The 1,153,433-nt window shown below is 37.8% G+C and overlaps 1 protein-coding gene across 5 annotated transcripts; it reads left to right on the top strand.

The window, feature by feature from the left end:
- The first annotated feature begins 289,175 nt into the window (after positions 1 to 289,175).
- On the top strand, positions 289,176 to 1,152,783 carry Nckap5 (NCK associated protein 5). Of its 5 annotated transcripts, XM_047544851.1 has the most exons (19): positions 289,176 to 289,569; positions 326,415 to 326,542; positions 532,571 to 532,644; positions 624,144 to 624,270; positions 698,017 to 698,150; positions 842,977 to 843,064; positions 870,225 to 870,374; positions 948,068 to 948,136; positions 956,735 to 956,773; positions 966,607 to 966,726; positions 1,021,900 to 1,022,037; positions 1,026,034 to 1,026,222; positions 1,030,173 to 1,033,933; positions 1,034,625 to 1,034,802; positions 1,041,997 to 1,042,075; positions 1,077,586 to 1,077,897; positions 1,080,404 to 1,080,540; positions 1,133,748 to 1,133,931; positions 1,151,307 to 1,151,455. In XM_047544851.1, the coding sequence occupies exons 2-19, from the start codon at positions 326,474 to 326,476 to the stop codon at positions 1,151,321 to 1,151,323; spliced, it is 5,865 nt and encodes a 1,954-aa protein (XP_047400807.1). In that variant the 5' UTR covers positions 289,176 to 289,569; positions 326,415 to 326,473; the 3' UTR covers positions 1,151,324 to 1,151,455. The 5 variants fall into 5 exon arrangements, with proteins under 5 accessions (XP_047400807.1, XP_047400808.1, XP_047400806.1 ...); XM_047544852.1 differs by lacking the exon at positions 1,133,748 to 1,133,931 and having other exon boundaries at positions 624,144 to 624,207; positions 1,021,900 to 1,022,001; positions 1,151,307 to 1,152,783; XM_047544850.1 differs by lacking the exon at positions 1,133,748 to 1,133,931 and having other exon boundaries at positions 624,144 to 624,207; positions 1,151,307 to 1,152,783.
- The last annotated feature ends 650 nt before the right edge of the window (positions 1,152,784 to 1,153,433 follow it).

Raw genomic sequence — 1,153,433 nt, 5'->3', positions numbered from 1 at the left:
TGGCATTCCTGGATGGTGGGGCGCATGCTGCTGTCAGCTCCATCTGCTCTGGGCTCTTACCCTCTGGGCTTTCCTACTAGAGAGGAATTGAACTTTTCTTTTCCAACTCTAGTCTGAAAAATCGTAAAAAGAACTCAGATTGTCCTGGTGTCTCTCCACCTAGCGGGGTTGGGGGTATTGACAAGAGTACTTTACGAACACACCTTCTGTTACCAGGAGAAGGGAAGAACTGCTATAAAGATTAAAAGTTACATATTTGTGGAGATAATCGTCACTGTATGGGGCTGGCATCTCTATTTTGATTTTAATGTGAACCTTACAAATTTGTCTTCATGATGGTAGAGCCTAATCTAATCTCTTCTTCCCATTGCAGCTGGATATGGTGTGAGGGTGACAATGGTTGAACTGGGGCTGGCGTATGGGTATCACACTGCCAGCATTGTGCTCTGAGCAGAGCAGGGAGTTGTGGGAAACCGTTAATCAAACGGGACACTCTTTCTGTGGAGTGTGGGTGCCACCAGAGAATACTATATCACTCCATTTCAGAAAACCTCTGCCAGTCTATCTTAGCTGGTTTTTAAGATGAGACCTAGATGCCTTCCTGGTTGAACCTAACCTATCTCCACTCTGTGGAAAAATGTACATATTTTGCTAATGGTGAAGAAAGACCACCAGAGAAGCTTCTCTGGTGGTCTTTCTCTGGATGGTAAAGCTAGAGAAATATCAGAGTCAATGTGCTACTTTAAAAAAAATCTATCATTGTCCATTGGTCAGCAGTGGGTGTGGGCAATCGTACATCCTGGGTCTGCACACAGCTCAAGGAGATGCCCTCCTGCCCTGAACCTGGTCTGGTATGCTCATCTTCTTTCCCAAGTGGTTTCTTCTGCAACAATCTCTATACTATTTAGCTAATGTCCCAGAGGGCATATGGAAGTGAGGAGGGTGGAGACAGGGATATGGGGGTTGGTAAGTAACAACTACAACAAAACTGCTGTTGCTTGTTTTCATCTCCCCAAGACTACTTCCCAGAGTTGTGAATTTTCTTATGGAAATGGAACCTCTGTGCTCAAGGAACACGTGGCTGATGGTGTAGGTTGGTGAGCCCTGAATGGGGTCTCTCTCAACCTGATTCCTCCTTGTGGAACAGGACCACTGCATTCTTTCCAGGCCTTAGGAAAAAAAAATAATGCTTTGTTTCTAATTAATTTATTTTACTTTTATTTATTTAGTCATGGGTATATGTCAGTTAAAAAAATCAATAAAGACTTCAGGATGAGATGTGGCTGAAATTAAGATTCTGATTGATGAAACACCATATGTCTTATGGATGTATCATAATGGTCTAGGCCAGGGTCAGCCAGCTCCCTCCCTGGGACCAGGTCTGGCCTGCTGCTTGTGTTTATAAATAAAGTTTTATGAACACTCAGTAAAGCTCATTTATCTTACATATTGTCTATGGATGTTCTTACACTGTACAGCAACAGAGTTGAGTAGTTGGAATAGGAACAAGCCACTGGCAAAGCCTGCTATAAGGATGACTTGGTCATTTATAGTAAAGATTTGTCACCCCCAAGATGAGATCAGCGGTTTTCAAACTGGATATTGCATTAAAATCATTTGGTTGATAAAATTAAAATACAGATTTCCAGGCCCTATTCCAGAGTTTTACTCAGTAGGTCTTGGTATGGCCCATGAATCTGATTTCTTCTAAGTCCCAGGTGATGCTCTGCCTCCTGCCTGGATCCCAAGTTTGAGAACCACAGAACTAGGGATTACAGTTGACAAGAGACATACTTGTGAGATAGACTCTCCTGGAATGGAAAGGGTGGCAGCTGTACATGGGTTATTCTCCACCTTCTAGAGTAGGCTGGAGGGTGGAGGTGGTCTAGGTCACTCATCCTCTGTGAACCTTGGGCTCAGCTAAAAATCAATAAATAAAAGAAGATAAGGGATAGACAGAACTAAGGTATTGGTGCTCTGGTCATGGAGTTCATGCTGAGCACATATTTAGGGAACTCCATGAATAAGTTTGGCTATAAAACAACCTCTCCACTCTTAGGCATGTGAGAAGTTTGTCAATCTGCAGCACCTGAGGCAAAGTGCTTCCTAAGTACAGCCAGCAGGTACCAACTTGTCACTGTATAATTACTAAATTCCAGATGAGCATGTCATAATTCATCCGGGATGACTTCTTTCTGATGGGTGTCAACTACTGAACTCTGGGTAGTAGTCTTTGGGAGATGAAAATAAGCAATAGCAGACAGGCATTTTGTGGTGGTTGTTACTTACCAAGTGCCCACATCCCGTCTCTACTTCCTCACTTCAGATCCCTCATATCCCCTCTGGGATATTAGTTAATTCTATAGGGATTGTTATAGAAGAAGCCACTTGGCATAAAAGTGAAAGATGGTGGTCAAGTGAGTCCTACCAGGGTTAGGGCATGGGCTGAAGCCTGCCCACTGGTTCCTGCATTTACATTTGGCCATAGTGTAAGAAGGCGGGAGTCTTTTTACTTGTGAGGCATCAGGATATGAACTTCGTGAGTGAGATCATGTTTTCATTGGGTGCTCTTCTCTTCAAGCATCCAGGAAGCTGAGGAGGAAGGGGAGGTTTCTATGGTCTGTACTCTTCTATAAACATTGGACATGGCTCACTTTCAGGCTGGGCTTGAGTTCTTTAGAAGGCAGCTCTTCAGAGACAGTGGAGGAAGGCTGGGACTCCCAGGAGCTCTCCTTCCTCTCTTCTTTATCCCTTAAAGGCAGGGCCCTCCTGACTGAGCAGAAACACAGCCATCCTGATGTCTCCACGGGGAATCCCCATTACAGCATTTCTCCTGTAGAAACTGACTGTCACACAGGTCCAGTTTCAGATGTGATGATCCTTAGGAGTCTGGATGATGGTTATCCAAGATATGAGAGGTCAGGGTGAAGGCTTTGGAAGGGGAACCCCTGAGCACCCCTTTACTCCTGCCAAGGGGCTCTTCATGCATTGGGGCTTATTTATTCCCATGAAGCTGGGAGAAGTCTAAGGAAGGTGGGTCCCCAGAAAAAGCCAGAGGAGGAGACTTACATGCCAAATTTTACAGGGTCCCTGTTTCTTCCTCTGCTTTCCTGGAGGACCCCTGATTATCCTGCAAGATTCTATTTTAGGACCATTTCTCCCATCTTCTCTGAGAAGACTTCCTGACCATATTAGGGATGGCCCCTTCCCTTTTTGAGCTTCCAGAATACATCTTTATCATAGCACTTTTCATGTGGCCCAAATTACCTTGTTACATGTTCATTTTTGCCTCTCCGTTATATGCCCTTTAACTTATTTTAAAGCACAATGTCTTCACTCTTCCAAATGCTTGACAACTAATAGCTCATTTAATTTTTACAGCAAATTCATAAGATAGATGTTGTTGTTATGTCATTTTTCAGAAGAGAAGACTGAGTTACAAAGAAGTTATGTAAGTTCCTACAGCCACAAATGTCCTAAAAGGAAGGGCTGATATTTACCTCCTGGCTCCAGGGTCCTAATCACTGTGCTATGCCACTGGCCCATAAGAGTAGCAGTTGTGTTTTATTTATTTTTAATTTCTAATTTTTAACACCAGGCCTGGAACAAAGGCAAAACTTTAACAAATGCCTTTGCAAGAAAGAACATAGTGTCAATTTGTTAGGAAGGGAAAGGATCAAATGCTTTTTTGGGGGGAACCAATATACACATATTCCATTTAATGAAATCTGCACTATACTAATTTATTATGTTATTTGTCTCTGAACTTATTTTCCTAAGAAAGATGTATGTGTGCATGTGTATATGAAAAATCCTTTGTAGTTTCCTGTTATATATTTTCCCAGAATTTGGTGCTTTGTGTCCTTTCACCAAAGGGCAGGTAGAAACTGCTCCACATACACTTGAACAATGAGAGGTGGCAAACTCTTGATGCCATCTCTACCCTTGCTCCCTTGAGCTGAATGCATTCCCTAAAGAGGGTTTTTAGTTCCTCTTTCTGCCAATAGTAGTGTTTTAGTAAATTGTGTTAACCTACAATGACTGATGGAAAGATAAAACATGTAAGTTAAGGGCCTGAGAGTGTCTTGAAGAAATGCAAAGGACCAAGCAGGATCCTAAAAGGTATGCCCCATGCCCATTGCTGTTGAGACCTAGCAGTGCAAAGCCCTGGCACAGCTCTGAGGCCTTGCATTCTACCGGCATCCCTTCTTCTGAGAGACATTTAGGGGCTTCATCAACCTCCTCCAAAAACAAAGAGAAGGACCATGATGAAAAATATGTTGAGTCAGACCCGGTCCCTTGACAGACTGACACGCTGCAGCCATCTAGAGTTGAAGAGGGTAGCCATATCATGTAGCAGGCTGTGTGTGGTTCCCCAGTGCTCCAAGGACTCCTTGGGCCTGATCCACCCTCTGTCATCAAGGTGGAAAAACCTGGCCTTTACTGGAAAATGTGTCATTAAACCCTTGAATTCTAGAAAACATGCATTAGGATGTCAAGTCACCAAGGACAGCATCATACCTTTGCAGGGGACCATGCTTTTGTCAGAGTCTGGGTTATGCCTCATGGTTATTTATCATCCAATGGCAGCACTTTGTCTCCGTGTGGCTGTATTTGTCACACGAGGGCTGTGTAGCTCCTGGATAAGTGCATAATTTTCTGAATTTAATTTTCTTTTATCAATACACATTTTGTAATACACATATAACATTTTTGCTAACCTAAGTTTTTTGTACTGTAGTTTAGGCAAATGAACTCACAATTCTTAGTAGCATGATAAATTAGGATTTTGGAAACCCATCTCTATCGGATCTACCACCTGTTGTACCCTTACTGCACAGATTTAGTGAGCTCTACAGTTCACAGAATGTATTCTCTGCATTCAGTGAGATAAGCCTTGGCCATGCATTATGTTAAGCTTTTTATATGTCTGACCTCTCTCAATTGTCCTGATTCAAACTTGGAAAGTACAAGATTGAAATTGGAACCAGAAAGTAAAATTTAGATGTTAGCCAAACAACTCACAAAGTGTTCTGAGTTTAGATTGGTAGGCAAATACTGAATATAGACCAAATGTCAAACATTCTTTCTTTAGAAATCAGATTGCATCCCATCTTTGGGAACTACTTCATGCAGGAACTTTACTTCCATCACCAGATTTAATCTAGGGGACAAACTCTAAGGCAGTTTACAACCAAAGAAACTGAGACTTGAGTGTAAGTGATCTGCACCACAGCACACAGCTAGCATTGATCAAGAAAATGAGTCAAACATCCTTCTTTGATGACCACTGTACAGTTGCATATTTGATAATAACTATCTTATATCACTCAGGACTTACTTTCATCTGCAAGTGTCAGGTTTTAAGAAAACTGGCTTATTCCAATTGAGAGCTTTATTTTTCTTAAATAATGTGAAGTCTGTATGTCCTCATTCTAGGGCTGGAAGGGAACCGACATAATGCTAGTTTCTTTTTTCTGCTCCATCATCCTTATTGCATGCTTATCTCATGGCCACAAGATGGCTGCCAACGTCCAACCCTCTCACTGACATTTAGAGCAAGAAGAAGGGAATGTACAAGGGCTAATGGGACTTGTAAGTTTCCCTTGTTTGGAGTTTTCCCAGCATTCTCACCTTTTATCGTCCTCTTCTTTCTTATTGCCCAGATTTGTGTCATATATTCACTTCTAGATGCAAAGGAGGCTGAGAGAATTAGTTATATTTTCAGGGAGGGTATATTTATTGTGTCTAGAGGTTCATGTGAGTCTGCCAAGCATCTTTGAGTTTAGCTTTACAGTTTTCAGTTTACACAATAACTGGTAACTCTTGAAGTGGGGCAGAGCTGCAAACAGGTGAACTCAGTAGCTGCCCACATGTGTGGATTAAGGAACCCGTGGAAGACCCAGAGGCCAATGGTGGGGGAAGCTGGAAACAGCATCTCTAAGGCCCACTCAACTTTTCTACTCTTATCCTGCTTCGTCTGAGAGCTCAAACTCCTATAAACTGACAACTCATTGAGTATTGAGTGGACAGCTCATGAATGTAGAAATTGAACCTGAAAGGGCTCCAGAAATAATGGGAGGTAGCTGACATCACCTGAGAGCTCAGGGATGCTGAAGTCAGCAGCTGGCTGCTCTCAACTTCAGGACGGGGGCCTATGGAGAGGAGACCACCTGTTTTCATGGCTATTGATTTAGGAGGAAAAATGTTCTCCCACCAGAGGACCATATAGCCTTCTAGAACCATACAGCCTCCAAGTGGCTGTAGGATGCTCACATCCTTGGAGGGTCAGCCTTGAATGGAAGGGGCCCCATCCTCTGGGACAATGAAGACTAGACTAGATCATTCTAGAGACTAATAAATATATCTAAAATCTACCTTCACCAGAACCACAGGTTGGGGTTGGAATACGGGTGGAGAGTCCTTTATATTGTGAAGACACTAATTTGAGGAAAAGAAGAAATCAACTCACCTGTATAGAACAGGAAATTTTGAGGCAGTATAGGCATCATGATAAACAGATTTTAGACAGAATTTAATAGTCAAGAATGAGGTTTTAGAAATCAGATTGCATCCCATCTTTGGGACCTACTTCATGCAGGAGCTTTACATCCATCACCAGATTTAATCCAGGGTACAAACTCTAAGGCAGTTTACAACCAAAGAAACTGAGACTCCAGTATAAGTGATCTGCACCACGGCACACAGCTAGGGTAGCCTAACTGCCTGGTTCTGAGCCCTGTTATCTTTCCCCCACACTATGCAAATATCATAAAGTACCTGAATAATTTTAGTGCAAATAGGAATAGGCTGAGATTGGGGAGAGATCAAATGATCCAGTGGAGCATTTACTAGCTTTTTCCTGGGACTCTGTGGGAAATGGCCCTTTCAGTTTGACTGCTTTTCTCCAGGAGGTGGCGCCAGATAGCTTAGAATTGTTCCTAAAAGGGCTGAGCTGGATGGAAATGAACCCCACCAACAACACAGCTGGGTGGGTTGCTTGTCAGAATGGAGATTGGTTTAAGCTTTCCTCACACATGTTTAAGCATTGTCCATCAGCACGGGGAGCTCTGGGGTGGTTTAGGGATGTCTAACTGGTGCAGTTCTGTGAAATTCTAGATGACTGGAATGTGGGGGGGGTGTTTGAGAAAGGGGCTGACTTTTGAAAACGGTGATGTGCACTGCTGAATAACTGGAAACAAACAAAACAACTGTTATAGTTTGGATCTAGAATGTCCCTGGGCTCACTGGGAGGTGATGGAAACTTTATTAGGCAGGGTCTTCAGGTCTTGGGGGGGGGTGTACCCTTGAAGGGTACTGTGGCACCTAGATTGCTTCCTTTTTCTCTTTATCCCACTCCATAGTGAATGGCTTTTATCTGTCATTCATCCCTGCCACGATGTGCCATCTTAAGATAGGCTCTAAAGCCACTGGGACAACCAATTTTGTGGTGTTTCAACTCTTAAATAAAAGACATCATAACACTCCCAACCTTTCTCTGTCCTCTCATTCACCGAAACTTTCAAAACTGTGAACCCAAACAACTTTTTCTCTTTGTAAGTTCATTATCTCAGACTTTTGTTACAGTAACAGAAGACTGACTAACACAATAACCAATGCCAGCCTGCAAGGATACGGAGCCCTGCATAAAATCTCTCCAGCAACTCCATCAAATATTACCTAAGGATTAGATAAAGGGTCTACAGAACAACAGACCAGTGAAAAGTATCATCTCCCTCAGTTTTTTTTCTGTGAGGAAAAGCTGAAAGAAAAAGAGAAAATGAGCAAAACAAGAAGTACTTAATCATCCAAAACAACCTTTTTTTTTTTTTGTCAAAATTAACATTTGTCTTCCCAAACTATAAGAAACAAGAACGGAGGTGGCCACCTTACCATTAGCCCTCCCTGTCAGGAAGTTGAGAGCAGCCAGCTGCATGCAGTGCAAGACAAGGCCAACTGTCAGCCCGACTTTGGGCTTCCACAGCTGTCAGGTGATGCATGCATATAGATATGTGGCATATCTATATGCTCACATCTACATGCAGTTGAAGTTGAGAACTGTACATTCCTTAAGTCCTTGCTACTCAAAGTGTGGTCCAGCAGAATAATCAATACCAGCTATATCATCACCAGCAAGCTTATTGTACATGCATCCTTTTGGGTCTCCCCCTGGACCTACTACATCTGAATCCACATCTTAGCAAGATCCCCAGGGGGCTTCTATGGTCTTTAAAGTCCAAGAACTATTTCCCTTTAAGATGCTTTTTAAAGTTAGCTCCAATGGTTTTCTCCACATTTGGGGAAGGAGAGGAGAGAACCACAGAACTGAACTTGGACTCTTGGGCACATTATTCCTGATCACCAGGGACTGTGTCTCTGTTCCTTTGTTTGAGGACAGGGACAGTCTGATTGGAGTATCAGGTAGTTATTTTAGTAGGTAATAGTGGGCAGAGGCTACATATCTGTCTTTTGGGGAAAAGAGGTATTAATTTGGAACATAGGGAGTAAATGGCTCTTCCAATGAGCAAGTGGTGGCTACAGACAGTCCTGGAAGGAGAGGTGGAAGAAAAGGCAAGAAAACAGTGGAGCCTGGGTACAGATACATTAATTCAGATAGTAGAAGGCCAGAAACTTCCTCAAATCATAGGTATCTCCTTTGAAAAGAATGGGGTGGGTAGTCTGATCTGGGGAATTCCAAACTTTTCAGGTAAAACCCAGGGATACAAAGGGATTCCCCATGGCCAGTGGGTTCCAAGCATTGCCTCAGACTCCGCTCTGGGACTCTCCCCAGGGACTCTCCATGCTTAGTGAAGCAATTTGGCAGGCTGGGCTAGGTAGCAGATGGAGGCAGCACACAGATGTGCAGCCTTCCCAGTTAAGAGATTCTTGTGTACCTTACATAAGGCTATTGCTGGCCCAAGGGAGCCATCCCATTCTTCTCCTGACCATCACAGATGCCAGTCATACATACCCCAGAGCCAGATCAAAGTCTGTTTCTATCAAGAATTTTAATGTTTGAGTTAAGACCTAGTTTTTGGCTGAGATGAAACAAGCATCTCTCTGTTGAGTTCTCAGTCCAGCACTCTGTATAGAATCTCTCTGGTTCAACTTTCTTCTTTTTAAATAAGAGAAATATTAATTTCCACAGTTTGCAAGGTCACTGGAGTGAGGGAGCTGGTACTGTTCTGCAGAGAGGCCAAGTTTACACAGACTGAATGGGGACCATGCAGGTGAGTGGGTTGGGTGGAATTGATGACTCATCCTTTGTCCATATGTGCACACATCATTTGAAGTCACATGTTCCATTCCGAGCATGTTTCATTTCCTGACCTACCCGTGAGTTTCCGAGGCCACCCAAGTCCTTGGAATTTGGTTTTGGCACAAGGGGAAGAACGAGTATCTCTCTCCCTTTTTGACTTCTTTTATTCTTCTGTGGGCCTTGGTTACTCAATAGACTGAAGTTTCCATCTGCAGGATAAACCTAGAGAGAAATAAAATTCTGAAAAAATCAGTTGCATTTCACCCTGACCTCTGCCTGGCATGTTGGACCTTGGAGTTGGGTCACAGTTCCAAACATAGAAGTTAAGGTCTGACAGTCTGAGTCTCTCCTCTGTGCCTCTGTGTTTCCTATGCACAATTCAATACTTCCCAAAAAAGCCAGTGTCACTTCTGTTTCTCTCTCCCTGTTCAGTGTTGGTGCTACCTATACCCCGGGGACCTTGCCATAATTTAGTCTCTGCAGGCTGATGGGCCTGTGCACTTAGTTCTGTGGACCTTGGTGGGGTCATCTGAGCACAGTGATCACCTGGGCCTGGCCAACTGCATTAAGCATGTCTTTTTATTTGGATATTTTCACCTCTAGGGTTTCACTGACCCTGAAGAGACTCTCCTCCCATGACTAGCCAATTCCTAGAGATAGTACAGGTCTCAGCTTCAAACCTTCCTTTCATATTCAACCTGTTCAGAGCCCATACCCTACATCTCCTCTGTAAGGACCAGTAAATCACCCCAAGTTCAGATACTGAAAAGCTAGTGACAGCCCCAATGTCAGAGCCCTCCCACGCCCATTATTCAAACCAGTCAATCCTTCCTATTTACCCTGCCTTGCCTCTTCCCTTCTCATGAGATCCACAATGAAATCACTTATCTGTTTTCCCCTGGCTCACTTGGTCTCCTGAGCAACCCTGGTGCTTCCCTGTGTGACTCTGTGTGGTGTGGTGCAGGAGCCCCTTATCTAGCTGTGTCTACAAAAACTTCTTCCTTATTGATAGTTACTTCTAGTAACTAGTAAGATATGATAGTTACCGCATATCTTATTATACCTAATTAAAGTAATTTCTGGCTTCCTTTAAAACACCAGCTCCCTACTCCTCCACTCAAATCTATGGTGTTTCCTGTCCCATCGAATACACCCCTGCACTTCTTGACTTCTAACCTGGAGATACCAACTCCCCAGTCTGTCATTTTCCACTGTTACCTTAAAGACATCCAAGTCAATAACATCTAGAATAAGGACTATGATCATAGTGCAGATTTACAACACTGCTTCTGACCCACTGGGATGTATTTTCCTGAGCTGATGCTGTTACTTTTGAGGGAAAGATTCCAGGAGGATGTCTGCTGGGTTTGGGGGGATATGTATGCCATTAATTTTGGTAGATGTTTCTAGATAACTTCATTAAAAAGCTGCCACTATTTGCATTTGCATCAGTAAGATATGAAATGAACTCTTCCTCTGCAAGGCCCTGGGGACCTCTGCATTCCTGGAGTCTAATTCCTCAGCATCCAGGTGAACAGACTTCGCTGCCAAGACCCCAGGGTGCTCCAGGCGATGAATGGGCTGTCAGCAGCTCCCAGGTGTTGCTGCCACCCAGAATCCAGCTTGACTGTGAGGGCAGGAAGCCTCCACTGGCCTGCTTGGGGTGTGGGGGCTGCGGACGGTTTGACCTGAGAATGCTGGTGACATGGCCTAGGGTCCCCTTCCCTGCTGGGGTAAAAGGGGAACATTCCCTCTCAGGTGATTTCTGCTGCATTTGCTTTCCTGATTAGTTGTATATCAAGGATTTTATGGTTTCTGGGTTGATTCATCTTTTTTATGTCTTTCTCATCCATTTTCCCCACTACTTGACTTGCAGGCCAGGACTGGTCTTTGTGGCAATTAAAGTGGGGAGCGGGATTTCCTGGGGCAAATCAGTACATTGCCATTTATTCCTTGAGATCATGCCAGCAACACCTTCCTCCTTTGGAAAAAAAACATTTTAATATTATTTAAAATCTCACAAATCAGAAATATTTACTAACATTTTGAATGGTTGTATTCTAGATTTTTTAAAATTAAAAAATGTCTTATTTTTGGTCTGTAATCTGACTATTTCAACTGGGAAACAAACAAAGCAACAACAAAAATCTGCATAATATTCCTTGTCAGCAGTATTTTCTATGGATGCATAAGTTCTTGTCAGGCCTTACATTGTTTAACCAATCCCCTATTGTCGGTTGGTTTTTCCCAGACTTTTTTACTATTGTAAAAACTTCTAGAGCAAACAGCTTTGCACATATGTCTGTGTAATTGTCCAATTATATTCTTAGGCAAAATGCCTGGAAATGAGATTACAGAATTGAAACATAGTCCTGTTTTAAGAGCTTTTGAGTTGAATTTTACTCTAAAATATGTACTAATTTACTCAAATTTTCTCCCAAGAAGTATTGGAGTTACTGTTTTCCCAGAATCTTCCAAACAGTTGAGAATTATAATTATTTTTCTTCTTGGCCAATTTGATAACTGAACTTACAATGTTTACTATTAAGGGTGATAAACCTCTCTCCTTACTTCCAAGAACCTCCTTTCCTTCACCATCTTACATGAAGGATTAAGAGGTTGGGATCAGATAGACCACGTTCATGGGACTCTGGGCAAGTCACTAAATTCGCCTGTCTCAGTTTCCTCAACTCTAAAATGTTCATAACTTAAAAAAAAAAAAAAGCACCACTGGTTTGTTGAGTCGCCCTAAGTCATTTACAAAAGTTTAAATTGTATTCAGTATGGTTTCTTCATTGACATTAATTCTATGATATATAGATATTACAAGGGTTTTCATACTTAAAGAGATATCACTTTTAGATTCATATTTGCATAAATGCTTCAGGGAGCTTGGCTGCTCCTTGCTTGCTCCGGGGCTGATTTGCATAAAAGTCTCTAGGCTTAGGGGAAATTGTGGGTTTGTCTACCTTTAAGTCAAGACTGCTTCTGATAGAGGTGATGTAGAGTGCCCACCAAAAACCAGAATGCCTCCATATCTTACCCTTCCCTCAGGGACCGGTGCAGGCTATGAAAGCCCAGCACTTTTGCCTCAAGGTGGGACAAACTCTATAGCGTAGCTTCCATTCCAGAGCTCCCTATGGGACAGACTGCCTCAAATCGGACCTTTCCCTGACTTTCATTTCTTTCCTATCTTTCTTTCTTCATTCCCTTTCCAGAATTCTTCTAGAAACAGTTCTGTTATAAATCACTGACATATTAATTTTTATCTCAGAGGCTGCATTCAGAGACCCTCATCTCAGAAATGGGACCTAAAATTTGATAATTTCCAGGCTACATAAAGAACTGAAAAAAAAAAAAAAACATAAAAATAACCCAATTGATAAATGAGCAAAGGATCTGAGCAGACACTTCTCAGAAGAAATACAAATGGTTAACACATATACGAAAAATGTTCAACATCTCTAGCAATTAGAGAAATGCAAATTAAAACTAAACTGAGTTTCCATCTCACTCCAGTCAGAAAGGAGGCTTAGGATCAGACTTCCTTAACAGGACTCCCATAGCACAAGAAATAAAAGCAAGAATCAACAACTGGGATAGATTCAAACTAAAAAGCTTTCTCTCAGCAAAGGAAACTATCAGAAATGTGAAGAGAGAGCCTACAGAGTAGGAGAATATCTTTGCCAACCATACTTCAGATAGAGCCCTAATTTCCAGAATCTATAAAGAACTCAAAAAACTCTACACCAAGAATACAAATAATCCAATCAACAAATGGGCTAAGGAAATGAACAGACACTTTACAGAAGAAGATGTACAAGTAATCAACAGATATATGAAAAAATGTTCAACATCCCTAGTAATAAGGGAAATGCAAATCAAAACTACCCTAAGATTTCATCTCACTCCAATTAGAATGGCGATTATCAAGAATACAAGCAACAATAGGTGTTGGAGAGGATGTGGTGAAAAAGGAACACTCATACATTGCTGGTGGGGTTGCAAATTAGTGCAGCCACTCTGGAAAGCAGTGTGGAGATTCCTCAGAAAGCTTGGAATGGAAACACCATTTGACCTAGCTATCCCACTCCTAGGCCTATACCCAAAGGACTTACAATCAGCATACTACAGAGATACAGCCACATCAATGTTCATTGCTGCTCAATTCACCATAGCCAGATTGTGGAACCAACCTAGATGCCCTTCAGTTGATGAATGGATAAAGAAACTGTGGCATATCTATACAATGGAATATATTCCGCAATGAAGAATGATAAAATTATGGCATTTACAGGCAAAGGGATGAAATTGGAGAATATCATGCTAAGTGAGATAAGCCAATCTCAAAAAACTAAAGGACGAATGATCTTGCTGATAAGCGGATAAGGACATATAATGGGGGGGTGGGAGGGGTTAGCATTAGGTTTAGGGTTAGGTTTAGGGTTAGGGATAAGGAGAGCGGTAAGAATGAAGGAAAGAAGGACTGTATAGAGGGAAAAGAGGGGTGGGAGGGGTGGGGGGAAGGAAAAAAAATAAACATCATTGCCCTATGTAAATGTATGATTACACAAATGGTATGCCTTGACTCCATGTACAAATAGAGAAACAACATGTATCAATAATAATAAAAAATAAACAACATGTATACAATAATAATAAAAAAAAAAGAATACAAGCAACAATAAATGTTGATGAGGATGTGGGAATAAGGTCCACTAATACGTTGTTGATGGGACTGCAAATTGGTGCAACCACTCTGGAAAGCAGTATGGAGATTCCTCAATACACTAGAAATGAATCACCATTTGACCCAGTTATCCCACTCCTCAGTATATATCCAAAGAATTTAAAATCAGTATGTTATAGTGACACAGCCACATCAATGTTTATAGCAGCATAATTCACAATAGCTAAGCTATGGAGTCAACCTAAGTACCCTTCAACAGATGAATGAATAAAGAAATTGTAGTACATATATATGCAATGGAGTATTACTCAGCCATTAAGAAGAATAACTTTATGGAATTTTGACTTTATGCCTTTATTGCCAGTAAATGGATGGAACCAGAGACTACCACGCTAAGTAAAACTTTTCAAAAATGCCAAAGGTCATATTTTCACTATGTAGACTCTAACCTATAATCACTGGGGACAGGGGAAGAATAGATATTAAGCAGATTAGACAAAGGGGAATGAAGGGAAGGGAGTGGGATAGGAAAAGGAAAGACAGTGGAATGAATATGACATAATTTCCCTATATACATATGTAAATACAACTTAGTGAATCCTACCATCACATACATCCTTAAGAATAGGGTCTTAATTAGAATAAGATATATTCCATGCTTGTATAATTATTTCAAAATGGATTCTACTGTCAGGTATAACTAAAAGGAACCAATAAAAAGTGACTAAAATTTAATAAATTATCAAAATATTTACTTCATGTTTTCCTCAGTGGTTCCATTATTTCTTTTAATAGTTTGCTTATTTGAATTAGGATGCAGTGTGGTCCACACATATCAGTGAGATGTTTTTTTTAAAAATCCTTTCTATCTTCAAGCTCTTCTTTTTTTCTTTTCCACTATAGTTTTTTTGAAGTTTGTTTTGTTTTGCTCTTGGGAAACAAAATTGTTTGTCCCAAGGGTTTTTATAGACTGGATTTCATTGGTGTTATCTGCAACATTTCCACTGTTCTCTTTGCCGTCAATTGGCGAGGACTTCTCAAGTGAACCTTATTCAGATTTGATTTCTTGTTAAGGTTCCTTCACAGGAGATGTTGTATTCTCTCATCTGTAGCCTAATTTCCAATTGTCCTTCTTTTAGTGATTCTGGACCATATGGGTATTTAGTCCTGGATCTGTGAATTCATTGGGGTTGCCAAATGGTGAAAAAAAATTCTGTTATTTCTTTATGCTTTGAGAAAGTCCCCCTTATCAACTATTTGGTTAACTTGAAGTACAGTATGTATAGGGAATTTTATTATATTCTTTTTTCACCTGTTTTCAAACTAATGATTTGGTTCTCTAACATCCTTGAAAGTTTTTTCATCTTATTAAGTTTCTTTTTGAATTGTGATGAGCCCAGGGATTTATACATATAGCATGCTTTTCATTTCATTTTACTGAAGTTGTGTGTGTGTATATATGTATATATACATATACATATATATATATAATATTCATATATTAAATATATATGTTTAAATGTAAAAAGCATACTATCTATTTAGTTTGTAATTTCCTATTTGAAAAACTCAGAAGTATGTCTTGCAGATCTTTTCATGCTTGAATATAAAGATCTCCCTTGTTATTTTTAATTGTTGCTGAATATGGTACAATATACAGTCTTAGGAAAGAGTCTAATGTAAACCCTATCAGACATTTTGTGCATATTATTTTATTAGTACCCAAGACTATGATGGAAGTATGGAATTCTTATCTTTTGGATAAAAAAAAATAGAGTCAGCCTAGAAAAGATGACCAAGTATTGAACCCAGACCCCAACAATCTTGGCCTCCAAAACCCCTGCTCTTGACCTCTGAATCTTTGGCTGGTCCAATGATCACCCTGCACATGGTTGGCACTGAGCAGTTGGACAATTTGTAACTGTGTTAGTCATCTTTTTGTCATTGTAATGAATATCTGAGTCAAACAACTTAGAGAAAGAAAATTTATTTTGGCTCACAGTTTCAGAGATTTTAGTCAGTGGCCAGAGGGCTGCTTTACACTGGACCTGAGGAGGGGCAGAACATCATGGTGGAAGGGAGTGGCATCTCGGAGGGAGGAAGAGGGAGAGGGAGAGATATGGTGTGGGGGGGACTGGAGACAAGAAATCTCTTTCTAAGACAAGCCTTCAGGGACTTGATTTTCTAACCATGTTTCATCTGCCTATAGTTTCCATCACTTCCCAGTAGTCCATTCAGGAAAATGAAGCTTAACTTTTTGTGCATAACCAGGAAAGAGGTGTTCTCTGCTGGATTTGGAGTTTTGAATATGTAAGTTTGGAACTAGTAACCTGCAGTAAAGAAGAAGTCTTTCTGAGAGAGACACCAACACAGATCAGATTGGAGTGAAGAGGAAGAAACAGATCCATAGAGAAACAGGTCCAACTCTGATGATGTAGGTTGAGCACTTGGATCCAGGTTGAGCCTCACGTTTGATCACCCCTGGATGACAGTGAGGAGCCAGTTGATTCCTCATTTTTCCGAAGCCAAATTGTGTTTATTTTCCATTATTTTGAAACTAAGAGCCCTAATGGGTCCTATCTCTCTCCCTTTTAAGTTAGAGTGTTAGAAGGGTATGAAGTGTTTGCAGGGAATGATCTCTGTGAGTTTTTATTTTATCCATAGGTCATTGCTTTCTTTAACACTTTGATAAAGATTCAGTGTGGAAAGAAAAAAAGCAACAGATCCATGTATATGTAACCTCCTTTCCCATCCAAGGAAGCTCTATTCTTGGGCCTTCCAGTTATTAATTTGTTTGGCCTTAAGTAATAGAAAAACCCACTAACCAGAACTTAAACCAATGAAGATTTGATTTTGCCATTTGACAAATGGTCTGTAGGTAGTTGTTGGTGCAGAGGAGGGGATAAGAATTGTCAATCCAACTTCTGCCATCTTGTTTGTCTTCTTTCTTCATACTGAGACTTCATGCTCATATGATGCTGCTGACACTCTACACATCTCTCTCTCTCTCTCTCTTTCTCTCTCTCTCTCTCTCTCTCTCTCACACACACACACACACACACACACACACATTTTTAAGACACGTTTGTACCACTTACATCTTCTCTTTTTTATTTAGGAAATGAGTTTTCCCAGAATTCCTGTGTAGTTTATATTCATGTCTTAGTGGCCATAATGCAGTAATGTGATTACTCCTGTCAGGGAAGCCTGAGAACACATGTTTAGGTAGGCGTATTTGTACCCTTAGCCAATATCTGGGTTCTTTTAGAAAGAAGGAGGTGGGTATGGATTTAGTTACTCAGTGAACGTGCGTTGATTTCCCCCTCAATCTCTTTAATATGAATTGTTCTCCTGGAAGACACGCAATCTCTCCCCCCCAAAAAATATTTTAAAAATAGCTTCTAACAACCCTTTTTATGCCAAGCTGTCAGATCTATCTAAAGTCCAACCAAAAATCATTTGGTATTTTCCTCCATATTTGACTCATTTGACAAGAGCAGAAACTAAGTTGGAAATATTAATATCAATCTATTCACTGTGTAAAAGAGTATAATAAAAATGATTGCTGATGGTGCATGAAGATAAAAGAATAGGAAATATTGTGCCTAGCAAAGTGTTGGCATCCAGTGAATATTAATTCCCTTTTTCTTCTGCCTTTTCTTTATCGGTATTCTCTTCCTTCTTTCCTCTTACGTTGTTAGGAAAGGTCATTGTAATATGCAGTTGGCATTTAATTGTCTGGTTCATGACCCAGAATGCACAGAGAAGGAGTTCAAAGAACTTATCAATGCCCAGGACTCCAAGGAGCCAGAAATGTCACACATCTTTGGTTTAATTCAATTCACAAGTTGCTCAGGCAAAAAACTGGAATCTATAGCAAACCAGGCCTAATTAGTTCTGGTGCTTGCTTCATGGATCTGCTTGTTATCCTGTAATAATGTGATCAATACAGCCCGCTTGGAGTAGCATCAGAGGTTCCAGGAGATGCAGAGGAACTCAAGAGGTTACCTAGTCTGTAGCATGACAGAGGGGAACTTATCCCAGGTTCTATGGTAGAATCTGTACTTCATGTAGATGGGAAGGTGACCATCTATGTGGTGAAGATTGGTAAGGTCAATGGCAAAGACATCCTGCATCTGCTTTTTCCCTTCTTGAGGGTAAAGTAAAAGGAGCACTCAACTTGAAATCAGAATGCAAGTTTTATTTTGATTCTTATACATGATTAGCTGTGCTTTTAGGAAAATGACTTAATCTTTCTAATCCTCCATCCTTCCTAGTAAAATGTGTTGCTGTGAAGATTAAAGAAAACTTGTGAAAGTATATGACAGGCAGGTTTTCAATTTACACAGGTGCTTTATTGTCCAAATAATAGAAGCACCTGCAGTAGTCCCAGCATTTCAACATGTTAGGTCACTAATTCTCACAGTAAAATGATGAAGTGCAGGTGGGACCCCCTAAGATGTGAATGTTGTATTTCCAAAGATGTGATAACTTGCCCCAGATCATAGACTGATTAAATGATGGAGCCAAGATTTGTAACCAGCTTGTTTTATTCTACATCTATTTTATTTACTGATACCCTGCTTATCAGATAACCCTTTAAATATTCTCAACCTAAAATCATATTATTCTACTTGCCATATTTTCATTTTAATAGGAAGCTAAAATCTTAACACTAAAGGCAAAGGCTTCATTGTGTATTTATAGCATCAACAAATTAGAGCAGTTCAACCTGTGAACTAAAGTTGATTGCTCTGTAAGAAAGACATTGGTACTGTCATAAACCCACTCTGTCTTAGAGGCACATCATCAGGAAGTGCAAGACTACCCAGTTCCCCTTACCCCAGCATTTCTAGGGGTTCTGTTCCTTTCCACCTTTCACTTCTGTGGGCCTCCAGCAAGTGGTTCACTTCCCTTTAAGAAACCACAGTGGAGAAGGCAATGTTTTTCTTTCTCCCCTATACTGTCGTCTTCAGTGCAATACAAAATCCCCTTTGCTTTCTGGATGCCATAGAGAAAAAGAAAAAGATTAATGCAATGCAAGCTACTTCATGAATTATGCAATGATAGGAAAACTCAAAGCTGATGGGCATCATCCCTACTGAGAGGCCACAGGTGCTGGGCTCCACTCTTCAGTCTTCTCGGGCACTCCCAGATGTCTCCTTGGGAGTATCCATCCTGGTTCCCTTTTATTCTCTCTTTTGCTCTGGGGGAGAGTCTGAACACAGTTGGGTGGGTAAGAGACAGGCTTGGCATCTGAGACCTACCTGGTTTGAACTTCAGTGCTGCCGCTTGCATGACTTCACTGCTCACGCCTGCCCCCACTTTTCTCCTCCAAATGTACATAACGGAGATACCTCCTAATGGGTGTGTTATGATGACTGACTGAAAACACAAGTGAAGTGTGCTCACATAGTGCCAGACCAAGAATAAGTGGTAGCTAGTAATTATAAGCATCAGCCTGTGGGAATTCCAAGTCCTTATCTCCAAAGTTTTACTGGATTTTTAAAATGTTTGTTTTTTTGGTTGGAAAACCACAAGAAACAAAAACAAACACACACACACACACACACAAAAAAAAAAAAACCCAAAAAACAAAATAGTCAACTCCAAACCAATCACTCCAGAATCAATCACTATTCTGTATGTTTGTGACAAGAGGATGATACACATTCAGAAAGATAAATCACTTCATTCATAGAAGAAATATATGCTAGCCAGAGAGCTAATGATTGAAGGGCTGTTGGAGAGTCCTGTAAAGTGACTGAGGGCATACTTTGTTTCCACAGTGTCACTGGGTAAGTTCTTTGTGTGTGTGTGTGTGTGTGTGTGTGTGTGTGTGTGTGTGTATAAGGAAGTCAGCAGACAATGGAGTGAAAGATTCGCCAGGGTTTTGTCCTTCTCCTTTTCTTTGATCTGAGATCATCTGGGCTGCTCTTTGAAGGGTTGGTTTCTGATGCTGCTGATGAGCTGCAGGTGGCTTTCTAAGCAGTCAGGTGGTCATTTATCATTCTCCATTACATAGTTTGCCAATTCCAAGGTGGAAGTTTTGAAACCTTTTTGGCTGATTTATGAATTTAAAATGTGACAGGTACATTTTATGTCTTTATTTGGGGCCATGGGATGACCCTGCTTGCTTTTAAGTGAACTCACTCAGCTATCCATCAAAACATTTAGGATTGCTAATGGGGATGATGTTTGTAGACCACCCCAGAGGTCACCCAAACACCACGAATCATTTACAAATGAACAGCTGTGTTCTGTACACAGAATGACTGTGGGTGGGGACAAAAAAGCACAAATATTCAAAATTCCCTTGGTGAGTGGGATGCTATTTTTGTAACTTTCAAAGCATGATTTTTCCCTTATTTTTCATATGCATTTGTAAAAAAGAATTAAGAAAAATCAATTAAATTCTTCAGAAATGTTAGGAACTACATGAATTTGCTAACATATTAGTTGAACTTGAAATTCCTTGGGTTATTCTATTAGGTTATTTCATAGTAATTTGAAATACTTTCTGATTTTTAAAATTGAAATTATTTTTATATTTTCTCTGCTCCAGGATACTCTAAGCTTAAACTGATAGTTACTAGATTGACACCAACTACTAAATATTTTGTTTGTAACAACTGAGTTCAATAAAATTTTCTGTGACGATGACAGAATCTACTGTCTACACTGTTTGATGTGTCGCACCTAGCTACATATGGAACTGGGTATTTAAATTGGTTTAACTTAAGTGAATTCTAATTCTAGTTTCCATCAGACATGTGGTTAGAGGCTACTGTATTGCACAGAGCAGGTCTGAGTATACTTTGGGGGAGATGTCAGAGGCTTAGGGTATTGTAAGTTTAGCTGAGGTCATGTAGAAGAAATATTGGTGTCCTTTTCTGGTCATGAGAAGCAGCATGATGATGAACCCACTGGCTGTCTTTCCAGCCCCATCCAAGGGATCATCACAAAGCCTTTCCTGGTCTCCTGGGTGCAATGCTGTTCCCTTCCTCCAATTACGTGAGAGTTCTTGTCCATGCCCCTGCCCTGGTACTCTGTGTGCTGTCCTGCATAGCTAATTGTATACTGCAGGTTAATATTCTGTCTTGCCTAGACTATGTAAGTGGTATCACTGGGTCACTGGAATGTCCTGTCCCCGCACATTGAGAAAAACCAATGTAAGCAAAAGCAAAGCAGAAAGACCATGTGCCAGGACTTGTGAAATCCAATGTGAACTCACCTTGACCTGCTCTGTACCCTCAACCCTCCTATTTCACCTCCACTTCTACTGCTTTCTAGAAATCCCTTACTTCCTTACTTCAACAGTGTTCTGCATCTCCTATCCATGTCTTCTGGCTTTGACTCTCCCATTCAGTTTCCACAGGGGGACCTCTCTCTCTAGTTTCCTGCATCTTGTGTATTTCTCACTGTACTTTCAGAAGCCAATCTCATAGGGTTGCTATGGTCTGAATATGGTCTGTCACCTTGGGAATCCATATTGGAGTGGGATTGCCATTATGGGAGGAGGGCCTTTAAGAGCAGTTTGGGTCATGGGAATGCTGAGTTCTTGCTCTTGTGGGACTAGATTTGTCATTTTGAGAGAAGGTTGTTATAAACCAAGTCTCCTTCTCTCATCTGCAAGTTCCCACCTGCCCTTCTGCTGTGAGTTGAGGTAGTATGAAGTTCTTACCAGCAGCTAGGTGAGTTATATATCATTCTCTTGAACTTCCCAGCCTTCAGAACCACAAGTCAAAATTCTTTATAAGTCACCCATTCTCATATATTCTGCTAGAGCAATGAAAATGCACTAAGATAGGGATGAATACAGGTGTCCTCCTGAGTTTGATCCAGGGAGAGATCCTGCCAAGGTGAGTCCTAGTGCCCTAGGATTGTCTCCCTACTCCAATAGGCATAGGTACCCATAAATATTTGTTAATGGCATACTACTGACAAAACCTATTTTAAAAAGACATTTCTGTTTTGTTTTGAATTGCTTCTCAGATGTAAACCACATGTAGTTTCTTTGGAAGAAAACCAAAAAAACAAAAACAGAACCACAACCAAATGGCAACATGGTGAGCTGAGCTGTCTATTCAATCTGTTTCCTCCTCTGTGCTACTTTAGACCTGCAGTGAGGTGCATGAGTCTTCATATTATCAGTACCTAGCGATAATATAGAGGTTTATGGAAAAAGGTACAGCTTAAGATAAATGGTCCCATTATTTTGTCTTCATAGTATGGGCACTCTGACCTCCAGGAATTTTCTGCTGTGAAGGAGCAGGAAGGGGGCAGAGATGAGAGAAGAGGCTTTGCTGGGTTGGAGGGATAAGTGGCATCCATAGGCAGTATTCTATCAGAGCATGTGACCAGATGTTAAATGCTTTGAATATAGATGAAAAAGTGCCATCGGAGGCTTTCCTGGGCAACTCTAAATCAGGGAGAAAATTCTTTAAACCTTTTGGGAGCATTTGGTCTTTCTTTTGAATGGATGTCTCAGTTGTAAGGTACTAGGTAGTCTATGCAAAATACATGTATACACACACACATAGAAATATGTGCTTGTAAACAGATCTAACTGATTAATGGATTACCCATATTTAGATGTGCTAAAAATGTATTTTCCTTTTAAAGTTTGTTTCTGATGTGATTTCCCTTATGAGACCCATTCCTGTGGGAGGTGGGGAGACCCAAAAGAGACAATGTAATGGAAATCTTAGCCTGAGCCAATATTTGAACACTTTCTCTAGGTAGCCTCATTTCTTTGTATAAAGGCTACCTTTTCTATTTCTGCTACTATCTGCCCTCTTTCCTTCTCTTCAACCATGTGGCTTCTGAGTGTACATAGGGAAGAATACAGCACAGGTGCTCAGGCAGCGAAGGGGAGGCTGGGCTCTCCCACCCATAAAGCATCCTCTGGGAACTGGCTGCAGATGCCATGGGGCAGCACTGGTGTGTATGGGATTGGCGTAGGAGCCCATGAGGTGTCCACATGGTGCAAAGTGACAGCATATACTGCTGCCGACATTGAGCCCGGTTTCAAAATTGTCTCATGCCTTTAGGGACCTCAGGTTTTGCTGGCCCTCAGGGCTGACACCATCCCCAAGCTCCTCATAGGGCCCTGCATACCATGTCAGTGGAAATGCACCAAGATGACTCCTGCTGCTCGTGCTAGAACATCTCACCAAGCGTGGCCCAACGGGCTGTGGGGTTGTGTGTTGTAGGTCACCCAGGCTAACATCACAAGTAGCAGCGTCTGGGGGGCTTCAATGACAGGCACTCATTTTTCTCACAGTTCTGAAGCTTGGAGTCCAGGATTAATGTGCTTGCAGGATATTTGTTGAGGCCTCTTGCATTGGTTTGCATCCGTGCACCTTCTTCCTGTGCCTTTTCTGACATTCTTGGTATCTTTTCCTGTTCTTATAAGGATACCAGTATTCTTGGGCTAGTGCTCTACCCTTAGGGCCACTTTAACTTTATTTTTTTCTTTAAAGGTTTTGTTTCCAAGCACAGTCACACTGAGGTTAGGGCTTCGACACATGAATTTTGGGGAGACACAATTCAGTCCATAACGGGGGACTTTACTGGAGGTTATGTGTTCCTTCTGCATCAGTGGGAGCTGCTGCTCACTCCAATGTCTTGCTCCCTGTCTCCTTTCTACCCATCCAGGTGTTTCTCAATTGACTGCCCCTTCCAGAGAAGTACAAAAAGACCCAGAGTTCAAGTTCAACATCCTTGTCCCTCTCCCTACTTCCCACAATCACTGATGAAATTCTGTCACCTGAGACTTCCAATCTTCATTCCTGATGTGCCAAGATATATTTAGGTGCTTCTTTCTCCCTGAATAATATGGGGTTTTCAAACTTCTTATCAAACCAGAATCTATTTTGACATTGCTCTGAGAGTCAACCCCTCCCTGAAGTTCTGAGACCCCATGCCTAGAAGCTCCATGGCAGGAAGAATTACAGATCAAGAAATACAGTAAAAATTATCTTTAAAAACTCTCCTTCACATACCCAATAATATTTATGCATGCACATACAAGGGCTTCAATGCCATCTCTTTTTCTTCCTTTAAATCTGATGGAATTCTTCGTGTGAATGTTAGCAATTGTCAGTACATATGAGTAATTGGTTATACTTTAATAATTATCAGTATGTCATATTCTGTATTGGATTATTACAAATCATGGGTAACAGGGATGTCCTAGAGGAGTGTGGAAATTAATGGAACAGAGAAAGGCTTTTTATTCAGAGCTAGATTTAGGAATGGAGTCAGCCATCATCATTGTAATTTGGCAGAGACTCAAAGGCAGCAGAGGAGTGGGAAAGGTTTATTATGTAAAATAGGGAAGGTTGCAGGTGTGCCCTGATGGGAGGCTGTATGTGGGCTTGCTAAAGGTGGGGGTATCCCATGTGGCTGGTTAGCAGTGCATGTCTTTCTCTGCTTGGTCCTAAGTTGAAAGTGGGACAAAAATTAGGGAAGCTGTCAGTTATTATGCAGGGGTCATTCACTTCGGGTCAGTAGTTACAGGGTTTATTGTTTACTTCCTGGACTAGTCACTAGAGATATGTCAGTTATAGATAATAGGCTGACTGTCTATACCTGCGTGATGAGTTGGTTACTTGGGTCAATTGCTTCTGATGGGGAGTCAGAGTTCTACACTGATACATTGTCTGGTCACTGCCTGCATATTCATTCTCTCAGGAGGTAGTTGAATCCCCTTCTGCACCCTTATCTTTCTTCCAGATATCTTTAGGTAAATTGACGCTAAGAATCAGAGAGGATCCTTGAGTGGTTCTTATATGTGAGAACCACGAGGTCTCAAAAGAAAATGTTAGTGCTGTACTGCCAGGTCCCACTGTATTCCCTCTGACTATCCATGCTCTTCTTGGGACCCAGACTCACTCATACCTTCACCACCTGACTTGGCGTTTTAAAAGAAATGTATGATGCAGCTACCTCACCACTGAAGGTATATCCAAAGGAAACGAAATCAGTGTGTTGAAGGAATATCTGCACTCCCCTGATCACAGTAAACAAGAGAAAGGATCAACCAGGATATGCACTGATAATGTGTGGATGTCACAACACACACACACACACACACACACACAATGGAGTACTATTCAGCCATAAAAAAATGAAATCCTATCATTTGCAGCAACATGAATGGAACAAGAGGACATCATATTAAGTGAAATAAACCAGGCACAGAAAGACAAAAACTACATGTTCTCATTCATATTGTGGAAACTAAAATAGTTGCTCTCGGAGCAGTGGTCACACGAAAATAGAGGTATGGGGCAGGATGGATAATGCATGTCAAAGTATAATTATGAGGGTCAAGTTCTAGTGTTCTACAGGATAGTATAATCAGACCAAGTTATTACTAATTTAATGAAGAACTTGAAGAAGGTTTTGGAGACAGAAATGCTACTTACTTGATTTGATCATTACCTATTGTATACATGTACTGAATTATCACACTGAACCCCATAAGTATGTACAAGTATTATATGTAGATTAGAAATAAAAAACAGGGGAGAGGGATTGGAGATGTAGCTCAGTGCTAGAGTGTTTACCTAGCATGTGTGAGGCCTTGGGTTTGATTCCTGGTACTGCAAAAACAACAAGAAAAAGTATTTGTTTTAGAAAATAACACATCCATGTGGTTCAAACTGCAAAAGAATAAACATATGAGTGAAAGATCTTCTCCCACTGGGTCCCATCTACCTCATACCTCCACAGTGCCCCAAACAGGTAACTACTTTATTGTGTTTTAAAAAATACATATGTGGGAAATCCCTCCCAGAGTTTTTTAAAAAAAGTAAACAAGAGATTTTGATTTTTCCTGCTTTCATATAGGACAGGTACAGTATTAGAATACTATTTCATACCTTGTTTTTGTAACTTAATTTTCTGGAACTTTTTACAAGTTTGTATATAGAGGGTACCACCACATTTTCTTTTTTTAGAAAAACAAATGATGAGTATTCTTTGTCTTTACCATAAACTATTTAACTAGACTTCTCCTGGGAAACATTGTATTATTTCTAATCTTTTTTTTCTGGTATAAGCAAAACTACAATGAATAAACTTGTCTGCATGCCATTTTGTACCCATGTAGATATATCTGTAAAATAAATTCAAAGAAGAAGAACTCATGGGTGGAAGTAAATATTCTTTGGCACTTTTGCTAGCTGTGGCCATGTTGCTGTCCTGGGGAGTTACACTGATTTCTCCCCCCACCGCAGCCTGAGGTGCAGACTCTATCTATCACTTATTTCTTAAATAACTCTCGTGGAGGACCTTCTGCGTGGCAAGCAGGGGCTGAGTCTAGTCCCTGTCCTAGGTGCTGGCTTCAGAGACTTCCATTTTGGGCTTCATGGTTGAATGTGTCCCTGTGTGGGTGAACTGCAGAGCCTTCAAAGGGCATGCTGGTGCCATCATCCAAGTTGATGGGAGTTGCTCCAGGCCTCCCCAGCTGAGCCTTCACAGCTGTTTCTGCTCTGTTTATTTGTTCCTGATGGCTTTTGACCCTACCTACCCATTCATCCTACTTGGAGTTGCTTGGTAACTATTCGTGAGGCTTGGCCTCCACTTTGATCCAGCTCCTTGGCTAGGCATTCTTGCCTGTTCCCCTCAGACAGGGAGAGGGTCAACCTTTCAATCTGGAGTTTCAGGACTAGGGAGGAGCAGAGAAAACATGAATCTGAACAACACAGTCATTGTAAACTTGTAGATGTGTTTGCCTTTGGTTCTTGGAGCTGCTTCATGCCCGTCTAGGCTCATCCTCCAAATCTCTGCTCCAGCTCTAGAGCGGAGTCCCAGCTGCATACAGGAATAATCCACATTAAGTAGATGAAGCATGGGCTGGGGTGCCCAGGGAGATGCCCAGAGTGCTGGCAATCTTCACAGCTCCGGCTGCTTGTGGTCATGAAGGAATCCTGGGCCCAGGAATCCAGAACTTTAGATATTTTCAGGGGAAGGTGGAAACCTATATTTTTACGTTAAATTATACAACACTAAAATGTTGGCAACTAACTCACCTTGAAATGACATCTCTAGCAGCTATCAGGGCTCCAGTAGCACATGTAAGAGGAGGGTTTAGTTGGTCTATAGCTGAAACAGCTTACAGCTCTGCCTCAGTCTTGTGTCTCAGTGACAACCTAGCCATGCCATCTTCTCAGTCCCATAGCCCTGTGTGGATCTGGATGGGAGATTCTTGGCTGTCCTTTAGAACCCCTGCAAATGCTTGCTTGTTAATATTTTTGGCTCACAGTGAATTTTGGACAGTTCTCTGTTCTATGAAACCTTGATCCATTTTAAGGTCATTAAATTACAATAAAAGTTTTTTGACTCTCTGGGACTTTGATCTGGGAAGGCCCAGTACTCCCACCTACCCCTACTAGGTTCATTTGTTTTAGGGCTTGAATCTCCTCTAGGGAGGAATTCGCAGAGATTGATTCTCACAGGTATGGCCATCCTCACTGTTGCTTTCAGAGGCTGAAGCAGTCTCATCATGAGACACAGCTTCATCTTGATTCTTTCTAGAACAATCTTCTGAGAAGCCTTTTACTTAATCAGACCGTTCCTCTTAGCTGCTCTCTGGGTCAGGGGCCCTTTTTCTTCTAGGGGTTAATAATAATGCCCGCTCGGCTTCACAGAAGGTAGTGAAAATCAAGTTGCTTTATGTAAAAATGCTTGCTGAACTGCAAAAAGATCGCAAAGGGTATGAAGGGGTATTTTTCCTATTTTTATTTATTGAACAAGAACATTCTAACTATAAAAAAATGCTGAAGACATAAAAGGGATCTGCAATTTCACTATGCTAACCCATGTGCAGTCATATTTTCCAATATTTTGTATTCTCTTCCAGTTCTTTCTATATAAAAATGCAGACTGATTCTGAGTTGAGTTGCCTCTCCCTTCAGGCAGCCCTCTGCCCTTCTGTCCTCTAGCATATGGGAGGGGGGCAGAACAGTCCCTCTGAGGATGCCAGGTGAATGACTTATCATGGAGAATTTTGAAGGAGAGCTGACACTTTATGCAGTTAGTGGTTTCATGCAGATATAAAATAGACCAAGTAGATAAACTATACCAAAGAGGTATAAAATAGACAAATGCTCAAGAATGCCTTCTTCACAGCCATGCCTTATTTTATAGAGTTTTCATAATTTTAAAAGAGTTCCCATTTGTATTATCTCATTCTCTTCTTGTAACAGTACTGTGAGGTGACAGAACAGACCAGAGGTATTTATTTTATGGTTGAAAACAAAAAGCCCCAAAAGGTTAAGGGATGTGTTCAAGGTTACAGTTAGTTTGTGTTAGGACTGGGCTCGTTATGTGGATCTGATAGACAGACTTTTAATTTTCTTAGTTTCTATTGATTTAATTCTTCATTAGAATCTGTGCATTCAGTGACCATATGTTGATGCTTCTTTTGTATTAATCCCTTCATCATACTATTCACATAACAAATACTCACTGATTATTTGATTAAACAGATATGTTTGGAAGCCACACAAAGATTATCTGCATATCATAGCCATTGTAAGATACAATATACACTAGCCCCTTAAAATGAACCCAGTGTGCTTTCGATCTGGCTGCTTGACATTTGCTTGGAAGATGTGGGTCACAGACTGAGATTTAAAGGTCCATTTGTTGTATTAGTATCTGCTTTGTATATTGTCATAAAGTTTGCTAATTACTTTCACATCTGTTATTTCACATGGTCCTCAGTGCATCTCTTGGAGGTGTGTTGAATGAGTGGCATCTGTTGCCTGTCATCAGGAGTGGAAGTCTAAACACTTCTGCTCACTGCATCTTGATCCTGGAGTTGCTACGGGAAACACAATCTAGTCAAGTTCTGGATGGAATAAAGCTTTACTCTTGTAAAGAAGAGACAGGCCAAAATTTCCTTCCATAGTAGTTATTGTTCCCCCAGGGTCAGTGGGTCTGCCCAGCAGCTGACACAGGGCAATTGGCTTGCATACACCCCTCTCATGAAGCAGAAGGACCTCTTCTCTCCCCAAAGGAGACAGATGTAGCAGTGCATTTGGCCAAGTGCCATTTGATGCACATGCTTAAGGAAAACAAAGGGCATACACATTGAGTGTGAAACAGGGAGAGATAGCCCACACCAGGCTAGAAGCACAGCACAGACTGTGGGCTCCATCTCTTGATAAAGAGGTATTCTAGGCCCAAGGACCATTCCCATGCAGCTTTTAATAGGTAGAAAGACTGAGCACAAGAGACTGCCTTTCCCAGAAAGGCAGTCAGGACAGCAATAACTCAGATATGCACAGATCCTGCAACCTTTTAGTTATTCAATATTCCATTTATATGTCCAAATAAGAGGTCTTAAGTCTCTCTTCCCTGTGTTGCAGTGGACCCACCCAGTGGTTCCATGAATTTTCAGGGGAGACCAGCTTAGGGCTGGGATGGAGAGATGACAAGTTCCGGTTGGGGCCCTTGTAAGGGAAGTGTACAACCTTGTCATCCTTTGCCATTGCCATCTGCACCCAGAATGCTGTCTGATCCTCAGGACTCCCTGTGCCTCCCTTTCCTACGATTGTCAGCATAGGTAGCCTTTCTTCATCCCAACCATTTGCCACTCACAAGAGATTGTTGTGTACTAAAGACTCCAATGATGTTTTGTGGAAAATGAAAATAAAAATTACAGCCCAGGCCGGAAACCACCCCAACTCCATTCATATGCTCCTGTTCATAGAAATCTACCAAGCACTTTGCATCACAAAGGATTTCTTGTTCACCTGCTACCAGAAGTCTTCTTACTGCCTGCAGTATATTCTCTATCTTCCTTTTCTCTTACTTTCGATGATTTTCAGACTTTCTCTTGTATCTTAACCTTTCTTCTTCCGGTCCCTGCTCTGAAAACTCATCAAAGTATTTTCCTAAAGAGCACTCTTCCCAGATTTGAGTTCCTAATTCTTGCTAAAAAGTGACTGTAGCCACTTCTTATTTTAAATACTTCTTTTCCTTTCCTTCTAACAAATGTTTCCATTTTATAGATGAGGAAACTGAGCCTCTGAGCCTTTAAATTGTTTGTATGAGCATCAGAAGTAAGACCTTGTTCTGAGGTTTGTCTATTCTACCCTTCTATTTGCTCAGAAGACTTCAATGTTAATAGTGTTTGTTATAATATCAAATTGTATCTTAATTCACTTTTCTCCATTATCAGTGATTACCTCAAAGAATACTTTACATTGACTTTCCACTATTCCAAATTCAAGGAGGAAAATCTCAATGCTAAAGAGCAATGAATGTCATGACTGTGGTTAACACAGCAGACTCAGGCTGTTTATATTCCTTGTAAAAATAATTGTCTCATTAATCTTCACCTCACCCACCTAGTCCTGTTGCCAAAGTCAGGTTAAGGATGGAGGTGAATTGCAAATATGTCATCAAGCACACAGAACAAGGTTCACATATCAGTGTGGTTTGAAGGGGCAACGACAGCGGAGGGGTCAGATGCTGGAGATGAGAGAGATGAAGGTCCATCCTCTGAGATGGTCTGACTCTCAGTCACACTAGAAACATGTCCTGCATGTTAACAGACACAGAGAGACCTTTCTGGCTTGGGACTTCTAATGTCCTGTGGAATTCAAACCCATCAGATCGACTCAAAGTTGAATAAAGTGGTAAACTCTTACTCCCTTTTTAGATAAACATTTATTTTTCAGTGGTCATCCTGCTGTCACAGAAGCAGTGACATAAGAAAATACACACAGATAACAGTTCTTGCTTCAGTGTACAAATTACATTACATGATAATAACTGGAAAAGAACGTATTGTGGCAGATCGTCAATTTGTGAGCTAAGCTTAGAAGAAGGAAATGAAGACAATGGGTCCTCAGAAGTTGATTTACATATTTAGGCAAGATGAATGGGCGTCTGACATTAATAAGATTTTCTTATTCAATAGTCATCTACTGGGCCAGGTACAATACTAAAAGCAGAAGAGGCAACAGTGAATGAGACACTGTGCTTACCTTTAAAGAGCACAAGGAAAATTGGGTGAATAAATTATAACTGCTCAGACTGTGCTGTGAGGTGACAATCCGTGTTGTGAGAACATGGAGAAGCACTGTCGTGGGGGAAGAGGGAAAGCTCTTCCTCTAAGAGCTTCTTTAAAGCAGATACTGGAAGACTGTGGCGCATGCCTGCACAGGGAGAGGTAGAAATGCCACTCCAAGCAAATGGACTGGTGGGGAAGAACAACTGGGTATGCAGCTGTAGAGGGAAAATGTGGTTTGAATTTTGAACATGTTGTGATTATGTCTTTTGGGAGCACCTAAGTCGAGATGTCTAAGAAGAAAATGAAAATTTATATCCAGGGTAGAGGAGCAAATTAGGGGTGAAAGTGTAGGCTGGGAGCCATGGACACTCAGTCCTACAAGCTCTGGAGTTTCAACTGAGCACTTAGGTGTGTAGAATGGGATGAAGACAACCCGGATGGAGTCCAACATTTAAAAGATGGACAGAATCAGCAAACTCTCCAGAGGAGAATGAGGAAGAAGATCTCAGAAGTGGGAAAGAGAGGAAGAGAGTATTATGATTCTACCCTGTTCACATTTTACCTGGAGGAACAGGCACTACATTCTCACAGTAAAGACCGTCAAACTACCCAGCAGAGTCCATACAAACAGCACTGGAACCAGGCAAGTGTGGGGTATGGTGGAGCACCTGCCACACACAGTAGGTCTGATGGCCGGATTCAGCTTGAAGGCTGTCAGTTAGAGACCCCTCAACTCAACTTATTCTTTAAATTTACAGACAATGAAATTGACAACTAGTTGACTCAACTTTTGTTATTGTCAAAGCAAAGGGAAAACATCTTGAGGCAGGTTCATTCACATATATGCAACTGCTTCCATTTTGAGTAGGCTTCTGTAACCTGCAAATTTTAAGTTTTAGGCATAGTGTGGGAATATAAGATGTTCATTTAATAATTTAATCAAACTAATTAGTCAATAATAAGCTAATTAAAATCTTCATGCTGACCTTAAGAAATGACAGTCTCATGTATCCCATTCTGTTTCTATTATAAATATAAGACAGTGTGTTTGTTCATACTCTAACTTTGTAACTGGTGTCTTCATTTCCTTGATCCAGAAAGCAATGAGACAATGAGACAGAACATCCCAAAGACTGCTCAACTATAGCTGGAATCTTTTGACAACATAGTGTCCCCCCCCCCCCTTTTTAAATTTCTATTTTGTGGTGCTGGAGATTGAACCCAGGCTTCATGCATGCAAGGGCTCTAATACTGAACTACATCCCCAGTCCAACAACATAGTATCTTAAGTTAGAGGGAAAATTCATCCAACTCTACACATACCTTTAGGACATCTGCTATGAACTGAGTGGTACTGTGCAAAATGTGTTTTGGTACTGGTTTTCAATTCTGTCCATGTAGATGCTGCTGCCAGAAAATGGCTTAATTCTAGAGCAGAAATAATACCAGTTATCTTTCATATCTTGAAGAATGCTTTACAGCTCTCTTCATAAGATACTGCAGCTTTGGAGTCAATAACAAATGTTCCCCTCACCCTGCCCCCGCTTTCAATGTCTGGTTTGCTTTTCTTTTTCCCTTGTCTCACTTCATATTTCCCCATCTTCAGGGCTGGGAATTGAACTCAGGGGTGCTTTACCACTGAGTCAGATCCCCAGCCCTTTTTATTTTTCATTTTGAGACAGGGTCTCACTTCATGGCTTAGGGCCCTAAGTTGCTGAGGCTGGTTTTGAACCCGAGATCCTCCTGAATTAGCTCCTGAGCTATTGGGGTTACCGACATGTGCTACCATGCCCAGCTCAGTTCTTGTTCTTATTTCCATTTTCTCTCATCCCTTCCTCACTTTTATGTTTCTGTTTTCCATCTCCTTCTCTTCCCCTCCCTCTTCCTTTCCCTCCTCCCGCCCCCCCTCTGGTTCTGCTTTCTTATTTCCATTTTATATTCCACTCCCTTTTCTTATTTTCCTTTTTGCTCCCTTTCCGTTTACTGTTTCTTGCTTTTCTTATGTCACTTTCTCTCTCCCCTTCTTCTCTTCCATTTATCACTTCCCTTTGTTCACTTCTGTTTTCTAATTTTCTTCCGTTTCCTGTGATCTTTTATTGTTTTCTTTTTCTCACTTTCCTTTCTCACCACCCCTTTTAAGTTTTTCTTTCACTTCCCTTTAGTTGCATTTCTCTTCCTTCCTTCTTTCCCTCTCTTCTTCCTTTCCTCGTTCCTCTTTTATAGTGATAGGCAAGGATGTAATGTAGGACAGATGAGGCTAGATACCTGGGGGATTTTCAGGAAGCAGGTTTATTTAAACTGCAATGGTCCAGAGCAGGCTAGTGCCTAAAATCTCTGGACCCTGAGTCTGGAAATTCTTTGAACTTCATACCAATGTGTGTGGGGGGGATTTACATAGTGGGTGGTACGTTTTGTGCCATTTTCTGAGGCGAGACAGAGGTTTCACAAGTTTTTACCATGGAAAACAGAGTAACTTTTTACACAGCGATAACAGTCTATCACACCTTTTGTCTGCAAAACTGGCATTTATAAGAAAGGAAACTTCAAACCATTGAGCTCTCTGCAGAACTCCTGTGAAATCCTATTGATACTCTTTGTAACAATGTTTCTGACAAGAAGAGAAGCTTAATTAAGGCAAGGGTCTTTGCAGGGGGTGGGGGGTGGGAGGCTACTCCATTTCTTTTGGGGACTACTCCAAATGTACCACCAAGCTACATCCACAGCCTTCGTCCCTTTCCTTACTTCCCTGTTTCTTTGTTTTTATTCTTCCCCTTATTTCTCCTTATTTCTCTCTTAGGTTTCCCTTATTTTTTCCCTTTCTCCATTTCTGTTTTTTTCTTTCTCTCTACTTTTCTTACCATTTCTTCTTTGTTCTTTCTTTCCCCTTTAAGTTTCTTCTTTCTTTTTTAAGTTTGTTTCCCTCCTTTTCCTTTCTTCTTTCTTTCCTTTCTTCCTCTTTTTTTTTTTTTTTTTTTTTTTTTACTATTTATCTTTTTCCTCCTCTGCTGTGGCCACCTCCTCTTCTTTGTCTATGTGTATGAACTTTGATAATTGGGGTTCAGAGTGGGATCTTGCGTCTGCTTTCCAATAAAATAGACCAACTTGCAAATCCTGCATCTGCTACCTTTAACTGTGAAGCCTCCCAGTCCACATCTCTCTCACCATCAATGTCTGCATCTTCAGATAATCTAGTTATTGGTTGAGTTGCCCTCTTTACCTTCCAAATCAAAATGGCTTGAACCCCATCCACTGTGCACAGTGCGGGGGTGGGGGTGGAGGGGATCTCATCTCTCCAGATTTTAGTTGAAAGGGTTGCTTTGGCTTCCACTATTGAACTCTGAGCTCCTGTGTCTGCCACATTGGTAGAGAAATGGGTCTTTTAGAGACAGGGGCAAAGGACAGGTAGCTGATTAGCTGATTATCAAAAGTAAATGAGTTGCTGACAGTTAACCTCCCTATCGCACTTCCCTGCTCAACTGGTTGCTGACACCTGGTGAGGGGTGGGGATGGGGAAGGATCCCAGGTTCTAACTCAAGCAATTACCCCTCTTCCTGCCTTTGGGCACTTTCATCTGCAGGGAAGAAAGGTGGTAGGGGTCTATTAAAAAAACAAGATACCCCTACTCCCACCAGCTCTGGCTCCCCGGTTCCCCTCCAGAGAAGTCTACTACCTCTGTTCTGTCTCTTTCTTAAATAAAACTTGCTTTCTATGCCTGCCTGGGTGGCAAGGATCTGATCCTGATTTCCAAGACATTTTCACAGTTCTAGGTTTTCTTTTCTCAGATGCAGCCTCTCCAATATGGACTGCCACTTACTTTCTTGGCTTCCATTTGAAAACAGCTCTTATCTGCTTGTGGTGTTAAGGTGCTATTTCCAAATTTCCAAATAATTCTCCAGGTCCTTTGAAAGTGAAGACAAAAGCTTTATTGTCCTGCCGGAACCAAAGCACAGAGTCAAGCAGTCCTTTGCAACCCTCCACCATGATTGGGGTTGTGAATCAGCTTATCAGGACTAAAACCACAATGAAGAGGGGGCAGGAGAGGCAAAGAAAATCACAAGGTACATTTTATAAAGTGGAAAAGTACCAGACTATGAATTCTCAGAAATTGCACTTTTAGTACATTCTCAGAAAAACAAGTTTGCTTTAGTTCCATAGTTCAAAGGATATGGTAGTCAGGGTGCAAGTGGGTGAGGTTGGAGGTGTTATCTTTTATTCAAGTAGGCTCATGTGGAAGGGGGGCAAATTACACAGGGTGAGGTGTCTGAACAAAATGGGTTAAGTCTGGCTTAATTTTCAAATCAGCCCATAAGAGTAGCAGAATATACTGATAGACTGAAGCCAACGAAGAGGTCTGCATCTCCATGTTGCAGTGTGGGTCTCTCTGTAAAGCTGAGGTGGTGGACTTGTAGTCAATAAGTTAAACTTGATCAGAAAACAAAGGCAGTCCACAGACTTGTTGTATGTCTCTGGTTCACTGTTTCATGAAAACATTTGAATTAATTGCCTGCATAGAATATTTCATATCAAGAGAATACAGCTTTCTAGTTGCTTCCCCGCACTGCCCCCCCCCCCCCCACACTGGGGAATGAACCCAGGGGCACTGTACCACTGAGCTACACTTCCTTCCATTTTCTACTTTTAACTTGAAGATGGGGTCTTGCTAAGTTGCCAAGGTTGGTCTTGATACCCTCCGGCCTGAGCCTCCTGAGTTGCTGGGGTTACAGGTGTGCACCACCATGCCTGGCTTCTAACTACTCTTAAACAGGAACCAGGTGATACTGACCCCACTTTTCTGCATGGTTGGGTGCACCTGAGTCACTTCCTCCCCAACCTGGATGTCCAGTTCACCACACTCTCCCCAGCTGTGTCACTCATATTCTTACTTGTCTGGTCCCTGCAGCCCCTAGGTTGGTGAGGTGGGGGCAGAGGGACTGTTGTCTTTAATAATTCTTTCCCAAACATGTTGTTTATGATCTGAATCCTCTAAAATTCTCTAAGCACCTCTTCCTGGCGCAGATCCTCCTTGAAGCAATGAACATGGGGCAGACTAAATCTTCTCACATGAAGGAGAGGGAAAGAATTTGTTAGGAGAAAAAAAAAAAAAATAGAAAAAAACATTTTGTCCTGAATTTTCTCTTTAAATAATGATTTTTTAATTTTTCTTGTTGTCCCTATAGCCTATCAAGGTAAGGTGATGCTTTGGGTGTGATACAAAGTTGAATACATAAACCCTTAAGGTGCTTTTAAAATTTTGTTCTAAAATCTTTATCTTTGTTAATTATAATTTTCTTGGTTCTTTCCAAAATATAGCACTGTGTTTAATTCTTGCTTGTTCCTTACTTTCAGTTAGTTAAATTTTCTCAAAAGAAATTTCCAACACATTTTGCAGTTAGATTTTCTTCTTTCCTATGTTGCTCAGTATTCAAGCCCTGTACAAACTCAGCTCTTCCTTGACCACATTATATAAAATTGCAATCCCTGATACCTTCTGACCGGTTTTCCTAGGTTTTCTGTCCTTTTCTCCATGGTAATTACCACCATCTGACATGGTATATAACTTTTAAATTATTGTCTGTCTCTCATCATTAGATCCACAAATACAGAATATTTGCTATTTCAATCTCAACTGGATTTTTGTGCAACCTCAGCAGGTTCTTAGTAAGGATTTGTGAAATAAATGAAACTGAGGTCAAGAAGGGAGATAGCCTCTCCTGTGTCTGCCACAGAAGAGTGCTCCAGTCCCATCAGTTGGGTTCCAGCAGAAGACACACAGCAATTGAAGCTGGGTGATCTATGGACAGTTTAAATGAAGGAACACTACTTACAAAGATGTGGATTTGGGTTAAGAATATGAACAAGGTGTAATTTGGGGATAGCAACTGCTACTACCACCTTTGTACTTTAAGGGATAAGAGGAGGGATCCCTTCCCAGAATCCAAGATACAGGATAGCTATTTGAAGAGGACAGCTTGATAGAATTTGTGACCTCTGAAAGAGGGATTCAGCAACATGCCCTGACTCTAGAAGAAAGACTCAGGTCACTTGCCCTCACTTCCAAGTTGATTGAACCCTGTGAAGTCAGAAGAAAAAGAGCCTGGAGGTGTGGTTTTAAGTGTAGGGGTGGACCAATGGAAAGGAGCCAGGGTGAAAACTGTTGCTAGGCTTCCAGAAGGATCCACTTCTTACCCAGAATAGTCATGGTTAGTAAAAACAAGGGGATCTGTGGGGTTGCTGGAAGCAGGGCCTTCTGCTCCAAGGTAGTAAGCAGTCAGGAGACAGGTAAGCAACCAAAAGAGTACACAGCTTATGACTGCTCAAAACGTATGTAAATAGTCACTTTGAGGGTCACTCTAGAGGGGCAGAGGGACAAGAATGAAGAAAGTGATCTGAAGCATGGGGTTCCCAGCTAAGATGGAAGTTGGAGCTGTGAACATGATGGGACGTGCAGAGGTGCCTTCGTCAACAACACCTACTGTTGTGCAGTGTTTCATTGTTCCTGTTTCTGGTCAAGGGTGTTTTTTTGGGATTGGGGGGGATGCAGTGCTGGTGATTAAATTCAGGGCCTCCTGCATGCTGGGCAAGTGTTCTGCCACTGAGCCTCCCCCAGCCCTTCAGATGCACTTTTATTCGTCTCTTAAATGACATGCCACTGTTAGCTTCTTACATGGTCTAATTATGTTGCATCTTTGCCTTTATTTTCCTGCAGTCTGATTATCCATCTTCTTTTCTCTTCCACCATTTAAAAAACTTTTATGTATTCATTTTAAAAGCAATTCTTATTATTTTGAGGATGTTAATATTTTTATACCTTAATAGAGTACAATTTAATAATTCTTCCTCTTTTCTCATTTTTGTAACTTTTCCCAAACTGTAACAGGGGCCTGGGCCCTATTCATTTTGTAGTGAGGTTCTCTTCCTATGGCTTGATAGTCGGAAGCAAGTGTGTCCTCTGCTCCTGGAGTTTTTGGCTGGGATTCTCTGACGTCTTTACAGGTGCTATAGGAAAGCCAAATGTGTCTTTGTGAATGCACATTAGGCCTGAGTTTCCCTGTTCTAAAAAATTGAATGTGACCCAGGGGGCAGGCTCAGCATACAGAGAACAAACTAAATAAAGCTAATGTTTTCCTTTCTAAAATGGCACCCACTTCAGTGTCCATCTGAAGCAGATTGCAGATGTTTGTGCCTACCCAATTAACCAGCATTCTGCCACCTGACAGCTGATAATTCAGAATTTGCTGATTCGGAGATTGCTTATGGCTGTAGAAATTTAATCCGCTCACTGTGTATAACCAGTAGCTCCTTTGCTTGTGTCTAATCCCCCATAGGAGCTATCAGCCCTGCACGTGCTAGGTTTTTGACAAGGCATTTTCGCACATACAGGATTAAATTATTTCACAGGGGAAAAGAAAAGAACCAGGGATGGGAATGTTGAAGACTCTGAGAAAGGGGAAAACAAGGTCATAGCAACTGCTTTTTCTCTCCTGAATGCTTGAATGCCACAGAAATACTTGTAAGTGTGCTGGTTTAGGGAGATGACTCCAATGTGTCCAATAAATTTTTTTCTAAACCGCCTTGTTCAAAGACCACTGCCTCAAGGTTTGAATGAAAAAAGAGGCAATATAGGTCAGGTCTCAGGAAAATTCTTAGGTAGTTGAAGTGCTATGGATATCCCTTCCCTGGTTCTCATATCACCTTTTGCAATGAAACTGGGTTAGTCAGCTTTTCATCACTGTGACCAAAATACCTGACAAGAGCAACTTGTAGGAGGCAAGTTTATTTTGGTTCATGGTCACTGGCTGCATTGCTTTCAGCCTGAGGTGAGCCCAAGCATCAGAGCAGAAGGGCATGCTGGAGGAAAGCTGTCAGCTTATGACAACTGGGAATCAGAGAGAGGAAGGGACTGCAAAGAAACCAAACCCTTCCAGGTCATTCCTACAGGGCCCACCTTCTCTAGCCATGCTCCACCTGCCTGCAGTTATCACTCAGGAGTCCTTCCAAATGATTGATCCATCAGATAGATTAACCCATTGATGAGAACAAAGTCCCATAATCCAATCATTTCCTAAAAGCTCCACCTCTGAACCTTGCTGCATTGGGGAGCAATCTTTCAATACATGAGCTTTTTGCAGGGGAGAGGAATTCCAGATCCAAACCATAATAGAAACCATGAACATGTTTGTTTATTATTTGAGTTGTCAGCTGTGTTCTCTAAGTTCAAGGCATCTCCATGATGGGGATTAAGTTTTATTCTGCTATGGAGCAGGTACCCAGAATCTTTACTTTTGAGTCCAGTGATAAACTGTGCAGGTCTCCACTAACATCCCAGCACTTTAAAGAATGTTTTCTGATACGAAGGAGAGAGAGAGGTGAAGGACACAGTGACAGCACAGTGAAGAGAGACCTCACAAGAGAAGGGGGACCTGGGATGACTGAGCATTCTCATGTGAGGGAACCAGTAAGTGGCTGGGGCATACAGACCTTGTCAGGCTAGCTTGGTGTAGTATCATGTTTTAGTAACTTGTTAGGTCTGGAAGAATACCACTAGAAGACAGAACCATAAGTTCAGGAGCACGATTTTGGGGGACAGGCCATGATTTGGATGTTCAAAAGCATCACTCCAAACAAATCACTGTTGATACATGTAGAATCAGTGTTCATTTTGTGACTGTCATAGAAAAAGCTCTGAGACCAGTGTTGTGGCTATAATAGAAGGAATGGCCTCAGTGGGCAAATTGGATTTTCTGTTCTATGTCTTTGCTTGGCATTTGGAAGTCACATTGATCCCTGGGGTCTGACAAAGCCCATAGGATCTCAAAGAATCATAGTAAATGTTGGTCTTAAGGGTAGCATCTGGACTTTCTGTTTTTAAGATGGGGTTGGCATTCCAGTGATTAACTGGAGAAAACAAAAAGAAACTTTTTGTCTCCAAGCTGATGAGGCCAGACATGAAGTTTCACATAAAAATTCTGAAGTATTTATGGAACACCAAGGTAGAGATTTTAGAAGGCAGAAATATGGACCTAAATTATAGGATGAAATTGTGGATAGGAATATATAATTTGCAAATCATCAGCACATTGATAAGACTGTATTACTCATCTTTATATCCTAGTACTTGTAGAGTAGGGGTGAAAGTTACAAATTGGTGAATAAATGAATGAGCTCTAACTACAAAGTGTAATTAATCTCCAGAAGGAAATATGCTGAGACTTTTACATTCAGATGAGCTTTTCCTACTTCAAAGTGATCAACTTGGACTTATTCCCATAATGTCTTTATTGCCCAGGGCAATTTCAAGCTCTTGTAGGAATTAATTGCATTGAGAACACATGCTTTTACTTACCTTCAGTAATGGTGACTTTTTATCCTCTGAGGGTGCCTGAAATTTCAGAGAATAAACCAAAGTAATTCAAAGCCACATTTGGTGAATGATTTGGGGAATAGGGGAGATACCATAAATTTGATCATTAATAACTTTAAATTCTAGAGTGACAGAGATAAATTTTTAGTTCTACACTGAAACGTTTGCACCTCAAATCATAGCCTCCCAATGGTGATTACTCTGCAGTCCAATATCATATAGATTTTAGTGGGAAAAAAAACAAAAGGTTAACTGACACAGTGGTACTTGCCTATAATCCAGATGATCAATTTGTAATCCTAGTAACTCAGGAGGCTGAGGCAGGAGAATTGCAAGTTCCAGGCCAGCTTCAGTAGCTTTATAAGGCCCTGATTCAAAATAGAAATTAAAAAGAACTGGGAATGTATCTCAGTGGTGGAGTGTCCTTGATTCCACCCCCAGTAATAAGAAAAAAAAATGTGTATTCTCTCTCTCTCTCTCTCTCTCTCTCTCTCTCTCTCTCTCACACACACACACACACACACACACACACACACATTTATAAAGCTATAAAGTTTGGTCTTTGGTGTTGGTCAGAAGTATGCATTCTCAATTTCTTTTTCTTTCTTTCTAAGATTTACTTTCTCTTTCTTCTCGCCAATCCATTTAGGTTTCCTTGTATCATAAGAGCCAAGTGTTTAAAGCACCCTGAGTAGAGACCACTGTGGCTGACAATAGGACAGACTGAGAACTAGTAAATGGCAAGAGAGGTGGTCACTCACTGTCCTTTCATTCTTCCATCCTTTATCACTTTAACCCACAACTGCATCTAACTGGGATGAGACTGCTTGGTTAGGTGAATTCTGTGGTATTAAATTTTCATGAAGAGAACTTCACTCCAGTATTGAAGGGATGAATGGCAGAGACAAGCCCATGTTAGCGGTAACTCAGGAGACCTGGTGTCTAGTTCTGCCAAAGCTAAGAATATTTAGACTCTTACCACTGCTGCTGGTAGTGCTGCTTCTGTTACAACTGTTTCTGTGCTTCAGGTTTGCACACTGTTTTGTACTTTATAGCCTTTTTCTACCTGATATGTTTGAGTCTTTACAACCGTCCTGTGAATTTGGAGGACACTGAGTGGCCCCTTCGCAGTGAACTTTTCAGTACTCAATCAAGAATGACAAGGCAAGTCACATGATCTCCTGAGGCTGGACATGCCAAGATCTAATTACCTTATCGCTCATGCTCTGGTCTCTCATCAGGTTGTACATCCGTCCTCCCTATTTATGGTTTCACTTTCCAAGGTTTCCCATACCCATGGTGAGCTAGGTCTCCCTACCTGCCTCTTAGTTACTTAGTAGCCATCTTATTTACACATGTGGCATGTGACAGTGCTGTGATCAAGTGACCCTTACCCAGAAGCCCCACAGGACATCACAGCACCTCTGTCCTTCACCTCATGTCCTCTCATCCTGTGGGCATGTGTCTCACTCACACTGTCACAACAGGAAGTGTGATATTTTGAGAGAAAATGGGAAAGCATATTCACAGAGCTTTTATTATGGTCCATTTTCTAATTGTTCCATTAGCTATTGTTAATCTCTTTGTTATTTGTTCTTTTTAGATATACATGACAGTAGAGTGTATTTCGCCATATTATACATACACGGAGTATAATTTATTGTTAATTGTGTCTAATTTGTAAGTTAAACTTTATCATGGGTGGGTATGTATAGGAAAAACCATAGTCTATATATGGTTTGATGTTATTGGCAGTTTTCAGGCATTCGCTGGGTGTCTTCAAGCATATCTCCCATGGTTAAGGACAGCTGCTGTACTATGTCATCATACACAGAATGTAGTTCTGCATTTCATGAGGTCTTTAGAAATGGGGAATCAAGGAGGATCACTCCTGAATGCTAAGAGTTAGAATATGTGCAAGAAGCAAGCACAAGTTACATTAAAATTAAATACTTCAGGAAAAAATTAAGTCATGAAAGTGCTTATTTGGAACATATTTTAGTCTTACTACTTTTCCCCCTAGGCTGGGTAGAACCATTACTCTTATCTGAGAAGTTGCTATGGAAACTGATTTGTACTGCTCTCTCTTTGCCCTAGTATTTTTCTCAGGCACTCACTATCTCTCAAAAATCTTAACAGCGGTGAAACAGACATCAAACCCCAGAGGACTGAAAAATGGGATTTGTATTTCTTCTCCCCACCCTCACCCTCTTCCCTTCAAAGGTATGACTTGACAAATTGGCGGCTCACAAATTCTACCAACAACAATCCATTTTCCATGCAGACAGATGCTGACAGAGGGACTGCCACACCGAGGCGGGAGGCCTGTGATTGCCAGTCTGTGGGGCTCACGGAGTCTCAGGTCCCACCTGCACAGGTCCCAGGTGCTCTGTCCGGGTCCTCATGCTCATTGCACTTAAAGAAACATGAGAAACACAGAAATACTGTCCATCCCCTCAGAACAGTCAAGCAGACGTCAGAAATGGGAATGAGGAAGAGACTTGTTTTAATTTTAGGCTTCTGAATTCCCTGACTGAATGGAGTTTAGAGAAACATGGGAAGAATCTGAAAGCATGTGTTTACAGGGTTACTAATCTTGTGGGTGAATTTTCATCATGGTCCTAGGAGAGTTCTGCCACCTCAAACCTATCCTCCACCATAGGTCCATAAGGTATTCTATGCAATGTTCTTGTTGCTGTTGTTGCCTCTGTGTGACCTCTCCAGACTTCCCAAGAGAGAGCGTCCTAAGAGATGTAGGTGTTAACTGCATGGCCATTGATAACTCAGTCTTAGAGACACATAGAATCACTTCTATCATTCTCTGTTAAAGCACTGATAAGCCCATAAATATAGGGGACATAGATTCACTTCTTGAGGAGAGGTCTGTTAAAGAATTGTGGCCATTTACCAACAATTATATGAAAAAATGGTCAACATCTTTAGCTATCTGAGAAATGCAAATGAAAATTACATGAAATTCCATCTCTAGTCAGAATGACTTATTCTAAGAACACAAATAACAACAAATGCTGGTGAGGGTGCAGGGAAAAAGGAATTACTATACACAGTTGGTAGAATGTAAATTAGTACAGCCATTATGAAAATTAGTATGGAGATTCCTTGAAAAACTAAAAATAGAACCACCATTTTATCCAGCTGTACCACTCCTTGGTATTTATTAAAAAGAATTAAAGTTAGAATACTTTAGAGATACGTGCATATTCATGTTTATCACAGCACAATTCACAATAACCAAGTTATGGAATCAGCTGAAGTACCTGCCAACAGATGAATTGGATAAAGACAATGTGGGGGCTGCAGTTGTGGCTCAGTGGTAGAGCACTTGCCCAGCTTGTGTGAGGTACTGGGTTTGAGCCACATCACCACATAAAAAGGCATACTCATACATTGCTGGTGGAATTGCAAATTGGTACAGCCACTCTGGAAAGCAGTAGGGAGATTCCTCAGAAAACTTGGAATGGAACCACCATTTGACCCAGTTATCCCACTCCTCGGTTTATACCCAAAGGACTTAAAATCAGCATACTACAGTGACACAGCCACATCAATGTTTCTACCAGCTCAATTCACAATAACTAGATTGTGGAACCAACCTAGATGCCTTTCAATAGATGAATGGATAAAGAAACTGTGGTATATATACACAATGGAATATTAGTCATAGAGAAGAATAAAATTATGGCATTTACAGGTAAATGGATGGGAGTTGGAGAATATCATGCTAAGTGAAATAAGCCAATTCCCAAAAAATGAAAGGCTCTCATTTTCTCTGATAAGTGGATGCAGATACATAATGGGGAAGAGGGGGTAAGGTAAGAATGGAGGAACATTGGATTGTGTAGAAGAAAACGAGAGGAGGGGAGGGGGCAGGGGAAGGAAAGATGATGGAATGAGACAGACATCATTACCTTATATACATATATGATTACCTTATATACATGTATGGTTATACATGTGTATCATGTATGTTTATGTGATTATATGGTGCGACTCTACATCGAGTACAACCAGAGAAATGAAAAGTTGTGCCCCCCCCAAAATAAATAAAAGGTGTTGTGTCTATCTACAATTTAAAATATATAAAATGAAACAGGTTTAAGATGAATTAAAAAAAGAAAATCCAGTCATAAAGGAAAATGGATAAAACTAGAGAGCATCTTGTTAAGTAAAATAAGACTCAGAAAGAGAAGAACTGTGTGTTTTCACTCATTGTGGAAGGTAATGGCAGGGGAGAGTATGGCATTATGAAAGTAGAAGGGAGGCTCATAAGGTAGAAGAAGGACCCCAGGGAGAGGGAAGAGGGGAGGGCAAGGTGAAGTGAAACTGATCCAGTTATGTTACATGCATATATCAATATGCCACAATGAAACTCAGCATTCTGTATAATTAATATGCACCAATTAAATAAGAATTGTGATCATTTAAAAGACTTTAAAATTAGTAAATTTTTTTGAATACTGTGGCAGACTTCTTCAAAACTTTTCTTTCTTGACATCTCAGGATCATCTTTAAGAGCATTGATTAAGTGAAATGAAGTATTATCTCCAGGTCATATTTAATAGTGTTTTCTTTAAAATCTACCTTTTGCTGAGTGCTCACTCTGCTCCAAAGTGCTTATATATGTTTTCCCAATTAATTTTGGTAATAATTAGGTGGTAAGTGAACAGAGGGTTAGCTGCATCTCAAAGGTAACTGAGGCTCAGACTAATTGCCACAAGTCACATAGCTAATGGCTTCAGAGGTTGGCAGCATTAAATTGCAAAACCCAGGCTTTTGGCAGGAAAATCAGAGTGTTTTCTTTCTTCTTTTGGGGGAGGTAGAGGTATTCTCAGGCCTCTCATCTCTTCCTTCTCTGCTTTCTTGTCTTCCACGGTCAAGTTGCCACTTCCCCTTCCCCTTAGAATTCGTGCCCTGCAGAGGTGATGAACTGCTATATGCTGTCTCCTTACTATTCCCTGCACCTTTTATTGCTGCAGTCAAGACAAACTCAGAAGCCATGTTTGCATTAGAAACTTTACTACTGATCCCCATGGAAAAGATGAATAGAAGATAGTTGCCATATCCATGGGAAAATCACAAACTCAATATAGTCCCCATTGTTTTAAACTAAGGCCTTGACTCTGACTTGAAGTTCTGACTTTTATTGCTGCAATCTGTATGCTGGCAGATCTACATTTGCTGATAGACGGGGATAACTTTCCATTAGTTAGATCTAGAAGAATGACCTCCAGCCTGCACCTTCCCAGGCTGTTACTGAGAATTTCTCTGTAGTATCTCAAGGGAAATGGGCAGTAGGTTGCTGCTCTCTGTTTTCTACTCCTGCCTCATCATCAGGCCTCTAGGCCATCTTGCTGCTGATGGACCCCACTAGTGTCCTCAACTGCCAACACGCTTCTGACCTCAGATTGGGGGCAGTGGATAGAGAGGGGTCACTGGTTTCCCTGTCACCTCTTTTTCCTAAGCAAGGTGAAGGTATTTGGATTTCCCACTGCACAACCAAGGCCAGGATCCTTCTGAAAATTGAATGTTTAGGAATTCCAGAAGGGGCATGCAACTCAATCATAAGTAGGAGTTCACACCAGATGGAGTCCGTTGAGAGGAACCACAGACAGTTTAGGGCCCTTTTTGGCCTGGTTGTTGCCTGACTTATATCCTCAGGGCCAACACTTCCATTCTCTGGGAGGGTCTACAGTGTCTGCACTTCAAAGTTCTGGTTCCAACAGCCCTATTGACCAGAGAGTTGAGCAAAGTTTTTCCCTTCCCACGTCCAAGTCCCACTTCAGGAGTCTTCATTTCCTGATATAAGAGTGACATCTTTGCTGAGAGAAAGCTTTTTAGTTTGAACCTATCCCATTTATTGATTCTTGCTTTTATTTCTTGTGCTTTGGGAATCCTGTTAAGGAAGTCTGATCCTAAGCCAACATGTTGAAGATTTGGACCTATTTTTCTTCTATAAGATGCAGGGTCTCTGGTCTGATTCCAAGGTTCTTGATCAATTTTGAGTTGATTTTTGTGCAGGGTGAGAGATAGGGGTTTAGTTTCATTCTGTTGCATATGGTTTTCCAGTTTTCCCAGCACCATTTGTTGAAGAGGCTATCTTTTCTCCATTGCATATTTTTGGCACCTTTGTCTAGTATGAGAAAATTGTATTTATTTGGGTTTGTGTCCGTGTCCTCTATTCTGTACCATTGATCTACCTGTCTATTTTGGTGCAAATACCATTGTATTTTTGTTACTATTGCTTTGTAGTATAGTTGAAGTTCTGGTATTGTGATACTCCCTGCTTCACTCTTCCTGCTAAGGATTGCTTTAGCTATTCTGGGTTTCTTATTCTTCCAGATGAGTTTCATGATTGCTTGCTCTATTTCTGTAAGGTACGTCATTGGGATTTTAGTTGGAATTGCATTGAATCTGTATAGCACTTTTGGTAGTATGGCCATTTTGACAATTCTAATTCATGTACAAACAGAGAAAAAAGATGTATCCCATTTCTTTACAATAAAAATAAAGTAAAAAAAAAAAAAAGAGTGACTTCTTTTTTGTGAGATTGGTGGTGGGAAGGAATATTTTTTCCTCTGGAGGGAAATCCATCCCCAGTCTGTGAAATCTTTTTTTGTTTCTCATTGCCTTTTTTCTTGGCCTGCTTCTGAGATTTGAAGAGTATTCATTTGGGGATCAGGTACCCCAAGAACTGAGCTGCCTCCATTAGCTCATCATCCTTCTCCAGGATCTGCAAGCTGGAGCTAGGAGTTCCTGAGGAGAGAGCTGTCACTGTGCCTTGCATGTAGTCCATATCTTGACTGGAGGGGAGATGACGTGAGGAAGTGTTTTTTTCCACCTGAATTCAAACGTTAAGGAGACTACTTGGAGCACTCATCATATGTCTTTTGAATCTGAAGAATTTAAAGTAAGGCACCTAATTTGCACTCATTAAAACTTAGAGTTGAACTGCAGGGTGAAAACCAAGGTTGCATTGGAAAACTCTTACAGTCTGGTGGGACAAGGATGATTACATGTGTTTCCTGAGGACTCAGGTGCACCCACATCAGTCTCCTTACAAAGAATCCTACTTGAGGGGAAGGAGTGGAGGAATGAGATGACTCCAGCAGAAGGAAGGACCATAGGGACCCAGGGACTGAGGGAAACATACAAAAAGGTAGTCAGAAGTGACATCATCCATATCAAGGGATCTGCAGGTGGGACACTTCCCCACATGAGGTTTATTGTCTGAAGAGCCTTCAAAAAGCCTCCTAAGAGAGGGAATTAGCACTTGCTCAATGAGAAATATCCAGAAGCCTCTTGGCCCATCACAACTGTACCAGTCATGTAAAAGAGTACTTTCTTTTTTCCTCCACCCCAGGTCAAACTTGGAGTAGTGAAAATATTTCAGCTAGTGAGGAGGGAAGGAGCTGATGGGAGAATACTAAACTTCTTACCAAGTCTCTCTTCCCTTCTTCTGATTTCTAAGTCTGGAGTAGGTGTAAACCAAGGAGGAAAGAAGTTCTGAATGCAACAAAGAATTGAGGTTTTCATATTATACTAAAAGGAAAAACATTTTAATGAAACTGAACTGATCATTTTAATACCAAGAAGAGCAGGATTACTAATTGTTATCTGAGTGTATCTGAAAAAGCTATGGAGTCTCGATCCAATCTGTATAAAAAGAATTATACTCCAGAACCAAGTGGGACTTATTTCAGGTACACAGCTCAGTTTAACATTTGCAATGGAGAATCAACTATTGTAATCTACCACATCAACAGGCTATGAAGAATCATGTGATTATATGAATTGAAGCAGAAAATCATTCGACAAGCTGTAATATCCATTCATGATGAAAAAAAACCTCCCAGCACAGTAGGGATAGAGGGAACTTTCTTAGTTAGATAAAATACTACAGCTACCATGCTTACTGATGAAAACTAGATGTTTTCCCCCTTAAACTTGGTACAAATAGAGCATTTTCCCTCCTAACATTCTGCTTTTACAACATGCTGGGGGTCAGTTAGTGAAATGGGACAAGAAAAGGAGATAAAATGTATAAAGATTGGGAAGGAAGAAATAAAACTGCTTTGTTCAGAAATGATATGATTGTCTACATAGAATGTCCCAAAGAATCAGCAAGAACAAAAAATACTCCTAGAACTAATGAACGATTATAGCAAGGATCACAGGATGTGAAGTTAACATGCAAAGGTCAATTGATTTGTAATATGTCAACAATGAGCAGCTGGAAATCTGAAATTTAAAAACAAAATACCTTTACATTAGTACTCCCAAAAAGGAAGAAAGGGAGAGGTATAAATCAAACAACATATATGCAAAATATTCAGAAAACTAAAAATTTGATAAAGAAGATCTAAATAAATATTTTGTGGTTATGGATTGGAAGACTCAATATTGTTAAGATGTCAGTTCTTTCTGATATATGGATTCAAGTCAATGTCAATGAAAATCCTAGAAAGCTATTTGGTGTTGTAGCTCAGTGAGTCTTACCTGGCATGTGAGGCCTTTAGTTCAAACCCCCTGTTGCACACACACACACACACACAAAGTCCTAGAAAAATATAGACATACTTATTTTAAAGTTCATAGAAAGTAAAAGATCCAGAATATCTAGACAACACTAAAGAGAAAGAACAAAATCATACTTGATGTTAGAGTGAGAGCTTCTCTTCTAAACATAGGTATAAGGCAAGGATGCTCATTCTCCCCACTTGTATTTAACATAGTACTGGGAAGTCCTAGCCTGAGAGAGTAGGCAAGAGAAAGAAAGAAATGCATCCAAATCAGAAAGAAAAATATAATATCTGCTTACAGATGACTTGGGGTCTGTGTGTGTGTGTGCACGTATATAAATGGTGGCACCAAAACACTATTAGAACTAATGAGCAAATTCAATAAAGTTGCAGGATGTAAAATCAACACATAAAAATAAGTTCTACTTTTACACACTAACAATAAACCATGGAAAAAAGAATTAAGAAAGCAATCTAATTACAAATATCATAGAAAATATTTAGCAATATATTTAACCAAGGAGATGAGATGTACACCTAAAACTATAAAACATTGATGAAAGAAATGGAAATCACAAATGGAAAGATATTGGAAAGATATTCCTTATTCATGAATTGGAAGAATCAGTATTGTCAAAGTGAACACACACTCAAAGTGATCCACAGATTCAGTGAAGTCATTATCAATATTCCAATGGGGCTCCAGGGAGGCAGGCCTAGAAACCCAGACCCAGCCCAGTGCTGCGGGGTGAGACTTATGCACTCGGGAGTCCCGGGCCAGAGAACCAGACCAGCCTATCCCTAGCCTGCCGGTTTAGTGCCAGTGCTATGGTTGGCCATCTGTCAACATGTGGAGGTGCCTCTGCCCACTAGCAGGGATCATACCCCACCTGGAGGCCACCATTCCTTGAGGGGCAGCACCCTTATTGGGTCACTGCATTATCAAGTTCCTCTCAGACATCAGGCTACTGAAGACTAGGAGGTTTGAACAGTACTGTATAGTTTTATTATAGATATTTTTTATTAGTAGTAATATTATGATTATTCCTATTATTCATACTTTTATTTTATTAATATTTTTCTCATTCTCTCTATTTTCCTCTTATCTATTGTCTCCTGGAGACTCTTTCTCCTTTTTCACATGCTAACAACCAATTTCTTTTAATTCCACTTTCACTACTCCTATGACAGTACCTCTATAGACACACTTCTTTTCTCATTAAAGTTATATCCTACACCCCTCCACATCCTCTTTGCCCACCATTAGAAATTGTGGTCCTTATTCCAAACCTATTGGCTAAGCTGTAGATAGTAATCAAACTCATAATCTCTGTTTATTAAGACAATATGGTTAATATCTTAAAAGGAACTATTTGAGTTAAGGATGCATATTGTTTGTATGGTGTGCTACTAATATTGATCTCTCACTTCAAGGTGAGGTATTGGAAACCTACAGGGACACTATAAGTCTACAGGGGAGAAATTGCAATACCTCAGATTTGTACTCCTAGAGGGGAAGATACATGAACAATATGAGAAAACAAGGGGAAAAAGTGTCCCAAACAAACCTAGATGCTACATCAATAAAATCCAATGACAGCATGGCAGAAGAAATGTCTGAAAGGGAATTCAGAATGTACTTAATTAAAATGATCAAAGAAGCAAATGATGAGATAAGAGAGCAAATGCAGCCATTGAATGATCACACCAATCAACAGTTAAAAGAGCAAATGCAGGTAGCAAAATATCATTTCAATAAAGAGATAGAGGTTTTGAAAAAAAAAAAAACAGAAATCCTTGAAATGAAGGAAACAATAAACCAAATTAAAAACTCAATAGAAAGCATAAACAATAAGCTGGAACAACTGGAGACAGAACCTCAGACATTGAAGACAAAATGTTTAAGCTTGAAAACAAAGTTGACCAGAGAAGATGGTAAGAAATCTTGAATGGAACTTCTAGAATTATAGGATATTATGAAAAGACCAAATTTAAGAATTATTGGGATTAGAGAAGGCACAGAGATACAAACCGAAGGAATGAACAATCTATTCAATGAAATAATATCAGAAAATTTCCAAATCTGAAGAATGAAATGGAAAATCAAATACAAGAGGCTTATAGGACTCCAAATATACAAAATTACAACAGATTCACACCAAGGCTCATTATAATGGAAATGCCTAACATACAAAATAAAGATAGAATTTTAAAGGTTGTGAGAGAAAAAAAATCAAAGTACAGTCAGGGGGAAACCAATACGAATATCTGCAGATTTTTCAGCCCAGACCCTTGAAGCTAGAAGGGCCTGGAACAACATACTTCAAGCTCTGAAAGGAAATTGATGCCAACCAGGAATCTTATACACAGTAAAACTTACCTTCAGAATTGATGATGAAATAAAATCCTTCCATGATAAACAAAAGGTAAAATATTTACAAATAGAAAGCCTGCACTACAGAGCATTCTCAGCAAAATATTCCATGAGGAAGAAATGAAAAACAATGATGTAAGTCAGCATAGGGAGGAACTACCCTAAAGGAATAGCCAAATAAAGAAGAAACCCAGTCAAGTTAAAAATCAAAATAAGCCAAGATGACCAGAAATACAAATCATATCTCAATAATAACCCTTAATGTTAATGACCTGAACTCATCAATCAAAAGACATAGACTGGCATATTGGATTAAAAAGAAAGACCCAACAGTATGCTGCCTTCAAGAGACTCATCTCATAGAAAAAGACATCCATAGACTAAAGGTGAAAGGATGGGAAAAATCATAACATGCACATGGACTCAGTAAAAAAGCAGGGGTATTCATCCTCATATCAGATAAAGCAGACTTCAAGCCAAGATTAGTTATAAGGGATAAAGAAGGACATTTCATACTGCTTAAGGGAAGCATAAATCAGCAAGACATAACAATCATAAATATTTATGCTCCAAACAATGGTTCATCCATGTACATTAAAAAAAAAATCCTTCTCAATTCCAGAAATCAAATAGACCACAACACAATAATACTTTAACACACCTCTCTCACCACTGGAAAGATCTTCCAAATGAAAATTGAATGAAGAAACCATAGATCTCAATAACACAATCGATAATTTAGATTTAACAGATATATATTTAGAATATTCCATCCAGCAATGAGCAAATACAATTCTTCTCAGCAGCACATGGATCCCTCTCTAAAATAGACCAGGTGTTGTGCCACAAAGCTACTGTTAGCAAATGCAAGAAGATAGAGATACTACCTTGTATTCTATCAGATCAGAATGGAATGAAATTAGAAATCAATGACAAAATAAAAAACAGAAACTACTCCAACACCTGAAGATTAAATAATATGTTGTTTAATGATGCATGGATAACAGAAGACATCAGAGGGGAAATAAAAAATTCCTAGAGGTAAACAAGAACAAAGATACAACATATAAAAATCTCTTGGACACTATGATAGCAGTACAAAGAAGAAAATTCACTGCACGGAGCATATTCAATAAAAAGAAAGTCAACAAGTAAATGACCTAAAATTACAGCTCAAAGCCCTAAAAAAAAGAACAGATCAACACCAAAAGTAGTAGAAGACAGGGAATAGTTAAATCAATGAAATTGAAACAAAAGAAACAATTGAAAAAATTGACAAAATAAAAGTTAGTTCTTTGAAAAAAATAAACAAAATGATAAACCCTTAGTAACACTAACAAAGAGAAGAGAGAAAACTCAAATTACTAAAATTCAGGATGAAAAAGGAAATATCATGACAAACACTATTGTAACACAAAACATAATTAGATGCTATTTTGAAAATCTATACTCCAACAAAATTGAAAATCTTGAAGATATCGACAGGTTTCTAGAGACATATGATCCACCCAAACTGATTCAGGAGAACATACACAATTTAAATAGAACAATTTCAAGCAATGAAACAGAAGTCATCAAAAGTCTATCAACAATGAAAAGTTCAGGACCAGATGGGATTCTCAACTGTGTTCTACAAGACCCTCAAAGAAGAACTCATTACAATACTCCTCAAAGTATTCCATGAAATAGAAGAGAAAAGGACCTTCCAAACTCATTCTACGAAGCTAATATCACCCTGATACCAAAACCAGATAAAGACACATGGAGGAAAGAAAATGTCGAATATCCCTAATGAACATAGAGGCAAAAATTCTTAACAAAATTCTGGCAAATCACATACAAAAACATATTAAAAAGATAGTGCACCATGATCAAGTGGGTTTCATCCCAGGGATGCAAGTTTGGTTCAACATCCAGAAAACAATAAATGTAATTCACCATATCAACAGACGTAAAGTCAAGAATCACATTATTATTTTGATAGATGAAGAAAAAGCATTTGATAAAATATGGCACCCCTTCATGCTCAAAATACTAGGAAAAATAAGGATAGTAGGAACATTCCTTCACATTGTAAAGGCCATCTGTGCTAAGCCCATGGCCAATATCACTCTTAATGGAGAAAAACTGAAAGCATTCCCCCTAAAAACTGGAACAAGACAGGGATGCCCTCTTTCACCACTTATATTCAACGTTGTCCTTGAAACTCTAGCCAGAGCAATTAGACAGACCAAAGAAATTAAAGGGATATGAATAGGAAAAGAAGGACTCAAACTATCCCTATTTGCCCACAACATGTTTCTATATTTAGAGGAACCGAAAAATTCCACCAGAAAACTTCTAGAACTCATAAATGAATTCAGTAAAGTAGCAGGATATAAAATCAAAACTGATAAATCTAATACATTTTTATTCATAAGTGATGAGTTCTCTGAAAGAGAAATTAGGAAAACTACCCCATTCACAATAACCTCAAAAAATAAAATACTTGGGAATCAATCTCACAAAAGAAGTGAAAAACCTCTACAGTGAAAACTACAGAACACTAAAGAAAGAAATTAAAGAAAACCTTAGAAGATGGAAATGTCTCCCATGTTCTTTTTTTTTTTTTTTTTATTGTGAACAAATGGGATACATGTTCTTTCTCTGTTTGTACATAGAGTAAAGGCATACCATTTGTGTAATCATACGTTTACATAGGGTGATGTTGGTTGATTCATTCTGTTATTTTTTTCCCCTTCCCCCCACTCCTCCCATCCCTCTTTTCCCTCTATACAGTCCTTCCTTCCCCCATTCTTGCCCCCCTCCCTAACCCTCACTCTAACCCTAAAACTAACCCCTCCCACGCCCCAATATGTATCATCATCCACTTATCAGCGAGATCATTCTTCCTTTGGTTTTTTGAGATTGGCTTATCTCACTTAGCATGATATTCTCCAATTTCGTCCATTTGCTTGCAAATGCCATAATTTTATCATTCTTTATGGCTGAGTAATATTCCATTGTATATATATGCCACAGTTTCTTTATCCATTCATCAACTGAAGGGCATCTAGGTTGGTTCCACCATCTGGCTATGGTGAATTGAGCAGCAATGAACATTGATGTGGCTGTATCTCTGTAGTATGCTGATTTTAAGTCCTTTGGGTATAGGCCAAGGAGTGGGATAGCTGGGTCAAATGGTGGTTCCATTCCAAGTTTTCTAAGGAATCTCCATACTGCCTTCCAGAGTGGTTGCACTAATTTGCAACCCCACCAGCAATGTATGAGTGTACCTTTTTCCCCACATCCTCGCCAACACCTGTTGTTGCTTGTGTTCTTGATAATCGCCATTCTAATTGGGGTGAGATGGAATCTTAGGGTGGTTTTGATTTGCATTTCTTTTATTACTAGAGATGTTGAACATTTTTCCATATGTTTGTTGATTGTTTGTAGGTCTTCTTCTGTGAAGTGTCTGTTCATTTCCTCAGACCATTTGTCGATTGGGTTATTTGTAGTCTTGGTGTTGAGTTTTTTGAGTTCTTTATAGATTCTGGAGATTAGTGCTCTATCTGAAGTATGATTGGCAAAGATTTTCTCCCACTCTGTAGGCTCTTTCTTTGCATTGCTGATAGTTTCCTTTGCTGAGAGAAAGCTTTTTAGTTTGAATCTATCCCAGTTGTTGATTCTTGCTTTTATTTCTTGTGCTATGGGAGTCCTGTTGAGAAAGTCTGGTCCTAAGCCGACATGTTGAAGATCTGGACCTACTTTTTCTTCTATAAGATGCAGGGTCTCTGGTCTGATTCCGAGGTCCTTAATCCATTTTGAGTTTAGTTTTGTGCACGGTGATAGATATGGGTTTATTTTCATTTTGTTGCATATGGATTTCCAATTTTCCCAGCACCATTTATTGAAGAGGCTATCTTTTCTTCATTGCATATTTTTGGCCCCTTTGTCTAGTATGAGGAAATTATATTTATTTGGGTTTGTGTCCGTGTCCTCTATTCTGTACCATTGATCTACCTGTCTATTTTGGTACCAATACCATGCCGTTTTTGTTACAATTGCTTTGTAGTACAGTTGAAGTTCAGGTATTGCAATACCCCCTGCTTCATTTTTCCTGCGAAGGATTGCTTTAGCAATTCTGGGTTTCTTATTCTTCCAGATGAATTTCATGATTGCTTGTTCTACTTCTGTAAGGTACATCATTGGGATTTTAATTGGAATTGCATTGAATCTGTATAGCACTTTTGGTAGTATGGCCATTTTGACAATATTAATTCTGCCTATCCAGGAACATGGGAGATCTTTCCATCTTCTAAGGTGTTCTTTAATTTCTTTCTTTAGTGTTCTGTAGTTCTCATTGTAGAGGTCTTTCACCTCTTTTGTGAGATTGATTCCCAAGTATTTTATTTTTTTCGAGGCTATTGTGAATGGGGTAGTTTTCCTAACTTCTCTTTCTGAAGATTCATCACTTATGTATAAAAATGCATTGGATTTATGAGCATTGATCTTGTATCCTGCTACTTTACTGAATTCACTTATGAGTTCTAAGAGTTTTCTGGTGGAATTTCCTGGTTCCTCTAAGTATATAATCATATCATCAGCAAATAAGGATAGTTTGAGTTCTTCTTTTCCAATTCGTATCCCTTTAATTTCTTTGGTCTGTCTAATTGCTCTGGCTAGAGTTTCAAGGACGATATTGAATAGGAGTGGTGAGAGAGGGCATCCCTGCCTTGTTCCAGTTTTTAGGGGGAATGCTTTCATTTTTTCACCATTAAGAATAATATTAGCCATGGGCTTAGCATAGATGGCCTTTACAATGTTAAGGAACGTTCCCACTATCCCTATTTTTTCTAGTGTTTTGAGCATGAAGGCATGCTGTATTTTATCAAATGCTTTTTCTGCATCTATTGAAATAATCATGTGATTCTTGACTTTAAGTCTGTTGATATGGTGAATTACATTTATTGATTTCCTGATGTTGAACCAACCTTGCATCCCTGGGATGAAACCCACTTGATCATGGTGCACTATGTTTTTAATATGTTTTTGTAGGCAATTTGCTAAAATTTTGTTGAGAATTTTTGCGTCGATGTTCATTAAGGATATTGGTCTGAAGTTTTCTTTCCTCGATGTGTCTTTGTCTGGTTTAGGTATCAGGGTGATATTGGCTTCATAGAATGAGTTTGGGAGGGTTCCCTCTTCTTCTATTTCATGGAATACTTTGAAAAGTATTGGAATGAGCTCTTCTTTAAAGGTTTTGTAGAACTCTACTGAGAACCCATCAGGTCCTGGATTTTTCTTTGTTGGTAGGCTTTTGATGACTTCTTCTATTTCATTACTTGAAATTGGTCTATTTAAATTGTGTATGTCCTCCTTGTTTAGTTTAGGCAATTCATAGGTCTCTAGAAACTTGTTGATATCTTCGAAATTTTCTATTTTGTTGGAATATAGATTTTCATAATAGCTTCTAATTATGTTTTGTATTTCAATCGTGTCTGTTGTGATATTTCCTTGTTCATTCCGAATTTTGGTAATTTGGGTTTTCTCTTGTCTTCTCTTTGTTAGTGTGGCTAAAGGTTTATCAATTTTGTTTATTTTTTCAAAGAACCAACTATTTATTTTGTCAATTTTTTGTATTGTTTCTTTTGTTTCAATTTCATTGATTTCAGCTCTGAGTTTAACTATGTCCTGTCTTCTACTACTTTTGGTCTTGGTCTGTTCTTCTTTTTCTAGGGCTTTGAGCTGTAGTGTTAGGTCGTTTATTTTTTGAGTTTTACTTCTTTTATTAAATGCGCTCCATGAAATAAATCTTCCTCTAAGTACCGCTTTCATAGTGTCCCAGAGATTTTGATACGATGTTTCTTTGTTCTCGTTTACCTCTAAGAATTTTTTAATTTCCTTCCTAATATCTTCTGTTATCCATTCCTCATATAATAGCATATTGTTTAATCTCCAGGTGTTGGAGTAATTTCTGTTTTTTGCTCTTTCATTTATTTCTAGTTTCAATCCATTATGGTCTGATAAAATACAAGGAAGTGTCTCTATCTTTTTGTATTTGCTAACATTAGCTTTGTGGCATAATATATGGTCTATTTTAGAGAAGGATCCATGTGCTGCTGAGAAGAAAGTGTATTCACTCTTCGTTGGATGGTATATTCTATAAATGTCTGTTAAGTCTAAATTATTGATTGTGTTATTGAGATCTATGGTTTCTTTGTTCAATTTTTGTTTGGAAGATCTGTCCAGTGGTGAGAGAGGCGTGTTAAAATCACCTAGTATTATTGTATTGTGGTCTATATGGTTTCTGAGATTGAGAAGGATTTGTTTGACATACATGGGTGAGCCACTGTTTGGGGCATAGATATTTATGATTATGTCTTGCTGATTTATGGTTCCCTTAAGCATTATGAAATGTCCTTCTTTATCCCTTCTGATTAACTTTGGCTTGAGGTCCAGTTTATCTGAAATGAGGATGGATACCCCAGCTTTTTTGCTGGGTCCATGTGCATGGTAAGTTTTTTCCCATCCTTTCACCTTTAGTCTTTGGGTATCTCTTTCTAAGAGATGAGTCTCTTGCAGGCAACATATTGTTGGATCTTTCTTTTTTATCCAATCTGCCAGTCTATGTCTTTTGATTGATGAATTCAGGCTGTTAATATTCAGGGTTATTATTGAGATATGATTTGTATTCCCAATCATTTGACTCATTTTATTCATTTATTTGCTTATTTTTGACACGACTTGGTTCCTCTTTATTTGAGAGTTCCTTTAGGATATCTCCTCCCTTTGCTGATTTGCTTCTTTGTTTTTCATATCTTCTTCATGGAATATTTTGCTGAGAATGTTCTGTAATGCTGGCTTTCTTTTTGTATATTCTTTTAGCTTTTGTTTATCATGGAAGGATTTTATTTCATCGTCAAATCTGAAGGTAAGTTTTGCTGGGTATAAGATTCTTGGTTGGCATCCATTTTCTTTTAGGGCTTGAAAAATGTTATTCCAGGCCCTTCTAGCTTTTAAGGTCTGGATTGAAAAATCTGCTGATATCTGTATTGGTTTCCCCCTGAATGTAATTTGGTTCTTTTCTCTCACAGCCTTTAAGATTCTGTCTTTATTTTGTATGTTAGGTATTTTCATTATAATGTGCCTTGGTGTGGGTCTGTTGTAATTTTGTGTATTTGGAGTCCTATAAGCCTCTTGAACTTGATTTTCCATTTCGTTCTTCAGATTTGGGAAATTTTCTGAAATTATCTCATTGAATAGGTTGTTCATTCCTTTGGTTTGTTTCTCTAAGCCTTCCTCAATCCCAATAATTCTCAAATTTGGCCTTTTCATGATATCCCATAGTTCTTGGAGATTCTGTTCATAATTTCTTACCATCTTCTCTGTTTGTTCGACTTTGTTTTCGAGGTTAAATATTTTGTCTTCAATATCTGAGGTTCTGTCTTCCAGGTGTTCTATCCTATTGGTTGTGCTTTCTATGGAGTTCTTAATTTGGTTTATTGTTTCCTTCATTTCAAGGATTTCTGTTTGTTTTTTTTTCAATATCTCTAACTCTTTATTGAAATGGTCTTTTGCTTCCTGTATTTGCTCTTTTAACTGTCGATTGGTGCGTTCATTCAATGCCTGCATTTGCTCTTTCATTTCATCATTTGCTTCCCTTATCATGTTGATTATGTACATTCTGAACTCCCTTTCTGACATTTCTTCTGCCATGCTGTCATTGGATTTTATTGATATAACATCCAGATTTGTTTGAGGCATTTTCTTCCCTTGTTTTCTCATGTCGTTCAGATGTCAGTGGACTGCAGAGATGTTGCAGATTTCCTCTATTGACTTATAATGTCCCTGAAGATTGCTAGTGTATCCCCTCTTATCCTTCAGTAGCCTGAAGTCTTAGAGGAAGTTGATACTTCGGTGTTCCCCTAGGTAGCTGCCTCTCTAGGGGTGGTGGTCTTCAGGTGGGGTATATTCCCTGCTAGAGGGCAGAGGTGCCTCTACTTATTGACCAATGGTCATCCAAAGGGGAACTAGACTGCGGGCTGAGGCAATGCCTGTTTGGGCCTGTGTCTCTGGTTTTACCGTCTTTGTGGGAAAACCTCACTCGGCGGGGAAGACCCACCCGGTGGGGAGGTCTCGCTAGTCCGTTCCCCTCCTAGAGGTTCCCCTCAGTTCACAACTACCGCCTGGGCAGGGCAGTCTTCCCAGGCAACGTTTCCAGGGGCCTGGACCTACCTCCTGGGCTTGGGAGCCCTGCCCTTCGCAGACGAGTCTCCTTAGGTGGCCCCTCCTCAGAGAAGCTGCCAGCAGTCCTGGAACCTTCGCTCCACCCCTCAGCTGGTCTCTGTGTAGCTCTTTCAAGAAAAGGTGCTTAGATCCCCGGCTCGGACCGTGCTTTGCACCTAATCACCTGGCTATGCGACCCCCTCCTCTGAGCAGTCACTTGGAGCCTCGTACATATGCTCCAAGCCCCAGTGACCCGTCACTCATCTTTCCTCCAGGCAGCCACCCGGTGTTCTGTGTGGGCGCTTGGAGACCAAGCCACTCACTGCGCACCTCCACCTCCTCAGGACAGCCCCCTCCCCGTTGTTCAGGCGGTTGCTGAATCCAAATAGCTCGCCGCCCAACTCTTTCTCTGGCAGCCCCCGGCGCCCTGGCAGATTGCTCCAAAAAACCAAAAAACCAAGCAGTGTGCTGCTCGGCCTCCTCTGCAAGGTTCCCCACTTTCTGAGTTCACTGTTCCAGCGGGGGGAGGTGTGTCTTGCTGCCTGGGCAGGGCAGCCTTCCCAGGGGCCCGGACCTACCTCCTGGGCCTGGGAGCCTCACCCTTCGTAGACGAGTCTCCTTAGGTTGTCCCTTCTTAGAGAAGCTGCCCGCAGTCCTGGAACCTTCACTCTGCCCCTCAGCTTGTCTCTGTGTAGTTCATTCAAGAAAAGGTGCCTAGGTCCCTGGACCGGACCGTGCTATGCACCTAATCGCCTGGCTATGCGACCTGCCCTCTGAGCAGTCACTTGGAGCCTCGTACATATGCTCCAAGCCCCAGTGACCCGTCGCTCGTCTCTTCCTCCAGGCCGCCACCCGGTGCTCTGTGTGGGCGCTTGGAGACCAAGCCACTCACTGCGCACCTCCACCTCCTCTGGGCAGCCCCCTCCCCGTTGCTCAGGCGGTTGCTGGATCCAAACAACTCCCCGCCCCACTCTTTCTCTGGCAGCCGCTGGAGCTCTGGCAGATCGCTTCAAAACCAAGCGGTGTGTCGTGCAACCTCCTTTGCAAAGTTCCCCGCTGGGGTAGGTGTGTCTTGCCGCCTGGGCAGGGCAGCCTTCTCAGGCAACGTTCCCAGGGGCCCGAACCTCCCTCCTAGGCTTGGGAGTCTCACCCTTCGCAGACGAGTCTCCTTAGGTTAGAGAAACTGCCCGCAGTCCTGGAAACTTCAATCCGCCATTTTTCCGCTCTGCTTCGCTGTCCGTTTTTACCGCTCCAGCGGGGGAGGGGCGTCTCGCCGAGTCATTCTACTTCACAAAGTTCTCTGCGTTCCGGGGCTACTGCCCCATCCGGGACGCCTCCCCTATGGGAGAAACTCACCCGGAGGCTTTGAGTTGGTCCCAAGTCACTATCTCCTCTTTTGAATCTTGAGTCCTGGAGCAACATGAAATGCAGCCGCCCTCTAGTCCGCCATCTTGAACCCTCCCTCTCCCATGTTCTTTGATAGGCATAATTAATATTGCCAAAATGGCCATACTACCAAAAGTGCTATACAAATTCAATGCAATTCCAATTAAAATCCCAATGATATACCTCATAGAAATAGAGAAAGCAATCATGAAATTCATTTGGAAGAATAAGAGACCCAGAATAGCTGAAGCAATCCTTAGCAGGAAGAGTGAAGCAGGGAGTATCACAATACCAGAACTTCAACTATACTACAGAACAATAGTAACAAAAATGGCGTGGTATTGGGACCAAAACAGGCAGGTAGATCAATACAGAATAGAGGACACAGAGACAAACCCACATAAATACAGTTTTCTTATACTAGACAAAGGTGCCAAAAACATCCAATGGAGAAAAGATAGCCTCTTCAACCAATGGTGCTGGGAAAACTGGAAATACATGTGCAGCAAAATGAAACTAAACCCCTATCTCTCACCCTGCACAAAACTCAACTCAAAATGGATCAAAGACCTCGAAATCAGACAGAGACCCTGCACTGTATAGAAGAAAAAGTAGGTCCAAATCTTCATCATTTTGGCTTAGGGCCAGACTTCCTTAACATGACTCCCAAAGCACAAGAAATAAAAGCAAGAATCAATAATGGGGATAGATTCAAACTAAAAAGTTTTCTATCAGCAAAGGACACTATCAACAATGTGAAGAGAGAGTCTACAGAGTGGGAGAAAAAATCTTGCCACACACACTTCAGATATAGCACTAATCTCCAGAATCTATAAAGAACTCAAAACACTTTACACCAAGAGTACAAATAACCTAATCAATAAAGGGCTAAGGAAATGAGCAGACACTTCACAGAAGAAGATCCACAAACAATTAACAGATATATGAAAAAATGTTCAACATCTCTAGTAGTAAGAGAAATGCAAATCAAACCTACCCTAAGATTCCATCTCACCCCAATTAGAATGGGGATTATCAAGAACACAAGCAACAATAGGTGTTGGTGAGGATGTGGAGAAAAAGGTACACTCGTATATTGCTGGTGGGATTGCAAATTAGTGCAGCCACTCTGGAAAGTAGTGTGGAGATTTCTTAGAAAATTTGGACTGGAACCACCATTTGACCCAGCTATCCCACTCCTTAGCCTATACCAAAGGACTTAAAATCAGCATAGTGCAGTGATGCAGCCACATCAATGTTCATAGCTTCTCAATTCACAATAGCTAGATTGTGGAACCAACCTAGATGCCCTTCAATAGATGAATGGATAAAGAAACTATGGTATATATACACAATCAAATATTACTCAGTCATAATGAAGAATAAAATCATGGCATTTGCAGGTAAATGGATGCAGCTGGAGAATATCATCCTAAGTGAGATAAGCCAATCCCCCCAAAAATCAAAGACCAAATGATCTCTCTGATAAACAGATGATGATACATAATGGGGGGTGGGAGGTAGGCAAGAATGGAAGAAGGATGGATTGTATAGAGGAAAAAGAGGGGTGTGGAGGAGGTGGGGAGAAGGAAAAATAACAGAATGAGACAAACATCATTACCCTATGTACATGTATGATTACACAAATTGTGCGACTCTACTTCGTGTACAGTGAATCAAAATAAATAAAAAAAAAATCCATTGGTGTTTTCCTCAGAAATAGAGAAAACAACAGTGAACTTTTATGGATCCACCAAAGATCCTGAATAGCTGGACAGTCTTGAACAAAAACAAAAAAGATAGAGGCATCACACTTTCTGATTTCAAATTATATTGCAAAGCTGTGTCATTCAAAACATTATAGGACTAGTATAAAACAGACACATAGACCAGTGGAAAAGGATAGGGGGCCCAGTGATAAAACCATGCAGATATGGTCAGCCAGTCTTAAACAAGGTTCCAAGGACACACAGTGGGGAAAGGATGGAATCTTCAATAAATGATGATAACAAAACTCCATATGTTAATTTGCAAAAAAGGATAATATTTTATACCATACACAAAAATCAAAATGGTAAAGATTTAAAACTAAGACCTGAAATCTTAAAATATCTTGCAGAAAACATAGGGGAAATGTCCAGGACATTGGTCTTGGAAATAAGTTTTTTGGATACAACACCAAAAGCACAGTTGACAAAAGCAAAGAACAATGGGACCACATTAAAGTATTGAATTCCTGCACAGCAAAAGAAATGATTAACTAAGCAGGAAGACAATCAACAGAATTGAAGAAAATATTTGCAAATCATGCCTTTTATAAGGAATAAAGTGCAAAACATATAAGGAACTTACACAACTCAATAGCAAAAAAAAAAAAAAAAAAATCAGAAAAGGGCTAAGGATTTTTATAGATGTTTTTCCAAAGATGACGCACAAATTATGAACATGTATATGAAAACATGCTCAACAACACTAATAATCATGGCAATAAATTTAAAAGCCACAGTGAGATATCACCTTATTCCAGCAACCATACCTGTGGGTATTTACTCAATTATTATTTTGTCATAAAAAACTATTGTTTATGTTTGCAACAAATTTACTTGTAATTGCCCAACAGAGGAAGTGGCCAATATGTTCTTCAATAAGTGAATGGATACCTCTCTGTGGTACATCCATAAAAATGGAGTAGTATTCATCAATAAGAAATGAAATATGAAGCAGTGAAGAGACATTGGGGAAACAAGTACATGTTGTTAAATGCAGTAAGTCCACCCAAGAAGGCTACGAACTGTATAATGCTAGCTCTGTGACACTGGAAAAGGCAAAACTATAGAAGCACTAAAAGTATCAGTGATCTCCAGTGGGGAGTTAGTGAAGGATGAATAGGTGGAGCACAGGAAAGTTTTTAGGTGGTGAACTAATCTGTAACATTGGATATGATATTATGCTTTTGTCAAAACTCAATTTTGTAGCACAAAGGTGAACCTTAATGTATGCAAATTAAAAAAAATAATTTAGGAAGCTCAGGGATTCCAGGAAAGAATGTATAGTATGTCAAGAGACTGTATTACAAATACAGAATAGCGTCAATGGAATAGCGTCCATGAAGTAGATGGAATGGAGCATGTATGGAATAGCGTCAATGAAGTAGATGGAATGGAGGTCGGAGTATGAATCTAAGTAGTTTGGGGAATGAATGGAGATTTAAGATTAAAGGTGAAGGGTACTGCACATAAGTATTATAGGTTAGCTACTAGTTGGAAAAGTTGTTTCTTGGATTGGGGTTGTAAATAAGTGGTAGAGTGCTTAACTTGCACGTGTGAGGCTTTGGGTTTGATCCTATCCTCAGGACCCCATATAATAAATAAAATAAAGGTACTGCATTTATCTACAACTAAAAGAAATGTATTTTTAAAAAGTTGTTTCTTCTGAGCACACAGATTAGCAATTCTGACACTCCTGTTCACGTATACTAAAACTAGTCAGTTAATAAATGGTTAGAAGGTGTTGGGATCCAGGTTTCTCACTATTGCAGCAAGAATTTACAGATAAGTGAGAGGAGGAGGTCAGAATAATTCATGTGGTAACAAAGTTAGAGACATCAGTAAGAAATAATGTGTAACTTAATATGGAAACAAATGTTTGCCTATGGAAACATTTATAGATGTTAGTATACACAAATGTATTTCTTTGTTCTTTCAGCTGAGAGAGCCCCAAAGAAATCTCAGGAGTGATGTAAGTACCCAATGCCAGATCTTGTTTTTTAAAACAAGTCTCCAATAAAAGAAAAAGGTCTACTTGGAGAAATTATTGATTCTAAGACTGGGGACACGAAATACACAAGATGAACCTGGGGTATCTTGTAATATCAGAAAGTAAAGAAGGGCCCAAATCAAAAACAACAATTTCTTAGTGAGATATATAAAGGGGTAAGGAACCAGCTGAAAGATCTCCCAGGGGCTGTGCCAGAACAATGTGAGCAACAAAACAATAAAGTGGTATTGGATCACAACCCAAAGCATAATATGTTCATTAGTTCATATTGGAGTAAATTATTGAATGCATTAGTAAATGTGTGAGAAGAAACCATTCTCCTATGCAAAAAAATTCCAAATAAAGTATATGTAGATTTTCCACCCTATAGGTAGAGGAGCATAACTCTTTATTCTGAAGAGTGGGATACACATAGTGACTTGCTTTTAAAATTTTAAAAAAAATTTATTTGTTCTAATTGTACATGACAGTAGAATGCATTTATACATTTTGATAGCTCATAAATGGTGTGTAATCTCTCATTTTTCTGATTATATATATTGTAGGATCATATCAGTCATGCAGTCATACATGTACATGAGGTAATAATGTCTGTTTCACTCTACTATCATTCCTTCACCCCATACCCCTTCCCCTCCCTTCATTCCCCTCTACCTAATATAAAGTAACTCTATTCTTCCCTATCCCCCTTCCCCCTTATTGTGAATTCTCATCCACATATCACAGAAAATATTTGGCCTTTGGTTTTTTGGGTTTGGCTTATTTCACTTGGCATGATATTCTCTAATTTCATTCATTTACCAGCAAATACCAGAATTTCATTTCATTATTCTTTAAAGCTGAGTAATATTCCATTGTGTGTGTATATATATATACACACAATATATATATCACATTATCTTTATCCATTCATCCATTGAAGGGCATCTAGGTTGGCTCCATAGTTTAGCTATTGTGAACTGAGGTGCTATAAACATTGTTGTGGCTGCTTCACTGTAGTATGCTGATTTTAAGTCCTTTGGGTATAAACCAAGGAGTGGGATAACTGGATCAAACAGTGATTCCAATCCAAGTTCTCTGAGGAATCTCCATACTGCTTTCCATAACAGTTGCACCATTTAAGGAGTACACTATGCAAAGGGGGAGAAAAGCAATAATCATACAGTGGAGAAATCCAACAAACACTGCCTCAGCCACATTGTCAATGTGAGCGTCAGCAGCCAAAATCATGCCAGTAGTTTGTACCTTTTAAATAATGCAATAGAAATGGCACTTTACTTTTTAATCTTCCTCTTAAAAGCTAAGCATGCCTTTCTGTAGGTTATGAGAAAGCACCAAGAAAATTCCAGTAAAAGCATATGCTGGAATGTACCTGGCCAGTACCGCTCCAAGTTCTCAAGGTCATCAAAAGCAAGGAAAGTCTGAGAAACTTACAAAGTCAAGCAAATCCTAAGGAGGCACAACAGCTAAATGGAATATGATTTCCTAGATGAGATCTGAGAATAGAACATTAGGTAAAAACTAAGAAATCTGAATAAAGCATGAACTTTAATTAATAATGTACCATTATTGGTTCATTAATTTTAGCAAATGTATCATAAAAGGTAAAATGCTAATAATAGTGGAAAATGTGTGGGAGTGCACATGGGAACTCTCTATTCTACATGCTCCATTTCTCTGTAAATCTTAAGCTGCTCCAAAAAGCAAAGTCCACTAGTTAAGAAAATACATTATGGATTTTATATCTGTTCATGATCTCAACCTACCTATGGGAAGAACAAGTCTTGAAGTTGCAAGATGGAAGCTCAAGTTCTTCTCTGTCCTTAACTCTTATGTGACCTCATGGTGGTCATTAAATCTCTCTAGAACTGGAAAGTATTATATTGGAGTGCTTCAGAAAAAAGAATGCAGAGAGAAAATATGAGGGATTATTATAAGGAATTAGGCTATGAGATTTTAGAGACAGACAAGTTCCAGGATCTGCAGGGTGAGTCAGAAAGCTTGTATTTCTGTTCAGGTCTGAAGGCAGAAAAAAGCCAATGTCCTAATTTGAAAGTGGTCAACCATGGGCAATTTCCTTATTTAGGAGAGGGTCAGACTTTTGTGATAACTTTTCAGGTCTTCCAGGTTTTGGCCGAGGCCCACTCACATTAGGATAGACAATCAGATTTACTGATCTGAAACACCCTTACAAAAACATCCTGAATAATGTCTGACCAAGTATCTGGACACCATTTGCCCAGTCATGTTGATAAATAAAATTAGCTATCACAATTATCTTCTCATTTTGTCCTTGGTATTTGATCAAGTTGGAGAATTGATGTTGTAGACTATGTAACAACATAGTATTATGGATTTTGAATCAATGTACAGACTCACAACCCCTTCCTGATAAACCTTTTCTGTTAAACTTTTTCCAAATCTTTTCTATTTATACTCTTTAGGTATTTTAGATATTTTTATACAATCATATTATCTTTCCATCTTCTGTATGTCAAGAGCAGCCCGATGTACCCATGAGCTTCAAGGACTTTGGCCCTCCTGCCCCGTCTGACTGCCTTCATTTCTCTCTGTTTCTGGTTCAGACCTCATGCTTTGTCCTTGAGTTCCCACTTGCTCCTGCCCTTGGTTCATCATGACTGATTTCAACTCGCCCACTTTGTGACTGTCCATTTGCTCCATGGTCTTGGTTCCTTTCCACCCTCTGGCTGCCCTTGCTCTCTGCCCATTCTGTATTTGTTTCCTGTGACCAATCTCTGATCAGTGGCTTCCTGTCTAATGTTTTGGCAGGTTCTTCACTCTTGAAATGCTCATGCTTGCCCTTTTTATATTTTTAGGAGTCTATTCTGTTCTTTCCCTACCTAAGGGAAGAGAGAAGCAAAAGGAAGAAAAGGGAAGATGTGGTAATTGACCTATTAGCGACTGTGATGCTGCATGGATCAGTTCCCTTGTGTCCCCGGCTCTCTCAGGAGCCTCTGTTCCTCTGCATATCAGGACACGATGGAAGTCCTGGCTGGCACCCAAGTGAGGGAGTTGCCCTGCTCCTGAGTTGGACAGTTTTACTGATCTGATATTATAAAATGATTTCCTTTCCACTGGCTGCTCTGGTTTTTAAGTAGGAAAAATTGTTACTCTAAATGACTCACATTTGTGACTTCCTGTTGGATCGCATACTCATTAATGTTCCCATTCTGGTTTGATATGGGTCTCAGCAGAATCCTGGAACAAATGGTCTAACCCTAGAGATTAAAAGCATAACTAATGTTAGTGTCTGATACATATCCAGCCTTCCTCAGTGGCTGTAGCTTGAAGTCTTGCCTTGAAGCTTGGGTGTCTGGCTTACTTTAGATCCTGGACTGCTAGACTGCTGCTCATGTTTTTTCCTAGCAGCTGCTTAGTGTGCAAATGAGAACTCTTTCAGGAAAATAGTTCTATGGCTAATGTGGGCCTCCATTCTTATCATGGAGAGAAAATGCTTATCTCTGAGTCTTACATAATTCAAATAAAAGAGCTGCATAATGTGACTCTCTCCTTTAAATTGCAGGGAATCATTGGTCTGTCCTTCTGAAAGGTCCTCTAGATCTGAGTGAAAATGACTCAAAGTGAGGAAAGTCTAATGATGCTTGTTGCCAGCATGCTCTCACCACCCTTATCAGTCAGGGCAGCCAGCAGGAGCCTTCGATAGTTCAGATATTTTTGCCCCTTGAGATCTCCTTGAGGTGCCCATATTAATTAGGTCTATTGCTGACATTTATATCAGATAAATATCAGGGAGAAACATTTTGGTAAAAGGGAATGTTCTGGAATTGTCTTTGATGAATGAGAAAATTATACTGAATATGCTTCCCGTTATCATTTGTGGATGAACTAGACTCTTTATGCAAAGAAGATTGTAAGAATGTCTATGTTTTCATAGAATATTTCTCTGCCTGAAGGCTAGGTATCAATTTGCAGGGATTTAAAAAATATCTATGACTGTGCCTAGTCTGCCAGTTTGTTTTCTTCTGCTGTGCCTTCTGGAAGGATCACGACATAAAACAATCGTTTCTCAGGAGGCTCCCCAACTCCTCCAATTGTTTTATGTGTGAAGGTTGTTTAAAAAGTGCAACCACTAGTCATATCTGGGGGAACCAAATTTTATTAGTTTCCAGGTTACTACTACAAGTCTTTATATTGTCTGTTGGTGACTTCTCATTTCCAGGAGTTACTCCACTCCAGGAGGTTCACTGGAGGATAAAAATCAATGTTCGGAGATGCCTATGAGGCCATCTCTATAGCAGAGGAATCTAGGAGGAGGAGGAAAAAAAGAGAATTTATTTGAAATGGTGAAGGCTAAAAGCTTTCTTGGAATTCTCTTCCTCGGTACATTCTGCAATGCAGTTGGCACAGTGAACTTACCCTTGGAAAACTGAAAAAGAATGGGGGTGGGACCAAGGGGGAAGCAGGTGTAGAATTGATGCTGAGGCCCACCTCTTGTTATGGGGCACAACTTAAGAACAGACCCATCACCACTGAGGAGTCCAAATTTAAGAGTCTTTATTAAGCCGGCCAACTGACTGTCTCACACAATGCCCCAAAAATGGCTATTGGGAGAACAGCCCCCACCACAGGGTTGTAAGGGTTCTTATACCAAAAGTTACATTAATCATAAGTGTCTGTTGTTATGATTCGAAATTACACATTAACATCATGAGATCATTGACAGAGGGGGAAGTGGGTCAAAATGACCCTTACCTAGGTACAAACTAAAGAATGGTTACTAACGTCCACACAATCACTGTTCATATGGTACATTGTTTAGGAGCAATAGAAATCAAAAGAGAACAATTCTTTACTACATAGGAGTTGCCATTGTATATTATTAAACATGTCACACCAAGTAACTGATGATGGGCACAGAGGTGGGGTGTTCCCATGGGAGAAGCTTATTTCCTATATAACATGGAGTCTCAGAGCAAAATGGAGTCTGTTTAGTCATTTCCCTTAGAGTCTGGCCTATAACATTCTCATGGAATCAGATCTGTCAGTCCATCACACTCTGATCTAGGTAAGCTGCTTCTCCTCATGTCTCACATGCCTAGGCAGCTTACCAGGTAAAATCCATGCTGAGTTTTGACCCCCAAAGCCTTGGATAGCATTTACAGAGCAGGAACTTGCCTGTAATGCCTTAAACCTTTAGAGAGAAGGAGGCTCTAGCTATGGTAGGTGACAAATGAAAGCTTAGAAATGTCAGGGTCCTGGGAGGCACCAGAAGCTGAGGTCTATTAGTTAACATCTCCTAATAAAGTGTCATTTGTTTACCAAGTTAAGGGATAAGGCTTTGATGCTGAGTGCTGGAATGTGGGTTGAAATTCACATCTGCTGACCCTCCACTATGATTTGATATATGATTTGAACATGCCTTCCTTCCTGACTGTGGGGGTAACCTTCTGATACTCATAGTGGATGGAAATCTTCAGTCTCTCTATCTCAACAATTTGGCAGAAACTCTTTTTGTATTTATGACAAATTACATTCTTTGTCTAAGTGCCATGTTCAGGAACTCAGAGATTTCAAATGAAAGGTATACTTAGTCCCAAACTGAGACGCATGCCCAGCCTTCAGAATGGCTATAAGTATGTGAGGTTGTGCTGGTTTTCACTGCTGTATTAAGTACCAAGTACTTAATTAATCCAGTCCCAAGTTCTGTGTGATTAAGGAAGTGAAACAGAAAAATAAATCATTCCAATGGCACACAGTTTTAAAATAACATACCGAAAATTTAAAAAAAAAATGTTCGAAGACAGTAAATAGGGATCTTAGATCATTGATTCATGGCATTACATTGTAGAGGTGCTGGTTATAAATGTGACTTCCTAGAAAAGAACAAAAGAGATGAGGAGGAGAAATAAGCAGCTATTAGATAATCCACTTCTGTATCCTTTGTAATAGTGATAGTACATAGCAACTGTATAAGAAGGACAGTCTCCTAGTGCCTTGAATTGACCCAGTTTTCTCCCTTTTTTTTTTGCTTGTGGTTCTCCAGAGTAACTAGAATGTGCTGGGAATGCAATATCCTGAGATAGAAACTGCCTGAAATGGCTTAGACTGTGTCCTTGTTCCTCCTAGGGTATTTTACATCTCGAGTATGGAAGGAGTTATCCAGGACAGCCAAGCCTTATTTTTTTTTTCCCTCCTTGGAAGTAGGATGTCTTCAGTGCTTAGTCCAGTGATTCAAGCTACCCTTGTGCTATGTAGCCCTGGTGGACTGCCTTTCAGGGTCCATCAGAGGTGGTGCAAATGAGGCACATAGTTGAGACTCCCTTTGCTCTGGCAGCTTTCTTGAGCACTGGGGGACTGGCACACAATAGATCCTAGGCTTCTCTTGTCCTTCGTTACCTCTCTGTAAGGAATGAATCCCCTTTGGGTAACTCATGTATGGTGTGTTCTGTCTCACTGAATTCAGACCAGTTGGGAACTAGTGCATAGCAAACCTATTCTGAAGTATCCTTTTCAAACAGAAATGAGCCTGACTCTCACTTAGTTGGGTCACTAATTCTTCTTCAAGCTTAAACAACCATACTTAAACAGTCACATTTTGCTATGAGGCTTTGAAGACTCCTATCCAGCTGTGGAAGCAGATACCAGTTTATTCTCCTACTCCTAACATCTACAAATTTTTTGACCTCATTTATTCCTGTTTTCTCTGTTCAGATATTGTTCTGTACACCAGCTACCCAGCTAATTTCCCTGGCTATTTTTGGTGTTGAGTATCCTGACATCTGGAATGATGGGATTCAACTTTTGCCCCTCAGCCGTGTGTGTTCACAAGTGTGGAGTGATTGAGATGGCCACTCTGGGGACTGGCCACAGGCTGGCCCTCATTTCAGGATTACTCTTGATTTCTTTGAGGCCATTTTCCACTATTCTGTTATCAGAGTTTGGCATGAGAACTTGATAGATTTGGAAGATGGAGTTGTTTTAGAATTTCAACTTTCTGTTTCTTAATGAAGTGGCACAACTACTGAGTTAGATTAGATAGTGGAATTTTATGGTGCGTGAAGTTTGAGAAATCAAGGGAATGGAATGGAAAACAAAATAATTAGCTACAGATTTATCCTTTTAACTTTGTCCTCAATAAATATATAAAGTAAGATTGGCAACTATATTCAGCATCAAGGGAACTCAGTTCTCATCCTATGGTTGCTTCTGACTTCATTTCTGATTTGAGTAGTCACTCACTCTCTCTAGGCCTCAGTTTAATTTACATCAGTGGGTGTGTTGAACAGTACCTTTGGATTTTAGCTTGGAAAACCATCATTCAGGGGTTTTCTGAACCTGCTCAAATTGGCTAGTTAAGGAAATTTTTTTTTGTTTTTAGGAACAGAATCCAAAACTTACATCAAATTCTAAAGGTCTTTGCACAGAAAAATACTATAAAAAACTGTACTGAATGGCCACCATGGCCAATTCCAATCTGGATTTCCAGAACTTTAGAATATTTTACACAAAAGAGAAGTGGACCTCAGGCCCAGTTCACACCTCCTCCCTGTTATGGAGCTTCATCTAGCTACACTAGTCCACACTGATCTCCACCTCTTCTAATCTCCTATACACTTTAGTTAAATCACTCAATTATTCCTTCATTTATTAATTCATCAAATATTTACTAGGAAGCCAGTTAACACATAGAGATTATTTATTATGTGTTAGACACTGTCAAATGGAGCCAAAGACTCAAATCAGTCACACTTTATGAGCCAACAAGCAATTTCTGATTCTCAGCTATAATTTGGATACCAATGAGACCCATAGTTTTTAATGTTGGCTGGACATTAGAATCACTGGGGAGTCATTATAGCTCTCTTGTACAAGCCTCAGCCTAGACCTGTTAAATCAAAATTCCTGGGGATTGGGACAGCAGTGTTTTATAAAATTTCTCCCCTCACTTTCTCCATTCAGCTAATTTAAAAATGTAGCCAAGGTTGAGAACTGTTGATGGAAATGGTGATCCTTGCCTCCAAAATGACACAACAGGGTTAAGAAAGTACAAGGAAAAATTAGGAAACCCATGCATGGTTGTTTCTAATTATCAAATTATGTGTTACCCAGTGCATTAGGAATAAAATCTGAACCATATAGATGTTCTGGATCCTATCCATATCCATTCATTCATTTTCTGATAATATTTATTGCACATTCAAAATATGCAGGCAATGCACTAGACAATAAGTATAGAATGATAAGGCACACAGGTCCCTGCTCCTTGGAACCCATTCTGGTGGAAGACACACCACATTAACATATAAACACCTATATTGATAAGAGAGTATCTAGCAATGGTTAAGGCCTGTATAGAAAACAAATGGGATAAGAGACCCAAGAGTGAAGGGGTGGTGGTGGGATAATCTAGGTCAACTGGTCAGGGAATGTCTCTCTGAAGAAGTCAACTTGTAGGTGATGTTTCAATACTTAAAAGGAGCTAGTCACATGAATCTCTGAGGGAAATGACTCTAAGGCAGAGAGAACAGTAGGTGCAAAGATACTGGGTAGCAATGAGCTTGGTACAAAGCTGCTGGGCTAGAGTATAGTGAAAAAGGGGAGGAATGGGTAGGAAGACTGACCGTGATCAAAGGCAGGTGATTTAGGCTTGCAGGTATGGTTTAAATTTCATTTTAAATGCTCTTGTGGGGCACTTTCACAACTGAGCATTTATTATTAAGTAGTATTACTATTAGGCAAAGAGGTCCTTCCTTTTCATAGCAGTGCCTGTTGAAATATCAGTGACCACAGAATTTTGCAAAGCAAGGACAGAGTTCCTATGTGCACAAGTTTTACTGGTACCCTACAAAGAAAAGATGGTTCTCCGATTATTTTTATGCTAGCATTTTTTCTTAATTTATTTATGAGAGATCACTTGGACAGGGTGAAGAGATCTCGAGCTGTCAGATTATTGTTCCTAGCCATTAACTCTGTGTCTAACCTATGCATCAATATGATATGAGCAGACTGGACATTGGCATGTTCAAACAGAGGTGGTAAATGGTGATTTCTGCTCAGCTTATTCTTACTACTCTTAAATTCCTGTCCACTGGAAGTTTCATAGAAGAGCTACTCCTTCATTGTGGTTCTACAAGCAGACACAGATTATTGAGCTGAGGTGAGGCAAGATGAATAGGGATAGGTGATCAGAGTCAGGTCAACTCACAGCCCTTATTCAAGTGGGAAAGAAATAAACATTTATTTTAATAAGCCACTAGGAAATGGGATTGTTTTTTACTACAGCAAAAATTGCCTAATACAGTCTCTTAGGTACGAAAAATGTAGTTTTTGTAAAATATTTGCTGGCTGATTAAATGAGATTAGAAACATGATATCTGGAGTCAGAATTCATGAGTTGAAATCCTAGCTCTGATGCTCACTATCTATGAGAACATGGGAAAGTTACCTTTCTGTACCTCAGTTTCATTATCTTTAAATTAAATATAGTAGGAGTATACCTTAAAAGATTTTTTATTAATTAGTGTCTATATGATATTTTTTCCTGGAATTGTGCTGTGGTAGATAGTGTTTGATAATATTATTCCTCAATATGTATCTTGGTTTCATTTTGACAATAATCTTTATTATGTGTGTTTTGAGTTTTTTCCTTTCATGTTTTATTTAAAGTGACTTTTTACCAACCACAGTTCATTTTGCCAGAACAACTTCGTGTGGGTTAAAGTCATTCTACTATATTCTGTATTTCCCTGTGTTAGTATAGACCTGGTTTTTATTCTCATCCTCCAGGTCAAAGATGAAAACATTCAGCAGAACCATGTTTTGTAATATATATCTAATGTTTTATCAAGTGGAAACCACTTAGAATAAATGGAAAATAATTAGTTGAAAAAAAAAAAAAAAGAGCAGGGAGTGAAATGAAATGCCCAGCAGCTGAGGACATGCCAATATAGGAAACTGAACACATGATGGGGGAAGAAACACTCATATTTAATAAAAGTGCTGAGCATTCACTTAAAACTGAGAAGCAACATGAAGAATCAAACATACTTTTTCACCTCGGAGGAAAACTAAAGTTCTGAAAGTCAGTCTGTCAGTACAAAAAGTTGCTTTCATTTCTCTCTTATTGGTGATGCTGGTTCACTGAAGCTTCTATTATATAATATTCACCTTTATGTATAGCTCACTAGTGTGTCAATTAAGCTCTCACAGCCCAATATAAAGCCTAATGCAAGCAAAGGTTTTCTTTTTATTCCTTTGTCTTCACTGGGTGCCAAACCTAAGACATTTGTCAGTCTTTTATATGCAGTTCCTGAAAGACCTCTGTTACCTAGAACTTCTTTCCAATTTCCCAGAGTTTTCAAAAATATCCCCTGTGCTTTAAAATACTTTTAAATTAAGAAATGTAGACCTCTTGGCCGGAACTAATACTGCAATGATGCAACCAATGATTGCCTGGGTTTTTATTTTTGAAACATTATCAAACAGTGGATTTGAACAGAAATGGGAAACTTACTGGGGTTAGCTCTGTGATATGTTCTCATTTAATGGGTTTGTTCAGTAGCACAGAATTTTCCATGGGCATGAGAAGCTTTAAGACCAGAGATAGAATCACTGCTGAGGAGGTCTTATTGCTACAGAAAAATCTCATCTTTGGGTGAGCTGATGATAATATAGAAATAATAGCAAAACTAGCAAAAAAAAAATTAGAGATATTGAGAAACAGTACGATAGAGTGGGAAGTTTGTGACCTAGTGAAGCAGGTTATCTGTCTTTTAGCCCCACGTCTTCACAGAAATACAGTGTTTCTGGGTACTGTTGGAAAGTGGGTCCAGAACCCCTTCAGATACCAAAATCTGCAGACATTTAAGTCCTTTAATGTAAAATAGTGTAACCTTTGTGTATACCCTACTCACATTCTCTTACATACTTTACATCATTTCTAGATTATTATAATACTTAACACAAGGTAAATGCTATATAAGTAGTTATTATACTATATTGTTTAGGGAATATTGACAAGAAAAAAATGTCTGTTTACTACAAATGCAAACGTTTTTTCAGATGTAGATTGTTGAATCTGTGGATGTGTACAACACAGATATGGAGTGCTCCTTATCTTTATGTAAGTGTTCTAGGTCTCATTTTCCCCATCTAAAAGCATTCTTTGAACAAATTGAAAAAAACTTGTATTCTCATGCTGTATCTAAAGCAGAATCAGGCTTAGTATTTCGTTGTCATGTTTCTTTGGTCTCAGTTAACTCTGGACATTTATTCCATTTTTCTTTGCTTTTCACTATGTTGATGATTTGAGAAGTACAGGAAATTTATTGTGTAGCATATCTTTTAGTTTATTCCTAATATTTCCTTGTGCTTAGGCTTTGGTTTTGCATTTGTGGCCTGGCTACTGCAGAAGAGATGGTGAGTCCTTGGTGCATCAGATCAGAAGGCAGACGAAAGGCTGGGGATGTAGCTCAGTGGTAGAATACTTGCCCAGCAAGCATGAGGCCCTGGGTTCAATCCCTATGACCACCAAAAATCTTTTTTAAAAAAAGCAGATGATGACCATGTTCAGGAGATGGTGTCAGATCACTTGTATGAGGTGGGGGACTTCCAGCTTTCCCTGGTGTAAAATATCCATGTATGTTTTTTGAAGGGACCATCTCTGACTCCAAGAATCTCTTTGAGTTCACTCTTATCCTCTCAAGGATGTTTTCCTCACCCCACACCATTTTTTGTCCAAGCAAGCTGTGAGTGATGAGCCTCCTGAGGGCAGAAACTGTCTTTTTTTGTTTACCCCTATTTTCAGTGCCTAGCACAGTGCCAGGCACACACCTAGCACTCAATTCATGGGTGTTAAATGAGTAACTCAAACTCTAGGATTGATTAGTGCCAGGGGATTCATTTTTGTCAAGAAATAGAGACCCACTCAGGGAGGTTTTGTATAGATGCAGTGATCTTATGGAATCCATACTGTCCCAGAATAATTCCTAGCTGGGCTTCCTCGAGGCAAGGCTTCCTAAGAACTGTGGCAGCATGGGGAAACACTGTCTTTCTCTCTTTGCTTTCCTCTGCCTCTCTATGCACTTACTGTTCTCTCCCCTCTCCCCTTGGCTGTCCACTAACAGTCAGTTGCACACAATCCTAATGCCCCCTCCCTGATGCACCGAGGTTGCCTCCTGATTCCCACAGATCAGGTCCCTTGGTTTGCTGCCCTGCTGTTTCTTCCTGTCCATTTAATTCCTAAAAAAAGACCTGGATCCACTGTGCTCATGTGTTAGAACCAGGTCTTGCAAGTCACAGGTGACCAGTTTCTTTAGACAGGTGTGAGTCAATGAACAGACTAATCATCAGGACAAAGCAAGACAAAGAAGGCCCCAACTGAGGACAGTATGACAAAGGGACCAGGAGCAGAGTGAAGGAAAGCACAGGGAACCGTGCAGGACAGGGAGGGGAAGGCTATAGGGGTGAGGCCTTGAGCAGTAAGCAGAATTCAGGGATAGAGAGGGTCAAATCTGCACCCCCAGGCGAGGGAGGGACCTGTCTGCAATGCTGCTGCTGGGAAAAGGCAGAGGACTTTGGATGGTGTAGAGCAAAATGGGGAGGGAGGGCGTGGGGGATGGAAAGAGTAGAATGAAACAGTATTACCCTATGCATACATATGGTTACATGAATGGTGTGAATCTCCGTTGCGTACAACCATAGAAATGGAAAGTTGTACCCCATTTGTGTACAATGAATCAAAATGCAGTCAGTAAAAATTTTAAAAATTAAAAAAAAAAAAAAAGAAAGGGCAGGGGGAAGGTAGGCACCCTGACCTTATTACCCTACTCCACCCCACCCCCACTGGTCTACTCTCCTTCAGCCAAATCCAACTGGAAGACAAATGGTAAGGAGCATATTTCTCATAGGCCAAGGAAGAGGGGATGTGATGGGAGAATGAAGATTTCTGACAGAGGGCCTCGCCAGTCTGAAAAGACAGAACATGGCAAGGACACCACGGCAGGACTTTCAGTTACTAGAGGCCGGACTGACACTAGAAATCAAGTCTCATGTTAGGCCTTTCTGAAAAACATTTTAAGGCATATTTCATGGAAAACAGTTCTATATGCATTTATTAATAACTGATTCTCAATTTGATTACTGTAGATGTAACTAAGTAGTCTCTAGATAGAGAGTAGCCAAGTGTTAAATAGGTTTTTGAAGGACACTTTGTCTTAAACAGTGTGCTCTGAACACCCAGAGTTGCTGCCACTGTAGTCATACTTTTGATTTAGGGCAAAAAAAAAAAAAATTCTTTCATTAAAAAAATAAGGTGTGTGTGTGTGTGTGTGTGCATATACAGATAGGTATGCATGCACACATCCGCGCGCGCACACACACACACACACACACACACACACACACCCCACATGTTAGTCACAGATACCTTAGCAAAAGTTAATTCCACATTTCTATTAAATGAAGAGGGCTCAAAGAAACTGAACCTGAGACTGGACATCAGGACAGCAGTGGAGAGTTGCTGTCTGATTGTTGGGCATGGGTACAAGGTCCCACCTGAGGAGAGCAAAGTACCTTTAGGAAGGGCAACAAAGACCACACCTGGGCTCCCTTTAGAATTCTGCTTAGGGCATCTTTTTGTAGGAATCTTTAAGTAAGCAGGTGGACATGCAGCAGCCCCAGTAGTACATCTTCCATGAGGTTATTCTGCTCACCTAAAAATAGTTTCATTTTTTTTCCTTGTCCAAAGCCCACTCATGCCAAGGATCACCACTGCCTCAGTTCCCATATTGGTGCAAAATATCCCCATAGTCTCAACAGTGGTCCCACTTTTCTGGGAAGTAACTGTGCTGAACACATTAATGATTATGCCTCTTATCCCCATGACCACCTATGAAGAAGGGACTCAGAGTTCTACGTTTTAAATAAGAAGCTGAGGCAAGCCACAGTCATTTGAGTGATACATTTGTCTTGGGTTGTGTTTTCTTGCCTGGCTCCCAACTCTTTGCTAGTTGATCTCGTAGTAGGTATCTAGAGTAAATCCACTTTACTCTTTCCTACACTACGTTACTACCTTGTAAGCACTTTGAGAGTAAGAAGGATCCTTTCTTCTTCACTATCTTTCCCAGCATGTGGCATATTGCTAAAAGCAGACCAACTACCAAATAAGTGTTGATTGGTGGATAGGGTCCTTCACCCACTACAGACCTGGCACCAGCACTCTCCCCACACTTCAGGGTTGAAAATATGAGGCCTGGTTTTTTTGTCTTCTTTCACTCTTACTGGTCTTTTTCTGAGCAATTCACAATCTACTCCTTAGGGCTCATCTCTGTAACGGAGAGAAACCTCAACAGAGAGTCAGCCAGACAGGGGATGCTCTTGCCATTAACCATTCACTTCTCACTGGGTAATATGGTGTATCTCCATGTAAGAGAACAGTGAAACTCCTGTTTCCTGGCTGAGATGCTGATCCAAGGGACTGGTCTCATAGAAGCCACTTGATCTGCGGCTCCTGGCCCACCCTCTCCCACCGCTAGATAGCGCTGCTCCCATACATTTAGAGTCTTCATCACTGGTTTCTAAAAAAAAAAAGGAGAGCAACTCAGAAAATACACAAAGAGTTCTCAACAGGATTACTTGGTGTGAAAAGGTACCTCCCAGGATTAAATTAAGAGCTTTTAGAAACAGTTGGTGGATGGAACAATTTAAACCATTTCTGTGTTTTCTTAATTCCCAGTAAGATGATTAGCCAGCAAGCAGAAAATTGATGAAATTCCTCTGAAAAGAAGGAGGTTGCTGCATTAGTACCCTTAATGATGCAGAAATCATTTTCTTTCCCCCTCGTCCTCCCCGTCTTTTAATCCTGAAATATAATCTTGCCTCCTGGGCAAATGGAAATTTGAATGAAAAAAAAAAAGTCAGAAAGTGATATGAACCTAAGAGTGTGCGTTAGATTATGTCTAAGTAACTGAAAGATATTAAGCAATTGAAGACACTTTTTTTCATGGTTTTGGACATAGGGTATTTAGTCAGAAAAAGCACCTGGAATTTCCTGAAACAGGAGATTTTTTTTGGGGGGAGGGGGTAGCAGGGATTGAACTCAGGGTCACTCAACCACTGAGTCACATCCCAGTTCCATCTTGTATTTTATTTAGAGACAGGGTCTCACTGAGTTGCTTAGTGCCTCGCTTTTGCTGAGCCTGGCTTTGAACTCACAATCCTCCTGCCTCAGGCTCCTGATCTGCTGGGATTACAGCTGTATGTCACTGCACCCAGCAACAAATATAATTTTTAAAAGAGAAAGTATATGAAGGTACTGCACTCCATTAATATGTATATTAACTCCTGCTAATAAAAACAAAATACATAGAAAGCGTAAACTATTAGTGCTATTTTATTACAGTTGTCTTATTGACTATGTGAGACTTTGTCTATTGAATTGTGATTTTGTTGATTACCAGGTAAAGTTGTGTTTACCTGTGATGACAAAAGAAGCACAATGAGAGAGTATGGGGGTGGGGAGAAAATATCAAGAGTATCTCCAAATGAATTAGACATTTTAGAACAGAGAAATGAGAAAGCCAATGAAGAAAAGAGGAATCTCTGATTTCTGCCATTAAGAAGAAGTCTAATAAGAGAAATAAAATATCACCATCTTACAAGGAGTAATTTGGCCTGATATACAGAACCAAATATCAGTTAATTTAGGGCAAATATGGAGCATACCTGTTGCTAATAGTCTGCATTTTGACTCGATTAATACGAAAATATCAAGGGTGAATGGACTTCAAACATGATAAAATGGAATAGATATGATTTGATGAAGCCTATGAAGATGGCATTTTGGGGGAAATTTGGGCATTGGGAGAAACATAGCACCTCTGAAGATTCACTGAATAAGGGAAGATGGGAAGAGATGCCCTGTTGAAATCAAATCTGCAGTCCGTTCTGAGTTTAGAAGGAAGACTGTCTTTCCCTAAGGATGCTGATTCACCTTCAGAGTTAGGAGCATAGCTCGCCATTGAGGAAATCTCAGTGGTGTTGTGGGTTTCCAGTCTGGCCCTTCTATCTAAAGCTCTCAGTTGAAAGGCATGGTGCCTTGCACACAGGATCTTTCACTTCTCAGCGACTCTGTGTATTTAGATTTTCTTTAGAAATGAGATTCAGGGTACTTTTCTTCCCCCAAAATTGTTCCTCTCTGGGTATTTCCCATTAAGGGAATCAGTGTGTGGTTTATTGAGAACTAGGGATTGAGGAACAATTGTTATTGGAAATAAAGTGTAAGACAGGAATCAACCAAGAGAGCCATGGGGTCTTTTCAGGCCACTACAAAAGACGATGTATAGTCTCCTCTAAGCCTTAGTTTCTCTGTGAGGTGGAAATAATATTCCCTGTGTTGCAATCATGCAATTGTGGAGTGGTACTTTAAATGAAAACTCTCTAAGAAGTGAGGAGATGTTGCAAAAACAAAGATGACTACTTTTATAAAAAGTCAACACAGACACTAATAGTGGTCTTCACTTAAATTTCTCCTGCGCACCTTCATAGGAAAAGACTCATTTTAGTTCTGAATCAAATGTGTTTTTATGCCCTTTGGGTTCATAATTTTATAAAACTAGCATTTGTTGAACACTCAGTACTCAGGTACTGAGACCCTTTTCTTCTGTCAAATAACAAAAGAGATGCAAAGATTCATGAATAAACTCTTTAATATTTTTTATTATTACATGATTGTTTTTCTTTCTTTTTCCTTTTGAGAGGTGGGAAAATATAGAACACTGGTGATAAGAAAGGCATGAATATAAAAATTTAAAAAACCCATTTATTTATATGCTCATTTAAAGGTATCCAATCACATCACTGCCAGTAAGTTGGACCCCAATGGCATTGTGTTTCCTGCAGCATCTCAAGGCTGAATGTGGCCCTTTACTGGCCTCTTGGGTGCTGTCTGGGGCCCATCTCTCAAAACTGGCAGTGCCCAATGAAAAAGTCAGAGGCAGTGGTGATAGCAGAGGTGGCTGCTGTTTCTTTAATGTGGCTGATGGTAAATCTTAAGTATTGTAATTAATTGTACTTTTTAATTGTGCGTGTTCTCCAGGGTTTCTGAAATGAAGGGCACTGATTTTAAGAAAGGAAAATCAGCCACCAGCTGTTCAAGTTTGTGTGTGCTTTTCAATTTTCTGTTGTGGGTCAGACACACACTGCTTTTATGAGGAGCTTAAGAAAGGGATTTGGCCTTTGGCTTCTGAGCCCCAGGGGGAGGGTCATGAGATTTGTGGTACAGTCCAAGGTCAAGAACAAAAGCCTGAATAAGCACACACACAAGCAATCTAGAAGTAGGGCTTAGGGGCTTGGGAACTTTGGAATTGATGATTCTGAGGAAGCCACCTGAGCACTAGAATGGGGAGTCAAGGGACCTGGAGGTCAGCATCCAGAGCAACTGGTGACTATCATAGCCCAGGCTTAAGGGCTAGAGCCATGGGAGGATTTAGATTGGATCAACCAAGAGTCTCTGTAGGCCTTGATATCTGTTGGTCCTGGGCCCCAGACTGGCAGGTGAATTCCCACTTATCTATTCCTGCCTACCTGCCACACCTGTCAAGCATACTTCATAGAAGTGGGGGGTCACAGAGGTCAAGGAGGCAGTGAGGTGCAGCTGCTTTTCTGTGCTCCTGAGCCTGATACGGATATGCTCTGCCTAGGACAGACACCATACTCCTCCCTTGCATGTCCAACTCCTAACATGCTCCTGGACACTCCCTGTACTAGGCAGTTGCTCTGAGTCCTCTGAACCTGGTTAGGTCCCTTGCCTCTTTCATCTAGTAGCCACAATACCTTCTTTTGTAATGATATACATGTCTCACTCCCTTAGACAGTAAATTCCTCCAGGGCAAGTGCCCTAGTCCCTGGCATGATGTGTGGCACCAAAGAGGTACTTAATTTTCTGAGAGAAAAATTAAATCTAAATAGGGTTTTCAGAACTTTATGCATTTGAATGCCATCTTCACAAATTTTGCCATATCTGAGGGCTCCTTGTATTTAAACTGACATGTTAAATCAAATTAATTTTTGAGGGCTTTACTATTTATTTTAAATTTCATTTGTTCTTTTTAGATGCACATGACAGTAGAGTACATTTTGACATACTTATACAAACATGGAGTGTATCTTATTCTAATTGAGATCCCAGAGTTGAGATTCACTGTGGTGCATTCATATATGTACATAGGAAAGTTGTGTCAGATTCATTTCACTGTCTTTCCTATTCCTATCCTCCAAAATTTATTTTAAATTACTTTTTTAAAAAAAACTAACCTTGCTTTTAAGCACTAATATTTGTGAAATGACAGTTTTCTCTGCTAGCAATATTTTTTACAGTATACATTAAAATGAACACATAAGATTAAACTGTTCTACCTGAACACTCACCATGCACACCACTTATACTCAATGTACAGGCTTTAGGGTCCTTACTGGACCTAAGATGGCCGAATTTCCTTGCTGCTGTCCCCACTGACAACATCACCATCTCTGCTATTGCCACCACTGCCACTAGCCTTCCCACGACCCTACTGCCTGCCTGATTGCTTTCAACAGCTCTGAGGCCTCCTTTCACCTTTTCCATGTGACTTTAATTCTCTGTAGGACCACAATTCTGTAATACTTAGCCATTACATTCCAAATTAAAAGGCATGGTACCTTTTAATCTTTGATAGGGTATTAAAGATTAATGAAGTGACACAAAGTAATGCCAATCATGGGCTCCAGGAAATGGAATTTGGGGTGCAAGTGGGAGATTTCTTCAAGGAGGAAATTTAGGATGAAATAACCATTTGGCATCACCTTGGGATGCGATGTGTCTTGACATTTTATTTAATTAAAAATCATTACCAGGCATGGTGGTGGATTCCTGAACGGGGAGCCTGAGGTAGGAAGATCACAAGTTCAAGATCAGCCTGGCAATTTAGTGAGACTCTGTCTCAGAAAATAAAAAAAAGCGAGGGAACTGGGGATATAGCTCAGTGGTAGAGCACCCCTGGGTTCAATTCCCAGTACTAAAACAAAAGTATTTATTATATGACCCTAACTTCCAGTGCAAGATCACACCATCCCAGCTCCCCAATCTTTTGGCTCATTGGGTATTTCGTACTCCTTTTCTGCATTCTTATTTTTTTTCCTAGATTTTTCTTGATAGGGTTTAGTAGTAAATTGACCAGTGACTTCTGGGATATAAAGGCTCATTGCCTGGATTTGTGAGTATAATTGGGCTTGTTTCCTGGTCACATGTCTGTGTGTACAAGAAAAATCATCAACTGTTCTATGAAAGCTAGTGTCAGGAAGGCAAAGGGAATGAGCATCGCCTCTGGGGTCAAGAGAGCAGGTTAAAGCCTGCCTCTGTGAGTTCCTAGCTCTGTGACTTTGAATAAGCCATGAATCTTCTCCCTTTTTATGTAAAAGAGGGATTATGATATTTTCTTTATTCCATTCACTCAGGGTTATTGAGAGGAGGAGAATAGTGTGCACTCATATCCATGCCCTCATCATCTCAGAGTGCCTGATACAGTCTGTGTCTAATTGTGCTGTAAATGTTGACTGACCCACTCAGGGCAATCTGCTTCTCCTTTCTTAGACTGAAGTCCATCATACCATATGGTCTTTCAATGGATGCTTCTGAATTGTGCAGAATCTGGGGTAAAATAGCCAGGATTCCAGAATACTACGGACCCATAGAGTAATTATATTCAATGCAATTTGATATCTGCGGTTGACATTGATTATGTTATTTCTCTTACCCTTTAAATTTGGCGAAACATGACCTGTAATGCTTAGCCATTACATTCCAAATTCTCCTTGTGTTGACTCCATTGCTTTCAAAAGCCTGTAGAGCAGGCTGTGAGCCAAATCTTTGGCCATGTCTGCCAGGATTGTCTGAAAGCCAAATAGGAGCCTCTGGGCCAAGAGTGGTTTTTGGCCCAGAGAGACCATAACACCTCACACCACTAGGGAGGGGAACTCACTGCCCATAAAACTCAGTGGAAAGAACAAAAAGAGACATTGAAGTCAGTATAACTCAGAGGGAGTTTCAATGGTGTCTGGCAGATAAAGGCTCAAATTCTGGAATCTTAGGTCAGATTGTTGTCTCCAACCACAGAGGTGACATGCCCAGGGACATAGTGACCTCATTTTGGTCTAGAGAGACATGGATAGGTATCACAAGACTCTCATCTGACTGGGACTGAATGGCAGCCTCTGTTTAGAGATAGATGTCTGACAGGATCGGTCAGGATGATGTAGGATGTCAGGAGAGCCCTGACAAGGACAGGGGAGCTATTCAAAAAGAGCCTTCCTCTCTGATGCCTGGAACCAATCTGATATGTCCAGAGGTTTATTTCACAGGCTGAGTCCCCGCTTCCCTACCCCAAAGCAAAGTGATGTAATAGTGATAAAAACCACCACAAGCATCCTTACATGCATAAATCCATCCTCGTTATTTGTGCTTGGTTTGGAAACTTTGTCATCACAGACCACACCTAATCCAAATACGTGCCTGAACTCAGTCCTTGACCTACAATGTGATTAGTGAATTATGCTGGTTGGAGATGAAGGTAATATATCATCAGCAGGCTATTCAGCTGGAGGAGGGAGCTCTTGAGTGTTCCCATAGGACCTGAATGAAAACATGATGTCTAATATTTCAGCAAGTGCCACCCCCACCACCCAGGACTATTGCAAAACTGGCCATTAGGGCTGCTACTGGAATCTTGGCACATTCTTTCTGTCTTGTCGCTGAGAATTATTTGTGAAGTTATGTTGTGGCAGTATACTAGAATGATACTAATCATGTCCAACTCTGTAATTTCTTTCACACAAGGGACTCTGTGTTAGTAACCAACTTCAAGCTTATCACAAAAATCTATTTATTTGACTCAGGATGGTATTTCTTCTTTAAAAATCATACATTTTGATTACAATTGACCCTCCTTTAGTCTAAAGGTAAACTCAGACCAGAAACCATCATTCTGAGGAATATCCCCAGGATTATGTCTTGGCTTGAGTTTATCTATACAGAAAGAACTGAATGAGTGGGCAGTGTAGAGTAAGTGTACTTTGCAGTAACATTAAATCTGACTTAATGTAAGTAGTTTAATGACATGAAATAGCTAATGTCTTTTTCTTATTAAAAACTGGAAGGGAAGCTAGATAACTCTTAAACATGGTAAAAACTTTAAATAATAACAAAAGATAGCCAAAGTGAAGTGTCACACACATGACCCTTGTACAGCAATTGTTGCCTGATTCTTGTCATTGCAGAGAATTGTCATGTATATAGAATGCATTAGAATGTAAGCTCCATATCTTACATTTGTTCTTGTTCAGTACTGTATCCTCAGCTTCCAAAATAATATCAGCCATATAGAAGAAGCACAACAAATATTGTCAAATGAAAGAGCAGATGTGAAAACACACACACACAGACACAAGAGTAATATACTATAAATACTGCTCTGCACCTTCATTTTTCATTTGATATCTTTTATTGCTGTACCTATAGAGGTCCCTCATTCTATCTGCAGTTGTCTAGTATTCCACTGGTTACAAGCACATGATTTCTTCCAATTCACTAATAATTGTCATTTAGGTTGTTTCTGTGCTTTTATCAGAGGAGTGGGTGCTTTGTGAGAGGAAGCTTATGGGGTATTAAATGAAATGGAATTTTCCCAGGTGCTAGGAAAAGTATATTGGTTATCTAATGCTATGTAACAAATTAGCCCCAAACATAGTAGTTTCAAACAATAAACAGTTATTATCTTGAAGTTTTCATGGGTTAGAAATTCGAGAGCAGCTTCACTGGGTAATCCTGGCAGTCACCTCTAGGCTCAGCTAGTGGAATTTACTTCTGAGCTCATTCACATGGGTATTGGCAGGCCCTGGTTCCTTGCTGGTTGATGACTGAAAACCTCTTTTCCTCTAGGCAGGGCTACTCCCTAGACTGCTTGAGTATCTTCAATTCATGGCAGTTTGCCTCACCCAGAACGAGTGATCCAAAAGAGTGATCCCAAGGCAGAAATCACAATCTTTTATAACCTAATTTAAGTCTTAGAATTCAATAATCTTTTGTAATCAAATCCAAAGACAGATCATCACTTCTGCCATATTCTATTAATCATACACACCAATCCTGTGGGAGGAGACTCCACAAGGTTATGAATTCTAGGAGGTGGAGATCGTTGGGTGCCATCTTGAAAGCTGCCTGCAGAGAAATGAACCACACAACACCCTGACCTCATTGGAACTAGAACTGCAAGACCAGAAGTTGCAAAGTCTGCTGTCTTCCTGACTCATTTATTTTCTTCTGGCACTGCTGCTACTTTCTGCACATCTGTTATATCCTCTGCTAGCTTTACTCATTGACTTATTCTCCTCATTCCATCAGTTGACTGACATGTTGTCTTACAAAGTTTCCCTGGTCTAACCTCACTCATGCTCATACAACTTTATGTCTCCTTTCTACTTCTCAATGCCTCAGTTACTTAATTCTAAATTTCCAAAAGATAAATCCAATTGTTTGAATTTTTTTTTTTACATCAAGTCATAAGAAGAAGGTCAACCACTAATAGAGAAGTACTGGGGTTAAATGTCCACCTGGGGCCATCAGTGATGCCTGGGGGCTGAGATTCAGTGGTTCCCAGTAGGATTCCTAAGGCATAAATATGCAAGGTTTTGGCCAAGTCTCTTAGGGTAAATACTAACCAACATCTTTAGGGATTAACAATACAGTCAAAGTAATTCTTGGTTCCTAATTTATTAGCAATGCTTTCTTAGGTAAACTATATATGCCATCTCTATAAAAGGAGGAAAATAGAATAGCACTTGATAGCATAATCACCAAAGTTAAATGAGATTATGCACATAATGTTTGGCATGGTGCTGGGAACCTAATAAGCTTCAACAATGCTAGCTATCATTTCTAGTGCTATAGCTTATTGTAGATGATATGTCTGGGGCCAATTGAAGGAAATGCCTCTATAATTTCCATTCATTCAACAAATACTTGTTAATAATGCTTTCTATTTGTTGAAATTTGCTTTTTGGTTTTAAGGTATGTATTTATCTGTGATTGACACTTTATCATATAACTCACAAGATGTGTCAAGCTTTTTTATTTTTAAAATTTTATCCACAGGCAGCTGGTTCCTCTAGAACCTTCTCTTACTTTTCATAGATAACATCTGTGTCTCCTCTACCAAGAAGAGGTAACAATGGGTAATGGAAAAATCCTGGAGTTGGCTCAAGCTACAGATTTGAATCTTGGCTCTACCTTTGACTGGTTGACAAGTTAGTTGCATTTACTGAACTGGTTTTCTCCTCTATAAGATGGTTGTAATAAAACTTACTTCACCTCACATAAGGTCATAGGGTGTGGCGAAGAACACAGACTCTGAAGTCAGACCACTGAATTCAAGTTCTGGTTCTGCCTTTCACAAGATGACTCTACATGAGTTACCTAGCCTCTTGGAGTCTGGATTTCTTCATCTGAATCTTCATCAGCACTGTGCCCATGGGTTGGGAGGGTTCAATGGGCTGATGCAAGCAAAACATATAGGGTGATCTGGTACATGGTAATAGCTATGTAAATGTTATCTATCTTACACAGTTTTCTTCCTAAGAACCAATAACAGCATTTTACTAACTCCATCAGAAAGTAGAGAAAAACAAAGATCAGAGATATTTAGAGTTTGGAAGTCATGTGATCCTCTTTGTTGTTTTATCTTTCCCAGGAATGTTTTGCATTAGAGTCTTCTCTCTTATATTGTCAGGAAAAAAAGTTCTGGGTTGCTACTGCCTACCTCTATCTATCAACAGCTTCATGAAAAGGGAGTCACAATTTCACGTCATTTTGAAGCACTTCTGACTCCACAGACTCTGAAGTCTATCTTCCAACCTCTTTTACTCCCTTCATGTCTTGCTGGAGGCACTCCTCACAGGACATCAAGGGCCTCTCTTTTTGTCTCAGTCAGTTCTTCTGTTGAACTTGATTCCTCTGAGTACCTATCTTAAATTCTACCCTATACCACTACCCTTTGTTTGTAAAAAAAAAAAAAAAAAAAAAAAATCGATCACCTTATTCTTTTCTCTCTCTGTGTTTTAAAATATGCTTCTACTTTGTTGAGTCCTCTAAGTTCCCAATTCCATCCTCAGTGGTGTTTTAACTGAGTGTTCTTCTCTTCTTATAAGTTTGTCCTCTCCAGTCTCTCTTCTAATAAGTTTGTCTTCTCAGTGAAGGAGGTTTACAAATATGAAAATCTGGTCAAATTTTCCTCTCTGAATTTGAATCCTTTGAGATTTAGACTCAATACATGTAAAACCAAATGTAACACCCACCTTCTAATCTAACTTCTCATGTCTTCTCACCTCTGTGAATGACACTGCCCTGGCCTTGGGCACCCAGAGATCAGAGACATCCATTCTCCCATTCAGCAGTTTCAATGCCCATTGTGTGACAAGAATTGTGCAAGGCATGAAAAATACAGATAAGCATCCAGCGCCATCCGTGGGCTTCATGATGAGGGAGGGATTCACATGTTGTGAGAGTATGGCACCAGTGGATGAGCCCGAGGAGGGAGACATTCAGTGCGCATGGGAAGGGGACTCACCCAGAAGAAGCTTCAAGATGGAGGTGAAGCTTGACCAGAATGTTAAAGGTGGGAAGATTTTCAAAACTGGGGTAGGAAAATTCAAACAAAGGGTAGTTTGAGCCAAAATAAGAGAAGAGAAACAGCCAAGAGCTGTCAGGACCTCAGCACCTCCCTAGCCAGGCGCTCCGCCAGGGGCCCTTCCCTGCAGGCCTCTGCAGATCTGTCTCTGGCATTTATCTGCCTCTCATTCCCCTGTTCCCTATTCAGTCCTCCATTGCTTTGTTGTTTTCATTTTATTATTAACGTCTTATGAACATTTCAAACAACCAAAAGTGGATAGTATCATGAACTCCAAACACTCTTCACAGTTTCAATGACAATTCTGTTATCTCCACCCAGAACCTCCCATTGATATTATATTGATTCAAACCTCATGCATTACATCATTTGCTCCACAAACATTCCTTAAAGAAAGGTAAGGAACTTCCAAGAAGCGTAACCTGGACAGACTACTCATAATTTAAAAATAAATTAACAATAGTTTCTTGATATTATATATCTAATTCTTAGAAATGACTTTGTTTTTCACAGCTTTTAAACAAAGATTTGAATAAAATATTTATTTGTGCTTAATTGAGATTATTTTTTAAAATTTTGTGGTACTGGTGATTGCATCCACAGGCCTTCTACCATGGAGCCATATCCCCAGTCATTTCTATTTTTAATTTTGAGACAGGGTCTCACTAAATTGCTGAGGTTGACCTTGAACTTGTGATCTTTCTGCTTCAGTCTCCCAAGTTGCTGGGATTATAGGTATGTGCCCTACTGAGTGTTTTTTCATTCTATAGGTTCTCCATCCATCCATCTCACTCTTCCTTTTCTCTTCCTCTTGCAATTTATCTGTTAAAGAAACTAGGGCTTTTGTTATGAATACCTACTGCTCCTGTCACAGTCTGGATATTGCTAATTGTTTCCCTATGGTGTCAACATGCTTGTTTCCCTATCCTTGTATTTCAAATGAATTGGTGGATATATCTATAGATTTGATATATTGATTAATTTTTTTGGCAAGATTTTCCTCCTGATCCATCATGAGGTCTTAACTTCTATTTGTTTTTCTTTTAATAGTTATTTCTTAGAACCATTCATTCATAAGAAGTAGCAAGACAGTGATATCATAGTTCTATCACTTCTTCGTGGGAATATTTTCATGAGGATAAACTCCTCTTAACAACATTTGTGGGGCACATCTGATGTAGAAAAGACCAGATAAATGCATGGTTTCTTCCCCTTTATCAGTTAGCATTGTCCAATGGTCACATCTTTTTAGCATCACTATAAAATAGTTCATTTCATATGTGTGATGAATTGCAATTGACTGTGCTTATTCTCCTGATTTGTTGCTAGAATTTCCCTGGGTTTGTTCTGTGGTAGCTTTTCCAAGTTATCCCTGAGTTCTTTCTATACAAACCAGTAGTCTTTGATAATTTCTGGTTATGTGACATAACAAAAGATGTTCCAGACCTATCTTTTATATCTCTTGTTCCAGACTAGAAGCCATCCACATCTCCAAAGACTCCTAATTTTTTTTCCCCAGTGGGAAACATAATACAAGACCCCAGTTGAGTTCTAGAACTCTACATTACTTTGAACCTCAACTATAACAGCAAACTTGACCCACTAGCTTCTGCTTTCTATATATAGTTATTTACTGAATATCAATGGACTTAAATTCTGAGGAATGTGCCATTTGGCAGTGTCATTGTGTGAACATCATAGAGTGTACTTACACAAACTGAGATGGCTACAATATCACTAGATGCTGTAATTTTATGGGATAGTCATCATTTATGCAGTTCATCATTGACTGCAACATCTTAGGTGGTTCATGACTACACTTCATATGTGTTGCTAGATCTCCCTGAAGTTCAGAACTACCCATGTCCCACTTGCATGTAGCCATTTCCACTGGCCTTCCTTACCTATCTGGTCCCTCAGCTGGATATCCCAAATATGCTTCCCAGTCTGCCTCAACTGCAGTCCCAGCTGCCCCTGCTTCTCCCCTGCATATCCAGCACACAGCAGCCAAGTTGACCCCCTAGTTGTTTCATAACCCAGTCTCCTATTTCTCTACTGCCTCTTTTTCTCATGCTTTTCTGTCACTTAGAGAACTTTCCTCTCTACCTGGGACATGGCTGATTCCAGGTCTGGGCCAGGACATGTACTGGCCCTCCCTTAAATGCCATCTCTGCTTTGGAAGCTTGTCTAATCACCTCATAGTCAATGTCCTCCTTTCTCCAAACTCCTGTGCCTCTCTCTCATGGCATAGACATGTCCATATTCCCAGTGGAACCATGAATTTCTACAAGGCTGAAATCCTGGCTTATTTAGTCTTTAAATTCCCAGTGCTAATAGTATGCTGACACATAGCAGAAACTCCAATAAATGTCGATAGAATGAAAGAATACCCAAACGACTAAATGAATAACGTATGTTCTGCTTGGTGTTATGGTTAGTAGGTTTCTGTCTTCACACCCACTTCATCTTCCCAGGTCAAAATCTCTTTGAAGTAGGAATAGGGCTTCCCCACCTTCACTTCTCTCAAAGTCCCTAACAGTGACCAAGTTAGCTTAGCATAGCTACTCCTTGCCTACTGGTTGAGTTGAATTTGTGGCAAGAAAGAAAGTATTTTAAATCCAAAGGCTCACTCTTGCTTTAGTCAATAAGATTTGAACTTTTGATCAATTCTGTTTTACCTTAGTGGTAGAGGATTTTGAAACCGAAGAAGTCACAATTCCATTTTCCTAGTTTTACCATTATGTAGTTTGGATAGGCCAGTTTATTTTCTTCATGCCTTTCTTTCCTTTCTCTTGGAGGCATCCTGTGTGATTGAGGCTCTTCTCGGATCATTGCAAAGGCTCAGCGTGGCAATAAAACAGCTTCCCAGAATACAGTCCAAGAACAAACAATCAGTGACCCCGGGGATGATAGCACAAAAATGCAATTGACAAAAGATGGCCAGAGAGTGCTTGCCTTTATTTGGACAGAGTGAGGAAAGAACTCTGTGTGAGTCTGTTAGCCAAGCACACCCTGGGTGTTCTATTGCTCTTTCAGGGAGTGTCATGTGCCTGTAATATCTGGAACTAGGGAAGGGATCCAGAGCCCTTAGTGGCTGTACAGAGACTTCTGATTACAGATGTAAAAAGGGGTGATAAGATGTGCTGCTCATCCTAGTGGCCAGAATTGGGCTTTGTTTCCATAGGTGAATTTTTTTGGCCATGTACATTTTGCCATAGTAGTTTTCTGTTTCTTTCAAGAGGAAACCCAAAGTTACTCCCCACCTCCCACCCCCTGAGGAAATTCAGAAGTCATAGGACATGATGGAATCTGGATGTCTTGAGACTTTCTTTCTAGTCCCTGTTCTTTCAATAACTAGATGTGGACACAGGACCTCTTTGTTTCTTAGTCTTATTATCTACTAAATATCTGGTCTTAGTTATCCCTGAATTCTGTTCTAGCTCTGAATGTACTTTATGACTTTCCTGCTGTTGGAAATTCTGCTGATTCAAGTGATTTCTAAAAGAAATGGTCTTTAGAATCTAGTGGCTGATGATTTTTTTTTTTTAAATCATCAACTCTGGAGTTCTCAACTCTGATTTGTGAGACTCCTCACAATGTGGAGTTTTAAACACAACACTAAAGTTTCCCAAATGATGGAATGTGGCCTAAGTCCTTGCTCTCTTGGCCAAACTACAGAAGCCCAGCATTTCAGTTGTTGCTGCTTCTCCCAGATATAGTGGATGCTCATTTATGCTAAGAATATCGAAGAAAAAACTAATGGCTAATAAGAAAAATTATTTTCTTTCCTGAACCCCTTAAATATCCAGTTCAGGTGGCTGAGGATGTGGTTATACAAAGAAGGCTAGGAATTTCCATTCCCTAAATGCCTCCTCTTCTAGGCATGGAGTTAAATGCTTTCCATGTGGACCCTCTCCAAATACTTAAACTGGTACTGACAGTTATCATCAATTTACATGTGACCCTAGTAGAGAGAAGTTGCTCACTAAAATGCTATTATGAAGTGCGGGGGAAGAAGGTGGTCAAGGGAAAATTGGAGGAACAATGGGTTTAAACTGAAGTTATTTGCTCAAACCATATGGAAGACCATGCTTTGAAACTGAGTTTGTCCCATTCCAAACTTAGTGTTTTATTTCTTCCTAAATGTTGTATTCAAAAAGTCCTGTTGATCTCTCCCTCCTTTCACTCTATCAAAATGCTGTGTGAAAAATGTCAATATTTTCTACTAGAGGAATGAGACGGGAGACCCTACCCTTGTGTTTCCCAACTCACATTGTGTTACTTGGTCAGATTAGCCTCACCTTTCAGCTAGGTATGAGCCAAAGGCACATGTAATAGTCAAACTTTAAGAATGAACTGAATTAAATTCAGGCAGTTCAGATACTTGGAGAGGTATTGAAATAAGGGATGTCATCTTGTCCTTGTGGGGAGAGAGGCTTGGAAAGAAATACAAGAAACCAAGCCATTTTTGTTGACCTATATCCCCCTTCAGGGTGATTTTTTTGTATCTCAGTCCTGTATTGTTGATAAATTGAATGTAGTTCATCTCCATTATATAATGAAACCTAACTAGTGACTAGAGAAGTATGTTGGTTAGCTCTGAGGAGCCTTGTTCTGGGGATCCTCCCCCCTGTATTTGCTGTTTACAATTAGCAACTAGATTTTTCCAAATGTTCAAGCCTTGCTTTAGACAAAGACATAGTCGATTACAGGTCATAGCAGTGGTGGCAACAAGGGTGTCTGTGTGGACATTAGAGGGCCATCTTTAATCATCTCTGCTCTATGGTGTGGGCCACAATATGTGGGTTCAATTTCAGTGTGAACCAGTTCATGTTTTTTTTTAGGGCTCTGGTCTACACACTTAACCTGACCAGACAGCTTGAAGTGCTGTGAGGGGTACATGGGACCAGAATGCTAACGACTTGAGACAAACTCTTTGTCTCCATAGGTGAAATCATTTATTTCATAGGCTCCCCTGACACAGGCTCTCTACCTCACATTCTTCACACACTGATTGACATTTGGGAAGAAATGCTTTCTTCCTTAAAGAGAAAACTGAAAATGCCGAGGAGAATATTAAGAGCAGTAGAGAGGCTGGGGCCACACGGCCTCCATTCTCCCTGCCTGCCCTGGACCCCATACCACCTCCTGAGTGATTTGGTCTTGGGCAGGACTGAGAGGGTGGTGCTAATGATTCCTGAGCGCTTTGCTCCAAGCACGGAAATTATTCCTTATACTTCAGACTACTTTGTGTAGCTGATACAAGAAGGAGATTCTTGGTCATTTGAATAGAAGGTACAGGATGATAGAAGGAGATTTCCTGCCCACTCAATTCATTCCTTGTTGTACCACATACTTACTCAAGGACCTACCTGGCTACGGATTGGGGTAGGGGAAGGAGTCCTATTTTGGCAACTCTTACTTGGTCGGGTTTCAGTCCAGTTGATGATTCTTTTCTGACTTGCTGCCACCATTTCCCCACAGTTGTTTTTCCAGTCATTGTGTCCAAGCCATTAGGACTTTATCTGCCCTGGGTCACCTTCCAGAGGTAGACTTTCACCATTCTTACTGAAGACCCTGACCTTGAACCTGCTCTCAACCTTGGCCCTGTGTGACCTTCCAGAATTAGTTCCACTTATGGCTACACATTTTCACTCATTCCTATGCTCTAAATCTGAACTTTTGGTAACTGGTCTTCCTATCCCTCCAATTCCTGCAATGGAGACTGGGTGGTATAGACCTGGCTGGTTTGATTCTGTGGAAAAGTAAGAGGACCCTTAGGCACAAATGGTTAAGAGGGTGAAACTTAGAAATCAGGAGATAAGAGTAAGAAGGTCTCACATAAATTTCAGGAGCTGTATTGTATTATCAGTCTGAGTTGTGTCTCAGAGGAAAGAAGATGAAAATGAGAAATGGTGAGAAGTGAACCAAGGGAACAGACCCCGAGCCTCACAGTTTCCTCCACCCCTGAATTTTGCACATTTCCATCAGAGTTTTATGGATGGAGCAGACTCATTCACAATGACTAGGAGTGGGGTTAGGTTATTTCTCCAGCAGGTAATCCCATACTTCTAGGTCAGATCACTGCTGAACTTGGTTTTAACACTGTGGCTTAATAATTGGACAAGTGAAATCACAATGAACGTACAGACAAATACATATTGTATCTATTTTCTTATCCTGGGGTCCTCAAAGAACTGGATGAGAAGAATAACTTCTCTTCCCTTTCTAGATGCCAAAAGTCTGGCTTTAGTTTTCTTTAGCAGTTGACTTTGTCAAGCTTACTCCCATAGAACAGCCTTTTGTGTATTTTTTTTTTCTGCCAAATCCCCTTGGCCTCTGAACTAAAGCAAACTCCACTGAATGTTATTGCTGAATAGCTCGCGGCATGTTTATGATACGTATGACTTTCTCTGGCTGACCTCACTGGAGGGGGCTCTTGCTTAGCCAGGGACCATTTAGAGTGGCAGGGGATGAGAAATTATAGGCCGTCCAGCCTAACCTCAGAGGTAGGCAGATCTGAGAGGCATTAAGGAATGAGATCACAAAACATCTGGAGAAATATGAACTGACAAAAACTAGCCATTGTGGTTTCAAAAGGGTAAATTTTATTTGACAAATGCAGTGGGAAAAAAGAGAGAGAGAAAGAAGGAGATAATGTGGAAAGCAGAGGGTTATAGGACAGTGGACATAAACTATTAGGATTTCCAAAAGGTTTTGACAGAGTATTGCTAAATGGGCTCACACATTGGGTGGTACCTCTAGGTTTCCCAAAGGGGTGAACCTAATCATTGCAATAAAGAGCTCAAGTCAAGCGGTAATTATACTTTTCTTTTCCTAGGGGCACTACCCTAAATCCTCAATTATTATACACTTGGGTAGTGCGACTACAGTCAAGTAAGACTGTGGAGTTAAGACTTCCAACTTTCTCTGCAAGGTGCTTAGTGTAATAGGTTCACTTTGGAGTATCTACAAAGTCTGTTCTGGAAAGATGGCTGGGTTGCTTGACTAGTACCGTCAAGACACTGAGGAAATCATTTTCCAGTTAACAGGACAGCCAACTGTGACCCACAGGCTAAAGACACCAGTGTTTGTAAATAAAGTTTTATTGGAGTACAGCCATATCCCTTCATTTACATATTATCTATGGCTCATTTGTGCTGCTATAGTAGAGTTGAGTAATTGTGACTGTATGTTCCACAAAACCTAAAATATTTGTTATGTAACTGTTTATAGAAAAGGTCTGCCAATCTGGTTTTGGTTTATCTGCAACCTTTTTCTACCAGTCATTTAATGAGCCCCCTGGTGTTCTCTGTCACTTCCCTCTGTTTTCTTTTGTTTACAGCACATGCCACTATCAGAAATATCTCGTTTAATTATTTACTTATATTTTGACTGCTTCCTCCTACTGGAAAGAAAGACCCTGAAAGGCAGAGGTCCCTCCTGTCCTGCTCATCACTGTGTCACTAGCTCATAGCATATTGAAGTTCTTTAATCATTACTTCTTGCAGGAATGAATGAATGAAAGCTTGCACAAAAGACAGTAGTGAGACAAAGGAATGACAATAAGACATGCTGAGTGACTTGGTCATATATTTGAGTTTTCTACTTAACTGATCAGATGACATTAGTCTTACATTCCCTAGAAGAAAAATCCTAATTGATCTATCCACTCACTCTTATGTCAAATTGTAACCCACTCTGGTCAACCTAGGAAAATATTTCCCTCCATAACTGGTGAAATTTTCAGCCATGGCTATTACATACTTATAAGTGGTGTCCTGCCCTTTCTCTGAGATGGCTCCTTTGTCCTCTGTGGATGCCTCTTGCCCATGACCAGGATGAACAATGTGTCTCCCAATGTCTGGGCCATGCCCTTGAGGTGGGTAAGTGGAAGGCAGCAAAGACACCATGTCCATGCAATGATCTAAATTAATCCTACTTGCTATTTGGAACTTGGGTTTTACCTACATTATACTTGTTTTTACTCCTTAAAAAGTAATTAGGAAATTGATTGCTATAATTACATAAACTTGAAAACCAATCATCCAGTAAAATAGAGCTTTGTGGTATTAAGGAAACAATAATGTGAATCTCTTAAGAGTTAATTTTTTAAAATTCCAATATTTCTTGAGTGCTTAGAGAATAATCTGCAATATAAAAGGACACCACTCTACCTCCTGGGTTATCTTTTCCCTTACACATTCCTCAGGGGAGCTCTGAAACAAACACAGTTGATTGGGTAGCATGGTATTTGTGAGCTATGCCATCTGGAAGGGGACAGAGGTGCTTATCTGTAAGAAAATTCTCTTTATTCCACATATATTTTAATTTGTCTTAAAATGACTGTTGTGGGCTACTAAGGTCAAATCAAAAGGACTCAAGAGCCAATTTTAACCAAGCTCCACTGGTGAAAGATAAAATAATTTGAGCATAAAATAAGGACAATAGCTGCAGTGGATTGGCACTCATTAAATATGATTAAATCCATGAATTAAAAGTGACATTGGAAAAACAAAAGCAGTTAGCTGCTCACCATTGAAGAGTGCTAGGGAACCCACTCACTATTTTGAACACAAAAGGGAGACTTAAATATTTATTTTCCCTCTCCTATATAAGCTGTGCCATTGGATAAACAAATAGTAGGCAACGGGGAACTAATTTTATAAAAGTATCCAGCTAATAAGTTGAGAGGAGTTGTTAGAATAGAAATATCCCCATTATGAAACCACCAATGAATTTAGTGAATTATACCATTTAACACAAGTGATTGCCAGCATCACAGAGATCACTGAACATTTTGTGCCTCTTTGACCAAAGAACTCATAATTGCCTTTGAAGTAGCCTTAGCAGTGGGTGAAGTTGAATCTGATCAAGACTCTGGATACAATCACCAATTTATAGGAAATGTAGAGAGCAAGAGGATCATGTTGAAAGGTATCACATGAATGCAATCAGCAAAAACCAGCTTCTGCAAGAAAAATAAATGTTTTTAAAACTAAATAGAGAAGGTGGATGAAGGGAGGGAACTTACAGATTGAAAGAAACTGCAGAAATTCATCAGCCAGTCATAATGTTTGGATCTTCCTTGCTTGCATTCCAATCCTATAAATTATAAAAATAATCAACATTTCTCAACTGGAAATTTAACACTGAATAGGTGTGTATTAAGGAATTATTCTTAACTTTTATGTGTGATATTTATATTGTATTTTAAAGTCCTTTTAGTAATACTTTCTAAAATATTGGTAAATAATAACATACATGTGATTTGCTTGAGAGTAATACATGGCAGAGAGTAAGTGAGGGTGTAGATGAAACACGATTAGTGAGTTGTAAATTGTTGTGTGATGGGTTCATGGGGTTCATTATACTCTTCTTTCCACTTTTGTGTATGATTGGCATGTATGCTATAAAACATTTTTTTAAAATGACTATCTTGGCAGAAGGAACCATAATTGTTCAACTAGTTCTTTTAATGGCAGATAGGGAAGAAGACATATAAGTATAAATTATTCATTTAAAAATTTATCTGTATCTATGCTATATAAACAATGTTTTATATGTAATGTATATAATGTTATTTATAACAGTATTATATATGTTATTACATATAAGTTATCTAGATGATAAAATGCATAAGTTATTTAGATGATCACTAGGTTATCTGATTTAAAAATATTTAAATAATTAGTCCTGTGATTTGCTTAATATAGTACATGCTATCAATTCATCATGGAATAACACACAAAGGCAGTACAAATCACATTGGTTGATTTGTTTTTTCTCTCCTAAAAATCCACTGTGCCCACACGAAGTCAGGCCCTAAGGATACAAATCATCTCAGTCATGGTTTGATCCTGGAGAAACCAATTTTCTCCAGGGGAAGATGGGTGAGTAAGAAGCACCAAACGGCAGAGTAGCTGGCCTGTGAGGCCTGGCACCTGATGCACAGGGAGTGCAGAGGACCCGACCTGGAGAGAATGTCCAGCTGGAACACACAGCCCTCCTTATATGAAAGTAGAGAGGGAGAAGGTGGGAGGGCAGAGGTAACAGCAAGGTGCTGGAAGGGCATTTACCTGACTTTTGCTTAATAGGACTGGATTATAGAATGTATGGGCAAGAGTGAGGGAGATGAGTCTAGTTGGTGAGAATTTTGTGCTAGAAATTTTGGAGAATGTGGAAGAAGAAAAATGTGAACTGCTGTGCAAATTCCTTCTCATTTCAGTTGCCTGCCTGGCTCTTGACTGTGACCATTAACTTGAAACAAAGTTGCTCTCAGGAGGTACTTCCCAGAATCCTATCTCCACTCCCTTCTTGCCAAGCTCTGTGCTTGCCTTCTTTCCTTCCTAACCCACTGCTCTGCCCTCTTTCTCAGCCCAGGCTTTTATTGCTTCCATTTCCCTCTAAGTGTCCAGAGACCAGAGGCTCTGTCTGATTTTCTTTGCCTGCATTTAGCTACAACTGGATGCAACTTGAAATTGATTCACCAACGACCTTCATGCCTTTATTCAGTTGAGTTTTTCAACTGGATAGTACTTTGGAAATTAAACAATTTTAACTCATTTCCTTCCTTCCTTCTTCCCTCCCTCCCTCTTCTCTCTCTCTCTCCCTCCCTCTGTCCTCTTTCCCCTCTTTCCCTCCCTCTTCTCCTTCCCTCCCTCCTCCCTTTCTTTCTCTCTCTTTCTACTTGAAGTATTATCATGGTAACATGTATTATATGATCACTTATCTTTATGACTTTGGTTTAATTTACCCCTTTAAATAATAATTTTTAAAAACAGTCCTATGAGGGTAATTCCTTGTCATTTATTGAGAGGTTTTCTTTTCTTTTTTTTGCAGGGGGGGGGTGGTTAAAGCAAAACATTAGCATTCTTAGCTGTTCACTTATTTATACTACAGGAAACCAACAGTTATGCAAAGCTACTGCCAACATAATCACGAGCTGCTGTGTAGAGTCTTAAGTACCTCATGGAAAAATAACTCTGAATGGGAATTCTTCCCAAAAGGCCAGCTTCGTTAATGCTTCAACAACTGAGGTAGGCAAAAAAGAAAAATTAAAAAAAAAAAAAAGAAATCTAGAAAGAGTTATAAATATAAATGACTGTTAAACTTTTCAGCAGGGTGATTTAGTGTAAAAAATGCGAGATATTAGCACAAAAGCTCTGGCAATAGTAGTACAGCTATGTCATGTCTTTAATTTACCTAGAATTAATTATAGGTTTAAAATGCTTTATAGTTTAATTAACAAACAGAACATAGCCTCAAGTGTGTTTTATTAACCTGGTTGTGCCTTGTATTTCAAAATAGTCTGGAAATGTGGGAGACACACTATACGTCTGTGCACAAATGTATGTGTGCCACACAGAACCACATGTGGACTAGGATGGTCATGGTGAGGTGTAGTCTGTTGACACAGATGCTCTCAAAGCACGCATGTCAATCATGTGTCAGGTAAGTCATGCACCGGCACTAACTGTACCCTTTAAAGGAAGTTCTTTTTTTTTTTTTTTCTTTTCTTTTAATGTTTAATTTTGCTATTTCTTTTAAAAAGATGCTTCCATAAGCATGCCTAATTGTATGTTCTTTTCTTATAAGTAAAGATCAAGAGCTAAGAAGCAAGAGCTTTGGAAATGAGAAGTATTGATAAGGTTACTGGGAGATTTTCATTCTTACTGAGTGTAATGATCTGAATGTTTGTGTTTACTCCAGATTTACAGGTAGAAACCTAATGTTAGAGGAGGTGGGACCAATGGTGGTGATTAGATTATACAGACAGTGTCCTCAAGAATGGAATTAGTGTCCTCACCAAAGAGGCCCCAGAGAACTGCCTTGCCTCTTCTGTCCTGTGAGGACTCAGTGAGAAGGTGCTATCTGTGAACCAGGAAGTAGCCCTCATCAAACTCTCAATCTTCTGGCACCTTGATCTTGGACTGCCTAGTGTCCAGAACTAGGAGGAAGAATGTCTACAAGCCGTGAATCTGTGCTGTTTTGTTACAGCAGTCCAAGCGGACTAAGACGTTGAGCACATAGGGGAACAAAGATAACACCACCATTTTTTTAACAAAGCCATGTCTTTATTCTGAGAGCAGATGGACACAGGTTGGATTTCCAGGGGTTCAAATGTGTGTAGCACTTCAGATTATGATTATTATGTCCATATATTGGGACTCTATACACTTCTCATCAGCAGTTACTTGTCCCTCATTTATACCTACCTCCCCATTTAACATGCCAAGTTAGTTGTCCTGGTCCTCTGTTAGTTTTGGATGATTTCTGATCAACTTGCAATCTTGATTCCATAGTTCCAGGAGAAGCAGGTGAAGAGAATTCAACATGGCGGTGATGATCGCAGTGGCCCCTGTTGACTGAGGCATCATGTAAAACCCTGCACTCTGATTTTGTTCACTGCTGACCACAGCTTAAGGGAAGGGTTGATCATTCCCGACACACAGGCAAGAAAACCAAAGCGTGATGTGGCCAAGCCAGAACACAGACTTGTGGGTGCTTGACCTAGGCTGCCGTCAGAGGAGCTGCTTCAGAGCTTGGCTCTTTGTATCTCAAGGCTCCTGAAACCAGAGACTCCATCCAGCTTCAGTTTTCACCTAGAGAAAAAAATTATTTCTCTCCATATTACTGGATGCATGGGAAGTTTCCAACTGACTATGAATCACATTTACAGTTTCTTTTTTTTTTTTATAAAAGTATTTCTAATTTCTTTGGAGATAGAGAGGATGATATAGAATTTTTTTTCCAGATTTGAATTTCTTATTGCAAATGTGATAATGCTTCTTACAAAAATTTAAACATTATCAAATTGCCAAAAGTGAAAAATTTTCTTTCTTGCTTTTTAAAAACTGCTGCATTCCTGCCACCTATTTATAAGCCCAATTCCATTCCCCAGATGGAACAGAGATGAATAATTTGAACTCTACTTCTTTCCTTCTATTTCTTCTCTCTCTCTCTCTCCTTGGCAGTGTTTAAGTGGACAGACAGACTTTGGAGCCAAATTCTCTAGAATTGACCCTGATTATACCATTGATTAGCTAAGCAACTCTGTGCTAGTAATTTCTCCGTGACCTATTTTCTTATCTTAAAATAGAGATTACATGAGTTAACATATAAATCAAACCAGATATTGACATGTGATAAACCCTTAGTAAATGTTATATTTCTCTGTGTGTATATACATATATTCATACACGTGGGGAGGGGGGTATATAAATCATGTCTTGCATTTTTAACTGAAAAATGTACTATTTCAGTATTGTAAAACTAACTACTGTTTAAAAAACCTCTTATACAATATTTTATTGCATACATGTAACCTGTTGATAGACTTTTAGCTGTATTCCACATTTCACTCTTATAAACAATGCTGTAGTAAACTTCTAGGTAAATAAATCTCTGCATTTTTCTGAATATTGCTATAGGATATGTTTCTAGAAATGGAATTGCTGATGAAGATGTATGCACACTTAAAATTTGGTTGAAACTGCCAAAGTGCTCTCCCCAAAGGCCTTATAAATTTACAATTCAGAACATCAAGACTGGATGTGTCTACTTCCCACAACTTTGCCAATGTGAATAAGAGTATTTTTAAATCCTTATCATATTGTTATGTAGCAAACCCCCATCTGATTATTGTTTTAATTATATTTCTTTGATTAGTAGTAACGTTAAGCTTTGTTTTAATGAGTAGAATTACTATTTGTTATCTCACATGAATTGGCTATTAGGTTTTTGCCAATTTGTCATCTCTGTGTTTTTAAATTAAAAATTTTTTTTACAGTGTTGAGGATTGAACCTAGGAATTTGTGTGCGCTAAGCTAACACTCTACCATGGAGCTACATCCTCAGATCTACACTGATTTTTAAAATTCTTCTATGTTAAGGATTTTAGTCCTTTATCAGTCACATTTGAAATTCTTATACAGATATGTGAATTATTTTCTTCTCTAGATCAGAAAATTCTCTACTATTTTAAATTCATACAGTACAATTCCTTTCCCACATTTTCTTTTAGTAGGGTTTTTTTTTTTCAATATTAAAATGTATGCTAAGGAAAGAGACCAGGGGGAGGGAGAATGGAAAGGAAAGGAGAAATATTGGGAATAATATTGATCAAATTATATTGTTATATTGTGTGCATGTATGAATATGTAATAACAAATTCCACCATTATATATAAGCATAATGCATCAATTAAAATCTATACAAAATAAGACAGCTCTATGAGTACCATAATATCCTTAAATAAATGGAAACTTATTAGAGAAGTTGAAGAGAGATGGGAAAATATATTTGGAAAAATTAGTACAGATTCACTCATTCATTTAGTCAAATGGTTAACACACATCTCTTGAGTGTTATCATATGATACATAGGTCATCACTGGCCAGTAGAGTTCCCTATCATAGTTCAGTGTATGTGTTGTTAAAGGTAGTAGCAACTAACCTCATGTAGCTATTCAAATATGGCTAATGTGATCAAAGAAGAGAATTTTTATTTTTTAACTTGTGCTTACTGGCCACCATGTAGGATAGTACAGGTATTGATGGTGAAGCATCAGAGGGATAATTGTGCACGTGTGTGTGTGTATGCATATGCACACGTGTGTGCACATGGGGATGTGGTTGGCATGTGTGTCTGTAGGCACATATGCATGTAGGTATTGTGAGAAAAATAATGCATGTGAGAATGCAAAAGGTATAGCCAAATGCTTTTTGTTGAAAAATTTGTCAAATTTTAGAAAAAGTCCAATGCTGAATCTTTCTGTGATTTAAGGATAGAATAAAGAGGACTTTTCAATGAAAGACAGATTATATGTTTAGGCCTTGAGATTCCTAGCTCTGCAAATGAGAATGGATGCATCTGTTAGTTGATGACCTTCCCTTTTCAAGTTTTCAGTATGTGTCTCTGTACACCCCAGCTCATTCCTGCATGCCACACATCTCTTTTTCAGGGAGACTGTACTGAATCTGCAAACCTAGGGGCCTCCCTCTGTATTAACTTCTCCCTTAGGGGAAAAAAGATGAGCTCTCTTTAAAAAAATAAGCTGAGAAAATGCCAAGGTAAACCATTCTGGATGTGGATTGTGAAATATCTTCAATATTTTCTGTAGGGTCCCATTTGTGTTTCAAGAGTTGGGAGTCATAGTTGTTAATTCTCTTGATCCTGAATGGTTCAGACATGTCTTGTGAATGCTCATTTGATGACGTTATCATGCAGATGTGTTTGCGTGATGGAAATCCCTGCAGATTCTAGGCAGGGAAACCTCAATTTTCATTTTCAAAAGAAGAAAGGTCCATTGAACTATTGTGTAACATGTAAACCAAAGATGGTCAAAATCATAGCAGGGTTGTTTTTGTGACTGTGGGAGCAAAAGAAGGTACAGGGCAAAAGTGGTTGTCTGTGTGACAGAGGAGGATGGGGAAATCCCAACTGAAGTCCAACAGCATGAATATGCTGGTGACTGGAGCCGTGGCAGGTTGTCAGGCATATGGATGCCAGATTTATTATGAAGGTAAATTGTATATGTTAAAAGTAGAGCTGACTGGGCACCTGTCAGGTGGAGACCTGAAAGCAGACTATTCCATATAGAGGAAATAACACCTTTATAGGGAATCAGTCAGCAGGGTGCCTATAGGAAAAAAAAATCATCTTGCAAAGTGCACCAGCATGCTTTTCTTGTGATAAAATTGCAGGATAAAAACAAAAGCAAGTACTGTGGAAGTGTTGGACCTTGAGGTTTACAGAATGTTTGACGTGGCATCTCATGAAACTTTAATCATGAAATTCATCCAAATTCATTGAGATAAGTGGGATGATAGGAACTGACATGCAGCAGAAGCTGTCTCAGCTCAGGGTGGTGATTTATGGAGAGGCAGAGAGCAGGATGTTTCTGGCTTACCCTTCAGGCCTCACTTAACAACTTCATTAATAACCCAGATAAACAAGCCATCAAGTTCATGAACAGTATCTGATATTAAATTGAGAGGTGTTAGGAATTAAAAAGAAATCTCAGACAATGGACCATATGGAGAAAAACAGAAAGTAGTAACCCCAAATAGAATTCTGTTTGAGTACAGAAGAATTAGAATTGCTTCTGATAATGTCCAAACACATTTGAAGAAAGTATGGAAGCCCACCAAGTAATAACTATGAATTATTTTTATGATAATTATTTTTATGATTCAAGATGCTTTCATTTAATGAAAGATTTCATCAGTTATATGATGTGGATGGTATCGCCCTTGAATAAATGCTTCAAACTGAGGATCAGTAAGCAAAAGCAATTCTCCAAGAAGCACACAGATAGTAAATATTAGGGTTAGGATTTGACTGTTTGCAGGTTTGTTAGCTTGTGAAAACTAATGCTTTCTTTTCTGTGTTCTTGCTACTCAAAATGTGGTCCACAGATCTACAGCATCAGCATCACCTTGGAAATTGTTAGAAATGCAGAATCTCCATACTCTTCCTAGATTTTCAGATGATTCATATGCATATGAAAGTTGGAGAGGTCCTGGTCCACTTTTGGTGCATGGGAATGCAAGATCCTTATGTAGACAACCCCCTGTTACTTTCTTTCTTCCTGGCACAGGTCATCATTCCAGTTCACCTATAGACTCAGTGTCACCTGCATCTCAGTCAAGGTAACCAAGAACCTCACAACCACAGTCATGCACATTATAATTCTGTAGGGAAAGAGATTCCAGAGCAAAGAACTCTAACCTCAGCTTCATTCAGGTCCTGTGTTTGCTGTTACCCTAGCACTTGTCACTCAGTATTGGACTAGTTGGGTTAAGTGTTGTCAATTTCCCACTGGTGTGAAATCTTATAGGGTAAGGTTGGCCTTATCCATCTTGTTCCCTGTCAGCTAGCACAGAGCCCCACCTGGCCTGGAGAAGATGCTCAATTCAAATTTGTTGAATGACCATGAAGTGAATGAATGGAGTGAATTCTGGGGAATGTTTTGTTCTACCTGGGCTACATCTCATTGATGACTTTCCCAAGGAACTTAAAAATCAGAGGTTTGTTGAAAACATCTGGAAATCCCTTTGCTGGCATCTCCACCCCTAACCACAGGTATATTTTCCTTCTAGTTCATAGCAGATGTTCTCTTCTGGCACAAACCAAAGAAAAGGAAATCTATAGTATCCTCTTAATAGTGAATTTTTTAAAAAGTTGTAAATAAGACAAACTATTTTCACAGATGGAATTTTTATGTTTTCATTTCTTTTGCATGTTGCAATTTGTGGTAGAAAGCTGAGGTCACGGCACATTCATTCACTCATTCAACAAATATTTATAAAATCCTCTGACATGTGCCAAATGTTAGCGATATTCAGATGATCGATATACAACCTACCCACCCTTATGGAACAGAGAGACTGACGAGGGAGATAAGAAATAAATTGTATTAACTAATTCAAAGTAGTTCATGAAGTTCAATAAACATTTGTCATCAAACATCAAGTTCCAGTTCCATATTGTGCAGTTTTAGCTGCTGGAAAGATATGTAAGACAAATCTTCCCTCAGAGCAGATCCCAGCCCAGGGAGACCAACACATTAACAGATCATCTCTCTGCTGTGGTGAAGACAGAGTAAGGAGTGCCAGGATGCTAAAAGATCAGGACGGGGGACACCGAATGGGGTGGGGTGAGGGGTGGGGGAGCAAAACAAAAGGTGAGTCTTGTGAGAGTTTTTAGATATGATTCCTTTGCTGTCTCAAAGTTGAGCAAGACTGTGCCAGGTGAAGGGAGAGTGAGTGTTGAAGTCAAGTTTTTTTTATTTGAATATAGGATCAAACTACCAAAGTGCCAAAATATATGGTACTTGGGAGTTGGTGCGTCCAGCTAGTGGATAAAATTTTGATGATGGCCATCTTCATCTTCATTTTTTAAACCTGTTAGTATATTTCTGTAACTAGTTATATGTATAATGTCCTTTGAACATAGGTTCAGAAGTCTAAGTTTAAAAGCCACTTGAGGGGGCTGGAATGTGGCTCAGTGGTAGAGTGCTTGCCAAGCATCCATGACGCCCCGGGTTCAATGTCAAGCACTGCAGGATGGAGGGGAAGCCCCTCGAGAGTTTCAAGCTTGGGCTAAATGGCTCTCCTGGTCTAACTTCATATTATAATGAACTTTTTTTTTTTTTTTAAGAAGGTATCTGCTGAGAAAATTACGTTTTGGTTCATGTTGTGGTTTGAGTAGGACACTCTGGTTCTAGATTACACACTTAACCTCTTTCTGTTCTAAAATGTTCTATTACATTAAAGTCCACATGAGGATGGAGTTTAATCCACTAAATCTCCCAGCCTTGTGGGCCCTAGGATGAGAGCAAAGAGCTCTTCACATGTGGAATAAAATTGACCAAATTATGCTGTGAATGTATCTGAATATACCATGGTGAATTCTACCTTTATGTCTGTCTACAGAGCACCAGTTAAAAATAAATAAATAAACAAACAAATAAATAAATAGAAGGAAGACCAGAGTAAAGGAAGAGGAATTGGGGGAAAGAAGAGGGGAGGGAAAGTAAAATTATTGGAGATTAAAATTGAGCAAATTATATTCCATGCATGTCTGCATATGTCAAAATAAACCTCAATATTATGTATAATTATAATGCAGTCATAAATGCATTAAAAAAACAAACAACCCTCTCACAGCTTCAGTCCCTGACCAAGTAAAGCTTTCTGGTGCCTTCCTATGATATTGGGAGAGAGACTTTGAAAATCCCAAAGCACTTTAGAGCAGAAAAGCTCCCAAATGAGATGATGGTCACCAGGAGCATCAGTAGCCCTTTATATCCCTCTACTCATCTTCGCTCTTCACGGGGGTGAGATGTGATCTCGAGGCTCCCCTTGGTTTTAATTTCTGTTGTGTTTTCAAAACAATGTTTCTCCATGCTCTGGGCATCTCCTCTTTGGTATCCAAAATGCAGCTTATGAGTAACACGGAGGGTCTCAGAGGTTTTATGTGATGAACAACTGCTCATGAACATAAGCAGGGGCAGACTCCTGTCACCATCCCTTGCTGTGCCTCCCTAAATCACAGCCAAATCCTTTATGTGAGGATTTTCAGGGAAGCCAAAGGTTATGTTCTCCACTTTCTTTTGTAAATATGTCCCAGTACATTTGACCCAGAGACTGGTTCCCTCACAGCAGGAGGTAGAGTCAGATCTGTGGTGTTTATGAAGATTTAAATCACTTAAAATCCAATTTCTTTTCCCTTAATCCCCAAACTGTAAAGAGGTACAATACTTTTTATAAGAATTAAGAGTTTCTTTTAAAAATCATTGACATAAGAAAGTATAATTCTTTAGGTTATAAAGTCTGTACTACATGATGACTTTTTAAAGTAAGCTCAAGGAGGAAGTTTTCTTTTTTTCTACACAATGATGACTCCCCACTGTGGCATTTTTCATGCTCAGTTCAAATGATATATAATAAGGACTATGCTAGTTGATTTACTTCCAGAAACTAAAAAGTGGTTGACTTGGTAATGATAATGGTAGCAGAATTGACAGTTGTGCCTTTATAAGAGAATAGAATGTAGATAATTTTCATGCTATTTCTATATAAAACCATAATTCTCAGGACAAAATCCATTTAGAAGTAGCTTTAATGGAAAAAAACTTGAGCAAATTTCCAGGGTTGGTTCTCATTTTACCTAGGTTTCATGAATTAGACATATTTACTATGAAGTAATATCATAAATACTTAAAATTAAACTACAACTGTCAAGCTGAATACAATATGCTTTATGATAGAGAATGCCTCCTTTTATTTCTATATTTGGTAACTACTCATCCCTCAATTTCATTAATCCATAAAACACTTCCTATTCAATAATACAAAATGGTAAAATACAATATTTTCATTTTTAGTACAACTTTTAAGGCAAAATTGTATCCATGTGTTTGTGCTTGTTTAGGCAAGGGAAGGAAAATGATTATTTTCATTCCCAAGATTGCAGAGTAAGATGATAAACAGTAAATGCCCTTCTTATGAGTCTATTCTTCTTTGTTTTAGAGGTACACTATGTTATTAATAGGGTACGCAGCTGACTCTGGTGGAGTCAGATTTGGGCTGAAATGTAGACTGCATCATTAGCTACTGTAGCATTACAGAAATCAGTTACCTTCTCTGAAACTTAGTTTCTTCATCTGTAGGATTGGTATAAAAACCAACTCATATTTTTGTAAGGATTAGAAATATTGCATATGTGGTTTTTATTGTGCCTAGCCCCAAATTGGTGCCCAATAAATATGTCCATTGTATAATAGATAGATGCATAACATGAATGATAAATAAATTTATATTCTATGCTAAACACAGAATTATCTATTAGACATTTAATAAGATGAGGAAATTCTAGTCCTTATTCTCAAAAACATCATGATTTTGCTTAGTGGGATTGGCCCAGAAGATACATGAATATAGCAAATTATAAAATAAGTCAGACCCTATTTAAACCTCTTGATGGAATTGTGAACAGTATCTGAGAGCCCAAAGGTGATACTAATTAATTATGATTGGGGATAGGGAGTGAGGGTAATCTGAGGCATCAGAAAAAACTTCACTTAAGAAAATTAACATTGAAGAGGCATCTTGAAGAATGAGCGGAATTTTGGCAAACAGAAAAAGGAAGAATAACCCAGAAAGAGCAGATGCCATTCACAAATGTACTGTGGCCTAGGACACGAGATTGCTGTTATTTTCCAGCAAAAATGAATACAGCAGGATGACAGACGTAGGCTAGAAAAGCCAGCTACAGGCAAGCTGTGACTGACTGTGAATGCGAAGCCTAGAGTTTAGACTTCATTGTATGAACAATGGTGGACCAGTATTTCTGAGTTTGGAAGTGACATCATTAGATCTAACTGTAAAAATGATCCTCTTCCGTGGGGTTGTAAATAAAAGTGACTGGTTTGGGGCTACTATATTGGAATGAGGTTGGCAAACTTTCTGTAAAGGGCCATAAAAAAATTATTTTTAGTTTTGACAGTCTTATGGTTTACAATGCAACTTACTCAACCCTGAATTTAGTTTGAAAACAGTCATAGACAATGTAAATGGAGTACTGCTGTGTTTCAATAAAACTTTATTTACAAAAATAGCTGACTGGATTTGTCCTTAATATCCAATGTCTGTGGGAAGTAGGACCTCAATAATATTTGAGTTTAGAAGTACAATATAGTATGACCTTATGGATGATTACTTCTTCAAAATATGCATATCTTCCGATCAAGTGATTCTATTTCTAGTCATTTACCATAAGGATATAATCTAAACTGTGTATGTGTATGAGGTTGTTCATTATAGAATAGGTAATACAGGAAAAAACCTTCACTAGGGTAATGACGGAAGAAAAAAAAAAGGAAGAAATCTGGTATACTTTGGGCATAGTAAGTTTTGGACTTACATTTAGCATTTGATGAAAGCATGAAGTTTAAGGACATTGAACAAGCATCAAAACTTTTAAATGTCAGGGTAGATGTTTGAACTGAATTGTTATATTGTGTGCATATGCAAATATATAACAATGAATCCTACCATTATATACAACTCTAATGCACCAATAAAAATGGAAAAAATAAAAAGGAAATAAAGGCTGAAACAAAACAATTTTAAATTTAAAAAAAGCACATTCTGATATGAATCTACATCATGCACAACCATAGAAACCAAAAGATGTACCTCATTTGTGTACAATGAATCAAAATGCAGTCTGTAAAAATAAAAAAAAAATTAAAAAAAGCACATTCCAATAAATAACTTGGTTTGGACATACAAATAAGTAAATAAACTATATTCTGACAAGAAATTTGATATGGGCATGGAAAATAAACATGTATGATACCATGTACAGGCAGAAATCAGAGGTAAAAATTATTAGGTTTGACTACATAAACAAGGAAACCATAAAGAAAATTGTTACATTGAACCAGTGTAGACTAATAGTAGACTGTTTTTCCCTAAGAAAGGAAATTTCATGTGATCTAACATATACAGGTAAAGAAGAATGTTTACAACAAATATGAGAGAGCAGAATAACGCTTTTATGTATAAAGAGCTCTTAAAACCCAGTAAGAAAAAGTCAGATTTTCCAGAAAAAAGAAACTGGACAAAAGGTATGAATGGGCAATTCACAAAACGTTTCCAACTTAAACTATTTGAGGAAATATTCAACCTCACAGATAAATAAACACAGCAATAACTATGAATAAATTTTCAACTGGAAATGAAAGTATTTTTAAAAGTCTCTGTCTCCATTGGAAATTCTGATAATTTCAAAAATCCAAGGAAAATAGGAAGGAGCTCAATAATATTTGGTAAGATTTATAATGGCTTTATGAATATTTGCCCAAAATATACTTTCTTTTGACCTAGTGATTCTATTTCTAGTCATTTACCTTAAGTATATAGTCTAAAATGTGTGCATATGCATGAGGTTGGTCATTATAAAATCAAAGACTTACCATTATCAAGTTAAATGACTAACAGAACCCAGATATTTGGTCAAATATTATTTTGAATGCTTCTATGAGGCTGTTTTTTGGATCAGATTAATACTGAAACCCAATGTATTTTGAGTAGGTCAGACTGTGCTCCCTACTGTGGATCAGCTTCATCCAGACAGTTGAGGACCTGAATAGAACAAAGACTGACCTCCTCAGGGTCAGAAAGAATTCTGCCAACAAACATTTGAGTGTGAACTGCAGAATTAACTCTTCCTCAGACTTCACCCTGCTGGCTCACACTGCAGATTTTAGACATAAAGCCTTTGTAATTGCTTGAGCTAGTTCCTTAAACTAAATTTCTCTCCATTTATGTGGTCTGGCCTCTGTATCCCTAGTTCTGAATCTGTGAATTCAACCAAATACAGATTGAAAATATTGGGAAAAAGAGTCTGCACAGAATATACACAGACTATTTTCTCTTGTTCTTATTCCCTAAGCAATGCAGTATAACAATTATTTACATAACATTTACATTTTATTAGCTATTACAAGTTATGCAGAGAGGATTTAAAGTATAAAGAAGGATGTTCATAGGTTATATGCAAATAATGCACCTTCTTATAAAAGGAAATGGGGTGGGGGGCTCCTGGAACTAATACCCCATGGATATTGAGGGGTAATTATATGTTTATACGCATCTTACTGGTTCTGTTTCTCTGATGAATCCAGATGAATGTAGTATGAAATTCCTATTTAGTAATTTTAATAACATTGAGGGGACTCATTTAAATATGAATTATGGTCATGCACATTATCAATATATGCTGTTAGATTCACAGTTCCTAAAAAGAGATTTAACTTTAGTATTGGACCCAAGTTGTTTTTGTCAACTCACTACTTCTTGGTTTTGTTCTTCAACCTTCTGCCTTTTTACACAACTTTCAAACAGGTGTTATTTTGGATGTTATGGAGTTATAAGTGCATTGACTTCATGCCCTCTCCTGAAACTGCCTGAAATTATTGCTTCTATTGGCCTCTTGCTTTGCTTTACTGCTTCAGGAACCAGGGAGAATAAGGTGTGTGTTATCTTGTCATGTTTTGTACACGGCTGTCTGAATTCCTTAACACCTAGATACATGTTACCAGGTTTGCAGCCACTTGAGCTGAATTATTCTTAAATGAAAATTGTAAAAATCATAACATCTTCCTGTGCTCTGCAGAAGCTACATTAAAAAAAAGCTACATACACATGTGTTTCTTAAAACCCAGGCTGGGACGTCTCTTCACAGACACCATCTTACAACAACGTGTCATAGTCGATGGCAGTTTCATTTACTGTCTTATTTACTTTTATAAGCATTACTTCATTTGATCCTCACAAATATTTCTTTTCCTAATTTTATGTACATCTATATAGAAATAGAAGTCCTGAGAAGTTAGATGTATAGGCATACACAGCTAGTGGTCATTGGGAAAACAGGGATCCCCATGCTTATCTTCTGATTCTAAATCTCATGTTCTTTCTCTTATCCCTCTTTCTTTGGTTCCATTCTTCAACATTATTTATCTATTAAATTCTATGCTCAGGTACTGTTCTACGTCTTGGGGATATGAGGCAACAAAACAGACATCTTCATGGACTGTCTCCATGGAGCTTATGGTCTTAATAAGGAAGATGGGTATAAAAATAAAATAATTAATTTTAATTGTGAGATGCTTTTGAGGCAAAATGTAAGAGACCTTTGTTCAGCCTTGTCTCAGAATGGAATACTATATATAAACAAATATTCTAGATAACCGAGTCTGGTCTTTCAAAAGCAACAACTCCATCTCGGAGGGAAATCCTTTGAAAATTCATAGAAACTGTCTGCTTTATTAGAAACAAGAAAGGTACACATCCCTTTTTGACCTCTGGTTCATCCTAATGCACTGAGCATCGATCTATGTTTTGAAACTGTGTAGAATTCATAGATCGGTCAGTGTCTCAACAGGAAACAAACAGAACCTCAAGTGGAGTAATAGGGGAGAGTTAGATAAAGGGAATCTTTATAAAGGTGTAGGTAAGGTTGAAGGGACATGAGGCGAAGGAGTTACCAGTTCCCAGATTGAATAGCTATAGAAAAGGGGTGCCCAAGAGGAACTGTAACCCTTATCTAACCTGTGCTGATAGAGCAGGGAGGAAGTTGGGGCCCATTGATCTGCTGAGCCCAAGCAGGAGTTAGAGGCAAGGAAGCTCTTGCTGTCTATGAGGGTTCCCTCTAGGGCAGATAACAGGGTGAGAAAGATGCAGGAAGTGGCATAACTCCTCCTGGTTTTTGCTAGCAGGTCTGCTTTTCTGGCTTTGTTTTCAACTCCAATGATCTCAGGAATAATCTCCTAGCTTTCATACACTGTTGCCCCTTGAACACAATCCCTTTTCCCCTCAGAGACAAAAGTGATTTTGGAAAAAGGCCATAAGGCAAAAAATTGTGGCCCCTACCTCCCCACTGCTTATGGCTGGTCAGTTGCTTCCCATTGGTTCTAGAGTAAGATCCAGACTCCTAAATAAGCGGTTAGGTCTCACTTGTGCAGCCCTGTCCCCTTTTCCAGCCTCACCAGGCACCTTTCCCTTCCTCACACATGGTACTCGTCAGCCTTCCTGTTGCTGTCTGTGCCAAGTTTGCTCTTGCTTTAGGAACTTGTCACTTTCTCTCAACCTGAAATCCTCCTGATGGCCTTATGGCTGGTGGTGACTTACTTTCCTCTTCTTTTCCTTCTCCTGCCTCTCTCCTTCTTCCCTTTTTATTCCTCCTCTCCTCTGCTTCCGTTCTCTCTCTTCCCTTTCCACCTGTCTTTCTCTCCTCCTTCTGTTGTTATATTATTAAAGTAGTTCACTTTTTTGAGGCATAAGATCATACATCAATGGGTCTAGATTTTAACTATGCAGCTTGGCGACTGTTTACACATCCACATACCCATAACACAATCACCCAGACCAAGATCCATAGCATTTCAGCCCTATGAGTCTTTCTCATGTTCCCATCAGTCAATATCAGCCTATCTCCAAGAGGTAAAAAAAAAAAAAAAAAAATTATTCTGAGGGCAATCACCCAGGCCAGTTGTATCTGGTTTTGAACTTCATATAAGTGCACTCATACATTATGTACTCCTTTTTCTATAGATTTGCTCTTTGATATAGAGTCTATGAGATCTTTCATGTGGTTACTTATGCCAGTATTTGGTTGGTTTTGCTATGTAGTATTCCATTTGTGGACACACCAGAGTCTGTTTATCTTTCCATTGCCGACAGGCATTTGGTTTCTAAGTTGAGTTCTTATGAATAGCATGACTATGGACAATCTGGGCATATGCCAGAGTATAATGATTGGGCATTAGGGTAGGGATATGTTTAGCTTTAGTAAATGTTGCCAAATATTTTTTCAGAAATAGTTGTACTACTTTACCCTCCCTCTAGCAGTGTGTAAGAGCTCCCATTGTTTCACATTTTTGTCAGCACTTGGTATTAACTGTTTAATTGTAGTCATACTGGTAGGTATGAAGAAGTATCCTTATGGTTTTAAATTTGTGTTTTCCTGATGACTAATAATATTGAGTAGCTTTTCATATGTTTATTGGCCATTTGGATCGGCTCTTTTATAAAGTGCCAATCAAGTCTCCTGCCATTTTTTTAAATTGTTTTTATCCTATTGATTTATAGAAGTTCTTATATTTTGCGTGAGCTTTTTTGTCAGATACATGGTTGCAACTATCTCCTCCTACTTCTCAGCTTGACCTTCCTTCTCTTAATAGTATCTTTTGATAAACAGAAATTCCGAAATCATATTCAACGACCTTTTCTTTTGCAGGAGTATGAATGGGAAGTCAGGCTCCTCTTTGTCCTTTGTAAGAAAACATTAAATACATCACTCCTCATGAGAGTCTATGAGAAGTCTGCACTGACCTCCTTGTACCTTTAGCCCTCTTGGACTGTCACTGACCTGGAGTATGCAAACAAGTGAAGTTCTGTGATACCCATGGGGGTTGAGTGGCAGTGGCTTTTGGTTCAGATAGGCATTTAAACTCATAAGCCCCAGTCAGTTTTGCTGGCATCAAGGGCAGGGCAACAGAGACAACAGAGCAGGATGTGTGTGTTCACAGGAGTCAGGGCTAGGTGGGTAAAGACCATCTCAATTATAGAAATTCAGAGGCTCTGAGATTCCTTCAGGTTTATAAGTAGCTTGTGATACTCCCTGTGGTGGATTCTGAGAAGCTCTGTCCAGATCTCCCACTTCAGAACCAATGTACTTTTCTTCCCCTCCTCTACGCCCCAGGAATTTTTTCTGCTTGTGGTTTAGAGTCCAGTCTCCCTCAACATGGGAATCTCTGAAGGAGCACCACCCCCCACCCCCAGATCAGCTGAGGCCTCTTGAAAATATGTTCTAAGTCAATGTCTCCCTCTGTCTAAGCTCCTTGCCTTCACAGTGCAGATTCTGGGAGTCCTCTTCCAGAAACTTCCTGTATGCATGTATCCCTCGAGGAGTCAACTTCTCTGGAACTGTCGGAGACACAAATGGATATGATTTGTGGAGGGATTTTCTGTTTCATCTGTAGTTCATCAATACTGGCTCTCAGTTATCAATAAAATCTTAATAATGAGGTACAGGAGTTGGAATGGTGCATAGTCTTCTGCTGGATTCCCCTTTCTCTTGGATCCAGTGTAGGCATCCTCCTATTGACTCCCTTATTCCCTGAGGTCTTGTTCACTGAGTCAAATCATCAGGCTTCCCTGAAACTAAAGAGTGACCACAGGACCAATTATTACTGTTGTTCCAAAGTGGTTGAATACGTGTGTGTATACACACATATGCCTAAGTTTATACACATGCAAGTTAACATACATATATACATATATAGGCATATTTACACATACATTTGAATGTGTACCAAGCTAGTAAACTATTAAATAAAATGAATTATAACTTCAAACCCTGCCAAAGTAGGAAGGCCAAGTTAACATTTAGGAATTTCAGGTTCTTTGGAGTTTTGCAACATAAAGGAAAACTAGTCCAACCCATCCTCATTTTTCTTCCATTTCCAGCCCCACTCAGTTTTACCATAGCTGGTCCTCTTTGGCACTTTTCTCTTTTGTTCTAGTGTATCTTTATCATTCTCACCATTTAGTAGTTACCTTGTTTACTTTTTAACTTCTTTATTATCAATCTCACCTACTAAAATTGATGTTATTGAGGGCAAGGATCACATGTCTCTTGCTCACCATTCAATCACTAAGGTTGGTGCAGATTCTTGTTGAAGGACTACTGCAGACATTGGGAACAAGTGGGGTGGGACCACAGTTAAGGGGAAAAGTTGCCCTTTTTGCTTGTTTCTTGGTTTTGTTCCAGAGGCTTGAAATGGTAGAGTGACACTGGAATTTCCTGGTTTTGACATTAATGTCCTGCATCCTTACAATCCCTGAGTCCTGGGTAAATGAGGACACTGTCAAGTATGATTGGGAAGTTGAGTAAGGAAGAGACGAATTTCTCTGATAGTCAAAGGGCCAGCTCTGCCAGTTAGTTACTTAAAATGAATAAGAAAGGAAGAGTATTTCTCAGAATACTTGGAACATTTATGCTTTATTCCCAACATATCAGAATTGAATTAAACATCATGTGATGAAAGAGAGCCAATTTCAAAGGTCACACTGAGGTTAAAATGTGAATCTTGATAAATATAAAGTAAGTGGATAGCACCCTCTTTTTAGCAGTTTATCCGTCATTCTATTCTGAATGATGTATGGTTTACTATCTGCCCTTTGTTTATTTGAAAATTTTATGGAAACACATAAGTTGTTGACATTTTGGGCACCACTAATGGGGAAAACTTATTGTCTGTTATGCCAAATTGAAGTGAACAGAAATTAGAATTTGAGGAAGGTCTGGCAGCAGCAGCATAGTGCCCAACAGGGCCACAGATTCCAGTGAAAGAACAGAACTTCAGGAGGTTGAATAGAAACTGCTGTGTTGGGGCTGTGCCCTAGTCCAGAAGTGACTCTGCTTAATCAGAATGTTTGCTCCTGGGATGCCCCCCCAGGGGGTATGGGTTATGATTGCTTTCTGCTGAGGGTGTCAGAAATCTGACCAATGATTGCTAAACTTTGTGAGGGGTTTAATTTTTCTCACATAAAGCAAAGTTGGAAAGTAGCCAGTCCTGGCCGCAGCTCTGCTGTGTCATTAGGGACCAGTTTCATATTGCTTTTCAGCTACTCTTAACCATGTGTTCTTTCATTCTTCATGCTTGTTTTCATGGTTACAAGATGGTGGCTTCACCACCTGCATTTGTGGATGTTCTGGATAATGAAGAAAGGAAGGGCAAAGGGTTTAAAAAGTGAGGCCAGCTCTAAGAGAGCTGTCCAGAGACGATTTCTACTTTTATCTCATGGCTAGGACTGTTACATGGCTACCTAACCATTGCACTAAGAATGTGCCCATGGCCACTTAAACATCTTAATGTCTAGGGCTGTGTTACATGGCCACTGAGACACCTCATTGACTAAGACTATGTCATGTGACTACCTATGGCTTCAAGGGCCAATCCAAAATTAATTTTTTGGCTGGAACATTACTGCCTCTCAGCCCCACTCTATCCTAAATGAGAATTCTGTCAGTGGGGAAAGGGAGAGAGAGTGAATAGGCACCTAGTGGAGTGTGGCACAAGATGAGACCCTACCTCCCTCTTCTGCCAGAAGTAGGTTAGAAATCTGTCTCTCACTGGGGCATCTGCTTGGGTGGTGGGCAGGTAGACAGTGTGAGCTCCAGTCTACATATTCATGAAGTTCTTTAGTAGACAAAATACCAAATAAATGGAAATTGGAGGAAGAAAGAATTCATGGGACTCTGTCATGCTAAAATAAATTTTATTCAGGTGCGATATAAGGGGGAAAATATCCAATTTTCATTTAGAAAAAATGAATTAGAAATAGTTTATAATTAATGTAGTGCATGTTTCATGCATCAACTAAAATTGTGCTTCTAGCAAAGTTGTGTTGTTGATTTGAGAGCAAATATGACATCCATTATTTGTGTTCAGATGTACATATTCTCATTGCTAAGATAGGACTAATCATTGAAAAGTTTAATTGTCAACTAAATAACATCCCTTGGGCATCAGAGAAGGAATGACCACTCTAGTCTGGGGTTGTCTGGAAAGTCTCCCTCCATGGGGGAAGGGGATCATGCCTAGATCCTGGGATGGGACATTGGATTTAGGCAGTTGGAGAACATGGTGCAAGAGTCACGGGATCAGCACAATCTGACCTGGGATAACTAAGAGGACCCAAGGGAAATTAAACTGAGATGATTAAGTTTATGTGTCCACTTGACTGCTTTAAGGGATACCTAGACACAGGCAAAATGTTTTCTCTAGTGCATCTGTGAGGGTGTTTCTGCAAGAGGTATGTATTTGAATAATGTCAGTATAGAAGAGCTGCCTTCACCAATGTGGGCAGGCGTGGTCCCGTCCTTTGAGGAACTGAATAGAACAAAAATGTGGAAGAAAGTCAAATTCACCACATCAACAGTTTATAGGACCTGGACAGACATACTTTACATGAGAACATTTTAAAGTCCCTTCCTTGCCTTTCTGCAATTTCTCTAGTTACTTTTCCAATGAGACCTGGTCAAAGTTATCAAACAGGCATCGAACAGTTTCTCCTGCGAGGGGTCCTCTTTGACAACCTGTAATTCTCAGTCTTGATAATTCTGTGCTTGCCAGTGACCTTGTGGTGGGCAGATATTCCCCTGCTGTTCCCTCAGGCCAACATAAACATACCAGAAGATTTCATCGAGTCTTCACCTCATGGCTCAGACAGTATGTTCAAAACAAACAATGGTGAGGTGAAGAATATTTAAAGTTGAGTATTGGGCCCTCATCCTCAAATCTAGTCATCTAATTATCTTTCCCAGAACTGACAAGCAGGGCTCACTGCTTCAGGGGGCTCTATGCCCTTTCCTAATGATCCCTTTTCTCTACTGGGTCAGTAGGGGACTCCAAAAAGCAGATGTTGAAACTGAGGATAGGAACTAAAAAAATGGTGGGTGGAGGTGGTGAGGATGAGATGGTGGGGTAATACCTGTGGAAAATAGAAAGAAAAAGCAGAAGTAGGACTGGAAGAACTCGGGCTGAGATGTACATCTCACTAATCTTGGCCAGCCTAACAGAGAGCGTCTGAGCAAGATGCCCAAGAGAGAGAGCCTGCATCAGTGGAGATGATCGGGTCTATATTCCTTGCCGTCATAAGACCAGTGACTGCTGAGGAAGAGTATGACTTCGACCCAAAAGCTAAGGCAAATATTGAAGGTGCTAACAACTGGAGACCATCAGTTAAGTAATTGGAGAGCAATTTTACTTGAAGGGAGGTCCAGGCAGCACCCCCACGCTGTTATGGCCCCTTCCCCACATCCCTCTGCATTCAACCCTTCCTCTGCTCCCCAGAGTTCTCCCATCAGGCTTCTGGGACTACCAACCTTCTCTCAGAACCACAGAGTTCTAAATTTCCCTTGCCTCTCACATATTTCTTGGACTTGGAAACCCCTTATTGCCAGGCTTTTCTCCCTGGCAGTTCTTGCTACCAGGGCCTGTGGACAGCAGAGTACTGTTTTAAGGCTTCCTAAGGTGGGGCCAAGAGGAAAGTGGATGCGCACTGATCCTCTGGGGGCCGGGGAGAGCCAAAAGGAGAACTTCCACACTGGCTGCAGCTTGTCCTCACCCCAGATGCTTAAAATGCAGCAAACCTCACAGCTCCAAGATGGATTTTCTTCACAGGCCCTCTATTCACCTAAGAACTATAAACCAGGTCATGTTATTCTAAGAAGGAGTCTGCTTTCTTCCCAGAGCAGTCTGTGTTCATTGAACCACACAGTAAGCTGTGCCCAGTGCACCAGGCCCCAGGTGACCTTCCCAGAGAAGGAGGAGACTCTACTCAATTCACTTCAACACACCAGAGTGACCCCATTTCATCCTCACAGTCATCTACAATGCCTTACATTTGTCATTCAACCTTCCTGGTGCCCTAGATGCATGGGGTTGGTGATAGGCTGAAGGCATGAGGGTACCAGGTCATGGACCCAGATCTATCTAGCAGCGAAGCCTGTGTGGTAGAAGGTGCAGACTTTATGGAGCCATCCATTCACTTGTTTGGCACATGAGTCTCAGGCACTGCAATGTGCCAGTCAGTGCTTGCTTCTATGCATCCTATATTTTAGCAGAAACACACCATTTGTTTCATTAGTAATAGATACTAAAGACCAAACATTACCAGACCTGGACTGAGTTGTTTTTGTACATGATCCTCTCATAGCACCCAATGAAGGAGGTACTATTTTTAATCTGTACATTGCTGCTCAAGAAATGAGTTCAGCAAAGCTAAGCAACTTGGCCAAAGTGGAGAAGAGCAAGGAAACTTGGTTCTCAGGTGGTATTTGATTGCCACACTACTAAACAGTCACTCCCCTAAAAAAGGAGAGGATGAGGAAGGGTGGGAGGCTTTATGTTTTCTGGATTTTTTTTTCTTTTGTTTTTTTTTTGTTACTGGGGATTGAACCTCAGGGTGCTCTACCACTGATCTACATTCCCAACCCCTTTTTAAATTTTGAGTCAGGGTCTCCCTAATTTGCCTAGGCAGTAGGCAAGCCTTGAACTTGAACTTAGAAGCCTTGAACTTGCAATCCTGTCTCAGCATTCTGAGTAACTGAGATTATAGATTGCATCACCATACCCAGAACACAGAGATTTTTAAAGAAAAGTGTGGCTCAGAGGGGAATTAGTACAGGAAGATATGCTACAGTCCAGGACACCACCCAAATGCAGTGCATGGTGAGCCCCAGAAGAGCAGGCCTGCCTGGTACATGGCTGGCTGCTCGGGACAGTCCCTAAGACACATTGCTATGATCAGAAAGTGATAAAGGATGCCACTGGCATGATCGAGGAAGTTCTGCCTAAGGACTGATTTTTATAAGTTAACCTTAATTTCCAAAAGATTAAAGACTACATTGGAATATTCTTCCAAGTCCATGAAATCAACCATTGGGTTACAATGTGAATCCCTTGTCTATAATGAGAGAATGAGAAATAGGTATCCCTCTTTTTCACAGACCAAAAGAAACATGTATGACTTTCTATGCCTAGGGGTGTATGCTGGGTGATTGCTGTTTAGGGGGAGGATCAAACAACAATGCCCTCCCTCATGCCTTTTCTACAGGCCACCCCAGCAAGCAGAGCGTTCCAAACTTCTTTGAGCTGAATGTGTAGCTTTTGTTGTAATGACACTATGTGAAACCTCGAACCAGAAAAGGAACCCAAGCTGCTGCTATGGGCACAAATTCCTGTAGCCTTTCCTATAGGTGTCGAAGCTCAGGTGTCTCTGAAATAGCTCCATGGAGCAGAACTGAAAGCCAGAAGTAGAAGTCAGTTTCCAGGTCTGCATGCAAGCACAGTTAGTTTCTTAATCTGATGATTACAGTAACACTTGATGAGCAATCGGTAGCATGAGAAATTTAAGCATCAACTAAGCAACAAGACGGTGAGTAATGGATATGAGAACAGTAAAGTGAAGAAGGTGTCAGTCAGCATCTAGGGGCTGTGTTTTCAAGCCTGGGAGGAAGGCCTGAGGAGAGGCAGTCCCAGGCCAGGCCAGCCCAGATATAAGTGGGATCAGAAGGAAGGATGACTCTGAGGGAGTGGATTTAAAGACACATGTCTGCTTCCTTAGAGTGTTGGGGGGAATTGAGAGGGAAAATCCCTGTTATCAGTTTGGCCTGAGATTATGCAATATGGTGATTTGTGGGTATAGGATGATGTTACATTCCAAGCAGATGGTCTGAGATATGCTATAGTCACAACCATCGTAAATTAGGATGTGGCTAGGGGTAAGGTTTTCATCCAATTATAAGATTTGTGCTGCTTATTTTTAGGTTTCTGGTTTGGAACCCGAAGAGAAGGACAAAGTACATTTGGGCTGACTCTTTGTTACAATAAGACAGTAGCTTTCAAATAACTTTAGCAATTGCTTCCAAGTATTTTCTTTAGCAAAAGAATCTTGTTCTCAAAGTAAATCATACTTGAAATTCCGTGATATTCAGTAGGCAATGCAGGATTTTATCAACATAAGTTTTTAAGTCTAAATGTATATCATTATTTTATGTTAAGTCAATTGAGGAGGGAAGTGGGGCTGTTTTGATGATCCATGATGTTTGAAATCAGTGTCCCAGACTTTTATCAGTTCCTGTATCCAATTTGTTCCAGATGTTTGTTCCTTGTTACCACAGATTTGCAGAAACAGGTTTACAAAGATAAAGGGACAGTAAAAGTTAAGTGGTTTCAAGCAGCCCTTTATTCCCAGTATGTTCTTTAATGAATCAAAAGTAGCTCAAGGCATTTTATCCCAAGTTTTACTTCAGAATAAATTATGTTGGTATAGAAGTCAGAATACCATTTTTTTCCTCAAGGTCTAATTGAAAAAAAAAATAAATTTGTTCTAATTAGTTATATGTGACAGTAGAATGCTTTCTGACACATCATATATAAAGGAGTAAAACTTCTCATTCTTCTGGTTGTACTGTTGTAGAGTTATACAGGTTGTGTAATCATATATGCATGTAGGGTAATAATGTCTGGTTCATTTTACTATCATTCCTACTCCCATGCCCACTACCCTTCCCTTCGCTCCCCTCTGTCTTATCCAACATACCTCTATTCTTGCCTAACCCCCCAACCCTTATTGTGAATTAGCATCTGCATATGAGAGAAAACATTCATCCTTTGGTTTTTTGGGACTGGCTTATTTTACTTAGCATGATATTCTCCAGCTCCATCCATTTACTGGCAAATGTCATAATTTCATTCTTCTTTAAGGCTGAGTAATATTCCATTATGTATACATACCACATTTTCTTTATCCACTCATATGTTGAAGGGCACCTAGGTTGGTTCCATAGTTTAGCTATTGTGAATTGAGTTGCTATAAACATTGATGTGACTGCATCACTATGGTCTGCTGATATTAAGTCCTTTGGGTATAAACCTAGGAAAGGGATTACTGGGTCAAATTGTGTTTCCATTCCAAGTGAAAGACCTCTACAATAAAAACTACAGAACACTAAAGAAAGAAATTGAAGAAGACCTTAGAAAATAGAAAGATCTCCCGTGCTCTTGGATAGACAGAATTAATATTGTCAAAATGACTATACCACCAAAAGAGTTATACAGATTTAATGCAATTCCTAGTAAAATTTCAATGACATTCTTCATATAAATAGAAGAAGCAAATATGAAATTAATTTGGAAAAATAAGAGACCTACAATTGCCAAAGCAATCCTTAGCAAGAAAAGTCAAGCAGGAGGCATTACATTACCAGAACTTAAATTATACTACAGAGCTATAGTAACAAAAACAGCATAGTATTGGGCACTGAAACAGATATGTAGACCAATGGTACAGAAGAGAAGACACAGAGACAAACCCACATAAATTCAGTTATCTCATACTAGACAAAGGCACCAAAAACACACATTGGAGAAAAGATAGCCTCTTCAACAAATAATGCTGGGAAAACTGGAAATACATATGTGGCAAAGTGAAATTAAACCCCTATCTCTTACCCTGCACAAAAATGAACTATAAGAAGATCAAGGACTTAGGCACTAGAACAGAGACCCTGCGCCTAATAGAAGAAAAAGTAGACCAGATCTCTACTATGTTGATTTAGGAACTGATTTCCTTAACAAGACTCCTAAAGCACAAGAAGTAAAATCAAGAATCATTAAAGGGATGGACTCAAACTTAAAAGCCTCTTCTCAGCAAAGGAAACAATCAAGAACATGAAAAGAGAGCCTACAGAATGAGAGAAAAACTTGACACCAAAAAAACAAAAAACAAAAAACAAATAATCCAATCAATAAATGGGCTAAGGAACTGAACAGACACTTCACAGGAAAGAAATGCAATCAATCAACAAATATATGAAAAATTGTTCTACATCTCTAGTAATTCTTGAAATGCAAATCAAAACTACTTTAAGATTTCATCTTACTCCCATAAGAATGGCAATTATTAAGAATACAAGCAACAATAAATGTTGGAGAGGATGTGGGGAAAAGTGTACACTCATACATTGCTGGTGGGACTGCAAGTTAGTGCAGCCACTATGGAAAGCAGTATGGAGATTCCTCAAGGTCTAATTTTTAAAGAAAGTTTAGAAACTGATTCTTTGGTAAGCTAGGATGTGGTATCTGGCACTACTCTTTCCTCCTGAATGGTTTTCTTCTCTCAAGTTACACTTGTCTCTTTCCTGGGTGGTTCCAGAATCTTCTGGGACAATCCAGATATTGTTAGTGCTCCACCATTCCAGGCTTTTCCAACTGACTCCTATGTAACCCCGTGTGATTTGGATTTCATTTTAAAATATGCTACTCATTTTCAAAGCGCCATCTTTAAAAGCACATGTCTTTTATCACATTAGATTGGAGACATCTAATGTACTGACCATACTGACTGCCAGCCCAGTTTCTTTGAAAATATTTTGCATAAATGATGTTCTGTCCCTTATGGTTAATAGAAGGATATACTGAGGTTAACCGATGATTTATACACTATGTAGCAGAGATGGTTTTTGTCTATGTAATGTTCATTTCCCATTCTTTCTTAAAAATGGGATCTTTCAACACACCAGTTAGAAGACATTTTCCTGTTTTTTTTGCAATAATAATGACCACATGACCAAGTCTTAGTCAATGAGACAGAAGTACAGTATTGCATGATAATTCCAGGGGATTCCTTAAGGGAGATTCTGTTTAATTGCCTTCCACATTTTTCTTCTTCCTTTGTCTTAGAATGTAAATATGAAGGCTGGAGCTCCACCAGCCATCCTGAACTATGAGGTGATTTTAAGGATGACAGCTTAAGGATAGTGTCATGAAGAGAATAAAGTGAGTTCTTGGTGATGGTAGAACCATTATACTTACTCTGGAGTCACCACCTCCTAATTTATTTCATTTCTGCTTGTTAGGCTGTGCTTTTATACAGCCAAATCTAATTTTGACTGTTGGAATCAGAAACCCCTAACCTAAAGGGAACATCTTAAGCTGGTAGATGTACCAGTTAGGATTCTTTTGATTGCACATAATAGACACCCAAGTAATGGTGCATTGAGCAATAAAGTAATTATTAAATATAACAGGAAGTCACAAGGTGGGAAGTTCCAGAGCTGATTCAATACCTTGGTATCTGATTGTGGATCCAGGCTCTTCCCATTCTCTGCTCTTCCAGTCTCAGCAATTAGGAAGTGTTTCTTATAATTTCAAAATACCTACACACAACCATACTCCAGAAAGACAGCAAAGAGTTTGACCTTTTCAACTATCCTTGAGCATCTCTCTTTCTCTCCTTTAAATCAAGGAATAAATATTGCCTGTATGCCTTTACTCAGGCTTCCCCTCAGTAGCTGGACCTGGAAATCTTCCCACTAGAATACTCCCTTAACAAAGAAATATATCATGTGTTTGGATTAAAGTAAACACAAGTTATTCGTGAGATAATATGCACTTTGCAACCTAAATAAAATTGGAATTCTGTGAATGAGGGGAGAAGAGTAAATGGCCTTTGGAGAGGTGTCATCACAGACTTCCCTAAGAGGTCTGACAGGGGACATTACAGTTGGCAATTCAGTTAAAGCATAGTGACCCTTATCCAACCTCATATGCAGAGGTCCTGGAGCCTAAAGTTAACTCAGGCTGGGCCAGTGGGAGCAGAGAACAGCAGGCAGGACTTTTTTGTACAATTTGCCCTTACTTCCACACCCAGTCTTTGTAGTGTAGGGTGAGGCTACAGGACCCCTGCCCTGAAAAATTCATTGACCCTCAACCTCATTCTTCTGGTGTGTTAGGAAATGAGGTTGACCACATTAATAAAGAGCCCACATAAAATAAAAGGCAAAAATACTTAAATTTTTTTTTCTAAATATATTCTGTATTGTTTTGCCTTCTTAACTAAAGTATATGAAGTATTTTAAGTTTTCTTTCATTAGATCAGGGTCATCTTTAAGATCATCAATTTTTAGCAGCTTTACTGAGATATAATTTGCCAGTCATAAAGGTCACCTGTTTAAGTGTAGAATTCACTTAATAATTTTTAATGTACTTATAGTTTTGTGTAAACATCACTTCCTGTCCCAGCCTAGCAAGCACTAATCTGCTATTTGTCTCTCTGAATTTGTGGTTTCTGGACATTTCATATGAAAGGGATCATATAATACATGACCTTTAGTGTATTACTTCTTTCACTTAGCATAGTGGATTTGCAGTTCATCTATATGCGTCAGTACTTAATATTTTTTGCCAAATAACATCCTGTTATATGGTTGTACTGAACTTTATTCATTCATCCATTGATGCATGTTTGGACTTTTACTTTTCAACTATTATGAATAGTGTTGTCATGAACATTGTGTACATGGTTTTAAAAGGACTTAAGTTTTCATTTCAAAGAGCACCAATTTTTGCAGTGTTTTGTACAAGAGGATAATGTTAACTAATAGGAGGTGAACTTGGATGTGGTATGACTTTTCCACATCGCTTATTTAGGTGGCACTAGTAATACTGTCAAGGCTAAATAAGAAGGAATCAGAAGAAGAAAATAAAGGAGGCAAGATTCCAGTGATTGGAAGATGGGCAGGGAACAGCGTGTTTGTGCTTACGTGTGAGTGCACCTATACCTGCATATGGGTATCTTGCTTTGAGCCACACTGTCACTTGCTAATCAGTTTCCCACTTACTTACAATATAGCATCAGTTCAGATCAGCAAACAACCATAGAACCCTGGCAATGTGCAAAGCATTTTAGTGGATCCATAGTTTGTAGGTCCTAAAGCTTTTATTTTATGTCTCTCAGCTTTCCAGTATTTGGCAGCTACCTGGTGCTTAGATGAATACTGGATGGGGTGAAGTGTAAATGTAGGAAGAATAATTCCAGAATATTTTCATGAAGTGCATAATTCTTTTAAAAGTCAGGGAGCAGTTTATCTTCCTTTCGTAAGATTGTATATGTGTGTGTGTATAGATAGAGGGTGATAATAACTACCTTTTAGTGAATTGCCCCTATTATTAGACAAGTGATTTTCCATCCTTGTTGCATAAAAGAAATCACTTAGGGGAGCTTTTAAAAATGCCTCAGTCTCTTTTTTAGAGGTTCAGGGAGAAAATAGGCATTATCCTTATTAAAATATCCCCAAGTAAATAAAAGTTACATCATAATTTCAGAATCACTTATGCCAGACAATGTGTTGTACATATTTTATGCATTCTTTCAAATTTCCTCCTTTACCCACAGGGTGGGTGTCCATGCACCCTGTGGTAGATCTTATAAGCATGTATGAAACACTTGGTAAGTGCCAGATACTTTTAATCATTTTACATATATCAACATGTATGTAAAATAGACACATACATATATCATAGATGTTTTACATATATCAACTCATTCAACAGTTAAAATGGCCCTTTGGAGTAGTTGATATTACCATCTGCATTTTATAGATAAAGGAATTGAGTGTCCTAGTGATTAAGTCACCTGTTTAAATAATAAATTGCTGACTAATATTAGTGGGAAGGGAGGAGGAGTTAGAATTAAAATCCACAGTCTTTTGTCTTAGTCTGGACTCATCACAAAATGCTGTACACTGGGAGGATTACGAACAGCAGAAGTTGGTTATTCACAGTATTGGAGGCTAGGAAGTTCAATAGCAAAGTGCCAGCACACCTGTGTCTGGTGTGAGGGCCCATGTTCTAGTTCATAGATGGCACTTTGTAGTTGTGTTCTCACATTGTGGAGGGGGTGAGAGAACTACTGGAGACTCTTTTATAAGGCACTAATCTCATTAATCTATCTCGATAGGGCCCTACTTCCTAATGCTATCACATTGCTGACTGAAGTCCAACATGTGAATGTTGGGGATGGACACAAACATTCAGACTACATCAACCTTCATGCTTTCTTGCAGAGCAGGAAATAACATTCAAAGTTTTCAGGAGAATAAGTCATTCACAAAGTTAATTTGGAATCCTGGTCTTTTGACATTGAATAATAACAATACTGCCATTATAACTAGTTGAAATAGTAGTTAAAAATTGCAATTACTAATGTTTGCTAGTATTAGCAGTTTACTGTGATCCAGACACTGAGCCAAGGGCCTTCTTAAATTCTTGTACCAACTCACTAAAGAAGATTCTGTTATCTCCATGAATTCTTCCAGATAAGGTCATTGAAACTTCGAAGAGTCAGTGCATCTGGAAATCAAACCCAGGTCTGGCTGCCTGTAAGCTCCCACTGTTTCCATGGCTGTGTGTACATAAGCATGAATGTGAATGCATGAAGATGTCAGTATTGCCCTCAGTCTAAAAGGCAATTAGAGTCCACGAACAAAGAAGTGTCAGGTTTCTGGGGCTCAAGGATGAGTTTCCCTTGAGTGTGTATGGATGATGTTCCACATTTGAGTGCACTCTAGGGACAGGAGGTGGCCAAGGGGTGAAGGAAGAATAGGTGGTATGCCAAGGAGGATGAGGAAAGACTGGGGATGTTTTGTGGGCTCAGTTCTACCTATTGCTGGTGCTGTGGGACTGACTGGCAGTTAATATAGAGGAAGGCATTGGCTCTTAGGGTGAGGGCACAGCACTTTCCAGGCAGGCTGGAGGTCTTAGAGAAATGCAAACCTGAAAAGAACAAACAGGCTAGTGGTATTGGCTCATAGCTTATAATGACAATTTTCAAATAAGTATAAGAAGTAGAGTCTCATCTTCGTTATTTCAGGAACAAGAAAACCTGGGAAGAATTGACGAATCGAAGTTTCACAAGCATTTCTTGGTGATATTATGAACAAAAAAACATGCTAAAAAGAGCACACCTGCAGGGCACAGAGTTTAGGTGGAGCTGATGAAATGGCACCGACGAAGACGCTGAGAAGTTGCCTTGTGGGTTCTGTGGGCTGCAGCAGGACCATCAACTTCTGCTGGCAGACACTGAGTTTGACCCTGTGGAGAAAAGATATGGTGTCTAATTCTGATGGTCCCAGTTAAGAGGCCTGATGACTCAGTCTGCAAGCGGGATGCTGGGGACCTTGTGGCATTCCTGACCACTTCTAGATTCGGGTGTGTTGGCAGGGGGGTGGAATTCCATGGACTTCCACCCAGAGGTGATGAATTTATTGAACAAATGCGTTCTATCTCGAGAACAGGTTCCCCCACAGTCCGTCTCACACAGCCTCTGAAAGCCAGTGTTGTTATTTCTCCTCTGGGTGTGTGAGTATGTGTGTGTGTGTGTGTGTGTGTGTGTGGGCACGTGTGAAGTTTTAGGTGAGAGCTGGAGGTAGAGAGAAGGGGAAGGTCAATATTTATGAGTGGGTTTCTAAGATTTTATTTTATTTTTCTTATTTCGTTCCATGATCCACATATGCCTTCTGGTGTCTAAGGCCCCATGATTTTGCATTTATAAGTGACTAAAACACAAAACCTTATTATAGGAAATTAGATTCTTTTGCTTGAGCTTATTTTTCATTTTTGACTTCATAAAAATGGAAAGAAATTCTATCACCAGAGAGAAGGCTTTCACTTAGAATGTTATTAAAACAAATACCCCAAATGCCTACAATATAGACTGGACCCTTTCTGTAAAATTGAAAATACATTTACCACAATGCCCGAGTTTACTGCATACCTCTCTCCAGGCCCAGTCCACAAAGCTGTGGGCTGTCTCTCTGTTCTCTAGGCTGATTTCTTCCCTCTTTTGATTCCCTGCTATCTGTATGAGGTGTTTCTCCTGGTTAAATGCATGACTGAACTTATTCTGGAACCTGCTCCTGCTTCACTGGTGGCAATCTCATATCCAGCCCTAAGCTCTAATTATTTAAACCATATGACTAATCTATGCAAAATTCCCAGGTTTTAGCTACGTTCAGACATTCCGGAATCTCTGCAATGCAGATGTAGTGTTTCCAAAAGGCTGTGTGTGTATGTGTGTGTTTGTGTGTTTAGTTAATCTATACCACTGGCAGATCCTGTCCTGATGCACCATGATGTCTTTGCCAAATAGATGAGCCAGCTATCCAGGGTCTAGTAGCAGTGGGGCTGTTGGAGTTGCCTGGGTGTTGAATGTTACTCAACCATGTTTATTGAACACCCACTGTGTGCCTAATGCTTCAACTGGAAGCTGCAAACAAGTTGGTAAGAAAAGAGACACTGCATTTGCCCTCAAGGAGATTGACCTATAATAGGGAAATGGGGAGGAAGACAATCATTGAAGAACACAACTTAAGTTTGCAAGTTGCTGTTGTTTTATATTTTGTTTTTGTTTGTTTATTTATTTATTTTTGGTACAGAGGATTGAACTGGGGCATTTTGTCACTGAGCTACGTTGCCATCCCTTTTTATTTCTTATTTTGAAACAGGGTCTCATTAAGTTGCTTATGGTTTCTCTAAATTACTGAGACTGGCCTCAAACTTTGATCCTCCTACCTCAGACTCCCAAGTTGCATGTGCAATCATGCCTGGCAATGAAAACAATCTAAAAAGAGAGCAAAGATTCAAATACCAATGATTTAGAGAGGTTTGACTTTGGCTAGTGGCCTCATGAACAGATGCCACAGGACTGGACCTGAACAAGAACAGGGAGCAGGTTGAAGATCCTTATCTCACTGTGTGCTTCACAAACTTCTGTTCTTTTGGGAGTTTACAATTCCTGTAATATCTATAGCTTTATAAATTTAAAAAAATTACTCACTTTTTCTAGAAATCATAATCACTTTCTTTAAAAAATATTTAAAAGTATAATTATCATAAATGTAAATCAGTACTAATGAAAGCATACATATCTTTTTATCCATTGTATAAATAAATTCAATGAACATGAGTAATATTATTACCTTCTGGTTGATTATTGTTGCAATTGTAAGTCCTAAGCTTGACAATTATTGTTTTGTTAAAAGGAGAAATTGACAAGGATTAGGGAGACATTACAGATACACAGAGAAGGGATTGAAAGAATTCAAAGGGCAAAAATAGAGGAAAAATATTTAAATGATGATGATATATACATAACCTGATAAATAAATATTGAAGACATGAGTTAAAAGCCTTTATTATTTTTTTCAAATTTCTCCAAAATGACACTAAGTCCTTATCTTGCAATTCCTGCCAATATGCAGAAAGCTCTATGTATAACAGAGGTTCCCAGAACGGTCAGAGTAACTGAAATAGCAAAGCAGCTGCTGGGTTTTGAGGGCAGAGTGACCAGAAGGGCCATTCTGTTTACATGGTGGTGATCAACAGATATTTATTAAGCACCCACTATGTGCCAGGTTTGGCTCTGAAGTGATTCCCGCCAGCCCATGTAAACACTGAGACACAAACTGATGATTTTCCACCCCATAAACAAGCAAATGTGAAAACCCGAGAGAAATTACAAGAGGTTTTCATCTGCATTGCATTGTGATGTGGGAGCTTGTCCCCTGGTTATATGACAAGTCAGCTGGAAAATTACTCCAGCCTGACCTGTCTTAGGAAACGCTCTAATTTACATCAGTTCTGGGAAAAGGCTCTTTCGAGCTGTCTCCTTTGTGGCAGTGGAGGGTGCTTGTATCACAACCAGGCAGAATTCAGTCTTTTCCAGGCATTAGTTATATTAGAGGTGGCTTTGCTTCTATCACATTGCCCCATTTTGCCCATCTTAGGCACTAGAATGTCAAACAAAACAGTCAGCTCTGATGTCCCTAGGCCAGGAATTTGTATCTAATAGGACTCTGTGACTCTGAGGTTTACAACAATGACAGAAGAATGTGTTGAGAGTAACTGAAACCAAATCCTAAATTGAGAATAACTGTGTCTGAGAGGTACGAATAATTCAGCATCTTCCTCTGGTTTATGATACATTCACCCCCCACCCTAAACCCCCACATCAAAATGTAACATCCCAACACTAGGGCAACATAAAGAAGTATAATTGCCAGAAACCTCGAAAACCATGGAACATAATAGTGCGTGAAATCAGCTACACATATTGTGAGATTTGCTTTTCAGTTTCACATTTGTTTTAAAAGACACTACAAGTCTTTTCAAATTTTGCATCAGAAGAAAAACAAAATGATTGTAAAAAAATGTTGCATAGTTGGATGTGGTGGTGCACGCCTATAATCCAGTGGCTCCTGGCTCAAGAGGCTGAGGCAGGAGGATCACAAGTTCAAAGCCAGTCTCAGCAACTTAGTAAGACCCTTAGCAACTTGGTGAGACCCTGTGTCAAAATAAAAACTAAAAAGGGATGGGGATGTGGCTCAGAGGTTGAGCCTCCCTGTGTTCAATCCCTGGTACCAAAAAAACCCAACCAAAACAAACAAACAAAAAATGACAACAATAGCAACAACAACAAAATCCAAATCACATATCACACAGGGAATCCACCCTGATGTTCAGCTGAACTTTTCTACTCTCAATTGTTCCACCTCTAGTAAGGGGGAGGGAGGTCCAGTAAGCCTATAAAGTATGACAATAAGCTTAACCAGTAAATAAAAGCATAGAACAAAAACTGCAACCACCCTAATGCCAAGTTAAGAAGAAAGTTAAGAGCGGCGAGCAAGCCATTTGCACCTGTGCACCACTTTTGCCACCACATTTTGGCTCTGCTGTAACATCCTTGTTTGACAATCTGGCTCTTACCTGGTTCTCTGTGCTTCAACTCCCACCTTGAAAGGCAATTCCTGTCTTATGTTCCTGTCTTGCTTCCCCTCTGTCTGGCCTGTATCCTTTCTGGTGTCCAAAGTTCCCAAGACATGGGAATGTAGGCCCTGCATCTGGTATCCATGCTTTGGCAAGACCCCTCAATCTGCTCTAGGCCATTTGTAGCCCAAATATCTGCAGTGGAGGCTGCCAGACTCTCCTTAGCTACGGAATATCTCCTTGGTATTTTTGCACTAACAAATCCTGCCCAGTTGAATTCTGACTAGCTGATTGGTAGATTAATGTATGGAATAGGGAGAACTCAGGATGTCATCTTAGAATGTCAGTTGACATTTAGTCAAGGTGGGGTCTTGTTTCTTATTGAAAAGTTTAGGGTTCATTATGGAGTGAATGTGTTCTGAGCAAAGTAATGACAGGGTACTTGTTGTACTTCAGGAAGTGATGTTAGACCTATGTCCAGGATAAGTGGGATTGGACAGTGGGATGGTAGCCATACAGGTGGAACAGAATAAAGATCTGAACTGGATAGGGGGTCTCAGCAACAGAGGTGGAAGCGGGAGAGAGAACAAACAATGATGGCAAGAGAGTGACAATAGAGGTAAAGTCATTGAACATGCTGGTTGGTAGGTAGGATTTGGAGACAGAAGGCATTTGCTTCTGGATCTGGTAATGTCAAAAGGGCAACATCCCTGAGGAGTGACCCAGAACCACTGAGATGCAGGCATGGAAATGAGGAAGAGTGAGGTCCACGTGTCAATGGTGACACTGTTCCAATGCTTTGAATGGAAGTCTCTGTACTCTGTGTGGACCTAAACTTGAACTCCATGAGAACCGTAGGGTTAATGAACCTGACATAGAGACTGGCTGTGGGAGGAACATAGGCTTGCAGTCAGAGGAACTAAATTCAGTCCTAGATCACCTATTCATGAGCTGCATGACCTGGACCAGGTTACTTAATACCTGTGAGCCTACATCTCCTCATCTATAGAATGAGATGAATAATAATCCTCTCTGGCAGTGTTATGAGGCTTAGCAGTGTTTGCCTTCAGTTTCCATTGCCTGCCACAATGTGAATGCATAGCAATTTTGGCTATTATTATGACCAGACTTTGGTGTTTACAAATGACTACAAGGGCTGTGAAATGAGAATTTTGTAGTTAGATGAGTCTCCCTCATGTTTGCATGGTGTTTTTAAATTCACTTGTTCCAGTGAGGCTCTAATGAACTATGAGGGGCTCTAGACTGTGGAATTAAGAGTAAAATAGTAGGAGTGTTCAGGAGCATTATTATTAGAGGAGGATCCTAGGACTACTGAGGATGAGGTGAGAAGTTACATCACAGACTCAGACTGGTCCCTCAGGCTACAAAACTAACCAGAGAGCTTCAGTTGCAGAAGACATATGCTGAAATTTACCAGACTGTTAGATATGCCCCTTTTCTTACTTTTAATTGAAAAATATCACTAGGAACACAAATTAATTATTCCTCCAGTAACCACCTGGGTTTGACTGCTCACTCTCCCCTCCTGAGAAAACAAGTCCCCATCCCCCAGCTCTTATCTTTCTGTGCAATTGATTTGTGCTAATCCCAGAATGAGTTTGTTGATTGGAAGCCTTGTCCTACAGAGTCCAGGATTCTACCTTCAACGCTGTCACCATCTGGTCAGATTGCCTGGAAATAGGAGGGGGAGGGGCAACCAACAGCAGCCTTTGCACGGGCAATTGTGCTGGTCTTCGCTTGCAGAGGGCCAGGGTGTCTCTGCCATGTGCACAGCACACAGGTCAGTGGGGCAGGTCAGAGAAAGGATGCAGGAACCCAGGAACAAAGGCCTGTCCCTCATGGCCATCATTGTCTCCCGTTAGAGCCATCCATCACGCCGCTTCCCCCTGCAGCTGGATGAGCCAGCTGTCTCCCTGCAGGATCTTTTCTTCCTCTTGTCTGCCCAGGAGCACTTGATGGCTATCTTTTCAAAGCTATTTCCTCTTAAGACTCCTTATGCACAATAACCATGTTGGACCTCTGAGTGCAAGGGGACAAATGTTTTGAATGCTGTGAGGCCAGTCTCATTTCAGACTCTTTTGAAGTTTTCTCATGGTGGTGGGTAGAGGAATGCAAACTAGGGATGATTTTGGCTGATCCCATAGAAGTTGCCCATAGCTAAATGGGGGAGTTTGGATTCAGGGCTTCCAGTGTAAAGCTAAAGGATGCTTTCTGATTCCACAGGGGTCAAGGTTAACTTGGAAGAGCAAGCTGCTTGTTGAATGAATCAAGTGGCCCTCCTCTCTTCTCCATAACTGATCTGATAATATGAGCGCTAGGCTCCCAGTGAATCCACAAGCAAACTGTTAGTGCATGTGCACATCACCTGGCCCTTGTTAAGATGTTATTGCAGAATTTTTCCAAGAGCCATGGGCAAATCTGGTTATGATTCAGTCATGATGGAAACACGCTGTGTGCATGTTGCAAGGTAACAGATTAGATTTAGTGACTCAAATGGGCAGTTAACTTAGATTTAATGGGACTGTAATTGTACAGTGAATTTTAAATGCCCTTTTGATTATTGCATCAGGGTTATATTGAAATACAGACTTGTCATTATGTCTTGATGTTTTAAAAACAATTACATCAAATCTAATGAGAGGGAACCCAGTAAGAACACCCAATTACCTCTCAAGGGTGCCAGAATTTACATTGCAGCTCTGTGTTTTTCACTGACCTTGACATTTTTCTCCCAATTGTGATATAAAGATAATGACTTTGGTTGGCAGAATTAGTAATTATTGTCATCATAGAGGTTTTTTTTCCCTAATAAGCACCCCAAATTATCCAGTCTGTATTTTTATTCCTCAGACTTTCTACTGGCTCCTGCTACTCATATTTGTTTCCGCTCATTTCTCCAAGGCTGGTGAAGATAAGAAACAAATATACTTCTGGTTCTCTAAGATAAATTCATCCTTTCATCTGATTCAACATGCAGGTTGAGAGCCTAAGTATGCCGTGCTTTAGGCTTAGGCATTGGGCATAAAAATGAACACAAGCATTCAACAAGCTTTTCTCGCCTTTGTCCTCCTCCTCCTCCCCCTCTTTCAACTTCATATAACCATCATTGTCATCCTTGACATCTATGGAGTATTTGCTGTGTAGGAGCTGCCGTGCTCATCTCTTTTCTGTGTCTCATCTTAATTGCATCTCATAAAAACCCCACGGTTAGGTACCATTAATATTTCCATTCTTCAGATGAAGAAATCAAGATGCGGAGGAGTTAAATACTTCAGGGGTAGAACTGAGGTCTGTAGGGGCAGAAGGGAGGTAATTTCCTTCTTCACCCATCCCAAGGACCACAGCAATGTTCCTGTAACAAAAGTCAAGTTAAGGAGACAAAAGCATAACTGGTTTATTTACTCAAAGTTTTATGTGACACTGGAGCCTTAAGAGGTGAGGACACAAAGATCCAGGGAAAACAGTTTTTTTTTGTTGTTGTTGTTGTTGTTGTTCTTTTCAGATATACATGAAAGTAGAGTATATTTTGATACATTTATGCAAACATGAAGTATATCTTATTCTAATTAGGATCCTAATTAGGATCCTAGTCTTGAAAGACTATTCAGTGGATTAGACAAAGGGGACTGAAGGGAAGGGAAGGGTGATAAGAATAGAAAGACAGTGGAATGAAAATGAATGTTTTTATGCTTAGATTTGATGAAGAATGGACAGTCATATAGAAATGTGATTGTCCAAAGGTATGGCCGGTTAGCAAGAGAGGATGGGCAGAACCTAGCAGGGCCTATCTGTTCCAGATCCACTGGACCTCCCAGAGAGCTTTCCTTCCTCCAGAGCATGGGGCAGGAACCCTTTGGAACAAGGGTCTTTATGGAAGAAGGGAAAAGGTGACATTTCTAGATTTTATGGCTGGCTTTAGGGAGAAGAGTTCTAGCTTCTACACACCTACCTTAGGAATGAGGAATTCTGGTTCCTAAGACCTGTGTCAGGCAAAGAAGAGGAGTGGAACCCAGGAGGATGGAAAAGTCAGAAAGACCTAGTTTCTGAGGCTCTTGCAGCGCCCCTCTGTTCAAAGTACTCAGCGTGTCAAAAGGCCATACTTAGGGGTATCGTGTTCTGAACCCCAAGAGGTTCAAGTCCAGTTCTGTTTGGTTGCAGATTCTATCCTCTGAAACCAAAGTGCATATGATTCCACATTTGTAACAACTATTCAGAACAGCAAAAAGTCCCTGGAATGTTGGATATTTGAGTCTTGGTTACCTGCCCAGGCCTGGGCTCATTTGTGTGCACTGAGATAATCTAGCAGGAAGCAGCTCCTCTTCCCTGCTTTCCAGGCCTCCCGCACAAAGCAACGTAAAACTTTCCCTTACCTATTCCTCTTGTCAAAGCCCTTCTCACCTTACGAGGTGGCTCCAATGCCCTGTCTCCCGGAAGCTTTTTCTGACCCTCTAAGTAAGAATCAATCAGAATTTCCTCCATGAGCTTGAGACTCTTGCAGTCCATAGTCCACTCTGCAATGGATTTGTGAACATTCACCCTCAGGATCTTCCACCACTCCATGTGATTCTCAAGTGGAACTTGTGTACATTGGTAGCTGCATGACAGCCAGCACCATATCTTTTAAGTATGGGTTCTAAGAAAATACTTGTTGAGTTGAATGTTTATTTAGCTCCAAGAGATGCATGTACTTAGGACAGTTCTCCATGCTCTAGAATTTTCTGCCCATGTCATAATACCCTTAAACTTGTGTAGAAAGGAAAAGTAAATAGTTGGTCTTTCTCCTTGGCTCATAACAGAAAGTTCCTAAAACCCTTAAAATCTGAGTGATGAGTCTCTATAAAATGATTTATAGGGATTTGGGTGAAGGATGATGATTGAGGATGGAGATGCTTCCTCATCTAGGGGCTGGTTCCTAAAAAGATTAAATCATAATTTGATAGGAGGGGAGCAAGAGATTGAAATAAATTGCCAATTGTCAATGATTTTTTTAAATCAATTGTGCCTATGTAAAACAAAACAAAACAAAACAAAACAAACTCCATAAAATACCCTAAAAAATGGATGGAATTTCGATAGTTTCCAAGTTGTTAGATATTTCCATGTGCTAGACAGAAGCTTCTGCACTCATGATACTTCCAGACCTGGCCTGAGAACTTCTTCATCTGGCTCTTGATCTATAATAGTAAACAAAGCACTTTCCTGAGTTCTGTGCTTGTAGTGAATTATTGAACCTGAGGGTTGCTCATAGGAACCCATAACTTTGTAGTTGACAGAACAGAAGCAGAGTAACCTGGGTACTTTATTTGGAACTGGCGTCTGAAGTGGGGCAGACTTGAGAACTGTGGAGTCTGAGCTAATTCTGAGTGTTAGACTTGAATTGTTCGTGGAGAATTGGAGAATTGGTTATGTGAGAAAAAAACACACACATTAGTGGAACCTGAGATAGGGATTTAATTTCATTTTACTGCAAATGGATTTCCAGTTTTCCCAGCACCATTTGTTGAACAGGCTATCTTTTCTCTGTTGTATGTTTTTGGCACCTTTGTCTAGTATGAGATAACTGTATTTATGTGGGTTTGTCTCTGTGTCTTCTATTCTGTACCATTGGTCTACCTGTCTATTTTGGTGCCAATACCATGCTGTTTCTTTTTTTGTTTTTGTTTTTGTGTTTTTTTTGTTTTGTTTTGTTTTGGTATATATATATATATATATATATATATATATATATATATATATATATTTTTTTTTTTTTTTTACTTTAATCTTGCTCTGTAGTATAGTTTAAGGTCTGGTATTGTGATACTCCTGCTTCACTCTTCCTGCTATTCTGGGTCTCTTATTCTTCCAGATGAATATCATGATTGCTTTCTCTATTTCTATGAAGAACATCATTGGGATTTTAATTGGAATTGCATTGAATCTATATAGCACCTTTGGTAGTATGGCCAGTTTGACAATATTAATTCTGCCTATCCAAGAATATGGGGGATCTTTCCATCTTCTAAGGTTTTCTTTAATTTCTTTTTTAGTGTTCTGTAGTTTTCGTTGAGGTCTTTCATCTCTTTTGATAGATTGATTCCCAAGCATTTTATTTATTTTTTGAAGCTACTGTGAATGAAGTGATTTTCCTAATTTCTCTTTCAGAGGATTCATCACTTATGAATAGAAATGCATTAGATTTATGAGTGTTGATTTTATATCCTGCTACTTTGCTGAATTCATTTATATCATGCTAAAAAATAAAGAAATCCCCAAAACCCAAAGGCCAAATGTTTTCTCTGATAAGTGAATGATGATACATAACTTGGGAGGGGTTGTTGGGGGGTAAGAGAAGAATGTAGGAAATTTGGTTTGTGTAGAGGGAAATGAGGAGGGGAGGGGGCAGGGGTATGAAAGATGCTGGAATGAGACAAACATCATTACCCTATGTACGCATATGATTACACAAATGGTGTGAATCTACATTGTGTACAACCATAGAAAGGAAAAGTTGTACCCTATATGTGTACAATGAATTAAAATGCAGTCTGTAAAAATAAAAATAAATTAAATTTTAAAAAAAAGAAGTGGTACCTGGAATCATTTATTGTTAGAATTCAATTTATATTAAAATTATCAAGATCTCAGGGTGAAATTCTTCTTTTCTTAAGCAACAGATGTACATTTAACCAGGACACTCAGAACCTAATAAGTCTTCTCAACATCAAAGTTCCTCCTGTGGGGCAGGCTAGTCCTGAACATTTTAGGGCAGGCACTGTAGCAATGCAGAAATCATGCCACACAGTTATGAATGTAGCTGAGTCCTTGGATAGTAACACAGTGACATCCATGATGAAATATTATTTTTATCACCTGGTGAGAGTGCTATGAGTGACAAGAGTAGTATGAGTGACAAGGTTATCTACACTCCATGTCACAGCATTATAGTGATGGGAATGGTTGATGATGATAATCCCTTGAACATTTAGGAATTCCCTCTCTATGGCTTGCTCCAAAATCTACTATGATATCGAAGAACTATGAACCAAGTTGCAATTAACCCTTTGGTTTGAAAGTGCACTATTTTTCTCAATTGCAATAATCACTGGACCCTGTGTAGAGATGATGGATCCACAAGTTAGATGCATCCAGATCACTCCATCACCTCAAGGCAGAGAGTTGTATTGTAGAAATGCTGAAATCTACAATAACCGTTGTGTGAGAAGAAATGCTGTTATGCTTTTGAGGTACTGAGATTGTGGATTGTTACTGAGGATTGTCCAACCATTTTCCCTCTAAAAGTTATCTTCTTCCCAGGAAGCACAAGACAAATCTTCCTTTTCCTGTATGTAAGGAAATACCCGCCTTGTTGCATTTGTTTTGTGTTAATTTAGCCAAGCTGGAAACACAGTTCTCAGAATTCCTTTCTATGCATAGTTCCTAGTTAGAATAGGACTGGAGAAAAATTTTTCACACAATTTGAAAGAGAAAAGGAGGGGTAGTGTGCACCTTTACATATTCTGAACATGGGTGTGGTGCACACAGGCAGTTGCTTCTATGTTGCCTGATCTAGTTGGTATGAGGCAGTGGCTGGGTTCACAACCTGCAGCTCCTGCTGACCTTGTGCTTCTACTTCTCTGAGTTACGGCTAGCTGCATATGAGCAACTTGATGAAGATCACCAGCTTCTCAGGAACCTGCCATCATCCTAGCTGGGGACCTGGAGGTGGGGAGACAGCACAGTTTCTAGTCTTTCTTGCTGGGTTCCAGCTTAGACTTGCAGGTTTCCACTTGTCCTTACTTTCTCTACTTCATGCACAGTTTCTCTTCCCAACTCTGTGCCCTGTGGTCTTCTGGCTATAGCACGAGGCACAGAAACAATAGCCTCATGAGAACTATGTGGCCAGGTGCCACATTGTATAAGGTGCGTACCTCATTATGTATATTTCCTAATGGTGCTGACCTCTGAGCAGACCTGAACTCAGACATGAACCTTGACTCTCTCCTCTCCATTTCTGCTACTCCTATTTCAGAACATGCCACCTGTCTCTCAGCTTTCCTGTGTCTACTCTGGAACCCCCTACTCTGGAATCACTCTCCATACAACAATTAAAAAAAAAAAAACACTTTCTAATACAATAGGAATCATATAAATCCCCCAATGAAAAGTCCCCCCAAGACTTCCCATTTCACTCAAAAAAAATTCACCTGAGTCATTCAAGGCCTTCCTGACTTGCTTTTCCACATCTCCCTATCCCTCTCTACTCTCTTATGCACACAGGCAGCATCTTATCTTTCTTTTCCAGAGGCAGCTTTGGAAAATAGGTTAGGAAGAGGAACTTTAAGCAAGGTTAGAACCAAATTTCATACCATGAGAACAAGCTTATGATAAGTCAAACAAGATACAACCGTGGATTTTAAATTTTCTGGATCATGATCCATGATAAGAAAACATACTTGCAATCTAGTGTACACATACACATGCACATGTGTGCGTGCACACACACACACAGAGCCAAAACAATGATTTCATTTAACAGTATAATATGATCCTCATGTGGTATGCATTGATATTTCTTTTTCTATGACATTCTTTCCCTTCTCCTCCCCTCTTCTCCCATTCCTTCCCCTTAGAAAAATGTTGGCCTTGACCCACTAAATCGATTTCATGACTCACTGATGGATCATAACTTGCAGTCTGAAGCATGCTGGATATAAAGATATTTTGGGGTGGGGAATCAGGGCTTTCAGGAATCTGAACCCTAAGGACCATTGAAGAAGAATTGACTAGTGTAGGCCACTCACTTTTTTATGAGGCCCCTGGTTCAACTCCTTGTCTCCATTCCACTTGCCCTTTTGGAAGGGGAACAAGAAAAGTGCTGTAAGTTCTGAATTCTTTCTGTGCTTCCTAGTTAAAATGTAAGGTTCAAAATAGCGTGGTCCATGTTGTTTCATTCCCTTTCTAAGTGTCAGTTTCCTTACTTTAAAATAGGAGTAGTATTCCATACTTTTAATAGCAAATGTGAAGATAATACGAGGAAAGGTAATGAGAGGGCTTAGTTCTTGCCTGCATGTAATAAGTAGCTACTCAGGGTCAAGATGTAGACTTGGTGACTCCTAAAAGGGAGGTGTTGTTAGCACCATTTTTCAGTTACTCATTGAATTATATAGTAAACTTCCCTAATATCTCACAATATTTCATTCTTGAAACATTTCAGTTTTGGTCCAATTCAGAGATAAATAAAGGAGTTGGACAGATAAAGATTGAAATTGCTAATAATTTAGGTATATTGCAACAGTGGACTTGCTAAAATGGTATTCTGAAATTGGACAAATATGCACACCTGTTCAGAGGCAGTGCTTTGTACTTAAAAGGCCTGATCTGAGTCATGTCTGGCCCTATGAATCTGTAAGGAGAAGAACAGACCAGAAGATGTTCCCCAGGTCTGGCAGGTCCCCAAGAAAAAGGAAAGAGCTAAACCACATATACCCAACTTCTGCATCATCATCTGTTCATCCATTCAATAATTCATTGTTCCTCTCCAAGGGAGACCAAGAATATTTCCCTAAAGGATGTCCCCCAGAAGGGAACTAAGACCTGGAGAAAAGAGGTTCCTTACAGCATTCCCATCAGTTTTTCTCTCATAGAACACTAGGTTTATCATTAAGCCTGTAGTCTGCTGGGGATATTTAACCTCTGTCAGGGCAGGACAGTCCCCTGCTTCTTGAGACTCATGCTCCCAAACAAAAATCTGGTATTTGTCCTTCAGAGATTACTGATGGATACTACTAAGAACTTTGCTCCTGTAATTCCAAAATTGGTTGGAACAAATTTGGAATTAAACCCTGGTCTCCCTGATTTTAAAACAATAGTTCTATAACAATGGTCGTGGAATATGGGAAGAACCCATGGGAGACTGAGCAAGACAATTCAATAGGGTACAAGAGGAAAATATTGGAACCTCTACTGGTTTTTATTTAAAATGAGAGAAAAGGTTTAATCTTTACTAGTATCTAATTTAGAGATGTGTGGATTTGGGCTGTATATCAATAGATCCTCTGTATTTTGAGCCAGGCAAAGTGCTAAATGAAGAAGGGTCTTCCATTACTAAGAGCCTTGTTGGTGGAGCCGATTCTTGTTTTCAGCATACTCTGCTATGTGTGCTGGATTAACTAAAATTCCATGTCGAATTAACCAATTTCCTTGTTATCGCTTAACAAAACTGATCTTCATAAAATGAACACATGGCTTGAAATGAGTTCCATAAAACAACAGATGAAAGTAATAAATGTACTAACATGTCATAGATCCAAGACCACAATTTAAAAGTTAATTGGATCAAAATATAATAGAAGAGCTGAGATTTCTAGAATGCAAACATTGTAAAGTAAAAACCATACTCTTATAAGATCTGATAAGGAGTGAGTCAAAGCATTGAAAGTCTTGAAGATCAAGTGATAAAATGAATTAACATCTAGCTGGTAAAACAACTGTAACCCTAAATGTATATTTTTCCTTTAGATATTAACTATTGGTAGTATGAAGGAACTATAATTTTACCAATATATATAAATGCTGCTGATTTCATTTTAATGTTGAAATAATTATTTAGTACCTATTCTACCAGTATAGTAGAAAAAAATGTATAACATACACATGAAAACATATGTTTTGTATTTATATACACACATACCTATGCACATTAAAACAATTTTGCTGAGGTGTCAGGCATTCAAAGGAAGTTTGGAAATCACTCTTGTAGATTATACAAGCTTGGTGCACCCTGGAGCTCAGCAGAAAGAATCCTAGTGCTAGATATGAAGTCTTATTCTCATCTGTGAGGGCACAGGATCAGCAAGAACAGCACCACAAGGACAAAACCAAAGTCAAATTAAAGTTGGCTACTCCCTCTGTATTTTTAAAGAAGTCAAAGTTTGCTCATAAACATGAATTTGCTGGTGGACTTCTGAGACCTTAGCAGTACTAATGTATCCTATGAATCCCTAAGAGATGAGTGATATTCAGCATTTTCCCCCAGTGATTGCAGAATCATGCTCACCTATATTTGTGCGTATGTGTGTGCATAGCATCTCAAAGAACAATCACTTCATGGTATAGTTTAGAGGAAACATGAATATCAACAATTATCTCTCTTCTTATAGTTACATTTTCAAATGATACCAACACTTTTAAGCAAATGCCACCTTGTCATGAAACTTTACTTCTTCAGGGCTGTAACAGTCCTCTAAATTATTTAAAGCTGTTTTTATTAAGTTACGGGTAAGACAATTCTATGGAGAATGGTAGTGTGCAGGTGCTATAAATAAGTTTTAAAGGGTAGTTGGTTTTCCATGATATAGTTGGAAAGGACTGGCAGCTCACTTGTGCCTCTGTGGCTCAGCTGTGACTGGGAGCTGCTCTTGACAGCAGCCATGTTGCAGTTCACTCCAGGAGTCTCTATAGTAGGCAGAATAAGGTTCCCCCAGGATGTCCACTTCCTAGTCCCCTGCACCTGTGAAAATGTTGCCTTCCATGGCAAAACTTACCTTGCAGAGGTGAGTCAATTAATAGTTTTGAGATGAGGAGATTATCCTGGATTATCTGGGTGATTTCTGGGTAGGTGGGGATATGGTGTGATTAGCAATATAAGAATAGGAATCCTTAAAAGTCAAAGAAGAGGAAGATAGGGACAGACAGAATGGTCAGAGAGATACAGAGTTGCTGATCTTGAAGTTGAAAAGCATCTGGAACCAAGAAATGTGGGCTATCGCCAGAAGAGAGAAAAAGCAAGGAAATGATTCCTCTAGAATGTTGAGAAAGTTGCACAACCTTGTTGACACCTGGGCTTTAGCCTAGTGAGACTGCGCTGGACTTTCAACGCACAGAATTATAACATATTCTTGTAGTTTTAAACCACTGAGTTTGTGAAAATTTGTTATAGCAGCAATAAGAAACTAATCGAGCTCATAGGAAGGGACACTTTCTGTTCTTTCTCTACGGGGTAGCCTGGATGTGTGTCTGCTGCTGTGCTACTGGAGCTTACTGAAGGAATCCCCGGTCTTTCTGCACCTAGGCTGACTTGGCCCCACAGACCATGGGGATGGCACCCTGCCCTCTTTTCTGGAAGTGTGAGAGCTGAGTTTCCTGTACTCTCCTTGAGTAGGATTCTCGCCTTTTTCCAATACAGGGTTCAAGAAGGGAAAATGCATCATTAAAACTTGTTTAATTGTTCTATTTACATTTGGGAAATTTCTGTTATTTAGAAAGAGAAAAAAGAAAATGCTCTTCAGCCAGACTGAAATTGATTTTGAATAATTATCCTTCAACATCTTCTCTACTGTTAGCTTCCTGCAGTCTAAATATTTGGTGAAAGAGAGAGAGAGAGAAAAGAAGAAGAAGAAGGGGGGGGGGAGGGAGATGGGGGGGGAAGGGAGATAGAGAAAGAGAGGGAATGAAAATTGGTCAGATAATCATGTCAAATCGTTCCTTAAACCCCAAGACTATGCGGACTTGACCTTAGAGTGGCATGTATGCTCTTACATGCTTTAAATGCTTAAAAATGCATTCTCAGTGTAGTTGAAGAAAGTACCCCCATTCTTCACTGGAACTTTGTTGGCGGTACCAGATGCAGTTGGTGCAATGAGAACACATACTTAAAGATATGATGAAGTCAGTAGTTTAACAGTCAGTTATGTTTTTTGCAACTGTTCTAAATATAAATATGTGTTGCTGTTCATAATTTTCAGCTTAATCAATGAACTTTTTATTTATCGGACTTTGGAATTGATCTTTCAAAAAAAAATCTTAAGAATTGAAAATTCTCTCAAACACAATGGTTTGGAGTTATTGACTTTTTCTTTTTTGCGTGTATATAAATTGGAACATTGTCCCCAAACTTTAAAGGTCAAATGTGTGGGAATTAAAATGGTTCAATGTATTCAGTGAGAAAGTTTTAGAGTTTCCAGAAAATGGCAAAATAATATTTTCACTCCCTTTCCTCCTTCTCTGGGCCATTCATATCTTTCTGCCATCTGTGTTTGTATCACAGACTTGAACAGTCCCATGTGTCAACAATGTAGTACTACCTTGCCATAAAGTGTTTACAATTCTGCTTTGAGCTGGCATCCCTTACAAACAGCACATTACTTCCAACAACATAAAAAAGAGTTTTATGTGACACAGATAGCACCTGTATCACAAAGTGAGTAGTAGGTGTTATTCCTTTGAATGAAAGCTTGTCTCTGAGCCAAATGCTATATACTAAATAGTAATGATAATAAAAACCTGTCTACTGGCAATGCAGATCAAAATACCAACATATTGCTCTATTTTTCTATTCAGGGAATAATGCAGGTGTCTCTTAGGTACCTTTTTTCTTTTCTGACCTGCATACGGGTAGGAGAGTTATTGGTTTGGTCTGATAAGATGCTTGGCGTATACAGTAGGGCCAAACCAATTATCCTCTTGGTTGACCTATTTTAGAAAATCCTGAAGATTCCAGCACTACATGAGCGAGAGTCTTACCATGATGAACAAAATTCTGATCAATAGAATTCTATCAAGAGGACTTTTCTTTTTCTTAAAAGATCATTAGTTCACAAAAGCTCACATTGCAGCTCAACTCTGGGGATGCTGAGGCACTACAAAAGAGGTTTTTAAAAAATCCTTATTATCTGTGCTGCACAAACCTCTGGGGATGCAGGGAGCCACTTCAGGAATATTTTCACAGAGAGGAAGTAGTTCACCAGGAGGGTACTCTACCGGGTTTTTTTCCAAGATGTTTAATAGGTGTGGCTTCCCTGCCTCCCTTCCCAGCACAGCCAACCTGCTGCTACTACGTCCCTGCTCAGGGGCCATTGTGAGATGCCATCTCCTTTGTTTTTAGCCTTGGCGTTTCATGACCGCACTCCTTCCACTTCTTCATTTATTTCACCTCTTTTCACCTACTTCATCTCCCCCTACTGACACTGGGGTTTTAAAGAATGAAAGTTCTGAAGGACATAAAAAAAGGACACAGACATCAGATTGGGTGCCAAATCCTCGCTTCACTGTTGGCAAAGCAAGACTGAAGACGACTGCTCTCACCAAAGATTTCACAACAGAAGCTTTTACTCTCTCATCCATACAAGGGGTAGGATCTACCCTGGTGGTTGAGTTGACTCATTGGAAGAGAGAAGAGCAGAGAGAAGGAACATGGCCTTGATAAAAACCTGGGTGAAGAACCATTTCCAAAGGTCCTCAACCAAATACATCCTTCTTTCTTGGGAAGGCCAGAATGAGGGAGCTGAAGAAAAGAAGAGGCTCTCTGCCATTTAAAATTACTTAAAACTGGATGCGGTGGCACACATCTGTAATCCCAGTGACTCAGGAGGCTGAGGCTGGAGGATTGCAAGGTCAAATTCAGCTTCAGCAACTTAGCGAGGACCTAAGCAACTCAGTGAGATCCTGTGTCTAAATAACATATAAAAAAGGACCGGGATGTGGCTCAGTGATTAAGTGCCCCTGGGCTCAATCGTCAGTAACAAGAAATAAAAACATAAAAATAAATAAAATAATTTAATATTTTTGAAAATGAAAAAAAAAAAAAGTCCTCTTAGTGAAGCTAGAATTGGGACAGGCAGTTAGTGTAGAAATAGGAAATCAGGTCAAATTGAGGAAATGGAGACCATGAAAGCCATCTGCCTCTGGAAGTTGGAGACTGACCCTGGGAGAATGGAATGTCAAGGATCTCTGGAGCCCATTGATACCAAATTTACCTGGCTTGCCAGGGACTACAGGCAAGGAGGTGCTAATTAATGCTCCCCTCGGGCCCTTACCTGGCTGACTTGCTTTGGCCCTCCCCTGCCCATTTGCTTCTCACTTTTTGCATCTCACCTGCAAAACCAGACCTAGTCATGTAGGCAGGAAGGAGAGATAAGGGGAGAGAGAACTGGAGAACAAAAGAGATCTTAACCTATAAAAGAGGTAGGGCGTGCTCACTTCTTGGGATTCTAGAACATCAGCCATGGCCCCCTTACCCTCCCTAGAGAAATCTGTATTATTACTACTTTTAAATAAATTCTGCTTAATATGCTTGCCTTAGTGTGCTTCTCTAGTGTTCAAACACCAACACTAGAGGAAGCAGAACTCATCACCTGTGAACAGCGGTATCATTAGTATTTCCAAAAAATATTTTCCTCCCATTTAAAATGCTGAGATAGAGGTCAATCTAACTTCTTTCTTTAGATTTTTAGAAATTCAAAATATATTTTGGACATAAATTCTTTATTAGATATATATATTACAGATATGTATTCCCCATAAATGACGTTTTTTTTTCTCTTAATGGGATCTTTCGATGAACAGAAGTTCCTAATTTTGATGCATTTCAAATCATCAGTTTTCTCCTTTATGAGGAAAGTGTTTCTATGTCACATTTAAGAAATCTGTAGCCAGGTGTGGTGACACATGCCTGTAATCCCAGCAAGTCAGGAGACTGGCAGTAGTACTGCAAGTTCAAGGCCAACTTCAGCAACTTAGCAAGGCCCTAAGCAACTTAGAGAACACTGTCTCAAAAAAAAAAGCAGGAAAAAGAAAGAAAGAAATCTTTGCTTAGCTCCAAATCATCATGAACACATTTTATAATTGGCTGTGGTACTTTTCACATTTATCTATGTATATCTATGAGGGATTTGGAATTCATTTTTGAATATGATGATTATAGGAGACAGAATCCCTTTTTCCCCCCATTAATAGTCAATTTATAAAACACCATTTATTGAAAATATTTTATTTTCCATTGCACTGTGGTGATGCCATGTCAAGAGGCAGGTAACTAACTCAGAATGAGTCTAGTTGGTGACTTTCTTTTCTGTTCCATTGGTTTGATTGTTCATCATTGCACCCCAGTCCTAATTACTGGTAGTGTAGACTTATTATTTCATTTCTTTTCTTTAAGATGATTATTCTTAGTTGTCAGAATTTTCACATAAATTGAAGAACCCCTACTAGGAATTTAATTGAAAATGTATTCATTCTAGATCAAATGTCATTTGAGGAGATATGACATTTTTATAATATTCAAACAAGTATCTCTCTATTCAAATTTTTTAAAAATTTTTTCCTAATTAGTTATACATGACAGTAGAATGAATTTTGATACATCATGCATAAATGAAGTATAACTTCTCATTCTTCTGATTGTACATGATGTAGAATTACACTGGTTGTGTAATCATATAGGCACATAGGGTAATAATGTCCAATTAATTCTACTATCATTCCTATCCTCACATCCCCTTCCTTCCCTTCGCTCCCCTCTGTCTAATACAAAGTGCTTCTATTCTTCCTTAGTCTCCCACCCCTTATTGTAAATTAGCATTCCAATGTCAGAGAAAATATTTAGCCTTTGGTTCTTTGGAATTGGCTTATTTTACTTAGCATGATATTCCCCAGTTCCATCCATTTAAGGAAAATACCATAATTTTATTATTATTTATGGCTAATATTCTATTGTGTATATATATATATTACAATTTCTTTATCCATTCATCTGTTGAAGTTAGCTATTATGAATTGAGCTGCTATAAACATTGATGTGACTGCATCACTGTTGTATGCTGATTTTTAAGTCCTTTGGATATAAACCTAGGGTGGGATATCTGGGTCAAATATTGGTTCTATTCCAAGTTTTCTGAAGAATCTCCATACTGCTTTCCACAGTGGTTGCACCAATTTGCAGTCCCACCAGCAATGTATCAGTATACTGTTTCCCCCACATCCTTGCCAACATTTATTGTTGCTTATATTCTTGATAATTGCCATTCTGACTAAAGTGAGATGGAATCTCAGTGTAGTTTTGATTTCTATTTCTCTAATTGCTAGAGATGTTGAACATTTTTTTCATATATTTTTTGATTAAATTGTATTTCTTCAGTGAAGTATCTGTTCATTACCTTAGCCCATTTATTGATTGGGTTATTTGTTTGTTTGTGTTAAGTTTTTTGAGTTTTTTATATATCCTGGAGATTAATGTTCTGAGGTGTGTGTGGTAAAGATTTTCTCCATTCTGCAGGCTCTCTTTTCACTTTATTGACTGTTGAAAGAACTCTACAATGAAAACTACATAACAGTAAAGAAAGAAATTGAAGAAGACCTTAGAAGATGGAAAGATCTTCCATGCACTTGGATAGACAGAATTAATATTGTTAAAATGGCCATACCTCCAAAGGTGTTATACAGATTTAATGCATTTCCTATTAAAATCCCAATGACATTCTTCATAAAAATAGAAAAAGCAATCATGAAATTCATTTGGAAATGAATAGAAGACACAAAGACAAATCCACCTAAATACAGTTATCTCATACTAGACAAAGACACCAAAAACATACATTGGAGAAAAGACTGCCTCTTCAGTAAATGATTCTGGGAAAACTGAAAATCCATATGTAGCAAAATTAAATTAAACCTCTATCTCTCACCCTGCACAAAAATCAACTCAAAGTGGATCAAGGACTTAAGCACTAGAACAGAGACTCTCACTTAATAGAAGAAAAAGTAGACCCAAATCTCCACCATGTCATCTTAGGAACTGAATTTCTTAACAAGACTCCTAAAACACAAGAAGTAAAATCAAGAATCAATGAATGGGATTAAATCAATCTATTTATATCAACTTTTATAAATTATTACTGGTGGCTTTTTGTTAGGGGTGGTGTTCAGCTTTCCTCAGATCTGTTCTTGGGTATTTGATGTTTTTGATTCTATTTAAATATAATTAGTTTTAAATTTTCTATTTTAATGTTTCCTAATATACAGCTATATGATTGATCTCTCATACTCATTTTTCTAATAATCTGTGAATTTTTATATAATGTTATATCATTTATAAATAATGGAATTTTTGGTTAAAATTGTTAACATTTCTTTCTCTTTCTTAACTTATTGCTTTGGCTGAGAATTTGAGAATATGCTGTGGTCTGCATATTTAAACACTGAAAAATATCTAAAAATTGAACATCCTCATTTTTTTTTTTTTCTGAAGTGGAACATCTTAAATATTTCACTTCTAAGCAAGATGAAAAAAAGACTTTTCCCCACCTTTCTTTCTTTCTTGGTGGATAACCTTTGTCAGGTTAAGGAAATATTCTAGTTTTCAGACAGCTTTTTTTTTAAATTTATTGATGGGAAATATTATCAAATAATTTTTCTGTATTGATTAATCTGGTCATGTTTAATCTCTATTCATTTAGTGTAAATATTCATGCTGATTGATTTTTCAAATGGTTAAGCTAGTCATGCAATTCTGGAATAAACCTGAGGTATATTCCCTTTATACATGCGGTCAGATAGGTTGTCACACTAGTATACTGCAATATATGATGTGCTAAGAGTGATTTTAGGCTTTTAAAATCTGTATTCTTAAGAGGGTTGAGCCTATAATCACCTTGTTTTATAAAATGTCTTTGTCTTGCATTGATCTTAAGGCAATTCTGGTATTGTAAAATGACTTAAGAAGCATAAAGATTTTTCCTACTTTCTGGCAGAATTTTTGTAAGATTTGTCTTATTCTTTAATGTTTAATATAACTCTCTGATGACACCATTTGGGATTAGAGATTTTTCATGTGGGAAGATTCTAATTATGTATCCAATTTCATTAATAATATAGGGGATATTTCTAGTTTCTATTTTGATAAACAACAAGCTGGAAAACTGTAATAATCTCCTCCTTTATAATAAAAATAAAGAAAGATTTGGGTAAACTTTAAAATCCACAACTAGTTTTGAAAACTTTCAAGAGCTGAGGTCATAAATAACTGTCCCAAAATATATAAATAAAGAGTTATCTGCAAGCAGAGATAAATGTGAGCTCTGTCTTGCCTGGAGGAGTCACAACCAGCCCCTGGTAAGAGAAGTTCAGTCAACATGTTGGCAATGGGTAGAGGTCAATTGTGCACTAGAGAGGTGAAGCCCCTAGGGCCATAGCAGTTGGGAGGTTTTGCAAATTTCCTACACTTTCCTCACAAACCCTGGTGAGTGTTCAGAGCAAACATTGGAGAGAGTTCGAGGAAAGAGTACAGAGCAGAGTATATTTGAGTTATGGAACAATATAAAATAATTGAATAAAAGTATAACTGAAATCCCAGAAGGAAAAGGGAGAAAGAGTAAACATAAGAAATACTTGAAGAAATATGTTTTTGATAATTTCCAAAATTAATTACTGATAGCAAATCTTAGGTCCAAAATGGTCATAAACAGATGAAATAGTTTACATAATCTTCCCTGTAGTAAAGGAAATGCAAAATTTAGGCATAACATATTCATATTGTTGTTGAGAACAAAAGACAAAAAGAAAATCTTGAAGGCAATTAGGAAAATAAGAAACATTTTGTGAAAAGAAATAGAGATAATGAGAAGTTCAGTAGATTTACCAGCAGAAACCATACAAATAAGAAGACACTGGAGTGAACAACTACAAACAACCAAAAAAAAAAAAAAAGAAAGATCTTTGTGAACCCCGACTTCTATATTCAGTGAAAATATCTCTCAAAAGTGAAGACGAAATAAGACTTTCTCACAACAATAAAAACAAAGAAAAACTAAAAGAAATTCAGGTACATTGCAGAGGTCTTTTAACTCTTTTGTTAGGTTGATTCCCAAGTACTTTTTTTGGAAAGGAGTAGTTTTCCTAATTTCTCTTTCAGAGGATTCATCACTTATGGATAGAAATGCATTAGATTTATGTGTGTTGATTTTATACCCTACTATTTTACTGAATTAATTTATTAGTTGTACAGGTTTTCTGGTGGAGTTTTTTGGATCCTCTAAATAAAACCTTAGAAGATGGAAAGATCTCCCATGTTCTTGGAGAGGCAGAATTAATATTGTCAAAATGTCCATACTACCAAAAGTGCTATAACAGATTCAATGCAATTCCAATTAAAATCCCAATGACATTCTCATAGAAATAGAGAAAGAAATCATGAAATTCATGTGGAAGAACAAAAGACCCAGAATACCGGAACTTAAACACTATTATAGAGCAATAGTAACAAAAATAGCATGGTATTGGCATCAAAATAGATAGGCAGACCAGTGGTACAGAATAGAAGACACAGAGACAAACCCACATAAGTGTAGTTATCTCATACTAGACAAAGGTGCCAAAAACATACAATGGAGAAAAGATAAGCCTGTTCAACAAATGGTGCTAGGAAAACTGGAAATCCATATTGCAGTAAAACAAGTTTAAACCCCTGTCTCTCACCCTGTACAAAACTCAACTCAAAATGGGTTAAGAAAAAGTAGAATAGAAGAAAAAGTAGGCCCAATTCTTCATCATGTTGGCTTCGGACCAGACTTCCTTAATAAGACCCCTAGAACATAAGAAATAAAAGCAAGAATCTATAAATGGGATGGATTCAAACTAAAAAGTTTTTTCTCAGCAAAGGAAACAATCAATAATATGAAAAGAGAGCCTACAGAGTGGTAGAAAATCTTTTCCACACACATTTCAGACAGAGCACTAATCTCCAAAATTTATAAAGAACTTACGAAAATTTACACCAAAAATACAAAGAACCCAATCAATAAATGGGTTAAGTAACTGGGCAGACACTTCACAGAAGAGGATATACAGGTGAACAACAAATAAATGAAAAAGTTCTCATTATCTCTAATAATTAGATAAATGCAAATCAAAACCACCCTAAGATTTCATCTAACTCCAATTAGAATGACTATTATTAAGAACACAAGCAATAATAAGTGTTGGCGTGGATGTGGGATAAAAGGCACACTCATACATTGCTGGTGGGGTTGCAAATTGGTGCAGCCACTCTGGAAAGCAGTGTGAAGATTCCTTAGAAAACTTGGAATGGACCCACCATTTGACCCAGCTATCCCACTCCTTGGCCTATACCCAAAGAACTTAAAATCAGCATACTACAGTGATGCAGCCACATCAATGTTCATAGCTACTCAATTCACAATAGCCAGATTGTGGAACCAACCTAGATGTCCTTCAATTGATGAATGGATAAAGAAACGGTGGTATATATATAAAATGGAATATTACTCAGCCGTGAAGAATAATAAAATTATGGCATTTACAGGCAAATGGATGAAATTGGAGAATATCATGCTGAGATAAGCCAATCTCAAAAAACTGAAGGATGAATGATCTCACTGATAAGTGGATGATGACATATAATCGGGGGTGGGAGAGAGGCAAGAATGGAGAAAGGAGGGACTGTATAGAGGGAAAAGAGGGGTGGTTGGGGGAAAGGAAAAAATAACAGAATGAATCAAACACCATTTCCCTATGTAAATGTATGATTACACAAATGGTATGCCTCTACTTCATGTACAAACAGAGAAACAAGATGTATCCCATTTGTTTACAATAAAATAAATTAAAAAAATAAAAAAATTGAAATTTGTGGGATGAAATGAAGCAGCATTTAGAGAACCTATTGTAGCATTAAAATGTCTATATTAGAAAGGTAGAACAATCTCAAATCAGTAATATGTTTCTGGGGTAAGAAAGTAGAAAAAATAAAAATTTGAACCCAAAGTTAACAGAAGGAAATAATTAATAAACATTATATCTAAATCAATAAAATTGAAAATAGAATAATAATAGAGAAAATTTTATGAAACCAAAAGCTGGTTCATGAATAAAATAATAAACCTCTAGGCAAACAAGAAAAGATAAAGAAAATATAAATTATAAAGTCTTTCAAATTTTCCAAAGTCTTAAATTCTATCCAATACAAGGCTAAGGAAAGACACAGGGCTATTCTCTCACTGTAAAAGATGACTATATTATGTACTCAATAAACGTTTGTTGAACTTGGTTGAACTGGATGCTCTGGTACCATGGAACAGAGATTGAGAGCAGGAAGTAGTTTATTGGTTGACCAAATTTATTGCCTAAAATATGTATAATATTACTTGTGAATTGATATTTTTGTCTACAGTTTGTGAAAGTCAAGGCTTAGATTATTTAAAATGATAATTTTAATGTTATTTAATAAAAATTACATATTTGAATTTTGATTGATATCTCTCTACATGAAGTAAAAGACTTCTTTGTGACTAACGTAGGGTCTTGAAAAAAAGTAGTTCATGTTCCACTTTAAGAAATGAGTTTTGGTGTATTTCTTGAAGCTCATTGCAGTGAACAAGCTTTGCAAAATATGCCTTTGACCTGAGGTTGCATGGGTATCTATCTTGGGTGAATATCTCGGGAAGGTTCAATTTCAATTCTATTACCTAGAGTTAGGGCAGCAATATGTCTAGTAAATACCATTGTTTCATATTAATTTATACATTATAATTGCCTGTATGGTTGTCACAGTCTCTTGAATAAAAGTGCTATCTGTATTCATTATTAATTTACCACCAAAGTAAAATTATTGCTTGTAAGGAAGTCAATTCCCAGAATCAATTCCAACCTTCTGTATAGGACAGGTATGGAAGAACACAAACCTGGGTTCTGCTCTGTGACTTTCCATTCTTGAGTTTTGCTGAGAGAAGCATGTGTTGTTTTAACCTTTTCCCACTGTGCCCAGCCAGGAAGAATTCTTTGAAGCTGGTCTGAACATGTTTTGTTCTTCCCCTGTGGGGTCCCTTTCTCCCTCAATTTGTGTTCTCCTATTCCTTTGGAAGTTGCTCTCTTTGTGCATTTTTCTCTCCCTCTATTCACTCCTGAGCTTTATCATTTCACTTTTGACTTTGGCTTTGTTCCTTCAAACTTTTTGCTTTCATTTGACAAACCTTCAGGGAGCAAGAGCAGAAAGATTCGGGAAAGTAGTGATTGAAAATTGACGTTAAATTCCCAGTAAAGCTCTGCTGCATTAATTAGTGTTAACATTTTCCATGATGAGCAAAAGGCCTGTATTTTGAAATTACCCAAGCTGTATACAAAACTATTTTGCCTTCAAAACATTTGTTTCTACAGTTATAAGTGGAATTTTCCATACAGAACTTTCTGCTTCTTCCTTGGCAGGCAGTGACATGGCTTCACTTGCCTTTAGTTAGCTTTAATACACTCATCAGCCAGACAAATAAAAGGTCATTTAAGTCATAGTGCTGGATTGATGAAAATCTAAAGCCTCATGTAAATTTAGCCTTATTGATTTTGCTCTCCTATTTGGACTAGTACCAACTTTATGGGGAGAGTGTGGACTGCCAGGGAAGCAGAAGGACAGGGGAGGAGGTGGTCAGTGGAAATGTGAATGAGAGGGTAACATGCTATTCAGACACTTAGTATGTCTGACACTAACTGAGACTCTTTAGATGAATGGTTTCCAAACACATACATATTATTAGTAATATCACAACCCACACTCATACCCACAGAGACACATGCAAACCCACACCTTTATTAGCAAATGCCTGAAAAACAATTTCATAAAAGTCTCTTTCCTTATACTGGACAGATGCTGATATTTTCTATTCTATGTCCTTTGACATTACAGGCCACACATAAGTACATTGATTCCATGACAAGGTAGCAAGCCACAGTTGGTGCGGCCCTGCTTTAGAGATGAGAGCTGCTCATTTCTGTGGATAGTGTCTCATGTGATTTTTAATAAACATTTTCATTGTCTTTCTTCTGTCACTTCAGGCTGGTACTATTTGTGAAATGGATCATGTCTTCTCATGACCCTGTTCAAGGATTGGAGATGTAAATAAAGGAAAGATTGAAGCCCTGAGAGCTCAGGGTTTAAATGTCAGAGAGGTAAAGTTACAGACCAGACCTTTTGGAAACATGGACAATTATGTGACAGTGAAGAGGGAGGAATGAAACAGCTGTCAATCATGGTCAGAATCTGAAAGTTTAATAAAAGCAAAAGTCACATCCTGTTTAGTACAGTGCATGAGTTTACAGAAAACGAATATTCAATTTACTCTAACATATTTAACATTAGATAGCAAAAAGTTATTGTCACACACTCCCCTCAGTGGGAGAGAAATGAACCCCTAAGAATTTAACTGAATTCATCTCTTGGACAAGAGGGAAAGATTCACTAAAGGTTGCTATCACCCCACCCCGGTGAATAAAGCAAATGAGGCAACTTTGTTTTATATAATCCAAGGACCACAGACCTTCTGGGAGGCCTGAGCACACTACTTTCTTTAGAAAGAAACTTCTTTCAGGTTTGGAAAACTCATCAATGCTAAAGTGTTTATTTCCCCCCATGGGCTGCACATAGAATCACATGAGAGCATTTAAAAAATACTATTTCTAGTGAGTCATCAGGATGAGGACAACCTAAATGGAAGGAAACTAAATGCTTGCAGTGCTCTGTTAGAAACAAACATCAAAAAGAAAATCTGAGACTAGGACCCGCAATGGACAATCAGACTGGGCCCTCCTTCCCTCACACCCACTCTGGCTTTTCTGAGAAACTTGGGAGACAAAGGGTGTCAGGATTCTCCAGATGAAGCCCTGGGAAGAACTTACATTTGCTACTCAAAATGCAGTCCCGCAGCAGCAGCAGTAGCAGCATCACCTGGGAGCTGGTTAGAAAGGAATTTGGGATGGAGTGAAGGGCAGCAGCTCTGAATGCTACTAGGAAAGAGTGGAAGGCCCGCTATCCCTAGGGTATGTAATATACAAAAAGGTAAAGGGATGACGACAGTGGCCTTTCCTTGACATAATGAGGAAAGAGGACATCCGACATTTGACTTTCTCAGATAAATTCCACTTATAAACACAACTGGTCATAAAATTTCTGAATCCCATAAAAGAAAAAGTTAGTTATTGACTTCCCATAATAAAAGATAATGTCAGGCAATTTTGTGTATTTTATGCACTATTGTATCCCCATTACCTAATCTGTCTTTATCTTTCCCATCTTGATACAAACACAAACTCTCTCTCTCTCTCTCTCTCACACACACACACATACAAACTTTATGCATCAGTTTGAGCAGGGCAGACTACCTGGCCATAACAAACAACCTCAGTACCTTTTGTTTCACAGGCAAGATCAGCATAGTTCAGCAGAGGAGCTCTGCTAATGGTAGTTTCCTAGGGACTAATGGAGGCTCCATCTCAGCATGTGCTCCCCAGGTACCAGAGCAGAGGCAAGTCAGTCTTGAAAGGCTTCCAGCCAGAATGACATGCCATTTTCACTTAAATTTCTTTGACCAAGCCAAGTCACATGGTCATGCCAAGCTTCCGGCAGGGGCTAAGAAGTGAAATCATAACATGGATCTTGAAGGAATAGAAGGGGAAATATTTGATAAACCATTTCAATGACTACCAATGCTAAACAGAGATTATGAATCAAGTTCTGTGGAAACATAGATGAAAACATAATTAACTTTATTATGATAGATAAATATACCTTTCAAAACATCTTAAAATATGGAGTTTGAAGAAAATCTGAATTTTTTTAACATGGTCTCTTTATTATAAATGAAAATACCCTGCATTTCAGAAATAGTTTGTATGTTTCTCTATTCTTTTTATCATTCCTCTATGCAAGGAATGTTCCTTTTTCATTCTTCAGGAGTTTAATAGATTCTTGTGATAACATTATGGAACTGTGGACTGGATTCTATAATGTTAGATTCATAGCTGACGAATGATCTGAGATTGTATGGATGAAGATCTCCAGTGGTGTGCCAAAGTCAACTTTCTCATTTGACAATTTTTATCATGGACCTAGATAAAGATATGGAAGGCATATGTATCAAATTTCAGATGCCATGAATTTAGTGGGATTACATCATATGGTGGTCGGAAAACATCAGAATCCAAAAAAGGTGATAATATACTAGAAAGGTTGGGAAAACCAGAGGATGAACATAATAAAAGCAAATGAAATCCTGACTTTCATGTAAAAAGAAAGGAAGACAATTACATAAGTACTTTACATACTTAGGTATATACCTATATAGCACCTGACTCCAGTACTGATATATGGAAATATATAATATGTGAAATATAAAATGAGATGACTTGAATTAAAAGTAGTTGAAGCCAGGCACTATGAAATACACCTATGACCTAGCTACTTGAGAGGCTGAGTCAGGAGGATCACAAATTTGAGGCCAGCCTGGGCAACTGAGTGAGACCCTGACTCAAAATTAAATAAAAAGAATTAGGGATATAGCTCAGTGGTAAAGCATTTGCTTAGCACATGGAAAGTCCTGGGTTTGATTTCTAGTATTGCAGGAAAAAAAAGAAGAAAAAGGAAAAAAAAAAGTAGTGGAGACACAATTAAAAAAAATAAAAATTGGAGTAAAGAAAGAACCAAGGAAGGAGTTAAAGTTATCTGTCATAATGAGGTACTTGATATGGAAAAGTGAATAAAAACAAGGTTGAGTGACACAGTGGTCACTGTCATGAATGAAACAGTTCAACACAGCTAATGGTGGCTTCAGGAGAATGATGGCTGATGGAGGTCAGCTTTTAGTCCTGACTGCTCACTGGGAAGTTTCTTGGAGCAGTGTGATTGGACAGTTTTTCAGACCAGACTTAGTTGGAACTGATTTGGCTGTGTAGTGGTCATTATGGGAGATGGGGAAAAGTGACATTTGTGCTGGGAATTTGCCACTCCTATGACAATATTTTTTCTTTGGTGCTAAAAATTCTGCACAGACAGTGAAGCAGATGTCAAAGCAAAATGGTCAGGAGTGAAGAACTTGGCCAGGATTCACTTAAGTGGCAGGCATGATGATTGGCTTATTCAGTGCTTATTCAACCCTTTGCAAGTGTGCAGAACTCTGGGCCCCTTAACTGAGACCTGCAGACTCCCATGTGGGTATAGAAGAGGTTTAGTGGATGCTGAAATGGATTCGAATGGTTCTGCTTGGGAAAGGCAGACTGACATATGCAAACCTTCCCCTTTGGAATTCTCAACACTGCCAGAGAATCTTGGTGATGGTGGCTCTGCTGCTTTTCTCCATCTTGGAGTCCCGAGTGCCTCATCAGTGTGACACTCATCAGTGCCATCGGGGTGTTTCCTGAGGCGGAGTGAAAGATTGCTCTCTTCTGAAAATTACCAGAGTATATGTTCTTTGCATTCCATTCCATCTGCAACTGTTACCCCCAGGAGTGCAGAAGAGGGAGATATTTTCAGCACCATTGAGTATAATTTAACCAGTTTCTGGGTGGGTTAGCCCCTCACCAAAATATAGAATTTGAGAAGACACTTATATGGAACAGATAGCATGGGATGAAGTGTACCAATTAACTTTTGTGAAACATGATGTCACCAAAACCTAATGTCCTGAAATAATAAGCATTCCTTATTTCTCAGGGTTCTTTGGGTTGGTGTGATTTCTGCAAATCTTGGATTACTTAACTGATTTAAGCAATTGGCTGGTGGCTTGGTTTTGGCTGAGTGTTCTAGGAAAAATTTTCTTGCATGTCTGTTTGATCTCATTTGGTTGAGACTTGCCATACAGTGTTCCATAGGTCAACTGGAGAGAGCTAGTCTCAATGCACAGCACTGTGCAAATCTCTCCTTGTGTCATATTTACTGTTATTTCATTGGTCAAAGGAATCAAAATGGCCAAGACCAAATTAAAGGGGTCAAGTAATAGACAAATCCACCACTTGATTCAAGGTGTGAAGATGTTGACATTCTACCTCAGGAGAGTCTAAGTGATATTTGCAAAAGGGCATACACATAGGAATGGGAGGTATTTGTGGCCATTTTTGCAATATTCCATAGAAAGGGATGCCTAACTTATGAACAATGAGGTGTGAAGAGAGCTTTTTCCAGATGGTTCTCACCTTCCTGTGTTTTATAATTGGAACTGGAATCCTAATATCCCATTGAAACCCTTCTAAGGATGCTTAGGTCTCTTCTGAAGGGTTTGTTCCTGGGAATTGAACCACCATTATTATTTTGCTGAAAATTGAATTCAGACCATTCAATAAATCAAGACTTCTAAAAATATGATGCATTTGTAATTTTGACCTGCTTACCATGTTGACTGAAAAGGAGTTGAAGATATGGGTTAATATTTTTCCTTCTTTTAATTCATTCTGTACTCTGGCAGTAAGAATTCCTTTCTAAGGTGGATACAGATGATAACCTCCTCATTTGAGTTTGAAGTTTGCACTATTTCATTTTTGACTGGTTATAGTCAGAACTGCTATGTTCATTGAAAAGCCAAATGATTATTTATACTTCTCTTGGATCATTCTTTATGTACCATTAGCAATGACATGCAAAACGCAAGGGAGTGAATATTTACATCCAAAATTCTGAGTGAATATTCTCCCTTTGGCAGATGCAATTGCTCAGGGCTGTAAGACCTGGTAATAAAGAACCATATGTCACTGCTGGATTGTGCATTGATGCAGCAATGGTTTGCAAGTCACTGAAGCTCTAAATCTCCCTTCTTTTCACTCTGTATCTGAATGCAGCTAATGGTTGGCTAGGTGTTGCCTGTTAAAGAACCCCAGGAGAAAATGAAGAAGCATCTCTTTGTTTTTTCCTAATGACTAACTTCTCAGAGTTGTTGTTATAAATGGAGTATTATAAGCTATGGCATGGCAGTGTTCAAGGACCAATACAGCAAATATTTATTAGTCATCTAGGAAGATTGTGAGTTTAAGTTTGATCTGATGATCCTTAGAGTAAAAGATATGTTCCCTGGCCTCAGTCAGTTCATATCCTAATTAGAGTGTAAAAGAGTAGTATGAATAGCTATAACAGTAGAGAGACTATTCTGAGACCCCCAAAAATGCAAGGAAGAAAATATTAAGTTCAAAGGAAGGAAGGAAGGAGCAATATTGTTCAAATTATAATCAGAGCACTTATCATATGACACTTGATGGTTGATTTTCTTATCCTCTTGAAGGCAAAGACTAAGGGTCTCTGAGTTTATCATCTCCAGTGTCTTGCACACTCTCTGCAACCCAGTAGCATAGATGTCAACGAATGTTTGCAGGATGAATAAATGTTTACATTGATTCACTTAGAACAGGGGGGAATAACTTTACGGATGTGAAAAAATTTGAAAGGCTGTTAGAATAATTGGCAGACACCAGTAAATTTGGAAGAAAAAGCATTTTCAGAGGAAGGCATAGGTTGGGCAAATAATTGGAACTGAAGAAGCATATTTAGGAGAAAAATGAATCAGGTTAAGGATGAGGTGTATATCCAGTGGGAGTTGTCTTGCTTCTCCTCCCCTCCTTGCTTCTCCTTTAAGGATAAGCTTTAACTCATCCATTTTGTCCTCCAATTCCATCCAGAGATTCGGGCAGAGTAAGGCAGAGAGAGTGAAGAAGAGCCAGTAGCAATATCAGTTGGGCCTGAAACAGATGGTGTACAGCATCATCATAATGATGACAATGTCTCCAAACTCTATAAGCTCATCCTAGGTGTCTAACACCCTGCTGACCACTTAACATGGCAGACTCCCTTTAACATTTCAACTTTATTTCTTGTTTTTTCAGAAATATTTGGATACACATACATACACACATATGATATCATCCTTTATTGTCCCCACAAACTTATATTAATTCTTTATCCTTATTATACACATACTGACAGCATATAGTACTTTTTTGACAGAAGAGAGGCAGTGTAACAAAAGTGGGCATGAAATATAAACCCTGGGGAGGTGGAAGATGGTGGATTAGAGGAAGAATATACTTCCAGCAGTTCCTCAGTTCAAGATTTGGAAAGCTGGACAATTGCTCCTCAGTGAGGTGGGTGACTAAGGGAATTCACTGAAAATCAACATTGGACAGAAAAATAATTATTGAGATACAAAAAGTTGGAAACTTTGAATATAATATAAGAAATAATACATTAGAGACATGACATCTTGCAGCTCACCGCATTGGGAAAGGGAGCACAGGCAGAATGAGAGGAAAGCAGGATAATAAAATTGGTTTGGTGGACCCTGTGGAATAGAGAGTGAGGCTGACTTAAACTGACCCAAAAATGGTGGGAGAAGATGTTGAATAAAAAGTGATTAAAAGCAATTGGTTGAGGGGTGGAGAATCCAACTGGAATGAGCACCTCAAAGGAGGAAACATCTTTGGAGTTGCTGAGGGCAATAAGCAGAGGCTGAAGATTTAGGAACTCATATTGGGACCCTATTGTGGGGTCAAGAGTATATTTGGATCGGTGTGATGGAAACAGGTACAGGAAGGACTATGTCTAGGGTAATACAAATTGGGGATACTGAGAAGAGAGAACTCCCTTTATTGCTGGCATTCCATATGATCATCTGGGAAGACACCAGTAATACCTCAGACGGGTACTTCTGAATTCCAGGTCTGATCCTGGGTAATTCACAAGCACGGAGATGGAACATGTGAAGCCTGTTGAGGTTTAGACTCCTCACCCTAAAAGTGGAAATTTTAGGAGTCCCCTGAGACCCTGACATTCAACATCTTCCCAGCAAAAGAGGGGTATGGACCAAATCTTAAATGTTCACTAAGAGAGTTTCTTGGGCCAGTAAAGACTAAACAATGGTTATTAGAACTTCTAATTTAGAAATTTGCACCAACTCCATTATGGTAATACACCAGTTGGCAACAATCCCTAGTCTATCCCTTGCTGTGTAGGAAGGCATGAAGCTGAGAGAAAGCTGCTACAACCATGGCTCCTGGTCACAACAGCTGGCAGCTGGGGAAGAAATACCAAGATGTGGTAATTAATAACCCCCAACCCTTGGCCCCAGGGTTACAGAACCTCACAAAATAAATACAAGAAAAAGCACATCTGTATAAGCAATAAGCACCCATCCTTGCTAAGAGTTTTGATCACTTTAGTGGATATAAGCCTTTTTTTTTTAATTTAAGAATGTTCTCCTATGCCCCTGTTCTTTATCCTCCTTTTAATTTTTAACCTTAATTTCAATTCTTTTTTAAATTTTAAATTCTATTTTTATTTATTTCTTACTTTTATGCTGTCTGCATGATTGTGTATATGTATTTGTATTCTTAATGTGAAGATAAGTTTACAATATACATATATTCTTATAATTTTTATTTAATTTTAATTGCTCTCTTCTTTATCCACTTATTTTTTAGCCTTCATGTGACTTTGGTGGGGCAAAACTTTATGTGAGTTCCTTTTGTTTTGATGTTTCACCTATTTGTTCATACCTTAGTTTTGTTCCTCTTATTTCCGCTTCTTCGCTCCTTTCCCCCACTAATAATCGCATTTTCCTGTGCTCTCTTCCTCTTTATTACTTTAGTTATTGTTTTGTTCCTCCATCCTTAGAGCCATCATGGGCTACCTATCATGTGCTTCTCCTCTGTGTACTTTTTAAATATTTCAAAATTTCTCTTGCCTTTCTCCCAAATTTTCACTTAAAGAATAATAATTCCACTATCTGATAGGATTATGTAGTTTATGTAATTCCTATCCTATTCACGTTGCTGTGATTATTAATGCAGTGTATGACATAGTAGATACTTGCTTGCTAACGTGTGATCTGGTTCATGGCTGTTTATTGTTGGTGCCAATGTTAAATCCTGATTCCTCCATTCCTCTACAGGTAGTAATTAGTGTTATAAATGTCAAAGTAGAAACTGGACATTTATTTTAAGATCTTACATTGATTGTTAACATTATAGCTAACCTTTGCTCCCCCTTTCTCTGGGAGGAGCTGGGAAGTTATTGGGACATTTCAAGTTAACAAAGTTGAGACCCTGATGATGTGTAATGCTCACAACTCAGTCAAGTAATAGAGAACTCACTGAACACACAAATGAGATCCCCTCAAGCCTTAAGAATACTTCCACTCACAGAAGAGGGCAGAGAAAAACCCCAAATCAATAACCAGTTCTCAAATAGGAACAGTCAGATGGGGGCCTCAAGCCCAACTCCTGGACAGCTACTCAAACAGCAAAAAAAAAAAAAAAAAAAAAGGGGGGGGGGAAATCCCCTAAAACAAAAAAGGATAACACCAAAAGATCCATGTATAAAAGAGGAACAAGAGGAATCAAACACAACTGATGCATGAGTCTAGGATATCTGAAAATGTGAGGAAATAGGCAAATAAATTTCCCTTCCAAAATTCACAGTCCCCCAATAAGGGGAAGAACAGATATGGAAGTGGATATATTTCAGAGAAAGACTATAAAAATTATTAGTAAAATGTTCAATGAACTAAAAGAATATGCAAGAACTGAATTAAGAGAGCAAATCCAGGAGGTGAAAGGTCATTTCACTAAATAGAGGAATTGAAAAGAAGCCAAGCAGAATTCCTTAAAATAAAAAATATAGTGAATCAAGTTAAAAATTTCATATAACTATCATAACAAAAAGAGCATGATATTAGCACCAAAACAGACGTGAAGATCAATGAAATAGAATAGAAGACACAGAGCAAACTCATATAAATACTCATACAAGACAAAGGTGCTGAAAAATACATTGTAAAACCGATAGCTCTTCAAAAAATGGTGATGGAAAAACTGGAAATCCATATGTAGTAGAATGAAATTTAACCCCTAGCTTTCACCTATCACAAAACTCAACTTAAAGTAGATCAAAGATCTAGGTATTACATCAGAAACATTGTACATACTAGAAGAAAATGTAGGCTCAACACTCCAACACATCAGCTTAGGAATCAACTTCCTCAACAAGACTCCAAAAGCATGTGAAGTAAAATTAAAAAAAAAAAATTCAACAAATGGAAAGGTATCAAACTTACAGTCTTCTTCACAGCAATGGAACCATTTAGGAACATGAAGCAAGAGCCTATGGAATGGGAGAAAATATTTGTCACCCACATCTTAGATAAATCATTAATTTCCAGGATAAGCCAAGAACTCAAAAAACTTAACACCAAAATAATAATAATAATAATATTAATAATAATAACCCAATCGATAAATGGTTAAGGTAACTAAACAAACAATTCTCAGAAGAAGAAATACAAATGGTCAACAAATATATGAAAAAATATTCAACATCTCTAGCAATTAGAGAAATGAAAATTAAAACTACACTGAGATTTCACCTCATTTCAGCCAGAATGGCAATTATCAAGAATACAAGTAATAATAAATGTTGACAAGATTGTGGGGAAAAAGTTACACTCATACATTGCTGTTGTAACTGCAAATTGGTGCAACCACTCTACAAAGCAGCATGGAGATTCCTCAAAAAACTAGGAATGGAACCACCACTTGATCCAGTTATGCCACTCCTCTGTATATATCTAAAGGAGTTAAAATCAGTATACTATAATGATGCAACCACATCACTCTTTATGGCAGCACAATTCACAATAGAATAACTAAGCTATAGAAACAACCTGGGTGCCCACTGACAGTTGAATAGATAAAGAAAATATGATTCACATACACAATGGAGTATTACTTAGCCATAGAGAAGAATTATTTTATGACATTTTTCCAGTAAATGATGGATCTGGAGACTATCAGGCTAAGTGAAATCAGTCAATCCCCCAAAACCAAAGGTCAAATATTCTCTCTGACATTTGGAGACTTACAACAAGCTGTGGGGGGAAGAATAGAAGTTCAGTGAAGTAGATAAAGGGGAATGAAGGGAAAACGAGGGGGATAAGAAAAGGAAAGATAGTGGAATTAATCTCACATTACCTTCTTAGGTATATATATATGAATACACTACAGTGAATCTCACCATCATGCACATCCAGAAGACTGGGATCCTAATTAGGATAAGATATATTCCATGATTGTATAATTATATCAAAATAGACTCTACTGTCATGTATAACTAGAAAGGACAAATAAAAATTCACTTGAATTAATTTGAAATATCACTAATTAATTAGATTGCATAGAAAATAGATCTTCAAGTCTTGAAGACAAAATTTTAGGCCTTGAAGACTGTGCATATGAACTAGAATATTTAACATGCAATAAAATAAATAAATAAAAACCATGACCAGAATACACAAGAACTCTGGGAGAACATTAGGATACCAAACCTGAGAGTCATTGGTATAGAAAAGAACATGGAGATACAGGATAAAGGCATTAAGCAACTTTTAGTGAGATAGTAGCAAAAAATTTTCTCACCTTAAAAAAGAGCTAGACATCCAGAAATAGGAGGCATACAGGACAGCAAATAGACAAGATTTTTAAAAAAAAACTATACATGACACATAGTAATTAAAACAGCTAATCAAGAAAATAAGGAAAGAATAATAAAAACTATAATAGAAAAATGGCAGGTCACATTTAGAGGCATATCAATAAGGCTCACTTCTGATTCCTTAACTCAGACCTTAAATATCAAGGAGAGTCTAGAATTAGATATTCGAAGCTCTAAACAATTGTTAGTCATGACTGCTATATCACCAAACTATCTTTCATGACCAGTGGAGAAATCAGTACTTTCCATGATAAGGATAAATTAAAATAATTCATGAGCAATAAGCTAGCATTTCAGAGTAGTTGAAGATAAACTGTACACAGAAAAACCCCAAAAACAATTCAAAGCTCCCAAATAGATGTTCATTAGAAACACAATTAACTAAATGAAAATCATGATAGAATTAAATATGTCAAGCTAACAAAAATGGCAAAATATAACAATCATCTAGGCATAATAACACTGAACATAAGTGATCTTAACTCCCCAATTAAGTCATAGATTGGCAGAATGGATTTAAAAATAAGATCCATGTATTTTCTGTTTGCAAGACACTCATCTCATAGCAAATACATCCATGGGCTGAAAGTTAAAGGATGGAAAAAATATTCCATGCAAATGGAGTCCATAAACATGCAGGAATAGCAATTATTGTATGTGTCAAAGCACATTTCAAGCAAAAATGGGTCACAAGAGATAAAGGTCATGCTACACTTGTAAAGGAAATAATTGATCAAGAAGAAATAACACCTCTTTTATTAGATCAATTCCCAAGTTTTTTTTTTTTTTTTTTTGAGGCTATTGTGAATGGAGGGGTGTTCCTAATCTCTTTTTCAGAGGATTCATCACTTATGAATAGAAATGCATTAGATTTATGTGTATTGACTTTATATCCTGCTACTTTGCTGAATTCATTTATTAGTTCTAGAAGTTTTCTAGTGGAGATTTTTGGATCCTCTAAATATATAATCATGTCATCGGCAAATAGTGACAACTTGAGTTCTTCTTTTCCTGTTCGTATCCCTTTAATTTCTTTGGTGTGTCTAATTGCTCTGGTTAGTGTTTCAAGTGTTGAATAGAAGTGGTGAAAGAGGGCATCCCTGTCTTGTTCCAGTTTTTAGAGGGAATGTTTTCAGTTTTTCTCCATTTAGAATAATATTGGCTGTGGGCTTAGCATAGATATCCTTTACAATGTTGAGGTATGTTCCTACTATCTCTATTTTTTCTAGTGAAAAATTAAGGGGTGCTGTATTTTATCAAACACTTTCTCAGCATCTATTGAACTAATCATATGATTCTTAACTTTAAGTCTACTCATGATGAGTTACATTTATTATTTTCTGAATGTCGAACCAACCTTGCATCCCTGGGATAAACCCCACTTGATCATGGTGCACTATCTTTTTAATATGTTTTTGTATGTGATTTGCCAGAATTTTGTTAAGGAATTTGGCATTTATGTTCATCAGGGATATTGGTCTAAAGTTTTCTTTCCTTGATGCATCTTTGTCTGGTTTTGGTATCAGGGTGATATGAACTTCATAGAATGAGTTTGGGAGTGTTCCCTCCTTTTCTATTTCCTGGAATACTTTGAGGAGTATTGGTATTAATTCTTTTTCAAAGGTCTTGTAGAATTTAGCTGAGAATGGGCTTTTCTTGGTTGGTAGGTTTTTGATGGCTTCTTATATTTCGATGCTTGAAATTGTCCTGTTTAAATTGTTTATGCCTTCCTGATCCAGTATGGGAGGATCATATGTCTCTAAATATTTCAATGTCTTCTATATTTTCTATTTTGTTGCAGTATAGATTTTCAAAATAGCTTTGAATTATGTTATGTATTTCAATGGTGTCTGTTGTGATCTTTCCTTTTTCATCATGAATTCTAGTATAATTTGAGTTTTCTCTCTCCTTTTCTTCATTAGTGTAGTTAAGGGTTTATCAATTTTGTTTACTTTTTGAAAGAAACAACTTTATGTTTTGTCAATTTTTTTAATTGTTTCTCTTGTTTCAATTTCATTGATTTCATCTCTGATTTTAATTATTTCCTGTCTTCTACTATTTTGGTGTTGATCTGTTCTTCTTTTTCTAGGGCTTTGAGATATAATGTTAGTTCATTTAGTTGTTGACTCTTTATTTTTTTAATGTATGAGCTCAATGCAGTGAACTTTCCTGTTAGTACTGCTTTCAGAGCATCCCAGAGATTTTGATATGTTGTGTTGTTGCCCTGGTTTACCTCTAAGAATTTTTTTATTTCCTCCCTGTTGTCTTCTGTTATCATTGCATCATTCAATAGCATATTATGTAGTCTCCAGGTGTGGGAGTAGTTTTTGTTTTTTATTTTATCATTGATTTCTAAATTGCATTCCCTTAAGTTCTGATAGAATACAAGGTAGTATCTCTATTTTTTTGTGTTCACTAGTGGCTTCTTTATAGCATATGGTCTATTTTGGAGAAGGATCCATGAGCTCCTGAGAAGAAAGTATATTCACTCAATGATAGATGAAATACTCTGTATGTGACTGTTAAGTCTATATCATTGATTGTATTATTTAGTTATTTAGTTTCTTTGTTCAGTTTTTGTTTGGAGGCTCTATCCAGTGGTGAGAGTGGTGTGCTAAAATCACCCACTATTATAGTGTTTTGGTTTATTTGATTCTAAAGATTGAGAAATGTTTGTTTGATGTGCATAGAGGCTCCATTGTTTGGGGCATAAATATTTAAAATCGTTATGTCTTGCTGGTTTATGGTTCCCAGGAGCAGTATGAAATGTCCTTCTTTATCCCTTCTGATAACTTAGGTTTGGAGTTCCACTTTATCTGAAATGAGGATGGAGATGAAAAAGCATTCAACATCTCTAGTAATTAGAAAAATGCAAGTTAAAATAACTCTAAAATTTCATCTTACTCCAATTAGAATACAAGTATCAAGAACACAAACAATAATAGATGTTGGTGTGGACATGGGGAAAAAGGCACAGTTTTACACTGCTGGTAGAGATGTAATTTGGTGCAGCCACTCTAGAAAGCAGTGTGGAGAATCCTCAGAAAACTTGGGATGGACCCACCTTTTGACCCAGTTATCCTCTCCTTGGTTTATACCCAAAGGACTTAAAATTAGCATACTACAGTGATGCAGCCACATCAATGTTTATAGCAGCTCAATTCACAATACCTAGATTGTGGAACCAACCTAGACACCCTTCAACAGATAAATGGATAAAGAAACTGTGGTATATATACACAATGTAATATTATTCAGCCATAAAGAAGAAGAATATTATGGCATTTGTAGATAAATGGATGGAATTAAAGAATATCATGCTAAGTGAAATAAACCAATTCCAAACAACCAAAGTTCAAATGTTTTCTATGATAAGTGGATGACAATATATAATGGGGGTGGGGGTGTAGGGGGTGAGAGAAGAGTGGAGGAATTTTAGATTACATATAGGAAATGAGAGGGAAGGTGGTATGAAAAATGGTGGAATGAGACAGACATCATTACCCTATGTACAAGTATGATTACATGAATGATATGAATCTACATCGTGCACAACCGCAGAAACGAAATGATGTACCCCATTTGTGTACAATGAATCAAAATGCAGTTTGTAAAAATAAAAAAAGATTTAAAAATGTAGTTTAACTCAATGAAAGAAAAATTAAAATATTGCCATAATTTTTCAAGTAAAAAAATACATAAATAACAATAGTAAATATACATGCCCAAATACCAGTACGTGTATTTACATAAAAACACTTCTTGACATTGAATTCCAGAGAGACCCCAATAACATATTAATGGACAATTTCAACACACTGCTATCACCAATATACAGGTCATCCAAACATAAAATTAGTAAAGATATTTCTTACCTATATAATGCTAATGCTATAAATCAAATGGTCCTAAAAGATATCTAGAGAATATTTTATCCCAAAACAGCTGAATTCTCAGCAGCTCATGGAAAGTTTTCCAAAATAGACCATATTCTAGGTCACAGTGTAAGTCTTAGCAAACAAACAAATAATATTGATATAATCCTATCTGATCATAATTGAATGAAACTGGAAATCTACAATAAGAAAAACTGAAGAAACCACATAAACACATGGGGACTGAACAATGCTCTTTTAAATGAGCAATGTAACAAAGAAGAAATGTGAGAGGAAGCTAGAAATTCTTAGAAAGAAATGAGAACAGAGTTACAATATATCAAAATCTCTGGTGTATCATGAAGGCAGTTCTACAAGAAAAGCTTTATAGAATTTGCTCCTTACATTAAAAAAAATGCCTAATAAATAATTTAATGCCATGCCTCAAGGCCATAGAAAAGGTAGAACTAGTGCCCAAATCAATAGAAGACAGGAAATAATAAAGATCTGAGCTGAAATTAAGGATATTGAGAATAAACAAACAATACAAATAATCAATACAACAAAGAGTTGGTTCTTGGAAAAGAAAAATAGGTTGATAAACTTCTAGCCAAACTAAGCAAAAGAAAGGTAGAGAAGACCCCAATTATCCAAATTAGAGATGAAAAAGGAAATATCACCATGAACACTTTTGAAATCCAGAGGATCATTGGTTATTTTCAAAATTTATACTCGAATAAAATGTAAAACTAGAAGACACTGACACATTTCTAGACATATATAACCTGCCCAAATTGAGCAAGGAAGATGTAGAAAACCTAAACAGACCATGACAAGTAATGAAATTGAAACAGCATTGAACGTCTTCCAACAAAGGAAAGCCCAGGACTGAATGGATTATCAACTGAATTCTACCAAACCTTTAAAGAAGACCTAACACCATTCTTCCTCAAATTAATCCAAATTGAAGGGGAGGGAACACTCCTAAATACATTCTATGAAACCAGTATACCCTGACACCAAAATCAAAGACACATCAAGGGAAGAAAACTGCATACCAATATCCCTAATGAACATAGATGAAAAAGTCTTAATAAAATATTAGCAAACCAAATTATAAAAACTCTTCAAGAAGATGGCATACCATAATCAAGTGGGTTTCACCTCAGGAATGCAAGGTTGGTTCAACATTCACAAACAAATGAAATTTGCCATATAAATACAATTAAGAACAAGAATCATATGATTATCTCACAGATGCAAAAAAGGCCTGTGATAAAAACCAGCACCCATTCATGTTGAAAACATTCAAGAAACCAAGAATAGAAGGAACTTTATAAAGGTTACACACCACAAACCCAAAGTCAACATCATACTGATTGGGGAAAGCATTTACTCTAAAATCACAAATAAGGCAAGGATCTTTAATCTCACCACTGCTATTCAATAAAGTCCTTGAAACTCTAACCAGGGCATTCAGGCAAGAGAAGAAAATTAAAGGGATATAAACAGGAAAGGAAGAGCTCAAATTATTTCTGTTTGATGATGACATGATCCTATATCTAGATGACCCAACAACTCTACCAGAAAACTTCTGTAACTGACAAATTGAGAAAAGCCACAGGATACAAGATTAATACACAAATCAGTAGTTTTCCTATCCTTCAATAGTGATTCTGCTGAGGAAGAAATCAGGAAAACTATTCCATTCACAATAAGCTACAAAAAAATATGATACTTGGGAACTAATATAACTAAAAAGGCAAAAGACCTCCACGAAGAAAATACTAGAACACTGAAGAAAGATACTTAAGAAGACATTAGAAGGTGGAGAGACCTCCAGTGTTCTTAGACTGAATTAACATTGTCAAAATGGCTATACGACTACAGATTAAATACAATCCCCATCAAAATTTCAATGAAATTCTTCAATGACTAGAAATAAAACAGTACTTTTACTCATTTGGAAGACCACAATACTCAAAATAACCAACATAACCTTGAGCAAGAAGAATGATTTTGGAGGCATCATAATACCTGATCTCAAATTATCCTACAGAGCTACAGTAACAAAAACAGCATGGTATTGGCACAAAATACCTACAGAGACTAATGGAACCGAACTGAAGACACAGAGACAAATCTATATAGTTGCAATTATCCGATATTTGACAAAGATGTCAAAATTATAAGTTGGAGGAAAGATAACCTTTTTGACTTGAATTGCTGGGAAAACTGGATTACCATATTTAGAAGAATAAAGTAGATCACTATCTCTCACCCTGCACAGAAGTCAAATCAAAGTGGATCAACACTTAGGAATTAGATCAGAACTTTGCTACTGAAATAATAAAACGCAGAGTCAACATTTCCACACATTGGCACAGGGACCAACTTCCTTAACAAGACCCCTAAAACTCAAGAAATAAAATCAAGAATCAGTATGTGGAACAGACTCAAATTAAAACACTTTTGTACAGCAAAGGAAACAATAAAGAGAATGAAGAGAAAATCTACAGAATAGGAGAAAATCTTTGCCAGTTGCTCCTTTATAGGAGATTAATATCCAGAATATATAAAGAATTTAACAAGTTTAACAGCAAAAAAAACAAAACAAAAAAAATTCCCCAAACCCAATCAATAAATGGGCAAACATTTCTTAAAAGAAGAAACACAAATGCCTAACAAATACATGTAAAAGAGTTCTACATCTCTAGCAATCAGGGAAATGCAAGTTCAAACTACACACGTGAGACAAATGGCTATGATAAAGAATACAAACAATAATAAATACTGGTGAGGATGTGGGGGAAAGGTACACTCATATCCTTTTGGTAGAACTGCAAACTCTTACAACCACCCTGGAAATCACTATGGAGACTCCTCAAAGAACTGGGAGTGAAACCACCATATGTCTCAAGTATCCTGTTCCTTGATATTTATCTAAAAGACTAAAATCAGCATACTATAGTGATACAGCCACATCAATGTTTATAGCAATACAACTTACAGTAGCCAAGATATGGAACCAACCAGGTATTCATCAACAGATGAATGTACTAAGAAAATGCGGCATGTGTACACAATGAAGTTTTACTCGGCTGTAAGGAAGAATGAAATTATGGCATTTGCTGGTAAATGGGTGGAAATGGAGACCATTATGCTAACTGAAAGAAACCAGACGTAGAATGCCAAAGTCTAACGTTCTTTTTTATATGCAAAAGTCAGAGCAAAGTAAGGAGGAAAAAAAAAGGGGGGAGTTCAGATAACTTAAAAACAGAGGGCAGATCAGCAGAATAGGAAATTGAGGAGTAGGGAGGAAGGATGGGAAAGGGCAAGAAATGCAGAAGGAATTTGACAAAATGATGCTATGTGCATACATACATATATCACAGTGAATCCCACCTTTATATCTCTACATCACCAATTAAATATATAAATTAGTAGAAGATAGACCAGTAGAAAAGAAGGCGGCAGATAGTAGGCAGGGAGGTGGGAGGAGACTGGGGATTGAAATGAAGTAAATTCCATGCATGCATGATTATTTCAGAATGAACCCAACTATTATATACAACTATAAGGCACTGATTTTGAAAACAATACCTACACTTTGCAGTTATATTACCTAGACTAAAACTCTGTCTCTGGCACTTTTTGTGACTATGGGAAAGAAATGTATTCTCTGTGCCTCAGTCTCCAAATCTGTAATGTATGATTAATATGAATCAACCTTCTTCATACTAGTATGACAATTGTTAAATTAGTAGTTATTTGAAAAGGACTTACTGACCACTCCCCATTTTTCAAATGGAGAAACTGGAGCACAGGAAGATTAAGGAAATTTTCCAGCCATCACAAAAGGCACCCAGCATACTGATGTCAGGTCACTACTTCTATCCTGCAAACACACTGACCTCCATGGGCCTCTGACAGTTCATCACAATTGTTCCTTTGACATTTCCATCCTTGGCAGAGTCTCATCAGACTGCCCCAAGTAAGTCATCTGAAGGGCATTCCTTCTTTCTTGTTAAGTTTTTGTACTAATTGCTGAGGCCAGATTGGGCACCAATGCACTGATCAGGAAAATGCTGTTGACCACCTTTTATGTGCAAGGAAGTGGGAGAGCTACCCGGCAAGACTCTTCACTTCAAAGAGCTTGTGGCCAATTATCAATGAACAGACGAAATTTATTCATGAGACAGACTCAGCAAAAGGTCTATTTTACTATTATTTGCCACTTTCCACAAAGAGGAAACAATTTCTGTTTTCTTATTGGGCTGGCAGGACTGGGAAGGGAGATTCTCGTCAAGCCTTGGAAGATTTAACCAACAAGAAAGAATTGAATTATATCTTTGGGGCAGAGGTAAGTTGGGAAAGGTGTGTGTGTGTGTGTGTGTGTGTGTGTGTGTGTGTGTGTGTGTGTGTATGCTTGTGTGTAGAAGAATATTTCCAAGATAGTAAGAAAAGAAAAAAGGCAGCAAAGGTGGTTCAAAGACCAAGTACTCACAACTCGAAATAATGCATAGAATTGCTAAATTTATAGGTTTAAAGTGAAATCTGTAGTCTCATCTGGCATGTCAGAGCAAGGTCCTTTAATATTTCCTAAGTGGGTATAATTTTGCTTTTTTTTCCTAAGTGGGTGTAATTTTGCTATTTTCCTAAGTGGGTATAATTTTTACACAGATTAACTGAACCAGGAACTCTATAAAGTTTGGCACAAAATCCTTTCTAAATTTTTTTCCCATTGTTCATTTATAAGTTATCCTGTCAATATAAAATAAAAAAGCTTCTTACATATGTGTGTTGGGTCAGTGTTCTTCTAATGATGAGGAATAAAGGGCTCAGCCCTGGAAGGGGGCCTTCTAATTACTATCTCACTATTTTGATTCTTGGCTTCAAAGTAAATGGCTTAAATTTTGGTCATTTATTGATTTCCTCTTTGAAAGACTTTGGTTCCAATATAGCATTTTGCACCATTTTGCCAGATATCTATATTCAATTGCTATTATATAATTTCCTTCTCATACAATCGTTCAAGTCAGTTTTTAAGACAGAAAAATAACTAATAAACAATTTCATTATTTATCTTCCAGACATCTTTGCTAGATCTGAAATAGCCATCTCCTAGGCTCACTATATTTCTGTAATCAAAAACAGCTCTAGTTTTACTGGACTTGCATTTTAATTTACTTTCCTTTCCCCTCCCTTCCTCACTCCACCCCTCCTTCTCTCCTTTGTTTGCCATGAAGTTATCCTGATTTTCCTAAATGCCTTTCCTATAATTTTTATGTAAAGAATAAAAAAGAAGATTAGAAAAATGAATAATGGGGAGGTTAAGAAAAATGCCCCTGTGCTCATGTGGTGACTTTGGATGATTAATTTTTCCAAGTGCAACCACACATAAAAGTATTAGTTTGCTACTTTTAAAATATAGGATAAGATTTATCTTGGAAATGATTTTTGAAGCTATTAATTATAAGTGCCTTATATCACTTTTAAGTTTATCACACTGGGTAAGTCTGGTGAGTGAATTGACTTTTCAGTATTTTTTTCTTTTGGATTCATTCAGGTACAATTAGAATTCAGCCACATTTTGTTTGAAAGTCTCCAAATAACTAAATGATGTTATTTGTCATGATATCAGCCTTTCCTTAGCAACAGATTTGGTTTATGGAACTAAACGTAACACCAACAGGAACTTCAATGCACAGTTATAATGCCTCTAAATCCCCAGTGCTTGAGAAGAAGTGGTTGGGAGAATGCCCATTTGTCTTCCTGTTTGGACATTTCATCCATGATGACAATGAAAAAAAAAATAGAGGAATTCATATGAGTTAAGGACTATTATTAAGCCAGGTATTTTCAGTTTATGATCTACATATTCTTTTTTTTTTATTGGTTCTTTTTAGTTGTACCTGACAATAGAATCCAATTTGATATTATTATGCAAGCATGAAATTATACAAGCATGAAACATATCTCGTTCTAATTAGGCTCTACTAAGGAAAAACTGTGGAATGAATCTGATCTATGTATTTCTGACAAAATTGTATCATCATTGTTCTTTTACATTAAAGACTCTGAGGTTAAGAGAAATTAAGTCAGTTGTCCAAATTCACAGAGCTTGTAAATAGTGGAGCAGAGGTAAACTTTAGGTGTGTTTAACTGCGAAGACTATGGTCTTTCCACTGCTCACTCTTGCCTTGGTAAAAATGGAAGTGGTGTCTTTTTTTTGGTAAGACAGAGTTAAATAATGGAGATATTGGTTTCATCAGTTGGTCAGCCCAAAAACTTGCCTTGAGAGAAACTCAGGCCCAGAATTTCCACTTTGTTCCTGCCTCGCCCTATATGGCCACCTGTAACCCTATCCTTTTCCCTCTTCCATGCCCTAGACTCTGGGAAGGGCTGACTCTGTTGGTGAATAACTAAGAAAAGTTCATGTGTAAGGAATGCCCATTGAAATATCTATTGTTTTAAGATAACAAACACCAGTTTGTTTTTGAAGGTGTTCAGACTGGACCAAAAACATTGGTTTGCACAGTATGCATCGGCAAACATCTTCCTGGGCTAAAAATCAAAAACACAACAAACAAAAAACTTTAAAACTGGGTATCTGTATTGATCTATGTAGGGAAAAGGAGAAACATCCCTGACTGTTGGAAAAAGCAGAAGATCAGGAAGGACAGAAATTGCTGAGTCTCTGCACAATTGCTCTGTCACAAAGCTCAGCACAGCAGGTGCCATGAGTGGTAGGATAGAGGTGTTAAGGAGTTAGATGGCCTGGGTTTGAGTTACAGCTCTCCATCTTATGTCACTGTGAGTGAAGAAAGCAACTGTGCCTCAGTTCTCCCACCTGTAAAATGGGAATAATTAAGGTACCTACTTTCACAGAGTTATTCTGTCTCAGATGCTTAGAACAAGACCCATTACACAGAAAGCAGGATGTTTGGGTTGGCTCTCAAGCTTGCTATGGAACTGCCTTCTAAGTGAGTCAGTAAAAGAATCCTGGAAAGTTATACATACTCAATATCTGTGACATTAATTAGAAAGAGGCATCTACCAAATATTCATTTCAAAGTCTAATGGTAATTATTTTATTATCATAATTCACAATTTTGGTCAGTTCTTGAATGGTCAAGGTTAAGATGAAAGTTGTTAAGTAAATGCTTGTTTTAAGCACTGACCATCAGATATGGTGATCTATCTATGGTTTTGCAAAATATCAGTGGGCTGTTGATTCATCCCTAGTCTTCTGACAGTTCTTTAAATATTGTGCTTTAAAATGCCATCATTGAATACAAATACAATTCAGTCTCTCCCTCTCCCCCACTGCTCCATGAGTGCGTGCCTTGGCCACAAATCATTATCTATTCACTGGATAAACTTCTGAATTCCCTAGTGCCCAGCAGCCCACTGATTTCACTAAATGGTTGTGTCATGCAGCTCTGAATATGGAGTCTGGCTTCTGAATGGCCAGCAAGGTTTATTTTCCCTTGTGGTGAATGTTGATGTATTTTACCAAGGCAAAACCCCACACAACAAGGGAATAAATACATGGGGAAGATCATTTACATAAAGTAAGTTTATGGTCGGCAAGCAGGTGGTTTGAGAAAAGCTTAGGTAAAGCTGAGTTTAAACTTTGACTCTCCCAGTTTCTGGCTGTCACAGTGTTTCCAAAAGTCTTGACACAGTTTAGCCTCAGTTTATGAATCTGTAAAATGAAGATAAATACCATTTACCTCATAGTGTTTCACAAGGATTAAAACAGGTAGCACAGGTATAATACCTGCCATGTGTAGGTGCCAGTCAAATGTTTCCTTCCTTGTTTACTTCCTTCTTTCCACTTTCCCTTCCATCTTTCCTTTCATTTTCCCTTCTTTTCCTTCTCATAAATCATCTCCAGTTTGCCCAGGACTTCTTGTGTGATTCGAAGTTACAGTATCTAGGTTGATTGTCACTTTCAGGACCTGAAATATGTTTTCCTACCTCCAGAAATCTGAAGATTAATCTAAGATTTCCCATGTGCCTCTCTTTCTAATTATGGCATCCTTCCCAACAGTTATGAATGCAATTCTTTAGGTCTTATCTTTGTTCCAAACTTTGTGATCAATTTACATCTCCCTGAGACAACTCTTGTCATCTCTTGGGCAAAATTATCAGCATGCAGAAAATTTTGGTCTATGCAGTAGACACTCAATAAATGCTTGATTAGTAGGACCTATGATGGCCAAACTCCAGGGGCTCATGCAGTATGAGATAAAGATTCTGGGTATTAATATATGAAATCATGTTAATTAAATATATCAACAAGCTCAGCTTCCACAAAGACATTTAAGAGGTGGGAAAAGAACTTGGGCTCTGGAATCATAATGGCTCTGTTCTGTTTCCTCCAGCAAGTCTCAGAAGCTCTCTTGAGTTTCCCATTTGTAAAGGCGTTCCAGTAAGGGCATTCTGGAGTAAATCATAAATAGTCTCCAGGGCACTTAGCAGAGACTGTCAAATGTTAAGGAAGGTAAACATTGGCTAATTCTATATTGATCTGAAAATACCTGTTATGGGATGGATCATGTCCTCTATCTCAAATTCTTGTGTTGATGTCTTAATCCCCACTCCCGCAGAATAGGACTGTATCTGGAGATAGGGTCTTTAAAGAAGTAATGAGGTCATAGGAGTGGACCTTCATCCAGGGAGCTCAGTTTTCCCTTAAGAAGAGGAGATTTGGGTTGGTACACAGAGTACAGACCTTTAGAAGATACTAGGAGAAGAGGACTATCTGTAAGTCAAGGAGAGAGGCTTCAGAAGAAACTGTCCATGCTGACAGCTCAGTGCTGGATTTCTAGACTCCAGAACTGTGAGAAAATGAATTGCCATTATTTAAACCCTGCCAACCTGTGGTACTTTCTCATGCCAGCTCTATCAGTCTAATAACCCACCCCAAGCAAAGATCATCTCCCACTTAGCCCTGAGGTACAGGGAAAGGATTGACATTCAGTATGTGCTCCACCAGAAACAGTCTCGTTGAATTTAATAAACAAAATGTTCTGTTTAGGACTTTCCCCATTTTTAATTTTTTTAATACTTCATGGTAAACAACATTCTCAAGCCATAGTCTGGGCATGTATCAGAAAATATGCTTTATGCTACATGAAAGCCCTCATCAGCATATTTTGAAAAACAGTATCTTTTTACATAACGTTTGCCTTGATTTTCTCTTTATTTCCTAAACAGGCTTGGGCCCTTGACTGTTTTCTCAGTGAATGACCTTTTCTGCCAGGTATGAATCTTCCGAGTTTCCAGAAATCAGTTCTTCTCAGATTCTGAACCACTGTTTGGTCAACCTGTTTGCAACATGATTCCAAGTGTTCCCCAAGCTTCCATGGACCTTGTGCCTTTTGCAATTGAGAGTTTGACAAGCATGCACATTCCAGCGCTGGTCTCCAGTGGTGGGTATAGATGTCTGCACTACTCATGAGGAAGGTGAGGCCCACTCAGGGTCAGTGCTAAAGTTGTAGATCAGGCACTGTGTTTCTCTGCAGCACCAATATCTTCCCACTCCTACACAGAGCCCTACCGTTTATCTTCCTGGCTCCGACTCTTGTCTTTTCTATGACGGCCAGGGTTTGTTGGAGATTTATTGGCATTCCGCAAACATGTTGCCTTGCTTATGTCTACAACCCACCAAATGTTCCTATGGGGTCACATATTGTCCAACTCTTCTCCAAAGAAGCTCTGACCTACTGATGCCTATAACTCAGAAAATGAATTAAGAAAGGCAAGCATATGCTGTTGAGCTCCAGCCGGGAGTTGAAGCAGGACTGCTTTGTTATTTCTTGGACATTGTGAGCAGATCAAACCTCTCTCGCTGTGAAGCAAGATTACTGGAATCTATACTACATTTCTGTAAGTGGTCAAGAGGAATTTGTGTCACAGATTCCAAGAATCCACATGTGTCCTGGTTCCGTGTGGATCCTGTGTAACACTGATTGCTGTGCAAGGTGGCTCCTAAGGGTAAGACAGGGAAGTAGGAACTCAGTCCTTGAAATGTATCTAGAGGTATAAAAGCAGACTGATTTGGGCTAGGAAAATACCTAGGAGTCAGTAGGCAAGTCAGAATGGGGCAAGCACTTGGGTGGTTGAAAGTAGGAACATGTGTAGCAAAAAGGAAGTGTACAACCTGAATTCATTGAGTTTTTAAAAGTTTCTGAGATGTCATTCATTATTTCTTGCCTTACTTAATTTTTTCAAACAATAAGTTTGAATCAGTTAATTCCTAAAATTCTGTTCTAGTTCTAGAATTCTAATCTGTTTTACTCATTAAGTACCAGAGTCAGAGCATGTTAGGAGTCCAGGTAATGGATACAAGATTACAGCAGCATGAAATACTTGATAACTGAAATCAATGTCCCTTCTTGGAGAAAAACTTTTTCTTTTGTTTTCTGCTAAGATCAGAATAGGCAAAAATTCAGATGTAAGCCATTTCCCGAGGCTGGCTCTAGGACATGCAGAGTTTAGTGTATGTCAATTCCAATCCTTGTCACACCTTGCTACTCACTCTGCTGCCTGACTTGAGGGAGGGGTAGTGGGTGTAGTCCATAAACCACCTGGCTAATGTAATCCAGAGGTTCAGTCTGCAGGTATTGCATGGGGCTTCACCACAACAGACCTGGTACTGGGTTCCAAGTGTAAAGTCTGGTCTTAATTCCTTCTGTTTCTTTCAAGTGGTATTATCTTTTCCCATGCAATGCTGCTTGGAGTTGGGGAAGAATGTCATGGACAACTCTCTCCTTTTTACAACATGTCTTTTCTTATTGTCAGGCTAGACCCAGGGACCATGGTCTCTCACCTGGCTTCCTTAGCTCAACAGATCTTGAAGAACATCTCTATGAGTGCTTTTCATTTGATTGCACTCTCTTAACTCAAGAGCTATGGGATGTATAGTAAGGGATCAACAATACCTCTGAGCTTTGGGTTTAAATTTACCTGTCAAACCAAGAATCATGGTTGTAAGACAATTTGAAAATAGAGGATGGTCACACATGGAGATTTTCATTTTTAAAGTTTTTATTGTTACATTACAAGTATACATAATAGTGGGATATATTATACCACATTTTGTACATGCACATAACATAACTTGCTTAATTTCCTGGAGTTTTCTACCTGTAGAATGACCCAATGGGGAACTGATCCTGTGGGAAACAAAAACGTTCTCTGAACCAGTCAGATGAAGTGTAATCACACATGCAACTGTGAATTGTCAGTTCAGGACAGAGGAGTTACAACCTACAGATTACTCTTACATTCTGTGTTTGCCAGAGAGATTCTACTGCTTAACTCTTCCTCCTCAATCCTCTCAATAATTTCAAAAATCTAAGGTAGAACATGGATCAAGCAAAAGAAAGGAAAGCATTTTTCTCTAATACCCTCAATATGGTCTTCCCAGTGCTTTTCAATTTCAAATATGTGTTGAATCAAATGTATATTTACTACCTTTCAGTACCAGCTACGTGATTTGCAAGATCTAATGCAAAATGAAAATTCCAGGCCACTTCTGAAAAATTAAGAATTTCAAGATGGTGCAAGCACAGTATTAATCCTAGTACAATTTCCTTCTAAGCACAGGGTTATGTGGGACTCTGCAGATTGCATGCCCATGAAGCCACCCTGTTCCTTTCTCTTCTCTTTTTCTGCTTTCCAGGGTGCTGGTTTTAGACTCTGAACAGTTCAACAAATCTTCCCAAGCAACCTGCATGCATCGTTCTCTTGTACCATCTTGTTATAAACCACAGACGATTTTATCGAGGTGAGGAAAAGACATTGTAACAAATTTGACTATGTTCCTTGGCTCACATTTTCCATAGAGAGTCATCCTTAGAGTACTCGGATCCTTCTAGGTACCCTACTAAAGCTGGAGTTCTTACTGAGGTGAGTATCAGGGTTATCTAGGATGCCTAGGGATTCTAAATTGGTAAACTGCTTTACATATGCTATTGAAATGGCTTCTCAGAAAATCACCGATAAACACCTAATTGAAAATCATTCTCTTTATCTATTATTTTATATATTTTGTAACTTTATCATTATTTTATTTTTGAGACTTATGTGGATACAAATGTGTGTGTGTGTGTGTGTGCAACTTCTCTCCTGCCCCTTGATGTCAGAATTTGTTTAAACTGATATTTTTTAGAATGTTTTAATCTTTAGTCTGGTTTGCAAATTCTATGTAGCGATGATTATCCACTTTGACTCAGGGCGAATTTATTTGGTGTTGGATCTAGTGGCGGCCACAAAGTAATTATTGCAACCAAGCAAGAAAAATAAAGGGAATGAGGAAATGACACAAGTATTGACAATATTTATTGTAGCATATGGCTAATGGATAAAGAGGTAATAGAATGATGTATCTCAGGGGATCTTTCAAAAGGAAAATTACTTGAATTAACTTTTCAGGCAAACCGAATTATGCATTATGCCCCTCCTGTAATGCTATACAAAGTCAATGTTTGTGAAGAGCAGAGCTGGGGGCTATAAATCAAGCCTTTCAGAAGAACTGTTGTGTCTGCAGGGAGTTTTTTCTTTCTTTTTCTCTTTTCTCTTTCTTTCTCTTTTACCTTTGCTTTTTTGGCTTTTAGATGAATGAAGAATTTTCTCGGCAAATTATTAATTACTCCTTCTTGCCTATAGCACGGGTTCACTGTAGTTATGTAGGAGTCAATGGTATTCAAACTGCAGCTTTTGATGAAGTAATCGGCTGCTTCTGGGGCCTCTTTCAGCTGCCCCGGGCGTGCTTCACATGTAAACGACTGCCAAATGGATTCTTTCGACATTCCAGCCAATTAAAATACATTTAAAGTGCAGCTGGTGGAGAGGCAAATCGTGCAATTGTGCAGAGAACTTCAGGGCAGTGATACAAAACACAAACTTTGCAGAACCTAGCTTGGGCAGCCCGGGAAGGCAGTGGAGAAGTCATAAAAAGAGCCTGGCTATCTTTAGCGCTTGTCAGAATTCAGAGAGGACACTTTGAGGATCACCTTAAAAGACACAAAAGAGGGAAGCATGTTTGTTAGGGTGTGAGTTTTCTCTCCTTGCCTCTTGAAACTCAGAGTGTTGGCCGGTTGCCCAATGTGGTGCTGCATGCAAATATTGACAGAACACAGCGGTGTTTGTTAAACTGGGTCTGGGGAAGCCAGTGATTAAAACTCTTGAAGGAAGATCCGAGAACCCCAGGAATTCTCAGTAGCATTAGAACATTGATCGAATGAAAGAGAAAGCAATGAGTGGCTAAAGTGAAACACTCAACGTCTCTGTCTGCTATGCCTTTTCGGTAAGGACAGAATTTTCTTTTCTTTGTTTCTCCCTTTGAATGCTGATGTTAGTGTAGGGGAGAGTGCCCAATGTGCTCAGTGCTCTTGTCTGGAGGAGCTCTGATTTGCAGAGCCCAGCGATTGCCTGTGCTCCCTGAGAAGGGATCACACTCTATGTGTAAATAGACACAGGCATTTCAGCACGTGGAGTCTGCGAGCACTTTTGCAGTACTCTGAATTGGTGCATTTAAAAATGTTTGCTTCTGCTTATTTATTCTGGTACTTGTTGCTGTGTGTCCAGGATATTGACAGTGAATAGATTTTTTTCTTGGAGTCCAAAAATTAGGATCTACAATAACTTTAATTTTTCTTTTCATGTTAAATGTTGTCTGGTTCCTTCTGCTCACAGTTATGGATGTGAATAATGTTTCTTTGTTTGTTTTCTTCTTGGGTTAATAGTCAATCAAACCTAAGCATTCTGTTTTCCAAAAGCAAAGCCAAAATGTTTAGAAATGCCTTCGTTTATCTTGACCTTCATTGGAGATGCTGCTAACTGAAGAATTTGTTTGAAATCACCCTTTTCTTATATTTTGAGGAGGCAGGTGTAGCTGCAATATCTTTTGGTGCTGCTAACACAATAAATATGCAGCTCTGTAGTTCATATTCTAATGCCAGTCTTAAATACCTGAGAATGCTAAGTAAATGTATGGTTGAGCAAGGGTAATTGATTCCCTACCATCAATTGACCAATGAAAGACCTTCAAAGTTCCTGATTGTTTCCTATCTTAACTTGTCATGGTTGGCTCCTTCTGGCTTCAATTTTGTTCATTGCAAACAAAGAATCTTGCACATTTCACGGTGAAGGATCACATTGCAGCGTTCTGAGCTCAGTTAAATGCGCTTTATTAATCTTTAATGTGCCAGTAGCTCTGAGGCCATGCCAAGCTGAGACTTTCCAAAATTCTCCAAGCTATCTGCTGCCAAGATAAACGGTGGTAGGCCCAGAAGGGATATTTTAAGGAAACTTGCAACAGCAATGTTTTACCATTAAGTTTGTCATGAATCAATGAAAGAAATCTTAAATAAGAAATTTTAGAAAGAGCTGAGGCAGCTCTCTACCCTCCGTGTGAGAGACTTAACTGGGGTGAATCCGTCTCCTCATATACACAGTGGTAGATGCTCCAGGCAGGGAAGAGAATAGGTGATCCACTATGCCTGCATGGGGCTGTGTTTATGAAATGAGTGCTGTGTGAATGGAGGCATGTGTGAACACAGAGAGCTTTCCTGCCTGTGGCAGTGTCTGAGTCCAGAGAAAAACAAGGCTACACATGTGGTGTGCCGCCTGTCCAATGCAACTATTTCAGACATACCAAAAGAGCCAGAGATGGGCGATGGCTACAGACGTCCATTTGGACAAAAGTGCAGCTTTGTCCAGAAGAATATTTGAATGTCCTTCAGGAAGCAGGGCAGCAAGATGACTTACTGCCTCTGTGGATCTGTGAACTTAACATTTGATGAACCAGGTCCTGGAGAATGAAAGACTGTAGCCTCTAAGGGCTTTGAGTTGCATCCTTGGGGATGAAGTTAAGAGGCAAGATTGACATTTCCTTTGGGTATGTCTTATAAGCATGAACTTCATCTGCCAGGGTTACTTTAAGGAAAGCATTGCATAGGAGCAGGAAGGAACTCCAAGGTCCTTTCTGATTTAGGGACAAGATGCAAAGAATTTACAAATATAGCCAGGTGATAATGAGGCAAGTTCAAGGGTGGGACAGAAGGACTCAAACAGGTGGTTTTATTGTCTTTAGAATCAATTCCAGCCTCCTTCCTGTGGTCTAGGGCAGGGTTGACAAGCTGCAGATCACAGGTCAAACTCTGTCCCTTACGTGTTTTTGCAGATAAAACTTTATTGGCACATGGCCTTACCCACTTGTTTACATGTTGTCTGTGGCTGCTTTTGTGCTACCACAGCAGGGTAGAGTCACCACAGCAGAGACCCTATGACCCCATGAAGCCTAAAATATTTACCATCTGTTCCTTTTTTGAAAAGTTTGAAAGGCTAGACTTAGAGAATGATACTTCTCAGACTATCAATGGTGAAGTACCAATTTTGTTTTAAATTTTCAATCTGTTGTGGATGGATAGTTTATTATAAAAACAGTGCTTGAATGTTATGCTGGTGTCAAACTGCTATGAATTTCTGAGTACTTATTCTTAATTTTGTAGGTATCATGGTTAGCAGCAAACAGTTTGCAAACTGGCACAAGTCTGTGGATCACATTTTTGAGGAGCTCTGGCCCCCAGTTAGTTTTCCAGCTCACCTTTTGTCATATATCCCAAATCTCCAATGACACTGTTCTCTGCTCTGAGAAGGCAATACGGCAAATTCTTCCTCATTTGGGGGCCTTTGCTCCTGACGTTTGCTCTTAACAGAAAACTCTTTCCTGGACTCTTCCTTCCCTTTAGATATTCATTTAAGTTCATTTCTTCAAGGAGGCCTTTTGACTACTCCACCCAAATAACCTTTTCTCGTATTATATCTCTTTCTCTTTTTTAATTAGTTTTATTTGTTCTAATTAGTTATACAGACAATAGAATGCACTTATGCACTTTGATGTATCATACATAAATGGGGTATAATTTCTCATTTTTCTGATTATCCATGTTGTAGGATCACACTGGTCATGCAGTCATATATGTACCTAGGGTAATAATGTCTGTTTCACCTACTATCTTTCCTACTCCCATACCCCTTCCCCTCCCTTCACTCTCCTCAACCCAATATAAGTACCTCTATTCTTCCCTATCCCCCATCCCTTATTGTGAATTAGCATCCACATATCAGAGAAAACATTCAGACTTTGATTTTTGGGGATTGGCTTGGTTTGCTTAGCATGATATTCTCCAATTCCATCCATTTACCAGCAAATACCATAATTTCATTCTTCTTTAAGGCTGAGTTATATTCCATTGTATTTATATATGATATATATATCATATTTATATATAACATAAAAATATGATATATTTATGATATATATTTATATATATTATGATATATATCATACTTATATATATCATATATAAATATGTTTATATATATCATATTTTCTTTGTCTATTCATCTGTTGAAGGGCACCTAGGTTGGTTCCATAGTTTAGCCACTATAAATTGAGCTGCTATAAACATTGATATGAATGCATCACTGTAGTATACTGATTTTAAGTCCTTTGGGCATAGACCAAGGAGTGGAATAGTTGGGTCAAATGATGGGTCCATTCCAAGTTTTCTGAGGACTCTCCATACTGCTGTCCATAATGGTTGCATCAATTTGCATTTCCACCAATAATGCATAAGTGTACCTTTTTCCCCACATCCTCACCCATTTCTATAGTTGCTTGTATTCTTGATACCTATTATTCTGACTGGAGTGAGATGAAATCTTAGTTTTGATTTACATTTCTCTAATTGCTAGAGATGTTGAACATTTTTTCATATACTTTTTGATCAATTGTGTTTTTTCTTCTGTTCAATTCCTTAGTCCATTATGGATTGGGTTTTTTGTTTGTTTGGTGTTAAGTCTTTTGAGTTCTTTATATGTTCTAGAGATTAATGCTTTATCTGAGGTACATATGTAGAACCAAACATGATGTGTGATATTTTCAAAGGGATGGACAGGTTTGGGAGAAGGAGTGGGTCAAGGAGAAATCGAAGCATCAATAGTTTGCTACACTATGTCAGTATGATATTACAAAGAACAAGAAAGATCTCCTAATTTAATGGAGAGGAATGGAGGACTCATTATATGTGGTCTACAGAGAGGTTTTCATATTTAAACAGGCCTCATTTGCTTCTGATGAATACAATGAACACAAGAAATATATATCTATATTTCTTTATATTTCTATATATCTTTATCTGAGGTATCTTTATCTGAAAATCTTTATCTTACATAGAGTTTCTCCCAATCTGTAGGCTCTTTCTTCACATTATTGATTGTTTCTTTTGCTGAGAAGAAGCTTTTTTAGTTTGAATCCATCCAATTTATTGATTCTTGATTTTACTTCTTGTCCTTTAGGAGTCAGATCCTAGGCTGACATGGTAAAGATTCGGGCCTACTTTTTCTTCTATTAGGGGCAGGTTCTCTATTCTAGTTCAAAAGTCTTTGATTCTCTGTGAGTTGAGTTTCATGCAGGGTGAGAGATAAAGGTTTAATTTCATTTCGTTACATGTAGCTTTCCATTTCTCTCAGCACCATTTGTTGGATAGTCTATCTTTTCTCTAGTGAATGTTTTTGGCACCTTTGTCTAGTATGAGATAACTGTATTAATGTGGGTTTGTCTCTGTCTTCTATTCTGTATCATTGTTCTATGTGTCTGCTTTGGTGTGAATACCACACTGTTTTTGTTACTATAGCTCTGTAGTATACTTTGAGGTCTGGTATCATGATGCTTCCTGCTTCACTTTTCTTATTATGGTTTTCTTTGGTTATTCTGGGTCTCTTATTTTTCCAAACAAATTTAATGATTGATTTTTCTAGTTGTATGAAGAATGTCATTAGAATTTTACTAGGAATTGCATTAAATCTGTAAAACTCTTTTGGTAGTATGACCATTTTGACAATATTAATTCTTCCTATCCAGTAGCATGGAAGCTCTTTCCATCTTCCAAGCTCTTCTTTGATTTCTTTCTTCAGTGTTCTGTAGTTTTCATTGTAGAGGTCTTTACCCTCTTTTATTAGATTGATTCTCAAGTATTTTATTTTTCTGAGGCTATTGTGAATGGGGTAGTTTCCTAATTTCTCTTTCAGAGGATTCATCACTGAAGTATAAGAATGTGTTTGATTTTTGGGTGATGATTTTATATCCTGCTACTTTGTTGAATTCATTTCTTAGTTCTAGAAGTTTTCTGGTGGAATTTTTTGGATCTTCTAAATATAGAATCATGTCATCGGCAAATAGTGATAGTTTGAGTTCTTCTTTACCTGTTTGTATTCCTTTAATTTCTTTTTTCTGTCTAATTGCTCTGGGTAGGGTTTCAAGGACAATGTTGAATAAGAGTGGTGAAAGACAGCATCCTTGTCTTTTTCCAGTTTTTAGAGGGAATGCTTTCAATTTTTTTCCATTTAGAATTATGCTGGCCTTGGGTTTAGTACATATAGCTTTTATGATGTTGAGGTATGTTCCTACTATTCCTAGTTTTTCTACTGTTTTGAACATGATGGGGTGCTATATTTTGTCAAAGGCTTTTTATCCATCTATTGACATGATCATATGATTCTAGTTTTTAATTCTATTGATATGCTGAATTATATTTATTGTTTATTGATTTCTGTATGTTGAACCAAACTTGCATCCCTGGGATGAACACCACTTGATCATGGTGCACTATCTTTTTTTTTTCTTTTTCTTTTTCTTTTTTTTTTTGAGAACATGAAGTATATTTAAGAATCAGTACATATGTAGAACCAAACATGATGTGTGATATTTTCAAAGGGATGGACAGGTTTGGGAGAAGGAGTGGGTCAAGGAGAAATCGAAGCATCAATAGTTTGCTACACTATGTCAGTATGATATTACAAAGACCAAGAAAGATCTCCTAATTTAATGGAGAGGAATGGAGGACTCATTATATGTGGTCTACAGAGAGGTTTTCATATTTAAACAGGCCTCATTTGCTTCTGATGAATACAATGAACACAAGAAATATATATCTATAAGTTATGCAAACTCAGGGGGAGAGAGAGAGAGAGAGAGAGAGAGAGAGAGAGAGAGAGAGAGAGAGAGAGAGAGAGAGAGATATTATCTGAATTTGCACTTTCTTTTTAATGTTTTTCTATGTTCATCAGGGATATTGGTCTGAAGTTTTCTTTCCTTGATGTGTCTTTGTCTGGTTTTGGTATAAGGGTGATATGAGTCTCATAGAATGAGCTAAGGGGGGACTCCCTCCTTTTCTATTTCATGAAATAGTTTAAAGGAGTATTGGTGTTAATTCTTCTTTAAAGGTCTTGTAGAATTCAATTGAGAATCCATCTGGTCCTGTGCTTTCCTTGTTTGGTAGGCTTTTGATGGTGTTTCTTTTTTTTAACCTGGAGAATTAGAATGGGCAAATCTACTTCTCTGTACTGTTTCACTTATTTCCATGATTATTTTACTTATGAATTTTTAAAATACTAGCTCAACTCTATTTAATTTTTTAAAAGAACAGATGGCAAATAAGTTAAGAAAAAGTTAGGATTCTCCTGGGTGCTCAACTTCTTTCCCTTACTCTGCACACTCCCTGGGCCTGTTCAGCAGTTCCCATATTCTCACATTGTACCTGGTGATTCAACCCTGACTGCTGGTCCACCATTCCCCAGCCCTCAGGTGAGACAACTCCAGTCAGTTCTGACGTCCTTCTCTCCTTCATCATTCCCATCTATTGATTCTACCCAAAAATATGAATCACATCCTTTTCTTCTCTTTCTTTCCTTCCTCAGGCATAACTTCTATTATTTTCTCACCTGTACTATTAAGGCACCTTATAACTAGTGCCTGAATCTCTCATTTCTCCTACTCTATAGTGTTTGGTGTCATAAGAAGTACCTCAAAATCCTCTTACTATTGCCTACATACTGGTAGTGGAACAAAATCTTCATCTCTTTTAAGTATTTGTTGTTAGCAGATAGGTATTGAATGCCTGTGGTGTGCTCAGGACCATAGTGAGCACTCAGGATATGATCCTGAGTAGAAATAGATGGGCTCTGCTCTCCTGAGGTTTCCAGTCTGGATCCTCACACGACAAGATCCTGCTCAGCCTACATGAACTGTTCAGCTTCAACTCTCATCACTTCCCTCACCCTTCAAGGTCCTCTGTTCAGATCCATCAGTGTGTCTTTTTTTTTTAAATATTTTTTTATTTTTAAATGTTTTTTAATATACATATTTTTAGTTGTCAATGGACCTTTATTTAATTAATTTATTTATATGTGGTACTGCGAATTGAACCCAGTGCCTCACACATGCTAGGCGAGCACTCTACCACTGAGTCACATCCCCAGCCCCTGTCAGTGTGTCTTAACATGTGGTCTGTAGATGTGGATCAGAGTCTCAGGGTGTTTTCTATTTCATTACTTGAAGATGTTTTGTTTAAATTGTGCATGACCTCCTGATTCCGTTTTGGTATGTCATATATCTCTAGAAATTTGTTGAAGCAAAATAGTTTCTAATTATCTTCTGTATTTCAGGCATGTCTGTTTGGATAGTTCCTTTTTCATCACATATTTTAGGAATTTGAATTTTCTTTCTTTTTCTCTTTGTTAGCATGGCTAGTGGTTTATTAATTTTTTTGATTTTTTTCCCAAAGAATCAACTTTTTTGTCAATTTTTAAAGTTGTTTCATTTGTTTCAATTTATTTCAGCTCTGATTTTAATTATTTCTTCTCTTTCGCTATTTTTGGTGTTGATTTGTTCTTTTTCTAGGACTTCAAGATTTAATGTGAGGTCTTTTATTTGTTGACCTTTAATTTTTTTAATAAATGACCTCAACGCAATAAACTTTCCTCTTAGTACTGCTTTCATTAGTGTCCCAGAGATTTTTATATGTTGTATCGGTACTCTCATTTACCTCTAAGTATCTTTTTATTTCATTCTTGATTTCTTTTACTATCCATTCTTTATTCAACAGTGTATTATTTAGTCTCCATGTGTTAGAGTAGCTTCTATTTTTTATTTTATCATTGATTTCTAAGCATTCCATTATAATATGATAGCATGTGGGGTATTACCTCAATTTTTTTTTGTATTTACTAAGAATTGTTTTGTGGCATAAGATATGGTCTATTTTAAGAAGGATCCATGTGTTCCCCAAGAAGAAAGTGTATCTGTGTGTCAATGGATGAAATATTCTATGTATGTCTGTTAAGTCTAAATTATTGATTGTATTATTTAGTTTTATATTTTCTTTAGTTTTTGTTTGGAAGAGCTGTCCATTAGTGAGAAAGGTGTGTTAAAGTCACCCAGTATTATTGTGTTGTGGTTTATTTGATTTTTGAAATTGAGAAGGGTTTGTTGATGTACATAGATGCTTCATAGTTTTGGAATAAATATATTTATGATTGTTATGTCTTGTTGTATAATTCCCTTAAGTAGTATGAAATGTGCTTCTTTGTCTCTTCTGGTTAACTTTGACTCAACATCCACTTTATCTGATATGAGGATGGAAATCCCTGCTTGTTTATGCAGTCCATATGAGTGATATGTTTTTTCCCATCATTTCACCTTCAGTCTATGGATGTCTTTGCCTCTGAGGTGAGTCTTCTGGATACAACATATTGTTGGGTCTTTTTTTAAAATCCAATCTGCCATCTATATCTTTTGATTGATGAGTTTAGGCCATTAACATTCAAGGTTATTATTGAGATATGATTTGTATTACTGGTAATTTTTGTTTATTTCTGGTTTTTAATTTGAATTAGTTTCTCCTTTGATTGACTATTTCTTTAGTGTAGTTCCTTCCTTTGCTGGTTTTCACTTTGTTTTCCTCACTTTATTCTCATGGAATATTTTGTTGAGAATGTTGTATAGTAAAGGCTTTCTAATTGTGCATTCTTTTAACTTTGTTTTTTCATGGAAGGTTTTTATTTCATCTTCAAATCTGAAATTTAATTTTGCTGGATATACAATTCTTGGTTGGCATCCATTTTCTTTCAGAGCTTCAAATATGTTATTCCATGACCTCCTAGTTTTAAGTGTCTGGGTTGAGAAATCAGTTGGGATCCGAATTGGTTTCCCCCTATATGTGATTTCTTTCTTTCTCTCATGGCCTTTAAGATTTTATCCTTATTCTGTATGCTAGTCATTCTTATTATGTGCCTTGGTGTGGGTCTGCTGTAATTTTCTACATTAGGGGTCCTGTAAGCCTCTTGTATTTGATTTTCCATTTCATTCTTTAGGTTTGGGAAATTTTCTGATATCATGTCTTTGAAAAGATTGTATTTTCCTTTGGCATGTATCTCTGCTCCTTCATCTATCCTGATAACTCTTAAATTTGGTCTTTTCATGTTATCCCATAATTCTTGGAAGTTCTGTTTATGGAGTCTTACCATCTTCTCTGCATGGTCAACTTTATTATCCAGATTATATATTTTGTCTTCGTGTCTGAGGTTTTGTCTTCCAACTGGTCTAGTATGTTGGGAATGCTTTCCATTGAATTTATAATTTGGTTTATTGATGCCTTCATTTTGAGGATTTCTGCTTGTTTTTTTTTTTTCCGGACTTTCTAAGAGAAGTGATCTTTCCTGTGTTTTCTCTTTGATTTCACTCTTTATACCATCTTGACTTTGCAGATCATTTTAACTATGTACATTCTAAACATCTTCTTGGACATTTCTTCTACTGTGTTGTCAGTGGATTCTATTATTGGAGCATCTTGGTTTGTTTGGAGTGCTTTGTTCCCTTGTTGTTGTTGTTGTTGTTTTCATGCTATTTGTGTGTTTTTCCATCCAGCAGTATGGATCTGAGGCAGTACAGATTCTACCCTGTAGACTTATATTGTCCCTGAAGGTTTCCCCTTTAAGGGGAAGACCAATATCAACAGCACCCAGTGTAAACAATATATAGCCTTAAACCTAATAGCTCCCACTAAGGCATCTACTGCTTTCTCTCAACAAACAGAAATGATGAGTTCAATCATGGTCTACAATATAAACAGAGAATTTTCTAAAAGGGTTTACAATTTCCAATGGACAAAGAGAGAATGAAAGTAGTATAGGATGTGATGTTCATGAGGGAGAGAGAAACTAGAAGTAAAAATTCAGAAGAGTGGAAGAGGACTCAACAGAGAATAGCTCTTGGGTGGAGAAAAGGTAGAAAGATAATCCAGGAAAACAGAAATAGTGATAGGAAGAATACATACAAAGAAAAATATTAAAAATCTAAGAATACACAATAAAACTGCAAAACACCATTCATATATCACCATCCTCAACAAACTGATGCTTGAAAAATACCTTGGTCCAAATATGGTAGAGAGAGATGTTAAGAGAAGAAAAAAATAAATGTCTTGATGGAAAATTAAACAACTGTCTCTGTCAGTGTTCAAAAGTTGTTTAACCTTGTCTCCAACTTCCCATGGGATTGCCAGGTCCAGACCTTCCCTCCCAGACCCAGTCACTGTCCCATGGATCCAGGCTCAGGCATATTGCAGTCCCAATATCTCAGTGCCACTCCAATTTGCAGAGAGATCACCAGGGATGTGCTTACACAAAGGAGAAGCAGCAGGAGGTGGCAGCCACCAACGCTCCCAGCAGAAAGACCCCAGGCACAGCCAAACCCATACGCACCCTGACACTGGATCTCCAGGTCCCGGTCGGCATCCCCAGACAGAGGTAGCTACACCCCAAGATGGTGGTAGAAGCAAATCTGCTGGCCCCCTGACCTCCCAGCCCTGGCCAGCATCCCAAGATGTATGCAGCCACGAGCAACAAAGCCTGGAGTCTCCCTGGCAGCGGGTGGCAGGTCAGTGACAGCTGTAGTGGGTCAGTAGCCTTGACAGCGGGTGGTGGGTCAGTTTTAGTGGCAGCAACAGTGGCAGCCAGAGAGAAGACCTCATATCACTCTTTCTTCATATCTCTTATAATAAAATATTTCTTTTGCTTATTTATCTGCTTATTTTATATTTCTCTGTAATGATCAGGGTTCAGTAATAGATAACATAATCCATTTTGGCTGGTTTAGGCAGAAAAAAGTTTCAAACTATTTTAGAAGGAGTAGAGAAACATTCAGTTATTTCAAGAGTGGTAGTTACAGCAGCATGACAGAATTTATCACTATGACTCTGTTATTACCACAAATCTGGGAATTGGGAATCTGATGCCTCTATGCTAACTCCAGGGTCACTGCTGCCTCTGCTGTCTTCTCCTCCACCAAAATAAGCATCACTATTTCTCAATAGCCAAAACAATCCTGAGTAGAAAAAGTAAAGCAGGAGGTATCACAATACCAGACATTAAACTATATTACAGAGCAATAGTAACAAAAACATGGTATTGGTACCAAAATAGACAGGCAGACCAATGGTACAGAATAGAAGACACAGAGACAAACCCACATCAATATAGTCACCTCATACTAGACAAAGGGGCCAAAAACATACAATGGAGAAAAGATAGCCTGTTCAAAAAATGGTGCTGGCAAAACTGGAAATCCATATGCAGTAAAATGAAATTAAACCCCTATCTCTCACCCTACACAAAACTCAACTCAAAATGGATCAAAGACATAGGAATTAAACCATAGAGCCTGCACCTAATAGAAGACAAATTAGGCCCAAATCCTCATCATGTTGGCTTAGGATCAGACTTCCTTAACAAGACTCCCAAAGCACAAGAAATAAAAGCAAGAATCAATAAATGGGATGGACTCAAACTAAAAAGTTTTTTTCTCAGCAAAGTATACAATCAAGAATGTGAAGAGAGAGCCTACAGAGTTGGAGAAAATCTTTTCCACACACACTTCAGATAGAGCATTTATCTACAAAATTTATAAAGAACTTACAAAACTTTACACCAAAAACACAAAGAACCCAATCAATAAATGAGTCAAGGAACTGGACAGACACTTTTCAGAAGAAGACACACAGGCAATTAATAAATATATGAAAAAGTGTTCAACATCTCTAGTAATTAGAGAAATGCAAATTAAAACAACTCTAAGATTTCATCTTACTCCAATTAGAATGGCTATTAAGAACACAAACAACAATAGATGTTGGTGTGGTTGTGGGGAAAAAGGCACACTTTTACATTGCTGGTGGAGTTGCAAATTGGTGCAGCCACTCTGGAAAGCAGTATGGCAAATCCTAAGAAAACTTGGAATGGACCCATCTTTTGACCAAGTTATCTCACCCCTCGGTTTATACCCAAAGGACCTAAAATCAGTAAACTACAGTAACAGAACCACATCAATATTTATAAAAGCTCATTTCACAATAACTAGATTGTGGAACCAATCTAGACACCCTTCAGCAGATGAATGGATGGATAAAGAAACTCTGGTATATATACACAATGAAATACTATTCAGCCACAAAGAAGAATAATATTATGGCATTTGCAAATAAATGGATGGAATTAGAGAATATCATGCTAAGTGAAATAAGTCAAACCCAAAAAACCAAAGGCTAAATGTTTTTCCTGAGAAGTAGAGAATGATATCTAATAGGGATGGGAGTGTGGGGAATGAGAGAAGAATGGGGGAACTTTAGAATATGTAGAAGGAAATGAGGGGGGGTATGAAAAATGGTGGAATGAGACAGACATCATTACCCTATGTACATGTATGATTACATGAATGGTATGAATCTACATCATGTACAACCATAGAAATGAAATGATGCACCCCAATTGTGTACAATAAATCAAAATGCAGTTTGTAAAAAATTAAAAGCTGAATTAAAAAAAGAAACACATGAAGCAAAGGACAGAGTATTGGAGTCTTTGTCACATATATGGAATATCTGACCCTTATCACAGGAACACCACAAACAGAATGCTATCAGACATCATATAATTGTTTGAATACTAATCTGTGGAATGTGGAGCCGTATGAGAGGTCCTTAGGCCAAAGGGATCACGACCCCAAAGAGATTGAGGAACCCAGCCTGACCCCTCTCTCTGCTTTCTGGTCCTGGATGCACATGCATTCCTACCATGAAATCTTTTGTTTCAATTACAGTGACTGGTTACTCTATTGAATGAATCTACTTTATGTCCATCCACCACCCACACCATAACTGACTGGTTTAGGTACTATGCCTGCCTTTGAAACTTCAAAGCTGTAAGTTAAATAAATCTTTTCTCTTTATAAGTTAGTTGCCTTAGGCATTTTGTTTTGTGACTTATGTACGTAACATTTATGTCATAATCTCTGACTTTCAAATCTTACTATGGGGGGGGGGTCTCCTAGGTGAAATATACATCATGGCAAAATGCAAGCTATGAGGAAGTCAGGGAAATTCCTGAGTTAAAATTTTTAAATCTTAGGTGTTTTGGTCTCTGTTGGAATGCAAACCACAGAATCTGCCTCTGTTCTTTATTGGGCAGTAGTTCCCATAAGAGTGAGACATTCTCTGCTGGTTCATCTTTCTAAACCAGTGCTAAGATCAGTGTGTGGCATGTGTAGTATACACAATAAATAGTGATAATGTGAATGCATGTGTGAATGAATTACATAGCCCCTGGAAGACTGTGATTTATGGGAGCCCAAGAAACATCTCTATGATGGGAAATAGCCCTATAGATTATATTGTCATTTGGAAAACATGCCTTGTTTTTCAACGTGGAAATACTTTTGTGAGGGTACAATTAATCTGTCTGTTAAGGGATGGCAGTACTCAGGTTACTACCTGACATTATCATTTGCTAAGGGCTTATTATGAATCCTGCACTATGCAAAATGCTATATACATGCAATATCCTATTTAAGTTAAACAAAGTCATGATGAAGTAAGCATTTATTTTTACAGAGAGGAAGTAGAGGCTGTGCATGGTCAAATAGCTTCCTCAAGTCATAGAATTGGTGAGTTATGGAGCCAGATTTAATTCTGCAACTTTCTGAAATCTAAAGTTTGTGTTTTGAACCTCTAGTTATAGCCCTGTCTATAATTCATCTTTGTGAATATTGTCCCTTCATCTAATTGTTTCATGTTTTGTTTCCATTACAGTGACTGGCTAATCTATTGCATGAATCTACTTTATGTCCTAGCAAGGGGCAGTCTGGAAATATCAAAACAGGACTCTTGTTATCATCGTTTAACATAGCCAAACATCAGCAATGAATCTATGGGTCTGTAGATCAGGGTATAGAAGAGGTAGGAGAAAACTAGATCCATGGTGATTAAGAGTATCAAAAAGATGCTCTTAAGACAAAAATCCTGAATGATAGAATGTCCCCCTTGTAACTGAACTTATGCTATAAGATAATAATTCAAGTTTTCAAGTTCTGTTTGGCTGAATTCCTACTCCACGTGATTTTCATTTAATACTGTGATATCTGACAATAGAAAACCATTATTTGATAACAGAAAGTAAGGTGAAAATTATTTTTACATTTTAATTTTTTTACCTTTGCTTTATTTATTCATTTTTATATGATGCTGAGGATCAAATCCAATGCTTCACACATGTTAGGTAAGTGCTGTACCACTGAACTGTAACTGCAGCTCCACATTTTAATTTTTAAAGAAAGAACTTGAAAAGATCTGTCTGAAAAAAATATAATCTAGTAAGAGGGGAGTACCCAGGAAATATTATTTGACATCATTGTACGTCCTGAGATAGACCACAAAGAACCCTACTGCTAATGCATAACAAATGCTAAGGGGAAAGAGAAGCACTTCCAAAATGGTGTAAGAACCTCTCAAAATCCACTTCTCCACAAAAGCAAGGAAACACTGACAAAAATGAGCAAAACCAATGTTTTTAGAACTTTAGAGATTAAATAAGGGCTTGCAACAATTGGAAGAACATTTCTCAGGGATAAAAATCAACTTAATCTCCGTAAAAAGACTGGTATTTTTTGTATTTAACATACCCTTTTCTGATTCCCTATCCTCTGCTTGAAAACCAACAGTTTTTAAATCAAAGTAACCGTAAAAACCAGTAGCTAAAATGTCATCAGAAGGGGCAAATCCTCGTTTACAGAAAATTGTACTAACTTTACCTGTCAGTTTTCTGGAAAATCTCAGGTCTTGTCTTTATTTGACCTGACTTCAAACTCATTTAGTGCAAAAATCCTTTCTTCTGGGACACCTGTCACCAAGCACACCAACATACACATTATTATGGGAGTCTGAGAAGAATCAGCTATAGGAAGGGGACTAAAAAATATTTAAAGAAACCATAGCTGAAAGTATGCCACATTAAATGAAAGACATGAATCTACATATTTAAGTAGCTCAGAGAACTCCAAGTAGGATGAACTCAATAGAAAGGAATATTATTCAACTAGAATGTAGAAAGAATTCCATAACTCAATCTTAAAAAGAGAAGTAGTCCAGTTTAAAAAATGGTCAAAGGACTTTGAAGAAGATCTATTATGTCCAATAAGCATGGCAAAATATGCTGTACATCATCAGGGAAACATAAATTGAACCCAAATGAGATTTACCAACATGGTTATAACAAAAAGATCAATAATGCTAAATATTGGCAAGGATGTGGATAAATTGTAGTTCTCATACATTGTTAGTAGGAATGTGAAATGGTGTAGCCACTTTGAAGACAGTTTGACAATTCTTCAAAATGCTAATCATGATTTAGCAATTCTACTACATAGAGACCTAAGAGAATCATAAATGTATGTCCATATGAAACTTGTACATGAATATTTACAAAAGCATTGTGCATGCTTGCTTAAAAGTAGAAAGGATGCCAGTGTCTATCAATTGATGAATGAACAAACAAAATGTGCTATAGCCATATAATGGAGAATCATCCAACCATATAAAGGAATGAAGTAGTGATTCATGCTATCTCACTGACCTTGAAAACATTATCCTAAGTGAAAGAAGTCAGACTCAAAAGGTCATATAGTATATAATTCCATGTGAAATGTTCAGAAATAGAGAAATGAATAGAAGGGGAAAGTATATTAGCAGTTGTTAGATGTTGGTAAAAAAAGGGATATTAGGGAATTTCTGGTACTGGGTATGGGGTTTCTTTTTGGAATGATGAACATTTCTTTTCAGAATTAGTGGTGATGATTGCACAACAGACTATATTATAAACTGTTGAATTGAAAAGGAAACTTTTATTATATGTGGATTATATCTCAATAAATGTATGACTTTTAAAAAGTGTTAAGGGAAGAGTTAGGTCCACCTTATGAAGTTTTAAGTGTGAGGCAAGAGAGCAAATAGAGAACCATGTGCCATATATCAAATATATTAAACATGTGAAACAAGCAAACATAATTTTAAATATTTTCTATTTTCTTGCTTTGACAAATATACCTTTGGAACAACTTTGTCCAGTTGGCAATTGGAAGTCAGCAAGGGCTTCAGTGAGGTCCTTGAACCCCTATTGAGGATATGATTGGAAAGGAACTTGGAAACACAGTAAGCTGTGGTGAAGATCCTACCAGAAATTGAGGAAGTCCCAAACCATGTTGTGGACATGGACAGAGTGTGACCAATGAACCAAACATTTTAACAGCTAGATCAGCAGAGATGATGTGAAAAGGAAAGGAGGGAAGAGAAGAAGAGAAAGTAAGGCTAGCTGACTTTTAAACTGTCCTTGACTCAGGATGATGTCTTCTAGGCCTAGTCTCCAGAATTACTACTATCACTTTTCACCAGGAAGTGGCCCAACATTTCCACATTCTTGTTTTATTGGTCTCCCTGAAATTCAGCATTTGTAGGAGAAACAGGTATTGGACTCAGTTGGTGGAATATGGGAAAGTCATGTGTTAATCAGATTGTCAGTTTTAAATTGGCAGTCATATAGTTTTAATGAAAATATAATTTTTAATTTTTGATGAATGATGAAGAAACTAGATTTTGATCAAATTTTAAAGGAGATGAAGATCACATGCTTCTCCATTTAAGATCTCCCCAAATGTTGATTCTTCCTCCTTTGTCCAGGATTTTAGGGATCATACAGCAGGATTGACTGTTGCCTCTCTGTGTGGCTTATATGCCATGCTCTTTTATGTCTTTATCCATATCCTATTTTAATACTCTGATGAAATATGAAAATGGTTGTCATGAGGTAATCTGTCTCATAATTTAATGGAAAACATTTTATCAATATTAGTCTGAGTATTTTAATGTTTTCCAATTTAATCTGTTCAAAGAAAATAATATATAATATGTAGAGGCATATGTTATAAAATTATTCATTACAATATTATTTTAATGATAAAATATGGAAAAGCACTACTTACCAATAGGAATATAATCAAATAAATTAGGAACTAGAGAGAGCTCTTATAAAAACAATCAGAAAAAAATTACTATCTAAATAGAAAGTGGTTGAAGGAAAGGAAATGCAATTCTCCAAGAAGAAATATAAATGACCAAGCAATATTTGAACATATATTCAGTCTCATCAGAATTTAAAATAATGCAAATGGAAATAATGAGAAACCATTACTTTACCCATCACTAGTGAAGATTAAGCTTCTATGTTGATAAGGAATGAAAATCAGGCATTCTTATTTACTCTTGAATTGTAATTGCAAGAAATTTAAAAGGAATAAATCTGGAGAGGGTAAGAACATATTTTTGATTCAGTAATGTATTTCTAAGAGGTTATCTTAAGGAAATCACAAGCATACATAAAGTATAAAGGATGTTTATAATAGTAATACTTAAGCTAGTAGGAACTATATAATTCAAAGACCTTCAGCAGTGTGATTGTTAAATAAATTACAGTACAGCCATATAATGGAATACCATGCAGACATTAAAAATTAATGTAAATCTAGTTGATTGAAATGATGACTATGATATAAGTGGAAAATACAATAAGTATTATGAACTCATTTTTTCAAATTATTTTTTTATTTTTTATGGACAGCATTTTGATTCATTGTACACGTGCACCGTGAACTCATTTTTAAAAGCTGTCCTTACATATGTAAATTTGTTTTTAATTCATGTTTATATCATGATCAGTAAAAAAATAGACTCAAAATCCATCATTGTGAATCTCTAGTCACCATTCACCAATGTGAATTTAAAAAAATGTTATATTCATAAGATAAAATAATACACAGCCATTTAAGATAGTGATTTTCAAAAAAAGCCAGTTAAATGATGCTAATTTAAAATATTTACATAGAAAAAAGACTAGAAGGAAATACATCAACCACTATCTCTTTTTATCCACAATAAATACCTACAACAGTAATTATGGTCATAAATTATTTTTAATAAATATCTACTTTTGTATTCATAAAATCAAAAGAATTAATTATTATGAGGACTAATTTCTTCATACTCTGTTAGGTGCCTTAGATCGGTAGGTCAGAAAACCATAGTTATGCCTACTAAAATAAACTTTTTAAAAGTTAATGTTTTTCAAACAAGAAATATTATAAGCCAATTTAAAAATTGTATAGTCACATGCCATGTAATGACATTTCAGTCAGTGATGAACTGTATGTGTGAAGGCAGTACTAGGAGATTATATCTCCCTTGTGTCTGTCTTAATTTCTGGAAATACATTCCATGATGTCCACCAACAATGAAAGTATCTATCAAGGTATTTCTCAGAATGTCTCCCCCATCATTAAGTGATGCATACTAGTGTATGGAAACTTCTGTAATAGTGGACATTATAAACCTCCAAGAGATTTTTAGTTATTTGGGTTTCCTGAAGAGATAGTAAGAAAGGCAGTCTGCACCCTTAAAACAATTCTGCACAATTATGGACAGCACAGACTTGGGTGAACAGTAAGAACAATTATGTGTAACACACATTTTTATAATATTTTATTTTTCAGAGAGAACATTTGGAAATTTTGGGAAAGTGGATTTTCTTTATTTTTTATTATAAACAAATGGGATAAATGTTGTTTCTCTGTTTGTACATGGAGTAAAGGCATACCATTTGTGTAATCAGAAATTTCCATAGGGTAATGTTGGTTGATTCATTCTGTTATTTTTTCCCTTCCCTCCACCCCACCCACCCCTCTTTTCCCTCTATACAGTCTTTCCTTCCTCCACTCTTGCCCCACTCCCTAACCCTAACTCTAACCCTAAAACTAACCCCTCCCACGCCCCATTATGTGTCATCATCCACTTATCAGCGAGATCATTCTTCCTTTGGTGTTTTGAGATTGGCTTATCTCTCTTAGCATGATATTCTCCAATTTCGTCCATTTGCCTGCAAATGCCATAATTTTATCATTCTTTATGACTGAGTAATATTCCATTGTATATATATGCCACAGTTTCTTCATTCATTCATCAACTGAAGGGCATCTAGGTTGGTTCCACACTCTGGCTATTGTGAATTGAGCAGTTATGAACATTGATGTGGCTGTATCTCTGTAGTATGCTGATTGTAAGTCCTTTGGGTATAGGCCAAGGAGTGGGATAGCTGGGTCAAATGGTGGTTCCATTCCAAGTTTTCTAAGGAATCTCCACACTGCTTTCCAGAGTGGCTGCACTAATTTGCAGCCCCACCAGCAATGTATGAGTGTACCTTTCTCCCCACATCCTCGCCAACACCTGTTGTTGCTTGTATTCTTGATAATCGCCATTCTAATTGGGGTGAGATGGAATCTTAGGGTGGTTTTGATTTGCATTTCTCTTATTACTAGAGATGTTGAACATTTTTCCATATGTTTGTTGATTGCTTTAGGTCTTCTTCTGTGCAGTGTCTATTCATTTCCTTAGCCCATTTGTCGATTGGGTTATTTGTATTCTTGGTGTTGAGTTTTTTGAGTTCTTTATAGATTCTGGAGATTAGTGCTCTATCTGAAGTATGATTGGCAAAGATTTTCTCCCACTCTGTAGGCCCTTTCTTCGCATTGCTGATAGTTTCCTTTGCTGAGAGAAAGCTTTTTAGTTTGAATCCATCCCAGTTATTGATTCTTCTTTTATTTCTTGTGCTATGGGAGTCCTGTTGAGGAAGTCTGGTCCTACGCCGACATGTTGAAGATCTGGACCTAATTTTTCTTCTATAATCTGCAGGGTCTCTGGTGTGATTCTGAGGTCCTTAATCCATTTTGAGTTTAGTTTCATGAACGGTGAGAGATATGGGTTTAGTTTCATTCTGTTGCATATGGATTTCCAATTCTCCCAGCACCATTTGTTGAAGAGGCTATCTTTTCTCCATTGCATATTTTTGGAAGCTTTGTCTAGTATGAGAAAATTGTATTTATTTGGGTTTGTGTCCGTGTCCTCTATTCTGTACCATTGATCCACCTTTCTATTTTGGTACCAATACCATGCCGTTTTTGTTACTATTGCTTTGTAGTATAGTTGAAGTTCTGGTATTGCAATACCCCCAGCTTCATTTTTCCTGCGAAGGATTGCTTTAGCTATTCTGGGTTTCTTATTCTTCCAGATGAATTTGATGATTGCTTGTTCTATTTCTGTAAGGTATGTCATTGGGATTTTAATTGGAATTGCACTGAATCTGTATAGCACTTTTGGTAGTATGGCCATTTTGACAATATTAATTCTTCCTATCCAAGAACATGGGAGATCTTTCCATCTTCTAAGGTTTTCTTTAATTTCTTTCTTTAGTGTTCTGTAGTTCTCATTGAAGAGGTCTTTCACCTCTTTTGTGAGATTGATTCCCAAGTATTTAATTTTTTTCAAAGCTATTTTGAATGGGGTAGTTTTCCTAACTTCTTTTTCTGAAGATTCATCACTTATGTAAAAAAATGCATTAGATTTATGAGCATTGATCTTATATCCCGCTACTTTACTGAATTCACTTATGAGTTCTAAAAGTTTTCTGGTGGAATTTCCTGCTTCCTCTAAGTATATAATCATGTCATCAGCAAATAGGGATAGTTTGAGTTCTTCTTTTCCTATTCATATCCCTTTAATTTCTTTGGTCTGTCTAATTGCTCTGGCTAGAGTTTCAAGGACAATATTGAATAGAAGTGGAGAAAGAGGGCATCCCTGCCTTGTTCCAGATTTTAGGAGGAATGCTTTCAGTTTTTCACCATTTAGAATGATATTAGCCATGGGCTTAGCATAGATGGCCTTTACAATGTTAAGGAATGTTCCCACTATCCCTATTTTTTCTAGTGTTTTGAGCATGAAGGGGTGCTGTATTTTATCGAATGCTTTTTCTGCATCTATTGAAATAATCATGTGATTCTTGATTTTAAGTCTGTTGATATGGTGAATTACATTTATTGATTTCCTGATGTTGAACCAACCTTGCATCCCTGGGATGAAACCCACTTGATCACGGTGCACTATGTTTTTAATATGTTTTTGTATGCAATTTGCTAAAATTTTGTTGAGAATTTTTGGGTCGATGTTCATTAAGGATATTGCTCTGAAATTTTCTTTCCTGGATGTGTCTCTGTCTGGTTTAGGTATCAGGGTGATATTGGATTCATAGAATGAGTTTGGGAGGGTTCCCTCTTCTTCTATTTCAAGGAATACTTTGAAAACTATTGGAATGAGCTCTTCTTTAAAGGTTTTGTAGAACTCGGCTGAGAACCCACTAGGTTCTGGACTTTTCTTTGTTGGTAGGATTTTGATGACTTCTTCTATTTCATTACTTGAAATTGGTCTATTTAAATTGTGTATGTCCTCCACGTTTAGTTTAGGCAATTCATATGTCTCTAGAAACTTGTTTATGTCTTAGAAATTTTCTAGTTTGTTGGAGTATAGATTTTCAAAATAGCTTCTAATTATGTTTTGTATTTCAGTCGTGTCTGTTGTGATATTTCCTTGTTCATTCCAAATTTTAGTGATTTGGGTTTTCTCTCGTCTTCTCTTTGTTAGTGTGGCCAAGGGTTTATCAATTTTGTTTATTTTTTCGAAGAACCAACTATTTATTTTGTCAATTTTTTGTATTGTTTCTTTTGTTTCAATTTCATTGATTTCAGCTCTGAGTTTAACTATTTCCTGTCTTCTACTACTTTTGGTGTTGGTCTCTTCTTCTTTTTCTAGGGCTTTGAGCTGTAGTGTTAGGTCATTTATTTGTTGAGTTTTACTTCTTTTATTAAATGCACCCCATGAAAAAAATTTTCCTCTAAGTACTGCTTTCATAGTGTCCCAGAGATTTTGATATGATGTTTCTTTGTTCTCATTTACCTCTAAGAATTTTTAAATTTCCTTCCTAATATCTTCTGTTATCCATTCATCATATAGCATATTGTTTAATCTCCAGGTGTTGGAGTAATTTCTGTTTTTTACTCTTTCATTTATTTCTAATTTCAATCCATTATGATCTGATAGAATACAAGGTAGTGTCTCTATCTTCTTGTATTTGCTAACATTAGCTTTGTGGCATAATATATGGTCTATTTTAGAGAAGGATCCATGTGCTGCTGAGAAGAAAGTGTATTCACTCTTCATTGGATGGTATATTCTATAAATGTCTGTTAAGTCTAAATTATTGATTGTGTTATTGAGTTCTATGGTTTCTTTGTTCAATTTTTGTTTGGAAGATCTGTCCAGTGGTGAGAGAAGCATGTTAAAATCACCTAGTATTATTGTATTATGGTCTATTTTGTTTCTGAGATTGAGAAGGATTTGTTTGACATACATGGATGAGCCACTGTTTGGGACATAGATATTTATGATTGTTATATCTTGCTGACTTATGGTTCCCTTAAGCAGTATGAAATGTCCTTTATCCCTTCTGACTAACTTTGGCTTGAAGTCCACATTATCTGAAATGAGGATGGATACACCAGCTTTTTTGCTCAGTCCATGTGCATGGTATGTTTTTCCCCATCCTTTCACCTTTAGTCTATGGATATCTCTTTCTATGAGGTGAGTCTCTTGTAGGCAACATATTGTTGGAGCTTTCTTTTTAATCCAATCTGCCAGTCTGTGTCTTTTGATTGATGAATTCAGGCCATTAACATTCAGGGTTATTATTGAGATATGATTTGTATTCCCGGTCATTTGACTCATTTTATTTATTTATTTATTTATTTATTTTTGACACGACTTGGTTCCTCCTTTATTTGACAGTTCCTTTAGGATAGCTCCTCCCTTTGCTGATTTGCTTCTTTGTTTTTCTTCTCTTTCTCATGGAATATTTTGCTGAGAATACTCTGTAATGCTGGCTTTCTTTTTGTAAATTCTTTTAGCTTTTGTTTATCATGGAAGGATTTTATTTCATCGTCAAATCTTAAGGTAAGAGTTGCTGGGTATAAGATTCTTGGTAGGCATCCATTTTCTTTTAGGGCTTGAAAAATGTTGTTCCAGGCCCTTCTAGCTTTTAATGTCTGGATTGAAAAATCTGCTGATATATTGGTTTCCCCCTGAATGTAATTTGGTTCTTTTCTCTCACAGCCTTTAAAATTCTGTCTTTATTTTGTATGTTAGGTATTTTCATTATAATGTGCCTTGGTGTGGGTCTGTTGTAATTTTGAGTATTTGGAGTCCTACAAGCCTCTTGAACTTGATTTTCCATTTCATTCTTCAAATTTGGGAATTTTTCTGAAATTATTTCATTGAATAGATTGTTCATTCCTTTGGTTTGTTTCTCTAAGCCTTCCTCAATCCCAATAATTCTCAAATTTGGCCTTTTCATGATATCCCATAGTTCTTGGAGATTCTGTTCATGATTTCTTACCATCTTCTCTGTTTGTTAAACTTTGTTTTCAAGTTTAAATATTTTGTCTTCAATATCTGAGGTTCTGTCTTCCAGGTGTTCTATCCTGTTGGTTTTGCTTTCTATGGAGGTCTTAATTTGGTTTATTGTTTCCTTCATTTCAAGGATTTCTGTTTGGTTTTTTTTTCAATATCTCTAACTCTTTATTGAAATGGTCTTTTGCTTCCTGTATTTGCTCTTTTAACTGTCGATTGGTGCGATCATTCAATGCCTGCATTTGCTCTTTCATTTCATCGTTTGCTTCCCTTATCATGTTAATTATGTACATTCTGAACTCCCTTTCTGACATTTCTTCTGGCATGCTGTCATTGGATTTTATTCATGTAACATCTAGGTTTGTTTGAGGCATTTTCTTCCCTTGTTTTCTCATGTTGTTCAGGTATCAGTGGACTGCTGAGATGTTGCAGATTTCCTCTATTGACTTATAATGTCCCTGAAGATTGCTGGTATATCCCCTCTTATCCTTCAGTAGCCTGAAGTCTTGGAGGAAGTTGATAATGCGGTGCTCCCCAAGGAAGCTGCCTCTCTAAGGGTGGTGGTCTTCAGGTGGGGTATATTCCCTGCTAGTGGGCAGAGGTGCCTCCACTTGTTGACCAATGGTCAACCAAAGGGGAACTAGGCTGTGGGCTGAGGCAAAGCCTATTTGTGCCTGTGTCTCTGGTTTTACCGTCCTTGTGGGAAAACCTCACCCAGCAGGGAAGACTCACCCAGTGGGGAGGTCTTGCTGGTCAGTTCCCCTCCTGGAGGTTCCCCTCAATCCACAACTACCGCCTGGGCAGGGCAGCCTTCCCAGGCAATGTTCCCAGGGGCCCGGACCTACCTCCTGCGCCTGGGGGCCTGACCCTTCGCAGACGAGTCTCCTTAGGCTGCCCCTCCTCAGAGAAGCTGCCCGCAGTCCTGGAACCTTCACTCCGCCCCTCAGCTTGTCTCTGTGCAGCTCTTCCACCAAGAAGCTGCCTAGGTCCCTGGACCGTGCTTTGCACCTAATCACCTGGCTATGCGGCCCCTCCTCTGAGCAGCCACCTGGAGCCTCGTACAGATGCTCCGAGTCCCAGCAACCCGCTGCATGCCTCTTCCTCCAGGCAGTCACCCGGTGTTCTGTGTGGTCGCTTGGAGACCAAGCAACTCACTGCGCCCCTCCTCCTCATCAGGGCACCCCATCCCCTGTTGTTCAGGAGGTTGCTCTGAGTCCAAATAGCTCGCCGTGCAGCTCTTCCTCTGGGCAGCCAACAGAGCCCCAGCGGGTTGCTCCGAAACCAAGCGTTGTGCTGAGTGGCCTCCTGTACAAAGCTCCCAGTTTTCCGCGTTCACTGCTCCAGCAGGGGGAGGGGTATCTTGCCACCTGGGCTGGGCAGTCTTCCTCTGCAATGTTCCCAGGGGCCTGGACCTACCTCCTGGGCCTGGGAGCCTTGCCCTTCGCAGACGAGTCTCCTTAGGCTGCCTCTCCTCAGAGAAGCTGCCCTCAGTCCTGGAACCTTCACTCTGCCCCTCAGCTTGTCTCTGCAGCTCTTCCACCGAGAAGCCACCTAGGTCCTGGGATCCTGTTCTGCACCTAATCGCCTGGCTATGCGGCCCCTCCTCTGGGCGGCCACTGAAGCCCGGGGTTGCTCCGAGTCCAAGCACTGTGCTGAGCGGCCTCCTCTCCGATGCTCCCAGTTGTCCACGTTCACTGCTCCAGTGGGGGGAGGGGCGTCTCGCCGAGCAACTGTACTTCACAAAGTTCCCTGCGTTCTGGGGCTACTGCCCCATCTGGGATGCCTCCCCAACGGGAGAGACTCACCTGGCGGCATTGAGTTGGTCCCAAGTCTCTCAATATCTCCTCTTTTGAATCCTGAGTCCTGGAGCAACGTGAAATGCAGCCGCCCTCTAGTCTGCCATCTTGAAAATCCCCCCTGGATTTTCCATCAACCCATACCAAGTAATCTATTTAGCAAATTAGCCGAAATAAAAACTAAGTTATTTAGTCCTATAAACTGTTTAAAACACCTAATTAGAATATCTTCTTTGACTTTTACAACAATACTGTAAAACAGGCAGGGAAAATATTTACATTTAAAGATAATGAAAGAACTTCAGTTAGGTTAACTACATTGGACAAGATCTCAAACTAGTGTCTGGGGCTGTTGCTCAGTGATAGAGTGCTTGCTGAGCATGCCCAAGAACCTTGATTCAATTTCCAATCCAAAGGGGGAGAAAGAAAGAAAGAAAGAAAGGGGGGTGGGGAAGGGAAAGGAAAAAAAAAAACAACAATAACCATTTTTTAAAAACCCTCAAACTAGAAAATGGAGAAGTCAGGATCTGAATCCACTTTTTTCTGAACATTGGGTTCATTCTGATTATTAGGGGAATTTGGATTTTAGTTTATTGACTCCATGTTCAGTTGTCTCATTGTACCATGTCATCATATTCTCCTTCCAGGAGATTATGATGCTTATAAGTTAGCCCTGGGTTTGAATCCTGATCCACATCTAACAAAGTATTATTGGGCATAAGGAAAGGAGTATTCTAGTTAAGCAATGACTAAAATACATGCCCATGGGAACAGGACAGAGGTGAGGAGAACCTGAAACTCAAATATAGTCATAAAATCCCTACATATGATATGAACAATGGAAGCCTATCAAGCATGAGAGAAACCAAATCAGCTGCACAATAATAAATGGAACAACCATGGAAGTCACTGTGGTATGATGGCGGGGATTCCTGAGGATGTGGGTATCCTGGAAATCACGTCCTATTAAATATCTGAGGATACAGTCATTAGGTAGTCCTAGTAATTGTTGCCCAAAAGAATTGCCTCTGTATTTTTTTCAATTATTCAAAAGTAGCTAAGCAATTAAAAGCCTATCAACAAAGAAAAGTCCAGGACAAGATGGATTCTACTGTTAGTGAAGAACGAACACCAGACTTCCTCAACTTTTTCCAGGTAATTGAAAGGGAGTGAATACTCCCAAATACATTCTAAGAAGCTAGTAAAACTCTGGTGCCAAAACCCGACAAAGACATCTCTAGGAAAGAAATCTATAGACAAATCTCTTTGATGAACATAGATGTAAAATCCTTAGTAAAATATTAGCAAACCACATTAAAACCTACATTAAGAAGATGATCAAGACCATGATCAAGTGGGCTTTATTCTAGCATGCACAGTTCGTTCAACATCAGCAAATAAATAAATTAAGTCATCACTTAAATGGAATCAAGAAAAGGAATCACATGACCATCTCAATAGATGCAAAAAAAGCCTTTGACAACATACAGCAACCATTCATGTTAAAAACACTGGAGAAACTAGGAAAGAACGAACTTACTTCGACATTATAAAGGCAATATACAACAAATCCAAAGTCAACATCATACTGGAAATGAAGAAAAACTGAAAACTTTTCCTCTAAAATCTGGGACAAGGCAAGGATATACATTCTCACCGTTTTTATTGAATATAGTTCTTGAAACTCTAGCCAGAGAAATCAGGCAAGAGAAGGAAATTAAAGGGATACAAATTTGAAAAGAAAGTCAAACTCTCATTGTTTGCAGATGACATACGATATCAAGGAAACCCCAAAATTCCTCCAGAGAACTGCTAAAGATGATGAATGAATTTCAAAAGATAGCAGGATACAAGGTCAATACTCACAAATCAATAGCTTTTCTATATTCCAATAGTGATTAAAATGAAAAAAATCAGGGAAACCATACCTTTTACAATAACCTCAAAAACAGATAAACAAAAACCCTAGGAATTAATGTACCCAAGAAAGTGAAAGTACTCTATAATGGAACACTGAAGAACATCTCAGAAAACAGAAAGACTGTTACTGGATAGGCAGAATTAATATTGTCACAATGGCCATACTACCAAAAAAATTCAATGCAATCCCCACCAAAATACCAATGATATTTTTCAAGGAGCTAGAAAAACCAGTCCTTAAATTCATTTGGAAGAATGAGAGATCCAGAATAGTCAAAGCACTTCTGAATAAGAAAAGTGATGCAGGAGGCCTCACAATACCCAATCTCAAATTATACTACAGAGCTATAATAACAAAAACAGCATGGTACTGGCATCAAAATAGACATGAAGACCAATGGAGTAGAATAAAAGACACAGAGACAAACCCCAATATTTATACATAATAATCTGATATGTGATAAAGGTGCCAAAAATGTATATGGGAGAAAAGAAAACATTTTTAGCAAATGGTACTGGGAAAACTGAATATTCATATGTAGAAGAATGAAATTAGATGCCTATTTTTTCCCCTGCACATAAGTCAAATCAAAGTGGATCAAAGAATTAGGAATAAGACCAGAAATCATATACTGTTAGAAGAAAACATACAAACCATCATTTAGGTACAGGTACTGACTTCCTCAATAAGACCCCTAAAACTCAAGAAATAAAGTCAAAAATCAGTAAGTGGGGTGCTATCAAAGTAAAAAGCTTCTGCACATAAAAGGAAATGATTAAAAGAGTGAAGAAAGCCTACAAAAGGGGAAAATTATTTGCCAGCTACTCCTCCCATAAGGGAATTAATATCCAGGATATATAAAAAACAAAAAACATAATGCAAAAAAAAAAAAAAAACCCAATTAATAAATGGGCCACAGAACTAAAGAGAAACTTCTCAAAAAAGGAAATATGAATGGTTAACAAATATATTAAAAATGTTCATCTCTAGCAATCAGAGAAATGCATATCAAAAATAAATGAGATTTCATTTCATCCCAGTCAAAATGGAAATTATCAAGAATATAATAATGAATGTTGGGGAGATTGTGAGGAAAAAGTCACACTCATACATTGTTGGTGGAACTGCAAATTAGTACGATTACTATAGAAAGCAATGTGACGTTTCCTCAAAAAACTAGCCTGGAACCACTCTATGACTCAGCTATCCCATTCCTCAATATTTATCCAAAAGAACTAAAATTAGCATACTATAGTGATACAGCTACTTCAATGTTTATAGTAGCACAAGTCACAATAGCCAAATTATGGAATCAACCCAGGTGTATATTAACAGATGAATAAATCAAGAAAATGTGTTATCTATACACAATGGAGTTCTACTCAACCATAAAGAAGAACGAAACAAATTATGGCATTTGTTGATTAATAGATAGAAATGAAGAAAATCATGCTAAGTGAAATAAGCCAGAGTCAGATAATCAACAGTGGAATGTTTTTTCTCATATGTGGAAGCTACAGCAAAGTGAGGGAAAGAAAATGGCAAAAAAAGGATTAGATATCATAAAAATATAAGGTGGATCAGTAGAGTAGAAGAAGAATAAACAGGAGGAGGAAGGGAGGGAAGGAGTAGAAATATGGAAAGAATTTAACAAAATCATGTATGTACATGGATAAATGTACCCAAAAGAATTTCACCTGTTTGTGTGTGTATGCAGAAAAAGCAATTAAAAATAGATCAATAAAGAAGTGAAAAAAGACCAAGAGAGGAGCGGAGAAAGAATTGGGGGAGGAAGCAGGGAAGCCAAAGGGGAAGGTGGAAGGGATTGAAATCAAATTCCTTACATTTATTATTTTATCTAAATGAACCCAAGTACTGTGTATAGTTATAATGCTCTAATAGAAAAATTTAAAAATAAAACCTAGAAATTTTATTTCTAGGTAAAATATCCTCATGAAATGCTAGCATTAATGAAAATTAACACAATTTAAAGGCAGACCAAAATATATCTGAGGGCCTACAAAGCCCCTCAAGTTGCTGCTGTGTGAATTCTGAGGCAAGTTTGATCTGAAGACTTGCTTACTAGGCTCTTCACTGAGCAAATTCAATTTCTGTTTCCTCGATGTCTGAATTACACCATGGAGGTCTTGACATTTGTCCTTGAACAGTTAGAGAAGCATCTGCTTTCATTTTCTTCACACCCACCTACACCTCCCCACCCCATTGGGTCCTTTATATACTTGCTTTCAGATACTGCCCCAAAGGACATCCCCCTGTGGACCCCAGAACAATCTGCATCAACACTGTGCATAGAGTGAGGAATGGCCCCCAGGGCTCAAGAAAGACATGCTTTAATGAAGTTACATTTCTGCCTTTAATTATTGTCTAGACTAGAAATTATTTTTGCAAGCCTATAAATGTATGGATAGTGTCTTGGTGATACCAATCACTCAGCTTTTCTTCACCTAGGTGGGGTCCACACGGAAGGTGACAAGGAAAGTTCAAAAGCATGTGAGTAAATGTGCGAATCTCTGTGTGTAAATCAGAGGACTGTGTTTAAACATTTGACTACTGCCTTGACAAAGCCATATCCCCATAATGTTACAGGGAGTGTCACAACATAGGGAAAATGCAAAAAGTTCACACACACACACACACACATACACACACACACACAATGTTTAGTCCACCAAAAGTTCTGCTATGTCTTCAGGGGCATCCTGATTTTGTGGTTAATCCTTTCATAAACCATCTTTGAGTTCATTTGTAACATTAAATGCTTTCCTATTTATAGAGCATTTATAATAATATTTATAGAAAGTTTGGAAAATGCCACAAAATATTTGGAAGAGGTCTTAAAATATTAGATGTAATCCTATCACTCAGAGACATTCAGTGTTGTCAATCTGTCATTGACTCTTCTAGTCTTTTTGCTACTCTTTCACGGAAATGAGAAATGTGCAGCAGAAACAACAGCAGCAACAAGAAAAAAACATAAAGCATTCAAACTATTGGTTTTATATGAAGAATTTTAATATCAACAATTGGATTGTGTGGTAAATTTGTTTTGTATGAGTCAGCATAGAGGCCTAAGGCCACAATGTAGGAACCCAATTACAGGAGGGGAGGGGGAATGAGGACGTCCTTAGCAACATTTTAAGTCATTTTAAACAAGGAGATATAGGTCAAGGATGACAGCAGTTTCAGCCAGTGGAATACAGTGATGACAGTTGAGGACACAGGTGAGAAACATGGACATGGTTTAGAACTTCTGTGAGAAATATAGAAGATTCTTAGAAAATAAACATTGCATTTAGGTAGGAGGGATCCTTAGCAACCCAGTCTGAGCAGCTTGCCTCTGCCACTCTTTCTCCTGCACTCTATGCCTAAATCTCAATAAAATGAGATCTAAAATATTTCAGGTACTTATTATATGCGATTCCTTATATATGCATATGTATATATATATATATATATTTAAAGAATAAGTATGCAGTAGATGTAAATATTTCATAGATGTTCACCATTACATTTTCTATTTAAATATACCCTTTCCTGAGGAGTCATCTGTGTCAAGAGACTAAGCACTGTTCCAAAAATGTTTTTTTTTTTTTTCCAAAAGCCATTATACAATAAAAACCAGGGAGTCTTCAGCAGGATAGCCTGAAAAGTCAATATTCTGGGTGGAAGACCAACTCGAAGGATTGGCAGGAGATTGGAGAATCTGCAAACACTGGAGCCAAAGTCCAGGGCTCAGAAGCAGGGAGCACAGTCACTATCTTTGGGTGGAGGCAGCAAGGCCAGGACTTCACAGCCATTGCAGAATTCCACTGTAGACACTGTGAGTGAGCCTGATTATCCCCAATTCTTTGCATCAATAGTTTCAGATGTGGAAGCAGATGGGAGCATGTGGCCATTCAAGCCCGAGATGTGTGCCATGATCCACATTGCTCACAATGAGGAATCCTTCCAAGTAACAGGGAGAGTGCACATTGGAATGCTCACTTCCAGGGAAGCAGAAAAACCACTCTGTTATTGTTTCCCTGCTATTCTAATTGCTTTCTTTGCATTAATGAGTCAGAGTCAAAGTGGCTTCATCTTAGTTTTTATCCTTTCAATATTTTGTGTAACTTGTTCATGAAAATTTATCTTCCCTGTGCTCAGGAATCCTATTTTACACACCTCTTCTTAGCAGCTCCCAATGCACCTTAAGTGCAGGCTTGCAGGATGGATTTCAAATTGCAAAGGATTGCCTGTGATATTCCAGGGACCACAATCAATTCTTCATTACCCACATGTGGGTTCCCTGTAGCCGATTCCTACCTTTAGGTACAGTTTCCCTTCCTATTCTTTGGGGATGCCCAGGGAGATTTTACTCCTGTCAACATTTGCCCAATTCAAATGAGGAGGTGGGGTGATTGGATTTGGACAGACTTTTAGGGGAGGATTCTGAGCCCATCATAACTTTCCCCTGGCCTTGCCACTTCTATTAATACTGCCTTCACTTTGAACTTTCCAATTGTTTAGGGTAGTTTGTCTTAGGGCTTGTTTTATCCTTCAAATTTCTATGGAGTTTTGGGTTCTTTCCCTTGTTTATCATCAGAGGCCAAATCTGGTTGTCCTTTCTGCTTTACTAACCTCCAGGGATGAATGGAATCCCCCAAATGGCTGAGCTCTGACTCAGAGCCTTGAGAACCTTCTCCCTCAGCTTGCCCAAGCTCCCTTCACTGCTTTCCATGGTTTACAAAACCCTTGGGTTGATGTTCACAATGAAAGGATCTTCTGCACAGAAACATTGAGTTCTTATTTTAATCATATGCATTCAGAATAAAGGCTGTGGAACACCAACGAAAGCATTAATTTGTTATGACATATCCTGCTAAGTTTTTCTTGTCCATGGAATTCCTAGCTATAATATCTTTTGAGTTTTTTTGGAGAAAGTAAATGTCTACCATTTGTCTTTGGAAATTACACACAACTTTCCTAAGGGACAGGAAGACAGAAGACTAGGGTAAGGAAAGATGATGAAAGATACTGACTTTATTTGGTAAAAAATACAGTTTGCACCAGCTACATACTAAAAGAGTATTTAGCCATGTATAAACACACCTGTAATCCCAGTGGCTCAGGAGGATAAGACAGGAGGATCTCCAGTTCAAAGCCAGCCTCAGCAACTTAGCAAGACCCTGTCTCAAGAAAATAAGAGGGACTGGGAATTTGGCTCAGTGGTTAAGTGCCCTTGGTTTTAATCCCTGTTACCAATCCCCCCCAACAAAACAAAACAAACAAAAAAGAGCATTTTTATATCAAGTAACAATCATTATCTCCGACTGAATAAAAAATCTCTTAAATGAGTTTTGTCTCAATGATTTGGACTGTCAGTATGGTTTGTTAGTGGTTGGTTAATGTGCAAACAGCCACCTCCCCTTCCTCTCCAACACATGTACCACCCTTGTCCAGCAGCCTTGTTCCTTGTTACTGTAGAGGAGGGGGCAATGGGTAGGACACACAATGAAATGAGTTGTGTTGCTGTCACAGTCACACAAAGTTATTTTGTGATTGTGGTGTTAGTGATGGGAGATTTGGACAGGGAAACCTCGCTTCTTTGTTAGAATTTGAATCCAAGGAGAAATAAATGACATCTCCTATTGTGCAGTTTTAAGTAGAATCCTTTTTGTTTTTAGAGTCCAGACTGATGGACAGAATTCTACACTGGGTGCATTCATTTTCAGTTGGACTTGGATTGTTGGTTGCTGACAATGCTTTACTCCATTAAGACAAGTGCCTTTTAAATGCCATCTCTGCCTGGAAAGAGAGGAGACTCTGAAGCAGGACAGTGTGTGAAGGGAGAGGGTGTAGGTAATTATCTTTACTATTTCCACATGATATTTTGGGCTTCTTTCCCATCTGATGGAGGCTACTCTCTAGACGTCATGCACCAGGGCACTGTTCTGTCCCTTGTCCCATTTTTTCAGAATTACATGTGGATATCGATAACAGGATTCCATTAATACTTATTTAGAACCCACTGAGTGCCAGATTATTCTAACAGCGAACCATAATAGTTGCTACTGTATTTGTGTTTACCCTGTGCCATGTGCTCTGTATATTTTATCTCTTTTCCTCCTTAAAAAGATGACCTTTTTTTTTGCAGATGAAACCACTAAAGCTCAGAGAGGTTGAATTAGTTTTTAGGTCAAAATAGCATGCTTGTAGAGTCAGGATTTGAACTCAGGTCTGTTTGACTATAGCATCCATGGCAGCATTTCATTGACTATCTTTTAATATGTTCTCTTGTCCTCCTGTTTTAGAGGTATATGTTACATTTAAACAGTAGTGGGAGGTATATTAAAAACTTTGAAAATTTTATGGGGAAAAATATCTAACAGTAAATCTGACAGACCATAGGAAATGTAGAAATCAAGGAGTCCCCTGGTGCTGCGTTTTCTACATGGTTTATATCCCCAAGAATTCACCTGCTGGTAGCTTGGTAATGAATGTGGCAATGTTAAGAAGTAATGGAACCTTTAAGAGGTAGGGCTTATTGGGAGGTTGTGAGACTGGCCTCTTCCTGATCTCTGGCTTCCTTTCTTGGCATGTAATCTTTCCCTCTTGCATGTGCTCCCAGGACGATGCCATCCAACATGGCCTAATACAGTCAGGGGCCCTCAGAAAAGCTGATGCCACACTGTTTGAACTTTCAGCCTGTAAAACTATATGCTAAATAAAACTCTTTTCTTTATAAAGTACCTATTCTCAGGTATTTCATCATAGTAATAAGAAATGGACTGACAGACTGAGTGAGGTGGCTCATGCTTATAATTCCAAGGACTCAGGTGGCTGAGGTAGGAGAATCACAAATGGAAGGTCAGCCTCAGCAACTTAGGGAGGTTCTAAGAAACTTAGTGAAACCCTGTCTCAAAATATAGTTTTAAAAGATAATAAAAAGGACTGGGGATGTGGCTAAGTGGTTAAGTGCCCCTGGGATCAATCCCTAATACAAAGAAAAAGAAAAGTAAAGAGAAAATGAAGTAACATAAATATACCTGGGAATGCTATAATCCCAGAGCCTAGATTAATACTTCTGGACACTAAAGTCTGTCCACTATGGTCCCATCCCATCTGGTCTTGAATGCATAGGCAGAGCCTCTCCACGCTCTTTTGGCTCTATGTACCTATCAGATCTCCATCTGTTGAATAGCCCATTAGAACCAGACCATCTCATAAACGGAATTTCTGCTGTCAACATCTCTCTCGCTACTAAATTTTAGCAGCTGCTCCTAATTTTGGTAGTGCAATTCTTCCTGTAATAACCACTGTTTGCCTTACTCATTACCTTAAAGATGATAGATATATAAAGGCCCTGTTCATACCATTTGGGGTCAGAATTGTTTCTAGTTTCAGAAGATAGGACAAGGTAAGTCTTCATACCCTCAAAGTCTGGACTGGTGAGATACCCCAATAAAGCCAAGTCCTAAATCTATTACAGACTTGTCCTGGATCACAGTGGGTCTTTAAGTACAGTGGAGAGAGTGATCAGTAAGGGGCTGGAAAGTGCAAACTCTCCTAACTCCCTGGGACTCTGTTCTCTCTTGGCATCCCACATCACTTCCTAGTTCTAGTCTAGTGTTTCATTCTGATTTAAGATCATATTGGTAGTCAGTGGCTTCTCTACTAGTATGATCTTAAATCAGAATGAAACAGAAACTAGGAAGTGATGTGGGAAGGTGAAAGGGGGAGGGAATGATAGTGGAGTGAAATAGATATTATTTTCTCATGTACACATATGACTGCATGACCAATGTGATCCTGCAATATGTATAAACAGAAAAACGAGAGATTACACTCTATTTATGTATGATCTATCAAAATGTATAAATATATTCTACTGCCCTGTACAACTAATTAGAATGAATAAAATAAAAATTTAGAAAAAAAAGATCATATTGGAAAAGAAAAACTAAACCAGAAATTAATTCCCAATGTAGGCTTAATGGCTAATATTGATTTAATATAATTTCATCTCTAGAAAAAAATGTCTACCCTGTGCTTGCTTCAATTCTCTACAAAAGCACACAAAGATAGGTGTTTGAGTGGAAATTTATCAGATGAGGAAAACTGAATAATTTCCCAGTGGAGTGAAATCACCTGTAAGATGTTAAGGAAGGTGCCTCATTTGGGAGACTATTTCTTTGTAGGATTTTCACAATCTTACCAGGCAGGAAGTAAATAATTTCTTTAATATAAATGTTGGAGTTGACGCCAAAGAAAGAGATGAATGGTTGAGCTCTATCTGCATACAACTAACGTTTTCAGCCAAAGGCAGCTTTGATTAGACTGGTGAACTCAGTTGAACTGCTATGTGACACAGGAGTCCATTTGAAGGTTATGGACCTCCCAGGTATCAAAAATAGTCTAATTAGGAAACTCTGAAAAGGTGAAGAAGATGGAACATATGGCAGGTGGTATTGTCACCAATTTCACTTGTCAAACTATTCCTCGTGGGTATTCAGAATCACGGAGGCACACAATCACTCACTCAAAAACTACTAAGAACCATTTATGTTTCTGGCATTATGCTATTCACTGGAATGGTTTTGTTAATAGGACACGGTCAATGTCCTCCCACCCAAAACTTACAATCTAGTTGAGAATTAGAAAAAGGTAAGACTTGAGCTGCACAGGTCCAGACTCTAAAGAAAGGCCGTTGTTGAGGAAGAGCCAAATGACCAATGAATCTTTGGTGGCACAAGCAGGAAAGAAATTATTGCTCCTGAACCAGGACTGGGAAGAGGTTGGGAGTAGGTGCTATTATTCATTTACATCACCTGGGTATTCCTGAGTCTAGAGATTTGAGGATTTTATTAAACTTGAAGATGATTGAGCAAAATGTCTGCCAGACCAAAAGGCCAGAAAGCATGTGGGGCTAGTCACTACCACAACACCTCTCCCCACTACCACTAACATTTCTTAGAAAGTTCTCAGAAAAACTCTGGATCTTAGTTGTTTGATCAGTGAAATGGTAATAATAACACAGGCAGGCCTCAACTTAAAATAATTTGTTACATTTTTAAAAATTTTATGATGATGAGACATGCATTCAGTACAAAATGTTCTTTGCATTTGGAATTTGGATCATTTCCTGGGCTACAGATATGTAATACAAAGCTCTCTGATGATGCTGGGCAACGCCAGTGAGCCACAGCTCCCATTCAGCCATGTGATCACAAGGGGACACAGCTGAGACTCTGCAGGGCTCTGTGTTGCTAAGCTATGATGTTTGGCAGGTTAGGTGTATTAATATAATATTGACTTACAATATTTTTAACCTATGATGGATTCATTTGAATGTAACCCCATTGTGACTTGAGAAGCATCTTATTGTACTTTACTGAAGAGGGAGGGTTGTGCTACGTGTATCTGGAATTTTCTTTCAGCTCTCAAGTCTGTGGTAGTATTAGTTCTGCTTTTCTCTATAAAAGAAAAGCAACAAAAGCACACATTTCTGTGTGTGCTTTGCTGGACTGAACACAGTCCCCGTCTTTAGACATTTGGTCAACAGCTGACTGATCTTTAGGATCTAGTCCTAGATGTTGCTGAATTCACTTGAACTGAGTCTTTATGCTCCAGAATTAAGATAAAGATTTTTTGCCTAAATTTCTACCCACTACATAAGCATATACAATTTTTGATGAATTAAAAGTGATTTTTTTTTTTGCTTCATCAAAGTCCACTTATTTTTTTTTAATTGTATACAAATGGGATACATGTTGTTTCTCTATTTGTACATAGAGTCAAGGCATACCATTTGTGTAATCATATGTTTACATAGGGCAATGATGTTTATTTTTTTTCCCTTCCCCCCCACACCTCCCACCCCTGTTTTCCCTCTATACAGTCCTTCTTTCCTTCATTCTTACCGCTCTCCTTATCCCTAACCCTAAACCTAACCCTAAACCTAATGCTAACCCCTCCCACCCCCCATTATATGTCCTCATCCGCTTATCAGCGAGATCATTCGTCCTTTAGTTTTTTGAGATTGGCTTATCTCACTTAGCATGATATTCCCCAATTTCGTCCATTTGCCTACAAATGCCATAATTTTATCATTCTTCATTGCGGAGCAATATTCCATTGTATAAATATGCCACAGTTTCTTTATCCATTCATCAACTGAAGGGCATCTAGGTTGGTTCCACAATCTGGCTATGGTGAATTGAGCAGCAATGAACATTGATGTGGCTGTGTCTCTGTAGTATGCTGATTTTAAGTCCTTTGGGTATAGGCCAAGGAGTGGGATAGCTGGGTCAAATGGTGTTTCCATTCCAAGCTTTCTGAGGAATCTCCACACTGCTTTCCAGAGTGGCTGCACTAATTTGCAACCCCACCAGCAATGTATGAGTGTTCCTTTTTCACCACATCCTCGCCAACACCTATTATTGCTTGTATTCTTGATAATTGCCATTCTAATTGGGGTGAGATGAAATCTTAGGGTAGTTTTGATTTGCATTTCCCTTATTCCTAGGGATGTTGAACATTTCTTCATATATCTGTTGATTACTTGTACATCTTCTTCTGTGAAGTGTCTGTTCATTTCCTTAGACCATTTGTTGATTGGATTATTTGTATTCTTCGTGTAGAGTTTTTTGAGTTCTTTATAGATTCTGGAAATTAGCGCTCTATCTGAGGTATGGTTGGCAAAGATATTCTCCCACTCCGTAGGCTCTCTCTTCACATTTCTGATAGTTTCCTTTGCTGAGAGAAAGCTTTTTAGTTTGAATCTATCCCAGTTGTTTATTCTTGCTTTTATTTCTTGTGCTATGGGAGTCCTGTTAAGGAAGTCTGATCCTAAGCCAACAAGTTGAAGATTTGGACCTACATTTTCTTCTTATAAGATGCAGGGTCTCTGGTCTGATTCTGAGGTCCTTGATCCATTTTGAGTTGAGTTTTGTGTAGGGTGAGAGATAGGGTTTAATTTCATTCTATTGCATATGGTTTTCCAGTTTTCCCAGCACCATTTGTTGAAGAGGCTATCTTTCCTCCATTGCATATTTTTGGAACCTTTGTCTAGTATGAGAAAATTGTATTTATTTGGGTTTGTGTCCATGTCCTCTATTCTGTACCATTGATCTCCCTGTCTATTTTGGTACCAATACCATGCCGTTTTTGTTACTATTGCTTTGTAGTAGAGTTGAAGATCTGGTATTGCAATACCCCCTGCTTCGCTCTTGCTACTGAGGATTGCTTTAGCTATTCTAGGTTTTTTATTCTTCCAGATGAATTTCATAATTGTTTGCTCTATTTCTGCAAGGTACATCATTGGGATTTTAATTGGAATTGCATTGAATCTGTATAGAACTTTAGGTAGAATAGCCATTTTGACAATATTAATTCTGCCTATCCAGGAACATGGGAGATCTTTCCATCTTCTAAGGTTTTCTTGAATTTCTTTGTTTAGTGTTCTGTAGTTCTCATTGTAGAGGTCTTTCATCTCTTTTGTGAGATTGATTCCCAAGTATTTTATTTTTTTTTGAGGCTATTGTGAATGGGGTAGTTTTCCTAATTTCTCTTTCTGAAGATTCATCACTTATGTATAAAAATGCATTGGATTTATGAGCATTGATCTTGTAACCTGCTACTTTACTGAATTCACTTATGAGTTCTAAAAGTTTTCTGGTGGAATTTCCAGGTTCCTCTAAATATATAATCATGTCATCAGCGAACAGGGATAGTTGGAGTTCTTCTTTTCCTATTCATATCCCTTTAATTTCTTTGGTTTGTCTGATTGCTCTGGCTAGAGTCTCAAGGACGATGTTGAATAGAAGCGGTGAAAGAGGGCATCCCTGCCTTGTTCCAGTTTTTAGGGGGAACGCTTTCAGTTTTTCACCATTTAGAATGATATTAGCCATGGGCTTAGCGTAGATTGCCTTTATAATGTTAAGGAATGTTCCCACTACCCCAATTTTTTCTAGTGTTTTGAGCATGAAGGGATGCTGTATTTTATCGAATGCTTTTTCTGCATCTATTGAAATAATCATGTGATTCTTAACTTTAAGTCTGTTGATATGGTGAATGACATTTATTGATTTCCAAATGTTGAACCAACCTTGCATCCCTGGGATAAAACCCACTTGATCATGGTGCACTATCTTTTTAATATATATTTGTATGCGATTTGCTAAAATTTTGTTGAGAATTTTTGCATCGATGTTCATTAAGGATATTGGTCTGAAATTTTCTTTCCTCGATGTGTCTCTGTCTGGTTTAGGTATCAGGGTGATATTGGCTTCAGAGAACGAGTTTGGGAGGGTTCCCTCCTCTTCTATTTCATGGAATAGTTTGAGGAGTATTGGAATGAGCTCTTCTTTAAAGGTTTTGTAGAACTCGGCTGAGAACCCATCTGGTCCTGGACTTTTCTTTGTTGGTAGGCTTTTGATGACCTCTTCTATTTCATTGCTTGAAATTGGTTTATTTAAGTTGTGTATGTCCTCCTCGTTCAGTTTAGGTAATTCATATGTCTCTAGAAATTTGTTGATGTCTTCGAGGTTTTCTGTTTTGTTGGAGTATAGATTTTCGAAATAGCTTCTAATTATGTTTTGTATTTCACTCGTGTCTGTTGTGATGTTTCCTTGTTCATTCCGAATTTTAGTAATTTGAGTTTTCTCCCTCTTTCTCTTTGTTAGTGTGGCTAAGGGTTTATCAATTTTATTTATTTTTTCAAAGAACCAACTATTTATTTTGTTAATTTTTCCAATTGTTTCCTTTGTTTCGATTTCATTGATTTCGGCTCTGATTTTAACTATTTCCTGTCTTCTACTACTTTTGGTATTGGTCTGCTCTTCTTTTTCTAGCGCTTTGAGCTGTAGTGTTAAGTCGTTTATTTGTTGATTTCTACTTCTTTTTTTGAATGCGCCCCATGAAATAAATCTTCCTCTAAGTACTGCTTTCATAGTGTCCCAGAGATTTTGATATGATGTGTCTTTGTTCTTGTTTACTTCTAAGAATTTTTTTATTTCCCTCCTGATGTCTTCTGTTATCCATTCATCATATAATAGTGTATTATTTAATCTCCAGGTATTGGAGAATTTTCTGGTTTTTATTCTGTCATTTATTTCTAATTTCAATCCATTATGATCTGATAGAGTACAAGGTAGTATCTCTATTTTCTTGTATTTGCTAACAGTAGCTTTGTGGCATAAAATATGGTCTATTTTAGAGAAGGATCCATGTGCTGCTGAGAAGAAAGTGTATTCGTTCTTTGTTGGATGGTGTATTCTATATATGTCCGTTAAGTCTAAATTGTTGATTGTGTTGTTGAGATCTATAGTTTCTTTATTCAATTTTTGTTTGGACGATCTATCCAGTGGTGAGAGAGGTGTGTTAAAATCGCCTAGTATTATTGTGTTGTGGTCTATTTGATTTCTGGAATTGAGAAGGATTTGTTTGACGTACGTGGATGGGCCAATGTTCGGGGTATAGATATTTATGATTGTTATATCTTCCTGATTTATGCTTCCCTTAAGCAGCATGTAATGTCCTTCTTTATCCCTTCTGACTAGTTTTGGTTTGAAGTCCACATTATCTGAAATGAGGATGGATACTCCAGCTTTTTTGCTGTGTCCGTGTGCATGGTATGTTTTTCCCCATCCTTTCACCTTTAGTCTATGGGTGTCTCTTTCTATGAGATGAGTCTCTTGCAGGCAGCATATTGTTGGATTTTTCTTTTTAATCCAATCTGCCAGTCTGTGTCTTTTGATTGATGAATTCAGGCCATTGACATTCAGGGTTATTATTGTGATATGATTTGTATTCCCAGTCAATTGACTCATATTTGTTTTTGACATGATTTGGTTTCTCCTTTATTTGGCTATTCCTTTAGGCTAGCGCCTCCTGTTGCTGATTTGCATGGTTGTTTTTCATCTCTTCCTCATGGAATATTTTGCTGAGAATGTTCTGTAATGCTGGCTTTCTTTTTGTAAATTCCTTTAGCTTTTGTTTATCATGGAAGGATCTTATTTCATCGTCAAATTTGAAGGTAAGTTTTGCTGGGTATAAGATTCTTGGTTGGCATCCGTTTTCTTTCAGGGCTTGGTTTATGTTGTTCCAGGCCCTTCTAGCTTTTAGGGTCTGGATTGAAAAATCTGCTGATATTCTTATTGGTTTCCCTCTGAATGTAATTTGATTCTTTTCTCTCGTGGCCTTTAAAATTCTGTCTTTATTTTGTATGTTAGGTATTTTCATAATAATGTGCCTTGGTGTGGGTCTGTTGTAATTTTGTATGTTTGGAGTTCTATAAGCCTCTTGTACTTGGTTTTCCATTTCATTCTTCAGATTTGGGAAATTTTCTGTTATTATTTCATTGAATAGATTGTTCATTCCTTTGGTTTGTTTCTCTAAGCCTTCCTCAATCCCAATAATTCTCAAATTTGGCTTTTTCATGATATCCCATAATTCTTGTAGATTCTGTTCATGATTTCTTACCATCTTTTCTGTTTGGCCAACTTTGCTTTCAAGATTAAATAATTTGTCTTCAATGTCTGAGGTTCTGTCTTCCAGGTGTTCTATCCTATTGGTTATGCTTTCTATGGAGTTTTTAACTTGGTTTATTGTTTCCTTCATTTCAAGGATTTCAGTTTGTTTTTTTTTCAGTATCTCTAACTCTTTATTGAAATGATCTCTTGCTTCCCGTATTTGGTCTTTTAACTGTTGATTGGTGCGATCATTTAATGCCTGCATTTGCTCTTTCATCTCCTCCTTCAATGCCTGCATTTGCTCTTTCATCTCCTCATTAGCTTCCCTGATCGTTTTAATTACGTACATTCTGAACTCCCTTTCTGACATTTCTTCTGCTGTGCTGTCATTGGGTTTTATTGATGTAGTATCTAGGTTTGTTTGGGACATTTTCTTCCCCTGTTTTCTCATATTGGTCAGCTGTCAGTGGGACCCTGAGATATTGCAGTTTTCCGCTATTGGCTTATAGTGTCCCGGTAGATTTCCAGTGTATCACCTCCCAGCCTTCAGTAGCCTGATGTCTTGGAGGAATCTGATAAAGCAGCTCATCCGAAGAAAACTGCCCCTAGCCCCCTACTGGTTCCACGGTTTGGAACTGGTTCTGTGCGGAAATGCTCTCACTGTGGGCCTGCACCGTGCAGCTGGCCGTATGGGATGAGCCCACTGCCGGAGTGTGGAAGGCTACCTTGGGAAGACTCTAGCTGCCCTGCCCGGCTCTGATAAGCCACCTCTATCTGGGCTTGCCGCCCAGGCTGAGCTTTACCCAGTGGGCAGACTCACCTGTGGTTCTATTTCAGTCCGAGTCTCTCAATGCCTCCCCTTCTTAACTCCTGGGTTCTGGAGCGACTGGGGGTGCAGTCTCCCTCTAGGCCGCCATCTTGGATCGCCCCGTGAAGAGAGCCTGCAGCCAGAGTGGGCAGAGCCGCCTGAAGAGGTCTCTGGCTGCTCTGCCCTGATCCCAGAGGCTGCTTGAAGATCGAAGCTCTCCGTTGGTTCGGGGACTTGTGGCTGGGTCTATGTAGAAAACCTCTCACTGGGCAGTCTGGTCTGAGAAGCTAGCCTTGAAAGGCCCCTCCCACCGCAGGGGTCCAGGCTACTTGGGGGGGTCTCTGGCTGCCCTATCCTGGTCCCTGAAGCTGCTTGTGTGCCGGAGTACGTTGTGCTGCACTGGCTCCGGGACTCGGAGCTTGTTCTGTTCAGACAGGCTCTCACTAGCGGGCCAGTTACGTTCCGAGAACCTGGAGAAGCTGGCTGTGTGGGCGGGGCCCACCGCAGGAGTGCGCAGGGCTGCCTGTGGATGACTCTAGCTGCCCTGCCCGGCTCCGATAAGCCACCTCTATCTGGGCCTGACACCCGGGCCGAGCTTTACCCAGTGGGCAGACTCACCTGTGGCTCTATTTCAGTCCGAGTCTCTCAATGCCTCCCCTTCTTAACTCCTGGGTTCTGGAGCGACTGGGGGTGCAGTCTCCCTCTAGGCCACCATCTTGGATCGCCCCGTGAAGAGAGCCTCTAAAAGTGATTTTTAATAGGGTCATCTTTAAAGACCATCTGAAATGGGTTGGGTAAAATGAAATAGACTCAAGTCTATTTTTGAAAAATTCTCTGGTTTGATTTATAAAAATGAGGTAGATTTACAAGTATTTATTTGAGTGTTTGGAGAAGGAAAGAGTAGGAACGGTCTTTTTATTTTTAAGAACCTAACCATTTATTTGATATGAGGCATGCATCTGAGAACAACTACAGAACCACTTGGCGATATGTTCTTTAATATGCTTTGAATTGAAGGCACACGTTCCAATTGTGACAGGGAAAAGGGGAGAATAGAAAAAGGAAAATTAAGTGGAGCTTTGAATCTTGAAGAAACTATATAATGCTTTCCCAAGGCATCCCTAATACTCAAATTCATTTAGAAACCTCAAAACTAGAGTTGGCTACACAAGTTATGGCTAGATCTTGAGGATAGGTCAAGGACTAACAGTTAACACTGGGAGCATCAGCCACATAAGAGCAAGAGAGGAAAACTGAGGAAACATGCTGGTAAAGACATGTGTGAACCGGGTGCACTGAATTTATTACTTCTGTCCACCCATGTCCTTTCCCTGTTACTACATGGGGGCTAAGACTAGGAGAGGTATGGTAAAATTTCACCCAGGGTTGGACTTGTCCCTGTGATTACCTGGATAGCAATCTCAGTGTGAATTCTGACCAATGACACAAGAATTGTGTGTAGGCCCTGAGCTGTTCATCTTGCAGTCACACACTCAATGGTAGAATAATAACTGGCTTAGATTGCTGTCCACTCCAATTATACTGGAAGCACAGCGGTTGGGGCAGGCAATGGTTTCCAAGCCTAGGAGACAACCTGTCTGTGTTTCTTATTCCCTCAGTAGTTTTTATAAAGTTCTTTGGCCAGAGGGAAACAGCAGAGCAGCTTGAAAACTATATAAAGCAAATGTGTAATGATGTTGGCAGTACTCTGAAAGTAGCTACCAAGAATGCATCCTACAGGGAGGAATGAAGAACCAATCTCTGGTTGAAACCTATTTTGAATGGAAAAGCTTTTAATAGAAGAATTCTCCATCAATAAGTTGCTGCTTTCCGTTCAGTTGTCACCATGCACTGTTTTATTTGTGAACTCTTCTTCAGTGTATATATGTGACTACATTGGGAAGCAGTGGAAATTTATGTGTAGGAGAACTGAGAACCCTGTTTTCCTTTTTTAAAGAATGAATAACTATTTGATGGAACACTCCATACCCTCTTGTCTTGCCTCAGGACTATCACTGGCTATATTTAATGAGTAATGTGTGTTTCCTCTACCCGGTTTTGAGAGCCTCATTGCCCCAGTTCTGTCTTTCCTAATTAGGGATCACATGCGCTTGTATTTTAGTACACAAATGTTAAGAACTGAGCTTTATGTGCTTATCAGCTGCCTTGCACAACTTTTGTAAAAGGTGAGTCACTAGACCATTCTCAGGCAGTCTTCAGACTTGTCAGATCAGGAGAACACCTCCCTCAGGCCATCCTCTCCCACTCAGATTTCCTGTTCTACTGATTTCTGAAGATGTCTCCAGCAGCAGTTCTTGCCTGTAGGCCATGAACTCCTATGAGTGGGAGGGAGATGGAGTTAATTGAAAGGGTGTGTAAACTCATACGAAGCATTGAAAGGACAATATGCTGCAGCCAGATGTGCCCTATTTTCCAAAAGTACACAGAAGTTTATATAGTATGTATGTGTACATTATGTATAATATATGTATGTACACATGTGCTTATAATTATCTTTTTATATGTTGCTAAATTTATGGTTTTAATCACGATCTATTTCTTCAACCAGAAAATGGTAAAGTCACAAAAGTATCGCATGGAAGGCTGTGTAAATTTTCAGGTTAAAGAAAAGGTTTCATAATCAAAAAGCGTGGCTTTTTTTTACCTCAATTCAAAACTTATTCCATTCACCACCTGAGGTGGTGATATTTAATAATCTTATTTTCTTTTAGCTTTCAAAATGAAATTGGAAAGAAGTTAAATTTCCCCAATTTTTGTATATCACTGTTTCACATTTTAGTAACTAGGGATATTTTCTTGATGTAAACATGCATTGTCCCTGATACAAAGAAAAATGACACTCCTGTGTCATGGCTACTGGTGTTAGATAGAACATGCTTACCAATGGAAGACAGAACTTGCTTACTTATTTTTCTATTCTTCTATTTCTGATTCACTTTGAATTAGCCCAAATCAGAAGTAGATGTTGAATTTCAGAAATATCCTTTTAGTATCTATAGATATATAAGAACTTATCTACTAGATCTAATGTTTTAATGGATCTAATTATAGGAAATCATTCTTACTTTATTCTTTCCTCCCTTTTTAAATTTCAGCACTTGATTTATTATCTTTTATCTAAAAATTCATAAGTGAGTTTGGTTGTGGTTTTCATTTTTCCTTAGCAACTACGTCATCAAGTATTGCTATCAGGTTTATGACAGTTTCACAAAATCAGTATGAAAGGTTTTCATCTTTTTCTTCTTTAGAAACTACTGACAAGTATGAGGCAGTGAAGCACGGTGGTTGAGCCTGTGAATTTAGGGGATACATACTGACCTTAGTTCAAATCTCAGTTTGGGCCAGTTTTTTAATATTGGATAAGTTATTTAAAATCTTTGAGCATCAGTTCTTATTTTATTTTGTTGTATATTCTTGTGGTAAGAACACTTTGCAGGAGATATACCCTCTTAATAAATATTTAAGTGTAAAAAGCATTATTGTTGACTCTTGGTGCAATGTTGTACAACAGATCTCTAGAGGTTTATCTTGCTTGACTGAAATTATATGCCTATTGTTTAGTTACTCCCCTTCTCTTCACCCCTGCTCCTGGAATCCACTGCTCTGTTCTTTCATTCTATGAATTTGACTATATTAGATACCTCATGAAAATGCAATACTTGTCTTTCTGTGACAGGTTTACTTTACTTAGTATAATGTCTTCAAGTTTCACCCAGGTTTCCTCATATTGCAGAACGATGTCCTACATTTTCAAAGCTGACTAGTATACCATTGAGTGTATGTACGAATTTTCTTTATCCATTCATCTGTCCTTACACATTTAGGTTTTTCCCGTATCTTTCTTTTTGTGAATAGTGTTACAGTGAACATAGGAATGCTGATATCTCTTTGAAATCCTGATTTCAATTCTTTTGGATAAATACTCAGAAGTGGGATTGCTAGATCACATGATAGTTCTTTAAAAATTTTTTGAGAAACTCCATACAATTTTCCATAACTATTTTAATGAACATTTGAACAATAAACAGTGTGTAAGTGTTCTAATTTTTCCACAATCTTGTCAAGACTTGTATGTTTTATTATTTTAATAGTAGCCATTTTGAAAGGTATAAGTTGATATTGCATCGTGATTTTGATTCACATTTCCCTGATGATTAGTGACATTAAGTTTTTTTTTTTTTCACATACCCTCTGGCAATTTGCGTATCTTTGGAGGAAGATTGTTTTACCTATTCTTTAACCAGGATGTTAGTTTTTTACTGTTAAGTAGTTTGTTAAATATTTTGGAGATCAACTTCTTTTTTTTTAATTAATTTTTATTGTAAACAAATGGGATACATCTTGTTTCTCTGTTTGTACATGAAGTAGAGGCATACCATTTGTGTAATCAAACATTTACCTAGGGTAATAGTTTTTTGGTTCATTCTGTTATTTTTTTTTCTCTCCCCGCCCCTTCCACCCTCTTATCCCTCTATAGAGTCCCTCCTTCCTCCATTCTTGCCCCCTTCCCACCCCCTATATGTGTCATTATCCACTTATCAATGAGATCATTCGTCCTTTGGTTTTTTGAGACTGGTTTATCTCACTTAGCATAGATCAACCTCTTTTCATGTACATGATTTGCAAACATTTTCTCCATTCCACAGGTTGTATTTGCATTCTGTTGATTGTTTCTTTTTCTCTACAGAAACTTTTTAGTTTGATGCTGTTCTGCTTGATTGTTTATCATTGTTGCCTCTGCTTTTGGTATCATTCATGAAAGTATTGCTAAGGTCAATGCCATATAACTTCCCCTGTATTTTCTTCTAGGAGTTTTGTAGTTTCAGATCTTATATTTAAGTCTTCAAAGCATTTTAAGTTGATTTTTGTGAATAATGTAAAATAAGAGTCTAATTTCTTCCATGTGGATATCCAGTTTTCCCAACTCCATTTGTTGAAGAGATTATTCTTTCCCCATTGTATGTTCTTGGCATCTTTATCAAAGATCAGTTGACCAGAGGATTTGTTTCTAGCTATTCTGTTTCTTGGTCTATATTGTCTATCTTTTTACCAGCACCATACATTCTTTTTTTTTTTTTTTTTTTTTTCTTGATACTGGGGATTGATCCTAGGGGTGCTTAACCACTGAGCAACATCCCCAGCCCTTTTTATATTTTATTTAGAGAGAGGGTCTTGCTAAGTTGCTTAGGGCCTCAATAAGTTTCTGTGGCTGGCTTTGAACTTGCAATCCTCATGCCTCAGCCTCCTGAGCCTCTGGCTTTAAAAGTGTGTACCACCAAGTGTGATTGTCATGCGTTCTTAATTACTGTAATTTAGAAATCTACTTTGAGATCAGAAAGTGTGATGTGTCCAACTTTATTCTTCTTTCTCAAGATTGATTTTGTTTTTTATCATTCCATATAAATTTTAGAATCATGTTTTCTATTTCTGTAATACTGCAATTAGAATTTTGATAGATATTATATTCAATCTGTAGATTGCTTTGAGTGATATGAACATTTTAACAATATTGTCTTCCAATCCATGAACATTTGATAGTTTTCAATTTGTGTCTTATTTAATTTTTTCCATCAATGTTTAGAAAAAGAGGTCTAGGTTTATGCTTAGATATTTCATTCTTTTGAGTGCATTTGTAAATATGATTGTTTCCCTAATTTCCTTTTCACCTAGTTGGTTTTTAATGTACAGAAATGATACTGATTTTGTTTTTGTTTTGTTTTGTAGTGCCAAAGATTGAACCCAAGGCCTTGCTCATGCTAGGCATGTGCTGTACCACTGAGCTCAATTCTCAGCCTTTGAAATTTGATTTGTATACATCGACTGTACCTCATAACTTTCCTAGTTTTTGTTTTAGTTCTGACAGGACCGTTTTGTTTTTTGTAGAGACTTTAGTTTTCCTGTATGTAAGATCATGCAATCTGCAAAAAGGGACAATTTTATATCTTCCTTTCCAGTTTGATACCATTTACTTATTTATTTATTGACCAAATTGGGACTTACAGAGCTACATTGAATGGCCATGGTAAGAAGGGGTATCTTTTTATTGTTCCTGATCTCAGAAACCAAAACTAAGTTTTTAGATTTTTTTTTTACCATTGAGGGTGATGTTAACTGTGGACTTTTCCTATATGATCTTTTTTATGTTGAGTTTATTTCCTTCTATTTTAGTCTATAGAGGGTTCTTATTATGATGTGGTCAAAGGCTTTTTTTAATCCACTGAGCTGATCCTGTGATTTTTATCATTTACATAATGTTGTGTGTCACATTAATTGTCAAATGGTGAGCCATCCCCATGTGCCAGGAAAACATTCTACTTGGTCTCAATGTACCTTCCTTTTGATATGCTATTGAATTTGGTTTCCTAGTATTTTTTCAGAACTTTTGCATCTGTATCTACCAGGGATATTGGCCTATAGTTTCCTTTCCATATGATGGCTCTGGTTAGCTTTGGCATTAGGGTACTGCTGGCCTCATAATATGAATTTGAAAGTGTTCACTTCTTTTCAGGTCTTTGAGGAGTTTGAGAAATGTTGGCATTAATACTTTTTAAAAGTTTCATAGAATTCACCCATGCAGTCTTCTGGTCCTTTATTTTTCCTGTATTGGGAGGTATTTGCTGATTCCATCTCTGTAGTAATCCTACAATACATGTTAAATAATGAAGCATATATTTTCTGTTATGTACACTGTGATGCAAGTTTGTAGAAGAAAGAGGAGCAAAATGTAGTACCTTTTTTCCTGTCTTTAAGACACTTAAAATATAATTGGTAGGGTACTACATATATATCCATAAAAATTAAATAACTAAAAGAATATATAAATGATGTCACCCAGAATCATATACAAATAAATGTCAAACGAGCAATGTATGTAAAAAGTTCAGAGGTTAGAAATATTGTCTAGCGTAGAAATGTTCAGATAAATCTTACCAGAGGGAGAAGGACCCCATCCCAAGGTGGGTGAAGAATGTGGTCTAAGGTGTGAAGGCAGGCAAGTATATGGCATGTTCTTGAGGTGGCAACGTAAGATCATGGTCTCATCAAAGGCTTCATGGAATTCAGAATGTTTAATGGGGTAACTAATATTCTTCAATATAATCTAAATACTTAGTAATCTGTATATCTGTGTTCTCCAGACAAAGTTAACCAATAATGTGTTATATGGATATGGAGAGAGAGAGAGAGGGAGGGAGAATATCTATAGTCTGCAGGCTAAATACCCTGGAGAACTGATGATATAATTCCAGACTCTGAAGGCAGAAAAAGACCAATGTCCTACTTCTAAGATGGTTAGAGAAAGGAAGTTCTCCCCTACTCTACAATTTGCTCACATCAGACATTCAATGGATTAGATAAGGCCCATCCACATTGGAGTGGGCAATTTGCATTATTCAGTCTAATTCAAATGTTAATCTCATCCAGAAATGTCTTCACAGATCTATCCAGAGTAATGTTTAACCAAATATCTAGGCACCATATGGCTCAGTCAAGTTGATACATAAAATTAACCATTATTCAGAGAGCACACAGAGGCCCCTTAATTAAGTTCTAGGATCAGGAGCATGTCAGAGAAGACTTTTATGAGTTCCAGAGTTGAGTCCAAAGAGACAAGTAGGAGGTTTACATCAGGTACAGTTTTAAGGTTTTAAGTAGGGCAGGAAAACTGGGAAGTGTTTTCTAGGCAGAAGAAACCAAAGGCCTAAAAGTTTATAGGTGCATGAGATCATGTCATTTTCCACAATTGTGTCTGTTTCACTGTGGCTGGCACATAGAACACGAACAGAGGAATCAGGTGTAAAGGATAAAGGGAGAAAGGCTGGTCCAGATCATGAGCACGTTGGGTACCACATGGACACTCTTGGACTTCATCTGCAAGGCTGTTGGGAGCTTTATAACGATTTTGAATAGGACAGTGAGTGGGAAGTAAAGGTGTGTAGGATGATTGACGGCAGGGAGAGTGGTTGGGGAAATTCTTAGTTTATTTCAAGTGAAAGATATCCTGGGGATGAATGGAGATAGTAGCAGCCACGGCATATCTGGGAATAAGGTATTAAAAGTTACAGCCTGGATTCCAAGTGAATGATGAAACTAAGAAGAAATGGAATAAAGGATGATCTTTGGGATTCTGGCTTATGGAAATGACTGATACCAGTTAATTACTATGGAAACACAGGGGGAAAAGAAATTTTCTAGGCCAGGGGAGAGTTTGGGGGTAGGATGTGAAAATTTCATGTAGTCAGTTCATATATACAGCCTCAAAGTTTTCCTTTCCTTCACATTATTTGCCGACAAAGTTTCAAATAATGGAACCTTGAGTTTTGGCATTTCTTTAAGATTTCATAGGTTTATGACATTAGTAAAATTACTAGGTCAATAAAATATGTATAAATGTACAAACTTGTTGATGAAACAAATTTTTATTTAGCTACCAGTCCCATAAATGGCCAGACAATTAACAATGATAAAGTTTGTTTCAGTAACAAAGCCTTCCAAAGAGAGGGAGATTTGGATGCCTTTCAACAAAATAAATTCCTTTCTTCTCAGATGACATGTAAACTGATGTCATTTCTCATTCCATCAAGAAAAAAAAGAAAGAAACACCAAGAAATGAAAGAAAGATGAAACTTGCTCTGGTTTGCAGTACTCCAGTGATGGCATGCTTCCTCAAAGTCATCTAAAAAAAGACATTGTGAGCAAACTAGTGTTTCCTGTGCCAGAATTGCATGCCTGGCCACAATGCAAGCCTTTCATATTTGGCCATTTAGATAATGGTTTCTACATGAACTTTCATAACATTTATTTACTGCTATAAATGATTGGACCAAATGCTGTTGCAAGTCAGGAATCCAGTTCTCCAGCAGTTAGATTTCTCACTACATTATCTCAGCTTGATAAAGGTTGTCCTGAAAGTAGTGTTTCCTGTCAATACTTCAGGGGCAGTGTGAAATGCCCTGGGCATGTGTGTTTTGAAAGTTTACAGTTCTGCCTGCTTGCAAGGCATGTTAGCCTCACTCTGTGAAGACCGTGTTCCAGTTATAAATATTTCAACTCCCCAGCCCCAAATTTTTAGGGTGTATCAACCACACTTTCCTTCCCCTCCCATCTGGCTGACTGATTCACACTCTTCTGTGAGTTGTTGCAACAGAAAAACAGCCGGAGACTGCCAAATTCTGGAGACAAGCTTTTTATATGCTTGTCTGGGCGAAATGGTAAAATGTGACTTTTGCTGTTCTGTGAATGAGGGTTCACCAGGGTAGATGTATGGATCATACAGTGGAGGAAGACCCCTGGCTGTGATAAGTTTCCACTGACATGGCAAAGGTGACTAATTTGGGACCTGACCCAGGTGCTGTGCAGAGCTCGGACTTGAACCCTCAATGCACCCTCTGGTCCCTAGATGCTGAAGGGGGGCTCCCTCAGGTTGAGCTGGTTAAACTGGCTGAACCACAAGTTTGCAAGCAGTTATCCTGGACCTGGCCCGTGGGTGGCTCCTGCCCTGGCAGGAAGCTATGTCCATATGCTTGCCTTCATTGTCTCCACTGTCAGTGCCACACACAGCCAGGCAGAAGCAGAGTATGGCCATGGGTGGGGCACTTGGTGTCTGACCCTGGCCTGCTCCAGAAACCTGATTTCTAGAGTTCTCCCAGTTCTTGGCTGACCTTCGACAAAGAACTAGGATTATAAACCAACATTCAGGAGCTTCATCCTTGGTGACCAGAAAACGCAGACCAAAAATGGAAGAAGTCACTAGATGGTGGAGAAAGGTTAAAAAAAAAAAAAAAAAAAAAATTAAAAAAATATATATGTGTATCCTAAGACTGTATATTTTTTTCATAAAATAATATTATTGCCTGAAGGGGAAAACAAAAAAGTTTCAATAAAACAGGAGAAGAAACGGAAACAATGAGAAAGCAAATACTTTACTGTTAACCTTTGCTGCTCTTTAACCAAAAAAAATCTTTGCTGTCCATATGAACAGAGATGCTCATAATTGCAGAAGATCTGCAAATACCAGAGGACCCCCAAAGAGCTGCTGTTTGACTCTACAATTTAATTTAACCTTTACCTTTTTCTGTGCATATTTGGTGAGTGGGGATAAAGAGAGAAAATGTGCAAAATCTCTGTTTTGAAAAATGGCACAGGAGATTGGGGTGATTTCCATGAGAGGCTATAAGTCTTGTGATGAAAGTATGACAGGGACTCAGAGGAAGCACTCTGACTAACTTCACATCCTTAGTGTCTAGCACAGGGCTTGGCTTGTGGCACTTGTTTATATTTGTTGGAAGTTGTGTTTTGGATGCAATCAACATGAATTTGAGCCATTTAAACACACCAATTCATTTTCATTTATTCCTTGTATTCATTTATTTAGTGGGCAAATATTTATCAAAATAGCTACCACATGAGACCAAAAGTATATAAATAATAACTGTCTGATTCTAGCCTAAATTTTGACATTTTGCATGGGTAATCCGAAAAGTGCAAATTAGGTGATATTGTGTACGGAGGTTATTTAGTATATTGAAAGATGAAAAAGTGAATCAATAATTGTTATTATTTGTGATACTGGGAATCAAACCCAGGGCCTCATACATGCTAGGCAAGTACTCCACCACTTAGCTACATCCCCAGCCCTGAACCAATTATTTATTGTACAGAAGTTTGCTTCACTACTCAAAAATGTTATATAGTTCACTCCTTAGGCCAATGGAGACAGTCTTATTTAAAGCATATCAGTTGCATAGAGTGACTCCAGAACATTCTAGTGGGATTGGATGACTTGCAAGGCATTGTTCCTCTCTCTAGCCTCTGAGATAATTCCTTCAGCCATGTGGATACTTCCTTCACAAGTGTGGTTTGGGTGGATTTTGCTTCCTTGTCTTATAGCCACTCATTTTAAACATGTGCCATGAAACCTTAAGACAAGAAAGTGCAAAGAATAGTACAGTAATGTCCCATGTACCACCACTCATCTTAACTAATAAACCATTACCATACTCCTGTATATCCATCCTCAGTGGCACCTCACTTCCTTCCAATACCCAATGACACAACCACTATCTTAAATTTGAATTTGATGATTATCATTCTCACATCATTCTTTGTAGTAGATACTAAATGTCTATGCATGCCTAATCATTACTCCATACCTATTTTTCTATGTTTTTATACTTGATACAAATGATATTATATAATACATATTCCACAACTTGTTATATCAATATTTTCATTCATTATTATGTTGGTGAAATTCATCCATGATGATAGTGTTGTACTGTATGAAATTCCAGAATTTATTCATACATTCTGCTGATGGGCATTTAGTGGTTTAGCTAGGTATGAAATTATATATTGAATTTATTTCTCATGGCCTTTGAGAGATCTGCTAATGTTCTAATTTTAATTTCTTTGTGATTGTCATTCTTTCATATTTTTGAAAGTGCTTTTTCTCTGGCTATTTTCAGGATTATACATTTGTCTTTGGTGATCTGACAATCATCATGATAAACATATCTGTCATGATATGTTTGGTTGTGAATAAAAAAAAATTGTTGGAGGGCATTTACTTCCTGAATCTGAGGATTCATGGTTTTTATCAAGTACATATTTTTGGTCATTATATTTAAAAATATTGTCCCTCTGGAGCTCCAAGCAGATGTATATTGTTTCATTTTATTTTCCTTTAATGTTGAAACCTTTTCATATTTTTCATATCATTGACACTATTTGCTATGTTCCATAAACTTAAAAAATTCTTCCAGCTTACTAATTCTGTCTCCCATGTTCAGTCCAATTTGCTTTTAAACCACTTATTAATTTTGAAATTCAATAATGGCTGTTTTCACTATATTTCAACAGTTATGTTTTTCAAGTTTTTTTTAATGTTTTGTTGTTTCTCAGAAACGCTAATATATGACATCCTAGTGAGTGTACTCTTCTGTGTTTTATTTCTACACACTCTTTTGGTGGTCTATTTCCTTAAGTAAAATTTTGAGTGGAGAACTTATATTTTGACTGCTGAAAGTCTGGTGGGACATTTGTTACTTTTACATTTGCTTCTGCCATGCACCTTGGAGCACTACCAAATTAGGATACCATTCAGTTAGTACTTTGGCTGTAAACTTTCCAAACCCTGACGTTTGTATAAATTTGAGTCTTAAACTCGTGGAATAGGCCTCTATTTTAAAATGCTTGGTGGGTAAGGTAGGGGCGGAAAGGCAAGTGTAACAGGTTTAGAAAATAAAGTAGGGGGTGCCCACTTTAATTTGACTCTCACATAAACAACACATGAATTGTGTTTTCATTATTTAGTCCCATGAAGCATTTATCCTGCATTGTATCTGCCTAATCATGACTGGGGGATGAAAAGGCTTTGTTTTTATAACCAGAGTTGAAGCTATACAGATAAATCTCTGTATTCTCTTTCACTGTAGGTGAATAGACATCCCATCCCACTTCCAACCCACCATCTCATGGAGTATCTAGTTTTTTAAAGGTCTTGGATTTTGCAGGCATTAAATTCCAACAACTCTCCATATAAAGCTCTTGTGTCCTATTCTCTAGGTGGTTCTGTGTTCCTGGGATAGGAAAATTCCATGAACAGTTAGAGATCCAGCATTTGTTTTCCTCTATGATTTTCTCCTTCATTTTTAATTCATTTGTTTGTTTGTTTGGTTCTTTTAGCTCCTAGGATTTCCCCCTTTCAAGTGAGAGGTGCATTAAGAAGGGTGTTTGTTATATTTTATCCATTACAACACTGAAAGCAGAAATACTTCTATTCACTCTTTAACCAAGTTAGCCAATTCCCTGCTCTTACCACTGACCTGAAATTGCTCTCTGAAAAGTGTGCCAGAGATGTTTTATTGCTAAATTCAATTGCTGCTTTCTGAAAGTTGCCTACCTCAAAAAGCTCCCGATTCTTGGCCAAATTGTTTCTTTCAGCAACTTCTATTACTGGAGCTTTTTCTTAATGTTCCACTTCTCTGACTGGTCATTGTTCCTCTTTAAGAGCTCTCTTTCCTGTTGCTGCTTCTTGAATATGAACATGGCTTTTGGACAATCAGTAGACAATGAAACTAGTATCCTGATATCTAAACTCTGCAGTGCAGTTTTTGTATTGTTTTCTTTGGTTATCTTTCTAAAAGATCATATGACTATTCTTGTCCTTGAAAGCCTTCAATAACTTTTAATTGCCAAAATACATAATTTTAGCATTAAAATTCCCCCATTATATGAAACCAGCACCCTCAATTATCAAACCCTCTACTCTTTACCCTCTGCTCCAATCACCGCATACTCTACTTTTAGGACCATGATGCCATTTCACTCTTCTCTGTCTGTTCATAAATCTAGAGTACATGCTCTTCACTGCCTGTACAATCTTCTCTCTGTATCCACAAGTTCTATATTCATGAATTCAATCAACACAGGATTCAATATTCAGGAAATAAGAATTGCACTCTACTAAACATGCTGATTCTTTTCTTGTCCTTATTTCCTCAATGATACAGTAAAACAACTGTTTATGTGACTTTTAAACTTTATTAGGTATCACAATAATCTAGAGTTGATTTAAAGTATATGAGAGGATTGTGCAGGTTACATGCACATACTATGCCACTTTATACAAGGGTCTTGAACATGGACAAATTTTGGAACTAATTCTGGAAGACACTGAAAGATAACTCTATATTGAAATCAAGCTCTGTCTTTGCAGTTGGAATCAGATTTCTACTTGGTGAAGGTCTGTCCTAGTCCCATCTCTAATGGATGCTCACTTAGTACTTAATTCATGCTTTCCGTGCAATTGTCATGTGTTTTGTACTTACAAAAGTTATTTGTGTGTGTGTCTGTGTGTGTGTGTGTTATTGTAAATTTTTAGGTACTACGTTCTTTTTCATCTTATTACCTTAATTTGGAACTCAATACTGTATATTTGTTAGCCTCCCATAAATTTGTTGTAATTTAATTAAGTGGTTATGAGGACATATTAGGACTTAACACAATCATACAAAGTTTTTATTTTAGAAATGAAAATCACTTTGGAAACATTGCTAAAGCTGCATTTTCAATTTGGAAAGGTATTTCCCTTAATCTCCTACATTATCAGAGGAGTCCTGTTTTTACATTGGATCTGGCAGACTGGTGGTTTTAGGACTGGGGTTTCCTACAATTTCATGAAACGGTTCCCCGCCCCCAGAAAACACTCAGTAACAATCCATGGCCTTTGAAATATGTTTATTAATTTTCCCCAAATCCCCCTTTTTGTTTCTGTACTTTAAAATTATCACACAGCTTAAGCTAAAATAGAAGTAGGCAGCTTATGTGTTCTAACAGATTGGACTATTATATCAGCTTGCAAGTATTTGTAACACCTGTGAATCTCCCCTTCCTTTTTTCTGTCTACAGACAGTTGCCAGGTTTAGAAAATGAAAATACTAGATATCCAAATAAATTAATATTTCAGATTTTAAAAAGAATAAATTTTTAGCATATGTCCCAATATCACATGGGATATAATTACACTAAAAAGATCACAGTTTATCTGCAATTCTAATTTAACTCCTCTATATTTTATCTGGTAACCTTATGTCTGTACCACTTCCAGCTTCTTGTTCCTTATCATCATAATCATTTAAAAAGTACACAAAGGGTTTCTGAGCTCAGAAATGAGGATTCCATAAAACCTATTTTCCTTGGGAAACAATCAAAGATTCCTTAGCTTGCAAATCTTAAGCGTTGAGAAGAATGTGACATAGCAACAGGGTAATTAATTCTAAGGTGGGTGGTGAAAAAGTGGTTCTGCAGCAAGACACTGGTTTCAGCTGTGGCAGTTCATGGGTGTAGAGCGTATTTCTGGTAATGTTTCCAATACAACTAACATACTGTGGCAGGCACATCTGGGTGACACACATTCTGGAACTAAGTAAAAATGCCTGGGAGAAAACCTGAGTGTATATGTGTTGAGTTAAACAGTCCTTTGTTATGAGGGCGTGGAAAGGGGCCCAGAATATTGTGCTGAAATGGAAACTAATTGATGGACAGTATAATCACCACCTTAGTTAGCGCCCCGGGACTCTTTTCAAACCAGCAAGCTGTAAATTTAAATGGAAACCAAAAGGATAGTACACCGCCCACAGCTCCACGTTCCATTACTTCATGTAGGAAATATTCAGCGAGTAAGAGAGAGGCTTACCAGATAATAGCTGCAGAGGAGCTGCATGGTGATTAAGGTAAGACTGAAGTGGCTGGTAAAAATCTCAATTTAACAGTGGACAGATAAGATTGCCTGTTAGAAGGATTAAACTCTGTTCTTTGCTCAGGATGATTCAGTTCAGTTCTCTGTGTTGAACAGCACAATGATTTCTTATCTTAGACTAGCCCTGGACAGTGTAGTCTTTTAGAGATTATGTGATTTGGGGAAAGATGAATCTATTCATGAGTCCAATCCATCATGGTGTATTTATCTTTAAAATGCCTGCTCTTTGGTATCTTGTAAGTACATGAGTTTTATAATCAGTGGGTTCAAATCCCATTCAACTCTGCCCCTTGAGCCATGATGGAAATTGTGAGCCTCCACTTATTTGTACAGAAATGAAGCTGATGCTATCTATTTCTCGGGGTTGGTGTACAGATTAACTGGACTTATTAGATGCAAAATGCTTGGGATTTATTAATTGCTTCATAGAAGGTAGATTTACCCCTCTCTTATCTGTGTGATTTCTTACTTTCAGCTCTTTGCCTGAGGCCTGATGTGAGGGATTCTACACGTCTTTCTAGAGTAAACACTTCCTGTCTGTATTCCTGACTCTTTTGAGACTCTATCACACTACAGATAGGGAAGCATTTTTGCCCTAGGCTGGAAGTAGAAGAGGGCTTTCCTCTCCCAAGCCTACTAGAGTCAGCTGGCACTACCCACCTGCACTAACATGTTGAGAAAGGTTGTGAGGCTGCCTGGGGTTTGGTGACAGAGCTCTCCAGGTGGTTGACTGACAAGGACTGCCATCTGCACAGCAGGGAAGTGCTTGTATCTGTGCTGTGTGCTGTATGACTTTCTCCTTGGTCAGGTTGTGAAGGAAGCAGAATTTGTTTTCAGGATTTTATTTCCCCTATCCTTTCCACCAGTTTTTGTCTGGTCTTCCCCAAGTCCACTAGTCTGAACCTACTGGCTATGCAACAGAGAAAATGAAGGTTCATTCAATTCTGTTAGGAGCTGGGGGCTTGATAATCATTTCCATCTGAGGAGTGTTTTGAAGGAAGATTCAGATGCAATGAACCAGCTGTCAGTAACAGGCTCCATAGTCTCTCCGTTGCTGCTATAAAACATCCCTGTGCAGGAGGGTTACAGAGGGAAAGAAGATGCTTCTCAAAATCATATCTTAAGCCTTTACTTCTAAAAACAGTTAATACACAAGAAAATCTGTGTGTATACACACACACACAAACACATATGATGAAGATTTTTAAAAGTTCCACTGCACCTATGTGAATGAATGATTTCATAGTTTCTAGAAAGGTCAAACAATGCCAAATACTTTCTTCGATTTTGGTGATTGCATGACTTCCCCTCATTACTGTTTCATGTCCTTAATTTAGGCCTCTATTAAGAAATAAGTTTTCCTGAAAGAACCTAAGGGTGACAACATGAAAGAGAACATTTGAAAAGATATTAAAGAAATGGGAAAGAAAATTATGATGAACATAAAACATACACATTCTAGTAGGTGGGCAGTCTCTGAAACAGAAGGGATAAGACCAAAGAGTAATGGGTGCTTTCACCCTACAGATATCTAGATATTATACTGAATGATGATTTTTTAACATTGCAACATTTTCCTCTGATTATCATCAGAGAAATTTTGCAAAAATGTGGAAAGTATTAAGGAAACAAAATATCTGATAATTCCACATTAATAATTGACCCAAGTTACTTAAGATTTTGGTATATTTCCATCTGGTCTTACTTTCTTCTGTATTAGCACTTACAAATTTACACCTAAACTATTAATCCAGGAAGCCCTTGAACTTTTTTGAACTTTTTTCTTCCTTCCTTTCTTTCTTCCTTCCTTTCTTTCTTTAGTTAAAAGGATACAAAGTGAGGTTGCCTTGTTTTTTTCCCAATTATATTAACTTGAGTCCTGAAAAATGCACTTACTAGAATGTGTCCCCAGCAACTCCTGAGAGTTTTCAGAGCCTGTCTTCATCAATGCTATGCCTCCCTTTCACACAACTGACTGCATCTGCTGCCACTGTTGCTGCCCATGTGCCATGACAAATTGATGGTTCCTCCTCTGCAGTCCTCTAGTGAGAATACTGCAGCAGCCTGGGGAACAGGATGCTGCTCATCCCATGTCCTTTCCCTTCAATTCTTGGGATAGAGCTTCCATAATTTCCCATGCACACCTAGGACCAGGCTATAACTTTTCCAGAAAAATTTACTGAAGTTTAGGGAATATGGAAGCAAAATATAACACAGAAACTAACTTACAATTGCTTCTCCAAGTTCCCATTCTTAAAGTTCAAGTGGTCTGAGATTCTAAGAAAATGGAAATTCCCCTACCCCACCAGAGTATAAGAGTTACCCTCTTTGGTTTTCATTTACTGCCTCATTTTTAACCCCTCTTCCAGAATGATTGGCAGTATGAATTTCTACTCCTTTCAGATATTGAAATACCCCAACCCAACCCACAGGGATTGGTCCACTGGGCCATGGGGATAAAAAATGTGGTCCTACTGATCTTAGAGATCATTTCCTAAAGTCTAGGTTATTGCTGCTTCAAGTCCAACATGGATCATTGACCTCCAATGTCACAAGAGGAGATCAGGCCTCATCAACCAAGCTGCACATTTTACAAAGAATTGTTACCTGAATGAACATCACGACTCTTTATGATCACAAAATGATTTCAAGGTATATGGCCATTTAATTCTAGGCTTGGAGAAGGAAGCAGTTTTTGGAGGTATCAAAGACAGCTGTTTGACATTTATTAAACAAAACATCTTTGTCAGAATCTTCTGCATGTAGGTTGCTTCACTTCATTTACATATTTGTTTTTCTTTTACACTGTATAACTTGAAGGGACCACACAGAAACCAGGAAGAATTTTCCCAAACATAAAGCAAGACGCCACATGCAAATTTTAAAACCGTAGTTTTAAAAATAAGTTTTCAGGTCAAATTTCCACTTGTTATATAGCATACACATTTGCATAATTGAAAATTATACTTCACATATAATTCTATTATTTGCATTCTGTAACTTAATTTTCTATTGCAAACATTTTCCAGTATCATTAAAATATATTGAAAATGTGGTTTTTAAATGATTTTATGATCTTCAAATCTATAGTTAATATAATTAACTTCATTTGGGGCATTAGGTTGTTCACAGTTTATTAATATAAATGATTTTAAAATAAACATCCTTAACATAATCAATTGCCTGTTTTTCTGATTACTTTCATTCAGTTTTCATTAATCAACCTCCCCAAAAAATGCTTAAAGCAACAAACATTTATTATTTTTTCATGGTTCTGTAGAAAACATGAATAGAAATAGAAAATCTGCTTTTCTGTATCATGCTGGTTCTGAGCAACTGGATAATCTGAGATGCCCTTAACTAACATGTCTGGGACATCTGGGGTAACTGAGATGACTGGGACTCTCCACGACTGGTCTCACATCTTTGAGGAAACTATCTCAGGCTTATTCAGACTAGCAGAAGGGTCCCAAACAGCAGGAAGCAGAGTCCCATTGCAAAATGAAGTTTAGGGCTCTGCTCATGTCACATTTTCTCAAGTTCAGTATTATGACCAAACCTAGATTCAAAGGACAGAAAAAGAGACTTCATCTCCTGACGGGCAGAGACAGATTCACCTTCATATGGGCCTGTACAAAGGGAGGACTGATGGCAGCTGCTACCATTTTTACAAACAATCCCTGAATTTATGCTAGTAGAATGAGTGCCTTCGAGAGTGTGGACTTTGTTTTGGGTTTTCTTTGTTTTAATCGAGTTTCTTAATGGGCATTGCCAAACTTAACCTACAGAGAATTTGTATTGGCTTGTATTTCCAATGACAGTATATTTTAAGGTCAATATAAAAAACATTAACACTAGTATTAAACATGAATTTTAAAATGTGAGAATTATATATTCTACCTTAATTTGCATTACTTTAATTACTCATGGCGATTAAAATTTTATAGTTTTACTAGCTATTCATATTCTCTACTTTGTGAATTTTCTTTTTATATCCATTTTCCTTGAGGTCCTTTTGTGTTTCCCATGAATTTGAGTGTGCCTTTTACAAAGGAATAGCACTAAATATTAATCTGACATAGTTTATACAAATGCTTTTCTAGACTTTTGTTTTTAAAGATATATGAATTTCAAATTTTTGTAGTGAATTTATTTCCTCTGTGATTGATTTTGTTGCTGTTAAGATGGGAAATTTATTACCACCAAGAGGAAAATATGTATTTATCTATGTAGTCTTCATTTTTTTATATGAAATCATTTTTAAACAGTTACCTAATTCATCTAGAGTTGATCTTGGCATGTAATATGATATAAACTGATTTTCCCCAAATAACAAATTTTCTTTAACATCATTTAAAATATGTATATGCCTTTCTAAAACTGTACTCTGAAAGATTGAAAACATTTACAAATTGGAGAAAATATGGTGACTCCCTATGTATCTATTGACCAGATTAAAAAATTATCGATAGTCTATTTTACTTTTTCTATGTCAATCCACTTTCTTACTACTTTCAGATTGTTTAGAAACAAATTCTAGGCATCTATCATTAGACGTTTTACTACTTGTGTCTGAAAGATAAGACTCTTAAAAACTTAATAATTCTACCATTATTATTCCCTAAATATCCATAATTCCTTAATGTAATTATTTTTGCTGTTGCATCATAATATCCCTCAACAATTTGAGAATCCAAGTTAGGTAAGTAAACTGCAATTTGTTCAGAAACCTCTTTCTTCTCTTTAAGTTAGAAGGTTTCTCTCTCTTTGTTTCCCTTGCAATGCTATTTGTTAAAGAAACCTCAGTGTTTTTCCAATAAACTTTTGTACAGGCTGTATTTTTCTTATTAAATCTTACAGTTTTGTGTAACAGGTTTCTCTGCTCCTGTATTTCCTATAATTTGGTATTCTTATGTAGAAGCTTGATCATATTCAGATTCAGTTTTTGAAAAATAATATTTTTAGATAATATTATACATTTCCATCAGAATATTCATATTATAAGGTTGCTTTTCTTTGGGGGATATCTCACTCTGTTTTTTACTCTTTTAACAGAATACCACAGACTGGTTAGTTTACAGTGAACAGAAATTTATTGGTTCACAGTTTTGAATCCTGGCAAGTTCAATCCGAGGTGTCAACATCCAGCCAGAGACTTCTGGCTATGTCACAAGTTGGTGGAAGCCATTGCTTGGTGGAAAGGGAAAGAGAAAGACAGTTGATTTGAACTCACACTTTTATAATAACATTAAACCTGCCCATGAGGTGGAGTCTTCTTGTTCTAATCATTTTAAAGATCCCACTTCCCAAACAGCAATTACATTTTGTCTTGAATTCTGGTGGGGACAAACATTCAGTTCATAGTGAAGACAGTAGTAATCATGAGTGAGTACTGCCTAGATCCATTGACGAATTGTGAAATGAGGGGGTAATATTATCATTTTATCCTTTTATCCTCATTTATTAGTGGAATAGCTCTATGAAAAGAATGTCTCCCTTATCCACTGGCTACCTGTGATACAATCTCTAAAGGGAAAGTTTATTTACTTTTATTTACTGGTCTTAAAAAATGGTAAATTAGTTCATTAACATCCTCCCATGGTGAACAAATGTTTTCATTTTTAATATTATTATGAACTTCTATACTTAAAGATGTTTGATGTGTCTCACTTTATTTCAGTTACTATAAATATAATCATTTTTTATCCATTCATTCATTAATCGATACCTAGGTTGGTTCCTTAATTTGGCTAATGTGAACTGTGCTGCTATAAACATGGGTAAGCATGAATCGCAACAGTGCAGATAATTTAAATTTTTAGGATAAGTACTGAGGAGTCCTGTAGCTATGTCATATGTTGTTTCCATATCTAGTCTTTTGAGGAACCTCCATACTGATTCTCATAGTGATTGTACTAATTGACAATCTCACCAACAGTGTAAAAGTGTTCTTTTGCCCCTGACATGCAATTGTTGTTTTTACTGCTGTTCAAAGTCTTCTCACTTCTGGCAGTAGAATTCTCTTCAAGTTGGATATGGAGTTGTCATGACTTGGGGGTCTTTGAAGGTTTCCTTGCTTCCTGTTATGACAAGAAGTTCCAGTCTCCCTGTGTATATCTCCTGTTCCAACACACTGGGATCACTCATTTATTCAAGGAATCCTGGCTTCTTTTAGTACAAATTGGTATTTATAAAGCCCAAATTGAATTTTGAAGGGGCTCATAGTAGTAGATTGGTAATTGTTTATCTTTTTAATTATTCAGAACTAGAAAATATAGTTTTATATATATGGGAAATACATATATAATATATAATCTGCATATATACTTATAAAACTAATATAATTGTATATATGTATACATATACTTATAGAAGTTTTTAAAATATTGAATTTAAATAGATTCTTTCAAATCACATTCAGGACTACAGAATTTTAACTTAACTATATTAGTCTTACAAGTGTATTTCTTTTTCTAATGCTAAAAAAATAAGTTTGCGATGACACCAACACGATTTGCTTCATTTCACAATACACATGCAACAGTGTCAGCATTATCACCAAAACCGTTCCCAAACTTGATTACTAGAAGTTTAGGACTTTTGAGTGTTGTTCAGGTTTTTCTTTGTGTGTGTGTGTTCTGAGATGTATCCCATATCCCATTACAGATATTTAGTGGAAGTTGCTGAGTTGTTTGCTTTAGTTTGTCCCCCAAACCAGACACACAAGTTTTCTTGTTTTCATTTTGCTTTCAGTGTTAGGAATGGCTAAATTTTGATCAAGCTGTGAAGTTCTTTTTCTTCTTAATCTGAATCTCTTCTCTTACAGCTGTATTTCATAGCTGGAACATTAAATCAAAAGAATATGGTATATGTAATACAGCATCCAAAAACATCACATGTATGCTGAAACATGCCAGAGTTCTGACTCTTGAGTCTCTAAAGGGGCTGTCAGGGCAGGAAACGGCATCGCAATGCTGAAGGGAGACCAAATGAATAGTGCAATAGCTGTGAATGCTTTTATATACACTGTGAGACATCGTGTAGCAATTGTGTTATAATTATTGCCAACTTGTTTACTGTTGTTTTGAGCCTTTTAATCCCTTCAACTCTGCTGCCAAAATTCAAATCTTTGAGAGTGTGCCCTGAACAAAAATCATCAAGAGAGGAAGGGGAATGGCACATGGCTGGTCTGCAGTGGACTTACTCGAGGAGCCTGGGGCCCAGCAGTCCACCCCAGGGGATGTAGAGGAGAAACTCACTGGTGGAAGCTCCTAAGGAAAGAGGGAGACAGAACTTTGTTCAGTGACAAAGGATAATGAGAGAGGACTACTTCAGAAGATTCTTTGAATGCTCTGTCCAAGGACTCATACGGCAGCTGTGAGAAATAAGGCCAAAAAAAAATCTAAAAAGAGCACTTTCTTCCAATTTCTGTTAACACTTTATGAATATAACCAAATCCTGCTTTATAGCTGAAGTATAAACACATGCTGCCCAAGATTGGGTGAAAGCCTCATTCACACATTGGAGAAGGGACTGTTTCCCACCAGAGAAAAGAGAGGAGAATAAAGCAGAAGGCCTCAACATGGAGCCAGTCCTCCTGTGAAGCACAGGGGGCTGTGGAGGGCAATTCTCAGTGAAGTTCAAGAAGTGGTATAGATGCCTCTACAGCAGGCAGGAGCATCGTGGCTGCTGCCATGTTCCACTCAAAGAACTGTGCTAGAAGAATTCCTCAGTTCTGTTTCATATCCTAGATTATTGTATTTCCAAGCTAAAAATAAAACTGTCTATATAGTTTTGGATAATTGAGTGGGAGTTACTACTCTTAGGTGAGGGGTGGAGCTTAATAAATACTAGATACTACTGCTACTCAAATTCAATTTTAGTTCTGGTACCAATGGAGGATATAAAACCTTCATGAAGCAATCTTTCTTAATTTTCATGGCAGTGAACATCTTTATGCATCTTTTCTGTCATTTTTTTTTTGTTGTTTTTTGCATCACTGAAACTTAAAGGACTGGCATGGGCCATTCTACCATATTGTGAGCTTTTAGCCAGGGAAATAATCCTATTAAGGCTGGAGGGGTAGTCCTGGGGAATATCTGTGTGGGACAGAGGCTTTATAATTCTCTGGGTTTGTTCTGTGAGTTCTGAAGAAATAAGAAGGAAAGAAATGCCTTCAAAGTGGGAACTGGGCCAGATCCAAGGGGTAGGCTATCTCGGGTTAGATACTTACACCTGTTCTCTGAGGATGCTCTACCTTGCGCTCATAAACTGTTTAATCTCATGCTTTGCTTTATTCCTGCTGTAAGTTTCCCTCTGGGAATCTGGTGTGTATCCTCCATTCTAAGGAAGTCTTCAGTTACCAATGCTAGGTGTTCAGTCCACATTCCTAGTGATTGATCCAGCAAAACCCTCTTAAGGTCAGTGTTACAGAAGGCTTTCATTCCATTTGATTTTTCATTTCTTCCTCCTCCTCCTCCTCTCACTCAAATCATGCATGGGCAAGGAAATGGGTACCTGTTGGAAGGATGGGCTGGATTCAAAAGAAAAGCTATGAAATTTATATATCAGAAAATAAGACAAAAAAGCAAGAATATTTTTAAAGCAGGAGCGTGACTGGTTGAGCTGTCCAGAAGGGTCTGACTCTAACAAAGGAAGGAGCCATGCTTGCTTTATTTATAATGGTGCAGATCAAAAGTGATCGGTAGAAGCTTCTTTGAGAGAAACAGGATAGGAGTGAGTGTAAGTAGGCCCTTTGACTCTAATGGGTCACTCCCATCTCTGGTGCTTGTGCTTGAACTTTGAGCGGTGAGCTAGAACAGGGTACCACATGAATCAGGCACCAATCTCAAACAGTGGATATCTGACTGTGAGTTCCTAAAACCAGGTTTCCCTGTCTAATGACTCAAATGTTGCTCAATTCCCACACAAGTTTCATGGATGGCTTCCCGCATCCTCTTCCTCCTCCTCCTCCTCCTCCTCCTCTTCCTCTTCCTTCTCCTCTTTCTCCTTCCTTCCTTTCCTCCTGGAGAGTAAAGTCATTGCCTACTACATACCAAGCAGATGCCGTACCTCTTAGCTATACCTCAGCCTCATTTACTCTTTCTTAAAGATCAGGTAGACAAAGCAAATGTGATCATGGCATTAGTTTGATGCATTTCCCCTTGCCACACTGCTATATTGGGGCAAGAGTAGGGTCATAATACTTAAATTCATTTTTAAAAAACATTATTTCCTTGTTCAAACAAGGAAACAAGAAGAAATGGGAGTACCCAGAGAGAACATTCACATTGATCATAAACTGATGATCATGGTGATTTACATTATTTTGCATCTTTTAGTTTAAAAATTATTTCAATATATATTTTACTTGTGAGGACAAGAAGATTGGCTAAGTATGAAATGAAACACCTTGTTTTTAAATACTCTGGTAAAATGATTCTTAGCATTTTTTAGATTTAAATGTGTAGAAAAAATATGTGCCTTTTCAACTCAGATATTCTTAGCTGCTTCATTTTTCTTTTTCTTTTGGGAATAAATCAGGTGCATAATACAGTGTGAGACAAATTCAGATATTTTATCCAATGTCTACCTCTTTTTTTTTTTTTTCTTACATAATCAGGTCTTAGTTCCATAATCAAACTTTGAACATATCTCTGGAAGGCCTTTTGGTAATTTTTTGGTTTCAGACTTTAGCCTTTCTCTCTTATGAATTCCCAGGTTATCACCAGAGTTGCTGAAGTTCAAGAATATGCAAAGTTGGTCATGTCCTATGAATGACAGTCCAACTATGTGGTGAACTATCCATAAGGAGAAATTTTGCTCTTACAAACTTAACACTTCACTTAGCAAAATTAAGAATAGCAAAATCCAATACCCCTCCTAACATCTGAAGATTCTGCAGAGTGTTGCTAGACAGTTCCTTATAGCATGTGCCAAAACCCAGTCCATTAAAAAAGAAGATTAGTGGTTTGAAAATAAAAATTATTTGAAGTGGGCTTAATAGGAGAAAGAATGTTTTGATTTCTCTCTTTTGGAGAGAAGTAGGAGACCTCTAATATTCTGCAGGAGCCTATAGGGAGAGCCTATGAGTGGTCACTCTCCCCTTGGCCAGCCCTTTTATCTTTGGTAGAATTTTTTTTTTCAAGTAAATCTCAGACATCATGTCATTTCACAGAGGGGTAAGAAGTCTTGCTGTATTATTAAGGATAAAAAGTAGACCCAAAACAAAAACAAAAACAAAACACTAAAGAAACCCTTTAGAGGGAAACATTCCTTTTGCCTTTCACTGACAGCCAAGCAAACAAGTGAAAACAGAACCTCTGGGGAACTTAGGGAGCCATGAACCTGCCAACTTAACATATAAATGCAAAGAAAGGAATCCAATGCAGTTGTGAACTCTTCCCAAATGACCACCTGCCTGCCCTTGGATGTGCTCTGGGGTCTACCTTGCAGGACTGGGGCTGCTGGGACCTTGAGGGAAAGAGAAGGGAACCAGAAATGCCTTCTGTATCGTGAGGGGCAGAGAGGTCTCTGTGAGATGCAGTGTCTTTTCTCACAAGTGATCTGATGGATGCATCACATGTCAACAAAGAAGAGAAACCCTTCACCTCCCGGTCTTGAGTGAAATGCGCTTTTCAGGCCTTTAGATTGGGCTAGCATTTCACATTTAAATCCAAGGTCATTTCCCTGGGCAGGAGCTTGCCCTCACATTTCTAAGAACAGAAAAGAAAAGTACAAAAGCCCTGAAAACACAAAGACTCTGTCATCTTCCCTTGTTAGGAAAGCACCTTGTTAACCACATGGTCCCCTCTGACCAGCATAAATTGCATTTTCATGGAAATCCTTCTCAATGGGAAAGAATTGCTAGTAAATAATAGAAGACTCTTTTTTTCTCTTTATGTAATATTTTTTGTATTTGAAAAGCAATACAAGTTTACTGAAGATAATGTAGATAAATCTAAAGAAGATAAAATAACCCATAGTTATGCTGCTCAAAAACAAATGCTATAAATATTTTGTTGTATTTTCTTTTAGTCTAAATTTCTGTATGTGTGTGTGCGTGCACATGCATGTGTGCATGTGTGTGTTTTTAACCAGAAGAATGATACCAGGAAGACCATTTGGGGGCCTTCATTTTTCATTTGAAGAAAAGAATATTCAGCCTTCCTCTGGATCTTAGGGTTGCCTGGAACTTTTCAGATCCTCTTGTTCCTGATGGGGTTTAGTATAGGAAGGTGGGAACCTTTTTTTAGGTTACCAGTTGTTAAGCGACTCAGAGATGCCTGGCAGTGACTGCATGGGACTCTTAGAAGAAAGGCTGGTCACTTAGGCCAGAGCTGAGAAATCACCTCCCTAGCATCTTCTTCCTCGCTTTTCTGGTACCTTCCTAAGACATGCACTACTACATGCAGATTTACCACTTCTGTTTCATTCAAACCCAGTTCATCACTTCTTCTGTCTCTTTCATCCGCCCTCTGGTATACCAAGTACTGGCAGGACCAGCTACTGTGTAAGAAATACACATCTTTTAGCCAGCAGAAATCACCCTACTGAGTTGCTTCTCATGGTATCAAGGAGGAAAAAGATCTAAGAGCATGAACCCACATTCATCATGTTCTGGATAGAAAATTAGTGCTCCTATTGAAAATAGGAGAGGAGACTTGAGAAAGCAGGAAGGGATGCCAACTTCTCTGAGGATCATCTGCCTCCCATTGTGATGAAGCAGGTTTTTGGAAGTTAAAAAGTACCACATTTCTCTGGAATGAAGGGGTCCCAGGAATTTACATTAAAATTCCTAAGGAACTGCTCTGAGTGGGTGGTACCCTCTTTTCTACTATCGCCTTATTTATTATTGCTATTTGTTATGAGTCACTCTTCACACACCCTTTCCAAATATTTGAGCTTTGTAATTCTAGATGTTTTGATGAATGGTATCCTACATCCCCAATTTCTTTTTTCCTCCATAACTTATTTTTATTTTTTATTTGTTCTTCTTAGTTGTACATGACAATAGAGTACATTTTGACATATTTCTACAAACGTGGAACACCTCTTATTCTAATGAGGATCCCAGTCTTATGGTTGTACACAATGTGGAGATTCACTGTGGTGTATTCACATATGTACCAATTTATTTATTCTTTATCCTGGCAAAGTTGGAGGTAGAAAACCAGGTCCCCTGGGCCAACTTAATGGAGGAGGTTGAGCTATGGCATGAAGATTATCCTGGACATGAATGGGGAAGCCTTGTTGGCTCCAGGAAGGGCAAATGAGGAAGATCAGCTGCAGTGTTGACTTTGTTCCTCATGTGACCCTAGATAGTAATGGGGACTGATGTACATGAGTATGGTTTATTTAGCAAGAAGTAATTAAGATGCAAAGTCTCCATTAAAGCGGTGTGTAACTACTCCTTCCTAGATGGAAAAGTGGAAGACAACCACCCTTTAACTTAGAGATTATGAGGTGGCTCCCCCAAACACAAAACTGGAAATTTCAAGAGGAACATAACATTATTTATGCACTCAACAATCATTTGTAGTGTCTTCTTAATACTAGCACAGAGGTACAGGTTGAACGTCACTAATCCAAAAAGCTGAAATCTGTAATTCTCCAAAATTGTAAATGTTTTGAGCATTGACATGATACTACATGTAGAAAATTCCACACCTGACCTCATGTAACAGGCTGCAATTAAAACTCAAGTGCACCAAGACTATTGTATGAAATTACCTCCAAGGCATTTGTATAAGATATATATGAAGAATAAATGGATTTTTTCACTTGAATTTCATTCATCCTTAAGGTATCTCATTATATGCATGAAAGTATTCCAAAATCTAAAAAAAAAAAAAAAAAAAAAAATTGAAATTGAAAACACTTCTGGTCTTAATCATTTTGGATAAAGAACATTTATTAACCTGTATACAAACAACAGATCATTTCTTTTCTCAAAGAGTTCCCAATGCAAATAAATAGTAAGAATACCACAGAGCAGACTGAAATTCATACTATTTTAGAAATACACAATAAACACCATTGTAGGGAAAATAAAATCATTCAATTCTGATTCCTGGCACATAAAAAGCCTTTTATAATAATCGAGTGAATGAGTGTTATCAGAAAGAGTATCTTTAAGGGAATGTTACATTTGAACTGATTGTTGAAGGAGGAACAGGATTTTGTCAGAAACTGACTAGATACTTTGTGTGAAGACAGAAATGTGTGTAAAATGATCAAAAGGTGACAATAAACACAGTTGGTTGGTCTGGGAATACAGAGGTAAGAGGAGAAGCACATGTCATAAAGGAACTTGACTACCTACAGTGTAGTGTTTGGCCTTTGTTCTCTAGATAAGAGACAACCAAGAATCCCAGGGGAGGAAAGTCATATGATCTGACTTGTGTTTGAGGAAACTGAGCATTTCAGGAAAAATTGGAAAGATGAGACTGGCAATATTCAACTGTGATATGTTGCATTTGCCTATTATAGATTACTGACTCTTGAACAAAAGATCTGGGAGTCAGGTTTGGCTAGTTTTCTTCCTTTAACCTGGAAGAGAATAAACCTGGAGAGGGGTAAGATTTGCCCAGGGAGGCACACTGAGTAATACGCAGGTACTCTAAGAAGCCCTGTCTTTAGTTCTGATCCTGGTGCTACTGGTCATCTTTCCTTTTCCTGGTAAGAAAGACCTGTGCAACTCTGGCATTTAATCATTGGGACTGTGCGTCTATCAGCTGTATGCTCTTGATTCCAAATTACTACCACTGAAGGAGCATGGAGCATAAAGTTGTGGTCAAAGAAATAATGTTACTATTTTTATTTTTTTATGTATAAAATATCTTACTGTATATTATCAAACCGTATTTTGCCAAACTTGTTCTGGACTCTTGGGTCCCTTAATTTTACCAAACTCAGGTCTGATTTCCCTCCCCATGGTTACAGCATTTAGGCTTCTCTGCAGCTGGAATCTCCTGGTTAATAAAATGCCTATAATAAGTGCTGTTAATTTGATGATGAGTCTACTATACTCTTTGAATAACAGGTATGTGACTTAATATATTGACTCTGTACAGTTCTACAAACCTTTCTCACAGGGTAGATGAAGAATATGTGAAAATGGTTGAAATATCTCCAGAGAACAAAACTATTTGATCATTTAAAAGGCATGTTGGAAAAACAAAGTTAATAAAAGTTTCAATAGAAGGACTATACATGGGTATAGCCTTATTTAAGTTGAGTTGTTTCATAGGAATAAAAGTCACATTTTTTAATGAGTACCATCAAATACAACCAGTAAATTGATCTTGGAAATAGATAAAATGTTAGATTCACATCAAGTGTGCATCTGTTGTATTCACAGATTTTTTTTAAAAAAAGTGTTTCCAAATCACTAAAATTTGAAATAGGAATGGGAATTTTTTAACAAGTTGTGAGTTAATATCAGTAAGTTATTGTGTTTCATCAGCATTGAGATATCATATTAAATACTGAAGTCCACAGCTATGACACAATCATTAAAACAAGTCCCAGACTCATCCAACAAGAAAATACATGCGGGGATTTCCTAGTGGCTAGTTTGGTGGGATAGGGATGTCAACAGGGATGACAGAATTTGAATCATAGTTAGATCTTAGACACATGATCTTTCTAAGAAAGTGCTTAGAAATTTCAGCATTTCTTTTAAAAGATGAAGGCTGAACTTTTAAAAATTATGAGCACCTCTTTTCTGTCATATTTAAATGTTAGTAGCATTAAAAATATCCTTAGGCATCTTCAAATGGATTTCAGAATTTATAGTATCTATTCACAGGAGAGTTTCTTCAAAGATTCTGTCTCTTTCAGCCTCCTGCCAACTTCCCAGTCTTAATCCAACATCATTGCAGCTTGTTTTATTTTGGCAAGTATGTAGATCTAGTTAATTTTTCAGAGAGATTCAATCGCTGTACAGAGGGTATATATGACTGGTTAAACTTTGCGAGTTGAATGAAAAATAGACTGAAGATACAGAATGCAATTTTATCCCAGCCAAGTGGAGACACTCCTTCCAGGTTCAATGGGGGCTCCTGACTCTGGCATCTAGCTTGGGAAAGAAGGAGTAAGCTTGTCTCCATGACTCAGAGCATGGTGTAACCTTTTAATGATTCAGTATGCCAATTTCTGGAAAGACTACCTGCAAACAGCTTTTTGGCATTGGTTCATTAGTCAGAGTTATTTTACAAATTATAGAAGGTAGAAATAAGGAGTGTATCCTATAGAGTATGTATACTCACCTAATAAATTATAAAATCCATTAAAAAGATTGCAGATTTTATATATTTCAGATTTAGTTTTGACATACAAAAAAATAAATAAAAAACAGGATTAGTTATGAATTTAGGTCTTTGTCCTTCATTCTCAATCTCTCAGTACTCACAGGATTTGATTCCAGAAATGGATGACTGATTAGGTAGGGAGACTTTGGAAACCAGAGAACTGTATCTTTGGCTTTTTGCATTTTGTTCTTATTCCCTAATGTAAAACATTTGGGGCAAGGAAACAATATAGATCCTGTTATGGTTTGAATATGAGCTGCCTCCCAAAACTCCTGTGTTAAGGCAGGAATGTTCAGAGGTGAAATGACTGGATTATAAGATCTGAACCTAATCTGTGGATTAATCCATAGGTTGGATTAATAATTTAATGGATAATTTGGTGGTAATTGTAGGCAGATGAGGTATGGCTGGAGGAAGTAGGTCACTGGGGGTGTACGCTTGGGATTTCATCTTGTTCACCTGGCTCCTTTTCTCTCTCTCTCTCTCTCTTTCTCTCTCTGCTTCATGGTTGCCATGAGGTGAGCATCTTTTCTCTGCTATGCCCTTCCACAATTATGTGCTGCCTTACCTCAGGCCCAGAGCCATAGAGTTGGCCACTTTGGACTGAATCTCTGAAACCTTGAGCCCAATACGCTTTTCCTCCTCTAAGTAATTCTTGTCAGTTATTTTTGTCTTAGCAACAGAAAGCTGACTAACGGGTCCTAGCAGATAACAACGCTGGTGCACCTCCAGGCTGCACAAGTAAATGGCGGGCATTCAGCAAACTCTGTGGAAGTGATGTGCTGACAAACTCTTAGGCTAGTCCAAAATCTCATCTTCTCTTGGGCTTCTTTCCATTTCTGGAAACTATCTTTTAGGGCAATAGTTCTTCAGCTTAGCATACCTCATTATCACCTGAGCAACTTGGTAGTAATTCAGAGTCCCAGGCCTTCTCTGTCCTCAACCAGCCCAAGTCTTATATTTTTTATTAGTGTTCCAGGTGATCGTGATACACACCAGAGTTAGAGAACCATTGTTTTAGAGGCCTTCCTAGGGACAGTTCCCAGTTCTACCTTTCATTATGGACCCAGGTCTCTCATTTGGATATGGGTGTTCCAGAATCTTTCAGGTACAGTTCTCACCAATTCTGAAAAGGCAGCATGGGCTTCCTCACAGAAATTACACATTAAACATCAAAAGTTTTTTGAAGAAAAACTCTTTCAGGTGTTTGTTATTGTTGTTATTGTGTTTTGTTTTTGTTTTTTGTTTTTGCAATTTCTATGAGATAAATAGGCTTTCCAATTCAAGTAAATTGAATCACTTTTCTACAAACTTCCCAGAATCTTCCCTGTTTATTCTCATGAGTTCCCAAAAAATGTTCCAACATGAAATATTTATCAAACTTGTTTAGGTGTGGGATTATTTCTTTCATAGAGCATATTACTAGATATTTCATAGTGCATAGTTCTTTGGGAAATCCTGTTTCAAAGAATTACTGAAACTATGTGAGAATCTGGTTCAAGTTAGGTTTGGTCAATATTAGCAAGGCCAAGGGAAGGCCAGGGTTAATTCACGTCAAAGTCAACATTTGTTCCCCTACATTAACCTGCTGATGTAATTATGGTATGCAAAGAGAAGGTTTGCTTCGATTTTACTGAGTGTATTCCCTGGTATTCTTTTAAATTTTATTATTGTTTTTTGATGCATGGTGCCTCAGAGGAGGCCTCCTGCTGCCTTTCTCTACTTGATTTACCCAGGTCATTGCAGCTCTGTAAGACATGTGCTCAAGTACCAAGGAATGAAATTTTAAATATGCCCAAAGAACAAAGATGCATTTGTAACACTTTGTTCTTTTGTGTTTTCTCAGGAAATAAGACTCACACACAAGAACAAATCAAATCAACAAAAGCAAAGCACTGAGCTAGGCAAAGCCCCAAATGCAAATTATTTATACTGATATCCCTATACATAACAAGCTTTTACAAATCGATGAGCAGTGTTATTTCCTGCATCAATTTCTAAACAGGTCCCGATGACTAATTCAGGGACTCTGTTTTTACCAAGCTATCAAATCCATCAATATCCAGCTCTACTCACTCTCCCCCTGAGTACCGTCCCAGCCCTCACGTCTTCAGCCCCTCCAGGAGTTGCTCAGAAGCACTCGGGAGATCAGGGACTGCAGCATCAGCTGTCAGAGTCACTTCAGGATTGAACCCGAGCTCAGTGCCCTCTCCAGACCACACAGATATCCCCACCTCCCCTTGCCCCAGGCAAGGATCAAGGATTTTCACACTTAATTGCACCAGGCAGAGGATAAACTCAAACTCACAGGGACCAGCCAACCAATTTAAAGTGAGCAAGGAGGCCGTTCTATGAGAAGAGAGGCCAGTGGCTGAGAGAATCAGGCTTAAAGACAGGGAGTCCAGTCTGTTTGGTGAGAACACAGTGTCTGTCTGCTAAGGAGCTTAAGCACTGGGGAGGGATTAATCCTGCAAACAACCCTAGGAGGTAGATAAATCTGTATTAATTAAAACTGCAAAATGTTTTCTACCTGCATAGTTTCAATCTTGAGAAAGAAAATATCTTTCCCAGAAAGATAAGGGAAGAGGGAAGAAATGCTAGCTGTTGTCACCTTGTCATTTAGAGCTGGAAAAGAGATAAAAGCAATGATCACTGCCAAGCAGGGAACTCCTGAGCCCCCCAAATGCTTCTTCCATGTTTCTGTTAATCAGTTCTCACCAGAAACTTGACAGAAGAAAATACTGTGATGGGCTCTGGTATCTGGTAACCTAAACCAAGTCCATCTGAGCACATATATTGACCACTTAATGCCCACATCACTCCTGTGCAGGAGGCTCTGCCTGATCATCAGCCCCTTTTGCAAAGAGAAGAAACTAAGGCATAGAGAGTTGAAGTAACATGGTTGGGAGAATTTGAGTTTCAAGCCCAAGTCACTGTCTGAGGATGCATGTCTCAGCTGCTGTGCTGTTGCCTGTCAGTGCACCAAGTACAGCAAGATGAAGGGAAAAAAAGAAAAAAATCAGAATTCCCTATGAATCTTCATTTTAGTTATATTACTCCTAAACACATGTCTTTACTTCTTCGTAAGCATTGCTCTTCTAGCCTTGGATAGTTTTGCAGGTTTCCTTTCCCAGCTGGACATGTCTCCACTGCCTTCTCTGCCTTTCAAGATCTTTCTTTCCTGCAGAAAGCATAAACAGTGCAACAGAGAGGCAGGCGTCCCAGGGCCTTGCCATAGCCCTGCCTCACCCATGCCTTACAGCAGGCAAGGCTGGACCACAGTCTTTCATGGCCCCTGAGAATGCCAAGTCCATGGTCACATGGTTGGTAAGTGCAGTAAACGGGAGCTGACTGGTTGCTATGGGACCAGGATAAGAGGTGGGAGAAACCAAGCAATGCACTAAAGCCTGAATTCATCAGATGAAGCATTCTTTTAGGAGCTCTGAGTGGGCTGTGTCATCTTGCATTTTCTGCCTCTCTGATCATTGCTTCTGAGTTGACTCCACGATTTTGTCCAATAATCATGGATGCTCCTTCTCCTTCCTGCTCTTCTATGTGCGTGTGTCTAAGGGTGGGTGAGAAAAAGGTTCATCTACTTCTGCAACTTGAACCTCCTTCCACCTATCATGTGTTCTTTATCTTAGCTTATGAGTGAAGTCCTTCTGCCTGTCACTAGAAATTTTGGAGTTCTCCTCAACTCTATCCCTCTCCCTTCTCCCTGATCATCCTCTCAAGGCCTGTCAATCTATGTCCTCCTTTCTTTTCTGACTGCCACTGGTCCTGCTCAGCCCTCCCCATCCTTCTCAAGACTGGCTAACTTCTTTTTCTTCCTCTAACTCCAGGGCTGACAAACATGGACAGCAGGCTAAATTTTTCCCCAAGCTTATTTTTGTAAATACCATTTGATTGAAATACAGTCACACCTGTTTGTTTAGGTGTTTGTTTCCAGCTTCAGAGTTGAGCAGTTGTAAAAGAAGGCTTACAGCCTGCAAACGTCTAAAATACACAATCTCTGGCCTTTCATGGCAAAGTTTCACAGACCTCTGCTCTAAACTCTTTCAGAACTTTTTCCACACTGCTCCTACAGACAACTGTGTACTTACCTCCCTTCTGAACCATCCCTGTGTCTCTCTGTCACCCCAAAATAAAATGCATTCAATCCCTCACCAGTTGGTACCCGGCCTTCCCTACCTCAGCTTCCCCAGTATCCTAGTCTATACCCCCAGCAGATCTCCAGGAACATCTCACTGCTCACCATCCAGAGAGTCTCTTCATTGCTTTCTTGTTTGCTCTGTGGGAAACTCTAAGGCTCAACTCTGTGCCATCTCTCCTGCTCTATTCTTGGGAATACAGATACTCCATAACTTACCATGGTTATATCCTGATAGACCAGTTCATCGTAAGTTGAAAATATGATAAGTAAAAATGCATTGAACACCTAACTTGCCAGACTCAGTGTGCAACACAGCACACTGTGGAATGCAGGTTTTTTCTCCTGATCCCCATGGGTGACAGAGCTGTGGCTTGCTGCCTCTGCCCTGCGTGAGAGATAGTATCTTAATGCATGATGGTAGCCCAGGAGAAGATCTCAATTCAATTTAAAAAAGGTTTTCTACTGACTGCATGCCATTTTGCACCATGTTAAAGTTGGAAAATCAGAAGCTGAGCCATCATAAATTTGGGGGACCTTGCGTACTATGACCCACATTCCAGGCAGTTCCTTTGAATTCCCAGCAGCTTCTTCCAGGCACTTTCTGTGATTCCTACAGTGAATAGATGCTTCTACAGTGACCACTTAACTGGTCTCCTTCTTCCACTCTTGCAATCCGTTCTCCAAGGAGCAGTCCTATTGATATTTCAAAGACATTGTTTTAAAAACATCACCCCCTGCTCATAATTTTTAGGGTAAAATCAAACTTTTCAGAGTTAGTGATTCTGTGATCTGAGCTCTGCCTGACCTTTTCTTCTTTCACTCATTATACTCTTGCTCTTTTCTTTTCTTCCTTTTCCCAAACGTGCTAACTTTGTTTCCATTTCAGGACATTTGTAGTAGCAAAAGATGTTTTAAAAGTCCTTAAGGGAGGGTAAAGAAACTTGTTTAGTGCTGTATGTACAATGCCCAGAACCAGCCTGGCACATTATTTGTGCCTGATAAATATCTGTAGAATGAATGGAGTTGATCTCCTGAGCAGACCATGATAGTTAAATAAACACATTTCAAAAATCATTCATTTGGAGACCAGCAGGCAAGACTGACTGCCTCTTATTTCCTAAGGACCACTTTCATTTCTGTCCAAATGTCCCAACATAGTTCACTTCACCCTGCCATCATTCACTCTGCATGAACCACAAGTGGACTCTGCTGGGAGCCTAGGGTTTTTGCCAGGCAAAATGAGGGGAAGAAGAAGTAAAATACCCCTGGCCCCTGGCCCCCATATCCAGTTTCAACCAACCATGGATGGAAATATTTTTTTAAAAGTCTCTACTAAACATGGACAGACATATTTTTTGTCACCATTTACCAAGATATGCAGGAAAGCCAGGCCTGGTGACACACACCTGTAATCCCAGAGGCTCAGGAGGCTGAGGCAGGACAATCATGAGTTCAAAGCCAGCCTCAGCAAAAGCAAGGTGCTAAGCAACTCAGTGAGACCTGTCTCTAAATAAAACACAAAATAGGGCTGGGAATATGGCTCAGTGGTCGAGTGTCCTGGGTTCAATCCCTCGTACTTTCCCGAAAGAAAAAAATACAATAAAAATATATAGCATTTACATCATATTAGGTATTGTGAGTACCTAAATCATTCCAGATTTAGAATGATCTGAAGTATATGGGAGGACATGTATGGTTCTATACAAATGCTCTGCTATTTTATTTAAGGGACTTGAACACCCATGGATTTTGGTGTAATTGAGTATTCTGGGAACCAATTCCCCATGGATAAAGAGGTTAAACACCTTCCTCAAGAAAAGGAGCTGGTCACTGTTAGAAAGGTGGTGGCCAGGATTAAATCACAGGTGAAATGGAACCTCACACTCACATGAGGAAGCCAGAGGGGAGTCAGAAGTAGAGAGCAATAGCTTAACAGTATGCATGTGTCTCAGAACATGGGGCTCAGAAAGTCCCTGTTGGAAGGGGCTGGAGTCTGCTTTCAACATGGTGCTGCCAGCTTGAGAGCAAACTGAAAGAAAAGAAGCCAGGTTTGCCTCAGTGACCCCAGGAGAACCCTGCCTCCTGTCCCTGTCCAGTCACAGCTTTGAGAGTGTGTGCAGACTCTGCATGGTCCCAGCTCCACACAACGAGCCTGGTTGGCCTAACTGTGCAGTCAGGGGCTCATGAGGAAAGATTCACTTGCAAAGACTTTACCCTCTGCTTCAGAGGAATGGGACCTTTGCTCAAATCAAGAGTGGAAGTGCCACACATCAATGAGGGGTGCTAATGACACCTCCCGTTAAGGGGATTTATAATGGAACTTCATTTGCCACCAATTTACCACAGCTCCTGGGCTGCCTGCTTGTAACACGGTCAGCTCTGCTTCAGTGGGCACGTGAGCCTTTCTCAAAGGCGCCCCTACTGCTCATTGTTCGGGGCTTTGGCCTTGGAACAAAAAGGGTTTTGTGTGCTTGCTACAATGTGTGCCAGGACTAAAGTGTTTCTCTCTTCTTTCTCTCTCTCTCCCTCTCTCTCTCTCTCTCTCTCTCTCTACCTCCCCGCCTTGTTCTGATCTGTGGATTTGAGAATCTTGAGCAGAAATCTCTCAGGCAAATGCTCAAGGAAACAAGGGTAACTCATCTGAAGATTCTGGCTGCTTGGATATGTGGAAAAGAATGACCGAATTCCTGAACTGATATAAGCTCCTCTAAGGACTGTTATTCAATTAGAACAAAACAGAAACAAACAAACGACAACAAAGTCACAGATATTTTCCAGTTGAGCTTTCTGAACACACCCTCAAATGGATTCTCTAGGAGATCCCCACCCCTTTCTAGAGGCCAATGAGCAGTGTCACTGTTGAGAGGGGTGGTGACAAACCCAGGGAAGTATGAGCTGCAGTCAGTCACCAGAGCTGACAAAGGCACCGCTACTCCCAATTCTTCAGAATCCTTTAGGCCTCTCTTACCCCATCATGGGGCATGTGATGGGCATTGACCTTAACATGTTGCTAAGCACCAATAAGCAATATGTTTGGATTGGATTCTCCCCAAGGGCCACTGGGGAAACCCCTCTCCCTCTGTGTGTCTGTTTTGTGTCCTCTTAGGCAGGCACAGGCTTCCCAGGCAGATGCATGTGGAGCCTCCCCTACTCCCTGCATCTCACTCTGGGCTCCAGGAGGCCCAGAAGGGATTCACAGTGCTTCCCAACACCCACTTGCCTACATCTATAGCCTGCGCTTCTCTTTCTTCTCAGTCTCTCTTTTTCAGTGGATGCAGTCAAGGCTGGGCTTGCCCTGAGGTCAGTGGAGTGTGTCTTATATGCACAGTAATGCATGCATTATCTAATTATTCACTTTGCCTGGCACTCAGGAAGGGCTCCATGATATGCTTCCCTTTCACCAAAAGTCAGTCCTCATGCAGCCAAGACAACTCCCCCAACCCCCACTTTAACATTCCTTTGGGGTAGACTACCCTGTGCTCCCCATTCTCTGCATCTCCCAACAGGAGAGCTCTGGAACCCTCCCTCTACTCCCAGAGACACCAGTAACTGATCTGTCTATACCTTCCTGCTGGGTTCATGAGAGCCTCATAGTTGTTCTCACACAGTCTTTTAGGGATCCACTTTCAACAGCTCAGAGTTTTCCTAAGAAACACCTGCCACTCTGTGAATTACGTCTCCCAAAAGCTCTATTGAAATCTCAACATCAGTACCTGTAAATGTGATCATATTTGGAAAGAGGGTCTTTGCAGATATAATCAAGGTGAAGTCATGGTTAAGAGGGGCCTTAACCTGAAGACTGGTGTCCTTATAGTAGGAAGATTTGGAGACACGCTGACACACAGCCGTGTGATGCTAGAGGGAGAAGTGGGGTGATGCTGCTGCCTATGACAAGGAATAGTAAGGACTGAATAAGGCTGAGTTGAAGGAATGAGTGACTGTATACATGAGGAAATTAATAAACGCAGAGATTCAGCAATATCCTGAGATCCCCACTTAGGAATGAAGTGATGCAGTGTAGTTTTATTCTCTTTGTGACTTAAAATAATATATTATTTTTCACCTTGTGTAACTTTATTTAAGATTCTTTAGACTCAACCTAGCTTGTTCTCTCTTTTTAGCACCCTATGAGAACAGTCAAGTGAGAAGAATTATCTCTATTTGACAGAAGAGTAAACAGGTAGCAGAAAATGGTGATGCCAGAGGATAGAAACCCATTCTGTTTACATGGGACCACATGATCGCTTACCTACTTAGTGTCAGGTGTATACTAGACCCTGAAGATCCCGAAGTGAACAAATCATAGGATGGCTCCATGGGGTAATGGTTTAATCTATGATACTAGCATGCTTGGCTCTGTGCCCCCATGTGGTATGGCAGGAGTGACAAGAAGAGAGATGACAGGGCCCTCACCAGTCAGAAGGGGCCAGCCAAAAGGCAGAGAGAAAGCAGGCAGGAGCACTTTTTTCTTCAGGCTGGATATTTCTCCCCAGCCCACAGATGTGTAGAGTCAGATGCCCCTGCAGTGGGGATAGTAACCCAGCTGTTTAACCATCCATAGGACCAGGACAGCAAGGGCGGCCACTCTAGAATTTATCACTCTCTTTAACTCATCCAAGAGGGCCTGGCTTTACATGAAGTGATTGTGCTCGGTTTGGGGGGTAGTTTTGGAGGAGGAAGAATATTTTTACTCATTGTGGATTGTAGAAGATATGAGTGGAAAGAAAATACAGTATGCATGTGTTACCACGTCTCTCAGTAAGGTTCCCCCTGCACTGGATCACATATCTGAACACTCTGGAGAGGACTTGGCCTGTGGGTTTGTGGACACTCTGCACATGCACAGGGGATGGTGACTCAGGAGGACTGTGGGCCCCACGCATCCCTCCAGGCATGCATTTAATTCTGCCATTTAATTCTCACATCATCTCTGTGAGAGAAGTCCTATCATTATTTTTATTTCATAGAAAGGGAAACTGAGGCTAAGAGACATGAAGAAACGTGGGCAAGATTGCAGAGCTGGTATGCAGTGGACAGAATGGGATGGCCCTCTGTCACACCATAGCGCCCAGATATCAGACAAACAGATGTTGGGGAAACTCAGTCTTAGGTTAAAGGAGAATAATAAAAATAATATATCATTTTTTTCAAAAAAATAAGCTTTAAGTATTCATTTTAGAGTATTGAAATAAAGTTTAATTTTTTTCCCTTAAAATGTTCTTATTTATGCTAATGCACAGTAATGATAATTGAAGATACCATTGGCTCAAGGGTTTACACTATTTTGTTTTTTAACTTTGTCACAAAACTTGGAGCTCTAGGGCCCCTTTATCATCACAGCTGTTTAGGGTACCTTCTTCCTTCATCTTTTTTGAAGATGGCCAAGAGAATTATGGATGCAATTGTGTGCATACATATACAAAGATGTATTTGTACACTCCTAAGGGTAAGTGTGCAAAAACAAATAATTTTTTAAAAAATTGTTAAATGATAATCTATATAAAATTATAGAAGTGATTACTGATTATCTTACAAATACTGTGAACTTCTGAATCTTCCTCAGGAATGATAATCCAGGGCTCAACTGCCGCAGCTAGCAGATGCCATGGGGGCTGGTTCTTAAAGCACTGACCCTGCTACTTTCTGCTTCAGAGGTAACTGTGCATTTTGTTTGCTGGGACTGGGCTGAGGCAGAGGATGAGGCTTAACCAAAGGAATCCTTACTCAGCCACTAACTGAGTCGTGTATGTTCATAGTACTACAATTCAAAGTTTCTTAGTTCCATTTGTTGTCACAGACAAAACAAGAGATAAAACTTATTTTCATTAATTCAGAACCTCCCCTTTTAGAAAAGACCACAAAAGAAAAAGTATATTATGAAAAAAAAATCAAAGCTGCCTTTTATAAAATTAAATAGATGTTAATCTATATATCCCTATATTTGTGTCTGCATGACATTAGATCAAAGATTGAAACAGAAAAAAATCAGTGAGCATCTTAGTCTTCATATGAAACTGTTGTTGGTATTCTCATGAATAGTGGCCAGTGTGTTTAAGAGTGCAGCAAGGTCTAAGGTACAGAGGGTCAAGCCATTGCTTTCCAATTCCTGCTAGTTCTCATGGGCTTAGCAGGGGAACACAGAAAGAGTCAATAAGCATGCCAATGAGCAAAGCATTCAAAAAGGAGAGAAGTCTTACCTGAAGGTCAGACATTATCTGACAGTAGGTGTTGTATAAATAAATACCTGCACACATAAACAACTTTTATTTTGCCCAACGCCAATCTGGAACTCTCATTCTCTGACTGGAGTCATATTGTTTAAGAGTCAGAGACCTGTAGGGACAATCAAGAAACTTGCATTTGGAACCATCTCCATGTTGATCATCAGGGAACTGGTTAAATAAATTAGGATACATTGCTTCAAGAGAATTCTATGTAAATAATGTATAGCCAATATGAAAGTCGTACAAGATATACTGACAAATGAAAAAATATTTCAAGCTTATATGTGTGTATATATACAATGGCCTTATTTGTATTTCTAAAATGGATGAGCATATAATTGTATAAATGACCCTTTTTGGAAGGATATGTAAGACATACTTAGCAAGAAATAATTACCCTTGATTATTGATTCTGAGATCCTGGGAATGAATGGAATTTTTACTTTTTACCCTATATTCTCTGCAGTTTGAAAAAGAGATCATAAGCATCATAAGCATGTATTACTTTCATGATAAGGAATAGCGGGGGCTCAAATCTCTTTTCTGAGTATGTTTCTGTGATAGTTGCTTATTTCTCAGGGTTGCTATGAGAAAAAAAAATTATTTGCACATTCTAAAGTGGGAGCCAGGTGTTCTTACCTTTCCTTTTTCTTTTTTGGATTGCTTCTTTTTAGTTATACAGGACAATAGAATATACTATGACATAATTATGAAAGAATGGAATATAATTTTTTTCTACTTCAGTTTCGAGTACTTCCCCCTCCTCTCCCTTCCTCTCACCCACTGTTCCCTTCCCTCTACTCTATTGTTCTTTCTGCCATTTATAGTTTTTTTTTTTTTTTAATTAATGTCTTCGGGATGCACATGATGCTGAGATTCATGGTGGTATAGTCCTTTTTCGTTTTTAGTGTAGCCCAAGTGCTATCCACTTGAGTGTGATGGAGCCAGGTGCCCACAGTGAAAATCATTGCTAAAATTTTCTCTGAGCTGTTAACCAAGAACCAGATTATATATTCCCTCCTGCCTGACAACTGCCTAGACCTGTAGTACTCTCCCATTCCCTCCTAGAAACACATGGGCCTGTTCCCAATGCAGTGGGAGATGCTGAAATTATCCATGTGGAAAGGCAAGAGATAGCAACGGCTTGCCTGGAGGCAGAAAAGGGCAGCTGTTTTCTGAGACATGTGACTTCATGAAACCTTGGTTGGCAAGCATACCACCTCCTCAGAAAGGAAAACCCAGCAATTTAAGTGCTTTATGAGGCCCTAACTTTAGCTCACTCTGTTTATTTGGTCTCTTAGTTTAATGTTGATCACTAGTATCTAAAACAACAATTCACTGTTCCATCTGACAGGCAGCCCCACTTAATCTTCCAGGGGTGGTAGGAAGTTCCTCATCAGTGGTTCTTGGCTTTGTTACAGTTTCTCTGCCCTCTGGGCTCTAGCACAGGAGTGACAGAGACACACATACTCACCCACTCTCACAACATAAAACACACAGTATTCTCACATATAACTCCACATCACCCACCACTCACGCCATTACATATACATTGAGAACAAACTTTCAGAAAGATGAGAAAGTATCAAGAAAACTTATTATAACAGAGGAGTCATCTGCTTCAGTGACCTGAAGGGCTTGGCAAAAGGAAAAAAGACATTTTTACTGGAGGTCACCTAGAAGAAGCACCTGTGAGCTATGGGAATATTCTAGGCAATAGTATTTGAAGACACATGACAACTCATTAAACTGAGAATTCACCTGTCACTTCTTGTTTTAGTCAGTTTTTTGGCTGCTGCAACTAAAAGACCTGACCAAAACAGTTCTAGGGGAGGAAAAGTTTATTTGAGGGCTCACAGTTTTAGAGGTCTCAGTCCATGGAGAGTCAGCTCCATTCCTTGGGGATCGAAGTGAGGTAGAACATCATGGTGGAAGAGTGTGGTAGAGGGTGGTAACTCACATGTTGATCAGGAATCAGAGAGAGAGAGACTCCACTCACCAGATACAAAAATAAGTACCCTAAAGTCACATCTCCAATGCCTACTCCTCTAGCCAAATCCTACCAGCATTCATTTACCACTCAGTTAATCCCTATCAGGGGATTGATTTACTGATTGGGTTAAGATTGTCAACCCAACCATTTGTTTTCTGAAACTTCTTGCATTGTCTCACATGTGAGTTTTTGGGGTACACCTCAGATCCAACCATAACACTTCTCCTTGTCCTATTCTGGGTTTTGTGGTTTGCATGATTGTTAGGATCATTTTCTCAGGTCTCCCCACCCACAACCAACCTCACCACTTTTTACTGGAAGCCTTGAAAGTTGGATGATCAGGATAGAGATGTAGGAAGACTGTCCCACGAGGCAGATCCAGTCAGGCCGGTACTCCTTGGAAGATTGTGGAGTCCGGGGAGGTAAAGGTAGGTGGGGTTGAGTGGGGTGAATTAATAAAAAAGGAAGGCAGGAAAGAGGATTCTAAAGTATGTCCCTTACAGGGGAAAAGGCTTGAGTCCAGCCCCACTGATGTTCTCCCTTACTATCTACTGCCTTCCGCCTGGGTCACTTTCAGGCAGCAGAGAGGGACTCTGGGCCACATTCCTTTCACCTGTGGAAATAGCATCCTTTTTGAGTTTCTTGAACATTAGAAGTCACTTTTTTCCTTTCAATGCATCTATTTTCCCACTCCTTTTGGGGTTGGGAAGGTCTGGCACCCGTAGCAGTCAATAAATATTTATTGAATGGAAGAATGGCAGGCTTCCTGATGCGGTGGTCCAGATATTTCTGGATGGCTCCCTATACATATAAAGGGGCTTTGGCCATCTGGTGGGCATGAAGAGATTATAATGTGCCTGAACATTACCTCACTGTCTGAATATCTTTTCTTCTTTATTTATGTGCACTTCCTTGGTGATCTCATTCAGCCACATGACTCTAAATACTAGTCATATACTGACGACTCGCAAATCTGACTCTGTCCTGGGTCTCTCTCCTACATCTGGGGACTGTGTATCCAGTGGTCTTCTTGCAATCTCCAATTAGATGCTTAATAGGTATTCCAAACTTAGTATATTCAGAAAGGACTCAATTTCTCTATGAAAACTGTTGCTCCTGCAGGCTCCCCCTATACTGAGGAAAGGCAACTCCATCTTTCTGGTTTCTCAGAAAATTTCTTAGATTTATCCTTATCTTTATCTATTAATTTCCTCCACATTCACATTTGTTTCATCAGTCCGTCATCTACATTTAAAGTATATCCTAAATCTGAGCTTATCCTAATGCCTCTACTCCTGCCTGTGGGCCAGAATCACCTAACATGTCACTCCCTAGATTACAATAAATAAATAAATAAATATTTTAAAATGTCCTATCTTGTCCTGGAACCTCCTTTGTCTCTCTGTAGTTCCTCTCTCCCTAGCTTTCCTTTAGAAATGTTAGAGCAAGCATGTCAACCTTCTGCTGAAAAATCCTCTCGGAGGTCTACATCTCACTTCAAGTGCAAACCAAAGTCATGACCTTGTCCACAACAACTGCATGTTCTCTACTAATGGCCCTATCATGTTCCCTACCCACTTTTCCCTCCCCTACTATCGTGCTAGCTTCATCTGCATTTGCCCAACACGAGGTGGATGATCATCTCAGAGCCTTTGCTCCACTGGCCCTTTTGCTTGGAACATTTGTCCCTATGTATTCTCAGTTTGTTTCCTTACTTCTTTTGAATCTACTTAAATGCTTCTCTATTAGACAAACATTTTCTCTTTAACACAGCTTCCAAACATGGCACTCCTACTTATTCTTCACAACTACATGTTATGTATATTTTCATTCACGTGTTTATTGACTACTTTCTCCTAGAACATTAAGTTTCATGATTGTGGGGATAGTATGGGTTTTGTTCACTTCTATACCTTGAGTGCCTAGAAAGTACCCAGCTCTCAGTAAACTTTTGATGAATGGGAGGAGATAGGGAGGAAGGAGAGGAATGGTGGGAAGGAGGGAAAAATGAGAAGGAATTCACGAGTCCCATTAGGCCAGAACTTGGGCATGTCAGACCATGAGACTTTCCACTACAGTAGTATTTCTTAAACATTTTATCATGGCATTTTACCTCATGTAATGTGTATATAGATGTATATTATTATATATTTTACCTTATGACACATCAGCTACATGATTCTGTATATGTGTGTATACACACACACACACACACACACTCTCACTCCATGGCAACCATTCTTTTTATTCATTTTGCTTATTCATTTTTTTCATTTTATTTATTATAAAATAATAAAATACAGGTCTGAGCTCATTAAACTATTAATGGGTTATGAACTATAGTTTAAAAAACACTGTGTAGAGGGACTGCAAGACTGCAACAGGAGAAAGGTTAAAATACAAATGAGGTGATCAGTCATGGGCACTGTCCTGTGAATTAATTAATTTGGACTGCTTGTTTTGTAAAAAGTTGGTGTTTGGTTAGAGTCAGGAATGAAAAGGCAATTTTCTAGCATGGGTGCTCTGAGGAGAGTTATGGTCTGAATGCTGCTGGTTTTAAAATTGCAATGACATCAGGGAAGGTACAGGAAATATGTGCCAGGTAAACCTTATCTTCCTTGTGCTGGAAAGTTGATTAAGGCCAATTTTTTGCCTTCATTTTCCACGCTTCAGTCTAGGATAAACCCAGTTTCGAGCTGCCTCAATGTCCTCTGCCTAACTGTAGAATTTTCTGACCCTTTTTAGGAGGAGGACACTGTGCAAAACTCTTAGCCACTCTGCTGTCATCCACATCAATCTTTTCTCCCAGAAAGATGTAATTGGTTCTGCATTTTTCCAGTCCAGTCTCCCCTGCCAACCTGGGTGTGCTGAACTCAGGTCATCTTCTCAGACGCAGGCTCGAGGCACTTCAGTTGATCACACGATTGTTCATGGACACAGAGCCTTTATTATATGATGTGCCAGACATTGTTCTGAGTAATTTGCTGCAATCCTGTGAGAGAGTGGGTACCATTAGGCTTTCCATTTTACAGATCTGAGGCATGATTAAGTAACTCGTCCATGGTTGCCTAACTAGTAAATGGTGGAGCCAGGATGCCAACCTAGGCAACCTGGCTCCTGAGATCTTGCTCTTACTCACTATTTGTTCTTGAAAACTAAATGACTAACATTGTAGTGAAAATGATGCCAGCTTGTTGCTTCATAATGGAAAGGGGAGAGAGCTTGATGGTATTGATGGCAACCTGCTGGGTGAGGGACAGGGTGTGCTCCGATATAAGTCTCTTTACTTTTCTTGAATTCAAGTTTTGATAGAACTTCTGTTAATTGAGGTCAAAAAATTGATTATCCAATTCAGGCATTGTGAACTGGCTCCACGAATCTTTTATTTTGCCCAGTTAGAGTTCAAAAACTGGATCTGAATTCTTTTGCTGGCCATGCACTTTTCAGTCCATCACAGACCCACCACTCCCTAGTGTCTCACCACCCTGCTCTTCACTTATGCCATCTGCCTAGACCAATGTGTGTGTGTGGTGATATTACTGTTATAAAATGAGATTGAGGGTCAACTGAGTTTACCCCTGATTTCTTAAATTAATGTAGCCACTATCTTCTGCTCATGTCACCCCTCTGAAAATTAAGAGAAAGCAAATGGGCATAGTCTAGCTATCATTTTTCTACCAGTGGTTTACATCTCAGTGAAAATATCTGACTCCAATTTATTGAAGGAGAACCCACTGAGAGCATTACCTTGAGGATTAATATGGCAGCTCTTGTCCTGAGGTTGGCATAATGATATGCAACCCAAGAATAAGTAAGAGGAAGCCAGCAACAAGCGCTAGGTCTGAAGGGTGAATGAGTGAAAGGAGACAGATCCTGAGGTCAAACACAGAGGGGTCCAAGAACTGGTTAGGAATCAGAAGAAGGAAAGGAAGTGACTGGGGACTCAGTGAGGGTATTGTTGGCCTGTCAGTCACATGGCATTTGTGTTGGCAGGTTGTTGGGCAGTTATAAAGCCCAGGCGTTTATATACCTAGGGAATGCTTGGCTTCAATTGGTCATTAATGGTTAAGTATTTAATGAGGCCCTACTAAGGGTCTGAGTTAATTGTAACTGAGTGAACTTTTACTATTGAAAGACCCAGCTCTTAATGAACATTATGCTAAAGATGTTGAGGAGGAAATGCCAGATCTGCCCATTATCTCTAATATCTGCACAAACTCAACCCCAGACTCTAACAAGGGCCAGTATTGCTTGTTCTCACTTTTTCTTTTTTAATGATGAGCACCATGCCAAGGTATGATTTCTGCCAAAACACAAAAAGTTGATGACAAAGTAAGAGATGGAAGGGGATGGGGTAATCTTTTTCTCTAGAAATATTTCAGAATGGAGAAAGTGGGTGCACAGACTTTGTAGTTCAATGGATGACTTTGATAATCAATAAGACAGATAATTAACCCCTAGGTCTCAGTTTCCTCATTTGTAAAATAGGGTTAAATAGTGTTTGTAATACATAGGGGTGTTGTAATGAAAACTATCAAATACAATAACTGGTAGAATGACCAGTACATGCCTAATGCATAATATACATTCAGTAATTGTGGTTTTATTATTGTTAGCTTCTTAAAATACTTTAAGTAAGCTATATGGAAGTGATCTACTATGAGATATGACAAAATGTTTTTTATGGTGTTTATTGCAAAACAGTAAGTAATATGTAAAAGGCCTGGCCTGCATTTTCTTCTGAATGGAGATAGGTCAAAGCACTTCAACATAAGTAGGGGACAAGAGGCTATTCGAGGCAGAGCTATGGTTCAGACAAGTTTGATCCTGGTCTGTATTTATTAAGTGACTTTGGATGATCTAGCTGTGTATATGGACCTCCATTCCTTCATCTATAAAATGGGGATAGTAGTTTTTCTTTGGTTTGTTGTAATAAACACTGCAAATATAAAAATGTGTCCTAGGACATAGTTTGTACTTGATATCATGTCTCCCATTTAAGAACTGTGTTAATCATATTTCCTAGATTGATTTTAAACAACACAAATTTTACATTCATTTTTTAAATTTAATTTAATTTTATTTTATGGCACATAATAAGTTGTACAACATAATGCTTTGATACACATAGTCAAATGATTTCTGTAGTCAAGAAAAATTTCCATAGTCATCACTTCACATTCTTGCTCCCTTTTTTGTGGCAAAAGCATCTAAAATTTTTTTATCTTACTAAAAATTCTGAATATGATACAATATTGTTAGTTATAATCCTCATGTTGTACATTAGATCTCTAGACTTTATATGCAACTTTATGTCCTTTGACCTACACCTTCCCATTTTGTCTTCATTTTTAAAGAGAATTAGGGAGTGGAAGGAAGTCTCTTCTAGGTATCAGAACATGTGCCCTGAATTGGTACCCTGCATGTTGGTGGAATAGCAGGCAAAGTTCTGTCCCTGGAGACACTTTTTCTTTCAGTATCAGAAATGAGTACCAAGGAGGGAGTCTGAATCTTGACTGTATTTCCCCTACACCTAAATGCAGTGCTTTCATAAGAGAAAATTTTTAAAAGTTATCAGGGTTTTTTTTTTTTTTTTTTGCAATAAATTGAACTCATTTTTGTGTCTGTGAAACTTCTAATTATCTGAACTACCATAGGTATATGGTGATCACATCTCTTATAAAATTTTTTTCTCCTGTTTTAATATTATATAAAACATTATGGAAAAATTTATTAAAAATATCCTTAAATACCCATTTACCCACATTTAACCATTCCCAAAGTGTCACTAGTTTCTGTTGGGTTCATATGTATTTCTGTCTGTGCACATGTATGTGTGTATTGTGTGTACATGTGTGTTAATTCACAATTTTTTAAAATTGAATTTCTTACTATTATGAAATTTATACCCTGCTATTTTCACTAGATCTCATCTTGTGGCTGCTATTTAATAACTTGTGCTCAAAAATTTGTTTATCAGTGGCTGTATTATTATGCATCTTATGAAAGAACTGTTTAACCATCTGTTTAATCTGAAAGGTAGATATTTTTTCATTTTTTGAATACCACTGCAGAGAATTTGCCTATGTATTAATTAGCTTTTCCATCTCTGGACTATTTCCTTTTGATCAATTCCAAGGAGTGTAATCACTAAGCCAAATGATATGCCAAATTGCTTTTCAGAAAGTTGTACCAATTTACAATTTCTGTTAGCATTGGAAACAGATGCCCATGTCAATATAGCCTCAAAATCAGTGGGTGTCATGACAAATTCTGTTAGTTGATTTTATCTGTGAAAATTTTTATTAGTTGGCTGTAGACATCTTGAACAAAAAACACTATATCCTTTATTTTCCCCCTTGACCTTTACCTGGTCAAGGTGAGTGAGGTTTTGAGAAAGTATCTTGAGATTTCAGACCATATCAGGTTGACTGTAAAAGGAGAATGGAAATATGCTATTCACTATAACAAAAGGTGAACTCCAAATTGCTCTATTGGCTTACTTAAAGTAGCAATTGGCAACCTTTATTTTGTCTTTCTGTAAAATGGAGACATTTAAAACTCTCTGGGGGAGGGCAGTGTGAACAGAACTTAATGGCGACTTGATACATCTGAATATTTGCAGAGTTCTACATGCTACAACAAGTCACTAGCTAATTACTACTGTGTGTTGCAGAGAGAGGAGTGTTTAAATTGTGTGGGAGCAGGGAACTAAAGGGCTGGTAGAAGCACCTTTGAGGAGAGAATAGCAGCAGTGTGGATCATATCTTACTGAAGTAGGAGTAGATTATGATGCAGTGATTATTGAGAGCAAGCATGTAGAATTCTCCAGAGGTATCCTCTTGCTCTCCTAATTAGATCATATCAAGTCCCAAATCCAGCAAAAGCAGTAGTTAACAAACTTCAGCATGCATCAGAATCTCCTGGTGGGGTTGGAACCATTGTTGGGTTCCCCTGCATAGTTCCCAATTGAGTAGGTCAGGGGTTAGGCCTGAAAAACAGCATTTCTAATAGGCTCCCAGGTGATGCTGATGCTGAAGGTCCTGTCCACACTTTAAAAAACACTCATCTATAGGATCCTGTTGCAGCAATTTTACTATTACTAAGTTAATAGTAAAATTAACTTAGTAATAGTAAGTTGGCTCTGGGTTTGTGTTTTTAATCAAGGGAGGCCATTGATATTTGCATATCAGCAACATTAAGCTTCACCGGAAAACAGTCTTTTAATTATTTCTATAGGACATGGTGTCATGTCTTTGGAAAATGTAAATACCCTGAATATACCTCTCTCCCTGATGCATATCTTCACCTGGTGCACACATGTAGTCAAAGGTACATTGCATGGACATGCCCAATATCGCAAGGAAGAAATATTTTCTAACCAGCATTAGAAACAGCCTCTTCTTTTCAAAACAGAGCTATGAAATTTAACAATAATTCACAATGAAAAGCAAATTTTAGCCCTGATTTAGATAAATCAAAGATTTTTATCTTTCCAGGGGGCATGTCTATGATAACTCCAGATTTTTCAGTGACCTTAGAAAGAAAAGGGTACATTTCACAATTTCAGAGGGGACCTCAGTCCACAGACACCAACCTGCAACCAGTGAACAGACAGCATGTTTGATTTAGCCCTGTTCCAGGGAAATGGCTCCAATTCAAACATATGAGCAGGTCAGAAAGCAGGATTATTTAATCATCTGGAAGACTGGCCCTGCCACTACCATTGTTGGAAGAAACTGTCACCACTGACTTGCCAAAGACCCAGGCCAGATGCAACAAGAAAGCCAAGGAGATCCCACCTAGAAAACAGTGGGGCCTCAGATAGCCCATGTTTAGGGGTAAATGGGGTCGCTCTTCATCAGAACAATTCCTCAACCAGGAAACAGGGAGAGGAAGAGGTGCTGGCATCCAATTAGATAACCATCTCTAGCCATGTCTTACTAGTGTAAAGCATTTTGATATTAATCACCAGAGACCCAAATGCATCTGAGACATTTCCTTCCCGAGTTTACTTTAAAAAAAAGTTTTCTTTTTAAAACTCATATTGAAGAGTTGGAAACAAATGTCGTCATTCAATACAGGTTTATTTTAGGAGTGATGGAAGATTAATTTGTGATGAAGTCATTCTTTCAGAAACAGTTCTGAATATAAGAGAGTACTAGGGACTAAGGTACATATTAAGTTCTAAGGTAGATATTATTAAGTTCTTTGCTTAAATCATATTGGAAGGATGGGAAAGAAGAAGATAGTTGGATTAAAGGGAAGAAGCAGGATGTCATTTGGGTTTTTAAATAACCAGTTGAAAATGACTATTGAGTTTGGAAGTATTTATTTCCAAAACTTCTTAGAGAGGGGTGGGGAGAAGGAGAGGGAATTGGGGAGAGAAAACTTTGTACCAGTTACACACTCTGGGTGCAGTGTGTGTTTGCATGTATACATAAGAGACGATCTTAGAAAGTCAGATCTTTGATGGTGTGATTGTGTGTTCTAGAGGATGCACCACAGGAAAAGAGAGTCTTTTCACAAATATTTCCTTGCCTAAGAGGGCCTCTGTACTGGTGTTGTAAGGTGTTCGGTGATGAATAAGGCGTGTGAGGAAATGCTTACTCTGTCCTGGGAATAAACCGTGCTGATTTGTTCTAAGTGAGCAAGAGGTTTCCCTGAGCCTTCAGGAGGCTGTCTGCATTGGCCACCTATGATTTATGCCATATTATAACTCCATTATGTTGACTAGGTAGAGGCAACTGCACCCCAAGTTATTAAAGCTGTTCATTTCTTCTTAGCACCCCATGGTGAAAGAGAAAATAGCTGTTTTCCCTCCTATGCCTCTAGCCTGGAGTACAATTTCCACACCTATCTGAATAACATACAGAGCTCAGAGAAACAGAGATATAGGGATGTAAATCCTCCTTGACCAAAGACTTGGTGCATGAATAATTTGCAATGTAGGATTTCTAAAAAGAATTATTTATCTTCATCTTTTTCTATTTTCTCTGGCAGAGAAGCAGGAGTTAGAATGGGGCTTGAAAATTCATCTCCAAGAAGCAAGAGGAACCAGCTTAGTAGTAACTCATGGGTGAGCTAATCATTTCCACAGGAAGCAGGGAGACGGTGGCCTCCTAAATGACCCCATAGCTGGCCTTGAACTTTTGGATGGACATATTCTCAATGGGTTTATTGGCTTGTTGCTTTGTTAGGCTTCTCTGTAGCACCACAGTTGGATAAAAGAGAAAAAAAAACAAGCAATTTCATCTCTATTTTTTGTGTTGACATGTAAGAAAGTAATACTCAGAGTGTTCTTTATCTGTCCTATTCGCTGGGAATTTAAGGAATTATATTTGCAGGTTGAATATATAATGGGGAGAGAAAGATACATATGTGATACCCACAGGGATATTTACATGGGGGGTAGAAATGGAATCCTGGTATATCTCAGTTTAACACAGAGGATTTTCTTATCTTGGGATAAAGGAATATCATTGAAATATTGATGCGCACTATTGATGGAGGACCATGTTTGTTGCTACAAGTTGGATAAGGGCATGAATCTTACCACTGGTTTCCCTTCCACTGAGGCAATTTTATTTCCTGTTACTGTCAAGACCTGTCTGCATTTCTGCATTTAGCTGACTTCACATGCCAACGTATGCTGCCAATCCTGAACTGGCCTCCTCTCTCGTGAAGGAAGGATAGAGGCTGGGTCAGAGTCTAGACAAATCCAGGGCTCCATTATGATACATCATTCTCAACCTCCATGTGCCTCAGTTTCTTCACTGTAAATCAGGAGTGATGAAAGACCTAACTCTTATGATTATGACAAAGATGCAATGAGTTAAGATATTTAAAGGTCTGAAATATGTTTGGGACATCATCAATGCTACATAAATGTCAATGACTATTACAGATACCATTGTTATAATTTGACCTTATATATCTTGTTTAATTGTCTACAGTCTTATTCTCCTCTGCATTGTGTTTCTCTTTCAGATTATTTGTTGGGTTGCTACTATACCACATGTCCTGTGGCTCTCCAGATAATCAGTTCTGATCTTGATTTAGTGTCCTCGTCACCTAAGAAAGCAGATATTGCTGAGAACTCTGGAGAAGCCATAGTTTCCTCTTTCATAGTTAAAGTTCTTAAGATCTTGAGATCCTGATACAGCTTGTGTTCTCTAGAAACAGACACTGATAAAGGGCTTGTATATTGCTCAGACTGTATATTGTACAGATATTGAGTAAGAATAGACAGCAATGGAAGGAAGGGGAAGAATTTGTCTTACTCAGTTTTTTTTGTTGCCATGACGAAAAAAAACCTGTAAAGAACAATGTAAAGGAAGACAAGTTTATGTTGGCTCATGGTTTTAGTTTCAGTCCTTGGTTGCCAACTACATAGCTCTGGGTCTGAGGCGAGGCAGAACATTATGGTGGAAGGGCATGGCAGAGAAAAACAGCTGAGGACATGGCACCCAGGAAGTAGAGTGAGAACTCTGCTCACCAAGGACAAAATATAAACCTCAAAAGCATTATCCTCAGTGACCTAGTCCCTCCAGCCACAATGTGCCTGCCTATAGTTACCATCCAGTTAATCTGCATCAGTGAATTAATCTATGGAATAGGTTACAACTCTCATAATCTGATCATTCCACCTTTGAGAATTCCTGCATTGTTCCAAACATGAACTTTTGGGGGACACCTCATAACTAAACCATAACATTGTTGCTGGATATAGGGAGAGGTGAACTGAGATTACAAGACCCACAGAGCCTCGACTTACCTTGCTGACCTCCGTGGGATGCAGTATGACCCAAGTCAGTACAGAATTTCTTGGCTTTTGTAATCATACATGAATTACCAAATGGATGTGGCTACTTCAGGAAGAATGCAAGACTCCCTTGGGCAAGTCTAATCCCAAGGGAGTTGGTTAATTATAGGTTTTCTCCTCCCTGAGGAGAGATCTGAACGGGTACATATCCATTTCCTTCACAGGTAAAGTTCCAGACTAAAAGATGGAGCCCTCCCAGGGGGACTTAGCACAGCATTGCTTTGAGAAGTCTTCACAATTTAACCAAATGCTTTTCACAGGGAAGGGTATGAGAAGAAAAGGTGGTTGTCCCAAGAGTAAGAGATAGTGCTGAAGGAAGTGTGGCAAGGCAGATGACAACTAAAGAACAGAGCAAAAGTTTATGTTACTTGAGGAGGTGGGGAAATTTCAACAGAAAATAAAAGTAGTAAAAGCAGAATCTTTACATGGTAGGATCATTGGAGGCAATTTCGGGAGTATTAGTTTACTTGCATAGAAGCCCACTGTTTTCATTCTTTTTTTTTTTTTTTCTATTCATTCTTTTTTCCTCTATTTTTAAAGTTTGGGAAAGTTGCTAATAAAAACTGTGGTGGACTTAGGGTGACCAGCCTCTCTGATTACACAGGCTAAATGCTGGCTCAGGACACTAGACTTTCAGCCGGAGACCTGGGTTATCCAAGGTAGGCTCCTACAAAGCCTTTTCCGAGGCAGTTCTTGGTGTCACAACTGAAGTCATGAAATAATGGATGGGTAGAGGGTTTAGAAACCATGAGGAGATGTTTTTCCATCTAGTTAAGAGTGACAGGGAACAGAGACATTATTGATGACTCCTGCAGTGCTTCACATGTACTTGGCAGCTAATAAATACAGATCAAAAGGAAATTGAACATGAAGGCCATGAATTAAAAGAGAACATTATTTGGAACAAACTCTTAAGGACAGGGGAAGAATGGTAAAGTAAGGAATAAATCAAGGGAGCAAACAAGAACTGAATGCCATCATTCAGCCAAACACAGTGTCGGCTCAGGCCCTGAGCAATTGCAGTTCCAACTGGGGTACTCCTCTGACTATCCCTGTTACAGAGCAACCTGAGGAGCCCCTCTCTACCTCACCATCACCTCAACAGTTCTGGAGCATCTTTTCCTTCCTTCTTTCCTTCTTTCCTTACTTCTCTCTCACTAGAGGGGTGATGCAGGTATTAACTGCCTCTAGAACTAAAGTTAGTAAAATCTCCACCACTTCCCCAAACTTCAACCTGGGCATATGGCCACTGCCCCCTCCTAGAGTGAATAAGTCTCTCCCATGGATTGGACATAATTTAATGTGGACGTGGAAGTTTGATGCTGGGAGTGGTCTCAGGAGTGCATATCTAGAGTTGACTTTAACCACTCAAAGTCCAGGACCCAAAAGGTTTGGTGGAAACTAATTTGTTCTCTAAGATGCAAAGAGACAGGTTCTTTTCACTTGCTTTCAAAATATGGAATGTGTTACAGGTAAGGCCATATGATTCACCAACTCTGTGCTCTTTGGACTTCCTGACTCTATGTCAATCATAATTCAAGCTCAGTAAACAATTACGTTTCCATTGATGAACTGGGTTCCCACAGATTTTATATTGAAGAGTTGGATGTATACAATAAAGCAGCACTCTATTTTCAGGTTACTTTAAGCTTTCTGGTCTTAAGATACAATCTCAGTTACTACCTCTTATCCAAGACTAGTGGCCTCTGCTTTGACTTGATTTTGATCAAAATAGCAGTAGAAATATTTTTTTCAATGCATCTGCCACTCAGTAGACACTTGTAGAGTGTTTAATGAGGATTTATAGCTGCTCACATTTTGAAATAGGCAGAACCTGGAGTACTGTAGGTTCACCTATGAACAGTTCTATATAATGTTCAGTGAATGACTCAGTAAATGAACAGGCAAGTTCAATAATAAACTAAAAAATAATGATTTCAAAGTTTAATAGATTAGTGTAGCCCTCAAATTCTCATGACATTTGTTTCACAATAATATATTATTTCCTCTGAAGTCCCAATGCATTTTTCAACATTATTAAGTGATGCTGATTACATCTTGGAGAGCAGGCAAGTATGATAATCTGCATTTGACAAATGGTTTAGGAGAGGGATGGTTGAAGAAGAAAAAGAAAGAGAAGGACAAAGTGAGAGAGCAGTCCCTGCCCTGGACTTGGAGAAGCCCACACAGGGCAGCTCAGCCTTGCCCTGTCTGTTGCATATCAGCCCTGTGCTTGGACAGGTGCACCTTACACCTGAGCTGCCAATTGTTTCTTGATCTTTCCATCTACTTCTGCCATTTTTGTTGACTTTCCAGGGCTGTTTGCCTGGGAACAGGTTGTGAAGAGGGCTGTGTTGCTCACCCTCTGATCTACAAGGATGCCTTTTCTGAAGAGTCCTTTAAGAATATTTGCCATAAAAGTAAGGTGTTTCTGGAGATGAAAGTACAGGCAGTCAGAGAAAAGAACTCACTCTGTGTGTGTGTGTGTGTGTGTGTGTGTGTGTGTGTGTGCGTGCTTCTCCAATAAAAAAGAATAAAAAAGAAAAGAAGGAAAGGCACACCCCTCCTCCAGCCCACCCCTCAGGAGACCTCTGACCTGCTTTGCTAACACCACCCCCACTTTTGTCTTTTTAACTTGAGAAGCTTTGTCAGCACAAAAGGAGGAACTCAGGGGCTGGTTGAGTGACCCTGAGACAGCCCAGGACTTTGCTGGTTATTTGGGCAACCACAGACAGGGAAGTCTGTCTCCTGGGGACCTCAGGAGAAGTCAGAGTGTCCCTGCCTCCTCTTAGTATGTTTTCAGCTGGGGGTCCCTCTTCCCATTTCAGGCAGTTGTCAGGGGCTATTATAAGCTGGTGGGGGCAGGGGCTGTTAGGCCCCAGAGTCACAGTTTTGAGAACTATGGGGAACTGACTGTCAATGCCATTCAGGGCCGGTTGTATTGAAGGCATTAATCACACAATACGCCAGTCTCTCCCAGGGAAAGGTCAGTGACAGTCCCCGTCCTCTTCCTTTCCTCAGTGTTATCACTGATTTTAATGGCCTTTTGGTATCTGGTGAAAATCGAACTCAGGTTTTTTTTATTTAGACAATCATGGACCACAAAATTAGTTGCTTTCTCAATTTACACATAGCCATATCCCGTGAGGCCTCCCTCAGGCTCTGGTTTCAGGCGGACTCTTTGCTTAGGTTAAAAGGAATACAACGTGTGTCTTGTAGTTTAATGAATTTACATAAATCCTTGAAGTAGTATTGTTGGATGCCCAGCTTGCAAACTGGACTTTAATGTTGTGCATTGGATTTGTGTAAAATCAAAGTCAGGGGACAGTTAGGGCCCCCCCTTCCCTTTTCCCACCTTCACTTTCCCAGTCCTCTTTATATGGGGCAAGCAAAGTAGTTAAAAATGTCAAACTCACAGTACGCACTGTCAACAACACAATGAGGAGGCTGAAATAAAATCCTCCAACCTCATGGTGATACTTTATACTTACATAGAGCCTTTCATCAAGAGTCTTCCAGTGTTGTGGAACATTAACCCTTGATGTACCTCCTGGACTGGGCCCAGAGTCTGTTGATTGAAAAAGCAAAAGGATGGGGGGATTATACGTCTCATTTGAAGAATCTTCTGGTCCCAGGAAGGTTCTTAAAGTTGGTCGAGTTTTGCATCTTGCCAGTCTACCTTCACTTTCAGCATACCTCTGCCATATCAGCACCCTCTCCACAGGTCAGTGGTGAGCCAGTAGTGTCAGCAACCCAACAGACGACATGTGTATTGAGAGGTTCAGCAATCAGTCCTCACTCTTCCAGGGAGGAAAAATGGTGTTAGCAAGCTTGACATTTGATATGTTAGGAAATGCATCAAAGCAGTTATTATGGGAGTAATCTGAACTTTGCTGGAACTCCTTATACTTACTTTATGGTTTGGTCTTAATTTGTTTGATTGATGTATGTGGGATAGTACAAAATCTGCAGTGACTACAGCCTGTAAATGTCTTTAGCCCACACTGTGTTTGGGTCTATCAACGTGGCATTTTTTTTTTTTTTTTCTAAGTTGCACTTTGTGTACCAACTCAGTGTCAGATAAGGTCTGTTGTAGGTAATTTTCTAATTGATCAGAGTGCTCTTATCTAGGGACCCTGGACAAAGCAATATGATTTTTTTTAAAATCAGTGTCTGATTATAGACAAAAAAAGTCATATTTTTACTTCTCTCTTAATAAATAGTTAAACAGTGCTTCCATCTGCATGAGAATAATGTGGGTCACATTCTAAACATACAGATTCTCAAGCCCCCTAGAGACTAACTCTCTCAAAGCCATGCTAATTTGCGTATGTTTGGCGGATGTTGGGGTGCTTCTTTGCTACCCTTTGTAAAATCTCCTCTGTTTCTTTCTACTGCTGATCATATTAACTCTTACAAGACTGACTGTCTCTGAAGCCCTGGTAGGACCAGTAGCTCCAGCAGAAGAAATGGATATTGGAACAGAGGACCACTCATCACTGAAGGCTCTTAGTGTGAAGGGAAGCAGGAAGTGAATACATCTAAATGCCTGCTCTCCAATATTTTCTCCTTCCCACAATTGTATCTTTTCCATTCCAAGGTGCGCTGGGACTAAGCCCTGTGAGTCCAATTCTCCACATTCTTTGCTCTTCTCTTTGAGGCCTACAGCACCTCTCCATTGGAAGAGCTAAGCAGAGAGACTGGGTTATGTAAAGGAGCAAAAGTCACACCTATTTGGACTTGAAATCTGAAGCTCTGTTGAATGTCGACTGCCATTCCTGTATTTGTATACAGGAATCAGAACTGGTGATTTTCTTATTGGCCCCAAACTTCTTCTTGTAATTTGTTACTATTCATATTGTATATCAACTTTCTTTTCAATGTTTATCATCATCAGAGGAATCTAGGGCTCCCAGGGACACCGGAGGGTGAGGCAGGCTGAGTTGAAACCTGGATTTACTGCTGGCTCTATGCATGATTAGATTCAAATTAAATAAACAACATATCTCTCTGGGGCCCAGTTGCCTCAGTTGTGAAGAGGGAGTGATGAACATGGTATGTATCTCTCTGACTTGTGTTAAGGGTACATTAGATGATGCACTTAAAGAAGATGATACATAGAAATACTTAAGGAATGGTCATTGTTATGTTGTTTGTGAAAATGAGGGAGGAGGACAAGGAGATCCAGAGTTGGAGGGAGAATCTGAACCTGCCAGGATGGTCAAGATCATGTGAGGGAACAGCTCTAGGGCATCTTGGCTAATTTTTCACACCGTGCAGATCTGATTACTGTCTTTAACTTTAGGAATCTTCACAATTTAAGAGTGAAAACACTTTGACCTAAAGAATACAGGATAAAACGTATCTTTTTAACAAATGAAAAGGTCTATTGATCTGCCCCGTGAACTCACTCCCTGAAGTCCTTGATTGGTGAGGGCAGGGCTTAGAAATTAGAAGACATCACTTGAGGATGGACTGAGAGGCAGGAGGGAGAGTGGGTCAAGCATCTTGGCAGGTAGACGTGATTTCAGCAGCCTAGTTCATTGATCACCTGGCAGAGGGGCGTGGGAAGGATAACCCTGCTCCCATTCACCCTCAACTGCCCCCTATTTCTTTTTACACTAAGTTATAACTCAGGTATGTACAGTACTTGTACTTAACTCTTGCTTGGGAATGTATGACCCTAGGGGTTCCAAATGTGCAATTAAAGAGAACCCAGACTCTGGTTCCTATCATAGGTAAACCACCACCCCAACCACCACCAACAATAAAACCCATGCAGGAAATATGGGCATGTATTTCTTTTTTGAAATTGTTACAGACATAAGGTATCTTCTCACTGTGAAGTGGGACTCCAGTGTGCATGGAAATAGTGCTTTGAAAAACCTATCTTACCTTGGTGGAAACTTTCAGTCATTTTTTTCTTGGACTTTTTTCCCCCTTAAAGAAAAATGTAGTGTCTAATTTGTGGCTTATGCCCTCGAGTTTTACTACAGGGGCTTTCAAGCAGTGTGGAGGGTACGCAGATATGGGTTTTGGGCCATCACTCCAGGCCACTGAAAAGCCCTGGTTCTCTCCTGGATACAGCTCTGAAGACTCACTGTGGCTTAGACATTCCCAACCTCCCCCTGCCTCCCTTCCTGTTAGACTAGCCAGAACAAGGAGCTGGCCAAACCTGCACTTCTACAGGTTTTCTGACTTGTCTGCAATGCTTGCTGGCGACCAGTGAACTGAACCAAAGCGGTTCATGCTTGTCTCCCTTAAAGCTCCATTTGTTAAACTGCAATTGCACAGGAAAAGGTCAGCACTTTATGTTCTCAGCACTTAACCTTAATCATTCCTTAAGATGGACATAGTCTAAGAGGTTTTCTAATTAATTCTTAAATGTGATGGGAAGCGGTTGTCAGTCTTTGGATCAGAAATAAAAACCCAGTACCTGGTTCCCACTCTTTTCTATCTCAGTTCATTTCTACACTTTGTTGCCTTCTAGAAGGAAATCCCCAGCATTCGTTCAACCACTAGATCTTCATCGAGCAAACACTAATATCAGATATTTGGTAGATTTCCCCTTGAGATGTATTCTGAAAAATTGTACCGTCATTAAAATAGTTTTAATAACAAAAATTGAATGCAATCATTGAAAAGAAAAATCAAACCACACCAAAGCATACAAAAGAGGTACTTCCTCCCACCTCATGTCACCAAAATAATCAACATTAATGATTTGTATAAGACCTCTCATACCATGTATGATACGGCAATTTGGATTATTCACTCAGTAAGCAACCATCTAATTCTGTCCTTGTTAGCATATGCATTACCTCGATTTACCTATCTCATATAAATTAATATTTAAATTGTCCCTTATATTATTTCATGACAAATAATCCTGTAAAGAATATTCTTGTGCTTATATATATTCTAGTGCTCTTCACACTTCTGTTGTCACTATGGAAAAGTGATATTGCTGGGCCTATGAATTTGTACATGCAAACTATTTAAATATTTCTAATTTACTTTGATTAATATTATGTTCATTTCAAATTAATCTGTGATTCATAAAATATGTGCGGTTTTGATTCCTACCTGAAAATGGCATATTTGGAGGGGGGGGTTGAGATCCTGCCAAATCAATAATCAATTGCTATTTTTGGAGAAAATAATTTTCAGACATGGAATGAGCACCCACTGTAGGTAGGTAGTGAGATGCCACATCATTGTTTTCCAAGGTCAGGGATGCTTAAACATACTCTCTGTTCCAAGGGATCTCCTAACCTTGTTCCTATCTTCACCCTCAGTGCCTTCCCCTCTGCATTTCTGTTTAGCATTGGCTACAGCAGGGAATCTGGGTATAAACAAATAAACAACGTGTACAGCACAATGCCTGCTCTCAGAGACCTTTCAAACGAGTTGGGGAGACAGAACACAGATGGCTAAAAAACAAACTAAAAATACAAGTCAGTGTATAAAAAGCAGCAAATAAATATAAATAGTAAGCATCATTATAGCAGCCCAGAGGAAGGAAGGAAAACAGTGGCTGGGGTGTTCAAGCTTCATAGCAGGGACTCAGTGTTGGATGTGTGGAATGTCTCTAGGTGGGGGCTGGGGTGGGTGGGGAGACAACTATAAAAACTCTGAGAACCAGCTGACAGAAAAAGAGTTCTGATGAGAGAGTGGAAAATAGGGAAAAGTGCACACATTTATTCTGATAGTTGCAAGTGAGTGAGTTTCACAATATTGTTTGAAATTATTTGTGGTACTTGGCAGAAATTCTCATCTATTATTTCATTTATTCTTTTATTTATTTATTTAAGTGATGAGGTGGTACAAGTTAGTTATTAAAAATTTGAGAACTGGAGGAAAGTTTCCAGCATGCTTCCTGGGGTGGGGTTGGGGGGGATTATCATGTTTGCAAATATGCACAAAAGTTTTGCTTTATGATTGCAGGGCACCCTTCCTTCTACCCTAAGTTGAGAAACTTTAGAGGGTCTCTAAAAAAGAGTTGCAACCCAAAGCAATCCATCTATAAGAAAAAGTTAGCCAGGTATATAGATCACAGTAAAAAGTTGTTATGCAATGTAAGACACAACTAGTATATATTTATGAATCATCAAACTCTGAAACTGACTCGAAGCAGGTGGGTAAACAACCTGAGAGTGCCGCCCTGGCACTAAAAACTTTCCTCCACGTCTACAGTTTAACCAGTCTGCATCAGTACAGGCGATTCTTTGGCTTTTTCGCACCTCAAAGAAGCCAAGCTCTCCAAAATGTGAATCAATGGGATTATTTACGCGTGTATAACTGGAATCCACTCCAAGAGGCCGATTTTGCTGCAGAAAAAGATACTCTTGCTCCCCACCCCCTCCTTTCTTTTTGACAGTCAGTTAATAAAGACTCAACAATAAGCAGCTGCCAGTGATGTCATTTGGGACTTTGTCCACGGAGCTTGTAAATACAAGCTCGGAGCAACTACGGAGCCGCAGCCCAGGGAGCAAGTCTCCCGCAAACTCGCCCGGGATTCGCGGCAGGACCTCGCTGATGCTGCGGATATTCAGGAAAACCGAGTAGTCTCGTAGCCGCGGTCTTTGAATGCTTGAAAAATAAACAGAGCATAACCGCGGGAGGAGAATTTTAGCAGCAGAGAGTGGTTGAGTCCTTGCAGTTCCTATGTCTGTCTCCAGGACTGTGTGATTTGTGTTCACTGAGGAGCTAACTACAAGTAAGACTGTTGGGATTTTTTAAAAAACTCTTGTAACAGTTTTTCTTGTTTACACAGCTTGCTTTCCTTTTAAAGTGAGATGATGATGTTTACGTTTTTCTGCAGACTCTCTCAGCAGCCACAAGTATGCATTTCTTCCAAGTAATTATAGTGCGTGCGCTAAAGTTGACTGGGGTTAGGTGGAGAGGACGTGTAGACTCAGGACAGGCACCAGGGTGCAGATAGGGAGGCTGAATTGTTAATTCTCATTTGTTTCTGCAGTGAGGTGGAGTTTGGTAGGGATTTTTTTTTTGTGTGTGTGTGTGTTGTTGTTGTTGTTGTTTTTGCTGTTGTGGACTTTTTGTGTTGTAAAGTACCAACTAGCCAATCAAAAAATCTATTAGGTTGACCTAGGCAGTTTAGCTGAACGCTATAAAGACTAATTTTAATGAACTGGTTGCTGGAGGGAAAATATCCCCTTTTATCTCTGATTTTGTGTGTGTGTGGTTTATAGATTTCTAATATGTGCATGTTGTTATTCATATGTTGTTTTTCATCCTGCTACACCCTCTCCTCAGACTCTCCTCTTTTCTTTCTTTCTCCCCCCTCCTTCTCCTCCTCTCTCAAACTCATTCATTCTCAGGTGCTAGTAGTATGCATTGAAAACTGTTTTGAAATTCAAACCCTTTCCATGTGGATTCACCCACCGCCACCACCCAAACAGAGTATGTGATTTGCCTTCTGGGTTAACAACTGGAGTTAATGTACTACTGAAAAAGTCAACTTTGACACTCAGCTTGTTGGTGGGCAAGATCTACATCCTTTCTTTCACTTTCCTTAGGGCTCTAAAATTCTCTAAGTATTCTCTGGGATTTAAACAGGAAGAGTGGGCTCCATGCACCACCAGTCTGGACAGGGACTGTCTTATCCTGCTGCACTTGCTCTCCCCATGTGGTATATGAGCCTTATGAACGTGTCTTTCTGTGGGTCCTTGCTGCTGCCTGGGATTTCCTCCTTAGCGCTTGCAATTCAGCCACTTGCAGCTAGTAGCAAATCACCACTGATTCCTGCCCTCTAGACCTGACAGCCCTCTGGCAAGAAGTGGCTGTTAGCCTGTTAGCTCCTGCACGAGAAACCCATGACTCATTCCAGGAGACCGACTTGCTCTTGAATTCAGCTGCTCTGTCACCAGCCCAGGAGTGCAGTGACAGCCCTGACTGCTTTCCCCTTAGAAGCCAATGTAGGAAAGTCCTAAAATACTCAACTATTTTTCATGGAGTCCTGAGGTGGGCTACTTCCTATCTCTGTGTCAGCTCCCAATTTTTCCATCAAAGCACACTGTGCTTGGGTATGTTTTATATATTAGAGCTCACTGCTCTCTGCAGATTTTTTCAAAATAAGGGATTTGCTATTAAAATAGTTTGCAAAGTATTAGTCGAAGCTTATCATTTTATAAAAGAAAAACTGGGTCATGAGGTGGGGTAGTGATTTGTCCAGAGGCACCCAGCAAGAGGGTGCCAGAGCTCCCACTAGAAACTGTCTGCTGTGCTCACTCCAGCATGCATTCCGATCTTCAGGTTCTTAAAGATTAAAAAGAAATAGGATCCACATATGGTTCATATGCTTCTTGCAGGAGCAGAGCCGTGTGCAGGTGTACAGATGAAGGTGGTCTGGCAAAGACTGAAAGTTCCTGTTTTGTCTTTGGCTCTGGTTACATTTCTTTACATCTCTGTTCCTCCTTGTTTTTGCTAGCAAACAAAAGGGAACCCTGTGATTATTTTACAGTTGGCCTAAAGGTTAGCAAGGTAATAGTTGAATTAGTATAGAAGGTATTTTGGACTGAGTACAGATTGGGATAGCTAAGGTGATTCCCAACTCTGATAATTTTGTTTCTGCTTTACTTCTAAGTCTCAAACTTTGCTAACTATAACTTGCTTGTTTTCCTCCTCTTGTGGAAGCTTTTCTGCATTTTTTCCTTGATGGCTGCTCCCCTCCATCCTCTCACTACTGCCTGGACCTCAGATCCCAGCATTCCACAGGACCCACTCATGCCCTGCATTCCTTTTCTTTCTGGAGTCTTCCTTGCCCTGACCGTCCCACCTTGGGGTGCCTCTGTGGACTCTCCAGATCCAAGTGACATTGCACTTGCACTTGTTTGGACCCTTTTGGTATCTTGTGCCAACTTTTGCCATGGGGCCTGGAACTCTTTGCCCACATAAATATCTCTTTCCATTGAAAGCAAGGGCTATGTCGTAAAACTTCCCTTGTCCACAGAAAAGTTGTTTCATGTATGATGCTAAATAAATGAAAGAGTTAATTAAATATGCATTTTCCCATATCAAACCCTCAGGCTTCCACACTTGGTTGACAAAATTATTGGTTAACTGTGCTTAGTGGCTTTGAATTTTTCTTCACTCTGATGAAGGCTGTGATTCCAGAGTTCTGAGCACAAAAAACAGGGCTATACTTGATCGAATGCCTGCCACTCTACCCTGCTTCATTTCTTTGTGCTCCCTGCATATACTAATATCTGTGCTGGAGTTTCACTTGCATCAGAATCTTCTGTTCTGGGGCACCGTGGCATATTGATTAAGGACTTGACCCTGGAACCACATTGCTGAGGCTTAAGGCCTGTTTCTACCACTTGCTGGCTTTATGGTCTCACAGTTAATCCACTGATTTTTTTGTTTGTTTCAATTTCTCCTCTTTCAGATTTGGATAATAAGAGTTCCTGCTTCCTGGAAGGATAAGGGAGTTTGAAATATAGATAACTAAGACATATAACACAATGCGAGGCATATATTAAGTACGAATGAGTATTAGCTATTATTGTTACTATTTACTATGCTGATGCCTGCCTCCCATTCTAGACTTAATGACCCAACATCTCCTAGGTGGAATTCAGATGCAGGTATAGTTAAAAGTTCTTTACATGATTCACATGGGGACCACTGGCTTATTAGCAGCCAGGACCTGTTTCCTGCGGGCTAGATATTCTCTTCAGGACCTCTCCATTTTTGTACTTGTGCAGCAGGCCTGTAACCCCTGTCTATACACCCATTTTGTCCTCCCAGCTCTTGCTTGCCCTTCCCCTCCTGTGAGTAGTTTTCCATGCCCCACTTGCCATGGACAGGTGTCCCTATGCACCAGGGAAGTGTGTGTTCATTGGTTCCCTCTTTAGTCTCTGTGTGCAATGAGGGCCCACCTGCCTGACACCCACCTTGAAGCTACTCTCTTTAGTGAATTACTTGCTGAGTAGATGAAAAAACGTTGCCCACTAAGTTCCTTCATTCCCATTCGTCGCCAAGTCCTGTGCCTGCCCCTTTCCCATGCTGTGTCTGTGATCCTTTCCCTGCTCTCAAGTCACCTTTACTGCTCCTTCTCTCTAGGTAACATCTGCCCTCCCTACTTCCCAGAGCAGACTGTGGTCTTACACAACACCACCCTTTCTTTCTCTCCTTTGCTTCTCTCACATGAAGGAGAGAACATACCCATGAGATTCTGACTGAACTCTGTTGGAATGCCTAAACTCTATGGCCCCATTTAAAAATGATATCTTTGCATTCTGCCTCTGCCATGAGACTCTAGTGAATTTGAGGGAGGGTTGTTGAGTTGTAAAATTTGTAACCTCATGCACAGCCCTGTATCTGGCACAGAGTGTGTGGTCCCAAAAAATGATGAGGAAAAGGTATGACTGTGTTGTTGATGGGCACTATAAGAACAGATTGGAATTGTTTTCTCCTTATATCAGTATTGAGAGATTCCTGTATAACAGGCTTATTTCTAAACTTTTTGCTCCGTCATTATGGTCATCATGTTCATTACCCAAGCAAGGGTAGCTGAGGATCAGAGAGGTTAAGTAATGTGCACAGGAGGCAATCAGAGGCACAGCAGTGTTACAACGTGCAGCATGCACTCTGAACTTTCATTGTGCGGCTCTCTGGAGGTTCAGGGCTGACCTTTTGAGCCTCGCCCACAGTGGAGCTGTGGTCACACATCTGCCTCGAAACTGCTTGTACTGGCAGAGTGGTAAATCAGATCAACACTTCCAAGTGCCAGCCAGTTGGACTGGTGATTCACATGTTCTCCTCAGAAGTCTCTAAAGCACAGCCCAGCCCTTTTGGTATTTTTTTTTTCCCCTCTTTAAATCTCAGATATGAATCTCCTTGAAGAGAAACCTAAGTTTACAGTTGAACATCAAGATTATTTGCATGCTTAGTTTGGGCGTTGGCGGGCTTGGTCAAGAGTAAAATTGAGGGATTAGATAAAAAGACACAATTGGAAATAATGGTGGCGATTTGGTAGGTCTCTAGAAAAGTTTCCCCAAAGATGTGGTAGTGTTTTGTGAAAGTGGACTTAAAAGTCAGAATGGTTTACGCTGTACACTGAGCAAAGTCACTGGACCACTTAAGCGTAAGGTTCCTTACAGTCTTATTTCTCTCTAGTTCTTTAATTCTATAAGGTTTAATGCCTTTGGAATTTTGGATTCCCAATTGTGCCTCCTTTACAAATGAAATAATAAATCTTTTGGATACATAGAACATTACCCACAGCGTTTACAGTGCCCCAATACATACTTGTCTAATGAAGTGTATCGTGTCGGTTTGGAAGCCCCAATTACACAAGGTACTTCCCAGTAGTTACATAAATTAATCTTGGTATTTTCAAGGCAAGAAACCAGATCTCTCCTCTTAGAAATAGTGGATTAGTGATTTCTTTGAGTAGAATTTGGATGCACTTTTGGAACCAAATGGACTGAGTTCAAGAGGAAAGTCCCGAACCCATTTTGGAGCATAAGCTTGGATAATAACACAGCAGATAAATATTATGGTGTTGAAAGAAGAGCTGTTATTTCTGAAATGTGGGAACAAGTGTTACTGTCGAGATGCATGTCTGACAAACTGCCCCACAAAGGATACATGCTTCATTTGGCAAATTGAATCTGGATACACAGAACTGAGCCAGGCCAGCCCAAAGGATACATCCCCAAAGCTTCCATTGTCAGTGATAACTGGCTTTTAAAAACTCAAAAAATCAAAGTAATACATGTTCACAATTTAGAAAACCCAGCAGTACTAAAATGTTTATGTATCTCTATTCAAATTTGTGAATATTACTCACTGATAATGCCAAAGTGCTTATATTTATAAACATTGCAGATCTTTATATTTCATAGCCCCTGAGCCACCCCTCCTTATCCCATTCCCCAGTTCTGTCTTCAACCATTATCTGCTCTTTTAGCTGCTTTTTTATGTAATATTTCCAAATATGATGTCTCTTTATCTGTGTAAAATATAAAATTGTTTATTATGAGTTTCCTATTATGTTAGAGTGTATCTTTCCTACATCTTCCTTGTTCTTCAGTGTATCACATTTTTGCTTAAATGTATATCGTGCCTATTGTTTTTGTCACGATTATAAATGACTTGCCTTGGTATCTACTGGGGATTGGTTTTAGGACCTATTAAGGTACTAAATTCTATGGCTGCTCCAATCCCTTATATAAAATGGCATAATATTCACATATAACCTATACATACCCTCCCATATGTTCTAAATAATCTCTAGATTACTTGTAATACCTGCTAAAATGTAATTGCTATATAAATAGTCCTTATGCTGTGTTTTTCACAGAATAATGACAAGAAAAATATCAGAACACGTTTGGTATGCACCTGAATCTTTTTTCTCCAATATTATCCATCTGCTGTTGGCTGAATCTACAGATATGGAGCAGACACAGGGGGAAGGCCAACTGTGTTGTTTACTGTTGAGACAAATCACTTACTATGATCAAATTTCCTTTCTATTAAAGTATTTCCCTAAAGTTATTAATTGTCTCTCTTCAAAAATTCACTTAGTTTTTCATGACTCGGGCTAAATTTTCTCACTGGTTTCAATAGTCCTTTGACATATGTCAAAGCTAATCTCCCTTTAAGATATTCTTCTTATGTTAACAGTTAAATTCTCAAGTTATTCTATACTGTTTTTTTATGTCAGTTGTCAAGGGGGAGAAGTTAATTATTAATTATGCTGTATCATAAGCAATTTAAAATGCCTATCTCCAATGTGTCCTTTATTTTAATTATAGTCAGTTACTTATATTTGGGTAAATAGAAAAGATCTGGTTTATTATGTTTGGTAAATAACATTTATAATTTGATTTTATAGTCCCATGACTATGTGATATTCTTTAATATAAGAAATTTATTTCTTTCGGTGTATCTTTGACATCTAGAATAGTTTCTTCAGAGGAAAGCAAATGATATTTCATGTAATTTTATTCTGTGAATAGATAAAAAAAAAATGGTCCACCCACTTGACATTTATTTCTTTCCTTTTCTCATTCTCCTCTCACTGGTGTTTCAGCCCTAAAGAATACAATTAGGAGTGTGAGATACATTATTTTTGGGAGTAGTTAAAACATTTACATAAAATAATGGGAAAGACTTCACCTTTAGAGACAGTGTTTTTGAGATTGCCAGTAGAGGGCCTTGTTAAACTGAGTAAAAGTTCACGTACAGACCAATAGCCAACAGCCACAGCCACCCTATTAAAGAAGGCATTGTTTTTAGAATTTCTGATTAATAGCAGTAAAACTATCAAAAGGATTTTTAGAGTGCATTGCCTTTCTTTCTATATGGAGAAATTAGACATCTTAGCTTTCATTTTCATTGTTTTCTTAGTAGGAAATTGGACAATTCAGATAGATCATTAATAACCCATCAATCAAATCAAGACTTTAGGTGCCTAGTCATAAAATCTATACACACCATTTCTTTTGGAGTGGGAATGCTGGCCTCTGAGCTTACTAGCTGGAACATAGGGTTGACTAAGGAATATGGAAGAGAGATGATGGCTCTCCTATCCTTGGCACAGTTTAAACTTGCTTGCTTCTGGTTAGGATGAACTCCACTCTAAAAAAAAAAAAAAAGGTATTTTCTATTCCCTGGAGCTGATGTAAACTGTGATATAAACTCATGACATTCTGTGGTATGCCTTCCATTCAGATGCAGGGAAAGGATCTGCACTGGAAGAGGTGAGATCATTTCATGTTCTCTGTCCTGCTCATTTTCCAGGGAAGAAACACCAGGGGAGGGGAGAACTGATGTTTCTAAAGTCATTCAGCTGGTTAGTGCAGGGCAATTTTCTTCCTACTTACTGACCTTTTGGCTCCTCTTATGCAAGTCTCTTCTTCTTAGGGAGGCTCTCTTCTCCCCACTCCATCCTGCTGAGGCAACTTCTTCTCAGTCTGACTGGCTCCCTCAGGTAGGCTTCTTATGCTTTTTATGTCCCCTACAAGCCCCATGTCCTTGTTTTTCATAGCACTTATCACTGGTGTATTGAAACATATGGTCGACTATTTGATTAAGAACATCTTCCTGGCAAGGCTAGCTATTCCATGAAGGCGGAACCTGTGTCCGTCTGTCTTGTTTAATACGGTAGACTTAGCATTTAGAAAAGTGGCTGGCACACAGTAGGTATACAAAAAATATTTGACAAAAGGATGAGTATAAGCAAGCATTCTAACTCATTGCTTACTACTTTTTCTTCTCCATTTTTACACTTAAGGAAGACATTCATTTTTATAACTCAAATCTCCTGGCCTTCATGATGCCTGCGGTCTTAGGACACAAAGGCATGGCACTATTTGTTTTTATTTTAACTTCACTTTCCATGAGTGAGTGAGCATCTTTTTATTTCCAGTAGTGCAAGGATCAATATTTGTGGTATTTATCAAATGGTGGCTCTGTAGGTATGAAAATAATAAGAGAATGGAGAAGGATTTCTTGTTGACAAGAACAGAAGGAATGGGAGCAGGAAGGTGTCCCCAAGTGAGCCATGTATGCTTTCATATTTCCCACATTGGGCTGGAGATTTTTCTTGAGGCCATAATTAAATATTCTTCCTCAAAATCTGCAGTAAAAAGACCAGGATCTTTGGGATCAGTTAATACAGATAAAGTAGTGGAAAACTTATAATGACAGCTCCTAACCAAGAGGCACTTGCTCTTAGGTGTCCCTGAGTTCTAGTCTCTGTCCTGACCTCTACTCTACTGACTTTGGGCAAGTTCTTTAACCTAATTGAGCTTGGTCTCATCTGTAAAATAGAGTAGTTTCAACAGTGATTTCACCTAATATTTATTAAGTCTTCATAATATGTCTACCTCATTGTACTTTCTTATTATCTCTTCTAACCCTTCCAACAGTCCTTGAGACAGACATTATTACTAATCCCATTGTATAGATGAGAAAGCTAAGATACCCAGAGATTAATTTGTTCCAGATTACACAGTATGACTTTGAGCCAGATGTTTAGATTATATTACCTTCTTATAGGATCACTGTGAGAATTAAATGAGATAAAGTCCATGGCATAACTGCACAAAAACAGGCTAAACACATGGTGACCCTTACGATCATCGTTGGCTCCTTATCATCCAGAACATTATGGGCCCTTATAAGCAGGTGAATGCTGTAGGCAACTTCGAGAGATGGCAGTGCTGTGTGTTTCAGGGACATGTTGTTTAATCCTGATGTCAAATGTCAGGAACTCCATTTTCTTGATATTTTGGTACAGACATGTATTTGCAGCCTAAAACGACAAGCAAGGAAGCTGTCTACCCTAACCCCTCCTGGCTGTCAATTTATTTATTACATTCCAATCACGTGAGCATAGCTTTCTTTGCTCAATGCTGCATCTGCTGATTTACGTCCCTGACTTTATCATCTCTGCTTTTTATTTGGCAAAACCCTTGAATCCAGTTTGTATACAACTCCTTTGAAGTATGGCGGGACCAGGTTATGGGGTAGAAAGAGTGTGATGAGTGTCTAGCTCCTTCTGATGCATCCTCATGTCATTCCCCTGTTATGTATCCCTGGACCATTTTCCCTGGCTGTCTCCTTCCTCTTCTCCAATTTTCTTACTCTTTGTATTTTCTCTCTTATTCTTTTCTTCCCTATTTCTCAGTCTTCCCTCTCTGTCTTTTCCCCTGCCCAACTTGAATCTTATCTCTCCTTCAGTTATCCTTTTTGCTTCTACTGCCTCTCTTAATTCATTTCTCTCTCCTCCTTCCTCACCCCAGCAGAGCAGAGGATGGTCAGTATTTCTCAGTAAAGCAGAAGTCAGAAAAAAAGGGCATCATTCCAGTCTTTTCAATGTTTCCATAATCATCAAATGCCCTAGGGCCTCATTACAATGCTGATCCTGTTAAACAAAGAACACATCCAAATTCTAGGCCAAAGGAAAAGAGAGCCCCAAAGGATCAGGCTGCATGGTAGAGGAGAGTGTGATCTAGAGAGAGAATTGAGTGACCCTGCTTGTAAAATCCTGCCCCAAGCCAGCTGTAGGACGTGGGATCAAGTGGCCCCATCTGCAGAGTGAGAGGGAGATCAGATGGTCCCAAGGCCATTCCTGGCACTATGATCCTGTTATTGCTAATCACACAATGATTGCAGCCTGACTCACAACACAGGCAATTATCAAAGCAGCAAGGAGCAAAGCCAGGACAGTGGGCTCAGGACTGGGCTGTGTGCATGGGCGTCCTGGGGACCCTGGTAGTGTCTGTGATCCCTAGCAGTCCCCCATTTTCCGAAAGTGCTGAAGTGATTCGTCACTGCACAATATCGTGTGTCTTCACAACAGATGTGAGGGGATCACCCTTGAAAGGGTGTTTCTCCAAAGCATCTAATTATAACCTCTACTGAAGATTAACAGATGTTATAATTGTCTTTACCCTTTGATTAAATAGTTTCTGCATGAGTAGCTTTCTTAGATTTTCCTTCTCTGTTTTGCATGATCTTTATAAAGAACTGACATGTGTCTTCAATTTTCTGGAGATAGCTCCTCAACAGGCTGGTTAGGAATCTTTACTGATTCATAATTTCATCCTATCGCTCTTTTTCTCTTCTATATCTTTATAGAGAGAGAAAACTTGGGAGGGGGCGACTTTGTCCTTGTATAGGCTGAACATGGGCTTTGATGGCAGATAAAGTGGCAGGAGTATGAGTATAGCTAGAAGCTAGCCTCTTGTTCTGCAGTTTGTCTGTGGAGATGCCTGGTATCTATGAATGTTCTTTAGGAAAAACTGTGCCCAGCGGGAAAGAGAAATTCAGCAGAAAGGGAAATTTAGCACAGCAGTCAAGCACAGCAGGTGCCAAGTGTGCAAAGGAGTGTGTGAGCAGAGAGACAAACAGCATTCATGATGTAAATGTCTGCAGATTGTTCTGGCAATATTTGTTCTGGAAAGATAAGTTATCAGCCAGAAGCCTTATCAACATCTAAAACATTATTTTTGTTCCATTTTTTTTTTTAAAATACCACATGTTTTATTCCACCTTCGCATTCACCAAATTACATTTCAATTGCTTATGTGTTTCTCTTTTCCATGGAGCTGGTTTGATTCCATGGCTTCAGCACTATTTGCTAATAGAACAGATATTACTTATTACTGAACAATTTGGGGGATTATGATAATTGTTAAGAAAGAGAACTTTTTTTTTCAAATTTGATCTGATTTTCTTTTTTTTATTTATCTTTTAATTCTTTACAGACTGCATTTTGATTGATTCATTGTACACAAATGTGGTACATCATTTCGTTTCTATGGTTGTACATGATGTAGATTCACACCATTCATGTAATCATACATGTACATAGGGTGATGATGTCTGTCTCATTCCACCATTTGTTATACCCACTCCCTCTCATTTCCTTCTACATAATCTAGTTTTCCCATTCTTCTCTCCCTCCCCATTCCCCCACCCCTATTATATATCATTCTCCACTTATCAGGGAAAACATTCGGCCTTTGGTTTTTTGGGATTGGCTTATTTCACTTAGCATGATATTCTCCAATTCCATCCATTTATTTGCAAATGCCATCATATTATTATTCTTTATGGCTGAATAATATTCCATTGTGTATATATACCACAGTTTCTTTATCCATTCATCTGTTGAAGGGCACCACAATCTACCTATGGTGAACTGAGCTGCTATAAACATTGATGTGGCTGTGTTACTGTAGTATGCTGACTTTAGGTCCTTTGGGTATAAACCAAGGAGTGGGATAACTGGGTCAAAAGCTGTCGTTCCATTATTTAGAATTCTGATTTCTTTATTCTCCATTAGTGGTGTGGTTTGTGTGGTATCTCTCACTTATGTACCCATCAGGAATGATGGTGCCATTAAGTTACATGAAGAGAAAGCCTGCCTCATTGTCTCATTGTCCAAATGAATATGTTTCCTCCTTGAAAAAAAAATTAAAAGGAAGGGTATCAGGCATTAGGCCAACTTATGGAAGATGACCAGATCTTTTAGAGATCTCCTTAAAGAGGGGTCTCCTTCTCTCCATACCAAAACAATCTGAAAAGGACTCTCAAATCAAGGCAAAGTTCAGTCCTTGGTCAGTCGGAGGATAGAGAGCGAGCAAATAAGTAAAAAAAAAAAAAAAAAAAAAAAAAAAAAAAAAAAAAATTGACTTCACTGGATACATTAGAATTAAACCTTTTAAGAAAAAGGAAGGAGATTCTTGGTTTGGTTGATCTAACAGGCCCCATGTAAATTTCATCTCCTCTTTAATCTGCAACTGATAAGTAAGAGGAGGTAGGGTACATATACTCTTAATATTCTTAGTATATAATGTACACTGAATATATGTACTCTAAGTGAACCAAAAGGGAAAATATCTACCTATGGGAGTCACATTATATTAGGGGAAGGAGTTAGTCCCACATGGGACATTTAAAGAACATTACAAACTAATCAGTAGGATTAGTTTCCAAATGAATGATCAAGGCATTGATAAATTAAGATGATTTTATAAGGAACTGGGATCTTGAACATTCTAGAACCTATATCATATGAAAAATAACTACAGAAGTTAGATTTGGATTATTTGGAGGAAGATTTTAAAACTGTCCCCCTCAAGGTATAATATATTTATATAGATAAGTGCATCTAAATATATAACTTGATAGATTTTTACAAACTGTTTACAAACTCATATCACCAACCTATAAACCAAGAAATATCACCAGCACCCTGGGAACCATCCTGCAGTCTCCTATGGTGACTACCATGTCCATGTCCGATGGAAAAGATTAATTTTGCCTGTTCGTATACATTATGGAAATGGAACTACACAGTATGTATAATTTTGGGTCTGGTTTCTTTTATTCAGTGTGATTTTATGATTTTATTCAGTGTTTCTTATATGTCAGTGTGATTCATTCATTCATATTACTATGTTTAATTACAGCTATTTCATTGTCATTGTTGTATAATTTTCCATTGTGTGTACCACAGTATTGTCTTTCCACTGTTGATGAGCATTTCACTAGTTTCTAGTTTGTGACTATTATAAATAATACTGGATGAATATTCTAGAACATGCCTCTTGTGTCACTTGGTAAACAAACATATCTGTTGAAAATGTGTGCAATTGCCACATCATAGAATATCTAAGAGATACTGCCAAACAGTCTTTCAAGGTGATCATTCAAGTTTATATTTCCATTAACAATATGTGAGAGTAAAGGTGGTGTTTTAATTGACTGAAGAGAACAGGACTATTTAAAGGTGGATGTTAAATAAAAGTAACTGCAGCCTAATAGTAGGCATTGCTCCTTTAGAAATTCACAGAAAGGAAATGGGAGTTTAGGAAATAAGTCCTTGTCCCTGGAAGTCCTCAGACAGTGAAGGATGGCCTTCACCAAGAAGGAAGGTGAAGTAGGTGGAGGATTCCAAGGCCTTTTCCATCAGAGGCTTATATGTCTAACATAGTCATCTCCATGGAAACAAGAGTATGGAAGAGGTCATCACAGTGAACCAGAAGGCAAGGTTGCAGGAGACAAGTCTTAAGTAAACAGGAGCGATGGCAGGGATAATGCTGACTCTGTGAGTGGGGCAGAGACCATTCCAGGAAGGGAGACAGATGCACAGGCCTGAACAGGACATGGAGGAATTGAGTGGTGTCATAAAAAGTGATGATATAGTAGTAAATGGAAGAACAAAGAGCAGTTTGCATGCAATAGCAGAATCCCTGTAGAATAATAATGGAACACAAATTGATACAGTTCACCATACTGAATGCTTAGGACCAGTTCTGAGAACCATCAAGCAAAGCAGAGGCATTTGATCAGCTCTGACAGATCAAGTAATGTGCGTAAGATGCCCTAGGTGAAAATGGTAGCAAGAGAGGTGGCCAAATAACACTCACTAGGACAACAAGAACAAAGCAACCTTTCTGCAAGGCTCCTTGCAGTTCCCTAATACCGTAATGTGCATGAATCTTGTGCCCTTGGCAGCAGTGTGCTCTCTACAGCATGGACTCTGACTTAGACTGTCTTCATGCATCACACCATGCAAAACTTGATCATATAGTAGAAGTGTTCAGAAAACTAAAGGTGGATGGTTGGACTGATAAGAACAAGTTCTTGCTTTGAACAAATAGTGTTCTGTCCTCTGCTTTCATCCCCTTCTTATCTCCTTTTTTTCCCACTCTGCGATCTTTTGAAGCATTTAACAAAGAATTGCTCATTTTCTTTGACCTAAGGGTTCCAAGCTCGCAAAATGCATACATAGATAAGCTTGTAAAATTAATGGGAAGGATCCTTGTGTTTTATACACACACACACACACACACACACACACACACACACACACAATTAATCCATTGGTACTGTGAACAGGCACCTTGTAGGCACGGGGTGATGGGGCCCCTCAATTGCTGCACCCTGTCCTTTCCTCTTCCAAAACCCCACTGAAGTGCTGTATTCAGGATAGCAGTCATGCACTGTGTCAAAGCATGCATCTGTGCTATCGCTTGAAACTCTGTAACATGGTCTGAATCTGGTAAATGGAGCACAGCTGAGCAGGTGACAGATTTATCATACAGAGTAGAAGACTGTTCTAGGACAGTACACAAAGGCAGTCATTGTGGGAAATCTAAATACTTCTTTTAAGCACTTTATACTGCTTTTAAAATATATAATCTCTTGAGCAATAATGAATCCCCTGCCTTTGTCTCTTTCTCTTTGTCCTTTCAGCAAATCTCTTTCTACTCAGATACTCTTTGGCGGGAATACTTTTCCACCTTTGGCTTTCTCTTGTGTGTGTTTGATTGTATCTGAAGATCGGAACTCAGCCAGGTGAACATGGCTGAGATGTGCTCTAGGTATGTGTGTGCATGTCAGGTGCACACACAGGGATCTGTGGGTGGGTGCATGAGTACATGCATTTGTGTTTCAGGGTTTTGTTTCTGTCACTTCAGTTAGACAAAACCAGAGCATTATTTTATCCATCTTCAGATTTCCAACTTAAATTAACTGAAGTTATAAAGTACTATATCAAACCAAAATAATTCCAGGACATTATAACAAGTAATATCAATCTTTTCTACTACAAACAACAATATTTTCTTGATGGAATGTTTTTGTGCCATTGTCTCCAATTTCTTCGGGCATATGCTTAAACCTTTAAAATTTTTTTTCAACAATGTGTTTGAACCATGAATCCTGCCTCTCCTGTTCCCTCTTCCAGGCTGTGTTCTTATGAAGGTACAAAGTTCTCATATGTGACTTGAAAATGTTTAAACTTTGTTTCTTGACTCAATAGATGTGTAGTTAGTGAGAGGTCATGAAAGCATTATAACAAGAGATTCTTAGAGGTGACCATCTAGTATGGATGCTTGGTATGGCATAGTAGCCACTGAAGCAGATTCTACCTGGAGCCTGCCCTCATGAGATATTAGAGCCCACAGGGGGAAATGTAACCATCAAACCCCCAACCATGACTATGATGGATGGAAACAAAAATGCATAATTTGGTATCCACCAACTCCTTTACTCTCTGTCTTCATCTCTTGCTTATTAAATCTGTGCAGAATGAAGTAGAGTACTGAACATGTTGGTTAACTTTCACTGGGTGCACCTTGGAAATTTAGCAACCCAACTCAAGTATTTCTGCACTTCTTGGTACACCAACTTCAAATAGTACTAGACAGAAGTCTTTGCCACCAATAACTTAAACAAAAGCTTAACATTCTAAAACAGAAAAAGTCAGTTTTAGAAATAATTCTAAGTCAAATTCTCAAATTCTCCACACCAGATGCCTCTGATACTTGGTTCTATGCCCCTCTTTCCTTTGGGTGTCACTTTGGGTGTCATCCCCAAGGTTAGATAAGGACTTTGCTAAGCCCTCCTTGCAAAGAAACCCAAAGAAGTTCTGCCTGCCTTCATATCTGTAGTCAGATTTTCAAACCTATCCTAAATTATCCTTAAGAAAAGATTGTGATCAGCAGGCACTGAAGGTTGCTGTGTGTGAATTCTGGAATGACATTGATCAGATATGACTTATAAGTGAGTTATTTGATAGGGGATGCTTTGAGATGTGATTTTGATTCTGAAGGCTGATCATTACATTTCTGGGAAGTTATGGGCATTCTTCTCTGCCTTTCTGAACTGAAAATATAAGCAATCATTGAGATGGAACAGGAAGGAGACAGTGATTTAGATTAATAGAAATTTGAGCATATTCAAAATGAGAGGGCACCTTTAGCTATTTATCCTGGAAAGCAGTTCATTCATTTATGTGAAGAGGCATGCACAAGAATGCATACTGCAGCATCATTTGTAATAGTGATGAGTTATTTGCTGTCCAAGTGTCCACCAATAGGGAAGAGTCAAACAAATAATGCTCCATACACACTCAGGAACCTGCATGGTCATTAAAAGGATGAAAAGAGCTATTTGTATCTTGACATGGAAAGACTTCTATAACTTATTAAGTGGAAAAAAATGAAGTGGTCAAAAATATGTAGAATAGGATCTACTTATGTTGCAAAGTCATATATGAAAATATAAACGTGTATATATGTAAGTGGTTAGAAAATAATTCCAGAAAGATAAATTGTTAATGGTTGATTTTTTTTTTTTCTGATTGAGAGTATAATGGGAGGTACATGAAGAGGAAAGTTTGGCTGATTTCCATATAATTTTAAATATTTACTTAAGAATATATGCATAGATAATTCTAAAGAAGATTACCTTTTTGTGTGTGCATACATGTGCATACTTACTCATATATATTTTAATAAGAAGGGAATATTCTTAAGCAGTGTTTCATGGAGAAAAGGGTTATTTTTTCCAAATAGGTCATCACCAAAGGTAATAAAAAAGATGAACAGAGTCTCTGCTTTTCTTTGGGTGCCTTGTAGTTTCCAGGCATGATGATACTTAATTTAAGATACAAGGAAAAGCAATAAATATAAAAATGGGCAACCATTTCTAAGGTGCGAAGCAGCACACGTTATTTGTAGAGAAATCCGTTGCTCAAAAGTAAACCATTTCAGATACGGTGGGCTCATTTCAGATATCCAATATTGGGATCATGATGACCAGATAAATGAGCTGTGACCCTTGTCCTAGAGGATAGCCAATCTGGTGGGCAGGACAGAGAAGTAAACCCCCCTCATGTATTTATAACCTTAAGGCTGAATGAAGTACTCAAGAGTGGAACAATTTGTGGACATGCAAAGAAATGTTTCTTTAAATAATATTGGCAATAATTTTTCTCAAGGCTGCATGAGGTCAAAAAGAGTTTGAAGGATCATGATGTGATTAGCATATATTGCATAAAATTAAAAAAAAAACTTTTGTGGCCACCTTTGAATCGATTTGTATTCTCTATGAAATATTGTTCTCATCTTTTGTCCTCATTATTAGAGTTCCCAGTTTTAGTTAAATCTTCTTTACTCTCTCCATTTTAAAAGTAACATGTCTAAAGTTTACTATATTTTTTACATTTTTTTTTCATTAGAAGTTGCAGCAAAGTAAAAATGACTGCAAGAAAAAAATTTATGAACTTACTTTCAATTGATTGATTTTTTTCCATGTTTTTCATTTCTACTTTTCTGCTGGGATTAAAATTGATAATATTATTTACTTATTCTTTATTTAAAAATCTGTAACATGCATATTTATGCATATCTGTGTTTACATATACATACAAATAAAATACATGATGTATATTTATATCAGAATAAAATTTATTCAATATCTTTGTATGATTTAAAAAATCAAACTCAAAGACCTTATCATGTTTAATTTACTCTTTGAATCCCACTCTGATCTTCTTTTTTTTTTTTTTGACTTGTAATTTTCAGTGGTTTGTGGGTAGATTCACTCACATCATTTCTCCTTGTCTTTGCTCACTGAAGTCTCCAGCATCCTACTACTTCTTTCTCATTTCTTGTTAACATATATCCCTCAGTAGTTTTTTAGTTAGTATCTAGGGAAGACAAAGCTTTTGTTTTTAGTAAGACTAGAGAATTCTTGGATTATATTTTAGCTCAATTTAGAATTCTAAGTCACAGTTAATTGCTCTCAACACTTCGAAGACATTACTGCCTTATGTTCTGACATTTATTTCTGCTGACTGAAATGTGCTGGCAATCTAACTGTCTAATAGGATTTCATTTGCTTGTCATTTCAGAAGCATCTCTCATAACTTTTAGGATTTTCTCTGTAGCTTGAGGTTTTTATAGTTTCAAAACTATATGTATTGATATGTATAGTATTTATTTTTTATATTGTACTTTCAGTCATACAAGTTCTTCAGTTCTTAAAACTGCTTAACCACTTTTTCTCTGAAGATATTTCTTCTGTTATCCTATTTTGTCTTTTTTTTTTTTTTTTTTTTTAGTTCCTTAGATGCATTTTGGAGACTTCCAATCAATGCTTCTTTTCTCCTTTTTTCTCTGTACCCATTCATGAGGATGAATTCATCAGTATAACTAATACTTCTTTTCTCCAACTTTTTTCTCTGTACCCATTAATGTAGATGAATTCATCAGTATAACTTTGTAATTCACTAATTCTTCTTTGATTGCCTTGTCTGGCTTTAATCTTGGTTATTGGCATTTTATTTCAGACTGATTTTCTAGATTTATAATAGATCTTCTTATTCTTTTTTTTTTTTTTTAAATTGGAACTGAACCCAGGGATGCTTTACCATACAGCTACATCTCCAGATATATCCCCAGTTCTTTTATTTTACTTTTGAGACAGGGTCTTGCTAAGTTGCCCAGGCTGGCCTTGAACTTGGGATCCTCCTGCCTCAGGTCCTGAGTTGCTAGGATTACAGGTTTGTGCCACTGTGCCCCCTTTATTTTCCTGTTCTTATTTCACAATTTCTCATGTTTTGTAAATGATATTTCACTTTTTGTTATTATTCTTTTAAAAAAAATTTTTAGTTGAAAATGGATACAATACCTTTGTTTCATTTATTTATTTTATGTAATGCTGGGGATCAAACCCAGTGCCTCACCCAAGCTAGGCAGTGTTCTACCACTGAGCTACAACCCCAACCCTGTTATTTATTTATTTATTTATTTATTTATTTATTTATTGGTTCTTTTTAATTATACATGACAGTAGAATCCATTTTGATATAATTGTACAAGCATGTAATATATCTTATTCCGCTTTTCTGTTTTGATATTTATTCCTTCCTAATGCTAACTTTTTAAATTACTTTTATTTCTTTGGTAATGAATTTTACTTAAGAAAAACTTTTGGTTGTCTCCTTAGTATTAGTTTTCATGTGCTTTAAAATTTCCAGTCATTTTGAATGGAATTTTCCTCCATCTCTCTACACACTCCTCCCCATGGAAGAGTTGTATTAGAAGCCTCCAGGAAGCTTGCCAGATGCCCCATCCAGAACCAGGTTTTGTGAGTGGCCTGGTGTATCTCTTCTGTAATATAAAATGGGGACCTCCCAGATGGCACTGAACTACAGAATGCTTTGATTCAATTCCTTTGGTTGGACTACCTTTCTTTCAACCATGCAGTTCAACATCTTGGGGGTCTATAACTCCAGGAAGCAATTATTTCCACCATTCTTTTTTTCAAGATTAAGGGACCCTTTTTTCAGACTGGCCCTTCATAGAGTGTGCTGGTTGGCCTTTGTCTCCAAACACTCATGGAAGGCTCTTGGTGCTGGATACATATGAGGTATCAAACTCTCCCATTTTAACATCTCTCTGGACAGAGTGCTCAGCAGGCCCAATAGTGCTCAGCAGGTCCAGGATTTCAGTTGCCCTCTTCCTTCTCCAAGCTCAGTTTCTGCTTCACAGATGTATTTTTCTTCCTTGTACGTTCCAGGGAATGTATTTCATACAGTTATATGTCTTACTCAATTATTATTTAGTGGAAGTTCTTACTTTAAATTCAGTGTATCCATGGTTGAGCTTCAGAGTAGCCTTGAATCCTTCAAATTATGTCCAAGAATGTACGAATGTTAAATGTTTGTATTTTTACAGGGTGTTGGGTATTTCCTCTGATCCTCAAAGTTTGTAATACCCACTGACCTAACTTGACTCCTTCAGTCTGAATAGGTGTTCTATTTCCCAGGAAAAGACAGTAATCAGAATTTATTTTATTTCTACTCCAAGGCAAATAATTACATTTTATAACTTCAACAACACTGGCATAATTTTTAAAGGCAGTGGCAGAGTGGCAGCTCAGGAAAGGCTTGAATAGGGTCCCTGCAAAATCAAATTGAAATTCAGTTCACCATATAAAATTATTTTTCAGTCAAAGGAAAGGAAATTCCTTTAATGGAATAAAATGTAAATATTTAATCAAGGCAACAAACACAAAATTATGAGGGTGTTTATTCATGTTTTGGTTTCTTAACTATTGGGTTTATGAAGTTAGGGAGTGGAAATTCAGTTTACTTGTTGATGAGTTGAATGCATCTTCAAATGTGGGTTGCTAAGATAATATTAGTGTTGTGCATTCAGTAAGTGCTCAGGAGTACTGGTGAAAGATGATGATAGTGTACTATAATTCATTCTAAGTGATTTAATTGAGTAGGCTAAGTGTTTCAGCTTAACTTTAATTCAAAATACTACATATGATCCTTATGCTTTTTCATGGCTTAATAAAAATCATATTAAAAAATAAAATGGGAAAATATAAGGATATTACTTAGGAATAAAATTAAAACTACATCATTTAAAGCAAAATGAAAGCAAAGTTAGACAGATTGTTCCAAGTATGAATTAGTTTTCATCTTAAAACTTTAAAAAAGATGTATACAAAAAAAACCTAAGCTGTAATTAGGAAAACAATCTAATATATAATACAACAAAATGAATAAACACCTAGGATAAATGCAAGTCTTGTACTCCCAAAACTATAAAACGTGGTTGAGAGAAGACCTAACTAATGGAAAGACATTCTGTTTTCATGACTAGAAGAATTAGCATTGTTAATACAATAGAACTCCCCAAACTGATCTACAGACTCAATGTAATCCCTATAAAAATCTCACTTGGCTTTTTTGCCAAAATTTCCAAGTTAAAATTAATATAGAAATGCAAAATTAGCTACCAAACACCTTAAAAGTGAAGAATTAAGTTGGAGGATTCACACTCTAAATTTCAAAAACTACCACAAAGCTGTATTAATCAAGATAGTATGGTACTGACATATAGATCAAAGGAATAAAATTATGAGTGCAAAAATAAACCTTAACTCTTATAGTTTGTTGATTTTTTTTTACATGAATGGTAAGACACTTTTGTGGGGAAAAGAACTGTCTTTTCAATAAGTAGTGTTAGGATAACTCTGGATACCCATGTGAAAAGGGATGAATTTGGACTCCTCTCTGATGCCATATAAAAACTGACTCTAAAGGAATTACAGTCTTAAATGTAAGATCCAAAATTATAAAGATTTCATAATAGGAGTAAATCTTTACTGCCTTGGAGCAGGCAAAAGTTTCTAAGATATAACATCAAAACATTAGCTATAAAAGAAAAAAATTGATAACTTGCACTTCAGTAAGATTTAAAAACATTTGTACATCAAAGGACACTGTCAAGAAAGTGAAAAGACAACCCACAGAATGATAGACAATATTTTCAAATATTATATCTGACAAGGAGTTTCTATTTAGGATGTATAAAGAACACTCACACCCCAACAATGTACTCCCAAAAACTATAAAATGTGGTTTAAAAAGGAACAAAAGTCTGAATAAATGTTTCTCTGAAGAAGTTATACAAATAGCCAATGAGGATGTGAAAAGAGGCTTATATTATTAATCATCAGGTAAATGGAAGTCAAAGTTATGAGACACTGTTTTATGTCCACTAGAATAGCTATATTAAAAAATTATGGACAATATAAATGCTGAAGAAGGTATGCAGAAATTGAACTTCTCATATGTGGCTGTCAAAGATGTAAAATGTGGTACATTCTCTTTGGAAAATAGTTCAGCAGTTCCTTAAAATATTTGTTCCATTTGACCCAATATTTCCTTCCTAGGTCCTGGGTTCAATCCCTAGCACCACACACACGCACGCACACACACACACACATACACACACACACACACACAAATATGCATCCATACAGAAATGTATAGATGATTGTTCATAGCAAGAATGTAGAAACAATCTAAATACAATCAATGATTGATAAAGTGATAAACAAATGTGATATAGCTATACAATGAGTTATCATTCAACCATGAAAAAAATTTAAGTATTGATACGTGCTACCACACAGATGATCCTAGAAAGCATGCTTAGTGAAAGAGATGAGTCACAAACACAGCTTATCATGGTACTATTTACGGGAAATGTCCAGAATAGACAAATGCATGCAGACAGAATGCAGATTACTGGTTGCCTGGATCTGGGTGAAGGGCAGGGATGCACAGGTACTGCTAATATGTGTGTTTCTTTTTTAAGTGTTGAAAATGTTCTAAAATGAGATTTTAGTGGTAGTAGTACAACTCTCTGAATTCACTAAAAATGTGTATTTTAAGTGAATCAATATCATGGTATTGAATTATACTGCAATAAAGCTATAAATTAAGAGATGCAATGAATTTAAAAGGATTATATTTTCTTTCAATTGTTTTATAGATCAAAATATTTTAGGGCCAAAGGGGACCTCAAGGGATCACTTACTTCATTTCTCTTCATATGTGAAATGAAGAAAATGAGGACCAAAGGAATAAATTTGAAGATATACAGGTAGTTGTAGAACTAAAGATACATATTTTATATTTCAATTTCCAAAATGTATCAAGAGTTGATAAATCCTGCAGAATTCATCTACATAGAAGACTGTAAGGAACAGATATAGTCATAATTTAGGTAATTTAATTAATTTAACTTATCAGAATATTCATGTGATCAGATTTTGTATTGTCTGTATATGAGACAAAAATGTTCAAACTAGCAAGGAAGAAAAATATAGACAACTAAGAGATTACAGAAGCATTTACTCACATACCTTAAAGAACATCTATTAAATTACAGAAATACATGAACAATTTTTTTCAAGGAGAGAGTTTTTAATCTTTGGGTTGTAATGCTATATATGAGTATCTAAAAATTATTCAGGAATCCAGGTAATATTTTATTTTCAAAGTAAGGGGGAAAAATCTTTATGCTTTCGGAGCTTATTTCTCCAACTTTGACAAATGCTTTACATTTTTATTCACATAAAAGGAGAAAGAAATTATCATTGAAAAGAAATTTGGAATCTCTTCCATTTTCAGATCATGGGATATTAAATTAGTGTCCACTGACACTTTGCTACACTTAGGTCTTTTGTTTGTTAGTATTTAAGACTTCAATTTTCTCTTCTTGAAGTTTCACATTAATTCAATCTTTTAAATAATTACCAAATTTTAGAGGAGGAAAGAGATTTTTGAGAACGCATATAGCCAAAGATTGCAAATGAGTAGCCTGTATGTGGTATAATTCTCAGAGGTGAATTATATTTTGCTTGCGATGTCTTTTTTAAAAATGCTAATTCTAGGACTGGGGATGTAGCTCAGGTGTAGAGCATCTGTCTTGCATGTGCAAGATCCTGGCTTCCATCCCCAGTATGGAAAAAAAAAATCAATAAAAGCTAATCTCAAAAAATTGGGAGAACTCATATAAAAATTCATATGTTAATGTGTATGTGCAAACTGCACTGCCTGTCAGGTAAAATATGGCATATATAATTATGTACAATACATAATATTTGATAATGATAGTGAACAACTATGGTACTGGTTATATACTTACTACACTATACTTTTGTTGTTATTTTAGAGTATACTCCTGCTTATTAACAAGTTTCTATGAAATAGTATGTGTGGTTTAAGAGCCAGCAGCAACCTCATTTATCTTGTGTTTACCACATTTCTTGATTGCATTGAGGCCATGTGAAGTAATCCGCCTGTACCATCTAGGTGTGTGTATGGGCTCTCTCTAATGTTCATACACTGATGGCATACCTAATAACACAGTTCTCAGAATGTGTCCCTGTTGTTAAGTGATGCATGACTGTATTTCTTTTCTTTCCCCATAAGATACTTCATTGAATGGGGGTGTCCCTAGTGAAATAATTCAGAACTTCTGTCAGTATCCCATATTCTGTTTGTCAAAAGATTCATACTCTGGTTGTTCTTAGAGAAAAATTAAATTGAATTCCTCCCTCAAAAATGATATGTGCAAATCTGAAAATATCTTGTATCTATAGATAGGAACATTCTCAGTGGAGATGAAAATTGGTTCCTGGGACAAACCAAACAAACCCAAGATATCATTATAGTTTGTGTTCTTCTAAAAGGCTACAGTATATAAACAGATATACCTGTGGCATTAAATTTTATGAGAAAAGAGCAGGTAGGAAAAAAAAATCCACCATGTTCTAAATAGGGTGATTAAAAAAAGGCTTGAGAAACATTGACAGGATTCAAAAAGTCCAATGCCTGGCTCAGCTGCTGTTTTCTTCTCAGATGTAGCTCCTCACAGGAAGCGCCCCTAGTAAATATGTCAGGGATATAATAACCAAGTCAGAGGAGACACTACCTCCAACACCCAAGAGGCTAATAATCCACTGCAAAAATAATCATGCATTTATTTACCATAAAAACCAGGGGGAAGCAGGGACTTTTAATATTGGTGGCGTAGGTGAAAATTGCTATAGGACAACCATTTGGGAGAGCAGTTTGATACTACAAGGTGAAATAAATGTGGGTAACCTGTGATCCAGTGATTTCTCCATATGAAAGACAAACTTTTGCCTCTGTTCACAAGTGTGCATAAATAGGAATGTTCAGAACAGCACTGCTTGTAATATAATGACCAAAAAAAAAAAAAAAACAGAAAAGAAAAATGAAACAATCCATTGTTTGGGAATTATGTGAACTGCTGTAAATCCACTTAATTGGATTCTTACAATACTTAAGATGAACTAGAATTTCTTTTATCAGCAAAGATAATCCTGATGCCATAAATGTTAAATGGAAATAACTTGAAGTTATGTTAAGTGGAAAAAACTCACAATACATAGATGAATACAAAAAACATGATGCCATCTATGTGAATTTAAAACACAAATATATAAAGCAACATTATCCTGGGTACACACTTACATAGTAAAGATATAATTTATGACCAGTAAGGATACTTCCCTAAGACAGAATATTGTCATTACTATAGAGAGAGGAGAATAGGATATGGGTATGGAGCTTAAATGTATTGAGAATGCCTGATTTCATTTAAAAGAAAAGAGAAGAAGAAATGAATGATTAATACAAATATAGCAAAAGATTAGTTTTGTTAAATGTGGGTGGTATATACTATTTATTACTGTTGGTATGCTTATTTTTTTAATTAAAAATGACCTATTTTAAAGCTCTATAGGGATCCAAGAATATATTGAAGTTTCCTCAATATAGTAATTGATAGCTACAAAGAAACCAGACCATTCCTGCTCACTAGTGAAAACAACTGATGCTGCTGAAGTAAGAAGCAAAAATTCCTATAGACAGCCTACTCTCCTAGTCAGTGCATTATGACCAGAGAAAGGAATGAGACTTGTATAGGAAGGGCCAAAAGTGTTGCTATTTTCTATCTAAAAATTCCAACAAAATCAGATAAGTCTATGTAGAACTAGCAAGAAGTTCAGGAAGGATAAGCAGACCTACAACACCTAGCCCCCAAACCCTGAAGGCCCTCAACTCCTTCCCTACAATAGGCTGATTAACTGCAAGATGGGTGGGCATGGAGCCTGTGGCTGATGGCAAAGGCCTTGTGGTGGTCATGAAGTGCAGATCTGGCCAGTGAAAGTCAGCCACCTCCTACATCCAACCACTATCAACAAGAATGCATGGGCCACCACTCAGCAGCATCAGGCACATGATTCTCAAGAACCATTACTGCCTGGACCTGTGCATGGCCGCTATCCACAGAGCCAGTGCCATCCTGCACAGCCAGAAGCCTGTGATCCTGAGGAGGAAGCTGACCCACCCCACTAAAAGCTCTTGAACCCCATATCTCCTAAAGCCATAGTCAGCTGACTTTCTCTGGCCTATGTGTTGTCCTTACCCAGCAGCTTCACTAAAAAAAAAGAATGCTCAGGAAAATGGCTAAACTCTAAACTGAAGTTCACATTATTCATCAATACCTTTTTTTTATCCTAAATTATCTATAACTAATTAGAAAATGCAAATTGGAAAAAAAGTGTATAATTTTCAAGAGCAATAAGAAACCTTAATACCTAGGATTTAAATTAGTTCAGTAGCCCAAAAGCTGTTGAGTGAAAATTTTAATACTTTACTGAAGGGCATGAACAAAACCCAAATTAAAGAGATGATGTTTTAAAATTATTATCGCTGCTGAACAAACCTCTGTAAATATTTGTTTACTTAAAATAATGATGATTTGCTTTTACTTGTGATTCTGTGCAGTCTGTGTGGTTCTTCTGTTACCCTCACTTGGAGTCACTCCCATTGTGTTCAGCAAAAGCTTAGATGGAACTGGATCATCCTGGGTTCTCTCAACTTGGACATCTCGGCTCTCTTCCAAAGGACTCTCTTCCTCCAGTGTGCTACACTTGTGCAGCATGGGAGTCTCAGGGTGGAGAGAGAGGGAGAGAATGGAAGTTTCAAGGTCTCCTAAGGCCCGCCTTAGAATGCTGTATTACTTCTGCCATGTTCTGTTGTGAAAGGGTCAGAAGCACTTCCAGATTCAAGGAATTGGAGGAATGGGCACCACCCTGCCTGGGAAGAGCAAAGACATTTCAAAGGGGGTGGGCCATCCTGGGATGGAGGAATATGTAACTATTCAACAACCTACGGCACATTTACTTCACCGAGCAGGAAGACTCTAGAACATAATCATGTAAATTCTGTCCTAAATAATCTGTAAATTTAAATCCAATTCAACCCAATTAAAAATCTCAAATGTATTTCTTGTAAAACATAATGATCTGATCTCTAGAGTTCATCGGGAAAACAAAAGTGTGTCTAAATTGCCAATTTTTTTTCAAATAGAACAAGGCAAGTTTGACCTATAAAATATCCAATTTACTAAAGGTTATAATTAACACAAGCATAGTCAAATAGATCAACATTAGGAAAAAAAATAGAGAACCAAGGAAAAGGATTAGGATGCATTAAGTTTTGTTAAGATTGGGGGCATTTCAATTAGTGAGGGGGCGGAACCTCCAATCACAGAATTAATGAATTCAGATCCTGTTTAAAGTTAAACTTATGTTTATAATATGAGGTACATTCTGATGGTACCATAAAAAGGTTAGTACGTAATGAAAAATGTTCTTTTAATTTAGTGTAAGGAGAAGATTGAAGCATTTGACTACAATCAATTATAATGTTCTATACAATGACAGACAAAGAACCAAGAGATAACTTGGAAAAAAATATTTGTAGATCTATTAATAAGGAATTAATATTCAAATGTATTATGCTGTTTTACAAAGTAATAAAAAACAGGAAGAATGACAAGGAGAATGGGCAAGTAATCCAGTCTCCAAACTTCAAACAACCAAACAACATAAGATGCACAACTTCATTAATCATCTTGTTTTGTAATATAAAAGGTTGAAGACCTTTTTTCTTTTACCACCAGTTTGGGAAAGCTTTCAGATTGATTCTACTCAGCAAAGGTGACTATGTAGAAAACAGTTGATTCACAACAGCTGCGGTGGTGTATGTTCTTAAGATTTTTTGGAAGATGATTAGGAAATTTATATCAAATTTTTAATGTTTACACTGTAGTTTCACCCTTAGCAATCTAAGCTTTATAGAAAAGTTCATGTAGGCACAAATGATACATATACATGCTCTTGGAAACACTGCTTAGAATCAGAAAACACCCAAAATTCTGTATTTCTACATATAAACTAATAAGAGATCTATTGATCATCCATTTTATTGAATAATAAGAAGCTGTAAAAAATGAGACCCATGTGTATTGAAAATATGAGATAAAAATGCAATCACTGAACAATAGATGTTGATCCCATCTATTACAGAAGGAAAAAAAACAATATTTATTTATAGGGGTGCCCAAATAGAAATTGCTAAAGCGAGAGGGAGAGTGAAGGTATATCATTTTCACATTATACTCTATGTATGTTTTTATTTTATCTTCTACAAGGAGAATAAATGTATTTAATATGGTGTAACTATTTTAATTGGGAAGAAGACATTATCATCTCATGGATTTTTTGTCAAGTTCTAGGACATTTCAGAGACAGTAATAAGGAAGGCAAGAATTTGAAAACTTCTTCACAAGAGAAAATGTTGATGAAACTGGGCATATTTGCCTGAGAGAGAGAAAGCACATTACATTTGCTCCAGAAAACAGAGTTGTGTCCAGTGGGTAAAAATCCAAGAGACAGATTGAAACTTTCTAGCCCTTGGAGACACTCAAATGTGAAATAGGCCCTTGTGGGAGACAGTGTGAGCCATCTGTCGGTGGAACAGCCACATAGAGACAGGACAGCCACTTGTTGGATCTATTCTGTGGTAGTAACTGTATTGGTTGGTAGGTGAAAGGAGACTGAAAAAAGCCACTTAGCTTTTAGGTTTTGGGCTTCCAAGTGTCCCAAGTAAAGGTAAACACAGGAATCAATATTAGGAGACCTAATCTATTATCTTGGATTATGTGAAGAACTATGTCATCATAATATATGGCTAGATAGGCAGAGTTTTGAGAAAATTCTTAGAATTACACTCTTATACATAATTCTAAGTTTTAGGTCCTTTGCTGTCAAAATACAATCCATAGACCAAAAACATAAGTTTATTAGAAATGCAAAATCTCAGGCTTTGCTTTAAATGTAATAACTGAGAATCTGCATTTTCCTGAGATCCACTAGTGGTTTATATGCATGAATTTGAGAAGCACTGGTCTGTCCAACTAGCTGTAGACTAACTCCTTAGTTTTGAGTCTAAGAAGAAACAAACAACATTGGGGGAAGAGCCCAAATAATTAAAAACTTTTATTTTATTGCTTATTACCAGAAAGAAATGATAACATGAAGAGAAGAAATGACTGTATATGTATGTGCATGTATGTATGTGTATGCTTGGAGTAATTACATGTATGCAAACAGGTATTATGTAAATGGATTCATAGAATGAACATATATGTATATACATATATGTATATATATATATAGTTGTGTATGTGTCTGTAAAACTTAATTCTTCCAGTGATCATTTAAGTGGGTTATTATTGACCATTTTGCTTTTTTAAAAGAGATGTTAGCCCACCTCCCTCTCAGAAAATGAAGAGTACTTGAATTTAATTAAACACTGAATAGAAAAAGATAAACATCTTTGAGACATTTCTCATGCATTTCATTTGACAGTTGTTAGTACTTGGGTCCATTTTCATGCCATATTCTATATTTTATGGTTTATTCAAATTCTTTCTATTGTTTCAGTACATTAATGGGTTTTTAAGGTTTAATCCTTTAATCTTGATTTACTTGGCTTTAAGCATTTTTTTCACATCAAGATGATTTGGGGTAGGGGGGTAGCTGGAGGGAGGTTACTATACAAGTGAGTAACCTCTTCAAGTGACAAAAGCTGCTAGGTAATTGGAAATATTCTAATTACCAGCTGAAACCTTAGCAAAAATGTATTGGCTTCCAATTTATTTTACTAAGTCCATTTCCTGAATTGTTTTCATTTCTCACTTGTGTGCAAAGACATTTAGTGAAAAATAATGAATTCTGCAGTAGATAGGGACATCACAGTTAAACCTTTCGCTGGATTTTCAGAAAGCATTGCTTTTCATAAGCTGTTTCCTTAACAAGTTGTGTTGTTTCTCAGCAGGCTTTGCAGAGTTTAGAGCGTTGTCTACCCAACTGGCCCCAGATGGAAAATACTCTCTTAAAATTGGATGGCTTTTTAAGTGTAGCTCTCTACAGCCTGCTCAAAGAAAAAAGAAATACGCTTGAACAGAATGCATTTGGTAGCATGGTCCATAATCCCCTGAGCATCCCACATATTGGATGTTTCACTTTTGGCAGTGGAATTTTTCTAATTTAATTAACTCATTAACGTTAGCAGATGACACAGTGTGAAAATTCTTTTCCCTAGTCACTTATCTAAATATTCTTCCAATCCACTGGGGTTATGTACAAACTTTATTTATTTATAAACTTTATTTATGTGTCTATTTAATTTCTATTCTGATTTTCCCCTGAAGTTCATGGGCAATATATAGACATTTTATGTAATGAATTAGAAACTTTCATAAAGCAATGAATGGAGAAGAGGCAGAGGAGGGGATAAATGGTGGGGAAAGTCTTTATAAAGGAAGACTGGGAGGGAAAGAACAGATGGCTCAAGAACAGCCAGAGCTGAAATGCTTCTCCTGGTCCAAGCCCTGCCATTCTGTCTCTTAGTTCTTGGTTCATACACTGCAAAAATGCAGCAGTAGTTTGTATCAGACAAGCACGGCAACAACAGGAATGAAGTAATGCAAGTCTTCCAGGACTAGCCCAATAGAAAACCAATCTTCCTCTCAAGCCCTTCATGCTCAGTCATTCTTTCATTCACATTTTTATTTTATCTTTAATTTTACTAACCTATATATAAAGTGTCTCTCCCTCTTAGATTTTTAAGCTTCCTTGAAATAAAAAAAATATTGGTTATATGCACATAAACATGATTTGTTGTTACACATTCATTCATGCACACAAGGTAGTTTAGTTAACTTCATTCCCCAGCACCTTCCCTTAGGCTTCCTTGAATTTGAGAAAAAAATCCTTTCCTTCCTTCCTTCCTTCTTTCCTTCCTTTCCTTTCCTTTCCTTTCCTTTCCTTTCCTTTCCTTTCCTTCCCTTCCCTTTCCTTTCCTTTCCTTTCCTTTCCTTCTATCCCTCTATTCCTCTTTCTCTTCCTCTCTCCCTTCCTCCCTCAATTTCTTTTCCTCCCTTCTTCCTTCCTTTCTGTCAGGGAGCCTAAGACAAAATAATATTGAATAAATGTTACTGAATTTTAAATGAAAGGAATTCTTTTCAGTGATTATAGTTGTCAGATTTTTTAAAAAGTATCTTCTCTAGTATTTTAAAGTAGGCATACTTTTTTTGCTGGGTGTGGTAGGGCATGACCGTAATCCCAGCAACTCGGGAGGCTGAGGCAAGATGATCACAAATTTGATGCTAACTTCAGCAACTTAGCAAGACCCTGTCTCAATTAAATCCAAAAAGGGTTGGGGAAATAATTCAGTTACATCCTGAGTTCAAACCTTTGTACCAATAAATAAATAAATAAGGCATAATGTTATTGATGGTTTTATTCCAGCCATTGTCACATGAAGTTCTTTTTCTGCAACTCTAAATGATGACCTCACTTTAGTTCTTTGTGTATTCTTTTGAAATCTAGACTTGATAATTCTACCTTTAGTCAACCTTAGTTTCTGAATGAAAGGAAGGAATAGTTTAAGCAAGACTATTAGTGAGCCTGGGAGAATGTGCAGAGGGCAACATGTTTATCCAAGTGTTTGTGTCTAGCATTTCCTTTTTGGGGGTCCAGATTTGCAAATTACTAATTGTTGGGTACAGCAAGTAAAGAAAGGCAGTTGCCACTGCTGATAGCTGTGTGTTCTTTAACCCTTGAGAAGCAATAAAGATCAAGAAGATGTTGTCCCTTTACCCTCTCACCTGATGCTCAGTTGACTACGGGTGGGAGATATTCAGGAACCTTAAGATGATACCTAACTTCCATTCCTAGCGATCTTAATTTGTTTTGTCTAGGGACAGGCTTATGGATCCCCCAGCCAACTCTAATATGCAACCATTACTCTTAAATTGCAGTTGCCAATGCTGGCTGCTCTTGTTGTACTTGTGTGCCTTGTCCCTAGAGATTCAGAGATCTGAGAGAGGGCCCAGGCACTGGTATCATTTAAATGCTCCCCAGGTGATCCTGAGGTGTAGCTGGGATAAAGACCCACTGAGCCACCTTATCCAGGACAGGAATATTACTGCTCTTTGATTTGCCCTTGTGTTATGATTTGGATATGGTTTTCCCCCTAACCCCACAGGCCAGATCTCTCTCTATAGGCCAGTGAGGGGAGGGAGAGGGGAGGTCAGGGTGAGACTGGTTAATGGGTTCAAAGACACAGTCAGATATCAGAGAAAGGTTCTGATGTTCCATGACTCAGAGGGTGATTACGGTTAACAATATTATATCATTCAATTCAAAATAGATAGAAGGGAGGATATTGAATGTTTTCTTCACAAAAAAATAATTAATATTTGAAGTGATGGATATCTAGGTATCCTCATTTGACTAGTACACAGTTATAAATGTACTGAAACATCACACTGTGCCATAAAAATGTATAATTATTATCTGTCAATACATAAATGTTAAAGATCTATCAATAAATAAATAAATTGAATTGCTAGCATAGCAATATTGAGAGAGTGTTTGGGTAGAGGAGCCCTGCTCTCCTGAAGGGATGCATGTAGCTCTTGTGAGAGAGGGCTGTTAGAAGGCATCTGCCCCCCTTTCTTCTTATCTCTAGGTATATATATGCCTCTTGTCTTTCTGCTTTTCATCATGAATGACAGAAAAACTAAGTCCTTACCAGAACGGATAAATGCAGCTTCCTGACTTTGAACTTTTAGTCTCCAGAATCATAAGCTAACTAACCCTCTTTTCTTTGTGTTGCTTTATCTTGGGTCTTCTGTTGTAGCCATAGAATACAGACTAAGACAGTGTGTTCTGTTCTGCAGTTATACTTTGAGTGCTTACCACATGGGTTCTGGGGTGATGGGTGCTATGGGGGAAGGTACCAATGAAATTGACACAAACTCCCTTTTCTGAACATTTGTGAGGCTATTAGCAATAGTATTTTGCATTGTTTGTTGGTTAATGAAGCTGACTGAAAGACATCTTGAATCTAGACCTGGAAGAACTTTCTACAAATTGTCTTGTTGGAATCTTATAGTAACTTGGTGCACAAGGCATATGAAATGTTAAGTCACAGAAGTTAGGATCTGCTCAAATTTACAGGGAAAGGAGAGCTGGAAACCAAATGTTCTAATGCCTGAGCCAGAGTCCTTTGGCTCTACCATTTTGCTGTTTCTTCTAGCACCACTATTAATAAGTTGAAGTAGAGGTTGGGAGTGAGGGAATCAGAGAGGTAAAACTGAGGTGGAGAAAACAGCACTCAGAAAGTATGTAACTGTGTATCTCAGTGAATGTGTGTGTGTGTGTGTGTGTGTGTGTGGGTGTGTGTGTGTGTGTATCTGAGTGTGTATGTGCATATCTCAATGTGTATGTGCATGTGTATCTGAGTGAATGTGTATATACATGTGTTTTGGAGTGTGAGTGTATCTGAGTGTGTGTATTTGAGTGTGCGCATGTGTGTCTAAGTGTGTGTGACTGCATGTGAGGAAATGTGCTTTTGAGATTTTAGTTAAAGGTGCTGTTTGGTTAGTGTCTGTTAAAAATTATACAGTCTATTTACAAAGTCTACCAGAAAATAAAAATTAGTGAGAGTTTTGGATATATTAAAAATCTATCTAGACTGAAAGGCTATCACTCTCTGTGAGGAATCTTTTTTCAAAACAGTTTATTAATAAAGAACAGCTTAAATTTCTTCAGATTTCTATAGAAATCTAAGAACTAGTGTTATCAACCAGAGATGCCTGGTGGCTTGGAAGGGAAGATCAGTATCAGTATCCGTCAGTCAATAAAAGGAGGCTTAATTTCCTGCCTTCCTCCAACTGCCTGACCATTTTTTCCTTCTCATGGAAGGAGGGAGGAGCTTCTATCCCATCACCCTGAGTCGTATGAATATTCTTTTACAACCAGAGATATAAGAAGACACAGAAAAGACATGAACAGTACTGGGTAATGGCAATTTGTAAGTTTAGGCAAGTCATAAAGAGTAATTTTAGGTTTCTGATATCTTAAAATCATTATAGAATCCTTTTCTGAGACTGGGTGTGGCTAAAGAAACAAATAACTTCAGTCTTGCAAGTGTGTGCAGTGTTTCTTCACTTTAGCGACTTTATATTGCGATCCTGCTCTTCATCTGTTCACAAGGACCGCTGCAAACATTGCCCATTCATTATGCATGCGAACAGTAAATGCTCATTGAATATGTGCCATGTTGCTCTGCACTTGACTTTATATCATCTAAGGGAATGCAGAACCTTGATCGCGACTTCCAGCTTCCAGAACTAGGACAAAATAAATTTCTCTTCCCAACAGTGCAAGAGATAGAGTAAGAATCAGCCTTGTGACTTTTCCTTTGTTGACCCCTGCCCTCTTCATATTACCATATCCTGGATATCACTTTAATTCTTTAGGTAACCTTGCTTCAATTCATTTGGATAACTACTTTGGTCCTTCTGTGATTGCCCTATGGGGTAACTTAAGAAGATAGTGCATACACCTGGGCTGACAACTGGCCAGGACTCACTGCTATGGCCATACTGTTTGTTACTGTGGTCAATCCTGATCAGAATACACCTTTATGATTTGTCAATGACCATGCAATATGGTTGCTAAATAATGTGAGTATTATTTCTATCTAGATTATTGTCACCATGAAGTGTGAAGAGATATCAATCACATCAAGCAGTTAAGTCAGCTTTCTGTATAGGAAGACTAGGCTATTTGAGAACTGTCAAAAGAATCCTCATTTCCCAAAAGTGACATCCCCCATCAGTTTCTGACAGAACTAAAATCTAGAGCTCTCCTAATATGTTTAATTATATTTATCAGAAAAGATGATCAATATGTCTAATATTAAATCTTACCTATGGTCACTCACTAGCAAAACTCTTTACATGGAATGTCCATTTATCATCACAACAACCCTACGCTGAAGAAGCTGAATCAATTGAGGATTAAATGTTAATAATGTATTTAATGGCATCAGCTAGTTAAGAGTAAACAGGGATTCAAACCCTAAGATTGACCTTTATGTTGAGAATAGGAACCTGAGGCTGCTGTCTACAGTTCAGCACTGTTCTCACACATTCTCCTCGTAGTAGCTTTTTTCATTCCTAGGAAAGTGATCCTCTCTTCCAGAGCATGCAAAGCTCTTTTCTAGCTCCTTTCCCTGGTCCCTCTGCCTGGAATAATACCCATCTCTTACATGACTGGCTTCTACCCTAACTCTTGTACCCCAAAAGTTTCCCAGTCCATGTTCTTGACATTCTGCTATATCACCTGATGGAACTCATCTCTTTTATACAGATACATTGCAGTGTTGTGGAAAGGATTCCCATTTCCCCAAATGACACCCCTCATGTCACCCTCATTTATGATGCAGCATAAAATCCAACAGCTGGAATTTCCTACAAATCAGCAGTGTTCTCACACATTCTCTTCCCTCTTTTTCTTCCTAAGAAATGATCCTCTCTTGTTTGCTTGCTTATTTATTTTCTGAATGCCACTACTAGGATATAAGTTCAATTGAAGGCAGGGCCCTAGTCTTTCTTACACCTGGCCATGTCACCAATATCGAGGGACTGTGTATTCCATACAGTAGGCACTCTATGTATGTGTCAAAGGCCAAAGGATTTTTGATCGATCAACCCCTTTGCTCTTCAGGATTACGACTCAAGAGAGTATGTTCTTGATAGAGTGGGAAATATGGCAGGCTGTATAGTCTGCCTATTCATCTGATCGGATACATCATTACATCCTCAAAAGGATGTAATGTTTGGGGATACCAGAGAACACAGTCACTGAGACAAAATGTAGGGCTGCCATGTAAAGTAGGGAAGTCAGGTCTCCAAAACAAATTTTGTTGACTAACACTGTTGACCATAGTAATAGTACAGAACCTCTTTTTCCTGAAAAATAATGCTTGGGCTTTGTTTGCTTATCTCCAACTAGTAGGTCCTGCCAACAAGCATACATTAAGAACTTAATGTATTTAAAGAACTAACCTAGGTGACCAAGATGATTAATAAGGCAAAAATCTCTAAGGACTCCTATGAAAAGTGGGAGAGAAAAGGGAATCATTACCAAATGGCGTGATCTGGGAGGGAGATGGAACCTGAGCCAGACACTGGAGTAAGGGGAGGATTAGGGGAGAATTAGGTGAGAATGTGATCAAAAGCAAACTCTCACGGACGTTCCTAGTGTGTTTGGGGACTGTAAAAAACTCATTGGCGGGAAGTAGAACTTGAAAATGATGAGGAAATTTTTTGAATTTTCTCCTGAGTCCTGAGAGAACTCCTGGGAGTTTCTGAGTGGAGCAGTGATGGCATAAAATTAGTATTTCTGAAGGAAGAGCTGCAGTGATGAAGATGGAGGAGGGAGCAACTGAGAAGTGAGACCATCAGCTTCCTGTGAGGGACTGTGCTGTGTGCATACACTGTCGTGGGCACAACTGTCATATCCCTCTTTCTCTGTGTGGGGCTGTTTGATTCCTGTCAGACATGGAGTAATTGAGAGTGGTAGGACATATTTCTTTTTAGTTTTATAAAATTGATTAATACAGCATTTTATTAAATGCTTCTGTGTCAGCCATACCATGACTTTGTTTATGAGAATTATGAATGATTTCTGTATCCCTACGTGTTTCTGAATCATCTGGATACTTTTTTAATGTCAGTCAATACTAACTGTTTGTAAATGTCACCTGCGTGTAATTGTAATGTACACGTAAGCTATAATATGTTACCTTTCAGTTATTTCACAGGTATCATTTGATTGCCATAGTTATGTTTAAGCAGTTCAGAAAAACGAGTTTCAGACAGGCTAAATGACTTGTCTGTGGTCACCTGGCTAGTGACTAAGAAATTCTAGTTTTAAACGCATCTATTTTATCTCAAATTTTTTACATCTTGTTGAATTTGGAAGCTAGCACTTAATACTCATGGCAGATCTTTATTAAGCAGAATACTTCATCATTCTAGAACAAGCAATCTCAGTGGAGTGCACAGATAAACTATATGTTATAATGCAATGGTTGTTTCATAATACTCATGGACAATAATGACATCACCCACCATTCATTCTGAATCAATCTGTCCCAAAAGGAATGTATCTTATAATGTTCCTCAAATATTTTTAAGTGACATATTTTTAAATTAAATATTGACAATACTGTTCACATTTCAATCCTCATTGGGCCTTGGGCTCAATAATTCTTGGTTATGGAGTATGGTTTTGTCAGTTTGAGCTCATGGAATTTGCAGACAGCATCTATGTGCACAGTAACAGAACGATTCTGGCTGATAGAGGACGGGTCTGGAGCAAGTGTGGCATGAAACGGACTGTTTGCTTTTTCCACAGTCTGCTGATTGACCTGCAAACCCATTCCCCAACTCCATTAGCAAAACCTGTAAAAACACAGGGGCCTCCAAAAGACAACTCTAACATTTGTAACCCAGAGAGATGTTCTGAACTGAGAGACCCCAGTTCTTTATTTATTTCTTGGGCCTGGTATGTTTTTGGCTTCAGCACTTGTTTCTGGTTGGAAAGCTGAAAAACAAGGAGCTAAACACTGAGCGCTTGGATAGTAAAACACATGTTCACTTTTTGCAGTGACCCTGGAACAGACGGGGATTCTTATAAATCACAAAGGAAAATAAATAACTTGACCCATGGAGGGAAAGAGACAACTTGAAAAAAGGGACTTTGGAAAAAGGCTGTCCCTGGATAGCAGTCTTGTGGTAAGTACTAAATATTCATTTACCACTCTATATGTTTGGCTTAAAGTACATTATTCTTTGACTGTTATTTCCTGAACCCCATGCTTTTGAAACCTCTATTCCAGTTACCCCATTAGCAACATCTCTTGGGATTTTGTTTCATTTTTATTTTACGAACTCAAAAGCCAGCAAATTATTGAATGTTTGTGTAGTGTCTTAATAGGCAAATGTCATAGTCTGTCAATGTTATGTATAATTACATTAATTCCAGCTGAAATAGATTTTAGCTTATACAAAACACTACTGTACCACTGTGCCAAACGCCAAGCCTATATATAGTTGCTCCATCACCCATTTATCTTAACTTTGGGACTATGTTGAACAAGAATTCAATAGAAACTTCAATATTGAAGATTCAAGAAAGTGTCAGAGATCTTCTTAGATATATAAATTAGTTCATTTGTCCATAAGCTTTCTAAGAATTTTAGTGCTGATGAACATCATTCTTAACAACCTGACTGGATTCGCTTTCAGCTTGAGAATCTAATAGTGCAAGAAACAGACTAAGTCACTGATTTTGGAAGTTTGATCACTTTTCACAGGTTCCAGGCTAAAGTGTGGGTCACATCTTGAATTCTATGAGGCATGTAAATAGAGCAAGAAATGAAATCAAGCCAGCCACTTCTTTCTCCTTTCACTTAACTACTAAAGCAGAAGTTTAGTCTGGTTCCTCCTTTTGCATGTTTGGTGGAATGCTCTTTGTGCATTTTGTGTGCTCATAGAACCTGGCCTCAAGCCTAGTGGACAGAAGGTGTCCAGTAAAATATTTGAATTGATTTGTCAGTTGTACCTTTAAACTTTGAGGCCATTCATCTCACTCTGTTGTGTATAGATTAGTTCTTTACCCCATAAGAGTGGACATTTCCCTTCACAAATGTTCATGGATGTGGATTCCTGGGAATTGAGTAAAGGACCTGCATTAAGTTGTGTGTGTATGTGGTGTGGCAAGTTCTCCTGTTATTCAGAATCGACTTCTATGACTATGTGTGCTGTACTTTGACCAGTATACCTAATATACCAGTAGAGGCCAAGGACTTTGGTAGTGTTTTAAGTTCTCCTCCATGTTGAATGTGACCTCATCCCATCTCCTAGGTCTTGCTATCTCCAGGTAGAAAGCGGTAAAAATATGGTGTATATATTTGCATCTATTCCTTTTCAACTTCTGGGAAAACTTGAGATAAAAGGATCATTTCTCAGCCTCTCCTTTGTAGAACAACATGTCAATATGGTTTGTCTTGGGCTTAGGCAGGGACAAAGACAGCCATATGGTATGATATGAGCAACTCAGAAATGATTCCCTCAACCTAGAAATATCCTTGTTGGTTGGTCCCCAAAGCCACCGATTTTTGCCTTGGGTCTCAACTCCTATGCAAATGCCCTATAAAGGCAAAACGTACTAAGCTGTTGTCTTTCAATAATTCATAGTAGCTCTCATTAATAAAATGCTTTGGATCATTTCCAAATATCCAGATGAGCAGAATTTTGTTGAGGGAATTAGCAAATAAAAGGATGTAGAATACAGAATGCAAGGAAGGCTGGGCTGGGTGGGACAAGGCAGAACAGGTGAAGTCAGGTGACCGTGGTGATATTGGATGCCTGCAAGTCAGAGGAAAAGGAAACATGGAACTTTTGCCTGTATTGCAAATTTTCCTAGAGACAGCTTGCATATGGGTGTAAGCAACACCCTACTACCTTATTAGTGTGAACTAAAATCTCAAAACAAGCTTGCTTTCCTATTGTCACGTGGCTCTACCTGGAGACTAGTGATGGGCTGTGTGAATAGATTGCATAGAACACTGTGAAAATGAGAATTTGTGGTTTGCTGCCACCTGAGAATCTTAATTTTATTACATCTCCTTCTATCATGCTTAGGAAAGATTTTGCATGAGTGAATTATCTTCCTTGTCTTCTAGAAGCAGATTGCTACATCTGCACATCCAGATTGGGTACATCCTGTGACTATGCATGTGAGGGTGCTTACATACTGTTGAACAGGATACCACTTTGACCAAGTGACTACAAATTTTGTGTTATGTTCTCTCCTTTATTTACGATCCTACTGCTGGATAATGAGAGCAAAGGATTGTATTTGTGTTGATTCTTTGGGAGGGGGATCCATTGAAACTGCCTTAAAGAACTCTGTTGTAACTGTCAGGAAGAGACAGATGGGGATGAGGTAAAAGATGACTGACCTTTAAAGGATTCAAACATGCTCCATGCTGAAACCATGCAGACATTAGGCAAGAAACAGTCAGGGATGATTCTAGATTACACTTCTGAAAAAACAAATAAACATAAAAAAGAACCTGGCATTATCCCAAGGCATTATTTTAAATTTTATTATTTTATTCTATTCCATTCTCTTTTTGGAATAATAGAATCCTAAAGTGGGAATGAGTTAACCAGTTCTTCACCTTGTAGAAGAAATAGTGTAGGGTCCAGAGAGGTTAACTGCTTCTCCTGAAGTTATGTAATTAGGATTATTCCAAGAGTGTGTCTATCTCCACCTGTCACTTTAGTTCTTTATCATTTATTAAATATTATCCCAGGAAGAGGAGATGTCCTTTTGGGAAACTCACTAGAAGAAAGAGAAGCATATTAATTTTTAAATCTTGAAATTCTACTGCTATAATCATTATGACCTATATTTTTGAGAGTTAGGAGGCTCAGAGGTAATTTTCACTTTGCATATTTTGCAGGAGAAATTCCTCCTAATGTCCTCCAAGAATAAGGTACTATTAAGTTCATACACTTTTACTTTACATAAGCAAATCATGAAGTATTGAGTTAGAAATTATAACTCCCTTGCAACGGCTTTTAAATTTTTAGGTTGTAGGAACTACAGAATTTAAAACAACAACAACAACAACAACTTATAGTCCAGATATTGTAAAAAGCTCCTACTGAGGGAATTGAGTTTGTGGTTCTTAGTCACAATTTCAGAATTGGATGGGGGAAGTTGAGGGTTTGAGAGTGTTTGTGTGTGTGTGTGTGTGTGTGTGTGTGTGTGTGTGTGTTAGAGTGCATGATGTGTGTACCTTAGTAGCACTGAATACATTCTTTGAGGTTGATGATTTTTTTACTTTAAAAATTACCCTTTTTAACAAGAAAGTGACAGGTAAGCAGAACTGAAATGGAAAATATGTTCCAGCGTGGGGGGTGAAGCCCAGAAAGGCAAGTGATGACAGGTTTCCTTCACCAGCTGGCATGAATCAAATAATTGCATATTCATGGCCAACAGGATCTTCTCTCTGATAACAATAGAAGTCACCCCAGAAATTGAAGTTTCTTCTTGACCTCAAACTCTTCAACCCTCCTCAGGATGCTTTTTGATCAGAACAAGTCAGCAATTCACACTGTGCTTTTTCATTTGCAAATGCATTCCCAGCTGCATGTATAGCTATTTGACACTTGTAGCTGGGATAGCATTAACTGATGAGAAGACTGGGAGTGAATGATTTTTTTTCCAGTTCACATTTCAATAGCAAACATTCTCCTTTAATTTGGGGAACAGTACTTTTTGCTTTAGGCACAGATGAGAGTAACAGTTCCTCCAGTGAATTCCCTCTTGGTACATTCTTTCTTTCCTACTCCACCAAAGGGACACATGAACTGTACCAGATCCTTACCTCTGAGAGCAGGATAGTTTTGATAGATTCATGGGGCAGAAATAGATTTATGAAAATCCTATGTTTCATCCTTTGGCCTCTTAACCATTTGCATCCAAATCATTGCAGTTATCAGACCCTTCCATTTCATCCATAACTAAGTGGGTCCAGCAGCATCATTGAAAGCCTGCCATGGGAACATGCTGGAGAATTTCTGTTTCTCCTTTTTAATCTGTTATTCTTCATCCTTCCCTATCCAGCTATGCACCTCATGGCCCTAGGTGGAAGGCTTGCTTGCTTCTGGCATCTTGGTAGAATGTGTGTCCAGGGAGAATCTAGCAGGAGATCAGAAGCAGAAGTGTTTGTTCTCCTGCTCTCTCCCTGCCTCCTCATGGGTTGCAGTGGCCAGACTCCTCTATCTCAGGTTGTAGCTTTGGTTGGGCAACCCTTTTCACACTTCAGTTACAGTTACACCACATCTCTCTGTGTTCTGTCAGCTTCTCTGTCCCCAGGCCTTTTCAGGCTTCTTCATGGTAATGGCTTTTGGATGTTGCCAGTCCATTTTCTGTTGACCTGCCATAGCCCTGACAATATTTAGTAAATCTTTCCCTGCTTTAAATGATTTGAGCATGCCACCTCTGGCTAATACAGCAAATGCTCATAGTTATCCATGGAAGTTGACCTAATAAGCAAGAAAAGTAAATAACACAACATGGAGATAAACAGTGTGGCACTATAGGAACAGGAGCTGAGATTACTCTGGGAGGATGTGGGGAAGAGCCAGGGAGGAGCTGGTGTTAGAGTCATGCATTGAAGTAGTGGAAGAATTTAGTTATTGAAGACTGGAAGAGTAAGGAAGGAAGAGGAAACCCAAGGACATAGTCCTATACCTCTGGTGACAACCCTGTCATTACTTTTTTTTTTTTCTCTCAGGGAAAACTTCTTCCAAATATCAAATTTAAATCTGTACTGCTTTATCTGCAGTTATTTCCTCCCCTGTGTAAGGACTAAAATAATTCTAAAGAAGGGATTAGAAATCTCTTACTATAAAGGTCCAGAGAGTAAATACTTTGGGTTTTGCAGGCCAGATGAATAGCTGCAACTACCAATCTTTTTGGGCAGAGAAACCACCACTAACAGTACCTGAGCAAATGGGTATGGCAGTGTTCCAGTAAAGTTTTATTTATAAGAACAGGAAACTGACTGTATTTTAAAGGATATATGCATGCATAAGAAAAATTAATATTTGAAAGTCTGGGTTCACCTGTCCTGTCCTGTGTTCACCATCAGTGTATACAATCTGCTGAAAAGGCAGAAGAGTAGAGCCAGGCTAGTATGAAAAGGAACAGATACCCAAGTGGCAAGAAGCAGGGGCCCAGGAAAAATACTTTGTAAAGTATATTCAAAATATTTAGAGAATATTGACAGAGTATGTTCAAACTCACTGAGACTTTCTAAATGCCAAAATAGTGATGCTGTTAGTGTTGCTCGCTGCAACCAGGGGGTCTAATTATAGTATTTGTCACTTAATGATGTGGGTAGGTTCTGGTGATCTGTTGAGTGGTTTCATCATTGTGTGAACCTCATAGAGTACCTACACCAACCTAGATGATATAGGTCCATTTTCCGACATGACCACTTGATATAATCAAAAAAATGCAGTAAACATGACATGTATGAGGTGGCTACTGACATAACACAAAATACTGGTTTATGTTTTATTAGAAGAAGTGCACTCGAAAATAAGGATAAAAATATGGAGTAGTAAATACAAAAACCATAATACTCATTAATAATTGCTTTCAAGTATTATGTGCTATAAATAATTTTATGTACTATTCTTTTAAAAATATGATTGGCAGCATAGTAGGTTTGTTCACACAAATATCATTGTACACATATGAGTATTGTGTTGCACTGTGACATTAGAATGGTCTGATGTCACTAGGTGATAAGAATTTTTTCAGTTCCATTAAAATCCTAGGGGATCATGGTGGCATATGCAGTCCATCATTGCTCAAAATATAATTATGTGATACATGACTGTACTAAAAACAAAAATCTCCATTTTTCAATGCTTTCAGGCATGATTGAAGTTTTCTTAACTCTCAAGGTGCCTCATAGGACTTCCCCTCACTGTGGGGGTGCTGTATAGGGTTCAAAACACCTGACTTCTATTGAAAGTTCCTACCTACTCCAGTTGGAATTCCCTTGACCACTTCTACTGATAAGAGAATATAAAAAACTACTGTTCACTCAGTGCCTCTGCTATTTGGAAAATGCCAACTTGTCCTTGAGGAAGCCTGACCTTTCTTCTCTGACATCGAGATTACTTTGAGATTTCCCAAATGAGCATTGAGTGGAGGAGGTTCAGAGAAGAAATTAGTGGGAGATTTTTATTTACCCAATTGCTTCATGCCCCTAGTGGAACTATTTTCTCAGTTGTCTCCTAGATGTGCTAAGAAGACATTGACCATGACCTGGAGCCAGGTGTTGAAAGGTATATGGTGATGGCTGAGGACATTTTCAGGAAAAAAGCAACAAGTGGAGAATAATCCAGCTTTGGCCTGGGCCTTTCTGGTGGGTCCCAAAAATGCTGAAGAAGTGCCCTACCTACCTGCCCCTCAGCAGTGCAGAATCTCTGGGTGATGTAGATGGATGTGGGTTCAGATGATCTAGGAGAAGTTGGGAGAGACTGGGCCAAGAGGGTACTATCCATAAGAGCTAGTTGCTTGGAGTCTTGAAGAAGCTCTCAATGATTAGAGGGGATCGGAACCCAAGAAAGACAGTGCTGAGAGGGAGATTGGAGATTTGCAGCAAAACTGGTGCTAAGGGCAGTCTAAGTGGAAGACAAGATGAAGGACAGAAGAATAAGAGGTCCAAACAGAAGACATAGGACATGTATGCAGTAGGGGGCTGATGGTGTCTAATGTCAAATCCACTTTAGCAGAAAGTTCTGCATGTCCAGTTGATGAATCATGCATTGAGTCTAGATCATAATGGCCTCACTCCCTCAATAATAGTAGCTGAAACTCATTTGTTAAGGATTAATATGTGACAGACGCTTTCCTTAATGCTTTGCTTGGCAAGTTAAAAAAAAATCACAACAGCCCTTTAAAGTAAGAACTTCCCATTTTACTTATAAGAAATCTGTAGTTTAGCAAGTTACTCAGCTTCTTAAGGCCATTGAACTGGTGAGTGATAGGAATTCACCTTGGATCTGACTACCTCTACATTATATTCTGCATGACTCCTCCATGGTGCTTCCCAACTTTAAAGAACCCCAGCTGCCGCAACAGGGTTCAGAGATTTCCATGGCTATTAGCACATCTACTAAACCTGTGCCTGCTGATAAAGGGTGTCAAGCTTGATTTCAGCAAAACAATTGTTAAACATGGTAGTTAAGGGATAAGAGTTAGAAGGAAAAGAAATGTGAGTGTTCATACATGGAGGTAGGCAGGCTTTCTGATCTAGTGATTTGTCTGAATAATCAGGTCTTTGATACAACTCCAACTATAGAAAAATATGTTTACCTGGTAAGGACTGAGTGTGATATGTACACATATGAGGTGGAATTATGGACAAGATTGGGAGCAGTGTGAGGAGAAGCTGGAAAGTGATGGGCACTTCAATATATAACTGTCTCCAGGATGCAAACAGGGTTTCTATCTTGAGTGACAATTCTGTCAAATGACTGCATATTCTTTAGGCTGGCAGCTGACTGATGGAGGTAGGTGGAGAACTAACAGAATCTCCCATAAACGTTGTGTGCCCACCTCTTGTAATTTGTGCTGTCTCCTCTGATGTTGCCCAAAGGAGGATCTGCCTTCACTGTTGTTTATACTCACTCTGAATAACTCTTTCTTCCTTCTCTCCTTCTTCTCATCATTGATAATAAGACAGACTGACACAATAACCACAACTTCCAAAGTTCTCATGAAAATGTCCTTTTCTGAGCTGGTCTTTGACATTGTGCTTATCCCATGGTCACATGCAGAGTTTCTTAAACTTAGATACTTTGACATTTTGGACCTAAAATTCTTTGTCATGAGGTTGTCCTTGCACTGTAGAATGTGTAGCAGGACACTAGTCTCTGTTTGATACCAGTCATATTCCCCCTTTAGTTTTGAGAACTCAAACTGTCTCCAGATCTGGCCACATGAACCCTGGAGACAAATCACATAACTTATCTGTAACCTTTACAAAGACACGGGCCATGTCATATTTATGTCCATATACCTAAAGTCTGACACATAGAAAATGCTCAGTGAATGAACGAGTGAATGAACTTACCAATGAGAAGTTTTTCATGAGCTAAGTATCTCTTAGCAGGGAATCCTGGACTTGGGATAAGGGGGACCTCCATGGAGAGGCACTGAGTGCTGTTGGTGAAGGTTGGAGAGTGGAGATGTTGCATTGCTTTTCAGTCTTGCCCAAAGATGATTCTAGTGTATGTATAATGCTTTAGGTTTTACATAAGAGACTCTTAATATAAAGTCCTTGACCATCTTGAGTCCCAGGGTGCTTGATAAGAGAAATTTATTAAAGACTCGCAGTACTTTGAGTTCTCCAGGATATTTTCTATTAGATTTCATGCTAAGTGCATTTGTGCATTTTTCTGGGGAGCCAGTCTACAGCTATTTTCAGATTCTCAAGAATATCTGTGACCATGAATGATTTGGTGGCTTCACCTGTCTTTAGTGTTTCCTATAGCACCCACCCTTTGCACCTACCCACTGATTCACATTTTTTGCTGGGGTTATGGAGCAGGAACTCTGGTAGCCCCAGCCTCTGTCACCTCTACTCAGCCGAAGCAATGTGTGTTGTCTTCCAGCATCAGATGTGGTTCTGTGCAACCTTGGGGTGTCTGTGATCACCCTTGGGGAGATCAGTAGACCAAACTAAGAACTGGATACATTTTGAAAGCCATTTGCAAATGCTATGTTATTGACAGATGAGGAAATGATGTTGCTTCTACAGTACAAATAAGTACAAATGAGCAGAGATATTTACTTGGCATGTTCCATGCTTTCTTAGGCTTCTGAGATCTGCTTATCATTCTCTTGGTGTCTCATCATCTTTCAATAATGGGAATCATCAGATCATATGAGTTTCCATGGCAACTGAGTTTTCTGCATCATCTTTTGGCAGTCCAGGATTGTTTCCGTGGCAGACTCTCTAGTGCTTTGTCCGTAAAACAAGGTAGAGCTTTCATCGATCTTCTTAGAAGCTGGTCTTCAAACTAATAGGCTTCTGGGTGTTCTTTCTATGTGCCTGTTTTCCTTCCTCGAGTTTCTCATCAATCAGCACAGGAATTGAGCACCTACAGGGTTAGAAACTCTGTGAAATGAGTACTGAGAAATGCAAAGCATGATTTCTGCTTTACAAAGCTTTAAAAAAATCTAGTCACATATACATGAATCATACTAATATCGGGAGGATACAGTGGTACAAACAAACAAACAAACAAAAAAAAATGGAGAGGATTTAGAAAGAGTAAGTTTCCCTTCTGGCAGTATTGACAGGGAGGGCTTACCCCAAGGAGGAGGACTGTCATATCTCCCTTTAGAATATTAGTCCAAATTTAATCTATGATGTACCCAAGTTCCCTGTAGCAAAATTTATTGAGAAAACCAGGTGCCTGGCTTATACTTGAGAAATTGCCAAGACCCTAAGCAAGCTCCACTGTAATCCTGAGTTATCATCCCAGCTTTGCTTTTGTCCCCTCCAGCCACCCCTCTCCACTCTTCTGTTAGCATTCTCTTACCCATACATCCTGCGACAAGGCACAAGACATCACACAGCTAAATCATTTTGATTTCCTCTCCCCCTATTCATTCATCAGTGTGGGTTGTACCAACTGTATATACATGAGCTGTATTTCTGCAGCCTAACCATCAGTACAAAAATTTACCACCCTGGACTGTAGTTGATTATTATCAATTAATATTTATTAAACATCCACAGAGGTCATAGCCATGAGTGAGGCAGCATTTTTCGTTAATTCATGTTGCTCTACCTTGGCTCAGCCGAGACGGTGTTTATGATCTTTCTCCTGTCATTTCATTGCCCTCATCTCCATCCTAATTTCAATTAATATTTCAAGAGCAAGTCCAGGAGCCATTGTATTAGAACTGTTTCACTTAGCACCAGATGCACAGCCTTGGTTCTGTCCCTTTTATCTACTGATTTCACAATTCTCTTCTAACATGGAATTCCATTTGTCTGAGATGCTCTCTATAAGCACAAACAGTGGATTCTTCTGGTTCCTTTACATTCCAGGCAGTTCCAGATGTTTCTAACTCATAAATTCAGTTCCCTAACCAGGCTTAATGGACCATAATTGTCCATTTCTAAAGATGTCTCTGAGGTTTGCCTGCCTTCTGTCTTTCGGCACCTCTTTGGGTCTTAGTTTTAAGCAGTAGTCTTCAGCTTGGTAGGTTTCTTAATACAGTTAATTCATTGACAGATCTCATGCACATGGATGTGTTGAGGGAAATTAAATTGTTTGTCTGGTAATTCTGGGATCCATCTGTCAGAGCCAGCAGAGAAGTGGGCTCAGGGACTGTTGGACATTTTGCAAGGAAAGGGTATTGTCAGGGGCCTGCCATGTCTGGAGTAACCATGCGGGCTGGCTGGAGTCCAGCATGGGTGGGTACAGTGATGAGAGCAAGTCCTTACAGGCACCAGCTAGATAGACTGGAATGAGACTAGTTCTGTCATCCTCTCCTCAATGGGTGAAATTCTAGCTAGCCTTCTGGGCAAGAGAGGGAGCAATTTGAAATCCCTTCGGGTTAATCAGGAGCTATTTGGAAAACTTCTGGGTCAAATTTGATAAGCCCTTGAGACAGAATATCTGTCCTAATTCTTGATTGGTGAGGTGTAGCGACAAGTGACAGAGAGAGGATTGGAGAAACAGGTCTAAAGTGAATACATTTCTCATTCTCTTAGGAGGACCTGAATGACTTTCCATAGTTCTGTCTACAAAGATCACAGGTCAACAACATTTATTCTTTACTAGCTGTATCAGTTGAGGTCCTGGAAAGGAAAATATGGAACACTGAAACCAGCTCATGGAGGAACAGTGAATAAAGGGTCTTTATACTAAAGGGTGTCAGGATGTAGGGAACATAAGACAATAGTGCAATGCCCTGGGGCTATAAAGCAATGTGTTGTTATCCCTAAATCTAGGAGGTGCCTATAGAACCATGTGGTTGTAAGGTGATAGTCACCTGCCAGGAAATGCTTCCTTAGGTGGGAGAGTTATGGCCAACAGTGTTCCCAGCAGCAGCAAATCAGGACAAATTCACTCCATCCTCTCCTCCCATGCTTTAGTCCCCTGCGGTTGCCTCCATTGACTAAGACCGGTTGGGAACTAGAGACAAAGGGGCCCATGCAGTGCCCTGGAGCAGGCGGAAGTGGTTTTGGGAGGATCAACTGACCATGTCCAGCACATTTGTCCTATATAATAATATATACAACCACCTCCATTCTCACAATTCTGTACTGAGAAAACACTACCTTAATCAGATTAGTCCATGTTTAATGTATTATTTGAAGTAAGTTGATATGCATTGTTTTCTAGTCCATTCCCTTGGACTTGTCCCAGACAGTATGATGTGACATCTTCAGAACACAAGTTCCACACACCTAATTAGTTACATGGTCTTCTCTTCAAGGATTAAAATGCTTGCCACAGGGCTATGTGCTGTTGGGTGTTGCTGGGCTATGAGGAAGGTGATTTAGAGGGTTGATCGCTTTGTTAGAATTCTAAATCCTTAGACAGAACCTGAACTGAACTCTTGAGTAGATTAACTTCTTCCCCTCCCCAAACTTCTTTGTCCTTGGGAGTGGGGTTGCCAGGAGGGTTAAGTGAAATGAAGATCAAGGAATTGTTGTGAGTCTCTAGGGCCCTATGCAAATGAAAGATGTTGAAATATCCTGGGAGTGGTACAAGTCCTATCTGGTGGATTTTAGCTCACCATAACTAAGCAGCAACAGCAGCCTCAAAAGGAAAGTTGTACTAAGTGTTTACTGTGTGCAAAGCACTCATTTTAGGGGGTATAATGGAACTGGATACCCTGTAATGTAGTGTAAAGAGTGTAGGTTGGCTAGAGAATCAACCTGTATTGGATGTGAATCCCAACCTGCTATGTACTCCTGTGCCAACTCAGACATGTTACCTACCATCTCTGAGCCTCTGTACTTATCCATAATCAGGGGTGATAATCTCTTACTCAAAGAGCTGTTGGGATAATTAAGGGAAAGAAGTCTTTTAACACAAATAGAGCATGCAGCACAGTGCTTGGTGTGCAGTCTTCTCTGCACTGAAAATATGCAGAGCTGGCTGACATGGCCTCTCCAGATGGCGGTTTTCTTTGTCTGCAGGTGGAAGGAGGCATTCAGAAAACTTCTTGGAAAATGATTTGATCTACATACATATATATGGTGTTAAAACAATAGCATATTAGTGATGTTATCAATCAGCCATGTTCACCCAGGAATTTACGATAGTTGTATCTGACTAAGCCTGGGATTCCTTTCTTCTTAGTCCAATTGCTCAGTAGTGCCCCATTAGTGAGCTATACACCTTCTTACGTGGAGCATTATATTTTTCTGGAACTTTTGGCCTTCTGCTCCACCCCTGAAACTCAGCCAATGTGTATTTATAACAGGTAATTTTATTCCAACGACTTCCAGAAGTGCCCATAGTCTTCTAAGCAAATGTACAATGACTCCCTATGACAAGGTCCTGCTGGGTCTTTCTGCCCCAGGCCTTGTGGAATGGGGTTGAGCGATGGGGCTGTGGAGCCTTCCTTTGTTCACTTATTCCTCCAAATGCTTTGAGCTTTGCCAACTCAAAGCAGTGGGAGATGGGTTTTGAGGAAGGCAGTGAGGAACATTTCCCATCTTACTCCCTCCCTTTACTTCGATGGGGGAAGGACTTGGAGGGGTTGAAGTGGAAAAATTTTTCCACTACATAAAGAGAAGGAAAGAGGAAACAGGGTCCCAGTGGCCTCCTGCCAGGCCCCAGGAATGCGCCAACCCTGGGAATTGGCCCATTGCCAGCCTCCTCAGAGGCTGCTGACTTGGGAAAACTGGCTCTCTGGCTGCTGCCAAGAATGCAGACAATGGGCTTTTGGACAGTTCAGCTTTTGGAATTTGGCTTTTGTTTTATTATTACCAAAGGTAACATTTATTGGGTACCTGTGTATGCATGCCAAAAGATAAAATGCATGATTGGAAATCAGCGTAACTTAAACCAGGCAGAAGCACCAGGGCCCTTGTATGATATTTATAGCCCACATCTAATTAGGGCCTAATCCTTTGCTGGGGTACATTACTATCATAGACACAAGTACTGAACATCACTTGATTCTAGAATTGAATTCTGTTTTCAAGTGCTAAGCTGATCTATACTATGTCACCTAGAAGGACCAACATTAAGTGAAGTCAGCTTATTTGATTGTAATTTGGTTGAGAAAAAACTTTGAATGAATGAGACTCAGAACAGGTGTGTTTTGATGGGGTGGAAGAAACCAAGGCCCAGCATTTGGTTCAGGAGAGAGTTGTCCTGGCCTACATGGAATAGAAAGAATAGGGCCAATTACACACTGTCTTTGATGTGTGTTGAAAGTTTTATAGAACACATGATGACCTTACAGTAGTCCATGTGACTTTTCTTTCCTGTCTAAATAAGCAATATTAATGATAATAATATAACAATTAATTTTAGACAAGGATGCTAGACTTAGATATTTAATTGTATTAGCTCACTTAGTTTTCACAACAACTCTTATATAAGGAGGTGACATAATATCCCATTGTACTGATGAAGAAACTGAGGTTCAAAAATTAAATAACTTGTCCAAAGGGTGTGTGGATAGTAAATACCAATGTCTGTCTTCCTGCAAATCTCATGCTACTGATACCTGTACTATGCACACGTCCCTTGAGCACTTTTCAAAACTGAGAAGAGTTTCCTGGCTTCCCTTTCCTGTGGTGATGTGTTGGTTACTCCCAGGATCCTGTCTTCTGTAAGGTTCAGAGTCATACTTTCAATGGTCATTTTACAATGACTCTTCTCAAAGTAGGTCCCCTCTGCTTGGAGCCATTGACTCAAATAGGAGCCTCCTTTTCCACAAGAGGGACAAGTAGGCATCCCCAAGGATGTCCCAGGAAGAGGTGCAGGCTTTCACCCCTATCCAATTGAGGACCCCACATGTCATTTTAGAAAGGCCTATTTGTGAGAATCCAGATGTGTTCAAAATATACATCAGGGGTTGCTTTTTATCTCTTTCCAGAAAAATTCTTCACATAACAAAAGATTCACCCAAAGATTTCTCTAAATAGCATTAATGCATTTTAAATTGTACTTAATTTTCAAAAATTCAATTTGCACTAGTAGTTTCCCATGGAGCTAAACCTCTAACATCAGACCCTTTTTTCTCTGTGATGGAAAACAGATCATAGATGGTATTTTTGGTTTAAGCACTTTTCCTGAGAGCCCTGTGGGGCTTGGAGAGCCTGTCATTGTACAGAGAAATTTTCATTCAAGGGAAGAGGAGGAGAATCACAGCTAGGGCTCCCAGGCCTCGGATGCTCACTAACAGTGTGTCACTTCCTTCACTCTTAACAGTTCTAATGGGGTTGATTGACAGATAAAGGCAGGGTAGTACCATACAGTTAATCCAGAGTAACTCAGACATCCTCATAACCCTCCTGCATGTCTGTAAAGGACTTTTCTGTCATGTAGTTCTATAAAAGTTTTTCCCACCTTGCAAATTATATCCATCAAACATTTATTTTTATGCATACTGTGGTACCCAACCCTCTGAATAAAAGAAAGACAAAGCAGAAAGGGAGGAAAGTAACTTAGGTGTATATTATGAGACAGTGAGATGTGCCAGGTACCTAGATCCATTATATATATTTTCTTTGATCCTTTTATCAACAAAAATTTATTTTACTCTCTTCTTTTTAGAATTTTCTGTTGAACAAGACAGATGATGTCTTTCTTTCATGGAACTTACATTCAAACAATTTTCCCACCAATCTGTGAAGCACATACCAAGATTCACATTTTAAACATGTAGAAACTGAGGCTCAGAAATATTCAGTGACTTGTTCCAAATCACACAATGATAAGTTAGCACTTACATTTGACTATAAGCCTATTTCTTGTGTTTTTTCCCATATCCTGTATTTTTATACTATTTATAACATTCAATTAAGAATCTAGTCTCTATCTTCTCTCTCTCTCTCTCTCTCTCTATATATATATATATATCTATGTATATACAGATATATATATCTAGATATATATATAGATAGATAGATAGATATAGATATAGATATATATATCTGTTTGGAAATAATGAAAGTGCTTGTTTCAAGTGAGGAATTGACTAGGATGAGTCTTAGTGTAATATGAGCAGGAAGATAGTTTGTCTGTTTTCCAATGTGGTTACCAGATGCCAATGGAAAACTGGCAAATTAATTAGTGGACATAAACTGAGTGTTCAAAGTTCTCTGCCCACAGAGAATCCAGTGAAAGGTTGCCACCCCTGGTGATAAGCATGAGGCTATAAGACAACTTTAGAAAAGAAAATGAAACCAACTTATGGAAACTAGGTATAGCTCTTAGCTTCATAAAATAGGACCCAGCTCTACCACTGACTAGCTGGGTGTACTCTTCAAATTATCTAACATTTTATGGCCTTCTGTTTTCTTGGGCTTTGTATAAGGATTGTGTGACATGAGAGCAAATATGTATGTATATATTAGTTTGAGAAAATTATGCTATAGAACAATGAGAACTGTGATAAGTCAAGAAGCAGAGTAGGGAAGAGGTGGGTAATTTTTTCACAGTAATATCCCCAAAGCATGGGAGAAGAGAACATGCAAAGTTTGTCCTTGAAGGACTAAGTAAAAGAATAAATGCACAACAGACACTATAATCAGGCAAAAACTAAGCATTGTTGATGATAGGACTGGATTTGTTCCGTTTACACATCTCTTTTGCCACCAAGTAAAGCTTTTGTCTAATGAGTACCTCTAGTGGTCTATGCACACTCTTGAGGTGTCCCATGCCAAGAGGTGACAGGGCTTCTCTCCACTCCCAGGTGCCCAGGCAGCAGGCTTACCTGTCTGAGTGTGATATAAAATCATACAGATATATGTGATCGTGCAAGTGAGGAAAAGGGGCCTTCACTCATGTAAAACCTCTTTATTATCTAGGCATACTTGGAAGTTTACCATTCATTCATCATTTGTCAAATTGTCATTGAACATCGTATGTCCAAGTTGCTGTGCTCCTATTAAAATCTTTTCCGAATATTGCCTTTCTCTAAGAACATAGCATTCAGTCCTTGAAATTTATACAATGATTCCTTTAGAACTCTGCTAAGTGTACCTATAGTGGTGTCACAGGCTCAAAGCACAGGTTGTGAGGGCCAAATGCAGGAGTTCCTGAATTGACATTGTGTGAATATCAAGAGTATAATGTGTATGTGACATGAAGAGAAAAGAGATTGGAAGACTGAATGGGTCTTGAGACTAGAATCACTTTCTAGGGACAGTCAGTCACTCTTTGGACCAAAAGAAGAAGAAAAATAAATGATGAAACACACCACTAAACACACACACACACACACACACACACACACACACACACACACAATGTGGAGGACTGCCTTTTATCACATGGATCTACTGTCCTCTCTGCATTCAAAATCCCTCAGAAATCAGCCAATAAATATCTGGTGGCCCAGAATGAGAAAGGACCCATAACCCATGGTGACTGAATGGATGAGAGTAAGCAAGGGTACTGATAATAGCACATCATCCCCCAAGTAATGCATTTCCAGCCCATCTCTAAAACTGGATAAACCCAGTCCACATGAGAGGGATGTGTATAAACCAGAGGAAGATATGTACAAGCAGATCAGAACCCTCATGGAGTTCTGAAATATTGGAGAAACTCAGGGCTGTACATTACAGTAGTTATCACTGAAAGTCTGCACAAGCCAGGGTGGTGAATGGACATTGAAAATCCAGGCACCTCAATGCTCCCATGAAGCAAAGACAGCATGTAGAGTATCTCATGTTAATTCCACCTCCCTATTGAATTTTGTGGTTAGCATTCCATTGTTGGATATTCCCAGGAGGATGAGAAAATGGGAAAGTGCCGGGTGATGCTATTTCTTAAGACTAATTATCTGACAAAATTCCTGGAAAATTGAGTAGAGTAGGGTTTCTCACTTGAATGAGATTCACCATCATCCATGACAATGTACAAATTGATCCCTTAGAAAAGTTAATAGTCTAACCATTATAAATATTAACCAGTTAGATCTGAGCAACAGGACTCATCAAATCAAGATTTCTGTGTCTATATTCTTTGTTCACACACCTAACTTATTGATTAAATAAATGAATAAGCACAACTTTAGTTCGGAGTATATTACTAAACTATGTTATCTATTCATATTCTATAAATGCACAAAAATTAGTGAAGTTAAATTTGCTGTGATCTTGTTTAAAAACTTGTCAGTGTGATAATGTAAGTTCTAATTCTTCTTTTTGGTGAGATTTGTAAGGAAATCATTTTTATATCTCAGTTATTAAACTTCCTTAGATTGATTCCACAAGAGTTCTTTAATAACTCACTGTTATAGTAATACTTGGTGGATTCATTGTAATCATTGGTTTATAAGTCTTTCAACTTAGATAATGAGCTTCTATAGGACAAGATATTTGTAGTCATCTTACCTATGTCCCCAGTGTATGATACAATGCCCAGCACATGGTAGGACTCAGTAAATAGTTAAGGAGTGAATGTCTGTGTCTGTGGGCTCCACACTTGTGCTCTCAGCTCTGTTGCTAACTGGCTGAGTCACTCAGGACAAGTCTCACTTCTCTTCTTCTAAGCTTCAGCTTTACCTTTTTTGTCTGTGTGATCAGAGAAAGGAATCTGTCAGACTGTTTGTACCTCAATGATTCTGTGATATTGAACGCCTAGCACAGGATGAGGTACTGCAGTGAAAAATCAAAAAAGGAAAATGCAAGGTTCCAGCATCACAGTGATTCCAGCAAAGCTCTAGAGAAGGGTTTGCAATGGCTAAGAAAGCATGGTGTCCCTCCTGCTCTGTGTTGCACTTAAGTAAGGAAAAATTGTAGATGTGTCTGAGGATGCAAGTGCAGACATCAGGGACCAGGGAAAAGACAGATATTATAGGAAAAGAAATCTATGTCACAAATCATCACAAGAAATTTATTTATAAAATGAAACAGAAAAATTCATCATTAGATCATTTATTCTATTACCTGAGAACAAATTATATACTTAGGTTTGTCTAGTATGTGTCAAGATGGATATTTTTTCCCAAGTCAGTTTGTAATCCTACTTTAGTGTTTGGACTCCCCACTTTGCCCAAAGCCACCCTGTTAGCTTCGAGATCAATTTAAGGATTCTGTTTTGCCAAGGGCACTGTTGCCTCAATAGTACATGGCCATTCCAGTTGACATTTGATGTTTGAGATAAATTCTTACTCTGGTTTATAGACCTCCCAGGTGCTTTGTCCGTCAGAAGTCCTGGGCTTTCCAAAATTCTGTTGCAGAAAGACACTTGTCAACAGTGCAGTGTCTGCTGTGATGAGCATGCTTGAGCTGTAAACTAGGTGAAGCTTTGTCAGTTACCATTCTGTGAACTTCAGAAGGGTTGAACATAAGGCAAAACCTACTGAATGGGAAATTTTGAAGTAAATTGTAGATTGTGTAAGTGGCTGAATATTTTCTGAAAGGACTAGAACATAAGGTTTTTAAAATTCATAGTGTAATTGAATTAACAGTTAATAGAACTTTCTCTCAGTCTGCTTGGCAGAAGAAATAAATCATTTGTAATTTGCATTTCTTTGCAGATCTAAAATCAGACATTCAAGCTCTTTAAAGCAGTATTTCCTTTTCCTAAGAGCTTGGGTTTTCCCTGCATCATGACTCAAATTTCAGATTGAATGATAAAATACACTCTAGGTACATTTCTAGGTAATCAAGCCCAAACTTGTAAATGTTTACAGTGTTTGCTTTTCTAAATCCTTGTGAATTATCAGAGAAACTATTTGGAAATATAGCCTTGGGTCATAAACAAGTTGGGAACCATTCATTTCTGAAAATGAAGGAATCTGAAAATAAAAATATGAGGGCTTTTGTGGGACTTTTCCTCCTCTGCATTGAGTCCTGGGTTGGTTTTTGTGGTGTGTCCTCTGTTGAAGTGGCAGAAAGACATGTCCACCTGGCATTGGTTCCATTTCATGAAAATGTGTTTAAGAGATTCCATCTAGCTGATGCCTGTTTTGAACCCAAAGATATTCAAGACAGAAAATCTTGGGTTTTTCCCTTGCCATAATAGTACTTTAGCTTGCAAATAAGCTTTTCAAGTTAAATATTTATGTCACTTTCAGATAATAGAAAACTTCCTACTGACTGAACTATGGTTAATTTCGCCAATTTGGCACTGGGTCTCAAATCAAAAGATAGCTCATGAATTTTTGGTATGAGCCGGTATGTGACTTTGACCACATCTGCAAAAGTGGTAAACTAAAAGATACATCTGCTGATACCTGACAACCCCAATGCAGAATTAGAATGTTACTTATAACTTCCCAGGGAGTCTTAGAGAGCTGCTTACTCCTCTTGCAGAGTAAACTATCTTGGCTTGAGAACCTGTATTACAACTCACTATTGTCAACCAGCAGTTCCTTAATTCAAGAGTTCCTAGACCTGACCTGGGCTAGATTTCCAAAATCTCTCAGATATTCTTGGAGTCATAAAACAATCGCATCTCTAGAAATCAAGATAATCAAGGCTTGTGAGATAATCATATCAAGCTGCCAGGTGTGAGTGTATGGCCTTTTGGAGAAAGAGGACAAACTCCTTTCCCTTCTCTGCTACTTGGCACAATTGAATGAAAGGTACATGGTGAAATTCACTTCCTCTTTCTTTTACAGAATGTTTTTGCGGTAATTTTGTTTTCCTTTCCCTCACTCACTCCCTCTTTTCCTCTCTACTTCCTTCCTTTTTTATTCCTTCCCCTCTTCTTACCTCTGCCCCCTCTATTTCTTCACTTACACATATTCTGCCTAATTGCATGTAAATGTAAATGTCCCTAAAGGAGTCCACGAACTTTTCAGGTCATGAACTCCCCCCGTCTCATTTAGCACTTGGCTCAGCACAAGGTTGCAGCTCTTACCTTACCTTCCAAGTTCTGGAAACTACCCCTCACTCTGCAATATAGTAGTCACAGCTCTCAAGTGCTAAATGCCTAATAAAATCGCCTCAAATGCTGGAGCCTATATTGCTTGTGGATTTTTTTTTCCCCCTAACAGAAACCTAAATCACTAAAATCGAGCATGCAGTTTCAAAGGCTTAGTCCCTTTGAGAAACTACAAGATCAGAGGAGTGTAGGATTTAAACACTAGAAGGGGGCTTAGATATCTGAATAGATATTCCTCAAAAGCACAGCTCTAGGGGCTGCATTTGCTCATTTTTAACATGCCTGTTTGTGGTACCTGAGGTTCTTTCTATCTCTCTGAGAACATAGAGAGAAAATGCCTTGTGTTAGTTTTCTTTTATTTACCAATGATAAAGGCCATATCTGAGTGTAGGTGTCTCTTCTTTGAACTTCTTGTTTGCCTTTTCTTATGGTCACAGTTATATTTAAAATTTGAGAATGTTGAAATGCCCAAAGAACCAACAAATCTTTTGGAGTTTTAAACAAACTTCCCCATGGTTCTCTGTGCTCTGAAACAGCAAACAGCAGATCTGCTGCCCTGGGAAGCAGCTCTTCCTTAAACAGGATGTGCTTCCTGTATGAGCAGTGGTTAGTGAGAAGCCATGGATGGAGTGCCAAGGGAAGTAAGGAAACTGGGTCACTGTTATCATTGTCACTTCCCAGTGTTCTTCCTAATGGGATGCTCTGTGGCAGGGGATTTCAGTGTGAAACCCTATGTGAGAGCAGCTTATTCAGTCCATTCATAACTTGGCACCCTGAACTCTCAGGCAGGCAGCCATAGCAACCAGTTTAATACCAACATTCCAGTCTCCTTGTAATTAGGGGAGTATTAAGAAAACAGAGCTTTTGCCTCATTCTGGCCAGAGCTCTAAGATGATAGGCTATGTTGCAAGGAGAAATTTTCTCTTCTTTTAAATCAAATTTTGACAGTTCTTTATTCTTGAATGTAGATGAGACATTTCTGATATTTGGAAAATAAATGTGTTGCATCAAATTGACAATGCTAATCTTTTAAAATTGGCAATTGCTTTAGCTGAGTTATATGCTCTATAACCCTGTCAATCTGTACAGTACTTGGTTTCCATGGGAATAAGCTTTGCACATCCGTTCAACCCAGAGAATGAATTAATTCAGGAGTTTGTGATTGTTTGACGATCAGTGCTGAGTAATTCTCTTGAGAATTAGAAAGAAATATCATCTGTGTTGCTCCATTAGAGAAACAATTCTCTGGTTTTTCTTTATTATTGTTTATTTTTTTATTTTTTAATTTTAGATACCCATTCTTACTGTGTCTACTTTTGGCAAGAAGTTGTTCTTTGTGAATGTAGTTGGAATTTTTTTTTCTTTTTATTTTTTTTTAATGTAAACAAATGGGATACATGTTGTTTCTCTGTTTGTACCTGGAGTAAAGGCATACCATTTGTGTAATCATAAATTTACATAGGGTAATGTTGTTTGATTCATTCTGTTATTTTTTCCCTTCCCCCCACCCCTCCCACCCCTCTATACAGTCCTTACTTCCTCCATTCTTGCCCCCCTCCCTAACCCTAACCCTAACACTAACCCCTCCCACCCCCCATTATGTGTCATCATCCACTTATCAGTGAGATCATTCTTCCTTTGGATTTTTGAGATTGGCTTATCTCACTTAGCATGATATTCTCCAATTTCATCCATTTACCTGCAAATGCCATAATTTCATTATTCTTTATAGCTGAGTAATATTCCATTGTATATATATACCACAATTTCTTTATCCATTCTTCCATTCAAGGTCATCTAGGTTGGTTCCACAATCTGGCTATAGTGAATTGAGCAGCTATGAACATTGATGTGGCTGTATCTCTGTAGTATGCTGATTTTAAGTCCTTTGGGTGTAGGCCAAGGAGTGGGGTAGCTGGGTCAAATGGTGGTTCCATTCCAAGTTTTCTAAGGAATCTCCACACTGCTTTCCAGAGTGACTGCACTAATTTGCAGCCCCACCAGCAATGTTTGAGTGTACCTTTCTCCCCACATCTTCGCCAACACCTGTTGTTGCTTGTATTCTTGATAATCGCCATTCTAATTGGGGTAAGATGGAATCTTAGGGTGGTTTTGATTTGCATTTCTCTTATTACTAGAGATGTTGAACATTTTTCCATATGTTTGTTGATTGCTTGTAGATCTTCTTCTGTGAAGTGTCTATTCATTTCCTTCGCCCATTTGTCGATTGGGTTATTTGCCTTCTTGGTGTAGAGTTTTATGAGTTCTTTATAGATTCTGGAAATTAGTGCTCTATCTGAAGTATGATTGGCAAAGATTTTCTCCCACTCTGCAGGCCCTTTCTTAGCATTGCTGATAGTTTCCTTTGCTGAGAGAAAGCTTTTTAGATCAGTTATTGATTCTTGCTTTTATTTCTTGTGCTATGGGAGTCCTGTTGAGGAAGTCTGGTCCTAAGCCGACATGTTGAAGCTCTGGACCTACTTTTTCTTCTATAATCTGCAGGGTCTCTGGTGTGATTCCGAGGTCCTTAATCCATTTTGAGTTTAGTTTCATGCATGGTGAGAAATATGGGTTTAGTTTCATTCTGTTGCATATGGTTTTCCAGTTTTTCCAGCACCATTTGTTGAAGAGCCTATCTTTTCTCCATTGCATATTTTTGACACCTTTGTCTAGTATGAGAAAATTGTATTTATTTGGGTTTGTGTCTGTGTCCTCTATTCTGTACCATTGATCTACCTTTCTTTTTTGGTACCAATACCATGCCGTTTTTGTTACTATTGCTTTGTAGTAGAGTTGAAGATATGGTATTGCGATACCCCCTGCTTCGCTCTTTCTGCTAAGGATTACTTTAGCTATTCTGGGTTTCTTATTCTTCCAGATGAATTTCATAATTGTTTGCTCTATTTCTGTAAGGTACATCATTGGGATTTTAATTGGAATTGCATTGAATCTGTATAGCACTTTAGGTAGAATAGCCATTTTGACAATATTAATTCTGCCTATCCAGGAACATGGGAGATCTTTCCATCTTCTAAGGTTTTCTTGAATTTCTTTCTTTAGTGTTCTGTAGTTCTCATTGTAGAGGTCTTTTACCTCTTTTGTGAGATTGATTCCCAAGTATTTTATTTTTTTTGAGGCTATTGTGAATGGGGTAGTTTTCCTAATTTCTCTTTCTGAAGATTCATCACTTATGTATAAAAATGCATTGGATTTATGAGCATTGATCTTGTAACCTGTTACTTTACTGAATTCACTTATGAGTTCTAAAATTTTTCTGGTGGAATTTCCAGGTTCCTCTAAATATATAATCATGTCATCAGAGAACAGGGATAGTTTGAATTCTTCTTTTCCAATTTGTATCCCTTTAATTTCTTTGGTTTGTCTAATTGCTCTGGCTAGAGTTTCGAGGATGATATTGAATAGAAGTGGTGAAAGAGGCCTGGAACAACATTTTTCAAGCCCTGAAAGAAAATGGATGCCAACCAAGAATCTTATACCCAGCAAAACTTACCTTCAAATTTGACAATGAAATAAAATCCTTCCATGATAAACAAAAGCTAAAAGAATTTACAAAAAGAAAGCCAGCATTACAGAACATTCTCAGCAAAATATTCCACGAGGAAGAGATGAAAAACAAAGAAGCAAGTCAGCAAAGGGAGGAATTATCCTAAAGGTATTGCCAAATAAAGGAGGAACCAAGTCATGCCAAAAAAAATAAATAAATAAAATTTTTAAAAATGAGCCAAATGACCTGGAATACAAATCATATCTCAATAATAACCCTGAATGTTAATGGACTGAATTCATCAATCAAAAGACACATTCTGGCAGATTGAATTAGAAAGAAAGATCCAACAATATGTTGCCTGCAAGAGACTCACCTCATAGAAAGAGATACCCATAGACTAAAGGTGAAAGGATGGGGAAAAACATATCATGCACATGGACTCAGAAAAAAGGTGGTGTATCCATCTCATTTCAGATAATGTGGACTTCAAGCCAAAGTTAGTCAGAAGGGATAAAGAAGGACATTTCATACTGCTTAAGGGAAGCATAAATCAGTAAGACATAACAATCATAAACATCTATGCCCCAAACAGTGGAATTTTTTTTTAATATATAAATACTTGAAAAAGGAGCCTCTATGTTTGTCTCACACCATGATCAAATTTTTCCAAATAAACAGATTTTTCTACTATAGCAGTTATTCAATTAAAAAATAAATCATAAATCATAAGTCACCTAGAAGACTCATTAAATCACCAATTACTGGCTTCATCCCCAGAGTTTCTGATTCAGTAGGCCATGAATTTGCATTTCTAGCGAGTTCCCCAGTGATGTTGGTGCTGGTGCTGATGCTGCTGGGCAGGAGCATCAGCCCACACCCATAGAAGCAGACTCAGTCTATGTCATGCTGCTGCAACAGGAAATAGGCCACAAAGCTCAGAAAGCACTTTTCAGGTAGGTGTCACGTTCTTAGCACTGTTGTAATTTTTTCGGATGTATTTTCTACTTTCCAGAGTGTATGTGACTTAATGCAGACTCAAGAGGAGTAGGTAATTGGTCCTATAAATGGTCAAGGAATGAGAGATCAAAATGAGCTGAAGGACTCAAGAGTTGACTTGGGAATAGAATTTTAGTTTGGCAGTGATCATGAAGGATGGTAAAAATGTAATTTTGAGCAGGTTCAGAAATTAACAAGTATTCTGGGCTTTGGTTCAAGAGATGCTCATGTGTTGCCTATGGTATTAATTGTTAGCCAGGTGACAGATGTTAACACCTACTGTTTTTTTGGGTGAACAAGTTTCCCCTTATTCTGCAAGACTCTTTTCCTGCTGCTGTCAGTCAAGAACTTGAAAGGGATTTGACAGGGCTGCTTTGTTAAGCAAGTAATGTCTGCTTGTCTGTAAATAGTGTCATAAACCTGGCCTTGTTTGCAGATATCATCACCTCCAAAAGAATTTTGTCTGATACATTTGAGTAAAATAGCAAGTGAAAAAAACATTTTGTAGCTTTGAATACTGTCAGATTTTTTGCATATTGCTGGCTTGAATGAACTTCTGAATAAACACATGATCTGTCAAAGCAAGTGTAATATTTAATTTAATTTAGATCTTGAGACATTATGACATTATATGAGGCAGGCATAAAATTTTGCCTGAATAACTAGCAAGGAAATGTTTTACTGTTTGTATATTTTAAATGTTATTTTTGGCTGGTATTCTACCCAAATATACTGTTTACACTACCCACATGAGTTAGCAAGTTTATTCCTAGGTGTGACTAATTAAGCCTCCACCACTCCCTTCTACTGCCATGTATTTGGATCCAATCCTTATATACCATCTTGCCCTTCAATAGCTTGGAACTTTTTCAATGCCCTAGTAGCTATAGTCCTTCAGAAACTGGCTGCTATGAAATAGTAATTGTAGTAGTTGAAGGTGCCACTTTGTTGTTGGACTTTACAAAACTTGGATGAGTCCAGCCCAGCTGTTAATGCAGGTAAAGACCACTTATCAGCTCATTTGGAATGTGTAATGTCTGCACAGTCTCTGTGTCAGCTGCACTAAATTTGGTGTGTTTCTGTACTAAGGAATTGGATTTTCCTGTATAATGAAATTCAATCTGAATCTCCTTTAGAATCACTTGTAGAGTAGAAGTATGGAAAATGAATTGAAGGGCTGCATGACTTGAGGCATGGAGACTGGTTGTGAAGTACTTCTGATGATTTAGAGATTACCCCCAAAAGGCTGAGTGAAGACGATGACTTGGGAATGCATTGGAGAGGATGTTAAGGGAGAAAGAACTGATATGTCTTGGTAAATAAGAGGTGAAGGAAATGGAGAAGCTCTAGGTCTAAGATTTTTGTATGGAAAAAAGAGGCCTTGGTAGAAAATTTGATGGTAAACCTGTATGATTTTTGGCTACATGAAGATCAACAGGTAAGGTACACTATGGGATCAGTCTCAAATCGCAAAGGCAAATGGTAAAAATAAATGAAAAGGGGTGCCCTGTGGGCCTTTTTCTTCATAGTCCAGAGCTTGCAATCACTACATCATTTCTGAACAGGAAGAACAGAAATGGAAGACTGCATGTAGGCCTGGTTAGAGGACTACTAATTTATTCTCATAAAGTCAAACTTCCCTGATTTTAGAATACTTCTTGGGCATGTAAGGAAATTTTCACTTCTGTGCTTACATTCTACTTCCTCCCAGAAAGTGAACAGATGGGCCTCAGGTGTAGAGGAAGACTGCTGCTGGCTGGGCTTGGACCTCCCAGGTGCTCCAATTTGTCACTGCCTGACCTTGGTCACATTTTATTCATTCTGCTCACTTTACTTTCTTTAGATGGCACTGCCTATTATAATTATTTTTCTCCATGCTGAAAGCAAATAGAAAGAGTTAACATTCTTACTTATTCATAGTGAAGCATTCTTAATAATGTAGAGGCTCATAACTAAACACAAAGTGCTTTGCATCTTCCATATTAAATGAACTAGGAATCCAGCTGGAAACGCCAAAACAGGATTCTCATTCATTTGTTCATATTTTCATACTTATTGAGCCCCTATTATATACCAAGCACCATTCTTAGTATTTGAGACCCTTTAGTAAACAAAACAGACAAAATTTTGTTGCTTTCATGGTGCCCACAGACTGGGTTTACATAATATTTTAATAGGACCAATACTCTTCCCAGATTTCACATGCTTGCCAAAGTCATGGTGAGGATATATGATAGTCTCAAATAATATGGAGATGCTTGGCTCGTGGCCAGTGGTCATTTTTACTTATCAGCTATCCACCCTTTTCCCTCTACTCAGACTCATTTCTTTCTCCCCTATAAACTGGTTGTCCTGGTATGCTTGCCTACCTTATTCTTCAACTGCTATACATCCAGCTATCTCTAAAACACCCAAGTAATATCAGCAAAATTTAAGTTTCATCAAGGCCAGAGTCTTACTTTGAATTGAAAAAAGTTGCTGAGCACATTTATTAGGGCACATTCACCTTCCTTAGATACACCCAACTTTGTACTGCCACATAGAGAGATATTTATAACATCACATGACTACTTCAGGTAGAAAATCTTAAGCTGAAACAAATGCAAAGCAGTTGGTCAGATTTACGGGTGCAGAGGTTACTAATGACCTTGGAAAGAAACACACTGGCTTCTGATAGCCACAAGCTGAGTCACATGTTCCTTAAGCCTCTCCTTGTGGCTTCTGTTCTGGTAACAGTAAGATGGCCCGGGGCCACTCCCTGGTCTTCCAGCCCAGGAAAGTGTCATCTCAGAGAAGCGTTGAGCACTTGGTCTATTGACGTTTTTTTGGCACTGTGGATTCACAAAACAGTTGTTTTGTTTTGTTTTTTAAATCACTGTTTTAGTCAACTTTTTTTTGCTGTGACTAAGTGAACCAACCAGAACAATTGTAGAGGAGAGAAAGTTTATTTGGGGCTCACAGTTTCAGAGGTCTCAGTTCATAGATAGCAGACTCCATTCCTGGGGGTTCAAGGTGAGGCTCAACATCATGGCAAAATACTGTGACAGAGGGAAGCATCTCACATGATGATCAGAAAGCAGAGAGCAACAGACAGACAGATAGAGAGAGATCTCCATTTGCCAAATACAAATATATACCCCAAAGCGATGCTCTCAATGCCCCACATCCTCCAGCCATACCCCACTTGTCTTCAGTTATCACTCAATTCCATCAGGGATTAATTAACTGATTGGTTAAGTCTCTCATAACCCAATCATTTCTTCTCTAAACCTTCTTACATTGTCTCATGCATGAGTTTTTGGGGGACACCTCACATTCAAACCATAATATTCTACCCCTGGCCCCCAAAACTCACACTCATTTGACAATGCAAAAGACATTAAGTCCATGCCCACAAGTCCCCATAGGCTCAATAGTTCCAAATTGCTCAAAGTTCAAGTCCAAAGTCTTCTCTGAGACTCAAGGTAATCTTACATTGTAAGTTCTTGTAAAATTAAAAGCTATTTACAAATATTCAATATAAAATGGTAGAGAATAAACATTTCCATTCACAAAATGAGGGGTATAGAAAGAAAGGACAAGACCAGTGCAACACTGAAATCCAGGTAGGCAAACAAATCCTGTAGCTCTACTTCCAGCATCTGGGGCACATGGCATCCTGATGTTCTGTCCAAAGGACTTGTGTAGAACCACCTCTGTGGCCTTGTTGGTTGCAGCCCAAGTGATCTTTCTGTTGGCTTGTCTCTGCTCAATTCCTCTGGCTTTCCTAGGATGATATCACACATTACTGGCATTTCTTAATCTCAGGAAGCTCCACTGCAGCTTTGACTCCTCCTCAAATCTCCACACATCACCTCTCAGGGGCTTCCCACAGGGACTCTGACCCTGCTGCACCTTTGTCTGGCCTCCAAGGCCTTCCTTTTAAATCTTGGTGGAAGCTTCCATGAACCCCCAACTCCGGCATCCTGCAATATTGCAGAACCAGCACAACGTGGTTGATGCCAATGTCTGCCACCATCTTGAGTAGTAACCAAGCCCCCAGGGACCAGGACTGAAGCAGCTTCTGAGTGCCTGGGTAACTGAGCATGGTGAAAAAATTCCTAGGACCCCTTGTTCAAGAAGGGTGCCCCCATGGTCTCTTCTCAAGAGAATTTTTACTTTTACTTCCTTGAGTCTGAGATGGGTGTGATCTTACCAGCTAATGAGATACTCTCAAGCCATCTTTCTTATTGTCTCTGGGCAAAGTCTTTAACATTACTTTAATGGCAGTAATGTCTTTAACAATTACAATTTCCTTAGCCCCAGTTTTATTCCTGCCTTTCAAGTCCAAGTTTTTCAAATCTTTCTGCTTTTCTTTCTGCTCCTGATTTTCACAATAAATTTTGCTAAAAGCTGCCAGAAGTACCATGCCACTGCCTGAATGCTTTGCTGTCTAGAAGTTTCTTCCACCAGATTAAGAAGTCCATATATTTTTAAATCAGCCTCACAGAAAATCTCAGACATGTACAAAAAGCAGACAACTTCTTAGCCAGAACATAACATAAATGGCCTCTAGTCCAAATTCCAATAGAGTTCACCTTTCTGAACCCTCTTAAGCCCTGTCTTTACTATCCATGGTCCTACTGGCATTTGGTCTTCTGAGCTCCCACCAGAATCAGCCATTAATCTCCACTTACAACAATCTAAAGCATTTTCAACTTGAAACTGTTACACATCTCAAAATTCCCCTGACCAATTCCAAAACACTCCAAAAATTTCTGAACCACATGGTAAATTTAGTCACAGCAATGACCCTACTTCTAGTACTCATTTCTTTTTTAGTTAGATTTTTGCTGCTCTGATTTAAGATCTGACCAAAACAATTTTAAGTGAAGAAAAGTTTATTTAAAGACTCACAGTTTCAGAGGTCTTAATCCATAGACAGTAGGCTTCATCCCTCAGGGCTCAAGGTGAGGCTGAACATCATGACAGAAGAGTATGGCAGCGGAAAGCAGATCACACGATGATCAGGAAACAGAGAGAGACTCCATGCGCCAGATACAAAATATATACCCCAAAGCTGTGCCCCCAGTGCCCCACATCCTCCAGTCACACCCCTTTGTCTTCAGTTACCACTCAATTAATCCCATCAGGTGATTAATGTACTGATTGGGTTAAGGCTCTCATAACCTAATCATTTCTTCTCTGAACCTTCTTGCATTGACTCATATGGTGAGCTTCTGGGGGACACCTCATATCCCAAACTATAACTATCCCTAAGAGTTAAAACTCATAGACGCAGCCTTCCAGAGCAAGAAATTCTCTATTCTTTTCATGTATTACCTTATGGATTATGTATAACACCCCTGTGAGGTTGGCAGAATTCGTCTTATTTTATACATGAGGAAGCTGAGTTTTGGAGGAGTTAAATGACTTCTGTTCTTGATCATTTAGTTGATAAGTAACAGAACCTAGAAAGTAATCAGTCTCTTATAACTCCAAATCCAGTGCACTTTGGAGTGTGTTAAATTACCATCAAAAACCACTGATAAGAAACATATTGTGTTATACTACTGTGGGTTATAACTTAAAATCTCAAGCACTGTTCCCCTCTCCACAAGAACCTAGAGACTGGCAGGCAGCAATTTCCATTACCAAGCATTCTCTATCCAAATCCTTTACACACCACACCACAGAGTAGAAGCTAGTGCTATCATCCCCATTGTACAGATGAGATTGAAAAACTGGTTTACAAGTAGTAGGTGGTGAAGTTGTAATCAGAGTTAAATTCTTCTTGATTACAAATTCCACATTTTATTGAAGGACCTCTCTGGCCACAAGAGGGACTGACAAGAAACTATAACTAAATCCAAGAATCAGACACTGGTAAGGCAGGTGCACTGGGAGTGCAGTTCAGACGGGTGCTGGGTCAGAGAAGGGAGCAAGAAATTTGGCCTGGAGTGGCTGGGAAGACCTTACAGATGACCTTCCAGGAGGTGGGAATTCCTGTGGAAAGTAATATAGGAAAGAGATTGGAAAAGCAGCCTTGTCTACAACAGGATCAGTAAAACTGTATGAAAAGTCATATTTATAAGGAACCACATTAAACTTTCACAAGCCTTTATCAACAGACCCATGCAAACAGTGGGCCCCTTTGTGGCAAGCAATATGCTGAACCCCATAGGAAGTAACCACTGTCTCACTTTTACCTCTGTCCATTTGGCAGCCATATTGATCATCTTGTGTAGCCCTTAAATTATGTCCATGCCAGGCATAAGAGGAAAGCCAGCTATTCCTTCTCATCTTGTCAGAATATTTTTCCCTGATTTTATAGGGACCTCTGTTCAATTGCCACCTCCTGGAGAGCCTTCCCTAAGTGCTTTATGTAAAAGAGCTCAGGCCAGGCACTCAGGAACCCCAATTTCTGTGATAGTTTCATCCACAGCAATTTCCTTCCCTGATATAACATTACATACTTATTTATATGTGTACTGTCTATCTTGCACACCTGGTGGCAAGCTCCACAAGAGCAGCTTTATTACCATTTCTCTGGTTCCTGAAACCAGGCCTGGCACAACATAAATGTCTACTAAATATTTATTGAATGAATAAGGAATTGTGGGTGAATGTGAGGTGAGTTTGAGAATTTCTCAAATTCTCTCTCAATAGCAAATTCTGTTCTTTTCCTATTCCCACTGCTTAGAATTCTCCTGCTTTTCCCTACTGATTTTGGGAATGTACACAGTCTTCTCTACATTTCTTTTTGAGGAAAAAAAAACTCAGCTCCTCACAGAAACCATGGAATTCAGAATATGAACTCAGTGAACACAAAGCAGATAGCCAGGGTTTGCATCTATAAAGATCTCGCTAAAAGTTGATATTTCCTTGGAATCCATCACCAGAATAACTTGTAGTCAACTGTGTTGGTTCTGTGTTCCTGGGGCTAGCAGCCTAGATCTGATTCATTCTGAACAGTAGTGTTAAAAATAATGGTTTATGCTCAATGATGATATATAAGGTGCCCCCTATTACAGTGTCCTCAGTTGACTTTCCTTCTGAGCAAACACTCATATCTCAGCTTGGGACCTTTTCACTGACAAATTGACTGTGCAGAACATTCTCTGTTAAGTAGAGTGTGTTTTGAATTTCTGATGGGTTCTTTCGCCCTTGCCCTTTGCTGTTCTTCTTTCCCTAGGCTCCACTTGTTCAGAGACGCTCTTGAATTTAATGGTAACCTTGGTGATTTTTTTGGACTTTTCTGCACATACTGTTATTGTCATGGAGTAGGTCTTTATTGCTTACTCAGTAGAAATGAGAAATCTAAAACCAGTGTTGGTAGGATTCGTGTGTTTCTTTTCTTGACCAGTTTTGGAGTCATGTGGCAATAGGTATTCCCATAGGGATCCTGAGAAATTAATATCACTACAATTGTTCTCCATTACCCATTCTTGGTGACATGTGTCTTAGACAGATTCTGATCAGGAAGTGATAGTGAGGGTCACTCAACACTTAGCTGTACCCAACTCCAGGGTTTTCATCTCTGATGCTGGGTAGTGGGAGGGCTCTGTTATAGATGCTTCTATATTGGACATTTGAGAAACTATGTCAAACAGAATAAGATTACCCAAGATTGGTCCCTGATCATTTGTAGGACAGGTGCCCTGTCTCTTGAGATCTCCTGTTTCCTCTCTATTTGCAACCTGAGCCTATTTTTGTCCCAAACCCTCCACAGTCACCTTTACCAAGTCCCTGGAAATCTCCCCTTTAAAGAATGGATATTTCCCATTTGAAGTTAAATTCATAGGTTTAAACCTTTGATTGTCCCAGTTTATACCACTCACATGGAATCTGAGCTCCTGGTGTTCTATTTTCTGTGGTACTACCTGCTGTCATGTCCATTTGGAAAACAAAAAAAAAGCTTCCAGCATCCAAGGCCGTGGGCATTTACATAAATTTACTTAGTGTCCAACAAAAACCTATAACCACTACCACAAAACAAAACACCAAAGCCATATGTTGCAGTGTGATTTCACTGCACTTAGATTTATGTTAATTCAGGGATTAGTTCAAAATATAGACAAGAGAACTGGAGGTATGGCCCAGTGGTAAAGTATTTGCCTGGCATGCACAAGGCCTTGAATTCAATCCCTAATACCACAAGGAAAAAAAAAAATGGCAGGGTTGAAAATATAGATAGGTATCTTTGTTAGGTGGGCAAATAACATGAAGGAGTTCAACTGAAGATTGTAAATGTTTCTTGCTACTTTAAAATTTATGATTCTGTTTTTCTCTAAGAACCATGCCAATGTGAGTTTGACATGAAAATTAGTTAAAAAAAAAAAAAAAGTAAAAATGGAGTTCTACCAAAGCCTTGCTTTCACACAGACCCTCTCAGTTACCCTTCTGAATGGAGATTGTGTATTTTTCCCCTAGCAGGAATGATCCCCAATGTAACCAAATTTAAACATTTTACCTAATTGAGTATCAATGATTCCAAGTCTCCCCTCACTTAGAATGATCTGTCCTTGGGGACCCTTTTTAGATAATCTGACTCCCCCATATCTGCCAGAAAGCTGACATGCATGTTAGAATCCTCACTGCAGATAAGTGCATATGTGTGTAGTTTCTATTTATCGTTAGTTAATTTTCTAGCAAAGTTCAACCACAGCAGAATCAATGAAAATTCCTTTCTTCTTATGAGAGGGTCAAAATAAAGATATGCTATATCTGACTGTCTGTATATTTATTATATTTATTTATTTAGATGGGAGGGTAGATGTGTAAGGGAAATACTACGTATGCTTAGACTGGAATGGAAAGATTTGCATTTGCTGCCCTGGGGAGCTCTATTAAGCTGGAGTCCTGCTTTAAAGTATTTAGATTTAGTCACTAAGTGATCCCCACAAGGAGCTTAACACTGATTTTTGGATGCTTGATAGAGCTTTAATCAATGTTCACTCAACTGCTACTTGACCAGTTCATGTTATAAGGTTTTTGTTTAGTTTGTTTTGATTTTTTGATTTTTGTCTTTTTCATCAAAGATGAAAGGATAACTCAGGAGATTAAAGGTCCTCGGGAAAACAAACAAAACACATTTCTCCAAGTTATGTAAGTGAAATATTTCATGAAAATAACCTTAACACATGATAATATATATCAAGTGTTTATTCTAGGTCATGCACTTTGATAACCACAATTATTACTCAGAACTGCCATTTTATCTCCATTTTGGAAAATTTAAAAAATAAGCCCAGAGAGAAATGAAACAATTTACCAAGGATTACAGATCTAGTGCTTAGAGTTAGGAACACAGTTGAGAACACCACTCTATCTAATTCCAGATCTGACCTCTTTATCCCCTGCTATATAACCTATGGTCAAAAGTCATGCATTCTGCCATCTTGAATTTTTAAGCCTTTGGAAGGAACCAATGTGTGGCACTGAAAGACAGGAGGGAATTTTGTGATTGTAGGTCTTTGAGAAATGGACCCTGTGGTTTCCTAGGGGCATTGGCTTTGGTATGTGGGTAGAACAGCTCTTTCACCATCCTCATAAGCCCCCCCAGGATAGGGGAAAGAGGTGACCATGAAGCCTGGTGCATGTCAGTTTGCCTTATCTTCAGACCACTTATTGCCCTTGCCAGGGGACTAATTCTTAGACATTAGGAGGGTAAATCCATGTTCTTCCCAACTCCTTCCCTCCTACTAGTCCACGTTCTCTATACTTCCATATAATAAAACATTTTTAGAAGTAGAACAGATTTTTAGAGACTGGCTAGCTCTATTTCCACCACCAATTTTATGGTAGAGGCTTGGAAATGTTAAGGGGCAACCTCGAGAAAACACAGTTAATTAGCCTCAGATCCCCCCAAATCCCCTTGATTTTTATGATTCTACTGTGGTGCCCTTTTCATACCATGTCTCAGAGGCAACCTTTTCAAATCCTGCCCTTTCTTTCCTGCCTCCCTGCTTATTTTAAATTTCTCATTGTTTCAAAGTATCTCCTCCCTACTCTCTCTATTCCTTCTAAGTTTTCCTCATTTTTCCCTCCATTGTGTCTGTGACTCTTCCTGTACTATTTTTGAAGGCGCATGAAAGTTGAATAATGTCCATTTCTACAGGCAATGCTAGTTGTATTTTCTCTGTGGTCAGGAGGGAGGTATGAAAGAAATGTGGGCTATGAACAGCTGTTACTGAGTTCTCCAAACAGGAAAGTGCTCTGGGCTATTTTTAAGCCATGCTTTCAAAGATGTAGGGCTGGGCACTACCTCTTACCCCTGCCACATGCTGGGCTGTGTTTTCCAGGGTGCAATTCAGAAAATCTGTAGTCATTGTTTCTTCAAGGGCTTGTCTCCTCCAAAGAGGGTCCCAGCCAATGACAGCCCTTGTGAAAAAGTGTGGGAAGACTGAATTACAGGAAGCACAGTGACCCATTGAATGAACTGGTGTCCATCAATGATTATAGTGAATGGATTCCTAATTGTTTTAAGAGAACAAAAACAATAAGGAGTTTCTCATAATGCCTGACCCTATTTCATTACGTCAAATCTTGGCCTTTTGTGTAACTGCTCAGAGGAAAAGATCTTTTTTTTTTTTTTTTTTTTTTTTTTTTAGAATTCACTCCTCATCTATTATAGAATCAAAATTTCTAATCATCTAATGAGGTCAATTCAACTGACAGAACCTGATTTCTGTTATTCACGTGTGCAGAATGCCCAGAGTAATATCTGATTCTGCTTCAGACTGTGTGGCTAAGGGTTTTAAAATTGCAGGTAAATTCATAAGGGATTATCAAGAATGTACCTTGGGTGATGGAGCAAGAGTTAGTTTGTCATCATTGTTATATGACCAACTTTGCAGTTGATTTTTCATCCTAAAGAAATAATAAAAATGATAATGGCGGAGCTACTGCTAATACTAACAATTGTGGATTTCAAATGAAATCAAAGAACTAAAATGTCTTACCTAAGATCTTGTCTTTAAAAACAAGCAAACAGGCATGTGGTGTCTACCTACTTCAGCACTGAATATAGCCACAGGCAGTTCAACTTTGTTAGAAAGAATGTGATATACTTTTATGTAATCATCAGAGACTAGCCCTAGTCTATTCTCTCCATGTAAACTATTCCTTGGGGATTTTGTCATTACCAGTTCTTATAATGCCTCATTTTTGGTATAGACACAAAGATACAAATTATGGTGAGTGTTTATGTGTGTGTGTGTGTATGTGGTACACATGCACTTCATATCTTCCCATTTACTACGTGGGTTGAGGAGTGGCTCATTCAACTTCTTTAACCCATAGTTTTCTTTTCAGGTAGGCACATGACACCATGCAACATCCTACCTGCCTTGCAGAGTTGTTGGTATATCATATGTGACAAGTGACCTAGAGACAACCTGGAAAGTTACAAGTGCAAAGTTACAAATTCAAGTGCAATATAATAGCTTTTAATGAAGCTTATTAATATTGAGCTGACATCTCCCTCCAGTATTCAGCAAGTAGATCCTTTCCTTCCTAGTGATAAGTTTGATCATGTTATCCATACAGGTTAGGTTCCTTTTGTAACAAATGTATGCTTGAGAGAAGGCTTAGTGATTACTTACTTTGTGGCCTTAAAGCTCTTTTCCTGTGTGAACCTCATATGCCTATCCACAACTAAAATGACTTTGATCTTGTCATTAGTTTCTAACCAAGGGATAATGCTGACAACTGACATTATGTTGGGAAACCTTTTGGTTTTCTTGGAAGATGTTTGTATAGCTCCCCAAGCAAACTTGGACACTTTCTCATAAATATGTTAATCTAGAAGCTGCCAAAATCTAATACTGATGGGTAAAGCAGTCCATTTGGAAAATTCTTGGAACACATGAGCCATCTGCCTTTCCACGTATCAGTGATTTTGAGATCCTGGTGTGCTGTCTAGATGAGGAGAGAGTTGAGCCTAAATAGTGCCTTTAGACTTTCTCCACATGTTTCTCTTCCTTCACAGAAATGATACCAATGAAATTACATATTAATACTTGTTCATTATTTGTGCATTTTCCTTATGTATTTAAGTTCTTTGTGGTCAGGGAATGTTTCTCTCATTTTCTTTTACCCAGCACCCAGATAAGTCAGCATCACGTGGAAAAGCCTCAGCAAGGGACTAAATGAGTGATGGAATGATTGATACGTACAGTATCAAACTAGGTAGGGTTTGAGTTCTTCAATTTGCAGAAGAGGAACCTATGGTGCAAGAATATTAATGACTAGCCTGAGTTTACATATTGGTAGTGGCAGTGTTGGGACAACTATAAAGATTTCATGATGCTGTTTAGGATTCTCGTGGTACCATGTTCCCATAGGATTAACCCATGTTGTTTTAAAGAGTGATTTGGTGGGGGGCATCCTTTCCCTGCATTGGGAATCAGGACATGCTGGCTGGAGTGCAGGACCAGGTGGCCTTAAGGATGAATTCACTCACCATTGGGATATTGAAATACCAGCGATGTACTCTGTCTGATTTGAAATTCCTAGAAGCAAATCACAACCACATGAAGCTGGGGTTGGACCAGATGGCTGCTGTTGGTCCTTTCCAGTTTTCTGACTCAATCCTGATGATTCAGCCAGGATGGAAATAACTTCCCATCTTCTCAGGCCTGTCCTCACGCTTTTGGAGGTACAGCTCAATAGAAGAACAAACAGAACTACAATAATAAAGGGTCTGAATGCTGGTGGACAAATCTGTCATTGGAGGACCTTGTTAAATTATTTGAAGGACTTTTTCAAAGTGGAGGATTTGGATAAAATAATGGCTAAATGATTTCCCCTTCAAGCCTTTTTCCCCAAACATATATCTGAAGGAAATTAACAGAATATAAGTATATTCACAGGCACTAAAATGTTAACTCTAAGGCAGTACTCACTATTCAGACTCAAGACATTAGCCTTGGTTTTCAAACCTGGCTGAATATTAAAATCACCAGAGAAAATAGTTTCTATCTGCCAAAGATTCTACTTCAATAGACTTGGGGTAGGACCTTGGAATCTTCTTTTTTTTTTTTTTTTTTTTTATTAAACATCTCTTAGGTGATTCTGACAATTAGCTATTTTTGGAAGTCACTGTTCTAGAAGGTCTCAATAAGCTTTCCAAATGGCAAATTCTATTTTGGAACCCACAGTTGAAAAGAAAACTTGTGGTTCTATTTTAAGAGAGAAAAATAATTTTTTCAAAGTATTGGCAAAGTTCTCAGAAATCAGTTCATCTTTAATAAAATTTTGGATTATTTTTAGTATTTTTTTCTTTGTTAATCCAACACACATACTCAGAGAGGGTGAGGGGAACCTTGGATGCATTTGCGAGTTTCTTAGTCAGTAGATTTTTATAACCTTCTTGGCGTTTGGTCAACTAGATGTAGACTGCTCCTGTGTGGAGAGAGGGGTTGGGAGCCAAAGAGTCTCAAGTTTGTTTCAACAATTCTTTAGAGAAGTTTATGTAAGATATTAACTTATGAGATAGACTCCCACATCTGGTGAAATCATGACAGTAAAAGATACAACAGATTAAGAATTAACAAGGACCAGATGCACTATAATAATGCAGATTTTCTAGTTGCAATTTGGGATGCAGATTTTTAGAAAAATAGCCACTTTTCAGGACTATACTTGTATATTTAGATCCACTTAATAGATAGATAGAATGATAGATTACAGAATGACAGCTGATGAAAGAAAGAGGAATGGAAAGAAAGAGAAAGAGAGAGGGAGGGAGGTGGGAGAAGGAAGACATTGGCTAATTACCTAGATAGATAGATGGATAGGTGAATCTTAAGAGATAGACATACTTGGACTTAATAATTATTTAACTTGTTTATTTGAAGTGGCAATGAAAAACTGCATGATTTAGTGGATTAATTGTGTCTTGTAAAACTAAGATGTAAATTTGAATATTGCATCTGTTCAGCAGCTCCTCCCTGGAGAAATAGAAAGTCATTTATGTTTTTCCCCAAGGATTCCTGTATCACAGGAATCGGTCTCAAATGAGAACCAACAAAAGGTGAAGTAGAGAATTGATAGGTGAGAGTAATAGAGAAGGTAAAAAATCATAAGAGTCTTAGTCAGAGATGCCCAGGCAGTACTGAAATTCAGCACTTCATCATGCCAGGTGTGGGCATTGGCAGAAACACCATGAATTACTGCCAGATGACTGTACAGCCCATCCATAATGTTTGTTTTTCCAGAGTCATTTAATAATACTGTCAGATGTTTCAGAATTTCTTGCCATCCAAAGCAATAGCTATACTGATCTTCAGCAAGATTTATATACTTTTATGTGTGCAGAACTTTTCTTATATTATCCAATAGTATAATATAGGAACATTTGAAATGATTTGATAAAAGAAATAGAAATGTACACCAGCTATTATAAATGAAGAAAGAAAGATTTTAGAAGAGTAGAGTGAGTCAAGCAGATAAAAAACTAAATGGTCTTGTTTGGGGATGGATGAGCAACAGGACAGTTTTGGACTCTTGGTAGAAGAAATGTCTTAACCTGGATTTCCCCCGGTCAAGTGCATGGAATAGGCAGTTCATTTGGGATGTGATTCTGGGGAGTAGGGTAGATAATGAGCAAGAGTACATTGGAAAAGGCAGAGAGCATGCCAAGGTGTGTTGCTGTGAGCATGGTGGCTAATGTACATAGCACCTTCTGAAGAGTAGAGCTGAAGGGATACCATTAGAACTGTGTTGCCTCTGTGGAGTCCAGTCCCTCTTACTTCCAGTTTCTGCATGAATGAGCATGCTGTTGTACAGGGGCTCTATCTACAGTATCCAGAAGCCTCAGGACAGTATAATGGCAGGACAGGACAGTTCCTCAAAGGAAAGACAGAACGGGTGCTATTACCAAAAGTGGGTGAATATCTAGTCACACAAAACCAACAGACTCTCCTTAACTAAGTTAAAAGGTGTTTGTTGCAAGATAAAGGGGGAAAAATAAAGTAAAATAACTTTCTTAGGACCTGGTGAGATGCTCATATTCACCCTGGCTTTTACTGATGCTTGTCCTCCTCTTAGTGAAATCTTAACTAGCACAAGGCTCACCTCCTATGCTAATTTTCAGAATGACATCTGCCTCACCAGTTTGTTTCTTTTTCTAAAGTGTTGTTTTTGGTAATATTTTTCTTGGTACATTATAATTACACATAATAACAGGATTCTCTGTGATATATTCATATATGCACAACGAATAATTTGTCCATTTCATTCCCCCATACCCAACTTTCCCTGCCCTCCTTCCTTACCTGGTTCCCTTCCTTTGGTCTTCTGGTCTCTGTTTTATTTTCAAAAGGTCCATTTCCTTTCCTCTTTTCTCTTTGACTTTCATCTTATTATGGTGTCACTACCGTGTAGCTTCAATTATTCTCTAGGTCTTTATTTTTAATACTGATTGATTGATCGATTGATTGATTAGTTGCAGTGCCAAGGAGGGAACGCAGAGCCTTACATATTGTAGGCAGCATTTACCACTGAGTCACACCTCAGCCTAAGGCCTTTAATTTTTGATTAAGTTCCCTTCCATGGTGGAGAAACATGTGTTTTGACATTAACTAGGAATGAATTAAAATGATTGTTTCACCAGTTACTAGTTCTGTCATGTGCTCTTGGGCCAATAACTTGTAACTTGTTTTTTTTTAGCAAAATTATGAAAATAGTAATCATCTTGTAAATTTATAATTATTACCTTATACTGATTAAGTAGGTAAAGAAACTGAATAAATGCTAGGGGCATGAAAATCATTCATTCCCTTCCTTTGATTCATTCTTCTCTTATACTTGTTTTCAATATCTCCAAAAATAAACCCAAACAAAACAAAATTGGTCATGAATTAGTTCTCACTGGAGTTCAAAGACACTTGTTGATTATTCTTACAAATTGAATTGCTAAAAATCTTGAGCCCCAAATTGTAAACTCTGGTGACACATGGCATATTCATGGATGATGTATTTGAAGTGAATTAAAGACCAATGATTTAAAGTTCTGGATATTTATAACAATATGGATTACAGCTTTGCATGAGCATAGGCTCACTCTTCTGCATGATGGCAATCAGCTGGATCTAGTGCCAACTCCCTGCTTTAGATGTGGGTTTTCCATTTGTTGCAGTCCCAGCATGCGTTAACAAAATCTTGTACCAGCTCTTCTTTATGCATCTCTAGTAACTCCCTAATCCTTACACATTTAGGTTTCAGACTCCAGATTCTTCATGCAGATTGAAAATAATTTTTTTTTCAATTCTGGAGCTTGAACCCAGGGTCTCCTGCATGCTAGACAAGTACCCTATCTCTGAGCTATACCCCCAACCCTTTAAAAGATGATAACTTTTATTTTATTTGTTGTTCACCATGCTGGGGATTGAACCCAGGACTTTGCATATGCTACCCAAATTCTCTACCACTGAGCTACATCCTCAGAGAAGACAACTTGAAAGGCATTGTAGCTGATGATGGTAGAATTGGTGAAACCATATCCTGTTTGTCTTATCTGAAACCCTTGCTGGTTTTTCTGTCAGCAGTATTTATTCAGCATAATTGCTACAGTGTCTGTGTGAGACTTGGCAGCTTAAGAAGTGTCCTGGAAAGCTATCATTTATTTGATCATATAAGACGGCAGGGCAGGTAGCATGATAATCCCCACCTAATGATAAGAAACCAAGCTTTCAAGGGGTTGCTGGAAAGGGTCAAGTTTCCTCTGGTGGTGAATGGAGTTACTGACTCCAATTCCAAAGTTTGGCTTGCATCTGTTAAAGGAAGTTTTATTTTATTTTTGTAATGGGGATTGAACCTAGGAGTACTTTACCACTCAGCCACACCCCTAGTCCTTTTCATTTTTTAAATTTTGGGACAGAATCTTGCTAACTTGCTGAGACTGGCCTTGAACTTGAAATTCTCCTGCCTCAGCCTTCTGAGTAAGGGGGATTACAATTGTGTGCCACCACGCCCAATTGTTGGAGGAATTTTTAAAGAAAGCAAAGGCCATTGCCCTTGAAGAGTTCATATCAAATAGGGTTGCTAGGAAAAAGTGCAAGGAAAAATGTCAGGAATATGAGTAAGGAACATGTATAATATTGCAAAATTAACTATTACAACAGGAGAAGTTTGCGGCGGGAGGCGGGCGGGGCTTGCTAGCATGATTGTAACTGGGTGAGATTCGCGGAGAAAAATCTCTGTCTGAAAGAGTAAATGGATTTGAAAACAAATTTTGAAGACTTAGTTCTTTGTGTCAGAGTCTGTAATTTTCCTCTATGTTTTCAAAGTATAATGTATATCCTTGAGCAACTGAATGATAGGTGATTGCTTATGGAAAATACTGTTATATACGTGTCATAAAACTTAGTAATTAAGTGGAAGACATGTAAGTCATGGGCAGGACACTGAGAGGAGATTATTCTTCCTGGGGCAGATGAAAGAGGATGATTAAGCTGAAAATAGATCGGCCATAGATGTTACTACTCTCTATAGTCATGCTAAGGGCAATGGTCAGACTTGAACACGTATCAAGAGCAACCAATTCTGTTGAATCTCTGTTCAACTCTGTTGAAGTCAGGCCACTGGTCTAGAGTCAGTGCTCCTCACTGCTTTTTTTGCTCTGCCAAGAAAGTAGAATTAAGATCCTCTTGCTCAACAGATTTGGAAAAGGTATTTGCCAACTAGGATAGTTCAGCCCAACCTTATGTTTCTCCTTAAATAGCTCTCTGATTTAAAAGTGCTTTGGGAAAAAGTATTAAGGATGACTAACAAAAGAGGAAGCACAGGAAGGTACCACTGCACAGAATGAGATTGGCTGGATTCTGTTGTGGAAGCCTAGGTGTTTCAAGTAGGGGACCATGGCATGAACTGCAATCCTACCTTCCATCACAATGGGAAAGTGTTTTTAAAGGGAAGAGGTAATTTTAAGAGCATCTTCTGCAACTACCTTATTGATTTAGGCACTTTCTATTAGAGAATCTGGGAAGTCAGATGTATTTTCTTAAAAAAAATATTAATCCATGATATAAAAATCAATGTTTTATAAGGGCACAAAGATTTTCAATGTGAATAGGAAAGGTAAATCAAAGACAGATGGCTCTGTTGAAACATTTTAAAACATAATTTCAACTGCTAATTCCTTTTTTAACTTTTTCCTTTTACACTGATTAGTATCATTGGCTCTAGGAAAAGAATGCATGAAGAGTAAATTAAAAGCATGGTAATTATCTCCTCTACTAAAAAGCGAAGGCAAAGCAGACAGTATCTGGGTCCACCACATGCAGCTTGATGACTTATCTACCACTGAGAAGGGGGTCTGGAATCTGGTGAATGCTGTCAGCAGAATTGGCAGCTTTAATTATACTGGCACCACCCTCCAAGGTGAGGACAGTCCGATTAGAACTGATGAAACTGGTTAATGAAAAGCCTTACAGGTTATGAAGTCATATTGTATAATTGAAGAAAATTGCAGTTATCACAAAGTGTTTTATCTTTTCCTCATTCTTTAATGCTTAGTGAAAGATGAAAGGGAACTGACTTTTCACTGTACTCCACAACAAGTTTTTTTAGACAGAAAGCATAAATCGAAGGATGGCGTCAACAACAATTTTTTCTTCTTAGGAAAGACCTGTCAGGGCTCAAGATACCCTCATGTTAAATTTATTTGAAGGGTTGGAGGTGTAGCACAGTGTAGAGCATTTGAATAGCATGTACAAAACTCTGGGTTCAATCCCCAGTACTACTTTTAAATATATATATATATGTGTGTGTACATATACATATATATAAACTTTAGCTTATACACACACACACACACACACACACACACACACACATACACACACACATAACCTTAGCTTTGTATTTGACTGTTTTTAAATCCCATGTAGGACTATGAGACTGAACCACTTCAGGAGAAAGGAATTTTCTGGTTTGATTTCATCTTCATCAAGAACAGTATAGAATTAATTTTTATTGTTTTAAATTTGGTTTTCTGTTTATCTTTTGTTTTATTAAATAAGTGGCAGACAGTTGGCTCTTGGTTTGATGCATAAATCTTCCCTTTTCTAAATGCTGTGATTAATTGCATGCATGTGAAAGATTACTTGGAGTTATGATAAGAGAATACTGATGCCTTTAGTCACTGTCATGAATCACTCCCATCATTTCCCTCTTGAAAGACAGGCCAAGATAATGCTGCCTTAGCCAAATACTTCCTGTGTTTATATTGGCTTACTTGGTTCAGCAGTTTTTTGTACATCTGTGGAAAGCATGGCTGAAATCTTGAGTTTCATGGTGAGAAATTTAACATGTCATTGAGGAAGTCCAAATAAGGGAAGTTATAATATGTGGAAAAAAATTCAACATACCATGTCCTAGGAGGAGAGTTTGCCTGAATTTGTTGTCAATCTTCCTTTCTTCCATCCTTCAATAGGTATTTGTTGAGTGCTCTACCTTGGGAAATCACAACAAAAAAATGTGTAAGACCCAGTTTCTGCTCTTGAGCTTCTAACTATGTGTTGGAAGTGATTTATGGAAATGTTGGATTGAAATAAATGCTGTTATATAAATTTTAAGAAAGTGTCATAGTATGACTAAGCTTGTGCATGGGCCCATTGTATGCGCATGCCTGTGTACTGGGAGTTGGAGGTGAAATCAGAAAACACACATTGAGGAATAGCCATTGTCTTAGTCTTAAATAAGAAATAGAACTAGAGTTATAAACTTTTGGGTCATGAGTAGTATTCAAATGCAGATATGTTTAATTCAGCCATCATCTGGTTTTAAATTTTTGTAATCCCTTGCAAATATCTAAGATTCTTTTTGTTTAATTTATTTATTTTTTGGTTGTTGATGGACCTTTTATTTTTATTTATTTATATGGGGTGCCGAGAATAGAACCCAGTGCCTCACACATGCTAGGCGAGTGCTCTACCACTGAGCCACGACCCTAGCCCAATATCTAAGATTCTTGAGTTTTTTCTGAGAAACCTAGAATTTGGGCTCCTTTTATAAATAATAGTAAATAATTTGAAATTACTTCACTCCTATCAATTATTTCCCTGTGGCTATTTCCTGAAAACTTAGAAATAACCACAGGGAAATAATTGATAGGAGTGAGGTAATTTCAAATTATTTATTCAATTTTTAAATTCACAAATAATTATATATGTTTATGATGTACCTAATGATTTTTACATGTATATATTATAAAATGGATAAATCAAGCCAATTAGCATATATATTACTTCAGAAACTAACTTTTGTGGTAAAAATACTTAAAATCTTCTCTTTTAGCAGTTTTCAAGTATGTAATACGAATTTAACAAGTGCTCCCTCCAGGTGATTCTGATACATGCTGGAGTTTCCCAACTACTTCTGTAACCAATAACAAACTAATAAAATTTTTAATGAGGGAGTTTTAAGAAGATAAGACTGGCTGCAGTGATAAGAAATTATTAGCATGGAAAGCAATTAGCAGACAATTATTTAAATAAAAGATAAGTTCTGGATCAAGGCAGTGGCCAAGGGGGAGTTACTAAAACAAGCAACCCAGCACATGAAGGAGGTTCCTAAGGTAGCACTGAAGAGGATTTGGTACCTACTGGACAGGGAGGAAGGAAGATTTTTTTTTTTTTTTTTTTTTTTGTGGTGCTGGGGATTGAACCCAGGGTCTTGTGCTTGTGAGGCAAGCACTCTACGAACTGAGCTATATCCCCAGCCCAGGAAGATTCTTAGAGTAGCTGGTAACTTAAAAGACTCGGTGACTGAGAATGTCCATGAGAATGGACATAAGAATGTCCACCCAGAAGGCAGAGTTATTTCTAGGAGAGGGTGGTGTTCAGTGATTAGAAAAATATTTCAGGAGTCAGTGGGATTTGAATGTATTTTTGCTGGTTATTAAAAATGAGTTTGGGGCCTGGAGAATGGTTTGGGAGGTAATGGTAGATGAACTTACCTAGGGGAGAAGAAGAGTGTAAGAAATGAATTGATCATGATTTAAACACAGGGGAACCCAGCTTTTTAAAGGCCAGGTGATGGAGGAGGACCTACAAAAGTGATAGCAAAAGAATAATAAATCATTCCTTATGAAATAACCATAGTACAAATAAATCCATTGAACAAAGATCTTTGACTCACAATTATTTAGATGAGAAAAATAAAAAAACACACCATCCTTGTTCAATTTGGGTGATGTTATCTTTGCTTTCAGAATTTTTTAATGGTGTTCTATAATAATTATTTCTAGATGTTTGCACAATTAAATTTATGCATAATGAACACTAAGTTGAAATAAAGAGGAAAGAATAAATAAGTGCTTATTACCAACAAATACTTCAAACAAAGATGTAATTTGCAGTCTTTAAAACTTGAGTCTTGTGGAAGGTAGTTTCATAGGGCATGGCAGGGATGGCTTGCATCACTTTCTGGGCACCACAGGGAGAGCATTTGGCCAGGGGTCGGGGAGGAAGAAGAGAAGGAGAATCTAATCAATTACACCTTGGGTAATGGATTGACAAGAAGAGCTTAACTCCTATAATAATCTTAGTGGAAACCATATTAACCTTATGGCTGAAGCATCTGTGCCTGGGTGAAACAATGTCAGCAGGTCCTCAAAGGCAGCATCTGCCTATGTGTTTATCCCCGCCAACCCCAGCTGGAGATTTTCCCTGACTGCTGGATTTCCCCCATCCTCCCAGGTACTCATGCCCCCTGATGGCAGAAACTGGTAATGGCTACATTACCAGGTTCCTTCAAAGACATACCAAGTTTGCAATAACTGGGTAATTTTCCTAGCATAGGCTCTAGTCTTCTCAAAGAATACGTCACTAGTGACACATGAAGCATTAATTTTAAGCTATAATAAATCCAAATGTATGTCTGTATAAACTGCACATGAGCCACTCAGTTCATAGGAGTAGAGTGGCTATTGGAGGCCATGATTGGGTGAGCATGCCCAGGGAAGGGTGGGAATGTGGACAGGGGATTGTGCGTGCTGCTTGAGAGGACTCTAACCTTTGAATAAAAAAGTAAAGAGCTGGAGATTGAGCTGAACATATTTTAGGACCAATGATTGCAATTCTGAGTTTCCTGTGGCAGGCCTTGAGGATGATGGTGATGACCATGATATGAGCATCTGGCAACAGGAGTGGGATTGTGGTGCTTTCTGTGTGCCAGGTCCTATTCTGAGTATTTATAAATATTTGATAGTGCCATATCACTTTATAATTAACCCCATTCTTCAGACGAAAAAATCAAATTTCCCTGCCACACTGGTATAAGTGGTAGAGAGGGTCTGATTCCAATGATCTTTTCTTAAACTAAAGCCTGAGTCCAGACTAACCTGATGGCAATGACACAGTGGCACCCAAGTTTTTACCTCCTCTTCTCTTTCTTCCCATGTCTCAGATTTGCCCTTCCCATGAATGCATTTACACATTGTTTCATTTACTCATTCATTCGTTCAACAAATATTTGCTGAATTCTTGTACACCTAGGTACTATGTTAGATGCTGGGAATAAAGATGAAAATTCCTGCCCATCTTGCAGCATAATGTGGAGACAGACACATGAGCAAAGAATTCCACAGGACTGGGAACAACTCTCTAACAGAGTGTGAAGTGGAAACAGAAAAAGTCACTTGTTAGGTGGCCCAGTCAAGGTCGGTGTGGCATTTATATGCTGAGGCTGAAAGGATGAGTACTAGTTTATCAGTGATTTAGAAATAAGAGAAGTCTTCAAAAATCCTGCAAAAAAACAGAGGAAGTAGGATGTGTCTTAGGAAAGGATGGCCAGAGTGTGGGGTGAGGGTTGAACTGTGAGTTATCAAGATACAAGGCTGATCAAGAAGTCAGGGCTTTTTGTATGAAGGCCTTTTTACTATCTCCTCCTTTCCAGGATGTTGTGGTTTAGATATGAGGTGTCCCCCAAAAGCTCATTTGTGAGACAATACAAGAACATTCACAGGTGAAATGACTGGGTTATGAGAGCCTTAAGTCAATCAGTGAATTAATCCCCTGATGGAGATGAACTGAGGGTAGGTAGGGTGTGGCTGGAGGAGGTGGGTCATTGGGGGCATACCTTTCGGGTATATATTTTGTATCTGGTGAGTTTAGTCTCTCTCTGCTTCCTGATCATCATGTGAGCTTCAAAAAGTTGACTAAACCACAGGATGAGTAGCACTGTTTAGGGAGACGGCAAAACTCTGGAGGACTTTAGTACAGCTATTCTAATAGCACTTAGGGTACTTTACAGAAGGGGAAAAGATACACTGAAAGTTTGAGGAAATTACTTCAAGGCGTTGAAAATACCTTTCTGTTGAAAGCAAGGCATAAAATCAAACCCTAATATAAATTATTAGTTAGAAGGGGATTGATATAGCATTTGACAACTGGATTTTTAGATAAAATGGGGAAAACTGAAGTTCCTACCAGAACTACATTTTGTGTTGTTTTCATCTTAGTAACTTTTGGAGGAAGAGTAGCAGGAGTGGTAGTGTCTATGACCATTATTGATAGGATTCCAAAACCAAGGGGCATGAGGAAAGGGTGAGTTTTGATACACTGAAGTGTGACTGGAAGAAGCCATGAAGGGTGCATTGGAGGGGGGTTGAGGTTCCAGGGAAGACAGCAGTGTTTGGCTTGGCTGCACATGGTGTTTCTGGATGTCTGATGGCCTGGTAAAGAAGAAAGACCTTGATCTTGGAATCGGGACAGACCTGGGTTTGCATTCTATGCCAGTACCCTCACATCTCTGTGACTCAGTTCCTTCAGCAATAAAATGCGCATCACCATAATGCCTCCATAATGGAGTAAAGATGAAATGGAATATTGAGGAAAAGAGTCTTTTGTACTATGTGCTATATAGAAGTGAATTCATATTTTTTTTGAGTTATCTACATTAGATTTAATGTTAGTTCATTTTATATAGATTTTCTTGGAATACTGTCTGCCTTCCTGTTCAGAATAATCTGTTTGTTAAAACTGTGAGATATTTCTTGAAGCCCCAGCGGTCTCATACATATTGCCAGGTGAGCAGGCTAGAGTCTGTAAGACCATGAGTCCAGTGATGGGGAGATGGAAAAAGCAGGCTCAACTGTGCTATTGGAGTCACTCCACATGTTGATGCTGGGCCGAAATCCCTAAGCATGGTCCAATGGGATGCTCACTGAAATATATGGTTAACATGAGGAAGAGATTGGATTATAAATCCTTGGAAGTAAGCCTTCTGAGATAATATCTGATGCAAGAACCTCAAGGGAAACTAAATTCTTTAATCGATGGAAAGCCTGCCTTACAAAAGCTTTTAAACATTTAAACACCATCCTATAAATCAAGTTAGAAATATCCCACCAAGGAATAAAGGAGCTCTTGCCATGTAAAATATTAATTTGTCTTTTCAAGACAGAGCAAACACTTCATTTAGAAGGACATTGCTTAGGAGGTGGTGGAGAAAGCAAACAACATGGAATAAACTCATTGTGTTGACCTTGGACACCCACTTACTTGTCTCATACTGAGATGTGAGGCCCCTTTAATGACAAAACTTTGTCCCAGGATATTTAATTTGAAGTGGTTCTCATGCCTTTGATTACATATTTCCTGGCAATTGTTCCCAACTATTTATTAGTAATTTATTTGAAATTGAATAGTAGACTTCTGTTTAAAATTTAACATAAGTGCTTCTGGAATTGCAAAGGGATGTTTGGAGTAACACTGGATTTTAAAATATAGTTATTCTGCAAAAACAACTATTAGTAAATACAAAAGGGCAAACATCTACCACATGGCCATTTCTTCATTTGCTATAATATACATTCATCTGGAGTAACTCTGAAACTAGCCTGGAAGACTATCAGAAAGGAAACTATATGATTAGCAAAGTTAAACCTGATTTGCATCTAAAAAATGTAGCATATGCTCATTTATGTGCAAATGTAATGGAAAAAGGCTGTAGGTAAAGTGGCTAAAGCCTAAACAAAATAAACACTTAATTTTCTTTTATTGTACCCTGTGACTATTAATAATATTATGGAACCAAGTAAGAAACATTAAGCCAAGCAGGGGAGCTATAAATGTTCCTAGACTATGCACCACTGTTGATATTAGCAAATAATCGCTCCAGAGTTCACATAAAATGCAGATGGAAGTACAAAGAAGATATTCGGTGAAGTCAGCAGTGGCAGTGAACTGTTCACAGGTGAAACCAATAACTAGAGAGCCAGCTCAGCAGGGGGAGGGTCTGTGGAAGATACCAAGAAAAGGGCTTTTGTAAATCATTGCATTTTGACATGTCTCTACCTATTGACATATGCATGTTCTACGCTTGTGGGGTTCCTCTTGGTCTTTATTCCAGCTCATAACATTGAGAATTTGCAGAACTCTGCTATTGATAATCATTATAAATCTCTGAGTTGGTAAGATGGTTATTGTTCTCTCCATTTTAAAGATGAAGAAATCAGAACTCTGGGTACACACAGTAGATAAGACTCAGGAGTGAATTATGCTAGGTTTATGATTGCAACTCTCATTTTTTTTTTTTTTTGATGATCTCTAGAATCATTTTAATGATTGTCACATAAAGTGATATTTGGGACCAGAAATCTCAATCTTCTCAATAATGTTTTCTGGTTAATGCATAAAATAATCATTTTCTAAATTTAAATGCATTGCAAAGCTTGCACAAAATCAAGGAATCTGTAGAGGCTAGAAATTAACAAGAAGACTGTAAGGGTAAAGTGGCACTATGAAACACGATGGTCTCTGCCAATCCATCAAATCTCCACTCTGACGGCTTCATGGTGTATGTCACCAACAGATAGAGTCCATGAGTGACTCAAGGTGAGACCTAGAAGGGCTGCAATCTCAGAGCAGTAAAAATTGGAGTTAGGTGCACTGTACAGAAGAAACCAACACAGAAATTTGCCAATGACATTCAACCAGAGTGTAAGCGAATACTTTTGGTAAAAAATTGTTAAGAACTGGTAGGCAGAAACAAATACATTTCATGTTTGAAAGAATTCAGCTTCAACATAGGCCTCAAAACATGCCCACAAAACTGTTTTCTTATAGGACATAAACCATACATTCTCATAGAATAAGAACATAAGCTCACAATAAAAAATCACAAATCACAAGGGAAAACATACCACAATAAATGAAAAACAAAGAAATAATAGAGTCAAATAAGCAATTTTACATTTTTTTATATTGGAAACATTGGGATTATAGTATATATCTTCATGTTTCATGTCATGGTTGAGATGGCTAGATATCTATAAAATTAATTTTCACCTATTTCACATAGTAGAAGTATAGGATATATGACTGTCTAGCTTGATTCCATTTCCAGTTCCCTTTGCAATTAGATGAGGTCACGTAATTAGGTTCTCACAAATGAAATGTGAGTGGAAGTGATATGTCACTGCCTCTGTTGGCCCTTCACATTTGGATGGAGCCCAGATATTCACCAACCTGACTTTAACTATATACATGTTGACAATGTCCTAAGGGATGGGGAATCAAAGGCTTGGTTAGGACATGGTACTCTAAATGGGCATAGAAAAGAGATCTGCCCCACTAATCTGGACTACTTGCATTTAGACAAGGTGAGAAAGATATATAAACCTCTTACTTCATTAATTATTTGCATTGAATTGTTAAAGCTCTAGTTTTATGCTAATATGCTGTTAGAAAATAAAAGAGATACTTGAAAAAAAAAGGCAAAACCCACTAAAATATATTTTTTAAAAGGCCAAATAAACCTGAAGAAATAATCAGGTAGAATTTTGAGAAAAAAAAAAAATTCAGTTCAACTTACAAAACCCATAAAACAGAAGGAAAAATAGTGAATGGAAAAAGTTACCATATCTCTATCTTGAGAAGGTAAATGATGATTTATTTGGAAGTCTTTCCCCTAAATGTGCATAGCAAAAAGATTGCAAAGGACCTGGCAATCATTCATTCTTCTACCCCTTTCCTTCCATTCACCCCATTCTATATTGGCCATTGTGAAATTTAGTGTTTGGTGTTACTTGTTCATAAAGAACATCATTTAGATTTCCCATGAACCAAAAGAGTAGTTACTTAATCCCTGTCTCTTAAAAAACCCAATTTAGAAAAAATTTTTCTTTGTATCATCACAAAAAGGTAGCTTTGTTGATCTCTAAAACCCACAAAAAAATGGTCTTTGTTTAAATATTGTGAATTATATACATTAGTTTCATTTTTAAATTTTTATTGTGACATGAAACACTACTGATTTTATAAAGGAGATATTCAAAGTACAAACATGTCTATAAAAGAGGATTTCCCCCTTAATAAATATCTTGTTTTTCCCAAGATTAAATTTATTGGCTAGTATTATTTTGCTTGAGTGCTATTTGTGTTGGTTAAAGGAAAAAGGTAAAATTGTTTTGACAATTCCAGTAAAAATTAAATGATTTCTCCTTCATGGTTTAGTAAGCATTACATGCATCTGTTCATGTTAAGTTTTATTCCAGTAAATTAGCGACAGTGATTCTATCCTAAAAAGTGTAAATTAAATTTTAATTTCATTTAAGTTTGTAATATTAAGTATATTGAAAGATATTTTTGAACTCCTTTGATACTTGGTAGTAATAAGATATTTATAGCAAAACCAGTGTTAGAATAATATATTGCTCAAAAGGTAATATGCATAAAATTAAAATTTACTGGCCTTCCTTTTAAGATTTATTCTGCCATTAATTCCAAAATCAGGTAGCTCTAAGCAGACCTCAAGCAATACAATAATTCATTAATGGATGTAGTTCAGCCCTCCATGTGATCAGCTCAGTAAGTGAGCAATTTAGAGCTTTTGCTGTATGGCAAAGCATATAACTAGGAATGGAACCATATTGGGTATTGAATGCACGTGAGCTAATTTTCTCGTTAGTGTTGAAAGGGTAGAAAAAGAAAAATGTAGAGAACTGTTTTCTCCATCCACTAGGGACAGAGTACAATTTATAATCATAAAACTAAGCATTCAGTAAAAGTAGTAGTTTTATTTTCTTCAAATTGACTGGTAAAGGATAAATATAAACTGATTTGAATTTTCTTTACTCCTTTTCCATGAAGTTGTTGTTTTGTTTTCCTTGTACTTATATTTTAAATAATCAAGGAGATATAACACTGAACTTGATTTTTACAGTAGGAGTACTTTCTTTCTATGTGGACCTATACACAGTTGAGTGATATTTCAGGAAAATGCTTCCTAATGAGTGTAAGCATCATGTTCTTGAGCAGATGTTGGACAGCTGTTATGTATTTGTTGACTTGTTCATTTCTTGTGTGATGGTATTGAACACAGTTTTCATGATTCAGCTAGAAAGCCATCTATAATGACTAGTATACCTCTGCAGATCTTCAGGAGGTCCACAGCACCCAAGTCATTCTAGTTTTTGAGGATTCCCATATATTGAAGAATGTAGAAACACCAAAATGTTTTGAAAGCCATGATGGAGCATATATATATGTGGACCTCACAAGGCGAGATGACTCAGGTCTTTCTTGTCAATCATAGGAGGTCATTTTAAGGATTTTCTAATTTGATGTTTATGTGGAGATGAAATTTACTGTTAGCCAGCCAGTAATTGAATTTCCAAATACAACTGGACAACATCGATGAACTAACCATTTTAAAAGGTTATGCCTATGTTCCAAAATCCTGAAACTCCTTATCAGCCGCTCTTCAGCCTCATGCCACCAGTCCTTCTCCTGCCAGTTCTTCTATATCTAGGAACACTCCACAAATTTTCTGAAGGTATATATAACAATAACAGTAAAAGGATTACATTTTCCTTTTTGGGAGCTTATTTTCCCTCTGTGATTGTGTTATAAAAAGTGACACTCTGAAGCTCAATCACATTGTGGGCTTATGGGGTAAGAATAGGAAATAATCCACATTCCACTTCATACCTGACATGTTTTTGTTGGGTGACCACAAGGATGTAAACTCTTCAAGTTTTCAGCGGCTCTATACATCCGACGCATCTAGGTGTCCCTTGTATAAAAGGTTGCTTACACTTGATACTTAGGATCTGGTCTTTTAAAATTTGGATGGGAGGAGAGATGGAAGCTTTAATGAGAAGAAGAGGCAATGCTTCGTTGTTGAAGAGTTTCATCTTCTAATATGCTCCATGATTAATACCAGCTCCCTCTTCCCATGCCTGACAACTAGTAGATTTCACTAACCCAATAAATGTGTTCCTAGCTTGTTCACTTTCACTACCTAGTCCAATTACAGTGTCACTTTGCAACTCAGTATCATTTCTTTGTATAGTTTAAATGAAATAAGACTTGGTTGATGTTCAGGGAACTCAGACTTTTAAGGTAGCCACCAGTCATGGTTGCACTTGGTGGCCAAGCTCATAACATATATACTGGTGGCATTGTCAGGAGAACTCACATCAAGGGTAAATCATAAGAAATGATAGGAAAAAGGGGATGCAAATTCACACACTAATTGAAACAAGGAACAAGGGACAAAATCGCACAGTCTTTGTCCAAGCAGAATTGTCAGAAAATATAAGGTATAGCATTTTCTGTGTATAACCAGTGATTGTCTTTAGCATGGAAAAATTGGATTTATTCTCAGTCTAATTAAAAAAAAAAAAAACTATGGGGGCCTTTGAGGATGGAGGGAGTTTTACATTTCCTTTTTCATATTATACAAATGAATGCTATTGAGTTGCTTTATACTTTTCCCCACTTGGCAACACATGAGTATTATTTTTGATCTGTATTATTGATTGTTCTGAATGAAATAGTTTCCATAAGATACTATTCCTTCTATCTAAAAATAATTACTTTAAAATTTATCTGACTGTCTTTAATAATTTATACTTGCCCTTGGGCCAGCTGTAGAGTATTTAGAAAGCTTCCTATGTTGAATTATGCAGATTAAGGATGCATTGACATTCTGCCTTGGATGTGGTATAGGTGTCTCTGTGGACATCTTTCCTGCACATCAAGTGGGAAATAATTCTCAGCAGATGGACTTGATATCTCACCAAGAGAAGGAGTGACCCTTTGAGGTCATATTTAGCTTTGGCTTTACAGACTCTAGAAGCCATTAGCTTAAAATGTTGTAAATTCAGTTACAAAATGGAAAGATAATTACATGATTAATGGAAGTTAATACAGATCATTGAAATCTTAGCCTAGATTAAGCCATCAGAAACTATTTAATCCAATTTTTCCTGGTACCAGACAGGACACAAGGGAACAATTTTGTCCAATGGAATCTTTCTCCTTCTCACATATCTCCCCAGGGAAGTCAAGTCCCCTTTTGTATGAAATATGAGGCATCCTGGTCCTGACTGAGCATCTACTCTTACCTTGGGCCTCTTTGCTGCCAGTGCTAAACATTAGAGATTAAGCTCAGAGAGGTGAGTAGTTAATGAAAGACACTGATTGGAAGGACAGGGATTGAAATGCAAAGATCTTATTTCACTATTGACACATCCATTTGTCCCAATTATTTTTGTAAACATCTGTGTGACTGTTGAGAATAATATGATTAAATTTGTAGGTTTGATACCTGCATGGTCTGGTAAATTTCACTCCCCTTTTGGTTAAAACATCTAGGAAATATATACTTCTATTAAAAAAGGACCAGTTATTTAAAAATAAAGGACCAGTTATTTAAAAATGTATCTGTTTTATGTGACCTAATCTCAGTAATGGTAAAACTATTTAGAACAAATGTATTTCGGATTTGGGGTCAGCAACCTGTTTCAATCACTTAATAAATAAGAAGGCTATTGCATCAATTAGGAATTGTGTGCACCTGAAAGTGAGAGACCTACAATATTATAATTATACAGGAAAGGATTTGCCTTTCTCCTGTGTTTGTGAGTTCCAGATGAAGGTGATCCAGAGCTGATATTTTGACCTATGGATATCATCAGGAAACTATACTCTTTTTTTTCTTCTTTCCCACCATTCTTGTATGCCTTCCCCTCTTGAAGTCACTTCAAAAATACTTCAGATCACATTATGACTGACAGAAAGTCTACACTGGAAAAAGAGGGAGAAGGGAGGGCAAAATGGCACCTGCAACCTCAGATGCCTTCAGAGAGATTTCTCAGAAACCCCGACAGCAGCAGTGTCTTGCGCTTGCTCCTCAGTCGCTACTCCTTGGCACGGAGGCCTGGGACATGTTCTTTTTCAGCTGAATATATTGTTACTCTTGCCATATTGGAGTTTTGCTAGTGAAGAATAAAAGAATAATGAAAACTTAGCTGCAAACTCAATCTCTGCCACTAGTTAAACCCTTGATTTTTACTTTGGTAAGTTATCACCTGGAATCACCAAATGATGATATCCTTTTTCATGAAACAATAAATATACAGAAAATCAAACAAGATATGACATACCATCACTTGGTAAATACAGAATCTGGGTGCTTATTCATTTTGGTTTTGTTTGATTTTGTGAATTTCAGTTTCTCAACTTCTGGGGTTTAAAAAAAGAAGTTATGGTGTGGTTTTGTCTTGACTGATTTTTATGGTGGATTTATTTACATCTAACCATGGCTGATGTGAGACTGCTTGCAAACTCAACTTGGCAGCTGTTGTCAGGGTTTCAAACATGAAAAGAGGTGTAAATCCTGATTTTCTGTAGGAACAAATAATCAACTTTGCTTCTCAAAGCACAGGAACTTTTTCAGAGAGGATCCTTTATTGATCTTATTCCATGTTGTCTTCTTTTTTGTATTTAATTTGGTAATGGTGGTAGAAGTGGTGGGAAGAGTATTTGGATATGAGGAAGTCTTAGCTTCTGATCACGATTTGAATAAACAGAAAATTTTATGGGAAAAAAGGAGAAACAGGTTTTAAACATGACCAAGTGTAGACAGATCAGCTTGCAGACCACTCTGCATATGATTGTTCCACTGGGCAGAGCATTCTGAGCAATGCATGTGATATATGGGGCCCAGAGGCAGAAGTATGGGATGGTAAATTTAGAGTAATAATAGAGACATTGGAAAATCTGTTCCATGAAAATCACAGAAGTCACTTGGCTAGAGTAAGGCCTAGAAGGAGGAAAAGACATAATTTTAATATTCATAAAAGCATTTTGAGCAATTGACCTTGGATTTATGAAGGGGTGAAATGGGCATAAACTGCATTGATGTTTATCATTTTAGACCTTAGAGAAAATAACCATCAAGACTTCAGAGATATTATAATCATGCTAAAAATTGTGAGGCCTTTTACTTTTGACCATTTCTATAAAGAATCTCCTGGGTTTTTTGTTTTTTGATTGTTATTATTCTTTGGTATTACTTGAGACAAATCCAGGATGGAGGAAAATTTTGTGGTTACAAAAGGGAAAAAAATATGCTTCATCCAGGATTTTAACAAAGACTCTGACACACATCATTATGAAATGTTTTATTTGCAAACTGACGCATAGAGTAGGGTTAATTTAATACCCAAAAAGGAAGTATGGGGGTAGAAAGGATAGTAAAGTGAAACAGACATTATTCCTCATGTACATATATTACTGATGTGATCCTGCAATATGTATAATCAGAAAAATGTGAAATTATACTCCATTTATGTATCATTTATCAAAATGCATAAATACATTCTACTGTCATGTATAACTTATTAGAACAAATTTAAAAATTAAATAAAAAATGTCTCTCTCTATTGTCAAATAACTGTTGTCTTATCTCTGAGGGTGCATTAGTGCAGGGATCTTGGGTTGTTTTCATGGCCTTGGTTGCTCTTCTATTGTTTTCAGTACAGGTAGTCTCCCAGGCCAAAGCAGTTCAGTGTATGCAAATATCAACTTCCTATTAGTCTTATTTCTCAGAGAAAATACATTTACATCTTTCTCTGAACTCTTTATGAAATGACCTTTAGAAAATTACTGTTTGGCCTTTCTATCAGTTCCAAGTGTGAACTTTATTGCACATATAATCTAATGAAATCTGCTGTATTCAAAAACCATTTCCACCCAAATTGAAAATGATACACTCATGTTGAGTAAATCATGATATCTGTTTGCTTAATTCAGATACTTTGGATAAAAGTATGTGGCCATCTGCCCAGATGCTTTGTCTATGTGTAATATCCCTATCGTCTCCATTTTTGTTTGATTATCAGAATTAAAAAATATCTTCAGTTGTGTAAAACAAATGTCTTTATAACTTTAGTTAATATACTTTGACCATTTAGAAAAGAAGTTGGAGGAAAAAAAAAATTCCTGCAGTATATGGTTCTACACAACCTGTTTATCCAGACAGCCTTGAAATGTTGAGCCATCTGTAGAATGTGGAAGTGTTTATACTTAACCAGACTTCATTGGTATGATAGGTATGATTGTTTTGAAAATTTCCACCATGTCAAAAACACTTCAGTTTTTACAGAAGCTGAAATCTGAAATGCTGAACAACTCCAACTCCATTCATGGGTAGAGAAGGGCCATGAGTATATAAGTGTGTTGTTTGATCTACAACACTGATTCTGAATGTTGACACAATGAATATTTAATAAACATTTCATAATTTGATGGGAATATTAATGTGATGTCCATCTCAGAAGAACTGAAAGCTCTGGGAAAGTTTTCCAATGTATTTCTCCATTTTCTGAAGTCCTGCCCCTTATGTCATAACTCAGGTAATGAATATAATATTGATCAATATCTTCAGTGTGTTGAGGTATATTTCAATATCAAACACTTATTTGGAAGTCAGAGATGTTTCATATATGGTATCACATTCAAAGTAGCTAGTTCCATTTAAATTATACTATCAAGTTATGTCCTGTCTGCTAAAAGCCAAATTTACTTTTTCAATGTTATGTAATAGAGGATTTAGTACATTATAAGCTTAGTTTCTTAGTTTTTGTCAGAAGTGCCTAGCTTATTCCTTCCCAGTCATATTATTAAAAAATTAACATGTGATGTCCCTTTTATTGATCAGTGACCACAAACTGACATAAAACAACTTAACAGAAAGCCATTGCTGTTTTATATAGTTATTAAAATTAAATTAGTAATACAAAATGAGTTATAAAATGCAAGGGACAATGACAAATAATTAATGACAATAATTTGGGAGGAAGGGACCACAAAACCACTGTTTCTTCTGTATCACCTCCTTATTTCAAACTTAAGTTTTTGGCATCATACCGAAGAAGTCCAAAGGAAAAAACTCATCCAACATCATGTCCTTCCTTCTTCCCATTCATTGGAGATTTTCAGGGGGTTATGATCTTCCATTTCCCTGTTTCGCAACACTAGTTTATCAGAGTTTTCCAATGAAATTATAAAATTGAATAGATATTATTTTTACAGGCTACACTGAATCCCAGTGAGTGAATAAATCTTATTTTGCCAACTTACCAACTGAATTTTTTCTTTCTTTCCATTTTTTTCTTTTTGCTGTCATAAATGGAAATGAACATCTTTGTTCACTTTGTTAATAAGTATGTGTCTACATCTGTTAATAATGTCTCAGGAATTTTTATTAAAAGTGAAGTTTTTTGGTCAATGCTGTTCAGAATATTTAATGTAGGTAAGATTTTCATCTATTGAGATTATTGTAGTTTTATTTATTGGTTGGATTAAGGAGATGGAGAATTGCAGGGTTCTTTATCCTGTAGTTCTACATATATTTCAAAATGGATAGATGATAAATTTATTTTGATAATTCTTATTTTAGGATTTTCTAATTATAATAATTTTTAACTGAAGGGAGCTGATGACTGGGTAGAATCCTCATACATTGTTTAATCCAACTAACTGCTGTTCTTTTAATGTTATGTGATAAAAATATTGAATATATTTTTTACTGATTATTCGATGACTTAATTGGAGAAATTAGATCCCTCTCACTTTGTATATACATTCACTTATTCAACAAAACTATTCATGTGCTAGGAATAGGAGGGAAGAAATGGAGAGAAAATTCTTTAAGTTGCTCACTATCTAGTAAAATAAAAACATATATTACCTGTGGTATGCTGAAAAGCAGCAACTTCTAACACCAGGGGATCAGAAGAACATACCACCCTTGTCTTCTAAAGTGGAGCTGGGGTCTGGGACTGCAATACAGAGGGTGTGTAAAATCCAGCACTGCTTTAAGTATCTTTTCTGTGATTGTAGTCTAACTCCTGATGTTTCCATCTTGCTCTGAATGGATTGACAGATTGATTTCACACTGCTTCCTCTGATGGCCTTTCTTTATGTCAACATCTTACACTTTCAAAATTATTAAACAGGAGTCATTTGGGCAGGTAGTATCCAGGCAGGGAACACCTGCCCCCTCCTCCTCCTACTTCCTGTCTATGTGCCACTTAGATGCATGATTGTGAATGATGTTGATTGATTAATGGGGTTTGGTGACAATTTCTCCAATCTATATTATCAGTCATAGGTCTAAATTTCTAGAACATGGACTATTCTCCTTGATGGATTTCCTTCTTAGGTACATACTGTTTTTACTTAGGGCTTCTTCTGATCACATGCAGTTTGCAAACCGCTGGTTTCTTTCCCAAGTGAGGAGGCTCTCCCTGTAGGCTGCATTTCATGCTTCAGTTCTTCAAATGGTCCCTTGTCTCTGGAACAGGGGTACCCTTCAGTGTGCTCTGTACATGCATGTGTGGAAAGCAGTTCTCTCAAGAAGGGGCAACTGCATTGGACATGGTGTTGTTTTTGAGCCAAACGTTATTATTTTTGGCTGGTTGGTAGTTTTCTTCTCCATCTCAGAGAATTGAATTATTAATGTGGTGGAGTGAGCTGGATAGCTATTTCAGGGTACTCATTTGCTAGATTACCTGTCCTAAAGAATGCTAAATGGAATCCTTTCTTTTCTATAAACTTTCTCCTCATCTAAATTTGCTTGCACAGTGTATATAGACACATCATTGCTCAATATATGCATAATTGTGCATTAGGAAAGACTGCATGCTATTCTTTTTAGAAGGGAAATGTTTAAAATTCTTGTTACTCCTTTGGGTTGAGGAGACTTGTCCTCAGTGATACTATTAGTCAAGTGTCCAGTGGCAAGCCATGCAAGTAATTTATCCCAGAAGTCAAGGATCATAACTGATTTTGAGGTCAGCGTATTTGTGGCTGTGGGGTTACCTGGCATCAATCAGTACCAAGGATGAAAGACATTGGATTGATACTAATTTGGTCACTCTCTCTGCCCTGATATGGAAAGGGAAGTTTTCTTTCAAAAGTTACACCAAAATAGTGTGTTCTTAGTTAGTAGATATGTTACCTTGGTGGCAAAGAAAACAAAGTTACGTGCCTCTGTGTGATTGTTACGTGACTTTGTGTGGCAATCCAGGGAAAGGATCTGTTAGACAACAGGCAAGGTATACAACTAAGTTTTCCACAGAAAATGACTTGACTTTCACTGTTGTAGATAATTCTTGAAAAGAACACTCATGTGCTGCTTGGCTGTAAACTTTCTGATTCCTGCATGTGAACAGGTCCTGACCCATTTTATTAAGATTTTGGCCTTCAATTCTTTGCAATGTGAAATGCAAAAAAAAAAAAAAAGAAAAGAAAAGAAAAAGAAGGGGGAGATGGTGGGCAGCTAAGAAATGTTTCTTAGTGGATTTGCTTTGTATTAGTGAGGGCTGCTGATAAAAAAAAAATTCAGATCTATGACTGTGAGATCAAAGTAAAGGATGACATCTTAAGGAATACTTAAGTATTCCTGATCAGACTCTACTGATTGCACTATTTCTTCTTTAGAGGGTGTACTTTATGATATTGAACAATCTACTAAGAGCAATATTTGAATTATAGATCAATTCTGTGATAGAGCTTTCAGTTAAAAAAATTAAGACTAGGACAGCACAAAAGATCATCAAAAGGGAAAGAAGAAAATATACTATGGAGCATATTCTTTTTTTATTGCTTTTTTTAGTTATACATAACATTAGTATTTATTTTGATTTAATTATAAAAGCATGGAATATAATTTGTTCTAATTCAGTCCCTAGTACTTCCCAATTTCCTTCCTTACTCCCTCCCCCCGTTCCTTTTCCTCTACTCTACTGATCCTTTTGCTATTTCCTTATAGTATTTTGTTGTTGTTGTTGTTGTTAATTAGTGTCTTGTGGATATACAGGAGAGTGAGATTCACTGAGGTATAGTCATATATGTACATAGGAAATTTGGGTCAGATTCATTCCACTGTCTTTCCCTCTCCCACTCCTCCCCTCCCTTCATTCCCCTTCATCTACTCCACTAATCTTTATTCTCTCCAGTAAGTGGAGAGATTCATTTAAAATTTGCCTTAGTGAAAAATCCCATTAAAAGATGTAACCTCACTTCATTTTTTTCTCTCCATTTACATATTACGACATGTTCTTTAAAGTACTACAGTAGCTTGCTAATGCCACTTAGAAGGATTAACTATTCCAAATTAGTCCAAACTGAATTACTTTCTTTTCAGGCCCAGCTCTTCCAAGTCCATTGCTGGAGGTTATGTGGGTGCATGTGGTGTGGTGTGCACCAACTCTGGGCTTGGGTGGATTTGGGCTCTTTATGTAAATGGACAATTCCTACCATCATTAAGGTTATAATCTCATTGGAAGTGAAAGAATACCTTTCAAGAAATAATTGTAAAATGTGACAATGAGAATATTATTAGTGCCAGTCTGTCCTCCCTTAAATAAATGACTGTGCTGTGGGCAGCAGGGAGAGATGTAGCTGGAATGAGGAGACTGATGTGCCCATAAGGAGTGGGCAGGTAGGGGGAACACCTGGAACACAGTGCGTTCATTTCCTACAGCTGCCTGAACAAGTTACCACAAATTGGGCGCTTTCACAAACAAATTCATTCCACTTCTGGAGGCTTGATGCCTGTGATCACTGCATCAGCATTGCCACCACCCGCCCCCCGACCCCGTGAGGTCTCTGGGGAAGCATCCTTTGCCCCTTGGGCTTCTGGCAGTTGCAGGCTTTTCTTGACCCTGGCAGCATCACTTCAGTCTCTGCTTCTGTGATCCTGGCTGTCTTCCTCCGCATTGTGAATGTGTGGAACATTCTCCATCTCCTTTATGGTCACCAGTCCCAGCTTAGAGCCCAACCGAGCCCACTGTGGCCTCATCCAAACAGGGTTACATTCACAAAGACCCTCTTTCTAAGTAAGGTCACATTCACAGTTTCTGGATGGACATGGATTTGGGGGGAACGCTCTTTAAATCAACACACACAGATTGAGCAATAACATAATAAACTTTTCTCTGTATTGTGTTTTGGCAAAATCCTCTTTTAAAAAAACTTATTTATTTTTTAATTTCAGCATGTGGAAACTCCTGCAAGAATTCTCACTTACCCTTGGGCAAAACATGGGTAAATCTGGTCTGAAATTTAGCATTGTGTGGTGAATTAGATCTTGGCAGAATTATCAAACCCAAACAGAGATTGGTGTCAACCAGAAGAAGGTTTTTTGTCCCTTTTTAGTACCTCGAGGTTGTTCAAGTTTTTGGTCAGTGGTATGAATGAAGATAATAGAAGTTATGTGTATCTTACTGGAGGATAATGTGTGGTTGAGTTTTAAAAATTTCAGTCAAGCAAGATGTTTAATACATTTTTAAAGTATTTAAAATATATGTGAAGTCTGATATGGTTATAAAATAAAGCATACAGTTACGTCATCAGAGGCTATCAGCTTAGTGACAATAGGTGACAATAGGTATTTAAATAATCAACAGTAATCTCAGTATGAATGGCTCCTCAAAAGTAATATTACCAGAGGCTGCATTAATGGAACAAGGGAGGTCACGATGTTCCTCGACACTGAACTGGTCCAATTATACTGAAAATAAGTGCATTCAAGACAGGATTTCCAAATATTAAAAGGAGCTTGATGGACACATTGGAATGTATTCAGAAGTTAATGAATGGGATATAAAAATGACTCAATATGACATTACCTGAGGGATGGAAGATGGAATTTGGAATGTTAGTCTGAAGAACGGATGCGTATGCTTGACTGAACAAATAAACTTTATTTATTTTTTAAATCTTTAAAGGTGGTTTGAGTGTGTGTTTATTTAGGAGAAGGGTTCAGTTTAGCTTGTATTGCCTCAGGAGGCCAAATTTGGGCCAATCAATCACTATTTCTGTGAGGTCTCTTGTTGATACCTTACATTGAGACTGCTCAGTGTGGATCCATGGACCACCTGGAAGATGACAAGTCCCCGGGGACTCTAGGTGCTCAAGCATAGAGGCACAGACATTTAGCGTTGTCAGCTTCTAACAACTGTTGAAATTGTGCTATGTGGCTTCTGAGTTTTATAATTTCTTTTGGAAGAAGGTGCTATAAAACTGTGAGATTTGGATGAGGCATACTAATGTTGATTACCTAGTTTAGCCTACCTTTATTGTTCAAATCAATATGGAGCATAAGAAAGAAAAGGTGGTGAAATTGAGATGCTGCAGTCTAGGATCACAGCCCTGTGAAATCCACTTTGGGTAGGACTGTAGGTCTTATCAGTGGAGCATTTTGAAAGTTGGAGAGTCATATTATTCAAAGTAATTGCTGTGTTTTAGGGAAAATCCTCTATATTTCTTTGTTCAAATATTCTCAACATTAGAAGGGACCCAAGAGTCCAACTATTTCAAATTTCAGAAATAATCTGGTTCAATATTTTTATCTTATGAAGAACCCATATTCCTTGTCAGTTATAAAGTGCCATTCACATATTTTAATATTTCCTATAACTCTAGTATGTTTTACAATCCCTTTACTTTTCTGTTCTAGTACTGGGATCAAACTCAGTACCTAATGCATGACAGCCAAAGGCTCTACCACTGAGCTACAACCTCAGATTCCCTTGAAATATTCTAAGTATCAAATATATTACTTCCAATAACTTTTGCCTAAGGGTGCAAGAGCTCTGAACCTTCAGGCCAAAGTTGAATGAAAAAGGAACAAGAAGTAGAGGTGGAAATTCAATTTCTAATATAAATGAGAGTTAATAGAAATTTAGGAAATGTTCATTCATTTATTCATCCATCGATTCACCAAAGACAGAGAGTGGCTAATCTGCCACTCTATAGGCAACAGGAATGTAAAGTGGATCTAAAATTACTATTGCACTTGCACTCAATCTAGTATGAGAGAAATTATTTTATACAACATGTTAAGTGTTCTTGGGGAGGAATACACAGAGTAATGGCGATACCAGAGAGCATCATATTCACAATGGGAAGAAAAAGTCAATGAGTAGCTCATATTTTGTCCATTTGTACATGGTGCCTACTTGTCTCTGGACAAGTAGAATAGAATCTTGTCTATGTTATTTTATTGAAAGGAAAATGATAACTACAGAGATTCAGAACCATGTCACTACAAAGCTCAGATACTGTGGTAGTCAGCTTTTCAATGCTGTGACCAAAATACCCAATAAGAGCAAACTAGAGGGGGAAAATGTTATTTTGGCTCACAGTTTCAGAGATTCAGTTATTGGTGGACTCATCCATTGCTCTGGGCCTGATGTGAGGCAGAACATCATGGCAGAAGGGGGTGGTGAAGAAAAGCTGCGCAGGACATGGTGGTCAGGAAGCAGAGAGAGAGAGAGTGGGTGGTCAGGAGGAGCCAGAAGCAAGATATATCCCCAAAGGCACACCTCCAGTGACCTACATCCTCCAACCAACAGTTACTGCCCCATATAGTACTTCTTTTAAATTATTAATCCTTTAAATGGAATAATCTACTAATTAGGTTATAACTCTCAGAATCTAATAATTCCACCACTGAAAATTCCTACATTAGCAGAAATTTTGGGGGAACACCTTATATACAAATCATAAGAGCTACCTAAACTCAAGTTCCTTGTTTATCAATAGACTTTAAGAGGAAAAAATGCTTTAAGAAAAATCTCCCTGGACATATGTTCCTAGGCAAAGTTCAATTTGCAGCCTTTGGAGAAATCTTGAAGGAAACCTAATTCAAGCACTTACATGTGCTACTTGTGTTTTAGATTTAACAAGTCTTTCCTCTTGACTGCTCAGGATAAACAATTGGATTACTTGACATGACTATACAGAGTGGATTAGTTCAATTTGGGCTTTCTCTTCCTCCCAAGTCAATAAAAGGCATGAACTTCCCCATGTCGGAATGGTTCAAAGTGTTTCCAGAGGCTTATAAATTGTGCCTTTGCTGTATTTTTTTCTTTTCTTTTGTAGAACAAATATTATACCTCTTATTGGCAAAAATCTGAAGGATTAAGGAGAAAATAAGTCCAACAGGAGAATAATACTTTCATTTCAGAAATTAATTAAAATACTTTGGGTGAAATCAAATAGGAGTATAAATTTTAAATATACAAATTTAAGAAACAGCTCTGCCAACCCTTCTCTATTTTGTTATGCTGCTGTATCTGTTGTTGCATATCAGCCTGTTTATAATATGCCTAACAGGCATGTTTGCTTTAGTGTGATGAGTGTTCTCAGCAGTAAGCTAAGAGCTATAGAAGCTAAATGGCCCACTGATGTGGACAGTCATTGGAAGTAGTGTATATGGAACCCAGTCTCAGTCAGCTATACCTAGACTTCTCTGTTTGTTACATGCTTGCCATCATTGTGACAAATAACTGAGATAATCAATTTATAAAAAGAAAAGGTTTTGTATCACAGTTTGCAGATTTCAGTTCATGGTTGGTTGGTCCATCATTCTTGGGCCTGTGGTGACACCGATTATCCTGGCAGGAATGTGTATGACAGAGGGAGATGCTCCACTCAAGGTGCATGGGAAGCAATGGAGAGAGAGGAGGGACCACAGTCCCTTAGCCCCGTCTTGGGTACACCCCCCAATCACCTAACATCCTTCAATAGTTCCCACCTCTTAGTTCCACCACCTCTCCGTTGTCTTGGGCTAGGGTCCAATCCTTGAACACAATGGCCTTTGTGGGACAATTCACATCCAAACTGTGGCAACTGGCTGCTCTTTAGAGCACTAAGGTTAGCTCCAGACAGAGGTGCAATATGATTCACTGCCTTTAAATTCCCTCCATTAAAAAAAATTGATATATACTTTAAAAACAAAGGTATTTAACAAATTAAATGTGATTTTATTATTCATATAAGAAAGACCTTTTTACTAAAAATATGAGTACAGAACCTTGTCACTTATCGCTGAATTCTACACATGGCTCAGTGAAATATGCAGAAGATTTCCCTTAAATATTGAAACTCCCTATGGCTAACCCCTAATTGTGTGTCTAGAGGTGAGATAGAGTTGTTGGGAGGTAGAGGTGGAGTTTGGAGTTGTAGTGTGAGTCCTCTCCATTGCTGCTCCCTGCCGTGAATTCATGGTGAGTTTCCCACTGTCATGTAGAATCACCAACTCAGCTTTACCAGTGGTCCTTGCTTGGCAGGCTCCTAGCCTTTCCCACCTTCCTCATGTCATCTTATGAGAGTTGCTTTAAAATCTACCCAGATGTCTTCCTTGGTTGACTGCATGCTTTTGGTTTCCTCTTCTTTCTCACCCATTAAATATGGATATTTCTAAGCTGTGTTCACAGTCTTGTCTCTCATCTGGGCTTCTTTTCCCCTCATTTCTCATCTCCTCTCGTGGCTCTCACTTGCTCAGCTCATCCCTACACAAGTCCAGCTATCACCTCCACACAGATGCCTTCTAAGCAGGTCCCTGTGTCTCTGGCGGCTCATCTATGCTTCAACCTTGAGTTCAACCTTATTAGGTATCTTTTTGTGGTAGTTTCAGCATATTCAGACCAGATTCACAGCATAGTGTGGTTGTGACATGCCCAGGCAGCCCAGCCTACCTTCTGTGTCTCCCTGACTTAGTAGCTAGGTGACCATAGACAGGTTGTTTAAATTTCCTGTCTTCAGTACCCTCATCTTTAAAACAGGTGAGATACTCCATAGCTCAGGCAGGCATGGTGAGAATGAAATGGGTTATTACACAGAAAATGGCCTAGAGGTACCTGGTATAGAGAAACATGAAAGTATCTGTTAACCATTTTTGTTTGTATTTTGTTTCCAGGCTCCTATAAGCCTCTCTTCATTAAAATAATTTATATTTACGACATCAGTCCATCTTCTAGTTGCCCACATTTGAAATGTAGGACTCCCATTCTTCTCTTCTCTTCAACCTTCTATAAATTGATGAGCTTTAAGTTTTCTAATTATTGTGATTCTTATATCTTTTGTCTTCTTCCAGCTTTCCAGTGATCACTGAAGTAATTCTTCCTTGGACTACTGGGAGGATTTCCTAGTTTCTCCTGTGATTATTCTCACTTCCTCTCTGTGCCAGTCTGTGTTGCTTTAAGACAAGGCTAATTCCCCTGAAACACAAGTTTATCACAGCATCTGTTTGAGACACCACCACTCTGCCACAAATACTTATACCATGGCTCCCAGTTGACACTGAAGGATGTCTGAATCCCTCAGCCCAGTCATGAGATTCTGTACAACCCATCTTTTTGACTTATTGCTCATTTGTTGTTGTTGTTATTTTCTCCAGAGTCTTCAGATTGAAGCAAGCTGTTCATATGAAATTCCCTGATACTATTTAGCTTTCCTCCACCTCTGTACTTTCTGCTCACCTGTCCCTTCTTTCTCTCCCTAGACCATCCCTTCTTTACTCTCTCAGTACTGCCCCAAATCCAGTGCTTCCCTGTGGACCAACTGGAACAACCCCATGAGACCTTCTCCACTCACTCACCAGTAAAATGTCACTGCTCCTGAGAAGAGCCAAGCAGTACTTTGTATCTGCCCTCCTTGAGGACATTTACTTCCTGCAATCTGAGGGTTGTATAGTGAGAAGGATTTAAAGTTTGAAGTCAAAGGATCTGGTATTTTAATCCAAAGCCTGCCAAAGTGACCTTCTGTTTTCTCATTTATAAAATGTTGACAATGAAAATAACTGTCATAAGATTTTTATGAGAGTTAAATACATAGGAAACGTGTTTTAAAACAAATGCTGTTTTAAAACCTAGTTCTGTTTAAAGATCAGTTGCTTTGAGTTTGATTCTTAACATCTTTATATCTTCCACAATACCTTACATAATGTTGGCTTTTCAAAATTGTCGTTGACTGAGTATTTGTGAATTTGTAAACCTGTAAATGTCAACTGACAAAGCCTTCTTACCAGGAGTGCCTCTTGCCAGACTCATCTCTCATATAAATTGAGGACTGCTTTGATGTGGGGACTGTGAAACATAGAGGAAGTTAAAATATCTAATACTTCTGCAGCTTGCTGTCTTGTGTAAGGAGATTGGCCTTAATGAATTATTTCCTTTGCCAAGTAAATCACTCAATCCCAAGAAAATGTTTAGTGTCCTCAGGTGAAATTAGCAATGTGACCTATGGGAATGCTTTTAATCTTCACATGGCATCTATCCTGGCCTCTTAAGATCTTCAAAGGCCAAAAATTAGGCTCCCAGTTGTTCACAGGGAGCATGATCCATAGGGAATCATAATAAGGAAGAGGCGGAAGTGGGCCATAAGGGTGCACCTAGAGAACTGATGAATTAGAGCCGGACCAAGGCTGTGCCTGGCCCCAGATGTCAGCCCTGGGTTCAGAAGTGCCGGCAATGGCTATCTAACTCAAGGAGAGGTCTTACTCCTGTTCTGTTTGAGTCAATAAAGTAGAAAAGCACAGATCAGAGTGCAAAGAAGGCAGGCACAGCACCCTGGCAAATCTCTACAGATAACACCCACAGAGAGGCCTCTGGGAACCTCCTGATCTTAGATTGGAGTCTCACATTCCTTATCTCACTTGATCCCTTTAACACCCTTCTGGGATAAAGAGGGCAGGGCTCATTATCCTCTTGCTGTATAAGAAAGAGAGAGAGGGATGACCAAGTCTCAGCTTCCCTCTCCTAGACTATGAGGTGTTTCAAGCAATGCCAGGGATGTGTGCATCTTGAAAGAAAATGAAACAAACAACCAAAAACCTCTTTCATTTTTGCCTTGCAAAATGTGGGGGCCCTATATTAGTGCTCAAACTGCCTGAAAATGCTGTGGGTCTTCCTCTAAATTGTAGTACCAAAACTTAAGGACATCAGTCTTTCCTTCTTTCCTATTTTCTTTCCTCATCTGAAGGATGGAACAAACCATTAGGCAGACAGCTGCCAACTTCATTTAAAAGATTTAGATAGGCCAATCATGAGAATGGGAACATTCTAGACCATGAAGTAGACTGAAAAAAGATCCAGTTATTTTAAAAAGTATTATTTATGTAACTAATGTGAATTGGAGTATCACAAAGTCCTGCAATCGCTAAGTTTTTATTGTGCATTCATTAATAATCTTTGAGCAGCCAGTTGACCTGGACAGGGGTGTAAAACTGTCTAAAACATATCAATGACTAAGCCAGCCAGAATCTTCAATTCTAGGTTCAAAAGTCACTAGAAAAGATCAGATTGCCAGGAGAATGCAAATAGACTCAATAGTTTCCTCAGCTCATTCTTTCCTCCCCTCCCTCCTCCAGCAGAGAAAACAGCTCTGACAGGAAAAAGAAAAAACAGGTTTGAAGTGGAAGCAGTAGGCTTGGGGTGAGCTGGGACTACCACTGATGGAAGCTGCTTTAAGTTTGGAACTCACAAGCAGAGTATACCTCTCTAGGGTGTATGTGTATCCTGGCAAGGACTCCAGCAGCCTCAGGTCACATGCAAGGTGATCCATGCCATGAGAGGACTACAGTCACCCCAGAGATCTCAGAAAGCTCCAGGAAGCAAAGTCCAGAAGTCAGCCAGAGGGGGACAGAGGGCAGGGGAGCAGGGCCAGCTCCAGGGAGGGGCACTACAGTGAAGCTGAAAGGTCTGGATGGGTTGAAACTGCAGCTGAAACTCAGGGCATTGCCAAGGCCAGATCATTGGCATGGGAGTTTGTGGGATCTTGCAGAGCAGCCAGGGGCAATCACTTGAGGAGCAAGTTGTTTGCTTTCACTGACATGCAGACAAAAAGAAAACTATTTAGAGCAGGGATAGCATTGAGCCAAGAGAGAGGAGGACCAGGCAGGGGGAGTCTCTTCCCAGGTTCTCCTGTCAGGGCTTGTGAAGTTCACAATGGCTCCCGCCAGCCAGGGCTGGGCCAGAGCTAGAGAGAACATTTTAATGCTGTGACAGTCCTGTCAATATGAATCCTTGAGGAAATTGACTTGACAAAACCCTAGACTGACTCACTTACAGTTCTTTTTGTTTTGTTTGCAATTAAGAAAAAACAAATCTTGGTGAATATTTTTTGGTACTTTGAGCCATTCGTGTTACTCAAAAGTTAAAACCTGGAAGAAACCTCAAGTGCCTTTTATCACCATTTGAAATGAGTACTCTGAAATTTATAGGCAGTAGACAGGAAGGAATGATCTGGGGCAAGCCTTTCTGGTGGCCTCTTTTTCCCAGGTAGGCTGACCTTCAGACCCCAGAGAGGTCTTTTTGGGCCCCATGTGAGGCTCCTACCTCAAGTATCACTTGTGCTACCTTCCTGGGAATTGGGTCCTTTAGCAATGGTTTGTCTCCATCTTAGATGGGCCCAGGTCTTCTCTTTAGATAATTCTGCAAATTCTTCCTGAGCATGCAGCATATGCCTACCACTTATATGCAGCTTCAACTGAGCTAGTGACTTGTGTTTTTCTTGAGTAGATTAGGACAGAGAGAAAGATATAGAAGAGCTAGAAAGGAGAGAAAGAGGGGATGGAAAGGGATTGTAGGAGGGGAAAGGAGGGAGGTGGGGGAAAGAACACATTGTCCCTGTTATTTCTGCACCACAAAAGCCCCAACAAGCCCAGGTGCATCTGTAACCAGTCCAGGCATAAGACTAGCAGAGACCCAGCAGCACCAAAAAGCAGACAGATCAATTTTACCTGTTTGTATTTCATATGGACTTTCCCCTAATTTATGTTTAAAAGCACCATTTAAACATTGAGATGCCCATTTGTCTCTGTTTGCTTTTCTGGATGTAATGCATCTGTCTGGTCTTCACCTCTTTATTCTCAGCTGGGTTACTCCCTAGCCCATCTTAATCAGGGGAACGGCTCACCCCTTGTCCTTTGTTTGGATGGGGACAATGCTTCTGCCATGCCACTCAATGTTCTGCAAAGTCTGGGAAGAATTCTGCCAAGAGGAGATGTCCTCCAGCCCCGACTCCCAGGGGAGCAGCCCTTGCTTTTCTCTCCTCACTCATACTGTCTCCCTGCTGTGTGCAGAGCTCTGTGGTGGAACACCAGGCCATTAAATGAGGTGTCAGATTTGGTCAGTGTCCTGAAGATATTTATAAAGAGGGACAGAGAGTCAAGACAGAGACTCAGGGAATGGAAGTGAGGATTTGGGCCCAGATAGCATTAGAGTAGAACAGAGATTTTCAACCTGGACCCACTTTGCTGTGAGGCTGCCCTGGGCTTTGTAAGAGGTTTAGCAGCACAGATGGCCTCTGCCCCCTACACACCAATAGCACCTTCCCATTGTAACAACTGCATATGTCTCTGGGCATTGCCAAGTGCCCCCAGGGAAGCAAAATCTTCCTCAGTTGAGAACAACTAGTGCAGGCATTGCGTGCATCAGAGGGGAGCTGTCAGGCAGCTTGCAACTGTCAGAGGGAAGGCGAGGTCTCATCAATTACCCCTAGTGGGGTGCTTTTCCTAGGTGCTGTGGAATGAGGGAAGTCTTCTGTGGAAAGGGCTGTCTTTGTCATAAGCCCCTCGTATTCATATCACACTACCTGGACTCCTTAATTCAGCCCTGTTGCAACTCTTTTTTATTTCCTCCCTGCCTCCCTTCCTTCCTTCCTATCTTGATTTGGGCGCCTAACTCCTTCTCTCCCACTGAACAGAGCTCAGGTGTGAGACAATACCTGCCCTTTCAGAATGTCAGAATAGCATCCTTTGTGTCTGCTGCCACTACCTGGGAAGACAGGTTTCACTTGACATCTACCTGATGTTCCTGCCAGGATCTGCAGGTTACCCTCTGGCAATTTGCCTTCCTCCATACTCGACATTGGTTTTCTTGTGGAACAGCATCCTGTCCGTGTCCTGTGGTGAGTCTTTTCTGTTGTTACATTTTATTCCATCCTGAAAGTAGTATGGGCCTGCTTTTCAGAGTTTCCTCAACTTGAAATACAATTGAATTGTCTTTGGGGTAAGAGAAGGGATATTATCATACTGTGTACATATTCAAATATGTACCAATGAATCCCTGTATTATATATAATTATAATGCACCAGTTAACAAATTTTAATTAAAATGAAATAAACAAAAATGAGAGATACCTGGTAGAATTTTATGGAAGAGAGACCAAAAGAGCAAAATTGATGCAGAGAGGACTCTATAAATACACAAATAAAAGTTTGTTGCTATGATGTTGAATTCCCCTGAGGTAGCTTGAGAAGTGCCTAAAGCAACTGGAATTCCCATAAAGACCACATTTAAAAGGACTAGTGACAAGAGGAGGCAGTGGGGCCAACATAGTGAAACCAGTGTGAAAGGGTGATTGCTAGAGGAGGTCTAGGTCTATTTTAAAGAATTTAAGTAGTGAGTAGGCCACCAAATGAGTTTATTGCCTTAGTTATTTTTTATCCTGATGCAGAGCTCATGTTATGCTTTTCCTTGGAATTCCCAAATTGTTTTGCCAACTCTGCAAATTCAGTGTGTTTGTGTGGGAGGGCACTCTGCAACTAGAAATTCTTGGCAAATGCTTTCTGTTCCAGTCCTGAAAGGACTTTCAGTAGTTGAATAAAGCACCCTGTGCTGACCTAGGTCATCTGCAAGTGTCCTAATATTGAGGCAAAGATGAATTTCACTGGAGAATCCCCTGGTAATTCAGATCGATGCAAGACCCTGAGTGTAGACAGCCTTTTCCTTAGACCTCCACTTTGGGTAAGTCATTCATTGCTCCACATTCACACCTTCCTAGATAAGATTGATGTTCTACTATATGATCTTTCAAACTGAGTATAGCGTGTGGTTTTGGCTCTCCCTAGTTCTGCATCCTTGATGCTCATGGCAGATCATAAATTGGTTGGGCATTCAGATTCTGAAACCGAGACATGAGTTGTGACAGAGGAAGCAAAAATGTTAGACCTGGACAACTGCATGTGTGCATGTGTTAGCAGGTAGAGGGTAGACACAATCTCAATAAAATCTTTATATTCTCTAATAGATTTAAAGGCAAGAGCATAAGTTTTCTTTACAGAGTTATAGATTGAGAGTTTTAAAGACATTTAAGATTGACCAAGTTAATTTGTATATCTCAAGTAGACCCTTCCTGAATAATACTGAAGCTAAACCCTGGTCTGTGTCAGGCTGTCATAAGGGATTTATATGTATGAACCCACTAAACCCTCATAATCTTGGGGGTAGGTCTAGGTCTCATTTGTGTTCACATTTCACAGATGAAGAAACTGAAGCAAATACAGTAAGCAACTTGTCCCAAGTTCCATGGCCGGAAGGCTAAATGGTATTTGAACTTATTTAGTCTTGTCCAGAGTTCAAGTTCATGAACTAGTACTGCACTCTACTACCTCTCATATTCTAAAACCGTTGATAAGCTAGGATTTTTTATTCAACAAGGAAATGACTATGGATTGAACTCCTACTGCAAGCCAAGCACTGCAAAAATGTCATATAAAATACCTGCATTCTATTTATCCTATGTATTATTTTACCCATACTACAAATGCAGAAACTTACTCAGGCTTCTACAGGGTCAAGGGTCAGAGCTAGAATGCAAATTCCACATGTGCCTTCCAAGCTTGTGCTACCTCCACTGACACACACCACACATACACCTGTAGAAGTGCTAATTGAGCTCCTACTGTGTGTTTGGTACTATGCGAATACTGAGGAAATGAAGTCTTCCCAGTTTGCCTGGAAGTCCTTACCCCAACACCAGGGAGACAATATGCAAATAGAGATATGGGACAATTAGCAACTAATATGAAGGTATGCTGTAGTAAAAATCTAGTGTTTAATGTGTAGGAAAAAATAATACTCTTGGAAAAGCTTACAAAAGAGAGTTTTTTGGAGATAGCAATTGCATAGCAACTGTGCTCCTGGACAGTCCTGGTTTAAAAATATTTGGGCTAATTATGCTAATTTACTTGTCAGATCACATAACATAATTATCAGTCTATAAAATGTGGTTCAAGGTTATGCAAGCTACTAAAAGCCTTATGGAGAAGACATTCTTGAGGCTGAGCCATGTTGGGGGACAAGCAGCAGGGTAGGCAGGATGGGTACATTACAGTTGTGCCCCTGCAACAATGACAAGGACATGGTATAATTTAATTGGTGTGTAGCCAGGAGAGGGGTCAGGTCAAGGTGGGATGTCCTGATTACTATTTGCAGCTTTTGCACATTTATTTTTCCTCCATGGGCAATGTTCACAGTCACACAGTTTTCTACTCAGTTCTTGTTGGTCAGTAACAATGGCCCAGCCTGCTCAAGGATCATATAAATAAATGGCATTGAAATCGGTCTTTGTTGCTGTGTATGCCTAGCTCTGTAAGTGTTGAATTGGCACCATTGCCCCCTACATCTTTTTTGAGCTTTGTTAATCTTATTTTCAGCTTCTGAAAAGAGCAATATATACAAGTACAATCATTAATTGAATATGATTCAATCTGCTCCCATCTTTAATAAGAAACCAAAGAAGGAAATTCAATTAGACTCACCCTTTCCATTTCAAAGATCAAGTCCTCCCCTTTCACAGTTAAAATTATGAAAGATTATCTTCTTAGTGGAAGGCTACAGGAAAATTTGGATTCCTGTCAAATATTTAGTGTAATATCCCGGGATCAGGATTAATATTGCCTTTCAGCAGTTGCTCTGAATTTCTGCCGATGCAATCTCTCTTTTGGAAGCTTTTGAATAAAAGGCATTCTATATCTTTGCATGACTCAAAGTATTCAGCAGAAATGGTAACAAGATCAAACAGTTTTAGGACATGTTATCATGCCTCCTGGTCATGAAAATGCAGACACCTCAATTTCATTTCCATACTTCTGTGTTGATCTGCTAACTCCGCAGAGAAAAATTGAAATTATTGAAGCCAGGTTTTAAGTCTGTGTGAATATTTTGGGGCTGACTTAAAACTTTAAGTAAGAGCAGCAATAAAAAATAAAATAGAACAGATTAGAACTCTGTCCTCTTTTTTTGGTGGAATGATATCAAATACCCCTAGAAGACAATAATATTATTAATGACTACTATTATTATCATTCCATTAGAGGGGAGATTTATTGCATTTATTTCATATTTCAGACATTTTAATGTTTTATTTTCTCAAATCTAAGTCTGTTTGACTACAAAGGCATTGGCCATAACCCCAAGCTTGCATCTTCCAAATTATACTGCTTTTTCAACCTTATCAATAGGTCTGTTTTGCCAAAACAGCTTCTCTTATATTTTATGCAAATTATCCATGGGTCTGTATAGGGAAGTAGAGTTATGTGTAAATAACTAAAATTATTTTGTCTTCCCAAGCTTTATTTTTCAGTTTGATGATCTGATATGTTGCAAGTATAATCATTAAAGAATTTATTTATGCAAAGTTTTCCATATAATTTCAATGAATTCTACCTCAAAGCACTGTTCAAACAGAAACCCTAGTGTCCCCTGGTGTTTCAGCTAAAAAAGTAAATATTTGCAATAGGCATGCTGAGGTAATATTCCCAATACTGGCAAGAGCATTCACTTCTTTTAATGCTATACTGCCAGAAGCTGGCACCCAACCCCACCTGTGCCTCCCACCGAAATCTGAGTCCTGGGTTGGTATTTTCTTTTCCATTGATGGGTCCTAGAGAACAGGCAAGGTGTGGACTTCAGTCTCTGAACTTCTGAGTAAAAAAATAACACTGGTTCCATTAGCAACTCAAGTTACAAAGATCCCAGGGGAGAACTGGGCTGGACTCTTTACAAGCACAACATTCTAGAACAGTGATTTTTTTTCAAAGTGTTTTTAAAATGTAGGCAATTCTCTCTCAGATGAAATATTATTTGTAATTCCAATAAGTAAAGTAGATAAGATAGTAAGGGCTACTCTTTGTTCCACATTTTCTCTAGCATGTATGCTAAACACTCTGCATATTTTATTATTTAATTCTCAAAAGAACTGTATAAGGTACAGCTTGTTAAGGCAGGAGCCTTGGTAAGGCATGCCTGGAGAAGTTAAAGTCACAAAGTCACATGTCTTCCACCAGTAGAAGCAGAACACAAATTCAGGCATTCTGTCACCAGAGCCCAAGTTCTAGGCCATAGAAAACTCAGCTGCCCTTGGAGAAGAGATAGTGACTGGTACTACTCCCAGGAATCATCTATACTTTGGTCCTCATCCACCTGATAACTGTATGGAACTTCTCTGACATCCCTAAGGGCCACAAGGAACATACAAAAGTAAAAAAGTGATATAAACTGAGAAAGAAGATTTCAGTTTACTCTTCAAATCATGATTTTAAGAAATGTATGTGAGCCAATTTATTTGTTTCCATTTTTACACAAATCTTCTTAACAGTTGCCATATGCTTCAGAAGGTAACAGGATGGCTTTGCCAGTACACACTTCATATTTTCCTTCATTCACTTTTGGAGCATACCAAGTTTGGGGAAATGTATGAGGCATTGAGATTACAACAGAGAACACAACAGTATTACTGACCTGAGTGACTTCATAAGTAGGGTAACTACCAATTTATCAATTTATTCCCTACACTAGGATATCCTTGCAAGTAAAAGGGGCCAGAATCAATAAATCAAAGAAAACAACCATTATAAACCATGAATGCCTTTTTTTTTTTTTTTTAAGAAATAAGACTCATAAGCAAGTGGGGGTTCAGGTGCATGTATCCATCTTTAATATATTTACCACATATTGTAAATACGCTTGTGGAGGTGGTCCTAGGACAATCCATGCACAGAGGTGTTTTTCCTAAGGAAGACATATTTCTTAGAAAGGTGATGCAGGAGTTGAAACTCTGAGGATGAGTAGGTTCCCTGAGTGAAGGGTCAGAGTCTGCACATTGATTGAAGCAGGATGCTTGAGCCCAGGTAGGAAATGGCACATGCAGGTGGGGGTGAGGGGTGGCCAGAGTGAAAGATCTGAGACAGAGAATGGTAGGACAGGACTAGAAAGATAAAAGGATGTCTAAGAACTTGGATTCACTTTCTAGACTGTGAGCAGTCACTGAAATGGTCCAGATGGGCATTTTGGAAAAAGCTTTGTGCAGCTTCTTTTTTAAAACAAAAATACTTATTTATTTGTTCTTTTTATATATACATGACAGTAGAATGCATTTTGGCATATTGTACATACATGGAGTATAACTTATTCTAATGAGGATCGCATTCTTGTGGTTGTACATGATGCTAAGTTATACTGATCTTGTATTCAAATACAAAGATAGAAAAGTATGTCCAATTAATTCTACCATCCTTCCTATTCCCATCCTTCACTCTTCCTTTCATTCCCCTTTGTCTAATCCAATGGACTTTTAATTCTTCCCCTCTTCACCCTCCCTTGTTGTGCATTAGCATCCACACATCAGAGAGAACCTTCGGTTCAGCCTTCGGTTTTTGGGACTGGCTTTTTCCCCTTAGCATGATAGTCTCCAGTTCCATCTATTTACTGGCAGATGTCAGATGATTTTATTCTTCTTTATGGCTAAGTAATATTACATTGTGTATATATACCATATTTTCTTTATCCTTCATCTATTGAAGGGCACCTAGGTTGGTTCCATAACTTATCTATTGTGAATTGAGCTTCTATGAACATTGATGTGACTGTGTCACTGAGTATGCTGATTTTAGGTCATTTATGGACAGAGGAGTGGCATAACTGGGTCAAATGGTGGTTCCAGTCCAAGTTTTCTAAGGAATCTCCATACTGCTTTTCATAGTGGTTGCACCAATTTTCAGTCCCACCAGCAACTTATGAGAGTACCTGGGACAATACCAGACCAAATCCCAGCCCCTGGGAGCTTCACTTGCAGAACCTCTACTGCTTCTTTAGGGTGTGGCCATAGGGGGGACAAGATTGAAGCCAGAAAGATGACCTACAAGACTTATTCCCAAGTCCGACCGCACATAGTCATGAGGGGAGCTTTAAAAACTATCAATTCTGAAACCTCCCTCATCCTCAATCAAACCAATCTCTTGGGAAGTGAGAGGTCCATGAACTGGTCATGTTTTAAACTGCCCATGGGATTGTGACATCGGTTGAGAACCCTTGAACTAGAACAATGTTTATCAAAATACAGGTGAGAGAGGATGACAATATGGGGTACACAGTGGTAATTGGGGTACAGGGCTGAATTTGAAAGGAAAGGAAGATAAATATAGCAAGCATTGACATCAAATGCATGTACAGGGTAGAGGGGAGGGAGCTGCAGGAGGAGTTCCCTGCTCAGAGGGCTGGCTGGGTGACAATAAAGTTATGTATCCCTCATCCAAAATGTTTGGGACCAGAAGTGTTTTGATTTTGGATATTTGTCAGATCTGGGGATATGTGTATAGACATAATACCACATGTTGGGTCTATTTCAAGACTAAACAACAAATTTATTTATGGTTTATATGTACCTTATACATATAACCTTAAGGTAATATTATAAAATATTTTAGTGTACTTGCATTTAGATTGTGAACTGTCACATGAGGTCAAAAAGTGGCTTGAAAATTTCAGATTTTGGAGTGTTTTCAATTTCTCAGATTTTCCAGTTAGGGATGTTCAACTTACTATTACTATTACTACTACTATTACTATTTGAACTAAAGAATTCATGAAGAGTTGCTATTTTATACAAGAAGACAAGTGAGTACCATCTCTAGTGCCATTTATTCATTTACTAATTCACTCGTTCTATTGCCTACTATCTTATTTACCCCATTGCTGTCTAGGGAGGAAATGAGGATGCCAGACCCGGGTGCTGGTGAACCCTGCAGAGGCTGTCTATCTTCCAGTTTGGTAAAACCAGTCTGTCTCTGTTTCAGAGATGTGATCCATGTGTCTAGTCATCTCATTATCTTGTGGTACCTATTTAAAACACTGCTGTCTTTTACTGCAGAAACAAAAACTGCATTTCTGTGGTGAGTTATATGACTTCTAAGTACATGAATTTCAAGAAAAAATTAACGCTTTTGGGATTTTGCAGGATAAGAAGTCAATACAGATATTGTCTTGTTTCTGATGTTGTGGAGATTAAGTAGGCTAAATCAACTTCTGGGCATTTTATTAGTGAATCTGTGCCATTTGAAAGTCTTTCCCTAAAACATTCCTGCCCACTCCCCAAACCCCACTTGAATAAAGGAGTAATCAGGGATGAGATCAGAATTGCTACATAATCTTGACTCTTCCCAGATGGTGTAATCATCATGGCCTTATCAGCCAAGAGGAGAAGGGCAGGCCAGGTCTATGCCAAACAAATAATACTTGCACAGAATTCAAAGCATTTGGATTTATGTGAAGACTTTTACTTGTCTTCTGTAGTTCTCCTGGTTTTTGTCCTTATTCATTCTGCCGATGTGTCCAAGTAGGCATGCTCTGCATCTTGGAATTGTTTCTGCAAGTCGTCTGTCAGTCCTGTGTTGAATTAAGTCATGCTTGGAAAACAGAAGAAAATGCTGTCCTTTAAAGGACAACAATGGGGGCAAATAAGGGAAAATCCTAGTAGAAAATCCTTTATATTCAAACATTCACTCAGCAATTATTTATTGATCACCTACAATGTGCCAAAGGGCTGTTGGATACTGGGAAACAGTTATAAAGACTGGACTCTCAAGGTGATCATAATCTTATAATAGAAAATGCATGGTGTGGTGTTCCAGGCACCATTTTCAAGCATTTCCACATACTTAAATCCCTTTTTACAACTACGCTTTGAGATAGCTGTTATCATTATTGCCCCATTTTTCAGATGAAGAAACTGATGCATATAGAGTTTAATGACACGTGCCAAATTATGTAAGTCAGAAAGGCCATGACCTGGCTTGGAGCCAGTCTATCTGGTTCCAGTCTGTGTTCTTAACCATTGTGCTTTATTTCCTCTACTCTACTCAGTTATGATCTCTGGCGGGAGACAAAAAGAAAACTCCCTTTGGAATTATTTATAGAATGTGGTTACTGGTTTATCTGTATTTAACATTTAGTTCTCTATATATTAATGATTCTTGAAGGGGAGCATTTTTGAGATAAGTAGCTTTTCTCTTATCAAGCATCACCCAGTCAAATAGAGAAGAAGGAAGAGGTAAACATTTAGCTCACTAAATGTATCTCAGCTTATCATTGAGATTTTTTTGACCTCTCGATCTAAAATATCTTTATGGGTATTCTTGGAATCTTTCTTTTATTGCAGCCATGTAAGCAATGAGTATCTAGAACAATGAGAGAATGCTTTGTTTTGGAGGTCATTTATAAATATTTATACAATCATACCAACCTCGATTGAACACACAAATCACATTCTACCTTGTGCCCCATCACAAGTTACCTGATTGTCTACACATCCTCAGTGTGTCTGCTCCCCAAACCAAACATCCTTGAGCCTTAGGAGCATAAAGAAATTAGATGGACCTGTATCCCCAAAGCACTTACAGAGCAATTTTATTTAGACTTGGGTTTCTGGGAAAGCTTTATTTTATCACTCAGTTATTGTCTTGAATCTGCCATTCACTCAAAGGTTTTGTTGGCCTTAATTCAATTCTCTACCTTCTGGGCTATCAGTGTTTTGTTGAGCACTTTTCCACCCAGACAGATAACAGGATTTGGTGATAGCTTTTAATTCTATTACTACTGAAACTTTGGAAGGTGTAGAATTTCTGTGTAGGCTGGTCCCTGATTCCAACTTATTTAGCCTATTATTTATTGGCTCATAAAACTGACCTGCCTCTGCAAAATTACTCACCAATTCTGCCAGTGTGAAAATCTCCAAAGATATTTATCAGCACACATGTAAATAATCTATGCAAGAGGCTCCCGGTCATTTTAAGTTGATTTAGTAGAAGAGATTCCTGACCAACTGAAGTATTCCCCAAACTCCAGTTTTCAAGGTTCCTGTCATTCTTTTGAGAAGTAATTCAAAATGAAAGGAATCAAACTGGTATTGAAGTTATGGTACCAAAGTTTTTTTAAGTATCTAGAAAAGGTTCTCAAAAAAAGAGGAGCAGCCATGTCAGTTCATTCCTTGATGGATGCTCAAGAGAAAAAAAATACATTTAATTAAACACAGAAAATGTCAAATGAACAAAATTAAAGGCATTCAAATTTATATAACATAAAACATAATATTAAATAACATTCCATTGTTCTCTGAAGTTATGTACTCTTTTGAAACAAAATTAATAGCTGGTGTTCACAGACAAGTGGTAAAACTCATTCTCCCATGCTTTACCAGTGAAATTGTTTATCCCTTCCATAAGGAATTTTGCACTGTGTATTAAAACCATAAAAATGTTCTAATTCTTTGACCCATTAATTCTTCTATTAGGAATCCAAACTATGGTGAAATCCTACCTATAAAGTTATTCATCTTCACAACAATGTTTAAAATAGTACAAAATACAATGCAACTTGAAGGACCAGCAATGCAGAAATGGTTAAAGGAACAATGATATCCCCATTTTACAGGATATTTTGCAGATGCATAGAGTGTAGAGATTCTTGTCATATAATTCATTCCACATAAATGTTTCTTGATTGTCTTCTACATGCCAGGTTCTGAAACTACATTGATGAGCAAAATCATTACTATCTACTACTGAGCCCATAGATCTTAGAGTCTTGCAGGAGAGTTAGATGTTAGTGAAATTCACATGCTATCTTTGCAGCCAGGTATTTAGGAGAACCAGTTTGTTGTTTAAGACCTGTCTTAAATAACTTGAAAGACTTGTATTTGGAGCTAAGTCGGTCAGAGTGCAGGGTGGATAGCCTTGAAGTTGAGATTTTCTGTGACTTAATAGCAACAATCGGCCATGGGAATGTTAGAGCAACCTGTAGGAAGGAAGGAGTTACCAGAACAATTCAGTGATGGTCTAATGATTCTTGTGACTGTAGTGGTCATATCTATCAGGACTTCTGATGATCAACATTTTAAGTTCAGTTGAGACTTTTTTAACCTAACAACATCTCTGGTTTTCTGTATTTTTTTTAATCCTGCAAGTTGGAAACAGAATATGAATAATTAATGAGGAATCTTTATTGTTTCTCATGAAACTATAATGATACTAAGTTTGTTGCATGATACAGATAATGGGGTGGTATTAGTTCCACAATGCTATTGTAAACTTTGTGATATTCCCTCTTCAAAGTTTAATGAGATCTTGCTGTGACAAAGGATAACATTAGGCACTTAAAGAAAATTTGCTTTTGACCTAATTTGAGAATGTTGAAGCAAAGGTTAAGAAATGAGGTGGTGGCAGATTCCATGATTTGGGTATTTATCTGATCTACATGTTTGGTGAATATGACTATTTCAGAGGGAAACAAATGTACTTCTAAACAGGATCCTCTCTTCTGTGGGTGATTTTACAAAGTTACAAATCCCTAACCACCCCCTGGTTCTTGGACTTTTATTTTCACATAAATATATTTGATTCTTTTCTTCATTCCAATGTAACTGTTTTAGTGGTAAAAGAAACAGGTTTATTTCTTTGTTAGCATCAGCCTTACCCATCTGAAGAATAGTATCATGAAGTGTTTGCTTTGGAAGTATAGGCGTGTTTGATAAGAATAAGATAAAATATATCTCCTGAAAGTGCAGAAAATACAAACCTGGTCGACTATCCAGTAGCTACTCCCTAATCATCAGATTCTGAATATCTGTGCTCCTGTGTCTATGCAGGTAGCCAAAAGTCACACCAGCATTCTAATGACTGTAGAGGTCCCATCTTCTTTTTCAATATCTTCAGGATGTTTTCTCCAAGAATGAGTACCTGAAACAAACAGGCAACATCCAAGAAGCACAGTTAAGTGCAGGTCCAAGCTGTGGACCCTGGAGATGGATCTCTCCATCTCTGTCCTCTTGGTGGTTAAAATGTCTCATCAACATACAGTAATTAATTCTGTACAGGAAGAAGATTACACATTTGAAGATGACTTGATGTGACCAGTTTCAATATAGGAAACCTAGAAGGCAGGACTGAGGACCTTAGCAGAAATGCAGGGTTTTGTGGATTTTGCTTTCAGGGGAATTGTAATTTTGGTATTCTGAGGTTCTCTCAAATGCAGTACCAGTTTCCTATCTGTTTCATTAGCACTTGGGCATATCAACAGAATTGGATATTTCAAATAATGTTCCATTTCTATGAATTTTGGAAAGATGACCCTAAAAATTAAGCTTTATTTCCATGAAAATTTAGAACATTGTATAGACAGAAAATACTCAGTCTCTCTCCCTTTTTCTTTCTTTCTCCTAGTGTATGGTTTCCCAAGTCACTGAAAAAATCAGAAGCATATCAATTTAAATAATGAAGGCCTAGCCAGCTACCATGGCACCTGTCTGTAATCCCAGCAACTTGGGAGGCTGAGACAGGAGGACAGCAAGTTCAAGGCCAGCCTCAGCAATTTAGCAAGACTCTGCCTTAAATTAAAACATAAATATGGTTAGGGATAGGGCTCAGTGGTAAAGCACCTCTGGGTTCAATCTCCAGTACCTACGCTCAAATAAATAGATAATCAAGGCCTGCTGAAAGAACAAATAATCTCCTCTCCCTCCTGACTGCCACCCACTATTATTCCATCTGCCTTAAGGATATAAGGACAGGACAAATTTAGTCTTTTTCTATTCTCATATGAACACACATGCACAGTACATAGGAACTCTGCTTAAATTTTATAAACATTCTAATACTGTTTTAGGACTTTGTTTTTAATTGCTGTTGGCTCAGCATCTCATCATGAATATTGTTCAGAGGCAATATTCAAAGACTTGCCTCACTTTGTAACTTCTGCATGATATTCCACATGGCATAATCTTTGCAATTATTGCCCCACAGATGGTCATTAGAAAGTCTCCAGTATTGTGCTAGGACCCTTTGTGTCCTGCCAAAGGCTCCCTGTTAAACAAAGTCTACATAGTCTTGCATTTTTATTCAGAGGATTCCTAAATCACTTTTTAGATTCCCTAAAACTAATTACTAACTGAATCAATATGTAGATTTTAAATTTTCACAGATATTGCTAAATTAATTTCTAGCAAATGTGATTTATTCCTTATCTAACAGTAAGATTGCCTAGCTTCCAACATAACTTAATAACATTTGGATGCTTTTAGTTTTTATAATTTTTGTCTATCTAATACATGACATGTTGTTTTATTTTATTTCCATATATTTTCAGATATATATATATATTATATATATATATCTATCTATATATATATATATATTCATATATATATATATATATTCAGATATATATATATATGCCAGTTGCAATCATTGATGAACTGTGTGTTCATAGTCTTTGCCCATTTTTTTACAGTCTTTTTTCTTAATAATTTGAAGGCACTATCTTAATATTTGGAATACTAAATCTTTGTTTCTTAAAGGAGTCAGAAATATTTTCCTTGGTTGTTTGGCTTAGTTCATGGTGTTTTGCAGTTATTAGTCTTATGTAAATTATATCCAATTTTCTTTTTATGGCTTCTGAGTTTAATATCTCTTTTACTGTGCATTTATAACCTTATTAAACTATTCCAAAAATAAAGGGAGAGAGAATACTTCAAAATGTGCTGTTGAATTCAGTTTGCTAGTCTTTTTTCCAGGATCTTTCATTCATGTTCATCAGAGATAGCCTGTAGTTTTCTTGTACTGTTTTTTCCTGACTTTAGTATCAGAGTGATATTGACCTCTTTAAATGAAATTTGAGGTATTCTCTCTCCCTTTATTTTTGGAATAGTTTAATAAGGTTGAATATTTAGTTCCTTTGTCTTCAATCTTTCTATTCTAAAGGAAAGCATTTAAGGTTCTATATTTGCTTTTGGGTTTAGCTACATCCCAATTTTGATATGAGTTGCTTTGCATTGTTATATTTAAGTCTACGTTGTCTACATTACTTATACCCTGTGATTTTACTGAATTTTTGATTCTTAGTTTACTTAGGAGACTTTTTTCACTTAAACACACACATACACTTCTCAAGTTATTTTACAAAGAAAGAGGGATCAAATATCAAATATGCTGTTTTTTTTGTTTTTTTGTTTTTTTTTTTGGTTTGTTTGTTTTTTACTTGTTTAGCTCAAAACTAGTATGTCCAATTACCAGTTTCATCTCCATGTAGGTATTTATTAGATCTCTCAATCTGGGACTCCACAATTGTCCTTTTGATTTGTATATCAGAAACTTACTCTTGCTCCATTCTTCACCTGTCAACAATGCTTCAGATGGAAAATGAAAACCTAGGAGTCACTTTAGGTTTGGTCCTCTAGTCAGGAAACCATTGGAGCCCACTATGTACATAAAGGGGAATCTGATACCCTGGGCCCAGTTCTATTCTTTTTAAAGTGGATCCCGGTCTTCTGCAAGGCTCCCTTGTAGGAAAACCATCTAATCACTGACCTTATTTAGAGTTTAACTCTATTTTATGGCTCCTCAACTAGGAAGTTAAAATTTATGAGGCTCTGAAAAATGTCCATTACAATAATACCTTTCATTTTCTTTGTCAAAATGTTTTACATTGCAAGAATGTTTTTATCTTTAAAACTTTATCAAACATTTTGTGGAATCTTGTTCTCTCTTCCTGTAGGCCTAAATAAATCCTGAAACAGGGCTTCTCAAACTGTCACCTACCTCAGAGCCACTGGAGATATTCTAGAAATGTGAATTCTGATTGAGGAGGTCCCAGGAGGACAGGCCTATATATTTGTAGCAAGTTCCTGGCACCAATATTGCCAGTCCTTCTGAAAACAGTCAGAGGACCAAGGCTATAAAGACCTTCTATACTTTTTGTAAAGTTTGTTTTGGATTCAGTTTTTAAGCCACAAATTTAAATATCTATATTTTGTAGACTCATTTTTTTCTTTCCCTCTTTCTTTCTTCATTCTTCCTTCCTTTCTTTCTTTCTTTTTTTTTTTTTTTTGATGTTAGAGGGATTTGAATCCAGGGCCTTATACATGCCATGCTATTGCTCTACCACTGAGCCACATTTACAGCCCCTAATTTTTTTAATAAAACAAACTATTATTTATTTGCTTATTGTTAATTTAATTATGAATTTTTTTGAAATTATTTATTTTTTATTTTTTACAGACTGCATTTTGATTCATTGTACACAAATGGGGTACATCATTTTGTTTCTATGGTTGTACACAATGTAGATTCATACCATTCGTGTAATCATACATGTACATAGGGTAATGATGTTTGTCTAACTTTTCACCTACCTCAAAGACCCATATTATTTAGTAAGCCTGGCCTGACATTTGTTTCAAAAAGTCAACTGGATTTTAAGAGTCAGAATTGGTTAGCTCAGAAAAGATGCAAAATAATTCATCATAGAGATGTAGTCATTTCCCAAGAGGGGGTTCTGATAGGAACTGTGTGGTTGCAAGTTGAGTGACTATTTTGGGGACTTGCCTGGTGTTAGCACTGAAAGTCTTACTTCTTAGTAAACCCTGAATTCTGAGCAATCTGGGACAGTTAGCAGTATTAGAAGTATTCTTTACTGACCCCAGACAAGTTACAGGTTCCTGAAGTGACTGTTTTAAAGGGGTTGGTCCTCCCTGAGAGTGCCTTAAACCATCACTTTTCCTTAGTCATTTCTCATAGAAGGTGGGTAGAGTGATTTCGACCCTATTCACAAGGATTCAGTGATGTGCCCAGGGTCACATTACATTAACTGAGGCTTCAAGTTCTTTATATTTTTCCTCTGTGATGATGTTATGTGCTCTCTAAAAGAGCAGAATATTTATTGAATTGGCTTGTGGGCAATGCTTTGCTGTACAATTTCTCTTAAAGACTTATTAAAAACTAACCAAAAAAACCCAAAAACAAAACCCCTGCCTTTCTTTAATTCTGTGAAGCTGAGTACACAAGAGATAAAGGGAGTACATTTTAAGATTCTCTTGTGAAAGCCAAGGTTTCTTATGGTTAACTTCTGGAATGATTAGTTCCATTTGCTGGTTATTTTTCATGGGCTGATAGTTATCTTACCAATGATAATATTCATGATATTTGAAAAATGTAACTCACATGTGCTAAAATCTACCAAAATTGCCTTTAAAAAAAACCACAGATCATAAAACACCTAATCCTTGTAGTCGGATCACAAGAATAATGACACAAGTCCATTCTAATTAGATCCAGAAATCCCCGGACATTTGGCAATTAGTAGTAACAATTGTTCGATTAGGAATGCATAATATACTTAATGCCAAGCATGCTATATGTCATTAAGCAAAAAAGTTCTTTTAAAGTCTTGGTTTCAAAACAGAACATGCTTGAGCGTGATAAAACTTAGATTCTGTGATGATTCGGCACTCAATGAGGACTTATTAATGGGCTGAAATCAAACTGTTCTTCCGGGATGTGAAGGAGGGTTCAGAAGCAGAATTCTGCTTATAATTACTGACTGACTCGAAAATGTCTTGAGCCACAACCAAGTAGTAGGCATTAGGCATGGGTCATCAGTTTTCACTGGAATGGTGGCAATGTCAGTTGGTATTTGTCAAAACCCTAAATACCTTGTAGTAAAATATTGCAACAGACTGTAAACGTTGGCCTTGGAAACACTTGGGGAAGTATGCATGTGGAACTGGAAAATTGCCTGAGAAACTGACTAATAGAGCTGCTTCCATGCAGAGAGGCTCCTGAGCTTGGAACATGTCCCAAATTAGATGTATTGAGATCCCCAGGCCGTGTTTTGCAATTCAAATATACCAGTACTTTCCATGGCAGCCTCTTGGCCTCCCCAGTGGTGGAGTCCTTTGAATGTTCACACATAAATGGGCGTCTTTGTTCTCTGGAGCATGAAGTTGAAGAAAGTTTGGGTGGAAAAGGGATTGTGTGGGCACATTTGAGAGCAGTGCTCTGGTGGTAAATTCAAACTTTGGGGAAAAAAAAATTCCAAAGTGCATAGCTGCTGAGGCTTCTGAAGGCAATTAAGTACTGTCCAGTGGCTCAGACTTTCTACATTATTTTTAAAAAGCCAACAACATTTCATAAGTGTCAAGAAATATAATGTTGGAAAAATCATGGAGCGATAAGGAGAGTATTTGGGAGACCCCTGTTTACCTTTGGCCAATCCATTTTGCCTCAAACTAACTAACCCCTTTGACCAGGGAGGAATATTACTCTGCCACCTGAATTCTTTTTCCCTGGTCCTGAAAATGGGTTAGAGGCAATTTCTTTAAGCACTAGGTTCATCTGCTGTTTCAGTTCTCTGGAGAGTCACCTGTATTTGCAGCCCCAAAGGGTCTACAGGATACAGCCAACTTGCACTGGTGAGACATCTTTGTTCAGATGTTCATTTTCAGTCATAGCTGATGATCCATCTTGAAATAAATCATGAAAAAATGACAAATGACTGTTCTCTTTAGTAGAATACTCCGAATCTTGTATATGGCATTTAGATAAGCAATCCTACTAGTCTATAGAACAATGGCAATCTGTGTCAAGTTTAGGGTCCTTGAAGTCAGAGGTCATGTACTCATCATCCTTTGTCTTCCCAGACTTAATCTGTCTCATTAAAGATGTCACTGTGTCACCATCTTCTGGCATTCTCTGGTCTCACACATTCCATCTACCCACCAGCCAGTCAGGAAGGGGGCTCACCGACACTGCACTCCAGCAAGATAGCACACACCACTTTATTTTGTCTCCTCAGCTAGACTCCAGGGAGTGATCTTTCATTTCTGTATCCCCAGCGCAATAGGTGCTCAAATCCGTGTTGAAAGAAGTGAATGAACGGAAGGCACTGGATCAAGGCTGGTAGAGTTGAATTGACCAGGCACACCGTCTTGTAGCGCTGGGTTGGGATTTAGTGAAGGTGATGTAATGTCACTTGACAGGGCAGTTAAATATTGACAGGCAGGAGGAAGCACACTGGCTCTTTGCAGAGAAGGAAATAAGGGCTGACTGTGGCCGTCGGATCAGAGAGCCAAGGCTGGAAGCAGCTGCAGTGGTTCTGGTGACCCAATTGAGGTCACACAGTGCACTCTGCTCTTGTTTCCCTACGAGGTAAGATCTGGAGCCATACTGGGAAGAAGATAGGTTATGATGTAAATGAATGCAGCCTCTCTCTGAGCCTATGGCTTGGACATGGTTTGCATCCCAGATGCTCTGTACCAGCTGCCCACTCCTATATAGCTCTGTGATCCTCATTTAAGGCAAAGAAAATGAATTCTGTTTGAATCTATCTCCCCTCACCCCACCTTACCTGCTCTCCTAAATGATCTGTGCTTTTGCTATAACCTCTTAAATGCTGGGGTGGATGCTGGTGCGTGCCTGCGTTCTGAATGCTTAGTTGAGGAATTTGTCCATATGAATTCATTTGTAAGCACTCTTTGATGGTAATGATTAGAGACATGCATGGCAATGGAATTAGGAGGTCATAAACAAGTTCACTGCTACCTGGTGCTGCTTTACAAATGCAAGGGTGGGAAGAGGAGGGAGAAGTCCATTAGGCAATGTTTTAGTCTAATAAGGAATGAAGAAGTGAGCAGAGGTGAGTTAAAGGAGGATGTTGGGTAAGTGAGAAAATACCAACAGAGAGCAGGCAGAGAAAGTGGTTTAAGTGAATCTAGTTCTGCATTTAGGAAAGGACACATGTCACCTTGTGGGAGAAGGACCCCGTTTGACCTTCAGAAAGACTTTAATTAGTTGGTCTGTCTCAGTTTGAACTTTTTAGAAAAGTTGGTTCCTGTTCATAATTAAATAGTCCCATGCAGCCCTAAGGAACAGCCAGAAGCATCTTTACTTGGTTCTTTTCCTTGTCTTTTTGTGAAGGAGAAAATCCTGGGAAGAGCAGAGTGAGGAGAAAGGTTTGGAAATCAGACCTGGTTCTTAGCACAGGATGAGGTAAGGCTGCCTCATCCCTGTAAGCCTTTATTTCTTCACCTGTGAAGTGGACATCAGAGGCTGCCTGGGCCATGGGAGTTTGCCACAAAAGAGCAAGTTCCCCTTTACAGCTTCAAGAGACTTATTACATTTATCTGTTCTTTAAAATTAATGACCTTTTAAAGATACCATTCACATTAACATACATTCATTTGCTCATACATGTCAATGGATTTTAATGTATTCACAGAATTGTGTGACCAACACCAGTTGTATTTAGGACATTTTCACCACCCCAGAAAGAAACCTCAGGCCTAGCAGCAGTCATTTCCCATCTCCCCACAAGCTCCCCAGCTCTGGCTGGCTCCACTCTACTTTCAGTCTCTATGGAATTTGCCAGTTTGTGGGGTGTTTCATATAATGGAGTCATACAATAAATATGTTGTGGTTTGTGGCTGGTTTCTTCCACTTACCATAATATTTTTTAGGTTCATTGTGCCGTAGTATATATCACACTTCATTTTTTTAAATTGCCATGTAATATTCCATTGTACAGAAATGAAATATTTAACTTATCCATTCATTAGTTGGTGGAAATTTGGATTGTTTCTGCTTTTTAGCTATTATAAATAATGCTACTATAAAATTCATGTACATTTTGGGGTAAACAAATGCATCTATCATATTTTCTTCATATGCTTTTAATACTATAGTCTCCCACCACATCTTCTTAAGACATCAGGGGAATGCTCAGTAGAGAGTATTGGGGGGATGCCACTGTTTACTGAGCAGAAATGGGATGGGGAATGTCAAAATGGTTATCTTTCTACTTCAGAATATTGAAATACAAAAAAATAGGGGTTTTTTTGCAATGTTTTAGGTTTTAACAAATGAAGAAGTAAGCCTTACATAGAAGTGGGTAAAATAAACCAGCCCCTCGTATTAATTTGTGTAAATATATAAATGTCTCCCAAATTATCCACATCGTCACCATAGGAGTAAAGGTGGGTCATTTCTGTTTTCCCTTTGTGGAAATAATCATGAATGGTTTTACTAAGTAGGAAAACAGAAGCAGTATGTGGTAGGGCAGGAATTGCAAAATCAAATTTATAGCTAGCCCAGGAAAATAGTGTAATGAGTGAAATAGACAGTTAAGGTGTTTGCATGAACATCATTATACATTCTAAGTACCTATGGCCTTATGGTCAAGGAGACATTAGGGAGTTGGTGAGGCGTGTGGTATATCACAAGCTATATGTCACTACAAGAAACAGAGAACATTGGAACTCCAGCTGTTTGTCATCATGTATGTACATGGGCTCAAATGTCCTTGTCTTATAATTCTTCAAGATAGCCATTTAGAATTGTTTTTGAAAAATTCACTTTATGAGCCAAATGAAATATACCTGTGAACCATATTACTCTGTTGAAGATCAATTTGCAGCCTTTCAAGTGGGATAATCATGTTACTTGACCTCCACACGATTTGGGACTAATGCCAGTGTTATCCTCTTACTAATTGCATTAATTCTTCAGACCTGTTTCCTCTTGGATGAAATGTGCTCAGTTGTTCATTTTGCTTCAAATGTTCTGAGTTTCCATGAACAGCCCCAGTTCAGGGTTCTGTCTCTGTTCCCCCAGCCTGAAATGCATTATGGACAGAAGCACGAGTTCCCAACTGATACAACCTTGAAAGTCAGGGAAGTTCTAAGCAGCCTCCTTTGCATCTCATAGTTCAGAGCTGTGGTGACAAAACCTCTCAACTCTTGTTCTAAAAGTTCCCATGTTTTTCCTTCAACTGTGAAATCATCTTGTCTCTATAGATGGAACTCTGGGTGGACAAGGCAGTTTTCTTCATTGGGACTAAATATGGCCTCAGTTTGAACCCATGCTAGAGGTATAAAATTCCATCATTTTATTACTATGCTGCAACATTTTATTTTTAAAATTGATTTCAGAATTAACCTATTACAAGCACCAAGGACACTGGAATTCTCTAGTTCTCTTATGTGATGATTTCATGGAGAAGTATTTCTAGTTGAAACGTCCAAAACTTCAGAGGCCACAGTTTAATGAAAGAACTGTATGTTTGCCCTCTGCTGGTCTATGCACCCAATTTTGCCTGATGTTGGGCTGTGGACCTTAAAAAGGCAAGAATAAGAGAGCCACCCCCAGACCAGCTTGAAAGGTCCCCTTGAAATCTCAGTTTGCCCTCTGATCCTTCTCTTTTTTCACTCAGGCCCGTGTGGGAATAATTCATTAAAACAATACTGTGAAAACCACACATTTCTTATTTGGGAGTAGCCTTGAGGTCTGAACAGGTCTAATTACTACATACTTGGGTTCACTGTGCCTTTTAGACCTTTTACAATTTGTTCCTGCAAGTCATCCTATGAGGTGGAGCAGAGCCATTGTCCCCGTTTGACAGTTAAGGAAATTGAGGTTCTGCACTTGTTTTAATCTCAGAGTTGATTAGCTGCAGAACTGGAATCAGGATATACCCGTCACCCAAGGCACTTGTCAGTCACTTAGCCACACAGACAATTCCTATCTTGGCTAAGTAAATCCGCAAGCAAGGTCGAAGAAGCCCTGTGTTTAAGCTTCTAATACCATCCTCTGGGAAACAGTTGAAAAGAGTAGTTTATGAAGGCCAAAATCTTACATTGCACATATTTATGTGAAATGGGCTTCAACAATTTTTTCTATCTGCTCCCTGTTTGCCATCAGGCAAGTTGGTCCTAAAAACTTTTAGGACTGAAAATTCTTTGTTTTCCTGTTCGTCTTAGAAATGTGTTCCTCCATCACTAATTTCAGTGGTTAACAACCCCACTGTTTGAAATTTTCTACTTATGTCAAACAAATTTCTCACGTTGCAGTTTATGTTCGTTTTCTTCTAGTTCTTTTCTTCTCACTGAAAACGTTGAACAGCTGGCCTCATTCACGACATAATAGCTCTTCTACCATTCTGGCCTGCTTGACCCACTCCAATCCAGCCTTCTCTTCTCCATGGAAAAATAATACCCCAGCTATTTAGCCTCTGCTCCCAGGTCCTGTATTTCCATCCTTTGATCTACATTGTGGTTCTACCCTCAATCCTCCGTTGGAGGCCCAGGAGAACAATAGCTCCATCATCTAAAAAAGCACCACCAAGGCCTCTGCAATGAGAGGTCCACAGAGCCTGGGGCTCCCATCCCAGCCCCTCAGATTAGCATATTTCCCACATTGTACTGGGCGTCAGCTCTGCTGGGGAGGACACCTGCCAGGTTCAGGCAGTTCAGGGGCAGTTGGCAGACTGACCTACTGAACTCACAAAATCACCTGGGAAAGTGGGTCAAGGGTTGATGACATGCTGTGACATCTTTAGTGAGTGCTGCAGGCTCACCTTGGAGAGATGCTAGTGTCTTGGGGGAGGAGGGACAATCGGGGTTAATGGGGAATTGCCCCATGGATTGTTGAAAATCACAAGTCACCAGGAGAGCTGACCCTTCTGGGCTGATCTGAGCAAAGTGCCAACTGTCGAGAGCCAATAATGGGAACAACCAGATGAGTCAAATGAAAGAGAATTTCCTGTGGTTCTTAAAAGAAAGAGTACAAACAAAAACTAACTTCTTTTTCTTTTAAAATATACTCTCTGAGGCAAAAGGAAAGGTAGCTTTATTCTTCATACAAAGGGTAAAGAGAAACAGATTTCTTTTTTTAAATTTTAAGCAACATTTTAAAAGCAGGGTATCTGACAACTTTTACTGAAACTTGTATTTCTCAGTCTAATTCTAAGGATTGCCCTACCTTCAGATGTACCCCAACCAAATGTTTGTGGGGGGGAAAAAGTCTTATAAAATGAAAAAAATGCTATACTTGAAAGCCTCTTTTTCTTAAACTTGAGAAGTTGCACTTGCTTTGGGAGTAGGGTTTTCTCCAAGATAAATTCACTGGGTTTAAGGGCATGAGGTTTTACTCACACAGAGCTTAGCATGTGAGTGTTAGCTAACATCTTGAATGATAAAAATAAAAACAGCCTGTAAAAATCCTATTGCAACAAAACACGTGTGACTATTGCAACAAAACACCAAACTAACTTTTGTTTTCATAATGACAAAGATTATTTTCAACACCAAGTGTCAAGGTGGATATGAGCTTCTTCCCTGCAACTCCAGTGTAATGGTAAGGCCCAATCCTTCAGTCCTGGGTATTTTCAAGAAGCCTCTGGTTTCTGTTTGCTGTGATCTTTATCACCAAGAGCACAGAAGACAGATTCTTTTCTCTTTAAAGGGTGCCAAGTTCTCAGAAATACTGAGAGTAATTTTGTGAAGATAAAAATGTTGTGCCAAAAACATGATTTTTTTCCTCCATAATTGAGAGGCAAATTTCTTAAAAGCAATTCCCAAAGTGTGTCTATTAAGCCCATGTGGGAAATTTCCCCTCTTCTGGGTTCTGGAAATCAGGACATATGCATTTGCTAGCATAGGATGACTAAAATGGAATTTCCACTAGCTTCATTCTCTGAAAGAAGGGACTTCATCTATCTTGTTCCCAATGGACCCAGAGCACCACACAATGTCCAGCACAGAGCAAGCATAGTGGAGCAAGTTCTGGATATATTTAATTGCACAATAACCCTGCCATCCATCCCATGAAAATGTAGGGGAGGCCTGAGGTTCATCCAGATAAATAGAACCTTGAAAGAACTGGCACTAAATGAAAGCTAGAGATATTTAACTCAATGAAACTGTTGTCAGACTGTTGGTCTGATAGACTTATTTCATTCTCAGAATCACACAGCCACAGTCTGCCACTCACAATGACAGTTTACTTTTGCTCAGATAAATTCATGACTGGCAGTCAAAACCTGACTTGTGGCTCAGTGGTAGAGCGCTCCCCTAGCATGCCTGGGGCCCTGAGTTCGATCCCCAGCACCACATAAGAATAAAATAAAGGCATTGTGCTCACTTACAACTAAAACAAAGTATTTTTTAAAAACGCTTATTAAACTACATCTATATCTATGTCTATAACTGTAGTCATTAAAAATAAATACATAATGTAAAAAAATGGCAAGAGAAAAATAGTTCTTTTCAAAAGTTTCATAAAGAGAACCTTGGTATAAGATGTGTGGCTGCAACAGAGTATTTGGATAAGAAATAAAAATACAATTTTGAGGTCAAGCTCTATTTGAGGATTAGAGTTTAACTTCATTAAGGAAACCACAAATTATATGCATGTTCTGCAGTCCCGTGGTCAATGGAACCCCTGGTGACCAACACTCTTGTTCAAAGAGCCAAAGCTCTTTGACCTTTCAATGTATTATCTGAGGGAGTTATGGTCAGCTGGCTCCCAAAACAACCTAGGCCTGCAGCTGCTCTGCCAGCTGGCCGTCACAGGTTTACAGCAGAAAACTTGGAGGGGACTCATGGCTTCACCAGAGCCTTATCACAGGGTCCAGCTGATGCCCCACACAGTGCAAACCAATTCCATACTTCATATAAAATGACCTGATTTGGATATCATAGTTGTTTCTTTGAGTGTAACAGAATAAGTACCTTACATGTGATATTTAATTTCCCAAAGGTGTGAGCTGTAGTCAGATCAGTGGCCACTGACCACAACCAAATCTCAGAGGTCAGGCTAGCATTTTGCAAGGAATTCCAGGTATGCAGTCTCTTTTTGACTGTGGACAAGGTGCAAACAGTTATGTTAATAATCCACTTCTGCCTGTATACACTGAAGCACATCAGAAGGGGTTATGGGGTTGAATTAACCTGTGTAATCAAACTGAATCAATCTGAGGACATAATGGACAGGAGCAGCTTGGTCTGTGTATTTACCAATTTGTAAAACAGCTAAGCATAGAGTGAGCATATTGTGGGTCAAAGTTCAATACCAGGGAGGGATTGAAAGAATCCTATCAGTGAACCCTTGACTCAACAGGCCACTGGAGGGACCATTAGCCAGGGCCTACATCTGCTCCTGAATTTTAAATGTAATTTAACTTTCATGATAAGTTAATTCATTTGTTAAAGAATATGTAAAAATACCATGTTATCCTTTGTGTGCTATAATATTCCACCCATAATAGATTCCTATGGACAAAAATCTGATTTTCATAGTAAAATTATGAGAGAGTGTCACTATTAGAATAGCTCAACAAGGGACAAACGACCACATCTAAACATGATGTGCATGAAGTTGCTAGTAGAAAGGCTGGACAAGACATTGAGCAGACTAAGGGTTGTAAAATGTATGTTTTAAAAAGACACAAAGATGGACCAAATGTGTGAGTCAATTTTCATGCTTTTGTGATGCAATAAGGAATGACCTGAATTCATCCTCCCTATCTCATTTCTGTTTTTGTTTTTGTTTTGTTTTTTGCCCTTTGCTGCTCAGCCATAATGGGAACATTGCTTGGCCTTTGGGGTAAATGATTCCACTTGAGTAATTACCATGTGGAAATCAAAGGGGACAGATTTCTAATGTGGAAAATGTTTTAACATCAGAAAACCAAAAGACAGACTCAATTTAGAGAGACACCTTGTCTTTAAATCACAGAGCATGCCATATATATACATATGAAAGGTTCATATATATATATATATATGGAAGGTTAAATTAAACCATGGCTCTATATGTTTACAAATTTGGTAAATTAGGCCTCACCTAATGCCTGTTTCATAAATAACTTGAGACTTTGTGACTTGAAGAACTGATTGTATTTCATATAGCTGTTGAGTTATAACAGAAATTACTATAGTACAACATTTAGTGTGTCATTGATTTTTCTTGGAACCTATCCTAAGTGGCTCTGCTACTATAGAAGAATTCTATAATGATACCTATTATGGGCAAGGCCCCAAGGGCACCAGGATAGTGAAGTGTCCTTGTGTTCTTATTCATGATACAGTGCTCAACTCTAGATAAATGTGTGAACTCAGATGACCTCTTGGATGACCAAGTCTTCAACCCCATCACTCTTTATAGAAAAGTAGAAAAAATCCCAAGTCTCTTGAGACCAGACAAGCAACATAAATAGTAAAGCAATCTCGGTAGAGAATGGGTCAAATGAAGATAACCATGCCCATCTCAAGGGCTCAGATGCTTCTGATTATTATGGAATAACAATTGTGCAAACATGGGGTAAGTCCAGTGCTGCTCAATCTTACAACTTTTAAGAAAAGCTAGAAAATAAGTTTTTACATAAAAACCTTCTGGTTTATTAAGGTTAGATCATTTTAAAAGATTTTGTTTGAAGAAATTGGTGATTTTCATGCAATCATGAGAAACAGTACAGAAAAATCCCATGCACCTCTTTTTCCTCTTTCCCCTAATGAAAACATCATGCATGACTATGGCATATTACAACCAATTGCTAGCTGACATTCCATTTGACGTTGCTACAGTACATCAGTTTATTGGCTCATTCTTTTTAAATTTCACAAACACCAATTAAAAAACATTTGAGGACTAGCGGTACCCAGTCTTAATATTTCTGTTCATAATCCATTGGTATAACAGTCTGGCTAGATTTAGCAGACAGACCTAAATTTGGATCCTTATAGCTGAAGGTAGAAAATTATTTAAAACGTTGCTAGAAGGACCTCACTTCATCTTTTCATTGTGGATACTTTCCCAGTCTTATAGTCTGAATTCCACTCCTTCTAGCCTATTAGTGGGTGCTCAGTTCGGACCTATCTTCTGACTCTTGTAACTTTCCTTCCCATATGCATCTTTACATGCTGACCTCATCTTCCATTTGAACTTGATTGACTTTGCTTGTAGCCCCAGGCAATCTCACCTGCAGGCTCTGGCCTCAGATGCCCTCTGGGCTCATAGGCTTATCATATTTACTTTCTTCAAATACCTTCTCAGCTCCTTCTCTTCCCTCCCTCCTCACTGAAGGCAAACCATTTAGCACACTTCAATTTGGTGGGTAACCAAAGTATTTGTGCTGGAATTCTGAAATCTTAAATATTTCTTTAACTAAAGTGAGTCATAATTTAGGGATTATAAATATGAAGTTTGAAAAACAATAATAATATCATAAAAAGCCAGTTTTCTACATAAATGGCTTTAAGACTTCTATGGTAGTGGGGGCAAAGGATGCCAATAAAGTCTAAGAGTGTATGGGGTAGAAATAATGCTTATAGATTTAGATTTCCTTCACTTTAAGTTAGGGTTTTCCCTTCTGTCCCATTATTGGTTTTTAATTGCTCTCCCTGACGCAGGTACCTTTCCTAACACATAGGTAGGAATAGTTCCCTTCAAAGTCACGACAGTGGAAGTCATCTCTGGTCATAAGTACATGAGAGAAGGTGGGAAGAATCACCTTGACCTGACCTTTCCAAGGACCAAGCCCAATATCAGTCTGTGGGACTCAGGAGGAGAGAGAGTATGTGTGGAAAGAAAAGAAGTGGTAGAGCCAGTACCCACACTGCGCAACACCATGGTGCTTGTCCATTCAGACTGCTAGAGCAAAGTACAACAGAAATTTGCTTCTCACCGCTCTGTAGGCTAGGAATCTGAGATCAGGGTATCAGCATGGTTGGGTTCTGCTGAGGACTGTCTTCCAGGTTGCAGATGGGTAGCTTTGTGTATTTTCCTAGGGAAGAATGAGAGTTAGAGTGATCTTGTGGTTATCTCTTTAGAAGGATGCTAATCCCAAACATGACCTAGTCCCCTCCCAAAGGTTCTATTCCCATTTTTCCTTACCTTCAGGGCTAGAATTTCAACATGTGAATTTGGGAGGACACAGACATTCAGTCCCTAGCAGTGACTGATATGACCATTGGTGGGTCACAAACCATAGTCAGCTGACTTGACCCCATAATTTTATCCCCTGATATTATAGATGAACAATAGTTGTGGGACTTCCACACTATTAAGTGATGGGTCTTTGGGTTTATGTCACCTTTTACCCAAGCAAGAGAAATGGATTTTAGAAGGAGAAATGTGCCTCGATGATTCTGGGCCACCTTCCTTCTCTCTCAACCAGAACAGAATGCACAAAGATATTTTCTCCTTGCTCTGTTTGTGCTAGCCCTAGCTTCTCCAAGCTGATTTTTAGCTCTACTCCAAAATCATAGTCTTCAGGAATCACAACCAATGCTGCCTGCCCATCTACCAGTCCAGTAGAATACAGGTGGTGTATTGTCCTTGAACTTACCCATCTGTGATTCCTATTCCTGCTGTGGATTCTCCTCCTCACCCCAATAGCTCCTACTGACTTCTGCTAATACACAGATCCCACTGAGTTCTGCAAATCCTGCTGACACCTCTCTTAGTGACACATTCCCCAGTCATTAGATGGCAGCCCTCCCTTCAATATCCCAGTCAAAATATAAAGTTTGCCAAAGTCCTCTTTATGACCCCAGGCATATCTCCTCCCCATGGCTAGACACATGAGCCTCAAAGCAGAGGAGAATATGGTAAGGGCTGAGTTCTGATCTTCCTGCTACCCCTATGTGTGAGATGGACAAGGGACGATGGTTTTGGACTTCAATTTTCATGTCTGAAAATAAAAAGATGCACGATCAATCATCGTTATCTTCATGTTGTAGGCAAAGCAACTGGGGTTAAGAGAAGTATAGGAAACCTTTCCCAAGGTCTCACATTGGTTAATGGTATGAGAGGTCTGATTCCATAAGGGAGGACTTGAGATTGATGGAATTTCAAGCATCTACCACTCCCATTGCCTAGAATGCATAGAATGGGCCAGTGAACTCCCTGGGCCTTTTAAATTCACATTTAAGTCACCAGGGACCTTTTGATTATTACAAGTGTCTACACTCTTCCCAAAGATATTTTGATATAGTCCTGGTGGGTGGAGAGTTTGGATATCCTTCCTTTTAAAAAGTATCCAAGGTGATTTTTAACTATAGGCTTAATTAAGTATGACCTATTTATACTGCCACCAAGTTCAGATGGAGACCTTATGGAAACAGTTCACTGGACTCTACTCCCAGGATTCTGATTCTGTAAGTATGAGGAGTGCCTGAAAATTTGCATTTCGATCAAGTTTCTGGTGCTATTGCTACTGTTGTTCTGGAAACCACATTTACTCTAAGGCACAGACCTAGATAGAAGTTGGAATAGAGTTAGATTTATCATTTATGGAGTACCTGCTGGTAATGGGGCAGAATGTTTATGTGATATTATTTTAAAAATAAATGATATTTAATCTTTCCTAGAACTTTTTGATTTAGGTGTTATTGTTTCCATATGAAGAAAACAGAACCTCAGAGAGATGAATCTGTGCTTCTTAAATTGGGATATGTGGGATATTGTAGGGATTATGGAAATGACACAATGAATAGCACATAACTTCTTGAACCATGAATTTCATTGGCATAGACTTATACTCTTTGCTGAAAAGACTTGAACAGTTTTGGGGGGTTCATAATGTTCCTGTTATCTGTGTATTGACTATCTTAAGATTGGTGTATACTCTAGATAATGGAGCCAACCCAACAGTAGATAGTTGTTAAACCATGGCTATAATTATTTCCCATACTATTTCATACATGGTATGATGAGGTAAATGTTGATTAAAATGAGACTAAGGAATTGTTTCTACTGCTCCATTGATATCACCACTTATCAAAGCCACCTTGAGCCCTTGCTTTTTTGAATTTGTAACTGAGTTTTATAATGGTACAGCATGAAGTTTCCTTTATTATTACAACATCTCTAGCACCATTTTTATTAGTCATTAGTTCTTTTGTGAGAATATTTTAAGTAAGCTTTTAACTACTCTAGTGATATATGTAAAGGCCTTTTTTCATCATTTGATAAAAAATTCTATTCTTACATAGTCTACATAGCAAATATGATTGAAGGCATTTATTATATGATTATCTCATAGGAAAGCATTTCTTCACTTGTTTTGAGTCTTTGACAACTTTATAAATCTGATAGGGTATATATACCCTTTTCTAGAATATGCATATATATATATATATATATATATATATATATATATATACCCCATTTTTGTATACACCCTGTTTATGCTCATGAGCACCTTGTTTCTCAGGGCATTCACAGTCCACTGAACGTACCCTGAGCCCTAGCTATGGGTTCCAGATTAAGAACATCTGCTGGACTCTACAAGTTTCTGCATAACAAAGTTTATATCTTGCCTGAACTTGTATCTCGCTGTCTAGTGCACTGAATGGCTGGGAAGGTTCCTATTCCATGTCAGACAATGAATGATCTCTATAAGACAAATGAAGTAGGAATATGCTTGGGAACTTGTGATTACAGTACTCTACATGGTTGTCTGTAAGAGCCTTTTTAGGATGTTACAGGTAATGCACAATCCCCAGGGACCTTTGCTGGTCACCCAGGAGGAGGTGAATGGAAGTATTCTGAGACAGACACTCCCATGCCAGTGTTCTCTAGTGGTCAGTACCATGTGACTCATGTTCGTATCATCTGATTCATTGCTAGATATCCAGGGCCATGAGCTCTTGCTAGTCTGGCTTGGACCTTTGGAGTTGTCTCCCCATATTTCTTCTTTTCGTTTCATGCTTTTTGCTGTGGTCTTGGCCTACAATATGTGTCCCACAGCTGATTTCCATAGTCAACCTGTTATAAGCAGGGAAGACTCTCACCCTGCATGTAGAAGGCTGTATTATATCAGAAAGGTCATACTCCAGGGGCACCTTCTACAAATGTCTGTACACAAATATCAGAAATTGTTTTTGTGAAATTGGTGACTTTCTAATAATGTTGATGAATGCTAAAAATGATCTTATGTGTGCACTTTAAGATTCTGGGTCTTTGGCAGATGTGGATTAGTTACATATATTCTGGAGACATTCACAATTGCTGTTTGAACAGGGTTTAGAAATCTTGCAAAGCTTGTGATTTGCTCCTGTAGAAAGGGCATCTCAATCTGAATTCCTATGAATTCTTTGCCCAGACTTTGCTACAAAGAGTTTTAATTATCTGATGCTGACTGAAAGAGTAACAGAATCTGCCTCTGGGATGTTTGGTGTCTGACTCTTATAAACCTTTCATGAAAGGTGGTGGATGGGGCCCTGAAAGGACAGACAGCCAGGACTTCCCTGAACTTGCATAACAGCTAATAAGGACCATTTTTATGCCTGCCTTCTAACACATATTTATTTAATAAATGTTTACATATGCGTAGGCAAATCTGGTCTGAAGTTTGCTTTCATTATAGCTGAGTAGCAGGGTCAAACTTATTTGGGAGATGTCTTATCACTTGCCAAAAAGAACTTTAATGTGTGTGTGTGTGTGTGTGTGTGTGTGTGTGTGTATTTTAATGACCAAAATGGCTTTGGACTGTTCATAGCACTTCAGCTCTATGGCAAATTTACTTGCAAGAGAGAGTATATGTATGCGTATGTATATGTATATATATATATAAATATATCCCCCCCCCTTTTTTTTTTTTGCTGTGGTAGCAACCCAGGAAGAAATTCAGTAGCTTAGAATATCCAACATTTATTTTTCAGTTATGGCTTTGTGAATCAGTTATGGTTCTGGTAGGTAGGTTCCTGATGGGTTTGGCTGGACTTGATGGATGCTGGCTTCAGGATGAAGTTGAATCTACTTCTCTGATCTTATCCCAGAATCCAGACTCCATATCAGTGTTACCTGCTCCGTAGGACATCTTGTTCTCATGATAGAGGCAGAACCATAAGAGATGCAGGCAGGATTGCTCTGCTGGAACTGGGGTACTGTTCCTTCTGCTTTTTTTCACTTGTAAAAGCCAGGTCCATGGCAAATACCAGAGTTCAGTGGGGTGGGAAGTACTGTTTATTTCTCCTGACTTTCAGGAGAAGGGCAAGGAAAATTATAAACAAATACTGCAGTCAATTACCTTCCAAGTCAAGTAATGGGGTCTTCCTGTGTTCCCCAGCCACCACTATGATGTCAATTTTAGTCCTGAAGCATTAGCTAAGTAGTATGAATAGCCCTATATTTTTGAGATGGGAGCTAGTCAGAAGTGTAGATGGCATAGGCCTTGGCCGTAAGCATCCTTTAGTCTTAGAGAGGAGACATTATTTCAACCTCAGAGATCATATAAGTGTACTATGGAATGATATTCATAGAGAGTTGAAAAAATATACAGTCAATGTATAGTAAAGATTAGTTCCAGTATCACCCATGGATACCCAAATCCCCAGATACTCAAGTCCCTTATATAAAATGGCAGAGCATTTGCTATACACACCCATTTTTGAAATGATTGCTGTCTTTGATGTATTCTTTAATCATCTTTACATTACTTACTATACCTGATACAATGTAAATGCTTTGTAAAGGGTCATTATAATGTGTTGCTTAGGGAATAATGGAAAGGAAAATGATCTACACATGTTTAATACAGTTTTGTTTCCTTTTTTCATCCAGAGTTGGTTGAATCTGTGGGTCCAGATCCTGTACATGCAGAGGGATATTGTCCATAAAAAGAACATAAAATTACTGCTATGCAGAGGCCTGTTATAAGAATAATGGTATTAGGTCTATACTTCCATTTTAACATGTGTGCTCCTTGCCTCCAGGATGGAGTAGATCAATCAGATGTTTGATCCCACCCAGCAGTGGAAAAATAAAGAAAAATGCATTCAGAGAAAGACCCAGACCCTAGCTCCATAGTAGACTATGCAGTGCTACACAAACCATTTATGTTTCCAAGGTCCTCAGATTTTTCATTTGTAAAATGGAGTCTGTAAACCAGCTTGCAAAGTCTAGAAACTGGAGAAGATAGTATGTTTTGTCTTTGAGTTCCCTTTGGCTAAGGGATTTCTAAATCAAAGGATACCTAAAGATTATGAGACTGTTCCCACCTACTGAATTATTGACTAATCTGATCTCATTTTTCTTCCTTTTCATAAATATCTATAAAATCAAACTCACTTGAATATATGTATAGAATATATGCTTTATTATAACCCAATGATAGATTTTCCCTTGATTATCTTTTATGATTTAAAGTTTAAGAAATGCTTGAATTTAATTATGTTTTCTGTGTTTTGCACATAGCACTATTTGGGTAACTTTGCTGGAGATAGTTTCACTGTGACATGGATTTCAGAGCAACCTGGAAGCTTGGGAAAAGCTCATTCATGGCATTAGACTCTAAATGGGCCCTGGGGCTCAGTTTGTTAAGTGGATGGCAAAGTCACTGCCTTGTGTGGAGGGGGTGCATAAAATGAGATTCATCCCCCATTCTCTGTCACCCGCCACCTACCCCCCTGTCAGTCTTCTTCCAAGGCTTGCTTAATCGTTTTGAATGCTGTGGTAAGTGGATTATTCTTAAATGGAAGCCTGGGCAAATCTGGTTCAAACTGGAAATCATTCAAGATTTTAAAAGAAGCCAATAGGAGGGACTAGGATTAATTTGGTTTCTCTGTTTTCATTGTGTACAGACAAGCCCTAAAGGAAAACAACACTGTTATCCTGAGAGCAAACACTTTTATGTTTCTAAGAAAACTTGAAAATCTTCTCTGATCAGCACCTGAACAATAGAACCTCCTTTCTTGCAAGTTTAGACAAAATTCCTGGAGCCCCTATTTCATGTTAAATACCTAACAGACAAGTGTTCCTTATCACAGAACTTGGGCTCCTATGTGCCTCTCAGATGCTCAGTGTCTGAATTTACCTCTTTAGCAAGACAGATACCGCTAGAATAAATGGTAGAATGGAAATGCCTGCTTCACATTTGCGAGAATGTTCTACATGTTGGATCTGAGGCCTAGGAAAACTCAAAGGAATTGTCAGAAAGATTGGATTCATATTAAAACTTGTGTCAATGACTGAAGTCTTCCATATTCTCCAAATAGGAGAGAGAAGAACTTGGGTTTGATAAGAATAATGCAAATCTGGGGTTGGGGATTTAGCTCAGTGGCAGAGGGCTTGCCTAGCAAACACAAGGCCCTGAGTTTTGTCCTGGGCTCTGAAAAACAAAACAAAAAGAATAATGCAAATATCTCCAGAAGAAAGGAAAATGTGGAGCTTGAATTTGGACTTTACTTTTTTCCTTTAAGGAGATCTATATTCTGGCCAGGGTCAGTATTCTCTGGTATTGCATCTGTCCAAGTCTGTGAGAGATTTGAAATTACTCATCAGAAAGCAGCACCTGCATTCCTACATCACGTGCAGTCTCAATTTTCATTTTTTACTAACATGATTAATCATTTACTCCTTTTCCATTAACTGTTTATTCTAACTGGTCTTTAATTTCTGTCCCCTTCCTTTCTTTCTTTCCTTCCTTCCTTCCCTCCCTCCCTCTCTCCTACCTTCCTTCTTTCATTTCAACATATTAGTGCCTCACCAAGAGCAAATGAGCCAGGTCCAGCCTTGATCAAAGCTGCAAAAAGGGGAACTTGGATTCTGAGACCTTGCCACCCGCTTTCTTTTCTCCTGTGTTATATTTTGGGGCTCTTTGCTCCGACAGGAGTCTAGTACCTCATCTCATTCTACCTCCTTAGTTAGAGGTGGAGCACCAAAGGAGCCAGGGCTTGTCTCTTTCTCGGCACTGTGTCCCAGTGCCTACCACAGGATCAGACATAGTAGGTGCTCAGTACATAGTTGAATGAATGGCAAATGTTTTCTTAAGATGTCCTTCCTTGGCAAAATAGAAACTAGGCACCAAACTTTTGACAGAATTCAAAATTTAGAAGAATAATTTATAGATCTGTGTAATTTCTAAATCAAAGATTCTCTAGTTCTCCAAGCAACCCCATCCCTGCAGTTCATCTCTGCATTTCTCACATTTCTCTTTCTCTAAAAGCTCTTTCCAGCACACATTAGAATGAGTCCTCCTTTTAGTGCAAAATCATCTTAGTTAAATGAAAGGAAATTGTCTTTATTCTTCTGGGAATTAAGAGAATATTAAACTGTATCAATGCTCAGGTAAAACTGACTAAAAGCCCCTCTTCCTTCATCCATTCTAGGGCTGATTCTAACTTTAGAGCTGCTGTTGATTTTCTTATGACGTTTTAGGTGTAGGATTTAATAAGATCCCAACATTATGGCAAAAACTGAGGAACTGGAGTTGTATAGAGGGTGATTTTTAGAGGCAGTAGATCTTCAATTTAGGGATTACACAGATCTGTAAATTCTTCCTCTGAATTTTGAATGCCGTTAAAGGATTGGTTGCCTGTTTTCTATTTTGCTGAGGAAGGAGAGCTTAAGGAAATACTTGCCATTCATTCATTCAGCAACTATGTACTGAGCATCTACTAAGTCTGACTCTGTGATAGGCACGGGGACACAGTGCCAAGGAAGAGACAAACCCTGCCTACCAAATGGAGACTGCCAAATGGTGAGGCAGCAGCACAGGAATACTGGATAGAGGCAGATGGTAGGAAGATTTTAAGCAGAGGGACAAGATCAGGAAGGACCAGGAGGGGATTGGTGATTTGTTTGGGAATTCAATTGAAACCTGCACAATAACAAAGACAACACAGTAGAAATGATAAGAATTCAAGCTTTCAAAGATATGGAGACGCATGACTCAAAAGGGAAGAGTAAATGCAAAGCCTGGTGCAGCTAAGAAACAGACATCATTATAGTTGTAGTATAACAACAAAGAAAAAATGGGCATTCACAGGAGATGAAGTCAGAAATATAGTAAATCCTCACTGTTTGCAGCTTCCATTTTGGCAAATGGTCTACTCATTGAAATTTTTTTGTAACCCCAAAAGCAGTTATCAGAGTGCTTTCCCTGTCACTTGAAGAAGTGCTCAGAGTGGCCCAGTGTGTGGAGTCTACTGATGAACACGTTTCCTGCCCAGGCTGAGCAAGGCTATGCTCCGCCTTAGTGTCTCAGCTCCCACACTGTAAACAAGTCTACTTTTCTGTTTACTTAGGGCCATGTTTTTCACATATTTGCACTTTTTGATGGTGTTGTCACTGTTTAAATGGCCCCAAAGAATAGTGCTAAAGTACTGTCCCATGTACCTAAGCTCAAGAAGGCTGTGATGTGTCTTATGTTGAAAATGTGTGTGTTAGATAAGCTTTGTTCAGGTCTGTGCTGCAGAGCTGTTGTTGGTCAAGAGTGCAATTCCAATGAATTGACATTATGTAATAAATAAAGTGTCTTTGAACAGAAACGCACACAAAACAAGATTATGTATTGATCAGTCCTTGGATGTATTGTGAACAGAGGCTCACAGAAACGTAACTCTGTCTTTCTCCTAGAAGCAAAGCTGAGAATTTGCTAAGTCACTGTGGGCAGCAAATTTAGTGAATATAGCTAATGGAAATAATGGGAATCAACCCTGGAGAAGTGGTCAGGTTATGGTTTATCCTCATAGGCCCTCCTAGAGAGTATGGATCTAGTCTTAGTTTCGGTGGAAAGCTGGATGACTGGGATAGAGGTAAGGGAGAGACAGGCATGATCTCATTACACATCCAACTTATCACTTGATGCTGGTATAGAGGGGGGCAAGTTGAAGGTCAGGGGAGTAAAAACTGATGGCTGAAGGAAGGAAATCCAGGGGGCCAGCTGCTGTTATCATCAATCAATGAAAGAGAGAACATTAAAATCCTAAAAGTTGAGAGGAAAGGCTGGCAATTTGTAAGAAAGAACAGTAGGAAACCTCATCTGAAGTAACCCAACCATAAAGAAGTATAGTTTACCTGTTTCTAAAGTGAAAAAGGTAGCAAAATTTTATTTTATAATATTGCTTTGCATGTAATTGTGCTTTTGAAATACATTGCTCAACTTAGGGCTATCGTTATTTCAACAGTTCAGTAGGATCCCAAGTGTCCATTTTTCTTCCTGTCCTGGTCAAAATATAGATTTAAGGAGATTTGTTGACAAAACTGGAAACCAATCTCTTACTTCACTTAATTCCAAAGTCTCTGGGGGAAATGAGAGAACTGAGGCATAATAGTGGGGTACTTGGTTCTAGATAAAATGGGGTACAGGATTCCTGGGTGTGCAGAGCAAATCCAGGTGCCATTGAGCCTGGGCTGCTTGTCTGACAGGCAGTGAGTAAGGTTCAACCCAGGGCAGTCAAGAGTCACCACACTCCTACACATACACACAGACTCTCTCTCTCTCTCACACACACACTCTCTCACACACACATACTCCCACTTATACATGCACATAGACACTCACATACACGCGTACTCTCACATAAACACATTCACATACATACACACACACATACACGTACTTTCACATACACATGCACATACACGCATTGTCTGTATCTGACTACAAACCAGCTTGTGGGAGCCCCATGATAAGACAGGACACAGCATTTTCTGCATCCTCCAAAAAATGTCATACAGATGCCCTGAGATAATGCTGGCCCTGTTTCTTCCTTCTGCTCAGCAGAGAAACTGAACTTGGAGAAAGTGAGGAAATGAGAAAGAATACTTGGCACATCATAGGGAATGTGCCCAGAGCGGCACATACTACAGGGCAACATTTTGCACTGTGACATAAAGGATCATGGCGTCTGAAACTGTTTGTACCGTTCACCTTCAAAGCTGATATCTGCCTGGAATTCTTAGGCTTACATCAATATGTGTACCTTCCTGAAAAATTCATTTCACATGAAACCAAGAGTCTTGTGTTAAACACTAGACGTCCAGATTTTTAAAAACTCAATAAAACATTGGTGGCTAGACTAAATACGTTTAGTAACGCATACAAGAAATAAGTTACAACACCATGTGGTCATGCATATCCACCACAGACCATTTACTGTACTCTTATGAGGTGCTAGCTAAAGTAAATTTAATTAAATCAATTTCTGTATGTTTCAGCACTGTGGAAATACCAATTGTCACTAATAATCAGTGATGCATGGCATTTTAATTATCCATTAATCATTTCCTTTATAAAATGAATGCCTCAATCCCAGTGAATTTAGGTTTACATTATTTGTTTCAGAAATGACTTTCAGTAGATTGATTTTATTAATTACAACCTATGACTTTCTTAGAGGGCTGAGGTATAATCAACAAATCATATTGTTTTGTGGTATGATTTATTTTTTTCAAAGCTTTTCAAAGATAAGTGATGCACCTCTTGGAGCTGGGAAAGTTTTATCCGTTGGGACATAGAACTTAACTCTTCTCAGTTACAAACATAATTATAGAAAAAAAGAATCTTTCTGTTCCTCAAACTCACTATAAATTCTTGAAAGATAAATGTGACCAGGTAAACAAATCAGGATGATTTGCCACCAAAGAACAGTGTCTTTTATTTTACATTGCTATTAAAATATTGTCAGGCATGACCTCTGACTCTTCTCTCATCTTACAACTCTCCTTTAATACAACCTAAAGGGAAATAAGTTTCCTTCATCAGTTACCAAGCTCATTTGTTTCCCCACTTCCTATTCAAGCTCTTCCCTTTTTCTTTCTCACCTGGAGGATCAGGTACTGGAGGCCCCATTCTCAAGAGGCTTTTCTGGTTCTGCCTTCTTCTATTAGTCATCTGTGTCACTGTGACTAAATACTTGAGAGAAACAATTTTAAAGAAGAATGGTTTATTTTGGATCATGGTTCCCAAGGTTTCTGTCCATGGATACTTGGCTCTATTGTTTCTGGGTCTGTGGTGAGGCAGAACGTCATGGCAGGAAGCACAAGATGGAGGAAAGCTGCTCATCTCCTGGCATCTGGGAGGAGAGGAAGAGAGAGAGAGAGAGAGAGAGAGAGAGAGAGAGAGAGAGAGAGAGAGAGAGAGAGAGAAAGAGAAAAGAGGAGAAAGAGGAGAGACACCCAGATTTCATAAGAGTCTTTCCCCCAAACCCACTAAGCTATGAATCTATCAATAGATCATTTCTTTAAAGAGATCAGGGCCTTCATGATCCATTCAGCTTGCAAAGGCCCCACCTCTGAGCTTTGGGGAAAAAGCCTTCAACACATGAACTTTTGGGAGATATTTCAGATGCAAACCATAATACTTATATATCATCAGCAGGCTTGTGTGAACAGTGAACTTCACCATAACATGGACTTTATTATGTGTATATGCATTTACTGACTGTTCAGCTCTTACTTTGCAGAATATATTTTACAGTAAAGCAAACTTGGTTAAGTGATATTTTTCTTCTCATGGGTTTTAAATTTTTTTCAATTATCATGGCAACTAGAAACATTAAACCATAAATATATAAATGTTTAAATATTACTTCCATTTGAAACTGCTTTATAATATTTTTAATAAACACCATTTGGAGAAAAATTTTACCTTGGTTTCTATTTTTATTAGTAGTGCTTTATTACAATATCCTTATTTATAATCATGTTAGAAATTAAATCAGAGCATGTTTGCTATTTTCACTTCCCTATCATTTCTGACACCAAATGTTATGATCTGTTTTGACCCACAGAAGACTTCTGATACCAAATGGTGTGGGGTTTCCACACTAACAACTGATTTTTCAACTCTCTGAACATCGAATGTGTGTTCCTTTCAATTCAGTTCTCATGCTAACTGCCTGGAGTTAGCTCAGATCCCCAAAGGTTAAAGGTTTAATCCAACAAATATGTACTCACTTCAAACACCAGTCACATGTTCTTGTTCTCCATGATTTTAATGGACTGCCTATAAATTGGAGGTCCCCTTCACTCATTTCTCAAGTGGATAATTTGCAAGAATAAGTCTCAGAATTCAAGGAAAAGCGTTTTTTTTATTATCAGTTTATATTAAATTATACAACTAAGGTACAGACAAACAGAAGAGAAGCATGGGGCATGGCATAGGGGAGGAGTGCAGAGCTTTGTGCCCTCTCTAGGAGCACCATCCCCAGAACAGTGGTATGTTTACCACCCCAGAAACTCTCTAAACCCCTTTGTTTAGGATTTTAGTGGAAGTCCCATTATAAAATTAAATCATGATGATTAGCTTGATCTGAAGCCCCTCTGCCCACCCAAACCTATAATCACATGGTTGGTTCCTCCAGCAACCAGTCTGCAACTGGAAGCTATCTAAGGGTCACAAAGGGTCACTTCATTACCATAATCTCAGGTATAGTTAGGAAAGGATTTATGAAAATGAAAGACTGCTCTTATTCCTATCACTCAAAACATTCCAGCGTATTAGAAGCTCTGTGCCAGAACCAGGGATAAAGACCAAATATATTTCTTATTGAATCACAGTATCACAGGAAAAAAAATTCAATACTTTATACCACAAACTTAGTAAAAAACAAAAAATAAATGTATAACATTTAATCACTATATTAGTTTCCTCGGGCTATCATAACACATTAGCACAAATTTAGTGGCTTAAAACAACGGAAAATTTTCTCTCATAGTTCTGGAGGCCAGATATCTAAAGTCAGCTGGGCAGTAGCTCCCTCTGAGTACACTAGGGGAGAATCTTCCTTGCCTCTTTCAGCTTCTTTCTGGTGGCTCCAGAAATTTCTTGGTTTATGGATAACTCTAATTCCTGCCTTCACATTCTCTTGGTTTTCTAGTCCTTCTCCCTTCTCCTCTCCTTTCCATCTCTGCCCTCTTGGTATCTCTTATAAAGGCACTTACCATTGGATTTGGGGCCTACCAAATAGAAAGGGATGATCTCATCTTAGAATCATAACTTAATTTCACCCTCAATGACCTTCCTTTCAAATAAGGTCACATTCACAAATCCCAGTAAGACATGATTTGGAGGGCCACCATTCAACCTACAATAATCACAGGCCCATAGCATTAAACTTTAGGCATTTCTCCAGTGACAACCGGAAGTCAGATTTTGAGAGACTGACAACTGCAATCATCATTACCTCAAACTATTTTACATGTGAATTTCTAAAAGGAAAGAATGAATAAATGCAAAGTGGAAAAATAATGTATGGAGTAGGGTGGTGGCAGTGGTCTGGCAGGGAGATGGAGGATATTAGAATACTTAGAACCAAAAATAATTTTAAAATATTTAAGGATACTGGGTAAGGAAGATTGAGATTAAAAATGGAAAATCTTTTGTTTGCCAAAAATATGTTTTTGCAGACATATAGCATTACAGACCTGCTTTATATATTTATATAGCAATTTAATAGGAGCCAAAAACGTGGTCAATATCAATGGAACTTTTCTGCTTTAAATTGGCATGACTTTATGTGTAAACTGACCAGTTTTCACAGTTACTTAAGTGTATTTAAATTGGGAGAACTACTGAGACCCCTACGTTCCCCCCCTTTTTCATTAATTTTAATACACAAAAGTCTATCTGTACTGTGCTATGTGGTTAGAAATGGAGACCACACCAGTGACTTGAAAATGTGATGAATGAATCATGTTATTTCTCCTGCACACATTTCTAAATGTTATTTAAGGTTTCACACTGTCTTTTTTAATAATCTGCTAAAGGTGTTCTTATTGAAAGGGATTTTTCTTCAGTAGAAACATGGGTAGGGTAGAAACCTCATATAAAATGCCTCCCAAAAACATCCTCAAGTAGGCTTTCCCAATTTGAATTTTTGCCTGTTAATAGGCAGATTCTTAAAACTCTTGTCTCCATAAATGCTCCAACCACCCATTTCCAGCTCTGTAATGATAACTATTTTGTTTGATTTTATTAAATCTGAGGGTCACCGAGTCATTCTTGATCTGTAGGATGAACACCCTAGAGCTTTTCTGGCTGCCAGAGCCTTCTGTATGCAAATCCATTCCTTCTCTCCCAAAGACACCATCCCTCTTGCTACCCCAGGTACCTCTCAACTTGCCTTCTCCTCTGCCGGGCCTTCCAAAAGTGTTTGTTACAAAGCTGTGATGGTAAGAAGCAGAACTTCGCAAGTCTTGCTCAAACAAGGATTGAGGGCTCTGGGTTCCCTCCAAAGGGCAGTGCACCTCCCAGGAACTGAACCAACCACTGGGGAACCTCAGCTCAGCAGCCTTCTGGGTGTTGATACTTCTCTGTGTCCTCTGTTTCTCTCTATGTGGCTCCTCCTTCCACAGAGTTTTCTTTGTTCTTTTTTCTTTCTTTTTTTCATTGCTCTCTAAAAGTAGCCTCTCCACCATTATCTATAACATTAATTCCAGGTCAGCTCTACTAACTCTCACTCACATTCCCACACTCTGTTTGCCAGTGCCTTTGATTGGCTGATTTGAGGCAAGTGTTCAAAACTCACCCAGTCATCTCAGCTGAAGAGTGCTGTGTCCTCACCTGCTTCAGGAAGCGGTAACCTTGGGTTGCCAACCCTCTCCATTCTGCTTTCATAAACTCTGCTGGGTTGCGCTTTCAAACACCCATAAATCTTTCTTCAAAGATGTCCGTGTTGATGTATCACCATTTTGCCACCTTTGAAATTTTAGTATTTGCTCTTTCTTGTGGTCTCCAAGTAGAATAAACATTTGTTAAAAATGGACACCTTTTCTTCTTCTGATGCACACTAAATTATTGAAAAGTAGATTCATAGTGATGGTATTAACCATTGCTATTGTCAGATTATTATTTTGTGTTGAGATGTAGAGGATTCAACAATACACCCTCTTTTTGAAATATTACAAGGTACCAAAGCAAGATTTTCCTTTGTTATGTATCAGTATGCCAGATTTCTATCAAATATTACAGTATATCTCATATTGGGAGTTTCTTCTTGGTGCGTTCCAGTTCTTTTTTATAGATAATTCAGTTGTGATGTGCGTAAAGAAGAGAGTGCTGTTGATTCCCTGGAGATCAGGTCTCTGCTTTTTTTAAGTAGGAAACTCAGGGCAGAATACATTTCCAGAAAGAACACTGTACTTTAGCTCCCCATCTCTGTGGTGAGCAATACCCAGTGCTGGCAGATTCAGCATGCACACCAGAGCCATTCTTGACTAAAGTTTTTCTCTATAAGGTGACACGGAGTGGGGGATTACTCCCTGATAAAGGACTTTGCAGAAGATTCTCCCACAATCGACCCTTCGCATTACTGCTTCCAGAAACTGGGCAGAGCTCACTTCCTTTGGCTTAGATATCCTGGCCTAAGAATCTCCTGAGAGGAATTCTGTACAAGATTTATCAACAGCAAGGCCTGTACTAGCCCATATAGTGCCTTCATGCAAATTAGATAAAGCCCTTATTAACTAGGTTAGAAAATTATTGTAATGCATAACTGTATATTAAAACAGACTGTACCATCCCCTGCTAGAAAACTGTCATAATAAATATAAAAGGCTTCTATACTTATACTAGGACATTGTGTGGTCTACAACCTGCCAGATATTGCCCAGCAGCCTCAGAGCACTTCATTACTTCATGCATCAGTGTCTTTTCTGAAGGTACATCTTGAGAATGAGGATAGCAGAGGCAACAAGTATACTGGAGTAGTGGATGGATACCAAGATGAGTAAGGAAGAATAGACTGGAAAACAAAGGTATTTTCCCAATTTCACTAAATTCCCATTGAACTACATAGAGAAGGTATGTAACAAAAAAACCGTATCTTGAAAATGTTTTCAGATATTTTGGAACACATTGTTCTTCTGTTGTAAACACTTGCAATGGAATGGTCAGATGAACTCAAACATGAAAAGAAACAAGAAGGATTCATTTAGATTGGTTTCTACAGGGCTGGGGGTAATTCCTTCTTCTTCTTTGGAATAGGGATAAATTTTTGATTATGTTGTATTATGTTGTGGCAGATTAGAAGAAAAGTAAGAGCCGATATGGGTTATTCAAGCTGGGTGTAGTTATTGGTGATGTAAAGTGTAAGGACCTATCTTTGTTTCCTTATAGAAGTTGCTTTCTGCACATTGTCTTCATGGCATTCTATGTAATAGGGATTTCCTGACTTTCTTTCATGGTGGGGAAACTCAGAGCAAATGGCAGAGCCAAACTTCAAGCTAAGCCTGGCTGCTACAAACTGCATCCCTCCTGTTATAATTGCTGCTCCACAGACTCAAATCATGATAATGGCAAAGATTTGCCTGTGTTATGGGTTCAGTAGTTCCCCCTTCATATATTGAAGTCCTAACCCTTAGTATCTCAGAGTGATCTTTTTTAGAGACAGTCTTTATACAGATAATCAAGTTAAAGTAAGGTTTGAGGGTGAGTCCTAATCTGATAGGGCTTATGTCCTCATGGAAAAGGAGAACCTGAACACAGACCCACACATGAAGAACACCGTGTTAAGATATAGGCAGAGATCAGGGTGATTCTTTTAGGAGCCAAGGAATACCAAAGTTTGCCAACCAAGCCTCCAGGATCTAGGTGTGAGCCCTACCTCATTGTCCTCAGGAGGAACCAGTCTTGTAGAAACCTCAATCTAGAACTCGTACCTTCTAGAACTGAAAAAATAAATTTCCATATAAGCCACTCACTTTGTGACACTCCTTTAGGACAGTCCTCACAAACCAATGCACAGTATGTGTTAGCTTGAGTGGTTAGAAGTCAAGGGTAGATACCCTTAAATTCCATGCTGGGTTTAATGTGATATGAGAAGCACTTGGGTGCCGCTGTAGGTTTTGACAAAGAAAAGGAACAGTGTGGGGCACGTGGTTCTTTGGTGGAATCCAGCTGGGGTCAGCTTGGCTGGAGCACTGAGGCTGGATGGGTAAATGAAATGTAAAGCCCTTGCAACCACTTTATTCATTTAGTTTAATTTTCACTTTATGCTTTCAGTTTTGCTTACACATTTTATTTGAATGGACAAAGTTCATTGAACTCCACCTTGATTAAACTCCAAGCAGAGTTTTTATGGCAGTCCTCAGCTTTCCATCTTTGCTGGCCATTTATTTTGGATTTTACTTATCGTGGTGATTGAGTTCCTCCTATGTGTTATTCTCATAGTCAATGGATGGTAAAATTGAAAGAAAGAGAAAATGTGAGGAAGATTGGGAGAGAGGTTTGCAAAAATGGTATGTTGGATGGAGGGACAATTTATCTTTGGCATATATGTAACAGTTGGGGCTTGAAGAAAAGAGGAGATATTTGGATGGAAATAGGCTAATTTTCTAGGAAATTAATACAAACTACTCCACAAAGATCTGATAGTTCTAAGAATTCCTTTAAAATGTTTGAGCATACAAATTAAATAATAACTAGAAGGGCAGTCTTTCTCCTGCATATTAACCATGAAACTAAGTGATAATCCATACCATCTTATTTGACTTATTCTGTTCTGATCCAATCAAGCTATGAATATTCTTTCAAGCAAATGTTTATCCCTAACCATTCTCTATGAGCATCAGCATACCCCTTATAATGTTGAAGAAACTTTCTGTGGCTAGAAAGTTATGGATGATGCTGAATTTAGTCATGTAATCCCTGTAGTTGATCTGTGCCTCACAGATGGAGAGGACCCAGGGGAGAAGCTGGCAGGCTGCTTTCTTCATTCCCCTCTGGGGTCCTTCTTTAACCCCATAGAAAACTTTCACATTTGAGTCTGAGCTTTTAAGAAATGTTTTTCCTATCTGGATTAATGGTTCATAAGTTACTAACTGGTTTCTCGATGATGGTGATGATGATGATGATGATGATGATGATGATGATGATGGCAATCATGATAGAAATGAACATTTAGTGAATATTACTGGCAGGCATACTGCTATATTTTTGTTTTTAAAATATTTTCTTTATATCATTTAATATTTCAAGGGAAATGATGACACTGTTCAATTGTATTATTTTGAAACCAGGTAAACAAAACTGCTTTTCTAATACTTCTATCTACTGAGGTCTGCCAGACCTTGAGTTATGCATTTTCACAGTGACTTAAAGCTTTTATCCTAGCTCCCTGAGCCTTCCATTGAGACCAAAGATAATTACTTTAGTCTGACTTCCTGGTGATTTCTTTGACCAACTGAGTTTTCTTTCCCTACATAGGACCTAATTTTGTTCTATGTATGTTGAGGTTTGTCCAACAAAATGGTATGTGGGGTTTCTGTAAAGAAGTATCACCATTGATTGATTGATTCATCTGTTTGCAAGACTTGTTTTGCTTTTTGTTTGTTTCTCTGTTTTTTGTGGTGCTGGGGATTGAACCCAGGGCCTTGTGCTTGGTAGGCAAGCACTCTACCAACTGAGCTATCTCCCCAGTCCTGTTTATAAGATTTGGATAACTATCAGAGTCATGCTGAAGGGTTTTAATATCTCTTTTTTCACTTTGTCACACAAAAACATTTTGGAATGAGTACTAGAATAGTGGCTTTGGTCTTTTCTTTCTTTCTTTCTTTCTTTTTTTTTTTTCTTTTTTATGTGTGTTTTTTGTGGTGTTGGGGGCTTTATTAAAATTTTACATGCACCATGTTCTTGCTGATTCTAGTTATTTGGGCCCACAGCGCCCTCTAGCCCCTATTTTAGTCAGGTATTTTTGTTGTTGCTATGGTCAGAAGACTTGAAAAGAACAAGCTAGGGTGAGGCAAAGTTTATTTGGAGCTCCTGTTTTCAGATTCTCAGTTTATGGATGGCCAACTCCATTGCTCTGAGCCCAAGATGAGGCAGAACATCTGGAAGGGCATGACAGAGGAGGTAAGCTTAGGACATGACAGTCAGAAAGCAGAAAGTCACTGTGAAAAAGCATTACTCCAGGTCTGGCAGGGTCTTATTCACCAGGGACAAAATATAAACCCCAAGAACATGTACCCAGTAACCCACCTTCTCCTGCTATACCCTACCCGCCTACAGCTATCATCCAGTTAATCCATTCAAGTAGATTAATGCACTGATTAGGTTAATATTCTCATAACTATATCACTTTGCCTCAAAATTTTCTTGCATTGTCTGACACATGAGCTTTTTGGGGACACCTCATATCTAAACCATAACACCTCCATTGCTCCTACTTTATCCAACTAATGCATATCCATACTTGCCTCTTGTCTGAGATAGTCCATCTCTTCAGAGAGTGTTTCCCTGAACTTCTGCATCTGAGTGGAGGGACTTTCTCATGAATTTGGCCTACCATAGACTGATCTCATTATTTTGTAATTGGATATTTACTATTTAGACACCTCCAAAGAATGCTTCAAGGGAAAAGAGTGGTTTTAGTTCATTAGAACCTCATACACTATCTTTCAGAAGACAAGCCAGAATATTTGTTGAAACGGTAAATTAATAATACATGTCTCCATTCTCACATTGACCAATTATTGTCACTGCTTACATGAATCACCCATTGTGCAGGGAGTTCCTCTGAAGAGGTAGTGCTCTAATTTCTTTGTGTTCTGAGGATCCAGTAAAAGGATATGAAGCAAATAATGAGTGAAGGAATAAACAAATGGAACCAAGATCCCTGATAAGAACCCCTCACATCACCTTTCATTAAGCATCTTAGCAGTCACAGCTCAGAAGGAAAGAGAAGCTCTGATACCAGTTTGCTCCTTGATTCTTCCCCACCAATAATTGACTTAGGACAAAACACAGCAATTTTCCTTCTCAATGCCTAAAGCACATAGGTTCTTGGTGGTCCTTTGCTTTGCTTCATAGATAGGAGAATGACTTAGAAAACAAAAAGACCTTCATGGCACGAAGGGTAAAGTTATTGTTTATTAATTTCTATTTATTTTGAAGGCAGGGCTAGACAGAACTCCTGAGATAGCTATAAAAGTAATATTTTCATAAACACTGGAACCTGTGACTTTATTTTGTGTATCAATCTATTGTTGCACTAACTCAGTATGAAAGATGAATATAATTTATGTGGTTATAAACAGTGGCAGTTCCCTGGATATTCCAGATCCATTTTATAGAGTTGAAACATGCTTGATTTTTGTTTATAATTAAAACTACAAGAATTTTTTATTAACTATTGCTCACACTTCAGTGGTTCTCTGAATATTTCTAGGGCCTCTGGTGATGACTGCTAGGCAGGTGCAGATGAATGTAAAATAATGTGCATATATAAGCACATTTTGATAACTGAAAGCTTTTGTGTGCTCAACTGAAGTTCAAACAACTTGAAACAAAGAGACAGAACCAACAACTTTTCAAAATGCTGCAGGATGTAGGATTTTTGACAAGGTCAAACTGAGTTTATTACTCAGTGGCTCAGTGGTTTCTTCTCAAATCTCTAATAAAATAAGCATAATGTATAATTCCTCTCTGGAAAGTTCTGTTCTACTCATTCACATCTCTGATATAACATCCCAAAGTCTCATTTCCAAAAAGAACTGTTTGGCTTGAATGTGAGACTGTTAGATCAGGCAGTAGCTCTGGAGTCAACTGACTAGCCCTGGCATTTGCCTAATTAGACAGATAATCTGATTTCTGTATGGTGGTGGCTTTAGACTAGTTTTCTACTGAGAACTTTTCTGATAGACAATCAAATTTGGGCAGCTAAGGGTCAGGTTTAGGGTCTTTTGCCTTCTAAGAGTGCCATTTTACAAAAGCCTTATAATTTAATCATATGTATGATCTCTTTAGATTCTTGGAACTCTACAGTAAGCTAGACTCTTCCAATGCTGAATTAAATTATCTTGTTTATATTTGAGTGTAATGGGTCTTTGGGATATATCGTTAAGAGTTTAGGAGAAAAGATATTATCTCTGGACTTGTAAATTAACATAAAAGCTAAAATAAATGTGTTAAATTTTAAGCAACGTAAGGGAGGGAAGCTATGTCTTTATTCATTCGTTGATGGACAATTGAGATGTTCTTTCCTTGTTCTAAGTTCTGAAACTTTGAAAAAAAATTAAGACAATAGAAATATAATCCTACTCATGTCTTCGGGGAATTTACTCTTTAGTGGGAATATAGAAACAGACACATCATTATACTTCTTTTAGTGATATAATTCCTGAGATATACACTTAGTAAAATGGCAACATAACTAATTAGAGTGTGGGTATATGCATTGGGGTGGGGTAAGTTTTGTGGGTAGAGAAGACAGTATCAGTGAAGTCATGGGGTGGGGTAAGAAAGAGCCCAGCTGGCAAAAGGAAGCACAGGTTGCTCTGTATTACTACAGCCTTAATGTAGGTTCATAATTCATTCTAATTGGGGCTGGAGAGTTAGGTAAGGACCAGATCTTGGAGGGACTTGTGTGCCAGAAGAACTTAACCTGTGAGCAACAGGCATTATTCAGTATTCCCTTGAGACAGTTGAGCCTGGTGGTTCTGCTGAAGATGAGACTGTAGCTAGCAACATGAGAGGCAGAGACACCCATCAGCAGCTTTAGAGACCAAGATGAGGGTCTGACTTAGGCACATAATGTTTTAGAGGTGACAACAACAGATTTAGAGGATATGGGATGAGAGTCCAGGAAAGAGGAAGTAAGAATCTCAGGTTAAAAATGTGGTGACCACATGGATGAGGGCCCTCAGGGGCTAGCAAAGGAAGGGTAGGTTCCATGGGAAGTGGAGACATTTCAGTTTTGACATGTCATGTCCATGGGTCTTATCCAAGTTTGACTCTCTCATGGGTCACTCAAGTCAACATGTCTCATATCTAGTTAGATATGCTAAGTCTGAGTAGCAAGGTAGATGTCTGGACTGAAGATTTAGACCTGGGAGTCCTCCAGAGGAAGATGGTAGTTAGCATGATGAGAGAGACAGAGAACTCTCTAGGAAAGGTATAAGTGAGAGGATGGGGCAGAGGATGGGGATATTCAGACCATCAATAAAAGAAGGATCTATAGACATAGCTAGTCATTCTTGGTACCCAACATAATGCCAGGTGCTACAAAATACTCAATAAATAAAAATGAATGTATTATCTATAAATAAATTCTGAATATATAAATAAAAGATTAAAGGTACAATTAGGAAAACAAGTTCTGAGGCAGTGGTTCTCACCTTGAGAGGCCTGTATATGTCACCAGTGGCCAAGCCCCACTCTCCAGAGAGCTGCCCTAATTGGTCTGGCATGTGGTGGCACAGTTATAGACAAGAAGAGTGTGCATGCGAGTACATGTGCATGCGTGTGTGCACACACACGTGCATGTATTGTGTATTGTCAATTTTGCAAGTGATTCTGATTTGTGGCAGGTTTAAGACCTTCCACTCTGGAGGAAATAAGAGACAGATGAAAAGGGTGTTGGGATATGGAAATCCTTGTCTGGGAAAATGGGGAAGTAGCCAGAAGAAAACCACAAATGTCATTTTAGAAAAGGGGGAAATATAAGATTTAACATTTAAATTATTTAATTAAAATTAAAATAAGAAAGTGGACAAAGACCTTGACTTAAGAGGGCATTAGCTTTGAGGAACTGGGTTGAAGGAAGAACCATTGTGGAAATGATCCTCCAGGGCCTATGGTTGTGTGTTTGTAGCTTATGTCCTCTCTGGTCTACACATCTTAGGGACATTACACAGGAAAGCCAAGGAGCTATTCACATTGCTGGTGCTTAGAACATTCCCAGAGACTGATAGTGTCCAGTTCTAAAATAGAAGCCATGAGATGCATCTTTCCCCTCTTATAGCTCAAAGGACACCAGGCATGGACTTGTTCTGTGCAGCAGATGCAGATGCTGACAGCAGCAGGCTTACAGAGGCAGAGGTTCAGCCAACTTGCCAGGAATTGCCCACAGGACTCAACCTAATTTCTTTTCATGACTGTTTTTTTTTGATAGGCCAGTACTACCAACGAAGGTTTCCTGCCATTCTTAGTTGGGGGTCTACATAGGGGGAAAGATGGAAGGCTATGTCCATGTGCAGGTTTGACGGGGATGCTTCAAGTATTATCCAAAGAGGGGATAGTTCTTGTTAACATATTGCTGAGATGTCCTGGAAACCATACTGTGGGCTTCCTTTCAGTTTCAGGATCCCATTGATGAAGGCACAAGTCACTAGATCATCAATCTGAAAGAAGAGTAATTGTGTGTGAAAAGAATTTAGTTCGTGGCTCAACACTGGAGTTCCTTGACAAGTAAGAGGGAAAGAGGGAGAACCCACAGGCCTGTGCCCATGTGAAAATGTGAACAAGCACAGTACTGCACTTCCTAATTATCTTAACTATCACAGAAATACTGTGACACAGGTTAGAAATATGTGGATCACTCAGTACAGCTAATTATCTGCTTTGGATGTTAGAACCTACTTCCAGACCATGATGAAGAACAGAGCACTGTGTTCATGTTATTAGTCTGTGTTGAGTCTCTAATAAATACCTGAACATTCAGGAACTTCCTTCTGGTATGTTCTGTCTCAGGTTAATCATTATCCCTTGCCTGGGACTAACTGGGGCGACTCTGTACTTGGCATCTCTTCCTTGATCCCTGGGGTATGACTAAGTGGAAGAATCAGTCTGAGACAACACAAGACATTTTGGTGGTGTGTCTGACCCAGAGAAATGGTGTGACCTGAATCTTAAGATCCATATGTCTCCCAAGGCTGGGACACTTTGCAGAGAGACACGGGTAGGCTTTATGAATAGCTGATACAACCATGGGACTATCTCCCTCAGAAATCCTACGAGACATTACTCTTACATGTGCCTAGAAGCTATGGGTGATTATTCTACTAGTTGCTTCATAAATTGTGATATAAACATAAACACCAGAACTTCACTCATTTATTCATCATTCATTTGATGACCTTTGGTTAGACACCAAGGATAAAATAGTGAGGAAAAACAGTCATTAACTTGTTCTCATGGAGATTGGAGACTACTGAGAATGAGGTGGTAGGTAAGGAGACAGATATAAATCAGGTATTATGTTAATTAGTGTGTAATTAAAAACTGATGCAAGTCTCCTAAGGAAAAAAATTATTTTCCTTGAGAGGTGAAGTGCACTAGGGAAACTGTAAAGAATTCCTTGAGGAAGTCTGGAACTGATATGTGAAGTATGGAAAAGGATCCAGAAAGAGGAAGTGGCATGTGCAAAGGCCCTGTGACAGAGAGAATTGTGAAAATCTGAGAGGGTTGTGTGGAGAGTTAGGGAGGATGAAGGAGTGAGGCAAGAGAGAGTGAGGCAGGGACTTGAGTGTCATTTTGAAACCAATGAGATGATTTTGACTAAGTGGAGGTGAGTGATGAGCAATTCTGATTTGAAAAACATCATTCTGACGACTATGTGGTACAGATTAAGGAGAGGATATAATAAATTTGAGAAGAATGATTAATAAGCTATTATAGAAATCTAGGCAAGAGATGAGAATATTTAAGACTAGCATTGTTGTGAGGAAGATATAGAGAGGTGGATAATTCCCAAGACATGTTGGGATAAAATGGTAATGATGTTAATTGGATTTGGAATTGATACCCTTCCTGCTTTCCAGCCCTGTTTAACTATATGAATAGTGTCTTAGTGATAGAGAACTAAGTAGAAGAAAAGATTAGGTTTGTTATTGCTTTGGCATTGTTGTATGGTACAAGTCATGAGTTTAATTTTGGGTGTGTTAGACTTGAGTACCTTTTGGAGACCTAAGAATATAAGGCTCATAGAAGTAATTGTGCAAAGTACCCTGGAAAAGTTTTTCCTTTTTTACCTCACCAGCACTGGGCCCCTGATGGTGAGTTACAGATTCATACCAGGAACAATGGTCTGCCATTAGAGTGTTTCCCCCCCCGCCCCCGGAACTAGAGGATGACACCTTGTTTCTGAATTCATATGCCTATCTCTAACCAGTTAATGGTGCCAGTGTCTACCATGGGTTTTGGAGCCATTTGGTGCAATGGAAGAAATCTAGTTAAATATAATCTATTTTCAGTTGGGACTATGGCTTTGTGATTTGGCCAGTGCCATCTCTCTAGGCCAACATTTCTTCCTATGTGACAGAAGCAGTCTATAGGGGTCCTTCTGGCTCTAATGTTTGGCAATTTTAATTTTGACTGTCCATCTCCATTAATCAATTTGGAGAAGAGAGTTAAATATATTTATAGTTATAGGGAGTAGTGCTTGGTCATTTCAAATCCCTTACAATTGGTTTACTTACCTAACAGGGCCTGAAATCACCCTCCACTTCCTTGATCATAACTTAATCAAACTATTTATCATGGCTGGCAGTTTTTGAATAGGGATGTTATAGATGTCTCTTCTTAAGTTTTGACTGAGATCCACAGGCCATGGCAACATGTGATAGTTCATTCACAAGATCTGGTGGTCCAGCATCTTGACTGAGAGAAGAAAATACCAAAAATGTTGGAGATGTCTGTCTTGGTCCTGGGGAGTGGTAGTTCTGTAAGTGCCGTGCTCTCTCATCCTAACTCTGAGATGTGCTGTGTTTTCACTGCCAATATGTGAATACTGTCTGGTGTTGAAAACAAGTAATTTCAGGATTCCACTTTCTCAACCATGTTCCAGATTTGAAATTTGCCACTCGTGTGTGCATGTGCATGTGTGTGTGTGTGTGATGTTCTAAGGCCATTCTCAGAATTTGAAGGAGGATGTTAGAAGAAGGTTAACTATATGTCTAGTTAATTTTGTGTAGTGGTCACCATTATTTAGCACTTCTTACAGAGTATGTAAAATGTCTACTTTTCTGTTTTAAAGTGGGTAATCTAACAGACATAAATATAACTTTCTTTGTAGTTTGAGGATTATGCAGAAACTCAGGGTTAGTGTTCTAAACTAGTGATTCTCAGATTCAATTGTATATACATGTCACCTAGGGATCTTGTTAAAACCAAGAACCCTGGGCATTTATCCTAGGGGTTCTGATTCCATAGGTCTCAATGAGACCTGAGATACTGACCAGCTGTTTGTCTGGGACCACACAGAATCAAATATGGAAATGGATAAATGAAAAACTGATTGGTTGATATGTAGGCCAAATCCTAAAACTACTTATAATGAATGAATGATACTGTTTGCTAAATTTTGATGTGGATTTATTTTCATAGCATTGACTTCTTTTTCCTAAAAGTAGACTGCAGAACAATAATACTGGGCATTTGAGATCTTTGGTTCATGACTTTCCAGACAATAAAGACTCCTTGAGATCCTAAAACACTCAATGTATGTCACAAAATACAGTTATTTAATTATAATTTTCTTTTTAAATAATAATTATTTTCCTACAAAAATGATACTTGCTCACCAGAAGAAATCCAGGCAACATAGAAATGACTAAAATAAAAAATGAAGAATATCCCCCCTCAGACCTCAGATTTAGTAACACCATGATACAGAACTGTTTGGTGTGTGACCTTTTAGACTTTTTAATGTGCTTGCATAAATCTTGTCTGCATATGAACATAAATACACAAATAAATATTTTAGAGGGATAAAACAAATGGTTGGGTTTTTTTCGTTTCCAAAAATACAAATTTGATTTTATTCCTCAAGATGAGATTCAAAAGGGCCAAATTTATTTATTCTTTCCCCTCCCCTTCTCCCACTGCCTTTCTAAACATCTTTTTTTACACACATAGTATAATATTACATACATCTTTCTAAATAAGTATATATATCAAATTGCTTGCTTGACTTTTCGTTGTGTTGGCCTGATTCCCTTCATCTGACTCTGAACCTCAATTTTAATTATTTTATAGCACAAGAGATCTTGCACAGGGATGGCTATAAGAACTTTGGTAAACATATTCCTATGCATTTACCACACTTAGAAGTGTCCTAACATTATACTGGAATTTTGTTTTTTTTTTTTTTTAGATTTGGATATTATAGTGGTGTTTTCTCTTTTATTCTACAAGTGTTTATTGAGTCCCTACTGTGCCAGGCATTGAGCATCTACCTGTACCAGGTACTAGGTATATAAAAGCAAATGAGTAAGAAATCTATGGGTTCCCATGCACATCAAGTGACAGGCCAAGGAAAGATAAGGGTGTGGAATGTTTTACTTTATTTTTACCCTGGAAAAATGGGACTATTATTTTGTGGGTTTTTAAAGAGAAGAAGAATATCCTGATGGCTTTCTTCCCTTCACTTGACATAAAAGGATGAGGCCATCTCTAGCCCTGAGACTTCTTCCCAGTCTTGGATAGAATCCAGTTTGCACACATCTGGAGCTCAGATGCAGGGTGGGGTGATCCAGAAAATAATTCCCTCTCTGAGGATGATTCAAAGGACATGCAAGGGCAAGACTAAGAGGAGATTATTATTTTAAACCCAGAGAGATGCGCACGTCAAGATTTACGGGCAACACGGTGAGCTTTATTAATTTATTTGTTAGGGCAATGAAGTGTGAAATAGTGCTTTTCGACCAATGCTGAGTTGAAATATGAATTCATGCAGCAAATTCAAGGAAGGATGTGTGTAAACCCTATTTTGCATGAGGCGCCATTGGTGTCTTTTGTAAATAGAGTTCTGTCATTAACCATAGACTACCATTATTGACTGACTCTTAGTAGCATGGTTATATTATCTGGATATTGAGAGCATCAGGATTTATTTTTCTGTGGCATAAGTTACTTTACTATTAGAGTTTAGAGTTTTTTATAAAGCTCATTTAATGAAATAATTAGAAACAAATTGCTCACATCCGCATTGGCAGGATAAGCTCCTTAACAAATAACTACTCCACAATCATTCCAGATTGGGCTTCTGGAAAAATACCCTTACAGACTTTTATCAGGAAGAATGAAGACCATATAGGTTTTAAATTTAATACTTGATAATCTTCTGACGGTGGCTGAGCTGCACTTAATGAGCTTAGCCTCTCTGCAATTAAGATGTTCTGAATTGGGGTGAGACAGAATGGGGGAAGGTTTCCTTCTTTTCAATTAATTTCCTGGGTGGCAGATGCTGCATTCCCTCTGAAACCCTTTCCCTGGTTGTGAAATGAGTGGCTGCTGCTGGACCTGCTAGACCCTGCTAGGCCTGGGAAGGAGGGTGCTGGGTTAATTATACCTGCCACACTCCAGCCCCACACCCACCTGAGATTTGCATGTGGTGGAAGGAGCAATTGGATGCAAAACTTGGCAGATGGGAGCTAAGAAGTTGGTTTCTGATTCTCCAGACTGGTAATTCTGTGAAAATTGGAGAGTTTATATAAGATTTCATACTTTTTACTGTCTGTAATTTATCTTAAAAACCAGGGATGGGGAGGACGGAAATCCATGTGACTACTACATGGAGTCCTTTTAAGATTAGCACTAGATTTTTTCAGTCCATGAATGTGCTTTATCTTATATCTTTGGTTTTAGTCCAGGTTTTCCCAGATTTCATTCATTTGGGTGTAAGCACAATTTTTCCTTATTTCTGTGAAGACCTGTACTAGCACTTACTTATCTGCTATTTATTTTTTTACCCTTTTTAATTTAGTACAACTGTAAGAAAGAATCTTAACGAAATCATGAGATTAAAAGTTTGATTTTATTAATTTTCTAATTTTTTCCTAGTATACACTGAAATCAGTGCATAGTTAATTAAGATGCAAGTGTATTTTTCTGTTAACTGTCTGAAATCACTTCACAAAACACTGGACACATCTTGGAATACCCTGCTTCCAAGCTACCTTGGTCTGGTCTATGACTGCTGATGTCTGCAGTGGGCTGTGATAGTAGCGGTAGTGGATTCTCTCACCTCCCTCTTCACATTCCTCTTCTTTCTGTCCTCACACATTGTGTCCACCTTTGAACACTAATGTGCTGCTGCATTAATTTAATCTGCACATGGTTTCATACAGAGTAGGTGACGTCTGAATTCTTTCCTGGCAAATAAGGGGGCTCTGGATGCTTAGCTGGACAGAAATTGAAGATGCCCCTTAAAAGTATCCTTCTAACTTCCTTTGGCTCTGCTTCAGAGCTCTTGAGATGAAATACTTTAGTTGAGTGCTTTCGCCTTGTTTTTTCTCATGGTTTTTGATCCAGATGAGGAATGATAACGAGAATAATTTATCCTATCTTACTTGCTTCCTGGAGCCTAAATAGTATGGTTGTTGGCAAAATGTTTTGGTGCAACATCCACCAAGAATGCAATAAGCTTGCTCTGACATTTTACTTATTTTAGCCTGTATACTCTTGATGATCCGTTAATACACTTAATAATTTGAAATTTTGACTAATCCCTAGTAATTTGAATTTGAGAGGAATGGTATTGTAGTTTGACTTTGGGGACAGACTTTCTCTTTTTATTATCTTTCATTTGGGCAGTATTAAGGTAAAATAAGGGATAATAGAGACACATGGGTTTCCAATGGTTACTTGTAGATGAATGAGAAAGCCCCATGTATAGGATGAAAACTGATGACTCAGAAAAACAGGGTAGGACACTGTCCTGTAGGAATTTTATTTTGTTATATGTCACTAATATCTTTAATTTAGGGAACTCCAAAATTATTATGCCTAGTGTTTCAGACATTTCTGCCCACTTTTCTGGATGAATGCAGGCCAATAATTTATCTCAAGCCTCCTTACAGAGCTGTGAGTTTGCATGTACTCATCCCAAAAGGAATCCAAGTTTCCTGCAGGAATGGAATATGTTGTGACAGCTTCCCCTTTATTTCATTGGTCCCTCTCTTCCCACTCAATGTCTAGTGCTGCTGTGGATCAGCTCATAGTGATTGTGCTGTTCTGACTCTTCTGTCTGTAATCCCAGTGTGATCAAGAGAAGGAATGAGTGGAGAGGAGACTGGAAAGATACGTAAGGACCAAATGCTCACACTATATTCTGTAGACATTAGGAAACCACCAGAAGGTTTGAAACAGGGAGTGTAGTGATCAGCTCCATATTTTTTAAAAATTATTTATTTACTTTTTAATTTTGTACAGACTGCATTTTGATTCATTGTACACAAATGGGGCACATCATTTCGTTTCTGTGGTTGTACACCATGTAGATTCATAGCATTCGTGTAATCATACATGTACATAGGGTAAAGATGTCTGTCTCATTCCACCATTTTTCATACTCCCCTCTCTCTTATTTCCTTCTACATAACCTAAAGTTCCCCCATTCTTCTCTCACTCCCCACACCCCCAACCCCATTATATATCATTCTCCAATTATCAGGGAAAATATTTGGCCTTTGGTTTTTTGGGATTGGCTTATTTCACTTGCATGATATTCTCCAATTCCATCCATTTATTTGCAAATGCCATAATATTATTATTATTTATGGCTGAATAATATTCTGTTGGGTATATATACCACAGTTTTTTATCCATTCATCTGTTGAAGGGCATCTAGGTTGGTTCCACAATCTAGCTATTGTGAACTGAGCTGCTATAAACATTGATGTGGCTGTGTTATTGTAGTATACTGATTTTAAGTCCTTTGGGTATAAACCGAGGAGTGGGATAACTGGGTCAAAAGGTGGGTCCATTCCAAGTTTTTTGAGGATTCTCCACACTGCTTTCCAGAGTGGCTGCACTAATTTGCAACTCCACCAGCAATGTACAAGTGTGCCTTTTTCCCCACATCCATGCCAACATCTATTATTGTTTGTGTTCTTGATAATAGCCATTCCAATTGGAGTAAGATGAAATCTTAGAGTTGTTTTAATTTGATTTCTCTAATTACTAGAGATGTTGAACACTTTTTCATATATTTATTAATCGCCTGCATATCTTCTGTAAAGTGTCTGTCCAATTCCTTGGCCCATTTATTGATTGGGTTCTTTGTATTTTTGGTGTAAAGTTTTGTAAGTTCTTTATAAATTTTGGAGATAAATGCTCTATATGAAGTGCGTGTGGAAAAGATTTTTTCCCACTCTACACTCTGTCTTCATGTTCTTGATTGTATCCTTTACTGAGGAAAAAGCTTTTTAGTTTGAGTCCATCCCATTTATTGATTCTTGCTTTGATTTCTTGTGCTTTGGGAGTCTTGTGGAGGAAGTCTGATCCTAAGCCAACATGATGAAGATTCGAGCCTACTTTGTCTTTTTTTTTTTTTTTTTTTTTTTTATTTTATTTATTTATTTTTTTACGTTTACATAGGGTAATGATGTTTATTATATTTTTCCCCTCCCCCCCACCCCTCCCACCCCTCCCACCCCTCTTTTCCCTCTACACAGTCCTTCTTTCCTTCATTCTTACTGCTCTCCTTAGCCTAACTCTAAACCTAACCCTAAACCTAATGCTAGCCCCTCCCACCCCCCATTATATGTCCTCATCCGCTTATCAGCGAGATCATTTGTCCTTTAGTTTTTTGAGATTGGCTTATCTCACTTAGCATGATATTCTCCAATTTCGACCATTTGCCTACAAATGCCATAATTTTATCATTCTTCATTGCGGAGTAATATTCCATTGTATAAATATGCCACAGTTTCTTTATCCATTCATCAACTGAAGGGCATCTAGGTTGGTTCCACAATCTGGCTATGGTGAATTGAGCAGCAATGAACATTGATGTGGCTGTATCTCTGTAGTATGCTGATTTTAAGTCCTTTGGGTATAGGCCAAGGAGTGGGATAGCTGGGTCAAATGGTGTTTCCATTCCAAGCTTTCTGAGGAATCTCCACACTGCTTTCCAGAGTGGTTGCACTAATTTGCAACCCCACCAGCAATGTATGAGTGTTCCTTTTTCACCACATCCTCGCCAACACCTATTGTTGCTTGTATTCTTGATAATCGCCATTCTAATTGGGGTGAGATGAAATCTTAGGGTGGTTTTGATTTGCATTTCCCTTATTACTAGGGATGTTGAACATTTTTTCATATATCTGGTGATTACTTGTACATCTTCTTCTGTGAAGTGTCTGTTCATTTCCTTAGCCCATTTGTTGATTGGATTATTTGTATTCTTCGTGTAGAGTTTTTTGAGTTCTTTATAGATTCTGGAAATTAGCGCTCTATCTGAGGTATGGTTGGCAAAGATATTCTCCCACTCTGTAGGCTCTCTCTTCACATTTCTGATAGTTTCCTTTGCTGAGAGAAAGCTTTTTAGTTTGAATCTATCCCAGTTGTTGATTCTTGCTTTTATTTCTTGTGCTATGGGAGTCCTGTTAAGGAAATCTGATCCTGAGCCAACAAGTTGAAGATTTGGACCTACTTTTTCTTCTATAAGATGCAGGGTCTCTGGTCTGATTCCGAGGTCCTTGATCCATTTTGAGTTGAGTTTTGTGTAGGGTGAGAGATAGGGGTTTAGTTTCATTCTATTGCATATAGTTTTCCAGTTTTCCCAGCACCATTTGTTGAAGAGGCTATCTTTTCTCCATTGCATATTGTTGGAACCTTTGTCTAGTATGAGAAAATTGTATTTATTTGGGTTTGTGTCCATGTCCTCTATTCTGTACCATTGATCTACCTGTCTATTTTGGTACCAATACCATGCCGTTTTTGTTACTATTGCTTTGTAGTAGAGTTGAAGATCTGGTATTGCAATACTCCCTGCTTCGCTCTTGCTACTGAGGATTGTTTTAGCTATTCTAGGTTTTTTATTCTTCCAGATGAATTTCATAATTGCTTGCTCTATTTCTGCGAGGTACATCATTGGGATTTTAATTGGAATTGCATTGAATCTGTATAGAACTTTAGGTAGTATAGCCATTTTGACGATATTAATTCTGCCTATCCAGGAACATGGGAGATCTTTCCATCTTCTAAGGTTTTCTTGAATTTCTTTCTTTAGTGTTCTGTAGTTCTCATTGTAGAGGTCTTTCACCTCTTTTGTGAGATTGATTCCCAAGTATTTTATTTTTTTCGATGCTATTGTGAATGGAGTAGTTTTCCTAATTTCTCTTTCTGAAGATTCATCACTTATGTATAAAAATGCATTGGATTTATGAGCATTGATCTTGTAACCTGCTACTTTACTGAATTCACTTATGAGTTCTAAAAGTTTTCTGGTGGAATTTCCAGGTTCCTCTAAATATATAATCATGTCATCAGCGAACAGGGATAGTTTGAGTTCTTCTTTTCCTATTCGTATCCCTTTAATTTCTTTGGTTTGTCTGATTGCTCTGGCTAGAGTCTCAAGGACGATGTTGAATAGAAGCGGTGAAAGAGGGCATCCCTGCCTTGTTCCAGTTTTTAGGGGGAACGCTTTCAGTTTTTCACCATTTAGAATGATATTAGCCATGGGCTTAGCGTAGATGGCCTTTATAATGTTTAGGAATGTTCCCATTACCCCAATTTTTTCTAGTGTTTTGAGCATGAAGGGATGCTGTATTTTATCAAATGCTTTTTCTGCATCTATTGAAATAATCATGTGATTCTTAACTTTAAGTCTGTTGATATGGTGAATGACATTTATTGATTTCCGAATGTTGAACCAACCTTGCATCCCTGGGATAAAACCCACTTGATCGTGGTGCACTATCTTTTTAATATATATTTGTATGCGATTTGCTAAAATTTTGTTGAGAATTTTTGCATCGATGTTCATTAAGGATATTGGTCTGAAATTTTCTTTCCTTGATGTGTCTCTGTCTGGTTTAGGTATCAGGGTGATATTGGCTTCATAGAACGAGTTTGGTAGGGTTCCCTCCTCTTCTATTTCATGGAATAGTTTGAGGAGTATTGGAATGAGCTCTTCTTTAAAGGTTTTATAGAACTCGGCTGAGAACCCATCTGGTCCTGGACTTTTCTTTGTTGGTAGGCTTTTGATGACCTCTTCTATTTCATTGCTTGAAATTGGTTTATTTAAGTTGTGTATGTCCTCCTCGTTCAGTTTAGGTAGTTCATATGTCTCTAGAAATTTGTTGATGTCTTCAAGGTTTTCTGTTTTGTTGGAGTATAGATTTTCAAAATAGCTTCTAATTATGTTTTGTATTTCACTCGTGTCTGTTGTGATGTTTCCTTGTTCATTCCGAATTTTAGTAATTTGAGTTTTCTCCCTCTTTCTCTTTGTTAGTGTGGCTAAGGGTTTATCAATTTTATTTATTTTTTCAAAGAACCAACTATTTATTTTATTAATTTTTCCGATTGTTTCTTTTGTTTCGATTTCGTTGATTTCGGCTCTGATTTTAACTATTTCCTGTCTTCTACTACTTTTGGTATTGGTCTGCTCTTCTTTTTCTAGTGCTTTGAGCTGTAGTGTTAACTCGTTTATTTGTTGATTTCTACTTCTTTTTTTGAATGCACCCCATGAAATAAATCTTCCTCTAAGTACTGCTTTCATAGTGTCCCAGAGATTTTGATATGATGTGTCTTTGTTCTCGTTTACTTCTAAGAATTTTTTTATTTCCCTCCTGATGTCTTCTGTTATCCATTCATCATATAATAGTGTATTATTTAGTCTCCAGGTATTGGAGAAGTTTCTGTTTTTTATTCTGTCATTTATTTCTAATTTCAATCCATTATGATCTGATAGAGTACAAGGTAGTATCTCTATCTTCTTGTATTTACTAACAGTAGCTTTGTGGCATAAAATATGGTCTATTTTAGAGAAGGATCCATGTGCTGCTGAGAAGAAAGTGTATTCATTCTTTGTTGGATGGTATATTCTATATATGTCCGTTAAGTCTAAATTGCTGATTGTGTTGTTGAGATCTAAAGTTTCTTTATTCAATTTTTGTTTGGACGATCTATTCAGTGGTGAGAGAGGTGTGTTAAAATCGCCTAGTATTATTGTGTTGTGGTCTATTTGATTTCTGTAATTGAGAAGGATTTGTTTGACGTACGTGGATGAGCCAATGTTTGGGGCATAGATATTTATGATTGTTATGTCTTGCTGATTTATGCTTCCCTTAAGCAGTATGTAATGTCCTTCTTTATCCCTTCTGACTAGTTTTGGTTTGAAGTCCACATTATCTGAGATGAGGATGGATACTCCAGCTTTTTTGCTGTGTCCGTGTGCATGGTATGTTTTTCCCCATCCTTTCACCTTTAGTCTATGGGTGTCTCTTTCTATGAGATGTGTCTCTTGCAGGCAGCATATTGTTGGATTTTTCTTTTTAATCCAATCTGCCAGTCTGTGTCTTTTGATTGATGAATTCAGGCCATTAACATTCAGGGTTATTATTGTGATATGATTTGTATTCCCAGTCAATTGACTCATATTTGTTTTTGACATGATTTGGTTTCTCCTTTATTTGGCTATTCCTTTAGGCTAGCGCCTCCTGTTGCTGATTTGCATCGTTGTTTTTCATCTCTTCCTCATGGAATATTTTGCTGAGAATGTTCTGTAATGCTGGCTTTCTTTTGTAAATTCCTTTAGCTTTTGTTTATCATGGAAGGATCTTATTTCATCGTCAAATTTGAAGGTAAGTTTTGCTGGGTATAAGATTCTTGGTTGGCATCCATTTTCTTTCAGGGCTTGGTATATGTTGTTCCAGGCCCTTCTAGCTTTAGGGTCTGGATTGAAAAATCTGCTGATATTCTTATTGGTTTCCCTCTGAATGTAATTTGATTCTTTTCTCTCGCGGCCTTTAAAATTCTGTCTTTATTTTGTATGTTAGGTATTTTCATAATAATGTGCCTTGGTGTGGGTCTGTTGTAATTTTGTATGTTTGGAGTTCTATAAGCCTCTTGTACTTGGTTTTCCATTTCGTTCTTCAGATTTGGGAAATTTTCTGTTATTATTTCATTGAATAGATTGTTCATTCCTTTGGTTTGTTTCTCTAAGCCTTCCTCAATCCCAATAATTCTCAAATTTGGCCTTTTCATGATATCCCATAGTTCTTGGAGATTCTGTTCATGATTTCTTACCATCTTCTCTGTTTGTTCCACTTTGTTTTCAAGGTTAAATATTTTGTCTTCAATGTCTGAGGTTCTGTCTTCCAGGTGTTCTATCCTATTGGTTATGCTTTCTATGGAGTTTTTAACTTGGTTTATTGTTTCCTTCATTTCAAGGATTTCAGTTTGGTTTTTTTTCAGTATCTCTAACTCTTTATTGAAATGATCTCTTGCTTCCCGTATTTGGTCTTTTAACTGTTGATTGGTGCGATCATTTAATGCCTGCATTTGCTCTTTCATCTCCTCCTTCAATGCCTGCATTTGCTCTTTCATCTCCTCATTAGCTTCCCTGATCGTTTTAATTACGTACATTCTGAACTCCCTTTCTGACATTTCTTCTGCTCTGCTGTCATTGGGTTTTATTGATGTAGTATCTAGGTTTGTTTGGGACATTTTCTTCCCTTGTTTTCTCATAATGGTCAGTTGTCAGTGGGACCCTGAGATATTGCAGTTTTCCACTATTGGCTTATAGTGTCCCAGTAGATTTCCAGTGTATCACCTCCCAGCCTTCAGTAGCCTGATGTCTTGGAGGAATCTGATAAAGCAGCTCATTCCAAGAATACTGCCCCTAGCCCCCTACTGGTTCCACGTTTTGGAACTGGCTCTGTGCGGAAATGCTCTCACTGTGGGCCAGCACCGTGCAGCTGGCCGTGTGGGAAGAGCCCACTGCCGGAGTGTGGAAGACTACCTTGGGAAGACTCAAGCTGCCCTGCCCGGCTCTGCTAAGCCACCTCTATCTGGGCCTGCCACCCGGGCTGAGCTTTACCCAGTGGGCAGACTCACCCGTGGCTCCACTTCAGTCCGAGTCTCTCAATGCCTCCCCTTCTTAACTCCTGGGTTCTGGAGCGAACGGGGGTGCAGTCTCCCTCTAGGCCGCCATCTTGGATCGCCCCGTGAAGAGAGCCCGCAGCCGGAGTGGGCAGAGCCGCCTGAAGAGGTCTCCGGCTGCCCTGTCCTTATCCCTGAGGCTGATTGCAGATCGAGGCTCTCCGCTGGTTCTTTGCAGGAGTACACTGCACTGCAGGGGCTCCGGGACTCGGAGCGTGCTCTGTTCAGACAGGCTCTCACTAGCGGGCCAGTTCCGTTCCGAGAACCTGGAGAAGCTGGCTGTGTGGGCGGGGCCCACCGCCGGAGTGCGCAGGACTGCCTGTGGATGACTCTAGCTGCCCTGCCCGGCTCCGATAAGCCACCTCTATCTGGGCCTGCCACCCGGGCCGAGCTTTACCCAGTGGGCAGACTCACCCGTGGCTCCACTTCAGTCCGAGTCTCTCAATGCCTCCCCTTCTTAACTCCTGGGTTCTGGAGCGACTGGGGGTGCAGTCTCCCTCTAGGCCGCCATCTTGGATCGCCCCGTGAAGAGAGCCCGCAGCCGGAGTGGGCAGAGCCGCCTGAAGAGGTCTCCGGCTGCCCTGACCTTATCCCTGAGGCTGACTGCAGATCGAGCCTCTCCGCTGGTTCTTTGCAGGAGTACACTGCACTGCAGGGGCTCCGGGACTCGGAGCGTGCTCTGTTCAGACAGGCTCTCACTAGCGGGCCAGTTCCGTTCCCTACTTTGTCTTTTATTAGGTGCAGGGTCTCTGGCCTAATTCCTATGTCCTTGATCCATTTTGAGTTGAGTTTTGTGCAGGGTGAGAGATAAGGGTTTAATTTCATTTTACTGCATATGGATTTCCAGTTTTGCCAGCACCATTTTTTGAACAGGCTATCTTTTCTCCATTGTATGTTTTGGGCTCCTTTGTCTAGTATGAGGTGACTGTATTTATGTGTTTTTTTTCTCTGTGTCTTCTATTCTGTACCATTGGTCTGCCTGTCTGTTTTGGTGCCAATACCATGCCATTTTTCTTAATATTGCTCTGTAATATAGTTTAATGTCTGGTATTGTGATACCTCCTGTTTCGCTCTTTCTATTGAGGATTGTTTTGGTTATTTGAGGTCTCTCATTCTTCCAGGTGAAGTTCATGATTGCTTTCTCTATTTCTATGAGGAATGTCATTGGGATTTTAATTGGAATTGCATTGAATCAGATCACCATGGCTGGAGTTTAGAGTAAGTGTGGAGAATGAGATGGGAACCAGGAAGTCTCAAGGAGATCAATGAAGACAGATGGATGTTTACTGACAGTAGTGGTAGTTAGAATGTAGAAGCAAGAGAACAGAACTTGGCATGGGGATTCAGGCAAACAGGAGGGAAGGAGAAGCTGGGGTTGATGCTCACATTCCTGGTTCATATTATGGGTAGAAGGGAGGCCACATTGACCTGGTTTTACATGGGATTGAATGTACAGAGTTTCAAATGTTAGTCACCATGTATTGGAATTTGTTCCCAATTTCTGATACACATTGCTTTTATAAATTGACATATTTTGAATAGACTGAACTTGAGATATCAGCTGTCATGAATAGGAGTTAGTTCCTTGTTTCTAGTACTTAAATTTTTATGAATTCATTCATTTATTCATTTGTTCATTCATCCATCCAGCATGGTTTGTTGAATATTTATTGAACCTGAGTCTTAACTGTGCTGCCCAGTCCTACACTCCTGTTCCCTGGGTACTTCATCAGAGCCAACTTCCCTGAATTGAATTCATATTTCTCCTCTCTGTGCTGATCTTTCAGACATTGGACCAGACTGCCTCTTTGGATCTCCTATGTTCCTTTGCATACTACTCTTAAAAATATTGACTTACAGGTTATTATCAATATCTTTTCAGATATTTAAATGTAAGGTAGATTCACTTCACAGTTCTTCCCACTCGTGTCCCACTTTGTCTTCTTACAACATTACTAACACCCTAGACGAGTACCTGAAGAACATAATTTTGGAACACACACACAAAGAAAAAAACCCAAGGTTTAAGTTCTAAAATTCCAAAGACAGAATAATACTATGGGGAGCACTATGTTGATAAACAAGCATCCATCACTTCAAACGACATTGCAAGTTGGAACGGGGGATCTTTCACTGATAAAGGGTTTCTCTTTGGGCCTTGGCCATTCCCAGATAAGCATGGACTCTCTCCACCCTTTACATGGCTGCAGCAGTGCAGGTCCACTGTGGGAGAAGCATAGGGACAGGGAATCTGAGTTTGTAAATTTGAGGTTATCCTTCTAGGAGATTTTGGAATCCATTTGGCTTTGTGGTCTGTGCTTAATGTAGAATTTCAGGAGCGCTCTGAATATTTCTGAGCAGAGGAAAGACAGTTAATTTGGCCCTGAGCAGAAAGTTTAGTGTTTTCCTGAAGCTAATTACTCCTTCAGATATATGACTTTTATTTTAATATACTTTGAAGATGCCTCTCCTTTTCCCAAAGACCAACAGTGCACAGAACAGATTTTTATGCCTGTTTGTATTTTGGTGACTTTATTTTTAAGAGCAGTTTTAGCTTCACAGCAAAATTGAGCAGAAGCTACAGAGATTTCCCAAATACTCTGTACCCTACACATGCATAACCAACCCCATCAACAACATTCCCTGCCAAAGTGGTCCATTTGTCACAATTAAGAAACCTGTATTTATACAACATTATCACTCAACATCTGTAATTACATTCAGATTCATTCTGGAACCACTAATTTTTTTTTTTTATTGTCTTCATAGTCTTGCTTTTTCTGGGATGTTATGCAACCAGAATCTTACAACAGGTAACCTTTTCAGATTGGCTCTTTCACTGATTTCTGTGTACTTGAGTGTCCTCCCTGTCCTTTCATTGCCCAATAGCTCATTTCTCTACAGTGATGAGTAGTATTTTAAAGTCTGCAAATGTCATTGTTTATTTATTCATTCATCCACCACAGAATATTTTATTTGCTTCCAAGTTTTAATAAGATACCATAAATATGAATAAAGTTAACTATAAACATCCATGTGCATGTTTTGGTAGGAATGTAAAGTTTTCAAGTCCTTTGGGTAAACATCAAGGAGCAGGATTTGCTCCTCATTATACTGTTATATTATAGGAATTTTACAGTTTTGTGTTTTATATTTAGGTCTGTGGTCCGTTTTGGATTAACTTTTTTGAAGAATGGAAGGTCTATGTCTAAATTCAAATATTGGCATGTAAATGTTCAGTTGATCCTGTACCAATTTACTGAAAATGTTGTGTTTTCTTTATTGTATATCCTTTGCTCTTTTTTATTGTAAAGAAGATTTTTTATTTGTTCTAATTAGTTATACATGACAGCAGAATGCATCTTGATACATTGTACACAAATGAAGCACAACTTTTAATTTCTCTGTACATGATGCAGTCACACCATTAAAGCAATCATACGTGTGTCTAGGGTAATAGTGTTCATCTCATTACCATCTTTCCTGCCCCTGTGCACCCTCCCCTCTCCTCACTTCCCTTTGCCCAATCTAAATTTCCTCCATTCTTCCCTTGTCCCCCACCCCTTATGGATCAGCATCCACATATCAGAGAAAACATTTGGCCTTTGGTGTTTCAGGATTGGCTTTTTTCACTTAGCATGATTATCCTTTTCTCTTTGTCAAAGGTCTCTTTCTGTTCCATTTATCTATTTGTTTTTTCATCAATACCACATTATTTTGATTACTGTAGCTTTTATGGTATATTTTGAAGTTGGGTAGTGTCAATCCTCCAACTTTGTTCTTTTCCTTCAATACAGTGCTGACTTTTCTTGGTCTTTTATTTCTTTTTAGCTCTTTGGTTGTTTTGTTGTTGTTGTTGTTGTTTTGTTATTGTTGTTTTTTGTGTTTTGGTTTTTTGTACCAAGGATTGAACCAGGGGTGCTTAACCACTGAACCACATCCACAACACTTTTTATTTTTTTATTTTGAGACAGGGTATCACTAAGTTACTCAGGGTCTTACTAAGTTGCTGAGGCTGGCTTTGAATTTGCAATCCTCCTGACTCAGCCACCCAAGTGACTGGGATTACAGGTGTGCACCACCACTCCCAGTTCTCCATATAAATTTTAGAACCACTTTCTTGATCTGCACAATATAATTGGCTGGAATTTTTATTGGGGTTGCAATGAATTTAAAGACCAAGTTTGGAAGAATTGACAATTTGGTAATATGGAATTTTCCTTTCCATAAACATGGAATAGATCTCCTTTCATTTAACTCTGTGATTTATTTCATCAGTGTTGTAGTTTTCCTCACATTGATATTGTACAATTTTGTAAGATTTATTCCTGAATATTCATTTCTCTACTGATGAACTATTTGCATTAGGATGACACTACTGAATGATGTGGTTACCATACATGTGTGCTGTGATTTTTCTGGTATTTTTCCAGAGAACAAGTGAATTAATTCTACAAAGAAGATATTGATATTGGAGGAAAATATTTCACCTAAAAGTAGCCTTTAGTATTTAACTGGTCAGGGAATTTCTGAGTAATTGCAGAGGGCTTAAGGAGAAATGGGAATGTGAAAGATGTTTGGAAGGAGGAGTAGCAGAGATTTGTTCATTATTTAACAGGTGAAAATATTGGTCCTAAAATCTCTCCCTATTCAGTTGGTCTGGAACACATGCTAAGATATATACTTATTTAAAGCATCATAAAAGTGATTTTGGTTAATGAACCTTCAAATAGCATTCAAGTTGGAGACACATACAAATGATACTTCCAAGTTTATCAGCCTCTGAATCCAAAAAGATTGTTGTTGCCACTCACTGGGGAAACAGCTGACATGGGAAAAGTAACGTAGATTTTGGAATAAGCATGGAGAGAAGAGATATTGAGGAAGTACTTTATAGAAAGCAGGAAATAAGGAGATCACTTTTATTACCTCTTGCAGGCTCAAAATTCCAAATAATTTCTTTTTTTCCCTAAAGGATAAAATAGAGTGGGTCCACCTGCCTTCCCAACACATTCCTCATCATACCTTTATTAAAACCTTTATGGTTGATCTAGAAGTTTCCTGTAATTACCCATTCCTACTATCTGCCCATAACAATTGATACTTCTTATAGTCTCCTCCCACTAAACTCTCAATAGATGAGTTCCATTCAGGCTTCAAGGACCACCCTGGTATACATTTCCATTGTCAGAATAACAGGACTCTGTTTCCTCTCTAATTATGGCTCTTTAGCCTGTTCATTGATTTGACCTTAATGTTGTCATTTCACTTTAAATGCATGCTTGAATTTTTTAGAAAACTGTTTTCAAACATGGAGGGTAGGGACCTTAGATTAATCCCATTTTTCTTCCTTACAAAATTTAGTATAATGATAAGTTTCTAAATATTTCAGGGCAGAGTTGCATTGAAGAATTTGTTGAAGTCATGCAACTCAATGAATCTATAATTAGAAATGTGAAGGAAAATAAACAGAGATGAGACAGTGACAAGTGAGAGGAGGAGGAAGTCTAGTAATGAAATACTGAGGTGTGAAAGAAGAACCAGCAGTAGTGGCCCATGAGCAGCCCAGGAAGGAAACTCTGAGAAGGAGGGAGCGACTCTCATTCTTTATTGACTCAGAGCTTAGAGCATATGTGGGTGAGAACATATATTATTTTTATAGTAAAACAGAGGATGTACAAACTTTACATAGCAGATTGTATATAAAAGAACTCACTCTTCCATTCAGATTTGAAGAAATGTTTATTGAGTGCTTACTGTGTGCCAGACATCAGAATAGGGACTAGTAATATTACAAGGAGACTTGTTCTTAACTTTTAAAGTGGACATCATTGCAATCTCCATGCCCCTTCCTACCATCCAAAAACTCTGAGTTGTTATTTCACATGGCATTAAGGAACACACATTCATTTTCATGGATACCTAAACATACAGATTTTTGTGCTTTTCAGCCTAGGAATTCAGCTACAAAACAAGGGTTATATGTTGCATCTTTCATCTCTCTGATGCTTTGATAAAATTCTTGAGTATAGAATCCTATTGGCAAGAAGTGGATGTCTGATTTTTAATCCCTGATTGATGGATTCTTATACAAAAATTTTGATGCGAAACAGTAGAACTTGTGTCATTTGGTACTAGAGTCTTAGCTGGTTAGAGAGAACTACTTCTCTTTTGAACCACATATGGCGGTTTGCAGACCCTGCTCCTTGTTTCCTACCAGAAATTTTATAATGAGAAGCAAAAGACTTATGTCTTGCTGGACGGGTGACTGAAAACTCTTGTCTTCCAGGAGCCTCCATTGGGTTAGGAGGCATTTGAGAGTTGGCAAATTTGCTTGAATAAATCTCATTTGCTACTTTCAGGTCAGTAAGCATTTTACACATTCAAAGGCTTGCAACAGTATCTTTGTCATATTCCTTAACTTCCAAGCAGGGTCCTCCCTGGAGAAGAGTTAAGAAAAAAAAGAAAAGAAAAAAGAAAAATGTAATCCTTTAAGTCTTGTGTAGGATATATTTAGAGGGGTGGAAAAAAAAAAAACTGAAGATCTGTTTTGATGATCAGACATTTTTTAAAAAGCTAAAAATACATTAGCCAAAGTTTTTAAAGTGACTTCATTAACTTCTTGAAATTGCATACACATTAATAGGAATTTTATTATTAATTCTTCTAATTTGTTTATACTAGGCTTTGAAAGGGGTCTTATTATTTTCTTGAGTCTAGCTATGCATTGATGAGACTCATTAGGCATAATGGAATCTGGCAATTTATCACCCAGATTAAAAGCCTTTTCCATATAACCTCCATTTACCCTTTATATTTAGAGGCACCTCCTTGGCATCAATCAAAGACATAGTGTAATTCCCCAGATTTCTCAGTAACAGAATCTCTGCATAGCTAAGCATGCCCTTCCTCTTACCCACATTTACATGAAGACTCAATTCTTTGGATTCAAGTGAAGTTGTAAAAAGTACACAGAGTTAAGTTGTTTGGATAAATGCAATCTTACTTTTTCTATCATTTCTTACCCAAGGTTTTTCTGGTCATATTTCTTCATTTGAGCCTTGTTCTTCAGCGAACTATCAGAAATCAATGCCCTTTACAAATGCTAAATGGCTCTTTCTTGTTATGAATGGAACATTAGCCACCTCAGGTCTTCTGTCTTCTCCCATCGTGACTAATAGGATTGTAATTTCATCAAGGTCTCCAGTGACATCAAAAACCATACCAGCTAAACATTAAGTGGATTTGGATGTCACCTGATCTTTGAGATGAAATTCAAAGCACTGTCTGCTTAAAGGTTTCAGAGGATATGGTGTCCCAGCTAAACAGGCCACTCTGACCCAACCAAGGTGGGGACAGATAACCCAAAAATAAATCATTTCTTTTATAAGCTTTAAACAAAACAAAATATAACACCTAGGCAGACACAGGGAAGACACACATACTTGTGTCTTAGTCTATTTTCTACACTTATGATTTCTCCTTTCTCTTTCACAAATCAAAAGAAAACATTTGATTGCTATTTAAGCTACATAAGATCCTGTTCCTACATATAAGTAAAGGGTTTTGGTCCCACATTCATATGTGGAGATCTCATGTATTTTTTTGAAATTATTTCTCTTTCACTGGAATTGACTTGTCCGTCTTCTAGACTTTCAGCATAGCCCTGCATTTGTGACAGTTGCATGCAAGGGGAGGTATGTGGTTGAAGCTTCAGGACAGAATCATCCTGTAATGCAAATTGGAAGTTTGAACTTGGTCCCTCTGCTTCAGTGCTCCAATCTATGTAGCTAAAGAGTTATAATTCTAATAACAGGAGCACTTAATGTTTTCTGTTCACTTACTTTGCTCTTCCTTCTGAGATGCTAAGGTTCATCTTTTTAATTTTTTCAATTTGTTCTAATTAGTTGTACATTAAAGTAGAATGCATTTATTCATTTTCATAGATCATACATAAATGGAGTATATCTCTCATTTTTCTGATTGTGCATATTGTAATATCACATCGGTCATATAGGAACATGAGGTCTCTGTCCAGAATCATGGTTTTCAGAGCCATCCTTTCAAACTGGAATTTTTGTGACTCTCAACCCTTTACTTTCACCTCTAATTCTGGTTCCTTGTCACTTTCCACTGCCTTATGTTACTTGCATAACCTGCATCTGGCCTTTGGAATTCTTCTTGTCAATCTACCCTACATATAACTGGAAGACTCAGACCACTTAAGTGCCGTTCATTCCATGATTCCCTTGATGAAAGTCGTTCATGGCTCCAGTTCTTTCAGTGTCCTGCTAGGCCATTTTTCTCTTGTCTTCCTAAGCCTTTTTTTTTTTTTTTAGGTGCTAGGGATCAAACCCAGGGACTTGTGCTTACAAGGCAAGCACTCTACTGACTGAGCTATCTCCCCAGCCCCTTCCTAAGCCTTCTGTGATCTGGGCCTACTCCACCTGCCCATTCCTGTTCCCCTGCTCCCAAGCATATGTGGCGTGTTACTTTTACTATCAATCATATTCATGTTGCCTGGATGTATCCTTGGAGAAATGCTGTTCTGATCTTTAGGAATGTATCCATCCCAGAAGCCTTTTCTTACACAAGACTTATCTTCTCCTTCTCTGAATTCATAAGAATCTGCAATATGTATCTTACCATGTTACATTTCATTTTCTTTTGAGATCCCCCCGCCACCTTCCAAAAGAATTTACCTCATTTAGTTAAATAGATAGCATCCTGGAGTGTGTGGCCATTGCTTCTCACCTGTATACCTTATCTCCTTTCAATTATTAGCTCCTCAAAGGCAGGAGCCCTACCTTTGAAACATAGCCTGAAATAATGGAGAGGACACAGGCTTATAGCCAAAGACCTTAAGTCTAAAAATAGTTTTACTACAAATTAATAATGTGACTTTAGGTGAATCACTTGGGCCCCAAGGAACTAAACTATATATAAGCTGCTAATAATAACAAACTTATTTTTTGCCAAAGTTAAAGAACTTTTTTTGTTCACAAAAACAAAAATAGTACTTTATAAAAAAGCAAACAATATAAAACACAAAAGATGTTAAAACCAGTTGAATTTTTACTACCTTGAGATAAATACTGTTAACTTTTTGATATTTATCAATTCACATAGAAATTTTATCTATCCATTATGCACATGAATAAGAGATCATCTATCTATACATCTCTCTGCCAATTTGCCTATCTATCTAACAATGCAGAATTGTTATTTCTTGGCAACTTTTCCCACTTAATAATATATTTTCATGTCATCAGATTCTTGGGGAATTGTGTGAGTATTAAAGTTTATGTAGTGCCTTATTAGAAAATGTATTTTAAAGAGAGATATAAAAATAAACATAGATACTGATTCCTGAAAAGGGTTCAATTTTTCATCATTGAGCTATTTCTAACTTTTGTACAGAGCCTTGAATTCAGCTCTGTCTTCCTAACAGACAAATGTCTGTCTGAAGTAGTTCAGTGGACATCTGTTGTGACTGAGTCTCTATTTCCTTCTCAAAAATTCCAGCTTTGTCTTCATGACACAGGTGCACAGTCCCTTAGTCATAATCCCCAAATCCTCAAAGCTCTGAGAATCAGTTTTTCTTTTCTTATTCTCCTGCCCCACCACCCCAAATAGTTTGACCCAGCTCAGTTGGCAGAAAAGCCTGTTGTAAATCTGTATGAGGCAATTTTGAGCTTTTTTTTTTTTCATTCATTTAGTATAAACATCTATGTAGTTTATCTCAGAAATGCTAATGGATTGACTAAGAATTGATGCCCTCATCTTTGCTAGGAGAGTTTCATGCCATAGATCTCCATTACCTATCTAATAAATACAAAATATTCTAAGTTCAAAAGTGCATCTGTCATATATAAAGGGTTTTGAATAAGAGATTAGAGTCCTATCCTAATTTTATGAGATCTGCATTTCCTGCAACTTCTGAAATCAGAACTTTGTTTTCTTGATATGTATTCATTAAAAAAAAATTAAGTGTGGCATATTCAGTAGTGGTTTTCAAAATTGTACAGCCATGTGCCACTTAACAATGGGAACACAGTCTTAGACTTGCATCCTTAGGTGGTTTGATTGTGGTGTATATATCTTACTATATATTTAATCAAACCTAGATGGTGTGGCCTACAATGCACCAAGGCTATATGGTATAGTCTACTGTCCCTGCCTACCTCTGTGTCATTACTGTACTGTATAATGCAGCAGTTGTAACACAATGGTATTTATGTATCTAAACACATCTAACATGGAAAAGGTTAGTAAAAATGCTAGACAATAGGAATTTTTAGTTCCTTTATTATTTTATGGGACCACTGTTTTGTATGTGGTCTGTTGTTGACTGAAAGGTCCATCTGTGTCATATGACTACATTTCTTCATCTCCAAACAGAATATTACCTAATAAACCAACTACAGTCAAGATAAAAGTCAAGTTGCTCTCAATAGAGGGGAAAAGCAGAGCTCAGGTTTACTGGGTGCCTGCCCCCAACTTCCAAGGTCTCCTCTGCTCTGGTTTTGTGAAAATAGTAGCAGCAAAATAGTCAGCAGTTTCTTGGGTTTTGTGATACCCAGCAGGTCAGAGCTGCAGCCATTGTGAACCTGGCAAGGAGTACCAACATTTCATGACTGGGAAGGGTTTTGTTGATATTCTGGTTTTCTTTTTTGGTCAGATAAACAAGAGCTCACACTTAGCCCTTAAGAAGAGTTGTAGGGAGGTGACATAGAAGTCCAAGTTTATTTCAAGGTTGAAGGTCTAGAGTTAAGGACCACTTGTCTTAAAGTTTACTAAGAAATCTCTATTTTAGGCATTGCATCATTTTCAGTGTTTTCACATGATAGTGAACATAGCTGCACATACTTATTGTAAATGTGTTACTAGTTTCTTGTGATAAATTCTAAGAAATGCTACATATGCACTTTACAGCTTTTATAACATAGTATCAGACTGTACTCCAGAAATGTAGTGCCAATTTACAATCCATGAGATCCTTAAAGTTCCTTCACTTCTGATTTTAGATTGTAATAAATCAATAATCATTTAACAAATATTTCCTTATTGACTGTGTAGTTATCTGGCATGTTATAATTTTTAAGCACTAGAAAGATTTATGAAAATACATTTATTTGACAGTATTTGATTCAAATATTTCTTTAGATCTAAATCACCAATATTTAAAATAATTCTGTAATAATGTTCTCATTTTATAGCTTTTTACTTTTTTACTAGTGATGAGAGATTTATAGATCAGTTCTCAGAAGGGTAGTTGCTACTCAAGTCAGTCATCCAATATTGCAAAATCTATAACTGTTAAACAAATCTGCCCACCAAACTATTTTTCCCAATTCTGACTTTTTTAAGATGAACCTTTTTTTTTTATTCCCCACCCCCTTCATTTAGTGTGTGTTTTAAGTGTATGTTATCAGGAAAGTGTTTACAAGTGAAATAATGAGAGTACGTTGTTGAATAAGGAATTTTCTATAGAAGAATTGAAATATGCAGACAAGGGTATTTCAGTGCCAGCAGGCACACTTTTACTGCTTCAATTATTAAAGATTTTTCTCCACAGTGACTGAATTTGAAGACATTTCAAATTGAATGAAGCTATAATTTTCAGATCATATTCATGTAACAAGAAAAATGAGAGGAAAATACTGAAATCCAGGAAACTTTGAGAAGTCAGGTCAATAAATAAAAGGGGGGGATCTCCTTATGGTCCCTATCATTATGCCTGCATAAGAAGAGTGATGGCCTTCAATGTATTCACAACAAGCACATTTTGTGCAGCTAAACTCTCCTTGTCTTCATGGAACCTGAGTATTTCAATGTGAATATAGAATTGAGGTCTTTTAAATACTAGCATAATGGTGAAATTCTGGAAAAATCTTCCTCCAAGTGCTTATCATCCAACAAGCCTGGCTTACAGGTGGGGCGGGCACCCAAGGCCTAGCCTAGCATATACCAGGCACTGACTGAGTATTTGTAGCATGACCCAAGTTTGTTTTGTCACTTGGGATTCAGATACATGCACCAAGAATCCATTTCTGTCAGGCAACATCCTTCTCCAGTTAGTAGGGATACAGTAGGGAATAGGAACTAAACTGAGGATGTTTACAGTCTCCATCAGACCAGTGCTTATTTCAAAGATCTAACTACTAGAGAGAAACATAGAATTGATATGATCTTTTGGTTGAAGTTCTCAATACTTTCATAAAATAGTTGGAACTATTGCTACATTTTGTATGTGTCTGCATGTGTGTGTGTTATAGCCAGGGTGCCTATTAGCTTACTAACATTTTAATCTGTTAAAATAATAAGACATAGTACTCTCATAAACTCCCCAATATGATGTGCTGAGGACATGACATCAACTCTGTGGTATTCTGGTCAAAAATGCATAGTCTCTGTACTATCCTGAGGGGGGAAAAAATCAGGCAAGTCAAAATTGAGAGATATTAGACAAAGTAATGAGTATTCTATTCTTCCCAAGTGCCAAGAACATTAAAGGCTGGGAAAGAGGGAAGAACTGCTACTCACTGGAGGAGACTGAGGAGAAATCACAACTCAATACAAAGTGGGATCCTATGTAGCATCCTGGTACACACACACACACACACACACACACACACACACAAATATCATTAGAAAAAGTCAGAAAATTGGTGATATTTAAGTAAGATCATTAGTTTGGCTAATAGTATTATACTGGTATTAATTTCCTGGTTCTCACTGTTATGCTATATTTATGTAAGATGATTCATTTGTGATTTTTCTTTATTTTATTTTTTTGGGTGTATTGGAATCAAATCCAAGGCTTCACACATATTAAGCACATACTTTGCCACTACACTGCACCCTTGGCCCTTATGTGAGATATTTATATTTAGGGAGCTGATGAGGAGTATAAAGGGAATTTGATGTTATTTTTTTCTTAAAAAATTAGTTTAAAATCAGAAGTTTTCCAAAAACATATTTTTCATAGTTTGCTATTAGGTCTTGGTACTTCAGAGAATTAAAGGTTTTGAATCATTTTTATAAGACTTTACATTTATCGTTAATAAAATTAGTCTCATCAATGCCAGTTAATTGCCACAGCTTGCAATGTTTAGAAACTCAAAGTTAGGAAGATGAGGTTTTGGATTCCAGCTCTGCATTTGTCAGAAGTGTAACTTTGGGAAGTTACTTAGCTTCCATGGGCCTCAATTTTCTCCTCTATAAGATAGAATAATGATAGTGATATTGATGATAATGATGATATCAATACCTACCTCCAAGATAATTGAGAGAATTACATGAAATAACATTTGTTTAGTTCAGTGGTAGGACATAGCAAGTCATTTATAAATATCAGTTGTTACCATTGTTTAAATCTCCTTTCTTTTGTGCAACAGCAAAATGAAAACAATGTCTCAAGTCTATTTTAAGGGTTAAAAAAACTAACATATAGGAAACAGTACCTGGTAACAGTCTCTGTTACCTGGTTAGTGCTAAATACATGGAGTTACTTCTGTCATCCATTAATGCATCCATCCATCCAGGCATCCAGGCAACCAGCCAAAGTTCATCCAGTATTTGTGAGGGTCTCTTTACTAGAGATTGGCATGTCTTTAATGTGAAAAGTATTAATATGAACCTTTGAATGGGCCGAGTGATCATAGAGCATGCCTTATCCATTTATAACATATAACACATTGCAACCCATAAGGAATTTTCCCATACATTATTCCATTAGATGCCGTCTGAAGCACTTGGCTGTAGTTCTCTTCTATTAATTTAGATTGATGGAGATGATGAAAATGAGTATCAGAGAGGTTATGATGCATCCAAGTTTATGTAACTAGTCAAGGGTTGACAAACTGTATAAACAGTTTTATAGTAAATATTTTAGCTTCTTATGCCATATGGACTCTGTTGCAACTACTTAACTCCGCCATTAGAGCTCAAAAGCAGCCATGGAACATAGGTAAACAAATGTGTGTGGCTGTGATCCAATAAAACTTTATTTATAAAATGTCAGCAGGAGACTGAACTTGTGGAACACCTGAATGAGTTAGCAAAGCAGTTACTCAACCAGAGATTCCTGACTCTGTTCCTAGGCTTTTCAGGGTGCTTTGTTGTAACTTTCCAGCACAGAAAATACCAGGCAGACCCCTTGCCATCTCACCTAACTATTCCATCCCTATTTCTACATCCTGTTTCTTGGTTTTCCGGAAATACTTTATTAAATACCCAGCAGAAATCCTGATTCACTTTGCTTTTATCCCAAAATGATATGAATGAAAGTTTTTCTTAGGAAGTCTGTGTAACTCCTAGTGACTATAATTTCTGTTTTAAGGAGTCATATACCCTCTTTTAGAACATTGCATTCTAGAAATCTTTTTAGGGTATACAGTGATTAGAATGAAAACAGATTTGTAACTTCTTAATGCAGTTTTTTTCCCTTTTATTTTAAAAGAAAAAAATCCTGAAATATTCCCAAGGCACATATACACATTTTCCTGTTTTTAATATGGGGCCCCTGTGACTCATCATGATTCCCTAAATATTGCCAACAATGCTTCCACAGTCACATCTGAAGTCCTTTCATTACCTGGGATGTGATTTATTGCTGAGACTTGGATTTATGCAAAGCAGCTTGCTGATATCCCTCAGGATCTCCTCACTTATCTTGGGCATCTTGTTTTCCTCTTCTTTTCAGCATGGAGATCATTTGCCTTGAGAGCAAAGGTGGAGGCAACATGGGAGTTGAATGGTTCTGTGTTCTCTCCAGCTTCTATTAGCATTACATCATTTGCTTCAAGCTATAAGGCAATCCCATCCTTGTTCTCTTCTGGCTCTACACACAGCCTAACCTAACTCCTTGTACATTTCATCAGGTTTTGTAAGCCACAGTGTACTCTGGACTTTTTGACACTGTTTTTACAGATTTGTGCTTCTCTCTATTCCTTGATTATTTTTCTTTCTTCCACACACTCCTTATGCTTATAGTTCTTACTTAAGTAAGGAACCAAAATAAATTTCAAATCCAAAACTATAAAACCAATAAAATTCACAATATATGACATGGATTCAATGTGACAGATGGTGGTGTTTTGCCAAGACATTTGCTAGACTTATTTGCAACTTAAATGTGTGTGTGTTTCAAATGATTATCTAGGAGTAGGTCACCCCCACCCCCAGTTTAGCACCCTGAACAGAGTTGTGATATATGGCAACCAATTGTCTTTCCAATGTTCAACTCTTCAAGCCACAAGCTGTTCGTTAGTTTGATGTATAATTGTATTATTTTTGCTTTTTGTGTGGCAAGAATATTTTTGGCTTCCTCTGAAGACATTGGCAAGCATTCTCTAGTCATCCTTTTGTGGACTTTTATTTTCTTTTCTTACCTCTGCTTTCTTCTTCTTAGATTTAATAATAGCATCATAAACTCAAGTGCAGAGAAGACACTGAACCACATGGCAGTATCTGGTCAAAGGCTGTTTATTGATACATTCAGCATATGATGAATACTCATTTGATCCCACTGAAATAAGATTAAAAGCATAAAGATATTTATTTATTGAAATGTTAATGGATCCATGAGGATATGACTTTCAATACTGAGGAAATCTTAAGAGTCTATCTTTGCAGCTTTGTTTGAAGAATATTTTTTAAAATTTATTTTATTGTAAACAAATGGGATACCTCTTGTTTCTCTGTACATGAAGTAGAGGCATACCATTTGTGTAATCATACATTTACATAGAGTAATGGTGTTTGATTCATTCTGTTATTTCCCCTCCACCCCTCCCACTCCTCTTTTCCCTCTATACAGTCCCTCCTTCCTCCATTCTTGCCTCTCTCCCACCCCCCATTATGTGTCATTATCCGCTTATCAGCGAGATCATTCATCCTTTGTTTTATTTTGAGATTGGCTTATCTCACTTAACATGATATTCTCCAATTTCATCCATTTGCCTGCAAATGCCATAATTTTATTATTCTTTATGGCTAACATTCCATTGTGTATATATATATATGCCACAGTTTCTTTATCCATTCATCAATTGAAGGGCATCTAGGTTTGTTTCACAATCTGGCTATTCACACTTTTAATTCAGGTAATGGTAAAAGAGAAATGTGCAGTGAAATCTCTTACGGATTTGAAATTCTACATAGAAAACTGAAGAATTTGAGAGTTGAAGCAGTCATATCCAGTTAAAGAATGAGTTAAAGGGGAGGAAAGATAATTCTGAGAGAAATCAGCAAACATTTCAAAGGAGTCTGAAGGCTTTAATTTTCTTGGTCAATATTCTTCAAACATCTAGGCGTTCTATCCAGGTGTTCTATGCAGGTGTTCTATCCTGGATGCTCTATCCTAGATGTTCTATCCAGGTGTTCTATCCTGGATGTTTGAAGAATATTGACCAAGAAAATTAAAGCCTTCAGACTCCTTTGAAATGTTTGCTGATTTCTCTCAAAATTATTTTTCCTCCCTTTTACTCATTCTTTAACTGGATATGACTGCTTCAACTCTCAAATTCTTCAGTTTTCTATGTTGAATTTCAAATCCATAAGAGATTTCACTGCATATTTCTCTTTTACCATTACCTGAATTAAAAGTGTGTTGGTTGTGTGATTTGGAGACTCTTCCCTCTCATCTCAGATGTTTGTTCTTAGAAGGGTCCCAAGTCCCAGTAAGCCATGGATATGGGCCCTTGACTTCCTCTGAAGATCTCAGCAAGTGCTCTCTAGTCACCTCCTGTTTGGGGTGACCACTGCTTTCCTGCACCTATCATGGCCGAGGTGGCTGAGTCTTCCCTATGAGCTGGCATTTTATTAATTTCACAGGTCAACCGTCCAGCCATTTATTGGTTCAAGCTGCTGAGGCTGAGCTCCCTCACAGCTCTAATTTGATTTGCCAGGATCTTTGACTCCTCAGTCATTAAAGATGGTTTTATTTTCCTTTCACATTCTCCCACCTTCCTTCATGAATGATTTTATTATTTCTGGAAACACCTCTTCATTCTGAGCTGTTGGGACGTGGAGGACCATCCCTCAAGATCCATCAAAGAATAGAGAAGTTAGAGAATGCAAATCTCAAATCAAAGGCAGACCAAGTATAGAAATAATTCCTATGCAGTACTTTGAAAACACAACCAAGTTACCCATCTCCCAGATAACCAGTTCTGGAAAGAGTGCTTTGACACTATGTAGATGCTAACACACATCGGCAGCATTAATGGTTCTCAGCCTTGGGGAGGAAAACATTCCACTGTGTTACTATCAGGACAATGAAAGGATTCCCTGCCTGCCCAGAGTTATCAGGCACTCAATCGAACAGGAGTCCTCCTGAAATTCCTTCAGGAGCCCTGACATACTAAACTTCCTCCTTACCAAGCCTGTTTATGAAGGTGTCCTTTGTACACTTGCTTTGTGATGGCCTGAGAGAAGCTGCTGTCATTATGTTTCTCCCTTCTTTCCTCCTCTCACTCTTTAGTTCTTTCTCCTCTATGCCTTAATCCTTTGAGGTTAGTCAGCAGCCCTGATTTACACAGAGTAACAGCAGCAATTCTACTGTTAAAAGGGACACACAAATGGGGTACATCCCTTATTCCAGAGTGTCTCACTGGACCACAATCATCCTCCCTCCCTTCTCCTCCCTTGTTTTCTCTGTTCCAATAGCATTTGTGTGTGGATTCCCAGAGGAAAAAAAATTACACTGAGTGAAAACCTGTAACATTACAGCATTATGTATGTATACAGCTGCTGAATTGGGCAGGTCAGAACCGATAGATAATAAAGACACTCTCTTTCTACAAGGTAGCATTTATTTTAGTAATAATATGAAAACAAAAACAGCAAAAGTGACAGGTGCGGTGTGCACATGCGTGATGGGTGGGGGGCAAGAAAGGGGGAAACACCAACAACTGAAGTCCTGCAGCTGGGAATCCTGGGGTAGCTTTTCCGAGTCCCAACTGGGAAGTCCCTGGCAGAGTGTTTTCTCCATGGACTGGGCGAGACTCCAATCTTTTTGTCAGTGGGACTCCTTAAATATAAATTAGAACAAAGAAAGCTCTGTTCTAACAAACTGAATGATTTAGTGATCCCCTGAAGGACACCTCATCTCCCCAAGGACTGGCCCCATCCCCACAGGGAGGAAGGGTAGTCTTGAGATAAGTGAATGACTCTGAGGTCTCCTGAGTAAGCCAGCCCACCAGCAAGTCAGCATTCTTTAGATGTTCCATCAGGGTGTGCAAAGGCCACAGCAGGCACATGGACAAGGAAGATACTTAATATTTTCCTTAGCCTTTTAAAACCTTACCCTCTTTCCAGAATTGGTTATTAAAGGCAGGCAACTTAGTTATGTTTTCAAAGTGCTGCCTGGGAATTGTTTCTATGATTAGTCTGCCTTTGACTGAGGTCTACCTTCATAGTACTGTGCCCGTGAGGGAAAACTTGTGGAGTCTTCCCAGCTCTTTCCAACCTATAATTGACTTGGGAATGTTTCTCCCCACAAATCAGTCATGATCCAGAAATGTGCTTTGCCTACCTGGCGGCCAAAGAGAGATTTATGTGAATTGTCCAGTGATAATTGATGTGATATTTCAGGTCATTGCCTATCCTAGACTGGTGATGGGGAGGTTAGGCAAGAAGTACATAAAATTATGATCTTGTTATATGGTATGTCTGCCTTCTGTTTTTTGGTCACAGTCTTTACTCGGAATTGACTGTCATTAGTAATACCAAAAACCCATTTTACTCTTAGTTCTCATTTCCAAATGATTTGTGATATAGTATGACACATAGTATTTTTTTAAATAAAGTTGCCATATATGCCCTTAACTTTGTACAATAGTCTAACATATTCTTCCAAATTATACTTTAAGATTATGATATCACCAACTATATATGATATGATTAGTGACAAATTTAAAGAAATGTGTGTATAGAACTTCTTTGAAGCACATTTCTCAAGGATGCAGTTAAGAATTCAATTAATATCCCAAAGTGTGTCATATTAGAAGATCTTTCTAAATATGAGAAATTATACTGACTGCAGTAAAGGGCTTCACCTTAATGATGGATTCAATAACTTTTCTGGTTATATAATTTATGAAATGATTTCTGCTTATAGATATTCAAATATATGCAGTTGATTATAATCCCAGAGAAAATATGGTGGGGGGGGATTCTTGAGTCAGTAATGTGAAGAATTATCTCAAACACAATAGATTTTCCTCATGACAAATCACACAAAATCTCCATAGCAACCTCACATAATTATGCATAAGATTTCAGTGTAGTAAAAAAACTGAGTCCAGAAGAAATTATAGAGCAGTGATATAGGGTAAGACAGGTGTTTGGGTAGGTGGCACAAGGAAAATGGAAGGGACAACTCTCTAAGGTGTGAAAAATGCACAGAAGACCGAAAAGATTGCCTGCTTTGTGCATTAGAGAGTACTGATTAAGTCTCTGCATTATCTGGAAATTGGAGACTGGGAGCCACAATAACTGATAACACCAAGGTGCCTTTTAGAATCACCATTGTTAAGGAATGTCAGCATTTCTTTATAAATTAGTTTTCTTTCTCTGAGCTTTTAAGAAAGTTTCTCTAGGCAACATATTGGCATATTAGATTGAAATGTAGAAATAATTTTATAATTAACTTTTTGATTTTATAAATTTGACTGAGATCCTAAAATTTAGAAAAGTACCTTAGAAGTACTCCAAATATGCAAATAACATTCAGCTTAATTACAACTAAATAACTGAGATGCTTTAACACAAGCATTGCTTGTAATTTAAATAACTATTTCTTATAAATATTAGTACAAGAAGTTGACTCATGCATGAGTTCCTAATTTCATGTTACTTATAAATGGATCAGTATCAGCAATATGACTGCTGTGTCTCCTCCTCCTCCTCCTTCTTTCTTCTTTTTTCTTTGCAGTACTGGAGATTGAATCCGGGCCTCACACATGCCAGGTAAATGCTCTACCACTGATCACATCTATGTTTGTTAATGGTCGTTTATGAAGAAACTTTCAGCCCTCTATTTTCAAAGGACATTAGTACCTTAGTTCAGCAATTTGTAATAGAAAAGAGGATGATCATTTCTGGAATGATCACAACTGATCTTTGAGAAATGAGCTTGATGGGTAAAAGAACACGATAATGTTACATGATCATTGTGCTTCACTATACATTCAATGCTTTGGTACTTTGATTTCAGAATGGATGCTGGAACCATGAAGATGACTAAGATACAGTTAGTATAATGGGAATACATGGAGCCTAGATTAAGAGATAGACATGTATTTGGTCAATTTCCAACTAAGTGTATTGAACCATCTGGTACCTTGTATTAGACCACAGCAGAGGGACACTTAACCAGACTTTGAGAGGAACCTAATAAGTTTTAGATAAGGGGGAATGTGTCAATAAGAGGAAGAAAAGGAAAGCCCACCTACCAAGCAAAGAAAATGGCAGGAGCAAAGGTGTTGTGGTGTGAACTCATGCAGTGTGCTCAGTGAGGTGATGGCCAGCCCTTTGGTATTGGCAGAACATAGAACTTAAGGCAAGGAATATGGGAAATGGAACTATATCTGCAGAAGTGACGCAATTCAGATTAGGGCTTTTATGTCAAGCACATAACCAGAAAAAATTGCTCTTGAGGCAGTGGAAGCTACTAAAGTGCAGAAGTGTTTTAAGCAAGAAAGCTATGTGACAACATTTGTATTTTAGAGAGACAGCTTGATGTCATTTTGCAGGATGGAATTTGTGGAAACCAAGAAAAACAAAGAGATTGATAAAGAGGTCATATTTGAAGCACAAATCTTTTTAGTGTCCTATTCCCTTCATTCCAGATATCAGGGGGTAAGTTCACGCTCCATGCAAGCCTATTTATGCCTTCTCTAACCATGAAGATCTTTCCTTAAATGGATTGTTCCAAGGGTGATCTTTGCTATATTGCTTTATTCTATTAACATTCAAATGTTAATTACATTGGTTTAATTTTGTGTTATTACTATTTTAGGATTAATTTAGACAATTTCTTTGCTTTCAAGCAGAACTTCTAAGTGATTATGGGCACAGAAAAATTGATTCTGTCTTAAAAGTTGTAAGGAAAAAAGTCTGTTTTCATATTTGAGTGTGTGTGTGTGTGTGTGTGTGTGTGTGTATTAACATCAACTAATAGGATTAAATATTGGGTGGTTATAATTTTGGAAGAATCTAGAATATATAAGACAATAAGATCAGAAAAGCATCCTTTCATTTATTATCCATCCATCCATCCATCCATCTATCTATCCAATATATTTTAGGGCACACTTGATAATAAGGATTATTCTGAGTAAGAATTAAGCAGGGGGTGCAAAACAGACATGAGCCTTGACCATAAGGAATTAAAATATAGCAGGGAATGACAGATGTTAGTTAAATAAATGCATCTACCCCAAACGAGTTAATATAAAAATATTCCATAGTGCTATTTATCTAAGTCTTATTTTTCAAGTTGATCAAGAATCTTAGTTCCTTGGCATTTTCTATGTCTCCACCAGTTATCTTTAAATTGCATGAGAAGACATGTTGGAAATGAGCTTGTGTCTGGATTTCATGGAAAAAAAGTTAAAAGCCTCTTAAATGTTATGCAAGTATTGTTTTTATTATTTATAAATACTAATAAAACATGTAAAAGTCAGATTCTAACTTCATCTTAAAAAATAGGTATTTCTCAAGAAGTGTAAATATTTAGCTTTGACTCCTGGGTGAATGACTTTCTAGCATGCTGGATATAGACTTTCTCAAAATTTCAAACTAAGCAAAGAAATTTCCAAGTGTGTGATATTGTTTGGGTTTGGTGCCCTCACCTACATCCTTTACTTTATGTCTCATTCATCTATAAAATCCTTTACCCCTAGGGAATTAGATGCATTATTCAGAAAATCAGAGTTCAGTTTTCAACATCATGTCATTGAATTTCCCCACATTCCTCTGACAGCTACAGGAAAAGACAGCAAAGCTGCAGGGAAAGTGATGAAAATGGGGATTAAATGCTTTACATTGTTTCTGCCTTAAATAGTCAGTGTTTATCTTTTATTGTTAACTCTGCACAGACAGGGACCAAATAGACAGAATATTTTATTTTCTGAGGAGTTGTTGTATGGTACCCTAAGAGGTTGTTATTAAAAACACAAGTCACAGGTCTTACATGGGATTTTTGTGATGTAAGAATATTTCTCCTTTAAATGGGAAAAGCAAGATCATAGTTTTCACAAAAGATGGCTCAAAGAGTGAATTCAAAGAAGATAGATTAAAAAGAAGGAAATTACAAATAAGTAATGTGGTGCGATTATACCTCGTATACAATATTTACAGAAGTGCTCTGCTTTGCCAGATAGAATTTAAGAAGACATCTAGGAAAACTGAACTCTTAGGTGTCCTTTTTAGTAATAACACATCCTCTTGCAGAGAATTTGATTTTTCCAAGTATGTAGGTATATGGAAAAAGGACTGATGACAAATCAAGGTCAGAGACAAATAAGCAGAAAACTTTTTACAATAAGAAATTGCAATACTGTCTTTTAACTCAAAATAAACTCAGAATGCAAACCCCAAATCTGCTATAGTTATGATGAAAGACAATATTCACAGCTATGTCTGGACATTTTGAAAACAAAAATCAAAAATTTAGGGAATGAACTGTCTATTGTTTGTGATATGAACGTTTCATCCAGAGAAGTTCTGTCTGCTAATATGAATCATAACAAGATGATTTGTCAGTAGATACATGCAGAACTTTTTATACAAATCTCAGTGCATTTTATTTGCATATAAAGTGGCACATTTATACTCAACAATAACTAGCCCTGAAGGGGTGATATTTAATAGGCAAATGCAATTATCCCAGTCAGGCCATAAACATTTTCTTTAGGGCAATGGCTACCATCTACGATAGCCTCATAATCACTCATGTAAAGTACCACGCTATCACCAAACCAAGCCAGAGAAAATTTAAACTACAAAAAGATTGTGATTGCATTTGAATAAAATATCTGTTTTCACTTACCCACCATTTTATGAGTTATAAACATAAAGGTCAATGAGCTATTAAATTTTTAGTTTTGATCATATGTGAAGACCTCAAACAATTATTTTAAATACAAATGTTAAGAATTGTAAATATATTATTCCATACCATGTTAACCACCCAGAATTGTTTTATTTTTCAGCTAAGATGGCACCATTATGTAGAAACTAGTAAGAATGTATCTGGTTAATGAATCTGATAATTTAGAGCAGCATCTTCAAACTATCTCTGTCTCTCTTTTATTTAAGTGGTACTGGGGTTGGAACCCAGGACCTCACAGATGCTCCATAAGCACTCTACTACTGAGCTACATCCACAGTCCCAAAAAGTCTTGTATGCTTTATAAACTTGATGCTCTTTCAAACAAGCATCGTTTTCTAAGATTTCAGGACATTTCCTGTATGATTATAATTTCTCAATATCTTAGAAGTCATTTATAGTTTGCCCACACCTTGAAAAAATAGAAAGAAATTTATTTTACCTATTCTCAAAATCTTAGTGAAAGTCTTCTCCTTCTCCTTCTTTTTTGGTACTGGGGATTGAACCCAGGAGTGCTTTACAGAGCTAAGTCTCCAGCCCTTTATTTATTTATTTATTGTTTTACTTTTATTTTGAGACAGGATCTCAAGTTTCTGAGGCCTTCTCTAAGTTCCTGAGGCTAGTTTTGAATTTGTGATCCTAATGCCTCAGCCTCCTGAACTGTGCAGATTGCATGCCTGGTGCTATTACACCAAGCTGAGTGGAAGTATTCTGCTAGGAATCAAAGGGCTTGGGCTATGAAATTGCTTCTGTCATTAATAAGCTGTGTGATGTTGGACACTTCAACCATTATCTACAGAACTTTCTCATCTATTAATTGACATATCATACCAACTGCTAATAACTCCCCAGGTCAAGACTGCTAGGGATTCTATTCTTTACCCAGCAAGATATGTAATGATAACATCAAGGGACCTTGTAGGCAAGAATCAGAAAGAGAGCAGAGTTCATGGAGATGGAGGAGGAAATCTGAGAAAAAGAAACTGTGGGACGTATTCCATTCTGAGCATAGGGAAAAAGAATGGAGAAGTCGGGACATGCTAGAACAATTTGCAAATACACTCATGTTTGCAAACTACACATTTTTAGATAAAATCAAACCCAGAAGTCCATGTAAGAGATTGATAAGGGAAACCTAGAGCAGGAAACTATCAGCCTTAAAAACTGAGAAGTTCTCTCTTAGATGGTAGGTGGTAATCCAGTTTCTTCCTTGGGCATTTTCCTCATGCCTTTTGGTGATAGTAGCAGGATTCAGGCCTCAGGTTTGCAGGCTGATTTTAAAAAAAAGGTCTCAATGATTTTGTTGTTGTTTTTTTTTGAATGATCAAAGTTAACTTCCTTTGAGTTGGCGAATAACTGCATTCTAATTGAGAACTCAGTGTCCACCACTCAGTCCAGCTCATTTGACTATGGCCCAAAGTTGCTCTCAAGTCCCATCCACCCAAAGCCAAAGCTGAGGTTCAGTCTTCAGCTTCTAACAAGACAAGCTTGTCTGTTTGGCAAAATGCTGTGGAATCATAAGAGAAGCATTGAACTTTAATTTCTTTTTGGCTTTTATTTCACCAACATCTGGACATTGGACTCTAAGCCAGTTTCTCAGCATATGTTCTGGAAATTTCATTCAGATTGACCATGGGAAATGAATTTGGCTAGTATCAAAACTGCCTTATTTGGGCCTCCAAGTCAGTGGACTTTTTGGCCATAGTTTTCTCTGGGAGACATCCCTCTGGCTTAGGCAGTCCATATAAATGACTGTCTGGCAGGCCCTCCTGACCAGAGTATCCTCTGAATGTGAACACATGCACTCTTTTACATTCTCCTCCCATCAGCACCCATGCTCATCCCTGGCATACAGGCACTAGCAGCCCCAAAGTGGTGAGGCTGATGTGATCACATCCAACACTCCATCAAGGTCAAGTTCAAGTCTGATTTAACTGCCTGTCAGGAGGCCATGGGTACAGTAGATACTTGGGTAACTCTAGCTAACTTTTCCTCCTCTTTCTGTGCCTCTAACCAACATACTCCACAGAGGGATGGTGCTCTATTCTGTGCCTTATAACTTATGCCAAAGTGTCTGATTAGGACGGCTCTTGCCCTGAGAGATGCGAGTGTGAGATGGGGAAGACGGGGTGAGGAGGTGCCCATAGCATTTGTCCTCACTGTGCATGTTTTCTGAAACATGTTAGACACAGGAGAAACCATGTGCTTAAATACTTTTATCCTAGTAATAATAAGAGCTCACATTTACCTCATGATATCTGAGTATTAAGTCCTTCCTGTACATTTTCTTATTCACTGCTCACAAGACTCTTATAAAGCAGAAGATGTTTTATTTATTATTGCTACTATTACTACAACCAGTACTACTTATAGATGAAAAAAATTAAGACCCACAGAAGCTAAATTACTGGAATAAGGTCTCTTGTTTATAGATGCCAAGTTTCAAACTTGGTTCTCCAAAGGTGTTTTTAAGTGACCTAATGAGCCATCTGGTAGGAATCTGTAAACAATGTACTGAGTGATCCCTCACTTTATCTTTTTTCCTAATGTTTTGCTTTTTTCATTTATGAATCTGTCTGCTGACCTTTTACCCATTCTGTTGGTAAGTCTGAAGTAATTGTCTACTCTGGGGATAAGATGTTATCCAAACACAAATATACCCCCTAAATTCTAACAGCTTACTCTTCATCTAGAGATTCATTTGTAAAATTACAACTGTGATAAGCAATTCAAGAGATAAGTCCCATATGTGTGAGAGCATTTAATGGAGGAATGTGACCCTGTTTATAGAGGGAGTAATAATTTTGCTGAGCTAAGACAAGTAGGAGCTCACCAAGCAAAGGAGGAAGAAGATGGGAAGTGTTTCTGACAGACAGAACATGTGCAAAGGCCATTCAGCAGAAAGAGACATTTTACATCCCACATCCCATCCTGGAATTCTAAAGAAGGTCTGCATCACAGGAGCTCAGGAGCAAGAAGTACAGTGGTGCAAAACAAATGCTAGAGGTCTATGTGGTTTGTAATGGGATGAACACATAATTTATCACCAAATCTCTACTTCTGACAGTGCTGAAATACTAAATGGAATAGTTTATTGGCACAAGTGGGAATCAGTACCAATTATGTACCAGGATAAGAATTTAGGTCTTTATTATGAAACTGACAGGAAGTCATAATAGGTTATAGTAAAGTGGGAAGATTTGCATGATCAGATTTGCATTTATAAACAATCACTGGGAGTTCAGTTCATAGGAGTGTACCAATATCTACTTTCTGCATGTTATGCTTATGTAAAATGGTATCATTGGGAAAGCTAGGTGAAGGGTTCAGGGAATTCTTTGTTCTGATTTTGCAACTTCTTATGAGTCTAAAATTATTTCAAAATGAGAAAAAGAATTAAGCTTACTTTGGTTGCTGAGAACAGACATGAAGAAGCTGGGCCAATTGGAAACAATTTGGAGAGGAGACTGGTTCTGTAGACCACACAAGAGCTGAGGGCAAGATCAAATGGAGGATTTGGAAGGAAGTGATCTAATGGAAGATATAAAGTCAGCAGGCTCTCTGAATGTCTTACTTTGGGTTAAGAGGTCCTACCAAGAGGATCCCTAGGTTGCCAAAAAACTGTGTGCTTGATGGTTTCAAAGTAGGAAAACCAGTTTCCATGATAAATGAACAAACAAAATACAAGAGTGACAGACTAATAGCAATGATTTGCAGAGTTAGGGGAAAATGCTTCAAAACCATTTGTTCCCAGCAAGAATTTGCTTTATCCACCCTGTCAGGTGCCCTCCAGGGAGAAAGAGCTGGGTGAATCCCAGGAAGAAGGCTGCCTTGGTCCTTCATCTGGGAACTCAGGGAAGTCAGGAAGAGGGAGAAGGGACAGCTGAGGGTGTCCTGTTGCTGTGCAAGACAGAAGGCAGGGGCCCAGGCTCTGGCTCTTCTAACACAGTTTTCTTCCCCTTAACTGATGATTCTCCTCCTCCAGGGCAGCCAGAGTAGTGGTGGGGAAAAGCATATCCATCCACTGTGCTATCATTATTTCTTCTCTTCTTTTTAGGGAAACAAAAGATGTTTTCCCTAAATCTAAATCTATCAAATGAAGAATTACAGGGTTTGAAATGACCACATATAAAAAATAAATAAAAATAAAAATAAAAAACAAAACTCTCCTCCCTTCTTGGAGGGAGAGAGAGAAGGCAACAAAAAGGGAAGAGTTGACACCGTATTTTCAGACTGCCAAGGGAAAAGAGATAGAGAAGGATGTGTACTTGAAATAAACTGCTTTAAAAATGTGCTTGAGAGTTATTTTTAGACGAGCCTATTTTATATTACTTAGCACAAGAGAGAAGACGCCGTTGTTGGAAGAACTCTAACAAAAACTATTTTCGTATTTACTTTTTTCTTATTTAATTGCATGTCTTTGGGAACTTTCTAAACTTTAGATCTTTATTATATGTCTTCTTATTTCTTGTAAATCCTTCCCAGTTGGGCAGCAGGTTGTAGTCATGATAAGATAAATCATCTTTGCTGGATATTAAACTGTCCTTCATTTATTAGCCATTAACAGAAAATGTTGCCTGCATTGTTTTTTGTAGCATGGGTATAATAGGAGTCCCCTGCCCGCAAAGAGGCTCCTTTGCTTGGAGTAGGTCTTGAACCTGTATTTTCCATGATCATTAGCACACAATGCTGTGTGATGTGTGGGTTAATGGTGGCCTCAGTGATGGCAGGGGCCTCTGGGGATGTGGAGAAGTGGTTCTATTGCTATGATATTGCTGCAGTTTTATTTGTAGTTTCCAGGACTATGCCTCTCCAAAATCTGAAATGCAGGTTTTGATTTTTTGTGTGTGTGACACTAGAGAATAAAATAAATGGGCAGAGATTTCTAATATCAAAATGATTTTTAAACTTTTTTTCCCAAATAAAACCTTACACACAAGTATGGAATAGTTCCCTCCTTACGAAATTGTTATATTCTCTAAGTACCTGTTTAAAATCTGGATTTGAAATTTGAAATGTTTACTTCATTACTGGGTTCTTCCATTTTTAATTCAGCAATGAAATTAAATTAAGGAGAGAAAGAATGAGAGACAAGGAAGGTGTCCTTATCCTGATAGTTCTAGTTTAAAGCAAGAGGAGCCAACCTGTGTAGCAGACACAAAACAGTTTGAGCTTATTGGGATAATTGCATGTCTTGGAGAAGTTTGAAAACAGGTGTGCTTGTAGGCGCACACTACCCCTGCTCCATGCCCCACTTCTCTCCACCTGCTACATATCATCCTCTCCTTCTGCAGGACAGTTTTTTGTCTCCTGCTGCATCACTCAAGGGGGCTGCCACATAGCTCAAGGTTTTGTTCAAGCAAATTTCCAAACCCAATTCTGGTCTCTATCACAATTTCAAATTCCCCAAAGAAAGAATCTGTCCTCTCTCAATTCAGTCAATTTGGTCAGAGGGCAGTGCTGTACTGTGAAATCCAAATGCCCCGGGCCTGGCCTCATGGATGAGGAAGATTCCAGAGAAAGGTGTTTGCTGAGAGTTGATAAATTCCCATAGAGGGTCCCAATACAAAGATCCTATCAGAGAGGATCTCAAACCCAAAGCAGGAAGTTGAGGAAGGAGGACAGTAGCCACAGCATGGATCTTTTAAAACAGATTTCATGTTGAGTGACACCACTGGACATTTATACTTTATAAATAACTTGTAATTTTTAAAGTAGTGTAACCTCATAGAAGTCTAGGCAAAACATCAAAAAGGATAAAGAGAAAATTTTATATTATCCACAATGCCACTATATTCAGGCCATTTCTTCTTGTCCTTTATATGTTTCGCAAGCCTTTTAATATATATGGTTTTAAACATCAGGAAATAAAATTATTTTTATTTCACATATGATAATCAGCCTGTGGTTTAGAAAATATGGTCATTTTATGAACAGGGCCTGTGGCAACAATTAAGCTAACTACAGCATAGAGTCCGTGATGAGCCTAAGAAATCATATTTTTCAGAACTCATATAAATTCACCCAGTCTTATATTTGTCAAAGTCTTCTGACAAGCAGACTGTAGTTGCGTGTTATCACCCAGGGTTTTTCACTTGGTACTACATACACTGCATAAAGGGGTGACTCCATTCTGCCATACAGCTGCCCTCCTGTCACATTGCTATCAGTGAGATAGAACTTCGTTATGTACATCCATTCACAAATTCTCCTCCTCAGGGTTTGTGAAGCAGTAGCCAAGTCTGATGCCCATGTTGCCCAGTGCTATTCGAGTGGCCCACCTTACCATCACACACTGTGGGGAGAGCAGCAGCCCTGGAAGCTGCCAGATGGCTAATTAGAATATTTCAGATCATCACCCTGGAGCTGTTCTCTAAGAGGCTGTGAGACTAATTACATCTTTCTAACATCTTTTTCCTTCGTCAACACCAGAAATTTAAGCATCACTGGGAATCCATTAATACCCAAACCTCTTAATCTCACACATCTCAAAAAATATTTATGTGGCCCAATTTCTCCTCCCATCTCACCCTCTGAAAATCCTTTTGAACTCGCAGTCTTTCATCATGAGACTCTCATCTTAGAATATTCCACTTGGTAACCTTCTCTAAATAGGGAAGGCTATTCTGAGGATTTTGCATCTTCTGCAGCTCTTTCAAATAGAATGTCTTTTTTCTACCTCCTTGTATGCCTGGAAGCTCGTGACTTGAATTTGGGGTTGGTATAGTCCCTGTATCTCACTGTTATATTTGGGTCATTTTTTTCCTCCATGGATAGGTAGGAGGTCAAAGTGGCTTCAAGTGAAGAGGTAGAGGTGGGGGCAATAAAATTTTCATCCCAAATTTTTGCAATTGGGATTTATTTTAGATGGGAACCTACTAGAAGTCCTCAATTGGATGTGAGTCTTTCTTGCTCAGTCTTTCTGAATGAACATTTCCTTCTACTTCTTATTTCTATCATCTACCAGTTGCTCTGCTTGTCTCCTCTCTGATAAAGAACCTTGACTTTCAGTCTACTCATCTTCTATCTCTACTCACCAACTCTAAACCTCTCAAAGATTTCCTAGCATGATGGTCCTCAGTTATTCTTTTCCTTTATCCCAGGGGTCTCTTGCTCTACTCCATCTCAACTTCTTTGCCACATCCTGGACTACCTGCAAAATCACAATTGCATTGTTCCACATGCAGACCACAAATTCTTGTGTTGCTTGATGACTTTGCAGCTTTATGGAGACCTTTGGTTCTTTGGTTTTGTAGCCTTTCCTATCTGTTTTAGTCAGTTTTTAGGCTGCTGTGACTAAATGAGCAGACTAGCACAAGTGTAGAAGAGGAAAGGTTTATTTGAGGGCTTATGGTTTTGAAGGTCTAGTCCATAGAAGACCGGCTCCATTTCAGGGGTTTGGGGTGAAAGAGAATCTCATGGCAGAAAAGTATGGCAGAGGGAAGCAGCTCGCATCATCAGAAAGCAGAGAGAGTGAGTCTGCACTGACCAGATACAAAATATATACCCCAAAGCCAAGCTCCAATTTCAATTTCCTCTAGCCACACCCTACCACTTCAATTAATCCCATCAGGGATTAATTCACTGATTAGGTTAAGACTCTTACAACCCAATCATTTCTCCTCTGAACCTTCTCACATTGTCTCACACTTGAGCTTTTGGAGAACACCTCACATACAAACCTAATACTGTCCTATTAACTTTGCCCTAATAGTTCCATACCTTCTATCATTTTACAACCAAATCAGAACCACTGGGGTGAAATGCAGATGTTGGTATTTTTCAGTGTTCCTTGGTAATTTTAATGTATAGCTAGAGTTAAGAATCATTGCTCCCTCTTCTAATCACCAAAACACCCAACTCTCTAGTTAACTGGACAGGTAGAAAAAATCTCTTAGTTTGTTAATATTTATAAACATGCATTTTAACAGGTGTACTCTGGGAATGGAGTATCCCTTAATGGCTGTAGTTTCAGGAACATATAAAGCTTATCAGTGGTGGGGGGGTTATATTTTGTCTATGTTACATGCATATCCCTGTATGAGGTAGCCTCCTCCATAAGAGTTCCATAGAGGCTGAATCTCTTCCATCCTCTAAGGCAATGGTTCTCAAATCATGCTCCGGTGTCACAGACAATAAGATCACCAATAATTGTTCCCAAGATATATCTTCATCCCTAACTTCTCCTCTGAGCTACTAACTTTTATATATTCTAATACTTACTTCACATCTACACCGGCATGTCAATCACCCTACCTAAAGTGATCTAAAGAGAGATCATGTTTCCCTCTGCACTTGATCTTGCCTTGGTCTTCCCCATCACAGCTAATGGTGGCATATATTAGCTAAACCTATTAGTTACATAGTGTCAAATCTAACTAGGAGTCATTCCTGAGATCATCTTTGACTTGAGACTACCTTTGATTTAATGTGACCCTATCACATTCAATCCATCATTGGCTTCTGGTCGGTCTAACTCACAAATCCCAAATATAGGTCTATGCAGAAATCCCCAATCTAAACATCTCTTACCACCTCCACTTCTATCATTCTACCTGTTCTTCTTGCCTAGACAACTATAAACCCATCCTAATTGGTCATCATGTTTTCACTTCTGTAGGAAGCACTTTCCTGCAGTGCAGTGTTTCCTCTACACAGCTGCTGGACCAATTCTTTTAAACTATAAATCAGCCTGGCTTATTACCAGGCTGAAAACTTTTTATTAACTCGCCATCTCATGCATTAAAAAAGGAGTGCACACAGGCCCTGGTTTAGCCTCTGCCAACCTGTCCCCTCACAAGGACCTTTCTGCTCCTCAGACCTACCAAGCTCTCTCCTTCCCCCCATTGTTTTTACTTAATACTATGAGCCCCTGAAATACTCCTTTGCTCTGAGCACTGGTTTTTCTTTCTCTTGTTTTTACCATAAGCAGATGTGTGCTTCCTTTTGCAGGCATAATGTATTTGTCATTTCTGCTGTTAATTTTTTCTTGCATTCATGTAAATGTCTATATTAAACATATGAGCATTTTTTATATTCTTCAGAATAGTTATTAAGTCTGGAAACCCAGGCAAATATACATAATGAATAATATGTTGATACTACATCACAGTGTATGATGTGTCAGTGGCACAACATGACAAGTTTAATGTGTTGTCCCTTGTGGGCTGTGCCTGACTCAACACACTGTGCAAATTGTAATGAATGTAGTCATTAGCACAGCATGCCCATCAACCACTGTACCTGTATGTGAGATGCATTGCCTCAAAGAACCTGTGTCTGATTTTCACTGAATAAACCTTCACCTCTAGTACCCCTTAGAAGAGGGAATCAAGGGAGTTTAGAAGTGAGCCTGCCTTCCCTTCTACACAGTCATGTCTTCCCATCATCTTCCACAGTACCCCCACTGTTCTGACATGAAGAGATGGTGTATCATCCTGGGGGAACCACTCCAGTGACCTCCTAGCCTATCAAGTGTGGGCACTAATTAATCACAATACCATGACATCTGTCAAAAAGTCTCCTGTGCTTGCATACTGTGTGGCCACCTGAACAAAGAATACAGTGACCTCTGAATGCTTTTGTCTCTGAGCACCATTTTCCTAAGAGAGGCATACTCAGGAATGCTAGGGCTAAGTAGTCCCATGTGCATGTCCACAAAGCGGAAGGGATGGGGTAGGCATAAACCTGCTCGGCACTCTTCAAAGATCAAAATGCCTTTAAAAAAGAATAGCAGCAGACATGATGAGCTCAGCCATGAAGACTGTCCGGGACTCTCTGGCTCTGACTCACACAGCCAAGTCAGAGTGGGTTGGAGATAATTTGTAGAAAAAGAAGGAACTGGGGGCAGGCTTGTCTCTTGATTCCTCCTAATTGACCAGAATTCTAAACCTGGAGGACCTGTCTCAAAAGAGAGCACCTGTTACAGTGTGCTCTGGATCATCTGCATAAGATAATCTGTGATATTACTTTAATGCTGATTCCTGGGCCCCAGCTCAGACCTACTGCAACACCAATCTCTATAAACATTGGTTTTCTTCCCTCCTCTATTTCCTTTCTCTAAAGCTATGAAAAATAATTAGGTCATTCTTTTCTTCAGAAAATTTTTATTATGGCTTACAATTATTAGACTGAATCTTTAGAAATTGTTAATATGTGCCCATGTTTGAAGGCAAAAGTGGCAATATTGTGGTTCCAGGCCCTGTTCCAGGTACTGGAAATGTAAACACTAAAAATACAGTCCTTAACTCTGAGGAATGGGCAGTATGAGAGGAGAGACACATAGGAAAGAGACAATCATAGACTAGTGTGGATCAGTGTGGTTGGTGCTGTGCTGCTTAAGAGTTGGCAGATTGGGGAGGACATGTGACCACCAGTAGTGTGTAATATAGATGACTTTAAAACCATTTAGATAAATTCTTAGATGACAGTTTCATAATAGGTTAGTGAGAGAAGTTATCCTACCACTCATTGAGATTCATTTCAAGGATAAACCTATGTACAGTCTAATAGCAATTTTCAATGGCATATATCTGAGAGTGAAGTCAATAAGATACCAAAATCACTGGAGGACCTGTTTTGAATTAAACATTTCTCTTCTCAAAGGAGCATCTGTAATAATCCTGAAAGGAAGAGTCTATATCTGCCCATACCTCACTGCTTAGAAGCACTGCCAGAGGAGTTCTTGCTAGTAGAGTCATATCCTTCAAGTGTATGGATATACAGAAAATAATTAATTTAAGAACTACTGCTCATTTCCAGGGTTATAAGGTTATGGGTACTGGGTCTGACATGGCTGGTCATTTCTTATATTTGGACTTGTATTTTCTTTTGTGATACCATAGAAAACCTACTGGCATTCCACCACTGAACTACATCTGCAACCTGCACCCCCCCCCAGTGTTTTTGAGACAGCATCTCTCTAAGTTGCCCAGACTGTTTTCATACATGAGATCCTCTTGCATCACCCTTCCAAGTACCTAGAATTACAGGCATGTACAACACACCTGGCTATATTCTAACATCTTATATCCTTATGTCACCCTACTAAGTGTTCTTCTGTAAATGAATGTGGTATTAGGAGGCAGCAAGGAAGTCATTTGGCCCAATGGTCTTAGTGATTTCATTCAGAGTTAAATGGGGATTAACAGAATTGAATATTTTTTTAAAGGTCATAGATTAATATTATGAATCTGAGTGGAAAGACCTGTGAACACCTAAAGTCATTTGTATGAAGTAACAATGGAATAGTTTCTAAGTAAAAATGTTTTGACAGTGTACCTTGGATAGTATGGAAATGCCCCTGAGGATGCAAGCTGGCTGCTAAAATACAGAAGAAAAAAGGGGTGCAATAAGATCTGAGAAATGGAATGCTTAGGTGCTAGGATGTCTTATCTTTTACCAAATATACTTTTAATATCAGTATTAATCCCTCCGTCCACAAAGAAATCCCAGTCTACTCTCACAGTAGGAATTATCACCATCTCTAAATTCTCACTGCCTTTACTATTTTGTGCCACTCAAGTTATGGTTATTAAGGTCTGTTGTTTTGGATCATTCAATACCTCTTGCCTGGCAAGTTAACTAGATTATGAAGATCTTTGAGAACTGGAACCATATCTCACTTTGTCTTTCTTTTTCTTTGATACTGGGGATTTAACACATGAGTGCTTTACTTCGAACTATATCCTTAAATCTTCTTTTATTTTCTATTTTTCAGACAGGGTCTTGCTAAATTGCTGAGGGTCTCACTGAGCTGCTGAAACTAGGATTGAATTCCTGATCCTCCTGCCTCAGCCTTTGGAGTCCCCAGATTTGCAGCATGCACAACCACATCCTTCTCACTTTTCTCTTCTTTCCCCATGCTATGTCACCTGCAGTCCAGAGTTATTTTTTTAAGTAAAAAAATGTAATATTTTCAATTATGGAGGATCCAACTTAATTCAAAATGAAGTGTTTTTTTGGGGGGCTTTTTGGTACTAGGGATTGAACCCAGGATGTTTTACCATTGAGCAATATCCCCAGAAATTTTTTATTATTTTTTTGAGACAGTAATTCACTGAATGCTAAAGTTGTTGAGGCTGGTCTTGAACTTATTATCCTCCTATCTAAGCCTCCTGAGTGGCTGTCCATGCCAGGCCATAATAAAGTCTTAATAAATATGTTTGGAATGAAGAGAAAGGAAGAGGAAAAGAAGAAGACTAAGCATTCCAATATTTGAAATACCAGGAGACATTTTGGTAAAATTTATTTTGGCCAAAGAAAAGAACTTGTGGAGGGAAACGAATTCTTTGAATGTTCTTCAAGGTGAAGACACCAAGAGCTGCTTTTCATTCCAAAACAAAAGGTTAACGCTAACCTTTAATCTGTAAATACATACATACATACTGGTCAACTCCAGATAGTTGTTGATATCGATGTGGTCTGATATTAAGTCTCAAATACCTCCCATTTGCTCCACTAGCAGCCATCTTTTAGGTATGCCATCTGGCATAATTTACAAATATAAAAATTTGCTGACCAGGGAACATACATTTGGGAAATTTTAGTGAAGAGAAATTATGAAGGGTATGGGAATGGGGATTAAATTTTCTAACATCACAAATAATAACCTGATAACCGTCAATGTGCATTGGATTATTTCTTGAAACCATGTATTTAAAACCAAAGACCACACTAAGGTGTGTAAAATCATAGCTGGTATCCACTGACATTGTTGTAAATTTTTTTTTGAAAAAATTTATGGCCTACTTATGGGATGAGACAGAAAGAATAAATATCAGTGAAAACAATTTAAAAAGAAAGTGAGATTAAATAATGAGCTGTTCACCCCCAAAGTTAGCATGCAAAGCATTTTATCAGTTAATAATTACAAACTGAAGAATCACCTTGTCAAAAGGCAACCTATCTTTTTCACTCTGGCTCTAGCTTTTCTTAATTATTTCCCCCCAGTGGTATCAAGAAGAAGGCCATCTGTCTTGGTAGAAATAAATTAATGGCTGCTATTGAGTGTATTATGATGTTTGGGTAAAATATAGCTACTCCATCTCTGTTCCTGGCATCCCAGCCCACTTGTTCAATTAGCTCCCCTTCACGTACGTAAAGATTCTCATATGTCAAAAGCCATGGAATTCTTTTCTCCTTGTTCTAAAGTCCAGGCCTTCAAAGACTGAAGCAACCCACTGTATATATGCTTAATCAAAAAATAGCCCAGAAGCCTGTACCCACAGCCCAGGGGAACTGTTTCATAGAATTTTCTTTTCCCTGTGTCGCTTAGCCTTGAGTTCTTTTTAAAGATCAAAAGAGGAAAAATTCCATAATCTTCTAATTATTTCTAGATTTTTTTTTCTGGCAGACTCATTTTTAAAACTGTACACAGCTTCTCCTTTCTCTGTATTACTTAAAGGATGAGAGAAGGGAACAGAGAATCAAAGAAGGTGGGAAAGACATTCTCAAGAATTTGATTAGAGTGATTTACTGAAATTTGTTTTTTTCTGTATATATAGCTATAGCAGGATCATATAGAAATAGGAAAGTGACTGTGCACCTTAAAAGAAAGATATCTGTCATAGCATCTTCTCTTAGAAAAAGTGACCAAGCCCTTTTATTCTATAAGCAGGGTATACCTGGGCTTTAGTCTGAGACAAAGCCACTTAACAGGTTTTATGTTTCAGCAAATCAGCTGTTCCTCAATTTTCTTAAGTACCAAAGAGGAAACTGATATTCATTGCATTACCTTCGCTGGAAGGCTGTAAGATTTAAAAAATACTGATAAATGGTGGTTTAAAAAATCAACCCATAATGAGAGCTATGCTGTAAGAAAACTGGGGTGCATAATTCAGGTTGCTAGTATGTACACCAAGACCTCAGACTCTGAATGCCTATGTACTTTATTTCACTGTTAATGAGTTAGAATGCAGTGACAGAATTGTGTGCATGCATTCTTTTCCCAGGAGAATTCTCATTAAAGTAACTGGTGTGTTCTTACAGGATTCCCACATCTCTGAACATTTATTGGCAGCCTTAGAATATAGCATGCTATTAGCACTCTGTATAGAACTTCACTCACTACCTCACAACATTATAAACCATGTGCCTGATGGCCAATTGATGTATTTTTTTCTTAACCTAATTATTTAAATCTAGAAATTTGACTTCATCAAACAAAAAATTCAAAAAGCCCACATAATACATTTTTTCCTGCAATCATGCTTGTTAAATATTCCAAAAATCTTTATTATTACTGGCTGACATTAAAATCTAGACTTCTTAAAAAATCAAACATATGTACTTGATGGAAAAAATATGTTTAAGCATCTTAGTATAGCATTTGATATATCATTTATTAATAGTCTAAAGAATAAGTTATAACTTTGGGGGTAAAATGTTTAAGCATATGCCTTCTGTGTTATAACATGACATCCATCATAAAAATGGCTCATACTATCTAAGGAGATGATTATTGCTATAATTAATGTATTAGTTTCCTAGGGGTGTCAAATATCACAGATTGAGTGAATTAGAGAACAGAATTTTAGTTTCTGGTGATTCTGAAAGCTACAAGGCTGAGATCAAGATGTAGGCAGAGCTGGTTTCTTCTCTCCTTGGCTTTCAGGAGACCACTTTGTCTCTGTTCACTTTCCCAGTGTCTCTAATAGTGTGCAATCTCTTCTAAAGGACACCAGTTGTATTGAATTAGTGTCCCCCCTAATGACCCAATTTTAATGTAACTAACTCTACAAAGAACCTGTCTCCAAGTACAGCAGCATTCTGGGAGTTAGTATGAACTTGATGGCACACACTTCAATAAAAAACAATAAGGAACGTTTTTTCTTACATCAGTCTGATTAGGACTCCTTCCTATAACAGATATTTAACAAAGCTCCATGCAGAACAATGGTTACTGGTTATTCCTTCCATAAACCTGCATCTTAAACCAATTTGCCCTGAATTTTGAGCATCAAGAACATGAAATATCCCAAGGGAAAGGGGATATTCACTAAAGCCACAGACATGCTGATGAAGTTCCAAAGGTATAACTAAGCAATGGCACAGCTCAGTTTAAACCCTGGTATGTTAGTGTGGAGTGCATGTGTTATGTGGAAAATAACAATTGTCTATCATGTTGACATATTGGAAAGTTGTGCCCTTTATGATGATAAAATGAAGATGAGGGAGAAGGGGCAGGAAGCACAATTGAAAATAGGCCTGGGTTCTAGCTATGCCGTAGGAAGTTTGTTGATTTGTGACGGGATCCTCTAGAGGATCTCACAATTTTAGTTGTTTGGCATTTATTACAAAAATGTCACTTATGTCTCTTTACTAGACACCTAAGGTCATGGGGACAAATCAGGGTGACAGTATTTAATGAGTGCCTGTTCTGTTCTTGGAGTATTGAGATCAGGTCGGGACGGATGGGCTTCCCCTTAACAGAACCCTGCTGTGCCGTCATTTTAGAGAAGACATCAACCTTATGAGCCATTCTTGCAGCAGAAGAGAGATTGTTCCCTGAAAAATTTAACCCTTCCTTCTACAAATGAGCTGTTTCAAGGCCCACATGATATGATGGGGTGCTTACTCAAGATCTCTCAGTTTTTATTAGCTGATCTGGAATTAGGACTACCATCTTGTTATCCCAAATTTGATTCTCTCTTTCCTCCAACTCACTAGCTCCAGTAAAGCATATTAAAACATTATTTAGCCTTTTGCTTCTAAAGTATGTTCATCCTGTGGTTCTATGCATGTCCCTGTACTAGTCACTAAAGTGTGAAGGCCAGGGATGGCATTCACTTTCATTTGAAACATTACCAAAACATCTGTGCCAATGAGCCAAATCATCACTAAGCTCTATCTGGTGATAAAACCTATTCATTTAAAGTGTTCTCACTTGTCAGGGCAAAAGGGAAGAAAATGCACAGCCTTTTGAGCCAGCAGACTGAATTTCATGCCCAGTGTCAACACTCTCTAGGTGTTTGATGGAGTGCATGTTAAATGCCTACTCTGAAATTTATTCCTTATTTGTAAAAATAATAACAACAATAACTACCTTACTACATAACTGTGAGAAATAGAAAACACATATATTTTACAGAGTTTCCTACCAGGCACACCCAAGACATTCAATAAATGCTCCCTATATATTCTTGTGAAGCTCTAAGAAATAATGACTATTTCAGTGGATGGAAGGTATGATTTTCCTCTGTACTGAGTGAAGGCTACACCTCTTTATTCTTAGAATCTCGGACACTTGAGACTCTCTAAGATAGAGAAACATATACCTACCTCAGTTCTGACAGACATAGCAATCAACAATTTGTTCTCAGGAGCAAAAGGTGTTGAAAAACTAACTACTACAAAGTGTCAAATGTGAAGCCTGACTAGCCATTCATTTTGCTTATGAAATTTATATCCCAATTTCCATACTCTGATTAACATACAAAATCAATTTAAGTAGAAAATAAAATATCAGTTCTAATTACTTCACTTAGCAAAGTAATTCTTAAGGATGCAATAATTTTCATAATAGGCAATTGATTCCAATAGTAATGTGAGAAGTGAACAATTATTTAAATTTAACTTTTAATGGCCCTTTTAATGACAACATAGAATATGCAAAAGTAAAGATATGTATGCACAATCAATATATTATCAGACTAAAAGTTTTATTTAACTTTTTCATGGTTCCTTAGTCTATACATTTTTTTTATAGAACAAGTGACAGATTTATAATGGAGATTTACAGTAAAGGTAAAATATATATAGGACTAAGGGCCTTGTGTAATTGCTTTTCTTTTGGTGACATACCTAGCCCCCACAGTGACTTCTAGCTCTCTCCCTACTTGAATGATAATATCCACACTCTCTGCTTGCCTGTGTTTGTGCAACTAAACAAATGGAAAAGGAATACTCCTCCTACCTAGAACACTCAATTAATAGCCAAATAGGAAGAATTACTTGCACTATAGGAATCAGAATTTGGCTTCCATTTCTGTTGTCAAGAATAGCATTTGGCTTGCTTAAAGCAAAATTTCTTACTTCACTGAAGAATTAGAGGGGAAGGAACTGTCACATAGTGATGTAGCCCTGAAAGTAGCTTGCCTACATTTATATTACAGCTCCCCTGAGACAGTCTGCAGCTACCATGAAAAGCTGGGCAAGTTATGTGACTGCTCTGGTGTCTGGTTTGAGAATCTGCAAGATGGGGATGACAACAAGCTTCCACCACTGGGCCCTATGAAACTTGAGAAATACACTTTGTGTAAAACAGTTTTAACAATGCACACATATAACCAGCAATCAGCACTTGCTTGCCATCATTAAGGAAGGTAGTGAGTGACCTTAAGTAAATGGATATGTTTGATTTACTCTTCCTTTTCCACTCACAGCATAGATACAACTAAACCAGACAGTTTGAAGGAGCCAATCTGATTCTTCTCATCAATGTTCAAAATCTAGTATCAGTAAACTCTTTTCTGGACTGCACCAGTGTGAGGGGCACATTCATTCAGGAATTTTGCTAACTACTGTCTAGGAAGGCATCTGGTGCTCTCCACACTCAATGAGCATGCACTACAATTCTATCTTTAAGATGTATGTCAGTCCTCCGAAGGGGGACTATTAGGACCGGAGAACAATCTACATGCACTCGATGGAAGGAAGTTCTTTTTATGTGCAAATCCTGAGAAATAGTCTTAGGTCATGCGAAGTGATAGGAGCATGAACTAGGAAATTGCAGAGTCACAGGCTTGACTCCACATTGCCCTTGGCCACCAGTGGAATGCAAGGCATTCAACTCTCATGAGCAATTATTTATAAAGTAGAGATGATGCTATCTACTGTCAGTATGATCCAATTAAATAAGAGTATGGGCATCTCTCACGTGGCTTTCCCTCTACGACAGATTCTTTTAGTCACCACCACCATACGAATACTGGTGGGCCAATTCAGTTTTCAAGAAAAATACCTAACACTCGTATAGTGACGCTTTACAAGTATAATTCATATGATCCTTTAAGAACTTCCATGACTAGGAAACATCATCATTAATATTATTCCCATTCTACAGATAAGGAAACTGAAACACAAGGTGGCTGAGAAATGTGGCTAAGGTCCAGCAACCAGTGAGTTGCAAAGCTGGGCTTTGAAGCCAGCAGGGTGGCTCCAGTGACCACACATGTAAACCCTGGAATAAGCCATCCCTCAAGGGATTGATAACTGGCCTTCCTCCCTGACTTTCCTTCTCATTACTGTTGGGTACTTCCTGTCACACTTATCTCACTGCCTTGTGCTAGATGTACACATCTGCCTTCCTGCCTGAGATACTGCAGGTCCTTCTTTCTGTCTTACTTCTTTAGAGCACCTGATACAGTCTCTTACTGTGTTTGCAAGCAAAAACTAGTATAAAATGAAGGCAAAAGGGATTTAAGAAGTTTTCTGTAACAGGACAGCCTCATGTTTAGCAATTCAGTTTGATTGGCAGTCAGGACCTCTTCAGACATGATTATTTAAAGGGTTGAGAGGCAAACTGGGGCAGTGATGCATGCCTATAATCCCAGTGGTTTGGGAGGCCAGGGCAGGAGAATTGCAAGTTCAAAGCCAGCCTCGGCCACTTAGTGAGACCCTAAGTAACTTAGTGAGACCCTGTCTCAAAATAAAAAATAAAAACAGCTGGAGATGTGGCTCGGTGGTTAACTCCCCTGGGTTCAATCCTTGGTACTAAACAAAAATAAAAACAAAAACAAAACAAAAGATGTTGAAGGACAATGGAAAGAGTGTAGGTTGCCATCATTCCTGGTTCTCCTAGTAATTCAGTGGTTGTTGGAAAGGTGACAAAGTGTGGCTAGTGTGGATAGTAATGGTAGAAATGGATGACCACTGAGTATTCCTGCATGACTTTACCTCCATACTCTATTTGTTAAGTTCATCAAGGCCCTGACTTGCCTAGTCATGGGAGGAAGGGGAGAGCATTAATACTGGTTAGTAATGTAAGCAGGGTTTCAGATTCAGCCCTAGTAATGTCTCCATAACCTTTGCTGTTCCAGTCCACCATGTACTAACTAATGGCCCTCTCCAAATTCCAAGACCCCAGGATTTATCTTAAAAAAAAAAAAAAAAAGGATCTGAACATCTAAACATTATCATCCTCTGCCTTTTTGCCTAGAGCAACTCTGAAATGAATTAACCACCAATTGCCTATAAAACTCTTGAAGCTGCTAGTCAGAGTAATAGAAATTGCACTTTCTGAGCAAAGTCTGGGAAGACTTAATTTATAAAGGCTTTGTGTTCCTTCTGCCAGGGAACATTAAAGGAAAATTCAGACAACCAATGGCAAATTTTAGATTCTTAAGTATTCCAAAAAATGAAGTGGCAAGGAGTCCCATTGCTGGGTAATAGAAGTTCTGGTTTTTTTGAAACAAGAATTTTCCCTAGAAAGAGAACTGCTGAGGAAGTGATGTCAAGTGGTACAGCTCTACAGTATGAATATACTCAAGGTGTGCTCAGCCCACAGCGGCTGTCTGCCCTGCATTGAGCATCAACATGCTGTCTCACTCTGAGCGCGTTAGTTAGCCTCCCTCCTCCCAGAAGTAGAACCAACAACTGGGTAAAAGCAGCTCTTAAAATTTTTGCTCTGAGGTATTAGAGGCCACGGGCATATAGGGGAATATAAATTTCTATTTATCATTAACTCCAAAATTCTTAAAATTTTTTCAGTACAGTGGAAAAATCTTTCTAAAATATAACAATCTTCAGCACAAGCATGCCAATAATGATATCTGCATATGATGACTATGATTATTGTCTTAACTCCCATTCACTATACAAGAAACTAGAGAGAAGCTGAATCACTGAGACGAATCCAAGAAAAGAATGTAAATTTGTGTTATTTTTGTTGTTGTTGTTGTGGATAAAACATCATATGCTCTTGACACTGATTTATTTTCTTCTACAAATTCAACCTGATTCTGGTTAATTAAATATACCAGTATCTGGATTCTGGTTAATGGAAGTTTGCCATATTTAGTTAGAATGGGATGCTTCTTTTGGTGCTTAGTGCTATTTATAAGGGAATTAAAATTTTTAGTTGTTGATGGACCATTATTTTATTTATTTATATGTGGTGCTGAGAAATTTTTAGCACAGTGAGGCAAAGATGCACTAAAAACTCAAGAGGAGATGTTACATTGAGCATGTTTTGTTGGGGCACTTGACACAAGAGCCTAGGAGCAATTAAGACTTTCTCATTAGGTGCAAAATGCCAAGGTGATGCTCTGAAGTTTCTCTGAGGGCACACTTTTCTCTCTCACCTGGCATCTCCTTTCTTGACTGTTCAGAGATGTCAGTGTTAGATAGGGTCAATACCTGTAACATATGAGCTAAACATAGCTGCCAGGAGAGGGAGAAGTGAAAAGACAAACATTTGTAGAAATAGCATCCACTTCTACCAGGTGGAGACCCATCTGAGAAACAACCCTAACATGCCCAGATCACTGTCTTCAAACCTTGGAACCAGAAAGGGAGATTCAATACTCTGTCCTCCAAGTCACTGTTTCTCATTTTTGTGGGTTGGATGCTCTCTTGACAGAGAAGTCCTAGTTTCTGGAATGCATTCTTCTTTGGCAGCTTTCCACACCTTTAATGGGCACCTCAGGTGACATCAACTACAGCCCAGCTGCTGTTGCTAAGGTTGAGCCACTTAAAATCAGTCCTGCATTGGCTGTTTATGCACTTAAGTGGAAAAGCAGGACCCACGTTATCCCCAGATTTAGCGAAGACAATAATTGCTTTCCTTTCAATGGCAGGTGATGCATTTGCCACCACGGACTAGAACCTGCTGCCGCTCTCAGTCATAATGGAGCAACAGGAGAGAAGCGCAGGAGGAAATAGAAAATGTCAAAGAGTTCTAGGTTGGAAATTGCATTTTGCAGATGCCATTAAGCTGTGTCAGGAGAGAAGATGAAAATGCTAATTGACAGATTTAGTTATGTTTTATTGTCTTCAAGTTGCTGAGTAAGTCATCAGATGATGCTGTTTAATGATTAATGTAGAACTTTGGAGGGATCTGTCAATTGTTTGCTATTCATCTTTTACCCTCTTTACAGAGGTGTCTTAAACTACTGTACCCTTCCAGCAAAAAGAGAGAAGTATAAATATTTATATTCAGTCCAAGAACTGATAGAAGTCTTAATCGGCATACCATAAGAATATTAATTAGAGTGTAAAAATTTCTGTGTCAGTCATGGACATTTAGTATATCTGCACTTTTTAAAATCTAAAACCACAACACACACACACACATACACACACACACGCGCGCACACACGCACTTACTTATGCATGAATATTCACCTAAAATATCCTTATCCATAAACTAATAGCATATGCCTCATTGGTGTGTGTCTGTATCAAGAGTATATATATGTGCTTGGTACAGAGTGTGTGTGCAGAATAATTTGTAGCTGCCACTAATACTATATGATGCAGAAAATCATAGCAAGTAAAATTATAATTGAGAATAGAAAATCTTTTTTATTAATAAATATTTTGTTATTCACTTGCCACAACATATACTGTTTTGAAATAAATTGATGGGAAATTTAGTAAGGAAAAAAAAAAAAAAGAACTGGATTTCTTCCCTGTGTTCCCTACCGAATCTGAAAAATAATGCCCAGTTTACTCTCTGCATTTTTCATAGTGTCTTAGCAACTAACCTCTGAGGTCATTGGTCAATACCCAGCATTATCAGAAGAACTTTGTAAATCTCAGACTCCTCAGAACTGTTTTAAACTCATCAATCAGAAGACTCTCCCAGATCCTCTGCAATAAGAGACTCCACAGGTGATTTCATGAAGCTGGGCAGATCAGTGGGTTTGGATGAGTACTCCATATTTTATCTTTTTTCACATTTGGAGTAAATATTTGGGGGCATTTTGGGGGTTTTTTTGGTTTTTGTTTTTGTTTGTTTTTTGAGTGTTTCCAAACTTCTGAGAATTCAAAATGTATATAATCTGGCCCAGCATTAGATATGATGAAATTAACTAATAAAGTGATTATCCAATGTATTATCATGTAAATATCCTCCCTCTTCACTAATGTAAAATTTGACAAATCCAGGGACTTTATATATTCAGACCATTTGCTCAGATAATCCTCCTCTTTTGTTTCTGCCTTGCTTCTCTCTCACCCCCTCTTGTCAGAATTATTCTTTTTTCTGTTTCTTAACCCTTGGATAGTCTTCAATAAAACCCATACTGTCTGTCTGGTAGGCAAATTCTACCTGGAGCCCATCTGCATTTGTCAATTCTCTCTCTCTCTCTCTCTCTCTCTCTCTCTCTCTCTCTGTCTCTCTGTGTGTGTGTGTGTGTGTGTGTGTGTGTGTGTGTGTGTGTCTTGCTCTATTAACTGAAAGCCTGTGAAATATGGAAGACATACCTTTCCTCCCTCTTCTTACATGCTTTCTTGGGCTCCTACTTCCTTGCCCTCTGTCCATATGACTGTCCCCTGGATTTTCCTTGTCCCTACATCCCACCTGTGGGCTATGGAGTAAGGTAGCTAACAAAGTGAGATAGGAAAGGCTCTGTCAAATCTGAGGGCTCCTGTCAGCAGAACATCTGGAACATCTAGAACAGCCCAGGTGTTCCCTTTCTCATGCTTCTCCTTCAGCAATGTCATGGAAAATTTGACTCTACTTTCTAAAAGTTCTATGGAGAATAATTAATGACTGATCTATATGGGGAAAAGAAACAGTTAAAGGAAACTCTAAAGACTTTCTTAAAACAAATTCCTATTTATCATGTTTCCTTTTATTATAAGAGGTTCATTTTAACTATAGAGTATGTCCACATAAAGAAATATGTAATAATTTGTCCTAAGATTATAGATACCCTCAGGGAACAAAATTCCCTATTAGAATTGTTGCAAATTTTTCTTTTTGTAAAAGTTACCAGCATTTCATGATATTTCAGAACTGCTCATCTAAGGTTGAAAGGTAAGTTAATTTTAAATTAAACATGAAGCACTGTATCTAGTCTACTCTACAAATAGTATTATATTTATTGGCCATTTGTGCATGGGTCTTTCGACCTTATTTGATGGATTAGTTGCTTTTATTCTTTGTTGCCAACACATTATAATTGAACAGGGTCTGATTTTTCCATGTTTCTATTATGTGTTCATTTTTCAATGATCTTAAATATTTAACAATTTAGCTATCAAAGTATGTCAAGGACTGGCCAGGCCATGGAAACTCCAGAGCCCACATCTAGTAGAAAGACAAGTCTGAAATTGTTAGTTGCTTTCAAAGTACCTCTAGTACTGGAGTTGAGTCTCAAATTTCTTTCTCTGAAAATATATTAAGCTTTAAATATCTTGATTCTCACAAGAGCTTGGTTGTTCTGTTTAAAACAAAATAGATAAAAATTCCAATCTATGGTATATTATGCTCTCTCTGTTGCCCTACATCTCAATCCTCTATTTCCACCCAAAACTGGTGTTATAAGAACAGGTATTCAGTGCATTTTGGAACTGAAAATAGAATTTGAAATTTGCATCACCTCCTGTAAATTAAAGTGAACAGATTACCCTGGTCTGCTGGCAGTGGGAGACAGAATAGTGTGGTGAGAACACAGCTTTGAGATAGCAGAATGTTGTTTCAAATCTTAGTTCTGCCAACTGAGTAACCTTTGACCAGATTTGGGTGGATGGAAGACAGGTTGACAGTCATTGAGCTCTGAAGATGGGAATGGTGTTTATTCTGTGTCAGAATTATTCAACCTGGGGAGTACTGGGGGTGGATAATTCTCTGCTGTGGGGGCTGTCCTTGTCATTATAGGATGTTTAGCAGCATACTTGTCTTCTACCTGCTACCTGCTACCTGCTACTACCATGTTCTCCAAACCTCTATGACACCCAACAAGGACTCCTGAGGTACAGTTATCTCCTACCATTAAGAATCATGGGTCTACCTGTTCACTGTTAACCTTCACAGGTAGAGCCCATCAGGTATTAATATCCATATGATTTTATAAGTATCCAAGGCAAAGGAAGAAAAGTGTTTGAGCACTTTCCAAAGGCCCTAAATATTTTAGGCAACCATATTAACTATATACTTGCCAGTTTATAAAAGATATAGAAAAACTTAAAAGCTATTTTCCTGGATCCTAGAGTATCATCATTTGCATTACTATGTCTTTGCATGTTGTAAGTCTTTAAAAAAGTGTTATTTACTCAAACCAATCAGTACATTAGGGCTATAACCAGACTAAGGATCTACATTTTTATCTTCAAAACACAAAGAACATTAAACAGAACTGCCAAGTATCTGCCAAGAATTGGGATTTAAATCCTTCTGAGGTTCTTTCTTACCTAAAAAGGTAGAGAGAACGTAAAAAACAATTCCAGATGCTGAGGACATAGCATTTGGTAGCAAGCCTTTTGGGAGGAAACAAAGGGAAAAAGAAATCACCCCATGAGAACAGCAGTGTGTTTCCATCTGTTAGGCCACAGATTCCGGTGCAGGAGAGCAGACAACTGAGAGCTTGGTCCTCTCAGTTAGATTCCCAGGGTTCCTAATGCTTGTCTTTCTTCAAGATTACCTGGTTGGCCTGGAAAACACCCAAGTCCCTTTTTTGGAGATTCTGATTCAGAGGGTTTGAGGTCGTGGCCAGAATTAGGTATGTTTAAGAAGTTCCTCTGCAAACCGTATGATTAATAGGTTTAGGAACCTCAGACGTCTAAACCCTTGCTACTCAGAATGTGGTTCTCAAGCCTCTAGTAGCAGACTCAACTGGACATTTGTCAGGACCAGGTTCTGAGCCAGATTCTGACTCAGTGAGTCTGAGGTTTGACCTGGACTACATTTCTAAGCAGTTCCCAGGAAAAACTGACCCGTGGGTGTTTGAACTCCACTTTGAGCAGCAAGGGCCCTGTTGACTTTAAGCAGGAAGAAGAATGAAGGGTGAGTCACTATTAAATCCCACTCTGTGGGTGATGTCATGGGTCCCAGACAGGTAGTAGAAATGGGGTAAACTTCAGGGGAGCTGGGGACATGGACTGATGGGATTCTTTATATTAATAAGCATCCTGATCAGAATCCTGTTTCTGAGAAGTATTTCCAATGAAGACTGGAAAATATCTCCAAGGGAAGGCAGAAGTGTCATCTGCTGTTTCTGGACTGCTGCCCTCACTGCCCAATGTATCAGTTCTTCAGAAGGCTCTGTTGCTTATCAGCCTAGGGTATCCTGAGTGACTGCTGTTCCTCTGACAGAAATGCTGAGCAATTCATCCCTAAAGTGGTCCGACATCCAGAAGGAGTTAAAGAAGAGAGCTGCATGATTTTATTTATTTATTAATTGTGATTGCTGAAAGGCAGTACCATTATTGGGTCCATTTGGATGGTTTCACCGATTGTGGCATGCACCATCAGCAGCTTTTTAAATTGATGAAATTGGGGAAAAGCACACATTTCAGTCATTTTTATGGGGAAAAGGTAGCCAAAGGCAACATGTGATGGGCTCTGGTGGTAGAGACAGCTATGACAAATGCTGAATCTGGAAGACCAAGGCAGGGAAGATGCCTTTATATGTTAGTCCTAGCTAAGCCTCATTGGCTCTGATTGGAACCCATTCCCATCCTTCAGCACATTGGTACCTCCAGGTGCTGTACTAAGTGGCTTTCGTTCAGATCAGAAGCTCCAATTGCAAGTAGAGTTAGAGTGCTACAGAGCAGGGAAAGAATGATTGCCCCCAAAGAAGGGGGCTTGGAATGATTGCCCCAAAGAATGGGGTTTGGTGTACTCCAAAATAATAAATGTCAGGTACCCTTACCCACCAGTAACTTTGAGTGAAGCAACATCTCTTAAGCAGTGTACAGTGTGCTTAGGGAAAGAAAGGGATGAAGTAATAAAAGGGAGGTATAGTACACAGCTGTCCCTCAGGAAACATCATGTGAAAGGCCCTATACTATGAAGGAAAGCCAGTTTCTGTTACAGGAGTACCCACGAGAGCTTATGAGGACACTTGGAGGGAATATATAAATGCTGTCTTCAAGGCTTTGCATTTGGACCTATCCTTCCCCAACAGCTGGGGCATATGCTTTGGAGATACGAAGTCCTGGTTTGAGGGCTCTCCCCATCACTGGCTGTGTGATCAAAAGGACCTTATGTGATAAAGCTGTGGTTCTGCATTTATAAGGTAAGATGGCAGTGCCTCCCTCTGTCCCAGGCAGTTGTAAAGGTGAAAAATGACAGTGATAGACACACCCATGTCTATTTTCTGCTAGGTTCTATCCAGCAGCTCCTATTGCAACATGAAACAGCAGCAGAGTTTGCTGAGTGAATAATTGAGTTAAATTTTCATAGTGCCTGACATAACAATATGTGCTTTGAAATTTGTATTTTTTTCCACACTTGATAACAATTGAGACTTATATGTGACTCTGCAACATTTTATGTGTGTGTTGGGGGTGGGGGTTACTGTCAGGTCTTCTTAGTGACACCCAAGTGAGAACTTGAGAAGAAATTTTGGAATTTTCTAATTGTGCCTTACTTACCACCTTGCTTGGTTTGAGAACATCTCCCAGCAGCACAATACATAGAGGCTAAAATCTCCACAAGATTTTCTGGTTCACTCTAAGCAACTGCGAAAACAGAATTTATTGGAATTTATTGGAATGGAGTGGGGGACTTTAAAATATATTTGCGTGTGTGTGTGTGTGTGTGTGTGTGTGTATGATTCTAAGTAAGTATTTAAATTTTTTTTTCTAAGTGAGTCTGTTTTGTTCTCACAAAATAGCTTCAGAGAAACCTAAGTGTTATTCAGGCCTTCTGACCTCCCAAAGGGGAGAGTTTCCTCATTCCCCGAAACCATACCAGAGGTGGGTTGATCTGTTTGAACAGCAGGCCTCGTCCTCTTCTAATTTATACAGGGATATTTATAAGTGAAGCGTCATGCAGTCCAGGCTGCTTTTTAAAGATGTAATTTCAAACGTTGGTTGTAGTCTAGAAACCTCATGGGGTCAAAGAATATATGTGAGATGAGCAGCTTTAGTAGCTGGAAATCAAGATTTCTGTTTGGAGTTCAGGATCCGCACAGCTATGGTGACTTTAGGCTGACTCTAAATTTAGGGAGTATCTTTGGTCATAACTTCAAATTGCTGATGCCAGTGCCAGGGTAAGATAAACACTTTCCACACTAAGAAGTTGAGCTAAGCTAAAGGTCTGATCTTGTAGAAAAGCATTAAGGATTGATTGATTAATTGATTGATTGATTGATTGATTAAGCATATGCCCAAAGCTTGAGCCCCATAAAAGCATGGTTGGAGATGGTCAGCAATTAGGTTTAACTCTTTCTATTGTCCAGACTATTGTGCTGGTTCTGTCCATTTATATTGCTGCTAAGGCTGTTCTCCATCCCCTGTCCCAAGTAGTTTGGTAACATGGGAGAAACGCGTGCTGTGAGGTGGCTGGAAAAAATGGCAGAATGAATCAAACAACATTACCCTATGTAAATTTATGATTACACAAATGGTATGCCTTTACGCCATGTACAGACAGAGAAACAACATGTATCCCATTTGTTTACAATAAAAAAAAAAAAAACTGATGGGCAGGGACTTGCTTTTAATTCGGTAACTCATGTTAGGATTCAATTGTATGGTGTATGATCATTATCCCTGTCCTGTTAACCCGACATATCCCTTTGTCAGCATTATTTTGATCTGACCCTTGCTGCCTTCATAAGCAAGGTGAGAAAAACCCTGAAATGCTGAAATAGGAGAGATGTGAGGGGCAAAAGGGAGATGTGGTAAGTGGATTGTCCGGGTTTCAGTGATCCATGTAGCTAATGCATGCTGAGTTCTCCCTTTATCAGGCACTAGGATTATAATTTAACATGTTTTTTTCTGATTTAATCCACTTTTTTTTTTTGGTTTTACATGATTGCAGAAATGGATTCAAATTTTCAAATGCCTCTAAGTTATATAATGTATCTTATTAAATCATTGCCAATACTTTCAGTCAAACCAGGAACTATTTGAAAAAACTGGTAATAAATCTTCACCAATTGTTTGTTGAATGAATGGAAGGATTTTTTTAGATAGATAAACACTTACTTACAGCTGGTGCAGATATAAGAATATTCTTTTCTTCCATTGTCAAAATCTGAGGGGTCTTAAAGGTGATCCAGTGCAGGGGTTCTCAAAGTGAGTCCCAGGATAACATCCAACATCACCATCACCTGGAAACTTATTAGAAATTCTGATTCCCAGGTTTCCCCTGATGACCCAAATCAGAAACTCTGGGGGCGGGCTGGGTATGGGGTGTGCAGGCTGATCCTACAAGCCCTGAAGGCAAGCTTGGTGCTTGCTGTTATTCACCAACCACTGATCTGGCCCCACCTCCTCATCTTAGCTTTGTATGAAACCTAGTGTCTCAGGACAGTCAGAGATGCAGCTATTTTAGAAGAATGTTCTGTCTGGGCATTGGAAGTAGAGGAAAGAAAGGCAGTTTTCAATTTGTATTTCTGGTAATTTAATGTAACATTTTCCTTTCAACTACCACTCAGATATTGTCACTGAAACTCTTTAAGCAGGTTTCTTATATGTACAATGCAGATAGAAATACTTAACTGGCATGTCATAGAGGTTAATTAAACAAACTTTGTGACAGTGTTTGAAAATAAAGTTCTTGTAAAATGTAGTCTGCAAAATTTTTTCCCAACAGTCAAATCCTAAATACCCTTGTTTTGCCTGTCCCTGAATCTCTGTCACAGGGTGCTAACTTTTTGTTGTAAAATGTCTGTTGTAGTAACTTTCCTACATCTATGCTTTTTTTTCCATTCTTTGAGTCTGACAGTGGTGTCTTTGAGTATCATTTGCATAATGGTACTAAAATATTTGTTGAATTTACTGGCTTATTTACAGACTTAGAAGGTTATATCTATTTAATCACATCTATTAACTTTCTGCTAAGCAAACTTTGTATATACATGAAATGGGCCTTGTAAAAAATAAGGGATTAGGGGGTGATATTCACTTAACTAAAAAGCACATGAAAACTTTCTGTCGTAGAATCAGTTGCACCAACACATTTGATAAAGTTTTCACTCAGTAAGTTTAATATTGGGCTAAGAAGGTTGAAGTTGAGAAAGCAGTACTGACCTGTTGCAATGAGTTAAAAATTTTGTTTTGGAATTAAGACTTTTATCTAGCTGTTGTTCTGTGTGTTTTTTAAGTTGAAGAAGGAAAGCAAATATGTAACTAGGGAATATTTCTTTATGAAGCTTAGGCTGTCGGGAAAAGTTGGCTCAATTACAAAGAAGTCAGGTGCTTTTACCAGTCAGGAAACAGGAAACTAGATGTTTCCAAGTACTAGCAACCAAGCACTTTATTCTTTGTATGCCTTTTTTTTGTAACCAAATATCTCTACCAGGTTTGTCATATTTTCATTCTAAAACTTAGATGTAGCATTCAAATATTTAAGTTTTCTTTTAGCATCAGTACAGTTTTGGGGATTCTCTTTTTGCTGAAAACCTGCTACTAAAACCTTTTGTCATTCTATACTTTGTACTAATATAGAGAAGTGCTTACCAACTCTAGATTCTGGAGCAACAGTGCCATGCTTAGTTTTTTTGATCATCTAAGGTAAAATGAGTGTTCAAAAAGCACACTATTCATTTCTAAAGGACTGCAGAGTATACTTTAAGCAGACTTCAACAGTGAACCAGGTGGAGTAGGTGTAAACCATGATTATAACTGAGTCTCAGCTGGTCAAAGGTCAGGTCTCACTGAATTTCCAATAATTGAACTCTAAAAACACTACAGAGTGGTTGAAACAAGTTTATAATGCAAACTCTTGTAAGGGAGGTGATGGTGATAGGAGAAGACCTCTGAGTGAATCCTTAGACAGGTGGTAACCCCTTTTTTCCAGAGCAGTCTACCTGGATAAAGCAAGCTTCTGGTCAATGATTGGGCTTCCTGGAAAAACATCCACTTTTTCAGTGGATTGGCAAAAATGATTCCTGGCATTAGGGCTAGTCAGTAGCACTAGAGTTGAGCTCATTCCTAGTAAGAAATTTGAAGCATGTTCAGAAAAACCAAAGCCCAGTGGTGAGTAATGGGCACACAAGCTAGCAGAATTGGAGGAAAGTGTGATCATGGTAAGTGATGAATTTATTTTGGTTTGCCCAAGACATTTCACTGAAAGTTTAATACTTTGAGATGTTTCAATTCTGGACAAACAGGGATAGGTTGCAGCTCAAGCAGCCAGAAGAAATTTAGAGCCTAATTCCCTTATTTCCCAGGAAGTATTGCATACCCAGAGCTTTACCAGCAAGTGAAGGTCCAGAGAGTCTACCTACTAGAGGGGACATTCACAGAGTGAGTCAGGGAAAGCCAGCATACTGGAATTCCCAGTTCTTTCCAGCCTGTCAGCCTGGGGCAGTCAGGGACTGAGCAGTAATTAGATTTTAGAGAGATTCCAAAGAAGAAGTTTAGCTTTGTTATTCTGCTAAATATTAAATGATAGCACTGTGTTCTTCCACAGTAATGACAGGCTAAATGAGAAATGAGAGATGAAGCAGTCTAATCCAAAAAGGAAACTACTGCATTGCTTTTACTTCTTGTGATTTTTGCATCCATAAGGGTGATTTCCTGGGTCAGGGAACCCTCCTGCTTCTTATTGCAGTTGGTATTGTTTGACCTCCAAATGAATAACAATACTGAAGACTGGAATTAGGTTCACCTGCAGTTTACCCTCAATTTGCAGCCTTTCAGTCATAAAAATGAGGATTCTTTTCATGTTAAATAGCCTTATTCTTGAGTGTGATTCGTTATTATAGCAAACTTAATTTTGCATGAAAAGCATGATAACTAATTATGTGACATTTGCATACTCAGAACAAATCCCCAAAAATATTTGCATAAATTTACTGATGTTTCTTGTGACTCTTTAACAACCTCATCATAGTAAATTGCCTTCCTAAACTGATTTAATACATCTGCCTTGTCTAAGTGTGGCTGATTTCATCAAAAGTAAGGATTAGAGTAGGTAAAATATTTTTAAGTGAACTGTCAGTATTGCTACCCCAAATATGTATATTTAAAAAACAGTTACTGTCCTGGGCAACTGTCCCAGTACAAAGCACCTACATGAGCTTTGGTGTCTCCAGATCCCAAAGGTGCACATCCATTTATTGAATGGGTTTAGCAACTTAAAGCTTTGCAAGGATATAGTTTATTTTTAAATAACAGCCCAGGTGCATCTGCATCATATTTATCATGGGTACTGCTCTCATGCTAATCTTTAAAATGGCTCCTACATGGTTAGTACAAATGTAAGCTTCACAGCATGGCAGCTATTGCTGGTTTGCATTATTTTAATTAAACTGGGATTTCTCACCTGATGCAAGGAAGTGCATCACTTAATGTTTCCCCTGTCTCCTACCTCAAAATGAGATTTTCCAAAGAAACTCTAATTTGTTGCTGAATGCTGATGGCAACTCAAGAAATTAACTATAGCCTCAAATGGCTAATGAAAAATAGGGAGAGAGGAGGTAGCATGTCCATGGGCATGTGCTCAGGGAAAATGAGTGTTATGATGGTTAGTTATTTAACAATTGCATATAGGTTCTCAAAGTTCATTTAGATGAGAATCACCTGGAGAGCTTGCCAAAATGTTGGTTGTTGGACTTCTCCACCTCCAGAGATGGGTAGGTCTACAGAAAAGTCTAAGATTTGGTATTGCTAACAAGTTTGCTGCTGATGCTAATTATGATAGTTATGAGACCACACTGGAAGAACCACTGAAGCAGATCCTAATGATCAGAAGAGTGTTTCTATGAAGTGGGAATTAACTTTAAGCTAAAAGTGCCTTTTTGGTCAGACCTCGCAGAACCAAGGGGAGAAGGTCCACAGTGGTCAGAAGATGGAAAGTAATGAACTGCTGCTTTCAGCACTGCTTCCCTTCTGGGGGTGAACTGGCACATGGATGGGGGCTCTGAACACAGGCTTTTCTCTGCATTAGAAATACTGTAATACATAGCAACTTTTCTCTTGATTTTCCAGTAGGAGAGTTTAGACACCTGTAACCATGTTCTGTCACATGTTTAATCTGTCTTGTCTTTCAAGAGACAAGAAACTTCTTTCTTCCTGAATCAGAGAGGCTTTCAACTGGCAGAGCAAAATGGCTTTCTAATTACCTTTCAGACAAGAGAACAGTGCTATTTACTTCAGGTTGTATCAGCCCTCCAGGTTACCTCCAATAAAAACTCTTTTTAATCAGAGGAGTGGTAATCACGTTATACCACAAGAAATTTGGGGCTGTTCTGAGGATAATCTTAAATTGCTTCACATTTAACAAGCTACAGAGATGAGGTTGGAAGATGCTAAAAAACAGGTCTCTGGAAATAAAGGAGTGTTTGCTACTGAGTTTGTTTTTATTGCACAGGGAATGAATGCAATGATGGTGGGTTAGTTGACCATTTATTGAACACAGTTTCTCAAAGATTGGCAAGAACAAAAATACCTGGAGGTCTTGCTAAATAACGTAGGTTGTTGGGCCTCTCCACCTCCAAAGATTAGTAGGGCTGGAGAAAAGTGCAAAGTTGGCATTTCCAATAAGTTTGCAGGTGATACTTGTGAAATATCTTATGCTTGGAAGGTCCTTTCTCTTATCTAAAAGCATGCTGAAATTTTCCCTGTATGACTGGCAGTTGATATTGCAGGCATGGTTTTCCTGGAAGTGATTTATCACTTATTATGGTTCTCTAGTATCATACTAAGAATCACCTAAGGCATGGGTTGAATCTCTGGAAGTGAACTGGAGAAAATGCTCTGTACATTCAGTCCATTTTTCTCACTGTTGATCTCTTCGTTCTTCCTTGACTGAAAGTGCAAATTAGGAAGTGAGGAAAAGAGTTACAGCCCTTGTTGGGAGTCCCTGTTTTCAAAAGGCAGAGGCCTGTTGCCAAAAGATGGCTCTTAATCTTACTCTTATCTTCGAGTTCCCATTAAATATTTTCATGGTCAAAATCTAAGACCCAAAAATGAGGAGTGGCAGTCCAATGTGTCCAGCTTTGCCCCCATGCTGCTTATTATACAAGTCTTGGTCTTGGTGTAGGAAACCTTATTGGCATACAGTTACCCAGTCCTGGGGGAGAGCAGTGTCTTTCTCTAGAATTGGTTTCTTTGTGGAGGACGTTGGACTAGTTCAAGTGTTCTCAGCACTAAGGCTGCTAAGCAGAGGAAGGATGCAGGGCTCTCCACCTTATGTTAGAAGTCCTCCGAGATGGTGCCTTAACTGAAGCACAAGTCTATTGAGTCTGCAACCACTCCTGATGGGGAACCAGTGAATTCAAGCTTTGCTTTGTTTCTTTCTTTTTGTGAGTGTGTGTGTGTGTTTGTGTGTGTGTGTGCACACACACGTGCACATACTGGAAATGAATCCAAGGTGCACATGCATACACATACACACACATGTTGCCGCCCGCAGCAACAATCCCGTAGGAATTTATCGGAGGTGGACTGGGAATGAACTACTTCTATTATCTTTATCTGGGCTACTTCCTTGCTTACTTGCTTTTTCGCTAGTTTATAGAGGAAGAGAGGCTTTGCTTAGAGGAAGAGAGGCTTTGCTTAATTTTAGAGGTGCTACGCTTTCAGAGAGGCTACATTTTCAGAGGTCTGCTTCTTAGAGGTGAGTTGCTTCTTGGAGGTGCAGGGTGCAGCATACAGCCTGTGGTCTGTGACCTAAAGGAGCGTTCTTAGTCCCGCGTTCTGCGATCTGCAACCTGCGACCTGCAACCTAGAGGTGTGTGCTTAGTCCTGCATTCTGCGATCTGCGATCTAGAGGTGTGGCTTTAGTCCTCTGTCCTGCGATCTGCGACCTAAAGGTGCATGCTAGAGGTGTGTGCTATCAGAGGTGCCTCTTAGTGATGCGTTCCTCAATCTCCTCCCAGATGAAGAGAATGCCTTATATACCTAAGGCAGCCAATCAGCTTAGGATTAGCACAATTGAAGCACGCCCCATGGCACCAATCAAGAAAGAATGAGGAACATCTGTTGACCACAAAGGAGACATTAACTAATTAGGCAAAAGGTCATAAGAGATGGCGCAGTATTAACACTAATTATGCATCACCTCTTGGCTCAATGCCAGCTGCCATCTTAGAGCTGCTTAAACATGTCTCTGCACACACACACACACACACACACACACACACACAAATCTCAAAGCTAAACTTATGCTCTACCACTGAGTTACATCCCCTAGTCCTGCTTTGCTTCTTTCTCAGGGCCTCTGCATCTGCACAAGACCCAACCCCAACCCCCATCCTAGCCTCATGGCCCTGCCTCTCCAGGTTGAAATTTGCTCCTCAGTAAAGGAAAGTTCTTTCTGTTCCCCAATTCAATCTCTCTACTTACTTGTCTTTATGTATCGGGGAGGTGCGGCCACAGATAACCACCTAAAATTCATCTCACACACTATTATTTAAGAGGTTCTTCCAATTATTAATGCTTGGGCTGAGCTTGCAATTTTTCCAGTTCAACCTTTATCTTCATGGTAGTTTTCTCTTGGGGAAAAGTTTGAGTTGTGGTTTTACAGCTTTTGTTGTCAGGGTTAAACTTGAGACATGCAGAATTCTTTATAACTTTTGGTTCAATTTGTACTTTGCATGGATTATACACATTTATCCTTTTCATGTATGGGAACACCTGTACCCTGAAGATTGTTAGATTCAAAGAGGTGGCTCAGAGGATAATGTCTCTTCAGGGGCTCCATCCTGTATTTCCTGAGATATGAGTCAAGGAAGCACCTATGCTTTCCCTTGATATGTCACTTTATGTTATCATAGAGACCAAATTTAGGGATAAAAGGAGAACACGGTGATCCACTGTAGTAATTCAGTGTTGTGTTGCTCTTTTGTAGAAAACACAAAAAGACAGAGCAAGTTGGAAAATGTTTAGATACCTCATAAAAACACTACCCTGGAGCTCAATGAGAACAAGGAAAACTCAGATCATGTTTGTTTTCACCATGAACATGGAGATGTAAATGTGGTCTATCTTGAATACTACCCATCCCCACCAGTAGTAGAGGTAGTAGTGAGTATCTGAAATTGTACACTTGAAGGGCAATGTTCTTTCCTCCAGTGTGATTTATTTTTATTGGTCACAAGTAGGGAATACAGCTTAACAGGGAACACACTCAAATCCACTAATGCCTTCTGTCCGGAAGATAAAACTTAAACAAGTTTCATGTGTTATTATAGAAATGCAAAATTCCCTCACCCTGAAGAACATTGACCATTTCTTAAGGAAAATCTGGTAAAGACAAATATGAAAACAAAGCAAAAAATTTTAAAGTATTTTTATGACCCTCTGGTGTGGCAGAAGGCCCCTCCTGGGATAGGCAGCTCCTAGAAGAGGTTTCTGGATCCAATAGGGACAGAAACAGTTTCTTTTCTAAACATCTTCACATTTACTATCTCCTTCCCTGATGACTTGTGAATGTTCAGAGAATAGAGGGCCCTGACTTTCTTGGTAAAATAAAGTATTGTAGGTATTTCAGGGAAGGTTTGGTTGATTTTTGGTTTGTTTGGTTTCATTAAGTCCTCAGAAGTGTACAAAACCTGCATTTGGGACACCATGCCCCAAAGAGACACCAAGGAGAATCGACAACGTCTTCTTCCAGTTTTTGTTAAAATTGGTTCTCCAGACCCCAGCTTATTCCTAGACTTACTGAAATTGAATCTCAAGGGCGGAACCTAGAATTCAAGTGCCTCCAGAGTCTCCCAGGCACACTGATCTTCAAGAAACACAGGACATTTTCTGGAAAGCTTTATCCTTTCTATCCCTACAATCAGATTTCTCTTTCTTCCTCCCTGAACTTCTACCTTCCACAGTGAGATACCTGCAATGGTCCCTCTACTTAAATCTGTCTTTCAGACCATTAGTAACTCCACATTGGCAAATTCGGTCAATTTGGGGGCCTGTTTTACTTGACCATAGACTATGTTGGGCACTCTTTTCTTCTTGGAACACTCTCTCCTGGATCACTTGGCTCTTCTGTGCTTCCCTCACTGACCTCTCCTTCACCAACCAGCTGCCTCTCCCAACCTCTAAATGCTGGGTTCTTTTCTCTTTCCTATGACTTCTTCCTCAGGTAACCTCCTTCAGTGTCATGTGCTACTACATACTGGAATCCCAAATTCTGGCACACTAACAGCTTTATCAGCATCTAATCACTCATATGCCTCAGACATCTCAAACTTAACTGCCCAAAGGAGAACAATTATTCAAAACTCCTTGCACAAACATGTTCTTTTCATAATTATCTGTCAGTAAATGTCAGTGCCCAATTGCTTAGGTCAAAAATCAAATATGTCTTTTTTTTTTCTTCATATCCCACATTCAAGCCATTGAGTTACCTCTTCCATCTTCCAAACACATCTTGCATCCAACAACTAAGCATGATTCTCCCTATGATAACTCCAGGTGAAGTGATTGTCATATATTCCACTAACCTCCAGCTGGTCTCCCCTTACCCCTGTGGTCAACAGCAACTAGGAGGATCCTTTTAAGATTTACATGAGATTGTTTAATGCCTCACTCCAATTCCACCACGTTTGCTCTCTAGTTCTTTGAGAACAAATGACATAGTCCTTACCAGGACTGAGGCTATCACAATCTCTCTTTCCTCTATTGCATCTACACTGCAGCCACTGGCCTCTGTGCTCTCCTTGAACTCCTCAAACTTTTGTATTTGTTCTGCCTAAAAATGAACCTCCCAAGGTTGTCACCTGTTCTAGTTCCCTTATTTTCTTCAGGTGTTTCTCCAAAGTCTCTTTACTGTGGCCTTCCTCCACCAGTCTGCCCCCACTCCTCTATTTCATCCATTTCTTTCCCTATTCTCTAGTTATTCCATATAATCCTTTCCTCCACTTGTTTACTGTTACTCACCCATAAAAATGTAAGCTCCAGGAGGGCAGTATATGAAGCTTCTTCATATACTGGTTATACTCCCCAGATATGGAAGAGTATCTGCACATAATCATTATCCAGATGTTTGGAGAATAATTAAATTTGGCCATATTTACATTTTTATTATTAATATTTCAAGAGAACAGTAAATGGTAATAGGGCTAATCAATAAACAAATCCCTGGTATTACATGCTGGTGGTCTGCAGAGTAGTTCCCAGATTAGCAGCATCAGAATTGCTTGGGAGCTTGTTAGAGATGCACATTCTTTGGTTTCATCCCACATACATGCACTGAATCAAACTCTGGGGCTGGGGCCCGACAATCTGTGTTAATCAGCCTTCCAGGTTGATTCAGCGGAACCAGTGGGAACCATTAGTAGAGCAAGCAAGTGTTGTCTTCCCAGGGTGATACTATAAACCAGTTCAAGTGCACTAACCTGTAGACATGCCTTCAGACTCTAATAGTGGGTAACACTGCTGCTTTTCACCTCCTGACACCTATTATTTGTAGACCCTCTGCTAGGTGCTAGCACTGCAAAGAATTTATATTGTAGCTGTGCAGAAAAAGCAAGGAGCCTGACTTCACTGGGTCCCAGTATAGCTTTGTGGAGTAATGAGAGATAAAATCAGAATATAACTGACCAGATTTTGAATGGCATTGATAATAATAGACTCAGGAGGTCATGATGTACTGTAGTGAGTGAAATGGCCTTTTGTGATCCAATAGTTGGATGAAAAGAAATGTGTAAAAGTACAGAATATCGATGCAGTGAGTTCATTGGTTTTAAGGTCATTTGAATTGAATTAGTTCATGACTTCTCATAACCAAATTATTCCACATAGAATAGCCAGGGTCATAACTGAGGCTTTCAACTTACATGAGATTATCAGTATGCCTCCAACAAAGCAAAAAGGGAGGTTGAAATGAGGACTTGGCTAACTTGTCATTCATATGTGTATGGTATCTTCTTTATTTGTACAACCCTATGTTAGTAGGACAAATGACATATTACTGAATTATGTAACATGGACAGATTGAATTAGTTTTCATTTCTACCTTAGGAGAAAAAAAAAAAAAAACTATGACTTACCTAAGTGCAACTTCATTTTCTTTTTAACTTAAATGAAGTTCTTCATTTAGCCAATAAGTATTTATCTCTAAAACTGCTATAAAATAATATTTAAGAAAATAAGTCTGTTTATAAATACAGTAATCACATTTCTTAAACTTAAAACCACATTTCTCTTGATCTTTTACTCAAAAAAAGAGGAAATAAAAACAAAGAATCTTTGTCGGATTTAGTATAATTAAAAGATGCTTACTTGTATAGAATCATCTCATTAGAGCACTGAACATGAGCATACTTTCTGCCCTTGCCCTTTCAGTAGGCAGAGAAATCCAGGTGGAACCCAAAACAAATTTAGATGTACAACCAGTATGAATTTGGAAGTTTCCTGGTTGGCTTTGTATTATGGTTTTGCATATAGTTAGGTGTTCCCCCAAATGTGGAAAGTGGTCCCCTGAGCAGCAGCATGAGAATCACCCAAGAGCTTGTTAGAGATGCACACTCTTGGGCTCCATCCTATACCCACTGGATCAAACGCTGGGGTTGGGGACCAACAATCTGTGTTAATGAGCCAAATGGATGAAGAGGGCTGTGGTGAAGGAGGTCATTCTTTAACAGGTCTCCATCTCACCAATATGAAATCCACTTTGAGGTACCACTTAAAAATCTACATTGAGTTAACTGTGAGAAGAGAATTTTGGAGGGCAGTGTAAAATATGCTGAACTGAACAAAAGTAGACTATTTTCTAAGTCTGTCACCATCTGACCCTAAACAAATTACTAAACTGTAATTTCAACATTATTTTTCTCAATTGAAATGTTGACCATAACTCAAAGACATTATAAAGATCTAATGAGGATGGATGTCAAAGCACTTTGGAAAACTCTAATAACCACAACTATATCAATTAATCAATAAAGTAATATTGAGATGTTAAATTGCTTAGTATCTCACTGCTTGTCATTTTTTCAAAAGAATTGGTGAATGCTTATTTTATTATGCACAGCACAGAATAAGCTTCCCAAAGTATGGGGTTTATAAATAGACTAGGAATTATTATTTTTTTTAATTTGAAAACCAAAGGCAGACTGAAAGATTAGTGGACAGGTGCTCTAAAAATAATCACTTGCATCCTGGACATGTAGGTGATGTCTCTGGGCCTAAAGTTGTCATCATTGCTGGCCAGGTGTCAAAGAAGAGTGTATAGTGGGTGTGCAGCTTGTCTTTAGGTTAGCAATCCCTTGAATGTTGTACATAGCATTTCTTCTTATATCCCATTGACTTGATTTTAGTCACATGTTCACCCCTTGTAGAAAAGGAGGTGGGAAACATGGTTAGGTAGGGAGTACTGTGTCTAACTGGTGAGTAATGCAAGAAGAAATAAGGGAAGCCTGGTGCACTGGTGTATGCCTGTAATCCCAGGGGCTCAGGAGGCTGAGGCAGGAGGATTGTGATTTCAAAGCCAGCCTCAGCAAAAAAGCAAGGTGCTAAGCAACTCAGTGAGACCCTGCCTCTAAATAAAATACAAAATAGGGCTGGGGATGTGGTTCAGTGGTTAAAATCCCCTGAGTTCAATCTCTGGTATAAACAAATAAATAAGGGAAAATAAAGGGGAAAGATATGCAGTACCAACAAATTAAATGTGTTTCACAATTAAAATATGCTAAGATGCGCTTATAGTTTGATTTGTAATAATCGGCCACCTTGATGCCAAATAGCAGGTAATAAAGCTTTTCAATGACCCCATGTGACTTATAGGTCTATATTCTGTCGCTGGTAATTCATATTGATAAAATTTTCATCTATGATAGTCTATGGAGATATGTTTTCAGTCTGTGGGGTTTGCTAGTCATTATTTATCAGTTATCCCTCCATTTGATAGTAAACTTCGGTTGTGATTATTTTCATGTTTTGAAATCTTTGACCACCCCTGACTGTTCTTCTATTGATGAGCAATATACCTAAATCTTCAGGATTACAAGATTAGAAGAGAACATATTTTTTTTGTAAAATTGTCAATAGCATGTCTTTGGGATGCAATTCTGGGTTTGCATTAATAGATGGAAGTTAGTGCACAGTAATTTTAGAAATTGCTTTGATAGTATGATAAAATAAGAAAAATATATTTGGCTATTGTCCCCCTATTCCTGGAAAACATGTCTTAAAATTTTGTAGCTAGTGGTACTAATAAAATCTTTTGTCCTGATATTTTGTTTTTGACCTCTGGCATTTGGACATGGAGCTCCTTAATCTCTTGGAGTTTCCAAATGAAGGTGATAGGGTGCATCTTATTCTAATAAGACACTCTCAGCAGGCTCAGAATGGGGACTGGTTGCTAGGAGAAACAATCATGTGATTAGAGGGTTAGAACTTTCAGCCTGGCCCCACAATCTCAAGGGTGAGGACAAGGATTAAAATTGAGTTGAAGCCAGGCACAATAGTGCATGCCTGTAATCCCAGCTTCTTGGGAGACTGAGACAGAAGAATCCCAAGTTCAAGGCCAGGCTTAGCAATTTAGCAACTAAGTGAGACACTGTCTTGAAATAAAAATAAATAAATAAATAAATAAAAGGATCTGGTTCAATGGTAAAGTGCCTTCAGGTTTAATTCCCAGTACAAAAAAAAAAAAAAAGTTGATACCCATGGCAGATTGGTAGATCTTGTAACCAATCATGCCTACATAATGAATCCTCCACTAAAAACCTGAAAGGCTGAAGTTTGGGCAGCTCCAGATAGCTGAATATGTGGCAGTTCCTGGGGATAGCATGCCAGGAGAAGGTATGTATGAAAGATTCTCTCATATCTCACCTTATGCTTCTCTTTATCTGGCTGTTCATTTCTATTCTTTGGGATGTCATTCATATTAGATAAACATAAGTAAAGGACTTCCCTGAGTTCTGTGAGCAGCTATACCAATTTAATTGAACCCAAAGTGGATGGTGGGAACCTGGATTTACATAGCTGACCAGAGAGAAGTTTGGGTGGCAGCTATTACTTGTGATTGACATCTGATGTTGGGGACAGTCTGTGAGACTGAACCCTCAACTTGTAGGATCTGATGCTATCTTGAAGTAGACTGTGTCAAAATTGAATTAAATTATAGGATACTCATCTGGTATCTCTTGGAGGATTATTCAGTTGATGTATAGGGGAAAATTCCCACACATCTGGTGTCAGAATTGTTTTGTTGAGTGATGTATGAGAATAGATGGATAAACACTATCTTCTCATATTTTTTAACTGTGTAATTTCTTTATGATTATTATAACCTCAGTTAAAAATTTCTGAAGGACAAGACTCATAGCAAAATAATCTTAAATTCTCCTGTTTTAAGTGTGACAGTGTCCAGGTAATTATTTTATTTGGTCATTTATTTAGCACACCTGCTAGTGCTGTGATGTCTAAGTGCTATGATAGATGTTGGAGTACATACAAATGAAGGAAGATACTGTGGCATATTCACAGGGACATGTTTAGCAAAGCTAGACACACAGGTTTGCACCTTGAGAAGGTGACCTAGCACAGAGACAAGTATTTGGGTGTCTGGATTATTAGTGGTGGGTGAAATTCTAGTGGTCGATGGAGTTTTCCACAGGAAAGTGAAAGAAAAGCTAAAATAAAAACTTATTCCTGATACAGGATCACAAGAAGGAATGAAGAAGACTCAGATCTCATTGTGGTAGGAGACAGTTTCAGGGAATACCAGGGTGGGGAGAATAAGATTTAAAATGTCAAGTGCTACAGGAACTGCTCATAAGATAAAAACCAAGCAAAATCATGAGATCCAGCTTGTGGAGGCCATCAGTAGTTCTCACAGAGAAATTGCACCTAAAGGTTTGCAGTGGAAGCAAGGTTGCAGTTGCTTGAATGGGAAAGAGAAATTAGAGGTGGCTGATGGAGAAAGAATGGCGGTGGAATTAATCTGTTAAAACCGGGCTCCTGAATTGATTTGTTTGTGGTGTTTAACAAGCAAAGTTGCCTGCTTGGATGAATTTATGTTGGCACAGATGCTAGTTAAGATTGAGACACCTTTCTATTTATTACATTGCTTGTATAATTCCCAATGTGGGTGTGTTTTGTTTTTTATGTTTGCCATACAGATGTACCTTTTCATTAAGATGACAAAATAATTTTTTGAGGGCAGCATCACTTGTTATGGTAGTTAGTCATTTCCTAATTGTGGAAATTCCTGTATCTAATGATGTTTCTGTTGATTTGAACAGCTGGCCTCCTTGTTGTTGCTTCTTTGCCGAAAGGTGAATTGGGAATTCTCCATTAGTAGTCACAAGATTGCTGTCAGGATTTCACAAGCTCTGTCATAAGTTACGCTGATTATAATATGAGCATTATTTGGACAGATTTTGGATATCTATAAGGTTTGATAGACTATTGTATTCCAAATTACACTTCAAATGAATGACACCTCAGAACTTGGCCTCATTAGGATTCATTTTTAATGGGCCTCTCTTAGAATTGACTTATTTTAGACAATAGGAGATTCACTTTAAATGCTGTACCTACATGCAGTGTTCAGTGTATCTATAAACCTTAATCGCTTTAAATGTTTCATATTGATTGCCCAAAATGCTTGCATTAAGAGAGGTGAAAGGCAAACTTTCTGAAATGTATTTTTAAAATGATTCTAATTTGCAGAAATTTTAGCCAAGGAACAGATGTCTCTTTAATGCTGTACCTTTTGTAAAATTTTAAAAACATATAAATGTGCCTTGGTATAATTTGGTGTTCCTTGCCTCCTTAATCCCAGCTTTGGTGAAATGATTTTTATCAGAACATGTACAAGGGCAAGAAGAAAGGGGTTCATTTTTTTCAAATATCAGCTTAGCAGTAGAATAATATAAAGGAAATTGCTTTATTGTGATAGTGTAGATCTAGTTTTCTAAAATTTCATTATAATCCAATGTTTGTGAACATTATTTCTGGGGCTGTATTTCTCCAAATGACATTCATCATTTAAAAAATGTGCATAGGGAGCATATACTGTTTTAAAATTATAGAAATTATACAGAATAAAGTTTAATTCATATTACAACACACTGTGTTTTTTAAAACCTTTATATAAACTTTCTCAATTGTGATAAAAGGGATTATGTAGTTTTACATTCAACTTCCATTTGATATCTTATTGAATGTTTTGTTTTATATATTTCTAGTTATTAAAGAATTATAATTCTTAAAAAGCATGCTTTATTTTAATAATTTCTTTATTTTAATCATTTTGGAAAAAGATGCACCCACGTTTTTCAAATTTCACATATATTTTGAACATCATTTCCTTTAATCTGATTATTTCCTCAGAATAATTTCTAGACCTAAACCTCTAGATCAAAGGTACTTTAACATTTTAAATTCACAAAATGCAAAACCAAGCTGCTTTCCTCACCTGTATAATGTAGCCAAAACACATCCTTGTACTTACCCTTTTTTATTACCAAGTCAAATACAGAACAATAATTTTTCTCCCTATGTATGAAGAAATTTGTCTTTTTCCCCTCTGATCTGCCCTCTGCTCATCACACTTACAGATGTGTATTCTATATCTTCTGAAATATTTATGTTTAATTTTCTAATCTATTATATTGTTTAGACTACTATTGTTTCCTTGGAGTTAATCTCCAAACAGATGGACAAAGTTCCCACTGGGAATACTATCATCATCATATAAAATGACAATAATTTCTCATGATTAGCTAATTTTTCTAATTCAGGAGCCAGAAATGATAAATGTATAAGGGGACCTCCTAAGTTCATTTAGGTAGGGGAGAAATGGTTTCACGTAGCAAAAAGTACATGTGAGCATCATCTTTATTCCCCTCTCACTTCTGTTAACCTTCTTTGTAGTGGGGTAATAAGAAATGCCCAAATATTTAAATAGTTAAACTATATTGGGTGTTAGAAATGGGAGTGCTATAGATGAAAAGAAAACTGAAATGGGGATGGAGAATCCATAAGGTTACTTCTCCATTATTAAGTGGCATAAAATTTGTCTTCATAGTTATTCTTATGAAAAACTGGTTAAAGCTAGTTTAAACAGAATCAGCTTATATTGTGATTTGAAATAGCTTGTAACCTGCAATCCAGTGACATTTAACGATTGGAAATCCATGTTATTTGACATAACAAGGCAAAACAAGACTTGGGAAACTGACTTTTTTTTCTGTAGATAATGTGTTGCAAATACTGTTCAGTGACACGAGGAAGAATGTAGGTGAATTTTCTTTTCTAGATTACAGGAGGCTTAGTTTTCACTAACCGAATAATTTACACATATGAACTTAGTGCCATGTAAATTAGTAATGGAAGAAGGGTTAGTCAACTCCGTGTGAAAGAGTAATTCTGTTTCTCAGGAAATAAGAAAATAGTTAACTCTGAGGCACATATGAGCAGGAACATGGATTTAAGTTACCCTAAATGACATTTTGAACAGTGGAGGAGGATACATGAACTTTTATGGTTGCAGAACAAAAGTAAAGACATAAACCAGAACATTCACCAAATACATTAGCAGGGTAGCAGGTAGATGGACTATAGCAAAGTAGGACAATCTCTCCTATGGCTTTCAAATGTTGCTTTACGGCATTCTTGATGTTAAGGCTGGTGCAGGACACAGGAATATATCCTGAGATTTTTTACCTAATAGTCTCTAGAATGTTAGGTCACATACAAAAGTTAAGGTGAAAGACTATGAAAAGGCCTAAGATAGCCCAAGAAAATTTTGGCTCTTGACCTACAACATTCCTTCTTTTCACAGTTGTAATGTTGTAGTCAGTCAAGTTGGTCCGCAGGATCGATCTTTAATATAGATGCAGCTTCTTTAGAGAACTTCAGTTCACAAACTGTACACTTAAAATTCTTAAAGTTTGGCAAAAGAAGGAAAATAGGCAATAGCCTCATCCTGTAAAGTGATTTTTTTGAGAAGAGATGTATAGTAATTTGAATAAAGCTATGCATAGTTGCATATATTGATGGGATTTATTGTTACATACATGCACACAATATAATGCACCAATAAAATGTGTAAAATAAAAAAAATACCTGCTAGTCCACAAAAAAATGCTATGCATATTATTTGGCAGGCATGATGATATATACTTTACACCATTTTATCCTTATAATACCTTCATAGCTCAAACCTGATTTATCCCTCTGATAAAGATAAAGAAATTAAGATATTCAAAGCTTAAATAATTTTCCCAGGGGAATATAGCTAGTAAGATCAGACCAGGATTTGAGCCTAAATCTCTTTGAGTCAAAGAACATTTTTGTCATCACTATACTTTTCAGATTCAACCGCTAACTTGAGCTAATCAGAATAACAAAATAACAAATGCAGTGGTTTTAGTTCAAACTGCTTTCCAGGAACTGTGATTGATTTTGTTTCTGCCTAATTCCAGCTTCATTTGGACTCTGCCTTCCATATTCCTATTCCCAGCCCCCCACTGGCATTTTTTCTGATCTTTAAATGACACATTTGAGATCTTTGAATATGATGAATCCTTTGCTTGTGATGTTCAAGAGCCTTTTCCCTATATGGTTGCAACCTTCTCTAGCAAGTTTTAGCTAATAACAGTCTTATTTGAGCTCAGTCTTCTTATAGTGACTTCACCTGAAATAGCTGTCCCTCCCATTTCAGTCTTTCTTATTGTCTGTTGATTTCCCGCACAGCATGTACCTGATCTGAAATCATGTGTTCGTTTGTTTGCTGTCTCCTTTGTCAGAAAGTGCATGCTTCTCCAGGGAGTGGTTTCTCCCTCTTAGTACTGTATTCTATAGTATTTAGAATAGCCCTTGGCACATCATGAATGTTGAAAACTATTGAATGAAAAATGGGTAAATGATTTTGAAATTTATTTTTACTTGGTAAAAATGTCTTAATAATTTTTTCAACTGAACATACTTAATAATTAATATCTTCAGTAATGATGAACATTCTAAATCATGTTTTAGCTTTGATCAGGACACTTAAAACCATAACCATAAATGTTAAAACTTCTGCTTTGGTTTAAACATGCTGAACAGTTTTGTTTGACTAACTCTTCAGTAGTTACCTAAAAATAAATGTTTATTTGTTAGACATAAAATGCATTAGCTAATTATCTGTCACAGAATAATAATTTTTTAGAAGCATAAGATTTTTACATAGACAAGAACTTAGTCTGCCCTGAAGTGTTTTATAGTTAGTGTACAGAGATGATTTAGAAAGGAAAATGTTCTTACAGACCCAGGATCAGAAACTCAGGACTAGCCTTTTCCATTCTAACTGATCACCCCTTAAGCTCTCTTCCCCCTTGTTAAACTCAAATTCCTATAGGAACAGTAGATTATATATATCACTTAATTTAAAAAACTATATTTCAGAAGTAAAAATATCAATATCAGTCAAAGCTCCCAGTTTATTTCAGATCCATAGAAATAAAACAGTAGGTTTCCTGGGATCCTTGATGTTGCCCACTAGTCCATTGCTGGCAGCTGTAGTATAGAAGCAGAAGCCTGTGAGCAGGATCTTCAAATAGAAATGGAAGAAGTAGCAGAATCAGAATGAAACGATATCATGAGAAGTTTTACACATTGAATTTGCTCCAAGTCAGGAAGTGAACTTCTACTACATGTGAACCTCATATTTCAGAAACCTCAAATTTTAAAACATCAGACTTAATAACCAATGGATTTTTCTGTACAATTCTCATGTGAAAAAATAATTTGTGATTTTTTTCAAACATGTTTCTTGAAAATATGGTTCGATTTATACAGATCAGTTTACGTACTCGTTTCTATAGAATAAGATATACTTTACCTTTCTTCAAAGCCAAAGATTTATCTTCCAAGGCTAAAAGAAGCAAATACTGTTTTGTGTATTTATAAGGAAATGAAAGAAATTAGACATGTCCACAGATGTACATGAAAGCATAGTGAATATGAGGCATTCTATATGAATTAAAAATGAATTTTACCAGAAAAATTAAGTCCTGTATTGTCCACTTTATTCTTATTCTTTTAAAGTTGACAGCAACACATTGGCTCATTGACTTTTATATGGTAGAACACATGGGCTCCAGTATAGATAATATGAAAAAAAGGATTTTTTGGGTAAAAAAAAAAAAAGGCTGACTCAGTAAAACTTCATTCTCTGCATAGATTTGTTTATAAAAATTTTCACATGATAATAAAAGGAAAATAGTATTCATCTTCAAACGACTATGCTTATAAATCACAGAAGCATAAACTCTGAGATCTTTGAGGGACTGAGGTCTTATCTTGTTGAAAATATCCCTTGTAGCACTAGGGATGGAGTCTTAGAATCTGGTGACTTTTGTAATGGTGTTTTGTCTTGTTCTGTTGGTGCAGGAATACATGGACTCTAATAAATACATTGAACATTTGCTAACTCAACTGGAGGAGCAACACAGAAGTCTCTGGAGGTGAGTGGAATTCATGTTCTTATCTTCCTTGTTTGCTCAGGTAGTTGTTTCCATAGCTTTGATAGTGACCATGAGGCAAGAGTTGGAAAAAAGAATTCCCTTCCACTTGGTGCCAGAGGCACCTTGGTGTGCAAGAACCCTCAGAGGCTACTTAGAGAATGTTGGTTCTTTAATTAAAGTAAAGGAACAGTGCCAAAAGTTGTCCTTGAGTCGAATCTGCTCAGAGCTAGAAGGATGGTTGGAATCCTGAACTTTGTCAAGGTCAAGGAATTAAAGACATTTTCCCAGGACCTCATGGCAAACTTATAATATGGTGGGAATAGAATACAAATTCACTGATTCTAAATGACTGAAAGATTAAGATTTTTCTCTAAAAGGTAAAAAATGTCTGCTTAAAATTCTGCTTCTCTTCATCTTAAAGGGAAATATTTCAGGAAATCAGTTGTGTAGTTCTTTGATATCTAGTTTTAGTTTTACCTGGTGGGTGCTGACTCTAGATAAGGAAGGCATGTCAGAAATAGAAATTGATAAAATAGAAGTCATGTTCCCAGGTCACATGTGCATTCCTTGGCATCTCTTGGGAATATACTGGCAAAGATGTTTGATGTCGCTATTTAGCTTTTTAGGGTCCATGTGGTCTTGTTGTCTATAGGTACTATTATGAAATTTGATTTTTTTTTTCTTAAGCTCCTATAACTCTTGATTTTTGAAATATGCTAGTGCTTAATTACATGATGCTTCACATGATACTAGAATATTTTCATGTAATTACTTTAGTCTGGCTAAGGTTTAGCAAGCCCCTAGCCTCTTGAAGGAGGGTGCTTTCTCTGTACACTGAGATGGTAGTGTAAGTATTTTCTAACCCTGAGACTTTGTTACCAAACCTCATCCAAGTTCATCAGCACTGAATTCCATAATAGGTTACTCCCTCTTCATTCATCTTTCCTAAATAGTTCTAGCTCTTGGGTAAAAGCACTATATATTTTAATTTGTTTTACTCATATAGTTTGCCTACTGACTCTGATGATAGTAAGAGAAAATATTCTGTTTGTATATGTAGAACACCTGCTGATAGAATACAGTTCAGTTTTTAAGTTTGCCAATAACAGGCACAACAGTTATTTTTATATTAACTAATATAGTATTTTCTAGATTTGTTTATGAGAACCATAACCTTGTTTTGATCATTTTCTTTTGTGATCCAGTGTATTAATAAAATCTACAACAATGAATTTATGGTTGTGTGCTTTTCTAATTATATTCTCCATGGATCTATTAGAAAGCATGTTTTTAAACTGATATGCAACTGGTATGTAATATTATATTTCAAATACTTGTATAGAATAGTTTGTTTATTCTATCTTTCAAGAGAAGAATACACAAAAAGATGTCTGTCATCTGATCAAAGAAATTTAGAGTTTAATTTGGTTAGGAAGTGTATTTTAAATACATCATTGTGGAGCAGTAATGGTTTCATGGGCTCTTTGAACTAAATAAAAACTTGCATGAAAAAGACTATTTTTCCTGCTTTCTTGAGGTAGCCAATAAAAACCTTTTGGTCTTCTCAGATATGATTAAATTAAAATCCTATTTCAGGCATGGAGTTAGCCTAACATAAAGTAAGAGCTCAGAATTTTGTGTGCATTCACTTCCATTTTCCTTCAGAAATATTACTGTTGAAGAAGCAAAGTCTTCTATGTGGAGCTAGAGGATCTAATAAAACAGCTCCATTTGAATAACAATAGAGGGCAATAATGACATTTGAATAGTCAGAATAACTACCAGTGAAAAAATGGAAATAGTAGTATTGAAAAGAAAATGAAAACCAATAATAGTAGACTTACATACAATTTATTGAATCGTGAAATTACATTTGATTATGTTTTGCAAACAGATCCTGACTTGATTGACTTAAAGTGACAGGGTTTAAGATGGTTATTACAATATCATAACTGTAGCTGTAGCCAAATTGTTTTTGGTGAAGAATATGTGAGTGATGTGGAGCAGCATGGAAAACTCTTTCTGGTTATAATTAAGTTATGTAAATGCATCATTCATGAGTTAGGGTAGAATCCATGATATGCAGAGGATCATGAGAATAACATACCATATACATAAAAACAACTAGATTGACTGAAGTTAAACAAATGTTCCCATACAGCAATGTGACTTCTCTGATTTTATTGTACTTATGATTTTTGGTTATCCTGGAGGGTACTATTTGTTGTTGCTGCTAATATTAAATGATGAACTTCCATTTACACTTGAACTAACTCATACCTCGTGAGATAAGTTCTGAATATATTTAGATCATTCAGTAATAACTATGATCAGCATTATGTTATGGCTGCCCCTTTTGAGGATTGATCAAAATCATAGTACACATAAAACATGTTCTTATTGCCACTTACTGAATGAAAAGAGTTGGAAAAATGATAGAGGATTGGGTACAAGAATTACAAAAGTTTCCATATCTTCATGGGGGGTAACTAATCTTTACATTTTAGTTGTTTCTCAAAGCTTAACCATCTGCTGTAACAAAAATATATTGTAATCACATTCAAGTTAACTGGTTATTTTGGGGTCCTGTTTAGTATTCTACTGAAATAGACCTATAATCTATCTCTGAGTTTTCAATGTGCAAAAGAATTTGTGGAGTTTAAATATAGATATCCAGCAATGAGCAGTCATTTAGCTCAATTCTTTTGATACCAACATTTTTTCTGAAGAGGTAAACTTATAAGAATTTGTTTAATGAAAATGACAAAGTCAGAATCTAGAATTGAATCTAAACTCACCCAGATTTACAGTTAAGTCTTAATTTACTCTGCATCTCTCTGCTTGATTTAAATAAACAAAAAATCCTTACAACATATACACTAGTGTTTAAACACAATCACCAATTCCTGCATCTTTATTGGCTCTGATATGGAAACTTGGTATTAAGAGATAATTGCTTTGCTCTTAATGATTTTCCTATCATGTGTTGCTATTTCTGATTTGGCTAAATATATCTGTGACTGACAGGGAAGAGCGTGTGAAGAAAAAACTGCTGAGAATATCTTTCCCCTAACATTTGATAAAAATCTTTATCCATTTGCAGCCTCAAATTAAGAGTTTAGAATAAACACAGACAGTTGGAAAATACAAATCAAATTCATGAATATTTATGACATTTTTCTTTCATGCCACATGTGAAACTATGTATGAAAAAATGGAAGCAACATCATACCATAATAATGAAAAGAGGACTGACCTGGAGATTTTGGGGACTTGTACTCCTGTCCCAGCCTGTCCAAATTAGCAGTTGATTAACATCTCTGTGACTGAGGTCCTTGTCTTTAAAATGAAGGTGGTAATATAACTAGTATTTGAGATTACTGATTGCTGAAATTACATGAACCATAATGTCTAGAATAGTGTGTTGAATTTATTGACCATATAAGGATGTATGTTTCTGATAATACTTAAACATTGTGAATTGATACTACATGTGTGTGTGTGTGTATGTACCATAGAAAACCTAAAAGAACAAAGTAGACATGACTACAAAAAATGCCTAACAACCTTTCAGTAACTTACTCAGATAATGTCAATGTATTTATTTCAGATCTCCATAAGTCATATTGGAGCCTATAAATTAGTAAGGTATAAGGAGATCTGCATGATCAAAATCACATGACTATTTGGTGAATGCAGAGTACTAACTGCCAACCCACAGATTCTAGATCACCTAAGTCCCATATGAACAAGGTGTATCTGGCCTAGGTTTTCTCAGGCAAGGTACTGTTCACATTTGAAGACAAAAAATTCTTAGTAATGGAGATAGGTTGCCTTGTGCACTGCAGGATGTTTAGGATCATCCCTAGCTTTTATCCGATATCAGTCAGTACTATCCCTGACTTGTGACAACCAAAAATGCCTCCAGAAATTTTCGAAATATTCCCTGGAGGGCAACATCATTTCTTCTCCCCATAGAGAATCAGCAATCTAAATAATCTATGCAAGTGTTTTCCTAAGCGTATTCCAAGAAACACTAATACACTGGGTCACTGTGTGATAGATATTTTGAGAAAAATGAAAGTATACTGTGGCCAAATTTGAAAAAATATGAAATAAAACTAGGTTTTAAACTTTTTAATTTGGAACTTGTCAGAGCCATTAATATTGTTAATATGTGCTATATATGTATATATAAACATGATATAACATATAATTTTGACTTTTTAAAAAGTCCTCAAATGCTATCTATTTTGGAATATTACCTGTGACCAAGGTTCCAGGAGCATGCCTTGGAAAGTGATGATCTATATACTTGATATCCAAATGTATATGACCTTCCTTTCTCTTCCTCTTCCTCACAAGTCCTGGGCTAGGTGATGTGGTGAATAGGCACCTATCTGTGTAAGGAGTCTAGCTCATCAGTCTAAGGGGAAGGGCGATATCTGGAAAAGCTAGTCCTGAGTTTTTCACCACCTCCCAGAAGGGTAACTCAGACCTCTAAGAATCTGTAAACTATTGAAAACAACCCTAGGGAAACACTTAACTCCTGCTTCCCAGTGGGGAGGAGAGTGTCCCGGTGTCATTGGGGGAGTAAAATACTTAATTGAAAAGCATGTACAGGTTTCTGATTGGAAGAAGAAACCATAAGGATCATCCCTTCCACCAATAAAATGACTTTAACATATCCAGAATTCTTTAAAAATAAAATTTCACTTTTGCTTTCTGGGTTTACAGGTGATTCTTGTTCTAAGGAAAGAAATAGCTAAAATGGGTAAAAACTTTGCTTTCTTTCTCATGATGATTTGAATGTTACTTACTTAAGTATAATAAGCAGTGAAATAATATGATCCTTACTCCATACAGATTATCCATATTTTTGATATATTTATACATTTTGGGGGTGGAGGTTATTGGTATTTCCAGCATTCCTCTTGGGAAAGAATTCCCTTTCACACATGTAAAAAGAATATCACTTTTACCCCCAACACACATGTGTTTGTATATAAAAGAGTGATATTAAAATTGCCTGCTGAGAGTCCACATGCCTACTCCTGATGAAAAAAAAATTGTTGATAATGTGCTATCTGGAAATTGTAAAATCAGAGGTAAGAAACAAAAGCAGATACACCCTGAGTAGCATCAGGCTCAGAGTTTCACAGAGATTTACCTTCTGGATAGGAGGATGGTATTATCCAAGCTTCTAAAGAATTATCACGCCTTTATCCTCATGGGGTTAATTTATGTAGACTAAGGAGATGCCAAGTATTAAACAGGTTGCTTGTGCTGTAATCAGAGGCCTCCGCTGGGAGATCTTAATTGGCAACAAGTAAAATTGCTCTGCATGAATTCTTAATGGTGGACACTGAATAAAATAAGAAGTATGATTTGTTTAAATCCCTTCAAGAGAAAAAAGGGCTATCTCTAGGGGTTAGAATGTGTAGCAAACAAAGAGAGAACTCAGTGCTCGGTAATAGCAATAAAAGCTCTGAAAGCAAAACGTCATGCTATGCCTACTCACTCTGCATCCCTGTCTCTCTCCACTGGGGTCAAAGGAGACCAGAGTTAGCAAGCTTTACATTATCTTCCCTGCCTCTCAACCCTTGGGCTGAATTTTTAAATGATGGCTGTATTCTCTGCAAAGCACAAGCCCCAGGGCCACCCTGGGAACCCATCAATGTCATTCCCCAATTACCCACCAGGGGTTGTTTCAGAGATGCAGACAGTCCCAGCCCCCTGCCAGGATAAGTCTGGTCTCTAAGTCATGCCCTCTGCCCAGCACAAAGGAGAATAAATCAAGGCTGTGGAAATTGGGCGTTGGCACATACTTCAGTCGTTATATCATCCCTTGACAGTGGAAGGGAGGGTAAGGGCTAAGTGTACAACAAGGGATATTTTCCGTGGACCACCAGTTCTGCTTTAGAGGAGCAAAGGTGTGTTTGGGCTTCTGTTCATGTCCCTGAAACCCTGATGATATAATATCACTCTCTTTCAGCAGCTGTTTTACAGTGGAAAGGGGCTAGTGGAACTAAGTCCAGAAAGGCATCTGGACGATTTAAACCAGAAGATCACCAGGGTTCATGTCTGGTCTTGCACTTTCAGATCAATCAATGTTATAGTTTATTTGGGTGACTCTTGTGTGATCTGCATATCTGTTTGCTTATAGGGTGCCTGGAGTTTGAACCCAGGTCTTCTGGACCATGGAGACACAAAAAGGGTCAGGGTGCCAATCTATACTAACTTTGTATCCATGATTTTCTCTTTCATATCAAATCATCCTGTCTTTCTTTAAAAGGCCATCCTGATCTATCAGAGGACATATGTTTTGTTTATACTTAATAGTAAATGTGTAAAATAAACTTAAAAACCCCAAGGGTTTTATCCCTTCTACTTCTCTCCAAATCTTGTCTGCAAGAGAAATTCACAAGTTTAAATCAAGGCTGCTCCACTGGGGCTGTTGTGGGGGTCTGTAAAAAACACATTTTGGGAGACTCTCTCTGAAGTTCAAAGAAGGCCTCCCAGAGGAAGTGGTGTTTCGATCCAAATTTTGGTAGGAGGAGAATTGATGGAGTGATGACAGATGAAAATGTAATTGTTGAATAAGTTGAATTTGGATTGCCTTTAAGATTTTAGGATGTAACTGTATAGAGGATGATGAGAAATTCAGGTTCAGAATTATTCACAGTTAATCAAATAAGTCACATTATAGAGAGAGTCACTAAATTAACTTACAGAGATGTGAAATTACCCTTGAATGTAACTGGGAAAATATCCTCTCTTAAAGGTCAGTTCACTATAGGCACTGAGAACTTGGGTTGTGTGACATGATACAAGTAGGCCTACTGATGATTTCAAAATACTTGTAAACAGGTTAATGTCCATTAAGACACACCCAATTACTTCAATCTCCAACACCAATAGGATCTGGGGGTCACCCAGAAGTTTACCACTATTTAATCTGTAGACTTGTAACTTAACGCACACTTGTTATTTTTAGATCCATGCTTATGTTAATATGACAGCCAGAAACCCCATGTGATTTATCTGAAATTAAAATAAAAAGCCTGCAGCAAAAGGCATCTTGTAGATTTATTTGAGGTAATAAAAATCACAAATATTCCCTACTAAGTTGTAAGAAAAACTCCAGCAGGCAGCAGTATAAATGACCCACTTGGCATAAACGCATATAGTAAGACTGAAGTACACCCACAGTAAGAAATGACTAAGTGCCTTTTTTTTTTTTTTAATCTGGAAAGAGAAATGAAATGGGTAATTTACCATGGCCCTCTATTTAATTTTAATGGAAAAATTTACTAAGTTGGTAGTGTACGAGCCTACTTGTGATTTTTTTTAAAAAAAGAGATTGTTAGGATATCACTCTCCATATCATATCTCTATATGGGCAACTCTGAATGTACAAGTAATAATTTTTCCCTTATCTCTCTACTCTGAGTCTTTTCATAAACAGACACTTGGGAGGGCATTCTAGTTCCCCTGTTCCCCAGCCCAGGAGAAAGGTGTCTGGGCCTCTCTGGAAAGAGAACATATAAAATGCATTTTATTTCCTCAGGGTGTTTTTACTATGGTATACTGTATAATTGTATGTTACAAAATAAACCTATACATCACCTCAAAAGAAGGGTGACCCGAGTCAAAGAATCAGGAACAGGTTAATGAGATGAGAAAGTTCTTGGTAGAGACACATTTTAATTATCTCATGACAGAGAAAACTTCTAAGAAGGCAAGCACCTATTGGAGGGTTGACTGAGGTTGGCTACCTGTGGCTGGTTCATGGCCAGATACATGCACCAGTTTGCTTTATGAGAAGTCATGGTTACTTGCTGCTTGGGCTCTGCCTTCTCATGAACACTCAGTAAGTACATTCTAGATGGAGTCTCCATGGAAATAATTCTAGGTTTTCACCAGATGTAGAATTCTACCTGACACAGAAGGTACTACAGCTCTCAACTCTGTGCTACAGTGATGGTCACATTTTATTGATAGGGGAGACCTCTCCCTTGAACCCTGTGTTAGTCAGCTACTCATCTCTGTGACCAAAATATGTGACAAGAACAATTTACAGGACAAAACATTTATTTGGGACTCATTGCTTCAGAAGTTCAGTTAATAGCAGGTCAGCCCCATTACTCTAAGACTCATGTGAGACAGAACATCATGGCAGAAAGGTGTGAGGGAAGCTGCTGAGCTCATGGCAGCCAGGAATCAGGGAGAACTCGCCTCACCTGGGACAAAATACAGTTCCCAAGGGCATGCCCCATTGACCTGCTTCCACCTGCCTACAGTTACCAACCAATAGTTCATTTAGATTATTAATCCATCAAGTGTATTAATCCACTGATGTGGTTACAGCTCTCATAATCTAATAATTTTATCTCTGAACATTCCTGTATAGACACATGAGCTTTTCAGGGGATACCTCACACCCAAACCATAACAGTTTCCAGCACTGCTCTGATTCACACCCCTCTCTTCCCTGTTGACAAGGACAACAGTACCTCTTTTTTTTTTTTCTCTCAGATAATGTTTATTTTGTTCCATTTTACTATTTAAAGTTTTTTCCAGGGGGATTTTGCAGGCCAAATTCACAACTGGCTCACATCTCCCCCATGGTGTGAGGCCAACAGAGGTGAGTTTACATCAGTAGGCTAAGGGGGCCTGAGAACCTTCTCCCCTAGGAACTTCTGAAATGGGGTGAGGTCTCACGGGTGGGCCTGGTGTAAGGGTGGTGGACTGCATGTCATGATTCTCACAAAGCTTACTGTTTTTAAAGACTAGACTTGAATATTTTAATAGGTCAGGGTCTCTGTGTGGAAAACAAAAGCAAGGACAGAAAGATGAGGAATTAGGTGAATCCTCCTGGGGCTTCCTGGTTGAAGATCCCTAGCCCCATTCCATCCTCCTCTCCTTTGACTACTTCCACTCTTAGGCCACCTTCTCCCCCATCCTCCTCTTGAGACAGCTGTGAATGGCAGAAGATTCTTCTGACATAGAGTCAGGTGACCTTTGCTCAGGTGACTCTTCCTACCAGCTGTGTGGCTGTGGGCCTTAGGTTTTGTGGCCAAGTCGCAAAACCTCTTTGATCTTTGGTGTATTAATAAAAACTATATAAGAAGTTTCTGTTAAAAAGTAACAGAAACTAAGTGAGAGTTGGCTTAAACGAAACAGAGAAGTCTGATTAGGGTACCTGAACATTCCAGAATAGATTTGATAGCCGTCTGCAGGCATGGCTGGATCCAGCGGCTCAGTCATGTCAGGAATCTGCATCTCAGCTCTGCTTTCTTCTCAGTGGCTGTTTTCAGGCAGGCTTCCCCTCCTAGGAGGGAAGACAAATGCCTGAAGCTCCAAACGAACTTTCTGCCACCTTAAGGCGCCCAAAACTTCCATGGGCTGTTCACTCTGGCCAGGGACGTGCCATGTTCTGATTGTTTAGGGTCAAATACTCACCCCTGAATACTGAGCGGGGTCAGGTCAGGTCACTCAAACAGACTGATAGAAGCAGAACTCTTTCCCAGAGGAAAATCAGGATGCCATTGCCAGAAGAGGTAATGGATGCTGAATAGGGACAGTGCGTCCAAACAAAGCCATTGTCATCATTTCGGTCCTTATTTGACACATTGCCAATTGCAAGGTATGATCTTTATAATGCTAAACAGCTTTACGTGATTCAATTCTCAAAGCAACAGTACCTCTTTGACACTTAAACAAAATACTCCAAATGTGTACACTGACTCTACCCTCACCCATAATGGCCCCTATGCCAGTCCCAACCATGTAGGTCTCAATCACTCTGAATTATTTTTCTAATTTTCTTTTAAGGACAGGTCTTTTACTCTTAGCATCTTGACCTGTAAGACCAAGTCTTCTCATCCCTCATGTTTCTCAAAGTACTTATCATGAAATGTGAAACTAAACTTAAAACTTCATCCATCTCGAATGCATAGAGACAATTGGAGATGTGTTGTATTCATTTTGGTTCCTAAGTGACTTAGCACATTATAGGTGCTTAAAAACTTAAGATATTTAAGGGATTGGTGACAGCTCAGGAAGAGAAATGACTGAGGGCTTCTGAGCTCATTAGGGATGAGCCCATTTTTAATTGTAGATTCATGTAAGAAAAACAAGTCAAATAAGCATATCAGAAACTCATTGGTCTCAGTGGCATTCCAATGCTAAATGAGATACATAATTTGAAGATAGTTAACAACAAGTTAAAGATTAGGATATTTGATTAAGATGTGAACACAGTTAGTGATATCAAAGGCCAGAGTGCATGTTCCATGAGACTCATTACATGCATCTTCCAAAATACCATCATAAAGTATGTCTGAAGGCCTATAATAGCTAATCACACCATTGTACATCATGATAAAGACTATAACAGGTTTCAATAGATTCAAATGTGTATTTTTGTCCTATCACTTTATTCCATTGCTCTACCAGTTTTAATCTTGAGTTGCTATCAACCCTATGAATAGAAGCACTGAATTAATATCTCATGATTTTGAAAAGAGACTATCATAGGTTTAAAAAAATCCATGATAAAAACCAAGCCCTGGGCTGGGGAGATAGCTCAGTCGGTAGAGTGCTTGACTTGCTTGACTTGCAAGCACAAGGCCCTGGGTTTGATCCCTAGCACCAAAAAAAAAAAAAAAACAAAAAAAAACAAAAAATAAAAAACCAAGCCCTAAAAATCCATGATAAAAAAAGAAGTCCCACACACTTAGGATAAAGCGAGTGAGAGCAATTGTAGACATATAGGCCAAGTTGCTTTTACAAACATGAAAGGTTGGAAATGTGACCTTTACAGAGAAGATCTTGAGAATTTTGGCAAAACAGGATATATACTTGAAGTCAGCAGATCTCAGCATGAATAATAGTGATAGAGGTTGCCAAATGGAGGGTAAGTTTTCAAAGGATTAGTGGCCATGGAAAAAAAAGTGAAAAGGTAAGAGAAGACCCAATGACTTAAAGTAAATTATTAGCTCCTTTTGATAACCTATTTATAAATAAGGCATTTTTTTCCTCTTTTTTTCCCTTACAATATTATTGATGTCAATGCTGGTCCAGTGGAGACTGGTATTTGGTAGCCTACCAGTACAATCAGGAGCTCTGTTCTGATTGTTTGGAGAGTGTGCCACACTGTTGCTCAGTTTGAAACATATACCATCTCTGGTTCCTCTCTGACAGCACAGTTTAAGTTCTGGTTCTGCTGCTCACTGTGTGGCCCTGCAGAAAGCATTTAGGCATTTTAGGCCTTGGTGTCCATTCATGAGAAAGGTTTCAGATTAATAATTTCTGCAGTCATTTCTTAAGGAGTTAATAGTAAATTTTTTTTCCCAGTATTTTGGGTAGACAGGTTGAAGATAGAAAAGAAGTGATAGGTTCATATGAAATCAATGATGTTGGAAGTGGTAGTTTCCTTTCCTGAAAGTAAGCAGATAATAATATTTCTTGGGAACCTCTTTCTCTTCAGGTGCTAACTTCTGTGGTGTCTCTTGGCCCTGAACCTTCCAGAGATAATAACACAGCATGCTAGCAGAGGCAGGGCACCAGAGTAAGGTCGGAGTCTGACCACTTTCAAAAGACTTTCCAGGAAATCGTTTCATTGAATAATGTTTAAGTTTCCAAAAAAAAAAGTTATGAGCACAGTATGGTGCAAAAGAAAAAAGTCAATTGCACAATATTAAAGAAGCAGCAGCTGCACTGTAGGGTTATGGTCCCTATTAAGGAAATTGCATTGTCTGATGCTATCTCTTCAGTATTCTATGGAAATTCAGACTCACTGCTAATTGAAAGTCAAAAGTATTTACCAGGACTTATTCACTTGTAACTTTTAGTTGATTTTGCTGTTTCTATGCTTTGGAAATAGAAATATGAATGAGGTCAGTTGCAGAAGGCTACTCTGAAAGATAAATTCTTTGATGCCATATCTGAGTAAAGTTCAGTTCTCATAGTTACATCAGAATTGCACTTTAAGACTTGTGCTTTTGGGACCATTTGCCCCAAGATGATATAATTTTAAATACACCAAAAGTTATATCTATCCAAAGTTATCTTTGTCACTGGCTTGACTAAAATTCCCATGCTCAGAATAAAGGAAATGTGTTATCTAGGCAATCACTGCTAAAATCTGCAGCTGCCACCTAAGGACAATCCTAGCATTACTCTCAGTTCTTCATAGTATCTTATCAAGGTTTCATTGGCTACATTAATATCTGTAAAAGTTTGAGTACTGGAAATGTTGAACTAAACCAAATGTTTAGAATGGAAGACAGGAAGTTATATTAGGAATGTCACAGTGCAAATCTAAGTATTTCTGTTTCTAACCACACAATTCCCTACCACTCCTGACCACTGTTATTCAGTATTTCTACACACATCCTATTTTCTTGACTTTCTCCCCATTCCAAACAGAACGTCTCTACCTATCTTTCAAAGAGCAGTTTGGGTTCTTATGTTCCACATCTCCCCACATGGATTCCTCAACCCACCTAGAGTCCATCATCCCCTCATGCCAAAATTGAAGCTATACCACATATGTATATATAACAATGTACATTTTATAAAAACTCTGAAATTATTCTATGTACCTTAATTTTGACTTTGATGATTTGTTACCTACCAAATAGGTTGAATGTAACAGGCATTCAACTAACACATACCAATTTTTTTTATTAGAAGAAAGGGAAATTAAAAGCTTTATGTGCTAATTTTGCTGCTTAGATGATATCAAGACTACCTGCTTCATATGTCTGTCATAGACACTACAAACAAAGGAGTGTCCACAAAGCCAATGATTAAAATGATATGAGAAGCAAAGCACTGAATAATGTTGGAAGGAATTGGAGATGTTTAGTTAGGCAAATAGATGACTGAGGGATGAACCTGATCATTGTTTGAAAAATGCAATGAATTGTCTTGTGGAAAAGGGATTAGAAATATCCTAGGAGTATTCCAGAGGATGGAACTAGGAACCAGTTGTCTAAAGGTCTTAGTCTGTTTTCTGTTGCTACAACAGAATACCTGAGATTGGGTAATATACAATAAAAGCACACTTATTTAGCTTCAAAATTCTCAATACTGAACAATAGGGTTTTTTGTTTGTTTGTTTTTGTTTTGTACATTGGCACAGGGCATCAAACCTAGAGCCTCACACATGCTAGGAAAAAGTGCTTGACCACTGAGCCACATCCCCAGTCCCTAATTCTGGAGGCGGGAAGTCCAAGATTAGGCAAGTGAATCTGGCAAAGTTCTTATGATCTCTCCTAACATGGTGTGAAAACAGAAAAGCAAGTGTGTAAGTGCAGAAAAAGAAATCAGGAGGGTTGGCCTCACTATAACAACTAGTTCTTGCAATAAATTACTCACTCCAGGGAAAATGAACCCATTCCCAAGATAAAGGAATTAATGCCAACACCTCTTAAATATCTGCCAACCTCTCAACACTGTTACAGTAGGGACCAAATTTCAAGGTGAGTTTGGGAGATGACAAATCACATCTAAATCATGGCATTGTTACAACTTGACAATGGGGCACTAGAGAAGAATATTACAACATATGTGTTGCCATCTTATATGGAGGAGGACGCTTTTGAGACGGTGACCTCTATATGAGTGCAAGTATCAAAGCAAAACCTGGCGGCTGCAATACAAAAAGAATTCTCCATTGGTTGAGAAGAGACTAGACACTCATTCAAACAAGATGACACAACATCTAGCTTTCACACCCTGGTCCTAATGCTGTATCAGTGGCTCCACTTACAATGTCTACTCCATATTCTCTGTAGCATCCCTTTTAAAGAATTCATTCAAAGACAGTTTTTCAGCCAGGTGCAGAGGCACATGCCTGTATCAGTGGCTCAGGAGGCTGAGACAGGAGGATCACAAGTTCAAACCCAGCCTCAGCAAAGGTGAGGCACTAAGCAACTCAGTGAGACACTGTCCCTAAATAAAATACAAAATAGGGCTGAGGATATGGCTCAGTGGTTGAGTGCCGCTGAGTTCAATCCCCAGTATGCCCCCCCAAAAAAAGAGCTTTTTATGTTTCTCCTCAATCTTCACTTTTTCAAAGGAAACAATGCAAATTCATTTATTCTTCCTCATACAAATGATTGTTCAGATTCCCTCTTAATCATGATCTTCTACTTGACATACTGGAATTCATCAATTGTCTCTCTCTTTCTCTTTTTTTTCCCCCTCTTTTGTAGTGATGGGAACCAAGTAAAGTTCAGGGCTGAGCACATCCAAGGCTAAAGTTCTACTTCTGAGCTCAACCTTCAGCCCTTCAGTTCTCCTTTTAACATGTGGGGTTCTAATATAAACATGATATATTTTATTATGAACAGATTACAAGTCCAGTTTTAGTTATCCTTTGAGAGAAGGTTGTTTTTCTAACTTTATGATTTTTCCCCTAGTGGTACTAATTGTTAATAACCTTTAGGCAAAAATACCTAAAATTCCAGAATTGCATCATGCATATCCAATTACTCTCTTGTGGACTCCGAGAATATAAATCATTATTTCAAGAAAGGGCAGAGTGTTTTAAATTTAGAAAATTCACTTTTCTCTGCTACTCCTTTATTCCCCCAACCCCCATTTTTAATTGCCTTATCCTGTTTTGGATCTTCATTTTTTTCCATAGCCAAAAAAGCTTTATTTATGGGTAAGAGTTCTTAGCAGATTTTCCAATTACGAGTAAATTAGATCATCACTGACCTTGGTAGAACTTTTATGAGACAATTATTGTGGCCTTCAGAAGGAAGAAGGGAGTAAGTTTCAGATCATCACTGAAATGGAGAACTATTAATTTAACTTTTGTTGTTCTAATGCTAAGAAATATTGGGGAAATAATGTTAGAAAGAAGAAACAAAGACCATCAGCAAATACTTACCTAGAGCACAACTGAAGTGAACAGGGCCATCAGATGTTCTGTTCTACTGAAGACAGAGGCTACCTTTGGCCATTATATATTGGTTGTAGTTAGATTCTTCCAATTTCTGCCACATCATGACAGTGGTGTGTGCATGTTACAAAAGATATGTCTTCAAATGGTGGTAGGAGTTTCAGATCATTTATTTCAGAAATTCATTTCCACTAAGTGTGGCCCCTACCACCACCAAATCACTGGGAGGTTTATTTCTCTCCCACTTACTCTGTTAGCAAGAGAGCTTATTTTTCTGGACAATCCTAAGTCATTGTTATAGCATAAGAGTTCTATTTCCAGGCAGTTTAAAAACCGAACCATGTCCTTCCTTCTCATAATTATATTTGAAAATCACTTTCATTGTTGCATAACAGCTGAAAAATGATTATGTAAAGTTTGCATTTGTCTTTGTCACATTGGTGAGGTTTTGCAGTAAAAACAATGAAGATTATTTTTCCTGTGAAACAGTTGCTAGACATTGGAGTACATTAATTAGCTGGGACCATTGTCAGCTAATGGAATGTCCTAATACTTTCATTGGAGAAGGCATGAGCTGAGTGTGGGTGAAAGGCAAAAACAGATTTGTTTCTCAGCAGGGAACAACATTTGGAGGACATCAGTTAGGATGGCTTGGAAAGTCCATTTTGGAAGTCAGATACATAACTATACAAATTATAACAAGATATAGGATAGATATCTTCAAACACTTCTGGTCTAATCAAGTATTTTTCCTAAGGAACATACAATTAGCATTGCATTCTATAGTGGACTGGGAACGGGCAACCTATAGATACAGAAATAATTTAAGTCCATGCTGAGATGCAGTGGGAAGAGATTTTTGAATTGCTGCATCGACTTTTGTGTATGTTGATGGACAAACCACAAAAAGTTCACGGGTTCAGGATGTCTGGAAGGTTTCCTGCTTCTCATCTCAGCAAACCAAAGAGGAAAGTATGGATAAATCCTTGTGAAAACTTTCTCATGGGATCTCAGAGACCTGATGAGTCTTCATGTACAGTAAGAATGTGAAAATGTCCCTTATACTTCTTTGTGAGAATAAGCAGCATTGGAGTTGTCTTGGTTAATGTATAGTGAAAGGTTTTTTTCTTGAATGTCCATCTTCAATTTACAACCCCACAGGCTTGCAGTTTCTCATGACATCCCAAAACAGTGTTTGGAGATGTTCACAAAAGGAAGCAACAATTGCCAGGGAGCCTCATGGCCATGTGCCATCTGTCTTTGCCAGAGTTGGCAAAGCAAGTGCCTCTTTGATGTCAACTTCAAACATTCATAACATGACCCACACATACTATTTTTACTCATTAGCTGTGATGAGCCTATCGTTAATTTATTTAAGCCATTTAAAATCTATTTATATTTCTAACTTCTCACACCTCTGATTGTATAATGAATTTCATAAACTTTACCCTTACTCTTTGGTGTTGAGCTTCCTTATATTTTGTTTCAGTGGGCGTTTCAGGGCTTGGTAAATGATTTCACATTTACTCTATTTACATACTTTCCAATCTTACTGATATCACTCACTTTGCTTCTGACAGAATCTTTACAGACCACAAGAAGCAATCCTGGATTCACTTCTGTTTTCCTGATTCTTTTGTCATTGAAGGCAACATACATGTTCAGTATTAGGATATGAATTTTGGTCTTGAGTATGTTACCCTGTCCTATAGATATGTCACTTGGTCACTAGGCTTCTCATCTATAAAACAAAACTTTGGGCCTTACAGCTCTGTGTGATCTTTTGAATGTGTGACCATCAACGAAAATGTGAACCGTGGAGCTTACATTTGAAGGTCATGAAATGAAATTAAAATCAAGTAGTCACTTAAAAATTACAATTAATATTGTGGAACTAAGGGGATTTTTATAAATACAAATTATGGAATGAAACATGCTAATGTGTGCTACTGGATTATTACTTGCAGGTGAAAAAAAAAAGACAAAGTTCTTTTCTTTTTTAAAGACAAGTAATTCTGTCTCTACTTCCTCCAAATGGTCAATCTTGCCCATTTTCATGGCTTCTTGTGATTTTACCTCATCATGTTGTCAGTCCTGCGTTTCATTCCTATTGGTAGCAATGTGCATGAGCATGGGGGAGGGATCTTCATTCTGATCCACAGTCTTGGTGGATGAATACCTTTTGTCTCCCTTGTTAAACAGTAAGCTCCTGGAAGAGGAAAACTGTGTCCATTCATTTTGGCATTCCCTTGGTGCTCAACTCAGTCCAGAATAGTTTGAATGCATATAGATTTTCATGGATGCCATGAATTCAGAGCAATTGTACTGTGCCAGTGCTGAGATAATAGGGGGGTTCTGATAGGCATGCATTAGTTCACCACTTGCTATGCTTCTGCATGGGAGAGGTGCCATCTCACTACATTTTCTGGACTCTAATTCTTGGTTGACTTTCTCTTTGCTCCTGTTCTTCTTTTATGGTTGTCTTAGCTCTTTCTAGTGGGAGTCTCCTTCAACTCTTGTACTTGGCCTGGTGTCGATTAAAGCATAGATTTGAAGGGATTCATTCACATACTGTATTACTGAAGTATAAATGCTAGCTCCACCCAGCATCTTCCACTCACTGCATCAATTTTCTATAGTCACGCTCTAAATTCATCCTGTGACTGTCATATGTCATAAAACCAATTGTGAGTTTAGGTGTCTTAATCCCTCTGGTATTCCAACTTCTATAAAACTCAACTGTGACTTGACTCAGCTAAAGGCATGTCTCTAACTTTTGGATCAGTGTTATTTAGGATGAAGATCTAGCATCTTTGGACTCCTTTACTTGTTCATTTTCTCTAAAATACTTCTTGTAAGCATCCCTGCTGGATCTAGGTTGGCATTCCTCAGACTCTTCACTTCTGATTTTGCCTTCAACTCTGAGGCTCTGGAGAACAGTGTGGAAAGTACAAAAGTTGGGATGAGATAATAGTAACTCTTTAATATATGCAGTACTATTTGCTTCACAAATATGACATCATTTGATCTTCACTATTCTATGAGACTCAGTATTCCTAATTTACAAATGAAGAAAATAAAAAAAAAAACACTGACATGAGTTAACTAGGTTTGCCTAAGAACTGGGTCCTTAATCATTACCCCATACATTCAGTGACTTGTCAACAAATACTTCTAGTTGCCTTCCTGACAGGCACATGACAGGACTGCAGCTTGCCCTTCCTTGTGGGTGGGAGAGATCAAGTGACTTGTTCTTGCCAGTGAGTTGGTAGTACTAGAGATGTTCCAAGTAGAAGAACTTTATTGTGGAAGTGCAATCCACCAGCAGGGCCTTTCCTTCTGGTGTGACAACCAGAGATTCTCAAGAAGTTGGGCTCTCTAAACCAAAGCTTAGAGAATGATTACCATGAGCAGTCTCCTGACAACATGCCGCTAGAGGAAGAAATCAGCCTTTATCTCAAGCCACTGAAATCTGGGGTGTTGTTACCATAGTATAACCTAGACTACCCTATATCTACGATGGGCTAAAATAGTATAAAGGCAGAACAGATTCTTTATATACCTAGAATGTATTTTCTAAAAGTGAATAACATTATGGTACTTTAAAAAGTACCCATTCAGTTTAAATTGTTTTTCTTGTCTAATTCACAGTATTTCCCCAAAATATCTCTCAGAACTTTATTCCTTCCATAAGAAATTCTGGAAACCATTCTTCTTAACATTTTTAAAGGTTGATTATAAATGACCAAATAGTAGGTTTGTAATTTTAAGATTTTATGATATTCTAGAAACCTGATAACTGATACATTCACCCTTCATAAAAATAGATTCAAAATTTCATGTTTTCATTTTGACAAAACATGATCTTGAATGCACAAAGGAAAATGTGAAATTATATAAGCAACCATAACTATATTGTAAAGAAAGTTATAGTAGGTATCTATTCATTAGTAACTCTCTATTTTAATTATCTGGCAATAATCTTGATACAATTATTGCTGACTATAAAAAGTTAATTTAGGCTTAATTTTAAAAGTTAATTAGCTAAAGTCACTCCAGTTTTTAAGAATGGAATATCTCAGTCAGCATAAAAGTATATGCTGTAGAACAACTTATATGTGAAACTTAGCACTTGTTATAATTCACAACATATATTTTTGTATCTAAGAATAAATCAAAATAATAGTCATTACATTGAGTATCTCTGAAATGATTGGAACTGGAAGTGTTTTAGATGTCAGATTTTTTTTCAGATTTTGGAATATTTGTGCATACAAAATATGGTGCAGTAGGGATGGGATCTGAGTCTGAACACAAATTTCATTTATGTTTTATATACTGCTTATGCACATAGTCTGGAGATAATACTTCGAATGCACCTGTGTTTTGACTGAGACTCATCACATGAGATAAAGTATCGCATTTTCTACTTATGATCTCATGTCACAAAATGACATTCAGAAAGTTTCAGATTATGGAACATTTTGAATTTCTGGGTTAGAGATGCTCAACTTATAATAGTTTTTTGAAGTATTTACTCATGTTTTTAATAACTTGTAAGAGGGTGATATTTTCTTTCCTTTGCTTTTGGTACCAGGGGTTGAACCCACGGGTGCTTAACCAATGAGCCACACTCCCAGCTCTTTTAATATTTTTAATTTGAGACAGGGTCTCACTAAGTTGCTGAAGCTGGATTTGAACTTGTGATCCTTCTACTTCATGCTCCCAAGCTGCTAGGATTACAGGTGTGTGCCACCATACCTGGAGAGGGCAATAGTTTCTAGAGTAAGGGCCAGAAGACTTTTCTGTTAAGGACCACATAGCAAGCATTTTTAGCTTTATGTGCATTGCCCATGTAGTCACTGTCTCAACTCCTCAACTTGAAAATTATAGCTCAAAAACAGTTACAGACAATACATAAGGGACAGTAGGAATAATTGTGTTCTAATAAAACTTTAATAACAAAAACAGGCAAAGTTTGGTCCATGAATATCAATCCTTGAGTTGGAGTGAACTTTTAAAAAACTTTGTGTTGTTTCATAACCCCTAATATACTAACTCCTGAACTAGTAAAGAAGGGTCATCACTAATCTGATTTACTACCTTGTGGTCTTTCTAAGGTATACTTTAGAGTTGCTTTAAGCCCTGTAGCATGAAGGGCTCTCCTGGTCCAGTGGAAAAGTGAATTAGGAAACTTCACAGTCAACACATAGTTCTCTCTGTATGTCCCTGTGTGGTCCTGAAATATTATATGTAAGCTGAACTTCCTCATCTATGGAGAATAGTGATAAGAGGTCATTTCTAGATTTCCTTCACCAATCATATACTCTTTATGAATATAATATAATAATAAAATATAAAAACATTAAACAATTCAAAGCTGTTAATCATTAAGTATGAGAGTAATATCCTTATAAGATTCTTCCAGAACCTAGCAAGATATACCGTGTTGCTACTTTGTTAAATTCCTCCTCCACATATGTTAATACTTATTATTTTCAAGAGTGTACTCTGTAGGTTGTTGAAACTATAGCTTTCCCCTTGCTAGGGTAGAGATGTGGCTAATAAATTTCCTTAATTTGAGTTTGAATAAATTCTATCCCTTCTCTAATGGTAGCAATTTCAGGTGTGGATGCTAATCTGAGCCATAATTTTGATGGATTTGGACAAACTTATAATAAATGGGTGTATGTGAGGAGTTTTTACATATGAGGTAAAAACATACGAGGTATGTGAGGGTGTATGTGAGGAGTTTTACTTCTTTGCACTTAGTTTACTATTTTGCTTGTAGGTGATGAGACTTATGTTAATTTAAGTATATATACCTACATGTCAAGGTATATATACATATGCACATATACTAACTTCAACAGACAGTAGAAAGAGAAGTTCTGAATGCAATCAAATAAATACCCCGAGGATACACTATTAAAAATTGGGATCATAATTCTTTTCTGGTTTAGTGACTCTGTGCTTATTCATTAAGAACCTGGCACGGTGTTTACCTTGTTGCCAAATAAATGTGGTTGAGTGAATAGCAATAGTAATAGAAGGACACTAGTCTTTATCAATTAATACTATTGCATGGGTGTGTCTTTGGTTACCAAGTCCTAGGAGAATCAGCAGGCACTACTTAAGTGCATTTTATATACAAATTTCACTGGTAACAACAGTACTATTATGGAACAGTGGGCTTCCCAGTCGCTGTGAGAGATGTGCAAAGTCCAGTGCAAATGGCTTGCTCTATTCAGCTGGCCGTAGCCACAGACATTCAATTACTGACGGAATCAAATTTTCTTACATAAGACCAGCTGTGATAGAACAAAAGGCTTAGTAAGAACCATGAAAAGAAGTATATTAGATGATAATCTGGGCTATATCTAAAATTAATAAGCCATGTGATATTAGTTAAGCTTTTTTTTTCCAAAATAAAACTTCATGTAACAAAATGTTTGTTTAGACCTAGTGGTTTTCAAATCAGCAAACATCAATTCAGTGCTACTCTGCAGAGAAGAGTAGAAGCTGCCCAATGAAGGCCTGCATAGCTGAATAGTGACTTACAGTCCAAAACCAACAGATGAAACAAGCGGTAAAATAAGGAGAAGGAGGAAGACATGGAGAGCAAGGACAAGTTAGAAACATTTTAAACAATGTATGGTCAACACAGTGCGGCGATGAGTTGCCACGTGCCTGTGTCTTTGCATCATTGGAGGTGTACTTCCAGGTCAATTCCAGAAGGAGAATGAGCACTGGGTCAATGCACATGGGGTTTTGCAATGTGTGAGACAGCTTGTTTTCCTGGTCTCACAGACAGTTGAGTTGTAACATCTAAATGTTCTCCAGTAAGACGTGGCATCAGTATAAATTTGCCTTTTTCTAGTTATGAACCAGACCATCTTTTAATATGTTTGAAAGGACACTTTTCCTGTCCTTTTGTGAGTTGTCTATGATTTGCCAATTTTTCTATTATAGTTTCAGCATTTCCTCCTCATTTTTAAGAATTCTTTGTATTCAGTGGTATTAATCCTTATTTGAGATGTATTTTCTCTCATTTTGTTAGTAGTATCTCAGTTTTCAAAATTCTTGTTTGCTATATGTGGCAGGCAAAATAATGGCCCAGAAGGATGTACATGTCTGAATCCCCAGACCTGTATATATGTTGCCTGGGCAAAAGGGATCTAATGGTTGTGATTAAGTGAAGAACTCAGGTGGTGAGATTATCCTGGATTATTCAGGTGGCCCCAGTGCAATCACCAGGTCCATAAAAACTAAGGTCCACTCCTGACTTTGGTGAGAGGGAGGTAAGGCAACAGAAAAAGAGATCAGAATGATGCAGTTACTGGCCCTGAAGATGGCAGAAACGATCAAGGAATGTAGGTGGCATGAAGAGCTGGAAAAGGCAAGGGTGTGAGTTGTCCTGGAGAAGCTCCAGAGCGCCCTGCAGCCCTGGACTCCAGACCAGAGAGGCATGTCAGGCTCTGGTCTATATGTTCATAGCTGCTCAGTTCACAATAGCCAGATTGTAGAACCAACCTAGATGCCCTTCAATTGATGAATAGATAAAGAAACTGTGGTATATATATATACAATGGAATATTACTCAACCATAAAGAATAATAAAATTGTGGCATTTGCAGGCAAATGGATGAAATTGGAGAATTTCATGCTAAGTAAGATAAGCCAATCTCAAAAAACCAAAGGACAAATGATCTCACTGATAAGTGGATGATGACACATAATAGGGGGTGGGAGGGGGGCAAGAATGGAGGAAGGAGGGACTGTATAGAAGGAAAAGAGGGGTGAGAGGGGTGGGGAGGAAGGAAAAAAATAACAGAATAAATCAAAAACTATTACCTTAGGTAAATGTATGATTACACAAATAGTATGTCTCTACTTCATGTACAGAGAAATAAGATGTATCCCATTTTTGTACAATAAAAAAAAAAAGAATTGTGAGGTAGTAACTGTTATTTTAAGCCACTAAGTTTGTGATAATTTGTGGCAGCAGCAGAAGAAAACTAGTATGCCATGCCATTTTAAAATAGACAACCAAACTTATTAATCTGGCATAGCATTTGGAGTGAAAGTCATAGTTTGGCAAGCATTCCTTTCACCCAGGGTGCAAAGGAATTCACCTGTGCTGTCTTCTGTATTTGTATAGTTTCATTTCTTATACTTAGATTCCTGATTGATTACGAGTTTGGAGTTTTTCCTTGTGTATGGTTTGCAGTATGAACCTAATGTCTTTTACAAATGGCCAACCAGATGTCCTAGCTCTGTTTCTATAAGCCCCCTCCTATGAATTGAGACCACTTTTAACATAGAGAGAGAGAATGTCCACAGTACTCCAGATTGTTTCTGGACTTGAGTCAGTTCCTGGCCTGGTTGTCTATTCAGGCACCAGCACCACACCTATTTCAGGAACTTAATGGTACAGTTACTGTATGGGGGAACTGTTTCCCCTTCCCTGCTCTTCATCCTTAGAGGTGTTCTGTCCATTCTTGCAAGTTTTTTCTTATGAACTTTAGTGTTAACTAGTCCCACTCCCAAAGAACTTTGTTGGTATTTTTATTGAAATTGTGTTACTTTTATGAAGTAACCTCACACTGATATCTTTATAATGTTGAGTCATTTTGTTATAGAGCAGCTAATGATTTAGATTTCTTCAAATCTGTTTTGGTGGCTTGCAGGAGTTTTAACATTTGCCTTGTAGGTTGTACACATTTCTATTTTTGTTCCCTCTGTATTCTTTGTCTCTGATGCTAATGTAAATGAGGTTTTCTCCAACAGGTTACTAGGTGACTGACTTCTGTTTATTATGTTTCAATGAATCTGAATTTTGAGATAATTTCATCATTTTCCAAGCATACTACAATGTCTTCTGCAAATTTTTATTTTCCCAATTTTTATAACTTTGTTTGATTTATGTTGTATATTTACATTGACTCTAATAAAATGTTTCATAGCATTAGAGGTAGTCAGCATCCGGTCTTATCCAAGTATTTCCCTATTAAGTAAGATACTGTTATTGAGATGTGTGTCTATGTGTGTTTTATCATGTTAATATACACCAGTTCCCATCTTCTTGGATTTTCATCAAGAAGAGTGTTAACTCTTCTTAAAGACATTTTAAACATGTATGCTGAGAATCATGCAATTTTTTATTAGACTTATTAATGTGATATATTTTACTAACATTAATATTGAGTCAAATTTGCATTCCTGGATTAAAAGTCACTTGGTCACTGTATTTTTTTAAATGTGGTTATACTATTTTGCTTACATTTATTTAGTAATTTTATACTGATATAGTGACATTAGTGTGTATTTTTTTTCTTTTAACTGTTATCTTAAACTGTTAATGTAATTTGCTTCATAAAAACAAATAGAAAAATTTTCTTCATTTTTCATGTTTGGAAGCAATTACCAAATATTGGAATGGTCTGATCTTGGGTTTGTTAGGATTCTCTGGGCCTAGAGAGTTTTGTGGGACAATATGTTACTTTTTCTGTAGATGTTGTTATGATTAATCTTTCTATCTCTAATAGAACCACTTTTGCAAAATGTGTTTTCCAAAGGATTTTTTCTTTTTTTTTCAAATTTATTTGCATAGAGATGAGATCTATAAAGTAGCTTGTTAAATTTTTTTCTGTTTCAGTAGTTATTTCTCACTTGTTATTACTTAGTTTGTGTATTTGTACACGTATGCCTCCTCCTCCTTTCTTAAATTATGTAGTGGTTTGTAGAAAAACAAAGCAACCTCAACTTTGATTTCTTATGTAAGGTTACTGTATTTCTGTTCTCTGTTCATTGCATTTTGCTCTCATCCTTATTTACCTCCTCATGCTTTCTTTCAGTCATTATCCCACTTTTGGTCTTTAAACCTGGAATTTATTTATATGAGTCGAACATCCCTAAAATGGAAATCTAAAATCCGACATGCTTCCAAATTCAGAACTTTTTGAGCACTTACATAATGCTACAAGTGGAAATTACACAGCTAACCTTGTATGATGTAGGTGTACTAAGACTATCACTTAAAATTACCTTTAGGCTATGCATGTAAGTAATGTCAGTGAAATTACTGGTTACACTTGGATCCCATCCCTAAGAGATCTTATTATATATGAGCAAATATTCTAAATTCTGAAAAAATTTGAAAGCCAAAACACTGCTGTTCTCAAGCATTTCAGATGAGGGTACTCAACACATATTCTTTGATTTTCATTGTAAGTGTGCTTATGATGGTTAATTTCTCTGAGATCATGCTATAAATGCATCTAATTGGGATGTTTTTTCACTTTTTAAAAAATAAATTTGGTTTGTATTTTCTTTCATTCAGGAATTGATTAAAAGTTAGTTTTTCAGTTTCTGGGATGGGAAGACTTTTTTAAAAAAAGCTTTGTTAATAATTAGATTTACTGTATTATTAGCAATGGGTAGTATTTGTAATACATCTACTTTATAGAACTTGCTGATGTTTAATTTAAAACTTAATTATATAATGCATTTTGCATATGTTCTATGGTGTTTTACCACAGAAGTGAGCCTTTCTCTTGAGGGTACACATCATCATAGGGTTGCAGTGTCTTAGAGCCTAAGTAACTTCAACTTTACTATGTAGATTCAGATAGTCCCCACTATAAAGTGCAAGTGCTCCTGTTTCTACACATCTTCACCAAGAGATACGGTAAGCAGACTTATTTTTTATAATTGTGGTAGGTATGAGATAGTACTCACTTCTTTACAAATTTGGGGCAGTATTTTTTTTTAGGATATGAATGTTCCAAAAAGATTCTTCTAATCATTCCCTAGACTTTTTGTCTTATTGATGCTCTTTTGTTTCTCAAATAGATTAAGAATTTTAATGCAATGAGATACTCAATTATACTTAGCAGCCTGATGATATGAAAATATTCTCCATAATATTCTTCAAAATGTCTTAAAATTTTGCCTTTTCATATTTAGTTTTTAATCAGAGTTCATTTTTGGTGAATGACCTGATACAGGTTCTAATTGAGTCTTTTCAGATAGAAAGTTGGTGTGTTACCACATTTTTTTCTAAAAGTCAATTCTTTAACAGTCATTTGTAAAATGATGCTATTTCTATCATGTGCTTTGATTCCACACCTGAGCCTCTTTCTTGCCTTTGGACCATTTATCTATTTCTCCTCAATTTTATAATAAGATACCTCACCCTGTATGGAATGCTAGAGGTTCTGTCCTTAAGATATTTGGTTATTTGTGTTCTTTTTCTTTTTTGTAAAAATTTCATTATCAGTTGGTAAAGTTTGGTGTGTAAACCTGTTGAGATTTTGATTAATAATTTTTCACATTCAAAGGTGAAGGCAGGAGATACAGTCTTCAAATGCATCATTATGTTTTTCTATTTGCTAAGTTCTTCTTTTATGCCCTTTAACAAAGTATTCTCTATAAAGGTGCTTCACATCTTTAGAATTATTTCCATGTACTGTCCAAGTATTTTTTTTTTACTTTCATTACTTTTTAATAGGGATCTCCTAAAATTTTTTTACACTTCTAATAATTTTATTAATGCATCTGATTTGCCTCTGGGCTCACTTTAATTTCCTATGGAGATAATATTGCTGATAAATAATGATGAATTTTGTTACTTTCCAGATTGTATTCTTTTGTTTCTCTATGTCATTGTTCTAAAACTTTGAGAAAATGTTGACTAGAAATCATGATAGGGGCATCATTATCTACAGGAAAATTATAGAAGTATTCTTCAATCTCATTTAATATTTGTGCTGTAGATTTTTGGTAGACCCCTTTATCAGATTAGGGGATTCCCTTCTATTTCCAGGTAGTAGAAACTCCTATTAATTCATTATATTTTTTAGAATCATGAGTAAATATGGATGTTAACAATTTCCAGTATTTACTAAAATTATTATATCTTTTTTACATTTTTTCCTGAAAGAGATTATTTGGAAATTAATCAATTTTTTTTCCTAATGTCAAATCATCTTTGCACTATAGGAGAAGTATTATTTGGTCATGCTATTTTGTTATTGCCATTAATATTGCTACTATAATTTTCTGTGTTGATGAATTCATTTTTATTTAGGGTTTTTGGTAAAGTCCCCTTTCACATTTTTGCTTATATTTACTTTGGGTAGGTAGTCACTCTGCCCTCCTCCTTTGTCCTCCTCTTTTCTCATTTTTCTTTCCCTTATTTCTCCATTTTCCTCCTCCTCCTATTCTCTCTTTCTCTTTTCTTGTGACCTATAATTCTTTCTCCAAATTATGAATTATGAGTTCTCATGTCTTTTCAAGTTTGGTAAAGATCACCTTAAGATCTCTGAGTCCATGATTCAGCAAGAGAAAGACACCCCAATTTAAGATTGAAGAAAGACATTGAAAAGAAATTTCCCTAAAGAAGATACACAAGTGAACAATAAGCACATGAAAAGATACTGACCATTATTAAACATCAGGAAAATGTAAATACACATCACATGAAATACACTTTTACACCCACTATGATGGTTATAGTCAAAGAAAGATAATAGTGTAGGAGAGGATGTAGAAATTGGCACATTCATCTGGAGCTGGTGGAAATATAAAATGATATAGCTGCTTTGGAAAGTACTTTGTCAGTTTTTCAAAATGTTAAATATTGAATTACTATAGAATCCAGCAATTCCACTGCCATGGTATATACCCAGAAGAAAAACTTGTGCATGAATGTTTACTGCAATATAATTTATAATCAAAGACAGGAACAACCCAAATGTCCATTAATTGATGAAAAGATAAATACAATATGGTATCTGCATACAGTGGAATGTTATTTGGTAATAAGGAATGATGCACCAATACTTGCTACAATATAGACAATTCCTGAAATTATGCTAAGCAAAAGAAGTCCAATACAAAAGGTATTGTATGACTCCATTCCATGAAATGTTCATGATACACAAATCTAGAAGACTGAAAGCAGGTTCTTGGTTGCCTTCGGCAAGAGAATGAGGAGTGACTGACTACCAGTGGGTACTACTGATTTCTTTCTGGGATGAAGAAAATGTTCTAAACATAGAGGATGGTGATGGCTTGTGTATATGCTAAAGTTGAATGAATTGTATGCTTTACTTCATTGAATTTTATCCAGTGAAGATGTTTTAAAATTTAGACTTGTGTTTTTATGGAATATTTTTTTCCCAATCATTGATTCAGTATACTTCATTGTTGAAGAATCTGTGGATCAGTGATTCTTACTAAGTTTTTATTTTAGTATATTGATCACTTTGCCTGTTTCCATACTTAGTCCTGTAAAGTTGCTCATAGTGAAGTAGTCTTATATTTTTTAGAGCTGAATTGTCCTTAATTATGTAGCCTTTTTAATTTCAAAGCTTATTGATTTATGTCTTCACTGTTTTTCTTTTATCTAATCAGATTTGCTTTATTGATCCTATAGTAATGATCTGTGTTTTCCTATAGACTATGATTTTATTTTTATTTCTTTCTATTTGTTCTTTTCCAAAGTTCTTTGGATGCTTTAAACATTAATTCCATATTTTTCTTTATTTCTAGGATTTTCACTAAAATCATTTACTACTTCTATGTCTGTTTTAGTTCCATCTTGCAATTTGGTATTTTTAAGACATCAAGTTCCAAATTTTTCTAATTTCCTTATAATTAACTGTTGATCCATGGATTTTTACAAGTATAGATTTTGAATCGTTACTGTGAAAAATATCAAACACACAGAAAAGTTTGAAGATCAGGGTAACAGAACAGTGATCCACACACAACTTAACATGAACAAATACAAGCATTTCTTTGTAAAATATGTAATAGCCAATTGTGAATTACTATTAATCAGTACATACAAATGTGTTGAAATCATATTGTATCTGTTAAATATGTACATTTATTAAATGTTACCCAAAGTTAACATTTTTGCTTCATATTTTTTCTAAAGTGAGTGCTAAACACTGTAATACTTAAGCCTTAAGTATTTTAGCATATATCTTTTGAAAATAAGGACCATTACACCTTTATAACCACAATCATTTTTACCCCTAGTAAAATTAAAATTTCCTTCTATTTTTATACTATCTATCTTATTTAAATTTCTCTAACTCTTCCTCAAGTGTATTTCATAGCTCTCTGTTTTGCACCAAGACATAACCCCAATAGCTGCATCATTATATCATGTTTCTTTCAATCTATGCAGGCCCTGTGCTTTTTCCCACCCATACACGTTGGATATGAAGAGTTTGACCATGCTTCACATTCTGTACATGTCTCATAGTTTCCTTCTGGTACCATTTTTTTCTGTTGTTCTTCTTTATTTCCTGAAGCAGGAAATTATGGCAAAAGACCTTGCCTAGATTTAGGCTAAATATATATATATATTTATATATAATATATAATATATAATATTTATATATAATATAATATATAATATTCATAATATATTATATATAATTTATATATGATATATAATATAATATATAATATTTATTTTTTTTTTCAAAAATACTCCACAGGTGATGCTATGCAGTTCTCATATAGCATTACACAACAAAGAACATGTCAGGTGATTGTTCTCTTGTGTAACACAACTTTTTTTTCCTTTTGCAGTTAACAAAAATCAGGAAGTGATATTTGCACTATTTGACTATTCCATTTCCCATAAAACATACTCTTAATGTCTCTTGGTGACATTTATTTGGATCAGTTATCTCATTAGAGATGCATAATGGTGATATTTCTGAGGTAGAATTCTGTCTCAGATGGGAAAGCACTATAATCTCTTTATTTAAAAAAAAACAGATTAAATTCTTTATTCTTATAAAAAACATTTTAAAGCTTAATGTACAAACAGTAAAATTCACTGATTTGTGCAATTTATTTTGACAAAATATACAACTTTGAAACCTCCATCATAATGATCTAGAATATTTCCTACATTCAAATAGTTCCCTGTCACTCAATAGTTGATCTCCTTTCTATATACAGTTTTTAAGAATCAAATGGAATTAAACAAAAGAAAGCTATGAAATATGACTTTCTTCCACTTAGCTAATGCCTTTGAGACTGAAGCATTTTGTTATATTTATCAATAGTTGAGTCTTTTTTATTTATGAGTAGTACTTCATGGTATAGCTGGATATTCTACAGGTTGTTTATCTATACAGAAGTGCAAATTAGTGCAGCCACTCTGGAAAACAGTATGGAGATTCCTCAGAAAGCTTGGAATGGAACCACCATTTCATCCAGCTATCCCACTCCTTGGCCTGTACCTAAAGGACTTAAAACCAGCATACTACAGAGATGCAGTCACATCAATGTTCATTGCTGCTCAATTCACAATAGCCAGATTGTGGAACCAACCTAGTTGTCCTTCAATTGATGAATGAATAAAGAAACTGTGGTATATATATATATATACAATGGAATATTACTCAGCCGTAAAGAATAATAAAATTATGGCATTTGCAGGCAAATGGATGAAATTGGAGAATATCATGCTAAGTGAGATAAGCCAATCTCAAAAAACCAAAGGATGAATGATCTCACTGATAAGCGGATAATGACACATAATGGGGGGTGGGAGGGAGGCAAGAATGGAGGAAGGAGGGACTGTATAGAGGGAAAAGAGGGGTGGAAGGGGTGGGCGGGGAGGAAAAAATAACAGAATGAATCAAACAGCATTACCATATGTAAATGTATGATAACACAAATGGTATGCCTTTACTTCATGTACAACCAGAGAAACAACATGTATCCCATTTGTATACAATAATAAAAAAAAAAACTGAAAAAAATGTGCTTTCAATAAAAAAGGAAGTAAATGGAAGTTTAGGTTATTTCCAAATGGGAGATATTAGAAATAAATTTGTTATAAATATTTATGTGCAAGTATTAAGGTCAAAACATTTTCATTTTTTTGAAGTAAAATAAAAAGAGTAGAATTCCTGGATGGTCCTTTAGGTGTCTATTTAACTTTATGCCAACTGGTATTCTAAGTTTGTCTTACTATTTTATTTCCCACCAGTAATGCATGAGAATTTCAGTTGTTCTGCATCCTTGTTAACACTTGAGATTGTCTATCTTTTCAATTTTGTCAATTCTAGTGGGTGTGGATAAATCTCATTGTGATTTTAATCTACTGTTCTCCAATGACTAATGCTGTTGAATATCTTTTCATGGATTTTTTTTTTTTTGCTATTTTTGCAACTTTGCTGCAGTGTATGTTTAAGTCTTATTCATTCCAAGTGGGTTACTGTCTTATTAAGTGCTAGGAATTCTTAGAGAAGTATTTTTCTAAATTTCCATTTTGTGAGTTATTTTTTCCTAAGTAATTTTAATTTTATTGAATATGGTATGAGAAAAATGTTCTAGATGAGACTTGATTGTGAGCTTGTAGTCTGTTGTCTATTGACAGTGCTTGATATAAAGGAAACACTTAATGATTCTCAAGTCCCTTTCCTCTGAGAAATCTTGTCCTACATCAGTATTTCTTGAATTTAAGAATAGAAGCACTTGCAACAACATTCATTGACCACACATTTCGAAGTACATTGCAGTGGCTTCATTCCTTCATTGATTCATTACTTGATACAATGCACACTGAATACCTAGCATGTGAGTGATCTTTAGCTACATGCTGGGACATCATGAATGTTGTACTATAAACTGACAGCAGAAAATTAAATCATCCAGTAACCATAATAAACTCTTTAATATTATTGTATGTTGATTTGGTTTTCTATAAAGAGACAAATCATATTTGGAAACTTGGACTAGTAGATCACTTCCTCCTTGAAATCCCCTCTCTACTCAGTTCCTGTTGGGGTGCTCAGTCTCCTGGTTTGCCTTCGACCTCACTGGCTGCCTCTGGTTGGTTTCTTTTCTGGTTCCTTTTCATTTTCGTGACTGTTTAAAGTTGGAGTGCCTCATGATTCAATACTTGAACATCTCCACTGGACTCACAGTCCTGATGATGCACTGATTTGATGGGTTTAAATTAGCCATCTATGGTGTGTACAACTCCAAAATTTACATTTCCACCCTGGATTTGTATCCTGAACATTATACATTGATATTCATTAAAATGTCTACTCAATATCTCATTTTGGCTGACAAACGTCAATAATAATAACCACCACCACCAATGTCAACTCCCTGTAACCCAAGTTCCATCACCCCAAACACTTATGCGGTGCCTACTAAAAACCAGGAACTATTCTAGGAGCTTTATGCAAATTAACTATTTTGAAATTAATAGACATCCCAATCTTAACACATCCAAAACCAAACTCCTGATTCTTCCAACAAAATTTGCTCCTAGTTTCTTCCTCATTTCAATTAATAGCAACTCCATCCTCTTGGATGCTAAGGTCAAATGGCTTGGAGTGATTTATTCCTTACTTTCTTTCAAAGGCAGATGATCATGTCCCTTCTTATGTTACTGTGTCCTCCCATATCATCTCTGTAAAAAACAAGTCCTTACATTGGCCTGTTCATTCCCACCAATGATCTGTCCTCCATGCCCACCCCCGTTAACTCCCTCCTGCTCTCTTCTATCCCTATGGTCTCTTTAATGTTATTAGACCTTACCAGGTACAATCATACTTAAGGGCCACTTATACCTGCTCTTTCCACCTCATAAGCCTGTCTCCCCAAATATCTGTATGGTTTGTCTTTTTCTCAACATACATTAGTCACTAACTCAAGCTCAGTCTAATCAATGAGATCTTCAGTGTACTCACTACTTAAGCTTGTATTCCCCCCAGCTCACCCTGCTTTATTTTTCTCCAGAGTGCTGATTACCTTCTAACTGGATATACCGTACTTACATATTCTATTCTAATGTCTGTCTCCCACTCCAGAATGTGAGGTCCACAAGGTCACAGTTTGTCTGATTTCTCACTCATATATTCATTCCAGCACTGACCTTAGCAATCACCCAGTAAATAATTGAGAAAACTGAACAGGTTATACTTTGAAGTTAGTACCTAGGATTTGATAAATTGGAGCAGGGTATTAGATTAAAGGCTATCACTTACCCCTGATGCACTTGAAAACACAAGTGGGAAGATACACAATAGAACTCATAAAATTTCTTGTGTTGGATGGTTTCTGAAACCAAGTATTTAAATCTCAGCTAAAGTCTTTTTTTCCCCCGGACAGTACAAATTAGCTGAACAGGGTTACTTGGTCACCAGCATAATTCATGTTAATGGAGAAGAACCTTTTTGAAATACTTATTTCTTTTACCATGTTAATCTTTTAAGAATTTTTATTTAATAAATACATTGACAATGCAAAAATTATAGTTTTAAACATTAGTAAAAATATCTTAAAATCTGACCAGTATCATTACCCTCAACTTATTTACTTACAGAGTAACACTTGAACCCCACTTTACCTCAGTATGTCTATGATTTTTAATTCTGATCTGAAAACTGAAATTTCAAACTATCAGTATTCATAGAGTGCCCATAGCTGTATAGTGTCGTTGTAAGCACCACTGAGCTATAAAATAAGTGGAAGACACAGTCTCTGCCTAGATAAGTGGGTGCTTAATGTGGCTTGCACACATTTTTCAAGTACAGCATAAAGCAAAAGAATGATTTGAGCACTAATTTAAAACTCCATTCAATTTTCACAGTAAAGTATATTTATTTTTGCCCAGCTCTTAAACCTATCTGAATAAGTGGCTTAAAATTTCTCCTTTGCAACTTTTCCACTGATGATTTGTTTATCTAACAAATTATTACCCCAACAAATACTGTCATTCAAGGTAATTGAACATTCCCCAACACTTGAGATAAACGTACAAAACCAGGTATAATCCCATTGGTAGTATTCTTTCATGTTTTAAGACTTGTTTATGTGTTTCTAGGACTATTGTTATTTTTATTACACTTAAAAAGAAACTCTTGAGGTAGGCCTTGTGAATCTATCACCAGTACAAATGTATGTGGTTATATTAAAATGGCATATTTAAATAGCTCAAAGTATATTAAAAAGAGCATCTCATTTTATCTGCAGAAGAAACTATTTTATTTTGGAAAAATATCGATTTTAGGAGTCATTATTTTCTAATAAAATACCATTTCTTGAAAAGTAGCAGTTTCACGAGAAAATGGAAAATTTACGAGAATTCTTTAAAGGCAAAATGGGTCTAAACTGAGTTCAGCATTTTCTGGCCCAAAATAAATTTCCTTTTATCTCCAGAAATGCCAACAGGATTTCTTCCTCCATAGGCTTTATTCCCAAATGTACTTAGGAGCTAACTTCTGACTCCAGACAAATGGCTGTTAGTTCCAGTCCTTACCTGCCAATTAACAATACTTTGGATATCTGTGCCAGTCTCTGGGTCAGCTCCATGATAAGATTAAGGGACCTGTTTGTTTAGTTCATTAGCAGAAATTCGTTCCACCCAGACAGAGGGAAGGTTGGGGGTGGGGGCGGGTAGAAAGCCAGGGCCCTCCTTGAATGGATCTTTTCTTTCTTTTCTTCTTTTTCTTTTCTTTCATTTTACACTAGAAACTGGGAAATGGAAACACTGTTTCCCCTTCTGGATCCCTACTTCCCGTTTTCAGTTCCTTGGTTGGGGCAGTAGGGCGGACAATAGAAGCCTCCAGGCCTCCTCTCCTCTTCAGCGCTGGGTCCCAGTTGCCCCTCTCCCCCGCCTCTCCTCCCCGCCCCTCACCCACCGGCTCCCCCAACTCCGGCTCCAGGCGGAGATTTGTCAGAACCGTTCGGTTGAGACTGATTATGATTGCAGCAGATGGGCTGGATTTGACAGCGCTGAATCTAAGCAGCTTCTAACTGGGGGTTGGAGGGGGGGCGTGAAGGGGCGGGGAGGGGGAGAAGACTGGGGGTGGGAATCCCTGGGCCGGAGCCTCCTGGTAGGAGCGCACGCCGTGCAGCCCCGCCAGGCGCTCCGGGGCAGCTCTTTAACACACGCCTCAGAGGAAAGTGGCACTGCCGACTGGAGGAGGAACGAACGCCAAGGAAAGGTCCCGTGGCTAAGAGGGCGCTGGGACACAGGAAAGCAGGCACAGGGGCACTGGCAGCCGAGCACAACAAAGCAGAAGAGCGCGAGGTGCCCCGGCTGTGGAGCGTGCGTGGCCCAGGCTTGCCATGGCAAGTTTGTCAACTCCGGACTCTGTTGTCAGTGCTTTGCTGCCCGCGAAGTGATGGCAATGCAGGGTCTCCCCCAAGGGGGAAAGCGCCCGCCCTGCCCACAGTCCGCTGCAAAATGCTCCACCGCAGGCCAGGTAAGGAGACACCAACCCGCACCCCTTCCAGAGGTGTCCCCAGCGCACGGCCTCCCGTGATGCACAAGCCCCCTGTCCTTCAGCTCCTTTGGCTCTCCCAGGTCTCTGGACCCGTGCTTCTGAGTGTCCCTCCTTGGTCTCCTCATTCCACCTCTGCCCTCCATCGCCTTCTGTCACCGGTCGCCCGCCCTTTCCCCTTTACCGGATTCCAACAGCAGGGGGAGAAGTTCGGGAAGGTGGCAATGAGGGTAAGGGTTCTTTCTCTCTTCTCTGAAATCCCAAAGCTGGCGCCGGGACGTGAGAGGCAGGGCAGGCAGGAAGGTGGGTGGAATTCGGGTCTTTGAGTATGCGCGCATCCGCCACCCTGCTCCCATAAAACCCAAGCCCAAGCCCAGCGCAGCGCGCGCGCGCACACGCACATATCTATTTTCCACCTGTGGGGCCCCGTTTTGGGGTCGGGAGTGCAAATGAAAACACGCACACGTGCAGCCACACTTCCACGTTTGCATCCTCCGGGGACTCCCAAAGGGCCGGGTGTAGGCTGGCACAGAAGGGTGGGTCTTGAGTACCCTGGCCTACTCCAGTGCACAGGGCCCATATCCAGGTGCTAGCAGAGTTTGGCGCACCAGGGAGGCCCGAGTCTGGTGAATTGGGCATGAGTGTTACTGTGGCACGAGAAACCCACTCTCCTCTGGGAATAAGTGGTCTGGGCCACTTCCTGGCCAGCCTCCAGTAAGGTACATCCGCCCCCACCTAGCACTGCCGCTGCCCCTCCCTCTCCCCTTATGCACCTGGTCCCTGACCTTGTCTGCCCAGCCCAGGACCTTTCGCCCAGGTGGCTCCTTTCTCCCTGCCTCTGTCTGCCTCTGCTCACTAAGAGCGTGTGCCCTGTTGCTACTGGCAACTGCCTGTGCGGAAAGCTCAGCCCATAAGCTGCTTAATGTTGATTGATGGGCAGAAATACGATATTTTCTGGAGTGGAGCTGAGCGGTTGCGGGTCTACTGGCCCTCTTGCCTCAGAGCCCTGCAGTTGGCCTGGGAGGTGGACCCTCCTCTAGGCCCCACCCCCATCGAACTCCCAGGAGAAAAAGGGCTGTTAGGTTATTCTCATCTCTTCAGAGTAAACACAGAGCCGAGCTGGTGTTTGCTTTTCTTCTGAGTAACTGGTAGATACCCTGGCATTTCTTTCCATCCTTGAGGCTTCTGTTAAGTTGGATAAAATAAGAGATCCCTTTTCATGGCCGTTGTCGCTTCCTTTTTAATGCTCCTCCTCACCTACTCCTATACCTCTCTTTACACATAAGTATCCAAGTACTGAGAGCTATTCTTTCAAATGTTCGCAGAAGCATTTTTCTGTATTTATTTCCAGAAATGAAAAAAATCATTGGGTATAAATACTTCCTCTTTAGTTGCTTTTTTCCTGCTCTGTGTCTCTTCCCTCCTAAGACCCACAGTTTGTTATTTCCACACCTAGGACACAGTTTAGGAAAACAGTCTGCTCTTATAATGCTTTATTCAGAGGTGACCAATGCCTATTTAGTGATTTTTTTTCATTTTAATCCCACTCACACTGCAGCACCCCTTCCCTTTTCTGGTTTGGCAGCCTCCTTCTCCAAGCTATTATGATTATACAGATTTTCTGGACTGATATGAATTCCTGTCTGCATCTACTCCATTGTCTCCTCGCCTACAAAGGATTAGATTTCATTATCAAAGGAATTATTTTTAAGAAAAAATTTTGTTCTGCAGTATTTCTTCCTAGCACCACATTTTTTTGTCTGAGTGAAGTTGCCCTGCTTTGTTGCTGTTGTTATTATTATTATTGTCTGTGCAGGTATTTTTGGAAATCATGGGGTGTTTTTGAATCATTCATTTATTCATTCAAACACTTTCTTTGAGGGGTTTCCATACATTGAACATCAATATAGGCCCTGGGGTGGAAATGAAGCAAAGAGGAGGCCCAAATGTGTACTAGTATTAAAGCCACCATTACAGCTGCGTTGTGATTATGGCTATGATGGTTAATATAATAACAGCACACTCCATTTGATTAGGACTTTACAGTTTACAAAGAGCTTTCATAGGCATTATCTCCTTTAATCCCAGCAGCAAGAATTTTAAATAGCAGGGATTCCACCCAAAGGTCCAGTAATGCTCACCAATCCTGCTTAACCAAAAAGAAAGAGAATGTTGCAAATCATCCCAACAGCTGATGGAGCTTTAAAACACAGAATAAACAATTCGGAAGAAGCTTATGAAGCTTAGTTACTGGAATGTAACTTGGAGAAGATAAGTGAAATGCGTGTAACGGGTATATTAGCAGGAAGGCATCCTGGGAAAAGACTCCATCCCGCAACCTTGGTGGCCCAGTGAGCTGCTGGCTCTTGGAGGTGGAGGCTTTCCAGGGCTCTGGACTGCTGCCTTATCCTAGGATCTAAAATGGGATGAAAGTGTTAGCACAAAGTTGCTGAGAGACTAGCAAATTAAGCAAAATGAGTAGGCAATGATGTTACTTTCTTTAGCTACAAAGCATTCTTGAGATATCCGCAAGTTTCTAGCATATATTTACTTGAGAAGTGAAGCAATTTTCTGTACTTAGAGCATAAAAAAATGAGTTTGTGTGCCTTGTCTGAGCCATAATGAAGACAATTGAGGTTTTGAACATTTTTACCCATTACTTTGAAAACCAGGCATATCTCACATGGATAAATGGCAGTTTCTGGGTTTTTTTTTTGATACATAATTTATAGGGAGCTAGTACAGTAGAACTTCATGTAGGTTTGTTCCCTTTCTCTGCTTCTTGAACATGCAGGGTGCAGGGCAGCCGTTCTCTGACTTCATTATGAATATCATTTGTGACTTACCTTCAGAAATAGTTTCTAGAATGACAGATGGTAGTTAAATATTTGGGTCGTTTATCATTCTGAAGTTTTGTTAACAGGGTGGCATAAGTTGTTAGGCTCTGGGTATGCTGGATAACACATAAGGCAAGGAGATAACCCAAGGTAAGGTTTTTCATGATGAAGGTTAGAGATATTCAGAGGTTTTTATTGTTTCATATCATGCAACTTCTTGGTAACTTGTAGATGTGAATGATTTTTGCTAGAGTTTGTTTACTCAAAACTATTATATATTGAATATCTCTTACCTTATGTGTTAGTTTTGCATAAATGTGACCAAAACACCTGAAAAGTACAACTTAGAATAGGAAAAGTTTATTTTGGTTCATGGTTCCAGATTTTTTTCCTGGTCAGCAGAGTCTATTGCTCTGGGCCCAAGGTGAGGCAGAATATCACGTTGGGTGGAAGGACCTCGAGCAGGAGCACAGCTTTATTTCTGGCAGCCGAGCAAGGAGAAAAAAGGGGACACCCCTCAATGATCCACCTTCTCCAGCCATATCCCGCCTACCTATACTTGCCACTCAGTCCATTCAAAGTAGGATGGACTGACTAGGTTACAGGTCCCATAATTCAATCATTTGCCTTAACATTTCTGCATCAACACAGGAACTTTTGGAGAACACCTCATAACTAAACACTGGAAATGCTCGGGATCAGAAGTGTTTAGGATGTTCAGTTTGTTTTTAAAGAGTACTTGCATATACAAAATGAAATATCTTTGGGCTTGGGCCCACATATAAATATGAAAATAATTTGTTTCATATATAATATATACACATAACCTGAAGGTGATTTCATAGAATATTTTTAGTGCATCTATGTTTTGACTGCACAAACCTCACAGGAGGTCAAGTATAAATTTTTGTCCCTGTTGGCATTATCAGAACATTTTGAATTTTGTAGGATTTTGGATTTTCAGATTGGTGATACTCCACCTATATTCCGTATTTGACATTCCTGGGTATTAGGTTTCATTCACAGATGCTACACAATTTTGTTTATCTATGTCTCTATATTGGTTTTAAGCCAAGAAAAAGGACATAATAAAAACATCTGTTGTTTATTTAGGAAGTAAAATTGGACATAGTGAGGGTGGTGAGCCCTTTTCTAAGGGCACGTCAGTAAGTGGCTTCTGAAATGATTTTTAAAGAGAGGTGGAGCTGATTCCAGCCTTAGGAATACTCTGATTTGTAATTTAACTTGAGAGATTTTAGCAGGGAAAAGTTGTGGGCACTACACTGATAGCTAGTGTCCTTCTGGCACAGGGTTGCCTGTCTTCTCCACTGTCCTTTAACCTAGTGTCCCATTAATTATTCATTCATTGATAAATTTTTGCTGAGGTGCTATTTCAGAGACTAAGCCTCCTTGCTTCTAAGGCATAACTGTGCCATTTCTTGCTTACCCATAGTCTCCTTTCAGATACCTGAAAGTTTACCGTTTGGGGTATCTGTAGATTTGGTTCAAAGGCAGGATGCAGGTGTTTGAGAGAGTTTCCTATTGCACAGAGAAGTACAGTGTTGCTGGCAGGGGCAGCTGTGAGGGCTGGGATTGTATCCTAGGAATACAGTGTTCTGCCCTCTTTCTTAAGAGAAACTGACAAAGTTTTCTAAGGTAAACTCAGTTTTCATGTGTCCCTTTAGCTCAGACAGTAGCTAGCAATGCATTAAATAAACAGCCCCTGTAAATTTGTCACTCAGCTATGAATGTGGCTCTTTCATATTAGTAGACGCGACATGACAAGGTGCTTCAAGGAGGATGCCAGTACTTAGATTTTCGGTAACCTGGCAGGTGGGCAGAGGTGATAGGGAGGGAAAGAAACGAATCATTTTTTATTGACTTAGAAGGTATTGAACATAAGTCAGAGTCTGTAGTGCTGTGGGTAAAACTGGCATCTCTGTAAATGGATGTTTAGGAACTCAGTTTTGCTAAGACAGCCAGTAATGTGGCTGGTGGTTGTGAGTTCAAACTTGGAATTCCTAGAGACCTGGACTCACAGCCTGATTTTATCATTCACAATTGATATGATTTGGGTCAGGGTTGTTAATCTCTTTAACCTATTTCCCATCTGTAAAATACAAAAAAGAAAGTTATGTGCACTTATAAAATGTTAAGAGTTAATCTAACAAATATTAAGGGCTTAGCAGTGCTTAACAAACAAGAAACCCCACAGATCTTGGTGGCTATGGTCTTCTAATGTTTTCATGTTGCTTTGGGATGGATAAGGTGGCCTTTTTCATATTAATCTTATCTCTGAACCTTCTCTCAGCATCATGCAGAGAACAATCATTGTGAGGAAGTATAGTTTAAAGCAATTTTAGCGACTTCCAGAGGGAACATGAGCTCTCCACAGTGTGACAGAAGATGATACCTGCCCTTGAGAAGCAACAGGTGTCAGTCAATAAAATAAACATTTTAGTTTACAAGGTAAGCCTAGAAAGTTTGAGTTAACATTGAATTCACTAAATGTCTGTGAAAGGCTCTGCTGGTCTGTAAGGGATTCAGAAATGAAGGTTGACATAAGAAGTAACAGCATAACAATGAGGAACACTGAAACCGTGCCTGTCACTTATTAAATCCCTGGTATGTGTCAGACAAATACCATAATTACATCTTCAGACATTTTCACATCTTTGGACTTCATATCAAGTCTTTATCTGTGACATATGTATTATTATCTCCATTATAGATGTATATAAAGTATAAACTTAATAATTATACTAATATATTTAATATAGTAGAGCATGTAAAGTGCAGCATTATCCTTCCAGATAAACCTACCTAAGGTGGGTTTCTTTTTAGTTTTGAGTGAATTGTTTGAAGATCTTGACTGTGATTCTTTATTAACTATGCTATCCAGGGTTGTATTAGGTTCAACAATCTCTTGAATCCCCTACTCTGTTCACAGCATTATAGAAGTGAGAAAGAGGAAAGATCAGGTCTTGTTAATTAATCACTGAGAAATTTGTTCTTCCTTTTTCCATTCTTTGTTCATTTTCTTTGCAAATGCCTCCAGGGAAAAATATCTTTTCTCCTTGTAAGACTCTCTTAGTCTAAAGACCATATTATCTTCAATTTTGTGATTTTATTTTCCTATGTCATAAAATGTAAGCTACCAACATTTTTTCCCTAATTTAATTCCTAGCAACTTTTGCATGTGGGCACCTGCTAAGTAGTAAATGCAGCATTATGAGTAAAAATAAATTAGCTCAGCTGACTGGCATTGTGGTCAGACTGCATACAACACACAGTTCACCTGATGCAAATTTGGGTGAACTTTACATCTCCCAGATTGTGCCCCTAAACCCCCAACTCCTGTGGTTTTCCTCTTAGTCACTGCTTGGATTCTTGTTGTTATTTATTTTAAAGTTACATTTGTTTGGCTTTTAACAATGTACTGTCACTCTCTCTACCTTCTCCTAAGTGACAGGTGATCTAACTCAACTATTACTCTCTTCACCTATTTTTCTATTGAGATTGTATTAAAATAGACTGTTAATTCAGAAATCTGTCCTGGTACTTTTATCATAGGAAATTTAATCAGGCTAAATTACTACTACATGAAAAGGGAACCACATAGGCTATCTAAATACTTTGTTTTGCATGTGAATTGTAATCTTTAGTATCTCTAAGGAAAATGTTTATAAACTCAAGAAGGCATAGATGGAGATTGATAGCCCACCCTCTACTGTGTTCCATTGTAAAGGAATTACAGCATAAAAAGTTCCAGCCAAACATCTTTAGTATATTCAGGTAGAAGGTCTCCTTTCCTGCCTTCTTTCATTGATTTCTGCATTCAGTAGTTGATTCAAGAGACTTATTAGGTGCCCACCACGTGTTAGGCAATGCATTGGGATTAGAAGGGTGATTGTGACCAGCATTCAGTAGTCCTAAATATAGAACTCAATTTAGCAAAACAAAATCATTGGTTCTCAAACCAGTAAACCAAAAAAGTCAAACATTGTATGTTCTGCACTCTTACTGCTCTTGACACCCTCTAAATAAGACTTATTTTAAGCTGTTTCATCCTTGTTGTGTTCATAAACTATATAAAATTGCTCTTTCTTTTTCCTAGAACTTTGAGAAGGTAGAGCCTTTTTTTCTTCTGTACCTCAGTTTATCCTAATTTTTCCCTGAGCTATTTCCAGTTTTTTTTTTTTTTCTTGTTATTTGACACCTAGTAAGAATTTACTACATAACTGGTGACTAGAAGGAAGGAAGGAAGGAAAGAGAAGAAACTTACTGTACTGGGATTTAGTAAATTATTTGACTTTTCTTCTCCTTCTGTGAACCCCTGTATTCTACCTTTGATCTTGTCAGGGACAATATTTTTTTTTTCCATTGGGTAATTCCCTTTGAATTGGGTTTGGTGCACATGGCCTTGTGATTACCCATTTGTTGTTTTGGTGTTGGGAGTGCAACCTTGAATCCTGGTGCAGCATTGTAGACACCCTTCACCTACTCTGCTAAATTACTGCTACTCTGATAATTTCATTCTATTTTAACATGCCTCCCCTTCCTTTCCCTACACTGACACAATTAGAGCAACCCACCTTATTTTCATTAAAAGATATTTAGCACCTGCACAGAGTAAGATCTTATTTTAGGTTTCATGAATCTATAGTAATTAGATATAAAATGTGAGTAGTTGTGAACTAGTTATAAAAGTAGTTATCTAATCCACATTCCCCTAGAGCTTATAATTTAGGTGGAGAAAGGGGGTACCATCATTCAAAATACCCCAACACTTAATGCGGAGCTGGTACAGAAAAATAAGTGGAGCAGGATGTTGAAAGATGGGATGATGGATGGGTCAGTGAGGTTAGGATAGGCCTGGGAAGGAGGATAGGAGCTGACCCTGATGGAACTTAGACATAAGAGCAGGAGAGAGTGATCCATCAGTCATCAGAGGGCTTGAGCTGAGGCAGGGACATGAGCAACTCTGAAAGGGGGTTTCCAGCAGTAGCAGGGTCCCTTGATATAGGTTGTAGCCGGTACAATAAGTAGTTTGGACTTTGTGCTCTGGGCCAGCATTTTCCAAGATGCATCTTTCTGGAACACTAATTCTACTGGTGCTGTAGGGTACTAGTCAAAACAAGTTTCTGTGGTTGAAAGAATAAAAAAAACTGGGATAATTTTTTTTCAAGTTATTTCCTGCGGAATTTGTCAGTAGTTTTAATATGCTAACCTACATTATTATGTCTAAGAGCTTCCCCCAAATAGTTTTGATCGCTGAATCTATTTTAAATGGAGCTCCTTGGGAGGGGAGTTGTCTGTGAAGCCTATTTGGGAAATGTTAGAAGTCATTGATTTTGAATCAGGGGAAATACTGTGTTACTGGTGTTGGAACATGAGTTTGCAAATGGTGCATAGGATGGATCTGAACAGAGAGTGGTTAGGGGACAATGGCTCTGTCTAGATGGATGTGATGAGGCTTGAATTTGTTGGTGAGGTATGTGAATGGGAAGGAAGGGAAAGATTTGATGACCTGTTAGATATTAGGATACAAGAACCTCCACTCATCTGTGAATGACGAGATGAACAAAGTATTGCAAAAATAGAAGGATTTAGGGCTGGGGATATAGTTCGGTTGGTAGAATGCTTACCTCGCAAGCACAAGGTCCTGGGTTCAAATCCCCAGCACCACCAAAAAAAATAAAAAAAAATTAAAAGAATCTAGAATGGCTCACATTTTGAGATGTGTTTACATTAGGAGCCTCAGGTAGCAAACTCTGTATGGTTTTCTGAACTTCTTTATCCTCTGAATGATCATCAGAGATCATGAGGTACTCCAAAAGTACTCAGAACTCAAAGAGACAGGGATGACTTTGTCGACATGTCCCTTTATAGAACACTGAAAACACAACTCAGCTATGTCAAGCAACGTGTCAGATGTAATATTGGCCTAAGTGGCCCTGTGCAGCCCTGAGCACTATCTGCACTGTGGTGTGGCCAATATACGCCCAGGAAGGAAGTGTCTGCAACATGAAACTGACTCTACACCCTGCTATGGAGAATCTGGCTCTTTAACTTAAGTGTACTTTTTCCTGTTTAACTCATCCTGAGGAACTATCAGAAACGACAGTGGGCACAGTATAAAGATTACACAGATGTTTCTGCCAGCTTTCATGAGTTTATTCATCCTTAGAGATACAAAGGATTTCAGCATTGCTTGTTGGAACCTACCATTTGTCTCTACTGCAAGGACTGGCCTATGGATTTGTTCATGATCTTTATATTCTGCTTTATCTATGGGCATGAAGTTCTGCTTCTTCAGTCATTCATGTAATTTATGTAGAATAATAATTTCTTTTTCCATAATTACTTTCTGTCTTTTTGAGTTGTGTTCTTAACACTTTTAAAAATAGACAGTGGAATAAAGCAGTAGTGTAAAATGAGAAGCTGAGCTGTTTTCCCTCTTGAATTGTTCATCAGGGTACTTATGGTAAGTTTCCCAGTTTTCTTACTTATTTATGAATATAAATGAATTGAACTGCTTAATTAATAACTCATATAACCTATATATTTGCTTCTTTCCATGCCTACACTTGCTACAACTCTGTTCATGTATTTGGTAGCTTACAAATGATTCAAAGTAGTGGTGGTCATTAGTGTGACTATTTCTGAATATTTTTCTCCTTTATTGTTTGTACTTCCATAAAATATCTTAATCCTTTTTATTCTCCTGCCATGTTGCTTATCTGCATTTCACATGGCCTTGAAAACCCTGAGTTGTGTTTCTTCGTGCTTTTACTTGAAAGATTTCTGCCTACTGGTGTCTTATTAAATTAACTTGTGCTACAGAGATATATGCCATTGTCCTTGAATGTGTTGACTACTTCAGGCTGAAGAAATTCATGTTGATGCATAAATTCTTTGTTTGACTGCCTACCTTGGATAAATTTGCTAAATCATTGCAAAATTGCTCCTTTTTAAAAGTAGTTGTCATGTGTATGCCATGTCTCATATACTAACACCTATGGATGGAACCATTCTGGTGGATCCAGTATGAGTATCTTATTGTGGTTATTTGGTTAGCCAGCATTCAAGGACCTCGTGTTGCTGCATAATCTAAGGAGGCATGGCAATGAAGCCACAGCTGGGGAGGAGATTCTTATCGGGCACATTAAGAAATGACTTCTAGCATGCTTGATTGAAACAAGAAATTTTAACTGTGCAGTGTATTTTTCTTCCATTAATTGTAGACTAATAACCAATGGATGGGAAATAATGTTATGTCTCTGCTAGTTCATGTGGCCATGTTTATTTTCTGTTTAGATGGTTATAATGCAGTCAACATATTTTACCAGATAGTTTGTCCTTTTTTTAAGCCACAAAATGAATATGCTTGTGAAAATATTGGCTGTCCCTTTCAACATGTGGATTTAAGAGTATTTTTCAGAGTTTTATGAGTGTTATTTGATTAAAAATACAAACATAAACAGTATATTATTAATATTCATAATTATAAAACACTTGTAACAGCCTTTTGGAAAGACTGGAAGAAAGACCTGCCAAGTCAACCATCATCATGCTAGAGTGTTCATTACTTTGGGGGCACAGTTTTTCCTAACAGGATTGCTAATTCCAATAAAGGGTTTAATCTAGATGCCTACTCATAGTTTCTGTTTTTATGTAATTAGTTTCAGAAGATTGGATAGGTTCTCATTTGTCCAGTGAACAAATGACAACATGCCACATAACTAAGCATACACATGCATTGTATGCTTTTATTTAGCAGGGATTAGTACAGTTGTCAGAAATTGAGTTATGAATTCAGAATCAAATAGATCAGATTTTGTTTCTAATTCTATCCTTATATTTTTTAAAATGTTTATTGCATTAAGTAGGTTGTTTTACTTAGTCTTAATTTAGCCACTGTTCCTTCCACTTTGAAATGTGAACAGCAATATTTAGTTTATTCATATAGTAAAAAATGTATAGGCTTTGGGGCCTTGAAAAGAATCCTTTGGAATCTTTAAGAGAAAGCATGTACTTGCTACTTATCATTTCACACTCAGGAGTTGGCACCTAACTAACTCTTTATTAAAACTTTTTTAATTCCATGTTCTAAGTTTTATACACTTATCATCTTATTCTGCTTATAAATATTACTTATAATGAGAGAATCTTATGTAAAGTGGTGAATATGCCCAGGCTTCTAAGTGATGACTTTGGAGGACTGTTCTCATGGTCTTAGCTGCTGGCCACTGCCCACCCAAGAGGAAACAGCTGTTTATGAGAAATCTTGTATCCTGTATCATTGAAAAGAATAAAAAACTTTGGATAATTACCTGTGCTAGTCTATGTAACTAATTACCTCCTTCCTACAAACTGGGTGGAAATAAAGAATGAATCTAAACACTGGGAGCCTTCCCTTTGTCTACCTCAGGGCTGTGAATATACGCATTCCCTACAGTGATCACTCATGCTTTCTTTCCCCCTTCAGGAACAAAACTACCATCAGTTAGTGGATGGAGAATGAAGAAGAGTAGCTATTCCATAAAAACTAGAGGTTTTATACTTTTTGTAGATTTTCCTTCAAGATATTAATGAGGATGTGTTGTATGAAATAGTTGTGAGTTTATTTTGCTTTTTTTTCAAAAAGTGAGGTGCTCCGAAGTTTTTGAGGCAAAGCATTATTTATATGAACATTTTTCCTGGAATGAGACATAAAAATACACATGATTTGTAAGCGGCTGCTTTTGTGGTAACTATAGAGTGGTGAAAATTCAAGTTCACTGAACATTTCTTCACATTCGTATGGTACATTTTTCCTCCTTTGCAAAAGTCCTTTTATCTTATATTTCATTTTGAATCCACAACAACCCTAAAAATGTAAGAAGATATGTCCTTTCTTAATGAAAGGAAATTATGGGGATTTAGATTTCTTTTTCAACTTCATATAGCTGGTGATGAGGTCAGGAGTAAAATTCAAATTTTCAGGCTCCTAGTCTAAAGCACTTTTAATTGTAACACAGTGCTTCCATTTATATTGTTTAAAATAAATAATTAATGAGTAGAACTTGTTCTCCCTTGTTCAGCCTAATTCTTAAACTCTTTGGATCCACCTGATCTTGGATGACCTAACTTCACCCAGGTTTTTGTATAAATCAGCATCCTTATGCCCATCTCAAATAGTTGTAGTGAAGATTAAACTAGATAATGTACGTTAAGGGTGATGTATATAGTAGAATTCAGAGATGATAGCTATCCCTTTTCTTTTCTTCCTCCATTGTTCCTACATAACAAACAACCTTTAGACTTAGTGTTTAAAATGACTACCATGGTATGACCTCTCTTTTCTGTGAGTTGCCTATGTTGATCTGGGTCAGTCTGCTCCTCATGACCTTTTCTGGGGCTGTAGTCCTCTGAAGGCTCACTTGGACTGGCCTATCTAAGGTGGCTGACTCAATGTCTGATGCTTCCAGGAGGATGCCTAGAAGGCTGGGCCCAGCTGGGGTGCTGAGCAGCTGGGTTTCTCTCTCTCTCCTTATCATTTCCCCACATGGTCCTTCCATCAGGATTGCTTATGTGGTTGCTCAGGGTAAACATGCAAACTTTGAGACCCTCTTAAGTCTTAGTTCTGGAACAGTCTGTCACTTCTGCCATGTTTTATAGGTTAAGTGAGTCATAGGACTAACTTTTTTTCACTGTGGAAAGAGGCTACTTAAGGCATGAATAGTGGGCAGTATGGGTCATTATAGGTTGTCCTTGTTCAACTACTCTAGTTGTAGCTAAAAGTTTTTCAGTAGATCTAGGGCTTTTGCCGTGGAGAAATGAATGAAACAATGCCAGTGTGTGGAAAGGATTTCTGTTCCTCTTTATTCCTCCCAGAGTTGAAGGAAAGCAAAAACCTGGCTACTCTTCTAAACAGTATGCTGGGGTCCAGTTCCCTTTTATACTCTGAGGTCCACATGGTCAAGGAAGTGGTCAAAGACATAAGGTCTTTCAAAGGTTTTGTGATGACACTGTCTCACATTGAAATTTATAATTTTCAGGTGCCTTTACTTATATTTTCTCTTTATTCTCATCTTATTGTCATGCACAGTTTCAGCATGTGATGACACATTTAAATGACTTTTCCAATGGCACATAACTTAAAAAGGCAGAAATAGAGTTCCAACCCAGAACTTCCACAGCTGGGACACTGCCTCCCCATCTTGGTTACATTCTAACGATACACACGATGAAACGGGGGACAGGAAGTCCAGTGGGTGGAGGGTGCTGGAAGAAAGCAGGGGTGGTAGTCAGGGCACGGCTCTTGGTGCAATTCCTACTTCTGCCACTTTCTATATTTGTGGACACCAGTGTTTACCTCATTTTATGTCTTTCATTTACTTCATTTGTGGGAAATACTATCTCTACCATGGGATAGGGATGAATAATTCTTGCCTAAGCTCCATATGGGCTTATCATCGGTATTAATTAAATTATATAAAGGGTCCAGCAGAGTGTCTGGCATATAGTAGGTATATAAGACATACTAATTTTCGTTTCCTCTCTCCATTTCTTAAGTAATGCGTTCTGAGGCATGAAGCTGAACCTGGATTATATTTTGAAATGCATTTAGCATTTGCAGTACACTTTGTATCATTACCAATGAATGGAAAAGTTGAGGATTGCTTGCCTGGCTGCCCAGCAGGAACCCTGTAATGCTTACTTCTGAGAGAGGCAACTTTGGCAAGGTTGGCATCTCTGCCCGGAAACAGAGGGCTTGTTATTCTGTCAGAGAACTAGCGACCTGATTGAACAAAACTTTCCAGATCCTTACCCATGTCCCATAAAAGTTGCTGTTGCAGATCCCCTTCCTTGGAACTCGTCACCTGCTTGAGAAGATGGTAAAGTGTGCTGGCTTTGTTTTTGTAAATGACTGGTTCTGTAGATGATTCTAGATGTGGGATGAATTCCACCAGCAGCAAGTAAGTCACGAATTTAAATTTGTAGGCATTGTGCTCTAGGACTTCAAAGGCCTTCCAGACCCTGTTCTTGGTTGGCGTGGAATGAAAGCTTTCTGTGTTTGTATTGGTTGGTGCATCTGAGAAACCTGGCTCTGGCCTCAGGAACCCTTGCTTTAAAATGGGGTTGCTGACCTCTCTTCCCTGGTGATGGAGGAAAATCTTAGTGTACTTCTTTTACTTAAATCCATGACAGGGTAGAAGAATTGTGTCCTTCGAGTTTAAAGGTGACCATTTCACAGCAGCAAAGCAGTATGCTATGGTCTCTTGTGATCTGATCTGACAGTTCTTGTGTAGCGGAAAGGATCCCAGCCTTGGTCTGTGGCAGCATGCCTATGAGTTTGTGACGTTGTTGGGAGATTATGCTTTTGTGTGTCTGCTTGGTTGTGACTAGAAAGAGAGCCCTGTTGTGACAATGGAAACTCAAAGTGTCTTTTTTCTCTGCAACTGCTTCCAGGCATGGTTACATCAAACCAGTAGAAGCGGATACATTTTTTTAAGACTTCTGGGAAAAGTGATTTTACAGTTTTTCTAAGTAATTTTTATTGTCAGGAACTCTTGCCTTATTTCTTATACATGTCTTTCCCATCTGAAAATGAAGCTTCTGGTCTCTTGTTTGTTTAATCAGGAGATATGGGGATTAGAATGTCACTGTCCTATAACTAAGGATATCCCTGGTATTAGGAAGGCATTATTAACTCACTATAGTTAACCCCTCCCCTATTGCATGCACTCTTCTATTCTTGAGTGAAATTTAGGTTCATCAGATACTGTTTTTCTATGAAATTGAAATAATACTTTAGTGAGCTATGGCCATGCCTGACATTGAGAAAATTCCATATAGTCTCACAGGCATAAAACCTTGATTTCAAAGAACCACTGAAACTCACAAAATGTAGTTGATGGCTTATGGGGCAGAAACATGCATTTGTATCTGGTCTGCATTGTTATGAAAAGGAATAGGCTTTGACAAGTAATTTTTGAGTGTTCATGCTTCTTTATGTATACTGATTTAATTTGCAGTTTCTAAACTTCATATCTATAGTAAAATTTCAAGTAGCAAACTTCTGCTTTGGGTTAAAGTTGGGTAGAGTGCCTTGTGGAGTCAATAATGAATTAATTTATGTGCTTTTTCTTTGGCGTCTGTTATGTGCTAGCAGGTGTGTCATTCTCCTTAAAATCTATGTGCCTGGTGAGGCCACAGCCGCATCACCAAACATGACCAGCACATTCATACAAGACCTGACCTGTCTTTGGGAGAGTGCAATGACAGTCTCAGGGTCTGGGTCAAAATATGTTTGTTAGTTTTCAGTTTCACTTTTTGATAGGGACTAGCAGCAGATGTTTGCTTTAAAGGCTAGTAAAAGGGGCTGGGGAGATAGCTCAGTTGGTAGACAGTTGGTAGAGTGTTTGCCTCGCAAGCACAAGGCCCTGGGTTCAATCCTCAGTACCGCAAAAAAAAAAAAAAAAAAAGGCTAATAAAAGTAAATCTGAGAGAATTTGTTTCCAATTTAGGTTCTTCTCCATGAGAAAGTAACCAGCAGTGAGATGTGCAGGAGGGAAGCGCCTGCCTGAGGAGCCAGGGGCCTTGTCCTCAGCTGCCCCTCCGTGATTCAGGAGGCATGTCTGGCACCCTTCCCTGCATGCCTACAGCAGTAGTGTAAGCCCAGGCTGTCTGCTTTGTGGGTACCAGGGTGAGGCTGAGAGCTCAGCCATCTAAAGACCCATCCGGTGGCAAATGTGAATTGGGTTATTCTGGCCTGCCGGTCCCTGCATGCACAAGACCTGGGCTGTTGGCCAGTGGCCTCACTCTCAGGCTAAGGACCTACTGGGCTCAGTCCCTCGAGGCTGTCCCAGTCCACTGCTCGCTCCGTTCTCCACGCATTTTTCTCAGCCTTGCCTCTCTTCCTTGTGGAACTGCTCAGTGGTCAGCTCACTGAGAGATGAAATTGTTTCTGATAAACCTGATCACATAACTGTAGAATAATATCTACTTTTTCCTGAGGAATATTGGCACATTTAATCAGAACCTCAAAGGCTTGAACCCAGTATTTATCCTTGTGTCCCAAAGTCACTTCCCTGATGTTGTCTCAGGAATCAGACATTTTCAGATATGCTTGTTGTGCTTAAACCTCTCTCCTTAAGCTGAAGTGAAAAGTAGCAAAACATTGCCATGGCCCAGAAGTTCTGCCTGCCTGGGCCCTGCCTTCTCCTCTGGTTTCCCTCTTCACCCACCTTCTTTTCACTACTCTAAAAGCACACTGCTGGCGGCTGGTCTCTTTTCTGCAGCCTAATAACTCCTCATCTTTCAGGTCTTAGCTTAAACTTCCTCCCTTCACAGAGTAGGTTAGGGTCTTTCCCACCATCTGCCCATGGGCATCCTGTAGGTCCTGTGTAGGTCTCATCACATTTGTACCTATAATTTCAGGTCTGAATTTCTTTTTGGAGTGTCAGTTTCATGACCAAAGAGATGATGTTTGTGGTGCTCATTTTTCAGTACCCATGGTACAGCTGGCATGTGGAGATTCTCATTAAACACTGACTGGAAGGAACAAGGAAAGACAAGAAGAAGGGTATCTGGCATTAAGCAGCCTGGGGAGGGTGGTGCCTAGAGCAGTCTGAGAAGGTGATGTGAGTTTCTGTGGCTGCTGGAACAGTTTGCCACATAGTGACTTGAAACAACACACACAGAGTATCTCTCAGTTCTGGAAGTCAGGAGTCCTAAAATCAAGTTGTTGGCAGGACCGCATTACTTTTGGAGGCTCTAGAGATGGAACGAAGCCTTTCCCACTTTTCAAACCTACTTGCATGACTTGATTTGTGGCTGTCTTCCAGCAATGGTATCACTCCAACCCTTGCTTCTGTCATCATACCTCCTTCTGTAATCTGGACTCTTTTGGTCCCTTGTGTAGAAATCCTACTGATGATTCTGAGCCCACCCAGAGAATCTAAGATAATCTCCCCATCTCAAGATCTTTAATTACACCTACAAAGTTCCTTCTTTCATATAAACAACAGATCGACAGGTTCTGGAAGTGAGGATGCAGATGTGGATTAAGGTAGAGGTAGCGGCCTCAATTTGCCAACCACTACTGCCTTAGCTGTTCAAGCTAAGGTGTTAGGGGAACATAATATAGATTGTGGACTAGGAGAGTAAAATGACAAAAGCTCAGGCATAGTTCAGGACAAATAAATTTAGTTGCATCTCTGAGGGAGAATAAAAATCAGAAAATAAGATAATGGGCAGCATCCAGAGATAATGCCAATCTAAAACTGGGTAGCAAAGGGGGGTTGTTTTTTTCAAGGCGGAAAAATCGTGAATTGGAATTTAGGAAGGAAGAAATAGACTTTCTCAAGGACCAGGGCAGGTTCTGATGACCTGGCAGGAGAATAAACTACAGTAGCCCAGCGTTGAATAGGCACTCTGGGCTGGATCTGTCTGAGCAAAGGATATTGCCATAAATTTCTGTTACCCAACTGTACAGAAGAGAATTTTCTTGGGTCTTGTTGCCCCATGTTACAAGTTAGGAAGCTAAGGCGTAAGAAGTTCAAGTGGGTTGACCAAGAACACCTGGTTCCAATTCTGCCTTTCTTCTAGCTGACGAGTTTCTCCTCTGAAATTGTCTCACATGATCCTGTCCTATGTTCATTGTCCACATGGAGGAGAGACATGAGAGAAAAGCGTGCGCTAGGACACATATCCAATGTCCCTGTCTAACAACAGCAGGTTGCCTTTTGGTGAAGCCCTGGGCAGGTGGTTTGTTGATAAGGTGGACTAAAGGAAACCCTTTCTGAGTAGCATATAGAAGGAAGCAGAACCTGCAGTTTTAGGAATAATCACTAGCAGTGTAGCTCAACAGGCCACATGTCGCCAACAGAGCATAATCCCACCATCTTCTCATAGTATCTGTAATGGAATCCGGGGAGCTTGACCAGGAGGGCTGATATGAAAGCAATGGCACTGATCACTTCCATTTCCCCTTTTAATGCAGATGGAACCCATTTTCTTCCTGGGCAATAGCAATAGTTACTCCAGAAAATCCACAGAGCTATTTGGGATAAGTTTCTCAGCTGCTTTGAACACATCATCAATAATATGATTGGCCAATTAGTAAGCAATTAACCCTTGACCTTACTGGCAAAGAGACTACAGTTACTCTGACAGGACTTTAAAGTTTTCAGTTCCCTTTTCCTGGTATAGTAACCCATTTCAAAATACTTCAGAGTAATTCTGGAACATGTAACCTGAGACAAACATGATTTAAACTAGTCACAGCAGAAAATAGGATGTGGTAGGGGAAGGTAGGGGAGGGTGTCAGAATTCACAAAACCACTGAGAAGGGGGAAAGCAGACATGGGCAGAACAGGAAGGGAATATACACCTGAGATGTTCTGTGCCTTTCTCCATCAGGTTGCCAGATTTCAGAATGAATGGAGGTCTTCTCTGCTCCTAGGATACATATAGTAAAGAAAACATATATTCATGTATTTAAGTGGGTCTTTAACTGTTAAAGGATATCGTCCCACAATAAACGCTTTGTGAGGCTGATTGGAATGCTTTTACCACATACAACTCTGGGTTCCTAGGGGATTTTCCTTTTAATTTAAAGTGATGAGGGTGGGTCTATAGGTGGAGGCTGCTTATTGAATTTTAATTTAATGCTATAAAATTTGAAGGGGTTGGGAAATTTTATGTGATTATAAATGAATGGTGCAAAACATTAATGGGGAAGGAAATTAACATAGAACAAAATTGCTATATGTCAAGTATTTTACTGTTTCTTAGTTTCTATGTCAACATCATTAATGAGACTATCATAAAACATCCATTAGTCTCACTAGAGCTAGATTTGTACAGCAAAAATTAAGAGAACATGATAACTACTAAGATAATTGATTTATTTTAGAATAAAATTTGGTATAGACTTAAGTGGTACAGTGTGATAATTCAATGCACATATACCATATAGAGTGATCAAATCAGAGTGGTTTCCATCTCCTTTAACATTCTTAAAAATTTTCTGATTTACACATAATAGTACATTTATGGGGTACAGTGTGATATTTCAATACATGTGTATTACATGTACTGATCAAATCAAGGTAATTAATGTTTCCACCTCCTTATCATTACTTTGTGTTTGCAGCTTTCAAACTTTTCTACTTCTTCATAAAATATATGAGAGATTCATGAGTGATAATCACTCTGCTAAACATGTACTTATCACTCCTATGTAACTATTTAGCTATCTGTTATCCAGCCTACCAATTTCCCCTCCGCTAATGTCCTTCCCAGCCCCAACTAGTTGCTATTGACCGTCCCTCTGATTTTTTTTTTAACATCCAAATATGAGAAAGAACACGCAGAACTTGTCTTTCTGTATAATCTGACATCTCATTTAATAAAATGGCCTCCAGTTCTATCCTGCAAATGATAGGATAATTTAAAGAATAGACACCTCACAGTCCTTCCCAAAATTTCATTATTTGACTCTTCTTAGGCAGGGCTAGGTAGGTAGCATGTGTTTATGTGTCATGGTTTATGGAACAGTTTTAAAAGCTAACATTACTTTAAACAGTAGGTGGAATATAAATGATTCCATTTACAAGGCCTCAAATTTTTTGTTAGATTTATCATGCTGAAAGTATTGAAGTTAGAAAATGGTTTAAATTCCGACCTCATTTGTATCATTGAAAGGAATGGTGGATTGAGGAACCTCTGGGAAACAGGATATCCAGAGAGAAGTAAATAACTCTAGGACTTAAAACACAGATCAGGGAGGTTCTCTATATCCTCTGGGTGCAGACTTAGCCTTGACTGACTGCTCACTCATTTGCTCTGCACCTCCTTGGCATTTCATGTTCTTTGGCACAGACTTAATTAACCCTTCCTTTGTTCAAATAAGTTCTGTAGAACTCCACTTCTAGAGGAGTATTTTTCCAACATTTTTGACTAGACTACAAAAAAAATACATTTTATGTTTCGACCCAGTACACATATACACACAAATATATACACACACCAGTATTAGAGATTCCCAGCCAGGATATTGTAGTAATTATGTAAGTTTCTGCTAAGGTCTGTACAGTGCACGCTAGTGTTTTCTAATCTGTTTCATTCTTAAGGAATATTGGTTTCAGAACAATGGAAGCTTTTGTTCCTTGCCAATGAATTGTGACCCACTTGAAAGAGTTTGCAGAGAAAGAAAAGCAATAGATATTATTATATTGACGGAATGAATGTCTTTTTTTTTTTTTTTTTGGTACTGGAGATTGAACCCAAGGGTGCTAAACCACTGAGCCCTATCCCCAGCCATTTTATTTACTTTTTATTTTTTATTTTGAGACAGAGTCATGCTAAATTGCTGAGGCTGGCCTTGAACTTGTGATCCTCCTGCTTCAGCCTCCTGAGCCACTGGGATTACAGGTGTGCCTACAGTGCCTTGCTTAATAATATGTCTTTTTTAAAAATAAGCATTTTTCATGTTGTTATACTAAGGATGGATGGTGATTTTATTTTCCCCCCTAGAATACATCTTGATTTGCAGTGTTTTCTTTTTTTTTTTTTTCAAAGACTCTTCCTTACCCACTTATACAGTAAAATGTAGTCTGTTCACTGTCACTGGGCATTGTACCCAATATTCTCCCTTATCAGAAACATTCCCATTGCTCTTTCCTGAGAATATGCCTTCAGGTGCTGTTCTTTTTTCCATTTTTCACTCACATTTGCCATTTCCTCCAGGTCTTTCTTGATGACATCAGACCTTGATCATCTTGCTTCTCATTCCCTGTAGCTCACCTGTTGGAACATGCCAGAGTTGGCTGCCTCAGCATTATAATCATTTCATGTCTGCTATTTCTCTTTTTGTCTGTTAAATTAAATCTTTGCTCTTCTTTCTCTGAGTTACAAACACCTGAAGAGCAGGGGAAATTTTTCTATATTTAAAAATGGTTTCATTACTCCTAAAATATTGGCCCCAGTGAAGGAAACTGCTGAATGCAGCAATTAAAACTAATTGTGATGTGTTGCCCATTAACATTCTCATGTTTTCCCTCTAGATTCTGACTTTAAAACTATCATATATTCATTGAAAGTAGGCATGGTTTTAATTTGCATTTCTCTAATTGCTAGAGATCTTGCACATATTTTCATATATTTGTTGACCATTCCTATTTCTTCTTCTGTAAAGTGTCTCTTCAGTTCTTTTGCCCATTTATTGATTGGGTTATTTGATTTTTGGTGTTAAGTTTTTTGAGTTCTTTATATATCCTGGAGATTAATGCTCTATCTGAGGTGTAGATGGCAAGATTTTCTTTCATTCTGTAAGCTCTCTCTTAACATTCTTGTTTCCTTTTCTGTGAAGAACTTTTTAGTTTGATACCATTCCATTTATTGGTTCTTAATTTTACTTCTTGTGCTTTAGGAGTCTTGTTGAGGAAGTCAGTTCCTAAGCTGACATGATGGAGAGTTGGGCCTACATTTTCTTCTAGTAGGCACAGGGTCTCTGGTTAGGTTCTTGATCCACTGTGTGTTGAGTTTTGAGCCAGGTGAGAGATAGGGGTTTAATTTCTTTCATATGCATTTCCAGTTTTCCTAGCACTGTTTATGGATGAGACTCTTTTCTCCAAGGTGTGTTTATGGCACCTTTGTCTAGTATGAGATGACGGTATTCATGTAGGTTTGTCTCTTTGTCTTCTATTCTGTACCTTTGGTCTCTGTGCCTATTTGGTGCCAACACCATGCCACTTTTTGTTGATGGGCACCTAAGTTGAGTAGCAATTATCAAGAAATCAAGTAACAATAAATGTTGGTGAGGATGTGGGGAAAAAGGTATACTCATACATTGCTGGTGGAACTGCAAATTGGTGCAACCACTGTGGAAAGCAGTATGGAGATTCCTCCAAAAATTAGGAATGGAACTACCATTTTACCCAATTATACCACTCTCCAGTATATATGCAAAGGAATTAAAATCAGTATACTGTAGTGATGCAGCCACATCAATGTTTATAGCATCTAAATTCACAGTACCTAAATTATGGAACTAACCTAGCTGCTCTTCAACAGATGAATAGTTAAAGAATATATGTGGTATACATACACAATGGAATATTACTCAGCTGTAAAGAAGAATGAAATTATGACATTTGCCAGTAAATGGATGGGACTGGAGACTATCATGCTAAGTCAAATAAGCCAATCCCCCCAAACCAAAGGCCAAATATTCTCTCTGATATGTAGATGCTAACAGAATGGGGGTTAGAGAATAGAAGTTCATTGGATTAACCACAAAGGGAATGAATGGGGGTGGTGGTGGGAATAGGAAAGACAGTGGAATGAACTGGACCTAACTTTCCTATGTTCATGTATCCTATGTTCATGTATGTTCATCACCAGTGAAACTCCACATCACTTCCCACCACAGGAATGGGATCTTAATTAGAATAAGTTATAATCCATGTATATATATCAAAATATACTCTACTGTTATGTGTATCTAAAAAGAACAAACAAAAATAAATTTAAAGAAGTAGGGAATGGTACCTTTGATTTTTTGATATGATTTACTGAAGTGTAACCTGCATTGAAATGAGCACACAAATCAAAAGCATGATGATTTTAAACAAAGTGAACACACCCATGTAATAGTGTACAGGTCAAGAAAAGAACCCAAGAATACACTTTGTATCCTGTTGTAGTCACCAGCAAATACTATCCTGGTCTATTGCTATAAATTTGTTTTTCCCTGTTTGAGGTTTATATAAGTAGAGCTATTCAATACATTTATTTTCATTTCTGTGACTTTTTCATTCAATGTTATCATTGTGATGGTTACCTATATTATGCAAGTAGTTTTAAATTGTTACTGTGCAGTGTTCCATTAACTGCATACACCACAACTTATTTATGAGTGTTGTTTGGCATTTGAGTATTTCCTGGTTTAGGGTTTCTGTGGAACATATTGCTATTGAACATCTTGTACATATTTTTGGCAGATATTTTCTTGGCTCTTCAGTATATATATATACTTAGATGCACTAGATACTACAGAACAGTTCACCAAACTGTCTGTGCCAATTTAGATTCCACCAGCAGTGAATGGAGGTTTCGTATTCTCCATGTCCTTGATAATGGGCACTTGTTATTTTTAAGTCCTTACATGGGCATAGGTATTAAAAACACATATTTCCCATTTTGTGGCTTTCTTATTTTTTGCACTGTATTTTTGTTGTGAAGAAGAGAAGCCAGTTTACCAGAGACCCCTTCATGCTTAGTACTTGCTGTGTCCTCAGAAACCTTTGCTTATTCTGAGTAGTGGAGATTTTTTTGCTTTTCATAGTTGTTTTGCTGCTTTCTACCTTATATGTATATTTGTAGTCCTTCAGGAATTGACTTCTGGTTGGTGGTATGGGTTAAGAATGAACAGTCATGTTACCCTATGGATATCCAGAATCATGTAGTAAAAAGACCTTTCTTCCCCAAGTATGTTCCCTTGTCACTTTTGTCTTATATAATCACGTGTGAGTCTGTTTCTGGCTTTCACTTCTGTTCCATGGGTTTTTTTGTTTATTCTTTTGCTTCAAAGACACCGTATTAATTCTTCCTTTGCAACAGATCTTAATGTGCAGTGTAAGTCCTGTAACATTTGTTGTTCATCTTTAGGATTGTCTTGGGCTTCATAGATTTTAATGTTTTGAGTGTCATACTAACCGTGCATAAATAACACTCTATAAAGAGTACACTGTCAATAAATTTTATGAGACCAATGGGAGGTTAAAGAGAAAGGTGACACTGAAAACCAATGAGAAATCCACGCATGTTGGAAGATGTTATTCTGTTCAGATTTTGCAAACTTCCAAATTCCCAATTTGATGAGGGAAGGTCTTATACAGAGAAATAGATTCTGAGGGGATTTGACTAGGGGGTGGGAAGACTCTAAAAATGAATTAAGGTGATAGTTGAAGTAGGAAAATGAATACAAAGAGAAACATCTTTATTAAGTTGTGCACCAAAAGAAAAGCTTAAATAGAGTAAGGATATGAAATAATAAAAAATAAACTGAGAAAAATTAGAATTTGATCTCTGGAGGAGGTTCCACTTTTGAATGGAGTGTGAATAAATTTATGTTAAAAAATGACTATAGTCTTGCTTAATTTTTTAACTTGTCAATGATTTTTCTACTGAGGGAGCCACAAAAGACAAATCTTAAGTAGAAGGAAACTCTTTTTTTTTTTTTTGGTGGCAGGGTACTGGGGGTTGAAATGAGGGGCTCTTGACCACTGAGCCATATCCCCAGTCCTATTTTGTATTTTAGTTAGAGACAGAGTCTCACTGAATTGCTTAGTGCCTCCTTTTTGCTTAGGCTGGTTTCAAACTTGAGATTCTCCTGCTTCAGCTTCCCTTGCTGCTGGGATTACAGGCATGTACCACCGCAACGGACTAGAAAGAAACTTTTACCCCAAATTGTACTTCCTTGTCTAAGGTACATGTGTGGGCACAGACACATGGACCAATGACAATGCAAGTAGTGATGATTATATGCATTTCTACCTCAGAAGAGAGAGGGGAATATAAAGAGGCAAATATTGTATTTTTTGCAGCATATCAAGCAGGTTTCACATTTACTTCTTGTTATCTGGGCATTATGACTCTGTAATGATTAATTTGAATTGTCAACTCAATTAAGATTAAGAGGATTCTGGGTGTGCCAATGAAGGTGTGTCTAGAAATGATTGGCATGTGGGAGAGCCAACTGAAGTGGAGAGCCTCCCTAAGAGTGGGCAGCACCATCCAATATGATGGTGGCCTGGATGAAATAAGTTGGAGGAACAAGGAAACAGCAGTAGATGTAAGCTCCATTCTTTTATCTTGGGGACAGGTACTGGAGATTGAACTGAGGGGCCCTCAACCACTGAGCCACATCCCCAGCCCTATTTTTTGTATTTTATTTAGAGACAGGGTCTCACTGAGTTGCTTAGCACCCTGCTTTTGCTGAGACTGACCCTGAACTAGCCATCCTCCTGCCTCAGCCTCCTTAGCTGCTGGATCCATTTTGCTTGAACGGGTTCTTGATTGCTGCTACGATAGCCTGAAGATATCAGACTCTTGCTTCTTGACTCTTCCCAAAGCAGACGCCAGTGATTCTCAGGGAATTTCCTGGAAGCATCAATCTTGGACTAGGGTAGCATCCTTGATCCCGCTTGTTCTGAGGCTTCAGCCTCTTGGACTTTGCAGCCACTGGTTCCTCTAGCACTACAGCTTACAGATGCCATTGTGGACTATCCAGCTTCTGGTTGGGTAAGCCAATCTAATAAAACCCCTTTTTATAATCACACTTCCTGTTGATTCTGTTCCTCTAAGGAACCCTAATACAGATTCCTTGAAATCTTGTTTAGAAATACCACCATGTGTTGTCTAATTTAAATCCAGGGTGCCCATTAAATATCATAGCTTTAGCTGAGCTAAAGCTGGAGAGGGCTTCCATAAATTGACCATATTGAAAAAATGGAACTTCCGATGGTGGAGTCCACGAGGGTAAGGAAGAATTTGATTTTATGTGATTTGCAGGGAAAAGGACCAATTGGCCTTTGAAATGTAGTTTCCATAGCTACTGGGTGGAATCAAAAGCAAATGCTGTGGTGGCGTATTTCCCTATGCTACTTTTACTGCTTAAGGTAACTTCTAAGGCAAGCTGTTCCGGAGATGAAATGCTGGGAAGTGCTACAGTGAGTGTCTGTTAGGAGCAGGTTTTCTTTGTGGGAATCTTCTCAAATTTTCTGAGATTTGACTAGAACTGCCTTTCTGTTCAAAAAAGACTCATAGTAGAGGTCATCTCTCCAGATACAACTTTATTGAGCAGTGTCCTGCTAATTGTGACTTAAAAAATTTAGGCTACACTTAATGATAGAAGAATCCAGGATTTGCTATTCCTGAACTTTTTTTCTTTTGAGTACAAAAAATGATTTTTCACAGAACCCTTAAAGTGTTTATTTTGAACTTTTCTGTATAATATGGTCAGCTAAAAATGGCAAGCACTTAGCATATAAAAAACATTATGACAGAGTTTGCTTTTTTTTTATTTTGGGACATAAAATATACATTGATGCTTATCACGTTAACCTAGTTTTATGATCACAAACATTTGTATGAACAACAAAAAAGACATTTATTTCTTCAGTATTACCTTCAATATTAAAGTATCTGGCCTTTTATACAGAATACTATATCTCATAAACCTGTTATAAAAACAAAAGCAAAAAAAGTCACAAAAATGACTCAAAGGTATGAGAGGAAGATAAATAGACATTCACTTTTGCTTTATTGTTTACATGTCTCTGAATTTGGGTGTAGGTGTACTTGTCTTGTTTTTCAGAAATATTTTCCCATTTATTTATATTCATTTAAAGTAATAGATTGAAGTGACTATTAAGAAAATTCTGGCTGATATTGCATGCAGGGGCAGTATTCTTTTCAAGGCTGCTTTGAAGATTGCATCGACATGGCTAAAAGTTACTTCTCTCTTAGCTGTCTACCCTGAATCTTCAATAAATCCACACTCCAAGTAAGAAGTACGATCTGGCTCAACAAATGCAGTTTGGGGACCCATATGTTCCTGCCTTAGTCCCAACAGGCTGCTTCTCCCAAAACCCAGCTTCTAGAAGATCTAGGACCATTTCTGTTTGTGTCTGGTTATTATCTCCCAGCTAGAGCTAGTTTCTTGCTTTTAAAGCACTTTTAGTATTAAAATTTCTATTGGTGTATTATAATCATATGTAATAGTAGTATCATTTTGCCATGTTCATATATGCACATAATCTGATCAATCTCATTCCTGAATACCTTCCTTTTCCCTTCCCTCTTCCCTCCCCAACCCACTAGTTCTACTCAACTGATTTCCCTTCTATTACTTTTTTTTTTATTGTAAACAAATGGGATACATGTTGTTTCTCTGTTTGTACATGGCGTAAAGGCATACCATTTGTGTAATCATAAATTTACATAGGGTAATGTTGTTTGATTCATTCTGTTATTTCTATTACTTTTTTTAAAAAATGATATACCCTTTCCCTTTTGTTGTAGTAGAGCATAATTCCAGGGGTAGGTCAGAGTTCATTTTTATAAACACTCTATCTAATGTTTTTATTGTTTAGAAAAAGAAAGCAGGGCATTTAACCAAGTTAGTTTATGACAGCATTTATCCTTTTTAGAAAATGGGATTAAGATGTTTTAAAATAGGGATTGGGTTGTTTTTGTCTTGATCATTTTATTTTTAATGTCTAAAATATCTCTATATCCAGATCACTTATCTCATCCTGAAATTTTGAAGACTAGCCTGGGGAAGACCTTTGATCAAACCACATTCCTGGGGTCTTTGAAAGACAGAGACCTGAGAGAGTAGATAAAAGTAAGAGAGAGAAAAAAGCTACTTACTTCTTGGAAACAGGAGAAAAGATCACCATGGACAGCCATATCTAATATCTCTAGGAACTTTTTTTGGAAAGAAAAGTCAATCCCAGGGATACAACTTGTGTCAATAGCTGAGCACCAGATAAAATGTCTGAATTTACAAATACAAATTATATTTTGCAAACTTGATATAAATAAACCTTCTTGGGGAAGATCCAGAAGTCAATTTCCAGAGCTGAAAGTCATCAGTGATTTTGATAATGTCTCTAAGATACTTTAAGCCTCTCAAAGTATGAAATATATGTCTGTATGTGTGAATTTTTGTTTATTATTGCTGAGTAGCACTGTTGACCCTAAAAGAAAAACCAAAAGAGGGCAGGGAAGAGAGTTCTCTGACATTTACAAGCAAACAATTTCTGGAATGAAGTTCCAGAAAACACCAATAATTGTTTATATGCACTGTGTGGGAATCTTCCACACAGAGCATGTGAGCTTACTGGAACTTCCAACTTGCTCTCTTAAAAACCAGTTTTCTTTGCCTGCTAGTTCCAGACTTGAAACAGAAAGCAAACCCTATGTTAAGGATTAAATTTTAGAATAAGAAAATGGTAAGGTAAGAAAGCTTCAAATTCATGATTCTTCTTAGATATATCAAAATTTTGTCAAAATTGCCTCTTTTTAAAGTCAGCATTGTGGGAGGGTGGAAGCAAAGGAGAAAAATGTAATGTACCAAAATGCTTTTTTATGAATAAGCTGAATATCCTATCCTGAAGGAAAATAGAGGCAGAAGACAGCCTTCCAATGAGTGCTTTGTGAATCAGATTATCAGAGCCTGCTTAGAACATTCACCTAGTATTTCATGTGGAGGTGGTTGGTGGAGCTGCCATATGCTAGCTTGGGTCTGGGCCAGAGACGCACACAGGAGAGCTTTTGCATTCTAGCCGTCCACTCCCGCCTGGCAAAAAGCACTTTTTGTATGTGGTGTAAGTGGCCAAGTTATTTGTACACAATGGGAAGCTGAAATTTCATTTCCACATGAAATTAGTGAATAATGGCTTTCAAGACTCACTGAATAAGCATGCCCAAGACACAGTCAGCATTTGAAGTCTGTTCCGGACGCCAGCCATCTGGATGAAAAATAAATCAGTTATGCTGCTTCTTTGAGGGTGTCAGAGGTGGGGTGTGGCAAAGGCAAAGTGTCTGGGTACTGTACTAAAGCTTTTGCTGTTCATCAGGACTTTGGTGTGATTAAGGTTTGTCACTTCTGTGAGTCCATGTCACTTTTGCTCTGGCCTAGTATCCTGAGCCATAAATGCTATGCTTTGATCTCCAATTGAAATATATTTGGCCACTGTGTGCCTACTAAATGTTTTTATATTACTATGATTTTTATTATACTAATTCTCAAAATATTCTTACACATTAAGTTTGGATTTAGCCTCTAAGAGAGTAGGTATTCTGTGTGCATGGCTAACTTTATGGAGTGTACAACTCTAGACTGAATTAAGTGATGGTGAGATTTAGATTTTTCCCAAATGGTCATAGAAAGGTTTCCTTTTTTACGGATTTGAAGACTAGTTGTTGAAAGATGATTTGAGAAAATCTGATTTCATTTTTGGCAGAGTATGATTTTATAAAATAAATCCACGGTTGTTTAAGTAGTAAGATATTGGTAACTTGCCCACATACTATAATTAAAGCTAAGACATGGAAACCAAACTGAGGGAAGCAGATGGAACCATCCCATAGGTAAGTATGAATGTTTGTTTGCAAAAATGAAACAAGTGTGCCAGCAAGCTGTGTAATAATTTTCCTTCAATTATACCTGATTTTAATTTTTGAAAAAATGTTGACAAAGCAGTGTTTCAGCTTTATTTAATGTGGCTTTAGTTTTCTTAAAAAAAATCTTTGCAATTAGCACATGAACAGGGTATAAATGAAATGCAGCAGGGTTTGATGGAAATTGGTTAATGAGTTGTACAATAATTGCTTGCTTTGAGAATTTTGGGGGAGGTTTGGAAAAATCGGAATGTAGTTGGTGGGATCAAATACCTTTAATTTTTTCAGCAGCCTGGCTCTATGATAGAAAAGATTTAGAGTCTATAGGAAAAAATAAGTATCATTAGGGTGTCCTTAATTTGCTAGAATTCCTGGTATTGACTTCATAGAATGCAATATTTAAAATATACACTATGATCAGAACTGTTTGTTTCATTGTCTTAAAGTTTGTTGATTCACATACTGCTCTAAATAGGCCATCAGCTGGGGTTTGGCTATCCTTTGCAATTTGAGCTATTCACTGAAACTGTATTAGTTGTAATGGGATTTGGCTTGTAACTTTATAGTGTAAAGCTATACACATTAATTAATTTTGAGGCAGCTGCTCATTAAAATTCTTTCTAGTAAACATAATAAGAAAATGTATTTTGGAGGATGCCAGCACATGATGTATTAAATGGATTTTGGTAAGTGAATTTGGCTGATTTGATTGGCAGGTATGAAAAACTATTTATGGGAATCTAGCACAATTTTTTTAAAGCCATCTTAAATTTTTTTTTTTAATTTTTGGCTGTACATATTTATGGGCTACAGTGTCGTGTTTTGATACATGTATACAATATGTACTCAAATCAGGGCAATTAGCATATCTGTCACCTCAAACATTTATCATTTCTTTGTGTTGGGAATATGGTGTTCTCTTCTAGCCATTTTGAAACATATAATAAATTATTGTCAACTACATATAATCATCCTACTGGACCATAAAACACTAGAACTTATTCTAACTGTAATTTTTATGGGTTAATCAACCCCTCTCCTTTCCCTTCTCAGATTCTGTAACTAATATTCTACTCTCTGTATGAGATCAACTTTTCTAGCTCCCACACATGAATGATAATATGTAGTATTTTCCTTCTGTGTCTGACTTATTTCAGTTAATGTAATATCCTTCATGTTCATCTGTGTTGTTGCAAATGACAGGGTTTTATTTTTCATGGTGGAATAATAGTCCATTATGTATACATGCCACATTTTCCTTACTGATTCATTTGTCAGTGGATACCTGGGTTGATTCTATTACTTGGTTGTTGTAAACATTGCTGCAACAAACATGGGAATGCATATCAACATACAATTTCTTTGGGATATATACACAGTAGTGAGTTTGCTGGGATCATAAGGTAGTTCTATTTTTAATTTTTTGAGCAATCTCCACACTGTGTATTCCATTATGATTGACTATAAAATAGTATTTTAAAATCCTGATTAACTATGGATTTTGTGTTGAACATAAGGACCTCATAAAATAAAGCAATTGGCTTCGGTTATTAACCTGGATAGAAGATGTATTACAAGGCAATACTCAAACTAAGAGAGCTGAAAGAGTAATTGGAGACTTTTTTTTCTTTTTTTTCATAGTTTTTTTGGCATATTATAGTATTTCATAATGGTGGGCTTTTTTTGTTACATATGTGTACATGTACACAATAGGGGGGCACTCTTTTATTCATTTCTCTTGCTTTTTAATGAGAACACTGAGACCTGATAGTTTGTGATCTTCTGAAACCAGTTACAAGGTAGAAGAACTAAAAGCAAGACCTTGATCCCTTGCACTTTAAATTTTCTGCCAAACCACCTGGCATTGAACCATGTTCAGAGAAGAATGAGATAAGTTACTGCAAAACTATCTCACTTGGAAATAATAATGTTTTTCTTTGACATGTACCTAGTTGGTGCAGCTTCTATTTTCTAGAAGTTGTTTAAAGAGATACTAGACAAGTATAAGTGCTTGATAGTAGAGATACTGAGCTGACTGAAGCAGGGAGGTTCAGACAAGAAAATTTCTTGTCAAAATTATGATTTACACCTTGCTTCATGTGGTCTAGGTTTTCCCATTCAATATGATTTTGATTAAATATGCAATAACTTCCCCCACTCTGAGGCCTATGCTAAAAAATGTATCTCAGTATCTGAGGTGCCAGAACTCCAAAATACTTCCAAACTTATTTCTTTGGTCTTATGAAAGTACCTTTTGAATCATAGCCTTGTAATTGAGTGGTGGAAAGATTGATACCTAAATTTTTAAAAATATAGCATCTCATTTCTATTTCTTTTTCTGGGGGGAATGGATTTTTTCATTGTGAATTCAGAATAATGGACTGCAGTATGCATAATTTAGGAAGAGTTAAGGTGGTGAGTCAATTTTTTTTTAAATTTTTTTAAAAAGTATTTTTAGTTACAGGTGGACACAACACATTTATTTTATTTATTTTTATGTAGTACTGAGGATCAAACCCAGTACCTCACACATGCTAGGCAAGTACTCTACCACTGAGCTACAACCCCAGCCCCAGTGAGTCAATTTCTACTAGCAGTGTGCTCAGTGCACGCTGTGTGGGCAAACTGTGCGGATGGACATGTTTTCAAATAAACCTTCTCTCTGACTCAAGTGGCTTCATCCCCATGCTAAGAGAGAAAGGGTGACAAGCAAAGGAATAGAAGTGGGAGAGAAAGATGCAGTGGAGACATGTTAGAATGTATTTACTAAGTTGTGATAACATGTGTCTCATTGTTTACCAAAGAGTGAGGTACTCTCAACTGTGTAATGGAAATAAGAGGCTTGGTTATGGTAAAAAATAAACTCTCGAACAATAAAAGTGTATTAAGAGTCAGTGAAAATGTTCTTATCCATTCACTTATTCAAGGGCCCAGGCTGATGGAAGCTCTACCATTTCAAACTGAGATTTCCAAGATTACTCTTGGTTCCTCCCCTCCATCCTAGTGTCCAGAAGAGGAAAACTGCACGGAAGCATCTGTGGAAGGTCCCTAAGGGCCAAATGTAGAGTCGCATTTCACTGTATTAGGATTTCATTGGATGAAACAGTAACTGCAGAGGAGACATGGAAATATAGTTTATCTCTGTGTGCAGAAGAAGAAAAAATGGATTTAGATAAATAGTTGGCAATCATATACAGACATACATTTGTATATATGATGTAAAATTTAGTATTAGTATTGCATATAGTTTTATTATGTTTATCATATATAATAGGCATGCTGTATGCTCTTGTGTATGCAGTAAGATGTTATACATATAAACAATATACATATGCATGCATGTTCACATAAATAAATAGCTATGTTTGAAATCAATCCTGAGATTGAACAAGTGTTTTCTGTCAACTCATTCACCTGCTTTATTTTTGAGTGATTGAACTTCTTTATTTTCTCTTTCTGCTCATGCTTTGGTGTCAGGATCCAGTTCTTTTATCTTGAAGCTTAGGTTCAGAGATGACTAAGCCTTTGTGTTGTTTTTGGTGCTCATCAGTATCTCCCTAGTGCCCAGAGGGGAGGGCCTCTGACTACAGACAACTAAGGGAAGAGACCTGGTTAGAGATAGACCTTCAAGGTTATGTTAAACACAGATGGTCAGAGTGGGCATCCGGGCCCACTCTGGGCAATACATGTGAGGGGCTTCTCCTGACTGACCTTAATTTCACTCCTTGCCTGACCACTACCCACATCCTGCTTCATTCTGTCCTGGAATCTCTGCTTCCCATGCCACCTCTTGACTTCTCATTAAGCTCTCGCCTTCCTAGAAGCATGGGGATGAGACTGTATTCAAATAGTAGGGCCATCGAGTTAAACAACCTTAGCTTCCTTCTCTTTATTACTGTGCTCTTCTAAGTAATAAGTCACATGCATGTAAGACATTTAATTCTGTTGGTGTATAATGTTAAAAATAAAAGCTGTAATGATTTTTACTACAAAAAAATGATCCAGTCTGATGGACTCTATCTGCTCCATGACATTTGAATTCTAATGATCTTGGTTTGGAGGGCTGACTAACAACTGGCCTTGCTAGCTGTTAGATGAATATGCAGGACATTGAAGAGACCTAAGTATGTGCTAAAATAGAAAAGATCCAGAGCTGGAAGAACTGTTAATCTGCCTGTTAGAACAGGGATACCAATGATTTCATGGGAAGGATGTCCTTTTTTTCTCCTACAAGACTATGAGAGCATTCTGCAGTCGGCCAGGGAAACATTCCATCCAGACTGTGCTGTTGTGAGGAGACTCTGGCAATGAGGCCTTGGCAGTGGGCTGCATGCGTGCAGGTGGTGGTAAGTTCTCCCAACTGGCCCTGTTTCTCTTCAGGAACGTCCAACAGATGAACTATTAAGATTCTAAACCTAGGAAAGGACATTAAATCACAGAAATTTTATATTATAAACAGAGGAAGATCAGAAAGGAATAAAAGTACCTGGTAATAAAATGGAATTGTCCTTTTCTGAGGAAAGCTGAAGTGAGTGAACTGTCTATCATTTGACTAAGCAAATCAATGTGAAGACATGAAACTCCTATTCTTTCTTACGTGAGCACATGGTAGGGTTTCATGGGCTAGGGAGGAAGCACTCTGACATCCATGGAGGATGCCTGCCTCCATTTTGTGGTTACCTTAGTTACTTTTAATTAGTTGACATCTGGATGATAAAAGGGACTGAGGATGAGTGTGAGAGGTGCTGGTCACCCCCAGTCTACAGGAGTAGCCCTCCCTCTCATCTCCAGGGATTTGTAATTGCATTGTTTTTCAAGTTTTCATGTGAACTAGACCTGAGTTGAAAAAGGGACCTCAGGAGGACCCTTAACTGTGGAGATTAAGGCCCCCCATTTTGAATTTTTAACTATTTTTATTCTTTTTAGTAATATATAACATTAGGATTCATTTTGATATGATTATAAAAGGATGAAGTAAAATTTGTTCTAAGTCAGTCCCCAGCACAGACCCCTTTTTAGGGACTATTTTCAGTCCTGCCTCAGCTGGGTAGGGTTTTCCCTCCCTTGAAGTTTCAGCCTCAGTTGTATTTATCCCCTTGCAGACTTCTGCCTGCAGGACAGGCCCTCACCTACCAGACAGCAAACTTCAGAGGGCTGTTCCTATCTTCTTGTCCTGGGAATTTCTGGTGGCTGGTCCAGAGTGAAACTCCCTAGATGTATACAGGATTAATGAATACTCCATGAATAAATAAGTCAATTAAATTGATGCTTTTAAGATCTCAATATTTTTTCTAAATTCTTAATATATTTTAAAAATTTGGACTCTCTTACTATCCTTTATCCTTTTTTCCTAAAATTTGTGGAAAAAATAATCAATATCTTTCTCAGCTCTTGATTCTGAATTAGTAAAATCTAAATTACAATGGTCTTAACCAACAGTTACTTTGTTATAATTGTGTACGGAAGTTTAGAAATCTATCTCTGCTTGGGAATATCATAATTTGTTAGAGTTAATGAAGGTACCACTTTTTTTTTTAAACTGAGTAATACACTCATGTTTCCTAAAGTAAATTCCCTAGTTTCATCATTTCTCAGTGAGTTTCTGCTCTTGCCTGGACTTCATGTTAAGCCCTGTGTGGGCTGCTTGGACAGCTTTGTAATTGAAACCTGCAGGGTAATAAGACTTGTCACCAATATGCTCAAGTTCGAGCTGCCATTGTAATTGGATTTGTTGGAAGTGTTTATGAATAAAAGACTGTGATTTTCTAGTTGGCAAAGTGAATAGAAAACTTTCTGTCAATGATAACTGGATCTAGAACCCAGATGCCTTTTGACTGATGGTAAATGATATCTTTTCCCACTTCCAATATATTGACTTAAGTGATATGTTGAAATTAGATTAAATATTTCCTATTCTTCTCTGTGTAGTATACTGGATCTAAGATTGACATTTTGAATCGTGTTCCTTCTCAGACACCTAAGAACTCTGGTTTTGCTTTTGGGTAGATGAGCGTCCTCAAATGGCCACTTTTGCTGCTCACTTTACCAGGTTGTTAACCTACATTTCTTTGGAACGTGAAAATAACAACAACAACAACTGGCAGGGCATGTACACTCAATTTTCATTCATGATTGTTACAATTGATAGTCTCTTTGAACACTGAATTATCAATACTGAATCATTACCTCTAGAGGAAGAGCACAGATTCCTGTGAGCCTCTGGTCATGATATTTTGATCTGCTGGTAAACATGTAGTCTTATGTTTGTTTTATGTGTGTTTTTCCTTAAAGATAATTTATTGAATATATATCCACTCATTAACATTGAACTCACATCATGGTAGTTCATCCCTGAATGAAGCTGGTATAATACACACATTTTTGTCTATAAGACACATCACAACCTTTTTGTACCTAAGAACACTGGATAGCTCTTCAGCACTATGCTTAGAGAGACATTTAAACTGGTGAAGTCAAAAAAACAGAAAGCACAAAGGGGATCATGGGACATTGAGAACTGCAGAGTGTCCCTTTGTTTGACCTCAGTTGGAAACATGAACACTGGTACCACACATTTTGCCCCTCTGTGCAAGTCTGCAAAAGACTATGAATGTATCATGAGTATTGATTTTGGGGTTGGACATTTGTTTTAGTGAGGAGCCAGTTTGTAAATGTGGAATGTATGGATAATAATGGTAGACTGAATTATCACCTGAGATTTAAGATGAAGATATGAGACTCAGATGTGAAGTAATGCAGTTAAGTGAGCATCTACTAAGGACCCAGTGCACATTGACACCATATTGAATTGAATGGTACCATCCATCATTCTAGATTAATGTCCTTAGTTATTACCTAGCCTTAAGGATTTATTTCTATATTCATTTAAATGTTTTCTTAAGAATGAATGGCTTACTGTGTCTGTGTTATCACTTTGTTCTTTCCAACATTTGTCATCCTTCTAAAACACAGGGTCAGTCTTTAAAACTTTGAATAAACATTTGAAAAGTAAACTTGACATCAAGTCCTCTTTTGCATTCCTCTAAGGGAAACTGCTATACTGCTATTTTTGTTATGAGTATCAGTGCCTGGAAAATTGGAATGGATGCATCTATTTAAAGTTGTCCCTTCTTTTAATAGCCAACAACCAATTGTAGCATGTGTTTGGAAGGATTACGGTGCAGTGGGTTAGAGGCTGGATTGTGGAGTTGCATGTTCTGATTCCTCATCTATCAGAAGGAGAAATTTGACAATACAGTGCATATAAAAGCATATAGGACAATAGCTGCCACATGGTAACAACTTAATAAGTACTACTTAACAAATTAGGTACTAACTGCAAATGTTTTAGTGCTCTACTCTACCAAATAATTGACATAGATTTAAATGTAGTTAAGTGTGCATATTATACAAATTTATGAAATAGGAAACATTCTTATTCAACAAATTACATCTTTTTATAAACATTTAAATTTATTTCAACATAATATATGTGTATCTGCAAAAAAAATAAAATAAAAAAAAAACATAACAGGGATGCTGTCCAGCATTTGAAAGTTACTTCATTTGTAGAGTTGATACTATTTTATGCTTACAAAACAAGAACATTTATACAATCATGGACCAGAGTAGTGTTTAACAAGTTGTAGCTCTTGGAAAATAGGGACCATATGCCCTGCACACTTTTGTCTCTGGATTGACCTATATGTATTAGGCCAATAGCTATAATGTTGAATGAAGAATTACAAAGAGTTTTATTGTCAGCCTTTCCTGTTTTTCTGTAAACTTCATTCTTTAATGTTTTATTTCCCCCAGTCTCACACTGGCATGGGCTGATTCTCACAGCCCTGCAGGTTTTCCCAGTGAGCAGTAGTTATCCATTCTTGGACTCATATAACAGAGAAACTAGCTGGTTGAATGAATTCAGTGTGGCTCCTTCTGCAAGTGCTTATCTTGTTCACTGGTTGCTTTGTAATTGTTATTAGTTGAAAAAGCATTTCTTTTTCATCTGTACACTCAGATTATATAGGAGATGTTTTTGCCATTGAGGTATATTCTTATCAGGATGTTTTTCTTCCATTTCAAAAATAATGGTATTATTAGACATAGGATGAAGCTCTCTAGCTGTCGGTGCCAAAGGAAACAATACAATAGGCAAGTGCAGTGGGGGGTTCGCTAGAGAGCAGCTATCTTGTTTTTCTTGCTTGCCTTTAATCAATGCTGGTATTCTCTTAAAACTTTCTTATCCATCCTTTGTGGGCACTGTGAATTTCCTTCCTTTCTTCCTTTCCTTTCTGTGACAGTGTTTCTGTTTCTTTCATTTATCAAGGTGTCACACACAGCAGTCTGATTGTATTGTGACTAAAGACGGTTTCCATTTGCCAGAGAGTCTGCCTGGTGCTGTTTTTTTTTTTTTTTTTTTTTTTTTTTCCCCTTTGGACTAGGATATTGCTAGTTGTTTTGTTTTTGGTTTTTGAATGCGTTTTAGTTCCCAATTTTGTTTTTATTTTCCTTTTAAATGAATCAAGCCCTTCTCCAAAGCAGAAATAGTGTTTTCCTGTAATGGAATTCCCATCTATGACAATCTGTTCTTTATTGTGACTTTAGACTATTGCAACTTTCTTATATATAGGTGACTGCAGAATGCTTTTCTCTTTGTTTTGTTTTCTCTTTTGTCCTTTAGACCAGCGAACTTGGTCAAGGAGCAGAAAACACAGGCTTTTGTCATCAAGAATGACATAAACTACAAATCTCAGTTTTATCATTGTCTACTAAAAAAGTTCATTTTTTGTTACCTATTTAGTTATAGGGAGAATGATTTTTCTAGAAGCCATATGAAGCTTTAGGTAATGTCTTTCTTATGGACTTGGGAAAATAGCTAGAATTGAATTAAACAAACCCCTCAGTTGTTTACCTGTTCCATTTGTTTTCTTCTAAGACTCAATGATGTCTTAAACATTTTTTAAAAGTTTGTTACAGAAACAAATTTAGAGGTGACTAAAGTGATATGGGCTGGAAATAACTTTTTGATTTTATTTGCCACCAATAGCAGTCAAAAGCAGTCATGGGTATCTTTATTATCTTTCTTTTGGATCCTTTCCTCTTGCATTTCTTCCTCCCTCCCTCCCTTCCTTTCTCTCTTTCTTCCAATTGACCCTGCCTGTTTCATCCCTTTATTGGATATGATAGCCATTCTAATCATTATTGTTTGGAGCAATTATCTTGTGAATTATTTATACAGCAGGTGAGTACCAAAGAAAGCTTTTAGATAGAAGAGTAACTGGTTCTGTTTCATATCTTTGCTTAGATAAATTTGACACTGATTCAGCCCCAGCATCCTGCTTCAGACATGAGCTTGGCACTGCCTAATTAATACTGTTGTCTTTTGTGAATGTGCCAGATCGAAACCCAGTAAGATGCTGAGAAACATGGAATGAATTTGTGGGTTGGTTACTTAACATGTTGATTGTTTATTCTCCTGTTTCCATGTTTTCTTTTTAAAAGCAATAAACCTTGGAAATAGAACTAGTGTGACCCCAAGGATGATGATCCTGTTTTATTTGGGTTTATCAATGAACTCATGTATTTTTCTCAGCAAGATGCTCAAACTTTGTGCCTCCATATCCTCATCTCTACAATGAGGGCATTGGTGTCAGAGATGTCTTTGAGCCCCCACTAAGATGATTAGGAGGGAGTATCACACTGTCTTTCCCTTGCACATCAGAGGTCTCAATATCTCTGCCTGTTACAACCTATCTATGGTGGCCTTCTGTAGCATCCCTGAAGGCAGTCTGTGGAACATAAATTGGCTTTACTATAAAGGTCTGTGTTTTAGTAAATGGAAACCTGTCCAAACTCAAGAAAGAAATTTCTCAAAGTGATCTAATCCCTTCCTCCATTAAAAACAAACAGGATCTATTAAAATCCCACAAAAATTGTTTGCCACAGATCAGAAACTGATGTCTAACTGCGTTTCAAAAAAGATGACTAAGAGGAAAGAAGGAAATTTCAGAGGAAAAACTTCATGGTCAAAGCAACTGCCTAAATTTTGTGGAAGGAAAACTATTTTGAGTTTTTGGGTCACTAATATTAAAGTCCTGAATAATTAAAAAAAATAGGAGATTACTGCATTAAGAGGGGGTCATCAAAGAGGTGGTAAGTTTGCAAAAATCTCCAAGGACAGCCAGTCTAGTATTAGAGCTAAGTTGTAAAGATTTGAAAACTAGAAAAGCATTTGATTTGATCCGTATTGAAAACGCCTGTTTATTTCTCTATGCATACTCTTTTAGGTGAGTACCTGGTTCACTGATGTGTGTTCTGTTGCTGAAGTGAGAAGATAATCATAAGGGTGTGCACTTCTGTGAAGCTTGTCAGTGGCAGCACAGAAGTGGTGCTTGTGCTTTGTAGTAATCACTCATTTAATTCTTAGAAACTGGGAGAACATCTAGGCTCAGAGTACATGGGTCTGCAGAGGCAGTTATATTAAAAAAATAGCCCCCAAATCATGGTGGGCTAGAGCAAGGATGTCATTCTTGACCAGCGGATGTCCAGGTGGGTGCAGGCCAGCCTTCTTCAACATTGTTGATGATAATGAGAGAAGAGAACATGGCACACCTTGTCCTGGCTCTGATAGTTTCTGCCCAGAAGTTCTAGGTTTCTTCTATTTACATTTCATTGACCAAAGCAAGTCATAGGCCAAGCCTGGTTTCAGTGGAGTGGGAAAGCAGAACTGTCCCCCAACTAGGGGCATTGTGTGCTTGTAAACACAGGTGCCCTCTAATTCAGAGAGGGCAAGTGATCTCCCCCAGTTCAATGAGCGGGGAACTGGAGGACTGGGACTCTGAGTGCAAACCTTCTGGCTCCAGAGATGCTTGTGTTATCTACAGTTCTCTCCTGCCTTTTCAGTTATCTTATTCCCAAGAGAATTAACATGAATTTTGATTGCTTTCTAGGAAATTCATTTAGATATTTTAGTGTTCATATTATTGAACAAAGATATGCAATGTAAAAATAAGAACTCCAGCTAGAATCACATTGACAGTGTACCTTTTTGGTTAAGAATGAGGACTTTAGAGCAGAGTGCCAGTGTCTAAATTGTGGCATCATCAGTTACTAGCTTTGGGACTCTGAGGATGATATTTATCTCTCTATGTTGGGCTCATTATCTATAAAATGGGGATAATAATAGTGTCTACCTCAAGGTTGGGGTAAGAATTAAATGAATCAGCAACTAATTATAGTACTTGGAATATAACCACTATGTGAGAATTAATTATTGTTATGATTATTCTTCTCTATCTTAAATATAACCAGAATGTATTCAAAGATTTTTCCAGCCATCATCTGCCTCCAGGAAAGAAAGGCGTCTGTCATCCCTCAGAAAGTGGATTTTGTTGGCTCTTTGTTCGGATCTCTCATTACTTACCTATTCCCTCTCCTTTTAAAATACAAAAGACAAACTTTTATTTCTTTATTTATTTCACACATGGTGTCAGCAAATCAGATGATAATTATAAATGCTTAGACTTATTTATGTATAAACAGAAAGTTTACAATAACCTGTATTGACAGGATTAATTTTCCTTCCCGGTTGTTGTGCTATTATTATTTTGCAAAATCATCTGCTGCTGTTTGCACACCAGTTGCTCTCCTGTTTTCTAAAACACTTTTTTTCCACCACTGAGTGTCCTCAAGGGCTATGTATCTTGGGAACTGTTTTCTTCCCCCTCAGAGCTTTGTTTGTTATGATTTGTAGAGGTTGAACCTTTTTAATCCAGAAATCTGAAATGTAAAATGTTTCAAAATTTTAGCCTAGCACAGTTTAGATTTTGTATTAAGGCTGCTCAACTAGAAAAGTCTGATCTGAAAAACTCATAAATCTTAAAGATCACTGATCCTCCAAACCAAGCATTTTGGATAAGGGCTGCTTAACCTCTATTATTAAATGATTTTGCAGCCTGATATCTGTTCATTACTCATCTCTTAGATTTTAGGCTCTGTGTGTTTTTCTTCTTAGTTTCCTTTTTCCCTTTAAAGATTTTTAATATTGGCCAGGCACGGTGGCACATGCCTGTAATCCCTCGGGAGGCTGAGGCAGGAGGATTGCAGGTTCAAGGCCAGCCTCAGCAATTTAGTAAGGCCCTACGCAATTTAGTGAGACCCTGCCTCCAAATAAAAAAATGGACTAGGGTTGTAGGTCAATAGTTAAGCACCCCTGGGTTCAATCCCTGGTGCCAAAAAAAAAAGACGATTCTCAATATTGACTGCTTTTGTTGTTCATTTCTCTGCTTGATTGCTATACATCAACCAGATATTAATTGAATATGATGCATATTTGGCCATGATTAGTTACATTACTTACAAAGAATACAGGTAGGTATGACTTTTTCTTTTATTCTCTAGAATCTTAAAAGTTTCTGTCTTTGAAATCCTTTTGTTGGTATCTGGAACAGTCTGACTGTACTGGTGTGAAGGACAGGCGCAGCAGGGGGAGCTTTTGCTGATGCGGGTGTGTCCTGTGTCCTGAGAGGCTACCCTCTGGCACTGCTTCACACACTGTGTGAATCTGCACAGTCTCTTGGTTGATCGCCTTTCTGTGAGCATGCTCAATGTAAGTTAAGTGTGCCCCCAGTGAAGGCACCAAGGCCGTTTATAGAAAGCAGCATGTAGAGCTAATGCCAAATAAGTGTTCTGGAAGGAAGAATGAGGAATGAGTTCAGTCTAATGTTATAAGTTACAACAACAGTGGAGGGGGGGGTCAAGATGGTATGGTATAAAGAGAGCAAGATAAATCCTCACTCCTACTTAAATATTTTAACAGGATGTTCACAGTGGAGCTAATCTAATAGAAATGACTGTAAAATTGAGTTAAAACATTTTAGATGTTCATTTTTGCTATAGGTTCATGTAAGGATGAAAAAACATGCAACAACCTTTTTCAAAGAAAGGAAATTATGAAAATATAAAGTGCAAGCCCATCTGTTGGCTCTTAACAATTATTTCTTCCCTGAGAACAAACCCGATGCATGAGTAGGAGCATGTCTACCACTGGGCTATATGACCAAAGTTGTTCAATCCAAGGTGTGTACCTTGCTCAAACTGTATCTAATAGGCTCTCACTCTGTAAATGTATGGTTTGGAATTGATGGAAAAAGAAACAGGAGTTCCCAGGGAACAGTCCAGAGCATCATGGCAACGTCTAGAAAAGAAGCATATAAATTCTTGCTTCAGAAGTCCCTGGAGGTGACCTGGTTCCTGCCTTTCCTAGGATTTTGGTGGTTCACTTCCTTCTGAAACATCTGATGCCTCATCTTTCCTAGTGTAGCCATGGTGTATTTCTGGTACTTGAAACCAGGAAACCCAACTCACCCAGTCCAGATAGAAAAATGAGAAAAGCCCACTATAACCAGTACACAAGCTTGATGGTGAAAATTATTTTGAAAGGAAAATGAGCTTGGTTGTGGTAGGTTAGGAAATGGCAAATGACCAAAGCATCAGAAAATAAAAACTTTGGACAAGGCTATTAAGTTGATTGTTTATAAAGATCAGTAAGTTTATGGTGTTCCTGAAGGTTAAATTACTCAGTTGGTAGAGACCTGAGTTGATGAGGATCTGACATAGGTACTCTCTCTGGGCAGACCAGTTCCAAGGTCACAGGTCACCTAACTCCTCACTGCTGATAAGTGACCAACGTATGCCCCTGTAATAGGGCAACCAGAGAATGTGTACATGCATTTGCAAATCCTAGTTGCCCCAGAAGACAAAGTGAGTATTCTCCCAGTAAAGCATATGCTAGAACCATATCTTATGCTGGACATCACAGTAGACTTTGTAAAAGGAGTGTGACAATGAAAATACTTAAAAATGTCCCTGTCTGACATCATTTGTACTTGTGGAAGTTTAACTGTGAAGTGTGTCATTTGAATCATTTCATGTAGTTATCTTGCATTCTTTTGAGGAATGGCATTAAAAGAAGTGAGTTCCTTAGATAAAACAAACAAAAAACAGCTTTGCAGTAAATAGTTCATAATTCTACTGTAAAGTCCCCTGCTTGGCCAGTTTGTTTATAAAGAATTCCTTGATTTTTTTCTGGAGAGAAGTAAACACTTCCTTTTCTGACAATATATTGCATTTTGTTTGGGGCTCACATTCTATTGTACCAAGCTGTGTGGATGTGTAAGTGAGGACAAGTTGAATATCCCTAATCTGAAATGCCTAGGAACAGAAGTGTTTCAGATACTGGAATTTGAGGTATGTGCATGGACTTTAATAGTTGAGAATTTTTAATCTGAACCATATCATGGTGCTTACAAAGTTTTAGGTTCTGGTTTTTTGGATTATGTATATTCAGCCTCTATATAGAGAGATGGGTTATGTACAGGCATACATAATTGATAGATTTTGTGATCTTTCTATAGCTAGGGCTACAATAACAAAGTACCCAAACCAGGTTAGTTGAAACAAAAATTTATTGTCTCATAGTTCCAGAGATCAGAGGACCAAAATCATGGTGTCCCCCAGATTAGTACCGAGGGCTTTGCTGTCCCATGCCTCCTGTCCCATGCCTTCTGCCTTGTTGCCGATGTCTTGCTAGTGATCCCAGTTGTGCATTGGCTAGAAGCATCACCCTACTCTCTGCTTTTATCCTTTCATGATGTTCCTCTTTTGTGTCTATCTTCAAATTTTTCCCCTTCCTTTTTTTATTTTTTGGGTACTAGGTATTAAACTCATGGGCACTTGACCTCTGAGCCACATCCCCAGCCCTATTTTGTATTTTATTTAGAGACAAGGGTCACTGAATTGCTTAGCACCTCAATTTTGCTGAGGCTGGCTTTGAATTCCAGATCCTCCTGCCTCACCTGCCCCAGCTGCTGGGATTACAGTCGTGCGCCAAGGCACCCGGCAAGTATTCCCTTTTTGTAAGAACTCTAGTCATATTGGATTAAGGCCTACTCTAGTGACCCCCATCTTAACTTGATCACATTAGGACAGATCCTCTGTCTCCAGATAAGGTCAGATTTTTTTTCAATTTTATTTTTTAATTTATTTTGCTTTTAATTTTTTTAGAGACTGCATTTTGATTCATTGTACACAAATGGGGTACATTATTTCATTTCTATAGTTGTACACAATGTAGATTTATACCATTCGTGTAATCATACATATACATGGGTAATGATTTCTGTCTCATTCCACCATTTTTCATACCCGCCTCCCTCTCATTTTCTTCTACATATTCTAAAGTTCCCCCATTCTTCTCTCATTCCCCACCCCCCACCCCCATTATATATCATTCTCCTCGGTTTATACCCAAAGGACCTAAAATCAGCAAACTACAGTAACACAGCCACATCAATGCTTATAGCAACCCAGTTCACAATAGCTAGATTGTGGAACCAACCTAGATGCCCTTCAACCGAAGAATGGATAAAGAAACACTGGTATATATACATAATGGAATACTATTCAGCCATAAAGAAGAATAATATTATGGCATTTGCAAATAAATGGATGGAATTAGAGAATAAGGTCACATTTTAAGTGTAGGGGTTAGGACTTCAACACCTGAATTTGAGGGGGAGGTACACTTATATCCATAATACTAAGTATAGATGAGTATATTTTGTGTATTCTGGGATAGAATGCTCCCTACTGTGATTGAATTTTACATACCCAGGTGTCTTCCACAAAGCCTAGCAAAGTTCCTTCAGCATAGTAGGTAGCATAAGGTTTGTAGAATGAATTGTTGGCATTTCTAACCTGTCCTAAAAGTTGTTTTGTTGACTAAAGTTCATTCTTGTGTGTTTGAATCATTGTACGAAGAACAGAAGTTTTAGTTTAAAAACTGAGCTACTTTTTCCTTTTGAGATTGACCAGCCTCCTTTTTCTGAGCCTGGACAGATGGCTTGAGTCTCTCCAAAGACACTGTCTTGGGACCTTCATCCAAATACAGAATGAATGAGATTTCAGGGCCATTGATAATTGAGAGCCATGGAAAACTAAATTAGTTGTCACATAAGGGCTCTTTTCACATTAGAAGATGGTTAGTGTGTGTTTTCTGTAAGCATTCCGTTTCCATATTAAGCTATATATAGCCGGTCAGTTTTGCACATTACAAAAACTAATGGAAGAAAATTGAACATTATGGAACCTAGTTTTGTTGATAATGTTTTTCTTAATTTCCAGCCCTAATTCAGACCTAAATTTCTTTTTGTGAAATTTGTAATAGTAGAAGATGAAATATAGGGGATACACAAAAACTTAGGGAATTCCACATTTCTTATAAACATGGACAGAAAACCCTAGCATTTTAGAAGTAAAAATTGAGACTGAGAAATTAAGTGGTTCTTCAGTGACTCATAAAAGTATATATCTCCAAGAAATCTTTTTTGAAGTCTTTGAACTAACTTTCCACTTTAGAAGTTACTGCAAAAATTAAGAATAGCAATTCCTAGCAATTGAAGTTAGGGAGGTTTGTTTTTTTTTTTTTTTTTTTTAAATCTTATATGAATTTTAGAGACATGTTAGGTAGGACAGCATTGGTATTTCATTCTGTTCCAAAGAGAAGCGGAGGAGAAAGTGAGTTGCTTTAATTCAGTATTGGATTAAATTCATGTTCTTGTGACTTTATTGAAAATATAGGGATGACAGCACATACTATTCCAGTGAAAGCTAAGAGTTCTAAGTGTAAAAGAAAAAAAAATAAAAAGAAAATTCAGACAAGTTCATTTCTGATTTCTTCATTGTTATTTTTAATTTATTAGCAAGAGTACATGGAATGTCTAAAATATGCAAAATGCCTCATTTATAACTGTAGTAGCAGGGTTCACAGGTGACTTTTGTGGTCTTACTGGCACATTTTGTTAAGCTCTGGATCATAGGACTAACTTCTGATATCAAATAAGCATGAAGGCAGCTTGTCATCTTGCCTTATGTCTGCTAGACTGTTTTTGCTCTGAAGTCTGGTCTTTCATTTACTGAGGATGTGTTCATGCCCAGGACACACAAAGATCTTAAAGTCCTCAGCCTTTACGGGTCTTAGAGCCTAGTAGGGAGAAAAACAGGTAAGCAGTCAGCTGCAACATAGTGGCTTGCATGAGTGATTGTATGAATGAATCAATAAATGAACAAGTGGGTGTCATTTGAGGCACTCTTCTTGAGAGTAGAAAAACAATTTTGAGAATACAAATATGGGGTAAGGATTTAGCAAGTGACTTTACTTTTTTTTATTTAAGCAACTAAACAGGGCTTTTGTTCACCTTTGCTTTTCAAAGTATTTTTGTATTCTAACACACTGAATTCTTTAAAAATTCTCTTGATTTTTTTTTTTTGGGGGGGGGGAGTGGGGGAAGGGAGCATTCCTTAACCAGAATAACACAATGTGATTGAATAACCACTCTTTCCCAAAGTCAGTGGGATGTGTGTGCCAACTGTTCTGAGTTTCCTGCAGAGTGACTTTTCTTAGTTGCTTATGCACAAAACCATGCAAAGGTCAAAACATAGAATGTACTCTCAACTTACTGATTTTAATGCATTATGGATGCTAATAGATTCCCCTAAAGCATGAAATGAAAGAGTGATTTTTGGTGAATTAAAGTTGTGGGGATTGGGAAGAAGTTTCTTTCATAAGTGTATGGCTCTAAAAGTTTGTATAAAATCTGATCTTGCACTGAATATCTGAGAGGGTGAGTAATTAAATGATGTGCTTTGGAAAGGGTAATTAATTTAGCCATGACTCAGGGACTGCTGCCACCGGTCTCCCCATCTGCCCATGCGACAGGTGCACCTGGCCCTCAGCATTGTCATGGTCCCTGCAGCGGATGACTCCCCAGGAGGCCTGTGTGTGTGAAGAGAATGATCCTGGGCCTCCTCCAGGGAGTGAACCTGTTCTTCCCACACACATACCAGATCGCCACCAGACTCTCATTCTTGGGGCGAACTCGAAATGGGAAAGGCTGATGATTAATTAAAGCTTTTCTGCAGGATGTTAGTGTATGACTCTCTGCCCCAAGGCATAAATGAGAGTAATCTATCTAATTTCCTTCTAGGCATTTGGTGGTATCTTCATGGGTAAAAATAGGAAGGGATATTAATAGAAAAAGATCTATGCTTCTGAGTTTAATTTGTACTTTTCTTCTATTCTGTGAAGAATATTACCACTTGAAGTTCAATGCCTTGTTCAAAAATTATATTAGTATTTTTCTCATCAGTTCACATTAAATTGTTTCAAAACATGTTACATCCTTGGAGATCCCAATCATTACTTCAGTTATTTGTGAGTACGTCCTAGCAGTATAGACAGTGCTTGTATAGCATGATAGATACAAAAGTCCAAGTTCCAACAAATATAATTTGAATTAAATGTGTATTCTTGCCACTAAACATATTTGGAAAAAATTAGTGGTTATATTTAAATTTTTCATCAATGGGTTGATTAGCATGGTTTCCAGCCTACTTAAGCAGCTTCCATTTCCCCATAGAAGACAGGTATTTCTTTTCTTTTCTTTTTTTTTTTTTTTTTTTTTTTTTTTGCGGTGCTGGGGATTGAACCCAGGGCCTTGTGCTTGCGAGGCAGGCACTCTACCAACTGAGCTATATCCCCAACCTGAAGACAGGTATTTCTACCCATTAATAATATTTAAACTGTGGCTTGAGAGCCTCCCGGGACCTCTGACCTTTTAGTAGATCTATAATGTCAAAATTATTTTTATAAGAATACTAAGATTTTATTTGCCTTTTGAACTCTCATTCTCTCCAAAGCATACAGTGGTTGCTAGAAGCTGTCTCACATGTGACAAGGCAGCATATTGACTGTAGAAGCATATGTGAGAGAATCTAAATGTCTCACTTCTGTTAGCCAGATGTTTACAAAAGTATAAAAGAGTGGCACCCATTTTACTGTAGTTTGCTTTGAAATCTGTAGTCATATTTCACAATTATATTTTTATGTAACCTATAATAGAATTATTACTTCTATTTTAAGTGAATTAACATATATTTTTGAAGCTTTGGTTTAAATTGTGAATATGGGAAGTCTTGTTATAGATAAAACTCAAAAGAACAAAAGTTCTTTGTGATCCTTAGTGATTTTTTTTTGTTTGTTTGTTTTGCTGAGTGTAAAAATTGTACTCAATTCTGAAAGTTTGAGCAGTCTTGTTCTGTATAATGAAGATGATAATACTGACCTCATGATATTGTTTGAGGTTTAAATATTTCACATAACTTATTTAGCATAGTGCCTGACAGTACAACTGCTCAATGTCAGCTATTATAATTCTCCTTATAATTGAAAAAGTTGGGTGAATGCCTCTCAAAGAAGTGACCTGGAATAAAATACTGTGACAGATCTTGGAGTCAACATGAGTCCAACAACACTGTATTCAAAGACCTAAGGAATTAGAGAATAACATAGACTATGTACTAGAAATTCTTTATAATGAAATTATTTATGAGGACAGACCTGTTTTATATGACTTGTTGCTGAAAAGCATATTTATCTTAGGAAAAAACTTATCTTAGAAAGAGCAGAATGTACTTTTCTATTTAAAAGAAGTTTAATTTCAATCTTTTGGTAAAAATGGTCACCTAACATTCATTTTTAAATATAGCTGTGAGTACAGAGCACCTGTATTGGTGTGCTTATTGCATCTCGACTTGCTATCTACAGGCCTTGAACTCTGAATTTGAAACTGTCTTATGTTTTCTGAGACTCTATCAGGCCTAGACTAAATGTACATAAAGTGTTTGCTGAATGATTTAGAATTTTCGTGATGATATAGTTTTTTACTTGGTGAAATACTCTAAGTAAATTAAAATAGAGATAGATATGCATATTACATGCTACAGATATTACTAAGTTTTAAATACTTTGAAAATTGGAACTTGAACTGAAAACTATAACTAATATAAGCTTAGATTTTTTGAGGGAAAGGGACAATATTATAGGATTCCTTAATACTACAATATCTTTATCACAGTAAAGTAAACTGACTTTGAATTTTCAAGATACTCAAAAATATTTTTTTATATGTATGTGAACATACTTAGGTGTTACACTTCATTTTTCTAGAAAAGTCAAGTAGAGATCACACCAATTACCTGGCAGTTTAATAGAAACACAGAGTACACAACATATTGACTGCTTCCTTGATGTGAGGTACAGTTGTCTCTTCAGATTATCACCTTGCACTTGGCATCCTTAGAGTGGTTTGGGGCCATGAGACTTAACATGAGTAGAGACAGTTCTTCACATTTCTACCAGGTGCCCTTGCTGCTCCTCAGGACTTTCCCACAGGAGTACCATCTGCCTGGGGAGAGCAAGGTGCACAGCAGCTACACTCTCTCCATTCAGCTGACTTGGGGTCTTAGGCTGCATGTAGGAGTGACTGGAGAAACTTTGATCTGTCTCTAGATAGGCCAGTCTTTCCCTCTTGGGTCACAGATGGCTCTGCAGCACCCTGCAGTCTGAGGTCTCCACACATCCCAAATTGAATATATTCCCCCTTACGAGACCTTGTCTTTGGGGAATGTTTTCCAAACACATGTGCCTTGCAGGTATTTTCTGGGTTTAAAAAATGCCAACATTCTCTTGGATTCATTGAGGACACTCTTTCATGGGCTTAACTTGCAGATGTGTTGGTGGTATTCTGATACCTATATTTCATGTCACAATACACTTGTTCTTAATATCTTTAGTTGAGAAAGTCTAGAGCTGTACTGAAGGAATTATAAGCCTGTTTATAAAACTGAGACTAATTCTCCATTTGGGTATAAATTAGATGAGAAGAGGGACTCTTTCATTTTTCTTGAAGAGAAAAAAATTCTCTTTGCCTTTAACTGAAGGAAGTAAGTATTGTGGCCTCTTTTCTTGCATGTATATTTGTTATATTCTTCTTTATCCCTATTCTGTAAATAAGGATCCACAGCATTTGATAAAATATCCCAGGGCATTTGTTTTGTAATCATAAAGTCAATACCCCCTTCCTAATGAGCTACTGGCTTTGCCACAGACACAAAACAGTAATGCACAGTTGTTTGCAGCATATGAACTGGCACAAGGGCCTTCGTTTATGTGAGTATATTAATTTGCATTGGGTAGCTTGCAAGTCAAGTATTCTTTATATTTTTCCACAAAGCAGTTGGTAAGAACTTTCAATTTGCATGAAAAAGATGCTAGTCCCAATTGGTTTCACACATATTGGGACCATGGAGGTTTGAAGTTAGGGTTTGCCAGGGACTAAACCCAAAGGCGAACGAGATTACCATAAAAAAAACAGACAAAGCCATTTATTTTTGATAGTTTCAGTTGATAATCTGATCCCAGACATGTTAACATCTAGAAATCCTGAGTATTTTATTATGATGATTTCTCCTATTCATTAGCTTACTATCACTGTCTTAATTTTGAAAGAATAGCAACTCTTTTATACAAAAACAAAGTGGAATTACTACTAAAAACTGATATAAAATGTATACAGTTGGAAGACCAAGGACCTGAAATATCTAGAATATAAAAATTATTGAGGCTTAAAGAAAGAATCCTTCATTTTTTTTTTTTTTTTGCCTTGAAACCCTCTTTTTAAAGGGAATATCATTCAGAAGCCACCATTCATAAACTAGCAGAGTTGGAGTGTTCTTTCTGTAGGAGGACTGAACTTCCCTGACTGTACCTACTTGCGCAATAAGAACCTTGAACTATTGGAACCATGATGGGTCCTGCTTCATGGCATTATATGTTGTATTTCTGCATAAATGATTTAAAACAAGTACAGAGCATGGTCCCAAAGAGATGTTTGCATTTAATCTTCTTGCAAATTCTGTCCCTTTACCACCTAGTTACTCTAAGTTGGAGTAGCACTGAATTGTCTACACTGGAACAAGTGTCTCACTTTTAGATGAGGAAAACTGGGGAGCAGGGTTGGGGTCAAGATTGTTTTTCCTGTGATCCAGGTTACTCTGAAACTTCCTGTTTTTCTCACCCTGTGTCTCTTGTGTGTTTAGGTCAAAACTGAAGTTGGTGCTTCTAGGTTTGACATAATTTACTGTTTCACCAAATCACATGGCTAATGTGCAGCCCTTTAGAGATGGCCCTGTCATGGTCATTCATTCACCCTTTACTGAATGCCTAAAAATATATATATGTGGGCAGTCCACAAAATTTCATGATATATTACTACTGTTCTTTTAAAATGCTGTGTGATAGCTAAAACCATTGAAGTATTCTTTCAAATTGAATTTAATACAATTACATAAATGTCTGTATAGTGTGACAACCTCTAATAGTTGTTATGAAGGCCACCTCTTTTAGGCATAAAACAGTGATGTTCCTAACCTTTATACTGTGTTAAGACTCTCATTTAGTAGGATGATAGTGATAAGATAGACTCTTGGTCTGTTCCTAGAAGTCGCTCTTTTATGTTAAACCACTCTTGTGAAAAATTAACATGCTATTAGCATATATATTAAAGCACCCTCTGAGGATTCAGCAATCAAGAATGATGACTCGAGGCAATTTTCCAGAACATTCCTCCATTCCTGATTATGTATCTTTTAGTTGATGTTCTCAAAGTGTGATCCTGGGACCAAGACCCTTTCAATGGATCTATAAGTTTAAACTATTTTTATAGTAACTCTAAGGTGATATTGCCTTTCTCATTCACCTTTTTTCCTGCATAGAGTTTTCTAGAAGCTAAAGCAGTGTCACTCTTGGGAAATTTATGTTTGTTTTGGAATATAGGGTTATTTTTTTTTTCCCATAAAGCTATTTTGTTAATGTTAGTATGGGCTTGTTTATTTTTGTTAATTCATATCTTAGAAAATTATCAGTTTTGGACTGGGGATATAACTCAGTTGGTAGAGTGCTTGCCTTGCAAGCACAAGGTCCTGGGTTCAATCCCCAGCACTGTAAAAAAAAAAAAAAAAAAAAAGAAAATTATCAGTTTTCATTTTTGTGTGGTAAATATCAAAAGATATAATCCATATGAACAAAAACTTTTGACTCAGATTTTGGAATACTGCTCTACTTGTTCCTTATTCAGGGTCTTAAATAGAAATTTACTTTGTTGAGACTTACTTAGATATTTACCTGATGGCCTGTGGAAGGTGTGCTTTTCATAACTTCAGAATATATTTTAAAAGGCTTTTGTGACCACCCCACCAGAAGGTTGGAATCATTATGTGTGGGCATGAACCTGTGACCCGTGCCATCTAAGTGCCAAGTGGCAGTATTATGCCAGGTAACCTGGTATTAGATTCTGTGACTGATACATCATTTAGTCAGTCACAAACATTTTTTTTTTCCCTACTAAGTGGACCTTAGCAGGTGTTAGAGAGATGAAGTACATTTGATCACTGCATTCAGTCAACTAGCTATTACTATAAGATATTAACTGCAGCGCAACTGGCGAGAACATGGACATGTTCACTTTATATAAATTTCTTAATTTTTATGTGAACTTAACTGGGTACTTATGATTTCTTATTTTGTGTATATTTCTTTTTTAAATTTTTTTTAGTTGAAGATGAACACGATACCTTTATTTTATTTATTTTCTTATGTGGTGCCAAGGATCGAACCCAGTGCCTCTTACATGCTAGGCAAGCAGTCTCCCACTGAGCCACAAACCCCAGCTCATGTTTGTGTCTATTTCCTGCACTTGAGTTTATCTATTGATCAGTTTTAGAAATGGTATATTTTCTTCCTGTCATGGAAGGTCAGAATTTGGTTTTCCTATGCCTCTTGTCTTTCCACACTTCCCCTTCTCTTCAATATTTTCCTTAAATTAATAATTAATTTACTTCATTATAAACACAAAATAATGTAAATGCCACTTGTAGACAAGTCTAAATTCTAGTATTGCATATCTAGAGTAACTGTACTTTTTCCTAGAATTAATATTTGCTACTTCCTGAGTTAGACTTGGTTTCTGTTTTCATCTCTGATTCTTAACCAATTGTGCATTAGAACTCAAAATCTTGGGACTAGGGACTTGACTCAGTGGCAGAGCACTTGCCTTGTATGTGTGAGGCCCTGGGTTCAACCCTCCAGCACAACACACAAAAATAATTAGGTAAATAAAATAAAACTCAAACTCTCCTCAATATTTACAAGCACATGGGTAGTTTATTTGGATTCATTTTTACTTCTCTTCCTGGAGTCATTCTTCTGGGCTCTCCATTCTCTTGCTGAATTCAGGTTTGGCAATTCTCAGGATGCCTACATAGGTACTTCTTTTTAACAAAACCAACAAAGTCAATAAAAATGAATTCCTTTTTCTCCTTTTCTCTATGAGATTCCTTTTTTTTTTCTTTTTGTCACTTCTTTATTTGCTTTGGTAGAGTGACAGAATGTATAGATCAATGTATGCATTTTGACACTGTAGGCATGTTAAGCCCTCTACTCCATGAATGTGGTATCTATTTCTGTTTATTAGTGTCTTTTCAGACTGTTCTTAACAGTGTTCTGTAGGTTACAAGATGATAGTCTTGCAAGTCTTGGCAAGTGTATTTTCTAAATATTTTGTTTTTCACAATATTTTAAATAGATGATCTTAAATTTTTATTTTCTAATTGATTGGTGCTAGAATATAATTGATTTTTTTTACATTTCCCTCTCTTCTGTGACTTTGCTACTTTCATATATCAGTTATATAATTGTTTTCCAACTAACTTAGAATATTTTTAATATAGAAATCTGTCATCTATGCATACAGTTTTACCTCTTGCATTTTGATAGTCATGTTTTTTTTTCTTGTCTTATTGGATTGGATAGAAATTCTGTGTTCTGAAGCAGAACACATACACTCTTGGGCACTTGCTTCTTTAGCTTATATTTACAATAACTCTATATATTATTATGATTAGCTATAGATTATTCCTTCTCAGGCTGTATAGTATTCCAGTGTATGACTGTGCTAATTTACTTGTCCACTCTGCATAAGGAAAAATGCAGCTCAGCTCGGGTCCCAAGGCAGCTCAGGCCCTTAAATCCAACGGAGCAGGTGCTCCAGATGCCCAGTCTGAGTTGCGGTTCAGCAACAGCACCCAGAAATGCACTCCAGACACGAGACTGCACGCAAGAGATTTTATTATGCGGACAACTACAGCATCTGCTTGGGGCTGGAAGGAAAGCAAAAAGAGAAAGATGGCATCGGTGCTTCTCCTAGATATTGGAATCGCCCAGGCTGGAAGGGGCCAATAGCGGAGGAGAATACTTGCAAGCTGACTGTGAACCAATGGCTCGCTAGGATGTTCAGACTGACAAGCTAGGATGTAACTTGGGAAGCAGGAAATGGCTGTAGCTTAGGCCGGAAATTCCTGCAGCGGTAAGGGGCAGGCAGAGCAGGTCTCAGACTGACAAGTTAGGCTGTGGTGCAGTGGAAGGGGCAGGAGATCAGCTTTGTATTACATAATGGGAGTATGTTAAGGCTGTTACAAATAGTTCTTCTATGAACATTCTAGTCTGTGGCTTTGAGGAAACATGTATTTGCATTTCTATTGGGTTTGTAGTAGTCAGAGTAGTCTTGCTGTGTCATTCACTATGGGTGTGTTTTCCCTGTTTCCTTCACTTACAAAGTGTTTTACTATTGCTACTCCTTTACTGCATTTTTAATGATTTCCAGGGAAAGAGGAGACAAATGCATGAGTTTAATTTTCATATCAAATTAAATGTCAGTTATATTCATCCCTTTCAACTGCTCATTCGGACTCGAGTCAGAACACATGTGGACTCCCAGACAGGGCCTATGACCTACATTTCTGTATTGCTTTCCTGTCTACTTTGTCACCCTTTCTCACAGGCATGCAATCCACAGGTCTTGCCCTGTGATTCCCAAACATTTATCTTTGGAACATCTCCCATTTCTTGTTTCCTTTCGTCAGGTTCCAACTGGAAGCTTGCTTGCCCTTAACAAAACTAAGGCACATGCTCTCTTGGCAGTCAGAGACATTTCAAAGACCAAGGCAATTAAGAAATCCTCTCACTCCTCTGGGACTCCAGCAGCTTCCTCTGTATTTGCATGGAGCTGATCCTGTGCAGAGGGCAGACTAAAGGATGAAATATCACTCAAATAGTTTCACATATTGATGGTGTTCAAAGGATTTCAGGAGAAATCCTTGATAAAACTAAGATTTGGGGATTTTCAGAAGAAGTCATTTCCCTCTATATTATCTGCTGTTTAAGAAGATCCTCCAAATGCAAGTGTCTATCACTTTATAGAAAGAGTCTTAATTTTGGTGAATATTCAATATATTGTAAGTAAACTCAGATTTTCGATTATAAGGAATATAAAATGAACCCCATTGTTAAGTAGAGAATTTTTAAATTAGCTGGTTTTTAAATCTACATTTTTCATATTTCCTAGACCCTGAAGAATGACTTGCATAATTTTTATTTAGTCTTTTAAGTAAGGAAGCCTAAACCTTTTTCCTAAAACTATTACATGATAGGTGGGGCTTCAGGTTTTTACACAGCCTCTCTTACCCTCAGTTTCCTCATTTACAAAACTGGGCTAATAAAATATAGGGTAGTTGTCAGGCTCATATGAGAACAGGTAAAATGCCTAGCATAGTGTGTGTTACATAGTAAGTTTGCAGGATATTTTTTTTGGGGGGTGGGAGTGGGTACCAGGGATTGAACTCAGGGGCACTCGATCACTGAGATACAGTCCCAGTCCTATTTTGTACTTTATTTGGAGGCACGGTCTCTCTGAGGTGCTTAGCACTTCACTTTTGCTGAGACTGACTTTGAACTCCCCATCCTCCTGCCTCATCCTCCTGAGCTGCTGGGATTACAGGCATGAGCCACCCCATTGGTCCTACAGATGATTTTCTATTATTATTTTAAGAACAGTATGGAGTTAGGTTTTCTTTGCTTTTGAAATGTGGTATTGGTGTAGAGAAACAAAACAAAGAAAATTAAAAATATATAAGCAAAGTTGATACAGAAAGAACAATTGAAGAATTTCAGTCTGTGAAAATGTATGTATAAGTCATAAATGCTGATGAACTCAAAGCAAAACTTTTACTCAGTATTCAACATTAATTTGGTTATTACAAATCTAAGGCAAAAAATACCTCTTTCATAACACTGAATGAGAGCAAAACACTAATGACCAATTGCTTTAAATATTTATAGAAAGTATCATGAAGGATGTAAGGGAAAGGAAGGAGGGAGTTCCTCTGGGGATCTCCAAGGAATGCTTCACAGTCATGCCGGAATAGCCTCTACCCTGGGAATGGTCAACTCATCTTGTACTTTTGTTTCTCCAGGGAGAAGTTGGCTGTGGCCCGACTACAGCGAGAAGTTGCCCAGAGAACAAGTGAGGGGGCCATGGTGAGTCCTGACTGGTCTCTCTGCATTCTGAATCCTTCCTGTCCAGAGGTCTCTGACTTCAAGGTCATTTTGTCCCATTAAAGATATCTAAGCTAAATATTTGTTGCAGCACACTTAATGATTTTTTTTTTTTTTTTGGTAAATGATGTATTTATAATGCAGCTTAGACAGCTCTATCATTTGCAGAGAAAGAGAGATTAATTGACCAAAAAACTACTTGGGCTTTAAAAAAAGTTCAAATATTCAAAGACTTGTAATGCCTTATTTTGAAAAGCTTCAGCTGTGAGCACAAAGTCCATAAATGAGTAATCTTAGATTTTTAGGTAAGGATGTTTAACATAATTCAACCCTCTTTGTTCTCTGACTTTAAACAAATAACCTAAAAAAGCACCAAGATGCTTGCTAATGTGATTGTCTTTTATTCTATTCTTTCTCTCCACTATTTGCAATATATTTCTCCCTGTCGTTTTCAGCTTGTGCCATTTAGAAAAGTGATGTTTCCTTGTGTTTTGAACTGTACTAAAAATCAATATGGTTGTTTTGGTCCCTAGCAACTTCATTTTATAGACTGTCTTTGCCAAAGTATTTGTCCGAGCGACACTATAACATCTGAGACAATTGTCTCCGTACCCAGGGAATGCATGTGTGTGGATTAACTGCTGTTGCTACCTCTGTGGAGAAAATATGACACCAAACTTATTCTTCCCCACTTATGACAAAGCAATGATTTGTGTGTAATTTTTCAGTAGAAGAATTCTGTATTTTTTTTTTTTAAAGAATGGACACATTTTCAGCCCCTGAAGGCTGTTTCCATTTGATTTTGGGGGAGTTAATGGATAATGCATCCACTGAAAAGAGTAAGAAGTTTGTGAAATATACTGGCCTCACACTTCTCCCACCAGGGAATACAAAGGGCTGGAGTGAGAGGCTGAATGCTGAGTGGGGTCTTTAGGTGCAGGGTCTGGAGAACATACCCAAATCCTAGGGAAGGTGATTGTATTGCTTGTTTTGCAAAGAGAATCTTGAACGTTTAGACAATTTGAAGCAACCACTGACAAACATTTTTGAGCAATGAAATGAAAACAATTTGGGAAAAATAAAGGCCTAGCTGAATGGTGAACTGAACATTTCCAATCCAGAGTTCTGGAGGCATTTGGAAATGTTGACAGGGGAGGTCATTCTGTAATTCTTCAGTCCTCTGGGATAAGCTCCTACTCACCACTTATCAGCTATGCTTACACTGAATGTGAGGGGTGGCTTTCCTAGGTCTCAGTTTTCTCATCTTCAAAATGAGGAGATTGAAATTTTATGATTCCATTAGCCTTGTTGATCATGCTGTCAAACATTTGCCCATGTAAAGATTTTATGATGCACAGGCTTTTCTGGTAGTAACCAAATATTATTGAAGCTCATAAGAGCAAAGACCTTGGAAGAATGAATTTTCACTCTTTCTGACTCTGACATTGAGTGTGCCTAGGTTGAAATGATCTCCAGATGGATAATTTCCTACTTTTGTACAAAATCAAAATCTTGTTTTAAAACATGATAGAAGTAATGGTTCAATGTAAAACTAAAACAAAACAAAACAAACCAGAAAATCCAGATACAGATAGATAGGCAAAAATTGACTTTGGAAAAGTTACCAGTTACCCATGTTTTCTTACTCTCTTTTATTGTTACTGAAAATGACATTTTCGTATTGATTGATTAGAAAAATAATTATTGAGCAACTACTATAGCCTGGTACTATCAAAAACAGCAGTGAATACAACAGGGAAAAAATCTGGTTATTATAGTCCAGTGGTTGATATTCAATATGACTAAAACGTTAGCTGGTGGGAGGAGTTAAAACAGCAAAGCAGGGGAGATCCTGGGGTCTGTGGGCTTATTTTAAACAGAACGTGCATAGTAATGAATCACTGAAAAGTAACATTTGAGCAAATCTTGAAGAGGAAGTGGAGTTTTCCCCTAGGGCTGTCTGAAGAAGGGCATTCCAGGCAGGGAGCTTAGCAAACACAAAGGTGGGCAGAGCCCAAGGAACCATGTGGGCAAGGTTGGCTGGAAGAGAGTGTAAGAGAGGGGAAAGTAAAGGGTATGTCAGAAGAGATGGGAGCAGAGGAGTGGGTCCCTCCCGTCCCCATGGATCACTGATTCATGTTCTCTGTGATAGGAATCATTGGGCGATTTGGGACAAGGCTGTGACATGCTATGGCTTAATACCATTCATTTCCCTGCCGTCCCCCATTCCATCATTTATCATCCCTCAGTTCCTCAGAGACACCATAATCTCTGATTTTCATTACTTTTATTTCATTTTCTCCTCCTTTCTCATTTTTTCTCCCTTTTCCTTAGTCAATTTTTTGAGTTTTTTTTTTTTTTTTTTTAATTTATTTATTTTTTTTACGTTTACATAGGGTAATGATGTTTATTATATTTTTCCCCTCCCCCCCACCCCTCCCACCCCTCCCACCCCTCCCACCCCTCTTTTCCCTCTACACAGTCCTTCTTTCCTTCATTCTTACTGCTCTCCTTAGCCTAACTCTAAACCTAACCCTAAACCTAATGCTAGCCCCTCCCACCCCACATTATATGTCCTCATCCGCTTATCAGCGAGATCATTTGTCCTTTAGTTTTTTGAGATTGGCTTATCTCACTTAGCATGATATTCTCCAATTTCGACCATTTGCCTACAAATGCCATAATTTTATCATTCTTCATTGCGGAGTAATATTCCATTGTATAAATATGCCACAGTTTCTTTATCCATTCATCAACTGAAGGGCATCTAGGTTGGTTCCACAATCTGGCTATGGTGAATTGAGCAGCAATGAACATTGATGTGGCTGTATCTCTGTAGTATGCTGATTTTAAGTCCTTTGGGTATAGGCCAAGGAGTGGGATAGCTGGGTCAAATGGTGTTTCCATTCCAAGCTTTCTGAGGAATCTCCACACTGCTTTCCAGAGTGGTTGCACTAATTTGCAACCCCACCAGCAATGTATGAGTGTTCCTTTTTCACCACATCCTCGCCAACACCTATTGTTGCTTGTATTCTTGATAATCGCCATTCTAATTGGGGTGAGATGAAATCTTAGGGTGGTTTTGATTTGCATTTCCCTTATTACTAGGGATGTTGAACATTTTTTCATATATCTGGTGATTACTTGTACATCTTCTTCTGTGAAGTGTCTGTTCATTTCCTTAGCCCATTTGTTGATTGGATTATTTGTATTCTTCGTGTAGAGTTTTTTGAGTTCTTTATAGATTCTGGAAATTAGCGCTCTATCTGAGGTATGGTTGGCAAAGATATTCTCCCACTCTGTAGGCTCTCTCTTCACATTTCTGATAGTTTCCTTTGCTGAGAGAAAGCTTTTTAGTTTGAATCTATCCCAGTTGTTGATTCTTGCTTTTATTTCTTGTGCTATGGGAGTCCTGTTAAGGAAATCTGATCCTGAGCCAACAAGTTGAAGATTTGGACCTACTTTTTCTTCTATAAGATGCAGGGTCTCTGGTCTGATTCCGAGGTCCTTGATCCATTTTGAGTTGAGTTTTGTGTAGGGTGAGAGATAGGGGTTTAGTTTCATTCTATTGCATATAGTTTTCCAGTTTTCCCAGCACCATTTGTTGAAGAGGCTATCTTTTCTCCATTGCATATTGTTGGAACCTTTGTCTAGTATGAGAAAATTGTATTTATTTGGGTTTGTGTCCATGTCCTCTATTCTGTACCATTGATCTACCTGTCTATTTTGGTACCAATACCATGCCGTTTTTGTTACTATTGCTTTGTAGTAGAGTTGAAGATCTGGTATTGCAATACCCCCTGCTTCGCTCCTGCTACTGAGGATTGCTTTAGCTATTCTAGGTTTTTTATTCTTCCAGATGAATTTCATAATTGCTTGCTCTATTTCTGCGAGGTACATCATTGGGATTTTAATTGGAATTGCATTGAATCTGTATAGAACTTTAGGTAGTATAGCCATTTTGACGATATTAATTCTGCCTATCCAGGAACATGGGAGATCTTTCCATCTTCTAAGGTTTCTTGAATTTCTTTCTTTAGTGTTGTGTAGTTCTCATTGTAGAGGTCTTTCACCTCTTTTGTGAGATTGATTCCCAAGTATTTTATTTTTTTCGATGCTATTGTGAATGGAGTAGTTTTCCTAATTTCTCTTTCTGAAGATTCATCACTTATGTATAAAAATGCATTGGATTTATGAACATTGATCTTGTAACCTGCTACTTTACTGAATTCACTTATGAGTTCTAAAAGTTTTCTGGTGGAATTTCCAGGTTCCTCGAAATATATAATCATGTCATCAGCAAACAGGGATAGTTTGAGTTCTTCTTTTCCTATTCGTATCCCTTTAATTTCTTTGGTTTGTCTGATTGCTCTGGCTAGAGTCTCAAGGACGATGTTGAATAGAAGCGGTGAAAGAGGGCATCCCTGCCTTGTTCCAGTTTTTAGGGGGAACGCTTTCAGTTTTTCACCATTTAGAATGATATTAGCCATGGGCTTAGCGTAGATGGCCTTTATAATGTTTAGGAATGTTCCCATTACCCCAATTTTTTCTAGTGTTTTGAGCATGAAGGGATGCTGTATTTTATCAAATGCTTTTTCTGCATCTATTGAAATAATCATGTGATTCTTAACTTTAAGTCTGTTGATATGGTGAATGACATTTATTGATTTCCGAATGTTGAACCAACCTTGCATCCCTGGGATAAAACCCACTTGATCGTGGTGCACTATCTTTTTAATATATATTTGTATGCGATTTGCTAAATTTTGTTGAGAATTTTTGCATCGATGTTCATTAAGGATATTGGTCTGAAATTTTCTTTCCTTGATGTGTCTCTGTCTGGTTTAGGTATCAGGGTGATATTGGCTTCATAGAACGAGTTTGGTAGGGTTCCCTCCTCTTCTATTTCATGGAATAGTTTGAGGAGTATTGGAATGAGCTCTTCTTTAAAGGTTTTATAGAACTCGGCTGAGAACCCATCTGGTCCTGGACTTTTCTTTGTTGGTAGGCTTTTGATGACCTCTTCTATTTCATTGCTTGAAATTGGTTTATTTAAGTTGTGTATGTCCTCCTCGTTCAGTTTAGGTAGTTCATATGTCTCTAGAAATTTGTTGATGTCTTCAAGGTTTTCTGTTTTGTTGGAGTATAGATTTTCGAAATAGCTTCTAATTATGTTTTGTATTTCACTCGTGTCTGTTGTGATGTTTCCTTGTTCATTCCGAATTTTAGTAATTTGAGTTTTCTCCCTCTTTCTCTTTGTTAGTGTGGCTAAGGGTTTATCAATTTTATTTATTTTTTCAAAGAACCAACTATTTATTTTATTAGTTTTTCCGATTGTTTCTTTTGTTTCGATTTCGTTGATTTCGGCTCTGATTTTAACTATTTCCTGTCTTCTACTACTTTTGGTATTGGTCTGCTCTTCTTTTTCTAGTGCTTTGAGCTGTAGTGTTAAGTCGTTTATTTGTTGATTTCTACTTCTTTTTTTGAATGCACCCCATGAAATAAATCTTCCTCTAAGTACTGCTTTCATAGTGTCCCAGAGATTTTGATATGATGTGTCTTTGTTCTCGTTTACTTCTAAGAATTTTTTTATTTCCCTCCTGATGTCTTCTGTTATCCATTCATCATATAATAGTGTATTATTTAGTCTCCAGGTATTGGAGAAGTTTCTGTTTTTTATTCTGTCATTTATTTCTAATTTCAATCCATTATGATCTGATAGAGTACAAGGTAGTATCTCTATCTTCTTGTATTTACTAACAGTAGCTTTGTGGCATAAAATATGGTCTATTTTAGAGAAGGATCCATGTGCTGCTGAGAAGAAAGTGTATTCATTCTTTGTTGGATGGTATATTCTATATATGTCCGTTAAGTCTAAATTGCTGATTGTGTTGTTGAGATCTATAGTTTCTTTATTCAATTTTTGTTTGGACGATCTATCCAGTGGTGAGAGAGGTGTGTTAAAATCGCCTAGTATTATTGTGTTGTGGTCTATTTGATTTCTGGAATTGAGAAGGATTTGTTTGACGTACGTGGATGAGCCAATGTTCGGAGGCATAGATATTTATGATTGTTATGTCTTGCTGATTTATGCTTCCCTTAAGCAGCATGTAATGTCCTTCTTTATCCCTTCTGACTAGTTTTGGTTTGAAGTCCACATTATCTGAGATGAGGATGGATACTCCAGCTTTTTTGCTGTGTCCGTGTGCATGGTATGTTTTTTCCCCATCCTTTCACCTTTAGTCTATGGGTGTCTCTTTCTATGAGATGTGTCTCTTGCAGGCAGCATATTGTTGGATTTTTCTTTTTAATCCAATCTGCCAGTCTGTGTCTTTTGATTGATGAATTCAGGCCATTAACATTCAGGGTTATTATTGTGATATGATTTGTATTCCCAGTCAATTGACTCATATTTGTTTTTGACATGATTTGGTTTCTCCTTTATTTGGCTATTCCTTTAGGCTAGCGCCTCCTGTTGCTGATTTGCATCGTTGTTTTTCATCTCTTCCTCATGGAATATTTTGCTGAGAATGTTCTGTAATGCTGGCTTTCTTTTTGTAAATTCCTTTAGCTTTTGTTTATCATGGAAGGATCTTATTTCATCGTCAAATTTGAAGGTAAGTTTTGCTGGGTATAAGATTCTTGGTTGGCATCCATTTTCTTTCAGGGCTTGGTATATGTTGTTCCAGGTCCTTCTAGCTTTTAGGGTCTGGATTGAAAAATCTGCTGATATTCTTATTGGTTTCCCTCTGAATGTAATTTGATTCTTTTCTCTCGCGGCCTTTAAAATTCTGTCTTTATTTTGTATGTTAGGTATTTTCATAATAATGTGCCTTGGTGTGGGTCTGTTGTAATTTTGTATGTTTGGAGTTCTATAAGCCTCTTGTACTTGGTTTTCCATTTCGTTCTTCAGATTTGGGAAATTTTCTGTTATTATTTCATTGAATAGATTGTTCATTCCTTTGGTTTGTTTCTCTAAGCCTTCCTCAATCCCAATAATTCTCAAATTGGGCCTTTTCATGATATCCCATAGTTCTTGGAGATTCTGTTCATGATTTCTTACCATCTTCTCTGTTTGTTCCACTTTGTTTTCAAGGTTAAATATTTTGTCTTCAATGTCTGAGGTTCTGTCTTCCAGGTGTTCTATCCTATTGGTTATACTTTCTATGGAGTTTTTAACTTGGTTTATTGTTTCCTTCATTTCAAGGATTTCAGTTTGGTTTTTTTTCAGTATCTCTAACTCTTTATTGAAATGATCTCTTGCTTCCCGTATTTGGTCTTTTAACTGTTGATTGGTGCGATCATTTAATGCCTGCATTTGCTCTTTCATCTCCTCCTTCAATGCCTGCATTTGCTCTTCATCTCCTCATTAGCTTCCCTGATCGTTTTAATTACGTACATTCTGAACTCCCTTTCTGACATTTCTTCTGCTCTGCTGTCATTGGGTTTTATTGATGTAGTATCTAGGTTTGTTTGGGACATTTTCTTCCCTTGTTTTCTCATAATGGTCAGTTGTCAGTGGGACCCTGAGATATTGCAGTTTTCCACTATTGGCTTATAGTGTCCCAGTAGATTTCCAGTGTATCACCTCCCAGCCTTCAGTAGCCTGATGTCTTGGAGGAATCTGATAAAGCAGCTCATCCGAAGAATACTGCCCCTAGCCCCCTACTGGTTCCACGTTTTGGAACTGGCTCTGTGCGGAAATGCTCTCACTGTGGGCCTGCACCGTGCAGCTGGCCGTGTGGGAAGAGCCCACTGCCGGAGTGTGGAAGGCTACCTTGGGAAGACTCTAGCTGCCCTGCCCGGCTCCAATAAGCCACCTCTATCTGGGCCTGCCACCCGGGCCGAGCTTTACCCAGTGGGCAGACTCACCCGTGGCTCCACTTCAGTCCGAGTCTCTCAATGCCTCCCCTTCTTAACTCCTGGGTTCTGGAGCGACCGGGGGTGCAGTCTCCCTCTAGGCCGCCATCTTGGATCCAATTTTTTGAGTTTTATACTTAATTATGTTTCAGCTTTTTTGCTCCTAAAATCCATTAATTTCTAAAGTCTTGATTTTTAAAGTATCTGAGAGCTCCTAAAATAAGGCAGTTGTGTTAATCCTTTAAATTTAATTCTTGCTCCTAGAAGTTTTTCTGCAGACCTTCTGTCACATCTTTAGCAGAAGTGGAGAGAAGTTCATCTGAACCAGATCACCTTATACTTTCAGAAACTACTGTTCCACATTTTCTATGTTTATCCACATGAAAAATGGTATGGGAGAAATTATGTAAAAGGTTCATTTAAAAAGCCATGTGATTGAATTGAGGAAGATATTTATTTTTAGGAATCATCAATAAATTTGTTATAATCAAAGTCTTCAATGCCAAGTATGCCCTTTTTTAAAGCTTGGTTTTATGTAATTCCACATATAAGTTCCCTTGTAAGTTTTCAGACTGTTGCCAAGGCACTATTTTGAGAAATTATTTTTTGATAATCTCCTTATTTTAAAATAATTTTAGATTTACAATGCAGTGTGCACTTGCCTACTGTTTCCCATAACATTGACACATAATTGTGGGATAAATGTCAAAACTAGGTGATTAACACTGGCATATACTATTATCCAAAATCTCTATTGGAGTTTCACCAGTTTTCCCACCAATGTCCCCCTTTCTGATCTAGGATCCCATCCTGGGTTACACATTGCAGGTAGAAAGGATTGTTTTTAGTGACTAGCTGAACACATGTGTGGAATTAAAATAGGAGCGTGGGGCTGAGACAGGTCTGGATTCAGTGTCCATCCCAATGGTAGGTGGTGATGTTGCCTTGGATACATTGCTACTTTTCATTATTTCTGTTTGTGATTCTGTTCTACTGTCTCAGATCTTAATTTTAGGAGACTTTCAGCATATTGAATTGTATATTTTTTTCCTTCATTCTCACTTTCAGGAAATAACGCTCACCATTATCTTTCATACTTACATTATATTTTCATAAACTCTCTAAGATCATTGGTCTTCCTTCTGTGAGATTATTCCAGCTTGTGGTCCATTCCACTGACTCAGTGTCCTACAGGTTCTATTCTGTCTTTAAACTTCAATGTCATCTTAACTTTTGTTATGGGTAAAAAAGATCCATCCCACTATGATGGTTTAGATATGAGGGGTCCCTAAAAAACTCATGTGTAGGCAATGCAAGAAAGTGTAGAGGAGAAATGATTGGGTTATGAGAGCCTTAATCTAATTTGTGCATTAATCCCTTGATAGAGATTAGCTAGGTGGTAACTGTAGGCAGGTAGGGTGTGGCTGGAGGAGGTGGGTCCCTGAGGGTGTGCCTGTGGGGTTCAAATTTTGTCCCTGGTGAGCAGAGTTTTCCCTCTGCTTCCTGATTGCCAAATCCTGAGTTACCTATCTCCACCACACCCTTCCACCATAAAGGTCTGTCTCATCTCTGGCCGGAGCTTTAGAGTTGACCATCTATGGACCAGGAACTCTCAAACTGTGAGCTAAATAAACTTTTCTTCCTCTCATTGTTCTTGAGAGACCTTTTGGTCTCAGCTGTGAAAAAGTTGACTAAAACACTACCGCCAAGAGTATAAATGTATTCATTCTCATCATCTGTTAGAATGTTTTTAACTTTTTATATATGGAAATCTTTGTGAATTATAGGTAGAAAATGTTTTGGCATGATGTAAGAGTCAAAGAGATTTTTTTCCTAATTGATAACTAATTTTCTAGCATCCTTTATTAAACAATGTAACCTTTACTATCATTAACCTTATCTTATTTTCCTGATGTGAATTTCAGGAATCAACCTAGGTCAGCAATGGGAATGCTTATATTTTTCCATTTGAAGTACTATTATACAAACTGGTCACAAAAATAAATAAATAAATAAATAAAATAAAATAAAATAAAGACTATCTCTACCTCACTTTTTAAAACTAAACTTCATTACAGAAAATTTTGAAGACAGTATAGAACATTCCCATTTACCCTATATCTTGTTTTCCCTATTACATTAGTACATTTGTCACAATTAATGAACCACTATGATACATTATGTTAATAAACTACATACTTCACTCAGAGTTCCATCATTCTAATGTTTTTCTTTTGTTCCAGGGTCTCAGCCAATGATGTATGTAACATTTATTTTCATGTCTTCCTAAGCTTCTCTTGGTTTTGACAATTTCTCAGACTTTCCTCATTTTGGATGACCTTGACAGTTTTAACAATAATGGTTAGGGTTTTTTTTTTCCTGGTCATTTGTTTCACTGGGATTTGTCAGATGTTTTTCTCATGATTTGGTTTATATTTTGGAGAAGTAGTTCACATGTTAAAGTACCCTTTTTAGTCATATCATATTCAGAGTAGACACTACCATCATGAGATTTCATTGTTAACATTAACCTTGCTTGGTCTAGTGGCTGAGGTAGGTTTTGTTGGCTTTCCCTACTGTAAGTTACTTTTCCCCCATCATCTATAGTGTACTCTTTGGAACAAAGTCACCATGTTTAGCCCATACATAGGAGTACAGAGTTACCCTACCTCCTTGAGGGTGTAATAGCCACATAAATTATTTTGAATTCTTTTCATGGTACATTTCTCTTCTTCCCCATGACTTTATTCCAGCCTCTATTTATATATGCATGAATTCATTGATGCTTATTTTATACTTTGGGTTATGAATCAGTATCATTTTATTGTTTTACTAAAATGATTCCAACTTTGACTATTATGAGCTCTTTTATTGGTTTCTTGAATCTCTCTGACAGGTTCCCATCATTGTGTTGATTTTTAAAAAATCCTTAGCATTCTCTTTCTATAATTATAACATTCTGTAGACTCACTTTGTATGTTTTGTGCCCCTGTCATAGCATCAGTATTTCTCCAAGGAAATGTGGCTCCTTTTAATAGACAAGTGAATTTGAAACCATGGATAATGAGTGCCAACTCACATATTTTATAAGACTTGTTTAAGGTAATATTTATTCCAGGAATGTAACATCTGCTTAACACCAGAAACATCATTAAAACAGTTGGCAAAAATAATAGATTAGGAGGAAAACAGAATTCCAGTAGATTCAGAACAAAACATTAGATAAAATGCAATAAAAGCATTTTATTTCCTTAAGTTGATAAAAGATGCCCAATGAAAATCTTCAGTAAACATTGTTCTTAATAATGAAGTATTCAAACATTCCTTTTAAAAATCCAAAACCAGACTAGGATGTCTCCTGTCACTGCTTCTATTTAAGTTCTAGCACAGTAAGACAAGACAAATAGTTGGTATAAGGGTTGGGGGACCGTTTGTACGATTTGCAAATAGTGATTGTGTAAACAGCAAAATCTAAGGAAGCTTTGCAGAAGCTTTTAAAAGATTGTTGAATGTAAAATGAATTGAAAAAAATTAATAAATTTTCTCTCCTGCATCAATCCTTATAAAGTGTATTTTTGAAAGAAATAAAACACCGAATAAAGGGATGAAGTAATAAATCTCAGGCAAAATGTATGAGATACTGATGGAGAAAAATTATTAAATTGCTTACAAGGAGACCAAAATTCATGGAAAATTATGTCATATTTGTGAAAAGGAGGAGTCAATACCATGAAGACACCAACCTGAATGATGTACACATTCAATGCAACCACAATCAGAATCCCAGCAGGTTTCTCATAGAATTTATCAAGTGAATACAGATACATGAAAAAAGTCTAAGCAGATATGATATGATTTTAAAGAAAAATAATGAGTATATTGTGTTTTATCATGCATGAAGATTTATTACTGAAACAGTACGATGTTGGGGGAAAGATATTCAAATAAACCCTAGAATAGAATGGAGACCCTTGAATTACACCTACATATATAGGAGATAATGGAAGTAGAATTACAAACTAGTAAGAAGAAATGGGCAATTTAAAAAGGCCACTGTGATAATTTATATGGCAGATGGTATAAGTTAGTTGCTACCAAACACCATGGAGAAAAGTGAATTTTGTATAAATCAAAGATTGAAACACTGAAAGTGAAAATTTACAACTTCTCCTAAGTTAATGTAGGGAAATATCATATATTGAAATGAGGAAGGATATTGGTTTTTAAAAAGACAAAATGCATAAGCCATAATGAGCAAAGATAGACACATCTGAATACATTTGAAATAAAAATGTTTGCTTAAAAAAGATGTCATTAACAAAGTGAAAAATAAAAGATATGTAAGAGAAGCTGCAGAGAAGTAAGTATCATGATCAGTAAACATTGAAAGTTTCATGTTTAGAAAAATGCAGATGATAAATTAAAATTATGACATCCTTTGCTCATCTATTTGGAAAGATTTTTGAAGTCTGAGACCTCAAGGATATGTAGATATTGATTCTTCTGTACTGTTGGAGGGACTGTAACTAATTTAAACATTTAGGAGTTCTATTTTGTGTTATCGAGTAAAGTTGAAGTTCAAACTGCTTGTGACTTGGCAATTCTATGTTTATGCTTCTTTACTAGAGAAATTCTAACACATATACAAAGTGGTTCATAGAAAGATGTACACTTTAGCACCATTTTATATGAAAAAGTCAAGACAATGTCAAGACATCTCAGTAGAACAGGGCAGTAAACAAATTTCTTCAGAGAAATAATATGCAGCTATTAAAATGAACTAGATTTGTATGTGTGCACATGGACAAATGCCAGAAACATAATATTAGAAAAAAGTTTAAGATGTATGGGAATACTACACTCCAAATTTATCATAATGGATACCTTAGGGAGGAGAGGTCTTATGTTGTATCAACTTATTTAGTTTATTTAACTAAAGCATATACCATAATTTTTTTTAAAAAATCTGATAACTCTGGATGGAATAAAGTGATGTTTTATTTTCTGAAATACTTTCTGAATTTTAAAAATATTTTATCACTAATGATCTTATGTGAATTTAGATTAAAACATTGAAGTAAAAATGGCATCATAATCAGAGTGATGGGAGCAATTAGAAGATATTAGAAAATGTGTTATTTCTATGACCTGGACATGTCTGAGCATAACTATGGGGTCATAAACTGAAGGTAAAAGATGGAGATTAGACATAGAAGATAACTTTCTGGCATGCAAAAAGTTAAATAACAAGAAATTAAATATTTATATTGCAAAAGAGAAAACAGATAAAAAGAGAAAATACTAGGAATTTATGGGGAAACCCTCAGAATAATGTTGTGGATTATGTGACCGAATTATGTGGATTATGTGCAATATTAAACCATGCTTGAAAAGTTGGATGGCTCAGCAACCTTTAGATTGTCTGGGAACCTTTAGACTGTCCCAAGATTCATTCAAGGACACATACAGTTAGTTCCCAAAGACAGTATTACTGTGCAGCACTCCCCTGTTCAGGTAACACCTGGAATACCCCAGGTCCACAGTCATATTTAGGTAAATTTCTACCTTTTTTCCAACTCAGCTTTTAGGGTCTTCTAGGAAATATGGAAACTTTATTCGAATTTGTTCCATTCATTTTCCAATAGGATGGAAGTTTCAGAAGATAACTTATTTCAGCAAAGTCTCAGTTCTTCTGGTGCCTAGAATGGGTTTGTTTTGTTTTTGATTCAGGGTGAAGGTGAGAAAGGACACCATGAAACATGACACTTTATTTTTGTTATTCTTTAAAAAACTGAAGTAAATGTTCAAAGTCAGATGCAGGTGTCTTAACTATCTAATTTGTTGAGTTTAGATTCACTGTAAAACCCAAGCCTAATTGAGGTGTAGAATATGTTCATCACCAAAGTTGTCTTTTCACTCTTGTCAACCCCACCCCAACCCCTGCATAATCAATCATTGATATACTTTATGTAATACCTGTACTCATTCTGCCTTCCCTTGATTTCTATGTAAATGGTACCATACAATATGTATTCTTTCATGTCTGGATGTTGTACTTCAACATAATGTTGAGATTCATGCATGTTTTTGTTTATTATTAGTTTGTTTTTTTTAAAGAGTAGAGTAGAGTAGAGTAGTACTTCAGTGTATGAAAATACCACAGTTTGTTTATTGGGTTTTCTTTTGGCAGATATTTGAGTTATTTCCACCCTTTTTGAATAAGGTAACTATGAAATTCTTGTGTAATATTTTTGTGGCTCTATCAGTCCGTTATTGAATATATTATTTGTAAATATTTTCTCCTATTCTGTAGGCTTTCTTTTCACCTTTTTGATGGTGTCCTTTAAAACAGTGATTTTTTTTTTTTTAATTTTGAAGAACTTCCATTTCTTTTCTTTTCTTGCTTTTACTTATGGTATTTTATTGAAGAAGACATTTTCCAACCAAGGGTCACAAAGATCTTCCTATAAGGTTATGGTTTCAATCCTTGTATGTACATCTGTGGTCCATTTGGAGTTTAGTGTTTGATTTGAAGGGGTCCAACATCATTCTTTTGCATGTGGTTGTCCGCTTGGTCTAGCGACATTTGTTAGAAAGACTGATTTTCTCCTTTGAATTATATTGGTAGTCATGTTGAAAATCAATCGACATGAATAAAAAGTTCTGTTTCCATAGGTTTCTCCTGATCTGTCAATCTCTCCTTGTGCCATTAGCACATGGCGTGGATTTTGATGGTAACCAATTAACACAAGTACCAGTGTGTAGCAAGTCTTGAAATTGAGATGTGTGTGTCCTCCAACTTTGTTCTTCCCTCCCCCAAGAATTGGTGGCTAGTCTAGGCCCTTTGTATTTCCATGTGAGTTTTACTCTCAGCTTGTTAATTTAATGGGGAAAAAGTTAATTGGAGTTTTGACAGGAATTGCATTGAATCAATCCTGTTGATTTTGATCCAGTCAGTTTTATTGGTTTTGGCGTTTCAGGTGAATGAAATCTAAAGCACATGCTTTTTTGTGTCTTAATTCTTCCACATAGCATAATGTTGATATTTGTTCACATCATTATATGCATTCATGGTTCATCCCTTTGCTGAATAGAGTTGCATTTTTAATCTATTCTATTGATATATATCCTCTTGAGTATTTTCCAGTTTCTAGTTATTTTGAATTAAGCTACTATGAATATTTTATGCAGGTAATCACGGGCATATACTCTGTTGATAGTGGGACACTGGAGATCAAACCCAAGGTCTCCCACATGCTAGGTAAATGCTCTACCATGAATTACACCCCCAGCTCAAATTGTTGAATCTTAGGGTAAACATATGTCTAACTTTAAAAGTAACAGCTATTCTTTTTTACATTTCCACCAGCAACATGTAAGAGATTTTGTTGATTTTATTGCCAACTTTTGAAATTATCAGGCCATTTGTTTTTTTTTTTTTTTTTTTTTTTTAAATTAATTTTTTTTTATTTATTTATTTATTTTTTTTACGTTTACATAGGGTAATGATGTTTATTATATTTTTCCCCTCCCCCCCACCCCTCCCACCCCTCCCACCCCTCCCACCCCTCTTTTCCCTCTACACAGTCCTTCTTTCCTTCATTCTTACTGCTCTCCTTAGCCTAACTCTAAACCTAACCCTAAACCTAATGCTAGCCCCTCCCACCCCACATTATATGTCCTCATCCGCTTATCAGCGAGATCATTCGTCCTTTAGTTTTTTGAGATTGGCTTATCTCACTTAGCATGATATTCTCCAATTTCGACCATGTGCCTACAAATGCCATAATTTTATCATTCTTCATTGCGGAGTAATATTCCATTGTATAAATATGCCACAGTTTCTTTATCCATTCATCAACTGAAGGGCATCTAGGTTGGTTCCACAATCTGGCTATGGTGAATTGAGCAGCAATGAACATTGATGTGGCTGTATCTCTGTAGTATGCTGATTTTAAGTCCTTTGGGTATAGGCCAAGGAGTGGGATAGCTGGGTCAAATGGTGTTTCCATTCCAAGCTTTCTGAGGAATCTCCACACTGCTTTCCAGAGTGGTTGCACTAATTTGCAACCCCACCAGCAATGTATGAGTGTTCCTTTTTCACCACATCCTCGCCAACACCTATTGTTGCTTGTATTCTTGATAATCGCCATTCTAATTGGGGTGAGATGAAATCTTAGGGTGGTTTTGATTTGCATTTCCCTTATTACTAGGGATGTTGAACATTTTTTCATATATCTGGTGATTACTTGTACATCTTCTTCTGTGAAGTGTCTGTTCATTTCCTTAGCCCATTTGTTGATTGGATTATTTGTATTCTTCGTGTAGAGTTTTTTGAGTTCTTTATAGATTCTGGAAATTAGCGCTCTATCTGAGGTATGGTTGGCAAAGATATTCTCCCACTCTGTAGGCTCTCTCTTCACATTTCTGATAGTTTCCTTTGCTGAGAGAAAGCTTTTTAGTTTGAATCTATCCCAGTTGTTGATTCTTGCTTTTATTTCTTGTGCTATGGGAGTCCTGTTAAGGAAATCTGATCCTGAGCCAACAAGTTGAAGATTTGGACCTACTTTTTCTTCTATAAGATGCAGGGTCTCTGGTCTGATTCCAAGGTCCTTGATCCATTTTGAGTTGAGTTTTGTGTAGGGTGAGAGATAGGGGTTTAGTTTCATTCTATTGCATATAGTTTTCCAGTTTTCCCAGCACCATTTGTTGAAGAGGCTATCTTTTCTCCATTGCATATTTTTGGGACCCTTTGTCTAGTATGAGAAAATTGTATTTATTTGGGTTTGTGTCCATGTCCTCTATTCTGTACCATTGATCTACCTGTCTATTTTGGTACCAATACCATGCCGTTTTTGTTACTATTGCTTTGTAGTAGAGTTGAAGATCTGGTATTGCAATACCCCCTGCTTCGCTCTTGCTACTGAGGATTGCTTTAGCTATTCTAGGTTTTTTATTCTTCCAGATGAATTTCATAATTGCTTGCTCTATTTCTGCGAGGTACATCATTGGGATTTTAATTGGAATTGCATTGAATCTGTATAGAACTTTAGGTAGTATAGCCATTTTGACGATATTAATTCTGCCTATCCAGGAACATGGGAGATCTTTCCATCTTCTAAGGTTTTCTTGAATTTCTTTCTTTAGTGTTGTGTAGTTCTCATTGTAGAGGTCTTTCACCTCTTTTGTGAGATTGATTCCCAAGTATTTTATTTTTTTCGATGCTATTGTGAATGGGGTAGTTTTCCTAATTTCTCTTTCTGAAGATTCATCACTTATGTATAAAATGCATTGGATTTATGAACATTGATCTTGTAACCTGCTACTTTACTGAATTCACTTATGAGTTCTAAAAGTTTTCTGGTGGAATTTCCAGGTTCCTCTAAATATATAATCATGTCATCAGCGAACAGGGATAGTTTGAGTTCTTCTTTTCCTATTCGTATCCCTTTAATTTCTTTGGTTTGTCTGATTGCTCTGGCTAGAGTCTCAAGGACGATGTGAATAGAAGCGGTGAAAGAGGGCATCCCTGCCTTGTTCCAGTTTTTAGGGGGAACGCTTTCAGTTTTTCACCATTTAGAATGATATTAGCCATGGGCTTAGCGTAGATGGCCTTTATAATGTTTAGGAATGTTCCCATTACCCCAATTTTTTCTAGTGTTTTGAGCATGAAGGGATGCTGTATTTTATCAAATGCTTTTTCTGCATCTATTGAAATAATCATGTGATTCTTAACTTTAAGTCTGTTGATATGGTGAATGACATTTATTGATTTCCGAATGTTGAACCAACCTTGCATCCCTGGGATAAAACCCACTTGATCGTGGTGCACTATCTTTTTAATATATATTTGTATGCGATTTGCTAAAATTTTGTTGAGAATTTTTGCATCGATGTTCATTAAGGATATTGGTCTGAAATTTTCTTTCCTTGATGTGTCTCTGTCTGGTTTAGGTATCAGGGTGATATTGGCTTCATAGAACGAGTTTGGTAGGGTTCCCTCCTCTTCTATTTCATGGAATAGTTTGAGGAGTATTGGAATGAGCTCTTCTTTAAAGGTTTTGTAGAACTCGGCTGAGAACCCATCTGGTCCTGGACTTTTCTTTGTTGGTAGGCTTTTGATGACCTCTTCTATTTCATTGCTTGAAATTGGTTTATTTAAGGCCATTTGGTTTTGGCCATCATAGTTGGTTTTGGATTGTAAGGCAATCCCATTGTGTTTGAACTTGCACTGTTTTTATGATAAAAGATATGAGCATTTTTCATCTACTTACTGTTCATTTAAAGTGAAAATATCACAATTTATTTATCCGTTTTCCTTTTGACAGATATTTTTGTTGTTTCTATCCTTCATGACTAAGGTAGCTGTGAAATTCTCGTACCATACTTTTTGTGGCTATTGCAGTTCATTATTAGATATATGATTTGTAATTATGTTCTCCCATTTGGTAGATTTTCTTTCACTTTTTTTTTGATGATGTCCTTTTAAAAAACTAAAAATTTTGTTTTGATTTTGAAAAGCCCCAATTTATTTTTTTCTAGTGTTTTACTTTTGATAAATTATTTAAGAAGGTATTGTCTAACACAGGGTCACAAAGATCTTCCTTTTAGGTTATGGTTTATATGTACATCTATGGTCCATTTTGAGTGTTTAGTTTGTGATTCTGTTAAATTCTTTTGCATGCATAGGGGAGTGCTTTTCTTTTTGAGTTTCATGTGTTTTTATATATTTTCTGTAAAAGTTTCTGGTGAAAATATGTGTTGCTAACTTCTTTCTGTTTTTTGATTTGCCTATTCATTTTAAATAATGGTGTATTTTGATGTCCTGAAGTATTTAAATATTGAAAATATATTACTTGTTCTTTGATAACTAGTGCTTTCTGTATTGTATGAACTTTTACCTACCCTATGTTTATAAATATATTATTTTCCATTTTTTTCTAGAAGCTTTATAGTTTTGGGTGTTATATTTAGGTGCATGATCCTTTGGGACTTAATATTTTTCTATGTATGTACAGGTTTGTCATTATTAAAAATACAGATACTCACATATGTTTGCATACTTTAAAAAAAAATTCCTTTATTGAAAACCATTTTGCCCCTGTATGTATAAGATTTATATTTGGACTCTCACTTCTTATTCTTTGTAGCTATTTCTCTATCTTATACAAATAACACACTGTTTGATTATTGTGATTTTATAAGATTTCAAATAAGGTAGTGTAAGTCTTTTAACTCTGTTCTTTTCCAAGACAATTTTAGTGTTCTAAATTCCATTGATTTCCATGTCAATATTAGAATCAGGTTGTCAATTTCCTCAAAATGCCTCCTGTGATTTTGTTTATAATAGCATTGAATATTCAGATCAATGTGGGCAAAAGTGACATCTTAAAGTACTGAATCTTTCAATCCTTAAATATGATGTAAACCTCCATCTATTTAGACCTTTTTCTGAACAATATTTTAAGGTGTCTAGAGATCTTGGACTTCATATTTTTAAACTTAACCCTAATTATTTTCTGTCTTTGATCCTAATGAGATGAAACTTGCTGCAAATTTTATTTTCAATTGTTTGTCGGTAGTTCTTTTCAGAACATCAAAACATGTTCCACTTCCTTGTAACTTTTGTGACTTCTAATGAGAAACCGCAGTCATTGGAATTGTTCCTCAATTTCTTTGACTATTCTTAGGATTATTATTATTTTGTCTTTAGTTTTCTGCATTGTGATTATGATGTGCTTGAAAGTAGATTTCTTTGAAATTATCCTGTTTTGGGGTTCCCTGAACTCTTGAATCAGAGTTTGTCTTTCATCAATTTATTTCTTTAAGTATATATATATTTATACCACACTTATTCTCCTTTCTAAAATTCTAATGTTATGAAAGCTAGACTTTTAATATTGCACTAAAATTCTGAGTCTCTTGATTCTTTTTTCTTTCCTTGGGGCACATTGGATAATTTTTATTAATACTCTCATATTCATTGATTCTTGATCATTCGCATTCCACTATTGAATCAGACCAGTGACTATTTTATTTTGATCATTTTTTCTATTCTTCAGTTTTAATGATTTCCTTTGTTCTGTTTCTTTGCTAAGACCTTCTTTGCTAAAAGTTTGTGTTTCTTGTTAAATCAGTTATAATTTCTTCTCTAAAATCCTTTATTTTAAAATATTCTAGCATTTCTGCGTGGTATCTATTGATTGACTTTTTTCCCTCATGAGTTAAGATTTCCAGAGTTCTTCAATGATGAGTAGTTTTGTGCTATATGCCAGAGGTTTTGAATATTACATCATGAGATTTTACATTAGAGATTTCTGAGTTGTTGTTTTAGCTGGCAGATGACCAGGTTGGACTTAACCTCAGGTTCTGACCTGCCCTCTGTGGGCCATGTTCCTGGGTTCACCTTTCACTATGTTCACAGTACTGACTGGATTCCTATCAGGTGTGCACTGCCCAGAGGCCAGTCTGGGACTTGACTTGTCCTTGTAGCTCAATCTTCACAACTGGTGTACACTGTTTAGATAAGATCTGTGCATGTGTAGCTGAGAGGTAAGCATAGGTGTTTATCACAGTTTTGTACAATTATTCCTGGGCTCTTCCTTCTTCATGTGACCTGACATTTTTTTTTCTTTTTTAACCCTCCTGGAACCTCCCTTCCTAATCTCATTCAGAAACCTGGGGCTTTAGTTTGCCTTCTCTTCTTCTCACCTCCCATGACTGCACCTGTGTGTGTAGCTCAGCAGTCAGAAGATAGGAGAGAAGAGTGATAGGAATGCAACTCTCACTCTTGTGATCACAGCTTTCTGGAAAGCACCTTCAGAGCTTTAAGTAGCATGAACCTGCTGTCTTAGTGACCCTCCTTTTGCCAGCACCATCAATGCAGAGTGGGCTGATGAAGGGGAGAAGGGGAACAAACTACTAGTTACAGTGTGTCCTCAGTGTTTATGATTCCTTCAGCTCTCTCACTTGCTTCTCGGAGTAGATAGGAAGCTGCTCTTGGAGCTGGTTCTGTCCACACTTGGTGTATAATTCTGAGACTTGGTCTATATTTGAGTCCAGGCAAGGTGATATCAGAGAGATGGTGGACTCATGATAGCTCATGGAATTCCTAACTCTGTTTTCCTTCTTGAATATACCTGCTACTATTCACTTGCAGAAGTCGTAGAAGAGCCAGGGATATAGCTCAGTGGTAGAGTGCTTGCCTAGCATGTATGAGGACCTGGGTTCAATCTCCAGCACAACAAAACAAAGCAGAGTCCTTGGAAAGCTGTTCAGTGCATCCTGTCAAGGATTTATATTTGCGTTCAGTGGGAGAGACTAGGAAGTGTTCTTGCTTCATCAGTTCTGGAAGGGAACCCTCAAGTGCTTCCTAGGCAGGATCAGGACCTCCCCTTCAGCAAGACTTGGAATCTGAACACTATGAAGATCCTGGAGAATGCCTTTGCTTTATCCCCAAGACCACATCTGGAAACATGGGAGCCCTCATAAGCTGTGTTTTACAAGCACAGCTGATGGCATTTTGAGAATTCACTGTGGAGTTCTCTTTGCTTTCAATCCCACTGCCAGATTTTCTGTGCCTCAAGGACTATTCCCTGATGCCCTGCGAGCAGCCTTAGAGGCTGTAGAAGTGTCATCTGTGAGGGGATCGGGTGCTGTGTGCCCATGCTCTTTAGAAAGCCCTATGCGTATGCACCTCACAGCAGTTCTCTCTCGGGTCTGGGTTTCCCTGAGCCTTGCTCTGTGACTTCCCATTCCTTCCTACTATCTACTGGAAGCCTCGAGTACTTGAGGGGGTTTTTATAGCTTGCCCTTAGCTTTCCATGGCCACTGTGCTCACACCATGGTGGGATTCTCTTAACTCCTCTCTGACTCATTACTTCCAGGTGAAGAGTCTGCAAAAAAATGGACAGACAGATGCTTAGTTGGAGCTTCTGAGGCATTCTAAACAAAAATACCAGCATATTCAACCTTGAAGCTTTTTGTAAAAAGTTTATCTGGTGTTTCTCAACTCCAGTTAATTGTAGCTTTCTCTTCTGTTACCCTACCCAGGATTAAAGTAGTAGCCTGGTTCTCTTTCTTTCCTAGGGCAGGGATCAGGATTAATCAGTTTCTGGGTTTCACATTATTTGTTTCTTAATGGCTTTAGTTCTGTAATGTAGTTTTAAAATTCATAATATTGACCATATCAGGCTCGTTTTCATTGCTTCAATGGGTGCAATGTTTTCTTGAGGTTTTCTACATCCTAAGCTAAATTTGACTTTATCCCTCTCAGTATTTTACATCTGTTTGAGCATTATTTGTTGAGCAGAGCTCCCTATCAGTGTTCACTTACCTTAGCACATTTGCTAAGAATTTTTTTTTTCCCCTAATGTTACTAAATATGTGTGAGTCTTGTGGTATTCCAAGGAGCAGTGATAAAACAACCATTTAAGTATGATTGTGTTGATTTCCACACTGGTTAGTTTCTACCCTCATCTTCTCCACTCTTCAGAGGCTCAGAGGAAGAATGTGTCCCCCTGAGATTTATGGGGAACTGTGTTCAGATGCCTTTGGTTAGTGGTTGATAGTGGTTCAAGTGGAGGACAATATGAAGGAAGAGCAAAGCCTGACACATTTGTGCCAGTTTTCATGCTTGTTCTTTAGAGCCTTTGCTGTCAAGGAAGCTGCACTGTAAATGATTCCAGTTCATTTATTCTCTGGACGTTCCAGCAAAGTGCTTTCACTGGATCCTTGGAACTCTGTGTCATCCAATAACCACACCTTCTGAAACTTCCTATTGTGTTATTTAGACAGCAACATTTTTCAGAAGGACCTAGTTTCTTTTAGCTCCTCACCTGAGAGTGTCTTGATTTAAACGAATCACTTGTGTTATCCTGGTACTCAGTTCTCACACACACAGCTGGAGAGGAAATAATTTGAGGCAGTTTTGTACTGTTGTTCACTGCTTTTGAAATTATCCTTCAGCTCTTAGTGTCTGGAGTGTGCAATGTGAACAGCAAGAGTTTAAGTAAACTGGAAACCTCAGAATCTTGTATACCTTTCCTAGTGATCTAGTGTACATATACTTATATTAAAAGCTCTGAAGAGTCTTGTCCAATAGCTATATATCTTTGCTTAACAAATAAAAAACTTAATGGTGAAAGAATGCTTTTTTTCACACATACCAGTTAACAAGCAGATGTCTACCACCTGTCCATACTCCACTGATCTCTTTTACATGATAACTACCTCTTTATTATCTGGGTTCGTGGGTACATTCTTTAGAAATATATACTTCTTCACAGTATTGGCATATGAACCTAGTTATAAAGTCAAATTTTAGTATTGGCATAAAAATGAACAAAATTCAAGATGTGGAGAGTGGAGGAGAATGTGGGGAAAGGTATGTAATCACTGGAAGTGCAGGAGAGAAGTTAACCTGGAAATTCAAGAAATAAAAATCTTCACATTGGAGACATTGGCATGGTAATTGTGCTTGATAAATGTAGAATCAGAGAGGGGTAGATGCATATCCTGTATATAATGCAGAGTTACAGGTCTCAAAGCTGGAGGACTGATTTGCAAGTCCCTGATGCTCAATACTTTCCCTGTCTTTCACGGGCTGACTACTCTTAACCAAAACGTTTGGGACCAAAATGTTTAAGATTTTGGATTTTTAGGAGTTTGAATCATTTATATCCCTAAATTGAAATTCAAAAATACTCCAAAAACCAAAATACTCTATATTCTCAAGAAATTTTGGAACATTTCAGATTTCAGATTTGTGGGTTAAGGTACTCAACCTATATATAGAAAAAGGATGCATTTTAGAGGATTGTAATGGAGGAAAGTATTATTTCAATCATTAGATAAAAAGTTTATTTTATTAGAATTACAACATTATATTTGCTGGACCAGCACTTTGTTGCTTGAATATATGTAGTCTGAGCTGTACAGCTGTAAATTTTGATCAATTTTAGGCATAGGATAACTACATTCAAACCATTTTTAATCAGAGAGAGATTGTGGTCTTTAGTTTCCATTGGAGCAGGGTGGGGGTAATAGAAAAAGGAACCTGAGAAATTGTCATTTTCTTTTTACCTGAGTAGATGCTGAGAATGTCATCTATGTGCATGTGTATGGGAATTGTGCATATGTGCATTTGTACAAAAATGTGTATTAAATTTAAAAACAGTGAATTCACTGTCAGGCTGTCCTTAGCAACTGTAATCTAGTCACCAACCCAATTTTAAGTAGGAAATCATGGGTCCTTAATTTTTTACTAAAATATACTAATATTTTACAGAAAACATCTTTGCAAATGAAATTTGGACTTAAACTAGAAATTTCCTTTTTATACTGAAGGACGAAATACATCCAAGTGACCAGGAATGCTATGACATGTGTCACTTGTTTCTTCTATTTGTTTTTTGAGGAAGATTCATGCTGTTTTCTGTAATGGCTTTGCCTATTCGCTCTCCCACCAACAGTGTACAAGGGCTCGCTTATAACTACACTGTCACTAATAGTGGTTATCTTTTTCAAAGTAGCCCTCCTCACAGGTGCAAGGTAGTATTTTCTCATGGTTTTGGTCTACTTTTCGTTAATGATTGTTGTTGTTTAACCTTTTTTCTACTCCTGTATTTTGGGAGTAAGGGGTTTACCTTTTTTATGTCATCTTTGAAGAAAGTCTATTCAGACCCTTTCCCAGGGTTTAGTTGTTTTTGTTGTTTTATTTTGTTTTGCTGTTGAGTTCAGTTTATTTTATTTTATATTACTGATTAATTTATATTTGGGTATTAACCCTAAACTGGCTATATGGTATATAAATATTTTCTCTTGAGATGGAGACTGCCATTTCATTTACTCAATTATTTCTTTGTTGTGAAGAAGTGTTTTAGTTCATGTCATTTCACTTGTTTATTTTTGCTTTTATTGCCTGAGCTTTTGACATCATACTAAAACCAATGAACAAAAAATTCATTGCCAATGCCAATATTAATGAGAATTTTTCCCCAGTGTTTTCTTCTAAGAGTTCTGTTATTTCAGATCTTACATTTAGGGTCTTTTAAAATTTTTTATTTGATTTATTTTTTAATCATTCTTTTCAGTGTAGGAATCTTTCTTTAACCATTCCCTTAGGATAGGTCTGACAAATTTTCCTCAGTTTTCCTTTTTCTGAGAGTGTGTAGATTTCCCTTCATTCCCGAGGGATATTTTGACTGGTTTTGTGATTTTGAGTTGACAGTTCTGTTTTTACAGCACTTGAAAAATATTGTGTCACTTCCTTCTGGCTGCCTAGGTTTCTAATGAGAAACCTGTTATCCCTCTAATTATTTTACCTATGTGTATCTTACCATTTTTTTTCTCACTACTGTCAATATTTTTTTCTTTGTTTTTCATTTTTAGAAGTTTGACTGTGATGTGTCTTGGTTACATACTTCTTTGGGTTTATCTGTCTGGGGTTAACTCTGTGTTTTAAGCCTCTAGGCTTATGTTTTGCCAAATTTGAGTTTTCATTCATTATTTCTTCTAGTTTTTGGTTTTTTTTTTTTTTTTTTTGGTACCGGGGATTGAACTCAGGGGCACTCAACCACTGAGCCACATCTGCAGCCCTATTTTATATATTATTTAGAGACAGGGTCCCACTGAGTTGCTTAACGCCTCACTTTTGCGAGGCTGGATTTGAACTTGGATCCTACTGCCTCAGACTGCTGAGCTACTGGGATTAGAGTTGTGTGCCACCACGCCTGGCTCTCTGAATATTTCTTCAGCCCTCTGTTCTCTCTTTCATGAGCTCTGAGCCATGACTGTGACATGACTGTTTTAGTCCCATAAACTGTGAGGCTCTGTTGATTTTTTTTTTGAAGTATAATTTTTTTTGACATTCAGATTGTATATTATGTAATTCTCTGTGTTCAGATAAACTGATTATTTCCCTTTTCCTCCATTCTGCTCTTGAACCCATTCATTGACTTTTTTAGATCTTGAATTTTTCAGCACTAAATTTCCATTTCTTTCTCCTACATTTATATCTTTAATTTCTTTGTTGAGACTTCATATTTCATTGCTAATAAGGACTTCTAATTTCCATCTGATTATGAGCATAACTACTCACCAAAATATTTTTTTCATGACCACTTCAAAATATTTGTCAGATAATTCTAACATTTCTCTCTTCTTAGAGTTGGCCTTGATTTTTTTTTTTTTCACATTCAGTTTGAGATCTTAGGTTTTTTTGCATGATGAGTGTTTTGTTTTGCTTTTGCTTTTTGATTGACACCTGGATCTTTGGAATGTTAAGACACATTGGTTCTTATTTAAACTCTTTGTTTTTCCTGGCTTCTGCACACACTTCTTCAGCAAGGAGATGGAGGGGAGGACAAGTCTCATTTCTGTAGGTTGGGAGAACTACTCCAGGTTCCCCATCAGTCTCCATTGAAAGGAGGTGGGAGACTTCTCATTATTGCTGGGAAAGTGTAGGAGTACAAATTCCTTATGAGGATCTCTATTATTACTCTGTTGCATAGGAGGGGAAGGAGTGTTTTGTTGTTGTGGCCCTCAAGGTCTCCACTGATATGGTCTCCATTGACATAAGGGGTGAATATCCTCATTACCCCTGAGTGATGGTAAAAATCTTGTCTCTATGAGTATGATCTGACACTGCCCCAGCAGGGGGTTGTGGGTGTGAGTCTGTGCCCCATTACTATTATTTAGAGGTAGAAGTCCAGGCTTCCCAGGTTGTCTCTATTTATAGTGTGAGACTTAGGGGACCTTCTGAGGTGTTTTATGATATCTCTTTTATGGTTATATTGGAATATCTCATATTAGCTACACCAAGTATGGAAATTTAGAGCAGAAAATACTGGACATAGCATTGGAGACTTCAAATATTCACCACTCTTAAAAACTCATAGCATGAAATCAGCCAAAATATGTGTGTGATAGCTGGACATTGGGTATAGGATCAAAGGGAAAGTGTTCTTTGTTTTATTTTAAAACATGGCTGGACTATCGCATGTTTACATTCTGAGGACATCTGTGTTGTTTAAGAGGGTAAAGTGAGGCTGCGCTCGAATTACTTGGGCTCTGCATTCTGGATATCCACCCACTGCATTCATCTTCACAGTTTGATTCAGGGGCTTCCAGAATAGGGAATGTGATTAAATTCCTGTTCTTTGGCACCCATAGTTACTTTCTTCATTTTCTTTTCTTTGTTTGCCATGGCAATGAACCCTGCAGGGCCTGAACCATTATAAGCCTAACCAAATGCTGTGATTGTAGGTAGGTGGCAAGCACACTCCGTGGAAGCTTCTTGTATCATATATGTAGGGGAAAAACCTCCTGTGTCACCAAAATTCTTAGAATATTGACTCTGGTGTTTCTAAACTTAAATCATCTACAACCTGGGTTATTTAGTTTCAATCCATAAAAACTTTTGAGATATTGTGTTTATACTGGAACATTTTGGTGTCATATTTTAAAAATACTGGTTTCTTAATATCTTTAGTGGTGGAACTTTATGTATTAACAAATTTTTAGCTCAAATAGAAATTCATTATAAAATATTACCTATATAGATGTAGATGTAATTGATTTACAATGGAAACTTCAGAACCTCGAGGTTGGGAATGTGGGATGGAGTTTGAGCAGGCTAGATGAACAAAGAAATTATTACAGAGACCTAACCACACATTTTTTATAGATTTTAAAAATAGATTGTGTTTATACATAGGTCCACTCATGATTTCCATAGAGATGTAGATGTTATTGTGACAAAATACAAAGTCATTTAGAAGTGAATCCATGCTTCTTTTGTTTACCAGGTGTTTGCTAATCACAAGACACAAAAAAACCATAACCACTAGTGCATGAAAATGTTTAAAGATTGGGAATCATTGTCAAGCAATTCTAGAGTCGCTTCAAAAAATATAAGTGGTGTGTTTAACTGAAGGGATATGAGTGATGTTCCATCCAAAGTATACAACCCTGTGTGAGTGCAAACCTCAGTGCAAGTGTATTTAATAAAAGGCACCAGTGATCCAAAGGTTCCTCTAAGTGATGTTTAGCTGATTAAAGAAGAAAAAAAAAAAATGGTTCCATCTGTTACTTTCTATTCCCAACAAAAGAGAGAGAAAAAAAAGAGATCATTTTGATCAATGTCCGTTTAATTCTTAGACTTGGTATAAAATAAATCACAGTGTTATGGCAATTCATTTATAGAGGTTAAAGTGATATGATGTGGCTTTTCATGGTAATATGGATTTCACTTGCTGAGCGCCTGGGACTTTGATTTGCCATATTACCTGCTGTGGCTTAAGTGATGCAAAATAATTATTGGGGCTTCCTTGTCACATTGGCCTATTCCACACCTGCACCCTTTTGTTGGGAGCCCGACAGGGATGCTGGATGTGAGGTCTCCAATGAATAGACATCCTCTCTGAGTAGTCCTCCTACACAGGATTGATTTATGGACATATCAGACTCTTTGTTAGCATGTAAACCCCTAATTAATTTAAAGCCCTCTGTAGAGAAATTAAACTCCTAGTTAAGATTTTTAACAGACTCAGATGTTACTAATAATGGAGAAGCAAATCCTATGAATGGATTTACCATGGTCACTGGTGTTCATCCTTCACAATGAGAGTTGGTGTATGGAGTTGAGCATGTACCTCAAATAAAGAATGGGCTGTCAGAAAATCATTCTGTTGTGGCTCCTAACCCAATTAGGCTTATCATTTGAGTTCTAGCTTCCCATCTGTGGGAAAGGAAGACAGACAGAGGCAGACACAGAACAAGAGAGAAGATGAGGGAAAGAGAAAAACCTGTATGGATTACACAGTCCACAAAAGTTTCCTTTCATCTAGTGACTCCAAGTTAAATATCTACTACTGGAGTTAGTCTTGGTCTAGGTAAGAGTAGGCAGATCATGGCAGTTCTTAGAATTATTTTTGTGTAAAACTGGATAAGAGGCCTGAACACTGGAAATCACCACCACAAAATTCAGTTACTTCAAGTTGTTTTAAACAATACATTCAAAATAAGTTAGAGATCTAAATGTAGTAAATGAACCTATTTGAGTATCAGAAGTGAACACTGATGAATTCTTCTTTAAGACTTTCTGATATGATTCAAAATCCAGGGGCAGTAAAAGACTGGTAAATTTCATGTGAAAATTAAATTTTTTTCATGAAGAAAATATACAAAGGTGAAAGACAACAGGTAAACTCCAGGACAAAATGTTTGCAACATGTTAGTAGAATGAATCAGACATTATTACCCTATGTACATATATAACTATACAATCGGTGGGATTCTACATCATGTATAGCCAGAAAAATGAGAAATTATACTCCATTATATATGATGTATCAAAGTACACTCTACTATCATATGTAACTAATTAAAACAAATTAAAAAATTTAAAAAGAATATTTTCAACATGTATCAGAGCCAAGCAGTAATATACCTACATGGCAAAAGAAAAATAATATTTAAAGTTGAAGGGCAAAAGACCAAGAAATCCCAATAAAAAGAAATGGGAAGTGTATATGCACATACAGTTCCCAAAATGGTATTAAAATGACCATTGAGCATATGGAAAAATATACAAGCTCAAGCATAATAGGAGAATGGCAAATTAAAACACCACTGAGATACCATTGACAGCAGAGATACCATTTCTCTGCTCTCAGACTGGCGAAAGCAAGATAATGCTACAACTCACACTACTGGTGAAGTTGCAAGGAAACAATCTCAGATTGATGTGATTCTTTGGGGGAAATTTGGTACTATCTAACAAAATTGCATATGCACTTACCTTTGGATTTAGCAACCTCAATTCCAGAAATCTACACTGATGACACATCTGAAAAGAATGTAGTAAGAATGAATAAGTTGTTTTTTGTAGCACTTTTTATAATTACAAAATATTGGAATGAACCCAAATGCCCATACATAGGAGACTGGTTGAATAAATTATACTCTATCCAAACAATGGAATCAAATGCAGTTGATGAAAAGAATGTATAAATGTTTTGTTCAGTTCTGACTTCTAGAATCATAAGTTTCACATACCCTCTGCATACCCCCAAAATCAAATAAGTCAATCTAACCAGGATATATGGGAAACCCAAAATGAAATACAAATAATAAGACATTATAACTAATGATGATTTATATAATATTAGTGTAGATTCATAATTAACTGAAGGGAGTAGGAGAAGAATCACCCTAAGTAACTAAAAACAGTACTTTGGATATTGCTAAGGCTAATGACAAAAAAAATGTATATTAATGCTTAATCTAGTAGTAAAGGTGTTTCTCAAGAATATACGATAGGGATTGAAATGCTCCTTCATTTATTATAATTAAATTACCATATTGTAGATAGTTATAGATTATGGGGCATGGTTTTGTTTGTTATGTGAACAGGGATGGAACCCAGAGACTTGTGCATAGTAGACAGGTAAGTGCTGAATGACTGTGCTATACCCCAGCCCTGAGAGCCAGGTTTTTATTGTTGGAAAAAAGAGTTTTAAATGAAGAAAGAGAAGAATGCTAAACTGAACTCTGTGGTGTCAGGTTGGGATCAGAGCTATGGGTAAGAACTCATGTATATGCTTATGCATATACACATACAGGTACACACAATTATATATTCAATACACAATACATGTGTAAACACCAAGTTGATATATACAGAAATAAAGATATGTGTATGTGTAGGTTACTACATATATAAACAGATTTCCTAGCTTCATCTTCTGAAAGGTCTTAAAGTAGTGACAATCCAGTCACAGTGAGAACAACTAGAACTCAGGTCTTGGCTTCTAAACACCATTATACAATGAAATGATTGCAACTCTTTTAAGAAATGGTTGATTCCAAAGCCAGGAAAGAAAGGAAGGAAGAGGGAAGAAGTTGGAATATTTTATTGTGCTAGAGAGTCAGGATATGCCCCCAAATAGATGGAGATTCTATAAAAGAAGACAAAATCCAACCAAAAGGAGCTCTTAATTGATCAAATCTGCAACAATCTGAGCAACAAAAAAATCCTCTAGTATTAGATTTTAATAAATAGAATAAAACAAATAGCCATGAGATCATACTGATAGAGATGCTAAACTGAGCAGTTTGAAAAATAGAATTTGCCTATTCTCAAAGTGTTTCATCCAAAATAATATATTAAATATAGTAACTTTATCATAGAGAAACCTGGCATACCCTACCTCAACTCAGTGATCAAAATTAACATTTCAGGTATTAAGGCATGATAGCATGATGAACCTTTTGATATGATGTGCTGCTTTTTTTCTTTGTAGTATACTTGCCTAAAATGTATAATTTTGTTCCAGTAACTAGAAAAAATATTAAAAACGGATTAGACATTAAGGAAGAAAGATGGAGGAACAATTACAGCTTAGAAGACACCAAGGAGATGTGACTGTAAATGTAGCATGATACTATGGGTCTGATCATGGAAAAATGAGGGAAAATGAATAGAAAAATGGGTGAAATTAAAATGTGCTATTTAGTTATGTATGTATGTTTTCCCCTGTGGTGATGAAACTCAGGGTCTTGTACATGATAGGTTAGTGTTGTACCATCGAGCTACATCCCCAACCTCCTACTCTTTAGTTTAGTTAATTGGTATTGTACCAAGGTTAATACCAATATGTATTTTTTAGTCACTGGGGAAAAACATCATTTGTATTTTCTTGTCTTCTCTGCAGTCACTTTATCCTTTATGCTGGTTCCCAGACTGTTGGTATATATGTCATATCTATGCTGGTGTCTTAATTTTTGACAAATCAGTCATATGTTGGATATTGCAAAGAAAAGCTGGAACTAGGGGCTGGGATTGTAGCTCAGTGGTAAAGTGCTTGCCTAGCATGTGTAAGGCACTGGGTTTGATGCTCAGTACCACATAAAATAAATAAATAAATAAAATGAAGGTATTATATCCATCTACAACTAAAACATAAAGAAAAGGAAAACAGGAGTTAGACAGTGGAGAGAGTGGTAAAAACAAATTTTATCCAGGACTGTTGCAGTATAGGAAAAGAGACTTCTGTGGAGAACTGGATTCTTTTCTCAATGCAACAAGGAATGAGGGCAATTTATAGCCAAGGAGCAGGGTTTGAGGTTAGGGATTAGGAGGATAAGAAGGAAGGAATCTAAACCAACCTTACTGGATTCTTGTGAGAGGCAGGCCAGAGTGAAGACTTCACCTGGAGGATGGCAGAAGACGAGGAACCCCATCAGATATGGAGGATGATAAGATATTGGGGATGGGGATTCGTTCTAAACTGACTTAGCAGGATTTTTACTAAAATTAATGCAGGGATGAGCATAGCAGTCCACAAGTCAGGGTTTAGTTAACAAGAAAATCAGAATAACCTGAATAAGTTCTAGTGAAGGAGAGACTCTTCGTCAGTATGAATAATATTTCCAAATCCCTTTCCTTTCTTCCAGCTCTCCCCAGAGTTGTAGTATGCCTCTTTAAATGAAAGAATAGAATGATCACTACCCAGATTGTCTTTGGCAATATCTTACCTCAAATTTCTGCCATCTCCAAATCCAGAAAGTTTATCTAATCTTCATAGGAGAGGGTGTTCTCAGAAACTAAATAGTAGCAACTGGGCTTCATTTGGTTGCTTCTGGCATGAGGGTACAACCTTCCACTTTCCTGAACCTTATGTATAACAACACAGTTCATCGTGCCCTGTTCCCGAAGCCCTCTCTAAAGATATGATAAATCTGGGCTACAGCCTCTAGCAAGTGGCAGGATTTGTGATGCAGAAACATCAGGGTCATTCAGGAGTGAATATAACTTAGCAATCAATGAAGTGTTAAGACCCAAAATGTGGGAGTCTAAATGGGCTCTTCTGTTTGGAGTAGTAGGGTTGTTTTTGTTTTATTTTGTTTAACCATTTCTCTATAATCTTCAGCTTATTAGGACTGATTTAGAAAGTAGCACATGTGTGCATCACCAATATAAAAATTTTTCTCCTGTTGAGTTATTGAAGCATAGCTATGTGACACCATCCTTAAGATTGTCTACATTTTTGGCTTAATGACAAGTACATAGTTGGAGCTCAAGCCCCTGCTCCCTTTTTCTAGTAAACAAATATTTTCAAAGGGTTCAAAGTCTTCTTAGGACTCACAGGTATGTAGTAGAAAATACCTTAATGCTGAAAGTTTGACCTCATGAAAAATCAAGATGTTCAATAAATATGTTTTACTTGCTTATTACATGGTTTTTTGTTAATCATAATTTTTCAAAGTAGTTTTTCTCTCTGTTCCTATATCTATATACACATTTATCCAAATGACATCTTTTTGAGAGATTCAGGAATCAGAGAACAATTTCTATTATTTAAAGAGTGAGTTATTTTAACCCCAAATGCCTTCTTTAAACATAATCCTTAGAGAATGTCTTTGTTAGTGTTTTTCTTTATTTCAACACAGGCTTTCTCTTTTTCATCTCTTGTTACTGTATTTAGGTTCTTAATCTTTTCATCAGTTAGCCTTAGTGGCAGAATACAAAAACCACGGTGGATCTGTTGTAGAGTTCACTTGTTAGAAGTATTGCATTGATGTATACTACTGGAATTGGGAGAGCCCAGAGGCTAAGCAACTGGTCTCCTGTACAGTTGATTTTATTATTGATTTAGGATTTCCACCAGAAGAGGGAGCCACACTCATTAAAATAACATCCATAATCCAAGTTGCATTCTTTCTTTTCTCAGCAAGTTCCAGATGGAATGCATGTGACATCATGCTCCAAGTGTGCTGGAACCAGGCCTTTATTTGGGGTGGGAGGAAGGCTGCCACAGAAACCAACACCAAAGGCTTAAGGCATGAGGATACATTAGGCTCTGTAATGGGTCAGCATGTTCTAATGATTTTTACTATGAAAACAACAAAAGCAAACAGAAACAAAAATCAAAACTCCTTATGCTTATTCTCCAAACCCCACATTTCCACTCAGTTGGGGATCATATTTGTGCTGGATTAAAAGGATTGGATCTTTAATTAAGCATGTAATAGCTTACTGCTATTTGTCATTCCACAAAAACAACTGTCTCTGTTTTGTAGGATTAATGCCACAGTATGAAAAATAGGTTGTTACTTTTATATTATAATTTAAAGATATCTTTAAAAGCTCCCTACCTCAGAATGCTCCCTTTATCTCTACGTATCTGCTCAAGTGTCTAGAAGTCCAGCATGAACACTTCATTCATTTGGATTATTACATTTAGCTTCACAAAGTCTTAAGTTTGTGAGTATCTCCAGCATGATTATATGTTGGTTTGTTATGAGTCATTTAACTACATGTCCTATAGGTGAGCTTATTAGACTAGCAAGTCTGTCACCTGAGTGACTAAACAAAGAGATGTTTGTTTAGAATAGGATTAGGGAGCTTATTCCTATGGCTTGCCTGAGAAAGTGGATCTGCATATAGACTACATTGTTAAGTATCTTGGGTCCAAAAAAGCATAAAGTAAGTCCTCACCAAGGACAACATGGAAAGGAAATACAGACAAGAATACAGATGACTTTACCTACTGCACTATTGCTCTCAACAGAATCCTATCTATAGCTTGCATAAAATTATTGCCAAAACAAGGACACAATTTCTAGAGTGGGATATTAGCAATTCCTTCTCCATCTTTCCTTCCTGATATAAAAATATGTAGATGATGTTAAATACAGAAATCCACAAAGGTAGAGGTAATCAAAGGTAGGAGTGGAGCTAGATGCCACTGAGCAAATTATCTTGTTCTATTCAGTCATTGTCGATTTTTGTTTTGTTTTGTTTTTGTTTTTGTTTTTGTTTTCTTGATACTTGGTACTGGAGATTGAACCCAGGGTCACTTAACCACTGAACAACATTCCCAGCCATTTTTATTTATTTATTTTTAATTCGAGACAGGGTCTCACTAAGTTGCTTAGGGTCTTGCTAAATTGCTGAGGCTGGCTTTGAACTTGCAATCTTCCTGTTTCAGCCTACCAAGTTTCTGAGATTATAGGCATGTGCCACCATGCCCAGCAATTGTGGTTTTTTTTTTTTTAACCCATGAATAAGAGTATTCACAATATCCTTTGGATGATGATAAGCCTTCATATTTGTGGAATACCATGTCTGCATAAGCTCTTTGCAGTGACTCACAGAGTTAGCTATTATTAACACCTCATTGTATTAGTTCAGGAAAGCTAAAAACTTGTCCAAGTCTCATAACTGGGATAATACAGGGTTGATATTTGAACACTCTCCATTCCCAAACTCCAAATTGCCAGCCATTACACAATACTGCCTTCTATCCTAACAAACAACCATAAAGCAATATTACACATTTTCCCTTTAAAAATGACTCTCCTGGCTGGCAAAGTGGTACACACCTGTAATCCCAGAAGCTTGGGAGACTGAGGTAGGCGTATCACAAGTTTGCAGCTGGCCTCAGGAACTTTGCAAGACCTTATCTCAAAATTAAAAAAAAAAAAAAAAAAAGAGCTGGGGATGTGGCTCAGTGGTTGAGTGCTCTTGGTTCAATCCCTGGTAATTTATATATATTTATATATATATATACACACATATATATGTGTGTGTGTGTGTGTGCATGTGTGTGCACACACGTGTGTGTGTTTACAAATATAAATGACTGTCCTTCTAACCATTTTTAAAAGATTTGCTTTTGTATAGTTCACTGAGAATTACAGAATACAGAATATAATATTATTCCCATAATATTATTATTTTAAAATGTATCATACAGGGTAAAAAACAATTGTCAAAGTCAGGGACTGATGGTTGCTATTTCTTTGTGCTGTAGGGTGGAAATACAGTGAACTTTTGGCATTTGCAATTTGGCATTTGCAGTTTGAATTTGGCAAAATTGCACAGTGATCCCTTATGCCTTATGCTTAAAACCCTTTTAATGACTAATTGTGGTAGCCACATCTAGGTATTTTCTATTACTTTCACCTCTGCCAGGTTCATTTCATATCAGATGGGTTCTTCAACTTTAGAAATATAATTGCAGTTTTTAAACTGGAAACAGATGAATTTCCATTGCTTGAGGTAGGTCTGTTGTAGGGAGCTATCCTCAGGTGTGTGCAGGCAATGGGCTGGCCACACACACTAATAACCATGAACGGGAACCACTTTTATGTAAGCACATTGGGCTCAGCAATCCTGATAACTCTCATCAGAAGTCCCTGCAGGCGGCAAGTGGAGTCTGCATGCTTACAGCTGCAGTCCTGGGTTAATATTGTCACAAAAGGGAAGCTGTGTATAAGCACTGATAAAAGATGGCAGAAACACTCTGTGAGAGGAAAAGATACGACAGACCCTCTAGCTGTTATGTCAGTAAAGCTCCACCATCCCCTGGGTGAGCTTCCTTGAAAGGCAAACAGATGCATTGCTTTGTCTGTGCAATTGGACCTAATTGGGAAAGAAAAGATTTCCATTTTGATTAGTAGGAGGAAGATTTACTGTAGTATGTCTCATTGGAGGTTTGAAGACAGGGGTGCTAGTGAAATTCTAGAAACAGAGCCGCAAACAGGAACGGGGTTTGAAATGTTGCCCTCCCATTTAATTCATTGAACTTCAGCATTTCAAGGTCAAGTCCAGAGCTGTTGGGAAGGCTTCATCAAAACTTATCTCTTGATGTCTCTCTATCACGTACTATTTATCTGTTGTTCTGACAGATGCTATTATATTTTTCTGCAACAGTCATTCTGTAATGCTGGATTCCGTTTTGGTTCTATAACTTGACAAGGATATTGATGGAAAATGGAGAGAATATTCATGGAGAGTAGTCCCTGAGCTCCAGGACTCCTGGGAGACAGAGACAGCCTGTCCATTTGCTGTGCAGCCTTTGGAAAAGGGGAACACTGTCCATGGTGCCAAGAGGAAGCACTGGGGTGAGTCAGCACTTCTACCCCACAAGGAGAAATCTCCTCTCTATTGGAGAAGTAGTTTTAATCTCTCTGCTCTGAAAATTGAATCATGAACATAAGCAACAACATAAACAACAACAGCCTATAAAAATCAAAGACAATGGCTTGGACTGAATATTAAATATGGATTAAAAAATAGGTGTGTTTTATCTTGAATATTTTCTGCTGAAAACGAAGGGGGAGAAACTGTTTTTTAGTTCCAGCTTCTACTCTCAAAGTTTCTCTGGGGATTGGATGAACTTATAGCAAACCAAATTCAGTGACTCTCTACCAACTTGAAAGAGGAGTTAGACTCTGCAGAAAGTCTGGCAAATGAAGCAGATGGAGGGAACCAGGCACTGGAAAGGATGTTATACCAACAACAGATCCTTTCCACCAAGCATTACTTTTAAAACCCTGTTGCTATCAAGAATCCCTATAACAAAAGGTACCCCACAAATGGTGCAGGGATCTTTGTAAGAAATAAATGAAGATTAATTCATTAAAGAAAATGCTTTTGTGTGTTTAACTTGGCATTATGGTATACTTTTAGAAAGCAACATTCGAGCAAGATCTTTGGTCACAAAACTTTATTAGTTGAAGCTTCATCTTACATACCAGTTTGACAAAATTTCTAAATCAAGGAGCATGGCTTAGTGGAGTAGTGATTAAGTGCATGAACTGGAGACACATGTTGTCAGTTGTATCCCCACTCTAGCTTCGTATTTTTGAATACACAATTGACTTGTTCAGACATAGACTTATTAATCTAGCAAGTGGGAGTGCTGAATTTTACCTAATTTTAAGGTCATTGTGAGAATTAAATAAGATTATATATATATATATATATATATTACATATATATATGTATATATATAGCACTTGAAATAGGACTTTGCAAGTAGTATGCACAAGATTAAAATTAGCTGTTAATATTCTGTTATCACTATTAGTATGTTATGCCATCAGAGCTGACCTGACTTAATGAATCAGGTCATATCTATAGAATTGTCATAGGCAAGTGTGTAACTGGATAGAAGAGGGGAGAAAGACTGTGTAGCAGTTTGTTACACCAAAAAAAATAAAGAAAAAATTCTTCCATAGAAAATGGAATTTTCAACATTTAGAGTTTGTATGTTTAAATAGTATTTTACAAATGAACTAAAGTCCAAAGGTACTTGATTTGTACAAGCCAGCATGGCTAATCCACACCAAAGCTGGAACTAGAAGCTGATCCCTATTGTGTGCTTTGATCCTGGGTATCATGTTGCAGGGAAGGAAGAACAGTTGATTTGGAATTGTGAGGTCTGAGCTCATTGCTTTGCTTCATTATATAGTCCTTGAAGCAGACTCGTCACCTCTAAAATGTTACTCTCCAAGAATTATGTTCTCATTTGTAAAGTGTTAAGGCTTTCTATACTACCTACCTTGCAGGGTGGGGGGATCAAATATGTTAATGTGATTTATGACTTCTACAGGACTCTGTAAACATAAGTTCTTGTTGCATCATTCACCATGAAATAGTGTAAAAATGACCCATGCTGGGATTGTTCTTAATGATGGCAAACATGATTTAGTCCAATGATTTATCTTAGATTATTAAATAATAGCTAAATTTTTGCACTATTTTCAACCCCTGAGTGATATTGAGATGAATGGACCAACCAGGTTAGACCACAGTTTTTTCAGATTACCCTGCTTCATCCATGTACTAAATATCATTACTTAAAAGTTTTATTTTAACAAAATGACTTAGGTTTTTATCACATACATCTCTATGACTTCTATGTAAATGGGTGTCTGAGAGAGGCTGAAGTTCAGGGGATTTTTTAAAAATTTTTAATTAAAAAACACAACCCATTAGTCTTAAAACCTGGAAGGTGCTGGAATCCCAGGAAAGTATTGGAGCTTCCTCAGTTTTAATGTGAAATGTTTAATTTACTTATGATTCAAGTTAGTAGAGCTTAATTCTGAGACAGTACCAGGTACAGTTATCTTGTCATCTAGAATGTAGAATGTAGCCTGTTAATCATAAACCATCTCAAAAGGAAATAGGTGACTGCAAGAAAAAAGAAAAAAAGAAAGAAAGAAAAAAAGCATACTTTAAATCACAATCTGAAGAAATGTCAGCCACCTAAAACCAGATTTCAAGTTTAAAGCCTTTTTTGTAGTTGTAGTTCAGTTCTTCAGTTTATGTATGTGATGAATTTTAAAGAGATTCAAGACTATGCTGAAACAAAAGACATTTTATAGCTTGGCTAATGTGAGCTATTCTCTAAACTTAGGGATTTTTAAATATAAAAGTGATTAACATCAAACAGGAATGAAACATTCTTCATTATCCGTCTGTGTATATGTGTATGTGTTTAAATTTAAGATAGAGGAAATTAGCCTAGGGCAAGAATACAAAAGACACAGGGAAAAGTTAAATACAGACAGACCTTCATCTGAACATTATTGAGGACAAAATGTAAGTAATATAAATGACCTGAGCCCAAGACATTGATTAATTAAAAGATATTATACCTAGCCTATGAACTATAATATAGCCATTTAAATTTTTGTGAAGACCCTGAAACATGAAAAAATTACTTATGACAATGTTGAACAAGATATCAAATTATATGCAAATTATGATTATATCTCTTTAAAGTATGAACAGACAAAATGATAGGATATTACATTAAATTAATGGCTTTATTGATTAATTTATCAAATTTCAGGGTTCCTTCTTGGAATATTCCTCTCCCAGTTCTTTACATGGGGACTCCTTGTATCCTTCCGTTCTCTCTGTAGATGTTGCCTCCTCCAGTAGGCTTTCCCTGATAAGCCCCATTTATTACTTCTACCACAGTAGCCCATTTAAATTCCCAGAGCATTTTCCTCAGTTTGTCTGGTATCCTCTGAGAACAAAGCAACTTCTCTTACACCAATTGTGCACACCAAAGACAGCACACAGTCTCTCAAACCTTTGCTACTGGCAAATGCTAATGGAATTAACTGCCAAAATAATAATGGTTTTGATATAAACCCATGTGAGAGGTTGACTACTAAACCAACTTTGTTGACAAAGTGGAGAATCTTTCTTCCATAAGAACAAAAGACATAGCTTCTAATAGGGTACCTAAGGAGCCAACTGGTGATCAGAAGGTGACTTGGTAGAAATGGTCTCCAGTCCCTAGGATTTTGGTGATACCAGAGAGCATCTCTGTTTCATAGTCCAAACTTAAACCTATCAGAACCAAGGTCTCCTTGTTGCCAGCACTGGCGACTCTGCCCATCTAACTTCCAACTTTTGGTCTTCTCTGGTTCCTGTATTCTGGCAGGGCAGTCTGCTTCCCTTCTACGTTCTCCAGATGAGCAGCTCTACTCTGTTCATTTTCAATGTTGTGTTTTTACATTGATTTAGCCTTTCTAATAGAAATTTGAGCTGCTTCTATAAACATACTGAACATGATGCTTGAAAGAGTTTCTTGGAACACTTGTGTAGGAATCTTTGGAAGGCATCTAGGAGTAGAATTGTGGCGTATTAAGCTATGATTATCTAGAACCTTGTCACATGCCATATCGTTCATTTTTTGTTACCACTATCAGTGTATGAGACTTACTGTCTCTCTACATCAGAGGTTGTCTCCCTCAACACTGTGTTGACATTTGGGGCTAGATCATTCTCTGTTCTTTGTAGGCTATTCAATAGCACTTCTGGCCTCTACCCACTAGATGCCAGCAGAAAGCTCTCCCCGAGTTGTGGTAATCAAAAATATCTTTAGCCATGACCAAATGTCCCCTGGAAGAGAGGAGGTAAATCATCCTTGTTCAAGAACCTTTGCTATGTATTTGTGGATACTTGGCATTGTCTAGTCTCTCCTTACATTTGTCAATAGCACAAAGTCAGGGAAATTGATACCAACATATTTACCTCTGAGGAGGAATCTCTTAGGCATCCAAATATAGCTTATTGCTTCATGATGAGACATTTTATCACAATTTGTTTCTATAACAAATGACTTCATTTCCCACTTCTAAGACTACCCTGGTATACCAATCCAATAATGCTTAAAATTTTCCTTTTGGTAGAGCCATGTAAAGTAGAGATTCTGAGAAAACCGAGGATAGGAGTTTAAGAGCTTGGGCAAACCAGGCCTGAGTCTAGCCATTTAAACAGTCTGGAGGTCTATAAGCCACCTGAGAATTGCCAAGAACCATTATTGATTTGGAGTAGGAGTGATAAAAGAAAAGACAAGTATGAGAGTATCATGTGAACCATCCCCCAAACTTTTATACATTTAGATATAAGGTATAACAATAGCAATACATAATAATTCATTTAGTGTCCTCTCTCTTTCTATAACTTCAGCAAAGACCAATAAAGGAGGCAAATGAAGTTCCCAGGAGTGAACAGCCTCCCCAAGTTCCACAGCTGGAAAGAGATTCAAATTCACCTTTTGCTTCAAGTCCAGATTTTTGCCTTCTACCGTTTTCCCTCCTCTGGTGATGATGATCAGTATTTGAATATTTGTAGCAAAGCGCCATTTGGAAGAGATTCTTTAACACCATTTGGCACTGTAGATTTTGTGGATGGATCACCAGGGATTGTTAAAAGAGATTAATTCGTACATCATGGAAAGTACTTCCCCAACTCCCTGGGGAGCTTTTCCCTGCTTTGTATTCCCATAGCATGGAACTGCACACAAGGAATTGTTTGAAAATTGACTACTTGCCTGTGAATTTGGAATTGTTCTCTGATTGTTTGCTGTGCCTCACTTCCTTTATATTGTCTGTTTTCTTAGGCAATACTTGCTTTAAAGTAGGTGTTCAAATTGATGCTTGTTTTGTTCAGTTGAGATATGCTCATATTTAAGGTATCTTAGTTTGGAATACTCAGGCTTACAGAACAGATAAATTATCCAGTCTTCATGTACAAGGAAGAGTTCTTAGCCAGTTTACAAAGCTGGCTCCACTTAACAGCATTCTCAAAATTCATCTGATGCAATTACTGCTTGACAGAGAAACTTAGAGTTAAGTTGTTAAGGTAACTGACGAGTGAAACCCTCACAATAATGCATCTTCTAACATATGAAGAAAGCAACATGATTTTTTAGGAGTTCCTGATCTTGAAAAGTACTCAGTTTACAAACACATATTATTTTAACCACTGAAAGTAGCTTAAGAGTAGCCACAAGTGGTTTCAATATAATTCCTTTGAAATGAGAATAGAAGTCGATGAGAAAATGGAAGATGTGTGAATAAATAACAAAATTAAGCTCTATTCCCCCTTGATCTTTTTAGAACACATAGGCACATATCACCTCAGCATTCCTGATCTGTACTCATTCCTCAGCAGGAGCTAAGTGTTTTAGACTTCCAGATTCCAAAAGATTTTACTGTGGAGTTTTACTCTAGCACAAATATAAATCTGTCCTGAGTTGATGTTGATTAATGACTATCAGTGGTAGTAATTGTTATCACAAGGTTTTCAAAGATGCCTGAGAACCCCTGACAGGTTAAATATTTGTCCCTACTTTCCTATGGGCCTATTAGGAATTGCCTATTGTAACCAAGGGACAAGAAGGCCTTGGTTCCAGTAGGACCAGACAGAGGTCTGAGTCTCTGATAAACGACAGCATGGGCTTCAGGCCTTAGTGTCTCTGCAAATAGAAGCAATCAAGTTAAAGCCCCAGAAATGACAGATCTGAGAGCACTGGAGTGTCTGGGGCCTTCAGGACCCATCATATAAGCAGAAGTGTGACAACTGAAGTGCTGGGATATTTTCACCTGGAGTGATAGTTCTTTAATTTCTCCTGAAATATTCTGAGTGCTGGTTGGAGTATTTTCTTTTTCCCTCTAAGTTTCTTGAAACTTATTTTTCATGTTGTTTAAACATATGAAGGTAGAACATTTTCAGACATTTTCCACCCTCTGTTGTGATGTTGCTTAATGAGTGTCCTACAGCAGTTCTCTTATACTTCTTTTATGGATGTGAAAACATCACCCTAGTTCTCTAGTGCCATCTTTATGTCACTGAACCTTCACAATAATGCATTTTCTTACATGGAAAAAATAACATATGACTGTTTGGGGGCTCCTGCTCTTGAACTGCACTTGGTTTACAAACACATAGTTATTTTAACTGCAGAAAATAATTTAAGAGTAGCCACAAGTGGCTTGGAAAGCTTTCAATTTCCTGGATTGCCTTCTTATAAAAGTACATGTTGTGTAGATGTAACGACTTGAATGGAATGTTTTCTAAATTTAAAAAAAAGTATTACAGTCAAGAAAGTCAGTTCAATATTTCTTTAAGAGTAAAAGTAAGTTCCCCAATGTAGAGGCTGATCAGAGTAATAGGTTAAAGGTCCAAGGATATTCCAGAGAGGATGTAGGACTGCAATAGATCACTTTAACTTTTTTCCTTTTCATAGTAACACTATATTTATAGGGATAAATAAATGTTTTCTTTTTCTAAAAATAAATGTAATACTGAAGCATAAAGTATTTTATTTATACTTCTACTTTCCATATAGCAATTCCTTTTCAACCTAAGATGCTATAACTCTTGTAAATGTGGGTGCAGTACTTTTTAAATTCAAAACATTTTCCATGCAGATTTTTAATCTCTAGCACAGTGCTTTATGTGAATTTTAACTGCTGTAATTAAATGACTCTTACAAAAAAATAACAAGTCTCTGTAAACATTACTCCTTGCCTATGATAGAAATTATCTAAAACTTAAAAAAAATGTCTCATTTCTTTGTCTATTTCTGTAGAACATCCTTTCTGAGGAGTCTGGTGGTATGGTTGTGAAAAACATATGCCTTTGGAATTGCTGGGTGCCTAATTGTAGGATCTGTATCTGAATTGTGAAAGATGGCACAAATAAGACCTAGGGGAACAAGTATAAATCTGATCCAGATTTTTCTTTAGATATGGAAAGAATTATATGAAACTGCCTGAGTCTGAACTTGTATTTCAAAGGTCTTCAAGAAAATTCTGAAAAAAATTTCTGGCTTATGGATCCTTGGCACTAAGAGAAAATGTTTCTATGCACAGTTTCAGGCACCATGCATATAATTTCCTGCTGGTGTAGAAAGCAGAACTTTCTTGAACAGGCCTGAACAGAAGGACTGCAGTTACTTTCACAACTTGAATCTCACGTGAGAGTTTTTAAGACTTTTAAAGAGACTTACTTTAAATTTTTACACAAGAAGTATGTTGTCTAAAAGAGAGACCACAGTGTAGTTGTGGACACACAGTGGTGACACTGGGACATGAGGTGGCACTTTTTAGTTTTGGTTAGAAGAATGACTATTAGCTACAATAGTAGCTAATAGTGGATGATGAATGTAGTGTTTTCTAAAATTGATTGACACACCGAAGAGGAATCCACATACTTGGAGTAAAAATTAGGATAGAGGTACATTTCTGTGGGCAAAGTCTAAATTTAGTCTTGAATTCATTGCTCTTAGGAGCCTGGTGTTTGAAAATACTTTTAAATAGACTACTTTTTGATAAGCACATCAGGTTCAGGCTAACTACAAAGTGCTGTTTTAGGTGCACTGTAATTAAGATGAGTCATGGGTATTATTTCTAGTTCATTGGGGTTGTCAATGCAGCAATTACCAAGCAATTGATTAACAAACATAAGACAGTTCACTACTAATGCAATATGAACAACCTCCCTAGAAATAGATTAGCACATGAATCTCAGAGACTAAGCCTTAGTACTGAGCATGGAAGTTCTAACAGAAGGAAAGGATAGAGAGTAGCAGAAAGAATGAGTAAATAGTGTGACTAAATGTTCCAATTTAGAGACTCTGGAGGGTCAGCTACTAGTTATAAGATTTTCAGTGTTGGTCTGGGTTGCTATTTTATACATATAGCTTTCAAACCTTATGTTAGTCAGTTTTATGTATTGAATTGTATACCCCAAAATTCATCAGTTTGAAGTAGCAACCCCCTAGTAACTCAGAATGTGACCTCATTTGGAAACAGTGTCTCAAGTTGTAATTAAAATAAGGTCATAGTCGAGTTGGGCAATCCCACAAGGAGAGTGTCCCATGAAGATTGGTCACAAGGTAAGGAACCACCAGGGGCTGGGAGAGAGACCTGGGCAGCTCCTTTAGACCAGCACTGAAATCCTTGTAACCAATAATTGACCCTTCAGTGTGTCTAAATTGGGCCATTTATTCACACAATTCAATCATCCTTCCTACTGTGTATCAACCTTTCTTCTCTTGAAACTTCCAATTACCAGTTCCAAGGCATTAGAGGGACTGTGACCCTGCTGACACCCTGATTTCAAACTTCTGCCTTACAACCATGAGATCACAAATTTCTGTTGTGCTCAGTCACTCAGTTTGTAGCACCTTGTTACAGCAGCCCTGGTAAACTAATACAGCCATGAAATCTTTATTTAAATGCAGCTCTACTCAGAAGTCATCCAGGAGATTGTTCTGGTTGAAGATCACATGGGGGAAGAAGAGTGAGGGACTCAGGTTACTCCCCTCTGGTGAATGTATGACCTTCTTCCCTCTGCTCCCTCTCCTAACTTTGGTCTAAATGAACCCCTGAGGAGTTTTCAAACTACTGTTTAATTCATAGATCTTGCCATCCATCCTAACTAGCAATATTTCCCTCTCCAAACAAGTGGTTCTTTCACAGTCATCCCAACTTATCCATTCTTGGTCCTACTGTATCGTCTGCTCATTCTAAAATGTTTTTTTTAATCTGATAATACCTTTATTCACCCACATCAAATATCATTCTCTGAATAAAGTCTTCTATGACCACTACCCACCTCATTGCCTTTCCTTTTCTCTGAATCCTTTCAGAACTTAGGGTACACACCAATGGTTCTTACCAAACCCTGCTCATTCAACTTCCTTATGAATTGCATGGAATAGTTCTGCCCTCCACATGGGCCACTAACAGGATCTTTGAATTGATTTCCTATCATTGACATGACAAATTACATGTTTGACATCTTAAAGCAACAGGTATGCTTCTCATGGTTCCAGAAATCAGAAATCTGGGCTGGCTCTACTAGATTCTCTACTTCTCAAAACTGAAATCAGAGTGTTGGTTAATGGGGCTTTGATTAGGGGGTTCTGAGAAGAATCTGCTTCCAAACTCTCCCAGTTTGTTGGATGATCTGATTCCATGAAGTTTTAGGAATAAGGGTATCATTTTACTTTGATTAGGGTCCATTCTCAGCTCCTGGAGGCCTCTTACCAGTCCTTATGTGTGGGCCCTGCATCTTAGCACCGGCAAGGCACTGTGAATCTTTCCCACATTTGCAATCTCTCTCTTGTCCTGCTGCTTCTCTCTGTGTACAGCCAGAGAAATTCTTTGCTTTCAGGACTCATAGGATTAGATTGGCCCTACCCTTATAATCTCTAAAGTCATTAACCTTAATGACATCTAAAAAATTGCTTTTGCTAAATTCAGTTTGCAGGGATTAGGGTTTTGGATGCCTTTGGTAGACCTTTCTTTATAGCATCTACCATGGTCTGTAGAAGCAAAATCCATGTGTTATATTTGTTTCTTATTCCTTCCCCCTGTGAACTATGCCACCAGTAAGTACCTAGAATACCAGCAGTTTCTCAGTAACTTAAGTTGATTGATTAATCAAACGAGCGATAATCGATGAGGCAGTTTTGTGTTTCTGAACCAGTGAGTGGTTACTGATCTTAATTATATTTTGGAAATTGAATATAAGGAGTTTTTTTTTTTAACTGAATATAAAATGGTTTGAAAATATTAGAGGCATACAGACTAGCAAGTGATGGATCTAAACTAGGAATGAAATAATTGGTTATGTAACTCTGAGATTATTGTGGGAATGGAGAATAGAGAAGCACTATTCTTCTGAGATGTAAACAGGGCACCTGGATGCTACTGTTAGAGTAGGTAGCCCCTTATTCATGTGGTTGGCCCAAAATCTCAATAATACTTTTGAATGAGTATAGCACATGAATTTTCTTAATTCATAATTCAAAGTGAGTTCAAAAGATGAAACCTCAATTGTGAAGGCTGAAGTATGCATTGTTATTGTGTTCTGAAAAATAAATGAAGGAAAATTTGTAATTATGTTGGATTTCCCCTAACGACCTAGAAAAAAGGAATCTGCAAGAAGCAGTTCACTTTCTTCCTATTTGCCCACACTACCTGTTTCTAAAGCTGCATCCATAAACATACCAAGATCAAAGAACACAGTAATAGCAAATATACTTAGCACTTGCCTTAAACATATTCCAGTGAAAATCTCCCAAACCAAGAGCAAATAGAACATAAGAAGAAGAACTCTTTAAATATCCAGAAGGACAACTAGCTGATTTCTGCTTAACTTTTTTTATATATGGGGCAATAAATATTCCTCTCTGGCTACCTATCCCCATTCATGTTGAAGCACGTCTCACCTGTAGTTGAATTGCATATCACTTATAGCACATAGAAACCACATTACTATCACCCCTCAGGTTTTGTGAGGTAAAAAATTAGCTAGCTCTACCTTCATTTATGTGGGTGATTTGAAAGGCAATTGGAGAATCACTTTCTCAGTTGGAAAATACCTGAACTCATTGATTTACCTTTCTTTAATGAAAAAATTAAATTGAATAAGCATTTCTGTATTTGGTAGTGTTGTTTACAAGTGCATTATAGACAGCCTGTGTTTTCTTTTATATACTGTCATAATAATCCTCAAAGTGGGGGTCAAATCCAAAGCCATCATTTTTGTACCCTAAAAGGTACTCATTAAATATGAAAATTCCTGGCCACATTTAGATCTTCTGAATCATTTTCTCAGGCAGTTTATTTTGGAGGGGAAGAATATCCAAGTCCTTAAAAAACAAACTATAACTCCCCAAACAAAAGTGGGGAAAAATGAAAACAACAGGGGGTTGCTCTTTTATAACAAACATTCAATAAAATTAGCTAAGTATAGTGCCTCCTGTTCCTTTTGGAATCTGTCAACCCCATACAAATGGGAGTCTTTTCCTCTATGTGTTGTCAATGTCCCCACGTAGGAATATAGTGAGTACTCAGTCTTAACAAGCAGACCTTTCATAGACAATGGAGAGACCCACAGAAGAATGTCTAGAAAGTGTGTATTGCTGCTCTATATAAATTATTGTGCTTGAGGTTTGGTGGTTATAAGAAAATATAACACAATTTTGTAGGCCCTCTGTTTACCTAAAGCCTAATTTGATGGATGAGACATACATACATGCATAAGAAATAAAAGTCAACAGATTCTAGATGTCAGGTGTGTGCAGTAGCTATCGAAAGTATTTGAGGTGATAAGAAATTAGAGTGAGTTGTCAGAATGTCAGGAATAGGACAAGAGCTAGGTTCTGATAGATGTGTTCAAAGTAAGTAGCAATGGTTTTCATACAAGAGGGATAGTGTGATACAGAGTCAGAAATTTCAGAATGGGAGATATAGGTGGACATATCCCGAGTGGAAGGTTATGTAAGAAGATAAGAGGAGTTCAGGAATTAGCTTGAGATGAACTTATGAGGCATCTTGCATGAGAATCTTGAAGAGTCTGAATTGTGTTCTTTGGGTCATAGGAAATCATCAGATGTGGAGAAAACCTTGATTAGAGGTTTAAGATCAAGGTGCATACAGGAAAGGGAGAATCAGAGTTGAGAAAACAGGTTAGAAACCTAAACAATTATCTAGGTCACAAATTAAAGTATGAATCACAGTTGTAGAAATGGAAATGGGGAAGAACACATAGATACAGGTACTGATTTAGAAGAACCAAGACCCAGTGTGTTAGTGCCAAATATTTGCTTGTATTAGAGCAAAGAAATGGTGATTTGAGTCTAGAAACAATATTATATGAAAGGCATATATAATCTTTAAGATTCTACGAACATTTTAACTTATTCATTTCATCACATATTTTTGGGCAAACTGGAAGATGTTATATGCTGTGTTAAGTCCTGGAGTTATAAAACAAACAAGCAAACAAAAAGGACATGTTTTTTGCTAAGAGGCTTCCAGAATTGTAGAGTACCCAGAAAGCTGAACCAACAATTATAAGAAGTCAAAAACTGACACTGAGCTTAACAAGTCCAGGTGCTTAGGAGGAAACCATCCTGTTAATCACAAGAGGGAGCATCACAGGGACAGTAGCCCAGAAAGAAGGCAAGTTGACTTTTACACTTGAATTTAGGGTGAGTATACCAATCTGCATTCCAATAGGAAACAGACATCACATTTGAAATAGGATGGTTCAACAAAGGTCTACTAACTAGAGGTTATTTATAAATTTGTGGAAATAGGGAAAGGACTGGAGACAGCATAAAAGCTCTGAACTTTGTAGCAGTTGAGCTGTTATGAGCCTGCCTGAAGAGTCACATAGGAAACAATTATTGTAATATGGGGAGACTAAGTCTTTGTATTAGTGTTCTCCATAGAAACAGTCAACAAGATTTGTTTGTTTGTGTGTGTGTGTGTGTGTGTGTGTGTGTGTGTGTTTGTTAGACAGAAAGAGAGAGAAGGAAAGAGATCAATTTAAGGAAGTGGCTCATGTGGTCTTGGAAACTTGGTAAATCTAAGGTCTGAGGGTCTGAGAGGTAGGCTAGAGACTTGAGGAAGAGTTTCAGTTTAATTTCAAAGGCAGCCACCTGGCAGAATTTCCTTTTCTTGGGAAATCAATCATTATACAAGATCTACTGATTTAAATGTTACTCTTAACCTCAAAGTAGCTCCACAGAAATATCTAGAGTAATTGTTGGTCAAATATATGGGTACTGTGGCCTAGCCAAATTGACACACAAATTAACCCCCATAGTCTTGTAACATGGGTCACCTTGAGAGGAGAAGGGAGTTTGGTTAGGACTTAAGTATCCTAGAAATAACTTTTCTACTGTGGTGTGGTTCTCGAAGTGGGAGCCTATCTAGCAGCAACAGTATATTAGTCATCTTTCCATCACTGTGACAAAATACCTGAGAAAAGCACATTAAAGGAGGAAAGATTAATTTTGACTCATGATTTTGGAGCTTTTAATCCATGATCACTTGACTGCTGATTCTGGGCCGATGGTGAAGCAGAAACATCATTGGTGGAAGGGCCTGGCAGAAGAAAGCTGCTCACTTCATGGCAGCCAGGGAGAGAAACAGGAAGGTACTGGAAACATACAATATGGTCTTAAAAGACTGTCTACCATGATATTCTTCCTCCAACTAGGTCCCATTTCCTCCACTGATAAGGATAGAGCCCTCATGATCTATTCACTTCCCCAAATCCCAACTCTGAACATTGCTCAAGTAGGGGCCATTAAATCTTCAATGATGAGCCTTTGGGGGACATTGAAGATCCAAATCATAGTAGTTGACATCACTGGGAAACTGACGGAAATGCAGCAGCCCCCTCCAGTCCTACTGAATCAAGAGTGCCCACTATGCCAGGAGTGGGGCCCGGTGATATGTTCATATGCCCAGTTCTGTGATTTTTCTGTACTATAAAGTTTGAGAACCAATGAGTGAGGTTAGTAAACAATCCTCTCTCCCTCTTTCTTCCATCTGACCTCCTGATTGAACTGCTTCTGGGCCAGACCTCATAGGAAGGCAGAGACACAGCCCCTTTAATGGAGAACCATAAAGGTTTGCTTTCTATGGCTGGAATAAGGGTAGAGAAAAAAAAAAATCTAGAAGGCAAATGCAAGATATTCTGCTCCTGCTTTAAGGAACATACTATTTACATAGACTCGAAAGTGAACCCCTATGGGCAGAGAGGAGATGGTGTTGCCAAAGTGGAGACCTTAAGAGGAAAGACAAGTGGCTTAGGTGTAGATCCCAAGGGTAATATCAGTGTGCACTGTGAAATGGAGGCTTACTCAAGAGCAACATGGAAGTGGCATGGCAGAAGCATCCTATGATTTGTCTTTTAGAATCACATTTCATTTGGAGCTCCCACTGTTGTGCTGAACTGGCTTTTTGCCTGGTCAAGACTATAACTCAGAGTCTTTAATTTCCCGAACAGATAACTCCCTTTGACTTTGTGTCTGGCATGTAAAGCACATTAGTTCCTCTCTCATCTATGACATACAGTCTGCCTGCCTTTGTGGTTCTCCTTAGGGAATTCAACCATGACTTGATTGCAACCAAGCTCTTATCAAAGTATTGCCTGAGACATCTGGTCTTTCAGAGAGTATGGCTAGTGAACAAGTGGTTTTACTATGACCTTTAAGTTTTATCACCATGGTAAATTACATAATCAGAGTGTGAGATACCTAGCTTATGTAATCTCAGACCCTTGTGGAAATGATTGTATGAGCTAATATTTAAGTTATGCCTTCAGATTATATGGGTTGCAAAAATAGTGCAACTAATTAATGAGGAACTTTTTTAAAACCTCATTTATTGATTTTTCATAAAAATCTTACTGAACAACTTTGTACCAGAGATGCCTTTAAGGCATGAATATTGCCTGCAAGTTGTCCACACTCTAGTGCATGAGATACAGTGTAAGTGCTATGAGTAGAGGACAGGAGAAGGAGATAGAGAGAGTCCCCATTTGTGATGGGTTCATTCATAATTTTTTGCCTTTATGATATGAAAGCCACATGAATTCAATAGAAACTTTATGTTTTGAGTTTGAATTTTTCCTGGACTAGTGACATGTGTGTGATACTATCTCAATGGTAGGCAGTGGCAGTGAGCTATAGCTCCTAGTTGGCCCCTTGATTATGAGGGATAATGACCAAAACTCTCCAGCATACTGTGTTGCTAAGCTAGTATGCTCAGTGGATGAAGAGCATTAAATGTGTTTTCAGTTTAGATTGTGCTGTGGTTTGGACAAGAGTCCCACAAAGACCCATGTGTTGAAGGCTTGTTCCTCAGCTCATGGTAGTGCTGTGAGGTGGTGGAACCTTTAGGAGGTGGGGCCTAGTGGAAGGAAGGTCAGTGGGTATGTGTCCTTGAAGGGGATATTGGGATACTAACCTCTCCACTTCCTTTCTTTTTCTACTCTGTGGCCCCCAGGAGATGAACAGCTTTTTTCTCTCCTGTGCTTCCTGCTGTGGTAGGCTGTTTTGCCACAGGCCAGAAAACAATGGGACTGAACTGAAACCATGAACCAGAATATACCTTTACTCTTTGCAAGTTGATTTATCTCAGTATTTATTGCAGTGAAAGGAAGCTGTCTAATATATGTTGTTTTCAATTTATGGTGGTTTTATAGGGTTATAAAGGTTTGTAAGTTGAGTAGCATCAGTACTTATTTTACTCAGGATTGATAGAGGGAGCTCTGAGGAGTTGGATTTGTAGTGGACTTTAGGGGACACAACTAGATAAAGGGTTGGGGATCTTCTGGGAGGAAATGGACTTTAGGACCAGGAGAGAGAGCCGTGGCCATGGACAGCTAGAGATGGGACTGGAGGGACAGGACTAGATGGTCAAGTGCTTCACACTGGTCAACCTAGAGTTAGAACTTTATCCTTAAGCTGTAAGGGACACATTAGGGGTTTTATGAGCCCTGGATGACTAGATTTGAGTAGAGCAGTTTTGATGTTTTTGAAGGTGTCAAATCTCAGCTTTTTAAACTTTGAAAATTGGTACTTTTTACTTTTTAAAGCAATTTTAGGGTTACAGAAAAATTGAGTAGAAAGTATAGAGTTCCCATATTATTAACTCAGTCTCTATTACCAGCATGATTCCCTGGTTGTTAATGTTTTACATCTGCATGTTATAGTTGTTAGAACAGATGAACCAAATTCAATTGCTACAGGGTTATTACCTAAACCCATGGTTTACATTAGGGTTCCCCTTTGTGTGACACAGTTGACAATTGTGCAATGTCATATGTCCATATTTTGATATAGTATAGAATAGTTTCACTATCCTAAAACAGTCCCAGGTGTCTATCCATTTCTCCAACACTGAAGCCTGGTAGCCACTGGTCTATACACCACCATTACCATAATTCCTTTAACAGAATGTGATATAGGTTGAATCATACTAGATGTAGCCTTTTCAGATTGACTTTGTTTTTTTCACATAGCAATATGCATATACTTAAGGTTATTCTATGACTTGTCATGGCTTAGTAACGCCTTTCTTTATATTGCTGAGTAATATTCCATTATATGGATGCCTATTCATCCATTTGTCTGTTGAAGACTGCTGGATATTAAATCTATTTTAACTTTGTAAAAATCTTCCAAACTATTTTCTAAATTTTCTGATTTTTATAGGCCCAGCAGCAGTGAATTAGAGCTCATGTAGCTTCATATCATCACCAGTATTTGGTGATGTCGGTGTTTTTGTGTGTATACATGTGTGTGGTGGGGGAACTGTTCTAATAGGTATGTTAAAACATTGTTTTAGTTTGTAATTTTCTAACAACATGATGTTGAGTGTCTTTCCATATGTTTAGTTGCCATCTGTACGTTTTCTTCAGTGAGTTGTCTTTCATATGTCCCACTTTTTAACTGTTTTTTTAAATTGTTGATTTTAAGAGTTCCTTTTATATTTTATATACTTATCCTTTATCAGATAAGATTTTTCCCTTAGTAACTTTTGATTCTCTTAATAGTGTCTTTTTCTTTGCAAAATACAAGTTTTTGATTTTAGCCCTCTCCAACTTACCATTTTATTTTTTTCTGTCACGGATCATGTTTTTGCATTGTGTCTGAAAAGTTTTCACCAAACCAAGTTTGCTTAGATCTTATTTTATCTTTTTAAGTTTTTAATTGAAATTCAGTGCACACAAATGTACATATACCAGTAAAACTTATTGTGATTTCACAAACTGAACCAGTGAATGAGCACCCAAAACAAAAAACAGAATATTAACATTATTTTTAATGTTCATCTCTAAGCACCTAAACAAATCCCCTTGGTGAAAACCTAACAACGTAGATTACCTTTGCCTGTTTCTACTTAATGTAAATTGAGATCATGAACAGTATGTGCTATTCTCATTCAACATCATTGGTGAGATTCCTCCACTGTTGCATGTATCTGTAGCTTGTTCATTGTTATGTGCTATTTGTGTTTGAATACCATAATTTATGTTGATGAATATTTGGGTTGTTTTTCAGTTTGGGAATCTCACAAATAATGTTGCTAGTACATGTCTTTAGAGGAGCATGTGTACATATGGGGTAAACATATGCACCTAGAGTAGAATTGCTGGGTTACAGGTGTTGCAGACATTCAGTTTCACTAGATAATGCCAGATGGTTTTCCAAAGTGGTACCAATTTAAAATCGCATCAGCAAACCAATTTACTTAAAACTTTTAAAGTGTGATATCTTGCTAAATAATGATGTTCTAGGAAAACATGAAATAGGAGGCAAAATGTAGATGAAGTCTTCATCAGAGTGTGGAGTCAGAAGCCCATTTTGCAAACAAGAGTTAAAGAAAGGGGCGGGAGGCCATGTATGATATGAAACTCCGCCCTGGATCAAGTTAGAACCCTGGAAGTCATGAATGCATTATTAATTTACTTGACTCCTGAGGTACACGAAATCCTCATAGTTTCCATTATTAAGCTATCAGTTTGTAATCACTTTTTCTGTCCAAAGTTATCAAAGACTAAGCAACTGATTGAAAAATTGTACTAATAGTTGACACCCATCAGGGGTGAATACAGGATATGAATGATATGAGTATACCAAATGCTCAACCATAAGTTTGAAAGGAAGGTTAACATAGGAAAAGAAATTTATACATTGAACCACAGAGACAAAAAGTAGAATGATTTAGAAGAAGAGTCCTAAAGTGGAGTGTCGTTGACTAGATTATAAGTATCCTCAGCATAGGAAACTTGTCTTATTCTGAATAGAATGGTGGCACCTATTGAGTATCTGGCACAAAGTAAGTAGCTACTGAATAGTCAATGGATGAATGAATTAATGAAAACACTGTGATGTTTTTAGATTAAGAAAAGACATAAATATTTTAGTGGGCAAGATAATCGAGGAAAAAATGTAGAAAATATTCAGGTGTCATTGTAGACTAAAAGATAAGAGATGATAATGGGTCAAAAGTATATTTGATGACTTCTGTCTGTCATTCAACAGGTAAATTCAAGGACTATCAGTAGAGAAGAGCTGTCGGGGTGTGTGGGTGGAGGGGACTTGATGTCTAAGTAGGGAGGCAACACAGAGCACTGAGATTTAGTAGTAAGTAATGAACTTAACATTAACCAAATCCTTCTTATAGTTTTATGTTTTATTTTGATTACCATTTTTAAAGAGAATATGCAAATATAGAGAAATGTCATAAAAATCATAAAAAATGTATGACAAGCCACATAAGTACATCATACTGCTTACTGAGCTAAGGGTCTGTGTGTATACCTGGTAAAGTGTCTGTTAACAGAAGTCTAACTCCTGACCTAATTATTATTTCCTGGAATAAAACATTTTATGAAGAGTTTTGAGACTAATTGTTTCTTCAATTAATAGAAGTTTAAATAATTAGACAAAGAATGAAGGCACACAATGTCTTGCTCAAGCATACAAAAAACTTTATGATTACCAGAACAATGAAGCACTGAGGGAGAATGAAACCATAGGTGATTCTTTTGTGGAGACCCTCAAGAAATACAGAGATAATTATCAGTTCTGAGCAATTGCAATGGACTGACTGTTTGTGTCCTCTCAAAATTCCTTTGTTGGAACCCTATTTTCCAGTGCTATTGTATTTGGAGATAGGGTTTTGGGGAAGTAAGTAGGTCCTGAGGAGGCAGGCATTATGATGGGATTGGTGTCTTCATGAGAAGAGGCATGAGGAAACTTGATTCCTCTCTCCAACTTGTGAGGATGCTCAAGAAGGCAAATCAGGAAGAGATCTTCCAAGAGGTGCAATTAGTAGGCACCTGGATCTTGAACTTCCAGTCCTCCAGGCCTGTGAGAAACAAACTTCTTGTGGTTAAGTCTGTGATTTTTTTGTTTGTTTGTTTGTTATAGAAGCTTGAACAAAGTTAGCAATTGAAGCGTTTCACTGCTTGTTAACAGTGACCTGGATAAGTTGGTTACTATGGCTCCCAAGTGCCATTTTCACTTGAAGAAACAAAAGTAATGTAAAAATTAAACACTAAGAGTGTGAAACATGTAAGTTGAATTGAGGATATGCTGACAACATTTAATTAAATAACAAACTCTTTAAAGGCACTAATGGAAGATTTTTAAAGGATGATTGTTACATTTGCATAAGCACTCAATGTGAAGCTGTGCGATATACTGGCTTTCAGATGGGTTATCAGCCAATAAAAGTTGATATGATACAGTGGAAATGACTTCCACATTGCCCATAACCCTCTAAGCCATTGGCTTTTGCAAGCAACAGGCTTCTCTAAAAACTCCAGAACACCACTTTCAGAGGCAAATTCTATCACCCTGATAGCATTTTCTAGTTTTATTTGATCTTGAAAAACATTTCATTATGTTTAATTCAGGGAAATGAGATTTCTTTAATTACTATCAGTAGCAGCTATTAGAGGCTCAATTACATTTGCAAATTCATTTTTAAAAGCTTTATAGTTTTCAGATAAAAATTTCAAGATCTAACTGCACCCATTAAAAGTTACTGTTCCTCCCTTTGGTGCCCATGCTTCCAAGAGAGAAGACATGTTTTATCGTACAAAATAAATAATGCTGGAAGCTGAGGATTAGCCTAAATAGAGCTTAGAATCACTCATTTGAATAAATTAAATATTCCATTAAATAAATTGGTTCATTAAACATGCTTTGGTTTCCCTTTCTTTGGGGTTTCACATACTGCTAAGTTCTACAGTGTGAAAGGTCAAGATGTGCCAATGAGGTAGGGGCTGCTTCCTAGCTGGGAATGCAGATGCTGTTTATTCCTCTGCATACCTACCCTAGCTTATGGTCTTGCAGAGTTTTACATCACCACTATTGCATGTGGAGCTGTATCTCCAAAGGAGATCATAAAAGGGGGTCCAGGTGACCTCCAGTTTATTATTGTGCTGAATCCTATGAGTTGTTGCAGAAGTCACTCCAATTTTATATGTTCTGGAACTTCTTGTTCACATAATTAAACACTTAATAGCAGTAAGAAACTTCTTTCCAAGTTGGATGTTGTCCTTGTTCTTGCTCAAAATAGTATTAATAGTTTATTTTCCCCCTTAGGGATTATTAAAAGTTACTTATGTATCGAGGTCTGAAGAACATCTGTGCCGAGACGCCCATGACAGGCTGTTAGCCTCCTCACTCTTGATGAGGATGTTTTTCACCTGCAGCATCTAGAAGAGCATCTGTGCAAAGTAGGAATTTAGTAAAGGCTGGATGATGCAGACGATGTGATTTTCTCAACTCCCCTCATATTAGAAGCAGCCATTGCTGCACTGCTACAACCAGACCAGGGTTTGTCTGTCCACTTGGTGGCAATTTTGAGCTATGCCATAGAGGAGTTACCTTGGAACAAGAAATAGAAAACATCTTTTGGAAAACTTTGGGGTTGGCTCATTGACTTGCTTTGCTGTACGGCAAAACCATCTCTGTTGGCAGGAAATATGAACTGCTGCTAATAAAAATTGTAAATGCTTTTGTTGTTGTTTGTCACGGATAAATGCATGCAGGTTCAAATGATTTAAAAATCACTGCTACTGAGTTCTTGCTAATAAACATGAAGGCAAGAACATGCCAAAACTTATTTAAGGTATATACACTCAAGGACTTGATTTTCTATTCATTTAATTTGAAAGTGTTAGGTTTTATTCTTCTCCACTTGCTTTTGTTTTTACTAAAGCCACTAAATGTCTATTGATGGAAAATGGGGATGTACTTTAGGAATTTAGTGTGTGAGTACATTGGTATTGGAGGAAGAGAGTTAAGAGTGGTGTTTGTTTATGGCGTTCTTTCATGTGTGGCTGCCTCGAATTCTCCAAGGATTCCTGCTATCAGTTGTATTAAAAGAGTGAATCATGATAAACAAATAATTGGAAGATCAGTGTTCATAAAAGACCAAGAAAGTGTTTTAAAGGCCCAGACTAAAACATGCCTTCCATTTAGGATCTGAAGTTATAACTTCTTTTTAAAAATATACTGCTGTTTAAAGTTGTTCTGGAACAGTAGCATCATGAAACAAAGTCCTCATTGTTTGCATTTTGCCCTCATTCCCCCGCACCCTTCACCTAGCTGTTGCTGTCTAAAAGCTTCAGTGCTAGAGAAAAAGTGTAAAAATGAACAGAAGCAGCGTGGCTGCAGTGCTGTGAAACAGCAGTAAAGGACAAAGGCATATTAATTGTTATTCTCAGAAAGCTTGATTCAATAGCTGTCTAATTTAATAAAGTCTTGTTACAGTGGAATGATTCAGCTATAAGAAGCTTGTAAATATTGTAATAAGCACTGGAGCCGATGTGATCTTTTTTTAATTCTTGGAGGTGGTAGTTTTTCATGCTGTCCACTCTCAGGAAAGCCGCAATATGCTGCAAAGTTGTTTGTCAATGCCTGAGTTTATTTTCGTAAGAAAGCATTGATTACAGAGTGAAAAACATTTAGTTTAACAGCAATCAATGAGGAGCAGACAAAAGGACATCTGAAGTTTTGAAGTCTTTAAAATATGAACTAAATGCTCCATCTGGGGAATTATTGGTAATAGGCATGACCCAAGGGCCATACAAAGTCTAGATTGCAAACTTGTGCTTTTTCTCTTAATCCATTTCAAATCTTACAACACTTGGGAACACTGAAATATTGGCAATGTGGAAATATTAACTTATTTAGCACACAGTAAATATAAAACTTTCGGTGTAGATGTGGACAGTAGATTTTTCTACTACAAAGTACCTGTAATATACACACTAGAGGATTTTATATTCCAAGTTGTTTGTTTTTAATGAGTAGTTAAGTTTAATTTTTTTCAGCATCTGAAAAAATATGATAGGAAATTGTTTAAAGGTGCAACATCTGCCAACATTAAATCTTGTAGGCTTATGGAGCATTCAAAAAACAAAACAAAATGTTAAACTGTCTGCTTGTATTAGTCAACCTTGCATCATTATTATGAAATGCCTGATATAGACTACTTATGAGGTAAAGAGAGGTTTATTTAGGCTCACAGGTCTGGAGGTTCCAATCCAAGTTCTGACGACTGCAAGGATTTGGACCTCTGGTGAGGGTGGCACATTAGGACAGGGTTGCAGAAAGTGTGAGCACTAACATCTGGAGCCAGGAAGCAGAGACAGTTCATATGGGGTCCTATAATTCCACTGAGGGCATGTCCCCAAGGGCCTAAGTATCTTGCACTAGGCTCCACCCCTTAAAGATCCATAGCACACCATAGTGCTACCCTGGAGATCAAACTTTTAACACGTGGCCCTTTGGGGCGGTCAACATTTAAACTCCAGAAGTGACTAAGGAATCATTTTCTGTACATATTCAGAATTATCTCATGTTGACATGAGTTTGGCATAAAGGCCCTTTGTAAATTATTGAATTTAAGTAATTTGAATAAGATCTAACACTAACCCACACTGGCAGCAAGTGACTGCAGACTCTATTCTCCCTCCAGCAGGGGGCAACTATTCCTAGCAGAATAAGAAGAGACCCTGGCTAATGACTCAACACCAAAGGGTAAAATCTAATTCCACGTATAACACAAATCTGTTGCCTCTGTACAGAGATGAAATCACAAAGAGGAATAAAAATTTGTTCCTAGCATACTGACAAGCACAGATATTACATGATTTCCAGAATTGCTGAAAGGGTCACCCTTTCTGAAAAGCACTAACAATTTTTTTCAGTGTTGACAGTAGCTGCAAAATTTCATTAAATTTAAGGGAAGGTGTATCACTTCTGTTTCTCAACAATAAGAAGACAATTCCCCAACACTGTGGCTACTGGGGAGTTTATGAATTTTGTATAGAAAAAAAAAATCACTTCCTGGAAAATGAACAATTAAAGTCGGTTCCTTTTTGTGAGACATCAACTAGAAATTGTGATTATGGGTCCAAAAAATCCTTCTCTCTGCCCATTAACATGAGCAGTTTTGTTGGAGCACACATTCCTGTTCATCCATGTGTCCTCTGTGTCCATTTTCATGCTAGAAGGGTGCAATTGAGTAGTTGCAGCAGAGACTACTCAGTATGACACAATTAGCCTAAAGTATTTACCAACTGATTCCTAATGGAAAATACTTGTCAACCCCTGCCCTACACAGTCATACCTTGCCACCTAATTGTCACATATGTGCTAAACTTCGTGTAACCCCATTATAATATTCTCAATGGCAAAGACCAATCCATCTGTCTGCCTGCCTCTTTCTTTTAAGACTTTTTCCTAGATTTTTTATACCCCATAACCTCTAACAAGGTCCTGGGAGGAGAGATACTTAAATATTTCAGTTCAGCAATTTAAATGAAAGTCTCTAGACCAGGAAAGAAACTCCTTCATGTGTGCAAAGGAAAGCCATCAAACTTTAGGTCCCTGGATTCAGATTGCTTACACTCAAAACTTGGTTCTGCTATTTACTAACTGTGACCTTAGTTTCACAATATCATTTAAAAAATCAAGTTGGAAAGAGTGCTTACTGTCTAGTGTTGCAATGATTCATGGGAAACTACTAGGTAAAAAACACTTTAGAACTCAGCTAGGATCCCTCTGCATTATCATTAGTTGCAAGGCTATATTGACATAATTTTTCTTACAATCATTTTAATAACTTTTCCATTAATAAGAAGTTGCACTTTAAATATATATATATATATATATATATATATATATATATATATATATATGTGTTTCCTTTTCTTACTCATCACTGGGGTTACTTTCACTACATGTAGTTTGGTCTTAATGCTAGTGGCCACACTTGTTGAGTGGATGAATCCTTTCTGTATAAAAAATAAAAAGTAATGTGTCTGTTTATTTAATAACTGTCTGTGGTACTGAGGCAGCAGGATCTCAAGGTGAAGCCCAGCCTCAGTATCTTAGTGAGGTCCTAAGCAATTTAGACCCTGTTTCAAAATAAAAACTAAAAAGGGTTGGAAATGTATCTTAGTGATAAAGCACTGCTGGATTCAATCTCTAATATCAAAATAAAAACAAAACAACCCCCAAAACTATAAGTAATGATTAGTTCACCGAAACCCTGGTCACATGAAGATCCTTTTTATATTCCTCTTGACCTAAGAAGTGAAAATACTAAGAAGTACTCCTTGATGGTAGTTGACTCTTATTCATTGGAAACATCTTTGCTCATGTTGACACTGATTCTTTGGTCATAAATCCAGGGAGCCCTAGCCTGTATGAAAACATACATTTGTGGAGCAATATGCCTTTTTTTGTTAACCTGTAAAAAGTGAGCCATATTTCATAACATGCAAGGCCTGCCCCAAACTTAGTTTTTAGTACTGTTAATCTCCTGAAAGGGGCAGCATTTTCTAGGAGGGCTTTTAAAGACACTAATATAATGATAAAAGTGTTTTATGATTTTGCTAATCACTTTTCTATTTTTAGGCAGAGGTTTAATTTTGACCTTGTATATAAAGATGTGTATTGCAAAAGAAAATAATTTAGAAATGTAGATGAAAGTTTTACATATAAATCTTGTGGGTTCAAATGCAAAATTTCACCAACTTTTGATAATTGTTCTTTGTTGAACTGTCTGGAAAGTAAATCTTGAAGGATGATGTTTGATTTCCTATACATACAACGGCAGAGACTTAGGATGGGCTGGATCACCCTGGACAAATTAGAGCCTTCTTGGACCTTATTTGCACTTGGTGGTCTAAAGCACCTTTCCAAGTGTGAAGTCTTCAATTTCCCTTTGATTATTAGCCCTATAGAAAGGAAAGAGTCAGATGTCCATGTGAAAAATTAACTGTGCCTGTGTTCAAATCTGGCAAAGCCTTCCAGAGAGACTTCTGCATGAGGGCGTTGAAAGTTTAACTATGAATAGGAATTAGGGAGAATCCAGGAGATTATAAAAAGGGCCCTAATAATACAATTTGATGTTCAAGTTACACACTAAATACCTGTAGTTATGAGTTAGGTCTTTCCACTGTGAGCTGTTCCATTCCATTGCTAGCTCTGCATCAGACACCAATTCCATTTCTGGTGACTACAGTCCATTTTGGTCTATTTTTTCTGTGTATATTTGTACGCAGGGGGCCATGTTTTCCATTTGCTTCCACTTGAGAGTACCACCACTCAGAAACTGAGATGATCTACTGTAAGGCATTTGTGTGATTAACCAATGGTTAAGTGGACTTTTAAAAAGCCACTCAGATGGTCTTTTAAGAGTATACATTTTCCATTTCGAAAGATTAACTGTGCTCATTCAGCTCATTTATAGGTCTTTAATGATTTCAACATAAAAATGATATTTCTGTTTAAACTTACCTCTCAGAAATAATACAAACTAATCATTCAATATGCAATATTTTCAGTTTCTCCTAACTTTGGTCATTGTGTGAAATGAAATACTAAAGCATTGAACCATAGCTTGTGATTCGTTCCACATTGATTTTTTAAGTATTCTAGCTGACCTTTTAATGGCATGATATAATGTGGAAGCTTGCATTTGCTAACAAGATAAGGCAAACTGCTTAAAACCATGTTTAAAAATTTTCAGTTTCCTAATATATTTTAATATCATAAAATAATAGGAATTAGTCTCATAAAAATTAGTCCAGTTGTTCCCAAGGCTTTGTTTAAAGGAAATTTCCACAATGAAGTGAACAGTATGAAGTATGTTTTCCAGATGAATACAAAGGGGTATGAAGAGAAGAGAAGGAAGCTGGGAATAGGAAGGACAGTAGAATGAATTGGATATAACTCTCATATGCTCGTATATGAATACATGACCAGTGTAATTCCACATCATGTACAACCACAAGAATGGGATCAAAACTGAAATGAGTTGCACTCCATGTATGTATAAGATGTCAAAATACACCCTACTGTCATGTATATCTAAAAATAACAAATAAAAGTATTATGAGAATTAATACTAATTACAAAGATCCTGGAAGTCATTTCTCTGGCAGACTTAAAAGCTCCAGTAGCACCTTGTACAGTTAGTTGTTGACATTATAATTATTCTCTTATTTTAGAAGAGTGGATAATTATCATAGCAAATACTCTTAATTTTTCATACACATAATTACACCCATCATTGAAGAAAGACAGAAATATAAGGATTCCAACTACAATAATAAAAGGATTCTTAGTCTGAATGTTTTTCGTTTTTGCTCTCACAATTCTAGTAAAGCTAGTAGGGTGAACAAATAGAACAGTAAAATATACCATCCTAATAAGATTACAAATGCTTTTTGAAGGAACCACTAAAAATCCTCTAAGAAATGAAATTTTCTTAGAGGATTTTCTTACTAGTCAATAAATGAAAGTGTCTAAGCAGATAAGAGATGAATATGAAGTTGGAACTGCAATGTATGGGTTGTAGGGAGAAGGCAATGGCAAAGGAAAGAAAATGATGGAGTGACATGTGCCAATGGAGATTCTGATCCAAAGAAAAATCTCATCACATTATCTTAGCATCAGGATTAAGACAAAAGGTTGCTACTGATAGAAATTTTGCAAACCTAGAGTTGGCTGCCAACTAAGGAAAAAGGAGTAGGAGGTCAAAAGCCCAGTTAAACTCAAGAGGTATTTATTGCAGGACTTCAGGACTGCTGGACAATATGCAAATATTCCATGGAACGTTTTTTACTAAGTACAAGTCCTAATCCCCATTTTCAGAAAAGTATGCTTTTTGAGGAGATGGGGAAAATAGTTTTATGTGAAATTCTTAGCAAAGGATATGACATCATACAACTTTCAAAAAACTAAGTTGATTATTAAGAACACAAGTGAGTGAGATAAACAAAATATTAGGTGGTTTATAAGAGACATTATTTTGACAAGCAAAATGTTAACCATCATAGTAAATATACCTGAAGTTGAAGACTAGAGTATAGAAAGGGAAAATAAAAGATCCTTGAGTCCTTTGTAAAAAGAAATAGAGAAATACATTGCCCCACATTTGAGATGGAAAGTAAATTGGTTAGGGATCCATTCATTTTTCTTTGGTTGTTTTGGGATGTGGGCAGAAAAATAACATAGTGGAGGTGAAAGGGGCACAAAACAATCTAGGGTCACTCTAAAAGTGTGTAGGTGGTGCAGGGTACAGAACTGGAAGTAAAAATTTCTAAAAACTGAAATGTCACCCCTTCCTTTTATAGAATATACTGCTTCCACAGGAAAGAATCCCTAAGAGTTCAATCAAGTATGAAGGCACTTAAATAAATTGACTTTGGAGAACCCCCAAGAGTATAGAATAATTAATAGTTATTGTTAATTGTGACGAATTGACATGACAACAGCGAAAGATCTGTGACCAGGGGAGAAGAATGAGTCCATTGACTTCTTATAAAAGAACTCATTGGTCAAGTAAATGAAGCTGTTTTCTGAGTCAAGTCAAGAACTGAGCCCTTTGACCAAATAAACTCAAGGGAAAGATTGGCATAACGGAGATATGTCTGCATTAGACAGTAGACTCCTGACACCAGGTTTGCCACCTACCTGGCTTATTACTCATGTCTTGCTTTCCTTGGTTGGTCCCTGTAATCATTAGATATTCAAAGCCTTGGAAAGAAATGGTTTTCTGAGAAGCTGGTTGAAATCAGAAAGTCAGTGAGCCAGAAAGCCCTGTGGAGAGGCCTTTTCCAACTCAAGGAACCATTGCTAATGAATGGCAGTAATAAAAGACACAGTCAGCTCTGTCCTCTTAACAGTAGTCTCACTTCTGGAACCCACATTGAGGAAGAACTACCTTAGTCAAAAGTCATGTAGATGAGGTCAGTCTCCTTCAAATCTACAGAGACCTCTAATTGTTAGGGAATGAAATTTAAACTGATGCATCTGGAATCTGTTTCACTACTTCCCTTCCCAGTTGTGCAAACTGCAATATCATCATTTTAACTTCTTGCTTGCTTTACAGTAGTCAAGAAAACCATACTCTTAGTTAGCTTCTTAAATCTCTACCTTCATTCACCTAATTTTCCAAAATAGGGGTGTTAGTTATCTTCATCAAATGAAATCAGTGTTTTGACTGATCCCCAATATATGTTCACACTGACACAGCATCTCGTAGACACTGTTTCTTCTCTTTATATCTTTAATAGTATTAGTAATCAAGATTTTCTTGATATGGATATGGCTAACTTCATGGCTATATACAATGTGAGATTTGGAAGGGACCTTAGCATTTTAGAAATAGGTCCAGAGAGAGTAAATGTATTTCCAAGGGATAGCAAGTTGACTGGTGAGCCAAAATGACAGGCCAGATGACTAGCCTCATGCCGCCACCTCAGGAACCATGACAGTGAAAATGAAGATGCTTAATACTGGTGAAAAGTGTGAGAAATGTGTCAATATATACATTTACTCCTGATTTTTTTCAGCTCTGTGTATATTTTGGACACAATATTACCCTTTTATTCTTCATTGTTAGCCCTAGTCAATAAATAACAAAGATCACTGACTGCACTCTAAAAGCAAGTTGTTTTCTTTTTGTTGGATCCCATAATCTGTTATGGGGTTTCCTATCATTTCTTTACCATGCATACTGTCCTTAACATGCCAAATCATTTTGCTTTGCTGTTCTTTACAACCCAACCTGAAAATATTATTCCCATAATGTTCATATCTGTACCCCAGTTCTAACAAATAAATACCAAACTAATCTTTGCCTAAGAAACTGGAGTGCCCACTTGTCTTCTTTACCCTTGAAATCCCCGTTTCCCACCTCCACCTGTGTCCTCCTCTGTCTCTTTCACCCTTTTCACTCTTCTCTCACATTTTTTTTAAAGCAAGCTCTGCATCTTTTTTTTTTTTTTTTAAACTTTGTTTCTCTCTGGTGATGTTATCAGCACTGGGAATATATACTGGCCTGTTTCTATTCTAGCATCTCAAAATCTGATTCTGATTCTTCTGTTGCAGCCAACAGTACAGGCTTCAAAAAATCAATTCTTAAGTTCCTTATCTGTTTCTCTGCTTCTAGGATGACTGAATCTTTCATAACTAATGGGGATATTGAATTCAGAGGGCTTTATGGAAAAATACATTGCAATTCGTGTAAAAAGCAAAAATGAGGCTGCAATTAGATGAAATAATTACAGCTTAATTTAGATCCATTTTATGTTGGTTTGATGAATTTAGTTGATATAGAGTTTTTTAATTAAAAACTAGTTTTTGTGAAAACATTAGTCTAATTTTCTGCTGATTTATAGCTTATATACTTTTAAAGAAAAAAAAAAAACAATTGGTTGTCAATTTTAGACTCCCCAATAGCAAAAGAACTAAAAGGGTTACTCTGGGTCCCTGTGATTCTTAGACTGTTTCATATAATATATTGGATATTGACCAGTGAGCACATGGAGAAAGATACCTGTGAGTTTTGGGGTACTAATTAATAAGATGATTTAATTAGATCTAGAAGTTCTGAGTTGATGATTTGGTCTTTGCTTTATAATTGTATCATTGACTTAAATGTGTTCATCTTTTCTAGAAGACCATGTGATTTTGAATTCCAATTGATAATATATAGCTTGTTTGCCAGAGCCTACATTTTTTGAATAAGCTCATATAGTTTTCCATCAATACTCAGAAATATAATTTAATCCCTATAACCTTCTCTGATGGCCTATGTTAATTTCTTGCTATGTTTAAGGTTCTCTTATTATCCTGGGTTATTAATGTTTCTCCTAGGATTCTTTGACCTACAGTATTATTCCTCACAAGTATTATGATAAGAGTTTTGCAACTTGACCACATTTCAGGAAATTTTTTAGAAGAAACATTGTGAATACTGTTCTGTATGTCATCACACATCTCTCAAGCACCAGGTCGGTGCAGAACACCTGGAGAGGGCTGGTGCCTCTTTGTATTCACTAAGCAGGAGTCACAGAGATATGCCTTGAGCAGATGAGGGTGGGTCCTCTCCTGCCATGGTGGAAATTTTACTTAACAGGTGGCCATGCATGGTGGCACTAGAATTTGCACACCAAGTAAAGAAAATTCCTGTCCTTTTCAAACTCTTTCAATCTTCTTTTACTTTGCCAGTATTACCACCTACTGATGTAATGAGAGTCACCAAATATAGATTTAGGATAGAGGTACATATTGACATTTTAGATTTGAAATCAAGTGTTCATATTTCAATTTCTCCCTAAGGGTTTGGCACACCATTTATCAGACCATCTGTTTAAAATTATAGTTCATAATGGGGTTAAAAATAACTTTTAGGGAAGGCCAAATAAAGGGTTGTATACATTTTCAATGGCATCCATAATAGTTTCTTTATTCACATATTAAAACCCACTTTAAAATGTCTTTCCTACAATATTAATGTATGATATGCTTTAAAATACATTTTTAACTTTTTAAAAGAAGTATCACTAGAATATTTCTCTAGCATGTAATGATCATTAAAGACTAAAATTCCTACAGAATTTATCAAAATTAGCTGAACTACATTAGATAATATAAGCTATATCATTCCATTTAATTATATTTTATTTTAAATTAGACTTTAAATTTTAATTTTTAAGTTTTTATTGTGTACAATTCAAAATAAATTTATTTCTTAAATATCTTACAGTGCAATGCACTTTTATTTTTGAAATATCACATTTTGAAACACACTTATGCATTCTCTGCCAAGGGTGAGCCAGACAAATGTTCTTTATTGGTTTTAAAGTATAATTAAAAGTATTGATTCTCAAACCATTGCATTCATATAAGTGTTAAAATATATCATAATTATGCATTTAACATAAAATATAGAGGCTGTTCATTAATAATAAAATTCCATCTTAATTTTTTAAGGACCTTTTGTTTTTTAAAATACTTATTATTTTGCTTGTTCCTCACAGCATTACTATGAATGTAGCTTGGGGGATTTTGTTCTTCTCAATGTATGGAGGGAACTGGCTTAAAACAGTGAAGTGTTGGGCTGGGGAGATAGCTCAGTTGGTAGAGTGCTTGCCTTGTAAGCACTTCGCCCTGCGTTCGATCCCCAGCACCGCAAAAAAAAAAAAAAAAAAAAAAAAAAAAAAAGAAAAAACAGTGAAGTGTTAAGCTACGTGGCCTGTCCAAAACCACTTACTTTGTGAATGATGCAGTTCAAGCTAGAAGCTGGTAGTATTCACAGGTCTCTATTTAAATATTTCCTCATTCTGTAATTTAGCCTCTAAATTCTGTTCTTTCTCCACGAGGTAGTTGTAATGAACTCTGCAAAACCTTAATCAGATCCTATCACTCACATGATTAAGCCTTCGTACCGAGTGACCATTTCTTTTTCAGGATGTAGTCCCAATTCCTTGATAAGATGGTCCTGGTCCACCAGTGTACAGCCTCTGCTGTTTCCTATTTATCACATGCTGTGACTGTTTCTTGCTCACCAGGCTTCAGTTACATGAGGAGTCTCTTTGTTCTTGCCATGTGTGACAAAGAATTCTGCACTTGCTGCTCATCCACCTGGCATGCTGATCTTTTCTCTTCACCTAGCAGCACCAGCTGATCACAGAGGTTTTGGTGTCAATGCTGCTCACTCAGAGAAGCCTTCCCCTAATCCACCAAAAACATCAGTTTCTCTCGCTATGATGTCAGCAAATCTTTAATTACTCATCAGTGGAACTGACACATTTTCCTGTGTGGTCGTTCCTTTGGTACCAGCCACTGCTCTGTTACTCTGTTGAAGTCAGAATCATGCCTATTTGGTACATTGCTTGCCTCCAGAGCTGGTCCAGTGTTTGGTACATAGTAGCTGCTCAGTGAACACATGTGTCTTAAGCAAATGAATGAATTCATTGGGTAACACATAGTTCCTTTCCCCAGTGTAGTTCTCTATTAAATGAGGGAATTATCAGAATTTACATAGATTTTTTCTCCTTCCTGGGAACATGTATATAGAAATGACTTCTAATATTTGAATGATTTAAGCAATTCTTAAAACATTAGCAGAAGAATTAAAAAAAAAATGAATTACCCAGTGAAACTGGAATCTCCTCCCTTTGAGGTTTCATGAGAGGATAGCTCAATTAAGCAAGAGTTAATGCAAGCTCTGTTGCTGTGTGAGGGCTAAGATGTATAGACAAGATCATTTGCAGAACAAAGACTTGAACTTAAGATATCCTTTTGTTTTTATGTTTGATTCTTTGTGCTCCACTCAACTCTTTGCTTGTCAAGGGGAAGTGAAAAGGGAAAGCACTTTGGAATTCTGTTCTTGATTCTTATTTCTTATTCTCTATTGTGATGTACTATCTGCCCTGCTATAACATGACATATATATTTCTAAAAATCACTGCACTCTGCAAAACCACACAATAGGAATCATAAGGCGGGAAATGTGACTAGGAATGCAATACTAAAAATTTTGTAAGTGACACCTTAAAAAAAAAGAAACCTAATAAAAATGATAGCGAAGTTTTCCATGTGTTCAGTGGTTAAGAAATACATAAATACTGCAATGAATTTGACATTTTACCTTGAAAAAGACCTACAGATGACTTGTGGGTGTGGGCGTCAAAAGCCGAGTTCTACAAAACCTTTAAAGAAGAGCTCATTCCAATACTTTTCAAAGTATTCCATGAAATAGAAGAGGAGGGAACCCTCCCAAACTCATTCTACGAAGCCAATATCACCCTGATACCTAAACCAGACAGAGACACATCGAGGAAAGAAAATTTCAGACCAATATCCTTAATGAACATCGACGCAAAAATTCTCAACAAAATTTTAGCAAATCGCATACAAAATGTATTAAAAAGATAGTGCATCATGATCAAGTGGGTTTCATCCCAGGGATGCAAGGTTGGTTCAACATCAGGAAATCAATAAATGTAATTCACCATATCAACAGACTTAAAGTCAAGAATCACATGATTATTTCAATAGATGCAGAAAAAGCATTTGATAAAATACAGCACCCCTTCATGCTCAAAACACTAGAAAAAATAGGGATAGTGGGAATGTTCCTTAACATTGTAAAGGCCATCTATGCTAAGCCCATGGCTAATATTATTCTTAATGGTGAAAAACTGAAAGCATTCCCCCTAAAATCTGGAACAAGGCAGGGATGCCCTCTCTCACCACTCCTATTCAATATCGTCCTTGAAACTCTAGCCAGAGCAATTAGACAGACCAAAGAAATTAAAGGGATACGAATTGGAAAAAAAGAACTCAAACTATCCCTATTTGCTGATGATATGATTATATACTTAGAGGAACCAGGAAATTCCACCAGAAAACTCTTAGAACTCATAAGTGAATTCAGTAAAGTAGCAGGTTACAAGATCAATGCTCATAAATCCAATGCATTTTTATACATAAGTGATGAATCTTCAGAAAGAGAAATTAAGAAAACTACTCCATTCACAATAGCCTTGAAAAAAATAAAATACTTGGGAATCAATCTCACAAAAGAGGTGAAAGACCTCTACAATGAGAACTACAGAACACTAAAGAAAGAAATTAAAGAACACCTTAGAAGATGGAAAGATCTCCCATGTTCCTGGATAGGCAGAATTAATATTGTCAAAATGGCCATACTACCAAAAGTGCTATACAGATTCAATGCAATTCCAATTAAAATCCCAACGATGTACCTTACAGAAGTAGAACAAGCAATCATGCAATTCATCTGGAAGAATAAGAAACCCAGAATTGCTAAAGCAATCCTTCACAGGAAAAATGAAGCAGGGGGTATTGCAATACCTGAACTTAAACTGTACTACAAAGCAATAGTAACAAAAACTGCATGGTATTGGTACCAAAATAGACAGGTAGATCAATGGTACAGAATAGAGGACACGGACACAAACCCAAATAAATATAATTTCCTCATACTAGACAAAGGGTCCAAAAATATGCAATGGAGAAAAGATAGCCTCTTCAATAAATGGTGCTGGGAAAATTGGAAATCCATATGCAACAGAATGAAACTAAACCCATATCTCTCACCGTGCACAAAACTCAACTCAAAGTGGATCAAGGACCTCGGAATCAGATCAGAGACCCTGCATCTTATAGAAGAAAAAGTAGGTCCAGATCTTCAACATGTCGGCTTAGGACCAGACTTTCTCAACAGGACTCCCATAGCACAAGAAATAAAAGCAAGAATCAACAACTGGGATAGATTCAAACTAAAAAGCTTTCTCTCAGCAAAGGAAACTATCAGCAATGTGAAGAAAGAGCCTACAGAGTGGGAGAAAATCTTTGCCAATCATACTTCAGATAGAGCACTAATCTCCAGAATCTATAAAGAACTCAAAAAACTCAACACTAAGACTACAAATAACCCAATCGACAAATGGTCTAAGGAAATGAACAGACACTTCACAGAAGAAGACCTACAAACAATCAACAAACATATGGAAAAATGTTCAACATCTCTAGTAATAAAAGAAATGCAAATCAAAACCACCCTAAGATTCCATCTCACCCCAATCAGAATGGCGATTATCAAGAACACAAGCAACAACAGGTGTTGGCGAGGATGTGGTGAAAAAGGTACACTCATACATTGCTGGTGGGGTTGCAAATTAGTGCAACCACTCTGGAAGGCAGTATGGAGATTCCTTAGAAAACTTGGAATGGAACTACCATTTGACCCAGCTATCCCACTCCTTGGCCTATACCCAAAGGACTTAAAATCAGCATACTACAGAGATACAGCCACATCAATGTTCATTGCTGCTCAATTCACCATAGCCAGATTGTGGAACCAACCTAGATGCCCTTCAGTTGATGAATGGATAAAGAAACTGTGGCATATATACAATGGAATATTACTCAGCCATAAAGAATGATAAAATTATGGCATTTGCAAGCAAATGGACGAAATTGGAGAATATCATGCTAAGTGAGATAAGCCAATCTCAAAAAACCAAAGGAAGAATGATCTCGCTGATAAGTGGATGATGATACATAATGGGGCGTGGGAGGGGTTAGTTTTAGGGTTAGAGTGAGGGTTAGGGAGGGGGGCAAGAATGGGGGAAGGAAGGACTGTATAGAGGGAAAAGAGGGATGGGAGGCGTGGGGGGAAGGGGAAAAAATAACAGAATGAATCAACCAACATGACCCTATGTAAACGTATGATTACACAAATGGTATGCCTTTACTCTATGTACAAACAGAGAAAGAACATGTATCCCATTTGTTCACAATAAAAAAAAAAAAAAAAGGTCAGCATCAAAAAAAAAAAAAAAAAAAAAAAAGCAATGTAGCTTCTAAATTACCATGAAGTGGTAGCACAGGAAGAATGTGGCTCATAAAGGGCATAGTGGACTGAGGTCTCTTTGAAATGTATTTTGTGTATTTCTGTGCAACTTGGGTCAGCAGGGTACAAATTTTTTCTCATGAATGAAGTCAACCAGAAGCAAATGTGAGATTTATGTCATGCTCAAATTGTTCCCTGGTTTATCAATTGCATTGGAACAAATTTGTAATTTTAAGAGAAATTATAGCATATGTGACTATAATGATCCCATACAGAGAGAAATGTTGATTGTGTGTAATAATTGAGTAGTTATTTTTATTGATAAAATATATATATGTGTGTATGTCTAAAACTCACCATTTTAGCCATTTGTACCAAGTTAACTTTAATTAGCATATTTCTTTTCCACAACCAATATTTTTCTTCCTTTCCAAAGTTTTCAGAATGTCACATTCTAAAATGACAGCATAAAAATTTCATTTTTTTCTGATGTTGATGAAAGGAACTGATTTGGGGGTTAAAAGCTGACTGAGGACTTAACAAAAAGATTGTATCACAATCAATAAGCAGATGTTTCCAGTGCTACTATTAGATCATGGGCTAAAAGTACAAACTGCATTTGCACCTATGACATAGTCGTAATCTCCAACAAATGTTTATCCAGTTGGAAAATTATGATAGGTATATAAGGAAAATAACAACGGAATAATGTTAAGGACCACCAGGGTGGTAAGTACAGTTGGTGCTATAGGAACCCAATGAAGGGAGAGAATGATGGTCTGGTGAGGAAAAGATACAGAAGATATGGCTGTAGCTGAGCCTGAGAGTAGTCCTTGGCTTCCAATAGAGAACTTGGAGAGCCTTTGAAGCAGAAGCTAGGACATGGTCAAAGGTGCAGAGGAAGGGGGATGGGTAGGCACTTTTAGAGGATCATGATTCATTTCTAGATTAGACTGTGGTGTTTTCTTCATGGTCCTCAGGATAACTTTCCCTCCATAAGTTAGAGCTAGATAAAATTCATCTTTGCTGTCACTTTCTGTGAGTATGCCCCATGTAATCCATGGGACAGAGTAATAGGGTTTGATTTATGTCAACATAGAAGTCTCTGCTTCTCTTCTTTCTCTTTAGGAATTTATGTTCCTTGCAATAAAACCCTGCATCTTTGGTTTTATCATAGAATTACAAATTCTGTATGCAAAGTGCTCAATTTAGTAGCAGCGATAAGCATGGCAAGCTTAAAAAATGGCTACAAGGACAGAACCCAAACAAAACAAAAAAGAGCATAACTGAATCAATATTATAAGGAGGATCTGAGACCTTGCAGAACCAACTACTCTGAGTCAGTCTCTTTTGATACCTAATCCCCATTGGTGAAATGAACTATTTGTCTAGAATTATGAAAACAGTGGGCGATTTTGCTTATTTTTATATCTGAAATCCTAATATGGCAAAATTAAAACTCATTCATTAGTCTTATTATCATTAACTTGAGAGTTTTTGTCCTTTTATAAAAACAATAATATAAAGAATATGGAAACATTGAGGATGTGATATAATTTTGAACAGGTACTAATGCTCTTATTTTGGTTTCTATGATGCTGGATACATTGCTTACATCTCATTGATCCTTGATTCTCTGTTCTTTAACAAGAGATAAAAATCTATTTCCCTGTGTTGTCATTGGGATGAAATTAACGCATATGAAGCTCATGCTAGCATTTAGGGACCAACAGTTATTACTAGTTATTTTTTGTCTTAAACACCTTCTTGAAAGTCCTTTTCTTGTGTTTCTCACAGCATGAGAAGCTGATACATGAATTGGAAGAGGAGAGACACTTGCGTCTTCAAAGTGAGAAGCGGTTGCAGGAGGTGACCCTTGAGTCTGAGCGCAACAGAGTTCAGATGCGTGGTCTGCAGCAGCAGTTCTCCAGGTACTGTTCTTGACTGAGAGGTGTGCCTTCGTGCATACCTTGGGCTGGGGATTTCCGTTGTGCAAACTTTTGTTGCTTATTTCCTAACATTTTAGACTCTATTTTGACCAAGTCATCCTATTACATCTGGACCAATTTTCTGAAACTTTCACTTCCCCTTGAAATAGTCTCAGCTCTATTAACACTGGTTGCCTTCTTTTCCCCTGATGGCTTCTCAAAAGGTCTTTTGTGAATATGTGTTGAATTTGTGATCTATGACCATGTCCCATGTCTGACTAGCCAGAGGAATGAGATTGTTCTAGTCATCCCAATCCTATTTTAGGTTAGTGAGTGTGGATCTAATCATTTAGGAAAAACTCATTTATAAGTGCTAAAGAAAATAAAATAAAGCAAAACAAAACAATGGGTACCTTTCTTTTAGAAAGATATAACTAGCCAGGTATGGTGGCACACACCTGTAATTCCAGCTGCTCAGGAGTCTGAGGCAGGAGGATTATGAGTTCAGAGCCAGACTCAGCAACTTAGCAAGGCCCTAAGCAGCTCAACAAGACCCTGTATCTAAATAAAATGTAAAAACAGGCCAGGTATGTTGCTCAGTGGTTAAGTACCTCTAGGTTCAATTCTCAATACCAAAACTAAGAAAAGAAAAGAAAAAGAAAAAAATGTAACTAGAATTTAAAGGGTGGATTTGGTAAAGGGAGCTCTTTTTAGCTTTAATTCTGGCACAGTTAGAATCTTTCAACTGCAATTATAGTTAATATGGGGCTGGGTGACAGTTCGACCTGTTATGTTAAAATCTATTCAGTTACAAGAAAAAAAAAAAAAAAAAACTTGGGTACTTACAGTCCTTGGACCAGATACCAGGTCCCTGTGAGGGATAAGAGACTTTTATTTCTATTCTTCAGCATTTATAAAACCAGGAAAATAATTTGTTTCTCTCCTCCAATATGAACTTTTCCCAAGCAGCGTCATGTTTGGGAAGTTGCCTTCAGTGTCCCAAATGGAAATAATAAATCCTCCAAAACCAACTTTAAAAGAAGCACTGTTTTTAAATACTTGCCATTTTATTGACACAGGAAAGAAGGAGGCAGATCTTGCCTTTGCCAGTGTCTAATTGAGATGTCTTGATATTCAAGCTATTGATTTCCATGATGTGAGTCTCATGACACAGTGAATTATTTTCATATGATGCTGGGTCATCTGCTGTAAATCAAATGACAATTCTATACAGATTTGAATTATAGAAGAGCCAAGATTGTATCCTAAGCTGAAAGAAAAGATAATTATATGTATAATAAATAGTGGTTGATTCTACATACTGCTTTTGTGAGATTTTTTTTCCCAGCATAATCAGTTTTCTTATGTAAACTTTCATTGAAACTGAAAAGTTCAAGTCCAATTACAGCCAGGCAACTAATGTAAATCAGTGAAAGATGGAGGGGGATAAACATAAATAACAGATAAGATAATTACATGATAATTTGGGGAGATCTAATGAACCAAGTCTGATGGCCTTTCACAATTTAAATTTTGGTTTTGAAGATATTTCTAGTAATGCTTATTTAAATAATCCTGTTAATTTAAGTCATTATAAAATTTTCAGTATTAAAGAATATGTCCTCCAACATGTTCAGCATTTAAATGTTCATATAATTTATATAATCCAAACTATTACATTGAATTAAAAGTGTTATATTCATAATTTTATCCTTTTTATTCTGGGTTGATTAGTTCATTTGGTGTGGAATATTATTTGGGATGTCGACTTACTTTGTTCATGAGCTGAGGTTTTCTTTTAAAATCGTCCATAAACTCCTTTCTCAAAGAATGTGGCATATCTTACAATAGAAGGTAGATTTACAATAAGGCTGTAAAAATAAAAGTAGAAAATAAAGGTCATAAAAGTGAATGTGACAGGTAGTCATAGTCACATAGCCCAACAGGTTTTCTGAAAATGAGCAACTGGTTGAAAAGGAATACGTGAGAGAGAGGTAATTCTTATTTCATAGTCAAAAACTACTGCTTCCTAAATAGAGGGACATTATCTCTGGAAATAAGTTCATAAGTATATGTATCAGACAGGCCCCCTTCATAGGAGACATCAATGGATAAAATTGATATTGGTTCGAAATGGTGCAAATTAGGATTGATTCTTAAGAGTGCCACTACTTCTTCTATATCACTTATGTTTGAAAAGTTAAACAGTTTCTAAATTTTTTTTAATACATGAAATAAGAATACTGGATCCATGTCTGAAGGATCTGGTGAAATAAAAACTATTCTATTGTCCAAAACTCTTAAGTCAAGTACTATATGGCAGATTCATGACAACATCTACCTCTCTATCTGTCTATCTATCTATCTATCTATATGCATGTACTATATCTACACATACATGTACCTGCATTTTCTATTTTTTTTTCACAGAGTTATAAGAGATGGGTGCCTGCATCGGGTCGTATAACGGTTTCTTGGAATATTTGATAGCATAATAAACAGGGGAGCCTTTAAATAACACTTAAGGACTTCCAAGTCTCATCTTTAGAGACAATATGATGCAATGGAGAAGGAACTGAATAACAAGTTAGATACTGGGACAGTTGGGGGCATGTGGAAAATGGAGTTCTTCAGGTACTGGGATGAGTGAGTGAAAAAAGTCAGTCCATATATTTCTGGGTATATGAAATTTCAGCTGTGTGCTGGGCCCAATGGCTTGAAGGCACAAGGCAATCCTGAACATTTGTAATTATTTGTATTAATGAGTAATGGAATCACTTATAATAAAAATCCATAAAAATGAGTGAGTGGTTCCCTTTATGTCACCATCAAACTTCCATCCACAATCCCTTCCTTCCTCTTGACCTCTGATTAAGGTATAATGATTAGTAATGGTCCAAAGTTTGGGCAATAAAAATAAAACAAATATGCAACTAGAAGTTACACAATCAGCTCTAAACTCATAAATCAGAAATTGCCTGCATGGAGGATGATGCGGACAAGCATAATAAACTTGTTTTGACCATTTATATTCCTAAATGTAAATACAAAGAAGGAAAAAATAGGTACTATCAAATTAAACTACCCCCACAGTTGGTAGAACCCTTTAATAAGAGTGTACCTAAAAGCAGATGGTGGCATCATTAGGGCTGTCTCTTGATGCTCTTATTATTTTGTGATATAAATCAAAGATGCTTTCCAGATGTGATGGTGATTGCTTAACCACTGTCTGGTGGTATACATGGCTGGGCATATTTTATGAGGGATTAGTTCTGTAATCATCTCTAATTCCATAATTCTCCTCCCACCCTGACGGCTTGTCAGAATTGTGCTTGTCCAGCCAGCCAGCTTAGTGGTGTAGACTAAGGCTATGTCTCTGTCTTCCTGTCTGGCTAAAAAAATAAGGATTTATCCTCAGTTTCATTATTCTACCTGGAGTAAATGAACTGTTTGCACATCAACTAGATTTATCTGGAGGAGTACTTTCAAGAACATCTCCAAGTTGGGTAAGATATGTTGATATGTAATAACAGTTATTTTAAAAAATAGGCTTATGAAGAAATAAGCATTTCTACAAGTACTGATTTCATACAAATCATATATGTAAGTATATGTACAACATTGCATTTTTAGTGTAGCTGTAAATGAGGGAAATTTTGTGCAGACTCAGGACAGGCAGATTTCAAACTTGTTAATGCATAATGCTGATGCATGAATAGTCGGATGAAATTAATGATTGACACATTTGAAGCTTTAAATTAGAATTGGTCTGGCAGATACACCACCTGGCTGACATACTTGAGAAATCCTCTTCAGTTAGTAAACTGTATCACATTCAAAGTATCAGGAATCAATTGGTGTTTCTTTGCAGCCTTGAACTCTTTGACATGTGTTTATACACCAGGCATTGTACACCTAAGCAAGAGGAACAATTAGGTTTTGTCATTCTTAATTATCCAGGATAGTTAAAAAACCAACCAAATCAAGTCCAAGCTTTATCCCACACATCCAGGATTTCTCTGTTCCTGTTATGTCCTTCCCCCTGGTGCTGTGATCTGCTGCTTTGGAGCTGTTTCTTCACTTACTGTAATGGGGATTCTCCTATCACTGTTGATTGCTATGCTTAAGTGCAGTCTGCTGCTTGCTGAACCTCAAGGAGCCATAAACAGAGATGGTTTCACCACTTGACTTGTTCGCTGGTTGCTGTTCACATTATAGGCTCTCAGAGACTTTATGAAATCCTAGGGTTCATATTCTACTGCCCATTCTGAAGCCATAGGCACCTGGCATAGAAGTGAGTATGAAAGACGATAATATGCCCTTAAATGTGCTACCCACGTACTCTATTCTGCCTCTGTATCTGTCTGGTACATTAAAAGAACATTTTCTCTGCATCTTTAGAAGGAGTAAAATACAACAAGATGAGAAAAGCTGTCAATTGACCTTTGGACAATCAACAGCTCTTCTGTTCCTCTTCTACATTTGTTCCCATCTCACACCATTCATCAACTTTAACTCATCTCTGTGGCTGACTCTCCTGAGTGCCTTGTTCCTCCTGATGAATATAGAGGGCAATTTTCTATTGATTTGGAGTTGCTATTTCTACACCATCAGCAATATTTCTGGCTGAGACTTTTCATAAAAATGGGGGCCCTCTCATCTGCCACTCCATATGAAATGGCAAAACAGTGTTGGTCCAAGGATAGATTTTCTTCAAATTACAGCAGATGAAAGAAAAGATTTTAAATGCTTCTTTAAAAATGCTTGTTTAACATAATACAGATCATGTTTTCATTTCAGCAGTGTATATCTTAGTGATCTACCATGTAAGCTATCACTTGAGCAAAGCATGGTGGTGGGAGAGCTGAAACCAACTATGTGCAGAACTAGAAAGGAAAGCTATATTCAGCTCCCTGGGTTATTACTAACTTACTGAATGTGGAACATTCCTTCATTCCTTTTTCTTTCTGTTTCTGCCTTAGAAGTGTTGACAGAGTTATATGTTTATTCTTAAATTCTTGTTAAGAGCTACATGTTGTTGAGTACACAACATGGAAGTTGTACTATTATTCATTTCTGATAAGAAACACAATATTAAGGCATAATGGAGTTTCCTTTCCATTTTTAAGAGCTCTGTTCTGTTTAGTGGCTTCTGTAGGGCCTCATTTTAGCCACACTTATATCTAGCTTAATAACTCTGGTTAAATAATTTGACCCTTCTGAATCTCAATTTGCTCATTTGTAAAATGAGGAAATTGGATTGCATTATAGTTTTATAATGCTTTTTATACTCTTTTGAAGACAGTGCATTATAAAATGAAATGCACTTATTTATTGGATGAAGTAATCATTATGCAGTGATAACCAGCTTTCTGAAGTTTCTGACAATGGGCTTTCATGTTGAATGTTGAAGTGGACTATCTCATTGTCCATACTGTAATCACAGTGTTGCTCTTTTGGGCTGATGGACCATGTCTGTTTTGGTTACTTGACTGGAGAAGTCAAGATTAGAAAACTGCCAAGCCCAGATGAAAAATTTCTTTTGAGGACAATGAAAATTAACTACTAACGCACTTTACTGGCAAAAGGAAGTTAAGATACCCTACAGTGAACATAATCACTATTGGTCTTGGCTCTGATGTTGTCTTCTTTAGGATTTATTTGAACAGGTTTAGGAAAAAAAAAAAAAACCCTCAACAGAGAGAGCTTAACAATGATCTTAATAGTTTTCACATCTAAATAATTTCTCTGAATAAAGCCATCATAACTATCAGTGATTTGGTCACTTCATTATATACATTTTCAATGACTAATGTGTCTCTATCTCTACTCCAACACATTCTTACAAAATGAAGATTGGGATACAGAAGAATATGTTCTCTTTTACAACTGGAAACTAAATTCATTCCTGTTCAATAATAAAAGCTCATGTTATTGATAAGGTTTATAGAAAATTCACTTTTTAAAAGAGTACAATATGGTAAGTTTTGACAAGCATGTACCTTCTTATAACTACCACCATGATCAAAACACAAACTATCTCCACATTCCTGATAAGTTCCCTACCTAAAACCCAATCCCCTGGCAAGGACTCATCTGAATTCTCTCACTATAGGTTTGTATCTTCCAGAAAGACTTGTTCCTTCACTGAGTGTGATTCTTTTGAGATAACTACATGATTTCCCACACATCAATGATTCATTCTTTCTTATCACTGAGTATATATTCTTTATATAGATAATACTGCTTGTTATCCATTCACTTATTGATGGACAGTAGGATTTCCTACAGTTTTTATAGAGTATGATTAAAGTTGGCATAAATATTTATGCCTGGGTCTTACAGGGTGTTGCCATATCTCTTGGACAAATACATGAAATGGAATTACTGAGCTATATAGTAAGCATTTGCTTCAGTTTAAAAGAATCTGCCAGAGTCTTCCAAATAACTGTGCCATTTTGCACTCCCATTAGCAAAGATCTAGTTGTTGCACATCAATAGATATTTCTTAAAAAAATAAAACATCCATATATAAAACCACTCAAAGTGAAATCTTAGTTTAAAGTACTATTCTAAGGTGAATACCCTTGTAAATAATACTAGGTCAAGGAAGAAAACTCAGTCAACTACCCAAGATCCCTCCTGGTGAACCTTCCCAATCTTATCATTCTCCAATTGAATAATTTTATAGCAATAACCTCCCTGTTACTTTAGTAAATTCATAGTATGTGTGTATCCTCAGATACTTTGGTTTAATTTTGCCTATTTGTTTAAAAAGATGAATGTATCTTTTAAGTTTCTTTGAGCCTGTAGGTTACCTTCTCTCCCTTTCTTTTCCTTCAAATTTACCTGTTGAAGAACATAGATCATGTGACCTGTAAAATTCCTAAAGTCTAAATTTTGTTCTTTAAATTGTTCCGTGCATTTCTATGGCCTTATATTTTCTTCAAATTTGCGACTGTTTTCATACATTGCTCCTAATGATGATCCTAAATAGTTAAAGGCTGTTGCCTATCCAAGGAATAGAGAACATCTCTCTCTCCAGTACATCTCTGACATTACTGCCAAAAACCTTTGCCATGGTAGGCATTCAGTAAATATTTGTTGGTTGATGAATGAATGAATGAATGCAGGAATGAATATCTTCCCTGAAGTAGAAAGCATATGGAAGGATTTTATGAGTAGTGTGTTTATGATAGAAATTTGCTTCCAAGGGAGATTGTAGAAAGGCCATTTCTGGGGATCTTTAAAAATTTGATAATAGTCATCATTCTTAGAGTTATAAACCATGATGGCCTGGGAGGATGAAGACCTGATTTCCTGTTCCTGGGCTTATATGATAGAGTGCTCACCTATAAAAGATGAGTTGTCTGTTTCAGAATACTCTTTGCAGAATTCTTTTCTGCAGGGCACTAAATAGAATTTGGTGCATTGAAAGTTTACTTCCCATAGGGTGAAGTTTGCTTTCAGAGAGTGTTTTATGACCCTCAGATAACATTGCTCTATGGTTGCATATGGGGCAAGTGCAAAGGCAGCAATCCCAGGAGTGTAGATTACTCTTCTGATGACCTTGTTGATCCATAGGCAGTACATTCAATGAGCCACAGTCCCACAGAGTAGTCTCTGGATGCTGATTGTAAACACTTGGAACTGTTCTTTGGGATCCTTTGTTTAACTTGTGAAAAATAATTCAGTTAAGATTGTCTTTGTTTATAAATGTCACATCTGTTGATAACCAAAAGCCTCCAGCTTTTAAGAATGTTTACTGAGAATAAAGTAGAAAATTAGCTATGCTGAAGCTATGACGTTCTTACAGAAGAAATGTGTTGTAGTTTTCATTAAATTGTGTTTCAAAATTTTCTTCACATTTCTCCTGACCAAAGGTTTTCACCTGTCAGGTAGAATAGTAGCAAGTCACAAGATGCTTTTTATTAGGATAAAAATAAGAATTTCTTTCACATATTTAATTCCTAAAAAGAGTTAAAGCTGTTACATTTTATAATAAGCATTTTAATTAATATTGATATCAACCTGGCTACTTATACATCATTTATTTGTCATTGTTTCTAAATCCATTCCCTATATTATTTCATTAGATTTTTACTCTAACTTAATACATGATAGGGAGAACATATTGTATCATACATCTAGAAAACAGTATAGAAACTTAAAAATGAAGTGACTTGCTTTGGACCTGGCTTAGAGACCCTAATCTAGAACCAGGAGTTCTGACTTCTGGTCACACAATCCTTCTGTACCCTCATTCACTCCTTTTGTACTTTATAATCCATGATAGAAAGTACATCTTAAATGAAGCACTTGTATTCTGTACAGAATTTAGCCTTGAATTGTAGATTTATGTGGTCTGCTGCTGATATTTTAAACTTGATTATTCTCATCGATAGAGATGATACTGAAGCAAAATGTAGGCCAAAGGTATAAGTGAAATTATATCCAATTAATAGAAAAATTTGGCAAAGAACATTTTCCCATGTCAAATTCATAAGATGATATATTATTTTTTTCTTTAGTGTGCAGTTGTGGTCTCTGCCTTTTAAGTATAATTTCACATGGCATTACCAAACCACCCATGCAGATGATTGACTGTTTGTAAATACCTAGGCTACCATCAAAACAGTAGCAATTGCCCCATGGACTGTTTAGGCATTGAATTTAGCTAAAACTGGACAACTTTATCTTTCTCTGTTGGATCAGACAGTACATAGTTAGCCAACAATAGACCACAGATACTCCACATTCACCATCTCCCTAGTGACTTTTGTAATATTCCACTTTCCTCATTTGATTTATATGCTTACTTTAATCACATAATTATCTATTTTTTTCTGGCTAGCATTCTGGACCTGGATATTATATGTCTCCCCTTGTAGAAGGAGAGCTGCTTATGTTTTTAGTCTGGCACAAAGTAAGTACTTAGCAAATGATAGAATAAAACAATGAAGTACTATTTCAGATGGACCTCGTTGCTGGCTGAATTTACCAACTAGTAAGCCCTCACTTTGGATGGCATTTGGCTAACCTGGTCCCTTGTATTGAGCTAAATAATTTTCATATTTCTACTTTTCCTGTTATTCAGTTTAAAATGAAATTTCCTTTAGAAAGTATTGTTGCATTAAATTTATATGCAGGCACCTCTGAAACCAAAGTATGACCACTGAAGAAAAGACAATTTGGTTCTATGTTCAGCAAGGTAAGGAGCACAGAAAAAAGTCATGACCTTGTTCCTAAGGATATTATGGTTTGAATAAAAGGAAAAGAAAAGAAACATAAAAATTAGTATTAGATATACTTAAATATTTGCTATGAGACTTGGGGTTAAAAATTTATTAAAGAAACTCTGTGAACTAGTGAGGGATTCATTTGAGGTGAATACTGAAGCATGTGTAGGTGAGGAAGACTGCATAGAGAACTGAAGCAAGGATGTTTTACATCACATAAGCACAACACAAAGAGTGGTGTTGAGGAGAGAGGATGCAATATGTATTGCTGGAGCTCAGTCCATCAGAGGCCGTTTCTGAGCAACCTAGAGATCTGGATGTAGTCTGCATTATTCTGCTGCATCTTGTGAAAGAATGCCCAGCCTACTTGTGTGTTGATCTTATGAATATCTCAATCAAGCAAGTCAGTCTTACTCTGAACTATTTTCTGAGGCCCAGCAGTCACCTTTGATGTCAGAAACACTTTGAGAATTGATTTTAATTCCCTCTGCAATTCACATTATTGTCAAGAGAGTTCCTAGTGAAGCTATAATATATTTGGTATACTTCTAATATGCATGACACATATAATGCTTACAAGTCTATTATCTTTTCAGAAACAATCACCAAGACCCATGATATGTTATCAGAAAATATCCTACAGGTCCTTCTAATAGATTTGAATGACTTCAGATTCTGCAGACCCAGACTTTCTCAGCAGACTTTCTTGAGTAAAGAATCAAGAAATGGAGTAGCATTACTGTAGTTACATCTTGAATGCATGTGAAGCCCAGTCTAGGAATGTCCAGAGCCTTGGAGGTGACATTGATGGTAAGAACCTCCACCTCTTAATAAAATCTGGGGAGGCGAAGGACTCAGTCTAAATGTGTGAGGAGAGAGCTCTTAGAAGTGAAAAGTCTGCAATTTGTAACTTCCACAGTGACCTTTAAACATAAGACACAGGAGATTTGAATTGTTACCTCATTTATTTTTATTAACATTTAAGGAGAATTTATCTTGCACCAGATAACAGGGATATAGTGGTAACATGAAACAAATAGATATCCCTTCCTCATGGGGGAACTATAATAATAATAATACATGTAATTAATTTTGATAATAACCCTCCATGGGAGAGATACTTAGAATCTCTCATTTACATATGAGGAAACTGAGGCCCATATGGGTTAACTGACTTGTCCTCCTTCATTCAACTTGAAGATGTATAGCTGGTGTTAGAACTCAGTCTGGGTCTTAACCATTACTCTATATCATCTCCTATTTTATAATTGTTTGATATCAATCTTGTGCTGGTTTCTTTCTCTGCATGCTGAAAGCATGTAATATCATTGCTTACAATCCTGTGAGGATATACTAACATGTATTTTATCAATAAGAAAAATAAGATTAAACAACTTGAGAAAAGTCATATAACCATTGAATTGGTCAAATCAGGATTCATCTAAGGTCTGCGTGTCCTGTTGTACATTAAAAAATTAATGTATTATCCTAAAAAATTCAGTATTTGCTTCAGTACAGTCTTTATTGTTGGATTAAGTATGCAGTTAGTGTTTTAAACATATGCTATTATAGTAGAGTTTTTATTTCAGTGTCTTTGAAAACCTGTAAGTATATCTATTATTGCTTAAAATATGTTCTTTATGATTGATGGATTCTCTCCTTTTGCCTAAGAGACAAAAAGCTGTTTTTGACATACTTTCATTTCCATAAAACATGAAATTTCATAATTAAGTTCAAATATCAGTATGCCTTTTCCCAGAATTACTTGGTTAATGAACTCTTAACAATTGGAGAAATTGATCTTCAGTTAGATTTGAAGGAAATATTAGATGTTAATATAGTGATTTATGGAGTTTATCCTTTGTACTACACTTCTTTTCAAAGATATATAGAGGGCTTTTTCTTTTAATTAAGTACTTCCATCAATATTTCCTCCTTATTTTCATACAGAAAAAAATTTAAAATTTTCCATAAGAGAAGAAAATATCATATTGGGAAAAAGTATATGTATTTTTGTGCTATATTTTACCGATGAAGAAAGTGGGAAGTAGCCTGGACCCCTGCGGTGGGAGGTGCCTTTCAAGGCTAGCTTCTCGGAGCAGACCGCCCAGTGAGAGGCTTTCTACATAGAACCAGCCACAAGCCCCCGAACCATCGGAGAGCTTCGATCCGCAATCAGCCTCTGGGATCAGGGCAGGGCAGCCAGAGACCTCTTCAGGCGGCTCTGCCCACTCCGGCTGCAGGCTCTCTTCACGGGGCGATCCATGATGGCAGCCTAGAGGGAGACTGCACCCCCAGTCACTCCAGAACCCAGGAGTTAATAAGGGGAGGCATTGAGAGACTCGGACTGAAATAGAGCCACGGGTGAGTCTGCCCACTGGGTAAAGCTCGGCCCGGGTGGCAGGCCCAGATAGAGGTGGCTTATCGGAGCCAGGCAGGGCAGCTAGAGTCTTCCACAGGCAGTCCTGCGTACTCCGGAGGTGGGCCCCGCGCACACAGCCAGCTTCTCCAGGTTCCCGGAGCGGGCCCGCTAGTGAGAGCCTTTCTGACCAGAACAAGATCCAAGTCCTGGAGCCAGCGCAGCACAGCGTACTCTGGCACAAAAGCAGCTTCAGGGACCAGGATAGGGCAGCCAGAGACCTCCCCAAGTAGCCTGGACCCCTGCGGTGGGAGGTGCCTTTCAAGGCTAGCTTCTCAGACCAGACCGCCCAGTGAGAGGTTTTCTACATAGAACCAGCCACAAGCCCCCGAACCAACGGAGAGCTTTGATCCACAATCAGCCTCTGGGATCAGGGCAGGGCAGCCAGAGACCTCTTCAGGCGGCTCTGCCCACACAGGCTGCAGGCTCTCTTCTCGGGGCGATCCAAGATGGCGTCCTAGAGGGAGACTGCACCCCCAGTCACTCCAGAACCCAGGAGTTAAGAAGGGGAGGCATTGAGAGACTCGGACTGAAATAGAGCCACAGGTGAGTCTGCCCACTGGGTAAAGCTCGGCCTGGGTGGCAGGCCCAGATAGAGGTGGCTTATTGGAGCCGGGCAGGGCAGCTAGAGTCTTCCCAAGGTAGCCTTCCACACTCCGGCAGTGGGCTCTTCCCACACGGCCAGCTGCACGGTGCAGGCCCACAGTGAGAGCATTTCCGCACAGAGCCAGTTCCAAAACGTGGAACCAGTAGGGGGCTAGGGGCAGTATTCTTCGGATGAGCTGCTTTATCAGATTCCTCCAAGACATCAGGCTACTGAAGGCTGGGAGGTGATACACTGGAAATCTACTGGGACACTATAAGCCAATAGTGGAAAACTGCAATATCTCAGGGTCCCACTGACAACTGACCATTATGAGAAAACAAGGGAAGAAAATGTCCCAAACAAACCTAGATACTACATCAATAAAACCCAATGACAGCACAGCAGAAGAAATGTCAGAAAGGGAGTTCAGAATGTACGTGATTAAAACGATCAGGGAAGCTAATGAGGAGATGAAAGAGCAAATGCAGGCATTGAAGGAGGAGATGAAAGAGCAAATGCAGGCATTAAATGATCGCACCAATCAACAGTTAAAAGACCAAATACGGGAAGCAAGAGATCATTTCAATAAAGAGTTAGAGATACTGAAAAAAAAACAAACTGAAATACTTGAAATGAAGGAAACAATAAACCAAGTTAAAAACTCCATAGAAAGCATAACCAATAGGATAGAACACCTGGAAGACAGAATCTCAGACATTGAAGACAAATTATTTAATCTTGAAAGCAAAGTTGGCCAAACAGAAAAGATGGTAAGAAATCATGAACAGAATGTACAAGAATTATGGGATATCATGAAAAAGTCAAATTTAAGAATTATTGGGATTGAGGAAGGCTTAGAGAAACAAACCAAAGGAATGAACAATCTATTCAATGAAATAATAACAGAAAATTTCCCAAATCTGAAGAATGAAATGGAAAACCAAGTACAAGAGGCTTATAGAACTCCAAACATACAAAATTACAACAAACCCACACCAAGGCACATTATTATGAAAATACCTAACATACAAAATAAAGACAGAATTTTAAAGGCCGCGAGAGAAAAGAATCAAATTACATTCAGAGGGAAACCAATAAGAATATCAGCAGATTTTTCAATCCAGACCCTAAAAGCTAGAAGGGCCTGGAACAACATATACCAAGCCCTGAAAGAAAACGGATGCCAACCAAGAATCTTATACCCAGCAAAACTTACCTTCAAATTTGACGATGAAATAAGATCCTTCCATGATAAACAAAAGCTAAAGGAATTTACAAAAAGAAAGCCAGCATTACAGAACATTCTCAGCAAAATATTCCATGAGGAAGAGATGAAAAACAACGATGTAAATCAGCAACAGGAGGCGCTAGCCTAAAGGAATAGCCAAATAAAGGAGAAACCAAATCATGTCAAAAACAAATATGAGTCAATTGACTGGGAATACAAATCATATCACAATAATAACCCTGAATGTTAATGGCCTGAATTCATCAATCAAAAGACACAGACTGGCAGATTGGATTAAAAAGAAAAATCCAACAATCTGCTGCCTGCAAGAGACTCATCTCATAGAAAGAGACACCCATAGACTAAAGGTGAAAGGATGGGAAAAACATACCATGCACACGGACACAGCAAAAAAGCTGGAGTATCCATCCTCATTTCAGATAATGTGGACTTCAAACCAAAACTAGTCAGAAGGGATAAAGAAGGACATTACATGCTGCTTAAAGGAAGCATAAACAGCAAGACATAACAATCATAAATATCTATGCCCCGAACATTGGCTCATCCACGTACGTCAAACAAATCCTTCTCAATTCCAGAAATCAAATAGACCACAACACAATAATACTAGGCGATTTTAACACACCTCTCTCACCACTGGATAGATCGTCCAAACAAAAATTGAATAAAGAAACTATAGATCTCAAGAACACAATCAACAATTTAGACTTAACGGACATATATAGAATACACCATCCAACAAAGAACGAATACACTTTCTTCTCAGCAGCACATGGATCCTTCTCTAAAATAGACCATATTTTATGCCACAAAGCTACTGTTAGCAAATACAAGAAAATAGAGATACTACCTTGTACTCTATCAGATCATAATGGATTGAAATTAGAAATAAATGACAGAATAAAAACCAGAAAATTCTCCAATACCTGGAGATTAAATAATACACTATTATATGATGAATGGATAACAGAAGACATCAGGAGGGAAATAAAAAAATTCTTAGAAGTAAACGAGAACAAAGACACATCATATCAAAATCTCTGGGACACTATGAAAGCAGTACTTAAAGGAAGATTTATTTCATGGGGCGCATTCAAAAAAAGAAGTAGAAATCAACAAATAAACGACTTAACACTACAGCTCAAAACGCTAGCAAAAGAAGAGCAGACCAATACCAAAAGTAGTAGAAGACAGGAAATAGTTAAAATCAGAGCCGAAATCAATGAAATTGAAACAAAGGAAACAATTGGAAAAATTAACAAAATAAATAGTTGGTTCTTTGAAAAAATAGATAAAATTGATAAACCCTTAGCCACACTAACAAAGAGAAAGAGGGAGAAAACTCAAATTACTAAAATTCGGAATGAACAAGGAAACATCACAACAGACACGAGTGAAATACAAACATAATTAGAAGCTATTTCGAAAATCTATACTCCAACAAAACAGAAAACCTCGAAGACATCAACAAATTTCTAGAGACATATGAATTACCTAAACTGAACGAGGAGGACATACACAACTTAAATAAACCAATTTCAAGCAATGAAATAGAAGAGGTCATCAAAAGCCTACCAACAAAGAAAAGTCCAGGACCAGATGGGTTCTCAGCCGAGTTCTACAAAACCTTTAAAGAAGAGCTCATTCCAATACTCCTCAAACTATTCCATGAAATAGAAGAGGAGGGAACCCTCCCAAACTCATTCTATGAAGCCAATATCACCCTGATACCTAAACCAGACAGAGACATATCGAGGAAAGAAAATTTCAGACCAATATCCTTAATGAACATTGATGCAAAAATTCTCAACAAAATTTTAGCAAATCGCATACAAATATATATTAAAAAGATAGTGCACCACGATCAAGTGGGTTTTATCCCAGGGATGCAAGGTTGGTTCAACATTCGGAAATCAATAAATGTCATTCACCATATCAACAGACTTAAAGTTAAGAATCACATGATTATTTCAATAGATGCAGAAAAAGCATTCGATAAAATACAGCATCCCTTCATGCTCAAAACACTAGAAAAAATTGGGGTAATGGGAACATTCCTAAACATTATAAAGGCCATCTACGCTAAGCCCATGGCTAATATCATTCTAAATGGTGAAAAACTGAAAGCGTTCCCCCTAAAAACTGGAACAAGGCAGGGATGCCCTCTTTCACCGCTTCTATTCAACATCGTCCTTGAGACTCTAGCCAGAGCAATCAGACAAACCAAAGAAATTAAAGGGATACGAATAGGAAAAGAAGAACTCAAACTATCCCTGTTCGCTGATGACATGATTATATATTTAGAGGAACCTGGAAATTCCACCAGAAAACTTTTAGAACTCATAAGTGAATTCAGTAAAGTAGCAGGTTACAAGATCAATGCTCATAAATCCAATGCATTTTTATACATAAGTGATGAATCTTCAGAAAGAGAAATTAGGAAAACTACCCCATTCACAATAGCATCAAAAAAAATAAAATACTTGGGAATCAATCTCACAAAAGAGGTGAAAGACCTCTACAATGAGAACTACAGAGCACTAAAGAAAGAAATTAAAGAAAACCTTAGAAGATAGAAAGATCTTCCATGTTCCTGGATAGGCAGAATTAATATTGTCAAAATGGCTATACTACCTAAAGTGCTATACAGATTCAATGCAATTCCAATTAAAATCCCAATGATGTACCTTGCAGAAATAGAGCAAGCAATTATGAAATTCATCTGGAAGAATAAAAAACCTAGAATAGCTAAAGCAATCCTCAGTAGCAAGAGCGAAGCAGGGGGTATTGCAATACCAGATCTTCAACTCTACTACAAAGCAATAGTAACAAAAACGGCATGGTATTGGTATCAAAATAGACAGGTAGATCAATGGTACAGAATAGAGGACATGGACACAAACCCAAATAAATACAATTTTCTCATACTAGACAAAGGGTCCAAAAATATGCAATGGAGAAAAGATAGCCTCTTCAACAAATGGTGCTGGGAAAACTGGAAAACCATATGCAATAGAATGAAATTAAACCCCTATCTCTCACCCTACACAAAACTCAACTCAAAATGGATCAAGGACCTCGGAATCAGACCAGAGACCCTGCATCTTATAGAAGAAAAAGTAGGTCCAAATCTTCAACTTGTTGGCTTAGGATCAGACTTCCTTAACAGGACTCCCATAGCACAAGAAATAAAAGCAAGAATCAACAACTGGGATAGATTCAAACTAAAAAGCTTTCTCTCAGCAAAGGAAACTATCAGAAATGTGAAGAGAGAGCCTACAGAGTGGGAGAATATCTTTGCCAACCATACCTCAGATGGAGCACTAATTTCCAGAGTCTATAAAGAACTCATAAAACTCTACACGAAGAATACAAACAATCCAATCAACAAATGGGCTAAGGAAATGAACAGACACTTCACAGAAGAAAATGTACAAGCAATCAACAGATATATGAAAAAATGTTCAACATCCCTAGTAATAAGGGAAATGCAAATCAAAACTACCCTAAGATTTCATCTCACCCCAATTAGAATGGCGATTATCAAGAATACATGCAACAATAGGTGTTGGCGAGGATGTGGTGAAAAAGGAACACTCATACATTGCTGGTGGGGTTGCAAATTAGTGCAGCCACTCTGGAAAGCAGTGTGGAGATTCCTCAGAAAGCTTGGAATGGAACCACCATTTGACCCAGCTATCCCACTCCTTGGCCTATACCCAAAGGACTTAAAATCAGCATACTACAGAGATACAGCCACATCAATGTTCATTGCTGCTCAATTCACCATAGCCAGATTGTGGAACCAACCTAGATGCCCTTCAGTTGATGAATGGCTAAAGAAACTGTGGCATATATATATACAATGGAATATTTCTCCGCAATGAAGAATGATAAAATTATGGCATTTGTAGGCAAATGGACGAAATTGGAGAATATCGTGCTAAGTGAGATAAGCCAATCTCAAAAAACTAAAGGACGAATGATCTCGCTGATAAGCGGATGAGGACATATAATGGGGGGTGGGAGGGGTTAGGGTTAGGTTTAGGGTTAGGGATAAGGAGATCGGTAAGAATGAAGGAAAGAAGGACTGTATAGAGGGAAAAGAGGGGTGGGAGGGGTGGGAGGGGTGGGGGGGAAGGGAAAAAAAGTAAACATCTTTGCCCTATGTAAACGTATGATTACACAAATGGTATGCCTTGACTCTATGTACAAATAGAGAAACAACATGTATCCCATTTGTATACAATAAAAAAAAAAAAGTATGTACAGAGGTGGAGCTTTTGGAAAGTGATTGAATCATGAGAGTTTTAACTTACCTCACCAGTTGATGCAGCCATGGATGGGTTCATAATATGGTGGTGTTATTGAGAGGTGGTAGAAACTGAAGAAGGTAGAACCTCGCTGGAGGAAGTGGGTCACTGGGGCGTGCCTTGGAAGGGTATGTTTTGACCATGAATGCTTTCCTTCTCTCTCTACTTCCTGTCCACTATGAGGTAAGCTGTTTTATTCTACCACATGCTCCTCATCATGATGCACTGCCTCATCACAGGTCCAGAAGCAATGAAGCCAAGTGACCACAGAGTGAAACTTCTGAGACCATGACCCAGAATAAATCTTTCCTCCTTTAAAAAAAAAAAAGAAAAAAAAAGAAAGTGGGATTTGTGGTGCGGTAGGTATATGCATACACATACACAAAAATATGGAATGAGATTAGAAGCTAGATTTTTCTGAACAAATATTGTTTTGAGGATTTGACTTGTAGAAATATAAACATATTTAATATAACTGTAATGTAATTAGTAATTTTTAACCATTTTGAAAATTGAAGGCAAATTTAGTTGATAGCAAATCTACACAGAGAAAATAATTTGAAGTGACTTAAAAATATTTGAAGTTCATCCATTCACAAATGGTGAAATTAGAGACAAAAAGAAACAAAGGAAAAATGAAATTATTTTCAGTAGTGGTAGTTTTGAAGAAGTGTTGAGTATTGTTATCCTGAGACTATTGTTTAAAGGAATCAGGATCCAATTTAAAAAGTCTTCTACCATCAAAAAAACTCAACTTACACATAAAGAAGAATACTAGCTATACTGAACATGCCAGCATGTTAAATATTTTCATTGATGGTGATATAGAACCATCCAGATAAAAACTTTAGCTCATGCTAGGAAACTATCTTATTACTTCCAAAAGTGATGAGTAAAGCTTTAAATCTGAGCTGTCCTCCAAAATCCCATGTTTAAGAGAATGCAAGAAGGTTCAGAGAAGAAATGACTAGAATATGAGACTTTTAACTTAATCAGTGGATTAATCCTTGAGTTGTTACTGTAGGCAGGTATGGTGTGACTGGAGGAAGTAGATCACTGGGTGTGCCTTAGAGTTGATATTTTGTCTCTAGTGGGCAGAACTCTCTCTCCCTCTCTCTCTGTCTCTCTCTCTCTCTCTCTCTCTCTCTCTGCTTCCTGGTTGCTTTGTTTTAAGCTCTTTCTTCTGCCACACCCTTCCGCCATGATATTTGCCTCATCTCAAGCCTAGAGCTATGGAGTCATCTGACCATGGCTGAAAACTCCAAAACTGTGAGCCAAAATAAACTTTTCCTCATCTATGTTGTTCTTGTCAGGTAGTTTAGTTGCAGGAATAATAAAGCTCACTAACACAAGTATCCAGTATTTATTCTGTCTTTGAAAATTGCAAATTAGTGATGATGGAAAAGTTTCTTCAAACAAGATATTAAATGAAAAATGGTGAAGCAATTTGAATATATTAAATATAGTTTATGACTATAATGGGAGAATGTGTCTAGTCAGTGATCATCAATGATTGCCAACATAACAGGAGACATTTTGCATTATGTGTATCATGATGGAAATACCCTATGAAGTGATCTTGCTAAAAACAGAACCTGAATCTAATCAAGCCTGTGGATCTAATGATCAATTTATGGAACACATGATGAAAATGGTTCTACTGAATCCAAACTGTAGGTAATTCTACAGGACAAGCAGCCTGGTTTCTCCAACAGTTAGTTGCAAGGAAGTATAAAGGGATAGGGAAAAAAAATCTGTACATGAAGAAGCATCTCAAGACACATCATGTAGATTTTATATGAATACTAATTTGAACAGACTATACAAAAAATAAAAATGAATGCTTCTGAGACAACTTTAATATATAAGATGTTTATAAGATTTAATCAAAATGCAGTCTGTAAAAATAAAAATAATAAAAAATAGATTTGTTTAATTTCTGAATATTTGATATGGTTCATGTTTTTAAGTCTAGTAATATATGGTTTTTTTTGAGTCTTAAACTTCTAAATATTCATACTGACATAAATATGGCTGAAAAGATATATTTTTGTGATTTGCTTTAAATCTGAGGCAAGAGTCATGGGTAATGTTGATGCATGATTAGCCACAAGTAGGTGATAATTAACCTTGGTGATAAGCCTATGAGCATTTCTTATACTACAACGTCTCCTTTTCTTTTAGATGTTTGTAATAGTATATAAAAAGTTAAGAGAAATAAAAGAAAGTCTCAGGAACTTTCTATTTTCTTGTGGATTATTAGTCATAATCTTAGTTTTGTTAAATAAATGAGCAGAACATAATAAAATTTCTCTTATTTCTAAGTCTATATTTGCTAAAAATTATTCTAATACATTCCCATCCTAACACTTATGGAGCCAGGGTTGGAGTAGGTGAGTGGTGGCCCACATTCCACATGTCTATGTTTACAAGTGTCATAAATCAAGAAACAAATTCTGCCTTAGCTTGAAGAAAATCCTTCATATCCTGAAGACAAACTGAGTTCAGAGTTTGCATGTCCTTTGTGGTGGTCCCAGAATAACCATTTTCTAAGCCCAGCCTACAGCCCGATTCTTTGTTTAGCTTCTTTTATTTTCCTGAACTCAGCTCCATGTTCCATACCACCAAGGTACACATGAATGGAAACCCTAGAGTCCCCATCTACATCCTGCTTTTACCCCCAGATTCTTTCATTCTTTGGATACTCCTTGGATCTTTGCTGAACACACAGCCAGCGCAGGTTTTGCAAGCAGGCTCAGGGCTGTTTTGGAGGAAGTTTGTGGTTCAGAGTACCCAGAACCTCATGAGAGAGGGGGACTCAGATTTTGTATGGGCAGATGCACTTGATGCTTTGGATTCCTCCCCTAGTGGGATGGAGTGGCTAGAGGAAACCCAGAGTAGAGTCCACTACATCTTAGAACTCAGACCTTGGCCTTTTGTGCCTGGGTCCAAGAGTCCCGTAATGCTATTGGATTAAAATCTATAGGTTTTACAAAAATAACTTTAATTCTGTTCATAAGATTTGACATTTTTAATTGCTTTTAAAATGTGAGTTTTTCAAATATTAACAATGTGGCTAATAGAAATACAAACTGAACTTTAGTTTCTTATAAAAAATATTTTCTCTCAAAATTTTAGCAACTTCAGAGAACTTAGATGCCCATCTATTTTATGACATTAATGCCAACTCAAAATGTATTCAGTGAAAAAGTTAAACATTTAATTCTCTAAATTATCTTTCAATGAAGAGATGATTCTTATTTGAGCAGTGCCCAAGGTAGAGATACTATACAACATTAATGCTACCATTAGAAGTGAGAGACACACTGTTGACAAGTTGATGAGAAAATCTGCCCAGAACAGGAAGTACAATCCCAGAGAGCAGCTGGAAACAGAATTCAGCCAAGAGAAGTACTCTGGTTGCCCTCTGGCTTATCATCTGGGGACAAGTTTCATTCCATCCATTTGTTGAAAGTCCACAGCAGACTCTGCAAACATCTGGCCCTGGGTCATCTCTAATAGAAAAAAGACAATCAGTTATAGGACAGTCTTTTCCAACATGGTGACCTTGGGCCCAATTTAGTGGCATCTGGACATTTGTAGAAAGGAAATTATAGTGTAGCCCTGACAATAATTTTATATTAAACTAAATGGCTGGTACTCATCTGTCTACACAAAAGCATAGAAGGGATTAAAATACTTCTAAGTCTCACTGCAGATGGTGATGCCATTCTTGTGGGGGTGCCTGATGGTTTCAGCTGAAAGCTAACATCAGAATTACAGCTACTAATTACACGTGGATGAACTTTTTCACCAGATATTCTGAATTTTGTGATGTACCTGTCACTGTTGCAGACACTCTGTGTGTCAACACATGTACGTGAATATTCATTTGGACCTGCATTTCACCAGCAGAAGATAAGTAAACATGCTCAGAGAGCTAAGATCCTAAGACGAGTATGAACTTCCATTTAACATGTGGTGTGTTTTTCCTCTTCCAAAGTTTCATGCTATTTTAATATGTTGTGTTGCCCTTGATCTTCCCATTTCCCCCTATGGGGAATTTTGCCTTTTTGTCTCCCAGCTGGATTTGTTGCAGTGTCCTGTCACATACTCCCTTAATTCTCTTATAATCTGAGTATCTGTTGCTGGGGTTCCACAACTCATACTCTGCTAAGTTCCTCTAAGCTAGACCATCATGTGATCTTCCACTAATTAGTCTTTTGCTCCATGGTCATTCTTTTATGGTTTTCCTTTAAGCATTCCATTGACAAGATGTTCATCAGAGGATGACATGAATGAGGTTCTTGAATGAAATTTGAACCAAAAAATCTGCTTTGGGCTGTGCCACAGTGTTAGGGACCATTCTTATCTCCATGGCATTATGGTTTGGTGTCTATAAAAGGTCCATGTATTGAGAGTTTGGTCCCCAACCAGTGATGCTTTTGGGAGGTGGTGGAAACTTGAAGAGGTGGGGTCACAGGGAGCTCCCCTGAAGGGAACATGGGGTCCCAGCCATTTCCTCTTTCATTTCTCAGCCACCATGAGGTAAGCAGTTCTTTGATCTACCACACACTCCCCAGTTGCCATGATGTTCTACCTTACCACAGGCTCAAAAGCAGTGAGACCAGGAACAAAATCCTCTAAAACTGAGCCAAAATAAACCTGTCCTCTTTATAAGTCAGTTATTTCAGGTATTTACAATACTGGAAAGCCAACTTAAAAACATAGGAATTATGGTAGAGGAGTATCAGGGAGGTGGTGGTCATAGTAGCATTTGTAAAGCTATTTGTAGAGTGTTCTGCAATCTGTGAAAATTCCATATCACCCTCATAAAAATTCTAGACCATACTGATGCAATGACAATGGGTTGATCTTGCTCAATGGTTGATTTATCTGAACCTGCTGTGTTCCCCTGAACTATGCTAATCTTAAGCTTCTTATGTATCTCCCTTAGCTCTGGAAATATAGTTGGCAACCAGTATTTGCTGGTTGAGCCAGATGCAGTGGCACACTCCCATAATCCCAGAGATTTGGGAGGCTGAGGCAGGAAGATGTGATATTCTAAGGTCAACCTGGGCAACTTAGTTGGGTCCTGTCTCAAAATAAAAAATAAAAAATAGTCATGGATGTGGATGTATGGTAGGGTGTCCCTGGGTTCAATATCCAGTACCCCCCCCACACAATGTATTTGCTGGTTGCCCACTTAAACACACAGTGGCAGTGACAAGATGTAGTTTTAGCCAAGGTAGCCAAGCCTCAGTGGGTAGCTGCTTTGGATGGGTACATAGGCAGGTGATTCTGTAGCAGTGTGGTGATCTTTCAAAGAACTCTTTCCCTGCAGCAATAATTCTGAGTTAAATAAAAGAAGAGATTGTGTAGTGGCAGGTTGTTTTCTTCTTCCCCTGTTTAGTGTGTGATGTTAATTAAATTGTGTCTCCCTCAAATTTGTATGTTGGAGCTCTAATCCCTCAGAAGACTATAAGGTTCTTTAGGATGGTAATTAAAGTTAAAGGAGGTCCTAAGTGCAAGGCCTAATCTGATAGGTCTGGTTCCCTTGTAACAAGAGGAAGAAGTACCAGAATGTCCTCTCACTCTGAGGGTACACAGAAGAAGGGCCATGTGAATTCACAGTGTCAGATTGCCATATGCAAGCAGGAAGAGAGACCCTGTGAGACCCCAACCCTATCTGAACCTTCCATACCAGCACATTGCTTCTGTTATCGTCTGGACTGTTGCCTTATCCAGCACCATGGACAGTGGCAGACCCTTGGACCTGAGTCCTTCCTATTTATCTATGACACACCAGAGGTAAATACTTTATCATCCTTATTTATTTTAGAAATACTCCTGTATCAGCTTTTAAAAGGAAGTTGTCTGAAAACTCTACTACTTTGTTTGTAACAAATAACTGGAGGCATTTTTCAATGGGTTGAGGGTCAGGATACCACCATTGCTGAGAACTGTTGCAGATACTTACAAAAGAAAGCAAATTAGTTGGTGAGAACATTTAAGTGTGTAATGGACTGGCTTACAGACACCTCCTGCAAGGCTGTTGGTGGATGAGGGATGATCAGAATTCCCAGTTACTGCAAGGCAGACAGACAATGAGTAATGTGGTTTGGTCTTTGATTGCATTTCTCCTTTTGCTTTGAAGAATTTTGTATGAAGTCCAAGGAAATGAGTAATTTGTGTCAGTTCAGAGTAAAATCAGAATAATTTATTTACTTGAATCCTGTGTTTCTTTATGCTCTTGTGGTAACTTGGTACAATAATTGAGTTTATGTTGCTGTTGCTTTTTCTGAGCTTCAGTTTGGAACTTTCCCTAGTAGTATGGAATGGTAGTGTTTTAATACTTGGTTTTACTTTTTTAGTAAAATATGATCCCATTAAGAATGGTTAATTGAAATCAATTTTTGATATATACAAAATCTGTTTAATCACTCAAATTGAAAAGAATATTTGAAAATGACTTTCAAAAAATTACTTTTGTTAGTATACAAGGTATGCTGAAATAAAATCTAGATTTTTTAAAATCCTAAAAAAGGCCTATAACTAAATAAAAATAAAGCTGTATCATGAACTTAACACCAAGTAATTGTTTACTTCCTGCATCTGTGGACCAAGACTATCAGATAGTTTTAATAGGTCTGTTTATACTTGCTAGCACATGGAAGATAAATCCTTATAACTCCTTGCAGAAAGCATTACTGATGTAATTAGAGTTGCTGATTCCTTAATTTATTACTGATGATAATTTGTAACATTATGGGTTTCAGTAGCATATATTATTTCCAAATTACTTGAAGAATTGTTTCTATAAGTCCTGTAGCACACATCACCTGATCTAAGTTAAAGATCTGATTGTAAAATTCTTACAGATATTACAGCCAAGAAAATCTTATCTTAATTTTATGAAGCACTTTTGCCCTGCACTGCTCAGGGACTTTCCATTGTTTAGATTAACATTTGTGTGATTTGAGGTCTTTGCTACATCATAGGTGACTTTTATACAATACCAAGAAGAATTTGGTAGAAGGGATTCTTTTATAAATTAATGTGAGCATCAAGGGTGAACCTTAGCAAGATGTGAAAGAATTGAAAAAGAGGATGAATATAGAGTTGATGAAATTCATAGATCATTTATTTACCATAGCCCAGATTTGCAAGTAACCAATAGGTCCACTGAGAAAGTAATGGAAAAAGGGAAATGTAGTGTGTACATACAATGCAATATTATTAACTGTTAAAGAAGGAAATTCTGCCATTTATGACAGCATGGATGAACCTTGGGGGCCTCATACTAAGTGAAGTAACTGCACCCAGAAAGACAAATACTGAATGATCTCACTTGTATGAGTACTCTTAAACAATTGAATTCATAGAAGCACAGAGTAGAATTGGTCACATCCAGGAACTGGAGAAAATGGGGAGATTTTGGTGGAAGGGTATAGTTTTAGTTACACCAGTTGAATAAGTTATGAACATCTGTCGTACAGCATGGTCACTACAGTTAATTAAAAAAAATAGACCATAACATACTTTCCCTCAAGTAGTAAAAATATTTTATGTAAGGGAGAACTAACAGGGTTCAACAAAGGAGCGTGGGAACTTCCCATTTTCCTTGTCCCCTTCCAGTTGGTTGGAATAGCTCTAATCTATAGTGATTGTGTTTTATCCAGGTCATAAAGAAGAGCTAAATAAATGTATGTACATGGAAGACTAAATAAAAAGAGAAGTGCTGTGTGCTGGCATATACAAAACGGATCCTGTCTTCTAGTTTTCCCTTCTCTCATTCAGTGCTTGTTAAGCCTTTCTGGAATTCCTGTTATCCTTGCAGATATTTCTGAGTGTCTGCTCTGTACAAATTTCAGACACTTTTGATTAGGACAAACACAAAGTAGAATTATGCACACTGTCTAGTTAGTTATAAATAAATTCACGAATGCCAGAAAACAAGAAACAGATGATATTCAAGTTAAATTAGAGTTATTAAGTAGCCATCATCTTCTCTAAAGTCAATGGCTGAAGAAAAGGGAGCCTAGATTACAGGGTTTTAGGCTGGAAGTAATATAACTCTGTCCTAAGAGTAAAGTTGGTTAAACATTAGAGACCATTGGTAAGAGTCACATGTTTTAAATATGACAAGAGTTATTAAATAGTTTTCTTGCCTAGGGCCAGGGAGATAGACTAGATAATGTTTAAAGGTTATTTTCTACCTTATAAGAATATGTGTTCTACATGGGCACAAATAAGAAAATAGTAAAATGATTCCCAACAAAACCATTGGATGAGTCTCTAACATATCTTTCAAATATCTATTTCCCCTACTCAGTTTGGGCTTGCCTAAGGATTTATCTATTTATATCTGTGTCCAGGAACCATGACCTGGGACCCAAGACCTAATGGGTGTTCAGTAATTGCCCAGGGGTGTTCATCATGGACTGGCCAGTGTGACTGATCTAGAGGGCATTCAGGGCATGTCCCCCACTCATGGATGTGACACAATTTTACAAAACTCTGAAAATGAAAATTCAGCAAGTGAACATATGAATTTACTAACATTGATATTATTTACATTTTGTGCAGTTTTGTTGCAGAGCTTCTTTAAATAGTGAGCTCCTCTGCTACTTTGGAGCTAGAATTCAAATTTCCAAAACGTAATTTACTAATACAACTTTTATGCAAGGCAATGCATGGGTAGAGAGACCACATTCTGATGGTTAGCCAAAGTTGTGATCCATGAATCCTACTGGGGACCAATTAGGATGTAAAGTTTACATGATAACATGGAAGTTGTGGAAGCTGGCTGTGGTCACACCTTCCCTACAGGATTTGTAGAACCTGCTGTGGAGTGCAGAGGGTTTGATGTAGCTTTACTTGCAGGCAGCAAGAGTCTTTGTATGACCTCTTCTGACCTAGTGTTTTAGAAACTTTGTTGATTTTAAAATGATCTTTTTTTATAACTCTATTAAATGTATGCAGACATGGGGTAGATTTAAAAACTTACTCTGACATACAGGTAGGTTTATAAGAGATTGATGTTCAAAAAGAAAGGAGATATCATACTTTGCAAACCACATCAGTGGTTTCAAACCCAACAATAAGGCGAGTGACCTTGAGCAATTCCCTCTAATGTATTAGGGTCTATTTCTTCTTTTCTAAGTTAAACTCTTTGTTTCTTTCTCACTGTAACACTTTATGAGCCAATAAACATTTTTGAACTTCTGAAGCAGCTCTTTTCACTATTCTCTTCCCTGTTTCTATAGTCCGATCTAACCATATTTTTTAAAAAAAATGCTCTTTTCACAGTCTCACAAGTTCTAACTCACCACTTCCCAATAGCCTTTCAGAAGAAGAAAGTTGTTACTTAGAAGTGACTGAACTCCAATATCACTCTTCACATGTTTTTTAAAACAGGTGACCTTTACTCAGTATCTGCATGAATGGTAAGAAAGCATTTGTCTCCCCTCTGGAGAGGGGTAAGAAAGCACTAACAAAGATGCCCCAAATAATTGTCCACTAAGCAGGTGCTTCTAGTCCTGGTGCCTACTAAGAGAGATGGAAGGGTGATCTCTTGCCAATCATTCCTAAAAGTTATCCCCTGGTATAGCCCACACTTAATGCTTTTCTTTTCAATACAATTAGCTGTATGTGGTTTTCATTTTCTAAAAAAAAAAAGAAAGTAAAAGGAGGAGAGAATAGGAACAGCTGCCAGATAGAGGAAAGAATAAGCTATAAGGAGGGAGGTTAGATGAGAACACATATGGTAATATTTTGAACTAAATGAGCAGGATTTGTTTTATTCTTATGTCTGTGGAAACTTGATATATGACCATGTTGGAAGGAAAAATAACCCACTAAAACATTTATGCCTAGAACCTAACCAGGCAGTTCAAATTTAGCAACCAAGAAAAACATTTTTTTTTTAAAAAGAGTTGTCAGTTCATTCATTCTTTCTTTTCTTTTCTTTCTCTCTTCACTTATTTTTGTAGCACTGGGGATCAAATTCAGGGCCTTACACATGAATGGGTGAGCTCTCAAACACTCTGCCACATTGCCAGCTTCAGATCCTTTGTTCCTTTGCTCTTTTTCTACTAGGACATGTGTAGAATGCCAGGTGTAATTACCTGGATTTAGTCATGGAAGCCAGTGTGTCCTCTTAGGGTTTGGGTACACCACTTTTCAGCAGGTGGAATGCTAAGTGGACCAACTGCGTGTTGGTCAGTTGCTTGAATGAAGGACTTACAAAGGCAAGTAAGACAATGAAAGCAGATGGGTTACAATTTTTAGAGGCGGGTGACCTGGAGTAACATAAAGAGTTCAGATGAACAGAGGGAAGAAATGCTCCTTCATAAAATGAGAAAGTCAGGTGGATAAATTTGAATGCAAATTTATATTTTATCCTCTTATAGATGAGAAGAATTATAATTTCCCAAACTAAAACCAGGGGGAATGGCAGTAATTACATCTGTATATTTATTGTCTTTCTAAAACATCTAGAAAATAAAAAAGTAATGTCCCTTAGCAAATCAAGGATAAAATAAAATAATTCTAATCATCTCTATTCACTGGTTGAGTGTTAAGAACAAAGAATAAGTCCTACGAGGATATATGTGTTTGTGTACAATTCTTATTGAGGCAATAAGTATTTTAGGTGTGATTGCTAAGAAAAGAGTCTGAAGATATTTATGAAAACATGAGGGACTAAAGGTTTATAAAGTAGAAAATACAAAAGAACACAATATGCTTTTCCTAAAACATGAGTTGAAATAATAGTTGTATGTGTCTTCAGGACAGGAGAGAAATACCCCAGAGGAGGAAGGTTACTTATGAGGTAGAGAAAGTGTGAGGCAAGCATGTGACAGGGAGGCTGTGGCATCCTTAATAGCTCCTCTGCTTCAGCCTTCATTACAAAGGTTAATAGGCAAAGAATGCTAATACAGCAATAGTTAATGAGTAAGTGGGTGAGTTCACATCTGGAGGAAGCAGGTTAAGGCTCACTTCAATAATTGAATGTGTTGAAATCATTGAGGTCTGATGAAACTCACTTAAGAGTCCTAAAGGAAACAACTGAAGGAGCACCAGAGTGAACAAAATTATCTTTGAGTACTTAGGAAGGATGCATGTAAAGGAAAAGGGGTAAGTTTATTATTGCATGAGAAAATAAATGCATAAAAATCCACAGGAAAGGGTAGGTTTGTACAGAAATATGAAAGATCATGGACTTATGCTCTGAGGGAATTAGAGGGGGGAAAAAAAAGGAAATTAGATCTAAATGGAAATCATGGTGAGTGACACCACCACCTTCTGCAAAACACTGATGTGAATGACAGTCTGTGTTCAGTTTTTACACTCAAGATTCTAAAGCTAACACCTCAGGCTGGCTTAACAAATTTGTTTGTTGAGGATGACATAACCAACTTCATATTTGGAAGCTCTGAGGTCCTTTATCTACCAATGAAATTCTAGTGCCACCAGTAACACCTGTCGTTTTCCCTTATTGAGGTACATGGTCAAAGATGTGCAACTGAGCATTTGGCAAAAAATTAGGTTTCCAGCAGTTTAGCCAGTCTGGTGAATTTGTGGGTACATCTCTGTGCTGTGTTCAATGTCTGACTAGAGATGAGGCTGGAGCTCTGTGCCTGATTTCTTTGTCAGTTAAGAAGAAATTGCACTTACATCTGTAGTTTTGTCCATTTTTTAAATGATTTTGTTTCAGGTCAAGAAGGTAAGAATCTTCTATCTGCTTGGCAGGGTCAACTCTTAGCCATATTGAATGATTGTTCCTAAGGTCACAGGCAGTTGAAGAGAAGAACATAGTGTTTGGTCAAAAACAGAAGTTACTTGGCCATTTTAATTCACTACTGAAAAGTACTGTGATTCCCTGAGAGGTTGGAAGTGTTTCTCTGTATCTAACCTTGTTTAGTTTTCCTTTGAGTAAATTATAATGAAAGCTCTAGTTTTCTCGGACTTGTGAGGAAGAAGAGTGGTCAAAACACCACCACCACCTGGAATAACAGCTTGCATTTAAATAGTAAACCAGCATTCAAGTGTGCTTTCATTTCTTAATTATCCCAATAACAGAAGTTTGCCACTGTTTAAATGTGATTTTGTGAACAAGTAAACTTAACCTTACCCATTTTAAGGAACCTGCCCAAGGTTTCACCTTGAGCCAATATTTTCAACCCCAAGCAGTGTAAATCCAAAGCCTTCATTCTGAGCTACTACCCTATGTAGCTTTTAGGGAATAATATTCAAAAAGTAGTCATAAAAGAAAATGGTGAAAAATGAAGGTAGAACTTTTGAAGATGAAGATAACTTATACTGTTCATTCATGTGGAAAAGTGATGGAAGGAAAACATAATAACCAACAAATATGTAAAAATATGTAATGAGATTGCTAAAGGGGAAGCTATCAATCATTCTCACCGGGGAAAATGAAAAGAAATGAGCTTTTAGTTCCATAAAAATAGGGCAAAGTAGCAGACATGACTCAATAAAAAAAATATCAGAGCTGATCCAAACCCATCATTTTTCACATGGGGAGATTGAGACTTAAGGAGGGAAGGTGACATTTCTAAGTCACCCCTTGAGTTTGTCACATTGGTAGGACTTGAATGCAGTTCTCTAGGAACTCAATCATAAGTTTGTACCATTTCAGACTCCTGGGATTGTTAGCATAAAGGATCCATGAGACCACTGTGTTTTCATTTTATCTGAGCTACCAATCAAACATGATCCGATTAGTAACATCAGATCAAATGGTGTGACCAAGAAGGTGTTAATAAGGTAGCTGTGGGAGATGCATTAAAACATATGTACTTTGGAATCAAGATACCTAGGGAATAGCTGAATGACAGTCTGCAAAATACTTGCAGGAAATCAATCAACAAAAGAAGAAACAGCACCTTCTTTCCTTTTTTTCTTTCTCATATGCTTTCACCTCTGTTATTCCCTTGAGGTTGGGAGTCTCTGGGAAGAAAAGGAAAAAAAGAAAGAGAGTCAGATTTGCTTGATTCTTTCATAATGATCTCATTTTTTTCCCCATAATCATTATATTTTTGGCTGAGTTTTTATAAAATATTTAAGGTCTTTTTTTTTTTTTTTCCCAAACCTTCTCCCTCCCACGCCCCGAGAAACTCCTTTTTCTCCCAAGTGTAGTTCAGAATCAAGGTTTGCTCTGAGGAGCCTGACTGCTTGCCTTTTAGTGACTGATTCAGATGCCACAGATGGAGTCAGCTTCCTCATATTCTGCTTGCACATATCCCATGGGACATCTTTACTTGTGACACAACAGTCTTCCTTGCTGAGCATGTGAGGACAGCATGTGAGATGTGAAGCCTCTGTGGAACCATTTTCCAGTTACACCAGAAGCATCTTTTGATATTGGGAGCCTGCTTCTCTACATGCCTGACTTCACTTTTAGTATATCTTTTTCTTGAATTGAAATGAGTAAGTTTATTTTTGAACCTCACCATTCCTTTATAATATATATGCAAAAGCTCCAGTGAAATGTAAAAGGGGTAGTTTTAATCTCCTATCTATACTGGAAAAATCATGGTGAAGAAGTATTTTGAGCTGAAACTATTTTTTGAAGCCCCAGAAGAGAGTTTATCTATTCCTAATTTGATCAGAAGAGGAAGGAAATTTGGGAGCAGAACTTATATGGAATTTAAAATAAGTGAGATGCTTTTTGCTATAAGTAATAAGAAATTCTTATCCTGTTGCTACAGTCCAAATTTTGCTTTTTTAATTTGAGTGTCTACAAATAAAGGGTGAGTAGAAATCAGGCAATATGTACTAGAACTCAGTACTGCTACTGTCTGAGTTCAAACCCAGTTTTGCTTTTTGCTTGTACATATTTAAACAAGTTCCTTTATTGAACTTCAGTTTCATCATCTATAAAATGGAACAGTTACATATAGTTATTTGGTGGACTGAATAAAATAATGGCTAAGTTGTATCTACTTCAGAGTAATAATCTCATTAAAATTGAACTGCTTATATATAATGATTAGGTAAGAACCAACAACTAACATTATGATTAGTTGAAATGGAGAATTCACACTATCTCATTGATGAGATTACCAACCGTAGTTCATTCTTTCCAATGTCTTCCCAATGGGAGTTTTAGATTACTTGAAATTCTTATTTCAAGTAAATTGTTCTAAAGAGATTATAGACATCTATCTATGAGCCATCAGGAATAATTCTCCATGCACACATGACCCTTTCTCTTGAACATATCCATGTGCACTTCAGAAGGGAAGAGGAACATTTTAGCATAAAAACACTAAGACTCTATGTTCTTTTTAAAATTTTTCATTTGTTCTTTGTAGTTACACATCACAGTACAGAGTATTTTGACATATTTGTCCAAACATGGAATTTATCTAACCAGGGTCCCACTGCACGATGTTAAGAGTCACTATGGAGTATTCATAAATGTACATAGGAAAGTTACATCATATTCATTCCATTGTCTTTGCTATTCCTATCCTCACTCCCTATACTTCATTCCCCTTTGTCTAATCCAATGAACTCCTATCCACATATTGGAAAGAACATTCTACCTTTGTTTTTTTTTTTTGGAATTGGCTTATTTCATCTAATATGATAGTCTCCAGATCCTTCCACTTACCAGCAAATGTCATAAAGTCCTTCTTTATGATTGAGTAATATTCCATTGTGTATTTATACCACATTTTCTTAACCCATTCACCTGTTGAAGGGCACCTAGGTTGATGCTATGGCTAGCTATTGTGCATTGAGCTGCTATAAATATATATGTGGCTGCATCACTATAATATGCTGATTTTGGGGGTATATACTGAGGAATGGTATAATTGGGTAAAATGGTAGTTCCATTCCTAGTTTTTGGAGGAATCTCCATAACACTTACCATTGTGGTTGTACCAATTTGCATTCTCACCAGCAGTGTATGAGTATATCCTTTTCCCCACATCCTCAGTAACATTTATTATTACTTGGATTCTTGATTGTTGCCATTCTGACTGGAGTGAGGCGAAATTTCAGTGTAGTTTTAATTTGCATTTTTATAATTGCTACAGATGTTGAACATTCTTTTATATATTTATGGGTCATTCATATTTCTTCCTTTGAGAAGTATCTGTTTAGGTTTTTTGCCCATTTATTGATTGGGTTATTTGTTTTTTTAGTTTAAGCTTTTTAAGTTATTTGTATATCCTGGAAATTACATAAAATCTTTGCAGGTGGCAAAGATTTTTTTCACATTCTGTAGGCTCACTCTTCACATCCTTGATTGTTTCCTTTGCTGAGAAGAAGCTTTTTAGTTTGATATCTTCCCATTTATTGATTTTTGATTTTTATTCTTACACTTTAGGAGTCTTATTGAAGAAGTCAGTTCCTAAACTGGCAAGTTGGAGTGTTGGACCTATATTTTTTTTCTAGTTGGTACATTTGCTGATCTAATACCTAGGTCTTTGATTCACTTCGAGTTGAGTTTTGTGCAGGGTGAGAGATAGGAGTTCAATTTCACTCTCCTACATATGGATTTCTAGTTTTCCTGGCACCATTTTTTGAAGAGGCTATTTTTTCTCCAATGTATCTTTATGGTGCCTTTGTCTGGTATGAGGTAACTGTATTAATGTGGGTTTGTCTCTGTGTCTTCCATTCTGTTCCATTGGTATTCATGTCTCTTTTGGTGCCAATACCATGCTATTTTGTTGTTATAGCTCTGTAGTATAATTTAATGACAGATATTGTAATATCTCTTACTTCACTTTTCTGGATTGCTTTGACTATTCTGGGCTTCTTATTTTTCTGAATGAATTTCATGACTGCCTTTTTTATTTCTATGAAGAGCATCACTGGAATTTTAATAGAAATTGCATTAAATCCATATAGCATATTTTATAGAATGGCCACTTTGACAATATTAATTCTATCTATCCAAAAACATGGGAGATCTTTCCATCTTTTAAGGTCTGCAATTTCTTTAGTTAGTGCTGTATAGTTTTCATTGTAGAGGTCTTTCATCCCTGTTGTTCGATAGTTTCCCAAGAATTTTATTTTTTGAGGCTATTGTGAATTGGATAGTTCTCCTAATTTTTCTTTTAGCTGATTCATCATTGGTTTATAGGAATGCAATTGATTTATGGGTGTTAATGTTATATACTGATACTTTGCTGAATTTGTTTATGAGATCTAGAAGCTTTCTGGTGGTGTTTTTGGGGTCTTCTAAATATAGAATCCTGTCATTGACAAATATAGATTGAGCTCCTCTCTTCCTATTCACATCTTTTAAAATTCTTTTTTTTTTTTTGTCTAATTGCTCTTGCCAAAGTTTCAATTATGTTGAATAAAAGTGGTGAATGAGGGCAACCCTGTCTTGTTACAGTTTGTAGAGGGAATGCTTTCAGTTTTTCTCAGCTTAAAATGAGACTGACCCTGGGTTTGATGTATTTAACTTTTACAATGTTGAAGTATGTTCCTACTGTCCCTAGATCTTCTAATGTTTTAAACATGAATGGATGTTGTATTTTGTCAAATTCTTTTCTGAATATGTTGAGGTAATTATGTCATTCTTGTCTTTCAGTATATGTATGTGGTGAATTATATTTATTGATTTCCGTATGTTGAAGCAAACTTGCATCCCTGAGTTGAAACCTACTTGATCATTTTGCACTACCTTTTTAATGTGTTTTTGTATGGAGTTTGCCAGTATTTCATAAAGAATTTTTGTTTCTGTTCATCAGAGATATTGGTCTGAAGTTTTCTTTCCTTGACATGTCTTCATCTGGTTTAGGTATCAGGGTGATACTAGCTTCATAGAATGAGTTGGAAGGGTTCCCTTCTTTTCTATTTCATAGAATAATTTGAGGAGGATTGGTATTATTTCTTCTTTAAAGATCTGGTAGTACTTGAATGGGAATCCATCTAATCCTGGGCTTTCCTTTTTTGGTAGGCTTTTGATGGCATCTTCAATTTCATTACTTGAAATTGATGTATTTAGATTTTCTAAGTCCTCCTGGTTCAATTAGGGTAGATTGCATGTCTTTAGAAATTTGTCAATAGCTTCAAGATTTTCTAATTTATTAGAGTAGAAATTTTCAATATAGTTTTTGATTATCTTCTGTATTTCAATAGTGTCTGTGGTATTTCCTTTTTCATCAAGACTTCTAATAATTTGAGTTTTTCTCTTTTGCTTTTGGTTACTTTGACTAAGTGTATATCAGCTTTGTTTATATTTTCTGTGAATCAAGTTTTTGTCTTATTGATTTTTAAAAATTTTTTAAATTTCAATTTCATTGATTTTAATTGTGTTCCATATTCTGCTTCTTTTAGTGTTGATTTGTTTCTCTTTTTCCAGGGCCCTGAGATGTAATGTTTGATCATTTTTTTGGTGACTTATATTCTTATAATGAATGAGCTCAATGCTGTGAACTTTCCTCTGAGAACTGCCTTCATAGTGTCCCAGACATTTTTATATGTTGTATTGCTGTTCTCATTTACCTCTAAATATTTTTTATTTCACCCCTGATTTCTTCTGTTATCCATTCATCATACAATAACATGTGTTAGACTATTTTTTATCTTATCATTGATTTCTAATTTCATTCCATTATGATCTGAAAGAATGAAAGGTATTATCTTTCATTTTTTATTTGTTACAATTTGCTTTGTGGTCTAAGATATGGTCTGTTTTAGAAAATGATCCATGTGCTGCTGAGAAGAAAGTGTATTTAGTCATTGATGGATGAAATATTCTATATATGTCTGTTAAGTATAATTTATTAATTGTATTTTTTAATTTCTATTGCTTCTTTATTTAGTTTTTGTTTGGGAGAACTATCTAGTAATGAGAGGCACTTGTTAAATTCATCCAATATTATTGCATTGTGGTCTATTTGATTTTCAATATTGAATGCATTATTTGATGTATGTAAAAGCTCCATTGTTTTGGGCATAAATATTTATAATTATTATTTCTTATTGTTGTATAATGCCCTCAAGCAATATTAAATAACCTTGTTTGTTTCTTGACTCTCCTAACTTTGGCTTGAAATCCACTTTATCTGGTATGAGTATAGAAACCCCTGCTTGCTTATGAGATCCATGTGAATGATATCTTTTTTCCCATCCTTTCACCTACAGTCTCTTAATGTCTTTGCATATGAGGTGAGTCTCTTGAGACAGCATATTTTGGGGCCTTGTTTTTTAATCTAATCTGCCAGCCTATGTCCTTTGATTGATGAGTTAGGCCATTTATATTCAATTTTATTATTGATAAGTGATTCTTATTCTCTATCATTTTGATTTATTTCTAGTTTTTAATTTTTATTAGTTTCTCCTTTGACTATTCTTCTAGTGTAGTTCCTCTCTCTACTGTTTTTTAATTTTTATTTCTTCTTTATGAAATATTTTATTGAGTATATTTTATAGGGCAGTCTTTCTAGTTTTGAATTCTTTTAAGTTTTGTTTATTGTGGAAGGTATTTATTTCATCTTCAAATCTGAACCTTAGTTTTGCTTGGTATAGTATTCTTGGTTGGCATCCATTTTCTTTCAGAGCTTGGTATATATTATTCTAAGACTACCTAGCTTTTAGGGTCTGGGTTGAGAAATCAGCTGAAATCTGGGTTGGTTTACCTCTAAAAACATTTAAAATTCAGTTTTTATTCTGTATGCTAGGCATTTCAAAATAATGTGACTTGGTATGGCTCTATTGCAATTTTGCATATTTTCAGTCCTGTATGCCTCCTGTATTTTACTTTCCATATCCTTCTTAATATTTGGGAAATTTTCTGATTTTATTTCATTGAAAAGATTGTGCATTCCTTTAATTTGTATTTCAGAGCCTTCATCTATCCCAATAAATCTTAAATTTGGCCTTTTCAAGTTATCATATATTTCTTAAAAGCTCTATTTCTGGTCTCTTAAGATCTTTCCTCCATGGTAACTTTATTTTCAAGATAATATATTTGGTCTTTGTTGCCCGAAACTCTAACCTCTAAGTTGTCTATTTTCTCGTGATGCTTCCATTGAATTTTTATTGATTTTATTGATTTCTGCATTTCACAGATTTTTGTTTGGTTCTTTATCAGAATTTCTATCTCTTTATCGAAGTGATCTTTCACTTCCCATATTATCTCTCTGCTTTCACTCCTCACATCATCTTTTACCTTGCTAACCAGTTTAATTATGAAGTTCCTAAATTTCTTCCCTGATATTTCCTCCATTGTGATATCAATAGATTCTGTTAGTGAGGTATTATGGTTTGTTTTGGAATGGTTGTTTCCTTGATTTTTCATATTGTTAGTGCGTCTACCCATAGCTTTTAGGGTCTGGGTAGAGAAATCAGCTGAAATCTGGGTTTCTGAATCAGAGGTGGCAGAGCTTCTACCCTATGAACTTTTCCCTGACGTTTTCTAGTACCTCACAGTTTAGGGATAGACAAATTATAACAATGATCAGTGCAAATATATTCAGCATTAGCCTAAATATTTAGTTCCTATAATGACATCTACATGTCGATTGGCACAATAAACAGAAATGCTATGATAATCAGTTGCCAACAGGAAAAACAGTAAGGTTGCCAAAGGGTTTGCCATTTCAAAAGGTAAACAGGGAGAATAGAGAAGACATGTAGGATGTGATGACTAGGAAGGAGGAGGAGAGAAAGTAGAAGTAAAAAACTAAATGAAGAGTGAAAAGTGAACAATAGAATTTGGCTGTTAGCAAAAGGAAAGAGAGAAAGAGAAATAGGCAAGTGAAAAACAATACGAAATAAATCCAAAATATACTAGTCAATAACCATAGCACTCAAAAGACAGTCATGAAAAATAATTACCTTGAAAAAATGCTAGAAATGAGAAAAATGAGACAAATAATATATATATATATATATATATATATATATATATATATATACACACAAATTTCCATGAACTATTCAGCATATAATCTAGAGAGGAAGGAACAGATTGAGGGAGGGAGAGAGAGTGAGAGAGAAGGAGGGAACATAATAACAACAACAAAAATGTTCTTGTTGAAAAATTAAGAATTTGTTTCTGTTGTGGTCAAAATTTTTCAGTGATATTATATGTTGATTGTCTGTTCCCAAATATCTGTCTTTCCATTTTTTCTTGAGGTATATATTGTAGATAAGAGTAGTAGACAAAGGCTATCAAGTCCTTCCTCTTTTTGTATTTTTCTTCAAGTTGCCAATGGAAGTTTAAAAATTCTTGGCTTCTCTTTCGGGCGGTAAGAGGTGGGGCGAGTTGGAGAGTGTTGTCTGCTCTACTCTCAGGGTAGGGTCAGGTCACCATAGAGTTCAGTGAGGAGTTCCCCAAGGCAGGGCTTCTGAAGGCAGAGTTTAGGTTTAGTCCCCTGGTGCTTTGTTGAATGGGGATTGATCTGAAGATTTTAAATCAGCACACCTCCAGAGTCCTGCTGATGCAGATTCATGCTGAGAGTCTGTACTCTAGGAGTTCACCTGGGTTCTAATGGTGTGATGGATGAGCCAATACTTTGCCCCCTCCACCATTCTTGGATCCTGTTCTTCCTGACCTCCTGGGCTCAGTCTCCAAGCACACGTTCACTGACTCCTACCACTCAAATTCCTAGCCCACCACAGATGGTCTTTTGAGCAGTCAGGCTCAAAAGTTATGATCTCTTGGGTCTGAATATCTCATGTTCCTTTGGGTAAAACACTCTCTGTCCCTGATTTCTCCTAGTTTTCTAGTCACACTTTGAGTCATATGGCAGGCCATACCATCATTATCATAGCTCCTTTGTAACAAAAGTAGACATAGTCAACAGGTAACAGAAGAGCAGCATATAGTACAAATTTATTTACAAAATTAGACAGCAGTACTTATTTGGCTTACAAACTATGGTTGGCCAACCCCTATACTAGGGAATTAGGTTAAAATATTGAGGATGAGGTGACAACTATGAGGGATTATTAAAGGGAAATGATGAGCTTAAAGAAGCATGGAGTAACAACCAGCAGAATTCTGGAATCCTAATTAAATGAAAATGATTTCCTGAAAATACATTGACTGCCTGGTCCCTGTCTAGGCAATTTAGAGACTATGAAATAGATACTTGACATATGATTTATATTTTTAGAGGTTACAGTTGACTTGGAGCAAATTTAAGAAAGACCAGCCAGCTAGTTAGTGGCAATGGCCCCAATAATAGTAACTCAATGTCTCTCTATTGTATATTTCAGTTTCTGAGACTATTGGAACAAGGTTTCTAACAAGTGATAAACACAGGAGGAAATAAATTATCATTATTCTGAAGACTTCAAAATGTTCTCTCAGTATCTCATTTATTTCTTTTATATTATTTTGAACTGAAAAATCAAGCTTAAACATGTTAAATCCCTGTGCAGAAGACAAATTCCAAGGAGATCATTGGGTAAGTCAGAGATGAATTCAAAATTTGAAACTGTGACTCCTTTAGTATAAGTCCTAAGCTATTTTCCTACGTATGTTTCTTCTGAAGGCTGGAAGAATTTATTCATTTACAAAATTACTCTTGGGGTCAATAATAGCTAGTTTTAAGAACCACAACATGCTGTTCATTATTGTATTTAGCTTAGTAACTAATATTCAATAGTACTAAAAGAGTTGGAATAAATAAATCATTCATTCTGTGTTTGTTTAATACCCATTTTCAGGTACATGATTATTTTTCTGAGACACTCCCAAGTCTGGGTCTGATGAATTGCTTCTCAAGTTTTCTCCTGAGAAATATTTGCAAGCACTTTATATTGGAAGCATCTTCCATAAACAATTAAACACCAATTTATGATTGTGGTTTTCATGTTTTTAAAACCTGCAAAAAAAAAAAAAAACCTTGACAATCTACTTCTCAAAAAGTAGTAATGTATTAATGTATTTCTTTTTTTAATATATCTTTTAATTTTTTACAGACTGCATTTTGATTCATTGTACACAAATGGGGTACAACATTTTGTTTCTATCATTGTACATGATGTAGATTCATACCATTCATGTAATCATACATGTACATAGAGAAATGATGTCTGTCTCAGTCCACCATTTTTTATACACCCCTCCCTCTCATTTCCTTCTACATATTCTAAAGTTCCCCATTCTTCTCTCCCTCCCAACCCCTCACTCCCATTATATATCATTATGAATTTATCAGGGAAAACATTTGGCCTTTGTTATTTGGGGATTGCCTTATTTCACTTAGCATGATATTCTCCAATTCCATTCTTTATTTACAAATGCCATAATATTATTCTTCTTAATGGCTGAATAATATTCCATTGTGTGTATATACCACAGTTTTTTATCCATTCATCTGTTGAAGGGCATCTAGGTTGGTTCCACAATCTAGCTATTGTGAACTGAACTGCTATAAATGTTGATGTGGCTGTGCTATTGTAGTATACTGATTTTAAGTCCTTTGGGTATAAACCGAGGAGTGGGATAACTGGGTCAAAAGGTGGGTCCATTCTAAGTTTTTTGAGGATTCTCTACACTGCTTTCCAGAGTGGCTGCACTAATTTGCAACTCCACCAGCAATGTACAAGTGTGCCTTTTTCCCCACATCCACACCAACATTGATTATTGTTTGTGTTCTTGATAATAGCCATTCCAATTGGAGTAAGATGAAATCTTAGAGTTGTTTTAATTTGCATTTCTCTAATTACTAGAGATGTTGAACACTTTTTCATGTATTTATTAATCACCTGCATGTCTTCTTCTGTAAAGTATCTGTCCAGTTCGTTGGCCCATTTATTGATTGGGTTCTTTGTATTTTTGGTGTAAAGTTTTTTAAGTTCTTTATAAATTTTGAAGATAAATACTTTATGTGAAGTGCGTATTGAAAAGATTTTCTCCGACTCTTTAGGCTCTCTTCATGTTCTTGATTGTATTCTTTGCTGAGAAAAAGCTTTTTAGTTTGAGTCCATCTCATTTATTGATTCTTGGTTTGATTTCTTGTGCTTTGGGAGACTTGTGGAGGAAGTCTGATGAAGATTCGGGCCTACTTTGTCTTCTATTATGTCCAGGTTCTCTAGTCTAATTCCTAAGTCCTTGATCCATTTTGAATTGAGTTTTGTGCAGGGTGGGAGATAGAGGTTTAATTTCATTTTACTGCATATGGATTTCCAGTTTTGCCAGCACCATTTGTTGAACAGGCTATCTTTTCTCCATTGTAGGTTTTTGGCTCCTTTGTCTAGTATGAGGTAACTGTATTTATGTGGTTTTGTCTTTGTGTCTTCTATTCTGTACCATTGGTCTGCCTGTCTATTTTGGTGTCAATACCATGCCGTTTTTGTTACTATTACTCTGTAGTATAGTTTAATGTCTGGTATTATGATACCTCCTGTTTCACTTTTTCTACTCAGGATCGTATTGGCTATTCGAAGTCTCTTGAGAACAAGAGTTGAAGTTCATGATTACTTTCTCTATTTCTTTGAGGAATGTCATTGGGATTTTAATTGGAATTGCATTGAATCTGTATAGCACCTTTACCAGAGTAGGTAGTCTGAATTGTATGAATTATTTTGAGAGGAATTATTATGAATACTTTAATTATGACCAAGTATCTTTAATTGCATGCTGTATTGTTTAAATATAACTAGGGTGTTAAACACATCATCTGCTGTTAGTTATTTAATGTGGATAGTTCAACTAAGTGGGTTTTTAGCAATTTTAATGTTACTCACTATTAAGTTGACCTTTCAAGGAATATTTGTCTCTGAATTTTATTCAGTAACCATTAACAATAAGTTTATGTGGAAAGTTTTCTTGAAGCATTAACTCTAAAATTATGGAAAAATGTCAACACTTTAGAATAAGTGGCTAATCATTGTAATTCTCTTGGTACTCACTGCAGTATCATTAATCACTATAGAGTCATTGGATCCTAATATGGATGTAATATCCAATTCTGCAGCAATTTGCTGCTATTTAGTAATAATTACTGTCCACTTATTATAAAGTGATGCCAAAAATCCTAATGCAATTATTTTGATGCATTTTGGTGACATTGTCCAATAACATTCAAGTTTGTAGTTGTTGCAGAAACTTTAGATTGATGTGTCTGATTAAAAGCACATTACTTTGGACATACTTTCACTTGAGGTGTTTATGTTATATATTTGACTCACAACAGAGAAGGTGTTTTCAGTTCAGTTTTTGGAACAGTTCTCATTTGCTTCAGTGTTTTCTTGAAAAGTTTGTGTGTGTGTGTGTGTATGTGTGTGTATATTTACTTCAGAGAAAACAAATTGTAATGTTTTCTCAACATACAGAACTTTTGAGGAGGGCGTAGTAGAAAGATTTTCAAAGGCCAATGACTTCAGGTGACTTGCTAACATGGAACTATTTCAGTGGGACAAAGGAGCTGGGCTGCCTTCCTGGGAAATAGGACTCACCCCTGTTACTCATCAGGAGTCTCCTACAAAACAATGTCTAAGGATAAGTCCCCCAATAAGTTAGCTAGTCTCAATGTGCCCCAAACAATGTGTTCTTTAATCTTTATTGTATAGCAACTGTGAGTAAGCTAGGGTAAGTTGGGTTCACCTTTTGCTCCTTCTTTGTGTGGTTACACATAAGTGGCCATGCTGTTACGTAGGAGTCCTTTATTGTTGTATCCTTTCTGCCTTTAATCTCTTCTCTCTTCAGAGGCTCTTCCCTTGCTGTTGTAATCTCCCACTAAATGTTCAGGGAACTTGGATTTTCCTCTTTTCCTTTGTGAATTCTTTTTTTTTTTTTTTAGTAAAGGATTTGATAATTAATTAAACATTAAGGGATGAATGACGTGTAACACTTGATTCTTATTTTTTCTTGAGAGACTTGCATTTTTACATAGGCTAAAATCATAAACAAAAGAAGCTAAATTATGAAGGAATAACTTCAGAAATCTTTTAAAAAATGGAAATGTTGCTGATTGATCATCTGCATTTCTAGAAACGCTGAAGTCAAACAGTACCTGCAAAAACTTCTATGACAACTGAATCCAAACCACAGAGATTTGAAAAAGAGGTTTATGTGTGTCTCACATAAAAGAGGTTTATGCGTGAAATAGACAATCAGGTCTTGTGGTGTTGCTATCCTCAACACACTACCATTGTCTCACTGTCCAAGGCTGTTGCTCCCACAGCCCCATCTCCTGTCATTGGGAAGGAGGAAGGGACCCAGGCTCAAAGTCAGAAGTGATAAGGATCACTTCACATTCCATGAGTTCAGACTTAGTTATAGGGCCACTCTTGGCTCCAAAAGAGGTGAGGAATGTAGTTAGGTAGTCAGCTCACCTATTACCGCAGAAGAAGTCAAGAACTGATATTGAGGTACAAGTTCAATCTGTCTCACCTGTGTATTACATAGAGGAATGGTTATAAAGTCATTCATGATATGGCACATAGATGGATAATATTTTCCATGGAGCAAGATGCTTTGAACTTATACAGACTCCTAGACTGACCTTGAGCTCTCTCATCGCCATCACCTATTCTACTCCAGTTTGACTTACAATATTAAATGTGGTCTACTTATAAAACATAAATTTAACAATATAAATTTAACTGTTCTGAAAATGGGAAGCTATATGTTTCTCTCTTAAAATAGTCACCTACTATATTTAAGAGTCAAATAAAAGAGACTTTGTAATTGTATTTAGCAGAAAATTTACATCAGGTTTGTCAACACTCCTTGGTAATCCTTTTTTTTTAACTTTTTTTTTTTTTTTTTTTTTTTTTGGTACCAGGAATTGAACTCAGGGGCACTTAACCACTGAGCCACTTCCCCAGCCCTTTTTTTAATTTACTTTGAGACAGATTCTCACTAAGTTTCTGAGGCTGGCTTTGAACTTGCAATCCTTTTGCTTCAGTCTCCTGAGGTAATAATTTTCATTATAATGGAATTGTAGGAATATATAAATCAGGAATCCAAGATTGTTTTATATTTTGATAGAAGAAGCATAAATTGGATAGTCACTGTATCAGGTAATAAAGCAACATCTGTTAACATTTAAGATGTGCCAACGTCATGGTTACGATGTAAGGTGTCCCCATGTGAGACAATGTAATAAGGTTCAGAGGAGAAATGATTAGGGTTTGAGAGTATTAACCTAATCAGTTAATTAATCCCTGATGGGATTAACTGGTAACTAGAGGTAGGTAGGGTATGGCTGGTGGGAATTTGGTCATGGTTTTGGGATATATGTATTTGTATCTGGCGAGTGGAATCTCTCTTTCTCTCTCTGCTTCCTGATGATGTGACCTGCTTCCTTCTGCCCCGCTCTTCTGCCATGATATTCTGCCTCACCTATAGCCCCGAGGAATGGAACCTGCCTTCTCTGGAGTAAGACCTCTGAAACTGTGAGCCCTCAAATAAACTTTTCCTCCTGTAAATTTGTTCTGGTCAGATCTTTCAGTCACAGCAGCGAAAAAACTGACTAAAACAGCCAGTTTTCCGTGGCCAAAAATTTCTTCTGCCTAGTGCTTACCATGAGTAACACCCCCAAAATGTGTGCAGAGAGGTAGATGAAAGAATATTTGCAGCAGTTTGTTAGTATGGTTGAATTTCATGAAACTGCTGATATTTGACCAATAGCAATGGTAGCTTTCATGTGGTTTAGTTTAATAATTATATAATATACACAATTGTTTATCAATGGAAGAATGTATAAACAAGAATGTTCATGACTTATTCAGGATATATAGGATATATAATGTTTCTATTGTTACATTATAAACTATCCCAAAACTCTAAAAAATAAAACTCCCCAAATAATAATGATTAATATTTCTCACAAGTTTTCAGTCTGTCTGAACTTAATAGTTAAGTGACTCTTAAACTCTGCATAGACATCTGAGATTAGAGTGTAAACTAACTACACCCCCTTCACCCCAATGTGGTCTCTTATCATTCAGTAATTTGGTTTGTTATTCATGTTCCTTGAATTCCAAAGGGGCAAAAGCAGAGGCTTCAAGGTCTTTCCAGACTTGTGTTCAGAGTTGTGGGATATCACTTCCACCATAATTTATTAGTGAAAATAAGTCACAGGCCAGCCAATTTCAAGAATTGTAGAAGTAACATGAGGATGGCATATTTGTATAGTGAAGAGAAGAGTTGTTGACCAACATCTTTGGAAATGGTTTACCACCCATACAATGGAATGGTACTGATAAGTTAAAAGAAGAATTAATTTGCATAGATTCATAAGACTTATTTTATTTTTATTGTGCTGGTAATTGAATCCAGGATCTTGTACGTGCTGGGTAAGCACTCTGCTACTGAGCTCTGTCCACAGCTGAGACATATTCTTTTGAATGCAATAAATTGTAGCATGATATGTGGTATTTGTTTTCTATTGTTGTGTAAAAAATCACCATAAATTTAGTGTCTTAAAGTACTGATTATTATCTCAAATTTTTGTAGGTCATAAGTCTGAGTAGGCTCAGCTGGGTTCTCTGCTTAGGGTTTCCCAAGTTGTTGGCTAGTCTGGTTTTTATCTGAAGGATCTCAGGAAGAATCTGCCTCTAGGCTCATTAAAATTGTTTCCAGAATTCACTTCATTATGATTGTTACAGTGAAATCCCCATTTCCTGACTGGCTGTGAAAGGAGGTCACATGTAATTTCTAGGAACCACCTACATCCTCTGGCATATGGTCACTTCCACTTTCAAAGCCAGCAGTAGTGCATCATATTCTTCTCATGCTTTGACTCTTCATCTCTCTGACTTCCCATTTGCTATCACTTGAAGAAAATGCTGCTTTTAAAGGTCATGTATAATTAGTTTTGGTCCAGTTGTATAATAGCTGTTGTTATTAATTCAAAAGCAAATCATTAATAACCTTAATTATATTTGCACAATTCTTTTTGACACATAACATGATAAAAACTATGATAACTCATCAAATTCACAGTTCTCTGGATTAAGCAAGACGTTGTAGGGGTTCCTTTTAGGATCCTGCCTACAACGTATGTAAACACACAGCACTAAAACAATACCAAATTCATGTGAATACACATAGAAAGGTACTTGAAATAATATTACAGGGTTAGTATTCTGTACCCCAAATACTTGGGACCAGAAGTGTTTTGGATTTCAGACTTATGGATTTTGGAGTATTTGAATGCATAAAATGAAATATCTTGGGGATAAGACCCATTATTAAATACAACATTAATCTGTGTTTCATGTACACCTTCCACATATAACCTGAAAGTAATTTTGTGTAATGTTTACAACATATCTGTACTTCAACTATGACTTACCACATGAGGATAAGTGTGAATTTTCCACTTTTGGCTTCATGTTGGTACTTAGAATGTTCTGGACTTTGGAGCATTCAGAATTTTGTATTGAGATGCTCAACCCATGCTAAAATCAATAATAGTCATTATCTCTGGGGTGTAGTCCAAAATTTGAAGGTCAGGTGGGATTTAGCCTTAATAGGAATGTTTTAATTCTTTAATGTGGGAAAATTTTGTTCCTGTACCAATATAATTAGAAAGTAATAAAAAGTGTAAAAACAGAACTTGGGTGGTCAAATTCTCCAGCTCCCTGATTTTGTCTAGAACCAATTATGCCCTCACTGACATACAGTGGTTCCCTCCTCTCTCTCCCTCTTTCTCTGCCATCATCCTCTTCCTTTTTTTTTCTATCTACCTACCTATCTATCTATCATCTATCTATATTCATTTATTTATTTTTCAGTATTGGAGATTGAACCCAGGGCTCTCTATCATTGATCTATATTCCTGCCTTTTTGCCTTTGATTTTGTGAAAGAGTCTCACAAATTTGCCCAGGCTGGCCAAGAATATGTAATCTTCTCATCTTAGTCTCCCATTTTGCTGGGATTACACACATGCACCACCACATCTGGCTTCTGCTGTCTTTATGTGCCTGCCCCAGGATTCACTGACCATCACTGTGCTGACCTATTGTCCAGAGCCACTCTTTAATAGTTGGTACATTTATAGCCAAATAACTGTTACACGAAATACTTCCACATTGGTTGGCAAACAACCACTGTCTAAAAGCCCAACTTTCCTACAACCCATGAGTATCCTCCTGTCCCTCCATGTCTTTGCACAACCTGCTCTTTCATGAGACCCTCATACCTTTGTAAGCTAGTAAATAAAGGGATGACACTTGCTTTGGCAGGGACCCACCAAACTAAAGGCCAGTATCTGCTCTTTTGTATGAGACAGTGTTTCTCCACTGTTAGTGGTTACATCTAATGAACTTTACTCCTTGCTTAGTCTAAGTTTTGAAAGTATCAATTCATAAGGTGGCATACTTCACATGCATCTTTATCTTTACTTCTATCAAAAAGTAAATGAGTGGGAATCCTAACTATTTTCTTTGCAAACCCTAACTGTAATTGGTGTGTGTTCTGGGTCCACTTTGAATAGTTGCACAGAAACCACTGCAGAGATACATGTTCTCTCTTTACCATTTAGCAAGAGGGAAACAAGCACTGCAATTCCATTAGAGATAAAGTTTCTGCATTAATGAGTAGAGGTTGAACACATCATTAGGTGCCATGATGTTTAATTATAAACACCTTGTGGAGGGAAGGGCTTGTTTTCTGTCTCCACAATAAGCAGTGTGGCTTACTGAGCTTTGCTCAGAAATTACTGCTGGTATCAAGCTTTGTAAGTAGTAATAGGGGCAAGTTCAGGCAACCATATGTGGTGCTCAAGCACTACAGTTCCAAAATGAAGTGGTTTTATATTTAAAGATAACACATAGAGCAAAACTACTGAATAACCTGCAAGAAAATTGTCTGCTATATATGTAATACAATTGTGTACTTGGAACCCTACTAAGCCAACACTTTTTTTTGATCAAATGATTATTTGCTTTTAGCCTTCACTAATGACAGTATTATCAATAGTAATAACTAGTGTTTACTGAAGAGTTACTACATCCATGATACTGTGTGAAATAAGCATTTTACATGCAGCATGTAATTTAATTTTCCCAACCCCACCAGGAAAGGATTATTTTTTCCATTATACAGATGAGAAAACCAGAGCACTGTTAAGTCTCTTAAGTAAATTAAACAAGAATATATAGCTCAGAAGAGGTGGGAAAGGCTAAAAAATCAAACATCCCCCAAAGTTCTTGGTGTCTGAGCCCTTCTCTGCAGTACTGTTTTCTTCAGATCTTGCTAGCTTGCATTCTTCTCCTAGAGTCTGTAGGGGCCCCCATACTCCTGAAATGCCAAGTTAGCCATCTAATTGGCCAATGCCTGCAATTGGTTGTTCCAAATGAGGTCCCTGAGGCAAATTGCAGTGAGACGACTCATTATAAGAAACATGGGCAACATCATAAAACAGACCAGGGGATAACTTGTTACTACTATAACGAAGGACCACAAATTGAGTGCCTTAAAACAATAGAAATTTATTCTGTCCCAGTTTTGGCAGCTACAAGTTATAACTCAAGGTGTTGACAGGGCCATGGATTCCCAAGAGGCTCTGTGGGGAGAAGCCTTCCTTGCTTCTTCCTTGCCTCTGATATTGGCAGCAGCCTTGGCTTATACGTTCATCACTCTCCTGGTTCTGTCTCCATCATCACAAGGCCTTCTCCCCTCTGTGTGTAACTTCATGTGTCAAAATTGCCTTCTATTTGTTAAGGCACAAGTCATTGGATTCCAGCTCATGCTAATCCAATAAGACCTAATCTTAACCTGACTATATCTGCAAAGATCCTTTTTCCAAATAAGTTCAAATTTGTCTTTGCTGCATAGACATGAATTGGGGGGAGGGGGCGACACTATGAACTGTGAACTGATTATTGATTCAGGTTGGGCAGGAAGACTCCTGAAATAGGATTTTTAGTATAATCTGTACAGTCTACTCCTTAAACATTATCTTGCAAAAAATTTGCAGTTGCTGTGAATCTGGGGAACAAGCATTTTTTTAATGAGAATATCTCTAAATAGTTCTATGTACATACTCATTCATAAAATATTTATTTTAAACTTCTATGTACTGGTTGCCATGTCAAGTCCTAGAAAAACAAGTGAGGAATTATACCCATGGTCCCTTCTCTGGAGGAGCTTGCATTCTACTGGGGAAACCAATATTGGTCAGAGTCACAGAGTAAATTTTTATTTTTAAAATGAGATGATTGCTCTGCAGAGTGGAAAAACAGTTCTATTCCTGTTTATGTAAAGGAGACTCTCTCACCTAGAGACTTCGTAGAAAAATATTGCCCCTAGTTTTATTGGGTAATCATGTATGTACAAATCAATGTCTAAACTAACAGTTCTGGAGGCCAGAAGTTCAAAATCAGGGTGTCTGCAGAGCTGTACTCCCTCTGGCTCTGTTCTTTCTCCCCTGCAGCTTTGGTGGCTGTCAACAATCCCTGCCTCCATGATAACATGGCTGCAGTTGCTTGTCTCTGTGTCAACCTCTCTTTTTGCTTGTCCCAAATCTGTCTCCACTTTCTCTTATGAGGATTTTCATTGAATTTATAGCCCAGTTAGATTACCCAGGATCATCTCTTCTGAGGATTCTTAAACTAATCACAATTGTGAAGACCCTTTTACCCAAAGGTGACTTTTTTTTTTTTTTTTTTTGTGGAGGTGGAGTATGTGAAGGGTCATTCTCCAGTCTTTCTGATCTGGGGTGGTTGGTCCATTGTGTCAGAACATGAGATCATGGCACATTGAAAGACACTGTGGACAATTCAAAGCTATGGAACAGAACTGAAAGGCTAAGTATCATGAGATTTTTGGTTCTTCACAGAAACATTCCATAAATCAATGGTGTTGAATAGGAAATCAATACCCATTAAGAATGTTTTAAACACTCATTAAGGTTTTTGTTATTTCAGTAATCAAGGGGATATGATTGGCTTTTTTATTTTTAAATCTACATTTTTTGTGTGGACACAATAACTTTATTTTATTTAATTATTTTTATATGATGCTGAGGATCAAACCCAGTGCCTCTCATGTAGTAGGCTGGCACTCTATAACTGAGCTACAACCACAGCCCCTACAATTGACTTTTAATATATGAGAATCACAAAATCCAGATGTCCTTCATCATGCTGTAAAGACTTCCTAAAGAAAAATTTGTCCCTGGTTCTGTTGGACATTTATGTATGTACAAATGAATGTCTGGACACTAAACCCATTTTAAACCAATTTTGTGTATAGACAAAAATGTGCTTTGCATAATTATAATGTGCATGTGTTTCCCTAGAAGGCAACTGCTTTGCAAGCTGAGGGTACTTTGCTTTATTCGGAGCTGAAGAGTTTTCATGGTTTTGGAAAACTCTGCTACCCACCAGAGCATCATTCATACACTCCAAGTCAGCAGAAAAACACTCCTGTTTTGCCATTTGTACATACTTGGAGTTGTCACATACAAATATGTAATTGAGGAGTTGGAGACTGATTAACATACAGTGAAGTGCTATTAAATTAGTGGATACATCTGGATCTCAATAGACCTTGTTGAATCTTTTTTTAAAAACTTATTTTTAAAATATTTCTCATTTTCATCCATGATGTTTGTGTATCTTTCTATATACATGCATATGTATGTGTATTTTTATGTTTGCATAAAACATTTCACTAGATCCATGGTAGGATGTTGATAATGTGGAAGTTACTTATTAAAAAAAATTGCTTTGAATTTCTTGCATTTTTCCATGTTCCTGTGATTCTATCCTCAGAAGTTACCACACAACCAGTTTCTGGATTCTTAAATTACTCTTTCACATTTCTATTCATGTTTTATTTCCTGGGAACTACAGAAGACTGCTTCTCCCAAAATCTTTTGAGTAATAAAGACCTCAGCAGGTGGTGGGATTTTAAAAAGAGACAAATTTTCCATGGTGTTTATCACTACCCTGTTGTATGTCATACTTAAAGGACAATTTTGACACTTATATATAAGGCTTGGGTCATTGATGAGAACATCATGCTTCCTCATGTCTTCACTTTGACAGTCTGTAATTTGTCTCTGCATGTTCTTTGTACTTTGAGGTAGTTTTCCTCTATTTTTGTATTCAACTAAAACTGATCTTTTATTGTTTACCCAAATATTTGTTTTTATTTGAATGTCAGCTTCTACTTCTGTTTTTTATAGTTTCATACTTCTTACATGGAGCTTACAAAAATTCCTTATCTTCTTTTAAACCTGAAATTATTCATTATAATTGCAGGTGTAAGCATTTGATTAATTCATTCCATAGTCTAGAATAGCCTTTTACAGAACATAGTTTTTTTATTACAAATGACTTTCCTTTTATTTCTCCTTTGTATTATATTTGGGGTATTTTATCGATTTTGTTTTCTTGAAGAAATGTTATAAGTAAATTATATTATCTATTAATTTTATTTCAGGATAGCAAAGGGAACATTACATAATATTTGTTATAAAATGGAACACTGCATCTGATAGAATTAAAACCACTATCATAAATACTAAGATACAATTTAAAAGGTGAGACTATACAAGTATTAAGGTAAAGGTAGAGTGCTGAGTGGTTACAGAAGGGAAGATATGGTAGGGAAGCTACCAGGAGAATTAAGAGAGGGCCAGGACAGCTTGACTAGGTGGTTACTTCTTGGTGAGAGAGATCTTGAGGCTTATTTGGAAAACAGGAACACTAGGAGTCTTGGGAAGAAAGAGCAGTTCTATTCAGTACTTAGGAGACAAATGAGACAAAGCTTGAAGTGGGAGAATGGGGACCAAATGTTGGGATCTGTAGAAAGGCTCAAAGGGCTTCTGTACAATTGTCAATGAGGTGTCTCTGTGTCCAGGTCTGTGTTCACCCTAAGCCATGGACTATAATTATCTTCATTTGAGACAGTATATTTGTAATTATAAGGGTCAGGTACTTAATGCTTCCACAACATAGCAGTGCAAGGAATCCACAGTTAACATTTGAATTGGGAATGAAATAAAGCAGCAGGAATTTCATACAAATAAACATATAGAAGTGAGCTTTCAATAGCAAGATGGGAAAGAAGAGGAGGTATGTTAAGGGAGGTTATGCCTTGGAAAATAGAGCCCTAACAATATGTATGACAAATTACAAGTATGTGTTTACTTATTTGCTAAACTATGTGGTTTCTCTTCCACTGCATGGCATCTCCATGGTGAAAATGACCATACGTCTTTTATTCAAAACATGAACAAATGGCACAGTACTTGGAATGGAGTAGTTGCCCAATAATTATTTGTGGACAAAAGAAATGAAGGAATGACTTGACTAGGTACTCTTGAGCATCTCCATTAGACAACTGTGCTTTACCATTCTAGATTTTAATTATCTGCAAGACTTATTAATATACAAAATAATGAGATTAGTTCCAGTTATATGGTATTTTCATTATAAAGTGTTTGCAGAGCTATTAACAACAGAGATGTGCATCAGGACCCATTGTCAAAATAAATGGCTAGCATACTCCAAGACAAACATTTAGGGGAAATGGCCAACCACATAGCAGAGTTCATATCTTGTAGAATACAGATTAGATCATTAAGAAGCAACACATTCCATCCATTTATCAGTGTTTGCATACAGGGAAGCCTATTAATTGAATGACAGTATGGAGAACACTGACACACCATCTCATTCCATCAGAGGATTACTCCTCTGTCTTTATCAATAAATTCTACCTTTAATCCTAAGGATTGATCGAAACAGGGAAACAGCAATTCTTCAGACTGTTCTTTTTGGTCTTTGCATTACTTTGTCCCTAGATTTGTAAATTCCACTAGTAAACTTGATTTAGATATGGAATGCTCCTGTGTGGTGGTGGTGGCGGGGGGTCACACATCAAGCCTGAACTCATTTACAAAAGTAAATGAAAATAAATAGGTAGAAAAGTCCAGTAACCTCTCTTGGTATCAGAAGGAAGACAAACTGGAACTGTGCTTTAGATAAAATACAATTTGTCCATTCAGACCTTTAATTAAACTCAGAGATTAATAGATCTCAAGATGAAGTATTTTAACGAATTACATGACAGAGAATTCTCTTTGGTTTTCTCTCTTACACTCCCTACTCTTTAAGTCACTATTTAGATATTTTTTAACCAACTTATGATATCAACATGATGGCATCATTATCCTTGGAAAATATGTTCCTGTATTGTAAATGGTGCACGGAAATGCAACATAATTGCTTCTAGACTCTCTCTCAGAGTTCCTTCTTGCCCACAAGGTGCCCTAACTTTCAAATTTGTTTTTCTTCCTTAGTAACCATCACCCAGGCTGATACACATGAGAAGTTGGTTATCATATTCTCACATCATTGTAAAACACATGTTATTTCTCCACTGATATTTTTGAGAAGAAAACTAACACTAAGAAAAACTTTATTAATAATGGTTCTCAAATTATTTTAATGTGATGTTTTACTTGACTTCAGAGTTAAAATGAAATAGACATGAATGGCATATAAAAACCAATCATTTATCCAGATATTTCCTCCACAAAACCAAACATATTTTAAGAAATGAGAGTTCATTTTGCTCAAAACTCTATGTCCAATGCATGGGGCATCACCTGTCCTGCAGTAAGACTCAGTAAGTGACAAAGAAGAGCCAGAAAGGACCTTAGTAGACATTTTAGTATCTTGCCTGTAACTTGCAGATGAAGACCTTGTGCCAGAACTGTGAAGTGATTGATCCACAATCACAAAAGTAGCAATTTACTAAGAACTACTGAAGGTTCTAGTAGCTGAAATTGATCATAAAATCTTTTGGTGTGCTTCCTGGTTGATTCATATTGGTAGGAAATCTACTTAAGGATATGTTGGGGACACTTATTACCAATAGAGTACCACTTCTGGACTCTCACTCTTCAGCATCTTCCTCTCCCCAGGGAAGTGGTGAAATCTGGTTCTAGTGTCCATTTTGGGCCTATTCTCATCTTCCCTCTGTTGTGCAGGAGGAGCCCTGTCCCCACAGGGGAGGCCTATAGTTGATCAAGGAAACTATGAACCAATGATGAAGTAAAGAATGAACCTACTTGCCCAAGGACTGAGACATATGCCCATAACACCCTCATCAATAACAAAGAAATTACATCCTAACTTGCAAACCCACTTTCTGTGATTTCAGTTCCTTATAGTCAACCATGACCTGAAGATAATAAATGAAAAGTTTCAGGAATGAACAGTTCACAGATTTTAAATTTCAGGGGATGTGAATCATCCCTTGGTCCAGTGTATCCATGCTTTATACCCTTCCTGCTCATTAGTCACTTGGTAGTCATCTCAGTGATCATATTGACTGTGCTTGTGTTCAAGTAACCTTTATTTTACTTATTAATTGCTCCCAAATACAAGAGTGGTCTGCCAAGGGAGCACCAGGACATAAAATACAGAAAGATTAATTCTGTTCTATGTGGCAATGCTTTGGAGCATATAGGATAAACAGAATATATAAGATTTGGTACTATCCTTGTTTTCAGGCATACACTGGGAGTTTTGGAATATGTCCCCTACAGATAAGGCAGAACTACTATATTTGATTTGCATTTACCTTATGTACCTTTCATATGATTTCAAGACCAGACAAGCTTAGTTCTTTTTATACCACCCAAAACTTAACAGCAGGAAAAATATCTAAACCTTCCCTAAATCAATCTCATCACCCAGAGATAAGCACTGTTAAAAATCTCATGTTTCCTTTCTGTGTGTTCATATGTTTCCATGTGGTTAGGCATGTGTAGTCATACTGATTATAAGGTTTCTGGTTTCTTTTTTCACTTAAATATTTTTTTAAAAAGACAGTGGCTTTAGACCATGGCTGCTTTTCAGCTCAGTTTAAATGCTGCATCATCTCTAAAATTTTGCTGAAAGTAGTAGTTGCCTGATACTCATTAAGACCCTCATATCCCTTTGAGGTTTCTCAACAGTGCAGTGTTTCAGCATTTGCCTCTTCTGGAGCAAGAATCACTGTGACCTCTATCAGATAGCTCTTACATTAAGATCCTAATCTAAGGATGCGTGAACTTATATAGCCTTTAGGTCAAATCTGCCCTCTCCCATATCCCCACACTGCCTGTTTTTGTGTGACTAATTAACATAAAACAGTTTTTTAAAAATTTTTAAAGAGTTACTGTTTAAGAAAATACAAGAGACTTGCATATGAGTCCCCAAAGCTTAAAATATTTAATATCTGGCCCTTTACATAAAAACTTTGTGAACCCATATAACTAGTTAAAGGGTACATTTGGATTTATTATAAATATTAAAATAAGTAGAGGGCTACTTAAGAAGACAAAGTACATCTACATGAAAAATACTTGGAAATTTGTGAGTGGGGCATATAAACCAATTCTTGAGTTTATCAGCTGAGTGTATGGGTGCTGTGTGAGTGATGCTAAGGTCATGGTGGTGGTTGTAGTTCTCTTAGGAGGTGACTTTCAAGCATGGAAGACTCTCTGTAATTTATTTCAGTTGAAGGGTAAGGATGAGATTGAGCTTTTAGAAGCAAAACTCATAGACAGACACCACTTAGGTATGTTTCAGGATGATGTAGCAAGAATGGGATTCAGAACGTAGTGGATCATGGAACCCCATATATTCTTGAAACTACCCCATTGATTGTGTTAACCATGTTTTACAAATGGGGAAATTGAGATTCTGTGGGTTTCAGCAATGTTCTATAGGTCACACAATTAGAAAATGGAAGGTGTGGGAAGAGATCTGACTCTATCCATTGGTGTTTTGTATGTACCATGTGCATGTATTCTATATACATGGTAAAAATTCCTGTGACACTGTTACACTCAGTGGTGGCAGTAGGTTCCAAAGTAAAACTGTATGCCATTCATTCTGGTTATGTTTCATTTTCTTTCTTACATCATTCACACTGATTCCCAGGCATGTGCCTGCATTCCTCTGATGCTGTCCTGTCCCCTCACTTCCATTTTCATACCCAGTCACCCAGGATAACATGCTGGTTCCCAAATGTACTGTTTTGTTTGTTTTTCCAAGCATCCATGTGTTATTGAATGCTGCTTACTCTGCCACAGATGCCCCCTGCTGAATTTCTGTACCCAGAAACTCTAATCATTCTTCAAATATCTCAGTTGTCACATCTTCTTCAATGTTGCTTCTGATCTCCTCTAGGCAGTTTCCTAAGATCCTTTGAACTCACCAGAGTTGTTCTTTTATTTATTTATAATCTGATAGAAGAAAAAGTTCTTCAACTTTTTTTTCCTCAGTTGACTTTTAATCCCTCAAAGCAAAATCAAGTACCAGTGCCAGGTCCTGAGCTCTGTGCACAGATCCTGATACATGATAGGTTTTCCATAGAAGATGTTGACTTAGTGAGTGAGGGAAGAGATGAACAAAGAATGCACGGAGTATTGCTTTCTCTCACAGGTACAATATTCCTATGTAACAACCCCACAGAATTCATGGTGTCCCTTGGTCACCAGGACCTGCCATCACACTGATATCTTCCTGTCTGGTAAGGTATATGATCCATTGCTGATCCATTGCTTTTTTAACTTGGGTTAACAAACAATTTGAGATCATTTCTAGTTTCTGTAGCACCTAAATTTGATGACCCTAACTAAGATTTTTACCGTGGTATCAGATTTTTGCCAACCAGTTTTGGTGATATCATCACCATTTACTGTTGTATTGATACTTTCTCTTCAAGCCCCAGCCTACTCCTGGTGATGCTAGTTCTGTTGCTATTCATGGTCTGAACAGATCAGTGCTGGACAAGCCCCTGGTTGAATCTATTCTTTAATTCAGCCAATAAATGGTTCCTAATCCAATGCTTTTTCCCCCACAATATCTGCGATTCTTTTACATTTGTATGATTATTTTTTGTCCTATTTAATCAGCAAGTGACTATAGAGAGAAGTCCTGGCACTTTTCTTGTAATTGAATCTCAGCAACTATCAGATAATTATTAAAACATTGGTTTTTTTTTGTTGTTTTTTTGCAGTACTGGGGAATCGAACTCAGGGCCTTGTGCTTGCAAGGCAAGCACTCTACCAGCTGAGCTATCTCCCCAGCCCAAAACATTGTTGACTAAGTTTTCTTGATACCATTTACAGAGTGGATCATGAAGGCTCAGAGTATTCTGAACCAGAACATTGAAGATGCTCTTCCCAAGCCGTATTGTCATTGTGACATCCATTACAATTCTTCTTCATATTTGCTGACTTCTGGGGAGGAGTGATGGCCCAAAGCAGGGTGCAGTATTTGCATGATAACTCAGTGCAGCTTAGCCCATATAAATATTGCATCATTTTCAATTTTCATAAACTGTAATCCATAATGGCTCCCAAAGCACTGACTATTTTCTCTCCACTACATATCATGCATTTTTAACTGTCTATAATTACACAATTAAACAGTAGGCCATTGGGACTCACAGCAGTCATTAACTCAAAACGTTTCGACTTCCATAACCTCGCACCAGGGACAGTTATTGCCTGAGAGAATGACAAGTTTACCCATCCAGGTACCCCAAAGTCAGGCTACTCTTCTAAAAGGAATGGCCTTCCCACCTGGTCTTGCATTTGATAGATTGGAGTACGAACGATGGAAACTCTAGCACCAGGCCAGATATGGGTGCACGGTTCCTCTCCCCTGAATTCCCTTCTTCCCTACCTGTCAATGTTATTTTAGTGAGAAAGTATCATAAGTGTCCTTCTTTGGCACATTAAGAATGCTGACTCTTTTACTTGTTCCACAAAAAACCTTATTTCAGTCTAGTACATGTTATTTCTATGATTAAAGTGAGTGCAGTTATCACTCAGTGTCAGTGGGGAATTAGTCCAGGACCCCCTAATAGACTTCAAGATCTTTGGATGTCAGGTCTGTTACATAAAATGGTATAGCATTTGCACATAACCTATACACATTCCCTCCAGATTTTAATAATCATCTCCAGAGTACTTATAATACCTAATACAATGTAAAAGCTACGTAAATAGTTGTTATACTAGATTGTTTAGGGAATAATAATAGAAAAAGTCTGTAGATGTTCAGTGAACTGTAATTTTTTTCCCCTGAATATTTTTGATCTATTGTTGATTGAAACTTAGGGACACAGAGAACAGGTCAATTATCTTAACACATCACAGAGGTCAGAAGTGGGTCAACACAAAGACAAAGTCCTGAAACAGTGAGAGAATTAACTGTTGAGAATTAACACAGACCACATTTACATTAGGATCCAAAATTCTGCAGTAGCATTTTTGATGCATTTATTGGCTAAGCTTTCCTTCATTTAAAACCTCTAGAAATATCTCTACATTTGACATTTTCTGAGACATCATTTCCTTGTCCTTGTATTTGAAAATATAAGGCATTGAGAAAGAGAATATGTTTAATGTGTGTTTATTTCTGCTCACCTTTAGCATGTGTTTTCCAATAGATATTATTTAAATAATAATGACCATAGCACAAATATATCTTATGTTCCATGTTTTAAGAAGCATTTTAAATTTAAAAATTTAAAGAAAGTAACTTTACCATATCATCTGCATTCACTTGGATGAAAAGGAAATATAACTTCAAGAGGTTCACCTCTGCTGCTATCCCATGAAGCCAGTAACTTCAGAATGACTGACAAGGGAAGAAAGAGTGTGATTGACAACCAGACAGCACCTTAGAATATGGAGACTTTGTCTTCAAAAATAAATAAATAAAGCTGTATTGTTTAAGGTGTCATAGGACATTTTGCTGAGGCATATTTTAAGTCTTGGACAGGTGGGTGGGCTGTTCATAAATTTTGTGGTAGTCTGTGTTCCTGACATTCTTATTACTATTATCTGACTGTCACCAAATGATCTGGGTTCTATAGTTATGAAGAATAGTTACTGATGAAAAAGTTTTCTCTTTTTTCAGGGATGCTGACCTTTCAATTTAAGACACAAAGCAGGGGGAGAGAGCACAAATTCCTTTCTGCTGGAGAACAATTTTAACCTGATGAGTGACTTCAAACAGAGGTGTCATCTATGGCAAAACTAGTGGGAGACTAATAACATGTTGTTTAGTGACCTCTAAAATTAGCAATTTTTAAAGTCAGCTAAAGGACTCTTTTAGTATTTTTTTCCTCAGTTACAGACTAGAAAATAAGTAGATACTGTATTTTTGGCAGCTTTGGAAAAGTGCATTGTTAGGGAACTTTGGCAAATATTAAGTGATAGTGATGGCTTCCTGTGCTTTTGTGTTTCCAGTGTTTTTCTAGTCTGTTATTTTTCATTTTATTTTTAAATTAGCATTCAGGTGTTTGGAAAACTAAACTTCCAATTTGAGTGAGAAGGGAAGGTATAAAAGATGATATGAGCTGTAGGGAGTGATTGTATGATCAAAATTTGCTTTAGAAATAGTCTTTCCTTAAGTAAAAAAATGTTTTAGTGTTCCTTTAAATAAAAAATGACTGCCTTTGAAATGCATGAAAACATTTTAATTTTACACCCTCCCACATAACACCCTCTTCTGATGCACTGGGTTCACCCACATTCTGGGTAGAGTCTTACCTGGTGAATCCACACAGTGCAGAGTTCCACCCCTATTTCTACTGATGCTGTTGATTCTAGAACAATCTGTTCATTCTTCTTTGTCTACCCAAGCTTTTCTTTTCACTCATGGCCTAATTCAAGTTCTGGCTCTCAGTGAATTTTTTCCACTTTCCAGTCCCACCGTTTCCTCCTTCTTTGGAATCCTTCAGTACTTGTGAAGTTCATTGCACAATTGGCTCTTAATGCTGTAATTCCTTCTTTTGCCCTGCTTCCATGTCTGTTTGCTCTGTCATCGCAATTATATTTAAACTTTCTTGAGAGCAGGCATCATGCCTCCTGGTGTTCAATAAATGCTGTTGGCTGATTTATTAGTTTCATTAAAAACAACAAATACTCATTTAAAGAGGCTGATGTACATTTTTGGTAAGAGGTAAGATAAGTATTTTAAACTTGTGGGCATGGGTCTGTTTCAGTTATTCAATTGTCACGATAGCACAAAAGCAACTGTAGATAATGTGTAAGCAAATGCTGTGACTCTGTTCCACTAAGACTTTATTTGCACATGGTGAGATTTTGCCAGTCTCTGATTTTAAAGTACTGGAACTACACTCTCCTCCAGGATGTTATTTAACTTTAGAGGAACTAACTTTGGGCAGAGCTGTCATCTGCAACATGGATCACATTCACCAGTTCAGGGAAAGAATATCACATCAGAGTTTCCCTGATACTTTCCTTATATATTCCCACTAACATGTTGATGGTTAAGTAATGATTTTGCTATTGTTCAGAAATAGTATTTATTCTGGGTACTGTCTGGAATATTAATTAGTTCAATATTGTAGGAAGTATTTTAGCATCATATATCATATATACACAATCTCATATCTCTTTTGGAAAGTATGCTGAAGAAATCAGTATTTATTTGTATATATTTGCCAACAGACTACAGTGAATAGTGCTAGGTGTTGAGTCTCTATGAAAGTGAGCAAAGACCGAAATATAGACTGTCAATTACAACATTGTTTATCACAAAGAAAAAAAAAATTAATAATATATCTTGTATTTAACAATAGGCAACAGTTGAACTTTGTATACCTATAGGATAGAATATTGCATAACTTTTAGTAATTATATTATATATGAATTTTAAGTATATGGGTAGTTATTCAAATGTAATATTAAGTGAAAAGTAGATTTAAAAATGTTTGTAGAAATTCCGTAGAAAACTTTAAATGTATAAATATATATAGATAAAAGAACATGTTGATATTGACCAAAATATTAATAATGATTTTGGAATTTCCAAGGATGGAAGTCTCAAAGATCTTTCCCATCCTTTTGTGTCTGTATTTCATATTTTTAAAAATAATCATGTGCTGTAAAAGCAAGACAAAATCCTAGAAGATACTTTTAATTATGCAAAATTACTGATAATAAAGTGCATCATCCCCATGAAAAGAAGTTTAGGATCACATTCTGCTAGGCAGAAGGAGAAACTCTTATTTACTCTAGTAAAATTGCTTCTAAGTTGGCTATAAAATGATGAATGTACTATCTTTACACACATTTAACTATTAAAGTTTTTCTGTCAACCAGAATATTGTAGAGAATTGAATCTTTTCCAGTTAATTTTGTCTTTTTAAGGGTTAACCAGAAAATCCTTTGTTTCAACCCTTCACAATCCCCAAGTCCCTTTTGCTGCTGTGGTTCATCTGGTCTTATGAATATAATTGAATCTCCCTTTGATGATTCAGTGTGTTGCAGGACCTCGGGGCTGTAATGCTGACCATCAATTATCATTGTATAGGACAAAAGATATAGATGTGGAAGATACAGAATATTGAGCTGAATGTGAAATGATTCCAGGATAGCCTCTGGAAATTGCTTTACTGAATAAATCCCTGTTGTCAGTGAGTTTTTGTTGTGTGTCTTTTTTCTTCTAAAAACTTACTTAGTTCAGGAAAAGAAAAAAGAAATAATCCAGTGATTTCAACTTTCCAGTTAATAAGAGCCTAGAAACTGAAGGTTATTATTTCATACCTTCCATCTCTTTTTTATCCCATATAAAATAAGTAAAGCATTCTGTTTCTATTCTGTCTTCTCTGTATCCTTCCATGAACACAGTATCTAACTAAGCTTATATGTACAAACTGAACCAGACTAAGACCTAGAGACTCAAACATCATAGTGTGCTTTGTAGGCCAAAATCCTCACCCAGGTGAACTAGTTTGAAGTGCAGAACAAAGCCTATTTAAGGAAAAGAGAGGTTATAATACATAGCCAGTAGTCTGAATAGGAGGCGTAGATGAGAGGTTGGTCCCCATCCCTTTGTCCCCATGTATCTGGGCTGTCAAACTTTCATACTGCATTGTGTCTCTCCAAATCTTAGCACTGCCTTCTTCACACCAGCCCCCTTCTCTGCAACTCATCACCTAATAGCAGATGTTGTGGAGGAATTACACCATTCAGAGCTGACTCGGACAAGAACCATAAAGCTGTAGGTTCTAGAATGTTCCATTAGGTATAAAAATCTGATCTTCCATTCAGCCCCAGTTTCCTTAGGAGTGTGAAATGGCTGGATTTATAGTTATGCTGAGGTGCTGATTTCCTCTTCCAGTTATGCCATTGTAGCATGCTAGCATCTTCCTTCCCTATGCAAAGTTGGGAAGCACTGATCACTGTTCCTGATAGGTGATTTAATAACATTTCAAACTGCAAGATAAGATACCCCACAAAGTTGAGGGCCAAATATATGTGGGATTCAGTGCTCTCTCTAGTCCAAGACCACTGTGTTAATTTTCAGTTGGGGAACCTGCTTTTTCCATCAGTTGGTGCCAGAGATGGGATCAGCATGTTGGGTTCTCACTTCACTCTCACTTAGTCTTCTTCATAGCAGCTGAAGATACACGGATGAAGAAAATGAGCTTTTTGTTTTGTTTAGTTTGGCATAAAAGCATCTTATAACAGATGAGATGAAAAACACCCTGCCCTGAAAGTCAGAAAAACCTGGATTCCTATTCTGATTTTTGGATGAGTGACTCTAGTCTTCATAGGATGCCTCTGAATGTGAGGATGAAGACATTGAGAATTCTAAAATATGCAAATGCTTGTCCAGGGTAGCAGAAATTTTAATAGCTGTTTAGCAACATAACTGAGTCTGAGAGAGCTTTCTTCCTTCTAATTTCGCTTCTCTGTATTTTCTACACAATTGTATTTGGAAGGATGCACTTACCTTAAGAGAAAACATTTTGTCTCACCATCAGGGCTTGTTTCTGTGTTGGCAGGAAACAAAATGCTAAAAGATGTAGGTAGTGAGAAGTCTCCTTTTCTAGCTTCTACCCACAAGAGAGTCTTTGTGAAGAGTCACCATCTGGAACATGTGAAGTTGTGAAATGACCTTTCTGCTAGCATCCAAGCTTCTGGAACAGGGTCAGCAAGCAAAATCCTCATGCAGAGAGGAGAGGATCAGCCTGAAAATGCATGTCTTACTGCTTTTCTTTTCTGATTCAGCAAGGAGAAGGAGAAGCATCCATGTTTGATTCCAGCCAAACTTAGCTCAAACACACTAATCTTGGAATCTAATATCAGTATGATTCTATAATTTTGAGCAATGGAGTACTGGTTAGGATGTATTCAAACAACTATTTGTCATAACAGTTCTATCACACTTCCATTCAGAGACATTACTGATATAGCTCTAGTTTTATAAAAATATGTTTAATTCATTGTTCTCTCTTTTTCCTTTTTTTTTTTCTGTTGAATTTTCACTGACTTGAATTGCTTTTCTAAACTAAAATTTTCTGAAAAGCCAGTATCAAATTTTTGGCTAGTTTTCTAAAGAAGACTGCTATTTGTCTACTCGAGGTATTTTCTACTTTTTTTCCCTCCTAACAGAAGTTCTATATTGTTGAGAATGACAATGTGTGTAGCTTTTAAAAGCTAGATTTCCCATCATCTTTTGTAGAAAGAAAGGATCAGTAGAATATAGGATGGAATTTGCTAATGGAGCTTCCAGGAAGGCATTCAAAGTATTCAATGACATTTTGTTGGTTGATAGACACTCTTATGCTTTTTCCACCCCCTCTTCCTCCTTCACTTCATTATTTGTGGACCTGATGGCTGGAACACTAGCCAACTTTCTATGAGCAGGAGCAGCCATGAGGAGAGCTGCATTTACACTGTAAGGTTTACTGAACAGACCAGGGGTGTAAGTCTAAGACATCAGGGATATCCTGTGTCCACTGTCATGTCAGTAGTTCAGTAGCCCAGGACTGCCCTCTTCTAGTCCTTACTTGAATGCAAATGATTCTGTAATTCGTGTAAATTATTGTTACAGCTTATAGATAGCTAAGCACTGTCTAATTGAAGATAGAATTGTAGCATTAAACCTTAAAACTAAAATGTTTATTTTCCATTATGTGTGGTTGACCATGTGATTATAAAAGCTAGAGTGTGAAAATTCCACACTTAAGTTTATACAGTATGTATCATTCAGAGAAGTAAAGGAAGGAGGAAGAACACTAAGTGGGTTTTTAAATTTATGGGCACAGAATATACTTTTAACATAGAATTCTATAGTAATCATTACATAAAGTTTTGTAAACACTACAGAAACAAAGAAAAGTACTATCACTGTAAGATAAACTTTATCCATATTTCTTTTTATTAGGGCTTACATGATATATAATTTTCCATTTGTTTACCTTAAACTTTTTGTCATTATTTTTAAAATGATTCCAGATAGACAACAACGAGGTTTTGCTTTTGCTATCTGGTTTGATAATATGTCTTTCATTGATGTGTTTAGATGATTTATTTTAGTGTGATTCTTGACATAATTGGATTGATGCCTTCTATTTTAATTTTGGTTTTCTATTTGTCTTCTCTGTTTTGTTTTTTGCATTTTCCTGTCCTTTGCCTTTCTCCCTTTCTTTTGGATTACTTGAATTTTTTAAACTAATATTGTTTTTTGAATATGTTTCCTTATATACATTTTATTAGTGATATCTCCAACAATTACAAGGTGCATACCTAATTTTTCATAGAGTTTGGGAGTTAATTTAATTTTGGAGTTATTTAAGTAGAACCTAGAAGTCTTCAATTGTGTAGGTTCTTTACCCCCACCTTATACTGTAAAACTTCATTGAATATCTCATCCAATAATGTTATGCACTTTTTACTTTCAAGAGTCAAGCATATTTTCAAGAAAATAATGCATTTACCCAGATGGTTTTCACTCCTGTTGCTCTTCCTTCATTTCTGAAGTTCTGTCTTTCTCTGGAGTGTCTTTTTCGGAAGCATTTTGTTAGTGTGTCTTTCAATACAAGTATGCTGTCAAAATGTTCTCTTACATTTCTTTGAGAACATGTTTATTTTACCTTTATTTCTAAAATATATTTTCATTGAACCTAGAATTATACATTGACAGTTCTTTTCTTTCAGTTCTTTAAAAATAGTGCTGCATTATCTTCTGACCTCTGTGGTTTCTGAACAGAAATCTGCAATTATTTAAATTGTTGAATCAACTCTTTTAACTGTTGATGTGATTGTTTTCCTCTAGTTGATTGCAAGATTTGCTTTTCAGGCATTTAATTTTGATGTATCTACATGAGACTTTCTTTTATTTTGCTTTGTTGTTGCTTCTTGATATTTACTGAGCATCCTAAACATGTGAATTTATATCTTTTAACACATTTGGGAAATTATTATTATTTCTTAAATTTTTTCTGTTCCCATCTTTTATTATCCTCTTTTTTTGTGTCTTCAGTGACACCAGAGTTAGATCTTTGAATATTGCCTCACAGGTCTCTTAGGCTATGTTCTTTATCCCCCTTGTTGTTTGAATTGGATAATTTCTATTGACCTGTTTGCACATTTATTTATTCCTTCCTGTTCAGTGTCTTCTCTGCTGTTGAATCCATTCATTGATTGTTTTATTTATTATATTTTAATTGTACTATTTCCACTTTTTAAATTTCAGATATTTCAGTTTCATTTTCTTGAAAATGTGTAACATTTTTCCAACTTTTATTGTTTTTTTCTTTTTTTCTTGTAAACAAATGGGATACGTGTTGTTTCTCTGTGCATGGAGTAAAGGCATACCATTTGTGTAATCATAAATTTACATAGGGTAATGTTGTTTGATTCATTCTTTAATTTTTTTCCCTTCCCCCCCACCCCCCCACCCCTCTTTTCCCTTTATACAGTCCTTCCTTCCTCCATTTCTGCCACCCTCCTTAACACTAACCCTAAACCTAACCCTAACCCGAACAAAACCCTTCCCACCCCCCATTATGTGTCATCATCCATTTATCAGTGAGATCATTAGTCCTTTGGTTTTTTGAGATTGGCTTATCTCACTTATTCTCCAATTTCACCCATTTGCCTGCAAATGCCATAATTTTATCATTCTTTATGGTGGAGTAATAGTTCATTGTATATATATGTCACAGTTTCTTTATCTATTCATCAACTGAAGGACATCTAGGTTGGTTCCACAATCTGGCTACTGTGAATTGAGCAGCTATGAACATTGATGTGACTGTATCTCTGTAGTATGCTGATTTTAAGTCCTTTGGGTATAGGCCAAGGAGTGGGATAGCTGGGTCAAATGGTGGTTCCAATCCAAGTTTTCTGGGGAATCTCCACACTGCTTTCCAGAGTGGCTGCACTAATTTGCAACCCCACCAGCAATGTATGAGTGTACCTTTTTCCCCACATCCTCGCCAACACCTATTGTTGCTTGTGTTCTTGATAATCGCCATTCGAATTGGGGTGAGATGGAATCTTAGTGTAGTTTTGATTTGCATTTCTCTTATTACTAGAGATGTTGAACATTTTTCATATATCTGTTGATTGCTTGTACATCTTCTTCTGTGAAGTGTCTATTCATTTCCTTTGCCCATTTGTTGATTGGATTATTTGTATTCTTGGTGTAGAGTTTTTTGAGTTCTTTATAGACTCTGGAAATTAGCGCTCTATCTGAGGTCTGAGTGGCAAGATTTTCTCCCACTCTCTAGGCTCTCTCTTCACATTACTGATAGTTTCCTTTGCTGAGAGAAAGCTTTTTAGTTTGAATCTATCCCAGTTATTGATTCTTGCTTTTATTTCTTATGCTATGGGAGTCCAGTTAAGGAAGTCTGATCCTAAGCCGACATGTTGAAGATTTGGACCTACTTTTTCTTCTATAAGATGCAGGGTCTCTGGTCTGATTCCGAGGTCCTTGATCCACTTTGAGTTGAGTTTTGTGCAGGGTGAGAGATAGGGGTTTAATTTCATTTTACTCCATATGGGTTTCCAGTTTTGCCAGCACCATTTGTTGAACAGGCTATCTTTTCTCCATTGTAGGTTATTGCCCCTTTGTCTAGTATGAGAAAATTGTATTTATTTGGGTTTGTGTCTGTGTCCTCTATTCTGTACCATTGATCTACCTGTCTATTTTGGAGCCAATAACATGCCGTTTTTGTTACTATTGCTTTGTAGTAGAGTTGAAGATCTGTTATTGTGATACCCCTGCTTCGCTCTTTCTGCTAAGGATTGCTTTAGGTGTTCTGGGTTTCTTATTTGTCCAAATGAATTTCATAATTGCTTGCTCTATTTCTGTAAGGTACATCATTGGGATTTTAATTGGAATTGCATTGAATCTGTATAGCACTTTTGGTAGTATGGGCATTTTGACAATATTAATTCTGCCTATCCAAGAACATGGGAGATCTTTCCATCTTCTAAGGTTTTCTTGAATTTCTTTCTTTAGTGTTCTGTAGTTCTCATTGTAGAGGTCTTTCACCTCTTTTGTGAGATTGATTCCCAAGTATTTTTTTTTTTTTGAGGCTATTGTGAATGGGGTAGTTTTCCTATTTTCTCTTTCTGAAGATTCATCACTTATGTATAAAAATGCATTGGATTTATGAGCATTGATCTTGTAACCTGCTACTTTACTGAATTCACTTATGAGTTCTAAAAGTTTTCTGGTGGAATTTCTGGGTTCCTCTAAATATATAATCATGTCATCAGCAAACAGGGATAGTTTGAGTTCTTCTTTTCCTATTCGTATCCCTTTAATTTCTTTGGTCTAATTGCTCTGGCTAGAGTTTCAAGGACGATATTGAATAGAATTGGTGAAAGAGGGCATCCCTGCCTTGTTCCAGTTTTTAGAGGGAATGCTTTCAGTTTTTCACCATTTAGAATGATATTGGCCATGGGCTTAGTATAGATGGCCTTTACAATGTTAAGGAATGTTCCGACTATTCCTATTTTTTCTAGTGTTTTGAGCATGAAGGGATGCTGTATTTTATGGAATGCTTTTTCTGCATCTATCGAAATAATCATGTGATTCTTAACTTTAAGTCTGTTGATATGGTGAATTACATTTATTGATTTCCGGATGTTGAACCAACCTTGCATCCCTGGGATGAAACCCACTTGATCGTGGTGCACTATGTTTTTAATATATTTTTGTATGCGATTTGCTAAAATTTTTTTGAGAATTTTTGCGTCGATGTTCATTAAGGATATTGGTCTGAAATCTTCTTTCCTCGATGTGTCTGTGGTTTAGGTATCAGGGTGATATTGGCTTCATAGAATGAGTTTGGGAGGGTTCCCTCCTCTTCTATTTCATGGAATACTTTGAGGAGTATTGGAATGAGCTCTTCTTTAAAGGTTTTGTAGAACTCGGCTGAGAACCCATCTGGTCCTGGACTTTTCTTGGTAAGATTTTGATGACCTCTTCTATTTCATTGCTTGAAATTGATTTATTTAAGTTGTGTATATCCTCTTGGTTCAGTTTAGGTAATTCATATGTCTCTAGAAACTTGTTGATGTCTTTGAGGTTTTCTGTTTTGTTGGAATATAGATTTTCAAAACAGCTTCTAATTATGTTTTGTATTTCACTCATGTCTGTTGTGATATTTCCTTGTTCACTCCAAATTTTAGTAATTTGACTTTTCTCCCTCTTTCTATTTGTTAGTGTGGCTAAGGGTTTATCAATTTTGGTTATTTTTTCAAAGAACCAACTATTTATTTTGTTAATTTTTCAGATTGTTTCTTTTGTTTCAATTTCATTGATTTCGGCTCTGATTTTAACTATTTCCTGTCTTCTACTACTTTTGATGTTGATCTGCTCTTCTTTTTCTAGGGCTTTGAGCTGTAGTGTTAAGTCGTTTATTTGTTGATTTCCACTTCTTTTGTTGAATGCGCCCCATGAAATAAATCTTCCTCTAAGTACTGCTTTCATAGTGTCCCAGAGATTTTGATTGGATGTATCTTTGTTCTCATTTACTTCTAAGAATTTTTTATTTCCCTCCTGATGTCTTCTGTTATCCATTCATCATATAATAGCATATTATTTAATCTCTAGGTATTGGAGAAGTTTCTGTTTTTTATTCTGTCATTTATTTCTAATTTCAATCCATTATGATCTGAGAGAATACAAGGTAGTATCTTTATCTTCTTGTATTTGCTAACAGTAGCTTTGTGGCATAAAATATGGTCTATTTTAGAGAAGGATCCATGTGCTGCTGAGAAGAAAGTGTATTCGTTCTTTGTTGGATGTTATATTGTATATATGTTGGTTAAGTCTAAATTGTTGATTGTGTTATTGAGATCCATCGTTTCTTTATTCAATTTTTGTTTGGAAGATCTATCCAGTGGTGATAGAGGTTTGTTAAAATCGCCTAGTATTATTGTGTTGTGGTCTATTTGATTTCTGGAATTTAGAAGGATTTGTTTGATGTACATGGATGAGCCAATGTTCGGGGCATAGATATTTATGATTATTATGTCTTGCTGATTTATGCTTCCCTTAAGCATTATGTAATGTCCTTCTTTATCCCTTCTGACTAGTTTTGGCTTGAATTCCACATTATCTGAAATGAGGATGGATTCTCCATCTTTTTTGCTGTGTCCGTTTGCATGGTATGTTTTTTCCCATCCTTTCACCTTTAGTCTATGGGTATCTCTTTCTATAAGATGAGTCTCTTGCAGGCAGCATATTGTTGGATTTTTCTTTTTAATCCAATCTGCCAGTCTATGTCTTTTGATTGATGAGTTCTGTGGGGGTGTCTGGAGTTCCATCAAGTGCTTGACAAAGATCCTCTGGTGGATGATTGCAAAGGCTCATCCTAAAAGGAATTGTCGGATGTTTTGCTCCGAAGCATGGTGTTTTCTCTACTCTGTTTTTCTGATAATATATTACTCATTTCAGTCTGAACGATTGCTTAAGGGGACAAGGGGAATACAACAAAAATTCCAGAAAATATTACCTACAATCTGAAAAACAATGGGTCTTTACCACTAACAAAATTAAGGCTGGACCCTGGCAGAGTTCAGGCCATTAACATTCAGGGCTATTATTGTGATATGATTTGTATTCCCAGTAATTTGACTCATTTTTGTTTTTTAACATGATTTGGTTTCTCCTTTATATGGCTATTCCTTTAGGCTATTTCCTCCCGTTGCTGATTTGCATCATTGTTTTTATCTCCTCATAGAATATTTTGCTGAGAATGTTCTGTAATGCCGGCATTCTTTTTGTAAATTCTTTTAGCTTTTGTTTATCATGGGAGGATTTTATTTCGTCGTCAAATCTGAAAGTAAGTTTTACTGGGTATAAGATTCTTGGTTGGCATCCGTTTTCTTTTAGGGCTTGGTAAATGTTGTTCCAGACCCTTCTAGCTTTTAGGGTCTAGATTGAAAAATCTGCTGATATTCTTTTTGGTTTCCCCCTGAATGTAATTTGATTCTTCTCTCTCCCAGACTTTAAAATTCTGTCTTTATTTTGTATGTTAGGTATTTTCATAATAATGTGCCTTGGTGTGGGTCTGTTGTAATTTTGTATATTTGGAATCCTATAAGCCTCTTGTACCTGGTTTTCCATTTCATTCTTCAGATTTGGGAAATTTTCTGATATTATTTCATTGAATAGATTGTTCATTCCTTTGGTTTGTTTCTCTGTGCCTTCCTCAATCCCAATAATTCTTAAATTTGACCTTTTCATGATATATAATTCTTGTAGATTCTGTTCATGATTTCTTACCATCTTCTCTGTTTGGTCAACTTTGTTTTCAAGATTAAATATTTTTTCTTCAATGTCTGAGTTTCTAGGTTCTGTCTTCCAGTTGTTCTATCCTATTGGTTATACTTCTTATGGAGTTTTTAACATGATTTATTGTTTCCTTCATTTCAAGGATTTCTGTTTGGTTTTTTTTTTCAGTATCTCTAACTCTTTATTGAAATGATCTTTTGCTTCCCGTATTTGCTCTTTTAACTGTTGATTGGTGTGATCATTTAATGCCTGCATTTGCTTTTTCATCTCTTCCTTCAATGCCTGCATTTGCTCTTTCATCTCCTCATTTGCTTCTCTGATTGTTTTAATTATGTACATTCTGAACTCCCTTTCTGACATTTCTTCTGCTGTGCTGTCATTGGGTTTTATTGATATAGTATCTAGGTTTGTTTGGGACATTTTCTTCCCTTGTTTTCTCGTATTGGTCAGATATCAGTGGGACTCTGAGATATTGCAGATTTCCTCTATTGGCTTATACTGTCCCTGTAGATTTCCAGTATATCACCTCCCAGCCTTCAGTAGCCTGAAGTCTTGGAGGAACTTGACAATGCAGTGCTTCCGAAGAAAGCTGTGCCTAGCCTGCTACTGGGTCCAGGGCTGGGAGCTGGTTCTGCGTGGAAATCCTCTCACTGGTTGGTCCTACTTCTAGAAGCTGGCCATAGACAGGGCCTGCCCCCACCTGTGGGAGCCAGGCTGCTAGGGGAAAGCCTCTCCCTGTCCGCTGGGTCCGGGGCTTGGTGTTGGCTCTGTGCAGAAAAGCTTACTGGGCGGGTCTGCTCCTAGGAGCTGACTGTAGATCGCACCTGCCGCGAGAGGGAGCAGGGCTGCTTGGGGAAGTCTCTGGCTGCCCTGCCCTGCTCCAAGAAGCTGCCTGTGGGCCGGGGTCTGCTGCTGGGTCCGGGGCTTGGGGTTGGCTCTGTGTGGAAAACCTCTTGTTGGGCAGGCCTCCTCCTAGCTGGCTGTGGATCGAGCCTGCTGCCGGAGAAAGCAGGGCTGCTTGGGGAAGACTCTAGCTGCCCTGCCCTGCTCCGAGAAGCTGCCTCTCTCTGGGCCTGCCACCCAGGCCAAGCTTCACCCAGTGGGAGAGACTCACCCCATGGCTCTATGTTGGTCCCAGTCTCTCAATGCCTCCCCTTCTTGAATCCTGGGTTCTGGAGCGACGGGAGATGCAGTCACCCTCTAGTCCGCCATCTTGGATCTCTCTCTATTTCCACTTTTATGTGATTTATTAACTCACTGAAAACTTTTATCTTACCATTCAAGATTGTTCATCCTTACTTCATGGAGTATATTTACATGAACTGATTTAAATGTTTAGTTTGGCTAATAGTCCTAATATCTATATCATCTCCTGAAATGCTTTTGTGCATTGATTTTTCCCTTACGAGTTGTTAAAATTTTCCTCATATTTTTTGTATGCTGAGTAATCTTGGATTGTGTCCTGAACCTTTTGGTGATTATGTTATAAGACTTTGGGTTGTGTTAAAATGTTTTTTAGAAATGCTGATTCTCTTGTTTTAGCAGTCACCGTGGTTAGCTCTAAAACATAAATCTCATCTTCCTGACTGTGTGAGTTTTGGTTCCAAAATTAATTTAGTTAATTTAGCTCTCAGAGTTTTTGTAGTACTCACCAGGATTTTACATATCTGAATACTTATTGTCACATTAGCAGTGACTCTTCTTCCCTGGGCTTTCTTGACTCCGTCCATGGTGAAGAGGAGAGAAACACACACACACTCACACACACACACATGCTCACACACACACACACACACACACACACACACAGATAAAATTTTACCTATCCCCAGAGGGCCCCCTTCCTTGTTCTCTGGCTAACAAAGTAATGGTTTCTCTTAACTTTCTGCCCATGACAGCTCTGTTTAAAAAAACTGACCATCCTGAAGTGTAAGCCAGGAAATCTATGAGGAACCAAAAAAGTAGCAATTCACTGTCTTAGGAATCCTTCTTCAAGTTCCAACCCTGCTCAATCCCCTGCCATATATACGTATTTTACTTTCAGAATTTTCAAATTACTATGCATATAGTTACTATATGTATTCTGTTCAAGTTTTGTTGTTGTTATAATTAGTGGGATAGAGTGTGCTTATTCTGTCTTATTTAAAATTAGAAGCCCTAGTGAATTTTTTAAAAATTGTATTTTGAAACTTCTTTTAATAGTCCTGTAGTCAGATTTTACGATAATTCATAAAATACAATGGACATAATTGTTCTAGAACATGATTTGATAGTTTGATTTTTAAAGTATATTTAATTTTTTTTCACAAAAATATTTGCATTTGATTACCATTTCTGTACTGGGTTATTGTAATGTTTTTAACTATAAGTTGCTTGTGAGCAGAGACACTGTTTATTTGGTATCACATTCTATCTGCTAGAACAGTCTTGACATACAGTTACTTAATAAATATTAGATAGTGAATTAAAAATGTCATTAATTATACTATAATCAGGAACCCCAAAATTTAGAATGATGGGAAATATTAGGATTCTTTTTAAAAAGCTCCATTTTAAAAAGTCTCTACTCATAATAATGAATGACATCTTTTCAAGAAGAAAATTCATTTGATGCCCAATATGTTTCATTGAACTTAAGACTTCAATAAAGTCTTGACTGAGATGTTGGCTTATGAATGGCAAAATGTAATATCAGAGCTGGCACAAACATTCCAGCTCCTCTATTGAATGTACATCTGGGCTAGTGGCTGTTACATGTGGGGGAGTACCTGTCAATGAGCACACCTACAAGAAGTTGACTCTCATGACAGAGAATGCATCAGAATTGCTTGGAGGACTATTGAACTATATGTTAGGCTCTACACCAGAGTTTCTGATACAGTAATTCTGGGGTAGAGTCCAATATTTTCCATATCTAATGTTTCCAGATGATGCTATAGTCACTGGTTCAGGGACCACTGTTTGAGGATGCTATTCTAAAGACATTGCTTGGTTGGCACATCACCCCTAGTAAAACTGGGTGAATCTTTTATACCAAATATGTTTGCTTCACTTGTCACTCTAGATGCTGATATAATTTTGTAAATGTGTATCTCATCAGTTTTGTAATATGTGATATCCATGTGGAGGGTAGACTTAGGAAAAAGCATAAACTATGGATTAAGACAGATTTGAATCCTGCTCTTACCAATTATGTTTTTGTTTATATCTTTATTTAAGAATCTTTGGTCCCTCATGTTTCTCAGGTATAAAATGGAAATAGTGTGTCCATTTTGAAGGGCTGCCGTGAGGATCCATTAAAGGAGCACATTAGTCCAGTAAGTATGGAAGCCTTGTGAGCATCTGGGTCTGGGCTAGGAATAGGTGCTCTGCCTACCGTCAGGGACACAATAGGACACATAGTGAAATGAGAGAATGGAGGGTACATAGTCCAGTCTGGAGAGGCCAGGCAGTGCTTCCTGGAAACCATGTGATTTTGGAGGTAAGAGGGAAAAACTCAGGGGCATGAGAAGAGTCTAGATAAACAGAATAGCTTGGCATCTATCTGAGAAAAGAGAGACCTTGAGTTCTCTATAAAAAGGCCCAGTACTGACTGACAGAAACAATTACTGATTCATAAGGATCACACTTCCTGTACTCTTCAATTTTAGACCCAGTGGCATAGCTGGAGAATATAGAATTGGAATATGAAACTGGCATGCTAGAGCTGAACCTCTGCTTTTGTCCACTGTACTATTCTTTCTATAGTAGGAGCTCAGAAAATGCTAATTCTCCACCTTTCTCTCCTTTCCAAAGCATAAGGTATCCTGAAATACACTTGTATTTATTGCTGAATTTTAAAACTCAGCTACTGTGTCTTGACCATCATGGGCAAGAGTTCAATTCCTTTTTCACCTAAAATACTGAGGTTCTAAAAGAATAAGAGGCCTGCTACAGTTCTTATCAGCAGCAGTATCCAGCCTCATGATTTTTCCCTGGCTTCTCTTAAGTGGAATTTGACTAGCAAGAATAATATAAAGACTGACAGTTTCTTCCATAGATTTCACCAGTTCTGGCACATTAGGGCCACTGTAATTCCATCATAGTTCTTTTTGCTCTTACTTTCCCTGTTTCTATATTACCATTATAGCACAAAATTTTTCTGCAACTGAAACACTTTAACTTTTCTATTGCTCCCTGCCGGTCTGACTGGACTACAGTTGAAAGTTTCTGAAAATGAATCATTACATTCCTTTATTTCTTTACTGTCCTCTTCTTTCTCATGCTTAAAGCTATTTCTTTAGTTTGCCTGAAGTAATCGATGGATATATGATTGACTCTCTTGGAATTATAATTACCTAGGATGACCTTTCATGTACCACTGAACTATTAAGATTAATGAAGTATTCCTGATTGGACACTCACAGACTTTCTACAAAGCAAGATTTTTAAAAACAAGTTATATTTGTGTATATAGTAATATATACATGCAATATATTTATTTTATACATAAAACATAGATTCTATCTTCAGTATATATTTTATGGAATAAACTGCCTCTGTTTGAACAAGAGAATATGTGCATACCCCCCCATAAAGCATATCCTAATGTCTGCATGTATGTGAATTTAGATGTATTGCATGACTTCCTCTTGGGTTTATCATGCTGAAGTCTTGTGTATCAGTAATTTGAGGAAGACTAATTCATTCATTAAAGAAGTCATGTGTACTCTAGAGTTAGGGGGCAAGGGATGGGGTGGGAATCTTTATGATCCTGGAGATTCTGGTAAATGGCTGATCCTCCTTCACAAGTTAGAACCAAGAAGTTTGTCCTCAGGTATCCTATAGAAATGATTCAAGAAAAATCTGCTTGCCACCTTCTCTTGGGTATAAACAGATGATGTACAGGTGCCTTTCCTGGGTAGTGGGTACTAAGTTTCCCTCCTAGCAACCATGACTGTTTAAAAATAGATTAGGAGTTTAGGTGGAGAAGGATTTGATGACCTGGTGGTTAAGGCTTATCTCATTAGCCATATCATCCCACTTTAATTTACTTGCTGTCTTTAGTTTCCATTCATTATCCTTACAGGGTAATTCTCCTCACAGCCTTGAGGGTTCTAATGCTATTTTTCATTAAGTTAAGGAGACAGCGTTCTCATGCCACCTCTTACAAAAGTCACACAAAGATGATATTTTTTTCCTTACAGCGAGACAAACTCTACCCATAAATATCAGTGTCAGTATATGCCAAGTTAAGTGAACTCTAGTCTATTATCATACATACAAATCAATATTGATTATATTGCAAAGATTCCTATGTCCAAATATGCTTTCTTAGCTGTTGAAATTTTCACCGTAAGTTATCATTTTGGAATGTAAAATTAAAGGTACTACTTATTGAGCAACAGATACTACATTCTGAATGTAGTATATGTCTATTGAGTGAATCAATGAAATTTATAAATATCTGGGTAATTTCTATAATTATAAGGCACTGAGGTTTTGTTTCTGCATTACCCTGAATTGTTAATCTATCACTTTCTATAAATCATCAATGCAGTTCTTTCCTTTCCTGATTCATGCAGGAAAGGAAATGACTATCTTTCAAGCTATCATGGTTTTATTCAAACCTACCATCTAATGAGATTGGGAGGAGATTGCCAGTTTTATTGCAACGCTATCAACTTTCTACTCTTCTTTGTTATGCATTGATAAGGATTGAAAGTCTCAGGAATAAAACTTTACTATCTGTCTATAGTGGGGATGTGTAACTCATTAAGTGGCACATTCATCAATGCCTTATTATTATGACTTCATCAGTTGCCTAATAAGGAGGAATTCTTCGTGAAATGAAATGAGATGTTGTTGTGTGTGTGTGTGTGTGTGTGTGTGTGTGTGTTTGTGCTGGGGATTGAACCTAGGGCCTTGTGCATGTGAGGCAAGCACTCTACCAACTGAGCTACATCTACAGCCAAGATGAGAGGTATTGATTGGTAAGTGAGAAGGAAAATTCTGGGGAAAAAAAAGCATCCTTACACTGCCTACATAATCATGTTATGCTAGTGATGATCTCTGGGTACCTGGGGAGCAGATGAAGTAGATTTTGTTATCTGAAAGGGGCTCAAGATAACCCAAAGAAGGAAGGTATTTAGGAAGAGGACTTAGACATGTACCAAAATAGCAATAACAAATTTTTTGCAGTGTTTTACATTTGTGAGTTATTGTCTACTTAGGCCAGAAAGGATTTATAGAAAGGCCCTCGGGCTTCTGAGTTTCAGTTTCTCCTTGGAATGCAATCTTAATTCCCCAAATCAGTATTGCTTGGTTCTCAAGCCACAGTTTATTTTTAAATTTTTATTTATTTTTTAACTTTTTTGGGGGGGAGTGATTATTAAAATTTTTATTTTAAAAGCTTGTATAGCTTCAATATTCACATCATTCAAGCCACAATTTTGTGCCATAACATCACAATTGACATGTTTATCCAATTTAGTAAGCAAAGGAAAGCTATAATCCAGAATCATAGAATTTTGATTCCCAAACTTGGCATATCAGTGGTTGATGATTGCCTTGTTTCACATTTAAATTCCTCCCTGACTTTTTCATCAGAATCATGATACATCATTTTGCTAGTTATAAATCTGCTAGTTGAACCCTAAGGAGAGAGACTTTCTTGGCTATATGGATTCTAAAATCTTTATGCATGAAGTTAGTTGCAAATATCTCGGGCATTTGATAAATTACCAACCAGCAGGTTGACCCTGAGTTATGATCAGAAGACTCATTGTGTGGCCATTCTTTGAATCCTCACCTGGAGAGTGGTGATTTAAATAGTCTCAAGTAATTCCTGAAGAGATAATTTTATCATTTCCAAGTTTGTTCGTTGTTGTTTAGACACAAAGGTTGAGTTGCACCTCTAACGGGTCTCAGAGGTATCAGGACCCTATCTACGAAGTGTCTAGATGGAACCCCTTGCTGGCTTAGGAATCTCACAATCAGGTCAAGGGCATTACTCATTGCCTTCCATTCCCCTGGCTTCATGCCTTCAGCAGTATCTTCAGATCATGGTTATCTTATTGCCATTCTCATAATCACAACAATACAATGATATAAAATAGCCGATCACCCAAAGGCCATGAGCATGTATCTTTCACACGACAGTTTCTGACTGGCTGTGGGAGGAATGCAGGAAAGATCTTTGTGACTCTGTCTTGATGGCACTAAAACCTTGAGATCTTGTATGTCTGAGTGAGTCCTGAGCACTGGTATGACCATCTTTTGCATTAAGCTTCTGCCTTGGTTACATGAGAAGCATCTGCAGTAGATGCAGTATCATACCATCCAGACCTTCCCCTTTCAGGACTTTGACTTCTTGCCTCCAGATCCGTGAGTGCAGGCAGAAGAGAGCGGCATCACTGCCTGCAAATTGCCATCTGGAGAAGAGAGAATCTATTTTGCCTAACTTCATGACTCTTCTCATGCCAGCCAATGACTAACTCAAAGGGAGTATAGAGGCCTAGTTGTATCACCCCAATTTAGAATGATTCTGCAAGGTCATCCTAGTTCCAGAGTGTTCTCTACCTGGATCTTACTGTTGAACTCAGGAGAAATCTCCACAGTGAATTCTGTGTTGCTTAATGGCTGTCTGAGAGTCTGCAGGTAAGCAGTCTACAGCAGCCTCTCCATGAAAAGAATCCCAGATGATGTTCTTAATGTCATCTGCCTCTTTTGACTCTCTCAATCGTAGCCTTGCTATCCTCTGGGTGGAACTTTACTTTCTACTCCCAGCTTCTGGGAGACATATTACTTTCAGTGAGTAGATTATCTCCAACTTGACCTTGAAAATACCCTGATGCCTGGGTCTCCTATTTACCATACTGTGTTCCCTTAGACTCCAACATCTCCTGGAACCAGGAATGCTGCCAGCTCCTCCATACACTGCACAGTTAGCTACCCCTGCAACAGCAGTTCTAAAACCTAATCAGTTGCATGTACTCCCAATTTAATATGATCCCTGATTCTCTTTTGTTCTTTCCCAGTTTTAATTACCTGTATTCCTGAAGGCAGACTAAGAAATGGTGTTTTGTAAGTAACACTAGGACATCTTACTTAGAAAATCTTACAGACTATCGAAAATACACAACTGAAGCTTATGTGAGAGATCACAAAGTCACAGGATAACTTCTACAATAAAATGATGATTATGTCATACCCTGAAGATCCTATCAAATAGTTCCTGCAAAAATGGCATAATTTCTTCCATTCTGTTCAAATTTTGGTTATCTCTTCCTTCAGGGTCTCAGGAAAATGTTTGAGTGATGTAACTTCCAACTCAAATAGTTTAAAATTAACCCATTTTATCCCATCATCCCAGATATAAAAACTTAACATAGTTGTATGTATTATTTTATTGTACAACATATATGGTATATGTCACATGTAACATATGTAGTATTATACTATATTTATAATATAATTAGTATAATATTAACTAAAATAATTATATATATAAGCTTTAGAATGTTATTTCCAACCTATTTTAATGCCCCTGTGTTAATTTTGTTGAAATATTTTAAAAATGGAAAACTTTTGGAGTAATGAGTTAAAACTTACCACTTTTAAACCTAGTCTGAGGTAATCTCTCTGGGGAAAATGTAGGTTCTATTAGAATATTCAATATACAGAAAGGGTCTTTTATGGTAGAGGTTTACTCTGATTTTAATATTTACTTTCTTCTCTTGATTCCTTTCAAATTCCCATTGACTCATTGTAAGAAATTTTGCAGACTGGATATTGTAATGTTTCTGGGAACAGAATAGATATAAAACATGATTTTGCCTGTGAGAAAGTAGAAAAACTTTCCTTCTTAATTGTGAACTGAAACTGTTCTTACTTGGCATAATGGAATGTACAGCATTCAGCATCCACATTTGCAGAATATATCTTTATAAGTGTGCAAGGAGCATGGAGAGTGAGGAGGAAGGAGGGAGAAAGAAAAGAGGAATGTATGTAGGCATGAATGACTTGTAGCAAATGTTATTTCCCTACTTTGAGTAATCCTCTTTAACGAGCCATATTGGCACAATGTAACTTATGATTCTGATTCATCTGGAGAATTGGTGATGAATTTGAATTTAATTATGGAATTGTAAGAGGTATTTAAAGGGTAAAAAAAAGATGACAGTTTTCTGGTTAGTAGGAAAGAAGAACACTTATTGAAACCAAAAAGAAAGATGATGACAAGTATATTTCACATGTGAGTTTCCCTAACATGAATCATAATTTTTAAATAGCTTCTACAGTTTGGTAATTAAGCCTTTAATTAGTCTTTCACTGTATTGATGTACCAAAGATCTAGATTTCCCTTGTTTTATTCTCACTAAAATTTCTAGTATCAATTATGCTTCCTTCAGTTCTAATTATCTTAATGACTCATAGGAGGGGAAATTATATCTGTATGTATATGTACATATATGTCAGCATGCATACACACTCACACATGCCTCGTCTTTAAAATTTTATTCAAACATTTAACATCATGACATTAAGGGTGCCTAGAACTAGCAGTTCACAGTAGGATGAGTGGAACAGGAATTATAGTATTTTCATGAATTATAAATTACAATCATGTAAACAATTGTGAGTCACACATTCATTATGTCATGCATTGTATCACAGTCATTGATGCACAAGTGAAGCCCCAGGATTATGACAGCTTTGGGAGCCCAATGGCTTAGTGACTTGGCCAAGGTCAGAAGGCCACTAGTGCAGTAAAATTGTTGTGTAGCTTACTGCCCTGCTGAAAATCTTTCTGCCATACCTTCCTCCCTATGACTTACAATTTTATATCTCTCCATATGGTAAACCAACGTATAAAACAGACCACATTTTGTTAGAGAAGAAAAATACAGAAATGACTTTTTTTCACAGCTGTTTTTTGCCATTTGAGCTTTTAAAAAATTGTGTGTATGACTGTTAGATTGTAGAATTATGAGCTCTTTTCCTTTCTACCTATCTGGTAGCCAGAAATGAGAGAACATTCTTCTAACAACTTGTACAAAATCAACACTTGAAACAAGAGGATGAGGCTAAATGACTCTGTTCATGGTCCTGATAATTTTTATCCAGTTTGTTGCTGCTCAGAGATGGTATTGCTTCCAAAGCGTCTTGGAACACTGTAATTTTAGTCAGATACTGAGAAGGCTGCTTATGGTTATATATCCTCAGATAGACTGGTCCATTCATTTCAGTAAACTTTTAAATTCCAATAGAATTTCAAATGAAAGAACAAATTTTATGGATGTGGTTACTAAGGACTGGGCTCAGAGAGATGGATTAGAAGGCAAACTGTCTTTTGTAAACAATACAGAGTTTGGATTGTAATAATAATCATCATTTTTTCTTCTAGCATCTAAGTATTCCTCATGCAAAGCATATTCCAACTGGAGCAATGATGGACAGTAACATTTATTTTTATGTGAGCAGTAATCTAAAACTTCCTTACTTACCAGACTTTCTTAGGGTTTTTACAACATTTGTAATAGTTCTGTGAGTTTGTCTTTTCCTTGAAATGGTTTTGCTGCAGTAAAAGAAAACTCTTTAACAGTTTTCCTTAATTTGTTTTTTTCAGTTGTATAATCATGTGAAAGAGGCATTATCTGCTAGAAGCAAATTTTGGTTTCTCTTCAGCATTCTTTCTGGCATGTATGTAATTTTTATATTGTTAGAAGACCCTTTTAGAAAGATTTCTTTTCATGGTTGTAGCTGTAATGAAACAAAACACTGTGCTTAAGATATCTCTGTACTTAAAGTTTCATCTTCCAGTTGTAATCACTGTTGTTTCTGCGGGGCATAACTTTGAATAGCAACTTGATAAAGCATTGCAAATTACTTTATATCCTATTTGGTTCCCTGATGATGTTTTATTTATAGTTATATAGCTAGTGATGAAAACCCTGGTCACACATATACTGTGTTCTGAAGGGCATTTGTTGTTGTCAGCATCTTTTATTTCCCCCTTTCCTCGGTATATCTTTGGGAAGAGAAATCAGATAGAATGCTCACCAAGGTTGGATGAAGTCCTCACCAAGGTTGGGCCTGATTTGTATGGCTCTTTGAGCCAAAAAAGGAAGTTTGCATGGTTTTCAGCACCAAGGACAGTCCCTGAAGGAGCTAGGAACTGACTGGTTTTTTTAGTTTCCTTAGCTATAGTCTGTTTAAGAGCAGATCTTAAAGGTTCCCCGCAACCCCCTGCTCATTCACATATGTCAGCAGTTTCCCTCACAAAATATATTAGATATCTTAATTTCCCCTTATTTCAGACAAATTGAAAATATATCTTAACCAAGAGAGAAAAAGTTAATGGTAACTCACTTTGTTCAGATAACACTGGATGTAAAATGAGTGATGACTAGGGAGAAAGTTAAGCTGCTGAGGCCTTCCTGAGAAAACGTGAATTAAAGTGCTGAAAAGAGCCTACTGATGATGGTTGTGCATTCTAGAACAAAGAGGCCAGCAATTGATGGGAGAAAAAAAAATTGTGATGGGTTTTCCCTTGTGCAAGTCACAGGGTTCCTCAGCTCTTTGTCACATAAAAGCTTTAAAGGAAACTCATATTCAGTTATCAGAAATTGCTTCCCCTTGATTTATGATCTGGTCAGGCCCTCCTTGGTAAGCTCTGTGAACTCTTCCTACCAGAAAAAGAGAAACTGCAGATGGATCTGGCATATATAAATGCATGTTGGCAGTGTATATATAACTTCACACAGTTCAGAGATAATAAATTGAGTGTCCTGTCAATGCAGGCTGAATAAACACATTTGTTGTAAATGATCTGACAATAGAATTATTGATTACAAATCCAAAGTTTGACATTTGGAATCATGTCCCCATTTCATTTCTAAGGAAGGGTGTGACTCTTGATCCTTTCTATAGGGGCAACTAAGCAACATCTCTGGCATCTCAGTGTCTTCCTGCTGTGATTAATTAATCTGAAGTCACTCAGATCTCTGTCTTGTGTGGATTGAATTAACCTTGCTCTGCTTTTCTGCAGCAAAAATGTGTAGCTAGTGCCCTCTATGTGAGCTGGGCTTTGCTTGCCTCTTTTAGTGCTTCCCACTTTGAAGTAGGAAGAGTAGAGCAGTCAGGAGAGATTGGACCAATTACAATGAGTCTCACACATCTAAATCCTTACTCTGTTATTTAGACATAAATACAGTAAGAATATAGCCTCATTATTTTTTCCCTGTGTGAGTCAATTTATGAGTGCTTTTTAGTGAATTTTCTCTGGTTTTATAAAGATTTGTATGTAAACATTGGTAAGCAAATGAACTATAAAGATTGATTCACCAAGAAAATTATTTTCCAGAGCATTTTAGTTAATCCAACTTTATCAGGCATTCATCTCACCAGAAATAAAATTAAATGTGAACTATCTTTTAAATATATTTTTAAATCTATAACCCTGCTGTTAAAGTTATAGCAAGCCATCCACCAGCTCACATGCTCAAAGAGGATTGGAGTGATTTCATGAATTTCTACCTGCAGGATTTGCTTTGTTGTTTTCACAATTTACAAGTAGCTCAATTGGAGGACATAGAAGTGTTTACTTCTTCAAAATGATGCTGAATCTTCATATTTCAAGTTGTGCTTTTTCTACTTTTCTTTCTGGTACTTCAGCCACAGTTCTTTTCCTATTTTTTTTAAATACCATTCAGTACGTACTGCAAATCTGCATGTTCCACTTAACTCACCCACCATATGTTGCCAAAAAACACTGCTCATCCCTTGCTCAACAAAAGGTATAGTTTACTTTTCTTTTTTTCTATTCAGAACTCAGAATAACACCCAGGGTAAATAATTGATCTTTTCATCTTCTGGAAGTGGAAACTGAACACTAAATTTAATTTTAAAGGTTTTGCCCTAGCCATGGTAACTCTTTATAGATGCATGATGTCTGGGGCTTATTGATAACACTTGTCCTGTTCTCTCTCTAGGATTACTATACTTTGTCTTAACCTTCATCAGAGAACTTTCAGCAGGAGGACGTGGGTCATTTGGGACATGTCTTTGGGGTATATATTTTCTATTTGACCAGTGAAGTCTGTCTGTCTGTCTGTCTGTCTCTCTCTCTCTCTCTGCTTCCTGGATATGTCCTGAGCCACTTTCCACCACCACAACCTTCTTCCATGATGTACAGCCTCATCTTGAACCCCAAGGAATGGAGCTTGTTTTCTATGGACTGAGACCTCTGAAATCATGAGCCCCAAGTAAACTTTTCCTTCTCTAAAATTCCTCTTGTTAGGTCTTTTAGTCACAATCATGATAAAGCTAACTAAAACAGCAAGCATGACTTTATTTGTATGTGTTAGTTGAATATGCTGAAGAATTGAGGAGCATGCTGCATGTCAATTTTAAATGAACCTTAATGTTTTGGATGACAGAAAAAGTGTTTTGATGGTGAGGAGAGTATGCGTGCTTGACCAGAGTGACCCAGTGTACGCCAGAAACTAATGGCAAATGTACAATCCTATAGGAATTTTCGAGCAGTTATGAACTATCTCACTGTCTTTCTCTGAGAACTTGTCTCTGTCTCCTCTCTTACTGTCATTTTCTTGAACAAATACAAACTTCTATGTGTTAGGGCAGGATGAAGCTCTTCTCAGTGTTTCAATTTTCTTTACAGGGAAATGGGGACAAAAATATTCCCTCTTAATAAATCTTTATGGATTAAATGAGATATTGTATATGAATGCCTCAACTCTTGTGCCTGGCAAGGAGCCCTGACACTGTGGTTAAATTGTAATCAGATCCAATGTAAAATTTAATTTGTCTACATTCTATTAGTGAAACATTTTTTAAAATAATTTTCTGTAGTACTTTGTCATTCATGGACATAGACACCATTTCTGCTTTTTCCTTTTGCAGTAATTATTATAGATGCAGCTTCTCTATTTAGTTGAAAATCCACAGGCAAGAATGTAGGCAATTCCACGGTTTGCCAAGAATGTATCATCACGGGGCTTGTGAGCAGTTTCCAAATTCAGCAAGGAAGGAGGAGAGAAGCCTGGATGGATGAAGAAGCCCACTAAAAGAAACACATGCCACAAAAAAAAATTGTAAGATATTCAGAAGACTTCCCATGATGCTGCCTCCTAATAAATCTTTAGATCTATCTTCCAAGAAGAGAGATGATTCTTTATCCTAGTGCACATCATGGGCAGAGCTGATATTCTTTACCACTGTGTACCCGTTTATCTTCATAGCACCTAAGAAAGGAAAATTGGTCCATGTTTGAAATCTCCATTCAATTTCACTACTTTAAATTCTTGATGGCTTTTAAATAAAAAAAGGGGGAAGGATCAGAGTTGGCAGGGAAGTGGATTTCAGAGACAGCCAGAATAAGAGAGGGAAGATAGCCTCTTGTATTTTGATCAAGCTAGTCCATGAAAATGTATACATGGACATGCAGCTATAAAACATATTGACACTGAACACTTTTCCTTCAGTGGTATTTATACTTGGTATTATGTGAAATTGTGAGTAAGTTGTTTCTTGCTTTCCAGTTTCCTATCATGAGAATGGTGTTCTTTGTAGGTCCTTCAGACAGTGATTTTCTGAAAAGGGCCTTCCATAAAAGTTTGGTATTTTCCTTTTTTAGAATACACCCATCACTTGCCACTTTTGTGTGCATTATTTAGAGTTATGAAAGAAAGGAATTTGTTAGAAATCTTATCACCAGCTTGACTTTTTAATATTATAGGATTAAGTATAAGTCTGTATAAACTCTTGGAATGATTTTCCAAGACCCACTGAAGGCTTAGAAAGATGACTGTGCTTCATTATGCATTGATTTTGGGTAAACATAATCTTGGCTTCCCATTGTGTGTTCGAGGAATGTAGAGTTCTCCAGCTGTATTATCTGCCATCCACTTAGTCACCTGATTAATTTAGCTGATTTCATTGTTAAGAGAACTTTCTCTTCCTTCATTTTTTTTCTTTCTTGAGAAGCTGCATACATTTGATCAAAGTCAAACAATTATTCCTAATATTCTTCACCTTTGGAGTCACAGATATCAAAGTAATGGCAAAAATTTTTAAACAAATTTTCCCAAAAGATCCTTCTTTAAAAATGCTCTTATCAAAATGTGCACATCTGCCTTATGTCTGTAAAAATATTGCAGAGAAAGATTTTCTCCTTGTCATTGATAATATTCATTAATGCATGGGCATAAAAAAATAAAAGTTCATGTGGCCTTTTTGTGCCCTGATCTTCTTTAACATAATCTCTGAACCTAGATTTCTAAAATATTTAATCATTAGTAAAGGTCTTCACCAAATATAGGAACAGCAAAAACAGACACTTTAAGAGGTAGTACTTAAGAAAAACAAATCTGTTTCCTTTTATTTTTTACCAGCCCTTTAATTTTTTTAGAAAAGGAAATTTTTAATTGATTTATCAATAATTTTGTTGTAAGTAATCACATTCTGGATATGATGGAGAGTTGTAGAAGAATGTGGTATTATATTATGAGGCAATTTGAAATGAATGAATGATGGTTTTTAACCAGCACTGAATTGTAGCAATAGGGATGATGTGTGCTGGAATTCATGGAGGAAAAATAGCCTTCAGGAAAGTTCTCATGACAAAGTCAGAATTGAGCTGGCCACGGCGGGACAGAGGCATTCTGAATAGATTTTAAAACTTAAAAACAAAATGAAGCAGAAAAACTCCAGTTGAGAGGTCATAGAGACAATGGTATAGATACAGTAATCACATCAGAAGATTCAATTGTGTGATTCTCCTACATAGAATACAGGTTAATGTGGGAGATTGAAGAGTGAACTGGTTGAATAGGAGAAAAGAGAGGGGAAGAGACAGGTAGAAGCATGGTCATCACTCTCTTAAAATAGTCTTCCATTAATGGTTGCAAGTAATTTAAAGAAGAAAGCATTTATTCTCATAATTAACACTCATGATGAAATAAACATCCTCTAACAGAGGAAAACAAACCTCAAGAGCAATCTAGCCAGATGGAAAATTCAGAGATCTGTCCAAAAAGACCAGTTGTACTTTTGAATTCCTCACTAAAAGGACAGGTGCCATTGCTGGGGGTTATGTTTTCCTGTAGCTCTGCATCTGGCTATTATAATGAGAATTGGAGAGAATAACTGGAAGATAGACTAAATAATACAATAAATATCACCCAGTATTCTCATTCCGTCCTCTGGTATGCATTGCAGAGCTTAAACTGACAGCAGCTATTATGTCTCTTTTACTTTGGCATCAATTTTGTTTGAATCAATATAAAATGGCATCTTTTTTCAGCATACCATCCTTTGGCCTTTTTCATTGTGGTTGACTTACTCCATTCCATACTTTGAGGTAGAAACAGATTGCTTCAGGTTCTTATTTAAAACTAGACTCAGCTCTCTGTTCTTAGCTCCTACCTATTCAAGTAAAAGCAGGGTATTCAGAAACAACTCTTAGGATGCAGATCAGTAGAGACAAACAAAAGCTCTTATGCAGAAATACTTATATTTGTTATGTTACTTGTTGCTTTGTAGCCATTTTTCACCAGGTTTTTCATTTTGTGGAAGGGATAATATTGTCTACTTGCTTGCAAACCAAAGGGCTACTGAATGTCAATGCATGACTCATAACTTTGCTGAAAAATGAATCATGGTGGCCTCCAGGACATTCAATTTCTGAGAGAGTCCCAACCTGACCTGATGAGACTAGAAGTACATCATTCTACCTCATAAAGAATGCTGTGCTTTCTAGTGGTGGCTTTCCTTGATGCACTATTTTTATTTCTAATCTCACTAAAAATCCTTTAAATTTTCTTTGCCACCAGTGGATCAATTTCAAAACTCAAATTCCTTGGCCAGGTTATGACTTCTCCATCTGCCACCCTTAGGGCAGTGGCCAACTTGGCATGCCATAAGCACTAGGTAGCACACCATGTACTCCCACTGTTCCTTGGAATGCAGATCTTTCCATGGGCACCATGTTGGCATGTTCCAGTGCTACCAGGGCCCAGAAAAAATATCTGTCTTTACATTTGTATTTTGATAACACCTCCACCAGCAGTCAGTCAACTTCTCTCCCATCAATCTGTCCTAGAACATTCTGTCTTTACTCCTTAGCATAATTTGCCCTATTCTAAAATTATTTCTGTCCATGTTCTTTCTTTTGGGATGAATATATTACTGTATTCCTAATGCCTTATTGAACAAGGTAGGATCTCAATGTTTATAGAAGGAATAATTGAGTTTCTGAGTAAACATTTTGGAACAAAGCATTTTAGAATTAGTGTATAATTAAATACTACCTACAATTTTTTGCATGCTCAGCTACTTTTACTCTTAATTTTAATATCCAGCTTTGGACTTGCCTTTTCCTTCTCCCTTGACATTAAAAGCCAACATAGGATTATGATACATGAACTAGCTTTACCTATCTCATGTTGTACTTATTCACTTATATGCCTTGCATGGTCTACTTGAATTTGAATTTCTAATGGCAGTTAATATGAAATTTGGGGGTTTACATTGTATAATTTTTCATTTATTGATATTCATGCTATGTGTTTTATGAAATGCTCTTTCATAGTATTTTATTTTGCTGTTTGACTAGATTACTTAAGAATTAGGAGAAGAATTAGAGGATTTACAGTGTAGTACAGCAAAGAAGTGTTTCCTTAGTAACTAAAACCAAAGTTATATAAAGATACTAGGAACTAGAGCTTACTTAGAAATTTTATCCTTCAAGCAACTTAGATTTGAAAAAATGAAATGGAAATTCACCAAAGGGAGTCCAAGTCATAAGTGAAACAGATTAGATTGATGCTGATTTGCATGGCCATGCATGACACAGATTCATTCAGAGAGTAAAGAAATTCAACTGTTGATTTTATTAAAGGTCACTTAACAAAATTATTTAATTAAAAGCTTATTCCTATAGTTAAGTTGTATTTCAGAAGGATATTTTTAATTATAAAATCAAAAGTAGAATAGGGGTTAGGATAACTAGCAAGTAGGTAACAAGCACCTTCCTAGAATACTACTAGTTAGTATTTGTTGCTTCAACCAAGAGTTTTTCTTGAGAATCTTGGATAAAACCAGGCCAGAAATAGCGAACTATCAGGCAGGAGGAAAATACCACCTTAAGTAAATGAACACTTGCTTTCTGCCCAGTGACATGCTAGTCATGAAAACTACATTTGGGAGGAATGGATTTTTAGACTTAACCACTCTAGTGTAAACCTTTCCAAGAATTGAAGCCTAGAAAGAGCCCTAAACAAGGTTCACCAGGCAACTCAGTGAAGGGAGGGGCAGCAGGCATTTGGAGGTTGAAACTCAGGTGAATAGGAACTACATTTTTCTTTTCCTGTAGTTCTGACCTTTCCCTATCATTCCCCATCTTGGGAAATATGCCAGAACATCACAAGTATTCTTTTGATTTTTATAATTTTGTCCCTGACATTCTGTTTAATCACCATTTCTTTCTATTTTCTCTCATTCCATCCTTAAAGAGACCTACCTTAGCATGATTATTCCATTTACAGAATGAATTATATTAACCCATTTTGTCCCATCATCCCAGAGGTAGAACATATTATGTATGTAGTAATTACACAATATGTAATATAATTTTGTAACAATAATTATAGTACTATTAACATTTAATAAAACTCTCATGATTTCCAAAGTATCAATTTTTTTTAATGCATCTGTGTTGAATTCATTGAAATATCCATAATTGAAAGCTTGAGACATAATGGATTAATTGTTCATCAATTTAAGGAATAAAAGAGATATTTTTCCTTTGCAGAGGTAAAAATGTAAATGATTTGTGTACAATGTACTCTCTAGTTCTTAGTCCTTTTCCACATCACCTATATTTCCTTCAATATCTTTTTTGGGAAGGTGGAAAACCAACCGTTTGTCCCTGTACCCATTACCAGCATCTATTTTGGAGTCAGAATGCTGTTACTGTGTACTGGCTCCAGACAGGCTGGGGTGAGATTATGGTACATGATATGTGTACCATAATTTCCTAATTTTGCTACTTGGAAGGCAAAGAGAAAGATATGACGTGACATCTTAATGATCTATTTATTTTGTCATTGATGGAAAGTGAAAGCAAGAATTTCTAAGCCTATGATTTGTAAACGTAGAAATTCAACTTGAACTGCTGATGACCGTCAGTGACAAATGTTTTGTCACAAACTTTCTAAAATAGCTAACTAGTTGGACAGGAAAAGTGCAGTTTTGTTCATCATTATAGCCCCCATTTTGTTTAATCTTTGTTAAGTTTTTCAGCTTTCAGTAAAATTTTGCTGGAAAAATTGTATGTGTGAACTTGGGTCCTCCATTTCATCTCAGGACCTCTTTTTTTCTCATGTACAAGTTAAATCAGGTCATCTCATTCTTCATTCAATCTCTCACTCATTTATTTTCATGCATAAAGCATTATATACATACTGAAAGCATACCTTTTCTAGCCCTATGCTCAAAAAATTTTGATGGTAACTTAGAAGAGAGACATTTGAATATTTTTCAAAGCAATTAAATAACCTCCAGGGTAGCAGATGATTTTATTCTCTTAAATATTCATGGTGCATTATAAAATACCCGGTTAACAGTTTTGTCATAGACTTTAATCCACACATCCTCTGTTGATAATCCCAGGTGCTGGGAGTGAGGTCTGGCTCTGGACCTAGGGTGGGCATGCCCTCAGTGCTAAAAGATCATCCACTGCCAGCCCCCTCAAGGACTTGCAAGCCAACACTTCTTTTAATTTTTAACAGTTGAGACTTAGAACTGCTCCAACCTACTCTTCTTCTTTCATCTTCTTCACTACCAACCCTTTAACTGAAGGTTATCTGGTAAAAGTAACTTAAGACCTTTTGTTCATCACTCACACTCTGGTGTTAAATATACAAAAAATGTTCTGATTGTAATGAAGCCAGCTTCCTTTAAAGTAAGTTTGTTGGGCTGCTTAATTAAAGAAAAAGAGTTTAATTAGTTAAAGAATAAGTTTAACCCCAGATCAGCTTTCGTCTCAGAGGACCAAGCAGAGGGAATAATTAGGAAGTTGGTTTTTATTTCTCTACTCAAAGTCTCAAGTCATTTTTTTTTTCAATAGAGTAGTAGAAAACATCTGATCTTAAGCAACCCAGACTCTTGAAAAGATTAACTAAGGAAAAAAAATCCATTAATCTGATTACTTCACCTTTAGAGTATTAAAGGATTCAAATTCCCAAGGTCCTCTAAATTTTAATGATTTCACTAGCATTTCCATTTGAGAATCTCAAAGAATTTCACAAATGCGTTCAGTCGCACATAGACTTCAAAGTGAGCACTTTTATCCCTCTTTCTTTTTGGTGATAAAATCAAGAAGAAGAAAGGTTAACAAATATTTTCAACCATCAAAGACTATTGGGTGATAAATGAAGAATATAGGTGACCTTTTGTTCAGTTCATCACTCAAATAGTTAGTCAACATTTTGCAAAACTGTTGTAGACCAATTCCCTTGATAAGTATGTCTGAATCTTAAGAGACATATATTGATATAAAAATGTAGAAAAATATGCCCAGACTAATGTTTCAGAAAATAAATAGCAGCATAGATAATGTGCTCTGAATACAATTTTGTGTATTATATTCTGGGCTGAACTGAGTGAATAGAGAAAATTTTGTCATGCCTTTCCCAGATAGATTTAGTACAAAGTGTGTTATCATCTTTGTGTGGTTTTCATTGTACAAATAGGAAAGATTATTTTCTATTAGCTGGTGGAATGCTGGTTTCAAATTGTGCAAAGGTTGCTCATTTATTTTTTCTCCTACCTAAATAAACTCCCTGACATAAAATCATCTCTCTTTTTCCCTTACCAAGATACTTTTCTTATTCCTTCCATTTTCAAAAATGTTGCCTTCTCCCTGGGTCTACCTTCAGCCTTTTTCTCCTTCCTGTCCACTGGAACTTCAGCACATAATTAATTAACAGATCTCTACGCCATGTACTGGGGAAACTCCTCAAGAAATGGGTGGGGCATTCTTTCCCCATCAAGCCACTTACAGTCCCAGGAAGTTATAAAGAACATTGGAAAAGATATAGGAAACCCACCAGATGCTGAATGGTGACTTATAGAAAGAGCAAAAGGTGACCAGAGGGGGAAAAGGCCAGCAGTTTTGGTACTGGTCACCTCTCCCCAGTAGCTGAAGACTTACTGTATCTTACCATATTGGACTAAATTGAAGGCATCTGCTTCCAAATATTTCCTTTGTTCCATTTCTGTTAAACATTCCATTGTCCCCATTCTGGAACCAGGTTCCTACCTGTCCATCTTTTGTTTTTGGCACTAGCCCAGGGGATTGGGCATGGTTGTTGTTCAGATTTCCTTGAATCAAACACTGAAAGATGACCAATGCATGCCAGAGTCCTGGAGCTACAACTGCAAGGGTTGGTAGTAGAGAAAAGGGAAGAAAAAGTCGTAGATGGAGTATACCATGTGGATTTGTTCCTATAGAAATTGAGATAAATGGGTTTCTCTACAACTTCAACCTCATGACCACTGTGTAGTTGCACTGCAAAAAAATCTGTGGTTAATTTCCTTTCTTTTCCTTTTTGAAGTACTGCTAATGGAATCCAGAGCCTTGCACATCCTAATCAAGTTCTCTACCACAGAACCACATTGACAGCTCTTTTGAAATTCTATTTTGAAATAAGGTCTTGCTAAGTTGCCCATAGTGGTCTCAGACTTATGATCCACCTGCTTCAGTTTCCTTGAGATTAGAGTTGTGTGCCACTGCACCTGTGTCCAAAGGTGCATTCTTTTCACTGGATAGTGAGAATGTTCTCCTCATGGCAGAGAACACATGGAAACCACCCAAGTGAAACCTCATTTTAGTGTTTCACAGTGAAATGTAGAGATTCACTTAGTTCGTAGAATAATAGTTAATTTGGTGAGGATTCCTCCCTCTAAGTTGACAACTTTGAGAAGTCTGATTCCCTTCCATACTTTGGTTGATAATGGAGGTTTAACCTTTTTAATTGTTTTAAATATATAGAAATGAGGTCCAGAAAAAGTGTAACATTTGAGAAGAAAATGACAGAGTTGTCTGGCACCTGACATTTAATCGCCTCCATTGCTTTAAACATTGCTAATCATCTTGAAATTATGGAGTGATGATTTCAAATCTGCAGGTGGTTGTAATGACAAGCTAAAGCAACAGTTATTAAAATAGTTTTAAATATTGAAATCCATTTGTAAAGTAAGTGGTGATGATAATTGATAACATAAGGATACCCCCTTGTCCTCAGGGAATATAGTCCAAGATCCTCCCAGTGGTTGCCTAAAAGCTCAGATAGTATATGTACTATATCTTTTGTATATATACATACAATTATGAAGTTTGATTTACAAATTAGGCATAGTAAGGGTTTAAAATAATATCTAATAATGAAATAAGACAATTATAGCAATATGCTATAATAAAATTAATGTATATGTAGTCTCTCTCAAAATATTATACTGTGCTTGTCCTTGTGATGATGTGGATGATACAATGCTTACATGAGACAGAGAGACTGAGTGATGTAGGTTCATTCGAATATAAGCACTATGATACCACAACAGTTAACCTGATTATGGAGACCAAGGGACTAAGGGACTAGGTGAATGACCAGTGGGTTGGTGGTTTAGACTATGTAGATATGCTGGACAGAGGGAATATCAGGGGAAGGAGCAGAATGATGGGAAATTTCAGCATGCTACTCAGAACAGCATGCAATCTAAAACTTAATTGTTTGTTTTGGGAAATTTCTCTGTAATATTTTAAAACTGTGGTTGACAGTGGTAATTGCACTTTCACTACAGAAAGTGAAACTTCTGAGCTCCTGTATTCTGTTTCAGCCAAGCATCTACAGGAAGTGCTAAAATTTCAATAGTAGAGGAAGCAGCTTTGGTAGAATGTGACAATGAGTTTGAGATTACCAGGTGGAATTTTAATTTGCCTAATAAATCTCATAATTGTGCAGAGAATTTTGACCTAGGACAAAATTTTATTGTGAAAATTGTCTACATGTGGTCTTTGTATGATAGACATATGTGCTCAGATCAGTGATGACAATTTCTGAAAACTTCAGGTTTTTTCATTTAAAAATATTCATTATGGATAAAACAAACATGTTTTTCCATACATCTATAAATGTACTGAGAATAATTTCACCTCTGTGTGTAAAGAATACCAATCAAAAATAAATAAATAAGGAATTAAAAGAAGATCAATAGAAGGGAGGAGAGAGCACAAGAGGAGGGAGGAGTGAAGGTAAAGGGAAGGAGGGATGGGGATTGAAATAAAATTCGTTGCATGTGTTTTTTTGTCACAATGAACCCAAATACTATTTATAATTATAATGTGCTAAAAATTAAAACAGTAAAATACATATATACACTATATATATAGTATATGTACTGCATATTAAATATATATATATATATATATATATATATACTTTCATCAATCACTAGAATATTAGTAATTATGGACTATAATTTTGGAAGATTGACCCTTTTTGTTTTAGCCTTTTTAACATTACAAATTACATGCATAGCACACCTTCATTGTATTCAGCACCTTTAATCATGCCTTAGATTGAGGCTGCTATTCATGTTAGGTTTTCTTAAGAAGAAAGCAGACTAGAAGACATACCCCAAGTCTCACCAGCAGTAAATGGTATGAGGCTGATGTCCCCAAATCTAATCCAATGCACTTTTCACTGATGCTGTACAGGACAATTTCATTCTCAATACCTTGGGCAGAGGACTTGGACTCCTATCCATATCCAGGTGAAGCACTATGGCTGTGGACAGTGTGCAGAACACATAATCTCATACTCTAAAGATACTCGAACCTGAATCAGTAGGCATTTACTTTGACAAAACTTTTTTACCTGTAGGTATCTTGTGAAGATTTTTCTACTCATTCACCAGTGTATGGATAGGCCAAAGTTATTCCGGCTGTTTTTGAATATGGGACTGTGTTATATGTACACAGCTTTGCAGATCACTTAAAAAAAAAAAAAAACTGTAACAAGGCTTGCTAGTACTGCCTGCCCTAGTGAGTGTGATAACTGGTTAATCAGAATGGTGAGTGTGAGTGGATGGAGTTTGGAATGTGAATAATTGTGCATGTTGACTCCCTCATCCCTTTTGAAAACAAGCTGGTTCTGCCAGCTTAATGAGGTTTTTCTGGAGTGTTTACAAATTTTAAATAATTAAAATTAAATTGAATTGACGTTCTTTGTAATTATAACTGCAATTACATCATTATCATCCAGGCAACTGGAAGAGGGTAGGAGAAATGAGTTTGGCTAAAAATCACAATAATATTTTTCACAGAAAATACCAGGTATCTTCAAAATTTCTCCTTTTGGTTAACCATACAAAAATACTTGAAGAATTCATAATGCAGTGGGTTTTGGTGTTGTTGTCGTTTGTTTTATTTTTGTAACACATATAAATTGGATTGAATTCATAGGAAGATTTTTAAGGAGCATCATAAATCTTGGGCACTTTAAAGAACATTAAATGCTCATAAGAAAGCAATGATTTGGGCTAGATTATGTACCAGGTTCTTCCAGGGTGGGGGCAGGGACTACCCAGACCTTGTCTGTGAAGAGGTTTTTGAAAAGTACCTGACACAGCATCATTTGTAATTTGGGCCTTAGTAAAGGACTTTGGACTGGCAAAACACAAAGCTTTTGTTCACATAGCAGGCATGATAAGTAGCCTGCAGGACGAGGACAGGATACAATTTGCAATCATCTTAGAAGCTGAGGTAGCCAGAAAGAAATGCAATTAAATTTACCAAGGAGATGTATAGAACACTGCCCTTTAAGTGGATTTCTGTGACCAAAGAGGGAACAAGGGAAGTCACTCTGAAAACTTTCCTTGTCATGAATTATTTTGATAAGCTAGCTTATCAGTTTACTTGCATTGTAGAAATGGAGTGGACAGATGGACAGGAAGATGAAAGGATGCTAGAATGCACTATTGCCAGCAGAAGGAAGAACCTATTCTCCCAATCCCTTGGGTTTCTTCTCTTCTGAAAAAATCTCATGCAGATCTTTCCCTCTCTAGAAATTCCTTCTTTTTGTTACAATATGTAAATAATCTGCAGTTCTGTCTTTTGCCCCCTATGCTTTCTAAGCAGCTAGGCAGTTTCTTATATGAAATTCCCTACTTCATTGGAGAGATTTTACTTTTGAGTCATTTCTTTAAGAAATTTAAATGCTTTTAAAATTTCAACTTCTAAAAATATCAAAATGTTAGATGTTTCTGGTTTTAGATATTTTGAATAATTGAATATTTCCATTGTATAGATGCAAATTTACTCTCATTTGCTCAACATGTAGATGAAGAAATAGAATATTGCAAATGGAATTATTGCCATCCTTGGACTTCTGTTCCATCCGATATTTTTTTCCTTCCAGGCTCAGAATTAACCTAATTTTAAATTCAGTGTCTATTAATCCAATTTGTATCTTTTAATTTTTTTACATATTTATGGGTCCAAAGTTCTTTTATAGTATTTTTTCACTTATGAAACATTATTAAAGAGGTGTCATGCTAGTTGTATTTTATATTCCTTCTTTAATTTTTTGTCTCAGCATTGTGTTTGAAAAGTTTATCCATGTTGATAGTACTCTTTTTCTGTGCTGTGTATCTCTTCTTTGTGGTTCTTACAAACAGGGATGTTATGAACTTTCTTTGTCATGTCTCCTTGACCACGTATACCAGGACTTCTCCAGGGCCATATAAACAGGAAGGAAGTGACTGCATTGTTTGGTATGCTCATCTTCAACCTTTCTAGGTCTTGCCCAATTGCTCTCCAGAATTTTTTCATCAGTCTCTGTTCCCTCTGGGAATGCCACACATACTATTTTTGATTTTGCCAAATTTAACTTTTTAGTCAATCTTATAGTCTTGAAATAATATTTCCTGTGGTTTTCATTTGAATCTACTCACAATTGGAGGTATGCATCCTTCTGCACATTTACCAGTCCTTTATATGAAGTACTTTTGCCATGAAGCACCTGTTCATAAACTTGGCTCATATTTCCATTAGTTGGTTGTTGTCATATTATTTGCATATGAGATACCACCCCACGTTTGGTTATATGAATTGCAAATATCTTCTTTGACTTTGTGGCCTGCCTCTTCAATATTTTCACTTATCTTTTGATCAACAGAATATTTTATTTTAATGCAGTTGTTATTCATCAAAATTTCCTTTCATTATTTATATTTCTCAGGTTCTGTTTAAGGAATACTTCCTATCCCAGATTCACAAAAATATTATTCTATGTTCTGAATTGATCTTTATATATGGTATGAGGCAAGAGTCTAATTAACTATGGATAAACACTTTCTTAGCATCATTTGTTGAATATCCATTTTTCCCCTTGATCTGCAATGCCAATTATGTCAAATACCAGGTTTTCATGTGTATTTGAATCTGTTTCCCTTATATATTATCTAGATCTTTAATAATATTTAATATTCTATTTGGGCAGAAACTACTTTATATATTACTTCACACTTACTACTGTTGATATCAATGAGTCAAATCTGTCTTCCAGCCAGAGGAACTGTCATAGAATTCCAAGCTGTGAACTCAGCATTGTGCAAGTATCAGTGCAGGTTCAACAGGAAGTATTTTATGAAGTATGAGGTAAAATCTTTGCCCTCAAGAGGTGGAGAAAAGCAAGGCACAGCCTTAATGTGCCCATGGAGTAGGAATCCTACAAAAAGCTTGAGGTAGGCAGTTAATCCTTTGGGACTGGCAGTTAACTCTTATACTCAACAGAGTATACTTCTTGACAGATTTGTTTAGCATTGAATTGTACTTTTTAGTTTGTTAATGCTAGAAGGAGTGTGATTATGGGATGGTAAACAGTTGTACAAATACTCAGTGCTGATTAAACTTGGATAGTTAATTTTAACTACTTCTGGTAGTCTATTTTGCTGCCAAAAATTATGTTAGTTTCATTGAAAAATGTTCTAACTCTTCCTCTCAAAATAATATGTGATATAAAATGTTTGACTAAAACAAGAATGTTACCTAGGTTCCCTAGGATTCTCCTTCTAATTCTGGTGAAACTCCAGTGGGGGAATCTCCATTAGAAGGCCAGTCTTTCCATGTGGTTAATGTAGAAGCAAATCCTGTAGTCCTGAGGCCCTGGCCATGACCCTGGACACCACCTCTGAAATTTTGAAGAGGTTCTCTGGTCTAGGAGCATTGTGTCTGTCACTACTAGCAGTTATTGTATTTAATTACCTAAGTAAATGTGTGTGATTTTTTTAACTTCATTTGAGGTTATTTTATTTGAAAAAGTACTTTGAAACTAACAGATGCAGTTCTTTAGAATTTTTGACATATTGATAATCCTATAAATTTACTTAAATATATATAAAATCTTGATTCTCTCCAATCCAAAAATAGTGGCACTTAGATGATAGAGGTAGACTAAACCACCCAGAAAAAAAAGAATGATTTTTCACTCATTTGCTTAATTGCAGTTAAATTCAATGAGGGTGAATTAAATAATCCTAGCAATAAATCATTCTAATTTTATAGAAGCAGGAAGATTCATCTAATACTTAATATTTTTTCTTTTAATTTTTTACAGACTGCATTTTGATTCATTGTATACAAATGGTGTACATCATTTCATTTCTGTGGTTGCACACAATGTAGATTCACACCATTCGTGTAATCACACATGTACATAGGAAAATGATGTCTGTCTCATTCCACCATTTTTTACACCCCCCTCCCATAAGCCAATCCCAAAAACCAAAGGCTGAATGTTCTCCCTGATAAGTAGAGAATTATATATAATGGGGGTGGGGAGGGTGGGGAGGGAGAGAAGAATGGGGGAACTAATCCTTAATATTTATCCTTAAATATGAGAAATCTAAAAACACATATGTGTGTAAGTATGCATTCAAACAAATAATGTAGAATGATTTTCAGAGTAAACATATTCCTATTTAAATACAAATTTTAATATGTTAATATGAAAGCAAATTTAAAGGAGGTAAAAGTTTTTTCAAAACAATGATATATCAGGTTTATTTTAAAGAATAATATTTAATTCATTTCTTACAAATTAATTCTTTGAAATTATTTTACTGTTGGCACATCTTTCTTTTGGAAAAACACTTCAAACCAATTGACCCATAGGCTAAGAAAGAAATCTGCCAGCTGGCTGACCCTGCTCCTCCCACCCTGGGTCACTTTTCATTATTCACCAAGTAACCACTTGGTTATGCACAAATAGTTTCTGAGTGCTGCCTCTTTGTTCCAAATGTTGTGCTGGTTGCTTTCTGTACCTTACCAGCTCATTGTGTTAGGGTCATTGAATGAATACACATGGAAACTTGAAAATTGGTGAAAAAGCACTTTGCTATAAATTAGTTTGTATTGTTATCTCTTTGGTAATAAAATCTAAATCACATCCTTACATAATAAAAATTATATGTAATTAACAGATGGTCTTTTGATCATATTGTCAAATATGTCAAGATGGGCAAATCAATGACATGATATTAACTATGTCATTTTCATAGCAATAATATGATATTCTTTGATGAATTTGTCATTCATAGAATTTAAATTACAAGAAGAATATTATCCAGATGGAATTTTTGTTAGGAAAAAAATCCTGGCAAAAACCTACATTTTCTCCTTTATCTTGCAAAGAATGTGCATTAGGATATTGTTTATTTCCCTCTTACTCATGAGACGGAAGGTGTTCTATTTAGAAAAGTCAATGTTTGCAGTTTGAATCAATACAGAGCACAGGACTTATGCATGTTCACTGCTGAGTACATTGGTTAAATGTTTAATCAAGATGTCCTTTCCTGGGGTGTGTATTCCATCTAATGAAATTTTGTAGGCATTCCTTTAACAGATGAAGCAGGTAACCTTTTCTAAAATGGAACTTGTAAACCTCAGCTCAGATAAGAAAGACAATTTCAGTTCATACACCTCAGAATAATGACTACTCCGATGCTGCATGCTTGTGTTTCAAAATCTCTTGCATAAATATCTCATTTAAAGTATTGGTGTATTGAATCTGTGTAGTAGGTGATAGGACATAGTTATATGATATGAATGTTATTTTCCTGAAGTTCATGTCACAAATGAAAACATCTTGTGAAATTTCTGCCATTAACACTTTTTAACTGAAATCGTCATTGTTCATCCTTATTTTTCATGAAAATGAAATTTTCCCATTACAGTGTCTGGTGTTGTGATGTCTTGTGATTTATTGGGGAGAGAGCTGTGATTTTTCCCAGTTAGGCCAAGTGTGTGAAACAGATGTTTTGCTGAACACATAGCACTCTTGACACTTACAGAGTTTGCCTTTTCTTTTCTCAACTTTACTTCTAATGCAACTCAGAGAGAGATACTGTGTTTCCCTTTCAAAATTTCAGTCACCACATGTGAAATGCGTATTTGTAGTCCACTGAAGATCTTGTGAAATGTGCAGAACTCCTAGTGGGTATTGTACAAAATCATCGCTATTCTTAGAATGTTACTTTTGCATAAGCTAACATTTGTCATTGTGCTCAGGCCATTCAAACCCTCTTATCTATTCCAGATTTGAATGAACAGCCCAGAAATTATCCAGGAGAAAATTCAATAACATTTAATTAATTTTGCATGGCCCAAAGAAATTGCATGTAAATGGTAGTGTTAGTAATGTTGCTGGTGTAGTATGAGTCCAACCTAAATCAGCCCAATTCCTCCCAACCTCCCATTTCAAATGTATCTAAGTCAATTCCCTTTGAAAAAGGAACTCACCCTTATTGTTGTCTGCTTACACCTGGGAGCCTGAAATGAGATACGCTCCATGTTGACCTTCATATTATTTTTTTTCAAAAGTTGACAGTATCCTGGGTACATTATTATTTTTCTTCTCTTTCTTTAAAAATATTCTTTCTAGAATCACATTGGTAGATGTAATAGATTTTTAAACTATACCTGAATCCCCATCAACAAATTATGTAATTATCCTAGAATTAAAAAGAACAGTTAATTTGATTGAACAAGTTGATTTTTTTATCAGCCTCATTCATGGCAATGTGCTGAGGGTGTACACAAGGCGAGTTCATGAATCATTGTAACACAGAGTAAAATGTGAAAAATGTCACAGAAGTATGTTAGAAGTATTCAAGTTAGAGAATCAGGAAAAGTGTTAGGCTGGACCTTACTGAACAGGTTTTATCAGACAATTGAAGTTTGAAGACCAGTATAGTACACTTTAATTTTCAATTTCTTTAAGGTATGCTAGATGTGCTTCTGAATGAAGAGACTTAAATATTTTTCTCTCTAATATTTGAAATGTTAATTCTGAGTAAAGGGGATACTAGATTTAAAAGCAGTGTTTGGAAAGTGTAAAATGAAATTAAGAATCCACCAAATTAAGGCTATGTTTAAAACGTTGTTGAAATCTCTGAAATGATGTTTGTGATTAGCATCATCATTTTATGCACATTAATATGAAATATTGTCCTGTGTAGAACAGATTTTATACTCAATAATTCTTAGGTACTCATCTCTCATAGGGTAGTATTTTTCAGTGTGGCTCCAGACCACCTGTGACAGAATTGCCTGGGAGGTGCTTGTTGTCTCTGAAGTGGATACCCTGGTACTGCATTTAAGGATATCACACTTCTAATGGATTTTAAGTCCATCAAAGATCAGTACTATGGTCTCAAGGTTTTTAAATTGTTCAGAAGCATAGTAAAATTCTGTGTGTGTGTGTGTGTGTGTGTGTGTGTGTGTGTGTTTCGAGGGATTGAACACAGTACCTTCCATATGCTAGGCAAGTACTGTACCACTGAGCTACCAGTGAGCTATGTCCCTAGCTCTTTTTATGTATTTTTCAATTTATTCTTTTTAGATATACATGACATATTATACATACATGGAATACAATTTATTCTAATTCGGATCCTGGTCTTGTGGTTGTACATGATATGGAGTTTCACTGTGGTATATTTGTACATGAACATAGGAAAGTTACGTCCAATTCATTCCACTGTCTTTCCTATTTCCATTCCTCCTTCCTTCCCTTCATTCCACTTTGTCAGATCCACTGAACTTCTGTTCTTTCCCTCCCCTTATTGTGTCCACATATGAGAGAGAATATTCGATCTTTGGTTTTGGAGGACTAACATTTCAATTACCATGATAGGCTCCAGATCCATCCATTTACTGGCAAAAGTCTTAAAGTCATTATTTCTTATTACTGAGTAATATTCCATTGTATATGTATGTCACATAGGCAGTTTTAGTGGCAGGCGGGCTTCTCTTCTGTTCTTTTCTTTCATTTCCATTTAGATATATATTTTTTCTTAATGCTTATTCATTAATTTTGAATAAATTATCTAGAAATAATTAGTTTACTACTTTGAAGTTATTTTGTATTTTGTTTTTCATAAAAATGAAAATAGATGATTGCATGGAATTATTGTTTATTGAGATCGCTCACTACAGGGCCACACTGAACTTTGTCCTGGTCCTGTATAATTTGTGGCTGATAGCAGTGGTGTTCAGAGTCTGTTGGTGGCTGGGCATACTGGTAACAGGAACCATGTAAATATCATCCTGTGTTTTGTGATAACTGTGACTTATTCTGGGTTCAACATTTCTTGGGACAGATCCAACCTTAGAAAGGCTGCTGATCTTTTCTCATAACAGTATAACATCAAATAAATGTTTAGCGGGTTTTCATACAGTGTTGTGTGTTCCTAATCTAATGCTGTTTGATCCCTTTCATTAGTGTTAACATTGGCTAGGCTATTAACTGTCTAGCAATTATAATACAGTTTAATTATGAAGGATCTCAAGACTGTTGGAATATTGCCAAAGTTCAAGATCAGGAATTCTGACCTTAAAAGAAATATAAAGCCATGTGGATGTGTTGATGATCATTTATAAATAACTTAAAATGATACTTTCCTTTTAAAGTCATAGACTAAAACTAAACTAGGATAACCTGTCCTGATTTGCTATACAAAATGTCAGCATCCACTATATTCCCTCCTGTGGAGAACTATGGAGGTTTTTATTGGAACATTGAATGTACTGTGAGCAGTATGGTTTCAACTATATTGACCTGTTTACCACACACAAGGTAAAGTTATATAAAAACCTAGCTGAGAAGCCTAAAGACCTCGATCAAGCTATATCCTACCCATTGCTTTGGGACCCCCCTGGTTTTTGTGAATAGACTGGTGGCAGGGCTTCTAGGTTGCCAACTTCTTGTACCCTCTCCTCCAGAACTGGCCCATGGGCACCCTTATTTCAGTGACCACAGCCTGTTCTTGTCCACTTGAAATCACTGGTGGAAATCTTTTAAGGATCTTCAGGTTTCCCAGAATTGTAACTGGAGGCATTTTGCAATCTCTGCTACCTAACCAAATTCCCCACCTGTAGTGGGTCGAATGGTAGTTCCTGGAGAAGACTTTCCCATGACCTCATACCCAGAGCCTGGCTTTACTTCATATGGCAAAAGATTTGACTAAGTTAATAATCTTAAGAATTGTTTATTCTGAATTTCCAGCTAGTCCCCAAACACAATTGCAAGTATCCTTATAAGAGAAATACTGAAAGGAGAAAGCAGTGGAAAAAACAGAGCTGAGAAAGGCACAACCAAGATGCTAGATAAAAGAGAAGAGGTGAAGGACAGCCCTGGAGCCAAGAAATAGTGCCTGTACTCACATCTTAATTTTTGGACTTCCGGCCTTCATAACTGTGAAAGAATAAATTTTTGGTTTTTTTTTTTTTAACGCTAGTTTGTGATCATCTGTTACAGCATCCACAGGAACCCAGTATATAGCTGGATTGGTCTCATGCCTCATGGGTGAAGATATTGACTGATACTTGCTATCATTCCCTGAGCAGTCATTCACTGGACCCTTTCTCTGATAGTGGAGAAATGCCATCTGCTTCCACATGGCATTTTCTAGAGGAGCATCTGAAGCTGCTGTTATGATGCTGTGACATTTGAATGCCACACCAAAATGTGAAAGCATAGGTTTTATTTTGAATTTAATCATTTTAGCAAATATATGGGCAGGTGACCTCCTTGATTCTCTATCTGTGCTGTGGACTGAGCATTTGTCTTTCAATCAAATTCATATGATGAAGTCCTAATCTCCATTGTACTGGATGGCATTTGGAAATGGAGCCTTTGCGAGGTGATCAAGTTTAGATGAGGTGGCAGGGGTGAAGAGATCATGCAGGTGGAACCTTCAAAATGTGGTTAGCATCCTTACAAGATGAGACAACTGTCTTTTTGATTAGAGACAAAGCTCTATCCTAGAAGCTGAAGTGATCCATGCATCCTCTGCCCCTTTAAAAATTTGCAGATATATGTAAACTATGGGTATTTTCTTTTTTAGAGAATTGGATGATCTCTTGATACTAGTTTCCAGTTGCACCCAGGAGACATGATCAGGTAGAGCTCAATAAGGGGCTCCTGACTTCAGATATGACTGAACCACTTCTCAGTGACTGAACACCCAAGTCATTTCCACATCAGAATCCATTCTGATTCTGTGATTTGAAAGGAAATTTCTCAGTATCAAACTTCTTGTTTTCTTCCCTGAAGCCCCATCAATCTCAGAGAATGCTTTTCTAACATGTATAGTAAATAACATGTTTCTGAAACACTGCTTTTTACATAAGAAGGGGATTTTGTTAACACACACTTGCATTGACAGGTTTGTACATTAACTAAGAGGATTTTCTTGATATGGGAAGTGAATCACACCAGGGTCTGAGGAATATTTTTCCCTAAAGGGGTTATCTATACAACAAGGACAACAACAACAACAACAAAATCACCTCCCACATTTGCAAATGGTTTTACAAAGTTGATTATAGCTTATTTAGAGCAGGAAAATGAATGGGAGTGGACAATTAGTAAACATTCCCTTGCACATTCTGGTTCACTGAACATTTTTTTCCCTCTTTATGTTCCTTTGCACAGCTGGATGTGTCCTGGGACAATTGTTAACCTGTACCATTACATAGGACAAGTACCACTCATTCTAGGATCCCGAAAAATCTGTTATAATAGTAACTTATTGGAATTTGTGTAGTAGATAATCAGTAACTCTTGATTGATTTCAGCCTTAGTAGTGTCAGAGCATAATAAATTGGGTATCATTTGTCTTTTAGTTATAGACCATGTTTGAAGACCTATAAAAGCTGGATTAGATCTTCTGTCATTATGTTATTATCCAAGGTTACTGTACTTTTTCTTCCCTAAATATACTGCTATTTTCTCTCCAAAATGTTTTTAGCTTATGCTTGCATCAGACAGACCAGTAATCAAATTCTAACTGGTCTGGGCAAGTTACTTATCCTCTGTGACCTGTATATGATCATCCACAAATGGGGACAATAATGCCTATTTCAGAAAGTTGTGGCAAAAGATTTCATAATACATATGACATTCTTAGCACAGTATCTGACATAAAATATGTATCAGCATCATTACTGTGATTAATTCTAAAGCTACTGATATTGCTTCTAGGATGAATATGAGATGCAGTTATGTGGTGACCTCAACTCCCTAAAACTCTGCTGAGAATCTAAAATTAAATCATAAACATTTTGTTGTAATTGAAATAATTGCCTCTGGATCTATATACTAAATTGCAAGTACTTCATTTTTGGAAGAATAATGTGATTTTCACTCATAATTAGTTTACTTCTACCTTGTTCTATATTGTTAACCAACTTGGTTATAAAATTCGTACATTCACAGCAATACAGTAGAAGAAATAGTGTATAGATAAGTGTAACTATTAGATTCAAGTACGGTGAAAACAGTGGCAGACAGCTGATGGGACAAGAAAATTATGATATGTACTCAGCAATTAATAGTTAAAGTGATTATTCTAACTGATCACAGGAAATTAAATTATGTCTGGGTCATACCAAGACAAGATGAAGAGTGTGTGTTCTTTTAGGGAAAATATTAGCAAGCACTTTTTTTTTTAGTTTGCTTGATTGAATGGATAGTTAATAATTTTCTGAAAAATAAAATATATGTATTATTTTCCTGGAAGAACCAAAAATGTTAATAATAGAAATAATTTATGTTATTAGCTCTCATGGGTCTATAAGAAAATAGGTTCTGAGGTGTATTAAATAATTCCCTCCAGAAATTTTAGTCTGAGCTAAATAAACAACATACAACTAGAGATTCAAAGTGAAGTTATAGATAGTATTATCTTAAGAAGTATCAACATGCAAAAATTGAATACTAATCAATTGAGCAAAAATAATTTCTAAATGAATATAAATATCACATATAAATTTTACATTAACATAATGTACAATTTTGGAAAAGACCATTTGTTTAAGGAAACAACGTTTCTTTCTTGGAGTCACAAAAGTTTCACACTGGAAGAAATGTAAGAATTTTAGTTCAGTTGTTCTTCTAAGACCAAAATCCCTTGTACAAGTCCCCATGTATCTTTAGGACCATGAAACAGCTTTGATAGTAGAAGCTGGAACCAAATTGCCTGTGTCCATATGCCAGCTCTATGACTCAAAGTCTGCATTACCTTGAGTTAGTCACTTAGCCTGTGTTTGGTGCTTCATCTAATTATTGAGAGATAGGAGAGAGAAGTAATAATAGCTCTGTATAGAACTTATTATCTTAAAATTTTCAGTTATTGTATGCAAAACACTTAGAACAGGGTATGGAATATAAGTGCTAACAAATTGTTGCTATTTAGTAACATACAGTCTATAATCATTTACATTAGGGATTTCGCTAAGTGATAAAGGGAGACAAGAGTGTCTGTCATGTAGCTTGTGAGTGCTACAGTCTGGGATGATGTGTTTGAACTTCCTGTCCATGTAAAATAGTCAGTTCTCTATTGTTTTCACATTCCAGTCATTTTTTGTGCCCACCAACTGAAGGGAGAAGTGGGCATGTAGAAGTACTTTTGTTACTAGTTAGTTGCTAGTTATGCTGTCCTGTTGCTAAATGTCTTGCTCTCCCAAGTGCATTTAGTGTCATTGAAGCAGGTCTCTTATTCCCCCAACAGCATAGTTCACAGAAACCGGAAAGGATGCATTGGATTGCCCTGGTGGGTATCCCTGGTGGGTGAGGTGGGCAGGACAGAGAAGTTGGCCTGGAATTGAGTCAGATGTGATTCTAGAAATCTAGTTGCACCATAACTGAATCATAGGTAAAACACACACACACACACACACACACACACACACACACACACATACATTGCATATATATATACACATATAGACATGTATATATCTATTCATCAAAGAGAAATATAAATCTGCTTACATTGGACTGCAGTGATGACAGCTTTGTCTATGTAAAGCTTAGCATCAAAAAAGAAAGGAATTCAAGGTCAGCACGAAGGACAGTTCCCAGGAGACTTCAGCAATGCAGGGCTTCTCAAAGACAGTTCATCCTTTGAGGCAAGTTCTCCTTTGACCCAGTGTCTAAACCTAGAAGTAAGAGCTAATAAATAATAAAACAAGCTCAAATGAAAGGTGTATAGTTTTTCTCAAGAAGTCTTCATGGTTTTTTTTTTAAATTTATTTTTATTGTAAACAAATGGGATACATGTTTCTGTTTGTACATGGAGTAACAGCATAGCATTTGTGTAATCATACATTTACATAGGGTAATGATGTTTGATTCATTCCATTATTTTTTCATTCCCCCAACCCCTCCCACCTCTCTTTTCCCTCTATACAGTCCCTCCTTCCTCCATTCTTGTCCCCCGCCCACCACCCATTATGTGTCATCATCCGCTTATCAGTGAGATCATTCATCTTTTGGATTTTTGAGATTGGCTTATCTCACTTAGCATGATATTCTCCAATTTCATCCATTTGCCTGAAAATGCCATAATTTTATTATTCTTTATAGCTGAGTAATATTCCATTGTGTGTATATATATATATATATATATATATATATATATATATATATATATGTATACCACAGATTCTTTATCCATTCATCAATTGAAGGACATCTAGGTTGGTTCCCCAGTATGGCTATTGTGAATTGAGCAGCTATGAACATTCATGTGGCTGTATCTCTGTAGTATGCTGATTTTAAGTCCTTTGGGTATAGGCCGAGGAGTACGATAGCTGGGTCAAAAGGTGGGTCCATTCCGAGTTTTCTAAGGAATCTCCACACTGCTTTCCAGAGTGGCTGCACTAATTTGCAACCCCACCAGCAATGTATGAGTGCACCTTTTTCCCCACATCCTCTCCATCACCTATTTTTTTTTATTTATTTTTTATGTTTACATAGGGTAATGATGTTTCTTTTTTTTCCCTTCCCCCCCACCCCTCCCACCCTTTTCCCTTTATACAGTCCTTCTTTCCTTCATTCTTACCGCTCTCCTTAGCCTAACTCTAAACCTAACCCTAAACCTAATGCTAACCCCTCCCACCCCCATTATATGTCCTCATCCGCTTATCAGCGAGATCATTCGTCCTTTAGTTTTTTGAGATTGGCTTATCTCACTTAGCATGATATTCTCCAATTTCGACCATTTGCCTACAAATGCCATAATTTTATCATTCTTCATTGCGGAGTAATATTCCATTGTATAAATATGCCACAGTTTCTTTATCCATTCATCAACTGAAGGGCATCTAGGTTGGTTCCACAATCTGGCTATGGTGAATTGAGCAGCAATGAACATTGATGTGGCTGTATCTCTGTAGTATGCTGATTTTAAGTCCTTTGGGTATAGGCCGAGGAGTACGATAGCTGGGTCAAAAGGTGGGTCCATTCCGAGTTTTCTAAGGAATCTCCACACTGCTTTCCAGAGTGGCTGCACTAATTTGCAACCCCACCAGCAATGTATGAGTGCACCTTTTTCCCCACATCCTCTCCATCACCTATTTTTTTTTTATTTATTTTTTTATGTTTACATAGGGTAATGATGTTTCTTTTTTTTCCCTTCCCCCCCACCCCTCCCACCCTTTTCCCTTTATACAGTCCTTCTTTCCTTCATTCTTACCGCTCTCCTTAGCCTAACTCTAAACCTAACCCTAAACCTAATGCTAACCCCTCCCACCCCCATTATATGTCCTCATCCGCTTATCAGCGAGATCATTCGTCCTTTAGTTTTTTGAGATTGGCTTATCTCACTTAGCATGATATTCTCCAATTTCGACCATTTGCCTACAAATGCCATAATTTTATCATTCTTCATTGCGGAGTAATATTCCATTGTATAAATATGCCACAGTTTCTTTATCCATTCATCAACTGAAGGGCATCTAGGTTGGTTCCACAATCTGGCTATGGTGAATTGAGCAGCAATGAACATTGATGTGGCTGTATCTCTGTAGTATGCTGATTTTAAGTCCTTTGGGTATAGACCGAGGAGTGGAATAGCTGGGTCAAATGGTGTTTCCATTCCAAGCTTTCTGAGGAATCTCCACACTGCTTTCCAGAGTGGCTGCACTAATTTGCAACCCCACCAGCAATGTATGAGTGTTCCTTTTTCACCACATCCTCGCCAACACCTATTGTTGCTTGTGTTCTTGATAATCGCCATTCTAGTTAGGGTGAGATGGAATCTTAGTGTAGTTTTGATTTGCATTTCTCTTATAACTAAAGATGGTGAACATTTTTTCATATGTTTGTTGATTGCTTGTAGATCTTCTGTGAATTGTCTGTTCATATCCTTAGCCCATTTGTTGATTGGGTTATTTGTATTCTTGGTGTAGAGTTTTTTGAGTTCTTTATATATTCTGGAAATTAGAGCTCTATCTGAAGTATGAGTAGCAAAGATATTCTCCCACTCTGTAGGCTCTCTCTTCGCATTGCTGATAGTTTCCTTTGCTGAGAGAAAGCTGTTTAATTTGAATCTATCCCAGTTATTGATTCTTGCTTTTATTTCTTGTGCTATGGGAGTCCAGTTAAGGAAGTCTGATCTTAAGCCGACATGTTGAAGATTTGGACCTACTTTTTCTTCTATAAGATGCAGGGTCTCTGGTCTGATTTCAAGGTCCTTGATCCATTGTGAGTTGATTTTTGTGCAGGGTGAGAGATAGGGGTTTAGTTTCATTCTGTTGCATGTGGATTTCCAGTTTTCCCAGCACCATTTGTTGAACAGGCTATCTTTTCTCCATTGCATATTTTTGGCACCTTTGTCTAGTATACGAAAATTGTATTTATTTGGGTTTGTGTCTGTGTCCTCTATTCTGTACCATTGATCTACCTGTCTATTTTGGTGCCAATAACATGCCGGTTTTGTTACTATTGCTTTGTAGTACAGTTGAAGTTCTGGTATTGTGATACCCCCTGTTTCATTCTTCCTGCTAAGGATTGCTTTAGTTAGTCTGGGTTTCTTATTCTTCCAGATGAATTTCATGATTGCTTGCTCTATTTCTGTAAGGTACGTCATTGGGATTTTAATTGGAATTGCATTGAATCTGTATAGCACTTTTGGTAGTATGGGCATTTTGACAATATTAATTCTGCCTATCCAAGAACATGGGAGATCTTTCCATCTTCTAAGGTCTTCCTTAATTTCTTTCTTCAATGTTTTGTAGTTTTCATTGTAGAGATCTTTTACCTCTTTGGTTAGATTGATGCCCAAGTATTTTATTTTTTTTGAGGCTATTGCAAATGGAGTTGTTTTCCTCATTTCCCTTTCAGCTGTTTCGTCGCTTGTGTATAAAAATGGTTTAGATTTATGCGTGTTGATTTTATAGCCTGCTATTTTGCTGAATTCATTGATGAGGTCTAGAAGTTTTCTGGAGGAGGTTTTTGGATCCTCTAAATATAGAATCATATCATCCGCAAATAGTGACAGCTTAAGTTCCTCTTTTCCTATACATATCCCTTTAATTTCTTGAGTCTGCCTAATTGCTCTGGCTAGAGTTTTGAGGACAATGTTGAATAGAAGTGGTGAAAGAGGACATCCCTGTCTTGTTCCCGTTTTTAAAGGGAATGGTTTCAGTTTTTATCCATTAAGAATGATGTTGGCCATGGGCTTAGCATAAATAGCCTTTACAATGTTCAGATATGTTCCTACTATCCCTATTTTTTCTAGTGTTTTGAGCATGAAGGGGTGTTGTATTTTGTTGAACGCTTTTTCTGCGTCAATTGAAATAACCATATGATTCTTATCCTTAAGTCTATTGACATGATGGATTGTGTTTATTGATTTATGGGTGTTAAACCATCCTTGCATTCCAGGGATGAACCCTACTTGATCGTGGAGCACAATTTTCTTAATATGTTTTTGAATACGGTTTGCCATTATTTTGTTAAGGATCTTTGCATCTATATTCATCAAGGATATTGGTCTAAAATATTCTTTCCTTGATGTGTCTTTGCCTGGTTTGGGTATGAGGGTGATATTAGCTTCATAGAATGAGTTTGGTAGCATACCCTCCTTTTCTATTTCCTGGAATACTTTGAGAAGTACTGGAATGAGTTCTTCTTTAAAGGTCTTGTAGAACTCGGCTGAGATCTGTCTGGTCCTGGGCTTTTCTTGGATGGTAGATTTTTAATGGCTTCTTCTCTTTTTTTGCTTGATATTGTTGTTTAAATTGTGTATGTCCTCCTGGTTCAGTATGGGAGGAGCATATGTCTCTAGAAATTTGTCAATGTCTTTGGTAGATTCTATTTTGTTGGAATACAGATTTTCAAAGTAGTTTCTCATTATGTTCTGTATCTCAGTGGTGTCTGTCGTGATATTTCCTTTTTCATCACGAATTTTAGTAATTTGAGTTTTCTCTCTCCTTCTCTTTGTTAGTGTGGCTAAGGGTTTGTCTATTTACTTTCTCAAAGAACCAACTTTTTGTTTTGTCAATTTTTTGAATTGTTTCTTTTGTTTCTATTTCATTCATTTCAGCTCTAATTTTAATTATTTCCTGTCTTCTACTACTTTTGCTGTTATTCTGTTCTTCTTTTTCTAGGACTTTGAGCTGTAATGTTAGGTCATTTAGTTGTTGACTTTTCATTCTTTTCTGGAATGCACTCCATGCAATGAATTTTCCTCTTAGTTCCACTTTCATAGTGTCCCAGAGATTTTGATATGTTGTATCATCATTCTCATTGACCTCTAAGAATTTTTTTATCTCTTCCCTGATGTTTTTTGTTATCCATGTTTCATTCAATAGCATATTATTTAGTCTCCAGGTGTTGGAATAATTTCTGTTTTTTATTTTGTCATTGATTTCCATTCTCAGTCCATTATGATCTGATAGAACACAAGGCAGTATCTCTATTTTTTTGCATTTCCTAAGGGCTGCTTTGTGGCATAACAGATGGTCTATTTTTGAGGAGGTTCCATGTGCTGCTGAGAAGAAAGTGAATCCACTCATTGATGGATGGAATATTCTATATATGTCTATTAAGTCTAGGTTATTGATTGTGTTATTGAGTTCTATAGTTTCTTTGGTTGGATTTTGTTTGGAAGATCTATCTAGTGATGACAGTGGTGTGTTAAAGTTACCCAGAATTATTGTGTTGTGGTCTATGTGATTTCTGAAATTGAGAAGAATTTGTTTGATGTACAGGGATGCACTATTGTTTGGGGCATAAATATTTACTATCATTATGTCTTCCTGATTTATAGTTCCCTTAAGCAGTATGAAATGTCCTTCTTTATCCCTTCTGACTAACTTTGGCTTAAAGTCCACTTTATCTGATATAAGGATGGAAACCCCTGCTTTTTTACTGAGTCCAATTGTGTGGTAGGTTTTTTCTCATCCTTTCACCTTTAGTCTGTGGATGTCTTTTTCTATGAGATGAGTCTCTTGCAGGCAGCATATTGTTGGGTCTTTCTTTTTAATCCATTCTGCCAGTCTATATTTTTTGATTGATGAGTTTAGGCCATTAATGTTCAGGGTTATTATTGAGATATGATTTGTATTCCCAGTCCTTTGGCTTATTTTTGGTTTTTAAGTTGGCTTGGTTTCACCTTTGAGTGTTTTTTCTCTAAGGTAGTTCCTCCCTTTGCTGACCTACATTGTTGTTTTTCATTTCCTCCTCATGGAATATTTTGTTGAGAACATTCTGTAGCACAGGCTTTCTATTTGTAAATTCTTTTAACTGTTGTTTATCATGGAAGGATTTTATTTCATCTTCAAATCTGAAGGTTAGTTTTGCTGGGTATAGGATTCTTGTTCTTTCAGAGCTTGAACTATGTTGTTCCAGGCCCTTCTAGCTTTTAGAGTCTGGGTTGAGAAGTTGGCTGCTATCCGTATTGGTCTCCCTCTATATGTAATCTGATGCTTTTCTCTCGTGGCCTTCAAAATCCTATCTTTATTTTGAATGTTAGGCATTTTCATTGTAATGTGCCTTGGTGTGGATCTGTTGTGATTTTGTGCATTTGGTGTTCTGTAAGCCTCTTGTGTTTGATTTTCCATTTCATTCTTCAGGTTTGGGAAATTTTCTGATATTATTTCATTGAATAGGTTGTTCATTCCTTTGGTTTGTATCTCTGTGCCTTCCTCAATCCCAATAATTCTTAAATTTGGTCTTTTCATGATGTCCCATAGTTCTTGGAGATTCTGTTCATGATTTCTTACCATCTTCTCTGTTTGGGCAACTTTATTTTCAAGATTAAATATTTTGTCTTCATTGTCTGAGGTTCTGTCTTCCAAGTGGTCTAGTCTTTTGGTGATGCTTTCCATTGAGTTTTTTATTTGGTTTATTGTTTCCTTCATTTTAAGGATTTCCATTTGGTTTTTTTTTTTTTTTAGAATCTCTATCTCTTTGTTGAAATGATCTTTTGCTTCCTGCAGGTGCTCTTTCAGCTTATTGGTATTATCATTCATTGCCTGCATTTGTTCTTCGTGAATCGTCTTAATCATGTATAATCTGAAGTCCTTTTCTGACATTTCTTCTAGCATACTGCCATTGGATTCTATTAATATAGAATCTAGATTTGTTTGGATCATTTTCTTCCCTTGTTTTTTCATGTTGTTCATGTATCCTCCCCTCTAGCAGTGCAGATCTGGGGTATTGCAGATTTCCCCCATAGGCTTATAGTGGCCCTATAGGTTTCCAAAACCCTTTCTTTAAGGGGAGATCAATATTAGCCGTGCCCAATTCAGACACTATGCAATCCTAGACCAAATAGCCCCTATGAGGACAACAACAAAATTGTCATAATAAACAAAATGAGTTCAAATATTATCTTTGGTAAAACAAACAGATTTGCAATAAGGTCTGCAGTTTCTAATGGAGGACAAAGAAGATGCAGAGGGATGTAGAATGTAGCTGTTAATGGGATAAGAAAAGAATATACAGAAGTTCTAGATAATAGAAAGGGTGAGAGTGTAATCAAAAGAAATTGGATATTAGCATGCAAAAAAGGGAGAAAGAGACTCTGAGGGAACAGGTAAACAAAAGGAAAAGAGAACAAGAAAAGTAAAGAAATAAAAACAAATTTTTTCAATAAGGAGAATAGAGAAAATCTACAGTACAACAGTCATATAGTAATGAAACCTCCCAGTGTTCAGTAGCCTGATGCATGAGAGGTACCTGACAATGAGCTTCAAGCCTCTAGCAGACGTCTCAGGATGGGTTTTGCCCCACCTAAAGATCGGAGCTAGGGCTTCCAGGATTATCCAAGATGGCCACTCTGGCTTCGAAATGTTTTGGCAAATAGGGAGCTGCAGCTCAGGGTGTGACCATGTTCAGCAGGAGGTCCTGGAGGCGGGATGCGGTTGGTCAGGCAAGGGTCCTGGAGGTCGGGTATGTTTGGTGTGGTTGTGGGATCCTGGAGGCCGGTTGCAATCAGTTGGTCTGGGTTCCCGGTGATAGGGCACAGTCAGTTGGTCTGGGGGTCCTGGCGGCAGAGAGCAGTCAGTCGATGTGAGGGCCCCAGAGGCAGGGAGCGATCTGTTGCGCTAAGGGCTCTTGGAGACGGGGCTCAGTCAGTCTGGCCAGGGGTCCTACGGGGCCTGGCTGTTGTCTCAAAGTGGCGGCAGCCACGTGTAATCAAACCTGCAGGTACTGTGACAGAACTTCCAGGCAACAGCAGGCAGCTGGTGCTCCACTGGCGGTTGGCGATCAGTTTGCTGACTGTTGTCGGACAATCGGGAGGTGAACCTTGTGCGTTGGGTGATGGATAGGTATAAGGCAGGCAATGGACCGGCCAGAAGCAGGCAAATGGCGGGTGATAGGCACCTGACGGTGAGCAATCTGCAGTCAAAAAAGGCATCGATATACTGACAGACTGCAGGTCATCACAGCAGACAAATGGGGTAAACACCAGGGAATCGATAAGCAGCAAAAACTGCCTCGCGGAGAAACATATCCTCTGCTTGAAACCGGAGTTGTGGAGCGACAAGGAATATAGCCTCCCTCTAGTCTGCCATCTTGGATCTCTCTCTCTTCATGGTTTTGCAGATAAATATTTAGGTTGACAATTAACTTTATGAATTCCTGAACTTTTTCATTATGACCTTCTTGTAGAATGTCTCTTCTGTTTCTCACAACTATGGAAACCTACTGACAGTGAGGCCTCAATAACTTGAGATTGTATTCTTCAGAAGTAAGCTAGAACAGAGGTATTTGACTGTTATTACAGATAGTTATGTTAAGAACATCCATTACATGTTAACTCACCCAAATTGACCATCATCCTGAAGCTCAAGAATGAACTTGAGTCCTTTTTGGCTTCAGTCGAAATATTCCTAATATAATGTGCTAGAAATTCTTTGTTCCCATTAGTCCCAGACTAAAGTTACTCTGAATTCCCTCCTCTTGCTCTTTTCTTTCTCTGGATCTGCTCCTTGGTAACATTCACAGAGTGCTGATGCCATAATTAACAAAGTGCCAGGCTCCCTGCTGAAACTCACTTCCACCTGCAGCACCCAACAGTGCCCTTTTTACAATTTATCAAACCTCTCACAGACACTTACACCACTCAGAAATAAGCAGTAATGTCTTGTTCACCAGTCAGTATGCCTATTCTTTCTACTATATATCTCGTTCCATCGAATGGCATGATCTTGGTTTTGTAATCCTGGAAGCATGCAATGTGAATGCTATTGCTTCCAAAGAAATGAAGAAGAAAATAAAAAGAGAGCAAATTATACTAGGAAGCCCAACCCTCCCCCTGCCTAAATATCAAATAAATATGGATCATATGCTGGGTGATTAATAGCATTATGTTTTAGATATCGGACAAAATTTAATCATGTTTAGAGATAAAGGCACAGAGAATCATTCTCTTTTATATAGGACAAATTTTCATATAGTTGCTCATTTTCAAACCTTCTTGCTACATCATACTCCAATTTCAAAGTCAATGGTAGGAATAAAGTGAAGAAAATTGGATGGTAATAATGATAGTTAATTGAAAGGGGGAAGCTCATTTTCTTCATCCTTTTCTCCACTGTAGTAATTGGACTAATTCACTAGACATTATCATTCTTTGCAAAACACCTAAAAGCACAAATATGTTAGACAAGTATGAGACTTTGTTATCTTTTCAGAGCCATCATCAGATCTCCTGGGGCATTTAATCAAATGCATCATCACTCCAGGATGTTGTGCACTGGATCTCTTTGTGACATGGTATATGGGACACATCTATTAAGTAGCTGTACCAAGCAATAAGAATGAGCTCCAAAATCCAAGGAAGCATGTCTTAAGATGTTCCATAATAAATTAACAAAACTGGTTTTCATGTAAAGTTGGTAGATAAGAGGAAAAGATTGAGAAAACAGATTTCTTAATGAGCACAAGCAAAGAAACCACTCAGTTTTGCTACTATATTTCCAAATAGCATATAATGATAGAATGATTATGTAGTAAATCATGTTAATTACTTTCTTCCACAGCTGTTGTTTTCAATATGGGGAAATTATAATTGTTTAAAATAAGTGTATAACTTTCTTCCACATTTAGTGTACTAAATACAAGTAAATGAGGTTTTTAACATCTTTAAAAAATGTTTTGCTCATCCTTAGTGAAAGATAAGTTAACTCTAAATTTTCAGAATTAAACAAAATGCCATAGTTTATATTTGCTTTGTAAATTCTACTAGTTATTGCATGATAAGTCCTCTTTTATACCACAATGTGAGCTATAAATGAAACATTCCTTTGGATCCTTCTTTTTTGATGCCTTGAGAAGGGGTAAAGATTGTAGATGCTATATGTGTGCATCTGTATGAATTTTATTTTTATGTGACTTGGTTTAAATATGTACAGTGAATGACAATGTTCATTAACTTCTCTTTTTGTGAGAAAATTTTAAGTGACCTTAGAACTTCCTGTAAAAAACTTGTAATTTATGTGTAAAGTTAACTCCAAATATATATTGAGGAGTTACAAAGTACAAGCAATTCCTTTGGGTCATAAATATCTATACCCTATGCTTAGTTAGCCTTCATGCCTTTATGTAGTTTGTAGTCATTTCAGTTGGGAGTTGAGACATATTTTTGCCTCAAGTATTAAGACTCTCTATTGAATATATCACTTATAGCCAGTCCTGAATATAAGGAATACAGGGGAAGGAACTTTCTCTTTGTTTACTTAAAGGAAAAACAGAGAATGGAACAAGATAAAGAAGTTTAAATAAATTATAATAGGATAAATATACATACATATTAAAAAAAGACATTCTCTGGTCTAGGAGACAATATGAAAATGTGGTGACAAGAGTCAAAATCAGAACACTATACAGTCTGAATGGAGAAGGCAAGAACAGTTTTAGCACTTGGAACTGTGCTAGCTGTCTCTTGTTCTATAAAAAATTACTGTGATCCCTCCTTATTTGAGGTTTTGCTTGACATGGTTTCAGCTACATGAGATGAACAGAAGTCTGTAATGGAATGTTCTATAAATAATTTATACAATGTAAATAACATATAATAACATTATAATTACTCTGTTTTATTGCTATGGTTTTTAATACCTTATTGTGCCTAATTTATAAATTAAACTTTATCAGAGACAGTTGTGTATAGGAAATTACATAGTTGTTGAGTTTGTTATTATCCAAGGTTTCAGGCATCCACAGAATGTCTTGGAACACATCCACTAAAGAAAAGGGAGGATGAGTATACCTCAAAACTTTACCTTAAAACAAAACACACAATTATTGTGTGTCCGTTGTCCTGGAATCCTTGTGCAGCTTAGCTGCACCTTCTTTACGATTTCTCACAGGCCTTAATGAAAGTGCAAGTCTCACCTTGAGGCTCCATTGGGGAAGGAATGTCTTCCAGGATCAATTGCTTTTGATAGGATTTACTATTTTGCTGGATGTGGGCCAGTGGAAGCTCTCAGTTACTTGCTACCTAGACCTCTCCAGCATGGCAGTTTACTTCATGAAAACCAGCCACCAGAATAGAAATACAGTTTGCTAATAAGAAGAAAATCACACACTCTTCTATTTTTTTAAAATTTTTATTCTAGTTAGTTATGAATGACAGTAGAAATCATTTTGATATTGTTATACAAGCTTGGAATATACTTATTCTAATTAGGATCTCAGTCTTATGGATGTACATGATGGTGAGATTCACTGTGGTGAATTCATCTATGTATATAGGAAAGTTATGTCAGATTCATTCCACTGTCTAGAGAATTAATGCAATTCCTACTAAACGTCCAATGTCATTTCTCATAGAAATAGAAAAAGCAGTCATGAAACATTCAGAAAAATAAGAGACCAAGAACAGCAAAAACAATCCTTGGTGAGAAAACAAAGCATGAGGCATCACAATAGCAGACCTTAAATTATACTACAGAGCTATAGTAACAAAAACAGCATGGTATTGACACAAAAACAGGCATGAAGACCAATGGAATAGAATAGAAGACACAGAGACAAACCCCCACAAATACAGTTACCTCATATTAGAAAAAGGCGCCTGAAACATACATTGTTGAAGATAGCTTCTTCAACAAATGGTGCTAGGAAAACTGAAAATTCATATGTAATAAAATAAAATTAAACCCCAATCTCTCACCCTGCACAAAACTCAAGACCTAAATGTTAGACCATAAACCCTATACCTACTAGAAGAAAAGGCCGAGCACTCCAACATATCAGCTTAGGAACCGAATTCCTTAACAAGACTCCTAAAGCAACAGAAGTAAAACCAAAAATCAATAAGTTGGATGGTATCAAACTAAAACACTTTTTCACAGCAATGGAAACAATGAAAAGCATGAAGAGTCACACTTTTTTTTTTCTAATGTAATCACAGAAGTGATATCCCATCAAATTTTCTGAGTTCTCTGGGTTCGAAGCAAGATACTAGACCTAGCCTCTGTTTACAGAGAATATGAATCATTTTTGCATGAATATCAGGAGGTAATGATCATTGAGGAGGTCTTGGCAGTATTCATAACATTGTTCTTTTCCTTAAATAAATACCAGAATTTTCTCCATGAATATCATGTGTACGTATTTATGCATATATATGTATAAGCATCTCTATGCCTGTAGGTGCAACATTCATAGAGTTGTATTGGAAACTTTTTCATCATTATTTTAGATATAAACCTTCCAACAAATATTCACCTCTAGGAGAAATCTGACATAGATAAAGGAATGTCTTCTCTTTTCACTCCCTGCTTTAGGGAACCCTTCGTTTACTTCTGGGCCTCCCTTGCCTCCAGGCTTTGTGCATCCAAATTTCTCTTGCAGGTGTACAGATTTACTCTTTGCTGGAGAACCCAGCTTTCTAGGTATTGAACAGGCTCAAGTTTCTTTCCAATAAAATCTATGCATGCAGCGACCTGTTATTCCTTTAAGGGCAATGCTTTCTGAAATGTTAAGACACATAATATATTGAAACCATTTTCTCCAGTCATGGTTAACTAATTTGTTTTCCCTAACATAAATAACAGGACCAGCGTCTATATTGTCCATTGTACTTGAACTTCTTACTGGGTGTGCTAAATGGAGATTTAGTGTATTCTCCCAGGTAGATGGGGATCTTGGCATTTCTGTTATTACTGCAGGTAGAGAGCTGTTGAACTTGCCGCCCCCAGGTGCAGCTGAGATGCTTCTCTATCCCTCAGCTCCACAGGCTCCTCCATTTCCCACCCTTGCATCCTTATGTGTGCTCCTCCCTGTCCTTGCACTGGTCACCCTCTCCTTATCAGTTTGGTTGCTGCCTTTGTCTTTCCTGAACACACTCTAACTGCACCTTCACCTGTGAGGAGGTCTCTGACCACTTTGGGCAAAACCTCTGTAGCTACCTTCTGTACAGCCTGTACTTCGTGCGTCAGGAAATGCAACTTGCTACGTGGTGTTTATTTTGAACAAATTTTATTCTCCCAAGTTTTTAGACCTAAAATTACAGAATTATTTTAATAGGATGAGAAATTTCAAAACAAAAATAACACTATTCTAGGTCCCAGCCAGCAAGTCTTCTTACAGTTCCTCTTGGGCGTGACTATGAAACACCTTCCCCCCTGCCAGAATCCCCTGCTTTTCCTTTACCTTTGTTCATTCATGCCGTTCCCTTTGAGTTCTAGTGACTCCTGAAAATGTGTCTTTTATATGTATTTCTTTATTTCTCCTGTCTCATTTTCTGCCTCAATTTCTGTCCAGTGCACCCACCATATAGATAAAATGGCCCCTTGTCTCCAGCCAATACCACAAACTCAGCTTCCACAAGTATCCTTTTTGTTAGTTAGTTTTCTTCTCTACAACTCTGTTTCTCATCTCTCCACAGGACAGAGTTCAAACTTGGTAACTTTTCACTGAATGTTTCCCATGCTGTGTTTCTTGGCAGCCCTCCTACCTTTAGGTGAACAAAGAGGAACTCACATGGTATCTTCTTCTGTTGTCCCAGTGTCTAGCGCAGCACTTCAGTGATTATCAACTGGATAGTAACATTTATTGAATCTTGTTTCATGAAAGACACATTTTATAGAAGGTGACACCTGATAGGTCCACTTTGTGGCTATATAATGCTGACCATGAGCTGGTTTCTTTTAAAGATACAATTCCCATTGAGTTCCTGTAACCATACTCTGTTGACCCTGGATGCCCACGAAAAGCAAACTGAAAAAGAGCCTTAGGGGGCCTGTCTTTCAAGCTTCTTGCTAATTTTTCTGAACCTCAGAGCAAGTTATAAAGACATTTATTGAGCACTTAAGGAAGAAGAGTATTTACTGTACACAGGTCTAGATGATTTTAATCCTTTAAATCATTTAAACTCATGTCATATCATACCTCCTCTAAGCTATGGTAAGGGATGAGGTCACTGAACATAGAAATTGGAAACTGAAGTGATAGATATGAAATCTAACAGAACCATTAAAATTGTAAATCACAGTCTTAAAGACAGTACTCTGTTCTGGTACCTCCACTTCAGTCTAGGGAGATTCCTTTGTGTTACCACTCTTGAAAGTATGTGTGGGGAGATGGGATGTACAGAGAAAGGGTGAGCAATGGAAAGGGAAAGAACTTGCCTTACAAAAAGTTCTGAGGCATGAATTAGGAAACGTCAGTCTAGTGAGTCTGTAGTCTCTTTAAATGAAGATTTAAAGTGTTAGAAAATATTTTTCTTCAGAATCTGCAGGCAAGAATACTTTTCTTTGTTCATTACTAATCAAGCACCTTCAGCTATGTTTCCATTCAAAAAATGAAGGAGAATTACAGTGGTTTGAATAATGGTAATCATGGCATATTACTTATTTTGAAGTTTGAATAATTCACCTGAACTTAATTGCAAAGTGAAATACTGTATTTGTACATTGCCCTCTGGTTCTACATTAGGAATAGAAAAGTAAGGTATATTACACTTTTAAACCCACACCCTATATTGGTTTTAGGAATTTCCATAATGGAATCTGTATACCCAGGGGTTTCCCAAAGAATGCAAAATGCCAGAAGAATGCATAAGTGCCTCAGAGGTGACCAGGATTAATTTAATGAGAAATGGTTGCCTTCAGAAAACATAAGAAGGGAAAAGAAAAATAATACGAATAGGTTTTGACAGGAGACATTAGCAGATGATTTTGTAGAGGTGTGATGGTATTGTCTTTGTACTTTGTTAATAAAAATTCTGCACACACTGTTCATATTATGTTTGTCAGGAAATGATCATATAAATAAAAATAGAAGATTGGTATAGAAAGGCTATAAATATTGAACATGTTTCACAATGCATATCAATCAGTTAACAATGGGATAGTTTCCTTGCCCTTTACCATTATTCAATGCAAATTTTGAAATGTAGAAGGCATTATAAATTTGTTATGTCTTTCAATTACACATTAAAAGGTGTTTTCATTTGAGTGGCAATCCATAAATATTGCATTGCCATATCTTCTAGTTTCCTGTCAAAATACATTTTCCCAGTTAGGCAAGCAGACGTCTGCTCTGTGAAGTTGATCACCTTTGCTGGAGCCATTATCTCTGTTCTCTCAGTCATCCTCAGCTATCCTTTGCTGAACCTTTTAGATACACTTTTTAAAAAGTAATAATAAAATTCTTCCTTACATGTAATGTCATTAGCAATATGTCCAGACTTGGAAAACCTCCTTTTGTGTCATTTGATTCATCTTGGAGAGCACTTAGACCACAGTTTGTTCTATAGTATTAATATTATTTAATTAAGGATTCCAAAAGACCAGTTTATTTGCATTATTTTACACTTATAGAACATACCTAATCTCTTGGGGAGTTTGCAAAATTCTATTTTGCTACAGAAGATTCATAAAGATTTGTTTCCATCAGATTTTGGTGAAATGTGTCTTCTGTTAAGCTAACAATCTTTTGCTACCAAAACAGGTAGGATAGTTATTTTCATCAACCTTTTGTGCCCATGTATATTTATAACTTTCCAAAGTCTACTATAAATCAGCAGACTTGGCATGATGGAAACTTCTTACCTCTTACACACTGAGATCCTAGGCCTTGGGGTCTTCAGCATTGACCTGGCCTTTGGACAATAGCCCTCAATATATTTGGTTTTGCTGGTCGATTTTAAGTCCCTCCGCTTTTACTTCCATCTGCATTTTCCTACATTCAAGTGAAAATTTTGCTTCCTTCCCTTTTCATTTCTTTCTCCTTCCTATTTCTTTTGTCTCTCTTTTCTCCCTTAGTGTCCTTGCACAATATCAAATACTCATAGGAACAGGAACCTTCCAGGCTTTTGTGTTCCTGCTGCTGGATGTCCTTTTCTCAAGGTTTTCCACTGGCTAATCTTCACTTACCTTGCTAGGCTTCACCCCAAAGTGTCTGATCAGGAAAATCTCTGAAAAGTACATCTCTTCCCCACTGCCAGGGTCCACCTCTCTGCCTTAAACACGTTCCCACTCTCTCATGTGACTTCTGGTATGCTGTTTGTGCTGACACACTTATTCATGCATCACTAAGCAGTAGCAAGTTCCTTATGAGTAGCGACTGTGCCTTTTGTCTCAGTGTTCTTGGCATCCAGCAATGTTAGAACCCAGTAACTATGGATGGATAGATGGATGTTTGGATGGAAACAAAATGCCTCTCCTTGCCCTGGGAAGGAAGCATGCTGGGCAACTGAGTGCCCTGGTAGAGCTTTATAGTTGAATTGGGAAATTTCAGCATGTGTACAGAGCTAAGAGAAACCAATATATTCTAAGTGCTCCTCAAAGGAGAAGAAAGGTTAAAGGACTGTGCCATAGTATAACAAAGAAAGCCAAGTACTATGATCAAGAAACACTTTGTGGAAGAGATGACATTTGAGCTATTCCTTGAGTTCTGCTGCTTCTTCATCCTTCTTCCTACCTGTATCAGGATGGTCCAAGAAATAAGGAATCCAAAAGTCCTCTGGAGCCAGGCATGGTGCACACACCTGTAATCCCAGTTACTCAGGAGGCTGAGGCAGGAGGATCCCAAGTTCAAAGACAACCTCAACAACTTAGCAAGACCCTATCTCAAAATGAAAATAAAATAAAAGGGACTGGGGATGTGGCTTAGTGGTTATGTGCCCCTGGGTCCAATCCCCATTACTGCCCCCCACCTTCCCCAAAACAGGCCCTCTGATGAGAAAAGAATGCTATTTTTTAAATGTGGCCAAAAGTGGCCACACTTGAATAATTTTTCCTTAAGTTGAAGTAGCTTTGTGTGACCTTAGGTAAGTTATTTGGCTACCTCAAGTTGCAGTTTCTTCATCTATCAAATGGTGATTACAATTGAGTTGTTATATGAAAAAGAGAGGGGCTTAAAGTATAGTACTGTGATAGAGCACTTTCCTAGCACATGCAAGGCATGGGGTTTAATACACAGCATTGCAAAAAATCCAACCAATCAATGAAAAAAGGGATAATCTATACAGTATTTGTACTATGTACTGTATATTAAGTGCTCAATAATTATTATCCATTAGTACTGCTGTTGTTTTCAAAATTCTTTACTGTAAATCTTATGTATTCTTATGTATATTCATTTTATACATAAAACAAACTGCTATAAAAATCACTGTGCAACAAAAATCTATTTCAATATATTTATCAAGTTGACTATCACTTTTGTAAATCAATGTGATCAAATATCACCAATCTCATGTGATTCAACTTAATACAGGTTGAGTATCTCTTATTTGAAATGCTTGGGACCCAAAGTGTTTTATACCTCAGGATTTTCTGATGTGGGAGTATTTACATAGACTTTACTGTTTGGACATCCCTAAGTCAAACACGTGAAATTTGAAATGCTCCCAAGTCCACACTTGGAACATCTGCTTTCAGCGTATTTTGGATTTCAGATTTTATAATTAGAGATGCTCAATCCATATGTATTTATCCATCTAGAATTTTAGATCTTTCCTATAAATCAGAAAGTCTTGAAGTAGAAAAATTATACATGAGAAAGTTTATGATCTCATGAGCCAGTAATTTCAAGCACTAGTCTCTATAAAACTGCCATTTGGCAAAGAGATTTGGACACTCTGCTGAAGTACATCATTGAATATTGAATACATAAGGTTTAAATTGTGTTAAGACCATAGCACACAAATCTCAGTAAGGTTAGCTCCAATTTGGATCACAAACATAGTAAGTGAACTCAATCCACTCTTTCCTTTTTTTTGTTTTCACAGATTACTTAACCAAGAATTTAAGACAGTGTAGAGAATATAACTCAACTAAAATAAAGTGGCATGTATGTTGTGCCACTGGGTCTACCCACCTGTTTAGATGCAAAATCTGAGAGTGCAATGAGCCATGTAGGTGAGGTTCAAAATGCTGTAGGAATCTGGATATGGGTATTTCTGACAATATTTGAACTGACTCAAGAATTGGAAGAATCAGTTAGGGAAGAGAAGAATCACATTTTAGGTTGAAAAACATTGAGTTCATCTGGAGCAAGAGACCAAGGGGCATATAGCAAAAATGAATTCCATGTAGCCATGGTTTACTGCAGATGGTATGTGTAGAGTAAAAGGGAAAATAAGGCCATAGGAATAAGAAAAGACAGAGTAGTGCCTTCTTATCTGCAGGGGATATGTTCTAAGAACCCCAGTGAAGGCATGAAACTACAGATTGTTCAAACCCTGTATATGCTATGTCTTCTCCTATACATGCATGCCTACTATAAAGCATACTTTATAAATTAGGCACAGGAAGATATTTACAATAGTAGCTAGCAATAAAATAGAGCAATTTTTACATAAAAAATAAGAGTTACTTGAACACAAGAACTCTGAAACTATGACAGTTGCTGACTGATAACCAAGACAACAGCTATGGGTGGGTAGTGTAAACAGTATGGATGTGCTAGATAGTGATGAGTCTTGTTATAGATAGCACAGCATGAGTTTTGCATTTTAATATTTTTGTATTACAGGTGAGTGAACCATGGAAAGCAAAACCATAGATAAGGGGTAAATACTGTATTTCAAATGCCTTGATACATGGTTCAGTCTTATTCTGTGAGCAGGGAGGATGGTTGCATCCCCCTGCATTGTAAGGTTTCTTACAAAATGATTGAAATGATAATAATAATTGTTAAAGATAACTGACCTGCTGTTAGGTAAGGATGATGAAGTGGCTGACTACTTAGAACTAGTTAGAGAACTTATAGACGATAGGAAATAGAAATAATGTTCAAAGAAAGAGAAGACTTGAAGTAGAAGCATTGGTAATTCTTGGGAACTGTGGGATTTTTGGAGGGAAAGGGGAAATAGTTGAAATGATATTCAGGTCTTTTGTCTTGAGAGATTGGGGATGGTGCTATCAAACAGGAAAATATACTTCCAATATACTGTCAATATACTTCCAATATATAGGGATTTCACTCAGGGACATTGGTGCCTATGAAACAAAATGAGGAGGCCACCTCTGACTGTCAGGTTCAGGTTAAGCTGTGCTTACCAAAGTTAGAGAAACTGCAGGAATTGCTCTACCAGAGTCACAGCAGTCCTGAGACTGGTGACTGGCAGAAGGGTGCAGAGTCTAACCAATGGTGTCCAAAACTGATATTGCCCACGTGCATGTGTTTCCTCCCATGGTTGCCATGGGAACAACAGCATATACCTCTTATGGGCCTCTAAAATGTTACATGTGCATCTCATTAGAGGACCTAAAAGTTGGTAATGCAGTCTGAGCAAATGCAATGCTCAGGTTTCCTGCTTCTGAGCCACCATAGAGTGCCTAAGAAAGAACGGGAGTGATGTCCAGGGTCAGCAGACAGTACTAGGCCCAATAGGGAAGACAAGGGAAGACAGAGCAGAGTCCAGGCAAGATGTGCTACCTGTTGACTTCAGAGAAGCAGAGTGTGAGACTCTGGGAGGGCTCAAGTTGAGTATGTCCAGGAGGTGATTGGAATGATGGATGTGGGTTTGGAGATTTAGGTTCAGAAATCTGGAACAAAGGAGGTAGTAACTGAGGTTGAAGATGAAGACAGACAGCGTGAGCAGAGGGAGTATAGAAGGCAGAGGTCTTGGATATGAAGTATGTCTTTCTTTAAATGAAGGAAAAGGGAGATATTAGTAAGGAACAGAGGGGCATCGGAAAGGAAGTGGGGAAAACTGGAGAAGAAAATCATGAAAAGAAACAAACCTTTGGGGAAGGAGGGCCAGTCAGTGTAGGCAAATGCTATAGAAAGGATATTTAGATATGGTGACTTCAGGTCTGTGGTGATAAGAAACCACACTAAGCATGATGATGAGGGTAAAAGTCAGATTGGAGTTAGTTTTTATTTTTTGTGTGGGAGAAAATGTGAAATACAAACACAAACTATTCTTTAGAACAAATAGTGGGGAAGAGAGAATAAAGAAAGAAATTTCTATGGGAGAGTAAAGACATAGGAAGACTAGGATAAAGTTGATATTAACTTGCTTATTATCTGATAAAAAGTTGCCAGTGGAGACAGAAATAAGCACTGAAAATTTAAATAGATAAACAAACAAATAAATAAAAAATAAATAAAAAATAAATAAATAAATAAATAAATAAAGCAGTATAAGAACAAAGTCCAGAAGAGACAGAAAGGATGGAACTAAGGGGGTCCAGCAGTAGCCATGAAGAAGTGGGCCCAGGGGCCTCCACATCTATATATTTTCTCAGTGACATTGCCACTGAGATAATCATGAACATACTGAGTTTCCCTGGAGCATTTGGCATTGAGCAAGGATGACAGTGTGTTTCATAGAGTGATAATCATGCATTCTATTCAAATTGAAAATCTGGAAATAAGCACCATCAGAAACACTACCAGTCATTGTGGATACCAATTCCCACTCTGTATTGAAGTCCTTCCTGCCTCCAGTAGCCATGCTTATTAGCTGCTGTGCAATAATGACAGCTTCTATTGCAGGCTATGGCTGCTGTCCATGTTCACCCTTAAGAACACTGACATTTGATTTACTCAACTTCACTAATCAATTTCTTGCTTTTAAAAAGCTGCAATATCATTTCAGAGCCCCTATTATAACCTAACAAGATATAGATAATTAAGTCCTGTGGGACCCATGTTCTGACCAGTTAGTGAAGAATGAGCCCTCTCCCTTTGCTTCACAGTCTAAGAAAAGTCTTTGCACTTTACTGTTAAAGCTGCTCTTCTTCCAGCACAGTCCTTTGTTTGGCAAAGCCAAGAGTAACAGGAAACAAGTGAAATATGCTGCTTATTGTTTGGTTTTAACTTTCATGTAGCATAGGTACCATTGCCTTTACCCATATTACAGTATAAAGTCCCTTGGGTGGAAAGAAAGCAGAGGTCTGCCCAGTTTCTCAAGTTCATCTAGAGAGAGGGGAGAAAGGACTTCTGATTCTTGGTCTGGAAATCCCAAGGTAGCACAGCTCTGAGATATAAAGTAGTTAATGTTACATATATCTTTGTGTGGTGTCATGATTTCTAGCAGTATGATCAACATACTACATAATCACTCACCATTTCCATTTAAAAATCCTATCACTTGGTAACTTACTATTTATCTGCACTTTCCCTTATTTTTTTTATACTATATCTGAGAATTCTTCTACTGCTTTTAAATATCAAAGAGAATTTTATTTTCAAAGTTAGTTTGAGTGTATAGATTTTTTTCCGCCCTTCCCCCCAAGTATCCTTGCTGCTTTCTTTATTGTGCCATTGACAATTTAAGAAGAAGTGGGCACTCTATTGGCCTAAAGTCACTGTATTTCCAACATATATTTCATCGGGAAGGAATGTGCAATAAAAGTGCTGTATAAAAGCTTGTGTTCCACGGTAAAAAATACTTGAAGACAACTGACTTTTATTTAATGTCAACCTTGTGGTTGGGGAGTTCTGCAGTTATTGGTGCTAATTTTATCCTCACATTTCTTTTTTAGTAACAGATATTCTGATGTGGTTATTCTTTATTTCCTCATAGACACCCAAGGTCAAGAAGGGCATATTCCAAAGAGTAGGGGAAATCTGAGCATCTCAAAGTGTCAGGGATAAATATAAAAGTTCATGAACCATAATGAGGCAGTTATGCATGTGTACTCATCTGGGGAGCATTACCTTAAGGCCCCAGTTGACATTGTTTGAGATATAGTTAATAAACTCACATGAAACAGTGGGAATAGCTTCAATGTGTGCTCCCTGGTGGGAAGAGCCTTAAGTAGTTTAGCTAACAATGATCTATAAAGTTCTGCATTTGATTAAGTTTCCAATACATGTGTCAAACTAAAATGGACGGCTCTTACTTTCAATAGTATACAGATGACTTTGCACTCACTTGAAGAACATTTCTCATTAAGAAAACCCATAATAAGCAATTACAAATTTACAAACAAGGTCATTAATTATGATTGAAAAGTCCCTTTTTCGTCAAGTTAAATCCTACTCAGTTATCAAAACTTTGCCATATGTCTGTCCCTCCAGAATGCCTCTCATGACCTTCCAGGCACATTTACCTCATGGCATCCTCTTTTTGGTGCTAATAACACTGTGGGGTAATGGTTTGCATCTTACAATTACCAGTTTTTCTTTATTCATGTTACTAGTTGTAGCCCTAAGCACATACTAGATGGTCAACAGATGATCACCAAGTAACAAAATGAATAGAACATGAGTGAACAAACAAATAAGGGAATAATTATTTGTATTCTAGAAGGTATTATTTATAAGCTCCCCACCATTGGGATTAAAATTAGATTCATCTCAATGGACTCTTCTCTCTGCTTTTCAGTGTCAACTATACCTTAAATGAGGTAAACTGATACATAACTTAGGGAAGTTCCATCCACTCAGGATAAACCAGTACTCCACTGTGTAATGTGAATAATAAAAGAAGACCTAAGAGATACATAGGAGTCTAAGGAACTTACAGAATAGTCATAAAACTAAGAGATCTATACAGGAAATTGTTCTTTTAATATTGAAGAGTGCTCAGTAGTACATGAATTTAGGAGGACATGAGAATGGTTAGAAATTCTCATAGGTAACGTGCAAGACCATGCTTATTGAAAATGCAGATTCCTGGCTTCTGCACCCAGAGATTGATCAGTAGGCATCAGGAGGACCTGGAAATCTGGACTCTTAATGGGAGACTTCAGTGATTTCCTGCAGAGGCCCAGAGAAGATAATGTTCAGTGGATGAAGGAGAAACTTGAGTGGGTCACAGTTACCAGGAAAACATGAGTCTGAGGATGCTCAGTATTTGGATAGATAAGGAGGGAAGGCAAGGAAAACATGAGTCTGAGGATGCTCAGTATTTGGATAGATAAGGAGGGAAGGCAAGGAATCTCATTTTTCTCATAATAGCTGGCAGAAAAATCTCCAACCAAATATCAGATGATTATGATGATTGGTAAAAAAATTCCTTTTGATAGTCTAGTATGATGCATCTTACTCTGATGACTCCTTTTTATGTTTTTCACCTAACATAGAGGAGATTTTTAAATTGACTTCTTTTTTCCTAGCTTTCATTTTTTTGTTACCTTTTTTTAAATTTTCCTAAGTAAATACATTAGATAAAACAACATTTTCATTTCTTTTACAGTCCTTTCATTTCAGTGAGTTAGGATTTGCAAAACATTTAATATTTTTAAAATTATTTTTTATTTTTTACAGACTACATTTTGATTCATTGTACACGAATGGGGTACATCATTTCATTTCTATGGTTGTACATGATGTAGATTCATACCATTCATGTAACCATACGTTTACATAGGATAATGATGTCTTTCTCATTCCATGATTTTTTATACCCCCTCCCTCTCATTTTCTTCTACATAATCTAAAGTTCCTTCATTCTTCTCTCACTCCCCACCCATCCACCCCCATTATATATCATCCTCCACTTATCAGGGAAAATATTCAGCCTTTAGTTTTTTTGAGGATTGGCTTATTTCACTTAGCATGATATTCTCCAATTCCATTCATTTGTTTGCTAATGCCATATTATTATTCTTTATGGTTGAATAATATTCCTTTATATATATATATAATATTCTTTATATATATATATATATATATATATATATATATATATATATCACAGTATTTAGCCTCAGCAAAAGCAAGGTGCTAAGCAACTCAGTGAGACCCTGTCTCTAAATAAAATACATATATATATCACAGTATTTTTATCCATTCATCTGTTGAAGGGCATCTAGGTTGGTTCCACAATATAGCTATTGTGAATTGAGCTACTATAATCATTGATGCAGCTGCATTACTGTAGTATGCTAATTTTAACTCCTTTGAGTATAAACCTAGGAGTGGGATAACTGGGTCAAAAAGTGGGTCCATTCCAAGTTTTCTGAGAATTCTCCACACTGCTTTCCAGAGTGGCTGCACCAATGCGCAACTCCACCAGCAATGTAAAGGTGTGCCTTTTTCCCCACATCCACACCAACATCTATTATTGCTTGTGTTCTTGATAATAGCCATTCTAATTGGAGTAAGATGAAATCTTAGAGTTGTTTTAATTTGCATTTCTCTAATTACTAGAGATGTTGAACACTTTTTCATATGTTTATTAATCATCTGCATGTCTTCTTCTGTAAAGTGTCTGTCCAGTTCCTTGGCCCATTTACTGATTGGGTTCTTTGTATTTTTGGTGTAAAGTTTTGTAAGCTCTTTATAAATTTTGGAGATAAATATTTTATGTGAAGTGCATGTGGAAAAGATTTTCTCCCACTCTGTAGGCTCTCTCTTCATGTTCTTGATTGTATCTTTGCTGAGAAAAAGCTTTTTAGTTTGAGTCCATCCCATTTATTGATTCTTGCTTTGATTTCTTGTGCTTTGGGAGACTTGTGGAGGAAGTCTGATCCTAAGCCAACATGATGAAGATTCGGGCCTACCTTGTCTTCCATTATGTACAGGATCTCAAGTCTAATTCCTAAGTCCTTGATCCATTTGAGTTGAATTTTGTGCAGGGTGGGAGATAGAGGTTTAATTTCATTTTACTGCATGTGTATTTCCAGTTTTGCCAGCACCATTTTTTGAACAGGCTATCTTTTCTCCACTGTATGTTATTGGTTCCTTTGTCTAATATGAGGTAACTGTATTTATGTGGTTTTGTCTCTGTGTCTTCTATTCTGTATCATTGGTCTGCCTGTCTATTTTGGTGCCAATACCATGCTGTTTTTATTACTATTGCTTTGTAGTATAGTTTAAGGTCTGGTATTATGATACCTCCTGCTTCACTCTTTATGCTCAGGATTGTTTTGTCTATTTGAGGTAGGTCTCTTATTCTTCCAAATGAAGTCCATGATTGTTTTCTCTAATTCTATGAGGAATGTCATTGGGATTTTAATTGGAATTGCATTGAATCTGTATAGTGCCTTTAGTAGAATGGCCATTTTGACAATGTTAATTCTGCCCATCCAAGAACATTGGAGATCTTTCCATCTTCTAAGTTTTCATTGTAGGGGTTTTTCACCCCTTTTGGTAGTTTGATTCCCAAATATTTCTTTTCTTTCTTTTTTTTGAGGCTATTGTGAATGGATGGTTTTCCTAATTTCTCTTTCAGAGGATTCATAACTTATGAATAGAAATGCATTAGATTTAGGCATATTGATTTTATATCCTGCTACTTTGCTGAATTCATTTATTAGTTCTAGAAGTTTTCTAGTGAAGTTTTTTTGGATCCTCTAAATATAGAATCAGGTCATCAGCAAATAGTGACAGCTTGGGTTCTTCTTTTCCTATTTGTATCTCTTTAATTTCTTTGGTCTATCTAATTGCTCTGGCTAGTGTTTCAAGGAAAGTGTTGAATGGAAGTGATGAAAGAGGGCATCCCTGTCTTGTTCCAGTTTTTAGAGGGAATGCTTTCAGTTTTTCTCCATTAAGAATGATGTTGGCAGGCTGGGGAGATAGCTCAGTCGTTAGAATGCTTGCCTTGCATGCACAAGGTCCTGGGTTTGATCCCCAGCACTGCAAAAAAAAAAAAAAAAAAGAATGCTGTTGGCTGTGGGCTTAGCATTGATAGCCTTTACATGTTGAGGTATCTTCCTACTATTCCTATTTTTTCTAGTGTTTTAAGCATGAAGTGGTGCTGTATTTTATCAAAAGCTTTCTTCACATCTATTGAAATAGTCACATGATTCTTAACTTTAAGTCTGTCGATGTGATCAATTGCATTTATTTATTTCCGGATGTTGAACCAACTTTGCATCCCTGGGATAAACCGCACTTGATCATGGTGCACTATCTTTTTAATATATTTTTGTATGCGATTTGCCAGTATTTTGTTAAGGATTTTTGCATCTATGTTCATCAGGGATATTGGTCTAAAGTTTTCTTCCCTTGTTGAATCTTCATCTGGTTTTGGTATCAGAGTGATTCTAACCTCATAGAATGAGTTTGGAAGGGTTCCCTTCCTTTTGTATTTCCTGGAATACCTTGAGGAGTAATGGTATTAGTTCTTTAAAGGTCTTATAGATTTCGACTGAGAATCCATCTGGTTCTGGGCTTTTCTTGGTTGGTAGTCTTTTGATGTCTTCTTTTAACCTGTTAAATTTTGATAAGTTTTCACACTCCACAGTTTCCAAGGGTCAGGCATGCCAATTAGTGCCAAATCTTGTGCTGTGATATTTTAAAAACAATGAATAGTGGATAAAGAATAGTGAAGTGGTTAGGATTTCACTATCAACACCATCTAGCAACTACCTCTTCCATTGCTGAAAAAATTTGGAAAATTATTAGGTTTGTTTGCAAGTTCAGGCTGTTTTTCTATGTTTATAGATATTTGCTATGAAATAGGTTGCAACCATAACATGTCTATCAACCATCATACTGAAGACTTGATAGCCTATTCTACACAGATCAGACTTTGAAGGTGTGTTTGAAAATTCCCCAATGAGAGGTAACATATCTGTGGACAATTCAGAGAACTTAGAGAGACTGTGTAGGTTGGCAGTCAATTTGGCATGAATGAAAGAAGGATGACAATAAGTATTGAACAGGGCAGTAAGAAAAGAACCTGCACAGGAACAGATGGACTTCAACCAGGGGGAGCAAATAACACACAATGGAGAAAGGCCAGTGAGAGTGGCACTTCCTCGCCTCACTTGCACTTTGGCCCTGTGTCACCTAGAGGTAACTGTAGAGTCAAGGCTGAGCAGCCAATCACCATCACCGATTGCTAGTTCCTTGGATGCCTTAAATTCTGACCATGCAGACATAGAATGCATTATATTAGCACAAGCGTCTGTTTTTTTTTTTTTTTCTCCTTGTTGGGTATTTAGGGAATTCAGTTTACCAGTTACGTTAACTGTTAGTTGAACCAAGTGATCAGTTCAAGCCAAAGGCTCTTAAACCAAAGTGTCAACTTTGACATGAGGCAGATAATATCTTAATAACGTTCTCCAGTTTCTCTTTCTCTCCCATGATGATGGTCTTATGTTGAGAAGATGGGGCAAGAAAAATACTTGAGTTATTTCCTTGACAAGAATATCTTAATATTTGTTATCCAACTGAGACAAGTTTGTAATGAAAGACTGCCATTAATAATTGTGCTACAATAGTAGACATGAACTGCACAGTTCTAGGAATTCAGGACACAGAATCACCCTACCTATTGAAGAGAACTGACTGCTAAGGTGTGTTGACTTTGTGTCTGTAAGAAATTCAGTAGTTATTTTAAGTTACCAAGATGTTGGGGTTGTTGGTTACTCCAGCAAAACCTAGCCTATTCTGACTAACATAATAGATTAGCATCCACACCAGTGATTGTCTGAAACTTGGAGATGGGTGCATTCCCCTTGTGCTTTCAAAAAAGGCAAAGAAGTTAGGTGCCTGCATAAAGGATTAACTTATTTGATTGCTGCTCCCAAGGAGCCAATTTTCTGCCTTTATTTACCTAAGGACTAAAGGATAATTCTAAAGGCTTTAGACTCCTAAAGAGACTATTTTTAAAACCATAATAAAGCCAAGTAGAAGTTTTTACAGCATTTTACATTTTGTTACATTGCATCTTCATAACATTTTTCCAAGTTAAGTGGGACAAGCATGAGATAACCATTTTACAGATAATGAAACTGAGACTCATGAAATTTAAGTGATTTTTCCTGAGATACATAGCTGGTAAAAAATCTCCATTTGAACCCTATACCTATACCACTTTAGGGAGTCCAGAGGATTGAGATTGCAGTAACTGACAAGAGTTGAGGCTGGGGAGGGATTTTGTAACACAACTTTTCTATGTTTGCTTTGGATTACCATATCTGCTTTCTTAATAGAAACCATTCTGAAATATTGCAGAGCAAACACACATCACCAAACGTGAATTAAATAGTGAGACCAGTGAAAATTGTATTATTGTCATCCATGAGGCTACAGGGGCCACTTCTGAGAATTTTTAAAGCACCTCTTTCCCATGATTGTACCTTCTTGTCCAGAAAATTTAATAGTATAATTTGATCCCAAATATAACCAGTTAGATTTTCCTGCCCTTCTTCTGCACTTTCATCAAGTACATTAACAACAGAATAACACAAGCTACTTAGAGTGTATATTTGAATATTATTCAGATCCAGGGTGACTGTTGATTTGACCTCTATGAGCTTTAATGACTAAACACCTTGAAACTGTGCAAGAACAAAAAGCAAAAGAAAAAAGTTTTTAAGATATGTAAAATAAGAATTCAAAAATGAATTGCAGGTAAGAATAGAGTTCAATTCTGTCATTCAATTCTTAGTTTTATCTGGGTCAAAATTCCAAACAGGGGTTGAAGCTGGATGGAACAGAGGGTGGTCTGTTGGAGTATTCGAGGGAACATGGCCCATCCAATGAGGAGCCAGTTACAACTGAGGAGAATGACAAAACTCATATGAACAAAGTGAACCTCATTTTTAGTGCCTAAATTGCATTTCTAAATTCAAACTTTCAAAAGCATGGCATATATTAAGAGAAGAAATCTTTGGTTGTCTAGTTCTCGTTCTATTTTTCCTTCGGCAAGGTAAAATTATTAACTTTTCATTTTAAAATTAAAGAAAATAAGGCTCCAAGTGGTTATGTTAGTTTTCTAGAACAGAACAAGCTCTAATTAAAATTTAATGCATATCTTCATGATATATTAAAGTATTTTTATTCCTATGAAAATTTGCCAATAAAATGTATGGAGGACCAGTAACAAATTGATTTTCTGTTACCTGCCAAGTTCTCCAACTTTTTAATAGTGAGTTATAAATATCTATCCCCAACTAATATATTCATATTAAAAGTATTCATTTTTGCAATTCAGTTTTCTTTTTGAGCAGTATCAGGCTCAACATCAGAGTACTCAAGAAAATAAAATGCACAGAACTCAAGCTGGGTCTCTTTGTGGAATGTCACTATTTTTAAGAATTGTATGAGACACATTACCAGGGTAGGTTTGGAGCTGAGTGGATAAGTTTCTAAGACTGGCTTGGGAGACAATATTAGATTTATTAACTGTTTTGCATTAATAAAAGTTTATTAATATTTAGTAAATTAATTTAAAATCTAGCTGCATTTATGGAAATAATTCATTTTTTAGACCTCTGGTGGTTTCTTGGGGTGTTCATACTGTTTGACCAGGATAGTTGAATCTTGGGAGGTGTGCTTCTCTTCTGTGACATTTACTTGCACACATGGGGTCCTCTCTGTTCTCCCTCTCTCGCTACCCAAAGAAGAATGCAATGCTACAAATACATGCATCCATAAATGTAATTTTGTATTCTGCCACTCTTGAGCAGAACACTTGGGATTCACATGTTAACATTCAGGGGATTCCCTTCCACACTCCATGTAGAAAATGGAATGTGTTCTCTGAATGCATATCTTACTTCTTTGCCCTCTCTCCATTGATGCCTCTTCATGCAGTGAGCTCCCCTTGCAGGATCAGCACAAGTCTGCCTTGGAGGAAATTTATGACATTTTCTGCTCACATACAGATGGCCCTGGAGTGAATATGATGCAGTAATTCAAATTGGACTAGCACCTTTCGATCTGTTTATGAATGGTGTTGCATCCCCACGAGTGAATTAGAGCACTGCGGTTTCTGGGCAGTGGTATTATTCTTGCAAAATTTGTGCTGAATTAAAAATATATATCATCTAGGAAAGAAATAAGAAACTCTGGCCCTCTAATATTTATCCAGACTGAGTTTCAGTTCCAATGCAGTTTTCAGTTATCCTCACTGTAGATTTACTGTTCCTAACTATTGCAGCGGGGATAAGCAGAGATTGTGTTAAGAATATCCGAGTCACAGCTGACCTGGGGATTGCTCCTGCTTACGTGCTTAGAAGTGCTAGCTTCTAAGGGAGGAAACTCATTTTCGAAGGAGGAAAGTTGGTGCAGTTGGGCAGAACCCAGTTCAAAACCAGCAAAGTTTCCACATGGACAGTTTCCTCTTGGAATTGAAAAATAGTCAGCTTTTCTTTTTAGTCTCTTTTTCTCAAGGAAAGCTGTGCACTGCAATTCAGATGGGAAGTAGGATGGGTTGTTGAAGAAGGCAATGGAATTAGAACATGAAAAATGACACTGAAAAGCAAGTGACATCAGAGGCAATGCAAATTATGTTCTTCATTGAGGTAATTTTCCTTTCCTCTCCCTAGGCAGAAGAGCAATAGGCTGTTTGGGCAGAGTTTAGTCTTCAAGGAGTCTAACAGTGGTGAAAGGTGTCCAGGTTAGGGACTGAATTAAGAACCCTGGCCTTATTGGAGTAATGTACTAACTATCAAAGCTAATTAGTTTTGTTGAAGCATTTGAGCAATGTGACAAAAAGAACAAAGTAAGAAATTTGGTTTGTTTTAGCAAGGACCAGGGGCCTGGTATCTCAGCCCCATATGTCACAGCTAAAGATTACCCCCACCCCCTGTCCTGATAGCATTTCTTACTGGCCACCACTTTTCTCTCACTAGTTATATCTTTGTTTGGTATAAGTGTGTGGGAAGTGAAAAGTGCAAGGAGTCAGAGTATGAATGAATGAAATAAAAAACTATTGCATCTATTCATTTACACAAAATAGAACTGATCAAGTACCTACTCAGTAGCAGGTGTACTTAGTTGCTAGGGATTAGATAAAAATACAAGGCACAGGCACTGACTTTAAGACACTCAAAGATCTTTAATAAGATGCTATCGCACCATGACAGAGGAGAGTCAGAATAAAGAAAGCACAAGGTGAGAGGTTTTCTTAGCAAAGAAAAGGTCAAGGCTTGGTGAAGTGTTTTCTGTGGCATTTGAGTGGACTTGAGAGTACCCTGTGGGCAGGACATATGTTTCCATGGATAACTGGTATTATATACTTTGACAAGTATTTATTTGGGTTCCAGGTTATAAAAAATATTTTAAAATGCTAGATCTACCACTGTGCATTATCTGGATCTAGAAGGATTTTAATCTAATTGAGAGAAAAGATTGATCAATGCCATTGCAGCTTTTTCAAGTCATAAGAACCCATTGAACCAGATGTCACCACATGATAACAATGTGGCAGAGATGTTAGAACCTAGTCAAGTAAGCATCAAACACCAGAGGGTTTTGTTTTCATTTGAAGGCTGTTGTGGTACAGAAGGAAAAGATTATAAGGGTCAAACACATTGGTACCATTAGTGGGAGTATAACTTCAAATGAGTTCCCTATACTCATTAAACTTCAATTTATGCATTTATTACTGAATGAATGGATATGCATGAAAATATATAAAAACAAACTTGCAGTTAGTATACCTGCCCTTGTCTAAGTATACTAAGGTATACTAAGGATTGGATTATACTGTGCCTGCCATACAGTGGCTATCACATAGTAATATATATTGTTTAAAGATCTTTGTGATGTTCTACTTTTTCATTATGAATACTTGTGCTTTTCTTTAGTTGTCTTTATGAATTCAGAGAAAATGAAGGAAGGAATACTCAACTTCCTTAAAATAGAAATATGCTATAAGAAAAAGTGTTGTGAGTATTCAGGTATATAAAATAAGAATCACCAAAATTCCTTCATTCTCCTACCTTTAACCTGCAAAGGGTAAGACTAGATAACTAATATCATGAAGCTTTCCCAGGATGTAGTTGAAATACTTCAATCCTATTGTCCAAAGCCTTAGCCAAAAGATTGGAGTTGGAAAGGAGGGAGGCATGATATCTGAGAGGTCAGGAGAGGGCACCCTCTACCAGTGCTGAAGAGAGCTGCAAGAAGTGGAAGGGGGCAACTGGTGCTTTAGGTGTGAATCATGTGAAAGAAAGAGCAATTACCTCATCGCTTCCCATAGATGATTCTGGAAAAGGATCACTCCCTTCCTGTGTCTTGGCCCTCATGAACTGGGGCACAGCCATATCCATTATGCTCCAATATGCTCATGCAAAAAAAAGGCCCTTCCCAGGCTGCCCTAGTTCCATGCTGTTAGAAGCAGAATGGAGAGCAAGTGAGCCTACTTTGGAGTATCTGGTGGTAGGGCAAGTGTTATCATAGGCTGAGCAGAGGTGATGACAAGATTCAGGTCACTATAGCCTGTAGCAGTCAACCAAATATTTAGTCGTAAGTCGATGTCAGGACATCAGGCTCTGACCAAGCAGAAGAAAAAGACTAGGTGCCTTCCAGCCTCAGAACCTTCAGAGACCAGGTCAACAACAAATCTGTTAATAAAGCGATTCCCTCCAAATATAAGATGACACCACACTTAAGTCCCCACTCTACAAAAATAATGGTCCACCCAACTAGACTTGAATATACCAGGAACCAGCTGTTGGAAATGCAGTGCGCTTCTCTCCTAATGACAGATTAAACATTTTTATCAAAGAAAGAAATGGTCTTAAGTGAACTTTGTCAATAATTCTTTATAAAAAATATAAAAGTACACAAGAAATTTGAAATAATTTTACAACCAATTCCCTGTACACACTATATTCTGCAACTCACATTTTAATAAACTTGCTTGACCGCCTGTCTAGTCATGTGTCCATATTTTTCTCTGTCGATCATTGACATATTTCTGCTACATTTCATAATGAGTTTTAGGTGTCTTCCCACCAAATATTTGAGCATGTGTATCATTAACTAGAATTCCATATTTGTTTATAGTTCATTTTTTTTTCTCCTAAGATAAAATTTGCATATAAGGAATACATAAATCTTAAATGTAACTTTGAATGGTTTCTGACAAATGCATACATGTGTGCAGTCCAAATCTCTAGGGAGGTACATGACATTTATTGTCTTTATGTCTCTCCCCAGTCATCCCTGCCCCATCCTAAATGTAAGCATTTACCATCATAGATTAATTTCACCTGTGTCTGATTAGGACAAGTGCAGTTGTACTACATGTAGTGTTTCATTTGTGCATTTTTTCATTTAGTATGATATTATTGAGATTCTACCATGTTTCATGCATGGAAGAACAATTGTTTTTTTGTTCTTCTTGAGTATTGACTAATATTCCAATATAGGAAATACATACCATCATTACATGTTGATGGATACCTATATCTGAGTGTTTTTTTAAAAAATAAACATCCATCATGTTAGACTAGCATTATAATTTCATCTAGCACTTGGGACAAAAGTTAATGCTAATTAGCATGTGAAGGATTAAGAAAAGACTAGTTTGATTGCATATAAAAATAAATGTCATTTCTTTTTGAACATCTTAAGCTATAGTGTGCTTAAGTCTTTTAACTCTACTGCAGAGACATCCAGTGAGAAAGAGCTCATATTTCATTATAACAATCTCTTTTTTCCCAACATATCTCAGAAGTGTGCTTGTCTTCATTATGGCCATTAACCTTAGAGGATGAGTACTGTTCTCCACATGGGGTCACATCATTGTCATGATTTCATAGGGAGGAGGCTCAGGGTAAAGCAGAGGCACTGCGGTGACATTAGCCCTTGTCACTCTTTCTAATGTAACCTCAGCCCCTTTCTTTCTGTCATTAAAATGAGATTCAATCATGAACTCATTGCTTAAATTGGCACACTTTTCTCAAAGTGAGAAGATGGAGAGTCAAATACAGTGAAGCAGGAGGAAAAGCAATTTTCAAATTGTAGCAGCAGCTCTTGACAAACTTCAAGGTAAGGGAGAATAAAAGAATGTAGTATGTACTTTTAGCAAAAGTGGATGGGCTGTAGCCTTGCAGCTTCTCACCTGACTAAAAGAACATGAGTGGGTCCATTGTTAATTTCATTATTAAATTGGTATTTTCTTAATCAGCAAGTACATATTAGAGTAGTTTTTAAAACAATGAATTGGTTTGATTCAGCCTCCGGTTGAAACAGTTCAATCAGCTACCAGTCTGAACTAAGAAGAGCGGCTTTTTGTTCTCTGTTTTGTTGTTTCTGTCAAAAAAATGAAATTATGCTCAACTGAGGACTTGATGATAGGAGTCACAAATGAATACATCAGTCTAATGTTCTGATCAATTCCTTCAAGTGTCATTAGGGAGATAGAGGGCTAGATCTTGAGAGGAAGTGATGTGGGAAAGTTTACAGTTTTTCCTATTAGAATGAACAGCTCCTTGGGTGCCTGGGGTCATGTTTTCTAATACAACTATCATTACTGAGTCAAGATCTTCAGGGTCCAAGTCATAATCTATGTTTATGACTAATGCCCCTGACCTTGTGAGGCCCTGTATGACTAGGTGCGTTCTTGGGGTCCAGGGAATTATTATGTTTGAACATTCCCTTCCAAAAGGAATGTTCTTTGGTGTCTAGAGAGGCCCCAACTGTGAGACATTGGCCCCAACTGTGTGACACAATGACAAGTACCCTGCCATCTGTGCTTTAAAGGGGGGACAATAGCAAAGGTGGTCCCCATGGAGCAAGGACAGAATTGAGTTGCAGTCGCTCATTTCTCACTAATCCTACTCTTGTGAGATTTTGAATTGTTACTTTTCTTATGCAATATTATCTAATGACCTATTTCCCTCATTTTAAGTTAGCACTCTTCTGAAGCAAAAACTATAGGTTTTTACTTCCTTCGGAGGAAATACTATATTACAAATTTATTCATTAATTAATGTGAATAATAAATGTAATTCATTTGTAATAAAAATCCCTGCATTTTTAGCTTTGTGACCTGAAGCGAGCTGTTTGCCTAGGCATTTGACTTATTTTCTCTGCCTTTCCTGAAAGTTGACTTTAAAAAAGAAAGTTCAATTCATGTACATTAAGACTTATTGCATCTCACTAGGTATAACTTTGTTCTGTATGTTTTAATTATAACAGTGACTTGACCAATATTTAGGGAAAAGAGGTCTTAGTGTCTGTTGGGGAGAGTCAGAACCCATTGGTTAATAAGGTTAGTGTTTAAGGATAATTCACATCAGCAGCAACTTAGAAATGAATCCTCTAATGTCAGAAAGGGTGGCTGTAGGTGTCCCATGTTCTGACGAATTCCAACCCTCATATCGGTTATCAAAATAGTGAAATGAAGTAACATGTCATTGGGCATCAAATGCCAATAAAAAATTCTTCATGATCTCTGATTTTTAAGCAAATACAGTTTTGCTAATTAAAAATGAAAAGATGATGCTACCAGGGAATAAATAATAGTATATTCTCTCTAGATTTGAAATATTGTTTCTGTGATCAGATTAATAAAGGTTATAAAAAGGGACTACAAGCTTGATTTTTTTTCACCAAAGGTTGGGGCAGGTCCCTGTTTCTCTGTTCTAAGCTGTAGGTCAGAGATGAAACTGGTTTTATTTCATATAGGGCACAGCCAGAAAAGTTAAGATTAACAATTTCCTATCCATCCCTAATTTTTCCTTTTTTTTAAGTATAAAGCCAAGAAGAATGGGGAAAGATGAATAGGTACTTTTCTTTATGATCTAGCATCTTATGCATAGAGCTTCTAATTCCAGAGATAATTCAGCAAGATATGCACTGATACTAAATTATATTTTAGTAAAAAAGGTGGCATAGTTTTATTTTAACTGAATTCTAACTCCTGGGCCAGTTTAGTCCAAATATTTATAAATAAACAAACTCAGGATTAAAATAGAGCATTCAACTTCTGTGTTTAAGTGAGAAGAAATTAGGCTGCAGTCCTGCGTCACTTGATGGGGACACATTCTGAGGAAGGCTTCCTTAGGTGATTTCATTGTGGTGCAAATATCATAGTGTGTGCCACACAAAACTAAATCAACTGTGGTGTCACTAGCTGATAAGATCTTAGTAGCCCACCATCATATATGCAATCTGTTGTTCACCCAAACGTCACTGACACCATCAATGCAGCACATGACTCTAATACACACTGGAAAGTCAGAGGACTAGTCTCTGACCAGCCGTGAGTTAGCAGGTCAGGCAAGTTTAAGAACCGTTATCATTATTGTCTTTATTTATGGTACATTTGACAAATGTCATGGAAAATCTACTACCACTCAAGAGTCCGTGTACATAAAATGAAATCTCTCATCATTTATACTAATTTCCCAAATGTCAGTGAGGTTGAGTAGAAAGAGACTGCTGTATTTAGATCAGTATAGACAGTTTAATCCTAACTCCCTATCCAACTAACCATGACTCCTTAATTTAGCTACCTAACATTCCCATGCCTCAGCTTTCTCATCTACCAAATACATATAATAATATTTTCAAAGTTTATATACTTAAATAATGTGTACCTTAATAAATGTAATTCATTTTTACAAAATGAATTCATTTTTATAAAATTAAATGAATTATTTCATTTCATAAAAATAAATTTAAAAGGGTGTATACTTGTAAAATATCATTTTATAATTTATATAAATTATACACATATGTATATAGTACATACATATTTATATTTATATATGTTCAAATATATATTAATGTATTTATGTTTATACATATTTATATATTCATATTTATATTTATACATATTTATATACACACATATTTTTATATGTAAATGATTAATAGGTGAGAAAGTTCTTTGGCAAGTTAAAAGTATTATTCAGTTTTGAGTTATTATTAATAATGTAAGACTTGAGGAAATATAGGGAATAGTCTCTGCTTATCCAGCTGGCTGTGGGAAGAAGTGTATAAATGTGAAGTCACAAATCGTTTTTTTGAACTCTCATAACCAATGTCTCCTGTCATCTGCCTGAATGGGCCCTGGTGCCATTCCCTGTGAAGGCAAAATTGCCTCAGTAACTAATCCAGGTTTGGATGTCCTAGTTTTTTCAGTTTCTTTACTCTGTTGTTAAGTACTTAAAAGCCAAATGCTAGAAAGACTAGCATTCGGAACTAGGCTTCCCTGGTCACTCTAATGACCTGTCCTCCTCAGGGGATTTATAGATCTTCTACAGCCCTTTGTTTGTCACACTAGAAGTCCTTAGTAAGAGGGAGAAGCTGTGTCATCCTGCTTTTCTCCACAACTCTCTTACGCTAGGATCATATTGAATCACTAAAATACAAATTTCAGGTTGAGACTGGAAATGAAACCAATCCAGGTCCAGGGCAAGAGTGCACTGTGTTCAGCATGTCGAGTTCCGGCATTTGAATCCTCATGGAGGGGCCCTAAGGACAAAGTCATTATAGCAGTCTTTATTCACTTGGTGAATGCCTGGAACAGAGAAGTGCTTCATCTTTTTAAAATGAATCAATGAATGTGAACTCTTCAGGAAGTACCTACTTTATCCATAATGGAGAGAGACATATAGAAATACGACAGTCTTACATTGAATGTTGTCATTTACTCCAGAAGATGAAGCATGAATATAGGAAATACTTGACCATTAAAATGAGGTGTTTTTAGTGATTGAATGAATGATTTAAAGTATAGGGCAAAAGAATTCAGATCAATTAGGAGGTATCTTAGGAAGTGGAACTTGAGGGGGATTTGGAAAGAATGTATGGGATATGGGAAGATGAAAGAAAGTCAGCATTCCAATAATTGTAATATCATGAGCAAATGTCTAGAAATGGAAACGGGTATCACTTTGGGACAATGGGGGACCCCAGGAGGTGAGTATTTAAAACCAAACAGGATGTGACACATTGTGATGTAACCTATGGAAATATTCATAAATGTTTAGAAAATTATATATGCAAAGATGTTGATTGTCTAAATTTGCAAAAATTGTGAAGCAATTTAAATTCCACCAGTAGGGGAATGGTTAAATAACCTCTGGTTCATTGACACCATCAAATTTGCTAGGAAGTAGTTGAGAAGAATGAAGCAAGTCTTTGTGTGCTGACATACAAAGGCCACCAAGGAAAGACCTGACAGCGTATTAATGGAGAGAATGCTTTTATGTAATGTCTGCTAACTTTGAAAATTGATTTTAAAAAATCAAAGTGGTGCTTCAGGAAGATCAATGTGATGGCATTGTACCGAATTAAAAGGGAGTGATTGGAAGTGATAGGAATGTTAGGAGACGTGTGCAGGAGCAGAGATGCCCAAGGCCAAGGGTGGGGACCTAGCTGAAAAGGAGGAAGAGAACCCAGAGGCATACATTCTGATGAATGATTATGAAGGACTTTGTGACAGATTTTAAAATAAAGAAGAAAGAACAGATATTTCCTGGCCTAAGTGTGGGAAATACACCCTGAAAAGTGATTTCTACCAAGTGGAACAGACCAGTGCTTTTAGGAAACCTTTAAGAAATGTTTCATGTTTTTGTTTCTCAGGATGGAAGAAACAGTACGAAATCTATTGCAGAGTCAAGGACCTCCAGAGCAGAAGAAAGAAGAACCTGTTAATATAATGCCCTATCAGGTACACCATGTTTCTGACTCTTGACTATGTACCAGTCTGCATGCTTTTCTTGTTGATAGCCATCCAGTTACCTCTGGTTTGAGGAATTAAATGCATGTTTTATTTGTCATTTTTTTATTGAACTCTTACTTTGAAACAAATCATAGGTTTCATTGTAGCAAGATACAAAAATATGGTGAAACAGGAGACTTCTAAAGGTAGTGCATTGCCCTGTGATCAGGGCTATGTGAGAGGTGTCTGCAGCATTCTCTGGGAACACAGGGGAAGCAGTGACTCATCCTATCTGAGGAGCTGAGGAATGCTCACCAGAAGCATGACATTCAAGGTGACTGTGAGGAGGAGAGAATGAGGGGAAGGGCATTCCTGATTGTGAGAAGGCTAGAAAAGGTGCACTAGCCTCTTGACAGCAAGCCCATGAGATTAAGTCCAGAGTAACTGAATAATGACTTGGTGAGATATAGAATTTGATAATGAGACCAAGGGTACACAGGGTGAGTTCTGGATCTGTATGTGTGCTCAGGAATCTGGCCCTTCACCTGACTATGTGGCATCTAAAGAGATCCAGAAAGTAAGGGGTCATTTAAGTACCAAATCAATATCTTCTCTTGATGGTGCTCATTCCATAGTCCTTTGAAACTAACAAGGTGGCCAGGTTAGCAAGCAGGACATATAATTTGAGTGTGGCACCCACTGGCCACCTGGATGAGCCGGCTTGTGCAGGGTGGGAAAGGGAAGTACAACAGAAGTAGCACAGGGACTCTATGTGGATAGCTTTAGGAATTTTATTGAAGATAATTTAAAATCACAAATAGAGGCCTGATATTCACTATACAACTATGTATGGTAAGCTAAAAAAACTAATGAAGGCAAAGAAATTTGAGATGACCACTGGAAAACCCTAGAGTTTTGCTCAGTAAAAACCAAGTGGGTTTGGGGAAAGAAGCATAGAAAGCCATCTTTTTAGGAGAATTTTGATTCTGTTACCTGAATTCATGAGTTCAGAGTTTCTGTAACCCAATGTATTATGAAGAGGACAAGGAATGGAATCTGATAATAAAAGTCAAGGTAGCATACAGAGTTGTGAGATCATGGCATAGTTAGCCCTAAGCAGGCTGTGCTTAAATAGTTGACTCCTGAAACATACATGGGACTATTCTACAAAGAGGAGGACAACTCCTCTCCATCTCCAGTGAACACAGTCCCAGGAGTTGATTTGGAATACCTCAGAGGAAATTAAAGTTAGCTTCAAAAAGACAACAGAAGGTTGACTAGATACCATTCCTAGCGGGAAAGACTTTTGAGTGGTGGTCTTCACATAACCATTGAGCTTTTCCTTTAAGGTGGTCATCTAAATTTAGGACATTTAAGTCCTACCAACCCAAATTATTCCTAGGTGTTATATTTGCTTGATAGAAAATTGAGATACAGGTAAAAAATGGGACTTGATTCAACACTGAGTCATAGGCTTTGCAGCCTAAAGGAAGCATGAATCTGAAGCAGGTTATTTTCTCCCCTCACAGGTAACACCAGACTCCATTAAAACTAAACAATACTGCATCACACTTAGGCTTTTTAAAAAAATTTGCTCACTGTGCATTCCTTAACCAGATTCTTATTTCCTTTAGGTCACTTCCTCCCCAGTCTTTTCACCCATAATTAAGCAAGTGTGTATTGGAGACTCTTATCATTATCAGAATTCGCTTTGTGAAACTGGAAGCTAGTTTGAAAAACAGATACACTGATAAAACTGTGTTTTGAAAATATTCCCTCTCCATAATTCAGTCTTTTAGTTTGGGAAAATAAGCTCTTCCCTCTAAAGAGAAGACAGTTATTTAATGCTACACAAAGGGAATGTTATAGTCATTGTTCTAATTGATGGTAGGTTCCTTATCTAAAAAGTGGGAGAGGGACTTGGGTTACATGGCCTGTAGAGGTCATTTATATATTCAACAAATATTTTTTGAATTTGTAAGACATGTGAGGGACAAACTTGTACTCTTTCAATTCAAGAAAAAGGCACAAAGTAAAGGGAAAGATGACTGGGCAGTACTGAGTCCTAGGGAGGTCCCCTTCACCTCTCAAATTCTGGCATTCAAAATATGCCTTATTGCCTATCATGTGCATGTCCTTGAGTTAGACCCCAGCACTGCTACTTTGCTCATAGTGACAAAATAGGTTATGTAAGGTGAACATGGCAATACTAATGAATCTCATTGTTTTATCTTCTTGAAGCCAAATGTTGTTTGGGGCAAGAACTATGCAGTTTACTACTTCATAATATGAAGTGTTCTTGATGAATCTGACTCAGGTTTTCCAACTTGCAGGATTTTTGTGAAAAGAGCTTTCCTATATAAAGTTTAGGCCCCCAGAAAAACCTGTAGTTGGTTCCATTTTTCAACATGGTGGAAGTATTTGTTCTGAGGCTTTTATCATTGAACTAGTATTATAATAGCAGATTAATAGTATCTGTGTTCTGGGCCCATGCTTTGCATGCATTAGTGGCTGTGTTTTGTTCAAGGAGTGTATTCCTGAAGATCTCATGTGTTCTTTGATGATTTATATCTTGCGTCATTCAATATGAATTCTCTTAAAGGATAGCGGGTGTTTCTGTTCAGCAGTCAAAGCATTCCCTTTATTCTGTGATCAGTGGTTAATAGTTTACCAACCTTGCCATTGTGCAGTTCTTAACTTTTTTTTAATTTCAAGAATTTGCATGATTTCAGGTTTTATGCACGAAGTGATAGTAAATATTTTGTGGCCATGATTTCCAGATTGCCTCATTCAGAGCCCCATCAAATGTCACTCCACTTTAGTTCAACTTTGTGTGGGAGGGCCTGACCCTATTCTCATTTTACGGTATGTGGCTCAGGAAGCAGTAAGCACTTGCCTGAGGATGCACAGCTAGGAAGTAGTTTAGAAAAGATGTGAACCCTATTCAGTCTAACTCTACAACCTCATCTCCTATACTGAGAAATTCTAGAGAAATTAAATGATAGGGCCCATGTTACCCTATGGTTGTTATCCAAACGGGGACCTCAGCTGGGCCTGTCTGCCTTCTATTTATCACTACTTCATCCCTCCGTCATTATTCATTCAGTCATTCATTCAAATGATAGTTATTCATTTACCTTATTAGTAAGTTAGTTTTCTCTTACTGCTGTAACAAATTTAGTGGCTTAGCACAACACAGAATTATTCCCTTTTAATTCTAGAAATCAAAGTCTGAAAGCAAGGTGTTGGCAGGGCCACATTCTTTCTGGAGGCTCCAGAGGAGAATCATTTTGTGCCCTTCATGAAATCTACCACTCCTGGACTTGTGTCCTTTTTCACCATCTTCACAGCATATCTCTTGTCTCTGCTTTGCCATTACATTTTATTCTTCCGTCTTGCTTCCCTTTTCTAAGGATCCTCTAATTATAGTGGGTTCAATTGGGTAATCCAAGTTCTTTTTCTCAAGATTCTGCAGACATTATTACCTCTTGTACATATATGATTGCATGACCGTTGTGATCCTACAATATGTATAATCAGAAAAATGAGATTATACTTCATTTACATTTGATCTATCAAAATGTATAAATGCATTTTACTGTCATGTACAACTAATTAGAACAAACAAATAAAACATTTAAATTAAAAAAAAAAAAGATTATTGATTTAAGCCCTGTGTGGTGATATCCTCTTGTAATCCTACTTACTCAGGAGTTTGAGGCAGAAGAATCTAAAATTCAAGGTCAACCTCTACAAAAGCAACTAAAATGAAGGGCTGGGTGTGCAGCTCAGTGATAGAGGATCTGCTCAGCATGTGTGAGGCCCTGGGTTCAATCCCTAGTACTGGGAAACAAATCTGCAGGGTCCCTTTTGCCATGTAAGGTCACATTTTATCAGGTTTGGGGCATTGAAATGAACATCTTTAGGGAGGAGGACATCCTTCCCTCTGTCACACTTGGTAATGCTCACTGGCCTGACAATGCCCAGTAAACATGGAGCCAAATTCTGGAGATTCAAAGATGCCTGACATAGGATCAATTTATATGTTACTGCAAGTTGGGGAAGGGAGAAAATAATTACATACCTTCAATGGTGTGATAAAGCCAGAATAGAAGCTTGCACAGGTTCTGGAACACAAAGGAGCTTGCACTGTTGAGCCACCTGTACTGTTCTCCCTGACGAATCTACTGCCTACCTTGGTCTCATTTTTAATAATCTGTTTTCCTTTCTGTTGTCTCTTAAAATGGACATGAGAGTCATGAGCTTCTTCATGAGTCCCATGGCCTTCATTTCTCAGAACATTTTATGTCCCTAGTGTTTTAGGACCAAGTCTGACTGTCAAGTCACCTATATTTGCTGCTTTAGTTTGCAAAGCACTGATATAAAATAGATCTCCTTTGTTTGCTCTAACAGCCTCTAAAATAGATATTGTCATGTTCATCTTAGGATGAGGCTCATAGAAGTCTGTTTGAACTCTGGCAGATGCTAAGTGCTAAAACTAGAAATAAGTCACAAATTCTCCTAGATGATATATATAGGATCAAATTGAGCAATGTCTGTGGAATATCTTTATGGCAGTAGGATAAAAAGTGGGCATAGTTTAAAATCCAAGGTCATGAAGTCACTATTTCAAAATTTAAAAAAATAGAAAAGCAAAGCAAAACAGGAACAACAAAAAAAACAAGTTAAAGTAAACTGAGATAAGTTAATAAGCCATTAAATGTTCAAGTCTCATTTCCCCTGTGGGAGAGACAGCTGTCTGAGTAATAGAGACATTATCATTATATTCAGGGCAGGTGCCATGTGCACCTAGGACACACTTGTCTCATTAGGGGAAAATATAAGACCTGCAAAGATTGTCTTTAGAGGAGACCAAGTTAAAATTCTGAAATATGTTTCCTTTCTGCTTTGTTTGATTTTCCAGCTGATTCTCTCTAGGTGTTTTAGGATTTCTTTTGTATTATATCATATACTCTTACCACTCATATCACCATTTCATTGAATTAAGGAAATTTATGTTAGGAAAAAAAATCACAATTAGACATGAGGTGGAGTAGTTAAGGATCAATGAAATAGAGCAACTTGTCTGAAAGGAATGTCATTCTTTCAGTTTCATCTGTCCACATGTGTACAAACAGGCAGTCTGAGTGAGATGTGAATAACCATAACATTAACAGTGGATCCCCCCAGTATGGGCCCCTTGTGTCTCTATGTAGCTACCTTGTGTGGCTCTTCATCATAGCTGATGTACTTACACTTCTTTCTACTTTTGTTTGTGGAACACAAATTGAATCACATTAGCTAATTCATTCAGGAAAAAAATGTGTATGAGCAAGTAGAAATAGAAGTGGAGGAAAAAGTCCCACGTGTACAAACAGCTTTTGCCATTAATAAGACATATGAGTTCATATAGTCACTTAAGTTCTCTGGGTTCCTTGTTTTTCATATTTTTAAAAGGAGAGAGTTTAAACCAAATTGTGGAGCACAAATCTACATGCCTATTGTCATCAGTAATACAGGGAGTTAAAGTAAGCAAGGTATGAGAAAAGTCAAGTGGTCTCTAGGGTTTACATTATATATTTGTAGAATTTTGATAAGGAAATCAATAAAATAAGGAAGGGTTTTCCTTATTTTTTTTTTACAGAAAAGGAAACTGAGGTACACACAAAGGCTAAATCGCTTGTCCAAACTTGCACATTACCAGTGTTAGGTCACTTGAGCTCTTTTGTACCCTTTTAATTGGCAGAATAGGGTGCCATAAAACTGGAGTGCAGAAATTTTGTCAAGAGACTTGGAGAGTGATTTTCACACTGAAATGCAGAGAAATAGACATACTGATCAACAGAATTACACTGTTGTCCAAGTTTGTCTTCACCTTTCCACCTTCTTGGAGAGCCCTGAACTCTGTTTTCTGAGTCCAGTTTCAGTGTTTCCAAAGATGATCTAGGCTCAGTCATTGATCCCTCTGTGTCTAAAGCAATATAGTATTTTACCAAGTTACTTCTATTTGAAGTGACCTAAATGAACATCAAAATTACTCTTTCCTTAAATAGTTCTTCAAAAGAATCATCAGATATGATTAAGGATGCAGAAACAGACCTTTTCTACTTATCCTAAAACCTGTCAGTCATCAAATATGTATATATCCATTTCTTCTTATGGAACCCATCACACAACATGGTCTGGGACCTTCCTCACTAATGCCCAAAACCATCGTAGGAAATATGTTAATTTTTCACAAATTGTTACTCTTCTCTGAGGTGGTGGGGAGTTTTTTTACTTTACACTTCACCTCCTTCTTTCCCTGTAATGATTTAAGTATACGTCAAGCAAATTCAAAAATTTAAGTGCAACAGAAAGAGAAGATAAGGTTGACAAATTACATTATTTAACAGTCAATTCCAAAGGATAACTTTTCTAAGAAAGCCCTAACTTCTGGCTGGTCGTAGTGGCACACCCTGTAATCCCAGAGGCTCAGGAAGCTGAGGCAAGAGGATCGCATGTTCAAAGCTAACCTTAGCAAAATGGAGGCCACGAAGCAATTCAATGAGACCCTGTCTCTAAATAAAATACAAAATAGGGCTGTGGATGTGGCTTAGTGGTCAAGTGCCCCTGAATTCAATCCCTGGTACCCTCCCCTCCAAAAAAGTCCTAACTTCCTACATAATTGTGTTTTTTTCTTTTTCATAAACACAAGATGAAACTGAGATGTTTTGTAATTTTCAGTAGCCAGAAAGTTCTTATCTTTATTTCTAGTTCTTCCCAGGCCTGGCTGAATCTCAGAATCACCTGAGGGACTTGTAACAGAATTAGCTAATTGGGCACTTCCTTAAATCTGCTGAGTTGAAATGATGAGGGTTAGAATTCTGCTTGGTTTTGTTGTGTACAACTTTGATGGATCATTTTGACTCCTCTGCTCCATAGATCTGTTCTGAGAATTACTGAGGCACTTCAATACTCATTCTTTCCACTATTGCCTTCCCCTTCATCTTGTAAGGGAGGAAATGAAATTGAAGTGAAGTTCAGAGCCCAAGTGCACTGGCAGTTAATTAGCCAAGAAAAGTGAACTGCTTAAAGAAGTTGATGTAATTCATATAAGTTATTTAGAAAGTGTTTGCTCTCCTTTCTTTCTTCCTTTTTTTTTTTTTTTACCTAAACAAAATATAGCAAATAAATGCAAAGACACAGATCAACAGTAAATACAGGAATATGTGCACACCGGATGGAAAAATGATCTGAAGTTCTATTTGTTGACTGTATGGCTAAGTGTTGGCACAGTTATTTGTAAAATTGCACTACACAATGGGGATATGGAATATTTTTATTGAGTACTTTTGTTTATTTTTGTGGCCTCTAATCTCAGGAAGTCTCAAGTGTTTTTGATTCTGCCTAAAGAAATTTCGTCTTCTTTACTTTGAATTGCTGTGAACTTTGAATAGCTGCTGAAGTGGATTATGGTGGCAATGGGAGTATTTTTATTATTTGTTGGTTTTTTTTTTTTAAAGGGCTGAAACCATTCCGTAAGGAAGCAGTTTTCTTTATTCCTGTGTGTTTTACTTTAAGTAATATCTTCTGTTCATGTAATGCATTCAGATAAACAAGGTAGGATTTTGCCAAGCCAAATATGTGCTTAGACTCAGGGCATCCAAAAGTATTGCTTTTCATGACAGATAAGCATTTCTTTTCTTTTTGTAATTATTCTATGACTTTTACAATTTCACATCCTAGAGAAATGCTTCCCAGAATTCTTAAACTTTTCAAAAACAGTCTTATTTGGGAGCACCTACTTGTTGGCATACTAACCAGAGTGTTTGCCTTATAATTCCAAAGCCATACTAAATTCTTTCAAAGGAATAGAGAAGTTTTAAATAATATCGTTGAGAGTTTGAATAATTACCAACAAGCTTCTCATGAGCTTAGCATCCTGGTTTAATAGATTCTGACTCTACTTTCTTGTTTGCAATTTTCTGCCTCAATTCTGCATTCAGCTAAGAATATGTACCTTTTAGATAGTTTGACCCTGAACTGAATTTTTCCCAAATAAAAGTGGATTATAGTCTCTCTGTTAAAATGTTATAACCTATGAGTAAAATGGTATGGAGAAGCAGCTTCTCCTCTTACAAGTCATTGCTCCATGGACACTCTACTTTCCAGCTTGTCTCTGCAGAAGGCCAAGACTGATTTTGAATACACAGTATACATTTCTGTTTAGGAGGTTCTGCAGGCAAGATTCAAAAGCTATTGACCTTCAGGAAGTGTGTGACTTAGGTAAACCTTGGACACTTCTGATTATTAAGCAGTCAAATCAGTTATTTCTTCCTTTCAGGAAACAAATGAATTTGAACAGATAAAATCACGAAATCAATCTTGAACTTTGACTTTACTTTCTTAACTCAGTAGAGGCTAAAAAGTTTTGGTTCTGAAAAAAAAATTAGTACTTGGTTTATTAATGCTTTAGGAAATGGTGACTAAATAGTCTGGGAGAATGTATACTTTTTAAAAAAATGAGGAAATAGTTCAAAATGAAGTAGAAAGTGCCTTCTGGAGGAAAAACAACAACAACAAGAATTGCATTACTGAGATCTCCCCTATACAGTAGCCTTTCAGCTATATTGTCCTTATTGATTTTGTCTGCACAGTGAGTACAAGGTGGCAATGAAGAGAAATGGCTAGGTTTAGCTGGAGAGGAAGGTGCTCTGGCTAAGGGTTTGCTATCTGCATTGAAGCCATTGCAAGATTTGGGTGTTAATTTGTCCCAACAGACCCAGAGGAGGCAGCATCACAGGTTTTGCAGAACTTGGAGGCTTGTGCTGGATCTGCACAGCAGTTTCTGGGCTTATAGAAGATAGTCATCTGCCCAGAAAATGTCTTCCCAGGACCCAACTCTCACAGAAGGGTTTGGGATGGGATAGTTTTCTTCAACTACCTGTTATCCAACACAGAGCAAATCCATAGTGTCTCCAGCACCTGAACTTGACGTGTTTGAAAGATTCCCTAGGTTATTTGAATATATGTCTATGGTTGTGCATGGACCAACTTCATGACCTTGAAGATCTTTTCTGCCTAGATCATCTATATAAGGAGGGACCAGAGAAAGAATTTGTAAGGAAGTGTGACTTACAGGGGATAGGGAAATTTAAGGGGTCAATGGAAATTCAATGATTGTTTCTTCTTCCACTAATAATTTTGCTGTTTATGTAATCCTAAACTATTTAAGATCTTTGCCAGTTGGGCCACCCCCCAAAGTGGAGGATTTGGTCACAACCCATGCATTGGGCTTTGTCATCTTCTCAGACCCTGAAGTATGGAGATACAGAGAAGCTATGGAACTTACATCACTTCCCCCCATCAGTTAATCAACCATTTGTTCAAATATAGGTACAAACAGTGCTATTTCTTCATTTCCCTAGGTAAGAACTAATGTAGATTTATACAGGGAAAAAAAAATCTGATCAAAGAGAAGTGGGAGAAGATTTAAAAAGAATGCATGTTCCTCTTCTCTGTAATGGGTACATTGAAGCAAAAGGAAAAGGTGGTCATTTTCCAAGGGCTTCCTCAGACATGAGTTCGTGTCATTATGAGAGAGAATGTATGAAAGCATGCACAGCACATTTAAAGTCTTCAATAAGCTGTAGCTATTACCATTATTATTCAGCTAACCCTATCTGATTATCTGTTGTTTCCTTTCACACTAACAAATTCTTCCCCTTCCCCTTTCCTCTGGGTACAACCACACTGGAGATTTTTAAATTCACATGTTCAGAATTGGAGGAAGTAATGAAACTATGAGAAATATAGACCCCTCGAAAGTGCCTAAACTGGGATCAGATTCCTAGGCAGGACTGGTGTGTTTGTTGCTGTCTTCTGTTGCAGACTGTCTTCCCCATAACCCGTTTGCCTGCATTTTCCCACTTAGACACGTTTCTCTGAAATTCCATTTATTAAGGCACCCTTCCAAGAAAAAATGTAACAAATATTTTAGAAAGGGTAATTCATACATTAGTGTGGACTAGTTTAACCTTAGGGTTTTTCTCTATCAATTCATCTCAGAAATTTAGGCCATGATATTCTGAGGGGAGGGAGGTAGGAAAATAATTTAGGAGTTTGAAATCTCCCATATTGATCAACTATACCTGAGATTTCACTGTGTGGTGACCAGGAGAAAGCTATTAGGAGTTAGCATAGGTTTTCATAAGTGAGAACAAAACCAGAAAATGCAAATTGTAACCATCATTTGAATGGTTTACCAAGGGCCATGTGCATACAAAATTGCTGTTCTTTGCTCTGCTTCCGTCATACTCTCAGGATCCAGACCTGAAGCTTGTACATCTAAACAAAGGTGGGAGACCTGATCTGCTATCTCAATGCTATTTACTACATTCCTTCTGTGAGGTACACTGAGTGTCAAACCAAGTTCGAGGGGACTTTTGAAATTGGGGACTCTTGAATTGAGTCTTATAATAACTTGTATTCTCACCTCATCTGTTTAAATGGTCAAGGATCTCATTCAGGTTGATTCCATTGTTTTGTAAATAGATCCAAATGTATGGTTTTCCAAATATGTTCTGTTTGTTCCTTTCCCCCTAATAAATTTTTTTCTATACTAAATTCATAAATTAGCCTAACAAACCCATTCCTCCTCATTAAGGCCAAGCTTATCCCTTAGTCTGTATTGGTAAGCTTCTGCTTTAATTAAAAGTGATGATCTGAAAACAATTCCATTGCAAGTAATCTACAGTCTTTTTTATTGCATTTACAAAATAATTTGTAAACATATCCTTAAGATATAAATTTGGTTATATTTCTCTGGAGTCACTATATTATTTTATCATTTCTTTTCTTCTAAGCATTTGAACGTTACCTCAGGGGATCAGTAGTGAAAACTGGCACAAAATAATTAATGTGTATTTTACAGTTTACAAGGACTTTCACAGCATCATCTCATTTGATCCTCACATTAATCTTTTAAAACGGCAAAGGCAGAAAGTTTAAGTTCACCTCACAGGTGAAATGAGTCAGGCTGTAATAGACTTAACCTTTTTTTTTTTTTTTTTTTTTTTTTGGTGCTGGGAATATTAAACCCAGAGCGTCACATATTCTAGGCATTCCTGTTACCACTGAACTATGTCATACTCTTTTTATTTTATTTTGAGGCAGGGTCTCATTAAATTGCCCAGGCTGGCCTCTAACTTGTGATCCTCCTGCTCAGCCTCCCAAGTAACTGGGATTACAGACATGTGTCAAATGCCTGGCTAGGAATTAATCTTTTGATTCCAAGTCCATGGTCTTGCAGGATTGGAATGAAGTATGTTCTATACTAGTGGAGCTCAAATATGGGAATCATTTGAGGAATTTTAAATATTGCCAATGTTCTGTCGCATCCCAGGTATTCTGATTTAATTGGTACAGGGTGTGACCTAGGTAGGAAAATTTTTAGAACATTCACAGGTCAATTCTGATAGCCTGGGATGAGAACCACTGCACCTCAAAGTATTCAATTCAGCATTATATTTTGTTGCTCACCAGGCTAAAGCATGGCAGAGTACTATGGGTACTTTAGGAGGAGACAGAAGAGGATTATGGATACTCTCATGAGAGGAAGCAGAGAATTATGGGTAAATTTAAAGCCTTCAAAGATCAACAGCCTGGGTTCATATCCTGCTGAACCACTGATATTTGGGGTAGTTAATTAAACTCTCAAGGCCTGGGAATTCACTCTCAGCTGTGTTTAGTTATTGCTAAGAATGTGGTGAACATGGGGCAAATAGTTCAGGAGTCCCTCAGGAAAATGACTTAAACATGGGTTGGACCCAGTTCAGACATCCCAGATGGATTAGGTGAGAACCAGAGGAGATACCTGAGGAAGTAGAAGCATCAAACATCGAGGAAAACCTTATTGTTAGGAAGGTCCTACTAGAATTGGAAAGTCATTTCATTTGCATTAGTGGGAAAAAAATCACGGACTTATTTTTTTAAAAAGGGGACAAGGAAAGATTTTAAATTTGCCTTGGAGTTAACTGGACTCCAAAGCTATTATCTTTCTCAGAATTCAAATGATTAGCAAGTGTTAGTTACCAAACTAAGACTTTTCCTTGACATTCTGAGAGGCTTTGGAAATACAATGTAAACTTGGCAGAGAAGATGGGCAGCCAGGTCCCAGGGCTGATGCTCACAGCCAAACCCTCTCACACCAACAAGTTCAAAGCCTTCTACATAGAGCTTAGTTTCCAGAGCAGCCTGAGCTGTAATTGCTTCTGATTCCTCTATCCATGCCTGGACTAGTCTTTGGCACATAAAGTCTTTTGAGTTTGATATGGGGGAAGAAAGACTATGAAAGTAGAACAGTACTTCTCTTGTATCGCAGAAATTAGAGCCAGAATGCCTCAGGTTTATTGTTGGTAGGACAATATAAAGTAATCATTCTTTTATCTTGGAGAGCAAGGCTACTTGGAAGGGCTTGAATATTCTCATATTTTTCTGTGGTAGCCAAGACACAAGTCATGTTTACCAGCTGTTATTGTCACATTGATGTACATAAGGCGGCCAGCCTCTGCCTGTGGTTTTCTGAGGAAAAAGTTGAAGTAATGAACAGGTTGATCAGCAAGTCTTAGGTGCTCAGAGGGAGTAGATTGCAAGACAGATGATTTAAAGTAATTGATTGTCAAGTGCTGAAAGTTATCTCCAATCTCTAACCAACTGATTTCACCTGTGAATAAATGATGTCACAGCTTACTAAATAACTTTACCAGAGTCACACTTCCCATGAATGGTAGTCCTGGATCTAGGACCTAGCTCAGTAGATAGTTTTATACACTCCTCCTCCCTCTTGCACAGAAGATGTACCTGGTTGCTTAGCACTCAAATGGCCATTGGTAAAATCTAGAAGGCTATTTTAGTCAAGTTTTTCACTTCTGTGACTAAAAGACCTGAAAATAACAATTTTAGAGGAAGAAAAGCTTATTTGGGGGCTTATGGTTTCAGATGTCTCAGTCCATAGATAGTGACTCCATTCCTCTGGACTTAAGGTGAGGCAGAACATCATAGTGGAAGAGTATGGCAAAGGAAAGGGGCTCAGGACCTCACATCAGGAAGCAGAGAGAGAGTCTAAGCTCATCTCATAAAACATATTTTCTGAAGGCAATCCCCAAGCAATGCACTTCCTCCAACCACATTCTGCCATGGTTACAACTCAGTTAATCCCTATCAGAGGATTAACACACTGATTAGGTTAAGGCCCTCCTTAACCAATCCTTTAGCTTCTAAACTTTTCTTACATTGTCTCATACATGAGCTTTTGGAGGACACCTAATATTGAAACTATAACAAGGCTATTTAATAGTTATAGTAAGCTGGAAGAACTCCTCCGAGAGAACCATTTGTCTTGGGAACCACAACTTACTTCATTAACTATTTTTAAATGCACAGAGATTTTGCATGAAGAAGAAATCAGTTATAGAAGTATCAGATGCACTTTCATATTAATTTTTCATGTGCACATTCCAACTTCTGTAATTTTTTTAGGATCAAACTTATTTTGTCTAATTTGTCTAAATTTCCTTCTTTCTCTTACTAGGATGAATCATCTGGCAGGTTTATTGCTGTCTTCACCAAGCAGCTCTTTGCTTCTGTACTCCCACTGGGACTTTGAGTGGCTTGTCAGGATGTACATTCCCACTCCATGACAAAGAAATACTTCACATGATAGTTTCCTGTAATTTCCAGGGGTTAGAGATAGAAATAATAGTTTTAACCTCGAATAGCACACCAGGACAATATTACTAGCAAAATTTTCTTCAGTAAAATTCCTCTAACAGCAAGTCCTACTCTCTGCCCAGAGTTTTGCCTGACTAGGGAGTAGGTGTTATGCAAATTGTACTAGAAGAAATGTAATATTCTTGCTGCAAGTGCCATTTAGGAACAAATGGACAAGGTTTCTTTCCTTTCTGACATAAGCCCCAAGATAATTAACTAGATAATTCATCTCTGACTTTCAAAAGTACAACTGATGTACCTCATTAGAACTGTTCTTTTCAGCAACCCCTGGAAGGAGGTTGGGCAGAATAGAGTACCTTGATAGGGAGTGGGCCTCTGAGTCCCCAGAAATTTCCAGGGCATCTTAGGATAGATAACTTCATGGCTTAAAAGTTGTCACACTCCTTTGTGAGATGATTGTGGTAGGGGATGTCATTTAAAGGATAAGCATGTAAAATTTCATGCTAAGAGAGGAAATCAGTTTAATGCTGTTTTTATCTTTTGTGAAAATGTTCAGTTAGTCTTTTGCTTTATGTTTGTGATGGCAAACTGTTTACAAAAAAAAGGTTTCTGTTGAAAGCATTTAGGAATATTTAAGTAGTTAAGTATTATACTTAGTGTTATCAGAGGTAAAGGTGGCATTATTGCTCAATTAACATCAGTACATTAATCAACATTGGACTTTTATTGAAGACCTTACAAGGTGTGGTGATAAGGGTGTGATATACAAAACATTATTCCCACCCCTGAGGTTCTTAGATTATTACCGTGACTGGTGAATTGCCTATAGTATCTGTTTACTCAGCATGGTTTGACTGAATTTTTTCTCCTTATCAACTATTTGTTATTAATGATATTCCTTAATTTATGATATTATGTTCCTATAAATCCATTGTGGATTGAAAATAGTTTAAGTTCAAAATGTATTTAATACATCTAGCTGACTGAACACCACAACTGCCTTGAATGTTCTCTGATCCCACCTACAGTTAGGCAAGAACATTTAACCCAAAGCATGTTTTGTAATAAAATAAATTACTGACTACATTATGTAACTCATTGAATAACTGTATCCAAAAATGCTAATGACACAGTACACTGTAGCATATCAGCTGTTTTCTCTTGTCACCATCCTGTGGCTGACTGGGAGCTGCAGCTGGCTACTACTGCCCAACATCACAAGAGAGGGTCCTGCCACATATCGCTAGCTCAGGAAAATGAAAGTATGGTTCCTATCAAATGCTTACCACTTTTTCTCCATTGAAAAGTCAAAAAAATTGCTCATTAACTCTAACCATCATAAGTTGAGGACCATCTTTCTATAGTATTAGTATCTTCACTATTGTATTCAAATTCTTAAATAATTATTTCTTAGTAGAGGCAATCACCTCCCAATAAAATCAGTTTAACAACCTCAGAAGATATTCCTTTGCCAGCAATTGCTGCACACGCAAAAAGTATATTGTATTGACTATGTTTTCTGAAACAAAAATTTGGGCACATTTGTTATCTGATAATGTGTATTTATGGGGGCAATGAGATAGAATCTTATTTAATTTTTAAAATGTTTGATTGATAGAATTTTTTATACTTATGGTATATACCCTGACATTTTGGTATATGTATAGGTTGCAGAATAGATAAATAAAGCTAATTAACATGTATTTCCTCACATATTTATCTTTGTTTTTCCTGTGGTGAAAATACTTAAGATTTGCATCTGAGCCATCTTCAAGTACAGGATACAATGTCATTAATTACAGATCTCTTGAACTCATTCTTTCTATTTCACTGAAATGTGTTCTTTGGCCAGTGTCATCCCAACCTCCATACCTTGCTCCCCACCAGCTCAGGGAACTACCATTCTACCTTCTGATTCTGATCCAGTGATTTCATCTTTTTTAGAGTCCACACATAAGTGAGATCATGCAGTATTTGTCCTTCTATGGCTGGCTTGTTTGATTTAATATAATGTCCTCCAGGCTAATCCATTTGCAACGAAATGGATAGAAATTTTAATGTTCAAATTTCTTTTAAATTAAATTCTGCCCATCATTCTCAGACATATGTCTGCTGTTGGTGTGTACAAAAGGCAGCAATCATATGGCCAGCCCACTTCCCATCAACAACTAAATGACTGAATTGTCAGTTCATTTTGGGATGGCCACTGCTCCCCCACTGAGCTCCACTTCCATCTGGAAGCTCTGTGTTTTCCTTACCCTATGATAACTGGGTTGGGGAGAGATTGAATTTGAATTGCAAAATTTGACATTGAGTTATGAGTTTTTATTTTGTCTTGCTTTGTTTTTTACTGACCCCCAAGCATTTAAGGGTAGCCATTAACTATCTATGTGCAATTCCCCATCTGCATGGCATTCTTACCTTTTCTGGTTTCTTTCTGCCAGGTCATACTCAGACAGCCATCTCTAGATTATAAGGTCCTAATATCTTTTGCTAATCTTAGAATCCAGACACTTGGAGTACCTTTAATGAAAATAATGGCTGATTTTCCATACCATTCTATTCCACAAAAGAGTTTCCATTATGTAAAGTGCCTTTAGAATTGAACTTTTTTAAGGAAATAAATGTTACTGATAGATAGAACAGGCAATAAAAGCATCATCTGAAAATTTATTAATGCAACTGCATGGATCTGTTCAATATGGAAGACAGTTGGCAATATCGAGGAGTGTTTTGAGTGAAGAGTAATGTGGAGTAGATGTGAATTGATATGCCAGTGGTTGTGGGTTCATATCAGAGACATAAAGAAAACACTTTGTTCTCTTATCCATCATACACATTTAATCTCGGAGATTTTACTGTGTGCTTAGTTCACTTTGTAAGTCAAATCCAGGGATGAAAAAGAAGAGTTTTATATGTTTTGCCTGACAGTAGTAATGTTAAACTGTGAACAAATTGGGATGTTCTTTTGAAATTCTGTGATTTATCTGACGCTATTTTTCCCCCTTTAAAATTTAGTATGCTAGTGCTGAACAAAAGCTGCTAGCGATCCCTAGGAACAGGAACGTTGTTATGGTATTTGCTGAAGTGCTATCTACAGTGACAATATATTCTGTGCACCCTCCCCACCACCAGAAAACAAATGAGTAAATAAATCACAGAAGCTGAAGGCACCAGGGCACACTGGAGTAGCTGTCAGCCGTCGGCTGGCTTCTACATCTCCATTTAGCTGGCACTCTGGTGTGTATGTTTTGAACTAATTGGATCATCATTTACTATGGAAATGGTAGTGGTTTTTTTAAAACCTATTCTGCTGATAGTCATCTAAGACCAGACATGATATTTCTGATAAGATCACCAACTCTGTAGAGGAATGGCCTGGGAGCCTTGGAAGAGATGCTGCCTGGCAGTATCCTGGTTCATGGTTGGATAAGGATTTTAGAATCTTAGGTGGAATTACCATTAAGGACAGATCTGCACATGCATAGGAAAGTCCATGAGAGGTTTCCAAGACTATGGAAAGATCATGATATTTGAAATCAGAGCTGTAATTAAATTCTGGTTCTGACACTTATTATTAAACAGGTCACTTAATATCCAATCAAGCCTGTTTCCTTATATGTAAAGGGGATCCAGAATTTGCCCTATATCCTGCAGTTGAGAGTCTATAAAATTGTACAGTTAAGTTTACTTGGCTTAACTGTGACTTGTTATACAAATATTAGATGCTATTTATTATCTTTTGTGTTCCAACAGGAACATTTCATGCTAATACCACCCCAATCTCTGCCTTATGTGATTCATCCTAAATCGTAACTTCATATTTTTAGTATGAATTAGTAAGTAGATTTAACACATGATTGAATATTCAAAATGAAAAAATTCTGTTCTGATTCTTACAACTGACTAACATCCTAAAGTTGGGTGGTTCTTTGTAATGTTATTTTTAATTTTTAATTTATTTTTCTATATTTTTGTTGGTACACTGCAGTTATACATAATAGTGGATGGTTCTTCATATCCCCATAATTTCATTTTTCAAATTTCAAGTTAAAAAATTACAAGTACTTGAGAGTATTTTGGTTTTATTTTGCCACAGTGCTAAGAGGTAAGGATGGTCACTATCAGAAAAATAATGAGTGAGTTGGAACACAGGATAACTATTATTGCTGTCAGCATATGTGCATAGGTTTTGTATCCACCATCTACATTTGAAGAAATAATAAAACAGATAGCTGAGTTGAATTTGCTTTATTTTTCTAAAACCTTGCTACCAAGACATACTTGGAATTATTCCTCTCATAAGCAAATTGCCCCAGAGAGGGCTCATATTGAGCATGATTTCCTGAGAGCATTAGTTTTATCTTCCACTAAACTCTCACTGAATGTTGCTCCTCAGACTGTTCATTTGTACAGGCAGGAGATGGAGTCTGCTAAATGCAAAGGTTGGGCTAAGTGATTTTGATCTTAGGGTCCAAGAAAAGTACACAGGAAAAAAAAAAAGTTCCTTTGAAGAGAGAGAAGTTCACTTTTAGGGAAAAAATAGTACAAAATTTTATTATGCAGGGATTCTTCTAGGCATATCTAACATTAATGATATTGTATATTAAATCCCAAAATAAAAGCAGCATTTTTTAACACACTTCACTTTTTTATTTAGGAAGACTAATTATGATTGTTTTTTTTCCATTTTACTGTAAAGATGAGTAAATTAGTTCATCATGGAACAGATTGTCTTAGCTTTGGTGTTTGCCTACAGAAAAATACAAAGATCTGAGCTCTTCAAGCTGATTCTTGCCCTGGTGCTCAGAAACAGGGGCCCTGTCACAAGAAGGGTCTCAGCATCCATGAGGGGTCATGAACCTCGACCAGGATCATAGTATTTGGACTTGGAGGCAGTTAACATGGGTATGGGGAAAACCAGATGCTGCCTTCAGCAGCATTTTAAATATCTATTCTCCCAAGTTGAGAGTTTTTACAGATGACTGAAATCAGAGAAGTTTTATCCAGACAAGACCTTTGAGTTATCCTATGTTCATGCAATTTATAGGTGGAGAAATTGAAGACCAAAAAAGTTGTGTGATAACTAAAAGTCATACAGCTGGTTAGTAGAAAAGCTAAGAAGGAATGTAGATTTCTTATTCTACTTGTTCTAAGATTTACTAAAAATGTAAATGTGTCCCTACCCTGGAGGAGAACACACTTTCAGATGAAAGTGAGATGGCACTTGGTGGACTTCTAAGAAGATTTCTTTTTCTCTTTCTTTTTTCTGTCAAATGAAATACCAATGTTGGTCTAAATGTGCCCCACCACTTTTACCTTTGCCTTAATTTGATCTTCTTCAATTATCCTCACAGTCCTAGGCTCACACAGACTTAGTATAACAGAAGATTCGCCTGCCATGTTGAGAGTAATCCTTTCACACACAGACTGGGCAACCATACACACTTGGTAGGCCTGAGCATGGGGTGGTGAGGGTGAGGGTGTTGAGACCTCTCTTTTCTTTTCCTGGGAGAGAAACCATGATCCCATTGTGGCAACCAGTTGGTACTTTGCTACTTCATTCGGGACATCGATGGGTATATTGCTCCTTATTTTTTTATGAAAACACCTAAGAGAGCAAGAAAGCAAGTTTGGTATATTAGGAAGGCTTTTCAAGGAAGGGAGTTGTAGACATATGTTTCCCTCCTGATTTAGTCAGCTTCTTTGTCACTGTGACCAAAAGACCTAACTAGAACAATTAGAGGAAGAAAAGCTTATTTGGAGCTCATGGTTTCAGAGATCTCCATTCATTGCTGTCCAACTCCATTGCTCTGTGCACAAGGTGAGGAAAAACATCATGGCAGAAGAGTGTGGCAGAGGAAAGCAGCTCAGGACATGGCAACAAGGAAGCAGAGAGAGTTCTGCTCACCAGGGACAAGATATAAACCTCAAAGGGACAACCTCAGTGACCTACCTCCTCTATCCACACCCTACCTGCCTGCAGTCACCACCCAATTAATTAATGTGAGTGAATTAATGTACAGTTTAGGTCATAACTCTCATAATATAATCATTTTACCTCAAGAAGTTCTTGCATTGTTTCACATAAGAGTTTTAGGTGGACACCTTATATCTAAACCATAACATCTCCCACATTGGTAACGTAGAACCTCTTTCTCAGAATCAGCATTACTTACTCTCAAAGCCACTGAAAGTAGTTACAGTCTTTTAATGTCATCTGCTTCCATGAAAAGAAACAATCATAACATAGTGGGCCCCAGAGTCTCAGAACTCAAATAGAAATTCCCCTGGGGTCTCTCATCACACTAACATAGTTTTTCTATTACACAGGCTAACATCTGACATCTATAACTAAAGTATAATTTAGCAAGTAGCAAGCTGTGGTAAATATGTCTGTCTGTTTGGATTACACCTCTGTCCCAGTGTATTATTAATAACCACCCCTTTTTTTACTCTCCAGTGGGACTTGATTTGTATGATTAATTATCTGTTCATTTTACAGATTAATAATAGAAATTAAATCAAATGTGTAACTTCAAAAGCTTATCTAAGTGAAAGTGATTTATGTTCTATTCTGGAGCATCTTTCTTCAGAGACTCTTAAACTTCAGTATGGATGAGTATTACCTGGGGTGTTTTCTAAAATTAAAAACTCCTGGCCCCACTCCCAGATATTGTGACTCACTTGGGCCAGAGTGTGCCAAGGAACGTGCATTTTAACAAACTTCACTTTTCATCTCCTCCCCTCACACTGCTGAGTCTTATGCCAGTGACTGTCAGCCCACTCTGAGAAACAGCGAGCTGAGGAAATGTTATTGTCATTGTTAGAGGAGCTGCCTACTAAAGAATCAGAATTACAGGATGAATTACAAACTATGACGTCTCATCTTGTGAGACTGGCATTTTGATCATAGTCAGGTGACTCCTGCTTAGACTTTTGCAGTAGCATCTGGTTTTCCCCATACCTATGTTAACTGTCTTCAAGTCCATCTTACCCGCTGTACCAGGAAGCTCTTTCAAACACAAATCTGACCATTCCGTCCCATCACTACCTTCCTTACAGCACATGAAAATGGTGACTTCCTGATCAATAGCTTCCCATTGACTTAAAGACAAAACTCCTTGGCATATGGCCTGGTCCCACCTGCCCATAAAGCCTCATCTTCTTCCCCAACCACACTGACCTTTCTGACTTCCTCAGATGCCTCAGTTGTATTACCCTCTTTCTACTCCTTGACTTCCCCTCTTCCCATCTCAAGGTTATTCCCTGATTTGATTAACTCCCCCTGTGCCATCAGAAAACCTTTCCTGACCTCCTTTCTATATCCCTCTACAACTGTTTCTTAAAGCCCCTGGAAACTACTCACAGCACATATTACATTGTTATTTTACATGTGCTTGTGACATTTTTCTCAGTAGCTCTCTCCTTCCACAAGACTATGAGCTCCATAAGACCAGGGATCATGTGAGCTTTTACACCCCCTGTGTCCCTACCATCTTCTCTTGGCCCTGGAACATAGGAGCTTCTCAGAAAATATTATTGAGTGGAAAATTAATTGAAGAAAGGTGACCTCATGAAAGATTTATTGAGTCCTACTCTCTGTTGGATCACAAGAAGCTTGTGACCTCAAGGTAAGACACATTTATGCATCTTAAAGAAGGGTGTTATAATCATTTTCCCTCATGATTTTTTAAAGCCTCCTGACTTATGGAAAAGACAGCCTCTGGCTGTCAGTAAAGGGTTGTGCTCCTTGGACCAACTGAGCTCCTAGACTGTCATCTGAGTTGAACTGAAATAACCCAGAGCTTTGTGTCGATTGATATTATTTTACATAGGCCTGATGATGCTGAATGCTTGGGAACAAAAGACAAGCACTCCCCCAAAGTTGAATCATTACCTTGGTTACCATTTAGAGAAACTTATAGCCCTAAGGATTGCTTTATGTACCGACAAGGCAAAATTTGATTTAAATCCTTCAGTGCTAACTGAGCTCCTAAATCTTTAGCTTCCTGAGTACTGACTGAAATTTGTTGAGGCAAACAAGCTTATGGTTTCAACCAAGTATGAAATATGTGGGGAGTGAAAGTTGTCTGTGTGGTAGCCTCACTTTTATAGAATTCACTGCTGATTAAACTCCATAAAAGTGAAAACAGGTCACCTCTGGAATCAACTTATTCTCTTTACAGTTTGGCATCCTCAGGAGTAGACTTGGCTTATTTTTCCTCTTCCTCTCTTGAAGGTTCATAAGAGAATGTGTTTTACTTAGAACCATATGTTCTCACCTCTGTTTTCTGCTTGTGTCCTCTCTCTTCTCTCTCTCCCTACCCCTATCATCTCTCAGGTATTTAATTGGCAAAGGAATTAAACATCTTGATATTGTGTCTGATTGGAATAGGTTGTTTATATTCAGATAATAAGACTCTTTATTTTATGAATCTCATCATGCTTTTATGTGTAAAATAAATTGAACAGCTATCTGAAATTGGCCAGTTGTGGCCTACCAATGGGGCAGAGCCATACTTCTCTCAGATCTTTCTCTTCTGCCTCTTTCTATCTACTTGTTTTTCCTCTTTTGCTTATCCACTTCCTTTTCACTCTTGCTCATCATATTACACTCTAACCCTCTCATTGGTAAAAGATTAAGGAGATAAGTAGAGAAAAGAACTTTCAAAGAGGAAATAGACTTTAGGTCAATGACTAGTCTGAGTAGCACATGGATAGGATATGGCTTTCTGCCCTGGTATAGTGACATACCAGAGCAGGCATGAAGCCTCTTTTTCTGTCATTAACTCATGCACAGTTCCTAGGCTATACCCTGTAACAACTCTGTTCCTTGGGCTTCCAGCTGCCAGTATCTGTTGGAAGGCATGACTATGGGAGAGATATACAAGACTTTCTGCCTACAGCAACCTAGAAATGTTGGTGGTGAGACCCAAGAGCTGGCCTCAATCCCTGGATTTCAAAGGGTTGTGCACAAGTACCTACCTTCCTCCTGCCTGGAATGGGATAATTCCAAAATCTGTGGTTTGCCCCTTCTTTAAGTTTCCCATGGGTTTTTACTTCAGTCACTTAATAACATGCCCTCTTACCTTCATGGAATCTCTTTACTTCCCTACTAGCATTCACTGCATTTCTCAAATAAACTACTTGCAGGTAAGTCCTTGTTTTCTCTAGAACCATACTAGATACTAACTAATAATTTAGAAATGCTAATGGAGAAGCTGAGTTGTACAGGAATATTTTGTAGGAACTGCATTTTTAAAACCTTGATTCTTCCACCAGTTTTCCTGCCTTGTCTGTGGTTGTGGCTTTGGTGATCTCACCCTGTGGTCTTGCTTTTGCTGCCATCTCTGGTGCTCACCATGCTGTTTAGTTCTTCATAAAGTTCCGTTTGTCTTGTAGAATGTTCCTGCTTGCCTCTGAAATACCCTCCAGCTTCAGGTCTTTATATTATCTTCTCTTCTCTGCCAAACTTTCAAATAAGGCTCTAAGAAAATTGCCACAATTTTCTTCTCCCTTTTCACTTTTTGCTTAATCATGGACAATTTGGACACCATTGTCACCCTTCAGTAAAACACAGCTCAAGTTCCCCCTAACCACCTTATTTCAGAATATAGAGATCGTCTTTTTCTTCTCTTGTTCTTTCTGTTACCACGGAGCATATTGATAACATTTTATTCTTGAAAATTGTCTTGAGTGAGTGAATTCTTAGAATTTAACAAAAGAGAGATTAGTCCTCACTGGCACTTTACTATGGGGGAAACTGAGACCTAAAAAGTTCAAATGATTTTCCCAGCAAGGTCCAAAACTCTAAAAGCTACACATTGATCCCAGGCTCCTGACATATCATCCGTAGTAGATTCAGCTCTACCATGTAAATTGTTTTTGATTAGTCCTGATCCCAAACCTTCAAAATATTCCTATTTTTTAGTCCTTCCAACATAAAGTCCTCCCAGGGAGTTTCCAGTTCCTTCTCCCCACAGTTATTCTCCATTACAACAGTTAGGAAGACATTTCTAAAGTATAAATCAAAACCTGCCTCTCCCCTAAGAACTGCTTAGCCTCCAGTTCTTTTCTGCACTGAGGATAAAATCCAGACTCCTTTCCATGCTTTGTAAGACCCTCCTTGGTCAATCTGTCTTACCAATCTTACGTACTGCTCATCTTCCTCTTGCTGTCACTCTGCTGCAAAAAGAGACCCTTCCCGGGCTTGCCAGCTAGGTGAGCCTAGCCCTCCCTGGGGCACTTGCTTTGCTACTCCTGCAGTTTGGAATGCTCTTCTCTCAGGCCACAGCACCACTGCTTCCTTCTCTTCCTGCAGTTCTCATTCAGCTCCTAAGATCTCCTTCTCAGACAGACTTAATCTGATGTCACCATACCTAGCTAGCATTGTCCATAACCATCCCTCTGCCCATCATGGGATGCTGTTTTATTTTTTCATAGCATTTACTACTAGTCACAGTTATGTTATTTATGTATGGTTTGGAGTTTGTCATGCTTCCCAACATTAGAATATACTTTTCTGGAAGAGAGGAACTTTGTTTTGTCTTTCATGTCTCTCACACCTAGATCAGCGAATGACCAATGATCAGTGCTCAATAAACCTTTGTTGGATGAATGAATAAATGAATGAATGGTATCTGATTCTCTTGTCTCATTTCCAAGAGTCTTTGCCTTCCTTTATTCTCTAATTCTGCTAGTCAGCTACTCTCTCAAATTTTTTTCTCCAATGTAATCAGAACAATTGTCTCATGAACCAATAAGGAAAGCACTCCTGACTAGGTGTTACTTTTTCAATTTTCTCATTAGCCAAATTCCCACCTTATGCCTCACTACTCAAGTCTTATCTCTGATGAAGTATAATGCACATTTCATTGCTATGAAACCATATCTCATAGCCCTCATTGCTTATCCCTTCTTAAAATGATGTACAATGACCTTTGCATTTTATGTATTCTGAATACTTATGTATAATTTATATTAACTTGAATTGTATTCTACTAGTTTCATATAATATGGAAGTTGTGTCTAGTTATGTTAAATATGTGTTTGTTACTTGTAGTAGATTCTCATTACGTATGGATCCTATGATAGCAAATTTATCTATTCACTAAAATATATTTGCAACCCCCAAATTAATACTTGTGGTACTTTCATGGTTGTTCATAGACATGTACTGAACAGTAAAAAATTGAAATAACCTGACAAGTGCTTTCCTGTTAGAGTAGAACATGCTGCCCTCTACCTTTTTGCTTTGGTTCTCATAGAATTGGAAAGTGTGCTATTTGCAGTCTAGTTAGTACCATAGTTTTTGCACTGTAAACATTTTGTTGGTGATGTCACTGTTTAAAATGGCCCCCAAGCATAGTGGTGAATGCTGCCAAGTGCTCCTAAGCACAAGAAGGCTGTGAAGTGGAAACAGGTGTAAGGTATTCAGGCGTAAGTCATAGTCCTGTTGGCTGTTTCAATGGTAAGGAGACAACAATATCAAACAAGATGTCTTTAAACCAGAATGCATAGGCAGTGAGGTTATATATTGGTTGACTGGTGGAAGTGTTTTGGCCGGAGGCTTATAGGAACCAAATGCTAGGATTCTCCTAGGAATCCTATTTGCTAATTTGGTGATCATGGCAACTTCACAGAACTTAACTACAGTAATAATGAGAGAATCAACTATATATGTATATATATGTTGACATTATTCTTAGGAGACAAATATATAAAGGTTTATTGAAATTAAGTAGTTTGCCCAAGATAATTTGCCAACCTGCTAAATAGTAGATCTGGAATCTGAATGTGAGATTCTGAAGTCTACTGGGTTTCCTTTTACCATACCACTGTTGAGTTGTTAATAACATGTACAAGCTTCATATTTTTATCATGTGAATGAAAGTCCCACTAGTAGCCAAATCTTAAAGAATCAAAGCTATAAGACTACTATGACCTAGATTTGTTTCCTGCTCTGTGTGTGCACACCATAAATCTTCCTGGCACTTACCTGAGTAGATTCACACATGCTATGAAGGTGAACATGACTGCACATCGTGTGTTTGTGGTTAGACACAGAGGCCAGATTTTATAAAATACTTTCACCTCCTTAACTGTGTATTTACTTATATACAGAGATGACAGGAGAAATTATATTATAAAATCTACCCAAAACACATGCACATGAATCAACTTACTCATTTTGTGGTCTGCATTGTTTTGTGTGTGTATGTGTGTGTGTATAAATACATACACAAATGCATACATGTATGTATGCACAGACACGAATTATATACACATGCAACCACATACATATACATGTTTATTAAAACTTATTTTACAAAATTCATAATTTATTTTAAAAAATAATTTAAAATATTTTTGGAACCTCCAGAGTACCTCCATGAACACAGTTTGAAAACCTGTTTCTTCCCCCTGTTAGCTGTTTCTTTCTAAGTAGATGGCATGTAGATCTTACTGGTAAGAATCATATCTTTCTTTACTTAGTATTACAAATGATCTTAGTTTGATACTAAATATAAACAAGTCTCTCACTACTGATAATCCAATGCAATCCAGATGGTTGGCAACCAGCTATATTATAGCATAGATTTCTGCAGTATGTGTTTAGAATTAAATAATGTGATGAAATGATTTCACTTAGTTGTGTGGAGCAAGGACCTTGATAAATGCACACAGTGGATCAGATTTTGTTCCTATGATATTCTCTTGACATTTCTTTTTTCCTTGAAAACCAGAGCCACTCATGAGTCTTAAATTAACACTTCTGAACTTTGAAAAAGCTATCAGAGACCAGGTTGGGTGAGGAACTTCCCACAGGGAGGCATGACCAGATAACAACATTTTATGTCTTGCTCAAGGCTACGCTACAAATCCCAAAGTGTTAGAAAAGGGACTAAGGGGTTCTTCTAAACTGTATCATTAGTAGGCTGAAGGGACTAATGGGTTTTATCTTAGAATCCTGAACTCAATATTTTATGATAGTTTCAATATTTTATGATAGTTTCCTTTTCCCTTAATAAGATGGCTGCAAGTCCAGTGACTTTAAATACCCTATTTTTAAGGAGCTAAGCTTTTCACATATCAAGGCATCAAGGTCGATGTATTTTTCCTGGTTTAAAGAACAGCTGAATTCCATTGTGCAGATAAAAATGGATTAACTGCATGACACTACCTCAGGCTTTGCTGGCTCTGTCACTTCTCCAACTGGGCAGAGACTTCTGCCTCCAGAGGTGATGACCCAGTGGTTTTGTCTTGACAGAGTTAGTAAAAACATCCACTCCTGTTTATAAGCACCACTCAAGAGTTTGTTTAGCAACATCCCTACCCGGACCCCAGAAAGAATACAAAAGCAATTGACGGATTCCAAACTTTTCAGCTTTGTTTTCCACTGCTTATTTTCCAAGTGGAGATTATTGAAAATAATAATTCTTTCTTGCTGCAGGAAAAACCATCAGAGGAAGAGAGAAAACACAAGGAAACTTTGGATGATCTTCACATGGTGGTAGATGAGGATTCAAGGAGCGAAAGCAGCAGTACAGATGAGGGAAAAGAAAAGACCAAATTGCTGTTAGAAAGATTGAAAGCCTTAGAGGTAAGAAATGAAAGCATTCCTACATGTTTAAAGAAGAATAACAGTGTTCTGCTTTTATTGGCACTGATTTTAACTGAGTATAAATCTTCTTTCCTCAGTTCTCCCATACTTATATAACTGAGTGTCTACCTCTGAGATTCTTTTGTCAATGATGAAAATAAATTTAAGATGTGCAGCACTGAAAGGGTCTTCACACAGGGGCTATGATTATATTGCCTTAGGAAGAGGAGGTAGAACAATAATTCATGTTAAATTCATTTCAGACCTCAAACTGGATCAATTCCTAAACTTACCAGCTCTTTAATACATGAGGCTGGGAGAAGATTCATGTCATTTTCCTTATACCCAATGAAATGAAGGAATGAGTGAATAAACAAGCAAGATAGAGTATGTAAAGATGATTGTAAAAAAATGTGTACATATGTATGTGTGTATATATGCATACATTTGTAAATGTATTATATATACAATGTGTATATAAACATATTATATAAATTTTAAAAAGGTAAAAATATTTTTCTAAATAAATCATGTGAAGAAGTTCAATTTGTGCAGCATATAAAAAGTAGAGTTGAAGGTAGGTTAAAGGGTCTTTAAGGAGATTTTCGGAGCACTGCAGTCCTCTAAAATACTGTTTGAAAAATGCTGGTTTATTACTTAGTGGCATTTGATATCACTGCAAGAGTTAATTCCTGAATTTTCAGTCATCAAAGAACATTCCAGTTATAAGTTCTTTTTTTTTTTTTTTTTTTTTTTGTGGTGCTGGGGATCAAACCCCAGGCCTTATGCTTGCAAGGCAAGCACTCTACTGACTGAGCTATCTCCCCAGCCCCAGTTATAAGTTCTTGATTGAAATTACATGTGCTGAAAAACTCAATGAAGTTGCCTTTTTTCTAATGAGTTTAATTACCTCTCTTCCATATATTCTGAGGGGCTTTCACCCATCATCATCTAAAATCGATTTTATCATAAGGTCTACAGAATCCTGGAAACTTCCATAATAATGTGAAGAAACAGAACCAGAAGAGAGGTCTTGTTTTCTATTCTTGGTTTCTGAGGTCTGGCCTCTAACCCACCACATTGTTACTAGTGAGCATGTCCTTTGTATTCTAATTGCTTTAGCAAATGTACAGCAAAGGTTAAGATAATGAACTTTGATGCAAGATGCACATGGTTTTGTTTGAATACTTGTTCTACTACTTTTTTGCTTTGAAAACCTTCAAACTGGGGGCTGGGGATATAGCTCAGTTGGTAGAGTGCTTGCCTTGCAAGCATAAGGCCCTGGGTTCGATCCCCAGCACCACCAAAAAAAAAAAAACCTTCAAAGTTCACATACTCTCTCTGTGTTAGTTCAATTGCAAAAATGGGGATAATAATAGCAATTCAACTTGCAGAGAAGTAACAAGGATTAAATAAGTTAGTTATACAATGATTTCCTTAGCTTGGTCTCTTTGATTGATCTATGTCAGGGCTGCTACCTCTTCCTAAGTCATTTTTTTCCTATCTATCTGTATATAATGTTTAATACAAGAACTATGAATGAAAAAAAAAAATAGCTACTGCACACCAGCATGAGTGAAAGCAGATAGGCGAGCAACTGATATCAGACACAGGGCAGAAGAGAAATCAACTGAGGGAAACTCCATCAGCTCCCAGGCGTGAAGGACCAGGAATCACCTGTTTCCCCACGGGGTCTCATACTTCTGTCATTTTTCAAGGTAGTGTTAAAGGTAGGAAGGCCCTCTCGTGGGAACTGAAGTTTCTGTTTGAGAGTTGTAAGAAAATATACAACTATCTTTAGTCTGAAAAAACTGGATTCCTAACAACAGCAGTGAGTTGATATGACATGTGCTTAAATTGTTAGTTTTGTAAGAAAACTTACAGCTATCTTCAGTATGAATTAACTGGATTTAACAACAGCAGTGAGTTGATATGATGTGTTTCATTTGTTAGTTTTTATTTATGATTATAGTGAACATTGTTCTCAGTTCATCTCTTTGTCAGAGATAACTTTATGAAGAACATTTTGTTTAATCAAGCTAAGAGGTACTTCAAAAATATCTTTGGCAACAAATGTTGCATAAACTTCAGAGGGAAAAAGAACCCATATTTTTTTCCTTCATCAGAGATCTTTACACTTTCAGCAACAACTCCTTCGTTCAGCATTAGTTGGGTATGATATGTGATATATTTAAGTGCCATTCGGACCCTTATTTTAGTTTATGAATTATTTTATTTCCTAAATTAATTTTCTCTAGTCAACTACCATTACTTGTTTCCTAAGATTCTTTGTTCAATATTAACTGTTTTTGCCCTCGTATCTCACTATATTATACTTGAGGAATCTATCATCTTTTATTGCATAAAATCTTTTCATTGTATGTGATCCAATATTCATAGGAATTTCATATGCTATTTAATTATACTTTTAAAGAATTTGCTACATATGTTCAGAGTATAAGATCTTCTGCATAGGTTAAAAATTGTTGTGGGAAAATACAGAGCTCATTTTGACAGACTGTGATTAGAGCTGGTCGCAGACCCCCATGTGGATTCACACACTTCAACAAAATGTTCCTCCAAAAGATTGCAGGGAAATTAACCATAATGCATCGAAATTGCTTTGGCAAGATTTGATATTGTAAAGCAAGATTTTAGAAAAACAAGGAATATTTTATACCCATGTATCTTTGAAAAAAAAAATATATATCCTAATCTCTTGGCTGCTGCTATTGTAGGAAGCCGGAAAGAATGATTTTCAGGGTGATGGGAACCAGTCTTCTTTCATTCTTGCTCCCCAAACAGGCCCCAAGAGATGTGGAAAAGGAGGTACAAAATCTGCTTCTAATATTGTGCTCTTGAGTAATATGATAATAATACCAAAATATTAAATATGATTTTTAAACATTTTAAAGAATATTTAACAATATCCTAGATTGTATCTGAGAATGTCCTGACTTTAAAAATTAAGTAAATATTGCCTAGGTACCTCATACCCCCACTGCAGGATTGGTCTTTCTTGTGGTTATTTCCTACTCACATTCTATCATAATTGCTCGTCTTTTCCTGTCAGCACCAACACCCTGTGAAAAACATAGCCTTTGGTGGAGTTTTCCAAAATCCAGCCCCAGAGAGGATATGGAGCTGTGGCAGCATATCGTTAGGTAGCTCCATTTCCACTCTGTCCTCTGGCTGCAGGACATTCCTCAGCAGCCCCTTTCTCCTCAGTTCCCAGACCCTGGCCATAGGACTTGGCCAGGGCTTTCCCACTAGCTCCCCTGCCCCACAGCCAACCTCCCCATTGTTTGCTATGCAGATCTCTTTAGGTCTCAGCACTTCACTTCCTGAGTCCAATCCATGCCATTCCGAGACTCATCAAGGTATTTTAGTAAATGAGGTGTTTACCTTCCTAAAAAGAACTCCAGGTCCTGAAGTCAAAATAATACACACACTCACACACACACACACACACACACACACACACACACACACACGTTATTTCTTCTTTTAGCAATTGTCTCACTTTTGGCTGTATTTATTTGTCATGGGGAAGAAGAGTGGACCATTTTCCCTCAGAGTCCAGACGCTGCTTCCCTTGGACCTAAATTCTGTTTTTGTTTAGGTTCCTAATGTCTGATGAAAAATCATTTGTCGATTTTTTTATCTGCCACAGAGCCATGTTGGTGAACCAGAAGTCACTCACTCCTTCCCTTTACCTTTTCAATGCCCAGATGTTGTATCTCCTGTCTTTCATGAAAGTTCAGGTTTTCATGGCTACCATTATAGGGACTGCTTACTTGACTTATCAAAAGGCTCATCATTTTCTACAGCACTGCTATGTCATAGTTCTCTTCTGGAAAGAATTGCTCCCCTCTCACACCCTACTCTATTCCATTGATTCGAGAGATCTTTCCAGAAGTGCCCTCCAGGATCATCTGGCCTCATCTGGAGATTTCCCTGTTCTCTCCTCCTGAGCATTAGCCTCAGGCCCTGTATTTGCTCCTAGAATGTTCCTGGATAAACATGATTTGCTTGTCTCCAGAGCCTTCTCCTAAAGACCCCAACAGCCCTTTCTCCCCACTTAGAGAACAACTTTACACCTGACCCAAAATCAAGCAAGGCCTTCCCTTTGCTTACTTGCAACTTCTGTAGCATCTCTGATTCCCAGGTGCCAGCTAAGGGAAGAACAGACCTGAGGTCACCGGAAATTTCTGAGTCTCCCTTTAAGTACTTCAACCTCAAGGTCAGAAGAACTTGCCCTCTTACCGGAATGATTTATTTTTTGCAGAAAAATATGCTAATTATTATGTTAAGGTAAATAACAGCTTTTTATGCTCAAGTATACCTTTTGATGAAAGAATGACAATGAAAGTGCCAGGCATAAGCATTTTAAATCAGTATTTCCTATTTAAATTTAGATAATTTAAAATAATTGAACGTCAGTGCACTTCAAAATTATATACAGAACTCAGAGTCAATAGATATATACCTTCTATGGGCCAAACATTGTTCTAGGCACATTGTTATGTCAGTTTTCATGGTCCCCACCCCAGAGACAGGAAGCACATATTTTAAAAAATGTGAATAAGTAAATAAAGAGATAAATGCTTCTAAATGAAAAAAATTAGGTGATATAGTGGCAGAAAGAGTACAAGATGGAAGCGAGAGGGCATTTGCCTACCTAAGAAGCCTTTTGACATCAGGCCACTTGAGTATAATATAAATAATAAAAAGGAGTGAGCTACATGAAGATCTGGAAGACCAGCTTTCTAGGAAGATGCAGTGGCTGGTGTGGAAGCCAATTCAGAGATGGTAGAAAGCCTGGCAAGTTAGGAACATAAATAAGAACTGTGTCCTAGGATGTCAGGATGAAGATTAGAGCTTGGGAAGAACATGAGTTTAGAGAGGTAGATCAGGGTCAGATCATGTAGGACTCCATAGGCCATGGCCACAAAAAAGGGACTGAAAATAGTCATGAGTTCAAAGGGAAGCCATTAGAGATGTTTGACCTGGAAAGTCGCATGGCGTGGCTTGTACTTTAAAAAGAACATATATGCTGCTTTGTAGGGCAATCCTAGGACAGGAGTAGAGTTGGAGCCCAGGCAGGAGGGGCTTTATTTTTTAAGGTTTCAAATGGAAGCTTTTATTACACTGGGTCAGAGTGGGTGCCTGGAGCCATGGAGAATAATAATAATATGTTCATAATGTCATTAGACAAGAGAACTAGTGGAGAATAATAATGACCATGTTGACAGACCCTTATATGGGCTTACTATGTCCCAAGTACTGTTCAAGTTAGTCTACTAGTTGTCGTACTATATATATTGTTTCAATCTTAATAGCAATCCTGTGAAGTGGGGAAGTTGTAGATACTATCGCCCTCATTTTACAAATGAGGGAATTGAGCCCCAGAAATGTTGGATATCTCCCCATGGTAACATAGTATGTGAGAGAATAAAAATCTAATCTTCAATTGTATGACTCCACCATGCTAAGCTGGCAATAAATGGTTAAATAAGAATGTATTTTAGAAGGAAAACCTATAGGAATTACTGATAGATTGGTTGTAGAATATAAGGGAAAGTGAGAAATCAAAAGTGACTTCTAGTTTTTGGCCTTAGCAACTAAGAATGAGGTTGTAACAAATTCCTGAGAGAGTCAAGTCTTGAAGGACAGGTGACTTACAGAACTGCATTTATAATCATCAGTTTATTTTATCCATGAGATGCCTATTAAACATTTAAGCAATGGTGCTCAATAGGCTGGAAGACATACAAGGTGGAGGTCAGGGCTAGAGATATGGATTTGAGAGTCATCAGCATATAGATGACATTCCACATGGTGGGACCAAATAAGGTCACATCAGAAGTAAGTGTAACTGTGGACAAGAAGAGGGCAGAGGGCAGAGCCCTGGAGTACATCACTAATAGAGGTCTTGCAGAACTAAAGAGTCAGAAAATGAGCCTGGGAAGGAGTAGCTGGTGAGGGAGGAGGAAAAGAGAAAGTGAGCTGTCAGGAAAGCCTAAAAAGAAAAAAATTTCAAGGACAACCTTAAGAGAATAAGTCAGATGAAGCACAGAATTCACCTTAGCTTTGGGTCTTAATAAAAATCTGTGATCTTCACAATTGTAGTTTTTATTAAAGTGCATAGGAAGGAAAAAATGTGGAGACAAGCAGGTATGGATGGTTCTCTTGAGAGATTTTCCTCTGAAGTGTGGTGGATGTGGAGAGTCAAACCTGAAAGAGAAGGGGTACAAGGTGAACTCTTTAGAAAATTGATATCAGGACATGTTAGCATGCTGATGGGAGTGATCCATGGAAAGGACCAGAGGGATGATACAAAGAAGTATAAGAGTAGGTTGAGATCTTCAAGCAGGCCAGAAACAGAGCTTTTAAAAATTCAGACACCTAAAATACAACTCAGAAAATTCCAGCTTTTTAAGCCAATGATGGAAACTAAACATACATATTCGGTTAAAACCCTGGCAGTGATTCAGATGTACAGCCAGGAGTGAGAAGCACAAATACAGCTTTGTTTTACTTCATTTTGTGTTGCAATAACATACTTGTGGCTTCTTTAAAATAAAGAAGCTTATTTAGCTCAGAATTCTCAGGGCTGGTAGGTTGAAACAGCATGATGCCAGCATTCTGGTGAGGGTCCCCCTGGCTGTGTCACAACATGGTGGAGAAACCAAAAGGAAATTAGTCAAGGGCAGAAAGGATCACACCAAAACAGGAGGCAGGAGATCAGAAAGGGGCCAGGCTCCTGGGAGTCTAGCATTAATCAATCCATGAGGGTGCAGCCCCCATGATCTAATTCCTTTCCCCTAGACATCACCTCTTAAAGATTCTACTACTTCGGAATCACTAGAGTGGGGACCAGTCTTCCAGCACATGAACTTCTCGGGACAAACCATAGCCAAACCATTGCAAGCTTATAGAGTGACGTTTCAAGGCATTGAAACAACTTAGGTCCATTTTGGTTCCAAACCCAACAAGCTTTCATGGATCTTAACCCCCTTTTAATCTACCTTTCTCTGTCCCTGGGCTTCAGTATGACCCTCCCTTAATGTTTTAACTTAGATTCAGAAGCCCTTCCCCCATTGTGCACAATACCAGGGAACTTTTAAGCCTGGTAAAACTGGTAATCAGAAATTCTTTGAAGTGTTTTCTTATCTACCCTTATCTACCCATTGACATACTCAAGTGTAGCTTTGGCTTCTTGCTAGTGAGAAGAAAAATCTAATTTCTTAGCATTCTTGAGTGGCTTTAAGTTCTTACCTATTCTTCCTCTCACTTTTATCTTCTGCTTTCCTAAGACAATGTAAAAAGCAATTACAAAGTTATAAAGCAGCCTACCAGTGGTAGTCTCAATAGAAATCTGTGATTGTTTGCTTCTAATCTTTAGGTTCTATGACAGTTTGCTGACAGGTAACTCCAGACATCCCTTCTTAAGGTATCTGGCACATATCTTTCTCCTGATTAATTTGCTTCCTATAGTGGGTCACCTAGCAACAACATTAAGGTAGGATTAGAGATAAAAATTTCTCCTTGGCAAAGGGCTTGAAGGTGGGGAGTGGGGGCATAAATCCATAGTGTATGTCAACATATGACTTTACTAACAATTTTATGATTTGTAAAACTACTAAATAGTCACTTTATACCAAATTGGAAAAATATAGGAAATAAGTTTTAAATTATTTTCAGCTATCCATATCCAATGGTTATACATCCATGGATTTAACCAACTGAGGACTGAAATACTGAAAAAAAAAATTGCACGATTACTGAACATGTAAAGACTTTTTTTCTTGTTGTTATCCCCAGAAAAATAATTTATAGTAACAATTTACATAGCACTTACATTGTTTTAGGTATTATAAGTAATCTAGTGATGATGTAAAGTATACAGGACAATACACATAGGTTCTATACAAATACTATACCATTTTATATGAGGACCTTGAGCACCCTGGACTTTGGTATTTCCAGATAGTCCTGGAATCAACTGCCATTGAATATTGAGGGATAAATATGCACGGATTAGAAATGGCCAGCTATTGACATTTTGGCATGTCTCCAGTTTTTTGTTTTACTTAAGCAAATTAAGAAGTCATAAAATATCATCACATGCAATTTCATAGCTTTGTCTTTCATGTAATATATCAAAATCATTTCCTATGTTATTCAGTATTCCTCAAAAGTATGATGTAATGGCTATGTAGAAATGTATCCATTGATGTTGGGTACCACTTATTTAATCCCCTTCTGTTGGCTGCTTGGGTTATTGACAAATTTTCACCATTATAGTGTCATTACAATACCATATAAGAACATTATATTATTATATGGTCACAACATTATATATCATTATATTATTATATTATTATTATAATGAGGTAAGCATCCTTGAGGAATAGGTCTGTATACACATATATTTTATAAAATATTTTAAATATTTTAAAACATTCTTTTTAAAACTGTCTTGCAAGTAGTCAGTTAGATTTTCTATTGAGGAATCAATGTTCTCCAAAATCAAGAATTCCAGAAATGACGCTGATGAGGAGCATCAGGTTAGGGGAAAAAGCACCCAACCCACACCTTTAAGGAGCTGCCATATCACTCAGCATGGGATGAAACAATAGAAAGGTCCATGGGCTGCTGAAACCATTTCAAAGATCTACATTCTTGGGAAAACTTATCAGTGCAGGCAATTCTGCTCTTGTCTCAAGGTACTCTATTTGTAATCACTTTTACAATTGCAAGTCATAAAAGTGCTGCTCAAACTGATGAGCAAAGGAAAAGCAGTTATGTAACTAGAAACTCCAGTGGATCAATGAATGAAAGTATGGATAACACATGTATGGAGGCTTTGCCATCACTCAGCTGTGTGCTTCTGAGCCCAAGTCATTCTCAGGTAAGTTTTCTACATGTGATGTCTAAGTTGGCAGTGAATCAGCAGCACCAGGGAAAAGGTCATTTCACTTTCCTCCTAGTTCCATCAAAGCTCCTACAAGTCAGAGAGGCATGTCATAGCCTGATTTTGGTCATCTGCCACTTCTTGACCTCAGAGACTGAAACATCTCAATCCATCAATGATTTGGTGAAGCTCATATGTTTTAGTAATTTAAATGCCAGAATTCCCTTAATAATACCCTGAAACATATGTTCCTGCCTAGATATTGTCTCCTTTTTCCTGTAGTATATATTCTTTCATTTTTTTCTACTTTCTCTCTTGCTGCACTCAGTCTTCAACCTTTCCTTGCTCCCTTCTTTGGCATTTGTAGGCCTGGGCTCCTGCTGGCTGCTGCAATTATAGTGGTCCACAGAGCATATTATCTGCCCTTAAAAACACATGGTTTTAAGGAAAACAAAATATACCAATTAAAATAATAAAGTAATGCACATTAAAATTAAAGAATAGAAAATGTATTTGCAAAGTTCAGTGTCTCACGGGGGTAGAAGTAACTAACTGAATTATTTTTGGAGAAAGCAAGGAGATAAGACATTTGAACTGTGAGTCTTCAAGATATCATGCCAGTTTCTTAGGAAATCAGTAAGGGGAAGGGTAGAGGGAATTTCCTCTGCAATGAAAGCAAACAAAAAGAAAACTTCCTGAAGCAGCTCCAGGTAAGCAGCAGGATGGTTATGGACCAACAGGATTACCTATGGCCAGAGGTAAGACTGAGATGTGACTTGTCCTGCATGTTCATGTGCATGGAGGTATCCATCTATCCATTACATACTTATTAGAGCTAAGAAAGAGTGCTTATTTTTAAAATCATGGAGTTGTCTAATCAACCTCTAAACTGTTTAACTAACAGTCCCTGGAATCTCCACAGTACCCTCAAGCTGCAGCTCTTCATGGTGCATAAGCTCTTCTTTAGAGCATGAAAGAATACGCCCAAAGAAACATACCAAATGGTGGTGCAAATAGAGAATCATGGAGAAAATATTTATGGATTTAAAGCTCCTGCACCACCAACTTTGGGAGGAATGACTTTGGCATATAAAAAGATAGATGCATCCTATAAATTGAAGTTTTACCAATCACCAAAAGCCTTTGATTGGTGCTCATTTTCTTTTGCTCTTTTCTGGCTATTGATGTGAGGGAGCTGAACTTGTCTGCAATTTAGGTTTCCTAATGACAGGCAGGTGAAGAGTCCTCCTGCCTTGGGTTTTGTTAGCATCTACATTGCTGTTTTACAGCAGCCCTCTTGGCCTTCCAACTCCTGGAAGCTTGTTCAATCAAGACATGACCTTTTATCAGTTACAACCAACTGCTGAGAGAAAGAAAAAAATTCTCAGTGTGAGGCAGGCCAAGGTGTTAGGGGATCTATGGCCGCATTGCCTTCCTGGGGCCAGGTTTGGAGAAAGCTTGTTAGAAATACTTTAGATATTAGGAAAAGCCAATATGTCAAGAACTAATCTGCATAAATATGTTTCTGTGCCAGGCTCAGATTTGTGTGGGAGCTTGTAAGAAAACCGCAGATCTTAGAGAAGGCCAATGCATCCAGGACTAATCTCCATAAATATTCTAAGAGCTATCAAAGAAGAAAAATGAACCATGGGGCCAACATTAATTGTGCCCAGAGATAATTAGAACAAAGTGTTGTTAATTGTGTGTTGGTTTAATGTGATGTAGCCGTGGCCTTGTTTTGTTCATGGAGGGTATAAATTTTGATGTCAGAAACTGAAAGCTGGCTGGCATGATTAATCAAAAGGCCTCAGTTTGCTTAGTTACAGCCAATTAGGCATTTTAATTCTTACTCTACAAAGTCTGATGAAGCCCAGTGTGTCATGAGTTTAATTGGAAAACAATCCCCCAAATCTTGGTTCCTCCTGTCCAGTGGATGTCTGGATTGTTCCAGATGCGATGCTTCTAAGTAACTTACCTAAGTACAATGAAGAAATATTACAGGAGCTATGATTCAAAAAACAGTATGATTAATGAGTACTCCCAGGTACAGAACTGCAGCATCCTATTAATGCCTTATAGTTTACCAGAAGGAAATGTTGCCCATCCTTGTGGGGGAAAAGTATAGTATATGGAGAATGCCTTGTTATAAAGTTTCAGCTTTACGTGTAGGCTCTGTGACAGTTGCCTTAAAACTATGCAATGCTATAGAAATCCAGTGAGTCTGATTGTGATAGCAGCTTTCTGAGGGCCAGGTGACTGATTAGCATTCAAATCAGCTCCAACTCTGGGGTCTCACTGCTTAGGGAGTGGGGAAATATACAGTCCTTCTTTATAACCAAGGCAGTGTGACCAAAGTACTATAATGGACCAGGGATTTTAAGATTTGGATGTAGGAGGACAGATTATAAACACAAAGTGTTGTGATGTTGGAATCTCTACAGTATTAGTTTTGGTAATTAGTTCTGTTTCAGAACTATCTAAAATACATCTTTGTTTTTATTTGTGAATTTAACTTACTAAATGTAAGTATGCTCAGCTTGCTCAGTGCATTCTCCTTTTCTAATTGGAACCTGTTAGTCACAGTCCATAGTGACCTCTCTTTTGGAGTTCAGTGATCACAAGTACCCAGCTCATACAGTGGAGGGGGCTCTTCTAGAAAGCATGCTCCATTGTGCTTTGAATGAGGACACAGCTGGTAATATGTACCTGTGTTTATTTTGAAAGAACAGCACCTCAACCTAACAACATGAGGAAGAAATACTTTGCAGACTGTTAGAAAGAACATGAGCAGTTTGGAAAATTTGAATCTCTTCTCTTAAGGCAGTCTTTTCTTCTTATTTGTAATCATGTCCATAATACCTTTCCTAGAAACGTGAAAACTGCCTTTTTTCTTTTTCCTATGAGGTTGGTTTTTGCTTTTTTAGGTGCCGAAGGCCAAAGTCAAATTGGTTTTGGTAATCTCATAAAATACCCACATGATCATGAATTCATTTAGAGGAGATTGTTCCCATACAGTGCAGTAACTCGTGGGAGGTAACTTTGTAGGCAGTTCCAGATTAAAATGAGAAGCAACTGCAGGCATAGAGAATGTGATGGGTTCCTCAGAAATCCAAATAACCAAAGATGTCTCTGTAGTCTTAGTTTATGAGAGATACATGTAAGAAAACAAATAGGTTTCCTCCTTTCCCCCAAAAGTATCTAGGTATTTCCTGAAATGAGTGTAAATTTTTGAGAGCAGACCCTATTTATGATCTTACTTCATCCTCATTATTTAAAAACTGATGCCAAGGGGCTCATTACCAGGGCATGAGAACTTCATGGATCACCACAGAGAATCTAAACCATGTTCATTATCACTGAATTATTATAATAGATTTAATAATGATATATGGCATATCATAGTGGTATGAATTAAATAATATTAAAACCTTTTGATGCTGGACAGATATAAATTTGGGAAATTCACAGGTAATACATTTTTGGAAAAAAATATTAAAAGATGGTATCTATAATCTTATATGAATCTTAAACTTGCAAAGTAGCTTATAATTACAAGAAAGGAGTTTTTCAGAAAATATTTTTATAAGGGTAATCTAGAGTAAATGTGTAATTAACAGATTAAAGTTTGGTGTACTTAAAAAGATTAATTCCTTTATCTTTTCCTGGTACAAAATGACCATTTTCCGAGAGCTAAATAAATTGTTATTTTTGTTCTTATTCTCTCTCCTCATCCCTGTACCTTTATATTCTCCTTCACTATTTACACACACACAAACATAAAAACATATGGATGCATGAATGCACATATACACCCACAGAGTGTTTGGAAGTATAAGAATACAGAGCTTCTTAGTGAATTTTTAGATGGCTTGGAGACTATATTTTAAAATACAGGTTTCATTATTATCTGCATATGTAAGACCAACAGATCAGGAGATGACTTCTGTTGAATGTTGCACTCATGGATTCTAAGGGGCAGTGCACATGGTGAAGCTCCAGAATCAGTTCAGTGGCAGAAGGACGGGGAAATGGTGGGCAAGAGCCTTCAATGTAGTCTATATGGAGAGGAACAGAGGCAGAATCAGAGGTTTTAGGATTGGCAGTTGGAAAAATCTCAGCAGTCTCTGGGGCATAGGAGGCAGTATCTCTGTGGTCCCAGTTATGTGATACCTGGCCTTGGGATGATTGGAGCAGGCAGATCTTGGTCCCTCTTTTGAGAGCCCCACAGGGAGGTGGTTAGGGACTTGGGTTCTTGATTCATTGGCTTTCATTTGAAAGGGACCCTCAGGAGTGGATTGATCACTATCTCTAGGAGCTGGTGACCCTGGAAAGGGCAGCTCCTTCCAACAAGGCCCCAGTTGGCAAAGCATCAGTATATCAAAAATAAATGGCAAGGTGAATGCAGACTGTGAGAATTGAGTGACATTTTGTTTGTAGATTTCTGGACTCTTTTTCTTCCCTGGCCCAGGGGTTTCACTTGCTCACTGGCTTCTTTGCTTCTTCATGTCAGGGTGTGTGTTCATGGGGGAGGGGAGTTGGGTCTCTTCTCCCTTGCTGTTTCTTTTTACTGATTTTTCATCTCTTGTTACTTCTGAGCTGGGGTAGCAGAACTTCAGTGTGGCATGGGCCTTTTGATCCATTTGAGCTTTTCTTTCTTTCCATGTCATGACTTGAACGCATTGAATGAATGGAGTGATTACTGCATGTTAATCTTTTGGAGTTTCAGGCCCCAGAACTGATTTATTTGTGCTCAGGGACTGCTACCCCTACCCCTACCACCACCCTACTAAAGTGAAGTTGTGGGAAGAAGGCAGGAAAAGGGTCCTGTGTTGTAGCTGGGTCTGCTGTTATTTCAGAAGCTGGGGTTTCCAGGAGGCCAGGTTTAGTTGACCAACATACCGCTGTATCTATATTAGGGCCTTTCATCTTTGACATTGCTTGAAGGTCCTGGAGAGTGGTTCTCTGCCCTTCACACAGCATCTCCCTCGAGGCTGTCCAAAGAGCTTGTTGCTGTTTGCCACTGTACCTCCTCTACTCAGATTTGGTCCCCAAACCTTTACTCCAAGTAGCTGATTGTTTTCCCTAACTGTTTCTCAGGCTGTCAGTGCTGCTGTTCCTCTGCCCCCTGTCAATATCTCTTTGCTTACTGGGGGCTGAGCTTCAGGGAGTCCTTAAAGCAATGCTATGCTCTTTCAGCAGTCAGTGGTCTCTCTTAACATCTCTGCAGCTATTTGTGTCCCTGCTGCCAACTGCTCTCTGCATTTAACCAGCTGAGATGAATCTATTACAAACCTAGGTATTGTCATACTTGTCCCCAAAACAACCACTTATAAAGGGGCCCACTTTTTCTTTTGAAGCATTACTTGTACTTATATTAGGAACCATACAGAGAATGGATACCTAGATAGAAGTGGTATCAGGATCAGTGATGTGAAAATAACCATGTCATCATTACAGTCTAACTGAATCTACATCCATTTACAAAAACTTCTCAGAGTCCCCTCCCTTTCCTGTATTCTGTGAACATTCCCTCAGGCAACATCATGGTATCTCTAAGAATGCTAAGAAATTGAATCAGAGCAGGACTTGGGAAGCCCTTACCTATCTCAGGTCAGGGTGATGTAAATTTTGCCAGTGAGTGTGTGTATCTCAGCACTGGGACTAAATTTATAGTAGAAATATATACTAATCCTTCTTGAGGAATATGAAGCAATTTTGCACGACTGTATGAGCGTCTTGGGGCAGGCAACAACTGAGACCAGGGAAGGAACACTGTATAACTGTATAGTAAAATCTCCCAAAATGGGATTTTGTGAATTCACTATTTCCTTGGTCTCTGGGAGTTATGTTCTAAAAGAAAGCAAGTGTTCTGTTATCCCTGACAATAATGTAGGCTCCTGAAGGGCAAAGACAGGGAGTTACAATTTCACCTTCAATTTCTATTGTACAGAGCTCACGGAATTGAAATCTAGCATTTGTTTAAACTTCCCAGGCAGTGAGTGCTGCATATGAATACCAAGGTTTAAAACAAGAAGAGGGGCCCTGCTGACGTGATGATAAGCCGAGATATAGTTGTAGAACTAATCCATTTTCCATTCTTCAGCTGCAGGGAATTCTGTACTATCTGCTGAAGGAATCACTTTATTTTAAAATTATACTTTATTATTAACACTGATAAACCAAAAATTACAAAGCCCAGGACAGACTCACCTCTTTTGCACCATTTCCAGTTTTCATTTACTCTACTATCAGTACATAAATTAGCATATCTTATTTTAAAATCAGCATTGCTGTGCAATGCCATTTAATGACTTTTAGGTAGAGTTAACTATAGGATGCCTTTTAAATTCTTTTTTGGTACCCGAGATAAGAACTTTAAAAAAAAAAAAAAAGCCTAATATTAATGGCCTCAAAGTTGATAATCCTTAGTTTTTTAAATTTGATTTGTAGTACATCATATTTGGTTTTCTTTAAGGATTGACAACTGTGTTTTGATTGATCCTAAGAATATGATAAATAAGAAACCATTCAAGCTCCTCTGAATAGAAGTACCATATCCCTGTGAGGCTGGATTTTTTATTATATGTGTAGCAAACACCACTTAATATACTTCATCCATTTTGATTACATATTTTATAACTCTCACTTTTCAAAAATAAGTTCTGTGATAATTTGGCTGCATATATGAACTTCTGCAAGTGATAAAACTTTCATGAAGTAGGGCTACCACCTCACTTTTTGGTTAAGTTTTCATTTACTTATTAGCTTGTCAATAGGAGAAATAGGAGACTTTTTTGGGAAATGACAGGCAGTGAGAGTATAGGCAATGCCCTAGAAGAGAAAGATGGTGTTTTGGGCAGTTTGTCCTCTGTAGGGTCATATAAATTCCAGAGACCAGTAAAACCTTGTCATTACACATGACCACTGAATGAAATCCAGGAGTTCAACCTTAAGATAGCTCTGGATGCAGTGCCTATTGCCTATTTTCCCCTGGGTACCTTAGAAGTTCACCTGCATTGACCTTTCTGGAGAATAACATGTTTCCTAAAGAAGATCTTACTGAGGACTTCATCCCCAGCTCCTCCTGCAATTCCCTGCCTGCCTACATTGGGACAACCCCTGGTGACAAGAAACTGCTTACCTTCCCAAAGTAGCCCATAGCATGTGGAGAGGTTAGCAGATAGCCTGAGTTGGAATCCAGGCCACTTCACTAAGCAGCTAATATGTCCTTGGAAAAGTTGCTCAAGCTCTCCAAGGTGTAGTTGCTGTATTTAAATGCAAATAGTAATATACCTAACACAGGGTTGTTAGCAGGCTATAATGAGGTAATGATTTTAAAAATCCTCAGTGCAGAAGTTGGCACAAGATGAGGTCTCAATAAAATGTTAGCTAAAATTTTATTTAGCTGTCATTCATCTTTGAAGGGCTCTCATCTTTTAGAATTGCTTCTCTCAAGTGTGTCTCCCAGGAGTTCCACTCACTAGTGCTAGCTCTGTCCCCTGAAGCTGCATAGAACAATTTAGTGCCTTATTCCCTGATGACCTGTATCATCTGGGCACAATTTTCCCATTCTCTCTAAAACTTCTCTCCACTGGGCTAAATCACCAGTTTCTTCTGTTGCTTTGTATGATGTGGTTCAAGTCCCTTAACCCTCCTGATTGATTGTGTTTCTCCATATGCCTTGTGACTGTGGCATCTGGCCAATTTCCGACCTGAACGTGAACAGCAGAGCAAAATCACATCCCTCTGCACATGTACAGCACTTAAAGGGGGTCAGGTGTGTGGTCACACTTCACTCAAGCTGAGGCTGCCTACTTATATCCACAACCCTAGCATTCTCATTGGCATGTGCAAATGCCACCTTTTCCCACCTTGTTCTTACACGGTTCTGCACACTCTCCTCTAGTGCAGAAGGGTGTGTAGACTTCAGCTGAGTTGTATCTGGTCAGATGGATTCCACTTTAATCCCTTACTCCATGCTCTTGGGGTCTTTCTGGATCCTTGCCCAACAACCCACGTGCTTCCTACCCTGCTCTGTGTCATCTACAGATGTGCTGCAAAAGTTTCCATTGGGAAAATGAGGAATTTCATGACTGGCAACTGTTTTCATAGCCAAATAAACTCCTCCAACAGGAAACTGTCCTTTCCTGAGCTCATTTCCCTCTATTTGTATAAGGAGAGATTTGGACAGATGGTCTGTAAAATTTCTCTACCTCTATACATATATGTTATCACACCTCCTCACTGTATAGAAATAAATATCTCTATTCCAAATGTGATTTACCAGCATCAAAGCTAACATTGGCACATTTGTACCTTTGAAGTATACATTTTTCTTTTGAGGTAGTGTGCTGAAATGGATTATATTAAAATTGATATCTAAAGAGGACATTTTGCATTTGTCTTATAATAAGGTTTCTCTCATAATCTAATTTTAATTGTTAGAATATAGAAGGTTCTTCATCAGTGGTTAAATGTTAAATGGGAAGATAAGGGGCACTGCAGTGGTTTGTTAATAGATAAAACTAATTTCAGCAAGTCTAGAGAAGGATAGGAAGATGTCAACATTTGGCATTGTAGATCTCAGTTCATACCCTAATTGGTTTTATAGTCCAAGAATATCTTAATCAAAGAACTGGATTGATAATTATGACAAATTATCGAGGCACAGTGGCACACACATATAATCCTAAATACTCAAGAGGCTGAGGCACCAAAATTGCAAGTTTGAGACTAACCTGAGCAACTTAGCAAAACCCTGTCTTTGAAAAAAATGGTGATGTGGGGGTTAGGGGTGTAGATCAGTGGTATAGCACCTGTGAGTTAATCTTTAGCACTGCAAAAAAAAAAAAAAATATGACAAAGTAATAAGATGTGATACCCAGAGATCACTAGATTCTTTGAATTATACTCAATTTAATGACTTCTTGCTAATTAATGATGTGTACCCAAACTGTTCAATTGCTTTTCCTGAGAGGTCTGTTTCCCATTGGCAGACATAGAAATCATTGCCTTTGCATTAGGCACAGGTAACAAGGCATTGGGCAATTTGTGGTATGTTTGGCTACTTTGGCCTGGTGAACTTTGCAGCAGGGCAACATTGATGTCTGACTTTTGCTTGATGTAGCAGAATGCCTGACTGGTTATGTCATCTACTCAAAATTAAGGTTGATTTGTTTCCATTATGAATTATTTTAATCAATGTTTACCCAGATTACTTTAACTCATTATTTCCCATCCACCTTCGAAGCACCTCATTATGTTTATGTCCAGAATTTTCAGATCTAAATTATGCCTGTATCTCAGAAAACTTGGACCTATGCTTTAAATCAGATGCACCAAATGAATATCAAAAATTACTCCAAAATGCAAAACATTCTTTTAAATTGAAGTGACTCTTAAACTGTCATCAGGGGACAGCAATATCAGCATCAGCTGGGAATTTATTAGAAATGCAAAGTCTAAGGCTCCACTAAGACTCCCTGAACCATAAACTCAGGACAGGACTGTGACCAGCAATGGGTCTTTTAACAAGCATTCCAGGTGATTCTACTGCATATAAAAGTTTGAGAATCACTGATCTAAATTATTATATGTAATTACCACTAATGATTTTTTTTCATGTTTAATGTTCATTGAAAATTCTGAATCCAAAGTGAATACAGATGGCTAATTAAGCAACTTCCTTTTCTTCTTTATTGATTATGATATTTTTATCAAAATCTATTTTTAAACACCTTAGATAATCAAGAGTGTGAAATGTGGTTAAGCACATATAAAGTCACTTGTCAATTTGCCAAAATATAATATTTACTTGAGAAAATCAAGTAGTTATAACTGTTTAATTCAGAGTTTGCTCTGATTTTGGACAACGGGTTGATGGCATAGATCACAGCAGTGATAAATGATCACAGATGATATTTATTACATGATAAAAGTATAATATTTTCATACTTCTGAAACTATATATGAAATTATATTTGAGAACCCTTTGCTGGGCAGTTGCAGAAATATCAGTGATCTTTTGGTTGGAAGAAACTGAAAATTGGCTCAAAATAGCTTAAAAGGAGATAACAGAATCCTTTGACTGGCATAAATGAAAATTGCAGTGGTGTAGGTATCAAGTCTCAGGAATTGCTGGACCCAGCTTTGAGGCAATATGACTAGGAATCATGTCTCTATATTCTCAGCTATGCTTTTTCCTGGCTTATTTCATTCTCAGGATCTCTCCAAATGGTAGTGAGAAGGTTCATGGGGAGCATCAGATTTCTGCGGTACTTGCTTAGCAACTCAGTGGAGGAATGTCTTTCCACCTAACAATCCTGGTCCTGCTCATATTGGTTAAGCTTGGAGTCTTTAGAATCATGCTGATTGGCCAGCATGAGCCATTGCACAATACTGCACTTGGGAGGTAGGTCAGCACCATCAAAAATGGTATGGATCATGAGTGAGGGAAGAGTGGTCCACGAGCATAAAGTCAGGATGAGATGCCTGGATATTATGAAATGAATATAAGACAGATTAAAAACAATAGGAGTTATAGTACTTAAAGCAATAATAGGAGATTTTGTTCTGTGAATAAATTCTCTAGCATATATAATTATTTTTGTACCAGAAATAGCCATTTGATTTAGGGGGGAAGAGTTCTTCATTGTATATTAGCCACCTTGTCAGAGAATTTGCTCTGCTCCTGACCAATGGTGTGGACTTTGCCAAACTTAACTGTTTATAATTTATAGTTACGACAACTTGATTTTCAGTATTTTTTTAGTTACCCTCATATAGCTATTAAACAATAAAATGGGTCAATCTATGAGGAAAATATCTAAAACTTTTAATTAATATGTGAATGTGATACTAATTTTTATCATAGATGTATTGATCAATGTAAAAGTAATACAAATACAATTATGATATAATTATAAAATAAATGAAAATAAAGAGGAAAATTTCACTCATAATCTTAACCCCTCTGCCTAGGCACAACATTAGCATGTTGGTTTTGTTTCTTATTGTATTTTTTCCTATATGCTTCTTTTTCTTTTTCTTTATTTTTTATTTATATATATATATATATATATATATATATATATTTTTTTTTTTTTTTTTTTTTGGTCGGGGGTATTCCAGGGATTGAACTACTCAGGGGCACTCAAACACTCAACCACTGAGCCACATCCCCAGCACTATATTGTATTTTTTATTTAGATACAAGGACTCACTGAGTTGCTTAGCACCTCACCATGGCTGAGCCTGGCTTTGAACCCATGACCTTCCTGCCTCAGCCTCCTGAACTGCTAGTATTACAGGCATGCACCACCACGGCTTCTTTTTCTTAATTATAGATAGATATCATGATTATAGACTCAGATCTTTGTAAAAGAATGAGTAAAAATTTACTACTTTTAAAAATTTAACATTTCATTAAGAATCTACTGCAATAATATGTACAGTGATCCATAGCTTTTGAAAGACGAGGTATTATCTTGTCAATGATATTCCATCCTATTACTCTATTTTTGGACATTTAGCTTGTTGATAAATTTATCATTGTTACTCATTTTCTGTATTACTTCCTGCTCCTAGAAGAGGTTTAACCAATGACAAGCATTTATAAGTCCTAAGCCCACATCTTTCTGTTTGATGTATATGAAAGTCGAGGTGTACAGCAGTGTTTACCATGTTTGTTGACCATAGCAATGGTCCAAAGTTTCCTGAGCACTACACCAGAACATGGACTCTATCTTTGGGACTGTTCTAGTCTCAACACCATTTTGTTCTCTCCCCATCATTAATTCTGTAGAATTATGCCTGATACTTTAGTTACATACCAAGAAAAATTGGCTTTTATGTGAACTTTCACCAGTAGAACCCCTTGCATGGTGATGCTCAGTGTCAGTGAGGAGGGGTACCAAGTCAAGAGACAAGAATCCAGAAAGGGAACAGACAGATTTTCTCTCCCTGCTACCCTGCCCATGATACTATCATCTCCATTATTGAAAGGAGCTTGTTTATGAATTAAAGAAGGCTGATTTCATTCTACAGAAAAGCTGAAATTGCTGCAGTTTTGACTTTGCTAATTCAGTCTTAATTCATGAGTCTTGATTCTATTACTTGTGCATGAATGAGACTCAATAAAATTTTCAATAAACTGCATTATAATAGTTGTAGTTATCTATTCTGTGGAATGCTCAACCTAGGCTTCTAATTACAGTGTACTACCCTCTCATCTTTCCTAATTTATAATGTCAAGATATGTTTAGTTTTAACAAATTAAACTGTGGGGAGAAGACTTGGGATCAAAAGTTAAATGTTTAAGTGTTTTTAAAAGGTCATTTTTCCACATCATCACTGTTAAGCAAATGAGGGAGCTGATAACAATTCTTCCCTTATTATGTTACCATTCATTAAAGGACATGATGATTTCATAACTGAAAATGCAAAAATTAAAACAGAATGCACACAAGTATGTAATTCCCCTGCTTTCCGCCCTAGTTTAAGTAAAAACTTCTAAAAAAAAAAATTTCAAGACTGTGAATGTTGCAGTCAATTTGGGAGGAAGTGAGGAGGAGGAGGGGAGGACCATGGTCTGATCCTAAGAGCTATCCGTTCTGTCCACCGTGGCCTCATCACACACCTTCATCGTGCATTCCTTTCTCTCTTTTTCCACCCGCTTCTCACTTTCCTCCCTCCTCTTCCTTTACCTTTACCTCCATGTCTCTTTATTCCTTTACCCTCTCACACTCCAGTCATGTTTTTTCTAGTCTGTCATCCCTGACCTGTAGGAAGCAGGTGAAAAGAGAAGCATTTGAGCACTTTCCTCAGCACTCTGAAGAAGGCCATTTGCCTTTCACATGCTGGGGAATTGAGACTTTGACTAGGCAGTATCCTCAGAGGTGGAAGAATCTGAACCTGGGAGGGAAAGTCTTAGTAGGAGATCATATGACCAGAGAGGCAGAGAGCATAGGTCTCCCCACTTTCACTCTTGAGGTCCTTCAGTTTTCATGGGTCATAAAATATTTTTTAACTTTTCTTTTTATCAGCACCCATAAATTGGATTTATTGATGGGGTTGAGTGTGATATTTTCATTCACTCATGCGAAGAGTGGCACTGATTAAAATTCAACTTCCCTTTATCTACACCCGCTATTCCCTTCCCAACCTCTGTTAATGAGTGTTCTGCGTTCAAGTTGACTTTTTTTTTCTTTAGCTTTATGCAGTACTTGTCTTTCTATGCCTGTCTTGTTAAATCAGGACTGTACCATGAAGTCCTCTAGTTGTATCCATTTTGCTGCAAATGACAGATTTCATTCTTTGTGGTTGAATAATATTCTATTGTGTATGTGTACCAAATTTTCTTTATCTATTCACAATTCATGGACACCTAGGCTGATTCTTTATCTTAGCTATTGTGAATAGTGCTGAAACAAACCTAAGAATACAGTTATCTGATTTTATTTCCCCTGGATATATACTCAGAAGCAGGATTTGCTGAATCATATGTTGGATGCTTACATTTATTAGGAACTTCCATACTTTTTTCCATAATGCCTGTACATATTTACATTCCCATCAGTGGTATACAAGTGCTCCTCTTTCCATTCTTGCCAGGATTTATTTATATGTACACACACACACACACTTCTAACTGGGGCGAGATGATTTCTTGTAATGACTACTGAAATTAAGTACTTTTTCCTAAGTTTTTGGCTATTCATATTTCTTCTTTTGAGAAATGGTTATTCTGATTACTTACCCATTTTAAAACTAGATTACTTGTTTTTAAGTTTCTGGAGTTCTTTATGTATTCTAGCTATCAATCCTTGTTCAGGTAAATAGTTAGCAAATATTTCCTCCCATTCTGTAGGTTGTTTCTTGACTCTGTTGATTGTTTTCTTTGCCATGCAGTAGCTTTTGAATTTGATGTAATTATATTTGTCAACTTTTGCTTTTGTTTCTTGTGCTTTTGGGGTTCTATCCAGGAAATCATTGTCTGTACCAATGTCGTGAGGTGTTTTCCCTATATTTTCTTCAAGTGTTTTCATAGTAGCAGGTCTTACTTACATTTAGGTTTTTGATTCATTTTAAGTAAATATTTGCACAAAATAAGAGATAGGGGTTTCAACCTTCTGCAGGTGGACATCCAGTTTTACAAGCACCATTTGTTAAAGAGACTTTGCTTTCTCCAATTTATGTTTTTGGTGCCTTTGTCAAGAATGAGCTATTTATAGGCCTGTGGATCTAGTTTTGGAATCACTGCTCTGTCCCATTGCTCATTGAGTCTGTTTTTATGACATGTTCTTTTGGTTCTGCAAGGTCTTGGAAAAGGGTGCTGTGATGCCTGCGGCGTTTTTCTTTTTGTTTATGGTTGCTTTGGCTACTTGGGGTCTTTTCACTCCCATATGAACTTAATATTGTTTCTACTAGTTATATGAAGAAAGTCATTGCTATTTTGATGTGGATTTCATTGAATCTGTAAATTACCATGGGTAGTATCTACATTTTCATAGTATTGATCCCCCCAATTCATGAATACGGGAAGTCTTTCTGTTTTCTTATGTAATTTTCTATTTGTGTTCATTAGTGATTTTTAATGTTCATTGTAGACATCTTTCACTTTTCTGGTTATATTTATTCCAGGGGTTTTTGGGGTGTGTGTGTGGCGTGTGTGTGTGTGTGTGTGTGTGTGTGTGTGTGTTTGTAGCTATTGTGAATGGGATGGTTTTCATGATTTCTTTTTTAGGAATTTATTGGTATATTGAAAAATTATGAATTTATTATATTGATTTTGTACTCTGCTACTTTCCTGAATTTGTTAATCATTTCTAATAATCTCTTGGCGGAATCTTCAGGTTTTTTAAGATAAAAAATACTTTCTGCAAACAAGGATAATGTGATTCTCTCCCTTCCTATTGGTATACATTTCATTTCTTTCCCTTGCCTAATAGCTCTGGCTAAAACTTTTACTGCTATGTTGAATAATAACTATGAAAGTGAACACCCTCTCTTTGTCCTGTTCTTAAAGAAAATACTCTTCTTTTCCCCACTCAGTATTAAGTTGGCTGTGTTATATATAGCTTTTTTTGTCTTTAAGTCTGATCCTTTTATATTTAATTTCTTCAGGGCTTTTATAATGAACAAATGTTGAATTTTATCAAATGCTTTTTCTGCATTTATTGAGATAATTATATGACTTTTGTCCTTTGTTCTGCTGGTGTGTGATGTCTTACATTTATTGATTTTGATATGCTGAACCATCCTTGCATTTCCAGGATGAAAGCTACTGATTATGATAAATGCACTTTTTGATGGTATCAAATTGATTTGCTAGTATTTTGTTGGGAATTTTTGCGTTTGTGTTCATCAGGGATATTGGTCTTTAGTCTTCTTTCATTGTTGAATCATTATCTGGTTTTGGTAATGTAGTAATGCTGATATCATAGAATGAGTTTGGAAGCATTCCATCCCTTAGAATAGTTTGAGAAGAACAGGCATTCTTTAAAATTTGGTAAAACTCAGAAGTTATGGGTTTTCTTTATTGGGGGATTTTTTTTTTTTTTTTTTTTAGTGATTCAATATCATTACTTTTTATTGGTCTTCAGTTTTTGTACTCATGTTCACTTTTGGAAAGTCATGTATATGCAGAATTTTGTAAATTTCTTCTAAGTTTTCCAATTTGTTAACATATAGATATTTTAGAACAACTCCTAATGATCCTATTTTATTTCTTTGATAACACTTGTGATGTTTCCTTTTTTATTTCTGATTTTATTTACTTGGATATACTTTCTTTTTCTTTTTTTAGTCTAGCTAAAGATTTGTTGATTTTGCCTTTCTTTTTTAGAACAACTCTTCATTTCATTGATATTTTATACTGTTTTTTAGTCTCTGTTATTTATTTCTGCTATGATCTTTGTTATTTCTCCTACTAATTTGAATTTGGTTCATTCTTTACTTTCTCTGTCCTTGAGATACATCATCATTAGATTGTACATTTAAAATATTTTTTATGTAGGCACATATTGCTATAAACTTCCCACTTAGTACTGCATTTATTATGTACCTTGAGTTTCAACTTTTCATTTGTTTTGAGAAATATTTTAATTTCTCTTTTGATTTCCATGATTATACATTGTTCTTTTAAAAGTTTGCTGTTCTGTCTCCATCTTTTTGTTTAGTTTCTAAAATCCTTTTGTTGTTGACTTCTAGTTTTATTCCACTGTGATCAGAAAAAGCACAGGTATGGTTTCACTTTTTAAAAAATTTCTTTAAGACTTCTTTTGTGTTCTACTATGTGGTCTATTCTAGATTAAGTTCTATGAATTGATGAAAAGTGTGTATTTTGCAGCTGTTGGGTATTGAAATCTCTCACTATTTCTGTATTGAATTCTACCTCTTTGTTTAGAACTAATAGTGTTCATTTTATAAAATTTGGTATACCTATGTTAGGTGCATATAGATATACAATTATCATTTCTTGTTGAATCAATCCCTTGATCATTATATAATGACCTTTCTTGTCTATTTTCACATTTTTTGTTATATAGTCCATTTCATCAGACATAACCACAACTGTTCCTAATTGCTTTATGTTTCTATTGGTTAGGAATATCATTTTCCTTTCCTTTTTAGTCCAATCAGCTAGTCCATGTTTTTTACTCTGAGAATGTAATCTGCTCATATTCAAGGTCATTACTGATATAAGGACTTGCTCTTGTCATTTTGTTGACAAAATAATTATTCTAATTATTTTGAGTTTTTCTTTATTCTATTATATATTACTTATTCATTTTTGGAGCTTGATGGATTATTGTATTGATACTATTTGATTCTTTTCTATTCCTATTTTGCATATCTATTCCCATTTACTGGAATTAGACAGAGATAACTGGAACTATATAATTTTTTTATGTGTGGGTATACCACATTTTTTTTTTATTATTTTTTCTTTTTTTCTTTTTTTACAGACTGCATTTTGATTCATTGTACACAAATGGGTGTACATCATTTCATTTCTATGATTGTACATGATGTAGATTTGTATCATTCATGTAATCACACAGGTACATAGGATAACGATGTCTATCTCATTCCACGATTTTTCATACTTTCTCCCTCTCATTTCCTTCTTTACAATCTAAAGTTCGTATATTCTTCTCTTACTCCCCCCACACCCCTATTATATATCATCCTCCACTTATTATGGAAAACATTTGACCTTTGTTTTTTTTGGGATTGGCTTATTTCACTTAGCATGATATTCTCCAATTCCATCCATTTATTTGCAAATGCCATAATATTATTCTTTATGACTGAATAATATTTCATTGTGTAAAATGAAATATTACACAGTTACTTTATACCACAGTTTCTTTATCCACTATATAATTACTAAAGTCTCCCTCAGCATTCCCTCATGGGTGAGACAACAGGTGTCAGATGTCCTGGTACTTTGTTTTTCATTCCATGCTGTCATTCCAAATTTCTGAATCTTATAAAGTTCCAGTCTCTCTCTTATTGATTTCTAGTGTTCTTTCAGGGTCACTCACCTTAAAATACAGTCATACAGCTGTTACTTGAGTTGTTTTTCGTGGAGCAGTATGTGAATACTTGGCATCTCCATTCAGCCTTCCTTGACTCATGAATTTTGTACTTCGAATATATAATAAAAGCTTTGGATCATCTTGCCTAAAAATTCACTTGTGTATATGTGCAATATTTCTTAAATAATTTTATGGGATGCCAGAACTCTGTGAGTCTGTCCATAAATCCCATTAGATTCAGAGCCCTGAGTACCCTCCTGTATCTGTTCTCTACAGTTGCTCCTGGTTCCTGAAATGTCTTGTCTTGGTGAATTATCCATGATTGAGAGGGCAATGGAGGGACGTTATTGGGAAGCAAACAGGACTTTCTCTGCACACTTCAATTTATACCATATTGTCAATCACCTGCATAGGCCTATAGGGATGGAGGAGGAGGTAACTTTCAAAATATTTACTATGTAATGTACTTACTGAAAACAGAAGAGAATCTAAAAGCTCAGAGAATGTGATATATTAAGTCTAGCCAGTAATAAGACATAGCAAGAAACCCTGGATCTTACCAACATATGATGGTTTATACAGTTTATATGATAGTATACATAGTTTACATGGGCTAGTCTAATCTAGTTCATGGTATATCAGTTGAATAATTCAGACCACTCTTGATTTTGCAGAGATTCTTAGTGATCTCACATGCTTTTGTCAGGAAGCAAGAATTCTCTCTCCAAACTTCAGTCCTCTTGCCTCTGTAACAACAAGCAGCAATTAACATTTGGTGTTCCTAAGTGTCATCAAACATTATATCCATGGTCCTAAATCTTAGCATACACATTTTAGATTGTGAATTCTGAGAGCATAAAGTGATATAAAAGGTTACACTCAAGGGGAAGGTGGTGCTTTGGGTAAGGCTTACAAAAGTAAGACTTTTCAAATTTCCCTTCCCAGTAAGAAGTGCCAAATCAATAACATAACTATTCAGTTTTCTATCTCCCTCTCTCTCTCTCTCTCTCTCTCTCTCTCTCTCTCTCTCTCTCTTTCTCTCTCTTTCTCTCTCTCCATCTCTCATTCAACTAAAAGTTGATTTTTTTTCCTTCTCAAAGGAGAAAATTTACCAAGATGGAACCTTATTTGAAATTTTAGTATTAAAATCTAACATTTATATACAATTGTATAAAATGTATTAAGAGAAATAAAGTATACTTGAACTGCATAAAAATTAAAATATTGTACACTGACCAAGTTTCTCAGTCACATATTTGAAAGTATTCTGCTCCCATCAACACACCATGATTCCTTGATAACACTTTTATTTTTTTCAGAAAAAAAAATGTGAACATAATACAATCCCATCCTTTACCCTTAAATATATTTTAGTAATACTGTTTAGTCATCCAGGTGGGGCTCCCCTCTTCTAAAATTCTGGAAGTCATAATTATTTAGAAGTATTCTGATAAGTCAAAATCAAGACAGAGTTGTCTACTGTCCCAGATGTAGTATTGAAAAAAAAGAAAGAAAAAGACAGTGAAATCACTTCCTAGAACATCCAACAGACTAAATTGACAGTATTTAAACTAATAAGAGTTTAGCAAAGTGGCCAAATATGAGGTCAACATCCTAAAATCAATAGCATTTTACTTAAGATGTGCTGTGCCTTATGGCTAGATAATGAGTTAATTTCTAAAGAAATAGATCCAGCTGAGGCACTGCATTCAGGTTTTGCACAAGCAGTTTATATCTTGTAAGTGAATATACTTAATAAGAAAAGCATGCACTTTCAGTTACCTACTTCATTCAGAGAGGTGAGAAGATGAATTGTTTTACTTCACATGGTTTCTTAATATATGTCTCACAAAATCAAAGAAAATTATAGAGAGGAAAGATATTAGGATGAGTTATTGCTAACCAGTAGAGTCCTCTCCTACTGTTAGTCAACTTTTTACCACTGTGACCAAAATACATGACAAGAATAACTTATAGGATCCAAAGTTTATTTTGGATCATGGTTTCAGAGTATTCATTCCATGGTCAGCCAGCTCCATTGCTCTGGGCCTAAGGCAAAGCAGAACATCATGGCTGAAGGGCATGTGGATGAACATTGCTCTGCTCATGGCAGGTGTTAGTCAAAGAGATAGGTAAGAGAGGGAGTCAGGGACAACATAAACCCTTGCAGGGCATGCCCCAGTGACCTACTTCCTGCAACTAGGTACCACCTTCCAGGTGTCATTCAGCTATCTATGGATTAATCCATGTGATGGATTAATGATCAATTAATTAATCATTAATCAAATGGATTAACCCACTGATAAGGTCAGAGCCCTCATGATCCAATCATTGCCTAGAAACTTCACCTCTGAATCCTGCTGTCCTGGGGATCATGCTTTCAACATATGAATGTTGGTGGACATTCCAGATCCAAACCGTAATACATATCCATGGGACATTTGTTCCCAGACTCTAAAATCTATGGATGCTCAAGTACCTTATATAAAATGGCAATGTATTTGCACATAACCTACTGTACCCTTTAAGGTCAAATTTTAATATGAATGAACAGTTATGAAATAAAGGTTTTCATATTTTTTAAATGAAATAGTGAAGATTTCATATTATAAATGTTACTAGCACATGCAATTTAGTGTTCCATGTGTATCTTCAAATCTATTTACCATTTTCAAAGTCTTGCAACAACTGGCACCCTTGCCGCTTGGTAGGCCAACTATACTCACATTTTTGTGCCTGAGAGAAGAACTGTAAGTGCCTGATTATTTGCATTTCTTCAGGGGTAGCCCTCAACCAGTGACTAATAGGAGGGAGTGCCAGCTCCTTTGATTGAGGAATTGATCTCAGGTTATCCCCAATGGGATTTTGCTTAATGTTACACACTGGACCTCCTCCCTTAACTATTCCCAATTCTCTACTCACCAGATATTTTTCTTCCTGAGAACACCTCCTGATGAATCACTTTCACACAAATCTTCATCCCATTATCTGCTTCTGAGGCACCAAATATAGCCAATATTCTTTTGATACTTACGTATTTTAAAGGGAAAAGTTGAAACTGTAAAGAGATAAAAGGAAGAAAAATATCCCAGATCATACCACTCAGAGATAATGACTATAAACATATTGGCATATATCATTTTTCCATATGTAGTTTTTCCAGTTTTTCAAAACTGGAATAATACTATAACACTGGTTTTCTCCATTTCTGAAGAACATTTCTTGACATTCTATAAAATGATTCTTGGCCATGGAGTGCCAGGTGATCTGTTAGTCATGAAGAAAGAACTGGTGTTGAAATGGACATGTAACCCACCACCTTAGTACATCCACAGAGAATGAGGGACCTTTATTATAGACTGACACAGAAATATTATCATTCAAAAGTTACCCATAGAAGATCCACTGCATAGTGTTACTGATTCAGTAAATGTACCATAATTTATCTAACCACTCATTCCCCTGTTATTTTGGATTTCGGTTGTTTCCATTACTGCCTTTTAAACAAATGATATAGAATATGTTCCAAAAATTATTTAAGGTAGTTTACCTCACTCTTCTGCCTGAATTCTCATTCACCGTTAATGGAATCAGCTTTTACCAGATGTCCCAAGACTGAAACCTCTTGTCTGATTCTTATTCTCTTACCATCTCATAATTGTGTAGCCTGTCAGTTGATTGACTCTGTGGACTCGTCTTCATCTTCACTGCCATGCAAGGGCTGTCATCCCCTCATGCCCAGGTGACAATAACAGCCATCTCTACCTAGCTCCTCCTCCTCTGCTGCAGCTGCCATTCTGCCACCACAGTTAACATTCAAAAAGCCCCTGTGCTCACCTGCCACCTGCTGTATGTCACCCTCACCTCCCACCTCTCCTTCCATGTGACAGACTTGACCCTGAACACACTGTGTTTTCACATCTCTTTGCTTTGACTCCTGCAATTTTCTGTCCCTGGAAAAGACTCGCTGCCATTCACTCATCAAAAACATATTACTTCTTCAGAAGTCAGCTCTGATTCCTCACTTCTCCTATGGAGGCAACTTATTGTAGAGTTATAATAATTAGGATGTACTGACTGGAAGAAACAGAAAACTTAAACTGTCATACATCTTAAAAGAGTCTGGAGATAGATTGGGCTTCTGTCATTTTAGTGAAGGCTGTCTGTGTCTTTCTATGCAGTGTTATTGGCTTCACTCTTTCCATGTATTAGGATCATTCTTAAAATAGCTTCCCTCCAGGTAGGTATGTAGTTGTAGTCAATCCAAGCTGCACATTCACTTAATGTATCACTTAAAGTAATTCTCCCAAGAATCACTGAAAAATATGGCAGAGTCATATTTTACAAAAGTTCCCAGAGAGCCTCTGCTTCCTGGCTGTCAGGGACATAAAGTCAATTATATACATTTTATGAACCAATCCCTTATGGCCAGAGAAAACCCATGTACTGATTGGCTTATCCATGGGATAAAATTACCAATTACTGTGATAAGGGGGATCGAATAATCTTAATTGGATAGGACAAATTAGAGCAGCCAACCATGAAGAGGGATCAGTATGGACCAATCTCATGACTTCTGTATACTCACATCTATGTGATGAAATGGGTGTTGTGTGGATGACCTCAGGGTTCTCCACACTTGCGTGGATCAAGTGCTTTAGAGATGGACTATCACATCAGGTGTATTCCTTGCTCACAGGTCTTAGAGACAATCACCCTTGTTTGGCACCAAGTAAATGTGCAATAAATACACATGCTTTAATAAATTGAGGTAAAATAACTTGATTTTTAATACTATGCTTTCCTTTAACTTTGAGTTTCAAAGCTCAGTTTGGCATCATTATTTAACTCTTTAAAGAGCATCTTTTCTTTTTAGTGATTGCTGCCTCGTCAAGTTCTCATGGCTTCTGGTAGTTTTGCTGACCATTACCATAGGGACATAATTCTTGGCCATATATGTATCTAGTTTCTGTTTTGATATAGATGTTGGTCTCAGGGGCAAATAGTCCAACAGTTTATGCTTAAAGTTTTAATGACTTTTCTAATTTCATAGTTAAAATTACAGCAAATCTCAATGTACTATATTTGAAATACTTGTTTCAAAGATATAGAAAGCAAGTTCATAAAGAAGAGGCCAGCCTCCTCAGGGCAAAAAGCCCCTCTCATGCTAATATGTCAAATGAATAGACAGTCTGCTGGTGCTCTTGACAATTTATCCTACTCTTTGGAGATTGTGCAATGAATGTCTCCAGTAAAATTAGAGCTATTGTTGTAGCTCTTATTTTTTTTCTTCTGAAAATACAATTCTTTTCTGAAAATACATTTATGATTCAAAATTCCCTGGCTTCTAGGTGCAATCATCATAATGAGGTTGAACTCCACATGTATATGTAAATCTTAAATACCTTTTTTCTCTCTTTAAATTATGGTAACCAAAAAAGCAACTCATACATTTTGATCAGATCAAAGTTATTCTTTTGGGTTGAAGAATTTTAATTGGGATCACAGCCATATTGAAGGCACTTTGCCATTGCCTTTTGTGGTTTTTCAAAAGAATAAATATTACCTTTCTTTAGATACAATTAAAGACAGTTATCATTAATCCCAGAGCAACACAATGTTTGATAATTTTTACCTATACTTGGAAAATAATTCACTTGGGTTCCTACCTCATATTTGATCTCCAGGGTAAATTAACAGGTTTTATTTAACTCCATTCCCCTTTACTGAACCTTCCCCAAATGTCAGACACTGTGCTAGGTACCAATGATGACCTCAGTCCCTGCCTTCTATCACAGTCTAAGGAAGGGATAATGTATAGTACATGTAAATTACAGAACAGGTCATGTATGATAGCTGAAATTTGGCAAAATTTAGATGTAAGAGGATTCATTTTAGGGTTCAGAGGTAGAACTAGAAGGTAATAAGGAAAGACTTGCCTCAAGTAATGATCTTGAACCTTAAGTGTCTACCATTCACCTTGTCAGATCCCTTTTAATAACTTATCACAAAATTGCCCCTAAAGTTTTACCTAAGAGTGAGTTATAGTAACTTCCTAGGGATGGTTGCATGACTTTCTTTTCTGCTATGTCCTTTGTTGTTTTGTTTTCTTTCTTTCTTTTTTTTTTTTCTTGTTTAGTTTAATTGAGGATTGAACTCTGAGGTGATTTACCACTGAGAGATAACCCCAATTCTTTTTTATTTTTATTTTATTTATATTTATTTTGAGACAGAGCCTTGCTAAGTTGCTGAGGCTAGGCTCAAACTTCAATGCTTCCACCTTAGCATCCTGAGTCACTGAGATTACTGGTGTGTGCCACCTGCCTAGCTACCATGTGTCCTTTAAGCAGTGTATACCCAGGAGTATCATAATATATGCAGCATAGCATACACCTCCCATTCTTAATAAATTATACCCCTTCCTGGCACAAACTCAGAAAAACAACTAGTGCAACTATTGATTTTATGATGTCCACCTTCCTCGCAATTTCTACCTTTCCAAGGAAAGTCACCTTATCCCTGCTAGTGAGTGTCATAGGACCAGTTTACATCCATTTCTCAGTTTAGATTTGACCAAATTCTGAAGGTCATTGGTTTGAACTGTAGCCTATAAATATGGTGAGATTCTATTCTTAATGGACTGATTATTCAGTTTTTAAAATTGCTTTTCATTCTGCCATGTTTCCCTGTCTTGAAGCTGATGCCTACCTCTTGGTTCTTTAACTCATGAGACAACTTTTGCTAAAAGATAGTGAAGACAGAGATAAACAGATGAGGATCCCTCCAGATCAGAAGCTTGTAGAACACTTACCAAAGATCTATAGATTTAAAAACATCAGGGCAAAAAACAATAGCAAAGACTGTCACACTTGAACTGGTTCTTTTGAGTTTTAGGATGTATTGCATGGAATTAGTTATAGTTACAAAATAAGTTGAAAAAAATGATTACTATTAAGGAACTCATCAAAAGTTACCTATCCAGTGCATGCACAGAGATCCTAAGAGAAAGCAAGAAGTGACTGTAGGGATCCCATATGTCAGTAATCATAAAGTGTTTCCCATAGATTTTGTTTTAAAAATATCTCCAGGTATTTTATGGTTAATGTAATTTAACTTTACTTAAAAACATTATCAAAGGCAGCATAGCTTTCTATCACATGTTTTCTCAACCAACTTATAGTAAAAGTGAAAGTACATTATTTCTTTGTGGATATTTCCAAATCTCTTTCCCTCCCTGCCTTCCTCTTCCTCCTCCTCCTCCTCCTCCTTCTTCTTTCTTCTTCTCCTTCTCCTCCTCCTCCTTCTTCTTTTTTCTTCTTTCTTCTTTCTTCTTTCTTTCTTTCTTTCTTTCTCTCTTCTTCTTCTTCCTCCTCCTCCTCCTCCTCCTCCTCCTCCTCCTCCTCCCCCTCCTCCTCCTCCTCCTCCTCCTCTTCTTCTTCTTCTTCTTCTTCTTGTTCTTCTTCTTCTTCTTCTTCTTCTTCTTCTTCTTCTTCCTCTCTCTCTCTCTCTCTAAGAAAAAAAGAGAGAAAGAAAAGGAGAAGAGAAGAGATATTAATGGAGTCTTCAAACTTGGAAAGCAGTGATTTTTGAGGTGACAAGTCATTGACAAGTAAATGTAAGGAAGTCAAATACACAGTTGCAGATCTTATTCCCTGACTTTGTTGTATGTAGCAACTTTCCTCCAAAGACCTTATAACAGCATTCTTAGAACTTTATAATACTATGGATTTATGAAGTTTTATAACTTGACAAGAACATTGAGATTACTTTACAAATGAAGACGTTAGCATGACCTGTCTAGAACTATGCCACCAGTTATTGGCAAAATCAGGGCCAGAATGGAAGCTTCTCAGTTGTGTTATCACAGGTGAGCTCTGTTTTTCTGTTGTGAATGTTTAGCAAAGGCAAAGTAGACCAGGTATGGAAACTACATGATATAGTTTGTTTGGAACCATGAGGTAAGATATAAGAGCATGGATTCTGGAGCTGGGGTACTTGAGTTTAATTCTTGACTTTTTTTACTTACTAGCAAGTTATTTAGTCTGTCTGTAAATAGGAGCACAGAGGGAGATGAAACAAGAGTGCCTATGTCTTTGGGTTGTTGGTAGGATGAACCTTTAGCATTGGAATCCTACAATTAATATGTGCTGTATACCTGCTGACTTTCTGCTATTGTTCTCATAATCACTTTATCTGTCACTTCTAAATTCCTAAGTCATTTGTATTGGTCAGGAGTCTAAACAGAAACAGCACTAATGGGATATAGAAGAGGAGATTTATAAGGGGAATTTCCTTACGAGAGTATGGAGGTTAAGCTTCCCATGATCTGCCATGTGTAAGCAGGATAACCAGGAAAACTGGTAATGTGCTTAAATTCAAATCCAAAGACCCAAGGACTGGGTCACTGGGTTAAGTCCTAGAATCTGAAGGTTTGAGAACCAAGAACACTGATACCTGAGGGCAGGAGAAGATGGCTCTCCCAGTACATGGAGAGAGAGAACTTGTCCTTCCTCTGCCTTTATTTATATTCATTGACCTCTCAGGGAATTTGAATGCTCATATCCTCCTGAAATGCTTTCACAAATGCACCAGAAGTAATAGATTTCCAACTCTCTTGATGTCTCTCAACTCAATTGAGTTGGCACAAGAAATTAACTATCACACATTTGCCAAAGCCTCTTGGGGGTCCTTTGATCTTTCCCCATAGATCTGGAGAATCTACCAGTCATGAGATTGGAGATAGCCTTGCCAGTGTCACTGGTAATACATTGTCCATAGCAGTCAATGTTCAACTAGAGAAGCAGATTCAGTATTGGCTTATGCAATTGTGGAAGTTGGTTAAATAGTCTTTCCAAAGCTATTTCATGCTGGAGCTTGAATTCTGCAGGGCAGAATATCAGACAGGAAAGATTACATGTAGACTGTCACCCTCAGGTATGTGCAGGAAGCCCATGAGGATAAACTGGATCTTGCATCCTTGTCTCTGCCCTTGGTAATGACGACATCCTGCAGAACATGATGTAAGCGGATGAGGACATATAATGGGGGGTGGGAGGGGTTAGCATTAGGTTTAGGGTTAGGTTTAGGGTTAGGGATAAGGAGTGTGGTAATAATGAAGGAAAGAAGGACTGTATAGAGGGAAAAGAGGGGTGGGAGGGGTGGGGGGGAAGGGAAAAAAAATGATGAATCAAACATCATTGCCCTATGTAAACGTATGATTACACAAATGGTATGCCTTGACTCCATGTACAAATAGAGAAACAACATGTATCCCATTTGTATACAATAATAATAAAAATTAAAAAAAAAATCCAGGGGGGGGGGGGAAATGTGCTTCCAGAATACTTTTCAGAGTTTTAAATATGAACAATTAAAATATACATTGTAGTTTTATTTTTATTTATTCTTACCTTTTGTGATAGCTTAAGTACACACCAGTAAAACAAAATCGATAACATCTGTGTAGAGATCCAGGGATTTACCTGTAAACTCTGATAATATTTCTTATGTGTTTTTCCTCCTTTGCCTGTGTCTTAGTTTGAGCCTCTATAGGAGATTCCTGTCGTCTGGGTGGCTTAAACAACCACCCATAAATTACTCTTCTAGGGTCTTGGAAGTTCACAATCAAGGTGCTCTCAGGTTCATTGTCAGGGGAGGGCCTACAGCCTGTCTGCCTTCTTGTGGCATCCTCACATGGCAGAAGGAGAGACCTTGTTCTCTTTCTCTTCTTACAAGAACAATAATCCCATCACAGACTCCACTCTCATGACTTCATCTAAACCACATTATTTCCCAGTGGCCCTGCCTCCAAATACCACCGCATTAGGGATTAGGACTTTGATGTATGAAATTATGCGGAAGACATAGACATTGAGTCTGCAGCAGTCTCATTTTGATCTCTATTTTTCCCCTAAGTTTGACTTCCTTTTGAGAGCTTTAGAACCATCTGTTATCAGTTACATATTGTTGTGGTAATGGCTTACAACAGCAGCTATTTTATTTGCTGTTAATTCTGAGGTGAACAGCTTTGCCTGGCTGATTCTGCTCTTGCTAAGGCTCATCATGTGACTGCAGTCACCAGGCAGCTCGATCAGGATGGCCTGAATCACATGTGTAAAGGCTGGGGTTGGAAATTGGCTTTTTGGGAGACAGAAGGTGTCCTCTGTGATGGACCACTCCTGCTGCAACTGTCCTTTCATTCTCCAGTAGACCTGGTCAATTTCTTCACGTGGTGTTCTGAGAGGGTGGGAGAGAAAACTGCAAGACCTTTTGAGTCCTAGGCTTGGAACTCCCATAGTGTCTCCTCTGCTCCATCAAGTTAGTTTAAGATGGCCAGGCTACATACATCCAGAGAATTGGGAAAGTTAATTCTACCTCTGGACAAGAAAAATGGTAAAACCACATTCCAAAGTAATCTATATAGATAGGAAAACACTTGTAGTATTTTAATTTATCATACCTTCCAAGTCAGGAAATCACTGGTGTATTATTTAAGAGGAATGGTGTTTGTTTAGGGATAATTTCTCTCAACTTGGATTGTCATTTGCTCATTTTCCTTTTTAATAGATAATCACGTTTATTTTTGCTATGCTTGTGTCAAAAGTAGCTTATTTTTTTCCCAAATAAAATGCCCCAGTAAGATAAGGGTTAACTGGAGCATATCCATTTGGTCTTAGACTTTGAAATCCATACCCAAACCAGATGATTTGGTTTTATCTGCCATCCTGTCCCTTACCCTAACTGTGCCATGTGACCATTTAGAAAATCCCATTTAATTTTAGTACTGTGTGCAAATACCTGTATGAACCCTACAAGGGAAAGGAGATTCCTCTGGTAACTCATTTGTCTTCCTGGACTGTAAAAGGAGATGAAACTTTAATGAGGTTTAGATGTTAACATGACTGCCTTGTTCCTCCCTTTGCTCACTTGAGTTTCCCAGCAAGTAATAAATAATTACAAAGCACCTTACAAGATAGGTGTATATGTCATAATTATTATTTATCTTTTGGCTTATCTCAAATAATAAAAAATAGAAATTTTCAAAGTTTAGCAAGTTCTCAACCATGTCTTGATTAGAGAAACCCCATCAATTAAGGAGTAATGTTAATTAGTAAAGGTATAAAGAATTATTCAGTAGGTATTTTATTTTAATTTAGTCATACACTTAAATAATACTTGCCTTGTGCCAGGCATTGATCCAAATGCTTCACGAATAATTCACCAAACCTTCACAGTGACCCTATGAGAGAGTATTACTATACCCATTGTACAGATGGACATATTGAGGCACAGAGAGATCAAGTCACTTACTCAAGGTCAGTTGGTTAGTATGTGGTAAAGCTGAAATTGGACTCCCAGGCAGGCTGAACTCTCAATCAGCATCATGCTGCTTCCCATTGTGTTCAAAATTCATATGCAAAGCATTATTCATGGCATTTGGAGAAGTGTAGGGAAGGATAAGAAACTGCTTCCACTTGAAGAGGCAGATACATTTTAACACGTGCTAGAATTTTGATAATCAATTTTCCCCAAGGGCTCATATATTAGAGGTTTGGTCACTAGGAAGGTACTGTTGGAAGTTGATGAAACCTTTAAGAGGTAGGACCTAGTAAGGGTGTGTGGGTCATTGGAAATGTGCCCTCAAAGGGGACAGTGGAACCCTGGCCACTTCACTTCTCTCCTTTGCTTCCTGGCCATGAGGTGAACAGTTTTGTTCTGCTACAGGCTTTCATCCCAATGTGCAGGCCCCTGGACTAGAGGCCTACAAGCAATGGTTTTATCAGATTGCGGACCGGAACCTCCAAAGCCATGGGATAAAATAAAACTTTTACCTTTGTAAGGTGATGATTTCAGGGATTGGTTATCACAATGGAAAGCTGATAGTACGTGTGAAACTGGAAAACAATTATAACTTAATATTTAGGAAACTTTGTGGAAATATGGCTTTGCCTTTTATCCATGAGAAAGAGCAGAAGTAATTTGGAAGATGAACTTATCTTGGTGAACCCCTGTGGCTAACTTCTTTGTAATAAAGCCCAGTTCTTTAAAGATTAGCAATTACTATGGTTAAAAAAAAAAAAAAAAAAAAAAAAAAAAAAAAAAAAGCATAACACCTGGTAGTCAGAAGTCTTGATTTTAGAACTTTGTATCCCCTACTTGACTGTGTCACTATTGGCAAAGTCACTTTCTCACCTGTAAAAGATGACCTTCAGACTGAAATTAAATATCCCTTAAAAGTAGCAAACAGCTATCATGTATGGACATAGCCAGTCTCTCTGGGCATATGAGATGCAAAACATACAATTCTGAATCAAAAGTTGTCTTCTTCCTCCTGCCTTGTTTTTGTTGAATCTTTATTTTCTCCCTCACTTAAAAAAGTCTGTCCTGATCTCCTTCACATTATTAAATCTCTAATGGAAATATTTTTAAGTATTTTTTAATGTTAATTCTTCTGTTCAAGGTAGACCTCTCCAGCTCCTGTGCCATTTGATGTGATTTAGTCTGGGTTTTACAGTCTCTTCAGTCACTCTGGTTAATACTCAAATAATCACCAAGATTAGTCAAAATGAAATCCCTGATGTATATGTAAGGCTTTGAGATTAGTTATCATTTAAACCTTTATAATCTAATCCATGCCAAGGGATTAACCTGGACTAGCTGTTAAGAATCGTACCAATTATGTCTGTTTGTATTTTATTGATTTATGTTGGTAAGAGAAAATTTCATAGAATTTTTAAAGAATTAATAATATTTCTGAATTTGTCATGCTGCTTTTAAAAGAAGCTCATTGAATAAACATGATTCCAAATACAATACAAATGGAGACCTCTCAGTAACATTTTATATTTTCTTAATCTGTAGATAGTGAGTCTTTTTTTAAAAAAAAATTCAATTTTTTAAAGTTATCCTCCCTCTGGTTGGCTTATTGCAATAAAACCTCCATCTAGTTCAGAGTCTTTTTGAGATACTGGAACTATTTTATGGGCCCAGGTACAGCATAAGAAAAATGAGTCCATTTTTGATGGCCACTCCAGTTATGGAAAAAAGAGTCTTTTTCTTGGGTGGTATAATGACTGTTCTGGTCATGCAAACTGTCTCCCGCATAGTGTGGCATTTTCAGTGCTGTGAAAAACCCTACCTAGAAGTAACAATTGAAGTGTGGGTGGGTTGCCTGCTGAAAGGGACATCCCTGGGCACCATGATCACTAACCTCTGCAGACCCCACTGGGCAGATAGCATATTTCAGTAACCAGTTTGGGAAACGGCCACTCATTTTCTGTCCTGTGACTCCTTAATCGCTTCTCACTCAGCCTACCTGGGCTAATATCCAGTTTTTAATCTTCTAGACCCTAGCTAAATCTGGTCAGGGGAGGACAAACATATATATTTTATGTTCACAAAAGGTGCTTTTTTGGCAGTGAAAATTATTCCTTTAATTTTTCATTTCTCGACAATCCTTTGTCATTTTTATCATCACTTTGGTTGTAACTCTGTTATCTTTTCTGCCAAATAAGAATTGTAAAACTATTAGATTTTCTAATAGTACCCTTAAAGATTTGATGTTAAAACTATTTTTTTTTCATTGAATCCTGAGCATCCAAGTGGTGGTGTCCATTCTTTCTGTCTTTTTTAGATCTTTTTATCTTTTCAATTCCTATGCAGAACCTATTAGATGATGATCACTTTTGTTTCAATTAGAAGAAAAGAAAACATTCCCAGTTGGTGATCCTGCAGAAATAGTACCATTAAGAGATGGTATACACTTTAGTGAGAAATAGGGTATAAATAAGGCAATGAAAATTCTGTATGATGTTAAGCCAGCAATTTGCCCTGTTCATGACCCCTTGCAAGCAGGCTGCTTTGCAGTCTGAAGCCTCACTGAGTGAGCTGTAGCACAATTGATCCCAGGTATATAAGACACAGCACACTAGTTCCTTCATTGATTTATTCCTGGCCTATTCTCCACATTACCCCATTTAGCTGATCAATTAATCTCTGATATAACTCATGGGCAGCTGTTGAAAATAAAGCAGCAGATGATATTTCCTCAGCAGCGTCTGTGATGGAGTTCCTTGTACATATCAAAGCAAAGAGACATTCATTCTCATATGCGGCCAGGGAGCCTTCTCAATGAGAATCAGTTGTGAGAAGTGGATTGCTGAGAGCACTGTGAAGGCAAGGACTGTGCCACCACCTATCCCCCACCCCACCAGCCACAGTGCCTGGCATGAGAGAGATGCTCCCAAAACGTTTGTGGAGTGAATAAAGAAAATGCAATTTTGTTTGCTATCATAGCAACGTAGCTTAAATTGATTGATTAACATCACTCCAGTTTCTGTTCCTGAAATTTTGAAATTTTACTTACATTGCATTTAAAGAAATTGAAATGCAATAGAAAAAGTTCATGGACCAGAAATCAGAAAGAACTGGAATGAGTGATGACAGATTAGAAAACAGGAGAGCTTTGGTATCAGACAGATATGTGTTCAAATCCCAGCTCTCTGTCTTGTGGAGTGTATGACTTTCGATGTTCCTCAACTTCTTTTTATTTCTGTTTCTACATTTGGAAAATTAGATAATGATGCCCAGTTCATTGTAGCTCTTGTGAGGATTAAATAATATAATGCATACAATATGAAGGCACAGAGGCATGAAACAGCCTGCTATGTTTGGAAATCTACAAGTAGTACAATTTAGCTGAAGCACAGAGTACCCGTGGGAGACATGTAGGAGATGAAACCAGAGAGACAAGGAACAGCTAGGTCATCAAGAGCCTTGGGTGCCAGGCTAATGGGTTTGAACTTCATACTGAAGCCTTCAGGGTATCATTAAAGTATTTTAAGCAGGGGAGAGGAATTGCATGATCAAATTTGCATTTTATGACCTTGACTCTGGCAGAACAACACTGGATTAGAAAAGGCCTACTCTTAACCTTTCCAGGAACTTCCCCAAGTCACTCCTTATACCAACTCTGTGGTCTCCCAAAACTTTACAGGTAGAATGGATTATGGTTCCTTGGCCTCTGGGCTTTTGCATGTATCACTTCTTCTTCCTAGAAGATACTCTTCCCTTCAAGTATGTTAGTAAGAACTTTCTTAGTTTGAAATGGCAGAAAAACCACCCTGAAATGGCCACATCTCCAGATCAGCATCTTGGGTTTTCAGTCATGTCAGTGGAAAATGAGTCCTGTATTAGATTTAGTAGAGTCATAGGCTCTGAAACAAGCCCTGAGGCCATGGGAATGGAATGCTCTCAATGACCTGGCCTGTGTCAGTCTTACCTGGAAAGTATAGAGAGAATGGATGTCATACTTAATCAGCTCCAACCAAACTACAAGGAAGAGACTGGTGGAGTAGAGAAAGAGGTTCATGGAAAGTCAGGGCACTTTTCCCAGAAATCAAGGAAAGGATGTGGCCCAGGAACTGTAAATCTCTGCTGTACTTGGCTCATACCTGCTTTTGGCCTTCAAAGTCATCTTGGAATGATACTTCCTCTAGGGGACCTCCTGTGACTAACCAACTAGGTTACACACCGCTCTTGTGTGTACCTATCACACCACATTGTCCTCATCATCATGGGAGTCCTGCAAGAGCTGTTGACCCAAAAGCATCCCATGGACACACCATAAGAGGAGGGACTGATGGGCTTCTTCACCTGCATATCTCAAATAGCTATTTGGAAACTTGTGTAATGTCTGCTGTAGGGATGCCATGTTAACCTAATTTGGAATTTGAGAAACCAGATTATAATAAATTAAAAAAGCAAAAAGTGAGACACATGTTTGAGAAATGTTAGAAGTGGGGAATCTATAAGATTTGGGCTCTTGAGTGAGAAGATGTCTCCATCCTTGAGGTGGAGGATTATACCTGGTTTCTGGCTCCTGCACTAGTAAAAGAGGTTAGGGAGCCAGATAAAGAGTGTTAAGTTTCATACATGAGTTTCCTCTGTGATTTGCTTTGGGGATTCATTAGTCTAGAAATGCCAGATAAAGCCTTGTAAGGGGATAAGAGAGTCGGGGGTGTTTAAGGGGGATAAAGTGCTTTTCTGGGAGTCTGTATATTTCAGTTAATGTCTTCCTACCTAAGGCTGGACTTTGTACCTTGGGATCCACACTAGTGGACTGGAAGTGAAAAATATGTGATAATAGTGCTATATATCAAGGCCTAAATGCCACAAGGAAGATCAGGAACTCAATCAGTTGGTATCACCAATGTGATACAATTTTAAATAGAGGAGTGCCCCCCATGCTAATGAGGGGTAGAAGGATCCAGCCCTCAATGAACAGGCTAGTTCTTCCTTTCCAAAGAATAGTCATCAATCAGCTCTCAGAGGAACATATTGTATGAACCCTAGAACCATGATTTGTGCTATAGAAAGTCAATATACTGCACCTACAGGCAAGCATTGATTTTTTTTTTTAAGAAATTCCCTTTCACCCCACCCCATATTTTTCTTAGAAAATCCATAAACAAAAGATCTTTTGTTTTATGTGCCTTTTTGTATTGTGCTATTTAACTCATTGGTAGTACTTAATGACCAGTAAAGGAAGGAGAATAATTGAGAATGTTTCTGGTACATGAGAGCAAAAGGGGAAGAAGGCAACTCCTCTGAGGTGTGTATTATTATTCCTGCCCTTGGTAGCTAAGGGCTACACCACAGCAAGACTTGGCCCCTCTTGGTAACTTTGTTTCACCCTGTCAGTAGAGCTGCATGGAAAATAAATTAGACTCAGCATCTTCCTGTTTGAGATGAATTTCCATATTTCTCTGAACCCCTTAATTTCCTTAGAGTTAATACATGATAGAATGTACACTATCATCTCTTAGATATCATGTTTTCTTTCTTCCCTCCCTTTATTTCTTCTCTTCCCATTTTCCAATATGTTTTTCTTTGCTTCTCCGTCCTTTCTTCTACCCTTGTCTCTTCCTTGCTTCTTCTCAGGTCTGGTCAGATTTCCTTAAAGTCTAGTCTGTGTGTTTTCAGAAGCTGTTCCATCCTCTCCCTGTTGATTTGCATCTAATGTTGTGGACTTAACCTGATGATTAGTGTTTACATTAAGTTCCTGGATGAATGGCATTCAGTGATGTGTGTTCAGAGATTCCCTGCCAGTGGCAGTGTCTGCCCACCCTCTCTCTGGGTGGCTAGACTCCAGTGGACCCTTATTGCTACTGTGCAGAGCACATATTCAAAGCAGAATGAACAGACACATTTCAACCAGGGACTTGTGCCTCTGTGTCCTTCAATATGTACTGTGTACTGCATTATAACCTGCAGTGTCTCAGTGACATGGTAGTAACTGATAAATCTAGATGAAATAAACTGTGTCCTGGAGGGCTCTCCCTGTTAAGTGCATTTCTCTCTCTCTTCTCACTCCCCCAGACCAAGAAGCTGTATCAAAGGTACAACCGCACACATAAATGGCCTTCCTCTTTTGCCATTGCAAATCCACTTTGCCAGTGAATTGTCACATTCACTAAATTGATATGAAAGAAGCTGGACAATTTCTATTACCCCCTCTTACTTTGGGGTATAAGCCCATTACATTAAATCATTAAAGAAGATGTTAATCAAGACCGTTCATGACTCAGCATGGTTCTAACTCTCTGGAATGTGAAACAACCTTATTTTATTTGATACCATATGCTTGCAAGCATGAGAATATCTCTGAGTTGCCATCCTGATATTTGGTGATATGTAAACCTTTCACTAGAGGAAATCTTTCAGCACAGTGTTGTGATTAACAGTCTAAAATTCAAGGAGCAATTTCTTTTCATAGTTACTTCTAAACTTTGAATCTTCAGAAGGTGTTGTTATTTATATTATACTGGCCTTTGAATCAACTTGTATTTTATTGTCCTTTTCTTTCTTGTGTTAGAACTTTGGAGAAATGCAAAGTTTTAGGGAGGGGTCAAAAATGAGTCAATGTTGTTCTTTTATAATAGCATTGTCATTATCATTATCGATGTTATAATGCCACCATCATTATCATTATTAGCATTACATTTTAATTGGAGGAGAAATGATCCAATAAATGTATTCTATTAATATACAACTACTGGCTGTGAGAAAAACAATATTATATTATAAAATATATACTGACTATACCATGACAGACATAAAACCTATTTTTTTTAAAGAATTCTTTTATGGCAAGAAAGAAACCAATGAAATCTCCAAGATACAGGTCATTCTGAAATACCTAAGGGTAGATATTTTATGGGAGTTCTTAAATATCTGATATCTTCTGTGGAGGAAAATAAAATGAAATTGCTTTGAGTACTACCTTTCAGAAATAAACCAGCCTTGTGACTGAACCATCAGGAGGAAAACGGTACCAGTTCCTTCTGAGCTCATTGCAATGTTGGTGTATAGTATATTAAAGGAATCTGATTTATAGTGATGAGTTATTAAGGAGAAATTGAAAGTTTCCCAACCCAGGGGTTTTTACATGCAAAATTTAGGGAGCCAATTATAGTCCATTAGTTTAAAAGGTAAACTTATTAAATCCTTCATGATAAAATAGCTATTTCTGATTTTATGATAAAATTTAAAAGGCACGGATGGCATTTTAAGACTTGGTATAATACACTTCTTGGCTCCTCTTGCAGCCAGCGGTAGCTAGTGTTTAATGTGATGATTTAAGGATGATTTAAATTGGTCCTCCTGCAGAGGATCCCCAGAGAAACTGAATTTGTGAAATGATGTCAGTGGGATTTAGGGTTAAGTGACAGAGCGATTGGAGCTTATGGTTTGGAGCCTAAAGACACTTTAAAAGGAGAAAGAGCTACAGGTCTGCGTCTCTGATGCCCTCAATGTGGTGTGGGTAGGTGAACCCTGTGTCTGCCAGTGGCCAGGGTTCTCCTGCAGCCCTGCCTGATCAGCTCTAAAAACAATCAGGTCAAAGAATGTGAGTTAATATTCTGTTCTGCATGTGTCTAGTTTATGTTCATTCTTCAGTTTGGTCAACAATAAAAAATAGTCATGGAATTATGAATTTTAAAGCAGAAAATATGTCTTTACAAAAACACTTTCACATTTTTATAACAAATGAAATCTTAAGGAAGCACAGAAGAAGATCATTGTTAAATCCGTTTACTGCCAGAGTCAAGAGCAGCTTACTAGTCTTATGGAGTCTATGGCAGATTGAAGATAGACTATGCATTTTTAATTCTACTCAGCTTCCTCATTCGATAACCAGGAATGATGAGAGGGTTCTACCTGTATCCCCACCTTACCTCGAAGGGTTGCTGTGAGGATTAGCCAAAGCACCAGAAGAGTCAGGAAGAGTGCCCCGCATCCAGGTGCAGGGAAACGTTTCCAAGTCTGCTCTACTATCCTGGTCCCATAAATCTTACCTTAGGGAATCAAGATCTAAAATGAAATATTTCAGTTTGATTTATCTAGGAAGGAGGCCATATCCTGAGCCATAACCAGGCTACAAATTGGTGTTACCTCAACCCCTCCAAAGAAAAGAAAAGATGAAATAAGTTTACAGATCATGCCTTTGAGAAAATTCCATTTTCAGTCTCCTGAAAAGCAACAATTATGATTTCAAATGGGGTCTAGAAATTAAGTAGGAAAATTTAGAAGCCTGTGTCATATATAAAACTGTATTTTTGGTCCTAAATCAACCTACTGACTTTCACATTTTTACATATTACTTAACTTTATAATAATAAAAGCTGTCAATAGAAAAATGGAAGACTACAGAATTTAAATATCCTTTTACCCAATTACCCAGAAATAGTACTCTTACCAACATCTAGACTTCCAGTAATTTTTTTCCTATGCATATTCTATTTAATGGGATCCTACAGTACTTGCTATGTTATAACAAGATTTTTAATAATGTCACAGTGGAACCTGTTCCCATTATGATGTGTATTTTACCTTACCCACTTTAATAGTAGTGCAGCAATCTGCAACAATGGCAGTGTCACTACCAGCCCCTTACAAAAGTAGAGTCTCTAAGTCTCTGTTACTCAACCAGTTTATACCCTCTGTCACTCTCCATGTTAGACCAAGAGTTCTGTGGTAACCCTATAAAGTTTACCCCCAAACCTCACTCACCCATCTGCCTCAGGGTTCAGATTATGCCTCATTAAGAATTCCAATGTCATTGTCTCTTTTTCCTCTTCTGCCTCCAGCATCTGACACAGAAGCTCAGTTCATTTCTCCCCGCAACAGACTGCTCCTCAGTTAATTCACAGTCAATTCATATATATGTTCATGAAAATGTCTTTTCCCATTCTGTGGTTGGCATCGCCCCCAACACACATGCACCCTGATTGAAATCAACTTAGGGAAGCACCTCTCTGGTGTTGCTGCTCCAGGTACCCATAAAGGGATCCTAATGCCCTGCCAATAGACTGTATTCAGGTGAGAATTTTAAAACTTCATATCCTGAGAGTTCCCCTTGCTTTATTCTAAATATTTAGCTCCTATTGCATTGCCATCACTCTGTTTCTCTTAGGAAGAAAAATGGTGACATTTCCAACTTGGATCCCAAAGTGGAATTCTGAAGACTAGACCAATAGTCCCCAGTCCTGTTTGAAGGCAGTCCCATCCACTTCAGTCTGCTGTCCCTTCTCCACAGGAATCACACGGGTCTGAACTGTGCAGCACACACTCCGCCTCTCCTTTTCTCTGTTGATACAACTCTACAGTGTTTTACTTCTCACCTTTTGGGGTTTCTTTCCCTTGAATATAAACTCAAGCAAGGAATGCCGGGGCAACTCTGGCCACAAGTCCCGGGGACCCATCAGATTCTGATCACATGTACCATGCAATAGTGAGCACCCTTCTGTCTACACCTTTTGACCACATCTCTAATCATCATTTAAATTCCATCCTTATGTGTCTCTTAGAAGCCGAATTACTTCAGTGGAAACAATGCAATAGACCTTTCTCTCATTCTTCTCTCTCTTTTTAACCGTAGCTTTAACTCAACCCAGGTTGAGTTCTGGAAGTGCCTCATATCACCACTGTGGATGCTCAGGGTAGAAACTAATGAGCTTTCTGGGGCATCTTAACACCAGAGTTGCTGTGACGGTGAACTGGGATGTGTGCTTCCTCCTGGAATTGATATTTTTATCCAGCAGCCAAGGGCAACATTTACTTTTCTTTCTTTGGCCCATCAGAATCACAGAACTATTAATTTTTTATTGGAATAGCATTTATGAATGGAGAAATGCACAGCTCTTAAGAGTTCTAAGTCATTTCAGTGGTCTTAGAATTTCAAGGTTCCCTTAATTTAGATGTGCAGCACAACCATATTGCATTCTCTTGTAAACTCTGGTTTCCTGGCCTGCTCTCAGCATTTAGGTTGTGGAAGGTCTATGGAAAGCTGTTATGCATGCATTTGGTGGGGAGAGGGTTTTTGTTAAACTTTCAGTTGATTCTGAGTCTGTTCTCTTTGATTTATGGTGACAGGGGAGTATAGAGGTTTCCCAGATTACACCTTCCAGTAGGATCAACCATGCAGCTCAGTTCTCACCAGCACTGGTGCAAGGCATATTGGTAGCTCGCCTAGGAACCATTGGGAAAGCGAACCAACCTGAATTTTCAATGAGCTCATTCTGGCATAAAACATGGGGACTCTATATGGAAAGAACTTTCACATGCACAGTAATACTTTATGACTTCAGTTAGTCTTGTAAAAATGAAAACAAATTATTAGACCTCTGAAATTTACCTTAGATGACAGATGGTGCTATGAGTTTATATTTTAAAAATGGTTATTAGTTCACGAGAATATTTTCAAGTGGGTCAAAGAGAAAACAACTATTTCAAGAATTCTAAGTTACCAAAAAAAATTTAAAAAGACCAGTTGTAATTCCCAAAATTTCTTCTCCCATCTGACTTATATTTTACACTTCATTATTTTTCCAAAATTTTCCTCATAAAAGACTATATAATGAATTACATTAACATAAAATTATTACTGTTTTGAAGCACACAGGAAGGTTTTGTATTAATGAAAAAAAAAAAAGAAAGAGACATTTCTATGCTTTTATTCCTTGCATGAGAATCAGGCTTTTTACATTTTATTAAAAAGTTTCTTTTCACAAATATGCTTCAGCCTCCTAGATTTTGAAGAACATAATGGACAGCTAGTATTCACACAGATGTGCTATTTGAAAGGAATTTGGCTTACTGCTGTTATTCAGTGCTGCATTTTCATGTGTAAGAATTGATGTATGCCAAGAAAAAGGCAATTAAGGCTCTTATGCTTATTTTTCAAGGTGTATTAAACTGGTGTGAGTTTTAACTATATGTTTACTTTAAGAATCTTAAAAAGACCTCTTGGGAAATATTACCAACTGAGCCCGTTGGGCTGAAAGAGGAAGCAGATTCATTTTCATAAATAAATCTGAATTCCATTATTTTTCAAATTTACTTGTAGATTGAAGAAGAGGATAAGTATGCTAATAGAGAATAGAGAGAATGGAAAATTATGAGAACGTTCTCTTTGCAGTCAGTACCAGTCCTGTTCTTTGTGGATATTTCCAAACACAGATATATTAAGAATTGAAGCCTCGTTTATTCAAATAGTCATTCAACAAATGTTTGTTGTATAAGGCACTATCTTAGTATTTTGGTGGGAAGCAAGTCCACAAGACCCAGTTGAAAACCTTCATAAGCTTATAATCCTTCCCCGAAAATTTCTTTCATGTCTACAGGGTAAAACATGATTGTTTTTTGGTAGTCAAGAAAATTAAAATGGCTGCTCAGATTTATTAAGTTAAATATGTAGCAGATTATTCACTCTTCATAAAACCATATTGTTTCCAGTTAACACATAAGGTATGTAGACACAGAGAGGTTAAAAATCTTACCCAGTGTAACACAGTTAATAAATAACATAATGACCCACATTCCATCTGGCTCTAGAATGTGCTTTCTTAGCCACTTTGTGGCCAAATATAGTTATATCTGTATTTATTTTAGTTTATTAAAATTTTAGACCCTATTTACAGACTACGTTTGAGTGATTCCCTATACTGACTGTGTTATGCAGGCACCTGGTACATAATGGGTGATCGGCAAGGAGATCTATCTCCATTAATGACTCAGCTACCATCAACAGGGCATTGCCCAGCTCCAGTCTTAAGTCTAGGTGAGAATCAACAACAGTTGCCTATTCCATTATTAGCTTATTAAAAACTGAGTATTTTTTGTTCTCTAGGGATAAAAGGCAAGTTTGAAAGTGAACTGGAAATTTGTGAAGTAGCATTAAAAAGTTACTTCTGTACAGTTTCGGTACACATAACAAGAGGGATGAGCTCTAATCTAAAGTCACAGAGTCTGGGTAAGGAATGCTTAATCTCAGCTAACTTAAAAGGAACCATCCTCAGAGGCAGCAAGATGGGACTTCAGCTATGGGGCACCAACTGAGAGTTTAAGGCTCCTGAAAGCAGAGCAGCTGATAAATTCTTGACTTGTCCTGAAAGTATTTTCCCATCTCTGAAAGCAGAGGGAACAGTGTTGTGCACTTAATTCTGAGCATCTAAGCAAACCTGATTTGTGGTTTGGAGGGGAAAGAAAACTTAAAGAGGCAAATCAACTTAAAAGGAACACTATGAAGCAGAGTAGTCATTAGATACATGCATCCTACCTGTTCTTGAAGTGGATATTTTCAGATATCAAAATATTCAGTGAGAAAGCAACTGAAGTCCTGCACAGATTCTCTGAAAGAGAGTACAGTCCACAAGAATCGAAGACTCTAAAAATGAAATCTATCTGTATATTCTGAAAAACTCTATCTGGTTAAAAGCGTTGGTTCTTTACTTGAATCCTTTGTCTTGTTCTTTGTGTTAGTCAGCTTGCCATTGCTCTAACAATGTACCTGAGATAATTAACTTACAAAGATAAAAAGGTTATTTGGATTTATTGTTTTGGAGTTTATATCTATGATCAGGTGAACTCATTCTTTTAAGCTGCTGGGTGTGCCCAATGGAAATGGTAGGGAGGTATGGTAGAGAAAAACCATTTGCATTATGACCCGGAAGTGGAAGAGAGAGGAAGGACCAGGGGACCCCTCATTCCCTTGGGCAACATGAGGGATGAGCTATAACACTAGAGCCACCTGAAGTCCTCCTCTTGACAGTCCATAGCATCTCCCAAGAGCACCCTTCTGGAGACCAGGCTTTAACACAAGGAACTCTGGGAGATATTCAACATCCCAATTATGGTACTCTCCTACTTGCATGTTTGATTGAGATGGGCTTATGTAAGGTCTAGGATATGTTGCATTTCTTTCCCTCTGGATCCTTTGATGCCTTTCCTAAAGGCCACTGTACCAAAAACAGAGAGCTTGGCTGAGTGCAGGCTGATCAGACCCTATTGCAGGGTCCCAGCCCTGCCAGTATGTTACTACTGCATAGTTACTTCAGGCCAGCATCTGACTTTAGACAGAGCATTTGAGAACTAGACCTCTGATGAGTAGGTAACTGTGCATACCATTTCCCATCCTGGCTCTTTCTACAATTGCCTGAAACAGCTCTGTTTAAAAATTTTTGCAAACATCCACAGTTCATACAGACAGGTGTTAAGGTCATGCCTTGACTCCAACAAGAAGAAGTGACTGGCCAGCATTCAGGCAACCTGGGAGGCATGAGAGGGCCTACTAATTATCAGTTCCACATTTTGCAAGCATGTGGAGATGAGGGAGTTCTGCAACTGTGTATCTTAAGATCACAAAAACCAATAAAACTTTTTATCTTTTTGCTACAGAGACAATTTTCTATTAGTTCTTTGATTAAAATGAGACCTTTCTGTACTTATTGAATCCATTTAGCAGAGCAAAGGACAGTATGTCCATGCATGTGGGAGATGCCAACACAAGCCTCTTGAAACACCATAGTACAAAGGGAATGTCCTAATGAGTTATTTAAGCAAAATATTACACCAACACAATCCAATATTTAAGTGACATGGAATTTAGCTAGAAGGAAGGATTATTAACTAAGAGAGAAGAGGCACAAACTTAAAAGAATAGCATCATAAAATATAAACATCAATAATGAACCAAAATGTACCAAAAATTAGTAGGTCAATCAAACTTACATTTTTTAAATGAATTTTAATCTACCAAAATGGTTGTTACCAGGGTTACTGGTATCATAAGCACCTGAGTGTGAATACTGACTCGTTGACTCACTAACTGAGCCTCAGGCAAGTTCATTAATCCCTCTGTGAGCTTTCTTACCCATAAAGTGGGAATGATGGCAGTGCTTCCATCAGAGGAACATTGTGAATATTAACTGAACTGCTCTGTGTTAAGCATGTAACAAGGCTGAACACATAGAGAAAGTGCTTTTAGGTTGCTGCTATTATTATCCTTCTATGAAGAAAAAGCATATATGATTTCTCAACCACATGGTGATTTCTGTAACATAATGAAATGGCAGCATTGGTGGCAGCAGGAACAGTAGGTGGCAAAGTTCATCACCACCTGCTTGCTACCTGCAGTTCCTATATAGTGTCCCTCACACTGGGAAGGAAAGGGTAGTTATTCCCTGAGGTGGATTGATGCCCCAGGCTGGTGAGGAGACAGAATACAAGCAGTTAACTGCTCCAGATGAGTCCTCCCCCAATCCAGGTAACTTGCATTCTAAGTGCTGGATGTTATTCTAGAGCCATTTTTGATAGTCCCCAAGGAAATGGAATATAGAATCGAGCTGCAAGACCACAGGTGGAAAGATACAACCCTCATTTTATAAAGGAAAAAAAAAATTTCCAAAAAGCATAGCACAGGAAAGTTGAGGTTGTTGCCTGGGAAATTTCTAGAAAGGAGCAAATGAGAAAGGAAGTTATGATCATTAAGATATAGCACAGGCTCACTTAAAAATAGATATTTTGTTTTAAAATAGATTCATTAGTCATGAAATTTCCTTAACTTGATCATATCAGTATTTCAATAAAACATCTGATTACTTAATTTGTGATACTTCTCAGGATGAAAAACCATGTTGACTGATCTTCTAGTTAGTAGATTTCTGACCAGTTGCACCATTGTGCACAGATGAAAGACCAAAATAAAGACTAACTTGAGAGATCTTTCCAGAATTTTGCCACATGACTCCATCTTTACAAACCATATTGCTCACCATAAATCACTGACATGAAAATAAGAAATCTGGCTTTTACCATAGAGATAATTCAAGCTGGAAAGGGAGGCTAACTGGGCTTTTGTCAGTCAGAATTCTAAATATCCTGTCATCTCTTAATATCCTGGAACAGCAATAAAATTGAACAGGAATAAATGTCAGTTCCAACATTTGGGCTTAAATGTCAATTTATTAAATTAGGAGACTTAAGAGCAATTAGCCTTAAAAGAAAAACTTGGGAGAGTAGTTGAGCCTAAGTGCAGCATGAGTTAAGAATGTGCTAAGTGCTGAGACAGAGGATATTCAATAGAAGGATAACGTCCTTTCCAAAGAACATGATTAGCCCTGTCACACTTGGTCTGCTCAGAGCACATCTTAAAGGATTTGGTTCTGGGTACTTCCATTTCAAGAGGGAAATAGAGGAACTGGAGTGCCTGTTTTTAAAACAAAAAAGGGCAAAAAGATAGTGAGAGATCCAAAAAAGCATCTTGTAGAAGATGGAGCAAACTTGGTCATAGAACTTAATCTGGGAAAAGAAAAATCAAGAAGATACAATTTAAGTCTGCAAATATTTAGAGAAATTTCTAAAGGAACCACATACAGATATAATTAATATATCTCTGAAAAGCAAAAAGAAGTTAATGGCCAAAGGTTATAGGGATGGAAAGCTAACCCAAGGGAAGACTTTATCACTGTTAGCAGATTCCAAAAGTAGGAAGAGCTGTTTATTGAAGCTTTGAAGCTTTTTTTACATAAAACCATTGATCAAATAAGTCTCCGTTGAGTATAAGATGATAAAGAATGATTACATTAGATGAGGTGTTTATCTAGATGTTTCTATAGTGTGTTTTCCAGTGGTAATATCCTCAAATTAGAAGTAGTGGTACGGCCTCTTACTCAAGCACACATGAGAGTGATGATTTCAAGCATGTGTCATAGGACATGACTTTTGCTTCCAACCCGAGGAGAATGTGAACCTGAGACTCCTACAGAGAGTTGGTAATCTTGAGGTGGCAGGTAGTCACCTGCCAAGTGAAGAATGAAGTTAGGTTATTGTATTAGTCAGGGTTCTCTAGAGGAACAGAATTAACAGGAGGTATGATTATAAAAGGGGTTTTATTAGATTAGCTTACAGGACCAGAAGCTGGACAGTCCACAATGACTGTCTGCAGCTGGAGAGCTGGAAGAACCAACAGCTGTGCAGTCCAAGATGCAGAAGCCTCAGAACAAGAAAGATCAACAGTGCTACACTAGTTCAAGAGCAAGTCTTCTGGAACCTACCTGGAGAATCACTGGCAGAATCCACTTTGGAAGAGTGAAGAAGCCAGAGTCCAATATCCTCAAAGGATGGAAGCAGCAATCAAGAACGCATTTGAGAAGAGCAGAACTTGCATCTGCATCTGCTTCCTTGTTCTTCCAACTTGTATTCCATCCTATTGGGCGGTGCTGTTCACACTTAGAGAGGGGCTCCACTCCAGTTCAGTATCCCACATTCCAGTCATTCCCAGACACACCCTCATTGACACACCCAGAAGCCTCTTAATCATCAGCATCTCTTAATCCAATCAAGTTGACAATTAAATTAACCATTACAGTTGTAATAGTCTATATTCAACTTCGGAGATGCCTAATTTTGATTAGGTGGTAATTGCTCAGAATCAAGCAAACACTAAGAAAACACCAAAGGTTTTCTTAGATATTTGTATTTCGTGTTGTTTGAAATATTTTGTCACTATTCCTAAGTTAAAAAAAATAATATTTATATCTACTGCCTTGTTAATAGATAGTGCTAACCTAGATTGAGCACAGCATGTGTGCTATGCAATATACAAATTCTTAAAAAGCATTTAATCCTCTTGAAAACTGCAGGAAGTACATTCCATTATCCCAGTTTTACTGATAAGGAAACTAAGTTGCAGAAGTTTGAAAACTTGTTCAAGTTGTTAGTAAATGGTAGTTGAGATTGGAATGACCTTAGATCCTCACACACGAACCATAGCACTCTGTGAATATACGTCTTAGAGTATTTAGTATAGCTGTGGTTGTAGGCAATTAATGCTTTGAAGTAAAAGAGATCTGTGTTACTAACTTAGCCCCTCATTTACTAACTCTCTGATCACAAATAAATTCCTTAACCACTGAACATCACTTCCCTCCTCCATAAAGTAGAGCCCAGGTTATAACAGTATCGTGTGTCACTGTGACCAAAATGCCTGCCAAAAACAACTTAGAATAGGAAAAGCTTATTTTGACTTACGGTTTCAGAGGTTGAGTCCATGATGAGCAAATACCACTGCTCTGGGTCAAGGGGAGAAAGCATAGCATAATGGAGGTGCATGGTGGAAGAGCCCTACTCTGCTCCTGACGGCCAGGAAGCAAGGCTAGGTGCAGGGGGCACAGGGAAGGTACAGCCTTCCAGGGCACACCTGCAGTCACCCACCTTCTCCAGCCATACCTCCTTGCCAACAGTTATATCTCAGTTAGTCCATTCAAACTAGGATGGACTGATTAGGTTGCAGCTCTCATAACATTTTACTTCTGAACATCCCTGCATTAATTAATTAAGGATTTTTCATATGTAAACCATAACACACAGGATTGCCTAGAAGATTAAATGAAATAATGCATGTAAGTCATTTAGTATAATCTTCTGGCACTTGGTAAATTCCCAATGAGATTATTAATAGTGTTATTAATAGTGTCTATTAATTAGAGTCTATTAATGGAATATTAACTAACAAGTATCTATTAATAAGTGTCAATAAGGCTATTAATAGTGTTAATAATGTGTATTACATGCCATTTGATTCAATCACTTGTGATTGTGAAAAAACCTACCCCTTTGGATTTTATAGTTCTAATCTAGATAATTCGGTGTCAAAATGTGAGACAGCATGCTAGGATACGGCTAAGTTCCCTATGTTTCTGCTCTTGTGTGTTTTAAATATTCTTTTGTAATTTCAATAACAATGATTTTGATTTTAGTTTAATAGTCACAATTGTAGTTAGTACATGGTAAAAATTCAGGAAACACTCTTCAAATCAGGAAATCATTCAAATCAAGAAAGAAATTTCTTTTGTACCCTGAATACCTTTTCTATACAATTTTGAACAGAGTGGAAGGCCAATAATATACTGCCCCCAAACTCCTGTGGTCCACAGCCATCAGGTTCCATGCCTTCCCTCTCCATCATCAGATCAGCATCCTTCTGCTCCTTCTTTAGCTCCGGCTAAAATATTAAATTTGATTTTGTTTCTGATGTTTGCTGACCTCTTTCAGCTCCCTTCCCTTTGCACTCTATGTCTGAGAAAGTTGATAAGAAAGCTCAGTTTCTCCTTCCTTTGGTTTTTGAGGAAGTTTAAACCCTATGAATTCTGACTCTCTTGAACTATTTCAAACAGGCCTGGGAATCTCCCTTGATCTTTGTTGTATCAGCAATAAACTCTTCACACCTTCTTCATACACATGCCGTATCAAAAGTCTCAACATCCAGACCACATTTTCTGTGGAAGTACAAGGTCCATGTTGTCTTTGCATGATGGTAACAACCCCCAACCCTTCCTTCTTTACAGTATAATCCTTCATCTGGAAAAGAGCCATCTGCTTCTACAGTTTCATTGACTCTTCCATTAACAGCTAATTTGTCCTTCATCTAGTTAAATTGGAATTCAGTCTCTCTAGTCAGATGGTCTATGGGCAAATAAGTATTCTCCGATTCTCTTGCTCCCCTAGCTATTCCAGACATGAGAAAAGATGGACAGATACCTGAATCTGATGGAGAAATCCAAACTCCACTCTGGAAAAATGATAGACCAGAAGTGGTTTTTTTGTTTTGGTTTGTTTTTTAAATTTTTTATAATTGTAGATGGACAGAATGCCTTTATTTCATTTGTTTATTTTATGTAGTACCAAGGATTGAACCCAATGCCTCATACACGTTAGGCAACTGCTCTGCCACTGAGCTACAGCCCCAGACCGATGGGAAGTTTTTTAGTCAATTCTAAATTAATACCTGTTTTGAACTCTTGGAAAATCAGAACCAAAAGTGTACTTCCTTTGTACTACAAAAGAAGAAATCTTCACTTGGTCACTGTCACCAGTATCACTCTCAATAGTCCTGGCAGTATCAGCCGCTGCTGTCAAGAGTTCTGGCATCTGCAATCAGCATACTTAGTTCTAATGTTGTTTTAGGAATTCTGCCACATTCCTTCACATTAGAATCAGAAATAAAACCATGCCTACTGAAAAACAAAACTATTTGCAAGTAACTTATACAGTACAAACCTGAGAAAATCAATAGGAAAAAAAACATTAGAATTAATAAAAGAATATAGGGAAGCAGTCAGTTATGAGTACACAAAAATTAGTAGTTTCCTACATATGAGGAATAATGCTTCAAAATAATTGGGGAAAATCCAGTATATAATCGTAATGAAGATCATAAAATACTGTTTAAAGAAAAGTACAAAGCTCATTTAAACAAAACTGTAAAATTTACTGAGAGAAATAAAACAGAATTTAATAAAGAGACATACCATGTTCCTGGATGAGAAGGGCAAATATTGCAAAACTGCTACTTCTTCCCAAAATAATTTAAAGGTTAAATTAAATTTTTACAAGAAAAAAAATAAATTGGATTAAGGGAGGGCTATGGGAAGGGCTTAAGATGCTTTTATAGCTCATGTAGAAAAGACAAGCCATGCTAAGCAATGTTTGGGGAAAAAAAAAAAAGAGTAACCCATGCCAGCTTGTCTTATCGTAATTAAAATAGTGTGAACTTAAAGTAATTAAATTAGTGCAGTTATGATTCTAGATGAGATAGATAAATAGAACAGAGTAAGTATTCCTGCAGTAAATCTTCCTATATTTGAGTGTAATACTTATCACTGAGATATTGTATACTAACCAGAAAGCAGAGCTGCTACCATAGATGTTCTAAGACAGTCATAATGTTATTTGGAAAGGAAATAAGATAGGGTATATACCTGACAACATAACATAATATAAACCCCAGGTGGATTAGAGTGGTAAATGTAAAAAAAAAAAAGTTGAAACATTATTAAACTTGAAGAAAACAAAAGTGACTATTTAATTGCTCTCTGGTGGGAACGGGATTTTCTGATTATAAAACCAATGAAGGAAAACACAAAGGAAAAGGAAGATTGATTTGACTTTATAAACATTTGAAAGTTATAAATATAAAAATATCACAGATAAAATTAAAGGAAAACAGAACACATACCAGAACTAAAACCTTTATTCTGTCCTTAATATATGAAGATTTAATATAAATTCATATCAGAAAATTTTGACAGGAGGCTAGGCAAAGGACATGAAGAGACAATTCATAGGATAGAAATTACCTTCACTAATAAGCACAATGGGGGGAATATAGCCTCATGTATAATCAAAGAAATAAAAAGTGAGATAACAAAAGAGAATATTGGATATTTTGCGTGCAAAATCGGGTGTATAGAGGGAAAAGAGGGGTGGGAGGGGTGGAGGGAGGAAAAAATAACAATGAATCAAACACCATTACCCTATGTAAATGTATGATTATACAAATGGTATGCCTCTACTTCATGTACAAACAGAGAAACAAGTTGTACCCCATTTGTTTACAATAAAAAAATAAAAAATAAGTTTTCAAAAAATCGGCAAAATGTTTAGATGGGAGTAATTGGTGCTTGAGAAGGCCAATGACACATATACACTCCTTGGAAATGAAAATCGATGTAGCCTTTCCCAAAGGCAAAATGCTAGTGTGAATCCACAGTGCCTTAGGAAGTCTACAGGTTTTAATGAGAAGGAACTAATTCTAGTTGTAGGACTCCATCCTCAAAAATACTCCCTGACTTTTTAAAGTTACATACAAGTATAGTATTCACAACATTAGTTTTAATAGCAAAAATGAGAAATGGTTGAGTAATGGATAGGAGAGACCCCAAATACAAGTTTATGCATTTTTGTTATCAAATATTTTTTAATGGTGTGGAAAAGTAATCTGCTCTATGGTAAATGAAAAAAAAAATCATCCAATAAATGAATAAAATATACATATTCTATTCCCCTAGCATGTGATTTAATGATGGTTATCTACAGATTGTGTTATTTCCAGCAATTTTTACTTTCTTCATCCTTTTGTTTATTTTTCAAGTTTCTCCTGATAAACTCTTGTTAATTTTAAAAAAGTTAAAATACAAACATCATCTTTCCTGAGTAGCCTTCTTTACCTAATTTGTTTGTTATTCTCAGAACCTTCCAAAGGCTAAACATTGCTCACATAAATATAGATGTTGTAAACATCTATTTCTCCTCTCTTTGAGAGGAAAATTATAGATATCTAATGTTTATACCTCAAAAGATATGGTGATAATGAATGGAAATAAAGTCAAAACATGATTTGGAAAAAATGTAATAAAAATATAATGAGTTGAAGCCTGCCAAAATACTTCTCAAGTGAACACATTTAATAATTATCAGTAACTATCAGACATGGGCTTGTGCCTCAGATTAAGTGACAATGCCTATAAAGAATTAGTTAATAAAATTCAAAAGTACACATGCACCTGTGGAATGGCACTATCCAGTAAGTAGAATTTTTCACATTGTTGAAATGTCTCAATCTGTGCTGTCCTGTATGGCAATCATTTAGTCCAACATGACTGTTGAGCATTTGAACTGTGGCTGGTGTAACTGAAGAACTGAATTTTGAGGACTAATTTTAGTTAATTTTTAAATAGCCACATGTGGCCAGTGGCTATAGCTCTGCAATGCATCATGGCCTTGAACTAGGCTGTTCTTCAGTGCTCTCTGTAACTTACCATCTGAGCCTCACAATAACCTATGGTCATGACATTGTTTATATCCCCATTTTAAAGATTATGAAACCAAGTGGTAAAGAGAGCTCTAGTGAGCTCCCCAGAGCAAGAGTGCTGATAAGCTGTGGAATCAGAATTCAAAACCCATGTAGGTGGAACCACCTCTCCTCCCATTCTTACGATATACTAACTGCTATTTATAGCACAGGGCAGGCACCTGGCTCTCAAATGTGAGAGGAGGTGACAAACTTCATGGAAAGTCAGGGGATTTTAGGGCTGAACAAGATGTAGACTGTGTGTTGTCCCTACTTTGCAAAACCCCCTCTGCATTTGTTGTATGTACCCTTCACATGATCAGAGCCATGTCCCCACGGAGCCCATCAACCAGGAGAGCAACTTCTCAGTGAGAACTCAGGAAGAGCCCAGAAGGCTCCACCTTTTGTAAAGTTGATGACTTGCTCTTAAATCAAGTCTTTCACACTGAAAATTCTCCTGTAGTCAGGAACCAGGCGGCACACAGGTGAGAAGGCAAATTTGCTGAGTATATTTGAAATAACTTGGGCAGCTTTTTAATGTACTCTACAAGATGTGACAAATGAATGTCTGTGTAAATCAATAACCCTTTCTTTGAAGGGACTAATGGTTTTATGTGAATAGCTAGCAATGCTATACAAACCTGTACTTGTGTTTTTGTCAGTGTTCTTAAAGTTCACTGTCATAACTCTGTTCCCCTTGACCTTTATCAGTGATACTTACCCGAGTTTTGTGTTGCTCATTCAGTTCTAACTGTACATCCCGCCTATCAGCCTTTTTTCCCCTTTTCTCCATGTCTCATAAATGCCTCCTCTATGCCTCCTGCTCTGTTGGATTGCTCAGTTTTTAAGCTATGTTGTGATTGCTCTTTGAATGATGATTGACTTTCTCAGACTTAAGAGTACTTTATTCTACAATTCACAAATACAGATTAAATACAGGTTTATTTTTATTGTTACGCTTTAAAACCAGGTTTATTATAATCCTGACTCCCATTAATAGTTGTTTATGTATATGGATGTTGATAAATGGAAAATCCAATGTGAACAAAACTTCAGAGATCCTCAAATGCTATGAAACTCATAGCCCCAAAAGCTCATAGAGGCAGAACCTTTGGTTTTTAGAAGCAAAATGCCATGCCAACTAGAAGTTTAACCAAGTCTTATCTGGGCTCTCAAACATTCAAAGATGATGTAATATTACAGCTAAAAATCTGGGACTAGCATTTGGAAGCTCTGATGTATATTTATATGCAATTAAAGCACAGAGCAACTCTACTCTTTGAAAGAAATTCTGTATATAGTCCTGTCCCAGTTGCCCCCAAATCTTCATTTTTAAAAGACAGCAATTCTAAGACAGCTTTAAAAATATGGAAAGCCTAGTATTTTAATAAGGTATTTTAAATATATTTTCCATAGCAAATATATTCTATTGACAAAGTTCTATTTCACATAACATGTTGTTTACTTAATGCGTTTCCACCCAGAGGTGAAGCATTTAAGCAGAATTGCATTGTGGGTATTATTTTTCTAATTAGCATCCAAATGTGGGACTCTGTAAATAGAGTTCAGCCTTAAGGTGAACAGTGTTTCCCCGGGTTAAAGAGACAGTTCAAGTCTGTGAGGTGTTAGTCACCATCACACTGAAGCAGTTGTCTAATTAATTACAATGGTTTGAACTTGGTCATGTTTTCAAGATGATGTCCCCTCCAGAGCAATTGACTAGATAATTGTGCTGCCATGGGACCTAAGTGGAACTCAGTAGGTGTGAGACCTGAGCCCGGAGCTGTCTCAACCTGTCGCCACTTGCTTTATCAAAGGGACCATGCTCTAGAAAGATTGTCTCTTCCAGTAATTGGACACAAATTCTACCACCCTGTAGGAGAAAATTAAGATCTACTTTATACTTTGTCTGCCAGAGGAAGAGATCCCAATGATCAGTGTAATGGGTAGAAGAGAAGAAAAAACAAAAAGTACAGATCTAGTTTTGTTGATTATAAAATTGAGATGGGCTGTGATGAAACTGAGATCTCTTCCAGCTGTTATTTTTATGTCTAATAAGAAAAAAAAAAAATTGAGTGGCCAGAGGGATAGTCATTGATTTTCTCCAGGCTGCAGTTTCCTTCATCTATAAAATTCTGTGATTGGACTTGATATCCCAATCACTTCTAACTCTAAAAATTTAGAAAATGTGTTCATGAAGTTGAAAGTACCATGCAAATATCTGATATCATTAATGTGCTTGTGGATATATGAATATGTACATGTGTATGTATGTGTGTGTATGTATGTATATCCTTCCCAGAGGACATTGTAGCAATGTCTAGAGACATCATTGGTATCAAAACTGGGCGAGGATGATTCTATTGTTATATGGTGGTTAGAGGCCAGGGATGCTGCTGAACGTTCCTCAATGCACAGAGCAGCCTCCCAAACTAATCATGTGACAGAGAATGTCACTAGTGCTGAGGTTGAGAAACCCTGGTTTATATGTATGTACAGGTCTGTTAAGCACAGACAGTTATTGCACATACACACTCTCATTATAAAGAAGGGCTCTTTGTACTTAATTTGTTCTAACCAGATCAACAAGACATTGTTTTCTCAGCCATCTGTTGAGACATGGAAATAAGCTTTGCTGTTCACAGCCTGACATTTCATCCATGTTTGTCTTAAAGAGACTTCATTCTGGTTTGGTTACACTCCTCTCTGCTCAACAGATTGCATCAAAGTCTGGTTTAGAGAAAGGAGGCCAAGCTAAATGAGGGTTCTAAAGGAAGCTGACTGACCCTCTCATGGACTCAAGAAGGAAATAAGTGTGTACCATATATGTTTAGAGTTTTTCAAAAGAGATCGTTGAACCCTGAAGTAAGATAAAGTTTAAATGACTCTAGGATTAACTATCATTGCATACTTATTATAAAAATTCATACAAACCTGGGATTTTATACTTCAAAGGATTTTGGCAATGATGTGGTCTAGTAAGGTTATGAGGAAAAAAAATAAAGCTAAGAGATGTTAAGTGACTTGATCAATGTCACACAGTAAGTAAACGCCAGAGCTTGGAACCACATGTTACTGCTGAAAAATGTTTTATAAACTGCCAAACTATAATAAAAAACCCATGTCTCTTGCAATCACACTCTCCTTAAATATAAAATATCTCTGAGATGTCATCTGGGTATAAAATACCTCCCTCTTTGCATCACTGGATAAGTACTCAGTATGCATCGTGATTCAATATTATCCTGGTAGAATGATGTGTAATTCAAACAGAAAAATCTTTTTAATAAAATTGATGGCTGCCAGCTTCCCAACCCACGTGTCAGTTATTGCACCTGAACTGAGCTTAAGCTGAGGTATTTACTGTTCTTTGATGCAGCTGTCAATAACGGATCTCATTGCAGCTCCCCTCAACCTGATCATTTCAGGGTCCCAACTGCTTGAAAATACCTGCCAACTCCCTCCCACTCACCCACACAAAGCAACCTGGTAAATGTTAGAAGCTAAAATGAGAGGAATTAGGGTGGTATATAAATGTGTTAGCTCTCCTCTTTCCCCAATGCTTCCAAAGCAAATCATGCCATTTCTTGCCAATTCTCTACAGAAAAGCAAGGCATCACCCACCCTCTTTTAGCTCTTGGGCTTGTAAACAGGGAATTTGGTTTCTGGCAGGGGATTCATTTGATGAATGATGATGTTAGGTTTACTTGGACTACATCTGATTCAGTTAGGTCTGTGTGGGCTGATGAAAACCAGTGAAGCTCTCTGAGCCTCAGATTGCTCATCTGTAAAGTGGGGATACCAACAGTTACCTTCTGCGTGGTTCACTGAAAGAATTACGTGGGATAAAATCCATCAGTTTCTGAGCACAATGTGCAGCACGTAGTAATCATAGTAATCACAACTCTTGTCAGGTGCCATTGTCATCCTCATTGCCCTAGCCCCCATGCTCCTTTGTCACAGCTACAGCCATACTCTAGCCCTGGCTTCTGTCTCACACTCGACCTGCACTTCCAGCCCCTGGCTAGATGTCTCCCAGAGGCCACATCATGCTTCATATACACATAACTGACCTAATTACTTTTCAAAGACATTACTTTGAGGACTGCTACCAGTGAGGGGTCAGATCTCTCCTGGCTGGATTCTGTTTAGGTTTATTTATTAGTAATGAGGGAATCTGGGGATGCCAAAAGACAGAAACAAGTCAAAGGATTTCCCACATCTTTACAGTTTCAGCTCGAGGCAATGAGGAAGTGAAATCATACTTCCTCTTAACCTTACAGGACCTGTGTTTCATTGGTGTGAGAGGCAGGGCAGAGCAGTTTGCATTGGCACCTGCCCCTGAGATGCTGTGGCTCCATGAGTCTGGAGGCTGAGGGGAGAGGAGAGCTGGGCAGAAGTCAGCCTCCATCTGAGGCCCACACTGCCCACTTGCTGCACCACCTTCCAGGACACTTGCCTGATGAGAGAGGTCAGAGATTAAGCTGATAATTAAATTAAATTGCAAACTCTTTAAAGCTTAATCCTATTTTCCTCATGAATTCTGAAACAAAGAGACAATATTCTCTGCTAAAAATAATAGGGAGTTTTAGAGTGAGCCATCAACTTCCCTAAACAAAACAATTTTATGAAAACCAGCAAACAATGGAAAGACAGGGAGGAGGTGTCATTGTGACTTTGTGCAAACCTCACTTAAGAACTAAAATCCTACATTCCTTGTGATTTTCTCTTCTCTGTTTGAGTGGAGGGGGTAATCATTACATAGCAAAGTAATAAGATTTTTTTTCTAAAAATCTACTGTAGCACTTTATCTCACTTTGCTCCTTATTTCTATTAAAGAGCTTATCACCTTCTCAGAGACTCAAAATATAAACCTCCATGTCCTCTTTGGTTCTCAGCTCTCCTCATCTAGGTACTGACTTGGAGCTGAAGGATCTGTTCCAAGTTCTCCCTCAAATGAACACAAGGATCTGTTCCAAGTTCTCCTTCAAATGAACACACGCAGTGCAGTTGTTTTATGTCAGGACAGGTTGTCGCTGACCAGCATGCTGAAAACACATTTTTTGATCCCCCCCCCCCCCCCCCCCCGCCTTCCTTTTCAGTCCCTTTTTGTCTCCTTATGTTAGTTTCTTAAAATACCTATTTGGTCATGTCCCTTTGCCTCAGCATCTGGCTTCTTTAGCCTGACTAACTTCATCCTTAATGGTTTCATCTGTTCTCCACCCACACATCCTATTATAGTACCTCTGGTACACAGAGTACACAGAGGCCCTTCCAGAACTTTCCCTGGTCTAACCTAGGGCTCTATTACTTATTTATGAGTGTGAAAATATATGAGAAAGAAACATGCTTATAGAAAATTATGTAAAATATATGTTTATAATTTAAAATGATAAAGCAAAAATCATTGACTGCTACCAGATCAGCAAATGAAACATTGCCTATAGCCTAGAAAAATCCCTTCGACTCTCCTCCTATTCCAGCTTCCTTTTCCCTACTAGAGATAATCATTATTATGACTTTTATAATAATGATTTCCTTGCTTTATGAACAAATACTATTTTATTTCATATCCATTTATGGCTTTATAAGTGAATATGTGTATATGCTTGTGTACATGTTTGCATATGTGTATGTTCATTTTTAGATTATGTGTCCTGTTCCTTTCATTCGATGTTGTCATTGCAAGGTTCATTAATTTACACATGTTGCTGTCTTTCACTATTTTTTTCTATATAATATTCCATCACAAAAATAGACTACAAATTATCGATTGTATCACTAATCTTACTGGTTTTTTTCCATCTGGTAGGTGACAAGAACAAAGTTACAATGAATATTCCTGGTATACGTGTCCTTAGGGTCTGCAAGCTATACCCAGAAGTGGCACTGCTGTATCAGAAGCTGTGAGAATCTTCTCCATCAATAGGTTGAGCCAAACTGTCCTAAATGGTATGAACTTATTTACACCTCCCACCAAGGGCATTTGAGGGTTCCTGAGTTCCATATGCTCACCATCACTTGCCATCTAAGGTTGTATCATTTATTCTAACCCAGAGGTTGAACAATACTTTATCTTTGTAGTTCTAATTTGCATATTAAGTGACTTCCTTTTGGGGATGAAATGATTTCTACAGCACAAAGTCTCAGCTTTTTCTTTCCTCGTTTCTCCTTTAGTCCCTATAGTTCAGAGATCAAGGAGCCCTGCCTACTCCTGAAGGGTATCCCAACCTCTCCTCAGTCTGAATTCTGTTCTTCTTGGTAGAGTGGGACACTTTCCCTGGTTTCTTGGAAATGTCTTAAGCCATTATTATTTACATTTTGTTCTTCAAAATATTTCATTAAGTCTTTATTAATAAAGGTTGTGTATAGGAAGGAAAAAACCCTATAACATAAAGGATGTTTATTGACAGAGTCTCTTTCAGTTTCTTCATGTATAAAATGAATGGAACATTGCCCCATATTGTCTAAGTACCTTCAATTAAATTAGGTAATAAGGTCCATATATTAATTAATATTATCTTCTGCCAATCAATAGGTTTTGCATAGTGCTACTTCTAAAATACCAGATGACTAATGATACAAATGCTCTACACTCAAAAATATGATCAGATCTTTACATATTTTTCAGTTCAGTGAAATTCCTCTGAGGCTTCCAAAACCACAGAATTCACTCTAGTCCATTCTAGTTTGGAAGGTATAGATTTGGTATCTCTGAAATATGTTTACATGTTGTTGTTTGGAAAGAATTGGTGGCTTCTGTCATAATTGGAAACCACTTGTTACATCTTGAACTCAAAAGTGTAATATTTTAAAGTTCAGAAGTTTTGGATTTTAGTAAGAATTGTTTGGCATTGTCATTAAATGCTTAGTCAAAGAAACATAAGGAAATATTTGTACCAGTCTTTAAAAACACATTCTGTCAAGCACGTACAGCCTCTTTTCCCTGAATCAGCACAAGTCCGACTCGAAAAGCACAATGGGTTGAAGGCTAAATTGATCAAATTTCTTCTTCCAGCAGAGTGAGGGTGAAGAGGTGGTCAGTGTTGTTCACCTTAGCATGTGTAGAGACAGGAAGCAACCTCTCAAAGGAAAGAGGGTGACTGTACTGACAACTTCATGGAGCTTCATCCTTAATTTTCCAAATTCAATTGTATCAACTGGCTCCATAGGGAGCTCTTACAGACAGGGAGAGGACAGTAAGGGACTGGTGTCCTTGCTGAGGTCTAGTGTTCACCTATGAGATAAGTAGTTTCCTGAAAGAAATCCCAAGCAGAATTCAGTCAGCAAACCTTTTGCATTGGTGGACACAAATGTGCATTTTCGCTGTTTGAGAGCTATTCTCAATTCTGTGATGGAGAGGAGCCATGGTGTGCTGAAGCCAGTGCAGATCAACTAATTGTTGCCGTTTTAAGAATGTCATGAGCCAGTTGTTAAACACAGCAATTATTAAGATATATAAGCTTGCATTTGTACAAATTATACTAAAGACAAAGATAATACATACTCAAGGCTCATCACTGCCTAGTTATTTTTACATTTTATGCTTATCTAAGTTCCACAACCTAATACAGGAGGAACACATACATGACAGTGTGCTGGTGTGTCTCTTCCCAGCACTGCATTTGGTGGCCTGAAATCAGTCATGGTAGCGGTATTTATATCATGGAAATTGGAAAAGGTTATAGAGCATGGCTTTTCTCTCCCAAAGATGTTTGTTAAACATTTGCCAGCATGCTATTGGATAGGAGTTTGTCATCTAGCTAAGTTGGGAATGTGAGGAACCCCGACTACTGGGAGGCACCACTGGGAGGTTGTTGCAGACAAGCTATTCTCTTCAGGACCATGTGCCTGGTTTCCCTACGCGTGCCTCTCAGCAAGCCTTTGTTCTTTCCACCCATGTCAGTCTCTGTGATTTCCCTGAACTCTTTGATTATGCTTACAGCACAGAGGCAGGGATGGGGGAAGGGAATGTATCAGCCACTGTGGTGATCCACCAAGACAGGTGGCAAGGACTTGCAGTGTACATTTGAGTACAAATGAGAAGTGGAAACTTGGAAGCATAAGACAGAAGTGGTCATGTCCCTTAACCAATTACCTTTCTTTTCATAAATCACAGGTGCAGTGTGCATCCCTGTATATAAGAAATACATGTGGAAATGTTCAGAGTTACAATAGATTGGATCCCTTCCATATTCCAAGCACTGTGCAGATAGGGAAAATGTGAGCCATTGTGCAATGTGGTGGGCACTGGGACTAAGGGTATACAGCATGCTGTGGGAGCACAGGGCAGGCACCTAGCTCAGACATGTACCATTCTGATAGGTGGATGTTTGATCTGTACAGTTTGGGAAAAACTCTGAATGATACAAAGCTCTTTTCAGCTATATTAAGGCATGGAAAAATTGTCATGAACAAGTTCTAGGCTTTATAAGAAAGTGATATGATATGATTTCAAGGTAAAAATTAAGTGCTGTGTATCCCAGACCACCCCTTGCAAAACTGCCTACTTTCTAACACCCTAAAATGCTGTAATTAAAGATTTACTCCCTAATCATCTCTTTACATGCAAATCCTCTTAGTGCCTTATCATCCTTTGAATCTGAATGTGAATGAAAGTGTGATACTCTGTCAGAGAGCAGGTTTCTCTATGGGAATTGTTGATAAATAGGCCCCTAGAGTGGGAGCGAGGAAGCGAGGGAGAAATGAAGGGAAAAGGATAGGAAAGGGAGACTGGAGATTAAAGGAGCCAGTGCCTGAAGCTGATCTCTATGTGAGGCTATTTAAAAGTGCCCAGTGAAGTAGAGGAAGGAGATTAGGGGGAGGGAGGAGGGAAGGGAAAGGGTGGGTGATCTACCAGGGACTTAAATGGAATAAATCAACTTCCATGCATGCATGATTTTTTCATAATGAACCCAACTGTTATGTGTAACTGTAATTCACTAATACAAGAAAAAAATGCAGTATTCATGTTGAAAAATAAATATTTTCTATTTATTAAAAAATGCCCATTCTAAGGGTCCTGGCTACACTTCTCCTGAATGAAATCTTCCCTAATCAATAGACACACTTCTCTCCTAGCTGAGGCCACCACCTCACCTGCTGCACCCTGTGAAGGGAGTGTTTTTTTTTTTTTTTTTTGCAAAGGATGGAAAAAGTTTTATGTTCACTAAACCCATCCACAGCAGGCCAGGCTTTCTGTCAGATGCATTTTCTATTCAATATCTCAATGGACCCCAAACAGTGATGGATATTTATTATTATCATTCCCATTTCCCGGAGAGGAATCAACACAATGAGTCCAAGAGATTTGCCTGAGGTCATGGGAGGAGAAGCTGTGCTGATTCAGATCAACACCTACTTAACTTCAAAGGCCAGCCCTCTTTCTATTATTTAAAAAAAAAATAAGGAAATTTACAAAACATACTGTTGCCTCCCATCAGATGCTCACACATTCCTCCCAGGAAGGTAGATCTTTCTCACCAAACCTACAGCCCACCAGCATCATAGGAGGATTCCTTTCCTGTATATCCGCACAGGCAAGAAAATTCTCAAACTTACTTTTTCATTGTATTATTACCTTTTTTCATTTTCCAGATATAATGCAATATCAAATAATATATTTTCAGATCACATTCATTTTTCCTGTTCTACACCCATGTACACAAATGTGCATGTTCATGGTAATATATCTTCTTGTACCATTTTCCCCCAGTAAAGGAAAATGACTAAGGGAGAGAAACAGACTGTACACAAAATAATAGAAAGAAAAGTATAAAATTGTTCAAAGAAACAGCAAGAGACTCCTGGCTAGTTGACAGTTGATGGCAGCAAGGGGGATGAAGAAAGTGGCAACTGCTTTCATTCTGAGTTTGGTTCCTCCTGGATACTGGTTCTCAAAGTGTGGTCCCCAGACTACCACCACCACTAGCAGCAGCAATAGCAGTATCTCATGAGAGTTCATAGAGATGTCAATTCTTTCTTGCAAACTGCCTTTAAGTTCACTAAATCTAAACACTAGCTGGGAGTGGTGCCCAACAACCTGTCATCCTACAACCTGCCAAGTGACTCAGATGAACACTCAAGTTTGCTAGCCATTGATATAAAGCTGGAGCTTTATATCAATGAATTTAAATTCCAGAAGTTCACAGAGGTTGCCTTATGAAGTGCCATCTATTCAAATCTTCAAAATACAACAGACAACAGGGTCCTCAGGGATATTTGGGGAATCTCTATTTTACTCAGAAGGCTAAATCTAAAGCTCCCTGGCCACAGAGTGTTTGTTGGTGTGGCACCATCATGGCTGACTGATCTGAGGAGGGTGCCACAGGACGCTGATCCATAGTTCCCATGATTTTAGAGACATACCTTTTTCCTGATCTTGCGCTGACCTGTCTGCCTTTGCTGATTTGAGGGACTTTCAGCAAGTTTGGAGAAAGCCATTCTGAAAAGAAGCAACTCTTGCAGCAGAGAAAACCACAGGATGCAAGCCTTTTTAACTACTGTGAACTGGACTTATTTTTCTCTTTCTCTTCAGAGGATGTCCTTTCCCCTCCTTCATTCAACTCTATCCCTGCTTAATTTCTGCCAATTTCATTAGCACATTATTATTTTGTTCTTTTTCATTCATTGAACCCAAAGTTTCCTCTCCCATGGGTGTTGACTGGAGTCTAACATTATCTACTTTCACAATAATTTGATAATATTGACAGCCAAGATTCTATCTTGGTTGTAAAATGTACTTCTGATAGCTAAGTTGAAAGTCATTTCCTTGATATTTTATTCAAAGCTATACTGTTCATCTATTTCAATGAGGTCTGTTGTTTTGAAAGCCTGGTGAGTAGGCTGAATCACCTCCCCAAGGAACACTTTCCTGCTTCATCCAAAGTCAGGTGGATTTTTGGAGGCAGGCAGGGAGGGCTTTGAAGATGTTCTCAGATCCTATTGCATTGTAACTTTCATTGTGAAAAATTAATTTGTTTCCTTTCCTAGACTATTTCTTTATGTTAGACCCCGGGTTTTGTACTTCTTCATGACCACCCCCAGCATAGCTCCTGAAGTACACTAGGAGATCAATAACTGAATGAATGCAAAAAAACATTCATGTTGAAGTGCGTGTCCTAAATATGGTTGTTCTAGCCATCTATTGTTATGTAACCAACTACCCCAAACTTTGAGGTCTAAAACAACCATTTTATTTTTCTCACAATGTTATGGGTTTAAAATATGGAAAGCTCATAGATGGACAGTTCATCTCTAATCCACGTGACTCAGCTGAACTGGAGGATTTATTTCCAAGAAGGTTCCTTCACTCCCATGTCTGGCATCCCAGTGTCCCCAACCCGTTTCTCTCCACAAGGCGTCTCATGCTGACAGGCCTCTCCACATAGCTTCAGCTTTATACCACCTTAGAACATTCAGACTTCTTACATGGCATCTCAGGATGCCAAGAGCTAGATTTATGTTATAACCTTGAAGGTCTACAAACTGATAGTGTAACCACATTCTATTGTTTAAGCAAGCCAATAAAGCCTGCCAAGATTCAAGGAGCAAAATCACATCTGTGATCTATGGCAATACTAGTAATAAGTGCAAGGAACATTTATAAGTGAGCATCAGAACTCAGTCATCTATACTGCTGAATAAAGCAAAGTGTAAGTTTTAAATATTCTGCCACTTTTCACACATACTGTGTTGTTGCTGTTGTTATTGTGTTCATTTGGAAACCATAGATACTATAGTAGATAATACAACAAATAATAAAGCAAGTGTGGCTAAAAGGTAACGATCAAGGAATCTGATTGAATGATATAGGGAAATTCTTTGTAATGTTTTCATATTTTGGTTTATTGGAATTTTTAAATTTTGGTATTTGTGCTCCCTAGTAGGTTTTGTGGGTGCAGGTGTGAGCCAAGTCACAAAAATTGAATAGGGTTTAGAAAGGCCAAAGGGAAAGAGAAGCATATTCCATGTTAGAGTGAGCATCCAAACCAAAGGCACAGCCACAGGAATGAGAAGGAGACCTTCCTGAAATAGGAAAGAACTGGACTTGACTCAGGAGATGGCATGTGCTATGGGTGGCAGCTGCTCTGGGGAATGAGTGGGGGCAGACTGTAAGAGTTGGAAGGCCTACTGCAGAGCCACTATTTTATGTAGAGGGAAGTTTTTTGTTTTTATTTATTTTTATTTTAATTATTAGTCTATATTAGCTGTACAGATTAGTGGGTTTCAGTGTGTCATTTCCATACATTCATATGCTATGATTGATCATACCCACCCTCTCTACCTTGTGCAGGAGGTTTTACAAAGAAGTATTCTACCTTTGGTCAAATACCTGTAGAAAAGAAGATGTTATGAAAGGTATAGTGTAAAAGGATTCTAAACATAATATACTTTGGGGGAATTAATGTAGAACAGTGGTTTAAAAGCATTAGTTCTTTGGATCATTTGTAAACTTGGGTCAGCACATTTATTTACAGAGCAGAACCTCTAAGAACCACAGTGGCTTTTAAATATTAATTCAGACTCCTATACCACAGTAAAACAAAACAGTTTGGATTTATACTCTGAGACTTTTTGATTTTATAAGGACCCACAAGGATTTTATAGGTGAAACCAGAAATATATTTAGATCACCATAATTTGGAGTCATGGGGAAGCCACTGTGAGCAGGAAATCCTCTAAGCCAGAGACAAAGTCTAGCAAAGGTTTTTGATTGTTGTGGAAGACAAGGCTGAACACAAAGATGCACTGCTGTATGTACTTGAATGCCCTAATTGTATCCTTTGGGTATAGTGATTTAATAACATACTTATTTAAAATGTAAAAAGACTCGTGTTGTAATTTTTGTAATTCTCGGTAGTGATACTTACATGTCTTCCATTTCTTTCCCTTTCTGCCTTATTCTTTCCCATCTCTTCTCTACAAATATTCACTGTTCCTTTAAATCTCATTTAATTAAGAGGTTTTTCTGTTTTTTTCCCCTGTTGTCTCATGTTGGAAGTAGGTTAATCCTGAATCTCTAATAAATGCAAATGGATTAAAGAAAATCATGAGTTCAAGATTATTTTAACTTCACTGGCATAATTGTTAATATCTCCACTGTCCCCTGGGATATATAGGATTACATCAATTAAATTGGTCTGTGTAACTGAACACAGTAACCATAAATGTGACTATTGTGTGTTCACCAGCACCCTTTTAGGTATTTAATTTGCTTGGCTATAATAGATTGTCAGAGCAGTAAACGTGTGGCAAGTAATGTAAACGGTGTAATGATGGTAATTATCTGAATGGATCGATTGTTGTGTTATTGCAATGTGATATGAGTAGAAGAAAGATATAGACATCCCATATAAATTCCCATTTTCAGTTTTATTTCCATGCACATTTTTTCCAAGACATTTAAAGTGAAAACAACATAAATTGGCATTGCTGTTCTCTCCATTATCTCCTCCCATTATGCTTTGCGTTGTTTCCTTATTAATATCAGCACATCCCACCAAATCTACATTTCTCCAAAGAAAGCAGCAATTTTATAGAACTTGAATTCTAGTACTTTCTTCTGTGATCCATGATATCCAAATATTTGAATTTGAAGTCACTTTGTAGGTTGATTAGTTTATTCCTTTCATTTATTAATTAAAGAGCTATAAAACAACAAGGTTAAATAACTTGCTAAAGGTCACACACCCTGGCATCATCTAGTAATCTACAAACAAATGGACCTAGAACCTGGAACCTTCCCTCCCACCAGTCCTGGGGGAAGGACTAAGTGGTTGCACCAGCTGCAGATATGGGTTTAGTACCAAGGGGCAAAAGCAGCCCGTGCAGAAAACACAGGTAAGTTAAGAAGAGCTTTCAGTTTAGTTTGGGTGGAAAAGGAGTAGTTTAAGTTTAACCAGTACTTAAACATTCTGAAGGATCAACCTGAGAGCAGAAGGCCTAGGCTATGTGACAGATGTCTGTCCATGGTGAGAACTGAGGGAACATTGTAGGATCCTGCCTGAGGGATCCTGTGATGAAGCCATAGCTAGAACAGGGATGCAGGCCCAGAGGAACAAGAGTGAAGACAAGGTCAAGGACTAACTCTGAAGAAGAAACAGCGTGTTCAAGTCTTGGGACTAGAGCTATGACTAGGTGGAGACAGTCCTGATTCAGGTGGCAGGATTATCTTCAGGTGAACTTTGCCCCAGCACTTTCCCTCAATTTCTTCTTACCATTCAGTTGCAGTCACTTTACTCAAGTTTGTTGATTAAACTAATAAAAACTGACATAAATCTGAAACTTTTCATGCCTCTGCCAAGGAAAATATTCAAATCACCAAGAAAAACAAGACCACACATAATCCATGCCTTCTCATTATCAAAACCAGAGAACATCCAAATTTCAAATTACTGTAAGTAGAAAAATAAACATCAGATACCCACAGAACTGCTGTAAGCCTGTGTGCCCAGGGATGATGGTAGAAGAAGGAGAGGAAGAAAGGTCATCCAGAATGAAACAATCCAGTACCATGTGATCAACACTGATCATAGGTGCCAGGGTCCCAGCACTGGCTGTAAGGCAGGGCTCAAAAGTGTGAGACCTCAGGCTGAGTCTGAGAATACAGGAAAAGAGAATACAGGACCCACCAATCATAATCATAGTCCATCAAAGGGGCTGAGACAAGGATAGGGAGAAAGGTGGAAGCATCTTATGTTCTTACACGGTATGTTGATAAAACAGAAAGAATGCAACTAATGGAAAGGAGAGTAATTACATTACATATGTGATGATGGAGGAAGTCAAAGGACATTATTTTTACTAGACAGTAAAAAGCAAGATAAAAAATGGGGGGCCAGAAATGAGTACTAGTAAAGAAAATTCAAGAGTTAAATGGGAATGGGTAGAAGATGGCAGGAAGCCTCTCTGACTGTGGCTCTCAGTGTAGGGTTTATTTTCAGAACACTGTTAATGTTTTACATATTCAAAACAATAAAATGAAATCAAGAAGAGGGGAAATTAAATTTGGATATTATTGGAAACAAATGAGCCAGACTGAATTTCAAATGAATAACATAACCAAACTAATGGAGGGGGTGGAGAACTAATCTAGTAACTTCTGAACACAGGATTTTTATTATATACCTTCTTGCTAAAGAAAAACAAACAGCAAACTCTTCCTGATACTGTATTTTGTAGCATAATAGGTTTGTATGCATGGTGGGATGGGACACACCAGTAAATGCAATGATATTGGGAGCCCTGGTTCTCACCACACAAACAAAAAGATGCAGATATGAAAAGGGGAAGGCAAGGAGGAAGGAAGAATTCCATGGACAGAAGGTGAAAGAGTTCTTCCACTGGAAAGGACTAGAAGCCGTGCTCCTTCAGTGCAATTGCATGTGTTCATGCTCAGATTTTAGCTTCGAATTTTCATTTTCCAATTCAGTAGACATAGGATTCCTTGGAAAAATGGCTGATTTCAGGAACAGTGCAAGGAAAAGACAAGAAGGGTCTAGAACATCTCTGTGGCAGAAAATAAAGTGTTTTCAAAATAATGGCTACCTGTCAAAATGATAGAGTCCAGCTTAAAGGGGCTTACCTGATGAAAACTGGGGAAATGTGAGCATCAAAATTAATATTGACAATAATGACTTATGACTAAATAATATAAAAATCTATGTGTACATACTGATAAACAGGAATTATACTTATGTGAGAATACAAATTCCTAAGTGTACTATAATTCCTCTTATCCATAGTTTCATTTTTCACAGTTTCAGCTATCCTCCATTGACTGTATTGGGAAAATATTAAATAGGAAATTCCATAAATAAATAATTCATAACTTTTTAAACCATTCAAAGTTATGTGATGAAGTCTCATACCATCCTGCCTCAGTAGCAAAAACCTCCCTTTGTCTAACATATCCCTGCCATGTGCACTACCTGCCCATTGGTCACATGGTAGCTGTTGTGGTTGTCAGATCAACAATGGCAGTATCACAGTAGTTGGGATGAAGTAGCCCTTATATGACTTCACGAGGATCCCAATGTGCAAGAGTAGTGATGCTAGTAATTTTGTTACAGTGTATTGTTATAGTTATTCTATTTTATTATTACTGATTGTTATTAGTTTCTTACTATGCCTACTTTATAAATTAAACTTTAGCGTAGACATACACACATAGGAAAAACATAGTATATAACAATCCACCATTTAATTATGGGAATGCACTGTGAGAAATATGTCATTAGGTAATTTTACTGTTGTGCAGAGTATGCTTACATGAATGAAGCTATGATGTCACTAGGTGATATAACTTATAGGACCACTGTCATATAGGTGACCCATCACTGACCAAAATATCATTATGCAGAACATGGCTGTATATAGGGTTCAGCACTAACCTTGGTTTTAGGGACCTATTGGAGGTCTTGAAATGTATACCCCACAATAAGGGGGACTACTGAGTTATAAATCACCATTTGAAGCTGAAGTAATCATTGACCCAGTTAAGAAGTACTTATTGATGGCTGCTCAAATAGGTGAAAATTTGGTGAGCAATAGGATATTTTTAAAACCTCAAAATATTTCCATCAAAATTGCTTATTAGTTACTAAAGGGAAACTAGTGATTTTATGGAGATTTGGCAAACTCCATCTTAAGCATGTGATGAAAGTTAACATGTCCACTAACGGAACATGTGACTATCATGAGACTGATATGATTCATGGGGAAGGACCCAGAGTCAAATACGTGCTATTCCTGCCACATGTGCATGAGTAAGTTTCAGACAAGCCAAAATTAAGGGACTTTATACACAATAATTGACCTCTACTAGAAAGGAAAAGAGGAGGAAAGAAGAAAAGAAATCAGCATTATAAACATAGGAATTGCTTCAAATTAAAAGATAATGAATGAGGATGACATTAGAATACAAAACATGATTATAGACAGCATTATAGACTAGAAAAAAGTGACCATAAAGGATATGTCAGAACAAGTGATGAAACTGGAATATGAACTGTGTATCAGATTCGTGTACTCTATTAATGTTGCATTTCCTTAAATCAACACCTAGAATGTGGTTGTGCAAGAGAATGTCTCTGTTATTCAAAAGTACCCGAAAGTGTTCAGGAATAAAGGTTGTCATGTCTGCAACCTATTTTCAGGGTATGGAGAAGAAGCAAAAGGGAAAGAGAATGATACAGCAGATGTGGCAAAAGGTTAATGATTAGTGAATCTGAGGAAATGTGTGTGGGAGTTCTTTTTACTGTTCTTGCAAATCATAGGTTTAGAATTATCTCTAAATAAAAAAGTAAAAGAAAATGGATGGATACAGAGAAGTTATGAAAGAAAGAGGTTAATCTGTGCACATCTAAAAGCACATTATGCTCTCTACACACTGACTTAGAGCACCACCACCAAATCCAAAGGAGGTCTATAGCAAAGAGGTGAATAAAGGCCAGTTTTCTTGGGAGGGGAGTGGGTGTTCATTGTCACAGCCCTGGGCAGGGGTGACTTGCACAGTTCAGGATGCAGATAGGACCACCATGGTCACAGTGGAACCAGGTCCCCAAAAGTGGAGAGCGGCTCTCATGCCACCATTTCATGCTCCTCTAAGAACTAATATGCTTTTCCAGAGCACGTCTCCCCTCCTTGCTGGTCCCTGTAGCCCTGCAGTCACCACACTCAGCATTCACATACCCACATGGCCCTAAGGAGCAGGAAAGCAGTAATTAGAAGAAGAATGGTAGAAAGAGAGAGGCATTTCACATTGTCTTTGGATGCTCAAATGTCACTGAATAACAGTGAAAATAGCATGTTTAGTTTGCATTTTGGAATTCAAGTTTCATTCATGATTTTACCTGAGATCCTTTTCTGTGGCCTCAACCAATATTAGGCTGTGAGATTGTGACAGGTCTTAATGAAGGGGATTAAGGCATTTCTTACATTTACATTTTTGTGGAATGAGATAAACATTGTAATCTTTCTATGGAACACTCTCACATCAAACCATGATTTGATTTTCTACCTGTTCAGAATATCAAGTTTTGCATTTCTTGAAATTATAATGTATTTTTGTGAGTGAGTTGATAAGGCAGAAGTCATCCCTGAGATATTTATAATAGTACTTAGAGCAAACTTGTCAAAGGTACTTCTGAAAGATTATTTTGGATCCTGAAGAGATATATTTAGTAAGTGTATTGAATAAGTTGTCACATAACACAGCATTTCATTGATTCATTTGTGTTATTTTTGTACCTGACTGCAGGCAGAGAATTCAGCCTTGGCTTTGGAAAATGAAAATCAAAGAGAACAGTATGAGCGATGCCTTGATGAGGTAAGTTGAATGGAGAGGTACATCATAAGAGGCTGGGCTGGTCAGAGTCTCATAATCAGGTCTTAGTGTGTGCATATCACCAACTTCCACAGATCCTAGCATTTTCTGTTCCAAAGGGAAGTTGTAAACCTATGAGAAGGAAGATTGGCAGAGTGGGTGTGTGTATGTCCATCTCTTTTCCTCTCTCTCTCCTCCCTTCTCCCTCCCTCCCTCCTTAAATCCACATACAGGCATCTGTAAATTCCTTCTGGTTATTATTTAATATTATTAGGACACAGGTGGAGTGTGCTTCCCTGTATGATCAATTCCTTCTGTCCAATAAGTGGGATCCCTGCCTATGAATGAGAAAAACGACATTGAAGCATGTTGCATCTGCCATTGGATGCCATCTCTGAAAAAAAGCAAATCCTTGATAGAGTGGGTGGGACAATTTTCACAGTTGGCAGACAGAGGAAAAAATATCAGTAGATTGAGTACAAGCCAAAAAGAGAAAGGGAAGCGAGGAAGAAAATTTGAGGGGAATGGAAGAAGACAGGGCCATACGCACGAGTAAACTCAGTAAGTATTATTTGATGATAATGAAGAGATGAAGACAGAGACTTGGGTGTTTGAGTTTCTGGCAGGTGACGGGGAGGTCTGGAGTGTGCCTCTCCCTGCCTGCCCTCAGCTTCCATCTCACCACCAGTCATCACACTGGAGATACCCCTGTGCCTTCTTCCTGGAAGGGGGGCCTTTCCCCTCACTGGAAATTTCTCCTCTGAGACTTGCTAGTGATTGCAGCCATTACATAAATGAGAGGACTTCTTTAAGCATCTGCCCAACACCCTAAACTCATGAGTGCTCTGGGAGATTCCTTGAACAGATTTTCGAAAAGCCACACTTAATTATGTTTCTATTACTTTGCCAGTGGGAATTACCAAAATATTGTCAGTCTTTTTCTCCCTACTACCAATTAGGAAATACATTTCCAAAAAGTTCCTCTTGCTATTTCTTACCCTTTTCTGTCTCCCTCTCATAAGACATGCTGTCCCAGAGGTTGATGTGTTGGACTATAAATCATGCCATCTCCCATCCCATCTATGACACCACTGTATCACCATGTACTTTTTTAGGCCCTTCAAACTGAAGTAGTCTGTTTCTGTACTCAGAGTACAGGTCACACTTAGGGTTTTCCTGCAGCACTGGTTCTTGGCACATAATTTCTGGATGGGCAACATCAACCTCCCAGGGACCTCGTTAGGAATGCCATCTCGGAGGCCCCACCGAGACTCACAGAATCAGACTCAGGTTGAGCCCCTTCATCTGTGTGTCACCAGGTTCTGGGGGTGCACACTGCACTGGGATCCCTTCCTGAGCACAGTCTGCTTTGTATTTTTTGCATATATGTGGTTGGAGGACTCCCAAGATGTCCCCAGAAAAATGTTTAATATTCAACATTTTCATTGCTTAATATTTGCAGCCAAATACATTGGTTACTGAAGCAAAATGGTGTCTGTAATTTTCTGCCCTGTCAGGAGCAGAATAATCTTTGCAATGTCTAAAGTTAAAAGAATCATGAAAAGTTGGTTGACATAAAAGAAAGCTTAAAGTCTCAGGGTCTAGCGAGGCCAGTTCAGCAGCCCTCACCCCTGCTCCCCAGCCTCTTGGTCCAATCAAAGTTTAGGGCAAGAAAGATCAAATAGATCTATGGGTGTTTAAAGGAATAAATAATGCCCTTGGGTCATATACATTGATCAGCAAAGTTTCACTTTAACCTCCCGCACAGAAATTTCCAATGAGACTATCTATACTCAAAAGTTAAATTTATGTGACTCACATCACAGAAACTTCTTATGCATCACAATTCTTTCTCAAGTCACCCCTCTCCATCTATCAAAAAGCTCATAGTGTTTCTTTTTGGAAACCCTGGTTTACTTACTGTGTGTTCCCCATATCTTCTTTCTGTAGGTTCTGGCAGAATGTGTCGGGAGAAACATAAGTTTTCACCCACTAAACCATTTCATAGAGTTTCTGCTGCAGGCAGAATTTTCAGAGGAAAAGTCCCTCTGTTCTTAATTGCAAAAATTAACAGTTGCTGAAGAGGTGATTTACAACAAAGAACTACCTCTGAGCAATGCAAATGTTTTGTATTCACAAAAACTGGCCCCTGATTACACATGCCAGTTGTTTTGTAACTAATTGCATGAGGTAGATAATCCATTTCCGTGCATTGTAAGAGAATGCTCTCAAAGGGGTAGTTCAATGTAGTAATAATGCCAACTGGAAATTCTTTTCAAGACTTTTTATACTAATTAGACAAACTAACAAGGTAAGGCTCATGTAAGTTATTTCTTTGCTGGTAAGTTTCATAAAACATACTCAGGTGAATAACATGTAAATTTAAATGTTCCTCAATCCTATCTGCATTTGATTGTTATTTTCTGGGAAACAGAGAATATATTGAGGATTTGGGGAAAAACACTGAGAGTCTGAAATTCCTTCTGTGTTTTCTACTAAAAGAGGGTATTTACTCAAAAGTAAACCGACCCACATGCATAGATACACACACACCTCTACACACTCCCTGGTTTGATGAGCATGCACACACACACACACACACACACACACACATTCCCCATCACCTCTACTGCTACCCATCTCCTTGTTTCCTTGATGGGCAGTCCAGAGGTAGAATCAAGGATTCATTTTATTTTTCCTTGGGATTTTGGAGTTTTCGGTATTTGAATCTAGTTTCTTAGTCTGCCTGTTTGACAGGCAGTTTACCAGCTTTCAGAACAACTATTCCCATTTACAGAGGTGTAATGGCATATATAAAATAAGTAAAATTACACCTGTTAAAATCACTGAATTGCATTTAGATGAATTTACTTGTGACCTACCAACCTTTACTGGATGTTGGCCTCATGCAGGCTCTGGGAGCTCATGGTGCTACCAGACAAGTAGCAGAAGTGGAAAGATTCATAATCACAGAGAAAGGGGCCTAGAGAAACTCAGAGGAAACAAGCTTCCAAGGCGACTTCAGAAACAGATGGCACAGCCACCAGAGGATGGGAGGAGCAGTAGGTGGGTGGGTGGTGAATTGGAGAGGGCATCTTCAGCAGAGGGGCTGAATGGAGCACACAAGATTGAGTTTCAGATATGAAAAGGCAGGCGGCACTCACCTTTGTATATGTTGGCTATGCCTGAGGAGCTTCAGAGGTGCCACTGGTGAAGTTGCACCCCAGAGATTCTGATCAAATTCTTTTCTGGGACAGAGCCTTGAAATTTGAAATACTGACCCATGCAGAAGTTTTGGCTTATTTCTGAGTTAATAATGCAAAGCTCTGAACAAAACTAAATACTGTCACCAGTATGGTGTTGCATTCCTATAGCCCCAGCAACTCAGGAGGCTGAGACAGGAGGATCACAAGTTTTAGGCCAGCCTCAACAACTTGGTGAGACCCTGTCTCAAAATTAAACAAACAAAAAGAAAAAAAAAAAAAAACTGGAATGTGGCTTAGTGGTAAAGTGCCCTTGGGTTAAATCCCTAGTGCCAACAATAAACAAACTCTATTCCAATGTTTCTCAAAGTTTGTTCCTAGGACCCTCTGCATCAGAAAGACTGTGTGGTGACTGAGGAATAATTCACATTCTCAGACCTGGGCCAGTCCTTTACAATCAGTATGCTATGTCGCAAGAGGAAATTGGCAGTTTTCACAAATGTTCCAGGTGGTGGAGCTTCTGCCCATGAATTTGGAGCAGCTCCCCCCCCCCCACCCCTACTTCAGACCCTCAGAGCTAGATCACAATCCTTAGAGTCAGTGAGGATGCTGAGGTCAGGTTCTTCTCCAACTTTAGTACTTCAGAGTGCAAGAAAAGGCAGAAAAAAAAAAATGAGACTATTGAATGTTATTCTGAAATAGAAAAAAAAAAAAAAAGAAAAGAAAAATGCCAGAAAGTCTTTTAGGCCAACACTAAATAAAGACAGAAGGACATTGTTAAGAATAGCTCTCTGCTGTCTCTCTGATCCGTGTGCAAAGATTGAATTGTGAAATCATTACATTGTTGTGCATATCCCACATCTGGGTCCTACATAGTCTTTAAAACCAGCCTTTCAGTGGATACAGTCTTGTAGATGGACAATGATCCTGCTCATGGCTTTCATGCACTTCCAGTGCCCACTTCCTGACTAGGCCATGAAATGCACAGATGATCTTCTTGTGTGCCCCACACTACAGCCACCTCAAACCAGCACCCATATTCTATTGACCGTTATGTTTTCCAGGACCCAGCATGATTCTTGGTCTATTTTAACTGCTTACTGCATATTTGTTAAATGACTAAATGAATGAATGGAGATGAGCAGCAGGAAATTAATTTTCAAATTGCTTTCCCCAAAATCCCACATTCATATTTAGACTAATTTCTTCAGTTATCTCATCCACGATGAACATTTATTATGCAGCGATCCAAAAGATAATCCAAAGGATCAATCAGATGAGAAAAATAGTAGACCTACTTAAAAGACTGATTTGAATTAAAAGAGACCACGTGGACTTTGGTTTAGGAAAACTCAGGATCAACATTGTCATAGGTCCCTCATCCTGTGCCATATGGGGCATGCAGTTATCTCTTCTAGTTTCTTACTCACTTTTATCTTATGGGGTTATTTGGTAAATTAATAGCATGGATGCTTAGTCACTTGTATTTATACATGTGCATTATACACACAAATGATTCACTTACAAATAATAAAATCTCTTATTCTGAAATACTTCTTTATTAACTGCTTACCTGAAAAGATGTCAAACTCTCTGAAATTCAACTCCCCTGGTTCATGTTCAATATTTATGGAGTGACAACCTCACATCAGGCCCATCCTAGGTGGCTTCTCAGATGATGGCTGTCTTCCCCGGCAGTTTTCACAACAGTTCCTCTGTTTTACGGTTGCTCCCCCATACCCCTACATGTTAGTGCCCCATCAACACAGGCAGTCTTTGAACCCAAGTCTTTTTTGTGATTTTGACTGGATAGCCTTCCTGCTTTGCTCCAGCTACCTCGGTCTAGTAAACAGAAAATTCCTCCAAAGGAAAATTTCAACAACACTTGCTTTTTCAACCAGTTTTTTAAGTTACCTTGCTGAAATGACAGTTGCTTCGCATGATGGAATAACACACCCAAGTATGAAAGCAAGACAGCCAGGTAGGAGGAGAGGGCTGTCTAAGCATGAGCCTTTTGAGATCCTGACTCTCCTGCAGTGATCCACCTGAAGTTCCCTCTCCTCCCTCCACTGGAGCCCTAGGTTGTCTTCTCAATGCTCTGAGAATTGGCTTGGGGCTGAAGAAACTCTACTGTGACTTCTCATTCAGCCTCAGGGACTGTTGGGCTTCAAATAATAGATAACTCAGCAGCCCCAACTCCTCTGCCCTCTTCCAGGAGTCAGGAACTTAGGTCCCAGCAGGAAGAAGAGCTACTATGTTTTGTGGGTTGGAAAATGAGCTGGGTATCAGAGGAGCTAGTTCATCTGACAGAATTCTTACTGAGAAGGAAGAGGGGTGTACTCAGGTGTTCTCCTGGGCTTCTCTATCTCACCTGCAGCCCTTTTCCATCTCTTAAGAGCAAAGAGAGGAGGTCTCCACCGAGAGCTTGAGGAGGTTGCAACAAAAGCCAGGGGCTTAAGGACTGCCAGTTTTGTTCCACGTGTCCCTCTGGCCCAGCCCAGCTGCTATTTTTCCTTTCTTTGGAGAGAAAGCTGGCAGGTGACACTGGAAGTTATTTGTTCTCATTAGCGGGCCTGCTGTTGTGTGATTATTTGGAACCCAAGTGCTTAGGGCGTAATGCTAGAGCATTCTGGGCAGAGGCTCATTCCGGGCATCATCTTGTGAGCCAGTTAGAGGTTGCGGTCACAAACTCCAAATGACTGTTCTGTCGATGCATTTGAAAAGCTTAACTTAAAAGCAGAAGCAAAACCTAGGAAACTGTCTTGATAGACAGTACAGAGAAAAGCATTAGTATGACCTGCCTGCTTTTCTGCAAAGAACCTGTGAGTCCTTCTGGGTAATAGAACCCCATGTCAGTAGGTAAAGAAATAATGTATTAGTGTATCTTAGTTCAATTTTCAGGCAGAGCAAACAATTGTCCAAAGTACACACCAGAAGGAACTGTGTCAGATAGTCTGTAAGCCTAGAGGGCAACTACTTGGATTGCAAAGATATAACACATTTTCTCCTGTGGGCTGTTACAGTTAGGATATTACTCTATGTCTCCCATTAAATCATGGATAGAGCTATTTTATGTGACCACTGTTACACAGAATGGTTTAAGTGAGACCAGTTTGGAGGAAGAAAAGAAAATATTGATATTCGGCAATTTTATGAGAATGTAAGTCAAATCCAAAGTTTGACATCCAAAAAAAAAAAAAAAACCTAAATTATTTATGGTGTGAATTAACTTGGGTACATTGTTCCTGATTCAACCTGCATGAATAGTTCTATCCTGTTTTATTTTATTCGCCAACAATAAAATAGATATGTTGTTTGACTTTAAATTATGAATTGGAATGAATGTTTAAAAGTCAAAACATTTTCACAGTGATACTGTTGTCAATTTGTGTGGGCTGAAAATTGTCACTGTTGTGGTCACACGTTTGCTCTTGTACATGGTAATTCTTGAGTATGCTTTTTGAACTTGAGCTTCATTTGAATATAACTTAGAATACCTTTTCTCCAAAACCATTGTTAGTTGCAGTGAAGACCTTTCTTATTTTACTTAATGTCAACACAATAAATTTGGAAAGGTTTCTGATGGGCAAAAACAAAACAAAACAAAAAAACACTCTTGGGCACACAGTTTACTAATAAATTATGGAAAATGGGATCCTCATCATTTGCTGCTTATGGGATGAATGCCTCCTAACCAAACACTGATGACAGCCTGTGTTTTAATTCTCTCTGAGACTTACTGGTAGCCAACTGTCATGAAGGATGTGCTATTTTGTCAATATTGAGTCAAAAAACAATTAAGCTCCATGAAAACATTCTTTCTATAATCTGTTCTGCTACACTAGACAGGGAAACAAGCACAAATAGTTTAGCATCACCAAAAATAAATTTGTCACCAAGAGAAAAAAAAAAGAAGGCAAGTGTGCTGCATAGTCCTGGATTGATGTGAGAATTACCATGGTGATCACATGTCTGTCATGCTGTGTTAAAATTGTGTGGTTATGATGGGTGTGGTGGTGTACACGAGGGACTCAGGAGACTGAGGTAGCAGAATGGCAAGTTCAAGGCCAGCCTGAGCAACTCAGCAAGACACCATCTCAAAATAAAAAATAAAAAGGTTCAGAGATAAAGCACTCCTGGGTTCAATTTCTAGTACTCAAATTTTAAAAAAATCATAACTTTAATTTCCTGCTTCCAGTTACCAGATACCACTGTGTCCTAGTTATCTAGCTTTGCAAAAAGATTTTTAGACTATTTCTTTTTAATAAATGAAGAAACTATGACAAAAAAAAGTGTCTTATATATGATTTTCAGGGTTGATCAAGGCTCACCTCCTTGGATTGGAAGGGGTCCAGCTTTCCCTGCAGTCCTCGATTACCAGAAGACACATAAGATTCTATTAGTACATCAGAAAGAATTATGTTTGGTTGTATATTGGAAGAAACTCGAAACAAGAGTGACTACTTTATGTTTCTCTCACATAGAAGTTCAGAGATAAACAATGTAGCCCTGTAACCTCATCAGGACTAGTCTTGTCCAATTTTTTTACCCAAATACATTTAATACGTTACTTCTGCTGTCAAAACTCCAGATGTCACTTTGATGTCCCAGACAGAAAAAGGAAGGAGGCAGTCAATCCCTCTTCTTTTTAGATTTCCTGTAAGTCCCCCCAAATAGTCTGCTTTTGTACTATTGACCAGAGCTTTGTTACTTTGTGACACGTCGTTACAAGGAAGACTGGGAAATACAGTTGGATTTGCCCAGCAACCCCTCCATGGGGTTCATTACTAAGGAAGGAGGAGAAAATAGATGTTGGAGGAAGGAAGTAACTACCGGGCTCTATTACAGGGGCAACCACAAGAGGATGGCATAAGGGAGGATATAGAGGAGAGAAGGAGGACGTAGAGGAAACAATGTGTTGTCCCCAGACTTGACCATTCAGCTTTCTCTCTTGCAAGTAATTTTAAGCAACAGAGCAGGAGGACAGCAAGGGAATAGGAAGGAGAGGCAAAGGACATTATAAATCAGCAAAGTATAGCAACTGTGTACAGATAATTAGGATCATGTTTTGCACTGTATCATTTTTTAGCCTTCTTGGAGTACTTTACATATGAAAGGGTATTATTTTTCCAAATATGGAAATGTGTAAGTCAAGGTATAAATGATCTTTCCAGCTGAACCATTTTAATTAGCAACAAGGTCACCTTTGGAAATAGCAAAATATGACCTGGAAGGATAGGCTTATTATGAAAAAAATCAGGTCTTTTGGAAGTAGAGGGAAGAGGGAAGTGAGAAGGTAATTAGCCACAGAGGGCTGTGGCAATCTGTTGGTAAATTACAGTTCATGTGCATAAAGTCTCATTATTATAAATGGTAACTTTCTTTCTTTTTCTTAAAGGTAGCCAATCAAGTTGTTCAAGCTCTGCTTACTCAAAAGGTAGGTCACTTTCTGCCTTGATTTTTTTTTTTTTTCTTCAAAATGCTTATATGAATAGAAATGCAGCTCACATTGTCAAACTAAGAAATTGTGATTGATAGATGCAATACTTCTCTATTTATTCACTGGTTAAATCCATGGGTGTTTTAGATGACTTGCAAAGTAACATCAGGGAATGACCAATGGAATGATAAAGTTCAACTTCTCAGTAAAGTAATAGGAAGCCTTTTGAAAATGAAGGATTTTGACGTAACCAAAGGAGTAGCAGACTCATTATATTTTTTTTTAACTTAGTAACTATGAACTTGAGTAAGTGGGAATAGTCTCCCGATTTCTATGGAATGAATGTCTTCTTAGGGATAGCATTAAACCGGGCCCAAAACTCAACAGAAGCCTTTGAATTCCAGGAGGTGACTTAACTTCTCTGAGCATTAGTGACAGTTCTGTACCCCACCCTGGGGTGCTGTGTGATCCTGCGGATGGAGGCAACAGAGCAGTTCCTTTATGAATCCATCTGTGGAGAATATGAATAAGGGTAACCGCTATGCAGGAGATCTCCACCCCTCCTGGGCTGCTAGCTGTTTTGCCTTCAGACAACAAAAGACCATGTTATTGGAGCAGAGTAGGCGAACACAGGTCATTGTTTGCCCAAATCTGGCTAGTCTGGTGAATTTTATTGAGTGTTTCCCCATCTCCTGCATAATATCCCTCAGGAGCTAATTGCTAGATCCCTTAGATTTTATTAGTTCTGATTTATCTTTCTGGAAAACAAAGACTTCCTGTCCAAAAGGACATCTCCCATTCTGCAGCACTCATGAGAGTAACACAGTTGGTGCCATCCCAATATTTTTTAATGAAAAAGAATTTTTTATGAATATCTTTTTTTATGTATACATAATACTTTAATTGAAATAAATTATAGTTTCATTTTACTTTTTTAAAATTATTTTTATTGTAAACAAATGGGATACATATTGTTTCTGTTTGTACATGGAGTAACAGCATACCATTTGCATATTCATACATTTCATATTCATACATTTACATAGAGTAATGATGTTTGATTCATTCCGTTATTTTTTCCTTCCTCCCCACCCCTCCCACCTCTCTTTTCCCTCTATACAGTCCCTCCTTCCTCCATTCTTGCCCCCCTCCTACCCCCCATTACGTGTCATCATCCGCTTATCAGCGAGATCACTCGTCTTTTGGATTTTTGAGATTGGCTTATCTCACTTAACATGATATTCTCCAATTTCATCCATTTGCCTGCAAATGCCATAATTTTATTATTCTTTATAGCTGAGTAATATTCCATTGTATATATATACCACAGTTTCTTTATCCATTCATCAATTGAAGGGCATCTAGGTTGGTTCCATAGTCTGGCTAATTGAGCAGCTATGAACATTGATGTGGCTATATCTCTGTAGTATGCTGATTTTAAGTCCTTTGGGTATAGACTGAGGAGTGGGATAACTGGGTCAAATGGTAGGTCCATTTCAAGTTTTCTAAGGAATTTCCACACTGCTTTCCAGAGTGGCTGCACTAATTTGCAGTCCCACCAGCAATGTATGAGTGTACCTTTTTCCCCACATCCTCTCCAACACCTATATCAAAAAGAATTTTATCAGTGATTGACAACTTCTTGACCACATACCTAAACATTTCTTTGATTTACACTATATAGATATTGTGATAACATTTTTGCTAGGCCTCTCCCCTCATCCTTCTGTCAAAATGTCATGTATCCTTTTGCAAATAGTTTTAACTGCTTCAGGTTTTACACTAATATTTAAATAATTGAAGAGAGTTGACTACTTTTTATAAGTAAAGTTAGACTTAGTTTCCACTGTGAGTAACAGAGATCCAAAATAGTGGTGTTTTAAATAAGCTAAAATAGGGCTGAGGTTGTGGCTCCGAGATAGAGTGCTTGCCTTGCATTTGTGAGGCACTGGGTTCAATCCTCAGCACCACATATAAATTAAATAAAGGTCCATCAACAACTAAATAAATATATATATGTGTATATATATATATATATACACACACATATATATATGCTAAAATATTATTTGTTTTTCACATGTAAATGTACACATAGTCAGTACAGGGCTGTTATGATAGTTCTAAGTTCAGGTGGTCCCTGGCTTCTATTTTATTTTTCCATGGAAGATAGCCCCCATTTCTAAAGTCTCCTGATAGCCTAAAATAGCTGCTTTAACTCTGGTCATCACACCCACATTTCTGTCAGGAGAATAAAAGTTTGAAGAGTACAAAGATAGTAAAGAGCTTACGCCAGCTATCTTTTAAAGGCCACTTCCAGAAGCTTTCATAGGTCACTGCCTATATCTCCTTCAACAGGTCTTAGTCACTGAGACACACCTAAGGAGGCTGGAAGAAGGTGCATCAGATATAGGAGGGCACCTTATCATTTGAATATCTTTTCTCTTTCAGAGCTTTATCACTGTTTTCCTCCTGTTAAAAGTTATGTTCATTGTATTACAAATCTGAGGATCAGAGATATGTTAGTTAGCTTCACTGTGACCAAAATACCTGATAACAATTACCTGAGAACAAATAAGAAGGACAGGTTTATTTGGGGCTTATGGTTTCTGACATTCAGTCCACAGTTGGCCTAAAAGAACTGCTTTTGCTCCAATCATCACACCCACATTTCTGCCAGGAGAATAAAAGTTTGAAGAGTACAAAAATAGTAAAGAACTTATACTAGCTATCTTTTAAAGGAGACTTCCAGAAGCTTTTCATAGGCAGAAACATCTTGGTGAAGGGGCATAGCAAAGGAAACTGCTGTGCTCATGGCAGTCAGGAAGTAGAGAGAGCATCTGCTCAAGGAGTTAGGGACAAGATATAATCCCCAGGGGCACATCCCAGTGACCCACTTCTTCCAGCCACACCCCACCTGCCTGCAGTTCCACCCAATAGTTTATTAGAATGATTAATCCACCAAATGGATTAATCCACTGACAAGGCAATAACCCTCATAACCTAACCATTCACCTCCCAATTCTGTTCCTGTGTTATCTAACACATGAGCTTTTCAGGGGACACTTCATATCCAAAACATAACAGAAGGGCTTCCGGTTGAAGCTCTGTGTGCAGCCTTTGGAAGACTTTCCATGACTCTCTTTTTAATGATGCTTCAGGAGAAAGACAAGGAAGTTATCTTGTATAATAAAAAGGAAAATGGAACCCTTCAGGTCAGCCACAAAATACAGCTACACAAATCCAGGTAAATAATTAGTAAACAGGTAAATCTACTTTGGAACAGTTACGCATTACAATACAAAAAGATGTGCCACTGTGAGATAGCATACCTCAGGGACACCACAAGGCAGGGAGAGATGCTGGGGGCTTTGGGAAATTCCAAAAGAATCATGTTCTGCTGAAATGTGTGCCTCCTGGTTTTCATCAGGACCATAAAATTGCTGTGAAAAAAGAAGACAAATTTTTCTGTTTAATTAAGAGCATGATATAGGAAATAAAATGCATTCCAAATGCAGATGAGAAAACTAATTCTAATTCAGATGTAGTTTCCACAGAGTAAAAGTAGAAATTTTGAGTAATTTATCCAAATCACACATATGCACAGAAGTCTTCAATGTGAAGTAATAGGCAAACTATACCATTTTAGAATTTATTTCTTGTGATCCACAGGCAAGTCTGCTGTGGCCTCAGTTCTCTAGTGGTAAAGCAAGAAACTATTTTTCCTGGCATGTCATGAATTGGTCTGGACAGGAATCCTGAAATAACGGAGTCTACCAATATTGATGGATAAAAACCAATTTTATTTCTATATACTTATTTTTTGTTATATATATATGAAGTGTTCTGCTAAAGTAATTCAGTTTAATCTCAAAAAACTGTGGATTCTTTAGGCACAGTGGCACACACCTATAATTCCAGCAACTCTGGAGGTAGAGGCAGGAGGATCACAAGTTTGAGGTCAGTCTCAGCAACTTAGCAAGAACCTGTCTCAAAATTTAAAAAATAGGAAGAACTGGAAACGTTACTCAGTGGTTAAATGCCTGAGGTTCACTCCCTAGTATCAAAAGAAAACAAAAACAAAGACAAAAACAAAAAACACCTGTGTATTCCCTTAAAACAACTAACTATATCCCTTTTAATCAATAACAGTAAAGTGATAGTATTAAGCCCAGTTCACTTTCATTTATGCCTCCAAATCATGGTTCCAGATCTGCAAGTGACAGTGAAATCAATAATCCAAGCCAAACTCCTATTTTCATCTGAAATATACTTTATCATCATTAAGTCAATTATATTTGCTGAAAATGTAACTCCTAGGTTCTTCAATGTTTTATTGCTATTAATACCAGACTTAAAAGAATTTTCCCCACAATTAATTTTCCTCCAAATCAACAATCTCATCTCTATCTGCTTGTTAGTAAAGTAACTAAATATTTATATGATATTTTCTCTTCACCATTATGGAATCAGGTTAGTGTGTGATATATTCAAACAATATAATCATTCAGATGGAAGCAAAACAATTCTGTAGCTTTAAAGAATTCCAAAATCCTGTATGTTTCCCTGGAGGAGGGGCAGTTGGACCATGATCTATGTAGAATCTGGTCCCTAAAGAGGGTTTGTTTATATTTATTGGGCAAGTATACCCCACATGCTACATAGAGCATTTAAAATAGACTATGTCATTTTATTCTCACTGTAACCCTGTGAGGCAGGAATAAGAAAATAATTTTCCCAGAGTTCCAATTACTAAAGAGTGTCAGGACCCATACCTGCTCTTATCCACTGTACCGTTTTGCCTTCGAGATTCCATTCACTCACTTACTATTTTTCCCTACCATAGATCAATAAGGGCAGGAAGGGATGCAATGGAAATCAACACATGGATTGAAATCCAGTGGTTATTTATGAACATAAAAAATAACAAATCCATAATCCTGAGATTGACAACTTGCTCTGGTAATGACCCAAATCCTTGTAATTGTGTAAACTGTTCAGCCATCACTCAGATTAGATATGGTTTAATCTGAGGTCCTTTAGGATGAAGACTTGGAGGATTTTGGTTGCCACAGGACTCATTATACCCTTTGCATTGTCCTTATTCAGTCATACCTTTGTTTCACCTGCCTTGCCTTTTGGGCATCTGAGATGTGAGCAGCCTGTTTGAGAATGGCATTTCATTTTACAGAAGTCTCAGCACTTTTAGCAGAGAGGGGGAGGTATTAGTGACATCTCCTAAGAAGGGATGTGACAAGAAGAGGCTGGTGGATTTGGTAGCCATTAAGATTCAGGAAAGTTGGGCGCAGTGGGGCACACCTGTAATCCCAGCTGCTCTGGAGGCTGAGGCAGAAGGATCACGAATTCAAAGCCATAGCAGAAGTGAGGTGCTAAGAAATTCATTGAGACCCTGTCTCTAAATAAACCTACAAAATAGGTCTGGGGATGTGACTTAATGGTTGAGTGCCCCTGAGTTCAATCCCTGGTACCTCCTCCTGCCCCACAAAAAAGATTCAGTAAAATATTCAGATGCTGTGGTACAGGCCTATATCCTATCTAGCTACTCAGGAGGCTGAGGCAGGAGGATTCTAAGTTAGCAAGACCTTGTCCCAAAATAAAATTTTATATAAAGGGCTGAGTGTGTAGCACAGAGCACTTACCTATCATCATGTGAGAGGCTCTGGGTTCAATCCCCACTGCCAAAAAAAGGAAAGAAAAATATACTAACTAGAAAACTAAGAGCTTGACACTTGACAAGCCATCCATGAAGCCAGTGAGATACCCCATCTCTTGAAAAGCCCAGTTTTATGCCATGCCTTGGTTTACAGATAAGAAAGCTGAGGCCTATTTAGAATGATTTACTTCATCAAGGTCCTGTTTGTAACAAGGACCAGAGCCCAGGCCCTCTAATCCCCAGTCTATTCTCAATTTGGTTATCCCCATGATGGGCATTCCTCTGAAATAGGATACCATTGTAATATCTTACATGATAAAGCCAGACTTAGTTTTCAACAAGACTTTTGTGATAACATCAACATATATCCTCTTTCTAAGCCATCAGCATTTTCTTTCTTTTTAAATTTTGAATTTATTAGGTATTAGTATAATGCATGATAGTGGAATTCATTGTGAAATATTCTTACATGTACATGAGTATTTTTAAAAATTGACTTCAATCTTGAGCTGGTAATGGCCTTGGTCCTCATGTGCGTAAAGCAACTATACTCCCATAGGGGCTATATAGCAGTGGGTCCAGAATCTTCTTAAGCACAGGTGCAGGTGAAATTTACCTGGGTTACAATGTAGTTGTAATTGAATTACCTGCAGTTGGGTGAAATTGTGGTTTGGGACCATCACAATGACAGGGGCCCTTTACATTAGTCTATTATGTTGCTCAGCATGTTTTCCCTTCAAGTACAGCTATAGTCCTTTAGTCTCTATTTCTGTTTGATAGTGACATACACATGACAAAAAGAACAGATCTATTTTCTCAAACCCAGAGACCCTTTACATGTTCTTAAACATAATTAAGTCTTTGAAATTATTTCCTCATAGTAAAATTAGTCATCACATTCCCTTTTTATACCAGAAGACAGAACATTGTATTTTCAGCAAGGTCTATCTCTTAATGTCTGAAACATAGTTAAGGAATGATCAGGAAAAAAATGTGTTGTGAGAGGGGACACATGGTGCAGCCTCTGCCTGCAGTAGTGATCCCAGACTGCAGTGTCCAAACAGAGGAGAGTTGTTTGATTTCTAAAGCTTTACTGGGGAGGCAATTTTAGGTCTTGTCTCTGGGACTGACAGGGTCAGAATAGTTGCCACAGTAGCCAGTCTAAATGTGTTGTCTGCTTCTTTATGTCAGTGGATTCCTATTGTGAGCACAGAGGAAGCAAAGCAGCCAGCTGCCACCCTCTGTCCAGGTACCACAATGGCAGTCAGAGTTGCTTTTCTCTCTCTGTCCGCTGTTGGTGCCTATGTGTCTGCACATAAACATACATATGTGTTTTTGTTGCGACTAGAATGTAATGGGATAGTGAGAGTCTGGCATCTGTGACCATCTGCACCATGAATGAACATAGTAAGAATGTTTAAAACAATACAAACCATTCTTTCCTGTCTGCAGATTCTCAGACCAGCTTAGTTTGTTTCTCAGTGATGAAGACCAGCATCACATTCCCTTTTCCCTTCTGCCATTTGCTGAGCTGGATGAGCAAAGAGTGGTAAACAGAGTTCTCAGGATGGGCTGTGTTCCCACTAATGAACTATGGAAGTACTATGCTTTAAGTTGAATGAACTACTATGCCTTAAGTATAAGACTTATGGACTTTGAAATCTGCTACATATTTAAGAACTCTCTGTAGAGAATATGGATATTTTCTTTTTATTATTTTATCCATTTGAAGAACTCTTCTAGGTTTTTCTTAGCTTTACTGCTGAAAATTGCAAGTGCTATTGTTTTCAGGTCTCCTTTTTCCTTGCAAATCCACACTTGAGTACTTCTGTTTCCTTATCACCACTACAAATGAAAATGATTGTGTTTTCCTAGCCAATGGGTACTATTAATATTTATCTACCCCACAGTCAAGTTTTATTAATTGCTTAATTAGTAATAGTGAAAACAATTAGTGTTATACACATGCTAAGAACAAAAATTAGCATAAGTGAAATACAGAGGTTGAATTCTAAAGAATCAAACAAATCTGCCTTATGATTTGAGTAGGAAGTAGGCCCTGACAATGGCCTGTGTCAAAGGTATGAGTGCCCGTGAGTACAAATGCACAATCCTGCTTCTTCCCTTCTGGACCTTGTCCCCAGGTGCTTCATTTCAAACATGTCATCACTTTTCAGTCCCCTGTGGCCACAAATCAATTGAAAACATCCTGTGCATGAGCTTCACCCATTCAGCTAAACAGGGGAAGAGAATATAAACTGTGCAGTGAGCTACACATTGACCTGTTTCTTTGCCCCCTTTAAGTAGAATTAATCCTACAGGGTATGAGGGAGCATGCTCATTTACAACCTCAGCAGCTTGATCCCTCTAGCCTCACAATTAGGTTGATGCGAGGTTATGGACCAGGCCCACTCACCTCTGTGACCACCATCAGACCCTGGGTATCAGAACTGTCAACTGGTGCTTTCCCTTCCTTGCAAGAGCCTGACTGGCTAAGGCCTGTCACTGCCACATGGCAGGATTCAGTCATCCACAAACTACAAGTGTTGAGAAACTTGAACTCTCTTTGTCATCATGCCTAACACTGGAGAAAAGAATCACCATCATCATCATTGCTAGCAAAATAATTGTGAACATTTATTAAGCTACTATATATGGTGCTGTGCTACATTTTTAAGATCCTACTATAGGTAGTACGATGCCTAGGTAATAGAATGAATACAATGTTAAAAGCTATATGCTTGTGTGGTTGTTTATTTTGTATCTTCTTGTTCTGGCCTATTGAAGAAAATGTCATAAAATTGACAAGAAATGTCTATACCACAAAAAATGGGATTAATACAAAATAGTAAATGCTAAATGTCACAGAGGAAACTTATGGAGGCGTATGGGAGTTCAGGAAAGGGAGCAGTCTTTGGGAAATACCATGTAAAGGGTCAGAGAGGGGAAAAAGTTTGAAGTGGACTTCAACCAGCTGGCCAAACATGGTCTGGAAGAAGGAGATGAGAAGGGAAAGTGATGGCAGACAGGAGATGATAGCAGGAATGCACGGAGCTTTCAGGAACCACAAGAAGACCCTTATTCTCTGCTCCATAAGAGCAGAATACCTTTTTTGTGGGACTGGGTTTGTAGCTCAGTGATAGAGCACTGGCCTACCATGTGTGAGACACTGGGTTAAATCCTTAGCATCACATAAAAATAAATAAATAAAATAAAGGTATCCATCTACAGCTAATTTTTTTTAAAAAAGAATACTTTTTTAACATTAGGAAATAGTGAAAGATAAAGTCTGAAATGGAGTAAGGATAAGCTTTTGAAGAATTTTGAATTCAGGCATTATTCTACTGGATCTGTCTTGAACCTATTATGGAGAGCACAGACAATAAGTACCACAAATACCTTTATCACAGGTAAGATAGGAAGGCAGTTCCCTGGTGGGGTTCCAGTGACTCCTCAAGCTCCCAGGTGTCAGCTCCCTGCCTGTGAGCTGAGGAATGAACTATTCAAAATAGGTGCTCTAAAAAGTTGCCCAGGTAAGCTGACTGTATTTCTACTCTGGCACAGAGATCAAAATGCCCCCAGAAGATGTGGAAATAAACGTGCTGGACAAGCTATAAGTGCCTTTTAAATGGCTTCACTCAGACCTACCCCTTTCCCACTAAATGCTTCGCTGACTTTATCAGCCACAGCACCAAGCATCTCAACTCATTTCTACAAATGACATCGAAAGTCTCCGTCAAAAGTGATAGTTTCTTTAGTTCATCAAATCTCTATTCATTGCAAAAACATTGTTGTCCTTGTGGTTTGTACTTTGTGATTGCTTTTATGAAGACAGTGAAAAGGCAAAATATATAGGTGAAACTTAAATTGACTTTATATAGCTAAGATTTACCGTCTTCCAAAATAGCATGCTACATTAATGCACATCTGATTTCAAGGTACTTTTTGTTCTTTTAAATTGGTCTTTTCGCACATAATAATTCTGTCAGACAATGGTCTGTGGAAGGAAATGTTGTTTGTGATTTATTTGGGGGGACCTTCAAGAATGAAAATACTATTTTTTACTAATGTGTCTAAAATGTATAAGATATTGTTATAATATGCAAAGATGTCTTTCCGTTATAGACATTTCCCCCTTTCAATGTGTTTGTTGTAGGATCTAAGGGAGGAATGTGTAAAGTTGAAAACAAGAGTGTTTGATTTGGAACAACAGAACCGAACACTAAGCATCCTTTTCCAACAGCGAGTCCGACCAGCTTCTGATCTGCTCCTGCAGGTATGTGTTTACATGGAGAACCATCTTTGCTACTGAAATGCTATTGACGGGAAGTTACTCCAGTTCAAAAATTACCAGCATCTCTAGGGGCGAGACGTAGTGTATCAAAATCCCAATTCTTCCCTGTCTCAGGAGATGTCATTAAAGTTGGAAGTCTTTTAAATTCTTGACTTTTTTAAAGTTACATGCAGAATAAAGAAATGCACCAACAAAGAATACACAGGTAAAAGGGACAATCAAAGGGTGTTCTCTAGGAAACTAAGCGGAACCATGGAATGAACTTAGGAAATAATTGAGAACATTGGGGACTAATATTAGGAACCATGCATTCCATGATAAGCAAGGTAGGGTTTTATGTAATGCACATTTCTGTATTTCCAACTCTCCATAATAAAAAATACAGTTGGGATTTGTTTTTCTATAATCTCTCTCTCTGTTCAGAGTCCCTCTTCACATCATAGCACTTTGTGAATTCTACCTTGGTGTTTTTGCAGGACCTTTAGATATGCTAGCTGAACTCTTTCTTCATTCTCCTCTATGACATGCAAAGTTGTGGAGAGTCAAGCCACTTGAATCCTTTTGTAGTTATTCCTGACAAAGCACTGGGGAATACACTCCATGGCCGAGAAATACATGAATTGGTAGAAGGGGCTTCAGGGCCAACCTTTGCTGTTTCCCATCTTTCTGATCCTATTATTGTGCATATTTGCTCAAACAAGTTCCTCTGAGCTTTTCTCAGAGCTTTTCGGGGCTCAGCTGTCAGAAGGGGCACTCAGGTTTCACAGGGGCCTTGTGCAATTTACAAAGGGTTGCTTGGTCAGTTGGCAAAGAGGAAGCTTCTTCTGTATCCTCTGATCATCTAAACTACAGTGTCCAGTCCTGGAACCAATAGCCATGTAGGGCTATTTAAATTTTTCCTTATAAAACTGACATTAAATTAACTCTAAGTTCCTATGTCCAACTAGCTACAGTTCAGATATTCAAATTGGACAGTGCATGAGTAGAATATTTTCATCATCATATTAATCACTCCTGGACAGTACTTTTCTAAATGGCCAAGACTGTTTTGCTAATTTTCCCTCCAAATTTTGGCATGATCATCTTAGGACTCCTCAGAGAAATAATGGGAAATCGCGATTTATTTCAGAGAAAGGAAGATGTTTGGTAAAACTGAATATCAAATTGTAATTTGCCCCCCAAATTAAAATAAAACAGCTCTCTGAATTACAAAATAGATTTCATCTCTTAAATTAATGTCCTCTCTGCTTTATCTGTTAGAGCATAATTCATAATTTATGACTCAAAAATTATGGTGGAGGAGAGAGGGAAGTCATTTATTTCTATTCTATTTCCTGGTCCCAACCACAATAAATGTTTGTCATAGGGGATCTTGCATTTGTAAGAAGTCATGTTTCAAAAAAAAAAAGAAAAAGAAGAAGAAGTCATGTTTCTTTTGCAATCAAGATCCAATATTATAATTACTTTTAACAGCTGTTGCATGTTCATGAATTTTTTTTTCTGTTTTGCCTGTTTTAACTTGAGGCTTTTCTGAAATATTGTTTAAGGATCTGCAATCCCTGTGTATGAACCATGAACAGTTTGTATGCATAGTAAATACATGTACTGTAGATATTTAAGCTTTTTCATTGACTGTCACAAATTTCTTCAAACCATGTTCAAATGACAAGAGGATGATGTATATGCTTGCAGCAGAACTCAGTATCTATTGATTGGGTATTTTCTGTCAACAAACTTTGTACCCTTCTTTAGTTTTCACTTCCAGAAGCCATTCTTGTTTAAATAATATTTATCAAAGATAGGCTGTTAACAGTTGCATGAAGAATGATGATAAAAAGTGTGATGACTGCGCTCAAACACAAAGCCAGGTTCATCATGGGGTAGGTGAGAGAGAGGGAGACTAGTATGAAAGCAGTCTTGGCCTTACCAAAAATGTTATTGAACGCATGCATAGTGCTTACCACATGTCAGATGCTGTTCTTCAACAGTTACAGCATTTGCTAATTTAATTTCTTACAGTCCCATGAGGTAGGACCAGACCTTTGCATTCATCATAGAGATGAGGACACAGATAAAGGCTTAGTTACACAGCTGGTATTGCCAGAGTAAGGATTTAAATCTGGAAATCTTATGCAATCGAGTTCATCCTTTCTTGACCCTCACCTCCATACTCTCTCTGTGTGGAACATGAATGAGCAAGAGGACTGCTTTGATGATTTCCTGCTCTAAGTGACATTTTGATAAACAGAGCAACTGGTCCACCTGTGACCAAGTCAGATTGGAAGGCCTTCTGCAGTTTGGTCACCATGCAGAGCCTTCTGTATTCACATATTTCTGAAAGGTTCCTGGTTTGTGGCATCTAACATTTCCCCTCACTTATGTGTTCTGCCTCTGTCTTGTTTTGGACACCTGTGTTATCATTATCCTGATAGGATATTAGTCTCATATTTTCATCCTAAGACAGGTTTTTTTCTTTCCTTTTTGATCTGATATTTCAAAGGATCCAACTACCCACATCCATAGGCCAAGATAGAAAGAAAAGAATGTTATAGATCATTCACATAAACAGTGGAGTGTCTGACAGCTTAGAACCAAGGTGCAAAATTTTACTATCACTTCTTAGAGTACTGACTTTTTTCTTTTTGCTAGTGTTTTGTTTTACATTATTATTTGAAATGAAATGAGGGGATTTTTAAGTTCTATTCATTTCTTTCCTATTTTTTCTCCTTTAAATCATGATTTTCAGAGTGCAATTCTATCTCTCCATGGGTCTGATTTGGCAGGACACCACATACTCAGCTCTTCACCTTCCATAAGCAATACATCTCCATCTCCGAAATCCAGTTCATGCTGCCCCTGTTGGGGTTCTTCCAGAGTCATGGCTGTCCTTACTGAACTTTCCCCTTGCTGGAGATCATGTAGTGATGGCGAGCTATGCCACAAGAGTCAGTAGTCTGTGGCCTTGTATGAGATTATGGAATCCTGGCCTCTCATGACAGAGGAAATCATCCAATGCAACTCAAACAACTGGGGGTTTGTTTACTTTTCATTTCAACTCCATAATAATCAGTTTGAGGATCTGGGCTGAGTGTTGCTCACTGTTCACAACACATGCTCAGTGTGCTCTCAATGAGGGCTTAATACATATATTTTTTTTTTCTGACAATCTGAGAGGGGGTTCTAATCCCAATAAGATTATGATTTTCTTGGGGTGAATGCCATGTGCTCTTCTATCCATTTGTATGAATCTGTATCAGTCCCCTGCACCTGGGTGCCCAATTCATAATGTTTAAGTTCTTTTATTCTGATAAATAGTGATTTTTTGGCATTTATACTCTTTACTGTTGCCATTGTGTAATGAACATAATAACCACACAGGACTATCTGGATCTGAACAGTCAAGTGAATAGTCAACATGAATATACATTTTGTAGGATAATGATCGCTCAGAGAAATTGGAAAATGTTAGTTATATTATACAATTTTTAGTGTATGTGTTTTTCTTCAGAAAGGTCTCTATATCTGCCTTTTGGGTATTTTCAAATGTACATGGTTGAAGTAAGATAAGAATAAATCATTAAGGAGAGCTTTGTAATATGATAAAAAGCATTAGGAGAAGGGCAGGGGAGTGAAAGAGAGGATAAAGGTTGGCTCAGTGATTCTTGAATTCTGGCAATGGAAGCTTTTTATTCCAATCCACTAGGGTCTCTCTTGAGTCACAAGCTAAGAAGGAGTCAAGAGAAGAAGCAAGAAAATCCACACAAGTTTAAAGAATCTGCCTGACTTCCCACTCAGCTAGGATATGTTTGCTTTATGAGTTTCTGGAATTGATGAGCTCTTCCACTCAACTGCTCATGTGTCAACCCGGGAGGTGCCAGCCCTGCCCTGCAAACCTGAAATCTAATTTTAAAAGACCCTCATAGCAACCGGAATAGCAGCTTTGTAATGCTTCCAGGATGCTGAGGAACACCAAGGCCCAGATGGCAGACTGTCCACAGGCAGTGAATCTGTCATCCTGCATCATCAGAGGGCTTTGGTGGCTTCATTATGGGCATTGGTCAGACGTAAAAACATATGGAGAGTATGCAGCAGGGATTCTGTCTCACACACGGAGCACTAGGAAGGATATTAACTTGTCAGAGGTGCAGAAAGTGGCCTCTCTGAGAGGTAAGAGACACTTTGAAAGATCACACAGCTCCTGTAGGGCAGGGCTCTAGATAATAAGAGGTAACACAAGACACTGCTTTGTGATCAAGTAAGAGCAGCATAGAAGATGAGAAAGATTCTTCACGGTTATGGCAAAAAGGGATTTCCTCCCTCTTCATAATGCACCCAGGGCCCTCTATAGACTTGCCTAACCCTCAATGGCTTCATATTTCTGTCCTTATTTTTTTCCCTAGCACAAATTCTTTGCTCTAGCCAAGCAGAAATATTCTCCCTCCACAGAGCACGATATAGGTTTCCTTTCAACTGTTCCATTTTGTATGTCATTTCACAATGCTACCCCACTCCCACCTGTGCCTCCCCTGCCTCTCCTCATTCATTACCAACTGGAAGCGCCGGAAGTATCTCAGTGCTGTGCGGGGTGGGGGTGGGGGTTCAGTGCAGAAGCACATTTCCTCAAGAGCCTGTGGTCTACCAGTAAGCATGAAACAAAACAATGTGTCCAGAGATGCCTGGAAAGTTGCAGGGAATAGGTAAAGACAGGTGGAAGCTTAACACTACCTGGACAGCTTTTAGAGAAGGCCCAGCAGAGGAAGCCAAGCTTCAGCATGCAGCTGAGTGCACAAGGGAATGTAAATATCAATTCTGCACAAAGAGACCAGAGGGTCTCCCTCCTTCCAGTCCTTCTTCTAAATCCATGTGCTCTGGAAATGCTCCTAAAGTAAAAGCACAGCCCCTTCCCCCTCCTCCCTCAATCTCCTGGTCACACTCTGCTCACTGTGCCAGCCTACAATGGTATGTGGATGTTACTTTGTAATGAGGCTGCAGTGCTTTTCTTTTTTCTTTCTTTCTTTCTTTTTTTTTTTTTAATATATGCTTGTTCTTCATTCCAAAATCAGTGGAGAGGTTTTGTTGTTGTTTTGTTTTAAACAAGTCCAGTCCCCCCATCTTGACTGAACGCTGTGTTTTGATTAGCTGAGAATCAGCTGTTATGGAAGGTGCACCTGTCTCTTACAAGGAAATCAAGGTATGACTTTTGGAACTTTTTTTTGCTTGCTTGGACCTTTATTTTCTTGATGATTCTTGATTTACTAATCTTTGAATCCTTCCAATATGCAACTTGCACAAACCTGATCCTTCTTAAGTGTTATGTGAAGTAATGATTGAGTGAACCCGTGGGGAAAGTTGGAAGGCTCGTGTCAGGAGGTGGAGAGAGGTAGCTGTACAAATGAAGTGACTGCGTCAGAGGGATGAGGGGATAGAAATGAGGACTGTCCTCAGGGGCCATGTCCAAAAGGCAAAGAAGGCAGACTTTGGAATGTTCTGTTTACTTAAGTCAGGATGATTAGGGGAAATTATGTTTAAATGAGTTCTGGGTTTTTACTGTTGATGTTTCCGTTGCTTATTCAATTTTAATTTTTCTTTTATCTTTTCCTATTGGAACACATGTTCCATCTTAGAATGGTTGGTTCCCTATAGCTGTAGGAATGACATGACATGGCTGGGTCTTTGACCCGAGGGACATATTTTTGCCATATTGTTTCGTGAGCATGAGTTTTATGTCTCCCATCGCAGCTAGCCTACCCCTAAATTTTAAGATAGTTAATGGAAGATATCTGGATATCCTATTCTTTGTATCCTCCCACAATCAGATAAATCCCAAATATGTAATAATATCCTTCAAGATCACAAGATTGGGTCCACACAAACCATTTTCTCATTGGAAAGAGTGTAAAAACATGTGTCCTAAGATCCAAGGCCATCAGCGGTTCAGCCAGGTGAAGTAATAAGCAAAGGAGGCTGTGTGCTCTATAATCAGCTCCAACCCATTGTGGCCAGTAGGGATACTGGTTAGGTATTGCCGTGGTTTTAGAAATTTTAAGCAGCTGGAATTGCAGAGTTTTGTGTGCATCCTCTCAATGTTAAAACATTGGCTGACACCTGTTTTTCTGCTTTGTCACACTGAGGAAACCCAATAAAACCTTTGGGGCCGGGGGTGGCCTGCAATGTGCTTGTCTTTCTCTACTCTCCTGAGGGTGGATTTTTAATTTAAAGCATGGCGCATGTGCTCTGAACACTTGGCCACTAGGCTTCCCATTCAGATTCATAGCACAACTAGCAAATATTACTCCATTTATTATTATAACAAAAATGCATTGAGTACATACTATGTGCATGGTACCCTCTGTGTGTCCATCACACAGAGATGATTAACATAGTTTCAGACCTCAAGAAGTTCACTTTTTAACAAGGAGACAAATACAAACGACTAGACTGTAGAGTAATAAATGCAACAGAAACATTTACCATTAGAGGTCTTCAGAGGAAAGAGCAATGAACATTATCTGCTAAGTCATGGAAGCCTTCTAGGCGGTGGTGACAGCTAAACTAGACTGTGAAGGAGGAACTGGAGTTTGAAGGGTAACAGGGTTCTGAAGATTTGTGGACTACACTCAGGACTAAACTTAGTAGTGGGATATATATTCATGTTAACCCCAAGTCTTGACTTTGATTATAGCTGTACAATTAGAGTAGTTTTATCCTTATTCTCTTTGGCCTTCCCATGTCCTTCCCAAAATGTCAGATTAACTCATTGAGCTCTGCAGAGAAACAGAACCCCCAAGGAGCATCATGCTTGCTGAATTCTGTGTCATTGTGACCTTCAAGAACAATTCTGTCTAGCCCTTTTATTTGAGGAAGAATCTAGTTAGAGAAGTTGATGAAAAATGAAGAGTTCTCTTTGTCTAAGGGTTGTTTTAAGGTTTTTAACATTAAATGGAGGTTCAAACCCTGCACATAAATCAACATTATATTGTAATAGACTAAGTGGTTGAAATGTAAATTCAGGAAATTCACCTTGTAGCATGCAACATTTCAGGCTGTGTATTTTTTTCCATTATTCAAACACTTAAGGAAACCTGATTATCCTGGATTTTCTAAATTTCATGCAGTAAATGTTTATCATACAAACCTTAAATTTCCCCCAGTTAAAAAGTGTTAGTGCTACATTTTCATGAAGTTTGGATAAATGTGAGAATTTGGAAATGCAAGGGACAGAAAATACTGAGGAAGGAACGGTGATGCTTACCTGGGGATTTCATTATGCAGATTGGAGCATTAATTTCTTGGCACTGGAAGTTGCAGAATGTCCATTGCTGTCAGTGGATGTCACACCAGGGAAATATTATCCCTGGCATGAAAAGATTAAGTGACCCAAACTCTGACATGAAAGACCAGTGTTTCCAGGAGTGAAAAGAAGTTCTGGCTTTGTTCTTTTGCCTTTTTTAGCAAGAGGGTGCACTTGTCTGAGGGTGGCCCTGACACATACTCAGGAGCCACTTTCAGGAACCAGGAGGTGATTTGCAATCTGCTGCAGCTTTCCAAGAGACTCTGAGACAAGTCTTTAACCTGTCAGGCTGCAGTGAAGAAGGCTATCTTCCCATTCCTCAATCTGGACTGCATACACCAATTAGGGGAAAGGAGGATGGGGTAGATACCACAGAGGCAAAGAGAAGCATGCAGGATGTCTTAGCAAAGCCCACCCAGAAATGCAGAGAGAAACTCAAGCATGTCACTGAAGCCCTATGCTGCTTAGCATGATCTTTAGGTAAGTGAATTAGCCCAGGCACACCTAACCCTGTGCTGGGCTCCTACATCCACTCAGAGACATAGTAGAAGTAGACCCGTGGTATCTCCCTACAGGATCAGAGAGATGAAGATAAATATTCCTATTGCAAGATGCTTTCATATCTCAATGCCACTAATTTGTCATTTTTTGCCTGGCTGCAGCAGAATAGACAGGACTAACTCCAAGAGCAAAAAGATACTACCCACTCTCACTTACTAACACATACAGAAGCACACACAGGCCCAAGTCAATTTTTCAAAAACCCTGATAGAAAAACCTTGGGCAAGTGTGGTAGTAGGCCATTTTTGTGAGACTGAAAAAGCTAGGAAATACTGTGTTTATAAAGTTATCTTCATATAGTTGTATCCTTGCTGCCTTTCCTACCTTTAAAGTAGTTTGTGTCCCTTACCTGGGTCAGTTTCTGACAATCACTGTCAACCTCATGTCTCGAAATCAACAACCAAACTAATGCCTGTTTTTCTGAAAAAAAAAAAAAAAAAAGTCTAAAAGACCATTCACCTGCACAGAGGCTTACTGGAATGAGAGACATTTCCATTTTATGTCACAGGCCCTTTGGCCACTGTTGACTCTGGTGACCTGAGACAGGCCACATGGGTATGTCACCATTACTTCATGTTGTATGCTATAGTTGCTAAATCTCTGTCATCTCCTACCTCCATAGAAGGACCAGGAGAGGACTTCCCTATGAAGTAATGTAGAGCAAGAGAAGCAGGAGAACTCATGCAGGGGTCTTTTATGGGGGTAGTCATGTGACTCTGTCAGCTTAGCATATGCTATATCAAAGCTACAAGATTTACTTCTGAAATAGGGTAGAGTGAGAACTGGTTATAGAGTTTTACAAATAGATAACCTTGTAGATAAATAAAGCTTTGAGGTCATTCCATACTTCTAGCAGAAGTCAGCTCACTCAATCCCTAAAATAGGCCCAAGGTTTTATTGAGCTTTCACTAGTAGAAGATGAAGTCCCTCCAGGCTGCTGCATCTTAGCCAGGGTTCTTCTGGCACAAAGCTTTCTGCCTAAAGGGCCTATAGGCCCTCATTTCCAATTGTCACCTTCATTGCTTTTCCTGGACCTGCATAGGAGAAGAATATTGCATTTGCTTTCAGAAAATCAACAATTAAAAGGCATTTAAGCATCTGTTTAGAGTTAGCTGTGTGCTACACTCCAGACAAATCAAGTTAAATAGATTTGGTTGGCGCCCTAATAATCTGAGTTATAGGCAACACCACTGTGGGCATAAGTCATATTTCCCTGAATAAGGATATGAATCTAATAACTTGGTAATACAATCAAAACACTTGCTCTAGAAACATGTTTATGCCAAGGTATAAAAGAATCATAGTCTATTATATCTCAACTTTCAAGATCATATGACCCACCCCATCCTCTGTTATCTGACACTCAGATCCATCAGGGCTTTGTACAAGGTCACACAGTGTGTTCAGGGCAAAATGGTGACTAGGATCCAGGAGTCCTGATTCCCAGTATTATGACCTTTCTACTAGGCCATAAGATAATAAATTTGAAATTTAACTGAATTAAGGAAGAGAGAAAGCATGTCATGAGATGTGTGCTTTCAGCCCATTGGGTGACTTTGGGAAATGGGTCATGGTGAGGGCTGACTGAACCCATTGAACTCTGATGAGATATGCTGCAGAAGACCAGAGCGATAGGAGGGGAGAAGCAGCCTCTGTGCAGTAGCAAAAAGATGACAAAGATCCAAGCAGCCTTGGATTCAAGTCATCTCTCCATCACAATTTGGGTGATTTGGAGCAGGTTCCTGAAATTCCTAGAACTTTAATTTTCCATCTGAACCAGTAAAGTAGTATCTAAAATGTAAGGACTGTCACATAGTAGGAGTGAACAAATGCTGCAGTTCTCTCCTTTCCATTCCTGGGTGGCTGGTCACTGGCATCCTGGTAGCAGGGGAACGAGAAGTATAGCAGATGACTCCATTGCTCAACAAGGATATTTTTGAGAAATTGTGGCCTGAGGGAAAAAGGTTTAAGGCCCAAAGTATATATATTAAATCAGTACCTCTTTGTTCTTGACTTTCTGTGGGATTTCCCTGGGAATTTGTATTTCTAGGGCTGCTGTAGGGATATTTAGTTCTAAGTGTATCTTTATGGGCTTTTAGCTGAATGAATGTTCCAACGAAAATTATGTGTTGATGTATGCTGGAGTTGGGTGCAATGAAAACACTCTGGATGACATTACCCAATCTGATGGTTAATTTTCAAGGAGTGGTAGTCTGTGGCTAGATCATAGAATCATTGGCATCTGAGCAGAGCAGTAGGTTTTTTACTCATAAATAGGACACAACAATAACAAATCCTTTGTTACTTTAAGATGTTAAGGGAAATTTGAAGCATATTAACTTTCCTAATTAAAAAAATAATCTTGAATTAAGATTTGATGCATTCCAGTGATCTGATCACAACTCTCCTTTTACCTTTTATTTTTTTTTCATTCACAGAATATTGAATACTTTCTATTTTACATCATTTTCTTCAGGCCTGTTTTCATGTCCTTACTGATGAATGCAGTATCCCTGAGTGCCCACCTTTATAAATTCAAAGCTCAAGATCCCCCTTAAGAAATTTTTTTCCAACTTTTATTCTTATGATTGCTTCCCCCCCCTGCAAATATCTAAATATTAAATGAGAGGGAATAAGGATAATGTATAAGAATCATATTGCTTAATAATAAAGATAATCGGAATTTCAAAGTAGAACACATTGTACATTTCTTATATAAGATGCATACAGATGTTTTTAAGTAAGTTTTGCTCATATTTCTTCATTACATTTGATGGTTGTTCAAGGCAGGCATTGAGATCCTTGAATTAATGTAAAGATTTCATAATGATATGAGTGCAAAAAGCTATTACCATTAATGTTGCCGTAGAATTTGCCATAAAAATGAGGAAAGCTGAAATGAAAGAGGTAATCTGCAAATGGATGCTTCAGATGCAAAATTGTCTTCTCATTACAATGTTATGTCCATTGCTAAAAAGAAAAAAATACCTCACTGCATTAATTCCACATCAAAACAGAATGTTTGAGATGTTCATGTGTGCCCTTTGTGCATCTCGATGGATTACCAGAATTGATTGTTCAGTGAGCTGCCAGACTGTTTATTTTAGTAGCTAATTTTTGCTGCTATTCTCTGACCAGACTACTGAAACATTAAAGACCATGTAACATTAATTTGGTACTTCTCAAAAGCAGTCTCCTAGTCCTTTCCCTAGTTAAGAGGAACCATTAAACCCATTCTGCACGTAGTTGTGACCTGTTCCTAAAGAACATTGGCACCACCCTTCTTCCACCAAAATCATTCTCCACTTTCTCTTTCCAGTCAATCCCCATCAATACCCGTCCCAGGTAACCACTGATACACTTTCTGTTATTATGGATTACTTTTTCCTTTTTGAGAGTTTACTATAAATGGAATCTGACTTATTTTGCTCAATATATCTTTAATATACAGTCATATAGTTGTTCATATCTGAAGTTTTTATGTTCTTATTTGTAATGACACACATCATGAATACTTCCTTGAAGGTGTTTTTGGAAAATGCTCAGTAAGTCACCTGACTGAATGCAGTAGATGCATTTGTGTCCCTTTTAATACTGGGAAATGCCATCCAGGACTTGCTGGACTTTTGTAGTCCTGCCAATGGGAGGATCCATGTGTATCTTCTGAATTTGGATTCTATGGAAAATACTACATATATAAATAGGTAGCACATAGGCTTGGAGTTAAATACTCCTGGATTCAAATCCTGTCTTTGTTACTTATCAATATTGGGGCCTTGGGCAAGCAATTTCTTCTTTCTAGACTTCAGTTATCTCTTCTGGGAAAGGAAAGAAATAATACTGACTTCTTGGTTGTGGTATGTGTGTTTTGGACCTAGATAGCCTATGTAAAGTACTTAGTACAATGTGTTAACAGTAATAGCTCTTTAATTATGTTATCTCTCTATTATCATTTTGCCCCATTTTTATGCTTTCGCACCTCTTCCAAAGCTGAATCACTGTTGGGATTTAATTAGTTTTCATTGCCTCCCATTTTTTGATATGAATTTTGATAATCATCTTCAGTCACTCTATAAATGCTTGCATTTTGTTATACATATGACCATTTCATAACTTTAAAAAATATACAGTTAGAAGCATATGACATTTTCATGGGATGAAAATTTGCCCATTCCATACACATGCATAAAATACTATACAAATTGTTCAGTGAATAAGACAATGGATGAGGCAATGTGTGGAACTTTATACTCCTTATAAAGAGGGACAGTTAAGCCACTGTTATTAGAAACAACCTATATGCCCATCAAAAAACTATACCTGTGCATCATTCCATACTCTAATAGGATAAACTTGAACTATACTTACCAAGGAAGACCTCTAAGATAAAATGAAGTTTCACAGCATGAAAGCAAATAATGAATAAGGTGATAAATATATATATATATATACACATACATATGTACATAGATACATGCATGATAAATATTTCGGAAAAGTGCATGCCATACTAATAACAGTGGCTATCTTTAGGGAAAGAAAAAGGGATAGTCAGTTAAGACTTCTTCTTGGAGAGTTTGAATTCTTTCAAGTGAGAATATATTCATATTTATTTGGTCAGGAACACATTCTTTAAAATTAAATCAGGATAATACTAATGGAAGGAAAGCATTATATTTAGAAGAATACACAGATATGCTCTTGGTACCCACACAAACACATATACACATTATGAGAGACTTCTGAGAATGTGATGTGCTTCAATAAGGACTTTCAATCAAAACACACTACATATTCTCATTTCTGTTTTGCAGATAATTTTTTTGAAAACTTACATTAGTCTAGATTTTACAATGCCAAACTATGCTCAGCCAAACCTTGGAATTGGGAGCAGTGAGGGAGAGGAGGAGTAGAGGTTTTGCAGAGAACTCACAGGAGGGGAGAGGAGAAAAAGAAGGGAGCATGGCACAGTGTTCTCACGAGGTAGCAGGGAATGCAAAGATAAGGGAAACCATGTATTTCAGAAGGGAAAACAGTTGGCATCATGTTTTCTTACAATGCAAGATGGATATCTTTATTATTTAGAGTCAAAGAATAGTAAGACTTTTAAGTTAATAAAGGAAAAATATTGATTTGGAACAAGATAAACCAAGATAGAGTAAGATGTCTAAAGTAAGATAGAAGAAAAAAGATGAAGCATATGGTAAGGAAGGGAAATGGGATTAGAGAATAATCAAAGCCAAGTTAGATTTCTAGGTTAAATAAAATTAAACCCAATGCTAAGCTATTTATATATTTTAAAAGCTACAACAAAAACATCAACTTTTCATGATAAAGGGGAAAAAATAGATGGGTGAAGATACCTGATAAATACAAATATAAGGAAACAAATGTAGAGGAATTACAACACATAAAGTAGAATTTAAGTTTAAAAGTCTTAAACAGATAAAAAGGAATATTAAGTAACAAAAATTATGTTATGAATGAAAATTAAGACAAAATTGTATGTACCAATTAAATGTACAAAGGAAAACCTTAAATGCAAAGTGAATGTAATTTTTAAAAATTACAGTTAGAGTTATCAGAACACAAAGACAGAGTCTTTCAAAATTAAGCAATTTTTACAGATAAATAATAGGTAGAGATATAAATAAGAAATACACTTATAAAAAGAACATAAAAAATGGTGGAATGAGACAGACATCATTACCCTATGTACATGTATGATTACACAAATGGTATGAATCTACATCATGCACAACCATAGAAGCAAAAAGATGTGCTCCATTTGTGTACAATGAATCAAAATGCAGTCTATAAAAATTTAAAAAAATTAAAAAGAACATAGAGAAGCTACAAAAGAAAGGTAAGAATATTTGATTCTGTAAAAATGCTTTTGTATGGGTGAAAAATATGATTAACTATATGCAGTAGAGAAATATAGATTTGGGAAAAATATTTGTGATTCAAAACATAAAGATCATATACAAAGAGGTCTTACAAATGGACAATAAGATATCATGTAAGATAAAAGATTGAGCAAATATATAGGAATGCAATTGATAAAGTACAAATCCAAATAGCCAATAAACATTTCAAAGGATTCTCCAAGTCACTAGAATTCAGGGAAATGCAAATTATGTAACGACTAAACATATTTTAATCCAATTATATTAGTAATAATTAAGGTGAGAAATAAAAACAATTACTGTTATGAATACAATGGAGAGTGTATTCACATGTATGTTAACTGGCACTATATTAAAATTAAAAATATTCATTTGTTTACAATAAAAAATAAATTAATTTAAAAAATACTCTATTTTTATCAGCAATTGTACTTTAATGACTCTGCCATAGAAATAAAGGTATTATCCCATATAGGAATAGCAGGGCAGAGGAGAAAGTAAAAGCTGATGAGATCTTTCAATGAATTTTTACAAGAGAGAAAGCAGATGTAGTAGGAACTAAATAAAGTCAGAAGAAGCTGAAACCTCAATGTTGGAACTGGGCAAACCACATAGAGAAGAAAATTTCCCAACAGAACTCAGTGACCCCAGGTACCACCAAAAGAAGGAAGGTCAAAAGTCTGTTTGAAACAGCTAGACCATCCAGATTCAAACCCCACCACCACTCAAAACATCCCACAGGAAAACAAAGGTTAGTTCCTGGCACATGGAGGTTCTGCCATTGGAAGGAGTTCAACTGATCCTCCTCTCAATGAAGTCCAGTGAGGGACAAGCCCCACCCATGCACAGGGGCTTCCAATCAGCTTTTCAAAATATGTCCTTTTTTAACTAACAGATATAGATTAAAATATAAAACTAGGCAGAGCTCTGGTAAATCGGAATACTACATCAATAAACTTGTGAATATATATATTATATTTAGCAAAGACAGATGCAGAAAACAAACAAACAAAAAACAGATATTCAAGAATGACCAAGGAAGTTGAGGCTAAATTTTATTTTTTTTATTAAAAAAAAAGACAAACAACAAAACATAAATGGGAAAAGGAACTCAAAGAACAATAGAGACCTAAAGAAAATTGAAAAGAAAAATAATAGGACAAAAATTCTAATTAAATTATTACTATGAAAAGAAATCAGAGAAAATTGAGGACTTCTTGGAAATCAAAAATACAGTAATAAAAATGAAACACTTAGTAGAAGACTTGGCACATAAAATGGTAGGTATTTAACTAGAAAGTTGAGAAAAAATTAGAGGACCAATCCATGAGTAAGAATAATAAGAATTCCAGAAAAAAAAAAAAAAACATGGAAAAAATAGAAGATAATAATGAAGTAAAAAATAATTTCCCAACAAGAATGCTTTCAGTTTGGAAGATTCAGTGAGTCCCTAGCCCCATGATAGAAAAACACCCACCTCAGGCATTTCGGGAAGCTTACAAACACTTGGGAAAAAGAGAAGCACCCTCAGGGATATGAAGTGACAGTTACAGGTCCCAAAATAGGAGCTATAAATCTAAAAACATCAGATTTCTCATCAGCATCTCATGTTGACGTAAGAGAGAAAGTGTCCAACATGCTACCAACAACAAAGTGCCAGTCATGGTGAAGATACACCAAGATATACCCCCAGTTTACAGGGAGTCTTACAAATAAAGACTCATCCATGCCCCCTTTCTTAGGAGACTACCACCAGGTGTGCTTTAGCCAGCTGAGTGGGAAGACACAGGATCCAGTTAAGAGAGGCTTTGACACAGGAAGGCCACAAAAGAAGACTCAGGATGATGAAGGACGGCCCCATGAACATGTAAAATAAGATGCTGTGAGTTCAACCTGTAGAAAGCCAGCCCAGGCAGGGCCCCAGGCAGAGAGCCTTGGGAAAAGACAAACAGAACCTTAAAGAAAAGCAATTCATGACAGAGAATCTGGAATGGATTACTCATGGGCATTTGGAGAGAGAAGGGAAAAGTTCAGGTGTTTAGGGAAAAAATGAAAAGAAACACTCCCTGGAAAGTAAGGGATTATTCATGGAAGAGATCATAAAGCACACTATTTAGTCATGATAGTAATGCATCTGCTGTCTGCTTCAACAATAATTAGGAATGACAGGTAGGTGAAGGCCTGCCATGGGAGAGCTGAGTCTCCATTTAGCATGGTGGAAGTCAGTGGGTCAAAAGTTGAGAAGTCAAGAAGTAACAGTGTAACATGTTACAAAACATGTTTGGGGGTTGGCATATTGTCATAGTTAAGAGTAGAACTGCCTCAGTTTGAATCCTTGTTCTGCAACTTCCTTGCTGTATGACTTCGAGGAAGTGTCTTAACGTCACTACAACTCAGTTGTTCCATTGGTGAAACAGAACAAGAATCAAATGACTTAATTGATGTACAGATGCTCCTCGACTTGCAGTTAAAGCCATCATAATTTGAAGATATCATAAATCAAAAGTGCATTTATATGTTTAAGCTACCCAACAACCTAACTTACCCTTGCCTACCTTAAATGTACTCAGAACACTCACATTAGCCTACATTTGGACAAAATCATTTAACATACAACCTATTCTGTAGTAAAGTTTTGAATATTTCACATAATTTATAGAAAAGATCAAAAATTAGTTTCTACTGTATGCATTTGATTTTCACATGATCCTGCTATCAAAAAGTCTTAAGTCATAATATTGTAAGTCAGGAGCTGTCTGCATATTTTTAGAAGTGCCTGATGTGCAGGAATCATAGGCCTCAGCTTTGATTGTTTTCCCCAAAACTGAAGCCAAATATCTTGGGAATACCTGCTGGCAGGATGTGGACCAAGAAGCTGGAGAAAGGATAAGAGACTTTTAGTTTTTGCTTCAGTTATAAAGCATTTAATCGTAGCTAACTTTTAAACTTTTATGTATTTTACTTGAATAAAATAAAATTAATTGATGTAAAATTAACTGGCAGATAAAGATTAAAATGAAAACTGAGAATACTGCTATGATGAGTATAATTTGAATGAAAACTGGAACAAAGAAAAATTAATCAATCCGTTTGAGGCAGAAAAGTGAAGAAAATCAACACAGACCTCCCCAACAAAGAAAGAAACTTGAACAAGTCCAGTCTAGGGAAAAAGAGAAAAATGCAGATAAATGACATTAGGAATTAGAAAATGGTGTGAACTACAGATAAGCTTTATACCAATAAAATTGAATGCTTAATGTTCTCAGGAAGATAAAAGACAAAAATCCTCTTGTGGGGGAGATAGGAACCTCCCCAGCCTACCAGTGAATAGAGAAAGTGAGATGCCAAAGACCTAAGCAACTGGATCCCTAAGCAAAGCAGCCCACAGTTTTATAAGGGTGAACAAACCATTTTTGACACATACTTTTTTTGTTGTTATTTAAACCATTTCAGATGGAAACTTTCCTAACTCCTTCTAAAAGTCTAAGCTAACCCAGATAGTGAAACTGAACACAAAAGAAATGAACTTTGCCACTCATACTTCAGATAGAGCACTAATCTCCAGAATCTACAAAGAACTCAAAAAACTACATCAAGAATACAAAGTAACCCAATCAATAAATGGACTAAGGAAATGAGCAGACTCTTCACAGAAGAATATCTACAAGCAATCAACAGATATTTGAAAAAATGTTCAACATCTCTAGTAATAAGAGAATTGCAAATCAAAACTACCCTAAGATTCCATCTCACCCCAATTAGAATGGCGATTATCAAGAATACAAGCAACAACAGGTGTAGATGAGAATGTGGTGGAAAAGATACACTCATACATTGCTGGTGGGGTTGCAAATTAGTGCAGCCACTCTGGAAAGCAGTGGAGATTCCTTAGAAAACTTGGAATGGAACCACCATTTGACCCAGCTATCCCACTATACCCAAAGGACTTAAAATCAGCATACTACAGTGATGCAACCACATCAATGTTCATAGCTGCTCAATTCACAATAGCTAGATTATGCAACCAACCTAGATGCCCTTCATCTGATGAATGGATAAAGAAACTGTGGTATATATACACAATGGAATATTACTCAGTCATAAAGAAGAATAAAATTATGGCATTTGCAGGTAAATGAATGCAGTTGGAGAATATCATGCTAAGTGAGATAAGCCAATCTCAAAGAAACAAAGACTGAATGATCTCTCTGATAAGTGGATGATGATACATAATGGGGGCAGGGGTGGGAGGTAGGCAAGAATGGAGGAAGGATGGATTACATAGAGGAAAAAGGGGTGGGGCTGGGGGAAGGAAAAATAACAGAATGAGACAAACATCATTACCCTATGTACATGTGTGATTACACAGATGGTGTGACTCTACTTCATGTACAACCAGAGAAACAACAGTTATACAATGAATCAAAATAAATTTAAAACAAAGAAAAAAAAAGAAACAAACAGAAAAGAAATGTACATCTCTTACTTATGAGAACATGGAAAAATTCTAAATTAAACCTTGACTGATATCCTATGGAATCTTGCCTTTCATCTCAAGTCCATTCTTTCCTATGAAACTGTTGTTGTGAGCAACTGTCATCAAAATGAGTTGGGTCTGACTCCACCACCAGTCACAGATATCCCTTCCAGGAATCCCCAGGGAGTCTGCTCCAGGGCCTGGAAGGTCAGAGAGGGGCTCTCTGACTTCCCTCATCTGTATGTGTCAGAGCCAATCCATAGCCATGTGTGAACTGGGTGGAGAAGCAGGACACACAACACTCTACCAGACTTCAGTTCTAGTTTTTTATACTCCCAAAGAGGTTCTCTTTCTAGTGACTTTTCTATTGAACTAACAGTTACATTCTTGGAAAGGCATATTTAGAACCAGTGAATATATATGGCATCTTATGTCCCCGCAGATGTATGTGTGTTGGGTGAAGAGGACAGGAGCCCCACCGTTGTCAATAGAACTTTGTCACATGTTCCAAAAGTTTAAAAAGTAAATAAAAATAAATGAGAGCAAAACAGAACAAAATGGCTTAATGTCATATTCACTTGAACGACCCCTCTGAAATCTCTATAGATTTTGATGTCAATTTCCTTCATGCCTGTTAAATTTTGTGCGTCTCTTTATTTTCAAATATACATTTGGCCTCTTCAAATATACATAATTTTTCTTTCAAATTGGAGCACCTGTGAGTCACAGGCCTGCCCTCTCACAACAGGAAAGTTGTTGGAAAGGTGGGAGAAGGTGCCTTAGGATGCTCAGTCTTGGAATTTTGATGTAGAAAGAACCTGGGATGAAGGTTCTCAGATCCCACCACTGAGCACACTCTTTCCTTCAATACTCTTCTTAGATCAATATACTTTTTCTTTTAAATCCAATGATAAATTAAAAGTTACAACAAATTATTACCGAGCAAAATTTATTCCAGTGGTACAAACATGGTCTTTATTGATTCCATTAATGTAATCCTTTAAATTAAAAATAAAAGGAAAAATCCATAAAGTTATCTTAATAACTCTCAGAAATTACATTTCCTTACCTAAAGAGAAAAAGAAATCTCAGCAAGCTAGACGATATGTGGTAACAATTGTCTATTAGAAGCCTATGGTATCATTTTGAATGGTGAAATGTAAACACATTTATACTAAAATCACAAAAAAAAATACAAATTAATATATATTGCTACCACTTAATAATTACTGGTCAATGAAGGAAGAAAAGTAAAGAAATAGGTGGCATAAATGATGGAAAGAATGACATATAGTTGCCTTTATTTTTGAATACTGTAATCTCTAAAGTTCAAGGACATTACTAGAAAAACTTCACAACAAGAAATTTTACTCATATGTAATACTGAACTATAAAAAAGAAGTACAATATTTCTACACACCAGCAATGATTAACTTGAAAATTTAATAGGAGAAGATACATTAATATTAACAACAAATATATCAAATGCCTATAAGCAAACCTATTTGAGGGGTATATAAAGCTGATGTGATGCACACTATAAAATTTTGCTGGACAGTAAAAGGTCCATCCTACCTCATAATACAGTGTCCCTGGATGGGAAGACTCAACAATACAACAAAGTATTAAATCCTCAAATTGAGGGTAATTAAAGACATTTTATGGACTCTGACAAGAATTGAATAAAAATTGTTGAAACAGCAATAAAACTGGACCTTACCAAATTTCAGAATAAATTTTAAAACTACAACTAAGGCAGTATGATATGGGCACAGTAGTAGAAAATGGATGAAAGAAACAAAAGGTTTCCTGAAGCAATGTTTAAATGATAGTTTTGTGCATGATAGAGGTATGTTAAACTAGGAGAGGAGATAATATGCAATCATTAATGAACTTCTAAAAAATAGTTATGGGGACTGGGGAGATAGCTCAGTTGGTAGAGTTCTTGCCTTTGTAAGCACAAGGCCCTAGGTTCGATCCCCAGGACCCCCCCCAAAAAATAGTTATAGCTCTAAAAACATAAAAACTAAATTTCTGATTGGAAGCTGGGCATGGTGACACATGCCTATAATCCCAGTTGTGCAGAAAGCCAAGGCAGGAGGGTTGCAAGTTTGAGGTCAGCCTGGGAAACATAATAAAACCCTGTCTCAAAGTAAAATTGTAAGAGGGCTGGGGATGTAAATCAATGGTAGAGCATGTGTGAGGATCTTTCCAAACATGTGTGAGGACCCTAGGTTTAATCCCTAGTACTGCAAAAAAGTTAGTAAATATATCCATATATACATACACTTGTATGTATGTTTATATATGTATGTGTGTGTATATGTGTATGAGAATTGTTTTATACACAAACATGTACATGTGTGTGTGTATGCGAATTGATGGATAAGGAATTTAGAAGCAAGATACAAAATCTGGAAGCCTTAAGGAAAACAACTGATATATTTAAATGTGACACCAAATCAGTCAACCAAATACACAGCAACTCTATTCAGAAGATATCATAAGCAAAGTTAAAAGCAATATGGAATAAAAAATTCCTATATTAACATCCATATATATATGAATGTTTTATATATATATATATATATGTATACACATATATATGGATGTTAATGTATACATTTATTTATTTAGAGAGAGACCTACAAATCAATAAAGACTAACAGCTTCAAAGAAAAAAATGATTAAGAATTACGTACAACCAATTCACATGGGAATAAAAGCTAGCATACACCTAGTAAGTAATCAAATGAATTAGTAATCATGAGAGAAATTAAAATAAAACAAATAAGATAACATAATAAATAAAATAAATAAAACAGAATTTTAAAGGCCGCGAGAGAAAAGAATCAAATTACATTCAGAGGGAAACCAATAAGAATATCAGCAGATTTTTCAATCCAGACTCTAAAAGCTAGAAGGGCCTGGAACAACATATACCAAGCCCTGAAAGAAAACGGATGCCAACCAAGAATCTTATACCCAGCAAAACTTACCTTCAAATTTGACGATGAAATAAGATCCTTCCATGAAAAACAAAAGCTAAAGGAATTTACAAAAAGAAAGCCAGCATTACAGAACATTCTCAGCAAAATATTCCATGAGGAAGAGATGAAAAACAACCATGCAAATCAGCAACAGGAGGCGCTAGCCTAAAGGAATAGCCAGATAAAGGAGAAACCAAATCATGTCAAAAACAAATATGAGTCAATTGACTGGGAATACAAATCATATCACAATAATAACCCTGAATGTTAATGGCCTGAATTCATCAATCAAAAGACATAGCCTGGCAGATTGGATTAAAAAGAAAAATCCAACAATATGCTGCCTGCAAGAGACTCATCTCATAGAAAGAGATACCCATAGACTACAGGTGAAAGGATGGGGAAAAACATACCATGCACACAGACACAGCAAAAAAGCTGGAGTATCCATCCTCATTTCAGATAATGTGGACTTCAAACCAAAACTAGTCAGAAGGGATAAAGAAGGACATTACATGCTGCTTAAAGGAAGCATAAATCAGCAAGACATAACAATCATAAATATCTATGCCCCGAACATTGGCTCATCCATGTACGTCAAACAAATCCTTCTCAATTCCAGAAATCAAATAGACCACAACATAATAATACTAGGTGATTTTAACACACCTCTCTCACCACTGGATAGATCGTCCAAACAAAAATTGAATAAAGAAACTATAGATCTCAACAACACAATCAACAATTTAGACTTAACGGACATATAGAGAATATACCATCCAACAAAGAATGAATACACTTTCTTCTCAGCAGCACATGGATCCTTCTCTAAAATAGACCATATTTTATGCCACAAAGCTACTGTTAGCAAATACAAGAAGATAGAGATACTACCTTGTACTCTATCAGATCATAATGGATTGAAATTAGAAATAAATGACAGAATAAAAAACAGAAACTTCTCCAATACCTGGAGATTAAATAATACACTATTATATGATGAATGGATAACAGAAGACATCAGGAGGGAAATAAAAAAATTCTTAGAAGTAAACGAGAACAAAGACACATCATATCAAAATCTCTGGGACACTATGAAAGCAGAACTTAGAGGAAGATTTATTTCATGGGGTGCATTCAAAAAAAGAAGTAGAAATCAACAAATAAATGACTTAACACTACAGCTCAAAGCGCTAGAAAAAGAAGAGCAGACCAATACCAAAAGTAGTAGAAGACAGGAAATAGTTAAAATCAGAGCCGAAATCAACGAAATCGAAACAAAAGAAACAATTGGAAAAATTAACAAAATAAATAGTTGGTTCTTTGAAAAAATAAATAAAATTGATAAACCCTTAGCCACACTAACAAAGAGAAAGAGGGAGAAAACTCAAATTACTAAAATTTGGAATGAACAAGGAAACATCACAACAGACACGAGTGAAATACAAAACATAATTAGAAGCTATTTCGAAAATCTATACTCCAACAAAACAGAAAACCTCGAAGACATCAACAAATTTCTAGAGACATATGAATTACCTAAACTGAACGAGGAGGACATACACAACTTAAATAAACCAATTTCAAGCAATGAAATAGAAGAGGTCATCAAAAGCCTACCAACAAAGAAAAGTCCAGGACCAGATGGGTTCTCAGCCGAGTTCTACAAAACCTTTAAAGAAGAGCTCATTCCAATACTCCTCAAACTATTCCATGAAATAGAAGAGGAGGGAACCCTACCAAACTCGTTCTATGAAGCCAATATCACCCTGATACCTAAACCAGACAGAGACACATCGAGGAAAGGAAATTTCAGACCAATATCCTTTATGAACATCGACGCAAAAATTCTCAACAAAATTTTAGCAAATCGCATACAAATATATATTAAAAAGATAGTGCACCACGATCAAGTGGGTTTTATCCCAGGGATGCAAGGTTGGTTCACCATTCGGAAATCAATAAATGTCATTCACCATATCAACAGACTTAAAGTTAAGAATCACATGATTATTTCAATAGATGCAGAAAAAGCATTCGATAAAATACAGCATCCCTTCATGCTCAAAACACTAGAAAAATTTGGGGTAGTGGGAACATTCCTAAACATAATAAAGGCAATCTACGCTAAACCCATGGCTAATATCATTCTAAATGGTGAAAAACTGAAAGCGTTCCCCCTAAAAACTGGAACAAGGCAGGGATGCCCTCTTTCACCGCTTCTATTCAACATCATCCTTGAGACTCTAGCCAGAGCAATCAGACAAACCAAAGAAATTAAAGGGATACGAATAGGAAAAGAAGAACTCAAACTATCCCTGTTCGCTGATGACATGATTATATATTTAGAGGAACCTGGAAATTCCACCAGAAAACTTTTAGAACTCATAAGTGAATTCAGTAAAGTAGCAGGTTACAAGATCAATGCTCATAAATCCAATGCATTTTTATACATAAGTGATGAATCTTCAGAAAGAGAAATTAGGAAAACTACCCCATTCACAATAGCATCGAAAAAAATAAAATACTTGGGAATCAATCTCACAAAAGAGGTGAAAGACCTCTACAATGAGAACTACAGAACACTAAAGAAAGAAATTCAAGAAAACCTTAGAAGATGGAAAGATCTCCCATGTTCCTGGATAGGCAGAATTAATATCGTCAAAATGGCTATACTACCTAAAGTGCTATACAGATTCAATGCAATTCCAATTAAAATCCCAATGATGTACCTTGCAGAAATAGAGCAAGCAATTATGAAATTCATCTGGAAGAATAAAAAACCTAGAATAGCTAAAGCAATCCTCAGTAGCAAGAGCGAAGCAGGGGGTATTGCAATACCAGATCTTCAACTCTACTACAAAGCAATAGTAACAAAAACGGCATGGTATTGGTACCAAAATAGACAGGTAGATCAATGGTACAGAATAGAGGACATGGACACAAACCCAAATAAATACAATTTTCTCATATTAGACAAAGGGGCCAAAAATATGCAATGGAGAAAAGATAGCCTCTTCAACAAATGGTGCTGGGAAAACTGGAAAACCATATGCAATAGAATGAAATTAAACCCCTATCTCTCACCCTACACAAAACTCAACTCAAAATGGATCAAGGACCTCGGAATCAGACCAGAGACCCTGCATCTTATAGAAGAAAAAGTAGGTCCAAATCTTCAACTTGTTGGCTTAGGATCAGACTTCCTTAACAGGACTCCCATAGCACAAGAAATAAAAGCAAGAATCAACAACTGGGATAGATTCAAACTAAAAAGCTTTCTCTCAGCAAAGGAAACTATCAGCAATGTGAAGAGAGAGCCTACAGAGTGGGAGAATATCTTTGTCAACCATACTTCAGATAGAGCGCTAATTTCCAGAATCTATAAGGAACTCAAAAAACTCTACACGAAGAATACAAATAATCCAATCAACAAATGTGCTAAGGAAATGAACAGACACTTCACAGAAGAAGATGTACAAGTAATCAACAGATATATGAAAAAATGTTCAACATCCCTAGTAATAAGGGAAATGCAAATCAAAACTACCCTAAGATTTCATCTCACCCCAATTAGAATGGCGATTATCAAGAATACAAGCAACAATAGGTGTTGGCGAGGATGTGGTGAAAAAGGTACACTCATACATTGCTGGTGGGGTTGCAAATTAGTGCAGCCACTCTGGAAAGCAGTGTGGAGATTCCTCAGAAAGCTTGGAATGGAAACACCATTTGACCCAGCTATCCCACTCCTTGGCCTATACCCAAAGGACTTAAAATCAGCATACTACAGAGATACAGCCACATCATTGCTGCTCAATTCACCATAGCCAGATTGTGGAACCAACCTAGATGCCCTTCAGTTGATGAATGGATAAAGAAACCGTGGCATATATATACAGTGGAATATTACTCCGCAATGAAGAATGATAAAATTATGGCATTTGTAGGCAAATGGATGAAATTGGAGAATATCCTGCTAAGTGAGATAAGCCAATCTCAAAAAACTAAAGGACAAATGATCTCGCTGATAAGCGGATGAGGACATATAATCGGGGGTGGGAGGGGTTAGCATTAGGTTTAGGGTTAGGTTTAGGGTTAGGGATAAGGCGAGCAGTAAGAATGAAGGAAAGAAGGACTGTATAGATGGAAAAGAGGGGTGGGAGGGGTGGGGGGGAAGGAAAAAACAAATAAACATCATTGCCTTAAAAAAAAAAAAAAAAAAAAAGAATTACGTACAACCAATTCACATGGGAATAAAAGCTAGCATATACCTAGTAAGTAATCAAATGAATTAGTAATCATCAGAGAAATTAAAATAAAACAGAAATAAGATAACATTGCTGACAAATATTTTGCAATTGTAACCCAGTGATTGGATCCTGAGGGGTACATAGTACAGTGTTCTTAGATGCCTATTTGGATCTTTATAACAAAAATTAAACATGCATATTTTCAGCCCCAGAAATGCCAATTCTTGGTGTCTACCCTGCAGAGTTGCTCATGTGTAAATATATAACTATTAGAATATTTATCATAGCATGGTTCATAAGGACAATTATAAATAATCACAATTGTCCTTAGTGGCAAAGAGATAAAGAAAAATGGAACTTTCATGAGCTCGAACACCATTAGGGAGGAAAATGAGGAAGATTGATCTACATGTACTGATATAAAAATTTTTGAAATACTCTATTATTTCGAAATAGAAATGTAAATATAAATAAAGATATATAAAGATAAATAAAAAACAAGTTACAGAACAATATATATAGTTCTGAGCTATCCACTTATGTCTTTAAAAAATTAGTATTTGCATTACTAAATTACCTGAATCAGGAATTTTGTGTAAGTTTCCACACCAGATTAAACAATTTTCTGGGAAGAAAAATGGGACTGATGGAAAGGATGGGAAGAGGGTGCACTGTGAATAAGTTTGAATGTCACTTTACACATTTCAACATTATTTGAAGTTTTATTATAGGAATACTTTCATGTATTACGTGAATAATTTTTTAAGAAGTAAAAGACCATTAAATGCCACTGATCCTTTTTATATTCTTTTGAAAATTACTGCATTTTGTTCTTTTCACGCTTGATGATGGATGGTAAATTATAGACCCTGGCTGTCAATCTCAATAAGATGAAGTTGTTTTGTATTTTTTCCCTAATATTCAATATTCTGGATTTTCTAGTATCAATAGATGGGAAGAATGGGCTCATCTGGTGCTATTATCTCCGTGGTGTGATTTGGAGAGTGTCACACATCTCCAAAACACCTCTTTTGCTGATGGCCACAGAGCTCACATTCCACCCAGGCCCTTTCAGTGAGAGACTGGTTCCTATCAGCCTTTTCCACCTATCACCTATCACCTAGTTCCTCTTACCTAGTTCCTATCAGCCCTTGCAAGGAGAGAAACTGTAAGCGATTTTTCATTTCTTAGCATCTTAGCATAATTTCCAGATGCACCAATGGGTCAATTTAGTACTCCCAACTTCCTCCTTTCACCCCTCCCAATTAAAATATAAATAACATAGTGGGGTATCCTACTTATGAGAACTTTTAATGCATATTTTTGCCTCTGTGTATCCTGTTAAAGGTAGTTTTTTAAAACTGGAAGGAAGTTGGAAAGGGTAATGTGAAAACAACTTTTTCACTGAGGTCTTGAGAGAGAGAGACAAAGGAAGCTAAAGGGAAGTACAGTGAACTCCTCTTTATCTACAGGGATCTGATCCAAGATGCTCATGTGCTGCCTGAAACTGTGAATACTACTCAATTCTCTGCATAGAATGTGTGTTTCCCTATACATACACATATACATATGATAAATTTTCAATAAATCAGGCACAGTAGGAGAATAACAATGATAAATAGAACAATTATAAAAATATACTGTGATAAAAATTGTGCAAGTGTGTGCTGTCTCTCAAAATATCTGGGCATTCTCAGTCTGATTGTTTTTTTTCCTGAGTACTTTCACCTTTTTACCTAAAGGAAGTACTTCATAATTTTTCTTTGGCATTTGCAAATTGGTGGCATTCATGCTCTTGCACTTTGTGGGCATTATTTAGTAAACTTAGGAATTTGTGAACACAAGCACTCAGCTAGATGATAACTGAGACAGCTATTGTGTTTCTAATGGGCAGCTAGCATATACAGCACGGATACACTAGACAAAAGAATGATTTACGTCCCCTGTGGGATTGAGGAGGAGGATGGAAGATATCATCATGCTCATCAGAACAGCAGAAAATTTAAACTTACTAATTATTTATTTCTGGAACTTTTGATTCAATGTTTTCTGACCAAGGCTGATCTCCAAAAACTGAAACCACAGATACTGATTTTACTACTCTCAGAAGGACATTAGACGGGTCCCTCTGCTTTGAATAGGAGAAAGGAACCAAAGTGAGTTTACATAAGAGGAGCAGAAGTCTTGGGTTTTATTGATTGTATTTTTCACTGTTGTGGGAGCTGGAGGATGGGGGAAGTTAACATCCTGAGTCATGATATCTATAACACCCTGAAAATCTATGACCCTGAGCACCAGATAGTGTTTTTTAAAAAATTCTCTTAAGTTGTTTATTAGCAGCCAAAAAGCCAACCTAACAATATGTATAATCTTTTTGAAATTATAGAGATTTGAAAAGTTCCTCACTATTGATGGTTCCCACTTGGGGTCCCTGTATTGTCTCCATCAGCATGATTTGAGAACCTGTAAGAAATGAAGACATTTTCTTTGCTTATTTATTGATTAGTTTTTGTTTCTTTGTTTGTTTTTCTTTTGTCTTGTTTTGTGAATTTTTTGGTGTTTTTTGGGTCCTTTATATATCCTGGAGATTAATGTTCTGAGGTGCAGATGGCAAAGATTTTTTTTTTCCATTCTGTAGGCTCTCTCTTCACATGCTTGATTGTTTCCTTTGCTGTGAAGAGGCTTTTTAGTTTGATACCATCCCTTTTATTGATTATGGATTTTACTTCTTGCACTTTAGGAGTTTGTTGAGAAAGTCAATTCTGAAGTCCACATGATGGAGAGTTGGGACTACACTTTCCTCTAGTACATACAGGGTCTTTGGTCTAATGCTTAGGTCCTAGATCCACTTTGAGTTGAGTTTTGTGCAGGGTGAGAGATAGAGGTTAAATTTCATTCTGCTACTTATGGATTACCAGGAAAAAGTTGCTCTCACATTGTTGGTTGGACTGCAAATTGGTGCAACCACTGTGGAAAGCAGTATGGAGATTCCTCAGAAAGCTTGGAATAGAACCACCATTTGACCCAATTATCCCACTCCTTTGTATATAACCAAAGGATTTAAAAGCAGAATACTATAGTGATAGAACCACATCAATGTTTACAGCAGCTGAATTCACAATAGCTAAACTATGGAACCAGCCTAGGTGCCCTTCAACAGATGAATGGGTAAAGAAAATGTGGTGTGTATATATATATATATATATGTATATATATATATATATATATACCACATAACATATGTATATATATTTAACATATGTATATATAATGTATATATATATATACCACATATATATATATATATATATAAAGAAAAATGAAATTATGGCATTTGCTGGTAAATGAATGGAACTGGAGACTCTCATGCTAAGTGAAATAAGCCAATCTCCAGAAAACATAGACCAAATGTTCTCTCTGATACATGGATGCTAACACACAATAAGGGGGGAGGGAAAATAGATGTTCATTGGATTAGACAAAGGGGAATGAAGGGAAGGGAGGGGAGATGGGAATAGGAAAGACAGTAGAGTGAATTGGACATAACTTCCCTATATTAATATATAATACATGACCAGTGAAACTGCACATTATATACAACCACAAGAATCAGAAGTTATATTCCAGGTATGTATAATGTGTCAAAATATACTCATGTATATCTAATGAGAACAAATAATAATTTAACTTATAAAAACAATTAATATACTTGGACCCCATCTAGAAGTCCTGATTCAGAATTCTGGTCAGGATCCCCACAGTCTTGAGTCTTACCAAGTTTTCCATGTGATTCTGAAGAATACACAGGTTGAACAGGGGTTCAAGATATTTACTTTCAGAATAGGGCCAGATAGTAAATGTTTTAGTCCTTGTAGATTGTGAAGTCTCTGTCACAGCTGCTCAGTCTGTCATGATAGGAGGAAGGAGATATAGTTAATATGAAAATGAGTGAGTGTGGTTACATTCCAATTTAGAATTCTGGGGATTTGGCCCCCTGGTTGAGGTCTGCAAATCCCTGTTCTATATAATAATAACAGCTATCACTTATTGAGTATCTCATGTGGGGAAGGTCTGATACTTCTTATAATCACCTCATTTATTTCCTCAAATACTGCATGAGATAGGTGTTGTTGCCCCATCTTATTGAAAATGAAATAAGCTTCAGCCTTTCCCCAAGGCATACAGTTTGTGAGTCTATAATTCAAACCTTATTTCACTTCAAAGGACACATTGTTTACTTTGATGCTTTAATAAATGGAAAATAATTACATTGTACTTGTGTTAGTCAGTTTTTTTATTGCTGTGACCAAAATACCTGGCAAGAACAACTTAGAAGAGGAAAAATTTGTTTTGGTTCACAGTTTTAGACATTTCAGTCCATGATCACCTGGCTCCATTGCTCTGGGCCTGAAGGTAAGACAGAACATTATAGCCGAAGCGTGTGGCAGAGGAAGGCTCTTTAGCTCTTGTCAGCCAGGAAGCAGAGAAGCAGAGAGAGAGAGAGAGAAAGAGAAGGGGGTGGGAGAAGAAGAAGCTAGAGAGAAGATAAACCCTTTAAGGACACACTCACAATGAAGGACTTCCTTCAACTAGATCCCACTTCCCAGTAATGCGGTCCATCAAGGGATTAATCCACTGATAAGGTAGAGTCCTCAGGATCCAGTCACTTCCCTATAGCCCTTCCTCTGAACACATGAGACTTTGAGGAACATTCTAGATCCGAATCATAACAGTACTTTATTACTAATATTCAATAAATGCAGCATAACTGATATTTTCTTTAGTGAACTGATGTTGTTTTAGTCACTATAAAAGAACATTTATGAATATTTCCCTCTGATAACTAGTTGCCTCAGTCTCCCACCTCCAATTTCTTTGTCTGATACCAAGTCTCTTAGCTCAGAGTTGAGATGACACCACTGGACTGCTGGAAACCAAAGTGAGAGGATAGTTCTGACATAGAGTAATGGCCAGGCCAAGCCTGCCCAGACCCTGGGAGGCAATGGGTATAATCGAGTGCTAAGGCAGGGTTCCCTGGTGAGGTTGTGCAGGAAAATATTAATGGTAAACTCCTACTTCTCAGTTGTGTCATATGTTGATCCAGTACAGTTACTTATGGAAAGAAGACTACTTCAGGATGGTCATTTGAGAGAGAGACTTATTTCCAGGTTTGGACCAAGCACATGCTCCGTGAGGTGACCCATGGTAATAATGACAGTATATCGTGTACTCCCTATGGTTCACATACCACATGAAATGCCTTATCTACATTATCTCCACTTATCATATCCCTTTGTGTTATTCAGCTTTTCATTGCCATGACTAAAATACCTGACAACAACTTAGGAAAAGTTTTCTTTTTGATTTCATGATTTCAGAGGTCTCAGTTCATTTGTCAGCCAATTCCATTGCTTTGGGCTTGACATGAGGCGAAACTTTATGACAGAAAGGTGTGGCAGGGGAAAACTGCTCAGCTCAAAATAGCCAGTAAGCAGAGAGAGAGAGAGAGACAGAGAGAGAGAGAGAGAGAGAGAGAGAGAGAGAGAGAGAGAGAGAGCGCAATTGTGGCACCAGTAACAAAATACAAGCCTCAAAGTCATGCTCCCAGTGACCTACTTGTTCCAACCACACCTACCTGCCTACAGATACCAGCCTGTTAGTCTATCCAAATTATTAATCCATCAGATGGATCAATCTGCTGACAGGTTTTAGCTCTCATTATCTACAATCATTTCACCTCTGAATATTACTGCATTAACACAGGAGTTTTTGGAGGACGCCTTATATCCAAGTCATAACACCCTGTTTTACATAAATATAAACAAGATCACATAGCTGGTATGATCTCAGCTTAAGTTTGAAAAGAATCCTGACTTCAAAGCCATCACTGTTACATAATAGTTCTTCATTGCTATATAATAGTGCTTCCCATACAGACCAACAGCAAGTACTGGGCAACCTTGGACCTTGTCAGAGTTTCCAAATACCCAAGTGACAACTCCGTCAAATCTCAGCAACTCAGTTGAAATCTATTTAAAGTTGTCTATCTCTGAGGCCTTTATTCAAAAGCAAGAATCATTAAAATGAAATTCAAAGCTATGGGACAAGAAAATTCTGTGTACTTTTTAGTGTGATTCTAAACTAGTATTTATTGAAACATTCTTCATAGCATGGAGATTAAGAGCACACTATGCAGCCAGACTATGTTTTGAACTTGAGCGAGGTTTTGGTTTTTAATCTTTCTTTGCCATCATTCTCACCTATAAAATGGGTCTAATCACAGCTACTTTATAGGAAAATTGTGAGTATAGAAATAACACATAAGAACTTGAACCAGGTCTGTCACACAGTAAATACTCAGTCATTTTTTACTGTTGTAGTTGCAATTATTTTCATAACTGTACCTTCACACTGTGTCCCCAAAAGAATGACAGATACCCATAGCATCATAAAATTTCTCACCTTCACAGTGTGGGTCTTCTATTCATGCATAAAAAGCAGTCTCTTTCCTTCTTGTTTCACATATTGGCACATTTATGAATACACAAGAGTGTGATAATACCTCTAAATACAAGCACTCTCTCTTCCCAGGCCTCCACTCGTGCCTGAACCTTTGGCTTATTGCCCAACACCCACTGCTTTGTAGATGCAGCATGTGTTGAGCTAAGTTAAACTGAAGTCTACCCTCAACTCTTAGGGAAACACCCACTTTCTATTACTTCATTCATAGGTGTTATTATGTCGCATTGTCTCCACCTGCCACAAGCATTGTTTATGGACCCTCAAAACTCATTAATGTATTCTCAAAGACCAGTTCTTAAGGAGGCTGATGGAAGACCCTGGAATGAGCTATTTGGGGCATGTTGTTGGCACATGCAGTGTTTGGGGAGCACTACTGATATTTTGTGGTAGGAGGGAAGGACTCCTTCCACCAAATATCCTGTTTCTCACTGGCTCGGTGGTCCCACCAGACTTTCATGTGTATTGATAATTATCTGAGCAGAGAATCTAACACCAGTTTACATGGAAAAAAAATATTTTTGACTTGAGTTTAGTATAAACTGAATTTTCTTTGGCTTCTTCAAGTAAAAATTGAACTATATTTTATTTATAATTTTAACAAGAATTTCTCACTGTTTCACCAAAGCACATCATTAGTTCTAATGGCACTTAATGTATTTGAGTTGCCAGCACCAGAAACCCTTAAGAGTCTACATTTGTGGCTATCTATTGCTTTTGTGGTGATTTTGCTATGCAAGCATCTGACCACACTGTGTCCTGTAGGAGAGGGATGCCTGAGCATTTTCATGTCAAAAAGTATATTGTTCTATTATAAACTGTGTGTTTTTCTTCTCATGTGATTTTGTGAATTATACTTTTTGAAATTGTATAAGCCAATATGTTGAGGGTCCCTCAGTACTGTTCCCAAGTTTGATGGTTTGCTAGGAGGACTCAGAACTCTGCACATAGCCTTATACTTGTCCTCATAGCTAAAATTCATCACAGTGAAAGGATTCAGAGCAAAATCAGCAAGGGGAAATGGTGCATAGGGTGAAGTCTAAGGGATCAACTGTGTGCTTCCAGGGATACTCTTCCAGTACAATAGCAATTTCCTCAGCAATGAGCTGTATAAACAACACATGTGATGTGGTCTACCAGTGAAGCTCATCAGAGCCCCAGCGCCCAGGATTTTTACTGGGGACTGTTCATATTGGCATCCTCCACTTGGAACATAACAAAATTCTGAGATTTCAGGAGGAAAGCAGGTTTTAACATGCATCTCATTGCACAAATAGTTTAGACAGTTTGAGTCACCATTAGAGTAGTGGGACCCTCCTGCAGTCCTGATGTCAACCAAACACAACCTTGTAAGGAGGCCTTTTGAGAGAGAGAGGTTGGGCCTGCTATTTCTTTTCTGTACAGTAGGTTATACCTGTGAACATCATTGATAGACAGTTAATAGGAAATTTGTTTGCAATGGGTCTTAGGTCCAAATAGGGCGAGAACCATCATTATAAACAAAGCAGCCTCCCCACCCCCAGGTATTCACTGTTGGTTTACTAAAGTCCCAGACCAAAGGCCTAACTCAGGGCCCAAACAATTCAGGTCTGGCTACTTGCCCCAAAACCAAACAGAAAAAGTAATGGTGAAAACAGGAAAAGAAGTTTAATCACTATTATCATACAGGTAAGACAAGGGATCAGCCCTATCTTCAGAGTACTGAGATGAGCTTTAGGTTTAAATAGAGAAAGAAATGAGACTGGGGACAAGAGGTACGTGTAACTAAGCAGACTTTGTGTCATATTCATACATACATATAATATCATTTGATTATTTTTATTCCCCAGTACCTACTATTATGTATAATTGTAATGTAAAAAGCAGTCTTGGTAAAACTGGTCTGTTTGATCTTTATCTCAGTTCTGGTTCTGAAAGGTGGCTCTAGAAGTCCTTATCACAGTAAGGTCTTATCACAAGGGGGCAGTCTCCATTTGCTTCTCAGGATGTTTACCTCTCAGACCTGTGATCCTGGAAAGGGAGCAGTTTGGTGCCAGTGAGATGATTGCTTCTGCTTACAGGGGCAGTCACATCCTGGAGTAATCTGCCTGCAAGGCTCCACTGTTCCTGGAAGGTGTAGGGTGACAGTTCAAGGGTTTGGAACAGTATATTGTAAAAACTGGCAGTTGAATGTCCCTGCAGATCTTGAAATTATCCTACTTTTACCTTGGTGCCTTCAGCCTTGAAGGAAGTGGTTTGTCCACCCACTTTAGACGAACACTCCTTAAATGATTGACATGCCTATGTACAGAATCTGAGACAAAGTTTAAGAAAAAGGGAAGAGATACAAAATGAAGGCAGACATGCCAAACTTTATCTTCTTTTTAATTACCCATTGGGCATATACAGGCCCAAGTGAAGAGCTAGGACTTTTAGCAAAATGGGCTCTAAGTCCCTATTATGTTAGCACAGCAAAGAACAACTCAAAGCTGAAAATTACACGTTTTTGTTGTTGTTGTTGTTGTTGTTGTTATTAGCCTCATATTCCCCAAATTAATTTTTTTCACAGTATCGGGGATTGAACTCAGGGCTTTGCATAAGCTAGTTAAGCTCTACCACTGAGCTACACTCCAGGTCCCCAAATTAAAATTTTAAGTAGCAGTTAAGATAAAAACAAAGCAAAAAAATCTTTCTTCTCCTACCAACAGCAGTCTGTTAATGGAAAGGTAGCAAAATTAACAGCTTCTTCTGTATCTGAACAAACCCAGGGTGTCCTGTTCCCCCCTTTCTTTAACTGTAAGCTAATTTATTTAGGCCTAGTAGGCACTCAATAAATAGCAACTTTCTCTGCTACACTCACCACACTGTCACATCTTATTTCTTCTGTAGCAAATCTTAACTTTAATTTTTCTGTTAAGTCCAAAAATCTCATAACCCAAAGTGTTGTTATGGGTTACAAACCATATGATTTTGACTTGAGAAGCAAAGCATAAGGCATGTAGTACAAACACAAAGACCATTTGGTGTCTTCAGGTTATCTCTGCTAGCCCCTTGGTTGACATCATGCTGTGGAATAAAATACCTGTTCCAGCAGGCCCTCCCTGAGTCTGACATACATGAACAACAGGTGTTCTGGTTAATTGTTTTCTCATCATGCTTCAAATTTCACACTCCATAACTCCCAAATGAAATACCAAAAGAATACATAAAATTAAATGATTCAAAGATTTAAAGAATTTATGCTGCTTATAAGGTGGGAATCTACTGAAATCTATAAAAGGAACTGTAACTATGACTGCTGCATTACATGCTTAAGGATACATAAATCTCTTAAATATTTACGAAATATGTAATTTATTTTGCTTTAAAATTGACACTACAAACAACCACCCAAAAATGAGGCATGCACACATTCAAGGAAATTGAAGAAATCTGCACTTTTGCAAAAGGAAGAGATGGGTTATCTTACCTTCTTTTAAATGAGCAATTGAAAGATCCATGTTAAATGTAACATTATGTGACAATGGTCTTTTGTTATTCTGTTACTATTTCCAAGCTAGCCTTTGCCCTTTGCAAGTGAGAATAAGAGCACAGCTGCTTAGAAGAGATTGCATCAGTAATTGTACTTGTAGCCATTTACTATCCCCAGACCTAATGCATTCCAGCCAGATGCACCCACCTAAAGTCACATGAAGTGAATTTTAGCACCTAAGTAAGTTGTGTAAGATTCTTTGTTACCATCTGTTGTGGAACCAACCATTTAACTGGCATAAATCCACATGGCCTACCTCTCCTATCTCACAATAAGGCCAGAGATAGTTAAAATGAAATGCAAGCCACAGTGAAACATGAAACAGCCAGTCAAACAATCACCTCCTTTTTATTGAATTCTACTAATGTTCCCTTTCCTCTCCCATATGACTTGCCCTCTGTTGCAATGCTTTGATACTGGAAGCTTTGGGGTCCTTATGGATAAGCTCTGTCACTATTGAGTGAATTCCTACTGACTTTGCTGAGGATGTGAAATGCTATATTTAGAGATAAAATCAGATACTTAATATAACCAAAGAGGCCACTAATGCTTTAACTTAGTCATCTACCCTTTCCCTACAGTCTTTTTATCTTCTCATAAGGGAAGACGCTCAACTCAGAGATGTGAACTGTATCATTAACTAGGCTAGTCATAAACTATGCCATCCCTCATTATCATTAAATTTTCATGGATGGTCATCCCGGAAGTTCATATTAAATTTGGTGGCTTACCTTGAACACGCTATGTTTCATTAACCACTCACCTATGTAGAGACACTGGAGAGAGGAATAATTTGTCTGTGTCCTGTGGGTAGTACAAGGACAGAGATAACATTATGAATTAAAGTTCACCTAACTGCACTTGAAGTAGAGAAGGTTGACTTCAGGATATCACTCCACTGATATCAGTGTGTGTTCTGAGCTCTCTGATACATGGGCCTCTCTGAGACTTCTTTTGTCTCTTAAGTTTGATCTTTATGGATGATATTTTGGTTGACTCATTGAATCAGTCAGGATAGGACAGGTTACATAGGAGTAACAAATAACCTCATGGTCTCTATGATTTCAAACACAATGATTTATTTCTTGCTCATGCTGCATGTCTTTAGTGAGTCATCAGGGGAACTCTGCACATCTTGGATAGTCAAGAGACCTGGCTGGTGGACCAGTCACCATTTCAAACATTACCAGCCACCAGGTCAGGAAAAAGAGCCTGAGGTGGGGTGGGCGAGTATCACGTTTTATTAAAAATGCTGTGATCTGAAGCATTCTACTCATAATTTTGACCAGAACTAGTCACATGGCCACACTCAACCACAAAAGGTCAGGGAAGTACAAGAGGACATGTTCCCAAGGAGAGAGAGAGACATGTTTAACAGGGAGCATTCATGACTACCATACGTGGTCAATCCCTTCTCTCTTCTTTTCTCTACTGCCAAGTCTAGAAAACCAAATGCATTATTTCTTAGCTCTCTTTTGTTCCGGGAGTGTCCATATAGACCTGGTTCTGGCCTACAAAATCTAAATTAAAATCTGCCATGGGGATCTGTGGCAAAGCTTTTGCTTTCTCAGTCAATGGGTGACACACCGTTACTATTGTTCTTCATTCACACCCCTTCTTTCTACCAGAAAGATGGAGGAAGACAACAACCATCTTGACCTGAGCCCCACACAAAAGTTGGGGCTTGAAAGATGGGAAAAGTTTGGTTCCTTGATGCCATCAGTGAACATTGCCCCAGCCCTAGACTGTGTGCCTCTGGACTTTTTACTGTGTGAAGAATTAAAAACCCTTATAAACTGAAGTCCCTGTAAGTCTTGCTTTCTGGGTTTTTGTTTGTTTGTTTGTTTTGTTGTTGTTGTTTTGTTTTGTTTTGTTTCTTTCTGCAGTTGAATAGAATCCTTAGATAATCCTTATTTATTCTGAACTTTTAAAGGAAAATATCTCTTCCTAAAGGTTGTATCACCCATAAACGCTCCCCATACAACTAAAATGTGATTCAGAGATTTCTCATTCATGACTCATGAACTTGTTCTAGACTATTTTGCCACTTGTTTTCCTGGTTGATATTTCATGTTAGTTCACTAAGTCAGTTAGGATAGGCTGGGTTGCAGTACAGTAACAAACAATCCCCAAAATGTCAATGACCATCTCTTTGTGAACTTCTTGCTGTGTGAGAAAAACAAACACCTATATGTTAAATAATGGTGCACCTGAAAGCTAGGTGCATTCCTGATAGATACCATCTTGAACTTGAAAGGGATATTTCCCATTCAAAAAGATGGTTACCTACAATCTGTGAATGTTTTCAGATTTTCTTTCAAAGAATTATCTAGAGATCTGATTCTATATAATATTTTCTTAAGTGTTCCCAGTGTATTTTCAATGGTCAGTTTTATCTTTCTGGGAGGGAAAAAACCAAAAATGTCTTTTATAGCATTTACTTTCTCTGTCCTCTTTCAAAATTGAAGAACATTTTCCAAAAAAGAAAATCCTGTAATAAAAACATAAAGCTTCCATTCTCTGATGAAAAAAAAAATCATCATGTTTTCAATTTTATTGGGGTTCCTGGAACACTTACAGAATAAAATATGTTGGAAATAAAATGAAGGAAAGAGAATATAATTGTGATCCTGGATACTTTATAAAGTCTTGAAACAGCCTATGAGAATATCTCTTATGCCAAGAATTTTACAGATGGTAATGTAAAGCTTAAGTCTTTCAAAATGCAAAAACACTTTCACACACAGACATTAACTTGCTCAACATCAACCTTGACAAATTCAGCTTCTGTCATGTGAATCAATGAATACACTTGCACTCCAGAGTCGGGGACCTTGAACACCCAAATTGAAGTAGGGTGGCAGAAAATTATCTTTATTTCTTTCTCTCTCTTACACCTTTCATCCCATCCCATTTTTTCTTTGAATTTTTAACACGTTGAGTGAATGACTTTAAAAAAATCTAATGAGAAGTCTCTTCAAAAGCACTGTCAGATTTCTCACTGGTCACCACCTGCAATCCCTGGAAGGACAGCTCTTTGCTTTATGACTGTGTATTGATCTCTAATATCTTTCACAAACCTGTCTCTTCTTTGCCTCCTACAGGCAAAGGGTGAGAGTTAGATAATGGTATTAATTTTCCAGACATCTGCACATGTTTTAATGGACTTTTGAAGTTTGAAAGCAGTTTCTCTGTGAGCCCACCACAGGGCTAAGATGCCATTAAAGTATAGATTGCAACAATACATAACAATCATAACTATAGTGCTCACCTTGGCAATGAAAAGAAAAGTAATTTGTTTCAGTAGAAATTCAAATTAAGGTAAGTTTCTTATCCAACCAGAGCTGTGCCTCCAGGTTCCAGAGGCAAATGGCAGGATACTGTCTGGCTGAAATCCACCCATCCTTTTTCACACATCTGGAAAGTCAGCATAACAATAGAAGGGCTCCACATCATTGGCAACATGAAATGGGAAGTTGGGGAGCAGTGAGGTAATTGGGGTATATAACCATTTTTTAGCCATGAACCATTTTTTCATATCAAAGAAGCCCATGTTCCCTTTCTCAGAATTGATGCTTTTAAATACACAAAATGAAAGACATAGAATTATAAAGGAAACCATTTATAGTTTTCCCTAGGTATCCACAGAGGATTGCTTCCAAAACTCCCAACAGATACCAAAATCTGCAGATACTTAAGTTCTTTACATAAAATGTCATAGTATTTCCAAACCGCCTAAGTCCATCCTCCTGCAAACTTTAAATCATCTCCAGATTATTGATAATATCTGATTCATGTAAGTACTATGTAAATAGTTGTTAGATTATTTAGGAAATAGTGAAAAAAATCATTTCTGTGCACATTCAGTAAAGAAGCAGGTTTTTCCCAAATATTTTTAACCCATTGTTGGTCAAATTCATGGTTGCAGTGACCACAGATGTGAGGGCCAACTGTATATTGAAGAATAGTTACCAAAATATTGAAAAAAAAACAAATATGACACGGGCTTCATTTCTAAAGCATAAAATAATCTCAAATAGGCAGGTCTGACACAGTTTTTAAATGATGATGTGTGATTTCTGTTGGAGATAAAGTCTCACAAGTTTATACCTTGATAATTTGATGCCTGTAGGATGTGCTAAAGTTTTACTTGAAGTTTAGTAAAATTAAGGATGCATTTTTTTCTCTTGAAGTTCACAAATGCCCTGAATTCTATGCAAGACCTATGGGATCTCATGTTAAGAACCCCTGAGCATGTATATTATCAATTTCCCAGAAATCATAAGTCTGTGTGGAGTCAAGGACAATTATTTGTCTTATTTGTATTATGCCTCCTAGGAATAGTGTAATGCTAACCTGTAGAAAATATTTGGATGAATATACTTCATATTTGGTGTCTTTTCCTAACCATTTCTTAGTAAAGCATAGATAGTGACTTATGTTCCCATGTTTCGGGGTGGGTCCTGCAGAGATACCACACTGGTCTTTTCTTGGACTTCACAGCCTTGGTCATGGGGCTAGAAGTAGCATGGGAGAGGGTTTGTCTCTCTCCCTCTCTGCAGAGTTTTCTTACCCAGGTTTTGTGGCCAACACAACCATGTGGATAGTACCTGTTTTAAAATCTGACATCTGAAACTGTCTGAAAAGAAAAGAAAAATGGTTTCAAGGAGTATGGTGAACATTTCTCTTACAATGCACCATCAGGTTTTCATGGAGGATATATTTAAGGGAGAATAAGTTCAAATTAACCTCTATATAAATGTAATTATCAGGGAAATTTAAGACTTGAGAAAAGTAAGATTTAAAGCCAGGAAAACTTCTTTATTTCTTGTAACATACTAGAGGAACTGATTCAACCTGTCCCATTACATAGTGATAAAGCAGCTTTTGATAGCAGCAGCCTATGTGATAAAATGATTATGGCAGCAGTGAGAAAGAATTTAATCAGGGAATTGATCTGCAGATTCCAATTCTGTAAGCGCCAACATCGATCAACATAAATGTCAATAATGAGATCATATTGAGAACTACCTAATTCCTTTAGGTGATTCTACTGTCTAGTGACAGATTCGAGAAGTAAATGTAAATAGGAATTTAAAACTCTTACAAGCACTCCATTGACCAACAACAGGGTACTTTGGTGCCACCTGACATGTTCATCTTGATCCTGAGAAAAAACAATAAGAAAGAAATCATTAAAGAATTTTCATATTGTAAGTTATGTACTACAAGTATCACATGATGACAGTGTAACAGCTGTTCTTATACTTAATAATTATGGTTAGACATTGAAGTTCAAGGAGAGGGAGACAGGGGAAAGTGAACACTCTCATTTGCTTTTATCTCTGAGGGGCCATGACTCCACTGTGCAGTGGAAAAGAAGACTGTCATTTCTCATGGACCAATCAGGAAAGGTGGTGTGGGGTAGAACTCTCAAGGGTTCATCTGCCATATCATACATTTTGAGTGATTGTCTGCCCAGGATTTTACTCAGAACTGGTCCTAACTCTGTGTCATGTTAGGGACCATGGGTAGCAACAGGATAAATGTCACCAAATCAGCTTCAGGATCAAGAAAACTGGAGTATTAAGGCATGTGGAGCTGCTGAAGATTGGTCAGGAACATCAGGTGGGTGGACAGAGAGGGAAGGATGTGAACACAAGACACAGGTTCTGCTCATTTCCACGGGGGCCATCCTGGGAGGGAGGCCAATGGGATGCCTCAGCAGAAGGTTTATCCTCTACTTCCTGTCTGGGCAGAAGCATATTCCAGGGCATGGGCTACCCTCCTATGGGGGATAGGATAGGAAACATACTAAAAGTGGCAGGTACTTAGAGCAAGCTGCACCTGACATTCTGAATGAAAAGCAACCTTGACTCAGCACTGGCAAAGCTGACCTCCCTCTCCCTTGCTGTTTGTATCTGTCCTACCTCAGCTGGGCACCCTATACTTGACTTCACACTTCAAGTGAATTTGCCACCAAGAGGGTAATTCTTCAATGGAGATGATTCTAATATTAGGAAACTGTCCCAAGTTATACTTTCAGTATATAGTAGCAGGCATCACTTGGCTCTGATATCAATTGAGGATAAATAGACAAAAACCACAATACAACATTCTACTGTTATTGAACAATTATACTAAAATTCCAAAGTCCACACTTAGCTCCAGTAAGCTCAGCACAGAGTACATAACTAGCTCCTTCATTGATTATGGGATATCATTTACAGTCCGATGATAACCAGAGAAGGTAACAGCCAGGACTGCAATCCCACAGAGACCCAGGAGGGCCCCATCTGATGTAATGCTCTGCTGTCTCTATCTGGAAATTCTACATATCTTTTTTACAAAGGGCCCCCTGCACTGGGTCCCACAAGTTATGTCCTTGGTCCTAAAATTAACTAACATTTTCAAGCATCTAATATACCTCAAATCCTTTAATGGATTAAATCCTTTTCCCAACCTTATGAGTTTAAGAGTACCTTGTCTTAAGTTTCAAGTCCTCACTAAATCCCTGGGAGCTACTATTGTTCTTATTATCCCTAAAGGAAACAAAGACTCAAAATGTGAAGTAACTTGCCCTCAAAAAGCAAAGTCACACAAAACCAGAATTTAAATCCCAGAATGTATCACCTGGGGTCACATGATCTCCTGCTTCCCTGGTTGGGGAGTTAGGGAGCATTGCGAAGCTAAACCCAGGAGTTTAAAAACTAGTTTTATAGTTATTATTCTCTTTGTTTTAAATGTGCTGTCTAATTGAGCATTTGTATCCATTGGACTCCAGTCAGTTGAAGTGTTTTGGTATTCCCGGGATACAGCCACATCTTGTGCCCTGGACTTTGCTCCAGGGTAGAGCTTCGTGATACATTGGCACAGGTGACATCTGCTGTTACTCAGCCATTGGCTTTTCTAGGAAGTGATTCATATTTTAACCAGATCTTTATGCATTCAGGTTGGAGACCATCTTATTCATGGTGTTTTATTTTGTTTTGTGGTACCTGGGATTGAATGCTTACAGGGCCTTATACATACGAGGCAAGCCTGTGACCACAGGCCTACACCCTCAGCCCTTTTCAATTTTATTTTGACAGGGTCTCACTAAGTTGCCCAGGCTGGCCTCAAACTTGGAATCCTTCTGTTTCCGGCTCTTGAGTAATGGGGATTATGGGCATGCACCATGGGATCTAGCTATTATTTCATTAGTTTTTGATCAGTTTATGAAAAGAATTTACCATCCAATGTCAAAAAACTGAAGGAAATAATAAAGATTTATATGTAGTAAATATCTTGAAACCTGTGGAATTATTAACAAGGGGCATTTGAGAAGTATTTGTAATCTTTGGCCCACAGTCCAAGGAAAAAAGCCTTGTCTTTAAAACCGACTGATTACTATCAAGTCTTCAAAGCAAACCCTTAATTTTACAATCATAATTACTTTTCAGGGATGTGAATTTCTCACAGTTGCACAAACAAGTCTTAGAGCAATTTCTTTTCTCTGTGGTGCTCATTTCTTTGTAATACTTATTTATAGATCCATAACCAATTCCTTTAAAAAAGAACTCACTTTTGGAATTCTCTGGGGTTGAATGCTGCCCATGATATAAAATGAAAGGAAAGCTCAGGGAAGATTACTGTGCATCTATGAGGAAAGTTTCCATCAAAGCAATTTATGAAAATTAATAAATCTTTAGGGATTTGTGAAGACGGAATAATTTTAGGATTACGATAACTGGCAACTGTCTCAGAAGAAAATAGAGAGATTATGTTATTTATATTTATGCATCGAGTATCTTCTTAATACTTTACAATTTCCACCCTAGGAGATTAGAAATTTCTTTTTCACCTTTCTTCCTGGTGCTAGTTCACAAATTTAGTGTTTACCAAACTCCAGATGTGCTTGATGAGAACAAAGTGCTATGTGCATCTAAATTCTAAAGCAAGAACAGTGGGAACATTGTTGTATGTCTCGTGAAGAATTTGCCTTTTTTTCAGTGAATTTTCTGCTGCAGTTGTCACTCCCTAATCTGTCATGCAGATATTTGTAATATCATATCCATGTACTTTTCTTTCAGATATTACATTGGAGTCTTTATAGCCCACTCAGTGGAAGATTTGCTGGGGAATCAGGAGTGAGTTCAAAGTCTTGCATCATTTCTATCTCAGTTTCTGTTTCAACAGTTTCCCCTAATACGTCTGGGGAAAAAAAATCCTACAAAATTGAAATTTAAGCAGAGAATATATTTGGCAAATAATAGAAAAATAAAAATAAATCCACTTGACTTGATGAATCCTATGTAATAGCTGGAAACTGTTATTTGCCAAAAAATGATTTAACCTAGTGAAATGTATTTTGCAGCTAATCCTTTAATGTCTGTTTTACATATTACCTTTCCCACTGTTAATATTGAACAATATTGTAAGCTAGTAATTTTATGCCCTATATTTCAAATTGCTATTAGGAAGCCACATAAATAACAATTTTCAGCCTGCTTGTTTATAATACCATGAGGCATTTCTTACCTTGGAATAAAGTAACAGTGGATTTTTAAAAACTACTTGGGGACAAAGCTCCTGGGAAGCTATGATGCGGATCTTTAGCAACAAAGTCTATAAAGCAAACTAAAGTAATAAACTGAAGCCCTGAGAATGCACAATGTGGTGTTACTTGTCCAGGGGAGTGAGACAATGGGCTTTCATTGAACATTCAGCCAGAAATTGCGTTTATGTCATTCATCTGCACAAATGTTTTGAGATGAATGGGACTCCGGCAACTTGTCCTGTATAACCCAGACACCCAGCAGTAAGTGCAGATTAGTGCACATCACCAAAGCCATTTCCCTCAACATTCCCATCTTTCTTCTCCCAGCCCCCTGCTGTGAAGTACTGCAGAGGGAACCTTGCAGCCTGCAAGGTCTCAGTGGTTATATAATCTCCCAAACAGAATTTCAATCTGTCCTAATCATTCCTTTAATAATATAAGGAACCACCCATCTTATAAATAATTCTACATCTTTTTCTTTTTCTCCAGAACACGAAGGCATTTTTCCCTTCCTTGGAGGTTATCTCCTGGTGTTAACTGATAATCTTTGATTTTAATGTCTCCTCTTTGTAGTTACAAAAAAATAAAGCAGGGCCCAGGTTGGTTTCTTTCTTTTTCTCTCTCTCTTTCTTCTTTTATTTCTATTTTTTGATAGACTAGCATTTTTATAATTGACACATAAAATTATACACATTTATGGGGTACCATGTGATATTTTGATACATTTATGTATTGTGCAGTGTTCAAATCAGAATAAACATGTCTCTTCTCCAAAGTTAATTATTTCTTTGAGGTAAAAACATTCAAAATCCTTTCTTTTAGCTTTTTTGAAATACAATATATTATCATTGTTTTTAGTCACCTTACTATGCCATAGCACACCAGAATTTCTTTTTTTTAATATGTATAATTTTTAATTGTAGGTGGACACAATACCTTTATTTTATTTTTTTTGCTGCTGAGAATCAAACCCAGGGCCTCACCCATGCTAGCACTCTACCACTGAGCCACAACCCCAGCCCCTCCAGAATTTCTTATTCCTATATAGTGCCCCACTGTTCTTAGCACCTGTTGATCAGCCTCTCCCCCTACTTTGGGGTATGGCTTCTTGCTACCCACATGTATCAAATATGGAACCCTTTGGCATCACACAAAGATCACTGTATGTCTTCAGAATTAGTGATTACAGATCTTCAGAGTGTTCTTTGCACAGTTCTAGCAAATTGTGGACTCTAAATTGAACCTCATGCTACTCCTTTAAGAAATAAGCATGCTCAAGGATATAAAAGCTGTTTGAATGTTCATTGTGTATAACTTTCCTCTCATATACCCCTCTATTATCTCCACTTCCAGACTTTTTCTTTTGGATATCCATAAGGATATTGGCCCTAGCCAGGTCTAGCATTGGGGGGAAATTTGAGGTGGACAAAGGAGTAGAGGGGAAAGTATGTATTATAGAGAGAATAATGGATTCAAATTCAGTTGGTCTTTCTCACTGCTACTTGACCCAAGTTTGTTTCCTGAGATATCTCTCTCACCTTTCCCTCCCTTGAATTTAATTCTGTGGTTTTGCTGAACTCATCGCATTAAAGTGTCACTTTCTCATCTTTGGACCTTTGATTGGGCTGTGAACACAAGGACCTTGCTTTCATTTTTGGTCCCTGCTATAATCTGAATGTTTGCATCTACCCAAAATTCAGGTTGCAATCTTGACTCCCAAGGCAAATGGTATTAGAGGTGGGAACTTTGGAAGGTGATTTTTATAATATGGTAGTACCCTTATAAAAAAGGCCTCAGAGAGCAGCCTTATCTTTGAGGACATAGAGAAGAGACCCCATGAGAACTAGTACACATCCCTTCCCAGTCACTGAATCTGCCAATGGTTGGTCTTAGACTTTCAAATTGACAGGACTAAATTCTTGTTGTTTATAATCCACCAATTAGATGGTACTTTGTTATAGAGCTGATCAGGAAAGCCAGCTGATCAGAAATGAGTAATCATTTCTCATCTGTAAGATCTCTTAACTCTGCTAGACCTTAGTTGTGACTTCCCTCGGAGAAAGGTCTCCTGTGGCATACTCCATTGCTGGGCCCTGGGCAGTTTGTCCTTCCAGGTGGCAGAAACTGTGTGCTCATCCTCCTAGTCCAGTGCTGGAGTTTGGATAAGACAACATAGTGACAGAGAATGAGGTGACATAGGGATAATCCTAAAGTCTATATCCAGGTCTAAATCCTTGACTTTATGGTATTTGACCCCTCTTCTTCAGTTTTCTCATCTGAAAAATGGAGGTGATAACATTTTCTACCTTGTGAGGTGATAGTAAGGATTGAATAAGAAAGAAATGATTTAAATCCCGACCACAGTACCTGGCATTTGTTAGCACTAAGTGTTTGCTGCCGTTGGTCTGTGTTTTAGTTTTCAGTTATGTCCAGATTTACATAAAGAATTGTGTTTCCCTGGAAAAAATGTAGAGATCCACGAAGGAAACAACATAAACAATGCCAATCATAATACCAACAGTGATGATAATGAAATACTAATAAGGAAAATATTTTTTAATTAGTGAGTGAATTATGTCTGAGTCTAGTAAGGGAGAATATATTGACTGGGGCAGTATTTATTTCCTGTTAAATTCTGTGCAGTCTGTTTTGTTGTTTAATTTGTATTATTATTTTAGGAAATTGTCTATGACAGACTATCATTAACCAGATTTAATTGGGTAGAATTAAGAGTATAAAATCTGTGGTCAGACTGAGGTGTAAATACTATTTATGTAACCTCAGACAATAGTTCTTAACGCTCTACCTCAAGTTCTTTATCTGTAAGGTGGGAATGATAATAATGGTCCTTACTGTGCAGCTTGAGGATTTTAAAGGATAATATATGTGAAACACATACTTTGTGGGAATCAGAGCTCAATAAGTGTTCACAGCTATTATTGTTGGGTTATTATGATTATTTCTTTCTCAATCATCTGCCTCTAAAGAGGAATCGAGGCAGGCAAATTGCCAAGGCAGCAGCATTTGACTGATAGGAATGCTCTGAAAGGGAGGGCTCAGCGCTTAGGGTGAAAAGCATCTTCCCCAGGATACGCCTTCTAAAGGCGCCAGGGAACGGATGTGGGGAACAAGTCAGCAGGATGTGGTAGAAAGTGTGGACCTAGAAGGGAGGCAGAGCTGGGAGAAAATCCTGGCTGTACCACTTCCTGGAATATATATAGCCTGTGACTTTGGATCTCTTCCTTAGCTTCTGTCATCATGAGTTCTTTATCCCTAAAAACCATGATAGCAGCTTCTTCCTTGACAGTGTGAAGATTCACTAAATGAACTTAGGGAAGGGGCTTCACACAGTGTCTCCTCCCCCAACAAAGCCAGAGCTCATTCATTCCTTCCTGATGAACAGTACATTGAAAACCAGTGACCATCAGTGGGTCTGAAAAAAAAAATGTCGTTTGTTTTTATTCCCCTCTAATCTCTTTAGTTCAGATAGTCAGAAGGAAAATTTGTTCCCCTACATATAAAAGGCCAAAAGCTTCAGAAAGTCAGGACTTTTTAAAACTAAAACTGGATTAAAAATGTAAAAACCAGCATAGATAATTTTACAAAACAGCAGGGGCAATTGGAAAGCACTTATTAAAGTACCTGTTAAAGTAATTAGGGATAAAAATGGAAATTTCAAGGCACTTCTGTATCTCTTAAATCCCAGAATAGGCTGGGACTGTGCTGAATCATTTCCTCCCTTAGATCAGATTCATAGAAAAAGACAGTAGGAAGCTGCAGCCATCCTCAGACTACAAGCAAACCTGAATCACCTTTAGGAAATGACTCTCTACCTGCCCACACATCCCACAGGCCTACCTTGGAAGCCCCAATCCTACATCCAGTTTCACACTATCCTGTCACTGTGCTGTTATACTGTATCTGAAATATTTCTGATTCTTTTTCATGTTGTGTAAAGACTTCAGACCAAGAGATTGGGGCGGGGGGGGGGGGGGGGGGAGGGGTGCTTGTCAGTAAGAACAATGCACAGAAAATTATCTCGCATGTATTTTACTTTATTGTTAGTATACCCCACCCATATCCCTACCCCCATATCACCTTACTCTACCATGATTTCTTTTGCATGCTCTCCCTTAAAAATTTCTTGTATGTTTTCCTTAGTTGCACATTTGGGTTCATTGATCTCATAAGCTCCACTGATGAGCGTCCTCGGGTCTCTCATCATTCATAGTCAGGATCCTGTACACAGTAGATGCTTCATAAATGCTTCTTGTTGCACCAATTAGAGTGGAGGCTCCCAAGGGAAGGTCTGCTGCTTCCATCCTCATCCATCTTCCCACTGGTTCTCACCCTGCAGGTCCTCAGGGCTCTTTAATGGAACCGTGGCAAATAGAGTAGTAGGAGATACTCCAGTCATCAGCCTAAACTGCAGAGACTCCACATAAATTTCCTATTCACCAAATGAAATGCCACTCCCTTAGGCAGCCACAGCATAATCAGGTTGTCATGGTAGCAAGGGACCCTTGAAGAAGGTTCTGAATACAGCTGTGGAATAATTGTTTTCAAAAGGATTTTATAACCTTGAATCCCAGAGAAGTAGAAAAGGGGGTGTAGACCCATGTCATTTGCCAAGACACCATCCAGAGTGAAACAGAATGCACTGGAGCATCTGAAGATTGACATGCAAGGCATGTTGAAAGTTTTCCAGGGAGAATAATAATTGCAGCGAGAACTGTTGTGGATAGCTTTAAAAATAAGTTATAAAAATTTCAGACTTGGAGTAAGATCAAATCATGATGCATATAGTTTTGTTGTTGTTGTTGTTGTTCTTGTTGTTGTTTTTGTACTGAAGATCAAGCTCAGGCCCTTGTGCTCTCTGGAAAGCACTCTACATCTGAGTGACATCTCAACTCTGTACCTAGTTTTTGAAGGTCTTCTAGAACATTGGAAAGGCTCACTGTTCTTGTCCTGTCAGCAGGATGGCTGGATGAGGCTATTGTGTTTTATCTTTGTATCTCAAAATGGAAATAATGGCATGATTAATTAAACATCAGCTTTTATCCAAAAAGATTTTATCCTGGGCTCAAATTTTTGTGAATTTAAGAAATGACCATATAATACTTAGTTATATAACATGCAGTTATATAATATTCAATTTTATAATAAATTCTTAATGGATTAGAATGAAACCTGTGAAATGTGAACCCAGGAATCTACCACAACCTCTCTTGATGGGGTTTTGAAGGGCTTATGAAAAATCACATTTCTGAGTGTGGCAAAAATTCAAATTTAGTATGTGAGTAAGGCAAAACTTGTTTTAATATTTTTAAGATTGCTTGGTGAGTAAAGCTTCCACAGAGAAATTATATCCATCAGACTGAGCTATTTCAGGAAATTTCCTTGAACTTTTAGTAATTCTTATACATACCTATGAAAATTTCCCTATTCACCCAACAGAAGGAACAAATCTTTCTCACCTGGTTGTGTCTGACTCAGAGCCATATTTAAAGCACGTCTCTTAAGATACACCAAATCTGCCACAGTTATCTTCTACCCCTGGAAAGAAGATATCCAGAAAGGAAATCATAAGAAGGTAGCAATATCAAAAGATGCTGAGAGGATTTCTTAAGAACCCACTCCAGGTTTGCTTCCCTTGTGATGGGGTGAAAGGGAATGAAGCAGAAGATGGAAGGCCAGTCTAAGACAGAGGTGGAGGAGCAGGAATGGTACCCTAGGAATCTTTCTGGAAGCCCTGAGGTGGGATGAACTCTCTGAATTAGAGACAGGCCAATGTAAAGTTGGTTCCTCATCCAGTAAATCAAAGCAGAATCCAGGCTACCACTTATGAAGGAGATTGATCCCTAAAGAAGACCAACTCCAAAAATGCAGGCATCCAAGATGATGGAGAACTACAGAGCTCAGCAAGATGGTAAATGGATTATTTACCAAGATAGGGAGTGACCAGGGATGGCTGCTGGTATTCCTTCTCTTGGATCAAGTGCTGATTAACAGTGAAAAGTGGCAAGATTCCAAGCAATTCCCCCATTCCTCCTTCAAGGTAAATTTTTTATCCTGAAACTTCAGAAGTAGAAAACTATCTTCTAGTGGGAGGAGCATGTTGAGATTAGAACTCAGGGAATGGTGGTAGGTAAAGAATGTTTAACACTAGGTCTTATGGCAATAAGAGTCCTTCTCACCTTGGGAGTAAAGCAGAAGTTCAAGAATTTTGTGAATAGATTCCATCCACTTCAACAGAGTTTTTCCACAAAGAAGGATATGCAGTTCTGATTAATATAAGACAGGACTGGGATAGAATTTGGACTATTTATAGTATCCATCAAGGTTAAGTCAATCTAGATGATTGAAAGAGATCAAATTAAAAACTCTCATTTCCATCCCTCCCTCTGTTGCTAAACCTAAGGCGCTCATGTTGGTGAAGTGTGCTAGTCAGAAACATGCCATATTTATTCTCACAATGTCACTTTTGTACATATAGTTAGTTTTTAGTAGTTAGAGGGAAGAATAATTGCCTGTATGATTATGTAATTAGATTAATTTTCTCAAGAAATCTGAATGAAGGGAGCCCTGGTTAAACAATCCTTTTAGTCCATTCCTCTTGACTCCTGAAGCTGAGATTAAAAAACTCAAGAAATTCTGATATGGACAAATTCACACCTTCCTTTCCAAACTTTAGGAAGCACATTAGCAAACACAAAAACTGCTCTTCCTCTAATTTACTTGTAATTTCTGGCATGATTTTCCATATTCTACAAAATTCTTAGATGAAGATCTGTTTTTTAACCTTGCCTTGTACCACTAATGAATGTCTCAGTGTCTTCTTGGCCTTAGCAATTACTGTCCTAAAGTTAAGAAATCACCACAGAACGGAGTCAAAACCTAGAGGCAGAACTCTTATCAAAGGTAACCAGCCTTCACTGACCCCTGAGAAACTGCCGCATGTGAGCCAGGTAGAGAAACAATGGAAAACTCTCATCTTCTGACCAGTTCTTAAAGGCTCAAGCATACCTCCGTCTCCAGTCTCCCCACCTGATAAAGGACAGTCCATCTTTAGTATATTCTGCCATGGGGGACATTTATCTGCCTGTTATCATTGATATAGGACTATACAAAAGAACATAGGGCTAGCCAACTGAGGACAAGTTAATTTCCATATATTTCTAACCCAGCCTATGATCTGGGTACCAGCTGCCCTGACATTTCTATGTCCAAATTTGGTATTTTACCCTGGTAAGAAATGTATTTCCTCACTGTGTGTTGTGATATAGTGTGACCCTTTAAGAAAACCCCCAACTTTGCTCCTGTGTCCTATGGCAGAATGTAAGCTTTATCCCCATGAAGCTGAAATCCTCAGTGCCAGAAGTCACCTTGGTCCCCTGACAGCCATTATATATACATGTGTAAATAGGTGTGTGTATGCATAAGCACATACACACACACATATTAACACACAGATATATGTTAGTATAAATGCAAGTACCTGCTGAGTAACTACCCTATGTGCTGCAGAGCACCTATCTCAGAGGAAGGCAACATCGGCAAGGCCAGTGTTAGTGATAACAGACAAACCCCAAATGAATCATGGCTCAAACCCAGTGTAAACTGATTTCTTCCTCATTACACTAGGATCAAAAATACCTTCCAAAAGAGTTATTTCTGATCCTAGTGGAGTTGTTTTCCAGTTGGTGACTCAGGAATCCAAATTATCTTCCCCAGGTTTGCTCCCTGTTGAACATGTATCCTGTAAGGTTTCTGTGCTGAGTCCACTGCATTGAGCCAATGGAAGGGAACAGATCACAGAGAAATGTATGGGGATGTTCCTGGACCAGGGAGAAAGGGCAGACATCACTTTTGCCCATGCTCCATGAGCTAGAACTAACTATGTCACATGGCCATTTTTTATTGCAAAGAAGGCTAGGAGTAAAGTCCAGCTGTGTGTCTGTCTTGGCTTCAGAGACAAAGTAAAAATATAGGATTAGCCTGTAATCTTATAGAGCTGATGATCCATGGGAGAATAGAACCTATAATAGGAGCAGTCAAGTATTGGTACACTAAATAGAGGGTGGAGGGAGGGAGCAATGCAATCCATCATGGGAGAGAACCCACCCGCATTAGTGAGGATATGTAACCTTCCAGGTAGGGTTTTTATTGTAGTTCTGAAACATGGACAGGGCTTCGTTAGGAGGGCAGGAGCAGGGATAGCATGCCATGGAAAGGTGGATGAAGGCATCACCTCAGAAAGAAGAGGGGCATATTCCTAATGTGGAGGGACCAGTCTGACAGAAAGGGAGAGTGAGACAGTTACCCTTAAAGGAAGCATTTGAGGAAAGGATCTCTCACTAGTTTGGACATATGGGAGACTCAGATTCTATTTCTGAGACCAACCTCAGTTACTAAGATCAAGTAACACATGATTCTAGGTCAGTTTTAGAGTGATCTTGCTACCTTTCATGTCTAAAGCAAAACATGCCTATATCTAGGATTCTTCTGGATTTTCAGGTTAAACATTCGAAATTTAAAGCTATTCAGGTAAGAGATTTTATCCAGATGAACTCTAACAGTGAACATGAAGTATAGCTAGGTATGTGATGGGTAATTTGCTCTCTAAGCAGGAGAACTCCTCTGAAGAGGCCATGCTTTCTTATTTACTCTTTTTCTGACAGTGACTTGAATTGTCCACATAAACATCCTACTACTTTGTATCAAGATCAGAATTAAGCTCAGATTACATAATGGCTTCACAAAAGTAGTTTTATGCACCCACATATACATATGTTTTTCTTTGAAAATATATTTATTATACATACATATATAGATGTGAAAATATAAGCCTTTTAAAAAAATGTCTTATATTAAGTATAGCACCCATGGGCTTGTGAACACTCATGATTATTGAACTAAGTTGTGTGAAGGGATACTTATCATTTTTGCCTAAAACCTTAGGCCAGAAATAGATTTTATTTTCTCTGAGTCAGTTTGTGTTTATCTCACATACACAGATGCTATAACAGCAAATGATTATACTACAAAGAAACTACATACCGCCGAATCTGAATTATGAAAATAATCTGGATTAAGGTCACATGGGTTCCTATATACCACCTCTTCTTGCTATGACCTTGTTTCCCTTCCTTTGATGGTGGATTAAGCAGCCATTTCCATCCTTCTGTAATAGGTGAGGGATCTCACACAGAGAGGTTCAGTTACATTCCTGAAAGCCCATGAAACCAAACCACTTTGACAGGGCTGGTACCCAGGTGCTCCAGGACCTCTTCCATCTCCACAAAGACCTTACTGATTTCAAGGCAGGAAATGACCAGTTGGATAAAAACCAATGAAACGTAGCATCATTTAGGAAAGTAGGTTTTTATACACATATATTCATGCAGTCAGTGGAAGGATGACATCATATATCTTAGAAAAAGGAGTGAAGTACAATCATGAACTGAATAAGAAGTCAGATATCTATATAGGACTCTTCCTCCAAATCACATGATATACCACTCAAAATCATCATTTCTTTTGTTGAATGTCATTTCCCATAACTACTTCTACTGTTTGCATATTGATAAATGTATTTTTGGGTCTTAAAGCATTATAATTGTTCTGGCACTCTCTCAATGTTTAAAACCTATATACAGGTAGGAATAATCTAACGACATAGTTTTTCCTTTATAGACTGTGACGAACATTAACTGGGTCCTTACTGAGTATAATACATTGTGACAGGTCCTAGAAATTAAATGGTAAGAGAAATTCTGTCTTTTCTCTCAGAAAACTCAGAATCTAGAGAGAACTTACAGATTATACAAGTTGTCCAGAAACAATATCATTCTTCTAGTTACCTATTGAGGTTTTAGCCCCATTGAAAATTTTAATTTTCAAAGCAACAGGCAGCCAGATTGAGATGTATTCCCTTTATTTGTGGAAGTACCTCCACATACTCATGGACTAAGAAAACAGAGGTACAAATATGAGGCTAGTAGTGAAGCTCCACTGGTAAAAAGAACAGATCTACCAAAAACAGACTCCTGCAGAAGGAGGGAGCATAGCCATACCACATCCCACCCTCTGCTGAGACAAAATGACCTTTGAGACAGCACCTGTTCTCTGAGATGATCTTAACATTACCTTGTGGCAGAGAATCTAAGATGATCATCAGCTTCACTCTGCAGCAGAGCCTCTCCAGGATGGCAAAAGGATAGAGAAACTTTTCAGAAGCGAGGGGGGAATGCTTATTTACTTACTTGATTAGACATTTTTAGTGTCTGAAGTCACAAAAGTTGTAACCAAGACAAACCAGGGTACAAGTACCACTTTTAAAATGTCACCAGCCTAGCAGGCACATTAGAGATAAATCACAGGTTTTATTGTATTTGCAATTAAACTGATTAAATTTAATGTCCTCAGAAAAGTCTTAGTAATTAGTATAAAGATTAATATAGTGAAATGTCCCTGTTTTAGCAGTCCTCCCAAGCAAAACTGAAATAAAGAATTCAGTATATAATCAAATAGCACGTAAATATTAATGCACAAAATCCTCTGAGTCCCCAGATCCCTGATGCAATTATTTTCTATTCACATTAATTGTTGCTAACAGATGACGCTAATGACTTTGAGTTAAAATGTGTCCAAGGGAAGATTTCACAAGATCAGTGCTGTTTAGAAATAAGGTCATTTTTGTAATTATTTGCTTGGATTTTAACCACCATTGAACATTTTTAGGTTAACTTGATGACTAAGTTTTTTTACTATGAATATCAGAAGTTAATTTTCACACTAGTCGTTAAGTGTATTGCAGATATTCACATATTTCCTACTAATCTTCCAACTACAACTTATTTTTTGTACTGTTTCCCAAGGCAGACTGAAAGACTGTAAAGTGTATGATTATTGTTTACAAAATGCAATTTGCATACATACATAAATATTGAACACTAATAAACTGGAATAAACTTGTTTGAATTAGGGCATGTATTCTCTGATCCAGAAGTGTCAATTCTTTTGAGACTGAGCTGTTCAAGGCAGGATTTTAAGACAAACGGTTAAACGATGGCTATTCCATATTTCTGCTTGGCTCTTCCTAGAAACTTCACTCACGCATCTTAGATCTTTCATCTGGAGATTTGCTTTCAGAGGTGGGAAGGAGCCGAAGTCTGACGCAGTCACGAACTGATGTCGAGCTGCACGTGAGTCCCCCAGTTGCCTTCAGAGGACTTGTTCAGGTTATTTTCCTTCCATCAAATATGATGTCACAACTGAACCATAAAATGCATCCTTGAAACATTGTCAGGCAGATAAAAATACCTTCCTTTCTTGTGTTCTCTGAAATTCAATATCATGTCCCCCAGCTTATATAGTAAGCAGAAAGTGTCACTCTAGGCAAAAATGTCATAAATCTTGGCTTTGTCCCCAAGATACCTTCTTGGGTATTGATTACATCTCAAAGTCTCTGAGAAATGGTCAAGGAGCTTTTTATTAAAGCCCATGTCCCATATTATTCATCCTACTTTTATGATATATTATATATGAACTTTTAAAAATTCATGGGCTGTGCATTTTTTTCTTTAGCTAGGGTTAGCTTTGTGCTTATGTGGCAAAACTTTAACCAGTATGGCTTTTAACTCCCATTGACATAAAAAGAATAACTTGAAAAAACACAAGAGCCATTTAAATACATAATGAAAAATGTTAGGCTTAAATAAATGACTTGAACATTTTGAATCACTAGAATTTTACTTTATAATTTTATTAGTTATATACAGGATATTCTATACCAAAGGTAAATATTCTCAAGTTAAATTGAAATTAAATTTCAGTGGAATGCAGTTACTTTAAACTTCCATAAAGACCTAATGGCATCCCATCTATAACATGTTCTTAAGATCAGGGATTTTTTTTTAAGTATGCAATTCTTATTCAAGAAACTCTTGGCTTTAGTCTCTCTATTTTTTAAGTAAAATTGTAGGTTTTATACTGCATTTCTCACAGCAAAGATGTTAAAATATATGAGTCATTCAAGACAGTAATCTAAAATGCACACTGAAAAAAAATAGTTTGAATAGGGAAAACAGGATGAATTTTGCCAATGAAATAAACATAATTAAGATAATGTTGCAGTGGGAACCAATATGCATTTTCTGAAAAAGAAGAATTTTAGTAATAATTATTATCTATTGACAGCTATACTCAGTGGGATTCTAGTGTTCTGCATATCCCAGAGAGTTCTATCAGGGGCTCTTCTCGGCTTTACAGCAAAATGGCTGGGACTTGGGTCTAGCATCAGATGCTGTATTGGTTGAGTGACCCTAAGCAAGATACTAAAATCTGAGTGTGCCAAATTTCCCATTTAGAAAATGAGGATAATGATATTTCTTTTCATTTCAAAGAATGGTGAGGATTACATGAGATAATGCATGACATGTATATAGCATAGTACCTGTTAATACCATTGAGACCATCAGAAGATCTCTGTTACTTTTACCCTTTTCTGCCCTCCTTTAACATGTGACACCATGTCACAGCCATAGGAAAACATGGCAAAGGTGGGAACAATGAACAAGAAGGTCATCTACTAGTACATTTTTCCAGAAAATCCTGTGGGCAATCCCTGATACAAAGTGCACCCACTTTGGTTATTGCCCACTACAGTTATTTTACCACTGGCATGTCAGGCATCAGATAATGATGGGATACCAGGAAGTTTCAAACAGGGTCCTGTAGGCCAACTCTGAACTTATGGTTTAGATGAAGAGGCAAGATACACATACGTGTCTTTTTTATAAAAATAGCAACACCTGCAAGTTCCTAAGCATTACCATATGCCAGTAGCAGTTCTGTCTTCATTGTTATCTTATGCAGTGAATGCTTTTGACACCTTTCTGCCCAATTCCCCTCACCCACCTGCTGCACATGACATTGACAGGCCTTCCCCACTTCCTGAATTATCCTTTATCACATACAGACACTGAAGTTCAAGGCCAAAAGAGCCCAGAATTCATTCTCACTCCAGCCCATCTTCTAAGATCTAGATTCCTGTCATATTAATCCAGCCTCTCTGCAAGAGGTACACACATGAGTGATAACTGGGCAAAGGGGGCCTATGCATTAAGAGTCCTGAGAATTGAGTTGAGTTGTAAAAATGGGTATCATTTGATAGGTGCAGTGGGAAGGGGTGGGTAGGAAGTCACAAGCTCCAGTACCTTGGGGAAGACAGGATATAGACTGTCACCTAAAGCCAAGAAGAGTCTGAAGAGGCCTTTGAGGCTGAGTTCTGGGTCACCTGGCAGGAGGCAGGCACAATCCCTCTCTGGAGAGGAGACACAGCTACCAGCAGAGGCAGCCCTAGATAGCTAGCTAAAACTGCCCTGATTACTCAGACAACAAAATGTAAGACAACAGGCTGGAGGAATTGGACAGCACACAAGTAGAGGTGAGGCCTGGTGTCGTCTTTCTGAAAATGTGCTCAGGGAGCATTCCAGATGTCTGTGATGGCTGAGGCTTATATGCCAGGTGCTCCAGCAAGACAGAGTCATTGACTGTAGGCAACTGAGATCCAAATATGAACTCCCCATAACCAAGTTACATCCAGCAATAAACAAGGTCATAAATCAATAGGTGTTGTTGAAATCTGGATTTTTAAGACAAATTTCTCCTTTCATTGATATTTAGAATCAAATTTCAGTGGAGGGGAATAGGATAATAAAAGTTCTTGGCATTTTTAGATCACTTAAAGAAATTGTTATGCAGCAAAAAATAAAGTACTGATAGCAAGGCAGATAAAAATCTAATATTATTAAGCATTATAGATATTGATTAGAGAGCACATTAAACATGCCCTATGCACTTAAAGCAGGAGCTCAGCATTACCACAAGCACCCTCACATTCTCATTACCTTCTTCCCTGCACTGGTGTTTAGTCACAGTCAGTGGGAATTGCATTTGGAAATCAGTGATAAGTACTGGGGTACCAGAGGTACCCATAAAGTGTCAACGAATCACATAAGTAAGAGGCTCCTCTACTCTGCAAGTGACACTAAGACAGATGGTGCCTCATCAAAAAGTTCCTGAAACGAAGCTTTATATAGATAGGAGAATGGAATTAGATAGTAATAGAGAGATTTTATTCTCAATGGTCTGGGTGCTAAATTAATTTAGCCTGTCCAGTTTGTGAAACTTCATTTGTTACATAAGGGGCAGTAATGTGGCTGTCAAGATGTGCTTGGATGTTCACAAGTTTATTTGTTACCCTTGCTTTATGCAGACCCACTAGCATTCCAACAGCCTGGACCTGCTGCATAGGACCCAGATCTGTTTAATGTGTGCATTATTGCCATTTGGACAGTCAACTGGATATAAAAGTTTTCTCATATTTTACATTATAGGCTCAGAATGCATACATTTGTTTGCATACATGTTCATGGCTTATTAGAAGGGGGCACAGATAGGCTGGGGGCATTTGACAACTTATTTAGAATAACATTATCAGTGGAGGAGAGCAGGGTAATAAAAGTTCCCAGACTCGGCCATGGGAGTAATCTGGTAAAATTGTTCCACTCTACAGTTGAGGACATTAAGGTACATAGAAGTTAATTTTTTTATTTTTCACAAGATCACATATATTGTGGCATTTTGTAGCCTGATCCAGACACTAGATTAGCAGCCTAGTACTCAGACTCTTGAGCCAAATAACCAAGGACACTGCTCCTTCTATTTGTAGCATTTAGTCATGTTATCATTGTCATTTGGGGGTTTTGTTTTGTGGTACTGGGAACTGAACCCAGGGCCTCACACATGCTAGGCAAGCACTCTACCTCTGAGCTGTACATTCAGCCCTTGAGACATGTGTTGATATTGATCTTATTTTCTCACCTATAAGGCAGCATAAAATAAACCACCGTCATGGTACTTTTGCCTAATAATGAACTTGCAGTAATTGAGCACCAATTATAAGCCAGATGCTGTGCTATTTGCTTCTTATCTAGAACCTCATCTACTCCTCACGATGATCCTTTAGGGTAGGCAGTATTGTCACTGTTCCCTTTGAAAAGGAGAATGTGGCTATAAAAGCTAATTAACTTCCCCATAGTCACACAGTAGAAACAGTGTCTATAGTCTGCTTGACTCCTAAGTCTTTACTTCTGACCACTCACTGGGAGGTTTAGTTGGTACTTACTCTTCCCTAAGCCAGGCACTTGCTCAGAAATGTTCTGCTTTTTCAGGAATACCAACTGAATGCAAAATCAGGAATCCCTGCCCTGAAGTGCCCTGGTTTAGGGACTGTCATCCCTGGTCACCTCTGTCCTCGAAACAGCTGCAGCAGCAGCGAACTGTCCCTTTCTAGCACCTGCAGCGAGTATTCCAGTGGCTCCTCCTACACGTGGCATGATGGCAAAAACCTCAGGAAAAGGGTAAGGCTCCTTTCAAGGCATTTTTAGCGTCTGAGTGAACCAGATCCTCTGCTGGTAGGATATCATCACAGAGGCAGAGGGTGGAAGGGAGGGGTATGAGGGAAATGACCATTTGCTGAGTACCTGCTCATGGTTTATGCTGACCTCCACTAATCAGTGCTATGGCTCATCAAACAGAATTTGACTATCAACTGGAAGGCAGCATAGTAGCGAATGTCCTGCAGTAGACCATAAGGACCCAGGCTTCAGTGAAAGTAGGTCCATTCTTACTTATGTGCCAGGTGCTTAGACAATGCTTCTCATTAGAATGACAGCCACCCACCTGCACAGTGGGCTCACACATCTAAGAATTCCTTCATGCTTTGACCAAACTTCTTTGCACACTGGTGCAAGCCAAGAATTTTGAAATAGCTGTTTTAGCAGTTCCCTAAAGTGGAAGGAAAGCAGAATACATGAGAATGGGAACCCTGAATCAGAATACTTGAGAGTCATTTTTCTACCATTTGGGTAAATTTAGGTTATGCTTTCAGCAGTATAGAAACCAGGAAAATTCTGTAACTCCCAGAAAATACTAGTGAGGGAGCAGCTTTGTCATCCTCTGAACAAGAACTCCAAAAAAAAGATTTCAAGCTTGCATTTAGAGCCTATTCCCTTGGACTCAGACATCTAATGCAAAGCGGAGAGCCTGCTGCATTATCAAAATCACTCCCTCTGAGGAGTAGTTCAAAGCTCTGAATACTGTCTGCCAGGGGCCTGGATCCTCACAGAATGGGAAGATGGCCGGAGAGGTTTCCTCGCTTTGTCTGAGTGTTGCTGACTCCCGCAGCCCCATAATCTGCTCATTTCATTCTGGGACCTCTTTGCTCTCCTTCCCAGAGCATTTTAACTTTCTTTTTAAAAAATTTTGACTGAATTCTTCCAATTAGAGCAGCCCTTGATGTTCTAAGGCAATCTCTCCCCTGGAAGAAGGGAAGGAAAGTTCTGAATCTGTCACATGTCACAGTGCACCATCCTGGTTCCCAGGGATGCATCAAGCTGGATCCAGGCCTATTCAGACATTTTAAACTTACTCTGTTTGAAGAACTTTTGGGATTTTTACCTGGTGCCAGGTGCTCATTTCTATCAACTTGCATAATAAAGTTAAAAACTATGAATTTGAATGTATAATATTAACTTATATAAAATATATGACTAATAACTCTTTTTGAACTCACAAGTGTTTCCTTAAATACTGTTTTGTGTAGAAACAGAAAGGAAGCTTGAATGAAACGGGCAAGAATTTGGCTCTGATTAATGAATCATTATCATTTGTGACTCACGTTTTTATGCACTTCCCTAATGTTAACTCCTTTAATGCTTGTAAGAGTCTATTAAGTACATTCTCCTATTCGCCCCATTTTATAGATGAGGAAACTTGAGTAACAGATAAGAAGTTAAGTGACCATGACCAGTACATGGCAAAACTGGGCAATTGGATCCAGAACCTTCACTCTTAATGGTTCTTAATGGTTCTGCTCTCTTTGCCTTGTTGAGTCAGCCTGATACATGGAGGTGCTATGCCAAGTGTTGGGGTGGGTTTGTTCCTAGTAAGACCAACAATGCCCTTTATAAGATAATAAATGAAATTATAACCCTAATGTCCAGTTAAGGAATAGAAAAGGAGTGTAGACATTATGACCCCTACCTTATCAGCAGCATCCTGCAACTATCCATACTGCTCCAGAGTGCAGCTCTCTTCCAGCTTTGCCCAGCAAAGAAGGCAGCTGTGGGAAATGCCAGCTCCTCCCTACCTCCTCAGCCACAGGGAACTCATGCTTTTCTTTTTGCTCCCAAGTTTTAGGATTGGGTCAAACTTTTTTCAAGTTGTTAAATGTCAAGACCTCCTGTGGAAAATGGTGGAGGAATGTGACCAATCTCACTGGAGGTTTATAGCTGCTGACCTTGGGATGAGGTGAAGCTGCCATGGACAGACTCTGTAGGGGCAGAGAGGAGGTGGGTCAGCAGAGGCCAAGCATATTTTCCATGTGTTACACACATCTGCTTCTTCCAAGCTCTCACATGGCACTTTTGACTGGCTTCTCTGCTTTATTGTCAATGTGACTATTAGGATCATGGAAATTCTTAGAAATCTAAGATATGGCAGTCCGCACTCTGGTTGGTCTATGATACCCAGACTCACTAAGGGGATTGCTTCTGATTTCCAAAGGAGCTTTAAATGGCAAAGAGGAAGAGTAGGAAGAAGGGGCAGCATCACCAAGTAGCATCTATCCCCAGCAACTTCTGACACTAAAGAATTTTCAAAAGAAAATGTATAATTCGACTTAAAAAATAAAAACGTGTGTGTTATGGATAACAAGAGTAATTTTCATGAAAATGCCTTAGATAAAAGCAAATGTTAACAACTTACTTAAAAGCCCAGATCCCAGTGTAAGTTTCTGAAATTTTTTCAGTCTCAGCACATGAGCATACACTTAACACTCAGAGTTGCATGGCAGAGAAGAGCTGGTGTATCCAAGACTGATATGGAGTGCTCTTCTGAAAATACCACATTTGGCCTTTGAAGTTACTCACCATTAATTATGTAACCTTTTTTAAAAAGGTCACCAAATCAACCTTCACATCCTACCCATTTCCGTGGGTGCTAGTTTGTGATTTAAACTCTGAGTTCAAGAAGGTGGTGACATGTAACCTGTGATCTCTGTTAGGACACTGACTAATGCAGAAGGGAGACTAGAAGCTAAACTTGACTTTGTAGCAAAATATCAAGTTTAGGAGTGCAGGCTCCAGATATGGACACATCCCCTCTGGCCACTTTTGAAATGAGGCAAAATGGACAGTGCTGTAGAAAGTACCAGAGAAACCAGAATCCATACCCTTGCTCCAGTTCTTTGTATCTGTGAGTTGCAACAGACCAGTTTTGAATCTGTTTTCTCTATAGTAAAATAGGGAAGGATAATACCTCGCTATGGTAGTGTTCTGATGATGCAAAGTACTGTGGAAGTGGTCAGTATACAGCAGGTGCTCAGTAAATGTTAGTTTCTTTCTTTTGCCCTTCCATTTTTTATTGACAATGGTATGAAAAATATGAATGTGTGGAATGCAGTCTTTTTCCTGTGACATTTCCAAAACAGGTTCCCAAAACTAAGGCTGACATTTGAGGAAGTATGAAGGGCAAGAAATTGACATTTTTAAGTTAGTAGAAGAAAAATTACTATAGGGTTCTAATAGCAAATGCCCAGGTCGTATAAGTAAGCATATATGTATGTGCATGCATGTATGCTTCAGAAACATTTTATTGATGTTCATGAAGTCACAGAACTATCAAATGTTAGAATGGAGAGGACATTTAGATAGGGAGCTGCTTACTTTTCTAGTTTACCCTTTCCATAACTCATCCACACTCTGCAGGGAAGCTGTATTTTTTGGATATTCCCTAAGTGCTCCTTGAACATACCTCCCTGACTTAGGTCTTTCCCATTCCATTTCTTCAACCTGGAAAGCATTTTCCCTACCTGTAACCTGAGGCAAATCTATTTGTCTTTCAAGAGCTAGCTAAGTTTAAAAAAAATACCTTTCCTATATGCCTTTCAAGATTTTTTCCAAACAAGCCTTTGGGCTCCCTCTTCTGAATCTGTAATACCCACTCCATTTGCACCTCTCATTTACTCCTATGACATACACTTAATTGTAGCTAACTCCCCTCTCCTCTGCTGAGTTCTGCTCCTCCACCACAGAGCTCTTACCTTCTATTTCTTTATTTCAGTGTGGTACTTAGCACAGGACCTGGCAAAATCGATGTTTACTACATAGTTAACATTGCATAAACTGCATTTATATATGAATACTTATCAACCAATAGCACAAATTAAGCCTAACAATGGGTTTTTCCTTTTCTATATTTGTGATCTACATGGTTCAGTCGTTTCTGATATCTGCTTTTCTTTTCCTAGCAATCAACACAACACTGGGATAAAAGGCTAAGTATTGATTCTTCACTCCCAAGTGGCTTTGCTAGTTCTGCAGATGAACTACCTCCCACTCGGATCAAGGAAAGTCATATTTTGGAAGGGCTAAGGAAGCTACAAAAACGCAAAGTGTTACTTGAACCCCCGTCAGTGATAACCAAATGGGGTTATAAAGATTGCATGAACTCAAATGAAGGAATATATTCTCCAGGAATTAAAAGTAGCAGCCTTAAGGAATATCCTCCCAGCAAACCACCTGGCATGGGGAACCCCGGCAAGGAGCTCCACAAGACATTTGTTTATGACACAGACCCTCATGAGGATGTGGATGAAGACTCCCCCTCCTTAGCATTGCTGCAAACAGTTCCAAATGAAGGCTGCCGACTGCACAGCAGTAAGTTAACCCACAGTGTTTCTGATAGTCTATTTGGCTGGGAGCCCGATGGAAAACACTTTTCAGAAGACATGTCCTCAGTTTACCCCAGGGAAAAGCCTGAAAAGCTGTCTCCTTGTGCCAGCAACTGGCCGTTGGAGAGGAGGCTATGCCCAAGTGCACAGGCACCTCAGGTACAGAGGGAGAGGGATCCACACAGCCAAGGCCATGGCCACATGGCTCTCAATCTCCAACTCTCAGACACTGACGACAATGAAATGCTAGATGAGTTACACATAGACAGCAGTGATGAGAAAAGCCCTTCAGACTTGTCATTGACTGCTGACACTGACAAGTCCACCGAGAATCTGGACATCCTCATGGGATTCGGAAAATCTGAACTTGACTCCCCTGATGAGGAAAAACCAGTGCCTACCTACCTAGAGACAAAGCCAAAAACATTTGGCTTTATTAAGCAGCAAAGGGTTGTAAAAAGGACTTCTTCAGAAGAATGTGTCACTGTAATATTTGATGCAGAAGATGGTGAACCCGTTGAATTCAGCTCTCACCAGACTGGAGTTGTCACTGTTACCAGAAACGAAATTTCTATCAATGCGGCCCCTGCTGGGCCCAAGGCTGAGCACACTGAACTTTCACCTCAGGGAATTGCTCATTTACAGCCAGGAGCTGCTGCTACAAGAGACTCTGCCTTCTTAAAGAGATCTGAAGAGGGAACTGAGAAAAACATTCCAACAGATGACATGGATAATGTTCCTGTGGTGCCCACAGACTCCTTCAGCCCCCAGACAGTAATGCAAAATGCCCTGCGACAAAAACTGACCAAGCCAACACATAATATGTCTTGTCAGAGTAATTCTAGGTCTGGGGCATCTGTGGGTATCTATCAAAAGCAAAGTCTGACAAAAATACCTGCCAGAGGCAAGTGTTCACCTCAGAAATCAAAAATAATAGAACCTGAAGCCTCCACACTAGGTCCCCCCTCTGGCCCAGTGACTCTTGAAAAATCATCAGCCATACCTCCTGGGAAACTCTCACGATTCATGAAGACTGAGAGCCCAGGGCCCTTCTGTGATGTACGATCAGAATCACACATTCCAAAACACCCTGTCCAACTTCCCTATGGCCCCAAAATGTCCAGCAGAAGAGACTGGATCCAGTGCTCTAAGACACAGACTCCAGGGTCACGGTCAAGGCCCCTCATGGAGACTCGTGAGAATGGAGACCCTCCCACAAGGGATCAACACTGTGATTCTGGACCAGACGTGGGAATGAAATCTCCTTCCCCACCACCCACTCCAGGCAGGTCAGTCTCCCTACTGGTCAGGTCCAGTTATGACTATCTGCCACCGCCTTCATCTGCCAAATCCGAAATCAGGATTCCCAATGACACAGCAAGGACACTATTCAAGACCCCACTGCTGAAAGGAACATCTGCTCCTGTCATTTCTTCTCATCATGCCACAACAGAAGTGCAGAGAAAGAAACCTTCCATGGCTTTTAAAAAACCTGTCTTCACCCATGCTCCACCCTCCACAGAAACCCCGATTCACACCAGATGCCCTGCTCACATCCCCTCTAGTTCATTTGCCATGATGTCTTCAGCGCCTCCAAAGGTCTCTCCAAAGAGAGGTGTCCCCAAAACCTCTCCGCACCAAATACTTGGGACCATACACACAGACACAGGGTTAAGGACACCCAGGAATTGTCCTTCCATCCATGAGCCCCTGGAGATATCCTCTAAAAGTGTATCTCCAGGAAGAAAAGGACAAGTGAATGATGGTGTCCTTGCATCTCCCAAGACTTCCTTCTTAGAGGCCAGTGAGTCATCATCATCTCAGGTTAACAGTCCCTCTTCCTCATTCAAAAGCCATAGTGCCCCATATGGTTGTCATAATGCTCATGAGAAAGGACTGAAAACTCGTCTCCCAGTGGGACTCAAAGTTCTCATGAAGTCTCCCCAGTTGCTCAGGAAAAGTTCCACAGTGCCAGGGAAACATGAAAAAGACAGTTTAAATGAAGCCTCTAAAAGTTCTGTGACTGTGGGTGAGTCTAAACCCAAGGACTCCAGGAATCCAGCAAGGCTTGAGACTGCAGGGAGTAAAGGAAACACCTCTACACTGGGTTTACAAGGGTCAGACGGTTTAGTAGAGGGACTTCCCCTGGAAACAGCACTGCCAGAATCATTGGAAAATAGCATTCCTAGGGCTGATGGGAGAGATGGAGAAGAAAGCAGATCAATGAAAAGATCTCTCTCCTCCAGCAAACCACACCTAAAACCAGCTCTAGGCATGAATGGTGCCAAGGCCCGAAGCCAGAGCTTCAGCGCCCACTCAGGAGACAAGCCCTCTACTCCCCCCATGGAAGGTTCAGGCAAAATCCGAACTCAGATTATTACCAACACTGCTGAGAGAGGCAATTCTCTTACCCGGCAGAATGCTGCTACCGAAGGCTCTCCACACAAGACCTCTTCTGCTCCCACGTCTGAGAGTCTCCTCAGTGCTGGGAAGCCCCTGGGGCACACCTTCTCCAGGCAGTGCTCCCAAGGGAGCACAGGCAGCTCCAGCAGTCAGCATGGGAGCCCCAGCAAGTTGCCCCTGAGGATCCCCCCAAAGCCTGAAGGGATTCTCACCCCATCTGGAATGCAACACCAGCAGGCCTTTGCCAAGGGAGAGTACCCCAACCTGACTGTATCTAGGGAACCAGGCAATGACCACTGCAGGTGCCCACCCACCCCAGCAGACTGCCCTCAAGCCCTGAAGGCCCCAGGGAGGACACAGCATCCAAACAATTTGGAAATAAGCAAGACATCCAAGCTAGAAACTTCTGGAAGGCATCCAGATGCCTCTAAAACTGAGAATGGTGCTGTGAGCCCAGAAGCCCCCCTCTCACCCACAATCGAAGAAAAGGTCATGTTGTGCATTCAGGAAAATGTGGAAAAGGGCCAAGTGCAGACAAAGTCCACCTCTGTGGAAGCAAAGCCGAAGCCAGGGCCTTCTTTTGCCAGCTGGTTTGGTTTTCGGAAGAGCAGACTTCCAGCTCTCAGTAGCAGGAAAATGGATGTGTCCAAAACTAAAGTGGAAAAGAAAGATGCAAAAGTCTTGGGGTTTGGAAACAAACAACTAAAATCAGAAAGAAAAAAAGAAAAGAAGAAGTCTGAACTACAGTGTGAAATCGAAAATGAGCTCAACAGGGGCACCACATCAGAAGACAGTCCTGAGGGTGGTTCACAAAGCAGAAATAACCTGAAAACATCACCAGACATTTACAACCAAATGAAGTTGGAACCCAGAAACAGACCCAGCCCTGTTACACGTTCAGCAAAAGATAACTTTATGACGGAACTCCTAAACAGGTAACTCACTGGGAAAGTGGGCAGCAATGTAGAAGGAGGGCTCTTCCTCTTCAGGAGAGCACATTAAATGCTAGTCAAACACAGTTTTCACAAAAGCAGAAATGCATAGTAGCAGTCTTCTATACATTAGCCAGAATTTAAACAATGAAATAAAAGTTAGCAATAAAATGATAATTTAGTTCATGATACTTTGTTAACCAAGCCAATGGTCTTTGAAATTAAAGAATGGTGAGGTTTATCAAGGTTGATAGAAATTCAACCTATACTAGAAACCATGAGTGTACCCACATGGCATGAAATGGAAGAAAATTACACATACGTTTTAAAGTATGCAGATTTCAGTGATTGTACTGAGCAAACATATACTTAGAAACTTTCCAAAAATAATTACTTTTTCTGCTGACCTTAAGCCATAAGTGTATTTATCAATCACTCTTCAGTGGTTTTTATTATGCCCCTCCCCACAAGCATCATAAAAATAAAAAATAAATTATTATAGCATCAAATCTACATTGACACACTACTGGCATATTTGAAGATTTGATCAAGGCTAGTGAGTAACACTTACCACTCAAAGGTTTAAAGACAAAGAGCTGCATGGAGGTTACTTTAGACATTAAAGGATTGAGGAAAGGAGAGTGATTGAAGAGGAGCAATGTAATTTATCAGAGGAATCACTTTCTACCTGCAGAGTTGATAAGAACGGAGCTCAACAGACAGAGAGTGGATCAAATAATGTTTCCTGCAGGAACATGTTAAAGGGCAGTTCCCAGGGCTCCTGTCTCATCAGCAGCTCTATCAGCACTCAAGGAAGTCACAAAAAAAATGTCAAAACCAAAGCTGATATGGTAACACCCAGAGAATCCCTGGTAAGTACGCCACCATGCTTGCTGTAAGGTGCTTCATTCTGAGATGTTCTGACTGGATTCTTTCCACTCCTTGCTAATAATACATGAGTTAGAGATTACAAGGGACAGAGAAAGTGAAAAAGATTTTTAAAAAATAGAAAAATCCTGGTAATCGCTGTGCCAGAAAGATAGCAACTGGACCATGACTGAGAAGAGCTCCCTTTAAGAATGCTGTTTTTCTCACCCCTACTTTCAGAATAATAGTATGATAGAAGTGTAGTGTTGCCAAATGGTGTCACCCGCATCATCTTCAAATTATACCTTGTGCTGAAAATTAGTTCTGATGACTTCCAACACCAGCAGCAAAAAAGGAATGAGTATAGTTTTAAAAATAAAAGCATTGAACAATTTAAGAGAGCATTAGCTACTTGAATGGTTTGATTTAAACAATGTTCATTTTTTGTGAAAATTGTCTCTACTGGTTCATTCTACCTGGACAGAAAGCATTAAGACTAATAATTATATTTTTGGAACTCAGAGCCTTTTCATTTAGTCTTCCACTGATGAGGTCCAAAACTTAGGTAGTACTCTTACTTTAAAATATAAATAAAAGGGCACTTTTGTATTTCTCTAGGATGTCATATTTTTGTTGTAAAGTTACCTTAAATTGAATTTATTCACTTTACATTCTTCATATGCTAGTTTAATTGACTTGATGTGTTCGTTTTCCATTTAATAAGTTTTAAAGCACTTAAACCAAAAAAAAATCTCTTTACAGAATTACCTTATCTATATCTTTTCATACTCTAATAAAAAGATTATAAAATGCCTGCTACCATTTTCTGAAGGACAACTTGAAATATGAAGTGATTATGCACTTTTTCTAGTAGGGTTCTAGAGTAGCAATATTCTAAAAGTAACCATGGCTGGCATTATTAGTTATTCATTCTTATTTAGAAGTATTTATTAATGTTTAGCATTCCTTAGAGTTTCACAGACACAGTTAAGTTGGAGACCAATGCACATTTAAAATTTTGTACTCAGATACATTTTAAATTCAAAGGACCATAGGGTCTTTCAGACTGAAATCACGTGTGGACTATGTTTGTTGTGAAAGTTGTTTCTTTTTCCCTTCTTTTCCGCTCCTGGCTCCTGTGGTATCATTCCTTCTTTGAAAACGGAAAGATGTCCCCTGCATTATAAAACCACAAATTATAAGCATATCTAAGGCTGCCCTTGTACTGTCACTGAAAGGAAAGAGAGAATGAACGTGTGGAAATGTGCAATATGCCAGAAATTCAATCCAGCTGATAGAAAACTCTGATAGCCCAGCAGAGCCCCTTATCAGAGGCACTCCATTTAACTATGCCCCATTTAATATGGCTCTGACAGCTTAGGGTATATCTTCACTGTACAGAAGTACCAAAAACACAAAAAGACCCTGTGTTTGGCTTTTACAATCCCATTTTTACTTTCTTATTACTTCCTAATGCTACAGTAATTTGCCAAGCTTTTCCTCTGGTCTGCAGTCTTTCACCAAGTAGTAAAAAGGGTCCTTTGGTCTTTCCAGAATATCTGCAAGAAGCACTCTTATTATTTTCTGTGAAGTACAGATTCCCTAACCACCCTGAATATACATACTCAATAGGGATATGGTAATTTTTCTAGTTAGCTGCAAGAGGCAATTAGTCATGCTGAGAAGCTTTTCCATGTAGAAGAACATTATCAACCTGGATAGATGACCAGCTAGTCCATTTTTTAAAATGTAAAATGCAGTGTTTTTTTGATCTCCATAATCATCTGTGTGGATTGGACTAAAATTACTAATTTCAGAAATGACATTGCTAGTGTCTCCTTTGGGACTAGTACAAGAATTGCAATGAAAACCCATTTATTATATGTTATCAGTGTATATAGAAAGAAGATTAGATTCAAAATTCTGATACCTTAACACATTGATATGTATATCCATGAACCTCAGAGTTTAAAGGAATTTTCCCCCACTAGGGCTCAAGGTAAATTTGCTCTCTTGCTTATTTTACAGTGTGTTGCAAATACTTTTTCTTATAGTAGTTCTTTTGGATATATAGCTGTAAATAATGCATTGCATATTATACTTTTTTCCTGAACAAAACCACCATTCCAAAGCCTTACAACATAATGTATTCCTTGTCCTTTCTTGCCCTTTTAAGACTATGATCTTTAATCATGAGAGTCCTAAGACATTTGATTATTTTAATGTATAGTTATAATAGATTATTCCCATATATATGTGTGAGTGTATGTATGTGTGTGTATACATACATATATGTGTGTGCATATATATATATATATATATATATAAAATCTCTTTTTATAGCAAACCACTTAGTTTAGTAGAACTGCATATCCCTCTTTAGTATTATTAAAATACATTCTAAAACATGTGCCAAAGTCCCAGTAATGCTTTGCTGAATTAAATCTTTTACTCTTTTCAGAACCTTAATTAGAGGCTTATATCCCCATTTCTGCCATCATTTATAGACCACTTTGCTCTAATTTTTGCATAAGTTAGAGCAGGAACCATGTTACTTTGAACTTAAAATGATTTTATATCTTTTAAATAAAAGAGGAGGGAAGACATCTCCTAGAAAGACTGCCTCAGCATTAAGTCAGTGAGTCAGAGAGAGATGCACTCTGCTTGCTGGGAGTTCCTTTTTCCTGTGCATTGAGATAATTTTCTAAAATGAGAAGTCTCAAAGGAAGACAGTTCCAGGTTCCTATTTAACACCACTGGACAAAAATAAAAATTGTTAACAAAGTTAACGAGATCATATACCTTCATCATGCACAGGAGGGAGATGGTCATTTAATAAGTGTTTAATTTAAATTATGGGTATGCTTTACCCAAGTGTCACATAGCCTGAAAAAAGTCATATCTGCTAATAAAAAAATCATCTAATACCAGCCATTAAAATGGGACCCTCATGATGAAATAGCAGCAAGTAGTACAATAATTACACAAATTGTTATCATCTTAAGTTCTGCAAAAATGTCCTAATTTCAATATCCATAATTGAATGATTATCTTCTAACTGCTGTTTTGATGCTAATAGGAAGCATGACTATGTTGCCCTCCTCTTATAAAGTTTTCTAAATAACGAACTTTTCCAAAGGTTATGCCTTTTCATTTTCCCTCCCAGGATCACTCCCTGTCTGCCATAGATTCATTATGAACTTTTCCTCTTAATTGAACTTTAACATAACAACAACAACAACAACAAAAAACTTTTCCTGGAAAGTCATTAGAGTTAGGGTGATCCAGAGAAGAAATATGTGTAGAATTCCAAATGAAGAATGTCCCCAAATATGGGGCTTAATTGTGAAATCATGTAAATGTGTGAATCAGTGGTGAATATCCTCTCCCCATCTCCTCTGTGTCTTCTGTGTTCTCATTTCTTCCTGTCCTTTCTAGTGGTAGGAGTTGGTAGAATATGATGGATGCAGTGAAATGTTACTGTCACTTGTAACCAGAAGGTGTTTGGAGCAGTTCTTGTCTGCAACGACAGAGCTCTTAAAAATGGACAAGTGTTAGAGATGCATCTTTAAAAGGAATCCAGAGTTCTGACAGCCCACTCAAACCCCAACAGCCCCTACTTGTTAGTTATGAGTCACCTGCTATGCTTTTCAAATGGAGAGTACCAGACTTATCTGTCCTGGGACAGCAATGACAGAGAAATTTCTGATCTTCTACCCACCAGTCTTTTCCCAGCCAAACACTTGCTAGGTTTTTGGTTTAGTGGCCATTGCCATTCTTCCTAGGGCTCTACCAACAGAGATTGTTTTGGTCTTGCCTATCTTTGGCAAACTTTTAATCTTGACCTGGCAGCCCCTTACTCTGGTAGTTTCCCGTAACCCAGCAGCTATGTGATCAGGAATGAAAATTAAATTTGTTCCTATGAGAAAACAAATTAGCAAGGGGAATCTGCTGCCAAAATAAACTATGCCCTTCATTTGCATAGGCAAATGGATTTAAAAAATTATTCATTACTTAACGCTGAAATCTGTTTGTGGATAACAGACCTGTGGAGTATGCCATTATAGGGCACTCCCCTATTTCCATTCCTGTGCTAGTGTTTCATCTGTCCCTTTCAAATTTAAAAACTTCCCCTATGGGTCATCTGTCCATCCTGAATCAACCAGTCCAGGATAGTTGGAATTACTAGGGACCTTGTCCACAGGGCCAGTTCCTTGGATAAATCTGTAAAAGCCACATTTAGAATTTGCTTTTAAGTGCATAAATTCCTAGAAAGGTTCTGATAAAAAGACAAAAGGTAGGACTCTGTGATAGCTTATGCTTCCTTTCTTAAGTGATAATTGGAGAAAGGTGGTAGTGAAGTTCCACAGAAGGGTTAGGGAACTGTAGGGAAGGGAGGCTGAGCAGTTCTTCACACACTTCTGAAAATCTTCGCTACTCTTAAAATGAAACTTTATGATTAATGAATGTGGGGGGTTCTTCTGCCACATCCTGCATTGATGAGGGAAAGAGTTTCTGTCAAAGAATGGTGCTGGCTATCAATTAAGCACCAAAAAACTTATCAAATAAACACAAGAATCAATAATCTTCTCAAATGGAAGGAGTTGTGATGGACTAGGTCATCCCAAATTTGGCCTCCAACAAGATGGAGGAAGCCACCTTCACCTTTATTTATAGTCCCACAAGGTAAAGGGTCCTAGACTGGAAAGGGCTTCTTCTGTGAGGAACAGGATGGGATGGAGTTAGGGAAACCATTTGCTTAGAGAATTAGCATTTTCTCAGATGGTGAGCCAACTCTGTACAGGGCCACCTACCCCAGGCTATCTGAAACAGTCTCTCATGACTGCCAGTTCCTGGGAGTCAGACCTCTGTAGCCCATGGCTCAACCAAGCCTCTTCTGCTAAACATGAATGGCTTCCCACAATGAATACTTGGAATATTGCCTCCATATTTAACCACCCTACCCTAAGAAAGAAATGGAAGTTTTGGAGACAGTCTGAGAAGGGTGAATATACCAATACAGGGCATTTTGAAAAATGAATTTAGAGCAAAAAATAGGGTTCTGGAGTGCCATTCTAAAACTAAGACCCTGTGTGACTGAACAGATCTCTAACCCTCTCTGAGCTTGTTATCCTTTTATAAGATGAGAAACTTTTTCTAATTTCTTGATTCTTTAGTTTGGAATTTCACAGGCTGACAGAGATGATGGTTCACCCATATTCTAACAGTTCAGGAGGGTACCTTTGTAAGTTAAAAATGGGTAACTTTAGAATAACCCAAAGAAATACCATTTTACATTAACAGGTGGGGAGTGAATATGTAACAGATTGCCATAAAGACTAGAAATGAACTGAAGATATAGATTTCCTTGATGTGCCTATCTATAAATGAGGATAGAAGGCTCTCAATAGATTATTAATAGAAAGTTAAGGTGGTTGGTGGGGGATCCCATTCATACTGGATTTTTGAGTACCCTTGCCACAAACAGATCCCTGAGCAAAGTGAAGCTTGGAAAGCACATCAGCACCTTGCTTCTGCTCACAGGGCTGTTCCTCTCTGTCTTCCTTAAAAGCTCACTCTTAGAAGCAGCTGCTTAAAGCCTTCACTCCCTTCATTCTTTCTTCTCTAACATTCCTCCTGTGGAGGTACCCACAGAGCATGTAAAGAAGCACAGTCTTGGATGCTGAACCTGCCACGGTGGCAGTAACATCTACCTCCCCTCTGCCTTTGTCACCTTCCAGCTATCAGCATGGTACAGATTACACACCAATTGCATTCTTCTATTGGAACTGCAGTCATAAAATGTAAATAATTGGTCTTATCCCATTAAGTGTGAAAAATAGGAGATAAAAAGTAGAAAACTAAATCTAGTTCAAGGTCAGTATGCAACCATATGGCTTTCTATATTGCAAGTGTAAAATAATGGTTTCTTCGTATTCCACTTGAGCCCCTGAGCAAATCCACTGACAGTCTCTAATGTATATGCCTGAGCAGGACCCCCATTGCATTGCACAACTCATATCATCACCATTATTATTATTGGCTGCTCAGGTGACTGGCTAGAATGTATTTTAAAAGAGCTATGGAGGGTCAGTGCAACAAGGACCTCAGCTGTCTTCATACTGAGGTCAAGTCTACACAGGCAGAGTCAAATGGAAATTTGAGAATAGCAGAGTTTCCCCACATGAACATAAATCTGGAACTTGCCTTGCCGTGTTTGAATCTCAGCTCTACCACTTGGACCATCACTCACCCTCTCATGATTTCAGGGCAGGTGCAGACAGTAGCACCTGCCTCTGGTGTTACTGGGAAGACAATGAGATCTGTGTGTAAAAACTATATGTGGCTCCTGCCACCACTGTATGCAGGTGCCTCCATCTTGGCTGGCATCCACAATACCCTGGTTTCTGAGATGGGAATTGGAGGAACTGGGTTTTCATGCCAAGGTTGCCACACATTACATATGTGCCAACTTCAAGGAAACTTCCTGGACCTCAGAATTCTCTGTAAGATACTGAGACTCCATGAATTTCTCTCCAGGATTCCATTTGAGGCTATGTGAGCCAGCGCCTGGGTGTTCCCAATGAGATATAAGGGGAATATTTTAATGTGAAAAGTCTATAAAAGTCTCACTGCTCCAGTTCACAGCACATATCACTGTCACCTCATTTCATTACGGAAAGAATGAAAAATAAAATAATTTTCTTAGAATGTTATATTCCAGGAAAGTGCCAGGAGATCTAAGTACATTTCTTTATTTTTATTAATATGACCTATGATATAAGTCTCCCACTCTGGAGGAATTATATCTCCTTATATTTTAATTTTCCCTAACAGCCCTGTATGACTGACCCTATATTAAAAACCAAAACTGTTATCTCTAAAATCTTGTGCAGAATCAGGTTCCCTGTACATCTTTTCTTTCTAAGCCAGGGTTTTATTTCTGAAAATATATTCTTATAATTAAAACTAGTAATAAAACCAGATGATTAAGTGAGGGAAAGTGGAATGATGAAAAAATAGATATAAGTATATATGTATGTATATTTGTGTATATGTGTGTATGTGTGTGTATGCACATTCATATGCCTACACATGCACATAAATGCACCCCACATAGAATATATCATTTTTCTGAGGATTGCAAAGGTCTATTTAATACAATGAATAAAACTTTCAGTATTTTCTTGTTACTGCAGATAAAAGAGACAAACGAAAACTTGCAAGAGGATGAAGAAGATACAATTGTAGATTCTGCATTCCAGAGCCACATCATAGGTAAAAATTCATGTCTTCCTTCACCTTTAACTGTGAGACATTTTCCACCTGGGCCTTTCTTTCAGATGTGAGGCATTCCTCCATCAGGACAGAGTGGGGTCACCTTTACCTCTTAGACATTGGATGTTATCACCAAACAAGTGGGTCAAAGCACACCTATGGAGAAAACAGGTCCTCCTTGCAAAGGAATACAATTCAAACTGATGAGAGGGGAGTACTTGTCAGTATAAAACAAAAGTGACACTGGCTGTAATTAATTTCTTTCTGAGGAGAAACAACTCTAAATGGATCCAGTGTCTATAAGTTGCTCAAGAAGTGACTAAATGCAAGTATCTATTACTTAGAAATGTAAGGCGGTGGCTTTCTTAAATTGAACATTTTTTAAAAATGTAATGTTTTGCACATAGAACCAAACAGAAAAGTAAATGCAGGTTGCAAAACCTCCAACTCATTTTCTTTATTGTTTCTGGCTAGAACCCTGAATGTGGATAGACCTGTCTCTGTGTTAAGTTCAACATGTCAGCTATTTCTTAAAATTGTGCATAACACCAGATAAAAAGGAACTAGAGTTCCCAACACAAAGGGACTGAGCTATTTTCCGCTGGGAGGAAACTATGATGGAAGAGTTATTGGTTACTGTGATCCTTGTCAGGAGATTGAAGAAGTGATAATTTAACAGCTCCAGGCCACCTTGGATCCTTGTAGAATTAGTGGTTCCTCAAATTCTATGAATGGCTGTGAATGTGAGCATGCTGACTATTTAGCTTTACACAGACACCAAGGGATGATGAGATTATTGCTCCAAATCACATCTAGGTACAGCAGAGAGCATTGAATTCCATGTTCCAGGACAAGACAGCCATACAGATAGCTGGTTCCTGGTGTGTGCATTGCTCTTGTCCTTTCACTAGAGTGCTGTCAGCTCTTGGTATCCCACAGCTCTTGGTGCTGTGTTGGTACACTGTGTGGCTCATTTTCTATCATACCCAGCAGTCTTCTGAAAACTATAATTTACAGTTTATCTCAGAGAGTTGTTGTACCCCCTCAGCTAATGAGACTGGCACACCATTATTATTCTTTTCATTTGTGATTGGGAATACAAAAGTCTTAACAAACAGCTGAATGAACGTAGAGTGAATAAGATTCGTTTTCCAAAAAGGCATCATTTATTATAGTTGTCAATGTGAAATGCTTAAATTGGTATCAGTTCTGCATAGTTAGCTAATATGTAAGTTAAATATTGTTTAATATTGCTTAACAGCCTTCAAACATGATGCTATGTAAAGCCCTGCTGAATCATTATTTTTCCATAATGAGATATTGTTGGGCTTATAAAATAGCGTATATAAGTTACAGAATGAATTTTTTATTCAAGAGAACTATAGTAGGCTAAAATTTTTAGAAGACTAGGAGTTCTTTAGATCTACAGTTAGGCATGATAGCCATTAGCCACGTGACTATTTTAGCTTCAATTAATTAAAGCTAGATAAAATTAAAAATTTGCTAAAAAAACAACAAAAGAATCAAATAAAAAGTAAATATAAAAATTCAGTTTCTCAATCGTATTAGCCATACTCTGAGTGTTCATTGGTCACATATTCTGTATTTGCATATGGACTTTTCCTTCATCATTCTTATATTGAACAGTGCTGTTCCAGATTACTCTAATGGAAGCAAACTTGGACCATGTCTGTGATAGTGAATTGACATGGTCTTCAGATCGTTTTAGACTTATCTCTTCAAATCATAGAAGCTATATAAGATGCAATGACCACAAGTAAACCAAGAAACAAACCCGACAAAACATTACTTAAATAACAAGATGATTTAATTATGCTTATATAATTACAAGTCTCAAGAAGAGAGGTGTATAACAGCTCAGCAATGTTATCAAAATCCTGGCCCATTTTATCTGTCTACTCAACCCTCATTCCATGTTGGCTTTTGTCCTCATGCTTGTTGCTTCTGGTTGCAGTTCAATTCCCTCCACTCCTGACATCCCATCCACATTTGAGACACAAAACTTAAAGAAGAGTGAACCCTCCCCAGAATCCCCCCAATAGGTTCTACCTTATATGTCACTGGTAAGATATGGATCATTCCAACTAATCCTTGCTCCAGATGATGTTGAAAAAGTAAGTATGGCACTCCAGCATTTTTTGCATGAAGTAGCAAGGAGAGAGGGGCAAGACCATCTCTGGTGCTACATCACCAATAGGATCACCACAGACCTCTTACAAAGCTCCTCCATTTTAAGACTGAATAAGACTCACTGAAGTCAAGTAGTTGTCTTCATTCCCCAAGATTAGCTGAGAATGTATATTTTGAACCCTGACAACTCAATGTTTTTCCTTTTGTTCAAAGTGTTTACACAAATTGTTATAATATTTTATAACCATGATATAATATTGTCAATGATAGCACCTGAGCAAATTGAAGTATACTCTTCTTTCAATTAAATATCAACCAATGTCTGGACTGAATAATAGACAAAAAAGTTGTGAATCTGAATGTTTACATTTTTATGGTTAGGGGTAATGTTGTTAGTTTAATGAAAATGTTATGGGATTATAAGACAAGATATTAAATAAACAAGTTCTATGTTAAAATTCAGGTTTGTGAAGTAAGTAAAATAGTGCCACTACATTCTTTTCCTTTAAAATTGTCCTAATAAGTGTCAGACTTCCATGTTAATAAGCAACTAGCAAATGACTGGTCTAGCCTAATAGAAGTATTAACAGAAATGATCACAACCACCATATTTCTGAATTTTTTTTACTGCTACTTAACTATAATAGTTTCACTCTGTATATTATACTATTTATTTACTAGGATGAAATGATAAATAGTAATTTAAATTCCATCGTCTTCTATTGAAAACTTCAGCTGGTTTTAAGCATCCAAAATAATTCTGTAAGTGGAAACAGGGATTTGGAAATTCTTATAAACAGGATAAAATGTAATTTAAGGATTTTAAGGAAGGTACCAAGCAGAATACAATGGTATCTACAAAATGAGGATTCATGGGAGACTTATGAAATGAAGGATACATGTTATTTCCCAAAACTTAAAAGAGTTACAAAGAGCAATCTACCCAGTCGTCCAGTAAGTGCTCCAGTGCCCCGTGGTGGAATGAGACCTCTGTATCCCCCTCATTGATGGAGGGAACTCCTCTTCTGCAGGAGCCAAAGGGAAGGTTCCTGCCACCAGAGTGTAGCATGGCAAAGGACATGGTCCAGCTCAAATGATCCCGCTTTCCTTGGATAGCTCAGTGAACTTGCCTTGGAGTTCTCTCTTCTACCATGGGAACTGATGATACTGCCTCCAAGAAATCCTGCCCCTCCAATCTGTTGTCCACCTTCCCCATCCTTCCCAGTTGGCCTCTTCTGCTGGCAGCTAATATATCATGCAGGAGGGTAACAGGTGCTTAATAAGTACCTTTGAGTGACCTAACACCATAGGCCATTTCCATATTCCTAGAGTCTTTCCTTGCCTTATTCCTTGTTCTTTCCTAGACTTTAGCTAGCTAATATGGTAAACTAACTCATGTTGCTATAGTAACAGATTAAGCTCATAGCTTTTCAGGTCACGTATTTGCATTGTAGCAAGGACTCAGGTAAAGTTTTACCTCTAGTTAAGAGGAATTCTTGAAGCTGTAAGTTTCAGGCACTCAAAGTGCTTGTTTGAGCACATTATGGGGTGAGGAAAAAAGGGCAGGATGAAGATTACCTCAGATAATGAACAGCACAAGCAGCAGTGCCAGATGAAAGCGAGTGATTTTTTTTTTTTTTTTTTTTTTTTTAATAATCCTAGTTCTGCCTTAAGGCTAGAAATGAGACAAAGCTATGTTGAACCAAATAGAGATTTGAGACTGTATGGACAAAGGTTTTCACCTAACACATAGACCTTTATTCTGTCAACTTTTATCATCCATCCATAAATCATCTAATCTTCAGTAGTATTGTGCCTGGTCCAGTTAGGTAGAGGCAGAAGGCATAAAAGAGTCACAGGGTGTAGAGCTGTTATTGTTGAAGAATCTCTATGCCAGATTCAAATGAAGGTCAGAACATGCAGCAGCTTCTTCCCCCAGCAGAACAATAAAGGCCAGGCCTAATGGCAGAGGATTTACAGTTTTGGTTGATTTTTTGGTCAGGGGAGAAAGGGAAGAGTTCCCAGACTCTTGAATCACGTGTTTCACTTATATAGAAAAAGAAGCATCACCTGGGTGCTTACCTCATTTGAACCCACTTCATTGTTTCAGAGCCCTGATAGAATCTGCTCAATAGTGCTTATTCATAGTGCAATTGTATCATTTGAATTTCCCAAACCACATTTGGTTTTAAACCTAAGACTGAATTATCCTGACCATTAGTACCAATAGTAGTAGATTCAGTCAGGAGTTGAGAAGCTCCAGTGGTTTAAATAAGAATAGAAATGTCTTACTGTTATGCATGAAACTCAGAGGGAGGTGGTTTAGGCTACTAGAAGGGTGCCAGACTCCTCCACTCTTGTCCTAAGGGATAGGATTTCGTCCACAAAGGAGAGAGAAATGGCCTTTAAGTCAAGGAAAATAGCGTGAAAATTTCAACAGCAAACTCCAAAGGGGGAGCTGTTCCTCAGATGGTTTCCATTCCTCATGTGATTTCTATCTCCAGTGTCCCTTCAGGCTCTAAAATGGCCATCCTTGTGTTAAATGTCCAACCAGCAGGAAGGAAGGAATGGTGAAGGACACAGTTCATCTGTTTAAGAATTCTTCCCATCAGTTGTACATCCTTTCTGCTAACATCTCAGTGACTTCAAGTTGGTTCCATAAGGAGGGGAAACATTGTTCCAGGCAGATAGCCATATGTCCAGCAAAAAATAAAGGTTCTCTTAACTCTGAACAAAGGAGAATATGGAAATTAGAGAACATCTCTCTTCTCAGTCTGTTGCCCATCCCCCTAATATTATCTTTTCCAACCTCAGCTGACCTGTGCTAAAAGAGCACAAAGTATCACTGTCATTTAAGAAAGTCATAGGAAAATTGAAGAGTTATTGGGAAAGATGCAGTTAATTTCAGCGACTTATGCTTTGTTGCTATTTTGCATAATCTCTACTTGCATTGCTCTCTGTTTGGACAGTTAACCTTGAGTAACTTTTGAAGAAAATGTATTGAACTTGGATTAATTTGCTACCACCACTGTATTTAAGAAAAAATAAATAATCAGTCACCAACAAAGTACCCAGAGGTTCAAATAAATCTCTTGTGGAATACAAAGCATCTAGAATTTTCCTTTTTCTTAAAATAAAGCTATTAGAACAGAGGAGAAGCTAATACTGTAGCTGCCAATCAGTTAAAGTCTTTGTAATTATGTGTCTTATTTCAAGAATATTACTAATATTCCCCAATGAGAAAATTTGAAGAAAATTTAGAAATTTAATGTAGAGGAATGACATTTATATTTTAAATAAAATTAAATCATATCCTAGAAAGTTGTCCAGACTTTCAAAACTTTCTGAGAGGAAGGATAAGTAAATGTCACATTTTTGAATAGTGCGCTGACTTAGACTTAATTGTGGAAAGAGTGAGCTATTGATGATCTATGCAAAATGTGGGGGGGAAATACAAATGTTCTCAGTTACTGCTTGGATGGTGCAGGTCCTTTCTACAACTAAAGACTAGCAGCACATTGAAAATGACATAGATAATAATGCTTATGGATGGAGAACTGGATGGTAGGGTTTTACATGATTCTAATCCCACGTTAATATTTACCAGACTGATTTTACTTCTGTATTTCTGTACTTACAAAATGACATTTAAGGGGCACTGTAGAGTAGTAGCTTAGACCAGGATGCTTTCACTGTGGCTGCACTGAATTAACCTATTTATAACTGAGTCCAGGTGACAAATTCCAGAGGGGGAGCTTTACATCTGTCAAAAGCAGACTGAACTGTAGACTCATGTTAGCTTCATGTTCAGTCTATATGACCCACAAAAACCAAACCATGTGGTTCCTATTGACCAAGGACAAGAAATAATATATGAATGTTCACCCATTGAGTATCAGCTATATAATGAGCCCTGTGCCCCTCCTTCTTTCTCATTCCCTTGTGGTTTGTTCTCTGGGTTGACCATCTGTCCACTTGCTCCTATGTGTACATTCCTCACACTATAAGCTTTGTTGGAGGTCCATGTGTTTGTAAGCATGTTGAATCCCAGGTTTTTACTCCCTCTGTTTTTTTTCCAGTGGACAGAGAATTGTCATCTTGGAATACTGAGAGTATAAAATATTTACTTGTATAGATTGCAGTAGGAAGCTAAATTCTATTTCATTCAACAAGATGATATTGCATGTTTTCTGCAAGTCATGCCCTGCTTCAGATGCTGGGGATACTAAGATAAATAAGACATAATATCTTCCCTCCACAATTCCAGTCCATAGGGAGACATAAACACAAACATAATTTGAATAAAATGTGATCACTAATAAGATTGAGGTGTGCTCTGCATATATATGAAGCAACAGGGTACAGCCCAGCTTTGGTGGAGTTGGGAGCAGTGACTTTTATCTGTTGGTGAGAGAGATGTCCTAAAAGAAAGAGATGTTCTTCAAATCAAGGAAGACAGTGTGAGCAAAGGTCTGGAGATGGGGTCCTAGCATCCTGTGGGGAAGGGCAATGAACAAGAGACCAGCTTAGGTAGAGTAGAGGGCAGATTTTGAGGATGAGGTAAAGACAGAGTTGGGTTCATAGGATGGAGCCAGGTGGTGGAGACCTTGGATGCCAAACCCAGATTTTTGAACTTTACAGAGATACATGGACTATGGAGAGTTTTAAATGATGACCATGATTACAGGTAGCTAGCCTATCACCATGATACCCACACTTAGACTTTTAAAGTAAAAACACATATTCACTCTCGGTCACTTAGCTTTGGGCCAACCAAATTTTGTAGGCACCTTCATCCTCATGAAATGCCATTTCCTCATCAGTGCTGTGTAAAAGACATTTATTTATTTGTGTAAAAGGACAGGCAGCTGGTAATATTTAAGAGTTTCCAAAGAGCTCCCTGCTCCAAAAGCGCTCCCCCCACCAGTTTACCATGGCATGTCTGATAGTCACCAATTGGTAACTGAACTGAATAGAAGGCCCTCCAGTCACTCCTCGTGATGTATAGTGTCTGGAAAGATTCAATGACTGATAGCAGTGGTGAACTTCTTGGATGAACACCTATAATACCCTAAAGAATGAGCCATGGGGCAGGTACATTTTCCTGCCCAGGAACTCAAAAGTGCAAAAAAGAAGAATTTGACATTTAGGAAAGGTAAGGATGGTATGCTACAAATCAGGAAACTGAGCTGCCAGGGGCAGAGGCAGACCTACAGTCCTAGGGGGTGTCATGAATTATCCCGAGTGCCTGAAGGGGAAGGGCTCTCTGAAAAGGTAATGGATGGAACAAATTAAGTTTTTCCTTTTTTCCACATTTTCCCAAGGCTGATTTCTCTGAAGTACAAAGCTGAAGAAACTGAACTAGTTATATAGAGACCTTTTTTTGGTACAGTTCCCTCAATATCCTATGAGATAATTAATCACTTAAGTATAGCAATGTGTCTGTGACTTATGGCATAGTAAGAAATAGGTGAGGGTCAAAACAAGGTCAATGGCAGTGTGCCTCACACCAGAACCCTGAAAGCTGCTCATGTGACAGAAAATTCTGGGAGAAGTAAGACAATGTTGTATATTATACACTATTGATTCTCTATTAAGAGATTTCTGTATGCTGGGCACTGGTCTAAGTATTTCATGTCTGCCCCTTGTTTTATCTTCACACCAAACTTGCAAGCTAGATATGATGGTCACTATTGCAGATGGAGAAATGGATGAACTAAAAGGTCATGCATCTTGCTTAGCAGCATGACTGTGATGTAGTGTAGTCATCATTCAAACCCAGATTTGTCTGTTGAGCTGAAATAAAGTAAAACAAGAATTCTTAATGATGACCAAGTACTTTAGAGGATCCCTCTTCTAGTCACAGAGACCAGGGAGCCTTTTACTAGACTAGTTGTCCAGGGGTTGCAAACTCGAAGAAGTTCCTGGGTCAGTGAGTGATCCAGGCAGGGCTCATAGTTCACATGGGTAAGTCATATGAGTGATAGGGATTTTGAGGAATGGAAAATCATGACCCATCCTAGGGAAGTAACTCCAGTTTTTGTCTTAGAAGATCACCAGCCCAGTGTAGGCAAATCTTTATGTATTCACCAGAAGCCCCAAATCTAGATTTTTATGTGAAACAGGGTCTATTTTAAAATGTGGGCTCAGTTCTTTAAAAAAAAATTTAAATCTTCAGAAACTTCCTTTTATCTGTCAGTAAGTCAAATTAGAATTTCAAAATCTTTTTATGGAATGCTATACCTGAAAGTATAGATTACGATATAAAAATCTGCACATTTCCTTAAATGTATGATGGAGCTACAGGCAAGGAATTCATTAGAGGCTAGGAACAGCAAGCAAACTTCAGTTCATAGGGGAAAGAGAGTGCTATCATCAGCATTTGTTTAGGGACTGTGTGCTAATCTCTAGTGAGCTGGAGCTAGGGTAACCAACTGTCCCAGTTTGCCTGGGTTTTGTTGGTTTTAGCATTGAAAAATCTTACATCCTGGGAAGCCCTCAAAACTGGACACACAAGAACAGGTGGTCACACTTTATGGAGCCTGGAATTAAGGAGCTAAACTGTTGACATAATGAAAACAGAAGGCCCAAGCAGGGTGAGATGTTAGATCAAAGATACCCTCTCCCTACCTGCAGTATAAAACTGGATTCCAAGGGTCAGTCACTACAAACCCACCCTACAGAGGAAGACTTTAAAGATAAGAACCTGACTAAGCCTTAACTCACTCTTAGCTCTATCTGGGAAAAAAAGAAAAGGAAAACTTCTCCTCTGAAGACTCTAAATCATTAGCTCAATTCATGTGGCTCAGGGACCTAATTCATTTCCTTTGTGTCTCCTAAATCTCTCAGCTTGATATTTTAAAATAGTCCCAGTTATGCTCTTAATACTCCAGGGAAGTACCTGAGAGAGGGAATAGATGAAACAAAAATAGCAAAATATTAATATTTTTCAAGTCAGGTAATGGGCATCTGAGGATCTATCACACTTTTGGAATATATTTGAAATTTATCATAATGAAAAGTTAAAACAAATGTAGACTAACACTGATCATACCTCCTAGAGTCTGGCAGAATCCAACTCAATGCTCTCTTTAGGTACCCACTCTAAACTTTACATACAAATAATGTTCTGAGGACAATTAACTAATAAAAATGTCACTACGTATGAGAAGGGGAAATGGTTCATTAGTAACAGTCAGTAAAAAACAACAATCTGTAGAAAGAATCCTGCAAAGACTATAGAATTAGGAATTATCCAGTAGAGAATATAAAAATATTTAGTATATCAAAAGAAATAAAAATTGAAATGAAAGTTAAAGGAACAAACAAATGAGCAGTCGGATTTGAAAAAAACACAATAGAACTTCAAAAAAAGTAGGAGTTGGTTAGATAGTATTTATCACAAGAGATAGTTGCTGATAGAGTTGAAAAATCACACAAAATGCATCACAGACAAGCAATATGAGGAATAGGAAAGAAGTAGAGACACCTTAAGGACAAGATAATGCAACCCACATACATCTAATTGCAACTCCAGAAGGAGAGGATAGAATGAACGGGGCAGAAATAACATTAAAATAGATGACAACTGAGAAGTTTGAAGAATTGAATAAAGGTACCAACCCTCAAATTGAGGAAGCCAAATTAGTCCTAAGCAAGCTCAATTAAAAATTAATCTACACTTAGGCATATCTTAATAAAAATGTAGAACACCAAGAATAAATGAAAGATATTTAAACCAAAGTAAAACACAGATTGCCTAGTAAAGGATGACAGTTGGAATGGCAGTGAACTTTTCCATGGCAACAATGAATGCCAGAAAACAATGGAATTGGATGTTTGGTGTGCTGAGATACATTGAATGTCATTCTAGAAAGGAATACTCAGAAAAACTATGCCTCAAAAGTAGACAGATATATTTTCCTAAGCTAAAACAACACAAAACTGAATTTTTCTATCACTACATCCTTGCTAAAGTAACTTCTAATGAATGGACATTATGCAGGAGAAAAGTGATCCTAAAAAGATCTGATATGAAAAAAAAACAACTAATAAATAAAGTTGTAAGCATTTTATATATAACAATAAAGGTTATATGGATCTGTAAACACATATGCATATGTCTTTTACTAAGATATGTCAAAGTCCACCAGGATTCATAATGATGTACCCATTAAGCCTAGCATGTTTGAAAAAAATGCATTAGCTTGAGAGAGGAATAAGATGCTAGAAGGATAGATCAGGTGAGGACTGTAGCAAATCATGGAAATGAAAATTGAGTTGTCTAATAACATGTGGCTGAGAAGAGAGCAGGGAAAACAATCTTGGGTACAGGTTGCTCTTGAACAAATCCTTAAACAAGCAATATGCTCAAGAAAAGGAGAATGGGCTATAGTGAAAGGGAAATTATCAGTTCACAGGTAAATCTGTTACAACACAGAGCTGACCTGGGTACTCTTTTTAATGAGTCATAGACATGCAGCCATAGCTTACTGCTTCTAAAGAGAAATCCTCATTTTTTGAAATTGGTAGTGCCTGAGAAAATAACTTATCAATGTCAGTCTTAATTTCTTTCATCAGCCCATTGATAGAATGTGAGAAGAGTCATTTAGCCATCATCTTATCACTAGTACAGTGTCGGCTTCACTCATTTTGCACACAATCAGATAAAAGATGTTTGCTTTATTTTTGCTTTCACATCCTGATATAGATAAAAGCTTTTCAGGAAGGGGGCAGAAGGAGCTGAGAGGTTACCAGGTTTTGAAACATTGTCACAGCCAAGTCAGGAGCACTGAATCAATTTCCATTGTTTCTTATGTAGCTAAAACCTATATTCTGGAGATGTCATTGTTTGATTATAAAAGCAGGAGGAATTTGAAGACAGACTGTGATAAACAGTCTCTGCCTGTAACTCGATTGTGTCAACTCCCAAACAGAAGGAAAATCTGCTTTAAGGTGACTTTCTGCCCATTTGAAACTCAGCCTTGTGTCCCACCTTGAGAGCCCATTTGAAAGGAATCAAATGCAAGAATTTATCTGGGATAGGCATCTGCCACCTGCTTCCAGGTGAAGTGCATTTCCAAAGACCCCTTTTCTCTTCCCTTATGCTTCCCTTATATCAAAAGTATCTGTACACTATTCTGCTTTTAATAAGTATTTTTAAAAAACAATCACTTTCCTACATAACATAATTTCTTTAAAGTAGTACTTCACATATTCTGGATTACAGTTGAATCAGATTGCAAAGGAGAAAAGTGGTAAGGAGGAGGCACTGCGATGTGGTGATGAATGTTGGCAGTAGGGAAGAGACTGAAATTTTGGATACTATACTTGGTGCAAAACTCCTCAGCTCTCCATGTCCAAATCTCTTCAGCCATAAGAGGAAGGAGAACTTTTCTGCCTGAACCTTCTGATAATCTTTGAGGTAGCAAGGGTTCTACCTGAACTTCAGACTGTCCATAACCATCCAAGTTGGTTGAGTGCCCTGTCCCATGAGTCTGTAGGAAGACAGTGTTCAATAATAGGCTTTGAATACACAAGTTGCAAAGCTGAACCAACAGTCTGTGGGCAGAATTTAGACTGTGTGCATAGCAGTCATGTTACCACCATGTATTTGCCTAGAGCTGTGCATTTTGGAGAGTGCTTCCGTGGATTCCTTTGACAAGTCAGGGTTTTGTAGTTATGCAGGCTGAGGCTCTAGTCCCCCCTTTGCCAGCTGCCAAATGCTGTGGCTCTGAGTAAATTCCTGAACCTATTTTAGCCTCCATCTCCTCATCTTCCAAATGGAGATAATAGTCATATTTGAAGTATTGTCAAGAGGAGTGTTAAGGGTACTTGTGCACATGAGCACTTGAAAGTACTCAAGGTATGAGCAAAAACACAATTGTTGGTCTTCATTGCTGTAGTTATTAAGGACTGTCTAATGTATAGGTAGTTATGGGTATCATGTCTCTGAATGATGAGGAAGATAAGGCATGGAGAAGTATCTTTGTCTTGTTCATAATTCATCCCAAGGTGGTGACAGGAGTCAAATGGAAGACTGGACTGCCTTATGAATAGAACTTAGTCTTGGAAGCTCCTGCCCATAAGCTTCAAACATAGAGAAAAAGGCCCAGGATGGCCTTCTGTTCCCAGCAAATCCTCAAGTATCACATGCCCCACACTCTGCAAATGCATGGAACCTTCACCACGGATGACATGCAGCATCTTACCTGATCCTTTCTGCCTTCATCATCTTCCTCCCAAACTGTCTCATGCTCTGATGTTTTGCCCATTTGAAAAGTTCCAGTGTGCGCAAAGGAACTAGTGGAAAACACTACGCAGCTCCACAGGTAGGGGTGAGTCACTTTCATTCTTCTGTGCTTAAACCTCAAGGCACAACCACAAACCACTTCAGTTCAGTTACTAAATATTTATTAGGCATTGACATCATTCCAGGCATTGTGCTGAACCTTAGGGGTATGAAAATGAAGACTACGTAGGCTCTGGATTTGTTGAGCTTATCTGATCTGATTCTGAACCAGAATCCTTGTTTATATCTTTTTCTTAAATTTAGTTGAAGATTGCATCATGCTAATCCCTTGCCTCGATATTAGATTCTACATAAAGGTCAATTTGCCTGGAATGTTCTTTAAAAATTTCCTTAGACATTACCAAAAATGACTTGATGACTATGAAGAATCCTATTGTTGTAAATGATCAAGAACTTACTTTCCTTCATAGTTCCTAAATTATGTGAACTTATCCTTGGCACGCTGGCAGAGACAAATAATTTCTTTAAAACAGATGGCATGCAGAGCCATTGTTTAAATGTCAGCTCTGCTGCTGTTTATTGCCCTACTTATTCAGGGAGATATTTGCATGCTAGATTCACCTGAGCAATTGGTCTGCAGTGCAGAGGAACTAGGAAGCTTATTTGGGTGTTACTTCCTAATCAAACTCCTTGAATAGTCCCATTAGGTTTGGGAATGACAGGTGATATAACTGTGACTTTATTTTTGGTGACTATTAAACTTATGTGCATTATTGTTTTATTTCAATAAAAGAGTAGGATTGGCTTGTTGAATTCATTTCAGTGTTTTTCAAGAATATAATATTTGCAGTAGTATAGTTTGTAGTTTCCCAATAGATCCTATGACGAGAATTCAAGGGCAACTTAATTATCAAGAAGTACAGGAAAGACCAATAGGGGACAGACGTCAGGCAGAGAAGGGAAACCAGCAGTAAAAGTAAAAGTCACGTTGTTATCACACCAGTCTCCACCAGGGCCAGCTACATAATTTGCACAGCCCAGTGCAAAACGAAATGCACAATCTTTTATTCAAAAGTTATTAAGAATTTCAAGACCAAAATAAGGAAGATAGGGAGGAAGGAAGGAAGAAAAGGGAGGAAGGATTCCATGAAAATAGAAATGAGATCAGTGGAGCAGGGAAAGGGGATTGAGGAGTAGGGAGGACAGACAGGAAGAGGGAAGCATGGTGGAATGAATCTGACCAAACTTGCCAATGTACAAGTATGAATATCCACAAGGAGCTAATTTTTAAAAGTGAATAGAAGAAAGATCAGTAGAACAGAGGAAAGGGAATGGAGGGGAGGGAGGGAAGGGTAGTACTGTAGACTGAATTAGAGCAAATTATATTTCATACTTGTATAATCATGTCAAAATGAACCATAACATTATGTTTAACTAAAATAAACTGATTTTAAAAAAAGAAAACAGCAAAGAATTTCAATATAGAGACAGCAGCGGACAGAGTCCTGTGTGACTGGACAGCTCACACCCACAGCACTAGTCCTGGCTACTACTGTGAGAGACAGAGGTTTAGCCTGCAGCTTCCGGTATATAGAATCCAAATCTCAGAGTTTTCCCACCTGAGGAGTAAGGGATCTGGGTCTCACCAACTCTCATTGCTGATTGCTTCAGAGCAACTTCTGGGGCTGTCATTGTTAAGCGAAGAGATGGTGCTTCCTGGCAATTAGAAATGCTCAAGTAGTAAGGCCTCTGGGGGAGGGCAAGCCACCAGCAGTGCCCAGCAGGCTACCCAAATCCCAAGGAGTCTGCTGGTATCCAAAGCCACATGCTCCTAAAAATGAGCCATCTCTTAGCAGGAGCACCTGCTGTAGTTCCTTCTTTAACTATGCCCCCTCAAGTCCTTTGCCATCTGTCTTCTTCATACCCAACTCTTTCATCAACCTCAGTAGCCATCATTTCTACAGGTGGAAGTACCAAGGTGCACTAAGATGAGGGAGGAGCTATGTCCTTGGGTTCTTAAATTGCAGATGTGTTTGTTTTCCAAAAATGACCCTCGATAAGCTAATTTTATCCCATGGGCTTCATTTGCCTCATCTGTAAAATGGACTCAGAATTATTCTCAGTCTATTTCCACAAGCTTTGAGGCATCTGCATCAGTATGATACTGGGAAAGCTGTTTTAAAATAATAATTTCATTTCTAAGGGATAGGGATTTCCCTTAAAGCTTGGGTAGGGGTGGTATTGCCAGGGTCACTTCTACTGAGTGTTTCTTACATGAACCATCCTTCTTTAAGTGTTTATTTGAAGGAGGTATAAAAATGGTTTCAACTAGAAAATTATTTTCCCTCATTTTGCCTCTTTAATCGTTTCTGTGTGCCATAAACACCAGCTCCTTAATTACTCTTATGGTTAATTTTATGTTGCAGTTAACTTATATTATGGTTAATTCAGCTTGAATAAGTAATGGGATACCCAGGTATTTAGTCAAACACCATTCTGGGTATCTCTGTAAGGGTATTTGGCATGAGATTAATTTTTTTTTAAAACCCAGGGATTGAACCCAGGGGCACTTAAGCACATCCTCAGCCCTTTTTATTTTTATTTTGAGGTAGAATCTTGCTAAGTTCCTTAGGGCCTCACTAAGTTGCCAAAGTTGACTTTGAACTTTCAATCCTTTAGCCTTAGCCTCCTGAGTCACTGGGATTACAGGTGTGCACCATCACACCCTGCTAGGTTAACTTTTAAATTGATAGAATGAGGGAAAAAGCTTGCTCTCCTTAATGTGGTAGATTTTATCCAATTAAGTAAAGATCAAAATTGAATTAAAAAACTGACAACCACCCCACCTCACCCCCACCGCTACCCTAGAAAGAGACAATTCCTTTTCCTGCCTGCCTGCCTGACTTCCAACTGAGACATGATATTTTTCCTGACTTTGAACTCAAACTGAAACATAGGTTTTCCTGGGTCTGAAGCATGCTGACCTCTTGTCTGGAGCTCTACATTGGCCCTCCTAGGCCTCCAGTTTGCCGATTCACCTTGCAGATCTCGGGGCTTGTCAACCTCCATAATTATTGGAGCCAATTTCTAATAAGACATATTCATACATATCTCCAGTTTGTTCTCTTCCTCTGGAGAATGTCAACTAACACAATTAGATGTAATTAGATTTCAACTGAATGATTAGGATATCAACGATAGGAGTTGAATTGCTGTCAGCAACCCAGATTTGCTTCGTCCAGACCCAGGGAAACTGAACCAGTAAAATTACATTCTGTAAACTAGGAAGGGCTTGGGAGAGACTATAGATGTCCAGATTCCACCCACATTTTCACATTTTATGTGAAAAAGTGGAGTAGGCAGCACTAATGAAACCTACTTATTAAAATGTCTCTCCTTTTAACCCTCTGGATTCATGTAAGCAAACAAAAATAGACATTTTTACTTAAAATGGACCTGAATTCAAAACAAAGCTCAATATCTGTAAGACATGAACTTACTCACACAAGTGCATGGTGTCTGCAGACATAGTCACTTCACCCCAATGGGACCAAAATACCAGAGGCCTGATGTGCGGGAAGGGCATTAGGCACCTGGAAATCCACTTGCCTGCACCCAACATATTTATTCATTACACAGTAATAGATTTCTATTAGAGAGAATTTGTGGTTTAGAGCAAAGCTCCTCTAAGGGCAAAAATGTGACTTCAGACATGCATAAGATGCTCCTGCTGAAATCAGTGGTAGTTGCTTTCCATGTAGGTAATTGTACTGACTGGCAAGGATTGTGGCTGCAAATTAGAGCACTGTGCAGCTCACATGTTGTCCTACACTTCAGGAAGATGGGGATACAGGGAAACCCAGATTAAATAGCCTTCTTCCCCACAAACCAGCTTGTCTAGGATTCCATGGATGCAGTGCTACATTTGCTCCTTATTTTCCTTTGCAGATGTGAGTTGTACAGGATTTTGTGATGAAATTACCATAGAGAAGGAGAATCCACTCTACATGGAGTAAAATAATTCCCACTGGGCACCAGCTCCTACATGAGAAAGCAACATTGGCATCACACACACACATACCTGCCTCTGCATTAATCACATAGGGATCCTTGAATCCAGACAGATTTTGAATCTTTACTCTGCCAAATTCTGTGTCCTAGTATGATGGGATCCTTGGATGAGGAGTGGGCAGAGGCCATGGGGCATCTGCATGTCTTCACAATTAACCATATTTGTTAGTGAGCTTGTACTTAGAAAACTAATGTACTGTTTCCAGGGCAGTATTCTGCAGACATTCAGAATAGAAGCTGAGATAAATTCTTCAGAAACGTGTGGACTGGGCTGTGTGGGTCACATTGGAGTTTCTCCTTCACTTGTGTATTTAAGCAGATTTTTCTGTCACAACTCTTTGAAGCTTTGTCACATTCCATTCCATTGCCTTCCTCAGGACTCCACAGAGGAACTTGGGCCTCTGCTTCCCACTCCTCATTCTGCTCTCTCCTTAATACCTTCCAAGTCTGTATGGAGGTTTGAGGATGGGGCTTCCTGTGTGCCTGTGACTTGCTTGACACATTTTCAGCATGCTCATCCTGAAGTTCACTTAGCTGCCTTTGGCTTACTACTCAGTCCCACCTCCAGCAACACTAACCACTGGAGTTTTCCTTTATGCTTCTCCAGTTCCCCATCCTCCTTGCATGGCTGCTACTCTCTTACTGTCATCAATTCTCTATGCTCTAACTTTGCCTCCTAATTTTAGGACCCCCCCACCACCAATTCTTCACATTTGGAAAAAACAGAGTCATTTTTGTTGCTTCTTTCATCTCTTTCTTCCAGTCTCCATAAAATACATCCTTTTTAAAGAATCAATAGCATGTTCAATATTATTCAACATGCAGTATCAGTGTCATTTTGTTGGAAGGCCATGTTCACATTATGACAGTTGCCCTAGATGGTATCAACAAATATTTTTGATAACATCCTTTGAATTTTTATATATTGACCTCATGCAACTTCTTGTCACATTCTCTGTCAAATCTTGTTTTCTTTTCCTAAATATTAAACAAAGGCCCAAAATATATAAAATTCAAACTTCAAATGCAACATTGCAAGTGCTAAACTAATTTCTGAGCCTTCATGTCTTCCATACACCTTCCCTAGCCTCAGGAATCAAATAATGCATTGTAAAGAGAATTGAACCTGAAACCACTGCACCTAATTTTCAATTGATTTGGCCCCTTGGTTGATGAAGCTAATCTTTGCCTCAGTTTCTGCATCTGTACATTGCTCATACTGATTTTTGCCTTCCCCAGTTCAGAGCATGATTGTTGGAAGAATCAAAGAAAGAGAAGATCATAGCAACATAGCTTGAATGTAAAATGGTTCAAAAGTGCAAGGGTCCTTTATATAGCCTCTAGGCTCTCCTAGATACTGAAGTCACAGTCCTCTGCCATCTAGTTTTCACTGTTTCTCTTCCTATAAAAACCCTCGTTGTAACACTACCCTTTTCAGCTAAGCAGGTACTGGAGTTTTATTTGTTGTTGTTGTTTGTTTGTTTGTTTTGTTTTGTTTTTCCCCTGTGTATTTATTTTATGTATCTCTTAAAGGAAAAATAAAAAGTGCTACCTCTGTGATACTCTTGTCCTAAAAATCCCAAAGACCAGAACCCCTTCATTAAGTGTAAGGTAGGAAGGGAAGTAGATGGTCAGAAGCCAAAGTCCTGGAGTATGGCTTGAGAGTATGTTGTATTGATGGTAGGTGGGGAAAGATAATTTGAAAATGACAGTCTTTCTGAATATGAGATAATTTTAGAAAGTAAGATTGAAAAGAAGGAGATAAAAAGTCTACATCATCCCAAATAGGTTTTAAGGTGCATCAGACTATTTATTTTAAATGATAGCTATAAAATCTCATTAGAAAGAAGTGCTGAAAAAAAAAAAAAGGATTCTGACTTGGTTATAAATGGTTCACTAGCATTCATAATGGAGTGATGACTGAATTAGAAAAAAATATGAAATACCAGAAGAGAAAACCTAGAAGATGAATATATTCTCAGCAACATTCTGGAATTTGGTCTAGAGAAGACAAGCAGGTAAGGTTGTTGTAGTTACTTACTGGTTGTTGGAAAGAGCCCTGGACTTGGTATTAGAAGACCTGGCTTTAAATCTTGGCTTCTTGATGTGTTCTGCTATCCCTAGGAGACACATATTCTCTGGGCTTTTGTTTTCTTATTTGTAGAATGGAGATGGTTCCTGAAATAGTGTCGCTGTAAACTCAGTTGAAATAATAACTGAGAAAGATCATAGCAGGCATTGTGATTGACCTCACAATCCACGTTCATTTCCACTCCAGGGATGAAATCTGATTCATGCCCCTGTGGTCATCTTCCATAACAGTGATTGGTTCAGAAAACTGGCCTGGGTCAGTCAGTAAACGGCATTCTCCAGGTGACATGAATCAGCCAGGAATGAGTTTATGACCTGTGTGCCTCATTTTCAGGGAACAGGGTGGCTGGAGGTGTAAAGAGAGTCACAGGAAGAGTCAGCTTCTTTCTCCCTCTAGACTGCAAAGTGTACTACTGACGGTGTGGAGGTGTCACAACCACCTCCTACCAAGCTGAAGATCAAACTGGGTCAGAGTGAAGAGAACTAAAGGAAAATAGAGGCAGAGACCCTACAGAAAGGCATCCCTGAATCTGACTATAATTCTGCACCTTGAGCAAACACCACTTCTAACTGTTTAGCACCTTACCTTCCTGCACAAACAACCTTACTGATTCAGCATGCTTGGTAAACTGAATGTAGAAGGCAGTACAGTAACCATGAAGTAATCAAGTCTTCCACTTTTGAAGTTTATAAAGGTTTCAGTCTAAAGCCTGCTTTTCCTATTTATAACTATCAGCCTATAGAAAAGTTATTGACTTCCTTAAATGTTGATTTCCTGCTGTGTAAAATGTGTCATTACACACTGCATAATGACATAATGCAAGTGAAGCACTTGCTCTATAGTAAACAATCAGAAAATGTTGTTAGGCTGTAGAAATATGATATGTGATGAAGGTCAAATGCATTTATACAGAGCATGTATAGGTTGCCTATGGGGTCATCACATAGTGACTGTGCTCCTTAAGGGTCTTCTCTGTGGAGGAGGATCTAAGGCACAGAGTCAGGGAATTGGGTTTTACCTTCCTCTTCCAACATAGAGAAATGCCATGCTACAGAGTCCACGGAACATCCTTTGATACTGGAGATCCCCAACTATTGTAGATCATTTTCTGTTGCAGAACAGCTGAGGCTGGGTAATATCTAAAGAAAAGAAATTATTTTACTAACATTTTTGCAGATTGAATGTCCAAGATCATGCAACCCCATTGATTTATCCTCTGTTATGGGCCTTTTGACTACATTGCAATATGGCAGAGAACATTGTGATAGGACCACATGAGAGAGGAAACAAGGGATTCAGGGAACAGTATTGCTCTTTTTATGACAACTCACTCTTGAGGGAACTAGCAGATGCCTCTTGAGAACTTCGCTGATCCTTTCCAAAAGCAGGGACTCCATGACCTAACCTCCTTCCACTAGGCCCCACGTTGTAAAGGGCCCACTACCTCAACACTACCACACTGGAGACCTACCTTCCAGCACTCAAACCAGAGCACCAACCCTATGGGGAGGTTGATGAGTACAGACAACGTGAGTTTGGGAGTCACGCTGGTACTCTGGAAAGTGACCGTCTTTACTTCCCAAAGCTCTCCTTTCTTCCCCTATAAAAGGAAGATTGTAGTAGCTGTTTCCCAAGATTCCCTAAAGCATGAAAAAGTACACAAAGCCCTCTGTTTGCTTCCTGGCTCTGGGATAGAGAAAGTACCCCTGTCTCACTCCTTCTGAGACCTGAAGACCCTGGCCAACACCTCCTTCAGTTGTCTCTGATGATAGCTCATGGCATACCTGAGGAAAGACCAGTTCCTCTCTGTTCAGCTGTGTTCAACCAAGGTTTCACTTTTAGATGTCTGTAAGTCTATATTGGCAGCCTGGCTATATGATATTTAAGTGCACAAATATCAAGGTATAATTCAGAATTCACTCTTTTTTAAATGTATAATTCAGTGAGTTTTGATAGATGTTACAGTTGTGTACCCACTGCTACAATTAAGAGTATTTTCATCTCCCCAAAATGGTCTTTTATGCCCCTTTATGGGTAATCCTCTCCCAACACCACTAGTTCCAGGAAACCTCTGATCTGCTACCTATTACTGTAGTGTTCTACAATTTTATATAATTTTATTATATTCTGGATGTGGCTTCTTGTAATAAACATAATGCTTTCCAGCACCCTATATGTTTGGTGTGTATCAGCAGGGTGTTTTGTTTTTATTGCAAATTAGTATTTCATTGGGTGGTTACAACACACTTTATTTATCTATTAACTAACAGATAATTCACTTATTTCCATTTTGGGCTATCATGCATAAAGCCCCAATAATTTTTGGGTATAAACCTTTGATGGACATATATGTTATTTTACCTCTAGTGTTATTGCTGAACTGCATGATGTGTATGTATTTAAACTTAGAAACTATCAAATCAAATTGTTTTCCAGTGTAGTTTTACCATTTTGTATTCTTATCAACAATGCATGAGATTTCCATCTGCTCTACATTCTCATCAAAACTTAGTATTGTTAGTCTCTTTAATTTTAGCCATTTTTATGGAAGTGTGTATCTCATGTGGTTTTAATTTGCAAATTAAAATGCAGCATTAAAAATGCTGACTATACTTTCTGGTGTTTTTCTTCATCCATATCTCTTCTTGGTGATACATGTCTTCAAATTTTCTGTTCGATTTTGTGTTGAATTGCTCAGCCTCTTATTACTGAGTTACAAGAGTTCTTTTTATTCAGAATCAAGCCCTTTAACAGATATCCTTTTTACCATTTTCTCTCAGTCTTTTGTTTGCCCCTTAATTTTAACTATCTTTGAGGTCAAAAGCTTTTAATTTTTACCAAGAATAATTTATCATTTTTTTTCTTTTATGGTTTGTGTTTTGTGCTCTATTTAATAAGTTCTTGCCTATTCCAAGGTGACAGAGAAAAACCTCTTCGCTGCTTTCTTCTGAAAGTTTTCTGGTCCTGCTTTTATAGTCATAACTATGCATTAATTTTTGTATACAGAGCGAGAGGCAATTTTTTAGTGTTTCCAGTAGTTGAAACACTCTTTCCCCCGTTAAATTACTTTGTCATCATTATAAAATAAAATGACAATATATGTATGAGTCACTTTCTGGAATGTTTGTTTTGATCTACTCATCCATATACAAATCTTTACCTAATACTTCACTCTGTAACATTATTATAGAACATAGGTAGTATCAGTTCTCTGATCTGGTTTTACATTTTAAAAAATGCTCGCATTTCCAAATAATTTTAGAATCACATCACTGTGTATAGAAAATCAGTGTTTTGGTTAGTATTACATTGAATCTATTGATAAATTTGGAGAGAATTAGCATCTGAACAGTATTTGAGTCTTCTGATCCATGAATATGGCAAATATCTCCACTTACACATATTTTAGAATTTCTCTCTGCAGTGTTTTACACTTCTTAGTGAAAGAGTACCTATATTTTATACAATATGTCAATATTTTATATTTCAATACTGTTGTGAATGATATTTTAAATTGCCTATTATTTATTTCTAATATATAGTAATACAGTTAACTTTTATATATTAACCTGTATCATGTGATGTTTTTAAACTCACTAATTTTCATAATGTTTTGGTAGACTCTGTAGGATTTTCTATGTATACAAATATACAGTTACCTTATTTACAAATAAAGGGAGTTATACATCTTTCTAATCTCTATACCTTTTACTTCCTTCCTGGCCTTCATACCCTGGGTAGGCCCTCCCATATAATGACAAACAAAAGTGGTGAGAGTGCATATCCTTGACAGGTTTCCAATCTTTTGCTCTCTTCTCATTGAGTAATGTTTTCTCCATGTTCATTATGGATGTCTTTTTAAGGGTGAAGAAGTAACTTTCTAGTCCTCCTTTGCTGAGAATTTCTTTGTTTGTTCATCATGAATGAATATGGAATCATGTCAAATGTTTTTTCTTCATTTCTTATTTGATTATTTTTCTTTCAATATCAATTGAGTTTTGAAACTAAACAGACCTCATCTTGCTTGGATAAACACAATTAGTATAGATTATTTGTCCTTTTCCATGTTGCTAGAATTGATTTACTAATATTTTATTAAATACTTTGCATACCCCTCATGAGAAATATTAATCTATTGTTGTTTCTATTTATGATGTCTTTGGGTTTGGTATCAACATAATGTGGATATTATAAAATGATATGGAAAGTCTTCTCTCCTGTTTTCTGGAAGAGTTTACAAAGAATGGGTAATATTTTTTTCTTTCTTATGTTTCATAGAATTCAATTGTGAAAACATCTTGACCTATAATATTTTGAGAAAGTACTTATAATTTTAAATTCAGTTACCTTAATTGATACAGGATTATTGGATTATTTTGTTTGTCTCTTCTTATTTTATTTTTTTTGTTGGAGGACCCGGGGATTAAACTCAAGGGCACTCAACCACTGAGCCACATCCCCAGCCCTATTTTGTATTTTTATTTAGAGACAGGGTCTCACTGAGTTGCTTAGTGCCTCACTTTTGCTGAGACTGGCTTTGAACTCTCAATCCTCCTGCCTCAGTCTCCCGAGTCCCTGGGATTACAGGTGGGCACCACCACACTCAACTTCTTCACTCTTCTTGAGTGAGTTTTGGTAATTGTGTCTCTCAAAGAATATTTCCGTTTTATTTAATTTGTTATAATACCTACTATGATTTTGTACACATATGATTTTATATCACATGTATGATCCATATGATAAATTATAAATTCATATGCTATAAATTATAAATAATATTATCTGTTATTGAATAAGGATGCCCCCTTATTCATTTCTAATATTGATAACTCTGTGTTCTTTTTCTCTCTCTCTTTTGAACTTTCCAGTCATAATGATACTGTCAGATAAGTAGTTCTTTATTTATTTAAAAAAATTTATATAACTTTATAAATTGCTGCTTTTATTTTTATTTCTTCTTGGCTTGTATTTAATATACCCAATTTTTTCTAGTTTCTTAAGATAGAATATTAGAACATTTATTTTACATAGACCCATATTATTTGTGCTTTAAAAATTTTAAAGCATTCATATTGTGTTTTCATGTTCATTCACTTCAAAATATGGTCTAATTTTCCTCATAACGTACAGAATATGCAATAATGTTCTGCTCAATTTTCAAATTTGGAAATTTTTGCAGATATCTTTTTTCTTCTATTGATTTTTCTTTTGATTCTGTGATGATCAGAGAACATTTCTGCATGATTTTAATCACCCTAAATTCATTAAGGCTTCTTGTATGATAAAGGACTTGATCTGTTTTGATGAATTTGTATCAAAAAGAACATATATTCTGCCCTTAATGGAGAGAATTCTACAAAAAATTTAAACAGATTGGAGTTGTTTATTTAATTGTTCAAATCTTCTGTACTTTGTGATTGTCCATATGTTCTACTACAGAAAGAAAACTTGTAATCTTAATTATTGATTTATCTTTCTTCAATTTTCAGTTTTTGTTTCATACATTTTGGAGTTCCATTGTCATAGGTACACATATTTAACATTATCATGATTTCTGGATGAATTTAACATATTTTCTTCATCCTTGGTAATATTTCTTTCTTTCTAGTGCTCTACATGCTTTAATATTAGCATACCAACTCCAGCTTTCTTTCGATCAGCATTTGCATACTATATTTCTTCTGTTCTTAACTTTGCACATATTTGTTTTTATATTTAAAATGGATTTCTTGTAAACATCATATAAATGGGTCTTGCTTTTAGAGCATTTAAACGGTGTACTTATCCAGGTGGTTGGGTTTAAATCTATCACCTTATTATTTTCTGTCTGTCCCATCTTTTCTTTACACATTTTACTTTTTCTGTCGTTTTTGAATTTATTTTATCCTATTTTATTTTCACTTTGTAACTTATTAACTATACTTCTTTTTTGTTTTATTGAATGACCTAACATTTAAATATAATTTTATTGCATCTTCATCTGCTCTATATTAAATAAAATAGTATGAATGCTTTTATATAACCTCTCCATCCTTTCTGCTATGTTTCTATATTTTACTTCTACATATATTTAAAACTTCACAATAAATGTATTTTATACTTACCATATATTACCATTTCCAGTTCTCTTTATTCTTTTGTAAATATCCAGATTGTTACTTGGTATTCATTTTCATTAGCCCATGAGATTTCCTAATATTTCTTACACTAAAAATCATCTGGCAATGAATTATCTCAACCTTTCTTTGTCTGAAATGTATTTATTTTGCCTTAGGATTTAAAACTAATTGAAAAGTTGATTAATTGTAATCGCTTTTTAAAACATTGACAGCCCCCCCTTCAGTATCCCAACAGTGTTATTCCACTCTTTTCTGGCCTACATAGTTTGTAACAAGAACTCTGTTGTCATTTTCATCTCTGTTTCTCTATAAAGTGTCTTTTAATCAGTTGCTTTTAAGTTTTTATGAATGATGTTCAATCATTTGATTATCATGTATTTTAGTGTGTTTTCCCCATGCTGAGTCTGTTGTATATTGGAATTATAGTTTTTACTAATTTGATAATATTTTTGCTTATAATTTTCACATATTTCTCTCTTTTCTCTATTTCTGAGTTTCCAAATATCCATATTTAGGCACTTAATATTAACTCCCAAGTCATCGATATCCTTGATATTTTATGTATTTTATTTTTTTGTGCTTTATTTTGATAGTTTATGTTGTTTTATTTTCAGTTTCACTGATTTTTATTCCTATTATGTCTAATGTTTCTGTTAATCAGCTACTTAGCCTTACAATGTATTTTTCATTTAAATGTGTCTTTCCCGTCTTTAATATTCATTTGGGTATTTTTATTATTTAATGTTTCCTAATTATATTAAACTTCCTCTTTAAATAGACAAAATGTATTTTGCATTGTGAGATGGTTGTCAGCTTTTGGGGGCCAGAATCAGAATGTTATAGTTTGGATGTGAGCTGTCCCCACAAAGCTCATTGTGAGACAATGCAGGAAGGTCCAGAGGAGAAATGACTGAGTTGTAAAAGACATAACCCTTCAGTGAATGAATCTGTGATGGAGTAATTGAAGTGACAGGGTGTGGCTGGAGGAGGTGGGAGTTGGGGTGTGCCTTTGAATATGTTTTGTCTCTGGAGAGCAGAATCTTTCTCTCTTTGCTTTCTGATGATGTGAGCAACTTCCTCTGCCACACTCTTTCATCATGATGTTGTGCCTCACCTCAAGCACTGAGGAAAGAAGCTGGCCTCTGAAAGGGTGAGCCCTCAAATAAACTTTACTTCTTTAAAAAAAAAATACTTCCATTTTACATCTCTGTATTTTTATAATATCTACAATAATCACTTCCAAGTTCTTGTTTATTAAATTCAGTTTCTCATTTCTTTTTTATGTTTCTATTTATTAACTCTTCTCTAAGATATGAATCCTAATTTTCTGCTTTTTTGCATGCTTGATGATTTTTTTATTGGTTTCCTCAGATTGTAAATTTTTGGTTTTTGGATATTATATTTTGTTGTCTTCCTGTGAAGACTCTTGAACTCTGTTCTGGGATGCATTTAAGGTATGTGCATGTTTTGTTTTGTTTTTTTCAAGTCATGCTCTTAAGTTTTGTTTTAGGGAAGCCTTTATCATGGGTATAATTTAGCTACACTACTAAGCCTTTATCATGGGTATAATTTAACTTAGAATTCTACCCTCTGTTCCTTATTTGAAAGGCCAAACCTCTGCAGATGCTGGAAGCTTCCATTATCTTCAGTTTCATAAGAACTCCAGACATTATTCAACTTAGTGCTCCATAGTAATTATTTCTCCAGTCTTGTGAATTTCATCTCATGTATGTGCATGTCAGTACTTAACCAAAGACTGGAAGGAAACCTTTGCTAGTAGCTTCTCTCTCCTATAAACTGTCCTGCAAATTCTATCTGCTTTTGTCTCTCCTACTTTAAAACCTGTAGAGTCACTTCAATCCAGCAGGAACTCCAAGCTCTGTTTATATTCCTTCTCTGTGGGTCAGTCTGGAAACCATCTTTCAGGCAATTGTCTGGAGAAATTAAGAGGCTCACCTCATTTATTTCACTTTTTCAGAGAATAAGTTCTGTGCTGTCTAGTGTCCAGTGTCTGAAAACAGTGTCACTCCTGTGTGTGCACATGTGTGTGTGTGTGTGTGTGTTTCTGTACAGTTTAATCCTTCATAAACAAAAGCAAAAATCTGTGTGATGTTTACTCATATCCACATCCCTTGGCTTGTGAGGTTTCATTACTACTTCTGTTTTCCTGGAGAGACAAATTGTTATATCATTGAAAAGAGGGCGGCAGCTGCAATAGAAAGAAAGATTCATCTCAACTCCAGCCTTGTATTCACCCATATTTCAACTAATATCACATAAGGAATAATAAATGATCCTTGAGTATTCACTTACGCAATTAAATCCTTACCAATAAGTAAGGACAGTTAAAATGAATATTTTTTTAAAAAAAGCTAAGGGGTATGAAGAATTCAGCTTTATTTCTTTCTGCATATAATTCAAAAAGTAATTAATGCTGATTAAATACAGAGGTAAATGGAGAAAAACATCTTTGAACTTTAAATTTTTATCTTTCTGAAGCCTTTTATTAAGTGTCTATAATTATAGTAATATAAGCAAACTGAAATAGTTTATAGCCTTAGAGCCTAAATTTTTAATTCAAGAAAGTGAAGGTAATATATTTGGTGCTTTAGCTCCTGTGCTTCATAACCATCTCTAATGATGTTTTCATTAGTTGTTAGAGTGATAAGTCTCAATCTCCCCACGCTTCCCTATTTTTATGTGCTTCTTGCCAAACAAAACTGTTTTAAATCTCTTCCTACAGCATCTTACCCCCAATTTATTTTCTTTCCCTCATGTTCCTTATCAAAGTAGATGTCATCCAGGCAGGTGAGATGGAGAGTAGAGGCAGTTGTCCATATAATCTTGCAAGCCTGATACGGAGTAAAAGAGATTTAGAGAAACAGAATTACCCATAATAGCCATCAGTGTCTATCAGATTCACCAGATAATTGCTCAACTTTTCACTTCATTTTGTCAGGACAGCAAGAGACAGAGTGAATCTGTGAGAGAGTAGATAATTGAACAGAGACAAGGATAACCTTTTAGGAAAGATATGCTGTAGCTTCTCCATGGGGAAATCATGACTTACTAATTTGGGAATGTGATCTGTGCATGTAATGAGTCTATGAACAAAGTAGAATCGGTAAACATCATCTGTTTAGTCCTTTAAAATGCTTGCATAAGTACCAGCCTAAAAGTGGATTAAAAGAAGGTAGAAACAAATAGCTAAGTTATAAGTAGATTGGAGAGAAAGTTGAGGATTGAGTGATTTTGTCATGGATAGAGAATGGACAAGGACAACAGGGGAAAAGAAGGGAAGGGAGCAGTTGGCGTTTCTTCAACTAGAAAACTGAACATCAAAGATTGGGACTGGAACCATTATGATTCCACATTTTTTTCCTTTGGTACTTTGGAATGTTTTTCTAATAAAATCATGTTTACACAATTGATTTTTATATTAGAAAAAATGTCAAGTTAAGAAGGACAAAACTTGACATATGAATAGAAAGCAGGTAAGTGTGGTCATTGCTTTGTGGGGAGTTGAGAGGGGTCTATATTGTGCTGTAATGAACAGGATTTGGGGATGGAGTGGTGACTCCCAAGATAGGACCTAGGAGGGTGCTTCCAAGTCTATTCCTGGGTCAGCTGGCAAGTCCCACAGATGCTGCCCATTAGCCTGTAGTTGTCACATTAACCTACTCTAGTATGTCATTAAACATATCGTGGAAGTCCAGCCATTGTTTCAAGACAATTGCAGTATTATAGCAAGGCAGAAAGGAGTTAAGTGAAGAACTAAATATTTTTTTTTAAATATGGAGTGTTGAGAACACAGAGATAATTATTAAAATTTATAAAACTGAGAGGATTCAGGTAGTTGCTTAGCAGATCCCTGAAAGTTATACTAAGAATTATCCCCAAAACCTAAAAGTGGTTATCTTAGTGTCAGTGACCAGAGGGAACACATCTTAAGGGATTTTTTTCCCTGAGGGTTTTTACCAGTGGTATATGTTCATAAATTCAAAAAATATTTCTTTGGATGCCTTGTCTATATGGGTATTTGAAGCACATTTCTGACCTTTTCTAGTTTATGTCCTTAAGTCACATCCTTCCACAATAACTTATGTGAGGCCACTATCAGGCCAAGAATATTAGGTTCACTGGATAGTGACCCAGCCTGAGGTGCCACTTATTTTATATTGTTCTAAAAATTTGTCCTTCATCTTTAAAAAGGAATTTCATGATTCACTTCTTAAAAATTTATTTTTCCTATTCATGCTCTATAATTTTTTCAGTATTCATTCCCTATATAATAGGGTAGCTGATTCGTAACATCCAGACTTCATTTATGCAGAAGAGAGTACAGGGATTGTAAAACAAATTTATATTCTCCTGTATGTTTTTCAAGTCTCAGAGAACTCAAATCCAGTTTGAACTTAGAGGCTGAGTGTTCTCCTGCATTCCAAAGCCACCAGATTGAGCTTAACTTTCCAGAAGTTTATTTTAATGCCAGAGCCAAAAGTTACTCAATGGTTGTGAATAAATAAACCCATGTAGTCATTTTTGATGACTTTGACAAAACTATGAGTAAACTTAGAATGAATAACCTACACTTAATTGATGTGGCTTTGGCAAGAACCTTGGTTGTTTTTAGCTTGTTTCAGCCATGCAGATGAAGAGAAGGATGTGCAAATAAAGAGATCTGTTTTCCCATCTGTGGTTTAAGTTTCCATTGCCAATACCACATGTAGCTTAAAGATGTTTAGGAACCTGAAAAGAACTCCTCCAAAGCCTTATTTACATGACCGCTTGCATTATAGGAAAGTGTGCCAGTTAATAAATGGTATAAGGATTAGACACCCACCCATTGCTCTTTCTGGCTGGTAAATTGTGTTGGGTCTTCTTTACATATTTGGCTGAAGTTTGTATGGATACAATGAAAGTTTTCAAAGTAAAAAAGAGTTTGAGTTTCAAAGTTTTATATATTTTTAGTGCCTGTGAGGGTTGAAGAAAGAAGCTTGGTCAACCCAGTTAAGAGAACATTTTGTTTTAAAAAGGACGAAACTTAGTGTTCTATGTAAATACATACAGAAAGTTACTGAGAAATCTATTAAGTACAAATGGCTGGCCAGGAATTTGACTCTGTCAGACCTTAGTTTTCATACTACTGTGGGTGCCAAGGTTCAACAGGAAGCCAGCATTCCTCCTGGCATCTACTGTACCTTGTTCCACTGCCGATATGCCCTGAGTGCAGTCATGGTGCCTTAGTGGCTTTCACTAGACCTGGGATCTTCAAGCCCAGTGACGCTGTAGGATGGGCAAGAAATGAGGGATTCTAAGACAGCATTCCGCTGGCTGTTCTTTGTCTTGGTTGCCCATTTTTCTTCTAAGGACTTGAAAGTATAAAGAAATCAGTCTTGTAAATATTCAACAATTCTGAATGATCTTATCCATCTGTCCATCTGAATTAATGACATCTGGCTGTATGTGAAGAATAGCTACAGAGAAGAAGGAAGTCAGCTGTTTTCTTTGATTGCTAAAGTCAGAACTAAAAGAAATAGATTGAGATTTTACAATAATATATTTATATTTTTGGAATATAAGGGAGATTGCTGAAGAAGTCAGTTGATTTTTCATCCACCTATTCACTTATTACACACCAGCGAGGGCTAACTATGTGCTGAGCCCTGATGGAAAATGAATTGGACTCATCAGCCTATACAATGACCATACTGCAAAATAAATGCAATGATGGCATCAGGAACAGGCTTATGTTAGAATATGGAGGAGATGAACAAAATTGAGTTCTGTCCCCAAGACACATACAGTTCAATAACACTTATTTTGAAAACTACCACTTCCTGAAGATTAATAATGTACCTCTGGTAAGCACTGTGTGGGGTTAATTATGTGCTTTGTTTCTGGTCCTCCAAGCATCCATATGATGAATATAGTGTGATCTAATTTTCAAATGATGAAAGTACAGTCGGTCACAGAGGCAGCTGGGTATACTGTGCAACACTTAGCAAGGTGAGCAGGAATCTTACAGCTACCATACATCCTAGGTTTACCCATTATGTTCCATTGTCTCATTTATGTAACAGCTAAAAACCCTAAATTGGGTAACAAATGTACCTGTGGTGACTTTGAAATAAATATTTATATTTTTAGAGTTCTATTCTCTTGAGAAAAGTAATAATAGGTGAATGATTAGTGATAATATTAATAATGATATTAATATTATTAATAATAAATTATGCAATAAGCTCTAGATAATGATTTCCAACCTTTTTAAATGCATATGTGCCAACTTAATTGAAAAATTCACAGAACTGAACACTTGTGACTTAGTGGATTAATACTTTAAAAAAAAATCCCCAGGGGAAAAATCTCTCCAAGATTTCTTTTCCACCACCACCCCATACAGAATCTCACTTGCCTGCTTGTTCCTAGCCTGCTCTTTGCCCTTCCAGATATAGTCACTTACCTTATGACTGAAGTCTGATACCAGATGATATTTCTAATCTGAGGTGTTCTAATGTTCTCCTCCCGCCGAAGGAGGGGTTTATGCAAACTGTTTTGCTGCTAAGAGACTCAAAATGTATCTTTTTTCTTGCATGCCGTATATTTGCAAGGTAATGTATTCAGGGTATCAATAAAAGACCTAAATCCATTCTGTAAGTAAAAGATTCCTTATTCTGCTGCTGATATGCCCTGAGGGGTCCCAGGTTGGTTGAGAGGGAAAACCCAAGTGACTAGTAGTGTGGGGGTTTGGGGTTTTCGCAAGCAACCATATATTTTCCGTGTGCATGATTTTAAAAACACTGAGATGCAATGCCCTAAATCATCCCATGAAATGCTGGGAGATTGGTGGTGGTGATAAGTGTGAGAATTTACCCTGAGAGACTGATAGAAGGCAAATGGGAAAATGGGAACAGGTGAGAGGGCTGGAAAAGGTCAGAGATGTAATTGGTGACCTTGGGAGAATGAAGCCTTCTGGTACATCAAATGACCTAACCCTGGAACTCATTAGCAAGGCCCTGTTGGCAGCTGCACTGAGCCACAAATGTGAACTCAATACTTGTCAAGAGCAAGACCGAGTCAACTCATTGAAGATGCAAGGCAGGCTTGGCACTGTGAACTTGGTTCTTAGTACAGCCATTTAATTATTTTGTGAGTTCTTATAATTCTCTAAGAAAAATAACTGGCCTCAGAAGTACAGTATCTAACACTTTTTCAGGTACTATATTTTTATGAACTGCAAGAAACTAATAGTGCTTTACAGAAACTACATAAAGGTGGTGTCAGCATTTTCAATACAAACTCCCATTTCCCTAGATATATGCATTCTGAAGAAATTTGCTTGAGGGTGAAACTTGGCATATGTCTGAGCCCCTGACTGTCCACACCTCATTTCAGAGATACTTACAAATGAGTCCTTCACATTCTCTACATTTGGCATCTGGAATTTTTAGAAATAAAAAATAGCCTTAATAGCAGGTGGTTTCTGAACTTAATGTCAGTGCACACAATTTTTAGAAAACTAGGGAACTAGCTCAGAAATTCCAAAAGTCTTGGTTTATAGATTCTAGTATGACAATATTGCATGTTAAAGGGAAAGCAAAAGAAATTTAAGATGATGCCAGAAAATGTTGGTGTTTTCAGAACTTAGACCACTTTTTCTACCCCAAATCTCTCCCCTGCCCTATTTCCTGCAGCTACCCCCTGGTTTGTATTAGAGACCAGGCAAACACATGTGGGCTTTAGGAGAGGGCCTATTCCTGGATCACTTGAAAGGAAACCAAGAGTCTACCTTTGCTTCTTGAATCTTTATTGAAGGAACTAGATTAAGTGCTATTCAAGACACAAAGCACTAGAAGAGAGAGACAAAGCCAAGAAAACACTGCCCTTGGAGGTAGTGCCCACATCAAGCTAGAAAACAAAATGAACTCTCAAAACAACAGAGTCAGGGAAGTCTAAGAATCCAATGCAAGAGGGTTGACGGAAGAGTTAGTAGGCATTTGTGGTTCTCAGGAGCAATACAGCTGAAGATGCGGTCATCCTGCATAGGGGCTGATGACTGAGCAGATGCTGGGCATGATAGCAGTGGACCTCAACCTCAGGACAGGGCCCACGAACCAAGCTGGAATTCCAAGCCAGCATCAGGTCCAGAGTGAAAGCCAGTGCCTTGCATAGGAGCAGGGGGCTGTACTATCAGCCTTCTTGTCACATGGCTGCCTAAGTGGCTATGAACTGGTCAGCCTCCACTTTGGGGTTTACCTATACTTTGGGAAAAATCTGTTTTGCTTATTGATTAAAAGCATGGTCTTTGTTGTGGGTCAAGTATACATTAAAGTGCAGGTTCTTTATAGTGTTTGGCCTTGAGTGAGTTACTTAACCTCTTTGAACCCTGATTCTTCATTTGCAAATGGCAATAATAGTTCCTACTTAATAGTGTTACAAGACAACCTGAGTATACAAAAAAAAAAAAAAAAAAAAAAAAAACCTGTGAACTCCTGATAGCTATAATAAATAGCTGTAGTTTGGATGACCCATTTTCATGAATGGAAAAGATCCTCTAATGTCCCATGCTGAGCACTGTGGTTCAGTGGTGGTGGTCCTGATGATACTGGGAGTAAATTATTAAGACAAGCAGCCTGGAATACATTGGTTCTAAAATCTCAGTTCTTGTGTTCTATGAGTATTTACTTCTGATCCCCCAAAACTGGATCATTTTTCATAAAGATTCACTGACTTTCATGTGAGTTTTAATATTTAAAACTCTCAGAATTCTCCCAAATAACAACACACGGATATGCCAAATCTGAAGTGTTGTATATCAATGCTTAAATTTTAAAAAGGTAGTCTGAAGAGCAGGGTCTTAAAAAAAAAAAAAAAAGAGAGAGACTTTTCTGGCACTGTCTTCTCTGCCGATCATTTCTCACAGAGGTCATTCTGTAACAGGGAAGTCCTCTTAATTGAGGAGAAAATGAATAGAGAAGATAATGAATAATCTGTAAAACTGGTTGAAAGTAAAGCTGACCAGGTGGAAGCCCTGAAGTGAATAGGGTAAAGACTCAGTCTTTATGACCCTGGTGAAGAAAAGCACCTCAGACCATAGCTGTATGAGTTAGAGATACTGCAGTCCATAACCAAACTCTGCAATCCAATGGCATATGAAATGGTTAACTGACACCACCCTAGAGAAAATGGTGTCTGAGTCTTCCTACTAAGTATCCTTGTGGAGACTGAAGCCTCTCTTTCAATGGGGACTTCATCTTCTTAGTACTTCCCAAACAAAGCACCAAACCCTCCTAGAACATAGAAAGGGTACCCCCTTCTTTGTCTTTACCTTAGTTTTGGGAAATTGCCTGAATTCTACTCCCAGTAAAGAGGTTTTTGTTGTTGTTGTCATTTGTTTGTTTTGTTTTGTCCCACAGTGAAGAGGTTTTAAGGAAGAGGGTAGAGAAATGAGCACATTCTGAAGTTTGAACACTAATTGCTAAGTTTGGAGTAAGATTGTGAAAGATACTTAAGGATAAGCTATTAATCAGACATCTACTATCATATAGTAAATGTATGAAGCATTTTGTATATGTTATTATTTCACACATCCAGTTCTCTTACAGTGTGCTAGGTAGGCATCATTTAAATTGTAGGGATTCAGTAGTGAACATATTTTAATACAGCAATCCCATAAGGTTAAGGCAAGAAATTACACTGTCCGTTATTGGCAGAGACAACATCACAAGCCACTGTTCCATAAGGCACAAAAGAAAATTGTAGCAATTGCACTTTTAATGCAAAGATTATATAGTAATCTATTTTATTCCCCATCAGGCCTATCACAGTGCTGAGTTTTACCTCTTATCCAGTGATAGACTTATAAGGTGAAACTAAGGAAGTTTCACTCCAAGATTTTAGTGTTTGAGTGAAGATTGTCTGAATGACATGGAGATTTTAGAAGCTGACTCATTGGCTAAACCACATCACCACATTACCTTCTCAGAAATTAAATATGTGATAATTTTTTCAGAAATCTTTATATGAAAATGTTTGAAGATGAAACATAATTAACAGAAGGTATCACATATGTGTAGATTCAACTTAATTTGCTGTAGAGAATAGTAGGATCCTTGGGATGGTGAGATCCCAAGAGTACTAAGGAGTTTTGTCACTGCCTCCAGTGAGAATGAAAGACAGAAAGTGGCTCTATTGTCTTCTCCATGATACTTCAAGTGGGCATTTGGTGGGATGAAGCCCACAGGGTGGGTGATGTTGTGATGGGTAAGGTACCCTTTGGAATGACCATTGTGGCATAATATCAATTATTTGCCTTACACTCCAATCAAAAAGTCAGAGATTGAGTCAGCTGCTGAATGGGGGATAATTCATGCAAGAGACACAAAATTACCTTTGTTAGGACACCACTTCAGTTTGTTATATGTGCTCATTACTCATTTTATTTCAGTTAATAAATTTACCTAATTGAAGTCACATGATTCCCGGATTGAATAAGGATAATCAAAAATAATTGTTGGCCTCTAATGACTGTTCCTTTTCTATTAAACCTCTAGAGAATAATCTAGGGCAAATGTGCACATGAAAATTACTGTATCAGCTGGCCTTCTTGCCTCATTTTGGGAAGGGAATAATTTCATGTTCCCTGAAAAATCTGTTTCAGGCATCTCGCTGGAAATCTACCATACTGTTTCCAAATGTTTATCATTTTTCTTACCAATTCTTATTCCTAGGTGTCCCCTTTCCCCCAGATGGTACCCAGATACCAACCATCTTTTTATCTTTTCCTGTGAGCCTTCTCTAAACTTCTCTTTCTCTGTCTCAGAATCAAACTGCCAGATGAGAACATTGGATAGTGGGATTGGAACCTTCCCACTCCCAGAGTCGGGAAATCGCTCAATGGGACGATACATATGCCCACCAGACTCTCCAGAGGAGCCTGACCCCCTCCTGTCTCTCCAGCCAGCTCCTTCTGCGGCTTCTTCCATCAGAGCCCAGACTCTTGAACGTGAAGTGCCTTCCTCCGCAGAAAGCCAATGCTCTACAAAGACGGCCATTGTTCATTCTGTATCGGACCCCGTCATGATGACCAGAGGTGTGCGACCTCAGAGCCGCCTTCCAAAACCAGCATCCTCAGGTATAATGCCAATCGCCTTTCAAGTGAGACGTTTCCTGCCCAAAGTGATGCACTTCCTGACAAAAATGGAAAACTGCCCACCTGGAGAGGAGAAAATCAATGACCTCTGCTTTGTGGAAAGGTGGATTTGTGAAAATCCTGCATGTCCTCAACCAAAATGTAAAACTGTGTTTGCATTGTTATCAACACATGGTATTATGTTAAGGAGTGCATACACATAAAAGGAAACAACCATGTAAGCACCAGTATATGAATACATAAATTGATTAAGGAAAAACACCATACAACATACTTTCATGAGATTTTATCCTATAAAACTTAACTGTGAATATAGACCAATTTAGGCCCAAGACATAAATGCAGCTGAAATGTTGTTTGCCCTCTAACCAGGAACCATATGTCTTCTGATGTATTCCTAGCCTGTTCACATATATTTATATGTTGAATTGTAAAAGACTTAGTTTGATGCATCAGCAATAGATTGTGCATTAACTGCAGAGGAAAGCAGCGAGCCTTCCCATTGAGAAGTACTATCCTTCGTTGCAGTCAATTGAAATAAGCTTTTATGATTAAAAGCAGGACCAGGTTAAGGGTCAAAGTTTTTTCATTGTTCCCTCAAGATTAAAAATATTTATTGCAGACCAGGATGACACTTAATAATTTTTAATGTCCATGGCTTCTGTTGCTCTGACGACATGCATAAGCATGTGAACTAGAGCTCTACATCGAACACTTTCATTTACGATGAGATGATTAGAAAGGAGCCCCGGGCCAGGATTATACTATGGGTTTCTGAGAAATTAGAAGAGAAGACTTTTAATTAAACATCTTTGAAGGAATGTGTTGAGCTATTTACATGGCTGAGTTCTTCCTTCATGTAGTAATACCAACTGCCAGGGATGTTTCATCACAGACTTCTGCTCATTCCAAGCCAAGGCTACAATCTTTAAAGACTGTAATGCATATTATTTTTGAAATAAGTGCATTGTTAATTAATGACACCACCTCCAGAGACTCAGGGGCGAAATCTTAGTTATAGATTATGTGCTTTATGCCTGAATGGTCACATGTGTGACCTCAATTCAGCAGCGGGCTGCTGAGTAGACGCCATGATTAAACACTGTCATTATAACAAATTGAATAGAAACCGCAAGCCTTGAATTGCTTCATAAGAAGGGGATAGGAAGGAGATTGTTCTGATCTTGCTGCTAATATTCACTGCACCAGGTTTCTAAGGTTTGTGTCTTAATTAAATTGTCATGAAGAGTTGTAAAAAGTAGTATATGGTAGAGAGCAAGGTGAACACACAAAGCAGGATATTTTTGGGTTGCTCATCCTGAAGTTTCCTGCCCACTGCATGACATCTATGATCCAGAGGCAGGGCTGGCTTTCCAATGACTCTTTTCTCAGTGGCCATTTATTATTCAGGTGAAAAATTAGGGAGTGGAGAGCTACATGGGACAAAAGGAAAATGGGATTAGACCTGCTTCTGAGCAGTCACTTCCTATTTAATCAATACATTTGAATCAGTTTTTCTCTTATCCCCATATCGAAAATGGAAGTTACTGTACCAATCTCACAGTGCTGATGAAAACACAATTACTTTGCTTCTCCTCACAAGCAAAATGCTGCGGAGAGGCTGTCACAGCATGTCCTGCTGATAATCGTTGAAGTTGGAGGATAATAACAGCGATTCTCCTTTCTGGCATGACAAAGGAATACACTCCACAGGTTAATCTGCTGTTATGGGTAATGGAGAAACCTCTTAAAACCATTCTCTGCTAATTACACCCTTGCTACTCAAAGTGTGGTCCATGGACCGGTATTGTTGGCATCACCAGGGAGCTCATCAGAAAGTTGATGCTCAGAACCCACCCCACACCTAACGAATCAGCACCTGCAAATTTAACAAAAACTCAACTAATGTGTGTGCACATTAAACCCATTAAAACTTGAGAAGTACTGCTCTGAAAGATCTTTAAGGGCCTCTGAGCAAAGTTTCCCAGACCACATTATTCAAAATGACCTTAATAGGTATTCCAGGAAAATAAGGGTTTCCTGCTCAATTATATTTGGGCAAGGCTGCAAATTTGAATCCTTTCTTTGAAAGCTATGACAATACCCATTAGTATAGTAAAGGCTTTGAAAAGTTCTCCAAAATCTGTTATTTGATTAATAGGATTATTTGAGGGATAAGCTCAATGTCTCCAAAATGTTTTGTCTGCTGAACCTTTCCACTATGAAGAATCTCTTCGTTTTATAGAAAACTTTGAGTCCAAGGACAGCTTGTCTTAAGGTCTCCAAGGTGAGCATTCTCCATGGATTACATACACATGAATATGCAGATATTTTGAGTAGCACAAACTTGTAGAGGAAGAATGGCAGGAGACCCAGACTCCACTGTATCCAGACCTTTTAATTATGTCTGAATGTCTGTCCTTGCTCCCTAAACTTGTAAAAGGTTGATGAAAGCTGCTTGTGATTTAATATCCTTATCCTCATTTAGGAAGAAGCAGTTTCCAAAAGCAGAATGAAGCAGAGCCAACACATCAGACTTGCTCATCATTCAAATATGCTGAAGACACCATGGCAGGCCAGCTACTTCCAGGCTGGGGAAGTGAGGATGCTGCCAATGAGACTCAGGTAAGGGGTTGACCAAAGAAAGGGTGCTTCCCACCTTGTGAAAAGTGAACTCCTTAAACACTTTAATGATAGAAGTAATTTTCAATCAAATTTGTTGTTGGCTTATTGAGTGTAAGCCAAGATCTAAGACTCAGCCTTCTCCCTGAATTTTAAGGAACACTGTGGGTTCTTTGCACACATTATTTTTGAAGAATTCAAGATGGCATCTAATGTGCACCCAGATTCTTGGTGCATGTGTGCTCACCCCTGGTCTGACATTATGGAATAAGCATTCACTCTCCGAACCTACTAGGGTATTATTTGGAATGTTCTCCTTTTTTCATTATCTCAGTCGTTACTTTGAACTTCACCTTGTGTCTATAAAACAGGGAAAGTAGGTATAATTGTATTCCTTTTTGAGATTAAGAAATCAAACAGGGTCAGTGATACCTGTGTTTCTCCAGTCCCCATCATTTTGCAAAGTGTTCTATATCCACCAGAGGTGGGAGACTCAGGCCTCCTAACATATGATTGGATCCAGGGGCATTCGTAGCTCTGGGAGTCTTTGTTCTTCCCTCGGGGTTGCTTGGTATTCCCCCCCGTTTACCCTTCCAAATGGGTACTTTGGCTATGTCCAGCCTGTTCACAATTTCTCAGCTCATACTCCGGCTGTCCCACTGCAGGGTCTTTAGTAGTGCCTAGCAGTGAGAAGGGTGGAGAAAGAACTTGTGGATCAATTACCCGAGCTTCCCAGCCCTTCCTTGACCCTTCCCACTTCTGCTGCCTTTGGCTCTTCCAATTCCAGCATCAAGAGAGTCTTATTATATTGTTGCTAGAGTTCCTGCCTAACTATGATGAGAAACTGCCAAGATTTGCCCATATCTGAGATCTCCCACACCAGTGTGACTGAGCCTTCTCTCAGTATTGAGCACTCGGTATGGGACTAAGAGATGGACAAGTAGCAGGAAGAGATTTTCTAGACTCACAGCCTCAACGTACAGCAGCGGTCACCAACTCCAGAGACATGCTGGACCACGTTTGGGGTCCAAGGGCAAGTCAGTATGGATTAGAGCCTGGAACTGAACCCTCTGAATTTTTTGTCTAGGTATCAGATGGCTGACTCCATACAAATTGGCTCCATAAGAGTTGGCTGCAAGTTATGCACAAAACTGCTAGGGTTCCCAAAGGTTACCTTCCTTTTGGTGGTGGAAGAAAGGACTCCTGATTCAGTGGTTCACAAACTCAAGCTGATCAGAATCACCTGGAGGACCATGTGTCCTGCTGCCCCCACCTGTGCCCAGCATCTGATTTGATATATGTGAAGTGTGACTCGGGCATTTCTAATGCATTCCCAGGTGCTGCTTCAGCTACTGCCTGTCCACAGAACAGATTTAGCAAAGCATTGCCACCACTGTTGTTGCAAAGGACTCTGTTCTTGCTTTGGGAACTGGAAAATTGGGAATAGCATAAAAGATACTAAGAGTTGGAGGAAGAAACAAGTACAGAGCCAACAATTGGTGGCAATGGCAAAGGGGTTTGAGTAATTCCAAGAAAGTAAAAATAAAGTTACTGAGTGATGGTCCAGAGAGGATCTCTGCCCTCTATATGTCTTGGCCATGCACTGCTCACACAGTGTGCATATCCACCAGGACAGACACCTATCAGAGTCCTCTTCCTCCTTGTCCTGCATTTGCTTTGCCTACTGGCAATCCTGCCTTGACTTATAAGAGTCACCACTGTGGCTTAGAGGGAACTTAGAACCCTGCTTCACTGACTGTCAGGTATGGAAAGTTGGAATCAAGATTTAACTTTATATTCCTCATACCCAACTCAGTGCCTGGTTCGGTTAGTGTTTATTGAATGAAGGGATGAAGGAATGTCTCATCTTATCCAGAAAGTATTCCTGGAGTCTTTTTGTAACTCCAGATACAGGGTCCCCTGGGAACCACAGCCAGTAAACTCGTCATCATTCATGGACATCATTCCTGTCAGATAGCCAGTATCTTCAGTATTGAGCTCTGCACCCCTATAACCTAGCACACAGATTGGCACAAGGTTGGCACTTAATAAAAGCCTGTTGAATGAGAGACCGAATGAGTAAATGATGGAAGGAATACAAGAAAGAATGAATGCTTGAATTTGTAACCCCCATCAAGAGAGCTCATATCCCAAAATGTGTTGTTGTAATTCCTAACCAAATGACATCCTCCCAGACAAACTTAGGGACCCATTCCTGAACTGTCTCCAGGATAGGTGAGGAATAATAGGCCTCTATGGATCAGTCTACAAATGAAAGAGGGTTCCCAATACCCCTGACTCAACCCACAGCAGTTGTAATACTGGATCCAGTATTGTACTTGTGTGCACACAGGGGTGGGGGGAAGCCACTATTCCTACAGTATCAACCATTTCAGCAATTGCTGAACACAGTATCACTGCCACACTCATGACATCCTGGGAGTCCAGGCTGTGTGCTTTGGAGTGAGAATGAGCAAATTAGACTGAGTCCCTCAAACCTAAACTATCTGCGGATTGGATTAGAGAATTATATAGAGTGAGTACTTGCTTTCCTTCCCAAGGTTTACCTTCTTTTGGGGGGTGAAATAAAGTTATGACTTAGGCAATCATTTATTCTTTGGTTCCCATGGCTCATGTTTTTAGTACTTTTTGATACTTAACCATCCATGATGAGATTGGTTAACTAAATAAGCTATTAGGCTTGAAACAGTAGCTCCTAATAGGTACTTGAGAAAAATAAGATCCTACAGAGAAGTGTACAAAATTCAGAGTGAGTGACGATTGGGACCTGCCTAAGCCTGGGACAATGGCAAAGTACCTTGCATGACCTCATTATTGCAGCCCCACTTCTGCAGACTTGGTAATTAAATATACTGCAGCAGCTCCATGGGATCCAGGAAAACCAGCAAACCTGAATTGTTCTTGCGTAGAGGGTGGGCTGGGCCATGGAAATGGAATTGTGCCATAGAGGTGTTCAAATAGGACCTCTGCCCCAGTTTGATTTGTGTGAATGATCTTATCAGTCTCATATTGCTCATTTAGGACAATGGGTACATGTTCTGTCAGCAGTAGCAGTTTGGTGACAGTGACCCATACTATGAAAATAGTGCTTTGCGCTGCAAGGGAATAATTAGGGAAGGTGGTGCTGAGAGCCATCCAGGTAACATACCTGAGTACCCCAGAAATTCAGGCTTCTCTCTCTGGGAAGCTGCTGACTATACCTTTCAGCCCCCATCCACCTTGATTTTACATTTTAGCTCTGTGTCTCTCTCGAGATCTAATTTTCTGGTATGTACAGCAGACTGTCTGTGTGCATCAATTTGTTTCCTGGTATCATCTTCATGACATTGTGGTGCAATCTGTAAGGATTTTATTTCCAGATCTTATACCTCTAAAACCTCTTCCAATTGAGTTATCTCAACAACAAAGAATGACTATAGAGATAACTTTGTTCTTAATTACATACTTTGGCAAGTTGAATCGTCCAGTGAGCCATGGATGGAGTTTCTCAGTCTCTTTGCTAACATCCTGTTGCATAACTCCAGACTTGTTAGCTGGACCATTATGAACAGTTCTATTCATGAGGTTCAAGCTTCCTCTCTGTTTTCTTTGAGTTAAAACTGGCAGCAGAAAAATTATTATCCCTCCACATTTAAAAATGTGTTTATTAAGATGGCATAGTCATATATATGAGGACAAATGACCCCCTAACACAAATGTGGTCTTGAGTTTGCTTTTCTTCTAATCTCTTCTGGGTTGTCAGAAATATTTTAATGATCCAATGAAGAATCATTCTTTTCCTATTAATCAACTCCTCAAATACTAATTTGAAGATTATATGATGAAATCATGATTTTCCTTTTTCAAACAAGACTGATGTGTTGCTTTAGGGAAAAACATAATCTAGCAACCCTGTGTCTTTCCAGTTTTTAGAGATTCTTGGCATTCGTATGTGAGGGATGGGGGTAAGACTGACATACAAGAATAGCCCAATATTTGGCTCTCTCACTTTGTTCCTTGCTTCTTACGAGTCATCAGAGAAACAGAACCACTGGTTGAATCACACAAAGGTTTAATGTCTTAGTCTGTTTCCTATTGCTATAACAAAATAATGAAGGCTACATAATTTCTAAAGAAAAAAGTTGATTTATCTCATAGTTCTAAAGTTCAAGAGCATGGCACCAGCATGCTTCTGGTGAGGGCCTCATAGTAGAAGCAGAAAGGTAACAGACATGTGCATAAGAGAGAAAGGCTGAAAAAGGAGCTGATTCACTTTTTAACAACCTGCTCTCATGAGATCTAATATATTCCCTCAAGAACTAAAGATCCTTCAGGACACCAATGCCTCTTAAAGGCCCAAACTGGAATGATAGTTGAGTGAAACAGATATTATTGCTTCATGTACATATATGACTGCATGACCATTGTGATCCTACAATATGTATAATCAGAAAAATGAGATTATACTTCATTTATGTATGATTGATTGATCAGAAGGTACAAATGCATTCTACTGTCATGTACAACAAATTAGAACAAAAAAAGTGTAAAAATTTCTGAAAAAGGTCCTACCCACTCTCAACACTCTTACATTGGAAACAAGTTTCAAAATGGGTTTCAGTAGGGATGAACCATATTCAAACCACAGCATTTACCAGAGAAAAGGTGGTGAATACTCCTGAAATGTTAGTCAGTCATGCTGTTGGCTTTCTGTGGTTCATCAATGCTCCTTAGTTGTGAGAGATAAAGGAAAGGGGAGCTTGCTGTTACAAGCTTTCTCCATGGGGACACCTAGGACCATACCAACTTCCACTCCAGGCTCTTCTCTTGAGCCCATTGTGTTCCACAGTGAATGACCTCCCTACCCCTCAGTCACCCATTCAAGAAAGATTTTCCAGACCCTTCCAGTCCTAATTAATTTGTTGCTGACCAAATATTTGTTAAGGACTCTTAGAACCAGCTTTTCAGATGTAAGTAGACAAAGATCCCTGCCAGACAGTAGTCAGTAGATATAACAAATAGTATGTGTATACAGTTTGTTCAAAGGAGAAAAGTACAATGGAAAAGACAGAGTAAAGCAGAGTGAGGAGTAACAGGAAAGCTGAGGATGGGGAAATGCTAAAACTGCAATGGAAGTATCAGAGCAGGCATTAGTGAGATGCAACTTTGGAGCAGGGCTGATGGAGGAGAAGGGATGAGCCACCAGGGTATCTGGAGAAGAGCATTCCCACAAAAGGAACAGCCAGTGCCCAAACCAGCAGCAGAAGGAGGGGACAGCTGTGCCTGTAGCAAGCAGAACAAGCCAGACAACAGACAAGATGAGTTCAGGTGGGTAGGGGGACCAGAAATCGTGGAACTTTCTCATCTGGGAGATACACACAAGAACTCTGGACATCTGGACATCTTTGAACATAAGAATGGTGTGAGCTGAGATGTTTTAAAAGGATCCCTCTGCCTTATGGTGGAGACAGAAAGAAAGATCAACTAAGGGGTAGTTAGAGTTGTCCAGGCAGGGACTTTAGTGACTTGAACCAGACTTGGTGCAGTCTGGAGTGAGAGGAGCTGACTGATAAGAGCTCACTGCAGTGATGGAAACATTCTGTGTCTACCCTGGCTAGTACACACATGAAACATCACCTCTGTGAATAAGAAACTGTTTTTTAAAATTTAATTTCTCTCCAGTTTTCCCAAGAATTCCTATTTGAACCATTTCTTATTGCTCTCGAATTTTTTACTTTTAATTTAGTTTAAATATAAATAATAATCTGGTTTAATTTAAATATAAATAGTTACATGGAGCTCATTGCACAGGGCCCAAGCATAGCCTGGTTCCTGATCTAATTAAGAATTCAACAGTTTTGAGTGTCGGAATGGAGGTGGCAGCAAAAGAACAGGTGAATCAAGAATGACTCCCAGGATTGGATCCTGAAAAGGTCAGAGTTACTGGAGACTAACATAGAGAAGGCTGAGGATAGGGTTTGGAAGCTGATGCAGACTTCCATTTAGACAAGGTAAGTTCCAGGTGCATGAAGTGTGCAAGTGGAGGTGGTGAATGCAGTTGACTGGTGAGTCTGGAGTTCAGCAGACCAGGTCAGGCTGGACACATGAATTTGATTGTCATCAGCATGCAGAAAGCATTTATAACCTTGGGATGAAACGAGATAAGGAGGAATGAGAGAGTAGATGGAGAGAGAGCCATGTCCTCCCATCTCAGAGGTCAGGAAGAAGGGAGGACCCAGCAAAGGAGACTGAGCAGGAGCAGTAGTGAGGGAGAAGAGCTGGGGAAGTGTGGTATCTTAGGAGCCAAGTGAACAAAATGCAGTCAGCCTTCCATCTGCATCCACAGATTCAACCAATCATGGATTGAAAATATTTGGGAAACATTACATCTGTACTGAACATATACAGATTTTTCCTTCTGTTGCTATTCCCTGAACAATACTATATAACAACTATTTACATAGCATTACATTGTATTATGTATTATAAGTCATCTAGAGAAGATGTAAAGTATACAGGAGGATGTGCATAGGTAGTAATCAAATACTATGCCATTTATATAAAGGTCTTGAGCATCCACTAGGGGTCTTGGAATCAATCTCCAGCAGATACCAAGGGACAATTTTATGTCAAGGAGTTGCATGATTCTCTATGATGCTTGTTACTAAAAAGAGGGACACAGTCATCAGATTTGATCCTCTCAGTCTGGCCCTAGTGTCCCAGTGGATGTGGAAAAAAGAAATAGAAATGAAGGATACTGGATGATCTGAAGGCAATTTGAAAATGTCCTGGGAAAGGATTCAGATCAAGACAAATTCTCTGAGTTCAATTGAGAGAGTATGTGGGTCTGAAAGATCTTGCCTGAGGGTTTGGATTTTAACATGGCTTGTTAAAATGAGCAGTGCAGAGCAGTAAAGAAGCAGCATTAGGTTATGACTATGGGTCCAGGTGAAGGGAAAACATTTTCCATGAACTACTTTTTAATCTCTCTGCAAAATGGAGTGAATTTCCAGCCTGAATTTTTTTCTTTATATATTCACCTTGCTCATGACTTTTCTTTCCAACCACAGCACCCTCACCCTTTGAAAGGAGCAGGCTTGTTTTATTATAGTACTTTAACTTTGGGGTAAATATAACTTTCTGGGAGAAGGTGCTGAGGTCCTCTGAGCTGTACAACTAGCAAGACAGTCCTGCCCTCCACCATGATGCTTGCTCTCTGCCTTTAAAAGTGGACTTGTGACTGGAGAACTGTCAATTACACACCCTAAAAAGCCAGGCCCATTGCCCTGGCTGATGCTGGTGCTGCCAGAAAGGGAGAATGTTGTATGCAGACAGCTAGTACAGCTGTGGGTATGCAATGGGTTCTAACAATCCCCTAGGAAGGGACACGCAGGGTAGACATAGCATCAATAACTTTCTAAATGCTGGCAAAAGTGATAAAAAAATTAAAAATAGAAACAAATGAGAAATGAAAGGAGTATATGCCTTTTTTATTGTAAACAAATGGGATACATGTTGTTTCTCTGTACATGGAGTAAAGGCATACCATTTGTGTAATCATAAATTTACATAGGGTAATGTTGTTTGACTCATTCTGTTATTTTTTCCCTTCCCCCCACCCTTCTCACCCCCCTTTTCCCTCTACACAGTCCTTCCTTCCTCCATTCTTGCCCCCCTCCCTAACGCTAACACTAAACCTAACCCTAACCCTAACACTAACCCCTCCCACCCCCCATTATGTGTCATCATCTGCTTGTCAACGAGATCATTCGTCCTTTGGTATTTGAGATTGGCTTATCTAACTTAGCATGATATTCTCCAAATTCATCCATTTGCCTGCAAAAGCCATCATTTTATTATTCTTTATGGTGGAGTAATATTCCATTATATATATATGCCACAGTTGCTTTATCCATTCATCAGATGAAGGATATCTAGGTTGGTTCCACAATCTGGCTATTGTGAATTGAGCAGCTATGAACATTGATGTGTCTGTATCTCTGTAGTATGCTGATTTTAAGTCCTTTGGGTATAGGCCAAGGAGTGGGATAGCTGGGTCAAATGGTGGTTCCATTCCAAGCTTTCTGAGGAATCTCCATACTGCTTTCCAGAGTGGCTGCACTAATTTGCAACCCCACCAGCAATGTATGAGTGTACCTTTTTCCCCACATCCTCGCCAACACCTATTGTTGCTTGTATTCTTGATAATCGCCATTCTAATTGGGGTAAGATGGAATCTTAGGGTAGTTTTGATTTGCATTTCTCTTATTACTAGAGATGTTGAACATTTTTTCATATATTTGTTGACTGCTTATAGATCTTCTGTGAAGTATCTGTTCATTTCCTTAGCCCATTTGTTGACTGGATTATTTGTATTCTTGGTGTAGAGTTTTTTGAGTTCTTCATAGATTCTGGAGATTAGTGCTCTATCTGAAGTATGAGTGGCAAAGATTTTCTCCCACTCTGTAGGCTCTCTCTTCACATTACTGACAGTTTCCTTTGCTGAGAGAAAGCTATTTAGTTTGAATCTATCCCAGCTGTTGATTCTTGCTTTTATTTCTTGTGCTATGGGAGTCCTGTTAAGGAAGTCTGATCCTAAGCAGACATGTTGAAGATTTGGACCTACTTTTTCTTCTATAAGATGAAGCGTCTCTGGTCTGATTCTGAGGTCCTTGATTCATTTTGAGTTGAGTTTTGTGCAGCATGAGAATAGGGATTTAATTTCATTCTGTTACATATGGATTTCCAGTTTTCCCAGCACCATTTGTTGAAGAGGCTATCTTTTCTCCATTGCATATTTTTGGAACCTTTGTATAGTATGAGAAAATTGTATTTATTTGGGTTTGTGTCCATGTCCTCTATTCTGTACCATTGATCTACCTGTCTATTTTGGTACCAATACCATGCCGTTTTTGTTACTATTGCTTTGTAGTAGAGTTGAAGATCTGGTATTGCAATACCCCCTGCTTCACTCTTTCTGCAAAGGATTGCTTTAGCTATTCTGGGTTTCTTATTCTTCCAGATGAATTTCATAATTGCTTGCTCTATTTCTGCAAGGTACGTCATTGGGATTTTAATTGGAATTGCATTCAATCTGTATAGCACTTTTGGTAGTATGACCATTTTGACAATATTAATTCTTCCTATCCAAGAACATGGGAGATCTTTCCATCTTCTAAGGTTTTCGTGAATTTCTTTCTTTAGTGTTCTGTAGTTCTCATTGTAGAGGTCTTTCACCTCTTTTGTTAAGATTGATTCCCAAGTATTTTATTTTTTTCGAGGCTACTTGTGAATGGGGTAGTTTTCCTAACTTTTTTTTCTGAAGATTCATCACTTATGTATAAAAATGCATTGGATTTATGAGCATTGATCTTGTAACCTGCTACTTTACTGAATTCACTTATGAGTTCTAAAAGTTTTCTGGTGGAATTTCCAGGTTCCTCTAAATATATAATCATGTCATCAGCGAACAGGGATAGTTTGAGTTCTTCTTTTCCTTTTCGTATCCCTTTAATTTCTTTGGTCTGTCTAATTGCTCTGGCTAGAGTTTGAAGGACAATGTTGAACAGAAGTGGTGAAAGAGGGCATCCATGCCTTGTTCCAGTTTTTAGGGGGAAATGCTTTCAGTTTTTCACCATTTAGAATGATATTGGCCATGGGCTTAGCGTAGATGGCCTTTACAATGTTAAGGAAAGTTTCCACTATCCCTATTTTTTCTAGTGTTTTGAGCATGAAGGGATGCTGTATTTTATCGAATGCTTTTTCTGCATCTATCAAAATAATCATGTGATTCTTAACTTTAAGACTGTTTATATGGTGAATGACATTTATTGATTTTCGGATGTTGAACCAACCTTGCATCCCTCGGATAAAACCCACTTGATTGTAGTGCACTATCTTTTTAATATATTTTTGTATGCGATTTACTAAAATTGTGTTGAGAATTTTTGCGCCAAATTCATTAAGGATATTGGTCTGAAATTTTCTTTCCTCGATGTGTCTCTGTCTGGTTTAGGTATCAGGGTGATATTGGCTTCATAGAATGAGTTTGGGAGGGTTCCCTCCTCTTCTATTTCATGGAATACTTTGAGGAGTATTGGAATGAATTCTTTAAAGGTTTTGTAGAATTCGGCTGAGAACCCATCTGGTCCCGGACTTTTCTTTGTTGCTAGACTCTTGATGACCTCTTCTATTTCATTGCTTGAAATTGATTTATTTAAGTTGTGTATGTCCTCCTGGTTCAGTTAGGTAATTCATATGTCTCTAGAAACTTGTTGATGTCTTCGAGGATTTCTGTTTTGTTGGAATATAGATTTTCAAAACAGCTTCTAATTATGTTTTGTATTTCACTCATGTCTGTAGTGATATTCCTTGTTTATTTGAATTTTAGTAATTTGAGTTTTCTCTCTCTTTCTCTTTAGTGTGGCTAAGGGTTTATTAATTTTGTTTATTTTTTCAAAGAACCAACTATTTATTTTGTTAATTTTTCTGAATGTTTCTTTTGTTTCAATTTTATTGATTTCTGCTCTGATTTTAACTATTTCCTGTCTTCTACTACTTTGGGTGTTGGTCTGCTCTTCTTTTTCTAGGGTTTTGAGCTGCAGTGTTAAGACGTTTATTTGTTGATTTTTACTTCTTTTGTTGAATGCGCTCCATGAAATGAATCTTCCTCTAAGTACTGTTTACATAGTGTCCCAGAGATTTTGATATGATGTGTCTTTGTTCTCGTTTACTTCTAAGAATTTTTTTATTTCCCTCCAGATGTCTTCTGTTATCCATTCATCATATAATAGCATATTATTTAATCTCCAAGTATTGGAGAAGTTTCTCTTTTTTATTCTGTCACTTAATTCTAATTTCAATCCATTATAATCTGACAGAATATAAGGTAGTATCTCTATCTTCTTGTATTTGCTAACAGTAGCTTTGTGGCATAAAATATGGTCTATTTTAGAGAAGGATCCATGTGCTGCTGAGAAGAAAGTGTATTTGTACTTTGTTGGATAGTATATTCTATATATGTCTGTTAAGTCTAAATTGTTGATTGTGTTATTGAGAGCTATGGTTTCTTTATTCAATTTTTGTTTGGAAGATCTATCCAGTGGTGAGAGAGGTGTGTTAAAATCACCTAGTATTATTATGTTGTGGTCTATTTGATTTCTGGAATTGAGAAGGATTTGTTTGACATACATGGATGAGCCAATGTTCGGGGCATAGATATTTATGATTGTTATGTCTTGCTTATTTATGCTTCCTTTAAGCAGCATGTAATGTCCTTCTTTATCCCTTCTGACTAGTTATGGCTTGAAGTACACATTATCTGAAATGAGGATGGATACACCAGCTTTTTTGCTGTGTCCATGTGCATGGTATGTTTTCCCCATCCTTTCATCTTTAGTCTGTGGGTATCTCTTTCTATGAGATGAGTCTCTTGCAGGCAGCATATTGTTGGATTTTTCTTTTTAATCTAATGCCAGTCTATGTCTTTTGATTGATGAGTTCAGGCCATTAACATTCAGGGTTATTATTGTGATATGATTTGTATTCCCAGTCATTTGACTCATTTTTGTTTTTTGACATGATTTGGTTTCTCCTTTATTTGGCTATTCCTTTAGGTTAGTTCCTCCTGTTGCTGATTTGCATCATTGTTTTTCATCTCTTCCTCATGGAATATTTTGCTGAGAATGTTCTGTAGTACCGGCTTTCTTTTTGTCAATTCTTTTAGCTTTTGTTTATCATGGAATATTTTATTTCGTCGTCAAATCTGAAAGTAAGTTTTGCTGGGTATAAGATTCTTGGTTGGCATCCATTTTCTTTCAGGGCTTGAAAAATGTTGTTCCAGGCCCTTCTAGCTTTTAGGGTCTGGATTGAAAAATTTGCTGATATTCTTATTGGTTTTCCCCTGAATGTAATTTGATTCTTTTCTCTCGCCGCCTTTAAAATTCTGTCTTTATTTTGTATGTTAGGTATTTTCATAATAATATGCCTTGGTGTGGGTCTGTTGTAGTTTTGTATATTTGGAGTCCTATAAGCCTCTTGTACCTGGTTTTCCATTTCATTCTTCAGATTTGGGAAATTTTCTGATATTATTTCATTGAATAGATTGTTCATTCCTTTGGTTTGTTTCTCTAAGCCTTCCTCAATCCCAATAATTCTTAAATTTGACCTTTTCATGATATCCCATAATTCTTGTAGATTCTGTTCATGATTTCTTACCATCTTCTCTGTTTGGTCAATTTTGTTTTCAAGATTAAATATTTTGTCTTCAATGTCTGAGTTTCTGTCTTCCAGGTATTCTATCCTATTGGTTATGCTTTCTATGGAGTATTTAACTTGGTTTATTGTTTCCTTCATTTCAAGGATTTCTGTTGTTTTTTTTTTTTTTTTTCGGTATCTCTAATTCTTTATTGAAATGATCTTTTGCTTCCTGTATTTGCTCTTTTAATTGTTGATTGGTGCCATCATTTAATGCCTACATTTGCTCTTTCATCTCTTCCTTCATTGCCTGAATTTGTTCTTTCATCTCCTCATTTGCTTCCCTGATTGTTTTAATTATGTACATTCTGAACTCCCTTTCTGACATTTCTTCTGCTGTGCTGTCATTGGGTTTTATTGATATAGTATTTATGTTTGTTTGGGACATTTTCTTCCCTTGTTTTCTCATATTGGTCAGATATCAGTGGAACTCTGAGATATTGCAGATTTCCTCTATTGGCTTATAGTGTCCCTGTAGATTTTCAGTATATCACCTCCCAGCCTTCAGTAGCCTGAAGTCTTGGAGGAAGTTGATAATGCAGTGCTTCTGAAGAAAGCTGCCCCTAGCCCGCTACTGGGTCCAGGGCTGGGGGCTGGTTCTGCGTGGTAATCCTCTCACTGGGCGGTCCTGCTTCTCGAAGCTGGCTATAGACAGGGCCTGCCCCCGCCTGAGGGAGCCAGGCTGATCAGGAAAGCCTCTCACTCCTGCCTTGGTCCCAGAAGCCGCCTGGGGGCTGGGGCCCGCTGCTGGGTTCAGGGCTTGGGGTTGGCTCTGTGCAGAAAAGCTCTCACTGGGCGAGCCTGCTCCTAGACGCTGGCTGTGGTTCATGCCTGCTGCCAGAGAGAGCAGGGTTGCTTGGGGAAGAATCTCGCTGCACTGCCCTGCTTCAAGAAGCTGCCCACTGTCCAGGTCTGCTGCCTGGGCCAAGATTCACCCAGTGGAAGAGACTCACCCCGCGGCTCTATGTTGGTCTGAATCTCTCAATACCTTCCCTTCTTGAATCCTGAGTTCTGGAGCGACAGGAGATGCAGTCACCCTCTAGTCTGCCATCTTGGATCCTCGGAGTATATGCCTTGAGTTGGGGTTTTATTTTACCAATTCACAGTTGTTCCTTGCTTTTATCACATGTGTCTAGGAAAGCTAGACTGGCTATCCTAACCCTAGCTCTTTAAGTAACAATGATTTGCAGTAGAAGTCTCCACCCTGAAGAATGGAATTTGCCAGTAGATCTTGAATCCTTACTGGATATTCCCTACTACAGTTGTGCTTTCTGGGACATGCCCTTCCTCTTGGTTCTCTGAAATTTCCCTTGGGCAGGGGGAGGACATTTGGTAGTGGCATTATGTCCTCCTTAGCTACCTGAACCCTCTGACCACCCCCTTCCATAAGAGCCTGTTCAGTTCCTGGCCACTCTCACTTCCAGTCACAATGTGGCTTAGGAGATGAACCTTAAAAACAGAGAGGTCTGTGAAACCATGCTCTGTTCCTTGGCTTCCCATTGCTTCTTTGCATCACACTGAATGTGGCAAAAAAAAAAAAAAAAAAAAAAAAACTTTCTAGAACCCTGCCTGTAGGCTCATAAAACACCAAAGTAAATGCACCTCTTTTCTTTCAAGGTTAGTTTCTTTAGCTTGATTTTGAAAAATGCTTGAAGAATCCAAGTTGTTAAGTGTAGAGCCAGCTCAGGAGCAGGATTTAGGAGCTGGGTAGGTGGCACATTGGGTGAGGGAATGGACAGAAGTAATTTGGTGGTTTTGTTTCCACAGAGCTACCCAGTCTAATTTGCCAAGCTAGGCAAAACAAATACTCCTGCTCCTTTCCTGCAGGCAAGGCCTTGAAAAAGCACAGAAGGGAACAGAGGAGGGAAGCTGAAGGAGAGAGCAAACCAGTGGCCAGATGGAGGCTGAAGGGAAGACTCAGTGGAATTATAGCCCTGAATCCAGTTCCTGGATGAAGGGAGCAGAGAGGGGAGTCTCATTCCTGGCTGAGCCCCCTGGATCTAGCTGGTTAAGACAAACTTACAGGGCAGCTTTTCAAACCAAAGACTAAGAAGGGTTGGGTCAGGGGTTAGATAATGAGTAGGAGGGTTATCATGAGTTTTCTGGGGTAGAAGTACACTTTTCTTAAGATGAAGAAATACCTTTCTTTAAACCTTATATGGCCCCTTTCCCATCTGGATCCAAAGTGGTTGGGAGCAGGATGGTGTTGGTGGGTAGAATTTCTACTAGGGAAAGGGTTACAAGAGCATGGAAATGAGTCTGGGGGTGAATAGTAAGTCAACAAGGCACTCTCTGACTGAAACTGGTTTTGCTTAATTTTGTTCTGCACCCTGATTTTCAGCAGTGGCAGAGGGTCAGGATGTCTATGTGGTTGGTTTAGTAGGTACCTTGCCTGAAGTGAATGCACAAAACCAAAATGGATTGTTTTTCTTGTGGTTTGATAGGGTATTTACCTAGTGACAAAACTTATTTTTCCCCCCTCGAGAAATCTTCCCTTCTTCCCAGGTTCTCCATCTTAACTGAGTGTCTCACCATTCTGTTAGGAATACCAACTAGGAAGCCATTAGTTATCCTTGACTCTTACTTGTGTCTCTGTCTACATTCTGTCTGTCCCAAAGCATTCCCTTCCAGATACCTCTCAGACCTTTATCTCCTCCAGCTCCTCCACCACCAGCTTAGTCCATGCTCTTGGCTGTTTTGCACAGCCCCACTGTCTCCTTCTGTCCCCTGCCCCAGTCATCCATTGCCCGGCTCATCCTCCTTGAGTATGTCACCACTCTGCAAAACCCCATCATGTTATTCCTTTGCTTTCAACCCTTGAATGTTTCGCCATCATCCACAAAGTCCAATCTTCCATCTGTATACTTTCTTTCAAACTCATCAATTTCCTACAGTAAACATGTACAGCAGGTGACAACCAGGTTGTTCTTTTGCCCAGATTTGAGGGTTCATCCCAGATACCTTAAATTTGCCTCTTAGCGTTACCAACAAGACAATATAGAGCTGAATCCCCATGCTTGCATAAAAATTTGTTCATTTATGAGGACTGCTTTGTTAAGTATATTTTCTGTGCTATTTTCATGGACTTGTATGTTTATTCTTCACTGAATTCCCTTAATACTACACACAGTTGAATCATTCAAATTCTAGTCTGTTGAAGCCAGTGTACCTACTTCTACTGACAAGTCTATTGTTAAAGGCCAGCTGTCTTTTCACTTAAATTTTTCACATTCATTCCTCATGAGAAACTTATAAAGAGACATTTTGTCTTGATTTCACAGACGAGGAAACCAAGTGCCATCAAGCTAACAGTAACTTGCGTAGGCTCAAAGAGTTAAATTTACTTAATGGAATCTAAAAGGATTTAGCCAGGCACAGTGGCAAGTACCAGTAATCCTAGTGGCTCAGGAAGCTGAGACAGGAGCACCATGAGTTCAAAGCCAACCTCAGCAAAAGCAAGGTACTAAGCAACTCAGTGAAACCCTGTCTCTACTAAATAAAATACAAAATAGGACTGAGGACGTGGCTCAGTGGTTGAATGCCCCTATGTTCAACCCGTGGTGCCCCTGAGTTCAATCCCTGGTACCTAAAATAAATAAAATAAAATAAAAGGATTTAGGTGCCTGTGACACTTCAGGAAAAAAAAAGAATCTTAAGTCTCTTCAGCAAACCTTGTGCAACATCTGATGCCCAGTAAAACCTTTTTATTTTAAAAATGAATATCTGGCTCATAAGCCATATTCACTAATGCTGATTTAAGGTTTACTGTGTAATGAGGTTTTAAGTTCTCTCTAGTAAAATAGTACCTCTTGCACAAGTTAAAATTTAAATAGCATCATTTTGAAATATTGAAAAAGAAAGAAGAAAGAAAGTATAATCTCCTGTCTTATAAGGCCAACAAATTCTGCCTTGGCTTTGCCTCTTCAACCTTTTTTTTTTTTTTCTTTCTTTTTTTTGTTTTGTTTTGTTTTTCCAATTTCCTGTCTTAAACTTCATGCATCATTAAAAGGCCTGCTGTTGTGAGCACAAGCTGCCCTTAAGCTCCCTGCCTTTGCTCAAGTGGTCCAGTCTCTCTGGAATGACTTTCACATGAATCCTCTTCTCTAACCTTTCACCTAACCCCTACTCAGACTTCAGAGTTCAGTTCAGACTTCTGATTCTCCAGGATAGTCCTTCCCCTGCTACACCCTGGCCCAGTCACTCCTCCTTGTCAGTTTTTCTCTAAGACCCTGTACTTATTTCTGACACTTTCCACTTGATATTGTACTTATTTCTTTGCATGCTCAACTTTCTCACTAGAGTCAGGATTGCTTCTCATTCATGATCTTAGCACGGGGCATGGCACATCACGCATAACTTAACAAACGTGTGCTAAATAAAAAATCACTGTGCTGATCAAAGCCTTGGTTAGCCTCTTGTGCACAGTTGTTAACCATTCAAACTTTTTCTTGTCTGGATAAAGACCCAGAACAGTTGAACTGTAGAGAGAAATCTAATAAGGACGTTTCTCCTTTTTTGAGTCTTGTGCTGGAGAAAAAGATGAATCCGTGTTCCTTCTCTGAGGCTTGCACTAGAGAAAAAGATGAATCCAGGTTTCCAGTTTTCTTCAAGGGCGTGGAATTTGGGGTTATTTTTTGATGATGAGTCTTGTGATGTAGAATTTTAACTTGCTCTTTCATGATGAGTCTTCATGGAGGTTCTTGGAGGCATATCAGAATTCTCTTGTTTTATTTCAGTAGCCCTGTGCTGCCTGACTTGATTCTTATAGTCTCTTCCCCAATTTTGGAATTATTGTCCTAGAGAACCACTCTTATTCATTAATGTACATCATATTCCTGAATTGAAGAAGAAAAACAGAGGTTAAGAACACTTGCTATTTTAGTATTCCTTCTTTGAGGGTCTACAGGTAGAACTGGTTAGCAGGTTAAGAGAACCGGAAGAAGAAGAGAAAGCTAGGGGAGATTTTACCCCTAAACTAGTTTATCTGGTTTATTTAGCAACTGCTATGTCTGGCTATTGCTAGACACTGGGATGTAGGATGTAGGATGTAGGAACAGGTAAATAAGCCAGTCCTGTCCCTTAGTTTCTCATAGGCAGACATACAGACATGAAGCAGATAAACTGAGAGAGGAGATAATCAAGAACCCAAAACTATCATGTATGACTGCTCATGGTCATACTGTTGGCTGCTCTGAGTGAGGATCCAGACTTCCTAGTGCTTTTTGACTTTCATAAAAATCACTTCTGCAAAGGAAACCCCAAAAGGATCTACCACTCACCACAATATGGGGCTTCCTTTCAAGAGGGCCCCCTCCTCAAGCCTCAAACTCTCCCCATGCTGTGGTCAGGTGAAATATGCAAAGCTGGGGTCCCAGAGCCACCTGACGATGCTTATCTAATCAAGCCCCAATTTCCGAACAAGTAGTACATTTTTTTCATTTGAAGGTAATTACATTCAACAAATTACAAAGAGCAGGGGCAGTTGAGTTAAAAACAATTGGTTTTGCAGTAATTACAAAAACGCAGGGAAATGATGACTGTGGAACAATATTGAAAGGGACGCTGAGGGATGGCGGCTCCAGCTCCTGGTTAATTCTTCAGCTTGAATATTTAGAGATTCACAACTAATTATGCAGAAATGATGAATTTTAAAAATGCTGCCATCCTGCTTTCTCAAGGCCAAGGACTCTGACTATTAATAGAGCAATCAGATTTTGCTATATTATAGAGAATTCACACAAAGTTGCATCTATTTTAAAGCGTTCATCTGGCACATTACTTAAAGATGACAAATCTCTATAATGTGCAAAATCAGCATTGGGTTAAACTAAATCCAAGCTCATTATAATCACTCTGAGTTCCCCCTAGAGAAATCTATTGTTTAAAACAGACACCACAGGTAAAAGTTATCTTTAGTCCTTCCTGAAATTCCTCTCCTATTGGGTCATTTTTAAGATTTGCTTTATTTTTGACAAGCCCATCCCAGCTTGAGGCAGATGGACATATAAACTGGAACACAAGGGATTTGTCTCCAAGCATTAAACTTTTCTGGATGACAAATGGAAAGTATTGACGATGACAAGCAGGCTGTTCTGAGACCCTTGCTGGAACCAGGGTCTCAAATTTCTCTCTGTCACCGTTTATCCATCATCAGAAAATCCACAGCCCTTTCAGCTGTTCACATTGGATTTGCACTGTGCTGAGGTTTGGGGTTCCTAGTGGGGAGAAGTGTCACGCATAATAGCAACGGAAACAAAAAAACAAGTAGCTTCTCAAAAAATCACATGGTCCAAAGCTAAGCATCAGAAAGAACCCACTGTGCCTTCAGACAGGCTTTAAAGGGGAGGCTGCAATGTGACCTGCATTTAATTATTTAAACTGCATATTGTGAGGCCCTTAAGAAAGCAAATGTCATGATGGACAGAATGAGTTTACCCTCCTGTCGAAAGAGCAGTGTGCCGTGGCGAGGCCGTCGCTCAATTAAATTGGACTGCGGGATACAGAGGAGATGGAGGCCAAGCCTGGGGACCCTAATGAGACATTTTGGAGGGAAGAGATGCCCCCCTCAGAGTTTGTCACCCTTTGATGGATGTTCTCCCCCACTCCATTGCATAGCACCCCCAGTGTTAAACACCCTTTGAATTCAAACATGTTGCAGCCCAGGACATTGAAAGGAACTTGCAAAGTGGAATTTCAAAGTAGAAAGCATATCTTTGGTTGATATGGCATAGGTGGGAGGGGGGCAGCAAATGATACTTAATGGCATGCAAATTAGCAGTCTTTGGCTGCCAGAGCTGAAAGAAAATTAAGCAATGAATCTAAAACCAAAGAAATAAGTAACAAATAAGTTGCTGTTTCATTTGTGAAAATGCGAGTCTCCTTCAACTGTCTTTGGGGGAGCAAAATGAAGTGTAAGTTGGTAGGGGATAGCCAACAGTGGTTTCCAAGGACCCTGATATTTATGCAGCACCATATGCATGTTTGAGGATGACTTTTTTAATAAAGGCACACCCCAATCTGGGTACATATCAAGAGTTCACACTTGGTTGGCAAGCCAATGTGATTGTGCCCCCTCCCCAGAAGACATTTTGGCAGTGTCTTGAGATGTTTAGGTTGTCATAGCTCCAAGGAAAAGGGGACTACTCTCTGGCGTGTGGAACCCAGGGATACTGTGAAACATCTTACAATGCATAGGACAACCCTCAACAGCAAAGAGTAATCTGGCACAAAATGTCAATAGTGACAAGAAGAAACCAAGAGAGGTTAACCTTTGGGTATTGGCAATGTTCATTAGGATGGAGAAGTTGTCAAATGTTTGTGTCAAAATATGACAGCAACCACAGACCCTTGCATGCCCAGCAGGTGCACCAGGCCCTGCTCAGCTATCTAAATTGGTGGTTAAGATGTGTTTCTTCCAAAAGACTTTGACAAGGAAGTTCATGCTCCTGTCTGGCCTTGCCGTCTTGGCTGTTGATCTCGTTTGTTCCTGGTGCCTTTGTCAGAAGGTGTTAGGAAGGTGCTGACTGTCAAGTGATAACAGAGCATAGCCTATTTGAGATTTCTGCACGTTAAGTCCCTTATTAGTATTTCAGTTCTGTCTTTCTTAGAGAACATGTGCCCTGAGGAGGCAGAAATCCTTTATAGACTTGAAAGTTACCTGAGGACAGTTAATCCTCACACTGCTCTGGTAAGGCAGGTAAATTGCAATTAGATGAAAAATGGAGGAAAAAATATAGTCAACAGGTGTTTGGGTTTCCTTGGGGACCACAGAGTTTCATATTTGGCTTAAAAGCACATAGTGACATTTGGAAAGAGTCCCTTGCCAGAAATGTTCTCACTGATGGTTAAGACAAGGAAGATTAACAGTAATCTCAGGAATAAAATACAAGGGTAAATAGAAGGAGCTGTCTTGAAGAAGTGGGGGAGGTGTGGTGAAGAAAGAGTTCAGTGTTCAGAAATAATCTTTCTAGACATACTCATTTTAGTGTGCAAAAGAAGAAAGCAACGTGCAAACCTTGAGGTGTTGGGGGAAAGGAGACAGATACATTCTCATTTCTATAGGGTGTCTGGTTCTGAGACATTAAGGACCAAGAAAGAGACCATTTCAAATATTGTTGCATGCCAACTGCCCCTCTTGAACTAGCATGAAGCCTGGAAACATACACTCACTGTACCACAAAGTAATGAAACTCAAGAGAAAACAGGGTGCCTTCCCAACCAGCAACCAGGAGTTTGGCCAAGAAAAATTTCAAGCATTATTTGAGAACCCAGAACCCAAAAGCCATGGGCCACTTGGCTGTGTGTTAAAAATAGCCATAACTGGGAGTTAAGACACCTGGTTTCTTGCTCTGTGCCATTAATTGGAGCTGTGATCCTGAATGAAAAAATGCCGGCCATTCTGAGCATTAGTTCCATCTGCCACAAAACACCCACCTTACTGTCTCCTCACAGCATATCTCACCTATGAAAACTGATGTGACAGGACTTTCAACCTACAGAGTGCTGGTAAGTATGGATATTATTATATTCAGTGGACCCAGAAAAGGAAAGTTTTCTGAAACATAAGATTTAGGATGTCAGTGTAGGGGTGGAGAACATAGGGACGTTTTAAAATGTAAGTCAAAATAACATGAAGCTAAAGCTCCAAGAAAGGTAAACTTTCCTCATAAATTTTCCAGGCTTGTAAAGTTTCATTAAACGAAATATCTGTTGTTGAAATTCATTCTAAGTGAGAAAGAACTGATTTAGAGTTCCTAGAAACAAGCCAAGAAGCATTTTCCTTCCTGTTTATTGGCTTACAATAGGTGGTGATACCCCAGACTCTCATTCAGCATCATTGTTTCCAGATACAGCTACATGGGAACTTGACATGGGTAAGGCTAGATCATGTTGTGGGGGAGTTCCATTTTTAATCAGGCCAGGAGTTTTCTTATAAGTGAATAAATCAACTCACTCTTAGAGAACTTTAGTTAAAAAAGAAAATATTATTCTTCCTGTGTTAGTTGGCTTTTCTACCACTGTGACCAAAAGACCTGGCCAGAACACTTTTCAAGAAGGAAAATTTGGTTCCACAATCTAGCTATTGTGAATTGAGCAGCTGTAAACATTGATGCAGCTGCTTCACTGTAGTATGCTGATTTTAAGTCCTTTGGGTATAGGCCAAGGAGTGGGATAGCTGGGTCAAAAGGTAGCTCGATTCCAAGTTTTCTAAGGAATCTCCCCACTGCTTTCCAGAATGGCTACACCAATTGGCAGCCCCACCAGCAATGTAGGAGTGTACCTTTTTCCCCACATCCTCACCAACACCTATTGTTGCTTGTGTTTTTAATAATAGACATTCTAATTGGGGTGAGAAGAAATCTTAGGGTAGTTTTGATTTGCACTTCTCTTATTACTAGAGATGTTGAAAGGAAGGGTGGATTGTGTAGACGAAAATGAGGGGTGGGGAGGGGGTGGGGGGATGGAAAGAATAGAATAGAATATGAACATGTATGATTACACAAACGGTGTGACTCTAATTCATTTACAACCAGAGAAATGAAAGTTGTACCCCATTTGTGTACAATGAATCTAAATTTAAAAAAAAAGAAGGAAAGGTTTATGTGGGGCTCATGGTTTCAGAGGTCTCAGTCCATAGACAGCTAACCCCATTGCTCTGGGCCCAAAATGAGGCAGAACATGACAGAAGGGCATGGCAAAGGAAAGCAGCTCAAGACATGGTCACTAGGAAGCAAAGAGAGAGCTCACCTCATCACAGACAAAATATAAACCCCAAAAGCATGCCCCCAGTGACTGCCTCCTCCAGCCTCACCCAGCCTCACATTTACTACCCAGTTAATCCATATTAGTAGATAAATACACTGATTAGGTTAAAATTCTACTAACCCAGTCTTTTCACCTCTAAATTTTCTTGCATTGTTTCACACATGAACTTTTGGGGGATACCTCATATATAAACCATAATACTTCCCACAGGCCAAGTTGACTCTTGACCTCATGCAGAATGAGGTTAGTGACTAAGCTCCCAGCTTTACCCTTGTTGGCTTGCTTCCTTTGAGAACCTCCCCACCCTGCCCAGGGGAGAAGCTTCATACAGAGCCTTTCTTCTTCTACCCTTGACTTTTTTTGTTTTAAGAATCTCCCTCTTATCTTGGTTTGTTTGACTCTTCCTCTCTTATATTGTAAATGTACCCTTGAACCTTTTCATTCATGATATTCCTTCCCCTAGATTCCTCCAGAGGCCTTCCTGAGGGTTTTAGTCAGCTTTTTTGCTGCTTTGACCCAAAAGACCTGAGAACAATTTGAGGGGGAAAAGTTTATTTTGGAGCTCACAGTTTTAGAGGTCTCAGTCCATAAACTGCCAGCTTCATTCCTGGGTGTCTAAAACGTAGGCAGAACATTGTGACGGTGTGTGGTGGAGGAAAGCAGCTGAGGACATGGCATCAGGAAGCAGAGACTTACCAGGGACAAAAAATATCCCCAAAGCACTCTGCCAGTGACCCAGCTCCTCCAGACCCTACCTGCCTACAGTTACCACCCAGTTAATCCCTACCAGAGGAATAATGCACTGATTAGGTTAAAGCTCTCATAATCCAGTCATTTCACCTCTAAACTTTCTTGCCTTGTCTCACACATGAGCTTTTAGGGGACACCACTTATCTCAACCATAACAGAGTTAAACTAGAATACTGTAGAAGGTAAGACTACAGTATCAATATTCTAGGAAAGCTATGCTAAGAGTTTCTTTTCCTACAGTGCCCTCGGAAAACTTTGCAATGTGGGGAAGAACCCAGGTACCCAACCTGTCATCTTGTCATCTTGGATTATAACATACTTTGAGATTTGGAACAAATGTCTTCCTTCCCCTCTTTGGGCCTGTGCTAGGCTGGATATATTCAGGTTGCCTCAGGTTTGATGTTCTGTCATTCTGAGAACAAGTGCTGTAATTAGGAGAAACTCAAGCTTCATGCTTCAGTATTCAGCAGCCTCTGCTATTTGAGATGTTTCTGGAATTTTCCTCAGGTACCATTTTCAACTGATTTTACTGTTTTGACCTCAGATGTTTCTCCCTTTTCTCTGCATCACTGATTCCATGTAGACAACCATTTTTATTGTTTTCTTGCTGGTCTTTCCAGACTTTCTCTGTACAAACCAAAAATGCAAATAAATATGACTTACACAAGAAGAAACATCCTGTACATGCTGTCCTGTTTCTGGTTTTATTTTGCCTTCTTCCTCTTAATATATCCTGGAGAACATTCCATGCCAGCATAGAAAAGTCCTCTCTGTTATTTTTTACAGCTACATTTTGTGGCTATACCATATTTAACTTACTAGTCTTCTATGAACATCTGTGGAATAGATTCCCAGCAGTTGGATCACAGAAGCAACTTCAGAGGAGTTGTCCCATTTCACATCACCTGAAGTGACTGACATATGTGAGACCCTATGTCTCAACAAATTTAACATCAAACTTTGCCTTCTGTCAGTCTGACATAGGAGAAGAAATTTTCTAGTGTGGTTTAGATTTGATGTATCTTATTAAGAGTGAGGTTGAGAATTTTTGCACAAATCTATTTAAAGTTCACTCGTATTCCTAACTCTGTGAACCATCTGTTTGTGACCTTGTTGAATTTTCATCTGGGTTATTAGTCTTTGTAATCCCAATTTCTTTAATCTCTTTGAAAGTTGGTGAGGTTTTTCCTTTGTTTGTGATACCAATTATTAATATTTCCCTGTTTTTCATTTGCTTGTGATATCCCTTATGGTGTTCTTTGCTGTGTAGATTTTGTATTTATAATGGCCAAACTCATCAATATTTTTTACTGAAAGAACTTCCCTACTCCAAAGTTTTATTTTAAAACAAATCAAAATAAAAATTCTCATGTTTCTTCTAATCTCTATATGGCTTGGGTTTTTATCCTCGCACATGGATCCAACATGTTTCATTTTTTATTTTGGCATTCAGTTATCATAAGTTACTTTAATATTGAAAAGAAAGTACCAAAAGGTAATGAAATATTTCTTTTAGGGCTAACTGTGAAGGGGGTAATTTGGTAAGTGGGTAAAATGAAAAGATCACAATTTATTTAATCACAATGATTTAACTAGCTAACCTGAGCCTTTCACTCCCACATTCTGGAGTGTGCGATGTCATTTCACCATCAGGTGTAATTAATAAAAAAGCTTCCTAGGGCCCATGTCCAGGTAAAGGTAGACCCTTTCCCGGCGGTGGCAACCTGGGAGATTCATGGAGATTCAGGGATTCTCTCCCTGTCTAGTTATCTTTGAAAGACTCATATTGCAGACCTGAAGATGTTCAAGGAAAGGAAGGGACTTGTACAAGAGAAAGATGTAAGCACATTTAGGTAGACTGAAAGCTCTTCTCAGTCATGATTATGGGGAGACTCAGTGAGTACTTGTTGGGGACTTACCATGGATCACCACCAAGCTAAATGCTATTGGAAATGGAGACAAGAAAGCATAAAATGTAGTAGTGTTCTTACAGAGCTTATTGACTATTTGTAGAAGAAGGAACAAGAAGCATTAAACAGTCACTAACACTATAAGTGGCATGTAAGTTCCTGTTATGATTTGGCTAGAGCTGTCCCCAAAAATCTCCTGTGTTAATGCTGGAATGATTAAATTATGAGAACAATAACCCATCAGTTCATGTCAGTTTGAATCGACCAACTGTAGGCAGGTGGGGTGAGACTGGAGGAGGTGAGTCTGGAAGAGTTCATCTTCCCTGTGGTCCCTTGCCCCTCTCTCTGTTTCCTGGCTGCCATGAATGGAGCACTACTCCCTCACCATGCCCTTCTGCCATTTTGTTCTGCCTTAACTTGAGCCCAGAACAATGTAGTCAGCCAACCATGGACTGAACTTCTAAAACTATGAGCCCAAAGTAAACTTTTCCTCCTCTAAATTGTTCTTATTGGGTATTTTGGTCACAATAACAAACAGTTGACTAACACAAATACAGTACAGAGACCCTTTCCACTATGCCTTCTTGTGCTCTGCCATAACTCCTTCTCTGTGATCTTACATCATCGACTGTCATAGGGTCTCATTTTCCCATGTCAGATGACAGCTTGAAATAGATCATCTCAAAGTCAGAACTCAAAATACAGGCTGATGCCCCTCAGGGATCCCACAGAACTTCAGTTTTATCCTGACCATCAAATTGCTATTATTCTCACCTGCCTCTTCCTTAACACTAGAGAGTGTGAAATTTCATACCAAATCCCAAGTATAGGGCAAGCACTCACTGAATGTTTCCTGAGAGACTGGGCAAGAAAACTATTTATGACCAATGGGTGACAACTCAATTCTGAACAAAAGGAAGAACAGAGGGGGTTTCTTCCCAGAGGGTCTTCCCAGAGGGGGTTTCTTTTTGTATTTTTATTTTTTTGAGAAAAAGGAAAAAGAAAGTTTATTGCTTTGCTAGCAAAGGAGAAACACAGGGGACTTCTGCCCCAGAGGCTGTGATTCTGCTCCTCTGTAGGATCAGGGCTTTTAAAGAGGTAATTCAAAGGCTGCATTCCCCGTGTTCTCTGTTGGAGTTGTAATTCACTTGTTAATTTGGGAGATAGTCATTTCTGAGAGCTTCCCCAAAATCTGGATTATTTTGTTCCTATGGTGGGTGTATACCCAAGGACAGATAAATCTGCCTAAAATAGGGAATAAAGGTAATCCTGTTTCTGCTGAGAATAGGGAGGGGGAGAGATTAGGGAGGAGCATGGAGAGAGGAAGAGAAAGAAACATGTCCTTTTTAAAAATAAGTTGTAGTAGCAGAGCAGCAAGGACTATATTCAAAGCATAAAGTTGACCACTGTACATTTCCCCACTGTACATTTCCACATTCCATTTCTATGGAAAAATGTGTGACTATATCTCCAAGCTACTTCCTGCTGAAAGAGGGCTAAGTTGGGGGAAGTAACCCAAAGTCCTTGATCTCAATTAGGTGGGGTGTGGACAGTTAAAAGTATTCAGCATCAGAGTAGTTCAGAGGTCCACAGTGGCATACAGCAGGTGACTGGACAAGGCATACATAGGGCAGGGATCATGTAAACCAACAACAAACAAGACAACAAAGCATTATATCTTTGTAAACAAATAGCACAAAAGTAATTTAATATTTCAGTTAGTCTCTGAAAACCATGAAAATAGTAACTCATATCAGTGAAAAACAGATCAAGTTCATCAATGTAGGAGGAAGATTTGTAAGTCTATGAGATCAGGCTCAAATTAACTCAGGACGAACTTGCAACTCTAGAATCCTTTGTGATTATTAAATAGGCACTCCCACACAATAACCCTTTCTTTACAGTCTCCAGTTTTACTTACTTACAAGTGTATTGCTTAAGTTACATTAAAAAAATACAAAAAAACATCATTTTTCCTTTTAAATGTCCATGTAGAACTGCACGTAGGCTGTACTCCCTTGCCAGGTGTTTAAGATCAAGTTGGTCAAAACTGACCTTGTTCCTATCTACTCTTAAGGGTCAGCTAAGATTCCTCAGAGGTCATTCTTGGGGATGTGTGTAAAGCCTCTTGGCTCCTTTAGATTTTCTCTACCAGTGGTGCCGTCTGCCAGGATGAATCAGGATCTTGTTGACCATACATGACTTCTCTTGGGAGCATCAGGGACATTTCCCTCTCCAATGACCCTCTTCTTTGCAGAATGTGCACTGGTTGGCTACCTGTTCTCTAGGGTCCTCTCAATCTTCCTGATCAGCAGATTGGGTGATTCAACAGAGTTGCAGGGTCCAGAGAGTGGTCCCATCATTTCTAAGTCATGACTGACCTTAGAGGGCAAGGGCCAAAATGTTGGCTGCCTTTTCCTTGGCTTTTTTATTTTTGTTACTCTGGTCTCCCAAATTTTTGGTTTTAAACATTCAGCAGGCCAGTTTCACCAGTCTTAAAGTGGGAGTAACAGGTTATGACTTAAATATATATAATTTTACAGTTACCCCTTTAATTTATTGGGGTCAGTATTAGTATTGTAAGTGAGCATTATATCCTATCTCTGTTATAGGTGATGACCTATTATCTCAAATTAACTCAATTTGTTTTATTAGAAGCAGTACCTCTGCAAAACATGAACAGGAAATATTTATAAAGATTATAAGGAAAACAAAAAATTAAATTAACAGAACAAAAACTTATTTAATTTGTGTAGTAGCATTGAACCAAGTAAAATAATTTTTATAATTTTAAACCTTTACTTAGTTATGTATTATATCCCGTTTATTTTGAGATCACAGTAATGTTTATAACAACATGTGATCTTTTGAACTCAGCTCTAAAAAAGCTCAAGTCTAGCCTATTTTGGAGCCATTCTAAGAGAATAAGGTGGGAGGCAGAGTCTTATCTCAGGTAAATTGGGGATCTTGACAAATAACACCAATACAAATGTTACATCATCTAAAACATGAATCAAAGGCCAAGAGAGCTTTTAACTTTGTTTTTGTAGAAAAAGTGACAAAATCCTTTCGTGTTTTACAATGTCATCTTTATTTCCTTCCAGAAATATTTTAAAATTCCTATCCCAGTGTGAAAAGTAACACAAAATTGTATATATAACTTATTGACAATGGGTTACTTTATCCATCTATAAAACATCAAATGACATGATTAAATACCAACCAAATTTGTTATTTCTATACCTATCTGAGATTATTGGTACAGATAATTTTAGTTTGGAGAACACCAACTTGGTGAGGTGTTCAACATTTAACTAAGTTTAACTTTTAAAGTACAATTTAGAACTCATAATGTACAGTAACAATAATTACAGGTCTGCATGGGTTAGCAGTACTAGCAAAAATCAAAGGACAGCCTTAAATCTCTTATACATTTAAGGAAACAATGTTAATGATCAGAAATGGACTTAGTGAAAGTAAACTGATATAAGACAGGTCTTCAAATGACAGTGTGGTACTTCTGTGTCAGATGCCATGTATAAAAGAGATCACTTATTGGTTATCTTGCTGGTAAACTGGTATAAACTTTCATTTTATAAACTTTTACATAACACTTAGACAAGGCTTACAGAGTTCTCAGATGCATACATCTACCAAGTCACATATATTTAGGTTGTCAACTATATTGTTATAACCTAAAATAAGTTGTTTATTTAACCAGTTACAAATAATCGTAACCAGTTACTTAATCATTTAAAAGACCTTAAAACAGGTAGAAATCCTAATTCCTCTAAGACTTAGTTTCCCTAAGTAATAAAACCTAACAGATATAAGAAAGTTATCTTGATTGATAAGAGAAGATCAATGTTTTAGACTTTGCTTCATATCAGTAAAGTTCAAATAACTTTGACTGACTGTTGTAATTTTAGCCAATTTAAACACACACAAAAACATTTTTAGATTTACCTTCCACTCACCTTCTACAACTTACTTAGACATTCACAACTTGCTTCCATCCTCAGTTTTGTCCTCTCTTTCATCTTGGGCTTTAGTACAAGAATATTACTTTACCAGACAAAATACTTTCTCATCCAGAAACATTTCTTTTACCTTGTAATTTTCCATACTAAAATATATTTCTATACGTATAACTTTATTTTATCTTTTCTAGTTGTGGACCCTTTCTTAAATTCATATTCTAAAACAGTCCTTATGAATGTTATCTGTGCATATACACAACAAATTTCATCCCAGGAGAGGACTGGACAATCCAGCACATACAAAAACTGTGCCTTAATCTTTTTTCTCCCAGGTTGCATTCAAGGGATTGGAACACAGGATATTTTTAAGCATGACCTGTCTCCATTATCATTATTATAATCCCATCAACTTTAAGTGAGTTCCCCACTGTCAATTGTACCCAGAGGCTCCTTTTAGACCTTTTTCTTGTACTAGGCATATTGATATGCAAAGGAGGAGGCCCTTTCCATCCTTTTCTTTAGGCTTCCTTGAAATCCCTTTGCAGAGGCTGCCTACACGGATAGACCTTGTTTTTGTCTTTCTTTTCTGGGTGCAATTCTTTATTCTGTCAGTCTTCCAAGGCACTTAGTTTGATGGGATACTGTTATAGCAAGAATTATTTTGCCCGAGTGATGACTATCCCTTGGCCAAATTGGGTGTTCTGTCAGATTATTAAAAGGGGAGACTATTCCTGTTCCTAGTTCATAAACTGAGAGTGCTGTAACCTACTACCACATCCTTTGTGGCAGCAGCCTCCACACCCTCCCACCCCCACCAGAGGCAAAAGGGGCTGAAAGGCAGGACAGAGGCCAGGTTCTCTTTGACCATTTTTCTACAGCCCAGGCAGCTTTTCTGGGAGCCCCCCCCTCCTCCCCGCAAGTTTATGGCTGGTGTTCTTGACCCACAGTGAGAAGATCTCCTGCTGCCTGAGGTCAGGTTGAGAAACAGTGCTGGAAACAATAAGATTTAAATCTGTTTTAACCCTTTCTTCTAGTGTCCTGCTATCCTTGCACACCAGAGGCAATGCCTTTTGGCACCTTCAAATTAGTACCTCACCATTCAGACCTCTTGTCATGCAACTGAATAAATGCCTGCACATACATAATCTCTTTCATATACTTTACCCCTGACAGACCAATTTCAATTTTAAGATTGTATAATAATCTAGGAAAAAACATTCAAAGGCCAGATTGTGTTACTGTAGACTGCCTTTCTCTTAAATAGGCTTATACCTATACCTATGTCCCATTCATCCAAGATCTCTCTACTCAAGAGACTACAGTAAGATAAATGCAGCATGGCCCATGTCTTAAAGGGCCAGTAACAGACAAAAAATAAATAAATAAATAAAAGACAAGAGAGGCTCACTGAAACCAGGCTGACAGATGGGAACCTTTAAAAACAGACAGACCTGCAGGTACAAAATTTCTTCCACTTACCTTACCTTTGAGAGACCAACTCCAACTGCAAGATTGTATAATAATCCAGAAAACTGTTCAAAAGTCAGATCATTGCAATTACATTAAAACATTATCTTAGACAGACTTATATCTATAGGTGACTCTTTTTTCAACTTTACCTCTGACCAACTTCAATTGCAAGATTGTACATAAAAGAAACACACAGAGACAATCAGAGAGGCTCCCCATGGCTGACAGATGAGAGCCTTTAAAATGAGCAGTCAAAATTTTTCCCAAGAGAATATCTATATAGAATCAGTGCAATATGAGCCATGGCTTAAAAGGGGGAGGCAGTAACAGATACAAAACCGATAACCAGAGGGAATTCTCACACCTAAGGCCAGCAAACAGATGAGAACCTAGAACAGACCAGAAAGGAATAAATAGCTCTAGATCCTTGAGTCCCACTTAACCATGACTCTTACACCATTGGCACCACATATGTCCCCACAAAGAGGGACCAGATGTTCCCATGAAGAGAAACCAGATGTGTGTAATCAAGAGTCTTGAGTGCACACTGGGGGACTTACCAGATGGCCAAAGGTGTTGTGATTTAGTTACTAAGTTCAGTTTCCTTTTCTTCAAAGTGAACCACAATGGAGCAACCTTTAGTATCAGGGAGAGAAGGTGGGAGTTCCCCAAAGAAAAAGGAGAGCTTCAGCAGCTGCTGGGAGCGTCTATCAACCTTTCCCTTTAATCACAGTAATAGCTCCTCTAGTTCCACCTGAAGCAAACTCACCCTGTCTCTTAACTCTCTAACACTTGGTTTTCAATAAGTTCACCAGCCATTTGAATTTTCAGCATGAAGTGGGGTTCCTTGGAGAGCCAGACCTGCCCAAGAAAGCTGGAGTGGGGGCTGTAATTTGATCCTACCTGGGGTACCAAATTTGTTACCGAAAGCTTGGTCCTTGTCCCCAGTGCCAATCCAATAATGAGGACATGGTTTTGAGAAAAAGGAAAAAGAAGATTTATTGCTTTGCTAGCAAAGGAGAAACACAGGGACTTTGGTCCCAGAGGCTGTGATTCTCCCTAGAGGGGGTTTCTGAGCAAATCTCAAAGAATCAGGCTTGATTAGGCATCAGAAAAGAAGATAATTTTTCCTAGGTTAAGTGAATGAATAGGGAAATGAGAGGGCCAGAAGGAAAGAGTGACTTCCCGTGACTACCAGTCTTTCCCCCACAGTTAGTGGAACAGAAGTTCATGTGGTTTTATGAAAGTACTTCAAACCATGAACACCGTTCCAGCATTGTGATCTATCTGTATGTGCCAGAGAGTTTTAGGGGCCAGTGGAGACCCAGCACAGGGCACAGGTGACGAATATGCCAGGACACAGTCACTGACCTTAAGATGTATCCTGAAGCTTGAGGTGCTCCTACAGATATTGATCAACATTCTCTCCATTTCTCATAACCTAGGGCTTTTGCACCAAAAGAGAGCTTAGAAGTTACCCTGTCTACCTCCTTCCTCATTGGAATGTTTTGTTTGGTATCTTAGTTTTATAATTCTTGGCACTCAATGGGTATTTATATGGTGGATGGATATACGAATGAATGAATCCCACGTACCTTGTCTTTATCCAGCCTCAGCTTGATCTTTTCCCATTGGCAGGTAATTATGGAATTCCCCATTTTACATGTTAGCCTGTTCTACTGGGGAAAAATCTAGTCATAAACACTTCTTTTTTTTTTCTCATTTAATTTTCCTATAACCTTTTGTGACAGAAGAGAAGGAAGTGACTGTCTGCCATTTGGGTGGCACAGAATAATATAGTTGGAGAAAATAGGGTAATTAGGGATTATGGATAGAGACTACACTCACCATATACTCAGGAGAACAACATGAAATCCCTAATACTCTTTGATACAGAACTCATTGTTTGCAGAGATAGTGATTGAATGCATGAGATAATCATATACAATGGAGATGTGTTCATTGGGGCTTTGGAGTCAAACTTGAATTAATGCCCATAATATAATATCACTGAGTCTCTCTTGTGCCTCAAATTCTCACCCTTCAATTGATGATGATACCTAACTGCAGGATTTTTAATGAGACAGTGTATGCAATGTGCCTTTTTGAAAAATGTCTTTGCAGTGCTGTTGTTGTTATTATTATAAATGAATTTACCAAAAAAATGTCAAGTGAGGTATAGCTCTGGTAGAATGCATGACCAAAGAAATCAACACAGACATTTTTCTCATACCTAAAAGATAGTAGCAGAGAATTTTCAGAGAGCAGAGAAGGTATATGAATGGATAGGGAACCCATATTCTAGGATCTGCTGGACCCATATTCTAGGATCTTCTGAATTCACCCTGTGTTTCCTGTAAAACAACACCTCTATCATATTCCTGGTCATTCAAGGAGCACAAGGACAGAGTCTTTGTTTTGTACACTGCTGCATCACCAGAGCCTAGCCACATTTGTCCAGCAAATGAAAGGCATTGGTCCCAAAATAAATAATTCACTTCATTCAGAACTCAGCTGGATTTTCAAAGCAAGGCGTAAGTGAACAAGTATTTCTGGTATCTTTCTCAAATGTAAAAAAAAAAAGGATTTTTTTTTTAAAAACCCAGTCATTTTAGTGGCATAAAAATGTCTCTTTAGTTTTCCTTAGAGTACAGAGTTCATGCACATAATACATTCAAATTACAAATGTTATTCAGTACAATGCCAGTTGGATCACAAGATGAATGAAATTGTAAGTTAAAACAGCTCTATAACTTTTGTGTTTGGTAAAGAAGAGAAAAATAAAATGAGTTCAATTCCTTGGTTCCAAAGCAAGATGATATTTAGCCTGGGTAATAATACCCCTGGATTTACAGCTAATTATGTCAATTACACTCCCCCTTTAAATTGGCTGCTAAAATGCACTGTGCTGCTGACCATTATATTTTAAAAGGAACTTGGTAATGATTTGGGGGAGGGGAGGGGCATTTTTCCCTTCCAGAACACTCTACCTTGGGTCTAAGGACACCTGTTTCTAGAATTACATTTAAGAAAAAGATTAGTATGAGTTTCTGTGAAAGGGATGCAAGCTTCTAGGAGAAAGAATCTCCAGTCAGTGTTGAATTGAAGTTGTGATGGTAAGCATTTTTGCCCTGTCGCTACTTTTAAACAGAATACCTACCGTGTCTTTGCATTTGGTGATATTTGTAGGTGATATTTGTTGGAACTTTTTTGTTTGTTGTTTACTTTGTTCATTTGTTTTCTGTTTTTACTTTTAGTTAACTTGACCAAGGAAGTTGACTTTTAATGTCCATTAACTAAAGGTTTTTCTAATAATGTATTCATGTGAAATTTTATCAGAAGTTATTTACACATCTACTGGGGGTGATTACATATGTGATTTTCGCCTTTAATGTCTTCATGAAGTGGAAGCTATTTATGAATTTCATAAATTAAACTAGACTTGCATCCTTGGGCTAAACCCAATATTATTATGGGATATCTGATCTGTATTGCATTTGTAGTTACATCCCCTTTTTACTAATATTATTTATCTTCCCTTTTCTTTTTCAAACTCATCCTTGCTAGCGGTTTGCAAATTTTGTAAGTATTTCCTAGGAAATGAATTTTGATTTTTCTGAATCTCCCCACCTCCACTGTATTGATCTCTTATTTTATCTTTCCCTTCTTTCCACTTTTTTGGGGTATGTTGTCTTACTATTCTTTTAGCCACTTCAGAAAAAAAATAGTTGTTCATTTTTTATGTTTCTCATGTTTTTTTCTGGGTTTTCTTTTTGTTTTTTAATTTAATTTTATTGTAAACAAATGGGGTACATCTTGTTTCTCTGTTTGTACATGAAGTAGAGATATAAAATTTGTGTAATCATACATTTACATAGGGTAATGGTGTTTGATTGTTTTCTGTTACTTTTTCCTTTCCCTCACCCCTCCCACCCCTCCCCTCCATCTATACAGTCCTTCCTTCCTCCATTCTTGCCCCCCTCCCTAACCCTAACTCTAACCCTAACACTAACCCCTCCCACTCCCCATTATGTGTCATCATCACTTATTAGCGATATCATTTGTCCTTTGGTTTTTTGAGATTGGCTTATCTCACTTAGCATGATATTCTCCAGTTTCATCCATTTGTCTGCAAATGCCATAATTTTATCATTCTTTATGGCTGAGTAATATTCCATTGTATATATATATCACAGTTTCTTTATCCATTCATCAATTGAAGGACATCTAGGTTGGTTCCATAATCTGGCTATTGTGAACTGAGCAGCTATGAACATTGATGTGGTTGTATCTCTGTAGTATGCTGATTTTAAGTCCTTTGGGTGTAGGCCAAGGAGTGGGATAGCTGGGTCAAATGGTGGTTCCATTCCAAGTTTTCTAAGGAATCTCCACACTGCTTTCCAAAATGGCTGCACTAATTTGCAGCCCCACCAGCAATGTATGAGTGTACCTTTCTCCCCACATCCTCGCCAACACCTGTTGTTGCTTGTATTCTTGATAATCGCCATTCTAATTGGGGTGAGATGAAATCTTAGGGTGGTTTTGATTTGCATTTCTCTTATTACTAGAGATGTTGAACATTTTTCCATATGTTTGTTGATTGCTTGTAGATCTTCTTCTGTGAAGTGTCTGTTCATTTCCTTAGTCCATTTGTTGTATTATTTGTATTCTTGGTGTAGAGTTTTTTGAGTTCTTTATAGATTCTACAAATTAGCACTGTATCTGTAGTATGAGTGGCAAAGATTTTCTCCCACTCTGTAGGCTCTCTCTTCACATTGCTGATAGTTTCCTTTGCTGAGAGAAAGCTTTTTAGTTTGAATCTATCCCAGTTATTGATTCTTGCTTTTATTTCTTGTGCAAAGGAAGTCTGATCCTAAGCCGACATGTTCAAGATTTAGGCCTACTCTTTCTTCAATAAAATGCAGGGTCTCTGGTCTGATTCCAAGGTCCTTGATCCATTTTGAGTTGAGTTTTGTGCAGGGCAGGGTGAGATATAGGGGTTTAATTTCATTCTGTTGCATATGGATTTCCAGTTTTCCTAGCACCATTTGTTATAGAGGCTATCTTTTCTCCATTGCATATTTTTGACACCTTTGTCTAGTATGAGAAAACTGTATTTATTTGGGTTTGTGTCCATGTCCTCTATTCTGTACCATCAATCTTCCTGTCTCTTTTGGTACCAATACCATGCCATTTTTGTTACTATTGCTTTGTAGTAGAGTTGAAGTTCTGGTATTGTGATACCAATACCAAAGTTCTGCTTTGCTCTTCCTACTAAGGACTGCTTTAGCTATTCTGGGTTTCTTATTCTTACAGATGAATTTCATGGTTGCTTGCTCTATTTCTGTAAGGTACGTCATTGGGATTTTAATTGGAATTGCATTCAATCTGTATAGCATTTTTGGTAGTATGGCCATTTTGGCAATATTAGTTCTGCCTATCCAAGAACATGGGAGATCTTTCCATCTTCTAAGGTTTTCTTTAATTTCTTTCTTTAGTGTTCTATAGTTCTTATTGTAGAGATCTTTCACCTCTTTTGTGAGATTGATTCCCAAGTATTTTATTTTTTTCGATGCTATTGTGAATGGGGTAGTTTTCCTAACTTCTCTTTCTGAGGATTCATCACTTATGTATAAAAATGCATTGGATTTATGAGCATTGATCTTATATTCTGCTGCTTTACTGAATTCACTTATGAGTTCTAAAAGTTTTCTGGTGGAATTTCCTGGATCCTCTAAATATATAATCATGTCATCAGTAAACAGGGACAGTTTGAGTTCTTCTTTTCCTATTTGTATCCCTTTAATTTCTTTGGTCTGTCTAATTGCTCTGGCTAGAGTTTGAAGGACAATGTTGAATAGAAGTGGTGAGAGAGGGCATCCCTGCCTTGTTCCGGTTTTTAGGGAGAATGCTTTCAGTTTTTCACCATTTAGAATGATATTGGCCATGGGCTTAGCATAGATGGCCTTTACAATGTTAAGGAATGTATCCACTATCCCTATTTTTTCTAGTGTTTTGAGCATGAAGAGATGCTGTATTTTATCAAATGCTTTTTCTGCATCTATTGAAATAATCTCTTTTTTTTTATTGTCTGTCTTTCCTTTTTATGCTTAAGTATTTTGACTATCATTTTTAATCTAAATTAAATTTACTTTTGAACTGATACATAAAAACACAAAAACATTGCACATATCAATGGGGTACTGTGTGATATTTTGATACATGTATACATTATATAATGTTTAAATCAGGTTAAACTTATATATTGCCTCAAACATGATTTCAGATTTAAAAATTTATATGTAAATCTAAATTTATATATAATTTATGTGTTATATACAATTTAAACTATATGTTGTGTATGCATGTGTGTGTGCGTGTGTGTGCAATTTAGATCCTTTTCTCTAACTTTTAAAAATATTTCAGGAATTTCTAAAATGTTTTCTTTCACTTTTTTTTCACTTTTTTCTCCCTTCTGCTGTAGATGTTATTCCACAGAAAACCCCAAATAATTTTTTAAAAGTTACTAAAATAATGAAATATTTCCAAGGGGAGTGGATATAAGATCAATTCAAAAAAGTTCATTGAATTTCTATATGAAAGTAATAATAAATTATAAATATAATTTTTTTAAAGTCATCATGGTTTGAGAAAATATGTCAACATACACACAGCCCTGGTTGAATGCCCAATGCAAAAAAAAAAAAAAAATATATATATATATATATATATATATATATATATATATATTCCTTCTAACCTGAAGGAAGAAGAAAGTTTCTTAAACCAGATGCTTACTTGAAAATATTATTTGAAAATTACTGGAACTTGTTCATCATTAGACACTCTAGACAAAATTAAAAGCAAACTGAATATACAAACTGAAAAATGAGAATGGCATCACATATGACCATCAGATTGTAAAATTTATATGTAGATATAAATTTATATGTAATTTGCATATTATTAAATGTACATATATAAAATTATATCCTATACATTAATAAGAAGACAACAATTTAATAGGAAAAAAGGGCCAAAGACATAAGAAGACTTTTTAAAGTCTAGAAAACAAATATGGGTGATAAACACATGAAGAGATGCTCAATTAGATTAGTAATCAGGAAAACTTTTATGAAAACAGCATTGAGATACTATTTATACCTATTTAGGAAAAAGTTTAAAGTCTGATAATATCTTGTTTGAAGTGAACAGAAACTGTATAATCTCTTTTGCATTTCTTTTGGGAGATAAAATTGTCAGAATCACCTTGGAAAACAATTTGGCCTTGTCTTGCAAGCATGATCATTATATCATGCTCCTTTTTGTTCTGATGACACTCTTGGAAATATGCATTTGAGATGCTGTAGCTCATGGGTACCAGGAGGCTTGAACTACAGTATCTACATCCAACCGTTTTTGTAAAAGAAAAAACATATGGCAACCTCCCAGCATGTTCATCGTTAAGATAATAGGAAGGGGGCTGGGGAGATAGCTCAGTCGGTAGAGTGCTTGCCTTGCAAGCACAAGGCCCTGGGTTCGATCCCCAGCACCAAAAAAAAAAAAAAAAAAAAAAAAAAAGATAATAGGAAGATAAATTGTGATTTATTAACATAGTAAAATATTATGCAACAGTGAAAAGGACCACAACATGGACCTTTGTGGAATTAGCTTCATAACATTATGTATGATGAATAACTCAAGTCCCAGATAATCATATAGTATTGATACTTCTTATAAATTTAATTAACAAGAAGATTAAATAGCATATTGTCTAGGCAAACCTATCTAAGTGATAAAAAGAAAGGAAAAAAAGTAAGAAATGGAAACTCTGGGATTTATCATAGAACTTACTTTTATAACTTCTATGCTGGTGTAGTATGGACTATAGGAACTGTAGGTAGGCAGATGTAAGCAATTAAAAAAATATTCTTGTTCTTGGATTAGGTGATAGTTCCACAATAATTCACTATATCATATTAAATAAACAACATTGGTGGAAAAAAATTTATTTTAGTACAATGATAGTAAGTTATCATGAATATTAAGATTATTCTATTTCTAAAAATCTAAAAACCATATTTTCAAAGTCTCTATATGACAGTGTCTCCAAGGAAAGGTGACCATTAACAAATTGTATGACTTGAGACTTTTGGGACCTCAAGAATTTCTAAATATTACATTTATTATGCATTAAACAAATAAGTTTCATCTGCCTCCCATTTCTGCCCTTTTTCTACCTTCATTGATTCAAGACTGGACTCTTCATCATTGCCATACTCCTGTGAGTTACAAGTCATTTAGTGTTTTAGTGTTTCCCCAAGACACAGAATCCATGGGAAGAATAAATGGATGACAGATGAAAGGGGATTATTTAGCAAATTGACTCACATGATTGTGGAGCCTGAGAAGTCCCACAACAGGTCATCTACGGGCTGGAGAAACAAGGAAGACGTCAGCATAGCTGAGCACAGGTCCAAAGGTCTCAGAACCAGGGAAGTCAAGGGTGCAATGTCTGAGGCCAAAGGCCCAAGAACTTGGTGGATTACTGGTTCAAGTCCCAGAGTTCAAAGACCAAAGACCTAGAGTTCTGATGTCCAACAGCAGAAGGAAAGAGAGCAACTTCTCCTTTCCCTTTCCTCTTTGTTCTTTGTGAACCTTCAGCTGATTTGGTGGTACCCTCCCATATTGAGGGCACATTCCTTAATCCACTGACCCAGCTCTAGTTCCTTCCTCACATCCTCACAGATATGTCCAGAAATTATTTTTTACCAGCTATTCTTATATCCTTAATCCAGTCAAGTTGACACCTAAAATAAACCCTCACACAAGCCATGGTTTGGTTTGGCTTGGTTTGATTATCAAATATATACACATATATATACGCTTATGAAGTATTTGCTATCTCCCTCTTCTCATTTATTTATATCTATATATCTGCATCCCTCATTGCTTACTTATTCTTTTGTATAAGATACCAGGAAGCACCTGTTTTACTATAGCCAGAACCAAGAGTCTAATTAGATAGAAAGGGACCTTGCAAAAAAAACACAAAACAGATAGTCCAGTCATCCCATCTAGGGAGCTAGCTAACAGGGACAAGACAGACAGGAGAGAGTGCACATCTTGAAAGAAAGAAGTGGGGGCTTAGTAGGTAGTGGAAGAGAAGCTCTGTCTGAATGAGAGGATATAGATCCAAGAAGTCAGCCCAGACAACCTTAGCTCAAGACACTGAAGTTCAGAGGGGAGGAATTAAGACTTTATAAAATATATTCTCTGATTTTTCAGATGAGAAAAACACCCAAGGTCAGTCAGTGAGTTAGGTAGCTGGGACCCAAATCTCCAATCTTCCATCAGCAGAACAGAGAAGGTAACTTCAAACAATGAGTTTTATATTCAGACAGTATTCTGTTAACTCAAGGGCTTCCTCTAGTCCTTTTTCTTCATCATGGGCCCTTAGTGGAAGAAAGGCTTGATCCCAGGGGAGCCAAGTGGTTCACAACTATATCAGAAGAGAAGGCAGACAGAGGGAGTGCATGAGCTCTCCCAACACTTCCTTCACTCAGGACAAAAGAATTATTTTTTTTAAATGTGTGCAGGTATGTACATGTGTACATAAAAAACAATATATATATTCATATAAATATATTGTGTACATATAGTTACATATATCTGCTCATGTGTATAACATGTGCTTACCAAGTATTCATTAATATATCTATACATATACACATAAAAATTCATTAAAGGAAAAGTAATATCAACTGGGTAGTAGAATATGCTCTTCCAGACAGAAAACCTAGATTGTAGACACAACTCTGCCACTCCATGACAATGAGAAATCACTACTTTTTTCTGAGCCCTGATGTTCTTAGTTATAAAATTGAAGTGTTGTGCTAGTTGATTTCTGAGGCTCTTTTCAGCTGTCAGAAACCCTGTACTAAAATGTGGGCATCATCTATTTCTTTTTATATATTTTATTTTATTTTATTTTATTTTATTTTATTTACTTATTTATTTAGTACCATGGATTGAACCCAGGGGCACTTAACCACTGAGCCACATCTCCAGCCCTTTTTTATTTTTTTTATTTTGAGACAGAGACTCACCAAGTTGCTTAGGGCCTTGCTAAGTTGCTGAAGCTGGCTTGAACTTGCAATCATTCTGCCTCAGCTTCCCAAGCCACTGGGATTATAGGCATGTGCCACTGTACACAGCCAGCATATCTATTTGAAAGGCAAGCTCATGGGCCCTCCTTTTTCTTAGCTTTCCCCTTCACTATTTGTTTCACTTTTCCCAGTATTTGCCATGTAGATATGAACATTTCCCATTTCAGAATTTCATACCACTTGACTTTGCATAGCAATTTACATTCTAGACTTGACTAGACTTTTAAATGTAGATTATGATCATGAAAGAATTTCCAAGGTGAAAAGAAAGATTAAATATGTCAAATGATACTGATAGGTCAAGTCACACAAAAACTGAGAATTAACCTTTGGAATAATATAGAGGTCACTGGAGATCTTGACAGGAGGCTTATCAGCAGAATGATAGGTGTGATGTCTGATTAGAAAGGACTCAAGAGAGAGTAAGAGAAAAATTGGAGGTAGTAAGTATGTATAAATCTTTCAAGGATTTTTGCTATAAAAGGGTGCAGATAAATGGGGTCACTGCAGACAGTTTCTTTAAAGATGAGAGAAATCATCATACATTGTATGCTGATGGCAATAATTCAGTTGAGAGAGAAAAAAACTGATGATGTAAGAGATTTGTACAAGCAGAGGGGCTCTTTGTAGATAGGAACATGATATTCACCCACAGTGACTAGAGGGTAAGAGAGTTAATGCTGTTATATGTGAATAGAACCTTCTCAAAATTCTCTCCTGATTTCTCCTATTTTCTTAGGGAAACATAAAGCAAGATCATCGATGGAGAGTAAGTTTGAGGAAGGAGACATTACAGTTTTGAAGAAAGAGGAAAAAAGTGTGAAATGGTCTAGGATAGAGGTAGAGGTAATGGACTAGAGAAATTTATCAGAATCTAATCAACTTAAAGTCAGTAATTGTGAATCAGATGAAACTAATGAGCATGGTCTCATTCTTACCTAATTCCACTTCAACAGCAAGAATGAAAAGTAAGTAGAGTGTTGGATTTAACAAAGTTAGGTTTTTGTTAGGTGGCACAAAACAAAGAAAGGAGCAATGGTTGAGGGTGTTTAAGAGGAAATGATCATGATAGTGAACCATAAAGACAAAAGTGAATAAGAATGGAAATGTGAGCATGAGGGGTATGAGGAAATAAAACACTAGTAGAATCAATGGGTGGTAGATTCCAATCAAAGGATTATTGAGTTGAAGTATTAGAGAGAGTAAGTCAGTAAGCCAGGGTGTGCTCACTGGAGAGTAAAAAGTTTGAAATTGAGTTTCTAGAGAAGTTGCCCTTGTTACTGGTGGGTGTGGGAGGAGGACAAGGTTTGTAGACAAGAGAGCATAGCTTGCATGTTCATCTGCAGGGACAATGAAATCATGAAGATTTGTGACTGGAAGTATTTTGGAAAGTATGAGAGTAAACTGCAAGCTATACTCTTCAATGAATTAGGAAGAATGACCAGGAGATCTGCAGGTGATTATAGTGGAAGGGAAAGAGGTGACCAACAGGGACCATGAAACCCAATTCGGGGAATAAGGAGGGAAAGGAGGACGCTACTCCACCTCCAGGCTCAGTGATACAAAGGATGAAGAAGAAAAATTAGCCACCACAGAGAGGAATCCAGGGGACACCATTTCCTCGGGTAGAATCAGATTTTATTTAGAATTAGAAGGTGAAGAGCACATTCAGAAAAAATGTTGAAGATATAGGGAACTTTTCTGTTATTTACCTTAAGGACTGGAAAAGGATGGGAGGTAGACTGGGTAAAAGGGTTATCCAGACCTAAAAGAGGATGAGAATCCAAGAAATAATGAATGCCCCTGAGTCTTAAGTTTCTTGTGGTTACTGATATAAACTTATATAATGAACTTAATGAAATTAATTCTGAGATTTCAAGGAAAACAGTAGGACAACCTAATAGTGTGGATATTGTACAGTAGCCAGGAGGGTAGGTCCTTCCAGAAGCATGTGTATTTGGGGAACCACCTTCAATTTTACCATTGTTGATGTGGACTTCAAGCATGGCACATTCTCATCTGAAGTATTTTGTGTATTTGATCTCCCATTCTTCACCTGCTAGAGGAGGATGAATGCTAGTGAAGGATGGTCTTACTAGGAGCATGCATAGTTTCTGAGAAGATGTAGAGATCAGGGAAGGGATAGCCTCACCATGCATGGTGGCAAAATTCTTGAAAATATGGGTATCAACTATATCTGAATGATCCCATATAAAGTAGAGGTGAATGAATAGATTTGATTTCCTTCCTTTGTAGAGTTCAAAGTGTAGAAAGATAGATGACATGAAGTGAATCTCCTGTCCTCATGTATGATTTGGAGTACAGATTATCCTCAATTTAGACTCCAAAATATAATAACTCAATCAAGATGGAATCTCCATCCCTCCCAATCATGGCCCAGAGGTAGAAAGATGCTTTCTGCATGGCATTGTTTCATAAGGTCATTCAGATACTCAGGTTTATTTGCTGCTTCATTACCTACTAGAATATTATCCTCATCATTTAGCCAAAGACACCTCAGCCGTATTCTAGATTCAGAGAAAATGGAGAACAAATTTCTTCATTTTATGATTGACCAGACACACACATCATTCTACTCATGTCCACTGGTCAGAACTTAGTCACATGCACATGTAAATTCACGGACATCTAAGAAATATGATCTATAACTGGGAGTTCAGTTGTCCAGTTACACCTCAGAAAATTCATATGTTAAAAGGATAAATGGGGTACTAATTACTAGATCAAAACCATAAATAAGATTCTACATTTGTGTCAAAATGGTGAATTTGCTCAAAATACTATTCGGGATTCAAAGATGAATTTTAAAGAATACAAATGTAGAATCTTAATCATAGTTTATTCCCTTATGTTTTACTTATCTTATTATCCCTAAAATGTATCACAATAGTTACACAAAATATGTTCTCTGTAAATGTTTGTTAAATGAATGAAAGAATGATTCAGTAATTTAGTTGGTCTTTCATGTCCCACTATTTCAATTTTCTAAGAAGAAAATCCAATCTGTTGTTCAGTATGATCTCCATATTCCTTTAAGGGGAACAGATCTTCATCGACTGGGGGTGACTTTGACTTTTGAAATACATCTAATGTCATTGGGTAGGAAATATGTTGTATGTAGGCAATAATACAATTTTGGGTCAAAACAAACTGTGAATAGAAAATAAGGAGGCTGATAAATTTATTCTGAAAATAACATAAAAAGAATTTCCAAAATGAATTATTAGAATGACTTTATACACACACACACACACATACATATATATATATTCCAAAGTGACCAATTTAAATAGTATTTGAGTATATAGACATTTTACTATGTCAATTATTTCTTAAAATTTTCACCACATTGTAGACACTCTAATGATAGTAAATACCCTTCATTCTCAAATGTTGAAAACTTCATATTACAAACCCTAAAAACCACTCTGTAAACCAGAGATTCCTATCCTGTGGTTCTTAGACCCATGAAGGTAGAGGTGGGAGATTGTTAGGAAGTTTAAGGGCACAGAGGAGACAGTGGAGTTGGTGGTGATGGTGGTGGTAGGACAGAAGATGTGATGCTGAAAAAAACCAAGGTCTAGAAATCAGTAAGAGTCCCATAAATGATGTAAACAGCCTATAATCACCCCAGCCCCCTTCGATACACACACTATTGGGATTCTGCATGCAGACTCTTAGAGGGAGGTCATCGTATGTCAGGAGATCTCTTGTCCCTCTCTAGGTTAATCTGTTTATGGCTTGTTAGTCACCTAAAATGTCTTTTCCATTAGCTGGGAGTGGGAGAAGAAACCAGAGTTTCCTTAAATATCCAGGTCCTTGGCATCGAAGAATGGCTCCAGAGAGCAGCTTTCCTGCCCCATTGCTAAATTGACACCAGGTGGGAGGTCACTGGAGACTGCATTCATTCTACTCCATCCAATGCCTATTTATATATATTTTTCCCCTTGGCACAGAAATGCTATTAATGATTACCCATTCTCATATAGATGGAAGTATACTTATTCTCCCAAATGAAAAGAAACATTCTTTTATACCCTGCAACTTTCAAATTCTATGCAGTTCACTTAATTGGAGAACATTCGAGGCCATTTGTCAAAAAGTCTGACAGATGTAGCCATTGTGAATCACGCCACTGCACAAAGAACAGTCATCCCTGTGTCATTTGTCTTCATATATTCCTCATTCCTTTAACTTTCAAAATGAAAATTTAGGTTAGATTCCAGGTTCCCTCCAGTTGCTTCTGGGAACCCAGAACTGTCCTCTAACCTCACCATTTTATCTTTAGGATCAAAGAAAAATGCTTTGAATAATCAAATTTTGCAGGGAGCAATCTGTAGAAGTAAGTGGCATTTTTTTCTAAGGACAAAAACACTGTGTTTCTCCCCTATATTAGCTCCTTGAGAACGAAATCCAAATCTTAATCATTGTGCCCCATGCCTATTTTCTCTGTATATCTATGTATATGCCTGGCATATCTTAGGAACATGCTAAATATTCATCTAGCATGTTTAGATTTAAAATCATAGCATACTATTCCTGAGCTATCACTCAGACAACAGGAAAAGGGACTTCCCAGCAACAGCAGCTGGAGAGAATGGAAAGAGCAAGACCTGGTGTTTTGTTTTGCAGTTAATTAGCTGCAAGTGTTTTGCTAAAAGACATCTTCTCTGGGTCTTACTTTTTCTCATCTGGAAAAGGCAATTGGATTAGATCAGAGATTTGCAAACCTTTTTTAAACATAAAAAAGGCCTTTTTTTTTTAAAGCAAAACATTATAAAGAGACCAAAATAAATGAAATGAACAAACTGTGTGATGGAGCCAGATGTCACCTGCTCCCTTACCTGCAGTCACTCTGGTGGCATCTATAGGATTCCAATGGAAATGTTTCACAGCCCTGTCTAGACTTCAGAATCTCTCCACAGGGGTACCAGATTTAGCAACTAAAAATACTGGGTTCCCAGTTAAATTAGAATTTCAGATAAACAAAGAATGATTTTATGTAAGTATACCCCAGTTTTTTGGACATTTTATATACACACACACACACACACACACACACACACACACTGTATTGTATTTAAGGCAAGCACATTATATACATATACATACATATTTATATCTTATCTGGGGTATTACAACTAAATTCTAGACAAAGTAAATCATATATTCTGGGTTTGGTATCCCCATTATTATTGTTTAAAAGCCCCCCAGGAGATTCCAGTGCAAAGACAGAGAAGAGACCCACCATTCCAATTCTTGGGAAAACAATTTTAAAACTGAAATGGACCATCTCAAAACCTATGTGTTAATCAAATGCAGTAAGATGTTTTTAAATATATATACATCTTAGCATGTTAAATCTAGCCAATTAGTCAATGCATTACCTCACATAGTTGTCATTTTTGTGGTAAGAACATGTATCCATTCTCTTTGCATTTTTCAAAAATATAATATGTCTTCATTAACTATAGTCACCATGCTGTGTGATAGATCTCTTGACCTTATTCCTCCTTTCTACCTATAATTTATGTCCTTTGACCAACATCTCTCAAATCCCTCTTCTCTAGTAACCACCATTCTATCCTCTGTGAGGTTAACTTTTTCCACATATGAGTAAGATCATAAAGTATTTGAGAAAGACCATTGCTTATTCATCGCCTGGCCAGCATCTAACCTTGAACATAGTTTGAGATCAATAAATGTTTATTTGCAGACTACAGTCACTAGTATCACCACAAAAGAGGGAGATGATTTTGTATTAATCCATGTCTGGAAAAGCCATGGTCTCTATCTTAAAACCTGAATACATTTTTCCTACCAAAACTGGGCGACATGCTATATGGGATACTTTGTGCACTTAAAACTGGGATCTCCATACATGCTGGAACCCTGAAAGAGAAGAGTGCAGAATGGAAAAGTAAGCTGCTGAGAAGTTCTGAGTGCTGTTCCTGGTTTGCCATACTAGTTTCATGCTTCAGTTTCTTCAAAAGAACAGGGAAAATAATAGAGAATAGCTGATTGTTCGTACTTCTAGAATGTGCCAAACTGTTTGTATACATTATAGTTACTCTTCATAGACATGAATCTCAAATTCAAGTGTGTATCAGAATTACCTGAATGACTTGGTAATATGCAGATTTCTGGGCCTGAAGCCAGAGTTTCTGGTTGCCAGGGTCTGGAAGCAGACCCGAGAATTTGCATTTCTACCAAATTCCCAGGTAATGCTGCTGGTGCTTATTTGGGGATTACATATTGAGAACTACTGATTTACAGCCATTCCATATTATTCCTTATTGCAAATACAATAAGACTGAGACTCAAAAAAGTTAAATGATTCACCAAAAATCATGCAGTAAACATTCACCATCTATACTGTCAATTGTGTCTGCCTTTTGTGCCCTAAAGAATATCCTAAAGACTACAGCAGAGAGTAACCCTTTACTATTTTAAACTTTTTAAATAGTATTATACTATTTTTATTTTTTAGCATAAAAATTCTTTTTTAAGTAGAAAAAGATGAGCAGTTGTCTCTATTTGATGGGGTTCTGGAATGTGTGAATTCCACCCATCTGATTGGTTGACAAAAGAGCTCAATACCACTGAATTACAGCTGGAAGCTGTTTTGTCCTTTGGAATTTATTGTCAGTTCATAAAGACATGGTCTGCAGAACCCATTAGCATGTTCTTGCTAGTGAATGGCTGAGGAATAAGGAGTGAGCTCTCGATATGTGGGGTTTGAAATACAGGCTAATAAAAGGCACGAAATGACAATTTACTCATGAAAGTTTGAAGCCACTGTTCATATTTTCCACATTTTAACAAGGTGACAGAAAACCAAACCTACACAGCTATGATTAATCTATTTTAAAAGAGGGAAAGTGAAAGTTTGATGGGAAGAAAAACGTTTTACCTAACAGCTAATTTGAAAACCAAAAAGACTTTCCTTTTCTCCTGTTGGCTTGGAAACAGCCATTTCTCTGTCTTGATTTTTTTTTTTTTTTTACCTTCCCAAAGGATTTAAACTTTTATTTAAATGAAAAGTCATTTCCCAGTTTTCTACAGTCTGGAAAACAGATCATTTCAAAATGAAAAATGTCATCATATATACAGTTAGCTTCCTTCAGGACATGGGGAGAAAGACAGGACCTTAAACTCACTCACAGAAGTCTCTAGAAAGGTCACAGAGGCTCCCCAGAAAAGAATGATACCACTTTTCTTTCTATTTGTGCTAGTGATCCTGGAGTTAGTTTTATTTCTTGAGAAATAGGTTTTCAGAATAGGAAATATAACCCAATGTGACATCTCCTCAGAGGGTTCAGACTCTTAATTGAAAAGAACAACAAGGATAATTTGAACAATTTATTACAACTATAAAATTTAAATGTATGAAATGTAAAAACATGATGTAAAACTCAAGTAGCATTTCTGGTGCTTGGTCCGAACTTGTCCCCATGCATACAAAGGGCCCATCCTGACAGGTGATCCCAAGGACCAACTCCTCCAAGACTACTGCTCAAGACAGTATTGTTAGAAGCCTGGAACATGAGATCATCAGCCACCTGGGGTCTTTCATGTCTCACCCTGAATTATTCAAGAGTATCCTCACCTGTGGATGGTCAATGCACTCAAAGAGTGGCCGCTTTGGAATTTAGGACTATTTCTCCTTCAGTTTTGATTATTTTTTCTTTCTGTCTAAATTTGTGGCCAGGGAACACAATGATTGAATTATGCTAGTGATCACAGTGAAATGACTATGGAATCAGACTATGGAACTTCCTTGTCCTTGCATAAACTCATTCACTCTGCTGTACTTCTCATGTCTGGGATGGGCATAGGAGAATCTACCTCCACAAGCTGTGGAAGTTGAAAGGAGATGATGTATGTGGATTCCTAGCACAAAACCTTGAACATGACAAGCATCGAACAAACAGTTTTGTAATTATTCCCTCCACACAAGTCAATTAGATTTTAATAAAAATAATATAAAAATTGGAAATTCCAATGGTTTCTCTAGGTGTGAGTTCTTGGTCATAAGGAGGTCTCCATAAAATAGATTAACCAACTTAAATTTATATTCACTACCAAAGAAATAGAAGTCATAAAATGTACCTTCCTGTGGGGTCATGATGGCCTCATTTTTCCATACAAAGCCAGTGTGTTTGATTTTCTCAGGCTATGTCCATGTAAACAAATATTTGCTACTTTAAAATAAATGTATGCACCATCACATTTGTTGCAAATTAATTTCACTGAGTGCTGAGTTGTTTTTTTTTTTTTTTTTTTTAAACAACACAGGATTTATTACCTTGGGTTGGTTGAAGCCAAAATACTCAAATGAAAGTTAACTGCTGGTGTAGGTGATATTCTGAAACACATTTAATCTTCCATAGGAAAGCAAATTTAACAAAGCTAGGAAGAAAGGTATACACCTCTGAAATGAGATGCTTTTAAAGGTTTTTAGAATTAAAAGAAGTGAAAAATAATAGCTCACCTGGGAAGATATAAAATCATGTGGCATGTGAAAGGTTAAAAGTGGCAAATTGGAAATGCAAATATGCATGATGATGACCCAGGTGGAGGTGACAGGAATGGCAGAAAGTATCCTTGTTTCCTGTTTCAAGTATAGGCACAAGTTCATATTTTAAGACCCCAGATATTAAAGTCTTACTTTCTGAATTTAATCCTGCCTTTGTGCCCCAAATGTCATAGTATGAAACCAGTAGAATTAAGACTGGCACATTTCTTCTTGAAAGAGGCAAATCCAGAGGATTTCTTATGAGCTTTCATTGATTTAGGGATTATGGAGCACAAGGTGGCAGCCTTGGCCAGGAATTTAGTAAAGGATAAAAAGATGCTCTAGTATCATAAGGTCACTTCTCCCATAAAGATACTGTGAGCTCTGACTTTTCTAGCCTCCCCAAGTTGTCTTTCCATTGTTGAACCATGTGTCTCCACCGACAGACCTTCCAGGGCAGAGATGCTACTGTTCTGAAGCATTGGGCTCTTTTCTAAGAAAATAACTAATGCCTTTTTCTACTTGAAGAAGAGACATAAGCATGAACTTGACAGCTATGAGTCAACAGCCTTTATCAGAACAGCTTCCTATAGACTGAATGTTTGTGTCCCCCTAGAATATATATGTTGGACCCTAATCCCCAGGTGATGGAATTTGGAGATGGGGCCTTTAGGAAGTGATTAGGTTCTGATGGTGGAGCCCTTATGAATGGGATTAGTGCCCTTTCAAAAGAAAACCTCAGAGGTCATTCATTCCTTCCACCATGTGAAGACATAGTGGGAAGTGGACATCTATGAACCAATAAGGGGTCCCTTACTGGATATAAATCAAAAGTACCTTGACCTTAGACTTCCCAACATTCAGAATGGTAAAAAATAAATTTATATTATTTATAAGCCACACAGTTTATGATATTTTGTTAAAGCAACCAGAACAGACTAAGATAAGGATCATCATGGAGACTGGGGGGATGATGAGTGAACTCTGCCTTCATCCAAATTTTCATCTCAATTTAATTTTCATCACCCAATAATAAAGAACCATTCACATTTACTTCACTTTAAAGAAGTCATTAAAATGAAGGGTTGATACTACACTGTTTGGTATGCCAGATGGCTCCCTAGCTGGCATGAATTTAACTGAGTCTAACTCACTCCCTTGTTTAGATGTCATCTCTAAGCAAGAAAAAGGATGTTAGCCATTTATAGCCACAGCCCACCAGGTGTATTCCCCTAGCATATAGTGGGGAGAAATTCCAACTGGCAGTATCCTGGGTCTAACTCCAGCATTTTCACAATTTCACTAAGTAATTGAATTTGAATTTATTTTCAAAGAGAAGAAAACCTGGAGACTAAAATTTTTAAAGAGTTGTGGGCCAAGAAACATTTGCAAGAAAATGTTGATTACAATCTTCCCACCACTCATGGAGTAAAGCAAACAGAGGGAACAGAGCAGCACATGAGCACAGCCAGTGGGCTAATACATGCATCAAAAGCAACTTCCCATGAAACATTGCATTCCACCGTTTCCTGAGACTCTAAATATAACTTAATTTCCTTTCTGATTGCTTTTCCTTTTCAAATGAAGCATTTTTTTTATTTTACAGAATTAATGTAATCATAATTTCAAATGGCAGAGTTTAACAAAAATTTATATCTTCAAGTATCCCATTTTTAAGTTCAATACAAGACCAAAAAAAAAGAAGGAAGGAAGGGAAGGAGGGAGGGAAGGAGGAAGGAAGGAAGGAAGGAAGGAAGGAAGGAAGGAAGGAAGGAAGGAAGGAAGGAAGGAAAGAGGGAGGGAGGGAGGGAGGGAGGGAAGGAAGGAAGGAAGGAAGGAAGGAAGGAAACCCAAAACCTTGTTTTCTTCCCATTGGCTAAAAAAACAAACAAAAATGTGTACATAATTGCAAAGCCTGTAACTCTAATGTCTTAAAGTGTCTTCTGTTAATGACAAGGGGTATTCCAGCAATTACCTGTACCAGATTCTTAGTGCTTACTGTACCGAAGTGCCAAACCAGAGAGGTTTAGCACGTATCCTCTCACATTTCTGGAGGCTGGATGTCTGCGGGCAGGATGCTAGCAGAGCTGCGCTCCTTCTCCTAGCTTCTGGTGGTTGCTGGCAATCCTTGGTGTTCTTTGGCGTGCCGCTGCTGACTCCAGTCTCTGGTCTGTCATCCCTTGCCTGTCTCACCTCTGTGAGTCTGTGTCTTACCAAGGCATTCTCCCTGGTATATGAGTCTCTTCATGTCATCTTCCTCTGTGTGTCCTGGGCTGTCTCTTGCCCTCTTTCTACAGTGACATCAGTTATATTGCATTGAGGACACACCTACTCTGGTGTGCTTCATCTTAACTTGCATCTTAATTACTTCTCCAAAGAGCCTGTTTCCAAATGAATCACCTTCACAGGTATCAGGGGCTAAGAACTTCAACAAATCTTTGTAGAAGACCCACAAGACTACCCTAAGCCAAAAAGCAGAAGATGGGAAGATAGAGGAATTAATACGACTTTTGACTTTAGCGGGAAGAAAGTAGCTTTGGCCTACTGAATTCTTGGCATGATGTGAATATCATATGCCTTAGGCAAGTGACCACTCCTAGCTGTAATTTGTGGCCAGAAGTAGTTGGTAGGCCAATAACCCTGGACATCACAGAAACATATTTTTCTAGCTTATATATAATTAAAAACAAGCAAACCAAAGACTTCGTCTACAAGCTCTTTAGTCCAATTTGGCACATTGTAAATTTGAAAGTAGTATTTCTACATTCCTTCCAAATACACTAAACATAGGTACCAAGAAACAGTGCCTGAAAAGGGATGTCAGGGATGATTAAAAACAGGGGAAATAAGTGTGTGCCTTCTTACTGGTGACAGTCCACCTTGTTAACTTTGCTCGTGACAGAACTGCCAAAGCAATACCCTGCTTTCCAGTGGGTTTTCAGTGTAAACACATGTTATTGGTTTAATTAGGAAAGTGCTTATACTGTTTGTTCTTATTCTAACACAACTAATTATTTCTTGCTATTCCTCATTTTTCACAGTGTGATATAGGTTTATCATTTTTTATTCCTGTTTCAAGGCTATTTGGACATTTCTTATTATTTAATAGGCATCATTATAGACATTGTGGATAGAGTGAGTTAGAAAAGCAAGTCCTTGCCTTTATGGATTTTATATTTTATATAAACATAATAAACAAGATGTAATATAATCAGCCTCTATATCTGTGGGTTCCACATCTGGAGATTCAACTAACCATGGTACAAAAATTGAAAAAAAATTATGTCTGTATTGAATATGTAGAGACCACTTTTTGGCATTATTCCCAAAAAACACAGTGTAATAACTATTTACATAGCATTCACATTTGTATGAACTGTTGTAAATAATCTGGAAATTATTTAAAGTGTACATGAGATATGTATCAGTTATGGGCAAATACTGCACTATTTTATACAAGGGACTTGAGTATCCATGATTTTGGTATCCACAAGGCAGTCATGGAACCTATTCCTGTGGATACTGAGGAATGACTCTATGATGTCAATTAATGAAGTATATTTGAAAATCAAGCAGAACAAGTAGTTAGGAAATGACTAGGGCACTATTGCAGAGAAAGGGCCTCTGAATGTCTCTCTGAAGAGGGCACATTTGAATGGAGTTTTCAATGAAGTAAAACATTGCAGTGTGACTGTTTGAAAGAGGAGGAAGAGAGTACAGCAAGTACACACCCTTGATGCACCCCTGGAGCATTATGACTGGAGCAGAGTGACAGGGGGAAGGAAACAGATGGAGAAGAATCCAGGAGACAGAGCATTTGAACAAAGGAGTGATATGAGTCAATTAACAGTTTCTAAGGAATGTGGTAGCTTCTGTATGGAGAATAGGCTATTAGGAAGCTAGAGTGAAAGTGAAGCTAGGGTGTCATGATGGTCGCCCAGGTAAGAAATGATAGGAGAAGAAAACCAATGGTGAAGAATGATTGGGTTTAGGTCATATTTTGAAAGTAAAGCAGAGAGAATGTGTTGGTTGTATTGGTCAGGGTCTAGCATTCTATGGGAGTGATTTTAGGTCTTTTTTAATAGAGAGAATTTAATACATGGAATCACTCCAATATTGAAATAGCTGAGACACTAAACCAGATAGTCTTGATTCAGAGATTAACAGAAGCGGGAAACTACAACCTAGCCACTCTAGGATGGGTGACAATGGCAAAAGTGACATTAAAGCCCCAAAGCTGGATCATTCAGTGGGAGCTGAAACCATGGGTGGAAGGGGTTATCTGTCTGGACAGAAAGTAGAAGGGAAACAGCTTCACCAGGAGCATCACAGAATGCACAAATGTCTGTTCTCCCCTCTTCCTGCTGTCCAGGCTTCTCTCATTGCTGCCTATTGGCTGAGCCTCACCAGGAGCCAGAAGCAAAGGGAACCTAGGAAATGTAGCTCCTCTGATGCCAAGGAAAGCAAGGGAGAGGAGAAGAATGACTCCAAGAACAAAGAGGCATTTACCAGAAGACTAGTGGATGTGAGGTGTGCAAGAAAGAGAGGAACCAAAGGTGACTTCAAGTTTCCATGTCCCGACATTAACATATATATCTAATATTAACTGCATAGCCTAAGAGTTATGCCTGCCCTGTTAGCAAAGAGAATGTGTAACTATACATTAACTGATATAGGCCTATTGTATATGTATACATGCACATAAATTCTAAGCAAGGATGTCAGATAATTGTCATCTCAAATGCCAAGGATGATCTTTAGGCAGGGGTTATCTGAATTGCTGTGTTAAAAAGGATTCTAAGACTGTATCCATGTTCAGAAAGATTGATAACCAGCACCTTCTATGGGCATGGGAGAGGGCAATTGCCACACAAGTGCTAGGTATTAGCTGGGTCAACAAAGAAGCAATGACTTTTGCATAGCAGAGGCAGTGTGAGCCGAGGCCCTTACCTAGAGTGCTTCCTGAGGGGTCTCCTGTTTTCCTAAAAATAATGGAGTCTACCATGATTCCTCTGTGGGGAAAAGAAAACAAACAATTAAACTAAAAGTCATGGAAAATAAGTATATTTTCATTCCTTCTCCTCTCCCAGGAGTTTGAAGAGAATCTCTTCTGGTGTCACTTCAGCCCAGTGGATTATTTCCATTCTACTAATGAGGACATGTGTCAACACAATAGATTATTTCCATTCTACTGGTGTGGCGACACACCAGTTCTGTTCCTGTGGACCTTTTTGTTTTTCTGTAGATGAATTCAAGCACTTGCTATCTTAGGACCAGATCTTTGAGCTCTATCATGAGGTCAGAGTGTGTAGTTGTGTTCACCTAAATGTAGTGTGACATCACCCAGTAATTATCACCCCATGTCCTTCTGGTTATTTCTGTGTGCCCTGGAGTCATCTCTGGCTGGTGCTTGGCCCAGTGTTGGCACCATGACTAATATAAATCTGGGGTGTTCTATATCTTGGGCCAGGCTTTATTCCACTGAGGAAATCAGCCAAACAGGCTTTGAGGAGCAAAGTTGAGGATCTCTTTGGAAAGAAGCCTTTAAGACGAAGTCAAATGCTTTTCCATTCAAGTGCCAAATCATGGGTTTTCCTGTCTGTGTCTCCCCCTAAAGTGATTGCTCCCTGCTGCAAACATCCACACTCTGGCAAACTAAGAACCATCGTCCTCATCTCCCCATTTGTCTTTCCCTTGTTTTTACTCTTGTGAGGATTCTTTCATCCCCCCAAAATGGGAACTGGGGAGATTAACTTTAATGCACTGTTGATGCCTCTGGTGCATATTAATTTTTAGTTTAACTAATTCAGATAGCAATTTATGTGGCTATTACCTTAAAATAAAATATTTTATATTTCTTATTTTTTAATCTCCAGTAGAATAACAAGTTATTTTATTATTCAAATAGGGCTCACTTCCTGCTGTTTTCAATACGATTTTTAATAAATATGTAAATTCTAAAATTAATTTACAGCATCCATTGGGAGGCATGATTTTTGAAATGACAAAAATTTGATGGATTGTAAAATTATCCCCCTTAAAATCATCAGTCATAGTGAACAGAATGTACCAACCTCTTATAATTTTACAGCTTTTTCTTCATCTTATCTTCTGTTAGGGATGCTCTTAAAATTGATTATAAAATGGTATATTTCTTAGGCCATAATTTATTCACAGATTAATTAGATTTTTAGTTAATATCCCATCATGTTGTGGGACGGGAGCCAATGGTGTTTTGTAGTGGTTGATAGTTGCAGGAGAAAAGCCTTGATTGCTGTTCCCAAGTGACTGAAGCTACCAGCACTAATCACTAATCACATTCCGACCACATAAAGTGTAAAATCCTTCACTACATCTTTTTCAAGATGGCTCACAGCAAGAGATCTTTATTGCCCCAGACCAACAGACCAAAATGCACTCACACATTCTTGTGATAAGTGATCATTTTTTTTCCTTGCTTAAAATGAAATTTCTGTAGCTATCCTCTGAAAGCATCAAGAGAGGGGTGTGTGAGTGTGTGTGTGTGTGTGTGTGTGTCCATGTCCATGCTTGGCATCCTCAGACTTTGTCTTTATCCTAGTCACTTTCCAATGGGAGCATCCTTTGGATTAGTTTCATGTTTTAAGTAGTCTTCTAGTAGCACCCAACAAGAATATTTAAGGTGAATTTTGTCAGTAACTTCTTTAACACTGATTTAAAGAAGAGTATTTTTCCCAGTCACTTAAGAGAACTGTAGATATACATGGCAAAGAAATCATAGGCACTGAATCCAGCAATGAGAAACACCAGCCCACTCATATTTAACTACATGAAACTCTAGGTTTTCACAGAGCTGAAGAAAAGACAATTTATCCCCCTTCCACCCTCAATCCTGTGTCGGTTCTAATGTGTGAAAAATTACTACCTGTTCTGTGAGTCTGCTTCTGCCATGTAGCATTTCTCTGTGCACCTGAGGAAATAGCCCAGGTCATAGAACCTCCCAGGTGACCAGGGTTTCACTCAGTCCTCCACCCTGGGCATGGACCCCACTGAAGTCACGTCAGGTCTTTCCAAATCTCTCATATGCTTCAAGGATATCCAGCATTCTTCAAAATCACCCCGGTATTTTCAAATCTTCATTCCAGGGCAGTTCCCCATTTCATTTTATTCATAGTAAGGATATTTTGTTTCTGTGTTTTTCCTTCATATAATGCTACTTGGATTTTTTTTAAAGACCCCACTGCCACAGTTCCTCTTCCCATTGCTAAATCCCCAGTTATTTTGTCTTAATGCCTATCTTGCTGTAGCTTTCGGATTATTTCAAGGAGCAAGTTTTATGGCAGCTGAAATGCCCCTTGAAGGTAGCATACTTATCAAATTTTTCTTGAAAATCAAATTGTGTTTTCCCATTTTTTCACCAAGGAAGATGTGGTCTCCAATTTCTAAACACAGGAAACTTAAATGTCCTCCAGGTGATTAGACACTAACTGCCCCTCTGGAAATAAATGAAGATTTTCCACCAGAGAGTGCAGCATCTGTCCTTGGAACTCATTCACTTTCAGAGGCTTTAAAAAGATGTTATAGAGGTTTAAGATAAATTTATAGGAAAAAAGATAACCAGTGAATAAATATAATTACTATCCTTCCTATTCCACTAGTATTTATTGACCACCCCCCCCTCTGCCACGTGCCAGACATATCCTGGGCACAGGGGATACAGATAAATAGGCTCATAGTCCCTATGTGTGAGACTGGGCCGTGGCACATGATGCACATGATAAAGGCCATTGGTGCCATAGTTATGAAGGAAGAACAGGACAGTGGCCATGGCTCCTGGCCAGAAAATGATTCAGAGATTTCCTTCCAACTGAGTCTCAAGAGAGAAAGGGGGGGCCAATCATCCCAAAAGATGGGGAGGACATTTTAGAGAGAGAAAAGTGTAGGAACCAGGGCACAGGGACACTAAATGCCTTTCTGGGCTAAAAATCCAGCCTGTTGCCATCTCAGGGGGCTAAGTAAATAATGTGCTTGATATCCATCTGCATTATACTGGCTATTGTCAAGATGTTTCTGAGAAGTTTCAATTTTATCTGCAACTATCTGGATCATTTGTATCCTGATTACTTTTAAAATTTTTTTTATTTGTTCTAATTAATTATATATGACAGAATGCATTGATGCATTTTGATAAATCATACATAAATGGAGTATAATTTCTTGTTTTTCTTATTGTACGCATTGTAGGATCACACCAGTCACGCAGTCACATATATTTATGAGGTAATAATGTCTGTTTTGAGATTGCTTTTACCCTTGCCCAGTGCTGCCATTGAAACCCTTTGGTTGAGTCTATTAATTCCTGAGTTTGCTGGGGAATAGAGAATTTTCTTTCTCCCCTCCCACTCCTCTATCCCTTTCCATATCCCTTTCCTCTATCTTTAAACCGTCTTTCTGTTTCATTGCTGGGAAGGATCTTGTACATTCTCCTATGATTAGGATCTAAGTCTTTAGCTGCTCACAGACAGTATAAGACTTAAGTGTCAAAACCATAAAAGTATGGACAGATGACTTACCCTGAGAAATCAGCTCCATTCTCCCATGTAACCCCAAAGCACTTAAATTATGGGAAAGTTGCTATTTTAACAATAGTATCTATCTTCTTTGCTTAACCTTGCTTCCATGGGAAAGTTGATCCTTTCTCTCCCTTTGTGCTACTTGGTGAGGAGGAAAAATTTCAGGGAAAAAAGAGGATCCATTACCATCCATTTTAGCTTCGAACCCTGTAAGTCAGAATCCTATTTTTCTAGGTTGTTGAGAAATGTCCTTAACCAGAGCTTCCTTTCCTTTAATTTTCTCTAGTCAAGAGGTTGAAAACATGTTCTGCCTGCCACCATAGAAGCATCACTTTCCCATAATGCTGGGTGAAGGCCTTAGGTGACTGTCCCAAGGTCCCTCCAAGGACACTGCACCAGAGTCCTGGTGAATGGGACCACCGGTCACTCACAAGCACACAAGCTGCTCTGTTTCACTTGGAGCATGCTGCTGCCCATCCCGAGATGAATGTATTGATGCTTTTGCAAACATTTCCCCTCTGTGCAATTTTTTGCTTAAGGCAAGAAAAAGAGACCTTCCCATTATTTATCTTGAGCATTTGATAGGCCTCCTTTGAGAAGGTCATTGTCTGCTACAGCAAAATAATCATAGGATTTCTGGACAAGCTGGCAAGAGAAAAATGATTCATTATTTCAAGAATTATTTTGCTTTCAGCCCCAAAATGGATGAAGGCTTCTAACAATATGTAAGAGAGAGCACGGCTTAACTTATTGTATGAAAGGTTACACTTTAAAGGGAAAAGAAGTTCAAACATTACATTTTTAGCTCCTCTGTAATATAACAAGGGTCAAGGTTCTCCATCAGCTACCCCATGGTCCTCTGGATGGTATTGTGCATCTCCCTTTGCAAGAGGAGACCTGCCTGCCCTCCTTCCTCATCCATGTGTCCTAATGAGATTGGGAGAATTATTATTATTATTTTTAGGTTCCGTTCAAGCAGCAGCCCCTCCCTTTGGTCCCTTTGGAATATCAGAAGGGATAGCATATTTATCCATCTGTAGTGACAGCCTGACCACACAGTGCTGCTTGTGTCACAAAATATCATGCATCTTCACAGCATATGTATTTTACTAATTCAGACAGACTGGGAGGTACCATGCACATCATCATGATATATGACCAAAATGCCATTTATAATATAACCAGTATATCACACCTGGTACCAAAATACTTATTGTGTTGGATTATTTTTGCAATAAAGTTTGTTTGGTCTAAATGTAAGCTCGACACTCTGAAGCAGTTTGCCTGAGGAAGGTATAGAATTTTAAAATGGAAACTGGAGAGGCTGGGTGATCAATATGACCTTGACTACTTACATGCCAAATAACTTATGGAAATAATGTAAAGACCCTGTGAACTCTGTTGCCTGACAGAAGGGTTTTAAATAATATTTTAAGAAAATCAAAAGCAAACATCCCCTGGACCTTCTTTACAGATTAGATCTGAAATGAAAGACCCTGGGTTACACAATTAACTATTGATTTTGTTGATCCATATTTAATTCTCCCAGCAATCGAGTTGTGTTTACACAGCCATGTGGGGCAGACATACTTCACTGGGAGCAAGGCGCCTTTCACTTTTACATTAATTTAAAAATTAAATTGTTCTGTGCATGTGAGACAAAGAATAGTTTATTTTTATGGTTGCAGGTAGCTGACTTAAACCTCATAAACTGGCAGTAAGCCAACTGAAATGGTTCACGAAGAGATTACCCTTGATAATGTAATCCTCAGTTTGCTGAATGAATATACACCAATTTGCTCTTTCCCACAGTTTTGCTTTCCATAGTTTCAGTTACTCATGGCCAATCACAGTCCAAAACTATTAGATGGAAAATTCCAGAATTAAGCAATTCATAAGTTTTACATTGCACACTATTCTGAGAAGTGTGATGAAATCTCTTGCTGTCTTACTCTGTTCTGCCTATGATGTGAATTATCTCTTGGTCCAGTGTACTCACACTGTATAGACTACCCACCTATAAGTCACTTAGCCATCTAAGCTGTCAGATTGTCGATCATGTTATTGAAGTGCTTGTGCTCAATTAATTGAAGTGTAGCCTCACTCTAGGTCACAATACCTACACCATTTGCTTTACTTCATCTCATCTGAAAGGTATTGTCTCATCTTACTGCATTGAGGACAGTGCAGTAAGATATTTTGAGAGAGATAACACATTCACATAATTTTTGTTACAGTATTTTATGATAATTGTTCTGTTTTGGTATTGTTAACTTCTTACTGTACCTAATTTATAAATTAAATTTTATCACAGGTGAATGTATAGGAAAATTACAGTATATATAGAATTCAGTCAATCTGTTGTTTTAGGCATCTGCTAGGGGCCTTGGAACTTATCTATCACAGATAAGATACTATTGTATTTCAGCTGGCAGAGAGACTAAAAAGCATCTGCATGCTAGCTGGTACTAGAATTTTGAATTCAGGCAACCATAATTTAATCTTCTTACAGTTTAATTTCTTGATTTGATACACCCAATATTATTTGTAGTTTTATCACTTGAATAGTCAATCTTGTTGCTGCCTCTAAGAATGTCATCAGTGTGATGTTTATAATCTCACTTAGAAACACTAAGACACGTCACCAAGTTTCCCCTGCCTGAAGGGGATAGATAGGATCCTGACTTAAGCAAATTGCCTAGACTGACTGAGGGCAGATGAGACAATTTTTGCTGGCTTCAGGAAGTATTCAGAGAAAGGGCCTATCCAATGTGTGCATTAACATGTTTTTTCTCTTTTCAGTAATATTTTGCCCCTGAGGAGCTTGTTATATTAGCTATCACTCCTAGATTTCCAGAAAGTGATTATAGCTAGGGCCTCACCCAAGTGCTGGTTGAGCCCACCTGGAGGGACAGGGGAAGGCCCCAGATGTCCTAGAGAAGAACTGCCCAAACCAAGGACCAAGGACCCAACCCAAGCACCATATGGGTTCACATCTTTCCAGTACGATATACATTAAGAGACTTCCTGGTTCTTGAGGCTAATCCAAGAGACCTGCCACTGCTAGTGTGTCCAGGGTCAGGAAAGCAGCCATTATCAAATATCAGGTGAAAGTCTGAATCTTACTGTGTCCTGTCATCATGGACAGATATTGAAGAACACATGGCCAAGTGTATGAATTCTAGAAGGAAAATGATGTGAAAACAGGTCTAGCTGGCATTTTTGAGCTTCTAAGATGTTCAAGACACAGTATCAGAGGAAGACAGCAGAATAAAATCCAGAGCATGGCTTCAGGAAAGTTGAATTTAGTTGAGAAGAAGAGCATTGATAGAAAAAGAGTCTGTACAGTACAGGAGATATGAACTCAACACCAAATGAGTAACTTGACCATTTGGGTAAGAAATTCATAGAGAGAAAGGTACCTGTGAATGAACTATTATCATAGAAGCAGAGCCAGTGCATAACTAAAAAGGATGAAGCTATAATATCTGGTTAATATTGACAATATTAGGAAATTAGAAAAAAGAGAAGAAATTCCAATTTTTACATGTTAAAATTAGGAAGTAACTAGGCCTAGAAAGGTTTAGAAAATCAAGTTACAAATAGTAGTTACCCTATGGAAAATAGCTACCTGAATATTACAGAGTAAAGATCCAAAGAAGCTTGAGCAAGTTTCAGGAATTATTTTGAAAATAGGATTGGAGATGGACACATAACTTTGTGTTTGATGGGATATTTGTGTTGCCCAATATCAGACCAAATAGCTGACTACATAGACTATTCTTGTAACTCACTAAGGTAATTTTCAGGGCACACCTTGTGATTGTTTTATGTGCAATTAAAATTGAAGAATCCTTGTACATTTCATGTAATAACTTTGCCTTATAATCTCTAACTTGATAGTCATTAAAATTCTGATCCAGAGTTGAAATGGTGATTGCCACTGTCATATTGTGGTAGAGCAAGGGATGGAATCCAGAATGGAGGCATATCCCATTGGCACTCTCCCAACTACCATGTCTCTTCATCTATCAGTCCTAGTACCATTCTGGGTAATGACAAGGGCATCTTAAAATTAGTGCATAAACTAGAATGCAGCAATTCTAAATTTAATGTTTCTGAGTCTTTAGAACAATTCCCTCCAAGGAATCTTCTGTTTGGATCAAGGATCAATAAGTTGGTGTCAATTCTGAGCCGCCCCTGCTCTCAGAATATAATTCATCAAAGAATTTTATCCAGAGGAAAAACAGCTCTTGAACTGAATTGCAGTACATGAATTGCAGTAGGAGAAGGACAGTTCATGAAAGAGGAAAGCCAACATCTTGAACATCCACTGAAGTCATTGTGTACCTGGATGAACCTTACTTAGTTCACAGTCCCATTCAATTCCATAACTGTTGTAAAATCCCTAATAGATTGGGTGCTGTGATATAATATGGCTCCTAGGTGGTCTACCAAATTCTTTTGGAAATAACTCCCAGTTTTCCAGTTATTTACTGGTGAATGAATAGCATAGAATGTATTGCCTTGCTTTGGCACTCAGCATGCCCCATAAAACAAACATAGTACTTTGAGATGTAATTTTTTGATGTCCACTGTTTAGATGATATTGGAGATTTTCCTCTGGACGAACTGCCATCAAAAAAAAAAATAGTGTAACTTTTTTTTACATTCTCTGATTCAAGAAAAAGTGTTATTTTCTTTTCTTGTAAGAATAGTCAAATATTTATCTGCACAAAATGAAAATACAGTTATATGGTATTAGAATACACATATGTTCCCTTGCTGTATTTTTCTCTAACAAAGTTTGTGGACTTTTTATGTTAAAAGCTAAGGAAGCATGGCCCAGTTTGATGCACAGAGAAATGTCATATTAAAGACATAAAATGATGGAAAGAATAATCAAGGGTAAAAAACGTTTAATCAATCTTTGAAGTCAGACAAGAAGCATATTTATTTATTTTTATTCATAATGGTGCCTTTAAATTGAAGACAGAAAGCTTGATGTCCTCATTCTCTTCAGGTGGAATCATTAAAAAATTTAAAAGTACCCAGTTCAGGACTTGCTCAATTTTCATTCCTAAACAAATTTTCAGTTATTATTACTGTAATAGAAAAATAAAAAGGAATCTGACAACACAGAGTAGCTTCCCCTTTGTTAAGCCATTTACACAAGCTGATATAGTGAGCTGGCTTGTTTGCCCAATTCCAGGTCACCATAAAATTGGCCAATTATCATCAAATCTGTTGCATTGCTAAGGTGATAGACCTATATTTTAAATTAGATTTATGGATCTGTCCATAAATCTAAAAAAAATCTAAAAGTCTGAAAAAAAGAAATCCAAGTTTTAAAATGGGCATTTCAAGAGATAGCAGTCATGTCAGAATTTGCAGAAATTACGAATGTCCTTTTATGTTCATATAACAATTTTACCTTAATTTATCTTATGCCTATCTTCTCAAATGTCTCTCTCTCTCTTTCTTTCTCTCTCTCTCTCTCTCTCTCTCTCTCTCTCTCTCTCTCTCTCTCTCTCTCTCTGCCATAAGCAAATTTTCTGATTTTCTTTGTGCTTCCTTTTTCTCTCCCCACTGAGGGACATGACCCCACATCCTCTCCCATTTTCCACAAGTGGAAACATTTCTCATCTCTTTGATAAACTGGCTTCTCTTTACTTTGGTCCGTTTGATCTGGTTACATTTTTCTCCTTTCTACAAGGTGTACTTTTTTCTAGCAATCCTAAGGTTCCTACTGATCTTTCTGCTTTCTTTCTTTCTTCTATTTTTTTTTTTTTTTTTTTTTTTTTCAGAAAGTAAACTCATTTTTCCCCTCTGGGTTCAGGGGTTCTGACAGAAGTCATTGAAAGCCATTAATCATGGTGAAGGACAGCAGTATAGTTCATATAGTCATAAAAGCACATCTCAACTGAAAATTACTTTCACCTACTATAACCAGTTTGTCCTGGAGATACCAAAGAATCGCTAAGATCCCAGTAAGGCAGCAGAGTGCCCCCACGTGCCAAATCACATCTCACTGCATGCAAGTGGGAGGAAAGACTTGTTCTCTATTACAGTGCATCACATTAATTTTTCAGAAGGGCAAGTGAAGAGTAATGTGTCCAGTTGAGGTAATAGGAGGAACTGAACACCAAGAGAAAGTAATTATCAAGTTGGAATTTGACCAGGTTAACAGGGTTAACACCACAACCCTTGAGAAAAGTGTAGAAGGCTCCCCAGTGCTCACCAAAGGTCATTCTATTTTCATGTCTCATCCAGAAAGTAGCTCTGCCAGGAGTGCAGTAAGAAGTGGCATTAGGGAAGAGATTAACTAGTGCCTCTGAGAAAAGAGAAATGATTTCAGCAGCATCTTTTCCCCTTGGGGTTGGCCTGCCCCCAGCAAATGTCACTTAATGTACACTTTGAGCTGTGCATAATTTTTGACTAAAAGACCCTAGATTAAAACACTTCCTCCATATCCCCACAGCAAAAGCAAAACACAAAACTCTGTCCCAAATCTATCTTCCTAATGCCCAAGATTTGCTCATGAGAAAAGTGCTGGAGTAAATCATTCCTTCAACTTCGACTCAAAGCCCTAGATTAGACAGTCTCCTCTGGTGAATCTGCTTCCAAAAGGAAGCTCTCTGTCTTCCACATCTGTTGAATCATCTCCCTCCTATGTTTATTGTCCATGGAGCAGCTTCTCTGCTCAATCATAATCACTACAGTATCCAAATTTTCCTACATCTTCTTGGTCCTAATGTATATATGACTATTTGATTAAAATGCACAGTGTACCTAATGAGAGATGTTGGGTGGTGGTAGGGGACAATGTGGTGACAATGTGGTAGCTCCCTGGGATAACACACCAAACTTGGTATGTCTGGGTCCCTCCATTCACTCTTCTTAGCTTGGGGGCTGGGGAGATTTACAAGTTTAATTAACAAGTTTAGGAAGGGAACCGGCGATGCAAACCCACCTCTGAATCTTCCCAGCCATGAGAATCATGGATAACTCTCAGAAGCACACATTCTGTTTCTGCTCCTTTGTGCTGTAGATTTTATACCCTTATTCTCTAGCTCAGGGCTGCTAGCTGCTAAGTTTGTCTATTTCTTGCCACCAGTGTTAGGAAACCCACTTCTTTGCAGATAGAAACTTTTTCCTTCAGTTGAATATTTCTCAGTAATAAAGCTGGTATTTTAGCCTCCTGTCAATGTTTCTCATTTAGTTTTCAAATCACTGAGATCTAAGGTGGGGAAAAGGGATGTTAGGGTTTATTATTGTGCCACCTCAAATTCCAATAATAGATGCACAGAGGACACCCAATTAAGAATATTTTAGAGTCACAGAGCTTTACAGAGTGGGAAGATTCAGAAAAAAAAAAAAAAAAGAAAAGAAAAGAAAAAGAAAAAAGAACCTTTAATGTAAAGAAACCAAGAGTCAGAAGGGTTACACAGCTAATTAGCACAGTGCTGGGAATTGCACACTAGTTTCCAAATACCTGTTATAATCTATAATGATTAAGATCCCAAGTTCTGTGGTCAGGATGCTTCTGCTCAAATCCTGACTCCTTAACATATTAGCTGTGTGTATATGGACAGTGTTTAGAATTCTCTATCGATATTTTCCCATTTGTCTAATGGCGATGACATAGCACTGTCTCATGCTGCTATAAGGATTAAATGAGATAATTCATGCACTACATTCACCCCAGTACTTCAAAATATGACTCTTTCCTATCATGCTTTCTGAAAATGATTGACATTAAATCTTCATAGCAATAGAAAATTAAGAAATCATGTTAAGATCCTGTTTGCATTTGTTTGGACCAAGAAATATAGTCATTGTGTTAGTGCCCAACTGAAAGATGATGGTGGATTTGAACTTTCCTAGATTTGAATCTCTTCCTGACATTTAATGGTAGAAATACTAACCAGTATTTTCATGATATAATCAACAAATGGAAAGTTATTTGAAATAATGAAGAGTAGCCTTCATAATTGATTGAACTATTTCATAAATTTGCTTTCATTTCTCCCTTATGGGAACAGGGATTTCTGACTGCATACATGTATCTCTTTGAAGCTGACACCATCATTATGAATGTGTGTGTGTGTGTGTGTGTGTGTGTGTGTGTGTGTGTGTGAAGCCAGTTTATTGATTGAGTTTGTCATCATCTTATATATTCTCTACATCTTCCATATGGCAAGGCTCTTAGCCCCACCTAATAGACTGTTCCTGCTGTTAGCATATTGCTCAAGGTAGAATCTCTGTTCCATGATTATTGTTGGCTGGGAAAAAATATGGTATCCATTCCTATGCAAAAAGTCAGGTAACTAAGTTTCCAGGTCTTATTTCATGTGAACTTGAATTTGTGTGAATCAGATTCCATAAATATCCTATGTTAAAGTATAGCTGATTCCGGCCTCCTTCACCATCCAGACTGATGTAAGAGCATAGTGAGATCATAGATGGGAAAGTGGTTGGGAAATAAAAGGTATTTATCACCCACATACTGGGCTGATACTTCTCTGAGTCTGTCAGTCTCTTACAGTGGGCATGTCTCTTTATTTATGTCTTTATAGTAAGTTTGTCCATTACAGAATCTGAAAGGGTAAAAGATAGGCTGTCTTGCTGTACACTGATACTGAAGTAGACTGCAGAGTTGCATACAGAGGCAATAGGAGCACATTAGATAACAATTTCTTGGAGTGCCCTCCCTCTTCCTTACTGTATATCTTAATGCCATATAGCCTTCAAAAACTTTACAAGATCACCCTCTTCCATGAAACCTTCTCTGAGAATCAAATCCACAAGATTATTTGCACAAAGCTGATCACAGAGTAAATCGGATTGAATGTTTCACAATAAGGAATTAAATTAGTAAAAGTATAATTCTCAAGAGATTTCTGGAGAAATGTCACTATCTCTTGCTTAAATTATCACTAATAATTTCATAGTTATACTAAAGACAGGAAAATATTGTAAGAATATGCAAGACTATTTATTTTATTCTTGAAAATATATTCTTATCTTGCCTGTTTAGCCCTGTTTTTGTACCAAAGTGCAAAAAAAAAAAAAAAAAAAAAAAAAATTCCTATCCAAAAGTCATTCATACAACTGTTGCCACCTATAGGTGACAAATGTAGTACATTAATTTTATTGTGATTCTGATGAAGTACAATATGTGAATAAGAGGGTACTGTTTTATGGAGCCCACATAGTGCTTGTCAAACACTAATCTTCATTGGTTTTCTTATTATTGTTGTTCTGTAATTCTTATTTTAGATGCTCCCCTTAGAGATACTATTGATATATTCATTAGGTACTTTTCCAAGATAAAGGTTAAGAGGTTGGGCTCAGCCAGCAGACTGTCTGGATCCAAGTCCAAACTCCACTAGGTACTGCCACAAGACCTTAAGCAAGTTACTTAACTCTCTCAAGCCTCAGCATCAAATGGAAATGCTGATGGCACCCACCCCCGCCCATAGAAATGATGTGAGAATGAAAAGGGATCATCCCTGCAAATGTGCTTAGCAAAGTGTCTGTATTCAAATCTATTCAATTAAATGGTAACATTACCAAGATTAGTTGCCAAAAACACCTTCTTATGTAGTTGCTGCAAACTGAAGTGTGCTACTTTGTTACCATTTACCAGAGAAATCATAAAGGTAGTACTGTTTGACCTCAATCCCTCTTTATATTTATTTATTTATTTATTTATTTATTTATTTATTTATTTATTTATTTAACCTTTTGCTATGCTGGAGATTGAACCCAGGACCTACTGCACACTAGGCAAGTGCTCTCCCTTTTAGCCATCTCTCAGCCCCTGTAATCCCTGTTAACATTTAAATTTAAATATAAAGTGACTTCAGAAGTTTAAAAATACTTGACATCTGACAAGACAATGTTGAGGCTGGTTCAATCTGCTTCTACACGGAGGCAGAGAAATAAGGAGCTTTAGTGGTATTACTCTTTGCTGGCAGGATCACTGGAGAAGCCTAAGCTAGCACTGGAGACTTCTGATGCTAAAGGAAGTTTCCATTGAAAAGCTACTGACAAATTAACATTGGACTAGCTAGGCCTTTATGAACAAAGCAAGGGTAGGGGTGGGAAATAGGATATTATTTTTTAAAAATTCCTCAGTACAGAAACAATTTAAAGATCACAATTTCACATGCATACTGGGTTTTTTGTTTTTTCCAGGGGTACTAGAGATTGAGCCAAGACATACCTTACTACAGAGATACATCCCAGTCCTTTGAATTTTTTATTTTGAGATAGGGTCTTACTAATTTGCTTAGGCCTCACTAATTTGCTGAGACTGATCTCGAACTTGTGATCCTCCTGCCTCAGCCTCCCAGATTATAGGCCTAAGTCATGTGCCCAACCATACTACGTTTTTTGCTGTTTTGTTTTAATATGAACAGATAGTTAAAAATCAGGGAATTTTTTTATGTATCTACATAACAAAATTTTATGTGGCCATAAATAAAAAATTATATTATTTTCAGGAAAATGGACAGAAATTAAGAGCATAATGGAAAGCAAATGGAAATTAAGAGCATTATGTAAAGCAAAATAAGCTAGACTCAGAAAGTCAAGGGTTGTGTGTTTTTTCTTTCATGTGGAAGGTAGACAAAAAAAGGGGGGGTTGTGGGGGGATTTCATGAAAGAAGTCCTAAGGTATGTACCAGTATCACTTTGCGAGCTTGTTAAAAACAGTTTGCAGGGTCTGGGAGTTTCAGATGCAGTAGATCTGGGTGGGGACCAAAAACCTCCATTTTTAACAAGTTCCTGGGATGCTGCTTCTGCTGCTAATCTGAGAACCACACAGAGAACCACTGTTTAAAGTAAGAATCCTTTCTTACAGTTATGGAGCAACTTCTTTGTCAGGGTCTTAGATTTCTCAAAGACTTCTTACTACTGAAATACAGGTGTATCTTATCACCATTTACACTTAAAGAAAGATGCATGCAGGCACTCAAACAGGGACTGAAAAGACCAAGCACACACTGGAACTCAGGTCTGTCTGCCTACAGGGCCTTAACTATTCCCTCTAGGACACAATTTCATTCAGCTGTGTATCCTCAGCACTAAAACCTTCCATCTGCCTTGTGGTAACTTCTCTAGCATTTGTTTAATGAATTTGAGATGCCAATGGACCAGAAAAAGCCAAGAAAAATGATTGTGGTTCTTGAACAAGGAAAAGGATTAAGACATTGGGTAGGGAGAAAATTTCATTGAATGTTCCTTATTTACATAAATGTATATGCACATTTACACTTTGGAAAAGGTAGGTAAGCATTTACTCTCTCCAAAGCATTTTCTAATTTCCATGTATTTTTAAAATTGTGTTGTATAATTCTTTGCAAAAAATGCTCTAAAAAAATCACACTGCACAAAAAGGGGCTCTTGTATGGAGTTATTTCTCATTATGGAATCACTTTTCTGTAATCAGCTAGGAATCTGTTGCTCAGCCCTCCTATGGTTTCAAGGTAGCCATTTGAGGTTGAAAATTAGCTCCATGAGTAATACTCCTGCCTGATAATAGTATAATGAAATAAGCTGTAGTTCCAGGATGGTTTTCAAATATTCCAATAGAATTACACCATTTCCCATAGTAGAGAAGCTCTGCCTGAACCTGCTTTCGGGACACCAAAACCATCTACTTCCATCTCACTTTTTTTCTTTCTGTTAAATATTTAGTATGTGAGATTTCATAGGCTTTGACTCTATTTGCCCCCATCAAAACTCAATTTCTTCATTGCATCTTTGTAAATCCAATATAACCATATATGGCATAGGGTATAGTGAGAAGCAGAACTGCCTATGTCAGAGATGGTCCCACAAGTTATTAAAAGATCTGAGTAACAAAAATGAAAACTGGGGCTACACAAGCCCAATAGTTTGTCCTTTCATAATGCTATGGTATAGTGGAAAGAAAAAGAGTAAGTAAGGTAACCAAATTCAAATTCAAATTCTGTTCTCTGTCACTTGTTGGGCAACCTTGAGCAAGTAACTCTTTCACTTTGAGCCTTGTTTTACTCATCTTCAAAATTGTCCAAGAGGTATAGGGTTATAATTAGAAGGAATAAGTTCTGCTATTCAAGTGCACAGAGTGAAAATAGTTAACAACCTTGTGTTTTCCAAACAATTAGAGGAGAGGATTGAATGCTTTAACCTCAAAGAAATGATTTGTGTTTGACATGATGAATATGCTAAACAGACTGATTTGATCATTATACATCCTACATATATGTGTGTGTGTGTATATATACATATATATCACATATATGCAACCTATACATATTATCATTATTATGTGCCAATTAAAAGTAAAATAAAACTTAAAATTAAATACATGGATCAAAAATTTAAGTAAAATGAGATGTTTAACTTGTAGGTTTGTGAAAAGGCTGATAGAGAAAACCTTTTATCTTTTACCTAGGGGATACTTAATAAATGATAGCTGTTGTCATCTCTAAGCCCCTTCCCTGCTTCTTCCTTATGTTTGATGGAATTTTTGCCTGAGAGAGGAAAATAAGATGAGAAATGTTTTAGAGGTGTTAAGACCTCCATTCTTATTAATTTTTGCTTCTGTGCTTCCTTTGATCTTAGCAGCCACTTGAGCAACTGAACATCCTCATGTTTATAGGGCTTACCTCCATGATTACTGAGTGTGACTGCAGTGTTTTATAAAGTCCTAGAGGGCATTAATAACATCCTATCAATAGCCCAGTATAAATTGGTATTGCTAGGATCTTCTGGATGGGAGGGTTACTAAACCACAGACTTGTTACTCTGCATTTTACACCCTTGGGTCTTCTGCAATGTATAACCAAAGACCTGGAGATCTCTTCCTCATATCTTTAATCCCATAAGGGGACAAATGGCAAACAGAACAATACTTCTGACAAGTTAATATGTACTTAAATTTTATGACAATTAAAGGGATTTATGCTTTTTTTTTTTTTTTGCAAATTACTGTAACTTCTGGCTGAAACTCAATCCCTATCATATTCAGAAAAAGTACAACTAACACTTAGCAAGAAAATAGAGGAGTGTGAAACTTTGATTAAGAAAAATAAGGCACTTTACCTGAACAAATTTCAAATGGATCCATTTAAAATGAAATTAAGTGACATTTAAGTGGTTTGCAAATTGGGACCTATTTATCTCAGTAAAATGATTAAAGTCTTGATTTATCCCTAAAATTAGCTTTATTATTACACTTAATTATGCTGGGAGATTGTTAAAGACTTGTAGGCTCTCTCTATCCCTTTAAACTGCACTTTATGCAGCCAATAATTGAATATTGGACAGGATAACTTGATTTTCCAAAGAAATATGTTTCTAATATTTTCCTCTTTTTATTGCAGAAATTGAAAGAAGTTGAAGAAACAAAAGAAGATTCTGAGAATAGATTATCTAAAATTTCCCTGGAGTCATTCAATAAATTTAACAGCAATACCATGATTTTATTAGAAAAAGAGAACTCTCTGAACAAGGTTGAAGGACAAAAAGAAGAAAAAGAAAAAAATGAAGAGGTATCTTTAAGTAGCTCAGATAGGCCTGGGGTAGACAATTTGGAATCTTTGAGTGATTCTTTATATGATAGCTTCTCTTCTTGTGCAAGTCAAGGTTCAAATGATGTATAAAGCATTTTCCCCCTTTAGTGACAGCTGGGAATAGTGCACTTAAGGAAACAGGGTGGGGGTGGGAGATACAGAGATGATAACCATAAACTATTGCAACTCCAGAGTCTACCTTGTCACATTCACAGCAGACAACCCAGCAGAGCTTATTTCTCTGGCAGGGCAATAAAGAACAACTCCATTTATTGTGTTTCAAGAGAATTAAAAGTAAACACGATACAGAATTCTTAATTTTGCACTTTTTTTTCAAATAGTTGTACAGAAGTTGTAAATTTTTGGAAGAGAAATTATATTTGTAGGAGAAAAAAAATGATAGCAATAAATGGAATCAGTGCCATGCTCTTGAATTGATGTACTAAGTCTTAGAAGTTCATGATAATATATATTTTTTTTAAATTCCGACTGAAGATTTTGTGAAGTTCATTGTTCTAGTCCTCAAATTATTTGTGGGTACACTCCATAAACCTAAAACAGGGCCTTTGGAAAAACCAGAAGGATCATGGTAATCTCTATCTCATGATATCATTTTGATAGAAATTTTAATTCTACCATCATTTCCAAAGTATTGCCAGAGAGACTCACGTTGTAGGAATAAGTGTAATTCTGCCTTTCCTGAAAAATAGTGTGAACACAGATTGGAAGTGTAATGCTGAATCCAGTAGCAACCTAACCCTAATTCCAATAGCAGGTTTCCCCTCCGACCATTCCCTTACAACCTCTTCTACTCAGTGCTTCTCTATGATTCTGAGTAGTATTGTTGATTTTATTTTCTTGCTCTTTTTATTAAAATCTGAGTACTCTAGAAATGAAATTAAATTCCTATTCGCCATGTTCACTTTTTAAAGCATAAAGTGGTTGGTGCTATAAAAATTTCTTACTTTTAATATTCTTTTTTTTTCTACAAAGACTGTTTATATGTAAGGATAAATTCTATTTTAAAGGTTATGTGTATTTTTTCTAGATGTGAACTATTTATAATGGCTTTTGTACAGGAGCTTGTAAACTAGGATAATAGAAATATTTTAGGATCTATATGGTTACTTTAGCACATTTGTTTCTTTAAAGAATATTGTATGATCAGTGTTATTTTGTTAATTTGTGCAATTTGTTATGTTTGAATTTTGTTACCTTTAATGAAAATTATGTAAAGTGTCCTTGTCTTTCAGACTTTTAAAAATCCCTCTGTTTCATTTCTGAATAAAATTCCTATCACAACTGCACACTCTGAAAGCTGAAAAGAACTTGTTCAGGGTCCTCTGACCCACTCAGTTATTTCAATCCTAACATGCGCTCCACGGGTGGATTCCCCGAAGGAATAAATAAACTGACCCTTTTGCTCCCATGATAGTAATTCAGCCAATTTTAAGATCAGAGTCTGCAGACAAGCGAGTAATGGTCAAAACGTTCTAGTCTCCCGGAGGGGTTAACCAACTAAAAATGAAAGGAAGAGGGGGGCAAAGGGAGAGAAGGGGCCTGAGGCAGATATGGAACGATCTCTGCAGAAGAATTACAAGAAAGTCATTTATGCCCATTTCCAGACCCGCTCTGCTGGCAGGATGGAGAAATAAATGATCTGCATCCCAGCCTGAGAGCTTCCCCCGAGAGGCAGAGGGAAGAGAAGAGGGGCAAAGCTTCAGAGGCTATCTCAACCGAAATGGATACTCCCTAGGGATTTGGGATAAAGGGGTGGGAATCAGCGGATTGGGGGCGGGGGCACCAGGAGCTGAGGGCAGGCAAGCGGGCTCCGGCACCACCTGCTGCAAAGCTCTGCAAGGAAGGCGAAAATAGCACCGTGGCGTCCCGGGAATACACAAGGTGGGTCGTTTGGCATTGACTGAAAGAAAAATGGCT

Source organism: Sciurus carolinensis, chromosome 3, assembly GCF_902686445.1.
Source record: "Sciurus carolinensis chromosome 3, mSciCar1.2, whole genome shotgun sequence".
In the NCBI taxonomy this organism is placed as follows: Eukaryota; Metazoa; Chordata; class Mammalia; order Rodentia; family Sciuridae; genus Sciurus; species Sciurus carolinensis.
This window is presented reverse-complemented; position numbering and strand designations above follow the sequence as displayed.

Bases quoted from the DNA above. Each gene is read 5' to 3' on its own strand.
- Nckap5 (XM_047544849.1), top strand. From the start codon at position 326,474: ATGGAGGGAAAGAGACAACTTGAAAAAAGGGACTTTGGAAAAAGGCTG. The intron at 870,375-948,067 runs GTAAGAAATGAA...ACCTGACTGCAG, and splicing joins AAAGATTGAAAGCCTTAGAG to GCAGAGAATTCAGCCTTGGC. The intron at 1,042,076-1,077,585 runs GTAAAAATTCAT...TCTCTGTCTCAG, and splicing joins ATTCCAGAGCCACATCATAG to AATCAAACTGCCAGATGAGA.